At 43.5% G+C, this 1,153,433-nt stretch overlaps 7 protein-coding genes, 7 long non-coding RNA genes, 1 other non-coding gene and 3 pseudogenes across 33 annotated transcripts; 5 read left to right on the top strand and 13 right to left on the bottom strand.

Moving 5' to 3' along the window:
- Window positions 1-65,612: 65,612 nt before the first annotated feature.
- LOC112647345 (uncharacterized) lies at window positions 65,613-88,967 on the bottom strand. Its single transcript, XR_003128282.3, has 3 exons — window positions 88,833-88,967; window positions 74,350-74,454; window positions 65,613-67,603 (listed from the first exon to the last, which is right to left on the bottom strand). It is a non-coding gene; the product is annotated as an uncharacterized LOC112647345 (long non-coding RNA).
- A 15,046-nt stretch (window positions 88,968-104,013) lies between these two features.
- Window positions 104,014-111,676, top strand: LOC125755118 (uncharacterized). 2 transcript variants are annotated; one of them, XR_007410772.1, is made up of 4 exons: window positions 104,014-104,581; window positions 107,473-108,003; window positions 108,975-109,752; window positions 110,070-111,676. XR_007410772.1 is itself a non-coding variant. In XM_049110235.1 (2 exons), exons 1-2 carry the CDS (start codon window positions 109,405-109,407, stop codon window positions 110,499-110,501), a joined length of 780 nt encoding a protein of 259 aa, XP_048966192.1. In that variant the 5' UTR covers window positions 108,636-109,404; the 3' UTR covers window positions 110,502-111,676. The 2 variants fall into 2 exon arrangements, 1 of the variants encoding a protein (XP_048966192.1); XM_049110235.1 differs by lacking the exons at window positions 104,014-104,581; window positions 107,473-108,003 and having other exon boundaries at window positions 108,636-109,752.
- A 46,516-nt stretch (window positions 111,677-158,192) lies between these two features.
- Window positions 158,193-159,240, bottom strand: LOC112647347 (HCLS1-associated protein X-1-like; annotated as a pseudogene).
- A 23,204-nt stretch (window positions 159,241-182,444) lies between these two features.
- Window positions 182,445-182,551, bottom strand: LOC112647658 (U6 spliceosomal RNA). Its single transcript, XR_003128409.1, has one exon. It is a non-coding gene; the product is annotated as a U6 spliceosomal RNA (small nuclear RNA).
- An 83,708-nt stretch (window positions 182,552-266,259) lies between these two features.
- Window positions 266,260-273,182, top strand: LOC112647349 (uncharacterized). The gene is made up of 3 exons (XR_003128283.3): window positions 266,260-266,415; window positions 268,721-268,829; window positions 272,993-273,182. It is a non-coding gene; the product is annotated as an uncharacterized LOC112647349 (long non-coding RNA).
- Window positions 273,183-313,380: 40,198 nt separating this feature from the next.
- MAP2K4 (mitogen-activated protein kinase kinase 4) lies at window positions 313,381-449,926 on the bottom strand. Of its 4 annotated transcripts, XM_025428354.3 has the most exons (12): window positions 449,748-449,926; window positions 439,393-439,425; window positions 413,123-413,225; window positions 379,243-379,417; window positions 364,385-364,504; window positions 351,915-352,034; window positions 349,297-349,348; window positions 345,982-346,109; window positions 329,883-329,960; window positions 326,447-326,595; window positions 317,271-317,316; window positions 313,381-316,063 (listed from the first exon to the last, which is right to left on the bottom strand). In XM_025428354.3, exons 1-12 carry the CDS (start codon window positions 449,863-449,865, stop codon window positions 315,950-315,952), a joined length of 1,236 nt encoding a protein of 411 aa, XP_025284139.1. In that variant the 5' UTR covers window positions 449,866-449,926; the 3' UTR covers window positions 313,381-315,949. The 4 variants fall into 4 exon arrangements, with proteins under 4 accessions (XP_025284139.1, XP_025284140.1, XP_025284138.1 ...); XM_025428355.3 differs by lacking the exon at window positions 439,393-439,425; XM_025428353.1 differs by lacking the exons at window positions 439,393-439,425; window positions 449,748-449,926 and adding an exon at window positions 414,317-414,488.
- Window positions 424,970-425,131, bottom strand: LOC112647642 (U4 spliceosomal RNA; annotated as a pseudogene).
- An 8,064-nt stretch (window positions 449,927-457,990) lies between the features above and the next one.
- Window positions 457,991-460,079, bottom strand: LOC112647629 (elongation factor 1-alpha 1-like). Its single transcript, XM_025428787.2, has 3 exons — window positions 459,794-460,079; window positions 459,406-459,610; window positions 457,991-459,232 (listed from the first exon to the last, which is right to left on the bottom strand). The coding sequence occupies exons 1-3, from the start codon at window positions 459,932-459,934 to the stop codon at window positions 458,160-458,162; spliced, it is 1,419 nt and encodes a 472-aa protein (XP_025284572.1). The 5' UTR covers window positions 459,935-460,079; the 3' UTR covers window positions 457,991-458,159.
- Window positions 460,080-472,180: 12,101 nt separating this feature from the next.
- ZNF18 (zinc finger protein 18) lies at window positions 472,181-497,102 on the top strand. 5 transcript variants are annotated; one of them, XM_049110233.1, is made up of 9 exons: window positions 472,181-472,294; window positions 472,891-472,986; window positions 481,820-481,966; window positions 482,432-482,939; window positions 484,153-484,342; window positions 484,780-484,871; window positions 490,435-490,519; window positions 491,083-491,190; window positions 495,806-497,102. In XM_049110233.1, the coding sequence occupies exons 4-9, from the start codon at window positions 482,547-482,549 to the stop codon at window positions 496,582-496,584; spliced, it is 1,647 nt and encodes a 548-aa protein (XP_048966190.1). In that variant the 5' UTR covers window positions 472,181-472,294; window positions 472,891-472,986; window positions 481,820-481,966; window positions 482,432-482,546; the 3' UTR covers window positions 496,585-497,102. The 5 variants fall into 5 exon arrangements, with proteins under 5 accessions (XP_048966190.1, XP_025284148.1, XP_025284144.1 ...); XM_049110234.1 differs by lacking the exon at window positions 472,181-472,294 and adding an exon at window positions 472,415-472,647; XM_025428363.3 differs by lacking the exon at window positions 481,820-481,966 and having other exon boundaries at window positions 490,441-490,519.
- Window positions 485,198-495,810, bottom strand: LOC112647354 (uncharacterized). Of its 6 annotated transcripts, none has more exons than XR_007410771.1 (5): window positions 494,673-495,810; window positions 493,282-493,362; window positions 491,808-492,959; window positions 486,721-486,865; window positions 485,198-485,980 (listed from the first exon to the last, which is right to left on the bottom strand). It is a non-coding gene; the product is annotated as an uncharacterized LOC112647354 (long non-coding RNA). The 6 variants fall into 6 exon arrangements; XR_007410768.1 differs by having other exon boundaries at window positions 491,808-491,867; XR_007410770.1 differs by having other exon boundaries at window positions 491,808-491,867; window positions 495,204-495,810.
- Window positions 497,103-499,052: 1,950 nt separating the features above from the next.
- DNAH9 (dynein axonemal heavy chain 9) lies at window positions 499,053-828,695 on the bottom strand. 2 transcript variants are annotated; one of them, XM_025428358.3, is made up of 69 exons: window positions 828,270-828,695; window positions 819,455-819,651; window positions 816,925-817,083; window positions 815,586-815,716; window positions 811,775-811,986; window positions 810,050-810,283; window positions 803,364-803,531; window positions 801,422-801,538; window positions 794,819-794,969; window positions 792,389-792,503; window positions 787,848-787,916; window positions 786,062-786,188; window positions 782,351-782,606; window positions 780,871-781,112; window positions 774,669-774,804; window positions 771,460-771,656; window positions 770,929-771,353; window positions 751,210-751,432; window positions 750,381-750,547; window positions 742,438-743,308; window positions 739,234-739,364; window positions 738,769-738,895; window positions 735,140-735,292; window positions 733,622-733,747; window positions 731,112-731,351; window positions 730,623-730,783; window positions 718,169-718,325; window positions 714,438-714,542; window positions 704,784-704,941; window positions 701,668-701,806; window positions 699,998-700,285; window positions 692,367-692,577; window positions 682,039-682,166; window positions 680,294-680,402; window positions 678,796-678,943; window positions 675,435-675,609; window positions 671,008-671,181; window positions 670,316-670,523; window positions 656,197-656,362; window positions 655,368-655,470; window positions 654,588-654,827; window positions 646,920-647,081; window positions 642,582-642,778; window positions 633,608-633,770; window positions 631,693-631,816; window positions 617,211-617,353; window positions 616,676-616,837; window positions 616,230-616,463; window positions 609,509-609,769; window positions 598,489-598,914; window positions 592,005-592,124; window positions 589,222-589,410; window positions 586,226-586,461; window positions 582,590-582,712; window positions 581,430-581,634; window positions 577,930-578,094; window positions 573,604-573,744; window positions 568,678-568,848; window positions 566,158-566,280; window positions 558,683-558,876; window positions 556,749-556,897; window positions 545,804-545,931; window positions 543,440-543,667; window positions 539,788-539,979; window positions 538,411-538,602; window positions 534,284-534,454; window positions 526,836-527,018; window positions 506,259-506,648; window positions 499,068-499,502 (listed from the first exon to the last, which is right to left on the bottom strand). In XM_025428358.3, exons 1-69 carry the CDS (start codon window positions 828,693-828,695, stop codon window positions 499,275-499,277), a joined length of 13,470 nt encoding a protein of 4,489 aa, XP_025284143.2. In that variant the 3' UTR covers window positions 499,068-499,274. The 2 variants fall into 2 exon arrangements, with proteins under 2 accessions (XP_048966189.1, XP_025284143.2); XM_049110232.1 differs by lacking the exons at window positions 581,430-581,634; window positions 582,590-582,712; window positions 586,226-586,461; ... (50 more) ...; window positions 819,455-819,651; window positions 828,270-828,695 and adding an exon at window positions 580,558-580,609 and having other exon boundaries at window positions 499,053-499,502.
- A 23,106-nt stretch (window positions 828,696-851,801) lies between these two features.
- On the bottom strand, window positions 851,802-857,186 carry LOC112647355 (uncharacterized). Its single transcript, XR_003128286.3, has 2 exons — window positions 855,403-857,186; window positions 851,802-852,617 (listed from the first exon to the last, which is right to left on the bottom strand). It is a non-coding gene; the product is annotated as an uncharacterized LOC112647355 (long non-coding RNA).
- A 335-nt stretch (window positions 857,187-857,521) lies between these two features.
- Window positions 857,522-1,135,286, bottom strand: SHISA6 (shisa family member 6). 2 transcript variants are annotated; one of them, XM_025428364.3, is made up of 6 exons: window positions 1,134,610-1,135,286; window positions 1,112,282-1,112,442; window positions 1,002,130-1,002,225; window positions 863,993-864,049; window positions 860,110-860,262; window positions 857,522-858,101 (listed from the first exon to the last, which is right to left on the bottom strand). In XM_025428364.3, exons 1-6 carry the CDS (start codon window positions 1,135,284-1,135,286, stop codon window positions 857,551-857,553), a joined length of 1,695 nt encoding a protein of 564 aa, XP_025284149.3. In that variant the 3' UTR covers window positions 857,522-857,550. The 2 variants fall into 2 exon arrangements, with proteins under 2 accessions (XP_025284149.3, XP_048966187.1); XM_049110230.1 differs by lacking the exon at window positions 863,993-864,049.
- On the bottom strand, window positions 874,610-878,775 carry LOC125755117 (uncharacterized). Its single transcript, XR_007410762.1, has 2 exons — window positions 877,106-878,775; window positions 874,610-875,653 (listed from the first exon to the last, which is right to left on the bottom strand). It is a non-coding gene; the product is annotated as an uncharacterized LOC125755117 (long non-coding RNA).
- On the bottom strand, window positions 918,607-921,291 carry LOC112647357 (uncharacterized). The gene is made up of 2 exons (XR_003128287.3): window positions 920,223-921,291; window positions 918,607-919,551 (listed from the first exon to the last, which is right to left on the bottom strand). It is a non-coding gene; the product is annotated as an uncharacterized LOC112647357 (long non-coding RNA).
- LOC112646423 (40S ribosomal protein S8-like) lies at window positions 946,833-947,490 on the bottom strand (annotated as a pseudogene).
- On the top strand, window positions 971,646-981,553 carry LOC112647358 (uncharacterized). Of its 4 annotated transcripts, XR_004816156.2 has the most exons (6): window positions 971,654-971,766; window positions 971,959-972,114; window positions 976,122-976,371; window positions 978,923-979,038; window positions 979,423-979,477; window positions 980,517-981,552. It is a non-coding gene; the product is annotated as an uncharacterized LOC112647358 (long non-coding RNA). The 4 variants fall into 4 exon arrangements; XR_007410765.1 differs by having other exon boundaries at window positions 971,646-971,766; window positions 971,962-972,114; window positions 979,423-981,553; XR_007410764.1 differs by having other exon boundaries at window positions 976,125-976,371; window positions 979,423-981,553.
- On the top strand, window positions 1,135,285-1,136,380 carry LOC125755059 (uncharacterized protein DOCK8-AS1-like). Its single transcript, XM_049109722.1, has 2 exons — window positions 1,135,285-1,135,793; window positions 1,136,134-1,136,380. Exons 1-2 carry the CDS (start codon window positions 1,135,285-1,135,287, stop codon window positions 1,136,378-1,136,380), a joined length of 756 nt encoding a protein of 251 aa, XP_048965679.1.
- Window positions 1,136,381-1,153,433: the final 17,053 nt, after the last annotated feature.

Genomic DNA, 1,153,433 nt, shown 5'->3' with positions numbered 1-1,153,433 from the left:
CTTTAAAAACCCCAAGGATATGAGCTACTCCATGAACTTGTCTTTCTGAATCTAAATGACTATGGACTGTGGTCTAGGCATGGCAACATTGTTTTGGCAAGCAAAAATTGGCTAAATGAAACAAGACAATCTACTGGATATTGAGGGATGATGTTTTAATTTAATTATTATTACAACATGTTTAATAATAATGACCATAATAGATACCATTTATTGATTAATCTGTATGTTTTCTTCTTTATGCATTTCTTATTATTACCCACCCACCCTGCCCCCATTTTGAATTTGAGGAAACTAAGCCTTAAAAAATGCATATAAGATACGCCTGGATGGCTCAGCGGTTGAGCGTCTGTCTTCGGCTCAGGTAATGACCCCAGGGTCCTGGGATTAAGTCCCACATTGGGTTCCCCCTCTGCTTCTCCCTCTGCCTATGTCTCTGCCTCTCTGTGCCTCTCATGAATAGATAAATAAAATCTTTTTTTAAAATGCAAATAATTGGCCTACAATCAGACAAGGTGGTGAAGCTGGCATTTCTACCAAGGGATAAACACCTCCCATCTTTTGGGGGCCCACTGTGTTCCAACATATGAAGTGTTCAATAAAAATGGGGCTAAATGATGGAACACATGTTCTGCCTTCTCATCAAGATTCCAGTCTGGCCTGGGTCTGAAGGAGAGAATTAAGCTACTTTATTTCTTTCTCAACTCCCCTTCCACCTCTATGCATAATATGGAGAGCTAGAAAATGAAGAGAGGACCGGTATGAAGACCCTGGGAAACGAATCGAGTGCAGGGAAGTGTTAAAGGAGAAGAAATATTTGCAGAAGCCATCACAGGAAGGATCAGAAACCCAAGTAGCACATATAATGATTTGGGTGGTAAGTAACACTAACATTTATATTGCATTTGCCTTGCAGTACTTCTTCCCATATTTAGCACTTCTTTTCATTTTGTTTTTATTTAATTATTTGAGCATCTTCCAGTGTCTTAGATATGAATTTAATTCCACTGGGAGATCCTGGCTACTGGTAAGGATGTTCTGCACTGGATGAAGACCATGAAGAATGATGAGTCTGTTTCCCAGAGACATGTGGACAAAGGCCCAACCCCCAGTGTTTGTCATTTCCAGGAATCCCCAGGGTGCGGGGTGAGGGGGGAGGAAGTGGGGGAGGGCGTCTCCCTGCAGGGTCTCAGAGCTGGCTGTTCAAAGGATTGTACCGAATTCCAGCACTGGAAAGGAAACCACAAATATCATTACTGTACTCCTCAGTTAGATGCCCCTCAATCACCTTTTGATCCTGGGATCCTGACACTCTCTCTGCCTGCAGTCTGGCCAGAGCCCCAGCGTCTGGCCTTAGGAATATGCTACTCCTCCCCCAAGCCTTTGAATGACAACATTTCTGTTACAGTACTTTAGCACTCTAATAAATTCCTCAGTTGTGGTTAGCACACCAGACTATTTAGACATAGTCCACAAACTGTTTGGACTGCAGCACGCAGGCTTTGGCATTTGCATTTTCAGACTGGTTCAGATCGTTTTAGATGGCTGACAACATAATACATCTTCTGGAAGGTTTGCCAGGGGGGGCTCTCTAGTTAAAATATCACCCCCAAAACAACCTGCACAGCCACGGATGATGTTCGTTCATTCGGTGGCCTTCAAGAAAGATTTTGTCACCGGAGGGGGAAGGGAAATGACTCACGGGCTATCTGGCAGCAAAGGCAAATTATTAGGAATTGCAGGCAATTGTAGTGTGCTCTGCTGATCCCAGGCCCTGGGAAGATACCACTAGTTGCAGGTTTGTTCTATTTGCCTTGGCAAGGAGGGTTAAGAGGATTTTAGAAGATGCTCCAAAAACTATCTGGGTCTGTCCTATGGTTACTGAGTACCTGAAATGAGACTAGTTAGGAATGAGGAATTTAATTTATCTTATATAAGGTTAATTAACTTAAATATAAAAAAATTACTTAATTCACTTCTTGGGAAGCTTTTAAATATACTTGAAATAACGGGTATGTGAATCTACTTTTTCAGCTGAAAATGGTAGCAAACATAAACAAAATACTTCTGATGAAATTTAGCCCTCAAATTGAGATATGTGGTAAACATCGTATACACCAGACTTGGAAGACTGAGTATTAAAGAAACAAAATATTTTGTCAAAAATTTTCTATATTAACTTCATGTTGAAATGACAATATTTTGGGTAAGTTGAGCTTTTTATTTTATTTATTTATTTACTTTAGTACATAATTAAAATGGATTTAATTTTTTTTAACTTTTAAATGTGGCTAATGGAAAAATTTAAGTAATATATGAGGCTCACATTACATTTCTGTGGAACTACACTGACCTGAACCAGGCTGCTCCTCCCACTGGCTTAAAAGGACAGTCACTGTTTTATAGCATCATTTCCGGAATCAGTTACCTATAGACGTCTTTAGATCCTATGAGCTACGTGCTCTAATACTCTCAACAACTTCAAGCCTGTTGTCTAAGTGATAAAAAGGAGTCCACATCAGACCAAACTATACTTAAGTTAGTTTAGTCATTCTACAAGTTCAGCTCTGAATTAGGTGCTTTTAGGAACTAGAGTAATTCCTGAGAGTCTGCATCTGCAGTCTTGCAAAGCAAAACATGACACACAACAGTGAGCAATGGAAAGTAGTGCAATGCAACACCAAAATCAGCTCTAGTGGGGTTACCTGATAAAAGCACAGGGAGCCCACTGAAATTAGAATTTCAGATAAACAACAAATAATTTCTTCAAATGATTATGTTCCATGCAAAAAAAAGGTGTCCGGTGTTCTTATTTGTTAACTCTGACAATCCTAAGCAGCAGAGGTCATAGACAATCAGAGAAATCCCTTCTATTGGAAGAACCCAGCGCAGTTCTACAAGGGTGCATGTGATAGAATGATCTACTTTTCATGGCCAACAAGCACATGAGAAAATGCTCCGCATCACTTGCCATCAGGGAAATACAAATCAAAACCACAATGAGATACCACCTCACACCAGTGAGAATGGGGGAAAATAACAAAGCAGGAAACCACAAATGTTGGAGAGGACGTGGAGAAAGGGTAACCCTTCTGCACTGTTGGTGGGAATGTGAACTGGTGCAGCCACTCTGGAAAACTGTGTGGAGGTTCCTCAAAGAGATAAAAATAGATCTGCCCTATGACCCAGCAATTGCACTGCTGGGGCTCTACCCCAAAGATACAGATGCAATGAAACGCCGGGACACCTGCACCCCGATGTTTATAGCAGCAATGTCCACAATAGCCAAACTGTGGAAGGAGCCTTGGTGTCCATCGAAAGATGAATGGATAAAGAAGATGTGGTCTATGTATACAATGGAATATTACTCAGCCATTAGAAACGACAAATACCCACCATTTGCTTCGATGTGGATGGAACTGGAGGGTATTATGCTGAGTGAAATAAGTGAATTGGAGAAGGACAAACATTATATGGTCTCATTCATTTGGGGAATATAAATAATAGTGAAAGGGAATAAAGGGGAAAGGAGAAAAAATGAGTGGGAAATATCAGAAAGGGAGACAGAACATGAAAGACCCCTAACTCTGGGAAACTAACTAGGGGGGGTGGAAGGGGAGGTGGGCGGGGGGTGGGGGTGACTGGGTGACAGGCACTGAGGTGGGCACTTCACGGGATGAGCACTGGGTGTTATTCTATATGTTGGCAAATTGAAAACCAGTAAAAAATAAATTTATATTAAAAAAAAAAGAATGGTCTACTTTCTTGAGTAAATAAACAGTGCACTTCTGGACATTACCTGAGCTCTGCTCAATCCCTGAGCAATTCAGAGATGAAAGGTAACAAGGGTAGCAGGACAGTTCACGTCTTTGCACTTATGACTTTTCTGTTAGTTCATAGGCCATCATGTGTAAAAGACAGGTTCCTTTCTATAGGAATGAGTTTTTGATAGCAGTCAGACTGTAGGATTTGGTGGGTCAACCCACAGGTACTCTTAAACCGCTACAAAACCTATTCCTTTTTTTTTTTTAAGAATTTTTTATTTATTCATGAGAGACACAGAGACTGAGACAGAGACACAGGCAGAGGGAGAAGTGGGCTTCCTGTGGGGACCCTGATGTGGGACTCGATCCCAGGACGCCGGGATCATGCCATGAGCCGAAGACAGAAGTTCAACCACTGAGCCACCCAGGCGTCCTGCCACAGAACCTATTTTAAAACAAAAATTGCCATACTGGGTGAAAGTGAGATGATATTTAAACAAATCACATTAAATTAACAACTCCTGGAAAGTACCATGGCCTGCTCCTCATGATGGCCAATAGCTCTAGGAATAGACAAAGGATTCTCTGTGGTGAAAATATCATGTTGGACAAGATATCATGTCCTACAAACTCACTTGGATCCTTCATGCCCCAACATCTTTCCCCATTTTAAGGTTGAACAAAGAAGGTGGGGAGAACATCTATGTCAAGTCAGAGTGGAGGTGGAGAAGCAACCTGCTCCATATTGATGGACACATTGAGTTCAAGAACCCTCACACAGCTCTCCAAGTGCCAACAGAAAGAGTAGATCCCAGGTACCCCCACTTATTGACATTTATCTAGTAGGGAACTTCATCCCTGGGCTCCCACTTAGGTTACTGGGACACATCAGCTCACACAATTTGCCTAAGGTCAGAAATGCTGCCTTGCCCTCACAGATGGGCCACCTTCCACCCTTTGAATTTGTCATATTCAAGATGCATCCATGCATTTCAAAGAAATGCCACAGAATCTTAAACTAAAATGATTTTAATTTAGACATTTATTAGGATATATTAAATGGTGGAGAGTAGGATCATGTTAAAACAAAAATCAAACAATTCCAGATAAAGCCACCCTATGTGCTTGATTTTCTGAGTCCTTCTAATTACTACTTTGGTGGCCCATTTTCACACCACGTGTCAGAGGAGGCTTTTGAATTTTTGCTCAGGAAATGCCTATAATGACTATGCTGCAAGTCCAAAGGGATTCTGATACATTGTTAAAGATTTCAAAGCCAAAAAAAAAAAAAAAAAAAATTCAAGGCCATACTTTTCTTCACCCATTTACTCACATAAAAAAAAAACATAAAATGGCATCTGTAGATATTTTAATATAATATGGAACAATTTTAAAAGATAAAATGTCTATAAATACGTAGGTAAATTTATATGAATATCGACCCTATAGTCAATAACAACATCTTGGTGAGTTTTAAAATATACAAAGAAAATGGAATGGAACCAATAGTGGGAGAAGCTACAATGGTATGTAAGTCAGATGATAAGTGTAGTTAAAGGGTTCTAGGATTTTTCCCTTGTCCAGGAAGAAGGTGAAAATACTCTTTAATATTAGATATTGATATATTACAAATAGGTAGAGTAGTCTCTAAGATAAGCACTACCTCTTATCTTTAAGGTAAGAGAAGAATTAAAATGGAATAATAAAAAGTAATATGAAAAAAGGCAAGAAGAGAGAAAAATAGAACAGAGAACAAATAGAAAACATGTAGCAGCATGGTAGCTTAATTAAAATTTTTTTAATAGAAATATATTTGATATGTAGCATCATGTAAGTTTAAGGTGTACCACATGTTGATTTGACTCGTTTCTATACTGCAGTATGATTGCCCTTGTAGTGTTGCCTAGCACCTCTACAGCATCACATAATCAACATTTCTTTCTTGTCATGTAAATAATTAAGATCTGGTCTCTCAGCAAGTCTGATACAATATTGTTGTCTGTAATCACTACACTGTGTGTTAGATCTCCAGAACTTCTTTATCTACTAGTTGCATGTTTGTACCCTTAAATAACATCTCTCATATTTCCCTACCCCCCTAACCCCTGGTAATCACTGGTTTACTGTTTTTAAGAGTTTGGCTATTTCAGATTCCACGTATAAGTGATATCATACAGTATTTTTTTTCTATCTGACTTATCTCATTTAGCATAATGTTTTATTTTTTGTATATTTTTTATTGGAGTTTGATTTGCCAACATATAGTGTAACACCCAGTGCTCATCCCGTCAAGTGCCCCCCTCAGTGCCTGTCACCCAGTCACCCATCCCCTCACCTACCTCCCCTTCTACTACCCCTTGTTCCTTTCCCAGAGTTAGGAGTCTCTCATGTTCTGTCACCCTCTCTGATTTTTCCCACTCGTTTTCTCTCCTTTCCCCTTTATTCCCTTTCACTATTTCCATTCATCTTTCGATGGACACCAAGGCTCCTTCCACAGTTTGGCTATTGTGGACATTGCTGCTATAAACATCGGGGTGCAGGTGTCCCAGCGTTTCATTGCATCTGTATCTTTGGGGTAAATCCCCAGCAGTGCAATTGCTGGGTCGTAGGGCAGATCTATTTTTAACTCTTTGAGGAACATCCACACAGTTTTCCAGAGTGGCTGCACCAGTTCATATTCCCACCAACAGTGCAAGAGGGTTCCTCTTTCTCCACATCCTCTCCAACATTTGTTGTTTCCTGTCTTGTTAATTTTCCCCATTCTCACTGGTGTGAGGTAGGATCTCATTGTGGTTTTGATTTGTATTTCCCTGATGGCACGTGATGCGGGGCATTTTCTCATGTGCTTGTTGGCCATGTCTATGTCTTCCTCTGTGAGATTTCTGTTCATGTCTTTTGCCCATTTCATGATTGGATTGTTGTTTCTTTGCTGTTGAGTTTAAGAAGTTCTTTATAGATCTTGGATACTAGCCCTCTATCTGATACGTCATTTGCAAATATCTTCTCCCATTCTGTAGGTTGTCTTAGTTTTGTTGACTGTTTCTTTTGCTGTGCAGAAACTTTTTATCTTGATGAAGTCCCAATAGTTCATTTTTGCTTTTGTTTCCCTTGCCTTCTTAGATGTATCTTGCAAAAAGTTGCTGTGGCCAACTTCAAAAAGGGTGTTGCCTGTGTTCTCCTCTAGGACTTTGATGGATTCTTGTCTCGCATTTACATCTTTCATCCATTTTGAGCTTATCTTTGTGTATGGTGTAAGAGAATGGTCTAGTTTTATTCTTCTGCACGTGGCTGTCCAATTTTCCCAGCACCATTTATTGAAGAGATTGTCCTTTTTCCAGTGGATAGTCTTTCCTGCTTTGTTGAATATTAGTCCAATAGGATCCAATAGTACATTAAGAAAATTATTCACAATGACCAAGTGGGATTTATCCCTGGGATGCAAGGTTGGTTCAACATTCGTAAAACAATCAATGTGATAGATCATAACAACAAGAGAAAAAACAAGAACCATGTGATCCTCTAAATAGATGCAGAGAAAGCATTTGACAAAATACAGAACCCATTCCTGATCAAAACTCTTCAGAGTGTAGGGATAGAGGGAATATTCCTTGGCATCTTAAAAGCCATCTATGAAAAGCCCACAGCAAATTATCATTCTCACTGGGGAAACACTAAGAGCCTTTTCCATAAGATCAGGAACACAACAGGGATGTCCACTCTCACCACTGCTATTCAACATAGTACTAGAAGTTCTAGCCTCAGCAATCAGACAACAAAAAGAAATAAAAGGCATTCAAATTGGCAAAGAAGAAGTCAAACTCTCCCTCTTTGCAGAGGACATGATACTGTACATAGAAAACCCAAAAGACTCCACCCCAAGATTGCTAGAACTCATACAGAAATTCGGCAGTGTGGCAGGATACAAAATCAATGCCCAGAAATCAGTGGCATTTCCATACACTAACAATGAGACTGAAGAAAGAGAAATTAAGGAATCACTCCCATTTACAATTGCACCCAAACATAAGATACCTAGGAATAAACCTACCCAAAGAAGTAAAGGATCTATACCCTAAAAACTACAGAGCACTTCTGAAAGAAATTGAGGAAGACACAAAGAGATGGGAAAATATTTCATGCTAATCGATTGGAAGAATTAATACTGTGAAAATGTCAATGCTGGGCAGCCCCGGTGGCTCAGCGGTTTAGCGCCGCCTTCAGCCCAGGACGTGATCCTGGAGACCCAGGATCGAGTCCCACGTCGGGCTCCCTGCATGGAGCCTGCCTCTCCCTCTGCTTGTGCCTCTCTGTATCCCTCTCTATGTGTCTTTCATGATTAAATAAATAAAATCTTAAAAAAAAAAAAAAGGAAAATGTCAATGCTACCCAGGGCAATTTGCACATTCAATGCAATCCCTATCAAAATACTACGGACTTCAGAGAGTTGGAACAAATAATCTTAAGATTTGTGTGGAGTCAGAAAAGACCCCGAATAGCCAGGGGAATATTGAAAAAGAGAACCAGAGCCAGGGGTTTTCGGATTTCAAGTTGTACTACAAAGCTGTGATCATCAAGACGGTGTGGAAGTGGCACAAAAACAGACACATAGATCAATGGAACAGAAAAGAAAACCCAGAAATGGGCCCTCAACGTTATGGTCAGCATAATGTCTTCAGAATATATTCATGTTGGGAATCCTGGGGGGCTCAGTAGTTGAGCATCTGCCTTCTGCTCAGGGCGTGATCCTGGGGTCCTGGGATCAAGTCCCACATCGGGCTCCCTGCAAGGAGTCTGCTCCTCCCTCTGCCTGTGTCTCTGCCTCTCTCTGTGTTTCTCATGAATGAATAAATAAAATCTTTTCAAAAATGTATTCATGTTGTCATAAATGGCAGAATTTCTTTCCTTCTCACAGTTGATTCCACTGTGTGTATATATACCATGTATTCTTTATCCATTCATCTGCTGATAGGCATTTAAGTTGTTAAGGACAGGTACCTGGCTGTAATGAATAATGCTCCAATAAACAGAGGAGCGCATATATCTCTTCAATATCCTATTTTTATTTCCTTGAATATATACCTGGAAGTAGAACTGCTAGATCATGTGGTAGTTCTATTTTTAATTTTTTAAGGAACCTCCATACTGTTTTCAAGAGTACCTGATCCAATTTATATTTCCCCAACAGCACACAAAGGTTCCCTTTTCTCCACATCCTTTCCAACACTTGTTATCTTTTGTCTTCTTGATGATGGCAATTCTCAAGATATGAAATGGTATCTCCTTTTGGTTTTGATTTGCATTCCATGGGAATCAGTGATATTGAGCAGCAAGACGGAAGCTTCAAATTCCAATATACCAGTAGTCACATTAAATGTAAATGGACTAAATATTCAACTGAAAGTCAAAGATTGTCATACTAGGTTAAAGTGAGATGATAGTTAAACAAGTCACATTTGATGGGACTATGGAAAGAGTTAAAGTATGAGAATGGGAAAAGACGTGTCGTGCAACACATTAACCAAAAGAAAGCTGATGTAGGTATATTGATATCAGACATTTAAGGCAAAAAACTACTATTAGAGATAAAGGTACATAATCCATAATGATAAATATCTCAATTTACCATAATTATACAATTCTAAATGTCTATACATCTAATACAATAACCAAAACAAAAAAAATAAACATTGGCAAGAATGCAAGGAATAGGCCAATTCACAATCCCGTGGGAAAATAAACACACTTGTCTCACTGAGATAGAACAAGCAAGTCAAAAGTTAATAAGGATGTAGAATGACATTCCCAGCAAACCCGACCTAAAGGACACTTTCATCCATTGACCAAATAGACACGTTTCATTTAAATGTTACTTTTCAGTTGTCCTATTTCTTACATAACTCTTATTAGATATGTTAGAGTTTTCCAATCAAGTTTCAATTTTTAAACTATTTTCTTTGTTTTTAAATGATTATGAGACTGTAATCTAGAAGATTCTTTAGTATTCTAATTCAGTATTCAGTTGTATCAAGTCTAGGATTTAACTTTGTCTATTGAATTTTAAACTTTGAAGTTTCTTTTCTTTTCTTTTCTTTTCTTTTCTTTTCTTTTCTTTTCTTTTCTTTTTTTAATTTCTAGAACTTCCAGAAGAGACTTGGGGGAAAGAATACATCCACGCTAAAAAGCCACATCATAAAAATTTATGTGGACCAGAAACTGAACAGCACCAAGTAGTCAAATGTAGCCTCTCTGGCATCACCAACCTCCCTGAGAAAGTAGAGTGGGGACAGATGGCAATGTGGGATGCAAAGTGCAGAGAGCATCTGTAATAGCTTTCCAGAGCTTTCAGCGGACCCAGAGGAGAATGGGAAGGCACTGAAATTCACTGAATAAAAGGTGGTGGATATAAAGGAGTCTTATCACCAGGAGGAAGACAGGCTGTAGCAGAAAGAGGATGGGATAGACTGTGTAGCCGGAGGATGAGTGAAATCATAGGAACCTCATTAGACACACATGTGGAGAGATAGTCACTGATGAGGAAAAGACAGCATAGGGAATCCCAATGGATGCCATGCTTAGGACAGATGAAGGAGGTGGACTGAATGCTTCTCCACTCTACCCCCACATGGTGCTCTAGGTACAGTTCTCAACTTCAATAGTATCTAGGGAGGACAAGGGTGTGAAATCCCAGAGCTGAGTGATTTATCCTGAAATAGGTCTTCTGAGAATTGACTGAATTCTGTGTTTTTGTTTTTGTCAGCAGGATAGATGGGGCATTGTGATAGAAACTAAGCTAAATTGAAGGGGGAAGAATAAAGTTGTCTATTTGGTACATATCCAGTTGAGTTTCATGGATGTACAATTTTATCTTAGATTCAGAAGCACTTCAGGATGGAAGGGACTTCACCTGTCACCAGGTTCCACTCCAGCATCCCACAGAAAAGGAATCTAAGGAATCTGAGACTCAGTGAGATGAAGCATAAAGAGACTAGACCAAGATCATCTGGCTGTGTTGGAGCAGGATAGGAACCCAGAAATCGAGTTCTTGATGAGTAGCTTTACAGTCTGCTATTTTTTAAAAAGATTTTATTCATTCATTCATTCATTCATTCATTCATAAGAGACACACACAGAGAGGCAGAAACACAGGCAGAGGGAGAAGCAGGCTCTCTGCAGGGAGCCCGATGCGGGACTTAATACTAGGACCCCAGGATCACACCTTCAGCTGAAGGCAGACGCTCAGTCACGAGCCACCCGGATGTCCCTCCGTCTGCTCTTCTATCCTCTTCATTCTGTCATCTAGACTATCTTCACTCTCTTAATCTCCAATGTGTCATAAGAACAGTACAATTAACAATTTCTATGTATAGAGAGCGACCCGGGACCACACTTGGAGAACGACTGCCCCAGACTATCTTTCTTGAAGACCCATTCCTTTCCCTAACACCACTGTTATCTTTGCTCTGATTTCTACTCAGGAAATCTGTTCAGGTTTCCTCAGATGTTCTTCATTCTCAGTGTGCCTTTCTAATTACTTCTTCATTTCAGAAATTTCTTGGCTATTTTCAAATTTTCTTCCCAAAGAAGAAACTTATGTTCCCTCTGAATAATGTTCTTATTTTTTGGTGGGGGGAGGAAATTGCATTAAATTTGTAGGTTATTGAGGAGAGAACTGGAATTGCCTATTAGATCCTACTATTCCCCAAACAGAATGTACTTCTCCATGAATTTCAACCTCCTTCTCAGCTCTTCAGTAAACTTTTATGGTCTTTCTTCATCTTACTTTATTTTGAAGTTTATTCCCAGGCAGTTTATATTTGTGGATTGTTTTAGTGATTAGGATCTTTTTCCACCGTATTTTCTAAATGCTTCTTGGAGGTAAATAGGGAAAGCTATTGCCTTTTTTTTTTCTGTTTATTTTATTTCTATGTTTTGAAACTTGAGATTTGATTTGTGGCTTGAATCCATAACACTTAAAAAAAAGTTCCCTGTTCCCTGGAAAAGGGCATACTCACTGAAGGATATACAGCTCAAAATGTACCTTTTAGATAAAATTTATTCATTAATAATATTTTTTCTAAACCGTTGCTTACTCTTTAAATACTTAGAGATAAGTATGTTTCAATGCATTCCTCCTTTTATTTTTAAGAATATTAGCTTTACATATATTTTAGCCACTGATTTTGGCACATAAAGGTTGATTGGTGCCCCACCATTTTTTGGTTTTTACAATATAAAATGGTGACCTTTGCCTCATGGTCTCATGTAAGGCTCTCACTCTTAACTTCTATATAGTCTGCTATTAATATTATAACTCATTTTTCCTTTTGCTTGCATTTGCCTAATAGACATTTTTATAGGGATTAGCTTTAGGTATGTCTTTAGTCAACAGAAGATAACTGGACTTGGTTTTATTACATACCAATTTGAGGACCTCTTTCTGAATAAGCAAGTTTATCTCATTTACAGTTACTCTTATAAGTATTAATACGTGGTCTACGTTTTCTTTCCTTTTTCTCTGTTTCTACTTCTTGAGATCTTCTTTCACTCTCTTTTTCTCATAATCAGACCAGCTTGGTTTTGGGGGGGGTTTACTTTTGCTTTTCTCTGCGTTTTTCAAATATTTTATTTAGCCAAAGTTAGGAAATTATTAGAGTTAAGAAACTTTTGTCTTTTCAGTCACTCTCAACTAAGCAAAATGTTTAGCACATTTTTACACTTTATCTTCCCCATTCACATTGTGGTCTTTGCTAAAGTAATGTGATTTTATAGATGTAGATTATTCATACCACTTTGCATTAAAATATTTTATCTTTTTTTTTGTGGGAACAATTTTCACTCATGACAATTTTACGACAGGTTTACACTTATTTGGATCTCTCTTAACTTTGTTTCAGTGCACATTGCCAATACTTTTATGATGATTTTTCCAGCTTCAAACACTTAATTTTGATTTTCTGTTGGTTGTAATACTTCTTCAAGAAACTTTTTTCCCAAAAAAGAAGAAAAGAAACTTTTTTCCATGCAGCTTACATGTCCAATATTTTCTGGGCACTTTTATTTGATGGATCGTTTTTGTTCATTTCACATATAAAAGACTGGCATACAGGGTATAAAATTCTTGGATCACAATATTTTCCTCTCAAAATTGCTTTGAGGTCTCCTCTTGTCCTTTAGGGTTGCACTAAAGAAGCTTGTCACCAGCCTAATTCCTATTTATTCTTGGGTTAGTTTTTTCTTATTATTTCCTTATATAGAAGTTTGATAAATATTCTTTATATATGTAGTTCAAGAGTTTCCTAGACTTTTTCTCAGTGTAAATATGAGTGAGACATGAGTGAGCTTTATTCTGTATTGACAATTTTTTCTTAGGCTCAAGAAAAGTCCTTCTATTATTGCTTTTTTTTTTTTAAATTTATTCATGAGAGACACACAGAGAGAGGCAGAGATATAGGCAGAGGGAGAAGCAGGCTCCTTGTAGGGAGCCCGATGTAGGACTCAATCTCAGGACCCTGGGGTCATAACCTGAGCCAAAGGCAAGAGTCTGCTCAACCACTAAGCCACCCAGGGGCCTCTTCTGTGATAGATTTTATACCATTATAACTTTTATATCATTAAAAAACACTGTCTTTTAGGTACAGAATATATAAGGACAAACAAAAAAGGCAAACTCTTTGTTTTCATGAAGCTAAGTGTTAGTTTAGTGAGCAAGGCAGTCATTAGAAGAATAAACCTCTACTTCATCATTACTGCTCTTATTAACATCTACCACGTATTGAACATTTACCATGCACCAGGTTTAGGTTAAGCTCTTTATATTTTACTCTCTCACTTCATTTCCATGACAACAGAGTGAAGAAGATTTTGTTATTAGTTGGATTTACAGATGAAGACACTGAATACCCAAGAAGTCAATCAAATAAATTGCCTGAGGTGGGATTTGAACCCACACAAGTGAAAAGTAGTACTTTCTAGTAAGAAGGAATTTTTGATTGAAAGAAGCAAAAGAGTTTGGTGAATTTGAGGAAAGAAACACCTGTGACGGGGGATCCCTGGGTGGCTCAGCGGTTTAGTGCCTGCCTCTGGCCCAGGGTGTGATCTTGGAGTCCCGGGATCGAGTCCCACATCGGGCTCCCTACAGGGAGCCTGTTTCTCCCTCTGCCTGTGTCTCTGCCTCTCTCTCTGTTTCTCTCATGAATAAATAAGTAAAATCTCTTTAAAAAAAAAAAGAAACACCTGTGACTGAAGAGCAGCCTGATAGAGGTGAATGCTAAAAAGTAGAGCTGTAGAAGTAAGATCAAAGCTGAGAAATTTGCAAATTTGGCTACCATGACATTGTTTTATTTCGCTCTTAACTGCCTTCGAGGCTAATTTTAATCTTACTACTATGTCTTTAATTTCTTGCAGACCTTCTATATTCCAGCTTCCACATCTTGCAAACAATCCCATCTTCTTCTCTTTCTTGAATTTCATTGCCCAAACTCAAGTCCCCTTTTATCTCAGCCTATATTCTCTTTATGATGCACTGTAGAGATTATGGCATCATTAACCAAGTTGAAAAAGCTAAACGGTTGTCTGAATTTTTCACATGGATTCTACATTAGATAATCCTCACTCTGCTTTCCCTTACTTGTTTGAATGCTATCCTTGTGTATCGCCTTAAGAGTATCTTTTTGATGCATCTCATTGTCAAACTCTTGGAGAAGGTGTTCTCTCCACATCTTTGAGCAAGAGACAACCTGTCCAGATTCAAGTCTCATCTGAAGATTAGATGAGTGCACGTATCTGGGTCCTGTCATCTTTACACTGGGTGGTGGTAAATCCACATCCAAGTTCTGGAGCTTGGAGAGTATTTCAATGCTCCAGTTTCATTCCTGGTCCTGGTGGAGGGTGTGGGTTCACGCATGTTTTTCTGTTCTTCAGTGGGGGCATCTTTTTCCATTCCTGTTGTGTTTTTGAACTGATGTAAAACTTGCAAAAAGACAAACTCAAATGCATAGTCTTTGATATTCTTCTTGGTTTCATCTCCACTTTGATCACCTTATAATTAAAGGTGGTACCCCTGGTAATAGATGGACACTCCCAGGCCTCCCTCTGCAGCCCAGTTGTTCTCCTGGATTTTTAAAAAATATATTTACAAGGACATGGAATCGTGGGGTTGAAATGGGGAAGAATAATTTTCTCACCCCCTAGAACACACTTAAAGATGTCAGAGGGATACTTGTTCTGTTTCCACATTTGGTTGGCCATAGGTCCTTGAGACAAAGGCAGATGGTGGGAGGGGCTAAGAAAATCAAAGCATCATCTTACTTTTTTTGGTAAAGATAACGCTGTATTTCGTGAGTTTAGGTTTGCCATAAGCTGAAGGTGAGGTAGGGTTTTACTCAGTCTGGCTGCATTTGCTTAATTATTAGGTCAAGTGATACCAGACTGTGGTGTGTTTTCATCCTATTGGTTTTCATTTCAGGTGTTACGGTGAATTATTACCCTAATCCAGGTATTCACAGGAGCTTGCTAGCCTTCCACTGTTTTCTATTTGCGACACAGTTTTGTAAAAATTTGAATTTGATAGAAGCACAAAGAAAGCTTTTTGGGGACTCATATCTAACTTCCAATTCTTTGCATTATTTATTAAAAGAAAAAACACACACACACACACACACACACAAACACACACCCTTTAGAGTTCCAGGTATAAGCAGAGACTCAATCCATGCAATCTGGATTGACAGCACCTTCATGTTAATCTGATCAAAGGCAATATCAGAAGAGTAATTTTTCCAGCCTCAATTTATCAGTTGGTTGAGAAAACATAAATATAATTTCCAAATTTTTGCAAGTGTGATTTATTCCTCCATTCTTTATTGCTACCTTTCAGACTCAAATACTCAGTTTGGGGTGACACACCTAACTAATTCCTTCCAGCTTGTGATGAGGTCTCATGAGTGATCTGGATGGGAGGGAAACTCTTATTTAACATGTAACAGTTTTCTGCTCTAAGTTTTCTTTTTTAACAACACCATTTTGTCTCCCTGGTTTTGATCCTGAACACCCATTTTGCACATCCTGACTTTCTCCAAGACTTTTCGGTTGAGATCTGAAGGAAATAAGCAAGTGAGTCAGAAATCACTTCTTGTCAAACACAGGGCCAGAAAGTGAGCCATTGTGTGCTCAGTGGGAAGGCATTTACCCTTTCTTCACTTTCTTGCGACTTGAAAGAAAATCTATCTCCTTCTCTTGGAATTTAATTCCCCAATCTCTATCCGAAAATAGAAAAAAAAAATCAGGAAGAACATATGAGTGTCAGACATCCAGCCTCAGCAACATATCTTATTTATCACCTTTAATGTCCCCTTAATGTCTTCGTGTCTTGTCTTTCTAATTTAGCTATGACTCTGCTAGTAAAAATTATGACTCATGTCCAATTCCACATTTAGCAAATTTTCTAAGGCTCTGTTAGTGTGTAAGGCAATGAATATGAAATGAGGTCTACATTCTTTATTTGGATTAGGTTTAAAGCTTTTCAAATAACACCATCTGAAAATGTCATAGCATGACAAAGCAGCCATCCCTATGGGAGGGAACCTACCCCTTGGGGTGCAGGACGTTGCTGGGGGGCAGGGGAGGGAATACACTGTTTATCTTACTATAGTCTAACTCTCTTCTACTCACTGCACACATGAGTGACTCCGGCATTTTCATATATAAATGAAATAAGGCTAAAAATGAACACCAACGGAAAGTTTCAGATGGAAATAATCTAGAGAAGACCAAAAGGTAGTGATCAATAGAAGACAGTGTGGGTCAGCCATCAATAACCTCTGGGTCAAGGGTCAAACCTGACCTAGTTTTGAAAATAAAGTTTTACTGAAACATAGCTACTCCCATTCATTTATATATGGCTGCTTTCCTGCTACGATAAAAAAATTGAGTCAGGTGTGACAGAGATCATATGGCCCACAAACCCTAAAGTATTTATTATTTGTCCCTTTAGGAATAAGTTTACCAACACCTGGTGTAGGCAATTATTGGTTTCTACCCAGAACCCATTCCTCTCTTTTTCTTTCTTACCAGGATCTTCATTTGCCTATGTTCTCTCATGTTCCCATCCTTCCCCCATGCAGCCCAGGTGTTCCTAGGGATGCTCACTCTCCTCTATCTCTGATCTCTGACTGTCCAAACGTGGTCCCATCAAGCTTGCCAGAACAATTAGAACAGGACCCCAAGTCTAAGCCAACCAGTACATGGAAATCCCCCAACTACAAGGGAATGTTTCAAAAATGGGTATGGAAACCAACTAGAATCATATGAGGAGAAGATTGTTCCCATTTTTTTGGAAATAAATTTCTCTGCTTTTAATTGAGACTCTCTTCTTCTGGATAGTGTTGGGTGCAGTACTGTAGCCATTTTGCCACCAGGAGGAAAACCAGGAATCTATGTAGCCAGCACAGAGAAGGGTGCAGCTAGGAGAAATGCAGAGAAATGTACAGAATCCACAGATTCAGCTAACTTTGGAAACCGCCTTATTTCTGGAACTTCCAGTTACTTAAGCCAATTAATTTACTTATTTTTAAGCCAGTTTGCATACTGGGTTTTCTGTTATCTTCAACATAGAGATCTCTACCCAAGAGAAATATTCCCATTCCATGCAGCTTATGAAAGTGTCACAGGATTTTGTGTTAATCTTATTTGTTTGTAGTCCTAAAAACTTCTTGACATTTGGACAGAACCTCCTCTCTCTTCTTCCTATTAGTGTCTCTTGGTAGCTGCCTCTTTGGGTCACTGCCTAGCAATCTGTTTAAAAAGGGAGACCCTGTCCCAACCCTTCAGAACTCAGGACCCAAGGCAGTCACCACTCTTCATGATACTCCTAGGTGTTTTTACCCTATCCTAGTTCTTGTCACTACCATTTTTTGCATGTGGCATCAGGCATCTGTGTGTGACATCCCAGGCTTGCAGCTCTTCGTTGATTGCCTTCAGAAAAATCCAAGATTAATATGGTTGACAAGACTCTCTGTGTTCCGTTCTGTGTCCAACTCCCCAGGCTCATCCTGAACCATCCTCCCCTTCCCACTCTCCTTTCTAGTCACACTGTTTTTCTACTATCTCTTCTGAGGACCCATACACTTGTGTTTCCAAACTTTCTTCTGCCTGGAATCCTCTCGTTTCCAAGGTGTACCTACAGTGCTCTTGTTCCCCCTTCAGGTCTCAGCCCCATGGTTGCTGCTTCAAAGATGACTTACTTGACTACCCCCCGCCATAAGACCAGTTTAGCTCCTGTATTACAAGCTGCCACACACCACATCCTTCCCTTTTCATAGCACTTCTCTTACTTGCAGCAACTGAGTCTAGATTCGTAAGCACACTGGAAGCTCCATGAAGGCTAAGACCAGGTGTTTTGCTCAGTCCCCAGTGCAGTGTCTGGCATAGAGCTTGTTCTTGATATATCTGGCTCATGACTACATTAATATTTTTGGCTATTTTTTAAATTGAAGCTATTGGAAGCTATTGACACTACCCAGATATAAATGCAGAGTACATCTCTAATGACTCATGTCTAGTGACTTGCAGAGAATGTTGGGTAAAACACTAATAAATTCTTATTCTCTGACTCTCCATTTTCTGGGCAACATGCAGAGCATCAGCTTTATATGACATCCATTTATATCTTACAATATATCAGACTTTCAACCAGGCCCTCAACATATTGCCTTTCCAACTTCTGAAGTTCTTCAAAGGTCATTTTATTAATCTCACTCTGCTGATGAGAAAGCTGAGGCAAAGAAAAGTAACTTCACTTGCTCATTGTGTGGGAATCTAGTGCCACCATTGCAGACCATCATGTTCATTTTCAGACCTGAACAACAATTTCTCCTGAGTCTACATGAGTGAAGAATCTGTGTTACTCAGGTTACCATGACTCCAGGTGTATGTGTGTGCAAGTGCATGTATGTGGATATGCACTGCTATGGACTGAATTGTGTTCACCTCGAGTTCCTATTTGGAAGCACCAATCCTCAGTGTGATGGTATTTGGAGATGGGGCCTTTGGGATGGGGTATTTGGGGCCCCAGATGAAGTCATAAGGAAGAGAATCAGAGAGAGCACTATCTCTCTCTCTGTCTCTCTCTGCCATGTGAGGACACAGTGAGAAAGTGGTCATCTGCAAGCAAGGAAGAGAGCTCTTACCAGAACCTGACCATGCTGGTACACTGATCTTGCATTTCTAGCTTCCAGAACTACGAGAAGAGAAATTATTTGTATCTGTTTTTCAAGATTCCAGTTATGGAAGCTAAGCTAAGTAAGACATTTGCTTACAAGAAGTCTACTTCACATCTCCATCCAACTGATATCATCAACCCCATGCCTTAAAACTATTTCAAAGACTTCCCATCACTCTTAGGGGAAAAAAAAATCTTAAGATTTCTCCCAATAAAATTATCAAATATCTGGACTAACATTCTGGAATAAATTTTAATATTCAAACTATTAAAAATGGTGAAAATGGCTAAACACATTCAGAAAATAAAACATCACTCACTTTTGTGTCAATATAATTTCATAACATGTTTGAGTGGAAAACTTATGTTTAAAATTTCATTGATCAGAGGGATAGTGACTGTCTCATTTTTTTGTAGCCTCAGCTGTACAGACTCCCAGAGTTCATGTGTGTCAGAGTTCTATCACAGGTTAACCAGATGTCAATTTGCCTGAGGAAAACCCTGTGAGTGAGGGTTTATTCTAAGGAGAAAAGAAATCAGGGAAATAGGCTCCTTTGAGTGATTTTCTGTAAATGTTTGAGTCATGATAGCAGCAGGGCCATTCTGAATTTAGTAGAACCTCTGCAATTGAGCCAAGCCAAGTATGCCAATAGTCTCGTGTGTGAGTCCTTTGTTGAAGAGCGAACAATACATGAAAATGGAATGAGCCAGTTCAGTAAAACATTTTAAGAGAAGGAGGCATGAATAGTATTAGATCAAGTCCCTTCCAAGAGAGTATAATACATGGAAGGGACAGACCTTCCATCCACTTCCTTACATACCCTGGGCAGTGAGGGCCCCAGAAAGCAGAGCTTGGCAGCAGATGCCTATGCATGGTAGCACCATAGCACGGTAGCTAGTTACTGCAGTTGTGCCTAACAGAACTAGTGGCATTCAGTAGATGATGGGCAGAAGACAGTGCCCATCTTCCTAGAAGTGCCTGGTCTCAAGGTCAGGCATAGAGATGGTGCCAGAAAGGAGAATAGATATGGAGGAAAGGCAAGCTTCATGTGGGACTTAATGAGACAGTTAACTTATTTATGAAGACATGTGAGAGACACTACCATGAGAGAGCGTACGTAGGGTAGATTTTCTGGGTTCTGAAGTCTATGTGAGTAAAAAAGATGGCAGGAAGGAAGGGTTGAAGATGAGTTAAAGAACCTTCTCTACTTCTAGTTAGGTGACTGGAGGAGAAGAATGTGTAACGATGTGAAGATCATGGGAAAAAATCCAAAAGCATAGACATGGAGCTCTGGAAAATTTCCCCCTTTCCTTTAAAAATTAAGTTCTTCCTTAGAATTTAATGAATTTAAAAATTAATTTAATTCATTTTTATTCCCTAATTTAAAAATTAAATAATTTAATTAATTGTAAAAATAAAATAGCCGGTAATGGAATCCAGGGAACTGGGACTCATAACTGAAAGGAAGTGGGGAAATGAGAATGATGGACTTGAGGGGATTCTTATATAACCTGAGGGAAGTAAAGAGGATCTGAGTTTCCAGGTAGAAGCATGGAAAGATGCCCCCTAAAATGGAACTACAAGGTAGATTATGCCTAAATATTAACCAGAGAACAGTGGCAACCAATATGGAACAAACGTGCCTTCCTGTAGATGTTTTTGCAAGAAAGGAGTTCTGCAGCGATGTCCATTATAATTAATTTGGTTGTCTGAATATTCTATGGAGTATTAGTAATGTTGAAGTCCGTCCAACATTCCTGGAGAATTTTCATTCACATAATAAAAATTCAAGCTGGGACATGGGCAATGTGACAACCCAGGAAAGCCCACAGGATCCGACAGCCTAGACTTCATTTGCGCAGAGGATAATCTTTGAAAAATTAGTCGGGGTTTGGTGATGTACAAATTCAACTGAAGTGACAGATTTATGTGGCTTATAATGATTCTGGTTTTGAAACACAACATGAAATGCCAGACAGTGAGTGTTTGGAGACCACCAGCATTGGAGAGGCCTCTCCACGAGGCTGCCACATTATTTATATTAAGTCCTTTTCTGCACACTGAGCAGTTTCATTTTCAAAGGGAAGATCAGGGTCCTTGATTTCTAAACTACAATACTACGCTGACCTCAGAGACATTCGCTTTCCCAACACACCAGGCCTTCACTGATTCTAGGGTTGAATTTGGGCAGAAGACACACCACACACTGTTTGATTGCAGTTGTTTGACTTTGTTTTATTTACAAATCATAAGCACAGTTGGGCTGCTGAGCACATCTCTCACTAAGGCTCTTGCCAGCCCAGAGCAGATGGAGACATAAATCAGGTCCGAAGGCTCTTCCTCTGCACACAGTCACATCAGACGGTTTTGTGTCTTGGGTCCCTTTGTTTCCTGTAATTAGCTTCTCTTTCTCTCCCCCTATGTGCATGCATGGGACCTCAGAGAGACCAACATTCTCCAATTTGGGGATAAAAGCAGGGCCAATCAGTTGGTCATGGATGAATTCATGCCCCATAGGGTTTCAGCTTCTTGGTTTCTCCTGGAATTTTGGGCCATTCGAATGTAATATATTTTATTTTCTGGTCATTTCCAATTGGGCCATGCAAAATTTGTACTTCTTTTCTTGGGAGGTTTCAAGTATTTTTCTCTTAGTAAATAGGACTGGACTTTGCGTTGTTCTAATTACCTCATCTGAAATAGAAAATCTTGTATGGTGGTTGGTTTTGTTTTGTTTTGTTTTGTTTTGTTTTTTATCTACTTCACGTTTTTCTTTCTAAGTCAATTCTTTGATGGTATTGTTTACATACAATAAAATGTATCCATTTTTAGTGTTATAGTTTGATGAGTTTTGACAAGTGTATATACCCATGAAACTACCACCTTAATCAATATGCAGCTTTTCCATCACCCTCAGAAAGTTCCCTCTATCTCTTTGCAGGCAACCATTGGTCTCTGTTGTCATGAGGGGGTATCTCTCCCTCTCTCTCTTCTAGAGTTTCCTGTAAAGGGACTCACACAGGGTATAAACTCTGAATCTGGCTTCTTACACTGAATGTAAGTGTTTTGAGATTTATCTTTCTTTAAAAAAACAAAACAAAACAAACCTTCTCAGTAGTTCCTTTCTATTAGCAAGTACTATTCCTTTGCAGGAATATAGCATAATTTGCTTATTCTTTCACCTATGGATGGATGTTTGGGTTGTTTCCAGTTTGGGGCTATTATGAATAAAGCTATTAATAATATTTGTGTACGAGTTGTTTTGTTTTTTCACAATTTACAGGGCACTTTATTTATGTATTGAGGTATACTTAACAATGTTGTATTAGTTTCAGGTGTATAATATAATGATTCAGAAATTCCATACCCTTCCCAGTACTCATCAAGACAAGTGTATTCTTTTTTAAAACTTATTTTATTTAAATTCGATTAGTTAACACACAGTATATCATTAGTTTCAGATGTAGAGTTCAGTAATTCATCAGTTGCATATAATACCCAGTGCTCATTACATCATGTGCCTTCCTTAATGCCCATCACCCAGTTACCCCCTCTCCCCACCCAAGACAAGTGTATTCTTAATCCCCTTTATCAGTTTTGCCCTTCCCCAACTCTCTCCCCGGGGAACCACCAATTTGTTCTTTATATTTGAAAGTCTGTTTTTTGGTCTGTCTCTTCTTCCTCTGTTCCTTTGTTTCTCAAATTCCACATATGAGTGAAATCATATGGTATTTGTCTTTCTCTGATTGACTTCTTTCACTTAGCATAATGTCTCTGGGGCTGAGTTGTTTTTTTTAATGAACTTTTTCATTTCCCTTGGGTAAATGCCTGGGAGTGGAATTGCCGGGTCATATGGTGACTGTATATTTAACTTTTTATAGGGAACTGTCAAACAGAGCTCCAAAATGCTTGCACCAAAATGCTTGCATTTTGCACTCCCTTCAGCCACAGACATGTTTTAGATGCTCCACATGCTCATCAACCACACCTATTAAATAAGTGTGGAGCAAGATATTTCGAAATGTCAAAGCCTGGATGTAAATAAATGCCTCCTCTTCCATGTTTAATTGCTATCAATTTCTACCTCTAAGTTTACACTTAATAAATATGTGTGCAAGCACAGGAGGAGAGGAGCAGAGAGAAGGAGAGAGGGACAAGCAGACTCTGCACCTAGCATGGGTTCCAACATGGGGCTTGGTCTCATGACCCTTAGATCACGACCTGAGTCAAAACCAAGAATCAAATGTTTAAGTGACTGTACCACCCAGGTGCCCCCATTCTGAGGTTTACTAAGAAAAGAATGCATTTTTGTTTATTAAGATGACTTTTAGGGCGTTCAGTAGAGTATGAAAGTTTCCTTTGTATTGATCATTTATGTCAAATGGATTCCTGCTCTTTCTAGATAGATATTTTTTCCATTCTGTTTCCCACATGGTTATTTATGGGGAATACTATTGGTTTTTTAATGTTAACTTAAAAACTCATCATCATCATAATTTTCTAACTTTTTTGATATTTAGTAATTTTTCAGTTGATTCTCTTGGGCTTCCAAGGCTAAAATTGCCCTTTATAAAAAAACACATAATTTTGCCTCCTTTCTTTCTAAATTGTACTATTTCTATTTCTTCCTTTCATCTCCATGCACTGCCTAATGCAGCCGGAATGATGACGACTAACGAGGAGAGTGAAGTCCTTGTTTCATTCCTGGCTTCATTTCTGCTTCTAATTTCTTACCTGTCAGCATGATGCTGATAAGGTTCTCAGATATCAATTTATTTTGCATTTAAGGAAATACCCATCTATTCTTGATTTAACAAGAGTGAATGTCAAAATTTATTGGAGACTTTGTTGGCAATTTTTTCTTTGTCCTAACAATGGATGTCTTGCTATTTACATCTTTAATTGAGTTTCTAATACTCAGCCCTCTCAGTTCAAGAATGAGTATCAGCTGATTCATTGGCTCGAATCTAATTTCTACTTGAAAAGAACCCAGATGTCCATCAACAGATGAAGAGATGAAGATGTGGTATACACACACACACACACACACACACACACATACATGGAATACCACTCAGCCATCAAAAAGTGTGAAATCTTGCCATTTGCAATGATGTGGATGGAACTAGAGGCTAATATGTTGTTTAATTTTAGATTTTTATGCTAATATTAATTTATGATTACTTATCTCTTTTTGAGTTATATTTTTCAGGTTTTAGAATTAATGTACTTATGGATTTCAAAATAAATCCTTATTAAGTATTTATCTAATAAATACTCCCTCCCGTACATATGCTTTGAAAGACACAATTAATTTTATCCAGTCCTTAAAGATTTAATAGTACACATCTATGATGTTGTCTGGCTGGGGTTTTTTAATACTAACAATTGGTCTATTAAATTTCCTTTGTCTTCTGAGTTAGGTTTATTCATATATTCTAGAAAATTATCTGTTAAACCCAGGTATTCACATTAATTTACAGAGAACTAATAAAATATTACCTTATACATATTTTGGTTTTTTTCCCAATAAATGTGTCATTTCTACAATATTTTATTTTCTTAAAAAACATAGTTATTTGATTAACTTTTTGAATTTACCAATGTTCTATATTCTAATTTATTAGCTGCATTTTCTCCTTACCAATTCACTGTTCTATATGGATATCCAGTTGTTCCAGTACAATTTTTGAAAATATTTTTCTTTCCTAATTTAATAGCTTTGGTTCCTTTGTCAAAACTAATTGACTTAGTTCAAGGTAGTACCACTTGTTTATTTTTGTTTTAGTTGCCTTGCTATTTGGTGTCAAACACAAAAAATTATCACCAAGACTGATGTCAAAGAGATTACTCCTTATGTTTTCTTTTTTTTTTAAAGATTTTTATTTATTTATTCATGATAGACACAGAGAGAGAGAGGCAGAGACACAGGCAGAGGGAGAAGCAGGCTACACACCGGGAGCCCAACATGGGACTTGATCCTGGCACTCCAGGATCGCATCCCGGGCCAAAGGCAGGTGCCGACCGCTGAGCCACTCAGGGATCCCCTCTCCTTATGTTTTCTTTAGGAGTTTGTTTCAGTTCTTAAATCCAAGTCTTTAATCCATTTTGAGTTGACTGTTGTGTATGGTGTCAAATAAGCATCCAGTTTCATTCTTTTGCACAGAGCTCTCCAACACCATTTATTTATTTTTTATTTTTTTAAAGATTTTATTTATTTATTCATGAAAGACAGAGAGAGAGAGAAAGAGAGAGGGAGAGAGAGGCAGAGACACAGGCAGAGGGAGAAGCAGGCTCCATGCAGGGAGCCCGACATGGGACTGGATTCCAGGTCTCCAGGATCACCTGGACTTAGGGTGGCGTTAAACTGCTGAGCCACCCAGGCTGCCCCCAACACCATTTATTGAATAGACTATCTTTTCTCTGTTGTATATTCCTGGCTCCTCTGTCATAATTCAAACTAAAAAGTTTTTGCACAGCAAACAAAACCATCACAAGATGAACAACAACCTATGGAATGGGAGAAGATACCTGCAAACCAAATATCCTATAAGAGGTTAATATCCAAAATATAAAAAAACTCATACAATTTGGTAACAACAACAAAAACCAAAAAAACCAATTTTAAAAAATTAGCAAAAGACTTAAATAGACGCTGTTTCAAAGACGATATATAAATGGCCAACAGGCACACAAAAAAAGCATATTATCACTAAGTATTTGAGAAATGCAATCAAAATCACAAGGAGATATGATCTTATATTTGTTAGGTTGGCCATTATAAAAAAAATCTAAGAGATAACAAATGCTGGTCAGGATTGGAGAAAAAAGAATTCTTGTACTCTGTTGGTGGGAAAGTAAACTGGTATATTCACTATGGAAAATAAATTATGGAGTTTCCCTTAAAAATTAAAAAAAATGAGGGGGGCGGATCCCTGGGTGGCTCAGCGGTTTGGCGCCTGCCTTTGGCCCAGGGAGCGATCCTGGAGTCTCGGGATCGAGTCCCACGTCGGGCTCCCTGCATGGAGCCTGCTTCTCCCTCCTCCTGTGTCTCTGCCTTTCTCTCTCTCTCTCTCTCTCTCTCTATCATGAATAAATAAATATATAAATCTTTAAAAAAAATGTACCATATGATCCAAGAATCCTGCTTCTGTGTATACATTAAAAGGAAATGAAATCAGTATCTCAAAGATATATCTGTACACTCCTATTTCTTACATAATTTTTCACAATAACCAAGATATAGAAACTACCCATGGGTCTACTGATGGTTATATTATGAATAAGTTCTGAGCATCTAAAGTATAACATGATGACATAGTTGATATCACTGAACTGTATAATTAAAATTGGCTAAAAGAGTAGAACTTAAGTGTTCTCACCAAAAAAAAGGTAAGTATGTGAGGTTATGAATATGTTGATTAACTAGATGGGAGGAATCCTTCCACAGTGTATACATATATCAAACCATCACATTGCACAGTTTAAAGATCTTAAAATTCTGTTTGTTAATTATACTTCAATGATTTTGAAAAAAATCAGGTGACTGTATAAGTGTTTCTGATGCTGTACTCTATCTTGTTCCATCCATTAATTTTCTATGCCAATGTGAATACCACTGTACCTTGACTACTATAGCTTTATACTAAGTTTTCACATTAGATAGGATAAGTCTTCTAACACTATTCTTCTTCAATATTGTTTTTGGCTGTATAAAATCCTTTGCGTTTTAAAAACAGCTTATCAGGGGATCCCTAGATGGCTCAGCAGTTTAGTGCCTGCCTTCGGCCCAGGGCATGGTCCTGGAGTCCCGGGATCGAGTCCCGCGTCGGGCTCCCTGCGTGGAGTCTGCTTCTCCCTCTGTGTCTCTCATGAATGAATAAATAAAAAATCTTTAAAAAAATAATAAAATCAGCTTATCAATTTCTATTAAAGAAAAAAAGAGTTTACATGTGAGACCAGTAACCACAAAAATCCCAGAAGAGAGCACAGACAGTAATTTCTATGACACTGGCCACAGCAACATAAGAAAAGATGCTCAACATCACTCATCATCAGGGAAATACAAATCAAAACTATAATGAGAGAGAACACACTGATGGTCACCAGAGGGGAGGTAGGTGGGGAATGGGTGAAATAAGTGATGAGGATTAAGGAGAGTACTTGTTGTGATGAGCACTAGGTGATGTATGGAAGTGTTAAATCTCTATATTGTACACCAGAATCTAATATTACACTTTGTGTTAACTAACTGCAATTAAAATAAAAACTTAAAACAAAACAGTGAATATCATTCTCAATGGGGAAAAACTGAGAGCTTTTCTGCTAAGGTCAAGAACACAATAGGGATGCCCACTCTCATCACTGTTGTTCAACATAGTACTAGAAGTCCTACCCTCAGAAATAAGACAACAAAAAGAAATGAAAGGCATTCAAACTGGCAAAGAAGTCAAACTCCCTCTTTACTGTATGTGGAAAACCCAAAAGGCTCCACCCCCAAATTGCTAGAACTCCTACAGCAATTCAGCAATGTGGCAGGATACAAAATCAATGCACAGAAATCAGTGACTTTTCTATACACTAACAATGGGACTGAAGGAAGAGAAATTAAGGAATTGACCCTATTTACAATTGCACTAAAACCCATTAAAATACCTAGGAATAAACCTAGCTAAAGATGTAAAGGATTTGTACTCTAAAAACTACAGAACTCTCATGAAAGAAATTGAGGAAGACAAAGAGATGGAAAAATATTCCATGCTCATGGATTGGAAGAATAAATATTGTGAAAACGTTTATTGTACCCAGAGCAATCTACACATTCAGTGCAATCCCTATCAAAATACCATTGACATTTTTCACAGAGCTGGACAAATAATCCTAAGATTTGCATGGAACCAGAAAATACCCCAAATAGCCAGAATAATGTTGAAAAAGAAAACCAAAGCTGGGGACATCACAATGCCTCATTTCAAGCTATGCTACAAGCTGTGATCATCAAGACAGTGTGGTACTGAAAACAGAAAACAGAAACTAGGTCAATGGAATAGAATAGAGAACCCAGAAATGGACCCTCAACTCTATGGTCAACTAATCTTCGACAAAGCAGGAAAGAATATACAATGGAGAAAAGACAGTCTCTTTAATAAACAGTGCTGAGAAAATTGAACAGCCGCATGCAGAAGAATGAAACTAGACCATTCTCTTACACCAGACACAAAGATAAACTCAACACAGATGAAAGACCTAAATATGAGACAGGAATCCATCAAAATCCTAGAAGAGAACATAGGCAGCAACATTTTGTCCCTGGCTGCAGCAACTTCGTGTACCACACGTTTCTTAAGGCAAGGGAAACAAAAGCAAAAATAAACTATTGGGACTTCATCAAGATAAACAGCTTCTGCCCAGCAAAAGAAACAGTCAGCAAAACAAAACGGCAACCTAGGAATGGGAGAAGATATATGCAAACAATGTATCAGATAAAGGGCAAGTATTCAAGATCTATAAAGAACTTATTGGGATGCCTGGGCGGCTGCCTTCGGCTCAGATCCTCATCCCGGGATCCGGGATCAAGTTTTAGATTGGGCTCCTGCGAAGAGCCTGCTTCTCCCTCTGCCTATGTCTCTGCCTCTCTCTCTCTCTCTCTTTGTGTCTCTCATGAATAAATAGATGAAAGAAAGAAAGAAAGAAAGAAAGAAAGAAAGAAAGAAAGAAAGAAAGAAAGGGAGGGAAGAAAGAAACTTAAAAAAAATTATCCTACTCAACAGCCAAAAAACAAATAATCCAAGTCAAGAAATGGGCAGAAGACATGAACAGACATTTCTCCAAAGACATACAAATGGCCAACAGACACATGAATTAATGCTCCACATCACTTTTCATTAGGGAAATACAAATCAAAACAACAATGAGATACCACTTTACATGGTGAGAATGGCTAAAAGTAACAAGATAGGAAACAACAACTGTTGGCGAGGATGTGGAGAAAGGGGAACCCTCTTACCTCTTACACTGTTGGTGGGAATGCAAGCTGTGCAGCCACTCTGGAAAACAGTATGGAGGGTCCTCAAGAAGTAAAATATAGAGCTACCCTATGACCCAGCAATTGCACTACTGGGTATTTACCCCAAAGATACAGAGGTAGTGAAACGAAGGGGCACCTGCACCCCAATGTTTATAGCAGCAATGTCCACAGTAGCCAAACTGTGGAAGGAACTGAGATGTCCTTCAACAGATGAATGGATCAAAAAGATGTGGTATATATATGTGATGGAATGTTACTCAGCCATTAGAAAGGATGAATACTGACCATTGCATCAATGTGGATGGAACTGAAGGGTATTATGCTGAGTGAAATAAGTCAATCAGAGAAAGGCAATTATCATATGGTTTCACTCATATATGGAATATAAGAAATAGTGCAAAAGACCATAAGGGAAGGAAGGGAAAACTGAGAGGGGAAAAAAATCAGAAAGGGAGACAAACCATGAGAGACTCTTAATCATAGGAAATAAACTGAAGGTTGCTGAAGCAGAGGTGTGTGTGTGGGGGGATGGGATAACTAGGTGTTGGTCATTAAGAAGGGCACATGATGTACTGAACACTGGGTGTTATACACAACTGATGAATTGTTGAAAACTATATCTGAAACTAATGATGTGCTTTAAGTTGATTAATTGAAGTTAAATTAAAAAAAATAAAGACAAAACAAAACAAAAAACTACAATGAGATATCACCTCACACCTGTCAGAATGGCTAAAGTAAAAAACACAAGAAACAACAAGTGTAGGTGAGAATGTGAATAGAAAGGAACCCTTGAGCACTGTTGGTGGAAATGCAAACAGTGCAACTCTCAGGAAAACAGTATAGAGGTTCCTAAAAATATTAAAAATAGAATTATCATATGATCTAGTAATTCCACTACTAGGTATTCATCTAAAGACTATGAAAACACAAAGTCAAAAAGATATATCCACCCCTATGTTTGTTGCAGCATTATTTACAATAGCCAAATTATGGGAGTGATCCAAGTTTGTCCATCAATAGATGAATAGATAAAGAAGATGTGGTATATATACAGTGGAATAGTATTTGGGTCATAGAAAAGAATGAAATCTTGCCATTTGCAACAACATGGATGGATCTAGAGGGGATACTGCTAAGTGAAATAAGTCAGTCAGCGAAAGATAAATACCACATGATTTCACTCATATGTGGAATTTAAGAAATAAAACAAATGAAAGAAGGAAGGAAAAAGAGACAAACCAAAAAGCAGACTTTAAACTATAGAGAACAGATGGTGACCAGAGGAGAGGTGGGCCGGGAGGGTGGGTGGGTGATGAAAGTGAAGGGTATTAAGAATACACTTAACATGATGAACACCGAGTAAGGTATGGAAGTGCTGAATGACTATACTATGCACCTGAAACTAATATAACACTGTATGTTAACTACACTGGAATTAAAAAAAAAAAACTGCTAGGATATTAATTGGGATGGTAACTGGATTCCTAGATCAAGTTGGGAATAATTGACATTATAATAATAATAAGTTTTCCAAACCATGAACATGGCAAACATCTAAACATCTCCAAAATATTAGGTCATATTTTCAAAGATGTTTTGTAGTTTTCAGTATATATATGAAAAGCATGCAAAATATACATATATATTTTGCATACTTTTCATTAAACTTATCACCACGTAAGTTTTTGATGCAATTGTGAATGGTATTTGTTTTTAAATTTCATTTACTATTTGTTCATTGTTAGTTTACAGACAATTGATTTTTATATGCTGACCAAGTATCCTGCAAACTTGTTATTTAATTGCTCTTTTTTTTTTTTTTGCAGATTCCTTTGGATTTTCTCTCCATACAATTATGCTATCTGAAAATTAAGAGATTTTCACAATCTTCTTTTCCAATATTTATGTCTTTCCATGCTTGTCATATATAATTGCACTAATGTTGAACAGAAGTGGATAACCTCCTTGTGCTCCAATATCAAAGGAAAAGCATCAGTATTTCACCCTTAAATACAACTTTACAGTGAGGTATTCTTTTTCTCTTGATTAGTCTTGTCAAGGATCACCAATTTAATTAATCTTCATGGTCTTTGTTGATTTTCTCAATTTCTCATTTCTTTTTGTTTTCTGTTTTTGTTCTTTTGGGTTTATGATTTTCTTCCTTCTATTTGTTTGGGGCTTAATTTGATTTTTCTCTTCAGGTTCTTCAAGGTGAAAGCCTAGATCACTGGTTTTAAATCTTCCTTCTTTTCTAATGCAATTATTTAAAGCCAATTTAAATTCTTCATGTACTAACTTAAAGGAATCCCACAAATATATTGTGCTATTCATATCGTTCACTCAAAATATTTTCTGATTTCTCTTGTGATTTTCCTGTGGACTATTTAGAAATGCTTATTTAATTCCCAGATCTTTTCAGATATCTTTCCTTTACTGATGTCTAAATTAACTCCACTGTGGTCAGAGAGTACACTCTGAGTGGCTTCAATCTTTCTCAATGTACGAGTACTTGCATTATAGCCCAGCAGATGGTCTACCTAGGGAAGCGTTCCATCATATACGTAAAAGAATATATATTTTGTTATTTTGTGGGCAGAGTTCCACAGATGTCAAGTTTATTTGGTTGACAGACTTTCTCCAATCTTCTACATTCTTCTTGATATTTATTGTGTATTCTTTTTCTAATAATTACTGAGACAAGAATATTAAAATCTCAAACTATACTTGTTGGGTTTTCTATTGTCTCTTTTAGTTTTGTCAAGTTTTGCATCTTTTTTAAAGTAAGGTCTTTGGGTGCATAAACATCTAGAATTCTCATATCCTCATAAAGTGGTGTAACTGTTTTTAGAAATAAGAAAAATGAGACTCAAAGAAGGTAAGTGAATTTTCATTACCTTGGAGTGAACTGAGGAAATCTAATTTCACCAAAAGGATGAGTGGTCATCCAAAAGGATGGAAAGATGATATATTTTACATGTGGATTGCCTTCTGACTTTTTCCTCACAACCCACTGTTATTGACTGGTTAAAAACCAGAAGGTAAGAACTAATCTATTATATCACCAATTACAAGATCTAACTTGTATGATAGTTTTTTCTTCACTCTTACGGTACAGGAATAATAGTACTTACAAAGGGTGATGTAATATGTTTTGGCATTTGGGTCATATCTTATCAGACATCTTAATTCTCAAGCTCTCATGTTCATTCAGTGGTGCCAAATAAAGAACTGTTTTGTGTTTCAGCATGAAAAGAAACCATGAATGAGTATCAACCCACTTTAAAACTTCAGATGATAGCAGATAATGAGCACAGACATCATTTAGTCTTATCAAAATCTTCCAGGTTGATTGTGCTCTGCTTGTGTTTCCAAGGCCTCTGCTCAAAAAAAGGCCTTATTTTCTTTCCAGGTATCTGTATTTATATTTACATAAACACAAGAACATATGAGGATATGGATGTATGAAGTGCACTGTAAACTAAGTTGGAAGTGAGATATACAACAGCCCGAAAACACCAAAGTTCTTTCAGGTGGGGGAGTACAGGAGTATGAAGAGTTTTAATATAAAACTTTTTAAGAACCAATAGAAATTTCATTGCTGCAGCCAGGAAAGGCCTGTAATAATAATTATTTTTTAAAAAGATTTTATTTATTTATTCATGAGAGACACAGAGAGAGAGAGAGAGAGAGAGAGGCAGAGACACAGGCAGAGGGAGAAGCAGGCTTCCTGCAGGGAGCCCAACTGGGACTCGATCCCGGGACTCCAGGATCAAGCCCTGGGCCAAAGGCAGGCACTAAACCGCTGCACCACCCAGGGATCCCCATGTCATGATAATTATGATAAGTAGGGTAGGAAACAGTCTCATTTGTAAAACATCCCGGTGTCTGTGCTTTTCTGTCTCCTCTCTTTGAGAGCACGTTTGCAAACCATTTGTTAGCCTGTGCCACATTTGTAGTTCTGATCAAGAAGGGGTAATATCAAGAAAGAAATCAAAAGGGGTTGTTAAAAATATTTAACCATTGTCCAACCCAGATGAAGAAGTAGAGAAGGATAATATTTGAACAGATTTGAGGAGAAGATGTATGAAAACAGTCTGGAAAGAACCAAGCAAAGAATGCTATTGGCGTTATCAGGAAATATGGCCAAGTGAGAAAGAAAGAGATAGAGAGGGAGAGACGCTAAAGAGAATTCTAACGATATATTAAGACCATTCCTGAACCTACTCCTCCACCATAGCCAAGTCCCCAGGAATGACAGAAATCATATTCACAAACAGTTCATTAAAGGAAAAGACAAAAGTCTAATGGTCAAAAACTTTCAGAAATCCTTGGAAGATGAATTGGGGACTGAAGAGGGAACTCAAAGGCAAATATAAATAGGAGAGGGCAGCTACCAAGCGACAGAGCAGCTCCTCATCTTAGGGATGATAAGTGCTTGGAGCAGGAGGGGCTCTAGGGCAAAAGGGTATGTTGGGTTGGATTACAGTTTTCAGGGCAATGAGTAATTTGGCTGTTCTACCCATCATCACCAACTGCTCACCATATGGAAGAAGAAAATATGGTAACATGGGTTAAAAAGCAGTGGGAGGAGCCTTGTATTCCTGTGATACTTAAGGGGAAATAGAGTCCTCTCTCTTGGGAGACTTGCCACTGGCTCACTGCCCCCCTGCAGTTCGTCACCCTTGTTTCTGAGGACATGCTGCAATGTGCCCACCTGGCAGTAATGTTTCCTTCTGGGCAAACTCGCAAGGTTAGCTGTGGGTAACAGACAACAATAGCCACAAAGAGGCTAACAGGAAATCATAAACATGCAGATAAGCACAGAGCCAGGAATCACCAGCTCTGGTGAAAAGGCGCCACCAAATCCAGCAAATGGATGAGGAAAGAGCTAGTAAGTCAAGCACAACAGGACTTGAAAATGAGTATCTCTAATATCATTGGTGAGAGGCAAAGAGACATTTCATTTGTTTAAAATGGACACAGCTGAAAATGGGCAGGAAGAATAAGCCAAGAAATTCTTCCAAATGTAGCACAAGAGAAAGAGAGATTGAAGAATGAAGGGAAAGAAGAGGCAGATGTAGAGAATAATGGAGATGAGTGGTCTAAAGCCTGAGTCTCACTGTCCAGGTGGGATCCCAGTCATGTGGGATCTTGGGCAATCTGTTGAATCTCTCAAACCTCAGTCTGCTCATCTAGAAAGTGGTGACAATAATGTCCACCCAATAAGGTTGCTGTGGAAGTTAAAGGAGTTAATACATGTAAGTCACACAAAACAAGGGCTGGTACATAGTGGTGTTTGTTGGAAAGAGAAAATGAAGGGAGGGAGAATACAGTGTGAAATAAAAAGCAAAAAGGAGAGAAAATATTCCAATAACTAAAGGAAAATACAAGGCTCTGGCTTGAAGCTCCTACGGAGTCCCAAGCAAGTAAATAAAAACAGACTTATACCTGAACATAATAGTAAAATTTCAGTATAATGAAGTGAAAGATCTTAGAATTTTTGAGAAAAATAAGTTATTTATAAAAGCATGAAAATCAGATCAAGATTAGACTTCTTATTAAAATCCACGAATGAGGGGCACCTGGGTGGCTCAGTTGGTTAAGCGTCCACCTTTGGTTCAGGTCATGATCCTGGGGTTCTGGGATAGAGTCCCACACTGGGCTCCCTATTCCACAGGGAACCTGCTTCTCCCTCTGCCCCCCCTTCCCTGCTAGTCCTCTTTCTCTCTCTCAAATAAATAAATGAAATCTTTTTAAAAAACAATCTATGAATGCAAGAATAAAATATTTAACACTCTGATGGAAAACAGTTTTGAAGTTCAAGTTGTATAGCAAGCTGCACTATTATATGAAATGTGAAGACAAATTCAAGACTTTTTTAGGTCTATAAAACCTCATATCACTCATAAGTCAGAAGGTATCACTGGTTGATTCTAGTAAGAAGAGAACAAAATAGAAGAGGAAGATGTTCATTCAGAAAAAAACAAAACAAAATAAAATTCTGAAATAGTCAAAAAACCAATACAACTTATTGATAAGTTTATATGCGTTAATTGCTTTAAATTTAATAGCTTCTTAGAAGAAAACCAAAGCATAGAGTAGGGGACAATGAAAAACAAAATTGTTTTGGCACCATTTAGGGGAAAATTTAACTACAGTTAAAACTTACTGAATGTTTTCTATGCACCAGGCATCATTCTTACCCCTTCACATGTATTGACTCATTTATTCTTCATATTAACCTTTAAGAGAGGTTTTATATTTTTCTCCATCTTACATATGTGGAAACTGAGGAACAGAAATATTGAGTAACATGCTCAAAGTCACACGGTCAGTGTGTGACACACATAACCCAGTGTGTCTGGTTCTGGAGTTTATGCTCTAGTGCAGCGCTCTACTAATCTCAAGGACCCAGGTGCCGATCAACTCTAGAGTGTTAGAAGATATTAATTTTTAACATGTCATACTGATAAGGCTCACACTAAGAAGTAAACTGAACAACTAAAGGGCAACTAAAAACAGAGAAAATTCATTCAATCCTTCAAAAGCAGAAAAAAAAAAAAGAAATGTAGGATAAAACAGAATTAAATTTGAAAAGAAACCCAGGCATATCAATAATCACAATAAATGTGACTGTGAAGTCTCCTATTAAAAAATTTGAGGGATGCCTAGGTGGCTCAGCGGTTGAGCGTCTGAGGCCTTCGGCTCAGGGTGTGATCCTGGGATGCCGGGTTCAAGTCCCGTATCGGGCTCCTTGCATGGAGCCTGGTTCTCCTGTCTCTGCCTCTCTCTCTCTGCCAGTCTCTGTGTCTCTTATGAATAAGTAAATAAAATCTTTTTAAAAAAATTAAAAAAATAAAATATTTGAAAATTGAGCTATATATAAAAACATATAAATAAGATATATAAAATGTAATTTACATATTTGCTTAAAGAAAAGCATACTAGGGCACCTGGATGGCTCAGTTGTTTGTCAGACTCTTGGTTTCAGCTCAGGTCAGGTCATGGTCTCAGGGTCGTGAGATTAAGCCGGGTGTTGAGCTCTGTGCCCAACAGGTGTTGAGAGAGATTCTTTCCCTCTCCCTCCCCCTCTGCCCCTCCCTCTGTTCACACACTTGCTCTATCTCTCTCTCTCTCTAAAATAAATAAATGAATCTTAAAAAAAAAAACCCTCAAAGACAAAGAGATAAATATGCTGAAAAATAAAGATAAAAAAGAAGTAGTTTTTCTATTTCCAATCATATGTGTATGAGAAATATGATCTGATAATTCACAGAAGAGTGGACACTAAAGAAATGAAAACAAAATCTTCAACTCCACTATTTGTACAATGCTAGTTAAAAAGGAGAGACCATCTGACATCCTTCAGATTTATAAAAATTCAGAAGTCAAATAATATCAAGTGTCAGCAAGGATGAGAAGAAATTGGCTCTGCCACACATTGCTGGTATGAATATAAATGGATATAACCACTTTGAGAGCAGTAAGTACTATCCCATAAAATTGAAACTATGTATATACTGAAACCCAGAAATTCCACTTTAAAAATTACTCCCCACAGTAATTCTTTTACATGTGTCTAAAGATGTCCACCAGAGCATAGTTTGTAATACTAAAAAAAAAAAAAAAAAAAAAAAACCCTGCAAAAAACCATACATCCATCAACAAAATAGGTAAATAAATTGTGTGAAATCTATACAATTGACTAACACAGAGTACTTAAACCTAATGAACTACATTTACAGGTAATGATAAACTTGAATGATAAAATTATGCTTCAAAATGAGATGATCAGCATAGTGCCATTTATTTAAAAACACATGAAAAAGAAAAATTTGTTTAAAAACTACACTACCAACAACTTGGTGGTGTAGTCAGCCGCAAATGCTCATTCCCCTGCAGGAGAACTGAAAAATAAGCAGTAACTGTCGGAAGCAACTTTGTAAAATGCGATAAAATAGTCGGAGTTTGACAGTGACCAAGTGAATGCAGAATAAAAAAAAAGTTAACTTTATGATAGTAGAGACGTTTGGTGGAAATTTTATTTTTACTAGCTCTTGCCATATACTCCACCCATGTCAGCAGCCAACTTGAAGACAGCAGCCCATGCTGCCAGTATGGGACCCTGGTCCCTGGTTATGGGAGCAGCGAAACAAATCTTTTCCAAAAATTATTGTATAGGTATGTTCTAACCTGTCTGAAGGCTACCCAAAGTACTGACACCCTGGGTGCTTATTTCTATGTTGCCTAATTTGGAGTTCATCCAGGCTGGAAAAGTGGTAGGCATCGCTTATAAATATCTTAAGGTGGACAACCAGCAGATTGCACCTGATGCAAATGACTATAACTGAGACACAGGGGCACCTGGGTGGTTCAGTGTTTGAGTGTCTGTCTGCCTTCAGCTCAGGCCATGATCCAGAGGTCCTGGGACTGAGTCCCGAATCGGGTTCCTCACAGGGAGCTTTTTTCTCTCTCTGCCTGTGTCTCTGCTTCTCTATCTGTGTCTCTCATGAATGAATACATTTTTTTAAAATCTTAAAAAAAATTGACATAAAATAGACCCCCAAAGGCCTGGGATGAAGAGCTAGGGAGAGAATTTCCTTGGGTAATTAGGACAATCAAAAGCACTCATGTTTGGGGGGAATGTAGAAAGCCATGCACACGTTAAGAAGCATGCTCAGAAAAGACTCTAGAAGATCTTAAGCCTTCACCCTGGGCTTCAACAACCCTTCATGATAGAAACACTCAGAATTAGAAATAAGAAAAAACTTCCTCAACATGATAAAGGCATTCATGAAAAATCCATAGGTAATGTAACACTCACTGTGAAATACCCAAAGCTTTTCCTTTGTGTGTCAACTATCATCACTGCTGTTCATTGTACTGAAAGGGAAGTTATGCAAGAAAAAGAAATAAAAGGCATCCACACTGCAAAGGAATTCATTAAACTATTTCTATTCAGAGAGGAACAATCCTATATATAGAAAGTCCCAAAGAATTCACATGTTTAAAAACCCTATTAGAGGTACTAACTAACTACTAAACAAATTCAGCAAAGTTACAAGGTACATGATCAACACACAAAAATCAGCTGGATTTCTGCAGAGAAGCAATGAACAATCCCAAAAGGAAATTATAAAATCAACTTCATTTAATGTAACATCCAAAAGAAACACACCTGGGAATAAATTTCACCAAGGTGGTAAAAAAAATTTGTAGACGGAAAACTATTAAACATTGCTGAAAGAAATCAAAGAAGATCTAAATAAATGGTAAGATATCTCATGTTCATGGACTGGAAGACTTACTATTGCTAAAAGTATGATGCTACCCAAAGAGACCTACAGATTCAATATAGTCACTAGCAAAATGCAAATGACCTTTTTTTCCCCCCTCAGAATGGAAGAGCTAATCCTCAAATTTCTATGGAGTTGCCACGGGCCTTGAAGCACCAAATCAATCTTGAAAAAGAATAAGAAAGTAGGAGTATTGATACTTCTCAATGTCAAAACTCATTACAAAGCTACTGCAATGAAAACAGTAGTTCTGGCATAAGGAGAGACATATGGACCAATAAAATAGAACTGAAGTCCAGAAATAAACCTATACATCTATTGCCAGTGATATTCTACAAGGATGGGATTTGATGAGGAAATAAAGAGTCTCTTCAACAGTTGGTGCTGCTTGTGGATATATCCACAGGCAAAAGAATGAAGTTGGACCTATACCTCATATCATACATAAAAATTAACTCAAAATGGGTCATGAGCTAATATAAGAACTAAAACCACAAAACTCTTGGAAGAAAACATAGGATAAATCTTTATAACCTTGATTTTGGGAATGGATTCATACATAGGACACCAAAACCAGGAGCTACAATATGAAACAGATAAACTGAACTTCACCAAAATTACAAACTTTTGTTTCTCAAAGGACATTACCAAGAAAGTGAAAAGATAACCTATAGAATGGGAGAAAGTATTTGCAAATCATGTGTCTGATACGGGTCCAGTATCTAGAATACATAAAGTATTACATTTCAACAACAAAAATACAAACAACCCAATGGGCAAAGGACTTGAATTGACATTTCTCCAAAAATATACAAATGGCCAAGAAGCACATGAAAAGATGCTCAACATAATGAGTCATAAGAGAAACTCAAATCAAAACCTCAATGAGATACTGTGTCACAGATACAAGGATGGCAATAATTACAGTAATTGGTAAGATGTGGGGAAATTGGAACACTTGTGCATCACTGGGGGGAATATAAAATGGTGCAGCCATTCTGGCCAAGAGCTTAGCCGTTCCTCAAAAAGTTAAACACTGAATTATCATATGACCCAGCAATCCCAATTCAGGTGTATATTCAATAGAATTGCAAAAAGGTACATTAAATTGCTCTTTTTGAACTAGATGTGTCATCAAATAGATGACCTATATTAACACATTTTCACTTGAAGGTGGTTGAAGTTAAGCAGATACTATAATTTAAATAAAATGATATCTTCCTTAATGATGACTGAGCAACAAGAAACATTCTTTTTTTAAAGTTTTTTTTTAAAAATTAAGTAATCTCTACAACCAACATGGGGCTCAAACTCATGACTCCAAGACCAAGAGTGGCATGCTCTTCTGACTAAGCCAGGCACCCCAACAGCAAGAAACATTCTATATGTAACTATGGTGATATGACCAAATGGAGCTTGTCACCAGGATTCACGTAGTCTAAGATTTAGCTCAACATTTCCCCTTGAGCTACATTATTTCCAAAACTCAGCCAAAGAGAATAGTCTGGAACCTTCACTGAAGTTCCCAGTTACATGACCTGGTCTTTTTCAGATATTTAAAGTACAGAAGTGAAAAGCTCACTCATTATTTGTTATCCACTCAGTTTTACCAATATACATTGCATCTACTTTAAAAAGACTGGTGGAGTTTGTTGAGGAAGCCTTAATAGTTTGTGATAGAGAGCCAAAAGATTAAATATTTATCTTCCAAAAGGTTCCGACTTCAGGTATTGGCTAAACAATGAGATTCCTGAACTGGAATGCTATGACAAGGTCTTACATTATGGAAAATCCATTCACTCCCACCTGGTAAAATCTGCCAGGCCAGTGGTGGCATCCAAGTGAGTAGGTCCAGAGACCAGTTTCCAATAAACAGGGACTCTGTACAATAGAACACGAGGCAAACACCCATCAGAACAGGGCTTTAGGAGAGAACCCAGAGCCAGGCCTTCCCACCATTGGCATAAGGAAACTTTCACATAAATTCTGTGTATTAAGTATTAGGGGGATATTTATTGAAAGGAAGCCACACGTTGCCACCCACATGGGAAATGTGGAAAATGTGGTTAATATTTCATAATTTCTTAAGCTTTCCAGTGAAATGTGAATAAAACTGTGAGTTAATCAGCCTTGTTTGTCAAATCTGAAAATGCTGTGAAATCAAATTCGTGAATTTATTACGGTGCTTTATCTCTAATCATGGGATTATAAAAAGAGCAAGGTAATTTCAAGTTCCCTGACACAGAATCATAGATTTACTTATAATGAAGTGACTACAGAAACAATTCTCACGCTGTAGGCACAGTAGGAAGGAGCACCCAGGGGAGTCTGAATCCTCATAGACAAAGGCATAAAAGTGCTTTGCTTCAAAATGAAATTTTTTTCCTAAGCATTTATTGCATGCTGTACAAGAATGTAACCTCTATAGAGACAATTTAACTGCCTAAGCCTAGCTGATATGATTGGGGACAGCTTTAAATGGAATACATGTGCAATAGTTTTAGAAATGCACTTTGCTTTGTTGTATTCTCATTTTCCTTCCACAGTATCTTTTCTCCATTGTTTTTCATGGGATCACCCAAGGGTACCATTGCTGGATTGTAGAGTAAGTGCATGTTAGATTTTTGGAAATGCCAAACTGTTTTCCAAGAGTCGCTGTACCATATTACATTCCTACTGGCAATGTGTTAATGCCTGCCCTAGAATCGTCAATGTCCAATGTGATATATATCCTTATTCCATTATACCATTTCCAAATAGCACAGCTGAACGTAGCCTGCTTATCAGTCTGGGTTTTTTTTTTTCCTTTTTTTTCCTTTTTTTTTTTTTTTTTTTTTTTTTTTTTTTTTGTGAGAGGTAGGTATTTTCCAAAGGTTGAATCCACAGATATGTCAAAGAACCTTTTTAACTCCCGTCTTTCTCTGTTCATTAGGCAGTGCAGTGCCTTGAAGATGGCCCCAGGGAAAGCGCCATCCCCTAGAGAGTAGGGCCATTCAATGGCAGCTGGAAAGACTGCCAGGCTGTCTCAGCTGGCTCCACCCTAGTCTTGTCTCGCAAGCACTGCTTACTTTTGGATACTGAATACACTTTCCAACACTTAGATCTGTTGTCAAGTAGGCATGACGTACCTATCCTGTGTTCCATTCCACGCTACGTTTTTGCAAATTCCCACACGCCCCTGCTGGAATTCCTAGTGCCAACCTTTGTTGCTGGTGCTGCCTTTAGGGACAACTGAATAACTGAATTATTATAGACTTAATGATAGCCTGGTTGCAAGTTTTATTATCACTCTGGTGATACCTTTACGATACATTTTTTAAAATTTATTTGGTTTTAAATATTTATTTATTTATTTTAGAGGGTTGGGAGTGAGACCAGGACAGGGGCAGAGGGAGAAGGAGAGAGAGAACCCCAAGCAGACTCCATGCCAAGTATGAAGCCTGACACAGGGCCCTATCTCATAGCCCTGAGATCACCACCTGAGCCAAGTCGGACGCTTAACCAACTAAGCCACCCAGGTGCCCTGTTTTTTAAAATGTATTAAGTCATTATAGAACCATAAGAAATTGCTGAACTATTACAGAAAGTTCACCCAGCTTCCCTCAACGGTGACATCCTGGAGGACTGTGACATATACTGAAACCAGAAAACTGACATTGCCATGATACTGTTAGCTAGGATCATAGATCTCATTCTGTTATCACCAATTCTTACATGCACTCACTTGTGTGTGTGTGTGTGTGTGTGTGTGTGTGTGTGTGTGATTTCTATGCAATGTGTTCCCATGTGTATGATGCCAGCAAGCCAGGTCCAAGGACCCAGAGAAGGACCCACAGGACCAACCAAGAGGGTCCCTGGCTGTGCACAGGACAGAAACCAAACACAGGCCAACAGGAGGTGAAAGTAGAGTTCACTGAAGGCATAGAGAGAGAGAGACAGAAAATGCAGGTACAGACAGTGCCTGGGCAATTCAGAAAGGAAAGGAGAGAGCTCGTCTTTGCTTGGGGTCTTGGGGGTTTTATTGAAAATCTGTTCCAGTGTACATGTCCTCTCAGGAATCCCAGAACTAGTCAGAACAAAGGTGGGAGCCCAGGTGTTATTTCTGGGAGCCACAGGGTCTTGGCATTAAGACGTCTCAGCCGGTGGCCTGGAATTCACATATGATAACTTGGTCCCATCATTCTCATCAGGTCTTTCCTTAGATGTTACGTATTCCAAAGAAATCACTAACTCTGTGTCCCTTACCAGGACGTGCACTGTCTGCATTCTGAGGCATGTGTACAGTGGGGGTGCAGGTCCTGGCAAGAACAGAAGCAGGGAAGGGAGCAAAAAACAGATTTGTATGGAGACCTTCCGTTTCCCTGTCCCCTGTACATCTGTGCAATCACTACCATAATCAGGACTTGGAACTGCTGGGTCACCCCAAAGGCACTGTGTCATGCTGTGTCACCCTGTCTCTTAGAAACCATACACGTCCTCCACCTTTATAGTTTTGCCCTTTAGAGGATGTTATGCAAATGGAATCACAGGCTATGTAACCTTTTGAGACTGGCCTTTTTGTTACGCATGATGCCCTTGGGACACATTTAAATTCTTATGTATTTCAACAGTCCGTTTCGTTGCTGGGTAGTATTCCACTGCATGAATGGACCGGAGTTTATTTAACCATTCACTAGCTAATCGGTATTGGTGTTGTTCCCACTTCGGGGATTTTATGAATGAAGCTGCTGTGAACATTCGTGCATCAGTTCCCGAGTGAACATAAGCTTTAATTCACCTGTGGATGAATGTCCAGGATTATGACTGCTGGGTTGGATATGGTAAGCGCATGTGAACCCTGATAAGAAACTGTCAAACTATTTCCCGTAGCAGCTGTATCATTGTGCATTCCCACCAGCAGTGTGTGAGAGACGCAGCCTCTCCACATTCTTGCTTGTGTTCGGTGTCATCACTACTTTTTCTTTTAGCTGTTGAAGTAGGTGGGCGGTGATCATTCGTCATGAGTTTAATCTGTGTTTCCCTAATGCCTAGTGATGCTGAACACCTATCCTTGTGTGCCACCTGTACATGATCTTTGGTGAAGTGTCTATTCGTGTTGGTATCACAAGATACCACAAATTATTATTATTATTATTATTATTATTATTATCATTTTACAGGATTCTGGAAACTAGATGTCTGAGATCAAGGCATCAGCAGGTTTGGCTTCTCCTGAGGCCTCCCTCCATGGCTTGGAGAAGGCTGTCTTCTCGTCCTTGCATGGTCTTCCCTCTGTGTGTACACATGTCTGATGTCCAAATTTCCTCTTCCTATAAGGACATCAGTCAAACTGAAACAGATCCACCATAATGGCCTCATTTTAACTTAATCACCTCTTTAAAGAGCTTCCAAATACAGTCACAATCAGAGGTGCGGGGGTGGGGAGAGGTCAGGATTTCAACATTTGAATTTTGAGTGAACACAGTTCAACCCATAACAACATCTTCATCCTCTTTTTAAGTTCAATTGTGTGTTTGTTTTACTGTTGAGTTTAAGAGTCCTTTATACAGGTGGGATACAAGTTCTTTCTTAGATATATTGTTTGCAGATATTTTTTCCTGGACTGTAGCTCATCCATCCTCTTGGCAGAGTCTTTCTCTGAGCGAAAGTTGTGAATTTGGATAGAATTTACCAAACTTTTCTTTTATGAATGGTGCTGGGTCATATCTGAGAACTCTTTGCCTTAGGGGACACCTGGGTGGTTCAGTGGTTGAGGAGGGTCTACCTTTGGCTCAGGTCATGATCCCAGGGTCCTGGGATCGAGTCCTGCATCCGGCTCCCCAGAGGGAGCCTGCTTCTCCTTCTGCCTCTGTCTCTGCTTTTCTCATGAATAAATAAATAAAATCTTTTTTTTTTTTAAGTATCTTTAGAACTCTTTGCCTTAGGTTTGGCTTTATTATTATATCCTTTATTATTTCAAAAATCACTATAAGAAATATATGATATATTCAGTGATTTACTGCATTTGTTGAAAAAAAATATATCCTGTAAATATATTTTCTGTATGAAATCCCAGGTGAAGGATGCCTTTTAGGACAGTGTTTCTCGAATTCTAGATGATTCTAGATGTACATCTACAGATGTACATGTTAATCACCTGGGATGTTGTTAAAATGCAGATTCTATTCCAGTAGGTCTGAAATCAGCTTGATATTTTTTTTCATTTCTAACAAGCTTCCCATTGATGCTGATGCTGCTGATCCAAGGACATTCTGAGCAACAAAATTTTAGAATTTCAGTGTTCCTTTGAGATCTGATGATAGCAACTAGGTAACAAATTGTGTCTTCTTTTTCACCAGGGAAAAGAAGAGGGAAATTCTAAGTGTAACTACAACACATGGTTGGTTTCTATTTGGCATTTGTCTGTTCCTATTTCCACCATTCCAATTTGCTATTTTACTTACTAGTTTTCATTTCAATAAGTGCATTCTTGTCATTTTTTTTCAAAAACCTCTCTAGAACCAGGTGAACTATAAACAGAAATAAATGATTAAATGTTAGAGACTTTCTTTGCCCTGAGAGCCCAGAGATGAATCTTGTCCATTTTCCCCCTCAATGCTTGAAATCAATACTCCCTAAAATACATTGGAAATTAAGAAATATGTCATTTTGTACAAAATTAGGAATTTAGGGCTACAGATGGTATCTGTTTTCCTAACTATGACTTTCATATTGGTCATTACTTTTTCCCTGTTAAGAATTGGTTTTTGGTATGCCAAGCTATGCTTCAGACAGAACCTTACACAAAGTATCGCTTAGTAAATATTTGTAAATTGAATTTTCATGAATTTCATATCCTTATTGTCAACAACTTAATTTAAATATGTATTAGGTTGGAACCTTTATGCTCTGTTCTGTTCATGGAAACGTAAGATGGAACAGCTGCTATGGAAAACACTCTAGTGGTTCAACAAAAGAAAAACATATTTATCATATAATCCACAAATGCTATTTCTAGGAATACACGTGAAAGAACCGAAAGCAGGATCTATACTGGTATATCCATGTTCTTTTTTTTTAAGATTTTTTTTTTTTTTTTTGAGAGAGAGAGGTAGTGGGAGTGGAGGGAGAGAATCTCAAGCAGACTCCCTGCTGAGTGTGGAGCCCAACACGGGGCTTGATCTCATGACCCTGAGATCGTGACCTGAGCAAAAATCAAGAGTCAGATGCTTAACCAACTGAGACACCCAGGTGCTCCACACCATATTCTCAGCAGCATTATTTACAATAGCCAAAGGTGGAAACAACCCCAGTGTCTGTTGATGGATGAACAGATAAGCAAAATGTGGTCTATTAGTACAATGGAATATTCAGCCTTCGAAAGGAAAGAAATTCTGACACACGCTACAACACAGATGAATCTTGAGGACATTACGCTGAGTGAAATAAGCCAGTCACAAAAAGACAAATACTGTCTCATTTCACTGATATAATGTACTCACACTAGTCAAATTCATACACAGAAAGTAGAATGGTGGTTGCCAGGTGCTCAGGGAGGATAGAATTGGAAGTTATTGTTTAAGGGGGACAGAAGTGCCGTTTGACAAGATGAAGAGTTCTGGAGATGGATGATGGTGATGGTTGCACAATGATATGAATGTATTTAATATCACTCAACTGTATACTTAAAAATAGTAAATTTTGTGTTACATATATTTGTTATATGTGTCATATATATGTGTATGTATCCACAATTCAAAAATGGGAAAAATGTATTAGGTATTCAGCTTTATGACTAAATGGGATGGGCATCAGTTGCATAGAGAGCTTCCTCCATTGTATTGATTTTGACAAACTGTGTCTGCATGGCCTTAGCGTGGCCTCACAGTTTGCAGTGTATGTCCACAATGATTTTACTTCTTTCTTTATTCTTTGGCTATATGACTTTCTAATATAACACTCTACTTGCATGGACCTCTTCCATTTGATTTTGAATTGTTTAGAGATAAGAGCCACTGTTTTTTTAATATGTCAATCCCCAGCCTTTGCCATAGTGAGTGGAGCTTGGCTGTTACTTCATAGTTGTTTTTTTTTTTTTCATTTTTCAAAAAGATTTTTATTTATTCATAGAGACACAGAGAGAGGCAGAGATACAGACAGAGAGAGAAGCAGGCTCCTTGTGGGGAGCCCAATACGGGACTCGATCCCAGGACCCCGGGATCACGACATGAAGCAAAGACAGACGCTCAACCACTGAGACACCCAGGCATCCCACTTCATAGTTTTTTAAAACAAGCAACTGAATGAGCATGCTTTTAAAAACCAAAAAATGCAAACTATTTTGCCCTTCTGTTTGATCTGATTCTTCTAAAAGACATTATACTGCTAAATGAAATGAGTCTCATCAAGTATTTGAAGATGGCTTTCAGACAGCGAATATGTGTCTGTGATATATTTCTGAATTTGCTGGAATAGAATGCCTTTTTCCACACTGCATCGGAATATCCAGATCTGAGGCCAGAGATACTATCCCCAACTGATTCCCATATTGTTTTTTGTTTTTTATATAAATTTATTTTTTATTGGTGTTCAATTTGCCAACATATAGAATAACACCCAGTGCTCTTCTCATCAAGTTCCCCCCTCAGGGCCTGTCACCCAGTCACCCCCAACCCCCACCCACCTCCCCTTCCACCCCCCAGTTCGTTTCTCAGAGTTACGAGTCTCTCATGTTCTGTCTCCCTTTCTGATATTTCCCACTCATTTTTTCTCCTTTCCCCTTTATTCCCTTTCACTATTTTTTATATTCTCCAAATGAATGAGACCATATAATGTTTGTCCTTCTCCGATTGATTTACTTCACTCAGCATAATACCCTCCAGTTCCATCCACGTCGAAGCAAATGGTGGGTATTTGTCGTTTCTAATGGCTGAGTAATATTCCATTGTATACATAAACCACATCTTCTTTATCCATTCATCTTTCGATGGACACCGAGGCTCCTTCCACAGTTTGGCTATTGTGGACATTGCTGCTAGAAACATCGGGGTGCAGGTGTCCCAGCATTTCACTGCATCTGTATCTTTGGGGTAAATCCCCAGCAGTGCAATTGCTGGGTCATAGGGCAGATCTATTTTTAACTCTTTGAGGAACCTCCACACAGTTTTTCAGAGTGGCTGTTGGAAAGGATGTGGAGAAAGGGGAACCTTCTTGCACTGTTGGTGGGAATGTGATTCCCATATTGTATTCTCATGCAACGTACTGAATACAATCTTTGCATTACAGTCACCCTAAGAAACTCACTCTGCATTTTTATCCAAGTGTTTCTTTTTATTTTTTTGTACAGAAAGCCCAATCTTGAGTGATTTTGTCCATCTTAGAAAAATGCCTTGTGAATAGGCCTTTACAAATCACTAGGATTGCTGGCAGAGATTCTTCATCCTGTTAATAACATCACCTCGCATCTTTAGGAAATATATTAAAGTTATTTAGTGGCAGTTTACTTCTGTAGGTTGGAAATAGCACAGAGGAGCTTCCATTTTTCTACCTGGAAGGTCATTGTAGCAAGAAATGCCTTCCAGATTCCTTTGAGACGTGGCATTTATCGGTTCACATCTGCTTCTGAGGCTGCAGCTGAGGAACTGGTGAATCTTGGTGATCTTCCATCACTTCTTGCTGACTGAGAAATACAGACCCTTTCTTGTCCTGCCCAGATGGTTTATACACAGCTCTCTCTCAGAAGAGAGCTCCTGATCCATCACTGTTCCTCCCCTGGGCACTGGGCAAGTCTCCTCCCTTCTGTACGGGATCCACAGAACATGCAATGAGAGGACCCTCATACATCCCAGACCTGCAGAGCATGGGGAAAGGTCCCTGTGGCCTGTGTAGCTTCAAAGATATGGAATTCCACTTAGAGTGGCTCAAGCCAACTCTTTTATTCCAAGCCCTCTCACTTTCATACCAAGTAAGTGGAATCTAACCAATGAAGCTTCAATGATATGGTGAATGTGCACATTCCCCATAGTAGCCGTCACATTTCCTCAGAAAGTGTGTCTCTACATGGGCAACAGATTGTTTAGTTTTCCCTTCTGATAGCTGTAAGTTGAGAAAACTGAGCTCCCTTGGCAGTAAAGGACATCAAAAGTCTCATCAATGACCAAGGATGTTTGATTTTGCTCTGGCAGGAGCCTTCATTGGAACCAGCCATCAAGACAATGACATCGGCAATGACGTGGATTATACAAAATAAATAAAAAGAGGCCATAACCTTGGGAACTCGCACTTGGAAAAACTACCTCAACTTGTATAGGGCTATAAGCCAGCAAACCATCATTCAAAAGGGGACCATGACCCATCAAATTATGCAGAATCAGTTTCCAGTACAGTTGTGGGATAAAAAGGAACTATAGAACAGAGCGGTCAGAATGTTCCAATATTCTCTCTGCTTCTCATTTGGAAACAGAAGTTATTCCTTTGGACTGAGTTTCTCGGACAATGTAAATGTGCAGCTAGAGGCTTCACGGGGGATTCTCATGAATAGATGTGAATTTTCAAGATAAAGGTGCAATTGTACTTCTGGATCAAGCTGATGAATTAATCACAGAGGTAACAATTCATACAGAAAATGTTATACTGATACAACTTTTAAACAATGTTTTGTACGAACATTAATGATAAGTAACCATCAATACACTAAAACTCTGCAGTGGTTTACAGTTCCGGATTAGTTTCAACATGAGGAACTCAGCCAGAATAGTCCAAGGTCATGACACCATGAAGGTCAAAGCCAAAGCAGACTCAGAAGATAACTGTAGATGAATTTCAATTATCCACACTTACCTTTAAGTCTGTGAGGAAAAGGTTGCTTATAGAAATAAAATTATATTAAGGTGGTAACTCAAATTGGTGCACCTGTGTATGGTGAGGGGCACAGTGAAATTGTCCTGGGGGGTTTCTTCCAAGTGACACACATATTTTGGAATGTTTGGGTATAGCTCTCAGGTGGCTGACTCTTTCAGTTGTAGGTAACAGGAATCCTACTCAAACTAACTTCAGGAATTAAAAGTTAAGTGTTAGATAAGAAGAGACAGAGATGAAGATGTAGATGATACAAGTAGAGATACAGATAATCTCGAGTACCTGGGAAGGATTTTGTTGTGACTCATAGAATTAAAGGAAGAAAGGCTGAGGGAACCAAGAATGAGATATTGCAATCCCAGACTCTCAACACCCAGAGAAGGGAGAGATACTGGTCAAAGGTATAGATCCTGGAGCCAGAGTACGTGGTCAGTTCCAGGTCCCATTACTTATTAACCATGTGACCTCGGGCACTTACTTAACCTGTCTGTACCCTGTTTCTTCATTTTTAAATGGGGTACCAAGAGCAGTTACCCCAAGGATTATTCAGAGAATTAAATGTAGGCTAACATGGAATTACAATATTAATTCCCAAAGAGAAAGAGCTTCTCTCACTCACAGTTTGCGTGGAGGTCGAGGGAAAGAAGTCAGATTGTTCTGTTTGAGTCACATGCTTACCTCTTGAGCCAAACATGGTTGCCAGAAGGATGGGATGCTGGTCGAGGTCCTATAGCAAAGGTGGAGATTGGCTGCTGAAGAAAAGAGTGAGCTTTCTGGATGTGCAAAGCAATAGCCACAGGTGCTCCAAGGTCCCTGCAGGGAGACGTGCCCTTTCTCCCAGGCAGAAACCACTGAAGATTCACTGCTGTTGCTGAGAACTATATTCACCTATGTGGTTTTTTTTAAGATTTTATTTATTTATTCATGAGAGACACAGAGAGAGAGGCAGAGACATACACAGAGGGAGAAGCAAGCTCCCTGCGGGGAGCCCAATCTGGGACTCAGTCCCAGGATCCCTGGGATCACACCCTGAGCCGAAGGCAGATGCTCAACCACTGAGCCACCCAGGTGCCCTATATTTACCTATGTTATTGTGTGTTTATCTAACATGATGCGTTGCACTCTTATTTCGTACCTACAACATCACGAGGCAGGAAATACTATTATTCACATTTAACCCATGCAAAAGCACGAAGAGGCAAAAGCACGAAGAGGCAAAAGCATGAAGAGTCTCTTTTTTTAAATTTTATTTATTTATATATTTGAGAGAGAAAGAGAGAGCACACAAGCAGAGGGAGGAGCAGAAGGAGAGGGAGAAGCAGACTCCCTGCTGAGCAGGAAGCCCCACTCGGGGCCTGATCCCAGGACCCCAGGATCATGACCTGAGCTGAAGAAAGATGCTTAACTGACTGAGCCACCCAGGGGCCCCATCACGGAGAGTTTAAAAACGTTATGCGCTTTTTAAATTGCATCTGTCCTACAGAATGTAAGATCTACAAGAGGAGAGACTTTATTTTGCAAACCTTCGTATCCACAGTGGCTAGAACAGAGACTCATTCAAGGGCCATGCTCAAAAATTCTTGGTGGAGTGATCAAGAAATGAAGCTGCCTAGGACCCCACAGCTGGTAAGTGGTGGAAAGGCCCATCAAACCTGCTTGACCAGGTCCCTGGCCAGGCTCGTCACCACTATTCATCTAGAGGTCAGCATGCTGTATTGTTCAGGGGAATTGCAATAAAAATAAAAGTGTTTCATTTGTTTTCTAGAGAAAGCCACAGGTAAGATGTACTACTGTGCATAACACGTAACTGTCACACCCACCCGGGAGGGTAACACATAGAATATATAAACTATTGTCACATCACACGTGTCTTTTAAGGAAGATCACTGATATGAAGGGATGGGACCTGAGACAGGGAAGCTGAAATGGGGAGAGGGGGGAGGTGTGGCAGGGAGGGAAGGGTTCTGTTAAGAGACTGGCAAGGTCTCCCACGTAGAGAGGAGTCTGTGGAGAGGTGGGAAAGGGCTCAGGAAAAGAATAGACCCTGAAGGCCTGGAGGAGAGGTGAAGGGGAGGCTGGGGAACAGGGCAGAAGGGAGGAGCAGGTGACTCTGGCCTCTGAACTTGCCTCCCCCAGGGTTCTCTAACCCAGAACGAGTCCCTGGGAGTCAGCACTCGTTCCCCACAAGGGCCAAGCCCCACACTTCCCTTTGGGTCTGAAATAGTGATGAGAGAACGTGATGATCTTGTTTGGCAGCACGTCTTGAGCACGGTTGAGCTGGAAGGAGGCATCTGTTTTATGCCAAGTAGCACATTCTCTTGGCTTAGAGAGAGTCATTAGCACAATGGTGCTTGAGGCAGGGGCAAGCGGGGCCTGCACGTCCTCCCAGTAAACTTTCTGCTGTGGATTAAGGTATTGTAAGGGAAATGGGGAACAGCAGGCAGTTTATAAGTTATAAAATAAGCAGGTCAACTGTGTCTAAGATAACCACCCCAACTTTTCTTTACACCACTCACGCAAGGAATATGAGCCCTGAGTTCGCAACCAAAATTGCGATTAAATCAAACTGCTATTAAAACCTCACTCAGAGGCGCCTGGCTGGCTCAGTCAGAAGAGCATGCGACTCTTGATCTCAGGGTTGCAAGTTCAGGCTTCATGTAGAGTGTAGAGATTACTTAAAAATAAAATCTTGAAAAAAAATAAAAGGCAAAAAACCTCACTCAGAGGAAAAAGTACAGACATTCTCATTATATACAATGGGAATATATATATATTCTTATTATATATATATGTGTATATATATCCATATTATCTCTGTATGTTCGCCTTCTCTATATATTTTTTCTATTTACATACACATGAGTACATATAGACTATATGTAAACATAGGAGAATGTGTATATGTATTCCCATTATATAAATATACATTTCCCCTGAATGAGATTTTAAATAATAATACATTCATAATTTATAAATGACATATTTATATTACACAATAGCATAATGTATATAAATTTTAATATTATTCTTTATTAAATAGTAACTGTATACATGCATTTGTTCCTTTTATAGAAACATTAAATATAAAAAAGAAACATTATATGTAGGACACACACACACACATACACATTCTATTACCTGGTGAGATACCTATGTTTCTTTCCCTGCACATTTCATAAATGCACTCCCTTCAAATGGGGCTCTCAGTTTCCAGGAAAAGGTGGGAAGAGTGAGAAGGAAGCGGAGAGAATGAGGGGAGAATGAAGGGGGAAGAATGAGGAAGGAAGAGAAAAAGTGGAGTGAAGCGATGGGGCTGATGACAGGGAGAAGAAGACGGACAGGTACTACAATACGTTTGGAGAGTCAACGTTGACCTCAGCAGATGCATTTTAAGATAAAAGTGACGCCGCAATTTGCCTAGAAAAAATCTGTGAAGAAACTACTTCGTATGTTCTTAAATTATCATCCTGACAGCTTTAATATATTCGAACTTTCGGAGACAGAAAAGTGGTTGGCATTTCTGAGAAGCCTAGGGACCATAGTTGTATACAAAAGGAGGCTAAAAAGCCAAATGAAAATGTGACTCTTTTCCACCCCCTAAACTATATGCTTCTGTTTCTTTAGAAGTCACCTTCCACGTGAATGAAACGCTTGTCAAGGCTAGGATACAGAGCTGAAGGTAAAGGTGGAGACTCCTACACGGTGATGCAGTGCACTGCCTTGTAAACTGTGCAGAGCCTTGGGGAAGGAAGCAGAGCAGGACAGAGCCAGCTGCTTGAGATAGCTATGATGATGCTCTTGTATCCTGAAAAAAGAAGTTGAATCTCAGGTACAAGAACAAGGGGAACACAGGTGCCTCCCAAACCTCTTGCACATATTACAATTAATTGAAAAGAGCACGAGGTGGAGAGGAGCAGGGGAAACTCAAGCTGCAGTCGCCATCCTGCCCTCCCCCCCACCCCACCAGTGTCTTTCTCCTGGAGTCTTCATAGCTGTCGTCTTGCATGTTCATCTTCATGCCTGCCATCTTAAAAAAGTAATCTGAGAAAAAAAACCCAAACCCACCCTCACTGCCCTGCTCCTGCTCCTGATCCACATCTGCTCAAGTTGTTTCTTGAGTTTCACATACAGAATCTATCTGCATGGTCTCACCTCCCATTCCCTTAAATTCTCTTCTACCTGTGACTCTGCTTCCACCCTGACCTCTTGCATTCAATTTCTTTCTTTCTTTCTTTCTTTCTTTCTTTCTTTCTTTCTTTCTTTCTTCTTTCTTTCTTTCTTTCTTTCTTTCAGATTTTATTTGTTTGAGAGAGAGAGGAGAGGGAGCACAAGCAGCAAGAGGAGCAGAGGGAGAAGGAGAAGCAGTCTCCCTGCTGAGCAGGGAGCCTGACTTGGGATTCAATCCCAAGACCCTGGGATCATGACCTGAGCTGAAGGCAGATTCTTAACCGATTGAGCCACCCAGGTGCCCCTCCTGCAGTCAATTTTCAATGGCAGTCAAAATCCATCTTTTAAAACATGTATCTAATAATGTCACTCTTGCTCAAAATTGTCAACTGGCTTCCCATAACACTCAGAATAAGATCCAGAATCTCCATCATGGCCTTTGGGACCCCCATGTGATCTGCTCCTTGCCCAATGTCATCTCTGAATTATCTCCATGTCATTCCCAGGACTTTCTGCTGTTCCTCAAACACTTTGAATGTGTTCGTACCTCGGTCTTGTAATGTAGCCCCGTCTACCTGGAATCCTTTTTTCTGAGGTCCACCCACGATTTCCCCCCTAAATTGCTGCTGATATCCACTCTCACCTCAGAGAGGATTCCTTTATTGCTCCATCCAAAAAAAGATGTTTAATTTTCTTTAGAACACCTGTCACTACCTGACATCCTATTACTGAATTTCACTAGATCTAAAATATCATCACATATCCCGACATGGTTAATTTTACATACCACCAATAAATAAAATTTCAAAAACCCAATGCCAGTGAAATAAAGGTGTATGTCTTAATGGGAATCATGAAGGATGTAAAAATCTTACATAGCCTCATATTACTTGGAAATTTTTCATCAACATTAGAGGACTGAGTGCCTTGTTTGACTTCTTATTGTCGTTTGGCACCTTGTGTGGATATGTTCTTAAGTCCCATAAAGCCTGACTGTTGTTCTACAAGAAAAGTTGGAATCACAACCATTCTTCCAAGAAGGAATATTTGTTTCTCTACTGACCAAATGTATGTATGCCCTACTGCTGGGCCTTTGGGTCTACACAATAACTTTGTTTGAAAGCCAAATCGCAATGTAATCTCTTTCAAGATGTTTGCAAGGTGATTGAATTCAATCTATGTAGCATCTGCAAACAAAAACTTAACTGAACTGATGATAGTGTAACAGCTTCCAAGTTTGCACATGTGTAGGCAGTAAAAAGCTGCATCGTGAGCACCGTCCATGTGACATTAGTAATAGGTTAAATTCATCTCAATTTCAGAGATGTCTAGATGTGAAACTTAGAATGAACCAATACAGCCTGTGCCTATTTGCTGTCTCTTTCTTCCATCAGCATGTAAGCTCTGTGAGGACAAGGACCTGCTTTCTGCCTCCAAGGCACCTCTGCATCCTGAGCATGTAAAACCGAGGCTGGCACACAGTAGGTGCTCCATAGAAGCTTGTCGAGCAAATGAATGAATGAATCAATGATGACTCTGTAAACAAGCACCTGGAAACGAAGGAAATTTCTGGATGCCCCTGGAAACTTTGAGGAGTGGTGATGAGGAGGTTGATGAATCTCTATTGAAAGAAAAGCCAATCTGACGTATAAACTCCCACTGCTTTTATGAAATGCAAAGCCAGACCGTAGCAGAACTCCTGGGGGTTTCGTAACTCAGAGGCAAAGGGGAGCTGGGGGACAGCCAAGGGGCACATCTGGGATCTATCGCCGATTCCTCAGCACTGGAGGTGACCCTGCATGGGAAGCTCATAATGCTGCTTATCTCTCCTTCCCCTTAACCCTGGTCGACATGCCAGACACACGCACGCGAGAGGATCGGCGCACTGTCAGGCTCCCAACGAGAAAGACCATGGTGCTCGCGGAGATCAGGGTCTCCCTTCCAGGTAACTGCTAACCCCCAGGGCCATCACAGCAAAGCAATTTTGGGGAAAAGGGTTAAGTTTCCTGGGAAGCTTCCTTGGGCTTTGGCAACCTTCATTTTTACCCCCCAGGTTTCTGGATTTCTCCATTTATTTGTAAGGGCGACACTAACATAAACGTGAACCCCCAGTGTCATAGATCTAAACCTTTCTTTTCTTCTTCCGTCTGGACCAGAACTACGGGACCAGAATTCACAATAGTCTGTGAAAGAATCCATTTTTTAAAAAAGATTTTACTTATTGATTCATGAGGGATACAAAGAGGGGCAGAGATCACAGGCAGAGGGAGAAGCAGGCTCCCTCTGGGGAGCCCAACGTGAGACTCGATCCCAGGACCCCGGAATCATGACCTGAGCTGAAGGCAGATGCTTAACCACTGAGCCCCCCAGGCACCCCTGAAAGAATTCATTTTAAAGTCTAATGTGGGATAAGCTCATGTTCCCTCCGGGCTCCCATTCTTTTATCAGTTTGACAAGAAAGGAAGCCACCAGATACACGAAAAGGATACCGGAGTTCAAGCAAGAAAACTAATCTGGGTAATGAGAACAGATGCCTTCCTCTGAAACTGTCAGTGCCAGACACAGGACATGGTTATAGAGGATGTCTAGGCATGTTCCAACTGAGACCTAAAAGTTCACTGAAGCTTCTGTTTTCAAAGGTTATCGACCTAACACCCTCTTGTGTAGCATTTCTCAACTTCTTGCTGAAGTTGCAACAAGACCCAAGGAAAATCTGCACAGTAGTGTTGATGAATAAAACGAATAGAGAACTTAACACCAAGATATGGGAGAACAGGGTTTACTGTACAACAGATGGAGCTAGGCTGAGAAAAAGCTGTGCAGGTCTCATGTTATGATGTAGCTTAGCTTTGCTTCATGAAACTGACCCCACTTCAGAAAAGGGTAACAGGTTTTTTGAGGTCCCACCAAGTGTGGCTTCTGACAGAGATGGAAGGAGCTCAATCAACTAGACAGGGGGCCACCAGACAGACCAGCTGGACAAGAGGTCCACTGGACAGAGGACCCACTGGACAGGAGACCCACTGGGCAGGGGACCCACTGGGCATGGGACCCACCGGACATGGCAGATCTGGATTATCTCAGGGTCAGAACCCACATAATTTTTGGATCCTTTTTAGGTAAAAGAATGCGATATTAGATATGAGATTTCACTTCGAATGAGAAAATAAATTACAACGAGTAACAAATTTTAAAAACTGAGGAATAGAGCAAACATAATAGATTCCAAAATTCTGCATTGTATTTTTCATATGTAATAATAATTTATTAAAATATTATTTTTAAATATTTTATTAATATTTTAATAGTCAACTTCCTAACATGATTCCATGCTTTTATGTCTGTCCACTCTTTGATCACCTTTTCAAATAATGACAATTGAGGGCTGCCTGGGTGGCTCAGTGGTTGAGTGTCTGTCTCCAGCTCAGGGCGTGATCCCAGGGTCTTGGGAGCCTGCTTCTCCCTCTGCCTGTGTCTCTGCCTGTCTCTGTGTCTCTCATGAATAAATAAATAAAATCTTTAAAAATTAAAATAAATAATGACAATTGAAAATTTCTTTTAGCTTTCCAAGAACATTGTTAGAATGATGGTAAATTTGGAATACCTATATCTATCTATCTATCTATCTATCATCTATATTTCCACATTGTAAGATTTAGAACTTTCCACAGACTAACTTTGGTTCCTTACATTTATTTATTTATTTATTTATTTATTTATTTATTTATTTATATTTTTTATTGGAGTTCGATTTGCCAACATATAGCATAACACCCAGTGCTCATCCCATCATGTGCCCCCCCTCAGTGCCCATCACCCAGTCTCCCCATCCCCTCACCCACCTCCCTTTCCACTACCCCTTGTTCGTTTCCCAGAGTTGCATTGTTGGTGGGAATGTGAACTGGTGCAGCCACTCTGGAAAACTGTGTGGAGGTTCCTCAAAGAGTTAAAAATAGAACTACCCTACGACCCCGCAATTGCACTGCTGGGGATTTTCCCCAAAGATACAAATGCAGTGAAACGCTGGGACACCTGCACCCCAATGTTTATAGCAGCCATGTCCACAATAGCCAAACTGTGGAAGGAGCCTCGGTGTCCATTGAAAGATGAATGGATAAAGAAGATGTGGTCTATGTGTACAATGGAATATTCCTCAGCCATTAGAAATGATGAATACCCCCCATTTGCTTCGACGTGGATAGAACTGGAGGGTATTATGCTGAATGAAGTAAGTCAATTGGAGAACATGAGAGACTCCTAACTCTGGTTCCTTACATTTAAATCTTCAGGTTCTGGGTGACAGGTGGCTCAGTCATGCCATGGTAGGAGATAAGCTATGACCTTGAACCCTGTTGTCTCCACTGAGGATAACTTAGCACAGCAGGCAATAGGAGTTTCCTCAGAAGCCCGTCCTACACTCAAACAGCCAGCAGCAAATCAACTCATGGAATGGACTACAAAATACACATAAATAGAAGCCATTGAACCAAATGGCTAGAGCTCCAAACCTCTGCAGCCATACTATTGCCACTCTATGGGAGGGGATTTAGGAGAGACAAAAGGGCTAGGGCAAGTGAGGGCCTTGAGGCTTTAGATAGTGGGTTGAAATGAACATATAGAAAATATAAAAAGAAGAGATAAAAAAATGGTATGTGTAAGCTAAAGAGGGACTGGTATAAAACAGAGAGAAGAAAAGAACAAAATCAAGAAGACAGAATCAATCTATTCCTCCAACTGACATCTTCTTCTTTTTAGCTGAGGCTCTCTGCAGGGTGATCAGCATCCAAGGTGATTTAATTATGATCACATTGCCTGCAGGTCTCAAGGAAGCTGGCACGTCAAAGTACTGTGTCTCATTTATATGAGGTCCAAACATCACCAGGAGTAAAAATCTACATGTCCCATTGCAATGATTCTCCCAATATCTTCAAGTCTTCCTATGTTCTCAATTGTCACTCTGGCTTTTATCAATATCAAGATGTCATGGAGTAGGTGTGTTACCCACGAGCTTCTTTCTCGGTCATTACTGGCACTATCTAGTATAAACAATGGGTCACTATCCTTAATATATAAATAGTTCTTACAAATCAATATGAAAATACAACACCTCAAAACAAAAAAGACATAAGCAGGTAGTTCTTAAAACAAGAAAAACAAATAGCTAATTAATATTTCAAAAAAAAGTTCAGCTTCATCCATCATCAAAAAAATACGATCAAGGGCACCTAGGTAGTTTAGTTAGTTAAGTATCTGTCCTACTCTTAATCTCAGCTCAGGTCTTTATCTCAAGGTCATGAGTTCAAGCCCCAAATTGGGCTCCATGCTGGACATGGAGTTTACGTTAAAATAAATACAGATCAAATCAATTAGATAATTTTTCAAAATGGCAATTTAAAAAACTGATAGTGTAGTGTTTGTCAATGGTGAAGAAAAACAGATACAATCCTGTTGCCTATGAGACAAACTAATATAATCTTTCTGGATAACAATATGCAGATATGTATTTTTTATAAGTAATAATATTTATACGTTTTTGACTCAGTAATTATTTTTTTGTTTTATTTATTTATTCATGAGAGACACACAGAAAGAGGCAGAGACATACACAAAGGGAGAAGCAGACTCCTGCAGGGAGCCTGACACAGGACTCGATCCCAGGACCCTGGGATCACACCCTGAGCAGAAGGCAGATGCTCAACCACTAAGCACCCTAGGCATCCACAACTCAGTAATTTTAATTCTAGGGATTTTTACCAAGAAATTCACCAGAGACATACAGATGTATTTGTCACAAAAACAAAATTTATGAGATTGATTAAACTGTGGGACAGCTATAAAATGAAATAGATGTTTTCTATAACCTTGAAAGGTGTGGGGGAAATGCTGGGTGATAAAAACAGATGGGGTAACAATGTGATTCTATGATCTTCAAAATAATGTGTGCAAAGTAACCAAGAACTAGAGGTACGTTAATAAGTCTCTTCGTGTCTGGTCAAGTATGGTATTTTTAAATTTTGTCACATTTTTCTATTTTGTAAAATTTTTTCTTGCATGTCTACCCCTCTCATTTTTTTATTACTACTGTAACAAATTACCACAAATTTAGCGACTTACCTTAAACTTATTATTTTATGAGTCTCTAGGACAGAGTTAGGTAAAATCAAGGTGTTGGCAAGGGGGCATTCCTTTCTGGAGGCTCCAGGGGAGAATCTCTTTTCTTAACTTTTCCAGCTTCTACAAGTCACCCACATTCCTTGGCTCATGGACCCCTCCTCCACTTTCTTTTTTTTTTTAATATTTTATCTATTTATTCATGATAGACAGAGAGAGAGAGAGGCAGAGACACAGGCAGAGGGAGAAGCAGGCTCCATGCCAGGAGCCCGACGCGGGACTCGATCCCAGGACTCCAGGATTGTGCCCTGGGCCAAAGGCAGGTGCTGAACTGCTGAGCCACCCAGGGATCCCCCTTCCTCCACTTTCAAAGCCAACAACACTGGATTGAATCCTCCTAACATCACATCACCCTGAACTCTAACTTCTGTCTCTCTCCTCCACTTTTAAGGACCTTTTTTTAAAAAAAAAAAAAAAAAAAAAAAAAAAAAAGATTTTATTTAAATTAGAGAGAGAGAGGGAGAGTGTGTGCACACGTGCACAAGTAGGGGGTAAGGGCAGAGGGAGAGGAAGAAACAGACTCCCCGTTGAGCTGGGAGCCTGACACCAGGCTCAATCCAAGGACCCTGAGACCATGACCTGAGCCAAAGGCAGACATTCAACCAACTGAGCCACCCAGACGTTCCCCTTAAAGACCTTTGTGACCAGATGATGGAGGATAATCTCCCTATTTGAAGGTCAGCTGATTAGCAACCTTAATGTCATCTGCAACTTTAATTCCCCTCGGCTGTGTAATATAACATATTTAAAGATCCCAGGCATTAGGATCTGGACATCTTGGGGGGGGGGGCATTATTCTGACTACCAAAAATGGTAAAAAGCAATAAAGATTATTTCTATGTTAGTAGAACTTCCATGGAGATGTATTTTATAAGCATTCACGAAGAGAGTTTACCAAATCAAAAGTGGCATCTTGTGCTGAAAAAAAGAAAAAAATCAACAATCCAGTGGAAATTACCACCAGCATGTAGCTAATCTCCTTTTAGCCCAGAGCAGCTTCATGGGAACTTTTGTAAGTAGTGCTTGGGGCCCACTCTGTGTTAAGGAAATGACTCTCAAGGAAATGACTGACAGCACACTATGGAGTCATTCTTAAAGGTTTCTATTCCTTTAAACCTTGCTATAGATTGTCTCTGTTACCTGATTCATAATGCTATTTCATTAAACACTGTCTTTGAATATAAAAATCATAATTGATTTTATATCATGCACTGATTCATTCACTACACGCCTTTTTAGTTCACCGAGAACATAAGCATTAAGTGTCTCAGGCACCTGAAAGCATGTAACAACATTTCAGTTGCTGTGCCTGTAAAAGATGTCTCAGTCTTCAGGGTGAGGCTTAGAAATGAAAGGCTGCTAAGAATTGGCAAATATTGCAAGATTTTCATACAATTAATATTATCACAGAAGATGGGAATCCTGGGTGGCTCAGTGGTTGAGCATCTGCCTTCGGCTCAGGGCATATCCCGGGGTCCTGGGATGGAGTCCCGCATTGGGCTCTCTGCATAGAACCTGCTTCTCCCTCTGCCTGTGTCTCTTCCTCTCTTTCTCTCTGTGTCTCTCATGAATAAATAAAATAAAATCCTTAAAAAAAAATCACAGAAGACAGAATCAGACTCTGAGTTTGGAAGTCTTATCAGTCTCAGACTGTCCAAGTGGATTTTATTGTTCCAACCCAGAGGCCAGGCTTGATCTAGGAGCCATGGTGCTTCACTTGGTGCTTCTCAATCCCCATTCACTGGTTGGTGGCTGGCAGTCAAGATCCCTGGGGCAAGACGGTGGGGGGCAGGGGGTGTGCCTGGGCAGAGGGTATGGGGAGATGGCCTGAGAGAAGAAATCTCACCTCCCACATTCACACCTCACCTTCCTGACTTGGAAGACACCTCCAGTTAATGAGCAAATCTGGCATCTGTCAGCTTTTTGTAAGCAAGCATTTCACAAGGTTTACAGAGAAGTAAAGTAAACAGAGTTCTGAGTAACAAAAGAGTGGCGTTTATGCATTCTTTGATTCACTTTAAAGGATGGTATAAACTGACTTTTTAACCAAGCATTAGGCAAGATCTGGGCCCAAGCCATTCTATAATAAACAGTGACATGGCTATATTAAAATATTTACTTTGTGTGCTAGAGTGACTTATAGGAAGAGTGGCTACTACATAGAAGTCCTAAGTATTAAGGCGTCAGGTGCCACGGGCGGCATAAATATTCCATGTGCACTTGTTTATAGGAAAACCCCATCTGGATTTGGCTAAAACAGCAGGCACCCTGGTGACCCCAGTTTTGCTATTGGAAAATATAACACAAGTGTTCACTCATCTAGAATAACTACAGTGCTAAGTGCCAAATGACAGATGGGAGGGGAATTGGCTTTTCTCAATAAAATCCAGGCACTCCATTGTGAAGGGTTTCATTGTAAGGGCTCCTCGGCATTTATAGGCTCACAGAGTAGATGTGCAGCTAGATGAGGCAAGGTGCTGGGTCAGGCTGACCACGGGGTGCCTGTTCAGGAGAGCTTTGCCTACATACACCCGTGCAAGCTGGGCAAGATGTGAAAGATCTGGCCTGGGATAGTCCATGGACAATGTCATCAAGCCTCACTCCCACACTCCCTCTCCCCACAGCTTAGTTATGCCGAGTCACGGTCAGGCAGATGGGCTGGGGACCAAGCCTGGTTGTGATCAAAAGAGCAAAGTATTCTGAGACAGAAAGGCTGAATTTGATGCACTGCTCCTCTACTTACTTGACTTAACCTTAGGGATAGAGAGAAGGCAGTGCCTTTTGATAGGCATTGTACTGGAAGCTTCTCCTACATCCTCTCACTAATATCCTCACATCAGTACTAGGGTGCACGTAGTACTTGCCCATTTCACAGATTCACATCTAGCTGAGAATGATTCCAGGGAATGAAATTTCTTCCCAGGCCAGGTCATCCCTTCTGATGAACACATCGACCTTCTCTAAGGGTTGAGCCAAATGTCGAGAAAGCAATGAAAATAAAAGCAGAAAAAAAAATCACATTAACATCAAAACCCATCCACCCACCCCCCAAAAATAAAAGTAGAGCAGTTCTCTGGGACTGATCATTCAACTGGGGAGAAAATGCCTCTGTAGGACAGCATGATTACCTGACAGTATACATCTCAAAAAGATAAAATCTCTCTCTCTTTTTAAAAGATTTTATTTATTTATTCTTGAGAGACATAGAGACATAGAGACACAGGCAGAAGGACAAGCAGGCTCCCTTCATCGGAGCCCAATGCAGGACTCAAGCTCAGGACCCCAGGATCATGCCCTGAGCCAAAGGCAGATGCTCAACCACTGAGCCAGGCAACCCAAAAAGATAAAATCTCAAACTGAAACTAAGCCATTAACTGCAAACTAAAATCTCTGTGTGATCGGATAAAGCAGTTCCCTCTGCATCCCATTCCACCTGAACGCAAGCTTCCCCCAAATAAACTTAATCAATAGATTTCTTTTCACTCATCTGCTCACTCAACAAAGATGTCGTGAGTAACTACCATGCATTGAGCCCTTTCTAGATAGACCATGAGAGTATGGCAATAAGCAAAGTCCCTGCCTCCATGGAGCTGACCTCCTAGTGGTGGCGGGGGGCAGATAAATGTATGATTACATAAATACATAACAGGATTTCAGGTAGTTACAAGGATACGGGAGTAAGAAATGTCTAGGAAAGGCATCTTAGGTAGGCTGGTACGGTAAACCAAAGCTATTAGCTGAAAAGCAGGGGAATTGTATGCATCACAGCCCAGCATGAAGGGAATAATACTGAGCTAGTCTAAGCTTTAAAATGAACTTATCATGTAGTCCTGAGAACGCTGTATCATTTCACAGTGGGGAAATAGATCCTGAAGTGCCATATGACCTACTCAGGGAAGCAGAACTAATGTGAGAACCTGAGGTTCCTTTCTTTCTATTTTATATTTCTAGAATTGTGCTATCCAAGGTAGAAGCCACTAGCCACACGCATTTACATTTAAACTGATGACTTTTTAAAAAATTCAGGTTTGGTTGCTTAGTCACACTGGCTACATTTTGTTTTTTAATTTATTTTATTTATTCATGAGAGACACAGAGAGGCGGAGACACGGGCAGAGGGAGAAGCAGGCTCCCTGCGGGGACCCAATGTGGGACTCGATCCCAGGACCCCGGGATCATGACTTGAGCCAAAGGCAGATGCTGAGCCAGCTGAGCCACCCAGGCGCCCCACACAGGCTACATTTTAAGTGCTCAGTAGCCACCAGTCACACAGACATAGAACATTTCTACCACTACAGAGAGTTCTATTGAAGAACCCTGTCCTGCTGTCCTGTGGATTCTGGTAGTTTTTGAGAAGAAGAACCAACTGTTCATTTATACATTTTCTATTTCTACCAGATGATTTGCCATCTCAGAGACAAATCATTTTTGGTGGTTTAAACCCCAGAATTTTACAACCAGTCCAGTTTTCTTTTATGAGTGAAAATAACAGAATGCTGAAGAAATCATACCATCCATAAAACTTTCTTTAAAAAAAATGAAGATGTACTCTGAGTGATAGAGAAAATTAAACTGCCCAAATTGTAAAATCAGAGGACCAGGGATTGGATGATATGCACAACAATAGTTATGTAGAAAGATCCATCCAAATAAACATGATAGCATTTTAAAAACAACTTTCTAGGGGCACCTGGGGGCTCAGTGGTTGAGCGTCTGCCTTCAGCTCAGGTTGTGAATCCCGGGGTGCTGGGATCGAGTCCCGCATCGGGATCCCCGCAGGGAGCCTGCTTCTCCCTCTGCCTGTGTCTCTGCCTCTCTCTGTGTGTCTCTCATGAATAAATAAACAAAATCTTTTTTTTAAAATACAACCTCCTCTAGAACTCAAAGTATATAAAATGTAAAGATGATTTAAATATATAGGCTGGATTTTAAAATAAGAAAAATCAATAAAGTTGCATAATAATAGTCAAGGCTGAACTTGGCAGTGAAGCAGCCTCAATAACAGTCATCATGAGAGCACAAACAAGTGCAACTCTTTGATATATATTACACTTAAGATGGTTAAACACCTCCCACCTTGTTATCCCACTTATAGGAAACAATCCCAATAACATAAATAATAGTACCACCAAGGAGTGATTGATATAAGATCCCCATTACAGCATAATGTACAGAACTCAGAGAAATTGAATACATTACATATTGAACGTATTCTTACGTTCAATAAAAGAAGAATCGTTTGATTCTAGTATATCTATAAAATGCAATCTCATGTAGCTACTAAAAATCTAAAAATTTTTTCGGGGGGCACATGGGTGCCTCAGTGGTTGAGCATCAGCCTTGGGCTCAGGGTGTGATCCCAGGGTCCTGGGATCCAGTCCTGTATCCGGCTCTGCAGAGGGAGCCTGCTTCTCCCTCTGCCTATGTGTCTGCCTCTCCCTCCGTATCTCTCATGAATAAATAAAATATTTTTAAAAAAATTAAAAAAATTGTTTGATAATATGGGAAAGTGTTTGTGATAGGACATTAAGGGCAAACAGCAAAAGGACAATAATAGGTAATATTTATTCAGTATTCAGTAAGTGCCAGCCACTTACCCAGAGGGTTTTCAGTCTGTTGTATCAGTTACCAATCAAGAAACCTCTAAGTCGTCCGTACCAATATTGCCTCCAATATGTTACTGAGGAAACAGAGTCTGACAGCTGTTTTGCCCCACGTCCCACATATCAGTAAGTGACAGCCAGCTCTTGAATATGGGCCCATCTGATGTAAAGCTGTGTTCCCAACTGCCTCCCTCTCACCCACCTCAGGAGACTCTCTGAGCTACATTCTCTCAGCCATGTAAAAAAAAGAAGAAGAAAGAAAGAAAGAAAGAAAGAAAGAAAGAAAGAAAGAAGAAAGAAAGAAAAAGAAAGAAAGAGAAAGAAAGAAAGAAAGAAAGAAAGAAAGAAAGAAAGAAAGAAGAAAGAGAAAAAAGAAAAGAAAAAAAAGTATGTTCACACTTAGAAAAAATCCTGGCTAAAAATACACCCAACACTTCATAGTGATTGTCTCTGAATGCTGGGGCTACAGATCACTTTCTTCAAATAGGCCTGTAATTTTAAATCATTCTGCCAATGAACGTTATTCAATAGTGAAGGAAAAAAAAAATTTTAATGATAAAGGGAGGCCAGCTCTGTAACAGATTTGTACACCACAGCGGGGGTGGGGGGGAGGATAATAATTCAAAAGGCAGCGCTAAAAATGGAATTCCAAAGTGTTGCCTGGAAATTAGTGGGAGTTCAAAGGAGTTAAATAAAAGATGGAAAATGGGAGACATGCCATTGCTGGATCTTTAGGCTCTTCCAAAAGGTTTCTGTTTGTGGTTGTTGGTGTGTCTCTCTTTCTCTCTCTCTCTCTCTCTCTCTCTCTTGCTCGGCCCTCAACTTAACTTAGGAGCACTTACAGAATTACCAAGAAGTCAGAAGCCACTCAGAGGCTCCAAGCGCAAGTGTCTGCTGTGTTGTTGTTGATATTTTGTTTTAAGGACTTCACTGGCCTCACAGACGAAGGAGTTTAGCATCCGCAGGCCTCTCTCCTCCTCGTCAATTTTATTATTATTGTTAAATCAGGCAACACTTTGCGGAACAAACCTGACCCTGAAGAATGCTTGTTGGCGCACTGTCCGAGACGTCTAGCAGAAGTTTGTATGATTATCTTTATGAGTGAGTACAGTTTAGTCTGGTCCCTTCTGTGTTGAATAACACCACCACACCGAGTCCCTCCGGGGAAATAGGACCATAGGGTCTCACCTCCGACCGGGTGTTCATTGGCCCTTGTGGTCCACAGAGGTCCCAGAACATAGCTTCGCACACAGCAGCAGAACCACCGTGAGGTCATGGACAAATTCGTCATCCTTGTTATCACATTTCATTTTGCCAGTAGTGTCTCTGCAACATCTGGAGAAACGTTCCAGGGCTGTCATCTTCATTCATTCGGCATTCTGTTCCAGGGAGGCAAATTCGAACCCCTGAGGGTCAGAATTGAAATAATGCTCCAGAGCACGGTATGTTAATTATTTAAATGGGGAAGAATTATTTTCTCTGGATGGGAGGGCCTCCTTGAGGACCTCAATTTCCATTTTGGTCTCCACTTTTTAGAATATAAAAAAAAAAAAAAGGCCTGGAGAAGGAGGAGGAATGGGATCAGCCAAAAGAAGCTCAAGGCATTAGAGTCACCCAGACTTGACTTTGGATCCTGCTTGATCATTCACTGGACAAGATCTTTTTTTTTTTTCTTTTTTTTTTTTTTTATTGGACAAGATCTTTGATAAGTGTTTAACTGCTTTGAGATGCATCTTCCAAGGGATCCAAATGTTGGTATTAAGGTTCAAAGCTAATGTGTCAACAGAAAGCCTGGTATGGTGCCTGGCACATAGTACGTGCTTAAGAAATATGCTCTCTCTTCCCATCTCGTTACTCAGAAGCACACCCACCAAATGCTGAGCTCCTCGGGATCTGAAGCACAGTATGTAGTTTCAGGCCATGGCTCTTTGTTCCTACTCATCAGGCCTGAGGGGGCTTCTTTGGGATGAAAAGCATTCCATTTCTAAAGATGAAAGAAAGCAGAACTTCCACTAATCCTTCCTCTTGCCCTCTGTGGAGTTCCATGCTGTGTCACGCCCTCAAGAATTAGGCTGTAAGCCCCCATTGGTGATGAGCATGGTCTATACACTGAGATGACCTCACGTGTCAGGACCACCATCCAGAGGCAGTGCCTCAGATGAGCCCAGACCCACTCTTCCCTTCTGCTCCTTGGCCATGTCCGTACAGGATCTGCTGTGGACTATCCATCCTTGTTGTCTATAACCAGCATGAGCCCAGTGTCACTCCCTCATCTCACAGTCTACAATATGCTTTAATGAACTTATCACAACTTTCTGATACTTTGTAACAGACTGGATATGCTAGGTGATGTTGAGGAAACAAGTAATCCTGAAATTCTCAGTGGTTTAAAGTAGCAGAGATTTGTTTCTTACTCATGCTATGTATTCATTGCAGATGGGCTAGGGGCTCTGTTCCAATATCTTTCTCACTCTGGGCCCCCTGATGATGCAGTGTCCACTCTATGGAACATTGCCCATATCTGTGAGAAAAGAAAATGAGACATTCATATTGGCCCTACATCTTACACTAGGAAAAGCACATATCATAGTTCCAATGACTAAAATAAGGCATGTAATCATGTTAGAATCTGGGGGGATGCAAACACACACCACCATCACATGTCTCAGAGAAGGGAAAAAAACCCCATACTTTCATACCACACCAATCACACACCTGTAAGATATGCATATCAGGTAATACCAGCCTCACTGTATAAAATGAATATAAGTCCATGAAAGAAAGAATTGGCAAACTGGACTTCATTAAAATTAAAAATTTCTTCTCTGCAAAAGATACTGTCAAAAGAACAAGACAAGCCACAGACTAGGAGAAAATATTTGCAAAAGACATAACTGGAAAACTACTACTATCCTAAATATGCAAAGAAATGTTAAAACTCAACACTAAGAAAATAAATAGCATGATCTCTAAAATGGGCCAAGAGCGGCTCGTTGGCACAGTCAATTAAGCATTCGAATCTTGGTTTTGGCTCAGATCATGATCTCAAGGTCATAAGATTGAGCCCTATGTCATGCTCCATGGTCAACACAGGGTCTGCTTGAGATTCTCACTCTTCCTCTGCCCCTCCCGTTCCTGTGCTCTCTCTCTCTCTCTCTGAAACAAATAAATCTTAAAAAAACAAATGCACTAGAGACCTTAATAGACACCCCGCCAAAGAAGATCTGTACAGATGGAAAATAAGCATATAAAAAGGTGTTGAACATCATAAGTCGCTAGGAAACTGCAAATTAAAACAACAGTGAGATGCCACTGCACCTATTAGGATGGCCAAAATTTAAAACACTGACAACATCAAATGCTGACAAGGACGTGCAGCAGCAGGAACTCTCACTCACTGCTAGTACGAATGCAAAATGGAACACAGGTTTGCAGTTTCATATAAAAGTAAATGTACTCGTATCAGACAATCCCACATTCACTTTTCTTGGTGCTTACCCAAATGAGCTAAAAACTGATGTCAACACAAAAACTCACACATGGATGTTTACAGAGGCTTTATTCAGACCTTCCAAAACTGATGTCCTTCCGTTGGTGAAGGGATAAACTAACTGTGGTCCATCCAGACAATAGAATATTATTCCGCATTCAGGGTTAAAAGGAAATGAGCTATCAAGCCATGAAAAAGACACAGAGGAAACTTCAAGGCATATGACTAAGTGAAAGAAGCCAGTCTGAAAAGGTTCATGTTGTGTGATTTCCAACTATATGACGTTCTCGGAAAGGCAAAATTATGGAGACAGGAAAATGATCAGCTCTTGCCAGGGAGAGAGAAGGATGATTAGGGCAGTGAATCTACTCTGTATGATATTATAATCATTAATACACTCCATTATAAATGTTTCCAATCCCATAGAACATACATCACCCAGAGTGAACCCTAAAGTAAACTGTGGACTTCGGATGATAATGATGTGCCAACACAGGTTCATCAGCTGTAACAGATATACTACTCTGGTGGGCAAGCTGGCAGTGTGGGAGGCTGTGCATGTGTGGGGGCAGGAGATCCATGGAAAATCTCTGTACCTTCCACTCCATTTTGCTGTGAAACTAAATCTGCTCCAAAAAAACAGCAAATCTATTTTTAAAAATGAATACATGTCTTGGAAGGTTAAGTGGCTTGGTTAAGGTCATGCAAAAGAGGACCTTGCACAGAGTTGATAATAAATATTTGTTGAATAAATGAGTGAGGGCACGTGTGAATTAGTAAAAAAACAGAATCAAAAATGGTTTGCAGGTACAGGTGGCCTGATTCTTGATATGAGGTTCTTTCTGTTTACATCACTGTACCACCCTGCTACTAGCAAGTATCTTCTACCCCCGGGGGAGGTTTCTGGGCTTTATTCCTCTGTGTTCGTTAAATAACTTGGATTCCTGGATTCTAGAACGGCGAATAGTAAGCAATTGCCCTTGTAATGAAACATAAGCAGGTGCACACACGCCCACAGATATAAAAAAATGATCAGCTTATCATTAGAGCAGCAACACCACAGGGCACTTAAAGGGAATAATAATCCCCACGGATTATTACTTATTATCAGAAAAGAAGCTGCAACAGTGATGTTGAAGTCCACAGAGAACATTTCACTGACAATGCCTCTAGTACCAGGCAGAGCCAAAAGAATGAAAAATTCTCCATCTGTGAGAAGCAAAAACTGCACATAAGCCAAATACATCTGCTGAATGTTGAAAGTGACAATATGCAGCTCGGAGAGAGAATGCATTGAATCATTAAAAAAAATTCCTAAGAAACTTAACAAGTACATCTAGACACTGCTCAAGTATGTGCTCTGATGGCTCATGGAAACATCCTGGGGAAGTGATTCAAATGGCTCGGAAAGTGTGGCCTCCATGCTTGAATGATTCACCAGTTGAGGCCACGGTAAGAAGTCAAGGTAACGCTAATTGGGTGTTTCTTGGGATCAGATGAAATCCTATCAGTTGTGGCTCCGTGAAGGCATCACAGCATCCGTGTAATGGTGCGCAGAAACAAAAATGGACGATTTCCTTTCAAAATGCTTATTTTCTTTCAGTGGGTAATAATGCAGTGATGAGTACAAAGTTTTGAAAGACCAATGAGATAACCGGAACTCAAGTTGCTATCATGCAAGTACAGAGAAGGGGAAAAACAAAAAAGAAGGAATTTCAGTAACTGTTGGACCCACACCTTTGAGGGGTGGGGCATGTTTTAAGGATAAGAACTGTAAAGAAATCTGGATGTTACCTGGGCTGTTTGCTGTTTGGTGATGGTACAAGGGTAGTTCTTATGATGCTATTTCGAGTGTACAGTAGAATAGTAAAAAATAAATGTATATAGTTGGGAATCTAGGGTTGTCTTATGAGAGAAGGGAAGTAAAAATAGGAGAAATGTTGTTGGATTAAAATGATGTTAAGGACAGAATGTTTTTTGTCCCCCTCACACATGCGCACATTCATGTGTTAAAAGCCTAACCCCCAATGTGTTGGTATTTGAAGATTAGGCTTTCAGGAGCTAATTGAATTTAGATGAGGTGGTGAGGGTGGGCCCTTGAGATGGGATGAGTGTCTTTACAGGAAGAGGAAGAAAGAACAGAGCTTGCTCCTTCTCCACCATGTAAAGACACAGTGAGAAGACAGCCATCTGCAGCCCAGGATGAGGGTCCTCTTGATGTTACTGAATTGGCTGATACCTTGATCTTGGGTTTCTAACCCCCAGAACTCTGAGAAATAAATGTCTGTGGTATTTAGCCAGCAGTCTGTGGTATTTTTTGTTATGGCAGCCTGAGAAGACAAGGACAAATGAGGAGTATTTTTTTTTTTATTTTTAATTTATGAGAAACACAGAGAGAGAGAGAGAGAGAGAGAGAGAGGCAGAGACACAGGCAAAGGGAGAAGCAGGCTCCATGCAGGGAGCCCGACGTGGGACTCCATCCTGGGTCTCTAGGATCAGGCCCTGGGCTGAAGGTGGCGCTAAACCGCGGAGCCACCGGAGCTGCCAGAGGAGTATTAATATGAACTAGCTTTATCGTTGAAAAAGGTCTAGAATTGTAACCACCCTACAAGCAATGAGCACACCGTGTGATTGCCCAGATCTTGGTTTCTGAATTCTATTCCCCACTGAAAGGACTCAGGGAATCTTGGGGAAATGGTTCTTTCTAGGTCAAAGACAATGAAAGTACAAAATGGTGCTGGAACATTTTATCATTGTGTTGGAAAACAAGGAAATGCTGACATGTTGTGTCAAATGCTGACACAGGAGCCAACTTGAAGGGGCTTCCAATGGTCACATTTGGAGTCATTATAGCATCAAAAACTAGTGATAATGGCTGCTAATATACTGAATTTCTTTTTAAAGATTTTAATTATTTATTCATGAGAGACACACACAGAGAGAAGCAGAGACATTGGCAGAGGGAGAAGCAGGCTCCCTGAGGCCACTCGATCCTAGGACCCCAGGATCATGACCTGAGCCAAAGGCAGATGCTCAACCACTGAGCCACCCAGGCGCCCCTATACTGAATTTTAAAAATTGATTTATGTATAATACAGTCAAAAAAAAGGGAAGGTGAGACTTCTCTCAGAAGAACATTAGGTAATAAGATTAGGACTCGTGGATTTTGAAAATGATGATTTTTGTCACCTCCAATGTAACTAACTGATTCAGGCCAGAATCAACAGAGACTACAGCCAGTCAAGTATAAAAGCTGGAGTAAATCTAAGACTTTATAATTCAAATAAATAAACTTTGATAAGACCTCAGGAAGTAGTAATCAGACTCCACTGAGTGAAATGTTGTGAGCGTATTCACATGGTCCCAAATTAACACACCCCAATGTTGTATGAGCTTGCTAGGACCACCATAACGCAGTATCACAGACTGGGAGGCTTGAATAACAGATTTTTATTTTCTCACTTTGGAGGTTACAAGTCCAAGATCAAGATGCTGGCAGAGTTGGTTTCTCCCGAAGCTTCTTTCCTTGGCTTGCAGATGGCCACCTTCTTGCTTCTTTTCACATAGCCTTCTCTCTATGTGTGCCTGTCCCTGGTGTCTCTATCTGCGTTCTATTCTCCTCTTCTTATAAGGATACTTCTTATACATCAAATTGGAGTACAGCCTATCCATATGACTTCATTTCACTTAATCACGTTTTTTACAACCCTACGGCAAATGCACTTACATCTTGATGTATTGGGGGTTAGAGCTTCAACATATGAATTTTGGGGGGGACACATTTCAACCCAAAACAGATGTGTTCTTAAATACAATGGACAAGGGAATTACAATGGCCAAGTCTGGCAGCCATTATCTTACCTAAATGAGCAACCTCTGCATCACTGAGAGCACCTCTGTAGTATTCTTGACAAAATGTTTCACCTGAGTCTACTTATGAGGACATAGAAAAATCCAGATTATGAAAATTTCTACAAGACAACTGGCTGGTATTCTTCAAAAATAACATTATCATAAAACAGCAGGTGGACTTACCTAGACACACAGAAGCTAAAGAGACATGACAACCAAATTCTAAACCCTCGATCTTCCCAAAAAGAGGTATGAACAAGAATTTTGTGGTAACAGTATATTAGAGGATACTGTTGTTTCAATGCTAAATTTCTTGGGTGGGTAATGATGTGGCTTTGTATTTAGGGACAAATATCATGATGTCTACAATTTATTTTCAAACAGTTCCACAGTTGGGGGGGTCTATAATTAACAGTGAGTCTTTGTGAAAATTATATGATCTATTTACTTTAAAATTCTTAGAACCTTTCTGTGTATTGGAAGTTTTTCAAAATGTGAATTTAGGGCAGCCTGGGTGGCTCAGAGGTTTAGTGCCGCCTTCGGCCCAGGGCCTGATCCTGGAGACCCGCGGTTGAGTCCCACGTTGGGCTCCCTGCGTGGAGCTGCTTCTCCCTCTGCCTGTCTCTCTCTCTCTCTCTCTCTGTTTCTTATTAATAAATAAATAAAATCTTTTAAAAAAATGTGAATTTAGAGGTGATGGACAGATAGATACATAGTATCTACATCTTTTGGAGATAATTCTCTAGCATATAAAAATATACTGGTTCTGTTTCACACATGCATAATTTTCCATTGTGCATACATTATTTAACCTGTACTCCATTACTGAATATTCAGTTGAACATTTTTTTCACTATAAAAATGATGCAAAAATAATTCTGTTTATACAACTTTTTGGACATGTGCAAGTGTATCTTTAGGATAATACCTAGAAGAGGTATTGCTATGTTAAAGTTCTCTCTGGATGACTCTACATGGGCACTGAATTTCTAAGCAAAAGTTATTTTTTTTCAGTTCACTGGTCTTCTAAATCAACATAAAACAAGCTAATTAAAAAAGCAAGCGTTCTTAATTGATTTCTTTACCTTAATGGTTTAATTCAAGATTTGAATTATTCAACTTTAAATGCAAAACATCTAACATGGTGTGTTGTACAAAATAGATATAAGCATTCATCAAATGTGTTTGAGTGAATGAGTGAATGAATGAGTGGAAGCTTCTAGACACTAGAAGCATTAACTGTGGAATTATAAAATAAACACATCCTCCCTCCCCACATTCCAAAGAGGCTGTGAGAATCTTAATGGCATCTCACTATAACACACAAATTAGATGTCAAGACACATCTTCCATGGACCTCATCCAACTCACCAAAATGACTTCCTTAAAATGGACTCCCAAGACAGAATTATAGTGTAGCAGTTGGGAATTTAAAGTTTATAAAACTCTGTGAATTCTCTAGCTCCTTGCCTACTCCCTGCGGCTGCTTCTCCTCCGCCTCCCCACCCTGCTGATTTCTGATCCTCTGTCACTCTGCTCCATATCAGAGATATTCAGAGAGAATGGCAAATTTAGATCTTACTACAGCCTGAGCCCAGTGAAGATAGAAGATTAATAAACTTTGAGCCAAGTCACTTTATCCCTCAAAGGTTCTATTTTATCATCTGTAAATAAATAAATGAATAAATAAATAAATAAATAAATAAATAGGTTGAAGCACTAAGATTTCATCTCACATTCTGTAGCTCCTTGGAAAAATTATGTTAACAATCACATTATGAATAGGAACAATAAAAACCATGTAGGAAAAGGGAACAAAACTTGCAACAAAATTTCAACAAACACTATGTAGTCATGCAAATAAAATGAGACTAGATGCAGATCTTATACTTTTCACAAAAAAAAAATTAAAAATGGATACATACCTAATTAGAAAATTATAAAACTCCTAGAAGATGACATGGAACAAAAATCTAGAAGATCTTGGGGTCGGCGATGACTTTTCAGATACAACACCAACAATGTACAATCTGCAAAAGAAAAAATTAAGTAGCTAGATTTCCTTAAAATTAAAATTTCTGCTCTGTGAAAGACATTGGTAAGAGAATGAGAAGGCAAACCATAGACTGGGAGAAAATATTTGCAAAAGGCATATCTGAAAAAGGAGTGTTATCCAAAATATACAAAGAACTGTTAAAACTCAACAATAAGAAAATAAACATCATGATTAAAATGTGAGTCAAAAAACTTAACAAACACCTTATCAAAAAAAAAAAAGATATAGATGGAAAATAAGCATATGAAAAGGTACTCAACATCTTATGTAATCAGGAAATTGCAAAGTAAAACAACAATGAGATATTAGGCACATCTATTTGAATGACCACAATCTGGGTCACTTACAACACCTACTGCTGCGAAGACATGAAGAAACAGGAAGTTTCATTCATTGCTGGTGGGAATGCAGAATGGTACAGTCACTTTGGAAACATGTCAGCAGTTTCTCACAAAACTAAATAGACTCTTACCATTCGATCCAGCAATCACATTCCTTGATATTTACCCAAATGAGCTGAAAACTTATGTCAACACAAAAACCTGCATGTAGATGCTTTTAGCAACTTTATTAATAATTTCCCAAACTTGGAAGCAACCAAGATCTTCTTCAGTAGGGGAATGGATAAATTACTTATGGTACATCCAGACAATGGAATACTACTCAAAATGAAAAAAGAAATGAGCTCTCAAATCATAAAAGGCAATAGAAGAAACCTCAATGTGTATAAGCAGGTGAAAAAGCCAGTCAGAAAAATACTATACGAGGGATGCCTGGGTGGCTCAGTGGTTGAGCATCTGCCTTTGGCTCAGGTCATGATCCCAGGATCCTGGGATCAAGTACCATATCGGGCTCCCTGCAGGGAGCCTACTTCTCCCTCTGCCTGTGTCTCTGCCTCTCTGTCTGTGTCTCTCATGAATAAATAAATAAATAAATCCAAAGAAAGAAAAATCCTATACGATACTGTATGGGTTACTGGAAAAACTCTGGAGAAAGTAAAAACATCAGGGTTCAGGGGAATGGGAGGGATGAATCAACAAGAGTACAAAGGATTTTTAGGGCAGTGAAACTATGTGTATGGTACTATAATGATAGCTACAAGGCATTAAACATTTGTTAAAACCCACAGAATGTGTATAATACCAAGAGTGAATCCTAATGTAAACTGTAGGCTTTGGGTGGTAATGATGTGTCCATGTAGGTTTATCAATAGTAACAAAGATACCTCTCGGGTAGAAGATGTTGGTGGTGGGGAAGACTGTGTATATGTGTGGCCAGGGATTATGTGAGAAGGCTCTGTACTTTCCACTCAATTTTGCCTTGAACTTAAAAAGTTCTTAAAAATAGCCTATTATTTAAAAGAAATCTCATAGGGCAAATGTTAATGAAAATAATGGCAAGTTGAGCATTTAGCTTTCTTCCACAATTTTATGAAGGTAAAGTATAGCTCTATAGTGTATTGCTGCTTCCTCAAACTCTTCTTGAGGCTGGATCTGGGAGTTAGACCTAAACTACTTCAACACTTTTGAGTCACTCAGATTATTTGAAGTTTGTCCTGGTGAGCCATCACTTTGATGACAAGGCCACCACCACACAGACACTGATGACACAGAATCAAGATGGCAGGTTACCAAGAGAATGTAGCCAAGGGGCTCAGTAACAGTTCCAGCAAAAACTAATGTCTTACTGTTTTTATCTTATATAAAATGTATAAATTCAATAGATGTTAAATGGGATTATTTTAAAATGGTATTCTTTTGTTGGGTTTTAGAATTAAATGTTGAGTCTCTGATTAATTAAATCTAAGTAATTAATCAAATTTCATAATACTGAAATGTAGTGGGAGGTGAGGAGTAGGGAATTCTGAAATAATTTTTAAGCAAAAAAAAAAAAAAGACTTAAAGTACCATGCTACAATAGACTTGGAACAATCTTTTTTTTTTTTTCTTAAGATTTTATTTATTCATTCATGAGAGACACAGAGAGAGAGGCAGAGACATAGGCAGAGGGAGAAGCAGGCTGTCTGCAGGGAGCCGGATGAAGGACTCAATCCCAGGACCCTGGAATCTCGACCTGAGCCAATGGCAGATGCTCAACCACGAGTCACCCAGGCACTCCGACTTGGAACAATCTTGACGAAATTTAGAAATTCAAGGTTGTAGTACTGAATTTTATACATTACAAAATAGTCTTTCAGAGTTAAGCCAACAATGAAATCTCACAGAAGCGAAAAATAGAAATGGCAGTCTTAAAAGTCTACTGAACATAGGAAACACTGGTCCCCAAAGTTTGGCTTCCTCTTGACTTAACTGTCAATTGGTTAAAAAGCAATCAGATACCCACAGAAGTTTTGTTCTTCCACTTAATTACATTTCCTTGGTCGTGAAAATGTGCGGTCATCATAAGCTCTTGACCTATGTGAAGCTTCCTCATTTCCTCCCTGCCAGGGCTCTGAGTCATGGCAAACCACTTGAGCTAGCGTTTCCAGTGATTTGCTATTCATGTTCATTAAATGCTCAGACAACGTCACAAGAATCTGTGGACATTGAATTGTATTAAATAAAAGAAGAAAAGCTTTTATATCCTTTGGTAAGAATTCTAAAGTTTTCTTCATCTCGGCCATACACATTTCCTTTTAGGTTTAGTTTTAATAACAGCGATAGCTAACAGTTACATACTGTTCTCAGCACTTTGCATGTATTAACTCATTTAATTTCATAGTTTTTGCACACAGGAAGCACTTCAAAAACATTAGTGCTATTATCATTTTTATTAACACTCGTGTATCTCCTCAACAGCTATCACATGCCTTTGATTTGGATATATTCAAATTATCTACTTTTAAGAGGTGTCATGTTGATTGATTCTCTTGGGTTTTCTGGGTGTCCAATATTCAAAGAGCAATTTTGCTAAGTGTCTCCTCATCATTTTGTTTTTGTGTCTAATTGTATTTTCCTTCAGCTTCTGGAGCAATGTTAAACTAAAGGGAGCAAGATGAAAGATTTCATTTCTGTTCCTGACCTTAATCCCCATGAAAAAGGGTATTCTTCTATAATTTCTCCTTTAGGCATTTGGCTGGATTTGAACAGGGGATGGGAGTGGATATAAAATAGTAAGAAAGTATCCCTCTACTACTCTCTTACCAAGGATCCTTCATTAAAAATGTACAGTCCTCTTATCAAATATATTTTAGCCATTAATCATTCTGATAATATGCTTTCCCCCTCTGACCAGTTAAAATGCTAATTCAATGGCAATAAATTCTCTAGAATGGATCCCATCCTCATTTTCCCAGAATGAAATGGAGTTAACAGGGGATTCTATGACATTATTGGTAAATTATATTTGTTAATAACATGCTATGAAAAGTTCTGCCCGAATGTAATTGATACTGTTCCCAGAGTTGTCATTTATTGTGCATGTGTGTGTGTGTTTACCATGTTACAATGGCTTTGAGAAATATTTGAAAACTATTTTTTTCCCTGTTCTCTACACTCTGAAATGATAACGGTATTGGATCTTTCTACTCATTGAAAGGTACAGAGAATTTCCTTGTGAAACTATCTGGATTTGATCCTTCTTGTGAACATAGATCTTGAAAACCTTTTTCAATTTTGTCCATGATTATTGGTTCTATTTGGATTTTCTCTCTTTCAGGGTCAATTTTGGTTGTTTCTATATTCTCTCGGGGCAGAGAATCATTATTTATATCAGGTTTTCAAACGTTGCCTGGAGTTTAAAAATGCATCCTCTTAGGTTTCATTAACAACACATTTATATTTGTTTCACTTGTCTCATTTCTAAATTTGCATATTTGTCCTTGCTCCTTTTTAACTTAATTAGTATAGATTTATCTGTTTAATTGTTTAACTGCCTATCACATACTGGTTTTATTTACTAGACCCAATTTTTTTTTCCCACTCCATGATTTGAATGCCAAATTCTCATTTTACTTTTTATGATGTATTTAAGACTGTGAATGTCCCCTTTATCCATAATAGTATTTTCTTCCCTGGTTTTTCATGGTTATTTAAGAAAATTTGCAATTTTGCTTTGAATTTTCTCATTGATCCAAAAGTATCTTAAGACTTTTTCTTTTCTTTTTTTCTCTTTTACCACTAAGTACTTGGGATTTTTGTTTGCTTGACTCTATTTTGCAATTTTATGCTTTATTACAATGTAGATGAGAGAATGAGGTCTGTATTATTTCTACTTATTCGAATTTATTGTGTTTTTTTAAATGTCCTACTATATCATCATGGCACTTTGAAAAAATGCCTATTTTCTGTTTCATCAGGATCTGGAGTTTGTTCTACATTTATTAGATTATCCTTGTTACATTAGTTAGATTCACTATATGCTTACTCCTTTCTGTTTATAGCTATGTCATGTGTTGAAAGGCATGAGGGAAAGTTGCATGTCACCCTGTGTGTTTCTGCCTAATGTTCCCTCTCTTTATTCAGGGGTTGCTTTATGTGTATCGATCCTATGGACTGAATTTGTGACAGTTACCATTATAAAGTACCATTCTCTTGTTTTTTTTTTTTTTTTTTTTTTTTTTTTTTTTTTAAGCTTTCTTACTTTACTTTCTATTTTGCTTTTAACTCACCATTGGCTTTTTTTTTTTTTTTTAATATCTTTTGCTTTCTGGTCTCTGTTTCTTCTCTAAAAACAACAACAACAACAACAACAACAACAGATTCTTTCTTTCGGATAAATTTTAAGGTTTATACTCTTTTTTTCCCCCTAGTTCCTATAGGGGTTATAACTTTAGATAGTAAACATAAGTTTCAGTGTATTTCCCTTAAATTACCATATTAGACATGCTCCTCGAAGAGAGAAAGATCAAGAATCATTTAAATACTGAAGATCACTCTACCTACTTTCTATTCAATGATCATATGCCCCAGGAGCATGTCGTGGGAGGGCACAGTCTGCTGACCCCATCATGCTAGATTGGCAGCTAGTATTTTTGGATATTCATTCCTTATGTACATGGGTCCAAAAAACAGGCAAACCAGGGTTTGTTTCTGGGGCCTAAGAAAGAAAAAGCCATATTTTAAGGCAGGTAAGAAAGTTTGCTGAGGTGAACTTGCAGGAAGACAACAGATTGTCAACGAGGCACCTTCTGTACAGATTTCCAAGCTAATCTTGATTATGGCACTTACGTTGGACATGTGTATGCTTCTTCCAAGTCTGTTTGCCATTCTCTTGGTAATAGCCTTAGATTTCATTATGAACCCACTCCTCACCAGCACAGCCCAGGTATAGGGAGAGTTGTCTCCAGTTCCAGGAGGAGGGCCTGTGACTCACACCTAAATCAACCAACTTTACATTCACCATGAGAAATGGCACATATGACCCAATTTATGCCAATGAGATACAAGGGGTGGGGGTGGGTGGGTTCTGAGAGCTTCTAGGAAAAAAACAAACAAACAAAAATAGTTCTTCACTTTTTTGAAAGACCTGAAGGCAATGACGTTCTCTCTAGATCCTTGGCTGAGAAAGCATATTATCTCAGATGTTGTTGACAGACATTTTGCAGCCATGCCTGGCAGTCTCCTACCCAGCACAGAGCTGATGTCAAGGAATAAAAGGCAAAGGAAGCAAAAATACCAATCCCTGAGCATATAGTTGAGCCCCTGAGTCAACCAGTCACAACTATGCTCACAAAGTGTCACCCTGTAGTTGTGTGAGTCAACACGTCTCATTTATTGGTGAAGTCAGATTGAAACGGTCTTGATGTTCTGTATCCAAATGCACCCTCAGACAATGGCTTAGACTTTTCCTGACCTGGGAGCCCAAGCCAGTCACAAGCTATGACTCCCCTCTGAGGCTCACTCTTCAATCATCAACTTTAATAGAGCAGCATCTAATAGCTGCTTGCTGTGCAAGTTAAGAAAATTAGTTCACTTGTTATCTCCACAGCTCATTCCTCCTCCTCCAAATTTATGTCAGAATACCTGAGACTTTTAACATATTACATATACATACACATTTACATATGCATATTGACAGTGTATTCAAGGTGAATGGTATTTATATTTTTTTCTGAAATCATAATTCCGACTTTTTACCCCCTTGGATCTATACTTTAAAATAGAATGGACGTTCATATAGTGCTTTCAGAGTCCAAAAGTTTACAAGTTTTCCTTTTTTTCCCCATCGACTTAGCACTTAAGTGGCTAAATTTCCTCATAAAATAGATGGTTCAAAATTATTTGTATTGAGGTTGCCAGACTTAGCCAACAAAATTACAAAGCTCCAAGAGGAATATGGATTTTAGATAAACAATGAATAATTCTTTTCATGTAAGCATATAGTATGCAATATGTGAGACACACTTATCTTAAAATATTATTCATTGTTTATCTGAAATTCACATTTTACTGGGAATCCTATATTTTATCTAAAAACCTCCTCTCGTGTGAATTATATTCTCTGAGTCCTTGATTATGTGAACATGCCAGACTGTTGCCTTTTATATCTGAATGACAATTTAGCCGAGCTTAAGAATAGGAATGGATTTTTTATATCAACCTTTTGCATGCTGCATTTCTTATGTGGGTATAAGGGGTGGGGACACTCACAGTATTTGTACATGGCTGCCACTGTGGCTTCTGTTCATGCTATTCATCTTTATGGTAGGAAGCTCTGTGTAGACTTTCTATAATGTGGAAATGTCCTTTATCATTCCTTAGTTGGTGGTGGAGAGAAGAGAAGCAGAGGGAGGATTATCTGGTGCCATCAACATTTATAATAGGTAAATTTTGTCTCCATTACTTTGTATTATAAAGTTGTAAAAAAAAGAAAAAAAAGTCCTGTGCTAATATTTCCCCCATCTAGCTTTGGAAATATCCCGTGTCTTTGCCCTTATGTCTGGGAATTTTGTCCTAACTTAGAAATTGCCATCATGTGTTCATTTCTGCTGGAGTCCATTGTAGACATATCCTCTCCCAGGTCACTGCCTCTTCTCTAAACCAAAGCCACTTCCACTTCCCTACCAGCCAGGTGGTATGTCCAGTGGTGATAGGTACCATTAATGAGCACTTCAACACAGAGGAGACTGTGGGTCTCACCCGTGCATACTTGCTTTATTTGCTTTATTCCTCATTCTTTCATCTTTCAATTCTGATGCATGTCAGTTTATTGTTAGAGATAATTAGCTCTGTAGGATGTGCCTGCTTTTTTCCCATCTAGGTGAAAACAACTCAGCAAATTCTAGCAGTTTTCTCTGAGTGAGTTTTTTTTTCCAGTCTCTCTTAACTTGGAAGTTAAGCAATGCTGGTTGGGGAGAACCTCCATTCCAAAGTGACCACTATGTTTGTTGTTTCATGTTAGTTCACTGGTTTAATTTTTTCACCTAGATTGCCTCTTCCTTCTCCTTAAGTCACTTCCCACGGTGTTGGACAGAATAGTGAGATTTTTTAAATCATCTTTCTTCTACCATCTTCTCTCCATATAGTTTTTGGTGTGGATAAGGTATTGATACTAATGTGTTGATTCCTTCTGTGGTCCATTCCTCTGGTTTCTAGATGATGCTCTAAGATTATGGGTGTTAGACTGTATTCACTCTTTAAGTACTACTAGTGTACCCTTCCTTTCTTTCTTTCCTTCCTTCCTTCCTCCTTCCCTTTCTTTCTGCCTACTTTCAAAAACTTCTATTTTGTTCCTTCAGTTGGATTGGTGGAGGAAAGTTTGTAAACATTGTTCTTAAGCAACCGTCTCTTCCTAGTGGTTGCTAGAATTCATTTAAAGGAAGCCACTCAAGGAACTCCGACCTATTTAGATCACTTCCTGTAAATAGAGAAATTCTTAGGAACTAATTAAGTCAGAGTAAATATGTAATGAATATATATTAAGTCACTGAAGGGTGAAGAAATCATTCCACGGGGGAGGGAAGTATGTGAAAAATCAAGGACACTTTGCGGAAGCTACTAGAGAAGATGACCAAGAACGTTACCATCAGTGAATTGCTGATGGGAAAGAATAGTAGTAAATGAAGCAAGCTTTGCTGGCCTCCAAGATGAGATTCAAATTAAGGCTGCAAGTATTTCAGTGCTGTGTGACCTTGGGAAAGTCCCTTAGCGTCTCTAAGTGGGAATTCTAACAAATGCCCCCATAATAGCCTTTTTAGGGTCAAATGAGATAATACAGGCCTGGACCCTCAAGTTCCTGACACAGAGAGCCCAACAGATGTCAGAGAACTATTACTCCCATCATCATTTTGTCTTTGAAAAGACAAAAAGAAGAGACAAATGTTGCAGATTGTGTTATCTCTGTTCTTCTATTCTGAAATATTTGTTCACGTTCTCCACACTTGTCCAGTGTGTAAACTGTGTCAGCCAGATTTTAACCTTGCATCTTCATCCTCTATCCTGCCCACCACAGGGCCCTGTGCTTACATGTAAAGGATACTCTTTGATTTCACCTATGGAGTCAATCAACTAATGGATTTAGGATTATAAGGAACAAAAGAGGAGGCATTTTATCCAGGCCTTAATGGATAAAATTGAACTGAGGTTGCATAGTTGCATTAGGTGCATTACTTCTGCATAGAAGTAGTTGCATTACTTCTGCAACCAGGGAGAAATGACCATTGGCATGGATTGTAAGTGCAGAGAGAATCACGGCACTTGAAATAGCTGGACAGTTTAGATGGGAACTACAGCCACAATGTCAGACCTCCCTCAGGGCATTTAGACTGGGGATGATCAACATGCAAAAGTTTACAAACAATTCCCACAAAACAAGGAGTCCTGGTCTAATATCCAGAGCTGGGCAGGGCAAGGGAGTGCAAGAATCAAAAGTTAACATAATTCTTGGAAAACAGAGCAAGGAAAGGGGAGGGTATGTTAAAGCAACCAGCACAACCAAAGCAGAAACTGATGTTAATGCTATCGACAACAATAATAACAGAAATAATAGTAGCAAGCATTTCCGGAGCACTTACTATATATCAGATATTATTCTGAGATACAGACCGATGACAGATTCATTTAATCCTTATAAAAATCCCACAAAGAAGGTGAAATTAGACAGAGATAAGGAAAAGTAAGACACAAGAAGAAGCTATGTGCCCAAGTCACACATCTAATGGCCAAATAATATTGGGATCATGTTAGTCCTCTTTGGAAGGTGGATTAGTAATAAAGTCTTACACCTTCACACAGGGAAAGGTGACTGGCAGCTGGTGGTCCAAGCTGACTCTGGGTGAAAGAAATTTTTTTTAAAATTTTTAAAAAGATTTTATTTATTCACTTGAAAGAGAGAGACCATGAGACAGGGGAGAGACAAGCATACTCCCTGCTGGGCAAGGAGCCCAATGTGGGTCTCAATCCCAGGACTCCAGGATCATGACCTGAGCAGATGCTTAACTGACTAAGCCACCCAGGTGCCCCAGAGAAAAAATTTTCTAGTGCGGGTTTTAACTGTACTCTTGGCTTTAGAGTATGCTATGTCTCTTGCATCTTCCCACAATATACTTAGGAAAAGATGTATCATATTGCACTGGTCGAGAGCCACTGAAAAGAAAATCACAGGTCCAACATGGAGTTCCTTATGTTAAAGGCCTTGTATCAGCAAACCAAAACTTAATACCTAACCTAAACTGCAGTCCCAGCCTCCCCAGGGAATGCAATCTTTAACCAGTCAACATAGAATTCCCTGGTCAACACTAGGAAATTCACTGATAGACCCCTTCGGTTCCCCTTACGAGGGCAAGTTTGCCTAAAACAAGGTAATAACTTCCTTTTTCTTCTGCTCCCCATCTGCTTTTAAAAACATTTCCTTTTGTGCTGCTCCATGGAGCTCCTTTCTCTTTGCTAGATGGGATGTGGCCCGATTCGTGATTCATTCAAAAAAGCCAATTCAATCTTTTACATCACTCAGTTGAATTTTTGTTACTGAACAAAGCCTAACCCCTCAAAGCTAGAATGCCCAGTTTGGATTCTGCTTCTTCCTCTGACTAGTGGTGTGACTGGCCCCTCTTCAGTTACTTAATATTAAGGAGTGTTTCTTCCATCCACCCTCCAGTGTAAAGCCAGGAAGCTGGAGATCTCCACTGGCAATGCCTGGCTTGCACACCCCATTTCCATCCCTTGGCACTATCTCTATTGACACTGCCCTGGTCCAAGCACTGCACCTGAGGGTTGACCTTGGGAAAGCTAGTCTCTCTATGCCTCTGTGTCTTCACCTGCAAAATGGGTATAATGCCTACCTCCTAGGGCTATGTGAGGATTTAACATGTTCATGCTGCAAAGAATGTGGAACAGTACCTGGCACACGGTAAGAGTCAAAAAAATATTAGCCTCAAGGACCTTCCAAAGGTTTCCCTCCTTTCACTCTGCTTTCTGCTCTTATCTATTTTCTGCACTGAAATCAGGATGATCCCTTGTAATAGCAGTTTTGACTGCATGCCTGCTTTACTTAAAACCTTTGCTCAACTTCTCTATTCGCTCAGGGGATAAAAATCCCTGCCCAGTGAAGCCCTGCTCTCTCTCCAGGTCATCCTCCACTATGCTCCACCTTGTTCCCAACTCATTGCCCACTCTGACCTCCTGTCAGTTCTTGGAATGCCCACGTTTCTTCCCAGCACATCCTTTGCATACAGTGGTCCCTCCATCTGTAATATTTTCCCACTCCCTCTCCTACTCCTCTGCCCCAGGGCTAACCCGCCCATCCTCCTGATTCCTGTTCACTTCTTGGAGAGGCTCCCTCTGATGCCTACCCTCCCCACTCCAGGCTAGGTCAATCTCTTTTGTCCACACACAATCTTAGGACCTCATTCTGCACTTACCTCATTAATTAGGGGATTAATGTTTAAATACTGGTCTCTTCCATTAGACTGGAGCCATCACATGGGGGGGAAACACACATGTATGTTTAATATGAGTTTTCTTATAACCCAAGTGAGGAGCTCCACAAAGCTCCACTTCTTCCCCTTGCTACGCAACCCTCAGGTCAACCTTTCTCTGAAAAACAACTCCTTATTCTAATCCCCACTGTGAGACCTTCTAGAAATACCACCCCATGTCCACCCTGGTTTGGTGGTACCCCAAAAGTCATGGCCTGTTCTTCAATGGTACATTTCTCCAAGTCTGAGTTACGTAAGCTCAAAAGTGCTCCGAGGGGGTGAGAACAGGAAATTCCACATCCATGTCCCACAGAATAGTCTGTCTCTGTGTGGGGGAGGGGAATAGGCAGGGTTGAAGGGAACTTAGAAGGAACATTTTGAGATGGAGGGAGAACTCCAGGCTTTTTATCTTATAGACTTTAACCCTCCTAATCTTCCAGAAGATAACTGCTTAATCTCTCTCTCTCTCTCTCTCTCTCAAAACACACACACACACACACACACACACACACATGCCCCATCACCAACACCATCACCATCACCAGGACCCTCAGATACAGTCTTCTAAACCAGAAATCACACACTGGAAGCCCCAGACAGGGCCAAATCCAAGCATAGAGTTTGGCATACAAAAATTATAAAATTTTACATAAAGACCCATATTTTGAGCATATGTGGGAAAAAAAGAAGTAAGATTTCCATTGGCTGGAGCTGAATAATGGTGGTCCCTTTGGATGAGTCAGGCTCTCCCTGGCCTGCTAGTGAGTATGATCTGCAAGCAGCTCACAGCACTCACTCCCTTTACTTGCCTGACCCTTAGTAGTGGCTGATATTTCCAGCACTAGTCAACTCTAAAGGTGGGAGAGATGTAATTTCCTATCTGTTTCTCAGTTTTCAAGGCTGTATCCAATCTTTCCATTTTGCAATGTCTTTTATCCATCCTCTTCCTCACTCCCTCTCACACTGTATCCCTGAGAACTTGCAGGGAATAAGAAATGGTCCATTCCTGAGTCATCCATCTCTTAATAGCAGCCCCCTTAGCTTTAGAAAATGTGGCTGGAACTTTAAAATTTACTGATTACAAGGGCCAAACTAAATTCTAAAATTAGGTCCACCCTCTTCCCTGAGATGATTCTGGTTACACAACAGAGCACAGACTGGTGGGGAATTATGGGCAGCTGGAAGAGGAAGAATTAGTGAGGCTGATGTTATCAGGCAAGTAGGGAGCTGAGGGTCTGAACTCCACCAGTGACCACAGAAAGAGGAGGAGGTACAGATGCTATGGATTCACCATCAAAATATCCAGCATGCCGTCATTTCTCTAGGAAGATGACACACTGATTTACTATCATTGCACTCTGTAATTACATTGTCCAACCCCTCCCCGCCCAGAAGATTCCAATGATTGTCTCTTCTCTCATTTCTTGGACTCAAACAAATGTTTATAAAATCTGTGTGTCTATAATATAATAAAAACATTTACAGACTCCAATTAAAATTATGCACAGGATCTAGCTATTAGGAGGAAAAATAAATCCTACCAAAATGTCTGACAGTAATTTTGATTTTGGTCCCATTCTCCTTGATGGAACACACTCAGTATGTATGTAAGGCCACTTGCAAAACACCACCATGGACATTATTTTGTCCTGCAAATGAAATAGGCATGGTGTGGATGTAGTGAGCACTTAATATTTGTTGAGGGAAAGAAAGAAAGGGAGGGAGGGAGAGAGGGGGGAAGGATAGGAAGGAGGGAGGAAGGGAGGAAGAGAGGGAAGGAAGGGAAGGGAGGAAAGGGAGGGAAGGAAGGAAGAAAGGAGGGAGGGAGGAAAGAAAGGGAGGAAGGAAGGAAAGAAGGAAGGAAGGAAGGAAGGAAGGAAGGAAGGAAGGAAGGAAGGAAGGAAGGGAAGGGAGGAAAGGGAGGGAAGGAAGGAAGAAAGGAGGGAGGGAGGAAAGAAAGGGAGGAAGGAAGGAATGAAGGAAGGAAGGAAGGAAGGGAAGGGAGGGAAGGGAGGGAAGGAAGGAAGAAAGGGAAGGAAGGAAGAAAGGAGGAGAGAATTAACACATAGAAGTCCTGCAGTTCTAAGTCTTCCTACAGAAGTGATAATTTTGAAAGCCAGTCTTGGTTGAGAAATAGAGATTACCAACTGCCAAAGTTCCTCTGACCTATTAAGAGCAGAGTTCAAATATCAAGTTTTATTGTAGTTTCCAAGCAGATAAAACCCAATACCCCAAACAAGTGGCCCATGAATGACTCAGGAGGAAGTGAAGAATGAATCTGGGTACAGGAGGAAGAGCTATGAAGGGAAGAAGAAGAGTAGAAGGAATAAGAATTCAGGGGCATGAGCCCGATTACTACCTTGAGTTCAAAATCCTTTGAGAACATCAATAGGTTAAAAAAAAGGTCAAGGTTATCCCATTCCATGGCAGCTTGTTCCTCACTTCTCTGGCCACACACTGGGACCATTTTAAGCACTCTTTCAAATGCCTCAGGTTTGACTGGGTGCCATATCAATGTGGAGCCTATGAGCTAAGGTAGGCATCTACACAAATGGGTTGCAGGTCGACTCTGAGTTGTCCATACTTGATATACTGGTGTGGAGAGCATTAGAGGTCCTATAAGTCCCAATGGTAGGTACAGAGAGGCTGAAAGTTTCAAGAGATCAGCAGAGGGGTCAGAATAGAAGTCAGAAACTATATGACCAAAGGGCAGCACCAGGATATCAGCAATACCCTAAGGGGCCAGATGGGATTGGACCTATGTGAGTGGCCCAGTGGGTGCCCAGGGAGCAGACACGTGGGTACCCAGGGAGCAGACCACATCATCAACCCAAGGCAGAGACCACTGTGAACCCAGACACAGTTATAGAACCAAAGCCTCTTGAAGCACTGCCATGAGGATGTATAAACTTCCCATTATACTTACAGATAAACTTGAGCAGAGAAGAGAAATGAGGATTGTAAGGAATCAGGCAGAGAAGCCCTGAAAGACTGGCATGTCCCAAGAAAGCCTCAACTTTAAGCTGAAAGAAGCTTCTCAAATGACCCAAACAACAGGAACTCCAGAAGCAGCCATGGGTACACCTAGACAACATGAGTTTGACCATATGCAATATAGATTATAAATGTTTGACCTCGCTATGAAAATATGAGTGGAATGATGATGAAATCAGTCCAGAAACAGAAAAAACGAAAAATTAATAAAGCACTATTTCCTTTTACCACCAATAAATGATCGGAAGGAATATGCAAAAAAAAAAAAAGCTTGAAAGATAGAAAGAAATGACCTTTTCTGTTCCTGTTCTTACCAATATGAGCTTAGCTCATTTATCCTCTTCACAGTCAATATAGTATTACGAAATGCGAATTACAATGGGGACACAGAAGCTCTTGGCCAGGAGCTTAAGGCTAAGGGGCAAGTCTGCCTATCACCCAGGGTCCCTATAGAAAACAGATGGATCCATAGGGAGTTTGAGTGGAAGACTGTGACCTCTTACCTTGGCCAAAAAGGGACAATGGGAAGGAACTGTGTGGAAGAGCCTACAGAGAGCTGGAGGCAAGGAGGAGGAGCTCCTATGGGGAACAGCACCTGCCCTCTCAATCCTCCTGCCCTCCAATCTCCTGCTGCTGCCTCCTATTGGCCAAATCCAGCTGATGTCAGAGGAGAGGGCAGCCCAGGTAACAATCCACTGGTATCAGTTTCCTGGGCACCAAGCAAAGCAGAGAAGTATGGAGAATGAATCGAGGCAGGGTGGGCAAATGGAAAGTAACCCTCACAGTCTGATATATGGAATTATAAGACATGGCTCACATCTTCAGCAGGGTTTCCGTATTTCCATGTGATTGTCCAAAACCAGAAAAGAACTGCAGCCCAAGAGCAGCACTTGGGTGGCCAGTCGAACACCTGAAAAGAATTTGCTTTTTTTTCAATTTTCCATAGAAATTAAGAAATTTCCATCATCTTCCCCAAGGCTGTGATGTCAGACTGTTTTAGTCTCAACTAAACTACTTCAAACATTGTCACGTATTTCTATAAACTTGAGCTATGGGAGTTCTGCTTTCATGGTTTCAATATACAATCTAGAGGCAAAGACTGTGTCTATATGTCAACGATGTTCTGGTCACAAGACTCACCACCACATGGCACAGAAGGCCCTGCCAGACGAAGCTGACCTCAGTTTGCAACGCCGGCTTTGGGGGACTTTATTTTAAAACCTGAATATTTATACAGTTTGCATTCTTTAGGAGGTGATAGATTCTATTAGCCTTCAAGAGCTCTCCTTTGCTTTATCTTTTTGCTAAGAGAAGTCAGGCTGCCTGGCCGAGAGGACCTGGCTGACTTGGCTTAGTTGAGCCATACCTGTTGTTATTAAACACAGAGCAGAATTATTTTAAGTTCAATTTTTACATTAAACATAATAATTTTACTATGTTTGGATTCCTGAGGGCTCTTTGGACACTATAATTTATTTCACTCTTCTGATGCTGCTCCTCCCCCCACCTCCTTGAATTCCATGCTCCATGCTAAGGCACTGCCAGGAAGGGGTGAGTGAGGGGCAGCTGTGGCAGGGAAGAGGTTGGTAAGAAAATGTGAGAACAGCCACCATAACTCCTGGTCCTCCATGGAAGGGTTTGGGGGAAATGCACCTGATTAATTTTAGTTGAACCAGTAGAGTAGAATTTAGGGAAGTAAGAGGTTATTTCTCCTTCCATTTTGTTTCCACGATAATTCATTGGAAATCCAGCAACTTTGGCCTAATTAGAGCTGACCCTTGAACACTGTGAGGGAGAGGAGTGCTGATCCCTGCCCCAGGGAAGTTGGAAATCCACGTATAACCTTTGACCCTTCCTAAAACTTAACCACTAATAACCTGCTGTTGATCGGAAAGACTTGCCAACAACACAAACACATTAATACATACTTTGTAAGTTGTGTGTACTCTACACTGTGTTCTCACAAGAAAGGAAGCTAGAGAAAAGAGTGTTAAGGAAATTGTATGGAAGAGAACTATTTATAGTACTGTATTGTATTTATTGAAAACAATCCATGTATAGATGGAAACACAGAGTTCAAAGCCATGTTGTTCAAGGGTACTTTTCATAGCCTTTTTCATGGTTTCTGTATGTAGAGCAGAGGTGCTAGAGTTATCCTGACCTGAACTGGACTTGCAGATCTTACTGGCTGCATGAGCCAAGGTGGGTTGCTTCCTTTCTCTGATGATCAGGTACCTCTCGCTGCTCAAAAAAGTGTGCTTCATGTAACTGTACCTCTTGATAAGGTAAGTACAAAAATGGAGTGTTTAACAACATTTTTTAGCAACATGGCTCTTGCTGTAATGTCCATGTGCATGATCCTTGGACTCATCTCACTGAACAAGGTATGGACCAAAAATACAGGTCTGTGACAACATGTAGAAAGAAAATGGAAAGATTTCTAAAGTCTCCCAAAACCCAACAAGCCCTGGTCTTTCCCCAAAGAAAGTTTGAGAAGCACGGGTGAGGATGACGAGATCTCTGGCTCTCAGATAATGGACTGGAAGCATCACAGCGCTGACTGGCATGTGGTAGGAGCTCCCTTCCTCTGTCTCAGAGAAGACCCTCAGGACCTTAAAGTGAATACTTGAGACCTGTCAACCCTGACCTTGCTCCAACAGAACCTACAAGGATGCATCTTGCCAGAATGCTGCATTGGAAAGCCTTGGGAAGAAAGACGTGCTTAAGAATCCTTGCACCCAAACTTATCATGAACACAGTAGGGCCCAAATAAGAAACTCCACCCTCTCTCCAACTGGAAGGAGACTGCCCCATGAGATCTACAAATATTATTAGTGTAAAATCAAGCTTCAATTTGACTTGACACTAGTAATAATAATAGGGGTACCTGGGTGGCCCAGTTGGTTAAGCGTCCCACTTTTGGTTTTGGCTCAGGTCGTGATCTCAGGGTTGTGAGGTCGAGCCTCACTGTGAGCTCTGTGCTCAGTGGGGAGTCTGCTTTAGATTCTCTCTCCCCGTCTCCCTCTGCCCCTTCCTCCGCTCATGTTCTCTCCCTCTAAAATAAACAAATCTTAAAAAAAAAAAATCATAATAATATGGCCATTTTCAAGGAACTGAGAATTTCCCCTAGTCAATTCCTGGATTTTTAGTAGAGGCAGTTCATTCATTTGCATCGAATAATCCCCTGTAGGCCTCTTTTTAAAAAAGAAGCTGAGTAACTAAGGAAACAAGGGCTCAGACTGGGCCTACAACACAACAGTGCCCCATATATTCTTTTACCACAACAACAGACTCTGGTGTATTCTTTAAAAAAAAAAAGATTTTTCTGTTTGTTTGGTTTTTTAGAGAAATTTTAGGTCTATAGCAAAATTAAGCAAAAAGTCCAGAGATTTCCTGAGGGCTCCTCTGCCCTCACACATGTATAGTACTCCTAGAACTGTGGTATATTCTTCCTTCAGACTTGGACACAGCTCAATTATGAGAGGTCAAAGCTGCAGATGAATTGCCTACCCAATGCAGCATAAAGTATCCCCCGGACCATGTCTAATCCCGTGCAGAAAATAAAATGTTCAGATCCTATGACAAGTCCACTGGTGGAAGAGAAGCTCCTCTTGAACTGGGTTGGTTCTCCGGCTAGCTTGGTGCTGCCTCAGAAGTAGCACACAGCAGCCGTGAAGGCTGAAAGGACTTGGAAAATTCTGGAAAGGTGTAAAGTTCAGCAGGGCTCTGGCCAGTGTATTTGTTAAACCTGCTTTCCAATGACTGCTTGTGTACACCACTTCAGAGGGAAATAATGAGCATGAAATTCAATTATACAGGCCTCGCTTAGCCATCTCAACCAGAATTGTGTACCTAATCTTTTATTTTGAAGATAAAGTGAAAATCTAAAGCTACTCTCCTTATGATGGCATTTTATTCCCTTTGTGACTCAGCCAAGAGAATTCCCTTCAACCTAAGGCTCTAAGCTTCAAAGCCAGCTCTCTTCTTAGCTGCTGCCCTGCTTTTGAACCTTAATTTACGTTTTCTGTATACTACCGAAGTAGGCCAAAGCTTACCCACCAAGAGGGCCTCAGGAGCATTGCCCTGGGGAAAGATGAGCAACAAACACTGAGCTGTCTGCTGGAGAGAGGACACCTCCTGCCCTACCTGCGCAGCAACGGAGTCCTGAGGAGCTCTGAAAGGCCCTGGCCCCGGCCTTGATATGTGCCAGGTTAAAACTGAGCCTGTGGTCTAGAGCATCCTGGAAGGGTGCCACTCAGAGAACTCTCTTCGGCCTTCCAAGTCGTCTTGTCACACCTCTGCATTGTGCCACTCTATACATGTAAGTCCCACACATGAGATTCACATTTTACTTCACCTGCCTCGCTGTGGGACCATGCCTCCTTCACCTTAGCAGGTGAACCAGCACCAAGCACAATGTCTGGCCCCTGGGTGATTCCATTAAATAAGTGCTGAATGAATGAATGCACAGCTAAACTTTCAGAATAGGGCCTATGCCCTGAGGATTCGGATTATGAAGCTTAGAGACAAGTGTCAAGAGCAATGGTGCTCCCCAAAGCCCCTTTGTTCTGCTTCTCCTACTACTTCCCACTCAAGTGAGAACCTAAAAAGTTTGCTTAACAGAAGGCCAGAGAGCTCTAAATCCATGGATGTAGAGCACAAGTCTGCTCTCTGCCCCCAACCACCAGTATTACTTCTTTCTTTCTTTCTTTCTTTCTTTCTTTCTTTCTTTCTTTCTTTCTTTCTTTTTTTTTTTTTTTTTAGAGAGAGGGGGGTTGGGGAGGGGCAGAGGGAGAGAGAGAGAGAGAGAGACAGAGAGAGAGAATCTCAAGCTGACTCCACGCCTAGCACAGAGCCCAACATGGGGCTTGATCCCACAACCCTGAGATCATGACCTGAGCTGAAATCAAGAGTTGGACACTTAACTGACTGAGCCACTGAGGCATCTCCTTATCCACTTTTTAAATTAAAAGAGGACATCAGAAATAGGAGTATTGCTGTTTTTCAGTTGCATGGTCTTTTTCCCAATGTAAAGGATGACAAATAGAGTTATGGTGTTGCCATTAATGGATGATGAGTAGAGTTTGTGGTGTTGCTATTAAAAGGCAGATAAAGGGGAGCTGAAATTGGTGAAGGAAGAAGTTTGGCTTTGAAGTCGTCATCGAGAAGAACTTCCTGATGGCCAGAGTTCAGATATTCTAGAGTAAGACCATCTTCTCTTCAGAGAACCTTCTAAGTTTGTGTGTTTAAAAAACAAAAACAAAAACAAAAAAACAAAAAAACTGAAAACCTGAATGTGGTCTTTCCAGAGCCAAAGAGATGGATTACTTTCCTTCCTCACCTCATATGTCTGTCAAAATCCTTCCCATCCTACAAGGCCCCTCTCAGGTACCCAGAGCATGGTAGTCTCTCCACCTCTACCACCCCTTGTGTGTACTCTGTGTGCCTCTGTCATACCCGGGCTTCATCAACACTTCTTTGTTGACGCCTGCCATGGCTGGGTACTGTCCCAGTTTTCTGGGGACACAGAAATAGTCCTGAAAGACTAGGTCCCTGCTGTCATAGAGGCCACACTGTCAGGAGTATGAAGATGATCAACATGGAAACGAATACACAAACTACTTCTCACTAGTTTTCAGTGTTACCGAAAAACCTATCAGGTTAAGTATGAGAATGGCTGAGGGTTCCCCTAAAGAGAATTTCTCACAGGAAGATGGGAGCCTCTGTGAAGAGGTGACCATGAACTGAGGGCTGAGATGGCCAGTATGTTTTTGAGGCAGGCGAGGTGATTCCAGAGGAGGGAAGAGCAGGTGAACTTGGAGTGTTCAAGCAACAGACACAAGGACGTGAGTGCAGGTGCTCACTGAGTGCAGGTGAGAGAGAAGAGTAGGCTGTTGCCAACTCCCCTTCCCAGGGTGCTGTGTGGTCTATTTTGTAAGGGTCTTGAGGTACCATAACCTCCTCCACAGAGCCATGTTGTAGATGGAATGTGCTCTGAACATCACATATGAAGCCCTAGCCCCTCATATGAAAAAATTCAGAGATGGCTCTTTGGGAGGGAAATTGGGTTAGGTGAGGTCATGGAGATGGGCCCCCAGTCTGATGACATCATTGCCTTCATAAGAGACACCAGAAAGCTTGCACACTCTCCCACCCCCTTCAGGCACATAAGAAGTGAGACGGCAGCTGCTCACACGCCAGGAGGAGGTCTCAGAATGAAATCTGCCTCACTGCCTCCTGGATCATGGACTTCCCAGCTTCTAAGGGTGTGAGAGAGAAATTTCTGTTGTTGAAGCCACCCAACCATGGAAATGTGTCATGGCAGCCCAAGCTGACCAACACAGGTCTACTGGTATGCCTGGAACTCAATAGAGAGTCTGTAAATATCTCTTCAATCAATGAGTAATGGAGTCAGAGGATTGTAACCCACACCCACTCAGTCCTCCATGACTTATGCCTCATCCTGTGTAAGAGGGACCTATAATCCCTCACTCAAAGCTTAACCAGATATTTTCAAGAGATCCTGAGGGAGAATCAGGGCAATCCAAAAGAATGTCATCATATATTCTTTCACTCCAGGCTCCCTTCCTTACCAAGTAGCTTTCAAATCTGTGCCACACCACTATCCTGGCAGCTAAGACACTAAGGTTCATGCTGAGGGTGACAGGCACCCTCTGTTCCCAAAGCTATGAAACACTCAGTGCCAACATGAGCTGTGCTTCCCATAGCCTCCACTGATTCATGGGATAAAGCTGGGGGAAAACACATGCTCTCTTACCTGCCCATCTCACCTGGTGCGTTAAGTTCTATTTGTGCCATCATGCTCACTGAGTCTTCCAGAGAAACTTGGTCCTTCAGCTCCTGCCTGGAGCCTTGTTTGTCTCCACTGAGCTCAGACCCCAGTCTACATCTACTATATCCACTGGCCCATGAGATGTGCCTCAGGTGAGCAAACATCTGGGGGAAGCCAGTCACCCGCACCAACTTGTCCCCGGTCAAGCTGCATGTTGAATAAAAGATGGAGCGTCCCTGGATTCTCAGTCTCTGTTCATGTCTAGCCTTGAAATTCAGGGGGCTTTCTGGTATATGGAAAAGAGTCGGCTGAAAGTGAAGGGCAGAGTGACTCTTTCCCCTGTGAGGAAGGATGTGTGTGTCTGTGTGTGTCTGCATGTGTGCTGTGGTCTCTGGGACTAGGATCAAGATATATGTCCTCATTGTGCTGTTGCCAGTAGACGTTTGACTAGCACCCCTATGCATGACGTTTGTTTGTTCAAATGTCACACAATTCATGGTCCATGTGGGAGCACAGGGGTGCTGTGACACTTAGCAGCTGAGGACTCCCGAGCTTGGCAGCCTCCCGGGCGTGCTGCACTGTGGCAGGCAGCCAGCGCGTCACAGAGTGTGGATCTATGGATACCCACATATGCACTACACACATGCACACACACGCACGTGTGCACGCACACACACACAAGGGCAGGTGAGAGGCACTTTGTCTTCAGTAGATACTTCATTTCTTTTATGTAATTTATACTCGCAAACCATGCTATGCACAATCAAGTCCTGGGGACTTGATTCTCTTTCATGTGGTTCTTTGTGCTAACGAGATTAAATCAGTTCCAATAGGTACTGGTTTAATGGAGATGATAAACTTTTATTGAACTTGAGCACATTAAAATGAAATGTAAGCAATAGGTGATTTTGGCATTCTCCCGGGGTCTCTTCCAATTTGAATAAAGCCAGCATGCCTTCTCTGGAAAATAACAGCTCCTAGCCCAGCTCACTTTATGTGCTTAATTAAAATCTATTTTTGTGGTATAAAAAGGAGCTAAACAATGTAATGTTTCTTCTCTTCCATAGAAGTCCAAAGAAACTATGTTTTCAACTAGGAGAGCAGAGATGGACGAGTCCTTTCTTAAAAACAGATCTTTACATTTCACACAAAGAGCAGGTAATGTGCTGTTTTACAGCGAACTGTCTGCTAATCTGTGATCTGTTTTGTCTGTGAATGGGATTATCATGGTGGTTTATTGAAAAAGAGCCAAAAACGATGTAAAGTAAACTGTTTACACAAAGCCACCAGGCTGAAAAATCCAAACTCGGACTCGTTTCACGTTTTAACGAAAATAAACTTTATTATACTTTCGACTGGACAGTTAAACCTTTCAGGGTCTGCTCAACTTGCTGACTGTGTAGGACCCAGGACCAGGGCTCTCGGCAGAAATCACGAAACCGTAAATGTCGGGGTTAACCTCTGAAGGTTGCCTCTCTCTGCAGCACTCCGATTGCATTTTACTCCCGGCCAGGATGTCGGCCAGGCTCCTCGGCCAGGCTCCTGTCACTGTGTTTGCCAGTCCCGTAAGTCAAGAGGGGGAGGTTTGGCTCTCCAGCATGGCAGGGGGTAGCCGAGGAGCCATCAGTAACCCTTAGCCTTACTCCTCGGGGAAGACATCTTTATGTTTCTGGGGGGCTGGCAGGGTACATATGGCCTCCTTTGACCCTCTGTGGTGGGCCCCTAGTCCAAAAGGGTCAAAATGATTTTCTTAAAATTAATGTCCACTCTTGATCTTTGTGCATCTTAAATTCTAGTCCGGGGCCAAAACATTTCATAAGACGTGCTTTGATCTGCTTGAAAACAGACAAAAGACCAAAAGAATAGAAACATCCACCAAGGAAGTCCGACTTCGACACATTGTTTTGTCTCTTTGCAAGTTCTGCAGCAGGAAGCCAGACAGAGAGTTCTCGCCCGCGTTCACCATATCCGCAGAAGTCACTTCAGAGATTGCTTTTCTAGTGTGCAGATCAGAGGCTCACGGGAATGGTCCCGGACCATTTTCTTTTTCCCTGAGCCTACCTAATTTTTCCCAGAATTGTCTTCTGGAGCTCTTTGGACTACAAAGAGCCTATGTCCTTTTTACCTGACACCAATCACCTCTTAGCCTCGTTCATTCATTCACTCATTCATTCAATGGAAGGATCCAGTGTGTGCCAGGTACCGCATTAGACATGAGGGATACAAAATAAGACGGTGCTCCTGACCTCAAGCACTCTCTAGCTAGTTGAGTGACAGGTAATTATAATATAGAATGATACATGGTTAAAGAAAGGAACTAAGTATTAGAGGAAGACAGGTGCTCCTTGGTCTCCATCTAAGCTCTTCCTTTTCCCTGACCCTTTGGTGCCGAAGACCCTTTGGATTCTGCACTGGGTCCTCTTTTCTCCTCTATCGACACTCCTTTGCTAGTCTTCTTCCCTCTACACTCCTCTACTTATCCACAGCTCAGTCCCAGAGCTTTGAGCAATTACATGTTGATAACTATTTCTCTGTCTTCAGCCCTGACCTCTCCCTGAAGCTCCACATTCTTATGGCTCTCTGCCTATCTGACCAGCTCCACCTGAATGACTAGAGGCATCTCAAGTCTATGCACAGTCACTCTTAACCTCTGCCTTCCCACAATGCCCTCCTCCCATGCCACCTGCCCACTTTCACCATCTGCCCAGCTGGTCTAGAAAAAGCTGGGAAGCAACCTTGACTCTTCCTTTTCTTCCCCATTCCACACCCAAGCCCTGTGGATTCCATCTCCAAAGGCATCTGGATTGTGTCCTCTGTCTCTGTGTTCCCTGCAAAAATCTACCTTCAATAGCTATCATACCTTGTCTGCATTCCTACAATAGTCTACACATTCTCCCACTTCCAATCTGTTTCCATGCTGTAGTCTGTAGGACCTTTTTAAACCTCAACTGGTAAAATATTGCTCCTTTACTTAAAACCCTTCAAAGGGATGGGCACTGAGGGGAGCATTTGATGGGATGAGCACTGGGTGTTATACTATATGTTGGCAAATTGAACTCCAATAAAAAAAATATACAAAAAAAAAAAAGATTTTGAAAATAAAGCTACCTTACAACCCCCCCCCAAGATATATAAATAAAAAATAATAAAAACTGGACAAAATGAAGCCAAAAAACAAACAAACAAAACAAAACAAAACAAAAACAAAGGGATGGGCCTTCCATTTCTGACAGAGATAGAATAACAGGCACTAGATTTATGCTCCCATATGAAATAACTAAGGAATGATGCAAAATATGTGCAACAATTATTTTCAAAACATCAGGCATGAGGCGATGAAGGAGAGTGACAGCTGAGAGACAAGAAACAAGGCATAGCTGCATGATTGCCCCTGTTTAATGTTTAAAGAGAATTTTCAGGCTGTGGCACAGGGACAGGGAAGCAGAAAGTTTAGTGGTCTTGCTGAATTGAGGAGACAGTACTAGGTGTCCAAGAGGCCCAGGAAGCCAGAACTCATGGGGGAGTACTGGAGAGAAGAGAGTTCCAGAGAGGGAGCTCCAGAGATTAGAAGAGAGTCCTCCCTACGTGCTGCTCAGTGCATACCCGTAAGAAAACACAGGTATGAGGCAGGGGGTAAAAATACTTGAAAGGGTTAGAGAGAATAATTCCTCAGAGGTCACACAAGACAAAATAATTTCTCTTTTATCCATAGCATAAAAAAAAATGTCTGAAGATGGGTCTTATACTCTGTAGCTTCCCCCTTGAAAACAAACAAAACCCCCGCAAAAAAATCAAAAGTAAAAAAAAAAAACCTACTCAAAGTTAAATTCAAAATAATAAAGAAACAATAAAGATAAGAATGAAAATCAGCAAATACAATGGAGAATACAAATGAGATCAAAAGCTGAAGATCAATCCATCTGATAAACCTCTAGCCTGACTCATGGGGTGTGGGGGAGGGTAGGTAGAGAAGTGCACATTAGCAACATCAGGAATGAGAGGTGTGCCATCACTGTAGATTCTACAGATATGACAAGCATTATTTCTTACAAACAACTTTATGTAATAAATTTGAAACTCACGGGCAGCCCGGGTGGCTCAGCGGTTTAACGCCGCCTTCGGTCCAGGATGTGATCCTGGAGACCTGGGATCCAGTCCCACCTCGGGCTCCCTGCATTGGAGCCTTCTTCTCCCTCTGCCTGTGTCTCTGCCTCCCTCTCTCTCTGTATGTCTATCATGAATAAATAAATATAATCTTTAAAAAATTTGAAACTCAGAAGAAATGGAAAAATTCCTTAAAAGGCATAAGACCAACACCTGCTCAAGAAGAAACAGGTAACAGGGATGTCTGGGTGGCTCAGTGGTTGAGCATCTGACTTTGGCTCAGGGTGTGAACGGATATCAGGATGGAGTCCCTTATCAGGTTCCCCGCAGGGAGCCTGCTTCTCCCTCTGCCTGTGTCTCTGCCTTTCTCTCTGTGTTTCTCATGAATAAATAAATAAATAATTTTTTAAAATAAGAAATAGGTAATCTGGCCAAATAACTGTATATTTTTAAAAATTGAACTTATAGTTGAAAATCTTCTCATGAAGGAAACTTCACATACAGGCAACCTCACTAGTGAATTCTCCCAAGCATCAGGAACAAAGAATACCCATCTGAACAAATTCTTGAAGAAAACTGAAGAGAGGGAATGCTTCTCAACCATTCTACTAGGCCAGCATTACTCTGATACTAAATCCAGAAAAAGATGTTACAAGAGAACTATGTAGGTACGAATTTTCTAAACAAAATCTTAGCAAATTTAATCCAACAATATATAAAAATGATAATAAATCATAATCAAGTAGGGATTATTCCAGGAATGTAATTTTGGCTTAGCTTTCAAAGCAATCAATTAATGGACACAAAAAATAAAAAACAAATGATCATTTTAAAAGATGGAGAGGAAACATTTGACAAAACACAGCACCCATTCCTGATAAAAAAAAATCTCAGTAAAATAAGACTAGAAGGCAATTTTCTTAACCTGATAAAAGATATTTATGAAAAACCTATGGAACACACACACACATACAGAAGTATGTACTGTAGAGATGTAAGTCATTAATCTTATTTACATAAAATGTTAGAGAATGCAAACTAATCAATAGTAACAGAAAGGAAATTGGTGGCTGCAATGAGGGAAGGTTCTGAGTGGGGGATTATAAAGGCCCATACAAAACTCTGGGGGATAAGCATGCTCAGTATCTCAAGCGTGGTGATAATTTCCTGGGTGTTTACATATGTCAAACTTTATCAGATCGTATACTTCATACACATTCAGCTTACTGCATGTTAATTATACTTCCTTAAAGCCATTTTAAGAATCCTTCAAAGGGGGGTCCCTGGGTGGTGCAGCGGTTTGGCGCCTACCTTTGGCCCATGGCGCGATCCTGGAGACCTGGGATCGAATCCCACGTTGGGCTCCCGCTGCATGGAGCCTGCTTCTCCCTCTGCCTATGTCTCTCTCTCTCTCTCTCTCTCTCTCTGTGACTATCATAAATTTTAAAAAAGAATCCTTCAAAGGTTTTACATTGCTTTGAGAATAAAATCCGAAGTGGTCTTGTGGACCATTTATGGCACATTTATCCGAGTGTCTGGAATATAGAAGCAGCTCAGCGAATTAAGTTCCCTTCCCCATCCTCAGTTCCAGCCACAGGGAAGGGAACTGCACGGGGAAAAACATGTTCTGAGAAAACGGCATGGAGAGTTGGGAAGATGATGACAAAATGGAAAATTTTAGGAGCATAATGGGGAGAAATGGAAGTTAAACCCGGAAATGCACTTTGTCAAGGAACTGAGTGCTCTGCTTCTGGATTTCCAGCTGTGAATAATAGGAAGCTATAAAGGAGTTGGGGTGGGCTAAGGGAGGATTAGGCTGGAGAGATCTACAATTGACAAGAGTTCCTCTAGTAACTACATGAAGAGAGAAATAAAAGTTGGTGAAGAGTGGGGAAGATTGGAAGCAGAGAGAAGACTTGGGTTTTTTTTTTTTTTTAATTGTTTAGATTCCAGCGATGAAGACGAAGCACCCATGACTCTCACCTCTAACTGTGCTCTGCTTTAGCCACTACCACCTACCTCTTAGGAGACCCTCAAAATAACCCTCAGCATCAAAGCTGAGTCTGTGAATTATAACAGAGCTCTTTACCATTGGTTGAAGACAAAATCAAAATAGCAGATCAGGAAAACATTTGAATGGTCATGAACTTTTGGTATAATTTTTCATACCCAGAGGTTATAGATGAGAATCATGGAGAACTTCAATTCTCTGATTAAGGAGAAAGAGAAAGGGGTGAAATGTTTAAAATCCCCAAGGCTACCAAGACACAAAACAAGAGAATTGGCAGCAGAGATCCAAGTAGTCAAGGCTCGTGAAGAACAAGTGGATAAACTGGTTAATAAGGGACTTAGCACTGGAACATAAAAACCGTGGGGTTGAAGGTTATGACTCAGGCTTTCCTAGCAACTCCACTAAACAGGGACATTCCATGACAACGGATTCAAATTCAACAAGGAGCTAACTGATAAACCTGGGGGTGGCTCATTCTTCCAGAGCAGGGGGCACGAATGAAAGAGAAGTCCTAGTGACAAATAAATAAAAATATGACTTTGCTGGAATGTACGCCCAAAGAAACTGCAAGAGAGACTAAGTTTTAGAAGATTTGCCCCTCAGAGACTGTCTCCTTCCGTCAAGGTGGCACTGGTACTCCTGACCAAGAGACCTGTGAACCTAGTGGTGCAAGAGAATCATTAAGTGGGGCTTGATAAAAACACGCATGGCCTAGAGACTCTGATTTAGTAGGTCTGGTCTAGATCCTGACATATGAATTCTTAATAAGTCCCTCGGGTCGTATTGATGTGCTGCTAGGCTTGAGGATCACTAACCTCCATCAAGGCCTTGTCCAAACAGAGCGACTTTGCACGGGCATGGTAACTAAATGTTATAAAGGATAGTATGACTTTGCTTTGCATTACGTTTGTCAGGAGAAATGTAATACCTACCAACCTTGCGTATGTGATTTTAAGTATATATATATATAGTGACACATGTTAAAGAAAGATCATTAAAAACATAGGTATATTTAGATATCGCTTAAGAACTCTTCTCCTATTTCTTTCACTCTTAAAAATAGATTATGTGATGTGAGAAAGTTTGGATTGGAGGAACGGAGAGTGTGAAGGCAAGTTCAAGGGAGAACATTTCTAAGCTCTGTGTCAAAGAGCAGGAAAGAGACTTTTGGGAAAGAGCCCCCTGCCTCTGAGTTGAGTCCCACTGCCCACCAATGGGACAGGTGGGGGGAAGTGCCTTCCTCTAATCCCAGGCCCAGCAAAAGGCTGAAAAAAGGCCACTTGGAGCATCGAGATGTGTTTCCCACAACACAGAAGAACGACATGGAAAGGTAAAGCAGCCTGCAAGTCTAAGTGCCTGTGCTCATCTCCAGTGGAAGGGAATCAGATGTAGGTCCTAAATGGGAATGCCGTCCTAGGGCCAACTCAAATCCTATTTGAGGGGACTGCTTGAAAGTGCAATGGAATACAAAAGGGAAAGTTCTGTGGGCAGTGGACAACCAGAAATCTTGGGGCTGACTGGGGAGTATCAACCAAAAGAGAAGCCCAGGATTTGAAGTCAGAGGGAGCCAAGGAGCAGCAGAGTCTCTGGAGGGATCAGGAAAGCACTCTCTGGAGGAAGAGCCAGCTTTCATCCCTGTCAGGTATAAAGAGAGCAAAATCATCCTGTGATGTCTCCGTCAAATCAGACATGTGAATATTCATTTTCTCTTCTTCTCTTCCTGTGTCCTAGCCTTTTATTTATTTATTTATTCATGAGAGACACAGAGAGAGAGAGGCAGAGACATAGGCAAAGGGAGAAGCAGGCTCCATCCAGGGAGCCCGATGCAGGACTTGATCCCAGGATCCCAGGATCACGACCTGAGCTAAAGACAGATGCTCAACCACTGAGCCACACAGGTGCCCCCCTGTGTCCCAGCCTTGGAAGCTCCATAAGCTGACCATAGTAAGATGATGGTTGAGGTGAACCAGAAATAAAGAAAAAGCTGACTACATTTCCTTCCTCGGCAGCAGTTAGCTAGTCCCAGTAGGGAGAGTGAAAAGATTCAATGCCAAGTCAAGTCTGGAGTCTTGGTTACCACGTGGGCATTTGAATATCTGAACTCAGACTGGCATAGGAGCTAAAGCGCCCAGCCTTAGGTCCTGCCAGTTTCTTCCAAAGGCAAAGGCAATTTTAAAGGGGTGGTGGGAGATAAAATAAAGATGATCTCTATTTCATCTCACAGATTAATCATGTTCAATGTACAAGTTTATCCTAACCCTCGTCTTCCCTAAACCCTTCCTCCCTACTCCCTTTAAGAAAAAGAAAGACAAAGGATGCTTGGGTGGCTCAGTCAGTTAAGCATCTGACTCTTGATTTTTGGCTCAGGTCATGATCTCAGGGTCATGAGACTGAGCTACGGGTTGGGCTCCACACTGGGTGTGGAGCCTGCTGAAGATTCTCTCCCTCTCCCTCTGCCTCTCCCTCCTCTCCACTCTTAAAAAAAAAAAAAAAGAAAGAAAGAAAAAGAAAAGAAAAACAAAGACAAAACCATTTTTAGTTTGCTATCTACCCCTGGCACAGTCAGAAATCTTAGCTTGTAGGTACGACCCTGATTCCAGAATTTCTATAAGCAAAGCAAAGTCGAACAATGCAAAAAGACAAAGCAGGAGTCAGAAGAGCCGAGAGCTATCCAAAGGCAAAGGAGGGGTCACTTTCCAAAAAGAGAACATTATGTTTTAAGGGTGCCTGAGATTTGCTTTAATTAGTTAGGGTGAGACACAGACACGGAAATAACTCTCACGAAGGAAGAAGTTTTTACAGGCACAGATCCCTAGAAACAGGACGTATGGCACGCAGGGCCACACTCAGTCAGGAGACAAAGAGAATGAGGGAAAGCATGAGTAAGAGCCGGTATTGTGGTTTCTGCGGGAAGGAACGTGCAAAGCAGAGTGATCTGGCTGAGGATGGCGAGTCTGAATCATTTCAGCTGGCTCTGGGACACACAAGATGGCCATAGTCATCTGGTACCCGGTCCTGGGTGATTAGTACAAGGGAAGAGTGGTCTTGAAGGCAGGAGCCCACCCCATAGAAGGGGTGGCTGGGGGTTTGCATTGGAAAGGCATACTTGAGGGCCAGTTGTTTACTCTCTAAGAATTGGCGAGTCCTGAAAGGGGAGTCTCTCTGGGGTCAGCAGAGCCCCCAGATGTCAAAGCATCAAAAAGAGAAAAGGACAGAGTTAATACAACTGAAAACAACATACGGCAGGATCACATGCTGCAAAGAGGTCAAGGAAGTTGGATCCTACAAAACAGGTATTGGATTTTCCAGCTGAGTGGTCACCGGGAGTACTTCTAGGAAGCAAGGTGAGCACGGTGGTCAGGGCCAAAGGGATAAAGAAGAAAGTTGTTGGGTAAGAAACAGGATCAGAGATGGTCAGAGTACCCTGCGTATATGTACAACATGAAAAAAAGAGTAAGAAAAGCAGTAAGATGGTAGGATACGAGGAAAAGTATTTTGTTTTGCTAGACTTGTTTTTGTCTTAGCAGACAAGAGATATAAATTTGCTTGTAGACAGAAAAGACGAAACCAGGGTAGGAAGAGAGGACTGTAAGAGGTTGGCAGGGACTCCTGGGGGGCTTCACCCAGCTTTGATTCCTAAGTGTGCAAGTGGACATCAGGGCTCACAGCAAGAAGATGCATTTCTCCAACCTCAGACTGCAGGCAACCAGGTGAGTGGAGACTGGAATAAGCTGGCCCGTCCGCAGGGCAGTGACACTGCACAGGGCACAGCACGACGCCCCGGGGCTGTTATCAGGGGACTGTCCTTCCTGTTGGAGCCGGGTTTCCTACAATCTTGGGCACAGAAGCCTCAACAGATTAGATGGAAGAGCTTAATTTGGAGAAGGATACATCAGTGTCTTTGTCCTTTTTTTTTTTTTTTTTTTTCTGTGCTGAGAATATGTTTATAGAAGTCAAGCTCTTAGTAGCCACATCCAGGAAAAAAAAAAAATCAATCAATTTGTTTACAGCAATAAAACCATGCTGGTTTAATGAAGGGAGCCCCCTACCAGGACACCAACTCCAACAGATGGCCTTCTCAGTTGACAGAATGTTATATATTTGTCCTTGAAGCCAATTTTCGATAGATGAATATGCCCTCCCACTCTACCAGAATATTCATACTCCATTAGGGCCCAACACGAAAGTATAAAACCCCTCCTCGATAGACGCATTCAATCATCAATTAATTGCAGGTAAGAAACACATCTTGTTTGTTCAATCAACTGTCCGATAAAGATTCACTGTCTTCATTTCATCAGGAAACCACACCAAGCCTGAGGGGAAAGACAGTAAGAAATTTCCTTTTGAGGAAGCTCCTACAATTTATCCTAAGCAGTTGCCAATGTCGCTTCATTTAAATCCCTGTGAGCATGCTCGTTAATACCATGGTCTCCATTTGACAGAGGAGAAACCTGGAATTTGAAGAGTTTGCATGATTTGCTAGAAGGCTCGGAGCTGGGGCACAGGAGCTGGGATCCAGATGTGAACCGAGGGAAGTGGATGGGGGGGCCATGCCAGAGACACCCTTCCTCAGCTGTTTTACTGTGAGAAGAGCCGGCCTGGGGAGAAATGGCAAATGGGCTGGTGAGCCTGACTTCTCATGCTCAGTGCTGAGTGCTCTGCTACAACAGCCATGATCCTGGAGCCAGCGGACATGAAGCGGAAGAGGGAGATGGAGCCTGAAAGACCCCAGGGCAGCCGGGGCTGGGTGTATATTTGCTCTGTTTGCCACTAATAACTAGTGCTAGCATGGCTTAATTTCCAACTAACCCCCAATCTGTTAGGTGTGCGCGTGATGAGGATACAGAGAGAGAGGCTATCCCACTCTGAGCTTACTATTCCAGCTGCCTAGGAGAAGAAAGTAACAGGGACACACACACACATTCACACACACAGGCATACTGACACACATGTGCACACACTCGCATGTACACACATATGCAGTTGTGTGCACATGTAAATGCATGTGTATGCACAAACATGTGTATGCATATCTGCATACACACACGTACAGTTGTGTGCATATTTGTGCATGCATACACAAACACGTGCATGCACGCATAAACCTATATGCACACACCTACACAGATGTGCACACACGTGTGCATATACACATATACATGAATATCTACACACACAAACATGCAACACACATGCATATGCACATGCTCTCACCTGCAAACTGGACGCTTTAACACATGGCCCACTCATCGAAATGGCCCCTAATACCTGCAACTTGACGTAGCTAGATTAGATCGTCCTCTGGGAGATGCTAGAAAGAATAAAGAAGAAGCATTTCCCTCCTTCACTCATTAAACCAGGACAATAAACCAGGTCCTGTGACTCAGCTACTGGGCTTTTTCAACATGGAAGACAAAAAGAAGTGTCACACGAGGCCTCTGCCATCAAGAAATTAGCAATCAAGACAGGAAACAAACCCCCAAAAGGGAGCCCAACCAAGGGGGTCCAAAGTCAGTTAATGCCAACATGCAGTTTAGAGAAAAGAGAGCTCACTTTGGCCATGGCTGGTCTGGAAGGCCTTCTGGAAGGGGTGGGGACGGTTTATACCGGTATGTCCGTCTCAAGCCAACAGATGCACTTTTCATTCACCCTGTCAGGACCCCACCTTCACCGAGAAGGGGAGCGGCCACCGTGGCTGGTTTCCCACTCTGCATCGGGGCCTGCAGGAGCTCTGTGAGGGAATGCTCCCTTCTCAGGGAGCTGGACTTCTAACAGCAAGAAAATTTTAAGTTGGAAGGAACTTTCCTCTTGGAGAAAACTAACCGTGACAGAGTTTGGCACAAAGCTGGGCTGAAGCTCAGACATCCAGAGCCCTAATCATCTGCAGACGTTTTAGGAACCGGTCCTGTGCATTGGATGGTTCTCGGGAAATAAACAGGGAGAGACTCTCTCCTCCCCAGAGCCCCTTTGCCCTGTTCAAATTTGCCCTGACTAATCGTCTTAGTAGGTGTTGGGTCAGAGTCAGCGAGGGGTCTGACTAAGGTCACTTACTTGCTTTGTTTACACTGCTAATTTTATCATTGCTTGGAAGGCTAATGGTATTATTTATACTTTAACTATGATAAATGTCTAGTTAAAGCAGGGCTGGGGCAAGTTAAAGACCAATACAACAAATCCAGAACTTTTTTTACACAGGAAATATTAATATTTTTGAACCCCCCAATCTTTCTAGAATCCTGGGCTTGACAAGGATAAGCGGTCCTTCTAGCCTCCTGCTTCTCCTGTTCTAGTCTCAGGACAGACAAACAGCAACAGAATGCCTGGGAGTGCTGGAGGACAGGCCGAGGAGCCCGCACGCCAATCCCTGCATCTGCCTTCTGGAGTGTGAGAGCTTTGGATGCACCAGCTCTGTGGACAATGCAGGGAGCTGCTGGAGAAAGGGGGTTCGAGGCAATGGCTGGAAACCCAGTTGTCAGCTACATTTGAGACCCATCTGTTCCCGTTTAAGGCTTTGAGGGAGGCTTGGGCTTTTAACAATGTGCGTAACAGAACGGTGCTTGTCAAGGTTTAACATGCGCACGAGTCACCTGGGATCCTGTGAAAATACAGATCCTGTTCCAAGCTGGCTAGGGTGGGGCCTGAGACTGCCTTTTCACTAGGCGATGCTGTGCTACTACTGCTCCACGGGCCACACTTTGAGCAGCAAGTCAAAGAGGATACTGGAAGGTCAGGATATGATTCAACAGGATTCACGGTTGGCTTGGTGAGTCTCCCCAGCTGGACACTCAAGGTGTGCCTTTCCACAGCTTCCCTACTCACAGCTCACTCCCTCCAACAGCATTGGCTTCTCGATGCTTCCTAGGGAGCTGCATGATTTCCCTTCAGCAAGAGAATGCTCACATCATTCTCCCTTCCTAGACTAGTTTCCTCCTGGCCAATGTGAATCCTGGAACTTCTGCCCAAACATCCAGATCTATCTCAAATTTGCCTTGCCAAGGAATGAACCCGCTCCCACCTTGGGTGAAGTTTTTTTTTCCCCCTTTAAAAAAATATTTATAAATACAAGTTTGCACCTTTTGACTGCTTTCATCCAACCCTATCCCCCACCTTCACCTCCGGTAACCACAAATCTAATCTCTTTTTCTATGCACTTATGCACTTCTTTTTTCTTTTTTTTTTAATTTTTATTTATTTATGATAGTCACAGAGAGAGAGAGAGAGAGAGAGAGGCAGAGACACAGGCAGAGGGAGAAGCAGGCTCCATGCACCAGGAGCCCGACGTGGGATTCGATCCCAGGTCTCCAGGATCGCGCCCTGGGCCAAAGGCAGGCGCTAAACCGCTGCGCCACCCAGGGATCCCTATTTTTTCTTTTATATTCCACATATAAGTGAGGATATGTCTTTAGAGGATTTGTTTTTCTCAGTCTTATTTCCCTTATAATATAAGTATAATGCCCTCAAGGTCTGTCCATATTGTTGTATATGGCAAGATTTCCTCATTTTTAATGGCTGAATAATATTCCATTGCATATATACCATGACTTCTTTACCCCATCAAGGGACACCTCAGTTGTCTGCATATCTTAGCTATTGCATCTCTTGTGTTTTTGATAATAATCATTCTGACAGGCTGAGGTAATAGCTTACTGTGGTTTTGATTTGCATTTGCCTAATGATTAGTGGTGTTAACTGAGGCGAGATTTGATAACTAACCCCCCTCATCTTCTTGTTTAGGATAACTGTCAAGTGGCAGAGCCAGAGTCCTAGCTCCAGCCTATTTATTGGATAATTATGACTTAAAAATAATTTCAAGGTAAAGCAAGATGAGCTGCTGGCCAAGTGAATTGTGTAGACCATGGATGCGTAAGGTATTCTGGGTGGTGAGGATGGTCAATGGGGGCTAGTGAGAGAGAGCTGAAGAGGGGCAAACAGAGGTGCTGACGTTTGGCATCAGGTGTGGGTGCCCACAGCCTAAGCCTAATGGGAAATGGTGTGCTGCTTTATTAGCGGCTGGGCAAATACCCCAGACCCCGCCTCATGCTCGACCAAAGTCGAGCTCTCTGCGGGTGAATGACGCTCCTGAATTTATGCTGGTCAGGTGCCCAGGGTAAGCCCATTTGATGTCATTGTAAGCCCATATTATGTCATCTTAAGCCCATGTTTTATGATCCTATCTCTGGAGAGAGAAGAGACACTCTCAGGAAGTCTTATCCCATCTGCAGCCCTCATGATGAAGGAGAATGGAAATGAAGCAGAGCTCCGAGGTGGGGGCTCTGAAATGCTGGTGGGGAGTTTGCTGAGATGTGAAGGCCTCAGCCCGTGGCTTTTCTCCCGCTTCTCTTGTGACCACGTGATTCAGCACAGAGCCCCCGGCCCCTCTGGCAAGGCTGCCCTCCTTCACCTTGGGCCCTCAACTCCTCTTCCAGCCTCTCCACCCAGGATCTGCCATGGGAGCCTGGCCATCTTAAATTCACAGAGAGGAAGCCATATTCCCGCAGAGTTCTGCTTTGGGGTATGTCTGCGGTAGGTGAGGGTGTGGGAGGGGTTGAGGTTTGGGGTATTTTCCTGGCCTCTAATAAAGCAGGACTCCAGCCCCCATTCCCCTAGGATGTAGGTGTCCAAGCGAGCCACCAAACCCGGACCCTCCATCCATCCCTTCCCCACCTCACTCCCATTAATCCTCAACCTTCCAAACATCATCATCACTTAGCCCTTGGCTGATACTGCTTTACCTGGATGTTGTTTTCAAATCAGGTTACACAACAAAAACTGCAAACCTCTCAGTTAACAGAAACTACCTTGGACTTTTTCTGTACCTTTGGCTCCCAGGCCCATTTCCTGAACACAGGTGGCACTCGGTCAGTGTCTTTTGATGGTGATGAAGCAAGCATCATCAGAGGTTCTGGAAACAACACACAGCACTACATTCACCAACGTGGGTATCACACAAATGCGAAAAAATTGTCTCTGGAAGGTGAGAAAGGGCTCACGATGGGACTATTAGGACACATACAAGTGGTGGATGTGTGTGTGAAATTCATTTTAGCCTGTTCTGAAGAATCTGCCCATCCTTTGTGCTCGCATTCCCGTGGATTGGCATGCTACTGTTCTGGCCTGCGGGGAGTTGTAGTTAAACTCCCCAGATCTCTATTGAACCCCGTTGCTAGACCAGATTCTGGGGTAGAAGAGTGTTCCCAACTCCTGCCAGATGATAAAGTAGCAGCCATGGGGGACTCCAGGGAAACAGCTGTAGTCCAGTAATCACTTATGTCATGGATCTTTTTTGGAAATACAGATCCCTGGGAATTGACATTCGCCCTGGGCTTTCAGAGAGATGTGTTATGTCTAATTGCATGTTCTCCTCTCGCTGCCCCAAATGCCAGACCAGTGGTGGAGATGGTTGTTTGCTCTGGCCTCTTGGGAGGTCCCTCATGCCTCCTTGGTGACTTAATCATGAGAACCCTTGTGTATTTCACTTATATGAGTCACCATTTGGGCAAAAGAAGAGATCTCTTCAGAATATAGAAGCAAACCCACTAATAATACAAATTAAACACAGAAAATCTATTTGTTCATCAGTGTTCAGTAGAAAACTAAATGTAAGCTAGAGAATTGTATGACAGTAGATACTCTGCTTTGTTGAAAGTCATGGAAAATAATCTGGCCAGGACTTTCATAAAAATCATTCAAAATGCAAAATAAATTCCACAGTGAAATTATAAATTCAGCATCGGACTGACCACATACGTCATATTTTCCACAATCAAATCGTGTCAACCCTACTGTAATCCTAAATCTGTATCTCTTGTATTCAAATATTCTTTCTGACCCTTAGCAAACTAGTGTGACTTGTACTATTCTTGTTGCAGGGTTTTTTTTTTTTGGGGGGGGGGGTTACTTATGTAAATGGGACCTTTTCCCTGTGACGTTTTCCAAATGTGATTGTTTAGATTATCATGGTATTGAGATTTTATAATTCACCACATTCCTATAGTTTCTTATCAAGTCTAGAATTTTTTTAAGTGTATCTTGTGATTCCTTACATTTTGGTAGTCAGGTATATTTATTATTATTACTTTATTAGTTAAAACTGAGGTTCAGAGAGATTGAGTGTTTTTCCAATATGCAATTAGAAAGTGATAGAATGTAGAGCAGTTTTTACATTATGGGGATTATCTGTCCCTTGAAAGTTGGAAAGAATTTGCCTATAAAACTGTCTAGAATTGGGCAGCCCGGGTGGCTCAGCGCTTTAGCGCTGCCTTCAGCCCATGGTGTTATCCTGGAGACCTAGGATCGAGTTCCGCGTCAAGCTCCCTGCATGGAGCCTGTTTCTCCCTCTGCCTGTCTCTGCCTCTCTCTCTGGGTCTCTCATGAATAAATAAATAAAATCTTTATCTAAAAAAAACTGTCTAGAATTAACACATTTATTCCTGGTAATATCTTGACTTTTTTCAATTTCTCTCTTGACTAAATATTTATTTGAGATTTTCTACATTAGTAAATATTTCTAATTTATATTTTCCTAAAGTTTGCAAACTTATTAGCTTTGGGCTTTATAAATATTTCCACAGTATTTTATCTATTTGCTAGCTACAATTATACATATTTTCTAATGCCTAAAGTTATGTTTTTAAGTGATCTCTATTTTTTATTAGACAAGGTGAACTTTTACTATTTATTTTTTATAAATTCCAATTCATTAATTTCTGTTCTTATGTTATTTATATACATTTCATTTATCTTATTTTTCCTATATTCCCTGCTCCATTTTTTAAAATTTTCTTTTATTTTTCTTTGTCCAATTTCTTGAGTCAGCAATCATTTTCTTCATTTTGCTTTGTCTAGGAATGAAGGCATTTATGATTATGAATTTTTTGAACAATGCTGTTAGTCACTTCCCATAAGTTTTAATTTGTACTATTCACATGATCATTGCTTTCTAAATATAGTTTAATTGAAGGATTAATGTTTCCTTTCTTCCAAGAACTACTGAGGACAGTACATTAACATCTCCAGATGATCAGGATTATTTTATTATTACATTTTGGTTATTTATTTCTAGTTTTACAGATTCATAATAAGAATGCGTGATTCATGTAATTTCTAACAGCAGTATGTTATCATATTATAGCATAGCGTAGCATATTAAATCCACTTTATTAGTAGTATTTAAATTCTTTCCTTATCCTTTCCCCCCTTGTTGCTTTTATTTGAACAATGACTAAAAGAGATATGCTAATGCCTCAAAAGTAGCTGTTTGTGGCAACTGTTTATGCAACTTGAAACAGTTTTTGATTTATCTATTTTAATCATGTTTAGGAGGCCCTAAATATCCATGATTTTATATTTTTCTGGTGGGCTATAAGCTTCAATAAAGAAAATATTTGTCTGATATATTTTTGTCTTGAATTCTACTTTTGTATTGACATCACAGTGTTTTTACTTGGCTTCTATTTGCATAATTTGCTTTAACACTGCCTTTATGTTTAGAGTTTTTTATTTTAAACAAAATATTCTATTCCAATAATTTTAAAAGTCAAATAGTGCTAAAAGGCTTTTTTTTTTAAAACTTAACCTTTCAAGTCCCAGGAAGCAACTCCTTCAAAGAGTTCCAACCTTAATTGTCATTGCTACTTAATCTCAAATTTCTAAATACTAGAAATTCTTCTATTAACTTCAGACATTAACTATTAGTTCCCTATTATAGTCACTTTTACCCTCTTTTCCCTTTCATTCTCCCAATAGAATTATATTTCAACTTTTTGTTAAATCCATATGTAGTGTTTTCCATATTATAACTGTATAAATACTGTTCACCATTAAGCAGATCTTGTACAACTATTTGTTTTTTCTGAAGTTAATAATTGCTTCCATTTTTTGTTTCTGCCAAGCATTCAGGGTATCTGCCAGTCTAGGAACACTAAATAAAATTCACAACTTGAGTTTTTTGAACCACCAAGTGATGTGAATTTGAATAGTAAATCAATGGGAGTCATTGCTCCTGCTGAGAGCAAGGTGACTTCCCTTATAGTCCCTCGGGGTGAAGCTGGTCATAGGTTCCCTATGAGGAACCTTCCCTGTGAGGATGTGACTCTATATTGAAAGGATTCCTATTAGCTTTTCTACCTTAAATAAGTCCTAGGTTTTAAATCTGTCCTGCCCAACCCCTTCCTTCCTACCCCATAGATAACAGATTTATCCTACCATCCTCTTTGCCATTGAAGTTATTTGTCCTTTGTTCTGCTTTCCACCTTCATTAGTGCAGTTATACATATTATACATGTCACATAGCTTTACCAAATTCTACCAAATTAGTAATTTTGTTTCCCTTCTTAATCTTATTTTTTGAAGGCTAAGAGGAAAAGAATACAAAAATATCTTTATGTTGCAATCTTAAAATAGGAATTCCCAGTCTTATCATTAAAAATGTAATATTTTTAAAAATTATAAAAAGGAATAAATATTCATTCCATTTTAAAAAGATAAAAATAAAAAATTCAATTAATGCTTCAGAATATTATATACTGGGCAGCCCCGGTGGCGCAGAGGTTTAGCACCGCCTGTGGCCCAGGGCATGATCCTGGAGTCTCAGGATCGAGTCCCACATCGGGCTCCCTGCATGGAGCCTGCTTCTCCCTCTGCCTGTGTCTCTGCCTCTCTCTCTCTCTCTGCATCTCTATGAATAAATAAATAAAATCTTTAAAAAATAAAATAAAACTTAAAAAAAAAGAATATTATATACTGTTTAAAGGCACACAAAACTACAAATATATACATATACACATTTATATGTGCATATATATACACTTATATACACATATTACATACATATAGTGTGTTGTGTGTAGGTAAATATAGAATTGTGGACTGGATATGCACCAAATTCCTAGTAATATTTGCCTCTGGGGAAGAAGGAAGAATAAGAATAGCTATTTTAGTAATTCAGGCATGACTAGGACCACTAATTAGTATCAGCAGGAACAAAGAAGATGTGAATATAAGGACTATTTAGAAGAACTGACTTATAGGACATGATGGTACTTTACACAAAAATGAAGAAAGTAGCTTAGAGACTGAGAGAGATAACCATGACGCCTTTTGTTGATACTAAAAATTTGGGAATGGGACCAGATTTTAGGAAAACAAGAATTTAGAGACATTTACATTTGAATTATACTACTCAGTCAAATCTTTTTTTTAAACAGTATTATATTAGTTTCATGTGTAAAACAGTGATTTGTCATTTATATACATTGTGAAATGATCACCATAAGTCTAATTACCATCTGTCATCATACAAAATTATTGCAATATTAGTGGCTACATTCCCTATGCTGTACTTTACATCCTTGTGACTTATTTCTTTTATAACTGAAGTTTGTGACTTTTAATCCCCTTCCCCTATTTCATCCATCCCCCTACATGTAGCTCTCTGCTCTGGCAACCACGAGTTTGTTCTCTGTATTTATGAATCTGTTTCTGTTTTGGTTTGTTTGTTCATTTGTTTTGGGTTTTTTTTAGATTCCACATATAAATAAAATCATATGGTATTTGCCATTCTATTCACTTACCATAATACCCTCTAGGGCCATCCGTGTTGTCACAAATGGTAAGATTTCGTTCTTTTTTTAATGGCTGACTAATATCCCATTGTATATATACAGCACAACTTTTATTATGCATTTATCTATCTATAGGCACTTGGATTGCTTCCATATCTTGGCTATTGCAGATAATGCTGCAATAAACATAGAGGTGCATATGTCTTTTTAAATTGCTTTTGTTTTTTTCAAATAAATACCCAGAAGTGAAACTGCTGGATTGTATGGCAGTTCTATTTTAACTTTTTGAGGAACATCAAGTTTTTATGAAGAGATAAAGAGCTTTGCAAACAAAACTTAAAGTTTGTCACCACTAAGCTGGTCATAAAAGAAATGTTAAAGGGATTGCTTTCAGTAGAAAAGGCCCTAAGTAGAAGTAAGAAAATTGTGAAAATTATGAAAGACATTAGCATAGGCAGTAAACTCTTAGACACTGAACTTAGCAATACTTTTTGGGAGGGATTTGCCTCTTCAGACAAGGGCAAAAAAAGGCAAAATAAACAAAATAGACTATATCAAACTTAAAAGCTTTTGCACAGTGAAGGAAACCATTAACAAAATGTTTTCAAAACTTCAGTCCTGAATGATAACATTGTGGGATAGAGTCATCTTGGTTGTAGTTTGCCTGTTTGTTTTCTCAATTCAGCACTGTGCATATATCATGCTGCTCTCTTCTAGCCTCAAAGTTTCTACTGAAAAATCAGCTGGCTCTCTCATTGGAGTCTGTTTGTATGTAACTAGTTGGTCTTCTCTTGCTGCTTTTAAGAGTCTCTCTCTAATTTTTGACATTTTAATTACAATGTGTCTTGGAGTGGATCTCTTTGGGTTCATTTTGTTTGGGGCTCCGTGATTCGTGGACCTGGTTGCCTGTTCCTTTCCCCAGATAAGAAAAGTTTTCAGCTATTATTTCTTAAGTAGGTATTCTGCCCCTTTCTCTCTCTTCTTCTTCTGGGACCCCTAGAATGCAAATGTTAGTATGGTTGATGTCCCAAAGGCCCCTTAAGCTATCCTCTTTTTTTTTTTTTACATTCATCTTTTTTTTTTTTTAAGATTTTATCTATTTATTCATGAGAGACACACAGAAAGAGACGAGACACAGGCAGAGGGAGAAGCAGGCTCCCTGTGGGGAGCCTGATGTGGGACTCGATCCCAGGACCCTGGGGTCACGCCCTGGGCTGAAGGCAGATGCTCAACCACTGAGCCACCCAGGTGTCCCTACCTTTGTCTTTCTTTTTGCTCTTCAGCTTGGGTAATTTCCACTACCCTATCTTCCAGATTACTGATCCATTCTTCTGTATTCTCTAATATACTGTTAATTCTCACTAGTGTTGTTTTTCATTTCAGTTATTTTATTCTTCAATTCTGATTCATATGTTCTTTTATCTTCCATCTCTTTGTTGCAGTTCTCATTGTGTACATCCATTCTCCCCCTGAGTTCAGTGAGCCTCTTTGTGACCATGACTTTGAACTCCTTTATCAGGTAGACTGCTTATTGCTATTTCTTTTTATTTTTTAAAGATTTTATTTATTTATTCATGGGAGACACACACACACAGAGAAAGAGAGAGAGAGAGAGAGAGAGGCAGAGACACAGGCAGAAGGAGAAGCAGGCTCCATGCAGGGAGCCCGATGTAGGACTTGATCCCGGGTCTCCAGGATCACACCCTGGACAAAGGCGATGCTAAATCGCTGAGCCACTGAGGCTGCCTGCTTATTGCTATTTCATTTAGTTCTTTCTCTGAGGTTTTGTCTTATTCTTCCATTTGGAACATACTCTTCTTTCTCCCCATTTTGCCTGTTTCTTTTTATGTATTACACAGACCAGCTACATCTCCCAGTCTTAAAGGATTGGCCTTATGCAGAAAGTGCCTTGTGGTATCCAGAAGAATAACCCCACCCCCACCTCCCATCACTAAAACCAGGGGTTTCAGGCTTGTCCCATGTGTGGGCTGTATGTGCCCTTCTGGTGGCTAGGCTGCAACTGCTGCAGGAGTACTGGGAGGTGGGGCAGTTCCCCAGCCCAGCTGGCTGTGTTACCTAGACATCACTGCTACAGATGAAATGGTTGGTGGGGCTGGACCCAGTGTGGCCAGCTCTGAGACCTGACTGTGACCCCAGTAGGCACACTGGTAGATGGAGCTGGCCCCTGGGGCATCAGCCACTTTGTGAGGGAATACCAGTCCAGGCCAAGGCTGCCCACCAGTTGTGGTGGGACAGGAGCTTCTTTGGTGAGGAGCCTGCTAGTGCAGGTAAATTTGGCAGAGCAGGTCCACAGGGCAATACCAGGGCAGGGTGAGTGGTGCTAGTAGATGGAGTGTCAGAAATGGCACCCACCAGTGTCAGGCCAGATAGGTAGGGAGTATAAAAAAAAATGATGCCCACCAGTGTCTCCATTCCTGGAGAAAGTTCCTACAGATCCTTACCCCTATAGCATATGACCTAAAGTTAGTCAATAAGTGCCCTTCACATAATGGCCCAGATACTTTTCAAATTGTTGCTTCTATGTTAAGTCTCAGATCAAGTGAGTTTGTGCCATGAGACCTTTAGAAAAAAGATCTGTTTCTTAGTCTTCCAACCTTCCCAGAGTGAATACCTGGTGGTTCTCAAAGACACACATTATGGGAGCTTATCCTCCTGGTGCAGGTCCCCATGATAGGGGTGCTCTGTGTGGAGCATGAACCCTTTGCTCTTCAAGGAAGGCCTCTGTGTTTATGCTATCCTACCTGCTTGTGGGTTACCATGCAAGGGGTGGGAGTTCTGACTAGACTGTCTCTACCTTTCCTACTTCTCTTGGTATAGCTTTTACTTTATATATTTAGTGTGGAAGAGCTGTTCTGCTAGTCGACAGGTCACTTTCAGAGAGTTGTTCCATATGTAGGTGTAGTTTTGGGTGTCCATGGGAGGTAAGCTCAGTGCCTGCCTACTCTGCAACTTGTTCCCAAGCCCAGTGAATCTTTCCTGAACACCAATGTATACTCAGGGCCTAGCACACTGCCAGGCACACAGCAACTTTTCAGTAATTATCAATGGAATGGTAAGGGTATAAGGTACTACGCGGATGGCTGGGCATACAGAAATGACCCAGGCAGGCTTCGGCTATACTCATGAACTCTGGAGCCTAGAGGATAAGAACAGATAAGGATACATACTGGTGTGCTGGCTCTCAAGATTCCTACAGACCCAATAACGGGTAGGTGGCCTGATGTGGAGAGGCTCAAGAAAGGCTTCGGTACAGAAGGTGGCTTTAAACAGAAGTTGAAGGACACACAGTCTGCCCTACCTGGTCAGAGGCTCTATGGAAAAGACTGAAGCCTTGAGCTAAGTGAAGCAGGTGGGATGAATGGCCACCAGATAAAGGGAACCCCTGCATGAACACCCTGAGGCCAAAGACAGAAGGCAGGTTCCTAGACCCAAGAAGTGATAGGTAGGGCTGCAATGGGGAAGAGACAGAGGACAGGGACAGTGTGAGCTTCTCTGGCACCCTGACTCAGCTCTTCCTGGTACACAACAGACTTGGGTTGGGTAGAGGGTCCCTGCCAAATATAGCGGCACTCAAATGTCTGTCTGGATGATGATTTATAGAACAACACTCAGCCTTCCTGAGGTCGGAGTCCCTGTGAATAACAAAACGTTTTGTCCCACTGTGTGAACACTCCACTGGACGTGTGCTGAAGCTGTCAGTGCCTTGTCAAAGCGATGGGAGAGGAAAAGAGCAGAGGAGGAGAAACAGCTGGAGTCAGTTACAGTTAAGACATATATAGTTTGGAAATAAATCATCTGTCAAAGCATGTTTGGTTTCTTGCTTATTCCAACATGTTTGAAGATGTTTGAATTGTTTGGTTGAGGCCAGAATTCTCTAAGGATCGGGCTTTCCCTTTACTGCATGTGTCTGTTAATACTTAACGGCCCTGGTCTGCTTGGCCTCCTGTGATCTGAATCAAATAAAGTAAGTGACTAACCTAAGCTATGATTGGATGAAGTCCGAGATCACCAAAATAAACTGCAGCAAAACTGTCCCAGATCCAGCAGCAAATACGGGTCACCCTACCTGCAGAGATAATACAGAATCCTACAATGTCACATCACCTTCCTGCTACTCCTGGGGTCCAGGACACCATTAACTCTCACTCATATTTTACGTGTCTTCATAAATGGTCTCCCTGCTTCTGCCCTTGGGTCCTCTATGGTCTAAGTTCAGTACAGCAACCAGAGATTTATTTAAAAGGTTAATCAGATCCTATCCCTTCTCTGCTTATCACACTCCTTCAGGTTCTTCAGAGAAATAAGACTAATAGGATGTGTACATAGAGAGACACTTATTTTAAGGGTTTGGCTCATATGATTGTAGAAGCTGACAAGGTCAAAATCTGCAGGGTGAGCCAGCAGGTTAGAGACTCAGGGAGAGCCAGTGTTGCAAGTCCAAAAGTTGTCTGCTGGCAAAATAATCTTTTGCTCTATTCAGGCCTTCAGTTGATTGGATGAGGCCTACCCACATTATGAAGGGCAATCTGCTTTACTCAATGCCCAACAATTTAAATGTAAACCTCATCCAAAAACACCCTTATGAAAACAACCAGAATAATGGTTGACAACCTATCTGGGCATTGTGGCTCAACCAAGTTGACGGACACACTTAACCATCACTTCTCCTAACAATGGCCTACAGGCTCCTCATGGCTGGTTCTCAGCCCTGGCTGCACATTAGCATCACCTGGAGGGCTTTAAAAATCACTGACCACTGGGTCACAACCTCAGAGGATCTGGAGAACAGTCTAAACATTGGGATTTGAAAAAGCTTTGCAGGTAGCTTTAATGTACAGAAAAGTTTGAGAACAATTGTCCTCCATAACTGGTGCCCTTCAATATTATGACCTCCCACTCTCCTCCTAATTGGTTTACCTGCAGCCACACTGGCCTAGTCTTTGAACACTAACCACACACACACACACACACACACACATACACACACCCTCCTTCAGAGCTCTTCTCAAATGTCATCTTAACTGTAAAACCTTTCCTTTCTTGACCACAGTAGCCCCACTTCCTATCCTGGTTTATTTTTCTCCACTACACTATCTCTACCTGAAATACTATTATGTTTACTTATTTATTGTCCTTATGTCTGTCTCTCTTCTGCTAGAATATAAGTTTTAGGAGGACAGAGACTATGCTTGTCCTACTCACTGCTGGGTCCCTACAGCTTAGAAAAATGCTTGGTATCTAGCAGGGGCTTAATAAATATTTGTTGAATGAACAAATGAGTGATGAATGATGTGCAGATTTTTCCCCCTAACAATTCAATTTTCATATATCCTAGAACATCTCACTATTATGCATTTGAGCCCATTTTTTTGCAATTCCCAGCTGAGAGTTTCTCTTATAGGGGCAGGTCCAAACATGTAGGTGCTTTGAAGAAGTCAATTACCTGGTTCTAGTCAAGCAATAAGATGCCATGCCTTCATAAGGAGTAGAATGGGGGTTACCAGTGACAGGATGAGGGGGAGGAGGAATGAGATGTTGGTCAAAAGATATAAAGCTATATTAATGCAAGACAAATATGTTCTGGAGATCTAATGTACAGCATGATAACTACAGATAACAGTATTGCACTGCATACTTGGAATTTGCTAAGAAGGTAGATCTTAGGTGTTCTCACCAGAAAAAAAGCAGAAAGTAAATGGTAACTCTGTGGGTTGGGTTGATGGTTATAGTAATTAGCTTCATTGTGGGAATCATTTCACAGTGTGTATATATATCAAATCATATTATACACTTTAAATGGATGGATCACAGAGAAGCGGCTTTTTTTTTTTTTTTCTGTTCTAGAGAGCTGTCTTCATTAGCCCCAAAGGTATACATTTCCATTGTGTAAAATATCATGGTGGAGACCTAAAATAACTAGCAACCCTATTTTAATTTTACTCTAGTGTTGGTTTCCACCCTTACTGAATGGGTGTGGTTGCTGTGTTGACTCAGAATCCAGCTTGCTATAGCTGAGACTCTCCCCAACACAGGATCCTCCACTTCTGCAACTTCATCTCCCAGTAAAAGGCTCTCACTGGGCATTTGTTAAAATTTTAAGTTATATTATTTAATTGCTTCAAAAGTTTTCAGGGAAGGAGAGGAAAGTTTTTGAAGGAACTAACCTAAGGCCACCACTAGTTAGGACCAGAATTAGAGCCTGAACAAAAGGCTCCTGACTGTCAGTTTCTTTCCCTTCCTCTTCACAACACAGAGGAAACGTCTAGGCTCAGGGAATTCCAGAGTCCCTGCCTCCACCTCCCATTTCAGTTTATCCTGGGAGCATATTCTTAATTAAAGACTTGCACAGACAGAGTCTTGACTCAGGTCCTCCAGGGAACCAAACCTAAGACATCTAGCACCAAATACAACAGTTGCTCAGACTATTTTTTCTGTGTGAATGAATAAATACACAAATGATTTGTTTTCTTTAAAATGCAATCTCAGTGTCACTTGGTATTAAATTACTAAATTAGAATAGCTGGCATAAGTGATAATACACATATAATTGAAGAAGAAGATACTTTTTCAGAGGCTACACACAATTAGATGCACCTTTCTTAGAACTTAGATTCTTGGAACTTAAATTTCTCTCTGTTCTTTGGAGTATTGGTCAGGTACTGCAAGGTCATTTATTTGCATGAAAGGATTATCCATTCTGAACTCATAAGACATAATACCTTTTGGAAAGTTGGATTCATGTGAAGCTTTAGAATAATGTGCACTGAACATGCCTGCTTTCAAACTCTTGCTCCATACCTCCTGCTTCTCTGATCTCCTTTGGTTCTCAGACTTAAGGGAACCATACTGTACCTCTTTCCCACTCTCAATTCTTAACGTCTTTAGCAGTGGCACTTTGGCTCATCAAGTCAGATAAACCTGTGGAGGATCCAGAGTCAATCTCTGTATGACTACATGTAGATGATGTGAAGATATTAATAATACATGGAGAAAGATGGCTGAAATCCCAGATTCAATGTGGTAAAATACAAGGGAAAGGAAAAAAGTGAGTTCTAGGCTGGAGCCTTAAAGGAGATGATATGGATAAATACAAAAAGGAGAGGGAGATCATTTTTAAAACTAGAAACCAGGTAAGCAAAGATTTAGGATGCATAAGAGTGACAGAAAGTTGGGCTAGAAGATGAAATAGCTAGAAGTATCCCATAGGTTCATTTATGCCCTAGCATGTCACTCCTCCTCACCCTACATCCTTGTCAACTACTCAGTTTTATTCTCATGTCTTATCTCCCCACTCCAATTAAAGTAATATGGGTTAAGGATGATCCTGGACATATATTTAAACACATAGCCTTCCAAAACTGAATCAGGAATAAATAGAAAATTTGAACAGATTATTAGCAATAAAATGGAATCAGGAAAAAAAAAACTGCTTACAAACAAAAGTCCAGGACCAGATGATTTCATAGATGAATTCTGCAAAACATTTGAAGAAGAGTTAATACATCTTCTTCTCAAACTATTGCAAAAAAAACAGAAGATGAAGGAAAACTTCCAAATTCATTCAATAAGCCCAGCACTACCCTATACAGAAACCAGATAAAGACACTACAAAAAAAAAAAAAAAAAAAAAAAGCAATAGGCCAATATCGCTGATGAACATAGATGCAAAAAATCCTCATCAAGATAACAACAAATTGAATCAAGCGATACGTTTAAAAAGTCATTCACCATGATCAAGTGGGATTTATTCCAGGGATCCAAAGGTAGTTTGATATTCACAAACCAACCAAGGCAATACATCAAATTAACAAGAGAAAGAACAAAAACCATATGATTAAAATAAATAAAATAAAAACCATATGATAATCTCAATAAATGCAGCAAAAGCATTTGACAAAGTATGATATCCATTCATGATAAAAATTCTCAGCAAAGCAGGTTTAAAGGGAAGATACCTCGACATAATAAAGCGTATGTTAAAAACCAATAACTAATATAATACTCAATGGTGAAAAACTGAAAGCTTTTCTTCTAAGGTCAGGATGTTTGCTCTTAACACTTTTATTTAACATAATATTGGAAGTCCTAGCCATAGCAATCAGACAAGAGAAAGAAATAAAAGGTATCTAAATTGGTAAAGAAGAAGTAAAATCTTGGCTATTTGCACATGATATGATACAACATATATAAAACCTTAAAGACTCTACCAAAAAAACTACCAGAATTGATAAATTCAGTAAAGTCATTGGATCCAAAATTGATATACATAAATCTGTGGCATCTCTATACATTAATAATGTAGTAGTGTAGTAGCAGAGAGATTAAGAAAACAATCCTTTTTACAATTGCTCCAAAAATAATAAAATACCTAGAAATAAACTTAACCAAGGGGGTGAAAGATCTGACAACTATAAATTACTGATGAAGAAAACTAAAGATGACACAAATAAATGGAAAGATATTACATGCTCACATGGATCAGAAGAACAAATCTTGTTAAAATGTACATTCTACCCAAAGCCATCTACAGATTTAATGCAATCCTTATCAAAGTGCCAATGACACTTTTCACAGAACTAGAAAAAATAATCCTAAAATTTGTACAGAACCACAAAAGACTCCAAACAGCCAAAGCAGTCTTGATAAAGAAGAACAAAGCTAGAGATATCACAATCCCATATTTCAAGATGTGTTACAAAGCTGTAGTAATCCAAACAGTATAGTACAAGCACAAAAACAGAAAACAAAGATCAACAGAACAGAATATAGGGCCCAAAAATAAACCCATGATTATATGGTCAATTAATATTGGACAAAAGAAGAATATACAATGGGAAAAAAGACTTTTCAACAAATGGTATTGGGAAAACTGGACAGCTACGTGCAAAAGAATGAAACTGGGTCATTTTCTTACACCACAGACAAAAATAAATTCAAAATGGATTAACCTAAGTGTGCGACCTGAAACCAGAAAATCCTTACAAGAAAATATAGGTAGGAATTTCTTTGACAGTGGCCATAGAAACATTTTTCTAGATATGTCTCCTCTGGCAAGAGAAACAAAAGCAAAATTAAACTATTGAGACTACACCAAAGTAAAAAGCTTCTGCACAGCAAAGTAAACCATAAACAAAATAAAAAGACAGCTTACTAAATGGCAGAAGGCATTTACAAACGATATATCCAATAAGTGGTAATATCTAAAATATATAAAGAGCTTATACAACTCAACACACACAAAAAACAAATACCCCAGTTCAAAATGGGCAGAGGACCTGATAGACATTCTTCCAAAGAAGACATACAGAAGGACAGCAAACACATGAAAAGATGTTCAACATTACTAATCATCATGGAAATGCAAATGAAAACCACAATGAGATATCACTTTATACCTGTCATAACAGCTAAAATTAAAAAATGCTCCCATCAATTAATATTATCTTTTATTACTATTATCAATACCCACGATCTATATGTGGAGAAAAAGGAACCCTCATGCACTGTTGGTGGGAATGTAAATTTGGTGCAATCACTGTGGAAAACAGTATGAAGTTTCCTCAAGAAATTAAAAATAGAAATACTGTATGATATGTATAATGTAATTCCACTACTGGGTATTTACCCAAAGGAAACCAAAACACTAATTTGAAAAGATATATGCACTCCTATATTTATTGCAGCATTATTTACAAAAGCTCAGACATGGAAATAACACAGATGAATGGATAAAGAAGAGGTGCTATGTATATACAATGGAATACTACTCAGCCATAAAAAATGAAATCTTGCCATTTGCAACAATATGGATGGATAAAGAGGGTATAATGCTAAGTGAAATATGTCAGACACTGAAAGACAAATACCATATGATTTTACCCATATGTGGTATTTAAGAAACAAAAGAACAAAGAAAAAAAAAGAGACCAAAAAACCCAGATGCTTAAACAAAAAGAATAAACTGACGGTTGCCAGAGGGGAGGTGGATGAGGGGATGGGTATGATAAAGGGCACTAAGAGTACACTTATCATGATTAGCACTGTGAAATGTATAGAATTACTGAATCATTATATTATACATCTGAAACTAACATGACACTGTTAATTATAGATAGTGAATAAAAAATGAAAGAAAACACTGCCTTTGAATATTGCCATTTAGAAAACATTAAATTAATATTCTTTAAGATTTATTTATTTATTTTAGGGAGAGAGAGTGCACAGCAGGGGGAAGGGCAGAGGGAGAGGGAAAGAATTCTCAAGCAGACTCCTCACTGAGCACAGAGCCCAACACGGGGCTCAATCCCAGGACCCCAAGATCATAAAATGAGCCAAAACCAAGAGTCAGACACCCAACTGACTGAAGCACCCAGGTGCCCCCATCAAATACCTTTTATTACTATCATCAATACCCACCATCTATGTTGAAAATATAAATATTTTTTTAAATAAAATAAAAATCACATCCTTTGTACTGATGATGTACCCCAGATGACTCTGGCCCAATCCTCAGCACATGCCAGTGAGAAGACATTGAGTCAGGTCTGTGAGAGAGGAGAATGCCCAGTCAAATCCTTATATGAGGGGAGGTGATGTAGACCCATGAAAGAAAGAAGGGACCAGCTGGAAGGTTGAGTGCTATAAAACATTCATCAGAGATCCGAGAAAGTGAGGCAATAGAGAAAAGATTGGTACTTGAGAATCCAGAAAAGAAGACTTTGAAGTCATGCTGGAATAATGCTTTTGGGAAAATAAGAACTGACACGACTTCTAACGCAAATTTGCTTGGGAACAGAAAGATTAGGTGTTATTAAAAATGACAGAGAAGTATGGCTGCATATATTAGCTTTTCCAATGGCAGAAATGCTCTTAAGAAGAAAAAGTGACTGGAAGAAAAAAATGCAATCCATGGCAGGGAATGGTAGTACCTCTGAGTAGAGGGCATCAAAGGGCTGTACCTTGGTGTCCCAGTATCTACTGCTGCATAGCAAAGTAATCTAAAACTCAGTGGCAAAAACCTACAATCAGTCTATTTAGGTGCATGATTCTGCAATTAGAGCAGGGTTCAGTGTAGACAGTTTAATCCCCTAAAAGATATGTTAAACACCTAACCCCTAGCACTGATGAATTTGACTTAATTTGGAAAGTGGGTCTTTGCAGATGTAATAAAGTTAAAATGAGTTCATTATAGTGGACTCTAATCCAATGACTGTTTTGTTTTGTTTTGTTGTTTTGTTTTGTTTATCTAAAGAAAAAACTTTGCATACAGAGGAAGACAGCCATACAAAGATGGAGGCAGAGACTGGAATGAGGCTGCCACAAGTTGAGGAATACTTGAGGCTCTCAGAAGCTGCAAAAGGTAAACAAGGATCTTCCACTAGCTAGTGCCTTAGTGACAGTGTGGTCTTGCCAACTCCTGATATCAGACTTCCAACCTCCAGAACTCTGAAGGAATAAATTTCACCTAGTTTGTGGTTCTTTGTTTCAACCACCCCAAGGAATTAACATACAGTTCATCTGTGTTCCCTGTGACATCAGCTGAGGAGGCCTGAGTGGGACAAGATGGTCCTGTGGCCCCTCACTCCTATGGCTGAATAGTCAATCCTGGCTACCAGCCATGAAACAGCTGGACCTGATGGCTAGGGACCTCAGTTCTCCTCCACTTAACCTCTTAGCATGGCTGGTTTGGGCTTCTCATAGTATGAAAGTCCTAGGGTAATGGGACTTCTTACATGGTGAATGGCTTCCCCCACACAAAAACAGAGGCTTCTTAGCCTTCTGAAGACCAAGGTGAAGAACTAGATCAGCATCACTTTTGCCATATGCGGTTGGATAAAGCAGGTCACAGGGCAGCCCAGACTCAATGTCAGGAGATACAGTAGTATCAGGAGCATAGTTCACTGGGGACCACCAAAGTAATGTCCTACCATGCGTGGAACTCAAAATCTTAGAGAGATAAGTGGCAGAAACAGGAAATACTAAGACATCACTGAAGCAAGGGAGGAGGAAGTGGTCAACTGAGCAGATTTATAATAATAATTATTCTTCTATCTGCATAGCATTTTAACAGCTTATAAAGTAATTACCTTAGTGAATCCAAGCCCTCTCAAGTTCTTCTACCACACTTACACAAAAATACCCAATGATCATTTTTCAACTGACTTGACCCATCTTTGAAGGTGTTCACCTGTAACGTCCTCCTCATTCCTGTGCATTATCCTACTTTATATCTTACTCCTTCCGCTCCAGCTGGACTCCAGTTTTCTCTACCATGCCATGAACATGCCTGCCTGTGCCTTCCATGTACACGCTTCTTCACGGCTGGAATCTCTCTTAATAGTCCTGTCCTTCTTTCTCAAATCCCAAGAAATGCTCCCTGCCACAGTCATAGTTCACTTCTGAATTCCTCCTAAAATTGTGAGTATGTATAACAAATGCTAAACCCTAAGATGGCAGCAGCTTCATCTCTTTCTCTATACAGCCACAACATCTACACTTGCACATTGTAGGCCTTCCAAACGTATTTGATCAGTGAGGAGGAGCAGAATGTGAAGTGCTTCTCTTCAGCTAGGGGTTATGCTGTGGCCACACCTCTTGTTTGATTCAGTCCCTTCCAAATTGAAATTATAATAAAAACTCAAACACGAGGCACACAGTAGGTCTACTACAGATGTGCTCACTGACAAGGGTATACAGGCAGCCAGAAGACCTCACTGGCAGTCAGTGATGGCGACCAATGACTGACAACCTGCTTCACTTTATGCCCTTTCAGGGGTTCACTCCTCACAGGCACAGAGCTAACAGTTGGCAGTTCTGAGATTGGAACCTTGGTTTTGTCTGATTCTAAAGCTCATGTTTTCACCATCTGGATGCCTTTTACTATATCACTATGGCCACTGAATACCCACAACTCACCAAACATGATGATGTTTGCCTTTTGTCCAGTATTGCTGGTCCTCACCATACCCTGTGAGACAGTCTCCATATGAGAATTTCAAGTCCTTAAGATTAAAACAGATAAGCACATCCAGGATTTAAATCCAAATTGATGAATATTCTTCTCTTGGCTAAGCTTCTAGGAATGACAAAATTCAATCCCCTCCAACTTGATAATTAGTTACACTAGGTTTATGAAGTCTAGGTGAGAGCCCCCAAAAGCACTTCTAATTCAAAAGTACAGATGGTTGTTTGAATATCCATTAAATGCATCAGAGAAAACACTCTACTTGCATCCAGATGATGCACATGCAGATTCTCCCCCAGATTCTAAGTCTACATCACACTAACCAGTTCACAAAGAACAAATCATTTAACTACTCTGAACTTCACTTTTTTTTTTTTTTTTTTTTTCTGTAAGTGAGGCCTACCTCACTAGTAAACAACTTAAAATCTTTGAAAATAGCTAGCACAACTTTTGGATTATAGTGGTATTCCCATAATGTTAGTTTATTCAGAGTCTGGAGATAGTAACATTTGCCCTGCCTTTCCCCAAACCATTGTAAGAAGAATAACATGGCCAAACAGGTATAAAAGTATTTGTACATGTATAAACATGTAACTATAAAAAAAAAACATGTAACTATCATGATTATTGTGTTGAAGGATGGTGCTGGATCAGGATGAAGTCTGTAGAAATGACAATAAGTTAGCTTCTTTTGTTTGTATTCTTCAAGTTCCAGTAACAAAGAAGGCCAACCAGAACTGGTTTAGACAATGAAATGAAAAGAAGTCATTCCACCATGGGCATTTTTGAACAGATGCCAAGTGACAGAGTTTGGACCAGGGATGAGAATCCATGAGAGGTATCCCAGATATTGGGGCCTGCATATCAGACCAAGAATTTGATTTTTTGGTATACTTTGGGTATCTATGGGAATTACCACAAATTATTCTTTGGGCTGAGGCAAAAGTTCTTCAACAAAGATCAAATATCTTCCCAACAGCTCCTTCCTGCCCCCCATGGTAAAGCTCCAGCAAGCACACATGGTCACATACACAGAGGTTTTTGCCTTCACTTCCTGTTCCCTGTCCCAATCAATATGGCTTCTGAATTCCTTTCATTTTCAAATGAGAATCATTCACTTTCTGAAATTTCTGAGATACTAAGGAAACATTTTATTTTATTATTTTTTTAAGATTTTATTTGTTTATTCATGAGAAACCCAGAAAGAGAAAGGCAGAGACAGAGGCAGAGGAAGAAGCAGGCTCCATGCAGGAGCCCGACGTGAGACTCAATCCCAGGAGCATGGGATCACGCCCTGAGCCAAAGACAGGTGCTCAACTGCTGAGCCACCCAGGCATCCCTAAAGGAAACCTTTTAAAGGGTTTAAGTCAATTAAATCCAAGGAACACTTAGGACCACCAACTTGGAGTCAGGCACTGGTAAATCATCCTTAGCCAAAATAAATACCTAAGTTGTGTCAGTGGTGGCACTCAACAGCTTCAGAAAACTCTGTAAAAATTTAGAATTTTCTGTATGAGGAGATTACCTTCTCCCACTAGCTCATAAAGGCCCAATTCACATATAATATGTTTGTGTTCTGCATGACTGACTACAAATAAATTTTTGGCAGAACTCACCACTAAGAAGAGGCCAGGCCAAACACTTCTGAGTGCCTTCCTTCTCTCTTTCCAGCTCAGCAGGATAGCCTTAGGTCCCAGAAAGGTCTGTTCTTTCAGCTTCTGACAGCTTAGTGCACTGTGTTCCTGAAGCATGGTACAAATGCAGGAGATGATTTCTTTTTTTTCAGAGGCACATGGACAAATATTCCCTATTTTGATAGTTGTGTACTTATTTTAATGTGTATCTAGAAATTAAATCAATTTTATCTTCAATATCACCACTTAGAATCAAGTTAAGAAAGTTCTATTTCTACAGACTCTACTTAAAAAAAAAGATTAAGTAAGTAATCATATAGATGGCATAGATGTAAAAAACCATGAAGGGGGGGGGCAACCTGGGTGGCTGAGTGAGTTAAGCATCTGACTCTTGATTTTGACTTAGGTCATGATCTCAGGGTCATGAGATGGAGCCCTGAGTTGGGCCCTGTGCTCAGCAGGGCACCTGTTTGAGACACTCTCTTGCTCTCTGTGCCCCTCCCCTGCTTGTGTGCTCTCTCTCTTGCTCACTCCCAAATAAATAGATAGATAGATGTATGTACGGATGGATGGACGGATGGATAAATAAATAAATAAATAAATAAATAAATAAATAAATAATAAATCTTTTTAAAAAAATCATGAAGGTGGCAGATGAATGACCGAAGTTTAAGAACCACTTGATTTGGTCAAAAGTTGCAGTATTACACTGGTATTTTTCAAATAGTCTCTTTGGCTGACACAAAAATGGAAATATCTATATTTACAGTGATTATATAGGCCATGTTTTTTAAAAGTGTCTTGATTTTGAATATTCTGTGGGCTATCTCCATAAATTACTGAAGCATCCTGGAAATTTATACATTTCAGCATCTAAACTACAATTCTGAGACAGACGAAACAAAACATACATCCTTAAAAGACTGTGTGCTCCAGGTTTTGAAAATGTAGGCACATAAAGTCTTGAAACGTGTGCTGGTGAGGGCTAGAATGTAGACTCACTCTAGATCTGCATGTGGCAAAGCTTCACATACTTGTTCTGGGAGGTGAAAGGTGTCTTAATACATTCTTTTTCAAATTAAGATAAAATTGTCTACTTTATCTTACAAAAACAAACTACAGTCAGCATACCAGCAAAATATTGCAAAAATCTTTCCATGTCCTTAAATATGCCTCTATAGCAGACTGATGCCTCTTTCACATGGATATACATAATTTAAGCAATCTGTCCTGTTGATGTCATTTCAATTCTACATTATTATAAACAATGTATCATCAAAATCATTGCACCCTTATTTATTTCCTCTTGATAAATTGTGTTAACTGTAGAATTTCTGCATCAGAGGATTAAGAATCCTAAGAATCCTCTTAGGTTGAGTTCCCTAAGAAAGAGGCTGAGTATCATCTGAGTGTAGTCATATTGTCGGGATGCCCTCAAAGTCAACACTATTAGGTGCTGAGGAGAGAAGGAAATAGAGTTGGAGAAAGGGAGTTGTTCAGTTCGGATGCAGCAATGACAAAGGCCTCAGCACATCTCAAGGGGAGTTCTGGACCTACAATGAGCCTTCAGAATTACCTCACCTTGAGGCAACGATGGTGAGCCCACATTAACCAATCAGTTGATGTAGGTTGTTCCCAACCAGGGTAGCTCTCTTTGCCTGAGGGTAATTCCCGAAGAACAGCTCAGCTGAGAGCCAGAGGTAGTAGTGTCCAGCTCCCAGCAGCTGGGGACAGTAGTGCCTGAGTCCTGCAGAGAGGTTTAGGCTTCTAGGGGATGGAGGGATGCAGATAGCTTTAAATTTTGTTATTACCTAATTGCTCACCCCGAAGGTTCTATCAATTCTCATTGCCATGAGTTCATGTAGGAGAATGTCCTTTTTCCTGCTCCCTTATAAAGTCTGAGGAGACACAGAATAGAAATATGCCCTGGGAGCACAGAGTTAGGGAATCCTAACCTACCAGCAGCATCGAACCCCCTCTTCTCTGTCATTCCTTAATGGTAGATTTGTGCTCTTGCCTTGCTAAAACAAGTTTATGGCCATGAACCTCAATGGACTCCTCCTTCTGTTTCCTAGCAGTCATACAGTATTTCACTAGTCCGTGCTCTTCCTCACACTCACAGATAAATATTTTATACCCATCTTCTCAACATTCAACGCCATAACCCTGGGTCCTTGCGCATGCAGAAAATTGACACAATTAGATGAAACTTTCAGAAAGTCCCATCCAAACATCTCCACATCTACGAGAATCATTTTTGTTAAAATGATGAACTATACTTGTTCTTATCTGAGGCTGAAGTGTCCCTGGGGATTTACACCCATTACTTCTTGACTGCAGTAGATAGGTTATCCATACGGCAATGCTCTCTCCTCCCAACTCCTCCTGTTCCTTCCCTAGTGGATCACTCCCAGCAGCAGACAAATTGCTATAATTTCTCACAATGAAAGAGAAAAGGCCCTCTCTTGACTTCACATTCTATCACTCTACTTGTCAATTCTTCTTTGCAGCACAATGACTCAAAGAAGTCATTTCTATTCCTTGTCTCCAATTTCTTTCCTCCAATTCCCTCTCAAAATTGATCTCATCTGACTTCATCTCAAAGATAACTTTGTCTTGGCTTTCCTCCTTTTTCTCTGGCTACATTTTCTCTGTCGTCCTGTTGGCCTCCTCTTCTCCCATGACTTATAAATGCTGGAAGGCCCCAGAGCTCAGGCCCTGGAGTGCCTCACTTCTTCCTCTCCATCCCTCCACCAGTGACCTCATTTGGTTTCATGGCTTTGAAACAAAGCAGTATGCTGAAGATTCCCACAATTACATCTCCAAACAGGGCCTCACCCCTCAGCTCCAGGTGTAGGTCCAATGTCCTACTTGGCATTTCTTATTTTATGTCTAATATTCACTTTGAACTATAAATGTCAAAAAATGGACACCTGATCTTCCTCATCAAATCTCTGCCTTCTACTGCCATCCCCATGGCACCTGACAGCAACTCTATTATTCTAGTTTCTGATGCGTCCTGCACACATCTCCCACTCTCATATTCACATCCATTCTACCAGAAGGTCCTGTGGGTTCCACCATCAAAGCATATCTTTATCTGTCTACTTCTCACTATTTCCACTATTTATGCCATGGTCCCAGCCATCCTCACCATCCCTGTTATAGCTGATTCTCAACTCAACAGCCAGAATTATGTGTCTAAATATAAGTTATGTCCTGCCTTCGCTCAAACCTCTGATGATTCCCCTTCTTTCTCAAGGCAAAGCCAAAACCCCTTCCCATAATCCATAAGGACTATGTGATCTGGTCCCATGCTCCCCTCAACTTCATTTCTTACTGCTTTCCCATGCCCACTCCATTTCAGCCACCCAGGTAGGCCTCTTAAATGTTCCTTGACCGTGCCAGACACCCTTTCCCACTGGGGCCTCAGAACTGGTGCTACTTCAGCCTAGAATGCTCTTTTATCTAGATAGCCCTGGGCCTACCCTCAACCTCTTTCAAGTCTTCATTTGAATCTCACTTACTTAGTGAGGGCTACAATGAAATAAATTTCAGCCCTGCAGTGGACACTTAGAGCACACCATGTCAATGCCTGTAGCCCACTTGCATTCAGCATACTTTGTTTTTTTTTTTAATAATAAATTTATTTTTTATTGATGTTCAATTTGCCAACATACAGAATAACACCCAGTGCTCATCCCGTCAAGTGCCCCCCTCAGTGCCGGTCACCCATTCACCACCACCACCATCCGCCCTCCTCCCCTTGCACCACCCCTAGTTCGTTTCCCAGAGTTAGGAGTCTTCATGTTCTGTCTCCAAACAATCCAATCATGAAATGGGCAAAAGACATGAACAGAAATCTCACAGAGGAAGACATAGACATGGCCAACACGCACATGAGAAAATGCTCTGCATCACTTGCCATCAGGGAAATACAAATCAAAACCACAATGAGATACCACCTCACACCAGTGAGAATGGGGAAAATTAACAAGGCAGGAAACCACAAATGTTGGAGAGGATGCGAAGAAAAGGGGAACCCTCTTACACTGTTGGTGGGAATGTGAACTGGTGCAGCCACTCTGGAAAACTGTGTGGAGGTTCCTCAAAGAGTTAAAAATAGCCATGCCCTACGACCCAGCAATTGCACTGTTGGGGATGCAGTGCAATGCCGGGACACCTGCACCCCGATGTTTCTAGCAGCAATGTTCACAATAGCCAAACTGTGGAAGCAGCATACTTTGGAAACACTTCTGTGTCCCACACCGAGTACAGATACTGGTTACCTCACTGTGCTGCTACTTCAGAGCCACAGAAGACCTTTCCTTTTATGCAAGCACAGCCTGAAAGTTTAGAGAAGTTAAAATTCCCCCAAAGCACCCCTTAACAAATGAAGGATAAGAGCCCCAAGTTCCCCAGTTTGCCAGAGGACAGTTGTGGGTGTGTTCTACACAGTTCCTCAGAGGATTTCCAGGGATAGCTGAGCCCCACTTGGTGTAATGAGTTCTTTAAGGTGTCCTGTACTGGCCTGTCTTCCTACACTGGTCACTTTCCCCACTGCCTAATTTTGCTTGCTGGGATTACCTCCCAAATAAACTATACATGTCCAAGTTCTTGTTTCAGGCTTTGCTGGGGAGAACCCAAACTAAAATAAATCCTTCCACAACATTCCCAAACCGCATACTTAGCCCTGTCTTTTCCCCATTGCACTCATCGACTTCCTATCTAATAACTTAAGCATTTGTTGTTTATTGTCACTCCATTGCAATAGAATATAAATTCCACGAGGACAGTAAATTTTGTCTGTTTTGTTCATTGATCTATCCTCAGTACCTAGGCTTCTTCCTAGCATATAGTGAGCTCTCCATAAATATTCGTTGCATGGGAAACTATCTTGCTCATTCTTTTTTAAAAAGATTTTATTTATTTATTCATGAGAGACACAGAGAGAGAGGCAGAGACATGGGGAGAGGGAGAAACAGGCTCCCTGCAGGGAGGCCGATGTAGGACTTGATCCCAGGACCCTGGGATTACGACCCAAGCCCACGGCAAACGCTCAACCACTGAGCCACTGAGATGCCCTATCTTGCCCATTCTTTAAGAACAAGGACATCATCTTTTAACACAATGCTAGACAAACATTAATTTAAACCTTAGATCTACGACTTATTGCTGGGTGATCTTGAGCAAATTAATTTCTCTGAAACTTAGTTTCTTCATCGGTAAATGAGCACAATGATGTTTATACTTTTGCCATAAGTGCCTTCATCTGAAGAAAGTACCTAAAGAAGTTTGGGCCCAACAATGCAAGCTCTCTTTCCTCCTGCAACCTGCTCCCCTTGATCACTGAACCGTGGTTTAAAGGAGTTAAACCCATGACTCAGCATCTTCTCCCCCTGAATCTTGACTATGTGAAGATTCCTCTGAAGCATATCCTTACGCCCAGTGGAGGTCAGGAAGCCAGGCTTCTTTCAATCCCCCAGTGAAATGCCAATTAGAAGGACATTACCAGCAGGAAGAGCTACTGGAGGAAACCACACACTTATTCCAAAACAAAGATCACTCCGCATGTCATAAAAGCTCAGAAATGTCTTCCAGATGTTGCATACTGGGCCTGCACAGATGTTTCCGATGTCAAACCATAAATGTTGGAAACATAAAACATTTGTGCCCCACAGATGTAGAGATGTAATTATACAGTGGATGTGATAAATCTTTGGGTAATAAAAGACCACAAACTGGCCACATTACATTTTTTTTTAATTTGATTTTTCCCCTACATTGGAGTTCCACTGGTATACTTCAAGGTTTTTGTTTTGTTTTAAAATTTGACTGGGAAAAATCACAGGGAAAGAGTTGGATTTACATGGAAAAATGTATTAACAACAGTTCTGAATCCTTCTGGTTTGATGTCTGCACAGTATTCGCCAGCTAGGAAGCAACATCATGACTGATGATGGATTGCTTCAAGGCTTCCCGGTTTGAATCAATGCTGCTCCATGGGAGTGCTGAGTTACGCACAGTGCCTGCCTAAATGAACTCTCTGGGTGCACGGGGGATGGATTCCACCATGAACTCACACTGCCATTCAGGATTCCATGTCAAAGCAACTGTGTTTCTGACATCTGGAAAATCAGACCTTTCATCACCTCCAAGTATATAAATATATGTATGTATCTATGAGAAAGAGACTAAATGTAAACAGTGGGCTTGTGTGCACTCATACATGCAACTCACACACACACACTCATGCACAGACACACACGCACACAGACACACATGCTCACACACAAGCACCCAAACACTTCACATGGAGGCAGGAGAGCTGAAGAACTGTACCCAACAAAGACAGGAGGACAAGGTAGGAAACAAAGACCAACATTATCACATGACCTACCATATTTTCTCAGTGTTTCAACATATTCTCTTCTCCCTATGGCTAAAACACTGTGTTTATTCTTACATGCTTTTGTTCAAAATTTATTACATAGTAGCAGAAAAGGATACCAAAACCTGTAAGACCCATTTCTGCCCCTCCAAAATGGTCAGACCATAAAAGGAAGCATGTACTGAAGAGCAGTACAAAAATAATTGTATATCAGGAAATGTGTAGAAGCTTGATCTCCACCCCTAAATTTTTTAAACTTTTATTAGGTCAAAAAAATGATTACTTATGCACATTTTTTTTTTCGTTTTACTGAGATATCACTGACAAATATAAGATATTTCAAGTGTACATCTTGATGATTTGTTATATACCATCAAGGGAAGGATTCCTCCCCCACTGAGTTAATGCACATATTCATCACCTCACATACTTACCTGATTTTTTTGTTTTTGTTTTTGGTGAGCACACTTAAGTTCTCCTCTCCTAGCAAATTTCGTTTGTGCCTTCAGTGTTATCCACTATAGTCCCCTTCATCAGATGAAGAAGATGCAGTATATTGATACAATAGAGTATTATTCAACCATGAGACAGAAGGAAATTCTGCCATTTGCAATAAAATGGGTGGACCTCAAGGGCACTATGCTGAGTGAGATAAACCAGACAGAGAAAGACAAATATTGCATGATAACACATGTAGAAGGAAGGAAGGAAGGAAGGAAGGAAGGAAGGAAGGAAGGAAGGAAGGGAGGAAGGAAGGAAAAAAGAAGAAAGAAAGAAGAAAGAAAGAAGAACGAAGAAAAGAAAGAAAGAAAGAAAGAAAGAAAGAAAGAAAGAAGAAAGAAAGAAGAAAGAGAAGAAAGAAAGAAGAAAAAAGAAAAGAAAAAGAGGAAAAAAAGCGAGAGAAAGAAAACAAAGGAAAAAATCAAACATACTTTAAAATAAAAAACAGGATGCATAGCTCTTCAGTAAATATTCTTAAAACTCTGATAATAATTCCTTTCGTCATTATAGTCAGTTTGGAAGAGGAGAAAGAGAGATGGAAGGTATAAGCTAAGACATAATAGCAGTAATATCGAACATGGGTTGTACTGGGCTTTAAAAGGTCTTCTCATTACAATAATTATTCTATCCAAAAACAACTCGAATGTCCATCAAAGAGCAGTTAAGTGAATTATGGAGCATTCACACAACTGAATTTCATACCGCACTGAAAATGAATGAACGAAGGAAGGCATGGAAAGAGTGAAATGGAACTATGGGTGAATTTCACAAGCAAATACTGAGCAAGAGAAACTGGACAGGAAAGAATCCACACTGCAGAATGTTTATGTAGGGCTCAAAAACAGACAAAACTAAACTGAGCTCTTGTAAGTCGGGACAGAGGTTATCTTTCAGAAGAAGGTTCAGGATGGTAACTGGAAGTGCTTGTGGGGGGGCTCCTCAGGTGCCGGCAATATTCTATCTCTTGATATGGGTGGGTGGCATTGAGATGGATATTTTTATTTTGTGAGAAGTCATTAGGCAGTACACTGAGGATCTGTAGGCTTTTCCGAATGTACGTACACTACAATAAAAATGTTTATCAAAAAAGAACCGTGACATCAGATCTACCCTGTTCTATATTACTCCCACATAAACGGGCACTTTTTCAGACCAGATTTCCTGCCTGTTTATACCTCCTGGTGAATCAGTGATGGCTGGCCATCAACCAAACCAGTATTCCCCTTCTGTGGTACAGACAGCGCTAAGTACCTGCCAGGTACAGACTATGTTTTTCCAGCTTCCCTTGCAGCTCTTACTGACAATGGCTGGTTTTTACCAATAACCAAAGGGATATATGCCTCTTCTGGGCCAAGGCTTTGAACAAGAAGGTATGACTCCACTACATAGAATTGCCTTTTTGGCAGCTGGATATAGATAATTATGACATCCTTGAGGACGCCAAGCCATAAGGCGTCCATAAGCCTGGATCACTACGTGGAGGAGAGTTATTCACTAACCAGGAACAGCCAGTGAGAGTGGTTGTCTGAGCCAAACAACAACAACAACAAAAACAAAAAAACCTTACACTGTGCTTAAGCCACTGAATTTTGGACATCTTAGTGAATCTTGGACATTCCCTGTAGCGTATCCTACCCAAACTAACTTTTCTGGCATTTCTCTGGGGAAGAAATTAGAATTATTTTCACTTTTCCTTTTTCTTATTTCCTTCCTTTCCTCTCTTCCTCTTCTCCACCCGCACCAGCCCCTTCATTTCTCTCCTGTTGGTTTGATAGTTATCACTACACTGCACGGTTCTAAGATCTGAATTACAACCCAATTCACAGACTCTTCAATCCCATCTAACCTGCTAGTACACTCACTGATGTAATGTCTAATCTCAATCATTTTACTTTTTAATTTCTGGAAGTTGTATTGAGTTCTTCCTTGAAACTTCTCAGTCAGGATTTTAGACTTTCTTATAACCAGAGAACAATTCTCATCTTGTTTTTTTTTTCTTAGAACACAGTAGAGAGGATTTGTTTTATTACTTGTGCCTGCTAATTCCAGTATCTAAACAATTACAAGTCTATGCTGCCAGCTGTTTCTGCTGATTCCTGCTCGTGATGTGTTATTTTCTTGTGTGCTTAGCATTAGAAAATGCTCATTTTCCTTAGGAAATTATTTGTGGAACTTCTCTGAGGCAGGGATGAAGAGAGAATTTACTCCTGTCTCTCTCAGGCACCTGAGGACACTACTGGTTCTGGACAATTTGAAACCAAACTAGCAGATCACGTTATTTTTGACCATCAGGGATACTGGATGTGGCTGAAGTACGAGAAGAAAAGTCACTTTTTTCCTACTACCCTCCAGAGTTCTCCAGCTCTGGCCCTCTAAACTGGGCTGATGAAAGACAGATTAACTAAAGGAAAACCAACAGAAGTTGATCAGCATGTGCCTCACAACTCATCTGGAGACAAAATTGCTTTCAAGCTAGGAGCCTGTGAAACCAAAAACATTATGTGCTTCCAAAATATGATGGTGAGACAAGCACAGGACAGTCGTGCTTATTCCACAAGGGAGAAATATGAAGAGAGAAAGGTGACAGGTACCCAGCAAGTCCCAAATCAGCTCCCTGAGGTCTTAAAGCTCAAGAATAAACAACTTTGGCTTGGTATTCTGTTTTTGAGACCAACTAGGGTGGTTACCCAGACAGCTTGGGGGTGCTCCCCCACCCAGCTCTCTGCAGCAGCCCCACCCAGGCTGAATCCTAGTGTCGTCTCCATCAGGGTGAGAGTTCTGTCCCCAGGGCTCCCCCAGGTGGCCCCACCCCAGGGCTCATCAGGGCATTGGCCACACCCTTCAAAATTGAGGTGGTGGACTCAGCTCTGTCCTGGGATCCATGCACTCTGGGCCTGTGGTGGTAGTAGCAGCCCATGGATCTCTGAATTGCCTTTGGGGTCCTTCTTCCCTCACCTTGAAGAACAGCACACATTCACACTAAATAGTTCTTGGTCCTGTAGGATCTAAGAATTCAGTAGTCTTCCTTGCTCTTCCATTTTTTTCTGTATCCTATAGCCCCTGCTGCTCCTGTTTCTCCTGGTATAATCCCATCTCTATTGTTGGCTTTTGTTGGGGGCAGGGTGGGGGTGGATGATTAAGTCAATGGGTCACATGTACACTCATCTCTTTATCAAGTGATCATTCTGCTACACCCTTAGTGTTCTCTTCCAAACACACTTTCTCATTTTTTGTAATATGGACAGGCTGAGAATTTCCCAAATCTTAAAGTTTTGTTTAACAATTCTGTCTTCAAGGCATTTATTTTTCTCGTGTTTTACTACACACAGTCAGGAGGAGCCAAGATGCACCTTCAACACGGAAGTTAGAAATCTCTTCAGCTGGTCTCATCAATAAATGGTGTTGGAAGAACCAGACAGCAACATGCAAAAGAATGAAATCGGACCACTTTCAGGGTGCCTGGGTGGCTCAGTTGGCTGAGCATCTGCCTTAGGCTCAGGTCATGATCCTGGGGTCCTCAGATTGAGCCCCATGTTGGGCTCCTTGTTTAGCAAGGAGTTTGCTTCTCCCTCTCCCCTTGATCCTTCTTCTCTGCTCACACACTTGTGCTCTCTCTCTCTCTCAAATAAATAAAAATCTTTTAAAAAGAAAGAGAGAAAGAAATTGGACCACTTTCTTACCACATACAAAAATAAATTCAAAATAGATTAAAGACCTAAATGTGAGACGTGAAACCATAAAAATCCTAGAAGGGAACACAAGCAGTAATTTCTCTGACATCAGCTGTAGCAACTTTTTTTCTATCTATGTCTCCTGAGGCAAAGGAAATAAAAGCAAAAATAAACTACTGGGACTATATCAAAATAAAAAGCTCTGCACAGCAAAAGAAACCATCAACAAAACTAAAAGACTACCTACAGAACAGAAGAAGATATTTGCAAATGACATATCCAATGAAGTGTTAGTATCCAAAATATAAAAAGAACTTATAATTTTCAACACCCAAAAAGCAAATAATCCAATTAAAAAATATAAGATTTGAACATTTTTTTCAAAGAAGACATTCTGGTGGCCAACAGACACATGAAAAGATACTCAACACGACTCATCATCAGGGAAATGCAAATCAAAATCACAAAGAGATTTCACCTCACACCTGTCAGAATGGCTAAAATCAACAACACAAGAAAGACCAGGTGTTGGCAAGGATGTAGAGGTAAAGGAAACTTCTTGCATTGTTGGTGGAAAAGCAAATGGGTCAGCCACTGTGGAAACAGAATGGAGATTCCTAAAAATGCTAAAAGCAGAACTGCTCTATGGTCCAGCAATCACACTACTGGGTATTTACTCAAAGAATACAAAAATACTAATTCAAAAACATACATGCACCCCTATGTTTATAGCAGCATTATTTACAATAGGCAAATTATGGAAGCAGCCCAAGTGTCCATCAGTAGATGAATGGATAAGGAAGATGTGGTACGTGTAAATACAGTAGAATATTACTCAGACATAAGAAAGAATGAAATCTTGCCATGTACAACAACATGGATGGACCTAGAAAGTATTATGCTCAATGAAATAAGTCACAGAAAGACAAAATACATATGATTTCACTCATATGTGGAATTTAAGAAACAAAACAAATGAGCAAAGGGGGAAAAAAGAGAAAAACAAACCAAGAAACTGACTTTCTACAGAGAACCACAGATGCTTACCAGAGGGGAGGTGGATAGGGGGATGGGAGAAAAAGGGGATGGGGATTAAGGAGTGCACTTGTCCTGAGGAGAACTGGGTGATGCATAGAATTGTTGAATCACTGTACTGTACACCTGAAACTAATACAACACTGTATGTTAGCTAACTGGAATTAAAATAAAAACTCAAAAAAAAAAAAGAAATTTATAAAGGCTTTCAGGAATGAAAACAAGAAATCTCTTTAGCTAAATATCCAATGTCATGCTCAAAGATTCTACCTTCCACAAAACACCGGAACTTGAACATGGGTCAGCCAAGTTCTCTGCCACTTTACCAAAAAGGATTGCCTTTTCTCCACTATCCACTCACATGTTCTTCATTTCTGTCTGAGACCTCGTCAGAAGTGGTCTTTATAATCCGTATTTCTGCCAACATTCTGTTTGGTATTTATATTTATATTATTTATTATTATATTTATATTCTCTAGGAAGAGCAACACTCTCCCTCCAGCTCTCTTCTCTTTCTGAGCTGGTACTTGAATTACCATCAATGGTCCATTGGTTGCAGGATAGGCTTTTCCTAGTATGACCTTCAAACTCTTCCAGCCCATACCAATCACCCCATTCCAAAGCTACTTCCACACCTGTGGCACCCCATGCCTCAGACCCAATTTCTGTCTCAGTTCAGCTGCTGTTACAAAGGACCACACAGACCGGGTGGTTTGGAGGACATTTATTTCTGACAATTCTGGAAGCTGGTGAGTCCAACATCAAGGCACCAGCACCAGGCATCAGCATATTTGGTATCGGTTGAGAACCTACTTCCTGACTGATACTTGGCCAATTTCTCATTTTATCCCCATACATGGTAAAAGGAAAGCAACACAACTCTCTCTAGGGTCCATTTCATAAGGGCACTCCATCCCATTCATGAAGCCTCCATCCTCATGACCTAATCACCTCCCTAAAGCCCCACCTCCAATTACCATCACATTGGAGGAGGATCTCAACACACGAAATTTAGGGGATCACATTCAGTCCACTGCACATCTTCATAGAAAAAACTGGGAATTTCTTATCTCCATATACAGTGAAAAATATATGTTTGATTATGACAGTCAAAAATGAAAATCACTAACACGATCAAAAAAAATACAGAACTTTTAAATTGATAAGAGAAAAAAAGAATCAATGGTAAATAAAATCAGCTGAAACGTCAAAATAAACAAAGGTGAATCAAAGTAAAATGAACAGTGAACAAAAAGATGAGTATAATAAAACTAAGTATCATATGTTAAACTGAATGTGAACAGGACAGATTATCCCAGTGAATGAGACTGTCACACTGAGCTAAAACATAGAACCCAGATATATATTGTTTATAAGGAGCACTCTTAAAAATGGAAAGGAAATGTTGAAAAGAAGGAGATGAACAAAGGATGTCAAGCAAATGCAAATTTAAAAAAACCAGGAATGCCAATGTTAATACCAGACAAGGTGGGTCCCAAGGTGGGACCCAGGGTTAAGTCCCAGTTTCAGGGACTTACTGAACAGAGTAAGTTGGAACACTGAGTAATAAGGAAAGGGCAACTTATGATAAAGAAACAATGATCGTAAACCTGAATGTTCCCTAAAAATACAGCACCTAAGTACATAATATTAATTATTAGAGATTCAAAGGATCTTTGATTTAAAAAAAAAAAAATCCCGGAAATTTTACATGTTTCTTTTCCAAAATCAGTTCCAGGAGTCAAAAAAATAAGGGTTTTTTTGACCCAAAATAATTTTTATAGTTTTCTTAAAATATTTTATTTATTTATTCATGAGAGACACATAGAGAGAGATAGAGACACAGGCAGAGGGAGAAGCAGACTCCCTGTACGGAGCCCGATGTGGAACTCGATCCCAGGACCCCAGGATCACACACTGGGCCCAAGGCAGACACTCAACCACTGAGCCACCCAGGTGTCCCTGACACAAAATAATTAAATAATACCTAAAGGTCTGTATTACTTTCCCCACACCCATGGACCTTTCATAGAAACCAATCACACACACAAAGAGAGCTTCACAATTTCAAAGAGGCAGAGGGTGTTCAGGTGATTTTTTTCTGAGCATAATCCAGTAGAAGTATAAATAAAATAATATGTCTGAAAAACACCTTCACGAATTGGAAATGAGAAAACACTTTTCTAAATAACTCTGGGATCAAAGAGATAGGAAATCAAAACTGAAATTACTAGCTAGTTAGATAAGAAAGGGAAAAAACTCATCACACCAAAACATGTGCAGCAGCGGGAGCTTTCCTCAAAGAAAAGCAAATAGCCCCCAAATGCTTTTATTACTGCAGATAAAAATTAGAATTTATTTATTTAAAAACAGAAATAGAGAAGTAATAAATAAATCAACAGGTTTCATCTTGGGAGAATAGAAACAATAGAAGAGGCCAACTTCTGACAACACTAATCAGGAAAAAGGCGATAAGAGTGACAAAAGTAAAACTGGGATCGAGAAATGGAACACAGCAATAAATACCAAGTATAAGCAATAATGAAATGTCTAAAACTGATGAAATTTACAACAATATAGAAAAAGTAAAATTACTAAGGGGATTCCCCCACCCCGGCCCCTGCAAAAAAAAACACCTGAAAACCTGATTAGGCTGAAAGGAATTGAAAATGTTTTCAGAGAGCTTATCATCTAACAAGGCCCAGGAGTAAAAATGTATGGGGTAAGAAAAGTCAATGTATAAGGACCAAAAACTCACAAGAATGCATCAATTCTTCAGTGCCTCAGTCCATTGTCTGAATTGAAAAACCAAAAAACTGTAGTAATCAAGAGAAATGAAAGGCCAACATAATGAATAAGGCAAAACAAAACAAAATGAAAAGCAAGAAAAAAATCTTCCAACAGAATACTCAGAAAACGAATTCCTTAGAATATTAAAAGAATACCCTTCTTTAAGATTTAGCTAAAGGATGCAAAATGATTTAATTAGAAGAAATCTAATTAAATGCACCACACACTTTTTTTCAGCAGTGGTAAGGCTGTTGTTAAAATTAACGTTTGTCACTATAATAATAGGGAGAAAAATTGAAAAATAAAAGGTCTCTCCTTAATATGACAAGTTGCAAAACATTGCATAAGGATTACTACCCTCACACTACTTAGTAAAATTTTCTGCCTTTGTGGTGGGTACCCCATAAAGCATTTACTCAGGTGAACCAAATGCTTAATGGCGAGTGAATGAATGATCCAGAGAGTGACCAGCATCGGGTTTCAGAGAGGGATGCTCAGCAAAGGCCCAGGAGTCAGATTTTAGATATTTACAAAGAAAAGAGGAGTGTCTTCCCCAGAGGGGAAAGCCAGGAGCACAGAACACAGAACAGCAGGATGAAGGGGCAGTTCTGAAACCATTTCTTCTCTCGTGGGCACAGTGAGCCCCTGGGGTTTTGTTGGGGTGTGAGATGTCTGGTCCTAAGCATATTCCCCTGAGGGGAGTAAGGAATCAAAACGCAAACCCTGCAGCAAGATGAGAGGTGAATTGTCTATACTCATGGTTTAGGTTGAGATCTGCCATCTGAAGGAGTGGGAAGAAGAGGGGAAGGGCAGGCAGGGGGTAAGGGGAGGAAGAGTGGGTTCGGCTCTGGGTAAAGGCCACAGTACTCATTCCCGGACTCATCTCTGCAGCTGATCCAGCTCCGAGGCCTCCCGATTTCACACTCTACCTGTCTCCCCAGTCCCAATCCCCTCCTCCCTGGTGCCCTCATTTGCACCCTCTCCTGCCTAGACTTTCTCAACCGCACGACCTGGAGGACTTTTCAAGTGTTTTTCACATCTACTCCAGCCCCTAAGATTTGTTCTTCAAAACAAAGCTTGGACAGTTGTTTAGCTGAAAATATAACATTCTCTCTGACTCAAGGTTTCTGTGTCTCACTCTTCTGTCTCTGTCTTTTACACTATCTCTGTCTCACTCTTTGTCTCTCTCTGCCTGTCTCTGTCTCGGTTTCTGTATCTCTCTCACACACACATATACACACTCAATGAATATTTGCTGAGTTCTAGACATTGGAAATAGCAATTTTGACTTTCCTTCCCTCACAGAGGTTCTATCTAATAGAGGAGGCAGTAAATAGACACAAAAGGTAGGACATGTCAGCTCGGCATCGCTATCCTGAGCAGCGACCCTGCAGGGTAGGAGGAGAGGCAGCATGAGGGCCAGGGCAGTGGCAAGAGGAGGTGACCTTGACCAACAGGTGCACGTTGCATTCTCAGGCTGGAGGCAGAAATGGCAAGGAGGGGGCAGCTGAGCCTACAGTCTTAAGGACACCCACCTTCACATTCTGAGAACTTGTGGGTTCACACGGGCTTTACTGGCTTGGGGCAAGATTTCTAAACCTGCCGCTTGACTTCAACCCCCCAACTCCCATTTTTGCTCTGAGCACTGAGAAGATAATAAAATTCTTCTTGGGATCAAGTGATCAGGTTTGCCTTGCTAATTTTAGAACGTTAAAAAATGTTGGACCACAAGAATAGAAACTATATTGGAAACTACATTCTCAAATAGACTCTTTTTTAGGTAAATAAAAGTCACTTGGCTCTTAGGGACTGTATTACACATAGTTTCCTCAGATTTTTCTAGTACTGAACCCTTTGGAAATATATATATAACTGGCTTAGAAAAATAAAATGTGGCTCTCTTTCCATCTATCCCTTTGTTGTTGTTGGTTTTTCCACTACTAGGAGCTTTTATAAACAATTCTCAGGACAATTTAAGTTAGGTAGAAAGAGCTTTCAGCCTCTGGACTGATCTCAGCTTTAATTCTAGAAAACTTGCCACAGTCCAGATCAGAGCACTAACCTGCAGGGGATTCCTTGTTCCCCATTAAAACCAACTTTTGCCTACAGGTAAGTAAATGAGATATAAATTGGAACATTTACTGTGTGTATGTCTCAGGAGCTTTAAAAAAACTTCCTATCTTACAAAAAAGGAAGGGGGTGCTTTTCCGGAGAGTTGGCATTCTGAAATATAGACAACTTTGCAATAAAACTCGGTATCTTGTTTTTATAGGCTGTCCCCAAAAAAAGATCCTTTGTGAAGGTTTTTCAAGTTCCAAGAGAGGAGCCATAGTACGATGTAGGGTTTAGGGTAAAATAAAAAAAAAAATGTAATGGTTGGTATGAGAACTCAGTAATGTCATTAAATATAAGGAAATTTGGAGGTTGCCATAATCCCATTATAGATGGGAAATAATTGAAAATACCAGGAGTTTGAATAAACCACCACAGATCACAAAAAAGACGTGTTACCAGTAGAAATGCAAATGTGAGCAACAGGAAAGGTCCCGGAGAGTATTTTTTACAGATATGCAACATTTCATAGAACAAATGTTACTTAAAGAGCATGTGTGTTTCTCCATGATGTGTAGAGAGGAGTGGTCATTTTTTTCCATTTTAGAAACAGGTCATTTTCTTGATTTAAATTTAGATTTTTCTATTAATGTTTTATCAGTGAAAGAAGCTATTCCAAAAATAATTTGAATGACCATTGTAGAAGACTCCAGAGCCAGCCCACAAAGGCTGCTTTGGGGTGGGTTTTTTTTTTTTTTTTTTTTTAACACATCAAACAAGTCTGAATTTGTGGGGATGAACATGTTCTAAAGTTGATTGTGGTGATGACCACACAGTTCTGGGAACATCCTCAAAGCCATTACATTATATACTTTGTGTAAGTGAATTATATGGAATGTGACTTGTGTATCACTTAAGCGTCCCACCTTCTGTGATCAGAAGCAAATGCTGGGCTGTGAGAGCATCAGGGAACTGGGAAGCTTGTAGGGGTGGATTTTTAGCAAGCCTTTGTGCCAAGCAAACATTAGGACAGGTCAAGCGGGGTGTAGGCACTGATTTCACTCACTGACTTTCAGCGTATCTTGTCTGCTTCTCTTCCCTGGATGCCTGCTTGCTGCCTCAAAAACCCCCTTCCACAAACTTCTCCTGATTGTCCTGATTGATCTTGTCTCTTGTTCATAATATTGAGCCAGATTGTGGATGTACTGCTGCCTATTATACTTCTTTTTTAGAAAAGAAAAAAGATTCCCCTACTCCCCTCCTTAAAAGTAAAGAGTTCTTGATTCCCTAGCTGAACTTAAAAGTTCTTTATCATGTTTTCATTTTTTTATTTTGTTTTGATGAAAAACTGCATTGCCTTTTTTTTTCCTTACTGGGCAACAGTGGAGTGAGTGGTGCGGGGGGGGGGGGGGGGTGAGGGGGATGGGTGTGAGTGGGTATGTGTTTCAGGAAAGCCTCACTCAAGAACTACGCTATAGTGGGGATCCCTGGGTGGCACAGAGGTTTGGCGCCTGCCTTTGACCCAGGTTGTGATCCTGGAGACCCGGGATCGAGTCCCACGTCGGGCTCCCTGCATGGAGCCAGCTTCTCCCTCTGCCTGTGTCTCTGCCTCTCTCTCTCTCTCTCTGTGACTATCATAAGTAAATAAAAATTTAAAAAAAAACTATGCTATAGTAAACCTCTCAGAGTTTGGGTTGGTTTTGTTTTTTTTAATTTTTAAAGATTTTATTTATTTATTCATGAGAGACACAGAGACAGAGGCAGAGACACAGGCAGAGGGAGAAGCAGGCTCCCTGCAGGGAGCCCGATGCAGGACTTGATCCCAGGACCCCGGGATCACGGCCTGAGCCAAAGGCAGATGCTCAACCATGGAGCCACCCAGGTGTTCCAAGGGTCTTTTATTGTTGTTGTTGTTGTTGTTTTTAATCTACAGGCAGGTTATTCAGTTGTAGGGTTTGGTCAGGGAAACTGAAACAGGCTATTGTCTTGATTTAAAACATGTCAGAATTATTTGTGGGCCTCGGATACTTGCAAGAGACTGTGAATATTTGAGCTTGGGCCACATGAAACTCACTTCACATCATCCTCTGACTTCTTAGACACGATTCCTCCTTAAATAGGACCATTCTTTCAAAATCCAGAGTTCAAACTTAGAAAACAGTCTCAACCAAAGGGAGAATACTTGCAAGGTCAAAGAGACTCAATGTCATAGACATCTATGGTAGTGAGCTGGTTTCATAAATCTTTGCCATGTAAATGAAGTCACTGAGCTTACTGGAAAAATGTGGCTAAAACCCCCTATTTTGTAAGATTATGGTAGATTTGTTGGAAAGGGAATGCGAGGCTCTCCTCCTTTCCTCCCTCCCTCCCTCATCCAGAACAAACTGGCTCCAGGAGAAGCTCTGCCCAAAGGTCCATCATTTCATTAAGTATCCCATTTTTTTTTCAGGCATGAGCTCATTGCTTTCAGTTAACTAGTAATAAATGATTTGTAAGGAGCAACTTACATCAGTGCCTTATAAATAACCACCAACTGCTACATTTGACTTCCTCGAAATGTTGACTCAGACACTGGATGCGCGCAAAAGTACCAGCCCTGCAACCTCTCAATCCCTTGATGCCAGACAAGTGAGAGTAAGTGCACAGAGCCTGTCAAAGGGACGGGTGGCACAGCATTCCGCAGACACAGAACTGCTTTGCAAGGTGTCACTATGCCCTGAAGCAGGGGAGACAAAAGCAGAGTGGCCCACGCTTCTGGGGTGGTGCGGTCCCCAGGGATTTTCCCTACTGATTCTTCAGTAAGCAGACACAGGCTTCCTCTCCCACAATCATCAGAGCCCTTCACACGTGGGGTCCCTCATGGGCTGCTCTCAAGAGCCCCCAGATATAAAGGGCTGAGTTTGCCATGTCCATTGCTCAGGTGACAGCGGCCAGTGTCCCGCATTGGAGAGTAACAGGGCCCCTCCTCTCTGCCACCTGCACGTGAGGAAGAGTAACTGGATCTATTTGCAAAGCAGAGCTAGAACTGGAGGGTTTACAAGGACAGAATATGGCTTTTTGGCTTAATCCAATCATCTGATGACACACACACACCCCACCACCACCCAGCAAATTGTATCAAAAAGAATTATTTTTTTAGTTAGAATGCAAAGAATGGAGGCGGAACATCAAAAGATCTGAGCTTGAGGTCTCTCTGCTCTTTCCTAACCAAGGCTCTCGGGGGGCTCACTCCAACATGGTTTCTGCAACAGTCAGCTCAGATTGCCTGAAATGCCTCTCCTTACCCCACTCACAGGCTTGTAGCAGGGATGAAATGAGAGTGCAAGTGTGCTCTCAACACAATGAAGTGCTGTGCAAACATTAGGTATGGAGACCACACACCCACCTAGGAGCCCAAAGCCATTCCCAACACATCCATATAGAATTCTTAGCCCTGGAATCCTGTCTTTTACCCTGTAGTAGATGGAATCATCAGCTAAGGATCCCACATTCTACTTCTTTTGGAGAGACTAGTTAAGTCCTGCTTTGGTGGCACAGACTTCTCAGCAATTCCTTACTGTATGCAAAGAATATGGCAATTTGGCAATTACTTGCTTTATAGAATGGAAGGATGAATGTATGCATGGGGAAGTGAAAACATCAGGTGGTATGATATATTCCCCTCAAAGGATTATCTGGATATCAGAAATCGACATGTCAAAGAAATAAGCTTGTGATTTTAAAGAAGTGGGGGGTTCCTGGGTGGCTCAGTCAGTTGAGCATCTGACTCTTGATTTCAGCTCAGGTCACAATCTCAGGTCATGGACCCAGCCCCATGTTAGGCTCCACCCCCAGCAGGGAGTCTGCTTGAGGATTCTCTCCCCCCTTCGCTTTCTGCCCCCCCTCACCTGTGCACTCTCTCTCAAATAAATTAATAAATTTTGTTTTAAAAAAAGTAAAAAAGGAAATAAAAGATGAGGGACACATGCCTGGTATCCCTACTCCATATCCCTCTACAAAGGCCTAAGAAATATAAAATATGGGAAATTCTTCATGACTGCCAGAAGCTCTAAATAGAAAGAGATGTCCTTAAAATGTTCATTCTCTTGGATTTTCAAAAAAAAAAAATCCCTTTGTCCTCCTGCAATGTATGGAAATTTCTAAAACTTTTGCTTCACCTTTCTTACATAATATTATTGTGGTGCCAATTTTAGCTTTCCTAAAAAGCAAATTCTTGTAAGTCCTCTGATACACAACAAGCAAACAATACAATTAATGAGTATGAGTATGTAATTATTAAAATCATGCCTCGAATGTATATGAAATAACTTGTTGAGACATTCATGACGTATCTTGGAGAAAAAGTAGTATAAAACAATCTGTTCACATTTGGGGGAACGATCTGTGTGTGCTTACATAGGCACAGACAAGTGACAATTATATGTAGCTTTCACCTGGAGCTATAAACCTATGTCATATTTCTACCCTTCTTTTCACATAACCTGATTTTTAAATTTTTTCCCAAGAATTGTGTATTTATTGTACTGGGGGAAAAATGGAAGAAAACCAAATCATTTTAAAGAGTTAAAGTTTTATCTTTCGCTCTACTCTTCCCCAAGACTCCCAGAGGCAGGGAACCCTCCCGCTCACCTGCCAGTTGTGCCAGGCCAGGCCTCTTTCTTGAGCTCCATTTTCCTCAGTGTCCTTTCAGTGGTTCCACAGCCAGACAGGGCTCTGAGCTTAGGCTTCCTCTTGCTCCTAGATGGGACTGGAAACCTCCAGAAATTGCTAGAAGGCTTCTCTTATGGGAGAGGAAGTACTGTGGTCAAGGGGCAGGTGGGGATTTCCCGGAATGGGTGGAACATCCATTCGAGGAATGGAGAATTATTGTCAAAAAATCCAAGTAGGATTTTTGTCTTTCATGGGGTGTGTGTGTGTGTGTGTGTGTGTGTGTAGGATTAATTCAATGTCACAGAAAATTGTTAACATTGGCTTTGTTTCTGGGTTATTGGAGCCTTAACAAAGGAAAAAAAATCTGTAAAGGCTCAGCTTAATTGTGTAGAGAAACACAAGTAACAGGCACTTATGCGATCTGGTCACCATTCATTCGTAAAGGCTTTCCAGCACAATAACAATTATCCATATTGTTAAATATGTGGATATCACCAGATTAATTCTGCTGTAAGTTTTAATTAGTTGCAACACAAAACTGCTGGCATGTGCTCAGTCATCACAGTTGGCTGTCCCTGAGGCATTATCATTTGCTCCCAACTTTGAGAAACTTCAGAGAACATTGGTCATGATGGCAAGACAGGTCCAAATGCACTTCATCGCTTTCTGCGCGATTATCACTACAGTACTGGTCTGGTATATTTCCCCAAATCCTAAATATCAAAGCTGTATTAATTCTTAAAAAGCTAAAATACATTTCTTATTGTTTCTGACAAGTCTCCCAATTCCTTATTGTTCATTTCGCACCAATATACCAACCAGATGGCTTATATTCATCTTATTTACACTATTTTTTCAAGCCAAACAGTATTAATCCAATAGTATAAACTGATCCATGTAAACTTCTCACTGCCCAAGACCTACAGCAGCCTGTTCTCTTCTTTCTTGCCCCTGGTTGGGTCACCTTGTGGTCCTCCGTCCATCTGTCCAGACTTCATCCCTAGTTCTGTTTCATCCTTCTCCAGGGTCTTCTTCCCATTCCACCGAAGCCTCAGTGGGTGGTCCTCAGAGTCCAGGCTTGGCACCCTCTCTTTTTCAGAACATTTCCTTGTCCTGATGCGGCTGTTAAAAAACTATTTACTGAAATAGAATCACCCACATGTGGAGATGTCCTGACCCAGCAGACAGATGATTCTGGAACTTAAAATGTCTATTGGTCCTTCTCTGCATTTATTGCCCCCATTGTTATGTAACTCCATCAATCAATCAATGTATATTTACCGAAGGGCTGAGAGGTACCTAGTATTCTAGGGAATACTAAACAGCATAAGATCTGCACTCGAGCATGTATCATATGCTATTTGGAAAGGGAGGAGTTGACATGGGGCGATTAACCCAAGAAACAAACATATAGAAAATCACACACACACACACACACACACACACAAAACACACAGCCTCAGCTGGGTCTGCTGTGCATACAGTAAGGTGCAGTGAAGTCAGATGGAATGATGGGAGGCAAGCAGGTCGAAAGAAGATGGATCTGACCAGACTCTGAAAGACAGATGGATTAAGGCTCAGGTGTGAGGCTGAGACAAGTCTGATCATGTTGAAGGCAACAAAACCACTGCAGAATGTCTGGGAGTGGGGTGTTACATGACATGCTGAGAGTTTCATCTCAGAAAGATTTCTCCCATGGTTCTTTACACCTATTCAAACCCTGCCACTGCCTAAGCCTGATGGAAATGGGACTTGTTTTGATGGTGGGGATTAAAGCAACTTGATTGGAGTTTTTACAAAATACCACAGAACAGAGAGCTTTGGCATTAAAAAAGATAAAATGGACAGGGAATCCTGGTTCATTCAGTGGGTAGAGCATGTGACTCCTAATCTCAGGGTTGTGAGTTCAAGCCTCATGCTGGGTATGAAGCCTACTTAAAATTAAGAGAGAGAAGAGAAAGAAGAGAAGAGAGAAAGAAGAAGAGAAGAGAAGAAGAAGAGAAGAGAAGAGAAGAGTAGAGAAGAGAAGAAGAGAATGGCCAACTAACTTAATCTTCTCATTTTACAGGTGAAAACAGAGGTGTGCAAAGAACTTAAAAAGCATGCCCAAAGTCTTGAGGCCAGGAGTGGGTGGGCAGTACTCTGCATCCTTAATATAATATTCCCAAAGCTAACATGTGAATGAACCTCACGTTCAGAAGGGGAATCCTTTGGTAGGGAGATTCCTTATATGAACTGTCCTTGTATGAATTCTTATTATGACTTTTCCTCCTTGAAAAACCAAGTCAAGAGTTCCCCCAGCAAAAGATAACAGGGATTTCAGGGATACCCTTTCAGTGAATATGGATAAATATACATAAAACTAAATCCAAGCATTACTTCCTGACATGAAGAGTAGATATTAGGAGAAATAATTTCAAAAATATATACCACCAATGAAAATATAAGCAAAATATACATAGAAACACACACACAATATGGGGACACCTTGGGGAACTGGATAAAACACTGATCAAGACAATGATGCCCTGTGGACATCTCACTGAGAAAAAGTGCCAGGATGTAGAATTTTTCTCCTCTTAACTGTTCCTCCCGAAGCCAAGGAACCCCTAAAATTGTTAAGAATTCCAGACACCCGGACAAGCAGCTCTTCTTCCTAACAAGGATCCTCCTTCATCTGGCTCCTTCTCACCTGTCTGCCTGGATCTCCCCCAAGCCCCTAGCCCCACCTGACTCCATCCTCCAACCAACCAGCTTTGTCACATGGCCCTACCCGTGCTCTGCTTTTATCTCCCAGACCTGGCTCCCCTCTTCCAAAACACCTACTCTCTCTCCTCTGCCCATCTACAGCCATCCAGCAGAAGTCCAACCTTCTCAGGAAGTCATCCCTGCCTGCCCGCCCCAGCATCCTGCCTTGTGCACTGGTCCAGAGGCCATGCCGACCCATCTTTCCAGCTCAGCATGTAAGCTCTTGCAAGGCAGGAAGAGTGGATATCACATTTTTCCAAATATCCCCTTCCTGTGGAGCTCAGTATTTGTCTTCATTTCAGTACCAGTGCCATGCATAAACCACCTAATAGATCTTCTGCAAAGAGACAGAAATCAAACCTGAACAGTCTCGCATTTGCTCCTGTTTGCAAATCTTGCACACAGTTTATTGCTAGACAAGAGACTGAACCAGGTCCTTTGTTAAACCTGCTTCCAATCTACTACAGTGCATGCATCTTGTCTCGTTTTGGATTTACAGAGAAGTAAGCAAATTCTGTCCTCTCTTCGCCCTGGAAGGAAAGCAACAATCAGATGGCTGAAGACTGTGGAGGACTGTGGTAGACACCCTCTTCCTAAATGTATATGTATTTTGGATGGCAAGGAGGCAAGCAGGAAGGAGAACATTACAACCCAAAGAAAACAGGGCTGCGTGCTAATGGCGGTGGCTTACAGGGAGCACTGCAGGATGCTAAGACATGGAGCATGACTAGACCACTCGAAGGTCAACCAGCCAACACCAGGAAATGGAGCAGACGCAGAGCAGAATTTGCCCAGCCTATGAGCAAGGGCCTGGAAAGAGAGAGGCCTGATAAAGGCAGCCCAGTCAAGAGAGAGAAGCATTATGTCAATATTTAGACTACCCCAGAGAGACAGATGAAACCTGGAAGGGGGGGAGATTTGTGGTCCAGAAAGAGCTTAGTACTCGGGGTCCAGCCTGAAAGGAGGGGAGAGAGTTGGTCCATGCTGGTGCCTCAAGCCACCCTAAATGAGGTCAAGCAATAACTCTGTGTGGTGAGCCTGTACCTCTTGGCCTCTGTCAGACTGTAATACAGTGTCTTTTGGCCTCATAACTAGCAAACTTGACTCTCCTTGCAGAAGATCCTTGGCTGACAGGACCTAGGATATTGCAATTTGGGGTTTCCCTGGAGCCATTTCTTCCCGCAAGTATCTGGGGAGAGTGCATCTCTTGACACTGGTATTAATGCCGCAAATACTCTTCTGGCCTGTTCCATGGGGGCACTAGTACCACAGAGGACTCTGGGCAGCACGTGCCGGGGCGTCCTCAGACAGGCTGGCTGCTGGCTGCAGAGGGCCCAGGCCTGAGAGCAAGCCACACAGGCTTTGGCAGCCCGGGCTGGCCACCCGGGGCAGAGTTCTGTAGGAATGAGCCCGTGATGAAACCACTATAAATCTCTGTTTAAAAATCCTTGTTAAGTTTTTTGTTTTGTTTTGTTTTGTTTAAATGTTGTTTAAACATCTTCGGTTCTGGAAGAGAGGCGAGCCCTGCGTTGCTCAGTTCTGAGGAACTTCTTGACTACAGCTGAGTGTGTCTGATGAAGTATGAGCATCTTGATAAAGAAAACATTAAACAGAAACTAAGTGTTTAATGTAAAAACCTGGCAGCTGTGAGTTCATTTTACTTAATATCTACCTGTCGAGAGACAGAGGTTTTCCCTTTGTTTTGGTTGGAAATTCTTGTCTTCTGATTGGAAAAACACTGTCAGTGAGGTTCATTTTTTTTTCCAGGATACAGATACATCTCTCTAAATGTTATGTGTCCTATTCGTGCGCCTCAGAGAAAATGCACAGCCATCTCAGGGAACACGGGAGCGCAATTAAGGGACAATTAATATCTGCTCTAACCTTTATCGGTCTAATGGGGAAAAACAAACCCATGGTTAAGAGAGAAAAAAGACAAACCATATACAGGCAGCTTGAAGGATAAAGTCAAAACCAGGGTGAAATCTTCTGATGCCAGCATGACCTTAAAGGTTCAAATCAGCCCATGCCAGGAACACTGTCCAGGACGCAGCAGCCAAATGAAGGAGAGGGTGAAGCCTGAGAATAAGAGAAGTGATGTTAGACAGCAGTGAGGACCTGCACTAGGAGGAGTGTAGGAAAGAGACTGGAAACATGTGGGGTTTTTAAGAGAACTGTATGTGCACCCACACATACAGAAATGCCTCCCAAAGGTTTTCGTGTCAAGGCAGACACTACTACTGACACCACATGGGGTTGGAGGGGCTGGTGCATGCGACAGCAACCAGCCCGGGAGCTGCAGCCACATGGGGCCCTTCCCCTCCTGACAGGTCCCTGTCACCTCTCTCGGGACCCCATATGCCACAGAACACTAAGACACAGTGGGTTTTCACTCCTCTGCTTCTGACTTTCGTAGTGGATCCTTTTTAAGGAAATGAGTTCCAATATCTAGGTGCCTGAGGCCTCATCACCATGCAATAGGGGATTCTCATTCACTGCAGGAAAAATCTCTTGGGGCAAAGAAATGATTGGGAGAACCAAATCTAAAGACGTACCTGCCCCAGAATTATTCCGGTAACATCCCCACCACCGTCCCAGCCATCCAGCTGGTTGAACATTACAGTTTTACCAAGCGGAACGTAAGGCTGCCTCCACTTGGGGCTTTCTATTTCAGTCTGGGTTGTTGGGTTGGGGGCTCAGGCCATCACCGCTTTGTGCCCAAATAAGTATCAGTTGTGACAAAGATGTTCACCGGGCACCAGCCTCCTCTTCCTCTGGCCTCCAGCTTGGCCTTATTTCCCTAAAGCTCTCTTGCAATGAATGTGGCCCCCTGGCTGGGTTCTCAGTGCTACAAAGTGAGGGCTGCTCATGTGCCCACATCTGCGACCAAATAATAATAATAATAGTAATAATAATAATAATCATTAAGAGATATGCCTCCTCTCTGCTCTCTTTCTCTGCAGCGTGGGCTATGCTGAGATGCCAAGATGGAATGATCCTGGTGCCTCCACCATGTAGAAGGGAGCTTCCCACCAACTAGGAACCACCACCCTGAACGGTCATGGGAGTGACGATAAACGTCTACTGTGTTTGAACCACTGGACAATTTGGGGTCTGTTGCTTACAGCAGCTGGCGTTTCGCTAACCAATGCAACTCCCCTCGCTCATAGGTCTGGAGAGCCCCACTCTCTGAGCCGCTTGCAGTAATTTGTTGCTCCCTGGGCCTCTCACATTACAGCATGTCGTCCACTCCACGGTGTGTCCTAGTGATCGGACCGATGGCCGGCCGAGGGTGACTGCCGCACCATCCCTCAGTTACCTGGGCCAGAACAGGACTCCCAATCTCCTGGCTCCACCAACTGACAGCTTTATCCCAGGCCCATTCAAAGGAGTGGAATCTCCCATCTGCTTTATTGGCTGACACCATAAAACGTCCTGACCTCAAATGAATTTTATGTATTTCTACAAACATAACATTTCTTGCCATTGTTTAATTTGAGATGTCTTGGGGATTTATTAATAGTTTCATAAAGATATTTTCTGTTTTATCTGACTGAAGTATTTGCCTAGGATAAAAAATATTCTTTTTTCCATGCATTTTTTATTCTCTATTTGCTCTTGGCATGCAGGAGGCATTAACCCCACGCTTGACTCAAAGCCCAGGTAGGACTCATTCCCAGGAACACAGAGCAAGCAGGTCAGACCCCAGAAGAAAGGAAATGAACACAAAAAGATGATTGTTTTTCATGGGATCATGGTAAAAACAAAAACCAGTTAGAAGCAAGCTGAAAAAGAGAGAGCAGAATTGTCTAAGCCATCCCTACGCAAAGTGGACCAGCCTCACGGGGGAGCGTTTTAGAAATGCACACTCTCCGGCCTCACCACAGACCTCCTGACTCAGAATCTGCCTTTTAGCAAACCCCCCATGTGATCTGTGTGTAACGTTCAAGTGTCGGAAGAACTGGTCCAAGAGTCACAAAGATCTGGTGGTATAATTCTGACCTTCAAATCATCTCCTGCCAGGCGTCTTTAATCTGAACAAGAAAAAAAAAAAATCAAGACCAACTCTCTACATAGCTTCACTGATTCCACCAAGGCTTAACACTCCTCTGGATGCGCACAACTAATGTGCATCCCCATAGGTAACTTAGATTCTGCATCTGCATGTTGAAATTTTTTCCACTTAAAAATGCAAAATGACAATGCTGGAGGAGTCATTGATGCTCAGTCTCTCTGTTGTCCATATGAACCTGAAAGAATGTGGATCTGAGCTGGGGGAGGGAGGACAGGAACTAACATTTGAGGGCAAAAGAAAGGAGGGAAGAGGGGCCCCTGGGTGGGTCAGGGTTAAGCATCTGCCTTCAGCTCAGGTCATGATCCTGGGAGTCCTGGGGTCAAGCCCTGCTTCCAGCTTCCAGCCCCCTGCTCAGTGGGGACTCTGCTTCTCCCTCTCCCTCTCCTTGTGTGTGCTCTCTCTCAAATAAATAAAAATCTTTAAAAAAAAATACATACACACACACACAACATAATACATTTTTAAATGGCTGTATAGTATTCCATCCCGTAGATTTTTTTCCTATAATTTTTTAATCTGCATCTGAATGCTGGAGTCAATTGGTGTTTTTCTGTTCTAAAAAAAAAAATGCTCCATGGATCATACATGTAGATAAATTTCAGCCCACATCTTGGATTGCTCCTTTGAGATAAATCCTTAGAACTCTTTATACTGAAACTTTAAGGCCATGTGAAATTGACCATGTTTTGAGAAATGAAATAGTAATCATATTATTTTTTAGTAATTGCTCCATCACTATAGATAACCTGTAAAGTTTTATGAGATAATCACACACGAAGCTCCTAATCCTAACTGACCTGCTGCTACTTCCTCTTACTTGTACTTATGCAATATATTTTCATTTCTCTTAGTGCATTTTTGTTCGTTCTTTTTATTATTTTTTTAGCATAAATAAAGGTTTTATTGGTCAGTTTGGGTGAGTCACATACTGACATACCCCCAACTCACTGTTCCATACACCCAAGACCCTGAGGTGGCAGGAGAAGCTAAGCCCACTGACAGTGAGCGAAGGGTGGAAAGAATCTGAAGGCCTCTGAGGGTTAACAAGGCTACCGGGACCGGAACCAATGTCTTAGAAATAAATCCAGGATGGAATAGGCATCATCCAGGGCTGGAGGTGTTGGTGATTCTGGATCATCTCTAGGACTGCCATCTGCTTCTTGATGGGTTACTGTGGTCTCTGTCCAGCCCTCACTATCCACAACAGTCCGGCGCTCCTCTACTGTCCCATCTGGCTTAGAGATCTTAGTCACCGTGATGCTCTTGAAATAGGATTTGGGCTGGGGCTGCAGAACTGGGCCGAGGCCTTCCTGGGAAACCTGCGAATCAAGATCATTGTCTTCTCTGGCTCTAGAACGGGGGGTCACAAGCCACATATCATCAAACAGACCAAAAGGTCTCTGGGAGCCCCAGTCTGGTGCTGGTTTGGAGGATTCACTTCTTGTATCACTCTCCAAGACCCCCCCAAAGATCCTGGGCTGGTGACTATCTGGATACTTAACCATTGAGTCCCAAAGTGTCTGTCCCTCCCGTTGTCTCTCACCAGGTGTCTCTGATTCAGGACCAGGACCTGGAAGTTCAGAAGGGTGGGAAGGCAAGGTCCAGGCCTCCATCTCGCTGAAGATATTATTAAAATCACGAATCAGGTCATCAAAGCCAAAGTTATCATGGAAACGCATCCCTCCTGGAGTGAAGGTGAAGCCAAAGCCAAATTCCTCCGGGGCCTGGGGACCTCAGACCTCGAGCTCCCATGGCTTCACGGGGCTGCTTCTTCCTCCTCTTCCTCATCGTCCTCATCTTCATCTGGAGTCATCCCTCCAAAAAGGGATCTCTGTGGCTCTGAGGTCCAGAAAGGCTAAAAAAAGCCCTGAAAGAGATCAAAGAAGCTCATCCCCGTTTTGGGACTCGAACCTGCAGACCCTACCGAGGCCCATTCGCACCTGGCCGCAGCTGCACTCCGCCGCTGGAAGTTGAGCCACTCTTTTTATTTTGAAATATTCTTGGCTATTTTGTCAACCCCTTAAAATATATTAGATTTCCAAGAATTACATTAAGCATAGCAATTAAGGTAGACCAGCAATATCATATCTTCTCATCCAGAAATATAATCTCTCTCAGAGGAGTGAAATCTTTCATGTCACTTAATAACATGTGGTCATATTTTTTGTGTATCCTGGACATTTCTTCCTTAAATTTAATTCTAGAATTTTTTTATTTTTTTGCTATTGAGAATGAGATTATTTAAGGTTTATTGCTGACCTAAACAAAAGCTACTCATTTTTTGTACAATTATTTTGTAACTGGCCACTCTACTGGACCCTTTTCATAAATGAAACAACTTTCCATTATCGGCTTGGGTTTCCTGTAAATTACCTACAAAACAATGACAATTCTGACTCCTCCCAATATTTAAGCCTCTTTCTTTCTTTCTTTCTTTCTTTCTTCTTTCTTTCTTTCTTTCTTTCTTTCTTTCTTTCTTCTTTCTTTCTTTCTTTTTTTTTTCTTTCTTATTTTGTCTATTACTTTTTCACCATACTTATTTATTTTGGTTTAAAAAACAGGATTTACAGATGGGATAGAGTGTTGGTTAATGATATGCTTGTTTTTCAAGTTTTCCTACTGGGATTTTGGTATTATTGGGAATATCCATTTTTAAGCTTTGGAATCACTGCATTCATGTGGACATTTTTTACTCAACAATACTTGAAGGAACTTGTCCAAATGAGATTTTGGTTGAGACTTTTGGCCACATGTAAAATGTCAGAAATGTCCTTAGTCCAGTTATCTCCAATCCCAACTTGAGCTGGTAGAGGTAGAGTCTAATTTTTGAATCTGGACAACCTAGATTTTTTTAAAAATGTTTTTAACATCAGCATAATATGTTTCAGTTTCTTCCACCTGTAGCTTATCCCCCTTTATCATAATACTGTGAATGCAATCTTTTCTCTCCTTTCTTCTTCTCTGACTGATGTTCCTTCCCATGCTGCTTCTCTACCTATTTTGTTTTTTTTCCTAACTGACCATACATTTCTTACACTGATCAGAGTACTATTTTTCCTGTTTAAAATAGATTCTGGTCACTAATTCCTGTGTATGTGTGTTTAGGGGGTCCCCACATCACCAGGCAATTCTCTGACACCAGCCAGGTGCCCTACAACTCCACTCAGCTCTGACACTGTCCACCCAGAGATAGATCCCACAGGTTACTGGTTCAGTTCTACAAGACTGTTTCCCAACCCCCACTTCAGATGCCAATCACAAGTCTGAGTTATCACCTGTGCTTCTAAACAACCGGCTATAAATTGGAAGTTCCAATTATTTCTCCCAACCCTTCTCCTTGAGTTTGACGAATTTTCAAGAATGGCTAACAGAACTCTGAGAAGTATTTTACTTACTAGCTTACCGATTTAGTATAAAAGGATAAAATTCAGGAACAGCCAGATGGAAGAGATATAGACGGCAGGTGTGGGGGAAAGGGTGTGGATCTTCCATGCTGTCTGGGTCTATCACTCTTTGAAACTTCCACATGTGGACCCAGAAGCTCTTGGAACCCTTCTTTTAGGTTTTCATAGTCTTCATTACATAAACATATTGGTTAGATCACTGGCCATTAGCAATTATTCGACCTCCAGACGCTTTTCCCCTCCCTGGAGGTCAGGAGTCTGGAACCTGAAAATCCAATCCTTTAATAATGTGGTTGGTTCCTCTGGCAACAACTCCCTTCCTTAGGTGCTTTCCAAAAGATACCTTACTAACATAACTAAAATAACAAAGGACACCTTAATAGCTCTCAACAATTAAGAAATTCCAATTGTTTAAGGAGCTCTGTGCCAGAAACAGGGACAAGACCAAATACATATATCTTTTATTATAAATCACAGTATCACACTGCTCATAGTTTTTAAATGGAATAAATGGACTGTTTATTATTATTTTTCTTAAATTTATATACACATGTGTATGCACATTTATTTTATCATATATATTGAATACATATTCTCTTTCATTTTTATAAAGCAGGGAAATCCTATTAGAGAAGTTCAGACACCGAGAGAAGGCAAGAAATCTTGAGCTGGTTAGAAGTTGAAGGAGAGAGCAGGAGGAAGGGGTGAGTCTGTTGTTGTTGTTTCAATAAGACAAGGGGTGACTAGAGCCTGACTTTATGTCGTGGTTAAGGAGCCAGGGCAGATGGTGGAAGATACAGGTGAGAGATGATCTCAGTGGTGTCCGTTTCCTGTGTGAACTGAGGCAAGTCACATTTCTCTGAGATAGGGGCCCTATCTTATCTTCCAGTACTGTTGTGAGGATCAAATGGCATATTTTACGAGCACTTGCATTTATGAATGATAAAGTGTGACATCATCACTAACTATGGGTCTCACTTGGGTTGGGTAAGACCCTCTTGATGGATCAAACTAAGAATCCAACTATATAAATTATTGCACCCTGAGCGACTTGCCTACATTCAGTTCCCAAATTGCAATTCTGTTATTCCCAAATAAACTTATTTTTGCCATTAAAATTTAAAAATTAATTAACACACACTGGATCAAAACACATACTTTGCAGAGTCAAGAGTTTTGCCTGGTCTCCCAAAGCACAGTTCTCACAACCTGACTGAGCGCTAAACTGAGCACAAAATAAAGGTACTGGTAGGAACATCTGACAGTCCTTACCCCAATCTTTTATGCTTAAAAGGGTGTCCTGACTCAGGGACTCAACCTACCCAGATTTGGGGACAAGAATTTACCTCTTGCAAGGATGGAAACATTATGACCATTTTATCTTGCTTTCATTAACATCTCAAGTAACTGCCCACACCCAAAGAAACCACTGTATACAATGTGGCTTCCCCTGAAATCCTGCGTCCAAAGAAAGCAGATGCAAACCATGTCAATTTGAGACTTTCTGATCCACATCACAATAATCACCTGCTATGACCTGCTATCACTGCTCACTGTTGTATGTGCCAGAAATAGAGAACAGAGCCACCATGTAACACAACTCCAGAGGCAACATTTATAACACAGTCTAGGTAAAAATGGTGCCCTTTGGAACACAACTGTAATGGCAGGAGCTGCTAACAATCAATGTTCATTTTTTTTTCTTGGCCCACAGCTTGGATACATTTCCAAGCCTTCTGTGAAATTAGGCATGAATTCTAAGTAATGCACTGAGGGTGCAAGTGATGTGCCCACTTTCAGATTTCACTCATACAAACCCCCCTGCACATGCTCCTTCATCTTTTTTCCCTTTCTTCCTGGCTGAAGGATGACAAGTTTCACAAAGACTTTGAAAACTGTGTCTGAAATGAGAAGGATCATTGTCGTCCTGAATCTCTGAATGACTCCACAGACCAGTGTTTCCACTGACTTCTTTGCCTGTTAAATGAGCAAAAGAAAAGTATCTTTTATTGTGTTTGAGACATTATACCTTGGTTTGGTGTAGTCTCTACAGATGAAACAGTGTCTTGAGCCATCAAGCTGAGACAGAAACAATGAGAAGGAGCCAACTGTGCCAAGATTTCTGGGCAGGAGGGGGAGTGGGGAAGCATATCAGGCAGAAGCAGCTGCAGTGAGGATGATCTTGGTGTGCAGTCTCTCCCTGAAATCCACAGGTGTCATTCTAGTTTTATCTACCAATCTCAGAAAGTTCTACTAAAGTGAATCAGCACCTAGGAAAGGTCATTTAATATATACTGACAAAATTAGGATCCTGAGGCCAGATTCTAGACTACAGTGTGTTACTCAGATAAATTTAACTTTATAAGGCCATTTACTGGACTGCCAACATCTCACTGTGTCCTATATCTAATCTTTAATTGCAATGTTATTGCACTAAAACTGCTAGGGTCAGGAACATAGACATGTTCCATGCTGCATGGATGCCTGTGAACTCCTCCAGGTCTTGTCTTTTTCTTTTTAAAGGTTTTTAAGGGGCATCTGGGTGGCTTAGTGGTTGAGCACCTGCCTTCGGCTCAGGGCGTGACCTCCTGGGATCAAGTCCCCCGTTGGGCAACCTGTAGGGACCCTTCTTCTCCCTCTGCCTGTGTCTCTGCCTCTCTCTCTCCCTCTGTGTCTCTTATGAATAAATAAATAAAATCTTAAAAAGAAAAGATCTAAAAATTTTTTTTTTAAATTTATTCATTTGAGAAAGAGTGAGAGAGAGATAGCAAGTGAGTGAGAGATAGCGAGCAAGAGCACCAGTGGGATGGAGGGGAAGAGGGAGAGGGAGAGGGAGAATCAGACTCCCTGCTGAGCAGGGAGCCTAATGACAGGGAGCTCAATCCCAGGACCCCAGGATCAGGACCTGAGCCGAAGGCAGATGCTTGACTGACTGAACCACTTAGGTGCCCTCCTCTGGGTCTCCTGATCACTCCCCAAATGGCACTTGCAGAGTCACATCTCTTTTTGTTTTCCTCATCCAAATTTTGCTGAGTCACTAGCCCTTATCCAGGCCACTGCAAAACCATGATTGGTCTTATATTTTAAATGGTCCAACGATCTCAGAGCCAAGGCTGTTAATCCAAAATGCAAAGCAACAGGAGAGGAGCAATGCACAGACACAAATTCTTCCATGTGGCTGTGATCAGCCTGGTCTACTGAACAAGAGAGTCCATGGCATTCATACAGGCCCAGGCAAAGCCAAGATTTTTGCATATAATCTCCCTGGAGATCTCAGCAGGCTTTCATTTGAAGGAATTCAGAGAGAATTTTCCCAGTTTTCTATTCTATCTCCCTAGCCCCTGCCTCTTTGCAAAGATAAATCTGATGGAAAGCACACCCAGACCACAAGGCTGAACTCCCAGGAATGACAGCACAGAGCCAACCACACTTAAGGCCTCAGGCAAGTTGTTCAAGCCAATGCTCTCTAGAGGCCAGGGTAGTGGGCGGACGGCCAAGTCCAGAGGGTGGCCTCAGCCACAGTTAGGAGCTTCCTATCACACTTTCTCCTCTTTTAAGTTTTTACTGTGAAATATTGGCAGGCACGTACAGACCACTAGCCTTATGGTCTCTTAGGGTCCTGCCATCCAACAAAGCTAAATTCAAATGTTATTTCCTCCATAAAGACTTCCTGAATTCTACTGGTGTGATTGTACGTCTTCCTCACCTGTTACTCTCTGCCTATTATTTAGCTTTACAGCATTTAATATTTTTATATATATCATCAGTGCTTGTTATTTTGTGGACTGGCAGTTTCTCAAGGATAGGAACTATATTCTGTGGCTCTTGAGCCTGATATAATAGGCTTTCAAAAAAAAAGTTCAATTAGGGGCAACTGGGTGGTTCAGTTGGTTAAGCATTTGCCTTCAGCTCAGGTCATGATCTCAGGGTCCTGGGCTCAAGCCCTGCTCCTTGCTCCTTGGGGAGTGTGCTACTCCCTCTCCCTTTGCCCCTCCCCAGCTCATGTTTTCTCTCTCTTACTCGTTAATAAAAATCTTTCTTAAAAGTTCAATTAAATTATCTAAAAATTTGGCCCTAGAGAACTATTTAATCCATTAAAAGATAACATTTCATAACCAATTTGAATACCAATACAAAATCACTTCCTAAATACTAGGCAAAATCTCTTATAATTTGGATATTTTTTGTTCTAAATATTTTGCTTTTGTATACAATGCTGCAAAGAACAGCCATGTAGTTTTATCTTTGTGAATAACAACCTTAATGATTTCTATAATTGAAATATCTGGATTAAAGGATATTCAAAATACTCAGGCTTTAAATTTATATTGCCTAATTGCCCCCAGGAAAGTTCTAGAAATATACAATACCATTAAGAATTACTAAGAAAATATGTTTTTTGGTAATGACACCGAGTTATTTGCTCAAGACTTTGTCAATTACAAATGCAAGAACAGAGTATATTATGGTTTCATTCGCACATCTTGAATAAAAATGAAGTTAAATTGGGGTGCCTGGCTGGCTCAGCAGTTAAGCATCTGCCTTTGGCTCAGGATGTGATCTCAGGGCACAGGGACAGAGTCCCACATTGGCCTTCCTGTCTGGGGCCTGCTTCTCCCTCTGCCTGTGTCTCTGCCTCTCTCTCTGTGTCTCTTCATGAATAAATAAATAAAATCTTTTTTTAAAAATGAAGTTAAATTTTTTTCTTGTGTGCTAGTGGTACTTTATCAGTTTTTTTGTGAGTTGTCTGACTGTGTCATTTGCCTGTTATCTCCACTGGCATATGATGGGGAGAAAGGCTATCTGAGGAGGTTACTATGAGAATCTAAAGACTTTCAATTTATCTAGATATTGTGCTTTCATTGTATCCTAAAATGTCCAGCTATAAAGAAGGGAGATCTATCAGTTACAATTCTTTTGGTGGCAAAAGTGAGAAATCTAATTCAAACTAGTCAAAACAAAAAGAACAAAAAAATAATAATAATTTACTGTTTTCTGTGATTTAAAAGAAATATATACCAGGTCATTCGCATGACAAAAATATATTTCTCAGATATATCTGGTCTTCATCCATAGTTCCTGAAAGCATTTCAAAGGTGAAGTGGGTGTCTTGTGATTAATGAAGCTTTTTGGACCCCACCTATGAGTAGGAGTTGGTTGCCAGGAATACCAACCACCCTCAACCTCTCGTTAAATCACTTAATGACCAATGACTTAGTCAATCAGGACTATGTAATAAAGCCTCCATAAAAGCCGAAAAGGACATAGTTTTCGTCCTTTTGTGGGAGCATTTCCACATGTGAGGAGCCACAATACTTCTCTAGGTGCCACCAAGCCAGTCAGGCCCCAAGCTCCAGGAAGACAGAAACACCTTTGTTCTGGACTTCACCCTATGTATCTTTTCATCTGGCTATTGATTCCTATCATTTAATAACCTGGTAAATGTACGTAATTGTTTCCCTGAGTTCTATGAGCCATTCTGGCAAATTAATCACACCTAAGGAGGAGGTCATTGGGAACCCCATTACTTAGCCAGAAGCACAGGTAACAGCCCATGGCTTGTGAATGGCATGGGTGGGGGGCTATCTTGTAGGTCTAAACCCTGAACTTGTAAAACCTCAAGGTGTCTCCAGGTAGGTAGTATTAGAACTTAGTTGAATTGAACTAAATTCTTAGACACCCTGCTGGTGCCCAAGAAGGACTTGGCATTGAGGGAGAGGATGAACAGCCCCTTCCATACTGAAATTGGGTCTAGAACACTAAGAGTCTTATAATAAAAATGTCCTGGAACTCTCCTAGCTTTGGGTGTGGGTTGATCAAGAGTCTCATGCAGTGCTGTAAGACCCAGTATCTTTCTCCCCCTTGGCTCTACCTTCTGCAGATCCCACATGAGGAGAGTCTTGATGGCCTCCATTCCAAAAGCTTGTGACTCTCTCCCAACAGGCCCAGCACCTTTCTCACTGCATCTCATTGTCTCTGGTTGATTGGTACCCATCCCTAGACCAACCATTGCAGCCAGGGGGCTGAGATTCTGTGTCATTATGTTTGAATGTAATGTCCACCTCTAGAGCCAAAATGGAGTCAACTCCACTGCAACAGTACATTGGTCTGAGAGTTGTCCAAACAAAAGTACACTGAATGAGTGCTGGGGCATCAAAACCCAATGAATGTCCATCATAGAGGCTGTGACAAAGTGAGCTGTACAGGCTTAAGATCAGGGATTAGTAAAGAAGGAATAAAATAACAGTAACAAGGGAAAGAGATTCAGTGCACCCAGAGGAAGAGCATTGTACTTTGGCTAACCATGGTAAGAAAGAATGTCAATCCAGAGAGGGTGTCTGACCTAGGGGACCAGGTAAGACTAGGGGAGGACGGTAAACATTACTATGAGAAGAAACAGCAGGCTCAGTGGGCTTCAACAGGGAGGGTGGGCGAGGGGAGAGGAAGAGGTTGTGGTGATAAGAAAAGGCATGCTGAGTGCTTACATTTTTATCAGGGAAGCACTTTGAGTAATGGTACAATTGAAAGTATGGCTTCCAGAGAGGACACAGAAAGTGGGAAACGAAGAAGCTGAGGAATGGCTAGCCCAGAGACCTGGAACGATAACCAATGTATTCTTAGAAGTTACCAAGAAAGCACAGAAGAAGGTGAAGCCAGGGCATGAACTCATTAAGAAAAGTGATTCTGACTTCAGAGGACCATCACCACCAAGGATACTAGAAGAGTCATTTGAACAGATGAGGGACTTCCAAAGAGGCCAGAACTTTGACGAGCTTTGGTTTAGCATTGTTTTTTAAATGTCAGGAGCCAAATTTAAGAAGACAGTTTTCTTCTGCCCCAAGAAGGGAACAAATTGAATGGGATAGAAGAATGAAATGGGATAAGTAGCAGAAATTTATAGGGAAGAAAATGAAGTCAATCAGAAATTGTAAATAAAGTTAATATAACTAGCTTCTATAAATACATTCTTGCTCTCCCTTTTTTCTCTCTTATTTAAAAAGATAGAATTTTATACAGTAACAATCATAATGATGTACTGTTCGGCTGGTAACATGGACACAATAGGTAGAACAATAACACTAAAAAGAAAGAGGAGAAAATAGAGTTGTATGGCAGTAAAGTTTCTCTATCTTATTGAAATTCAGTGTCAATCTGAAGTCAATTCTGGTAAGATGTATATTGTGAGCCCCAGGGCAATCATTAAATAACTCACAATATATGGTTTAAAAAGCATAAAAGGAATTCAAGTGTTACACTAGAAAATAGGAACTCTGAGAGAGCCAGTGTCCCTATCCTACTATCAAACAAAACAGACTTCAAAACAAACAACAAAAATGTTACCAGAGATAAGAGAATATTTTATAATGATGAGAGGGTTAATCCATCAAGAGGACACAATTAGAAGCACATATGCACCTCACAACTGAACCCCCCAAAATACAAGAAGCAAAAACTGACAGAATTATGGGGATAAATGCACAACTCAACAATAATAGCTGGAGACTCCAGAGCCTCCCTTGTAATAACAGATGGAACAACTAGACAAAAGATCAACAACAACATTGACAAACTCAACACTATAAAACATCTAGACCTAAAAGAGACCTATAGATGACTCCACTCATCAGTAGTGATATATGTAACATTCTCAAGAGCCCATGGAACATTCTCCAGGACAGACCATATGATAACCCATAAAACAAACCTCAACAAATTTAATAGGATTAACATCGATCAAGTATGTTCTTTGCCCATAGGGGAATAGGATTCAAATGGAACGCCACTCAATTCAGGGTTTCTGTAAGGAAGATTGTATGGGGAGTGGTATATGTCACAGAGAAAAAGCAATTCAGTTAAGGCTAGCGGAGGGAAGGAACAAAGTGGAAAAAGGACAGCATATGTCTAGCAGGGTCTCCCAAGCTGTGACCCACGTGTAGGCTTCAAGAATATCAACCTAGTAACATTGCATACAGACCTACAGAGGATCCACAATTTTATGAGATTTTTCAGAAGGTTACCCATTACCCAAAAAAGGTTAAAAATCTCCAATGTGCTTCCACAGGTCATGATAAAAGCAGAGAACAGAAGGGCCCCTTGAGAGGGAGGGGAGTGGAATACTAGACTGGATAAGGAATCAGAGTCGAGATGGGGAGCAGAGGGAGTCTGTGCTGAATGGTGGGGTATAAATCACAGGACTGGAGGCAGTAGGGAAGGGAGGCTGCGGCACAGGAAGATTTTGAAGTAAAAAAAAATCCTGACACCAGTAAATTGTATGAGCGCTGAACAAAGATTCAGATGAGCCTTTTGCTGGTTGTTTTGGAAAACACTGTTGCCTACAGTGCCCAGTGCCCATCACTCAGTATCGTCAGTTGGTCGTCAGCCCCCAGTCGAGAGGCACCGCCCACAACCCAGCTATTATCTAAAATGTCCTTTTTTATCTTGACATATAGAAGGTGAAGAAAGGTTTAGAATATTTATAAAATGTCAGTAGTAATATCTGAAGCGCACAAATGAGGACATGGAAATTATTTCCAGCCCTTTCATCTTTGAGCCAAATTTATTTTTTAAACATTCAAATATATAAAACTTGGAAGTCAGTTAACGTCTTGGAGTCATGAAATCTGTAGGACTGTGCAGGCCCTCCATGTAAACATGTGTCCAACAAATCACATAGCCCAATTTTCCAACCCTTCGATCCAAGAAAAGGCTTATGGCAGCTTGCGGCCAGTGGTTCTCTGGAGGGTGCTGGGCTTTGGGGAGAGAGGCATTGCCAAGGCATCTCCCAAAACTATGTTATGACATTTTAATGTTAGGTATGATGTTTTAGATCTAGAGAAGCTCTTCTTTGGCCTTATAGTTTCTACCTTTGCAAACAGGCAGGGCCAGCTACTTAATTTGCAAGACCCACTGCAAAATGAAAATGCAGCACCTCTGTGCGACAATTACTAAGAATTTCGAGATGGAGGCAGCAGAGCATGAAATCAAGTATGGAGCCTATATGACTGCCTAGATCATATGCCCACCAAAGCTGGCCCTGTGTAAAGGACAGGAAGGCAGTTCCACAACCTCTACGTTAGATTCTCTTACATTTTTACTTCTATCTTTTGTGATTTCATTTTACATTAAGACTTTCATCAGTGTAGAATTGGTTTGGTATGTGGTTTGAGGTATAGATGATAGTTGATCATTGAACAATATGCGGTCAGGGCCACCACAACCATTGGAACATTGGTCGGAATGGTCAAACATTTGACCACATGGTCAAAAAACCATGTATAACTTTTGACTCCTCAAAACCTTACCTACTACTAGCTTACTGTTGACTGGAAGCCTGACTGACAACATAAAGTCAATCAACGAACATATATTCTGTAGGTTATACTTATTATATACTACATTCTTACCATAAAATAAGTTTAAGAAAGTCAAAAGGAAGAGAAAATACATTTACAGTACTATACTTACCTAAAACAAAATCCACGTGTAAGTAGACGCACACAGTTCAAACCTGCGTCGTTCCAGGGTCAACTGTACTTTGTCTTTTCTGAAGCATCTAGACAAGTGTCCTGACCTCTCTTCCTACAGATTTACTATATTCTAAATTTTGGTTTCACTATTCTTTTCCTCTGGTCTGTCCATTCTTTTTACCAGTTCCACTCTTGTTTTATCATATCCTCATAAATCATTTTAAAGTTTGGCAATGTATGGGGTGCCTGGGTGGCTTAGTCAGTTAAGTATCTGCCTTCGGCCCAGGTCATGATCCCAGGGTCCTGGGATGGAGCCCTGCAGTGGGCTCCCTGCTCAGTGGAGAGTCTGCTTCTCCCTCTCCTTGTGTCCTTCCCCTCTGTTTGTGCTCTCTCTCTCTCTCTCTCTTTCAAATAAATAAATAAATAAATAAATAAATAAATAAATAAATAAATCCTTTTTAAAAAATTAAATAAAAATAAATAGATAAATAAAAATAAATAAAGTTTGGCAATATATGTATGGCCCTGTCATTCACTGGCTCCTGAATTATCTGGTCTTTCACTTGTCCCTGATAAACTTCAAAATCACTTTGTCAGGACGCCTGGGTGGCTCAGTGGCTGAGCATCTGCCTTTGGCTCGGGGTGTGATCCCAGAGTCCTGGGATGGAGTCCCACTTCGGGCTTCCTGCATGGAGCCTGCTTCTCCCTCTGCTTGTGTCTCTGCCTCTCTCTGTGTCTCCCATGAATACATAAATAAAATATTTTTTAAAAATCACTGTCAGGTTAAAAAAGAAAAGTCCTTCCTGTTTTAACAGGAATTGCATTAACTTTACCAATTAACCTAAGAATCGTCATCATCTTTACAACTGCCTCAAGTTCATGTGTTTTCAAAGAATAGCAACTCTTTCAAACAGCTTCCAGCAATAGTCTATTAGCCTAAGTATAAAAATAGAAATAAAGAGATAAAAAATTTCTCAGGAACCCAGACAGCTCATTAACGGCAGACCTCTGGGAGAGTGAAAGACGATCTGAGCATTGGAAGGGGCTTCTAGACCCAGAGAGATTTAGTGATTTGTTATACATCCTTTCTGTCCTGTCATCGAGGTGGCTCCCTTCCTATGGAATTATCCTCCTACCACACCTGGGGCTATACACCAACTGCCTCATCATATACTCTCAATTCGCTTTGGTTTCCACTCCCTCATGGCTCTGATTCCCCAATTTCTGCTCAGTTTCTGCTTCTGCTTACTCATGACTACTTACTGGCCTTTGCTACTCTGTGGCTCAGAATCTAATGACATCGTTTCATACCACTACTTTTTTTAAGGGCAGCCTTCTATTTATGGCAAGTGACACTCATCTTCCATTATGGCAGTGAATTTCGGTTTCCTTTGAAATCCACGCATTTAGTTGAAAAAATGATGGATCTCGTGAAAAGACTTTTTTTTTTTTAAGAAACTGTGCAAGGCAGATATCCTTATTATCACTCTAGAGCTGAGAAAATAAACAAGGATAATGCAGTAATCATAACAGCTGGCAATTTGCTGGCAAGTCTGTCATGCCTCACAACCGTAATCTTTCCCACATACTCTACTACTCTAGAGAAATCTTGAGTATTTCTCCAGAAATACCAAGTTGTGGTTTTTGACATTGTGATGATGAGCAGGACATGTAATGCTGCTTAATATTGTGACCAGGGCTGCCACCAGCACTGTGACTGGTGGTCCTTCCTCCCTCTCTTCATGCTGCTCTGCATAACACCCAGGGATCAAGGGGTGGAGAAGCAACAAAGAAGTGGTCAGCTCGATTCTGCAATCCTGATTGTTCTGAGGGGAGACAGCCATCACTAACTGTACCCAATTCTATAAATTTTTCTCTAGAATGTTGCACGTATCTTGATGAAGGCATCGGCAAGCCAAAGCATGAGTATCACACAGACATAGGAAAAAGAAAAAAGAAGAAAGAAAGAAAGAAAGAAAGAAAGAAAGAAAGAAAGAAAGAAGAAAGAAAGAAAGAAAGAAAGAAAGAAAGAAAGAAAGAAAGAAAGAAAGAAAGAAAGAAAGAAAGAAAGAAAGAAAGAAAGAAAGAAAGAAAGAAAGAAAGAAAGAAAGAAAGATTTACACAAAGTAAAAAAAAAAAAAAAATGACTAAAGTCTGGAAATCACTGGCTGGTCTAGAAGAAATCCATGCAAGAAAAATTACAAAATGTTGAGACCCTTCCCTGACATTACCATCAACAAGCTACACAATTCCACACAAATCATGTAAGCTTTGCTGTGGCCTTTTCTCCTCACTGTCTGTCAAACTTGGACTGATTAGACTGCCTGTTCCACCTCCTGATGAGTATTTGATCAGAGGGAAATGACTGATAGCACTTCAGAAAGCCCAGCAGACAAGTGAAGACCAGAAGGCTGGGATGGGGTATGTTGGCAGCAGCAAGAGAACAGTCCTCCTGCTCCACATCAAAGGTGCTCATAAGGATGTATCTTGCAGCTGGTCTGCTGGATTTCTGCACTCCATATTTAGGAAAATTGTCCTCAGCAAAATATTTTTTATAAGAACAGTGCAGAGCCATAGGACATCCTTTACAAATTACTAGAGTAATACAAAATTAAGTGATGTAATTCTCCCCAGGAAATAAATGAGGGAGAAAGTCAAGATGGAAATGCACAGTCAGCACTGCACTGGGCTAGATACAGTATATCCAAAAGGTCGGCCAGGGAACCTTTGCCCTCAAGGAAGTTCTAACTCAGTGAAGAAGAGAAAGTACGAATTTAGACTCTACTGTAAGAAAAAAAAATGTGATGTGATATGGTGAAGGAACAGGTTAAGTGTGGCTGGAAGAGAAAGACAGTGTCTCTGGGTGAAGCAGGTGCCATGTCAGCTATGTTGCAAAGGTTGATGGAGGGAAAAGCACTTCTGAGAACAGAGATACTGGCAGCTAATATGCAGAAACAAGGAATCCCTGAGTATGTGTGGCAAAGAAGGAACGTTCAGCATCACAGTAGCATAGAGTGCTAGAGCTTCAAAAGAGGGCTGGATCCTGACTATAAAGACTTCAGACATGGGCTGTAAAGACACTGATCATTCAGATGATGGTGTCCAATTAGAGTGATATCATGATCAAAGATCTGCCTCAGAGAGACTGCTAATCACATGTGGGATGAATGACTGAGTGAAGGCCTAAGTGTTAATACCAGTGTCAATAAGATGGTTTACAAGGTGATAGTCATGATGATGATAACTAGGTTGAGTGCAAAAGCAGTGGTAAGCAGCAAAAGGAAGATGAAAAAAGAAATTCAGGATCTTCGGGTCTCTTTTACTCTTCAAAAAGTTCTTTACAACTTTTGGAATAGATACTCTCCTTCCTGAGTCTTGGATTAAGAAAAAAACAACTGTATCATAAAAAGGGTTAAAATCTTGCAAAAAAAAAAATCACACAACTACTCAGTGGTAGGAGAGAAAAAGAAATTAGAAACTAGGTTCCACGGACTATAACTTACCCCTTATCATTTGTCATCTCCCTTCCCCCAAATCAACCGAAACGTCATCAAAGAAGCCACAGTTTTATGTTGTTTGTCCCAGAGAAAGTGTATTTGCATCCCTAGCATTGGCATCTACATTATCAGAACCATAAGGCCAAACCTCTCTGGAACAATATTCATTATCCAAATCCCCTTGTTCACTAATGTGGTGATGTGATTCGCATAACAGCAATTGGTTCTACCCAAGTATACCAGCCACCACCCTGCAACCTCCCGAAGGGCACCTGGCTTTGATTATTTGGGGACAAAAATAATCTCAGCTTGAAGAGAGTTCCCAATCACAACTTTCTAAATAACAGACACCAAAATATCCAATACTCTAAATAGATGGTATCCCCCCTTCTTTTTCTCCAAGAGGCAATGGACAAACGTCATAGTGCACCATGGTGCCAAGAACGTGTTATGCTTCCCAGATGCAGACTGACATACTACGCAAACTATTTATGAAATTTCTTTGGAAGAATCAAGGAAAATAACAGCCTTGCCCCCACGCCCACCATCACCACCAGAGTTAACTGGAGTAGCTCTGCTCAGAGTGACAGGGAGAGCAGACTTGAGTGCTAGGGTGTGGTTTGGTGCAAGGGGACTTGTTGTCTGTCATTAGCTGTGATTTTTCTTCCCCACGCTCCAAAATCTCCTTTTTTCCCATGTATCTTAAGTGATTATGCTATTGTTGCCAAATTGGATACAAGATTCCCTCTGACCTCCTCCCCCTCCCAGTAGCCACAAGGAGATATTACTCAGTGCAGGACCTAAGGGAACTACATATGGGGTCTTACCTCCCCCAGCCTCCCAACACACACACGTAAACATACACACACATACACAACACAGACACACACACACACACACACACACACACTATGCCAGTGATAGACATTTAATAACTCATAGATGTTGTGGTCTCAGGAGAAAGAAGAAACTTAATCAAATACTATTTCATAAGAGATTTATTGATTCCATAAGTAACTGATCACTCGCTCCCTCACCACCAGCCTGACTCTCTGTAACCTCTTATGGCTGCTCTCAAGTAAAGGAATGGGGATGAGGTTATGATTTGGTATGATCTGCCCTTGGAACGCATCCTCCAAGGAAAGGTTTGTATGGACTCTGGGTATCTCAGGATCATCCTACCCCCACTTGCCAGTCACCCCTGGGAAACCAAACTGTCAGGTGAATGAAAGATAAGAGAGGAATCTAGGGTCAAGCAAAGGGATTTCCCAGGAGGAACTACTGCCAATGCTGTCCCCTTTCCATCACCTATACTGGACTTCCAAGGGAAGGGAGGCGATCTGAGCATTCTGTTTGGCTGGTTGCTTAGTTCCTATAGAAACTTTCCTGCCAAGGGCTTAAAATTAGTACCAAAAAAAGACCCCTACACAAACAAGAAACATTTCTTAATATGACAACAGTGACAATGAATATAAGGAATGGAAAGAAGAGAAATTTATCATCTCATCTGGGGCAGTCTTGTTCAACACTCCCTCTCTCCCACTGCCAGCATCATCACCAAACCTACGCTTTATTCTTTAAGAAGTGTGTGAGGTTCCTTTGAAGTAGTAAGAAAGTCAAGGGTAGATGGAGTTCAGATTCATTTCAGAAATGCTGTGTTATTTCACCCTTTCATATCTTGGAGAATCACAATACATATTTTAAACACACAAACTTATCTGAGAAGTGATCCAGTAAATAAACCTGGCTGTTTAACTCTGCTGTCTAAGCCAGAAGCCCTCCCTGCCCTGGCATCCCACACTCCATATCCTTGACATGTAACACATGAATCATGTCAACCATAAAAGTAGAGTCTATGAAATACTTAAGGAAACAATGCTCTAATAATTTTAAACTAATTAAAGTTAATCCCTAATTGGGGAACTAAATCCTAATCCTCAATCTACACAAAAACAGCAAGCCCCCTTTCGTCACCACGAATGGTGGTAACACACCATCTGATGCACACACTGCCACCAGAAATGCTCTTGTCTTTAACTTCTAACCTAACCAATTAATAATTATGATCCTATACAAAGAGAATCCATTTTTATGGACAAAGACATGTAAAGAATGTGGAATCTGATATTTTCACACAAAGAAACCCAAACTCAGAATTGAGCCTAAATAGGACATGACAGAGTCACTTTCAGCAACACATTCTCTCTTCCCACAGTTCTACATAAACCTATGTGACACATCTTTTTCCGTCAGCCTGTTATTTCCTACCTCATGCAGTATTGTGAAAGTGGCCACTTAACTCCACTAACAGAACCCACAAGACCCACAAAGATAACATAAAATTTTTAAACTACAGAGAAATTTGGTAAATATTAATAATTCTTTTCTTGTCATGGAAGATTGGAAAACCACATCCCTTAAAGACTCCAAGTTAGGAGATTCCAGCAGGAGTGTCTTTAAAATTATTTCTGTGACTCCCTAAAAGATGGCCAATGAACTGCACAAGACAGGGAAATAAGTGTACCCTTATCTACCATATGTAACCTCCAGGAGTTTCTAGGACAAGGAAATGGGACTAAGTACACAAGGCTCATGTTTCTAAGAGACTAAAATGTCCACAGAAAGGGGTCTGATAACTCAAGGATGAAAGCTTCTAGAAAGATTCCTTCTCCTGACTATGACAAGTTACCTTATATCTGCCACTAATAACAACTAGAAATGCTAGGTTTGGTGGGGATGAGGAGGAGGGAGAAGTAATCTGTTAGCAGGATTCCAAGAGCTACCAAAGGGATGAGCCAAAATCACAAGGAGAAAAAAAAGACTCAATATATTTGATACTTTATAAGCATCATTGAGACGAAAAGCTAAGCAGTTAATTGGTTGAGGGGAAAGGGTGAAGATCTTATATAATTTTTCAAATGCAATGTCTACCAAACGGTCCAAAAAATCACATATGTGAGGACACAGAATTCAAAGACTAAAAAGAGGGGAAAAGGATAATAGAAACAGATTCACATCACACAGAAGAATCATCAGCTATGGCTTCTAAAATAACTAACATTAACATGGCCAGTAAAACATGAAAGCTGATGAACTTCAGTAGAAAACTGAAATCCGTGCGAAAGCAATCGAATGTAAATTCTAGAATTATAAAAGTCATTCCTGAAATTAATAACTCAATGTGGGTTTAACAGCAGGCTAAGCACAGCTGAAGAAAAAACACAGCTGTGCTCCCATCCTGACACAAGACAAGACCACAGAAAGTACAGAGAAGAGTATGAGACGTGTGGGTCATGAAGAAAGGTCACGTGTAACTGAAATCCCAGGAAGAAAGAGGAAATAAAATGGACCTGCAATGTTATTTAGAAAGTGAATAAAAGAAAAATTTTGAAAACTGGAGACAACAAGCCACAATTTCAAGAAACGTTATCATATCCAAGTAAATTACAACAAAGAAAGTTATTCCTTGGCTTGTCTTGGCAGAGCTGCTAAAAACCAACAAGAGACAGAAAAGATAATCTTTCCTGAACAGGATGAATAAGATTTACAGATGATTTTTGAACAGAAAAGAAAGAAGTCAGAAGACAACAGATGGCTGTGTCACAGATGACCTTGTACCAGCCACCAATCCCACAGAAACAAAGTACTGTGTTCCAATTACCAACCCCAGGGAAGCCTCTCAACACTTGGTATCAGAGTCTCTGAGGAACACAATGCTGCCAAGCCCTGGAGGGAGCAGCACTTTGCTGACACAGAATAGAGACGATAAGATCGGATTCAAAAGCAGTTATCAGTGCCCGATGGCCAGCAGGTTTCTTCCAACAGGTGACACGGGACACTGCTTCCACACGCTGCCCTCATGCCACAGTGGAGAGAGCTCTGTCCCTCCCTAAGGAGGAGAGATGTACACTGGAGTTGGTGAGGTGCCATATGATACATGTGCCTTAAGCAGAGTGAAGGGGCACCCCTTGAGAATAAAATGGAGAAAAATACAGCCCCACACAAGGCAAGAAGCCCAGCACAGGCTGCGTGGGCTCTTTATCTCTTGGAAAGGAAGGATGCCAAGCCGCAGGCCTACCCTGACACAGCTCGACAGCAGGGATGGCAACGTGAGAACACAGGACTGGCTTTCCCAACAAATACCATCCTTTAAGTGCTGAAGGAAAATAACTGCCAACCCAACAGATTACCCTGTGAAAATATTCTTACCCCCAAACACCAAAGATGAGGTGAAGAATATTACAATCATCTGTCACCAATGGGACTGTTTTAAAAGAAATACTGAAGGAAGTTCTTCAGGACAAAAGGAAACTAATCCCAGAAAGCAGGTAGGAATGAAGACCAACAGAAAGAGTATGTATATACATATATCTGGGTAAATCTAAATTAATATCTGCTGTATGATACAACAGTAACAAATCCTTCTGGAATTTTAAATGTGTGTAAATTACAATACATGAAAACAACATAAGAGGGGGGAGGAATCTTATGAAGAAAGCAGTGAAAGAATCTATCTTTTAATACACTTATACATCAAGGAAGTATGCTTTTGTCACTAAGTGTAAACAATAAAGAAAGAGTAAATATATATAATAATTATGATACATAATATATAATTAATAATTGATAAAGGAGAAAAATGGAATAAAAATGCTGATATGACCACAAATAGAAAACAAAGGAAAAATAACAAATCCAAATCAATGGGACATTTAAATACACCTCCTTCGGTAACTGATTAAACAGATTTAAGAAGTTAAAATACAGGAAATTTGAACAAGCTTGACTTATTTACATTTATAAAACACTGAATTCAACAACTGCAGAATGCGTATTTTTCCAAGTTCTCACAGAGTATTGTAAAGTTAACCTGTATGTGATCTGCTAGCCCATAAAAGAAGTTCCAATGAATTCCAGAAACCTGAAGCCATGCAGTATATGTCCTCTCAGTTCAGTGGAATCACATTAGAAATCAATATAGAGATACAGAATAATACCTCAAAGTCTTGGAAATTAAGCAATACTATTATAAATAATTAATGAATCAAGAAGAAATAGGAATAGAAATTAGGAAATACATGTAGTAGAAGATTATAAGGAAACAGTATGTCAAGAATAGGCTACTGCTAGAGTAGTCCTTGCTTGGAACCATAGCTTTGAAGACATATATCAGAAGAGAAAAGGGCTGAAAACCAGTGACTTATGTCACCATCTCAAGAACATAGGGATAGGAGCCTGGCTGACTCAGTTGGTAGAGCACACAACTTTTGATCTCCTAGTCGTGAATCTGAGCTGCACATTGGGCATGGAGCCTACTAAAAAAATAAAAATAAAATTTAAAAAAAAGTATATAGGGATAAGAAAGTATATTAAACTCAAGAAAGATAGAAAGAAAAATGTGTCTAGGATTAAAAAAAACTGATGAAATAGAAAACAAACATAATCAAATAAAGAAAGTCAAAAGCTGTTCCTTTGAAAAGATGAAAACAACTGACAAAGAAGCAATATAGCAAACACAATTGATCAAGAGTAGAGAAGGTATGAATTTTCCAATACCAGACCTCAAAAGGGGGGTCCTAGAGATCCTACAAATAATCAAGGAATGGTAAGTGAATATTTTTGAACAATTATGTGTAAATACACCTGAAATTTCAGACAAGGCACATTCCTAGAAAAAACAGTTTACAAACTGGCATAAGAAGAAACAGAAAATCTAAATAATCCTATATCTATTAAAGAAATTGAATCCATAATTTAAAACCTCTCCATAAAGAAAACTCCAGTCTCCTGAGAGCTTCATTGTCAAAATCCACCGAACATTTAAAGGAAGAAATTAACAATTTTAAACAAAATTTCTAGAGACTAGAATAAAAAAGGGAACACTTCCCAACTGATTTTATGAGGCCAGTATAATCTTATTACCAAAAAACCTGGCAAGGAAACTACAAGTAAGGAAATCATAGGCCAAGATCTCTCATGAGCAAAGTTGCAAAAGTTCTAAACAAAAGGGTAGCAACTCAAATTCAGCAATATAAAAATAGTACACCGCAGCAAAATTGGTCATATTCCGACTCTTAAATGAGTCAGTTTAGCATTTCAAAGTCAATCAATGGAATTTTAAAAAATCATTTGATCAACTAAAAAGATAACAGAAAAATATTTTGGCAAATTGAATTTAAATAAAAAAATGAAAAAATAAAAAGATATAGAAAAATCATGTGATAAGTCTCAATATCCAAGGATGATAAAATGTGGTACACTGGAAATAGAACACAATTTTCTTAGTCTGCCGAAAGATATCTACAAGAGAAACTACATCAAACATAATACTTAATGACAAAATGCTTAAAGGTTTTCCCTTCATATCAAGAAGAAAGCAATGATGTCCTCTCTCGCCATTTCTCTTAAACATTGTACTAAAGATCCTAGCTAACACAACAAAAGAAATATTATTCACAGAGAGCAGGGCTGTCTGTGTGTATAAGAGATCCAAAAGAACCTACAGATATGTCATTAAAATCAGTAAACAATGGGATGGACAGCTGTGTGGCTCAGTGGTTACGTGTCTGCCTTCCACTCAGGTTGTGATCCCAGGGTCCTGGGATCAAGTCCCACATCGGGCTCCCCACAAGGAGCCTGCTTCTCTCACTGCCTATGTCTCTGCCTCTCTCTGTGTCTCTCATGAATAAATACGTAAAATCTTTTTTAAAAACCCAGTAAACAAACTTAGATGACTTAGATCATCAAGGTCACTAGATACAAATTCAATACACAAAAGCACATTGTATTTCTATTCACTAGCAGTGAAAATTAGAAAATTAAATGGTATGTATCATAACAGCACCAAAAAAAATCAAACACCTGCAAATAAACCAAATAGAAATGTAAAAAGCTACTCAGAAAAGTACAAAATATCACTGAGAGAAATTAAAGACAGTCTAAGTAGTAAGATAGAGGGATATACGATGTTCACGGATTTAAATGTTTAAAATTAACATGACAAATAAGTATATTCTCTCCAGACTGAGCTAAAGATTCAATATGCAATATACCAGCAGGTGTGGGTGACATGAACAAGGTGATTCTAATGTTAAAGGCCAAAACAGTCTCGAGGAAAAAGAACAGGGTTGGAGGATTTATACCACCAGATGTCAATGTGTGCTGTAAAGCTGCAATAAGTACAAGAATATGGTACAGGCATAAGGACAGATAGTACAATGGAATAAAAGAAATACACACAGATACATCATGCACATAGAGAGAAAAAAACTTGATTTATGATAGAAGTATCACTTCCTAGGAGTAGAGAAAGGGTAATCTTATTAAACAGGCGCTGAGTCAATAGGATATCAATAAGAAAAAAATGCATACCAAGCATAAAAATATATTAGAGATGGATCATAGGTCTAAATATGAATAGTAAGAGTATAAGTGCTTCACATTACTTCAACCAAATGCAAAAATCTTAATTCCAAAAGAAAATAATCATAAATTGGATTACATTAAAATTAAGAATTTCTGTTCATTGTTAGGTATTTTAAGAGAGTAAAACGGCACATGGAGAGTGGGAGAAAATATTTGTATGCATATACCCCATAAAAGATTTGTCCAGAACACATATTTTTGTAAAAAACCTTCAAATCAATAAGAAAAACATAAGTGACCTCCAAAAATGGCCAAAAGATTTAAACAGGTGGGGCACCTTGGCGGCTTTGTCACTTAAGTGTCTGACTCTTGATTTTGACTCAGTTGTGATCTCATGGGTCTTGAGACTCCATGCTGAATGCATGGGGTTCTCTGCCTCTCCCTGTGCACCCACTCTCTAAATTAACCAATTAATTACTTTTTAAAAGATTTTATTTATTTATGCATGAGAGACAGAGAGAGAGAGAGTGAGAGAGAGGGAGAGACACAGGCAGAGGGAGAAGCAGGCTCCTTGCAGGGAGCCCGACGTGAGACTCGATCCTAGGTCTCCAGGATTACGCCCTGGGCTGAAGGTGACGCTAAACTGCTGAGCCACCCGGGCTGCCCACCAATTAGTTACTTTTAAACAGTTTCTTTACAAAGTAGGGTATTTAAATGGCCAATAAATATATCAGAAGTCCGTTCATTCATCTTCAGGGAAAATCAAATTACATCATGGTAAGGAATCACCACGCACCACCACAGTAGTGACACTGGAAAGACTGACACTGAAACAAACGGAAGTCTCGTATACAGTTGGGGTGAGCATAAATTCATGCAATGACATAAGAACTTCTACATTACCTCCTAACACTGAAAACATGCAAATCTTCTTACCTAGCAAATCTCCTCCTAGGATACATGTGTTTATGTTCCTGCCCCCAAAAAAATGTATAAAAAATTTTCTGGCAGTCATAGTTAAAAACAGAAATCTCAGGGTGGTGAGATTGAGCCCCACACTGGGCTCCCTGCTCAGCAGAGAGTCTGCTTGAGATATTTTTTTCTCCCTCTCCCTTTATCCCTCCCCCCCCAAAAAAATACATAAATCTTTAAAAAAATATAAAATGTTGGAATTTAAATAAATAAAATTAAAAATAAAATTAAAAAAACAGAAAGTGTTCATCTATTGCAAAAGAGACAAATGCACTGAGTTGTGATATGTTTATACCGTAGACAAATAGCATGGAAAACGAATGAACTGCAAACATGTGTAGCAAAATGGATGACTCCTGCAAACATAATGTAGGCAAAAGTAGTAGACATTAAATATACATGTCATGATTTCATATAAACTTCATGAATTTGCATGTCATCCTTGTGCGGGGACCATGCTAATCTTCTCTGCGTCTTTCCAATTTTAGTATAGGTGCTGCCAAAGGCAGCACATATTCATATAAACTTAAAGCTGGGCAAAACCAATCAATGATGGCAGAAGTCAGGACAGTGGTTCGGTCACCTTTGGGGAGGAAATGGTAGCAGTGATTTAAAATGAAGCCAGTAAGGTTGGGCAGGGACAGTTGGAGTGAACAGCTGGAGAAAGGCTGGCTCCTGATGATAGAGCTGGAACCCTTCACCCAAGCACACCTGACTCTACTTCCCTCTACTGCTGGACCTCTCAATTCCATGAGACTTTAGTTTCAAATGAGTTGTTGCCTTTTTGTACCAGTCTTGACCTCTGACTGAAAGCCAGCTCCTGCCAGAAATGGAAACCTGGAAAGATGGTTTCTCTCCAAGTATGAAGGTGAGAACAAAGTGGTCTACAGATCACCTAACAGAGAGAACTTTCAATCCAACTGTGGGAAGGTTCTATGCTTCTATGGGCCTGAGTTTCCTTATCTTTGAAAGTAGAAGCTTGAATAGGGATGGGTCTAGTTTGGGATGTGGACCGGATTTGGTGTAGCTGCAGGAAGTTAATACTGCCTCCACCAATACCTCCAAACCTGCTCCGTATCTTACATCCTCCCCCTCGAATAACCAATTCGTGGGACCAACAGACTCCTCCAGGTTTAACAGAACAGCCTCATTTTTAGATATTAAAAGTCCAATCTGAACTAATATGAAAACACCTATTGTGCAGCTACATCAAAACATCTCCCCTTATGTAATGGGTTGAATTATGTTTTCCCAAAAAGAGATATGTTGAAGTCCTAACCTTCAATATTTCAGAATGCAGCATTATTTGGAAACAGAGTTGTTGTAGATGTTATTAGTTAAGATGCTGTCATGCTGAAAGATGATAGGCCCCTGATCCGATGTGACTGATGTCCTTATAAGACTATGTGAAGACACAGGGAGAGAACGCCATGTGGTTGTGTTGCAGAGAAGGCAAGGATGTGTCTACAAGCCAAGGTATGCCATGGATTGCCAGTGACATCAGAAGCTAAGACAAAGAAGGGAACAGATTCTCCACTGGAGCCTTGGAGAGAGCATGGCTCTGCAGACATCTCGTCTTCGGATTTCTGGTCTCCAGAACTGTGAGAGAATGGATTTTTGTTGCTTTAAACCACCCAGGTTGGTGGGTCTTATGAGGGCAGCCCTAGGAAAAGAATGCACCTCCCACCGCTCAGGCCTGTTCTGCTGTTCCTCAGACCAACAGTAGGGAAGGGGAAACGAGCACTTACAAATGAAAGTGGTCACCTGATGGATGTCTGAGCTTTCACTGCATGCCTTTCCACAGTACACCGCTCTGTCTCTAATGTACTCCTGCTCTCCTGCCCTGGCAGGCAGGTCCCTGACCAACGCCACTGGAAAGAGCACTGCCAGGGATCTGGACCACACAGGATCTGATAGATCTTGGGTGGTGGGGGCGGGGAGCAGTTACGTACTTTGTTCATTCTCCTGCTTGTTCTTTGGCTGCTATTGGAGAAAGTGAGTTCCAAAGCATGGATGGGGTTAGAGAGTCTTAAAAGAGACAAAAGAAGGTGACTGTGCCGCTTACACAACACGAAGAACTCAAAAGCTCTTCATCCATCCTGGCACTGTCTTATGGAGGGCCTGACATGCCCCCATTAGGTTAAATAGTTATATGGGCAGGGTGGAGGGAACATCTTATTGGATGACCTAGATGAGGGACTGGCTGGCGTTTTATTTTTTAATGGGGTGCGAGCTTTGGCTGTGGGACCCCAAGCAGACCGGAGGGGAAGGGGGAGAAGTCATGGGAGCAGCAGGCATCTTTGGTGGTGAGAATGATTCTGCGAAAGGAATCTAGAGAATCAGAATCCTGGCAGGGATCTGTTGGCAGATTAAGTTGGAGAACTTCACTTTTAGGTGAAAGAAAGGAGCAGGGAGGCTTGTTTTTCTGGAGTTTGCCAAATATGCTCTGGGTGGGGGCCGGGGGGCTTCAACTTAACTCAAAACACATTTCTTGAACTCCTAGTAAGCTCAAGATACTACACTGAGGTTTAGCTACTAAAGGATGATCCTAAAGGATGAGTAGATACGGCCCCTGCCCTTGAGATGACCCTTTCCATCCAGTAGGGGAGTGTGAGTCATATTCCTAACTCAGGATGTGAGGCAGAGTGAGAGAAGCACCACTGCAGAAGTACAGACAATAGCTCATGCTTACAGTGAGTGCTCAGCACGCACTAGGCACGAGGCTAAGCAGTTTACGCCTATTCATTCTTTTTACGCTCGCCACCACCTCCTTGTGTTATTATGATCCTCATTTTACAATGAGACCAGAGAGGTTAAGTTACCTGCCCAAAGAGCACAGTCAGCAGGCAATCTGGTGGAGATCTGAGTATCTATCGATCAGGAGACATCCTGAGCCCACATGCCACATGCTGAACTAACTCTTGCAGAGTATTGCTCCCAGCTGGCAGGAGTGGAGGAGCTGGGACAGCTCCAGTGGCAGAGCATGCCCCCCGAGAGGCGCTCTGAGGCAGGGGTAGGTAACACGGGCCCTCCAAACTATGCACAAGGGAGGGCCTCCCTCTTCATGCTGGGACCCTAAGTGTTACACAGCATCTAAACATAGCCTGCCTAAGACAACACCAGTAAATAAATGATCAATGGCCAAAGTCCCTTCTATCTCCAAGACCACAAATCCACAAGGCTTAGAAAGCAAAAGCCATGGGCCATCAAGGAGCCTGTGGTCCCTCTTCCACAACAAAGAAAGCTAAGAGGTCCACGGGGCCTCTGTGGAAGCTACTGTATGGATGAATCTGAAGATCAAATCATTGAAGTGACCAATCTGTGACTTTAAGTAATAACAGTCGACATAAAAAAATTGTTCATTTCTGACCCTTTGTCCAGTGTTAACCCTTCCAGGTAAGTGTTACACTAGCAATCTTTTTACGTTAGAGGATTTCATAAGGTGTGGGGGTGAGGAGAAATGCAACATCACCTGATTTTAAAAGTGTGGGTCAAATATCCAAAATGCATCGATGAAGATCATCGGGCAGAAGGAAAGACACAGAAAACCAGAGACTGTGACTCCTCTTCGGTGCCGTTTGGTCCAAGACCAGCTCTGGTTTGAGGAGGGGAAAGGAACTGTTAATTCCTTATTTTTCCTCCTGGGTCGAGGACCCAGTACCACCACAGGGCTGACATTAGCTCCAGCTCTTTATTTAGTAAAGTGAAAACTCCACGAACATTCTGGCACTAGGAGACAGGAGTTGGCTCCTCCAAACAGAGACCTCTGCTATTTAGGGACTCTACAAAACAGAAAAAATGTGTATTACCAAATAACTATTTAGAGAAAATATTGAAAAAAAAAGATCTAGAGAGAACTGTTTGTTTTAATATGGTCTGTTTACAATGCATTATTACTGGACTGCAGAGTATGTGCTAACGGAACAAAAATGCATTTGCATTTTTTCAGGGTCAAAATAGCCATGTTCAGACAGCATACAGCAATCTCTCTCACAGTTATTTTTCTTCTCTTTTTCTGGCATTTGATAGATTCTAGAAGTTCATCTAACTTGACCTCTGGCTAAACTGCCATTATTGCTGTGAAAATATATTCTCCCTCAAATGAGGCCTCCTTTTCAAGTAAGGAGTCAGTTTCTCCAAGCCAATGGTCCTCAAACTTTAATCTGCACCAGACATTCCCAGGTTTGGGAAAGCACACATAGGGTCCCATCCCTAGATTTTCTGATTTTGTAGGTCTGGGGTGGGGCCCAAGTATTTCCTGCCTTCCAAGTGCCCAGGTGATGCTGATGCTGGTGGTCCTAGGACCTCACCCTGAGACCCGCTGGTCATGGAGCGCTGAGATGATCCAGAGATGAGAGTGAGCAGGCTATCTGACTGTCCTTGGGAGAAATGGCCCTTCCTTTTCCTCCCCGTGATAACAAGGCAGAAGACAACTCTCTGGTGCCCATGAAAGGACAATGAATACTGCCAGAAAAACAGAACCAAGTTAGAGATGAAGAGAATCTGATTCTGCTGGCAACGTTGGCACCCCTGCATGGAGCTGAACCCCAGCCTTAGCAGTTATGCGAGTCAATGCATTTGCTTTTTTTTTGCTAAAGGAGGCTGGATTGTTTATTGTTTGAAAGAAAAGAATCCTGAATCGGTCACCTATTATCTGGATGTTTACAGCACAGGGTCCTTCCACTTCTTTCATTCTCCTATCCCTCACTGTTGCCAAGGGAAGACCTCTGGCACAAATAAGTTATGCTCCCAAGTCTACTATCTATTCACCTAGTTTTTTCAGTTATTAACCCAACTCAGGAACATCTTCCACTCATGCTCACGCTACCTGACTCCCAACTTCATTTTTCTGGCTTAAGCATAGATACAATTATACACTTCTCTGCTTCACTCCCTGGGTTGCTCTCACTCTGAAGCACGACATCATGCAAATATATGTCAAGGGCAGGAACACTGAATATCACTTTATCTTATTCCTATAAAGTTGAAGGGCTCTGACTACTATGCTTTGCACTCTTGATTCAATCTACTTGGTCAAAAACACTAGTAAAGTTAGCCTTTGAGTATCTCCGAGGTTTCTACAATAGCAAAGTTTCATGACTGATCCAGAGACCCGTCTAGCCAAACCCTATTGCTGAGAACATCCTGGTACATCCTAGAATTTGGGATAATTACCCTAGCAATCTTGCCACATGAATGGGTGTCCACAAAATGTGTAAGATCCCAAGCACAGTATGTTGTGTCCTGGAGGGACTTGATAAACATGAAATTTGATTGTCATTTAATCATTAAATAAGCATGTCCTTAGTGTCCACAAAATACACGGCATTCTAAATTCATAGTGGCATAAAAAACAAATACCATCCTTTATCTTAAGGAACAATGCAAATTAATATGAAAGATGACCAAAATACTAACTAAACAGCGAGGAAGCATGAACAAAGGCAAAACTATTAGTTTTTTAACAAAGTGCCAGAGCATATATCACCAAATCAATGCATTATTCAAATATCCTAAAGAGCCTCCCACTGTTTACTTTGTGATTCTTTTTTGGAACTGTCTGCACAGCCAACCTACACCATTCATATTTGTGGCAGACACAGCTGGTGACCTACCCCGTTCGCATTTTATCCCCACCATCAGAACCCCTATTTTGGAAGTGAATGTGCTCCTATGCAGGCTATAGATCATGACTGGCCCGATCCAGTTGTGACAAGCCTATCCCCTGCTTTCCCAGCATTCTTGCAGACGAGATGGCAGTATGACCTAGTTCTGACCAGCAACACTAGAGCAATTCTTGGTTTTCCTGTTAAACAAGGAACACTCTGACATAACTCCTTATTCTTCTGCTTTATTCCAGCCTGGAACATAGGAGTGATGCCTGAAGGTACCCCAGCCATCTTGTGACCCTGGGGCAGCACCCACTGAGTGAACAACCAAAAGAACTGTGCCCGATGCCAGCCCTGACGTCACAGAGCAAGTGAAAGCCATGCCAGCAGCCTGAAACTTCTTAACATGTCAGAAAAAAATGAATCCGTTTGCTTTAGCTACCCTAAGGGGATTTTTATATTACTTGAAGCTGAACACAATATTGTAAGTGATAGAATGATATAGTCTCATTATTTTTTCTAAAATAGGTTCCATGCCCAGTGCGGAGCCCAATGTGGGGCTTGCACTCACAACACTGAGATCACAACCTGAGCTGAGATCAAGAGACGGATGCTAAACCGACTGAGCCTTGCAGGCACCCCTGTAGTCTCATTTTTTATTAATCAGGTGGATCCAGCAAACACATTCCCCAAACTTTAGTCCAAATCTCTTTAGGCCGTTCCCAGAAAGTATACCCTCCCTCAAAGTATACTGAGGGCAGCAAAAGGAATATTGGCAGCACTTAATGCAATTTTACAAGAAATTTTGAGAGCTGTTTTAAACTATGGCAATTTTGTGACAGTGAGAGGCACCACTAAATGGAATGACACCCCTTTGGTTAATACATTTCATTTGAAAAAGAGTCATGTGAATCCCACCTTATATATGTTATAACTAAAACCAAACGCTGATTAAAGGCATAGTAGGAAGGTCAAGGAGTAGAATTGTTAATTACCTTCTTAGCTTTAGCTCAGCTTTCAAGAAAAATATTTAATTAGCTTAAAACCATCTGTGAGGGGTGTTGAGTTAAATTTGGACTCTGGTTCATTTTCATTCTCTCTCTTCACAGCAAACGTTGAAAATCATTTTGGGGTTAACATCCAGTATAACCTGTGTTTTAGGTTTTCACCAGGAGATTCTAAAACTTCACTAGATGAAGCTAGTTTGATGTTTTATATGCTTTGTCACACAATTTTATCCTAACCTTGTGGTTCTTTCTTTTTATTAGTGTGGAAATTGAATTATTTAGTCACAGATATTTTGGAAAATACAAAATGAATTTTGAGGATAGATCACTCCACATTCCCCTCAGAGCTATCACCAAGGAGTAATTTTTCAAATAACAAAACAGTAGAAAATTTAGAGTTCTGATGGCAAAGAATGGCCTTAAATAAATTCTGGGAGTGGTAGAGTCATATGGAAACCTTCAAATAACTAGAAAAAATATCAGAGTATTCATCTGATCTCAAAATGCAGGATAACTAAGCATAAAATTAAAAGAAGAAACTTTAGGGGCCCTGGATGGCTCAGTCGGTTGAGCAGCTGCCTTCAGCGCAGGGTCCTGGGATTGAGCCCCACATTGCGTTCCCTGCTCAGCAAGGAGTCTGCTTCTCCCTCTCACTCTACCCCTGCCCCTGCTTGTGCTCTTTTTCTCAAATAAATAAATAAATAAAATCTATAAGGTTAAAAAAAATGAACTTTGGAAGAAATTAATAAATATGACTGCATTATAAAAATATTTAAACTTCTATATAGCAAGAATTACAAAAATTAAGAATAATAACAAACTAGGAAAACAACTTGCAACAAATAAATTAGTTGGGAGAAAAAAAACCCACAATATGGTATTATAATCAAGGAAAGGACTAGGCAAGGCCATACATGTGAATTAGAGCTGAGAAGAAAAAATACAAGTTAGCAACAAGCGCTTGTTTAATAAATGCCAAATACCGGGATAGGGCAGTGACCAAGAAGCTCCACCTCTGATAAAAGCAGGTGATAAATTTGCTTCGACGTGGATGGAACTGGAGGGTATTATGCTGAGTGAAATAAGTCAATCGGAGAAGGATACACATTATATGGTCTCATTCATTTGGGGAATATAAAAAATAGTGAAAGGGAATAAAGGGGAAAGGAGAAAAAATGAGTGGGAAATATCAGAAAGGGAGACAGAACATGAGAGGCTCCTAACTCTGGGAAACGAACTAGTGGTAGTGGAAGGTGGGGGTGACTGGGTGCTGGGCACTGAGGGGGGCACTTGACGGTATGAGCACTGGGTGTTATGCTATATGTTGGCAAATTGAACTCCAATAAAAAATTAATTTATAAAAATTTTTAAAAAGGAAAAAAAAAGGCAGGTGATAAGAACAGGTGACAGGTAAGAAGTTTAGATGAGCACCAGCTGATGCATGGAAGTGTTGAGTTACTACATCGTGCCCCTGAGAGTGATAGAACACCGCATGTGAACTGGAATTACAATAAACACTTTAAAAAAAAAGTATGGGGGCATCTCGGTGGCACAGCAGTTGAGCATCTGCCTTCAGCTCAGGGCGTGACCCCGGGGTTCCGGGATGGAGCCCCACGTCGGTTCCCCGCAGTGAGACTGCTCCTCCCTCTGCCAGTGTCTCTGCCTCTCTCTGTGTTTCATGGCCTGGGGGCGGGGGGGGGGGGTGGGGGGACTGTCCGCAGGAGGCAGGTGCCACCTGAGAAAGCGTGAATTAAATACACAATGTAAAGTTAGGTTCTAAGAACAAGCCACAGAGGAACAGAGCGATGGAGCTGAGTGATGGGAAGGATGACATACACTCCCAAATACGTGCAAAAACACGATTAAAAAGCAAGAGGTTTTTAAAGAGAAGTTACCCCATGGAGTTCCCTCCCTCCCTCTCCCGGTTCTCCCCTCTCCTCCTCTCCTCCTCCCCTTTTCTTTCCCCCTCCCTCCTTCTCTGTCTCTCTCCTCACTCTCACCCTCCCCTTCTCGCCTTCCGTCTCTCCCAGCCCCCTCCTCTTCTTCCTCCCTCCCTCTCCCCTCTCTTCCTCCCTCTCCCTATCCCACCCCTGCTCCCCTTCTTCTCTCTCCCTCTCTCTCCTTCCATCTCTCCCTCTGTCTCCCCCTCCCTCTCTCTGAATGTGTGCCCTTGGAAACCCCCATCACCATTCATCCCCCATTTACACCTCCTTGGCTACCAGCCCACTAGAATATATCGAGCTCGCTATAAGGGGCTCCTGTGCTTTCGCTCCGCAGTACTGTCCACGGTTTGGCATGGAGCAGCAATCACTTTGAGGCCTTAGGACATGCCTGAATCAAATCTGTCAGTTACTGAAATAAATTGTTTAGCCTGTCTCACCCTTAAGTTATGGCTGTGCAGAAACCTGTAAAGATGTCTTTTGTATCTCAAAATATCGTTCACTTGCAACAAGTTTCATTGTGTGAATTGTGATCCTCTTTGTATAAAACTGAAGAGGAAAGTTTGAAATTAAGTGAAATGATTTAGGGATCCCTGGGTGGCGCAGCGGTTTGGCGCCTGCCTTTGGCCCAGGGCGCGATCCTGGAGACCCGGAATCGAATCCCACGTCGGGCTCCCGGTGCATGGAGCCTGCTTCTCCCTCTGCCTGTGTCTCTGCCTCTCTCTCTCTCCTCTGTGACTATCATGAATAAATAAATAAAATCTTTAAAAAAAAAAATAAGTGAAATGATTTAGGTAAAAACAGAAATCTGTAAAATCTGCTGTAACCACATTGGGTACATATGTATGCATGTTTGTGAATATGTATGTGAATGTTTGCTCCTTCATAACTTATGTACAGTATAGCCTTCAGGGGTAAATATTGTGTAATTAAAATATAATAGAGATTGGGCTAAGTTATCCAGATTTGTATTTAAAAAGGTAGTTTTTGAAGGGAAGGATATTTCGACTCCAATTAAACAAAAGAATTCACCAATTAAACAAGAGAAAGAGCAGAAATAAAAATTGATATAATACAATAAATAAAACCTCCTGCTCTCGATTTCAGGTCATGATCCCCAGAGCCATGGGATAGAGCCCTGTGTGGGACTCTATGCTGGGTGGGAGACTGCTTAGGATTGTCTCTGCCTCTCCCTCTGCCCCTCCTCCTTCACCACTGGGGTGCACACAATCTCTCTCTCTCTCTCTCTCTCTCTCTCTCTAAAAAAAGATTCTTAAAATAAAATGAGGGGCACCTGGGTGGGTGGCTCAGGGGTTAAACACCTGCCTTCGGCTCAGGGCGTCCTGGGATGGAGTCCTGTATCAGGCTCCCCAAAGGGAGCCTGCTTCTCCCTCTGCCTGTGTCTCTGCATCTCTCTGTGTGTCTCTCATGAATAAATAAATAAAATCTTTAAGAATTATTAAAAAAAATTAAAATGAGCAAATGCTATTAAGCAATATATACAAAATAATTTCTAAATCAAGCAAGTTTGAATTGAGGACAAAGAAAACACTGAACAAGACTAAGGAGGCCACTTTATATTTACAAAGAGTAAAGCTCTTCCACAGTAAGCTCTTCCAGTAATTAATAACTATGCATCAAATAAGAGAGCATTAAAATCATAAAGCTGAACCTATTAGGAATACAAGGAACAAATACATCTGGTAAAATATTTTAATTTACCTCCCTTAGTTCAGGACATATTAAATGGACAAAAGTAATTACTAAGGATAGTATAACAGTAACAACGAAAAGCTAAGATAGACCTAATTGCCAAATATCCAATTCCATAATGTAGAAACAGAAAATAGATATTTGGAAATGCTCACAAAAACTGATCCTAAAATAGCCCACATTGAAATCCTCATCAAATTCCAAAATGTATTGAAATCGTACTTAGTCCTCAGACCTCTCTGTGCAATGAAAGAAAACTTAACACAAAATGTTCACAGAATCTGAAAGAAGGACTTTGATGCACATAGTTTATTTGGGAAACAAGACAAATAGGAGGAAGTAGGGAAAGGGAGAGAAAAACTGCGTGGGAAATGAAGGAAACAGCAGATGTGAGTTTTCCTGGGGACCCTCTAAGGAATCATGAAGTGTGTACCTCAGAACTTTCCCATCTAGGGAAGAGGAAGCTGGGGGATTTATCCACTGACTTCTGTCCTTTGTCAGGTGCAGGGAGCTCCAGAGGCTATTTTATCTGGCATTGCCAACTGACCTACAAGACCTGAGCCACTAGAGAAATACCTTTAGGCAGAAGGGGAAAGTTGTAGCTGGCAGCCGAGAGGGGAGGCTGCTCACGTGCACACCTGTCCTCCAGCTAAATTACTACGTGCTGGGTACACCCTAAGCACCACCCCCCTCATACCTCTGCATAACTTCCTCCTACTCTTGAGTGCTGGTGGAACCAGAGACCACGCCAACCAACAGAATATGGCAAAGGGGATGGGAAGCCACTCCCATGTTGAGGTTTGCTTAGGTTACGTTTTATAGAAAAGGTGAAGGGGTTTTGCAGACATAATTAAAGTCCCAGACTGCTTGGATTTAGTCACGAGGGAAATTACCTTAGGTGGGTCGGACTTAGTAAGGTGAAAAATTCTTTTTTTTTTTTTTAGTTTTTTTATTTATTTGAGAGCGCCCACCCAGCAAGCAAGAACATGAGTAGGGAGAGAAGGAGAAGCAGACTCCATGCTGAGCAGGGAGCCGGATGCAGGGCTCAGTCCCAGGACCCCAAGATCATGACTGAAGGCAGATGCTTACCTGACTGGGCCACCCAGGTGCTCCTTAGTGAAAAATTCTTAAGAGTGACTGCACCATGCTGAAGTCAGAGAGATCCCTCCAGCTGACCTTGAAGAAACAAAAGTCATGTAAAGTGTGAGGTGAGCCCTCCACCAGCTGACTTAGTGACTGTGGCTTTGTGAGATCCAAACAGTGATCTAGGTCTGAACTCCTGAGCCACAAAGGCTGAAAGATAACAGTACCTGTTGTTTTACATTTGTGATGATTTATCACGCAACACAGAAAACTAATATGGGATGTGAGGCATCAACAGTGTCTTTTTCACTGGAGAATAAGTCATAACACCTGATTCTCTGGTCTGAGCATCATCAAAGCTGGAAGCACAGATCATAGATGTTAACAGCAATGAAAACACTATGAAAACCCATGGGTCACACCTTCAGCAGTGCTCAGAGCAAAATTCACAACTTCATCGTCTTATGTTGATGAAAAATAAGAAACAAGGGATGCCTAGGTGGCTCAATCTGTTAAGCATCTGCCTACGGCTCAGGTCATGATCCCAGGGTCCTTGATTTGGGCTGGGATCATGACCTTAGGGTAATGAGATCAAGCCCCACATCATGCTCTGCACTGGGTGTGGAGTCTGCTTAACCTCTTTCACTCCCTCTGCCCCTCTCTTCCTCCCCTTCCTCTCCAAAAAGAAAAGAAAGAAAAAAGAAAAAAAAGAAAGAAAGAAAGAAAGAAAGAAAGAAAGAAAGAAAGAAAGAAAGAAAGAAAGAAGAAAGAGAGAGAGGAAGGAAGGAAGGAAGGAAGGAAGGAAGGAAGGAAGGAAGGAAGGAAGGAAGGAAGGAAGGAGAGAAACTAAATATATTAGGATTCAACTCAAGAAGTTAGGGAAAAAATAACAAAATTAATTTAAGAAAAGCAGAGAGAGGGAATTAGCAAGAAGGGGAGGGATATTGTAGAAAAATAAAATAAGGGGGGCCCTTGGGTGGCTCAGTCCAGATAAGTGGTTGCTTTTGGCTCAGGTCATGATCTCAGGGTCCTGGGATCAAGTTCCAGCTCAGGCTCCCTACACAGCTGGAGTCTGCTTCTCCCTTTCCCTCTGCCCCTCAGCCCTGCTCTTGCTTTTACTTTTTCTCTCAAATAAATAAATAAAATCTTATAAAAAATAAGGAAAAAGTGATAAAACTAAGAGGCAAATTTAGGAGGTAATTCCTTAAAAAGTAAAGGAAAATACAACTGGAAGTGATCCTAAGCAGGGGGAAAAAGAAAACCACATAAATGTACAAAAGATGAGAAATTCACTGAGTTTATTTTCATAAACACAAATGCAGAGAAAATAAAAAGAAGAAGAAACTATTGTCCTTTGCTTGACACAATGCAAATATATTTGAAAAGGTGAATTAAATGAAGTTCAGATAGGAAAATACAAATTACCAAATGTGACTCTAGAAAAGCGTTAGAAGGACACTTGGGTCTAAAGCTCATGTTGGAGCAGAAATGGGTTGATGGCAAGGGCAGCAGGAGGTGAATCTGGAAAGCAGGAAAGGACTCAGAACCACCTAGTAAGCCAGGTAAGCAACTTTAGATTTGACCTTGGTGAATTCAGATTTGACCTTGACCTTCAAGACCTAAAACCATGTGATGTGGAACTGAGCCACTTCCCAAGGAGGGAAGTGATGGGATCTGATTCTGCCCTTTCAAAGGATCACTCTGGTGAAGAAAAGAAAACAAAACAAAACACAAAAATCAAAATGGAACAATTACAGTGGGAAACAGACACAGTTAATAAATAGCCCCCTTCCTATCACAATAAAGTACTCAAGATAATTTCACAATATAATTGCGTTAATCCTTTAAAGTTGAGTTCCGTTTGCCATTTTAATTGTTCAAGACAAAGAAAACTAAGGCTTCCAATTATTTTTATGAGACTGGACGATTGAGAAATAAATACCACAAAGATAGATAAATTTCATTTGTGAACACTGATCTCAAAATCTTACATAAAATGTTAGGACACAATAGGATATTAAAAATTGATGCCCAAAATAAGGAGGGTACATGATGAGATGAGCACTGGGTGTTATAGTATATGTTGGCAAATTGAATTTAAATTAAATAAATAAAGAAAATAAAAAATTGATGCCCAAGGTCAAGTAATATCAGGAATAATAATCAGAAATAATCAAAGAATAATTTGATATTGGGAAATTATTAATATATTTCATTTTATTAATAGCTCATCATGAAAAATTATGTGATCCTCTTCAAAGATTCTTAGAATGGGATAGAAATAGGCAGATATGGATATGGTATGGACATAGATACAGATATAGAAAAGTACACCATGAAACCTGGAAAGAAGGAAGTAGGGGCACCTGAGTGGCTCAGTGGTTGAGCATCTGCCTTTGGCTCAGGTCATGACCGCAGGGTCCTGGGATGGAGTCCCACATTGGGCTCCCCACAGGGAGCCTGCTTCTCCTTCTGCCTGTGTCTCTGCCTCTCTCTCACACAAATAAATAAAATTCAGAAAATAAAAGAAGGAAGTAACTTTATCATTATTTGCAAATGATATGAGATTGCATGCCTAAAAAGCACAAAAGAATGAACTTCAAAACTATTTTTTAATTGAAGTATAATTAACAGTGTAGTGTTAGTTTGAGGTGTACACTATAGTGATTCAACAATTCTATCCATTGTTCCATTCACATCAAGATAAATGTACTATTAATCCCCTTTATTCACCCCTCCCCCTACCACCTCCCTTCTGGCAACCACCAATTTGTTCTAATTAAGAGTCTGGGTTTTTTGTTCGTTTGTTTGTCTCTGTTTTTGTTTGCTCATTTGTTTTGTTTCTTAAATTCCCCATATGAGTGAAATCATATGGTATTTGTTTTTCTCTGACTGACTTATTTCACATAGCATAACACTCCCTAGCTCCATCCACGTCATTCCAAATGGCAAGATTTCATTCTTTTTTATGGCTGAATAACGTCCATTATATATGTATACCACCTGTTCTTTATCCATTCATCTATGGATGGACACTTGGGCTATTTCCTTATCTTGGCTATTGTAAATAACACTGCAATAATAGGGATGCATATATCTTTTCAAATTTGTGGTTTTGTTTTCTTTGGGTAAAAACTCAGTAGTGGAATGACTAGATCATATGGTCATTCTATTTTTAATTTTCTGAGGAACCTCCATACCATTTCCACAGGGGCTGTACCAGTTTGCATTCCCACCAAAAGTGCACTGTTTTGTTTTGTTTTGTTTTGTTTTGTTTTTCACATCTTTGCCAACACTTGTTATTTCCTGTGTGTGTGTGAGGGGGTTAAAGATTTTATTCATTTATTCATGAGAGACACAGAGAGAGGCAGAGTCATAAGCAGACTCCCTGCGGGGAGCCCGATGCAGGACTTGATCCCTGAACCCCAGGATCATGACCTGAGCCAAAGGCAGATGCTCAACCACTGAGCCACCCAGGTGCCCCTCTTGTGTTTTTTACTTTAGCCATGCTGACAGGTGTAAGATGGTCATTGTGGTTTTAATTTGCATTAAAAATAGTTTTACTATTGCATTAAAATAGTTTTTGTAAAACTATTACTAACAATAAAAAATAAAACGGTTAGATAAAAATTAATATAAATAATGGGTTTTTGTATATTAGCCACAAAAAAGTAGAAAACATAATTGAAAACGTATTTCACTTCTAGTAGTAATGAAAAGAATAAAGTAGCTAGAGAATGGTGTGATTTAAAATATGCAAGATCTAGAAGTGCCTTGCTGGCTCAGTCAGGGAGTGTGTGACTCTTGATCTTGGGATTGAGTTGGGACTCATGTTGGGTGTTCATTTTATTCAAAAATAAAAAAATAAAAATCTTGAAATATTTAAGATCTATATAAAGAAAAATTTTAAGTGAAACTGATGAAGTTTTTTAAAAATTGATTAATGGAAAGTTATTGAATAGGATTGCTCAATGTTACAAAGATTTCAAATGTCCCTAAATTAATCTATAATAAATGCAACAAATGTTAAAAGCAGCGTTTTAATAACACTAGAAAATATGTTCCAAAATTCATATAGAAAAATAAACATGCAATGGCAGCTGGAACACTTAAGCAAAAAAGAATGGGAACCAGGAAGGCCACACTGAAAAAAAAAAAAAATAAACCATGGTAATTGCAATTATGGGGGGCTCATACTTGAATACACAGGCAGATCAAAGGAAAAGATTGGGGAGTCTGTAAATCAACCCAAAACATACGTGAGTTTCATAAGTGACAAATATAACACAACAAATCAGGGCAGAAGAAAATGAACTCTTCACCAAATGGTCATCATAACCAATCGCAGAAAGAAAAGACATATCCCTACTTCACTAACACCAAAATCAATTTTAGATGATCACAGATTTAAACATTAAAAAACTAGAACGGACATGAGAAAAAACTTTAAATAATCCCAGAATGAGAAAGACTTTCCTAATTATGATCACCCCCCCTCCCAAAAGCCTGAAAGCGCTTAAAGAAAAGATGGAAAAATTTGACTAGCATCAAAATGAAAAGTTCTAAAAACAAAAAACTTAGGAATGCTGAGTGGAAAAATACCATAAACAAACTCAAAAGACATACGACATACTGGGGAAAAAACTTGTTCATGCTTATCACAAAGGGATCATTCCGTTTCTGTATAAACGGTACACACAAACTACAGAAAAAACATGTGTAACTTTACTTAGAATAATAAAAATGCAAAATTAGAAAACCAAGATACATTTACTTCCCTTGTATCAGAGAGGCAAAAATAAACTTTGGCCGCGCTCTGTGTTGGCGGGCATGGATGTTGGCATGGGGTCCAGCACAGGTGTGAGGAAACAGGTACACTCCAGCCTCGGCGGGTGGTGGTAAAATAAATCATGACCTCCATGGAGGGCAATATGGCCATAATCAACAAAATCACGACAAAATTACATTACCCCTGGGTCCAACTTGCATAGTAGGTACGAAATGATGCGATTGACTTATTCCATAGAATGAGTATTTGTTGAAAGCCTACGATGTATCAGTCCTATTCTAATTGTTGAAGATAAAGCAGGAAACAAAACAAAATCCTTCCTGTATTCAGGAAGGACATAATCCTTTTCTCTTTTTTTTAAGGAAGGAAATAATTCTTGGTGAAGGCATACCATAAACAAATAAAAGAGACCAATACAATAAATTCTGGTTCATGCACACAATGGAATACTCTAAAGCTATTTTAGAAAGTGAGGCAGCTCTGTATGTATTGATATGAAAGATATAGCAAGTGAAACAGGCAAGGTTAGAAGCATATGCACAGCATATTGCTATTTGTGTAAAAACAAGAACAAAAACCCTCCATACACACATACACAGAGGGACACACAAGAAGCTGGAAATTGTAGCTGTCTCTGGGTGCCAAGGAAATCAGGACTGGGAAAGAGACATATTTTGCTAGATATCCTTTTGTTCCTTTGAAATTATGTGCCATGGACATGTATTAAATATAAAATAATGCATGAAAATTGCTACCAAAAATATAAATAAATAGGAACGACTGAGCATACGTGCCCAAACAAGTGTTAATTCTGAGTATACTGTTATGCTAAATAATAGGACATTTTAAAACCATAAGGAAAAGAGAATGCAAACATACAAGTATAAAGTGTTCCATGTTTGTTTGTTTGTTTTAAGATTTTATTGACTTATTCATGAGAGACACACAGAGAGAGGCACGGAGACATAGGCAGAGGGAGAAGCAGGCTCCCTGTGGGGAGCCTGATATGGGACTTGATCCCAGGACCCCAGGATCATGCCCTGAGCCAAAGGCAGATGCTAACCACTGAGCTGCCCAGGTGTCCCTCCATGTTTCTTCTTAAATTCATGCTTGCAAAATTCCAGTTCAACTTCTAGTCACATGTTTTTGGTTGATTCTCTGCTCTTCTTTGAGTCAATGTATTTTCAGGGTCTGTGTGATGAAATGCTACCATAGCCTGCACGTGGTCACTTCATTGTCACCATGGCTCTGTCCACCAGCAGAACTCTCAATGCACTGGGCTCTTCATTTTCCCCTTGTGTCTCCAGATGACCAGAGTAGATGGAGGGGCTCCCTGGGTGCCTCAACTACTGCCCAAACCCTGTGGTTTATCTTTAGCCCCTTCCCTAGCTCTCTAATAATGTTTGAGCAATGTCATTAGGATTCTGCCAATCCCAGCTCTTTCTACTGAGTCCTTTATAGCCATCAGATAGATCACTGTTATGGAATGAGTGTTTGTGTCTCCCCGCAAATTCATAAGGTGAGTTACCCAAGAAGGTAAATAACCCTAATAAGGTGAAGAACCCAATGTGACGGTATTTGGAGATGGGGCTTTGGGGAGGTAGTTAGGGTTAGATGCAGTCATGAGGGTGAGGCCTGCACAATGGGAGTAGTGCCCTTATAAGAAAGACTGCCGAGAGCCTTCTCTCTTTCCCACAAAGAGGTCACATGATTACGCCGCAAGCCGGCAGGTGCCTACAGGCCAATGAAATTCTCAGAATGAAACCTACCTTGATCTTGTACTTCTCAGGCTCCAGAAGTGTGAGAAATGGGCTTCTGCTGTTTAATCCGCCCGCGCTGTGGTGTTACGTCGTGGCACTCTGAGCTGACAAATACAGTTTTCCCTAATTCAGCCGCATGACTGTTTCAAGGGGCCAGGCCATTCGAAACACCATCCACTCTGGAGAAGGAGGTGGTGATGTAAATGAATTTAACGCCGCTGAACTGTACCCTTAAAAATGACGAAAATGGTAAATGTTGCTATTTATTTTTGTACCACACGCACACAAAAAAGGCATCGAACTCATTTTCTCATTTTAAACTCAATTACCCCACCCCATCCCTTCCTTTCTTGCTCAAAAGACAGACGTGTCTACAGCCTCTCTGTGGAATAAGATACTATAGGAAAGATGCTCATCGCATAGTTATTTAACATTTGAAAATAGAACTTTAGGGGAAAAATGTAGGCATGGGGGTTGCAGGGTAAATGAACCGTCACACTGTAAGTTAATAACCCCCAGGAATCCTGAAAGCTATTTTAAAACATTGTATTAAGAGCCCTGGAAGAATTTGTGGTGAAGATCAAATATACTAGACCCTTGGAAAACACAATTCCCAGTTTGTCAGCTCTCAAAGGCAAAGATGCTAGAGCAGCCACACTCTTCAGAAACGTAGGAGAGAGAGAGACAAAGGGAATGTCTGGAAATGGAGTAGAAATTAGAAAAGCAAGCAGGACATCAAATAAAAAGTCTCAGAAAGGGGCACCTGGGTGGCTCAGTGTTGAGCGTCTGCCTTTGGCTCAGGGCGTGACCCCGGGATCGAGTCCCTCATCGGTTCCCCGCAGGGAGCCTGCTTCTCCCTCTGCCTGTGTCTCTGCCTCTCTCTGTCTCTCTCATGAATAAATAAATAAAATCTTTAAAAGTGAGAGAGAGAGTCTCAGAAAGAAAACTCATCTCCTAGAATCTTAAGGCACCCCTGTGATACTAGTCACTGGGGTCCGCTTGAAATAAACTAGCCTTTCGCTAGGTGCTTGATCTTACAGGTGACTCACTGTAAAGTGTTCATAAGTTTAATATGTATGTTTCCCCATATTTTACGGCATTTAGGTGCCTGGATACCAGCAGATCCTAGCTCCCGGTGAAAATTTCCATTCTGCAATGTGTCCTCCTCTGTCTCACTACTTCAGGGAGGTAGACTGGAGAGGTATAGGGTCAGAGAGAAGTGGAGGATCACATGTGGTCTGCAGTCTCCAGAGGGCTGTGTGGCTAATGTGCAATTTGTATTGGGGAAATTCGGAATGCAAGTCACTGATTGGCGCTGTTATATCTGGCAGATATGTGACTTCTCTGCACCTCAGCATCCCCAGCTTTGAATTGTGGATAATATTAAATAATGCCCCACCCTGGTTGTGTGTGTATGAGGATCCCATACATGGGATGCACTTAGTGAGAGGATATCTTGAGATATTCACCTCTGTACCTTCCTTTCTCCCACACTCCTGCTCCCTGCAGTGGTCAGCCACCAAGGGAAGGAGCACTGTTACAAAAATGAGAACCAGGGATGCCTGGGTGGCTCAGTGGTTGAGCATCTGCCTTCAGCTCAGGTCGTGATCCTGGTATCCTGGGATCGAGTCCACATCGGGCTCCCTACAGGGAGCCTGCTTCTCCCTCTGCCTGTGTCTCTGCCTCTGTGTGTGTGTGTGTGTGTGTGTGTGTGTGTGTGTGTGTGTGTCTCATGAATAAATTTTTTAAAAATCTAAAAAAAAAAAAGGAGAGAGAGAAAAAAACAGAAATGGTCAATGCTTGTAATTTTGACTTCCAGACATGTTGCTTTGGGAAGCCTGGCTTGGAGTGGGAGAGGTCAGTGGGAAGGAAGAGGGAGATGTCCACGAGGGAACAGCCTCGTACAATGCCCTTTGCGATTGTAAAATACAGACATAAAATCATGGGATACAAATTATCTCACTTAGCACCAATGAAAATTAAAAGGTCTCTAAGTCTGTGACACCAGAAGACCAAAAAAGTTGAGCTATTAGCACAAGGCTTTGAAAATATCATGTACCAAGCCATTTTTATCTTGTTACACACATTACACATATAACAGTATTTGCAAGGCATTTACCTTGAACTTATGGGGAATTTAAACATTAAGCCAGTTCCTTTGAATATTCTTTTCTTGCCATATTTATACTTTATTCCGTGGCTTGTCATCATAAAATTCAGTAGTTCACTTACCAACAGCTTTCCTGCCAAATTCTACTGTAATCGCAGTGCTCACTTGTTACATTTGTGTTATTTATCCCTGAGTTCATACTATTCACTTACCTGTTTGAGATAGAAAGTTACATTGAATCATTAAATGAGTTAGAATTAATTCATCCAGTGTAAAAAAATAAATAACTTGTCAGGTCCTCTTGGGGGGAGGGGGAATCTCATTTCTTCCAAGTTCAATTATAGTAGAAATAAATTTTAAAAGATTTTTATTTATTTATTTGAGAGAGAGAGAGAGCACAAGCAGCGGGGAACAGCAGAGGGAGAGGGAGAAGCAAGTTCCCCACTGAGCAGGAAGCCTGGATACAGGACTCGATCCCAGGACCCCAGGATCATGACCTGATCTGAAGGCAGGTGCTTAACCTACTGAGCCACCCAGGTGCCCCTAAAAGAAATATTTTTAGACACAACCCAGAATCTTGGTGTTTTCTTCAACAAATACACTGTATAAATAGTATTACCTATTTTAAAGTCAGTGACTTATCTGTAATACCCTTAGTAAAGCTTTTATAAGTTATTAAATTTATATAGGGTAGTGACCATCAGAATGAGACTTTACTGTTCAAAGAGCACATAAAAGTTCCATTATGAGCTAAGTTTTGACCTAAGAGTTAAGGAAGATGTGGGGCAAAAGAACTGGTTGAGAAAGAAAATAATTGGCAAAGTAATGTATGGAGGCAAATGTATGGAGGAGCCTGGGAAAGGAAACCAACCTAGGGGCACCTGGGTGGCTCAGTGGTTGAGCGTCTGCCTCTGGCTCAGGGCGTGATCCTGGGGTCCTGGGATAGAGTCCCGCATTGGGCTCCCCACAGGGAGCCTGCTTCTCCCTTTGCCTGTGTCTCTGCCTCTCTCTGTGTCTCTCATGAATAAATAAATAAAATCTTTAAAAAAAAAAAAAGAACTAAAGAAATGCAGACCTTGGCAGTTAAAAGTTCTCCCATTTCATAGGAAACTAGAGGGAATCAAGGGAACCACCAACCAGGCAAAAGAAACAGGCAAAGCTTCATGACCAACCAGGGAAACAAGCTTATTTTCAACCTTTTGTTTCCAACCGCATGTGGCAACTGAGTGCTCACAATAGCACGATGATTTGGGGCCCACTTTTCTCCCCTGTCCACTGAGGATGGAGACAAAGACTAGTTCTTCATTGTATGCCCCATGAGACAAATACAAGAAAGGAAAACAAACCCCAAAAAAGGCCAAACAAATTATTGCATTCATTCGATTAAATGTGAGGGAGCATCTACCACAATGAGATGGTACAAGAATTTACCATCTACACTGCAGTGTCTTAAGTATGTTAACAGATGCAAACACCCCAGACATGGAAGGACACAGAATGAGTGGGAGTCTTAGTGGGATGAGCATCCTGGGAAAGATGATCTTTGAGGAATTCTTGAAGATTTTGCAGGGGTTACACAGGTGGCCGGGGCGGGGGGTGTCCATGCACCTGTGAATAAAATGCACTACACAATTTGGGAGGGAGATGACACCCAAAATATAGACTGGCCCAGAAGTTAGTTGACATGCCCTGGGTTTAAATCAATGAAAATTAAGCTATGAGAGTGGAGGAGCTGGTCGCTGAAAGATCTTGTACTTATTTGGCACTTCTGCAAGCCAAGCCTTGATTTCTCGAAGCAAAAAGATGTGCCCTAGGGTTTGGGGAAATTAGGTGTGCATGATGAATGCCCAAGTGAAGCCCTCTCTCGATGGACTCAGAAGCACAGAAGGGGTATCAGGACAGGGGGACCTTTGGAGCTGTCTGTTGCATCCATGCCCAGAGCAAATGCAATGATTCCAGAAGCGTGTTCAGAACCTCTCCTATATAAAGCAGTGGGTTCGATGACTTCCTGCCAGGAAAGCCCATGGCGCTCTTTAATGCACAAAAATGTTTCTGTGCACTGGTTGCAAATCATGAGCATTTCTCCCCAACTCACCCACCACCATGCCCAGCCCCGGGCAGCCTGCAACTGGGCACAGCCACACTGATGGTAACGACCACACTGTCCCATAGAAGCCCCAAGTCAGACAGCGGGTAGGTAAATCTATTCGCTTTAAAATCTAAGGGTTCTTTTCTTGTTTTTAATCCTCTGTTAACTGCCCCGCAGGAACAGATGTTGTTATTCTGAGCCTGGCATATTATTGGAATGACTTAACAGCATCTTCTGTTGCCAGCTCATTGTGTTTAGGGTTCGAAGGCTTTGCACTGTTTCCTTTTCTTCTTTTGATTAAAACGATGTGCCAAAAACCATATAGAAATCAGAGACCGTGAGCCTTCCAAGACATGGCCTTTGCAGGAGCAGAGAAGTTTCTCTGAATAGCAGCACCCGCTCTCTCCCTCTGCCTTTTCTTTTTCTTTTCTTCTTTCCTTTCTTTTCTTTTCTTTTCCTTTCTTTTCTTTTTTTCCCTTCCCCTTCCTCCCCCTTCCTTAGAGCTGAGTCTTAACGCGTTCTCCTCTGGTGCAACTTGATGACATGCTGTGTGTAACTGGCAGTGACAGGGGGTCGCAGAAGTGGGGAAGGGACAGGCTGCCACCTGGCCACAGCCTGGAAGTTGCAGATCCCAGGTGCACTTCTCAGCTCTAAGCAAGTGAGCTTCTGTTTGTGTAGGAAGCACCCAGGATGACTCCTCACTTTATCTCACTCTGTGTGATCTCTGCTGTTTTCCTGAAACATTCAGCTCACTCAGGCCATCTTTGGCATTCCCAGTTTCAACACAGATGCAGGTGGTGTATTTCTCCACCAAAAGAAACAACAACAACAACAACAACAAGCATGCTGGCACAATGATAATTGGCCACTGACAGCTCATCTGGGAGGGTGACAGCAGGGAACCGTGGGGACCATGCTGAATGGGAGTGAACTTCCTGTCTGAAGTGGGCAACCGCCACCCTGCTTTAGCCAAGTTGTGTTTGGTGGCACTGGCATGTGGACACAGCTTGAGCAAACCTTCCCATTGTTTTTGGAGAGAAGCCAAAAATTCTTATTTCTAGGGGAAATACACTGGATTTTAAATATTGGGTGTTTTGGTTTTGTCTTTCTGTGTTGTTTCATTTTTATCTTGTTTTCTTGATGATGTTTTGGTTACACGCTAAGTCCACTACTGCTGAACAGTTTTTCCTACACATATATTACATATTCTTGCCCTATATTATAGGCCCCTTCACATATATATATTTTTTGTATCATCTATTGTTCCTAAAAGTGGTGTTAGGTACATAATACATGTTCAACTAATGCTTGGATGGTGGAGGGAAGGATGGATGAATGGGTGAGGAGAGATGGATAGACTGGCAAAATAAAGGAACAAAGGAATGAGCAATTTGCTAATGGTATCACTCAGCCGATGAAAATGGATGGACACAGGAATGGGGAACCCTAAATTCTGGCTTATTTTAGATTCCATTTAATTCAATCAAGTTAAGTGATATTCTTAGAGATTCATCAGAATCCATATCTGGACTACCCCCTATTCCTTTCCCCTACCCAATCAGGAAACTACTTTGATTCATTACTTTGTAAGATGATACGTACAGAAATGTTTACCATAGCAATGTTTAAGGGACAAAACTAGAAACAAAGTGAATGCAGCTCAAAAGAAAAATGGTCACGTACACCATCACTACATCTACGTGCTGGTGTATTCACACAACCAATGCAAATCATAAATTAGAGTGATCCCCTTGACTTGGAGGGGCTTCCATAAGGTATAACTAGCGGGAAAAAAAAATCAAGATGCAAAAAAGTGTGCATAATAGTATACCAATTTTTTTTTTTTTAGTATACCAATTTTTAAAAGTCTAACCCCCAATATATGTGTGTGTGTGGTTTGGTATATATGTAATCAGTTTTGAATTATATGGGTACAGAAAAAATATGACATACATATATTGATATTTTCATTTAGATTACCTTATTGTGGAAGGCTAATGAAGGCAAGCATGTGAGGTAAACATGAAAAAAAAAAAATAGGGAGCTTCTTTTCCAGCCCATGAGGAAGAAAGGGAACCAGAAAAATGAGCTTTATTCCCAAGTATATAGAAATTTAGGTTGCTCCTGTTGTACAACTGAACAGAATGGTGCACACTTTGGCCTGGCGACACTTTGTATGTTCATGTAACCAACTACATTATTCTGTTTTACATTAAAGACACCATACAGAAGTCACATGGACAATGGGCCATGCCAGTAGGACTGTATCTTATGCGCATGTCACTTTTTTCAAACATAAATGCTCTACTGTGTCCCAAGGGTGCAGAAAATGCTAGTTGCTTGAAAAAGAAGATACTTTGTTTAATGCTTATTCCTTTACCCTGTAGAATTATGAGCTCCAGTCATATCGTCATGGTGGCGCTTGTTGGAACAACCCTGTGGCTGGGTTCCCTCTGTGTCTTACACTGTGCCATCCTCTTTCCCACCTGCAGAAACCTTTACTCTGGTCCATCCTTTGTTTCCCTGGTAACCACTCAAAATCCTCTTGTCACCCAAACATCCCTGACTTTATCAACTTGTGAGAAGTGAGATCTTCTCATTTTGTTTACCCACCTGAATCACAGTGCCCCCTCTATTTGGCTGGCAGGGAACTCAATCTTTGCTCTGAGTTAACCTAAATATTGTCTGATCAGCTTAAATCAGAGGTTCCCACAACTTCCTGCTTGGATTTGATTGCTGATTCAGAACTTAAGAAACTCCTTTTCTCCCTGCATCACCGGTTTGTGATAAAAAGGATCACAGAGAGCAGGTATAGGGAAAGGGCGTGGAGTTCCACAGCCTCTTTGGGTGCACCACTGTCCCCAAACCTCCATGTGTTCACCAGCCTGGAGGTTTTCTATACCATATCCTTTTTTTTTTTTTTTTAAGATTTTATTTATTTATTCATGAGAGAGAGAGAAAGAGGCAGAGAGGCAGAGACACAGACAGAGGGAGAAGCAGGCTCACGCAGGGAGCCTGACGTGGGACTCTATCCAGGGTCTCCAGGACCAGGCCCTGGGTTGAAGGCGGTGCTAAACCGCTGAGACACCTGGGCTGCCCCTCTTTTGGGTTTTTTAACAAAGCTTCATGACATAGGTACGATTGATTAAATCATTGACCAGAGGTTCAGGAGGAGGGGAATGAAAGTTCCAACCTTTTAATCACTTGGTTGGCTTCCCTGGCAAACAGCCCTCATCGTTGGGTGACCTGGGGGCTGTCCAAAAGTGGCCTCATTAACGTAACAAAAGACCCCTTTATCACTCATCACCTAAGCAATTCCCAGGGTTTTAGGAGTTGTGTGGCAGGGGCAGGGACGAAGACCAAATATATATTTGCTATTCTAAATCCCAGTAACATATCTCCATTTTCTGTTTTTAACATAAAATAGAATGATACAGTATATTACATCACACACACACACACACACACACACACACGCGCACACACACACACCATGTATGGCCTGGTTGAAGTATGCACAATACTAATCAGAGGTGTAAAAAAAATGCATAAATAAAATAATCTAACTTTATGCTTTGGAATTTATTTCATTTTGCCATCAGGATGGCTGAGGATGGGGGTTTGTGGCATTGGGTATGGATTTTCCCAGAATTGACAGTTAGTATACTTTTGCTGCTAAGTCTTTACTTAGATCCCTATTGCTTTGTGGTTAGTTCCTTTTCAGATGCTCAGGTGGGTTCTCTCCCCTAAATTTTGGTTGCTTCTGGGCCCAGTTCAGTCTGCCAAGTATCTTTCTATCCCTAAAACTCAGTGGATTACCTGTCTGTATTCCCAGAGGGAATCCTCAAGCTCTATGTAAATGAGTCAAGGTGGCTCCACTAGCAGCAGCTCCACTGGGGTCAGAGGGATGGGGACCCTGGAAGACAAATAAAAGGAGATAACTTCCCTCCCCAGTAGCATGTACATCCCAGATCCTTCCCAGTTAAAATACCTGGTTACCCACCTCCATTCAAATTAGAATCTTCAATTGTACAAAAAAAGTCCCATTGGGATAAATATTCAAATTTTAGAAGGCCCATATTTGGGGATGATTATTATGTAATCCATACATATACAGTCCTAGTGAAGAGAGGGGGGCAGAACGAGGGAGGATGGGGCTCCAGATATGAAAATTCTCTGTATTATCAGTAGAAAGAGTAAGCTTTCCAGGGGCTTATACCCCTTCATGAGACCGTAGATGCCGTCCCATGAAATTGCACTCTCAAACACTTGGCCTATTGAGTAATACACACACTCATACATTTTACCCCAAATATTATGACCCTGTTTTTCACCAAAGGCCCTGAAATCATCTTAAACTATGCTGGAACATAAAAACATAACAAGATTACAACTGAGCAATATGGGAGTCCCAAGAGTTATTAATATGTCTAAAGAAGAACACCATATAATGAAAATAAAGTAAGAAGAACATAAATAAGGAATGTTTCTAGAGAATCAGGCACAGCTGAGCAGGGATAGTCATACAAAACATCACACACACCAGCCTGTAACCTCCCTGGGTCTAACCTACTTTCTCTGGAAACTACTTTTTGAAGCATCTTTGGAATTGCACCTTATGGCCTAGAATTCTCAGTTTAAACGGTGCATTAATGAATAATCAGAAAAGCCCCTGAGAAGCTGCCTGTGTGATCATTCACTGATAAAACTGGAAAAAGCCAAAACGTCCCTAAATGCGAAGATTCAAAATTCCTAAACGCCATATTCCTCAACTAGCCAGAGAAGACAGAGACAAGCTAGGAGGCAGATGTAATTCTTTGTTATGCAACTTTGGCCAAAGTATCCATTTTATAAACTGCTAACCTTCAGAGATAAGAGAGTTATGAGCAATAAAGAAGGCTGGGGAATCCCCGAGGAAATTATTTGCTAGATATCTCTCAGAAAATTGTAAAAGCAGCCAATGCACAGAATGTGAGGGAGCTATGTAGACGTGAGCAAAGCTCATGATGTTTCTTGAGAATGGAATGCCTCTCTGAATGTGACCTTGAGAATTCTTGGCCAAGACAGGGTTGCCCTGGGAAGTCCCTGGGCTGGGGACACACCTGCACTTGAGGCCTTGACAAATTTGTCATGCCAGCCTTCCCAACCCCTAGAAACCCAGCACTGCCTTCGTGAAAGCAAGTACATTTCCCCCATGCCTTTCTCCACCACCAAAGCTCATGCTGGCAACCCATCTAGATAGGGGGATGGATTTCACCATCTCTCTTACTGCTCTACTCTGCAATTGGGCTGGAAGGCAACCAAAGACATTTGGCCCACAGACTATAGTTGATGGACTTCTGAATGAGAGACAGAATAAATGTCCAGGTACTTAGCTTGGACTTGAAGATGACGGCCCACTCTCATACCCTTTCATAGTCTTCCAGACCATCATTCCTTTCAACAAACAGGAATCAAGTCCCCGTTATACTGCAGGCACTGTGCTAAACAGTGAGGACATGCAGGGGACAAGCCAAAGTCCCTGCACTAAGGGGTGAAAGTCCCTGTAGTCAAGTGCTTACTGTTATAAAAAATTAAAGACACTTTGTATGATAATAGTAGAAACATTTGTCTAAACCCATGAAATGTACAACCCCAAGAGTGAACCCTAATGTAAAATGTGGACTCTGGATGATGATATATCAATATAGGTTTATCAGTTGTAAGAAAGGTATCCGTCTGATGGGCATGCTGGTAACAGGGAGGTGATGCACGTGGAGGGGGGCTTTGGGGGTATATGAGAAATCTCTATACCTCCTGCTTAGTTTTACTGTGAACCTAAAAGTTTTTTTTAAATTACTTAAAATGTTTTTAAATTAAGATTATCAAAAAATTTTTAAATTAAGATTATCAACTATTCATTTCACTGATAATAAGTACTATAAAGAAGACACATGCTGAGCTATTTCTTTTAATTTAAATTCAATTAGCCAACATATAGTATACATCATTAGTTTCAGATGTAGTTTCCAGTAATTTGTCAGTTGCATATAATGCCCGGTGCTCATCACATCACATGCCCTCCTTCATGCCTGTCACCCTGTTATCCCATCCCCCCAGCCACCTCCACTCCAGCAACCCTCTGTTTGTTCCCCAGAGTTAAGAGTTTCTTATGGTTTGTCTTCCTCTCGGATTTTTCTCCATTCAGTTTCCCCTCCTTTCCTTATGGTCCTATGCTCTCTTATATTCTACATATGAGTGAAGCCATATGATAATTGTCTTTCTCCGATTGACTTATTTCACTCAGCATAATACCCTCCAGTTCTATCCACATCGATGTAAACAGTTGGTATTCATCCTTTCAGATAGCTGAGTAATATTATATACGTGTGTGTGTGTATATACACACACACACACACACACACACACACACACCACATCTTTATCCATTCATCTGTTGAAAGACATCGTGACTCCTTCCAGTTTGGCTGTTGTGGACATTGCTGCTATGAACACTGAGGTGCAGGTGCCCCTTTGTTTCACTACATCTGTATCTTTGCTTTAAATACTGGGTTATTTCTTATTATATCAGTCTACCTACCCAGAGTGCAATCTCCACTCCTCTGTTTTTTCCATTTTTACCTGTTCTTCAAGTCTCTACCAAAAGTCCCATTTCCAACCCAATTAGCATTTCCAAGCTAATTCAGGCTGAGGACAACCATAAACAAGCACATATTCTCCATCCTCATGGGCTCACTGTCCAGTCCCCAAGAATTCTCCTCCCTTGAGCTGCAAGAGTTCTGACTGTAATAGTAGTCATTGGGTCTACAGTATTAACTGATGCACACTCTTTGCAAATAAATTTTGAGAGGTGGTTCGTTGCACATCACACTTTCTATCAGTGCCTGATAGAAGGGAGTAGAAAAGTAAGAGGGACAGCAAGCAGGAGCTTTGAATGTTCAAATGTAACAAATAGTTGACCAAAATTGGTGTCATAAATACAGATGGAGGGTAAATAAATTTTAAAAGTGGGTACAAGGAGATCCTGTTATTTAGACCAGGAGCTGGTGAACTTTTTCTGTAAAGGTTCAGGCCAACAGTTGAGACTTTGTGGACCACACAGGGTCTCTGTCCCATCTCCTTCCACTTCTTCCTCCTTTTTTGTTTTTTTTTTTTTTGTTGTTTTTTGGGGTTTTTTTTGACAACCCTTTAAAAATGTAAAAACCATTCTTAGACTACAAAAAAGCAGGTTGTGGAGTTAGCTGTTTGCCAGCCCCTGATCTATGCAGATGAGTAATATAATGAAAAGCTGTTGGTTATTCCCACCTATTTAACCCGAGAGGGCTCCAGGGAGGAGGTGGTGGTGTTTCGAGCTCTTGAGTGAGAGCCGAGACTTGGCCTGACGGTGAGGTAGCAGGAGAGCAGAATGACCTAATGGAAAGGAGCCGGGCTGAGAATCACAGTGCTGGCTCTACTGCTATCTGTGTGGCATTGGCCAAGTCACCCCTGTGCCTCCAGTAACTTCTGTGAGTTATCGCCATGAAAAATGAGTAGAAAAGCAACTCATTGCAAGAATAAGATGAGATCATATCAGAGCCCTTTGGAAACTGACAAGCATCCCAGCAAGAGACCTTGATAAAATTAGTAAAAGCCAAAAATGTAAGCTACACTTGAAAATCTCAAATTCGAAATGTCACATTATTTAGCTTAGCGAGAGAGGAGGCAAAATGTGCGAGTCGGGTAGGGTTCTTTATTGTACAGCTTTGGACATGACAGCTATTTTATAAGCTGTGAGCCTTCAGAAGATAATAGAGTTGTGAGCAATCAAGACAGCTGGGGATCCTTGAAGAGGAAACACGGGGACCATCGGTATGACACCAGAAGTGTACAGAGAAGCTCTAACCCCACAGAAACTCCCCCTTGGCAGACTGCATAGAGGATGCCCTGCATCCTCGACTTGTTCTTTTCTCTCCCAGCACAGAGACAGGGCTGCTAAGAAGACTGATGGAGTGGACTCAGAAAGACAGCTGGTGGAGTACCCACTCAAATTTGCCGCATGACACAAAGTGTCATGGATCCAAATGATGGTGAGGATGCCCTTCTGACCTTCTACTGGCAGTCTTACTCAGTGTGATGGGTTGAATGGTGTCCCCCACCCCCAAAAAAGAATATGTCGCAATCCCAGGCCCTAGTACCTCAGAATGTGCCCTTACTTGGAAGCAGAGGGCCTACAGAGATTATCAAGTTCACATGAAGTCATTAGGATGGGCCCAAATCCAATACGACTGGTGTCCTTATAAAAGGAGAAATTTGGACACAGATGGACATGCGCAGAAGGAAAATGAAGTGAAGAGACACAGGGAAATGTCATGTGAAGATTAAGTTATGAAGTGATCCAGCTCTGAGCCAAAGATCGCCAGCAAAACAACCAAAAGCTGGGAGAGAGGCCTGGAACACAGCCTCCTCTGCAGCCCTCAAATGGAGTCAGTCCTGCCAATACCTTGACTTCAGATGTCTAGCCTCCAGAACCTTGAGACGATAACTATCTGTTGTTCATGCCGCCGAGTTTGTGGTACTTTGGATGGCAATCCAAGGAAATGAATATACTCGGGTACTCAAGACTCGTGACAATGGCAGCTCTCTCTTCATTGCATGAGGAACCCCCTTTTGAGGCAACCAGAGTACCCCTCTCCCAATGCCATTCACATACAGCGAGAGGAATTCTGAGGCAATATCAACCGGAACCAATCAGGCTGCTCACAATTTCCAGGTCCTTCACAGTGAATACCAGCAAGTTCCAATGGCTGGGAGTCCCTGAGGCTCCAGGTCTGCCTCCCACACTGATGCATGTTATGGTGAAAGCAAAAGTCTCAACTTAAATCCTAGCACACATGAGAATGCATATTGATGTGCAAAAGCAAAAGCAGATGTACAACTGAGTGAACTCTCAGCCCTCTGGGACTCCAGGCAAATTCTAAGATTCTAGAGGCAGAATTTGGCTAAAGACATACTCTGATCAGGAGATGGAAGCCTCCATCAAGGGATGGACTCAAATCTGAACCAAATCCGGGTCTGGAGGAACCACTGCAGAAGGGACTCCAGGAGCACAAAACCTGATCTGGAAAACAAACCCACCAAAGAAACTGAGGAAATTACTAAAGCATCACCTCCTGAAGAGATGTTCACACAGACAGTTTTGTTATCAAGTCAGTTGAAATTTTCAAGGAACAGATAATCCTCATGCAATATAAACTATGCCTAAATAGTAAAAATAAAAATTTAAATGGTCACTGCAAGTAAGGATCAGCTTGATACTAAAATCTCACAAAGATAGTACCAACAAAAAAGAGCTATAAACCAAACCCATTATGAAACAAACTTCAAGATGCTAAATAAAGTAGCAACCAATTGAATGAAACTGTATATTAAAAAAATCCTCCATCAGAATCAACTTGGGTTATTAAGGAATGCCGAAATCTTTTTTTTTTAAGTAGGCTCCACACCCAGCATGGAGCCCAACTTGAGGCTTGAACTCACAACTCTGAGATCAAGACCTGAACTGAGATCAAGACCCAGATGCTTAACCAACTGAGCCACCCAGGAGCTCCAGAATGCTGAAGTATTTTAATATCAGGAAAGCAATTAACAAAGTACATCAAATATAGATGTGCAATCATTTCAGCAGGCAGCAAATAGGCACTTATTAGAATGCAGCACATCTTCAGAATAAAAACTCAAAGAAAAGTAGAGACAGGAAATGCTCTTCTCAACATGGCAAAGATAATTTGTCTCACTAAGTCAGACCCTAAGAGTCAAACACTGGACACTTTCCTATCAGAATCAGAAGAAAGGCAAGAATGTTTGCTCTCACCATTATGATTTCACATTTTAATGGAAACCTGGCCAATTAAATGAGGTATATGATGGAAATTCATTATAATCATTACAAGGGAACAAAACTATTATTAGAAATATGGTCATAGAGACACCTGGGTGGCTCTCTGGCTCTCTGTGTCTCTCATGAATAAATAAATAAAATCTGTAAAAAAAGAAATATGATCATATGCATAGGAAATATAATGAATACTTAGCTATTAAAATGTAAGAGTCTTGGGTGCCTGGGTAGCTCAATCGGTTAAGCATCTGCTTTAGGCTCAGGTCATGATCTCAGGGTCTTGGGATCAAGCCCTGTGTCCAGCTCCCTGCTCAGTGGAAGCCTACTTTTCCCTCTCCCTCTCCTACTCCCCCTGCTTGTGATCTCTCTCTCTCTGTCAAATAAATGAATAAAACCTTAAAAATAAATAAATATAAGAGCCTAATAAAGTGCTCAGGTAATATATATAGACACAAAAATCTGTAGATTTCCCACAATCCAGCCATGTGTATTGCATAACATAATGAAAAGACTTATATTCACAGTGACAAAAAATGCAAAATGTTTTGCATAACAAAAAGTATAGAGATTCTATATGAAGAAAACTATCAGCTATTACTGAAACCTATGTAATCAGTGGCTTAACAGTACTCTCCACCTCCCCTAAGTGTCACAAGACAAGGGGCCATGTCTCTTTGGGATCTTAATTAGATCCTCAAATGGATAAAATGGGACACGTACATATTTGTCACTAAATTATGCTGAATTCACGAACAATGCCAAAATCTCAAAGGCCCCAACAAAGGTTTTTTGCCCATTCACATGATTATTTTTTGTTTTGTTTTTAAGATTTTATTTTTATTCATGACAGACACAGAGAGAGACAGAGAGGCAGAGACATAGGCAGAGGGAGAAGCAGGCTCCCTGCAGGGAGCCCGGTGCAGGACTTAATCCCAGGACACCGGGATCATGCCCTGAATCAAAGGCAGATGCTCAACCACTGAGCCACCCAGGTGCCCCCACATGACACATTCTTGACAGTTTGGTTGTGGTGATCCATGTTGACTCCCTCCAGGAACTTGGGATGAGGAGTAGCCCCTTATCTGGATGTGATTTTGTTACAACAGAAAATAAAGCAATGAGGTCTAAATAACAGCATTGATGTTGAGTTTAATAAGTTCTTTATAGATCTTGGAAACTAGCCCTTTATCTGATATGTCATTTGCAAATATCTTCTCCCATTCTGTAGGTTGTCTTTGAGTTTTGTTGACTGTATCCTTTGCTGTGCAAAAGCTTCTTACCTTGATGAAGTCCCAATAGTTCATTTTTGCTTTTGTTTCTTTTGCCTTCGTGGATGTATCTTGCAAGAAGTTACTATGGCCGAGTTCAAAGATACAAATGCAATGAAACGCCGGGACACCTGCACCCCGATGTTTATAGCAGCAATGGCCACGATAGCCAAACTGTGGAAGGAGCCTCGGTGTCCAACGAAAGATGAATGGATAAAGAAGATGTGGTTCATGTATACAATGGAATATTACTCAGCTATTAGAAATGACAAATACCCACCATTTGCTTCAACGTGGATGGAACTGGAGGGTATTATGCTGAGTGAAGTAAGCCAGTCGGAGAAGGACAAACATTATATGTTCTCATTCATTTGGGGAATATAAATAATAGTGAAAGGGAATAGAAGGGAAGGGAGAAGAAATGTGTGGGAAATATCAGAAAGGGAGACAGAACGTAAAGACTGCTAACTCTGGGAAACGAACTAGGGGTGGTAGAAGGGGAGGAGGGCGGGGGGTGGGAGTGAATGGGTGACGGGCACTGGGGGTTATTCTGTATGTTAGTAAATTGAACACCAATAAAAAATAAATTAAAAATAAATAAATAAATAAATAAATAAATAAATAAATAACGGCATTGAAAGCATGGTGCTCAGATATGGCACATGGTGCTTCTGATCACATTCCATTAGCCAAAGCAAGTCAAGTAACACAAAGTGATCTCTTTGAGGTGGGAAGGACTATCTCCTCACAGGGAGAGGCACACATAATTTAAAACAATTCTCAATAAATACCTACTCAGTGTTCAATGGGGACCTATGGAAGGCGTCTTCAGTGAATATATACTGACTAATTAAATAAAGGAAGAAGCAAAACTCCAGTGTAACATACCTGCCCTTTGCAGCATCTAACAGAACACAACTAAAGAAGTATTGAAAGACACTTCACTGAGCCCAATGATGAAAACAGAGAAAAATGCTGTTGGAAATGCAAGGAGAAAGACAAAACCACCGTTATAAAGGGAGTCACCAATACAATATCTCCAGACTTGGTCACCACCTCAGATAGACCAAACACACATAGTCACAAATGTGGAAAAACGAAGTATAAAAAGATGTTTTCTACATCGGAAACTAATATGCCACTATATGTTAACTAATTGGAATTTATTTTATTTTATTTTATTTTATTTTATTTTATGTTAAGATTTTATTTATCTATTTGAGAGGGAGAGAGTACAAGCAAAGGGGAGGGGCAGAGAAGAGTGAGAAGCAGGTTCACCACTGAGCAGGGAGCCCAATGCAGGGCTCGATCCCAGGATCCTGGGACCATGACCCGAGCCAGATACCTAACTGACTGAGTCACCCAGGTGCCCCAAGAGTTTAAATGAAAACTTTAAACAAGATGTTTTTATATGATTGATTTAATAGGTATACATGGAGCTTCAAATAGATTCAGTAAATACATATTCTTTTCAAAAGCCTTATGACATTAACAAAAATTAATTATATAGTAGGCCATACAGAAAATCCTGATAGTTTTCAAAAAGTAGAAACAATGCAGACGGCATTCTCACACTCTGTAATCAGGAGATAATAAACCCAGAAATTTGTAACAGAAGAATTTTTTTAAAACACTAGACATATTAGACTCTCTTAAATAACTCTTGAGACAAAGAAAGAAACCAAAACTACAGGTATAGATGATTTTTAAAATTGTAACAGTAAGAACAGAATCGTAAAATATAGGGGCTGTGACCAAAGAAATACTAAGAAAAACTAGTAACATTGCGATTTCATAATTAAACAGAAAAGAATGTGAACTATCCAATTCAGGAAGTTGAAAGAGCCCAAGAAAATAAATCTAAAACATGTGAGAGGAAGAGAGAGACAAATATAAAAAGACTTTTAAAAATATATTTAGAAAACTAAAAAGCCTGTAAACGGATCAGTAGAGAACCTTGTAACTTTTTTAAAAATCAGCATAGAACCAGTTCTGGACAAGGCTAATTGCCCAAAAAGAAAATCATCCAAGCCCACTTGTTCAAGAGGCATATATCATTTCTATATCAGAAAAAAACAAATTTTTTAAAAAATCAAGAGCAACAACACAATTATGAAGCATCAAGAACATAAAAATCGGGATCCCTGGGTGGCGCAGCGGTTTGGCGCCTGCCTTTGGCCCAGGGCGCGATCCTGGAGACCCAGTATCGAATCCCACGTCAGGCTCCCGGTGCATGGAGCCTGCTTCTCCCTCTGCCTGTGTCTCTGCCTCTCTCTCTCTCTCTCTCTCTGTGACTATCCTAAATAAATAAATAAAATATTTAAAAAAAAAAAAAAAGAACATAAAAATCAGCAGTACCTGGGTGACTTAGTGCTTGAGTGTCTGCCTTTGGCTCAAGGCGTGATCTCAGGGTCCTGGGTTCGAGTCTTGCATCGGGCTCCTCACAGGGAGCCTGCTTCTCTCTCTGCCTATGTCTCTGCCTCTCTCTCTGTGTCTCACATGAATAAATAAATTAAATTTTAAAAAAAAACATAAAAATCAATGATATCAAAATTGTGAAAAAGATTATTTAGAATGTGTATTATTAATAACTATATGCTATTAAATTTGAAAAGTAATCATTTTCTCAAAAAATTCTATTGAATTTCTAAAATTTTTTCTATTAAATTTCTATTAAAAACTTCCTAATAAGAGGACAAAAAACTTCAACAAACCAGTAAAGATGAAAGAGGATGTGTGTGTGTGTGTGTGTGTGTGTGTGTTTAATAACTAGTCTCCAAGTGGCACCAGATGCAAATAATTTTACGGATGAAATGAACTTTCAAACTCTGTAAACGTTCAAGGAGCAAGGACTTTGTTCCAAAATATTACAAAATAAAATATGGTATGCCGCAATATTTACTTGATGGGATGGGCATGCCCATGTTACAAATTTATAGTCAAAGAAGTTCCCTGCATGACACAGAGAAGTGCTGAGCAGCTGTCAGAAACACAGAGATGTAGATGGGTCCTGAGCATAGAGGGCTTAATTTAAAAAACTAAAAAAAAAAAAAAAAAAAAAAGTTTGTGGTGCTAAGAAAAAAATAAAATTTAATTTAAAAATTATAAAAAATGAAAAGTAAAAAAGAGCATGAGATCCATTACAAAATAAATTAACAATACATATTGCATGATGGCAATATCCATTTTCAAGGGAGCCAGTCGAATAAATATACTTTTAAAGTCTCACAATATTTGTTTATGGGGAAGAGAGGGAGAGAACAGAAGGTGAGTAGAAGGTAGGGATAAATGAGAATAAACAGGCAGACAAATAAATAAATACACAGTGGCGTCTATCACAGAAAATAATATATCACCACATAAAATATGGTGTCTGAATGATTCAACCCTCTACACCAGAGATGATCTAAAAGGATGAAAAAAGAAAAGGAACAATCAAGAAAATCATAGATGAAATCTGCCTTATGAATATAGATGCAAAATGGTAAACACTGACCAACATAATACACAAAGGCAAGATAGAGTTTATAACAAAATTAAAGTATGGCTAAGTGTTTAAAATCTAGTAAGTTAAAAAAAGAGGAAAAAATATATATAATGTCCTTGATAGATTTAAATGAGCATTAAACTATTTTTCAACATTTCATGCTGTTTCAAACTTCTGGAAAAAGTGGGATATTTACTTAAAATGACAATATGACCTATCTTGGACCGATAGACAATATCACACAGAATAATAAAATACCAGAAAGATTTCCATTAAGCTCAGACACAACATTAATAATATATTCAATATGAAATCAGTGCATGTGTGGAAAACTAAAGAGAACCAGCTGAACATCTATTAGAATTAATAATAAGTAGTATAAAAAATCAAGTTATCAAAGTATTTAATAGTGTCAACATACAAGTTCTTCCAAATTTATGGCAATGCTAACTGCAAATTTCATGCAATTCTTTGAAGAATAGTATTGGAGGGAATTCATTTGGAAGATCACATAGAATCACAAATGGACAAGACTGGGCAAAACAAACATGATTTGTAATTGTACTTAAGTAAATTAAAATATTAAAAAATTATAAATATTCTAGACGCCAAACAAATTTTAACTCATAGCTATTGAAATAGTAATATGCTCCAAAATAGGTCAGTGCCAGAGAATAGAAAGCCCAGAAACAGCTAAGTAGAGAGTACAATTTGGTACACTCTTTCTTGACTGTAATATTTCTGATATCAGGATGTGACTCAAGAATTCCAGATTGCTCTGGTTTTAAATAAGAGGTGAATCTCACAATCGATTGCATCTGAGAATCAAGGAAATCAATTGTATGATATTCCAAATCAGTTGAGAAAGAAGGACTAGCAGACAAATGGCTCTGGGACAAAGGATTACATTTTTGGGGAAAACTATAAAAGTTAAAGTCTTTCCTTATGTCATATATCAAAAGAAATTCCATATGGTCTAAAAAATAACTTTGAAAAAAGAAAGAATAAAAGACAAAGAGAATGCAAATATCCTTATTTTCATCAAATGAAATTATGTACCTGAAGAGCCTGTAGTAGATATGAGCCATTTTTTGGCCTCCTAGCAACTACTCACACCCTCCAATGATGAGAAACTTTGTCTTTGCGATGGTTGGGTGGCTCAGAAGTTAAGTGTCTACCTTTGGCTCAGATCATGATCCCAGGGTCCTGGAATCGATCTCATATCGGGCTTCCCACAGGGAGCCTGCTTCTCCCTCTGCCTGTGTCTCTGCCTCTCTCTCTCTGTGCTTCTCATGAATAAATAAAAAGAAAGAAGAAAGAAAGAAGAAAGAAAGAAAGAAAGAAAGAAAGAAAGAAAGAAAGAAAGAAAGAAAAAGAAAAAGGAAGGAAGGAAGGAAGGAAGGAAGGAAGGAAGGAAGGAAGGAAGGAAAAGGAAGGAAGGAAGGAAGGAAGGAAGGAAGGAAGGAAGGAAGGAAGGAAGGAAGGAAGGAAGGAAGAAAGGAAGGAAAAGGAAGGAAGGAAGGAAAAGGAAGGAAGGAAGGAGGGAAGGAAAAGGAAGGAAGGAAGAAAGGAAGGAAGGAAGGAAGGAAGGAAGGAAGGAAGGAAGGAAGGAAGGAAGGAAGGAAGGAAGGGAGAAGAAAGAAAGAAGAAAGAAAGAAAAGAAAGAAAGAAAGAAAGAAAGAAAGAAAGAAAGAAAGAAAGAAAGAGAAAAGAAAAGAAAAGAAAGAAAGAAACTTTGTCTTTATGTGACACTGAAAAAGAGTCCCTCTTCCCATTGCAGATACCATAAGGTGCTCAGTAACACCAGGATGGTGAAATCAAGTATTGGTATGCCCATAAAATGAACTATGGTACACCCTTACAAATCAGATTTTGGAAAGAGCTAAATGTGTAAGAAAATGTTCAGTATATAACATTTGGCTAAAAAAAAAAAAGAAGTGGGATGTGATCACATTGTAAAAATTTATAATTGCACATGCACACACATACACATGCAAGTATAAATGCGCATATCTTCGAAAAATGGGTAAAAGGAAAAATTGCAAAAACATAAACTGTGTATGATGGAATAACAGAGTTCGGGGTGATTTATATTGCCTTTTAATATTGTTTTCCAAATGTCACCTGAATCTCTTCCTCATCTGCCCGTCCCCAAATAGATCAGAGAAGTCACTGACCCAACTGGCCAGCAATTTATAATAGTGCCCATGTGCCAAGCTATACTCAAATGGAGATAAGAGTTATTAGCTGAATAAATCAGATTCTCTCTCTGAAAGCTTGGAACTGGGAAATGTCACACAAATGGTATGCATAAAGAAAGGCCCCAAAGGTAGAACAGGGCCATGTGTGAGTCACAGCAAGCCGAAATGAGAAACCACGTGTGAGAACAATGCTCATAGGTAAAAAAAAAAAAAAAAAAAAAAAAAGGACGTTGGTAATCAGTTGTGGGAAGAAAAGAAGACATGGATTAAAGGGAACAACACAGACACTAGAGATCCATGAACTTCAGCTTCAGGTCCTATAGATGCTTTGGAGGTAACACTGGGGGCCTAAGACCCAATAAAATTGTGGCTATTGGTTTTAGATGCTTATGAAACATTTTTCTCCTTTTGATCTTTACAATTAGAAAACAAAATAGCATACAACAGAGGAAATGAGTACCTTTTGTACAAAAGATTAAAAAAAATCTATAAACCCACTAAAAAAGACAGGAAACCCTCAAATGTTAATGTTAATATTGGTTATCTCTAACACTGGTGATGGAATTACAAGTGATATATTTTTTCTTCTTTACACTTTTGGCATTTTTTGAGTTTTCTGCCATGAACATATAATACTTTTATAATCATTTGCTAAACAAATAAATGTTATTTTAAATGGCATGTGTGTGAATATGTTCTGTTGACCTTACTCTGATAAAAACCTTCATAAATTTCACCACTAGTTTCCTTGCTGAGCAAAGACCAAGACCTTTGCTGATATGCATCTATTTCCCACATTTTTTACATCTAAATAACCAAGTGTAATTGTTCTGGGCCAAAGTTTGTATCCAAGGTCAATAGATTTCCCCTGCTGTGCCTGAGTGGATCCAACATACTTAGAATGGTCACCCACTGACTCATCCAATAAGTATCAGTGTTCTGGAACAGGAAATATGTATCCATCTGAGCAGTGAAGGCATCTGTTTACAGAGTAATCAGCTTGCTCTAAGAATCTTTGCTAAATAATGCTGTAGAAATAGGGCTTTACATCAGAGTAGCCCATGTGACACTCTTCTGGCATCAGGCCCATTCCCTTCAGAGTTCCTTCTCACTCCCCCTCTTCCAAAGAGGAGAAGCAATACCAACAGACAATCTAAAAAGACAGAAACTCAAAGAGGGTACTCCACGCAGAATTAAGGGTTCAACCTCTTTCTCTTGCTCCAAAAAACAGCACGCTCCCCCTGCCCAGACCCATTCTCAAGTCCCCACAGTGTGTCCTTGATTTTTATCAAATATTCTCCTCTTTGGGATGCAATGGGCATAGAGGACGCTTGAGGAGGCTCTTAAACCAACGTGGGTGAGATCTTGGGCAAAGCATTGACTCTTGCTGACCTTCAATTTCATCTATAAAATGAGAGTGTTGGGGTGATCTGGAATGTTCCAGCAGCTCAAAGATCTATGTATAAGAGTCTATAAAAAGAAGCAGGGCCTACCAGGGAGGACACAGATGCCATGATGCTTCCCAGGCCTGCTGTCTCTGGGAATATTTGAAGCAACCCGGATGACATTCCTATAAACACAGATACCCCTTCTTCACCACTCAGGGAAGCATCTCCTTGTATACTCTCGACATCCTTTGCCTATGGATTTGCTGTGGAAAATGCACTGCTGTGGCTTGACAGTTCGCTGCATTCAGACAGCCCTCCAAACTCTGGGTTTTGATCTTAACGAAAATTTTTGATATGTGTTTTCAAGACACAGCTAGCAAAATAACTATCTGGTTCTAAAAGTCCTGAACTTTAAAAGGCTTCTCAAGTACCAACTCATGCTCCAAAGATAAATTTGAAAGGAGTGGAGTCGAAATGAATCATAAACATGTGGATTAAATTTCCCACAAATACCCAACCTTTTGAAAACTGAGAGAAATATGCTGGGAGGGAAAAAAAAAGTCTTAATTCTACAAAACTCAAAATCATCTCTAAAAGAATGAGACATTTGCCAAATGCTTGAGTAAAGGGGGCAACGCATCAAATTAATCTCCTTTGATCTGGTCGCAGTTGGGATAATCCAAGTGGCTATTTGCTGTGTTTTGCAGATCCTTGTGAGTGCCTGCCATCATGAGGCACAACCCTCGCATCCCTGATGATGTGTGAATACAGAGCTGCAATCCCACCCTGGTGCATGGCATCCCACTCTGTTCATCAACCCCAGAGCCCCACTCATCCTGGGGCAACTCTCAGAGCCATAAGGGTCAGATTGGGTCCAGATTTCCAAATCCAAGATCACTAGGGATGACATAAGAAGACGAAATAGCACTTTCAGGTTTGGGGATTTTTAGGAAATGCTTGCCATACCAATGCTGTGGACAAAAATGAACACGTTCAGAAGCTTAGCTCCCACTCTCATCGAGGCTCCAGCTCTCCAAAAATCTGGGCTTTCATTGCCACTGATATTTTCTGTTTTTACCTATAATTTTCCCCTGCAGACCTTATTCTCCCCCACATATACAAACTACCTACATAACTTTATTTTTTCCTTACTAGCAAACTACTCACAAGAACTTTCCAGAATCTGTTTCTACATTCTCTTCAAGCACTCACTACCAAACTTCTGAAATCAGGCTCTTGCCCCAGTATCTCTCTGTCATTCACGTCACCTCTTGGAAGCAGTGGACACGCTGGACCACTGTCTACACTGTGAAATCACACTGCTCGCTCCAACCATCCAGGGTCTCTGGCATCTTGCCCCAACCCATGTCTCACCCATGTCTCCTACCACACATATCACTCTTTCCCTACTGTAGTTTACTGTCTGAATAAATTGGACTTCCTCCTGCTTCCTTTCCATACCAGGGGAGTTCCTAGCATAGTAGGCTCGCCCTTACCTTCCACTGGCACTGGGTACAAATCCTACCAATTTACCCAGATCGCCCTCAAACGCCAAGAACCTGATGATCGTTATTAATTTGCACTCTCTCCCAACAAAGTGCTAACACCCAAACTCCAGCACACTGCATTTTGGTATTTTCCCTCATTTACAGCTCTTATCATATCATGTTAGTTATTTAAAATTTGTTTGAACTCCCATATCATTGAGAATGCTCCTGAGGACAAGACCATTGACCCTTATATTTTTATATCTCACCAACGGCCATGCATTGCGCTTTGCATGTAGTGGGGTCTGTTAAAAGAAGAGAGTCCCTTCTGGGCATCAGCCTCCTCATCAAAAATATTGCCAGGTTTAGTGAAATATGCTTTAAAGTCACTACCAGCATAAGAGTTCTAAGATTGAATCCAGCCATCCCTGCTGCAACTGGAAGCTGGGATTTCAAGTGGGAATGCGGATTTGAAATGACGTAACAAAGTAGGAAAAAAAAAAAAAGCATTGAGATTTGAGGTCCACTAATAAATACTTCATTAGGGTTCCCCCTGTCCTTTCATACTGGCACAATAAAGCAGGCCTCCCTAAAATTAACTGTGCTGTTTTGTTGAATGAACAACACACCCCAAGTGGACAGGCAAGATAAGATGAGATGGATCCCATTCCCTGCAAAAGCAATGTCTCTAAATAGCCTCAAATCGATTTCCTAAGAATTAACCTATAAAAGTTGTTTTTTAAACCTTCCAGATAGACCCAGTCTATTTTATAAACACTTTCTCAGATTTATGTCTGGCCTATAAAAACCAGGCTGGGCCTTTGGTTGAGGGCAGGGAGAATCATATTTGGCTCCAGTACCCTGGAGCTACACTATAATGCTATTTGCTAAGCCAATGCTGGGGGCTCTTCCTTCTAGGTAAAACTTCCTTATAAGGAGGTCTTTTTTTACACTTCAATAACTATCCCCACTTTGGAGACCATCCAAGATGGATTGTCCATATATACCTAGCTCTATAGCCAAGAGAGATATAGTGAGGTCCCAGTTTATTTAGACAAAGCTTTGATAACCAGAGTCAACTATTCTTTCTCAGCCCAAGGCTTACAGTGCAGCCAAAAGTCTGCAAGGAGCACATGCACTCATAAAACATCGAGTTTTGTGAGCACTTGCGAGAACTGTCACCTGTAAAACTGCACAGGTATATCCTGCCTGAGTCATCTGAGTTATAAGAATAAACTTGAGATCAGAGATGGGTAGCAAGTGTAAGGTCTCCTAATAAAGCCACAGTGAACACACTCAAGGTTTGAGGGGAAATAAGCCTGTCCCCGCTCATCCCCGTAGGGATCAAGCCCACAGGGCATTTTAGGGGTGGGAAAACAGAGGACACGTAATTGCTAGAATGACAAACATAATGTAACTGAACTCCCTTCATCTAGAGACTCTTTCTTAAATTCTGGCCTGCCTTGTTCATTTAGAAAGCTTTAATCAGTAATCGTGAGTCCTGAAAAGACATGTTTTTTGAAGCAACTCAGCAGAGAGAACTTGAACCTCACAGTGGAAAATAGGGTCAAAATGGAAACTCTGGCTCCAGATTTAGGTGGCATGGTGAGCCCATGCCCCAACCTTCTCCTCCTGCTCCCAACCCTGGAATTGGGAGAAGAAAATAAAATCGTTCAAAATTATACTAAAATACAAGACCTCCATAGACCAGCAATTGCTAGAAAATATTCAGAGAAAAGGCAAGGACATTTAAGCAGCAAAAGGGGACAGGACAGGAAAAGTCTCCCACTCTCCACATCCACCGCCCCACCAACCCCCTCACTGTCTGGTTCAAGTGTTAAGACCATAGCTAAGCCTGATTTTTTCACCTGTTCTCACCCACCAGGAACAAACATGTCATGCCCACCTCCCTGTGGGTCAGAGTCCCCTTCACATGTCCGAGCTAACACAATCCATTAGCTCTGGGGCTTTCCCCCACATTCACCATTCTCTCCAGTCTGATCCAATCCACCAACTTTCTCCACATTCTCTCTGGAACTCCCGAATTTTAGTCAAAAGCTCTCCTGTGTCCTGAATCTCTTCTCTGAAAGCCCTTGCCCAGTTGAAACTCTGGTGTCTCTCTAGCTGATGCCGGTATACTTCTCTAACTCCCTCAAGTGGCTTTTCTCTCCCTAAATCCACATGTACCAAGACCCAAAAAATAGAGTAGGAGACTTCCTACTTCCATTGCCACTTTCAAAGCATGTTTCGTGCTTCAAAAATCCAAATTTTATGTATGGAAGGGCATGGCAACTCTTCTACCATCTTCATCAAGATGATTTCTTATTGTTTTCTCTTTTGCTAACTGTATGAGTTGAATTATTAATTCATTCATTTTCCACCTTTCATGTTTTTTCCCATTATATAAATCCAAATCTCATATGTTTTGGCACATGTTGCAATGATTATTATGTGATTCTAATTATTTCAGAATTTTCAAAACAATCTCTTCTTTAACGACTTCTTGTAAAATGTATGTAGTTTTCAAAGAAAAAAAGATTTTTATTTTTACTTTTTAAAAAGTAAAGTATCCCTCTACTGCACTGCAGTATCCCTCTACTGCAAAAGTATTCCTCTACTGCACTGCAGTAGAGGGATATACTCTGTATGTTTTCCATTATGTGGTTTGTATAGTCAGTAAACATAAGGGTTCTGTGTGCTTTAAAAAAAAAATTGGGGAAATTTGTGTCCAGAAATATGTATTTTGACATTAAGTCATCTTTGTTAGTTACGTTTTTCATATCTGGTATAGCCTTCCTAATATTTTGTCTTCTTTTTCATTAGTGTCTGATAGAGATATTTAACATCTCTTACTATAACTGAATTTGTTAGGTTTTTTTGTGTGCTTCTGCAGATTTTTTTCCTTATGTATTTGAGTCTAGATCATTAGGCTAGGATTGCTGTATCTTACTGGTGATTTTTTTCACTTATCATTAAGTACAATCTTCTTTATCTACATCAACACATTTTGCGTTATAATTAATATTGTCTAAGAATATCACTAACAAAATTTCCTTTTGTTCAACATTTTTCTGGTACATGTTTTACTTTTCTCCTCTTAATTTTCAATCTTTTTTTCTCCTCTACTGATTTTTATTAAATGGATTGTTTTTCGTTTTCCTTTTCCCCTTTACTAGCTTGAAAATTGTACCTTATGTTTCATTCTTTCAAATACTTAAAATGCATATTTGACTTTAAAAAAAAAGTCAGTCAAAATCTCTATCCTCCAGGTTATGAAACAGTTCAGTTCTGATCTCCCTCCTCTCGTTTGCCATCTTATTGTTTAGCATTTAATTTCTCTTTGTTTTTAACCTTTTCCTCCAAATAAGTCTTGTTTATAAGTGAATACTTATTTAGAGTTACAGAAATGTTCACCAATTTCTTTCATTCCATTATAACTCAAGTCCCTCTCTAATGTTCAATTTTCTCCTTATTGATGAACACATTTTAGTGGTTATTTCAGGCAATAGTCAGTAAGCTTTCTTTTGAAAATGTTCTCATTTGGCTCTCACTCTTGAATGATACTTTTTGCTGGGTATAGAACTTTACATTGGTGGTTCTTTCCATTAGCCAACTGCAGGTGTAATTACATTGTAATCTCACATATATTGTTACTTATGAAAAGTCTACTGTCACTCTTGTAGTTGTTTCTTTGAGAATATTCTTTCATTCTCTGACCATATTTAGAATTTTTCAGTTTTACCTCAATGTGTCTATGTATAAATTGTTTTTTAATCCTACTTGGGACTCCATATATTATTTTAATCTGAAGATTCATATTTTGTTTTTTCTTTTTTTTTCTTTTTTTTTATTTTTCTTTTTTTTTTAATTTATTTTTTATTGGTGTTCAATTTACTAACATACAGAATAACCCCCAGTGCCCGTCACCCATTCACTCCCACCCCCCGCCCTCCTCCCCTTCTACCACCCCTAGTTCGTTTCCCAGAGTTAGCAGTCTTTACGTTCTGTCTCCCTTTCTGATATTTCCCACACATTTCTTCCCCCTTCCCTTATATTCCCTTTCACTATTATTTATATTCCCCAAATGAATGAGAACATATAATGTTTGTCCTTCTCCGACTGGCTTACTTCACTCAGCATAATACCCTCCAGTTCCATCCACGTTGAAGCAAATGGTGGGTATTTGTCATTTCTAATAGCTGAGTAATATTCCATTGTATACATAAACCACATCTTCTTTATCCATTCATCTTTCGTTGGACACCGAGGCTCCTTCCACAGTTTGGCTATCATGGCCATTGCTGCTATAAACATCGGGGTGCAGGTATCCCGGCGTTTCATTGCATTTGTATCTTTGGGGTAAATCCCCAACAGTGCAATTGCTGGGTCGTAGGGCAGGTCTATTTTTAACTGTTTGAGGAACCTCCACACAGTTTTCCAGAGTGGCTGCACCAGTTCACATTCCCACCAACAGTGTAAGAGGGTTCCCTTTTCTCCGCATCCTCTCCAACATTTGTTGTTTCCTGCCTTGTTAATTTGCCCCATTCTCACTGGTGTGAGGTGGTATCTCATTGTGGTTTTGATTTGTATTTCCCTGATGGCAAGTGATGCAGAGCATTTTCTCATGTGCATGTTGGCCATGTCTATGTCTTCCTCTGTGAGATTTCTGTTCATGTCTTTTGCCCATTTCATGATTGGATTGTTTGTTTCTTTGGTGTTGAGTTTAATAAGTTCTTTATAGATCTTGGAAACTAGCCCTTTATCTGATATGTCATTTGCAAATATCTTCTCCCATTCTGTAGGTTGTCTTTGAGTTTTGTTGACTGTATCCTTTGCTGTGCAAAAGCTTCTTATCTTGATGAAGTCCCAATAGTTCATTTTTGCTTTTGTTTCTTTTGCCTTCGTGGATGTATCTTGCAAGAAGTTACTATGGCCGAGTTCAAAAAGGGTGTTGCCTGTGTTCTTCTCTAGGATTTTGATGGAATCTTGTCTCACATTTAGATCTTTCATCCATTTTGAGTTTATCTTTGTGTATGGTGAAAAAGAGTGGTCTAGTTTCATTCTTCTGCATGTGGATGTCCAATTTTCCCAGCACCATTTATTGAAGAGACTGTCTTTCTACCAATGGATAGTCTTTCCTCCTTTATCGAATATTAGTTGCCCATAAAGTTCAGGGTCCACTTCTGGATTCTCTATTCTGTTCCACTGATCTATGTGTCTGTTTTTGTGCCAGTACCACACTGTCTTGATGACCACAGCTTTGTAGTACAATCTGAAATCTGGCATTGTGATGCCCCCAGATATGGTTTTCTTTTTTAAAATTCCCCTGGCTATTCGGGGTCTTTTCTGATTCCACACAAATCTTAAAATAATTTGTTCTAACTCTCTGAAGAAAGTCCATGGTATTTTGATAGGGATTGCATTAAACGTGTATATTGCCCTGGGTAACTTTGACATTTTCACAATATTAATTCTGCCAATCCATGAGCATGGAATATTTTTCCATCTCTTTGTGTCTTCCTCAATTTCTTTCAGAAGTGTTCTATAGTTTTGAGGGTATAGATCCTTTACATCTTTGGTTAGGTTTATTCCTAGGTATCTTATGCTTTTGGGTGCAATTGTAAATGGGATTGACTCCTTAATTTCTCTTTCTTCAGTCTCATTGTTAGTGTATAGAAATGCCACTGACTTCTGGGCATTGATTTTGTATCCTGCCACGCTACCGAATTGCTGTATGAGTTCTAGCAATCTTGGGGTGGAGACTTTTGGGTTTTCTATGTAGAGTATCATGTCATCGGCGAAGAGGGAGAGTTTGACTTCTTCTTTGCCAATTTGAATGCCTTTAATGTCTTTTTGTTGTCTGATTGCTGAGGCTAGGACTTCCAGTACTATGTTGAACAGCAGTGGTGAGAGTGGACATCCCTGTCTTGTTCCTGATCTTAGGGGAAAGGCTCCCAGTGCTTCCCCATTGAGAATGATATTTGCTGTGGGCTTTTCATAGATGGCTTTTAAGATGTCGAGGAATGTTCCCTCTATCCCTACACTCTAAAGAGTTTTGATCAGGAATGGATGCTGTATTTTGTCAAATGCTTTCTCTGCATCCAATGAGAGGATCATATGGTTCTTGGTTTTTCTCTTGCTGATATGATGAATCACATTGATTGTTTTACGGGTGTTTAACCAGCCTTGTGTCCCAGGGATAAATCCTACTTGGTCATGGTGAATAATTTTTTTAATGTATTGTTGGATCCTATTGGCCAGTATCTTGTTGAGAATTTTTGCATCCATGTTCATCAGGGATATTGGTCTGTAATTCTCCTTTTTGGTGGGGTCTTTGTCTGGTTTTGGAATTAAGGTGATGCTGGCCTCATAGAACGAATTTGGAAGTACTCCATCTCTTTCTATCTTTCCAAACAGCTTTAGGAGAATAGGTATGGTTTCTTCTTTAAACGTTTGATAAAATTCCCCTGGGAAGCCATCTGGCCCTGGACTCTTGTGTCTTGGGAGGTTTTTGATGACTGCTTCAATTTCCTCCCTGGTTATTGGCCTGTTCAGGTTTTCTATTTCTTCCTGTTCCAGTTTTGGTAGTTTGTGGCTTTCCAGGAATGCGTCCATTTCTTCTAAATTGCCTAATTTATTGGCGTATAGCTGTTCATAATATGTTTTTAAAATCGTTTGTATTTCCTTGGTGTTGGTAGTGATCTCTCCTTTTTCATTCATGATTTTATTAATTTGAGTCTTCTCTCTCTTCTTTTTAATAAGGCTGGCTAATGGTTTATCTATCTTATTAATTCTTTCAAAGAACCAACTCCTGGTTTTGTTGATCTGTTCCACAGTTCTTCTGGTCTCGATTTCGTTGAGTTCTGCTCAAATCTTTATTAACTCCCTTCTTCTCTTGGGTGTAGGATCTATTTGCTGTTTTTTCTCTAGCTCCTTTTTTTTTTTTTTTTTTTTTCTCTAGCTCCTTTATGTGTAAGGTTAGCTTTTGTATTTGAGTTCTTTCCAGTTTTTGAATGGATGCTTGTATTGCGATGTATTTCCCCCTTAGGACTGCTTTTGCTGCATCCCAAAGATTTTGAACGGTTGTATCTTCATTCTCATTAGTTTCCATGAATCTTTTTAATTCTTCCTTAATTTCCTGGTTGACCCTTTTATCTTTTAGCAGGATGGTCCTTAACCTCCACGTGTTTGAGGTCCTTCCAAACTTCTTGTTGTGATTTAATTCTAATTTCAAGGCATTATGGTCTGAGAATATGCAGGGGACAATCCCAATCTTTTGGTATCGGTACAGACCCGATTTGTGACCCAGTATGTGGTCTATTCTGGAGAAAGTTCCATGTGCGCTTGAGAAGAATGTGTATTCAGTTGAGTTTGGATGTAAAGTTCTGTAGATATCTGTGAAATCCATCTGGTCCAGTGTATCATTTAAAGCTCTCGTTTCTTTGGAGATGTTGTGCTTAGAAGACCTATCGAGTATAGAAAGAGCTAGATTGAAGTCACCAAGTATAAGTGTATTATTATCTAAGTATTTCTTCACTTTGGTTAATAATTGATTGATATATTTGGCAGCTCCCACATTCGGGGCATATATATTGAGGATTGTTAAGTCCTCTTGTTGAATAGATCCTTTAAGTATGATATAGTGTCCCTCTTCATCTCTCACTACAGTCTTTGGGGTAAATTTTAGTTTATCTGATATAAGGATGGCTACCCCTGCTTTCTTTTGAGGACCATTCGAATGGTAAATGGTTCTTCAACCTTTTATTTTCAGGCTGTAGGTGTCCTTCTGTCTAAAATGAGTCTCTTGTAGACAGCAAATAGATGGGTCCTGCTTTTTTATCCAGTCTGAAACCCTGCGCCTTTTGATGGGGTCATTAAGCCCGTTCACATTCAGAGTTACTATTGAGAGATATGAGTTTAGTGTCATCATGATATCTATTCAGTCCTTGTTTTTGTGGACTGTTCCACTGAACTTCTTCTTAAAGGGGAATTTTAAGAGTCCCCCTTAAAATTTCTTGCAGAGCTGGTTTGGAGGTCACATATTCTTTCAGTTGCTGCCTGTCTTGGAAGCTCTTTATCTCTCCTTCCATTTTGAATGAGAGCCTTGCTGGATAAAGTATTCTTGGTTGCATGTTCTTCTCATTTAGGACCCTGAATATATCCTGCCAGCCCTTTCTGGCCTGCCAGGTCTCTGTGGAGAGGTCTGCTGTTACCCTAATACTCCTCCCCATAAAAGTCAGGGATTTCTTGTCTCTTGCTGCTTTAAGGACCTTCTCTTTATCTTTGGAATTTGCAAGCTTCACTATTAAATGTCGAGGTGTTGAACGGTTTTTATTGATTTTAGGGGGGGATCTTTCTATTTCCTGGATCTGAATGCCTTTTTCCCTTCCCAGATTAGGAAAGTTTTCAGCTAGAATTTGTTCAAATACATATTCTGGCCCTCTGTCCCTTTCGGCGCCCTCGGGAACCCCAATTAAACGTAGGTTTTTCTTTCTCAGGCTGTCGTTTATTTCCCTTAATCTATCTTCATGGTCTTTTAATTGTTTGTCTCTTTTTTCCTCAGTTTCCCTCTTTGCCATCAACTTGTCTTCTATGTCACTCACTCGTTCTTCCACCTCGTTAACCTTCGTCGTTAGGACTTCTAGTTTGGATTGCATCTCATTCAATTGATTTTTAATTTCTGCCTGATTAGCTCTAAATTCTGCAGTCATGAAGTCTCTTGAGTCCTTTATGCTTTTTTCTAGAGCCACCAGTAGCTGTATAATAGTGCTTCTGAATTGGCTTTCTGACATTGAATTGTAATCCAGATTTTGTAACTCTGTGGGAGAGAGGACTGTTTCTGATTCTTTCTTTTGAGGTGAGGTTTTCCTTCTAGTCATTTTGCTCAGTGCAGAGTGGCCAAAAGCAAGTTGTATTGGGAAAAAGAGAAAAAGAGAGGAGAGAAAGAAGGAAAGCAAAGAGAAAGAGAAAAAAAAGGGAAGAAAAAAAAGAAAAAAAGAAGAAAAAGAGAAAGAAAAAGAAAGGAGAAAAAAAGGGGGTGGGGGAAGGAAACAAATCAAAAAGCAAAAAAAAAAAAAAAAAAAAAGAACCACGGGGGAGTATCTTCTGATTCTGTGTTCTTTAAGTCCCTTGGCTTCTCCTGGAAGTTGTCAGTCTAGCTGGTGTTCTGTCAGTCTAGCCTGTTGTGCTGATTTTCAGGTGTTAGCAGTTGGGGGAGCTGCTGTGCCCCTGCCTGGTGCGGGGCTCAGTGGGGGTTGTTTACCCCGTGAGGCCGCAAGAGGAACAGCCCCAGTGGCGGGGCCGCTCTGGAAACCTGGATTCAGCTCCGGCAGGAACTCCGTCTGCAGGGCCTGGAGGCTCCGGGGCCGGGCCGCTGATGTGCTCAGCTGGGGCAGGAGCGTCCTTGCTGTCCTGGGCCCTCCCGGCCTCTGCCTGTCCCGGGGGAGGCGGGATCCTGGGCTGTGTCCCGGCGCCCTGTGCTCCGGAGCCTGCGCTGGTGGATTCGCGCTGCCGGGCCGCGCAGCCCCCTCCGCGGAGCCGCCGCCCGAGCCCCTCCGAGCTGCTCCTGGAACCGCGCAGCCCCCTCCGCACGGAGCCTCTTCCTCTGCCCGAGCCCCTCCGAGCTGCTCCCGGGGCCGCGCAGCCCCCTCCGCGGAGCCGCCGCCCGAGCCCCTTCAGCTGCTCCGGGTCCCGCCGGGTCCCGCCGTGCGCGCTGCAGCCCTTAGGGAGCTCGGCGCACTCTCCTGGGCGCGCAGTTGCTCTGTTAGTGTCCCCGGGAGCCCGAGGGCATCCCCGCCCTCCTGGGTTCTGCTCCCACTCCCCACGAGCCCCTTTCCGCCCGGGAAGGTCGGTGCAGCTCCTGCTCCTCCGGGACGGGGCTCTCCTGTCCTGGGGACACTCGCCCCGGCCTCAGCCCGGCTCCTCGCGGGCCCCTCCCCCTTGGAGGCCTTTGTTCCTTTATTTCTTTTTCCCCGTCTTCCTACCTTGATAGATGCGCGAACTCTTCTCACTGTAGCATTCCAGCTGGTCTCTCTTTAATTCTCAGGCCGAATTCATAGATTTTCAGGATGATTGGAAGGTTTTCTAGGTAATTTGGTGGAGACAGGTGATTTGGGGACCCTACTCTTCCGCCATCTTGCTCCTCCCCCCTTGTTTTATTTTTCTAATCTGAAAAAGTCTCCACCATAGTTTTGGGTTTTTTTTAAATCCTGCCTCTCTTTCACTGTCAGTAATTTCCCCTTGGGATACCTATTAAACACATGCCAGTCCTTCTCATTCCAAGTTTTAACTACCTTTTTATAATTTTCATCTAATCATATCTTTGTGCCCCATTCTGAGTGGTTTCCTCAGATTTGTCCTCTAAATCTTACCAATTCCTTATGTTTTGGAGTTTTTTTTTAAGTTGCTATATTCTTCATTTCTTAAGTGAAATCAGTTGTTTTCCAAATCTGCCTGATTTGAAGAATGTCTTGTTTTTTTTTTTTAATGCTTCTCACTCCTTCACTTTTAATAGATTTAAACATTTTTATTTTATAGTTTCTTTCAAATTTTCCTGTGTTTTCCAAATATTATAATATTATGTCATCTGTTTAAGTATTTGCTTTTAAAAAAACACAAAAACATTTGAGTGCCTACTAGGTGCCAGGCATTTCTCTTGGGACGTGGAATGCATCAGTGAACAGAATCAACAAAATTCCCTGTCTTCATGGGACTCATATTCTAGTGGAAGGAGAGAGACAATGCATAAGATATATGAAATACATAGTATGTCAGATGATGATAAAGCTAGAGAGAAAATAAAGCAGGAAAGGTACCCCTTACTTACTTACTCCTTACCCCCAGGTAAGGAGTGAAGGCTACAATTTAAATAGGGCTTTCATGGAAGAGAAACATATAAGGTGGAGAACAAGAACAAAAGCCCTGCAGTTGTTAGAGAGGACAGTCCTGGCAGAGGAGACCATGAGAGTAAAAACCCTAATACAAGACTATTCCTTGCCTTTGGGGTAAAAATAATGATGCCAGTGTGGCTGGAGGAAAGGGAGCCAGGAGGACAGCAGGAGATGAGATCAGAAGAAGGGCAAAACTGGCATCAGAACCCCTGGAAGGACTTTGGCCTTTATCTTAGCTAATACTGGAAGCCATCAGAGGAATCTGGTTAGAAGAGTGACCTGATCTGATCTATAACATCAAAAGATAACTCTGGCCACTTCGTTGTGGAAAAACTGAAACCAGACAAGGTCAGAATCAGGGAGACCATTAGGAGCAATTGCAATAACCCATTCAAGACATGATCATGGCTTGGACCAGGACAGTATCTACGGAGAGGGTAAGAAGGGGTCAGATAATGCATATATTTTAAAGAGAGAGCCAACAGGGACTTGCTGAAAAATGGGATGTAGGATGTGAGAAACACAGAGACGACTCTCTACTTATCTCATCATCCAGAGATGACTCCAAAGGTTTTGGTCTGAGCTGTTGAAAGGACAAAGTTACCATTTATAGAGACAGGAAAGACTAAAGAAGGACAAGGTTTGGGGAAAGACAGGGAGTTCATTTTGGATGCACTGTATTCATTATCCATTGCTGCAGAACAAATTGCCCCCAAATTTAGCAGCTTGAACAATAAACCCTTATTATCTCACAGAGTCTGAAGTTTGAGAATCAGAGCTCAGCTTACATAGTTAGTTCTACTTCAGGATAACTCATTAGAATGCAGTTAAGCTTTGACAGGGGCTGGAGGCACCACTGGGGCTGGAGAGTGTGCTCTCATGGTGATTCCATCACATAACTGTGAAGTTCATGCTGGCTGTTGTTCACAAAGCCTCCAGGCTTTGCTGCCTGAGCTGCCTGAGTGTCAATCTGGCTTCCTCTAGAGCAAGAGACCCAAGAAAGGGTAAGAGACAGCAAAAGGAACTCAAACAGAAGCCAAAGTGTTTTTACAACCTAGTCTCAAAAGTGAAATAACATCACTCCTGCCATCCTGCATCCATCACACTACCCAGCTCCTAGTGGGGTGTGTGTATGAGGGTGGGTATTGCTCAGGTTGCAAATGGTGGAAGCCTGGATCTTCAGGGCCATTCTGGAGGCCAGCTGTCTCACACACTTTTCACTCAGAGTTCTTCTCAGATGCCTTAGCGAAGTTGTCTTGAAGGTAATCTGGACTTGAGAACCATCCAGACTTAAGAGGAGAGAAGGTCCAGGCTGATGACATATGTGTGGAAGTTAGCAGCATTAAGGGCATATTTAAATAATACCATATGATATCACCTAGAGAATGAGTAGGATTTATTTTCTTTAAGCATATGCAGACTCTCACAGTGTACCATTTTCCATTTCCCCTGTGGATACTGTGCCATGAATTGCAATACTATCCCCATGAAGCAGTATGGGGTTTGTTATGCCGTAACCTTGGAGGTTCCATTCCTTCTAGAAGAGTTTTTATGTTCATTACTTGGCTTAGTCTTCTCACATGAAGTGATCTTCTATAACTTCCATTTACATGGCGGTGCAAGCCTGGGGTTTGACCTTCAGGTACAGCCTCCTTGCTGCTTTCCCAGATAGTAGCTGGAGAAATTTTCACAAATGAGTAGACCCTGGATCTGGGCTCTATGCAGGAAGATCAGCTCCAGGCCCCCTTCAGTGAGTGCTGCCCATCCTACCTGCCCTGCACAGGCAATACACCAGCCCTCGGCCTGGGGCCTTGTATGTGGGGCTTGCTGCACCTGTCCACTCCCATGTAATGTTCTAGCCTAGATATCTTTTAATTTCTCTCATCTTGTGACTTCTTCCTCTTTCTTTCAACTTGGCTAGAGATTACAAAATATCTTTTATAATAATTTATTCAGAATTTCTATGGATTTGTGACACGAAATGGATGTCTTGTCTAAGTCAGGTAGATCTACCAATTTGTTGGCAAATGTTCCATGCACTGCTTTACTATTAGGAAAAAATAACAATGACAAATCCAAATTTTCTTTGTCAGAGGCTTGATAAAACACTATATTTCTCTCTATCAAAATTCTACTAACCACCATTCTCCCTATGTAATTCCCAGACACCATCCTAAGTGCTTCCCACCCTAAAAAGTCCCATTTCAAAAATTCTTTTCTCATAATCCCTTCCCTTTGCTAGTCTAGAATTAGTAGTGATTTGCTCCTCTGAAGTCACTTTAAAAAGAAGAAAGCTAAAAGCCTAGAAGAGATATTTCAGCCCTTCTATGAAGCAGACTCTGGTTCTTTTGTTTTTTTCTATTCAAGTCGTATATGTGTTGAAATTTCTTTCATAAACTATACTTACCCAAAACTCTACCTTTTTTTACATAGCTATAAATGGTAAGAAAGTTTCTTCTATCAAAGGTTTGAAGACAAAACACAATGAATAGGAGTTTAACCTTTTATTCAGCTGAGAAAACATTCTTTTAGTTTATCATTAGGGACAAATGATCTTTTATCTTCAAATCATGAAAAAAAGAATTGTGAATCTACTTGGGTAATTAGAGTCTCTTTGGATAATGGAATAAAATCTCAAAGCCCATTTACAAATGGCAGTAACCAAACATCAGGCCTGATGCATAATGACCATGAGCTTATCTCCCAATCTAGCCAATCATTACTTTTCAACAAACTATCTCATTTTAAACCAATCTCCAAAAAGGGGGCTCTCCTCCTCTTTGAGGCTGTGCCATGTCATATCTGCAGAACTTTGGGGTGTGCTGGCAACCTCCTTTTGTGGCCCTAACACACCTAGCACCAGACACAAAGGAGAGTCCCAGAGTTCAACTGTAACTTGAAGCCCTCTAGGCAGCAAAATACCAGAAGAAGAATGAAGCAAGGGTCCAGAGCCCACCCCCCTCCACTCCCCACCATGCATGCTCCTGACAAAAGTCTCACCATGGCCCCATGCTGCTCCAATGGACTCAGTATCACAGTCTGCCCTAGACTACTGCACATTGGCCTGTCTCTCCATTGAAGTCAGTCACTGCAGGAAGCCCAAGATTCTCCAGGGCTTCTTTATCCCTCATCACACCTCCTCTCTGGACATCCCTGAGCCCGCCCCCACCTCTCATGCTTCCCCACCTCCCTACACTCACCCAATGCAAGTAAACTCCCTACATCCTGAACCTTCTGAACATTCCCACCCCCTTCTTGCTGTAACTAAAACTTGGCTCACCCTTAAGGGCAGAGCTTTCCCTATGGACCTCCAAAGTGTTGACCATACTCTCGTTCATGGTGCTCATGCTGCTGGTCTTGAAGGTGGGCTTATATCCTTCCTGCTCCCCCAGACTGTTCCTAAGCCATTGTCCCTCCCTCTTCCCCAACACTCTCAACTGCAAAGCTCATGTCTTCAGATTTTACCACTGGACAGCCCTCCATGCTTCAGTCATCCAGACTTCAAGAATTCCTGGGTATTATACCATCTAAGTTCATGGTCCTTCCAAAACCCTGGTCTCTCATATCCTTATTCTCCTTGTCTCCATGTACTGTCCCCTGCCTTTTATTAGCCACCCACTTTATGGCTATAGACATGGTTATTACCTAAAACTATACCCACTCTCCACAATGCTAAGTGGCTTGACTCTCTCATGACTGCCACTCACTTCCCATTGACCTGATGGCTCCCTCATGAATGGCACCTACTTCCCAGCTCATTCTTTCCAATTACCCACAACTCCAACAATCCTGAGACTCCACCAGAACCTTAGCTCATTCATCCAGTGAATTCTCTCTGTCCCTCACTCTATTCTTGTCCTTACTTTTACCTGACTTAGATCCTACAATCCTACAGCATAGAGGGAGTATTTAACTAATACCATATGATATCACCTAGAGAATGTATTTGTATATAACCTCAACTCCTTTTCTTCTTTTCTGTTTGCTAATTGCCCTCTTCCCCTTTTACCAATGCATCTGAACATGGCTGGAGGAAACACCCCATCATGATGACCAGAGTTACCTTCAATTAATGGCCACCTATTTCAGGTGGGTGCTCGGTACTGCTCAGCCATTCACCATACTCCTACTCCTGTAATCCAGACATGCTCCTGTGTACCTTGGGGACCCTTTCACATCATCACTCTGTCTTCTTCTTTCTTAAAAACAATATTTTATTTATTAATTTACAAGAGACACACAGGAGAGAGGCAGAGACACAGGCAAAGGGAGAAACAGGGTCCCTGAGGGGAGCCCGATGTGGGACTTGATCCCAGGACCCTAGCATCATGCCCTGAGCTGAAGGCAGATGCTCAACCACTGAGCCACCCAGGTGTCCCCATCACCCTGTCTTATTTTTTTTTAAGATTTTATTTTTTCTTTATTCATGAGAGACACAGGGAGAGAGAGGCAGAGACACAGGCAGAGGGAGAAGCAGACTCCATGCAGGGAGCCCGACGTGAGACTCGATCCCAGGACCCCAGGATCACACCTGGGTTAAAGGCAGACGCTAAACCGCTGAGCCACCCAGGGATCCTCGCATCACCCTATCTTCAAATCTTAAACATCCTCTTCCATTCTCTGCTAGTGTCCTTGCTTCTAATTTGTCTGACAAAATAAAAGAAACAACACACCCCCAAAAAAATTCTTCTATACACTTTTACCATCCCCTTTTCCAAACTACTTATGTCTGTACCCATCTAAACCTCCTTTCCTCACCTGCCTTCCTGTTAATAATGAACTAATTGTACCCTCCAATACAGCTAATCTTGATACTGATCCCACAACTTCTCACCTATTCAAAGCCATCACTTCAACAATTGTGCCATCTCTCCCCACCATTAATTTTTCCCTCTCTACTGCCATCATCTCCATCAGAATATAAAGTGCTATATTATCTTCCTTTAAAAAAAAAAGAAAAGAAAGAATCTCTCCCTTGACTGCATTCACCATCAGTTATGGCAAGTTTTCCATTTCCTATAAAGATAAATTCTTGAAGGAATTAGAGACACTAAGTATGGACAATCCCTCTCTCAGGCCCTGTTGAACCCACTATAACCTGACTTTTATTCTATTTACTCCCACAAATGCCTATATGACAGTCACTAGTGATTCTCACCTTGCCAAATCCCATGGCCAGTTTCCAGCAGCTGTCATACTGGCCACAGATTCCCCCACCCCATCCCCAAATACTCTTCACTTAACTTTATGGAATCCACTTTCTCTTGGTTTCCTCCTGCTCTGGTGGCCATGAATGTTCATCTCCTCTACTTGTTCTGCTCTAAATTCTGAAGGACCCAAGGGTTCATCCTGAAACAGAGCTGGAGGATAGGAAAGGTTCCACCATCAAATATGATGGTTCCACCATCAAATATGATGGTATAGGGGATCCCTGGGTGGCGCAGCAGTTTGGCACCTGCCTTTGGCCCAGGGCACGATCCTGGAGACCCGGGATCGAATCCCACATCGGGCTCCCGGTGCATGGAGCCTGCTTCTCCCTCTGCCTGTGTCTCTGCCTTTCTCTCTCTCTCTCTCTGTGTGACTATCATAAATAAATAAAAAATTAAAAAAAAATACTTGGTAACTAAGGGAATATCTGTTGTTACCTGTTATTTAAAAAAAAAAAATATGATGGTATATACAGCCATGGTTTGAGATTAAATCAATTAGAGAACAATCAGAGCTGGAGGAGAGGAAGGATGGTTCCCTAATTGATTTAATCTCAAACCATGGCTATATATACCATCATATTTGACAACTTCTTGAACACTAGGTTCATATCTCTCAACACCTACCTGCTACCTCTACTTGGACGCCCCAAATCATCTCAAATTCAACACGTCTTAAATCAAACTCTTATTTCTATCTCAGCAATACCTCTTCTGCCCACTTCAACAAATGACAAATCCAACCTTTCAACTGCATGAGCCAAAAGCTTAAGCATCTCTTTCAGCCTCTTCTTGCTCTCACATCCCATATCCTATTGCCTCCACAATCCTATTGGCTCTTCCTTGAAGATGTGTCCCAAATCTGACACCTCTCCCTCTGCTTCTATCACTCCAGCTCTGGTTCAGGCTGCCATCAATTCTCCCCTGAAATGGCCCCCCTCTTCCAACCTCACCCTCTCTATTTGCAACAGAATTGTTAGAAGGATGCTTACAAGATGTGCACCCAATATGATACATTGCTACTCCAATCCGCCAATGACTCTCCAGTTTACTTAGAGGGAAAACCCCATAATTTCTTGGATCCTATCTTCTGTTTCTCTCATTCTCTCTCTCAGTTGACTTCCATGACATGGGCTTCTGTTGTTTGTAGAACATGAAGAACATTCTCCCAATTCTAGTCTATGCCTGGAAAGTGGATATCTGCATGGCTCACTGCCTCAGTTACTTCAGGCTCATAGTCAAATGTCACTTTATCAGGTCTCACCTAACCATTCATATAAAATATCAGCTCACCAACTACTTAACTTTTGTTATGAGTTGAATTGTGTCTCCCAAAAATACATTCATTAAGTCCTAACCCTTAAGTGAATGTGACCTTATTTGGAAATAGGGTCTTTACAGATGATCGAGTTAAGATGAGGTCACCAGGGTGGGCCCTAATCCAATATGCAATACGACTGATGTCCTTATAAAGGGGGAAATTTGGATTTAGAGGCAGAGGAGGAGCACCATGTGGAGATTGGAGTCATGTTGCCACAAGCCACAGAATGAACAGAAGCTAGGAGAAACGCCTAGAACAGATCCTTCCCTAGCATCCTTAGAGGGACCAAGACACTGCCAACTCCTTGATCTTGGAATTTTGGCCTCCAGAAATATGAGAAGATAGATTTCTGTTGTTCAAGCCACTCAGTCTGTGGTACTTTGTTATGGCAATCTTAAAAACTAATGCAATCTCCTCAGATTTCTTTCTTTATCTAGACCACACAACCATCTGATTTTTAGTGAATTCCATTTGTTTACTGACTGCCTTCATCAAGAATTATTTCCTTATTGAAGACAGGAAGAACTATATTCTCTGATATATACATAAACATATACACATATATATGTATTCCCAGAGCCTAAAAAGTTGCTGGCTATGTTCCCAGAGCCTCAAAAATTGCTTACTGCCTAGACATGCTCAATAAATATTTGTTGAATGAATAAATATGGGAAGGAATAAATTCCTTAATCAAACATCAACTGCCTCTACTATGTGATGCGCTGAGCTGAACACCGTGACTTCTTTGTGAATAAGACAAGGGAAATGTGTTTGGAGACAGGCACACATTCTGTCTCATACTTCATTCCACCTCAGCTTCTGTATTTTTCTAAACTCCTTAGTAATTAACCTGAGGATTCTTCCCCCAAGCAGTCACGCCTCGATTATCTTTGCTTCCAGACTAGACCAATCATTTCCTTATGGTATGAAAGAGGATAAGACCCGAGAATTCTCTTATTTTTATTCTAAATTGTGTCCCAGGGCATTTGTGAGCAAATTAATCTCAACGAACTTCCTTTTCATTTCTGTTAAATCTTTAACTGACCATTCCTCAACCAGACTGCTACCCTCCCCACACATATTGTATGGGTTTAAAGTATTTTTCTCACTCCTTCCCCCCTTTTTATAAAAGTTTAGCTTTGCCTGCAAATTCTCCAACCCCTTAGTTTCTGAAATCCCTGCAAGATTACTGGATTAAGATTCAAAGATGAGAATCTGGTAAAAAGAAATACTCTGATATAAACTTGATGAAGAGTAAGAGAAATGTTGCCAGCCTTTTTCCATAACTGTTTCTTCTCAACTGAACTGCAAGTTTGCAACTTGGTTCCTACCCTCCAAGAACTCTGGGAAAATCAAATCCTAAACCTAAAAAGACTTAGAAAGTCTCAAGTTTTAGGGATCCCTGGCTGACTCAGTTGGAAGAACATGTGACTCTTGACCTCAGAGTTGTGATTTGAGCCCCACGTTGGGGGTAGAGATTACTTTAAAAAAAAATCTTTTAAAAAAATCTCAAACTTTAAAGTCAAGACAGTGAATGTCAACTGCCATACCCCAGTTGTACCAGCAACTGGTGAGTCATATGTTACCATTTATTTTTTCTTTTCTTGGCTGAGAAATCATCAAAGTGTCTTTAACAAGGAAACATCCCAGTACAGACTCTGAGAAAGGCATTCCTTAGAATCCAAACAAAACATGTTCCCTTCTCCAAGCAGCTTTCCCAGATTGAATCTAAGGTAAAGAGCCCTCCCTCTGAAGTATACCAAAGCCACTGAATGTGAATACGTTGGACTCAATGACATCTGCCCTGGCCACCATTTTTCTCTATAGGCAGTACTGCTCTTTCTAAATAAGAAAAGCTTTGAAAGATGAAGTCATTATACTTTTAAATAATCTTCACAGTGCCTTTTACAGCATTCAATAGACTCCCCAAAAAAAGATCTGGTAAGTGAACCCAAGAATAGAAAAGGTAAGACTGAAGGAAACAGATCACCTGATTATCTCAGAAAAAAGGAAATTGTGTTCAGAACTTGGGGCTTCCTGAGGAGAGATATTCTCACTACTGCTCCAACACCTGCTCATTTCCCATAATCCATTGTGTTCTTGCTTGGCACATTTCACAGAGGTTAAATTCCACCACTGCAAATCCAGAAGACTCTCAAATATCTCTTATACTATAATTTTGAAGCAAAATGCCTAAGTTGCTCGAGTGCTATCACAAGCAGCCTCCAGTCACAAAGGGACACAGCTAAGCACCCCCTCCCCAAAGCAAGAACAACCATAGCTGAGGAATGAGAACATTCTAGGGTACCTGGACTCACCATGTGAGGTAAGGTGAGGGTTTCTAGAAGAAGAACCAGTCCCTGGCTCCCTCTCTCTTAATACCTTCGATTTCAATCTCACTTTTCTGACTGGGTAATGTTTCTTTTAGGAGAAAACATATCTACCCAACAAGACAGTGAAAAAATGTGTTCAGTAGCAGCACTATTTACAATAACCAAAAAGTGGAAGCAACTCAAATGTTCAACAGATTAATGAATAAGAAAAATGTGGTATTTACATATAACAGAATAGTACTCAGCCTTTAAAAAGAAAGGAAATCCAGACACCACACCTGCTCCAACATGGATGAACTTTGGGACATAATGTTGAGTCACCAAAAGTCACAGAAGGAGAAATAATGCCTGATTCCATTCAGATGAAGACTACTCTACCTAAAATAGTCACATTCATAGAAATAGAAAGTAGAGTGGTGGTTCCAAGGGCTGGGGGTAGAGGGGAATGGGGACAGTTTCAGTTTTGCAGGATGAAATGAGCTCTGGAGGTAGATGATGGTAATGGTTGTACAACAATAAGAATATGCTTAATACCACTGAACTGTGCATGAAAAAATGGTTACAATAGTAAGTTTTACATTTTATACATTTTGCCACAATTAAAAAAAATTTAAGTTGGGTTCAGAAAAAATCCCAATCATTTCTGATCAGGAAGCATATGAAAGATACCATGAATCCATGAATGAGCTTACATTTTGGCACCTCAACTGGACCTCCAAAGTCAAGTAGAAGTCCACCAGGTGGAAGTGTTAAGGAGAAGTACATCTCAGGAAGAGGGGGAAAGAGAAATAGAAAATGAAGCTGCTTAGGGATCCATGGGAGTCTACACAGCTAGTATGGATAGTCCATGTGAAGAGCTGATGGGAGGAAAGAATGGAAAAATGCACCCAAGCAAGAGTGTGGAAGACTTTTCATAGTAGAAGTTTGCACTTTCCTCTCTGAACTAGATTCTCCTCCAAACCTCAAAGGTGTACATGGCTCCCTATGTGAGCTCTCACAGCCGTTGAAGGGGTCATGCCTCCAGTTAGCTTAAGAGTGAATATGAATGAGGCCTAATGGAAAAAGCTGCTGCCCATAAAAGCCACAAAAGAGCCCTCGTTCAGCTCCCTGATTTCTCTCCTGCCTGGCCCTGCTCCAGACTTTTCCAAATTATCCCAAGTGACCCCTTACAAGAACTCCAAGTCTGGCAAAGAGTAAACGTGGTCCTGCTTAGACAACCAAAAGAAAAGCACTAATAGCAGATCTCTTGGCAGAGAGCATGGTTATCCACGGCCCAACCTATACAGGGAGAAGGGCAGCCTGCCCTCTGGAGAGAACTGATAAGGGGTCATTGTGGGGTGAAGGCCAGAGTTGCAGCACACCCAAATAGGCCAGGCCTTTAGTGCATACACTGTTTGGGATTCAATCTTTCCAAAAGCCTAGTGGAAAACCTGGCATTCTCCCCACTATACCACCATCTTTCTTAGCACATTTATTGATATTGCACTGATATTGATGGTTATTCAAGAACATTCATCTCCCCTTTTAGCCGGTGACTTCCTCAAGGACAGAGGCTATTTTGTTATCTTTCTATTGGTGGTGCCTAGAAATGTGCTCAATAAATTCAATAAATGAATAAGTGAATGGATGAATGGAAGGGTGAATGGATGGATAGATGGATGAATAAATGGATGAGCTCCCAATCTTGAAGGTAGCTTTCTCTTGCTGATATCGCCCTCTCTGAATAAGACCTTACTTTACACAATAATGTAACTGTTGAAGTGAGAATATATGTGGACTTTCCAAGAGCTGATGCCCATTAGGTGAGAAACACTGGAGAATCCCAAATCACCTTGCCCAAGTACAATGGTAGTGAAGAGGTTAGTTCTAGAATGCTTGGGAAGTTCTGCAACAACTCAAAAGGTACCTTCCCCTACATAGAGTGCTTGGAATACTCTAGGGATCTTTAGGGTCTTCAACTATTATTGTTTCTTAAAGAGCTTCATTGTTTACATGTCAAATCTCAAAAAACAGCGCTCTTGTGTCTTAGTTGTACTGGCTTTTTGTTCTCATTTTTCTTCTTGCTTCCTGTTAAATGCAACAGCTGAAATGGAAATAGTGTTCACCGAATAATAATGATGACGATCTGTTGCTGCTGTAGCTGATGATGCTAGGGAGCATTTATTAAGCATTGGCTATATGCCAGGACTTTACAGTGTTTTATATGCATTATCTCATTTATGCCCCATAATACTTAAGAGCTGCTATTATTGTTCCTACTTTATAGATGAGAAAACAAGAATTAAATAATTTGCCCAATATCATACAGCTGGTAAGAAATGGATTTTTATCCAGTTTAGTATGGTTGAAAATTTTTCTAAGCTAGACTTCTTAAGTCGGATGGAAAGTGTCCCAAGAGCTATTAAGTCTTTCCAACAATATCATGTCCATCCCCTTTATATAAGGTTGCATCATTAACCAACACAGCAAAGATTAGTGATTAAAGATTGGTTGTGGAGTCATGTGCCCTGGGTTCAAGGCCTGACCCTGTTGTGGAGTAGCCTGTTAGGCTCTCAGGGATCCCATTCCCTTATCCATAAAATGAAGATTTAAATAAAAACTCATTTTAATGATTGAAAGTGATGATAAACGGAAAGTGCTTGGCATACAATAAACAATGATTACATGTTAACTGTTAACTTTACTCTCAATGGTACCAGGAATGTCACAGTAGACTCTGTCCAAGAGAAGCTCAAATAGGCAAGTCTCCAGGCCAGGCAGGTGGATGAAGTCAAGACACTGGTGAATGAAACACCTCAGTACAGCAGAGTGGTGGGCATCATTATTTACTAGGGTTCTGGTGATATAATTTATAACATTCAAAGATAGGAACGGATTGGATTATCCCTACTACACAGCCCCACAGTGCCGCACAACTCCGGAGGCACCATTCTCAGACTAGAGCGCGCCCTGTGAACTACACCTACCACACCTTCATCTACGTGGACCACACCTGCCGGACTTGCGCAATGTGGGGGGCCTTCCAAAAACCTTCGCTTCTCTCCTTGTGTGGCTCATTCATATCCAAAAGCCGATTGATTGCCTTGGAGAAATCAAGATGCACCAGCAACTAGGATTTGAGTCTCTAGTTCACCACGTTCTTTAACTTCTCTGGGCCTTGGATTATTTATCTTTACAAGACAGATGGTTGCAATTGTACAAGTCCCGTACAAGTAATAGGAGGATTCAGTGAAATGACTATGTAATATGACCCATAAAAGTTTGGTGATAGTACTAGTAGTTCCGTACGAGATTGTGTTGCTTGTTTCCCCACTGTTCAATACAAGATCCGTTAACCAGAAGGATTCTAAGCAAATGATGCTGAACTCAGAACGGGTCTTGTAAGTTGTACACCTTGATCTTACGAAAAGTTATCCTTGTAAGAGTCCATCTTTCCCTACCCAAAGTTACTCTCTTAATTATAATTAAATTATAAATAAAATAACATTATAAAACATTAAAATTATAATATGTAAAATTATAAATACATCTTAATGATAAATCTTAATTGTAAATAAAATAAAATTACAAAATGTATTAAATACAGGGATCCCTGGGTGGCTCAGCGGTTTAGCACCTGCCTTTGGCCCAGGGCGTGATCTTGGAGTCCCGGGATTGAGTCCTGCATTGGGCTCCCTGTATGGAGCCTGCTTCTCCCTCAGCCTGTGTCTCTGCCTCTCTCTGTGTGTCTCTCATGGATAAATAAATAAAAATAAAATCTTAAAAAAATAAAGCAGTAAAAAAATAAAAAATAAATAAAATAAATTTAAAAAACAGTAATTATTTTAAAAATATATATTAAATACAAATGTATTAGGGGTGCCTGGGTGGCTCAGTGGTTGACCATCTGCCTTTGGCTCAGGGTGTAATCCGGGGTCCTGGGATTGATTCCCACATCGGGCTCCCCACAGGGAGCCTGCTTATCCCTCTGCCTGTGTCTCTGCCTCTCTCTCTATGCCTCTCTCATGAATAAATAAATAAAATCTTTAAAAAGTAAAAATAAATAAATGCAAATGTATTAAAATTATATTAATATAAACATAGCATATAATAATATATAAATAATATATAAATGGTAATAAATAAATAATATATAGAATTATAAATAAATGAATCTTAATTATCAACAAAGCCATCCAGAGTGTTTCCTGTGATCAGGGTCTCCCACGTATCTAACACATAGTCATGTTTTCTTCCTATTAAGCAAAGAAGCGAGGTCCTTGGTCACCTTGAGGAACTTAAGTCACCTCCACTTCCATAAGACGAAATCAGAGAGGTAGACAAACCATAAGAGAGTCTTAATCATAGCAAACAAACTGAGGGTTGCTGGAGGGGAGGGTGGGGGGATGGGGTCACTGGGTGATGGGCATGAAGGAGGGCACCTGATGTGATGAGCACTGGGCGTTATACGCAACTGCTGAATCACTGAGCTCTACCTTTGAAACTAATAATACATTCTATGCTAATTAATTATTTTTAAATAAAATAAAAATAAATCATCCCCACTTCCAGCATCCTCACTGCTTTCTGACTTCCCACTAACCCTAGCTCAGAAGCTGGGCTTGTAATAAGGGTGGCATTAAGCAGCTCTGCCTCCCTACCCCTGCAGGAGCAAGCATCTCCCACGATAGGGGCCACAGGGAACATGTGCTCTGCCCAACCCCACAGGTCCTCCTCCCTGTCTGCTTGATTCTTCAAGATCCCTGGTCTTGCTGCTTCTCTGTTGGTATCTCCTTTGACACTCCCTTCAAATGCAAAACACAGCTTCATCTTTTGTGGTTATGATCTTTGTTACACAACCAAAGGAGCACGCACAGGGCCAAACACAGGCCTTTAGAGAAAGAAGGTGACCAGATTCCAAAGTCACCCCATTTCCTCTCAAATCCTACCAAACCACCCCTGCAGGTGGCATTCCCAGCTGATGTTTCCTGCACTTGCAGGTGTAGATTTTCTCAGAGGGAGAAGTACCCCCTTGTTTCTTTCAGAATTATATTTGTATTACTTTCTGGATGACTATAAAAGTTTACAAGGAACTCTTCCTTATGCACAGATTTTAAAAATTCTCAACGATGGGTTAAACCTGTCTAGTCACATACGCACACCTTATCTTAAACATTTAAAACATTCTTAGTAAGGGGGCACCTGGCTGGCTCAGTCATCATCATGACTGTTGATCTCGGGGTCATGTGTGTGAGCCCCACATTGGGTGTGGAGTCTACCTAAATAAATAAATAAATAAATAAATAAATAAATAAATAAAACGGTCTCAATAAAACTTTTAATTTTTCTAATGAAAAGAAGCCCTTAAAAAAGGAAAGTGTGGTGGTAGTGTTGTTGCTGCTAGTGATTAATTTGCTGGCCTTTCTTCCTAAGATCCTCATAACTCCACTCTTCATCCATACGTAAAGGAAAATTAATACATGCTCTTCAGGGGAGTAGTGACATACCCAGAGAGGTTGACTGTACTAGAATCTCTGTCACTAAAATAGAATCTAGATATGAGCTGTTACTGTCACTTGGCTTCTGGTTTGTAATTTTAGCACTTATCAGGGTCCAGGCTCTCCTTGGCAAGGTCTTGTAATTGGGGTACACTGCCACCAAGTGGTGGTAAATGCCATGCTCACATGAAAAATAAACCTAATCTGTGCCTGTGACTAATGGGCCATCTATTCAACAAATACAGGATATGAACCATGCATTGTCCACCTCTGAATAGCAAAAATATGAGTCTTTATCAAAATAGTTGAATATTGGGACACTTGGGTGGCTCAGCGGTTGAGCATCTGCCTTTGGCTCAGGGCATGACCCCCGGGGTCCTGGAATTGAGTCCCACATTGGACTTCCCACAGGGAGCCTGCTTCTCCCCCTGCCTGTGTCTCTGCCTCTCTGTGTGTCTCTCATGAATCGATAAATAAAATCTTTTTTTAAAAAAATTGTTGAAAATTGTAAACATTTTTTCAAGATAATATAAGACAATTTCAGAAAGAAAGAAATATGTGTGGTAATGACTATCATTTAATTCCACACAGTTATTGAGCATCTACTGGTTTTAAGGACAGGTACCAAAGACAAGCAAGACCACAGGCCCTGAGCATCAGTAATTATGTAGATATGTACCCAAATAACTCAACAAACATTACCAAGCACCTATGATATAAGGGCTATAAGACAGAGAAAGGTAAGATTGATTTGGACTGTGAAATGTAAAGCACCCCCCAAGAAGACAGAAAATGGTGCATGGCTTTGAGAAATGGGCAATCTTTTGAAAAGTCAAAGTGGCAGAGAAGGGCGCTGTTAACAGAGGTTCTGATACCACTGAGGCTCAGAAGTGGAAAGTAGTTTTGGAGAAGGTGAACCCGGACAAGTCAATTGGAGCAGGCATGGGGACAGCCTTGAGCGCACATTAGGAAATATGGATCGTCCACCATATGCAATGGGGAAGAGAGGAGTGCATCCTAATTTCACTAGGACTCTAAGCTTTTGCAGAGTCTTAGTTTTCTGGGTGCTCTGAGATGTGTGGAGAGGTAAGAAGAGAAGACCAGGAAGAGAGCAAAGGATGGAAAAAGGTGGGAAGGTGGATGACCCCCTCCCCAGCTGTCAGCTGCCTGGTTATTAATATCCAGGAGCCATTGATTCCAAGAGGCCAGGTGACAGTTTGAGCTGCCTCAGGTTGGAGTCCTCAGAATGGATTTCTGCAAGACAGCAAAGCCTGAACACACAATAGCACATTTTAAACTGCTTCCTTAAGTGGATTTTTGAGACTGGCTTCAGTAACCAGCTTTGCAAAAATGGCAATGGACATGATGTCATAAGGCTGACGGTTCAAAAAAAAAAATGGAGAAAAGCATTGTTCTCGTTGACATTATCCATGACTGCATTTGCTGCCCACAGTAGATGAAGGGGGCATGCTCTCTGGATGGCAGCTGGATGCCCTACGCAGTGAGGATGGCGCCTCTGGGGGCAAAGACACCAGATGGTATCTGAACATCTGCTCCCTCGCCCCACGGTGCCCCTGTGCAGCGGCGGTGCCTACAACCTGAGGCTTGATCAACACCCAGAAAAGTCAGTGTTGTTTCCTGAGAGTCTCCCCCCATGGGAGAGCTTGGGTGAGGTTGTTTTAGGTAACAGAACAGTCTTGAAATCAGAAGACCCCCCTCCCATTTCCTGTAGGATAACCTCAGCACAGGTGAGCCCCGCTGGAACCCCCAGGACCATCCCTTGTCCTGCACCCTCTTCCTGCAGAGATTCCTGCAAGAGCCATGCAGAACCCTTTGCTAAGGGAACTCAGGCTCTGGGAACTGGGCTGAAGGCATCCTGGAGGAGGAGGAAAAATGGGTGCATGCTTCTTAGGGGGATCATGTGCGGGTCCCTGGACGGGCTGCTGGGGAGGGACGGCTGTTGGCAGTCAGATGAGCTCCCTGAGCTGTGTGAGCTCTCAGCCTGTTTCCCCACCTGCTAAACTGAGGGCACGAATGTGACAGCTCATGGAGCAGGACAGGAAGGTGCCGCAGGAGATTCCAGTGAGCCCCGCATTAGTGTTCACTAGAACTTCGTTACATCCAAGGGACGTCACGGTGGAGGTATACTGGGGAAAGGTGGGCACACCTGCCGCCTTGCTGCCCCTCTGACGGGTAAGAACAGAAGAAACCACCAGGCTGGCATGAGTTTGTGGTACACATAATGTTTTCCACAACCTATATCTGCCCACGCTGTGCGTGTAAGGCAGGGGGAGGATGCAGCTATGGGGTGTATCCTTTATACTAATATCCCAGATTCTAGGATATTAGAATATATCCTACCTCAAGATCCCTGCAGGGAGGGTGCAGGGCTCTTGTACATCACCCCCTCCCCCATGCCACCCTGCTGGTGTTTCTGGGGGTCGCCAAGGGGTGTCCACCATGTGATGTGCCCAAGTTGTCAGCTAACACCTGCTGGGTCACCTTCTTCCCCTCCAGCGGGTGGCCAAGGGGGAGCTGCATCCAGGGACCCCACCTCCACCTGCTGCGTCCTACATAGGCAAGCTTCCTCAGCAGGGCACTGGCAAAGTAGTGACAGGTGCTCTCCCCAGAGCCCATGCTGGGGAGGGGCTGCCCCAAATTCCCTTGCAGGAGGAGGCAGCATGCCTCTAATGGCAGCTTAACCAGGACTGTGCAACCTTTAACCCTCCTGCAAAGCAGGGATGGGTCCCCTCCTTCACCCCTTGAATGTGGGCTGGACTGTGATTACTTGGCCCAAGAGAGTGTGTGAATGTGATGTCATTCGGGCCTGTGAGAGGACTAGCAGCTTCTGCCGTGGCCTTTCGGGCCCCTGAGCTCCTGCCATGTCACAGCATGACCATCCTGCTGGTACGACCACACAGAGAAGCCCCAGAGAAAGAGGGGGGCTCAGCTAAGCCAAGCCATCCAGTCACCCCTTGCTGACATGCTGGGGATGTGAATGAAGCCATCTCAGACCAGACGAGCATCGCATTCACATCCAGTAGACGCATGCCACTTGAAACACAAGCACCTCTATCCAGGCCCTGCCCAACCTCCAGACCCACACAGACCCTGAGAACTAATAAAACCTGGTCGTATGCAAGCACTGAGTTCTGGAAGAGCCTTCATCAGGTGGCAACAGATAATCGAGCCCACTTCTCTCCCTGCCTCATCATTCTGCTTCACACCAACAGTGAAGCGGTTTAGTTTGTGTCCTGACTTAACGACTTGATTTTAGGTAGCTAAGGTTTAATTTTATAGCCACAACCCCCACTAGAAACCCACACTTTGCCCCTGACACCCCAACCAGGGAGACAGTGGGCTAAGAAATCCTATGCTCAGAATCACCCCATTTCTCTAACAATGGAGAATCAAGGCCACAAAGAGTGTGGCCAACCCTGGCATTCCCTCAGGATCAATTTGCTTTCTCTCCAGAGGCCCCTCAGACTCTTACACAAAGGCTCGTACCAGTACGGGCTGCGTGGCTGCAGATTCCACAGCTCAGGGGTAAAGCTGAAGCCTTGCTACGTGTACTTTCCCGTCCACTGGCAAAAGGCAACATCTTAACAATGTCCCAGGCTTTCTCTGGATCCAGGGAGGCTCCAGCTCCCCACCACATCTCTTTGTAAGAAAAATTAGGCGCCTCTTAGGCCTCTTTCCTCCCGATGAGCCTGGATTTCAAGGACTTTAAAGGGTGCTGCTAGCACAGTCCAGGCCGAGGGTTTTCAATAGGTTTTGGCACGTCAGCTGAACACGTTGGAATATTGTCAACACAGATTCTGGAGCCGCTCAGGGCTGTGCACGGGGGCTGTAACAGGTCAGATAAGATCTGTCTGGCATGCATTCTGCATGCAGGGAAGCATGAAGTCCTCTTGATTCAATTCCTGTCCATTTTGAGATAAATAGGGGATCTGAGTAAATAAGATCTTTTACAGTCACTTAGAGTTTGGTGATGCAGAGATTGACAACTGTATATCAAGTTCACTCCGTTTGGGGTTCCTGGGCCTAGACACTTACTAGATTAGAACATGCTAGCATTTCTTATATGGGCCTTTTAAAGTTTTTTTTTTAATTTTTAAAAAGATATTTATTTGTTTATTCATGAGAGACACAGAGAGAGAGGCAGAGACACAGGCAGAGGGAGAAGCAGGCTCCATGCAGGGAGCCTGATGCAGAACTCGATCCCAGGACACCAGGATCACACCCTGAGCCGAAGGCAGACGCTAAACCGCTGAGCCACCCAGGCGTCCCTTTTAAAGTTTTTATGCTTTACTATCAAGTCAGGGTGTGTATTCACTGAGAGGCCCTCAAGATCCACCCTCCCCTCAGTTTCCCAACCTCCAGCCAAGGGTTCTCTTCGTTGGACTCTGACTGCTGGATATTGAAAATGCCAGAGGAGATCTATGCCAACAATGGCACTGTGCTTTCGGGAGCTTGACAATACCTTTCCTTCTATGTGAGCAATTCTGTAACCAATCAACAAGTCATTTTTGTTTCTTTTAATCAGATGCCTGGGTACTGCTTGCTGCTTGCAACCCAAGAATTCAGAGGCAGAGCACCAGTCGAAAGTCCATCTGGGCATATGTTACTTCCATTTCTGATTCCTTCTGTTCCAGTGTGAAAGTTAGATAATATGAAATATGATGTGTTTTTCCGCTGATGGTTATGTAACAGGATGTTAGATGGGATATTTCCTGTTGTCTCGGAATTTAACAGACAGGACCCCAAACTGGAGTCAAAGAGGTATAAAATATTATGCATTCTAAAAAGAACCAAAAACAACCAGAAACCTCCCTCAGAGCCTGTTATGGGACAAAGCGGCCGTATTAACCATGTCTTTTATTTTCTGTATTCTGAGGCTTTGTCATCTTGGGGCTTTGCTGGCCATGCAGGGACTCAGTTCTTAGGGATACCAAACACTGTGCCCCTGAGTTGATCATTCAAATGCAAACCAACTCATCCACCCAGGGGCCACACTCCCAACTCTTTCTTCTTTTAGAGGCTCATGCTCTGGCCATGTCCACCTGCCCTAATCACCCCAGGGCCAGGTACGAGACAACTAGGGATAGTCCTTGTGCCCCAGAGGCAGCTGAAACTATTCAAACTGGCCAATCCTGAGCCTGCTCACCCTGCCTGATCTATTCCCTTCCATAGAAACCACAAGAATGGCTCCTGCCCACAGCTCCCCCTTCTCCCTCTGGCTCCTGACGGACCCTGGTGCTCCCAATATGGCCCCATGTGCCATGTCTTCTGTTTCTAGGGAATCTATGAGCAGGATAAGCTTCCAACTTCATGACAGTCATTTCTGGATCTGCATGCCTTACTGTGCCTAATTAAAGCAAGTCTCAGGTACCCTTAAAACACTGGCCTTGCTCCCCAGTGACTTGCCGCCCTCCACTCCCTTTAAAAAGAGAATGAGAAGAGAGAGGAGATATGTAGATATATGTGTCAACAGCCTCATAAAAAACAGAGAAGGGGAGAGAATCCAAGACAATCTCCTACAGTAATAATAGGAGACCCCAGGAAGGAGATCCACCATCCCATTCTCCAACTGGGGATCCCCAAACTTGACTTGTTAAGCTGCACATGTGTCTATCTGGATGAGATAAAAGAGACCTGGAGACAAATGGAGGAGAGAGATCACAGAGGAGGCCTCAGCCCACTGCTGGGCATGGCCAGGACACATGTTTCCCATGGGTCGAGTGGACACTGGAATGCAGCTGGGCTTGGGCCATCTTTCCGGTACCCCACCAAGAAGGCTGCCTGCCAGGCGAGCGGACTTTAATAATGGAGCTGATGAAGAATGGACATCAGTCCGGAGCCAGAATGCCTGTGTTAGGGAAACGGGCAGTAGGGGAGGCCCCACAGGGTGTTCCAAAGACTTCAAGCAACACCCCCAAGACAGCCAGCATTTGGACATCTGCCACCCACACAGAGCTCATAATTGGCTGGTCAGTGTCAACCAGAGGAGCAGCAGCAGAAGCCTGGAGAAGACTATAGATGGGCCCAGCTGAGGAAAGTATGGGGTAAGGGGAAAGGGGGCTGGGAGGAATTTAATGACAGAGGGGCAACAAAAAAGGAGCTTCTGGGAGCTTCCTATTTCTTCATCTGGTTTACACAGTGTGTTAGTGAAAACTCAATGAACACATTATAATGTGTACACACTTCTTTATGTAGGTTTTTCTCCAACTAAAAATCTACTTTAAAAAAAAAAAAAAAACTAAACATAGGACACCCAGAATATATGCTCTGCCCAAGGACCCAAGGACGAGTCTTCCACAACTCACTCCCTTAACCACGTCCTGTTGACTCTCCGTCTCTCTGCTTCAACCTGAACAGCTCTAACACTGCCCTCAAAGGTAAAACACAGGCATCACTTCCCCCAATCTTTCTGGGTGGTTCCTTCTCCAGCTTTGGGGGTGTTATTTCACATACCTGAGCTGCTGAGCCCTCACCTGAGACTCAGGGTGATTCACTGCTGGGAACTGACAGGGCTCACCAACTTTGTCTCCACCCTCATGACCCCTGTCCTCTGCTACCTGGTGTCTAATGTCTGAAAACCATTGCTTTCGCTATTTTGCCTTAATTTTTCATTGTTTCTATGGAAGGGTAAGCCTGGTACTCATTACTCCATCGTGGTCAAAGCCAAAGTCCCTGGATCTATGGTTAACCAAGTCATATCTAATTCAACGGCATTTTTAAGTGAATTGACTTTATCATATTCTTTGTAAAGCTTCTTAATATGGTTTTCACACATCAACAACCCTTCTTTTTCATATTTCATTATTTTGCATGATAAGTACTGGTGACATAACCAAGTGTGAGAGTAAGTGATTGACTCTGGTAGGAGCAGAAGTGTGCAGGTGCCACCTGAGCTCACCACCATTGTCACTGTGACTTCCAGAGAGGATGAGGACTATATGTGTATCCCAGGAGTCTCCTGTCATGAAATCATTTTTGTGCATGTTCTTTTTGAATCACCTGAGGAACATCCACAAGATGTTGAGTTTTATTTATTTTTTTAAAGATTTTATTTATTTATTCATGGAGACACAGAGAGAGAGAGAGGCAGAGACACAGTCAGAGGGAGACACAGGCTCCCTGGGGGGAGCCTGATGCAGGACTCTATCCCAGGACTCCAGGATCACGACCTGAGTCAAAGGCAGATGCTCAAACACTGAGCTACTCAGGTGCCCAAGATGTTGAGTTTTATATTCAAGAGAGATGTCTGGCCTGAAGACATTGATTTGGGCAGTTCTTTGCATACAGAATGTAGTTGAAGCTGAGTATAGAGGCAGCAGAAACAATGAAGAGGGTGGAGAATGAGGAAAAAGGAGACTAAAGGTAAAATCCATGGAGCACTGACATTTAAAAGACAGGCCAAGGGATGCCTGGGTTGCTCAGTGGTTGAGTGTCTGTCTTTGGCTGAGGTTGTGATCCCAGGGTCCTGGGATCGAGTTCCACATCAGGCTCCCCTCAGGGACCCTGCTTCTCCCTCTGCCTATGACTTTGCCTCTCTCTCTGTGTCTCTCATGAATAAATAAATAAAATATTTTAAAATTTTAAATTAAAAAAAGAATGAAGAAAAATCACTGAATATAGCAAAAATATCTATATTTATATAAAGAACTGACCAGTTCTCTTCTCTATCAAGAGAATCTATATCTCCAATTACAAATTGGAGAATCTATATCCCCTTGATAGAGAAGAGAACTGATAAGTTAAAAGCAGGTGTTATTTCAGAAAATAAGAGAAAATTTCAGGAAAACCTCTAGAATGTCCTCAGTGAGCTTCAAGAGCACATTGCATGTATATAATTAGAGGAGAAACAGAAAAAAATCTCAAATCAGGAAAAAATACTTGGCAATAAAAGACATAAACATCAATTTAAAAATACAATGGAGTAAGGAGCAACATATTACATGCTGAAGAAAACTAACCAGGGAATTAAAACCAGCTCAATAAATCCTCCCAGGATTTAAAGAAAAGGACAAAGAGAAGTTCTAGTTAATGTACTGAGGGGGGAAAAAGTATAAATACTGGAAAGGAGGAACAAATTACCATAACTTGAAGATTCCGTAATTGTCTTCCCAGAAAATCTAAAAGCAATAGCTAAAGAATGATTCAACTGATAAGGTGATTCAATAAGTTAGCTATTCACAAAATGGTTTAAAAATATTTAAAAAACTGAAAAAGATGAAAAACCTATGAGGTAACAGTAAACATAAAAATATATATTCCCATCCCTTATCAAGTAAGTGCTTACCAAAACCACATAATGTTTATTACTCAGCAAATCAGCAAAAAATTAAATAACTCATCAGTGTTTGTCAAATGTGGTTGAAATCAGCCTTCTTACAGATTGGTGGCAGGAAGATAAATCTACATAGACTATAGGCAATCAGATAACATGTTTATGTGTTTTAGAATTTTTCCATATCTTTTGATCCAGCAACCCAACTTCTAGGAATTTATCATAAGGAAATAATCATAATCATATACAAATATATAGCTACTATGACTGCCATCATGATATCATGGCCCTGGTAATAATGGTGAGTTACTGGAAACAACCTAAATTTCCAACAATAGAGCATGGATTCAATAAGTTATAGTATATCCATATGATGGAATAATGTTTACCCATTAAGCTATTATGGCAGAAAAAATTAAGAAAAGAAAAAAATATATCATAAACTATGTAAAAATGACTTCTAAGAAGCCATTCTAAATGACTCCATTGCTTACCTATCTCCTGGAATTGTATACACCAAAATGTTAAGGTCAAGATGGTGGACTCAAAGATGAGAGCATGAAAATATATGTCTGTGCAGATTGGAACTCACAGACTTAGGAGGAGCACAAAAATATGATTATCAATAAGATATTAGGGTTGAATATAAAACCTTTCAGAATCTTGCTGAATTTTTTTGTTTAAGATTTTATTTATTTATTCATGAGAGACACAGAAAGAGAGGCAGAGAAACAGGCAGAGGGAGAAGCAGGCTCCTTGTGGGGAGCCCGATGCGGGACTCAATCCCAGGACCCCACGATCACGACTTGAGCCAAAGGCAGATGCTCCACCACTGAGCCACCCTGGCATCCCTTTTGTTTTTTCTGTTTAAATATTGGTTGAATAAGTAAGTTGCTAGATAAGTTACCTGACCAGGAGAAATGTCCTACACTTTCATAGCAGATGAAAACATCCACAGAGCTTAGCCGAATGTAGGCCTAGGGAAGAGACCCTCAGTTCTCTGTGTTTTCTTGTGTTCTCTACCCACCCTGCTCCACTCTCACCCTCATTTCTCCTGAAAGCCACAGAAGCTAGATTATCTTCATTTGTACATGTAGATGCTGGGTGTAGGAGGATGATGGCATTTAGAGCTGATTTGTTTGGTACAGCTAATCTGCATCACCCTGAATGTCTGACAAGAGAAGCACGTTCTTAACTGAGTGCCTTTCACTTTCCTCGTTAGAAGTGGCACATTTTTTTTAAGGATTGTATTTATTTATTCATGAGAGATACAGAAATAGAGACAGACACACGGGCAGAGGGAGAAGCAGATTCCCTGTGGGAAGCCCAATGCAGGACTCGATCCCAGGACCCCAGGATCACGCAGTGAGCCGAAAGCAGACGCTCAACCACTGAACCACCCAGGTGCCCAAGAATTGACACACATTTTGCTAAAGGATCTGGATTTTATTTATGTGATATAGCCTCCACCCTGTCTTGCATACCTGGGGCAAAGCAGCATTCAGCATCAGTCAAGGTGTCTTAGCAAGGGCTGCAGGAAGACATAAAGCACCGCTTTAGAAAGCCACCAAAGGGCCACTTGGAAAGGATTTTACAAAGCACAGAGCACATTCTCAGAGGACTACCTCCTTTTACCTTTGCTTGTTTACTCTGGGTTTGCATGTGTACTAACTGGATGCTTCCACTCAAAGACAATTTATTTACCTCGTGGACAGAAGTTTAAGATGACTCCATTTGGGCCATCAGAAATCATTCGAGCAGTTGGTGCTGGAGGGAAAACCCGCATCTAGTTTGGGCTTCATGCCAGGAGCCCAGAATTTGGGGTCTAGGATCTGTTCCACTACAGTGTGATTCCACAGACAGATGGAATGCAGTAAGAACAAATCAACACACCCCTGGGTCTTAGAGGTCAAGAGGAGAACGAATAGTCTTTCCCTCATTAAATTTTTATCCCATAACAGGAGAGCATAACCTCAATTTGCTTTTGTGCTTCCCATAATAAGCCTTCTTGTGAAGAGTGAATTCAAATGGGCAGTGAACATACCCACTTGACTTGCAGGCAGGTCTGTTTGTGTTCTGCACAAAATTGTGGAAAGGGACATTTCCGAGCCAGGAGTCAGCCTGTTCTATCCCATCAGTGTCCAAGATAGAGCTGAACAGACTCTCCAACACTTGGCTTCTGCAAAAGGGCCATAATCAGGCCTGCTCCTCAGGAGTGCAGACAGACACAGCAGTAAGGCCCCTAGATCCAAGAACGGCTCTTTTCCACCAACGTCAAACACGTTTCACAGCTGACCTGCCAAGAATGTGGATCCTGCTTCAAGATACACAGTCTGAGACAGCACACGGCAGCCAAAAGAGAGAATCTCCATTGAGCCTGCATTCTGGTATATCCCCTACAGATGGACAGTGTGTATACGGACTGGCAAGGATCCCAGCCCTTGGCCTCAAACTAAAAGTTCAGGATTACTTCAGAAGTAGATGAAAGAGATAAAGCAATGCTTCCAAATATGCCTTTGTTTTCCATGGGGATTTGGAAAGTGCAGTTGAGGGAGATTCTCAGGTCAATTCCTTTATGAGCAGTTTGACCAGGACAGGTCCTGTGACAACCATATATTCACCACAAAGAGCACATAGACACCCAGGCTAGGGGAATCGCCCTGGAGTTCATGTGTTTAAACCTTTCTCTGACCATATGTATGTCCTCTAGATCTGCTCTGTCAAAAGGAAGGGCAGCGTGGCATATAGAAAGAACACTACACCAAGAGTTAAGAAATTTAGAATTTCTGTGTGCTTGGAAAGTTTATTTTGTCTTGCTTAAAGTCAGTCTTCATATCCTTAAAACAAGGGGAGAGAGGGATAGTTCTGAACCAGAGGTGTCCCACAAATGTGATGTCCTCTAGTTTTTCCTGCCTCAAGGATCCAAGAATAGGCATTCCCAGCAGACTGCAAAATGTGGTGCAAAATGGCACTAATCCTCAGGCTGGCGGAAAGCCCACTGGGGGTGGCATCCAGACCTTGTGTGACAACGGTTAGTAGAAAATCATTTGGGTGGTAGGCGATGGGGATGGGAAGCACATTCTGGTCCTTCTCCCTGGGTGCCACGTTCCCTCTCCACTCCCAAACTAGAATACCTGCCAAAATGAGCTAAGAGAATGAGGATAAACTTAGTCTTAAGTGTTAATGTGGCTCACCACCCTCACCATCATCTAGATCTACCCTAAGTAGCCAAGGATTTGCTCCTGGGCTCCAGCATTCTTTGCTCCAGTGAAGCTTCTTGCTCACTGTTTCTAGATATGAACCTCCTGATTTCCATTTCTGGGCTTTCCCACATTAGACTTCACAAATCTGCAATGCCTACCATTTCCTTCACCAATGAAATAACAGAAATAAGCACGCCTACTTATGAAAAGAAAATGCACACCCATGTTAATAATCAGAAAAAAAAAGGTATTAAACATACAGGAATAGAAAACGCAAAGGCAAACACTATCTAACAAATTTCAAAATCACAATGAAATGAATCATTTTAGGGGCACCTGAGTGGCTGAGTTGGTTAAACGTCTGCTTTCAAGTCAGGTCATGATCTCAGGGTCCTGGGATCGAGTCCCACATCTGGCTCCCTGCTCAGCGAAGAGTCTGCTTCTCCCTCTCCCTCTGCCCCTCACCCCACTCATGGGCATGCTCTCTCAAATAAATAAATAAAATCTTTTAAAAAAAGAAATGAATCATTTTACTTTTCTGCATTACCCAAAATTCTGACAATATAAGATGTAGAAGATCATTATAGACAAGTAATTGAAAAAATTTTTGGAAAAGTTTCTTAAAAATTTATCTTCAGGGGCATCTGAATGGCTTAGTAGAGCATGTGACTCTTAATCTTGGGGTCATGAGTTCAAGCCCCACATTGGGTGTAGATTATTTAAATAAATAAAACCTTAAAAAATGTATCTCCAAAAAGACATTAGGTCCAGGTGGGTTTTTTTGAGTGGATTCTTTAGAACTTTCCTAGAAAAAAAAAAAGAAAAAAAGAATTGTTCAAACCCTAGAGAATGGAATTATGAATTACAAATTGCTTAGCAATTTAATTCCAAAGAATAGAAAAGAGAAAGGGGAAAATAGGAACATTACAATGGAGGAACCTAGCAAACACATCTCCACCAAGTGATGAGGGTTCATATTTCCAGGAGTGTCATGTACCCCAATTGGGGGAAATTCTTCAGGATACTCAGCCAGTACTCTTCTAAACTTCCAAGGCCATTAAAAACAAGAAATGACTGAAAAATTATCACAGAGCACAGAATAATCACAGACCACAACTCCGTGGGAGACACAAAAACTCACTGCAATGTGGTACCATGAATTAGAAAGAGATCCTGAAATAGAGAACATTAATGGAAAAAGGTAGAAATTCAAACCATGACTGTAGTTTAGTTAATAGTAAGATTTCATTTTTTTTTTTTTTAAGTAGGCTCCATACTCAGTGTGGGGCAAGAACTCACAACCCTGAAATCAAAACCTGAACTAAGATCAAGAGTCAGATGCTCAACTAACTGAGCCACCCCCGTGTCCCAACAGTAAGGTTTCTTAATTTTGACAAATTCACCACATTAATGAAAGAAACTGGCTAACAGGCATACAGGAACTTTCTGTATTTTTATAACTGCTATGCAATCTAAAATTATTCCAAAACTAAAAATGTAAAGGAAACATTAAAGGGGGAAATGGTTATGATTATATCCATAGACATGGGGGAGATTGAGGAAGAACTTCTACAGGCTGTGGCTTAGGTGCTCAAGAGATCTAGGAGGTACAACTATGCTCTACAGAACTCTGATCCATGACTTCAAGGTAGCAACTAAAGATGGAGGTGCGTAGTGAGGGTTATGAGGATAAAAGCACCATTTGGGCTTCCCCTATTAAAGAATGAAAACTCAGGAACATCAGACCAACATCAGTTCCAGTTTAGGAACTCAACATCTAATTAGTTCTAGTAAGTGTTTTTTCTTTTTCTTCCTCTGCCAATTTTCATCAAGGCCAATCCCAAGTCACTTACAAAACGTGTATGATTTCTGGCATGCTCATATCAAAACTGACATCTTACAGGCCCCCAGGTGGAAAACTGCAGCACTCTTCTGCCTCTACTGGTGCCAAATGCACCTCTGCCACAACTCCCTAGCTATAACTGCTAACCTGTTTGCTCCCACACACACACCTGCTAGCAGAAGCTCGCTTTAACACATTCAGAGAATAATACCCTTTATCCTCTCCCGCAAGCCATGCGATCCCTCTAATTACAGCCAACTCATTTTTCACCATAATCACCAGCCACTAAGAATATAGTTGCTTGGTTCCTGCCAGAAACCCACATTCTGCTTCAGCACATACATTCAACTGTCAGAAAAAATTGTGAGAGACCGTTGAAATAAGCAAATGAGTTTTGTGAGCATCCTTTCAATCAAACACTAAGTACAGCTTCCACTCCCTTCTACAAGAATCTGTGCCATTCATGATCACAGAGCTATTGTACCACTTGTGTAAGTACAGCAAGTGATCCTTTACCATAGAAAAACAAATGAATTTTGTCCGCTAAAGATGCCCTTGAAGGGCAGGTGGGTGGCTCAGTTGGTTAAGTGTCCCACTCTTGATTTTGGCTCAGGTCATGGTCTCAGCGTTGTAAGATCAAGCCCTGCATTGGGCTCCTCACTCAGCAAGGAGTGTGCTTCTCTCCCTCTCCCTCAGCCCCTCCTCACTCTCTATTAAAAAAAAAAAGTTTTTTGTTTTTTTTTAAGATGCCCTTCAGTATTACTCTAGGTATAATAGCCAGTTTGGCACCTATTAGAAAATTTATTTTACTATTTCCCATGCTTACATACGTGTGTGCTCTGAATACCCTCCTGAGCTGATTTAGTGCTCTTATTGGTTTGTTACTCACCACAAGCTCGTGGCATGATGAGCAATGACCTTGAACTGAAGTATGACTTGACACACCATGCCCTTCATTCTAGGCACGCAGTTCAATAATTAGCCCCAAAGAAATTATAGAGGGCTCACCTGGATTAATCCTGTTTCCACTACAGTGTGTTCTCTGGTTTGCACTTATCAGCCTGAAGGAGCTGAGTTTCGTATCAAACATGTGATCCCTGTGCATCTTCTCAGCGTGGTAAGTCATGATGTTTCAACATGCAACATGCCCTGAAGTCTGCTGAGGTGAAGAGCGTCACCTCTTTCCTTCACAGCTACAGTCCATTTTCTTAGCTTCCATAATACAAATCCTCTGCTGACTCTAAAAATGTCAAAGATTATTTGAATGTCAAATTAGATATTTTTGACAGTGCTTTTTTTAAAGATTTTATTTATTTATTTATTCATGAGAGACACAGAGAGAGAGAGGCAGAGACACAGGCAGAGGGAGAAGCAGGCTTCATGCAGGAAGCCTGACGTGGGACTCGATTCCGGGTCTCCAGGATCACGACCTGGACTGAAGGCGGCACTAAACCGCTGAGCCCCCCGGGCTGCCCCTAACGGTGCTTTTTGAGATACAACACATTCACATGCAAAAAGCTTCTGGGTCGGGGCCCCTGAGTGACTCAGTTGATTGACCATCCAACTCTTGATTTTGGCTGAGGTCATTATCTCAGGGTCGTGAGATTGAGCCCTGAGTGGGGCTCTGTGCCCAGTGTGGAGTCTGCTTGAGTTTCTCTCCCTCTCTCTCTGCCCCTTACCCTGCTAATGAATGCACTCTCTCTCATTCAAAGAAAAAAAAAGTTTCAGGATCCATTATATCTCAATATGCCTTTTCACTACTTTAGAAAACTCTCATAAATTTCATGTGATGTCCCTTTTGGATTTTGGCCTTTCCCCCAACTGTCTGATTTTTTTCAAGGAAAGATATACACTTCTTTCTTAAAGGCACCACCATCAGTGCCTGGGGAGCAATCACTCACACTGGGATGTCATCACCCCACCAGGCTCTGTCTTTTCAATCCAATGAGACTCCCCTAATTACAGAGGGGCAGAGCCTGTCTTTACAATCCAGTGAGACTCCCCTAACCTGTGACCTCTCACCTCCCTGAGTCTCAGTCCCCTCCTCTGTAAAACAGGGCTAACAGTAGTACAAACCTTATAGAAGTTCTCAGATGTTTAAATGAGTTAATATACATACCAGATACACAGCTAACTCTTTAATAAAAGGTTAACCATTCTCATAGGAACTGCCATATGATACAATACCTCTAACTTTCCCATTTGAGTTGATTTTCTCTTACTAGAAAGACAGGTCAATGCAGCAAAGGGAAATCTTCCCATAGGCTGTCCCTAAGACTTCTGTCCCTAAGACTGCTTCCTGGTTGAGTGAAAAATAAATAAATTTTGTAGCTAAGACACCTCCTGACTGAGGCTTACACTTTTCAATCAACTATTTTTAGCAGAAACTTATTGATGAATCTGCCGGCAAAGCTTATATTGAAGACAGTAAAAAAATGCAGCCCCAAAGTGACTCAGTCAGCTGCCCAGCATCCACATCTACCTTGAAGCTGCCAATTATACCCCTGATGTTTTTTCTGGAAGATTCTTCTTTTGTTTAATAACTCCAAGTCTGACTATTTCCCTTGGCTTTTTAATCAATACTATGTATTTCCAGCTAATCTACCCCTACCTGCCAAAATTATCATCTTCAGGACCTCATTTCTCATTTCAGGACCTCACAGGGTGCCCTGATGCCAGGGACACTGCTGCTGAACTCCCTGCTGGGGCTCTGGGTCAGGGCCACTCCTAGACCAAGCCTGTCCCTCCGCCAGGCTCTCCACTTGCCTGTCATCCTCCTCTCCTGGGCCCACCTTCTCCGACCTGCTTGTCTGCTCACATCTGCCTCTAGAATGCTTGTGGTGCTGTCCTCAGGCCCTTACCCATCCCCTTCCTCTCTACCTATGCATCCAACCAAATCCAATGCAAATGCAACAACTCTCCAAACCAAATGCAACAACTCTCCCAGAAAGGGCAATGGGACTGAGGCAGACAGGAGGAACAGATGATACAAACAATTTGTTTTATCTTCTCTACTCATAACACTTCTGACACCAAATGCACGGGAGATCTCCCCATATCAACCAAGTCTCCTACTCTCCAGACACCAGCTGCGTGCCCAACGATTCAATTCATTTCTGACACTGACTATCCAGAATGAGCATGGACCCCCCAGGTCAATGGCATGACCCTGCAAGACTGCACCCCTCCCCCAACTCCGGATGCTGGCATAAGTCCCAGGTTGTCACCTATATTTAATGGCTGGCTATAAAATCAGCATTTCCTTGACTCCACCCTCAAGTTTGATAATTTGCTAGAGCAGCTCACAGAACTCAGGGAAACACTTATGTTAATGAACAGTCAGATGAAAAGGGTGAAGTGTGGAAGGGTCCTGAGCATAGGAGCTTCTAGCTCATGCCATTGGGGTGTAGCATATGGATGCATTCACCAACCCCAAGATCTCTGGAGCCTGGAGTTTAGGGATTTCTTAAAATGGAGGCTTCATCATGTAGGCAGGATCCATTATTGACTCAATCTGCAGTGCCTCTTCCCTCCCAGGATGACAGGGGTGAGGATGAAAGTCCTAAGCTTCAAATCATGGCTTGATCATCCTAGTGACCAGACCCCACCCTTAAGGCATCCAGGAGCCCACCCGGAGTCACCTCCTTAGAACAAAAGTCACTCCCAAGACATTCCAAGGGGTTTAGGAGCTCTGTATCAGGAACCAGGGTCAAAGACCAGATATCAGAACCAAAGATGCTCCCTAGCACCACATCACTCCAGAAATTGCCAGAGTTTTAGGAGCTCTGTGTCCGGGGGCAGAGACCAAAAATGTGTATTTCTTATTATGTCACAGAGGGTCAGCAACTGAGGCAGACTTCAGTGTAAGTTGTAAAAGAGCAGAGAAAAGATCCAGGCCACACAGCAAGGATCAACAGCCTGGGGGCTGAGGCCAAGAGAGAGACACCAACCATTTCAGCACTGACCCTAGAAGCACAGATCATGTGGTCATCATCAGTCATTAAGGTGGGGAACTCTTTCTATGGAATGTGTTCTGGTTGAGAACCGGGTGATGGATGGCAGGTCTGTGTGTTGGGTCAAGAGTCTACTTCAGAGGGGCAGAGCTCTGTCTTTACAACCCAATGAGACACCCCATCACCCACTAAATATTCCTTTCCTGTGTGCACAGAGCACTTTGGTTACTCTTCTAGGACATTTTATTGTACTGGGATATGCTATTTTTTCCTTCATCTGTCTAGGATTCTGTGAAAAAAAGAGACTACATTTTTGCTTACTTGGCCCCGTCAGTGAAAAATTCACTTAGCTGCAAGTGATAGAAAAGATGATTACAGTAGTTTGAGAAGTAGATGTTAATTTTCCTCATGTAATAAGAAGTCTGGAGGTAGGTGACCTGGGGGAGTTACTTGAATCCACCCTTCTGGCGACCTGCATTCTTTTTCTATCTTTGTTTTTTATCAACCTTAGCATCTTGACCTTTGTCCTCATGCTATGATCTCAGGGTCACCAAGTGGCCACTGTACCTCCAACCTTCCAGGCCAAAAGGCCTCTCTCTCTCTCTCTGTTAATCAAGAAAGTAGAAGATTTTCCAGAAGTCTCAGCAAGAAGGTATCTAGTCCTATCTCATTAGCTAGAACTCTGGGTTAAGGCTATCCCTAGACCAAGTGGTAGCCAAGGGGACGAAGATCATGGGTCACTTTGAGACCTGGAATGAGGCTCCCCTGCCATGACTCAGAATTGGTTTTATCCAACCATAATTCTGAATTTTACATCTTGGGACTGGATCCTGCCCTTTCTGAGATCAAATGATCTCTACCACCATGCATCCAAGTGGGACAGCTAACATTTATTATGTACTCACTACATGTCAGAGGTGGTTCTCAAGCAGTGACATGAATTCCTATGTCACCCTCACAATGACTCTCTGCAGGTCAATACTATCATTAATCCCTTCTTGCAAAGGAAAGAAATGGAGGTGCAGACATGCAGAGCAACTTCCCCAGGCTGGGCCACAGACCTAGGAATAGAAAGAACCCAGGCCAAGTGACTGGAGAGATGGTGCTTGTAGCTACTGTGCCCCACCACCCTTCATCCTCTCTCCCATGTGGCTCAGGGATCCATAAAGCTGGTTGAATGAATGAATGACTAATGAATCAATGGATATGCCTTTTCTCAGAAGAACCTCTAAGGTGCAAGGGGCTCCCAATGCTGTTTGAAGTCACTGTTCCCCATTCGTCTTCTTAACGGGGTCAGAGTGTTATTACATGCACAGGATTTATGTCAGTTCATTGTGCTCTGGGGGAGAACAAAAAATCTTGACTCTCTTGCTGGGTTTCCTGCATAATAGGAATGAAGAAAAAAGGAGTCTGCAGAAGTCTGAGCTTTATCAGCAGACTGAAGTAAAACAACTGTACTTACATGCACGACGTGGGCCAAAAAAATGAACAAAATGCAAAGCATGTCCAGACCTCAGCCGAATCCTTGAAAATTCTAGTAGCATGTCCCAGGCCCCATTGGAAAAGGAGGGGAGAGGGGACATGGGGTCATCGGAGATCAGAGAACTGAGTTTACAGATACTGTCCCAGCACAGGACAAACTCACAAGCTATAGATGTAGGATGCCAGACTTCCAAAGGACAATTGAGCGATCCTGCCAAACATCTCGATATTTTGTCTACCCGGTGCAAACATCTAGACTGTGAAGGACTGATTGAATTGTTCTGGTTTCACATCGAGATTTGGCACGACAGCAGATATAGTACAGTCTTCCTAAGAACTCCCAGAAAACACTCAGACTCTGCCTCTAAATGGGGACCCAGGACCAGTCTATGCATCCATCATTCAGTTTGATAGATATAAATAAATATGCAGTGAATTTCTTCTCCTGTAGGGTTGCCAGGTTTAGCAAATGTAAATGCAAGATGCCCTGTTCAATTAGAATTTCAGATAAACGGTGAATGGATATTTAGTATAAGTATGTCCCAAAAGGCTGGCTGGCTTGCTTGTTTTTTGTTTTGTTTTGTTTTGTTTTTGTTTTGTTTTGCAAATGCAGAAAACCAGATACACACAGCTGAGATGATCTAAATTCTTCTTTGGTGTAAATGACTTTTTACATGAAGATGAAAGGATGAAGGCCATTATGGGACCGTGATGTTCACTACAGCCTGGATTCAGCAGTGAGGTTGACCAGGTCTTCTGTCCATTTCAAAGAAATGTGGCTAGAAAGTGGCACAGCCACAACTCCCAACTGGATGTTCAGATTCTATGTCAAGGGCTGAACCCATTCCACCTCATTTCTGCTCACTTCCCTACAGGACAAGTAATGCCTTGAATATGTGACCACACGTGGCAGCTGACATCTGTACAGGCAAATGGCCACATGCAAGAAGCATTCACAACAGGGTAGTCGGGACAAGACCACAGGTACTTGGGGCACAGCTTGGCAGCTGAGCCAGGGAGGAGGTGCCCAGCAGGTACTTCCCAAGGACAACAGTGGGGCAGAGTGGGCTGTCAGAAGCACGCTGGCTCTGGGCAACTGCTTTCCACCGAAATAATTTTAACTTCTTAAAATCCAACTAGAGGCGAGAAAACACTCGACTCTTCACATCCTACAAGGTCCTCCTTGCTAGGAGAAGAGGGTGCGTTGGAAAGCATTATTCCCCCCAGGAAGCAGAATGCAGAGTCCAGCACAGGGCCCGTGTGTGTGTGTGTGCGTGTGCGTGTGCGTGTGTGTGTGTGTTAAATAGCCATGGACACCTGCATCACCTTCCTTGGGTCTTCCAGGCCCAAGTGCATCCCCTGGCTTAGAGGAGGAGCCACTGAGGTTGGCCAGTGGAGCAGAGCAATGCTCTCCCTCTGATAAGGAAGCACAGAGAGCCCACACACACACACACCGCCCCAAAGGAGGAGGCCCACCTTGGGGCTGAGATTAACCCTGAGAGCTGAGCTGGGAGGAGCGAGCTATTCTGGGAGTCTGATAAGGACAGGATTTTCCATTTTCTCAGTGTGAGCAGAAGCCAGGCCCCAGGTTTGAAAGTCCTCATACTTACCCATTGTTTCCTGTGCGATTAGATTTCATCACGAGAGAATTGTGTTACTTTCATTCAAAAGCCAGGTGGGGATGGCACCATGTCTGGTTTCTGCCCGCCCCTCATGGGGACATTTGCTGAGCATGCCCTGTGCATTGGACGCTGTGGCACCCTAGTGCATCCTCATGACACCCTCCCAGAGGGTGCAATGGACACAATGAAGCAGGAACCGCTCCCCCCTTCACCCCCACCCACAGTCCATGCCCCTCCTGCACGGGAGAGAAGAAACGGGCTTCTCCGAGTGCTGGGGAGAGCAGGATGGAGCACACTATGGGTCCCACCTGCTCAGGGATCTCGGCACACCCTGGAAACAGGAGGAGATTGGTGGGGGAGAATGAGGGGAACCAGCCTGTAGCTCCTTCAGAATGCACACGTAGGTCAGTGGACGGCAGGCAGGGTGCCTGCTTTCCGCATTAGCAAATCGTGGCCGTGAAAGCAAATGACATTCTCCCAAGAGGCCCACACCCTACAGAGAGCATTCTATTTCTATCATTTCTTTTTTTCCCCACTCTGGGTGAGTTTTGTGCACCCAGTTTATCCCTCCAGCCGCAGTGGTCTTGTTTTCCATTCCTGGAATATGCCAAATGCATTGCTGCCCAGGAACAACTGGCCTTGCAGCTCCCTTGGCCTTGAACACTCTGCCCAGATAGTTCAGAACGGTCACCTCTAGTCCTCTGAGTATCAGTGGCCTCCTCGGTGAGCCGTCCAGAAGCATCTATATTAAGGCACCAAAACACCCTGAGTCTCTCTCCATCTCATCCCGTAGTTTCATCCGTAGCATGCTCCACTCTCTGATCTTACTCTGGTAATTGATTTTATATTATTGCTTATTGACTGTCTGTCTTCACTCCTCAACTGGAACATAACTTCCGCTGGGAGGGAGTTGGTCTGTCTTGTCATCACTATGTCCCCAGTGCCTTGAACAGTGTATGGCACCAAGATGGCACTCGATAATTGTTAACTCAATGCTGTTTAATGAATGAGTAACTGAATACAAATACCCAGCTCCACCCACAAAAAAAAAAAAAAAAAAAAAAAAAAAAGGAGGGGAAGAAGGAAGCACCCACAGTGATGGAGGTGCTGTTTTGGAAAGCAAAGAGCAGCTTTTCACCCTCAAAACATGACAAAAAGACAGGCAAGTGGTGATGGGGGCTCTTGGAAGACACCTGTGGGGAGCACAGGATGGGCAATCCCGGGAGGCCGGGCCCAGGAGTGGAAGGGGAAGACAGGAAGGATGGAAGGAGCCATCACTCCATCGAGAAGGATAGGACGGATTCTGTCCCCGTGGGCTGGGGGGCCGACCACCTGAGCCCAAGCACAGGTGGAAGCTAAGAGTCAGGAAGGCCAATGGCCACAGGAAAATTGGGTCCTCCTGGCACAGCCACTTGAACGTGGAAGCCAAAACCCAAATGTGCACTATGTCCCATATCTGCCAGTGGATTCTTCCTCCCCTTCTCTCTCCAGTCCTGGCCAAATATGACCCGTTGCTCTGAGCTCTGGAGACACAGGCTCCGCGTGAGTAGGAACATAGCAGCTATTAAAAACAAAGAGGTTCACTGTGACCAGGAATGCCATTTTCGCTGTGCAAATGCACCCCAGACATCACTCTGCAGCAGCTCTCTCTGACCGGGATCTGTGTCATTCTCCATGGAGTCCCGCCTGATTTACACCCCTAGGCCATCAGACACGGATGTCCCCCACCACCACCACCCCGAATGCATTATCCCCCTCGGAGCTATTTTTCTTTCAGGAGGTATGTCTCCACTCCTAGACTCGTATCATCATAGGATAAGCACTTCAATGCGTTAAAAAGCAAAGAGAAGAAAATATCGGAAATTTCAATGAGGGAGAAAAAAATGTTTGGAATCTTGGAAATACCACATGAGCTACCTACAGGTGGTGAGTGACTGCCACGGAATATGACTTGCATACAGAAGGAGCAGCTAGTTAATACAAATGAATCCAATGAGCAGGAGGTGGTCGCTGGGCACAGGCCAAAAGCCTGAACACCCCTGGCAGGGCCTGCTGCCCCTGCCACCTGTCCTAGAATAGTGGCTACCCCAGGAACACGTCCTGGCCCCGCCTCTCACTCCTCCCTGCTTCCCCATGACTGTGGCCCATCCCCCGACTGTCACACTGATGACTCACACATAAGCCTTGAACCCAGGCTCTGCTTCCAGGGCCCTGCAAGCTGAGACACCCAGGAAGGAGGAAAGGTTCCAGCTGGCTATCCTTGGGCACATCACCTCCTCCCTTCCCTGGCACCATTGTGTCCCCACGTCCTCCGGGCTTCCAGATCAGCATCCCAGTGCAGAATGTCCACCAGCACACAAGTCCCCATCACCAGCCCAGCTCTGTGTTTTCTGTTCCCAAAGTCATTTTTTTTTCTGCATCAATCCATTCTGTCTTCTTTGTCTTAGCGTCTAGTTGCTGCTGTAACCAATGACTTGGGCTCTGTGGCTCAAAACAACCAGAATGTACTATCTTATGGCTGCAGAAGTCAGAAGTCCAAAATGGGTTTCCTTGGACCAAAATAAAAGCGTCAGCAGTGCCATGCGACCTCCAGGGGCTTTAGGGGAGAATGTGTTTCCTTGTCCCTTCCTGGTTCTAGAGGGTTCTGAAGTCCTTGGCTAAAGTCCCTTCCAGAAGTTAAAACATCCCCAACCTCTGTTTCTGTTGTCACATTTTTTCTGGCCTTCCTGCCTCTCACTCTTCTTCCATCTCTAAGGACCCCTGTGATTACATCAGGCATATTTGAGTAATCCAAAATAAATGTAGCTCAACATCCTTAATCTCAGCTGCAAAAATCTCTAAGCCCCAGGAATTAACATATTCACACACTCCTGAGACTAGGACTTGGACATATTGAGGGGGGAAGGTCATTATACTCCCTACCACCTTCTTTCAATTTAGAGCATTGTTTTAATTTAAAAAAACAACAATAACAAAAAACCTGATTCTCCCAAATTTTGCTCTTTGTCCATCTCAGCATCAGAAACCCCACTGCTTAGCTCAGAGAGCACCTCCTCTTTATGAAGGATTCATGGAGCTGAAAATGCACAGCCAACAAGTCAGAAGTCACCCCAGACCTCTCTGTTGGCATGCAAGAGTCTTTCTCTTTTTTAAAAAAAAATATTTTATTTATTTATACATGAGAGACACAGAGAGAAAGAGAGAGAGGCAGAGACACAGGCAGAGGGAGAAGCAGGCTCCATGCAAGGAGCCTGACGCGGAACTCGATGCCAGGTCTCCAGGATCAGGCCCTGGGCTGAAGGCAGCGCTAAACCGCTGAGCCACCCGGGCTGCCCACAAGAACCCTCCTTAAGAACTTAGAACCCAGTGGTTAGATTTCAACATATTAATTGCCACGCAATTCAAATTCATCTTTTTAGGGAGCAGCTTCTGGGGACTATCCCATTCCAGAAAACTAACAATATGTTATTTCTTTATATATTTGCAGGAATTGAGATTTCCTAATCTCCATTTTGCTCTCCTCAGGTTAAAACAGCTCTCAAGATCAAGACTCTTCACCTCAGGAGCGCCTGGGTGGCTCAGTTGGTTAAGTGTCTGCCTTTGATTCAGGTTGTGATCTGAGTCCTGAGATCGGGTCCGCTCCCTGCTCACTGCTTGTGCTCTCTCTCTCTCTCTCTCTCTGTCAAATAAAGAAAACCTTAAAAAAAAAAAAAAAAGACATTTCACCTCAGATCTCTTATTTTCTTCTCTTGCTGCAATGGAATTGAAAAACAGCCACCACCTCCTTATGCATAAACATTTTTCCTACATGTAAAAGTCATGCCCAGAATCACAGAGTTTAGGGCTCGAAGTCCCCATATGGATTGTATAGTTCATCTCCTTCATGTCTCAGAGGAGCAAATGGAAGCCCAGAGGAGAGAGGGTCTTCTTCCCCCAAATCAAGCTACTAAGTGAGTCGTCTGCTTTTGGAATCCTCTCCTCAAGGAGAAATAGTCCAAATTCTGTTCATGTTTTTTTGTTTGTTTGTTTTGCCCACCATTCCCACCATTGCCTTCATCTCTTTCGTTATTTTTTCTCCTTCTTCTAAGTTTCCTTGACCTGTTTGCAAAGGCCAGGTCTTCCACACAGGCTAACAACACCCGCGCTGTCCTGGCCCTCGCAGCACCACCCCGCACACAGCTGTGGAAATTCTTCTCTCCCAGACCACATTCCTTGGCAAGGCTGCGAGGCGGGGAAGCTGTAAGGTGAAAGTCTCTTTTCCCTCCTTCCAAGCAGACACCGGCTAAGGGTGAGTTGGGAAGCCTCTGTTTCTTGTCGGGATGCCCCCTGTGGTCAACTGCAGAAGCCTGACCATTGGTCCATGGATGTAAGACACCGCACAGGGGCTGCGGTCTCTGAGGCCGGGAGGGCTGTGAGGGCAGCAGGTGCACAGGGTCACATCCCAAGAAGTTAACGCGTCCGTGGGCTTCTGCTTAGGTTATCCAAGACGGTTCCCCATCATGCCCATCGCCTGACCCTACTTAATTCCCTTGCATGCTAACCTCGTTCACGTATTTATATTTACTGTTTTTCCCTGTTTCCATTCTCCCCATTAGATTCCTCCACACACACTCATATATTTTTTTTTTCATTTTGGTGCACCTCACCTTTATCCTCAGGTGTGCTTCCCTCATGATGGTAAAGCGGCTGCCAGCTGGGGCAATGGAGGCTTCGTGCTTCCTCCTTCACTTCCACAGAGGACCCGGTCCCCCCAAAAGGACAGGTGCTTGCACTCTGAACCAATCCCTGTGGCCGGAGGAAAGCGATTGGCCAATCGGTGGAGGGAGGGGGCGGGGTTTCCTAGACTTGCTAATTCCAAGAGGGGGCCCAGCCCTGCAGCAACAAGTGCAGGGTTTCCCAAAGGGCCACGGGGGCTGCTGACTGGCAGGGAGAGGAAGAGAAATGGATGCCAAACGCATAAGCAGTGAACATCCACAGCAACCTGCCAACGCCACCTGCCTCCTGACTACACCACTGTACCTCTGGTTACCCAATTGGCTGTACAGATTCCTGGCCAAATTAAGAGTCTATGCATACACATATTTTATCTTCAGTAGTATAATTTCTTCTTTTTTTTAAAGCAAAGAACTGATTTTGAGAGACCTCCAAACGCACCTAAACTAGTGTTACGAAAACTACTTTGGGGATGCTTGGGTGGCTCAGCAGTTGAGCATCTGCCTTCAGCTCAGGGAGTGATCCTGGGGCCCTGGAATTGAGTCTGGAATCGGGCTTCCCACAGGGAGCCTGCCTCTCCTTATGCCTATGTCTCTGCCTCTCTCTTTGTGTCTCTCATGAATAAATAAATAAAATCTTATTAAAAAAAAAAAAACCTACTTTGAATGGCCCTATCCATAGAGACCTACAATGATGCACAATCTTCAAAGAACTTTTCCCAGATTTGAACTGTAAGTTCATTAGGGCAAAAGAGAAAGGCAGTCTCAGGTAGGAATGGCTTTTGCAGTATTCAGAAACGCTTTCACCTTTAAAGCATTAACAAAGTTGATTTTGATTTAGTGGGGTGGGGGGAGAGAAACTTTTGGCCACGCTGCTCCACAAGAGGGATGGATCAAGACCCATCTGGACAATGTGTTCAGATGGAACAATTTTTAGACTGCCTGTGTGTTTGGGGGGGGGGGAATGAAAATGTGAATTTTATCAAGTCTGAGGATTTTAAGTTTTCCAGGTTCATATAGTTTTATTTTTTTAATTTTCCATAACTAATTTGTAGATATGTTTCTGTCCTGGATTTGGAGTATTGGGATAGATAAAAAAAAAATCACTGGATTTTTCTCTGGCAACAAAAGTGTATAAATATTGAATTGAGGTACAGACATTTAAAAGGTTTGCGGTGTAGTGCACTTTAAAAGGTTTTGATTTAGGGGCACCTGGGTGTCTCAGATCTGCCTTCAGCTCAGGCTGTGATTCTGGGCTCCTGTGATCCGGTCCCACATCAGGTTCCCTGCAGGGAGCCTGCTTCTCCCTCAGCCTGTATCTCTACCTCTATCTCTCTGTCTCTCATGAAAAATAAAATCTAAAAATCAAAAAAATAAAACGTTTTGATTTTAGGGGTACCTGGGTAGTTCAGTGGTGGAGCCTTTGGCTCAGGGCATGATCCCAGGGTCCTGGGATCAAATCTCACATCCAGTTCCCCGAGGGAGCCTGTTTCTCCCTCTGCCTATGATTTTATAGTGCTGTTAAAAACTGTTATTTATGCTTTAAAAATAAAAAATAAAAGTTTTTATTTTTTTTTTATAATTAGAATGTTAGGGCTAAAAGGGCTTCATGAACAGGCTCACCTTTTCATATTGCAGATGAGAAACCTGAAATGAAGTGAGGTCTCCCCAACACCTGGCCCAAAGCTCTCAACCTCACCATCCTAATATACGCCTTCCTCCTCTGGGAGACATCTTCTCTGGGCAATACCATTGTAAGGAAGTTAATCTGTGCTCCTGGGTTAACCTGAGCTAAAAGCTTGACATAGTTTTTCTCTAACACACTGGGCACATATTCTACTAGTGACTTTGTAGAAACACAAAGGATTAATTTGGCAGGAAGTCTAAACTCTGGTCCCCAGTGGAATCTCAGACATTCCACACAGATATTTTCTAGCATGAGATGTTCCTCCAATGGTTCTACCTTTCCCCTCTATGAGCACAGCTCCCTGTGCTTTGGCGGGTGCATATCATTGCCATACTAGCCCTGACGGAAAATCATCAATGGTCTCAAGATCCACAGCGAGAACGCTCTCACTCCTGCAGTGTCCTTGGAGATCACAAGCTCCAAGACATGGAAGTGGGCCTCAAGCGGGTGGCGGGGGCCCAGCGTCCGACAGATGGTTTGATCAGAGAGGTCAGGGAGGAAGGGCACTAGAGGGCAAGACTTCTGGACATGTGAGGCTCACTATGTGCTGGGAAAGAAGCCAAGAGGCAGGATATGTATCCTGTTGGGAGAGGAAGGAGGGTCAGGGCTGTGACTTGTCTGTGTGCCCAGCCAAGGTGTGGGGCTGGGAGGGGAGGTAAGCAGGATTGCCCCTGGGGACCAGAGACACAATATGGGGGTGAGGGAGTGGGAGGCAGTCCTCAGTGATGGGGCACAGAATAAGGGACAAGGCTGGAGGATCAAGAGTCTTTGGAGAAGGAAGTTTATATCATAACTCTGATGAAACAGTAAGGACCTAGACTGAGGTAGGAGTTGCAGGAAGCAGAAGCTGAGAGATGAATTTCTCATCTGTTTGTGACTCCCCAAGTCCTTTACCATGTCTCCCTATGTTACAGGTTGAGTTGTGCCCCCCCCCACCAAAAGATATTTTGAAGTCTTAACCCCCAATACACTGCATGACTTTACCTGGAAATAGGGTTGTTGCAGGTGTAACCGGTGAAGATGAGGTCAGTCTGGAGAATAGTGGGCCTATAATCCGGCAGGACTGGGGTCCTTATAAGAACATAGGAGTTTGCACAATGAGATATCCTTTTACACCAGTGAGAATGGCTAAAATTAACAAGAAAGGAAACAAATGTTGGCAAGGATGGGGAGAAAGGGGAATCCTCTTGCACTGTTGGTGGGAATGCAAGCTGTGGACCCACTCTAGAAAACAGTATGGAGGGTCTTCAAGAAGTTAAAAATAGAGCTACCCTACAACCCAGCAATTGAACTACTGGGTATTTACCCCAAAGATACAGACATAGTGATCTGAAGAGGCACCTGCACCACAATGTTCACAGCAACAATGTCCACAATAGCCAAACTGTGGGAGGAGCCAGATGTCCTTTGACGGATGAATGGATAGAGAAGATGTGGTCTATATACACAATGGAATATTACTCAGCCATCAGAAAGGACAGATACCTACCATTTACATCTACACAGATGGAACTGGAAGATATTATGCTGAGTGAAATAAGTCAATCAGAGAAAGAAAATTATCATATGGTTTCACTCATATGTGGAATATGAGATATAGTGAAAGGGATTATAAGGGAAAGGAGGGAAACTGAGAAAGGAAAAATTAGAGAGGGAGACAAACCATGAGAGACTCCTAACTCTGGGAAACAAACAAAGGGTTGCAGAAGGGTAGGTGGGCTGGGGGATGGGGTACCTGGGGGACGGGCACAGAGGAGGGCTGTGGGATGAGCACTGGCTGTTATACTATCTGTTGGCAAATTGAATTTAAATAAAATTAAAAATTAATAATAAAAAGGGGCGTTTGGATCTGGACTCACATGGAGAACAATATATAAAGACACAGACACAGGGCTGTATATATACAGCCACGTGAAGACATAGGCAGAGCTCGGAGTGATACTTCCCCCATGTCCAGGGAAGCTTGAGACCCCCCAGATGCTGGAAGAGACAAGGAGGACCCTTTGCCTGAGGCTTCAGAGGGATCACGGCCCTGCTGCCATCCTGAATTTGAGCTCCTGGACTCCAGAACTGTGACATAATACATTTCTGTCATTTCAAGGCACCAGCTTACAGTATTCTGTTACAGAAGCCCTGAAAAATGAACGCATGCTACTTCTATGAATGCTCCATCTCAGGCAGCTAAAGGAGAGAGAAACAAAATCAAGATATTTGCAACCAGCTTTTAAAGTAATTAACCAAATCGACCCAAATATCTGCTGCCCCCACAGGGCAGGCTTTACTCTGGCCCTTCAGCAACTCTGATACCCAAGTGCTTCAGTGCGAGACAGGATAGAGCTTTCAATATTCGATTTTCCTAAAGAGGTCTTTCTCCCTAAAATCTTTGCTCCTCTGCTCTCTTAATCCTTTTATACTCTCAAAGTAATTAAAAGCATCTAAATGTTGCAGAACAAGTTCTCAGAAATTCCTGATGAATATCTGCATATGGTGATTTGTCACCTCTGTTTGAAAGTTTCTATCTGTTCTATCTTGGTACTTAAACAAGACTTTATTTTAACAAATGTTGCAAGATTTAAAAACAACAGAGGCTTGCAAATATGATCAAGGAATGAGAATCTATTAAAAAAAATAACCAACCACAGAGATTTGGCTTGACCATCACAGGAAGAGATCTGACAATAATTCTGTAGGTTAAAAGAGATGGTGCTTTATTTCCCTCTTGCGTAATGGTCTGGTGTGAGCGCTCCAGGTTGGCAGGCAGTTCTATTCCAGGTAGTCATTCAGGGATATAGGTTCCTTCCTTTCTGTTGCTCAGCCCATCCCCTAGGACATTAACTTCATCTGACCACAGGCGCAGGTGACAGGACAGTTTTTCCCCCCCAACTCTTTTTGAACCATTACTTTTGTAAAACATAAAAAAAAGGAGAGGGAGGAAAAGGAGGAGCAGAAGGAGGAAGGAGGAGGGAGGAAGGAGGGGGGAGAAGAAGGGATGAGGGAGAAGGAAGGAAGAGAAGGGAGAAGGAAGGAAGAGAAGGGAGGAGGAGGGAAAGGAGGAAGGAGGAGTGAGGAAGGAGCAGGAAGGAGGGTGAGGGAAGAGGTGGAGGAAGGAAGAGGAGGGGTGAGGAAGGAGGAGGAGGGAGGAGGAGGGGTAGGAAGGAGCAGGAGAAGGAGAAAGGAGGGGTGAGGAAGGAGGAGGAGGGAGGAGGAGGGGTAGGAAGGAGCAGGAGAAGGAGAAAGGAGGGGTGAGGAAGGAGGGGGAGGAGGGGGAGGAAGGAGGGAGGAGGGATGAAGGAGGAAGAGGGAGGAGGAGGAAGAAAGGAGGAAGGAGGGGGGAACAGGGAGGAAGGAGGCAGGGAGGAAGGAGGAGGAGGGAGGAGGAAGAAGGAAGAGCATGGAGGAGGGAGAAGAAGAAGACGAATTATTGCCAGAATGCTCAGGTATAGCATTAGGGGACTGAATTGATATAAACATCTAAATGCTTTTCTATATTTTAACTAATCCCATCGCAAAGCGGTGACAGTTTATGCACCTGCTGTGTCCCACAGATAATGAACAACATTATCCCAGCTGTCAGGAAGGAGAAAAAGTGTGTCCCATGGTGCATACCGCCTCCACTCACATCCACTGAAGACTTAGTCCCGTGGCTACATCCAATGACAGAGGAGCGAGGGAACGGTCATATAGCTGAAGGGCCGTGTGTCCATCTGGGAGACTATTGACACAGAAGAAGAGGATGGATTACTGTGCACCACTGCTTGTCTCCACAAATCATCACAAAGCACCAAGACAGAGTACATTAGAAGCTCAGTGAACTGAAGGGTAGAACCAAGGAAATTATTCAGGGGACCCTCCAGAGACAAAGAGATGGAAATATAAAAGATGTGCTATGGGGCACCTGAGGGCTCAGTGTTTGAGCATCTGCCTTCAGCTCAGGTTGTGATCCTGGGGTCCTGGGATCGAGTCCCGCATCGGGCTCCCTACAAGGAGCCTGCTTCTCCCTCTGCCTGTGTCTCTGCCTCTCTCTCTCTCTCTCTGTGACTCTCATGAATAAATAAATAAAATCTAGAAAAAAATTAAAAATTAAAAAAAAGATGTACTATGAGTCCTGAGAAGGCCCCATTGAATGGAGAAGAGATAATATTTAAAGCAACGTAAACCAAGAATTTTCTAGAACCATTGACAGATACCCATGCTCAGATCCATAAATCACAATGCATCCTGCCCTGGGCCCTGTTGTAAGGCTTTATATAGCAACGCATGTGATCTGCACAGCGACCCCATATGTAAGGTATGGTTATCATCACTATTTTACAGAGGAGGAGATCCCAGGCACAGAGAGGGTAAGTGACTTACTTGCCCGACGTCGCACAGCTAGCACGGAGCAGAGCTTGGTTTCCATCCTCTTATCACAATACTATCCTGTATTATCTCTCAAAAAAAAAAAAACTGTTTTAATTACAACCACAAAGGCAATGTTAAAAAAAAAAAAAACATGTAGAATGGTTTTATTTACATTTGATAATTTTTTTAGAAATGTTTTTCTAGGTCAATTAACCTAAGTAAGATTCCAACCTGAATATTAAATTCACACTGCTTGGAAATATCGTAGAATTGGTGCATCTTTCCAGAACTTACCACCCCCTCATCCCCCACTGCAGAAACCCACTCCAAGTGATAATAAACAAGAAAAAGGGAGAGAGAAACCTTTATGTATAGTGAAACTAGGAAGTGGCTCCGTCCCACACCACAGAGTCCAGACACTATGTGCTCTCACCCAGTTGTAAGGGAGACCACGGGCCAGGCCACGGTTGCACAGCTATTCTTTGTGACCACAGGGAAATACCATTTTCTGTGGCCCAAGAGGTATTTCAAAACACCCATCTTGCTTCACATACCGGAGACGGAAGCACAGTACTTCCCACTTCCTCAAGGCCTCTCAGGGCAGCTCCCTGCTTGGCTCTACGAAGAGCCAGGCCACAGGGAAAGGGCAAGGCTCCCGCCCAACCCCCCTTACCAAGAAGCTGGGCAACCCCAGGCAAACAGCTTGACCTCTTGGAACCTCAGCGCCCCCCAGATGTAAGTGAGAAGCCTGATGCAGACTTTCCCCGAGACTCAAACCTTTCTCTCCTCACACCTGGAGACAGAGATGGCTGGCACAGGAGGGAGAAGAGGACCAACCTCTGTAGCTGCATGGGAGGGGCTGGGGTGAAAGCTCTGCCCTCCAGGCTTTCATCCCTTCCCATAGACTGGCCCCGGCAACCCCTCAGACTCCTCAGAGCAGGATGAAAACCCTGTTTCTATGATTTCTGACATCCTCTCCAGCGGTGATAGCTGATGAGTCTCTCAGGAGCCAGACAACCAAACAGTGGTCTCTGCTCTACTCTTTAGTAAAAAGAATGTAAGGAGGATGGGGGGGAGGGAGGTGGGGGGTGAGAATGGGGAGGGGGAGGAGGGAGGAGAGAAAGGAGGATGGGGAGAAAGAGTGAAAAGGGAGAGGAGAGACAGGGAGGAGGGGGAGGAGAAAGGGGAGGAGGGAAAAGGGAGGGGGAGCAGAGAGGAGGAGCAGGGAGAGGAGGGGAGGGAGGAGGACGCAGCAAACGAAGCACTCCAACAAGAGCCACAAGTCATTTTCAGGCTTGAGCCCAAACAAAATCTGACAGCTGTCTGTGTCAGTGAGTAATCAACACGAGGTAACTGACCAGCACATTAATTAACAAGAATTATGTAGCCCTATCCCTTTTATGCCCCATCCTATTAAAATGTCTTGCAAAGAAAGCAGCATTGCGGCGGGGGGGGGGGGGGCAGGTCTCACCTGGGGAACAGGCCCGGGGAAGTCAAGAGCCCATCGCTCTGAGGCCCGGGCAGGCCAGGCTGACAGCTCTGGCTCAGACCAAACAAACATGTCAGCAACTCGTCTCTTCCACCTGGAAATTTATACCGGCCTCTGCGTAAGCAAATCTGAAGAAGACCAGCAAACTGGAAACATGGAACAAGAGCAAAAACCTCTTTCATCCCGAGGGCAACAAAATAAAAAGGGCTGCTTTTTTTTTTTTTTTTTTTTTCAGGGCCCTAAGGAAAGAATTACTCCCTCTAAGCGCTCAAGCTGACATTTTCATGAGAAAACAAACTGGGGCAATTCCACTTACTGCTAGCAAATGCTGAATGACCTGGAGGGACAGCTAACCGGGATCTGCACAGACGGCTCCCCTCCTCACCCCAATCCCATCCACAGACGTTCCCTCACCCTTCTCTTCCTCTTCCCTATGTAATCCCTAAGGGGTGCCTAGGACCTTCTGTTTATTTATTTGGGGTCATTTGGAGAGTGAGTTTTGTGTCTGCGTGCCATGTGTTTTTCCTCGATGTCAGTAGTAAATTAATTCCTACATTTAACTTCCACCAAGGGCTGTTTGGGGGACAGGCCACACTAGTGCAGCAGAGAACAGCTGGGCAGTTCCTCCCCGAGGCACCATCCTTTCCCGGAATACACCTGCCGGAGCCCCCACCCCCCCATTCCCCTACCACACCGGGTGCCCCTCACCACTTGTCCCCATCACCTGGCACTGTTCTCCACTCCCATAGCCATGCTCAGTTTCCTCCACTGCGTCCAATCCAAGATCTCACCCATTCTCAGATGTACGGGGCTTTGAGAAAGAAACCCCCTACCCATAAAAGGTTGACACTATGTTCTCTCTCTCTCTTTCTCTCTCTTTTAGATTTTATTTATTTGGCACAGAGAGAGAGAGAGTACGGACAAGCAGGGGGAGTGGCAGGCAGAGGCAGAGGGTGAAGCAGGCTCCCCATGGAGCAGGGACCCCCCAGTGTGGGACTTGATCCCAGGACCCCAGGATCATGACCTGAGCCGAAGGCAGATACTTCACCGACTGAGCCACTCAGGCATCTACGTTCTAGACACTATGTTCTCTTAACATTCAGAAGTGCTCCAGAAAAGAGTTCTTGGAGAGACTGGGTGGCTCAGAAGGCTAAGCATCCAACAATTGATTTTGGCTCTGGTCATGATTTGGGGGTCATGGGATCAAGTCCTTTGGGGGGGTTCTACGTTCAGTAGGGAATCTGGGATTTTCTCTTTCCCTCTCTCTCTTTGTTTAAGAAATAAATCTTTAAGAAAAAAAAATAAAGAGTTCTTTTAAGGCTTATGTATACAGAGAACTAAAGCATTTATTGCTCTTGCACCTACATAAAAAGGAAACTATGTGCTAAATTAACTGATCATGGGGAACCTAGGTGGCTCCATGGTTAAGCATCTGCCTTTGGTTCAGGTCATGATCCTGGGGTCCTGGGGTTGAGTCCTGCACTGGGCTCACCACAGGGAGCCTGATTTTCCCTCTGCCTGTGTCTCTGTCTCTCTCTGTGTGCCTCTCATGAATAAATAAAATCTAAAAAAAAAAAAAAAAAACAAACAAAACCATTCATTCATTCATTAACTGATCATGCTCTTTCTAAAGTCTCTTTATGTTGAGAGTGTGGCACTTAGGAATCTCTTTTCAATTCTAAGTCCTCACTGTCCACGTTCCTTCACATAGTCCATCCTCCATGACCTCGAGAGTGTTGGTGACATGAGGTTTCTTTCTCAGTGGTCTCTGAGATTTTCTTGTGGCTATGGACATGCATCCTGCAATTTACAATGTAGGTTCTTTCTTGGTTGAGCCAGGTGTCAATGAAGGTTTGCAGAGGAAGATTGAGATTTATATTCCTTTCTCAAAGTGGCTCTCAAACTGTCCTTCCATACCATCATAAGCCAACAGTGTGATTCTCACATGGGCAGTGACACCAGGTCAGGACTACCACGTGGCCAGAAGTGACCATAAGATGCCCTCCATGCTAAGACTCATCCCAAATTCAGAAATGGGAGCGCGTGTGTCGCAGCAATGAGAAAGTATGGGGTACACGCTGTTTTCTCTGGATGTTCTCTCCCTACCCTTCCCTAGGCCAGCCCTCCTGATCTCAAGGGTGTCATTCTCCAGTGGCCTTCCTCCTGCACTCCACATTGCCCTGCCTCAGACCTTGTGTCTCAATCTGCAATTACACATCTACAAGTGTGATTACAATAACACAGGAAGAATAAATCATGTCTTGAAAGAACAAGTGCGTGAATTCCTGCAGGAATTTGCATGCAAAAGTCTAATTTGTGGTTCAGTTTTTTCCAGGTATAGAGAATGAACACAATCGTCATCGTTTATTCATAGATGTTTGAGTCCCTTTATGCAGCGTGCATGGGCGGGGAGGCAGATAATAAGCAAAGATTGATATGATATATAGTAGGTAGTAATAAGCTGGGGCACCTGGATGGCTCAGTGGTTAAGCATCTGCCTTTGGCTCAGGTCATGATCCTGGGGTCCTGGGACTGAGTCCCACATCAGGCTCCCCACAGGGAGCCTGCTTCTCCCTCTGCCTATGTCTCTGCCTCTGTGTGTCTCTCATGAATAAATAAATAAAATCTTTTTAAAAATAGGTAGTAAGTTACATCGAAAGAGATGAAGCAGGCAGAGGGGCTGGAATTATAAAAAAGCTACCTGTGATGTGGTTACAGTAAGGCTTCTTAGTGGGTGATATTTGAACTAACCCCTAAAAGAGGAAAGAGGAAGTCCATGGAAGTCCCTGATTGGAAGAGCATCCAGGTCAGGGCGGGAAGGCAGGGGCCTGGAGTTAGGATGATCTGGCATGTCCAGCAGACTGCAAAGGGGCTGATGTGAGAGAAGCATCGTGGCAAGGAGGAGAGTGTCATGAACCATGCGAGCAGGGTAGCCAGAGGGCAGATTTTCAGAGCCTGGCTGGCCACCTAATGAGCACTTTGGACTGGTTAAACTGGCCAGGTGTCCTGGCATGTGCCCAAAGATCCCTATAACTCAACCGTGCTGGTTTCCTGTGGTGATATCCCCAATAGTAACATGAGTGAGCCTCCCTGCTCTCTTTTCATATCTCTTCATCATTGGCTTGGATCCCTACCTGCCCACAGCTCCTTGGGGTAAGTGGGTCTGTGCCTTGAGGTACCTTCTCGCAACCAACACCAAACAAGAGGCACATACAGGACACAATGACTACAAAGAAGGATTTTTTCTTTGTTGCCTTTTTCCTCCATGGAATCATGCCCTCGGGACTCCTTGTTCCCCTGGCCTTGGATGAAATTCAAGGGGAAGCCACAGATACTCATTCATTCCCACGTGTGGATGGAAGAGTGGCAAAGACACGACGTCCAAGAGCCTGAGGGATCGAAAGATTGCTGCAACTCATCACTGCCATCGATCGGCCAGAGGAGGCCTGATGGCAAACCTCTGAGAATGGCATTGTATCTAGGAGAGAAACCTCTTTCCTGCCCAGGTGACCTCAACAGCCTGCGAAGACTTTCAGACATGGACAACCTGTCCAATACTCCCACTGAAGAGCTGACAGCAGGGTTGGGGCTGCAGGGCAGACCCAGGTACAAGCTGATGAAGGGAAATCACACGAGCTATGCCTTTGGAAGAGTCAACCATGCTTGCACACTGGCTTATGTGTTCTTTCAGTTTTCAAATGATTCTAAACAAACCCAAATTTATATTTCTATATTTAGCAGCCCCCAGCTTGATTCTGATCCTGTCTGGAGACTGCATGGCCTCCTGCCAATGGTTAAATTAGTCTGTGGGACATCTATTGCTCTGAGCTAACCGATGACCATGCGATATTTTTAGCAACTGTAATATAATGTTGGTAGGACCGTGCATTTTTATGACTTTGTAAAGCAATCTCTAATGCGATTTAAAAGTGACGTCTTTTCTTAACCCGATGAAGGCCACAGCCCCTCTGTGAGAGGCGTGAGAGAAGTGGACTGGGTCCTTGCTTATTGAGAGAAGCAAGAGCAGAGGATGGCCCGGTCAGAAGTCCCTCCCACAACACATTGGGCTCAGGCGGGATTAATACATGGAGCAGTGTCTCTGCTCCTCCTGTTAAACCTTTCCATTGCCACACCTGCAAAAGAGACAAGGGAGATGTCCTCACGGATGAGAGCCCTCTCCAAAACAGCCATGCCTGCATGCCCTGAACAATGCACCGACTGCACTACAGCTGCCCGATCCATCACTCACATGCCTTCTCCAGCTCCACTGACCGCCGGTCCCTGCACAAGCCCAGCACCTTCGCCCAGCCTGGCTTCCCTCACACACTCTCTTCTGCTTGGATGCTGTCACCTCATCTCTGCCTTTCCAACCCAGCTCACTGCCTTCCCTGAGGAGGATCCCTAGCAGAACTCAACAATACCCCCGTCAACACTCTGATCCCAAGATGAAGTCTGCTCAGACTGGTGAAAAAAAAAAGATTTTGCATAAAGACCAAAAAGTGGGTGAAATTACATGAATGAATGGTGTGCAACGTCATGCTGAGCAGGGAATAATATGTCCTGTGATACTCCAAACAAACCAGGGTGACCGGGTGACAGGCACTAAGGAGGGCACTTGACAGGATGAACACCAGGTGTTGTACTGTACGTTGGCAAATTTAATTTAAATAAAAAACAAAACAAAAAAAGAACAAAAAAATGTACAAACCTTTTTGGAAAAGTGATATGCTGATAAGTAAGTTGAAGAGTACGCACACCCTTTGACAAAGCGCTTTTTCTTTGTGACTCAGCCTTTAAAACCAAATTGCAGCAGGCCATGGGAACATGCCAACTTGGGTCTCCACCGGCCACTGCTAGAAGGGGCACAGACGGGGCAGTGCCCTGTGTCAGGGAAATGGTTGCCTGACTGCGCAACAGGCATATTACCAAATCATACTGCAGTCCCTTAAGAGACTGAGTCCTTAGAACTGGAAGGATTTTTCTGATGTCTTTTTTTAAAAAAAATGTTATTTATTTCAGAAAGAGAGAAAGAGTCTGAGCAAGCATGAGTCATGGGGAGGGGCAGAGAGAGAAGCAGACTCCCCGCTGGGCAGGGAGCCCAACATGGGGCTCGATCTCAGGACCCTGAGATCATGACCTGAGCCACTCAGGCGCCACCCCCACCCCGATGTCTTGTTAAGTATGAAGAACAAGTCATAGAGGAGGAAATGAGGAATGATTGCTTATTGTGTACAGGCTTTCCTTTGGGGGGGGAGGGGAGATGATGAAAATATTCTGGAATTATGTAGTAATGGTAGTAATGGTAGTTGCATAACATGGTGAAGATACTAAAAGCCACTGCATTGTACTCTTTAAAATGACTGAAAGGGGGAATTTCATGTTCTGTGTATTGTATCTCAATAGGAAAATAGCTAGTAAATCCTACATATGTGTATCATTTTGAAAGTGCTGCTCTTGGGGTTCCTGGGTGGCTCAGTGGTTGAGCATCTGCCTTCAGCTCAGGTCATGATCCTGGGGTCCTGGGATGGAGTTCTGCATCAGGATCCCTGCAGGGATCCTGCTTCTCCCTCTGCCTATGTCTCTGCCTCTCTCTCTCGTCTCTTAAGAGAAGAAAGAAAAAGAAGAAAGAAAAAGAAGAAAGAAAGAAAGAAAGAAAGAAAGAAAGAAAGAAAGAAAGAAAGAAAGAAGAGAAAAGAAAAAACAGAGAGAGGCAGAGACAAGTGCCACACCATTTTCTTTCTTTTCTCTTTAAGAAAGAAAGAAAGAAAGAAAGAAAGAAAGAAAGAAAGAAAGAAAGAAAGAAGAAAGTGCTGCCCTCAGAATTCCTTCTTAGTAAAGAAGGCACTTGGTATTGATGAACGTGTTGCAAGAGGAGAACCAACCCTCTGGGGAGCCCAGGGTTTCAGTGGAAAGGAAGGAATCTCTCCGAGGGGAAAAAAAAAGAAGAGGGTGGATGGGCCTCCCAGCAGAGGCTGGATGGAGATTGGGGAGGAAACTAATCAAACAGGAATGTTTTAGGGAAATTCTAAAGGCTGAAGAATATAGTCCCTCTAGGTGCCTTCACAAACCCTCAGTAAAGCATCACAGGCTTACTAATTCTGATGCATACCTAACGTGTTGTTTTCTTGTGGGACCCAAGGAAGAGCACAAGGCTTAAATCAAGATCAAGGTGAAGCCAAAACCAAGTGAGCCCATGGAGACAGGGAGGACAAACTTCAATGGGTTGCGCTGCTCTAGAATCCTGTTCCTCTGCACCTCAGTTAACCAACCAGGGGCACACCTGTTCCATGACGACAGGGTTGGGGTCTCGTCCATCTTTACGGCCCCTGCAGTACTCAGTACAATGTCAGGCACATTATGAGCATTCAATAGGTGTTTATGGAATCAGATTAACTTGGATACTTTTAATTAAGATATAATTGACATATAGCATTGTGTAAGTTTAGGTGTATGTGTATTGATTTGATACATTTATGTATTGCAACGTGATTACCACCACAGTGCCAGCTATCACCTCTCCTACAACACACAATTATTTCTTTTCTCTTTTCTTTTTTGTGGTGAGAACATTTAATCTATCCTCTTGACAAGTTGAGGTACATAATACAATATTGATGACTATAATCACTATGCTGTGCACGACAATCCCAACACTGATTCATCTTCTACCTGTAAGTTTGTATCTTTGACCAACACCTCAAAATCCCCCCCGCCCACCGCCAGCAACTACTATTTTATTCTCTATTGCGATGAGTTCAGCTTTTTTAGATTCCACATATTAGTGCGCAAGGCACACAGTATTTGTCCTCCCTGGTCTGATTTATCTCACTTATTGTAATGGCCCCAAGGTCACCCATGCTGCTGCAAATGGCAGGATCTCCTTCTTTTGCATGGCTGAATAATATTCTATAACATATACATCCTCTTCATTCATGAACAGATGCAGGTGGCTTCCATGTCTTGGCCATTGTAAAATAATGCTGCAAGAAACATGGGAGGGTAGATAGCTTCTTAAAATCCTGTTTTTATTTCCTTTGGATATATACCCAAAGTGGGATTTCTGGGTCTTACAGTATAGTTTTATTTTTTGAGCAATCTCCATATTTTTTTTCCATAGTGGCTGTACCAATTTGCTTTCCCACCAACAGAGCCCAGGGTTTCCTTTTATCTACATCCTCACCAACACTTGTTTCTTGTCTTTTTGATGATAGCCATTCTGACAGGTGTGAGGTGATATCTCATTGTGGTTTTGATATCCATTTCCCTGATGATGAATGATGCTGAGCATCTGTTCACGTGCCTGTTGGCCATTTGGATGTGTTCTTGGGGAAAACGCCTATTCAGCTCCTCTGCCCATTTGTATTTTTTTAAATTTGATTTATTTATTCATGAGATACACAGAGAGAGGCAGAGACACAGGCAGAGGGAGAAGCAGGCTCCTTGTGGGGGAGCCTGATGTGGGACTCAATCCCAGGACCCCAGGATCATGACCTGAGCCATAGGCAGACGCTCAACCACTGAGCCATGCAGGTGCCCTACCCCTGCCCATTTTTAATTGGATTATTTGCTTTCTTGTTATTGAGTTGAATGAGTTATCTGTTTTGAATATTCACCCCTTATTACATATATGGGTTGCAAATATTTTCTACCATTCTGCAGACTTCTTTTTTATTTCATTGCTTGTTTCTTCTGCTCTTGCAGAAGCTTTTTAGTTTGACATAGTCCTGCTTGTTCATTTTTCCTTTTGCTGCTTATGCTGCTTGTGTCACATCCAGAAACCACTATTGCCAACATCAATGTCAAGGAGCTTGTTTTCTTCTAGAAGTTTTTATGCTATCGGGTCTTAAGTTGAGGTCTTTAATCCATCCTGAGTCAATTTTTCTGAGTGATGTAAGAGTGATATGAGTGATACAAGTCCAATTTCACTGTTATGCATGTTATTGTCCAGTTTTCCCAACACTGTTTAAAGAGACTGTCATTTCCTCATTGAGTGTTCTTGGCTTAAGATGTATTTTTCTTTTCTTTTTTTTACATTTTTCTAATCCAGAGATAAGTCAAGAGCCTACTGTATTGACAGAGTTAATGCCCATCTCCCAAATCAAAGGACTTTAAAGTCTCTGTCCAGTATTGTCTCAATAAGTCTCCTTTGGGGACTTTTCTCTGCCCAGCTTTGTCCACTGCAGAACCAGGCACATCTGTGCAAACACAGACCTTCATCTCGTACATACCTGTGGGAAGAAGGTCTATTCAGGCCACAAACTGGCGTGTTTGGAAAACTGTCATGGCCCTGGCAGCCAGCATGGGATTGATCACTTTCCAGGCCAGATTCCTCTCCATCCTTGTGTCTCCTTCCATGCCATCCCAAGATTTGCTCTCTGCCACCCCAAGACAATGGCTGCAAACCACGCCTATACACAGATCACATTTGGCCTCACACCACCTAGAACAAGTTTAAAATCAAGGTAACAGTCTCTGACATCTGCTTAGCTCTGTACATTTTACTGAATTCTTTCATGGGCAGCATCACTGTGATCTCACAGTAACCCTAAGAGGTACAGAGGGCAGGGTTTATTAGCCCCAGGCTTGGGTGATCAAACAAAAGGTTGGAAGGTTGAAGATGCAGCAAGCAGGCAAAGGAACTCTTACTCAGGATCTAAAGCATATGGAAAGTTTTTTCATGTGAAGTCAGTCGTCTGGGGAACAGAATCTACCAGTTCAAGCCGATGTACTTGTTCATCTGTTTAATTACTGTCCATTTCTTAATCTTCATATTTCTCCCATTTGGTACACTGTTTGACATAAGAGTAAGCCTTACTGAATATTTTAGAATTTTAATAAATGGCACATTTGCTTCCCCTCCCCCCAAAAAAGCATACTATCATTTTGTAACGATAAACAAGTAAACAATCAAAATACAGTTTTATAATTATGTTAATTTGATGAAAATTTGTTGGGCACTTATTATATGTCAGGAGCTGGAAAGAGAGAGAGAGAGGCAGTTATAGTGTGGAATTTAAGCAATGCATGAGAGCCTGAGCACATGGAATCCAATCCCCGCTCTGCTATTTTAGCTTTGGTACTTAGACAAATTATTGAATGTTACAGAGTTTCAGTTTCCTCCTCTGTAAAATGGAGACAAATAAAACATACTTCACAGTATAGTTGTGAGGATGATATTAGTTGCTACATGTAAAAGTTTCAGAGTGGTGTCAGGTCAATGGGAGTTTCTCAATAAATGTTAATATCACTATTATTACTAATAGGAATCCACCATGGAAAGGGCAGAGTCTGCAACTGGAGAAAAACTCAGATTTTTAAAATTACAAACTTAAATTCTGTGATTTTAAAAATAATTAAAACCCACATACATATTATGGTCAATTGGTTTTCAATAAAGGTGCAAAAGGAATTTGATGAGGAATTGAGAATCTTGGGCAGCCCTGGTGTTGCGCCGCCTGCAGCCTGGGGTGTGATCCTGGAGACCCAGGATTGAGTCCCACGTTGGGCTCCCTGCATGGAGCCTGCATCTCCCTCTGCCTGTGTCTCTGCCTCTCTCTCTCTCTCTTTGAATAAATAAATAAAATATTAAAAAAAGGAATTGAGAATCTTTTCACAAACAGTGCTGGAAAAACTGGGCATATATATATGCCAAAAACAACAAACAAAAACCTACCTTGATCCTTACCTCCCACCATACAAAAAATTTACCTCATAATGGACCACAGACCTAAATGTAAGAGCTAACATGACAAAACTTCATCCTAAAATGATCCCTCATGCCCCTTTGCAGTCAACCCTCTCCCCCGACCCCCTCCCCATATCCTTGACAATCATCATCTGTTTGCTTCTGTCACTACAGTTTTGCTTCTTTTTAAGAATGCATGTAAAGTGGAATTACACAACATCGAGTTGAGTTTTTTGTGTCTAGCTTCTTGGTTTAGCAAAATGGTTTTGAGATTCATCCCATGTTCTTGCATATTTCTGAAGTTTGTTCATTTTTACTGCTGAGTGGTATTCCACAGTACGGATATAATGCAATTTGTTCATCTGTTCACACAAGAACACTTAGATTATTTGTATTTTACAGCTATTACAAATAAAGCTGCTGTGAACATCTGAGTGCAGGTCCTCGAATAGATGTGATCTTTTCATTTGGGTAAATACATGTTCGTCAGGTAGGTGACTGCTCATGAAAAACCGCTAACCCATTTTCCAAAGTGGAAAACAATTTTGCACTTCCATAGCCTCTAAGCCAAATTGGGAGGAAGATGAGGACAGGAAGGACCGCTTAGCTAACCTCCAAACTTCTGAGCAGGGGCACATACAATGTCAGACCAAGCAAAAGAGCAACCTTTATTCCTAAAACAAGACTTCAGGAAGACAGAGGCACAAGTAAAGTACAGAACAAACAAATACCCACTGTCTGAGGCCAAACCAAAGGCAGGGCCTCCTGTTGGCTGGATCTCAAAACATCTTAAACACAAGCTCACATTCTTCATTCATGCGCTCACCCTTTGGCATACAGAATTGCAAATATTTAGGGAACAAGAGGATGGGGACTATTGTATATACAGACCAAGGGCCCTCCTCCTGAACTATTTCCACTTCATGTGAGTATTTAATTCATATTTGCCTCATTTGTTTGAATTCATTAGACAGAGACTGAAGTTACAATGAAATCTAATAGTTCTATAAAATGCTAGAGGAAACACAAATAGCGGTGGAGCATTCTGTAAAAATGTCTCCTTGCAAGTCCTTCACTGACCACATCAGCCATAAGGCCACACAGACCTGCACACACAGGGCTATTTATCCACTCAGCAGAGGAAAGAGAGCACTGTGTGCTGGACAGGGCTGAGGGCAGGCAAAGGGACTCAGGCAGACCTGGACATCCTGCTGGATATACACATGGTTGCAGATTGTCAGGCCAGAATCTGCAGGTGGCAATAGGCTCAGAGTTTAGACAGACTCCACAGTCTAGGGTAGGGCTTTTTAAGCGACATCCTGCAGAACTTTGAGATTCCTCAAAGTGAACATGAGGGGATAAAGGGCCACTGACTACACTTTCTGGCCTTCAACCAAAGTAGCTCTGCTTTTAGGTGTTTTATATATATTGAAGTTTGCACAAGATTTTGTTGTTTTATTAAGAAAAAAAAATCTTGCTTGAAACAATTTGAAAATGACTAATGCAGAGCAAGACCCAAAAAGAAAGCCTTTACAGAGGCAGAGAGGTAGCATACATGAGTAAAGCAGGCTATGAAGCATATCAAAGGGAGTGGTGGGGACGGTGGCTAATGTGAATCCTCTAATAAGCAGCTGCTACTTGACTCCAAAGAGGTAGATACTTCCATCCATGTCAGGGGCAGAGGTGCACGAGTGTGTCCATATGGATCAGACATGGGCCACAGGAGGGAGGGGACTTTCATAGCACCTCCTACATACTGTTCCAGAAACCTGCCTACAGAAGCATGAAGACCTTGGCCAGAGGTGGGTAGTTAAACCTGAATTCCTAAGAGCTGAGGAAGGAACCATGAGCAGCCGCTGAAGTAAACATAGCAGATGCACCACAAGGAGTATATTTGAATATTCTCAGTACAGACCTCAGAGAACCCACAAATGAACTTCAGGAAAATGAGTCAGCTTTGCTCATCTACTAACTTGCTACAGTTGGAAGTTTTCAACACTCGATTCCATGAATACCAGTCATGTTAGACCTTTCTGGCCACCATCTTTCCTCCATCCCCAATTCAGACCTGGAGGGTCTTCTGGAAACTTCAGCCAGGATGGTAGGGCAGGAGGAAGAGAAACGTTTCCCACTCACTCCCTACCCAATGTAGATACACACACACACACACACACACACACACACACACACACCTTTCATAACAGGCATGGCTGGGCTGGGAGAGAGGATGGAAAGTTTAACCTTGAATATATTTGGAGGCCTTTTATTTTTTTTCTCAAACACTGCATTGGTTTAGATATATTAATTATTAAAATAAAAATACTCTTGAAGCTAAAAATGATCAAAGGACTTTTCAATTCTTAAGAATGAGCTGGCTGACTCTGTTGGCCACCCAGGACTCCACCAAAGTGTGGAGGAGCCCACATCCCAAGGGAGCTGAGGGAGAAAGAATAAAGTTGTTAAAATAGTATTTTTTTAAAAAATATGGGTTAAGGGAAGGGCATTCCAGACCTTGGAAATAGGATGCCCAGAGATATTAAAATGTGAGAGTTTGAAGAAGAGCAGGAGGGCTCAGGTGACCAAAGCTAAGAAGTGAAAAGGGGAGATGGGGCCAGCTTGCAGAGAAGACTTGTTGGTGTTCTGAAGTGTGTCCTTTATTCTGCTAAGGGAAGGAAGTTCTCTGAGGAAGCAGAGATACATTCTCTCAGGTACTTTGAGAAAAGGCACCTGGGGACAGTGTGGACAGACTAGAGATCCTCCCTCTGGAGGTCATTACAATAACCCAAATGAAAGATGAAGGCTTCAGTTACGACCCTTGTGGTGGGGATGGAAAGAGGACGGATCTGAGAACCTCTCAGGAGGCAGAATTGATGGGAGCCAGCCCCTCTTTGGACGGGAGGGGTGGAGGAAGAGAAGGCAAGGATGGCCAGTCCTTTGAGCCTGAGCAACAGGGAACTAATGGTGCCAATAATCTGGATATGAGACAGAGGAGGAGAAATGAAGCAGGAAATGATGAGCTCAGTTTCAGACGTGGTGAGACAGGACATTCTGGGGAGGACATGTGAGAACAGATGGAAATCCCAGTCTGGGAAATGCTGAGAGGTCAAGGCTGCAAGACCAGCTCTTCTCTCCCTGTTCCTCATCCTCCTCAAGGGGATAACTCCAGAATAAGGTGCTCGTCCACACTTGTAAAATTCTACCAATTATTTCTTAGCACATCTTAGGGGTAGAGGAGAAAAATGGATCTCCTCTTAGCATTTTCATTACATTCATTCTAAAATTATACTCTCCTGATTTCCAAGGACTTCCAGTGCCTGGTGTTGATATATAACCACATAACTTCACCCTCTGTATATAAGGCTGAATTACTTACGCCTCTTCCAGGGCTCACTCCTGACATGGGATGTCAAACAGAAATAGAACATGCATCTCCTGCATCTGGGGGTGAAACCTTACAGAGAATTCTATGGGCTGCAATAAATAATCCCTGATGTTCCTGGAAAGGAGCTTTGTGCGCAGACAAGGTAGGGTCACTGCAGATTTATGAGTGCGTCCTCAAGTCCGCAGGCTCTACACAGCTCAGGCCAAGGCCCTGACAGACAGTGGGAGGTCCGGGGGAAAAGCTACACAAGGACAGCTGGTCCCATGGCTGTGACACCTGGGCACCTCAAGAGCTATACTAACAGAGGTCCCCATGTTCTGGCTTTTTCACTGCTATGCTCACTGCCAGAAAAAGAGCTTGAGGTTTATACTGAAATCTGAGTGTCTTCGGACAGCCATTCAAGTCTGATACCAAGAACACTGGGATGCATGTGTACTGTTGCAAATCAATGTTTCTTGGCCACTCAGCATACCCAGAGCTGGCCTTGGATGAACTGGGTGTGGATGAAGATCACCTCCCCTCCCTGTCCTTGACCATTTTTCCTAACTGGCTTTCCTTCTCTCATTCACTTTCACTCTTTCCCCAAATTTTCCTATAAAAACCCCTTCTTTCCCCATGGGCATGGCTGGGCTACATTACTTTACCTCTGAAGACCTTCATTTTCTCACCTGCAAAATGAAGGTGTAAGACCAACTGCTCCTCAAACTTGAACATGCAAACTATTCCTCTGAGGCTGTTGATGAAAAACAGATTCTGATTTGGAATCAGAATCCTGTGGTAGGGCCCAAGATTCTGCGTTTCCAAAAAACTCACAGGTGATTTCAGGGCTGTTGACCTGCGAAGCTCACTCTAAGCAGGAAGAGGAATCATGATGGCAAAGAGTCCTCACCTGCAGGGCTCTCTTTGATTATGTCCACTCTGCACTTGTAAAGGCTGCTCATAGAACTGGGCTGGGAGTTCTGGGGATGCATCCAGCCCCAGAGGAGGAAAGGGAATGTGGTAAAAATGCATTCAAAGAATCCCATCGAACATTTGCCTTCAATGGAATAAATGATCTCTAAGTACCCTTACGAGTCAATGTTCTAGAACATCTGTGACTCTCTTCAACAGGGAGCATATCTTAAAAGTGGTCCATGTATGAAAGAGTCTAATGGACTCATTGGTGTCAATCATGGATCATGGAAGAAAAGCTTACAGAAATAAGGAGAACAGAAATCATAAAGACAAAGGTCAACAAAGTAGGACCAAAAAATTGATAGTTTTGTATAAACTAAGAAAAGTTAGTTTATATAAAAGGCTAATGAAAGAACTAATATAAATTTATATATATATATATAAATTTATATAAAAGGCTAATGAAAGAAAGGAGAAGTAACTATGGACATAGAAGATATTCTAGGAACTTTAAAATAATATGAACAGACACCAACAAATTTCAAAACTCAGAAACAATGGGCAACTTGTTTAAAAAGTATAAAATGCAACAACTTTAATATGAAAGACTGGAAAATTTATTTAGACCAATAATGCTTGAGAAATTAATAAAATTTTTAAAAAGCCTTCTCTCTAGCCTCACCCAGACACAACGCCAGGCCCCACAAGGATTGACAGGTAAGTGCTATCAAATGTTCAAGTAATAAATAATCTTCATATTATAAGTTGATCCTCCACAACAAAAAGATTGTGTTTTTTTAAGAGGGGAAAAATATAACCTTAATACCAAAACCAAACAGGGACAATACAAGGAAAGAAAATCATAGGCCAATTTCACTAATGAAAAGAGGTGAAAATCCTAAATTAAATATTGACTAACAGAATCCAACATATATTTCAAAATAATTCATCATAATCGATTTATTCCAGGTGTTGAAGGATGATTCAACATTAGAATAACTATCAATCTAATTCACAAAAATTAACACAGAAAAGTCAGCTGATTGTCTTAATCAATGAAAAAGCATTTCGTATGTGTCATACATTCTCATTACAAACATGCAGGGACCACCTGGGTTGCTCAGTGGTTGAGCGTCTGCCTTTGGCTCAGGGCGTGATCCCAGGGTCCTGGGATCAAGTCCCACATCGGGCTCCCCACAGGGAGCCTGCTTCTCCTGCCTATGTCTCTGCCTCTCTCGGTGTGTCTCTTATGAATAAATAAAAATCTTTTTTTAAAAAAGCAGAAAACAGTGATGTAAAGAGGCTCTCAAATTGATAAAGTTTACCTTTCAAAAACTATAGCAAACAAAACAGTTTATAACAAATACTATAGCAGAGCAAATGGAGGCTCTTTAGGAGGTAGAGAACAAAGCATATGTGTGTTGTCATCACTACTGTTTGCCATGGTTTGATAGGTCTTATCTAATTCAAAAAGATAAGAAAGAAGCAGAAGATTGGAAAAAGTAGGACTTCCTACTATTTGAAGAGGCTCTGCTCATTTACATAGAACACGCAAAGTAATTAAACTACTAAATGTTTACTGAACAGATAAGTAAATGAATGAATGGATGGGTGGATGCGATGGGATGGTTCAGCAGGATTCCCAGACATGAGCTCAACACATGAACACAACAGTGTTCAAAAAGCACCTTCCAGGATGGCAGTTTGAGAAGCTCCAATGTCTTAGTCTGTTGAGGCTGCTCTAACAATACTACAGACTGGGTAGTTTTTAAACAACAGAAATTGATTGCTCACCATTCTGGAGGCTGGAAGTTCAAGATTGTGGTGCCAGTGTGGTCAGGTGAGGGCCTCTACTCAGATTGCGGACTCCCTGTGGTACCCTCACATGATGGAAGGGGCTAAGGATCTCTCTGGAGCCTCTTTTATAAGGCGCTAATCCTCACTGTGAGGATCATGATTGGCAATTAGCCAACCCAATCACCTCATGGTTGGGATTAGCCAACCTAATCACCTCCAAAAGCCCCCCCATCCCCTTTGGGAGTTAGAATTCAACACATGGATTTGGAGGGGGGACAAGTTCAAACCTTAGCACTCTCCCCAGTAAAACAACCACAACTGGTGAAAATTATATAAACAATCATCGAAAGTCTCTGGAAATTGTCCTAAAGGCATATGGCAAATGGAGAGACATCTATTCAAAGAAATCTAAATCTCAGTAACACAGCGAGAGTCTGTATTTGAGCCATGGCCCACTCCTTACATGCCCATCCCCTCTAGCCCAGTGGAAGAGAAGTTCTACTGTGGGAGCATGTGGCCAAGAAGACAGAGCTCCCTCTTGCCCAGCTCTCATTGTGAGGGTACAGTTTACCCCCAGGAGTCACAGATTGCCAGCACACAGCTCCTTGTTTCAGAAATTCCATTGCAGGAGGATGAAACCCAGAGGTCTGGGGGTTCCCTTCCTCCACCCAGCATAGCAGTGCTCCATCATCAAATGGAAGTGGTATGAGTAAGTTACATGAAAAAGTAGCCCAAATGCCCATGGCCCCTATTCCTGCTACACTACTTTCTCTAGATAGCATCTATAGCCTTATGGGGGTGGGGGAGGGAGGAGTGAGGGGAAACCCCTATGATCAGCTAAGAGAGAGAAAACTCAGGCATGGTTTGCAGATGATTTTGCCTGATATATATACGTCCCAATCCAAAGTGGACAACAGGAGTTCCACTTCCTGAGACATCCCTGAAAGATGGTGGTGACGAGAAATCCTCTTGGTGGTCAGAACTTTGGGCAATGCATCTGACTGTTCATTTTTCTTGGAAGGAGAAATGGCCAGAGGTAAGAATCTATACTGATTCATGAGCTGTGACCAATGGTTCGGCTAGATGGCTAAGGACTTGGAAAGAACACGATTAGAAATTCGATGATAAGGATGTCTGAGGAAGAGGTATGCAGATATAGACTTTTCTAAGTGAGTAAATAGGTAAATAAATACATGCATGCATATAATACACACATAAAATGTATCTTATGTGACTACTCACCAAAAGGTGACCTTGGCAAAAGGCTTTTAATAGCCGGATGGATGATGGATGGATGGATGGATGGATGGATGGATGGATGGATGAACTATTCTATGGACACCAGTCAGTCTCTTTCCTCAACCACTCTTATTATTGCCCAATGGACTCATGAGCAAAGTGGTGACAGGGATGGAGGTAATGCACTCAGTCAACAACAGGGACTTCAATTTGCCAATGCCAGCATGGCTACAGTCATCACTGGGTGCACAATATGCCAGGAGCAGAGACCAAACCTGAGTCCCTGATATGGCACCATTCCCTGGGGTAAGTCATTCATCAGCTTGATTGCATCGGACCATTCCCATCACGGAAGAGGAAGCATTTAGTTCTCAGTGTAATAAACACTATGGATATACGTTTGCCTTCACACAGTGCTTCTATAAAAGCCACCATCCTTGGACCTACAGAAGGCCTTATTCATCATCATGGTATTCCACACAGCATTGCTTCTGATCAAGGAACTCATTTCACAGCAAAAGAAGTAAAGGGTCCACGCTCATGGATTTGTTGGTCTTTTCATGATATTCTTTGTCCTGAAGCTGCTGACTTGATAAAATGGAGGAAGTCACCTTTGGAAGACTCTTATGACACCAGTTAGGTCATGATTCCTTGCAGGGTTGAGGTATCCACATCTAATATACAGTGCTGTCTCTCTAATAGCCAACATTCACGGGCCCAGGAATCAAGGGGTGGAAATGGACATGGCAACACAACACTCACTCTTACCCCAACTTCTACACTAGCTAAAGTTTTGTTTCCTGTCCCCCTGATCTTACGCTCAGCTGGTCTAGAGGTCTTAGTTCCAAAGGAAGGAATGCTCTGACTAGGAACTATGACAGGGATTCACTGACCTGGAAGTTAAGACGACCAATCGACCACTTTGAGATCCTCATGCCTCTGAATCCACAGGTGAAGTGGGGAGTTACTATCCTGGCTGGGGTGATTGATCCTGTCTCCCAAGGATACATGATTTAAATGATTGGCTGTGGATATTAAGCAGAACATGAAGGAAACAAGACCATGAGAGGAGTAAGGGACAATAAAAAGATAAAAAGATGGTAAGATTAATGGGTTGAAGTCCCACGGGGTCAAAGTGTGGGACCAGAGCTCTGGTCCCACAAAGGACTTCACTGTTGCTGTCATTCTCACATTAGAATATCCTTATTTCCATTCTAAAGAGGAAGATCGAAATGAGTATTCAAATAAATACATCAGATGATGTCAGAGGGTGATAAGCACAAGCAAACAAATAAAGCAGGGTAAGGGAACAGTCCTGGCAAAGATGAGGGGCTGTTTCAAACTTGTTGGTCATGGAAGACCTCTGAGCAATGGAAGTGTACCCTATGCCCAACATCTCCCCTCTCTAGTAAGCCCCAAACCCACTTCTGCATCTTATCCCACCCCTGCCAGATAACTGTGCCTACTTGTTCACTGGGAAGTAGTACCTAGCAATAAGTACCTTTATTTTTCCTCAGTCGGCCTCCAAATGTTTTCTGTTTCTCCAGTCTGCCTGCATTTCCTCCAGGCTCCATGAATGGGAAGCCTCTCTCCTCATAAAGTACAACCTCGCCAATTTTGGTCCTTACCTATTATATTTGATCTTCTCCTGACTGCCCTGGTTCCTTCTCTCTTGCCTTCAAACAACCACAGATCTTCCCACGATAGAAATGAATATTTTCTGGAACTCTGGTGTGTCGCTTGGGAATACTCAGAAATGGACCTCAACCCGAAGTCTCCTCTCCTATAAAATGCCAAGAGTCCATAGTATGGACTGTTTGTATCCACCTGAAATTCATATGTTGAAACCCTAATTCCCAATGTGCTGGTATTGGGAGGTGGGCTTTTGGGAGGGAACTAGTTTTAGATCAGTTGACGAGGCTGGGTTTCTCACGGTCAGATTAGTGGAAGTGTAAGAGATACAATCTCTCTCTGTGTGCCCTGTGTCGACACAGCAAGAAGGTGGCTGTCTACAAGCCAGGAAGTGAGCCCTCACCAGAACCAGATCTGCTGGCACCTTGATCTTGAACTTTCCAGCCTCCAGAACCATAACAAATAAGTGCCTGTTGTCTAAGTCTTACAGTCTAAGTGGCCCACGCTGATGAAGACGGTCCATGAACCTGTCCCCCTCCTGTACAACCTAGCTTCTTCCCTGACTTCCTCTTTCTTCCTTCTATCCCTGATCTGTATACCTAAGTGAGTTTTCTCCCCTGCCTCTGCTTCTCTTCCAACTTTCTAGTTCCAAGACTCGTTCCATTTTCCCTCACAACATCTCTCAAATCTGTTCTCCCAATTCTAGTGCTACCGGCACCACGTTGGCCCCAGCCCTTATCATCTGAGGAATAAAAATCTCTGACAGCCTCCTAACTGGCCCCTGACCTCTGGCCCACCTTCCTCTAATCCATCCTGCATAAACTAATCTTTCTAAGCTCCTATCTGGATCCTTTCCTGCTCAAAATTTGCTTGTGTCCTGCCCATGAAATTCCAGACTAAGGAGTTTAGATTTGGGCCTGGAGACAAGTCCTTGCAAACACACCCTCAACCCACTTCTTAGATGTGTTTCCCATTACCCACCCCCTCCCAAGAACTCTTCTGTTATTGTCTGACCTTCCCCCCAACCACCTGCACACACACCCCGCGTGCGGGACGGCTGTCTGCCTCATGACATCTGACCGCCTCAGGCACCGCCTCCTGCCTCATAATGGCTGTCAGACTTTGTGGTGTCTGAGTGCAATATGTCATCGTTTACAGGGTCTGAGCTCACATCAACATTTTGGACCAAAAAAAGCACCCCTGAATCCTCATATTTAAAATCAGGAACTGGGCTGACTGTTCCCTCCCAGAGGGAATCTGTAAGTTGCCCAAAGTCAAACAGGGATAAGCAGGTTCAAATCATTTTTACTCCTTTCCTAGCACCACTTGCCCCGCCATCTGCTAGCTGTTTTTTTTTAACTATAATTAACATACAATGTTATTTTAGTTTCAGGTGTATGGTGTACTGATTGGATGATCCTATGTTTCTCAGTGCTGCCCATAACAAGAGCAGTCAGCATCTGTCCCTAAGCAACATATTGCAATCTTACTGCTGATGTTCCCTCTGCTGTTCATCTCTATGACTTATTTCATAACTGGGAGTTCATAGCTCTAATTCCCCTTTACCTCTTTCACCCATCCCTCCCGAACTCCCCTCTGCAACCACACTGACTTGCTTTTGATATCTGTGTCTTCCACTCCTGCAGAGTACTAAGCATCGTTCTATGCACTGGACGTGCAGCAATGAACAGAACACATGGAAAGCCCTGCCCTCACTGAGCTGACATTCTGGAAGCAGGAGGTGGTCAGTAAACAGAATAAGGAAGTAGAACACACAGAATGTTGGGTGGTGAGTGCTAGGCCAGGGGGGAGGAAGTGTGGGCAGGATGGTGCTGCAGTCTTTGAAAGAGAAGTGAGTTAAAGGTGCAAGGGTGTAGACGGGGAAGGAGGGGAGTGGGGAGCTCTGCAAGCTCAGGGGTCAGCACAGGGCAGGCAGGCAACATGGGAGGGAATCGGAGAGCATTCCCGGACTGCTCATGAACAGCAAGGAGGTCCACAAGGCCAAAGCTGCAGGGTCAGGCAGTAAAGGAGGAGTGGTCAGAGACCTCTCTGGGGACACCGCTGGGAAGGACAGCCCTCAGGACCTGAGGGAGAGGGGACACTCTGGAAGTCCTGCAGCCAAGGACCGGGTGGCACTCCTGGGACAAGCAGCAGCACTGCTCTGCCCCTCTGTGGAGAGTAAGCTGTGAAAGTGCAGGGGCGGGAGGTCAGTGGGAAGCATGGCAAGAACCAGAGAGAAGAGGATGATGGGCGGGACCATCACAGGAGCAGCAGAGGTGGGAAGTGGTGGGCTCCAGGATTTGGCTGGAAGGCAAGGCTAACTAACGGATTGGCTGATGAATGTGGACAATGAGAGACAGAGAGGGGTTCAGGGCAACTCAAAGGTTTTGGCCGAGCAGATGGAGACACGGAGTTGCCCTTCACCAAAATAAGAAAGTCTTTTGGAGAAACAAGTACAGGCCGGGGGGGGGGGGGGGGGGGGGGCGAGATAAGGAGCTCAATTTTAAATAACAGAACATGAGATGTTGCACAGGCTTCCAAGGGGAAATGTTGTGTAAGAAGTTAGATAAATGAGCCTCAGTCCAGGGGAACGATCCAGGTTGGAAATAGAAATGTGAGAATTGTCCATTTATAGGGGGTTCCTAGAGCTCTGAAACTGAATGAGATGATCCAGGGAGTACGCATGGGCACGTGTGTGTCCTTATTCTTCTGCATTAAGGAAAGTTTCTTGAAAGCAATGCCTGTCACCTGTATTTTATAAGAACTGTGTCTACGTCAGGGCAGGGTATATATTAAACAACACCTTTTAAGCTCCTGCTTTTTAAGTGAGAATAAAATGTGCAACACAAATTCTTTGGCCGAGAACTTGGGAAGACTGGGATTATTTTAAACTATACACAGACATGCAAGGAGGAGTAAATTCTGCCCTGCTTGGAAACTGACGGGCTTGTCACGAGTGCTGATGTTTATCAGGTGATTTGTTGATGATCTGGAAAATAAAACAAAAAGACCCTGGTGTTCAGATTACCAGGGACTTGCATGACTATGAGCAAATAGCTTCTCCTCTCTGCGCCTGTTTGCCCAAATGCAAAGAGGAGGAAATGGAACTAGACAACCCTTAACTCCTCCTTTGTCAGAAACTTAAAAATCTTAACCTTTCTGGGAAAGTTTGTTTTTTTGCTATCTGGCTCCCCCAAGCGGTCAATGGGGTGAATGCAGCTCGCATGTCAGACTATTAATTGGGCCCATGTACTGATCATTTAGACACTGTGGTTACTGTTTTAGATGCATTATCTCATTAAATCCACACCAAAGCATCATGAGGCAATCATGTTTTTATCCCCACCTGACTGAGGAGGACACTGGAACTCTGGATTCACGGGTGCCACAGTTAAGAGACGATCCAGGACTCACACCCAGGAAGACTGAGGGCACAGTGTGAACTCCCGACCACTGCGCCCTTCACGATCCATCGTATCCGAGGGTAAGAATGGATGAGCTGCCAAGACCAGAAAAGCTTTCTTGGTGTTGCCTCCTCACCAGGAGAGGTTATAAGTATCTACTTGCCTGTGGAGAAAGTCGAGGAGCCTTTCTGCTCCCCTCGCCTCGGGTCAGAAAGGATTTCACCAGCCTGCTGAGGCCTCTAGTGAACCCAGAGCCTTGCCCACATGATCAGCCACCTAACACAGGCCTCTTAAGCCATCAGGACTGGAAGGAGTATCATCTACTGCTGGTAGTTGCTTTGGATCAGTGTCTACACGGTTTTGATTAGAAAGTGCACCAAGGGACACTCAGGAGGGACACTCGGAGGCTCAGTGGTTGAGCGTCTGCCTTCGGCTCTGGGGGGCGTGATCCCAGGGTCCTGGGATCGAGTCCTGCATCAGGCTCCTCTCAGGGAGCCCTCTGTGTCTCTGCCTCTCTGGGTCTCATGAATAAATAAATAAAATCTTTAAAAAAAAAAAAAAAAAAAGACCTTTGCTTTGCTTGCTTCTGGGTAGTTTTGGAGAATGTTTTTGAATTGAGGTTCAATTAAGTGACTGAGACCAAGCAACCAGAAAGGGGCTGAGCCTGGAGAAACCCAGGTCTTCTGAACCCGTATCGCAGTCTTTGTCCTCTCATGTGCTGCTGCTTAAAAATTAGTTTTTTATTTCAGTAAAAATCACTCATTTGGGTATGCACTCCTCTGAGTTTTGACAAAGCACAGTCGTGTCTCCAACTTTTGACTCCTCTCCCCAGTGCACCTGCTCTTGTGTGCTTTCCAGAGTCTTTGGGTAGCTGCCTCTTGAATTCTGTCTGGCGCTCTTGGCTGTCATTGGAAGGAGAGATGAGCTGCAGTGGGCATCCTCCACGTTGCCGGCCAGAAGCCCTTGGGGTGGTTTTGGCATTTTGGAAGGAACAATGGATTTGCTCATCAGCTGGGCTGTGTAAAGAAGAGAGAACTCATCCTGCTGGCCCCAAAGCAGGTAGAGTATTGACCCTGGCAGGGCTCCCAGGGAAGAGGACACTTAGAAGCAGAAGCTTCGGTAGGACTGGGGCTCAGACATTAGCCCTGCAGGTTGCTTGGGGTCCGTGGCAGCTCTAGAACCATCAGACTGGGCTTGGAAGGAATTTCACCTTCTACCCCCTGCTTCTAGGCCATGGATTTCTGTTCCTCCACAAAGAAGAGCACGGGCTTTCTGTGTGGATACTCTCCACCTTGTAGCTCCTGCCCCTTGGACTCTGACTTGCCCACATTGTGCACAGCACGCTTCCCCTAACGGGGACACCCCATCCCTGTGCTTCTGTTCAGCACTGGTTCCCACTGCCACCTGCTTCATCATCTCAGTATCTCCCTGTGCACACTCCTGACAAGGAACAAAACAATGGGTTTCCTCATCTTTCTACACCAGGCCCTGTCATGGGTTAGCCTAGGGCTGGGCTGACTTTCCATAGTCCGGGTAACTGTCACTCAGTGGGAGAGTGGAAAGTGGTGTTACTTTTGCTGTGGGCTGAAGGCATGTCATCTGGACGAAACACTTTGTCTAGCAAGACCAGGATTGCCAAAGTTCTTCCCCTCCTACTTTTGCATTACTGTCCCCTGGTATCTTTTAAAAATATGTTGTGAAATATTTCAGATAAACAAGTGTATATAAAATATGTGCCTTTTAAGGAATAAAGCATCAATGTATCTATCCCCTGTAATCCCACTTAAGAGACTGATTGTTAATACTATCTTAGAGTCATTGGTCCTTCTGTGTCTCCTTCCTCTCTGCCCAGAGAAAAATCAATATTCGATTTCTTTTTAAAGATTTTATTTACTTATTCATGAAAGACACAGAGAGTGAGGCAGAGACACAGAGGGAGAAGCAGGCTCCATGCAAGGAGCCCGATGTGGGACTCGATCCCAGGATCCCAGGATCACGCCCCGAGCTGAAGGCAGATGCTCAACCTCTGAGCCACCCAGGTGCCCCCAATATCCAATGTTTTTAATTAATCATCCTTTTGGTTTGCCTAAAAGTTTTCCCACATCTGAATGTATCCTTAAAATAGGTTTTCCTTGGTTTTATCTGGTTATGAACTTTATATAAGTAGATTTACAGTTGATATAACCTTCTGTGATCTGCTTCATACATTCAGTGTTAAACTTTTAAAATTCATCCTGTTGATACATGTGGGAGGCTTTCACTTTCAATTCTTTATAATATCCTATTATTATATACAGATATATCATAAAAGATTATATATAGCTGTAGCTATATGTATCTACAGATGCATGGTTATACATCTGCTACTGGTGGACACTTGAGGGTTTCTGGGTTTTGTTAGTATAAACAATATAGACATTCTTATATATTTCTCCCGGTGGATGCTGGCAGAGCTTCTCTGGAATATATGCTTAGGGAGGTTCTGCTAGATTGGAAGTTATCATCATACTCAAATTTACTAGGTTACAGCATTTTTTCCCCAAAGTGTTTATATCAATTTATACTCCCAACAGCAGCCAATGAGAATTCTCAGAGTTCCACATCCCCACCAATATTTGGCTTTGTCCAATTTAATTATGGACATTAAAATTTAAAAGTTTCTAAGGCCACAGAGCATGAAAATGGTATCTCTATGGTTTTAATCTACCATTCTTGAATACCAGTTACGATCAAGCTTCTTTGCATATGTCAATAATCTCCTGTTAAAACACCTGCTAATGCCTTTACACATTTTTTAAATTGGGTTGGTTGTACTTTCCTGATTGAGTCATAGGAGTTTTTATATATTATGGATGCCTCCAGTCATCAAAATATTATTTTCCATTGTCTTCTAAAGCTTTAAAACTCTGCATCTGGAATGGATGTTTGTGTACAATGTAAAATTAGGGCTCTAATTTCAGTTTTTTGTTTTCATCCTAAAGATCTATTCTCCTAGAGCCACAGTTTTACCTCTTGCCACAAGGAATCCCAACACCATGAAGATCAAGTTTTTGAATATGGATGAGTTTGGTCCTAAGGTCTCCATTCAGTTTCTCAAACAATGGAATGCAGAATGGCCCCCTCTTACTTACTCTGTTCTCTGGAAGATGTGACAAAGTTTGCAATTCTCTGTTCCATAAATATCTGGGAAAACTAACCCTAAAACCAGGTATCCAGTATGATGTGTTTTTGAAGATTTTTCAAACTAGGTTTCATTGACCTTAATGTATCAGAACTAATAATGATTTGTTTAATCTCCACATTAGGTCCAATGAAAACTATCACTCCCTCTTCAGTCCTTTTTTTTTTTTCTCCAAGATTTTATTTATTTATTCATGAGAGACACACAGAGAGAGGCAGAGATACAGGCAGAGGGAGGAGCAGGCTCCCTGTGGGGAGCCTGATGTGGGACTCAATCCCTAGATGGAGTGGGGGGGGGGGATCACGACCTGAGCTCAACTGCTGAGCCACCCAGGTGTCCCTCCCTATTCAGTCCTAAGCCGATGTTCACCTTTTCTTTCTTTATACAGTAATCATGCTAGGGATTAACACTTTTGTTGCCTTTTTCAGAGAAGAAATGTCGCCTCTGTTGGTTCTCGCTACTGAATTTTGTCTGTAGATACTCCACATTCATTTCTGCTCTTCATTTTTTCTTTTCTTCTATTTTCTTTGGGTTTCCTCTGCTACTAAACAAACAAAAGTTGGCATACACATAGAAGACCTAAACAATGAAGTGAACAAGCTTGATCTAATGCACCTAGAGAATTCTGCACTCAATTACAGAATATATGTGTTTTTTTTTTTTTTGTTTTTCAAGTAAAGACTGACATTGAAAAGGAAATCACTGACTGGCTCTTTAAAAAAGTGTCAAATTTCAAATACATGCCACGTGTATCATCAACTGTAACTGCAGTGTAAATGAATTACAAGTTAATAAAGAAAAGATATGTGGAAATTTTAAAATATGCTGTTGAATAACTCCTTGAGTAAAACAGGAAATCATCATGGAAATGTAAAGAAAGCCTAAGACAAAACAATATAATGAAACCACCACATATCAAAATGCATGCAGCTCATCAGGAGCTGGTTTTAGAGGGAGGTACGGAGCCCAACACGCTTACGTTAAAAAGAATAAAGTCTCAGAATCACCAGTCTGATGCCTGTGTTAAGAGGTTAAGAGAGAAATAACATAAACCTAAAGACAAGAGGTATGAAAATAAGAGTGGAGGGGTGCTGGGTGGCTCAACTGGTTGAGTGTCCAACTCAGGTCATGATGTCAGGGCTGTGAGACTGAGCCCCAGTTGGTCTCCATCCTGAGTATGGAGCTTGCTTTAAAAAAAAAAAAAAGAAAGAAGAAGAAGAAAGAGAGAAAGAAGAAAGAAGAAGAAAGAACAAAGAAGAAAGAAGAAGAAAGAACAAAGAAGAAAGAAGAAGGAGGAGGAGGAGGAGAAGGAGGAGGAGGAGGAGAAGGAGGAGGAGGAGGAGGAGGAAGAAGAAGAAGAAGAAGAAGAAGGAGGAGGAGGAGGAGGAAAGGAAGGAAGGAAGGAAGGAAGGAAGGAAGGAAGGAAGGAAGGAAGGAAGGAAGGAAGGAAGGGAGGGAAATAAAAGAGAGCAGTAATAATAATCACATGTTAACAAATGTAACAATATAGATAACACAGGAAAATCAAAACTTCCAAGAACTGATGCAAAAGAATTCTCATAAATTATCTTCTAAAGAAACTGATACAGTAATTAAAAATCCTAAGAAAACATCAAGCCAAGATAGTTTTATAGGAAAAGTTCTAAAAAGTTTTCACAGAATAGATTATCCCAATTTCATGTATAAAACTGGGGTGATCTCTTCCAGACAAAAGAGAGAGAAAAGCTCTAATTCATCCTACAAGGCAAACATAACTTGATTTAAAAAAAAAAAAAGTTGCCTTACAAGAAAGGAAAATTATAAGCCTGTATCACTCAGGATTGTGGATGCAAGAATCTTAAACACCACCAAGCTGTGTTTATCCTAGTTATCAGAGCGGTTTCAAGGATGGTTGAGTATTAGAGAAACAAGTAGGTGTAATCCCCAGATGAACACGTTAATCAGGAACGCTGTTGGTGGTGTCCACGGTAGAATCCTGGCAGAGGGAAGCCACTGGCACTTTCTTAGCCATAGTTGCCTGCTTCTGCTCACATGGTACCTAAACTTTGGTTATTAACTATTGACTGTGTGTGGTCAGCTGAATCTATATCTGCCTCCTTGCTTTCAGCAGAAATATGCCACGGATATAGAAATCCAATTTATTTTGCATCGTTCTGGGGGAAAAAAATCATTGAGGCTCAAAAGAATGAAGTGCTATCTTCAACAAGTGTGAAAACATCAAGATTATATGGCTTTTTAAAAATTGTATTTATTCATGAGAGACACAGAAAGAGAGGCAGAGACACAGGCAGAGGGAGAAGCAGGCTCCCTTTGGGGAGCCCAATATGGGACTTGATCCCAGTATCCCAGGATCACAACCTGAGCTGAAGGCAGACGCTCAACCACTGAGCCCCCCAGGCATCCCATATGGATTTTTTTTTTTTTTTAAATAACAGAAGAGCACTATCACTGCATGATGGCTATGATGACCCTATCAGTGGGCCACAGGATGGCTGAGATTGGCTTCAGATAACTCACTGCCAAGTATGGGAAGAGATAACTGTAAGTGAACATGATTAATGCCGCACAGAGATTAGAAAAAAACAAAAGAAGTGGTTTGAGCTCAGAGTACAGAATTGGGAAGCCCTCCTAGAGGTTGTGCCATTTAACTCAGGTCTTAAAGAATGACTAGGTGCTCTCAACAGACAAGCGGAAAAAAAGGTTTCAAACAGGAGGAAGTAGCTTAGACAATAAGAAGGCACTGAAGAGCAGATAGCAGGTTTGGTGAATCATGAAAGGTCGTGCCTGGCACAACAGATCTGTAAAGCAAGCCCAGTCACCCAAGCCAGAAAACATCTGCCCAGGCTCCCCGACCTCATTCTTTACCCCACACATTTCACCAAGAACCATTGAGCTAAATCCTTTCCTCCATTTCCAATCCCTCCAACTTCTGCCTAGAATACTGCAAGTTTCTTTCTTCTTTCTCTTCCTTTCTTTTATTTCCTTCCTTTTTTCCTTTCTTTTTTAAGTAGGCTCCATGCCCAGCATAGAGTCTAATGTGGGGTTTGAACTCATGATCCTGTGATCAAGAGCTGAGCTGAGATCGAGAGTCAGATGCTTGACCAACTGAGCCACCCAGGCACCCTGATATTGCAAGTTTCTTAATTGGCCCTCAAATCTCCCCGAATCTTCCCCTACAAGGTCACTGAAGTGATTTTTCTGAAGTACAATCAGGCCAAACCATGTTGTCACTTAGAATCCCATATGGTTCTCCAGCACACAAGAGAAGAAATCCATCCTTGATGTGATGCACAATTTGAGGTATGATTAAGACCCTGTCCACCTTTTCAGATTCATGCCCTACTCCTGAGCCTTCCGGACTCTTCACTGGCTCTGTGATAGTGGACAGATCTAGTCCTAGTTACTAGGTTACCAATCACAGAGAGCCCACTTCCTTACCTTTAACATGGAGATGAGCGTTTCTACCCATGTGTTCAGGATTAAATAAAACTATACATCTAGAAACATAGAAGCTTGGCCTTCCTCTTGCATATTAAAGACTTGTAAACAGAAGAATGATGCTATTCTATCAGCACTCTAGAAAGACGAAGGGTAGTAGTGGGGATGGATTGAGGGAGAACAAAACCAGGGTGAGGAAGATCAGCCAGCAGGAGGAAATACACGGTGAGAAATGAGGGTGTCATGTCAATGAGAGTAGAAACAAAGGAACTAGAGCAAATTAAGGGACTTAATCTAAAGGACTTGGTTCCTAAATGGAAGTAGAAGGCAAAGAGAAAGATGTGAGAAAGCAGGTTTCAAAGAAAGGCCTTGACATATTCATGAACAGAAGCTGAATCTAATTAGTTCTTATGTTTTTTCTGCCCTCACTTGAAACAATGCTCCATGCTTTGACACTGGATTTACTTTTATAGAAAAGGGCAAAAGTGTGCTGGGATCCAGCCTGGCAAATCAAGAAACAAAGCTGGGAAATGCCATTTGGGATTAAAAGTGAGCAGGGATGATTGTGTAATGATGCTTCTAACCCAGATGCTTGAAAGGCATTTTTCCAAAGAAACAAAACGTTCTCACCAATGGTTTCATGGACTAGAGTTTATACAACTGGCAGGAATCTGAGATGTATGTAACACATCTTAGCTTTAAAAAGAAACAAAAAAACAAAGCCTAGCTACTTTATAAACACATCTTCCAATCTGTTGCATTATCAAATAGGAAACACATGGTTTCACCCGAAGATTCCACAATACATCAGGAGACCTACAGTTTCTTGAACACTGCTACCCTGCCTGTGGGACTGTCTCCCTCAAACACGTGTGTTCACATTACATCTGGGTAGAAGAGCTTAGAAAAAAAAAAAAAAATAGAAGTCCTGTTTTGCAGCTCTTCAGCAAAACGTCCATGCAGATAGAAATTTCAAATGCAGATAGAAACTTGATTCCTTCTACGTTATCATTACTCAATTGTGACTTTACACCATGCTACTCAGGCTGACAATTTTAGATTGGCAGTCACATTTTACAGTTAAAAAATATAATACACTTTGGTATGTCCTCAGAAAAACAAAATTTAAAACTTGCTAACGCAGGAATTGCGTTACCTTGCAATGATTTCAAGGTTTGAGGTGAGAATTCCTGGATATTCGATTATCAAAGAATTCCTGGATACTCGTTTATCTGAAAGAAATACATCAATTTAGAAAATGTATGGAGGCTGATGGTTTACATACTAACAGTATTCCTTATACACACAGTCTCAAACCAACTTTTCATTACATGTGTTTCTAGGAATGTACTCTTAAGAGAGTCACTCAGGCTATTGGATTTTCCTTCAAACCACTTCATGAGGTATTTAAAGGAGTTAACAAGTTCAAGACCAACAATTTTTAGGTTTTCAAGCCCTCACATCCCAAGGAACAAGCACAGAGGCTATAGATATGGCTGGTGCCTCCAGCTGTGGCCAAGAGCTGGAGACACAAACCACTTTGCACCTCCGAGACAGAGCAACCAGTGCTCTGGGCCACTTTCGGGAACCTCTGTGTCCTGCGTCGACCCTTGTGCAGCTAAGATAGATGGACAGAACTAGGAAGTAAAAAGACACTTTAATACTAACTCAAAGCCATCTTTGGTTCCTCTCCTGCTGAATCCTCATTATCAGTGACTGCCCCTTGAGGTCATCATGCTAACAGGGACATGAAGGTGGCTATCCTGAATTCTCTGGTATGCTGTGCCTGAGGATTAGGATTTAGAACTTCTCTGGTTAGTTCCAAGGCACCCTCCTTCCTCACACCTGCCTTTATATGGGCCACGCAGCCCTAATGTGGTCCCCAGAACCTCTGATGTCAACTTATCCCCAAGACAACAAAGGTAGCCTTGGTCAGGTTTATGAACAGAGTAACTCCAACTGTAGCTGGAGACACTTGTACTTCTCAACTCCACTGTGTTTCTTTAATGGCAGTTTTTCAATTAATGTAATATTTCCTACATGTTATTGACTTGGATTTGAATCTTAGCCCCCTCCCCTACCTGCTACTATTATCAGAGTCAGAAGTTTATTTCTCTCAACCTTGTGTTTTCTCTATCTAAATGGGACCCTACAACCCGACTTTGGACAGCTACAGTCAGGATCAACAGAGATAAATGACACACGGAGTCTCACAGAGCATGAAGCACATAGTCTACCTATTTCTCATGACAGTCTTGCAGAGCTGGGCTCTAGAAGCACCACAGGGTAGCCTTTCCCCTGGTAGCTAAGTTGTCACTGGAGAGGTCAAGGAATCTACAGGCGGGTCCTTGGAGCATGTTTGATACTTACCGCAGCTGGTTCTGGAATGATTATCTCCTGCATCTCAGGTCAGGCTAGAAACAGGCACAGGGTGAGGTGCTGAATCTGCGTATGATCAATGAGCCAGGATTTGGTCAACAACGGAGAGGTGGTAGCGTTAATAGGTAAGTTCAGTGCTGGAGCTTCGAAGCCCTTCTTCAGGCTTCCAGAGTTTTTTGCTCAGCTCCATCTCTCCTCTTCCCCCTTACCCCCACAAACCTCCCAGGTCTGACCTCCTCAGATCTTTGACCCAGAAATCTCCTCCTCATCCTCTCTTAGATAGTGGGGACTGCAGTCTGAGCTGGTGTCTTGTGCCCAGCCAACAGCCACAGCACCAGGAGCAGAAAGCATGGCAGGAAGCCACACATCAGGCCAAGGCAGGCTGGGTTCTTGAGGTCGTGTAGCTCCATCGTGTCACAGGTTGAAGAGTGGTACCCTCTTCTTTTAGCATCCAGAAAGTTGGGGCAGCTGAGGACAACCAACAAAGGAACAAACTTGAAGAGACTGCATCACACCTGCTCAGGCAGAAAACAAAGCAGGTGCTTCGAGGATACGTCTGTATGTATAGGGGAGGAATAAGCAAAGAGATACAACAACCAAAAGACGGGGAGGAGAAAAAGAAAGGAGCCATAAACACTTCCAGAAGCAGAGAATTCTTCCCAATGTGAAATGCACAGATAATTTAATGGAATTTACTTGATTTTTCCCTCTCAGGGTCTGACTTCAGGAAATCAAATTACAAAGTCATCATCACATCCTAAATTTATTACAACTGACCTGCAGGCAAAAGGATAGAACTATTACATAAACACTTCGATTCCATGTATATATCTTAAATAGAGGAGGAATTCAAACAAGAATACAGGATAAAATATTCCAAAGCTCCAAGAAGCAGCTATGTTACTGAGCTCCATTTTTACAGACAAATAAGGCAATATCCCTGCACATTAGCTTTTTGATAATTTTTATACATTTTTCTATGGTACAAGAGAAAAATAACCAGAGCTCACAATGTACAGTTCTTACACTATTTTCACAGTTTGTGAACACTATACACCCTTTTATTTTAATAAAGATACATTGTAATAAACTCCTTGCCCTTAAGTTTATAGTTTATAATAATCTATGATTAATACACTAAAATTGCCTTTTGATGTGGTCATCCACACAACAGAACGGTCAGATTAGCTCCTGGACAGTCAGAATTGCTTTTATCCCCATGTATATGATGGCAAAGTGACTCTATGCTGAGCCAGACGGGAAGCTGACAGCAGAGCAACAGGTTTCCTCTTGAGTCCCCGGGAGCAATGGAGGATGATGGCTTGGTGTGGCCGAAGGAAAACGTGCAGCAACGCTTCCTTTCAGAACATGGGGAAGTCTAAGATTTAGGAAGTAGGGGATGGGGGAAAAATGAGGGAAACTAGGCAAGTGGACCAAAGCGATCAATCATTTCTGCATTCTGAAGTTTACAGGGATGTAACTTGAAACAGCACCGTTCTCCCTCACCTGTTTTATAGCGTTTGTGACGGTTGCCTTGGGAGGAGGCACACAGCAACACCTGCCAGCACCCAGTTCTAATGGCACCACCTGCCTCTCAGCCCGTGGCTGCTTTCTATCCTGTGTGCTCGAACCACTCACAGTGCTGCTTAACTGTCACACAAAGCCAAATGCTTGGTGCTTGCGAGGCCACAGCGAAACCTAAGGGGAACCTAGCTAATGAGTACATGAAGAAGCATAGCAACAGGCAGCATATTTAAATGGCCTCATCACTATTCTGGGGTGGTCTGGGGGCTTGGGGTTTTGTGGTGGCTGTTGTTGTTTTAGTAGAATTCCTCTTCTACATTCCAAATGTACATTTAGAAATGTACATTCCAAAAATGACAGTGACCTGCCAGAGACTCTCACAGGCAATGAGCTTCTCTAAAGGACTGCCATTTCAGGCCCTCATCTGGTCAATGTGTCTCTAGAAGATGCATATTGATCACCTACCACATCAGTGGGGCCCCACATTTCTCAGCCTTTTAAATGTTATGGCATAGGGGGGATCTGGGGCTAAACATCCCTGGTAATTAAAAAGGGCTTTGACATAGGGAGGAAAAAAGGCAAAATATTGGGATTAAGCAAAAGTCACAGAATGGCAACAGACCAGACGGGCAGGCAGAGGGATTCAGAAACTGAAGATCTGGGCCAGTAAGGGCAAAAGACTGAGGTTTGGTCTTGTGCTGCCTACAAGCAATCTCTATGCAATCAGTCAAGGCACATCGCTTCTAGCTGCTTCTCCCTGTGAGTGAGTTATGATGGCTAAAGTATCAGGCTTGGGACCGAGGGGGAAGAAACATCTGTAAACTTTGCCTTCAGGACGTTTCTCTTCTTTCAGTCTGGGTGGTTTGTGGCAGACGGAACGTCAAGTTGGCAGCACACCGAATTTTGAGAATGAAGATTCTTAGGATCAGCACCTTCTTTGACAAGCGGCAGACTCCTGAGTCTTCCCGATGAAGAGCAGAAGGATCAGTAAAGGAGAAAAGAACACATTCTGTCCTGTCTCAATATTTCAATGTCCCGCCTCTTTGAACGTAACATGGTTTTTGGTAAAGATAAATTCATTCTAATTTAATGTGATTATTTCAAACAGGAAATTTGGCTAAGCAAATCGATCCCCGAACATCGACTGTGACGGTAAAGCAACAGAATATCAAATCAGTAAATCTATTGCACTTGGTGAAGAAAGTAAATTCCTCCTTTGTCTCCCAGCTCCAGAAGACCATGTGCCTCGTTGGCTGCGCCAGCTCTTCTCACTCAAGCCCAAGTCTCTATGTTCAGACACAGTACATCCATCACCGCGTTCTTCTGGCATTGGGAAGTCTGACAAAACACCATTCCAGTAGCTGCTTCTCCAGGTTTCGAGTCTAGAAATGAATTTAAGATGTGATCTAATCACAGTCGACAAATTGATCGTACTGACTTCCACATTTCATGAATATGTTCATCACAAAAGAGCAGGATGAGGTCTCTCTGACCAGCACTAACACTGCATGGTCACTCGGGTATCACGGGGATGCATGTTCTAGGTGACGGGAGTATACAGACATGATGGAAACGAACACCAATCTTATTGCACATGGTGTCTGGGCGAGCAATAAAAACACTGTGATACGGGATGAAAATTCTTTACGTCTTGCTTCCTCTCAGCCCTTTTTTCTCGAGTCTGACGTAGCAGCGAGATCAATCAACGTACATGGGAGAGCTGGGAGTAGCTGGCATTTGATCCAGGATTTTACAAACATAGCAGGCAACCTCTACGGTACGTTCTTCATACATCAAAATAAAGGGATGTTTCTGCAAGAAAATTGAACAGAGAAAAAGAAAAGTAAAAAATCAAAGTTCATATCAGAGCCCACACGGAACTTTGCCAATTGCGACAGGGCATAGAACCAGAGGCCCCAACCACATGGAGCCATACGATATCGTAGCACCAGTTCAGAGAGGCAAGCAGGGAGATGTGTTGGTGGGTGTGGGTATGCCTCATGTGGAAAAGCTGCCCTGGCAATGAAGTCGGGACACTTATCTCTACACCAGGGAGTATTTGTCGAGGCAGAGAGCAGAACTGATCCTCAGCCCAGAACACAGGTGGAGCCTCTGCCACCATCTGAGAGCCAAGAAGAGCTGCACGAATACTGGTCACCATTCCTCTTGGGACACAGACATAAGCTTCAACCTCCCCTTTGCCCACATATAGCAAGAGGAACTCCAGTTCTTGAGACCCCACTCCAAGAGGCTTAGCAGAATGGCATCCTACAAGCTTCTGCCCTGTTCCCTGCAAAGCGTCTTGCCCCATGTCTGAATCACAAAGCCACCCCTTCACATCCCTTCTCCATCAACAATTTTTATTCATGGCTTCTCTAAGTACGCTGCCTGGGTATCTTTAGTCATTGCTGGCACTGACCACAGGTTTGACCTAACACCCTGGACTGCTAGACAAGCGGGTCTTTCCTTAAAATATTCCCACAATATTAGATTACAGTATCTTCTTCACTGCCAAGACCGATGCCACATCTGGGACTGCTTACAACACCCAAGTCCCAGGGATGAGTGAACTATCAAAGAGACGGGAATTTGCTGTGTGATGTAAATTTGTGTAAGAGCATTTCACGAAGGTAGAAGCAGCACAATAAAGTCCTACGGGTATGTTATTCATACACAGACGGTGGTGGAAGGTGGCTCCTTAAAGAGAGTGTTACAATTCTCTGGTGTAGTTTTTATGACCTGTTAAGGCCAAAATTTTTTCTGAGAATCCAGCTGGTAAATTGGTAGGAAAATTATAACTTCCAATTTTCTCTTTCCAAATATCTGTTTTGAACATTTTTTAAAAATTATTCAGTTAGGTCAACCTGTTTGTTTAGGATAGAGAGGACTGTTACTTGCTTAGTGAACTGGCATGGTAAGAGAATTCACAGTGAGGAAATACCTAAAGTTCCCCCCAAAGTAAAAAAATAAATAAAATATAAAATAAAATAAAACAAAATTCCCTAAGTCTCACACTCACCAGAAGTTCTTTATACTTTGGCCTTTTGGATTCATCCTTCGTAAGGCTAAAACAACATAAAAATACCATTATTAAAATGGAGACACAGTTACCCAAGTATTTTTCTTTTCACAAGTGAAATACTACAAAGAATCAAGCAGTTTTTTTCCTTCAGATACAAGAGTAACAATGAGGACAACCTGCCAAACATAAAAAACACAAAAAAATGAGACAAGTATCATCTAAGGATTTATCGTGAGGATATTCAGTGTAGAAGCATTAGTGAAAAATCAGAAACAAGTTGACTACTGAAAATCGGATAAATTATGGCACAGCCACTTGCTTTACAGAATACTACACAAATATATGAATGTGCAAGTATAAAATTGTGTGCATGTGCACACATGCATGCACACTTTCTAAATATATACAGGAGTATGTATAGAGACACTACCAAAGAGAAACCAGAGTCAAGTAAACTAGAGAAAAACCTTATAAATTTATCCTTAGATTTTTAAAATGTTTGTACTCTATCTCAAAATCCTGTGTTCTCTGGTCCAAAAGTTGACGACACTACAACCTCACTACGGACTATACTGATTTACTGAACCCTCTGCCTGATTATATTGCCCCTTGAATCCTACCTTGTCTAATAATGTTGCCAGAAGTATTTTTACGTTGTTTATATTTATCAGATTTGTCTTAGACCATATCTTAATCACCACTCTCCTCCAACCTCAACTAAATTCATTTTTTTTACTATCAAAAGTTAATTAGGGGCACCTGAATGGCTCAGTTGGTCAAGCGTCCAACTCATTGATTCTGGCTCAGGTCATGATCTCAGGGCCGTGAGACTGAGCCCCGCATCAGGCTCCACGCTCAGGGGAGAGTCTGTTTGAGATTCTCTCTCTCCCTCTGCCCTGACCCTCTTCTACTCAGGCTCACTCTCAAATAAATATATTTTTTAAAAACTTAATATTAGCAACATAGTTCACCTATTTCTAAACTAATTGCTGTGTTCTACACTCCGCACCTTCTGTGCTACAAAGAATTCCAGAATGCAGGGCTTCCCCCAGCAGATAGTTGCCAGCCTCTAAAGGCTGACCTCGGCAGAAAAGAGCCACCTTAGCTCCTCTGGGGCAGCTTGAGCTAATGACTGCTCCACAAAGGGGTGGAGAAATCAAGACCCTCATCCACGTGAGGCCAACCTGGGAGGGCCATCCCAGCGGCAAAGCTTGCTCTGGGGTCAGCGGAGGCCTTCACCGAGAAGGCAGTATAGCCCAATGTTGCCTCACTAGCTGCTGATCCCACAGTCACCACCACCTCATCAGCATCCTGTACACTGTTCTCTGCCTTCCAGGGAACCAACACGCAGCACTCTTCTGTTAGGTTCACTTTCCTTCTTGGCCATGTCTACCTTCTCAAATAATCTAGGAATGGGAAACTCTTTAGTCTTTCCATTCCTGAAAAAAAAAAAAAATCTGTATTTCCTCCTTATTCTGAAAAACTGAATGCCTCGGTCTAAAACTTTAAGACAAGGTTAACAATGATTTTTCCTCCATACTCTGGGGCTAGGACTCATTTTCTGGCAATTGTGGTTGCTGATAACAAGCTGGTGGCCGTCTAATTAACTACTCTCCCTCACAGACATTCTATCTTCCTGCTAATTTATACTTTATCATTGTTCTGCACTTTTATTTCAATGCATTTAGGTATAAATTTACCTTGATTTAATCCTACATCATACAGAGACTTTAGTTTCAGTCTGAGAACATATCTTAGATCACTTCTCAAATGCTTTTCACTACTGTCTCCCATATCACTTCTCCACTTCCAGAATTATCTCATCATTTTCACTACATTTTCACCTTAAAAGTCCCCATTCTATTCTCCTTGGTGCTTAACTGCTCTCTGCTACAGTCTAATCTGTGGCATGCTGGGAAATCCCTAGGCCTATCTGCCAACTTCCAATTCTGTCCTCAACTGTTTCTGGTCTAGAGTACATCAAATCTGCTGTCCTTTGTAAAGATAGCTATGTTTTCTCATTTCTAAAACTTCTATTTGTTTCATTGCCGTTTTACTTCTTCCTCAGTTTTAACAGAACGTACCCCTTCATTTCCCTTCATTTGTACATCTTAAAGATACTTATTTTATTTTGAACTGTATTTTAGACTATTCCATAAACTCAGCTTGATTTAAAGTACATTCACATTCTGTTTTACTAGTTGCTTTTCTTAGCATTAGACTCCATGTATTTTGGAATTTTGGTTTGTGAGGTATGCATGGTTATCTGTACATCAGTTTAACAATTCTCTGAGCGCCTACCAAGTACTATGAGCAGCTAGAGATACACAGAACAGTGTATCTGTGGCATTCACTGTGGCTGCTTATTTTCGGGTCCACCAATATAGAACAAGGTCCCATCACAGCTCCCTGAAGTTCCAGTCCCCTGCTGATATTAGGATTATTACAGACCTGGTCCTTTGGCTATCTATGTCCCCGCTGTTCCATAGCCCTGCAGCTTGCCAGGCCCAGGCAGCGGCTGACATGGGTATTTCTCTCACTCCCCAGATCCTGACTTCTAAACAGCTTGATGCTGTGGGTCCCCATCCAGAAAAGAGCACTTGTGGAACTTTGATGCTGCAGGAAGTAAGGCCCCAGCTGCCATTGACTGCTTCTAGACCTGGAGAGAGCAAGGGCAAAGCTGCAGACCTCCAGAGTACGTTTTACATACTTCCATCACATCTGCCATCGGTACCGATGTTTATTTTGTAAAGCTGCCACGACTTTTTGGTTTTCTATTTTTCCATGTCATTTAATGGAGCAAAAAGCTGTGCCAAAATAGAAACTCATAATGCCATGTGAGTAGAAATGGTTAGCCAAATTATTAACACTGTCTTCTGTTTCAGAACTGTTGCCATTAGTAATCATATTAATCCCAAATTAAGCCCTGTGCTACCATTAAGATAGCCACCTACCAAATTCATTCCAATGAAATAACATTTTAAAATGTATTTCCTTAGCCACGTATCAGGTGCTATCATTACCACAATGGACAGGCAAACATTTCCATCATCTCCGAAAGTTCTGCTGGCAGCTTCAGAGCCACTTTTCGGTTTACTGCTCTTCCCTTCGATTTCACCGAATCTGCTTAATCCAGCTGCTGAGTTTTTTAGTTTATGCTTTTTATTTCTGGATGTTCAATTCATTGTTTTGTAAGTTTCTGTTCCTTGCTTGTATTTCCAAGCTTCTTCATTTCTCTTTATTTTTTTTTTTTCATTTATTTATGATAGTCACACAGAGAGAGAGAGAGAGAGAGAGAGGCAGAGACATAGGCAGAGGGAGAAGCAGGCTCCATGCACCGGGAGCCTGACGTGGGATTCGATCCCGGGTCTCCAGGATCGTGCCCTGGGCCAAAGGCAGGCGCTAAACCGCTGCGCCACCCAGGGATCCCCATTTCTCTTTAAATTTATGAAAAACTTTTTTGTTTCTAATTATTCCCATATCTGAAGTCCTCAGATATATTCCTGTGACCAGTCGTTTCTACTAATTCTCATTTCTTGTATGAATGTTGGAATTTCTTCTGAACAGCTCATATTGCACTTGACTTTATCTTTGAGAATTCTTGGGTACCAGCTTGAAAGATCTGGTCTTGCTCTGCCAACTGAGTCTGTCCAAGCAGCAACCTCTTACAATCCTTACCTCCCCTAATTCATTTTAAGCCACTTTATTTTTTAATTGAAGTAGCATTGACACACAATGTTACACTAGTGTCAGGGATACAACACAGTGATTGGACAAGTCTATACATCATTATGCCATGCTCTCACCTGTCACCATACAACACTATTACAGTATCACTATGTTCCCTATGCTGTACCTTTCATCTCCATGACTTATTCATTCTACGACTAGAAGCCTGGACCTCCGACTTCCCTCCACCCGTTTTACCTATTTCCCCACCCCCCTCCCCTCTAGGAACCATCAATTCTCAGTATTCATGGGTCTGCTTCTGCTTTTTATTTATTCATTTGTTTTAGATTTCACATATAAGTGAAATAATGGCATTTCTCTTTCTCTTATTTCATTTAGCATATCCTCTAGGGCCATCCATGTTGTAACAATGGTAAGATTTTCTTCTTTATATGGCCAAGTTACATTCCACTACATATATGTATGTGCCCATCCACACACACCATACACCTTTATCTACTCATCTATGGATGGACATAGATTGCTTCCATATCTTGGCTATTGTAAATAATGTTGCAATAAACACAGGGGTACATATATATTTTTGAATTAGTGTTTTCATTTTCTTTTCCTAAATAGTAGTAGAACTACTGGATTGTATGGTATTTCTATTTTTAATTTTTTGAGGAACTTCTATGCAGTTTCCACAGTGGATTCCTACCACTAGTGCATGCAGGTTTCCTTCTTCTCCACGTCCTTGCCAACACCTGTTATTCCTTGTCTTTTTAATTCTAGCTAGTCTGGCAGGTATGAAATGATATCTCCTTGTGGTTCTGATTTGCATTTCCCTGATGACAAGTGATGTTGAGCATCTTTTCATGTGCCTCTTGGCCATCTGGATGTGTTCTTTGGAAAATGTCTATGCAGGTCCTCTGCCCATTTTTTAACTGAATTATCTGCAGTTTTTTCGTGTTGAGCTGTATGAGTTCTTTATATATTGTGGATATTAACCCCTTATCAGTTATCTTACCTCCTGTAAGTCCTGATTTCACTTAGTTTTAGAACTCTGTTTTGTACAAACTGTTACATTTAAAAAGATACCATAATATTTTATCCAGTATTTTAGTAGTTTCGGTGCAATTATTGTCCAAGATTGATTCCACCCTAATAACCTGAAGTGGTCACACTTATCATTCTATAGCTGTTTCTTCACTCTTCGGGTATTGCTCTCATTTTGTATCTTTCTTCATTGGTGTGTACATTTATATGTGCCTGTGTTTTAAATGAAAGCTTATCAAGTTTTCTTTATCTCTGAAATGCATAGGAAAACAGCAAAATCTTACATCATGCCTAGACATGACTTTTTTTTTTTTCCTTTTGGTTAATTTGGTCTGGTATTTTAATTTAAGGACTCAAGTTTTTCTTCAAGTAAAGAAAAAGTTCATTTTAATTCTCTATTATCGGTTAAGTGGAATCTCCTGGATTTTTTTTCTCCAAATCTCTCATCAATTGTCTTTTATCTTTTTGTCCCTTTTATCTGCAAGATTAACTCAAGGGTATTGCCTACTTCATAGATTTGGTCAACCTTGCAATACTCAATATACTATGTACCACCACTTCCTCCCCCTTCAATTCAGAAACCATGTTTTGCTACTTGAAAACTCTTCCTGAATTCAAATTAGTCTATTCTCACCAGTTTTTTCCCCCTGATTTCTTCAGTGGCACATTTTACAAGAGTTTATTTGAATTTTTCAGATTGATACAATTCTCATCTTCATTTTTGTTTCCTCATGCCCCAGGGACATCAATGCTGATCGGACACCACAAGCTGATCCTGGTCACAGACCTTGGTGACTGTGAGAAAATGGGGAGAGCTATCTCTAGAGCACCATCCCCTTGCCAAGGGATTCATTTCTTGGGTTTGTTAGAGCAGCTTCCACCGTGCTCCCCAGCCTCTAACCAACATAGTGTCTTCGCTATCTCTAGCAAAGGCAGGAATGAATACTGCCACAGAGTCCCAGCCATGTCTGAAACCCACTATGGACAACACTCCCTTCAAGATGTTTTTAGGAATCAAGATTTGATTCCTGGCGGCCTGTCCCCCAAGCTGCCTCCTCCTGCAGGGCCTCTGTGCTAAGCTGAGGAATTTCTGTGCCGGTCTTACACCCTCCCTGTAATGTTATCCCTCTGCATGTGGCAAATGTGAGACCAGTCACCCCATCCCTGAATTCAGCCTTATCTTTCCAATTTCACAAGAACTCAAGGATAGTACTTCTACCCTTTTTCAGAACAAATAAAGACTTTTTAAAAATTCCATTAATGACTTAAATAGGAAGTTAAAGCAGGGAGGAATGTAAACTGTGAGCTGGTATCATCACTTTGGCCTCTAAGCCCTCATCTCCTTTTTATTCCTTAAACAATCTTTTAATTGAAGCATGTATTCAGAAAAGAACACACGTCCTAAGTGTGGAACAAAAATAAGAGTAACAATATTTGACTCTATTACCTTTTATTCATTCTTGTCTGCTTTTTCAGTTTCATATCAATGAAACCATACATACTGTTTTATGTCCTCCTCCTCTTACTCAGTGCTGTCTGAGATTTACCCCTGGTGCTGAGTGCGGCGACAGTCCCATACCTGATGCCGTATACTGCCGTGTAAACACTGCGAGAACTTACAGTCTACTGTTGACAGATGCTCTTATTTCCAGCTAGAAGTTATTACAAATCTGCGGTTCTGGACATTATTATCATGTCTTGTAGTGTGCCTCTGTTGGTGGTCACCGAGTATACTAGAGACTTGAACTGTTGGAGCAAAACGTATGCGCCAGCTGTATTCCACCAACTCTGGGAGGTCCTGCCACAGCTTCTCAAAGAGACTGCGCCAATTTACATGTCTGTAAGTACTGTAAGGGACTTCCAGTTGCTTTAGACCCTCGCGGTACTTGAATTCTTTAAACTGAAGTCATTTCTGGTGACTAGCTGGCATTTCATCATAGTTTTGATTTGCGTTCCCCTGGCATCTAATAATGCCAAATGAATACCCTTTCATATGTTTACTGAACTCCTGGATATCATGTTTTTAAGCATCCTTTCACATATTTGGCCATTTTGGGTTGTCACTTTCTTGTTTATAAGTGTTTTCTACACATGAACACTCTCATTCTGAATGAAAATCCTTTTTCAAACATCTGTATGGAAAGGACACTGCATGGGTTGGCTGTTCATTCAATGGTATCTTCTTAATCAATGAACATTCTTAATTTTAATGAAATTGAATTTTATCTCTTCTTTTATGCATAGTTGCTTTCTGTGAACTGTTAAAGAAATCTTAATCTACCCAAAGGCCAAGAGAATATGTTCCCATATCATCCATACATGTTTAACTTACACAACTGAAGAAACTCAGTTTGGCTGAAAAACAGCTCAAGGGGAGGACTAAGAAATGTGGCTACAACAATAAACCCCAGCCAGATCATATTGGGTTTGGAAAGCCAGGTTAATTTAGATTTTATCTTTTTAGGGCCACACGTAGCCTTTGGACCAGGGCTTCCCAATCTTTTTTTCCTTGTTGCCCCTTCCTTCCTATGAAATTTAAACACTGTATACCTGTTTCTATTCCACAGTAGCCCTGTGGAGGGCTGCAAACCATTATGTTATCCAAGAGTTTCTGCCTCTCCAACAAAGTTTTGCCCCCTATGGAGTGATGATATCACACTGTTAAAAATGCATGCTCTAGGACAGCTTTAAACAAAAAGTAACATGATCAGATGTGCATCACAAAAATACAACTCTGAAAAAAGAAGAATGGTTTGGAACAACATGATATTGGATTATGAGGAAAACCACTAGAAACCTGAACAATCCAGGTCAGAGAGGATAAAAAATGCCCCCAGGACAGTGGAAGGGAGAATGGACAAGTGTGGAGAGCTGACAGGAGCAGGTCATAAAAACAGATGTACTTCTGACTACAGACCCAGATGATCTGGGATGAGATGGAACTATGGACCTTCTCAGAGAAAACAATGCGACACTGATGTCTATACCCATTACCTGTAGGGGAGAATTGATACCAAGGGTCACAGAAATAAAAAAATACACAAGTACTAAACATATTTACAACAAAACCAGCAAAGAGATGAAGGGATTAAGAAGAAAGCAACTCTGGTGGTAGTGTCACAGGTGAGCATTTTAGAAACTACTATGCTCTATGACTCACATACATTACTTTAGCCAAATTGCTTCATTAAAATGGAATATATAAAATCACATGTAATTCTATAAATTGTAGATCTGTGTGCAAAGGAACAAAGAGCCAATCTGAGTCCTCCTAATGGCTTTCTAATAGAAAACCTTGAGGTATTCCTCTTCCCCCTGGAAAACCAAAAGGAGAATTTCATCACAGAAAATGAAATATTTTCTAATTATATTTTTTAATTACTTGAATATTTTCTAATTATTCCAAAAGAGGGCAATGTTCAACCATGAAATATAAGTCTTATAGGAAAAGAAGAGGGAGACACAGCAGTCCTGGCAAGAGAAAAAGAAAAGTATTTTCAAGAATAAACACATCCTGGGATGCCTGGATGGTTCAGTGGTTAAGCTCTGCTTTCAGCTCAGGGCATGATCCTGGAGTTCAAGGATCAAGTCCCACATCAGACTCCCTGAGGGGAGCCTGCTTCTCCCTCTGCCTGTGTCTCTGCCTCTCTCTCTCTCTCTGTGCCTCTCATGAATAAATAAATAAAATCTTTTTTTTTTAAAAAAAGAAAAAGAATAAACACATCCTACTTTTACATCATGTTGGATAAATTATCAAAAATATTCAAATGATAAGAAAACAGGCTTCATTTAAAACACAGACTGAAATAGTACAAAGCACAACTGCATTCCTGTCATATCTGCACATATTTTTATGTTCTACACACAAAGGTGCACACATATACACACACCTGTGACAAGGTACACAAACACCACCAGGTGTTGGGTGCACATTTCCCATGGAATAAGGTTTCAGAGAGCCAACACACAGCCTACCAGCTGGGCTTTGGGCCTGGCTCTACTGCACATATCCCACCAGGTTACAAGCTATGTCAGAGTGGAGATCCAACCCTGCAATTACAGTCTGACCTGGTAGGGTCTTGACTTAGTAAAAGCTTCCACGTGATGCTAGTACAACTTCACTGTTAGAACCACATCAGACTAAGATGACTAGTCTCACCTGGGTTGTATTTCTAGTACAAGGCACTAGAAATCTGGAGGCAGCAGCCTCTCCACCACCTCACATCTGTTTTTCATCCAGTAAGAGTAGTAGAATAAAAGAGTGATGCTCTCCATGTCAGCTGGAACCTTCCAGGCAGCCACAGTGACCCAGAGTCCCAGCTCAGAAGCAGAGTGATTAGAAGAAGCTCCACTTCCCCAACAAAAATGATCAATGCTGCTGAAATTAAGGAAGCTTTGCTGTACTCACTACATGGATTTTGAGAATCTGGAAATCGATTACTCACCACAAGTTGACAAAGTTGATGAAGCTTGGGGAGAATTCCCTTTCCTCAGAGTTACTCAGCTGTGGAGGGTCCCCTTTCACGACTTGTGTGAGTTGATCGAATACACTATTCCACTTTGGATAAGGAAACCGGCCTGTGGCTAACTCATACTAAAGAGAACACGGAGGGAAAAGCAAAATAGATGGCATTAGTTACTGCTCCTCACCAGAACGCCCACACTGAAAATCTGAATTCCAAGCAAAATTCTTGTAAAGCTTTGAATCGAACACAGATGAGGGTGAGGTAAAATTTTTGCAATTATTCAGGCTAAGTGGAAAGGGTATTTGGAAATCAAGATAATATGGAAAACTCTATATCAACTGAGTTCAAGACTGGGACTAAAAGGAAACACCAGATTTAAGCCCAGACGATGTCACCGCCGCACAAAGGCTAGGGTAGCCCTCGATTCTGATTCCTTTGTATGAACCATACTAGAAGGCTGGTTTTATTTTTTATTTTTTAAAAGATTTTTTATTTATTTATTCAGGTGGGGTGGGCAGAGAAGCAGTCTCCATGAAGGGAGCCTGACGTGGGATTTGATCCCGGGTCTCCAGGATCACACTCCAGGCTGCAGGCAGCACTAAACCACCTTGCCACCAGGGCTGCCCGTGGAAGGCTGGTTTTAGAACTTTCTTGGTACAAAGTATGTATAATCTGTAGTTATCTGAATGGAAGGCCATGGGCAGCTCCCATGGCGTAGCGGTTTAGCGCCGCCTGCAGCCTGGGGCGTGATCCTGGAGACCCGGGATCGAATCCCACGTTGGGCTCCCTTCATGGAGCCTGCTTCTCCCTCTGCCTGGGTCTCTGCCTCTCTGTGTGTGTCTCTCTATGAATAAATAAATAAAATCTTAAAAAAAAAAAGAATGGAAGGCCATATCCAGAATGGTAGCCAAATTCATTTTTAATGTAAGTGAACTTTCAACCAACAAAAGCCCAACCTGAGCTCAAAAGAAGCAACATGCAAATTCTGTTCTCCAGCATCCTGTGGTTACTACAATTTCAACAAGCAGATGTTACTATAACTGAAGAAATCAAGTTTGGGTCAAACCCCAAATGCTGACCCCCAGTAACAGTGTTCAGGACAGTATCTTTAAACCAGGCCAAATCATATCTGGAGAATCTTACAGAAGTATGTCCCAATGGGTCAAAGGTCAAACATATCTGTGGACTATATTCTCATCTTTCTCTCCCTCTGTTCTGAGGATAATGAGAACCGAGAATCTGTTGTTGTTGTTGTTGTTTTTTTTAAGATAGGTCTAAATATACAGCATGGCCCCGATGAGCCCCATTTTAGGGGCACTGACAGGTGATTGATATGGGATGGGGACACCCAAGTTCATCAGAAGAGACAGCATCCAAGAGACGCTGTCTGAGGACACTGTTGCGAAGCTTTTTCAGTTTAGGACTATTTGATGGTGTCGATGTGGTCAAATATTAAATTACTAGATTATACAGTGAAAAGAAAGCTGCCAAGCAAACCTAAGGGCTTCCTCCAATGGGAGACTGGGGTGGGAAGGCCTTCCTCACCCTAAGATGGCGCCCTCAGCTCACCACTGTCCCCATTTACACACACACACATACACACACACACACACGCCTTTGTGAGAGCAGGCAAGTGTGCTACACACACAGAGAAATTCCATCCTCTGGCTGAGGTTACTTTTTGATATAAATACAAATGCTTGGGACAAAGTAAACCTTATTGGTTATTCAAAACACTAGGAATACCTTCATCAGATTCATTCTTGAAAAGGGGTGTTAATAAGAAAAAGAAGCAGTAAAATGCACCATATAAGGTGAAGGACTGAGGAACTTAGACAAAATTTCATGCATTTCTTAATTTTTCTAACATTATCCATATGGAAAATAAATTATGAAGCAATTATAAGTACTGAATACCTTACTTCTAAACAAAGTTTAGCCAGATATACTAAAAGAACTTGCTGAAAATGTTTCTGCTAAAATTTTTCACAGAACAAAATTCTGTTTTTATGATGAAATAAATATGCTTTTGAAACAGAACTGGCTTGAAACAGAATCTGTCTGTACAGGTGTTTCTGAATCATGAGTATCCTTTATATGCACACAGCTGGGTGCCTCAGCAGGAAGGTACAGGTCATGCTATGGGTCTCTGGACCAGTCACCACACCTAAAAGATGTCTATGTTCCATGGTCTCTCTTAACTAAACAAAGGGATTACTTCTCTCCTTTGGTCAGTTGGCTTCACAATAAGAAAATACTCCAGGAGGTATCATCCATCCCACGTCATAAAGGAAACCAGATGGAGTCTTCTGCAGAGGAGAGCTATTAGCCTTCAAACTCTTTGTACAGAAAATTCATTAGGCCTTTCTAGGTGACTCACCAGGGGAACTATGGGTCTCATCCATAGGAAGATCTTAGGACCTCATAATGCCAATGAACAGATGGAGATCATTTAGGAAGTTACAAAAAAAACCTCTTTGCTCCAAACTGGTGTTACCTTCATGCTGTGGGACCTTATTAAAAATGGCAGGAAATGAAAAGTTTGGGGCTGCCTACCAAACAGGACACAGCCCCCTCTAGTAATGGGAAATTCACACAGTGTACCAGAAGATGTCCAAAGTCAGAAAAAGGCCACCAAGCTATGATAAAACACAGAAAGCACCAAAAAATAAATCTAAAATTTCAAAACAAAATTCAATAATAAGGAAGTAATAAGCAAACAAAGATACTTTTAAGACAGAAGGAAAATTTCAATACAGTCATAGGTGAGAAGTCTATTATATCTACTTTGTTGCAAATTAAGTAGCTTTCTCACTGTTCCTACTCAGTGTTGTTTTAAGGTAGAACTTTTACTAGGATGATCACCTAGGTAGTTTGTGTTCCTCCAGAACTGAATTACTTTCAGCTCACTCATTCATGACTTTTCTATTCAGTGAGCAGAAGATTCCAGGTAGAAACTATTTTCATGCACGTGAATTTATATACCTAATACACATGCTGCACAGAGTGTTACCACACACACCACCCACACCTGAGGTGGGAGGAGCCAGTCACTGCTGCACTGACTACAGGTGAGCTGCCCTCTCCCTGTCCTTGTCCCTGGTATGGTTGCTGACTCCTAATATCTCTGGCCAAGAGACCCAGAGTAACATCAAAGAGCATGCATAAAACCTTGAGGTACACTGCATAAAATCTTGAGGGGGACCATCAACTGGTTTGAACGTTAGAGTAAAACATATACTTTATTTCAACAACTAGAAGGCACAGTCCCTGTGATTGTAACCATAGGAGAAAACTAAGTAAAAGTCAAAGATTAGAAGAGGAAGGGAAAAAAGCAGTTCTTACAAGGGGTGGAAAACTGATAAAATTTTCTTGTAATTTTAAATTTCCTACTACACTATGAAGACGAACATACCAATGTGATCCCCAAACTCCAGACATCAGAGCGGACGTCATATCCTTGTCGTGATGCACTCGGGTCTATTCTTTCAGGCTGGAACACAAAGAGAAGTCATGGTCATTAATTATGCATACTCTCAAGGAGCAGGATGGAAGCAACAGCTGGGTAGGGAGCTGAAATGCCGGCACACTCCTAGAAGAATCCACATCTAGAGTGAGACTTGGAGTAACAGGAAGCCATTATTATACTGAAAACCAACAACAACGACAAAACCCAACCCAATGGCCACCTCCATACAAGGAACACACAGCAACTCTTCTAATTTTTCCCCCTAAGGACTCACCAGCATTTACAAACCGGAAGCTGAGAACAAAGAAAAAAGGAAGAAAACTGGAAAAGTGAAAAAAATAAAGAATTACAGGGTCAGATTAGTAAGCAAGTAGTGGTAAACAGATTAAAACAAAACACTAGGTCTTCTCCATTTCACTGAATAAGATCACACCACAATATATCTGAGATACAAGAGCAAACATGAGCTAAATTCATTATAATTATTCCATCCATTCTTCATCATAAAGCTAAATGCATCACTATGCATATCTTTAAGGATATCTATTAATCATTTTTAACCAAATTAAGGTACTGTCAAATATATTCTCCTATTATGCTAATAGCAAAATGTGTAATCTCTGTGAAGGGAGCATTCTTTACATTTCCTTGAAATAAGGATCATTATTTCCCTGAAATAAGGTATAGAGAAAAAGAGAACCAGTAGCACAGAGCTGAAAATGGTCCTTAGCTAAGCAAAAATTACTGCTATTGAAAGAAATGTCCAGAAGTATAAGCACTGACTGTGTTATAATCTCTGCCTCTCGGCAACAACTAGTTTGGAAACCTATTTTACATAATTTTTGTTTTGAACAGGGTACTGTGACTGCATAAATATTCACTGGAAGCTACTTAATTTTTAGTTGTAAAAATACATATTTACTTGATAAGATACATATTACATAAAAATTCCAGATAATCCACCAAGAAAGGAAAATACTCTGTACAGCAACAGAAAGACACACATTTTTCTCAAGCTCACGTGGAACATTCACTGATAGAGACCATGTGTGGGGCCATAAAACACACCTTATTTTTAAAAAGAGAAATCATACAAAGTATATTCTCAGATCACAAAGTCACTAAATTAGAAATCAGTAACAGAGTTATCTGGGAAATGCCCAAATATTTGGAGATTAAACATACTTCCAAGCAACACACCTATCACAGAGGAAGCTCAAGAAAAAGTGAATAAACAAAAACAAAACTCTGCACTAAATGAAAATGAAACAGACCTTATCAAACTTTGGGAAATGCAGTGGGAGTAGTATTCAGGGGGAAATTCATAGCACTGAATGCAAATACTAGAAGACAAAAGAGATCACAATCAATACCTCATTTTACAGCTTTAAGGAATTAGAAGAATAAGTAAAATAGACAAAAAAAAAACAAAAACAAACAACAAAACAAACACACCACACACACACACACACACACACACACACACACACACACACACACCAAAAAGACAACAAAAACCCGAAAGGATTCTTTGGAAAGATCAACAAATTTACAAACTCTCAGCTCCACTAACTGAACAGAAAGGACAGACAATCAGATGGCTAAAATCAGAGCAAAAGTGGGGATATGACTACTACTCTTCCAGAAATAGAGGAAATGGACACTTGAAAATGAAACCTATCAAAAATAAGAGAGAAATCTGAATGGCCTTAAAATTACTTTTTCAATGAATTTGTTATTAAGAACCTTCCCACGAAGAAAAGCTGAAACCCAGGGACACCTGGGTGGCTTAGTGGTTGAGAGTCTGCCTTTGGCTCAGGGCGTGATCCCGGGGTCCTGGGATTGAGTCCTGCATTGGGCTCCCTGCAGAGAGCCTGATTCTCCCTCTGCCTGTGTCTCTGCCTCTCTCTGTGTGTCTCTCATGAATAAATAAATAAAATCTAAAAAAAAAGTCAAAACCCAGATGGGTTCTGGTGAAAACTCTTTCAACCATACAAGGGAGAAATAACACCAGTCTTACACATATGTCTCTCAAAAAATGTTTTATGAGTCAACATAATAACTTACAGAAACCTAAGAAAAACATTACTACACAATTCATAACCCTCATAAACACAGACACAAAAATTGTTAACAAAAATATGAGGAAATCTAATCGACAACATGTGAAAAGAAAACAATCATGACCAAGTGGTGTTTATCTCAGGAATACAATACTGACTTAAAACTTGAAAAAAAAGTGATGTACCATATTTACAGAAAAATGAAGAAATATATCATCATCTCCATAAATGTAGGCATCTGACAAAATTCAAAACTCAGTTCTGAGCACACTAAGAGAAAAGAAGCAAGCTTCATTTCACAAAGGGCGTCCAAAAATCAGCAAGAGCAATCATATTGACCTGTGAAATCCAGAACATTCCCTTTCTAATTAAATATGGAACAAGGTACAACTTGTATTCAGCATTATTTTGGAGGTCCTAGCCAATACAAAAAGGTAAGGGGTGGGGGGAGCCACTACCTCCACTCACAGACACTTAAAGTTCAACTGTTTACACAGAAAATCACTACTAAAATTAATAGTGAAACTAGCAAGGACACAGGGCACAATGACAAAATAATGCAAATCGTCTGTATTTATCAACAAAAAAATACTGGAAGGGGCACCTGGGTGGCTTAGTCAATTAAGTATCTGACTCTTGATTTCAGCCCAGGTCATGATCTTGGGGTTCTGTGATCAAGGCCCACGTCAGGCTCTGTGCTCAGCATGGAGTCAGCTTCTCCTTCTCATCTGCTCCTCCCTTCTCTCTCAAATAAATAAAATAAATAAAATCTTTAAAAAAAGAGAGAGAGAGAGAGAAATACTGGAAAATACATTTTTAAATTCCATTTACAATAGTAGCATCAAGAAACATGAATTCCTTAGGAATAAATTTAAAAGGCACACAAGGGTTCCTATACTGAAAACTACAAACACTGCTGATAGCAAAATGACCGAGAAACAGAAACAGCAGGTACTGAAAAACTTGGTAATGCCAAAATATCCACTGGTGAATGGATGAATAAACTGTGGTCTATCAGTACAATGCAGAACTTCTCAGCAAAAAAAATAAAATAAATAAAAGAATGAACTAACACAACAGCATGGTTATCTCTTAGACATTATGCTGAGAGAAAGAAGGCAAGACACAAACCAGTATATAGTGTAAGATGACATTTAGATAAAACTGGGAAAAGCAAATCCAATTACACAGAAAATAAGACCAATGATCTTTTTTTGGTGACAGACATCAATCAATCTCTTGATTGATGAGGCAATTACATGAATAACTACATTTCCCAAAATCTGAAGTATATATGTAAAATGGATGCCTACCATTTGTGGTACTGGTGTTTATTCTGAAACTGCTGTATGTTTATGTCAAAGAGGTGGAATTTCTAGCATGTGTGTGCTAAGAAAACTTACCCAACTCCTGTAAATAAGTCAAAAAAGGATTCCACTTCTTTTCATTCATACTGGAGCACTGACAAGCCTACCCGAGGATTATTTATATGTCCTTTCATTTTGCTTGATATTTATTATTCATTAGGGCCAGATACTTAAGTTACGTGATTACCTGTATATTTTTGTCCATGAGGGATGCAAATGATTTCTGTCTAGAAACCCCAAAGTTACTTCCTTATGGACCTGGAGATGATTGGCAGAACTGTATTTGAATGAGCCAACCCATCCTGGCATTTCTTCCTCAGGGATCATAAATATTGAATTACACAAATGTTCTTGAGCTAGTCTCACTACCATCCTGTCTGTCCAGTGTTCTTATGAATGAGTTCAATGTATTTTAGACAACTTCTTTCTTTACTTGTATGTATAATATTTTTAACATTTTGAAAATTATTCTTTGATAGGAGTAGATATTTAAGATTCATGAAATTAATTAAAGACCCTGCATCCTAAATCTAAACCCAAAGTACAGGCTTGAAAAACAAAAAGCTTTTTAAAAATATTAAAGTTTAAAGGAAAACATCAACTCGGAGAATAGGGTATGTAACATTAACAAAAATAGCAAAAAAAAAAAAAAGATTAAAACAATTTTATATCCAAATATGTATATATGTATATAAATAAATATATAACTCAAGTTACACTGTATTGGAATATATAAAATAAAAACCAAAAAATAAGGAGAAACTGACAATAGTAATAGTAATGTTTCTTGGATTAAAGAGACAAAAAAAGAAGTGTTGAATAAATGTAATTAATAATACAGAGCAGGCTTTTTCCAATATTTCATTTTTAATTGATCATTGATCATGCTAAAAAGAATCTCAGTATGTCCCAAAAGGTAGAAGTGTACAGGCTAAGAAGCTTTGAAAGGAATAAGAGATTTTTAAAAATCAGTGAAACACTTTGTAGTGGTTAGCTATGATGTGTAACAAATTATCCTAAAACTTAGTAGCTCAAAACAACAAACGTTTATTATCTCACAGTTTCTGTGAGTCAGGATTCAGGGATTATTTTTGATGTGTGGTTCTGACTCAGTGTCTCATGACTGTACTCAAAATGTTGGGTAGGGCTGACTTTACTGGGTCTGGAGATTTATCACCAAGTTCATTCACACGGTTCCTGGCAGGAAGCCACAGTTCCTCACCACATGAGTTTCTCATAAAACTGCTTATGTGTCTTTACAACATGGCAGCTGGCTCTCTCCAAAGTGAGCAATCCAAGAAAGAAAGCAAGCTACAATGCTTTTTTATGACCTACTCTCAGAAGGGACACAATGTCCTTTCTGCCATATGTTCTTCATTAGAAGTGACTTGCTAAGTTCAGTCCATGCGTCATGGTCTCCACCTTTTAAAGGGAGGTGTATTAAAGAAATAGACAAATTTTTAAACTACCCCACATTTGGATATTAAAAACATTCCAGTAAATAGTTCTTACATCTAAAATTAAAAGCAACTAAGAAGATAAAAATATGTATGTGTATACATGTACACAAGTACACGGCCTACAAGTATATGCTGATGCTGAGGAAACAGTAAAATTTCACAGGTTTTCAAGAATTCTCTATATTTCCTCAAAGACTCCTGGTTAAGATGGATTTCAATCTAAAAGAATGAAAACTATGCCAGCACTAATGTTATGAAGTCTTGGGAAACTGTTTTAAACTTGAGGTCAAAGATGTTTCGCTCATGAGATAATCATTAACTTTTTACCATATGAATAAAGATGGAAATTTTCCCAATTTGATTGTTTAAAGCCAGCATAGCCCATGTTAAACCTTCACAATGTGAACTATAAATCAATCCCACTTAAACACTGTCATGCAGATATTATAAATATTAACATACCAAATGTAAAAATATATTAAACATATAAACTATGAGCCAGGTAGGGACTATTTCTCCAACACCAGAATGGATCAACCACAGGAAATAGATGTTACTGTGATAGTCATATCAGCAGCAATGCAGGGAGAAACATTTCCTCATGGACTGAATGATACCAAAAAGGCATTTAATAAAATTTTAACAGCTGTTCCAGATTCATTCTGATCTCTCTCACACACATTCACACACAGAAATTCACACAGAGTTAAATCAGAAAAAAAGCATTTGCTTTCAAGACCAAGAAACCGCAAGAATCCTACTATCAATATTGTCATTCAACATTGATCTAGATGCTCTAAGCAAAGCAACAGAAGTGAATGTGAGAAAAGTAAATACACACACAGGTATGAGAAATATCAATAAATACAAGGAGGGTCAAGGCAAAATTATTTGCAGAATGGTACCTTGAGTACCATCTGAAACCTATTCAAAAGTGAGGTAGATTAGTAATTTGGCTGGTTATAAAATTAACATATCAATCTAAATAGCTTTCCTCTGTATATCAGCAATTATTAGGAAAACACATTACATTTAAAATAGCAACAAAAAATTGTCTTAGCACCCAAGAACACAGCAGGGAACAAACACTAGAGTCTCAAAGGGCTCACCATCTAGTCAGGAGGAGATACATAAACTAAAATAATCAGGTGGTGATAAGGGTTACGAAGCACAGCAGGGTCAAGGAGGGAAGACAGAAAGGGAGGGTATTATTCAGATGTGATGGTCCATGAAGGATTATCAGGCATGTGATATCTGCTCCAAGACCTAACTAAAGTGAAAAACTGGCACATTAAAAATATTCATAGGGGAAAGAGTTCAAAGCAGAAAGAAAAGACCCCGAGGTAGGAATATTCTTCCATATACATATGGAATAGAGGTCGGTGCCATGGCCAGAGCTGGGCAAATGAGGCTGAAGGTAATATGAGGGCAATTCAGAAAGATAGCTGAGGGCAAGATCACATAAAGCCTTAAAGGACCATTATGAGGATTTGGGGATGAGTGTTAAGCAGAGAGATGGCACAGTCTGACAATGCTTGGAAAGGACAACTGGCCACTATGTTGACCACAGACTGCGTAGTAGAACAAGGTTAAGCAGGGAGACCATTCTGGAGACTACAGAAATCAGGCAGGTGAGAAATGTAGGTGGCCGGACCAAGGAACATCCATAGTTTTTAAGAGGGTGGGTTCTATGCCTTGAAAGTAAAGCAGACAAATGTTTGTTTATGGGAAGGATGCAGAATATGGAAAATAAAAGGAAATGAAACTTCAAAGTCTGTGCCCTGAGCAACTGGAAAGAGGAGTTGATATTTACTGAGATACAGACCAACAGGGGTTGGCAGGGAGGGAGCCCCCAGATCTTGTAGGGGGCAGAGAGGTGATATGATGAGGTCAAGAGCTTGGCAAAGGACTTCCTATATTAATCACTTCTATAGGATCTCAGAATGGTTATAAAGTAGGAAACCAGATACTTGACTTTGGAATTACAGGTGAGATGTGGGCAGGAAAGAAGTTATCACCATTCACCATACCTGAGGATCCACAATGTGACAGATGCTACACTTTGATGAACAAAAGAAGCAAAGTATTAATCCTAAGGATTGGATGAATTCTCTAAAAAAATTTCAGTAGTTAAGAGAAAAAAAAGAGATTGAATGCTCAGCCCTGGGGCATACCAGTGTAAGGAGACTGGGAAGATGAGAAAGCCCTAGAGAATCAGGAGAGATGGGCCAGGCAGGAAGGTAACCAAGAGCAAGTAATGTCAAGAAACTAAGTGACAAAAGTCCTTCAAGAATATAGTATTTCAAACATTACAGGAAAACTAAGGAAGATCATGACTCAGAATTCACCAGGGGCTTCAGCAACATAAAAGACAGTGTTCACTCTGATAACAGTAGTTAAAATGAGGTGATGGGACAAAAGGACCCACGAGAATGGGTTCAGAAAGAATTAAAGGAGAAAAAGGGGGCGGCTGGGTAGCTCAATGGGTTGAGCATCTGACTCTTGATTTTAGCTCAAATTTTGATTTCAAGGTCATGAGGTTAAGCCCTGCTTTGGACTTGAAAATAAAAAACGGAGATAAAGCACACACAGTGGGTATAAACAAGTATTCAGAAATGACAACAAAATTTGAAAGAACTTATTAATAAATGCATACAGCCTGTTGGAAGGAAAAATTAACAAGAAACATTAAGATAACTGGAGTGGATGGAGAAAAACAACATATTCTTCATTGAGAAGACTCAAGAACATAAAAATGAAATAACCAAAGGAATTTCTACATCTAATGAGATGCCAATAAAATTCCTGAGTTACTTTTAACAATGATACACCATTCATATGAAAAATACAGAAATATGACACAATGCAGTTCAGAAACACTCCCAAATCCAAGGATTTAGTGTAAGAGTATTAAGTCCCAACAATGGAGTTTGAATAAACAGATAATTAAAAAAAAAAAAAAAAAAAAAAAAAAAAAAAAAACTCTTATTCTATAGGTGAAAAGGATTAACAGGGCACTTGTTGCTATGATCCCTGAGTAAATGCATAGAATTGCTGAGTCATTATATTGTATACCTGAGACTAATACTACCATATGTTAATTATTCTTGAATTAAGAAAAAAAAATTAGAGCTGTCTGCATGGCACAGTGGGTTGAGTGACCAACTCTTGGTTTCAGTTGAGATCATGATCTCATGGTCATAGGACTGAGCCCCACATCGGGCTCTGCACTCAGTGCTAAGTCTGCCTCAGATCCTCTTTCCCCCTCTCTCTCCCTCCAGTTTATAGTCTCTCTCCCTCTCAAAGAAGAGGCTCCCCATGGGAGCACAATGCGGGACTATCTTCTTTTAAAGATAAATAAAATCTTTAAAAGAAAAGAATAAAAAACAAATTCAGAGTTTAAAAAAATTCTTAGCTGGTTAACCATCTATGGGCAGAAAAGTTATACTCTTTCTTCCCTTTGATAACACACCAATACCGATCACAGCAGGATTAGAAACCCAAAGCATAAAAAACAAGAGCCTAAACTTAGGTACTCAAATGTGACTCTGCAACCATGTCTAATCTTGGTATAAGAAAGATATTTCAAGATATGCTAACAGCCAGAAACCATAAAGGTAACACCAATAAACTCACCACATGGAATCTTTCTACTTCTGTAATTGAACCACAAAATTATGTAAAAGTTCAAGACAAGGAACAGCTTCTGGGAAAACATATGTAACCTAAACCTAATAAGAAAAGGGTTAAAATTCTCATATTTTACATCAGTACAAAAGATTGGCATCTTCATAGAAAAATGGGCAAAGGTTAATACATAAAAGTGGCCAAATGTAAGAAAAAATGGAGAAGTATCTTTCTCAATGATTTTAAAATACATAACAAAAATCCCAGCAAATTTTTCACATATCTCATTCTGACCTATCAACTCAACAAAGATAAAACCGTAACCCAGAATGATACCTATTTAGAAAACACACCCTTTCAATCCTGCATTGTTTTCCCAAAGGTATCAAGAAGCATGCCCCTTTTATAGCCAAGGGAAAACAGAAAAGAGTTGTGTAAAGACACAGCTTAAAAATTTTGCAGCAGTATTTAGAATAACAAAACACTTAAAAAACCATATGCAGGCAAAAATAGAAAGCCAGTTCATTTTTAGTGGCTAAATTCATTATATATGAAGATGCATCGACCTGGAAACATGCCTGCAAAAGCCTACAGAGCAGATGAAAAGCATATGTGCAAGAGAAAAATACATTTACATAAAAATGTAGGAGGACATATGCTCACAGCAATTTTTTCTCTTTATGAATGAATGATGGGTAATTATTTCTCCATTTTACTAGTCTGCATTTTATCTTTTATATATTGAGCAGGGACATAATCTTCCAATAAAGAAACAGTTATAAAAAATACCACATCTATAATACTATCAATAGTAGAGTTCTCAAACGTTGAGTTATTTCATTTGACATTTTATTTATTTTTTTAAGATTTTATTTATTATTTATTTATTTATTCATGAGAGACACACACAGAGAGAGAGGCACAGGCAGAGGGAGAAGCAGGCTCTATGCAGGGAGCCTGACATGGGACTCGATCCCGGGACCCCAGGATCATGCCCTGGGCTGAAGGCGGTGCTAAACCGCTGAGCCACCCGGGCTGCCCTCATTTGACATTTTAAAAACAGGTATAATGCAATGGGATTTCAAAGTCACCAGGAAGGGAAAATATCAAGCCACTGAGGATAAGCTGTTCATCTCAAAGTTACGGGTACAAACTAAAACTTTTCTGTGTAAACTACACAGAAAAAGTGACACATGAGCATCATTTAAGAATGTGCATGTATACACATATGCACTCAAGAGAGAAAATAATCCAATCTGGAATCTTTCCCTGAATATTCCAAAATGTTTTACTAGGCAAAAAATATTAAGAATCTATAAAAAATTCAAAATTAAGGTAGAAAGCTCTTCTAGAAAAAAACCATCATGAAGGTGTCTGGGTGGCTCAGGTAGTTAAGCTTTTGCCTTTGGCTCAGGTCACAATCCTGGGATCCTGGGATGGAGCCAAGATCCTTGGACTCCCTGCTCAGTGGGAAGTCAGCTTGTGTTCTGCCCCTCCCCCATCTCATGTATTCTCTCACTCTCAAATAAATAAATAAGATCTTTATAAAAGAAAAAAAGAAAACCATCATGGACTTAATGCCCAAAATGGGGGTAGGGGAAGTCTGTTGTTTTCTAACATTCAGAAATAAACATTCAAACTGCTAAACAAAGAAAGGATATTGGTTACTCACTCGCAAATCCCCATTTCCAAAGATGACAGCAGTGTTATCCATGGACAGTTGTTTCCTAAGCTTGATTTCTGTGAAGTTAAAATTCTCAGAGACTGTGCACCTCAAGCACAGTCGCATTACTGGCCCAAAGAAGGGTGGCCTCCAGTTGCTGTTCCTTTAAGGGCTTTCCTGAGATATAATCCACACATGATACAATTCACCCACTTGAAGCACTCAATTCACTGGCTTTTCCTATATTCTCAGAACTGGGCAACCATGATCAGAGTCAGTTCCAGAACCCTTTCCCCACCCTACACTTTTGGCCACACTATCTGCTGTACTGCAAACTCCCTCCACCATCAGATCTGCTCATCTATTTCTATTGCTATAGGGAAACCTGGACTTTCATATGAATAGAATCATAGAGTATGTGATCTTTTATACCTGGTTTCTTCCACTTAGCATGTCTTCAAGGTTTACCTACATCATAGCATGAATCAGTACCTCATTTTTGTTTAAGGCTGAGTAATATTCCCTTGTACACAGACCACCTTTTGTTTGCCCATTCATCCACTGATGGACATCTGGGCTATTTCAACCTTTTGGCTATCACACATTCATGTAGCTGAGTGCTATAAACATTCATGCACAAGTTTTTGTATGGACATGTGTTTTTATTTTATGAAAAACATTTTTCTTGAAATAAAAACACATTATTTGGATTATTACATACTATACACTATATGTATTGTTTTTCTTTTATTTTTCTCATTTAAAAAATCTTTAAACCAAGAAGAACAGGGATCTAATTGATTGACAAAGCCGTAAAAGCAATAGCTAGCCACCCTGAAGAAAACTTATTTTTTCCCAGTTGAAAAGCCTGAGACAGTTACAGCATTTATGATACTACAGAATAAACTGTTTTCCATAGACTAGAAGCTCTTCCAGTTATTAATAAGCATGCCACAATATGAAGTGGGTCTCACTGACGAATATTTGGGGAACACTAGATTTAGAAAAGTTGTTCCTTATTGAGATTTTTCTCAGTACTTTTAATTCCTGTGCTGATATACACAATGTATCTATACCACTAAAAATGGCACATGGTAGCTCCCAGTTAACTGACCCTACAAAGTTTTCTTGACAAACCTGTAACATGTCATCCAGAAATAAAAATTTTAAAAAGCCACTTCGTACACTATCTCCCAGTTATTTGAACAGGATTAGTGTGAAGCCATACTACCTTCATTAAAAGTGATATATAGAATGACACAGCAACAAAAGCAGAAGAGGTAACTCCAAGGGACCATCCCTCCAAAGAAACATGAAAAAAATAAGGAAAAAAACTGTCATAGCCAACTCTGTCAGAAATCTAAAAAAAAAAAAAAAAAAAAACCAGAAGTTTCTAACAACCAAGCAAACAGTGAATCAAGAAAAAGCCAACTTAAAAGTGGTAAGTAACATTTGCAGCATTTTGACTTGACCTCATCCCAATCCCTGCTCCAGCTCAACAACAGTCTTGAAGATGGTAGCCAGCATTCCCGGGGTCGGACCCCAGACCCTGGGCCCAGAGGGAAGAGGAAACAGAGCATTAAGAATTGTGTTTGTTCCAACTTGTCTGAGGGCAATGAAGAAAATAGGTGGTGGTGCACCCGCCCCTCTTCTGCCTAACTTGGAACACACTCAAGGCAGAAAATCAAAGGACGTTTCTCGAAAATGTCATAAATGAATGACCCGTGGATGGCTAGTGTGAAAGATGAAGACAGAGATATATTAGAGAACCAGAGGTTAAGGCAGATTTGTAAACAGTTGAGTCAAGCAGGAGTGCCCAAGCATAGCCAATCTGCAAAGACTAGAATATTTGGTGTTTTTTTCCTTTTGTTTTGTTCATGTTTTTTTTTTCTTTTTAGGTCCTGGTACCCAAAAAAACCTAGGGAAACTAAAAACAAAACTGTCAAAACACTAGCTGAACACAAGCTAAGAAAACGGACATCAGAGACCACATAGGAGTAAGAATACAGCCTCTAAAAACAAGACGGTTGGAGGAAAAAAATCACTAGAGAAACAGCTAACATCTCACAGAAAGGAGCCAAACAAACCACAAATAGAAGAATCGTCACATTTTATTTCCAAAATTACAGTTTAGTTCCAAAATCACATTTTATTTATTTATTTGAGAATCTCAATAGAGAGATTAGAATAGAGGGAGAATCTCAAGCAAACTTAAGGGGCTCACTCTCATGACCCTGAGATCATGGCCTGAGCCAAGAGAGTCGATTGCTCAACCAACTGAGCCCAAGCACCCCCAGAATCACCACATTCTAATACGCAAAATGTCCATTTCTCACACACACAAATACAAAGCGTGCAAAGAAACTAGAAAGTATGACCCATTCACTGGAGAAATGAACAGGAACAAGAAACTACCTGAGGAAACACATTGACAAAGTCAGATAACCCGGATGAAATAGAAAAATTCTTCAAAGCACACAAATTACCAAAACTGACTCAGAAGAACTAGAAAATCTGAACAGACTTGTAACAAGCAAAGAGACAGAGTTTGTAAGAGAAGCCTCTCAACAAAAATAAGTCTTATAGGGGCACCCGGGTGCTCAGTGGTTAAACATCTGCCTTTGGCTCAGGTCGTGATCCTGGGTTCCCAGGATCGAAACTCACATCGGGCTCCCCAACAGGGAGCCTGCTTCTCCCTCTGCCTATATCTCTGCTTCTCTCTGTGTGTCTCTCATGAATAAATAAACAAAATCTTTAAAAAAAAAAAAAAAGAAAAAACTCTTATAGGGACTGGTTAATAAGTTCTTTACCAAACATTTTACCTGAATGGCCTTCCAAAGAGAAAAAAAGTGACCACCATTGTTTTAGTCTTATATACAAGTGGAAAATGAAAATTATATCCTGATGAATCCAGCTTTTTGAAACCAAAGAGAGAAACAAATTACAGGTGAATGAATGTGTATTTCCAAATTTGTTGAATAGAGATCAAAGGAGGACACAAACATCAACAATTTCTTGATGTTGATGAGCTATAGCTTGGTCAGATTTTCAGGCCTAATAGGCTATATGTATTTTAAGAGGAGATTAAGCCAGGGTTTGAGAAATCCCCAAGATAAGTGAATTGACATATTTTAGAAAGAATTGCTATGAAATGAGTTCTTACTTCAACTATTAATTAAGACTAAGTATCTTACAAACTAATACAGATGGGCTCCTAGCACAGAAGAAGAGGTAGGTACAAGAGGAAATGCTCCTCAAAGACAGGGAAGCTGGTGTAACTTTTTAGAAGTCTCTTCATGTGTTGGAGGACTGCAGAGGGGAAGCATGTGAGGCTAGTGGGTGAAGGAATCCTTTGAGAATGAAAAGACCATCAATTACTCATCTGGAGAAGAGGAACAAAGAAAAAACTGTGAGAAAATGAATTTCTATTTTACAAATGTCTCAACTGCTTAAAAGAAAAAAAAATCATCTCTATAAGCATTACCATTAATGAAATAACCTAACAGGATGTGTTTTGTAATGTGACGCAATACGAAGTACCCATCATCTATGAAATATCCATGCTGAAAAAATTTATAGCCTGACATTACTCATGAGGGAACAATAATCAGACAAATCCAGAATGTGGGACATTCTTGGGAAATCTGTGTGTGAACAAGGTGATGTCATGAAATTCTTGTAATTATTTTAAGTTTCTGTTTTAGGTGTGGTGATGGTATTGTAGTTATGTAGAAGAGTGCCCTTTTTTATGAGAGAAACACACACCAAGTGTTTAGAATGACATTCGTGATATTTGCAACTTACTTTCTCATGGCGCAGAACACATACAGACACATACATCTGTGTGTTTATACACACACACCTCGATGAGGGAGGTGGGAAGGTCCCAAAACGTTAACATTGGCAATTGGTTTATGCAAACACTTGTGTTTCAACTCTACATTATTTATACACCATTATGTTAAATAATCCAAAAGAAATATCACAATTCCTAATTCCTATAGACTAAAGACAAATAATAAATCTTAAATAAAAGACAAGATACATTTCTGTGTTTTCTGTCAAGGTACATCAAGAAGAGTCAAGCCACCACAAGGCTGGTAATAAAATGAATGTCAATCACTCTTATCCATCTATAGGTCTCAGAAAGACTAGAATGGACAGAAGCATTTCATTTAGTTCAGTAAAGATTAGAGGTTGATTCCAAGGTTGAAGAAGCTTAGCAGGGAAAGAAAAGCCCTATACCACCTGGGCCTGTGAACCTTATTTCTACATAAAAATTGAAAGTCTACTTCTTTCTTAAAAGTTACCTGAATTCAAATATTCAGCTCTAGTTGGTCTGCAATTATATTTTTTAAACCTGCATAAATCAGGGACGCCTGGGTGGCTCAGTCTGTGGAACACCTGCCTTCAGCTCAAGTCATGATCTCAAGGTTCTGGGACTGAGTCCCCCCATCCTAATGGACTCCCTGCTCAGTGGGGTGCCTGCTTCTCCCTCTCTCTCTGCCTCTGCTCATGCTCTCTCACTCTGTCTCAAATAAACATAAAAATATATATATATTTATATATAATATATATGTCTTAATATATAAATATATTAAAATATATTATATATATAATGTAGATACATTATATATATCTTAAAAATATATATATGTATATATATCTTAAAAACCCTGCATAAATCAAACATAATTCTTAGTCAATGTCCCACTGCACAAACACCTGGTCACCCTTAATACTGTGATAAGCCCTACAAGTCCAGGTAACAGCTTCTAGTTCATTCTCAGGGTACATTTACTAAATGTGTAAATTATATGACTTCCCAAATGCTGCGTGTATAACATTTTTATTTCTTACTTTTGAAATTGTTGTTCCATTTAACCCTAATTATCATGATGAGCCCAAGGCCTTCCAAATTTTCCCAATAATCTGCCTGGACAGTCAACATCCACAAAGTCCAAACTTCATATGAAAGTTTCTTTTTGTACAAACATACACACATGCACAAGCACACACAAATCCATAAAGACCACAGCCAAAACTACTGACAGGAATGCCTCAATAGTCTGCACAGCCTATTTATCACCACTTAAGAGCTGTGTACTAGTCCCCAAAGAATCACAGCCACATTAAGGAAGACACCAACATCTAGGGGAAGCGCTTAAAATATAGACACTAAATTTCTAAATACAGAGATCAAAATCCAGCCTGTTGGAACAGCATATGTGTACGTGCTGGGGTAAGAGGAGTATGACGTGTAGAAGGCTAGGGTAAGTCTATCTCTCTGAGGGGAAACAGGCTCTAGGTTGGCAAATACCCAAGATTTCCACCCTTGAATCTTTCAGTGTGCTTCATCCACCTCTAAGGAAGGGACCAACAATATTCAGAACATAGCCTCAGATTCTGTAAGACATACTAATTCCACTAGGAACCCCGGAAACTCCAGTCTCCCATTCTTCTCCAACTAGAAAAGAAGCATCAGTGACTGGCCTATAGACCACATTATCCATGTGTTAATGGGTGATGTGGACGCATGATCCGTAGTGTCCATGATCCTACAATGTTATCTACAACAGTCAAGTGAGCATGTGGAGTGTTGGAAACACAGAGGCCTTCTGAAAATTAACCAACCATCTGGTGGATGAGTGGAATAAAGAAATACAATGAAACAGGAGTTCACTGGTGTAATATCAGAGTTTCACAGAGAAGCTAGAACCTAAGTTTGGTTTTTAGGACAGAGAAAAATATTTAGTATGGTGAAACTGCATGACCAGTGGTAGACCCCTTAGAAGGAAAGCACCAAAGGGCACAGGCTCTCTGGGCAAAGACTATCAACCAGGAAAGTCTGGCCTTTGCACTTACTGCCATATATGGCCTACACCCGGCATCTCTTGTCTTGGCAATGGAGTCCACCAGCTGTCCACTGATGCCAAAGTCACAGAGCTTAATATTCCCACTCCTGTCCAGAAGAATATTGGAAGGTTTGATATCTGCAAGAGAGAGAGAAATGTCATTTCAAGTACAAGTGATCGATGAAATGAGCTACATTCTGAAGCACGTTAAGCAAAAATACCAAAAAAACCTTAGACTAGATAAGTGATCAGGTCCTTAAAAATTCAGATATAAAAGAAGATGAGGAAAAATGAGAAAACAGTGGTCTGAACACCAATGTTTAAAAACTCAGTATCAAAAATGCTTCATAATAAATGTAAGCATTCTATAATGCTTTGTTTTCATGGAAAGATTTATATTCATTTACTTGCTTCAAATTCATTACTTACTGGCCAAAATATGAACAATGAATTTAATCTACAAGAGTATACCAAGCTACTTTAGAGTAGATCAAAGACTAGCCACCTAAATGCAAACTGTACAAATTATACATCCACAATTTAAAGTTGAGTTTTATCTAACTCAGGAAAGTATCCAACCCAGTACATCTACAAGACCACAGCTTTGGGATCAGAGAAGCAAAGGTTCAAAACCTGGGTCCCAAATCCACAGCGTGACCTGGGGCAAGCTCCTTGACTTTGACTCAGCAATCATAATTTCGTCATCTACAAAATGAAAATAATTGCTAATCCATAGGGCTCTGGAAATTAAAAGACCTAATAATACAGTATCAGACCTTTATTTGTATTCAATAAATCCATCCATTTAATAATTATTTCTCCTTGAGAGAGATTTTTCTGACATTAGATGACTTCATCAGGTTTCCCTAACCAGCCCTTTCTTCCAGTTGGCCTTGAGAAACCAGATTCATTTTCACGCCTTCTAAAGTGTGTGTGCTTACTTTCCTGTCAATTTGAGAAAGCCGAAATCTCTTCCATTTGCTTCTCCAAGGTTTTATAGTCTTGATAAATTGGGCCCTAGGCTTTCACCCCTTCTTCACTGACAATGAACTCAATGCCACTATGTGTTAATCCACTGTCTGGCCCATTCTCTCTCTTTGCTTATGAAGCCTCTATCCTGGTCTCAATGCTTCTATCCATTTCATTGTCACTAGCATGGATCAGTGAATAAAAAGGATACAAATAGATACAAGATACAAAAATATCTGTAACTCAGAAGGGGATGTACAAAAAAAACCTGAAAAGGTCTCCTGCCATCACTGACAGGGCTGCTTATCAAGCATCTATCCTACCACCCACCCCACCCCTTCCAGTGGAACCTGTATTTGATTTTATGGAAGTATCCCCTTTCTTCTCTGTAGCTGCAACCATACCTCTCCAAATGAGGGACTGGCTGGTCCAATTATCAGGGTAGCCTGATGCTCCTTGCCCAGAACCAGTTTAGGGTAAGGGCATGAAGCAACTCTGGTGAATGAGGCAAGAGAATACACCAGAGCAATGTACAGAAGATGTCCCAGCTCCTATGACAGCCACACAGGAAGAGGAAGAGCTTCTCCAAGAGGTATCATGTCTACATGTGACACTGGGGACTTGCTTTGGTAGTTATCACCCTGAGGATGGAGCCAAAAGAAGGGTGCTTGAGCCCTGAACATACTGTCCTTAGAGCTACCCCATCCTTGGACTTGTTAGGACAGATAATCAATTTCCTTGAAGTTTAAGGCAGTTAACTATAAGGCAGTAACTCATGATCAAAAGGACTCTTCACTGTAGCAAAAGAGCTAACTGATCCTAATAAAAAAGACTGCTATATTGGGGCTCCTGGGTGGCTCAGCTGGTTAAACATCTGCCTTGGCTCAGGTCAGGAACTCAGAGTCCTGGGATTGAGTCCCATGTCAGGGCTCCCTGCTCAGCAGGGAGTCTACTCCTTTTCCCTCCTCCCCTCCCATCACTGGTACATGCTCTCTCCCTCTCAAATGAATAAAAAAAAAAAAAAAAAAAAAAAATCTTAAAAAAAAAAAGACTGCTATAAACTCATGGTTTTTATTTTACTAATAGGAAAACCCAAGTTATTTTTGAAGCTTTTCCCTTTTATTCAGCTACTCCTCGGTCACTGTCTTAGTGCTTTACTGTGACTGGCAAGTATCTCTAAAGTAACTGTAAATGCCCTAAAGGTGATACTACTTTCATAAGTGCAAAACACAGCCAAAAAGGAAGGAAAATCCCAAAAGCAGAATGCAATGAACTACAAGAAGAACAAAATCATTTTGTTTATGGGCCTAACTCTACATGACTTTAAGCCAAAAGAGAAAAATAAGCCCACCTAAAATGATTTTTAACAAGCATCAGGGCAAAGTAAAATTAAGTGAAATATTCTGTGGTTCAAGGTTAACTCATTTCAGTAGTCCTGAGTCAACCCCAAACTAAAACTACTTAAATGTGCCAATTACTAATTTCTGTAACCATGTTTCTAATTTCTAGAAACCATGTTTCCTAGAATGTGAGTCTTTTCACTTCTGCGAATATAACCTTTTACTTTCTGCCCTATTTATTGTCAGGCTGAGTCTCGCACTGTCACATATGGTCTTGGGTTTACCCATTACAAGTATCTTGAGGACCAGGAACCTGCAAACTTCTTCAAAGCCACCACCCCACTGCCCTGAGTCTAGCAGAGCAAGAAAGACAGCAACTATTTAATCTATTAGCTGTTTTAATTTCGTGATTCCCATTGACTTCCAATAAATCTACATCAAATACATCAAATCCTGACATTTGGACCTGTGCCCAACAAGGTCAAGATCACTGTTCTCACAAGTACAAATGCTTTAGAGGAATTTCAATGTACAATAATAATTAAAGCATCTCTATTTGCTAAATGTCCTCTTAAGCAAAGAAGAAACACCTGTCTTAAAATGCTCAAGGTACCACCCTCCAAACTCTTTCAATGTCCCCAGGATCACCTTCGTGCATATTTGTATACAAAGAGAAACATTATCTATTAAGCAAATAAATAATTATTTTTCAACTAAGAGTAATAAAAACCTTGCGGCAAAATCTATTTCAATTTGTAAACTTGATATACTAACAAGTTAAGCTGAAATTTATAGAATCTCAAAGGAAAAATACCCTAAATTAATAACAAAGTTTTACGGAGAAAAAAATAGTAATAGTGTCAGGGTACATATGTTTTACTAAAAATAGAAATATATCAGAAAAGCATACACAGGGACATTATAATTTTCAATAATGTTTTCCTATTAATGAAAAATATTAATCTCTTTAAGGAAAAATATTAATTTCCAACCTATAAAAAATAATTCATACCCACCTCTGTGAATGATTTTCAAGTTTTCTTTTAAGTGGTTTAGTGCTTTCACAGTCTAAGGACAAAAAGCAAAGATAGGATAAACAACCAATATCCTTTAATCCCACAGCACACAGTTCATCATAGGTTAACAGCCTTATAGCCGTTCACATTCTTGTAAGCTTAATTATGTCAATATTCTGTCCATTTTTTATGTTAACTAAAGATACTAATTATTTTAGATCTTCTGAAAATGCAGTTGTTTTTACATGCTATTACCTGACAGCTAAAAAGAACCCAATAACTTATAATTTTTTAATAAGTCATTACAAAGTTGTACATTACTTGCATCTTCAAATTTTTCAAGAATGGAAGTAATTCAGTACAAAAGAGTCCAGTCTGATTCCATTATCAATTCTATCAGCTAATAAGTCTTTCCAAATTTCCTCCGTTTCTCATAATTATTCATTCACCTTCACTCTGTGCTGAGTCTTCAAAGTAATTTTGGCAAAGTCAAAGTATCTGTTCAACAACTATGGGAATTTCTGCAGAATTTACATTGTTTAATCACTGCTTGTGGCCAGAAATTAGGCATTTCTTCAGAAATATAGGGAACAGGGGCTTGAATCGAAATTTCTACAATCTCAAAGAGAACTGAAGAACAAGCCAACCCTTTGCTATCAAATGGTCAAGTCTCTGCTCCATCAAGCTGCTGGGTGTCAGGAATGCTGAACTCGTAATTTTTCAAGTAGCTAAGGCCTTTTGTGTTTCTTTGGGTCATTAATTAGCAAAAAAGAGGTTTAGCACAAAGTAATTTTAAATGTTATGCTTAATAGAAAGGATGATCACCGAGTCTAGAAACATAGGCAAATATGTAACAAATGATTTATTTGTGTGTCTACATTACACTTACTGCAATACACAATAAAATAATTTTGTCTATGATTTCTAACTTCATGATCACCCTGGTTAGAAACAGGATTCTGGGGCAGCCCAGGTGGCTCAGCGGTTTAGCGCCGCCTTCAGTCCAGGCCATGATCCTGGAGATCCGGGATCGAGTCCCGTGTCAGGCTTCCTGCAGGGAGCCTGCTACTCCCTCTACCTGTGTCTCTGCCTCTCTCTCGCTGTCTCTCTCATGAATAAATAAAATCTTAAAAAAAAAAAAAAAGAAAGAAAGAAATAGGATTCTGGGATCAGGTTGCCTGAGCTTAAATCATTTGCTACCTACAACTGTATGAAGTTCAAAGCAAATTAATTACTTAACCTCTCCATGCTCCAGATCTGTCATCTGTAAAAGGGGTTACTATTCACCACAGAGAGTTGCTATGAAGATAAAATGTCATAAGATCTTAGCCTGATGCAAGTAAACATTCAATAACCATTAGCTACTGTCATTATTCTACTATTGTTGCATTATAATTATCATGAATAGTAAAAGTTCCAAGATAATACTGGGTTTGGGATATTGGACAGAGAGAGAAGACAAAATTGACCAATATAAAATGTCATATATCTTCCCAAGAATAAACAAGTTTCTAGAATTACTCAGTTTCACTTTATAAAATCATATGAAAGGGTATATACTGTAATGTTAAGCTCATAAAATATTTAAATTTATGTACCAATCTGGCTAAATAAATTAAAATATTAACATAAATCTTAAGACCATTATGACTTTAATCTGATTTTTTAAAGTCCAGTTATACACACACACACACACACACACACAGACACACGTAAGTTTCACAACTAAAATACAGTTCAGAAACTGCCTATGGATTTTTATATTAACCCTTAATGATCAAATAGGATCAACTGGCAATCAGCAGACTATACTGGAGGTGAAGGATGTAAGAACAAAGAGGCAGGAACTTGCATGCAACCAGAATTTCTACTTTACGGCTTCCTATAAAACTTAGCTTATACATCTACTAACCTACGTCAATGTCATTAGCTCAGAGTCTCAAGGCTTTCTAAGAATCTTACTAATTTTACTCCATTGAAAGGATTTTTGTGAACAACCTTTGCAACTAAAAGATTCAGAGGAAGAAAAACGATCAGGAATTCACTTTGAAAACTACAAACACATGTGTAAAAGAGTACCTCTTTTGTTTTTGGTACTCTGATAAAAGTGAACTGGCCAAATCAGCAGCAATGTTGGTTACTGAAACTGCCAGTCAAAAATTTCAATAGCTTAGAGTGGACCACTCAAATCTTAAACCACAGGAAAGACACCCTAAGAATTTCAGTGAAAGGACTTGAAGGAGACTGCTGTGATTCTGATTAATTTAGAGATAATGGTGAGAACATAAGCAATTTAAAAGTAGTTAGAACAACAGGGCTAAAAGGAACAGAAAATTTCTTTTTCTGGTTTTGTTTACAGCACAATCTACTATGATTCATTGTGATTTTAATGAACAGAATATTGTAGTTTTTACATAGAACATATTTTGAAAACTGTTCTTATGACTTGTACTAATTACCCCACAGAAGTGATTTTTGTCTGTCTTCCTATTACAAATGATTTTCCAGGAAGGTCAGCAACATTCTGTGAAGGACATTCTGATAGGTGCATTCAAAACTCCAGAAGCATCTTTATATAAGTATATACAGAAGGAATAATTTGAAAACCAGGTACTTACTGCTAAAGTGATTTTGCCTAAAATTTCTTCTGGAATAACATCATCTAATACACTATATACATATTTGTAAAACTTATCAAACGAGGTAGACATGAGTTCCATACAGATCCAACAGTCACCCTATAAAATAACAAACAGCTGTTATTCCTTTACATCTTAGTATTAAGTACTATGTTTCCTTTACTTAAAATAGAAATACAATTAGAGAAAAAGCAATCTTCTTCATCTTTTTTTTTTAATCTTGCATTAGAGGGAATTTTTGGTTTTTATTAAAGCCCTGGCCAGAAGAGTCTCCTCCTGTGTAAACACAAACTTATTTATTCAACTTCCCCACTCTTGACTGTAAAGTCAGGGATGGTCTTATTACATAGAAATTTTTGTGCTTTTAAAAATATATCAAATTTTGCCATAATCAAATACAAACATAGAAAATATGTGGGAAACTGTTTACTGTCACTAATAAAGAAAAGCAGATTACAGGAATCCAGAGGTTCTATATAAACTTCTGAAATTAGTAAGAAAGGAAGAAAAATACACAGAGCAAACCCAATGTCTCAAATCCTTGCACAAATGCCCCCTTCTCAGGTGGCTGACATTTAAAATGCAGGTCATTTCACTCTTAGCATCCCCTCACCCTGCTCTGTGCTGTCTTGCCCTGAAATTTTATAATAGAAAATATAACTTGTTATGTTTGTCATCCAGCTCCCTTAACTAACACACACTCCACCAGCACAGGGGCTCAATAAACATTCCCTAGATGAATGAATGCTTGCCATAATTAAACTGAATCATCCAAACACTGTTGGTAGCATCACAATGTGTTTTAAACCAGACAGAAGGCAATTTGACAATAAAACAAGAGAGACAGTATTTATACCCTTTGATACAGTCATCTCATGACTGGAAATCTAATTAAACAAATAGTTCACAAATTCCAGAAAAAAAGAAAAAAAAAAAAAACAGAAACAAAACTCAAAAGCATGGAACGATCTCACAAGAAGGAATGGAGTACTATTAAAGGGATTATCTAATATTACTGTTACTTGGAAACTACATGGTTTGTGAGAGGTATGCATGAAAAAACACAGCATATGAGCAGATAGCCCAGTTACAACGCTCAGAAAGGATGAGTATGTATGAACAATCGCCACAAAGGACCTTACAAGCGTGAGAACAGATGCCAGGACTATGATAAAAATGATCTCAAAAGAGTTTGCATGTTGTTACTAATTTACAGGCCCAGCTGTATCCTTGGAGATTTTTGACCACTAATCTCCCACCTGGATAATCATGTAGGAGGTTAATGCCCATTAAGGTAAGAACGGCCTGTGTAGAATGACAATCCAATCAGCAGCAGAGCCGTGAACAGAACAAAATCCAGTTGCTCCCAACAACACATACAAAGCCAGGACACTGTCTCACATGCAGGAAACACACGCTGCGCTGAATATGGAGACCAGCACTCTGAAGACAGGACGGACACCCGCTAGAGCATGCATGTAGCTACATGGCTTCACAGAATGCTTATATATTTGACACAGTGAACTTCTACTTATATTTAAGTCTGTGTTCTCTCTCTGTGGCTCCTTCTTCTGAGTGCTCTTGCAGATAGACACTCACAAAAGACTAGTAACATCCTTCACCCAACACAAACACTTGAATTTATTTGAAGCTAAAGACACCATCTCAATAGATGCACTAGAATTTTTTTATTAGAGCAAAAGAGAGTTGTGGGACCCCCTCAACTCCTCATCTAGGAAACATGGCTGCCCCACCATCCTCAACAGAGTAGGACAAAACTCAAATGAGTTAACACATAAAGTACAAAATAAAGGGTCTGGCAGGTACAGAAAATGAGGGTGGGGAGGAAGGATGGAAAACAGGAAGGCAACTAAAAAGAGAGAGACAGACATGGAAGAGGGGAAATAAAGGCAGGAACTAAGTAGAACTTGGGGGCAGGGGGGGAGACAGACAATGCTACAATCAGCTCCAGAGAGACCGAGAGAGATCTCTGTGGTTGCCAAGGCACATAGCCTAATGTGAACTTCTGATTTCATCTGGCAGTTCCTTTTGACCATAACTGAGAACAGACAGCAGCAGCAGTGAGCTGCTTTTGAAAAAAACAAGGGGGGTGGGGGTGGGATGGTTTGAACTGCCTCAAAAAGCAACAACAGCAACCTTATTTTCATGGTCGAGCACAAGAAGGGACACCCACACGACTGAAATATGCAAAAGCAGAAATCACTAAATACGGGTTTACTGAAAAGAAAGGTGGAGGATGATGAAAAACTGAACCAGTAAGATCAAGATAAGTGTTCCTAGAGACAAAAACCAGATAAAACCACTGGCTGCTTAGACATACCCACTCAGAAAATAAACTGTTTAAAAAGACACCACTCATGGAGCACCTGGGTGGCTCAGTGGTGAGCGTCTGCCTTTGGCTCAGGGCATGATCCCGGGGTCCTGGGATCGAGTCCCACATTGGGTTCCCCACAGGGAACCTGTTTCTCCCTCTGCCTATATCTCTGACTCTGTGTGTTTTATTTATTTATGAATAAATAACAAAATATTTTTAAAAAAAGACACCACTCACAATACAAAGAAAAATTGTAAAGCTCCTAGGAATGTATATAACAAAAGAAGCAAAACGCTCATGACAACATGTATAAGATATGACTAAAGACATAACAAGTGACCAAAGAAAGAGGCAAACAATGTGAAGACACAAGATCATAAAAGTGTCAGATTCCCCTAAATTAGCTTAAGAACTCAAGTAAATTCTAATCAAAATTATCATGTACCTGGACAAGCTGATCCTAAAACATATAGGAAAGTTGAGCCAGGGTGCACGGGTAGCTCAGTCAGCTGAGCATCTGACTCTTGATTTCAGTTCAAGTCATGATCTAAGGGTCGTGAGACTGAGCCCCACACATCTGGCTCCACATTCAGTATGGAATCGGCTTGGGATTTTTCTCTCTCTCCTCTGCCTCTGCGGCCACACTCACATGCACTCTCTCTCTCTCTCTCAAATAAAGCAATTAAATTTTTTAAAAGAAAAGTAGAGCCAAGAATGGCCAAGGCATTTTTTTTTTAAAGATTTTATTTATTTATTCATGAGAGACACAGAGAGAGGCAGAGACATGGGCAAAGGGAGAAGCAGGCTCCTCGCAGAGATCCCGATGCGGGACTCGATCCTGAACCCTAGGGATCACGTCCTGAGCCAAAGGCAGACACTCAACCACTGAGCCATCCAGGTGTACATAGCCAAGATGATTTTAAAGAAGGGAGCCTAGTCTACTAGACAAAGATTTTTTTATAAACCTGTCACAATAAAAGGCAGTGGTATAAAATAGAGAGGGAAGTAAAAATACCAACAGAACAGATTCAAAAGCTCATGCACACATGGAAATTTGAAAGATGATAAATATAGCAAAGCAAACAGTTGCAAAAGCATGGAATATTCAATGAATGTTGCTGGAACCACTGGCCTTCCAGATAGAAAAGAGTTAATTAGGTAAGTACCTCAGATCATTCACAAATAAAAATACCAAAAAAAAATCTCAAATGGATTTTTTTTTTAAAGTTAAGGCTTAAAACTTTTTTTAATAAGAGTTCTTCAGGGTAGGAGACTTATTTCTTCTCCAAATCACACATGAAAAGAATAAATCATGAAGAGTAAGATCCGCTAAATTGAACTCCATTATAATGGATATTTCTGTATGACAAAGGATACCATACTGTAAGTTCAAAAATAAAACAAAAGCACCTACTTGGATAATAATCAAGAATTAGTACCCTGAATACTAAAGCACTATGCTAAATTAATTAGGCAAAGACAAAACTTAACGGAATAATGGCAAAGGGATATTGATAGGCAATTTACAAAAGACCTGAACACATATGTAAAAAAATTATGTACCTTGTCAGTAGTAAAAAAAAAATGTCATTTTTAAAAATTTTTTTATTTATTCATGAGAGACACAGAGAGAGAGAGAGAGAGAGAGAGAGAGAGAGGCAGAGACCCAGGCAGAGGGAGAAGCAGGCTCCATGCAGGGAGCCTGACATGGAACTCAATCCCCAGTCTCCAGGATCATACCCTGGGCCAAAGGTGGCACTAAACCACTGAGCCACCCAGGCTGCCCGAAATGTCATTTTTAAAAGTAAGATACCACTTCAAACTCACCCAATTGGCAAAAATGAAACATTTAATAATACCAAACGTTAGCAATGAGATCTATGTCAATAAATGTTTCTGGGTTGCCCAACAACCACCTCCTCTTTGTTATTTACATCATGCCCAGCTGAAACTACATATCCCAATCTTATATAGAGAAGGGCAGCCAGTGAAATGTCAACACAGTCGGCTGATGATTGCAGAACAGCCTTTTTGGTTCTTCCCACTTCTCTTCCTTTGTGTGGACATTACAGCTGACCTACACGAGCCAACCTGGACCACCAGGGCAACCTTAACAATGTAAACCACAAACTCAGTAAGCCACTAACAGGTTCCAGTACTAACACCCAAATACTATTCCTGATATGGAAATCCTCATTCTTATTGGTAGAAACAGAAGTTAGCACAACTGCTGTGAAGAGGAATATGCCAATATAAAGTTGAAAACAATTCATATTACTTAACCCAGCAATTATATTTCTAGGCATATGCTATACAGAATCTGTAACCTATGTTGTTAAGGAGAAATGCAAAAAGAAGTTCATTTTTACATCCTTTATAACTGCAAAAATGAGAAATGACCTATATTAGGATTATTAAAGAAACATTAAAAAATGGTATATTTAATTATAGAATACTACACAACAGTTAAGATAAATTAACCAAATCAGGGGTGCCTGGCCAGCTCAGTCAGTAGAGCATCCAACTCTTGATCTCGGGGTCATGTGTGTGTTTACTGGGCATAGAATCTACTTTAAAAAGCCAACAAATGGGATCCCTGGGTGGCGCAGCGGTTTGGCGCCTGCCTTTGGCCCACGGCGCGATCCTGGAGACCCGGGATCGAATCCCACGTCAGGCTCCCGGTGCATGGAGCCTGCTTCTCCCTCTGCCTGTGTCTCTGCCTCTCTCTCTCTCTCTCTCTCTCTCTGTGACTATCCTAAATAAATAAATAAAATATTAAAAAAATAAAAAAAAAAAATAAAAAATAAAAAGCCAACAAATAAAATGTTGGGTCCACTGTGATTCCCCTCTAAGTGTCTGTACGTTCAAACTACTTCACAGTTTAAAAAAAAAAAAAGCAAGAACTACCTTAAGAAACTAAAAACAGATGAGCAAATTAAGCCAAAATATGCAGAAAACAAGAAGAGTGATCAGAATGAAAAAAAGAAAATTTTTCTTTAAAGATTTTATTTATTCATGAGAGAGACACAGAGAAAGAGGCAGAGACATAGGTAGAAGGAGAAGCAGGCTCCCCACATGGAGCCCGGTGTTGGACTTGATCCCAGGACCCTGGGATCACAACCTGAGCCAAAGGCAGATGCTCAACCACTGAGTCACCTAGGTGCCCTTGAAAAAAATTTTAAACAGAAAAATAATATAGAAAATTAATGCAACTAAAAGCTGGCTCACTGAATGATGGATAAAATTGATAAATCTCTAGCCGGACTCATCAAGTAAAAATAGAGGAGATGCAAATTACCTATTAAATTGTCAATTAGTTTGACAATTTAGATGAAAGAAACAAATTTCTTCAGAGAAACAAACCACCAAACTTTATTCCAGAAGAAACATAACTTGAATAGAAAACTCTGTCTTTGAAAGTAACTGAACTTGTAGTTGAAAAGCTTCCCATAAAGAAAAGTCCTAATTCAAATGGCTTCTTTGGTGAAGTCTACCAAACATTTACAAAAGAAGTAATACCAAGTCTATATAAATTTTCCCAGAAAGCTGCAAACAAGGGAGTATTTTCCTACTCATTCTATATGGCTAGCACTAATATACTGACATGAAAGCCAAACAAAAACATTATAAGAAAAATACGGATCAGTATCTCTGAAGAACACAGATATGAAACTTCCAAATAAGGGCACCTGGCTGGCTTAGTCAATAGAGCGCACAACTCTAGATCTCAGGGTCATGAGTTCAAGCAAGCCCTACAATTGGCATGGAGCTTATTCAAAAAAAATAAGTAATAAAATTTTAAAAACAGAACTTCAAAATAACATTTCAGCAAATTTAATCCAACAATATATTAGAGTGGTAATACATGATAATCAAGTAGATTTATCCCAGAAATGCAAGGTTGGTTTAACATATGAAAAGCAACCCATGTAACTTACAATATGAAAAAAAGAATTTAACATCATACAATCACCTTAAAGATGTAGAAAAAGAATGGGGGAAACTCTAACATCTATTCCTCATTAAAAAAAAAAAAAAAAAAAACCTCAGCAAATTAGGAATAGAAGGGCACTTCTTCAACCTGATAAAGAATATCTATGAAAAACTTACAGCAAAAAAAAAAAAGAAAAAGAAAAAGAAAAAGAGAAGACTACAGCTAACATCGTCCTTCCTGATGAAACCCTAAAGATCTCCCTAGGATCAGAAACAAGACAGGATGGCCACTGTCACTGCTTCTATGTACTAGAGGATCTAACCAGCACAGTAAGATAAGACATAAGTAAATAAATGGAACCCAAACTGAAAAGAACTCTCTTTATTCACAGACAACATGATAATCTATACAGAAAATGTGATGGAATCTACAAAAAGCTACAAGAACTCATAAGTCAACTTGCACTAGAATGTCCTAGGGGCCCTCTGGGTGGCTCAGTCAGTGAATCATCTTCCTTCAGCTCAGGTCATGATCTTGGGGTCCTGGGATGGAGCCCCACACCAGGCTCGGCGGGGAGCCTACTTCTCCCTCTCCCTCTGCCCCTCCCCACTTATGTTCTAGCTCACTGGCTCACTCTCTAATAGATAAAAATCTCTAAAATTCTTTTTAAAAAATTAAAAGGGGGGATCCCTGGGTGGCTCAGCGGTTTAGTGCCTGCCTTCTGCCCAGGGCATGATCCTGGAAACCCGGGATTGAGTCCCACGTCTCAATCTAGGAGGACTGAGTCCTCCTGCAAGGAGCCTGCTTCTCCCTCTACCTGTGTCTTTGCCTCTCTCTCTCTGTCTCTCATGAATAAATAAATAAAATCTTAAAAAAAAAATTAAAAGGAATCAAGTTTAAAGACCAGCACTACCTGATCTTAAGACTAGCTGGAGGACTCAAGACAGTGTGGAACTGATACAGAGACAGAACACAAACAAATCAATAGAAAAGACTAGCTAAAAAAAAAATTAAAAAAAAAAAAAGGACTAGTCCAGAAACAGACCTACACACCTGGGGTCAACTAACTTCTGACAAAAGAGCAAAAGATATCCACATGTAAATAGTAAACATTAATCCATACCTCCCTACCATATAAAAACGAACTCCAAATGGATTATAAATATAAATGTTATCTGAAATTATAAAAGTCTATAAGAAAACATAGGAGAAAATCTGAGTGACTTTGAGTTAAGCAAAGATTCCTTCTTACATACAATATCAAAAGCACAATACATTTTTTCTTAAAAAAAAAAAACCAACAACAACAAATTGGCCTACAACAGTATTAAGAACCTTCATTTTTCAAAAAAAAAAAATGTTGTTAAGAGTATAATGAATAAAGTCACACATGGGGGAGCAAATACTTGCAATCATATATCTGATAATAAACTTATATCCAGAATATGTTTTTTTTAAAAAAACTCCCAAGGGGCACCTGCGTGGCTCAGTCAATTAAGTGTCTGACTCTTGGTTTTGGCTCAGGTCATGATCTCAGGGTCATGAGATCCAGCCCCACATTGGGCTCCATGCTGAGTGAAGAGTCTGCTTGAGATTCTCTCCCTTTCCCACTATTCTTTTCCCCTGTGCTCTTTCTCTCTCTCTCAAATAAATAAATAAATTTTTAAAAAAATAAAAACTCCCAAAACTCAAAAAGAAACAAAAAAAGCTTTTTAAAAAATAAAGTTGGAAGAGGAACTTCATCAGAGAGGACATATGGTTGGTAAACAGGCACCTGAAAAGCTTTCAACGTCACAATCCATCAAAGAAACAAATTTAGGGGTGCCTGGGTGGCTCAGTCAGATAAGTAGCAAACTCTTAACTTGGGCTGAGGTCAAGATTTCAGGGTTCTGGGATCCAGCTCCTTGCGGGACTCTGGCTCAGTGGGAATCTGCTTCTCTTCCTCTCCCCTCTGCCCCTCTCCCCACTCATTCTCACACATGCATGTGTGCACCCTCTCTCTAAAATAAATAAATCCTTAAACAAAATTTTTTAAAGACAGTGAGATTCCAGTTTACACCAATGACAATGGCTAAAAATTGAAAAGACCATCCCAGGTATTAGAAAAGATGTGGAAGAAAGAGAAGTCTCATACATTACTGGTGAAGGTTGAAAATAGTACAACCACTTTGGAGAATAATTTTAAAAAGTTAAATATTCACCTACCATATGATCCAGCCATTCCACTACCAGCTATTTACCCAAGGGAAATGAGAGCACATGTCTACTCACACAGTTGTATACAAATGCTCACAACAGTGTTATTTGTAACAGACAAAAACCAGAGACAATCCAACAGTCCCTCAGCAGGAGAAGGAGTGAACCAATCGTACATAGCATATCCCCACCATGGAATACTACTTCCACTACTCAGCAATATAAATGAACAAACTATTGACACACACCACAGAAGGAATTAAAAAACAATTACGTAGAGTAAGGAAGATAAAACATACATACTGTACTATTCCATTTACATAAAACTCTAAAAAATGCACATCCACCTACAGAGGCAGAAAGCAGCACGGTGGGAGCAGAGAGGACATGGGCACAGGGAGTGGGAGTGATGGAAATGTCCACCTTCTTGATTGGTGATAACTGTACAGGTGTACAACTTGTTCACACATATGGAACTGTACCCTCTCAATACGTGCGTTTTATCATATGTTGATGTTCCCTCAATAAGGCTGTGCTTAAACTATGCAAGAGGAAGGAAAGGAAAGAACATAAGCAGTAGCAGGGGGAGAAAGGGAAGAATGCACTAAATTCAGCTAATATCAGCGCCTTTTACATAACCCAATGACCAGCTTTAGTCACCAGTTACTCAGAATAGTATCTCCTACACTAGAATTTCTCCAACCTCCAAAGATACTCAAAGTAAGGGCTTCTGTGCTTTTAAATTCTGAAAATCTATATATTAAAGGACATTTTTAAAGTGATTCTAGGTTTCAGTTCTGATAAACGGAAGGTGCGGACCTTTAGGCAAGTTACAGGCTACAAGTTACGTTTATTGTTCAATATTGTGAAGCTCTTCATTTTTCTGTCTTCAAAGTCTGAAAATGAGTTTAGAAACCTGTGCAATTAGATGTCTTAATAACTTACCAACATCAAATCCAAGTTGTACTTTGGGCTTTTTATTTGAGTTCAGCTCCATTGTAGAAAGAAGTATAAATGGTTGGAGACAATGGCAAAAAACAAGTTTCCAACTTAGGTATTAAATATTATTCAGTCATTGCTCTGAGTAAAACTATGGAACTTGCAGAGGCTCAGTGATTACCCAAGAGCAAGATTCATCTCTCTACAGAGGAGCTGCCAGGGTAAGAAAACTAACATCTCATGAGCTCTCTGATTGATAGCTGACTGAAGCAAACCACAAGCTGATGTCTTACGGGCATACGTATGATAAAACGAAATGTCCTGGAGGGTTCCTCACAGGGACAGTAATTAAAAGTCATTTGTCTTCCTCATAGTGGTGATTAGGTGAGAGTCCAGATTACATATGTTCATCTCCAGTCTTTCCTTTCATAAACCCAGAATTGTGTGTCTATTACTAGAACTGAAGATCACGTTGCCAAAAAGATTCTTTTAAATGATCAATCTCAAAAGAAAAATGTTTCTCTAAACCCTTATTAAGTCTGTTTAATATTTTTAACCTTTGTAACCTCAGGAAACACACTCTGCCTATGCACTCTTTAAAGGTGAACTTTTGGCTTCTAAACTTTTTTTTTTTTTTTTAATCCAGAAAGTACCTATTACTTCTTGCAAGAGGGTGGAGAGAGTTCATGTTCACCTGTCAGGGCATTTTGCAACTTTATACAACTTAACTGTGCAGATCCTCAGCCTCCATCAGATCATACTCAAAAATTGTAGTCCTGTGAAAAAGTAATTATTATTTTTTATTTTTTTTGTAATTATTTTTTTAAATGAAGCTGAAAGTTCCTCATCCCTAGACCACTTGTTCTATAACAGAAAGAACAGTGAGATTTTTGTCCCTAAAGTCCCATCTCTGCTACTTCTTTATGTGACTTTGTGACTATACTGACTATGTGACTATAGTGACTATGTGACTATGTGACTCCCATCCAAACAGTCCTCAAACCTCAGCCTCCTCTCTAATTAATTTAGAGAGGGAGAAGGGGGATGATGCCCCCGAATGCCCTGAGACCATTACAAAGAGAATATATATGAAAACTGTAGAATAGTCGACAGATGTTTGTGCTTACAGCTGCATTATCTCAACTCCCTTCCACCTCCCTGAGATATTGACAATGCATTTTACCCTGCTTCTCAGAAGAAACAATGAAGACACTGTTCAGATACTACTCCAAGCTTTCTGTGTTGTTTCCAATATTTGCAATTCTGGGTGTCACTTACTCTGCCTTCTTTTCATAAAATCAGACTTCTACACTGAGTAGGCTGGGGTTATACATCTAATACTGCCTAAAGGAATGATTAAACAATGAACATGAGACATAGGCTGGAGTACCTGAGCTCAATGGAGTTGAAATACAGCTAAGATAGGGCCAGTAGGAGCCTCAAGTGGCAGAGCTAGAAAAGCAGACTGTGGAATCCAGTTGGGACAGACTGTAGTTCAATCCCTAAGTAAGTACTGCTCTGCATAAGCTCTGAAGAATAAAATGGCCAGAAGATTTAGTGATTATAAAGACTAAATCAATGGTTTGGGAGAAGGGAGGAGGAGATGGCAAGACTCTTGTGGAACATAAAGAAAAGTTCCAGATTCATGATCTTACAGACAGCACGACTTTATGATACACTTAGGTTCAGGACAGAGTATGTTCCTGAACATACGATGTATACTGTCACAACGTACTACTGGTGTGCTATGGTGAAGGAAGACAAATCCCGTGTACCCAGTCACAAAAACGAATATTCGAGTCATAACAAGTACAAGGACAGAAGTACAAAGAAACTAGAGGAGTCTAGAATTAACTGTAATTAATTACTGATTCAACAAAGCAATGGACCCTTCCACCTACTAGAGTCACCTCTTAAGAGCACAGAAAAACAAATCAATAAAAACAGATGTACTGAGTAGGGAATTAATTGACTAAGCTCAAAGGTCTTCTCCAATTTTAAGACTTCAAAAATTTCTAGTCAAGTTAAAGTCAGGTCTGTCTTACAACACAGTATTTTTTAAGTCAGGAAATAAAACAAAACCCCCAAGGCTACATCCCCGCTTTGTGATCCAGTCCCAGAAAAAAAGAAGGGAGGGGCTTCTCACCAGCTCATAACGGCCCCACTAGCACAAGCTCATCCTAACACTTTCAAAATGACAACGGTGTTTTATAAAGAGTATTAAAAGTGTGTAAGGGATCATTCAGCCGAAGTCCCACTCACCTAAGTAAATATCACAAATGTGTGAGGACTGGCCAGGATACCCGTAAGTGTCGGATTGGGGCCCAGCTCCAGCTCCAGCTCCACCCACACCCCCTGCCCTAAATCCCTTCCTTCCCTGCCTCGGGCAATGAGATGACTGGAAGGACTACACGGGTTTGACAGCCAGAGGCAGAAGTGATACCCTGTGTCAGGACACGGAATAACCAGGGGCCAAAAGAAGACACATGACCCTGAGACCATGCAGTCTCTACACAAAAATCCAGATAACAAGATTAGCTAGAAGAATTCCTAGTATAACTAGTGAATTTCCATATGGGTTGCACTGAGGGTTCTGATGAGGGTGAGTAAATGCTTCCATTAAAAGCAGATACAATTAATGACAGAAATAAAGATAAGTTTTTAAAGGGGGAGAGGGGACACTGAGGGAGTTCAAAGCCAAAACAGAGAAATCTCAACCTATGGCAAAGGGTTATTCAGAAGTTAGTGGATTTGTCAGGTTCTTAAAGAACAGAAACAATAAGTGAAGAAAGGAAATATGCGGATTCACAAATGACAGCCATAAATACGTATTTTAAAAGCCTGAGATTCACCCCTTAACCAAGGAATAATCAGTGCTGGAAATAAATGTGTGCAATCTCACACCTATATACTAAAATATTCAGAGATCAGCTTATTGCTAACGTCTGGCAATTAATGAAGATCAGAATCTAAGCCTGCCATCCTCTTATTTATTCCAATGAGATAGTTATTCATCAGCTAAAACCCCAAATTGTTTATTCCTACCTCTCTGAAGAGTGCACCATAAAACTGAACAATGTACGGGCAATCACTACTCCGCATTACTACATCCAAATCCATAAGAAGCTGTTTTTGTTCTTTTTCATCCACTGTTGACCGAATTCTCTGGAAAAGAATGACAAAAGATGTCACAAAAACATAAAACAATGTTAGAAACCCGAGAAAAACCACTACCACAAGACTGAAAAATTGCTAAGCAAATGTCATTAAATACTAACCAGACATAAAAATTATCATCTTCCTTAGACTTTTATGAGAACAGTTTTTATCACAGAAAAACAAAATAGCACTTAGTATCTTTAAAAAAAAAACAGCACTTAGGAATTTTTTAAAGGACACAGGGCTTTTTAACCACAAGCATCCACTGATGACGTTGGCAGTTATATAACAGAAGTTCCTAAGCAGTGAAAATTAACCCTCACATGCAAATATAAAGAGAGGCCTAACGAGCTATATTTGAAACAGTTTTTGTGTGAATAATCAGCTTCACAGATACCTTTACTGTATGGAATCTAGGTATTCAATGCAAGAACAGCTCTCCTCACTCCCTGGCAACCTTACCCCCCACCCACCCTCCAGCATCCTCATTCACTAGAGATGGAAAATGGTCCAGAACAGGTCAATGGGAATCAGTGCAGGAACAGCACACAGACTACATTCCCGGCCTCCCAAATCCTATGCTGGAATCTCCCCCATCACCACATTTTCTATAGTCAAGAATAAAAAGTTCTCCCTGACTCTCCACCCCAGGGGTCAGAATGGAGGGCAGTAAGAACATGGTGAAGAAACTCAACAAATGAGGAGAGAGAGGGCTTTTTGTCTATTTCTAAACTGATGAGGCTCCGTTCTCTGTAAACGGCAGACTTGGGGTTTACCCCTAACCCACCTGTACCACTTCTCTGCATGCTTCTAAAAGATTAACACAAAAAACTAGTACCTCCACCTCCCACGACCCACTGCTCCCGCCCCCAGCCCCAGGAACAGTAGAGCGCATGGAGACACTCAGAGGGACGGTTCCCACTGCACAAGAGAGAGAGGAAAGAATCAAGTTCAGAAAATATAAAACATGAATAATGAAGTTATAGTTTAACATCGAGGCATGCAAACAACTTTTTTCTCATAAAAAAAAGTTCACAATGTCACACCGCGCCACTGTGTACAACACATAGTACATACTTACAAGGCAAGTTAGTATATCAAAAAATACACAAGGTGGCATTTTGTCTTCCAAAGACTTCAAGGTATCTGTCCTCAATGTTCTTGAAAGGGATGAAGGCAGGCAATTAAATTCTTGGGCCCATTTTACAGAAGAGAAGCCAGAGGCACAGAGAGATACAAAAGATGTATTCCATGTAACATGACAATAAGCACTTGCAGAAGGAACAGAAGCAGGTTCTTTCATTTTCCTCTCTCCCCACAAAATGAGGCATTCCATATATTTCAAATACAAACACATTTAATTTTGCTACTTGAAATTTATAGCCTGCTAGCTATAGTACTTCATACCAAGTAAAATTTACTAATTAGCATCTGTCTTGTATGCACTGATTTAAGACTTTTACACTGAATATCACTAACCAGATAAACAAGAAATAAATAACAAATAAATAAAAAGAACAAAAAATAATGACAATATAAGACTAATCTTTTAAAGTTAAGAAAAATTTCCTTCTTTCTCTCATTTATATACTTTCATAGTTTGGAGATTAATGATCTTTCTTTTAAATCAACATCAGGCTAATATTTGCTCAAAAACTATATTTTTAAAAAGTTAAAATAGTCCAGAGATTTTAATTTGTTATTAGTTGAAAACCATGACATTGATAATTTTGGTAAGTATTTTAATTACATTTATTCCTGTTTTTAAAACAATAAGCTTAAAAGGATAACTGTGAAAATACTAGTTTGGGAAGGCAATTTTTTAAAGAAAAACTTAATCTTATATGTCTACATTTGAAAGACAAAGAGCTGGTGATTAGAGACAAATGGGAAAGAAAAAGGAAATGATACTCTGGAAAGATTTCCACCAACTGAAGAATTCTCACTATTAAAAGGTTTAAAAACTTTGTTTTTTTCTATTTTCACTTGTACAGATCTCTGGGCAAGTATAAATACACTAACATTCACACTCATAAGACACTATTATAAAAGATGTCCTCTTTCCTAGTTTGTTTCCCCAAACTGGTCATAGGGTTTTCTAAATTTCCATTTGTACAAATGCTTGTATTTTAACTACTGGAAAGCATATTACAGCCAAAACCTTAATAGTTAACATCAATAACTGACTCTTGAACCAATTCTTTAGAACGAATTTCTAAAAATATTACAGTAGCTACAGAAAAGACACATGCTACTATATGGACTAGAGGCCTGACTGGAAGTCCCAGTATTGGACTGGTATCTAATTCTCAATCCTGGGCCGGATTATCATGAGCCAGGATGGAGAGAATTCCTGCCACAGCTCAAACCTTTGAGCTCATCAATGTGGCAGTAAAATCTACTCATCTGTAAACTATTCTTTAAAGCCACTACTAGTACAAAACAGAACACCGGGCCACTGGATGACCTACTGGTCTACCAGGAAATTGATTCTGCTCTTGGATACTTGTCAATGGGTTAACACCTCTTCGTGCTCTCTGAGCATCTGGTCCAAGGGACAGGAAGTGTGTAGAAGAGAAGCTGCTGGGAAGGCACCAGCATTGTTTGGGACTGAGCAAGTAGCACTAACTCTTCATTATACAGAAGTTTTAGGGTTATATTGCAACATGTATTATATGTGAGCACTTATAAAATAAAGTAATTCAAAAGGCCTAAAGGATTCAAAAAGGGGATTAACCACAAGCACATGTCTACAGTAATGGTTACTTCAAATTAGTTATTTTAACTCAATTAATTCAATAAATGTTCAAACTGGAGAATACTTAACAATAATCAATAACTCGAAATAATTCTTAGTAGCATGAGTCACAGCCAGGGAAGTTTCTCTAATGGAACAAAACAATGTGTATGGATAAGATTTTTACACTGGAAATAAGTACAGCCAGGATTTTCTAATACTAAGGGAGAATAATCATATAACATGGAACACATGAACAAGAACAAATTTCCCTTCCCTTTATGAAACTGTTCTTGGGAGCTTCCCTTCTCCTGGCTAGATGAGATGCTGCCTGATTCATCAATCATTTCATAAAGCCAACTAAATCTTCAAATTAAAGAGAGAAAAAAGGGATCCCTAGGTGGCGCAGCGGTTTGGCGCCTGCCTTTGGCCTAGGGCACGATCCTGGAGACCCGGGATCGAATCCCACATCGGGCTCCTGGTGCATGGAGCCTGCTTCTCCCTCTGCCTGTGTCTCTGCCTCTCTCTCTGTGACTATCATAAATAAATAAAAATTATACTTAAAAAATTTTAAAAAAAAAAAAAAAAAAAAAAAAAAAAAAAATAAAGAGAGAAAAAAAAATGCTTTCCTTAATAGAAAGAATGGAAAATTGAAGCCCAAAGGTGACACCAATTATACATAAAAATCTCTCATAATTAGAATGTTCAAAAGGCAAATGTATCAATAATGTCTCGAATCAAAGAAAACTTTTATTTATATCAATAAACTTGAAAATTAAATAAGACTTTGAGTTTGTGTTCAGAAACACTTTTTTTTCCTCATAAAGAATGGGGTTGAAAAACTCACACAAGATGACAAAATATTTAAGAAAATTATCTCAAGAACCTTAAGTTTTTTTAAAGTTTCATTTTCAACCAAATATCAGAACTCATTAAAATCACTAATTTTTTCATTATGGGATTATTGAGCTCTTTTATTTGTCACTATTTTATTACCTTAGCTCCTATTATAACATGCCCTTGAGACAAATTATACTTTTTCAAAATCAATCCACACCTCTTTTCCAATAATATTTTCAAATTATCACAAATTTTACTTTATTGGAACAAAATATAGGGCAAACACTTAAAATCAAAACAAGACTTGATACCCCACATTAGAAGCTGTTTTCCACAGTGAAGAAATTGATATACTTGAATCTAAAATAATATTTTAAAAATTATTGTCCAAATTTGTATTCAAGGTTGCTTTATACTCCAAACAAAAGCAGGTAAATGCCAATAAAAACAGCATGTAGCTACAGATCAGCAATGCCAAAATAACTCCAATGAAAACTCTTTCAGACACAGAGGATAAACTGAATACCTGGTTCTCTGTTTTTATTAGTGTTATGCATGGTTCTTATGCAATTAAAAATAAAAAAAAATCCAGCTGCACCTGGGTGGCTCAGTTGGTTAACTGTCTGACTCTTGATTTCAGATCAGGTCATGATCTCAGAGTCATGAGATTGAGCCTCGCAGCAGGCTCTCCATGTAGGACATGAAACCTGCTTAAGATTCTCTTTCTCGATGAATGGATAAAGAAGATGTGGTTTATGTATACAATGGAATATTACTCAGCTATTAGAAATGACAAATACCCACCATTTGCTTCAACGTGGATGGAACTGGAGGGTATTATGCTGAGTGAAGTAAGTCAGTCGGAGAAGGACAAACATTATATGTTCTCATTCATTTGGGGAATATAAATAATAGTGAAAGGGAAAATAAGGGAAGGGAGAAGAAATGTGTGGGAAATATCAGAAAGGGAGACAGAACGTAAAGACTGCTAACTCTGGGAAACGAACTAGGGGTGGTAGAAGGGGAGGAGGGCGGGGGGTGGGAGTGAATGGGTGACGGGCACTGGGTGTTATTCTGTATGTTAGTAAATTGAACACCAATAAAAAAAAAAAAAAAAAAAAGATTCTCTTTCTCCCTCTCCCTCTGTCCTTCCCTCATCCCACTTGCTCTCTCTCTCAAAATCATTAAACATTTTTAAAAATTAAAAAAATTTAGAAGTCCACAGAGCTTCACGTTTTTAAAACAGCCAATCCAACTCATGCCATTGGCTGGAGCAGCCACACACCCAGGTACTAGGAGTTCCGTATGGATTAAGCTACAGTGATAGAAAGTTGACAGATTCTATAAGACAAGCTCAAAATTTTAAGTTAGAAATTGTCCTCTTGCCCTCTCCTACCTCGTGCATAAAACAAAATGTCCACTCTAACAACAGTCCAAATCATGCAGACAAAATACCAATAAGTGGTTGAAAGGTTGCTTTCCTTCTCTCTGCACAACGTGGCATCTGGAAATCATTGGTAAATTTAAATGTTGGCAGCTTATACTTGGCCTTCATTTGGAATGCTCAATGTTTAACAATTTAAATTTAAAGCATAAATACTCCTTTACTGATAGTGAACAACTATTTAAATGTGGCGTAGTTCCAGATGGCCTCTAAATACATTGGGACCTTCACAATGAGATGATTCTTGCACATTATCTCCAAACCCTGCTAACCCAACCTCCCCCACACAATTTGTTGGTACTCATCAGGAATGAATGGATAGGGATAAAACTAACATAAGTAGGAAGAACTTTCCAGTAGATTAAGACCTGTTTTTCTAATGGAAAGGGATTGTGGGAACTATTCAAACTACATTCACTTAAGGACTGGAGGTAGGAAGGGCAGAGAAGCAAAGGAGATGAATGGAAACAGGTAGTGTACACCCTCAAAGAAACCATTCACCTCTTAAGAGATATCAGGACCGTATTAGCGTCACTGTTTATCTTCGTTTCCTAAATTGATTTTCAAGGGTCAGAAAAAACATTCGGGAAGGGATAAAAGGAAAGTGTCATGATGACCCAATCGAAGTTGGGAGATAAGGCCAAGATGGCTCAAATGTAGCAGAGAAAAAGAAGAAAGGCTGACAACACAATGGCTAAGGGACAAGCTGTAGGGGAAGCAAAATAAGACAGGCCCACAGGGTAGGTCCTTAGAAGCAGGTCAGCAAGGAACTTTTTGCCTAGGTGTTATATAAATATCCAGCTGCTACTGGTGCTCACCACTCACTCTGACTCAGAGGTAACCCTCCCATCTCCACATCAGAGTTCTCAAAGATATCTCAGTTGCTGGAGAGGCCAGGCATATACCAAAGCACTAGGGCGTACCTTGAAATGACCCAGTCTGGTCTGCCTGGGTCCTGGTGTGAGACCTTCTGATTCTCACCAAAAACTGAGAGATCCTCCTACCAACTCAAGATGTAAGAAAAGGTCAGACAGATGACAGGCTCTATGTCTTGGACAATGTGGGTGTGGGGAAGGCCCTCTGGGTTATCCGATTCCATTTCTGCTCAGAAAAGGGGAAAACAGCTCATCAGATGCTCAAAAGACTCAGAACAAGGCAAGACTGATGACAAATCATAGGTGCTCCTGATTAAAAACAGCAGTTCCACAATGTGTGTGACAGATGCAAGTTCTAGGATCAGATCATTCCAGGCAAAAAAAAAGATACAAGTCATCTGCAAACGGATCAGGAATCAAGACCTGGGGAGAGTCCAGGAATGAACTTTAGAAAGGCGGACTTCAAAACAATAACACAAAGACACTTACAAGATATCTACTAGTTCTAACTGATACTCGTGTTTTGCTTTTGTTTCGAAATAGAGAAAATATCTGGGAGGATGAGATGTGGGGAAACAGAAGAAATAGGGTAACTGATGTGGTAGGGCATGATCTCTAGTCCCAGCAGGTAAGAAGGTCTCTAAATTCTTGAAAATTCACATCAGGTTTGTGACGGGCTCAGCTGAGGGTCCAGAAGGCAGCAGAACAAGGTCATAAGAGCAAGGTTGGAGACTCATACCCCTGCTGTACATGCTCATCTTCAGCTACTTAGGGTACATTAGGAATAAGGTACAACTACTCAAAGTGAAGAGAAGTGAGTTTGCCAGTAAGAAATTAGGGCATGGATACAAGACTGAGCAAGCTGATGGGTTCAATGACCATACAGGAAATCTGTGGATACCTTTGAAGATTATCTAGGAACTTATTAAGACAATGTGACATCAGATAAAATGATGCCAGCTATTAGTATTTTGGCCCTTCTAATGGCAAAGTGTCACTCTCAACTTGCCACCAACCTACATGGGAGCCCCAGAAGGTATATACTCTTCAACAATACTGTGGGGGATCTGCATTACTGGCAGGTGGCTAAAACTCATCTCCCTGATTGTGGCTCATTCTTACCCATAAGCACCCATCAGCATCGAAAGTTACTAAAACATTAGGATTCCGTGTTTCAAGTAATTGCCAAATGTCTTGCCAGAGTGATATGATGGCTAGAACCACCACTCCCAGGACAAGAATGAAACCAAAAGCTCCCTGTGTTGACCTTTTGTACCAAGTGGACACTGATAAATATCACCCATGCAGAAATCCTAGAACTAGTACATGAGCAAACAGATCATGAGGGATCGCGGGTGGAACTCTTCTCCATAGGAACTATTTCATTTAAAATCAAAAGAGGAAAAAAAAAAATAATAATAAAAAAAAATTAAAAAAATAAATAAATAAAATCAAAAGAGGAGGGGCATCTGGGCGGCTCAGTTGGTTAAGCATCTGATTCTTGATTTTTGGCTCAGGTCATGGTCTCAAGGTCCTGGGATCAAGCCCCATAGCAGGCTCCACGCTCAGCAGGCAGTCTGAGATTCTCTTTCACTCCCTCTTTGTCCCTCCCCCCTTAAAATAAATCTTTTTAAAAAAAATCAAAAGATGACAAGAACAAGGATTATCTTAACTGATACAGTTGTGAGAGTGATATTTTGAAAATGTGCCCTGTTCCTGGACTCTACAAACCCAATACTGTTATGCCAGAAGTACACCTGTTCATTAAGGATTCCTTGCTAAAGAACCCTCCTAAGGTTAGTATCTGTGAATAAAAGATGAAGGGGAGTCCACTGTCAATCAGTAGCTGACTTCAGGCCAACCTAAATCAGTGATGTGGGGGATAGGAGAGCAAGGATCACACTCAGATCCCCAAGTGCCCCCCAGTGGATCCTCACAAATATGCTGCTTTCCCAGAAGAAATGTGCAGAAGTCAGTTCTAATACAAAGCTGGAAAACCCCAGAAACCACTGCAGCACATCAGTATGCTATTATCGCCTTCCTCTGGGATGCAGGAAATCTCAGGCATTCTTATGTTCCTAAGTTCAAAACAAAGATTCTCTATCCCACAGATGCAGCAAGACTCATCCCTGCTACAGAGGTTCATCCTTAGCTGCTAGTCTTCTAGATAGATCACATACAAAAATGCTCACTGTTTCTGTCTCATAATGCCATCACTAATGAGGTCAAAGCAGATAGCAACATTAGCTGAAACAGTTTAAAAAGCCAAGTATTTGGAATGCTGATCACAGATGCAAAACCGGTTTTCATGTCAAAGAGTAGCAAATCAAAAGTGTCTGTTAAATCAATTGTTTTAAATTATGAAAACATGTTTCCACTACGGCAGGAAGAAAGAATACTGATTCTTAATTGCAAAATCATGCAGGTCTTTAGAATCAATTTAATGAATTCTCAATTGTATCTTAATCAAATTAATTAACAGTAGTACCTCTTATTCTCCTCACTGAGGATACTGAGGCCCATTTAATACCTTCTGCATAGGCTCTGTTATGCATCATCAGAAAGTTTGGGAGATCAGTCCCAAAACATATGGCGTATTTATTACATCATGGGCAGAGCTGCCTGAGGGCAAAGTTAATGGGACAAGCTTGATATGTCTTGATTAAGGATGGTATCATCATCTTCCTCTTTACTAATTACATCACCCATATACAAAGGGCACAATCTTAGCACTAACATTCTGCAAGGGCCTAAAGATCATAAACGACAAATCAGTACCCGTGACACTAAAGTGACATATGAGAAGACATCTGATGTATAACCAATTTTGGAGACATGGCGGGAAGACCACAACAAAAATCATATAAAATATGGAGTCAGATGATCCTCATCTAGAGTGAGGTGTAATAAGGTTTTTCTCCAAATTACTACTAGATAGGCTGAGGTATAGATCCCAAAGCTCTTCTTAGAGTTCATGTCCTATGAGCAGGCAAGGTTCCCATCTCCTATCCCTTACACCAACCAAAATAGTACTATTTTATTTATATTATTTATTAGGGTCTACATACAATTTCATTAACAGAAAGAGTCTTCAGTGTGAAAACAGGAGAAAAAAAAAAACGAAAACAAAAAAACCCCACACATATAGAGGAGTTCCAACTATAAACAAGAGACCTGACTTCAAAACCAAGGCTGACAGGAGGACAGCTCTGCCACATTCTTTGGCTCTGCCCAGTCCTGGAAGCATCCACTTAGACTTTTCATCTGCAACACCACAATGTTCAGGTGACTTTAGGAAGCATACAATAATATGGCTCAGCCAACTACGGATTTCTTAATGAAGCCACATGGTCTAGCCAATTAAATCAGAGCGGAAGGTGTTGGAATCCAGTCTCAATTCAAAACCAGACAGCCATGACTTCTGTGTCCCACAAGTGATCTGGAATATCAAACATGAGCGCTGTGGCCTTTCAAAACCCAACAAGATTGCCTAACAATACACTCTATACCATGAGAAAGGAGCTTTTCAAACTTAAGGCCACTCCTGTCGACTATCTTTCCAGTGTTTTCAGAACAATGTGCAAGACCAGTTTTAAGGACTCAAATGAACCTCATCCAATAAGGCTCACAGTTCCCACCAAAATCATTCAGTCATGGAACTTCTGGTAGAAATGGCAATGTGTCTGCAGTGGCAGGGAAAATGAGCAAGCTGTCCTTTGCCGACCCCTGCGTTCCTATACTTGCAGCACTGTCTGCCTCAAGATGGAAGCCCCCCACACTGCTCAGGCAAGGGCTGAGCTAGGGGCTGCTGGTATGGGTGGGCGGAGGGCTTGGAAACTTCTCCTCGGGGCAGGAGGATTAACCTAAGTCTCAACTGCAGATCAAGGACACGGTAGGCAAGATCCAAATACCAAGGAGAGGCAGGATTGCAGGAATCAAAATCAGGTTACCAGCCCAGGATGGATCAGGAGCCCTCAAATCAACACAACAGGAAAGTTAGAAGAGTAGAGAAAAACCCTTGAGGGTTGAAGTAATAAGACAAATTAGGGCCATCACCAAGAAAGGGAAATCACCTAAAACCCTTCACCCCGCTAACCAGGCTGACCAAGCACCTAGGCTGTCTCTTTGATTATCACACATGACTTCTCAAGTAGAAGACTGAAACCTCATCTGTAAATATCAATTGTGACAACCTCAATGTGACACCTGCCCATACCCACCCACCTGCCCAACATCAGTTCCGCTCGCCCGTGACATGACAGCTTCAATCCAGGGCCACCCCTCTAAATATCAATCCCACTGCCTTCCATCTGTAGGGGCATCCATTTCATTCCCTTCTATTCCCTTATTCCCTCTCATCTGCATTCTTTTCTTTTTTTTTTAAGATAGATTTATTTATTTATTTATTTATTTATTTATTTATTTATTTGAGAGAGAGAGAGAGAGAGAGAGGGGCAGAGACACAGGAGGGAGAAGCAGGGTCCATGCAGGGAGCCCGATGCGGGACTAGATCCCGGGACTCCAGGATCGCGCCCTGGGCCAAAGGCAGGCGCCAAACCGCTGAGCCACCCAGGGATCCCGCATTCTTTTCTACTCTCCCCTGCCTACAAGCCTACAGACAGACACATGCATATCTTCAAGAGTCAGTAGACATGGTCTTTGAGGAAGCTGGGAGTCTAGCATGGAGGCAGGATTTATGCCACAGGCAGGGTCAGGTGGAGGATACACTGTCAAGTCTTGAAGGCTCAGAGTCATTCCTCCCTCTGTTAGCAACCTGTGTCCATCATACCATTCCATTCCAGCCCAAGGGCCTGGACTGTGGCCTGGAGCCACTCTTTCTAATGCTTTTCTCCTGTGTCCCTGGACTTGCCCTGACATGCCAATTGTGATCATCTGTGGACCTGACTTTACCGGACATTACTTCCAGATCCTGAATTTCTCTGACCCTAGCCCAGAAATCTAATCCTGACACCTTCTTCAAACATTTGGTGTGAATGTTAGGCCTCTGCTCATTACAATAAACCCTGGCAGGGCGCAAACCAGACACCTATTTTACTCTTAGAGGATAGGGACTGTGCATGTCTAAATTTTTTCATTCGGTGGTTATTCTACCATCATGCAAAATGGGACATTAAATAAATGTTATTGGCATGGGATGCTGATCGAAGCCTGACATACCCAACCAGAGTCAAAGGTCATCCTTACTGCAGTTTTAGAAAATCCTATGGCAGGAATGGTTTTGTCCTCGGCAGCCCCGTGACTCAGTCCTTCAAGCACTTAGACAAGCCAGTCATAACACTCCCACTCGCAGAAGAGTCAGACCTGTTTCCCCAGGTGGGTGCATAATCTAAACCAAAAGGTCAGAATTTCCCACGTCTTGGGTCCTAATGCAGAGAACCTCACTGGCAGCTTGAAGAACTGTCCTCGGGCCAAAGGTCATGAGATCTTACATATGCTGTGTGTTATCTGGCTGAATCTGATTACATCCTGATTTTTAAATATGTCTTAGAGATCACTGTTTCTGGTAACTAACAAATCATCTTTCTAAGCCATTTCTCCTGTGTGGCAAAATAAATTTGGGGAAGGGCTCCCTCAAAACTAAAAATGAGGAGGAATAATAATAATAAAAATCAGGCTGATACTGCAGTTCAGTTTTGTAGATACTGAAAGTAAATCTTAAGGGTAATTTATTTCCAAGGTAAGCTTAATATCTAATACAGTAATCCTTGACATTAAAGTGCACATTATAAAACACTATATAGAGGTGCATGCACTTCAAGTGCATTTCTCAGTTTACCAACAATTGGAAAACTCACAAGAGCATGAACCAGTCTCCCACCCTTAAATCTCTATAGTCCTTGTCTCAAAGCTAGACACGGCGAGTGCTTAGTCATCAAGCTGTCTACATGGAAAATATCAAATCGAACTCCTTAATCACACACTGACTCTGTGTGTGTGTACTTATCAATCTGGTCTGTGTGCCTACATGACAAAAGAACAAACTCTCGAGTGTGACAAAAGGCTAAGCCTTTTCAGAGAGATCAAGATACGCATTTAAAAATCGTAGTGGATGGCATTTATGAGTCACCAAATTGGTATCAAACTTTAATGTCAGGATGCCTGGGTGGCTCACTGGTTGAGTGTCTGTCTGCCTTTGGCTCAGGTCATGATCCCAAGGTCTGGGGATCGATCCCATATCAGGCTCCCCGCAGGGAACCTGGTTCTCCCTCTGCCAGTGTCTCTGCCTCTCTCTGTGTGTGTATCTCTCATGAATAAATAAAATCTTTAAAAAAAGAGAACTTTAATGTGTTTAACTTTAAGGAAAAAACCCTCTTCAAGTATTACATGATGTCATGGAATCCAATGCTATCATTACCCTCCCTGCGCTAAACTAAGATGCTGACTCAAGAAGTCAAGGTGATAGGGACACCTGGGTGGTTCAGCGGTTGAGTGACTGACTTCAGCCCAAGACGCAATCCTGGAGTCGCAGGATTGAGTCCCACATCGGGCTCCCTGCATGGAGCCTGCTTCTCTCTCTGTCTATGTCTCTGCCTCTCTCTGTGTCTCTCATGAATAAATAAATAAAATCTTAAAAAAAAAAAGATTTGGAATACTTATTACAAATTTATTTAAAAAAAAAATTCAAGGTGTTAAAGGTAGACAGTATCAACTGGCAGGCACAGATGTGACAGCTACCAATCCATAGGTCCCATGACCACCTCAGAAGTACTTCTGAAGAGCTGGGCTCTTTGAAGGCATTCCGACAGGACTCTCAAAATAAGGTCAAATTATAAGTGGCAGACAATAATTTCCTATTATTCACTCTTAAGTTCATTCAAATTTTGAGTCAGCATCACACAGTTCCAAATGTTATCAAATTAAGAAACACTTTTTTCATAAGGGAAGGGAGAGGAAATGTGTGGGAAATATCAGAAAGGGAGACAGAATGTAAAGACTGCTAACTCTGGGAAACGAACTAGGGGTGGTGGAAGGGGAGGAGGGCGGGGGGTGGGAGTGAATGGGTGACGGGCACTGGGTGTTATTATGTATGTTAGTAAATTGAACACCAATTAAAAAAAAAAAAAAAAGAAACACTTTTTTCAAATCACAATGAAGGACCTTCTTTCTTTACCTGAAACCCTACTGACCACAGCTCAAGTCTATCCAGATTACTAAAACAGATTATGATGTTGATCAACATAGTCAAGCACAGACTGAAAAAACTAAGATGTAATTATTTAAAAGTTATTTCCCTAGTATCTGGAAGAAAGTTTAGAAGTTTAGTTATATATGCTACCTCTCCCTTAAGACCTAGCCAAGTAAAGGCAGATATTGCACCGATAGTACATTAGAGCAATGCAATCCTCATCCAAAAAAATCTCAATAAAGTGACTTTCCACTTACACTGCACTGGCACAAAATAAAAATGGAGGAATCATTTCACATTCCAAGAAAAACACTGTTTTATTTCAACAGACAATCTGAAGCAGAGGTCTTAGCCTGTGCTGCTTTAGAGATCCACCAGGTATATGCAAAATCTTATGTATGAATGCATCATCCTATGAAAAAAGGCTATTGGTATCAGCATATTGCAAAAAAAACTATGACCAACCACAAGGTTAAGAACCCATAAAGAGAAACATAAAATTTTTCCCCACCATTCATTTCTCATTAGGTTCATATGCCCCCAACAAACAGAAATGCTCAACAATGAAGGAAGCAAAAAGGGTCAGAGTAACATTTTGCACAGGATAAACTTCAATACAGATAGCATTTCATATTAATGTGATACAAATCTGCTCCCAAAAGTCAGTTATGAAACTAAGGCTCCTCCTCTATCAGGCCATTTGACAAACTCTCCAAATAGGGCACTGATGGGGAGAGGATTAGCTCTGATGGTCCACAGACCTGTTCTCAATTGGGTAAACTAAGGCATGACTAATGTACCCTGAGAATTTCAATTTGGATAAGGGAATGACCACATCTCATTCACCCTTTATCTTTTTTACACTGGCACCCCCAACGCTGTCGATTTTCCTGTGTCGTCGTACAAGCAGAAAACATCTGTTCAACATCTAAACACACAGATGAACACATTACAACCACATGGCCCCCATGAGCATTGGACATAAATCATTAGTTTGTAACAGGCACCAACTGTACCTGCTAGGTACAGTCTATAGGCCCATCTCCATTTCTGGCCATTCTCGATCTTTCTTTTCTTTCATGAACATATTAAGTGGCACGCACAGCACTCACAGCAAGGACAGAAGGCGACAACATTGTCACGAGGGAGGCATTTCGATACAGCGTTCAAACCAGGGAACAGGGCAGTACTGAGCGGAGATGAACTAAAGCAACAGGAGCCGAGCCGGTCAGGACCGAGTAAGGTTGAGGTTAGTGGCAACAGCATGTGTGTGGTTTCCAAGAAACCCTCAGTAAGACTGCTGTTAGCCCTAGCCCCGCACCCTGCCCAACCCAGTGTGCTGCCTCTTCTTCCAGCTCCCCGCCTGGCTCGGCGCAGCACTACCCTGATCCCAGGGCTGCAGCCGCCCAGCCCGAACTCACCTGGGCAGCAGCAGGGCCTGAAGTGTAAAACACGTTAAAGCATCATGCCGGACGTGCGGCCAACATGCGCGCTTCGGACACTTGTGTTTCCAGGGTGATAGAGGACGTGCCACTGACAAGACAACCTCGGTACGAAACACCCTCAGGGGGGTTGGAGAGACAGTTTTACAGACACCCGTATGTACCACACAAGCAAAAACAGAACGGCAGGGGTACCACTGCACCAAGAAACTGCCCCCAGTGGATGAAAGCACCAGAAAGAATGATGGGCATCACCTACTTTCACCGCCATTATTTGCCCACTTGGTTTGTGGACCATTTTGTTGACAGAACCATAAGCTCCTCGTCCAATTTCTCCAAGGTCTTTCAAGTCCTCCGCAGTGAAATCCCAGTGCTGCTCAGGGGAGATCTTCAGCTTTCCTGATGATTCAATGCTGTGTGTTCTCAGTCTCTCTCTGTTAAAATATCAGGAAGCAATTTTTCCACATTTTAAATAGGTTTTGACTTTTTTTTTCCTTATAGCTAGCACTGATGAATGCGTGAGAAAATGTCTTTTTCAAGTTGCTAACACAGTCTGACCTCGAGGTTTGGGGGGTTTGTTTACGTCGTCTTGGTTTTTTACACTCTGAACTAAGAAAGGCCTAAATTTAGGGAGGCAATAAATATAGCTTTAATGAGATTCAGAAAACCAAGTTTCCAGTCATTAAAAAAAGTGATTCCGTAGATAAGTTTTCATTGCCAAATACAAGATCTTTTTCAAACTCTGTAAAACTCCATTATCAAGTGCAAAGTCCCAAGAGCTACAAACCTCACATCCAAAAAGTTCTATCCTACCTGACCCAACATGAATGACTCTCTCGGTCTTCAATCCTTAGTACAGATGCTCCTGAACTTTGCTGCACGTCAGAATTACCTGGTGAGATTCTTAAAATCCAGATGGCCAGGTATCATCTCATGGCAATTAAATCAGAGTATTGGGGGACAGGAGTCAAAAAACAGTAGTTTTAAAGATTCTGGGTGATGATTTTAGTAAAGTTTGAGAACTGGCACCTTACCATGCTGCCCTGTTCCTGATAATGCCACGCTGAAGCAAGGGGACAATTAGATGAATAGCCAGCTGGCTTTAAGAGAAAAACTGTCATGTACTATTCAAATCTGAATCTTTCAGCCTAGATACGGCAATGAGGTGAAAAACAAATGATTCGTGGACAGAAATCTCGATACAGATTTTCATTAAATTAAAAAAAAAAAACATCTCTGGGCAGCCTGGGTGGCTCAGCAGTTTAGCGCCGCCTTCAGCCCAGGGTCTGATCCTAGAGACCCAGGATCAAGTCCCATGTCGGCCTCCCTACATGGAGCCTGCTTATCCCTCTGCCTGTGTCTCTGCCTCGCTCTATATATATCTCTCTCATGAATAAATAAATAAAATCGTAAAAAAAAAAAAAAAAAGTAAGTCTTAAAAAAATAAAAAAAATAAAAAAAAAAAATCTCCAAAACTCCAACCTGGAGATCAAAGTATTAACTTGTAACTATGCTATGTTAAAAAAAAAAAAAAAAAAAGCAAATCCAGTGAAGAATGTAAAGACAATCTCTTTTCTCTTTCTCTTCCTGCCCCCACCCCCAGACACCAATGTGTAGGAAAGAACTGTATCAAACTAGAGTACAAAATAGATAAAGAAAAAGATTCCACTGAAGATCATCTACATTTTGTCAGTTTCGTATTAAGTGGTCGGACTCTCTTTAAAATCTGATCTGGTAAGCAAGAAAATTTTAAATGCTTGGGTATTTTATTTTTCTTCTCCCAAAATTTAGAAATGTTTTTTCAGGTTAGTAGAACTGCTTTTTGTAGCTACTCTTAAGGTTCTCAAAATATGCAGAATTTTAAAATCATTTCCCCACAATTACAGTATATACCAGTATTAATAATAACCATGATTCAAGGTTATAGCTCAAAGACTAATAAACTTTATCTAAATAATCACGTAATGAACCAGCATTCCAAATGCCAGAGTCCCAGACCATAAGCCATAATATCAGCTTTTTTTCCACACAAGTTCTTTTCTGTTTATAACATACTTTCACCAGTCGAGCCCAGTAACTAATTTTCTTAGTAATCTTTTTCATGATGTAGAAACAGTTTAACACAAAGGAGCTCATTTGCAATAATTATTGTTCTATGATTGCTGGCAAGTAAACATTATCTCTATGGCTCACTCAACTTAATCACTGGTGAAACATGTAGCACCAGCCAATCGCTGAAGGTAGCTGAAAAAAAGTTAGTTAAAATTATGTGCAAATCAGAAGCAACATTTTTACATTATTCACGAATTTACAGCACGTAGCAGACAGGCTCTAAGATGATCCCCATGAGCTGCACTTCCCCAGGATTCACATCTCTGTGGAGGCTCTTCTCCCTGAGTGTGGACGGGACCTGCAACTTGCTTCTAACCAATAGAATATGACAAGGGATGTCACTCTCATGGATATACTGAGATAGCATTTGCTGCTAGCATTCCTGAGAAATGAAGTATTTCACTACTACATAAACCACGGAATAACAACAGTTAAAATATTGTCTATACCATGAGATCAATTTTTAGAATTATGGAATATCTTGTCTAATCATTTACCTTACTATAGCTTGCTGCGCAGTTTTTGGATGAGGTTCTTTTTTTTTTTTTTTTTTGAAAGTGAGTAGACTGACAGCAAAAGGATGCGAGTTATCTTCCTGGGCTAATGTAAATGTTCAAAACCTGAGTAAGGTGACAGACTCATAACTCTGAATATAGAAAAAGCAAATGAACTATACAGTACAGGGGTAAATTGTATGGTACCTGAATTATATCACAATAAAGCTGCTAAAACAAAAGATGAACAGCAGAATGTGGCTATTACCCAGAGTCCATCTTCTCATTTAACAGAAAAAGTTGTGGAAACCACAGAAAAACATGCAGGTTTTGCCATCATGAAGGCTTATTCACGGAGTCCCCACTCACACCAGGCTGGTAATCTTTCCTATGAAACTGAATCCAATTTCAGTTATTGTTTTAATGATCCAACCCTGATGGCTTCCAAAGAAGGACTGGACAGAGATGCAGCGCTGTGGTGACCACACCAAGAAGCCTGAGCTGACCCTCTACCATTACACTAGAGCAGTCAATCACTGAGGCAACTGCAGCAAGTGCCCAAAACCTTGACCACAGTTTTTTATCTTGGGCCAAGTATGTCAAACAGAGTTTAAGTGCTACTTCTACTCAACAGGGTCAAAGATTCCCAGTCACTTCGTTATTACTTTCTTACCTGAAAATTAGTTCAGCACAACTCCACCAACCTGTAAATCAGCCCCAATGCCTCCGTCTCATCAGTAATTAAGTTCAGACTATGACCTTTTATTTACTCTTACATTCATCCCTCTAAAATGTATGTTAAGTGTTCCACATGAGCAATTCTTAACTCAGACATCTCTCCATTCAAGAAACAAGCAAGGGACTGAGGTTTCAAGTCTCAAATTCACCCAAATCTCATATAGGACAATCCTCAGACCCGTATCTAATCATGTACACAGAAAAGTCCCTACGAAAATCAGTAACATTCTACTCTGGATTTAGAGGTCTTTAATATGAAAACAAGTCTCTGTTGTAATAGGACTTGTAATTAGACTATCAAATTATACACATCCCAGTTAAAAAGTTAGTTATACATTTAGACTTTTTAATGCCTTACAGATCACAAATCTGATTGAAAGGGCACCTCTCTTGGACACAGTATTTCCAACAATAGCATTTGGGGATAGACATTACCAGGGAAGCTGTTCAGATAGACTGATGTCACAATTAAAATGTTTTCTCCTGTATAAAGGTAAGTAGAACTTTAGTGGCAATAATAAACTTTGGTGAACTCTACAAACACCAACACAAAGGATTAAAACCACAAAAAAAAAAAAAACACAATAGACTTAGTTAACTGACTGAAATCAAATTTGGAGAATCAATACTTGGACATGCTGCATCTTACTACCATATTCACTCATTAACATAAATAGGTTGGGTTCATGTCCCCTGTGGGTAGTATGCTCACGTTCCTCTTCTGAAGACTCTATTCCCTGGCTTTGTAAAGGGATGCCGCCTGAATGATTGAAAAAAAAAAAAAAAAAAAGAAAGAAAGATTTTAGGGATTACCTCTCTCAATTGTTTAAGGAAACACTTTACCCTGCTCCATGCTTCATCTTTCCATGGAGAGAGATCGGGTCTCTCATCTGAGCCCTTACTGACTCACCAGCAAATATGTGAGAAGAAACTGAACACACACTTGGTTCAATTTCTGTCTTTTGAAGACAGCCTTCCTATAGAGAGCATACATATGCTCCAGCTGTCCCTCCACCATGCCTTGTAAGACGTTGCCACTAAAGGGATGGGTAAGCCTAATTATGTGAGGCCAAGAGGAGTTAGCAAACTATTCTGGCCTCAAATGCAGAGCTATATTTCCAATTTTATCAAGAATATGATAAATCTGGGGGTGCCTGAGTGGCTCAGTCAGTTAGGCATCTGACTCTAGGTTTTCAGCTCAGGCTCAGGTCATGTCTCCAAGTCATGGGATCGAGCCCTGCCTTGGGTTCCACCTCACGTGGGGAGTTGCTTGGCATTCTCTTCCTCTTCGTTCTCTGCCTCTCCACCACCCCCCGCACCCCCCCCTGCCGTGTACATGAGCTCATTCTCTCTCTAAAATAAATAAATAAATTATTTGAAAAAGAAAAAAATAATACCATAAATCTTATAACCTGGGATCCCTGGGTGGTGCAGCGGTTTGGCGCCTGCCTTTGGCCCAGGGCGCGATCCTGGAGACCTGGGATCGAATCCCACGTCAGGCTCCCGGTGCATGGAGCCTGCTTCTCCCTCTGCCTGTGTCTCTGCCTCTCTCTCTCTCTCTCACTGTGTGCCTATCATAAATAAATAAACTTAAAAAAAAAATTTAAAAAAAAAAAAAATCTTATAACCTCCCTATGTCTGGCTCCTGCATCTCTCAATTGGCACCAAATTCAAATTGAAAGGAGCCTTCTTCATTTTTTACCAGACCTCCATATAACCAAAACCCAAGTTTCAAAAAATTTAACAAAGGATTGGATAGAGAAAATGAAATGCAATCATGCAATTCCTAGGGCTCAGAGAGAATAAAACGATTTCCATGTGACCTAAACACTTCCAGGTGCTTTCAGGCACCAAGAATTTCAGAGCTTTGCAACTGACCCTATAACCTATAATCAACTCCCTTTAAACCCCTTGCAGAAGTGCACAGAAGTACAAAAAAAACAAATATTTTTGGTGACCTGAGTTATACCTGTAGCTTCAAAGTCCTGGCTTATGCCACTTCTAGAAAAAGTTCACCAAGAGTCTCAAGGGCAATGAGGAGATCATGCAGTCTGCTGATGGCAATTTCTGTCCTAAGATACAAGTTCTGTCCTAAACTGAGTAGTTTTCTCTCTAGAGAAAAAAATATATGAACAGTAGAAAACACACTCATGTAGAAGGTTGGAGAAAAGTAAAAAGCAGCAATGTAAAACTGCCTGTAGCTATACTCTTTAGGATAAAAAAGGTCTCCTGATTTCTCATTGGGATATCACTTTCTTCAGAAGAGGGACTGTGTTTTCTCAGCAATAACTTCTAAATCTCTCATTTTCCCAGTTCTCTATGAATAATTTTATACAGAGTATCCCTAGCTGTATTCAACGAATGCTCCATAGGGTTCTAACTTCAAGGGCCTGATGATCCACCCAGGGAAATGAGTCAGCAGCCCCTCTGGCAATCACTGCCAGCTGTCACCCAACACTCTCGTCCTCTGCTCCTTGCTAAGATCTTCCTTTGCTGGGGCAGAAATATATCCATCTAAATACTATACTTCGCCACTGCTGTGGAATACATTATGTTCCCTCACCCCCCCCCACCCACCAAAATTCATGCCAAAGCCTTAACTCCCAGTGACTGTACTGGAGGCAGGGCCTATAAGGAGGCAGTTAAGGTTAAGTGAAGTCATAAGGATGAAGCTCTGATCTGACAGGATTAGTGTCCTTATAAGAAGGACACCACACAGCTGTTCCCAGTGGAGAGTCTCTCCCCCACATTCATGCTCACACAAGGAGGTCACCTGAGCACCTAGCAATATGGCGGCCACCTACAAGCCAAGAGAAGAATCCTCAGAATGAAACCCAGCTTGTGGGTACCATTGGAAATAAATTTCTGTTGTTTAAACCACCCAATCTGTAGTATTTTGTTATGATGGCTCAAGCAAAGAAACCAAACTTCTTTGCATTTAGAAGCAGTAATACAAATGGAATATTTAAAAGGAGCTGACTCAGTTGGAAGGAAGGTCTTTTTTTTCTTTCTCCCTCTTCTTCTTATTGCCTGGAATGTTGGTGATGACTAGAGTTCCAGCCACCCCCAAGGCCCTGCAGAAGGGAAACCATGTATTGAGAATGAAGGAGCAGAATATTAAAGGTCTCTAGTCTGATGATGGTTACAGCAACCCTAGGCCTGCCTACTGCCAGACTGCATCTACAGAAAGAGAAATAAACGGTTTTATTCAAGCGATTATTTGTCATGTTTGTTTATATGCAAACTGACTCATTTCCAGCTAACACAGCCCCTAACACTATTTTATTTCCCAGAGACAGTCATAGAAGGAGGATTCTAGCATCTGGAAGTGGTGTGGAGGGAGGAACAGGCAGTAGTTTGGTCACCATGATGACTGGGATGTGCTATGAGCATTTAGTGGCTAAGGGCCAATGATACTAATTGGCTTCAAATCCACAAGCCAGTTACAAACAAGCCAAAAACACTTCTCGAATAAAATCCTTAGCTCTGGTATCCTTGATTTCTTAGGCCCCATCTAAATCTCATACCTTGTCTTTCATGGTCCCAGAGACTAGCAGTTCCACACTTAGGCAAACAATACACACACAGAGACAGAAACAACTGACACAGATCCTATGGACATTGCAAATAAGTGGAAAAAGTGTGTTTTTTACAAAACACACAGGATGATGGGTGGAAAGCTTGGATCTACGTAATACAGACCTTATGAAATTACAATTTGATATAAAGAAATTACTTTTTGAACTCGGGATTATCTTGTTACATGAAAATCTGAAAACTGTAATTCCTGAGCCCACGTGCCTACACTGAAGTCCTTTGTGTACCTTCTTTGATGGCTGGATCCTCTGGATAGAAATGACTGACTTGCCCAGTTACTACTTAGCAAACACTGAATCATTGCCACTGCACTTAGCTATCATCCTTTCACTGACACAGACTAATTTATAAATTTCTGAAATCCTACAGATTCCCAAAAAAAACCCAGAAAGTTGTGACATAATGTTCCAGAGCATTCATCAGGCTGGGCACTGAGAAAGCTTTATTTCTATCTTAAGTGTCTAATAAAGCTGCCTGGGGCTTTGCACATACGTAAGTGGACCTGTTTTTTGAAGAATTACAGTTGGCACAGCCAAGGTTACCTGGGGTAGCTTTAGCCATACCTTCCACCCCCACTCTCTGCTAAATCCAGCATTTTGTTGTACTAAAATTCAGTAACAGGACAAGTACTCAAATCTTTTTCCAACCAGACCATGTCACCCTAAGTCCCTCCTAAAGCCACACAGGTAAAAGATAAAGGAAAAATGGAAAATTCAATCATAATCCAGAGAAAACCATTCTTTGCAATTGAGCATATGCCCTTTGTATCTTTCTGTACTACATGGATAGCTTATAAAAAGAGATCTCACATCTATTGCTTTATAGACTTCACTTCGTATGTTTTTGACCTATTAGCCATGACCTGGTTCACATGGTTACTGTCGTGCCACAGAGCCAGTCTGCCCTGAGTCAACAGGCAGCGAGTACTCAACAGTACGAGCAGCGAGTGCCCAGGGAGCCCAGGCAATAGCACCCTTTCCCTCATGCCAACCTGAAAGCAGAGAAGAGTGAGATCATTCTTTTCAGTTACATTTTGATTTCTTACCCTTAGAGTTGGACATTTTTTGCCATTTGATGAACAAGTGTTTCTTCCTTGGTTAACTGCCTGATGGAACAACCCTGAGTTCTCCTTGCCCAGCATTTGTTTTGCTATTGCTGCTTCTGATAGAAGTCCTTTATTAACCTATCAATCAACTCTTGGTCCAGCATTGTAAATATTTCTCCAAGGTGTCATCTACCTCCCCATTCTATTTATGAATTTATACATGTAAAAAATTCAAGGGGCACCTGGGTGGCTCAGTTGGTTAAGCACCAGATTCTTGACTTCAGCTCAGGTCACAATCCCAAGGTTGTAGGATTGAGTCCCATGTTGGGCTCCACACTCAGCCCAGGGTCTGCTTGAATTTCTCCCTCTCTCTCTGCCCCTCCCACATACTCTCTCTCTCAAATAATTTTCTTTTTTAATTCAGAAATTTGTATGCTTTCAAATCAATCATTCCGTTCCATTTTTTTCTCTTGCTGTCATGTAGTATCACTTAAGTTCACTTCGGAGTGTGATAATGACTTCATTCTACCACAGCATTTTCATTTTCCTGGCAATGTCTTCTTTTCTCATCTATCACCCTATCAGTAATCCTGTCCCCTATTTATCCACATTTGCTCTCTCCTCAAGATTTGCCAACCCTTTTTTTTTTTTTTTTTACAAACACCGTGACATTTACTTCTACTCTATTAAGAATGCTGGAAAAATCATATTCAGAGATGCTCTTTCTCAAAGTCATGAAGATAGTGCTCCCTAGTTCCCTAATTTCTGCAGTCCCATCTCACAAGGAGAATCTGTGTGGTACTTGTGCCTGGGCTACTGCAGAGTATCAGCACACAGACTTATTCTCACACTTGAAACAACTAAAAAAAAAAAAAAAAAAAAGAAAAAGAAAAAAGACATGGACACCAGACAACAAAGGGCAGTGAACACTGAGACAGGAAATACACAAGGAGAGCCCTATAACTGCCCCCAGCTTCCTGTCTGAAAGGACTCACAAACTTTGATGGGGGTCAGGGGATCTAGGCACATCCTGGAAATATTCTTGTGTTGAGGAGATGAATCTGAGCATCTGAGGAGACCAAAGTAGATATAGTACGAGAGGCAGAGTACCGGGTAAGAGAGAGCCGCACAGAGAACCTCACAGATGTGCACAGAGCCGTCCTTGGTCAGCACACTCTTAAAAGAACTTACACAAGCCTAGGGGGAAGAAACATCCAAAAGGATTAGAGGAAAAATACCCAGGCTGGAGCAGTACTCAACACCCACCAAAACTCAAATGTGAGACCCAAAGAATCCAACTATTTCCAAATAACTTGACCAAAGACCGAAGCTTAAAAATATTTATAAGAATGCAAACAGAGGTGTCTAGGTGGCTCAGTTGGTGAAGCATTTGCCTTCGGCTCAGGTCATAATCCCAGGGTCCTGGGATTGAATCCCCATATGGGGCTTCCTGCTCAGCGGGGCCAGCGGGGCTTCTGCTTCTCACTCTCCCTCTGCTCCTCCTCCCACTCATTCGCTCCCCCACCCCCGCCCTCAAAAATAAATAAGGGACACCTAGGTGGCTCAGTGGTTGAGCATCCGCCTTCGGCTCAGGGCCTGATCCCAGGATCCGGAATCAAGTCCCACATCAAGCTCCCTGCAAGTAGCCTGCTTCTCCCTCTGCCTATGTCTCTGCCTCTCTGTGTCTCTGTGTGTCTCTCGTGAATAAATAAATAAAATCTTTAAAAATAAATAAATAAATATCTTCAAAAATTAAAAAAAAATGCAGAAACATCCAGCACCCAACATCTGGCCTGCAATCTACAACTCACCCAATATGCAAAGAAGCAAAATAACATGACCTGAGCTGAATAGAAAAATCAATCACTTCTAACTGATTCAGAAATGACAGGGATGCTAGAATTATAGACAAGGACATTGAAACTGTGATGATTACTGCATTCTCAGTTGTTCAAGAAACTAAAGGACAGAGAGAATGTGTTAAACAGACATGGCATATACAAAAAAGAACCAAATCAAATATCTAGATAGAAAAGCTACAGCAGGGTAGGAGGAATCTTTGGGATGATGGATATGTTCACTATCTTGCATGTAGCCATGGTTTCACAGGTGTGTGCATGTAAAACTTGGCAACTGTACACTTCAACTATGCACAGTTTATTGTATGTCAATTATACCTCAATAAATTTGATAGGAAAGAGAAAAAAGAGAGAAAGGAATTGTCTTTGAGCCTCACTCTTCTCCTGTGAGAGGGATTTATCTATCACATGTCTATAGTTCAAACCATGTCCATACTTCTAGCCCCCAAGGCTCAGTCTATTACCCATCAGAGCACACACGACTCCAAAGGCAATTCTCTCTTGATCTCCTTGATCTGGAATACTGTATCTTCAACTGACAGTAGCAAATGTAAGAATGTAATCCTCAATCTATATTGCTGCCACGACTCTTCTCTGTGTCCACCCACAATGCTACTCAGAATGACCACACAGTCAGATAAAATGTGCCTGCATCCATCTCACCTCCCTCCTCCCATATCCTCTCCATAATTATCTTCTGGTAGTTATCAGTGAGGGGAGAGGGCACGAAAGGGGTAAAGGTGCTCCGTCTTTGAAACTAACAGCTCCGAAGAGGCCACATTTGTCCTGCAGTCTGCAGGAATGATGTACGAGAAACCCTCTGTAAATTTTTCTTCACTCCTATAGAGATCCTACATAGAGTTTAGCATCAAATTGTCTTAATTTTCTGTGTTTCATAGATTCATCCTTGTTTCTTAAAAAATATTTGAGCAGGATGCTGCTACTCTTACATCATTTTGTACTACAAATCTGAAAATGCTTTTACAAAGTCAGAACTTTAGTCCCTGAAGCAAAGAAGAAGGAAAAGTTTTAACTACTTTTCATTCACAACCTGTAACTATGGGAACTGTCACGTAACTATGAAACATTCTCCAGCTTACTTTTATTATTGGAGGGGGAGGATAATATTTATCCAAACAAGTGAATGAGAAAAAAAAGATTTAATAGAAATAAATTTTGTTAACAGACATTTAGGGACACATGCTATTTTATATAATATACTTACCTGAAACCGAGGGCATTATTTCAACATCTCATAATACTTAAGTTTTAGCTTGTATGAACTATGGTCAAACTAGCTTAATTTAACACCAGTCTAAGCTTTAACCTTAACTCATTCTATTTCCTTATGTATACTCTAGATGCCAAGAGAAAAATAAAAGGTTAAAATCTAACTGCAGTTGAATTGGAATCTTTCTGTGAAGCTATTTAAGCTGAAGCATACAATTCAACATGTGTGGTAGTTAATGCGCAAAATCTTCTATGAAAGGGAGCAAGAAGAAAACTTTCATCCCCACAGCTTCCAGATGTCTAAATCTGGTGTTCCAGATGTACCCAGTCACAGACTAACAATGCAATCAGAAAGGAAATAAAGTCTTCATCTAGTCTTGTCCTACAGAAAACTCGGCCTGAAAACTCTGGCTTGGGCCTAATGTTCCTCCTCGGTACCCAAGGATGCTGACATCAAGAAACACCCAGTCCACGGCAAATTCCTGAACACAAATTGCCTTTGTGTTTGTTTCTGTATTATATTAGGCCAGTTTGACACTGCTTATTCTTGGTGTACCCTAATGTGGATCCACTTCTAATCATTTTTGCTTAACTTTCTGATAATTACCTCCATAGGGTCTAAATCAGAGGTTTCCTTTAAGGGGCACAGGTGAGGATATGAACAATAGGCCAGGGTCCCTCAAATGACAGAACAAAGAGGGTTTTCTCTGCAGATCCGGCATCCATGCTGGAATCCTTTGTCTACTACTTGATTCTTCACCTTGGGCATGTATCACTTCTTAAACATTCCCCAATACACCCAGGTATGCTAAAGGAAACATCCCAGGGAAGCAAAGACAGAGGTCTACCCCCCATCACTCCAAGCTTACGAAGGCACTCAGCTCATAGAAGAACATCACAGACCTCTCCTGCCCAGGCCACCAATTTGTATTCTCCCACAATGACACAGATCCCTCCACCCAGAGTCAAGTCTCACATTCACAGCTCTGTCCACTTGTGTATCCAATCCTATGCTGCCACCCTTCCACAGCATACAAAGTCTACTTATTTTGAGTCACACATATAGTGCCCACTGTCGTAATCTAGACAAGAATCTAATCCCTCAAAACCCTGATTCCTTTGGCATCAACTGTCTTTCATTAGAATGCCTATTGGGTTTTGAGGGTAGGGGGTCAAGAGACACTGATATAAGGCATTAGACTCCACCCTTCATTAGTTTCCCATGAATATTTTGGTCCTTTTTCTCCTGCGATATTCTAGAACCACTCCTACTCTGCTACTTGTGTTCACATCACAGAGGCCATCTGCTCTGATTTTAACTGTGCCTGTCCCATTCTGTCCTTGAAAAGTGAGTGTGACACCCTCTCTACCAGGTCATGTCTATTGGAGAGCAGGTGCTCCATAGGTTTCCAAAGGACACTTGCCAGGCGCTACCTACTGCTGACATAAGACCATGGTCTGAGAAGCCAAAACCCAGACCTTCAATACCACATGCAAAGGGCTGAACTGGGGACCCCCCCCCCCCACCAATGCCCCTTAACAACAGATCTGTCCATTTGGCACCTCAGAAGGTGACCTTATCTTTACAGATATAATTAAGATAAGGATCTTGAGAAAAAGTCATCCTGAATTAGAGTAAGCTCTAAATACAACGGCAAGTGTCCTTTAAAAGACAGAAAAGAAGACGGAGACACAGGGGGAGACAGGCAGGGAGACACAGGCAGGGAGCCACAGGGAAGAAAGCCAAGCAAAGACAGAAGCAGTGACTGGAGTCATGCTACCACAACCCAAGGAATGCCAGGAGACACCAGAGCTGGAAGAGGGAAGGATCCTCCTTAGAACCTCTGGAAGAAGCATCGCCCCGCCAACACCCTGATTTCGGATTTCTGGCCTCGAAAACTGCAAAAGAAGAAATTTCTGTTGTTTTGAGCCACCAAATCTGTGATCATTTGTTATGGCAGCCGCAGGAATCCAATAACCATCTAAACCACGAGTCGTCAAACTTTTTCTGTAAAGAAACAGACAGTAAGTATTTTAGGCTTTGCCAGCCAACTAACTATACAACTCTGTAGCAACAACACAACCAAACAGGTATGGCCGTGTTCCAATAAAACTTTATTTACCAACACTAGCAGCAGGCCCTCTCTGGCTCCTGAGCTATAGTGTATGTACTACATGATCTAAATGACATCTATCATTTAAATGACCTATGTCACACCTATTCCTTTTTCATATCCCTCCTGTTTCAAATTTATAATTATTGTCTGGAAGATTAGAAACTCCAGCCAAGTACCCAAATCATGCAGTTTTATTTCCAGAATTTAATCTCAAGATGTATTTTGGGCTTTTTCTTAAGCACCACCCCCACCCCCACCCCTACACACACACACACACACACACACACATCAACAGGCAGTGGAATCAGGGGTCTGATAACACTCCTGAGACTGTCTCATCACATAGGTAAATAAATGCACTAAGGAGGTAGAAAAGCTCGAAGCCTTGGGCATCCCTCCCATCTACATATCCTTCAGCAAGTAACAGATAATTACTTTAACCCATTTCCTCTTCCTGGACATGAGAACTTGATTCCCCAAGCCTGCCTGTGCCTACCGATCTTCCTTTGATAAATAAGTATCTCCTTGTGCCCAGAACCTTCTATTATCTAATTAGCTAGACGTGTGTTTTCTCCCCTTCTTTTATTACCACATTCTTCTTCGTTTATCTTAATCTTGATTTTCTCCCAATGCTATCAAACAAGTCTCTCTCTCCAAATTATTTATTCCTCCTCCCTTTCCCCTAAGCATCCTTGATTTTATCAAGCCAGTACACTAAAATGCTTCAAGCTGCTGTACGTTCTCCTCAGCATATATCTATATATATAACTCGCAATCCTCCTTAGACAGGAAAATAAACAGAACACATACCCTGCACACCACTGCAACTGTTCTTCTGTGTCCGTACTGTTAGAATCTCTAGATGAATACTGCTTTATGCATCCTTCTGCAATGCAGCTCTGTTAATTCCGGAAATTTCCACAGTAAACCTGGTCTGTCAGTTGCCATGGAAACTGCCTGCTTCCTGGCACTACTCACAAACTGAGTATCTTTGCTAAGATTTAAGATGAGGCAAAAGGAAAAACTGAAAAAAAGGAAAGATGTCCAGAAGAATTGCTCAAATACCCCAAATATAAAATTTCAAATTCTGCTCTTTGTATTCAGTGAACAGAAGATACTAAATACATGAATCTGCAGTGCTCTGAAGCAGTACTGATTTATGAAGCAGAAAGCAATTTTTTACCACTAAGGAAAAGGGGAATATTTAGAGAGTGTAAGATAAGCTTCCTGTTTGTATCTTGCTGTTCCAGATGGCATATTTCCTACAAGCTGAACGTGTGTCAGCTGTACTGAGGGTTTACCGTTAGAACAGTTTTTCTGGGCTATGTTTCTTAGAATGAAAGTTAAGAAAACTGCCCAAAACCAACAGGTTATAGATTTTCTTAAGATCCTTTCCCTGTTTGGGCCCCAATCTCCACTGGTAGCTAAAACGCTCCCCACTAGTATATAAGAAATCAGATCCCTTAAAAGTGTATCTCAGGAGTAGGAATCAAGAAAGGCACCTTACCAGTACTCTCAGAATGTTAGATATAGCTGACCATCATCCCTCCCACCTGCCCTTGGAAACAAGGCTTGGTTTCTATGACATCACACCTAAGGATCTGCTTCCTACCTCTCCAGCATCTTTGTATTCTTTGCCTATAGCTCCTCTTCTACTCAACCTCTACATGTTAGATTTTGTGGCGGCTCAGCCCTGGATCCAATTCTCTCATCAAGATACACTCTCTTCCCAGCCAATGTTAGCATCTACATGCTGACAATTCTCAACACTTAATCTCCAATCTGCCCTGTCTCCTCTGGGTATCAGTCATATTGCCAACACCAGAGTGTGTGCTGTATTACCTCCTTAGCCTAACAGTATATTTCATGGGCATCTCAAATTTAATGTATCTCAAGCTGACCTCTTGCTCTTCTGCGTTCTCACCCACAAATGCTCCACACCCTGTGGTCTTCATTTAAGCAATGGCAACTAAACCCACCCATCATTCAACCCAGAATTCTGGAAGTCACTAAGAATACCTTTCCCTCTCTACCATCCACATTCAAATTGTTACTGACTTTTGTTAATACTACCTTCAAAATTCCTTTGAGACCTGTCCATTTCCCTCTACCGTCGCTGTCATCAACCTAATACCATTATCACCCAGCTACACTACTACCACATAGCCTTACAAGGACTCCTGAATTCCTTTCCTGCCTCCCTCCAATACATACTCTACATGGCACTCAGAATTACCATGCTGGGATGTATCAGATGGTGTCACTTGCCTGCTTATAATCCTTCCACAGCTTCCCACTCACTCTGAAAGCCACCTCAACTCATTACCTACAAGGCCCCATGTTATCTGGCCCACGACTACCTCTCCACGCCTAAATTCACTTTTCCTTCTCCTTCTCTTTATCAAATTGGGGCCTTTTCAGTTCCACAACAAGCTGAAGCTTTCCCACCTTGCTATCTTACAACTTCAAATACATGCTATTCCCTGCACTTGGAACATTCATCAGTCCCTTCCCCAAATCTAGTAAAAACTTGCTCCAGATTCAGAAGCCTTCAAGGACTGCCTCTTTACCACTGCCATTATAAATTATGGTCTCATAGCTGGCCCTCTTCCTTCAATAGCCTGTATAGTATTTATAATTATAAACACACACACATATTTACTGAATGTATCACCCCTAAACTGTAAGCTTCATGAAGTAGCAAACAGCATCTCTTTTTTTTTCAACATGGCATACCCAGTGCCGACCACAATATCTAGCAGATGGTAGGCATTCAACAACACCTGCTGAATATATAACAGAATATGTAAGGGTTTGGTTTCTGACAGCTATCAAGTCAGTTGCTCCCAAAGTTTTGGTGTACCCCCTGGGCTCTAGGAGATATCCCTATAACTATCCCCGAAGGTCCCCCTTTTTTTGCATCCATTCAAGACCCAAGATATGGAGGAACACACCACTTACATATGACCTCAGCAGCTACCAGGTCAGGAGAAAAGGCAACAGTAACCATCTGTGTGAACCTGCAATGTTTCTCTGTATCAATGGTCCTCAGTCACAGGCAATTTTGCATTTCATGGGGTCCTGTGTCAGTGTCTGAGACAATTTTGGTTCTTACTACTCAGAGAGAATGCTGAAGGCATCTAATGAGTAGAGTCTAGAGATACCAGTAAGCATCCTCCAATGCAAAGGCCAAGCCTCCTATAACAAAAATTATCCAACCTAAATCTCAGTAGCGCCAAGGTTGAGAAGATAAAGCTATTTTCACAGTCTCCTAAAACAGGAGTAGGGCCAAAAACTGTCAATCTGATAAGGCTCAGACATTATGTAATCAGAGAAATGTAATATTTCATGGGGTGCCTGGCTGGCTCAGTTGGTAAAGTATAGAACTCTTGACCGCAGGGTTGTAAGTTCAAGCCCCAGGTTGGGTATAGAGATTATATAAAAATAAAATGGGGGCGGGGGGAAAGTGTGTGGGGGAAGTGCAGTCATTTCAACATCTAACTCTTGGTTTTGGCTCCTGAGATCCAGCTCTGAGTTAGGCTCTGTGCTCAGTGCAGAGTCTGCTTGAGTTTCTCTCCCTCTCTCCCTCTGCCCCTCCACTCCCTGAGCTCATGCTCTCTCTCAAATAAATAAATCTTTAAAATAAAGAAATAAATGGTTATCAGTAAAGAACTAATTAAATATATAGTACACTTACACAAATATAATGAAAAGATATATATAACTGACTTCTAAGAATGAGTAAGATACATGCTAATTTAGAAATATCATCAAGATCTACTAAGTGAAAAATCAAGCTACAAAGTAGTGTACTAAATAGGTTTTTGAATAAATATTTTCAAGGATTTATATCAATTATTATATATTTTTATTTTGAACAAGTTTTTCTCTAAGGACATATTACACTTAACAGGGTTTTTTATCTTTAGAGAGAAAATAGGGACAGCATGAAACTTACATTTTAGTTTATAACTTTCTATATCAATTAAATTATCTCACCAGAGCATATATTATTCATTTTTTAAAGGGTAACATGAGCTATCTGGATGGTAAGATTATAGGCAATTTTGGTTTTCTTCTTTAAACTTTTCTGTACTAGAAAAAGAAAGAAAAAAGGAAAGGAAAGGAGAGGCAGGGGGAGGGGCAGGGGCACTGAGTGGTTCAGTTAAATGTCTGCCTTTGGCTCATGTCATGATCCTGGGGTTCTGGGATCAAGTTCTGCATCAGGCTCCTTGCTCAGTGGGGAGTCTGCTTCTCCCTCTCCCTCTGCCCTCCTTCCCCCTCCTGCATGCATTCTTTTTTTCTCTCTCTCTCTCTTTCTCAAATATATAAAATCTTGAAAAGGGGGAAAAAAGAAAAGAAAGAAATACTAGTAAATTTTTTTTTAAGATTTTTTTTTTTTAAGTAATCTCTACATCCAACATGGGACTCGAACTTCCAACCCCAATATCAGGGGTTGCATGCTCTACCAGCTGAGCCAGCCAGATGCCCCCTTAAAGTACAATAAAGACAACATTTCCCCATACTTTTTCTAGGGGCCTCCAAATACTCTGGGGTCCACCACACCTGGTGTGACTCCACAGACGCTACAGATTAATCCTCAGATGGTATTTGATAACTTCTTAAGAATTTCCTCTAGGCTTATATCAAGCATCATGACAAGGGAAACCAAGTGGGCAGAAATATAATTTGTCACACTACTGTTATATGGGCCTAAGAGCTGAACTCATTAAAAACCATGTTCATATACTTATCAAGTGACTGTTGAAACATATAGGTGCTTTGACAATAAGTACAAAAAACCACAGGTACAATTCAATGAAAGTAAATGATATACACCTAATTTTTACTGTTATTCTTCTGGCTTTTTATTTGCAGAGATTCTTTTCTTTCTTTCTTTCTTTCTTTCTTTCTTTCTTTCTTTCTTTCTTTCTTTCTCTTTGCAGAGATTCTTTGCTTTTTCTTTTCTTTCTTTCTTTCTTTCCTTCCTTCCTTCCTTTCTTCCTTCCTTTCTTTCTTCCTTCAAGATAAAAAGAGAGCACATGTACAAGCAGGGGGGAGGGGCAGAAGGAGAGGGAAAGAGAATCCCAAGCAGGCTCCCAGCTAAGTGTGGAGCCCAACGCAAGGTTCAATCTCACAGCCCTGAGATCATGACCTGAGCCAAAATCAAGAGTAAGATACTTAGAGTCAGACAGGCACCCCTCTGGCTTTTTTTAATTGAAGTGTCATTTTCGGGCAGCTCTAGTGGCGCAGCAGTTTAGCACCGCCTGCAGCCTGGGGTATGATCCTGGAGACCCGGGATGGAGTCCCACGTCAGGCTTCCTGTATGGAGCCTGCTTCACCCTCTGCTTGTGTCTCTGCCTCTCTCTCTGTCTCTACGAATAAATAAAATCTTTTAAAAAAAATGAAGTGTCATTTTCAAATAGTGAGATACACAAATCATAAGTATACAGTTGGCTGAGTCACCAACTATACACACCCTTGCACCTCAAACCCTAACAAGATGTAGAACATCCCATCACCCTGGAAAGTTCTCTTGAGCCATTCTTGTCTGTCCCCTCGAGACACTGTTCTGATTTTGATCACCAGAAGCTAGTTTTGTCTAGTATTTCATATAAAGTTTTCTCTTATGCCTGACTTCTGCTCACCATTTCTGGAGATTCGCCAATGTGATTGCAGGCATCAATATTTTGTTACTTTTTATTGTTGAAAAGTATTTCACTGAGTAATATGCCACAAGTTGTTCATCCATTCTTCCATCATTGGAAACCTGGGTTGTTTCTAGTTTGCGGGCTCTTATGAATTAAGTTTTCATGAACATTCATATACAAATCTTTATGAGGACATTTTTATCTTAGGTAAATATCAAGAAGTAGAATTGCGGAGTTATGGAATCAATGTACGTTTAATTTAGTAGGTAACTATCAACAATTTCTCCAAAGCGGTTACCATTGTCTGCTTCCCCAATAATATATGAGAAATCTGGTTATACCACATACTTGTTAAAAATACTGTGTGGCCTTCCAAATTTTATCCATTCTGGGGGGCGTGTAATAACATCAGATTATAGAAAATACATATATTGGTCTCTGTCCCCCACTCCCAGCACAGAACTCCTAAAATCCTTGTAATTTCCTGAGTGCTAAGAATAGTAGCAGCTCTCTTGTTCTAAACAGGCAACCCTGGAAGGCTCCTGGGCTGGTCACCACAAAGACCAAGCAAGCCAGAATCAGAAGTTTGGAATTTTCAGTCCCATGCCCCAGGGAGGGGAGAGGGGCTGGAAATGGAGTTAATGATTCATCACACCTACGTGACAAAGTCTCCATAAAATTCTAACGGTAAGGAGTTCAAAGAGTTTCACGTTGGTGGATACATCAGCAACTGGAGGGTGAGACACCCCAACTCCCCAGATGTTCTGGGGCTTAGGACCCTTCCAGGCCTCACTACATTTATCTCTTCATCAGGCTGTTCATCTGTACCCTTATCTTGTCCTCAAACTGGTAAAGCTAAGTGCTACCCTGAGTTCTGGGAACCACTTTAGCAAGTTATCAAACCCAAGTTGTTGGAACGTCTGATCTACAGTCAAGTTGCCAGCACAGGTGACAACATGGGCTTGGCTGGTGGCTAAAGTGAGGAGCAGGGGAGTCTTGTGGAACTGAGCCTGTCCCAATGGGATGAGATGCTGCCCTGGCACAGTGTCAGAACTGAGGCAAAGGGATCCCTGGGTGGCGCAGCGGTTTAGCGCCTGCCTTTGGCCCAGGGCGCGATCCTGAAGACCCGTGATCAAATCCCACGTCAGGCTCCCGGTGCATGGAGCCTGCTTCTCCCTCTGCCTCTCTCTCTCTCTCTCTCTCTCTCTCTGTGTGTGTGTGTGTGTGACTATCATAAATTAAAAAAAAATTTTTTAAAAATTTAAAAAAAACTGAGGCAAACTGTAGGACACCCAGCAAGTGCTGGAGACTTGCTTGCTGTTCTGGGGACAACCCCCACCCCCCGCCCCCATCTGGGAATAAGAAGTGTCAGAGTGAAGTGATCTGTGGGAGACACAAAGGAGACTCATGGGGGAAGAAACACACTGAACCAAGTTCTTCCCTTTACACAGGTGGAAAATCTGAGGTTTTTTCATTTGTAAATGTTATATCTCTTTGTGGTTTTAATTTGCATTCCCTAATTACCAATGTTGTAAAGAATATTTTTCATGTACTTATTATTTACTCCTAAACCTCCTCTGTGAAATGCTTTAAGTTAAAGCATTTAACTTAAACTTACTTGTATTTTTAATTGAGTTCTTTGTTCTGTGTTGTACTTCACTATATATGTTAAAGGCTTTTGTTGATATATAAACTATGAATATTTTTCTCCCAGTTTATAGCATGGCTACTTATTTTTTAAATTTCTGAAGAGCAAAAATTTCTAATTCTGGTTAAATCTAATTTATTGATTTTTAATGGTTATGTCTTTCTTTGTCCTGTGAAATAAATATTTGCCAGGGGCACCTGGGTGGCTCAGTTGGTTAAGTGTCTGCCTTCAGCTCAGGTCATGATCTCAGGGTCCTGGATCTAGGGCCAAGTAGAGCTCCCAGCTCAGTAGGGAGTCAGCTTCTCCCCTTCTCTCTGCCTCTCCCCCTGCTCATGGGTACTCTGTCTAAAAAATAAAATCTTTTAAAAAAAATTTTAAACAGAAACTTTTGAGGGAATCCCTGGGTGGCTCAGCGGTTTAGCACCTGCCTTTGGCCCAGGGTGTGATCCTGGAGACCCGAGACCGAGTTCCACATCAGGCTCCCTGCATGGAGCCTGCTTCTCCATCTGCCTGTGTCTCTGCCTCTCTGCCTCTCCGCCTCTCTCTCTCTCTCACGAATAAATAAATAAAATATTAAAAAAAAAAAAAAAAAGAAACATTTGGGATGCCTGGGTGGTTCAGCAGTTGGGCCATCTGCCTTCAGCTCAGGGCGTGATCTCAGGATCCAGGATCGAGTCCCACATTGGCTCCTTATGGGGAGCCTGCTTCTCCCTCTGCCTGTGCCTCTGTCTCCTTCTGTGTCTCTCATAAATAAATTAATTAAAAGAAAAAAAGAAATATTTGCCTATGCCAGATCACAAATGTATCTTGATGTTTTCTTTTAGAAGCTTTATGAATTTTTGCTTTTTAGGACTATGATCCACCTCAAACTAATTTTTGCATGTGGTATGAAATAGGAATCAAGATTTATTCTGTTCCACATCTTTTTCCAGTTGTTCTACTGCCATGAAAAGTCTATCCTTTTCTCCAGTAAACTATACAGACACCCTGGTCAAAACAACGGACTCTATGTATGTATCTATCAAACTTTCTTTCTGTTCCACTGATGTATCAATGTATCCTAACATCCCCCCACAAAGCCATTACTAAAGCTTTATAATAAACCTTGAAATCAGGTATAAGACTTCCAATTTACTTTTTGTTGTACAAAATTGCTTTTGGATATTCTAGGTCTTCTGCATGTTCATATACATTTTAGAATCATTATATCAAATTACATATTTTTTTAAATTTGCTGGAATTTCTTTGGGATTTCAGTGAATCGGTAGATCCATTTGGGAAGAACAGATATTCTAGTAATGCTGTACTATCCAAGTCACAAGCATGGCATCATGATCCATATAGACATCAATTTCTCTCAGAAATGTTTTATACCTTTATAGAGAAGTCATGCAATTGTTAAATTGATCTGCAAGTACTTTATACTTGTTCACAGTACTACAATCATGTTTTACCAATTTCACTTTTCCAAGTATTTTTTGTAATTGATTTTGGAATAATGACCACATATCCTGTGACCTTGCTAAAGTCATTTAATTATTCTAATAATATTCTCTAATTAGGATCTTCTGCATTTACAATCATATCATCTAAACCAAAAGAGAGTGTTTGCTTCTCTTTCCCATCTTTATGTCTTTCTTTTTTTTTTTTTTAAGATTTTATTTTTTCAGGAGAGACACAGAGAGAGAGAGAGGCAGAGACACATGCAAAGGGAGAAGCAGGCCTCAGGCAGGGAGCCCAATGCGTGACTTGATCCCAAGACTTCAGGATCACGCCCTGGGCCAATGGCAGGCGCTAAATCGCTGAGCCACTCAGGGATCTTTCTTTATGTCTTTAATTATTGTTCTTACTTTATTGCACTGGGAAGGGCCTCCAGTCTAAGGTTGAATAACTTTGGTGAGTGCAGATGTTCTTGTCTTGTTAGCAATTTTATGGAAAGTATTAAATCTTTCATCATTAAGTATGATATTAGCTATAGGTGTTTCATAGATATCTTCTAAAAGGCTGAAAAATTCTCCTTTTCCTACTTTAAAGAGAATTTCTATAATGAATGAATATTGAATGTTGTCAAAGGCTTTTTCTGCATCTGCTGAAATGATTACATAATTTTTCTCCCTTATTTTGTTAATGCAGTAATACTGATAATTTTTCAATGCAAAATTAAAATGAATCCCATTTTGTTGTAATATATTGTCTTTTCTATATTATTGATGGATTCCATTTGCTAGTATCTTGTTAAAGATTTTTAAGTGTATGTTCATGAGGGATAGTGGTCTGTAGTATTCTTTTGTAGTAACATCCTTGTCTAGTTTTGATAGCAGGGTTATGTTTGCCTCATAAAATAAGTTTGAAAATGTTCCCTACTCCTCTATTTCCCAAAAAACTTGTACAAGCTTAAGCTTAATCTTATTTCTTATTTTAACATTTGATAAAATTTAACAGGAAAACCATCTGGGGCCTCAAGTTTCTTTTGTGTGAAAGTTTTTAATCACAAATTCAATTGTTAAACAGACACAGAGATATTCAAGATTTTCTATTTCTTCTTGAGTCAGTTTTGATTACTTCTATCCTTCAAAGAATCTGTCTCCATCATTCAGGTTACTGAATTTTTGACATAAAACTACTTAAAATATTTCCTTATTATTCATTTATTGTAGTGATATCCCTTCTTTCATTTCTGACAGTGCTAACTTGAGCTTCCTCTTTTCTTTAATCAGTCCTGTTGGGGGATCATTACTTTTATTGATCTTTCCAAGAAATGACTTTTGAATTTACGCATTTCCTATTTCATTGCTCTCCATTCTTATCTTTATTATTTCCTTTCTTCTACTTATTTTGTATTTCATTTGCTCATCTTTTCCTAACTGCCGGATGTTTTTGCTACTCTTTCCAGTGATTCTGTGTTTATGCCTTGCCTAGGCATTTAAATATTTGGGAACAATATCATCACACTTTCTGTTTCTTTCTGATTCATTCAGAATCTGTAATCATTCCCTCAAATGAGTTTAATTCATGCTCATTTCTTTTTTTTAATGCCTAAATTAAGAAACAAAGATTTAGATGACTAGTTGTAAAAGAAGTAATGTTTGACATAATTCTTACTATGTCAAGAAGCTTAATTTTAAAAGCCTACTTAATGAAGAGATTTGCAGATAAACAGTCATTAGTCTCCCCTCCCGCCTCAGGCAACAATGAAGCAACAGAAAGGGATTTTTAAAATACTCAAAATTCACAATGTAAAAGAGACTAGAAAAGACCACACTAGATGAGAAGTTGCAACATATTTTTGGAAGATCAAAGGTAAATGAACATGTAACAAGGCAGAAAAAAGATGTAAAACTAAAAATTGCCTGCAAACATAGGATACCAAAAAAGTAAGGTGACTTGTACTGTGGAAACTCAGAAAAAAGTTCAAGAATGAAAAGCATCAGTTAAGGATGAGGGGTGGGGGCAATCCAAAGGCAATATTAAAATCTACATAAATGCAATTAGATCCCTGGATTCCCGAAACCAGGTGATAATCTGTCCTCTATGTCATTTGATAAACAAGGCTATATATATTCTAGAGAAACTACCAGAAAGGCACTGGGCACAAAAAAGAAATGTAAAGTGGATTAACTAAAGCCTATATGACAGAGATATACGTAGCCTCCTTTGCTTAGATCTACTGCAGAATTATAGCAGCCTAACATACATGCCTTCTCTCAGCAACCCAGGCTAATCCCCTCCTCACTCCACCCCCAACACGGGGAGGAAAAGGAGAGAGAATTGCCCATGAGAAAAGAGAAAAAAAACCTCTAGATCTGACATTTGGGGATCTTCCAAAGGAAACAACTGAACCTCTCTCTTTTACCGCACCATGAATTCCACCAATCAAATCACAAAGTTTCCAATCAACTTTTGGAGGTTGCCTCATTTTGTGTGTGTGTGTGTGTGTGTGTGTGAGTGTGTGTGTGTGTGTGAGAGAGAGAGAGAGAGAGAGAGAGAGAGAGAGAGAAAGATACAAACAAGGATCAAAAAAGACAAGAACAAAAAAGTGAAAATACATAGAAAGTTGAAGGAGAGAAAAGTTTAAGAAAACTAAGGGCTCACACTAAGAGGTCCAAAGCCTATAGTGGGGTTCCAGTAGGAGAGCTCCTGGAAAAGGGAAAATGAATAGAATAAGAGAAGAATAAATCACACATTCTACAATGAAAGACAGTGGTTTAAAAGAGACCACACCAAGAGCTCAGTGGAAGGAAAGAATAAATGATGAAGAGAAAAGAAAAGGAGAATAAAACCAAAGCAGAAAAATGAGATTTCAACACAGAGGGAAAAAAACCAACACTACAGTCATCCACAAAGGGAAAAATAGGTCATATTCCAAAGTTCAGGAATCACAATGGCATATAACTTTTTTTTTTTTTTTAAGATTTTATTTGAGAGAGAGAAAGAGAAAAAGAGAAGAGGAGCAGAGACAGATAGAGGAACAAGCAGAATCCATGTTGAACACAGAGCCCAACACAGGGCTCGAGCCCACCACCCCAGATCATGACCTGAGCAGACATCAAGAATCAGACGCCCAACCAACTGAGCCACCCAGGTGCCCTGGCATAGAACTTTTTAATAGTAACCCTGAAAGGTTAAAACATAAGAGCAAGTAAAGCCTTGAAAACTCTGAAGAACAATTTCTACCCCAGAATTCCAAGGCCAAAAGTTATTAATGTATCAAAAGGGTTAAAGGCATTTTCAGACATGCAAAGCCCCCAAAACCATACTTACTAGGAAAGAATACTTATATCAAGAAGCCATTGGAAGAGATAATTCCTCAAAATGGAGGGAAACTAAAAACCAAAGAAAGACAGACATGACATCCCCAAGACAGGGAATCAAAGCCAGGAGAATAATACAGGCATTCACAAACCAATGCCAATAGGTATGAAACAGGCCTAACATGCAACCATTCCAGATTACAGTAAGATTATGGTTGGATAGACAACTCTTAAAAAATAAATAAATAAATAAATAAAAAACCTGAGTGCTGATTTTCTTTTTTTTTTTTAAGATTTATTTATTTATTATAGACATAGAGAGAGAGAGAGAGAGAGAGAGAGAGAGAGAGAGAGAGAGGCAGAGACACAGGCAGAGGGAGAAGCAGGCTCCACGCCGGGAACCTAACGTGGGACTCGATCCCGGGACTCCAGGATCGCGCCCTGGGCCAAAGGCAGGCGCTAAACTGCTGAGCCACCCAGGGATTCCCTGCTAAGAGAAGATTTACAGTGACCCATTAAATGGGGCAATTATTAACTCTGAGGAAAATAAATTTGCTCAAGAACAGTAATGTAATCATACTTAGTCATAAGGGATAATAAAAAAGAACACTGAAAAGATATGCTGTCTCCTTTAAATAGTATAATTCCTTATTAACAAAGAAGTTTCCAGAAATATGCCTACAATACAAAGGCAAAGGACCTCTATAACATTCTGAACTAAATCGGAACTCAAAGTCTTGCTGCCAGAAACAGTTGAAAAGCTCATGAGAAACAAAGAAATCAGACATTTCTCTAAAGAACAGAGCTTTGCAGCTCTATAGGTTAAAGAATCAGGGACACCTTCCAATGTCAGCTTGTCTCTGATTCAAGAACAAAGATGCTTTAGAACATCACAACTAAATTCATTTTTAGTAGACAAGCAACTCAACAGCACTTACTATTAATTTCTTTAAATGTTCCAGAACTAGCATCAGTATCTCAGCTATAAACATCCATCTTGAGGAGAATTATACTAGTGAATCTCGGGGGGGGGAGGGGCCTACACAGACAATCAGTTCAACCACAGCTATTACCACTATGTTCTGTTGAGAATCCCATCTCCCATGAATCTCTAGCTTAAGAAATATACCACAACCATTAGGTGAACCAAGTTAGGATGTGGGACTGAGGAAAAGATTAAATACCTCTGAATTTTAAGAAGTAAAATAATGTAAGCTCTACAAAATGATCTCACTCAGCAGGATTATTCACTAGAGTCAAAATGTAGAAATACTCAAATATCCATCAACATATGAACAGATAAACAAAATGGAATATATAAATACGTTATTATTCAGCCTTAAAAAGGAAACTGTGATACATACTACACATGGAAGAGTGTGAAGACATAATGTTGAGTGAAGTAAGCCAGACACAAAAGAACAAACATTGTATAATTCTACTTGGATGAAGTGCCTAGAGTGACCAGATTCAGAGATGAAGTAGAACCAAGGCTGGCAGGAATAGGGATAGGGAGTTAGTGTTTAACAAATACACATTCAGTTGCAGAAAACAGTCCTGGAGGTAGATGGTAATGGTGGCTACACAATTAAGTGAATATACTTAATGCCACTCAGCTGCACACTTGGAAATGGTTAAGATGGTAAATGTTATGTTATATATACCTGGAACAGAGAGTCAGAAAGAAAAAGTTTGCAGCAGTAAATCTAAACCAGCCAAAAATTAAAAGATCCCATAGTATTTAACACATTTGGTGTTTTAAATTTTGGAGTACTAATTTGTAGCTACAAATATTTCTACCATGACTGCCATTTTGTGAAAGTGCTCTACCACAGAAGTATAGAGATTCCAAATTACTACCAATGCATTTAAAAACGTCAGAAATGGGGAAAAAAACTTTTAAGCTCATGTAGACTCATGGTTTTCACACTTAGGAGTTAACCAGAGATGTCCTGGGGGCTATTTTAGGGAATGAGGGCAGTCAAGACTACAGAGCCTTCTCCCACCTCAGAAACACTTAGCGTATGAGGCTTGTCCATAACATTTTATGGGAAGAAAGTAGCACAAAACCAGCTTAATTCTTTCTTTCCCTCCTTTAATTCACCATCTAAAATAATGAAAGTCATGGGGTGCCTGGGTGGCTCAGTCAGTCAAGCATCCAACTCTTGATCAGGTCATGATCTCAGGGCAATAAGATAGAGCCCCAAGTCGGGCTCTGCACTGGGCATGGAACCTGCTTAAGATTTTTTCTCACCCTGCCCCTCCCCTCCCACTCCCTCTCTCTTTCAAAAAAATAAAGAAAAGAATGAAAGTCACTATTCTAATTCAACACCTGAATTGACATCAAAGTGCTAAGTGATACCCTCAAGGTCAGAGAGATGATGATGATAATGCTGAGCTAGAAACCAGGACTTCAATATTAATTAAAATGGTTAATCCAAAAGAATAAGCTTTAAAATATAAGGTATCCATAATTTAACCAGGAACAATGGCTAGATAACTTGTAATTGCTATTCTATGCTTTACAATAAAGCTCTACTGAGTAGAGCTATCCTGAAATTAAGAACACCACTAGTTATTAACGGGGGACTTTAAAACTGTTTCCTAGATGTTCTATAGCACAACTGAGCCTTTCCGTGCTCGAATGTAATGAAGATAAAAGAGATCCCAGAGATCTTCTTGGTCTCAACAAAGAGATTCCTTTAAAGTTAGAATATATGGCTTCAAAATGTTTAGCTCAAGCCCCAAAATGCATCTGTCCTCATCGTTATTTATTTCAATTACCAGCATTTAAGCTAGTGTTTCTTCTTATATAATTCTGATATGTTGTAAAGATAAAACAGCTCTTCTTTCAGGATAACAGTTGTTATCCAGGATAACAGTTTGGTATATTCCCAATGATTCAGTGCACTGATGGCACTTGCACATTACCCAGCATGATGAAAGCACAGATCTAATAGTAGAATATCTAACTTCTGTTCCTGTCAAATTTATATAAAGAACACAACTGTAGCACAAGTCGGCCACATTTACAACAAAACCCCTGAGGCATCAGAGAGACCTAGAGCACCTACAATACGCAATCCTGACAGAAATCAAAAGGTGGCCACACATTTTTCCTTTAGCTTTGCCTTACACTCTTTATTGTTACAGCTTAATCTTTAATTTAAAGAGCCAAAGGACAAAATGTTAACACCTGCTACATCCAGGTAGTAGGTACAAGAGTCTCTATTACTTTTTTTTTTAATGTGTAGGAAATATTTTATAATTTTAACCAGTGATAATTAAGAACCTGTGTTTCTGGTTCAGGTTATCTCATTCTCTAAGGACTCATGGGAAAAGAATGATGAAAAAAAGAAAAACAATGAAGAAACAGATTTTAGCAAACTTCTGAATGTCTAAAAGCAGACAAAAATGTGCAAAGCAAAACTAATCAACCCCCAAAGAAGGGACTCCAAAGTGTCAGACTTACCAGCCATCTGTACTAGAGGACCTTGTTTAGATCTTGCTTCAAACCATTTAAAAAATGGTTTTTATGAAGTAATCTACTTATATGATGATATTAAAGAATTTTTTTTAAAGATTTTATTTAGTTATTCGAGAGACAGCAAGAGAGGCAGAGACGCAGGCAGAGGGAGAAGCAGGCTCCATGCAGGAAGCTCAATGTGGAACTCGATCACGGGTCTCCAGGATCAGGCCGTGGGCTGAAGGCAGCACAAAACCGCTGAGCCACCCAGGCTGCCCAATATTAAAGAATTATTAATCTTACTTATTATTTAGATGTAATAATGGTATTGTGATTATGTTTTTAAAAAGGAGCTCTGAGGCACCTAGGTGGCTCAGTGATCAAGCATCTGCCTTTGGCTCAGGTCACAATCCTAGGGCCCTGAGATCAAGTCCTGCATTGGGGTCCCCAGGGGGAGCCTGCTTCTCCCTCTGCCATGTCTCTGCTTCTCTCTGTGTCTCTTATGAATAAATAAATAAAATCTAAAAAAATAAAAATAAATAAAAAGGAGTCCTTATCTTTTAGAAATACATATCAAAATATTTATAGGTAGAAAAATGTCTGAGGTTTGGTTAAAAAGAAGGAAGATAGAGGAACAGATAAAACCAATCCTGGCCACATTAACTACTGGAGCTTCTAAAGTTGATTGATAAATAGGTACAGAATCATCTATCACTGTCTAGTTCTGGATATATTTGCAACTTATCATAATAAGCAGTTAAAAAAAAAAAAAGCAGTAATGGGGCACCTGGCTGGCTCAGTCAGTGGAGTATGCAACTCTTGATCTTGGAGTTGTGAGTTGGAGCCCCGCAGTGGATGCAGAGATTACTTAAAAATCAAATCTTAAAAAAACACAAAAATCACTTCATCTTCTTTAAACTTGAACCCTGCCCATCACTTAAAAAAAAGAGAGAGAGAGGGCAGCCCGGGTGGCTCAGCGGTTTAGCGCCGCCTTCAGCCCAGGGCTTTATCCTGGAGACCTGGGATCAAGTCCCATGTCAGGCTCCCTGCATGGAGCCTGCTTCTCCTTCTGCCTGTGTCTCTGCCTCTCTCTCTCTCATGAATAAATAAATAAAATCTTAAAAAAAAAAGAGAGAGAGAGAGAGAGAGAGAGAATTTCCCTTAAAGGAAAAAAAGAAAAGAAAAGAAACAGTAATAGAGAAAGTCCTACCCATAACACATAGTACGAGGGGAACATGCAGCAGAGGCAGAACCATAGAGAGGATGCAAAGTCGAAAGCATGAATGTCCAGAAGCAGAAGTGTTCATTGAAATTCTTTCTGTAAGAAAGGTCTAGTAAGTTCTTCCCTTTCTCTCTACCTTTCCCCTAAAATAGAAAGAGAGCATGTCTTTAAGGAAAAGAAACATACTATCTAGATAAAAGAAGGCCTTCTAGGGTGAATGTTGGCCCTATTCCTCCTGGCATCTGAATATTCCTGGCCTAACAGCCAGCTCTCAAACCATTCACAGAGAAGTGGTCAAGTCCACCAGTTGACCACCTATACCAGAGCTACCAATCAGCCTTCTAATCTTCTTATCCTCAACTATCAATGGACAAGCAAGAATTAAAAGACACATGAAAAAAAATTATAAATTATAAATGAAGAAAGAAAAGATAAATGAAAAACTGACCCTTGAAGAAACAGATTGCCTAGCAGATAAAAAAGAACTTTAAAATTCTAGATTTTACATCCATAAGTTAAAATCGACTACCAAAATAGAATATTTCATTAAAGGATCAGAAAAAAAAAAAATGGACACCTAGGTGGCTCAGTTGGTTAAGCATCCAACTCTTGACTTTGGCTCAGGTCATGATCTTAGGGTCTTGAGACTGAGCATGGCATCATGCTCATCTGTCCTGGGTATGGAGCCTGCTTAATAAGATTCTATCTCCTTCTCATTCTGCCCCTCCCTCACCCCCCCCCACCCTAGTCACACAAGGGTTGAAAAGAAAAAAGAAAAGAAAAAAAAGAAAGAAAAAAGAAAAGAAAAGAAAAGAAAAGAAAAGAAAAGAAAAGAAAAGAAAAGAAAAGAAAAGAAAAGAAAGAAAAGAAAAAGGAAGCAAGCAGACAGACCTAGGATATAGAAAACAGAGAGATAAAAAGTATGAAAAAAAAAAAAGTCAAAGACCCAAGAAATTTAGAACGTCCAATGTCCAAACAGAAGACTAGGAAAAACATGAAGGAATCAATCAAAAGCAGAAATTTTCTCAGAAACAGATACATAAATCTTCAAACTAAAATGGTTCTTCCGTGCACAGAAGGATGATCCAGACCTAGATCTATCTTCATATAACTACAGAACACCAAGAATAAAGAAAAAATTGCTGTTTCCAGGGATAGAAATTGGTAATCTGTAAGTAACATCTCTGCTATAATTAAACAGATCTACACACATAGTCCCCTAAACTTATCTTGTACTTCCACACACCAGAATGCTATTCTCCCTTCTCAAAGTGGCTTTCAAAATCCATTTCAAATCTTGTTCTTCTGTGAAATGTTTCACCCAAGTTATTTATCCTAAAGTGATCTTACCCCCGCCTGCACCATTCATTTGACATTCAATCTGTATTACCTTATGCCTCACTTCTTGAATTGCTATGCCCAACTGTTATTTCTTAGAATTTTATTTAAACTGTTGGTTCTCAGAAGATAAGACACAGTCTTAAAATTTTATTCTTTTTTAAGATTTTTTTAGATTTTTTTAAATTTTTATTTATTTATGATAGTCACACAGAGAGAGAGAGAGAGAGGCAGAGATACAGGCAGAGGGAGAAGCAGGCTCCATGCACCGGGAGCCCGACGTGGGTCTCCAGGATCGCGCCCTGGGCCAAAGGCAGGCGCTAAACCGCTGCGCCACCCAGGTATCCCTAAAATTTTAAATTGTCTACAGAATCTGCACCCAGGAGACATCAAATGCTAGATGGATGTGAAAGTAGTTCCTGGGGCATATCTTAACTTCATTAGTTGCTTACATTCATCATATCTTTTCAAAATTTATGAGCAAGTTTTCTATTTATATCTCTAACTAAAGTTCAAGGAAATTTTAAAGGAAGGAAATACATATAAGTGACACAGAGGTATCTTTTTTTCAAACACTTACATACTGCAATACTGTTATATTTTCTAATTGCAAACTACCTACCCTAAACAGTGACTGACAGTGGTTTTTAGTGCCTGATGGTACAACTCAGAGGAAGAAGACAAAAAGATCCCTTTATGAAAGGGGGTAGGGAAGTAGAGGAGATATGCTGCCCTGAGTAGTGAAACAATTATCTTCAACCAATAGTTACCTGTCCCTGATACACATAGTAACAGACCAGTGCCATAAAATTCAAAGTCTAGGTCTAACATTTTAACATATCAAAATCAAAAGATTCTACCATAAAGTAAAAATGCTTATTACCATGTCCTCTCAAACTTTTAACATCTGCTGGGAATTGACAAAGGATAGGAAACCTAGCTGGTTATAGGAATATTATGAAGTGGTAGAATAAAAAAAAAAAAAAGATCAACTCAAATTTTGGAAAAAAAGTTTTTTTTTAACCCAGTTTACTGTTCAGGAAAAAGAAAAAAAGATTTGTCCATGAATTCCCTAATACATGATACTCTCAAAGGAAGAGGGTACAAATGATATAAATGTTTTTGCAGTTCAGGTTGTCCTTGTGTCCAAGGGGACTTTTAAAAAAAGAAAGAGAAGGAAGGAAGGAAGGAAGGAAGGAAGGAAGGAAGGAAGGAAGGAAGGAAGGAAGGAAGGAAGGAAGGAAGGAAGGAAGGAAGGAAGGAAGGAAGGAAGGAGAAAAGAGAAAGAAGAGCGAGCTACTAAGTTTGGCAATAACTACATATCCTTTATATGTGGTTCAGCTAGCAACCAAGGTAATAGACATGGACCATGTTCAAGAATTAGTTTTGTACTAGCTTTCACTAGAAATTCTAGGAAATGAGGAAGGAGGTTCTTTTAAGAATGTTTCCTTGCCACCAGAGCTTTGACTAATTAAGAGGTACTAAGAGTTTCCTTCCTAAAAAAAAAAAAGAGTTTCCTTCCTCAGTATAGCCCCCACTTGATGTTTCAGAGGAGGTAAAAAAGCTAGACTCTAAGCTGATGTCTGACAACAAATCTCATTATGAACACCAGTCTAATAAAATTAGCAAACACTATTCCCAGGCAAGTGAACTGTTACTTCAGTTTTTTATTGCTTTCAAGTTACAGGCGAAAGCCTAATCACATACACACACACCTCCACATTGCTCCCTTCTACACATCGATGTTTTAAAAATCACAATATATTTTCAGCATTCCTATTGTGAGACACACTGCCTTCTACAAATTTGTTACTGTTTGTAAATACAATGCATGTCAGACATCATGAGGAAAGGAAACAGCAAGAAGTGTGCCTTTGGGGGGGAAGCATGAATATATTTGTAGTCTAATTAGGCTTGAATAAAAATTATTTTGTTATAATTATTAAAAACTACAAGATGATATATTCTGACCATTTTTTTAAAACACCTTCCACCATTTGCTTTATTGTTCTTGATACCAGAAGTAGGTAAAAATTATCTTTATGAACATGAGTATAAATGCAAACCCACTGGCTTTGACTTGTTTGTGTTCATGATAGGTTTTGGGGGGTAGTGGGGAGGCATCATTATTTAATACATCACTGCAGTTCAAGAGATCTACAAATATCATTCTGAAGGTATTATTTTAAAGTAACAGATGTTTCTAACACTTTGACCTTCAGCAAGATGCTAAAATATCATTTTTGTATTTTAATAAAAAATATTTAAGGAAAATACACACACACATAAATAAATATATATATATATATATAAAATACATTTTAAAAGTAATCACTGACACCTATACACCAACATGTACATGTACTCTCAATTTACTGTGACATGGAAATCTTACAGGAATGTCATTTATCCAGAAAGGGTAAATGACACTCTACTTTATCACCTGGTAAGTGGGGATGATTTGTGCAGATCTACAGAGGAGAGTAATGTTTCCTAATTACCACTTACAATTTAACTGGAGATCCAGAAGGACAGGTCTAAACAATATTCTCAGAGTTCAGCAAGAGAAAAATTGAAAAAATTGAGCTGGATCTTCAGCTCTTTTCCCCTTCAAGTAAACTTTAACAAAGAAAATTGTGTTCACCTACTTCAGACCACAGAATCAATAGCTTTCTAATTAAGTTCAAGTAGTAATTATTTCAAAAGGCCCATAAAAGATCTCTTCTCAGCCTTTTGGCTAAGACCAAGTGTCAAACGGCCCATAAGACAATGGAAATACCAATTCCTTGACTTGGAAAAATTCATAAAATACAATAACTTTAAAACTTCTGCTTGAGTTGAGCCTTTTAGTTGATTACCAGGAATACTCACATGTGTGGGTTTTGAACTCCTGTAGGGTTGGGATTCAGAGTAAACCTTGCTGTAGATTTGAAAGGTGGATTTGCAAAATTCAACTTCAGTGCTTTGCGTTTACCTAAGAAATAACAAATAAAAAGTAAAAGTTTCAAGTACTATAAAACAGACACTAATCTGAGGGCATAAGAAATTCACACCAAAAAGCAGAAAAAATTTGTTTTAACATATAGTTAATATCATATTTTGAAAGGCAACAAAGAATTTCTCAGCTTTAAGATAAAGTAAATAAAAAGGATCTAAAGTTATTATTAACCACAAATCACCCATTATCTTCCAAATCAATAGAAAACAATGGTTCAGGTTTATATCGTTCAGAGATGCTAACACTTTTGCAAAAGAAAACACCACTATAAAAATCATTCACTTTGGCAGATACACTGAAAAATACTAAAATATTACCACCTTTCCAGGGTTACACTTCAACATCTTTATTTAATAAAAATAATTTTCCCTAAAATACAATATTAACAACTGAGTAAAGAATCTGAAGCAGTCTGCAATCATAACTAAAAAAAAAAAAAAAAAAAAAAAAGTCACGGCACTGCCAACCAAGTTCATAACACAGGTATTTCAAATAATCATTTATTTGGAGCCATTTCTTTGGGATAGGGAGTAGGGAGGGAAGGTAACAGTGTTTTATATTATACAAACAAAACTTGCCCGGTATAGAAAAGCCAGAAAATTCAGAAAAGATAAAAGACAATATAAATATACAAAATATTGTATATACTTTTTTTTTTTACATTTCTAAGTCCAATTATCCCCAAATAATCATTGTCTCCTAGAAACTACTTTCTATGCATACACACTTTTTTCTCTACAATTCAAATCAGACCACAATATGTTTTTTAACATGCTTTACCCACTGACCATGTTTCTTCTATGTCTATAAATCTTATAAAAACATTTCTTTGGGATTTTACTGAATAGAGACTTTGTAACAGAATTGGGTTTTTAAGCACTGTAGTATATCTTTTTCCAGAATACACTCTTCACAGTTTATTATGCCTAATTCTACCTTCTCCAACAACACCTCTGCAATCCAAATACTTTCCCATCCCAGTGGATTTGGAATATGTATGAAGGGACTCATTCTGCTCAGCCTGGTGCTTTCAATGAGATTTGCAAGTTTGAGTGTGCCAAACATACCAGTTGGACAGGACTGTAGGATAAGAGCAGAAAGCTCCTGGCTGTGACTCCCGGATCGGCTCTCAGGGATGGGCCTGTCTACAGGATAATGAGAATTCCCAAGAAGACCAGACACATCATTTTCAGAAGTAAGAATATTACAACATGAATTTTCCATGTAACCCGCCCAATTCAGGTACCAAATATTTATTTTAAACTAAGTTTTATTTGGCAGCAAGTAGAGGAAGGGCATTCAACCTATACATGCAAAAGGTACTCTTCTTAAACAGCAAATTTGGCTCTACAAAAAAGCAAACTTTCGTAGCAAATTTGGCTGTATTAAAAAGCAAACTGTATATTACCAAAAAACAAAATCTAAAAAAACAAATTTTAAGTGAAAGCTGGGGAAAATCCTTCCAATACAAAATGAGAAGAACTTTAAATATATAAAGACATCACACAAATCAAGAAAAATAGAAAAATTGGCAAGGGTATGAACAGTAAAGCAAAACTGAGAAAAAATTATGAAAGGCATTCACTAACAACAAAACAGTTTAAAGTTTTGTTCATGTGAGGGGCCTCCTGGGTGGTTCAGTCTAAGCGTCTGCCTTCGCCTCAGGTCATGATCCTAGGGGTCCTGGGATTGAGTCCCACATCAAGCTCCGCTCCCAAGTGGGGAGTCTGTTTGGGATTCTCTCTCTCTGCCTCTGCCCTTTCCCAACCCCCCTCCCAGGCACCCGTTCTCTCTCTCTCAAATAAATCCATAAAATCTTTTTTAAAAAGTTTTGTTCACGCAAAATTGGCAAAACTTAGGTCTTATTTTATACATACAACAATTTTTTTCCAATGATAATGTGACCAGGTAAAAAAAAATCACTAGTACAAAATGTTGCTGGTAAAAAAGGAAATAGCATAATTTTTTCTGATTGAAGGTTCAGCAATATACAAGAAAAAACTTTTCATGAAGATGCTCTTTCACTTCTTAGAAATTTGTCTTCAGGAAATATTGAAAGTGCCCCCCTCAGCACCTGTCACCCATTCACCCCCAATAGACGGGATGAGCACTGGGTGTTATTCTGTATGTTGGCAAATTGAACACCAATAAAAAATAAAATTTAAAAAAAAAAAGGAAGAGCAAGCAACAACAACAACAAAATAAAAGGAAATATTGAACAGCAGAAGACCGTCCCCAGGCCCTGCAACTGAAAGGAAACTGCCCTGCTGGATTTGGAAACTCCTTGGAACTGCTGCCTCCTTTCTTCCTTCATTGTTCTCCTGTTTTGAATGGGTATCTCTAGAACTGGTTTCCAATGCCTGACCCCTGTGTTTTGGAACCAAGTAACCCGGTCTTGTTTCCAGTACAGAGGGAGAGGAATTTTATGTCACAATGGATCATACTCTGTCTCACTCATACCCGACTTGGATGATTTTGATGAGCAGAACTGATGGTGTCTAGATCAGACCTGGATTCAAGCTGATGCTATAATGAGCTATGGCTCTGGGGGAACACTGGAGCAGGGTGAATGTACTTGGTACACGGGACAGATATGTACTGTAAGTGAGATATAAGTGAAAATGGTGGCCTTCAAAGATACCAGGTCCTAATCAATCCCTGGGACCTATGAATGTTACTTTATAGGGCAGAGTTTCTAGAGATAAAATTAAGGTAAGGACCTTTGTAATCATAAACCTGAATGAACTCAATGCCCACAAATCCCCCAAATCAAAAGGTGACCACCTTTCACGTGGTGTGTGAAAGGATCGTGAAAACACCACGATCTCTATATGGTAAAAATCTGAAAACACACCAGGATCAAAGGCAGGACAATAACAGAACAAAGAATCACTGTAAAAATCATCCAAAGAAAAACACCAAAATTGGCCCTTTATTCTAAAGCTCAATTTTTTTTTAAGATTTTAACTATTCATGAGAAAGAGAGAGAGAGCTAGAGAGAGAACACAAGCAGAAGGAGGGGCAGAGGCAGAGGAAAAAGCAAAGCCTGTTGAGCCAGGAGCCCAACGTGGAGCTCTATCCCAAGACTCTGAATCATGACTGGAGCCAAAGGCAGACACTTCACCAACTGAGCTACCCTACCCAGGTGCCCCTAAAAGCTCAATCTGAGGGGACAGTGGCTCACTAACCTCTGCAGGCAGATAAAATCTATTATGACAATTAAAGCTTACTCAAACGGTTTCCTCGAAAATAAGTATTTATATAAACACACACACACACACAGATTCTCAGCACTGCCTTCACATTTAAACAAAAATAATTTGGGGCCTTTAAAGGACATTTCCTGCATAAATGAACAAGCACACAAATGCAACACAATGTGGCTTACATAAGTTAGGTGTGAACACACTCCACATTTCAAAAGCATCTGTGACTATCTTGAACACTGTCCAAGCATATATTCTGATCGTCCACCAACAACACACACTAAACAATTCTATAAAAGTTCACAGCCTAAGAAGAGATGACTCAGAGCCTAAAACTGGGGGTGTAGGGGGTGTAGGGTAAGATCAAGTTACATGGGCTCCTCCAGCAGGGCTCCCCAATCTCTGAAGGATGATCACTTTGAGATGAACTCCCAAGGCAGTCATGGGAGGAGAAGGAAGAGCCCAGAGAGTCAGTCAAGGGTGAGATTCAAGGAGAGACAGAAAGACTCAGCTTTTGCAATACTTCAGAGAAGCTACCTCTGGCTATTTGCAGATATGAGCATTTTCTTTCTTTCTTTTCTTCCCACGCCCCACCCCCTACCCCCAGCATTTCTTCTTCCTCCATTCACTTTCTCTAAGTAAGAACCTCTATTAGGACTAGTTCTTCTCATTTTACTTCTCTTTCTCAAGGGCCCCAGAAACCTAAACCCTAAAGGCAACTTGTCACTACACACTCAGTTATTTTTAATGACAAAACAACAGGCAAATGCTTGACATGAGAGCAATGTGGATTTTTTTCAAAACCCCGCAACAGCTTCCATGGGCAGTAAAGAGAAAGGGCAAAAGGAAGGAAGTGATACTATAAATGTCCTGTGGAGATTTTTAGAAGCTAAGAGATTAAAATATTGATCAAGATAGATTACAAATTTGTGATTATAATTTCCCCTTTGGTGAGACTGTCTACAAATAATCAATTCCTAACCAGTCAGCAGAGATAAACAGAGTCTCCCCTTTATCTACAGTATGATAGAAACCAGCCATGATCCAACATCTTAAACTATTCATATGGAAGGAGTTTCCTGTGAGAGAAGATTGTCTTTGTATACTTAAAAACTAAGGTCAGTGCCTGATACAGAAAATGCTTTCAAATAGTAGCTTGGTCCAAACAATCAATTTCACATGGATAGCCCCAGACATTCAGATGTGGGGTAAATTAGCTAGAATAAGTTTCTGCCATCTGTAACCCAAAACCCTGACTCTTAAGGACAACAGTATCTATCCTCATCCCATCATACTTCCAAGGTACTGCTATCTCCCTTAGGTAGGACTGCCCAACTTTTCTTAAGCTGTGGGCTCATACAGAATATAAGGATATCTGTTCAACACACTGGGAGGATCAGAATCACAGCTGGTTCAGAGGCTGAGCGAAGGGGCTCAGCAGCCTCATGCCCTGCTCTGCCACTCCAAGGACCGGGGGACTGACCTCTCTGCACTACCCTTGAAGTTCTGGTTTCAAAGCTGGGTCTTAAGAAAACATCTAGAAATTTTAAACAACCTTTCCCACATCACCCATATCCAACTTTTTCCTCAGACTTCTCATGAGAGAAGCAGTTCCATGGATGGGATCTTCAAGAATATTCCAAACTAGGATTCTGAAGAACAAGGATTTGTTCAAGCATATGCATACCCACTAAGGCCCGGGCATGTGTTTTGCTCTTATTCTGTCCAGCAAGCAGCTCACAAACTCATGGAAGGCTGAAGGTAGAAGGAAGACATCTTTCAACTTCATTTAACCTTAAGCAAGCAAAGAGCCCAGAATAATTCTCCCTCCACCAACTTCACAAGCAATACAAACCTTTAACCTCATTTTCCATAGTCAGCTAAGCTGACCCAATAGCTGAGTTCAACCTTTGTCAAAAATTCCATCCAAGGGCCACTGAAAGTCTACCTACCAATCAACTACGGAAGAAGACCACTCTCTGCAATCTAGGTTACCAAAAACATCCCACCCCAACCTTCCACAGATGAGGAAAAAGTAGCATTTCCTAAGCACTATTTCTCATTTCCAAAACATCAAAACCAGTCTGTCCTCAGAGAGACACTATGCTTACACGGGATCCACCTTGTCATCCTCTCCCATCCTTCTCAAGCCTGTTCCCATCACCAAATTGTGAACAATTTTCTGTCCTAAATGTTTAACTCTCATCTTTCAATTCTACAAATCACCTGTAATAGGGAGCTACAGCAAAATAGCAGTTCAACAAATACTTAGTGAAATCCTAAAAAGAAATAAATAAAATAAAATAAAATAAAATAAAATAAAATAAAATAAAATAAAATAAATAAATAAAATAAAATAAAATAAAATAAAATAAAATAAAATAAAATAAAATAAAATAAAAGGCAGGCCAGGTGGTGCAGCGGTTTGGTGCCGCCTGCAGCCTGGGGTGTGATCCTGGAGACCCAGGATGGAGTCCCACATCGGGCTCCCTACATAGAGCCTGCTTCTCCCTCTGTCTGTGTCTCTGCCTCTCTCTCTGTACCTATGAATAAATAAATAAAATCCTAAATAAATAAATAAATAAATAAACAAATATTTAGTGAATTAGAATTAGTCGTTTTGTTTTTTTGTTTTGTTGTTTTTTTGTTTTTTTGTTTTACGAACATTGCACTACCCACTCATATAACCTAGTGGGCTTAATTTCCTTTATATCATAGGAAAGCAAGATTCTGCTACCCTTACAGTCAGGATCTGAGAACCAGAGTCTTCCCACCCAACCTGTAAGAATGGAGACCATCACTAAAATATTGTAGCCAGTCTACATATCTTCAACACCAATGATTTCTCCAAATCTGAAAAAATAACAGTAAAATTTCTTATTGTTGAGGGCAATAATGATCCCTGAAGGATGTGCAATTGATGCATCTAGAAGGTGGCTTTTTTGATCTGTTAATGGATCACTATTGGGTTATGTGGTAGATTATCACCAAGATAGCCACCAATGAATCACCTCTTTACAATGTGACTTTGCTGCCCCTCCTATCAAGAGATGGAGTCTATTTCCCTACTTCTTGAATAAAGCTGGCCTTCAGACTTGCTGTGATCCCAAGAATAGAATAGAAAGGTTGTTGTGGGACTTCTTGAGCTAGGCCTATGAGGCCTTACAACTTCCATGTTCACGCTCTTGGAAAGCACCCAAGTCTAAAGGTGAAGCACCTCAGGCTAGTTTCCTTGATGATGATAATCTACATCCAACAAGAGGTTCAGAGACCCGAGCCATCTCAACTGAGTGTAGTCTCCACCAACAAGACCTACTAGCCAAATGCAGACACATGACATAGCTCAAGTGAGACCAGTACAACTACCACCCAACTAACAAGCAAAATCATAAAAATTAAACAGTTGGTCTTTAAAGCCATTACTCACAAGCCAAAGGAGCTAGGGAGGAATCATCAAAATGCAGTAAGAATCATTCCCTCCTGGGGTGCTTGGGGGGCTCAGTCAGTTAAGTGTTTTGCCTTCTGCTCAGGTCATGATCTCAGGGTTCTGGAATCTCCTGTTGGGCTCCCTGTTCAGTGATGAGTAGGCCTCTCCCTCTCCATATGCCCCCTCCCCAGCTCATGTTCTCTCCCTCTCTCAAATAAATAAATAAATAAAAATCTTAAAAAAAAGAAAATAAAGAAAAAATCAGTTCCTCTTAAGGAACTGCCTCAGGAAATCCCTGCCCCCAGGAGGGATTTCCTAGAACCAGCATAGGAAAAAGTGAGAAGTGGCACTACAATGCTCAAGTTGCTCACAGAATACCTTCAAAAACAGGAGTGACTGACCTACCAGCATTCAGAGCATCCTACCAGGGGCAGAAGGAAAAAGACTGCCTGAAATTCTTATTTTCTCCTTTGGCTCTAATTCTTAGTACCTCATTTTCAAAACAGAGTATCCAAAGTCACTTGTTAAATTATCTGCAATCACTGGTTATAAAATGAGAAACACACAATTCCAACTATGCAACTTTCGATTCAACAATCTCAGACATGACGAATTAAAGTGGTTAGACAATAACTTACCCTCATTCCCTTCTCTACCTCTATTATTAGAGTGGTGAGTGCCCTAACTTATTTGATAAGCTCAAGAGAATAAGACAGGAAGGATATTAGACTTGGAATCAGAAGAAATGAATGACTTTGTCCATTCCAGACTGGGATCTCAGACAATCTTAAGTATTAAATGGGTCACCGCCAGCTAATACTATATTGTCCCTCTCCTCTTCTAGTGTTTGATACAAAAGAGTAAATAAGTTTCAAAAATTTCTAAAAAAATCTCACTTAGAGCTTTAAACTCTTATCAATAAAACACTGTTACTCATCCATATAGCTAAACATGTTTGGAAACTGGATTGTTCTGCATTAAAGAAACAATAAATAAATAAATAAATAAATAAATAAATAAATAAATAAATAACTGGATTGTTCTGAGTTAAAGAAACAGTAATATATATATGTATATATATATAATATGTCAGTAGATCCTTTTAGCACACAGTTCAACACTTTTGTGTGCAAGATGGATTTTAGGATAGTCCAATGTAATAACTGACATAGCCACAGATGCAGAAATATCACAGTTACATACAAGCTACAGATGAAAAGACAGATAAGGCAGCTGACCTATCCACAAAGACTATTTTGTTTGGTATCCTAGCAAAATTAAAAAGGAACGTGGTAGGAGGAGGCTAAATGGTAGAATTAGGGGAGGAAAATTACTTCTGCTGGACACTAAATGATTACCACTGAAATTACAATAAAGGGGGATCCCTGGGTGGCGCAGCGGTTTGGCGCCTGCCTTTGGCCCAGGGCGCGATCCTGGAGACCCAGGATCGAATCCCACATCAGGCTCCCGGTGCATGGAGCCTGCTTCTCCCTCTGCCTATGTCTCTGCCTCTCTCTCTCTCTCTGTGACTATCATAAATAAATAAAAATTAAAAAAAAAAAATTAAAAAAAAAAAAAAAAGAAATTACAATAAAGGTAAAACAGGGATATTGCTGTAGTCTGGTAATTGACACATCTATAAAACCAAGATAAAAACAGTCACTTATCTGGTGTGTGATGCTGTGGTGAGGATTCATATACCTTAAAAATGCAATGGCTGGTAAATAGTAACTATGAAAAAATGGTAACTATTGTGATATTTATCTATATGTATTAAAACCTAATTGAAAATTTAAATTATTAAATTATCTAAAAAGGGGAAAACTGGGGGGGGGGGGAATGTGTCTGATATCCTTTAAACCAACAAAACATCTGAGCAACAAAGAAAGAAATTCAGCTTGCTTGGTAGATTCCTTTTAACTCCTGTGCCAATAAAAATCCCTGTTCTAACCCAAAGCCAGCAGCCCAGTGGTGTACAATTAGAAGCTAGGAAAACCAAGATGGAGTGGTAAAGCCAGTCTACCAGTCTTGAACTCAGCTCCACTACTTATTACCTATATATTCTCGGGCACAATCCCATTTCTGCCACATAGGATTAACATATCTTCCTCAGAGGGGGACTGGCAGGGGTAAAGGAGTTTCTGTGTAGGACAGAGTTGGCCATCATTCCTTTTCCCTACCCTGTACTATCAATTGTGTCTGGGTTTACGGTGGCAAGGTCCTGAACCAGGGTGGCTGATCACTAATACCAGCACTTCTTAAACATTAAACATTTTACTCATCTGATATGCTTGGGCCTCAGAGGCTCCGCTGCCAAAAAAAGAACCTAAATAATTCACTCTCAACCTTGCCAACTCTGGCAGATGCCACGCACAGCTCTCCTCGGGTAGAAAGGTTTCTGCAACCTGGAATATCAAGGATTCTGTCATTCCTCTACCAACGCCTGAAGGGGCACTGCTCTGACCCAAAGGCCTAACAATTTCTAGCAGATGCCATGGACTCCAGGCAAAGGCAAGAGAAACATTTTACTTGTTGGAGACTGTATTTTACTATGAGACTTTGGTTAACAAAAGTCTTCAAGCAGAGTTGAAGGCTGAAAAGTCCCCAACTTGCTCCCAAAGTGATCATCCAACAAGGAAGAAAAAAAAAAAATGTAATTCATTTTCAACATAGTAAAATGGGGAGTTTAACAAGTTTCATGGAATGGAGCACACAATATGCCCTAACATCCCAAACCTAACATTAGGAACTCATACTGATTCTTTATTCTGATTCACTAACCATCAACTCTGACACTGATTATATGCCCCTCTATGGTCACCAGGAATTTTGCCTCAATTATGCACAATGTCACTATCATGAGTTTCTATAGGAAGCCACACCTTTAAGCCAGCAACTACTTAAAGCCAGCAACACCACCCACTTGGATCAGACTCTGACCCGGATATCTACTACCAAGTAAAAAAATATAATTCCCCAGGCTAAACTTGCCAAGTCCTGATTAGTCCAAACTCTGCAAAAACACCAGCTAATTCAGGATTACCAACACAGCACAAATGCCAACGCTTTATTGAAATAAACAGGACATGAGATGCTCCTCCACACAATCATGCAGATGGAATCAACAGATTGTCAAGTAGAACCTGGGCTTTGGATTTCCATGGTCCTCCTTCTCCTGTGAGGTCCCCAGGTTTAGCCTTTGTCTAAACGACATAGCCCCAGCTGAAGTCACAACCTTCTGAAGTGACAAGGGTTGGGGGAAGGGGCGCGTGGATATAAAGGACTTGCTGATTGATCTGACAGCAAATATCCCAATTAGAAAATAAACAAAGAATATGAACAGGTAATTAACTAAAGGAAGGATACACATAGAATCCAAAAAAAAACCCATCCAATTCTTCTGGTCACCCACAAAATTAAAATTCAATTTTTGCCTCTAATACCACGTACAAATAAGGAGAATCCCAATATCAATGTTAACAAGGGTATGAAGAAGCAGGTAGTCTTTTCAGGACTTTTCACAGCAGTACTTTTACATCTATTTGTGGTTATATGATGTCTACCTTCCCCACTACACTCTACACTCCAAGAGCCCAGAAACTCTATACCTCACTTGCCTCCATGCCTACAATTATACCTGACACATAAATCCTTAATGTCTGTTCAGTAAACAAATGAATGGAGCCCAAAAAAGGAACAAATTATTGCTGTGAATATAAACTAGACCACTTTCTGGAGGACAGTATCTTCCAAACATCTTAGTATGTCCTTAACAATTAATTAATTCAGTAACTCCATTCCCTTAGAAGTCACCCTTTCAGAAGTTAAAGATTATGCAAAGAAAGTTAGATGAAAAATCACAACAGGTGATTTGGTGGAATACTATGCTACCATCAAAAAAATCATATACCAGGCAGTCCCCCGTGGCGCAGCGGTTTAGCGCCGCCTGCAGTCCGAGTTGTGATCCTGGAGACCCGGGATCGAGTCCCACGTCAGGCTCCCTGCATGTAGCCTGCTTCTCCCTCAGCCTGTGTCTCTGCCTCTCTCTCTCTCTCTGTGCGCGTGTGTGTGTGTGTGTGTGTCTATGATTAAATAAATAAAATCTTTTAAAAAATAATCATATGCCACCAAAAAAGAAAAAAAAAAAGACTACTGAAGAAATGTAATAGTAAGGATCCTTTTTTTAAACAAGCAATAAGTAATGCGTCTAATGAATTATTTTAGTAAAGTATATGTGCATATGATCATTTATAATGCACACATAGGTCATTCTCCAAAAGTATAACAGGTGATTAATTCAAGGTGCTAGAATTGTGGGGTGATTCTTTTTCCCACTTTTCTGTGTTTCTGGTTTTCTACATTAAGCATTTATTTTGTTTCAAGTATAATCTCCCTGCTACTTATACCAGAGGTTTCTAAAAAGAGATCTGGTCTCTAAGCCCAAAGGTACTAAAGCCTAGAGAACAAGTAAAATGGCCTTAAAAATACAAATACGTACTTTCATGTTATCTGCTCACACAACTTGGGATATTTCCATACCCCTAAAATCTGATAATGTTTCACAAATGATATCTTTAGAGATTTTTTTTTAAGGTGTCTGTAAAGGCTAAAGTTAACAATATTTTAATCTCCAACAAAACAGGAAATGGTTATCCAACACAATCCCCTCCCTCCAAAAGTCATGTGCCAATGATTTTGGAAGCACGGCCTCCATGGGAATCTGAGAGTGGGAATTCCAGTTACACATCCACTTTGAGAAGGTTCCAAATGGGTACCCAAAAGGTGTCATCCATTACTGCCAGTACCCCTCCACACCCAGTTTAGGGGAGAAGGGAAAGAATGTGCTAATAATTCTGAATTCTTCATTTGTCCCCAGCTTGTATAGAGTTCCCTTTTATACCACTGCCCTTCACAACTCTCTTCATAAGGCAGGCCTGACCTGGAGGATCCCTAGGTGACTCAGCGGTTTAGTGCCTGCCTTCGGCCCAGGGCATAATCCTGGAGTCCTGGGATCGAGTCCCATGTCGGGCTCCCTGCATGGGGCCTGCTTCTCTCTCTTTCTCACTCTCATGAATAAATAAATAAAATCTTAAAAAAAAAAAAAAAAAAAAAAAAAGGCCTGACCTGGGGACACCTGGATGGCGCAGTTGGTTGAGTGTCCGACCCTTGGTTTGGGAAAAGTTTTCAATTAGCAATAATCGCGCCTCGGATAAACCTCATTGGCTACGATACTGCCACTGCGCAAAGCTTCCGACCCTTGGTTTGGACTCAGGTGATGAACTTGGGGTCCTGCGGTCAAGCTCTATGCTCAGCACAGTCTGCTTGAAACTATTTTTCCCTCTCACTCTGCCCCTCCCTCTTCTAAAATAAATAAAATCTTTAAAAAAGAAAAAAAGGAATGACCCACCACCCAAGTGCACTCCCTGCAGGGAGCCTACTTCTCACTCTACCTATGTCTCTGCCTCTGTATGTAACTCTCATGAATAAATAAAATCTAGAAAAAACTTTTTTTAATAATAATAAATCTATGTCATGCCTAAACCTAAAACTCAGCCAAATTCACAGGGCATGTTAAACCCTAAGATAAGAACATATTAACAGGGGTCCCACAGAGACAAGTGAGATATAACTGCTAAGTTGATCAAACCAACAAAACTTGCTACACAGGATGGTCAATAATCCTTTCTTCTGTGATATGTAGGCCGTGTAGTGACCTCTGCCTCTGAATCAGAGTCCTTGACATTCTATTTACACTCTTCATCAGCTCCCCAAAGTTTCATATTACTATCCTACCATGCACCAGTAGCAAGGTATTAGGATTTCTGGAAAATCATTCACATGACAGACTCATACTTCCTGGTAGCCATCTTCCTAGTGGGACAAGGCACGTAACACACACACTTATGAAAACTGGGTCAAGGAAAGTCACAAGGCTTGTTCTGCTTGTCACCAATACCCCAGAGCCCATGCAATTAGCTTCCAGCCCACCTCACTGTCCGACAGAGACACACATCATAACACAGCAGATATTCTCAGAACGGCTGTCTTGAATTCTAACAAGGAACCAAAGGAACCCAATGGTGTCAGGCCATGTTTATGCTTCCTGCCTGGTAAACCCCACAACATCCTATCACTACCATTTTCACTTCCAGCCCCCCCATAAATGAAACAAGCACATCAACCATATTTTTTTTTTTTTTTTTACTATGCCATCAGTATTGCTTCACTCAGTGCCTCAAATCTTTTCTGTATGCACCATAATGTGAAGGAAAGAACATTTGTGCAGCACAGTAACAGAAATACAAGTCTGTTCTTGGCTAAAGGCCACTGACTCCAGCTCTAGGCCACAGGCCAAGGCAAACTACATTTCAGCTGACAGGTAAGGTATTCACAGCAGCACCCAAATTGAGGAGCCACTAAAACAACCAGATTGGACTTCTCCTTTTTGAAGAGTTTACTTAGAATAATATTAACCATAAAAGAAGTCAGATTTTTGTCAAATGTTAACTTCTTTCCTTGTCTGCCTGAAATGCCAGTGAGAACTCCCACCAATCATAATTAACTTTTCCAGACTCAATGGTACATGAACTTCAATAACAAGTAGGGTAGGATAAAGAAAACTATAAGACATAGATAATTTAGCATCATAGTGAAGGTACACCTTTGGTCCTAGGAGATGGAGCATATTGATCTTTTTCACAACAGAAAGTCAACCATCTGCTGCCTTAATGGGACCAGTTCCCATTCTTCTTTATAGGTAAGTGTAGACTAGCCCTCCTAGAATACTTACAGATTCAAAGCTATGGGTCTATTATGTGCAAGGTAGAGTTGCTACAGTGTCTATGACATAATAAAAAATATACTTGGTACTTGTCCCAGGTACCTAGCACAGAGCTCCTACAACCATTGGAATAGTCCAAGTGATAGAAGAGTCTTTTGTTACTCATAACAAGCCCCTTTCAACCAAACCAGAGATTATGCCAATATGGTGACAGGGGAGGGGGACTCCCCAACAGGCACTACTGCTAACATAACTTTCAGGTCAGGGGGGCTGGGCTCCAGAAAAACCAACTTAGTGATAAGAATAACTTTTAGCCCCACCCCTCAACCTACAAGGAGAGGAGAAGGGCTAGAAATTGAATTCCCTCCCCCAATGGCCAATGATTTAATCAACTGTGCCTACAATGAAACTTCATAATCAACACCCCACCCATGACAAACAAGGACTTCCAGGAGCTTCCAGGTTGGTGAACACATCAAAGTACTAGGAGGATGACATACACAGAGAAGGCATGCAAGCTCTTCACTCTCTCTGTCTCCATACCTTGCCCTATGCATCTCTTCCACTTGGCTGTTCCTGAGTTGTTTCTTTTACAATAAAATGATAAACATAAGTAGTGTTTTCCTAAGCTCTGTGAGCCATTCTAGCAAATAACTGAACCTGGGGGTGGAATCCTGGGAGCCCTCTAATCCATGATTGGCCAAGCACAACTGGGTACCACATTTGCAGTTGGATCTGAAGTGGGACAATTTTGTGGGGCTGATCCCTTTAACTTGAGGGACCTGAAGCTAACTCCAGCTAGATACTGTCAGAATGGAACTGAATAGGTGGACACCCAGCTGACATTAGAATATTTGAGAACTGCTTTGTGTCAGAAAACATTAATGTCAAAATTTGAAACAGAGAAGAATATTAAATCAGTTTCAAGGAATAAGTATTTTCTTATTTCCACTAATATTTATGGCATATTGGGATGCCTGGGTGGCTCAGCAGTTGAGCGTCTGTCTGCCTTTGGCTCAGCACATAATTCTAGGTCCGGGGATCGAGTCCCAATTCAGGTTCCCTGCTAGGAGCCTGCTTCTCTCTCTGCTTGTGTCTCTGCCTCTCTCTTTCTCAGGAATAAATAAATAAATCTTTAAAATATATATACCTGTGATTGATTTTTTATGCTATTCAAATCTATAACCAAGCTTAAAAAACAGTAAAAAAAGAAAAATACCCCAAATCAATTAGAGATAAAAAGTGGGAAAATATGGTTTACAAATATATTCTCTGTCATATATCAATAGTCAATTTATAAAATGAATGGACATGGACATAACATATTATCAATTTATTAAGTTGACTTAGGAAAGGTCTTATTAGAGCAAAGAATGAACATACACGACATTAGGCTAGCTCAGGAAAATCAGATAGAGGATCTTATTTACTTCTTTTCCTTTCTATTTGGTTCCACAATGGATCACAGTTAACTTTTTATTGCAAGTTGACTTCTCTCTGGTCTCCAGGAAACACTTGACTCCTTTACCCTATTGCCCAATTCACTTATCCCAAAGCAAAAAGTTCACACCATCGTACCAAATTTCACCTGTAATAACTTTTTTTATTATTATTATTCATGGGAGACACAGAGAGAGGGGCAGAGACATAGGCAGAGGGAAAAGCAGGGTCCCGAAGGGGAGCCTAATGTGGGACTCGATCCCAGGACTCTGGGATCACCTAAGCCACCCAGACGGTCAACCACTGAGCCACCCAGGTGCCCCTGTAATATAATTCTTTTTCACCATATGTCCTTAGGAATCCAGAAAGGCATAGGCAGGAATCAATTTTGTTCATATACATAATTTTGCACAGATTTTCATTCAATTAAGACAATTTGGAGAGCCCTCAAGTAATCTTTTACCACTAAATGGCACTCAAATGACAAGAAGTCTGACTTTTGCTGACCATTTGTATTGATGGAGAGACAACCTGCATCCCACATATGAGCTATTTACTGCTGCAAAGCAGTGGAACATAAGCCTTCTTCTTCTATTATGAAGCCTGCACTAACGCGGAAGTAAAGCCTTATTTCAAAGATAATCTCCCCAATTCTAAAATACCATTAGTAGCTCAACAATAATTTAATAACTGCAGAGAAGGGGGAGAAATCACACAATATCATTTTTAACTAGTCATCATTTATTGATATGACAGCCTCTCTCTTCAGGATTATGGTCAACATTTGAATATACGCATTCTTCACATGCAGAACCTAAATATTCATCTGGATGACTTCCGACAACTGGTAATTAGATCTAACACTCCAGTGATTCAGTACTTCTCAGAACAGCACCTGGCACATCACAAGAATGGAAATATTGCTTGGATAAATGGGTTTCCCAAGCTCGAGTTTTGCTTCATTTTTTTTCTCATTAATCAAAATATGTATAACTATAAATTAAGTTCTCTGAGGAAGTTAGCCAGAAGCTTTAGCTAGAGAATTTCATGACACATAAATTAGTCCACCATCTTCTAGCTTTCGAAAAGATGTTTGGTGCTTTGTGGGGTTTTTTATTTTTACTTTTTTAAGATTTTTTTAAGTTAATCTCTACACCCAACGTGAGGCTGGAACTCAAAACTGCAAGATCAAGAGTCATGTGCTCTACTGACTGAGCCCACCAGGTGCCCCAGATATTTGGTGTTTTTGGTCTCAGGTTGCATGACATGTGACAATCTTCTGTATATTCAAATGATTTTTCCATTTCAGTACTGCATTATACTATATATGTATATTTTTAATTCTTAAATAATAATTTGTGATCTAAATCAAAGGTGGAAAATGAGTAGGCATCTTGGACACAAATCTAATACTATCCACGAACAAGCAATAACGATAACACTATTATATTCCTCTCATTGTTAGTATCTGCAGAGCTTCTTTGGATCCCACTGAATAATCCCTCCCAATTTAAAAAACATTAAGATGTGAGTAATACTTCTGTTTCTCAGCAAACATAATTAAATACTATTTGTAGCCTATAAATGTATTCTATAAATTGTGGTTTTCAAAAAGGTAGAATGAAGTAGGATTAATTGAGAGAGTGGCAAAGAGAATATGTTATATCCCTTCTGCTTCCTGAATATATGGTCCACAAGAGTATTTTGATGGCAATTTCTCCAACTGGTTATTTTTTTTTTTTGGTATTTTTTTTTATTGGAGTTCGTTTGCCAACATATAGCATAACACCCAATGCTCATCCCGTCGGCCCCCTCAGTGCCCATCACCCAGTCACCCCAATCCCCCACCCACCTCCCCTTCCACTACCCCTTGTTCATTTCCCAGATTTAGGAGTCTGTCATGTTCTGTCACTCTCTCTGATTTTTTCTACTCATTTTCTCTCCTTTCCCCTTTAATCCCTTTCATTATTTTTTTATATTCCCTGTATGAAGGAAACCATATGATGATTGTCCTTCTCCGACTGACTTACTTCATTCAGCATAATACCCTCCAGTTCCATCCACATCGAAGCAAATGGTGGGTATTCATCATTTCTAATGGCTGAGGAATATTCCATTATATATAGACCACATCTTCTTTATCCATTCATCTTTCGATGGACACCAAGGCTCCTTCCACAGTTTGGCTATTGTGGACATGGCTGCTATAAACATTGGAGTGCAGGTGTCCCGCGTTTCACTACATCTGTATCCTTGGGGTAAATCCCCAACAGTGCAATTGCTGGGTCGTAGGGTAGGTCCATTTTTAACTCTTTTGAGGAACCTCCACACATTTTTCCAGAGTGGCTGCACCATTTCACATTCCCACCAACAGTGCAAGAGGGTTCCCCTTTCTCCACATCCTCTCCAACATTTGTTGTTTCCTGTCTTGTTAATTTTCCCCATTCTCACTGGTGTGAGGTGGTATCTCATTGTGGTTTTGATTTGTATTTCCCTGATGGCAAGTGATGTGGAGCATTTTCTCATGAAATTGGGTGAGGCCAAATCAGCTGTAGAACATCATAAAGGGGAGACTGACAATTTAGTCAATTTAGTTGCCTATCTTGTAACTAAACAGGAACAGTGGAAAAGGAGAGCCAGTTAAGACACTGTTGCTACTGAAAGGTGAATAATGACACCTGTTGGACAAGACAATACTGTCACTGAAAAGATAATTGCTCACTGGAATGCAAGAAGTTCCCAGGTTTTTTTGTAAACTGGATGAGAACTCTTACTTACTTCTTTTTTTTTTTTTTTTTTAATTTATGATAGTCACACAGAGAGAGAGAGAGAGAGAGAGGCAGAGACATAGGCAGAGGGAGAAGCAGGCTCCATGCACCGGGAGCCCGACGTGGGATTCGATCCCAGGTCTCCAGGATCACGCCCTGGGCCAAAGGCAGGCGCCAAACCGCTGCGCCACCCAGGGATCCCAACTCTTACTTACTTCTATTCTCACTAAACTCCCTTTTGATGACTAATGCTGGCTCCCAAGTAATCGGAAGGCAATGCCCTAGAGGATGTGATTCTAAGCACTGAAGAGAAATTAATAAGCAGAGCCGGACTCTGGTTTTGAATTATCTTAATTTTGCAGAACTGGTCTCACATATCCACTGATTCTTCAGCCTCACCAAAAAACGTCAATAATTAGTATTGGACATCTTTTTTAGTCACCTTCAGAGATGGAGAGATGTTAAAAAGTAAAAAAGAATCTCAATTAAAAAAGAGGCTGATTCATGTTCTAGGGTATGAAGAACAGATACATTTCCAGGCTCAATTCTCTCAAAGTACAGAAAAACACAATAAACATCTGGGTGTATGTGTGTGCTCATAGACACAGACGTTCATGTTCTTCAACATTGGTGAAGTTACGTCAGAGATGATTAATGCTTCATTTAATCAGCATTCAGTGGTAGGCCTAAAAACAAATGCTGGTTTTTTGGCTGAGTATAGCTACTATTTGCAGGGCCCACAAATGTTTGCCAGTATGAGTTAACCAGACCCTAACAAAATAATTTAGACAAAAATCAATGATCGTGGCCAAAACCATCAGGTGAAAAGCTGATGGGGACCTTTCTCACTGACAGCACCTAAGCCCAGTGATTAATCTCAATAAGAGCTACAATCAGAAATTCATATCCCTCCTGATGTGATGCAACAAGAAATACACAGTACCACCTATAAAGTGTTACTGCCAAAAACTTGAATCTTTATGTGATCAAGCCTCTATCTCCAACTGCCAATTAACAGGAGCCACAGGGCAAAGAGAAACCTGTAAAACACTAATTACTAAAAGGATGTAATCAGCCAAATCCAAAACGTGCAAAATGCTACAAAATGCATGACCCAATTTTTTTTCAAGGAATAAATGGCAAGGGGAAAAAAAGAGACAAGGGAACCACTATAGACTTAAAGAGACCTAAGAGACCTATCAACCAAATGCAGTATGTGTGGACCTCGCTGAGATCTAAACTTGGAACAAACAAATCAACTGTAAACAGGCACCTGAATGGCACTAAGGAGATATGAACACTGAGTGGCTCTCTGGTAATAGTGTTTTATTTACTTAACAGTGTGACAATCAACTGAGGTTACGCATTTAAGAATCCTTATCACTGAGAAGACATGGGACCGACACAGACTAAATCATGAAAATCAGAACCAGCTCTCAGATACTTCAGTGGACACAGGTGGAGGAAGGAGAACACAGGATAAGAGTGGCCACATGCTGGTAACCACTGATGCTATGCAATGGGTACGTGGGGGATTGGTGATACTATTTCATATTTGTGTATGATTAGAAACTTTCATCCAAAGTTTTCAAAAATTAAATTGTGTTGGGATCCCTGGGTGGCGCAGCGGTTTGGCGCCTGCCTTTGGCCCAGGGCGCGATCCTGGAGACCCGGGATCGAATCCCACATCAGGCTCCCGGTGCATGGAGCCTGCTTCTCCCTCTGCCTGTGTCTCTGCCTCCCTCTCTCTCTGTGTGTGACTATCATAAATAAATAAAAATTAAAAAAAAAAAATTAAATTGTGTTAAAGATGGAAGAAAGAACACTGAGGGACATAAATCTTTGCCAATTGCATCAATGTGCTGTTAAAAGTCCGTATACAAATCCATCCTCACGCAGCGCGTGGCTACACCACCTTGTTCCCTGACTCTCATGTCTCATCTTGGTCGGCGGCTCCCTGGACACACAAAGTCATTTGAGAATCCTGAAGCAATTCATTCTCTGCATCTGTCTAGGCCAGAATAATATTTTTTTTTCATTAAACAATTTTCTCCTAGTGGTAGATCCCCTATGTCCTAACTTCAGAGATAGAAGAGGGAATCTTTCCAAATAACATTCAGCCAGGCTTATTAGATAGCACTATGAAACTCTCCAGGGCCAGAAAATCAGAAATGATACACATGATGAGTCCAGATCTCATGGCTATTTGCAAAATACAAAAAAGCTTAAAAGACATTGGCTTAGAAAATCAATCTTATGAGCACCCCTGCTTTCTTTCAAGAAATAATAAAACACGATGGTTTATAGCATGTCGACTGTGACCAGAGCAAGATCACACAGTTCTGTCACTCATTAGCTGGATGACTTCGGAAGATTTACTTATTAATCTTTCTGTGCTCCTGTTTCCTCCTCTATAATAGTTATTATACCTACCTCATGAGGTTTTAAGAATTAAAGGAGTGCTTGGAATGGGGTTTGACACATAGTAAATGGGTTACCTATTATTATTATCATTTCTGCCAGTCCATCTCTACACGTTCAATCTCTCAAAGAATATAAGCACCCTCAGAACAGGCTCTAGATTGAATTCATCTTTTAAAGACCTCAGTGCGCCTCTTATCATTAGCAGCATCTGTTAAATGTTACATTTGTTCCTCTGTTTATTTACCATATACGAGGATCTCTACAGGGAAGGGAATATGCTTGTATGTACTTGATTTTCATTTCTGATTAATGTTCACTTAATTCTGCCTAATGAGAAGATGAAAACCAACCTGGGTGTTATAAAAGTGACTTCTAGGACGCCTTTTCATCTAGACACTTGTGTCTGGATTTTGAAAGCACCTCATAAAAATCATGTCGTGAGAATCTCAAGTAGTTGCTCCACCTTGTTTGAAAACCATCACCCTAAATTTATAAGCTAAATTGAAAATCACTTTAACTGGAGATTTAGTTAGGAATATGCAAAACTTTCACATCATTTCTGCCCTATAGCTGCCCAACCACAAAAGTTTTGTCAAACAGCCCAACACTGCTAGTAGAGAGAAGTTCTACAGGCAGATGAAGGCAAACTTTCTGCACAGTGGGATTATCACTCATTTTTTTTTTCTCGCTCAAAAATGTAACACATTAAGCTCTTCCAAAAGATTTTTAAGGTGCAACAGCTATTCAAAACCTTCCCTCTCCTAGCAACAAACACCATTCCTCAGGAGGAATTAATGTTCCCATTACTTTCAAGATCAAAGATAATTAGGCAACATTCCCCTTGGAATATTATAAGGCATAAAGGGATTACGTGAACCTTGACTCTGACTATACCACTACTGCAATTCTTGAGCCATTTATATAAAAGCTGTTTCCAAGCAGATGGATTTTCCACTGGCAGTTTATCATGGTCCACAAAGATAGTGATGAATATCCTAGATGCTAGTCAGGCTTATGGCAAATCCTATACAAGTCTCATTTTTCAACTAATTTCTGCATATAAATTTAAAATATAGACAAATAAAATATTAAGTCTATATAAATTTAAATAAAACTTGTAAACCTCCCATAGCAACATTCTGTTTCTTATGACTGCTGAAAAACTTAGCTGAGTTTAATAAATTCCAAATGAGGGCAGCCCAGGTAGCTCAGCAGTTTAGCACCTGCCTTCAGCCCAGGACGTGATCCTGAAGACCTGGGATCGAGTCCCACGTCGGGCTCCCTGGGGGAGCCTGCTTCTCCCTCTGCCTGCGTCTCTGCCTCTCTCTCTGTATCTCTCATGAATAAATAAATCTTTAAAAAATAAATAAATAAATAAATTCCAAATGATGAAATTTTAGCTGTTAGGGATAGATTTTTGCTACATAAAATAGAAAATTAGAAATTTAATCAGTTGAATTTTCCAAGTTCTTAATTTAATTGCAGGATAGCTTGACTCTCTCCCTCCACTTCTTCCTTTGCCTGATTTTCTACATGCTCTACCTCTAAATACACTCTTCCCGCCCACCCCCCTTAAATACACTCTTGTGCAAAACATCATCCTTTATAGATGCTTTTTACCAGGTCAATAAACTTATTAATGACTTCCTCAAATTTCTGGGAAGATTCACAAAACATCCTTCCTCCTCTTTATGGTTTCCTTTTTATTATTATCAACTTAAAAACAATTAGGGACACTTATTGTAAAAGAGTAGTTTCACAATTAATGAGAATCTGTCATTAGGATACCTCCAGTGTTTCTCCAAATACTCTGATGTGCAGTGTTATCAAAAGCAATCACTACCTGTAATCCAAATATTAGTGATTTCAAGAATAAAAGTCAGCTATGAAGCACATAAGTTTCTAAAAAAGATCCTGTTGTTTATGCAAAGTTTCCCAAGTAAAACAACTTTTGAAAGTCACTAGAAAAAGTTTTCAGGGATCCCTGGGTGGCGCAGCGGTTTGGCGCCTGCCTTTGGCCCAGGGCGCGATCCCGGAGACCCGGGATCGAATCCCACATCGGGCTCCCGGTGCATGGAGCCTGCTTCTCCCTCTGCCTGTGTCTCTGCCTCTCTCTCTCTCTCTCTGTGACTATCATAAATAAATAAATAAAAATTAAAAAAAAAAGAAAAAAAAAAAAAAAGAAAAAGAAAAAGTTTTCAAAGCTACCAAAATAGTAAAGGCTACAGAAAAGCTACAAGGCTCTACTCAAACTTGTCTTTAGCATTCAAGAACTCTATAGCATGGGCTCCTTAATAAGTCATCATTGTCATCCAAATAGGAAAATCAGAACGCTAATACACTAGGGTACATCTGACACCTATAAAAGCACTTCTCAAAAAGTGTTTCTAGGCATATCTCCCCCTGCCAAAAAAAAAAAAAAAAAACAATTTTACAAAGCAAAGCAAATCATATTCTAAAGAACTGCCTTTAGGTTAGCTGATTAAAGCCATCAAGATATCATTCAAACTTGGTCAGAAGCCACCTAAACACCTTTAGAAGTACAAAATCATTATCTCTAAATGCTAAATGATGAATTAATCAATCTTCTCAATTTAGGCACTCTAAATAAGAATATTTTTTTCCTCAAGTACTCTTATATTCAGACATCAAAATAATTTGACAATCCAACAGTGTTAAATACAACACTGCTGTCTTTAATTATAACTTCATTTATTTACTTTTTATCTCAGATGTGTATTATCTTAAATGAATATATTTAGAAAGCCAAAAAGCAAATAAATGCAAATTATAATTGATTTTAAAAAGTCAACCATGAGGTGCAAAGTGGATTTTTATTGAATTTCCATAAAAATCTGGTTCCGAAGTTAAATATGCAATCTCACACTGTGTGTGTAAATACCCCCACACACGTTTCCAATAAAACTCCACTAACTTATAACAGGCAATTGTAATAAACTAATTGGAATAGTGATGTAACAATATAAACAAAAACTATGTGAAAGTCAAACAATGGAGAAAATTAATCCTTCAGAGCTTCCATTAGTCATCAGAATCATCTTACAATAAGTCTTTCTGATTTATGATAGAGAATTGAACATCTGAAGCAGTTGTACTCACGTACTTTTAACAATAATCCAGTTTTGTGCTATTTGCACCCCATCCCCTCCTACAGCTACTATATAACAAATATTCTGTTTTATTAACATATAAATATTCTTAATTAAACATAAGTTCTGATGATTTTTGGAACACCCTTAAAATGAAACAGAAGATTCTGGCACTAGACCATGCCCTATTAGATGAGAAAAGACTATCTTAGCGATTTCAAGAACTTTATTTTTAAAGATATGATGACCACTTTTAACATAAAGTTAATGTCTCAATTTCAAATGTAAGACTGTCTATAAATGTTAGGAAAGCGTACTTTAATTTTTAAGGCAGGACCAATCTTGGAAAAAAGTTAATGTATGTAAGCAAGTGAAAACTTAAAGAGTTTAGTACAAAAATAAGTGCTGTCAACTTGGAGCTGGCCATACCTACCAACATCCCTGCTCCAACCCTGATATGGGTGCTCCTTCACTGGAGTGTTCCATTGAGGTTCCAGCTAGCAGACAGCTCTGCTTCATTCCAAAGTAGGGCAGGCCCACCACTGGATCTCCAAGCCACGTTCTCCAATCAGGAAAGCAGTCTCATGAGACCCACTGCAAACCACAACCCCATCCCCATGCTGTTCTTTCTCGTGACACAACAGCAGAGAAAAGGTGCCCAGGACACCTCTCCTACACTACCTCTTCTTGGGTTCAGCTGCCAATCAATCTATAGTATCGGCAGCTGAACGCTCAGAACCAACCCCAGATCAACTCAAGTCCACTACACTCTGAGCCCACTGAGGACAGGGACCTATTTATTTCTGAACTAATCATTTCCCCCTCTTTATGTACCAAGGGGTCCAAAAGGTGATTTGTAAAGGAATGTATCAAACTGTGCTGAATCCCAAAAGCTGGAAAACAAAGATAGAGGGGAATGAAAAAGGAGATGTGAGGAGTAGCCAATGTGAAGAGGTAGGGAAGACAACCAAAAGTGAGTATCAAAGTAGAAATGTATACACCTCCTTGTTTGACTCTTCCATGTGGACAGCACTGCAACTCTGCTGTTTCTGTAACAATGGTAAAGGGACAGAACCACTTAGTCTGAGGGCACCTTTAATCTAGCTACAGAGCTTTTCAAGGACACTGCTACATAATTTTAAACTTAATAAAATCAATACATTTCTCTTGCTTTGTGTCCACAACTGGGCTAAATTAGAAAAAAAGGGCAACAATGTGAACACAGCTTTAAATTTTAAAAATCTCAGGAATTTTCTTAGATTTTGTCAAAACATAAAAAATTACATGAAACATTAAATATTTTGTTAAAATGTAAGTGAAAGCTAAAAATTATCACAGTAAGTGTATTAAAATTAAAAATAGCATAAAATAGAAGTTGTAACTTCATTATATATAGATGTATACCATATATGTAGATTTATCACTGGAAGGAAATCACATATTATTAGTTAAAGGTAAGAGAAGCATGATAGTAATGAAACAAAAAAATTTTTTAACAAAAAATATTTGTTTTTTTGTTAAAAAAAAATTTTAAGATTTTATTTGAGAGAGCGAGTGAGAGAGTGTGAGCACAAGCTGGGGGAGGGGCAGAGGGAGAGGGAGAAGCAGACTTCCTGCTGAGCAGGGAGCCGGATGTGGTGAAGCTCGATCCCAGGACCCTGAGATCATGACCTGAGATGAAGACAGACGCTTAACTGACTGAGCCACGCAGGTGTCCCTAAAAGAATAAACCTTAAATGATCTTAACACAAAAAGAAATAGTAACTATGTGAGGTGAGGGAGGCGTTAACTAACCTACTGTGATCATCATTTTGCAATATATAAGCATATGAAATCGTCATACTAAATACCTTAAACTTACGCAAATGTTATATATGTCAGTTATATCTCAATAAAGCTGGGGGGGGTAGAATGATGTATATCAAAAGGTGGTCACCATTCTTCTTTACTCTGAATAAATAAGAAGATGAAACTAAGTTACATAATATTTTGGGATGCTTTTATGTTAACTGGAGAGTAGCCTCCTTGAGTAAGGATTTTTTTGAAACTGCATTTATACAAATGATATTTAAGTTTAAAATGCATTTGTTTTAGCTTTAAAATTTTGCTTTTTAATAGGAAACTTATTCTATATTCTATAAATACTAGTGTCCTAAAATACAACATTAGTCTCTATTATGGAGTAGAGGGAGGCAGGAAGAAGAAACAAACTTTGTTTCAAAGAAAAAAGTAAAAGTGCTCTAAATGTATGGTTCAAATAAATGAATTTTAAAGTATTAAACCTCTGAGTACGGTTACAGACTTTTCACACCATGATATTAAAAGGGAACTTTCAGGGTGCCTACGTGGCTCAATTGGTTAAGCATCTGCCTTCGGCTCAGGTCATGGTGCCAGGGTCCTGGAATTGAGCCCCGCATCTGGCTCTCTGCTCAGTGGGGAGCCTGCTTCTCCCTTTCCCTCTGCCTGCTGTTCCCCCTGCTTGGGGACCTGCTCTTTCTTTCTGTCAGATAAATAAAATCTTTTTTAAAAATGTAAAAACAAAACAAACAAAAGAGAACTTTCCTCAATCTATAGTTTAAATTATGGTTAAAGTCCAAATACTTCTGTATATTTTTTATAACTAAGTCACATGAATATCTTTGTATACCTATAAACATGTTTCTAAACCTAGTCTGCTTACTGTACTTATGTACATCTCAAAACTATATACACTTGATATCTATACACGTTTCTCTATACCTACGTACGTTTGAATACCTGTATCTTTCTATTCCAATTTCAAGTGAAAACAAGAACAATTTACAATAAAAAATATAACACAAATTTTTTTTTTTTTTTTGTATTTGAAAAAGAATGAGAAATGGAAGCTCTTTTAATGTAAAACTGCCATGGTTGGTTAGTTGAAACAATAGTGGACACATTCCCAATACCAAGATGAATATGGAAAAAAAAATAAGTAGCATAATATCATAAAATTTGTAGCTTACTTTGTGCCTTTTCACAGAAGTTTATCTGAAAGCCTAAAGTAAAAGAGATAAGTTCCAGTTCATTGACTGTAAACCAAACAAACCAAAATTAGAACATGACATTACATTTCTATATTACATTTGAATAAAACCAATTCAAGAACAGTTCAAATCACATAGCCCCCACCATCACAGTGATAATTGTAACATATGGCCTTTCTTTAAAAAGTCAGCTCTCTCTAGGGTAGAAGTACTTTATTAAGAGGAATTGAAGTAAAGATTAAATTCTAAATTCTGCCATTACCTTAATTTTTCACATCTATTAGATAAATAGGACAGCTACTAGCCCCTGGAAGTCAAGAGTAATTTTTTTATAATCTTGTCAATTTTTTCGATCTACAAATTCAGAACATATTACAGGTTACTTTTATCAACTCAAATGAATGACTGAAAACTATTCATGATTAATTGCTATCCGTGATTCAAAATCTTCAAAAGAAGTTCATAGATTGTGAAGCCTAAACACTCAAAGCAACATTTTCTAATCAATTTGCTAACTTCAAGCATAATAAGACAATGAACTACTGAGGAGGAACTGCAATCCTCCTAAAGGAGGGCTGACAAGACTGTGTCCTCCCTAGGAATGAGAAGGCAGAGCAGGACCTTAGAAGTTACAGAAAGAAAACCTGTGAATTCTCCTTGGGAAGTAAACTCATGTCCTAAATCCTGCTGGACCTGGTCCTACCTTATGCCTACATTCATACAGGTATAATTTCTTGTAAAATACACCCAGTAAAATAAGCTGTTTATGACAAAACCTTCTCAAAATATGCTCTCACTACTTCAGTTTAATTGGGTGAATGTCTGGTTTTCTTAGTCTACCTACACCTGCGTTTATTAATGCTTTAGGAACTACACGGAGCAACTCGGATCATTCAAACTTGTATTTACACAAATGCAATCAAAACTCAGAAGAAAAAAGCCAGGACTAAAGGGAGGATGTGTTTAAGTAGTCTTTCCCATCCAGTTACCAAAATGCTTAAGATGCTATGATAAAGGGGCACCTGGCTGGCTCAGTGGTTGAGTGTCTGCCTTTGGCTCACGTTATGATCCCAGAGTCCTGGGATCGAGTCCTACATCGGGCTCCCTGCATGGAGCCTGCTTCTCCCTCTGCCTATGTCTCTGCCTCTCTCTGTGTGTCTCTCATGAATAAATAAATAAAATCTTTTTTAAAAAGTAAAGAAATGCTAAGATAAAGATCTCACCTATAACGTGCAAAACCTGAAAAATCTTAATGTAGCTTCTTTGCCCAGAAGTGACCTACTGCTCACTATGTAGTCACACAAAAGACATCACAGGAGGGAGTGGGAATGGACACACTTTATGGGCAGAAGTCCAGGGGGCAAACCTGGAGGCAGCCACCCCTCAAGCTAAACTTGCTGCCCCATCAGATGCTCGGCAGGAAGACTTCAGAAAGAGAAAAGTCAGAGAGCCAGTAGTCTTAAAGGCCCAAAGCAACTAAAAGCCAGCAAACCTCCTGCTGGGCAAAATGAGGTGAGCACAGGTCCAGGAGCAAAGGAAACCCGCTCTCTGGAAGCAGCGATAATACACAGAGGGCACAGGGGAGCTTTAGCCCTGGGTCAGAAGCCTCTCTCCCACTACCCACCACCACCACCAACCACCACCACCACCAACCACCACCACCCCACACACACACACCCTACTCCCAGGAGAAGGAAGGGAAAACTCCCGTGGACAATTGGGAAGGAAGCAGATGAAACGCTGAAACCAGTTAAGTCAACACTCTTCTTTTTCAGCTCACAGGTTGCTACTAGGTAGCAAAAATAAATGGTGGGAGGAGGGCAACAGAATAGCAATACCAAGGCAAAGGGAGCAAGGAAAATACACTTAAAGGTACAGGAAAAAGAAGGAAATCTGTCTGCACAATCGCAGCTTGATTCCTGAAAAACACATCGTTCCCCACCGCATGGAAAGATGATCGAAATAGGCACTTGCAGCAACTTTTTCAAGGCATGTTATGTTTCAGCTTACCAAAGATCATAAAATTTATAAAAGGGAGAAACAAGAAAAGTTACCAGTTATATCTGATATGCATTCATTGTCTGACTTTACTAAGAAGTGACATTAATTGGCTCCCCTGATGTTTGCCGGTATTCCTGAAATCTGGTTAGGTTCCTCCCAGGGAAAGTATCCACCTTCTTGGACACTGGGACACTAGGCTATGTCTGGGAAGGGCTGTGGTGGAATGTAGAGCCTGAGGTGGGGATCCCCATGCTGTCTGGAGTCCTTCCCTTTTACCTCTCTCAGGGGGACGTGGAATGAAAGGAGAGAGACTGGTTTTGTGTAGGTGAAGCTGGTCTGATGGGGAAGGTGCCACAATCATTGCTCACCTGACAGAGAGACCAGCAATAATCACTGTGGTAATAACAACCTGCATCATTCCAGGCTCTATGTTGGACATTTTAGATATTTTAATGGTCACAAAGCACTTTTGAGTATTGCTGTTCTGTTTTATAGATGAGAAAACGCTGCTCATAGAGGTTAGATACTTGCCCACAGTCACAGAGTTAATCAGCTGCACTCCCTGGATGTACTTGGGCTTCCCCCAAACAGGCTGGAGATGATAATATATAGCATTTAGTTATAGAGCCAACGAGTAAATGAGGTGGTCATTGGCCACAGGCAGGAAAAAGAAATGGCTTATGAGGACTGACAAGATCTCAAGTTAAAAACAACTATGGAAAGGATTTGATCTGTATTTATCAAATCACGAATGGTTTTGGATGATGCAAACAAGCTGTGATTAACTCAATTTAAGTGGCTCCCTTTTAAGTTTGAGAATGGTGAAGCAAGGAAAGTGAAAGGAAACACAGCAGGAGTGGAAACCACTCTAAGTACAATGCACACACAAATTTTGGGCAAGCCAAGATAAATCTTTAGATGTTAGAGCCATAATGATGTACTCTGAGTAACTTTGCAGTTGAGGCCACTTGCCACAATTTTGAGGTTGAACTTGGGAGGCAGCAAACAACTAGACTCTCCATGCTTGTGTCAGAAGGAAGACTTGGTAGCTTGCTCTATAGGCCTGACCCAGTAAGGCGGCTCTGATTTTCTTTGCACTAGGGTGGCTCCATACTGTAGTTCATCATGGTCCATTGGCAGCAGTACCCATGCTTAGGATGTCCGAGGAATTGGAAGGAGCTGCTGAGGAAGTGGGAAACCACTTAGGCCCCTGCCCTGCACCTTATACTATCGACCCAGAGAAGGGGACTGGGTATATGCAAAACCCACAGGAGCTGTTAGGCTGGCAAAGTAGGTGCAGACACACTGTTTTCAGATTATAAGATAAGATTACCTGATATTATCCTTTTTTTTTTAAGATTTTATTTATTTATAAATAAATAAATAGGAGCAGAGGGAGAAGCAGGCTCCATGCATGGAGCCTGATATGGGATTCGATCCCAGGTCTCCAGGATCACACCTCGGGCTGAAGGCGGCGCTAAACTGCTGAGCCACCAGGGCTGCTCTTTTCTTTTCTTTTCTTTTCTTTTTTCTTTTCTTTTTCTCTTCTCTTCTTTTCTTCTCTTTCTCTCTTTTCTCTTTCTCTCCCTTCCTTCCTTCCTTCCTTCCTTTCTTTCCACGTAGATTTCCAATCCAAAACACCTCCTAATTCAAAATGCTACCGTCAACCCTCCAGCGAGTTTAGAACTCTATAACATAAAGGAGCATCAGGAAGCAACAAAGCTCCAAAATCAACCCAAACATGGCTGGCTGCTTAGAGCTTCCACCCCCTGGCTGCACCCTAAAATAATTTCCCCTTTCTATTCCTGAATCTGCATCACTTCTGGCAAAGATTCTTCCCTCAGACCTGAATGGCTGAAATGGCTTTGAGCTCAGAGAACCTGTGTGAACCTGTGTTACTGAGCAATAAGAAGAAAGGCTACCAGTCACATAAGTGGGTTAAAAGCCACCTCGTCTAGGGTAAATTACCTTATTGAATGTTAAATTCCCTAATCTATGAAAGGGGACTATGCCCACCTACCCTTACAGGGTGCTTATGAGCATCAAATTAGGTAACGGCAGTGAAAAAGAACTGTGTTAACTATTAATTTCCCTTCTTAATTTTAAATCTGAATTAAAGCTTCCCTGATTGTGTTACTTGGGCCAAAATCTCTATCTCCAAGAGATGGAAACTACAGAGGAAATGACCTGGGTTATGTATGAGAGTTTCTTACATTAGGTAAAAGAAATGGAAAGAAAATAAAGAACTTTACCAAAAAAAAGAAAATAGGACTCAAAATACAGGGTTAACTAATACTCCATCTCAAAACGAGTTATAGTACACATTCACTCAAAGGTATGTGAGAACAAAAGGAAAGTATCAGGCAGCCCAGGTGGCTCGGCGGTCTAGCGCCGCCTTCGGCCCGGGGTGCAATCCTGGAGACCCTGGAGACCCGGGATCGAGTCCCACGTTGGGCTCCCTGCATGGAGCCTGCTTCTCCCTCTGCCTGTGTCTCTGCCTCTCTCTCTCTCTCTCTGTCTCTCATTAATAAATAAAATCTTTAAAAAAAAAAAAAAAGAAAGTATCTTGAAAGCATTGCTTTTGTACTTTTTCTCTCTTAATACTAGAGTTGCTCTCATTTTTAAGAGAACAGAGAAATGCAAGGTGCTTTGAGGGGGCCCAATTTGCTGAGCTGGACTTTGTATCAGGTTATGTGAAAAAAGTGTTAAAGGAATAGTACTGAGCACACTGGGGAGGGAAGGCAAGCAATTCTAGGGTTTGGAACTATGTATGCACAATTCAGTTCTTTAAAATCCAGGTAAAGGCATCTTCCTATGGCCCTTAGAAACCACAGACTAAATGGCATGAAATAGTCAAACAGAATCGCAAATGGGGCATTTCACACATATTTTATATACTTAAATATTATTGAGAGAAAAAAAGTATATTGATATTAAATCTTCTTTTCCTAATAGAGTGTGTTATTACACCTGAAAGTTCTGTTTTTTGTTTTTTTGTTTTTGGATTTTGTTACTATTTTAGAATACCTAACGTACGTTACACATTACTTTCAGTATACAACTTAATGATTCGGTATTTGTACGTGTCACAAAATGATCACTATAATGAGTCTAGATAACATCCATCACCATACACAGGGGTGCCTGGGTGGCTCCGCAGGTTAAGCGTCTGCCTTCGGCTCAGCTCTTGATTTTGGGGTCCTGGGATTGACCCCCATGTCGGGGTCCCTGCCCAGTGGGGAGTCTGCTTCTTCCTCTCCCTTGGGCCACCCCCCCCCCCCCGCTCTTTTCTGTCTCAAATAAAAATCTTTTTAAAAGGGACGCATGGGTGGCTCAGTGGTTAAGCATCTGCCTTAGGCTCAGGTCAAGATCCCAGGGTCCTAGGATCAAGTCCTGCCATCAGGCTCCCCACAAGGAGCCTGCTTCTCTCTCTGCGTATGTCTCTGTCTCTCATGAATTAATATCTTTTTTTTTAACCTTTACAATAACTAATATCCATCACCATACACAAAGAACTTTTATTGTTGTAATGAGAACTTTCAAGATTTACTCTTTGGAACTTTCAAATATGCAATATAATATTAGTAACAATAGTCGCCATGTTGTACATTATTTTGTGTGTGTGTGTGTGTGTGTGTGTGTGTGTGTGTGTTATAAGCAGGCTACACTCCTAGGATGGAGCCCAACATGGGGCTGGAACTCATGGACCCAAGATCAAGACCTTAGTTGAAATCAAGAGCTGGAAGCCTAAAAGACTGAGCCACCCAGGCGCTCCCATCTGAGTGTGTTTTTTAAGGAGATCAAACTATCATCTTTTTTTTTTAAGATTTTTTTATTTATTTATTAGAGAGAGAGAGAGAGAGAGAGGCAGAGAGAGGTAGAGACACAGGCAGAGGGAGAAGCAGGCTCCATGCAGGGAGCCTGATGCAGGACTCGATCCTGGGTCTCTAAGATCATGCCCTGGGCTGAAGGCGGCGCTAAACCGCTAAGCCACCAGGGCTGCCCAAAAACTATCATCTTTTTACTTAAATTGATATTTATAAATTGTTCAGGTGGAGGTAAATAGGCAAGGACTAGACTAGCCCAGAAGTTCTGTTATACATCTACATCTGAGACCCTAGAAGAAAAAAGGAACGACTGCCTACCTAGAACAGCTCATTAAGAGAATCAGAGGTACCTACAATGTATAACTATTTCCTGTAACAAATACTTTACAAATGCCTTCATGTTTTTCAGAATCAGTTGTAGATTCTAACTATTCTAATCACATTTTAGATATTGTTTTAAAAACAATTTCTCGGGACTCCTGGGTGGTTCAGTGGTTGAGTGTCTGCCTTCAGCTCAGAGCATGATCCTGGGGTCCCGGGATCAAGTCCCACATCAGGCTCCTAGCGAGGAGCCTGATTCTACCTCTGCATATGTCTCTGCCTCTCCCTGCGTCTCTCATAAGTAAATAAATTTTTTAAAACTGACATTTCAGGACGCCTGGGTGGCTCAGCGGTCTGCCTTCAGCCCAGGGTGTGATCCTGGAGTCCCTGGATCGAGTCCCACGTTGGGCTCCCTGCATGGAGCCTGCTTCTCTCTCTGCCTGTGTCTCTGCCTGCCTCTCTCTCTCTCTCTCTCTCTCATGAATAAATAAATAAAATCTTTGAAAAAAAAAACCCGACATTTCTCAGCTACCCGAGTAAAGTTTATAGAAGTTTTATTTTCCCCCTAAGTATCTAAAATAAACTTCTTGTGTTTATGAGATCTTTAAAACCTGTACATTTTAAGCGACTAGTAACTCTAGCAAGTAAATAACCATGTCTATTAACGATCCTTATACACTTACAGTTTATAATTTTCCAAGCACTTCTGTATGCATTAATCAATAACGTGATCCTCATAACAGCATTGCCAGGTAAGTTTTATCACTATTTTAACAGATGAGAAACTCAGAGTTCAGAGAAGGTGAGTAATCGCCCCAAGTCACAGAGCTTGTACATGATTGAGCAGTTTACCTGAATCCAGGTAAAGACTCATCAGGAATATGCTTAAAGGAGAGGCTCCATAATGAAAAGTAGAAATCCACAGATTACTGAGAAGAGTAGGACCCAGCAATAATGAAGCTAAAGAAACTGTGTAGTGGATCATGAGGGGTTAGGGACACGTCTACTAATAATGAAAGAGACCATTAATGGCATCCTTACAAATAACAGCATTGTTGCTATTAACAATGGTGATGGCTGGCATGTACCACATCCTTACTATATGTCAGGCCCATGCTCTACATGCATCCTCAAAGAAGCTGTGACGTAAGCCTTATTCCTACACTCTAAATGAGAAACTGAGGTCGGGAGAGGTTAAGTATCTTGCCCTGGGTCACAAAAATTTTCAATCCTGATGAGGAGATTCAAATCCAGGACCCCAGAGCTATGACTCTTAAACATTATGGTATAAAGAAAAGAATGCCTCCTAACTTGGGCCACTCCTGAGCCACAAACCTCAAAGCTATGAAAAAAAGTATATGGGGGGGATCCCTGGGTGGCGCAGCAGTTTGGCGCCTGCCTTTGGCCCGGGGCGCGATCCTGGAGACCCGGGATCGAATCCCACGTCGGGCTCCCGGTGCATGGAGCCTGCTTCTCCCTCTGCCTGTGTCTCTGCCTCTCTCTCTCTCTCTCTGTGACTATCATAAATAAATTAAAAAAAAAAAAAAGTATATGGGGTTATCCAGTGCCCAGCACAGGGCTCATCACACAGAAGGACCTGAAATGTATTCCATAATGCCCTACCACTAGCTGTTTGAAGGGGGAGGGGCTATTAACACCTCCCAGGAAGGCAGTGTGTTGGGGCGGCAAGGAGAAGCAGACTGAGGAAGGGGAGGGGGGATATCTACTAAACAGTCTAAGGATCTGAAGTCTGATCTAAACCTGAAGGTCTCTAGAGTAAATGAAGCATGAAAGGCCACGCTCTAACCATATAAAACAAACAAAAAGGATCCTAAATTGCTGGTAAGCTCACGGTCTATAACCTGGACTGTGCTAGACAACATCCTGAGACAACATCCTGCGACTTTCAAGTGCTTCTCTTCATTCTGAGTAAGCAAAACAGGCTAAAGAACGAGATATAACTAGCAGTTTCCTGTATCAATCAAGGCTAGACATAGTACTGGTAAAGGAAAAACTCATCAAGATTTCAAAGAGAAGACTTATGACCTCTTTCTCTCTTTGGAAATAGGTTCGGCTTGTTAGAAAGTTTAGTTTACTAGGCACTGAATCTCAGGGATGGCGGAGAAGAATAGAGAACGTCCGAATGATGCCCAGCCGCAAGGACTCTGTGCTCCTAGAACACTCCAAGCTCTTTCTTTCCCACTTTGGAACCTTCATATACACCCTTTCCCTCTGCCTTTAGCACAGGCGTCATCTTTGCACACAGGTCTTCTTAAACCATCTCATCGAAGCAGTCTACCTTTCCCCGTTATCTTCCATCACTAAACCCAGCTCGTTACCTTCGCAACACTTTTTCCTCCATTAGTAATCTTTCTTATTTACAAGCAGAGTGTCTTCCCTCCCCCATCCCGTCAGGAGTGTAAGCTCCACCAGGAATGAGACTGCCCGATTCACTTATTTCTCTATACCTAGTGCTACAGTCTATCCCAAGGCGCAGGCAGATGCTCAATAAAAAAATTTTCTGAACACCAACAAAATAAATGTATACAGCTTCTTCAAACTACCAATCTCCCTACCCCTCCTTCCTTGCCAAAACAAACACAAAACAAAAAATAATGCAAAAGCTTGCATTATTTTTATAAACTTTGTAGGTCACCCATTTTGCACAAGCGATACGATCCTAAATTGTCATTTTGCTGTTTCATTTCCCCACCAGCAACTACTAGACTGGAAAGCTGTAAGATCAGGAAATCCATGTTTTACTTCGTCTGGATAGTGTGCCGTGCAACATAGCGGCATCCGATAACCAATTCAATTTTAATTAATTATGAAGGCCTGCACAGAAAGTGTCCTCCGAGCTCTGACATCATCCTGTCTATATATCACCATTCTTTATGTGTATTAAAATTATCTCACAGGGAGGGCAACCGGGATTAAAAAAAAAAAAAAAAAAAAGAAAAGAAAAGAAAAGGCATAAAATCCTGTCTCTGCTTCCGGAACGCAGACACTCTCATAAACACGAAACAGCCAGTCGATGTGGAACCTCCCAAGTTGTGACACCCCTAGACACACGGGTCAGCCGGGCCAGAGAGCCCCTCCGGACAGCTTTCCATCAAGGGGTAACCATGGCGACGCTGACCACCGAGGGTACCCGAGCGGCTCTGCGAATCGTGTGACCCAAGCAGCGAGCGGAGGTCGGCGAGAGATTTCTGAGATTCCCGGTTTTAAAAATAACACTACTCCTCCAAATTCCACAGGAAACTTAAGGAAATGGCCCCCGACGGGCTGGGGCCTGGGGCCTGGAGCCGATCTCAACACCGCCCACCGCCACCGCCACCGCCCCCGCCACCGCACCCACCCGCGTCAGAGCCGCGCGGCTCCGCCAGCGCACCCCGGCGGCGACGGCCCCTCGCGAGGAAGCGGCGCGGCGGCGCCCGGACCCTGCACTGCCCCGCGGCGGCGGAGGCGGCGGAGGCGGCGGAGGCGGGTCGCGCGCCGCGCCGCCGTCCACCGCACCCCGGCACCTCGCAGGTGGCCCCGGCCGAGCGCCCCCCCCCCCCCGCCGAAAGTTCGGAGGCGCGGCTCCCGCAGGCGCCGGCCGGGAGGGCAGCTCCAGCTGCGCCCCCGCGGGGAGCCAAGATGGCCCTGCGCGGGCCCCGCTGCGGCGGCGGAGGCGGCGGAGGCGGAGGCGGAGGCGGCGGCGGAGGAGCGCCGGGGGCTGGGGCTGGGGCTGGGGCTGGGGCTGGGGCTGGGGCTGGGCTGCGCGCGCCGCCGCCTCGCCGCCTACCTGCCGGCTCTGCGCGGGCCCGGAACGGCGGGCGGGGCGGCGCCAGGTGAGGGCGGCGGCGGGGGCGGCGGGGGTGGGGGTGGGGGTGGGGGCGGGGGCGGGCCAGGTGGGCCGGGGCCGGGGCGCGGGGCGGCCGGGCGCGGGCGGAGGCGGGGGCGGGGGCGGAGGCCGCGGCCCCGGGCCTGCGCGCGGGGCCCACCCGGGGCCGCCCGGGCGCGCGGCGGGAAGCGGGAAGCGGGAGCGAGGGCGGGCGCGGGCGCGGGCGGCTCGGGCGGCTTCCTCCGCGGGCTCCGGGGCGGCCGCGGGCGCGGGGACAGGCCGCGGCGACCGCGACGGCCGCGCCGGGGCGGGGGGGCGCCGGGGGGGGGCCGGGGTCGCGGCGCTGGCGCGCTCCTTACCCTGCATGCTGCTGACGGCCGGGTGGCCCGGCGCCGGGGGCCCCGCGGGGCCCGGGGTGCCGCCGCCGCTGCCGCCCCCGGAGCCGCCGCCGCCGCCGCTCGGGCTCGGAGCCGCCATTGTTGGGAGTGAGGAGCCGAGCGGCGCCGCGGCGGCTGCAATGCAGCAAGCTCGGCCTCTCGCACGGCCGAGGGGCGTGGCCTGCGCCCGCCGTGGCCCCGCCCCCGGCCCGGCCCGGCCCCGCCCCCGGCACGCCCCCGCCCGCGCCTGACGCGGAGCCCGGGCCAGCTGCGGAGCCGCAGAACCGCCCCGAGCGCGGGCGCGGGCGCGGGTGCGCGACCCCGGGCGGCGGCGGGGGGCGGAGCGCGGGCGGTGTGCGGCCCGGGAGCGAGCGTGCGCGCGGCGCGGAGCCTCGTCGTTCCCGCAGAGGACCCCAGAGGCCGAAGAAGCCCGTGTTGGGGCGCCTGGGTGGCTCAGTGGCGGAGCGTCCGCCGTTGGCTCAGGCAGCGATCGTGGGGTCCTAGGATCGAGTCCCACATCGGGCTCCCCGCATGGGGCCTGCTTCTCCCTCCGCTTTTGTCTCTCTGTGTCCCGTGAATACGTAAATAAAATCTTCAAAAAAAAAAAAAAGAACCCCCATGTTGGGGGGCACTTGACTGGCTCAGATGGTGGAGCATGGGACTCTGGATCTCCGGGGTCGTGCGTTCCAGCTCCATGCTGAGCATGCAGCCTACTGAAAATAAAACAAAAACAAAAACACCCACCTCCCTGCTGGAAACCTCAGAACCCAAAATCAGGGCGGTAAAGCTGAAAACGATCCCAGGGGTCGGTCATGCTTCCTGTCTCGCCTCTGACGTGGCACGTCCACAGAGGAGTTGGCCTCCAGCTGTGATTCCCTGTGGAGCTCCTGTTAAGCTCTCCCTAACACCCCAACTCTCTATACTGGCCTGGGGACTGCCAAAATATGCTCTATGGACTCATCCTGAAACTATGAATCAGAAGCTACATTTTAATAACATCTCCCGGCAATTTGTATAGACCTTAAATTTGAAAAACAGTGTCTTTTTTTTTTATTTTTATTTATTATTTATGATAGTCACACAGAGAGAGAGAGAGAGGCAGAGACACAGGCAGAGGGAGAAGCAGGCTCCATGCACCGGGAGCCCGACGTGGGATTCGATCCCGGGTCTCCAGGATCACACCCTGGGCCAAAGGCAGGCGCTAAACCGCGGCGCCACCCAGGGATCCCCTGAAAAACAGTGTCTTAAGCACCCAACACTCCCTGGCCTCCCAAAATGCACTGTTTATGTCATCATCTTCCCCTTCACACACACTGGGTTCCCTCTCCCACTGCCTCTGCACCTTATAAGACCAGGTGTGGTCATTATTATGGACTGCATAAAACGACAACCTCCCCCCAAAATCAGGTTTCTTCCAGTGCTTTGCACAGAGACTTTGATTTTAGGAAGGAAGCAGCTAAAAGCAGAAAAATAGTCCTTGGTGAGGCTAAGAGTTTCCAAGCCAACGGAAATGTGATTGGGAAGATGGAGACCTGGGTCTCTGGGCAGAGGTAGGTCTTCCTATAATAGAATGACCAACAATACAACTTTGCAAGTAATCTAAACCGTGGAGTTGGATGTTCCTTGCCCTTTGGAAGCGTTGCACAATGTACACAACGTCCTCCTTCCATGTGGACCTTGTCTGTGCTGGAACTTCCTCAAAGCATGCTGTAAATGTGTCCTGGGTCAGAAGAGCCCTGCCTTCTTGCTGCAGACCCAACTTCACCCTCATCATGATTGCTCGGATGCTAATAGTGGCTGGAGAAAGGGCTTAGGAAAAGTAAATTGGGGAGGCAATAAAGAACAGTAAATAAATATTGAAGAGAGCAGGTAAATGTACTTAAGATGTACTTAAGGCTTTCAAATTCAACTCTGCCTCAGAACACCCCTTCTAAGGGAAGGGGTTTGGCTGAAGCAATATCTCCAAGTCTAAGTCATTATATGCACTGCTGAATCCCCATCTCAGAATCAGTAGCCCATCTTGCTCTTGTGGGTCCTGAGGAATCCAAAGGTGGGGTCCTTCCAGGGGAAATCTTATGAGAACTGGAAAGAAAAGGTTCCCATCCAGGCTGTCTGGTCCAGGTTACAAGCTAAATATTCTGTCTACGTCTTCTGCCTGGTGCTCATGGGAAGAGAACAAAATGACAAAGAAAAGGAGGATCTGTGGCTCCTTATCATTCTCTCCTTTGAAGGTGCAGATTGTAAGATGGCCCCCTCTTCTTTGGAGTTTATACTTTTGTGCCTGGAGGGGCTAGTATCAAAAAGCAAATGAAGAAAAAAAAAAAAAAAAAGCAAATGAAGTTCCTCTTTCAAACTATGATGACAACTTACCAACAATTAGAAAAGATTGATGCAGAAGAAGGAGGGACTGCCCTTCCCACGCAATTGTTTTGCATTTCCATTGGCTTGGCCTCTTTGGCATATTAAGAAAAGGCATCCACAGCCCTATAGTTTTGCTGACAAATGAACTAAATATAGTATCTTGTCATCATCAGGCTCCAGATGCAGCATGACCAGATACAAAATAGTTCTATTTGAGCAATTTTCAAACACTTTCTTCCAGTATCTGCCAGTAGGGTTCCCAACCAGTTTCTGTTGTCTAAACGTCATTGTTGTATGTGTGTGTCATCTCATTTCTCATTTCCAGCTCTTTGAAGATTGGAGTGGTGCCAAAAAAATAGCTTGGAGGACTTTTGGTCTCCCCATCCCCATAAATACCGTGAGAATCCCACTCCCATTCTTTGATGTGGGTAGTTGATTTATTTACAGTCTTACTATATAAAGTGCTACAGCCCTCTTTTCCAATTATACATATTTCTTTAATAAAGCTTGTTGTTTCTTTGATAGACATTCTAAAGGCAATACTAGTGATTATACAACTACTGGGAAGAGTTTTTTAAAACATACAGTTTTCCAGTATTATTTTAAATTATACATAAAAAGTTACATTTAGGATTATGCATACCATCAATTACGTCTGCATACTGGCAAAAACGAGGAACAATCTTGATTTGTTCAAACTGACACAGCTATAGGCTTTTTTAGTTTTTCTTTTTTTTTATTCTTTTTGGTAAAGATTTTATTTATTTATTTCAGAGAGAGAGCACTCAAGCTGGGGGGACAGACAGAGGAAGAGGGAGAAGCAGACTCCCCACTGAGCAGGGAGCCTGACACAGGGCTCAGTTGCAGGACTCTGGGATCACAACCTGAGCTGAAGGTAGACACTTAAAAGACTGAGCCACCCAAGTGCCCCTGCTTTTAACTTTTCCTTATGCTCATATTTTTCTTATATTTGTGTTTTATTGTTCATTATAGACTGAACTGTGTCCCCCCCCCCCCCCCAGAGAAAATAAAACTATGTATAAGTGACTGTACTTGAAGACAAAGCCTTTAAAGAGGTGATTAGGGTAAAGTGAAGTCATATGGGTGTGCCCTAATGCCATATGTCTGATGTCCTTTAAAGAGAATAAGACACAAACACACACTGGGAAAACTGGGAAAATGCAGGGAAGAGGCAGTCATGCACAAACCACGGAGAGAGGCCTCAGAAGACACTGATCCTGCCTACAAGTTGACCTCAGACTTCCAGCCTCCAGGGCTGTGAGAAAATAAATTTCTGTTATTTGAGCCCCCCAGTCCGTGGTACGTGGTTATGACAGCCCTAACAAACTCATACATGGCTTAGAAAATTAATTCCTTAAAAAGATAACTCTTTAAGTAATAATAATAGTAGCTGGCACAATCTTTGGGGAGAAAACAAGCCCATTAGACGGTAACTATCAATAATTCAAGAAATTCATGGGGCACCTGGCTGGCTTGGTCAGAAGAGAATGTAACTCTTGATCTTGGGGTGCTGAGTTCAGGCCCCATGTTGGGTAGAGAGATAACTTTTAAAAATTAATTAATTTAAAAATAAATCTTTTTTACAGTTCACATTTAGAAGAGCTCCTTGAGAAAATCCCCACATGAGTTTGAAACTCTTGGCTCCTCCATGTAATGACATTTCTATGTCATTAAAAAGGATAGGAAATAACAGATTAAGACCATTGCTTGTCCTTCTCCCTCTGCTCCTCCCCTTGCTTGTGCTCTCTTTCTCTCAAATAAATAAAATCTTTTATTTAATTTTTTAAAGATTTTTATTTATTTATTCATGAAAGACAGAGAGAGACAGAGAGAGAGAGAGAGACAGGCAGAGGGAGAAGCAGGCTCCATGCAGGGAGCCTGACACAGGACTGCATCCTGGGTCTCCAGGACCACACTCCGGGCTGAAGACGGCACTAAACCGCTGAGCCACCGGGGCTGCCCTATGTAAAATCTTTTAAAATAATAGTAATAAAAGAATGGAATCGGGCAGCCCGGGTAGCTCAGTGGTTTAGCGCTGCCTTCAGCCCAGGGCCTGATCTTGGAGATCTGGGATCGAGTCCCACGTCGGGCTCCCTGCATGGACCCTGCTTCTCCCTCTGCCTGTGTCTCTGCCTCTCTCTGTCTTTCTCTCATGAATAAATATATAAAATCTTAAAAAAAAAAAAAAAAAAAGGAGGGAATCACCTAGGGTACAGCCATGCATGGTCCTTACAAGCAATGACATATGTTGTTGTGGATTTACATGAGACTGCGCAGGCATCTCTAGCTAAGTCGAGATTTTAGGATTTAATAATTACTTAGGGGAGGACAGTGTTGTTTTTGTTTTTGAGATTAAGTAACAATATCTGGTTTGAATTTAATAACATTGTTTTGTTTCATTGTGTTTTCTTGTAACAGCTTTGAGCTGTAATTCACCATACCATATAATTCACCCCTTTGAAGTGTACAGTTCAGTAGTTTTTAGTATATTCAGAGTTGTATAGCCATCACCATCATCAAATTCAGAATATTTTCATCACCCCCAAAAGAAACTCCACACCCTATGCAGGTGCAGTCTCTTCCAATTGGCCCCCAACCTCCATCACTCCCTGGGCTTTAGACAACCACACTAATCTTTCTGTCTCTGTAGATTAGTATATTCTGAACATTTCATATAAATGAAATGATGCAATATGTGACCTTTTCTATCTGACTTCTTTCCCTCCACATAATGTCTTTAAGCTTTAGCCATGTTGGTAGCAAGTATCAGGACCTCATTCCTTTTCGTGGCTGGATGATATTCTGTATGAATATACTACATTTTGTTTGTCCATTTGTTTCTACTTTTGGACTATTGTGACCAATGCTGCTATGAACATTTGTGTATAATTTTTCTGTTTACATATGTTTTCAAATATAAAAGTATGCACCTAGGAGTGAAATTGTTGGGTCATACGCTAAATCTAACCATTAACCATTGAGGAACTGCCAGATTCTTTTTTCTTTTTTTAAGATTTTATTTATTTATTCATGAGAGACACAGAAAGAGAGAGAGAGAGAGGCAGAGACACAGGCAGTGAGAGAAGCAGGCTCCATGCAGGGAGCCTGACATGGGACTCGATCCCGGGACTCCAGAATCATGGCCTGGGCTGAAGGCGGTGCTAAACTGCTGAGCCACCCAGGCTGCCTGCCAGATTCTTTTCCAAACTGGTGGCACCATTTTACATTCCCTTTAACAGTGTATGAGAGTTCCAATTTCTCCACATCTTAGTCAACATTTATTATTATTATTGTTGTTGTTGTTGTCATTGTTGCTGTTATTAGTAGGTAACATTGATTTGAGTATACATCTGGAGCATCCACTGAAATGCATCTAGCAGACATTGTATATTTTATAAACTAGACTAAAAATAAAATCAGATGTTCATTTCAAGAAGAGCTATCACAACACAAACTCTTGTGATCACAGATCAGTTACTTTGGGTATAATCAGACCACATTAACTATATGACTCAAGCTCATGAAATTGTGCCTTTCTCCAAGAGGTGCATACAGAGCTGTTGACTTATTCTAACCATCAGAAATCAGTAACTAAACTCTATTAGTAGTTGATGAAGCAATTTATCAGCAACATAGATTAATTGAGAAATTATTGCTGGACACATAGGAAATTCTGTATTTTTGGAATGTTGAAAAAATCTAATTACCCAAAATACACTCTCCATGGCATAAAAATGTTAATGCGCAGGAGAGAAGGTGTCACAAGAATACAAAGTCTGAATTAGATTTTATAAAAAGACAAAGTAGACACTTTGGAAAAATGTAACTTACCTTATATCAGTCAGATACTTTGTTAACACTAAATACATCTATGAAAAGTACCCCCATTGAACCCCAGGAACAGTTTATATGTTTGTTTATAATAGCTAAATGCCAGACAAACTTTTATTTATTGTTTGTTATTTTTCTTAAACACTCTCTACCCCCAGCATAAGAGTTGAACTCACAACCCAGAAATCAAGAGTCACTTGCTCCTCTAACTGGGCCAGTCAGGTGCCCCAACTTTCATTTAATAGATAAAGAGCACATAAACTAATAAATGAGCGTCAACAATGCAATAGAAAAAAAAATGAGTAGGGATGCCCAGGTGGCTCAGTGGTTGAGCATCTGCCTTCAGCTCAGGTCATGATCTCGGGGTCCTGGGATTGAGTCCTGCATCGGGCTCCCTGAATGGAACCTGCTTCTACCTTTGCCTGTGTCTCTGCCTCTCTCTCTCTCTCTCTCTCTCTCTCTCTGTGTCTCTCATGAATAAGTAAGTAAAATCTTTAAAAAAATGAGTAAATGATAAATATAGATGGCTTATAAACCAATGATTCCAAGTCTCATTCACATACTAATATGCATTAAAATAATAATATATAATATTTCCTTAGAAATTTGACAAATATAAATACATCAGAGAATATGTTTTTCTATTTTTTAAAGATTTTATTTATGTATTTGAGAGAGAGAAAGAGCAAGCAAGAGAGAGTAGGGGCAGAGGGAGAGAATCTCAAGCAGATTTGGTACTGAGGGCAGAGCCCAACTTGGAGCTTGATCTCACAACCCTGATAGTTCATGAAACATATAGGTGCATTCTCATATCCGTTCAGAGTTGTAAGACTTTCACATGATGCTACATCAATATTTGTTATAAACAGCCAATTTGGGGGCACTGTACTGGGTCAGTGGAGAATGTGAAGTTTGATCTATGGGTCATGAGTTCGAGCCCCATTTTGGGTGTAGAGATGACTTAATAATTAAATCCAAAAAAACCCTAAAATTTCATAAACGACCAGAAGTTTTACTCCATTCTACCTCCTTTTATCACCTTCATGTCCTTTTATCATCCTTTTCCTTCCTAACAATCATCTCCATTTCCCCTTTCTTTGTATTTTCCTTTAAAAGAAACAAATCCTGGGGCACTTAGTTGGACTGGACTCTTGATTTTGGCTCAGGTCTTGATCTCAGGGTTGTTGAGATGGAGCCTCCCTCTCCTTCTCCCTCTGCCCATCCCCCACCTCATATAAATAAATAAATTTTCTAAAAAAATAAATACACATTCTAAAAATCCAGACTATCTCCTTCTTTCTCCAAACTGTGGTTTCTAAACCTCTGAATTTGTACTAGATGATTTGTTGTGAGTGCTGTGTTGTCCTGTGCATTATAGAATGTTTAGCAGCATCTCACCCTGCCCCCAACTTCTACCCAGTAGATGCCAGGAACACCAACATCCCCACATCCCCATTGTGACAATCAAAAATGTCATCAGACCCTATGTCTCCTGTGGACAAGATCTCCCCTGGTTGAGAAGCGCTTATTTAAGCTTTCTTTTTATAAAAAAATTTTTAAGATTTTATTTATTTATTCATGAGAGACACACAGAGAGAGGCAGAGACATAGGCAGAGGGAGAAGCAGGCTTCCTGTAGGGAACCCGATGCAGAACTCAATCCCAGGACCCTGGGGTCATGACCTGAGCTGAAGGCAGATGCTCAACCACTGAGCCACCCAGGTGCCCCTGATCTAAGCTTTCTTTAATGTGAATTTGAAGTACATTTTCTTAATTTATTATATTCAATAATGGGAATTTAATTGATCCACTTCTTTAACTCGGGAGGATGGAAATGAACATTTGTCATTATTATAAAATCTAAATAAAGTTACTTTTTTACTTTTTTTCATTAAACTTTTGTTTTAAAGGGTCTCAAAATTCTGTGATAGATTTTTGGTTAAGCTGTTTCCATTAAAAGGTACTGATTTTAAAAACTAATAACTTAAAACTGCCACACACGCACACAACAAAACAAATAGTCCACAAAACATTCTCCTTTCCTTCTGAAGATTTTATGATGCATTGTTATCATTAACCAGTCTTTTACTATTAAACTTAAATGGCCAATTGACACAAAGAGTTCTGAGACCGTTCTTCCACCACTGATTAAGACTAGGGTGGCAGGTATTGGGGATAATATTCATTTAGCCTTCTGAGCTTTCTGGGCAGACTTGGTGACTTTACCAGCTCCAGCTGCCTTCTTGTCCACTGCCTTGATGACACCCACAGCAACCGTCTGTCTCATGTCATGAACAGCAAAACAGCCCAGAGGAGGATAGTCAGAGAAGCTCTCAACACACATAGGTTTGCCAGGAACCATATCAACAATGGCAGCATCCCCAGATTTCAAGAACTTGGGACCATCTTCCAGCTTTCTTCCAGAACGGCGATCTATCTTCTTCAGCTCAGCAAGCTTGCAAGCAATGTGAACTGTATGACAATCCAGCACAGATGCATATCCAGCACTGATTTGGCCTGGATGGTTCAGGATAATCGCCTGAGCTATGAAGCCAGCTGCTTCCATTGGTGGCTCATTTTTGCTGTCACCAGCCACATTGCCATGACGAACATCTCTGACAGATACATCCTTGACATTGAGGCCCACATTGTCCCCAGGAAGAGCCTCACTCAAAGCTTCATGGTGCATTTCAACAGACTTTACTTCAGTTGTAACATTGACAGGAGCACAGGTGACCACCATGCCAGGCTTAAGAACACCAGTCTCCATTCGACCTACTGGGACAGTACCAATACCACCAACTTTGTAGACCTCCTGGAGAGGCAGATGCAAGGGCTTATCAGTTGGATGAGTTGGTGACAGACTGCAATCCAGAGCTTCATGCAGTGTGGTTCCGCTGGCATTCCCATCTTTACAGGTGACTTTCCATCCCTTGACCCAAGGCATGTTAGCAGTTGGCTTCAGCATGTTGTCACCATTCCAACCAGAAATTGTCACAAATGCTACTGTGTTGGGGTTGTAGCCAATTTTCTTAATGTAGGTGCTGACTTCCTTAATGATTTCCTCGTATCTCTTCTGGCTGTAGGGTGGCTCAGTGGAATCCATTTTGTTAACACCAACAATGAGTTGTTTTACACCCAGTGTGTAAGCCAGAAGGGCATGCTCATGGGTCTGCCCATTCTTGGAGATACCTGCTTCAAATTCACCAACACCAGCAGCAACAATCAGGACAGCACAGTCAGCCTCAGATGTGCCTATAATCATGGTTTTTTTTTAAGATTTTATTTATTTATTCATAGAGACACACAGAGAGAGAGAGGGGCAGAGACACAGGCAGAGGGAGAAGGAGGCTCCATGCAGGGAGCCCGATGCGGGACTTGATCCCAGGTCTCCAGGATCACACCCTGGGCTGCAGGCAGCGCTAAACCACTGCGCCACCGGGGCTGCCCTATAATTATGTTTTTGATAAAGTCTCTGTGTCCTGGGGCATCAATGATGGTCATATAATACTTGCTGATCTCGAATTTCCACAGGGAGATATCAATGGTGATACCATGTTCATGTTCAGCTTTTAGTTTATCCAAGACCCAGGCATACTTGAAGGAGCCTTTTCCCATCTCAGCAGCCTCCTTCTCATATTTTTTTAATTAATTAATTTATTTATGATAGTCAGAGAGAGAGAGAGAGAGAGAGAGGCAGAGACACAGGCAGAGGGAGAAACAGGCTCCATGCACCAGGAGCCCGATGTGGGACTCGATCCTGGGTCTCCAGGATCGCGCCCTGGGCCAAAGGCAGGCGCTAAACGGCTGCGCCACCCAGGGATTCCCCTCATATTTTTCGATAGTTCTTTTGTCAATCCCACCACATTTGTAGATCAGATAGCCAGTAGTGGTAGACTTGCCCAAATCTATGGGTCCAATGACAATGATGTTCATGTGAGTCTTCTCCATTCCCATTTTGGTTTAGATTTAGAGGTGGTTTTTACAACACCTGTGTTCTGGTGGCAAACCTGTTGTGAAAAAGCACTTTTTTACTTTTGACATGACCCACAATAATGTTTTTCTATGGGTTGGGGCCACACACTCCTAGACAAAGAAAAAGATTTCCTATTCATCATCTGAATGAAACTGGACAAGTTCATTAGCAAGTTCATATGGAAAAATAAACTGAAATAGTCCCCCACAAAAATCTGAAAAAGAAGAAAAATAAGGGAATTTAGCTCTGCAAGATATTAAAATCTTTTAAATCTACAACGAATAAAATTGTATGGAGCTGGCACATGAATAGACAAACAGATGGGACTAATTAGGAAGACCAGAAATAAACTCAAATGCTTATACAAATATAGTATAATTAGAGGCGCCTGGGTGGCTCAGTCGGTTAAGTGGTTAAGAGCCTGCCTTTAGCACCTCAGGGTCCTGGGATCAGGCCCCACGCCAGGCTCCCTGCTCAGCAGGGTGTCTGTTTCTCCCTCTCCCTCTGCCCATTTCCCTGCTCATGCTCTCTTTCTTTCATAAATAAAATTCTTTAAAAAAAAAATCACAAGGGGCACCTGTGTGGTACAATAGGTTGAGTCTAACTCTTGGTTTGGGCTCAAGTCATAACTTCAAGGTCGTTGAATGGAGCTCTGCTTCAGCCTCCATGCTCAGTGCAGAGTTTACTTAGGACTCTCTCTTTCCCTCTCCCTCTGCCTCTCCCCACCTCTCCTCTTTTTCTGTCTCTAAAATAAATAAATAAATCTTTTTTTAAGGGGGGAAAAAATCACAAGGAAAAGAAAATACATTTACAATACTGTACTTTATTGGGAAAAAAAATCAGGTATAAGTCAACCCGTGCATTTCAAATCCATGTTGTTCAAGGGTCGACTCTATGTTTTCAGGCACATGGAGGAAATCTTAGATCGTTGTTCAGTAGACTGCGAAAGAAGTCCAGATCCCACTTCAGGGTCAAGTACAACCCTGAATCCTTGTTTTCCGTCTCCCAGATGGGACTTGAGATTCTAACTCCCTCCATCCCTTCTTTTGCTCCCAGTCCACACCGGCTGTGATCTAAATAACTCTACTGCTCCTGTCATGTTTTCCAGGGCACTCAAAATTTCAAATACCATGTTCCCAATTTTGAACCATGAGATGTGAATTCTGGTTCTGGAAATATAGTTACAGTATACCTTGGCTCAATTTTGATCTATTGACCTTGACCAATTCCTTAGTATTTCTCTCTTGGGAGTTCCCACCACCATGAAATACATGAAAATGGAGAAGAAAAGTTCCTAGATGCCTACTTCCTCAGATGGATGAGCAAGATGTTAATGTATAAGGGTGCTGACCAGGAATAAGGCTCTGACAAGGCCAGTGCCCTGCTAAGTCTGCAAGTACTCACCCCTGCTTTTTCCCGAGTACCCCCAGACCCTCTGGCCAGCAAAGCTCTCAGGCATCCCCAATGGGCTCTAAGACCCAGAATCTAAGGTGGGCATCATTAGCCTCTCATCTCTTGTATTATGGATGATATTCCTGAGCAATCCTGTGCAAGTGTCTTCAGAGGTCAGGTAGTAAAGTACTGTGACTAGGTAGAGATTTGATTTAAAGGGATGATCAGGCTTACGGTGAGAGAGAAACATGCACCATAAAAGGCATTCACATTCAAAGAAAGAATTGTTAAAATTGTGCTTGCAACATGAAATACTGGCTGCCAGTTTGCAGCTCCTGGTTTGGAGGATCCACACTGGCATCAGAGAGAAGGGATCTTGGGTAGCATTCTAGAACCTATAAATAATGTATTCCAGGGGGGCCTGGGTGGTTCAGTTGGTTAAGCCTTTGGCTTAAGCCATGATCTGGGTCCTGGGATGGAGTCAGGCTCCCTGCCCATTGGGGAGTCTGCTTCTCCGTCTCCTCCTGCCCTTCCCCTCTCCACTCTCTGTTCTCTCTCTCTCCCTCTCTCTCTCTCTGTCTCAAATAATAAAATCTTTTTAAAAAAGAATACATTCCATGCCTACCTAATTATTGGTAACAATCTCCTTCCAAGATGGGCTCTTTTCTTTTTCGTACCTTTGGCTACATGCTGTTTCTTCTGCATGTCTCCGTGGGCAACCCAAATCTCTCTGTGGTGACCCTCTTCAGGACTTTCTAAGACAGGCTACCACTGCTGATTAATTTCATTTTCTCTCTGTTCTCCTAGCACTGCATAATGAAGAGGCTACATTCGGGGGGGGGGGGGGGGGAGTCTTTTTTTTTTTTAAATTGAACCCTGGTGTTGGGTTAATCCCAACTCTTTTTTCTGTGTGTTCTCCACTGTTCAGACCCTTTAGGCTAATTTGCAGTGACAGATGAGTCACCTGTCTTGCTATCTCCCCAAGGGAAGAAAGAGCTTGCTTCTCTTATTGATCTAGGAGACCTTCAGGAGTCACCACATGCTCCTGGATGCTTCTGTCAGAGAGAGAAAAGTTCAATCTGGAAAACCCAGTGCAGACAGAAGCTCAGCATGGGCAGATGTCCAGCCATCCCTAGCATCAGACAGCAGGGACAGATGGGGCTTCCCACTGTTCAATGCTGATGGGATTTTTGGGAGTTCCAGCCATCAAGAAGAGGTAAATGTCACAGGCATAGCAAGGGCAAGGGCTGGTTGTCCAATGTTGGCAGGATCATCAGCTCAGCAAAAGGTCATGCAGCCTAAAGCAAAGGAAGAGCATGGGTGCCAACAAGCGACCATGCAAAAAGCAGAAGTCAGTGGGCAAGAGGTCAAGATGAGGCACTTTTGGAGACCTGAGAAGGAGAATTGTGGGTGGCGGAAGGTTTAAGGGGGTCTGAGTCCTCTTACTCAATCCTGAAGGTTGTTACCTGAATAGAACCCTCCAGGTTTTCAAGGGGCCGTGGTCAGTTAATGAGATGAAGAATCACTCATAGTTTTTCCAGATCTGCATTTTTTCAGAAAAAAAAAAAAAAAAGGCTGGAGTTCTTTTTCTGGCATGAACTGAAATTCAAAAAGGCATCAACATATATATAGAGTCTCCATCAGGTTTGAGTCCAACATTCAGTGAATTTTAGACCCAACTCTCTCTCTTCATGGCAGAAACTGGAATCTTAGTATCTACAGGGACACAGATTAAGCTCAGAAGCACCGGCCGACCCTAAACAAACAGAAACAAAATAAAATAAAGCTCGGGCCTGTCACAGGAAACTGCATTAGCAGGAGATAGATGGGTATCTCTGTGAGAGGACATCCACAGTTTTCTTTGGGAATTACTTGTAATCTTGAAGAAATAGACAATATTTATTACACAATGCAGATTGTCATATTTTACATAACTAAATTCATTTAGTTGAGACTTAACCACATTTCTAATCATTCCAAAGTGTTTTTTTTTCCTTCTTCTCAGATATTTGGGCATTATGTAGAAACTCTGTGGCAAAAGGGCTTATGCTCAAATATAATAATTTTTTATTACCATTTTTTTCACAAATCCATTCTAAAATGGGTGGTGTATAAATATTAGGATACCAGTAACAGTGAGATTTTACTACATACCAACCAGGCATCATCATGGGCATTTTACATACATCATTTCAGTTAATTCTCTTAACAATCCTAAGAAAAGGGACACCTGGATCACTCAGTGGTTGAGTGTCTGCCTTTGGCTCAGGGTGTGATCCCAAAGTCCTGGGCTCGAGTCCCACATCGGGCTCCCTGCATGGAGCCTACTTCTCCCTCTGCCTGTGTCTCTGCCTGTCTCTCTCTGTCTCTTTCTCTCTCTCTGTGTTTCTCATGAATGGATAAATAAAAAATCTTTAAAAAATAAAAAATAAAAAAATCATATATCCAGGGACTCCTGGGTGGCTCAGTCAGTGAAGTGTCTGCCTTCAGCTGGGCTTATGATCCTGGGGTCCTGGGATCCAACCCCACATCATCCGGCTCCCTGCTTCTCCTTCCCACTGCTTGTGCTCTCTCTTTCTCTCAAATAAATAAATAAGATCTTTTAAAAAAAATCATATACCCAGAGGTGCCTGGGTGGCTCAGTGGTTAAGCGGCTGATTCTTGTTCTCAGATCAGGTCTTCATTTGAGAGTTCAAGCCCCACGATGGGCTTGAAGCCTACTTGAGGGGGAGAAAAATCAAATACCCAGGTCCCACCTGTCAGAGAATCAGATTATGGACAAAGGCAAGAAATCTGGACTTAACATGCCTTCTGTGTGAATCTCATGTGTGCAGCCAGGTTTAAGAAGCCTGATTTAGAGCAGTGGGCTTATGGGCTCTAGTCTTTTCTAATGAAGCACTCTTTACCAGTTAAAAAAAATTTGAGGATGAGGAAGCAACTATCTGTAGTTGCATTATTCATAAATAATAAACATGTGCTATTTTGCCTTTATATTCTATATTATAAAACATATGCAAAGTAAAGGTCAAGGAAGGCTGAGGTGAGAATACAAAATATTTGAAAAATATTTTTCTTATTGAGTAAAGTTCTCATAAAAATATAATGAACTGGCAGCCCTGGTGGCCTAGTGGTTTAGCGCTGCCTTTGGCCCCAGGGTGTGATCCTAGAGAGCCAGGATGGAGTCCCATGTCGGGCTCCCTGAATGGAGCCTGCTTCTCCCTCTGCCTGTGTCTCTGCCTCTCTCTCTCTCTCTCTCTGTGTCTGTGATGAATAAATAAAATCTTAAAAAAATAATGAACAATAAAATAAATATGCTGCATTCTCTGATCAAATCCTGGTTTATACTGTTGTTGTTGTTGTTGTTTTTTTAATGCTGTGTTGTACAGAGACTTGTCAGGTCTGGTTCTAAGTTTATTTTTGACATTAGTTTTAGTAGTTGCCATAAGTGAAAAACCGCACAAAACCTCCAAATGGAAAAAGTACATCACTGGCAGTACATACTCATTTTTCAGTACCATCTGCTAATTAAGCAAAAGTTTTTGATGAAATGGGGCAACTTGTTTCCATAGTCCCTGTTTTAAGTCAGTACTTCCTGCAAACTAATTGGAAGATACAATGCATTAAAAAAAATAAAAGAAAAAAAGATTTTACTTATTTATTTATTTATTTATTTATTTATTTAGAGGGTGAGTGGGGGGTGGGGCAGAGCAAGAAGAAGAGAGAGGATCTCAAGCAGGCTCTAAGCTGAGCATGGAGCCTGCTGCAGGGCTTGATCTGACCTAAGCTGAAACCAGGAGATGCTCAAATGACTGAGCCACCTAGGTGCCCCCAAAACATTTTTCATCAGACTTAGTACTTGATAGGACATTGTACAGCGTTGGGGGGCCTGGGTAGCTCAGTCAGTTAAGTGTCTGCCTTCAGCTCAGGTCATGATCCCAGGATCCTGGGATCAAGTCTCACGTTGGGCTCCTTGCTCAGTGGGAAGGCTGCTTCTCCCTCTGCTGCTCCCCCTGCTTGTGCTCTCTCTCTCTGTCAAATAAATAAATTTTTTTAAAAAGGATATTGTATGACCTTAAACATTGCTGAAAAACTATCTTCATGTTCTGGATATATATTTTTCCAGGATATATTATATATACATAGTTATATATATTATATATATGTTTGTGTATACAGCCTGTATGTAATCTCTATATATGTATAATTTATATATATTTAATAATATGTATATATACACTGTCACATTACATACATATTTACATAACATATATATACTTATATTTACCAGTGTAATTATATATACAAATGTATATATATATACCCTTACATACAGCATATATAAGTAAACATATTTTTGTGTATATAAGCACATATAGTACATACAAGTATACATATATAGTTAAGGCAACATTCATCATGAATAATAGTGGATATAAATGTATATTTCTAGGGCACCTGGGTGGTATCCAGAGCATGGACCTTCTCTTCCCTCAGGGCACCTCCCACACTATGACCCAAGTTGCTCAGCATATGATAAATAAGGGGACAGTTCAGTCCATCGTATTCAATACTCATGGAACTGAGATTCTTTCTCATCTTTCTGGCTCTGTGGGTTTAGATGTTTAAAGACATCTGCCTAAGCATGCAATGACTTCTTTATTTTTATTTTTTAAAGATTTTATTTATTCACGAGAGACAGAGAGAGGCAGAGACACAGGCAGAGGGAGAAGCAGGCTCCCTGCGGGGAGCCTGATGGGGGACTCAATCCCAGGACCCCAGGATGGTGACCTGAGCTGAAGGCAGACGCTCAACCGCTGAGCCACCCAGGCGTCCCTGCAATGACTTTTTATACTTAAAAAAAAAAAATCATAGATCTATTTGATCTGTTGACCTTGACCAATTCCATTTGCTCAGCGCAAATGGTCAGCATTTCCATGAAGCCTCCACTGGTGCCCTCTACTTCCTTAAACTCAAGTCAATGAATCTTCTGTTGTTGAAGTCAACATCCCTTTTCAAATCCCTGTTTCTAGGTTTTGGTAAATTGTTAATGAGATAACAACTGATCTGACCCACTACAATCTCATGCCATTTAACTTCACCATTACATTAATTGCAAATTTTTCTCATAAGTGAAAGAAGTCTCCAGAAAAATTCCCATACCTACAAATATCTGTGCTAAGCATTGGTCTTTGAAATCCTGAAGCTGCAGAATGAGAACCCCTTGTTTAAAGACATCTTATGTCCTCAGGAATGTGGTTTGGTTAGAGAAGCATTAGGATTCATCCGCAGATTTTTTTTTTAGAAGGACTCAAATTTCTCCAATCAGGTCTGTGGTCCCTCGTGTCACCTGTAAGCACACAGGAAGTCCTCTTTAGCCCCACCTGAAGCTTTCTGAACATCTTAAAGACCTCTTTCAGGACACCCCCTATAACAAAAGTGATATGTTAGGATTTCTCACCAGGAAAAAAAAAAAAAGCAGTTAGCATTTTCTTAAATACTCTCTAAATAGCCCCTAGAAGACAATGTGGCTTCCGTTTGCCATGAGTTAAATCACTGTTTGCTCCAATGAAGTCAGTAGGTTACAGACCACATCTTGATGTCACAGGGAAAGCACTAAGACTGGTTTCCGTTCCAGCCTCCCTTCCTTGCTCAGTGCAAATGGTCAGCATTTCCATGAAGCCTCCACTGGTGCCCTCTACTTCCTTAAACTCAAGTCAATGAATCTTCTGTTGTTGAAGTCAACATCCCTTTTCAAATCCCTGTTTCTAGGTTTCAGTGAATTGTTAATGAGATAACAACTGATCTGACTCACTACAATCTCATGCCATTTAACTTCACCATTACATTAATCGCAAATTTTTCTCATAAGTGATCTCCCATAAGACTCCCAAACCTTACACGATCTCTTTGAGCAGTGTGTCCTGGTTGCCAGGCTCTAACCTGGGGCATCGTGCAGCAGAGAGAGGCAAGGGGGTGAAATTTTGAGTCAGAAAAATGTTTAAACGTAAGATCAGCAACTAAATGACTTTGTGGCTTTGAGTTAGGCACGGGCCCCTCCAGATCACAGTTTTCTTATTTCTACAGTGGGAGTGTTGTTGAAAACCAACCTCTGTGCTCTGGAGCCAAAATATGTAAAGTGAAGACAGAGTTTGGGTGTAAAGAAGGAAGATAATTTATTACTTTGCCAGGCACAGGAAGCTGCAGCTAAATAACACCTCCACGACGACAAACCTGCCCAGGGCAAAAGGCTGAGAGGTTTTATAGGAAAGTACAGGATCTGGGCAGTACCACAGGAATCTGGAACATGCTGCCAGCCGTGTGTCACGTCTTCCAGGGGATCTCATGACTAACACTGCCACCTGCCATCAGAATCTCTTTACTGAGTATACACTGAGGTCAGCGAGGTGTCAATAACAATACCGAGTTCCTAGAACAAAGGATTCTACAGAAAAATGAGTGAAGGGGATGTGAGGGAGGCTTCAAGAGTAGGGAAGACACAAACGTGTTCAGTTTAAAGTCAAGCCTTGATGAAGCACCAGTTGCTCCAGTTTTTTTCCATCTTTATTTCCATCCATCTTTACATTTCTATACTGGTTTCAGGAGCAAGAATATTTGCTGTGTCTGCTTGTCATGAGGACTGGGCTTTTCCTTTCAAAGTGAACATTTTTTAGTTTGTAAAAATCCTAATTGGCTCTGCAATTTTGTTGTATCCTTCCTTCCTTTTCTGCCCATAATGCTTTTCATTTTTTAAATAGTTTCTACTTCTTTTACTCTTTGAACAATCCAGAATTCTTTTTTCTTTTTTAATTTTTATTTATTTATGATAGTCACAGAGAGAGAGAGAGAGGCAGAGACACAGGCAGAGGGAGAAGCAGGCTCCATGCACCGGGAGCCCAAACGTGGGATTCGATCCCGGGTCTCCAGGATCGCGCCCTGGGCCAAAGGCAGGCGCCAAACTGCTGCGCCACCCAGGGATCCCACAGTCCAGAATTCTTATTTAGAAATTTCTTTCAGGGCAGCCCGGGTGGCGCAGCGGTTTAGCACCGCCTACAGCCCAGGGCATGATCCTGGAGACCCCGGATCGAGTCCCTCGTCAGGCTCTCTGTATGATGCCTGCTTCTCCCTCTGCCTGTGTCTCTGCCTCTCTCTCTCTCTCTCTGTCTCTATGAATAAATAAATAAAATCTTAAAAAAAAAGAAAACCCTCTTTAAAATAAATAAATAAATAAAAATAAATAAATAAAAAAAATAAAAATAAATAAAAATAAATAAATAAATAAATAAATAAATAATAAAAATTTCTTTCAAATTGAGGTGCTTGGCCTGCTCAGTCAGTGGAGCGTGCGACTCTTGTAAGTTCGAGCCCCACGTTGGGTGTAGAGATTACTTAAAAATAATTTAAAAATCATTGGCTGCTTGGGTGACTCAGTCAGTTAAACGTCTGCCTTCAGCTTAGGTTATGATGTTGGAGTCCCAAGATTGAGCCCCGCATCTGGCTCCCTGCTTGCCAGAGAGTCAGCCTGCCTCTCTCTCTCTCTCTCTCTCTCTCTCCTCCTGCCTCTGCTTGTAGTCTCTCTCCTAAATACATACATACATACATACAATCTTTTTTAAAAAAATCTCAGATTGGTCTATGATTTCTAATTTTTGGGGTGCAGTTTCTCTCATTTAAAAAAAAAACTGGTGACAGTCCTTTTTGATGGATTGCTTTTGGTGAAGCTTATAATTTATGACTTTAAGCTTCTCTTCAGTGAAGAATGTTTTCTGTGGGTGCTTCATGTGGCCTAAATTGGAGTACCCTGGGGTTTTATCATTCAAAGATCAACCTTTCCTCTGCTCAAGGATACTTGTTCAGTAGCTGTCTCTTCTCTCCCATGCACTGCAAGTTTGTCCTCCCTGCTGAATCATTCCGCTCAGCATATAAACATGCTGTAAATACCTCCTAATTTGTCTCATTTTTATATTTCCCTTTATAGCAAAACTTTTTGAATGACTTGTCTCTATTTGTTGCTCCAGTTTTTCTCTATTGAAGCGCTCCATTCGGGCTTTCTCCACCCTCAGCTACTCTTGTTAAGGTCACCAGTGATTCCCTTGTTGCTGAAACCAAGGGTCAATTATCAATCTTCATTGTACCTTCTATCACTAGCTTTTGATTCAGTTAATTTACTGACTCTTTCTCTTTTTTTGAACATTTTGTACACTTGGGCTCCAGGACATCACTCTTTGTTTTTCTCCTCAGTGCTCCTTGATCTCTCTCTCTCTCTCTTTGATGGGTCCTCCTTATCTTCTTGACCCAACATGTTAATGTGTCCCAGAATTCCTCATACCTCTTCTCTTATTTTCACTCATTGTCTCAGGGCTTGGGCATTTGCTATTTCCTGTGACTGGAAAGCTCCTCCAGATATCCTCAAGCTTTGCTCCTTCAGTTCAGCTCTGGGTTCTGTGTTGTTTTATCAGTTGTCTTATCAGGTAACTCTTCCCTGATTGTTCTATTAAATTATATTCCATTCCTAACATTGTACATGCCCTCTCACATTGATTTAATTTTCTCCACAACACTTGCCATTATCCAACATGTTTATTATTACTTGTGTATCTAATTGTCCAACTCTTTCGCAAAACAGAAGTCTTCTGAGGGCAGGAACGTTATTTGTTTAGTTCACTGTTGGATAGCCAGGTGTTGGAATAGTGCTGGGCACAGGAGGCATCTGAAAAATATTTGCTGAAGGAGCGAGTGAATAAATTAATGGAAATAGATTATATTTTTCCATAATTTCCTAAACTGAGGTAGATATCTCCCAACTTTTAATATATTTCGTTGTTCGGTCTGTTCAGAAAGAAGGGAAATTTCATGCTTCACCTCAAGTTGTCAGTTTATTTTTATTTTTTAAAAGATTTTTAAAATTTATTCATTAGAGAGAGAGAGAGAGAGAGAGAGAATATGAGTAGGGGGGAGGGTCAGAGAGAGAGGGAGAAGCAGACTCCCCACAGAGCAAGGAGCCTGATTCTGCACTTGATCTCAGGATTCTGGGATCATTCCCTGATTTGAAGTCAGACGCTGAATGGACTAAGTCACCCAGGTGCCCCTTAGGTTGCCAGTTTATAAAGAAATTGTTAAAGTACTGAGTGTCACTTCAATGTCAAGGAGCCATCTATCAGCATTAGAGTTTTTACTCTGAGTTTCATGGGTTCTGAGGGTGGGCTTCAGAGCTCTGGGAACTTCCTGAATTGGTGTGGAAAATGTCATATATGTGTATGGGCATTTCCTTGGGCAAGGATTTATAGCTTCCACCAGATTCACAAACTATCTGTGGCCCAAGGAAAGGTTTTGAATTTGAATTACTGTTATCTTCCTTGAGTACTGAACAGCTAAAAGCTTCAATGTTGAAGATGAGAGCACATCATCTCTTTCCAAATCAGCTTATCTCTTGACTTTCCTAAAAGTAATGCCCTTTGTGTCAGAAGAAAGAGCCACTGAGGTATCTCTTTAAATTATTCCTGATAGGGGCACCTGGTGGCTCTGTGGTTGAGCATCTGCCTTTGGCTCAGGGTGTGATCCTGGGATTCTGAGATCAAGTCCTACATTGGGCTCCCTGCAGGGAGCCTGCTTCTCCCTCTGCCTATGTCTCTGCCTCTCTGTGTCTTTCATGAATACATAAAAAAATAAATAAAAAATAAAATATTCCTGATAAATCGCCACCCTGCTGTTCAGGGACTCATAAAGTAGCATTGTTGACAAGTCAACTTTAGATAAATTTCCACTTGGGTTAAGCTGAAATAGTTTTCACATGCTGGGTCTTGTTCAGGCCCTGGGACCTAGAAGAACACGTTAAATCCCTTTTCCACTGGTTAGTATTTCAGATCCTCCTTCTTCCAAAGCCTTATTTCTTCAGAGGAGGTGTCTCCACTTCCTCTACATGATGTGAGCCAGGGCAGCTCTTGTTTCTGAGCGCTTCCCCAGTTTGCCAATCACCCAAGATTGAGCACACATATGATACACAGTAGGAGTCCCATCTCCCAGATTTGGATTTGATACTTGTATCAGTGCTGCTGAGTTTCAAAATGACAGCTGTGTCCACGTGCAGGATGGATGTGAAAAAGAGACAGAGGTGGAGAATGGGGGTGGTGTCTGAGAAATGAGGCAAAATCATAGCACTTCCAGACTTCTGATGACAGGAGGGGAGGGAGGATGATGACATTCTTGTCCAAGTAGAGCCTGGTGAGGAGGGAGACAGACGAAGGCAAAGTTGGGAAGACAGGTTAGCTAGTACCTCGCTGAATTCCAACATAGGGAAGTGGGAAGAAAGCGCCCAGGAAACGCAGAGTTGGTGTGAGTTAGAGCTGCAGGACAGAGGGAGACTGGGGAAGCCTGGGTGGCTCAGGTCGTGACCCCGGGGTCCTGGGATCAGTCTCGCAGGGAGCCTGCTTCTCCCTCTGCCTGTGTTTCTCACGAATAAATAAAAAAAATCCTAAAAAAAAAGAGAGAGAGAGAGAGAGAGATGGAGGAAATGAAATGCCGCAAAGCCCAAAGGTAGGGGAGGGGACGGAAGGGGATGGGAAGGGCAGCCAGCGAGGCCCCTGCCTAAGCACCTGCCGTACCTGCAGGGTCGCAAAGGCGTGGGGCCGGCACAGCGTCTGCTACGGACCAGGGAATTACCCCGGTGGATCGTCGCAGCGCCTGGCCCAGAGGAGGGCCTCGCTAGCCCACCGCTCGCGGGCAGGCGGAGGAGCCAGCGCACCAGGCTGCAACCGAGGAGCCGAGGGCCGGCTGCGGGGACCAGGAGCCCGCGAGAGGGGCGGGGCGACGCGAGAGGGGCGGGGCGACGCGGGCGGCCAATCGGAGCCCGCGCCCCAGCGCCGGCCCCGCCCCGCCGCCCGCCGCCGACGCCGCCGGCGCGCGCAGCTCCCCCCCTCCCGGAAGTGCCTCCGGAGCCGGCGCCGCGGGCCGAGGTGAGCGCGCCCGGGCTGGGCGGGTCTGGCTGCGGCCGCCCGGGGTCGAGCTTGGCGGGGCCCGCGTTTGCTCGGGGCTCGGCCGGCCCCCGGGGAGCGGCGGCGGGGCTGGAGGACGCGCCACCCACGGTCTCCGGGGGCGCGGGGACGCGGCGGGTGCGGAGGAGGGGCAGCGGGGCCCCTCCAGCCCCTCGACCCGGCTCCGCGGCCCGGAGCCTGAGGACCCCGCCGGACTCCCCGGGCACGCACGCCCCTGGACCCGCCCCGAGGCCGGCCGCGTCCTCCGCCTTCCGCGAAACGCTGGGACGGAGAAGGCCCTCCGTGGGCCGATGCGCGGAGCGTCTCTCCCCGGGGTGCGCGGGTGGAGGATGCCCGGGTGGGGAGCGCTGCCCCGGCCTCCGGGGCGCACAGTGCCGGGAGCGCCCCACCTCGGCGAGTGCGACAGCCCCACGGGCCCGCTCCCCCAAGCCCCCCAAAGTTGGCAGCTCGCCTTCCCGGAGCGCAGGCCTCGCTTGGAGCAACCTGGGTTCTCGCGCGGCCGCCCCTTGTGAGCCAGGGGGCCTCCTAATGGGTCCACGATGATGCTTGCCTTGCAGGGGCATCGTGAGGACTAGAAATGGCATGAGCAGGGCCTAATATGGAGCTGACACGTAGTGCTGGAGCAATAACTACTCAGACGCTCCTTGGAGACGGTAAGGCAGGAGTGTCTTCGGGGGCGGGGCTGCTGCGACGCGGTTTTGCAGGGGCAGGGAGCGGTTTGGGGGCTGCGGTCTGCAACAAGGAGTGGAGAATGCTAGCGGGGGAGCCCGGGGGCCGGGCCGGGCGGGAGGGGCCGTGGATGGAAATTGACATCACGGGTAGAGGGAAGAACCCTGAACCCACTGGACTGGGTTTTTTTTGTTTTTTTTTGTTTTTTTTTTCCCCTCTGAAGGCAGGCCTGGGTGAGAAAGCATTTGATCAGATATCCGGGCTGGTCAGATACCATGGTTGCTGTAGCATTTGGCCAGCTAATCAGAGGTGACGGACTTTCCCTAAACTGGACTCAGTCAGCCAGGATTCTTGCTAAAACGGGACTAGAAGGGCCAAAAGGCCAGGCCTCTGTGGGAGCCTGGCGAAAGTTTGCTTAAGGAAAGAGTGTTTGTCAGTAGTATGTACACAACAAAGAGCTACTCGTATGCATATGTATAGTAAGTATGCTTACCTGAGGGTGCATGTTGAGTTCACTCTCGTTTGTTATAGTTTTATTCTTTTAAGATTTTTAATTAAAGATTTTATTTATTCATTTGAGAGAGAGAAAGATAGCGAGAGGGAGAAAGCATGAGCAGGGGTAAGAGGGAGAAGCAGGATCCCCGCTGAGCAGGGATCCTGCCTAGGGAGCCCAACTCAGGGCTCCATCCCACGACCCTGGGATCACAACGTGGGCCAAAGGCAGATGCCTCACCGACTAAGTCACCCAGGAGCCCCTATTTGTTATAGTTTTATTTTTTTTAATTTTTTTTTTTTTTTTAAGATTTTATTTATCTGAGATCCCAGGGTGGCGCAGCGGTTTGGCGCCTGCCTTTGGCCCAGGGCGCAATCCCGGAGACCAGGGATCGAATCCCACGTCGGGCTCCCGGTGCATGGAGCCTGCTTCTCCCTCTGCCTGTGTCTCTGCCTCTCTCTCTCTCTCTGTGTGACTATCATAAATAATAAATAAAAATAAAAAAAAAGATTTTATTTATGCATGAGAGACACACAGAGAGAGGCAGAGGGCGAAGCAGACTCCCTGCGGGGAGCCCGATGTGGGACTCGATCCTGGGACCCCGCGATCATGCCCTGAGCCAAAGGCATACGCTCAACCACTGAGCCACCCGGGTGTCCCTGTCACAGTTTTAATCACAACTACACATTGGGGATCACTTGAAATGTTTTTTTCATAGTAGGAGCAGATACTCATGAAATCATGGACTCTAAACTATACCCTCTGTAAAGTAATTGGGGAATAATTGAGACTTTTTTTAAAAAGATTTTATTCATTAATTCATGAGAATATTCAGAATATTCATATATTTTGTTCTGTTTTTCTGAAGAACTCTGGTTAATACATTGGGTCTTGCTTTATTTATTTATTTATTTATTTATTTATTTATTTATTTATTTATTATTTTAAAAAGATTTTATTTATTCATGAGAGGCACACACACGCAGAGACATAGGCAGAGGGAGAAGCAGGCTCCATGCAAAGAGCCTGACATGGGACTCGATCCTGGGACTCCAGGATCATGCCCTGGGCCAAAGGCAGGCGCCAAACTGCTGAGCCACCCAGGGATCCCCTTGAGACGTTTTTCTTAGCATTTTGTTTGGGTGGAATTACTGAAAGCAGATTTAAGTATTTTATATGATTTATAATTTTCCCTAAATGTTACCTGAACTGCTCTCTTAGTTCAGGAAGCAAAAACATTTGAGTAAGTCTACCCATCTGTCTCCTGCTATCTGAAATCTTTCTACTTGTTATTTGAAACTCAGGAAAATTGATTTAGATAATGAAAGATTTTTATTTATTTTAAATTTATTAAAGTTTTATTTATTTATCTTAGAGCATGAGGGAGAGAGGGAGAGGGGGAGAGAACCCCAGGCAGACCTTGTGCTAAGCGCATAAAGCCAAAAGCAGGACCTGGTCCTAGGACTCCGAAATCACCACCTAAGCTGAAACCAAGAGTTGGCTGCCTAACCGACTTCACCACCCACGCACCTTATTTAAAAAAATTTTTAAAGTAGACTCTGTGCCCAGCAACTCGGGGTTTGAACTCACAATCCTGAGATCAAGAGTAGGACACTTGGGGCACCCAGTAGTTCAGTCAGTTAAATGTGTACCTTGGGCTCAGGTCATGATCTCAGGGTCCTGGGATTGAGCCCCACGTGGGGCTCCCTGCTAGTGGGGAGTCTGCTTCTCCCTCTCCCTCTATCCCTCCTCCCGTTCATTTTCTCTCCCTCTCTCTCAAATAAATACATAAAAATTATTTTTTTAATAAATAAAAATCTTAAAAAAAAAAGAGTAGGACACTTGACTGAGTCCCCCAGGTGCCCCTTGTTCAATTTTTTAACATATTTATTCAAAACTACATTTTTTTCTCTAGAGCTTTAGTGATCACCTATACATTTTGATAATGTGTTTTCACTATGAATATGAAAACATTTTAATTTTGTGGTGCCTGGGTGGCTCAGTTGGTTAAGTGTCTGCCTTCTGCTCAGATCGGGATCCCAGGATTCTGGGATCTAGCCCCACATCTGGCTCCCTGCTCAGTGGGGAGTCTGCTTCTCCCTCTACTCCTCCGTCTCCCCCTGCCACTCTCTGCTTGTGCTCTCTCAAATAAATAAATAAAATCTTTTAAAAAAAGGCAAAACATTTTAGTGTCCACTATGATTTTTTTCTTTGGCCGTACGTTGTATTAGTTATTTAATACATATATTGGCATCTAGATGTCTTACTGGTTTCTAATTTCATTGCACTGTGGTCAGAGCATACATTCTTTGGGATTCTAGTCTTTTGAAATTTATTTATGCATATGATCTGCTCTGGTGAATGTTTCATATGACCTTGAAATGAATGTGTATTCTGTGGTTGTTGTCTGAATGTCTGTTAGATTGAGTTGGTTTATAGTGTTCAGATTTTCTGTAGCCTTACTGATTTTGTTTGTTTGTTTGTTTGTTTTGGTCTTCTCATTGTATCAACTATGAGGATTTGTCCCTTTAGACCTGATACTAGGTGTATATACTTTTAGGGTTTTGTGTTCTAAATGATTGGACCCATTTATCATAATGAAATGTTCCTTTTTCTTTTTTTCTTGAAGTCTCTTGCCTAGATACTAATAAAACCATACCAGGTTTTGTATGCTTGCTGTTTGCATAGGGTATCTTTTCCCCATTGTTTTGTTTCTAAACTATCTGCATCTTTATGTATTAAATATCTCTTGTAGACACCGTATGGTTGGGCCATTTCTAAATCTGGCAATCTTTATTTTATAATTCAGTGTTTAATCCATTTACATTTAATGTGATTACTGATATGATTATTAGTCTATCACATTGTCTTTTTTGGTGTAGTCCCAGTGGCTTATTTTTGCTTTTATTTCCTTTGCCTGAGAAGATATATCTATAAATATGTTGCTAAGGGTGTCCAAGAGATTGCTGTCTGTGTTTTCCTTTAGGAGTTTTATGGTTTTGGGTCTCACATTTAGGTCTTTAATCTATTTTCAGCTAAATGTTGAGCATGGTATGAGAAAGTGGTCCAGTTTCATTCTTTTGTATGTAGCTGTCCAGTTTTCTTAGCACCATTTACTGAAAAGACCGTCTTTTCCCCATGGTATATTCTTGCCTCTTTTGTTGTAGATGAATTAACCACATAGATGTGGGTTTATTTTTAGGCTCTCTGTTGTGTTCCATTGATCTGTATGTCTATTTTCATGTCAGTACCATACAGGTGTTTTTTGTTTTTTTTTTTTAAGATTTTATTTATTCGTTCATGAGAGACACAGAGAAAGAGGCAGAGACACAGGCAGAGAGAGAAGCAGGCTCCCTGCAAGTCCAGATGTGGGACTTGATCCCGGGCCCTGAGATCACACCTGAGCTGAAGGCAGATGCTAAATCGCTGAGCCACCAGGCATCCTAGTACCATACTGTTTTAATTGCTATAACTTTGTAGTAGATCTTAAAATCCTGGGACAGAGATACCTCTAGTTGTGTTCTTTCTCAAAGATTGGCTTTGGTCATTTGTTGTCTTTTGTGGGTCCATGCACATTTTAGAATTATTTTAGTTGAAAAAAAATTTTTAAAAAATAAAAAAATAATTATTTTAGTTGGGTGGAAGTTACTATTATTATTTCCATAGGGATTACGTTGAATCTGTAGTTTGCTTTGGGTAGTATGGGCTTTTCAAACATATTCTTTCAGTCCATGAGCATGATATGGCTTTCCATTTGTGTTGTCTTCAGTTTCTTTCAAAAATGTCTTCTAGTTTTCAGAGTATAGGTCTTTCACCCCCTTGGTTAAATTTATTCCTAGGTATTTTATTCTTTTACACGCAATTGTAAATGGGATTATTTTCTTAATTTGTCTTTCTGCTATTTCATTATTAGTGTATAGAAACATAACAGTTTTCTATATGTTAATTTTGTATCCTGCAATCTTATTGAACTCATTTAACAGTTCTAATCATTTTTTTGATGGAGACTTAGGGTTTTCTGTGTATACTGTTATGTCATCTACGAATAGTGACAGTTTTACTTCTTCCTTACCAGTCTGAATGCTGTTTGTTTCTTTTTCTTGTCTGGTGAGTACAGCTAAGACTTCTAGTACTATGTTGAATAAAAGTGGTGAATGGACATCCTCGTCTTATTCCTGATCTTAAAGGAAAAGCTTTTAGTTTTTTTCCACTGAGTATGATGTTAGATTCAGGGTTTTCATATATGGCTTTTTTAAAAAAAAAAAAATGTGTGTTCTCTCTAAGTCTGCTTTGTTGAGAATTTTTATCATGAATGGATGCATTCTGTTGGATGCTTTTTCTGCATCTATTGTGATGATCATATGGGGTTTTTTCCTTGCTAAATGTGATGTGTTACATTGTTTTATGAATTGAGGTGAATGATTTTTTTAATATATTGTTGAATTTGGTTTGCAAATACCTTGTTGAGGGTTTTTGCATCAATGTTTATCAGAGATAATGGCCTGTAGTTTTCTTTTTTTGTGTCTCTGTGATTTTAGTATTAGGATAGTGCTGGTATTGTAGAATCTTGAAAGTTTTCCTCTTCCATGTTTTGGAATAGTTTGAAAAGAATAGTTATCAACTCTTTTTTAAATGTTTGCTAAAATTTGCCTGTGAAGCCATTTGATAACTGGACTTTTGTTTGTTGGGAGTGTTTTGATTACTAATTTCATTACTAGTAATTGGTTCATTCAAATTTTCTATTTTTGAATCAGCTTTAAAAGGTTGTATGTTTCTAGGAATTTATCCATTTTCCCCCCTAGGTTGTCTAGTTTGTTGGTATATAATTGTTCATAATATTCTTTTGTAATCTTTTGTGTTTCTGTGATTTGAGTTGTTACTTTTCTTCTTTCATTTCTGATTTTGTTTGGGTTGCCTCTCTGTCTCTTTTTAATGAATCTGGTTAAAGGTTTATCAATTTTTAAAAAAGATTTATTTATTTTAGAGAGCACATGGGTATAAGTGGGGGAAGGATAGAGGGAGAGAATCTCCAGCAGACTCCCCCCTGAGTATGGAGCCCAATGCAGGGCTGGAGCTCAGGGCCCTTTAGACCTTGACCTGAGTTGAAACCAAGAGTTGGGTGTATAGCTGATTGAGCCACCCAGGCACCCTAAGGTGTATCAATTTTGTTGATTTTTTTTCAAAGGACCAACTCCCGGTTTCATTGATCTATATTATTGGTTTTTTTTAGTTTCCATTTTATTTCTTTCCTTTTTTTTTTTTTTAAGATTTCGTTTATTTATTTATTCATGAGAGAGACAGAGAGGCAGAGACACGGGCAGAGGGAGAAGCGGGCTCCCTGAAGAGAGCCTGATGTGGGACTTGATTCAGGACCCCTGGGTCATGCCCTGAGCGGAAGGCAGATGCTCAACTGCTGAACCACCCAGGTGTCCCTCCATTTCATTTATTTCTGCTCTAATCTTTACTATTTCCTTTCTTCTACTGGTTTTGGGTTTTGTTCTTTTTCTAGCTCCTTTAGGTAAGGTTAGGTTGTTTAGTTGAGATTTTTGTTTTTTAAGTAGGACTGTATTGCTCTAACTTCCTTCTTAAGAACTGCTTTTCTACATCCCAAAGATTTGGATCCATTGTATTATTTTCATTTATCTCCATGTATTTATTTCCTCTCAGATTTCTATTTTTTTAATTAATTAATTAATTTATTAATTTATTTATTTATGAGAGACACACAGAGAGAGGCAGAGACACAGGCAGAGGGAAAAGCAGGTTTCATATGCAGGGAGCCTGATGTGGGACTCGATCCTGGGACAGGGATCATGCCCTGAGCTGAAGGCAGATGCTTAACCGCTGAGCCACCCAAGCGTCCCTCCTCTTTGATTTCTTGATTGACCTATTCGTTGTTTAATATCATGTTGTGGAATCATTAATCCAGATTTCCACATCCAGTAAAAACATCTTTCAATGTCCAATAGGACATTGTGGATGGCACATCGTAGATGCTAAGGATTCTGTTATCTCTCTCTGAAGAGTATTGAGTTTTGTTCTAGCAGGTAATTGAGTTACTGACACATCATCTTTGACTGGAATTAGCTTGGTTTTATACCTTGTTAGGACAGATCTCTAGAAAGCCCGAAGTGTATCCTGAGGCCTTCTAACTTGATCACACTAGACCAATAGGCTGGGTTTCCTCTGTCGATCTTGTTGAGGCTTGGCTTTAGGCTCTCTTAGGGCAGGTTTAGAGTAGGTCTTACTCTAGGGTGTGGTCTTTACTCCTGACATGTGGCCTTTCTGGTATCTCAGGATGCTTTGTGTATTAGTGAGGTCTCCTTTCTCAATGGTCAAAAAATCCAATATTTCTCATCACTGATTAGCATTTTATATTTCTTTTGCTCTTAACCCTGTAGCAAGTGTGTTTTTGCATAGTTTCACCATGCCCATGTGCAGTCCAGCCCTGGGCTTACAGGGAAACCCCACACAGACTTTCCATTTTGCTTGAAACCTTTTTTTTTTTTTTTAAGATTTTTTTCTTTCTTTCTTTCTTTCTTTCTTTCTTTCTTTCTTTCTTTCTTTCTTTCTCTTTCTTTCTTTCTTTCTTTCTTTTTTTTTTTTTTTTTTTTAATGAGAGATAGAGGCAGAGACACAGGCAGAGGGAGAAGCAGGCTCCCTGTGGAGAGCCTGATATGGGACTTGATCCCAGGACCCCAAGGTCACGCCCTGAGCCAAAGGCAGATGCTCAACCACTGAGCTACCGAGGCATCCCATGTTTTCTTCTTCTTTAAAAAAAATTTTTTTTGTTTATTTATTTATTATATATATATAGACAGAGCACAAGCAGTGGGGGAAGGGCACAGGGAGGAGTAGGCTGAGTAGGGAGCCTGAAGAGGGACTCAATCCCAGGACCCTAGGGTCATGACCTGAGCTGAAGGCAGATGCTTAACCAAGTGAGTCACCCAGGTGTCCTTTTTAAAATTTTAAATGATTTTCTGATACAGGATAAATTGTTTGAAGTGCTAAGGATGAAGACATTCCTTATTATACCTTAGGGAAAAATCAGCTTTTGTTTATTAATCATGTATTTATTAGAGAGAGGGAGCATGTGTGAGCAAGTGGGGGGAGGAGCAGAGGAAGAAGGAGAGAGAATCCCAAGTTGACTCCATACTGAGCACAGAGGCCAATGCAGGGCTCCATCTTATGACCCTGAGATCGTGACCTGAGGCAAAACCAAGAGTTGGATGCTTAACTACTGAGCCACCTAGGTGCCCGGAAAAAGTAACTTCTTTTTCTTTTTCTTTTTCATTTTTTAAATTTAAATTCAATTAATTAACATATACTATATTACTAGTTTCAGAGATAGAGGTCAGTGATCCATCAGTTGCATATAACACTCAGTGCTCATTATGTCACATGCCCTCCTTAATGCCTGTCACCCAGTGACCCTATTCCCCCCTGCCCTCAGAAAAGCAACTTTTAAAAGCTGGAGTGTTATACCATCTCTGATTAAGCCAGACAGATTAAGTGATCGGGTTTGTTTGCTTCCTCATTTTGTTTTTATTGTTACAGTTAGTGTCCTGGAGAAATGATGATCTGTTTGTAGCTCTTTAATAACATTCAAGGATGGACCCAGTGATCCACTATTAGGATCATATTCAAGAAAGTTAATTAGGGGATCCCTGGGTGGCTCAGAGGTTTAGTGCCTGCCTTCGGCTCAGGGCGTGATCCTGGAGTCCTGGGATGGAGTCCCACATCAGGTTCCCTGCCTGGAGCCTGCTTCTCCCTCTGCCTGTGTCTTTGCTTCTCTCTCTCTCTCTGTGTCTCTCATGAATAAATAAAATCTTAAAAAAAAGTTAATTATAAATAGTACATGTATGATAGTACAATAAACATTTCTAAATACTAACTGTCATTTAATATTTCTTTTCACTTAGTTACTGTCTTCTAAATTTTTTTTTAATTTTTATTTATTTATGATAGTCACAGAGAGAGAGAGAGAGAGGCAGAGGGAGAAGCAGGCTCCATGCACCGGGAGCCCGATGTGGGATTCGATCCCGGGTCTCCAGGATCGCGCCCTGGGCCAAAGGCAGGCGCCAAACCGCTGCGCCACCCAGGGATCCCTGTCTTCTAAATTTTTATACCAGTCACTGTAAAATAGTGCTCACTTAGTTCAAGGCCATAGGAATGTTTCTGAGGTAGTCACTCTTTGTTCTAAGTCTTCTGTAAGCCGAGGGTTGAAACTTTCAGTTGTGACAAGTTTTTCCTAAATTCCCAAATAGTCCAGTTTTCTTTTTTATGTATAATTTTTTAAAAAAGATTTTATTTATTTGAAACAGGGAGAGTGCACAAGCAGGGGGAGCAACAGAGAGAGAGGGAGAAGCAGGCTCGCCACTGAGCAGGGAGCCAGATACGGGACTCAATCCCAGGACCCTGAGATCATGACCTGAGCTGAAGGCAGACGCTTAACCAACTGAGCCACCCAGGTGCTCTCCAAATAGTCCAGTTTTCCATGTGGCACTCAAAAGAGGTTACCTAGAAATTTCATTGCACCTTTTGGGGAAAAATTAATTTGTTCTCTTTAACCTCCTATTTATTATGGAAGCATCAGATTATTTCAACGTTAGCTTTTATTTCTAGGCTATGATATCTTTGTTCAGCTTTACTTTCTAGTCTATAGACTTCCATATGCAGGTAAGGAAGTGTTGTGCAGAAGAGCCATTTGCTTGTAAGCCAGTTAGTGAAAATGCTTCCACTGATGCATTTTATTTTTCTACTTGGTTGCGTGTTTGAAGAACGAGAGAGAGAGAGTGTTGTAAAGCAGTTAGCGTGAGGATGCCGGTTTAGATACAGTATGAGCTATTTGCATGGTGGCTTCAAGTTTATGATCTTTCTCAGGTGGGTCATGTGCATTTGTTCTTATTGATAACGTGTCCCTCTCCTCTCTCCAGTACTGGCTTTCATTCCCTCTCTAATGTACCTGTGAGAACCTCAGTGAAGACTTGGTCCTCCCCAGAGACAGCTCCATCCCGGAAACACTTCACCAAGAAGGACTTGCCAAGCCGGATGATGCCTGTCGAGCTGGGACAGGCCTTGCTCCTGCTGCCGCCGCCACTGGCAAAGGCCGAGGACTCCCCATTCTCTGGACCAGATGCCACTCCTCGAGGGGAGCTCTCTAACCCCGAGACTGCACGCCAGCTCTTCAGGCAGTTTCGTTACCAGGTGATGTCTGGGCCCCACGAGACCCTGCGACAACTTCGGAAACTCTGTTTTCAGTGGCTGCAGCCAGAGGTTCACACAAAGGAGCAGATCCTAGAGATCCTCATGTTGGAGCAGTTCCTGACCATCTTGCCCGGGGAGATCCAGATGTGGGTGCGGAAACAGTGTCCAGGCAGCGGAGAGGAGGCAGTGACCCTTGTGGAGAGCTTGAGGGGAGACCCCCGGAGACTGTGGCAATGGGTAAGTGGAGGGTATAACTGCCAGTGGTGCGCAGGGCTCCTCTGGGGTCTTACCAGGTGGGCTGTCTTTTTTCTGACTTCTCAGTGCATGTGATTTTCCACACTAACAGTCGATTCTCCAATTTACCGATACCAGTTAGGTGTCTTAAAGTTCATTTCAAATCTGACACTGATATTCTGGGGTCGGCAGACCCAGTAGGATAAAGGTCAGCCACACAAGACTGCTCCCATTTCAGTCACACAGGCCAGATGTGCTTAAAACTGACTGGCTGTACATTTGGAGGTTCCCACCACCCCCTCCTCAGGTTTGTTAATTTACTAGAATGGCTCATAGAACTTGAAGCAAAAACCACTTATACTTACTGGTTTATGATGAAGGGCATGTTTCAGGAACAGTCAAAAGGAGGACATAGAGATGGCATAGGACTTTCATGGCATGTCGGGGCACACCATCCTCCCAGCACTTCTGTGTGGTCACCTACTCAGAAGCTCTCCGAACCCCATACTTGAAGGGATTTTATGGAGGTTTCATTACTTAGGCATGCTAGATCAACCATTGGCCATCGGTGATTGAAAATCTCCAGCTCTTCTCTCTTCCTCAGAGGTTGAGGGTTGGGGCTGCATGTTCAGTCCTCTGATGACCTGAATGGTTCCTCTGATGACCAGCCTCTCTCCTGAACTGTCTGGGGCCCACTGAGTGTCACCCTCCTAGCCTAAACTCAATGAGCCCCTAAGGGGGCTCACTATGAATAATGGAAGTTGTCCTGTCACTCCTGTCCCTGAGGCAATTCCAGGAACCTGGGACAAAGACCAAATACCTGTTTCTTATTATACCACATCAGTATATCCACATAGCTCACTGAGTTCTAAGACTCTCTGACTTAATGCTTTCTCATCATTGCAGATAGAAGATAAAGTCTCTTATCCATTCCATCTTTATACTAACATGTTTAAGAAGTTTGAATTTTAATTGACGGAGATTATCCTGTAGAAACACATGATTAATGGCATGTTCAGGGCCTCCCAGGCCTGATTCAGGCCTCAGCCGTTCTACATCTCTTAGGAGGTTTTCCTCACAGGTTCCTGCTGGTTTTCTATTTCCCTGCTCCATGTCCCTAAGGACTGCCTTCTTATATGCTATGGAGCATTAGCTTTGTTTCTTTTAGAGCTCCTCAGTCTGAATCTTTCTGTAATTCGTCATATGTGGTCTCTAGATCAGCATCCAGGTTCTAGGACAGGAAATCTTATCAGAGAAGATGGAATCTGCAAGCTGCCACGTGGGGGGAATGGAGCGCCATCTTGAAGTGATGCCTCCAGAGCTGGGACTTCATGACTCGACCTGCAGGCCTCTGGAGCCACCAGGCCATACTGTGAAAGAGGAGTGTGACGTGGAACAAGAATTAGGTGAGGGCCAGTTACTTGTCATGTGCCGTACTCTCTCGGGGAATTTTGGGGACTATGGTTTGTAGGCCTAAGAGTGAGTTGAAAATGACACACTGCTCAGATGACAGTATCTCTGGAAAGTTTGGAAACATGGTGGACCTACTGAATCCCTCTGATGTGGAGATTCAGTCTGTGAATCTCCTTTATGACTGGGCCAGACCAATTGAATTTTGGTTCTGAGGCAGGGGAAAGAAGGGAGGAGGAAAATACGGACAAGACTATTTGGAAGGTTGGGGGGAGTTGGAATTTGTTAGAGAGGTAGGTAAATACGAGTCTTGACATCATGGATGGTGGGACAGGCATCAGGTCAGTTCTCATTTGTGACGATTTTCATCTGTACCCTCTGGGGGTGGTTTGCAATGACTTCTAGAGTCTTCAAACTCTGTTCCTCACTTCAGTGATGGCTGCTGCCCCACCTCCTGCCCCACCCGAGGAAAGGCTCATCAGAGACCAGGACTTCGGAGCCTCCTTTCTCCAAGCAGCATCTCCGGTGAGCTGATTTCCCACCCTGCCTCTCTCACCCCAGACCTGGGCTGGAGGGTGTTGGTAGTTGGGAGGATGGAAGGGGTGCGTCCTTAGAAGCAGAGTAGAGGGCAGCCCAGGTGGCTCAGCGGTTTAGAGCTGCCTTCAGCTAGGGCCTGATCCTGGAGACTGGGGATTGAGTCCCATGTCAGGCTCCCTCCAGGGAGCCTGCTTCTCCCTCTGCCTGTGTCTCTGCCTCTCTCTCTGTATGTCTCTCATGAATAAATAAATAAAATCTTTTTTAAAAAAAAAAAAAAAGCAGAGTAGAGAGGACAGCCTTGCAGGGACAAGAACAGTACCCACAGAATGAACCCTGAGTCTCGCAATTTCCCCTGGGGCAGAATGTTGAGTAATCATCTCAATGATGGATCTGGGTCCTAGAAGAAGTGCCCTCTTGTTTCTCCTTTTCCTGTTTTTCGGGTTATGCTGAGAAAAGGCTCTGTTTCATTTCCTGGTCTAGGCCTCGCCCATAGGAGTCCATCTGAGCTTTTGAATGGTTCTGTCTAATGTGGGGCAGGTGGCCTCCTCCAGCCACCTAATTCCACCATTATGGAAGCCTAATTGACAAACAGTAAACTACACGTATTTCGAGTGTACAATTTGGTAATTCTCTGACACAGACACACACGTGTGAAACCACAGCCACAGTCAGGATGATAAACATACTTGTTATGCCCAATGGTTTTCTTTTGCCCTTTTGTGGTCCCTCACTCCTTCCCCGATCTTGAGATCCTGAGGCCACCACAAGTTGCTTTCTTTTACATTTGTTAGTTTGCATTTTCCAGAATCTTACGTAACACAGAATCATGCCATCTCTGCTCTTACCTTTGTTCTTCTGCATGTATTGTATTTTTCTTGCTTTTCACGTTTTTTCAGTGGTTTTTAACCGTTGGACTATGATGGACCTTGGAGTCATTTTCTTCATGTTTCTTGCTTGGGATTCTTTGGGATTCTTGGATCTGTGGGTACATGGTTTCCAACAGATTTGGGAAATTTTGGCCAGTATTTCTCCGACAGTTTTCTGTCTCCCTTCCTTCTCCTCTTCTTTGTGGACTTTGAGAATAACATCTCCACGGGCTGTATATAATGATAACGTGCAGATATATGTTAGCTCTCTTGAGGTTGTCTCAGTCTTTCCTACACTTTCTTGAACATGTAGGGTATGGCTGTACCATCTGTATTAATGTCCTTGTCTACTCATCTATCACCTGTATCATTTCTGAATCAGTTTTGATGGTTTGATCTCATTTTGAGATGTTTTCCTGCTACTTTTTATGTATACCCAGCAACCTTTGATTGGATCTTGGACTTTGTGAATTTTACCTTGTTGGGTGCTGGGTATTTTGACATTCCTATAAATGTTGTTGGGCTTCGCTCTGGCATATGGTTGAGTTACTTGGACATAGTTTGTGTTATGGCACCAGCGCAGCCTTTAGTCTAGATGAATTTCTCCCACTACTGAGGCAATACCCTTGTGTGTCTTCTACCTGTTGCTGCTTGATGTACAAGAGTTTCTACTCTGGCTGGTGGAAAATAACTGTTTTTAGCACTATGCAAGCTCTATTTCCTCTGCTGCTTTTGTGGGATCTTTCTCAGACTTGTGGGGGACCCTCTGCACATCTCTGGAGCTCTCTCTCTGTTTAGAAGACTCTGGTCTTCTGCCCTGTTAACTATAACTGCCTTCACCTCCCCAAACTCTGAGCTCCTTCTGCCAGCTTAAGGGGGAAGGGGCTGCCTGACTCCACCTGGCTCCCCTGCTTGTGCTTCTTGGGGTGCTCTCTCCAGGCAGCAGGTTTGTGGGCAGTGGCAGGGCTCACCTCATTTGTTTCCTCACTTTGAGGGATCTCTGCTTTGTTCTGCCTCTTAGGTGATGACTGCAAACCATTGTGTCATGTATTTTGTCCTATTTTTCAGTTGCTTGAGACGAGAAGGTAAATCTGGTCTCTGTTACTCCCATCTTTGCTGTAAACAAGTTTGGAACAGGTTTATTTTGAACATGTAGTTAACAATTCTGAAAAGTTGCGTTTGATTAAAAATAAAGTTTTTCTGGAACGAACCTGTATACCTTGAGCACAGCATGTTTCAAACCTTTGGGGAAGCCTTCTTGGGACTTGCCTCCTGAGGTACTTTAGAGTGAAGGTAAAGGGAGGGAAGCCAGTAAGTAGTTGGTGTTTGATGTGATGCTCAAGCCAGGTCTGAGCCTCAGCTTCCCAGGCAGAGAAGGGTAGGAACCAGGATACCGACTTTACAGTTTGCCCTGAGGAGAGGGACAGGCGTGTCCAGGAGAGGCACAGATCTTTTTAATGACTCAAGGGTACCTGTCTTCCTACTTTCCAGATACCTGGCAACCAAACTGTTAGGTAGGGAGTTTTGTAGTCAAAGGATTTGGGTATTCTGTGAAATATTTCAAGCAGACATGGAGGCTTATTGTTGCTTCTGTAGAAAGTACAGAGTATCCGTATGAAAGGCATATACAATTTATGAACAGAGTATCCATATGAAAGGCATATACAATTTATGAACTGTGTTTTAACTAGGAGAATTAAGCATTGACTGTACAAAACATTTACTATGACTTGCTCTGGGTACTGTGCGTGTGTTTCCCTATATTGCACAGACAACTGATAGCCACTCAATCCAAACAAAGGTCATTCCTATCTAATCCCAGTATCCCTGCTCTGAACTGTAACAAAAGCAGTTTGCATCAGAAGGACCATGATATTTAATGGATGCTTTGTTAATTGAAGGTGATATTGAAATAGATGTAATCATGTCCTCTGATCTCTTTTATAAGTTAGGAGCCTCGTGAATAATGCCAGAATAATGAAGTAGCATCCCTACACAGTGCTTCTTCATTGTTAGAACCCATGACTGAGTTAGAGCCTCACCAAGATTCGGGGACATATTTACTCACATTCCTGTGTTTTCAACCTGGAGAGGAATAGTGCAAACTTGGGCAAGTCAGTTGTGCAGTGTTTCACAGACCCACAAGGTGGTGCTGTCTTCACACAAAATCTGGATTGCTTTTTCATTAAATTCTATGCTTCTGTCCTTCCAGAATAGGAACTGAGATTTTTTTCCCCCTTTCTTAATATAAAAATGAGAAAAAGGCAAGATGGATGCAGTTGTGTCTTGTGTAGGTGTTTATTCATGAATCCCTAGCTTCTTGGCAGGCAGTTCCTTGAGTGAGGTGGCTTCATGTGGAGGTATGCTGTTGAGAGCCCTCCAGAAGCATCTTTTCAGAGTTTTGAATGAGCTGATAGTGGCGCTTGGGGATTTTGGTAGCTGCACTCTTGGTTGACTTGTACCGTCCTTGGGAGCTCCTATTCTGGTGCCTACAGAACTGGCCGTGTGTCCAGCAGGCCAGGCAGCCGAGCAGTCACTGTGCTGGGCATGCCTGTTACTCTGCGGTGCGGTCCATGTTGTCTGATCAAAAAGACCGAGGGATCCCGTATTCAGCAGTGTTTGCTCAAACTGGTTATTTTCAGAAGGTTGTTAAAATCACTTCACTCACAGATTAACAAAATAAGCTCACAACTCAAGGAATTTCTTTAACAATCAAAAGTTCTAAATTAAAATTCAAATTAAAAGTGTAGTTATAGTTAATACTTAAGTATATGGTGAAATCTATTTAAGTCACTTTTCACATTTTTTTTTTTAAAGATTTTACTTACTTTACAGCGAGAGAGAAAGAGCTAGAGCATGAGCGGGGTGGGGAGAAGAGGGACAAAGAATCTCAACCAGACTTCCTGCAGAGCACAGAACCCTATGTGGGACCTGATCTCACACCTTGAGATCATGGCCTGAGCTGAAATCAACAGTTAGATGCTTAACTGATTGAGACACCCAGGCATCCCTGCTTTTCACATATTTATCCTAAAAAAAAATCCAAGCCATCTAGCTTTTAAAAATTTTTGCTTAGTATTTGCTCATTGCAGACTTTTTGGTATCTTTATTCTTTCTCAGGTCTTTCTGCTTCTCTTTGATGTGCAGTGGGGCAGGCTTGATTTAGGATGGAGAATGGTTTCCCTCAGTGTACCATGTGTCAGAAGAGGATCTCATTCTCGTCTTAGTTTTGCTCCTCATAGCTGTCTATTCATGATAATAATGGATGGCTATTGACTTTGAGGTTCCTAAAAGTGCACAGAACCCCTTAATTCCCTCCTCAAACCCCTTAGTGGGGAGTCTAGGAGACCTGTAGACCACTTGTAAGATAATAATAGTAATAAATATCACTTTCTGAGGAGTTATTTGCCAAGGGCTTTGTTTCCCCCAAACAACGTATCTGGTGCTTACTCTGTCTTGAGCATTGCCCTGGGGACTGAGAAAGTACAGTGGAGAGTCCTTTTCTCATGTAGCTCACATGCTAGTAGAGGCAGCTCTTAGATACTTGTGCATGTGTACGTGCTATGAAAACAAGTGACGCTTGCATGATGTGTTCAGTTTTGAGTTTTGTACTATGATCAGGTGAGGATGGAGACTCAGAAAGGTTACATAACTTGCTTAAGATCACACAGGTAGCAGTGGCAGGGCTGGGACCTGAAACCCTGTGTGTCTGACTCCAAGGACTGGGCTATTTATTAATTACACTGCTGCACAGACTGAGTCTAGTCAGCACCTCAGTAGAAAGATCGGGATTTGAATTTACTGGAGGAGACTCCAGTTAGGCAGTGTTCCTAGTTTCCTAGGAAAAGAAGGGCATGTTTTGGGGATCATTGAGGCATACCTTGCTCCAGAGAACCCATTGATTTTCTATTCAGTGGGAGGAAAAGTGGGCTAATGTTAGACCTTAAACTCAGAACTGTTGGGGGATTTCCAAATGTGCATGGGGGGCAGCATCTGCTCTGAGCCCACTGATCTGTGTCAGACAATGCAGCTAGCTTCCCTGTGGGTTCTTCCCACCTTTTTGCTGATTTGCATTTGCATTTCCAACAAATTCCCTTTTAATTTTTTTTCCCTCTTGAATTTCCAGATTTTAATGAGATATTGGGACTATCAGGCTCCTACCATTCAAAGATCTCTATTATAAGCACTGAGTTAAAAAAAAAAATACAGTGTAGAAAAGGCCTCTGTGTCCTTCACTCTTAAATATGTGCAAATGAAAATAATCCAGAACTTAAACCTAAATGTTTTCTAATGAGGGCAAGAAATAGTGACGAGGAGGCTATAGCTTTCCCCTTGGCCTCTTCTGGTGAGCCACCTCCCAAGATTCCTTAGATTGTTGTCTTTTTTTTAAAGATTTTTATTTATTTGAGAGCAAGCAAGTGAGAGCACAACCAGTAGGGAGGGACAGAGGAAGAAGCAGACGCCCTGCTGAGCAGGGAGTGCATGTGGACTCAATCTCAGGACCTTGAGATCATGATCCAAGCCGAATGCAGATGCTTAACTGGCTGAGCCACCCAGGCACCCTTCCTTAGATCTTCTGATGACCAGGCTTCTAGGGCACATTACTGTTTTGCTCCAGTTCCCTCTAGGTGGGGAAGGCTGGCTCACAAACCTGCAGTGGAGTGATGGTATTGTGTGCTTTCTAGGAGCAGTGGAGGCACCTGGATTCCACTCAGAAGGAGCAGTACTGGGATCTCATGCTGGAGACCTATGGGAAAATGGTCTCAGGAGGTGAGGGCGTGCATTTGTCTGATGTCTGTCTGTTTAATTTACATTAAACATTTCCTGTGTCCCTCTAGAGGTAGCTGCTCCACTTGAAGTTCCCTGGATGAAGGGGAGGGCATTGGGCATGTTTAGTGAGAGCTTCCTTGTATTGGAAGGATTTCGTGTGCCTCGAACTGTTATGGGTGCATTCCATGTGGTAACTCCCTAAATCTACAAGATATATGATGGTTTTCCCGTGTTAGAGATGATCAAAGTGAGTGTCAGGTCAAACCATGTGCTCACTGTTACGTAGCTTGTAAGTGCTGAGTTACGACAACTCAGTGTGTCCTACTGAGTCCATGCTCTGGGCCGCTAACCTGCGCTGTCTCAGCCAACCTTTGGGGGGACTCATTCAAGAGCCTTGCACCAGCCTGCCAGGTGGTGTGGAAGGCAGACACCTCTTAACATAAGTGTTTTGAGGGATCTCCAGATCCTTCATCTTTCCCCGTCACAGTCAAGTTGCACCTTTGAAAGACACAGCTTGGTCCCCAGTTCTCCCCATTCATCTTCCTATTCTCTCTCTCTGCTAGGCATTTCCAGTTCCAAGTCTGATCTGACTAATTCCGCAGAGTATGGGGAAGAACTGGCAGGATTGCACCTTCATGTCAGCGAGAAGATCCCAAGACCCACCCTCATAGGTGAGCAATCTTTCGTTGGGTCTGAGCCATTTCTGACCTCCTGTCATTGAATTGGAGGTGGCAGGGGATGTACTAGGAACAGAGGTTTGTGCCCTTGTCTGTGATTGGCCGTGATCTGGTTGGTCCAGTGAGAATGCTGAGGTTGAGTCTCCTCACGTCTGGTGTGGGGCCATTGATTCATACTAAGTCATCGTGGAACACAGACCACACATTGGACCTGCTGCCTGCAGTGTTGTGTGCCATGACAGCTTGCTTTCTCAGAGCGAGTTAAGGTTAGGATAGATTGATACTAATCCAGGTATGAGTTGAACAAAAAGGTGATGTGAAAAAGGCAGCAGTTACTGCCCTTCCTGACTCTTGTGTTTTTCTTCTTTCTTTATTCTGGTAGGAGTGAAATGAAGATTAATTAAGACAAACATGTTTAAAAAGAAAAACATGTTTAATTAATCTCTAAGCACTTAACATGCACTAGACAGCAGTGGTGACAAACACTTCCTATAAACCTTGTATTTTAAGATCCTAGAGGAAGAAATGTGTGACTTTGTTCTGTTGTAACATAGCAATCACCCTTTGTTCGTGGCACTCTGTTTAAAACATTGCAGTTATGTAACACCTACCTGTCATGCATACCTGCACACTCCATCCCACAACACACCCTTCTCCGTAGACAAAAGATCCTAGAATTAGAAGAAGAAAAGGACCAGGGATGACAATTTTATGACAAGTCATTCTTTCTCTCCAGTGGGATCAAATTAATTATGTTCCTTTGCTGATATGCTACAGAAACAGCAAGCATCAAATGAAACAGACGATTTTTAATTCTAACCGATGTGTTTATTGTACTACTATTTCACAAGGATTCCTTTGGAGCAATATTTTTCAAACTGCGTTTCATGGCCAGTGTATTGTGAAATCCTCTTCTAGGTTGCAACCAGCATTTAAAAAATTGCAATGATAAGACTGTAGAAAATGCCAGAATGCAGATAGACACTATCAGATGTCAGGATAGGTAGCATTTCAGGAAATTTTTGTTCCAAATATGTGTGTATGTTCTGTATTTCAGTATAAACATATTTCTTACAGTGGGTGGCAGACAAAAAAGTTTGAAAACACTGCTTTAGTGGTTGTTGCAGTAGGATTTTTGTTTTACTAGATTTTCTTTTCCAGAGCAGTTACAGGTTCATAGGGAAATTGAGTGGAAGGTACAGAGATTTCTCATATGCTCCTCTGCAGTGGGATTTTATTTGTGATATATAGTTCACATATCCCTACTCATTCTTTTTTTTTCCCCCTCCTCCTTCAATCCACCTGCCAGCATGGTCCCATTAGATCTTACCCTGAAAGAGACTGTGGATAGTCTATAAAGCTAGTCTGCTTTCATAGAGCAAAGAAATGCTACTCTTGGTTCTTGAAAGAGAGGATATATGGGAAGAGAGGCCAGGGAAGTAGGCATGTCCAGGCTGGATTGGAAGGGAGTGTGTGAGGAACCCTGTGGAAAGTTGATGCCAGAGCCAGGGGTACAGGGATGTGCCCTGGACTCCTGGGGGAACAAGTAACAGGACCAGAAAGGACTGGTCCTGTCTTAAAGACACAACAAGTTAGTGATGCCTGGGTGGCTTGGCCATTTGGTGCCTGCCTTCTGCCCAGAGCGTGGTCCTGGAGTCCTGGGATCGAGTCCCGGGATGGAGTCCCGCATCGGGCTCCCTGCATGGAGCCTGCTTCTCTGTCTCTGCTTCTCTCTCTGTCTCTCATGAATAAATAAATAAAATCTTAAAAAAAAAAAAAAGACACAACAGTTAGCCGGCCTGCCAGACCTGGACTCATATCAAGGGGGCAAAAGCATCAGGAGAGCACAGGTATACTGTTTGTTTGGCCATATGGAAGACTAGCTTATAGTTAAAGCAGGTCAGCAGGGGAATAAACCTCAAGAAGCCACGTACTCACTGCTGATCAAAAGTCCAAGGTATTAATAAAAAAAATAAATTGGGGGAAATGAATCATTATTACTTGTCTGGAAGAATACTGCAAGAATACAAGAGTCTTGGAAGAATGTTTCATCAGCATTAGATCTGTAAATGTTGAGAGTCTTACTTGAGTCTAGCTGGTTCAGTCAGTGGAACATGCCACCCAATCTCTGGGTCCTGAGTTCGAGCCCCATGTTGGGCGTGGAGCCTGGGTTAAAAAAAAAAAGAATCTGTCATTTTAGAAAGTCAAAGTCAAGGATCCCTGGGTGGCTCAGCAGTTTAGTGCCTGCCTTTGGCCTAGAGTGTGATCCTGGAGTCCCGGGATCATGTCTCACATCGGGCTCCCTGCATGGAGCCTGCTTCTCCCTCTGCCTATATCTCTGCCTCTCTCTGTGTGTCTCATGAATAAATAAATAAAATCTTAAAAAAAAAGAAAGAAAGTCAAAGTCATTAAAATGATGGGATACTGATATAAAAATAGGCCCACAGACGGATGGAACACAAAAGGGAGTCTCAGAAGAGATGCTGGTCTATATGAGGGTTTAGCATGTGATGGAGGAAGAGGCAGCGCAGGCCCATGCATGGGAGGAGGGTTCTTCACAGAGCAGTACTCTTAAAGAATCAGTTTAAATTTGATGAAAAAGATATGAAATATGAAAATCATAATAAGGAAGGGAGTGAATATTTGATCCTCATCTGGGGTGGGGAATATTTTATCAGTATAAAAGCCACAGATATGGAAACGACGAATACCCACCATTTTCTTCAGTATGGATGGAACTGGAGGGTATTATGCTGAGTGAAGTAAGTCAATTGGAGAAGGACAAATATTATATGGTCTCATTCATATGGAGAATATAAAAAATAATGAAAGGGACTATAGGGGAAAGGAGAGAAAATGAGTGGGAAATATCAGAGAGGGAGACAAAACATGAGAGACTCCTAACTCTGAGAAACGAACAAGGGGTGGTGGAAGGGAAGGTGGGCGGGGGGAAGGGGTGACTGGGTGACAGGCACTGAGGAGGGGCACTTGACAGGATGAGCACTGGGTGTTATACTGTATGTTAACAAATCGAACTCCAATAAAAAATATACAAAAAAAAAAAAAGCCACAGAAGAAAACTGTTAAGGAAAAGATCATAGTAGACTGGAGTATTTTTAAAAATACCTGCCCCCATGACTTACATTTATACATAAGTAACCCCAAGCAAAATTAAGGTACCAAATTGGTGAAAAACATTGTTTATTAACATGTTGGGTAAATGATTATTTTTCTTAATATAGAGTTAGTGCAGGTTAATAAGAAAAAATGACTTTCCCAATAAAAAAAATGGACAGCAGTCTTAGGAAAAATAGCTCATAGATGTGAAAAAAAAATGCATCCCTTATTAACTAAGGAATTAACCCCTTTCTAACAGTGAAAAACTATTTCTTTGCACTGCTCTCAATGGCCAATATTTTAGAAATATTCAGGACTTAAGTATGGAACAGTCTGCTTCGCTCAGCCCAGGTGCTCACTCCAGGGGATGGTCCTTCTGGAGATGGATTCACCATTCAGCATCACGAGCCTCAGAAACAGCATTCAGGCCAGGTAACAGGGTAGCAACACTTCAAGGAACCTGGAGTGGTCAGAAATGTGGGCCGACATGTATGAAGAAAAATCGCAGCATTATCTATAGTAACAAAAACACAGCACACAACTTCAGTTTCCACAGTAGGAGAATTCCTTCAGTAAATCGTATGCTTAGTATTGTATGTTTATGGTGACATCTCCATGATGGACCATTATTCAGCTTTAAAATGATATTTATAAAGACTTCTCTAAAGACAACAGTGCCTTTGTCATTTGAGAGGAATGTGTTGTAAGACTCTGTGAATTAACAAGTCAAGATCTCCCTCATTAGCAGATTCCTGGGGTCTCTAGCAGATAATTTGAAGACCTTAGATCTGTGGGAAGAAAGTAATTTATAAAAGTTGGAAACAAATTCAGCCACCAAAATAAAAGCCTTTACTATTTGTATCATGTAGTGGTAATAACCAAAAACTTACGTTATGAGAAGAACGACATTTCAACTGTTAACTCGAGTTAATGAGGCACAGGTGGATGGATGCTGCATTCAGGCCCAGGCCAAGGGTCCACTTCAATGCGACAGCCTCTCTGTGCATTAAAGCCACAGTAAAGTGACATTGTAATGGATTTCCTAAGTTTTACGTTACCTGTAAATGGGAGAATCCATGTGGAATTCATAAATCTGGCCATTTACAATTTAAATGCCACAAAGTCAAGTGTGGAACTGTGTAGACAGTATGGTATCAATTATGTAAAGAAAAAATAAAACATTCACATACATACATATGTATAGTTTGAACAGACACCATAGGAGAAGTATAATCGTGGTTGCCACCTCTGAGTGGTTTGATTGAGGTTGATTTGGTTTTCTTTCTGTTTTTCTCTCCAAATTGTTTTTAGTGATCAAACTTAATGTTTTATGTATAAGCAGAAAAAAAATGACTCATTTTTCAAAGTAACACCCTTATATAATACACTTGTTTTTCTTGGGCCTCAAATGCACACTGCTGGGGTCGCCTGGCTGGCTCAGTTGGTGGAGTGTGCACATTGAACAATTTCAAATCTTCTTTCTTTCTTCCAGGAGACAGGCAGGAGAATGACAAAGAGAACCTGAATTTGGAAAATTGTAGGGGCCAGGAAACTTCCGACGTCTCCTGCCAAGTGTCAGGAGAGGCACCTTCGCAGGCTTCCTTGAGTGGCCTCCTCAGTGAGGATGAACCGAGATGCTTTGGAGAAGGGGACAGTCTCCCCGAGGCTCTGGAAAATCTTCAAGGTGAGGGGCCAGTGGGCCAGCTCTCGCCCCAAGGAAGGAATTCTGGGAAACAGCATTTGGCCAATCCCCATCCAGAAGAACTGTCCCTGTTGTGGCTGGAGGAGAAGAGAGAGGCCTCTCCGAAAGGGCAGCCAAGGGCCCCCATGGCCCAGAAACTCCCCACCTGCAGGGAGTGTGGGAAAACGTTTTACAGGAATTCTCAGCTTGTTTTTCACCAAAGAACTCACACCGGAGAGACATACTTTCAGTGCCCCACCTGCAAAAAAGCCTTTCTGCGGAGTTCAGACTTTGTGAAGCATCAGAGGATCCACACAGGAGAGAAGCCTTGTAAATGTGATTACTGTGGGAAAGGCTTTAGCGACTTCTCAGGATTGCGTCATCATGAGAAGATCCACACAGGGGAGAAACCCTATAAATGTCCCATCTGTGAGAAGAGTTTTATTCAGAGATCAAACTTTAATCGGCATCAGAGAGTTCACACAGGGGAGAAACCGTATAAGTGTTCCCGCTGCGGGAAGAGTTTCAGCTGGAGCTCGAGCCTTGATAAACATCAAAGATCCCATTTAGGAAAGAAGCCCTTTCCGTAGGCAGGCTCCCATAGCCCAGTTCTGGCCCTGGGCCGTTTAAAAATACTTTGTGCCATCTGGAGAAATTGCATCTCTTAAAGACCAGCCCTGTTCTCTCTCTCTCTCTCTCTCTCTCTCTTTTTCATGGATTAGAGAATTACCTGAACACGGCTTTGGACTGGAAGGACATGTTGGCCTCTGGGTTGGCTTTTGTGTTGGCTTAATTTCTTCTGCATCAGGAGAAAGAACAATCTTCATCTTTCAGCTCATCTCTTGTTTTGAACCCCTTGGGGAGAAAAACGTATCACTTGGAGTTCCTGTTTTACAAGTGCTGTCTGGGGAGTGTTTAACTGGATCAGCTACAGTTGCTGCTCTTGGGAGGGGCCTCAGGTCAGCACTTTGGGGATGGGGGTCCTAGAGCAGGTCTCCTGTTACAGTAGGGGCAGTGGACAGGGCCAGAGAGCTTGCACGTGTTGTCAGATGGGTGCAAAATTAACTTCAAATGTCCCTCGTTTTATAAATAAACTTCTTAAAGTCGCTCCCTGTCTTATTTGTGTCTATAGCGTCACTGTGTTTTAACTGTAACTCAAAGTGCATTTTCCCATAGAAGACTCTAAATGGTGGTTGAGCTCCTTCCTGATCATCCCGTACTCACCGAGTTTATCACTCAGTTGAAGAGTCAGGAAGTTGCTAACCTGGTGTCCAGGTGTGAGAGCTCGGTTAGTGCTGGGCATTCTTTCAGGTAAGTGTATCATCCCTGGTGTCTTTCTTTTTGTGTGTGTGAGGGGATTAATTTATTTGAAAGAGAGTGTGAGAGAGAGAGAAGGGGGGGAGGGGCAGAGGGAGAAGCAGGCTCCCTCCCCACCTGAACAAGGAACCGGATGAGGGACCAGGACCCCCGGGTCAGGACCTGAGCGGAAGGCAGGCACTTCACCCAACTGAGCCATCCAGGCGTCCCTAACATGATCTTCATTATCTCATTTTGTCAGTAGATATTAGGAAGCGGTCAGTAGTATTGACCTACTTTCAGTTGTGTCAGGTGTGACGTGTACCTAACCTGCCCACCTGTCCTTTCTTGAAAATCACATGCCCCACAGTGTCCTGCTTTCAGAGTGGTTTCCACCTTCCTTCTGTCTTGTCTGCCCCCCCCCCTTTTTTTAATTTTATTTATTTGAGAGAGGGAATGAGCAGGAGAAGGTGGAGACTGAGCACAGAGCCCAGTGCGGGACTCGATCCCAGGACCCCGAAATCATGACCGGAGCTCAAGACAGACGCTTCACTGACTGAGCAACCCAGACGTCCTTCTTGCCCACTCTTATTTTACTCTTCTGAGGACCAGGAAGGATGAGGCTCATGAGGGCAGAGCTGTGTCCTTGCAAACAGATTAATATGTAGGCATGGAACCGCAGGTTGTTGGCAAACCATGGCAAGTATGTTACAGGCTGATGAGAGACAAAAGTCAGATTGGAATTCCTGGGTTCCAGAGGAATTTGTTAACTGTCTTATGGCATGGAGGTGAGGAGGAAGCCCCTTGCTAGGGGGTATAGGAGCCACAGGCCAGAAAGTAGGAAAATCATGGAGGAATTAGCATTTGATCTTGTATTCAATAGAGTGTTGGGATTTTATGTTTTAGATCGCAGTTCTTCAAATGTGTTCCCTGGACCGGCAGCATTGGAAGTTGTAAGGGATATATGGGATTAAGGATTCTGGAAGGAGTACTGGGCCCTCCTGGACTCTTCTTAGCAAACAGACCTCCCTCTAAGAGCTCTTTACAGGAACTGTGGAACTCTTTGGGGTTCCGGGGAAAATTTGTTCCACCGAGAAAAATCTAGAAAATTGTTAGGTTAAAAAGCTTTAGGGGAAGGGTTTCTCCACGGATCCCTCTTAAATGATCTGAAGGATGATACAGGTACAAGGCGGCAACCTACCTTGCTCACAGTTGTGTTCTCAGGAGATTGATTAACTGATTGAAGGCATGTGTGAATTAATGAAGGATAAATATCATGTGTGTACTTCCCTTATCCTCGAGCCATGATCAGCAAAATATGGCCCACCATCTGTTTTTGCAAATACGTTTTACTGCAGCCCAGCCACACCCATTTATTTATGTGTTGTGGCTACTTTGAGGCTATAGTGGCAGCGCTGAGTCACTGCAACAGACACAGGCCCTGCAAAGCCTAAACTATTTGCTGTCTGGCCCTTTGCAGAAAAAGTTTGGTAATCCCACATCCAGAGTACTGTCTCCCAGACCATAGCGTGCATTCATATCCTTTCACCTCATATCATTTTCAGCTTGTCAAAATGCAGACTAACTCGGGGGTGGTGTTGATGTGGCTAATCCATGGAGTAGCTGGGAGCTAGAGCACAGAGTTTACCAGCATGAGGGCTCAAGCGTTTGTGGTTTGTTTCTCTTGGTCTTAGGATCGTTTATGACTCGGTCACTCTCAAAGCTGGGACCAGACACACTTGAAGAGTCAGTCACTTTATTAGGAAAGGTGCAGTGTTATGGAATGCTTCTCCCCTAGTTCCTGGGTCTATACTCTTCCAGCACCACCTTACTATAGGCACTTCTCTCCAGGTTCCCTGCAAGAATTCTACAGCATTGTGAGTACGTATGATTCCTTATCTTCATGTTTGTGTCTCCCCTCACCCACTTGTCCTTCTGGGCAGCCTCCAGCTCAGCCTTGTTGTCTCAGTGGTTCTGCAGAAAGCTAAGTCTGGAGAAGCAAAGCAACTCCAGCTAGCACCCACTTCGATGGTTTCTCCTTAGTCTTCAGGTTGAAAGTCCACACGTAGGTGGGTCCCCGCTGACAAGTCTTGTACACAGGACAAGGATAGACACTGCGGTGGTCCTGCTTATCTGCAGGAATGGCTTTGATGAACATCACAGGCATGGGCGGTGTCAGATCCTTCAGCTTTGCGTCTGTAATGATCCCAGCCTGAGGACAAGAACAGGAAAAGAGCCAGCTTAGATCAGACCCAGAGCCCGGCCAGCCAGCCTTCTGTCCAAAGACCCAATAGCTGAGAGGCTGGCAAGGCTGGCTGCCTTTATGCTTGCTGCCTTACAGGTTCGCTCAACAATCCAGGACAGAATGCGTCTGAGATGTAGAAAACATATTTCTACTGCTTTTCAGCCTAAATCACTTTTTGAAGGAAAGTTCTACAAGTTGTTATGTGTCACATACAAATTAATCCCTTTGAAAGTTGAGTCTTTTTAAATTTTTTCATCCATTCATTTCATAAGCATATTGAATGCAACCGTTTGCCAGATGTCATCATGCCAGGTGCTAGGGGTTTATTTTTTTTTTAAGATTTTATTCATGAGAGACAGAGGCAGAGACACAGGCAGAGGGAGAAGCAGGCTCCCCGCGGGGAACCCCATGTGGGACTTGATCCCAGGACCTCGGGAACACACCCTGACACTCAACCACTGAGCCACCAAGGCATCCCTCTGCTAGGGTTTTAAAGATAGATAAGGCACAGCTCCTGCCTGCAAATGCTTTAGATTTTTAAGAGTTTGGTTATGTCCTGTTCAGTTTTATATGGGACCTCATCCTCTCACAAGAGTGTTTTGACTTTTTGAGCAGGGCTATGTTCTATCCCTACTCATGTGATAGGGACCTAACTATTCTGTAGCTTTCTAGTTGGGGCCTCTGTGGTTTTCTGAGAGTCCCATTAGAGTAATCTAGGACAGTTTTTTTTTTTAAATTAATGAATGGATTTATTTATTATTAGTCCCGAGAAATGTTCTGAAGAACAAAAGGGTTCCTTCATCAAATAAACTTGGGAAAAGGTGTTTACCATACCCTAGGCTTGAAGCTTTATAGTGCACACTAGTACACTGAATATAGGAAATCCTAGCAATAACGGAAAGCGATGAACTTTATTTAACCTGGTGTTCCCCAAACTTGTTTGACCACAGGACTCTTTTCTTGGCAATCTATCTATTTCCCACGACAACATACTTTGGCAAATGTTGATACAGAGTGATTCACAAATTCCTTGCTTTTGTCCTGGTGATTCACAGCCCCTTCTACTATGGATAGGACTTGGCTCATTTTCCATGAAATTTGTTTATAGGGAGAGAATGTGCCTTTTTGGTTCTATTAGAAGCTGGTATGAGGCATGAAGAGTACTAGAACTTAAATGGTGGGGACCCCCTTAACCCCAGCAACTGAGTGTTTGTGGCAGGGAGTGGAAACAGGGGTAGAACTTTTTTTTTTTTCCTCATATACCATAAACACCCCAAACGTTTTATTTATTTATTTATTTATTTATTTATTTATTTATTTATTAAAAAGATTTTATTTATTTATTCATGACAGAGAGAGAGGCAGAGACACAGGCAGAGGGAGAAGCAGGCTCCATGCAGATAGCCTGATGCAGAACTCGATCCTGGGACTCTAGGATCACGCCCTGGGCCAAAGGCAGGAGCAAAACTGCTGAGCCACCCAGGGATCCCCAACACCAAACCTTTTAAAATGTACAATTCAGTATTGTCTAATGTACAGTCATCACTTTGTAATTCTAGAACATTTTCATCACTCCCAAAAGAAGCTAATCATTAGCAGTCACTATTAGTAGTAGGGTATTAATATCTCCAGTTATTATGGTTGAATTCTCTATTTGAACAGCATATTTGTTTCCATCTCTTAATTTTCAGCCTATTGTGTCTTTGAATCTAAAGTGTATCTCTGGTAGACAGCCTATAGTTGTATCAAAAAAATCCATTCTGCCGTTCTCTGCCTTTCAACTGTAGTGTTCAATCTATTTACATTTAATGCCATTACTGATAAGGTAACGCTTACATCTGCCACTTGACTCTTTGTTTTCTATGTCCTCTTTTTTTTTTTTTGCTTCTCAATTTCTCTTTTGTTGCCTTCTTTTCCATTCAGTAGAGATCTATTTTAGTATACCATTTTAATTCCCTTGTCATTTCTTTTACTATATTAAAATTTATTTTTTTTTGTGGTTTCCCTAGGGATTACAATCAACATCATTGTAAAAAAATCTACTTCAGGATAATACCAACTTAATTTCAGTAGTATACTAAAACTGTATTCCTATATAAGTTCCATTCCTTCTCCTTCCTATGCTCAAAACCTTGTGTTGTTTTCATTATACAAATAACATCTTTTATGCTTATCAGCACAGATTTATGGTTATTGCTTCTTGGACTTGTCCTTTGAATCAGATTAGGAAAGAAATAAAAGATACAAACTTTTTTATATTTACATATGTAATTATCTTTGCTGGTATACTGTTTCTTCATGTGGATTTGGATTATTGTCTTGTAACTTATTTCATCCTGAAGAACTCTCTTAAGTATTTCTTACAGGTCTCATCTGCTAGTGGTAAATTCTCTGTCTCTCTGTCTGTCTTTTTTAAATAGGCACCACATTCAGTGTGGAGCCCAGCGCAGGGCTTGAACTCATGACCCTGAGATTAAGACCTGAACTGAAATATAGAGTTGGATGCTTAACCAACTGAGCCACCCAGGCACCTCACCCTTCTCTTTTTCCTGAGAATGTCTTGATTTCTCCTTCATTTTTGAAAGATAGTTTTACTGAATATAGAACTGTTGGCTGCTCTTTCAGCACTTTGACCTTTCATTCTGCTGCCTTCTGGCCTTCATGGTTTCTTAGGAGAAATCAGCTGTTCATCCCATTGAGGACCCCTTGTATGTGATAAATTGCTTTTCTCTTGCAGCTTTCAAGATTCTCTCTTTATCTTATAATATGTCAGGTGTGGGTTTCCTTTCCTTTCCCTTTTTCCCTTTCCTTTCCTTTCCTTTTTTTCTGATGGGCTTGAACATATAGCCCTGAGATCTAGTCCAGAGCTGAGATCAAGAGTCGAATGCTTAACTGACTGCCTGAGCCACCCAAGTGCCCAAGGTATGAATTTCTAAGTTTATCCTGTTTGGATTTTGTTGAGATTCATGGATGTATAGATTATTATTTTTTTTTAATCAAATCTGGAAAGTGGCCATCACTGCTTCAAATAGTCTTTCTAGCTCTTTCTCTCTCTCCTCCTTTTGGGACTTCCACTATGGGGATGTTGGCTTTCTTGATTTTTCTCAGGTTTCTAAACTGTTCATTTGTCTTCATTCTTTTTATCTTCCTGCTTGTCAGATTGTATCATCTCAATTGATGTACTTCCAAGTTGGGTGATTCCTGCCTGCTCAAATCTTCTGTTGAATTTCCCTACTGAATTTTCATTTAAGGTATTAATACTTTTCAACTCCAGAGTTACTATTTGGTTTTTTAAAATGTATTTTCCTCCCATTATTAATATTCTCTATTCAGTGAGACATTGTTCACATACTTTGCTTTGGTTCTCTGAACATACTTAAAATGGCTGATTAAAAGGCTTTGTGTAGTATGTCCCACTTCTTTTTATTTTTTATTTTGTATTTATGATAGTCACAGAGAGAGAGAGAGAGAGGCAGAGACATAGGCAGAGGGAGAAGCAGGCTCCATGCACCGGGAGCCTGACGTGGGATTCGATCCCGGGTCTCCAGGATTGTGCCCTGGGCCAAAGGCAGGCGCTAAACCGCTGCGCCATCCAGGGATCCTCGTATGTCCCACTTCTGAACTTCAGGAACCATTTCTTTTTTTTTTTTTTAAGATTTTATTTATTTATTCATGAGAGAGAGAGAGAGAGAGAGAGAGAGGCAGAGACACAGGCAGAGGGAGAAGCAGGCTCCATACAGGGAGCCTGACGCGGGACTCGATCCTGGGTCTCTAGGATCATGCCCTGGGCTGAAGGCGGCGCTAAACTTGTTGAGCCACCTGGGCTTCCCAGGAACCATTTCTTTTGACTGCTCCCCCCCCCCCCTTTGGTTTCTTTGAATGTCTCATGATTTTTTGTTGAAAACGTCAACATAGGGTTTGTTGTTGTTGTTTATTTAGTAACTTCTTTTCTGAACTGATTCTGTAAAGTCTGTCTTTGTCACATATGACTACTGAAGTGGCCTGCCCAGTTAGCTGAGTGGTTAGCAAGTAACAGGACAGAGATTTTCTTAAACACCTGCATCCAGTAAGTCTCTCAGTTTTTGCTCAGGGGCTCTGCGTATGAGTTGGGCATGCCTTCAGTGCTCAGCAGGGCAGTTTAACATTCTGGCTTAGTCTTAACTTCCTGCTTGTAAAGAGCCTCCAGGTCAGCCAGAGGTGAGTTTATAGCCTTCTCAGGTCTTTCTTGAGCCTGTGCACAGCCCGGCACATGGGTGTGGCCTTCTAGGTTTCCAGGGCCATGTTGGAGGTCATCTCATGCTCCAGTTTCTCTTTTTAAGCTTTTTGGTTAGCCTGTTATTTGCACTGTTATCTAAAGGATTAAACAGTTGTCTGACTGTTTTTAGACAGAAAACAGTAAATGGCCCTTGGGGGGGAAAGGCTGTTCCCTTGCGTGAGCTCTAACTCAGGTCAAATAGAGACAGACTTATAAATGGGGGTTTTCCATGAAATCAACAGGTAGGGGAAAATAATGACAGTTTTCTGGGAATGGAGCTTTGAAAGAACTACAACTCCATTTTGCCTCAAATGGCTGGGAGGCTGCTGTTTGCACTACGACTGTGGCATGTTGGTTCTCAAGGCCACCACAGAGTTGGTGGGGAAAGAATAGAAACAGAGCAAGTTAAAAGGCTGCCCAGTAGGGTGCCTGGGTGGATCAGTTGGTTAAGTATCTGTCTTCAGCTCAGGTCATGGTCCTGGGGTCCTGGGATTGAGCCTCACATTGGGCTCTCTGCCTAGTGGGAGTCTGCTTCTCCATCTCCCTTTGCCTGCCCCTCACCCTGCTCATGCTCTTTCTCTCTGTCAAAAGAAAACAAAAAACAAAAAACAAAAAACAAAACAAAACACCCCACAAAACTTTTCTTTAAAAAAAAGTCTGCCAAGTGTTTCTTCTTAGTGAGAGTTGGATGTTTTTCTTCACAAAACACTAAAAAGCTAAAAGCCTTTGGTTGATCTCTAGAGTTGTGTAAAAAAGTGGGTTCTGACAATTTTGGGCCAGTGTTATGATTTTATGGAGGATATTTTTGGACATTCTTACTCTTACCTTTGCTGATGTCTTTCTAGGAGCAGAAACAGAACAAGAGTTCTTGGTGGGCGAGTATTGCTTTTTGGGAAGTTATTATGAAGAAACAAGGTAATAAAATATTGGATAATTAGATGATTAGAATCGGTGTCCTTTCCCCTTTCTCCCACAGTGCCAGTGCTCTTTTGAACTTCTTCCCTAATTGCTCCAATTTTTTTTTTTTTGTATTCTAGTTCTGGCCACCCAAGGCCACCCTATACCTAATATAATCCGTGTGTGATCCCCACTGATGGAATCTTGGACAAATGTTAGCATAGAGAGGGGGAAGGTAGCTTCCTTCTCAAGTTTCAGGCTGTTTAAACACTGTCTTGCTTTACTGTCTTCTCTGTTGGCCCTCAGTTGGTTTCATAGGGCTGCTGTAACAAGTTACTATGAATTTGGTTGCTTTAAACAACAGAAATATATTTTTTCACACTGCTGAAGGCCTGAGTCTTAAATCAAGGTATACATAGGGTCTGCTCCTTCTGGAGGCTCTGAGGCAGAAACTATCCCATGCCTCTCTCTTAGCTTCTGGTGGCTGCTGGCCATCCTTGGCATTTCTTGGCTTACAGATGTATCACTCCAATTTCTGCCTCTGTCCTCACAGGACATTTGCTTCTGTGCTTCCAATATGGCCTTATAAGGATTCCAGTCCTTGGATTTAGGGCCTGCTCTGCCCTAAGTGTATAGTAGAGTATAACCTCATCTTAACTACTTATATCTGCAAAGACCCTATTTCTAGGTAGGGTCACATTCTGAGGTTCTGGTAGAATTTTGGGAGTCATTGTTTAATACAGCTCTATGTGTATTTATATGACCTTCTATGATATTATAGATCTTCTAACAGTTTTCTCCCATTAATTCGATACTGACTGCTAGGAACAGTTAAGTGTCACTTACCAAGCAGGGTATTTGATTAAGCACCTCTTCCAGGTCGTGTGTATAACAAACATAAACTTGTTCTAGAGTTATCCATCCTTGCGCATGTCATTTATCCCAGCTAATCTTATTGTGACTCAAATTTTTATCAGGCTTCACTGAGGAATCCTTTCAGAATGCCCTGTAAAATAGCATCTACTGGACTCCCTTTGCAGACAGGGGCAATGTAAAAGGCAGAAGGGATGCTGGCCTTCCTAGAGCTCAGGAATGAGGAAGTGGCCGCGGGGGGTGAAATGATATCCCCCGGTCAGCCAGTAGCAGGGATAGCCAACTCCAACACCTTTGGAGCACTCTCTGTGTGCCAGGCACTATTCCAAGTGCCCCATATAGTAACTAATTTAATTTTTGCAGCCTATATATTTTCCCATTTAGCACTCGAAGAAACAGATTTGGAGAGGTAGAACCATGTTCCAAGGTCATAGCGGCAGTAGATGGAGATGCTGGGATCTAGATCCAGCTGTTCAGTTCTCGAGCCCTTGCCTTTAATTACTATACTCTACCCACTCTGTGAAGTCTGTGCTAGATGTGCCATCCCTGGCTGCATGAAAGTGGCTTGATGGCCTCAAGGGAAGGACACCTAGGTCAGAAGATCCCGGGACATGCCTTTTCGTGATCAGACTCAGTGGAGGCAACATGCAATTTAATCAGCCCACAGAGGGTGCCCTGAGGCTCACCCCAAGATTTACCTGTATGTCCCAGCGAGCGCCTTCCATGAAGAGGCCATGGATGTAGGCCCCTTCCCGAGGAGGGCTCTTGAAGTCCTCCCTGTTCTTCTTGGTCACATCACATTGCAGGGCCATCTTGTCCAGGGGCCACTCGTTCTTACGGGCCGTGGACTGCATGATGGCGGTCAGGAAGGACTGGGGGTTGAAGAAGCCTGTCAGCCACACCGTGGAGGGCATTGCAAAGTCTCCTATCCAAGCTTCCAACTCTTTGATTCGGTTGAGGAGGTCCAAAAACCAGGTTCCCAGGCCTGCTGTTGAAGGGTAGGCTCGCCTGGTCCAGGACTCTGGCACTGTGTCTAGGTATAGGGCGTTCTGTAAGGTCTCCATGTCACTGGTCATGGTCAGCTCCCCCTGTAGACAAAGAGCAAGAGGGCAAAGAGTGAGGGGGCAGGAAGTCCCTGGAAACAACTGGCCTTAGGGACCTCTGGCTCATGGCACACAGGCAGACAGATGACAACTCCAGGAGTGGTGCTGACACAGTGACTGTCCCTAATACTTGACTTGCAGACTTTAAAACTTTCCCTGCTCCATGCAATCAGAGTCTACACCTGTCTACTGATAGGAGTCAACGTCCACTGTGGACCCCAGACCACCTGTGGGTTCCCTGCTGCTTCCACCAACCGTAAAGCATCGGTTCTCCTCCAGCCTTTGCAGCAGCCCTGCAGGCTTCTGTGCACAGCTCAGAAGCACAAGAGGCCCAAGCCTGGGAGATCTGTGTCCCCCCAAGTCAGGGATTTCCTCCAGAATCGAGGTATTGGATACAGGGTCACCTTGAAGGAGCCCTCTTCCAACTACTGGATGAACTTTGTAAAGAAGGGTTACGTTGAAAACCATTGTTAAATTTGATTTTGTAACTTTGGTTATGACAAGGATCTCTAGCAATTTCTTTAAGACCCCATTTCTAGTACAGTGGGTTCTGTACAGGGGTTAGAGTACTCGACAAGCCTCATGGTATGGACTGAATATATCCCTTCCCCATGCACCCAAATATGTATGTTGGAATCCTGACCCACAGTGTGATGGTATTAGGAGGTGATTGGGTCGTGACGTGGGGACCTCACGAATGGGATCAGTGCTCTTGCTATAAAGGAGACCCCAGAGAGAGCCCCCTCACCTCTTTTGTCTTGTGGGGGCCCAGTAAGATGATGGCTGGCAGTGAACCAGGAAGTGGGCCCTCACCAGACACCAGATCTGCCGATGCCTCTGGAACTGTGAGAAGTAAATTTGTATTGTTTTTAAGCCACCCAGTCTGGTGTTCAATTATAGCTGCCTATGTGGACTGAGGCCGCTCGGCTTGCCTAAAGTGCAGACTGCTAAAATGGAGAGACCTCAGTGGAGCCTCGAGTCACCTTGCCTGTGGGATGGGAGACTGCATTGTGTAGTGCTAGGCCCAAATCTTTCTCCTAACTCTTGGAACTGTTTAAAAAAAAAAAAAACAAAAAAAAAAAACCTCTCTTTAAGAGGAACTTATTTCGGGTCCTAAGTGACAACTAGAAACTAACCTTCTGACCCCTGATTTATAGGAAATAGATGAATAACTTCTTTATGAAATTCACAGAGAGACTGTTGCTGTTGCATATATACTTCCTATACCATGGAGTCGAGTGGCTGGGCTATTTTCAGATATAAATGCTGTAATATTTTTTTAAAAAGGAAAACAGCCCCAGCTATTCATTGTTATGCGCAGTTTATAACTTAGGTTTAAATAAAGTTTCCCTAAAAATAGCTGATTTTTTAATAAAATAAGTATCAAAATTTAGTGCAAAGGGAAAAAAATGAATTCAAAGCCTCTTTTTTATGAGATCCTGTCTGTGTAACTATTTCTTGCCTTATACTATCTAGGAACTTCTTTACAATGATAAATGAGGGTGGACATTATTCTTGTTTCAAACTTAGAGGAAAAAAATTGTCTTTCATCATTAAATGTGGTCAGTTTTTCTTTGATGTCATTTATTTAGTTAAGTTCCTTTTCTTATTTTTCTGATATTTTAAGTCAAGGTTTGGTATTAAATTTTGTTAATTTTTTTTTCATTTATGAAGATAATCCTATTTTTTTCTTATGTACATTCATGTTGTGAATTCCACTGATTGATTTAAAAAAAAAAAGATTTTGAGAGAGTGAGAGAGAGGAATGTGGATGGAGGGGCAGAGGGAGAGTCAGAGGATGAAGCAGACTCCTCACTGAGCAGGGCTTGTTCCCAGGACCCTGAGGTCATGACCTGAGTTGAAGGCAGATCCTTAACCAATTGAGCCACCCAGGTGCCCTAATCCTTTTTTTTTTTTGTTGTTATTATGGTTAATCACATTGATTGTTTTGTGAATATTGAACCACTCTTGCATCCCTGGAATGAATCTCACTTGATTGAAGTGGATGATGTATATAATGTATTGTTGGATTGGTTTGCTAATATTTTGCTGAGGATTTTTAAATCTATGTTCATCAGAGATGTTGACTTTTTTTTTTTTTTTGTAGTGCCTGTCTAGGTTTTGGTATTAGGGTAATGCCATACTAGCTTTATAAATGATTGATCTATTACCTTTATGTTTGCTTCTACTCATGAAATTTAAATAATAACTTTTATTTCTAATTGTATCCTTTTCTGCTTAAGTCTCTTTACCATTTCTTATATGGGTGGTTTAGTGGTGATGAACTCCTTTAACTTTTGTCTGAGAAGCTCTTTATTGGTTTTTAAATTCCGAATGATAAACCTTACCAGGTAGAGTATCCTTGGTTGTAGGTTTTTTTCCTTTCAGCACTTTGAATATATCATGCCAGTCCCTTCTGGCTTGTAAAATTTTCCTCCCTCCTTCCCTCCCTGCCTTCCTCCCTTCCCTCCCTTCCTTCCACACAGGGTAGCTGGATGTGGGGCTCCATCCCATGACCATGTGATCATAACTTGAGCTGAAATCAAAGGTCGGATGCTTAACAGACTGAGCTACCCAGGTGCCCTCTGGCATGTAAAATTTATGTCAGAAACTCAGCTGATAGCCTCATGGGGTTTCCTTTGTATATAAATAGTTGTTCTCCTTTGGTACTTCTAAGATGCTCTCTTTATTTTCAATCTGTGACATTTTAATTATTATGTATCTTGGTGTGGACCACTCTGAATTCATCTTGTTAGAGACATTTTGTGATTCCTGGACCTGGATGCCTTTTTTCTTCCTAAGGTTAGGAGAGTTTTCAACTATTATTTCTTCAAATAAAATTTCTGTCTCTCTCTCTCTCCTTCTTCTGGGACCCTTATATTGTAAATGTTTGTATGCTTGATATTGTGCTAGAGATTGCTTAACCCACCCTTATTTTAAAAATTATTTTTTCTTCTTTTTTTCTTCAGCTTTAGTACTTTCCATTACTCTGTCTTCCAGCTTGTGGTTCTGCTTTGACATCCTCTAACTTAATGTTGATTCCCTGTAGTGTATTTTTCATTTCAGTTATTGTGTTCTTCAACTCTGTTTTTCTTTCTTTCTTTTTTAAAGATTTTATTTATTTATTCATTCATGAGAGACACACAGAGAGAGAGGCAGAGGGAGAAGCAGGCTCCCTGCGGGGAGCCCAATGCAGGACTCAATCCCAGGACCCTGGGATAACAACCTAAGCTGAAGGCAGATGCTCAACCACTGAGCCGCCCAGGTGCCCCTGATTGTTTCTTTTTTAATAAATTCCATCTCTTTGTTGAAGTTCTCACTGAGTCTGTCCACTCCTCTATCAAGTCTGATCAGCATCTCTGTGATAATTACTTTGTACTCTTTATCAGGTAGATTGCTTTATCTCCATTTCATTTAGTTCTATTATCTGTGCCCCCAACCCCCCCTTCCCGCCCCTGGCCCCAGTTTGGTTTTGTTTTCTCTTATTTGGAGCATATTCCTCTATCTCCTCATTACTGTCTGTGTTTGAGTCTGTGAATTAGTTGGAACAGCTACTTCTCCTAAACCTAAGGGAAGAATATTGTGTAGGGATGTCCCCTGTGTAGACTGCATGTGCTTAGTGATTTTGACTGGCTGACTGGAGCTGTAGTGGGTCGGGGTGCTCCAAGCTGGGCCCTCCCTGCTGAGGTGGCTAGAGCTGAAGTTAGGTGCAGGCTAGGAGCCCCTGGGGTGCAGCACCCAGGGGACGCCCTGGTGAGTCATCTAGAGTTGAAAGAGGTACAAGCCTGGGGTGTTCTGGGATGCTTTGTGCCCATGTTGCCTTGGTGAGCTGACTAGTAGTAGCTTCAGTAGATGCTGTCCAGGGGTGTCGTGGTGTGTGCCTTACGGGGGCTGCCTTGATGTGAGGACTAGACCTGTGTGACTGGAGGCCTGGAGCTCACTAAGGCAGCTGGCCATCTAGGGTCCCCAGACCTTGCTGTCATCTGTGCTGTCACAGTGGAGGAGATGGGCACTGGGTGGCTCAGTCAGTTGAGCGTCCAACTCTTGGTTTTGGCTCAGGTCATGGTCTTGTGGTCATGGGATGAAGCCTCATGTTGGGCTCTGCACTCAGCACAGAGTCTGCTTTATATTCTCTCTCTCTGTCTCCTCCACTCTCTCAAGTTAATAAAATCTTTAATAAAAAAAAAAAAAAGGTGGATCATGAACAGTGGCACTCACCCAGGCCTCTGACGCTAGAAGAAATTTCCAGCAGTTCCCTCACCATTTGGTGGAGTAAAGCTGGTTCCTTTACATTCTATCTGCCCTTTTAAACTGTTTTTTTTTTTTCTGTGCCACAGGGCAGACAAATCTGCCCCCAGGCCCTCAGTACTATTCCTTTCCACTGTACCAAGGCCCTCTATCCAGTCAGCCCTCACCACTTCTTCAGGAGGAATTGTTCTATATATAGGTATGGATTTGGTATGACCCTGGAGAGGGCTGAGTTCAGGATCTTACCATGTCACCATCTTGGATCCTTTCCTCCTCCCATCTTTTAGGGTTGGTGACAAATTCTGTTATGATTTTCCTTTATCTGAAAAGGTCTTGATTTCCCCTTCATTCCTAAAATATTTTCTCTGGATATAGGATCATACTCTATGTGATACCTCAGGAGAGGGAGATGGCATAAGAAGTCTGCATATGGATTTCTCTTGACTCTGCTGTGAATTTTCCCTTCATGATCCAGCCATATATATATATATATATATATATATATATATATATATATATATATATTCATTTATTTATTTATTTATTTATTTATTTATTTATTTATTTTTATTCTTTAAAAAAAAAAAGATTTTATTTGAGAGAGAGCGAGCGAGTGCACATGAGCATGAACGGGGGAAGAGCAGAGGGAGAGGGAGAATTATACTCCCCACTGAGCAGGGAGCCCAATGCTTGGCTTGATCTCAGGACCCTGAGATCATGACCTGAGCTGAAGGCAGATGCTTAAGTGACTGAGCCACCCAGGTGTCCCTGTGCGTGTATTTTTACTGTCCCATTGTAACAGTCTCAGTCAAGTGTAGAATTGTGTGCTGAGATCCAATCTTCAAATGCAGAAGTGATCTGGGGACAGGATCTCTGACACAACAGTGTGTTAGATCTTGTTGGTTTGTTTATTCTGACAATTCTAATCAGTACTTTGGACACTTAGATCATTTATATTTAATGTAATTATCAGTATGACAGAGTTTAAATCTACTTTTTTTTTTTTTTTTTTTTTTTTACTTATTTCATTGGCTGCTCTGGGTAGGGGTTGGCACATTTTCAGCACAGTGTCAAATAGTAAATACTGTAGGCTTTAAAAAAAAATACTGTATGTGTGGGAAATATCAGAAAGGGAGACAGAACGTAAAGACTGCTAACTCTGGGAAACGAACTAGGGGGGGTAGAAGGGGAGGAGGGCGGGGGGTGGGAGTGAATGGGTGACGGGCACTGGGGGTTATTCTGTATGTTAGTCAATTGAACACCAATAAAAAATAAATTAAAAAAAATACTGTAGGCTTTCGAGGCCGCATGGTCTCTGTTGTAGCTACTCACCTCGTCAGTCTTAGCACAAAAGCAGCCATACACAATGTGTAAATTAAATGATTGTGGCCTTAGTCCAGTAAATGCTTACAAAAACAGGTTGTGGGCTGGATTTGGCCTGCAGGCCATTAGTTTGCTGACCCCTCCTCTAGGATTTACGTATGTCTCTTTACTCACAGTCTACCTTCAAATAATATGCCACGTCACGTACAATGTAGCAGTTATATTCCTCCCTTTCATTTTTATGCTATTGTTGACATACATTTTGGTTCTACATATGTCATAAAAAGCCCATAGTAATTATTATTTTTGTTTTAATTTATTTATTCATGAAAGATCCAGAGAGAAAGATGTAGAGACACAGGCAGAGGGAGAAGCAGGCTCCATGCAGGGAGCCCAACGTGGGACTCAATCCTGGGACTCCAGGATTATGCCCTAGGCAGAAGGCAAGCGCTAAACCAGCTGAGCCACTCAGGCTGCCCCTTATTTTTGTTTTAAAAAGTCAATTATTTTTTGAAGATTCTTAAGTGATAAAAAAATGTCTTTAATACTACTCACATATTTACCATCCATGGAGACAGTCATTTCTTTGTGTAGATCTGGATTTCCATATGGTATCATTTTCCTTCTGTCTGGAGCATTGCTTTTAACTTTTATTTTAGGCCTGTTGGATATGGATTCTCTTTGTTGTCTGAGAACATGCTTATAGCCATATCTCAGAGATATTGTGGATTTGGTTCTAGACCACTGCAAGAAGCTATATATTGCAATAAAGCAAGTCAAATGAATGTTTTGGGTTCCCAGTACGTGTGAAAGTTAATGTTTACACTGTAATCTATTAAGTGTGCATTAGTATTATATATGAAAAAACAATGTACATACCTTCACTTAAAAATAGCCATCATCAGGGATCCCTGGGTGGCGCAGCGGTTTGGCGCCTGCCTTTGGCCCAGGGCGCGATCCTGGAGACCCGGGATCGAATCCCACGTCGGGCTCCCGGTGCACGGAGCCTGCTTCTCCCTCTGCCTGTGTCTCTGAGCCTCTCTCTCTCTCTGTGACTATCATGAATAAATAAATAAAATCTTTAAAAAAAAATAGCCATCATCTGAGCTTTCAGCAAGTACTCATCTTTTTGCTGGTGGAGGGTCTTGTCTCATTGATGGCTGCTGAGTGTTCAGGGTGGTGGCTGCTGAAGGCTGGGGTGACAGTGGCAGTTTTTGAAAATAAGACAACAGTGACGTTTGTTGTATCGATTGACTCTTCCTTTCACAAACAATTTCTCTGTAGCTGCAATGCTGTTTGATAGCATTTGACCCAAATTGCAGTCCATCCTCTCAAACCCTGCTGCTGCTTTATCAGCTACATGTTTGGAATATTCTCAATCCTTTGTTGTCACTTCAAAAATTTCATAGCATCTTCACCAGAAGTAGATTCTATCTGAAGAAACCACGTTCTTTGCTCATCTATAAAAAACAACTACAGGGATCCCTGGGTGGCTCAGTGGTTTGGTGCCTGCCTTCGCCCCAGGGCATGATCCTGGAGTCCCGTGACACGTCAGGCTCCCTCCCTTCATGGAGCCTGCTTCTCCCTCTGCCTGTGTTCTGCCTCTCTCTCTCTCTCTCTCTCTCATGAATAAATAAATAAAATCTTAAAAAAAAAATAGAAGCAACTCCTCATCCATTCAAGTTTTATCATGAGATTGTAGTGAATCAGTCCCATCTTCTGGCTCCACTTCTGATTCTAGTTCTTTTGCTTTTTGTACCACATCTGCAGTGACTTCCTCCACAGAAGTCTTGAACCTCTCAAAGTCATCCATAAGAGTTGGAATCAAGTTCTTCTAAACTCCTCCTATTCCTACTATATCCTATGGTTGATATTTTGACTTCTTCCCATGAATCACAAATGTTCTAAGTGGCATCTAGAAGGTGAATACTTTCCAAAAGTTATCAATTTACTTTGTCCACATCTATCAGAGGAATACAATCCATGGCAGCTAGAACCTTGTAAAATATATTTCACAAATAATAAGACTTGGAAGTTGAAATTCCTCCTTGATCCATAGGCTACAGAATGGATGTTGTGTTAGCAGTCATAAAACCAACATTAATTTCAGGTACATTTCCATCAGCACTCTTGGGTGACCAGGTGCATTGTCAATAGGCAGCCATATTTTGAAAGGATTCTGGTTTTTTTGAGCAGTGGGCTTAAAATATTCAGTAAACCATGTTGTCAACAGATGTGCTGCCATCCAGGCTTTATTGTTCCAGTGAAAGAACACAGACAGAGTAGATTAAGGACAATTCTGAAGGGCCCTGCAATTCTCAGAATGGTAAATGAGCATTGGCTTCAACTTAAAGTCACCAGCTGCATGAGCTCCTAACGAGAGAGTCGGCCTATTTAAAGCTTTGAAGTCAGGCATTGACTTCTCTCCAGCTGTCAGAGTTCTAGATGGCATCTTCTTCCAACAGAAGGCTGTTTCATCTACATTGAAGATCTGTTGCTGAGTGTAACCACTTTCATTAGCTCAATCTTTTGGAGAACCTGCAGCTTGCACCTTTATGTATGAAGATGATTTCTTTCCTTAAACCTCCTGAACCAACCTCTGATAGCTTCAGACTTTTATTCTGCAGCTTCCTCACCTCTCTCAGCCTTCATGGAATTGAAGAGTGCTCGGGCCTTGCTCTGGATTAGGCTTTTACTTAAGGGAATGTTGGGGCTGCTTTGACCTTCTATCCAGACCACTGACATTTATCCACATCAGTAAGACGGCTGTTTCACTTTCTTATCATGTGTGTGTCCACGGGACAAGCAGTTTAATTTCCTTCAAGAACTTTTCCTTTGCATTCACAACTGAGCTAACCATTTGGTGCAAGAGGCCTAGCTTTTGGTCTATCTTGTCTTTTAACATGCTTTCCTCACTAAGCTTAATTGTTTCCAGCTTTTGATTTCAAGTGAGAGACATGTGACTCTTCTTTTCACTTGAACACTTAGGAGCCACTGTCGGGGTTATTAATTGCCTAATTTCAATATTGTTGTGTCTCAGGGAAGAGGGTGGCCAATGAAGAGGGTGAGGGACAAAGGAATGGCCAGTCAATGGAACAGTCAGAACACATAAACATTTACCAATTACATTTGAAATATTGTGAGAATTACCAAAATGTGACACAGAGAAATGAAGTGAGCAAATGCTGTTGGAAAAAACGAGGCCTATAACTTGCTTGATGCAGGTTGCCACGATCTATTTGTAAAAAAAAAAAAAAAAAAAAAAAAAAAAAAAATGCAATTATCTGCAAAGCTCAGTAGAGTGAAATGCCACAAAGTGAGGTACGCCTTTATTTAGTTTTCTTTTTGTGCTAGTCAAAGGGTTCTGGGTTTATTATTATTTTTTAAAGATTTATTTATTTGAGAGATGGCGAGCAAGGTGGGGAGGGACCGAGGGAGAGAGAATCTCCAGCAGACTCCTCACTGAGCAAGGAGCCTGGCATGGGGCTTGATCCCATGATCCTGAGACCATGACCTGAGCTGAAATCAAGAATCAGATGCCCAACCGACTGAGCTGCCCTGGTACCTCTCGTTTTCTTTTTGGCACTTTTCTGTTAGCACATTCATGCTATCTCTCCACTGTCTCCAGTTTGCATAGCTCCTTATGAGAAATCTGCTCATTTCTTTCTTTGCTCCTTTGCATATACCCCGCCCCTATTCCCGCCCCTCACCCCGCCTTCTTTACCCTTGAGTTTCACTAAGGGTGAAGGGTACCTTTACATAGTTTTCATTAGGTATATTCTGCATAGGCTTATTGAGCTTCTTGCGCCTATGGGTTTATAGTTTTTGTCAAACTTGCAAAACTGTGGCATTTCTTCAAGTGTTTTTTCCTGACCCTTGCCCTCGCCTCCATCCTCCTGGGACTCTAATTACATATATTAAATCACTAGATATTATCCCACAGGTCCCTGATGGGCTGTCTACTTTTTTCCAGTATTTTGCTTTTCCCCTCACTTTGGATAGTTTCTTTTGCTATGTTTTCATCATCTGTAAATCTTCCAAACATCTCATTTTTCATTCAGCTATTATATTTTCCATCTCTGCACGTTCCATTTATATGTTCCATTTGTTCTTTATCAGGTTTGTATTTTCTTCTGTCTCCTAAACATATACAGCAAACTTACGATCATGTCCTAACCTCCTTGTCTGTGAATTCCATCATCCCTGCCATTTCTGGCTCCTTTCCAATAGGATCCACTTTTCTCCTGGATATAGATCATATATATTCCTGCTTCTTTACATGCTTGTAATTTGCTTAGCTTATGTCAGACACTATGAATTTTACATTTTTGAGTGCTGGATTTTGGTCTATTCCTTTTAACAGTGCTGGAATTTTTTTCCCCTGCAGTTAATTTACTTGAAATTAGAGGATCTGTTGGAAGTTTGTGTTTCAGCTTTGCTACAGTGGGAGTACAGACCAGTTTTAGTCTGAGTTCAGTTTAGCCTGCTACTAGGTTGATACTCTTCTGAGAATTCTCTTTGATATTTCCTGCTTTTTTAAATTTTAAAAAATTTTTATTTGTACTCCAGTTAGTGGGAACACAAACACATATTCCCAGCTCTATGTGAGCTCTGAGATTTGTTCTCTGTTCCTCATGGTTCCTTCTCAGCCTTGGATGGTTTTTTTCCTCACTCACGTGTAGAGCAGTAGCCAGCCAGAGTCTCGAGGGGAACCCCTGTGCAGATGTTTGAGGCTTTTTGTCTGGGCGGCTCCCTGATGTAGGCACTCTGCTCTACAAACCCCGCTGCTTTGGCCTCCACAAGCTCTGCTCTGCACATCCTCAGTTCAGTAGAACTGTGGAGCTCTTTGCTGATCTGCAGCCCCGAAACTGCCTCCCCATAATAAGCTCGTACGATGAAGGGAGCAGCTCTCTCCTTCCTTTTCTGTCAAGTATCACAGTTGTGTCCTGACACATTTTTTTTTTAAGATTTTATTTATTTATTCATAAGAGACACAGAGAGAGGCAGAGACACAGGGCAGAGGGAGAAGCAGGCTCCATGCAGGGAACTCAATGTGGGACTCAATCCTGGGTCTCCAGGATCATGCCCTGGGCTGAAGGCAGCGCTAAACAGCTGAGCCACCTGGGCTGCCCTGTCCTGACACATTTGTCCAGACCACTGGAATGTACAACACCAATAGGGAGCCCCAGTATAAACCACGGACTGTGGGTGATTGTGATGAGATGGTGTAGGCTCCTCAGTTGTAACAAATGGACCACTCTGGTAGGAGATGCGGATGAGGGGCAGGCTGTATGGGAGCTGGGAGTATGTGGGAAATCTCTGTACGTTCCTTTTGATTTTGCTATGAACCTAAAAACCACTCTAAAAAAATAAGATCTTAAAAAATATGCGATTCTGAATTTTAAACACTATTTGGAAATCTGAAATCATTTTGATAGAGAAACATAAAATGTGTAACTTGGCTTTCTTAAAACTTTCTCACATCTGCTTATAATCTGATGTTAATTCTTTCTGACAATGCTTTTACATTTGCTGATTGAATGTGGAAGTGACAGAGCCTTCGAGAATGTACTGTCTCTGAGGTTTTGCCAGTTTGAGAGTGAAGAACAGTTTAGGAAAAGAGGAAACCATTCACCTTGTAGTTAGGTGTCTGACGTCAGTATTCCCATGACCTTTAGATGAAGTAGAAATGACTCACATTCATTGTAGGGGCTGAGAGGGAATGAGAGAGAGCCCCACCACAAATTCACTAAGTCAGAGTTGTGTCCCTTCTTAGGAGAAGAGGAAAGCATAGATTCTAGGACAGCATTTCCTGGAAGCTGTTCAGAAAACATCAGTTTCTTGAGGTGTTTCCAGATCAGTGGAGGCTGGGGTGGGCAGACAGGAAATTTCTGGCCATGCTCTGGGCAAGTGGGCCCTTCTTAAAGGTCCAGCTATACTATCATACAGAAACCTGTTTACATTTGTTCAAGCCCAATCTTATCAAATTCCTCAGATTCGTAGGCTGCAGTCCACACCTAAGGACTCTAACCCCTGGAGGGCCAGGAACTTCCATTTGGAAAGGGTACCTCTGTTGGATCTGAAGCAGCTGGGTGCTCTGGGCTCACAGCCAGGCAACCAGCATTCAGTCCAGAGGGCGTCAGCAACACCCACATCCTCTTCCTCGAGGGGCTGCAGGCTGCACCCTGTCCTGATGGTCAGTTCCTATCTGCTTTTTCTTCCCAATGAAGGTGGCCTTTGCAGCCAGCTTTCATCTGTCTGTAACACAGGAGGGGAGGTGATGGGGACGGTGGTGGGAATGACATGAGCTGCACCCCTTCCAGTCTGACTTCCAGACCAAGGGTGACCACAGCCCATCCAGCTGGGTGTTCTGACGGTGCATTGGAAGACGGAAGGCACATGGGGCAGGGCGGCTGCCTGGTGAGCGGTGACTGTAAGTCGTCAAGAGGTTCAAAGCAAGGCCCTGTCAGACCTGTGCTATTAAGTCAGAACAATGGATCAGAGTAAAGAGTTGAAATGGTTAGTTCTCCAAATCAGCAAGCTGGACTTCAAGTTTGAGTATCCTTTACATATTTAGAAACAGAGTTTGTTAATTGCCACTGAAAGCCTAAGGGAGAAAAGAAAAGTCTGATGTCCTAAAACATTTGAATAATCAAAAACGATTCCCAGGGCACCTGGGTGACTCAGCTTAAATGTCTGACTCAGGTCATGATCTTGGGGTCCTGGGATGGAGCAGCGGGGAGTCTGCTTGTCCCTCTTGTTCTGCCCCTCCCTCTGCTTGTGCTCTCTGTCTCTCTCTCTCAAATAAATGAAGAAAATCTTAAAAAAAAAAAATTCCCAGCCCTGCCCAGTGTGTAGGCTGGCCAATCATTCCAACTAAGAGAGCACTAGCACTGCTCAAATGCGATATAATGTAAGCTGCAAATGTGAGTAACGTGTGTAATTTTAAATTTTCTTGTAGCCCCCTATAAAAAATTAAAAAGATGAACTTGATTTTCATAATATATTTCCATTGAACTCAATATATCTAAAATGTCAGATATCTTAATATGTAGGTAATAGAAAAATTAATAGGATATTTTATATGTTTTTGTCTTATATCATTGAAATATGGTGTTTATTTTTACTGTTTCACAGAAATTTTTTCTTTTAATTCCTGTGTAGTTAATATACAGTGTTATATAGTTTCAAGTGCACAATATTGTGATTCAACAATTCCATACATTTCTCAGTGCTCATCACGGCAGGTGCCCTCCTTCATCCTATTTCACCCATTCCCCCCACTCTGGTCACCATCAGTTTGTTCTTTATAAGTTAAGGGTCTGGCTTTTTGTCTCTTTTTTTCTTAAATTCCACATATCAGTGAAATCATATGGTATTTGTCTTTCTCTGACTTATTTCACCTAGTATTATTCTCTAGTGGCATCTATGTTGTTGCATAGACAACAACAATGGCAAGATTTCATTCTGTTTTATGGCTGGATAATATTCCATTGTATGTATACACCACACATTCTTTATTCATCAGCTGATGGACACTGGGGCTGTTTCCATAATTGGGTGTTACAAAATGATACTGGTCTAAACATAGGGGTGCATATATCCTTTTAAATTAGTGTTCTGGTTTTCTTTGGGTACATACTCACTACTATGATTACTGGATCATATAGCAGTTCTAGTTTAAATTTCTTGAGGCTCCTCCATACTGTTCTCACAGTGGCTGCACCAGTTTGCATTCCCACCAACAGGGCACGAGCGTTCCTTTTTCTCCATGTCCTCGCCAACATCTGTTGTTGCTTGTGTTGTTGATTTTAGCCATTTTGATAGGTGTGAGGTGACCATCTTATTGTTTTGGTTTGCATTTCCCTAATGGTAAGTGATGATGAACATCTTTTCATACGTCTGTTGGCTATCTGCATGTCTTCTTTGCAGAAATGTCTGTTCATGTCTCCTGCCCATTTTTAATTGGATTATTTAGATTTTGGGTGTTGAGTTGTATAAATTCTTTATATATTTTGGATACTAGCCTGTTATTGGATATGTCATTTGCAAATATCTTCTATTCAGTATGCTGTCTTTTAGTTTTATTGTTTCCTACCTTGTGCAGAAGAAGCTTTTTATTTTGATGAAGTCCTAATAGTTTATTTTTGCTTTTGTTTCCCTTGCCTCAGAAGACATATCTAGAAAGATGTTGTTATGGCTGATGTCCGAGATGTTATTGCCTGTGTTCTCTTCTAGGATTCTATGCTTTCAGGTCTCACATTTAGGTCCTTAATCCATTTTGAGTTTATTTTTGTGTATTGTGTAAGAGAATGGTGAAAGAAAGTGATCCAGCTTCATTCTTTTGCATGGAGATATCCAGTTTTCCCAACACCATTCGTTGAAGAGACTTTTTTCCAAAGTATAATTTTGGTTCTTTTGTTAAAGATTAATTGACCTTATAATGGTGGGTTTATTTCTGGGCTTTCTGTTCTGTTCTATTGATCTATGTTTCTGTATTTTTTGCCAGTACCATACTGTCTTGATCACTACTGTTTTGTAGTATATCTTGAAATTTGGGATTGTGATACTTCCAGCTTTTTCATTTTCTTGTGATTCTTTCCATACAAATTTTAGGATTGTTTTAGTTCTGTGAAAATGCTGTTGGTATTTTGATAGGGATTGCATTAAATCTGTAGATGGCTTTGGATAGTATGGACATATTAACAATATTCATCTTCCCAATCCATGAGCCATTTGTTTGTGTCATCTTCAATTTCTTTCATGAGTGTTTTATAGTTTTCAGAGTATAGGTCTTTCACCTCTTGGGTTAAGTTTATTTCTAGGTATCTTACTATTTTTGTGCAATTGTAAATGGGATTGTTTTCTCAAATTCTCTGCTGTTTCATTATTAATATGTAGAAATGCAGTGTATTTCTGTGCACTGGTTTTGTATCCTGTGACTTTACTGAATACCTCATTTACTGAATTTATCAGTTATAGTAGTTTTTTGGTGGAGTCTTTAGGGTTTTCTCTATATAGTATCACATTATCTGCAAATAGTGAACATTTTACTTCTTCTTTACCAATTTGGATGCCTTTTTAAAATTTTTGTCTGATTGCTGTGGTTAGGACTTCCAGTACTATGTTCAATAAAAGTGGTGAGTGAGCATTTTGTCATGTGCCTGATTCTAGGCGGAAAGCTGTCAGTTTTTCAGCATGGAGTATGTTAGCTCTGAGGTTTTCATATATGGCTTTTAGTATGTTGAGGTAGGTTTCCTGTAACTCTACTTGCGGAGAGTTTTTTTTTTTTTTTTAATTGCAAATAGATGTTGTATTTTGTTGTGCTTTTCCTGCATTGGTTGAAATGATCATGTGGTCTTTATTCTTTCTCATATTTATGTGAGGTGTCATGTTGATTGATTTGTGAATATTGAACCACTCCTGCATCTCAGGAATAAAGCACACTTGATTGTGGTGAATGATTTATTTACTATATAGTTGGATTCAGTTTTCTAATATTTTGTTGAGAATTTTTGCATCTATGTTCATCAGAGATATTGGCCTATAGTTTTTTGTATGCACTGTCTTAATAATCTGGTTTTGGTATCAGGGTAATGCCAGCCTCACAGAGTGAATTTAGAAGTTTTCCTCTCTCTTCTACTTTTTGGAATAGTTTGAGAAGAATAGGTATTAACTCTTCTCTACTGTTTGATAGAATTCACCTATGAAACCATCTGGTCCTGCACTTTTGTTTTTTAGGAAGTTTTTGATTAGTGGTTCAATTTCATTGCTGGTAATCGGTCTATTCAAATTTTCTATTCCTGATTCAGTTTTGGGAGGTTATATGCTTCTAGGAATTTATCCATTACTTCTAGATTATCCAGTTTATTGGCATATAATTTTTTATAATCTCTAACAATCCTTTGTATTATTGAAATGTTGGTTTTTAGTTCTTCTCTTTCATTTTTTTAAAGATTTATTTATTTATTTATGATAGACACAGAGAGAGAGAGAGAGAGAGAGAGAGGCAGAGACACAGGCAGAGGGAGAAGCAGGCTCCATGCCAGGAGCCCAATGCGGGACTTGATCCCGGGACTCCAGGATCGCGCCTGGGCCAAGGGCAGGCGCCTAACCGCTGAGCCACCCAGGGATCCCTTCTCTTTCATTTCTGATTGACTTTGAGTCCTCTCTCTGAGAGTGTGTGCATGAATGGGTTGAGGAGAGGGGGATGGAGAGAATCTTAAGCAGGCTCCATGGCTAGCATGGAGCCTGATGTGGGGCTTGATTCCATGACTCTGAGATCATGACCTGAGCTGAAATCAAGAATTGGATGCTCAACTGAGTCACCCAGGCACTCCCTCACTCTCTTTGTAATTCTACTAAAGGTTTATCAGTTTTGTTGATCTTTTCAAATAACCAGCTCCTGGTTTTATTGATCCATTGTATTGGGTTTTGTTTTGTTTTAGTTTCTATTTCATTTATTTCTGCTCTAATCTTTATTTCCTTCCTTCTAATGGTTTCTTCTTTTTCTAGCTCCTTCATGTGTAAGGTTAGGTTGTTTGAGATGTTTCTTGCTTCTTGTGGTAGGCCTGTATTGCTATAAACTCCCCACTTTGAATTGCTTTTGCTGTATTCCAAAGATTGTTTTTTGTGTGTTGTTGTGTTTTCATTTTCATTTGTCTCCATGTATTTTTTTGACTTCCTCTTTGATTTCTCAGTTGATCAATTCCTTGTTTAATAGCACATTTAACCTCCATATGTTTATGTTCTTTCCAGATTTTTTCTTGTGATTGATTTCAGTTTCATAGTGTTGTAGTCAGAAAAGATGCATGGTTATGACTTCGATCTTTTTCAATCTGTTGAGACTTGTTTTGTGGCCTAATACGTAACCTGTCCTGGAAAATGTTCCATGTGCACTTGAAAAGAATGTGCACTCTGCTGTTTTAGGATGGAATGTTCTGAACATATCTGTTAAATCCATCTGATCCAATGTGTCATTCAGAGCCACTGTTTCCTGGTTGATTTTCCGTTTGGATGGTCTGTCCATTGATGTACATAGTGTGTTAAAGGCCCCTACTATAGTTACTATTGATTACTTTTTTGTTATTAACTGTTTTACATATTTGGGTGTCCCCATGTTGAGTGCATAAATATTCACAATTGTTGGGGTGCCTGGGTGACTCAGTCCATTGAGCATCTGCCTTCGGCTCAGGTCATGGTCCTGGGGTCCTGAGATTGAGTCTCGCTTTGGGCTCCTTGCTCAGCAGGGAGTCTGCTTCTCCTGCTCATGCTCTCTCTCTCTCTCTCAAATAAATAAACAGAATCTTTAAAAAAATATTTACAATTGTTTTATCTTCTTGTTGGATTGTTCCTTTTATGAAGTGTCCTTCTTTGTCTCTTGTTACAGTTCATTTTAAAGTGTAATCTGTCCAATATAAGTATTGTTACCCCAGCTTTGTTTTCAGATCCATTTTCAGGATAAATGCTTCTCCATCCCTTCATTTTCAATCTCCATGCATCTTTAGGTCTGATATGAGTCTCTTGTATGCAGTGAATAGATGGGTCTTATTTTTTTACTCATCCTGTCACTCTGTGTCTTTTGAATGGAGGGTTTAGTCCATTTACATTCAAAAAATCATTCATAGGTATGTGTGTATTTATTGCCATTTTGTTACTTGTTTTATGGTTATATTTATTCTCTGTTCCTTTCTTCCTTGCTCTCTAACTGTAAGTGACTTTCTTTAGTGATATATTTGGATTCCTCTCTATTTTTTGCATATGTATTACTGGGTTTTGACTTGTTACTATTAGGTTGTTGTGCATCAGGCTATTGTGCATTTGGTTAGTGAGAGTCAGTACCTTTGAGCGGTCAGCTTGTGGTACTCAGAGGACCTGTCTTCACTGTGTAAGGCAAGGAGCCAGATGTCTTACTGTGGTGAATCTGTCTCTGTGGAAATGTGGTTGTGGCAAACCAACCTCTCTTCGGTGTCCATCCTGTCTTCTTCTACCACTTCTGTGTGCTTTGAGCTCCTACAAGTCTTTGGGCTTAGCATACTGTGCCTCTCAGTTCAGCTGGTTCTCTGTGGGTGGTAGCCTTATGGTTTCCCATGCAGCCAACTATGAACAGCTACACATAAAAGTTTATCATAAATGCTAAGGGTATTGACTTAATGATTTAAAAAGTTAGACGTCTCCTAACTTTGGTGCCCCTCTGGACAAAGTGTATAGGGGTCGTGTGAGTTGCCCCTGTCCGCTCCTAGAACTTTAACGTGGCTTTTTTTTTTTTTTAACGTGGCTTTTAAGGAGAACCAGAGTCAGAATGTCCCCCTGCCCCCTGCCCTCTGCCATGGGAGCTGCCATGGGAGCTGGTCAGCATAGCCAGCCACCCTGTCCCAGAAGCGGGCAGTTGCTGACCCCTGTCCCTCCCCTGCCAGGCTGTCCCCTCTGCTCCTTCCTCTCCTGTCTCTCTCCCTCCCCTGAACTCTGTTACCAACCTCTGCACACTCCTTTTCCCATCCTGTTCTTCCACCTACTTGTCTTAACCTCTGCTTCACAAACGACCTCGGGTCAGAATCACTTGGCTGCTGCTTAAAAATAACTGTTTCCAGGTCCCAGCAGTGGATCAGGGACATGTGCTGGGAGTCCCCCCCAGGAGTCCGATGAGCAGGCCTGTTTGGGGAGGGACCTATCCTAAAGAGACTGGGTGTAGACGGCACCGTTTCAAAATGCCTCTTCTCCAGCTCCCAGGGGCACTGGGAGAAAAAGGCCTCCTACAGCTGTCTTGACTGCTCGTGGGTGCCGTCCCCTCACCAGCTGTTGAAGCTCACCACATCACGCTCGCTCACCTGAGTGGACCTTCTGCTCCGGCCAGAGCAGGGTCAGGGTGCCTCTGCCGGCGCCTCGGGAAGATCCTTCTCCTTGTCCCCCCCTGCTGTAATCCCACCCTTCCTCCATGGCCAGTCTATGCCGCTTCTCCTCCAGGGCCTCCCCTGATGCTGCCCACTTGTTCCTTCCTTTCTCTTCCTGCATCTCCCTGCTGGCCTCGTATCATGCTCTGCCCGCGTGCTCGCTCTTCTGACACCGTCATCGTGGAGGTCACCAGAACGTCGCCTGCACCCTCCAGCATGGCTGCTCAGACCCGCCCATTTAGCACATCGGTCAGCTGTGCCTGAACTAGACCGAGAGCAAAGAGGAAGCTCCTTGCCCGCCCCCTTCGTCTTCGTCTGGGCATGCTCTGTGATGCGTGACACCCGAGCACAGCCTCGGCTCTTGGAAGAAAAAATGAGTGAATCAGAAGCCAGATGGTAACAAGCTGCACCAAAGAGCACAGACTTGATAAGATAAGGTTGCAGCAAACCTCCTCGAGGTCACTGCCAGTAGAGACCGTGCCTCTGGGATGGAGCCATGTGACCTGCAGACTCCTTCCTCCTTTACACGTGAGATGGTCCTGTGGCATTTTGTATTTCATTTGATTACAAGCTGGTACATAATTTGGAAACATTTCCATGTACTGTCTTCAACATCACTTCTGTTTGTCCTTCCTCCTTACTTCATCTATACTGGGGGGAGGACATTAATAGATTAAAAAAAATGCCTACCAACATAGGTTTTGCAGTCTGTTTTGTAGTTTCTGGACCTCGGGGCCTGGCTCGGCTTTCTGTGCCAGCTCCAGAAACTGGCCTCTCCCCTTCCCTCTGTCTGGGGCCACAGTTGTGTTAAGGAACATGCCCATGTCAGTGGACGACGGTCCCCTTCAGCTCCTGAAAGTCAGCGGGATCTCCCGTTTACCTGTCACTGGAGGCGTGGTGATACCACTGCTTCTCCACGAGGGTCTGGGCCAGGCACCTAACATAATTACCTCCTGGTCTTTAAGGTTCACTCATCCAAGGAACTGGTGGTCGAAATAGGCTCCTTCATTGCTCAAGAGCAACATAGAGTCTGTGCAGGATCTTGGACCTTTCCTACAACCCTGACGTAAGAGATTAAAATCCTTTCCCCTGATAGGGTGGTGATAATTATCAGCTCTACTTTGGGGTGTTTACTGTATGCTAGGCATCGCTCTAAACATACTATGTACATTATCTGACTTAATCCTTTGCCCATGCCTGATGAAGTAGGACTGTCATCCCTGTTTTACAGGTGAAGAAATGGAGACACTGAGACCTAAGCCACTTTAAGGCCACACAGCAAGGAAGTGCAGGGGCTGGCTGGTGACCCTGGGGGGCGTCCAGTTCTAGAACCTGAACCGCATCCAGCATTCTTTTGCCCCCACCCTCCCCACGAAAGCAACTTATCTTATGTCAGTAGAAGACACCAGGCTGTCACAATGTACTCTTGCTTGCTCCTCAGAGTACGGTGTCCTCAGGCAGTGTGCATATGCTGACCCGCCATTCTAGCATATTCTAACTTCAGTACAGCTTCCGATTTTATAGAACCTTGGGTCTTAGCCTCCCCACAGCCCAGCCAGACCCTGGTTTCTGGGAGTGACACCTTCTGGAGCATCCAGATTGCTGTAGGACAGCTGCCCAGCTCCCAAGTCCCTGGAAGCCCCCCTCCCCCAGGGGGTCCAGCCGTGTCCTCTGGCAGTGCCGCTTCCCACCCAGACCTCACACAACTCACCTTTAAGCCAAGATCCAGCTCTCTTAGTGAGCGCTGGATCTCCCTGGTGAGGATGTTCATCCGTTCACACTCCTGGAAGGCAACGACGATGTAGGGGGTGCGTTCCTCCACTTTGGCCATCAGCTCTGCCATGTTGAACTCATCTGTCACGCGCTCCAGGATTTCTTCCAGGAGGGCCTTGACCTGCCCCACAACAGGAAACACAGGGTTAAGAAAGGTTTCTGACTCTCCAGGACTCCATTCCCCTGTGATATGGTGATAAAGAGGCCAGTCATCCAACCCCTGGCCATACTCTTGCCTACTTGCTTAGGTCAGCTGGGTCAGGGCTTGAGCACTGCCCACAGAATGGCCTCTCCAGAGGGTGACCAGCTTAAAAAGAGAACATAGGTGTCTTCTCGAGAATCAGGAGTTGGGAAAATCCAGAGGCCGACCCAAATTAGCTGCGCAGATGAAACTGGAAAGGCATAGGATAGCCTAGGATGGTCATTTGGGACCATATGAACCTGAAGTGATGAGCAGTAGTGATGAATAAGTGTGTGTGTGTGCGTGTGTGTGTATATGTATTCCATGAGGCTGCACTGCAGTTTCTGTCCTTGGGTCCTGGAACAAGCATCCCCATCTATCATGTAAGCCTCCTCCCAGCCCCATGATTCCTTTTACTGCACAAACTATCAGCTAATTAGACCAGGGGAGCTAGAACCACCAGGGTGTCTTGCCTTGAAAACTGGAACTGAAGCACTGAGATCCTGGGTTATTTAGGGGCAAGTACTTGGAGGCTGAGTCTGCCATTTTGAAGCAAATGAGTAAGCCTGGGAGGTCTGTCAGCAGAGAAAGAAAAATGGAGCAAGTGCAGACATAATAGAACATGTGGCCAGCATGGAGGGGGGTGGCGCCTCCTGGATCATGAAAGCTTGGGCTCCAGGAGGACCTGATGGGATGGTTGTTGTTCTGCTCGTCATCTCCTATAACAGGTCCCCATCTCCACTTGTGAAATCCCTTCCCCATTGTTTTGGGGTACAGTCATGGGGCCCAATCCTCCCATGAGCAGAGTAGGCCAACAAGATCATCATTCCCAGGAGCACTAAAATTTGAATCTCAAGCCTGATTCAGGGACAGAAAGTGGCTGGAGCTACTGATGGAAGTGCCCTGAAAGGACATTCTTCTTTCTCCCTTGGATCCTAGAGCCCCTGGGATTTCTCCATCCTTTCTTAGGTTGATTCCTTTGACACAGTGGGCTATTTCTTGCCTATTTCAGCTAAATTAGTCTCTTGCTTGCAACCAAAACCCTTGGCTGAGTTAATACAGTTGTGATGTGTTAGCCACATGAGTGTAAGCAAGTCATCTAGGCCTCAATTTTTTTATCTATAAAAATTTCCAAGAGCGTCTTTCTCCACCTGCCCCCCCCCCCCAACTCCCAGGGCTGTTGCAAAGATCAAATCAAGTGAGCTGATGGATGTGGTGGCATCTGAAAGCTATACAGAGCTACAGAAGGGATTATTAATATTCACTTTGCCTTGTATTGTTAACACACAATACACTCTCCAGGAAAAAGGCTGATATCTGAAAAAGGAAAGTAAAACCTCATCTCCCTGTCAGAAAGGGGTCTCTGGTGCTGTCACAGCAAAAACCAGAACAGAATTTTAACGGTACCTGAGAGGTGCTGCTGGGATAGAAGACTAATGGCTAAAATTATATCATCTTACTTTCTATGGAGCTGAATTTGAAGAAACAGCCCTACACCCATGAGCTGCCATTCGGACATTTGCACAAAGAGATGAAAAGATAGTCTGGAGGCACTCTCCCAAAATACACAGACCATGGAGAAACAGAACTCTGTCCTGATCAGGCTGAGCAGGATTTGGAGACCAAGTCTGAGGACATAGAGGACTGCCATGGAAGGGAGCAGGTGCACAGACACAGAGGAGCTGAAGATGAGGAGGACTGCCATGGAAGGGAGCAGGTGCACAGACAGGATGAGCCCTGGATAGGGGGGACTACCACGGAAGGGAGCAGTACACAGACAGGAGGAGCCCAGGATGGGAGGACTGCCTGGGAAGGGAGCAGATGCACAGACAGGAGGAGCCCAGGATGGGAGGACTGCCTGGGAAGGGAGCAGATGCAGACAGGAGGAGCCCAGGATGGGGAGGACTGCCAGGGAAGGGAGCAGGTGCATAGACAGGAGGAGCCCAGGATGGAGAGGACTGCCATGGAAGGGAGCAGGTGCAAAGACAGGATGAGCCCTGCATAGGGGGGACTACCACGGAAGGGAGCAGGTGCACAGACAGGAGGAGCCCAGGATGGGAGGACTGCCATGGAAGGGAGCAGGTGCACAGACAGGAGGAGCCCAGAATGGGAGGACTGCCTGGGAAGGGAGTAGATGCAGACAGGAGGAGCCCAGGATGGGGAGGACTGCCAGGGAAGGGAGCAGGTGCATAGACAGGAGGAGCCCAGGATGGAGAGGACTGCCATGGAAGGGAGCAGGTGCAAAGACAGGATGAGCCCTGCATAGGGGGGACTACCACGGAAGGGAGCAGGTGCACAGACAGGAGGAGCCCAGGATGGGAGGACTGCCAGGGAAGGGAGCAGCTGCACAGACAGGAGGAACCCAGGATGGGGAGGACTGCCATGGAACGGAGCACGTGCACAGACAGGGAGGAGCCCAGGATGGGGAGGACAGCCATGGAAGGGTGCAGGTGCACAGGCCGGGAGGAGCCCAGGATGGGAGGACTTCTATGGAAGGGAGCAGGTGCACAGACAGGAGGAGCCCAGGATGTGGAGGACTGCGGGCCGGAGCAGGTGCACAGTCAGGATAAGCCCAAGATGGGAAGGACTGCCCAGGGAAGGGAGCAAGTGAGCAGACCGGGAGAAGCCTCAGACAGGGAGCACTGCCAGGGAAGGGAGCAGGTATACCGACCTGCGGGAGCCTAAGGGCTCTTCAGGTGAAAGAATGGGCTGCAAGGAATGTGGTCTAATTATTTCCACAAGCAAACTGCTCTGCCTTTTTTTTTCCTGACAAATAAATGCTTACCCTAAAAATCTAAGCTTCACAGACAGTTGTAATATTAGGAACCAAATCCTGTTACAATCTTGCCTCTTCCCTCAAAGAGGAGCAAGTCACTGGTAACTGCTTCTGTCTTTGTTTAGAGTCCCCGCAGATATCCTCTGAGGCACAGAGCGGTGTCTGTCACCTGTCCTAACTACCTTCCTTGTCCCCGCTGCAGCCTTCCCCCTTCCTCTGCACCTCCCTCTCACTAATGCAGTCATACTACACTTGCTTTTCACCTTATAATAAATCCTGGACACATTTTCTTGTTAGAACCTAATTGACCTGCCTTTTTAAAACATTGCATATATTTTATATAAGTACTGTGATATATATACTACGTATCATGTATACACATATGATAGTATAGAATATATTATTTTTTTAATTTATTTACTTTTGATAGTTACAGAGAGAGAGAGAGGCAGAGACACAGGCAGAGGGAGAAGCAGGCTCCATGCACCGGGAGCCCGACGTGGGATTCGATCCCGGGTCTCCAGGATCGCGCCCTGGGCCAAAGGCAGGCACCAAACCACTGCGCCACCCAGGGATCCCTAGAATATATTATTTAACTGTTTGGGCATACCATAATTTGTGTCATTTCCCTTTTTGATGGATATTTGCCCTGTTTATCATTTGTACCAGTATAATTGATCCTGTAATAAATACAGCACAAAATCTGCACACTGTGGAGCGTTTCCACAGGTTGCATTCCTAGAAATAGAATTACGGTTAAAAAAAAAAAGGGGAACATTTTACATTTTAGTAGCTGTTGTTCTGGAATTGAAACCTTCATCCCCAGAGAGTGTGTTCTTACGCCCTCACCACTGGATGAGATCACTTTTAAAACTCTGTACCATCAAGTAAAAAAGGATATTTCACATACCTTCATGTAGTCGGGAGTACAGTGAGAACTGTGCTATTTTTACTGGCCTGTCATGTTATCGTGTGACTCTGTGTCCTTCTGTCCCCTTCTTCTGTCCTCTCTTCCTCTACCTGTCAGAACTCTTCATAGTTTAATAAGATCTGCCCACAGCCCAGTGTCTGTGTGGCAGAGATTCTCCTAGCTTGTCTTGGACTTTGTTCATGGTGTTTTTGGGTTTGCAGATCTTTTAAAGTTTCCCAGTCATCACATTTGTCAATCTTTATAGATTCTGAGTTGCTCTTTAAGAAGAGGTTTTACAATGCCTTCCTCTTTGTATGATCATAGAAGTATTCACCCAAGTTATCTTTCAGTACTTTTGATGTTTTCATGTAAAATTCATTAAAAATGCTTAAATGGCTCAGTGGTTGAGTGTCTGCCTCCAGCTCAGGGCATGATTCCAGGGTCCTGGGATTGAGTCCCACATCAGGCTCCCTGCAGGGAGCCTGCTTCTCCCTCTGCCTGCCTCTCTCTCTCTCTCTCTCTCATGAATAAATAAGTAAAATCTTAAAAAAAAAAAAAGCTTAAATGTAGCCATCTGAAAGGTACTGTGATGTAAGGAGTCAGGCACCTGTCTCACTTTCTTCCAGATGACCAGACACTCATTCAACACTAGCGAGATTCAGTAGTCAAGGACAAATGGGGGAGATGCTACTGCATCCCTAACACTGAAAGGGTGTATGTCTGAGGGGGGCCTGGAGCCAGTGTGATGGGCTGGGTCATGTCCCCCTAAAACTCACATATCCCCCAGTACCTTAGAATGTGACTGTGTTTGGAAACGGGACCTTTACAGAGATGATTACATTACAAGGAGGCTGTAATAACGTGGTCCTAACTCAATCTGACTGGTATCTTTAGGAAGAGGACATTTGCACGCACAGAGACAGCAAGGGCGCATGAGCCCAGAGGGAAGGTCTCAAGAGGCCACAGGAAGAAGACTGCCACCCACGAGCCAAACAGAGAAGCCTCAGGAGAAAAGCGACCCTGCTGACATCTTGATCTTGGACTTCCAGCCTCTGGAACAGTGAGAAAACACACTTTTGTTGTCCAAGCCTCCTGGTCTGTGGTACTTTGTGGTGGCAGCCTAGCAAACTAATATGGCCAGGTACCCCCCCAATAGCAGCAGGCTCATCTGCCTAAGAGAGGCATTTGGGGCTGCACAGCAGTTCCAGCTCAGGTCATCAGAGGAGCCCGTGGTGTCCTGGAACATCCAAGCTCCCCCCCACTTCTGTCTCTCCTTCCCAGGTGCCTGGCAGCCCAGGGGCGTGCTATGTCCCAGGTTCTCATCCAGATGCAAGCAGGCAGGGGAGCAGATTTGTGCAGGTGCCACCTCTGGGCTGCCGCCAGCTTGACAGTAAAACACGTTGTCTGCTCTGGCTCTCTGCCTGTCCACTGAGCGACTGTGCTGGGGAGAAGGCACACAGCACAGGACAAGGCGACCACACACCAGGCATACACACACACACACACACACACACACACACACACACACACACACACGACGCCTGTCTGCACTGTGTGATGCCCATTCACTTCTGCAGCATCATTTCTGGAGCTGGACAAGGATGAGGCCCCGACGGGAACGAGAGGCTTCTTTGAACCCTGCCTGAAGAACCCTAAATCGATCCCGTATAGAGTCCTGGACTCGCTGTTCTGTTCTTTTCTTTTCTTTTCTTTTCCTTCTTTTCTTTTCTTTCTTTTCTTTTCTTTTTTCTTTTCTTTTTCTTTTCTTTTTTCTTCTTTTCTTTTCTTTTCTTTCCTTTTCTCTTTTCTTTCTTTCTTTCTTTCTTTCTTTCTTTCTTTCTTTCTTCTTTCTTTTTCTTCTTTCTTTTCCTTCCTTCCTTCCTTCCTTCCTTCCTTCCTTCCTTCCTTCCTTCCTTCCTTCCTTCCTTTTTTTCTCTCTCTCTTTCTCTCTTTCTTTCTCCCTTCCTTCTTCCCTTCCTTCCCTTCCTCCCTTCCTTCCTTTCCTCCCTTCCTTTCCTTCTTCCCTTTCTCTCTTTCTGTATATTTTTTTATTGGAGTTCAATTTGCCAACATAGAGTATAACACCCAGTGTTCATCCTGTCAAGTGCCCCCCTCAGTGCCCGTCACTCAGTCACCCCAACCCCCGCCCACCTCCCCTTCCACTACCCCTTGTTCCTTTCCCAGAGTTATGCGTCTCTCATGTTTTGTCACCCTCTTTGATATTTCCCACTCATTTTCTCTTCTTTCCCCTATAATCCCTTTCACTATTTTTTATATCCTCCATATGAGTGAAACCGTATGATGATTGTCCTTCTCTGATGGACTTACTTCACTCAGCATAATACCCTCCAGTTCCACAATGTTACAACTAGAACAGCTTTTCATCCTAGCTGGCTTGGGGTCTGGGTGACATAACATGTCTTCTCTTCCTTTTTGTTCTCAAATTCTATCTTAGGCATCAAATAGTGGGATTGGCTGAGTAGTGTGATTTAGAGTAGCTTTCTGGGAGTACGCTCACCTGCAGCAAAATCACCAGGGTGCATATGCCTGCGCTTGACCCTGGACCCCAGAGTCAGAATTCCAAGCTTCTGGCCTAGTCCTGGGGCGTGTTAAGATCTGAGAGCAGGATGGCACACTTGACACCTTTGGATGGAAGGAAGTCCAGCTCCTTCAGTATGAAGTGGGTTGTCCTCCTAAAAGCAATCCCCGAAGCTTTCAATTTGGTAACTGCCCAGCTTCCTAACCTTTAATCTTCCAGGTAAATTTCCTTGTAAACCCAGTGGCAGCTCAGAGGAGGGAATCCAGGTGGTGCTGTGGATCAGAGGCAGGCGCCGGGGAGGTATCCTGTGGGAACCCAGGTGGCTTGTCCAGGGACAGATTTCACTGGGCCTCCTTCCTCTTCCATCCTGTGTGGTGCGTGGTCCAGGAGCAGAGCCCTCAGACCACCTGATCTCTAAGGTGGTGCCATCTCACCTCTGTCTGCCTTAACTACTCCATGGTTCCCCTCTGCCTTTCTGAAATTTCTGAAAGTCCTGCGCTCAGCAGCCCTTACCTGTGTGCTGGAGGACCTCTGATCCAATGTTGTTTGCACAGAAGGCATTTTCGTTTTAAAGAGTGACCAAACCAAATGAGCATCTGGTTGGTGCAGTGAGGGTGGCACTCATTAAGTACAGCTGCCCACTGGTCACCGCTCGGTTTGTCAAGGAATCGCTAGGTCCCTTTCTAGCTCCCCTGCCCCTCCACTGTTCGGCCCTGTCTTACTTCCCTTTGGCAGGCAAGTGGGATAGAAATAGTCTTTGGGGAACTAGAAAAGCAAACTGTGAAAGCCAGTGGCAGGGACCTCCTATGATTCACACAGACCCCTGGCCTGTGGGTCAAGGCTGCACCGGCCACAGGTGAGGGGAAGGTGTGCACCATGTGGTCTGTGCTGCCAATGTGGCCAGCGGGAGGAGCATCTCACTGTGCCATCCTTGGGTGCCCCAGAAGGATCTCTGGCAACTCCCCCTCCCCTCCACATACCTTTTCTTCTCTGGTGGCCCCTGCTCTGTCTCCAGCGTGGCTGTCCCGGGGCTGCAGCTCCAGCACGGTGCGGAAGAGCTTTTCCGACGTCTGGGTCAGGAAGCCGATCTCAGCGTTGGGGTGGAGGCCATAGAGGTAGGGCGATTCTGCAGGCAGCTGGGCATCGACGTACTGGAAGTCAAGGACAGGTGCACTTAAACACAAACCGGGATGAGTGGGCCACCCACTCTGGTTCGTCGTCTGGGATGGGGGGCTGTCTGGGGGCCGCAGCAGGCCTAAGGCACCTGCCTCCCTGCTCACTGGCACTGGCCGTCGTGGGCATGCTCTCCACCTGGCACACATCCTGTCTGCCAGTCTTGCCTTGGCAGCACCTGTCTTTGTGTGCCAGGCTGGCTTTCCAGAACTTCCACGCCCACACAGACATTGTCTTCTTCAGGAAGCTTAGAGGACTTTCTCCGTCTCCAGGCTCCCTACTCCCTGGTCTACACCTGTCCCTCCCTCCACACACAAGGAGGACTTCCCAAAGTGCTTGAGAAATACGGACGCCTACCTAGTGTCTTACTCAAGACACTCCTAGGATCCCAGGCCTCTCGCCCTTAAATTCCTTTTCTCTCTCCTCCATTTATCTAAATCAGAGGTGACAAACCTAGATGCAGAATAAATGTGTGAATCGAGCTTTGGGACAAGGCGAGTTTTGCTGTTAATCAGGAATTCCTACCTCTGGCAAAAAATTTTTTTTTTAAAAAAGATTTTTTTAAAGAAGCTTTTGGGGATCCCTGGGTGGTGCAGCGGTTTGGCGCCTGCCTTTGGCCCAGGGCGCGATCCTGGAGACCCGGGATCGAATCCCATGTTGGGCTCCCGGTGCATGGAGCCTGCTTCTCCCTCTGCCTATGTCTCTGCCTCTCTCTCTCTCTCTGTGTGTGACTATCATAAATAAATAAAAAAATTTAAAAAAAGAAGCTTTTGCACAGCAAAGGATACAGTCAACAAAGCTAAAAGACAACCTACAGAATGGGAGAAGATATTTGCAAATGACGTATCAGATAAAGGGCTAGTTTCCAAGATCTATAAAGAACTTCTTAAACTCAACACCAAAGAAACAAACAATCCAATCATGAAATGGGCAAAAGACATGAACAGAAATCTCACAGAGGAAGACATAGACATGGCCAACATGCACATGAGAAAAGGCTCTGCATCACTTGCCATCAGGGAAATACAAATCAAAACCACAATGAGATACCACCTCACACCAATGAGAATGGGGAAAATTAACAAGGCAGGAAACAACAAATGTTGGAGAGGATGTGGAGAAAAGGGAACCCTCTTACACTGTTGGTGGGAATGTGAACTGGTGCAGCCACTCTGGAAAACTGTGTGGAGGTTCCTCAAAGAGTTAAAAATAGACCTGCCCTACGACCCAGCAATTGCACTGCTGGGGATTTACCCCAAAGATACAGATGCAGTGAAACGCCGGGACACCTGCACCCCGATGTTTCTAGCAGCAATGTCCACAATAGCCAAACTGTGGAAGGAGCCTCGGTGTCCATCGAAAGATGAATGGATAAAGAAGATGTGGTTTATGTATACAATGGAATATTCCTCAGCCATTAGAAACGACAAATACCCCCATTTGCTTCGACGTGGATGGAACTGGAGGGCATTATGCTGAGTGAAGTAAGTCAATCGGAGAAGGACAAACATTATATGTTCTCATTCATTTGGGGAATATAAATAATAGTGAAAGGGAATAGAAGGGATGGGAGAAGAAATGTGTGGGAAATATCAGAAAGGGAGACAGAACATAAAGACTCCTAACTCTGGGAAACGAACTAGGGGTGGTGGAAGGGGAGGAGGGCGGGGGGGTGGGGGTGACTGGGTGATGGGCACTGGGGGAGGCACTTGACGGGATGAGCACTGGGTGTTATTCTGTATGTTGGTAAATTGAACACCAATAAAAATTATTTTATTAAAAAATAAAAAAATAAAAAATGATTTTATTTATTTATTTGAGAGAGAGCATGTGTGCGCGCAAGAGAGAGCACGAGCACAAGCACAGGGGAGGGGCAGAGGGAGAAGCAGACTCCCTGCTGAGCAGGGAGCCTGACTTGAGATTTGATCTGAAGACCCTGAGACCATGACCTGAGCCGAAGGCAGATGCTTAAGCAACTGAGCTATCCAGGTGCCCCTGGCAAAAATTGTTTGAATTAAAAAATGTTTTTAATCGTGCCATCCAAACAACGCATCCCTATGGTCAGTCATGGCAGGCTGTCCCTAAAAAACCATCCCTCGCTTTCTTCTCCAAATGTTTTCTGAGGGCCCCTTCCAGGTCTTTCCATTACTGTGAGAAAGTGCCCCTCAAGGTCAGCTCCTAAATGGATGTTGATTTCTTGGTGTATCCTCTAGTCTAAGTAAAAGATGGCTCATTCCTCAAAGGCCAACTAGTGTGTTTATTCATGTATTGCTTCCAGCCTCCAGCACACTCCTGAACTCTTGGTAGGTGCCCTGGAACCATCCACTAACTGGCGGATTAAAGAGAGATGTAAAGAAGATGAAAATCTCTCAGTCCCTGGGAAGTGTGCCAGCCTCGCTGCTGCCCTTCCCACCTCGAGCCACTTGTCGGATTGTCCCGCAGACACTAGAGGGCGCTCTTGCACAAGTTTATCGGCTAAAACCCTGATGCCTTTTGGTCAAGCAATTTTTTTTTTTAATTTTTTTAAATTTTTATTTATTTATGATAGTCACACAGAGAGAGAGACAGAGAGAGGCAGAGACACAGGAAGAGGGAGAAGCAGGCTCCATGCACCGGGAGCCTGACGTGGGATTCGATCCTGGGTCTCCAGGATCGCGCCCTGGGCCAAAGGCAGACGCTAAACCGCTGCGCCACCCAGGGATCCCCTGGTCAAGCAATTTTTAAAAATTCCTTGTATTTTCTTTAAGTAGTCTTGCTGTTTGAAATTTCTTTTCATAGGTTCAAGTTTTTCTGGATTGAATGACTTTGGTAGTTTATCTTTTTCAATTTTATGGTTTTTTTAAATTTATTTTTATTTTATTTTTATTTTTTTTTAATTTTATGGTTTTTAAAGACATATTTAAGTAATCTCTACACCCAAAGTGTCGCTGAACTCAGGACCCTGATAGAAAGAGTCGCCTGCTCCTCCGACTGAGAGAGCCAGGCACCCCTCAGTTTAAATTTTATGAATTAAAGTTTAAAGCTTTTTTTTTTTCAAGTTTATAGTTAATGTACCCATGACCAGTATTTCCCTTGAGTTTGGTATTCATATTTATTTTAGGCATGTTCAAAAGTCAAGCAATCATGAAGGTTTTTTAAAAATAATCATCTAGGGGCACGTGGGTGGCTTAGTGGTTGAGCATCTGCCTTTAGCTCAGGTCATGATCCTGGGGTCCTGGGATCAAGTCCCACATCGGGCTCCCCACAGGGAGCCTGCTTCTCCCTCTGCCTGTGTCTCTGTCTCTGTCTCTCTCTCATGAATAAATAAATAAAAATCTTTAAAAAAATCTCTTAATATATCTTCCATGGCAGGCTAAATAAGTAAAAATGAACACTTTAAAAATAGCTGCGGTCATAGTAAAATGAGAACTCAAAGTAATAGTACAGAAGAGCTCCATGGGAATGTGTGTGTGTGTGTGTGTGTGTGTACATGGGCGTGTATGCACGTAGTTTACTGCAGCCAAGAAAGAACAGGAGGGGCAAATGCTCTGTCTGCAAGGTCATGTCCCTCTGAAGATATTTGGAATCACTAATACAAACTTTACCCAAAGTTGGCTAAGTTCTTAACCTGGAATTTTGCTCCTAATGGCTTTGTCAATATCTTGGATGAAAGCAATCAAATGAATGCCCCAGCTATTATGTGTAGAAAAGAGCAACAAATAGAAATTATTGAACCAAACATCAAGAGTAGAAAGATCTCCAAAAAGCTCAATTGTATCACGAATTTGAGGCTAGGAATCCCACAGCTCTTAAATCGAACAGGACAAACTTGGGGCTGAGAACCACACTCCATCTAAGCTCTGTTCTGTAGGCCATTCTTCCCTGGCCCTGTGTGAGCATTCCTTGTTCTGCAGGGCAGACTTGAAGGAAGACCCAGGTATGAGAAGAGCCTTACCTGATGGTAGCCAGTATAGTCCAGGTTGCCCGGGAGTGGGAACCCTGGTGCCAGAGACAGCTCTCCTTCTAGCATTTCAGGTCTGATGAATTCCTCCAGATAGGTCCTGCAGAGCCTCCTGTCCCAGTCATCTGTGATATGGCCTCCGTACATGATCTCTCCAAAGAGGTAGCGCAGATCATCATAGGGGACCTGAGAGGGAAGAAAGACCTCCGCATAGACATCGGGTCTGCCCTGATGTGTGGGCAGAGTGTAAGCCACAAGATGGGATGCTTCTCAAAATTAGAAGCGATATTTTATTCATCTGCATAGCCCTCAAGTGCCCAGCAGAGTCAGGCACGCTTGGGAGCTTGTTAAATGCTTAAAAATTCCATCCCAGGGAGAGGAGAGGCAAGCTGCCAATCCCCTTGCACCTAAGCCTTTCCTCTTTCATGGTCATTAGCTTTGGCAATGAAGTCAGACTCTACTGACAAGTCCTTAGTCCTTTCCATGGGTCAATGTCAAATTGAACAAAGTAAGGACTAGGGTACTTTTCTGATTCCTACCATTACTTACCATGTGAATTTATGGTCTCCTTCCAAAGCTCAAAGTGAATTAAATAGAGCATGTAAAGTCAAGATACTGAAGTTAGGAGGGGAACCTCTTGGGGAAAGCCTTGACTCAGGGCAGAAAATGAAGAGGTGGTGTTATGGGGGTGAGCTTCCCAGGACCCTAGAACTGGAGGCAGAGCGATGACTTAGGCATCTGGGCCTGATTCATGTTTCCCACCAGGAAGAGGAGGGGGCCTTGCTGATGCTATATTTGGTCTATGAACTAAAAGAGCCTGGATGGTCTAAACATTCCCATAAATGGAAGAGCGTGGGTTGTTAATCTAAGTTTTCTTTGAAATGCACGTATCAGACAGAGAATGAGGGAGATAAGGTGTAGGAATAATTTGGCTTCTTCAACTTTGGTCAGATCATGGCTATGTGAGGAGCTGTGTGCTCCAAGAGAAGTTCTGTGTTCTTGGCTAAGTAAACTGGGAACTGGTATCAGGTGAGCATAGGGCCTCTTCTACCAATCCACAATGCCCTATAATGCTTCAAGTACACAGGGGTGATCTGGTGGCTTCTGGGACAAAGACTCAAGGGATGGACTCACACCAGTCATGAGTCACTGGTTTGCTTTGCTGAACTTTCTTGGCCCTAACCTCACCATGGTGTTCTTATTGGCCTCATGCTGGTCCTGGGCTGGCCTTTCCTTCCTGTTCTTGGAGAGGGTGTAGACTATCCCCAGCGTGTGCCTCTTCTCCCTGTGCTGATGCTACATCATCATCCCTCCTGGCCTATCCTCCCCCTCCCCCTGCCTTCCCTCCGCTGTGCTGGCAGGAAACTCTACCTTTGTGTTGGCCTCTAGGAAGTTGTAGAGCACATTCACAGAGATGGTGAGGTCCCCAGTGTTGAAGGGGTAAGAACGATTCCATCCTTGTGGCCCAAACTTCCGTCTCTCTGCCACCACCCCGTGAAAGTAACAAAGAGCAAAGAGGATGCTCTTAAACTCCATCTCCCGGGAACACATCTCCAGCGTGTCCTGAAAAGAAAGTGTTGCCTCCAATGTTAGCACAGATCTGCTGTTATGCAGTGTGGACCAGGGTGTGGGTTATGGTGCCTGGAAGTTATATCCTGGTTAGGTTTTAAGCTGCAATAGGACTATAGATTGCATTGTGGGTAGGCATGGGCTTAGGGTTTGTGGGGACCTGGCAGAGGGGTTGCGTTCTAGTTTAGAATCTGAGTTAAGGTTTAGATTCAGGTTATTACAGGGTTTGGTTTGCAGTTAATGTTTGTACCCATGAACATGCCAACTAAGTTCCCAAGCAGAACTAATGGAAAACACGGTTGTGGGTCATGAGAGTCGCATCTGTCATGAGTGTCATTTTGTGCTGAGGTGTGGGTGGGGACCCCTACAGCATTATTTCTGATTTCGCCCCTTCCTGCCACACCATGCTTTTCTTGCCCATCATGGACCAGAGTGGGTGTAATCAATGTGTGAGCCAGGAAGAAGATGAGCATCAGAGCCATGAGAGGAGGAGGAATACTGTGCCCTTCACCGTGCCAACTGCTCCACTAAACTTACACAGGGGTGACTGGCCATGTGGCTGCAGGAACAAGAGTGCAGAGAGGTCCTGGCTGTAGCATGTAAGGCAAGGGAAAAAGTGGGTCTCATCAAGAGGGATTAAAGAAAAGCCAGAAGGAAGAAATGGAAAGTGAGAGAGTGCAGAGGAAGGCAATGGGCTTGTATGTGGCAGATTTAAAGGGGGATGGTGGTGATAATGTGGCAGAGGGGGAAAGCCTGCATTTTGAAGGGGTGGTAGGACAAGAATCTCTAGATTGCCTGGAGTTAACAATAATTTCCTCTGAGTTAGACCCTTTTTGATCAGAAAGGAACAAGATGTTGCAACAGAGCCTGAGAGGAGCACTCAGAAAGCTCACGTGAATCAGATTGGGTTGAGTCCTGGCATTTTATCTGAGAATTGGTCCTTAGACTTTGCTCATATGGGCAGGAAAAGCAGAGGAGAACAGGACCAGTTAAACTTTTAGTAGATCTTATTTTTTTCCATAATGAACCCCAGGATGGTCTCTATCTCTCTCTAGATATATTAGAGTCACCCTGTGCCTTTGTTGGGTACCATTTTTGGCACAAAGCTATGGATGTGAAAGGTCAGAGGTGGTACAGAAGACAGAGTCACTGCCTGGTGCAGGTGACAACTTAATTGCTTTCTGGGTGGAGCTGTTCTCTACAGACAGGATGCTACCTTTGCTTCCTTTGTGACTTCCTTTTTTTATGAGAGAGATACTTTTTATTTAAAGATTTTATTTATTTGGGGGTGGCGGGTAGAGAAAGAGAGGAGAGAGGAGAGGGGAGAGGGGAGAGGGGAGAGAGGAGAGAGAGAGAGAGAGAGAGAGAGAGAGAGAGAGAGAGAGAGAGAAAGTGAGCACGAACAGGGAGTGCAGCAGGCAGAAGGAAAGGGAGAAGCAGACTCCCTGCAAAGCAGGACCCCAGGATCATGACCTGAGCCAAAGGCAGATGCTTAATCAACTGGGCCCCCCAGGTGTCCCCCTTTTGTTACTTTTGACTTATTTGAAAAAATTGGGCCTTGATGAAAAATACCTCTAAGTACCAAGACAATGAGTCATACATCAAGATGCGGAGCCTGGTTGACAGTGGCCCACTCAGACAAAATCAGAATAAAATATTCATCCCAAAACAGCAAGGCCAGTGGGGATAAAAGAGCTCAGTTCTGCCATTTGTCCCTTAAATGGATAAAATAGGACTCTGAAGGAAGAGAGTGAATAATAGGAGGTATTAATCTGGCCTCTGTTCTAGGGCAGTTGTAAAAGCAGAATGGAACAATTAAAACACATGTGAGCAATGAATATACTCATAAATCTATCTCTCTTTCTCAGAATGAGTTACTGAAGATGGCTATAAATGGCCCAAAACCCAAGTGTGGTAGGGCTGGCATAACCAGAAAAAGCCTGCATCCCTTGGGATGTGTTTCCCTGGTTATCAGGGACAAAGGGCTTGCAAGGGACAGAAACCCACGAACAAGAGGCTGAGAAGTTGAAGCCAGAAGGTGGCTATAGATGATAATAATCCTACTGAGGCATAATATTGTAATATTAATTACTAGGAGACACAGCATCAGAGACATCTGCTGCCCTTCTCCCTTGATCTGTTCAAGACCTTCAAGGATCTGAGAGTGGTCTCTTCATTGTGTCCTTTGATAGAGCTAGAAGACTGAATCCCAGTGCCTTTTTTTTTTTTTTTTAAGATTTTATTTATTTGACAAAGAAGGCATGAACAGGGGAGAGGGGCAGAGGGAGAGGGAAAAGCGGACTCCACCAAGCAGGGAGCCTGACACAGGGCTCGATCCCAGGACCCTGAGATCATGACCTGAGCCAAAGGCAGACACTTAACATACTGGACCACAGAGGTACCTTCCAGTGCCTTTTACTTTTCAATTATGAATTAAAAAAATTCCTGGTAGAGTACACAACGAAAATTTATCTTATTAAGCATTTTTAACTGTACAGTTCAGTGGCATGATGTGCGTTCACACTGTTGGGCAGCCAGTGCCTTTTCAGGGCAGAAAAATGGGTTTGCTTGGAACCAGCTACTGCCTTCTGGACAGAAGGCTGTAGATTTCAGAACTAAGAAGGTATTATTTCTCCTATGTGGAAAATAAAACATAGAAAATTTAGACGTTTTGACTGCTGGTACAGAGTACTTAGGAGCTTAGTGAAGGCCTACTTAGGAAAATAATTTTAAAGGAAAGGAAAAAAAAAAGGCCCCTGGATAAGAAAGCCTACTTTCTACTCCATGTTGCAATAGGCAGGTTGCAGCTTAGTGTTCTCAGAGTTGACAGTACAATGGAATCCCCCAGAGGGCTTGTTAGAACACAGATTCCTGGGTTTCTGATTCAGTAGGCCTAGAGCAGGGCCTGAGAACTTGCATTTCTAACAAGTTTCCAGGTCCTGCTGCTGCTGCTGCTATTCCAGGGAACCACAATTTAAGATCCTATCATGTGGTTACGTTCCATGTCCAGATCCCACTTCTGACACCTGGGTTATCTGAACCCTGGACACTCAAGATGCATGCAGATGGCAGCAGGTCTCCTCTGAACATGAGAGTCAACCCCCTGCTTGAAGACAACATGCTTGGCCAGTAAGCGTGTGGCTAGTGTATCACACCAGGTAGATTTACAGCAATGCATCCTCTCCATCACGGACTCTCCCTGAGCAGTAGACTTGTGCAACATTTCCCCACACCTCTTGTCGAAGACAAACCCTAGGCTTGGCTCCCCCGGGTGTACCCAAGAACTGACAGCTGGGCTGTACTTAGAGGGCAGTGGGAAGAGGTCAGTCACAAAGGGGACACATTGTGCTGCAGCTCATCCCCCTCCCCCCTTGTGGTTGGATGCACTTCTACCCAGTTGGGTCAGCTAATTGTGAGGGGCAGTGCTCTTCTTCCCTCCCTCCCAGGGCTGTACCTGAGTGAAGTTGTCCAGGGCCTTGTGCAGGTTGGCATGCATGCCTGTGGGGGGCTCGTTGGTGATCTTAATGGAGTTCTCCAGGATGCCCTGTGGGATGATGTGGCCCTCAGGGGAGGGCGCAGGCTCCGCACTTATGAAGACCCTCAGTTCTGGGTGGCTGTTCTCACTGTGCTCTGCCAGCTTCTTCTCCAGAGTGCCGAGCCACTTGGCCACCAGGTGGATGTTCTAGTGGGAAGGAAGACCCCCCCAGTGCAGGCATCTACTTAGTTTCGTTAGTGGCAGACAGTTTCAGCAAGGTAGCTGCAGGAGGGACGTGGCCTTCTCTTCAAATAAAGCTCATCACAGCAGGTACCTTTGGGTAACCAGTGATGAGACCTGCCAGTATCTTGCGGTTGGACCCTATCTCTTGTTCTCCCAAGTCTCTCGAGCACACAGTTGTTACACTTGACTCCTGTAGGGCTTCTTAAAACAAAGATTCCTGGGTCTAGGGTGGGGCCTAAGAATCTGCATTTTTAACAAGTCCCAGGCACTGTCCAAGATGCTGGTGTGTGGGCCATACTTGAAGAGTCAAACACACCATGCAGACACCCCAAATCCAGATCCCCATGCCTGGATGACGGAACCCTGGATACTCAAAACTGGGGCCCGTGGACCAGCAATGTGGGGACTACCTGGGCCCAGTTTAGAGATGCAGACTCTTTGACCCTACCCAGATTTCCTGATTCAGTGCATTTTAATAGGATCCTTCAGTGATTTATATGTGTGTTGAAATTTGACAAGCACTGATTTAAACTTCTAGCTGGCTCTCTTGAGTCCTCTCTCCAAACCATTCTGTTCATTGTTGCCAAACTTATCTTCCTACAACAAACGGAGGCATTACTGCTCAGACACTGGGAAGGCTTCCTACTCCAAGCCCAGGTACCTCTGTCTCGTCTCTGAGCCCATTTCCCCACACCCCAACCTCCCCGTGATTCCTATCTATCTGTCTCTCTGTCCAAACCTACATTTATTTCTCAACAATACTCTGTAGAATGCACCATTCACTTTGGCAAGGACTGCTTCTTTTGCCATATGTTTCATTATGATGGACAGATAAAAAGCTCCTCGATAAATCTTTGAGGAAGCCTGCTCACAGAGCCTTAAGTACACTGATCAGCACTGAGCACAGTACTTGGCCACAGCAATCTGGTCTCTGGGTGCTTGCTGCTTTCTCTTCTATAAAAGGAGAAATAAAAGTAATATTGGCCATACTTATTTCACGGGGTTGCTGCAAATAACCAAAGGTAATGGATTTGCAAGGGCTTTGCAGACTGTAAAATGCTATGTAAGCGTTAGGAGTGGCTGTTGAAATGAACATTTGTTAAGGAATTCATTTATAATCACTCTGTGGGAGCCACGTCTTCAGTGGGCTGCCTGGAAAGTCAGGGCTCTGTTAGCGGGGTGGTGCTATCTCTTCTCTTGCGTTTCTGGAAAAAGAGTCCCGGGAAAAGGTAGGTTCGAGAGAATGACAGGAAAATGGAGGACGAAGGTCCCAAACCCTGGGTGGCTGTTCTCAGATGTGGCCCAGTGACTGGCTGGGATACAGACGAAGTTCTAGGTAATCAAAAACCGGGATGGGATGGGAGTGACCTTTCTTGCTTTGTTTGTTTTTCCTTGCATTGATTTCTTCATCGATTCTGTTCCCCAGCAGGCTTTTGTTGGGTGTTTACTCTGTTCGTGGTGTAGGTGGTGTGCTGGGTGCGGGAAGGGGACTAAGGAGCAGGTCTCTCCTTAAGGAAACGTAGCAAAGGACACAGTCATAACCTAAGTCACTGCAGCACAGCCAGGGCACCCTAACGGAGGTTGCTGTAGGCCATTTAGAGGAAAAGAGACGTGGGCCACTTGCTTTGCCCCAGCCCCAGCTCCCCTGCAAGTCACATAAAGCAGGGACATGGGGTGGTCAGTGAAGTTACCAGTGACATGTGTGCTGTTGTAGTCATGCGTGTAATGGAGAACGCAGAGGACAGCAGAAGGGCACAGCAGTGGGAGGTTCTGTGCTACGTGTGGGAAGAGGTCAGCCCGTGAACAAGACCCAGCTTCCGAGGTCTTCAGCTGGATACCCCCTCCCTGAGCAGGTGCCCAACAGGAATGTCAGTGGAGCTATTAAACTAGAGAGAGTGGCAGAGGCCTGCAAGGGGCGAGGAGTCGTGGGGAGGGTTGAGGATGTGAGGACCATGGAAGAGGGAAGGAGAGATCATGCAGGGAGACGGGCAAGGGTGTGGAAGGACAGGAAGGAGAGGGGAAGAGAGGACGGAGGAGCCCTGCGATGGTTATGTGAGGTCCAGATGGGTGTGACCCCGATCAGGGCAGAGGGGGCCGTACCTGCAGAATAACCCAGTGACCCTTCTTAGCAGCCAGGTCCAGCGCAGCCTCCGCCACTACCTCCTGTCCTTGTCCCAGAGACACGTTGTGGAAGTTCCTGTTGTTGAAGGTGTATCCGAGCTTTTTACCTGAAAGGGGTATGGAGTTGTCCTTATTACCTCTCGTGTCCACGATCTGTGTTGGCCTGTGCTCATAAGGAGATGCCCGTCTCCACATCATCCTCCAACACAGGTGTACCTGAACCCACCCCCGAGCTGCGCACGTGAACCCTCTTCCTTTCAGGAGTATGTTGTGGGGTGGGGGATACATCTTCCAGCTTTGTGCTCCCAAACCAAAGGAGGCACTCGTTTGGGCTTCAACCCTCCTCCCTCACTAAATCCCCAAGGATGAGCACAAGTGCTGATGCCCTTCTGTGCAGCTTCCATCTGAAGCCTGGGCATCGGCCCACTACCCTAGAGGCCGAGATGGCCCCCAGATGAGCAAGCATGTGGGTTTGGTTCTTTCTGACTTGTTTTGTCCTCTGAATATGTATTGTACCCCCCAAACTCTACTGGGAGGTGTGGTTGGTAGAGGCAGGACTCAGGTAGTTCTGGCTTCCTGGACTCTTATTACCCCCCACCCTCTATTTTTCCCAACAAACAGAGATGTTTTATCTCACCATTATGCATGAGTGGGAGCAAAGAGAAGCAGAAGGTAAGACAAGAAAGGGCTTGGCTGTTCAGGTGTAGATGTTCTGCATCCTGGGAGGGGTGGCTGGTATTGGGGATGCAGCAAGGGAGCTGCTACAGCAACACACATCACAACCATCTCACTGGGTGTTCTGCATGCCCAGGAAAAACTTTACCCAATGCAATTAACCTTAATATAGAGACCAGCCCTCCTTGGACATCAGCTATGAGCCCCTTACAATAAAGTTTAGAGAAGTTACATATTATTCTTTAGACAAAGGATCATAAAAGTGTATGCTACCATGAAGGAATCGTCGAGCAATTTTTCTCTAGGAAAATAAAGTACAGGAGGGAAAAGAGAAGAAATAGAAGGATAGAAAAAAGATAAAAAATATGTCCTTAAACGTTTCTTTTCACAGGAACTGAAATTGAAAATGCAATTCGATACCTGTGCAAGAAAATTGAAACAAAGCTGTCAATACTGGATATTTCTTTTAAACACAAGAAAAGGTACAGAGTATCCTTTGCAACTCTGTATAAGACAAAGTGAGATGACTTTTTGTAGCGAGGAAGAGTTATTAGAGATTCAATTGAGATGAACCCAAGAAACACCCTTATTAAACTATAAATCCTTACTGGCAATAGATCTGATGTCAGCTTTGGAAACTGCAATATAAACAACTTATTCCAGAGAAAATACCAGGATAAATGCTGCCAGGATTATTAGATACTCTCAGTGAGGTTCCTACCCACAAAAGAGCCGATTTCTTTTCTTTGTCGGCGAGATGCAGGAGAAGAGGGCTCACTGAAGATTAGTTTGCAAACTGGGACTGCAAAGACTGTCCGGGGCAGAGTCTGGCTTGCTCAGGCTGGGATCAGCTTGCATTAGTCTAGGCTTGAGGTCTAGTCTAGTCTAGGCTGATGATGAGGCTGACGTGGAGATGTTGAGAAAGGGGAAGTGTTGATGGGACTTACAAGGACTGAACGCTCAGCCCTGTGATGTGCCAGGGCAACCTTGTGGGGTCCTTCCATTTCAACCCTGAGGTTCTCGGGATGCCCTGCCAGGTCATCAGCGAGCCCCTCTCACCAGCCACGTCCTCTTGGGTTCTCACCTTCATGCTGTTTTGCACCCTGGCTTCCATGCCCCCCACTCCCGCTACCTTTAACTCATCTTTCCTTTTCTGATCTTCTTTCCCACTCTCCACCACCAGCATGGTGCCCATTGTAAACCTCCTTCCACACCTCCCAAGTATGCTTCCTTGACCTCCTGTCTCTAAGGACATGGCACCTTCCGTGGCCCTCTCCCGAACTCCACGTACCTGTGGGGCTGGGGGGAAGGGGAATGTTTTTCTAGCTGACTCTTGCCACTTGCAGGTTATTTCTTCCCATCCCTGTCTGAAACCCCCTTTTCTTTTAAAGCATGTGCCACCTGGCTATATTATCTACTAACTTCTAGGTTCTCTGCCTTCCACCAACTTCCCAGTGAGATTCATTTCTATTAGGCTCTATGGAACTGGGTTCAAAATCTTGCGTACGTCCCATTTCATCATTTTTCAGGTAAACCTCAATGTCACAATGGAGGACTCAGGCAACCTCCAGCCTCATGCTTCATCATCTTCAAAGAACTGAACTCTATTCACTCTGTTACCCATTCCCTGTGGCTGCACCAGGACTTCACTATCATGGAGAACTGTCCCCCGTCAGACGCATTCTTCATTCACATCTACTCCTATCCCTTTCTACTTTCCAGGCTGTTCACTCTGTTTCTCGCTCCTTACCTGTTATTCTACCTGTGAAATGTCCAGTCCATTGGCTCTTCTATTTTTTCTAATCTTCACTTTTACTTCTTTCTTATTTTAATATGGATTCAAGAATCCTTAATCTTAATGCTGATCTTACAAAATCCTCAACTCCGGGGCCCTTTCTACTTCTGCACCACCCAACGTTTGCTGAAGTCTCCATCTTGGATGAATTAACAAGAGAGGATGGGAAAGAAACATTCAGTGAATTGGAACCACCCCAAGTTCATGATTCGCACCCTCAGCGCTGTTTGGCAATCTTTCCGTATGCCCAGAAGTTGGCTGTACTGCCCATTCCCTTCTTCTTTTAAATTTCTCAGGAGGTCCCACCCTACTTACTCCCAGCAGCTTTCTTCACTCCTTGGGAAACATATGCCATGAAGCGGGAACCCCTTCAATTCCTTACCATTTTATCTGCATGCCTGCACATCCTCATCTCAATGGAAGAGGTGTCCTCCCTCTGCCTTTCACTCTTCTGTTCCCTAAATCCCATCTCTCTTGTATCATCAACCTTTATCTCCTTATTCACTCTCCCACTCCCTGGCACATGAACAAATGAGTCTCTCCCAATAGGAAAAGTAATATTTCACACCAATCTTGAAGCTGTTCACCAAGACTGCACTTTCTCCAAACCTAACCAAGATCCAATGGACTGTTGAAGAACAGAGAATAGGACCAGGAACAATGAGAAAGAGGCTGCATGCAAAGTGTTGATAATCTGACCACAGGAACACTAAATTGAAAACTGTTCCTTTGGACACACCGGGTAGCAGGTTTGCAAAAAAAAAATCTAAGTGAGTGGGGCATCTGGGTGGCTCAGTGGTTGAGCGTCTGCTTTTGGCTAGGTTGTGATCCCAGGGTCCTGGGATTGAATCCTGCATCGGGCCCAGGGAGCCTGCTTCTCCCTCTGTCTGTGTCTCTGCCTCTCTCTCTATGTCTCTCATGAGTGAATGAATGAATGAATGAATGAATAAGGAAATAATCTTTAAAAGAAACTTAAGTGAGCTCATAGTCCTGACCAGTACTTTGGAGAGAGAAAAAGGAAGGAGTGGAAGGCAAAGGTGGTAGATATGGCTTCTTCTTGATCACAACATGGAAATGACAGAATTATTTGTTAAAGCCAGATAACTGAACAAAGGAAGAAAGAGACAGAGCAAGATCAGGCTAGAGTCAAGTGAAAGACCAGAGAAGATCCCTGTGAGTTTGGGTGGAAAGGGGAGTCCTGGTTTGGGAAGGCCAAGGATGAAGCTGTGCTTCGAAAGGACATAAAAAAAGGAGTAAGCTGAACTGCCCTCAAAGATCAGAGGAATTATCATCTTCTTTCGAATGCCACACAATTCTACTGTACTTTTAACATTTCAAAGCCTTTTCACGTCCGAGACTTCATTTCTATCCTACAGGAGCCCTAGGAAGCAGGTATTATGGGTGATTGGGAAAAAAATGGATGATTGCTTTTAAAAGAAGCAAAGACGAGAATAAATGTGCAAATAAGGGAGTATGGCTCATTCAGGAAGGAGGTGATGAGGAAAGAGAGAAGGAGGGCTACATTAAAGCACTTAAAGGGATTAATCTGAGAAGGGAAGATGGAAAGTGTGGGGAGGGGGTGGATGGTGCTAGGTTTTGTGTTAAAACAGAAGCCAAGGAGAGTGGATGGAGCTTCCTCTTGCTCCCTGCCTTCTCCTCCTCCTCCTCCAAAATTGTTGAAGAAGGGAAATCCTGAAGGAGACTAAGAGACACAAAGGTGCCAGAAAAGCAGAGATTCTTGATCAAGGGTCAGTGGATGAGCTTTAAGGACTAGAGAACTCCTAGGATCTTAGACAGAACTTTGTGGGTTCACTGCATCTGGGTTGGGGGGTGTTGGTGGAATGAAGATGAAGCAACAAATCTTTCATTTGACTCGCAGGTAGGTAGATAGGTTGATTCATTCATTCATTTGGCTCCACGCCCAGCTTAGATTCCATCACGGGGCTCGAACTCACAACCCTGAGATCAAGACCTGACCTGATATCAAGTCAGGTGCTTAACCGACTGACCCACCCAGGTACTTCTGACTCTCAGGTTTTAAAACCCTACTCAATATTAAGAACTGCATGTTGAAAATTAAGGATAAAGAAATGAAGGGGTTAACATAAATCACAAACTAAAAAATGGGACAGCCACGCTTTGTAAGAGTCTACGTGGAGTAAAACAGTGAACTGCCTGATACACAGACTCTGCCCAAGCATAGAGACAGTAATTTTAGTTAATAAGTTGGTGCTTGGGAGAGAGGGGAAAGTGTGAGTCAGTCATGTAGATTCCAGACTTGAGAAGAGGAGCCCATCAGGCAATCTGATTTGATTCAAGATGCAGAAAGCATGGCTGTCACCAGAGTATATGTTCTAAATGGGCAAATTAGAAAATAAATCAAGCCATCAAGAAGGCAAGAAGGAAGGGAAGGGAGAAAAGGAGGCACAGGTGCCTAAGTAATCTGTAGTTGATGAACAGCCATATTGCCTTTGGTAAGGAAATATGTGTTAAGATTAATAATGTATTCAGAGACAAATAACCAATATAGATCAGGGAAGGGTCAGCATCCCTGAAATGACAGAAAGCCTTAAAGTACATGATGGAATAGATGGAGGTCAATTGGCAAAGAACAGCAGGAAATTGCTCATAAACAGTGTATATGAAAGCTTCCAAAAAGGAAGACACTGAATCAAAATGAGGGAACTAGATTTTGCTAACATGAAAGGAATAAAACCTTTGGAAGATGGGAGGAATATAGAACTCTATAAAAGGGTGAAAATCAGGAAAAACTCAGCTACGACAATTTTTAAGATGTTCATTTGTTAATTCACTCAACAAATATTTCCTGAGCACCTTTTCTCTGCTAGTTATGCTTCTGGGTACTGATTAAAAAAATGATAAGGACACGGTCCTTGACCTGAAGGACCTTAGTGACAAGCAGGTATGCAAGTATAAGTTAAATTATGAAAGAAGTATTTAATTAGAAGTATATGGAATGCTCTGAGGCACATACATGTATAAGAGGGAACCAATGGTCTTACAGGGAGAAGGTCAGGAGAGGCTGGTACCCACAGGATGAGCAGGTCCTGGACTCTCGAATCATTGGGGGGAAATATTTCAGATCAAAGAAATCTCTTGTGAAAATGCCCTAGGTCAGGGAGGCTCATGGTGTGGCTGAGGATCTAAAGGGACTATGTGGCTTGAGTAGAGTGAGTGTGGGAGAAGCTAAGATCCAAGGCTTGGCAGAAAGGCCAGGTCATGTAGGCTACATAGATCATGTCAGTGGTACTGGACTTTACCTTAAGAACAATGGGAAGCCCCTAGACAGTTTTAAGTAGGAGAGTGATACAACTGGATTTGAGATTTAGCAAGATGTTTTGGGTGCAGAGTGGCAAAAGAATGCAGGTAGGGGGAGAAAATTGGGAAGTTGGGAGGCTACTGTGTCAGTCCAAATGAGATCACAGTGACTTACACCAGGGAGGCAACAATGCAGATAGAAACAACGAGACCAATCTGAAATGGATTTAGAAGGCAGAATTAATAGGACTAAATGTGGTGGGTGATAAAGGGAGGGTCTAAAGTTATTGATTCCAAGGTTTCAGGGATGAGCAACTTGGTGAATGGTAGAGGTATTTACCAAGAATAATAGAGCAAAAATTTCCGGAGATAAAGATATACCTTTTCCACTTAAAATGGCATGGTGAGTGCTGAGCAGATGTTCATTTATTTGTTAACTAACTCAACAAAGACCCACACCAACCAAACACAGCTCATGGTATTTCAGAACACAAGGTAGAGAGATGATCCTAAAGTTTCCAGATAACCAAAAAAGGAGGGAAAAACAGCATCCTACTGGCATGTGACCTCAACCCAACATGGCTTCTTTTTACATCCTGAGTAAAAACCATTTTGCACCTAGCAAAACTACTGAAAAAGTAGATGGGCAAAATTAAAACCCTTTTAGACACCCAAGGATTCAGAAATTCTACTTCCCATCATTCTTTTCTGGTGGTGCATGCTAGCAAAACTAGGGTGAAAATTGAAGATAAAAGACATAGGATCCAAAAATGATACTACTTAACTAGAATATAAAGAAAGCCCCAAGATGGCTAACGTGAAATTTATCTATTTCAGAGCAGAACATAAGCGGACTCTAGGTAGAACATTTTCAAGAAGGATAAAGTAGGTCCTAGTCAATACATACAATAAATAAGAAATGTGAAATATTAGTGATAATGGCAGAGGAGGCATTCATTTCTTCTCCCAAGAACAAGGAAAAGACATTCAGAAACTCCAGGAAAAACTAAAAGCTACATAAGAAAATCATTATCTAAATATGAAGCACACTGAAATTTGATATGACTTTGAAACTCCATACTGAGAACATTCTTCTTTATGAGAACATTCTTCTTTGAGAGACTCCTGAAGATAAAGACATTGGATCCATGAAGAAGGAAATGTAACCCTAGCATATTTATTTGCCTTTTCGGTGACTATAAGTGTATATCAATTATGACATAAATGCTATTGGTTTTCAAATATAGTTAACTTGTAGACTAGGCATGAATAAAATTAATGACAACAGAATAGAATGAATATATATTTATCCTTGCCTATGGAAAAAGTAAAGCACAGGTGATGCAAGTTGGAAAACTGAAGTCTCAGCTTACAGAGGGTGATGTCAAGTGAAATGATCTAGAATTCACAAAATAAAAAATGAAGTTTCACTAACACTGTTTAAGTTAACATAGCCAATAGAGGAAGTAAACCTTTTTTAAAGTTTTATTTACTTATTTATTTGTGAGAGAGAGAAAGCGCATGAGAGAGTTTGAGGGGAGGAGTAGAGGGAGAAGCAGGCTCCCCACTGAGCAGGGAGACCAACCTGGACTTGATCCCAGGATCATGACCTGAGCCAAAGGCAGATGCTTAACTGACTAAGCCACCCAGGTGCTTCTGCAAGGTTAGTTAAACTTCCAAAAATCAATTAATGTAATATGTCAACAGAATAAAGGACAAGATGATATCATCTCAATGGATACAGAAAAAGCATTTGACAAAATCCAACACCTTTTCATGATAAAGAAAAAAAAATTCAACAAACTAGAAGGCAACCTGGTGAAGGCAACCTGATTAATCTGATGAAGGGTAGCTATAAAAAACCCACAGCCAACATCACATTTAACAGTGAAGACTGAATGATTTTCCTCAAATATCTAGAACAGGCCAAGGATGTCCAAGATTGCCATTTCTACTTAGTAATGTGCTGGAAATTTTAGCCAGGTCAATTAGGCAAGAAAAAGAAAGAAAAAGGCACCCATACCAGAAAGGAAGAAGTGAAACTATTCATAGATCACATAAACTTGTATCTGCAAAAAACCTAAGGGATTTATGAAAATTATTGGATAAACAAGTTCAGCAAGGTTGCAGGATAGAAGATCAATATACAAAAATATACAAAAATCACTAGGAGTGACTATTCCAAAAATGAAATGAAGGAAAGAATCCCACTTACAACAGAATCAAAAAGAATAAACCTCTCAGGAATAAATTTAAAGAAATGCAAGGGGATTAAGAGAACACTTACTGTGATGAGCACTAAGCACTGTATAGAAATGCTGAATTGCTGTATTGTACACTTGAAACTAACATAACCCTGTATGTTAATCATACTTCAATTGAGAAAAAAGAAATGCAATACTTGTACACCCCAAACTATAAAATATCAATAAAAGAAACTAAAGAGATTAATAAATGGGAAGATATTTTATGCTGATGGATCAAAAGACTTAATACTGTTAAGATAATACTTCCTAGATTGATTTACAAGGAATATTATCCAGCCATAAAAAGGAATGACAATGATATATGCTACAGCTATAACATAGATGAACCTTGAAAATATGTTTTTTTAAGGATTTTATTTATTTGTTCGTGAGAGACACAGAGAGAGAGGCAGAGACACAGGCAGAGAGAGAAGCAGTCTCCTTGCGGGGAGCCTGATGTGGGACTTGATCCCAGGACCCCAGGATCACGCCCTGAGCCTAAGGCAGATGCTCAACCACTGAGCCACCCAGGTGCCCCGAAACTTGAAAGTATTATGCTAAATGAAACATCAATGAAAGACCCTATAATATATGATTTTATTTATAGGAAGTGTCCAGAACAGGCAAATCTTTAGAGACAAAAAGTAAATTGGTGGTGGGTCAGGGAGGACACAGGATGGCATAGGAAATCTAGTTTATTTGTTTTTGTTTTTTTCTGGGTTTTTTTTGGTGGTGCAGGGGTAGAGGGTGGGACTCAGAGAGACACAAATCTGCTAAAATTAGTTTGTGGTGGTAGTCACATAGCCCTGTGAAAATATTAGCAAGCTTTGAATCATGTACTTGAAATGGGTAAATTATATTGAATATGAATTACATCTCAATAAAGCTGTTAAAAAATGTGGCAGAAAGTAGACAGTCTTAGTGGGCGGTAATGGGGGTTAAATTCTTATTTTTTTTATATCAGGGAATATAAATAGTTATCTAGAATTGAAAAATTTAAAACTAGTGATACAAAGGGCGCCTGGGTGGTATAGCTGGTTAAGCGTCCTATTTTTGGTTTCAGCTCATGACCGGAGGGTTGTAAGATGGAGCCCAGCATCAGGCTCCGTGCTAGGCATGAAGTTTGTTTGAGATTCTCTGCCCTCCCCCAACTGCTCATGCATGCTCTCTCTCTCTCTAGAGTAAATAAATCTTAAAAAAAAAAAAAAACTAGTGATAATAAGATTAGTAGGAAATAGAGAAGCAACTACCAGGACTAAATTCAGAAATTGGCAAAAACAAAACAACCCTCCAAAACCCAAAGAACAAATGTCTGGAAAGGGGATAGGTTGGGAGGGTGCAGCTGGGCCAAGAACTGTTGCTTCTCATTTATAATTATTATCCATATTTTAAAAATATGCAAGTGTCACTTGAAATTACTAGGAGACTACAAAAATATACATAAAATTAGTAAAGAAGATAATTCTTTCCCCCCTATAGATCTTATCCCTTCTTTCTTTTCTTTTTCTTTTTCTTTTTTTTTTTTTAAAGAGTGTGGAGCCCCGCATGGGGCTCAATCTCATGACCCTGAGGTCAGGACCTGAGCCAAAACCAAGAGCCGTGGGCTTAAATGACTGAGACACCCAGGTTCCCTAATCTTATCCATTCTTTAGGACTGACTCAGCTCATCTCAACTACCCCCCAAGCACTAGGCACAGGCTGTGGAGTCCTTCCACTGCATAATGGAGAGACTGCTCTTAGAGCTGTATTACCTGGGTTGGGCTCTAACCCATCAGGTCTTTCTTTCTTTCTTTCTTTCTTTTTTTTTTTTAACCCATCAGGTCTTTATGTAACTTTGCAAAATGTCATTTTGCCAGTGTTATAAGTTTTGATTAGCCATTCATTTGCTCATTCCTCCATTTAATGTCTATATTTCTTGAGTACCCATCCCAGAGCTAGGAACTGGGGATACTCTGATAAAAAGATACCTGATTCCAAGGAAGCTCTCACTCTCTTAAGAAGACACAGTAGTCACTAGACAATTACAAAGTGATGGACATAAAGAAGGGCATTCTAGGAGCACATGGGAGAGGAGCCTAGAATCTTGGAGGTCAACAGGGCTTCCTGGATGTGGTGACACTGAAATTGGTATCTGAAGGATGAATAGAGGCTAGCCTGGTGAAGGGGATTCAGGAGGAGACATAGCAGGCTTGGGAGAATGGTTGCTATTTAGAAGGCAAAAGAGAGGATTAGGGGAATAGAGGCAGAATAATAGACCCCCAAAGACGTCCATGTCTTACCCTTGGGACTTGTGAACATATGACTTTACAGGGCAAAGGGGACTCTGCAATGTGAGTAAATATAGGGCCTCAAGATGGGGACGTTATCCTGGATTATCTCAGTGTGCCCAATATAATCACAGGAGTCTTTCTAAGAAAAGAGGGAGGCAATAAGACCCATTTATGATTTCTTATCTCCAGAACGGTACAATACCAAATTTGTGTTCTTTCAAGCCTCCAGATTTGTGGTAAACCATAATAATGGAAAGAAGGCTGGAGAAATAGGGAGGGGCGGGAGGATGAAGGTCCCTGTGAGACACAGTAAGGAGTTTGGACTTTATTTTTAGGGCAGTAGGAGCCTTGAAAGGTCATACTTGTGTTTCAGAAAGATCGCTTCAGCCAAAGTAAGGGGGAGAGGGTGGGTGGGCAGGCAGGTGGCAGGACAAGGTCTCCTCATGAATGTGCGAGTGTGGACTCTTCCCTGTACCCCTCTGAATGGTCCTTTCTCTGATGATGATCCCTGGTGTTGGTTCAGCAATGACCCTGACTTCTCTATGTCAGTAAATACCAAGCCCTGCATGCTGAACTTTGACCCAAGAAAAGAGAGACCAATGGACACAAAGAGTGACCATTCATGGTGCAGTCTCAGCTCCCAGAGGAATTTTTCTCACCGTGATTTTCCACATCCTTCAGGGGGTCCACCCCTGGAGACAGGATAAAAAACATGGGTGTGGCTGGTCCTGATTCCTCAAACGAGGTCGCAAAGTCTGGTGCTCTTCCTGCCACATATTTGCTACCCAACTTCTCCTCAACAAAATCTCTGTGGGAAAAGTACATGCACATGTATCAATCACAAAACCACAACGCTTGAGAAATGGGGGCCTACAGAGATGGAGGGATGCACTCAAGGTCATGGCCTTGGTAGGTAGTTACAGAGCTGGGGCCAACTTCCGTTCCTGGGTTGTTAGGTCCACACTTAGCACCTGTGTCACTAATGCTGGCCTGCTGTCCTCGGTCAGGGCTCGTTCTGAATCCCCATCCAACTATGCCACTCCTCTATGAAGCCTGCGTGTCCTGTCACATGACCATCATCCACCAGAAGAATGCCAGGATCGATGCTTTCTGAAAGTGTGCAGGCAGCTAAATCCTCCATGCTCCATATCCCTGTGGTCTTCCTTCCCTACTCAGGATTTAAGGCCTCCTGCCCTCCTATGCTCTCGCACCCTCATATTCATCTTATCCCACTTACCAACGTTCCTTTCCAAACTCTTCCATCTTCCATGTTATGCCAACTTTGCAGCTGTAACCTCTTATTGATCACCTGGCCCAACTCTTGGCTCTAACTCTTCCCCAAGGACACAGTTCTCTCTGTTATCTCTTCAGCTGATTTTTGGTATTTTTAAAAAAATCATCCCTTTACTCAGGGTGCCTGGGTAGCTCCATTAAACATCTGATTCTTAATTTTGGCTCAAGTAATGTTCTCTTAAGATTTTCTCTCTTCCCCTCTCCCTCTGCCTCTTACCTCCTTTCCTGCATGCACTCTCTCTCAAAAAAATTAAAATAAATAAAATAAAACCATCCCCTTACTTTCTTTCACTTCTTTCCTATCCAGTATAGACTCCATAGCCTATAACCTTAAAAAAATGAAAAACAACTTCTTAAGGGACAGCTGACATGCCATAAAACCTATTTTAAGTATACTTTTCAATAATTTTTGATAAATTTACTGAATTGCACAGCCTTCACCATAATCTGGTTTCAGAACACTTTCATCATGCCAATCAGATTACTCCTGCCTACTTCAAGAATTCCTGTTCCTACCATCCAGCCCCAGGCAGTGACTAATCTGCTCTGTCTCTACAGATTGTATGACCTATGACTTCCAGTTATTATCTCCCCAATATCTTCCTCTCCCCTTGCTTAACTCCTGCCCCCACATGCCAACTTGAACTGAGCTATGCTCTGGACCAACTTAACTCTAAATCTACACTTGGGCTGTTGATGTTGCTGTGGAGAACCATCCTATGGTGAAGACTGGTACCATTATAAACACAGGATCTTAACTAGGTGGGATCTGGTTGGCCTTCTCTCCCACTTGTCACAGATTCTATTTAAAACTCTGCATTTTCCTCCAGTCTCCAACCCTGCCACCTCCTCTTGCACATGGCACAAGATGACCATGCTTCCTCAGAGAAAATAGAAGTCATCACATAAAGTCCTCCTCAATTTTCTGTCATCCTTTTACCACCTCAGCTATAGCCACAGCTCTTTCTCTCTCCTTTCTTTGTGGTTGGAGAGATGTTATTCCTCCTATGATGACCCTCCCATTCATTATCTGGGTACCATCATCTCCCACCACTTCAGGTGTGACCAGCATCCTTCTCAATGCTGATATCGATGAGCACTTTTCCCCCAAATCATCTACTTAGATACTAAGAAAATACATGACAAACACAGAGCAATAGGCCTTATGGGATTTGTGATGTTGGTACAAATGCTCCTGTTACTATGAACACATGATCTTTGAGCTCAGTTCTGCTAATCAGGCCATGCTGAGACTGCCCCACGCACACTCAGGGGCTCCCCACTATCCTGTGTCCCGTACCGAATGGCGTAGGTCATCCGGTCTGGTCGCATGGCTCTCATCATGCAGAGGCGCTGCAGGGCTGTCTTGTTCTTCCACTCCTGTGGAAACTTCTCCTTCTCAGGACATTCCGATTCCACAAACTTTTTCCAGCTCTTGGCAGATCCCTCAATGTCCCGATCCAGGTTATAGAACCCTTCCATTGATGAAAGTGCCTGAGAAATTTTAGAGAATCTTGTTTTGAAATGGAGTTTATCCAGAAAGCTATCATTTTCATTGCATTTGGTGGGGGGGGGGTGTTCAAGGAACAAGATAACAGTATGGATAGGATTCTGTCTCCTTCATACTCTTGTCTGGAATCTTGGATCTTTCCCCCAGCTAAATTCAAGGAAGTAGAAGGGTATTGATTGTTACCTTCAGCAAATTGCACCACTAATGTGCAAGATTTAGCAAATAAAGTGTTTAGATTATTAGTAGCAGCAGAAATTGAGCAGCACCTGCCTGCAGGGCATTGAATGGAAGGAGGGACAAGAAGGGTTGCCATGAATTTTCTGGTCATGGAGCCCAGACATTTTAAATCTCTGACTCCTTCCTTTCATCTCAGTACTCATTCTGCTGGCAACTCCTGTCAAGATCTCTCTCGAGGTGTCCTTAGAATCATTGACTTTGTGTTAATGCCAATGCTAAAATTTACATGAGTTGCCTGTTTCCAGAAGAATAAAGCCCAAATGCATAACTTAGTAATCAGATGTCTTCATTTAGGAATTCCTTCCAAACCAGCCAATGAATCGGGTATCTTGCTTCCCTTCTACTCTGTCCAAGAGCATCTGTGGCCAATCCTAGAACTGTGCCAGACTCAATTCTAATTCAGCTCTGGGTTTGTGCTGCTTTCACCATCAAGAGGTCCTCATTCTTTCTTCCCCCAAATTCCACTCCTTCCTTTTCTTGTACTGGTCATTAGTATGTGTTAAGGCCCCAGAGGGTGTTAGAGTCCTGTTCATAATCAGCACCCTCTCTCAGGCTCATCCTCTTTAGCCTAGAATACAGAGCCTTCCCATCCTCCTTGTGGGCTACTTGGAACTATTTATAGAGTGGATCTCTTTAATAAAGGGTCTGACTCAATTTTTAGATGTTTGATTGCTGACAGCTTTAAAGTTTTATCCTTCTCTCTTCCTTTTCTGTTCCACATCTAGGCAAGCTGATAAATGAGTGTTGGCACTCCCTCCTCTGGTGCTGGAGGAAAGTTGTACCATGCAAGCCCTTGGGAATACTCACCCTGGCCCCAAACTTATACTACCAAAAAACTCCAAGGTGGTCTCCTTCCCTGGCTCTCTCAAGCGATTTTTAGACTGCTTGGGAGCTCCCTTGCTTTCTTGGAAAGACTCATTATGTGAGTAATAAACCTTTAATATTCTCTTGGTATGTGTGGCATCATCAATCTTGACATCAGAACTAAATTTTAATGGGGGGTCATCCCATCGCCTGTCTTCAGAATGCTCGCATAAACATTAGTCACTTGGACATGTACCTGCAATCTCTCCATTACTACTCAACTCTGCTTGAGTGTTTGGTCTCTTCAATGAGATGAAAAGCTAGACTATGTCCAAAGCACCTACCACAGTGCCATGAATTTTAAGTATCCTAATAGATTCTTGTTATTTGAATTCATCCATCCATCCATCCATCCATCCATCCATCCATCCATTCATTCATTCATTCAACATTTATTGAATGTCTACTACATGCCAGGTACTTGGCAATACAAATGAAAACCAAAAAAGACACATGCTTTCAAGGTGCTAGCAGTCCTAAGTTAAGGAGAAAGAGGAGATGAGGGAGGCCTTAGTGGGTATGTAGAATTCTGCTGGGCAGAGACAGAGGTAAAGAGAAGGGAAGGGCATTTTGTAGGGTGGGATCAACAAGAGTTGAAGTCTGGAAAGAGAAGAGTGTAGGACATGCCAGAGAGCAGTGTGACTGTAGGAGAGGAGTCCTCCGGGTAAACAGGGGCAGAGAGAATTGGTGAAGGACACATCCTTAACCTGGCTTGCCTAGGCTCGTTTCCCATGTGGATGAACCCATGTCTTGCCTTTACTTGCTCTTTCACAAGAAGTCCATGGCCCCCCAACTTCACTCTGGCCACTTTGCAAAGGATATGCATCACTCCTACTGAGAAGTGGGGAGGAGCCGGATGTAGGATGGAGGAGCGAGTGCCAAGAGTTGAAGGTTCTGGTCTCTGCACCCCCTCTTAGGAGCCTCTTGTGACTCAGAGACTGTTTTTAAACCTTTGTGGCCTTTGATTTTCTCATTTGGAAAATGAGGCCAAGCAATCCTTGTCTGCATAGCGCATATTCTAATGCAGATACAGTGCTTTGAACACTATAAAGCCCTCCCTGGTGCTTTCTTGGGGTTCCTACAGTTATTCAATTGCAATTGCTGGTTTACAATCCTGCCTGTCACTTCCCACAAGACTGTGAGTTCCCTGCGGGCAAGAACTTTCTTAGGTGTCTTTGTATGCCTCAGGCTTTGCAGGCTGCCTGGCACTTAGAACGTGCTCAATTAATAAAGTTCGACATCTGCGTGGCCAGCAGGAGGGCTCTTGACAGGCTGAGAGAAGCTGCTGCTGCTGTAATTACTTCTCTCTGGGCTGAGGAACTGGCTCCCCATCTTCTTCCCAGCCTGTATCACCATTACCCCTTCTGCAGGCCCATTACCCCCTCTGGTGACACCACAAAACAGAGCAAATGACGCTCTGATGAGTGTTCCCAGCTGCCACAACTTGGGTCTGGGACACACTTTCTTAAAGCTCTGGGTTGAACACAATTGCAACATTTAATCTTCCAAATGAGGGAAAGGGATTTCTAGCCTTCTAATAAGCTAAGTGGAAATGACTAATTAACCTAATTACATTGGACTGCGTAGCAAAATACAACTGTGCGAAATTGGCATCCAGAGTGGTGGTGAGAGGTCCTTTTCAGAGGCTGACAGTGGCGTGCATCACAGATGAGATTTTTGTAATGAAGAAAGAGCATGCCTATTACCTTCAAGTTCAGCATTTGATGAGACTTTAAAAACAAAAATCCTTACAAAGGATAAGAATAAAAGCAATATTTTATCATAAAGATTTCACTTATTACCTCCTTGTTAATTCCTTTGGGGGAAACATGGCAATCAACCTTCCTCATCAGATATAATTAAAAGAAAACCCATTTTTTTTTATCATGTCCTATTCAATCGTATTTGTTAATTTAGGCTAGAATCCAACCGAACACTTAAAATGAGCATTTATCAAAGGCTTCAGCGATGTGCTCTACACACTGTATTTTGTTTCAGCTGCTCACATCCAGTCCTGTGCTTGAGTTGGACGGGTCTGGACTTGGCCTCTCCACATAACACAACTCACAGAAAGAGAGAGAAAGCTTCATGCATTTGTAAAAGCCTTTGAATAGCCAGATGAGCCTCGCCCACAAAACCAATCAGAAAAAGCAAAGTAAAGCAAAGCAAAGCAAACAATATGTTTTGTGCAAAGAGAAATGGAACTCGGTGGCATAGTAGCTTTTGAGTGGAGTAACGTAAAATGAAAACAGTAGGGAGCGTCTTGGAATCATTTATCCTTTATGACTTTTGCTGCAGAGTGCTTTGTGGGGAAAAATAGAGAAAGGCAACTGGACTTGATCCAAACTCACAATTCCTCAAAGTATTTCCTTCAGTGGACAAATTCCATCAGGCACAACGCAACCAAGGTGTACATATACCCCACGACTGCATAATTAATAAACATAACACTTCTGGGGTGAGTTGTGTTCCCCTAACTTCCCATACCTGTGGATGTAATCTTATATTTGGAGATAGGGTCTTTGCAGGTGCAATCCACGTAACATGAGGTCACTAGAGTGGGCCCTAAGCCATCATGACTGGTGTTCTTATAAGGAGGGAAGATGCAAAGACACATAGAGGGATCACAAACCAAGGAATACCTTCCCACTGGAAGTGGGAAGAGGCAGTGGAGGATCCTCCCCTAAAGGCTCTGGAGGGAGAATGACCCTGCTGACACCTTAATTTCAGACTTCCAGACTCCAGAACTGTGAGAGTACCCAGCCTGTTGTTTCTGTCATGGCAGCTGTAGGAAACCAGTACAGTAGCCACAACCACTACTGCAATCCTCTACTGTCTCTTTGATGGAAACCTGTGAGGTGGGTATGATGACTGCTATTTTGCAGGTAAGGAAAAAAAAAGTTCAGAGGAATAAGATAATATGCCAGAGGCCACACACACTCAGACTTGAATGTGAACCCAGGAATGTCTGACTCCAGAGCCTGTGTTAACCAGTCCACCATTGCTCCAGTTCTGCAAAAGGGCTCCCTCAGAACTGATTTCCAGAACTGATTTTCTGTAAGGTCATTGGACTATGTATGAGTCACTCTTCTCAACTCTAGGTAGTCAATGAGCAAATGAACTATGGCTCATGTGACTGAAGAACTGCATTTTTTAAATTGCACTTAATTGTAATTATTTTAAAATTTAGATTTAGAAACTGGAACTTGCTTTAGCAACTGGAAAACTTTTAAGTATGTTTGGAGTGACTGAGGTATATGAATCAATGATTTTAAATCTAGGTTTTATGAAACCTAAATACATATCAAATAGGTTTTTTTTTTTAAGATTTTATTTATTTATTTATTTTTTGTTTTTGACTGTGTCCCAGTAAAACTTTATTTATGAAAACAGGGAGGTGGGCCAGATTTGGCCCATGGCTTACAATTGGCTCTCTGATGTATGCGGATTTCTTTATATATATATATATTTCTTTTTTATAAATTTATTTTATTGGTGTTCAATTTGCAAACATATAGAATAACACGCAGTGCTCATCCCATCAAGTGCCCCCTCAGTGCCCGTTACCCAGTCATCCCCACCCCCCCGCCCACCTCCCCTTCCACCACCCCTAGTTCGTTTCCCAGATTTAGGAGTCTCTCATGTTCTGTCTCCCTCTCTGACATTTCCCACTCATTTTTTCTCCCTTCCCCTTTATTCCCTTTCACTATTTTTTATATTCCCCAAATGAATGAGACCATATAAAGATTTTATTTTTAAGCAATCTCTACACCCAAGGTGGGGCTCAGACTCACAATCCTGAGATCAAGAGTCACGTGCTCTACTGACTGAGCCAGTCAGGCTCCCCTTGAGAATTTCTGATGAAAATTCAACATCTGAACTGAAATGAACTATTAGTATAAAAAATACACATAGGAATTCAAATACAAAAATATAAAATATATCATTAATAATTTTTATAATAATTAGATATGAAATGGTAATTTGGCTACCCTACGTTAAAGAAAATACATTATTAAAATTAATTTATTTCTTTTTACATTTTTCAATGTGGCTACCAGAAGATTTTAAATTACATATGTGACAGGCACTATATTTCTTTTGGACAGTGCTACTCTAGAGTATATCAATTCATTCAGATCCTATGTAGCTTAGGAGAGTTAATGGTTTTCTACACATCTCCACAAATCTCTGCCTTTGTTATAGTTTTTCTTAGGCATTTTGGAACTTTGTTATTTTGGTTGTTATTGTGAAAGGAGTTCTTCCTTATTTCTTTTCCGATATATTGTTCCTCTTCTTACTTGCCAGATAGGGTCCAGAATGACAAATGCAGTTAATAAATGAAAGTCAAATCACACCTTTATATTTTGGCCAGGGATCAGCAAACTACGGCTTGTAGACCCAAATTGGCCCACCACCTGTGTTTGTAAATCAAGTTTTATTGGAACTCAGCCATTTCCATTTGCTTCTGTATTGTGTGTGACTTTGCCAGAGCTAAATAGTTGTGACACAGTCCGGCCCTCAAAACATAAATATTTACTGTGGGACCCTGTACAGGAAAAGTTTGATGAATCCTGATTTAGATACAGCCCTAAAGTTGCTTAAAAGATTAGCATCAGGCTCTGAAAAAGGAATTAGAAAAATATTTTGGGCAATGGCAGCATGAATAGAATTAGTCTTGAATTTCCTAAGATGGTCCCTTTGAAGAGAAGAGCATGCGTATAAATATTAAGTTCTGAGCTTCTGTTATAAAGTAAATCAAATTGAGTGGCTCTTAGGGGAATTATGCTCTCTGAACAAGCCAGTCTGCAAAGGTTACATGCTGTAGGATTCCATGTACATAACATCCTTGGGAGGATAAAATTATACAGAGAACCGATTAGTGGTTGCCAGGCATTAGGTGTTCGGGGAGGCAGCAGGTTGTTCTGATTATAAAGGGCAATATAAGGGATCCCTATAGTGGTGGAATTTTTGGTATCTTGACCAGAGTGGTGGTTACATAAATCTTCACATGTGAAAAACTAAACACACGTACATGCACACGCACACATAAAAACTAGTGATATCAGAGTAAGATTAGTAGATTGTATCAAAGGAAATTTCCTGGATAAGATGCTGCCTGATACAAATGCAAGATTTTATCACTGAGGGTCACAGGGTACAAGGGATAATTCTATTATTTATTATAACTGCATGGGAATTTATATTCTCTCAAAATTTAAAAAAAATTGGTAAGAAAATATAAGGAGGAAACGAACCAATCCTGTTACTTTAGACTCCATCCTCTGTTCTATGAACCATGTATAAAATGCAACAAACATGGAAGATCACGAACAGGTTTCATTTTGTGTAGATGCCAGTGCTCCCAAGGCACCAGCACCTGCTGCGTGTACTCATGCAGGTGTGGACTGACAGCTGCCCACGCGGACAGCAGGCCGGGGCTCTGCAGTGGGTGGTCACTTAGTGCTTGGCATCGTGTCACATTCCGTCAATGCAGGCATGCTCCCTCCAGAAAGAAGCTTATACTTTGTGATCTTTTCCTAGAATAATGTTCATAGGATCCCAAATAAACTAAGCTATACAACATGGCAGGAAAATGGGCTTTGCGTTCAATGAGAACAGATAACACCTACCTTCCAGGTGAACATGAGGATAAAACACATTTCTAAGGTGCTCAATAAATGTGAGCTAGTATTAACCACTGAGGATCCCAGGCTGGAATGCTTCCCCCACTTTGAAGCTGAGTTAGGACTCACCTGGACGTGCCTGAAGAGAGCTCTGGCATCTACCTGCTTCCTGGAGCCCCTCGCAGCACCCCCATGCCAGCCCCAGGGCCTCATGGAGGAGCCCACATTCCAGCCCTTTTGGCAGGTGAAAGGCAGCTCCACTGAGGTAGGGAAGCTTGTAGGAGTCTCTTACCATCCCTCCACATCCTGGAGAGGCAGAGCCCTCAACCCACACACACCTGCTCCTCTGCAGAGCCTTCCCAGTGGGCCCGGGAGGGGTGAGCTCTGCTGTGGGGGACCAGGTAAAGGCAGGCACCTATGTTGTTCCATGCTTGAACCCCCAAAGGGAGACCCGCTGACTTCCTGGGGACAAGTGTCAGTGGGAAAAACTCCAAGAGCTGAGAACTTGGCTTCTTTCTGGGGACCCTTTCTACTGACCTTGATGCTACCCCAGGCCTGATGGGAGAGGAAGCCCACGGGACTGGTGACGCCTGTCTGTCCTGGAGATCGAAGTAGGAAATCCAGCTCCGAAGCATCGATTTCCTGGTTCACGAGGAGGATCTGCAATGTGGAGGAGCGGTACCCGGTTTCTTTAGGTGTGGTAGTCACAGGGTTCTGGAGATCTTGGGGTTAGCACTCAGGGTAATTATTGCTACTTCGATTCCTGGAGCTTGCCCATCAGTTTCGGTTGTTAAAAGGGGGTAGAGTGGAAGAAAGTGCATATCCATGCAAATCACTTCTGGGTGCATTTGTATTCGCTCCAAATATCAGGGTGACTTAAAATGCACACAGTCGGGGCACCTGGGTAGCTCAGTGGTTGAGCATCTGCCTTTGGCTCAGGTTGTGATCCTGGGCTCCCGGGATCGAGTCCACACTGGGCTACCTGTGAGGAGTCTGCTTCTCCCTCTGCCTCTCTCTGTGTCTCTCATGAATAAATAAATTAAATCTTTAAAAAAATGCACGCAGTGAATGACTAGGTACATTGGTTAGCAAGCATTTCATGTCAGTCCTAAATGCCATGGAGTATATCCCTGCAATCTAGTTGAGAAGATGACACATAGGAGAATGTCAAAGTCACATATGGATATACATAAAACAGAAATGCATAAGTGAATCAATAATGCCAAAGGGGTTCCAGAATGGAGTGGTTGGCAAGCTGGGGTGGGGAGATTCATTTGATTAAACTTTCTATGTGTGGTTTTGAATGGAGTGTCAGAGAAGCTAAAAGGTACGACTATCTAGGTAGGAAGGGAAGGTGCTCCAGGGAGGGGCCAAGGAATGGGCAGAGGCTTGGAGGGGAAAGTTAGTAAGGTGTGTGCAGGGGAGGGTAGAGTGTTCAGCTCGGCTGGAGCTAATGATTCACACTGAGAGGTTCTGGGGACATTGTCTTCCCCCTTTATTTTATTTATTTTTAAAAAGATTTTATTTATTCATGACACACACACACACACACACACACACACACACACACACAGAGGCAGAGGCACAGGCAGAGGGAGAAGCAGGCTCCACTCAGGGAGCCCAATGTGGGACTTGATCCCGGGACTCCAGGGTCACGCCCTGGACCAAAGGCAGGCGCTAAACTGCTGAACCACCCAGGGATCCCTGTCTTCTCCCTTTAAATGGTGTTTTGTGCTATGAGGTTACAGTATGGGAATGCTCACTAAGAAATAACAATTTGGAAAATTTGAGGAAAAGTCTCTAAAGGGGAAAAAGCCTATAAATAGCAGTCGAGGTGGAAAAACCCTGGTAAAATGAGCATAAAATATTTATGTTCTTCTCTCCAATCTTATATGGAGAGAAGAGCAAAAGCTAGAGTTGGAAGCTCCTTGGAGGCCTGGGGGCAATGAGTGGTAGGAGGGAAGATAGTTCATGCTGGAACTCAAGTTCTCTCTTTTTTTTTTAAGTAGGCTCTATGCCCAGCATGGAGACCAATGTGGAACTCGAACTCACGACCTTGAGATCAAAACCTGAGCTGAGATCAAGAATCGGATGCTTAACTGACTGAGCCATCCAGGTGCCCCCCACCAAAATTAAGCAATCTCTGTGTCCAATTTGGGCTTGAACCCACAACCCCAAGATCAAGAGTTGCATGCTCTACTGACTCAGGTACCCCACATTCTTTCTATGATGCACACTCCTTTGGGCTGGAGAGGGAATACAGTGGTAAGGGGGGAACAAGCCACACTAACAGTCCCCCATGAATTCAGACTTTGGAACACACATAGGGAGTCAGCTCAGAAGTAATCACAGTCCATGTGGTGTTTACAATTGGAAGAGGCCTTAGAGATAATCTAGTGTATGCTCCTAATTAAATCATGGAAAAAATTCCCAATCCTAAATGATTAGAGGGATAAGTGCAAGAAAATAAGTTTTCGTGGCTTTTTGTTGTTGAGAATAGTGGAAGGTAAGGTTTTTAAAAAGTAATACTGGAAGCCCCTGCTGTACCTAGACCCTTGAGAATTAGAGTCCTTAAGGACCTTTTTCAAGGCAAAGGCTGCCATAGCTATGGAAAGACATTTGCAATTTCTTATTCCATGGGAAGTTTGGGACACTAAACTCGCATCTCTAAAGGTAAATAAATAATGAGGGATGCTGTAAATTTCTTATAGCATCTCAAAAAAATTTAGTTATTGGTATGACCATCGAGTTCCATCATTAGTGCCAGTTTGGATTGATGGGTAGTGGCTGCCGGAGGGCTATGCTAAGGCGGATCTTAGGTCATCCAAGGTAAATAAGAAGTACAAGAGTTGATGAGTCATGGCTGTCATGAGTGCGACAATGGCGAGGCAGCATGCATGCGCCATAGTGGACCTTCTTGTCCGATGCTCTGCTTAGAACCAAATAGTCTTCATATTCTCTGGGAAGCAATATGAAAAGAAGAAACTTTCTTTACGCCTGCTGTTTGGATACTGGAAAATGACCTCTTTTCTAGAAACGTCTTCAATCCACTTTTACCTGAAAGGTAAGCTGGGCAAGATAGGTCAGCTTATCGCACTCGAAGAGCCCACGGGTGGTGTACTGGTACACAGAGAAGGTGATGCTGTCTATCAGATTAGTCACGCGCTTCTTGAGGCTCTCATCTGGAGCAGCCTTCTCCACAGCCTTCTGGAAGACGATGCTGAATGCCTGGGGGCAGGAGGTTGGACACTGTAATTAACACAGCTCTCTTGATATACAACTAGTAGACTTACCTGTGAAGAATATTGCAATCTGCCAGCCACAGACATGTTTTCCCAGCATATCCTGCCAAGAAGGGACTGTGGCAATAAGACAACATGTTATTAGCTCTCTTAGTTTGCTTATATGAATTATTATGTTGCAGGGAAGTGGGCAAAGCTATGGGGCATATTGACAAAGAGCCTACAGTTTTGACCAGTGAAAAGGAACTATCCAGTGGCCAAAATCATTAAATTAGATCCAGTATGTTTTGTTGGATAACAACCCTCAAAAAGCATAAACACAGCCAACAATAACCAGTTGGGATTAATGATCCTATCCAGTAAATTCCAGAATTCTTGATGGTAGAACCAAAATGTGTTGGACAAATTTGTTGTCCTAAAGAGACCCTTGTAAACATTGTAGGCACTCAGAATATTTTTAAATTAATTATTTTTCCTTTTAGGAATGATCAGAATCTTGCGTTTATTTTTTTAATCTTGCGTTAATTTTTTTCCTATTAACTGTGCAGTCATTTGAGAAGTCTGCTAACACATTTCTTATTTCTTGATAGACCCTTCCTGCAAACAGGGAGCAGGAAGCATAACCTGCTTTGGCTACATTTTCTTTTTTTTTTTTAACATAAAAAATATATTTTATTTATTTATTTGAGAGAGATAAGCAGGTTCCCCACTGAGCAGGGGAGGTGAAGCTTAATCTCAGAACCCTGAGATCATGACCTGAGCCGAAGGCAGACACCTAACCAACTGAGCCACCTAGGCGCCCCTTGGCCACATCTTCTAAATACTAAAGCTTTTGTATGAAATACAAATTTATATGAATCAATTTTTCATTATTTCAATCTTATATGGCATTTATAAAAATAAATACCAGGAATGCTGCATTTTGAATGTGATATGTATACAATGAATCATTAAAGACAATCAAAATCAAGATATAATTGGGCCTTTTCAATTCATGGCTGTGCAGATTTCCAGTCTTTTCTCTACTTTCCTTTGGTAGCTTCAAAAAGAAAAAATAAAAAGTCTTAGGTCTTTCTAACACCAGGTATTTGAACCTCAGTGGAAATCATATGAACTTTGTTGTCTCGATATTTCCTCATTTGCAAAATGGGGGGAAAATATGAATTCTATTTCATAGTTCCATGCTATTTCTCATAAGTGAAACCTTTGCAGGCTTCCTTCTTCATTCAGTTTTTTTTTAAAGATTTATTTATTTATTCATTCAGAGAGAGCGAAGAGAGAGGCAGAGACACAGGCAGAGGGAGAAGCAGGCTCCCTGCAGGGAGCCCGATGTGGGACTCGATCCTGGGTCTCCAGGATCACACCCCAGGCTGCAGGCGGTGCGCCACCGGGGCTGCCCTCTTCATTCAGTTTTGATGATCAGAGCAACATCTTTGGACCACCCTCATCCCAATCCACTGGGATGTTTACCCGTACCTGGTAGGATGGGGGGATTGGAAGAACAGCTAGGTAGAGGCGGATCATGTCCCACAGCTCCATGCAGAGCAATTTGGGAACCTTTCATCTGCAGAGCAGGTCTGTAAAGACCACATGGGTAGCTTTCCTCTGGTGGTTAGAGTGGCTTTTTTCCCCCTAAAACTATCTTTATCCAAATGACAGCAATCAGTAAATAATTTCTAGTTACTAAGTTTAAACAAAGTGATTCACAAGTCAGGAAAAGATCTAAAGAAAATTTAAGGACCTAGGTACACTTAGCATTTTTTTTACACTCAGCTAACTTTGGCTTTCTTTTCCTTTCCATTCTCAAAGGGCCCTTGTCCTGCTCTTACTTCCAGCATCTGAAGAGCCTGGTGCTGTGCTGACCTCTGCTTCTACAACCCACTCCTGGGGTCTTCTGCTGTGCGCACAGTCTTATGCTGCCTCCAGCTACCCTTGATGCCTTTCTCCATCGCGCCTTGTGCCTTAGGTATGTTTCCTTTTTTTTTTTTTTAAGATTTTATTTATTTATTTATTCATGAAAGACAGAGAGAGAGAGAGAGAGAGGCAGAGACACAGGCAGAGGGAGAAGCAGGCTCCACGCAGGGAGCCTGACGTGGGACTCGATCCTGGGTCTCCAGGATCACACCCTGGGCTGAAGGCAGCACTAAACTGCTGAGCCACCCGGGCTGCCTGATATGTTTCATCTTGTCCTTTTTTTTTTTTTATTTTTTTTTTCATCTTGTCCTTTATCAGATTGTGGGCACCCTGGGGATGGAAGTCAGGCCTCAGCACCTTTCTTCTCTTCCCCAGAATCTAGCCCAGCTCTTCACCTGTGATGGGCACTGGAGAGATTTGTCAATGAATGCGTCCTACCTAGTGCCCTGGAGAGCTTAGGCAAATCATGAGAGATGCTCCAGACCAGGGATCTCAAACTCAAACTCCTCCAGGGGCCAGATGTGTAAGACCCAACAAGGAAGGGGTAGGGAACGTGGCAACATGGAGGTACACCACCATCTGGGAGCAGTCATCCCTCAGCTCCAGCAAATCCATGCCATGTGGAATGTGAGCTCAGGGCTGCCAGATCTTACAGACTATCAATGGAAGGCCAGATATCTGGTTTTATATGAAATCTCCTGACTTCAAGGAAGGTATATGAAAGCCCTCTGAAAATAGGCCAGGGGGCCTTCAGTTTGAGATCAGAGCTCTGTGCTCTTTGCTTCTATGTGATTCTTCCTTTCTCTGTCTCTCTGAGACATGTCATTCCTCCAGCTGTGTCCTTCCCACATAAGGCACAGGATGGAGGGAGCTGGGTCTTCCACCAGTCTGCAGGGAACACCAGAGAGGTGTGATCTTTCTTAGGACATCCTGAGCCCCTGGAAAGTGAAGTCTCATTAACCCTATTTTGGCTGAGGTTTGAAGAAGAATTATAATCACATGGGTTCCATCTTAACCATGTTATTCCAAACTTGTTCAAGACTGGCTCTTGAAGAGTTTTTGCTTGAGTAAAAGCAAAGAGACACATTGGAACATATTTGCACTCAAGACAATTTAGAAGACTGGGATGTGCAGCTCCTGCCGCATTGGGCCATCTGTGGTTTCCCTACTATGAGAACGCCTCTCCTTTCTCTGCCTAGAACAGCAGCTGTAAAATCCAACCTCAGACAAAAGCAAAGACCATGGAGACTCCTGTGGTTGGCTTTTCTTCAAATCACGCAAGGCTTCGAAGTGCACTCTTGTTTTGGCGCCTCTGAAGAGTGGCTCAGCGGTTTAGCGCTGCCTTCAGCCCAGGGTGTGATCCTGGAGACCTGGGATCGAGTCACAGGTCAGATTCCCTGCATGGAGCCTGCTTCTCCCTCTGCCTGTGTCTCTGCCTCTCTTGCTCTGTGTGTCTCTCATGAATAAGTAAATAAAATCTTAAAAAAAAATAGATCTGTTCTCAGTGATCAAGCTGGTTGGCAATTCTTAGTAACAGTATGGGGGCCCAAAATGCAACCCCCCCCAAATAGCACTTCCAGTGATGAAACCAGCCTCTACTGGGATGCTTTTGCTGCAAAATTTACGTTTCAAAACACATATTTGCATGGGTTTCATTTTATTTCTTTTCAACTACTCTCAGTACTAGGGAGCGATCTTGCAGTTATTAGGCTTATCATGCTAACTTTCATATTGTTTAAAAATGTTTCATAATTCTTTCATCTGTTGAGAGAGGGAGAAAGAGAATCTTAAGCAGTTTCCACGCCCAGCTTGGAGCCCAATGCTGGGCTTGATCTCACGACCCTGAGATCGTGACCTGAGCCAAAATCAAGGTCAGACACTTAACTCACTAAGCCACCCAGGCACCTCCCAAACCATAAGATATTATAAACACTTTTTATGTAATCTGCGGAGACTCAGTTGAGGGAAGAGGACCCAGAAATGGTAAAATGGCATCTGCAATTGAATGGGCCCCAGGTCCTAGAGACCTTCTGATTTCTCACCTGCTCACCCCCATCTCCACACCTTGGCAAACCCCACATGGCAGTTTACCTTCACAGAATGAAGTGTGTGCTCTGAGTGTGTGTGTGTGTGTGTGTGTGTGTGTGTGTCCATCCTCTGTTAAGTCAAAGAGGTTGTTTAGAAATGCTCCCCTACCCCTAATGCCTCTTAGGGGCATTAGGTAAACTGTGGTCTTTTTGGGAACACCCTAGGGGAGAAAGATATACTTTTGACAATTCACTTAAAATTTACAGGGCTTTATTTTTTCATGAGTAAGTTAAGTTTAGTCAGCATTTACAATTTGCTAACGTCTTTGGTTCAGAAATATTTCAGCAAGCATAAAGCAGTAGCTTTGAGGATATTAGGATAATAAGAAAAGTCATTTAAGGTTGGACTGCTATTATTGCCTGCCATGGTCTTTATCCGGTATGAATGACATGCACATTTGATCATCCCTCTATCATATGTTAAGGTCTTTGGCAGCAGGGGTCACTTCTGATATTTCTTGGTCCCCTTCCTTGCATTCAGTAAGCTCACACCCACCATGTCATCTGTGCTGAGTGTGTGAGGCTGTGGCATCTCCCGTTCTAGCCAAAGTGACCCATGAGTCCTGAACGACCCAATTAAAGAGATGAGGACTGTAATGTGGGTCTGAAGGCACTGTAGCTACTCTCCTGGATTTGATCTGAAAGACCTGCCACAGCTAATGAAGCACACAGATAAGCTTTCACAGAGAGTTGTTGGCTCTATTACTATGATTATGCAAAGAACTGCAGGTGTAAGTCACCTTGAGAGAAAACTGGTACATGGGGTGGATCTTGCTGAGGTCATTCATGATGAAGTAGAGCAGAGAGGCACGGGCAGCTGCTGGCCGGTAGTGCTCTCGGGCCTCATTGATTTTCACTTCTGTTACCTTGGCCTCCTGGACCTGTTAGGGAAGGAAATAGTGGTCCATTGTTCTAACCAATCCATTGGCCTGGCCTCTCTGTGTCAATACGCAGGTGTCTGTGTGGAGGGCAGGGTGGGTCTGGGTAGGGGTAGCCGCTAGAAAGTTAGGAAGCTGGATGTTATTTTTTTAATCTAATTTTTTTCAGAGAGAGAGAGAAAGAGATAGATGATAGATAGATGATAGATAGATAGATAGATAGCAAGCTTGTGCATGTGTGTGGAGCTGGTGGGGAGGGGCAGAGGGAGAGGGAGAATCTCAAGCAGGCTCCACATCCAGCGAGGAGCCCAAATCTCACGACCCTAAGATCATGACTTAAGCCCAAATCAAGAGTTGGGCACTTAACCGAGAGAGGCACCCAGGTGCCCCATGCTGTGGTATTTTCTTAATAGCACTTGAGTGAGAAAGGAGGTGACATATTCCATCTTTGATGAGGGTGAGAGTGCCAGCTCTTCCAGTTGGGAAGTGTGGGCCATGTACACCTCTGAGCTCCATTTCAAATGAGAAAGATTTCATGGAAAAAATATGTAAATTGAAAATAAATAAACATATACATGTGTATGTAGGTGTGTGTGTGCGTACATATATATCAATCTGTTAGAAATAAAACAGAATTCCAGGCATGAAAATCCAGTGAAGACAGCATAATGGAATGTTCTATTTTAATTTTTATGAAAGAATTAATATGTAAATTCACAAAGAGGATCTTTCATTTTTTGAAAAAAATTTAATTCCAGTGTAGTAACATTCAGGGGCATATTAGTTTCAGTTGCACAGTATAGTGATTCCACAACTCTATATATCACCCAGGGCTCATCATGAAAAGTGTACTCTTAATCTTCATCACCCATTTCACTCATCCCCCTCCCCTACCTACACTCTGCTGACTATAAGTTTATTCTCTAAAGTTTAGAGTCTATTTTTTGGTTTCTTTCTTTCTTTCTTTGCTCATTTGCTTTGTTTCTTAAATTTCACGTATGAGTGAGATCATATGGCATTTGTCTTTCTCTGACGGGTTCACTTAGCATGAAAGTCTCTAGATCCATCCATGTTGCAAAAGGATCCTTTTCAATGGAATAGTTTGTTTTCAGAAAGTTTCTTATTACAGGGAAAAATGAGAAAAGAGACCTTAGTGTCAGAGAGGGATTCTGAAAGAACATGCCACTAAATACAAACCTTAATATGACCTGCCTTATACTTCAGAAGAATGAAACTAATTATTATTTGTGAGAATCTCAGAGGAAGAAAACCCAATGATTCCTTTTGAAGATGAGCTTATGATAAACAATTACAAATCTCAGAAGGAAGTGTTACCAAAGGGGACAATCAGAAACCTGAACCCCAGAAGGATTAGCATCCCAAGAGCTGAAGATCACTGAACAATCTATAACTCACTCTTAACTATTTCTGTTTAAAAGCAGTAGAGATGAAAGAAAGCATAAAATCAGGCCATTATAAACAGGAAGAGGTATTACTTGAAGAAAACACACACAACTAACTAGGACTTCTAAAAATAAGAATTCAGTTATTTAAGTGAAAAAACCAGTGCACGGGTTAAATAATGGACTAGTGTTAGAGAATATGCAAGCTAGAAGACAGATCTGAGAAAATTGGAATAAAAGCAGCTCAGAAGAAAAAAAAAAGCAGCTCAGAGAGAGAAAAAAAGATGAAAAATATATAAGAGGTTGTGAGAGATGGCAAACAGAATGAGAAGATTCAAAATACATCTAACAGAGATAAGTAGAGAATAGAGAAAGGCAACAGTTGGAACTCTAATTTTTTTTTAATTAAAAAAATTTTTTATTGAGTTCAATTTGCCAACATTTAGCATAAGCACCCAGTGCTCATCCCACTAAGTGCCCCCTCAGTGCCCGCCACCCAGTCACCCCCACCCCCCACCCTCCTCCCCTTCCACCACCCCTTGTTCGTTTTCCAGAGTTAGGAGTCTTCCATGTTCTGTCTCCTTCTCTGATATTTCCTACCCATTTCTTCTCCCTTCCCCTCTATTCCCTTTCACTATTATTTATATTCCCCAAATGACTGAGACCATATAATGTTTGTCCTCCGATTGACTTATTTCACTCAGCATAATACCCCCCAGTTCATCTACGTTGAAGCAAATGGTGGGTATTTGTCATTTCTAATGGCTGAGGAATATTCCATTGTATACATAAACCACATCTTCTTTATCCATTCATCTTTCGATGGACACCGAGGCTCCTTCCACAGTTTGGCTATTGTGGACATTGCTGCTAGAAACATCGGGGTGCAGGTGTCCTGGCGTTTCATTGCATCTGTATCTTTGGGGTAAATCCCCAAAAGTGCAATTGCTGGGTCGTAGGGCAGATCTATTTTTAACTCTTTGAGGAACCTCCACACTGTTTTCCAGAGTGGCTGCACCAGTTCACATTCCCACCAACAGTGCAGGAGGGTTCCCTTTTCTCCGCATCCTCTCCAACATTTGTGGTTTCCTGCCTTGTTAATTTTCCCCATTCTCACTGGTGTAAGGCCTGGTTAGTACTTGGATGGGAACTCTAATATTTGAGAATTTCCCAAAATTGATGAAAGACCAGAGCTCTTCAAAGAAGCAATCAACATCAAAGAGAATTTACTATCAACAGGCCCTTGAAGAAATAATTATTTGCTTCAATTAGAAGATTGAATCCAAAAGGAAGAAATAAGGTCTGAAAATTTCTTAAATATATGGTTAATCTAAATAACAAAGGCCATAAACAATGGCCACCTTGGAAATAGTAGGTGGAACTTAAATATTATAAAACAGTAACAGAAGATGGAAAAGGATGATCAAAGTAAGTCTAAAGTCCTTATATTTGTTTTGGAAGAGGTGAGATATATCACTTTATAGACTTTGTTAACCAATGTATATATCATTACATCATATATAAAATGAAATATAGTTTATATGTTTATATATGTAACATTTTTATATTTATATATAAATGAATATATTCATGTATAAATGAAACAAGATTTACCAATAAAATAAGAAAAAGTAAATAACTTTAAAATCAGCAAAGGATAAAGAGGAGAATAAAGAAAAAGCAAGAAAGGAGAAAAAATACACATGGTTGATAGAAAACACAAATTAAGATGATAGAAAGAAAGTCACTCTATCAATCATGTTAATAAATGTAAATCGGTTAAATCCAGGAGTTGAAGACAGAGTCTCAGAAGGGGATGGACTGAACAAACATACAATTACTCAGAACGGTGTTATCATAGATCCATTCATTCAGGCTCACCTGGGTTCTTTTTTTTTTTTTTTTTTTAAATTTTTTTTTATTTATTTATGATAGTCACAGAGAGAGAGAGAGAGAGAGAGGCAGAGACACAGGCAGAGGGAGAAGCAGGCTCCATGCACCGGGAGCCCGACGTGGGATTCGATCCCGGGTCTCCAGGATCGCGCCCTGGGCCAAAGGCAGGCGCCAAACCGCTGCGCCACCCAGGGATCCCTCACCTGGGTTCTTAATGCCATCCATTCACTGTTTCCTGAGCCACCTTTCATTCCTATTTCAGCAATTGTAAACTTTCACCCCCCTCCCAGCTGCCTACCTCACCATCACTCATTTTATTCTCCGTGGATAAACATGACCCATGCTTTCACCATTTAGACAGAGACCAGCAGGAAGAAATCTCCATTTCTGCTTCTCCTCTGATTCCTTTACGTTTCTGTCTTCCTAGATCTGTTGCTTACATGGATCCACAGAATGTGGATCTCATTTCTAGACTCAAGTTTGCCCCCAACCCCTATCATACTGAAACTAGCTCTCCATCTTTTTTTTTTTTTTTAAGATTTTATTTGAGAGAGAGAGAGAGAGAGTGAGAGAGAGCGCAATCAGGGGGAGTGGCAGAGAGAGAGGGAGAAGCAGACTCCCGCTGAGCAGGGAGCCTACTGTAGGACTCAATTCCAGGGCCCTGGGGTCATGATCTGAGCTGAAGGCAGATGCCTCACCCACTGAACCACCCAGGGTGTGATCTAGTTGACTCAGGAATCCCACCCCACTTGACTTTCTACAAGGAATTTGGGAACATGGTAAAGCTAACTAGGAATTCTGACTTTTTTTTTTTTTTCTTTTCAAAAACTTGGGACTCAGAGACCAGGACGAGGGCCTTGCATCCCAACCTCAGCTGCCAGGGCAGTTTTACCTTCTTCTCAACTTCAGCGGCAGTCTGCTTGGTGGTCTCCAGGTTTTCCACTAAGACCGTGTCCCCCAGGAAGTTCCCTGATGCTGACGAGAGGCGAGACAGCAGGTTGTCTTCTAATGTTTTCAGGGTGATTTTGAACCCATTCTGCTGCTTCGTGAGATCTGACTGCAAACATCAAGTAAGGGGGAGTCAGGTGTAGAAGCCCAGAGCATCCTGAATAAATGCATGCTATGGGGTCAAGGTCCTACTTTGGAGGGATGAAGCAGGAAGCAGGATAGCGGGAGACCAGACAAGCAGGTGAGTTGAATCCCAAATGCACCATTTATTAGCCGTGTGACTCGGGGCCAAGTTGCCTTCTTTTTTTTTTTTTTTTTAAATTTATTTTTTATTGGTGTTCAATTTACTAACATACAGAATAACCCCCAGTGCCCGTCACCCATTCATTCCCACCCCCCGCCCTCCTCCCCTTCTACCACCCCTAGTTCGTTTCCCAGAGTTAGCAGTCTTTACGTTCTGTCTCCCTTTCTGATATTTCCCACACAATTCTTCTCCCTTCCCTTATATTCCCTTTCACTATTATTTATATTCCCCAAATGAATGAGAACATATAATGTTTGTCCTTCTCCGACTGGCTTACTTCACTCAGCATAATACCCTCCAGTTCCATCCACGTTGAAGCAAATGGTGGGTATTTGTCATTTCTAATAGCTGAGTAATATTCCATTGTATACATGAACCACATCTTCTTTATCCATTCATCTTTTGTTGGACACCGAGGCTCCTTCCACAGTTTGGCTATCGTGGCCACTGCTGCTAGAAACATCGGGGTGCAGGTGTCCCAGCATTGCATTTGTATCTTTGGGGTAAATCCCCAACAGTGCAATTGCTGGGTCGTAGGGCAGGTATATTTTTAACTGTTTGAGGAACCTCCACACTGTTTTCCAGAGTGGCTGCACCAGTTCACATTCCCACCAACAGTGTATGAGGGTTCCCTTTTCTCCGCATCCTCTCCAACATTTGTTGTTTCCTGCCTTGTTAATTTTCCCCATTCTCACTGGTGTGAGGTGGGATCTCATTGTGGTTTTGATTTGTATTTCCCTGATGGCAAGTGATGCAGAGCATTTTCTCATATGCATGTTGGCCATGTCTATGAGGAAGCTCTGTGAGATTTCTGTTCATGTCTTTTGCCCATTTCATGATTGGATTGTTTGTTTCTTTGGTGTTGAGTTTAATAAGTTCTTTCCCTCTTCGCCGATGACATGATACTCTACATAGAAAACCCAAAAGTCTCCACCCCAAGATTGCTAGAACTCATACAGCAATTCAGTAGCGTGGCAGGATATAAAATCAATGCCCAGAAGTCAGTGGCATTTCTATACACTAACAATGAGACTGAAGAAAGAGAAATTAAGGAGTCAATCCCATTTACAATTGCACCCAAAAGCATAAGATACCTAGGAATAAACCTAACCAAAGTTGTAAAGGATCTATACCCTCAAAACTATAGAACACTTCTGAAAGAAATTGAGGAAGACACAAAGAGATGGAAAAATACTCCATGCTCATGGATTGGCAGAATTAATATTGTGAAAATGTCAATGTTACCCAGGGCAATATACACGTTTAATGCAATCCCTATCAAAATACCATGGACTTTCTTCAGAGAGTTAGAACAAATTATTTTAAGATTTGTGTGGAATCAGAAAAGACCCGGAATAGCCAGGGGAATTTTAAAAAAGAAAACCATATCTGGGGGCATCACAATGCCAGATTTCAGGTTGTACTACAAAGCTGTGGTCATCAAGACAGTGTGGTACTGGCACAAAAACAGACACATAGATCAGTGGAACAGAATAGAGAATCCAGAAGTGGACCCTGAACTTTATGGGCAACTAATATTCGATAAAGGAGGAAAGACTATCCATTGGAAGAAAGACAGTCTCTTCAATAAATGGTGCTGGGAAAATTGGACATCCACATGCAGAAGAATGAAACTAGACCACTCTCTTGCACCATACACAAAGATAAACTCAAAATGGATGAAAGATCTAAATGTGAGACAAGATTCCATCAAAATCCTAGAGAAGAACACAGGCAACACCCTTTTTGAACTCGGCCATAGTAACTTCTTGCAAGATACATCCACGAAGGCAAAAGAAACAAAAGCAAAAATGAACTATTGGGACTTCATCAAGATAAGAAGCTTTTGCACAGCAAAGGATACAGTCAACAAAACTCAAAGACAACCTACAGAATGGGAGAAGATATTTGCAAATGATGTATCAGATAAAGGGCTAGTTTCCAAGTTGCCTTCTTAACACATCAGTGACCTGGGCTGGGTTAACCCCAATCCCTTCTCATAGAGGTGTCGTGCTACACTTAGCACAATGATAGTACACAGCGTGTTCACTAGATGGACACTATTTGTGTGCCTGGTCAGAGGGTAGAGTCAAGTTTTCCTTTTCTGGAGGGTCCCCTCTATTACCACTTTACTGCCCCCAAATGAATGGCTCTCCTGTAGATGATCTTTTCTTGGGAAAAAAAATCAACACAAAGTTTAGAAGTTTAGACAAGCTCATTGCAGGAGCCTCCTCAAGGTCAGAGTGGGGTTCTGGTGTCCAAGCTGACCTTCTCTCATCTTCTCTTCCTGGTGATTCCATATCCAAAAGCACGGGACACTAGTGGGAGGAAAATGTAACGTCAGGCAGCTGTGATTTCTTTGCCATTGTACTGCCTGGGATGATTGGTTTTGATCCCTGGAAAGAACACTCTTCCTGTTGGGAGCTCCAGCCATAGCCACTCTGGTCATCCTCTGTTTCTTAAAAACACCTATCACCTCAATCTTGCTTTTTGTCCAGGATTCACTGTTCCTTCTGCTGGGAATGCTCTGTGTCCAGAGGCTTTCAAGTCATTTAAGGAGGACCTCAAATGTCACCTCCACACAAACTTTTTCTTACTTCCCTGGTTTAAATTAGCCCCCTGGCTCCTGACTATCATGTTGCTTTATTTCCTTGAAAAGTCTTGTCACAATGTCAAATGACACCATTTTTGTTGGTTTACACTTATTTTTCATGATCTTTCATTAGACTGCAAGCTCCACAGGGGTGGGAACATGGCCCACCAGTCCATGGTGTTTTGCTATAGCAGCCAGAGTTGACTAAGACACTATCCTTGCATGGCTGTTACTTCTGGACTCCCTGTGTGGGCCCAAGCATGTACAGAGCCCTGGGCTCTCACCTCTGCTCTTGGTGACAAGGGTTTCTGTTCTCCCATCGGCCTTGTGCCTCTCTGTTCTTCATCTTGCTCTATTCTCTGTTTACCAACTTGACACTTGGGCAGCTAAATGATATTGGCCAACCCCTGCCACTCCCCCAAAGTCTAGCAAAGACCATGCTGTTCAGCTCCAGGAAAAGCCACCTGCATACCTCTCCCAGAACGGGGAGCGAGATCTAGTGGCAGAACATTTTCTGCCTTCCTTCCTTGATGGGTACCCCACGTACCTTCAGCTGCTCCAGGTCTGGCCTCTCCATGCTGACCACAGCTGCCAGCAGCTGGTCCTCCAGGCCATCCCGGGTCACCGTGAAGTTGATCAGGGTAGCCTGAGCCTGCATTTCGGGCTGGTAGTGAGGATTGGCCAGTTTGGTGTGAAGGATAAGCCGGAACTTGGGATTGTATTCACACTCTTTGTCTCCGATTTTAATGAATCTGGAACATGAAGGGTCATGTGAATGAAGTTGGGGTACCTTCCTGTGAGATATGGTCGGAGATAGAATTCTAGATTTTTTTTCTTGCAAGATCATAGCAAACAATATTGCCATATGCATATTCCTCCCAAGCATGTCCAGATTGAGCCCTAGGATCCCCGTTTGCCCTAATATGGGGAACAGGGATGGTGGATGTAGAGATTACTGGAGAGCCATTCACATTGTAGTCCAAGCAGGTTAGTATGCTATGAAACATTCCCAGCAGATGGCAGTAAAGTGTTTGCAGAAGAGGCCACCATCCGTTTGCACAAAGGTGCTGTACCACTAGCAAGAAGAGGGTGCATTTCTTTTTGGATCCAGGCTGAAGTGTGTGAAAATGGTTAATTCAGGAAATGAGTGCATGCTAAGGACACGGAAAGGCAATTGATGGCCTGGGCAGTGGGTGAAGCCCTGGGGTGAGGCAACCGTCCATGATAATACCCTCTGTCTCTCCCTCTCTCTCTTCTATGTGCCTGTTGCCTCTCTCTTTCCTCTCTCATCCCCTTCCTTCTGCCAGACACTGTCTGATCACCGGCCCCCAAAGCAATAGGAGCTCATCAAATGGACAGAGAACTCAGTTCTTGGAACCCAGAGGTCTAGCTTGGGTATAATGCTCATGCCTACAAGTTGGTGTGCATTTTGACCACTTCCTTTCTAAAATTCCTCCAAAATAGTGCACCATACCCATGCAGGAGGGAGTCACGGAGGACGTGACTGATGGGAGCAAAGTTATTCCGGGAAAATTTCTCTAGGAGTCAAGGGCAGCTAAATAGTCCCCATGTGGAAAAGAGAAGGGGGTTTGTGCTGCAGGGCGCCCCACAGCAGGAGTTGAGGGGGGATGTCTTGGGAAGAGTGGATCTGCTCACGGTCCTATGAGCCAGTTCCTCTGGAAGGTCAGCGAGGTGGCTGGGTCTTACCGTCCTTTCTTGATGACTTCTCTCCCGAGTAGGGGTCCCAGAACAGGATCAATGGACTCTTCCAGGTTTTCAATCAGCACCACATCTCCAGCTTCCAGGGCACGCTCTATGGTTTGGAGGTAGCTGGGGAGAGAGTTGGGCAGTATGAGCCTTTAGCAAGGTACGGATCCACAGGAATGTAACGGGATCCCCAGGAAGTGTAATGGGATCCACAGGGAGTGTAACGGGATCCCCAGGAGGTACAACAGGATCCCCAGGAAGTGTGACAGGTCCACAGGAAGTAAAATAGGTCCATAGGAAGTGTAATGGGATCCACAGAAAGTAAAACAGGATAACTGTGGCCTCTGTGGCCAATGTGGAGGTGCAGCTACCTGGGATGACTTCAGGGGTCTTGTTTGTCTCTATTTAAGATGAGATTTATGTGATCTTACACAGTTTCAGAAATAAGGAAAAATGACAAAATACAAAAAAGGATACAAGAATGAATGTGACCCTTCCATTGGTCATTTTGGTGTTTAATGGGTATGCTTGGATAGATGATATTTTCAAGTTGATTTTATTACATATGATTTATTTATAATTTAATTTGTATTTGTATTCATATTTATTTATTATTTGGAGGTTCCTACAGCACATTTGTTTTATGATTTGGTTCTTTTTTTTTTATGATAGTCACACACAGAGAGAGAGAGAGAGAGAGAGAGAGAGAGGCAGAGACACAGGCAGAGGGAGGAGCAGGCTCCATGCACCGGGAGCCCGATGTGGGATTCGATCCCAGGTCTCCAGGATCGCGCCCTGGGCCAAAGACAGGCGCTAAACCGCTGCGCCACCCAGGGATCCCTGATTTGGTTCTTATATGTAAAATGTGTGGGAAAAATTTGCCAGGTCATCAAATATTCTTCTATAACAATTTTCTGTGACTGGATGTTAGGCTGTACTGATAGATCTTAATTTATTTAACAACTAATAATCAAACCCAGGTTGTTGAGAATTTTTCAATGTACCTAGAGTTTAATACATATGTTAAAAGGTTGACTTTCTCTAAACAGACTGGTAAGTTTGATATGACTCCAATTCAAATTATATATAACAGACTACAGAAATGGACCATAAATCTTAAAGTTTCTAAAATAATAAGGATGGAAAAAGAAGTAAAAGCTCCTGAAAAATAAGAGGAGGGACTCATGTTAGCTGATACTACAGTATTTTATATACTTTGAACAATACAGATATATAGGAAGAATCTGAAAAGACATCATCTACCAAAAGGTTAGGAGAGTTCTTTTCTGAATGATAAATTATAGGAGTTTAAATTTCTTTTATTTTGTAACACCCCCCCCTTTTTTTTTACTGTAATACATTACTTTTTTTTTTTTGATGCACTACTTTTGTAATGAGAGATACCACAATAAATGTTGCTAAATATAAAGCTAGGTGATTAGAGGCTGGTGTAGTATTATATAAATGGAAAAGAAAAAAGACTGCTTAATGAAATAATGTAGAGTAAACTGTCATCTCTAATTAATTGAGGAAAGGACAGAGAATTTAATAAATGGTCTTAGAACAATGGCTAACCACTTGGAAGTGAAAATTAGGTCTGTATGTTCTGCAGTACCCTAAAATATATTTCAGGTGATTGGATTTCAATGTAAAAGGAAAAAAAAACCTACAGAAAAACCTAAAAAATCTAGGTGGATATTTATATGATTTCTGGAGAGAGAAAGACTTTTCTAAGCATTATCTATAGAAGAAATGGGTGACATATCTAGCTAAAAAAATCTCTCAAACGAAAAAACCCCCAAAACCATCATGTGTGAAACCCCACAAATAAAATCAAAAGGTAAATGACACACTTGAGCAAATTTCCATTGATATGATGGAGACCATACTTAACAATCTTAACACATATTGTGTGTAACGTTTACATTCAGATAATGGACAACAAATGTAGAAAATCATCCAAGAGAGAAGTGGATGGACAGAAACAAAGAATTAATTGAACACATACTTATTGTGGCCTTACTATGTATCAGGCACTGTTTTTGGTGCTAGGGATAGAGGATGAACAAAGAGGAAAATACACTCATATCCAAGATGCAGTTGTTGGCCAATTAGAAAGAATTTTTTTTGGAGAGAGAGTGACAATATGAGTGGGGGGGTGGGAGTGGCAGAGGGAGAAAGAGAGAATCTTGAACAGGTTCCATGCCCAGCACAGAGCCTGATGTAGGGCTCGATCTCACGACCCTGAGATCACGACCTGAGCTGAAATCAAGAGTCAGTTAACTGACTGAGTCAAGTGGGGGCCCCTAGAAAGGAATGTTTTGATCAAAGTGTGGGGAGAAGGCCAGGATGAGATTATTCTGACCATGACACAGATAAAAATATACCATGGCGGGCCCTGGGATTCATTTCTCCTCTTATCCTCTCTAGAAGAAAGGATCCATTCTGGTAGTTTAGATTCACTTTAACTATTTTGGTAGCACCGCGTGTTTGATTTAAACAATGCTTGCTGATCTGGACCTCTGGGCAGCTACGTTTGGGATGTGTCACCAGAGCAGCAAGCCTCACCTTGGCGGCTGTAATGCTGGAGCAGAGAAACCTTGCGTTTCTGAGGACCACCTGGTTCAAACACTGCCTCCATCAGTTTTTTAAAAAAAACTTTAATAAGTGCATAAAATCTCAAAAATATGGCACACTCTTGCAGATATTAGTTTGCTTCTGCAAACCTTAATTTCCCTGGATGTGAAATGGTACCAGTAACACTAACCTCATCAGTTGTGCGGGTTCAGGAAGGCATTTGGGACGAGGCCCCCAACACCAGGACTGGCACATATCAACCACCTCACCAATGATCTCTCTCCCCCCCACCATCCTATGCTCATGGAGCCTGGTGGCACAGAACAAGAATTAAGAACTGAAAATCCGAAGCTAAGTTCTAGCACAGTTAATGAGGCTAAGAGGTGGGAGATGCGGGGGCCTGGGGCCGTGAAGTGCGGTGGGTGCTGGATAGACAGTCTCAGTATCATTCATGTCCCTTTGGGTAGTAACTCCCCCACCGTGTACGTGGGAGGCCACATGGCAGGTGCAGGGGCTCCCGTGGGTTCGCAGCATAACTGCAGTGTCCAATCCTTCCCCAGGAGAGACAGTGTTTGTGTTTGTCCGATGGGGCTGTGGCCCAGAGGCAGGAATAATGGGTAGAGAAATGGACTCTAGGATGGGCTAAGACAGGCACTTTTTGGAGGGAGACTTTGCAAAACACAGAATTTTACCCCCCAGTGGAATGTGATGCCCAGGGAGGAAGCGTCCAAGGAGAGATGGGAAGGGGGATGCCAGATGGTGGAGGCAGGACTCCTGATGGGTCCGGGAGGCACATGCGCGCACGCGCACACACACACACACACACACACACACACACACACACACAATTTCTCAAGACGAAGAAGAGCAGAGACTCCATACCCACGCATCTTTCACTGAGATTTTTCCTAAAATGGGAAGAGAATCAGGAGAAACCTCATGGAGGGAACAAGAGGGTAGAAACAACCCACTGGGGCTGAAGATCTGCTCAGGACTATTTTTTTTTGTTTCCCTCTGCACAACGGACAAAAGTGAGAAGTGATGTGCTCAGCCACCTACCCTTTCTGACCAATCTGGGTGACCCGGAGGTTTTCGCCGTATTTGGTCTTGATCCACCTGCTGCCTTGGAGCTGCGGGTCAACCATGAGCGGCCAGCGCTCGCAGTTGAGGAGGATGGTGGCATTCTCCGTGGACATGCGGTCTGCGGGGAGGCCCTCGTTGTGCCAGGTCGCCACGTCGGCATCGTCCGTCAGCATCCTCAGGGGATCCAGGGTGGGGGTGACTGGGATGGGGACCTGATGAGCCAGAAACATGGCACGTGCTCAGGGCAGAAGCCAGCTTTCTCAGCCAGGGGTGGAACACCCAGCAGCTCCCGAAGACACAGCACACCTCCTTCAAAAGCAAGATCAAAATCCCCCTGGAAGGTGCTTTTCTGGCTGTCTGATTATTTCTGGAAGCAGGTTTTATTTCTTAAAGTCCCGAGAGTCTTTTTCTCTCTTGATGGATGAACAACAGCAGAGCTCCAGCCTCTGTGACCCTTTGTTCCTTCGTATATTCACCTAAGTCGAGTTTCTAGCGTGGATTATACGTGTATTCCCAACAGCCTCCTCTCTGCCCTTGCTCATGTTAACAGGGTCACTTTGCTCCCGCGCTCTGATGCTCCTGCAGGCTTCCCGGAGGAGGCCCCGGGCCTGCTGGGCTTGCCCCTGCCTGCCCCAGCCCCAGCCTGCACCACCCTTTCTGTTCTGTACCACACACTGGCGGAGGCCCGGCCTGCCAAGAACTGGAGATGCTCACCTCCCTCCCAGCCCAGAACGCCCCTCGCTTCCAGGGTGGCCCGCAGGACCTCTCCCTGCAGGCTCGTCCGCTGGTGCCCTCTGGGAAGCCTGCCATGATAGCATCTCCAGGCCTGAGGATGCCTCTCTCCTGGTTCCCCTCCTGGCCCCTGTATGTGCCCCTGACCCCATCTTTTTCTGTTAACCTGTCACAGCTCATTCAATTCTTCTACAGCTACTATTTTTTTTTTTTTTTTACTGGGGACACTTTTTTTTTTAAATTGGGGTAAAATTTGCATAACTTAAATGAACCATTTGAGAACACACGGTTCAAGGGCATTAAGTACCTCACAATGTGGGGCAACCATCAGCTCTCTCTGGCTCTAAAACATCTTCTTCACCCCAAAAGGAACCCCGTACCCTTTACTGATCACTCCTTGTCTCCCTCTACCCCTAGCTCCCAGGAACTTCTAATCTACTTTCTATGCATTTCCCTATTCTGAAAACTTCACATAAATGGAGTCGTTTGACATGTGGCCTTTGGTGTCTGGCTGCTTTCATTTCGTGTAATGTTTCCAAGGTTCACACACATGTAACCCCTGAACTTCTCCATCCCTCTCTCCTTTGTGGTTTGTCTACCTCATTACATCAGGAAAGCCTGTCCATTCCATCCCCTTTCCTTTCATCTCACTCACTAAGAGTGACGGACGGCAAGCCCTACACCATCAAACAAACCTTGAGGGGCACCTGGGTGGCTCCATGGTTGAGTGTCTGACTTCGGCTCAGGGCGTGATCCTTGGGTCCTGGGATTGAGTCCCTCATGGGGCTCCCCACAGGGAGCCTGCTTCTCCCTCTACCTGTGTCTCTGCCTCTCTCTCTGTGTCTCTCATGAATAAATAAATAAAATCTTTTTTTTTTTTTTAAACCTTCAAAAGGAAGATCTGGAAGTTCTTACCCTGGGATCAGGAATGTATTTCAAGTTCATTTTAGGCGCTAAAAACCTTCTCATGAGAAGGAATCCATAGGTCTTACCAGAGTGCCAAAGGGGTCACGGCACAAAAGTGCTTATGAACCCCAAACAAAGCCAGAAAAATCTCCCTCAGGCTGCCACTGAGCTCCTCACCTTCATTCATGCAGCCAATGGCTGTCCTTGTAATAATTTCCTTTCCTACTGTGTTCAAGATAAACAACAGCTTTATTTTTATTTCCTAGTGCCATAATAGCATGTACGTATGTATTTACACAATAGCTTTTATTTTTATTTATTTATTGTTAAGATTTTATTTATTTATTCATCAGAGACAAAAGCTATTAGTCCTCTCTGATAGCTTTTGTATCACTATTCAACAAATCATCAAGTGCCTCAGATTTTGTGTGCTGATCTGTGGAACCAAGCACCAGCAGAGAATATGGGTTTTATGTTCTGAGGATCTACCTACAAACACATTCTAGAATACAACTCTTCCTGCATGTGGTGAACTCTTGGGGTGACTCTTAACAGCAGCCACTTTTCACGCATCTAACCCCCTCCACTGGCCTGTGACCTTCCTGTGGGCAGCCTGGTCCTAGACTCTTTTGTCCTCCTGTCTGGTGGAAAGGGAGGGCATGCGGAACCCTCAGTGAAGATTCGTCAATCGAGGACTACTAGTGATGGGAAAGTGGACAATGCGAAGGATTATTCTGGCTCTGGGCAACCACCCTGAACCCTTTTCAGCCAGGGACCAGCAGGGCCCCTACTTATTAATCTCAGGAGAGATGGAGGGGTTGGGAGCAAAACTCACCTACTTATACTAGGAGGACAAGCTGAGTACACTTGAGAGAAGTAGACAGAGCTGTTTGCATAAGGGGGTCTGTGAGCCACGGGCACAGAGTGTGTAGCTCCGGGGCCCCGTGACAAGGTCCAGCATCTGAGAAATGAGCCTTGGCCCCACTGCAGCTCTGAAGTTTGACTCAAGAGCAAGGAGACTGAGGAAACACACAGAGTGCCTCTCGGGTTTTATGGTTTCAGGACAGCTGGGAGGGCAGTGGACCAGGGGTGCCCATGGGAGCCCAGTTAAGGTGGCCCAGAAGACAGTGAATGGCAATGTGGTAGAGTAGCATGGAAGGACATGGTGCATATGTCACACTCCTAGATCCCAGAGATCCCTAGGGACACTCGGGTGGGAGGGAGTATGCAAGAAGGAAGAAGGAACTAGAAGGCCTGGATGGTTATTGACATGTGAGCTCACTGCTAGCCACACGCTGGGAGAGGGGAGTCAAGAGAAATTCAGCTGCACATACTTCCAGCTGGCTCAGGTAGGGTCTCCAGGTCCTGTCCATGAGGCTCTGCCGGTATCGCTTTGTAAAGAAGCCCAGGTATGAGACGAAAGCTGTGGTAAGTAAGATGTCTCCACATAATTTGCTCTCCTGTTGTCTGAAGTTCTGCACAGCTTCTGCCCACCTCACGTTTTCAGAGGCAAGTCCTCCCACCTACGATTTCAGAGACCAGAGAAGAGAGAAGGCTTATCATTCCACAGGCTATACAGAGACCCTTGGATTCAGTCATAGAGAATGCATGGTGTACGCTTGACACCAGAAGGCTGGAAACATCGTTTATGTGGCCCTTTGATCAACGGGGACTTGTACTGGCTGCACACACACTCGGTCAACAAGCCTCTGCTCTGTGCTATGCGTCATATGGGCCGTGGATGGATGACAGGTTTTGAGTGCAGGCTTCCAGGCTCTGCCCTTTATGGGTATAGAGGCAAATACTACCCACCTCGGAGGGCTGTGGAGAAAATTAAATAGGATCGTGTATGTTAATCACTTAGCACAGTGCCTGGGCTGCAGAACTTCCGAGAAAATTATGCGCCTCCCCCTTCTCCTCACCAAATGCTGGGGATAGGAAAATAAATAAAATCACTTCCATGTGCTATAAATAATTCACAATGAGTGGGCAGACAGACAGGGCAATTAAGACACAGAGTTAGAGGGACTGAAACACTGGTGTGCACAAAGTACCAAGATGGCGGAACCCATCCTGACCCTGCCCACACCACTATGGTGTGGCACATCTTTTTGTGGGGACTCTCCTCTCCGGGGAGGAGAGGCCTCCTTTCCAGAGAGGACTGTTAGGTAATGAGCTGAGTCTGTGTTAGGACTGACCCTTCTTTCTTCCTTGAAAGATGATATCATAGAATGTCTCAGCTGGAAGAGACCTTGAGGTTGGCCAACTGAACCATTCCCATGCCCGTTTTTAGATTACACAGAAAAACCCAAGAGAGTCGAAGTATCTCGCCGGAACCTTCAGGCCAGTGGAAACAGGGTTGGCTTCAGAGCCTGTAGACCCTGCCTGCTTTCCAAGAGGACCAATTCAGAAAATGCTTCGGCCAGGCAAAGAACGCTATGCTAAGTTCTGGAAACCACACAGAAAACTGCATGGAAGACAGACCAGCTAGGAGGCCTGGACATCTTGCACGTTTGCAGAGGAGCTGTCTCTAAATCACATTATTCGGTCCAAATGACCATTTCCAGGCTATGCAACAGTAAGTCCAACAACTGTAGAGACTCCTGTGGTAGAGACCTTTCCTCTCAAAAGCATGGCTCAGTTCAATCATTGTCGTGATTCCTTTCCTCTTAAACTAGAAAATCTGGCTCCATTTTAGAAACAAGTGGTGGCTGGAATCAAAGTACAAAGGTATTGAATCTACCTCCCTTCACTGGAGACAAAGGTGCTGGAAAGGCTTTCTATTGAAGAGAAATCATACCCAGTGGACACTGCTTTGCAGGATCTTAGATAATTTAGGACAAGAAATATAAGCCACGGGAGATTAAAAAAGGCTATGATTTCTTTGACATTCCTTTCATCAAGAGTTAGTGCCTGGGGGTGCCTAGGTGGCTCAGTGGGTTGGGCGTCCCATTCTTGGTTTCAGCTCAGGTCATGATGTCATGGTCTTGGGATCGAGCCCCACATTGGGCTCTGTGCTCAGCACAGAGTCTTCCTGGGATTCTCTCCCTCCCCCTCAGCCTCTCCTCCCATGCTCTCACTCTCTCTAAAATAAATAAAATCTTAAAAAAAAAAAAAAAGAGTTGCTTCCTATATTCCCCCCTCCCTTATCCTGTGACCACTTTGGCCAACAGAACACAGAGCAAGGGATGTTGTGTTGGCTTTTGGTCCCAGGCCTTAAGAGACTGGGCTCTTCTACTTACTGTCTCTTGGAACACTTGCTCTTGGAGCCCAGAGTCCCTGTGTTAGATGTCTGCATACATTGCTGGAGAGGCCTCTCTACATGGAGAGAGCTCTGCCCTTCTGGAGGCTCCTGCCAAGGTGCATGTGACAAACCAGCCAGCTCCTGGCTGAAGAATGCTGAGTGGCCCCTGTAGGCACCATCCAGAGCAGAGGCTGTCAGGTGACACCCACATTCTTGACCCGCAAACTTGTAAGGGGCAACAGAATGGTTTTTGTGTTTAAATCACTAAGTTTCTGGGTAGTGTGATAGCAGACATCCACAAGACAAACACCCTCACATTTATTTTCTTAGGGAGGCCAGAGCCTGTGTGTATATGTTTGTGTGTGCACATGTGAGTATACGCACACGCATGTGGGCAAGGTCAGCTTACAAATGCTCAGAGTCCAGAGGTGTCATTCTTTACTGTCTCTGTTCCTGACCCTGGTCACACTATTATTATTAAACATCACACAGTAAAGAGCTGCAGAGCTTGCCTATCAAGTGGCTCATTTTGTCCTGTAGGGTTTCCTCTGGTTGATGTGTGTATATGCACATAAACATGTCACGTCTCACCCAGCTGTCTGATAGATCAAGGGCTCCCATCCTCCCAAACCTCTTTGTAGAAAAACTCTCTTGACCAGACCAGGGCATGCATTCACACTTCTCAGGATTCAGTCCCTACATCCCAGCACATTTTAATATCCACCCCCACCTCCGCCCGCCTCCTAGCACATTTTAATATTTTCCCCCAAGTCAAAGCGGCGCTAAGCTGTGCTCATCTATTTTGCACCTCACTGGCACTTGACAAGCTCAGCTAATATAATTAAGGCTCAGGCTGCAGAGTCTCACACTCACCAGACGATTTGCAAGGGAGATGGTGCCTGCGGTCACTTCAGCTTCTTGCTGACATTTGAGTTTGTCGGCTGTTGCTTTCTCAAACTTGGCTGTGAGTTTGGCCAGGTTTTCATTAAGGTGCTGTTTATGAAGGAACACAAGGTCTATCAGTAACTCCAGCCCCCTGGAGAAGGCAGGGCAGAGAAGGAAAGGCTGGCAAATTAGGAGTGATCTCAGGCAGAGCCCTGGTGGAAGCCCAGGCTGGTCCTGACCCAAGGGAGGTGAGCTGAGCTTTCCTACCTATGTCCTTGGTGCAGGGACAAGAGGGATGATGGACATGGATGGGGGTGCATAAATCCTCTCTCTCCTTATACTGGGGAAGAAGGGGCTGCAGGAACATGCCCCAAAAATGGCAGTGCTGCTATTAGAAGCAAAAGTGTACAGAAGCCTAGGGTGGCCTGAGAATGGTCAGAAGGATGCCAGGGTCCTGGGAGGGATGCAAAGTATGTCTACTGCAGCAGGTCTGTGGTTTGGGTTGGGCTGTGTGCAGTCTAAGACGGGCTGTGTGCAGTCTAAGACATCCCTTTGCTTTCAGATCCTAGGAGTACAGGTAACTATTGCTTAACCTCATCTGTTCTGTCCAATTACCCTAAAGTAGAGGGACATTTTGTAAGAAGACATGGTTTCAATGTTTTCTAAATTCATCAAGAGTTTAGAATTGAGGTATGTAGCTTGTGTTGCCTCCAGAATATATATTTTATACATCAAGACATAGGGATGCAGGGTAGATACCTCTGAATGTGTCTCTTGTCTATGCAATAACTGGAATTCAGGCTGCTTTGTTGGCCATTGCCATGTCCCAAGAGAAACAAATCAAGGGCCAAGTTCATATAGCCAAGCAGTTTGAAAAGCAGGTGGTGAGCCATCCAATTGATGATGGCAGACTGGCCACACTCATTTACCTCCTCTCTTTCCTGAGACTTTTCTAAAATAATTATGAAACAAGTGAAAACATCATAAATCCTTAACACTGAGCAACTGTTGAGGGTCATTGAAGAGTAAGAGATTCCAATCTATGTATGGCAGACTGGACTCATAGAGGAGTGGAAACTGCCAGAGTAGGGAACAGGAAGCTACAATACAGAGCGGGCCTCTGTTCACCAAAGAGGACATGCACTGGGGTTTTGGAAACATCAGGTGTGATGGAGGGGGATGATGAAAGTAAGGTTTGTTGGAAGCTGGCAGATCCTCTTCCCCCATCTCTACCCACGTGCCCAGTGTCCAAAGTCATCAGGCGTCCATGTCACCAGCAAGAGATTCAATAGTGGCAGAGAGAAAACACCACATTCTGGCAATAATGATGCATTCAACATAACTGACCCCAAAAACAAATTCTGCCAGTTAGTCAGCTCTGCTCCTGCCTGGGAAGCTATAACCAACTTTTGAGCACTGCTCTTATAAACATGAAAGGACAAGAAGCCATTTGATGAAGCCTAGATAAGGTAAATAAGGGGGGAGGAAAAAAACACCTTAGAAAAGATTACTTTAGTCAAAAGAGGGCAATAAAGCATAAAATCCTTCATGAGTAGGTTCTTAGGAAGATTGAAGATATTTCATTCATAAAACAAGAAGAGAATGCTAGCAAAAGGAGCAGAGAGCAAAAAAAAAAAAACAAAAAAAAAACAAAAAAAAAAACCCTGTTGCAGAAATTATTATTCTTGTTAATGTAAAAAAATAATAAATTCAACAGAAGGGTTAAAAGATGACTTTGAGGAAATCTAGAAAGTATAAGAAGACATAGTTAGTGACTGAGGAAACAGGACTTATCAGAAAGTCCAATATCCAACGAATGTGCATTCTAGAAAATAAGATCAAAAAGGAAACAGAGGAAGACTACCAAAGAAATAACATACAATAATTTTCCAGAGTCAAGGAAAAGAAGTCTCCACATGCTGAACACAATGAATCTTAAAAATGGCAGCTAAGCACATCAGTACAAAGTTTCAGACACCAAGAATAAAGAAAAAGGAGCACCTGTGTGGCTCTGTTGGTTAAGTGTCAACTCTTGATATTGGCTCAGATCATGATCTCAGGGTCATGTGATCGACCCACATGTCAGGTTCTGTGCTGGGTATGGAGACTGCTTGGGATTCTTTCTCCCTCTGCCCCTTCCTCCACTCATGCTATCTCAAGGGGGAAAAAAAGGAATAAAGAAAAAAAATGGAAAGACTTCCAGAAAGGTAGAAACACAGTGCATTGACAAAGAAATGGGACCCTGACTGCTTATGAGACTACTCACTTAGGAAAAGGGTAAGGCATTCAGTGTCCTAAGGGGGAAAAATTAGCATCAGAATCCAGTACTCAGCAAAATTGTCAGGTCAGTTTAAAAATCAAATAAAGGCATTTCCAGACCAAAATCATTCAGAAAATTTACCTCTTACTTAACATTTCTGAGAAAGTTACTTAAGAGTGAGCTCCAGCAAGCTAGAGAAGAAATCAAGGAAGGAGAAAGCAAGTGATCCAGAAGTCACTGGAACCAACCTGAGACAGCAGTGAACATGTTCGCTCTCCAACACTGATTGGAGCTCTGAGTCTGGGACAAGAGAGGAAAGTCTTGGAGGCAAAAATGGAAGTGGCAGGATACTGAATTGCATGGAGAGTTTAAGAGTAATTGAGGCTAAGCAAAAGGAATTAATGGCAGAGAAAAAAAAAAAAACAAAAGGCAAGTAGAAATCCCAGGGGGAGGGGGAAAGATTGCATTGAAAAAGGAAATGAATTAAAAGTAGAATTGTTTTAAATAAGAAGCAGAATCAGACCTATACAAACAGAGAATAAACTGATGGTTGCCAGAGGGGAGGAGGGAGTGGGCAAAATGGGTGAAGGGGAGTGGGAGGTCCAGGCTTCCAGTTATGGAATAAATGTCAGGGATGAAAGGCACAGCATAGGGAATATACAGTCAGTGATATTGTAATAGCGCTATGTGGTGACAGGTGGTAGCTACACTTGTGAGCATAGCAGAACATATAAGCTTGTCACATCACTGTGCTGCCCACCTGGAACTCATAGAACACTGTGTGTCAACTACCCCAAAATAAAAAAGAATTGTTTTCCTAATCACCTTTTTTGGATCATTCAATTGTTACGTATAAAAATAGTGATTTTTATGTGTTTATTGTATATCCTTCACGTTTTCAGAATTTGTTTATTAGCTCAAAGAGCATTTTGTGGATTGTTACCTAATAAATAATAAAGAGCAATTTTCATAAAAAAAAGGAAATTGTACTATTTAGGTCTCCTAAGAACAATACAGGCAGGTTCATAGAATGCAAATGGAATTGACTGATTTTTCACCCTTCCCCATCAGCCAGTGAACAGATCATGGGACACTTAATTTTGGTCACAGGACAGAATGAAGATGTTTTGAGTCTTGGTGATTCTAAAGCAAATGTAACAATCAGTATTGATAACTGAAGTTGGACTGTGGGAGGTTGGAGAAAGCTGAAGAAACAGGTAATAATCTTATCTTGAAAACAGGAAGTTCCAGGGAAGCTGCCTATGTGCTGGAGCAAGAAATACAAGTTACATTAACCTGAAGTAGTTGTTATGATGATATCGAGAAGACATGCATATGAACCTCTTAGAGCCCCATCCAGCAGAAAGTCAATCTTCCTGCATAAGGTACATCAAGAAACAGGGATGTCAACATAGTATGGATGACATTCAGATGAGCAGGGGCTGCGGGGAGATGATGTGAGCTGGTCGGATGAGTCTGGCATTGGAAAAAGAAAACTGGCGTTGGTCGGGACCTATGACAAAACTGGATGGATAGGAAGGTGCTACTCAACTCTAGGGTCAGTTCATGATGTTTGGGAATCTTCTGATTTCTTTAAGACTGGCCAGAAATCAGATTTTTATGAAAATCTCCTGTTGATTTAAATACTGGCAGTTAATGAAATCATTTACAAAGACCATGTGTGTGCCAAATGAAACTCATTGAAGGCACTAGTATAAAGGCTCTGAGTAGCATGACCAGTCCTTTGAAACAGACACAAGCATGCAAAGGGTCAGAGACTGTTGTTTCTCATTAGATACCTTTCTCTGATACTTTACTTATGTGTCAGTATATGCTCCATGAAAATGCCTTGCTTAAAAAAAAAAAAAAAAAAAAAAAAAAAAAAAAAAAAAAAGAAAATGCCTTGCTTGTTTTTATTACTATTATTTTTATAAATCATAACATTAATATATGCTCATGATAGAAAAAAAGAAGACACCTATAAGCACACCCATCCAAAATATACCACCCACATATAACAGCCACTACCACTACTCATGTTTCATGTATTTTATAATGTTTGGAAATACGCTTTTTTTTTTAACTTTATCTTGAATATAATATTCTTTCCTTGGAAGTATCCTAAAATCCTAAAAATAAGGCTTGAGGACTGGAGAAGGCCGGCGACGGCCTCCATGTCACAGAGGGAAGAATTTCCTCGCTTGGGTTGGCTTCCATGTTAGGGTTGGGTGTCAGCCCGTCTTCTCTGTCCTCAGTGGCGGAGTGTCCGAAACTCTCGGGATGCCGACGGGCATGTGGGTAAGCAAAGCATGGAGAGGAAGTTGTTCGAAGCAAGAATACATTTTTTCAAAAAACATTTTGGCAGAAAATAAGTGTCTTCCTAAGGTAGCCAAGTATTTGAAAGATATGCTTGTTGCTTTCACAGGTTGAGTGGGCCCATCATGTGAATGTTGGCTACTGAATAGGTATCAACATTTTGAAAACATTCCCTTTGCACCAAATGTTCCCTTAGTTAAAATAACTTGAGTAAAAAAAAAAAAAAGTCCTTGAAAATGCAGTTCTTAAAATGTTTTTTCTGGGAGAAACTGCAGAATACGAAAATTATCGGGAGGCTTTTTCCCTTAAAAATTAGTCATGGGGATGTGATGGTGCTCCTTGAAGAGGGCCAGTGCTACAGTGATTATCACCTGTTCTAGACTGACCCTCGGACATCTGGATTTATAAAGCAAGCATGCTGAGAGATTAGCTGCTTCACCAAAGTATCTTTTCTTTGGAGAGACATGGGTTGCAAGGTTCTTTGAACCAGCCACAGAATTCAATCTAGCAATCCATAAACCCATGTTGTGTGAAGCGTGCGGCATATCTGCAATTTTACTTCTAATTTGTAAAACCCTTTCTACCATCATGACTAATTTGCAGCAAGAATCTTATTTGCCTGGGATGCATGAGTGGGAAGGAAAGATCCAAGGAATGGTTTGGGATTGAACTTGATGACAGGAGTGCCTGGTCCCCAGGGCTTGTGCACACATGTGAGAGCATGTGTAGAGGGAAGAGGGGGACAGGGGTAGAGGTAGCGCAGCAGTGGTCATCGTGGCCATGGCAGTGACCCCAGCGCCACGTGGGCTACGGGCCAGGATCTGCAAGTATGCCCTCCTTTTGTCCTCGCTGTGTTCTCATTAAGCGAGATGTTACTGTGTCCATTTTGCTTCGGGAAACTGAAGCTTGGGCATTTTATTTATTTATTTTTTTTAAAAAAAAGATTTTATTTATTCATGAGAGACACAGAGAGAGAGGCAGAGACACAGGCAGAGGGATAAGCAGGCTCCTGGTGGGGAGCCCGATGCAGGACTCGATCCCAGGTCTCCAGGATTATGCCCTGGGCTGAAGGCAGCGCTAAACCGCTGAGCCATCCGGGCTGCCCAGCTTGGGCATTTTAAAGACCTTTGTAAAGGTCACACGTCCATAAATGGTACAAGCTTGGATTCCATTTTCAACCACTCTGCTATCTCATGGGGTCCCGATTTCTAATCTTGCTTTGGTAGCACCTATTTTAAGGGCAAAGGTGAAGTTCAAGGGGACTCTCTCCCAAACAGGTGTAGGTCCACAAACACCCCATTCCCCAGCCCAGAGAGAGGCAGAGCTGATAAAACCATCACTGGGAGGTTAATAAAAGCTAATGACCCTCCTTGTTTTAGATTTATGGTCAAGGGACCACCCCCCAAACCATAACGTACTATTGCTTCTAAAAGCTTTCACAGAGCAGTATAGAGAATATAAACCCAAAGGTCTGGTGGATTTATCTCGTATGGACTATACAGTATTCGAGGAAGAGGAAATGGTGCCTCTCTTGAAAAATCAGGAGCTTTGGCATCCCACTTTGGTTTTCCTGCCTCTCTTTAAAAACCAGGATGCTGGGGCACCTGGGTGGCTCAATGGTTGAGCATCTGCCTTTGGTTCAGGTCGTGACCCTGGGGTCCTGGGATCAAGTCCCGCATCGGGCTCCCCACAGGGAGCCTGCTTCTCTTCCTCTGCCTTTGTCTCTGCCTCTCTCTGTGTCTCTCATGAATAAATAAATAAAATCTTTAAAAAAATAAAATAAAAAACCATAAAACCTGGGCTGCTTAGGCGCTGGGAAATGGGGGAGTGTGTGGTTTGCACAGAGGCCACCTGGCAGGGCAGGGGTCATGGTCAGGGCCCTCCAGCCTCACTTACAGCAATCTTGGCTTTTACGGCTGCCAGCTTCTCCTGGGCGGCAGTGAGGTCCGAGGTGGCCCTGCTCAGCGCCTGGCGCTTGGGTTCCACGTCACAGAACACTTCGTAGAAGCGCACAATGTTTACCACCCAGGAGCAGAGGCCCGCGGCCGCGTAGGACTTGGTGGCCACCAGCTCGGGGTTGAAGTCCGGGTCCTGCAGGTACGGCCGGATGGCCTTGAGGCAGCTCTCGTGAATGTGCTCCTTGTCAAAGTTGATGAGGGAGTCCAGGAAACCGTCCACCTTGGCCATGGTGACCTTCGCGGCCTTCCAGCTGCGGTCCTTGGGCACCCTGCCCCCGGGGGCCGTGAGGGTCATCACCGCGGCCGTGACGTTGCTGACAGCTGGAGGGGGGGCCCCGAACGACTTCAGCTCGGTCAGGTTGGTCTGAGGACAGAGGAGGAGGCTGTCAGGAAAAACACGAATGTGCCACGAAAGCACGTGGGTTCTAGAATGACCATTCTGAAAAGGCTGCCTTGAGGCCCATTGAGCCCTCTGAATTTTAAATGTCATGACTCATCAGAGGGAAACGAAAGCTACTCCCCCCAGTGGCTTCAGACGCGCCCCATGGCGAGCCCAAGACTCGGCTCCGTTTGTTCAGCTCTTTAGCGGACTCGCTGCCCATTAGAAACACACAATTATTTCACATTCAACAGAAAAATAGCAGGATGCCAACATACTCTGAAACAGGCAGCATGCCCTGAATAAAAGATAAGGTTATTATAAATTAATTTCCCATCTTGGATCGAAGAGAATAGCCCTGTAACCCAACAAATTTTGTTTTTTTCTTTAATTAAACTTCTTTGTTCCATGAGCCTGTTCTAACTACACTTGACTGTCCTGACGTTTTCTGCCAAGAAATAATTCAGCCTGGAAGCCGGGCATAGTCACTGCCCCTGCTTGGATGTGGGTTTGTCCTCTGCTCCAATCACCATTTGCACTAGGAAAATAGGGCCAAAAGGGTTGGCCTTGGCATGTCACTTCGACTTCCCAGGCCTCTGTGTTTCCATCTGTAAATTGGGAGTAGGGGCACCCTGGATCTATGAGTGAAGCTGTGTCATACATGCACGTACAGTTGATTTCAGGTTTATTGCGACCATCAGTGAGTACCATGTGACCTCAAAAGCACTTGCTTTTTGGGGATGATTTTATGGGGGGGAGAATTTTTTTAAAAGATTTTATTTATTTGAGAGAGAGAGCACAAGCAGTGGGGAGCATCAGGCAGAGGGAGAGGGAGAAGCAGACTCCCCACTGAGCAAAGAGCCTGATGTGGGACTCAATCCCAGGACCCTTGATCATGACCTGAGCCAAAGGCAGATGCTCAACTGACTGGGCCACCCAGGGGCCCCAAGTGGGGGAAGGTCTTGATTTTAAGGATTAGGTCGCCTGTGCCAAATGAATTTGGGGTGCCCTTGGGCCTGGAAATCTACAAATGAGGGGGATTACTTCCTGCACCTAATGGAGGCACCTGGGAAGATGCTCCATTTGCTTCTGAAACTATTTCCACATTTGGTCGTGAAAACCTGTTGGGTGACATGGGCAGTGGTGGATAGAAGGACAGTATACATAGGATGGTGTGCTAGCATACCTGCCGTGGTGGCCTCCACTGGGGCACAGGGCGCAGGGTCAGAAAATATAATCAGAAACAAAACCCCATGACTTTAAACCAGTAGAAGTTCAGCATGAATTAAGAAGATATAAAAATGTACGGAGATGAAATGGAATTCTACAACCCAGATACGTCACTGTTAATATTTCAGTGTGATTCCTTCCAGTCTTTTTTATATTTATCGCTCCCGATAAATTAATCATAACTTTTTGGTAGTAGTGACCAAAGACCAAGTACAGAGGGGACTTTCTCGCTCATGTCTGTGATGGGGATGAGCTTGGAGCTGGCTGTAAGGACGAGTGGAGCTGTGTTTGGAGTGTCTACGGGCTTTCTGGATCTTCTCTTGTGGCTGCTTCTCCCTGTGTGTGCTTCTCTTTCGTGTAGAAGCTTCCTCGCGTTGCAAGGCATACGACCTACCTCTCTGCCCTCACTCTGTGCTACTTTCTCCATGTGTCACCAAGCTCCAGCCACGGTCACCTCCTCCCAGCACATTGACTGCCAAGCTCATCCCCAACTCAGGACCCCTGCCTGGACCACTTCTTGCTAAGCTTTTTGCATGGCCCGTCCCTTCTCATCCATCAAGATCTCAATTTAGAGTTCAGATGTCTCCCACTCGGAAAGACTTCCCCTTCTCATCATTTCCTAGCAGCACCCTGATGACCTGCAGAGAACCTGGGGCCATCAGAAATGATCACTACTCTTTCCTTATTGAATTTCCATCTCCTCTCCTTCGTGACAACAGGGATGGTCTCATCTATCTTGTTAACCACTGTCGCTCTGGTCCCAGGAATCGGCATGCAGCAGGTGTTCATCTACACGGGTGTCCAACAATCGCCTGGAATTAGTGGGGGTCAGCAGCTCAAGGTCATGGCCATCACTTTGCACCCAGGAGGGACTGAGACCTTTTCTCCAATGCAAGTGGAAATAATAATGTCCATGGGACAGGGTGGGGGTGGGGTTGCCTGGGTGGCTTAGTTGATTAAGTGGCTGCCCCTTGGTTTTGGCTCAGGTCATGATCCCAGGGTCCTGAGATCGTGTCCCATATTGGGTTCCCTGCTCAGCCAAGAGTCTGCTTGAAATTCTCTCTCTCCTTCTCCTTTTGCCCCTCCTCCCACTTGCACACTCACTCTAAATCAATCAATCAATCTTTGAAAAAAAAATGTCCTAGGAAATGACCTTTTTTAGTTAGACAGGGCTCCTGTAGCCAATGGCTACAGGGCAGGCAGATATGGTTCTACTAGGAGGAACACAGGATGGAAGAAACAGTTCCCAGTTGGCAGACAGAATTTTGAGCAAGCAAACATCAGGCTCGCACTCTTGGTTTCTCTACCCCACTCCTGCTATCAGGCCCCTGTGGAGGCCCCTTGCTGCCTTGACGTTGACCACTCTCCCAGGTGTCTGCCTGAGGAATTTGCTTCTTCTTCCAGTTTCCACCCAAACTTCTCATCTCGAGGCTCATGCTGATCCCCTTCCTTAAAACTGCAACCTCCCGCCTCCTCCAGGGCTCCTCCTTGCTCTGTGCTTCCTTTACCTCTGTCCTCCAGCATCTGACATATTCTGACACATTGTACAATAAAGAACTCTGTCATCATGCTTGTCTCTCACCCCTCACTTGCGCTAGGATGTAGTCTTCACAGGGGCAGGATCTTTGTTCACGGATGCATCATGTGCACCCAGAACAGCCGATGAGTCCTGGCTGGGTGAACAGATGAAGGACTAAAGGTTCACGTCATTGTGCATTTGGCAAATGGGGGTGCAGTGGGAACAAGACAGGCAAAGCCCTTCTGCTCATTCAGGTGGAGAGACAGGCAACATACAGGGATCCACCTTTGGTGTTTGGGATAGCGAGAAAGTGCTTAACCCCCCCCCCCACCCCAAAATGGAAACAAGTCTAATAGGATAGAAGATTCTTGAGGATTGATTTTACCCCTTGAGGTCTGGGAAGGCCACTTTGGCAGGCTGACATTTGAGCTGGGGCATCTGCAAAGGGGCTGCTCCAAGCATGGGGATCTGCAAACTTGGCCACTCTATAGAGTGTGATCAGGAGGGTGATAGAGGTGGGAGAGGAGAGCTGGTCAGGATCCAGACAAAAAAAGGGAGCAGTTTGATTTCATTCTAACATCAAGGGGAAGCCACTGGAGGGTTTTAAGCAGGGGGTGAAATGATGTGGTTTTGCTTTGAGAGCTTGTTGTGGCAGGGCAGGCTGCACAGTTGTTCAGGCAGGAGACTGAGCCCGGGGCCAGGGCTGTCCAGTGGAGGTGGTGAGAGGGGATTGGGTTTGGGACATATTTCAGAGCTAGTGTAGGCATAAGTTTTAAAAAGAGGCATGAGGGAAAGTTGCTAGTTATTTTCGAACAGAATTTTTAAATTCAGCATATCACCAGATGGATGAAACAATTGATATCAAATATCAAAATCACTATGAAGCTTTTCATCTTTGATCTAGGGTTTCATATAGTTACGTGAATAGTCTTACATAGGGAAAACTAGCCAGTTGGCAGTATGGTAAATTTTATTTACTAGTATTTTATATAGGCGTCTTACACCACTATTCATAAGTTAGATTCACCTGAGGTTTTATTTTCTCATGCTCTATCACCTTTTAGTACCAGGCTTATCACATAACACAGGCCTTAACAAGTCCTGTAGGAAAGAAGTCTATTTAACTTGGAAATACTAGAATTTTCCCAATTATTTGATTATAAAATCTCCTTGCTAATACTGAAAGTCAAATGGTAAGGAGGAAAAGATTTATGATATATATACCAGGAGATTAATAGTAAAAATTTATAAAGTAGTAATAATTTATAAAGTAAATCATTTACTATGATTTAATAAGAAAAGAGGGAAACTCTCTTACAAGAAAACGAACAACAAAAGTCTGAATAAGCAATGGGCAAGAGAAATCTAAATATTTGAAAAGATGCCCAAATCTCATTAGAATGAAACCAACCATAATTTGAAAAAAAAAAAAGTGAAAAATGTTTTGCTCTTTTATTTAGACAAGTTAAAATGATTGAAAATGTCTAAGAATGTCAAGGATATAGGAAAGGTGATATTCAAAACTATAGACAAGAATCACCTTTTTGGACAGAGACTGGTTATTATTTATTTAAAAAAAGAGCATATTGTTCTAATAATAAATCTTTAAAAAAGGAGGTAGGGGGTGCCTGAGTGGCTCAGTTGGTTAAATGTCTGACTTGATTTTGGCTCAGGTCGTGATCTCAGGATTGTGAGATTGAGCCCCATTTTGGGGAATCTGCTGAAGATTCTCTCTCTCCTCCCTCCATACCTCCCTCGCTCGTGCTCTCTCTCAAATAATACATAAATCTTTAGAAAAAAGAGCATATTGTTGATAAGAGCTTCCTATTGCTTCTGTAACAAATTAACACAAAGTTGGAGACTTGAAACAACACGGATGTCTTAGCTCCCAGCTGTGGAGGCCAAAAGACCTCAAGTCAAGCTGTGGGCAGGGATGGTTCCTCCTGGAACCTGCTGCGTGCCTCTTCCAGCGACTGTAGGTTGGCCTCATTCCTTGGCTTGTGTCCCCACATCATATCCACTTTTGCCCCTACTCTGCTTCCCCCATCACATTGTATTTGGGGCCCAGCTGGATAATCTCCCCACCTCAGTACCCTTAACTCAACCACACCTATAAAGTCACTTGTGCCGTAAGGAGCAAAATTCACAGGTTCCAGAGATTAGGATGTGAATCTCTCTGAGGTGGAGGATGCATTATTCAAGTCTGCCATGTCATTCTACCAAACAACTGTACTTCTTATTGGCCCAGAGAAATAGTTGTGTATGCAACAAAGATCTATGCACAGGGATATTTATACTGGAAAAAAAAAACAATTAAACACTCAACAATGGATAAATAGCCAAAAAAAAAAATGGGTAAAATTATAGCATGGAGTCCTATGAAGCATTCAAGTTCAGTGTATGTACTGGCATGAAATGGTCTTACTTCATGAGAGAAAGTAAGTTGGCGTTACCCATTCATATTTAAAATATGACATATTTTATATGTGCATTTGCACAACTAAAAATGCATAGAAAAATTGCTGGAATGGATATGCCCCAGATGATGATGATGATGATGATGATTATTATTATTATATTATTATTTTTGATTTTTACTTATTTATTCATAAGACACAGAGAGAGAGAGAGGCAGAGACACAGGCAGAGGGAGAAGCAGACTCCCTGTGGGGAATCCAATGCGGGACGTGATCCTAGGACCCTGGGATCATGACCTGAGCTGAAGGCAGCTCAATCACTGAGCCACCCAACCATTCCATGTCCCATATTATTCCAGGAGTTCTCTTGGGAGAGAAATGGGGCTATAGTGTAGAAGAGGGTTGACTTTATATCCTACTCCATGTATTCTACACTATCTGAATAATTTTTTAGAAGATTTTACTTTTTTATTTGAGAGAGAGTGCATGTGCGATTGAGCAAGGGGAGGGGCAGAGGGAGAGGGGGAGAAAGAGAGATAGAGAGAGAGAGGGAATCTCAAGTAGACTCTCCACTAAGCACAGAGCCTGACGTGGGGCTTGACCCCACAACCCTGGGATCATGACCTGAGTTGAAACCAAGAGTCAGACGCTTAAGCGACTAAGTCACCCAGGTACCCCATGAATAATTTTTAATAATGAAAATGCCATTATATATTATTTGTAAAATAAAGTAGCTAGCTCATGGTAAGAAATACATAGGGAACAAATAGAATATTCTAGCTAAATTTGTCAAGGGGAAGAGGCCATGAAATTGCAAGCAAAACCATTCCTCCACTAAGGCAGGAAAAGTTACACTGGATTTATTTCAGTTTAGCTATAAAAGTGAAATAAGACTGCCAAAGCAAAGACTTACTACCAAGCTCAGATTTACAGGTGTTCTTTATGCATTAACTACAGATTTATTTTTAAGTTTGAAAACTATAAGAAAACAGGGAAGTGGTCAGGAAATACAGGGTCCTGTGAATGCGGACGGTTTGAGGATACTTCAGGGGTCCTTGGGTCCATGAAGCAACAGCGCCCTCACCACGTGCAGTACAGGCTGATCCATTCCACTTCACCAGGTGCGGGGCGAGGGGGACGGGTGAGATGGGTGGAAGGCGTCAAAAGGTACAGTTGTAAAAGAAATAAGTCCTGGGGTGACTACAGCTAACGATATTGTGCCGTAGATTTGAAAGGAGAGGAAATCATAAAAGTTCTCATTGCACACACAAAAACCTATTAACTATGTGTGGTGATGATGGATGTTAACCTGACTTACTATAGCAATGATATACCATGACTATTACATGTCACTTATACCACAATTAAAAAAAAATGCTGTCTGAGGCCCCCCTCACGCATCCTGTGATCTGTAGACTGTAAACAATGGTCCACAGGTAAACTGCAGTGATGCCATGGGCTGTTAACGATCTCGGTCAACCCACCTGGAAAGACTCATGGTCAGATCACTTTTGGAGGAGCCCACTCGTGCACCATGGCTCAGAGACTCTGCACCTTTCTGCACATCCAGGTCTCTGCAAACACTGCTTCCTTCTGGGATGCTCTTCTCTACTCCCTCCTCCATCCAGTAAAATTCTCTTCCTTATAGTCCTTGCTTCATGGGCTTTCTCTTCCCTAGTTCCTACCTGGCCAGCCAGTTAGCCATGTCATCTTCTGAGCTCTTGAGCCACTGAAATTTTAGTATATTTCTTCTCATGTAATGCATGCAGGGAGTTTAACTTTGTTTAACAAACTCTGAGAGGGCTGCAGGTCTTGGAACAAAGCACATGCCTGATAGACTCCAACTCCAGCTTTCCAGAAGCCATGCTTACAATTTCTTCTGCTTCTTCTAGATTTCACTCCTTATTGATAAAGAACATGCCTATGTTGCTATATTTTTTCCCATTTTATTTGCAGTGGCAAGGAGCAGAGGAGGAGAGAGAGAGAGAGAGAGAGAGAATCTCAAGTAGGCTCCTTGCTGAATGAGGAGCCTGATGTGGGGCTTGATCTCATGACCCATGAGATCATGACCTGAGCCAAAATCAAGAATCAGATGCTTAACAGACTGAGCCACCCAGGCACCTTCTTTTCATTTTAGACTTTAGCAAGTGTCTTCCTACTTAGAGTATGAATATTTAGCTATGTTTACTGTCCTCTTTTCCCTCCTAATTATTATGGTTATATCGAATTTTTAGTTAATGTTCAGTATGATTATGACATGATTGTAAATATTGTTCACCTTGGGTTACATTTTCTTTCTTGTATATTCTGAGGGTTTTTTTATCTGAAATTAGTTAAGTGCTTTTATTACTTGTTCTTTGTGGGAGTAAGTTTTGGGCAAACACCTGACAGAACAGGGTGGGGGTCTTCTTGGGGGAAGAGCACTTCACATAGTGCCGACTGCTTGTTCAGAGGCCTTGGAGTGGGATTGTGCTGGAGTGTCTGAGACACAGCAAGGCCAGTGCAGAGGAGGTGGTCAGGGTGACAGGAGGAAGACAATCATGTTGTACCCAGAAGGGAACTGGGCAAAATTGTAGGGTCTCGTGGGCCACTTTGGATTTTATTCTGAGTAGGATGGGAAGCCAATGGAAGATTCTGAACAGAGGGATGATGTGGTCCAACTGCTCTTTTAAAAAGATTACTCAGGTGGGGGCACCTGAGTGGCTTGGTAGGTTAAACCCCCGACTCTGGATTTTGGCTCAGGTCATGATCTCAGGGTCCTGAGATCAAGCCCCGTGTAGGGCTCTTCTCAGCGGGGAGTCTGCTTCTCCCTCTCCCTCTGCTCCTTCCCCTGCTCTATGTCTTAAGTAAATAAATAAAATATTTTTTAAAATGACTCAGGTGGGTCACCTCTGAGCTACTTTTCATACATTCTGTCATTTTATCCCTATAACCTAATGGGAGTTGTGTCACTGTTACCACCCTTGCATAGATGAGGAAACAGGCTGAGCAGAGAGAAAATCATGCCCAGAGATACATCCAGTGAACAGCACAGCCAGTATTTGGACTCAGCTTATTTTAGGAAATCTAACCTCCTGTGTCAAAAGATGTTATGAAAGGCACCTGCCTTATTAGTAAGACACGGTCAGCAGACAATTCACATGTGTGCGTCAGTGAAGTTGTCTTGTGGTGCATGATCAAAGAATCAGAAAAAGGTGACACTGATCTAGAATGTAAGTTTGAGCTTTAAACACAGAGAGGGTTGAGGCAGGAGGAAGGGTGGTGGCATGGAGGGGTACACAGCCTCACCAGTGTCCAGGAGGTGCAAGCGGATGCCACCGTCCAGGGATGGGAGAAGACTGGCCTGGCCCTGCTACCAGGTTCAGGCTGAGAAGTGGTGGCATAACTGGGCAAGCCCTGCAATCCTAGTCCATCCCTCACAGTACCCAGTTTCCTAGTAGGAAATCTGGTGATTTCTCCTGATGGGGGGTCTCTTTAGGGCCGCTTAGGCCCTCAGTGCCTTAGCCTTTAGAGCATAAAAAATAAAAAGCCCAGAATGCATAATTCTAGAGTTCTTCATAAAAAATCCTTGAACGTGGGACACCTGGATGGCTCACTAGTTCAACATCTGCCTTCGGCTCAGGTCATAATCCTGGGGTCCTGGGATTGAGTCCTGCTTCGGGCTCCCTGCAGGGAGGCTGCTTCTCCCCCTGCCGGTGTCTCTGCCTCTCTCTCTCTCTCTCTCTCTCTCTCTGTGTCTCTCATGAATAAATAAATAAAATCTTAAGAATCCTAGAATGCAATCATCTCAAATTACAATTTATATGTAACTGTATGCCACAGGCTTCTACAGCGTTCCTAATTCCGTTTTAGATTTGCTGAAGCCCGAAACTGCTAGATGTTACCTTCCAGGGTGACGCAGGAGAAGAAAGTTTCAGAAGGCTCGTGTTTGCATCTCAAATGTCTCACCTGCACTAAATATGTCAAAGCATCAGGCAGGTGGAGATGAAGAGAGGCCCACTGGTGAGTGCCACCCACCCCACCTATAAGGGAGGATGTGGGGGTACAGTTTGCGTGACACAGTGGCCTGGGGTCTAGCTCATACCCCAGAAATTGAGAATGCGGGAGAAAAGCTGGCTAGTTGCCCCCACCACGGAGCGAGGGAGATGGTGCTGCAGGGGTGGCTGATGCCCTCAGTGCATTTGCGGGAAAGGAGGCACAGGTGACCCCATGGATCAGAGGTGAGCTCTCGCTCAGGGGAGCCAGCACAGGTTGTCTTAGATCTCGGCCAAGGGGCAAGTGAACCGCCAGACTCCCAGGAGGAGAAGTCACCATGTGAGCATCCTAACACAGACAGGGTCAGCTTTTGGGGCCCCCTCTGAAGCTTGCTCCCTGTGACTGGAGTCTGCTCCTTTCTCTTCCCTCCTTCCCCCTGCCCTTCAGCCATGGTTATCCAAAAGGGAGAGAAGCTTAATCTGTGAAAAATAAAAGAAGCAGCTAATTACCATCCCCCTAGTACACACAGACAGGGATACATCTCAAGGGAACCCAAATAAAAGTACCCCGTGAATACATCTCAAAGGTCACGCTTGTTGTACCAGATGGTTACATATAGGACTTTAACTGACACATGGCTACATATTGTTGATATTTGAATATCTGCTAATTTTGTTTACATAGCGTTTTTTTTTTTTCTTTTCATATTTTGGAGCCAACATGTGTTTGAGTCTCAGGTCTTAAGAATTTTCTCAGGGCTTTATAAGGCTCATGTGTCCTGTCGTATGTAATGGGTAAAATGACCATGGGCTACGGAGCTGAGTGTTTCTGGAGCTGGACTGTGAGGGTGTGAGTTTAAGCCTGGCTCTAATAGCGAGTCTATGACTCTGGGTAAGCCGATCTTCCCCTCAGGGCCCAGGCTTTGTCATCTGTGAAGTGGAAGGTCTGGAACACTGGGCATCTCCTGTTCTGACTGGTTCTCAGACTCAAAGGCCTGGGATGTCGTTGGTACTCTGTAAAAGCCTGATAGATCGTCAGTGTAAATGAATGTTTGCAGGGGTACCTGGGGGGCTCAGTGGGTTAAGCGTCTGCCTTTGGCTCAGGTCATGATCCTGAGGTCCTGGGATCGAGACCTGCATCAGGCTCCCTGCTCAGTGAGGAGTCTCCTTCTCCCTCTCCCTCTGCCCCTCCCCTTAACTCATTCTCACTCTCTCTCTCTCTCTCAAATGAGTAAATAAAGAAAAATCTTTAAAGAAAATAAGCGAATGTTTGCTTAATGAATAAAGCAGTGACAGCTGGATCCTACCTTAAGCCTCCAACTTTGCCCTTGGATCTTTTTAGGGCACCAGGGTACCAAGCTGTCTTTGGGTCACAGGGGCCACTTCCTGCCACCCCCACCACTGTGAGAGGTAAGCAGCAGGACAGATGATCCTCTTACCTTATTGAGGGTGTTGAGAGCTGCCTGGGCGGCTGCAAGTGCTGGCTCTGCTTTGGCCAGGTCCTCCTCACAGTCCTTCTGCTTCTGCTTCACCTCCAGCATGATGACAGCCACCTTCCGCTCCTCCTCGTCTGCAATGGCTTTCTCTCGGCTCACCTTTTCTGTCTCTATGCCGACCACCTGAATCAGCTTGTCCGCATCCTCATTCTTTTGCTTCAGCTCTACTTCCTGGGCAGCCAGCTTGGCCTTCAGGTCATCCACCTGCAGCAGAAAAGCACCAGGTGGTCCTGGGGCTCTGACCCTGCAGAGAAACATGCCAACTCCCGACAGGAAGGGGCAAAGCTGAGCTCTCATCTGGGACCAAGAGCCCTGGGACCAAGGCACACTGGACTCCCTCTTCCTCCTCCCTCTACAGTAGACATGGTAAGAGATTCTAGGCAACACATGCCTTGACTTCTCTTTCCCCTTGATGCTTACATGACCTAGGCTGCTTCTCACTGACATTGCACTTGTATCTTATAAAACTCCATGTGTCTCTCATGATGCTTTGCTCATAGTGGGCATGTCATAAAAAAAAAATCAGTCATTATTTAATTGAAAGTGGCCAATGTCTGGTATGCCAAGAATTTTGCAAGCTATAAAAAGTGAGTTATTTACTGCACATCCTGAGAGATCGAATGTATGGACAGACAATGGTCAGTAAATGGTAAAAGTAGAACTCTGACCCACAACCATGACCCTCCTGGTGCCCAGGAGACCAACAATAACTACAATAACTAGCTCAGGAAGCCAGCCTGCTGTCTGTAAGTCAGATGAGCAGGAAGTTAGATGCCCACCTCCAGAACAATCCAGGAAGACAGACAAAAACCTCAGTAACAGTGGCTCCAATGGCCAGAACTCAATTAATAGTCGACAACTTCCTTAATTCTTTTCTCTGGTTCCAACGTAGGACCAACCCGAGAAAGTCGAACACGCTCCCCTGACTGCTCACATAGGGCACCCCATTTCCTAGTGCCCACCCCCAGCTTCTGCAGGCCACCAGCCTTCCTCAGGACACACCCGATACCCTTCCCTTTCTCCCCACCATGAAGCTCTCCCAGGCCTCTGCGGCCTTTGAGTCTCGGCCAAAACTGGGTGCTGATGGCTGCCTCTTTTGCTAGAATGAGCTCTGAAGAGAGAGCATTTGTTGCTTCTTATTTGGTTGGTCTTTGTTTATGTCTACAATCCCAACAAGACAGATGTTGGCCAAGTAAAAAGGGGACTGCAAGAGTCCCAGTGGCCCAGACCAGAACAGAACTGGCTCTCCATCCAGCTTCCATATTCATAGTCTTTTTGGAGGAAATACTAAAGTGATAGTAATACCAGCATGTCAGAAATCACCTATTTCTCGAGGAGGGATGGTTTTCTCTGTACATTCAGGTCAGTGGAGGGTGGTGGTTCTCAGAGTGTGTTTCCCAGACCACCAGCAGCAGCATCACCTGAGTAATTGCTAGAAATGTGAATTCTCTGGCCCACTCCAGACCTCCTGAACCAGAAATTCTGGAGGTGGGTCTGGCGATCTGTGTTTTAACAGGTCCTCTGGGTGATGCTGATGCAAATAGCCACCTGGGTTTGATAGTCACTGGCCTGGTTTTATGGCCCTTTTACATGCAAAGAGAAGACTCAGATTTGTTTATTTCTTGGAAGTAAAAAAGCCACTTGTATTTGCAATATGGCCCATAAACTTTACATGGCAGGATGACCTTCTATCTCTCATTTTTCTGCAGTCTATTTTCATACAACAACCAAAGATTACTTCAGAGCTCCTGGAACACGTTAAAGAGATTCAAATGCTTTATGATGCAAAATGCATAAAGGGAAAAATAAAACAGAGGCTTAGATGCTGCTGATAATTCCCTTTTCGCGGCAGATCAGAAGAAAAGGAAAGCAGAGGGAGAAGAAAAAGAAAGCTCTTTAATTTTGTTGTATTCATGGAAACTGGAGACTTTTTGTTAACCTCAAATGAAGGCCTGCTCCCTAGAACGAGTCTTATATGCCCGTGCTGGAAGGTTAATCCATTTCTATCTCCCGTCGTTCAGCTGCAGGGAGTTATTTCTACAAGGACAAAGATGCAATTGTAAATCAAAATGATTGAACCACATAATCACTGCAGTCAGCAAACACACCAGTAACTTTTTGTTCCTTTTTAAATCTTGGGAGATTTGAGAAAATTGGAGAGTTGGTTTTGGGTTTTTTTTTTCCTGTTGTCATTTGTTTGTTTGTTTGTTTTGCTGATTGCAGATAGGGTCTATGACCTCAGGTCCAAGGTCACCAGCATTGTGGAAGGGAGCTTGATAGCTCTTCAGCTGTGACTTGGAGGGTCCCTCCAAGACATAATGGGGCCGCTCCCCAGAGAGGGCATAAGTCAGGCTCATTTTATGGCTCTTCTTCAATAGAACAGGACGTTGAAATAGGTCACGCTAAAATTTCCTCTTCCTTTTTTCCTTATTCAAAGCATTCGAGCCCCTCTTTGGCTTTCTTCCTCTTTAGGCACCCCACCCCCTACCCCTGGGATAGGAGGATCAAGAGGGAGAGCATCACAAACAACAGAGGAACCCTTTCCACCATCTTGTCAGCACCATGAGTGTTTTTGGGTGGGGGTGATGTCAGCTGAGTGGGGTGACAAAAGGCTGGTGGTGAGACACTCTCCCTTCTTCAAGGACCAGGAATATGATGCTAAAGAGAAAAGCGAAACTTCCTAGGCCTTTCCCCCTCAGAACCACAGAAAGAGGAGAGAGAACCCAGGATAATCAAGAGCCATCCCTAGTGTGCAGAAGGCTGGAGGCCCAGAGATATTTTCCTTCCTACTCTGAGTCCCTCTGGTCACCTACCATGTTCTCATATGAATTCACACCTCACATAGGCTATTCTCTTAGAGTTTTCCCATCTGCCTGCCTAATAAAACCTTCTCATCCCTGTTCTGGATACAGAGTTTGAATTTCCTCTGGGGAACATTCCCTTCCCAAGTCCTCATAGTTTGGGTGGAGCCGACTCCAGTGGTTGGCCTTGGAACCTCACTTGGTCAAGAGAATGTCCAAGTCACAGAGGACGGTTCAAGTATGGGCAAACCAATGATCTGAAGGGGCCAATCAATCAGAGCCACTGAACATTTATCCAGGAATTTGGCAGAAAATCCAGGGAAAGACAAACTCCTTCTTACAATAGGGTTGCAAAGCAAAGAGAGTGTAGGTCTGTGGTTGCCAGGGCCATGGGGGTTGCTTCCCTGAACAGGGATGCTTACTGAGGATCTAGCTCCAGCCCTGTCTAAATTAAGCTCTGTCTCTGAATTTCCAGTTATCTGAACCAACTTGTTTTGACTAAACCAACTTCAGTTGGATTTTGGTCAGCTGCCATCAAAAGGATCCTGATAAATATATCACATAATCTCAAAAAAAATTTTTTTTCTCTCTCTCTTCCCTTCTCCTCCTGTCTTTTCATTTCCTTCCTTCCTTCCTTCCTTCCTTCCTTCCTTCCTTCCTTCCTTCCTTCCTTCCTTCCTTCCTTCTTCCTCTCTCTCTTTCTTTCTCTCTCTCTCTCTCTCCCCCTCCCTCCTTCTCTCTCTTTTTAAATGTTAAGTGAACTTGAATTCTTTTTTTTTTTTTTCACTTGCAACCAAGAGTATTGATGAGCATATCATGGTAAATTATTGAACCTGTCGACTTTAGGTAAGTTTGGTGGCCTGAGATTATTTGAAACCCCAAAATAAATCGAAGAATCTCCAGACAGACTTGAAGAGTAAATTGTAAAGGCAGGGAATTTGTAACAACATGTAGGCCTTTTATGAACATTTCTTCAACCCAATAGCCCCCCTTCCTCATGAGGACTCCTAATCCAGAAGTGAAGCTGAGAGTGGGTTCTGAAGATGCCAGGAGGGGACAGAGTGAGACCCCCAAGTCAGAGCTGGGAGTTCTGACTGTGTCAAGAGAAGGAAGAGAACAGAAGTGATGCCAGCTGTGAAGCTTTCATCTGAGGCAGCAGCAAAGACAGACCGTGCCACCCAAAGACCCAGCAGAATCAGCCACTGTCAGCAGAGCCAGTGAAGGGCTCACCATACCATGTGGCTTCATTAGCTGCTTCTTGAAACCACCACCACCACCACCCAGATGGGAAGGAGCAAAGGATCCTTCACAGGGAAATAGTTCTGGACCAGAAAAGTGGCATGCTCTGATTTATATTTTGAAAGGATCACTCTGACTGCTCTGTTGATGATAGACCAAAGATGGGCAAAAGGAGAAGCAGACAAATGAGTTAGAAAGGTACTATGGCTGCCTGGGTTAAAGACGCCAATGGCCCAGATCAAGGGAGTAGCAGCATAGAAGGTGCACGGTGGTGGGATTCTGGGCGTATCTGAAGATAGGGCCAACAGCGAATTTGTGTTTGGATACAGGGCATGTGAGAGAGAGAAATTAGGAGAGTCAAGGACAACCCTAAGTATTTGGCCTGATGGGCTATGCGAGAGGTTGCGGTGAAGCAGGTTCAGGTTGGGGGAGACATTGTAGAGTTAAGTGTATTAAAACAATCTAAGTGAGAAGTGTCTAAATCAAGGCATTGAAAACAGGCTTACAGCAAGAGAGGTACATGTGAGAGATAAATAGAAAAGTACAGAATTTGTTAATTCTTAAATGAGACAAGGAGAGGAATGTAAGGTAACCCCCCGGTTTCTAGGTAAGTGGGTAGATGAAAGCACTACTCACTGAAGTAGAGAATCTTGAAGGAGAAGAAACCAAAATTGATGCCAGGACTGGTAGAGCTTGGTTCACCTACGGTATAACCAGTCTTCTTCTGGGATGATCGATAATTGCCAGAGAATAGGGGAGAGGAGGGAGAACAGGGGCTGCTAGGGGTGACAGTATTCTGAGGGTACCATAGGTGGGGGGAGACTGGAAGAGGAAAAAAGTGACAGATGTTAAAAATAATCTGGTAGGACTGCATTCTGGGATTCTATCTTATGCTGTTTCCTAGAAGTTCAGAGATTGAGAGTACTAAAAAGCACTGGGAGAGAAGATGCTACCTTTCTACAAGATGCCAGGTAAACTGCTAGGGCCTTGGCTGTTTGCATCTGTGTCCCTCCATCTGCCCTGAACTTCAGCTCTGGGAAGGGGTGCGGTCACAGCACACAAGGAAACGGAGGAGCTTCATGGACAATTGTTACCTGTCATCAGTAGACAAATACCAAGTTTGAACAGATGTCACCACACCTGAGGGTAAATGAAGAAAAGGAAAGGGTCTTTGTAGAAATACGGAACAAGGAAGAGAAAAGCATCTAGAAGACTAAGAACAGAGCTCTGAAAATGATGCATTACTGAATCTAGAAAAAACATCAGGGAAGCAGTCTGCCATCATTGGTAGGATGATTTCTGTGACACAGTGGCAGGAAAACAGGCCGGAAGAAAAGAGCAATAGGATGTGTTTGAAGGGAAAAAGGATGAGATGAGGAAGGGCTGTTAGGATATTAAAAATGTAAGAACATAACTAAAGTCTTCACTGGATGCACAAGCAGCAGAAACAATATTACGCACTATTAAATTAGAATTGTTGAGGATAAACGTGAGAAGCTTTCCTAGAACAAAGAGGAAAAAAGCCAAAAGGATGAGATCAATGAGTGAGAACATAATAGATACAGGTTGCAGAGAAGCCATCTAGCAAATCATTGCTCTTTGGAGGAGAGGCTAGAGCAGATGAACAAAACCTGATAACAGAAGAAAAATGGCCTGAGTAGAAGAATTCTATGTGAACAGATTGCAAGGGCTCATTGCATCCCATGAAATGAACTGAAATCCTCTGGACATATTACAACTATGATTCAAGACATTCAAGTGGGGAGAGAGGACAAGTCAGAAGAAGCAAATTCAACAGTTATTGCAAAGGTAAAGCTCTGAAGCAATGATGACAAGCAAAAGGCTTAGAGATTGACAGGAATGTGTGATGCCTAAGAATTGATAATGATTTTAGTTTTGTGGTACAAATGCAGCAAAACTACACCCCCTTCCTGACAGGCTGGCTCTGCTAAAAGCAAACAAAGCACAGAAGGGAGCCATGAAGGGACTGGCAATGTTTGATAGGCATGAGCAGGGGCAGAGAAGTTGCTAGAATCATCCCCCAATTCTCAAGGGAAGAATGGGAAATTGAAATAAACTTGTTCCCTTTGGAAGAGTAAGTAGAAAAATATTAGGAGGACAGGCCCATGGGGGCCTTCTTTCAACGGCCTACCACTTAGGAATATAAGAAGAAATGCAAGAAATGAGACAGGATTTCAGAAATCAGGTTCCAGTGGTGCTTTGATGGATGACACAGCAAGACACAAAGAAGCAAAAGAAAATTGGGATATCTCTACAACATCTCTCCCAACCATGTATCTCTTTTGGTTTTGAAGATGGAAGGGAAGCAGACTGGAGAGGAAAGGATGTAGCAGAAGAGAAAAGGGGTAACAAGCAAGAGGGAAGGGGTGCTCCAGAGGATTCCATCAGTATGTGGGAGCAGACCAGATTGGAAGCTGGCAGTGTGCCCTTCTGCAGGGAGAGCTTGGCCTTAACTTTTGGAATGGTTTCTGATGACACCATTGGAAAACCATACATGATTTTCAGGCCTGGACTGTGATGCCTTTGGTTCCCTGGAAGGGGGTGCTCTCCCCCGCTGCCCCCCAGTGCCCTGCAGGCAGGAGCGAGGAGAGACCATCACCCACCTGGGCAGAGGTGCTGTGAAGCTTCAGCAGCCCGTTCTCAAGACGCTCCATTTTGGACTTGAGCTCTTTTCTGTTTCTGTGCAGCAAGCTCTGGTAGAGTCTGATGAACTCCAGGAACGATTTGGGAGTTGTATAGTTGTAGCGCTGCTCATTGCTCAGATAAGATTGGGATGTCTGGTTGACACTTGTGTGGACAAAAGCCATGAACTTGCTAATCGACTGCTTGACTGTGGGCTAAGATTGAAGAGTGGGAAATAAAAAGACTGTCTGGACATGAAGACTGGAGGTGATGTTTGCCTCACCTCACTCATCCCCTCCCTACATGGAAAGTTTTGCTCCAACAACTCTCTCCAAGCCCAAACTGGAACCCTGAAACTCTGGACATGGAATTCTTTGTACCTGAGGTGGTGAGGACCCCTTGAGGAGTGTCTTCTTTGCCCTCTCACCTCAATGCCTTCTGTGTTCTGCAAGAAGCGGAGGCTGACAGACTCCAGTGCCTGCTGGGGCCACTCATGGAACCAGTTGATGGCCGTGCAGTTCACAATGGCTGGGAACTTCCTGCTGCGGACTCTCAGCTTGTTCCCCACAGGGGAGAAACAAAGAGTCACCTGAGAAACAGAAGGGCAGGAGAACCAAGAAGGTATCAGAGAAGTACTCACAGAGAGACAGATATGGCTTTGGGTTTTTTATTTCCCAGAAAGTTGGGAAACACATCCAGCAGAGGAAAAGTATTGTCAATAATAGCCAGGCTTCTAGCCAAGAAATTAAGAATGCTGGGACTGCATGAGGCAAGAGGGAACTACTGCCCTTGGAGCAGATGAGAAGGGCAGCCTTGCAAAATTGCTCAGGCTGAGAAGGGCACTCCACCCTCCCTGCCCACTCCCAGTATAATCAATAAGGATGACTGTGTCCAAAATATCATTAGAGGCTCTCAGGAACCATCTTTGGTCCGCCTACCCCGGGCAGTAAATCCTTCTATACCTTCAGTTGTCGTCGGACCCGATTTATAAAGAACTTCCAGCAGTTCTCTCTGTTGTCAACCAGACCTTGGCTCTTGACCTCATTCTTCACACTGCTTATGATATTTTCAACTTCATCATCAGAGTAGAGGTCTGGGATCTCTCCTGAGAGAAATGGAACACAGATGGGCAGCTTTGGCAACTCTCTGCATGATGCAATTGGACACAAGAGGTTATCCAACCTTGAGACACAGAGCCTGTGATTTTTTGGCCATGTCCCACCACTCTTGCTGGTGGAATGGACAAACACCACATCTACTCCAAACCCAAGGCAGGGGGAGGGACGATACTTTAAAGAATGGGACAGGGTACATGGTATCCTTTTGTCCTGGGCCAGCAGCTGGTAGCACAAGAGCTTTCAACTCTCTTTACTTCTTTTGCCTAAACTATTTATTTACTAACTACTATTGGTAAAAATTTTGCCTCTGAGGAGCTTAATATTTAGTAGGAGAAATAAAACAGATGTAAAATACCTAGAAGACCACAAGTGAAAAGAGCCATGAGAAAAATACAGATAAATCCACATATCGATGAAGAATGAGCTATCCCTTTCTATTAGAAAAGAAAAGGAGAGAATAAGATTCAGGGAATCTAGTATATGATAAATATGGCATCTTACAATCAGCGGCGAAAAAATGAACATTTAATACATGTATTAGGAAAGCTAGGATCTGGAAAAAAACTATTTGGATAAATTCCAAATGGATCAATACTTAACTATATATATAAAAAAAGAACTATAAAAATGGCAGAAGAAATGAGGAAAATACTTTTATAACCTTTGAGTGGGGAAGGCCTTCTTAAGTGTAACTCAAAATTGGTTCTACACAAATCTTAAGATTATTTGTTCCAACGCTCTGAAGAAAGACCCCAAATAGCCAGGGGAATATTGAAAAAGAAAACCAGAGCCGGGGGCATCACAATGCCAGATTTCAAGTTGTACTACAAAGCTGTGATCATCAAGTGTGGTACTGGCACAAAACAGACACACAGATCAATGGAACAGATTAGAGAATCCAGAAATGGGCCCTCAACTCTATGGTCAACTAATATTCGACAAGGCAGGAAAGACTTTCCATTTGGAAAAAGGATAGTCTCTTCAATAAATGGTACTGGGAAAATTGGACAGCCACATGCAGAAGAATGAAATTAGACTATTCCCTTACACCATACACAAAGATAAACTCAACATGGATTGAAGGTCTAAATGTGAGATAAGAATCCATCAAAGTCCTAGAGGAGAACACAGGCAACACCCTTTTTGAACTTGGCTACAGCAACTTCTTGCAAGATACATCCATGAAGGCAAGGGAAACAAAAGCAAAAATGAACTATTGGGACTTCATCAAGATAAGAAGCTTCTGCACAGCAAAAGAAATAGTTAACAAAACTAAAAGACAACCTACAGAATGGGAGAAGATATTTGCAAATGACGTATCAGATAAAGGGCTAGTATCCAAGATCTATAAAGAACTTATGAAACTCAACAGCAAAGAAACAAACAATCCAATCATGAAATGGACAAAAGACAGGAACAGAAATCTCACAGAGGAAGACACAGACATGGCCAACAAGCACATGAGGAAATGCTCCGCATCACGTGCCATCAGGGAAACACAAATCAAAACCACAATGAGATCCCACCTCACACCAGTGAGAATGGGGAAAATTAACAAGGCAGGAAACCACAAATGTTGGAGAGGATGTGGAGAAAGGGGAACCCTCTTGCACTGTTGGTGGGAATGTGAACTGGTGCAGCCACTCTGGAAAACTGTGTGGAGGTTCCTCAAAGAGTTAAAAATAGATTTTTCCTGTGACCCAGCATTTATACTGCTGGGGATTTACCCCAAAGATACTGATGCAGTGAAATGTCAGGACACCTGCACCCCGATGTTTATAATAGCATGTTCACAATAGCCAAACTGTGGAAGGAGCCTTGGTGTCCATCGAAAGATGAATGGATAAAGAAGATGTGGTCTATGTATACAATGGAATATTCCTCAGCCATTAGAAATGATGAATACCCACCATTTGCTTCAACATGGATGGAACTAGAGGGTATTAGGCTGAGTGAAATAAGTCAGTCAGAGAAGGACAAACATTATATGGTCTCATTCATACGGGGAATATAAAAAATAGTGAAAGATTAAAGGAGAAAGGAGAGAAAATGAGTGGGAAATATCAGTGAGGGAGACAGAACATGAGAGACACCTAACTCTGGGAAATGAACAAGGAGTAGTGGAAGGGGAGATGGGCGGGGGCATGGGGTGACTGGGTGACGGGCACTGAGCGGGGCACTTGACAGGATGAGCACTGGGTGTTACACTATATGTTGGCAAATCAAACTCCAATAAAAAATATACAAAAAATGTGTTCAGAACACTTATATTAGTTCACAGTTGGGCAAAATTGTCTATTTTATATGCCGATTTTATAGTATTTAATATCTCATGTAATTGATTAAATACTGTACTAAAAGTGAAAAAAAGAATAACTCAAAATTGGCATATTTTTAAAAAAGATAAATTAGATACATATAAATGGATACATTTTATGTACAAATATAAATTTTATGTAAAATTCTTTTATATATATATAAATATTATCCAAGCTTTAAAAAAAGGAAATCCTGTCATTTGCAATAGCATGGTGGACTCAGAGGGCATTACATTAAGTGAAATAAGCCACAAAGAAAGAAAAACACTGCATATCACTTACATGTGGAATCTTAAGAAAGAAAAAAAAGTCAAACTCATAGAAACAGAGTAGAAAGTAGTTGCTGGGGGCTGGGGGTTGGAAGAAATTGTCTGATAAAAAGGCACAAACTTTCAGTTATCAGATGAATAAGGTCTTAGGATCTAAAGTATAACATGGAGGTTATAGCTGATAACACCAAACTGTATGATTGAAATTTGCTAAGATATAGAACTTAAAGTTCTCATCCAAAAATTTTGAACAGGTGAAAAAAAGAAAAAAAATTTCCTCTGATTACAGTTAAATACTTAATTTCTTTAATATGTAAAGAAATTCTCCACAAATAAAGGAAAAAGTTAACAATACAATTGTAAGATGTGGTGACAGATACGAAAAGAGAGCTCATGGTATGGAAATATAAATCTCTCTTAAATATTTGAACAAATTCTTTATCTCACTTGTAATAACAGGAATGTACATCAAAACTATGTTTACTTTTTGGTTTGTACAAATGAGACTGGCAAATATGAACACTCAACCTCACTTGTAGTAATAGAAATGTACTTTAAAACCATGCCTTATTATTTTTACAAGATTGGCCAAGTTCTGAAAGTTAAATAAAATCCCGTGTTAGTGAGGCACTATATGATGGATATATCTTTTAAAAGATCCTAACTAAATATGTAAAAATAAATATATGATAATCAAGTAACATTTGTCCTAGAAATGCAATGATGGTCACGTCTTAGAGAAATCTATGAAAATAATCCACTAAATACACTAAAGAGGTAATACAATATTACCATTACAAAGACACATAAAATTTCCAAATACTGTGAGCAAACTAGGAATAAATAAGAGTTCTCTTAATCTATAATAGATGTCTATTGCAGACCCAAAGCAAACATACCAAATGATGAAATACTAGAATATTCTCTTTCAAATCAGGACCAAGACAAGTATAACTGTTATGTTTTCTATTCAACATTACACAAGAGGTCCTAGACTATGCAAAAAAATCAAGGAAAAGAAAATGTATAAGAATATTTAAGGCAATAATTAAATTACTATTGTTCAAAATCTAATTTTCTACACAGAAAATCTAAGAGAATATACACATAAACCATCAGGACTCACAAGCATGTGTTCAACAACAAGCTTGCTTGATACAAATCAATGTTGGAAATAAAAGGGAATTTCTGTACTTAAGACAAAGAAAGTTACTTTACTTTTTATATCTTTTTAATTGTTTAACAAAATATTTATTGGGGATCCCTGGGTGGCTCAGCAGCTTAGCACCTGCCTTCGGCCCAGGGTGTGATCTTGGAGTCCCAGGATCGAGTCCCACGTCGGGCTCCCTGCATGGAGCCTGCTTCTCCCTCTGCCTGTGTCTCTGCCTCTCTCTCTCTCTCTCTCTCTGTGTCTCTCTTAAGGAATAAATAAAAAATATAAAAATATTTATTTTAGAGGATAGGGGAGAGAGAGAACACAAGTGGGAGAGGCAAAGAAAGAAAGAATTCAAGTGGATTCCCCACTGACCATGGAGCCTGATGTGAGGCTCAATCCAAGGACCCTAAGATCATGACCTGAACTGAAACCAAGAGTCAGATGCTTAACCAACTATGCTACCTAGGTGCCCCTTTCATATTTTTTTAAAAATATTTAATTATTTTTAAGTAATCTCTATACCCAACATTGGGCTTAAGCTCATAAGCCTAAGATCAAGAGTCACACATACTACTAACTGAGCCAGCTAGGCAACCCCCAAAAATGTTACTTTAAAAGTTAGGATACAAACAGAAACTATGAGATAGGTAGTAATATATGAAAATATGTGCAAGATCTTGGTATAAGAAGTGTAACATACCCCTGAAGGGCATAAACAAAACCCTAAATAAATGGAAAGAAAAATTGTGCTCAGGGGAGGATGACTCAATATTACCCCCATCATAAAGATGCAATTCCAATAAATAAAAATCAGATGGTTTTCTTTCTTGATCCTGACAAGCATACTCTAAAATTGTATACAGAGGAGCAAAGGATAAAAAACAGCCATGACATTTCTGAAGAAGAACCAGAGGGATGGACTTGCTGTACCAGAAGTCGAGTCTCCTTATAAAACTATGTTATATAAAACCATGTAAAATTGGTATGGGCCAAATGAATAGAACACTGAGGGTAATAACTTAGAAATAGTCCCAATTATAAACAAGAAACTGATGTTAAATACTGGTGTGCAGCCATGAGATGGATTAATCAATATGTGATGTTAGGATAATCCATTATTAAGATTAAAAGTTAAAGGAACGCTATATAGAAATAAATTTTAGGGGCACCTCGGTGGCTCAGTTGGTTAAGTGTCAGACTCTTGATTTTGGGTCAAGTCATGATCTTAGGGTCGTGAGACTGAGCCGCAAGTTGGGCTCTGTGCTCGGTGGGGAGTCTGCTTGAGATTCTCTCTGTCCCTCCCCCCTCCTACTCCCCTACTTCTCTCTCTTTCTCTCCCTAATAAATAAATTAAAAATAAATTTTAGGTGGATTCAAGACATAAATATGAAAAGTAAAACAGTAACAATTTATATTTTTAAAGATTTCTCCATATATTTTAAAGAGAGAGAAAGAGAAAGAGTGGGTAGAGTGGCAGAGGGAGAGAATCTGGAAACAGACCCCCATTGAACATGGAACCTGACACAGGGCTCGATCCCACCACCAATGAATGGAAATCAAGAGTCACTCAACTGACTGAGTCACCCAGGTGCCCCCAAAACAGTAATCATTTAGAAACAAAATGCAGGAGATAACTTTTATCATGTTGGATAGAACAAAATTTCTTTTTTTTTTAAAGATTTTATTTATTTATTCATGGAGAGAGAGAGAGAGAGAGAGAAAGAGAGGCAGAGACACAGGCAGAGGGAGAAGCAGGCTCCATGCTGGAAGCCCGATGTGGGACTCGATCCCAGGTCTCCAGGATCACGCCCTGGACTGAAGGCAGCGCTAAACCGCTGAGCCACCAGGGCTGCCCCTAGAACAAAATTTCTGAAACACCACAGAGCATTAAAAAGAACTGTTAAGTTTTACAGCATTTAAACTAAATCAGCATGACAAAAGTCAGATGCAGACTTCAAAAGGTACTTACAACCCATGTAATGAACAAAGGGTTAGTATCCAGAATATACAAGGAACTCTAATCCATAGGAAAAAGAAAACAAAAACAAAAAACAAAAACGAAAAACAAAAAAACCAACATAAAACCCCAAGAGCAAAAGGGCAAACCACATAAACAGGGAACTCACAGAAGATGAATAGATAGTAAACCCATGAAAAGATGCTCAAGATCACAAGGAAAAAGGGAAAGAAGATAGTGAGATTTCATTTCACGCCCATTGGCAAAAACCAGTAGGTCAGGGAAAGCAGTTGCTGGCGATATTGGGAGGAAACAGGTGTTCATGCACTATTGGTCAGAGAGGAACTGTACACAGTCACTCTGGACAGCATCCTGGCACTTTTTATAAAGTTGAAATGCACATACCAGACAAAAGAGCAATCTATGTTTTGGGTACCTATCGTAGAGAAACTCTTGCCCACGCACACTGGAAGTTTCTACTTTGCAACATCATTCATAACTACACAGGGGTGGGGATTATTGCTTTCTGTGTGGCTGGAAGAATTTGTAAGGAAATCTAGAAAACCGTAAAGGGGAGAAAGTAAATGTGGGTGGTGAGAGCATGAAAACTATGAAGGAGAGTCAGAAATTGGGAAAAAAGAAGGGACAGAGCAGGGTTCTGAATCAGAGGCTGTGGGGCGGGGACTCCTGGCTCAAATGGAAGAGTTGGTCTTGGGGAGGAGAGATGGTTATCTCAGAGGAGAGGAAAAACTTATACAGACATGGAGAGGGGCTGTGGGGTCTAAGGACAGTTGTGAGGATCACACTAAGCAACCAGGTCTTTTTTTATAAAAAAAATTTATTTATTCATAAGAGACACAGAAAGAGAGGCAGAGACATAGGCAGAGGGAGAAGCGGGCTCCCTGAGGTGAGCCCAGTGCGGGACTAGATCCCAGAACCCCAGGATCATGACCTGAGCCAAAGGCAGATGTTCAACCACCAAGTCATCCAGGTGTCCTGGAACTGGGTCTTCTCAATGAGAGAAATTCCCCCATAACTGACACAGAAATGGGAACATCATAGAAATGCAGGAGGTTGAAGAAGCTACTGGGGCCACCCTACCCATGTTACCTCCTTGTGGACTTGGATGAGGTCCTCAAAGGTGGGTGGCTTGGCAAACGGTCTATAACTAATTAGAGTGACGGGAATTCTGATTTTATATCACTGCAGCTGTGGCACTTCCTTGAACTACTTTATCTGAAGGAAACTCATGCCAGCTTCCAATACATTTCTGGCCTTCATAGTCTGACCACACTAACCCAGGCAGGAGTTCAGTAAGGATTTTATACTAATTAGACTTAATCGTTTCAAAGGTCAAAATGAAAAAAAAAAAAAGGATTATCATGAAAGCGATCACTTACTTTCTTCCCTTAATTGGACAAACTTGATTTAACTCCCATTCATTAAGCTATTTTGTAGCATGCATATAAAACACTCTGAGCTATAACTTGTTAAAACTAAGGTCTTATTAATGGAACAACCCCATTCTGTCTCATTTGATAAAAACAGAGGTCAGAGGAAACTCTAAGAAAATGAAATAGTATTTAGCATGTGTTGGGAATTAAGGAGTTCAGAGAAGTTTTAAAAAGAGCAACAACACTCAGATGGAGTTGACATGACCCATACTCATCCAGGTTCAGGAGTTGACTGTATTCCTTCTTCCTTCATGTCTACGCTGGTCTGTATTCTTTTTTTTTTTTTTCCCTCACGTCTCTGATAATCTGCATTCCTGTCTCTGTTAACTTTAGAGCCCTCCTGCGAGGACTTCCATTCTTTCTTTCTTTCTTTTTTTTTTTTTTTAAGATTTTACTTATTTATTCATGAGAGACAGACAGAGAGAGAGAGAGAGACAGAGACAGAGACACAGAGATACAGGCAGAGGGAGAAGCAGACTTCATGCAGGGAGCCTGATCCTGGAACTCAGGATCACGCCCGAGCCAAAGGCAGACACCCAACCGCTGAGCCACCCAGGCATCCCCTCTTTGGTTTTAGAACATCTGTAATAGCACGGTCTGTATCCTTTGCCTTTCTATTATTCAAAATATGGGAGACCTAGGTTCTTTTTTTTTTTTTTTAAGATTTCATTTATTTGAGAGAGAGAGAGTGAGAGAGAGTGAGAATGAGCAGTGACTCCCTACTGAGCAGGAAACACGATTCTGGGACTCGATCCCAGTCCCCTGGGATCATGACCTTAGCCAAAGCAGACACTTAACCTACTGAGCTACCCAGGTGCTCCAGTTCTGTTGATGTTTTATGTATAACATACTTGAAATGGAAAGTCCAACTATAGTCTATAGGCTAATCTGGCCTGCTGCCTCTATGTGCACGGCCTGGAAGCTAAGAATGATTCTTACAATTTTAAATGGTTGAAAAAATTAAAATAATAACGCTTAATGACTTGTAAAAATTATAGGAGATTCGAATTTTACTGTCCATAAATAAAGTTTTATTGGTCACAGCAGCAATCACTCATTTACATATTGTCTATGGCTGTTTTCCCAATAAAACAACAGAGTTGCATAGCTGTGACAGAGACTATCTGGTCTATAAAACTGAGGATATTAACTTTCTGACCCTGGATAGAAAAACAAATTTGCTACTCTGGTTTATGTGATACCCATAGGGCTGAGAGGCTGAAAGCACCAGGCCATTGGAGACTTTCTCTGTGCTCTAAGGATGTTGCTGTCTGCCACTAGGTCCCAAGAGCCCTTAAGAAGAAGGTCCCCAGATGGAACGTAGTGCCTCTGATTTGGGAGCAAAGTCTGTATCTTCAAGTTGTTCCTCCAATTTCTCCTGACAATATAGCTGTCATTTATTGTGTGACATAGGTAGTTACTAAAAGCAGGGGATTGAACTGTGGAGGGGATTTGGAGACGTGAATAGAGGCAGAGCCTATTTAAATATTTGAAAAGTTTCCTCCTAAGGCCAAAATTTGGGAAACATTATTTCTGCCTCCAATTTGTGCCATCATTATTGTGCCCTGATACTTTCCAAGTCAGACTCATCTTCTCTGTGCTCCTGTGGGATTTTCAGAGGCCATAACTGCTTCTGGAGGAGGAGATCCTTATAGTTTTAAATGCTTCTGTTAGTTGGAGCTTGATGACAAAACAGATGACGCTAAGGTAAGGCTCTGGCCTCATTTTTCCAGAACATTTCTCTGGCCTCAAGGGAAAGAGAGAAGGGGAGTGTGGTGGCTGTTTCAGGACCTGTGCACCTCACTCTGCATGCCTGAAAGCCATCTCAAAGCACATGTGCAACAGTGATATCTAATACATAAGACAGCACATCATTCTCATGATATCACACACCTTAGTTCAACAAATTCCTCCTGAATACTAATTATGGGACCAGAGATGTGGTAACTATTGACAATATGAATGATGGAGGGTTATAATTCTATCAGCATTGTTTTATTTCCTAAATTGGGCAGTAGTTACTTAATCATTTTCCTTTTGTATCCCTACGTTATTTAATAACAAAAAAAAATCGGGATCCCTGGGTGGCGCAGCGGTTTGGCGCCTGCCTTTGGCCCAGGGCGTGATCCTGGAGACCCGGGATCGAATCCCACGTTGGGCTCCCGGTGCATGGAGCCTGCTTCTCCCTCTGCCTGTGTCTCTGCCTCTCTCTCTCTTTCTCTCTCTCTGCGTGACTATCATAAAAAAAAAATCAACCAATGACAGACAATATAGTCTCTGCCTTTTGTAAATTTACAATGCTGTTTCAGTACAATGGTGGTGTGTGCAGGCATGGAGTGCTGTAGAAATGTGGAGGGGTTTTTCTCACTCTTAGGGGTGACAGTGATCAGTGAAGATGTTCTAGAGAGAGAATGCTCAAGATAAATTTTGTGCTATGGATAGAAGTTAATCCGGACAAAGGAGGAGAGGGCATAAAGCTCAAAAGAAATAGTATAAGGATGTTAAGGAAGTATAGTGTGTTATTTCAGAGAGTTAGGAATTACTAGATCATAGAGCAGGTCAACAGCAGGGTATTTTCTTGGATTTTTCTCCTGCGTTTAGTTAGAAACCAATGAAGAAACTATTTTAGAAAGACCTTTTGGAAGCAGTGAGGAGAATGGATTAGAGGAAGTACTGCCTAGGAGGTGGGGGATGAGTTAAGAAGTGTCTATATTTATTGGAGTGTCTGGGTAACTCCGTTGGTTGAGCATTTGACTCTCAATTTTGGTTCAGATAATGATCTCAGTATCTTGGGATTGAGCCCCGCTTCAGGCTCTGTGTTCAGCAGGGAATCTGCTTGAGGATTTCTCTTCCTGTCTCTCTGATCCTTCCCCCATTTGTGCTCTCCTTCTCTCTCTCAAGTAAATAAATAGATCTTAAAAAAAAAAAAAAGAAGTGTCTACATTTGTTGAAACAACAGATGAAAAGATCAGTGGTGTAGTTACGATAGCTATGATTTGGATTCAGGAATGGCTAGCTAAGGGGTAAAATGGGTGGCAGTTGATTATCTCTTGGGTAGAGATGATAATGGAGAGGTCAGTAATATAGGAGAATGCACAGGGACATAGTCTCAAAAACTTATGTGGAAATTTAGCACCATGTGAAGGAAAGGAAAGAATGATTATTCATATCCTTTGGCATTTCTGTTTGGTAGCCGGAGAGCCAACCAGGTGCTGATTTAAATTTCCACATCTGTGGTTTGAGGACACATCTGGTGGAGATCATAAGTATTTTCAGGGGATCTGGTGCATGCTGGATGGCTTCTCTTTTTGTCCCACACTTTGTCTTTTCTCTTTCCAGGGAGACTGGGCCAGATCTCCATATATGTAAAGCAAAAATGGCCCATCAGGATATGTAGTTCTGGGTCTTATGGGAGAATAACAATCCAATAGCAAGTCTGTTATGAATATTTCCAGACTCCAAATTTTCTTTTCTTTTTTTAGAAAGAGAGTGAGTGAGCACACATATGAGTGGGGGGAGGAGCAGAGGGAGATGGAGAGAATCGTGAGCAAGCTCCATGCTCAGTGCAGAGCCCAATGTGGTGCTTGATCTCACAGCCCTGAGATCATGACCTGAGTTGAAATCAAGTCAACTGCTCAATTCACTGAGCCACCATGCACCCCCCACATTCCAAATTTTTATGTGATGGGTGAAGATTACTAACACATCAACTCTGGATCTAATCATTTTAGGATTCCGGATGATGAGGTGATCTTTTCATGTTCTATATACTGACAGGATACTGGCTCACATATGAAAAGGACAATTTGGTTCAGACATGGAGAGGCACAGGACTTTTTAACAAGGGAGCCCCAGCTGGTTATAAACTATTTTGATGCGCCACATAAAGAGTGTATGATACTCATCTTTGAGTGCATCACTTACCGACTGGAACACGGGAGCTTAATAAGTGGATCCTGAATATATGAAGAAATGGAAAGTGATTTAGTTTGGGCCAGGGAAGAGAAATGTTAACTTTGGAGGGAAATTTAAACCTTTTGAAAAGCAGAAGGAAAATCCCAACATAAGATCCCAAAATAAAATAAAGTATGAAACCTGGCAGAGTTTGGAAAGGAAGAGACACCACACCTGGAGCAGATGAGGTTGTCTCAGCTTAGACTGCAGTAAAATGGACTTTCTGGAATGTGTGAAAGTTGGAGACAGTTGTGCTGTACTAAAAAGCCAGGGAATGATTCCATTTCCTCCCTTGAGATTAGGATTGGGCCTTGCTGGTTCTGAGTTTGGTTTAAGAATGAAGAGAAGACATATTTTATAAGAATTTCTTAAATACTTGGGTTTGATGGCCAGTGTGCATTCTTCAGGAATTATTATAAAATAGGGCAATAAGGATATAGCAAAATCTGGACTTATCAGATTCAGGAAGGACTAGATTTTCACACATAGTTTCACCAGCAGCTACATGATGCCAAGGTGGGGCTCTGGCAGCCGAGAGAAGTGATTCAAAGATATGTTTCCTTTGTTTCTGATCTGTATGGCCACCCAACTTCTTAGGCAATTATGTACCTTTTGCTAATTAAGCTAAGAACTATACTTAATTTTTAAACTTTGCATGGAGGATTTCTTCCTGTCAATCTGTAATCCAACTGAGATGCAACTGGCATAATGATAGGTTCTGAAATGTTTGGTTAGTGTCAGAAGTGGGATTCAAGCACTGAATTACCATTAGAGTTTGATTTTGGAAATGGCATCAGGAAATCAAGGAATAAAACAATGAGCTAAAGGAGTGTGAGAGGAAGCCAGAGAGCCTATGGCATCATATTAGTAGGATATGGAGGAGGATATTTTGGGGGGAGAGTTGAATCAGTGGAATACACTCACTGTACCTCTATCTCTAAACTAATAGGACTTATGGATAACTAGAGAGGGATGAGCTCATGGCAAGGTAGCCTGACACAGTGTCACAGTCTGCCCTGTGTTATCCAAGAGTGGAGGGATTGCACAACCCCACAAAATTGAAAAATGAAGGGGGTGTGGAGGTCCTGAGGAATTCCTGAAGCCCTCTCTGGACTGGCAGTCAATTAATTTCTAGCAAATTATTTATTTGACAGGGAAAATTAGAACTAAGATATGCTCTAGTTCTCCCTGTCAAAGTGGCTAAGAACAAAGAGAGGAATATCAGAGAAGTATTACTTCTAAGTTCACCTCCATTTTAATGGGTGCATGTAAATCTTATTTTTATATAGAAGATTTAAAGGAGGAATATGAACTTGAAACTTCATGACCTTGGAGCAAGCTGATTACATTATGCTCTCACTGGGCAGGGCTTCAGAAATTCATTTAAACTTGAGAAAGTTGTCTTCTAAATGAAAAATTAAAAATACTTAATTGATAAATAAAATTTCAATTGGTGAATGCATATAAATTTCTGTGTCTCAGACATTATTTTAGGAGAAGGTGACCTGGCTGGAATGAAGCCAACCAAAATACAGAGTGAGGCTGGCAACATGTCTGGTTTTTCCAAGGCCATAAGTTTTTGGAAACACAATTTTTTACCTTTTTGGATTGTTTTAGAAATTAAACTTTAGGGCACAAGGTGGGAGCACTGTTGGACACCTCATTATTTAGTAAAATAAAAGATGAGGCAACATTGTAATAAAATACTGCTGAGGAGGGATCCCTGGGTGGCGCAGCGGTTTGGCGCCTGCCTTTGGCTCAGGGCGCGATCCTGGAAACCCGGGATCGAATCCCACGTCGGGCTCCCGGTGCATGGAGCCTGCTTCTCTCTCTGCCTGTGTCTCTGCCTCTCTCTCTCTCTCTCTCTCTGTGTGACTATCGTAAATAAAAATAAAATAAAAAAAATACTGCTGAGGAAAGTGGTAGGATGTTAAGACAGTATTTAGATTGAAGAAAATGTATTGGGTTGGAGAAGAAAAGGAATAGGAGCTAGTAAGGTAAACTTCCGTATATAAAGTAACTTTGTAGTAGAAATCAGTATAATGCTTACAGACAGCACAGTAAGGACCTTGGGACTCTAATCCTCATCAGAAGCAATCCAAAGATTGCACATAGAGCCTGTTAGTACATGATCAGGACAAGGGACCAGCGGCTCTTCATGGGTGATGGCAAAATGACCTAGAGTATAAGCAAACAAAATTTGAAGCAGACAATGATTAGAAGCAGTGACATTGCTAGGGATTGCATGGGATAGACTATGGAGAAATATGCTGTGATCACAGTTCTGGATTTCATAAACTAAAAAGAATTCAGTTAGCCAGTCGAGGGGGTGGACTGTGGATACCAGGGCTTTCAAACGCTGAAAAGCTAGAGGCAGAAATTTTGTTCTGGAACATCTGTGCATTGACTCTGTTCTTAATCCAGATGAAGAGGTAGTTTTGCAGATGCCAAATTTGGTTTAAGAGCCAGGAAAGCATATTCTAGGTTTAATGAATATAAATGCAAAAACACACACCTCCCATTTCTGTAAATGCATTAATTCAAGTCCTCTATTGTCTTGTACTCTTGGGTATATATACTTATATATATATCAGGTTATGTTTATATATATGCATGTGTGTGTGTGTGTGTGTGTAATTTTTTTTTACCCAGAATGGTTGACATAATTCCTAAATAAATAAGGATAGTAAAGTATCACAACTGAACTTTCCAATGAAGTCCTATATTTTACTGACAGAGCCCCAGGATGGTTGACAGATTTTTGGAAACCAAGGAAAACCATTTTAGAGATATTCTACATTTTCTATTGCTTCTACTTTGCTTGCATCAGGTTCTGAATCCTTGACTAAATTAGTAGCCTAATATTGCCCTATTGTGTGCAAATTCTCTGTGTATCTTCTTGCCAATATCTAATATACCTGAAATACTGCACACATTCTAGTTTCTCTCTGTCTTGAATATGGGAAGGGAACAGCACCTTCTCTTTGGGCTCAGCAGACCCTTAACATGTTTTTTTTCCCAATGATCAGATCTAGTTCCAGTAAGAGAGCCCCGAGATTACTGTCTGTTTGCAATGAAAGGATAAGGCACATCACTGACCCTAGAAGGGTCTTAAAGAACCAGTCCTCTATCAGGACCTAGTTCTCTGGATCTTGGAGCACTTTGGAATGACTCTGACTCCAGGGGGAATCTACATTCAAGTGCAAAGGGTTTCTTACCAGATGCCAGGAGATCATTGATGAGCACAAGGAACTTCTCATCAGCCACTTGGGCGTCGGTCATGAGAAACACTGTGCTGAGATTTTTCAACCCAGTTTTCAGACACAAACTGGCCAGGTCCATCTGTAGAAATTATCAATATTAGAGATCTTTGGGAAGATGGACTTATTGAAAGAGGTCCCAAACCCACTCTTTAGGAATGGGATCATTTCCTCATCTACTTTAATGGGAAACAAAGCAAAACAGCAATGGAAAGTTAGGAAGGAGTGCTATTTTGTACTGACAAGTAGGGAAATATGGTCTCAATCCCAATAGAGGTGGACAAGTAAAATTAAACATTGTGATCTTTAAATCATACAAACACTGTGGCTCCTGTATGAGCTTTTGGAGCTCCTGCTTTGTGCAAAGAGGTAACAGATTTCCAAAGGGACAGAGATAGTCCCTGTTCATCTGTGTTACTTATATCATCATATAAGTGAATTACCTGCCCCAGAAGGCAAGCAATTGCTCTTGGTCTTGACAGGAGAGTCACGTATTTGGGGCTACTGATCCGGATGATGAATGTGTCTTATGCTAACAGTGTCTTGTGTTCTCATGACTCGCTCCAGCAAAAGCTTTGTTTTGGAATAAAATATACTAGGGAACACGCACACACACACAAGATCATCTGTTAGGAAATTATATCCATTCAAAATTGCAGGTGGATGAAGTTTTAGGCTTGGATGCCAAGCCCCGAATTTTTCCAGCTTAGTCAATCTTGGTTCAATCTCTCTATCCCTCTCACAAAGCTCAGCCATCAGTCCCTGATCTTGCTCTTCTCGTTTGTACCACTCAAAGCTCATTTTGAGAGCCTCATGCATTTCCTTACAGCAAAGCTTTTTTCATGTCCTATATATAATTCCCCTTTAAAGTTAGTGAACTTCTTTTAATATCAACCGTTCTCAACCTTATGCATTTACAGAATTAGCTAAGATAACGTTTCTCAACTCTCACCGGAACCATCTGGGAGATGCTTTGAAAAGTCTTGATGCCCGGGCCATTTCTCAGACTAGTTAAGCCCAAATTTCTGGAGGGTGATGCAGGTGTCAGCATTATTTGAAGGGGATTCTGGTGTATAGCTGAGGTTGAGAACCTAATACACTAATGTCTTAGATCATTCTGTAAGTAGGTAATTCTCATATGCACTATCTTGTTTACTCCTTTTTTTTTTGACCACTGAAGATTGATCTAACATGAAATTCGCATATGACCTTAGATCCAGCCAGTCATTGAGAGGCTGAGCTGTGGTTTCAGAGCAGTGAGCACCCCTGGCTGAGAGATTATTAAGCAAGTGGGTAGGTCTGGCTCCATGCTGGCTGGAATTCTCCTAGGGACAGCAAGTGCAGCATCCTGGTGGAAATTACATCAGGACTCCTGACCTTGCCACAGCTATAGGCAGGCACAAAAGGGAGGGGACTTCAGTGACCTCTGAAGATCGTATAAATCCGTTCCCCCCTTTCCAGAGCATGCAGCATGGCTGCTAAGTGCTTAATGTCTAGAACCAGGAAATGTCAGCTCCCACTACCTGGTGGTTACTGGAACTGTCTTCTAAAATACGAATTTCTTACAGAACTTGGGCAGACTGTCAGAATTCCTTCAAAGCCTACCACAGCTGTGAGGGAGCTGGGTGCTAAATTTGACAGAGATGTGCCTCTGATCTAGTGAAAGCCAAGGCTATGCAGATGGAGCTGAAGTAGCAGAGGTTTTACAAATGCATGCCTGGGTCTAATGAGAAAAGAGCCCCTTGTGTCACCAGCCCAAAACTGAAGAAGGGAATGGCCAGTCCCTCATGGGGGGGTTCTGAGCAAGGGGAGTGAAGAGCTAATGAAGGGTGACAGGGAGCTGTGGGTGATTGGAGGGGGAGCTGTTTCTTACCTTGAAGTCCTGGATCTGGTAGCCTTTCCGCAGCGTGATCTGGAATACATCCATGGAGCTGATGAAAGCCGCAAGCCTTGTCAGACTCTGCTTGCCGCTCCCACCCACACCGACCAGCAGAGCATTTCCCCGTGGGGACTCCAAGATGCGGTTGATGTGACAGCTGCAGAGAAGGAGCAGAGGCACGTGGCTTTGATCAGACTTTCCTCTATGAGGAGCAGGTGCCATGGTCCAAGTGAGAACTAGAACCTTGTTTGGAGGCATGTCATGGGCTGAGCAGCAGGAAACAGGAGTTAAATTGTCCCCAGACCTGGCCTCACCTTCTTGCCCAAATGGGTGGAAGTCCCTCCTGCTTTTTGCTAAAAGCCAAAGCTGGTGGCAAGTGAACTAGTGATAGTGGAGGAAGAGTTCATGGCAGCCAGGCAGGACTGGAGGGGACCCCGACTCACCCTCTAGCCTCTCCTCCAGCTGAGCCTGACTCTGTCATACCTCCCACAGCACTTTGCCTCACCTACTTGTGCTTTTAGGCAAGACAAGGGGGCAAGAAAGAGAGAAAAGTGAAGAAAAAATTCAAGGGAGGCCAAAGAACCAGCAGGAACAGAACTATTTGTTCCTCTAAAGAGAGAAGTAAAATTCAAGTCAGCAGAATAACAGAGAACCCTGGACATTGATGCCCTTGTAATGAATGTAGGTTCTTGGTGTCAACCTACAAGACACCCACTACCTTGGCTTCTGGATTCATCCCCTTTTAGCTATATTTGGCTCTCTCAGTACCCATATTCCTGCCCAGCAATGAGGAAAGATTCCCAGGCTCTGGGCTTAGACTACATCCTGCAGAAGACCCTCCACCCCCTGTCTCACCAAGCCTTCAAATGCTGTTCCTACATCAGGCTGTCCATAGACTCTTCTCCAGGTTCTTCATTCCTCTTAGAGCTATGTATGTACCTTATGTAAAGTAACTACATTCTTTATAAAAATAACTCCTACTCTCGTTCTTTTCTCATCTTAAAAACAATAACTGGGCACCTGGGTGGCTCAGTGGTTGAGTGTCTGCCTTTGGCTCAGGTCATGATCCCAGAGTCCTGGGATTGAGTCCCACATTGGCTCCCCGCAGGGGTTCTGCTTCTCCCTCTGCCTATGTCTCTGCCTCTCTCTGTGTGTCTCTCATGAATAAATAAATAAATAAATAAACCTTTAAAAAAACAATAACTACTCATTGCACAAAATACAGAAATACTTATGATTCTACTTACTGGACAGCAATGAACACAACTGACATTAACTCTATGCCCTTCTGGACTTTTTTCTAGAGTCTGTGTGTTTACAAGTGTGTATATGTGGGTATATACACTTATTACATCTGAAAGTTTGATATATATCTATCCTATTTTCAAAACTGTGTTCACATTGTATACTAACCAGTGTTTTGAAATCACTTTTCCATTTAGCAATATTTAATATTTTCCTACACCACTGAGTACTCGCTAAGCCATGCTTTTAATGTGGAACAACAGAATAAATTCCTTGTCTGCAATAGCCTGCTATTGGATATTTAGGTTGTTTCCAACATTTTCCAGTAATAAATAATGCTATGTAAATATTTTTCGTTCTCTCTGTCATCACGTCCACAGGACAGATTCCTAAAAGAAAAACTGCCAAGTCAAACAGTAAGACAATTTTTATGGCTCTTGAAACATATTGAAAAGCTACCTCCCAGAATGATGGCACCAATTTATCAACTTCTTGGGTAGAATTGATCAAATGGCAGGTCTAGTATTTTTTTTTTCTTTTTTTTTTTTCGGGTCTAGTATTTTGAAGGGTAAGACCATGTTAGATTGTGTGAGTTTAATTAGAATGTGTTAAGTCAGAAAACTTGGGAACACATAGCACAGTGATCAAGCCACTGTGAAGAAATGGATAAGGGGGACGAAATTACAGGTGTCAGTGACCTTGGAATTGAAGAAATGAGCAGAACAAGAATGCAGGTGGAGTCAAACAATCAGAGTAGAGCATACATCTGAGATTAAACTGTGTAGGCTACAGTCCTGTGTCTGCCTTGTGTTAATGGTATTATAATGACAAATAACACATTCACATTAAGCAAAAGGCAATTGGTGGATAGAACAACTTAAGGGCAGTTATACCAATTTAGAGGAAGGGCTGGGGTGGGGTGGGGAGAGTTTGGATGAGTGGGACTTGACACATCAACAAAATATGAGCATGTAGGTTGTTACAGGGCTCCTCTTGACCTGTGGCTTGAGTTTTCTTACTATTGCACATTTCTGACATACACTGGGTCTGATATGACTGGGTCATAAGCAGAATCGGTAAACTAAATGTTTGTGGGTCCTCGATGCCTCTTCTCTCCTGTGAGATACATTTGCTACTAAGAAGGAAACCCTAGCAGGAGTGCAGGTTAAGTCAATAATGCCCACCTACTAGCAGGTAGGAAGAGTCTGGGCCCCACTCTTGTTAACACTGTGTTTTATATATATTTTTTTAATTTTTTGCCAATTGAATGGTTGAAAATATGATTTCAAATTTTATTTCTTTGATATCTAGGGAATTAAACACATTCATGATTAAGTATATATTTTTTATTTTATTAATTTCCTTTTCATGTCCATTGCCCTCTTTTTAAAAAAGTTTTATTTATTTAAGTAATCTCTATACTCAGCATGGGACTTGAGCTCATGACCCTGAGGTCAAGAGTCACATGCTCCTCTCTGTGCCACCTAGGTGCCCTGAACGCCCACTTCTTAACTGAACTGTTCTAGATTTGTAAGACCCCTTTAGGTGTGTTCTGAAACATCCCTCCAATTTGTCACTTTCACCTCTCAGTTTTAATGTGTTTTTGGATGTGTAGAAAATTCTGGCTTTCTGGATTTAAAATTGTAAGTCACTAACTTTTTGTAGTGAAAATTAATTCCCCTAAGTATTTAGGCATTATTTATTGACCTATGCTTAGTTCCTTTATGGTTTTGCTTTTCCCCTTTATAATTATTTAATTGGGATACTTTGACTCTGTCTCGTATCAGATAGATTTACACTTTCTCTGGCTCCCTTATTAAATCCTAGTTTTGAGGCATCAGGACAGTGTGTATACTCATCTTGTATCCTCTATAGTCCCATCACATTGAAGGTAGTCAATAAATTTTGGTTAAACTGAAACAGAACACGTACCTTATAGTCAGCATCACATCTGGGAGGATGTACACAATTACACATTATGCTAGGAGAAGGACTCAGCAGTTTTGTGTCTATATTAGGGGGTGCTGGACTCCAAGGATAAAAGAGAAACTGAGGTGCTAAGGCATCCGGGTTCTCTTTGGAGGAGAAGTTCACCTGGGTTCTCTGGGCCACCCCACACCCTCTCTATTCTGGAAGGCCTGAACTCAGTTTAACACGGTTCCTGCTATTCAATATCTAAATGGGAAATGCATCATTAGTTCTTAAATTCCCAGAGAAGAATGGTTCAGTCTGCAACTGTCAGCACTGGACTCCAGCTGGGGATTCATTAACAACCTCTGATGAGGGCAAAGGACTCTGCATTCAAATTACAAAATTTTAAAAAAAGATCAATATTCTGAAGGGCTCCTGGGCGAGAAAACCAGTGCAGTCTAAGTTAAGCCCATTACTGAATTCCTGTGAGATTAAAAACAAAAGCTAAAGATGTACCACAGCACAGCTGGAGGAAGGAGGCTTATTGAGGGCTACAAAAGCACACACATATGCACGCACAATGCATACATGTGTACAAACATGTATGTATGCACACACATATGTGCATACATATGCATATGTACGTGTGTACATATGCACACACATGTGCACACACATGCCCTAGAGAATGGATAAGATACACAAAGGAAGAGGCACAAGATAAGGACATCTAATGTTCCTTTTTTGTTAAGTGACGCTAAGAGAACAAAAAAGGCAGAATCTCTGTGGGAGCCAATAAACAAAGCAAAAAGATAAGGATTATGCCAAAAGCAGGGGAAAAGAGTTGGTGTGAAACTTTAAGGAAACGCAGAATAAAAATTTGCTGGAATGGTGAAGAAAATCAGCAAGAGAGCAAAATGGTACCATGAAGGACACAACAGCACAAAGAAAAAGCCTAGCATCTATGGACTGCTCGTTAAGCATGAAGTACTGTGCACACATAGCAACAACCCTACAACATAGACATTCTCATTATCCTCACTTCCCAGAGGAGGAAACTGCAGCTCAGGGAAGTTCAGTGTCCTCTGCCGAACACCACAGCCAATGAGTGGCAGACCCAGGATTTGAATGTGGGTCTGGCTCTGTCTCTAGAACCTGTGCCCATAACCCCTACTCAGTGCTCCATGGTTGGGTTCAGCATAAAAGCAGCAGGAAAAATTAGCAGACCAGAGAGCTGGCTAAGAACTCATGTGGTAAGAAGAAAGAGCTAGATGATAAAATCAAAATGAGAAAATGAGTGAAAATATCAGTGAGGGTGACAAAACATGAGAGACACCTAACTCTGGGAAATGAACAAAGGGTAGTGGAAAGGGAGGTGGGTGGGGGGTTGGGGTGACTGGGTGACAGGCACTGAGGGGGGCACTTGGTGGGATGAGCACTGGGTGTTATGCTATATGTTGGCAAATTGAACTCCAATAATAATAATAAAAAAAAACCCAGTGAAAATATAGAATTGTAAAAAAAAAAAAAAAAAAGAGCATAAGCCTCATTGCACCTATGAACATATACCCTTATCTTGGCCCCTCGACCAGCCCTGTGGGTTCCTGAGGGGTGCTACAGCCTCCATCCTGCTCTGCCTCACCCTGCTCCCACCCTGGGTATCAGAAGTTGGACCTCCCTGGAAAGAATCCTCTCTTCCTCGGGCATCGTGGGCAGTGACATGAGGCCACGAATCTTCTGTCACTCTTAGGTCTTATGTTTCTCACTGTTGGTAGACATTCCATTTTCTGGCATAAGGGGGGTGTTTCTGCTCTATGTGTCTGGTAGAGGTAGCAGAGGGTCAAGAGGCCCCAGGGGACAGGAGTGGGGGGGAGGGGAAGAGAAAGGACAGAAGGGGGCAGAAGGGGATAGATGGGGAGGGGAGAGGAAGGCAATGCAAAGACAATGTCATGGGGAACTGATGTTTTTAAACAAGCGTACATGAAATTATATTCCCAAATATACTTTAATCTTGAGAACTGCCTCCCCTTATTTTTCCATTGCTAATGCAGCTCAGGCTTCTCTCTGAAAACCATCTTCAGGGCCTGTTAAGGAGCCTTGGGAGACAAGCCAGTCTTTACAGCCTTATTTTTTCCTACAAACAGTATTAGTCTGATCACCCATGTTGGAAAATGCATTGACCAAATCACTTGCTCTTCTCCCAAATTTAATTTATCCTGAAAGGACAGAGATTTGTCTCAATTCCAAGACTATGACACAGGGTCTGATAGCTGTTTAAAAGGAAGGAAAGTGCTCACTGAAATTTTCTGAGGTTCATGAACAGATGTCCCCAGATGCTGGTCCTGGCCACCTAGTATGCACCAGACACTGTTTTGGGGATTCAGCGGTGGGCAAGACCGAGTCTGCACACAAGGAGCTCACACTGGATTGGGAAAGATGGAAATGCAGACAAGGAAGCACCACAGTGTGATGGCTGAGGGCGAACCCACTGGAGCCACAGTGTGCAAGTATAAGCTTTGGCTTGTCTATTTCTGGGGTGTGTGGTGCTAGGCAACTTCTTCCATATCTCTGGGTTATAGCCTCCTCATTTGTAATATAGGGATAAGAGCAGACTCTACTTTCTTCAGGGTTTTTGTAAAGGCTAAATGAAGTGATGTGTGCAAAGGTCTACACACCAGGCCCATGGTGAGTTCTGTGTTCAGGGTAGCCTGCATGCCACATCGAATGCTGCCCTTCCGGAGAGGTCTTCCTGACTGCCCTATTTAGAATTGCAATCAACACCCTCCCCACTCTCAACCAGCACCCTTCCACCCTTCCTTCTCTGTTTTTCCTCTACGTCATTTACCCTAAATGACATGCTAAGAATTTTTGTTAAGTACCTGCTATGTTCCAGACACTGTCCTAGGTATTAGGGATCTAGCAGTGAATAAAACAAAGGTCCCTGCACTCATAGTATGCCTAATCCATAGATATTTGTTGGTTGGATGGATGGATGGATGGATGGATGGATGGATGGGTGGATTGGTGGGTGGGTGGATGAATGGGGGGATGTATGTAAACAGAGTGATTAATCATGACAAATGCAGCAGAGCAGTCAAGTTATATAAGGTGAGGACCCAGCGTGGCAACTGACTTTAGCAAGAAGGGGCTCTGTGGTGACTGGAAAAAAAAGCTTCTTTGTTCAATTGGTAAGAAATAGATCAATAAGAGAATGAGAAGTGAGAAAGCATGACAAGTATAGACAACAATTTTGATGAGTTTGCTGTGAACAGAAGCAAAAAAGAAATGGTGTAGGAGATGAAGATGATGTGAGAGTGAAGGAATTGTTTATTACCTTTGATAATAATAATATGGCAGGTTTGTAGGTAGATACATATGATAGAAATTACTCAAGTAATGATGATGGGACAAGAGGGGAAAGAAAGGAGGAGGGAGGCAGGAGGGAGAATGAATAATTTAACTTCAGGAAGGAGTCAAGTCACTAAGAAGATGCTAAGAGATCAGATCCAGGATGTACATGGAGGGATTGGCCTTAGGTAGGAACAGGGAAGGTTCATGTACTGAAATAGTAGAGAAGATACAACTTGTGGGTGGCATGCAGGTGGGATGCAGATGGGCTGTTAGATTTGATGGCAGGGAAAGAGAATTCTCTTCTGGCTGCTTTCACGACCTCAGTGAAGTAAGAGATGTGCTCATTAACGGGAAAAAGAGAGATGGGAACTAGAAGCTTGATAAAAGAAGAAAAATGTGGGATGCAATCACCACAGGCAGGGTAAGAGAGCAAACTGCCCACGGTAGTGGAGGTGGGTTTCCAGCCAAGTCAAGGGCCCATGTGATATACGTGGCTGAAAATCTGAAGCACACCAAGCCCAAATGGTGGTGGTTTTTCTGCAACAATCTTCAGAGGGTTGGGACCAGGTGTGGAATAAGACAGTTGGGATTAACTAGAATGGGGTTAAGTCACATGAACATAAGGCCAGGAAAGTTAGCGGAGCTTGTACCAGGATGACGAAGTTTATGGTGGTTGAGGATAGCAAAACCATGGTAGGTAGAAGGGTGAAGGAGTCTGAGAAAGTGGTTGGCTCCATGAAATGAAGTCTTGATGAAGTTTAAGAGTAACTGGAGTATTTTTATTTGGGAAAATATGGAAGGACCTTGAAGTGAGATAGTCATAGATGGAGAAAGTCAGACAGAGAAAGACGAATACTATATGGATCTTACTTATATGTGGAATCCAAAAAAAAAAAAAAAAAAAAAGAAAAGAAAAAGAAAAAAGAAACACAACAAACACACACATAGAAACAGAGATCATATTTTTAGTTGCCAGAGGTGGGGGAATGGGGCTGAAGAATTACATAAAGGTGGTCAAAAGGTACAAAATACGAGATATAAGATAAATAAGTTCTGGGGATGTAATGTAGAACACAATGACTATAGTTAACAATACCATATCATATATTTGAAAGTTGCTACAAGAACATATCTTAAAATTCTCATCCCAATGGAAAACAAACAAACCCCGTAACCTGTGAATGACTGTTAATCTTACTGTGGTAACCATTTTGTATTTTACACCTATGTCAGATCATGATGTTGTCCACCTTAAACTAATACAATGTTAGATGCCAATTCTATCTCAATAAAACCAGATAAAGAAAGAATATCTGGAATTAAAAAAACAGAGCAGATGAGTGGAAGGGTAGGAGGTACATGTCAGAGAGTAGGCTTGTGGAGATGGGTTCATCACTGATGACAGAAATTCTAGGGTAGGAACATGCGAGTGTGTGCCTGAGAGGGAATAGAGGAAATGACCCCTGGAGCTAATGAGGCCAGGGAGCAGAAGGACCAGGTGATACAAAGATGCCCACCATGAAGAAAGATATAGTTGAGGAGGGAAGCTGGTCCAAGCACTCAGGAGAGTTGGTAAATGTTGGGGAAGCAGTCAATGTCAGTAGATGGCAGTGACAAGGCGAGATGGTGAGTATGAAAGTCCAGTTACTCGGGCTTTTGAAGAACTGGGGTTTGTGAAGGATAAGGGAGGGGGGTGGTTTAAATGGGCCAACGAAATGAGATGGGATAGAAGGAAGGTACTTAGCTCTTTCTAGGTTCTGGGGTATACCGAATGGAGAAGAAAAAAGAGTTTTCCTCAACTCAGGGGTCAGGGAGGTTTCACTTAGAATCATCAATGAAGGGGAAGCTCAGAGAAATTGAAGATGAGGTGGGTTGTGCTGCTGAAGTGCATGGGAACCAGGGGACAGAGTGGAAAGATTCTAGAAGGCAGAGAGGGGTGGTAGACATGACTCAGTTGGGAAATGTAAGGAGCTGTTTTGGGACAGCATCGGTGTGAGTATAAATCATCTGAGAGGCTTGGTGACTACTCTCAGTGACTCAATGATCCTTAAAAGGGTATTTAATTTTTGACATATGTGAGCATTTAAACAAAAATCTTCAATCTCATTAATGTAAAGTTGGCCCTCAGACTCGTATGAGGTAGGGATGCAGGTCCTGAGCTGTTCTGATATCTCTTTTATGATCTCAAAATTTCCCTTGGTGTCACTGTGGTCATGCTTAGTGATGGTAAATGACAGGGAAATAAATCCAGTTCTGCCTCAGTTCAGCAGCCTGCTGCCCCCCAGGGCCGGTGGTAGAAGCTGTGACTGCTGCTCTATGAGTCGCCATCTTGATTTTCATGGCAGGAGCAGCTCTGCCTTCCTGGTTTTATCAAGGTTGGGACATCTGACATTGGGAAGAAGACATCTGATGTTGGGAAGAAGAGACAGTTGAGGAAAGGCAAGAACAGAAGCACACTTACACATGGCGCATGGCATCCTCAAAGAGAACCAGATCCATGACTGTGTTGACTTCATTGTGGTTCTCTAGGGCTTCCACCAGAGTTTGGGTCAAAAGTCCCCACGACTGAACAGGCATGTACTTTGGTTCACCAATACCACTGGCAAAATGGCAATACATGTTCAGGCTTTGGGTCTGCTCCACAGTCTCATCAATATCCTGGGGGTGGAACACAGACATAAGGATCCTCCCTGCTGAATCAATTCTGATTCCATACAGAATGAAGACCCTCATTTGCTTTTTTCTCTCTGAACATTTCTTGCAAATTAAATATCAGTGATGCTTCTAATACTTCCTTTTTCCTGAGAAGCTCTTAAAAAGTAGATGTTTAACATTCATTTACTAGCTCCATGAAGTCATGGGTGATGTTTGTTATTCCTTGCAGGCTGAGGATGGGAAATGGAAGGTACTTTTCCCATATGCATAGTAAGAGCCCATGTCTGGATAGAGGAGCAGATGGGGACATACGGATAGATTTCCCTAAGCAAGGGCTCTTTCACCACTGCTGGGTGAAGGGATCCATGTCCCAATGGCCTCATCTCCTCCACAACCATTCCAACAGGTCTTGGTTCCCAATCCACAGCAGCATCATAACATCCTTTTCTTTTTTCTGTGAGATAGACACTATAGGCTGCCAGTGTCTGTCAGTGTTCTATGGCTCATCCCATAGAACTTGATTTCTAAAAAAAACATGTCATGAGCCATCCTTAGATGGCTGGTTTGTTTATGGGGATACTGATAATCTGAAAACATTCACACTAAAGCCCCCTACATATAATATTTTCATAAATATATGAACCATGTGTGTTAATTCTTGCCACAGGGCAGACCTTAATATGTTTAATAAAAACCTAGTACAACTCAATTAATTTAAGAGATAGGGTGTCTGTGTCTCTTTACTACGAATACACCCTCTAAGTATCAAAGAGATCAAAAGCTAATCTCTTTTTTACTTTAGAAAGGAACTATTTACTTATCAAGACCCAATCCTGGGGGCACTTGGGTGGCTCAGAGGTTGAGCGTTGGCCTTTGGTTCAGGTCATGATCCCAGAGTCCTGGGATCAAGTCCCACATGGGGCTCCCCACAGGGAGCCTGCTTATCCCTCCGCCCATGTCTCTGTGTCTCTCATGAATAAATAAATAAAATATTTTTTAAAAGACCCAATCCTGGAGACTTCAAAAGGAAGAAAAGTGGTAGAGGAAGTAAGTCCAAGAACTAGCATGTTTTCTAGTGCCTAAGTAGGAATTTATACCAGTATGAGCAACTGTCCCCATCTGCCATTTTTTCTTCCAAAGTTCTGACTGAGAGAGACACCTGGGAAAGAGTAATCCACATGCTATTTATCAGCAGGGGCATTAGTCACTGTAGGGTTAGCTCTGTAAGCCCATGGGACAAGATTCATCAAACCTAATGGAGGGTAAGTAAGGATGACAGTCCTATCTATAGACAGACCAGGATTGCTATCTGGTTTATAAGAATGAAATAGAAAGAGTTAAATATCAAAGAGTTATATAGTTTGAAGGTGATCTCAGGGCCATGGAAAGCCATTAAACTATTCTGGTTTTGCCACACATTAACCATAAATGTCTGGAGACCTGGATAAGATTTAATGCAAGGCAAGAGATCCATTCTTGCTTGCTGCAGAAAGCATGTGGGGAAGTGATGTGGGAATCCATTTACCTAGTTTGAAAATGGGCTAATATATTGGGAATGGGTCCTGATAGAATTTAATTTACACTAATGAGCTAGCAGAGGAATGACTGAAGATAGTTCTGAAAAGCCTGCTCTACAAAGACTCTTTGATGAACAAAACAACGTGTCTCAGATTTTATGATCAGAGCCAGGCTGTGCAGGAGGGAGACAGAAAACCAACCCGTGCAATGAATCAAAGATTTCTTAATAGCGACACCACATCATACAAGGGCCACTTCTCAGAGAACTTTAAGATTTAGTGGTGGAAACAGGATTGTATCATTTCCTTGGTGAAAACTTGGCAACTTTTCTTTAATACCGATATCAAGATTCAATGCAGTCAAAGGTACTTACGGCTGGCACTTCAAATATTGTTGGGGAAGGATGAGGTCAGTATTAATTATATCTGGGTCTATGATCAAAAGAATGTGTTCTTAGGATACAAATGCACATAGAACCTCTATTTCAAAGGCTGAGTGTTGTTACTCTAAATTGCCAGCTCAGATAGATGGGAGAAGATAGTCAAGGTTCGTTTGCAGATCTAACAATGAATGAATGAGTTGGCAAATTCTACAATGCTCATAGGGCATCTAAGATGTGGGAGTACTTAACATTGGGGCAGAGAAAAATGATAAGTGGAGGAATTTCAGGGTGTTCATACTAATAAAGAGCAGATTGAGATGTTACTTAAAAGTGCTGCCAAGGGGTGCCTGGTAGTGCAGTCGGTTGGGTGTCTGACTCTGGATTTTGGCTCATGTCATGATCTCATGGTGGTGAGATTGAGCCCTGCATCAGGCTCCATGCTCAGTGTTGAGTCTGCTTGGGATTCTCTCTCTCTGATCCTCCTGCTCATGCCCTCTCTCTCTGTCTCTGAAATAAATAAATCTTTAAAAAGAAATGCTGTCCATCCAGAAATACATCCAGAAGGCTGTCATGTAGGTTGGGATGGACTGTAAATATCTTCACAGGTAGACACAGGATGGTATCAGAAAAAAATATGGAGTGAGACCTAGCAAGGTGAGCATTGGGACAACATCATGCATTTAAATAAAAGTTTTAATTATTTCTAAGTTCAAGAGAGGACAAGTGGTATGTGTGGAAAACATGGAGGTTTGGCCAACTTTTGGAAAGCTCAGTGCTAGTTGTGGGGTAATTTTGACACAAAGAAGTGTAATATGATCTTAGGCTGTGTTAATGTATCAGTGCTTCCCAAGGCATATGGAATATTTGTTCTGCAAATTATTAATAGGTTTTATCAAGGGAAAAGAGTTTTTGGGTTTCATACATTTGAGAAATGATAAATGAATTAGGGTTATTCAAGATTTTTAGGGCTTTAATGTGCTGAAAACACTGTGAATTCCCAAGGGATGGGTAGAATATGAAATATTTCTCAATTTATTTTATCATGGATATTTTCTTTTCAAGAAGTATATTGTAGTGCAACGAGTTAGTAGGGCAATTTTGGGAAATGGTAACAAAATTATAGTATATATAAGAGGCAATGATGATCTTGCTTTTTGTCAGACCCCAGTTAGGTTGTGTAATGAAAGTCAGACACCATGATTTCAGATTGGGGAACTAATGGAAAAGCAATCAAAATGATAGCAAATTTCTCTGGGTTTTAAAACAAGTGATATCAGAACTGGCTAAAAAAACAGAGGCTATTTGGTCTGAAGAAAAGAAGACCTAGGAAGGACAAGGCAAATGGTCTTAAAATATGTGAAAGTTTTTCATGTAGACCTAAAATTACTGGGCAAGGAAATAAATTTTAGATCACTATTAGAAAAAAGTTCCAGCCTTTAAAATTGTTCAAAAGTTTCCAAATTTCAAAATTGTTCCAAATTTCCAGTCACGAATAGCTCCAAAATGGAACCCTTAGGAAAGATGAGGGTGGGCAATTTCAAGGACATTGGAGTGTCCACTGGAATGACCAATCTGAGAGATGTTACCAAAAGGAGTCAGTATATATTGAGGAATTGCAGGGTGCCTGGGTGGCTCAGTGGTTGAGCCTCTGGCTTTGGCTCAGGTTGTGATCCTGCGGTCCTGGGGTCAAGTCCTTTATCAGGCTCCTTGCAGGGAGCCTGCTTCTTCTTCCTCTGCCTATATCTCTGCCTCTATGTCTCTCATGAATAAATAAATAAATAAATCTTTAAAAAAATAATGAGGAATTGGATCAGATGATCCCCACAGACCTTCTTAACCCTGAGATCTTATGATTAATTGGTGCTTTTACTTGTCTTAGCATTTTTCTTTTTTTTTTTCTTAAGATTTTATTTATTTATTCATGAGAGACCCAGAGAGAGAGAGAGAGAGAGGCAGAGACACAGGCAGAGAGAGAAGCAGGCTCCATGCAGGAAGCCTGATCTGGGACTCGATTCCAGGACTCCAGGATCACACCTTAGGCCAAAGGCAGGCGCTAAACTGCTGAGCCACCCAGGGAGCCCCCCTAGCATTTTTCACCTCAGCAAAATAATGATAGATTTTCTTTCCCTAATCTAATCTGTAATTTACCCCTCCATTTCATGAGCTAGATTTTATCATTTGGGTGATTATCTGCATAATAATTATTTTCAAATGTAAAAAAAAAATTGGCAGGGTAATACTCACATCATAAATTTTCTTGACCACTTCTGTCTGGATTTTATCAAAAAGATCAAAGTCCTTTTCTTCCACCATCTTATCCCGATAAACTCGATTTGATTCATGCAGATAGAGCTTTACTAGGTCCTGTGTGGATTTTACACATTCCACTGAGGAGAACAGGATGCCCTTTAAAGAGAACAGACAAAATGTAATGTGAATTACAATTATCAAAAAGGGGGCTATCTTGAAAAACCCCAAGGGAACCCCTCAAATGGTTATACGCCAAGAGTATGAGTGAATCACAAATCTATTTTGTCCTCACAGAAACTGGAGCCCAATTTCAATTTCCTCAACCCCTGGTAACTGCTTACCAGAAGCAGAGGCAGAAGTATGTAATCTCTGAAAGAGAACAGCATCATCCAAACACTCAAATTATCTGCACATTTAAAAACTCCTCATGTCTGGCAAGCAAACAAAAATTACTGGGAGTACCAGAAGATACAACCAAATCAAGAAAAAACTGACCCACAGGAGATCTAGGTATTGGAGTTATCAGACATAAACTTTAACAAAACTATGATTAAAATGACCAAGATATTAGAGGACATCAAGTAAAGAATTTCATCAGAAAACTGGAGTCCTTAAAAATTAATCAAATGGAAATTCTCAAATTAAAAATTATCCTAATTACAGTTACTGAAATTAAGAACTAATCAGTGGGGTTAACAGCAGAATAGACAGAGCTGAAAATAGAATTAGTTTACAGGAAGAGAGAGTAGCACAAAATATTCAGCTTGAATCACAAATAGAAAAAAAAGAAACAGCATAAGGGACATATAAGACACAGTGAAAAGTTCTCATATACATGTATTAGAATACTAGAAGAAGAGAGTGAAGCAGAAGGAATATTTGGAAAGATATTGGCTGGGACTTCTCTAAAACTGGGGGGGAAAAGGCAACTGAAAAGATATCCACCCAGATTCAAAAGTGTTATAAACACTAAGCAGGATAAATACAAAAATAGCACATCTTGGGCATAATAGTGAAATTTCTGAAAATCAAAGACAAACCAAATCTTAAAAGTAAAGAAGTAAAAGAAAAAATGTGTGTACTGCATCAAAGGAACAGTAAGACTTGAGAATTTCTCAACAGAAACAATGGAAACCAGAGGACAATAAAAGGACACCTTCAAAATACTGAAAGAAATAGCTGCCGACCTAGACTAGCAACCTTGCTGCTAAACCCTCTTCCCAAAATTCTTTAAAAAAATAAGAAACAAATATACTTTCAGTTAAACAAAAACTGAGAGATTATTTTCTGGTAGATAGAAGCTACACTAAAGGAGTTCTTCAGGCAGAATGAAAATGATTCCAAATGGAAGAATCAGAAATGCAACAGGAATAAGAACAATGAGAAGAGTAATATGTGAGCAAACCTAAGTAAATATTGATTTGGGCACCTGGATGGCTTAGTCAGTTAAGCATTTGCCTTCAGCTCAGGTCATGATCCCAGGATCCTGGGATCAGGTCCTGCATCGGGCTCTCTGCTCAGCGGGGAGCCTGCTTCCCCCTTTGCCTCTGCTGCCAGCTTGCACTTGCTCTCTTTAGTGCTCTCTCTGTCTCAAATAAATAAAATCTTTAAAACATAAATATTGACTAAGACAGAAATATTAGTGTATTATAATTTAATACACATATAATTATATATATAATAGTGCATTGTATTTATAGCTTAAGTTTCAATATACATTGAATTTTAAAAGTAACAATAGAATAAAATTATTCTAAGACCCCTGCAATATATGGCAATTGAGAATGTACTAATTTATAAAAGAAAAAGGGATAAAATGATGCATTTGGTAACCATTAGATGAATGCTAAGATGTATGCTAAAAGAGGGAGAAAATAAAAGAATAAAAAATGACTAGTTTGATGCAATACAAAACATGAGAGGAAAGGAAACATAGAGTATGGTAGAACATACTGAAAACAAATAGTATGAAGTAGATTTAATCCTAAATATATTATATAAAATAACATCAAATATAAATGAACTAAATATTTTAATTAAAAGACTATGATTATTAGGCAAGATTTTAAAAATCCAACTATATGTTGCTTATAGGAGATATACCTTAAACATAAGAAAGAAGAGGCTGAAATAAGAAATTGGAAAACACTATAGCATGAAGGAATTGGAAAAAATAGAGCATGAAGATACTGACTAAAATAATGTGGAATAGCCACATAGCTCCACAAAACTGACTTTGAAGCAAGAGCCAGTTTTAGAAATAAAAAAGTATAATCATTTCTCGGCCTTTTGGCTAAGATCAAGTGTAGAAATAAACAAGTATATTTAATAAGAAAAAGGTCAGTCCATTAGGAAGATATACTAATTCAAAATGTGTGTGCCCCTAATAACATAGTTTCAAAATACATAAAGCAAATATGACATAAACAAAAGGAAGAATGGACATGTCCACAAATGCAGTGGGAGGTTTCAGCATATTCTTTCTTAGAAACTGACAGAACAAGTAGTCAAAAAAAAAAAATCAGTAATGATGTAAAATATTTCAATGGCATGATTTACAAGCTTGACTTAATTGACATGTTGATTCAACTACACTCAGCATTTGAAGAATGCCCTATTTAAGAAGTGCACATTGGTCAGATCTTGGGACATAACATGGATCTCAACAAATTTCAAAGGAATAAAGTAATTGAGTATATTTTCTGACAACAGTGGAATTAAGCTGAGCATCAACAAGAGAAAGAGAACTAGAAAATCTCTCAATTTAAAAAAATAGAGCAATATACTTCCAAATATCCCATGGGTTAAAGGAGAAATCATAGGGGGAATTAAGGAATATTGTGGAGTGAATGATAATAAAAATACAACATATAAAAGTTTGCATAGTAGAGTGTAGGGCACAGTTAGTGATAAAGTCATAGCCTTAAAATGAATATTTTAGAAGAGCTGAAAGGCTGATGATTGATGACACAAGTAGCCATGTCAAGAAGTTAGAAAAAGGAGAACCACAACCCTAAAAGTGTAGAGAGATTATAAAGAAGAGAATGATTATTAATAATATAAAAGCGGATATCAAATAGAGACAGCAAATAAAGCTAAAAAATCTTATAATATTGATATACTTTTCAGTGTCTTTGAAAAGATTAGCACAATTGATAATTCCATAGTAAGGCTGATAAAAAGAGAAAAAGAAAAAATCAGAAATGGCACAAATAATATCCAATAAGAGGACATAATGTCAGACACACAAGCATCTAAAAGATAATCACAGGATGTTATAAATGATTGTATGCCAATAAATTAAAAATTAAGAACATCAATAACATCACAAATGACATGGAGAAATAGAAAATCTGAATTGTCTAATGTGTACAAAAGAAATTAAACTCATAACTTAAGCTCTTCCACAAAAAAACTCCAGATGGTTTCAGCAGTAAATTCTTCTGACATTTAAGAATGTTTTACAAAGGGATTCCTGGGTGGCACAGCAGTTTGGTGCCTGCCTTTGGCCCAGAGCACGATCCTGGAGACCCGGGATCGAATCCCACGTCGGGCTCCCGGTACATGGAGCCTGCTTCTCCCTCTGCCTATGTCTCTGCCTCTCTCTCTCTCTCTCTCTGTGACTATCATAAAAAAAAAAAAGAATGTTTTACAAAGTCTTCCAGAGAGTAGGAAAAGAAAGACCACTTTCCAAAGCATTCTATGAGGAAAGGAAAATTATAGGACAATCTTATTAACTGAGGTGCAAAAAGTATATTAAAAAATAGCAAATGGAATCTAGCAAAATATAAAAAGCTCAACATGCAGCAATTAAGTTAGGTTGATCATAGGAATGCAAGGGTGATCTAAGATTCAAAAATACTGTAATTTATCACATTTCCAGAAACAATGAGAAAAAAATTATATAATTATTTTAAGAGCTACAGAAAAATCGTTTGTTAAGTTTCAGCATACATTCAGAGTTAAAATTCTTAGGAGACTATAAACTGGTAGAAATTTTATTAATCTGGCAAAGAGCATCCACAAAAAGTAAGCATCACTCTTAATGGTCAACTATTAAAAGCTCTTCCCCCTAAAATTAGGAACCCAGCAAAAGGCCACTCTCATGACTTCTCTTCAACCTTGCATTGGCAGTCATAGCCGGCACAATAAGGCAAGAAAAAGAAATTATAAGATTAAAGGATTGGAAAGAAAGAAATTATTATCACCAGTATTTATTTAACCAATTTAACATGATTGTATATGTAAGTATAAACATCATATTGAACGAAGTTACAAAATAATATTTGTCATGGAATTCCATTCTGATAACATCCAAAAATAGGCCCAAAGAACTTAGGGTGTTAGAAATCCAGGTAGTATTTACCTCTTGGAGGGGAGAAAAAAAGAAAAAAGAAAAAACACAGATGAAAGGGGGAAAGAAGAGAGAGAGAGCTTTAGGGATATGGGAATGTTCTATTTCTTGATCTGAAGATCTTATTTTATTTCTCGTGGCTAAGTAGGTGGGATGACTTTGTGATAATTAACCAAGCTGTGAGCTTATGACTTGTGTACTTTCCTATATGTATGTTACACTCGATAAAAGTTTATTTTTCAAAAAGAAATTCCATTAGGTCCCTGTGGCCCGATCCACACCCATATCTCAGCCTCCCTTGTTCTCACTCTCCTAGGTGTCAGGCATGTACGAGATGCAGTGGGTAGGAAGAAGTACCATCCAGGAACCCTGACTTCTTGGAACCCTGACACCGTGAGGTGTGCTATGACTTGGAGTTTGTAACCTGGGGAAAGCCAAATGCCCAGTTAAGGACTGAGTCGATGTGAGCACGTCAAGCAAAAACTCTGCATCACCTTGGTTACGAGTTGCATGGAGATGGGAGCGGTTAATAAATTCTGCTACTCGGAGCTCTATCAGATTGTGTCCTGATCAGGACAGTGAGGGATGTATGGAGAAGGTCTGAATTACTGAGCCTCGAGTCAAGCCGGGTAAAGGAAAGCAGCTTGTTCTCTAGGCAATGCCTGTCTTCCAGCAGGCATTCAACTACCCCCCTCAGTGCTTCCATCAGGACTTCAGACAAGTAGGCAGGGAGGCAGGCAGCGGAGGCCATGGTCAAGCTGTAAGCCTGAAACTCCCTCTGGAGAAGGGTGGTGGGCCGTGTGGTTGCAGGGAGGCAGGGGCTCCAGTGGGGGATGCACTTTCCCACCGTTGTGGCAGGTGGCTGACAGCTGGCAGGCTGCAGCGAGGCCTGGATGGCACATGGTGCTCAGGGTGAACAAGAGACCTCCCTCCATGCCAATACCTCCCTTCCTGGCTCTCCCTTGACATTGCAGGGTCGCCACTGAAACAAGGTTGGAATATCACGGTGAGCATTTTGTAATGTATATAAAAGCTGAATCACTGTGTTCTACACTTGAAACTAATAAAATAATATGGCATGTCAACTACACTTTAATGAAAAAAATTAAAAACAAAAACAAGGCTGGAATAGAGCCGTCCTTCCTCAGAGAGCCTTTGCCGCTCAATTCCCTGCAGCGTAGAGTGGAACATTCTAGCTTTGGATGTCAGTGCTGCTGTTTATCACTTATGTGATCATATTCAAGGTACTCAGTGTGTCTATGGCATAATGTTGTCATTTCCAAGTTGGAAATCATTGGTTTTTGACCCTGCACAATTATTCCGAGGATTATTAGCTACTAGACGTGCAAGGTCTAGGACTGCGCTCAGTAAAAGCTAGCTATCATTACAGACCAGTGTCAGACTTTGTGAGGGCCCACTGTGGCCTCAAATAATCTTTCCAGTCTCCCCTCTCAGCGACCCCCTCCACCGGACTCTCCATTCCCACTGAGCTGGATGCTTGCTATTGATTGGTATAGACATTGTCTATACCTTTCCGTCTTCATGACCATTCATGCTGTCATCCAGCTGGTGACTTCCCTGAGCCTACCTTAAATTTGGATAATAATATGCATCCCAAAGTGTTGACATGAGTATACATCTCAGAGGGTGCAGGTGACAAGGTGTCTGTCCAGGTAGGAGCTGCGTGCTTCTGGTAAAAGAGACTTAATGCCCTCCCCACTTCAGCTTCTGCCCTATGAGCAATGTGGATTTGATCCAATGATGTTAACTCCCTTTTCTGCATTTGGGAAATGTAGAGGGTGACACCCCCACCTCACCAAGCTGCAGTGAGATTTAAGGGAGGGGGTGTGTGATAAAAAGGTCTTTCTCAATTAATATTTAACATATGAGAAATGAGAGTGGGCATGCACAAGCTTTGTTATCGTCCTGGCCTCACGGCTACAATCTGCAGGCTTCACAGGCTTGCAGGGAGTCTTTTTGCTACCTTAACTATCTTATACTTGTTCTCCTCCTCAGAAGTGCAGATGAGAGGGACAGAATGGTGTGGAAGATAGAGGGCCTGGCCATGAACCCAAAGACCCAGATTCTTGTTCCCATTCTTCACCTGCTAGCTGTATGCTCTCAGGAAAATATATAGAATCCCTGGGGGGTCCTGTGTCCCCTCATTTTGAGCAGTTAATGTTTATGAGGTCCATGACTGGGAGGGCTTTCCTGAGCCAGTTTAGGGGTGTTCTCAAAGACCTGCCCTCATGTGGGGCTTAGTGTCTCTACCTTTAGGATCGGCCATTCTGGAGCACAGTTGCTAGATCTCTGAACTCATGTTTAGGAGATTTCTGCATTTTACAACCCAAAGTCCTGGCTGGACCATGCAGACTCTATGCCCTCCGGGTCTGGACCTTTGCTAATCTGAGCTTCCCCAGAATCCTACCTGCACATTTAGTGCCCTGGGAAATTAATTCCAAATACTCCCTATGGAAGGTCATGCCTCACCCCCCAATCACTGTGACTGTCATTTCCCTACAGGTGCAGCCTCTGATTGATGTAAGAGGCATGCCTCCTCTATCGCTATAGTTCAGGGCTATCTTGGGGAGGAGTCTCTCTGAAAAGCAGTTTCAGCAGATTCTTGTCCAGGATGGGAAAGCTGTGGACTCCACCCTGTGACGATGGTGTACCTGACCAACAGGAAGAGGGAGTCGGACTTTGCTGCATTGCCATCAGGATGTTTTGACAGCAAAGGGTCAAGCAATGGAAAGCAACTGGCAGACAGACCATCACTATTCAGAAGAGCAGCTGGAAGCATCTTGAATGGCTGTGGCCTGGAAAGGAACCTGGAATTTTAAAACAGAGGCTTCCCAGGGGCTGGCAGATAGTATCTTAAGAGTATTACGACATGGCTTTTTTCTGGAAGTGGATCTATCCTGAAAGATTCAGAGGACATTCTTTTTGATCCCAAGAACAATGGATATAAAGCCAGGGCCTGCAAAGTAGTTTTCTCTTGGCGTTCCTTCTTATGCACGCTGGAGTCATTATATAACATTTTGTTCAAGATGTTGAGCCTTCTCCGACTCAAACGAACCAACTCAGAAACACGCCCTGGGAAATGATGTCAATGGCAAACAGAACTCTACCTGGCCAATGTCCTTCCTCTCGGATCCCATGGCATCCTGTTTACCTGTTTATGATGCTCACAGATCCATGTGAACTGTGCCTTTGCCTGAGGGTTTGGTGTTGACTATTGTTTTACTAAGAATGGAAGGGACTGGATCATCACTAAGCCTTCTGGGGCATCTTGGAGCAGATGGACTCACCTGGAAAATGTTGGCAAAGTCTCTGAGGTTGAAAACGTAGTGGAATTTGATCGCTGTGGGTAGGAACGTGGTGGCGATTTTCTGGTGGAAGGTCAGGGCCAGGCTGATGAGCTGGGGGCTAGATTTCTGCAGGGACACTGGGAAGCGCCCAAGCATTAGATGCTGAGTCAGGATGGTGCCGTAGATGGATGCCAGGGCATCTGGTCCCGGGAAGGAGAGGGCAAGTATACTGAAGTGGCGCTGCGCAAGGGAACAGGCATGTGAGTTAGAGTCAGAATCAACTTTTGGGCATTTGGGTAAAACAGCAAATAATTCTTATAAGGGCTTGGGGTTCTATATTCTGGTCACACTCCTCACACTGAACCAAAACAAAGGTTGAACCTAAATGATTGGGGGAGTGATGGGCTTTGGGCCTTCTGTTGAAGATGCCAATAGGTAGTAGGAAGAGAACGGAGCTGGAACTCAGAGCATCTGAGTCCCAACCAGTATTTGATACTTAAGATCCATATGACCGCAGGAGAGTCATTTCATCTCACTGAAGGTTTTCTACTCTGAAGAATGGGCTAAATCAGGTGGGCTCCATGGCCCCTTCCAGCTCAAAAACCTTCACAGGTCTAGGAGGGTCTTTGTCTCTCTAGAAATGCAAATCAGCATCCTGTATGATTTGCCACTTTAAGAGGCTGGATGGGTGAAGGGACAGTTATTACTTATCATTGAGTGATATCAGCTCTGGCGAGGTAGAATTTATTTAAGATTTGGGTACCATGGTTCCTCCCATACCTGAAGCCGTGGGTTGATGGTGAAGCTGCCTGCAGTGGGATTCATACAGGAGACATACTGCACATTCCTGATCTCCTTCAGGGACAGCTTATTCCGATCATACCTGGAACAGTCAGAAACCATGGTGAGAGGTGGGTGAGGGCCCAGGCAGGTGAGTGCCTTGTCAAAGTGAGGACGGATGTGTCCTATCATTCACTTGTTTGGGTAGTTAAAAAAAAAAATCTAGATCCATTGGTAGAGAATGAAAAAGGACAAGAGCCTGGGCCAAAGTCCTGAGGGATCCAACATCTACGGAAGTAGCGTAAGATAAAGAAGCCATAAGGATGGACTAAGGGGTAGGGGGGAAATGAAGAGCGTGAGACACCCCAACTCACACCCTGTGAGTTGTTCTGAAAGAGACAAAGGCTGTGAAGGCATGTAGGCACATGTGCACTACACAGGGTGTGAGCTGTTAGCACCTGCGTACATGTTCAGAGCTATAGGACCACAGTGGGGGGAGGGGGGGACAGGAGTGGTTAGCTCTGCTTTGGGGGTTTAGAGAATGCAACTTTTGAGATGAATGTTGAAAAAGAAAGTAGGCATTTTTTTGGGGGGCGGGAAGTGCTCAGGATCTTCCTCGACCACACTTCCTATGTGGGCATTAAGACCCCTGTCTGAAAGAACACCCCAGAAACAGAATTTCGTGAGGAACGAGGTTTGCCATGGGGATTCTCATTTAGCACCAGCACTCAGCTGTGGTCTGTGCATCCAGGGGAACAGCCTTCGGCACTGCCTTAGGCCTCCCCCCACCGCCCCATGGGCCCCAGTCCTTTTGTATGGGTGTTCTTACCAGTGGCCATAGTCCAAATGCTGCCTGATGATGGTGTGGGGCTGCACGGTCCCATAGGCATCCACCTCGGGCATGTTCATGTCATCAATGAAATAGATAAGCTTCTTGTTGCCTGGGGGGCCATAATTTCTTCCAGCCTTCTTCTCTAGAGGCTTTTCCAGGACAGCTGAAGAGATGAGTCAGTTATTGAGGGAGGGAGGTCCCAACCTCAGATGTCAGCACTGAGACAGAACAGGTGTCAAGGGCAGGTTGACAATGACACAGCATGCACTTGCCTGCAGACAGCAGCAGTCACTACCAGATCCAGACCATTCTATGGGAACAGAGGTGAAGCTGGGAATCACCTGGAATCAGCTAGTAGTAAGGGCGACTGCATCACCCAGGCGTTCAACACCTGGCTGTGTGCCCTGTGTCAGGTACGATCTCATTTACAAATGCGTATGATCTCATTTAATCCTTGCAATGTCAGCACAAGATTAGTAGTATCATCCCATTTTACAGATGAGGACACTTGATGCCCAAAAGTACAAGGTACTTTTCTAAGGTGAAGCCAGGACACAGGTCCAGAGCATATATGTTACAGAGCCCACACTCCACTTACCTTACTTGCTGTGGTCCCCAGGTTTGCTTATAGAGTAGAAACAGAGGAAACCTTCAGTCTCTACCTGGTACTCTAGTCTCAGGGAAATCTACACACACACATGTCCTGGCTAGAGCCGGCTTCTCTAGCTATGACAACATGGGGGCACAGAAGCTGTGGCTCCCATAGCAGGGTGGGTGGAGGCCCTTTCCATGCCTGGGGGATAAGACCTGGGGGCTACTGGACAGTTTGTCAGCAGAGTTCCCGGAGAATTCACCTCCCTGACAGGGAATGGGAATAGCCACCCCAGAGAATTTCCCAGAAGCTTTCCAGCATTGCAAAGGGCTCCTCCACTGCCTTTGGGTTATCAGGCTCCTAGCAGAGCATCTCAGTGCCTTTCTGGAGACTTAGCTACAGACTGTCTTCTAGAATTTTTTCTTCAAACAGCACCGCTGTCCAGCCTGACAGGACTTGTTTAGGACAACCTTGAGTGATGGAGTGGAGATATATGTACTTTTTTTTCCCCCAATAAAGCAATTAAATATGGCTTGCAAGAACTGACACTTCGGGGATCCCTGGGTGGCTCAGTGGTTTAGTGCCTGGCTTTGGCCCAGGACGCGATCCTGGAGTCCCGGGATCGAGTCCCATGTCGGACTCCCAGCATGGAGCCTGCTTCTCCCTCCTCCTGTGCTCTCTCTCTATCATGAATAAATAAATAAATAAATCTTTAAAAAAAAAAAAAAGAACCGACACTTCTTATTACAGCTGGAAGCTCTAAGAACCATCTGATTCCTTCTTTTGAAAAACAAGTTTGTAAACAAGGAGAAAGTGTCAATAGACATTTGGAGGTGACAGATAGGAAGACAAGTCCCTTCAAGAAGCTTGAATATTCTAATTTTCTGGTCCTGAGTTAAATTAAGTGTTTCAAATATGAATTAGATTTAAATTTAATTAGCATCAATTAACATACACTATCAACCAATTAATCACCCAACACCTTTTCCCCCCTAAAGATATAACAACTATATATGAGATCTGTCAAAATGAAATATAATTAATGGGCTGCCAAGGACATGTTTTTGAGAACAGTCCTTCTAGGAGGAAATTCTCTTCTTAGGGAGACTTGTTTTCTTTTCCCCCTCCCCCAAAGCAGTGATATTCAAATCAACCCCTGGAATGAAGCAGACCCCTATAATTTGGGTTGATTAAGCTCTTTATGCTTCTAAAGGATTATTGAGGAGAAAAGCATGTCAGTTAGCAAGAAGTGGGCTTGGAATGTGGTGGATCATCCCAAAAGGATCATGTGGAGTCCTCCAGGGAGGGAAGACCCTTTCAGGAAAGACATCCAAATTTTTATCCCTATAGGTGGCCAAGCTCTGCCCCAAGTTACATCTTGGATGAAATGGGGGTTCAGTGATCGTTAACAGACAGAACTGGAGAAACAGAAGTGGATTTCAGTTTTAGCAAACATGCTGGTGAAGGCACTCAACACATGAGAAGTGTAAAGGATCATGATTTTCCCCCTGCACTTCTGGGTCCTGCATTGTTGTAAACAAGGCCTGAGAGTCAAGCCCATTCCTGGCCCAGAGTTCACCCGCTCCATCTTTTAAAAAAACATATTTAGTTATTTACTATTTAGAGGAAGTGAGTGAGCACAAGCACGAGTTGGGGGAGAGGTGGAAAGAGAGGGAGAAAGAGAATCTCAAGCAGACTCCCTGGTGAGTGTAGAGCCTGATGTAGGACTCGATCTCAGGACTCTGAGATCACGACCTGAGCCAAGAGCAAGAGCTGGATGCTGGGCAGCCTCGGTGGCTCAGCAGTTTAGTGCTGTCTTCAGCCCAGGGCCTGATCCTGGAGACCCGGGATCAAGTCCCATGTTGGGCTCTCTGCATGGGGCCTGCTTCTCCCTCTGCAGGTGTCTCTGCGTGTCTCTCGCCTCTCTCTGTCTCTCATGAATAAATAAATAAAACATTATAAAAAAAAAAGAGCTGGACGTTTAACTGACTGAGCCACCCAGGCACCCCCATCGGCTCCAACTTACTGAACTTCTCCGTATGGACTGGCCTGGCCCTCAGCCTGTGGCCATGTCCTGCACTAGTGGCCCTCTGCTTTAATTCATATCACTCCTTCTGCAATATTTCAGCATCATCATACACTCAAAGAGCAATTTCAGTTTCAAAGTGGGTTCCCATCTGTTCTTGTTTCACTGTCCCCACCGTGACCACCCTTTGCCCGTTGGCTCCCACCTGCTAGGTACAACATCCTCCCAAATGACCTCCTTGCTTTCGCCCTGGATCCCTTTACTCTATAATAGTCTCAAAACAGCAGACAGGAGTACAATAGTAAGATGTAAATCAGCTCATACCTCAGTCTCCTGCTTAAAACTCACCTGGGGCATTCTATCTCACCTGGGGCAAGAGCCAGTCTGCTCATGTCCCCAAATCTTGCGTCTCTGTTTTTCTCTCCGATGCACCCCTGTCCATTCTCTGCTCAAGCAGTCCTGCTCTCATACACTTGCTGCCACGGGGCCTTCGCTCTGGCTGATGCCTCTGCCTACAATCCTTTCTCCCAAAGGCCAGCACAGCTTATTCTCTCACTTCCATCAGGCATTTATTTGCTCAAATGCCATTTCTCAATGAGCCCTGCCCTACACAAGGGCTAAAATTAACCTCCACTCCCTGTGCCTGCTTCATTTTAAAATTTCACTTAAAATGCTATGTATTCATCTTATGTATTATGTTACCCCCTCCACACTATAAATTCCACGAGGACAGGGATCTTCTTCTGGAACCGCAGAGAAATGTACTAGAACATTACCTAGCACACAGTAGGGTGTCTGAAAGATACTTATTAACAAATGAATGAACTTTATAACAAAACCCATGAATGGCAAAGAGAGATATATTATCATGATTTTGTAACTAAGAAAACAGACACTGACACTGAGGAAGGTTGCCAGCCTTGTGGGAATTAGGATCCAGGTCTGTAGATCCTGATTCTAGTGCTTCTCTCAGGGAGAGAGCCTTTGGATGCCTTCACACCGCAGTCCCTGTCTAAGGCTACCCTGGCCATTCCCAGCCTATAGATTCATCAGGTCTTTGAACTCAGAGCAGGGTGTCCATTCACTTGTGGTGCATCACTAAAGACCTGGTACTCTACGGAGTTAGTGATATGCATGTATCACTGAGCAGCCCTGCCATGTATTAAAAATCTTTTAACAAATGAGAAAACTGAGGCTTAGAGAAAATCCAGGGCTCTATTCGGGGTGTTACAGCTACTGAATGGTCAAGCCAGGACTCTAACCTGGGCCACCTGGGGTAGCTGGTACTGCGAGCCACTTGAACATTTTCACAACACGGCTTCTGCCCTTGAAAAATGCCCAGTTTGGAGAACTCACTGCCTGACCACACTTTTGACAGAGATCATTAGTAATTAATCATGTCTGACTTTGTAGTGATGTTCCTTTTCTTGGAAATATTTCCCGTCCACATTATCTAGTTTCTCATGTGTTAAGACTTTTCCATTATATTGGAAGGGCTTTGCATTTATTCTTTCCAAATAGAATGTCCTCTGTATGATTGTAAAAAGAACACATATTCATTATCTAAAGATTAATAAACACAGAAAATCATAATGATGAAAATGAAAATTATCTGGGATTCAATCACCTCACAGAAGCTATTAGTTTCAATATTTTGGTGCATTTCAACATAGTCTATTCACTCTGTTCAATTTTCCCTTTACAAAATCAGAGTTATATTGCATATTATGCTCATATATATATGTTTTCAATCCAAGTATTGTACACTTGATCTTAACCAAAAGGTTGAAGAATGATTCAATCCAAGTTTTGTAAATATCATTATATAATAACATATCCTCCTAAAATATGATTTTAATTGCTGCATTGTGTTCCATAATTTGGAGGTACCAAAATTTATGGGATGGTTTCTCCATTGTCTGAAATGTATGCAGTATTCCATTTTTTTAATACTCTGAAACTACTCTCACTCATCCTGAGCAGAGTGCTCTGCCCATGAGGTGACGAATTTTTCATGATTTCATTTTGTGTCATCTCCTTTTTGAAAGACAGTGAGGCAGGTGGACAAGAGCTGCCTATCTGTAATGATGTAAGTGTGATGATGCTCCTCTGAGGTTGACAGTCTAATCAGATCTATTCTGGTCCTGTCCAACCTTAAACTTTTAATGAATAGTTTATGGAGATCTGTATTACACAAAGATTCAGATGCCTGAGCTCCTATCTAATTAGTGTAATTAAGCACTCAAATATTTGTTAAACTAATAATTTAAATCACAGGTGGATGGTAAGAGAATTCCAAATTGTGAGGCACATCATCTTGAACCTCCTCTTTTGATGCTGCAAATATGAGCCCATTGATGACTCAGTCCATTTCTTAGCTTCTCCTTTTTCCCTTTCTAGACCATCCTGTCTATAGGTCCCTGAAAATTCCTTTAGTTTTAAAAATTACTTGTATTTTCTAAAAGAATGAGAATAGGCTTCAAGTATTTGGAGGGATATGAAACACACCAATTATGAGACTAAACACAGATTCCAAAACAATACAGGAAAAGAAACATATTTGGACTCATCATCTAGGATGACACCATTATAGTAACCAAATAAAAATGTATTGCATGCTGCTCTTTATGAATTCCCTACCTGAAATCTCAGAGCTAAATCTGTGTTTAATTACAGCAACCATGTCATTCTGGATTACTGGAACAAATCCACCTCTCGGTTGGTATGAAAAAATTTTTCCAGGCACGAAATTCTAAAGGGCATGTATTATGGATACTCACAAAAGAAATACCAGGGTACAGAATGGGCATGGTCTTCAAATGGGTTTCACAGGAGATCTAAAAGTTACTTAAAATGATTTCTTATCATCCTGACCCTCAACAAAGCCTGAAGGTGGATCATTAAATTGAAGCTCAGGAAAGGAAACGAAAGCAATGCAGTGGGTTTGTGGGGGTTTCAGGAGCTGGGGGAATGGGATGTGCATGGGTCCCTGCCTTCCTCAACGTGAGGTGTCGGTGTTCTAAATCCGTGCTCTGGGCAGCTTTTGGAGAGAAGTCAATAGAAATCTGACATCTCGATGAATACCTGAAGGGCCTATTTTATTTACTATCAAAGGGAAAGATATCCATGTGCTCTAGATATCAGATGAATGGAAGCAAAGTTGGCATTCTATTATGGAAAACCAGAAGCGGGACTTACAGTCTTCTTATCAAAGCAGAAGGCGGCTGTAGCTCGATGAAATAAGATAGCTTGGCTATTAACTCATTGTGTGACTTTCAGGGAAGTCACTGAACATCGGTAAGCCTCATTTTTCTCATCTCGCAAAAATGGAGACTATCAGATCTGTGTTGGACACCATTTGCAAGTTCTTTCTTTTTAGTCACTTTCCAACTGGGGTGGCCAGGTTTCAAATAGCAAGACACACACATAAGCCATTGGGGGATCCTGGAGAGCTGTCATTTCCTGACCTGGGCACTACCTCTCCCCTTCATCTTTTTATTTTTTTCCATTTGGAATGCAGATGTGATGGCTAGAGCAGTGGTCATCCTGCCACCGTGAGGAAGCAGCTAAGAGAATAGATATTATAGCATTGATACCATTGAGCCATTGATTTAGTATTAGCAACTGCCTACCTTCAGACTTCTTGTTGCATGGAAAAAAAATGTTCATGTCATTACTGTCAGATTTTGTGCTGAGTGCAGATGAAGGCATTACTGACACTGTCTCATTGGATGGGGAGGGTAAAATGAACCAAAGGGGTAAGACCCTTAGCCCAAGATTTGGCACAGTATAAACATTACATAAAGCACATGCTATCTACACTGGTGAGCCATATGAATGCTTTGGAACACAACCCATTTGTTTTTTTTTTTAAAGATTTTATTTATTTATTCATGAGAGAGAGGAGGGGGGTAGAGACACAGGCAGAGGGAGAAGCAGGCTCCCTGTGGGGAGCCTGATGTGGGACTCAATCCCAGGACCCCAGGATCACTGACCTGAGCCAAAGGCAGATGCTCAACCACTGAGCCACCCAGGTGCCCAAAGCCCTACTTGTTCTTAAGAGAGTATTGGATCTGCATTTAGAAAAGTACTTGGTGGAGACCCCAGAGCTGGAAAAAATGAAAGACAGGAGCAGTGCAGAGAGTATCAAGCAGGTGCCTCCTTCTATAAAAGAAAGTCTCATTTTGAGAAATGAGGCATTTGATGGGCTAGCCAGATGAGTGAACTGTAAAATATCCCCCACAAGCCCCATGAATTGACCTGCTGGGCTGAGTCACTGCCTATTTGAAAGTTGGAGACTTTCTTACCAAAACATTTTTGTTTTAGTATAGTTGAAGTAAAGCCCCCTTTTGAAGCAGAAGAGTTTTGCTTGTGTTCCTTTGTTTTGGCAGTCGGGGCTTCGAAATTATTGCATGGTATTTATAGATTCTTAAATTCAAGAGGGATTTGATATTATTATAATAATAGCTTTTGTTTACTAAGCCCTTATTGTATGCTAGGACTCATTCTGAGCATTTTACATATTTTGTCTTGCTATTCGAGAATGAAAAGAATGAACTGTTGATATGCTGACAACATGGGCAAATCTCAAAATCATGCTGAGTGAAAAAAGCCAGACCAAAAAAATAAAAAATAAAAAAGATAAGAGTGCATATTGTGGTTCCATTATAGACAATTCGAGAAAATGTAAATTAATCTTTTGTGACAGAAACAGGTCAGTGGTTGTCTGGGCACAGGCAGGGTGGAAGGGTAAGGAGGGGGAGGAACTTTCAGAGGTGATGGATATGCTCATTATTTCAACTGTAGTGATGGCATCATGGGTGTGTAAATATTTCAAAACTTATCAAATTGTATACTTTAATATGTGCCATGTGTTGTATGTCAATTATAACTCAATAGTGCTTTTTAAAAAGGTAAAGTGTCAAAAAAATCTGCTATCTTTAGTGGGAAAATGGATAAATAGGCTGTGATTTATTCACACAATGGAAATCTGTGCAGTAGTAAAAAACCAATGAAATAGATTTACATGAGGGGACACCTGGGTGGCTCAGTGGCTGAGTGTCTGCCTTTGGCTCAGGTTGTGATCCTGGGATCCTGGGATCGAGTCCTGCATCAGGCTCCCCATAGGGAGCCTACTTCTCCCTCTGCCTGTGTCTCTGTCTCTCATGAATAAATAAATAAATAAAATCTTTGAAAAAAATAGATCTACATGTACTAAAATAGACAATGATTAAAAAAGTAAGTTGCTAAAGGAAGTTACAGTATGATATATATTTAAAATATAACTACAACACAGCATTGTATATTTTTATGAGTACATATATGTACTAACAGTAAATTTGCATCTTTTCATGTGTCTGTTGGCCATCTGGATGTCTTCTTTGGAAAAATGTCTATTCATGTCTTCTGCCCATTTTTTTTCTGCCCATTTTTTTAAATTGGATTATTTGTTTTTTGGGGTGTTGAATTATGTAAGTTCTTTATATATTTTGGATACTAACCCTTTATCAGATACATCATTTGCAAATACTTTCTCTCATTCCATATGTTGCCTTTTAGTTTTGTTGTTTCCTTCTCTGTGCAGAAGCTTTTTATTTTGATGAAGTCCCAAGAGTTTATTTTTGCCTTTGTTTCCCTTGCCACAGGAGACATATCTAGAAAGAAGTTGCTTTGGCTGATGTCAAAGAGGTCACTTTCTGTGCTCTCCTCTAGGGTTTTTATGGTTTCAGGTCTCACATTTAGGTCTTTCATCCATTTTGCTCAACATCACTGATCATCAGGGAAATATAAATCAAAACCATAATGAGATATCACCTCACACCCATCAAAGTGACAAAAATCAACAACACAAGAAACAACAACATCCTTGTGTTGGCGAGGATGTGAAGAAAAAGAAATCTCCCTGCACTGTTGGTGGGAATGCAAACTGGTGCAGCCACTGTGAAAAACAGTATGGAGCATTCTCAAAAATAGAACCACCCAAGATTCAGCAATTGCATTACTAGGAATTTACCCAAAGGATACAAAAATAATGATTCAAAGGGATACGTGCATCTTGATGTTTATAGCGGCTTTATCTACAATAGCCAAACTATGGAGACAGTTTGGCCACCAACTGATGAATGGATAAAGCAGATTATATATACATATATTCTCTCTATATATAGAATAGAATATTACTCAGCTATAAAAAGAGTGAAATCTTGACTTTACAATGATGTGGATGGAGCTAGAGGGTATAATGCTAACTGAAATAAGCCAATCAGAGAAAGACAAATACCATATGGTTTTACTCATATGTGGAATTTAAGAAACAGAACAAAGGAGCAAAGGGGGGAAAAAAGAGATAAGAAAACCAAGAAACAGGCTCTTAGCTATTAGCTATAGAAAACAGATGGTCACCAGAGGGGACGTGGGTGGGAGGATGGGTGAAAGAAGTGATGGGCATTAAGGAGCACACGTGATGAACACCCGGAAGGCTGTATGGAAATGCTGAATCACTATACTGTACACCTGAGACTAATATTACACTGTGTGTTAACTGGAATTTAAAAACTTTTAAGAAAAGGCATTAATTTGGAATGACACACATCAACTTTAGTACTCAAAGAGGGGCAGGAAGGAGGATGGGGGTGGTGTGCTGGCTGTACTTGCAACGCTAAGATTCACTGCAAAAATGATACAATTTTAATATCTATGAAACCTGGGTGGTGGGTACATGGGCATCTGTTATATTATTTTTCTGTACTTTCTTGCATGCTGGGAAAATTTCATAATTTTTAAAAAGTTTAAATAATTCTCCAGTTCTCTGTTAGCATCTAGTTCCCCCTGCCAGGGCACCTGCTGCTATCAATTTATTGTATGTACTTCTGGAGATATTCTAAGTATATATAAGCATAGATATGTGAGTGATATATATATATATGCATATTTTATGTACCTCTTTTTTGTTTTTCCTTCAAATTTGTATTTAAGTTCTAATTAGTCAACATAGTGCAATATTGGTTTCAGGAGTAGAATTCAGTGACTCATCACTTACATACCATCTCCAGCGCTCATCACAAATGCCCTCCTTAATGCCCACCACTTATCTAGTCCATCCTCCACCCTCCTCCATCAACCTTCAGTATGTTCTTTTCTTTTAAAAATTTATTTATTTATTTATTTATTTATTTATTTATTTATTTATTTATTCATGAGAGATACAGGGAGAGAGAAGCAGAGACACAGGCAGAGGAAGAAGCAGGTTCCATGCAGGGAGCCCAATGTAGTCCCAGGATCACAACCTCACCCTAAGGCAGACACTCAATCCCTGAGCCACCCAGGCGACCCTCTTTTTTTTTTTTTCTTTTAAGTAGGCCTCAGGCCCAGTGCAGAGCCCAAGGTGGGGCTTGAACTCATGACCATGAGATCAAGACCTGAGCCAAGATCAAGAGTCGGACGCTCAACCAACTAAGCCATCCAGGTGCCTCTTGTTCTGTCTTTATATCTTTTAAATATGACATTTTTGAGAGCACACAATATACTCTGTTCTGTATCTCGCTTTTTTTTGTGCAACAAAGCTTTGAACAGAGTTCCAAATCCATTCAGAGAATGTCCTCATTCTTTGTAATAATGCTTCACATTTCATCATATAGATAATTAGGCTATTCCCACCATGTGCCACTACAGACACGTTATAATTGCACATTTTGCACACCTATCTGGGTGTACTACCTGCCGTTTGATGCAGACTGCTTCACAATACATCCAATTTTTTTGTAATTATGCAGGGTCTTGAGCATGACCCGCAATGAAGACACTTGGCTGAGAAAGTGGGTTGGGATCAGGATGTGGGTGGGGGCATCTGCCTCTTGTTCAAGGCCAGAATAGTTACCCTAGGAGTTCTTGTATCTCCTTTTTGAAATTCTCCGTGTCCTTTTGGATATCAGGTTTCTTGCTACCACTTTTCTAAGTGTCATTGGCATCTTTTCTCCTGCCATTTTGTTGTTTCTAAAATGTTTCAGGGGCATCCGAGTGGCTCAGTTGGTTAAATGTCTGCATTCGGCTCAGGTCATGATCCCAGGGTATGGGGATCAAGCCCCGCCCGAGTCGGGCTCCCTGCTCAGTGGAGAGTCTGTTTCTCCATCTCCCTCTGACCTTCCTCTGTGCTTATGCTCTCTCCTCTGTGTCTCAAATAAATAAAAATCTTTAGAAAAATAAAATGTTTTAGGCTAAGAAGCCAAATAAAGTTGTTTGGACTGTGACCAAATCAAGAGGCAGGAGGTTCCCGGGAAGGGAATTCAACATTTTTTTCAAAGTCAAGGGTATGAGCTCTGCTGTGTGGACTCTTGGGGCATTTATCCTGTTACCCTGGGGCTCTGGGTGACTCCCTGGTTCCTTGTTGCTTCTAGATAGGTTAGGTTAGAGATCACTGCTTCATCCATCCCTAGTGTGGAGGATGGATGGGACCAAGAGGCCACTGGGAAATTCACAAGATGCAGAAGCATTGTGTCTAGATGCAGTGAGGGGCCAGTATCATTCTGGTTCCATCTGATGGAAGTCTGACTCTTAAATAATTCTCTGTGCTTCAACAAGAGAGAAGGGGAAAATCCTCTGGCTTAGGGGCCCAGAATAAGAGAGAGAGGTCCAGGCAGTGCAAACAGCTCATCTCCTTTTCCTTGATTATGTTTTGATTCATTATTTAAGGTACTTTAAAAATTTTTTAAATTAAATAATTAATTAATTATTTTTTAAAGATTATTTATTCATTCATGAGAGACACAGAGAGAGAGAGAGAGGGAGAGAGGCAGAGACACAGGCAGAGGGAGAAGCAGGCTCCATGCAGGGAGCCTGACATGGGACTTGATCCCTGGTCTCCAAGATCATGCCCTGGGCTGAAGGCAGTGGCACTAAACCGCTGAGCCACCCGGGCTGCCCAAGGTACTTTTTTTAAACTAAGAACCCTTATAATAGGATCCTAGAAAACAACTCCTCCAGAATACTCGAATGGTACCACTAATGATAACAGTACTAACAGCAAACATTTATTTCAGTTTTCAAAGTATTTTCTGGCCAGGGTGGCAGTATAACCTCACAATTAAGAGCACAGGCTCTGAAGTCGGACTGTCTGGGGCCAAACTCCATCACTTACTGTGTGGCCTACGGTAGCTTATTTAACTTCTCTCTTCCTTGTGTTTCTTATCAATAACAGAATGATAATGCAAGGCCTTATTTCATGAGGCTATAAAGGATTAAATAATTTAAATGTGTGTAAAATTCCAATCCTAGGTTGGTGCCTGACATATACTTGGTGAATATTTGATAAATGCCAGTTGTTGATATGAGCAGAGAGGTAGTAGCATAAGAATTGGAGTGAATGGGCAGAACTGATAATCTGATCAGTCACTGGACTCTAGGCTTACAAATAAGTGAAGAGGCATGTCTTTCCATGAGCAAGAAACTCTGGAAGGTAGACAAAACAGTGTTCAGACATGAGCCAGCCATGCATGTGAAGTCTGCTTGCAACCACTGCAGCGCATGAATGTGATGTGGCCAGGCCATGATGGATGCGGCCAGGCCATGCAGATAACATGGCGTACCATGATGGTGGCTAAGGTCTTGCGGAAGAAGGCTGCAGCTAGTGGTTTACTGGAGCTGCCTCTTGAGAGCTGATTGTTACAACTGAGGTAGTTCTGCAAGATGGATTTCTAAACACAGTCATTATTTAAACAGTAAGTTCAATAACCTTACTAGTTAAATTACATTGAAAACAAGGGTAAAGATATTTAAATCTCATCACATCTGAATTATTTTACCTCACTTTACCATAATCTGTGCTGCTGAAGCTATTTCTTGTCTACTGTATCTGGGAAGTGGAAACACCACGAAGGGTGAGCTACTGCCTTCTCTGTTCACAGACATTGCACTGGCAGCTTGAAATTGGTCGCGGTGAGGGTATTTACGCTACAGAAGTTGGGACAGGTTTGGTTGCTCATGTAGATTTCAGAAAATGCTGGATTAAAAAATATTAATCATGCAGATTAAACTTAAAAGTGCCTCATGCCTGTAGCTGTTTACACTGTGAGGAGCAACAACAACAACAAAAATGGCATCCTCTTTGGCCATTCAGACAGAAGATGCTCATGTCACTGACCAACTAGTGAACTCCTGACATGAGTCCTCATCATGTCTCGTTGTCTTACTTGTTAATGTTAACATGGGAACTCTAGTCGCTTGCTGGGTTCCGACTGGGATGTGGAACATTCCTGAGCCCAACAGGGGAGGAAGCCCAGAGGCTCGCTTGAAAAAGAGGTGTAGTAGAATCTCTCTGTCGGGGTGCCAGGGCCTAATGGCTCTGAGTGGCAGGGAGCAGATTAGTGGTGCCCCCAGCAGCACATGGAGAAGGGCCAGAATGGTCGGGAGGAGGGAGAGAAGTGAGCTGTTCTCTATGCAGGAGTCAGGGACATGGAACGCGCCAACACTGAGCTGACTGACTCTGGGGTTCTTGCTGAGGGGGGCCACGGAAGGTCTGGGTAAATGAAGCCAGTCTAGGCTGAGCAAGGGACAAAGTGAAGCTTGTTTTGCAAGTCTGCTGGCCTGAGGCCTGGATGTCGGACGGGCGCAGTGCCAGGCTCACATTCTGCATGCTACGCTATGGCTTATAATCACCAGTGTGTGAACAGCCCGGAGCACGGAATTCCTGTCAGTGATTTTGCATTTGGGGTGTGGGCATGTGTTGGGGTCTCACATGGGAAGCATGGCCGAGTTATGGTGTAAGGAACAAGAGCAGGGTGCTCCCCAGCCTTGCAACCCCTCTCATGTTGTCAAGAGCCTGGCTTGGACACCTCGTCAAGAGGAAGCTGCTTCTAGAGTTAATGTGGTGAGTGTTTCTACATAAAAGGAGACCCTACTGTTAACAAGGGTCAGGGAGAAAGTGGTGCTGGCAAGGGGGAAACTTTGTCAGTGAGCCTCTGACCCTGATGCCACACCTGGAGGACCCATGTTCCCTCGGGAGCTCAGCACGTCAACTCCCAGTGGAAATCACCTACTGTGTGCTCAGAAGACCGGATGTGCCCCACCAACCTTGCCACTTGATGGCTGACCTTGGGCAATTTTTACCCAAGCCTCAGTTTTCCTATTTATACGATAAGAAGGGTGAAGGAAATGATCTCAAGAGATGCTTCGAGAGCCAGCAGTCTACAAGCCTGTGGCCATCCTTCTGTGGGTGTCAGCTTTCCTTGGCATCAAAGTACTGAACACTGTTCTGTATTGAACTCCTGGCCCAGGAGGGAGGTAAGAGACCAGGGAAGAATGTAGGAGATGGGATGAGAAAAAGTATGGTGCTAAGGGTGCTGGAGGAGTGAAACAGAGGTGCCATGGAGGAGAAAGGAAGGGGCAGGAGAGGAGTGTGGGCACAGGGGCCAAGCAGGTGCCCAATGCTTTACTCCAGCTCCATGTCAGGGCGTGTAGCCACTCAGACACCCCCACCCTCCCTTCCATATGCCCCAGGCCCTCACCTTGCAGCATTGCTGACGTGGTGTAGTAGTTAAATGGCACGTGTTTCACCAGGTGTTCCTCAGTGTCGAGGCTGGCCAGCTTGCTTCCCACCAGCACCGACTTGCCCGTGCCTGCGGCTCCCACCAACATGACCGGCCGCCTCAGTGCCATAAGCCGCTCCATGAAGTAGCACACTCGGATGGTTTCACTTGTGTGTACCAAACAAGCCTGCAGGGAGAATGTGATGAGTGTGCCAGGGGCTTGTGGGAGAAACAGGTGTGTTGCAAAATGTTCTGGAGTATTTCTGAAGAGGTGTGGTGGTGCTGGCTCCCTATGCCGGGCAGGAGTGACTTTGGTCACATGCACAGTAAGACCATTCCACGACTCCATTCTCCTGGTGGAGAGCATCTCCTCCCTCCCCTGCCAGCTCTGTCTGCCTCCCTGCGGCTGCTCTGTTGTGTTTGAGAACCTTCTGCCCTGCCGTGTCCCCTGCTCTGCCCCCAAGGAGGCTGGTAGAGTCTAATCAAGTTGCGTAGTCTTTGGGGGAATCTGTGGCTTTTTGCACCTAAGATTTCCTCCTGAAAAGTGTGCAGCTGGGGATGACTGGCTCCTGCAAAGTTAAAACACTTGGACACCAATAAGGGGCTGGCACTAAAGCCACTGCAGATCCTTGGCGCCACTGTACATCCTTCGGTCACTCGGCCACACTCACCTGCAGAGGCATCTCGGGGTCAAATTCAAACTGGGGGATGAGCTTGGACCAAGGCTCAAATTTCTTTGTCTCTGGGTCTATGTAGTAGTCAAAGATGGTTCCCTGGGAGGGGAACTTGATGGTCTTGAACTCCATCAGCCACCACTTGCTGAACTCTGCCCGGTAGTCCACAATCTGCCCAAACAAAGCAATCAGGAGGTGGGGCTCTCCAGAGCTTCAGAATCCTGGACAGGCTGCCCTAACATCAGGCAGGTCAGGGTGGGGAACACGGGGAAGGATGATGCTTCCCTGAGGATCAGCCCTGACAAGACACAGTGGCATGGGGGCCAGCCCTGAGCAGGTGTGTGTGCCACCCCTTGACCATGTGGCTGAGCTGCCCTGCCACTGTGCTAAGTGTCCTTATGGGGTGCAGGAAAGGGGGTGTACGAACAGAGAGGAGACTGGGGGCTCGTGACCATAAGATGGGCAAACATGGCCAAGAGCTCCTGAAGAGATATATGGACCCCCATCCTCCCAGGCTGCCGAGACTCAGCAATTCTGGGGTGACGGTTGGGGATGGAATGAGTAACATGGTGGCCATTGACATCTGGGGGTACAGGGTGGTGGAGTGAGAAGAGCCTCATTTCTCTCATCTATAAAATGAGCAACCTAGAAAAAAGGACTTCTAAGGTGCCCTCACAGAATTTCTAAAATGTAGGACAGCAAAGACAAAGCCTTATTTTGTGTAATTTACATGCGTACATATTAGATCATGTATCATACATATTACATGCATACACATTAGATCAGGAGTCCCTCAGGATAAGACTGTGCATCCCATGTACTCACATGGTCTTACTGTGTCCCAGCCAAAACATCCAACACATATGCACATGTGCATGTGCGTGCACACACACACACACGCACATGCACACACCCGCCATAGCATACCCACTTACTACTGGCAATAAACCCATTCTTTGAACATACAGACCTAGAAAAAATTCCAAAAATGAAAACTTAAAAAGAGACCCATATTGGACATTTTAGGACCTATTCCTGGAGGGCAGAACAATGATGGAGTTGGAAGTCTGGACAGACAAACAAGCCCGCCCTGTGGCAGTGAATCTGGATTTGCAGAGAGTGGCACTCCTTGTTTTGTCACCTACTGGGTAAGTAGGATTGAGTTCTTTTGCCCTATTATTTATTTTTTTAAGTTCTTTCTTTTTTTTTGTTGAAAGATTGTTTTGAATTCTTTTACTTTAGAATGAGAACAGAAACAAGCCCTAAGAGACAGACGGCTTTGCTTGCTGTTCTTCTGATCTGATTTCTGATGAAGGGGGTGCTCTGTCCTCTTGATACTGTGCTCTGCGATCAGAAGCCTTGGAAAAGCTCATGGATAAAATCCTTCAAGACTTTTCACTTCCTATAAACAACCTGGTTCTAGATTTATATGGAAAATCCAAGGCAAAGGCCACCTCTAGAAAAAAGGAGGTTGGGTGTATCTTCTTTCTCTACCTCCAGTTCCACCTTGAGCTCCTTGGTCAGGTAACCAGCTACACTGCCCGTTGGGCTGGACCAGCATCATCTCCTTCCCACTACCTGGCACTTGGCCTCACCTCCATTATAATTGGACACTAAAGACAAGGTCACCTCTGTTGAGTCAGCCAGCAGCTCTTTCTCAGTTCAACTCTTTGGGTGTCTCTTCAGCTATGACCTTTCAGACATCACAACACCTTTGGATTTGGACAGTCCTGCCGCCCCCTTCCTGCCTTTGAACTTGATGACACTAAGACACATCTGTATATTTGTAAAAGAGTTTGGGCTGTAGCATCATCTCATCTGATCCTCACCATGCTCTGAGTTACCCTGGCTAGTACAAATTTTTCCTATTTTATATACTAAAAGACAAAAACTCAAAAGGATGGCCTCTGGAAGCCCACGGTGGAGCTCGGAGTTGGACTCAGGTGTTTGGTCTCCCGAGCTGGTGCCCTCTGAGAGACCATTTCCTGGGACCCCTACAAAGTATTTAGTGACAACCTTCTTTTTTCCTTTGGAGCTTCTACTCACGTACGGGCTGCATATTGAATTTCTGCTTTAACGACAGCTTTACAAACATCAGCACCACTGTGTGTGTGTTCTCGAGGTGGGTATTTTGGCCAGCTTCCTATTTTTCTACTTACAGCATTATTTTTGGTGTTTAGCTTGAATGCAGCTTGTGGAGGGGTCTGGGGCATTCCCTGCTGCTAAAAGCTTTCTTCCTTGTCTTCTCCCCATGCGCTAGCATGGCTGCCTACAGCTCCAAGTGCTCCAGAGCCCAGGATGCCTGGAGGGATGCTTTCTCCTGGGCTTTTAAAAAGAGTTGAGTGGATTTAAATTTATACTGAGATAGAAAAATTGACCAAGTGTCTTCATCCTGTTTCCCTGCTACCTGCTAAGCACCAACATGGTGGCAAAGCCCAGAAGTGGTTGCTGTCTGACATTTGAGCTGCTGAAAGGTCACAGCATGCATTTGATGGAAGGCAGGAACTTATGTTTTTGGGACCTCTGTATTTTAGTTAGGTCCCGTCCAGCCTGTGGATTCCTTGCCTCGAAGGGGAAAGGGGCTCAGTCAGTTAAGCATCTGCCTTCAACTCAGGTCATGATCCTGGGGTCCTGGGATCAAGCCTCAAGTCGGTCTCCCTGCTCCTCCCTAGGCCCTGTCCCTCCTCCTCCTGCTTGTGCTGAAATGAACAAACAAATAAGTAAATAAAATCGTTTTTAAAAAGTGAGGGACAAGGATGGAAAGCTGTCAAAGAAGCTGTCACAGAGAAGCTCCAAGGACCAGGGGACACAGTGTGAAATTCTCAGATGCCTCAACCCCAGTTCGGGCCTCCCTCCCCACCCCGCCCTCAGAGATTCCCCCTTTCCCACCAGTGTCTGGCCCTGGAGAGGGAGACAGGGAAAGGTATGCATCCCAGGAGCTTGTGAGAGCTGCTTTCTGCATGTGGACCACCAAAGGACACATAAGGGAGTGAAGGGAGGTAGGATGGATGCTAACAAGCAGGGCCTGTGGAAATGGAATATAAATTAATTGTTAATTCTAAATTAATTCTCCCTCACCACCATTCTGGATTCTAGAATGTGGCTTTGCCCTGGGAGGCTGAAACTTTCTACCTCTTTCCTCGAAAGAGCCCCAGACCAACCCAGACCGGAAAGAGTAAATCATACCTCTCCACTCATCACAGCTTGGTTTGATCCCTTGCTGTGAGGGGGTACCAGACTCCTGCTATGAAACTGAGTATTTATGGTATGAGAATACTAATAGTAAGCATGTACGTGTGCCAGCACAGTTTTAACAGCTTTGCATGTATCTGTGCCAGATGAGCAGAACAGTATCCCTTCCTGTAATCCTTATAACTGCCCAGGAAACTGGGCACCACTGTCAGCACCCTCATCCAGGTGGAGAGGGTTGAAGCGATTGCCCAATGTCCCCCAGGTAATAAGTGGCAAAATTTTAATTCAGACCCAGAGTTTATGCCTCAGCCCCTATGTGACCCTGCCTGATAGCTGAAGTCCTCTGTCAAAGGCTGGCTTGTCTAACCTTGAATATGATGTTTCCAGATAAGGAACTTCTTATTTGGAGGAAACTAAACCAAGGAAATGTCTGGGGAGGGGCACCTGGGTGGCTCAGCTGGTTAAGCGTCTGCTTTCAGCTCAGGTCATGATCTTGGGGTCCTGGGATCAAGCCTCGCATCATGCTCCCTGCTCAACGGGAAGTCTGCTTCTCCCTCTGCCTCTGCCTGCACCAGCCCCTCGCTCTCTCAAATAAATTAATAAAATCTTTCTTTAAAAGAAAAGTCTGGGGATATAGGAAGGATTAGAGAATAGGATGCCAAGATATTCCAAGCCAACAGCCCTACCCCCATACATGAGGCTACAGCAGCCAATACCATGATATAAATACTGACTTGGTTTCCTACCCCTAGATGTCCATGAACTTTTGGTCCAAGCTTCTGTGGGCAGCTCTGTGTTTTGGGGGATTGGGGATATGCTGGGTAACTCTGGCCTGGTATGGAGTCGTATATGCTTGTTCTGGATTACTAAAGGGATTCCTCCTTCTAAAGGCTCTACAGCACAGCATCATTCCCTCTATAAAACATCCATTAGCTTGCCAAATAGTATACCTATACCTCCGTTTGTTCCAAAACATTTCAACTTTCCAAGAAATCAGGATATGTCAGCTCAAAAAGCAATCGCTCAAAACATAGCCTGAGCTCATCTGTCTCGCTCCAAGCGGCCCTTTCATGGGGACTGACGTCTTTAGTAGAGCAACGAGTAGATAATAGATGGATGCCTTCATGTTAATTCTGATATTCAGCAGTCCTCTTTTCCAAATCTTGGCTGGAAGTTGGGTTTTTGCCTTGGTGGACTTGCACATGGGTGTCAATGACGGCCCCTCCTCTTACCTGATCTTGGATCATTGCTCCACCAAAAGCCCAGATGGCAGCAAACACAAAATACAGCTCATAGGTTTCCTTGAGGGAGTCCGCGGGGATGTCCTCCTCGGTCAGGAGACACTCGAGAAGGTGGCACAGCATCTGGACCATGCTCTGTTCTGGGATTGGAATTATCTTCTTAAATCTGCAAAGACAGACCCAGATATGCTTTATGGCACCAGATTTTCTATTGTGGAGGCTTGCTGGAACCTACTTGGTTTTGGTGGAACTGTGGCCTCTCAGGTTCTTTGGGATTGCATGGGGCTACCTAAGCCTTTACTCTCATCAGCTCCTCACCAAGAAGGGCCTGGAGTGCTCTGAGAAGGTTCTTTCTCATCCTCCTTCCCTCTGGTACTCTCCCCATCCGCTCTTCCCTTCTTTGAACACGAATGCTCCTCAGTCCTCGGGGAGCACAGGCCACTGTGACAAAATGGGGTGAAATCTCAGGGTCACAATTTCCTCAATAGTCAAGGTGGGTCCAGGGCTGATCTGGTCCTTCCACTCCTCATGAGGAGAGGTTCCCTTGATTCAAACACAAGAGAAACATTTTCTCTGGAACCAGCGTCTTACTGGGGAGCAGGGAACACAGAGTGGGCCCGGACAGATGCTTATTTTATATGCTTGTGATTTACTTGATCCCTTTGCCCTGACCTGGTTTTTGCAGTTTTAATACTGGATTTGGAGGTTTTGACTGAAAGGCAGGTAACAAGAGATGCACAAAGGTGCATCTATGTGTGAGGGAACAGGAGCGTGTCCATGTGTGAGTGCACACACATGGGTAACTCTCATCCCATCATGTGTACAGACACATACACACATGTGCACACATGCAGGCATTCTCATTCCATCATGAGTACACATATGCACACGCACATACTCATGCCACCATGGGTACACCCATGTGCCCATGCATACATGCACTCTCATCCCACAAGTACACACACAGGCATGTACACACACACAACCCCATCCCACCATGTGTACATACACACATGCATACACACTCTCATCCCACCATGAGTACACACACATGCATGTGCACACATACATTCTTATCCCACTTACACACACATGTGTGTGCCCACACACACACACGCTTATCTCACCACATGTGCACAGTCACACACACGCTCCATCCTCCACAGTGTCTTGTGCTTGATTCTAACCTAGCAGCAATCCCTAAAGCAGTACCACTAGGAAGTAGTCCCGCAGTCTAGGCATTACTTCCATGAGCAATGAGCAAATTAAGGCCTTGACAGGCTTTCCTTCATTTCTTCAACACTGATTTGTAACATAAAGTTAAAGTCCAACTATCTCAGGCCTGGTTCTGGGTGAAGCACGGAGGCAACAGATTCCCGACAACCATGGGGGCCTCTGGTCTCCTCCAAGAGGATAGAGAATCAAAGTGAGAGATGCTGGAGGGGAAAGAAATTTGCATTCAGGGCTTAGAGGAGAAGACTTGGTGTGCAGGTGCCCCCTCTCCACAGGGAAGGTAGGCTCTGGAGGTGATCATGTGCCTCTGCATTACTGGAGAACGACCAGGAAAGTCATCAGTGTTGACCTAGATTTCATCCAGGGGCGGGAGGAGAACCAGCCACATAAGATGGTTTTGAAGGAGCAGTGGGAGACAAAATAAAGTTGCTTTATCATCACCCCTTATGAGGCCTACTCATTCAATATAAAAATTATTATGTGGGGACACCCCACAGCTTTGTAGGACCAGGGCCACGGAATGCTGGCATTAGGAGGCCAGAGCCTTGTTACTGAAAGCTGTGGTGCCCAGGGCACAGCATGGAACCTCAGCCCCTCGTCTACAGATGCTTTGTCCTCTTAGAAATTCCATGAGCACTCAATGCCACCCTGTGTGGGCACCATAAACCACAGACGTGTTTCTTTCTTGATGGCCACAGGGTTCAGACATCGGGGGGAACTGCCTCTGGAGAGACAGAAGTCCAGAGGCTTCTGCGCACACTCATACACTCACACACATGCTCTCTCTCTCTCTCTCTCTCTCTCTCTCACACACACACACACACACACACACACTGGTAAGAGTTTGGCATCTCTTGTCCTAAATGCCCAGAGTGTAAATGACCTAACATTTGGCAAAAGGCTCTATCAGACAAGTGTCTCAGGAAACGATAAAGGACAGAGTTGTGCTTGCTATTTTCTGAAAACCTTCCCTTCCTGAATCATTTTAACTCTGCCGCCCTGGCCCACCTGAGGCCACTTCCCTACTTCACCTGCTGCCAGGGCTGCTTGCTTCATCTCATTAGATCCCAAGGCTTCACAGAGCCCACAGGCCACAAGAGGCTGAAGGCTTTTCAAGGGTTTCTGAAAATGTGGAAGATCGGGAAAAGAATTCTTGGCCCCCAAATACAAGAATTATCAAAGCAAAATTAATAGATGTCCAATTAAATATCTAAAATATGTAAAATAATATCTATGTCAACTACTCACATGCAACTTGGGTTTTAGTTACATAAAATTCATTCTTCACGTGGATGGATCGTGGCTGGGTAAGGGGCAGGGCACGTGGCCTCCTGCAGCCTGCAGGTCCCCTTCCATCTCCACTTCCACGCTTGCCAAGCTCTGCTCTGTCCCATGCGCAACAGATCAGGGAACACAGAGTCCGGGATTGTTTTGGGTGGTGGCCTTAATTTCCCAGAAACATGATCCTGATCTTAACTTGGTGAATGTTCAGGAACTATTGACTCCTGAGTCATGCCTTCACTAGCTGGTGATTGGACTTGGCTGAACTATGAGGCTGGGTGACTGATTCAGAGAAGGATGCATCAACTGGGCAAGAAAGTATAAAGCAGACACAGGTTCCAAACCTCGAACCTCCCTCTGCAGGCACCTGTAATACTCCTGCTGTAATAAGCAAACTTCTGGGTAAGAGTACTTGGTCTCTTGTGTATGGGATACGTGGTCAGCACTTACTGCTTTTACTTTTGCAAACTCAGAAGAGGAAGAGTAAACTCTCAGTGTCTAGAGGGGCAGGACTGGTTGAACGACATGTTACATCTGGTCCTGCGTTATCTGGGTGAACGGCGGGCCCCGTTTGTCACTGATGGGTGTCATCGTCACCTCCAGGTCTGTTGAACTGGCGTGTGTATCGTTTGCAGGAGGGTCAGCCATGGGGCCTGCACATTGAAGGATCTCAGGATTGTCACCTCATAGCACAACCCACAGGCTCTGGATACACCCATGTGCACATGCGGAAGTCACTCTATATTTTCCTTACAGAACATTAGCGGGACATCAGGTGTGAGCCCATGAGCTCTTTACTGTCTCTTGAAATCGTTAGCTTCCTTATTTCCTGGCCTACCTGGTTCTGAGCGTGTCCAAGCACGTTGGGACGTACTTGTCAAACAGAATGGTTAGGTTGGCTCTCTCTGTCTGGATTTCCCTCTTGTCAATCCAGCTGCTCACCGGAGGGTTCCATCCCAGGTCTGCTGGATTGAGGTACAGGATTCCTGGGAATACAGAGAATTCTGTTCAGTGAAGTCTCCACAGATGACAATATATTCTTCACCCGCCCCCTGAAAGCAAGTTACTCTCTGTGTGGGAAATGTACAGAAGACTGGACTTTAAAGAAATGGAGACCCAGCCTTGATCTGAGAGGGTAAGTAGGTTTGTATTGGGACCAGCTCCAATTGACTGCTAATAGTTGATGGCAAGCAGGGTTGAGAAGGATCATATGGCCAAGCCTAGGCTCAGGAGGTTAAACGGCGGCCCCTATAAGGATATGACCATGTCCTAATCTCTGGAGCCTGAGAACATGACCTCATTTGTAAAAGGAGCTTCCCTTGCAGATGTGATTAAGGATCTCGAGATGAGATCATCTTGGATTATCTGCGTGGGACATTTACAAGTGTCCCTGTAAAAGACAGAAGAGGCCAGACACACAGAGAAGGCCGTGTGGCTGAGGAGGTCAGGGCACGGGGAGGGTTATGGGGCCACAAGCCTAAACTGGATGATGCAAGGCTGGATTATCCCCCAAAGGCTGACAGCTTGATGTTGGAATCTGGCTTCCAGAATAGTGAGGGAATATGTGCCTACTGTCTTCAAAGCCACTGAGTTTGTGGTGATTTGTTACAGCAGCCCTAGGAAATAAATAGAGAGACAATTCTCCCCAGGACAGCCTATGTGGGTCCTTGAGAAGGAATCCGATGTGACGGTGGAGATCAGACTCACTTTCCTTACACTGTAGTCTGGGCCAATCAGTCTGGCAGTGGAGTCAGAGGTGAGTTAAGGTATAAAGTTGCCAACGGTCACCAGGACGTAGTGAGAAGTGCAGGGATGGTCATCTCTGTTGACAATGATGCTGGAATTGGCCTAAAAGTAGCCTCATCCGAGGCACTTCTTTTTTCTTTTTAAAGATTTTATTTATTCATGAGAGACACACAGAGGGAGGCAGAAAAATAGTCAGAGGGATAAGCAGGCTCCCTGCAGGGAGCCTGATGTGGGACTCAATCCCAGGACTTCAGGATCATGACCTGAGCCAAAAGTAGACACCCATTCACTGAGGCACCCAGGTGGCCCTTCTTTATCCGAGGCACTTCTGTGCAGAACCCAGCTATCCAGCTCTGGGGCCTTTCCCTTCCCACCTCTGGACTAAGAAAATCCTATGGCTCTTGCCTTAGAGCACCTGCTCACCCTCACAGACATGCATTCAGGCTGAGATGCAGGCCAGAGTTCTGCAGGATCGATGTGTGGCTCCTGTTTGGAGCTTCCTTCAGAACCAGCCATGTCATATGTGATGCTGGAGGCACCTGTTTTCAAGTGAGGCGGGTTTGTGGGTTTTCTCCTTTCTTGGGCCATACCTGCTCTGGAGACAGTTGCTGGTGTGGCCGTGCGCAGGTGGCTGATCTCGAAGAGCAGTCTCATTGTGGGATTCAGGGGGATCCTCTCATTGCTTGCCAGGGTCAGGACCTGGAAATGGGGAGGGACACACCAGGGAGGAAGGAGTAAGGACACATGGCCAGCTGGGGGCAGGGGGCTGGATTTGGCTGATCACTCCTGAGAGGGACTAAGGATGATTCTTTTCTTCTTTACAAGTATTTTCTAGATTTGCTACAAGAATCCTCTACCTCTCTCCCTGTAGCCCATCCACCTCCATCCCTGTGTGTGCAAAAAATGAAAAAATAAGCTTTTTAAAAAGTTTAAATGGAGGTCAGTGATTTGAATGAGCAAGAACATATTGGAATAACAAGGCTATTTTTAAAAAGTGTTTAGGTTTCATATTACTGTTTCTTTTAAATTAATCCTTCTGGGGGGCACCTGGGTGGCTCAGTCATTTGGGCATCTGACTCTTGGTTTGGGCTCAGGTCATGATCTTGGGGTCCTGAGATCAAGCCCTGTGTCTGGCTCTATGCCTGGCATGGAGTCTGCTTGTTCCTCTCCCTTGCTCCTCCCTCTGCTTTCTCTCTCTCTCAATCTCTCTGGAATAAATAAATCAATAAAATCTTAAAAAAAAAAGTATGGATACTTGGGTGGCTCAGGGGTTGACTGTCTCCCTTTGGCTCAGGTTGTGCTCCTGGGGTTCTGGGATCAAGTCCCACATCAGGCTCCCTGCAGGGAGCCTGCTTCTCCCTCTCCCTACGTCTCTAAATTTAAAAAAATAAATAAAGTAGTCCCTCTGGGGAAGGAGGTGGGAGGGTGGGCAAAATGGGTGAAGGGGAGTGGGAGGTACCAGGCTTATAGTTATGGAATGAGTCACAGGGATGGAAAGGCACAGTGTAGGAAATACAGTCAATGGTGTGTAAGAGCATTGCGGGGTGGCAGATGGTAGCTACCCCTGAGGGGAGCACCGCCTAACAGAGAGAGCTGCCTAATCACCATGCTGTGCACCTGAAACTCTTATCAGATTGTGTGTCAACTACTCTTCAATAAAAAATAAGTAAAGTAGTCCCTCTGGGAGAGCACACATTTATTTTAATGATTCTGTCAATGCTGAAACCATCATAACACTTCTAATCCATGTGTGCTTTCTGAACAAATTCAGGAAGCAGCTATCAGCTTAGTGGCCACTTTACTGGTGTCAATTTTCACTATTTACAAAAAATAAAATATACTCTCCATGGATAATGGTTTGTCACTGGTGAGGGTGGCTGACAGGCTCTGTCCTTATTTATAAAAAAGGAAAAACCCAAGAAAAAAGATTTGAATGGATGACCTAAGATTCCCTCCAGCTCTGAATATTAAATTCATCTCTCTACAGATGATTCTGAAGACAGTTACAACTATGCTAAAAATGCAGGATTGCAGGCGCATGCACACACACACAGTAGTTATGTGATGAAGTTGTTAATTAGCCTTACTGGGGTCATTTTGTAAAATACACATATTTCAAATCAGCACATCATACACCTTACATTCACACAATGTTATATGTTAATTATATCTCAACAAAGCTGGTAAAAATTAAAAAAAAATATAACACCGGCTTTCAACCAATTCCTTACTTGAGACCAGCCCTTGTATAGGATCGAGATTTCCAAATGCACCAGAGAAACTGGTTTCCTAGATGATGAGGGATGGCCTGGGCCTTTCTTTTCCCCCGTGATACCTTGTTATCATCCATGACGGTGTTCAGAGATTCAATCCACATCGGATCTATGTCGCCATCCAGTAAGATCCACTTGGGCCCGTCGTGGGTGATGTTGGCAAGCTCCCGCATGACAGACGAGAAGAGTCCTGAAAGGAACCACAAATAGCTTACCAACCACCTCACCGTCAATGTTCTTTTTCATCAGACAGCCCCTCCCTCTTAGCTATAACGTCCAGAAGAAGGTGTAAATGGAAAAGACAGGTCAGAACTGGATTTGTATTTTGATCTATCTAAATCTGATAGCGAGTGCCAAGGTGCTCCTGTCTCTGTGCCTCCCTCTGGCTCTTTTTAAGAACATCAACAAAACAGCAACAAAATCTGATAGTACTGGCTTAGGGGACGAGGGACCCGGAGAACCATTTAAACAGGCAACTGGGACATGATGGATTTACATAAAATCTTAATACAATTTTTTATTTTATAAAAATAAATTTTATAAATTTATAAAACTTTTAATTTTGGGGAACCCTGGGTGGCTTAGTGCCTGCCTTCAGCCCAGGGTATGATCCTGGAGTCCCGGGATCGAGTCCCACATCAGGCTCCCTGCATGGAGCCTGCTTCTCTCTCTCTGTGTCTCTCATGAACCAATCAATAAAATCTTTAAAAATTTTTTTAATTTTTTAAAAAGATTTTGTTGATTGGTTCATGAGAGACACACAAAGAAGGAGGCAGAGACACAGGCAGAGGGAGAAGCAGGCTCTCTACAGGGAGCCCAATGAGGGACTCAATCTCAGGACTCCTGGATCATACCCTGAGGTAAAGGCAGACGCTCAACCACTGAGCCACCCAGGTGCCCCTACATAAAACCTTTTTAGATAAGATTTCATCCTTTGTGATGACAGCCCAGGCTTTGAGAGAAGTTCCCAGTGTGACTTTCACTGGCACTACATGGGATTTGTATCTTAATTTGGATAGAATTGATTTTTATGATATTAAGCTTTCCCTACTGATAATATGATATGTCTTTTTTTCATTTATTCAAATATTACTTTATGCTCCTTAATAAACTTTTACAGTGTTTCTCATGTATCTCTGGCTTAAAAGAATTCTTAAACATTTCATAGTTTTATTGCTATGGTGAATTGGATTTTTTTCTGTATTTCCCTTTTTTAGCTGGCTAGTAATCATATAGAGAAAAGGTATCAGATTCTGTGTATGCTTAGTTACTGTTAGTAAATTTTCATATTAGCTTTTGTGATTTTTTTTTCAAAATGTCTCCTGAATTTTCTAGGTATAAAGTTGTATAATCAGCAAAACAATGTTTTTCCTTTCCTCTAATACCATGTATTCTGTTTTCTTGTCTTATTGAATTTTCTAGGATCCCAAGCCAAGCACTGCTGAATAATAATGTTGGTAACGGCTCCCCCTGACTTATTCCTGATTTTAATGGAAATGGCTTTAACCAATGGAATGGTTCCTCATCATTCAGAATGCATCCCCCTCCCATTTTGGGTTTTAGATAAAGATTTATTTATAAAGATTTAGATTTATCATATTTAAGGGATTTCCATATATTCCTATTTTACTTAGATTTTTAAAATTAGAAACAGCTCCTGAGTTTTTAGGGTCTACTGTTGAGCACATGATTTCCTCCTTTAGTTTTTCAAAGCTTTACATAAAAACTTAAAAAAAAATCATCTATGTATCCTTACATTCTTAGATTCTACTTAGTCAAAATGTACTTTTATTTTTATTAATATAGAGATGTGATCTCCTTGCTGATGTTATTCAGGATTTCAGAAACTATATTATTAAGTGAAATTGGGCTCTTTCTGGTTCTACAGAAAGGTTGATATCAAGATTATTCTGGATTCATAAAATGAATAGAAAGGTGTCCTTTTTCTTTTATCATTTTGGGATTTCTTTTTTTGCTACTCTTTTTAAATTGTCCTCTTCACTAGTTTATCCATTTTCTGCTTCTTATTGAAGTAAATTTTGTTAATGTTATATTTTGCTAAAGGACCATTTTTATTTCTTCTAGTTTTCCAAACATGTATCATATAATTAAGTGATCTCTTCCATTTTAATCTTTATCTGCTGTTATTATGCTAATTTTTACTCTTCTTCCACCATCAAGTATGATCATGATGGACTTACTAGCCCACCTTAAAAAAAGAAAAAAAAAAAAAAAGAGGAGTTTAGAGCTTTTCTTTATTGGTCTTAGGCATGCCCCATTGGTTTTTGTATGTTCTTTTTACTCTTCCAAGAAGGGATGCAATGGTTTTTTTTTTTCTTTTTTTCTTTCATCCAAGGGTTAAGTGAACGTCTCTTGATTTTGGTCATTTTCTTGCTGTTCTTTTCTACTTCTTTTGCTTTATTATCAGGCAATGTGGCCTGTAAATTAATACTTTTGAATTTATTACAGTTTCTTTGGTGCCCAACTAAATTTCAAATTTTTGTAAATGTTCCATGAATGTACCAAGAAAGGAATATTTTCTACTTATAAAATGCAAAGTTCTAAAACTGTGTTCTATTGAGTTTGATGAAGTATTTCTCAATTTCTCAATGACTATCCTTATTTTTCTGTTTATAGACTCTGTCCAGTTTTGAAAAACACATAGTAATATTATCCAGTACATTTCTATTTTTCTCAAGTTCCCCTAAGATTTTTTAAAAAGTTGCCCTCCATCTACTTAGAAGCTCTCTTTTTTGGGAATGCAGATTTATGATTATAAATCTTCTTTGTTAATGTCTTGATATTTGATGAATACTGTATACTTAATAAAATTTTAATTAAAATTACAATACAGATTAAAGTTTAAATTACATTATATGTGCTTGAATTTAATATGGAATAATAAGTGCCTGAGACTAGCCAAGAAAATTACAAAAGGATATTGAGGAGGAACTTATGTCATTAGACACTAAAGTGTTATAAAACAATTGTGAACAGAGTAGAATGACATTCATATAGGATTAAATAAAGAATGGGACAGAACAGAAAACCCAGAATCAGATCTCAGCATATATGACAAGCTGGTACTTACATTCAGAGGGAAAAGATGGTTTGCTTAATAAATGGTCCTGGCACATTCAATTACCCATTTGGAAGGAAATATGAAGTTGATTCTCTACCTTACCACATACTAAGCCCCCAAAGAAATACCAGATGGATTAAAAAATGTTAATATAAAAAGAATCTTCAGGACCAAATTTATGATACTGTATATATAGCTGAAAATCAGAAAGAATGATAAACTAGATAGAAATCCCAGATGCTAAAGAGAATGGACAGACATAATTTCCTCTTAAAAAGTACATGGTTGGGGTTCCTGGGTGGCTCAGTCATTAGGCGACTGACTCTTGATTTCTGCCTAGGTCATTATCTCAGGGTCGTGAGATCGAGCCCCACATTGGGTTCTGTGCTCAGTGTGGAATCTGCTTGGGACTCTCTCTCCCTCTCCTTCTGCCCCTTCCCCCTGCTCTCTCTGTCTCTCTCTTAAATAAATGAATAAATCTTTAAAAAAAAGTTTTTTTAAAGTATTTGGTAAATATGCCATGAAGTGTCTGTAGACAAATAGTAGATAGGAATAACCATTAAGGATGCATATAACAGATAATGGGTAATATCTGTGCTAAACAAATGGATAAGAAAGAGGGAGGCGGGGCAAGATGGCAGAAGAGTAGGGTCCCCAAGTCATCTGTCCCCACCAACTTACCTAGATAACTTTCAAATCATCCTGAAAACCTATGAATTCGGCCTGAGATTTAGAGAGAACAGTTGGAATGCTACAGTGAGAAGAGTTCATGCTTCTATCAAGGTAGGAAGATGGAGAAAAAAAAAAAAAGTATCCAGTGGGGGAGGGGCCCCTGCGAGGAGCCTGGCTAAGGCTGGTGGCGGGCTGAAGCCCCCAGGCCTGGAGAAGCAGGGACTTTACCAATCTTCCCGGATGGAAAGGCCCTCGCAGGGAGCTCGGGCAGGATCCCAGGAGGGGCAGTGGAGCCCCCAGGCCCCAGCGGACTGGGAGACTACGGTAGTTACTGCTGGAGCTGACTCCAGGGCTAGAGAGCTGGCCGCTGCCACTGTTGTTGTTCCTCCTGATGTCACCTTGTGCCTGGGACTGAGCGGGGCTGCCAGGGAGCAGGGGCTGCACAAGATAAACAGCTCCCATTGAACCGTGCACCTGGCAGGGGCAAGGCAGCTCCCCTAAGTGCATATACCTGAGAGTCATCACAGCAGGCCCCTCCCCCAGAAGAGGCCTGGAAGGCCTGGGGAAGAGCTGGAAGGACAGGGGAAGAGCAAGTTCTTAACCAAGCAGCTCTGGAAAGCTCCAGGGGAAGTTGAGGGACTTATAATATATAGAATCAGAGGATACCCCTCCTTGTTTTTTGTTTGTTTGTTACCCCCCTTTTTCCTTCCCTTTTTTCTTCCTTTTTCTAGTACAACTTGTTTTTAGCCACTCTGCACTGAGCAAAATGACTAGAAGGAAAAACTCACCACAAAAGAAAGAATCAGAAACAGTCCTTTTTCCCATAGAATTACAGAATTTGGATTACAATTCGATGTCAGAAAGCCAATTCAGAAGCAAAATTATAAAGCTACTGGTGGCTCTGGAAAAAAGCATAAAGGAATCAAGAGACTTCATGACTGCAGAATTTAGATCTAATCAGGCCGAAATTAAAAATCAATTAAATGAGATGCAATCCAAACCCTCCTAACAATGAGGGTTAATGAGGTAGAAGAACGAGTAAGCAACATAGAAGAAAAGTTGATGGCAAAGAAGGAAGCTGAGGAAAAAAAGAGAAAAACAATTAAAAGATCATGAGGAAAGGTTAAAGGAAATAAATTAAAGCTTCAGAAGGAAAAATCTAAATTTAATTGGGGTTCCAGAGGGCGCCGAAAGGGACAGAGGACCAGAAAGTGTATTTGAACAGATCATAGCTGAGAAATTCCCTAACTTGGGGATGGAAACAGGCATTCAGATCCAGGAGATAGAGAGATCCCCCTCTTAAATCAATAAAAACCATTCAACACCCTGACATTTTATAGTGAAACTTGCAAATTCCAAAGATAAAGAGAAGATCCTTAAAGCAGCAAGAGACAAGAGATCCCTAAACTTTATGGGGAGAAGTATTAAGTTAACAGCAGACCTTTCCACAAAGACCTGGCAGGCCAGAAAGGGCTGGCAGGATATATTTGGGATCCTAAATGAGAAGAACATGTAGCCAAGAATACTCTATCCAGCAAGGCTCTCATTTAGAATAGAAGGAGATATAAAGAGCTTCCAAGATAGGCAGAAACTGAAAGAATATATGACCACCAAGCCGGCTCTGCAAGAAATACTAAGGGGGACTCTGTAATAGAAAGAGGAAGTCCAAGGGAACAATCCACAAAAACAGGGACTGACTAGGTATCATGATGACACTAAATTCATATCTTTCAATAGTAACTCTGAATGTGAATGGGCTTAATGATCCCATCAAAAGGCACAGGGTTTCAGACTGGATAAAAAAGTAAGACTCATCTATTTGCTATCTATAAGAGACTCATTTTAGACCTAAGGACACCTACAGCCTGAAAACAAATAGTTGTAGAACCTTTACCATTCAAATGGTCCTCAAAAGAAAGTAGGGGTAGCCATCCTCATATCAGATAAATTAAAGTTTATCCCAAAGACTGTTAGAAGATGAAGAGGGACACTGTATCATACTTAAAGGATCTATCCAACAAAAGGACCTAATAATCATGAATATTTATGCCCCTAATGTAGGAGCTGCCAAGTATATCAATTAATAACCAAAGTAAAGACATACTTAGATAATAATACACTTACACTGGGAGACTTGAACACGGCGCTTTCTGCAATTGATAGATTTTTCTAAGCACAGCATCTCCAAAGAAACAAGAGCTTTAAATGATACACTGCACCAGATAGATTTCACAGATATTTACAGAACTTTATATCCAAATGCAATTGAATACACATTCTTCTCAAGTGCACATGGAACTTTCTCCAGAATAGATCACATACTGGGTCACAAGTCAGGTCTTAACTGATACCAAAAGATTGGGATTGTCCCCTGCATATTTTCAGACCATAATGCTTTGAAACTAGAACTAAATCACAAGAAGAAATTTGGAAGGATTTCAAACATGTGGAGGTTAAAGATCATCCTGCTAAAAGATGAAAGGATCAACCTGGAAATTAGAGAAGAATTAAAAAGATTCATGGAAACTAAACGAGAAAGAAGATACAACCATTCAAAATCTTTGGGATACAGCAAAAGCAGTCCTGAGGGGGAAATACATCATAATACAAGCATCCATCAAAAAACTGGAAAGAACTCAAATACAAAAGCTAACCTGGCACCTAAAGGAGCTGGAGAAAGAACAGCAAATAAAACCTTCATCCAGCAGAAGAAGACAGTTAATAAAGATTTGAGCAGAACTCAGTGGAATAGAGACCAGAACTGTGGAAACAGATCAACAAAACCAGGAGTTGGTTCTTTGAAAGAATTAATAAGATAGATAAACCATTAGCCAGCCTTATTAAAAAGAACAGAGAAAAGACTCAAATTAATAAAATCATGAATGAAAAAGGAGAGATCACCACCAATACCAAGGAAATACAAATGATTTTAAAAACTTATTATGAGCAGCTATATGCCAATAAATTAGTCAATCTACAAGAAATGGATGCATTTCTGGAAAACCACAAACTACCAAAACTGGAACATGAAGAAATAGAAAACCAGAACAGCAATAACCAGGGAGGAAACTGAAGCAGTCATCAAAAACCTCTCAAGACACAGAAGTCCAGGGCCAGATGGCTTCCCAGGGGAATTCTATCAAATGTTTAAAGAAGAAACAATACCTATTCTACTGAAGCTGTTCAGAAAGATAGAAAGAGATGGAGTACTTCCAAACTCGTTCTATGAGGCCAGCGTCACCTTAATTCCAAAACCAGACAAAGACCCCACTAAAAAGGAGAATTGTAGACCAATATCCCTGATGAACACAGATGCAAACATTCTCAACAAGATACTAGCCAATAGGATCCAACAGTACATTAAGATTATTCACCATGACCAAGTGGGATTTATCCCTGGGATGCAAGGCTGGTTCAACACTCGTAAAGCAATCAATGTGATAGATCATATCAACAGGAGAAAAAACAAGAACGATATGATCCTCTCAATAGATGCAGAGAACCATTTGACAAAATACTTATCAAAACCCTTCAGAGTGTAGGGATAGAGGGAACATTCCTCAGCATCTTAAAAGCCATCCACGAAAAGCCCACAGCAAACATCATTCTCAATGGGGAAGCACTGGGAGCCTTTCCCCTCAGATCAAGAATACGACAGGAATGTCCACTCTCACCACTGCTATTCAACATAGTATTAGAAGTCCTAGCCTCAGCAATCAGGCAACAAAAAGAAATAAAAGGCATTCAAATTGGCAAAGAAGAAGTCAAACTCTCCCTCTTCGCAGATGACATGATACTGTATGTAGAAAACCCAAAAGACTCCAACCCAAAATTGCTAGAACTCATATAGAAATTCGGCATTGTGGCAGGATACAAAATCGATGCCCAGAAATCAGTGGCATTTCTCTACACTAACAATGAGACTGAAGAAAGAGAAATTAAGGAGTCAATCCCATTTACAATTGCACCCAAAAGCATAAGATACCTGGGAATAAACCTAACCAAAGAGGTAAAACTACAGAACACTTCTGAAAGAAATTGAGGAAGATACAAAGAGTTGGAAAAATATTCCATGCTCATGGATTAGATGAATTAATATTGCAAAAATGTCAATGTTACCCAGGGAAATTTACACATTTAATGCAATCCCTATCAAAATGCCATGGACTTTCTTCAGAGATTTGGAACAAATCATCTTAAGATTTGTGTGGAATCAGGAAAGACCCCGAATAGCCAGGGGAATATTAAAAAAGAAAACTAGAGCTGGGGGCATCACAATGCCAGATTTCAGGCTGTACTACAAAGCTGTGGTCATCAAGACAGCATGGTACTGGCACAAAACAGACACATAGATCAATGGAACATAATGGAGAATCCAGAAGTGGACCTTCAACTTTATGGTCAACTAATATTCGACAAAGCAGGAAAGACTATCCACTGGATAAAAGACAGTCTCTTCAATAAATGGTGCTGGGAAAATTGGACAGCCACATGCAGAAGAATGAAGCTAGACCATTCTCTTACACCATACACAAAGATAAACTCAAAATGGATGAAAGATCTAAATGTGAGACAAGAATCCATCAAAGTCCTGGAGGAGAACACAGGCAACACCCTTTTTGAACTTGGCTACAGCAACTTCTTGCAAGATACATCCATGAAGGCAAGGGAAACAAAAGCAAAAATGAACTACTGGGACTTCATCAAGATAAGAAGCTTCTGCACAGCAAAAGAAATAGTCAACAAAACTAAAAGACAACCTACAGAATGGGAGAAGATATTTGCAAATGACGTATGAGATAAAGGGCTAGTTTCCAAGATCTATAAAGAACTTATGAAACTTAACAGCAAAGAAACAATCCAATCATGAAATGGGTAAAAGACAGGGACAGAAATCTCACAGAGGAAGACACAGACACGGCCAACAAGCACATGAGGAAATGCTCCACGTCACTTGCCATCAGGGAAATACAAATCAAAACCACCATGAGATACCACCTCACACCAGTGAGAATGGGGAAAATTAACAAGACAGGAAACAACAAATGTTGGAGAGGATGTGGAGAGAGGGGAACCCTCTTACACTGTTGGTGGGAATGTGAACTGGTGCAGCCACTCTGGAAAACTGTGTGGAGGTTCCTCAAAGAGTTAAAAATAGACCTGCCCTACGACCCAGCAATTGCACTGCTGGGGATTTACCCCAAAGATACAGATGCAGTGTAATGCCAGGACACCTGCACCCCGATGTTTCTAGCAGTAATGTCCACAGTAGCCAAACTGTGGAAGGAGCCTTGATGTCCATCAAAAGGTGTATGGATAAAGAAGATGTGGTCTATGTGTACAATGGAATATTCCTCAGCCATTAGAAATGACAAATACCCACCATTTGCTTCAACGTGAATGGAACTGGAGGGTATTATGCTGAGTGGAGAAGTCAATCAGAGAAGGACAAAGAATGGTCTCATTCATTAGGGGAATATAAAAATTAGTGAAAGGGAATAAAGGGGAAAGGAGAGAAAATGAGTGAAAATATCAGTGAGGGTGACAAAACATGAGAGACACCTAACTCTGGGAAAGGAACAAGGGATATTGGAATGGGAGATGGGCGGGAGGTGGGGGTGATTGGGTGATGTGCACTGAGGGGGCATTTGGTAGGATGAGCACTGGGTGTTATATGCTGGCAAATTGAACTTCAATAAAAAAATAAAAAAAAAAACAAAAAACCCCTAAATAGATAAGAAAATAAAGAGAAATAAAAATCACAAAAGAGCCAATTACTAAGGCCAATAAGGAGGAAAAGATGCTAAGCCTCATTAATGGTGAGCAAAATACAAATGAGGGAGGCTGCCCATTAAGTCCCCTTCTTCCAGACCTCTGAATAGAGACCTTGAATTAGAATCCAGGCAGTTGGATTCTGATGCAGTTGGATACTGAGGTAGGAGGCACTCATTCCAGAAGCCACATGGGTTTTAGAAAGGGCTTCAGTCTGCTCAGAGTTTTCTTTTTAGTTCTCTCCCAGTGACAGTGTCCCTTACACACATTTACCAGTGATTCTTACATATTGGAAGATGACTTTGGGGTTTACACCAAGTGAACAGTGGTTTGGGGGCCTCTGAATCCCTATAGATTCTGGTTCTAGGACCCATCTGAGATGAATGGCGATGAATATTTTCATCCAGGCTCGGAGGCCCCATCACTGGCATCCCGTATCTCCCCATCAGTTCTGGGGTGTGCAGATAGGAACAAGTGCCTAACTGTGGGATGCTAGGCCATGCTGTGCCACACCTTTGGGAAGGAGCTGTGGAATTTCTACCCTACTCATGTGTTAAATCCACTGCCAGGCAACGTAGGGACTCTGACTTGTGCTATGCAATCACAGAACCATAGTTGAGAATGCCCTCTCTCATAGAGCAGCTGGAAGGGTCTCCAAGGAGAGAGAATATCCCAAGGGCTGAAGTTCCCTTGCAAGCCAAAACTGGGGTCTTCCTTTCTTTGATTCGTTTCATCTCCTTCTCCCAGTCCTAACAGATCAGGCCAGTGTTCTTCCCTCGGAAGTTCACCCTTGGATGTGGATTCAAGCCTGCCCATGGGGCTCAGGATAGCAAGAATTTTGTGCCAGGGGTATCCTGCTCTTACCATCCTTCCATTCTCTGGTGGCCGGATTGATGATGCCAAAGAGTTCATCGTTTGTGACTGCTTTGGGGTTGAGGTCAGCCCAGACGGGGCGGCGTTTCATGATCTGGTAGGTCTTGTGTAAGGATTTCAGCACCTGAGACTTTCCAGTTCCGGCGCTGCCCACCACGAACACAGAGTGCCGCACTGCCAGGAGCTCCTCCAGCTGGACTACCTGGGGAGACACAAAATTCAGCCAAGGGGATCAACTCACTGACATCCCAACTGCTCTCTGTGCACCAGGCTGGTATCTGAGGTGAGACCTGATGTCAACAGAGGAAAGGTTATTTCCCTCCAGATGTGGGGGTCCCAAATGTGGGGGCAACATACTTATTCATCATTCAGTCAGATAATTACCAGTCACCAACTAAGTGCTGGAGAGTGTACCAGATGAGGGAGATTCTGAGAGGACTCTTCTGCCCTCCATGACCTTACAGGCTAATGGGGAAGCATAATAATTGCTCTGATCGAGGTACGTATAAAGTGTGATGGGAACAGACAGGAAGAAACGTTTGCTTTTGTACAGGTAACAGGAATAAGAGAGGCTTTGAGAGGAGGGGGCATTTGAACTAGGACTTTAGAGGTGAGTTGCCAAGAAGATGAATCAGGGGATTTGGAAGCAGAGGTATTAACAGCACAGAGCCTTGTGACAGAACCCTGATGTGGTTGACCAGATGGCCTAATGAGCCAGGCATCAAGGAACTTCTTAGGAACAATGGTAGCACTGAAGGTCTTATTACTCTTGTCCTGGCTTGCCTCCAGGCTTATCTTTCCACACTGTTGTAAGACCCCATTTATAGAAATGAAAATCTGATCATGTCACTGCCATCACTTTGTCTTGTCAATGGTTCTCCATTGGTGATGAAATCCCAAATCCTTAGATTGGCTTACAAGGCCCTTTTGCAGATTGGCCCAACCAGCTTCCAGTCTTCTTGCTCATCCTGAGCATGCACATCCCAGGTAGACAGGTGGAGTTCTTTAATGATGTTCTTCCTGAGTTTCCATCTTTCAAGATATGGCATCTTGTTCAGATGTTACTCTTTCTCCTACCGCCTTCTGGCCAAACCTACATATGCCTTAGTCTGCAGTAGATGTGACATACCTATATCCTGGTACTCATCAACCTTGCCATGGTTACTCTCCTTCCTAGTAGATCATCAGCTCATTGAAGGCAGGGAGGACTGGATTTCTTATCTTTTTATTTCCAGTGTCTAGCAGAGAGTCTGGCACATACTAAGCATTGACCAGATATTTGCTGAAAATGTGAAGGATGGCTAGAGAAGCTGGGTGGCCCCTATTGTGAAAGATCTTATACAACATGGGCTAAGATATTTGAACCTTAATGTAGATCAAGCATATTTTGCACTGTAAAACCCATACTGGCTGAGAAATGTGAATGTAAGAGATAATGTTCTGGATTGTTGACAGTCTGGTAGGAGAGTACAAAGATTTTTATTTCTTCTACATTTTAAAAAAAATGATAAAAAGTAACTTCTCTATTTAAAAAAAATTAAGTGATTCAGGTGTCAAAATGAAATTCTAGAGCTATATAACCAGGGAACAGGAGGAGAGCGGTACTGCTTAGCTCAATATGAAGGTAGCAGATGAATGGTTGTTTGGGGAACAAGATGATTAGTTTCCACCATGGCAAGATAACTTCCTGAGATACTGAGTTTTGTTTTCCACAGCATCATTATTTTTCTCTTCTCTCTCCTAAGCTCTTGCTGTTCCTCTGGTTCAGAGCCAAAAAGCACCCAAAGCAGATTTTGGTTTTGTCCTTCTGGGACTTAACACAGGATATTTCCAGATAAGGATGAGGGAAGCATCAGGAAGGGTTTTGAGTGGAGCTGATATCTAAGCTGATATATGAATGAAAAAGAGCCCCGTGAAGATCCATGGGAGACATTCCAGGTGGAGTGACAGTGAGTACAAAATCATCAGGTTCAGGCTGTAAGCTTGGAGAGCATAAGATCAGCTCAAAGAAAGGTACTGGGTGGGGGTGGGGGGGACAAGTATAAGATGAGATAAAAGAGATAAGCAGGGGTCAGCTATGCAGGAATTGGTACTTAGAATTTTATTCTAAGTACAACAAGAATCATTGGAGGATTTTTAAGCATGAAATTGGCCTGAGGGCACTGCATTAAAAAAATGCAGGGGGAGGGAGGGGGGAGGGAAATGAAGGCAGTACTATGGTTATTGAATGGAGACTACATTATATTCCTAGATTTTTTTTTTTCATGAACAGCTACTGACTGTTTCCCTGATCCTGAAAGCCTTAAAATCACTTTCTGGTTCCATCTAACTTCTTTTCATTCATTTCAATAGCATTATTGAGATAGGATTCAAGTACCATAAAATTCACCTTTTGAAAGTGTCCAATCCAATAGGTTTTGAGCCTATTCACAGGACAGTCCAAATCATTACCAGTATTAACATATTTTCTTCACTCCAGAAGGGAAAACCATACCATTACACCCCCGACTCCTATCTCAGCTCTGAGCAGCCCTGACTGACATTCTCCATCTATTAAATTAGACTATTCTGGACATTTCATATAAATAGATTTAGAAAAGTATGTGGTATTTTGCGAATGGCCTCTTTCACTCATAATGTTTAAAGGCTCATCTGTGCCATAGGATGTACCACTACATCATCCCTCCTTAGAGCTGAATAAAATGCCATTGTGCAGGTAGATTGCAATTCGTTTATCCATTTATCAGCTGATGAATGCATTATTTCTGTTCTCTATTATGAATCTATCAACTTTTGACAGTATCTTTTGTAAGGTAAATATATAAGTATCCCTATCTTTTCCTTTATCTTTCTTTCTCCTATCTTCTACCAGACACATTATACCTTTACACTGGTATGTTTGATATATTTATATTCTGTTCTGGTCTTATATTTAGACCTTCTCTATTTTCTGCGATTGTAAGGGTTGAAGACGGATCATGGCTGACGTTTTTATGGCTGTGGAGATTTTTCATGACAGAAGAAACTGGTTGCCTGGAACCCTTTGTGTTCTCTATGGGCCTAGTGTCATGATTTGACCGAGGATATTCTCAGCATCAAGCCAAGGTCAAATGGAATCAAATAAATCTTTAAAAAATATATCAGGTTATGTTTACTTAAAAAACTATGTGGACCATGATTTTTTTCTTTGGGTGTTCTTAATTGCTTTTTCTTTTCCTTTCTTTTTTTTTTTTTTAAGATTTTATTTATTTATTCATGAGAGACACACACACACAGAGGCAGAGACACAGGCAGAAGGAGAAGCAGGCTCCCTGTGGGGAGCCCGATGCAGGATTCAATTCCAGGACCTCGGGATCATGCCCTGAGCCAAAGGCAGACGCTCAATTGCTAAGCTACCCAGGCATCCCTCCTTTTCTTTTTGTTAAAAGAAAAGACACATGCTTCAGTCCTCATAACTGAGAAGTTTAATAAAACACATAAAATAGATCAACGTTGATCTATTTTTGCTTTGGATGTAACCATTTTTGAGGTCTTTTCGCTGGACACTGTGGACTTCCTGCCCTAATTTGGATTGATTGCTTTCTAGGTCCAGTGACAGCTAAAATGCTAGGACTTTTTTTTTTTTCCTGATTCTGGATTTTTTGAAACTCATTGCATTTTTATTTTTCATCTTCATTTTTCCATAGTATATCCTCAAATAACTTCTCAAAAGGATGCATAATATGTATTGATATGTATTGCAGGATTATTATAATAGCCAAATTATGGAAACGGACCAAGTATTCATGGGCTAATGAATGGATACAGAAGATGTGGTATATATGCAATGGAATATTATTCAGCCATAAAAAAGAACAGAATCTTGCCATTTGCAATGACATGGATAGATCTAGAGAGTACAATGCTAAGTTAAATAAGTCAGTCAGAGAAAGACAAATACCATATGATTTCACTCGTATGTGGAATTTAAGAAGCAAAACAAATAAGCAAAGGGAAAAAGAAAGAGAGAAACCAAGAAATAGACTCTTAGCTATAGAGAACAAACTGATGGTCACCAGTTTGCAGAGGGGAGGGGAAGTGTGATGGGTGATGTAGGTGATGGGGATGAAGGAGGGCACTTGTGATAAGCGCCTGGTGACATATGGAAGTGGTGAATCACTGCCTTGTGTACCTGAAATGAATATTACACTGTATATCAACTGGAATTTAAGTAAAAACAAAAACAGACACCAAAAAAGGCAAAAAATAAAAATAAAAAAATAAAACAGTAAAAAGGGAGTGCTTAAGAAGTAAAATTTAGGACTCTTTGGTAGTATCTTCAATTATCTTCGTTGGTACAGAATTGGTTTTGAAACCATTTCCCTCTGAACTCTGAAGGAATGTTTTCCCCGTCTTCTAGTACCCAGTATTCATGATGAGAGGCCCCCACGTCATCCTGAACCTCACCCTTTCCTCGGGTCCCCTATTCCTACCTCCTTGGTCCATCACCCAACCAGGAAGCTTACTGTTTGCTCTTGACCCCTGACTTTTGAAATCCCATTACGATGTGTCTTTGTAAAAGTCTATTTGAATCCACTCTTCAGTACTGACTATGCCCCTCCAAACTCCTGTTTCTCCAGTTCTAGAAAGTTCTTTCTAGAATTCCCATTGGTAACATGTTGCACAGAAATCAGTCCTCTCTATATCATCTTGACTCCTGGACTGTCTCTTTGTGTATTATATACATTATATTTTGTTATGTACACATTTTATATCTACATATAGACACAAGTATCCCTATCCTTATAAAACATACACATTGAATAAAAATAAATATATACATAAATACATTTTTAAATTATACATACACACATAATTTTGTCCTGGGGTATTTCCTGGACTTTACCTTCCAACCCTCTCTTTGAATTTTATATCAATGATACATAGAGCTCTTTATAATTCTCTGATAGTTCTTTTTATTATTTTTTTGGAGCATTTCCTTCCCTTTTCATAGGTATTTCTTATTTCATAAGAAGATTCTCTTAATTTTTTTTAAAGGATACTAATTAGAACTTTCAAAATGTTCTCTTCCTTATTCACATCAGAGTCAGCTGCTGTGTGCATGTGCACGTGTGTGTGTGTGGGGGGTGGGGTGTCTGTGTCTGCCTTTGTCTCTTGAGCTGTTGCTTTTCCCAGGATCTGGTGAGCCTCAGGTTTAAATGAAGAGCTGCACTGCATTTTCCAGGAGGCAGGGATGGGTGGATATGCCCACGGTGCCTCTCCAGGATGAGAGCGCATGCATGTGGACAGACGTTGGACTATGTTCTTTCACTTGTGGGTGAGTCAGCAAGTGACTGGCCTCCAGGCTGGGGGGTCCCAAATAGACCAGATGGGCTATAAACTGAAACACCAATACTCCAAGAGCAGTCATAGTTTCCCCCACAAAGAGTTTATTAGATTGTCTTAAACTTTTCTTTCTTGCTGCAGGTTAAAGACCTGGCTGTACATGCTCTGTCTTCGTAGCAATTTGAGACCAAAATGGGGAGCAGGGCAATGTGTGTTTGGGCACCTGTGTGGCTCAGTGGTTGAGCATCTGCCTTTGGCTCAGGGTGTGATCCTGGGGTCCTGGGATCAAGTCCCACATCGGGCTCCCCACAGGGAGCCTGCTTCTCCCTCTGCCTGTGTCTCTACCTCTCTCTGTGTGCTCTCATGAATAAATAAATAAAATCTTAAAAAAAAAAAAAAAGGAGACAAGAATATAGGGAGTCAGGTGGAAAAATCACAGGGTAAACTGACTTAATGATCTCCCCCTTGGCCATTTCCAGTTCTCTTTCTCTCCCCTGCCCTCCTTCACTACCAACTCCAAGGCTAAGGCATCACCAGGGTTCAGTGGGGCAGACTGGCTACCTCTAGGGCCCTCCTCTCCTGAAGCCCCTTCTAAGTGGATTCTGGCCCTCCTACCATGCGGGATCTGTCAACCCATTTTCATCCTCTTTCCAGGAACTGACTGAACTCTCCCCTTCCAGTTTCTACACTTCAAATTCCTTTTTCTCAAAAGATGAATTTATAGTATTGCTTTTAGGGATCTCAGGATGACACCTGAAAGCAGAGCCTCACTAGGCGTTTCTGATGAACTTTGAGGAGGTCAGATGGACAGCACGAATGAAAAGCCAGTAGAAAACACCATCTGTCCCAAGAGCCTTTAACAGGGAGTATCTGTCTTAGCAGAGGAGCAGAAAGCAGTCATGAAAGGAGAGAGAGAAAGGAGGACACAGAATGTGCACCAACTGACAAACAAATAGGAAAGGTAAGATTCTGAGTAGGAAAAAAATGCAGAAAATGGGGAGGTAGGGTCACGTTGCCTTAGCAGACCAGAGTGTCTGGGAGGATGTGGGCTGTTCTGATGGCAAGTCCTCAGCCCCAGTGTCTTGGATATCAGGAGCCTCGTTTGGGTTTAACTGCCCTCCAGAGAAGGGGCATCTCTTAGGATTGGAGCCTTTAAGAGGAAAGCACTCAGTCTGGCATTCAAGGCCCTTTATATCATGGTCCCATATTACCCTTTGAGTCCTATTGTTCACTCCCTGCCCCCATACCTTTCTCCCTAGCAATGCTGGATTTCTTTTTGCTGCATGAACAATCTCTGTGTTTCTCCATCCAACTCTTCACCAACCCTTGGCCTCTACCTAGAAGGCCCTCAAGTCCATCTCTACCTTGACAAAGTCTATCCTCTGCACTTGGGAGGAGGGAGGCTGGGTGTGGGGATGGTGGACAGGCAAAACCAATCAGAGCTGGGAAGGACCAGGTCAACATTTTGTTTTCCTCTGTGAAATGGAAGCTCAGAGCTAGAAGCAGAAGCTGATTTGCATACAGCCAGGGCTTAATCTCAACCGACTGTATTGTATTACATTCTAGAAAGGCCTCCCAGAGTGGTATAGAAGGAATGTGCCCCCCAGCTGGTAACCTCCTCAAGGGGGAGCAAGTTGTCTCTCATGAAATGCTCAGTGGAGTATCCTGTAGAAGTAGTGGTGGCCATTGTCCTCATCTATAAAGTGCCTCATCTGCTCCATTGACCTCACGGGTTGTGGGGAGTTCAGACAGGATACATAACATAAAGGCAGTTGTGAACTTCTATGGTGGTGTTCGTAGGATCCCCAAAGGTATTACTGCACAGGAAAAAAATCTATCCATGTCCTCTGTACATCTCGGGGTGGGGAATGTTATTCTGCCTACCGCCCTCAGGTTTTCTTGTGAGAAAAACTTGTCCTTGATCACTTCAAAATGTTTACAAGATCAGAAAAATGCGTAAGAACCAACATGGCTTCCATATTGTACCACTGTCAGTTCTCTCTAATCATATCTGAAGTAATTCACAGGAAAAAAAATATGTGCTAGAGCAGAATGGACTGGGACTTAGTCCTCTATCGGATCATGAGCTTTCTGATGGTAGGGGTGCCATCTTTCCCTTGTATTCCCCACCACACATTCCCCATTGTGGGTGCCTCAGTAAAGAGCTCTTGAAATGAATTATTACTAGGTAGATACATATTTATATATCTAAAGCAATCCTTTGGATTAAGGATGACCCATTATCCAAGAAAATCATTAAAGGACAAAAAAATCTTGAGAGGGAAACCCCCAAATACCTTGAGTACAAAGCTGTCCTCAGCCTGGAGCTTCAGGTCCACCACCGCCTTCCTAACCAACGCTTCAAAGTTGAGGTCTCTCCTCCAAGGGACATCCAGGGCAGGAAAGAGGTCCCCAATCAGGCCCATGAACACTGGTATGTCATCGGTCACGATCTTGGGGATGTTGAAATCTCGCAAGGAGCGCATCAGGACTTGGTCCTCAGGGCGGTCAGGGTCTCCTCGCTTCAGGGATCCTGCCACCACCAACACAGACTTGATGGCCCGCAGGCCCCAGTCATAGTGATCCTGGAAGGTGGCACAGGTCAGGCAGGTGTGCTGAACATCACATGCTAGTGTTTATAAAATTATGGTTAGGTTGGGGATGCCTGGGTGGCTCAGCAGTTGAGCTTCTGGCTTTGGCTCAGGTCATGATCCCAGGGTCCTGGGATTGAGTCCTACTTCAGGCTCCCTACTTAGAGCCTGCTTCTCCCTCTGCCTGTGTCTCTGCTTCTCTCTGTGTCTCCCATGAATAAATAAATAAAATATTTTAAAAAATTATAGGCAGGCCACTTCTGAGGCCAAGCTGGAAGCTCAGGAAAGGACCAATGACACGGAAGGTCGTAGTCATAGATCCTAGCTCTTGGTCTGGCATTAGCTACTTTTCTAACTCTGATGACAACAAAGCAGCCCCAGAGCATACAGGGGGCTGGGAGCCAGGGAAACCAAAAAGAACCACTTTCAATGTGTCTGGCTACTCCTTGCTCATTTAGAGAGTGGAAGGGTATCTAGGGGGAAGCCACGTTAGCTCTTAGAGATGGTCGAGGCTGAGCTCACATGCTCTACACCCAGGAGGCCTTCAGACTCTCTGAGAAAAATAGTTAAAGAATAATTACTAGTAGCAGGGTGCCTGGGTTGCTCAGTTGGTTAAGTGTCTGCCTTCTGCTTGGGTCATGATCCTGGAATTCCGGGATTGAGCCCCATGTTGGGCTCTCTGCCCAGTGGGGAGTCTGCTACTCCCTCTCTCTCTCAAAAAAATAAATAAATAAAAAATCTTTAAAGAGAAGAATTACTAGTAGCAACTCGTAAAGGCAGTTCCAGGAGTTTAAGCAAGAGGCAGGGGTGCTTAGATATAAAGTGGTAGGAAGAAAATGAGATGGATTTGAGAGATATCCAGAGGGTGAAACGAATAAGAGTTCATCCACGATTAGACATAGGGCTGCAGGGGTGAGGATCAGCTGGGAGATGGGCTTTAGATGCTGAGCTGGAGCTGCTTTTCCTGCACTCAGGGGGAGCTGTGGTATAGCTGCTGAACATACAGGTTTAGAGTTCAGAAGAGAGGTTCAGGGTGGATTTGTGAGTGTCAGTCTCTGGCCGGGAAGTCAGTGGTGGTGGGGAACCGACCGATAATACAATGAACAAGGGGTCTGGGAAGCAAGGAGAAACAGGAGAGGTTTTTAAAGAAATCCACCTGGGACAGATTTTATAGGGCTGAGTGCACCCATGCTATGGCAGCAAAGGTAGTCCTAGTAAGAGAGCCCCGAAGGGAGGAGAAGCTTTAAATTCGGAGCTTTTACTATTCTTATGGGCACACTGACTCTCTGTGAGAAGGCTTTCATGTCTCCCTACTACACTGGGCAGAGCGGGGCAATTACACCTGACAGGTGGTCTGGCCAAACTAGAGAGAGTACCTGTTTAGAGAGCAGCTCTTTGCACAACTGGTAAAGGGTGATGAACTTTCTGGCTAATGATCGTGCTTCAATGAATCCTTCTGCCACCAGCATGATCTCGCAGATCAACTCAAAGTCTGGAACCACCATTGCACAAGGCCTGTGAATGGGGAAACAGAGGGTCAAGATGGTTTCCCAACCACAGTCGAAGGGGTGGGGGTGCTTGGAAGACAAGTGACCCTGGCTGAGATCATGGACAGAGGCATCTGTGAGTATAAACACTCAGCCCTTACCAATAGTTTCATCTAAGATTTCTAATTCAGGGATGAGTTGACAAAGGATAAAAGACATGAACTTTCTTGACCAAGGTGACGGATGATGGTAGCAGGAAGGGGCAGGGGTGGGGTTACAGCTCATCTTGTAACACAGGCATGGCTTGGTCAAGCTTTAGTAAGTAGTAATTTATTCGGTCAGTTCCTTATATAATAGATTAGGGGCTAAGGTTGAGGAATTGGGTCTCTCCTGGGGTCTACAAGGATCTACTCCTCATTTTCAAAACGTATGTCTCCTCCAAGCCTATACACTTGGGGCTCATTCTGTGCTTATGCGCATAAAAATATAAATAAATATCTAACGCTGAGGTCTAAAGTAAATACCTATTAACCCCATCTTGCCACAAAATGCATATATGAGGGGTGCCTGGGTGGCTCAGTTGGTTAAGTGGCTGACTCTTCGTTTCGGTTCAGGTCCTAATGTCAGCATCAGGTGATTGAGCCCCACCCTCAGGCTCCATGCTCAGCACAGAGTCTGTTTGGAATTCTCTCTCTCCCTCTCCTTCTGTTCCTCTCCCTGCCCATTCTTACACGAGCGCTCTCTCTCTCTCTCTTTCTCTCTCTCTCTCTCTCTTTCTCTCCCTCTAAGATAAATAAATAAAATCTTGTTAAAAATGTCATATATGGGAATACAGAGGGGAATTTTTATCTATAAGGATTTACTGTGACTTCCCCCCCATAGCCTAGAAACATTTGATTTTTAAATTACATATTTTTAAAATTAATTTATTAAGTCTATAACAGGAGCCTAAGGTTGTTTACATTTCTTTAACCACATTTTCCCTACACCAATGCAAAATTTTCAAAAGCATATCATTCAAGAACATTTTTCCTCTAAATTTGACAGCGCATTCAAATTCAAAGGAGCAACCACACACTTAGAATCTCAATTATTTTGCAACCTGAACTAAGGTTAAGTATGCATTCATACAACAGAATGCAATAGGGCCATGGAAAATAATGCTATGGAAGGAAACTATTTTGTGGCATGGGGAAAATATTCGTTAACAAAGGCAGGATACTAATTTATATAGAGTCTTATGCCAAGTGTGACAAAGAGATACCCTGCCCACCAGATATTGGAAGGGAGAATGCCAAAAGGTTGTAACTATCTCTGGATGACAGCATTCAAACAAGAGGAGCAGAGGTTCTGGAGGTGGACTGTCTGGGCTCTAACCCCTGTTCTGTGGCTCGCTACTTGGTCTGTGAGCGAACCTAGTGACTACGGTTCCCACCCTGGGCAATTTGCTGCCCTATTTTCTCCCTGCACAAAGGGTGATACTAGTAGCACCCACCTCACTGGGTTTTGTGAAAATGAAGTAACAAAGTAGATGTTTGTATTTATTGTTTTTTTTTTACAAATATTTTTCTCCCTCCCCTCCCAATTTTCTGGATAAATGTTCCCTTTAAATTTGGGGCAGGGGGGTGGTGTGGAAATGTAGAGTTGTTCTTACCAGGGTGATAATCCACTTGCGTAATTGTTTGTAAATGCAAGGCTCACTTAATAAATACTTTGTGCAAGCCATGAGCAAGTGATATTCCATGCCACCCTTTCAGGCAGCCTGGTGATGTTCCAATAAGCTCTTGGCTAACATGGGCACTGGCCTGGGTGGGGGGGGGGGGAGTATGTCCACACCACTCCTGTGACGCAGGAATTTGCCACCGCATAAGTGCACAGGGACCGGACTGAGGGACGAAATGCACAGGGACCTCTCTAGGGGGCTCCTGGACTTCACGTCCCCAACAGAGCAAGGGCTCTGGCTCCCAAGAGGAAGCTGACCTCTGTGTCACAGCTCCTGAGGCCTCTCTGTCTTAGATGACGATCCAGGAGGTGGAAAAAATCAGAAACCACGAGGTACCCTTTTTGGTTGGGCTGAAATCTCTTTCCTGAGAAAAAGAACGGAGACTCCCTCCAGCCCCTTCTAGAAAATGGATTTGTGTTTTCTTATCACAGTAAAAAAGATGTAAAAGCATGGCAATATCCACTGGTGGCAAAGGTGAAATAAAAGAGGTGTTCTTGTGCATGGCTACTAGGAGCATAACTTGGCACTAGTCTTTGTAGAAAGCAATTTGTCAGTGTGTATCAGGAGCCTTAAAAAGTGCCTCCCACAGAACGTAAAGACTGCTAACTCTGGGAAACGAACTAGGGGTGGTAGAAGGGGAGGAGGGCGGGGGGTGGGAGTGAATGGGTGACGGGCACTGGGGGTTATTCTGTATGTTAGTAAATTGAACACCAATAAAAAATAAATTAAAAAAAAAAAAGTGCCTCCCTGTTAACTCAGTGATTCCACTTCTGGGCAGCTAGCCAAAGAAAATAACTATGCATAGAGAAAAAAAAAAAGGACTTATGTACAAAGATGTATATTACAGCATTATGTGTAAATTTATTTTAAATGTTAGAAGCATTCTTAATATTTAAATATGGGGGACCACTTAGTGATACCTGATACCATGGACTGCGCACTTGGTATAATAAAACGTAGTCATGAAATGAAATTTCTTATGAATATCTAACAGAAGAGATGATTTATGATAAGATTATGATAGAGTATGAAATGGCAAAAAAACAATAGGAAGTGTGTGTAGACCACAAATGCATGACTTTAAAATACTCATATAGAGGAAAGCAGAATACAACAGAGCAAGAAATAATTTTACTGGTGATAACGTTAAAGGTGGTTTTATAAACTCTACTTTTTTATATGTTATAAATTTCTTCCAATATGTGTGCCATACATTTTCAGTGGAGAAAAACAGAAGAGGCTTCTCTCTTGGGCCCTTGCATGGGGCAGAGCTGATGCTCACCTGAAAAGAGCCTTGAGATTCTCTGGAAGTTCCGTGCGGCCAGCGTAACCCGGGTTCATGGTGATGAAGATCCCCACCGAAGGTTCCAGGCTAATCTCCTCCCCAAGGAAGTTGAATCGTTGTTTCTTATCTCGGATTGCATCTTGAATGCTTTTTACCTGGTGAATGAGTCAACAGAAAAGGTCTCCACTGTGCTCCGGGGGTGGGGTGGTAGATAAGGCTGGGAAGCATGGTTATGCCCAGTGCAGACACCTGCTCTGTGGCCCCTTTCACTGACGGATGGGCACAGTGACTGCACCCTGGACCCTCTGCTAATGAGCATGGGGTGCCCGTCTGAAAGAAATCTGGTCTCCCATGCCCATGTTTATAACAGCAGTGAAGGGGTCAGGCGTGAACAGCGAACAGGTGTCTAACCCCACTGACCTCCCACCAGGCACCGTTCTGAGTGTTTCTACATGTTAATTCATTTGCTCTTCACCATAACCCTTGAAGCGCATTTCTCTATGATGAAACAGAAGCACTGAGTGGCTGGGTAGCTTGCCTGACCTTGCTCAGGTCCTAAGTGGTGGGTTCTGGACTTGAATCCAGGCAACTTGGCTACTGCATGATGGATAGAACACCAGGACCTACCCCCTAGGCTGGTTCTAAGGATTAAATGAAAGAAAGCCTATGAAAAGCTGAGCACACAGAAAATGCTTAAAAACAGCAGCTAACACAGAAATTGTTACTGTGGTCCTCAGCCTGGCTTACTTCCTCAGGCTACGTCTCTAGAACACATGGCATAATCACAGTTCACCCCTTTAGAGATTGCACATCCTTAAATGGCAAAGCGAGACTGGAGCCACATCCCCAAGGGCTATGAGTACCTTTCAAAAGTCAGACTTTTGTCTTAAAGGTGTGGATTTAAGCTGAAGCTTGACCTGGTCAGCTCTACATTCTAGAATGCTCTTACAGCAGTGAGGAGAGGGACAGAAACGAAATCCCCATTTTCACACATGGTGCTTTGGAAAGGCATGTGCAACAATGATGAGCGACAGCAAGAGTGAAGATAAGAGGGGCACGCTTGTTCAGGGAGGCCCCAGAGTGTATCTGAGTATCTCTAGCCATTCGGGGCTCCTGAAAGCCGAGGGGCCAGTGCAAGGTCTTGAAAGAGCTCCAATCATGTTGCCATGGGCAGGTGTTTAGAATAGTTGAGGGTTCTGTGCAGATTGGGCTGTAGGGGTGTGTGTGTGTGTGTGTGTGTGTGTGTGTGTGTGTGTGACAGAGAGGGACAGATATAAACAGAGAAGGACAGACAGAGCTGGAGGATTTATGAGACATACAGACATGGAGAGACAGCAGGAACCTAAGTAAAAGAGAAAGACACCAGGCAGCTGGACCATCCTCCATGGAGTGGGGCTCTCCCCAGCACCTGGCAGGGCAGCACCCACCAGAATGGGTGACAGGTCTACAGGTGACAGGTGAATGAGGATTCAGCTCCTTTCTCAAAGTGAAGCTCTAAAGACCAAATGCATTTGAGCTCATGGAGTTAGAGACTAAAATTTCTTTTCTGCATAGAGAATGGCAATGCTGTGTGTCAGAGGTGATCTCCAGCACGGCACGCACAGCGGTGCTCACAGGGCAGCCCCGCATAGCACCTCCTGCCTCCCCATCACCCCCCAGCTTATGAGGGTGGTGAGGAAGGGGCTCTCCCCAATGGTCCCAGTCCTCCCATCTATAAAATACACCAAACGCTCATCACCATCTTATAGGGTGGGGAAGGGAGTTTCATTGCCATTTACTGATTGCTTTGATACCCTTGGGCGAAGGCCAGAGCCCAGGACCGTTTTGCTTCCCTCCTGTAGGATCTGAGGCCTCTGTCCTCCCATGTAAAAGTCTGTAGGGGGTGCTCCTGAGGCAGAGTATGGAGCAGATGCAAGGCCACAGTTAACGCTGGGGCATCAGTGCTAGTAGCAGGCTCTGTGAGCAGGGGGCTCTCCTGGGACAGGACAGAAGACTGTGTGCCTGGCACCTTCTCATCACCTTAGTGGCAATCAGGGTCCATGGGGATGAGTCACTGCAATGCAGCGGGTGGGGTCCAGGAGGCCCCAGTAAAGTCCAGAGGTCCTTCAGGATGTTGGGAAGAGGCAAGAGAAGCAGGTGGGCTGGGATCACATGGATTACACCGCAAGCCCAGCAAGGGGGATTCTCAAACACAGGTAGGCATAAACGGATACCAAAGGGGCCAGGTCCACTCTTCACTCAAGGGGGTCCATTATTTCTCTGCTAAAAAATCATCACTTTAAAAGATTTTAAACCCACAGGGAATAACAAAAAGAAAAAGAATAAATGACGTTTACCGACCACTTGGTATGTACCAGGCACTTCTCTGAGTATTTTAGGTGAGTCATCCCATCCTGTGAAGTCCTCTCAGTAACTGTACGAGATGGGCAGATCCTCATTTTATAGATAGGGAAACTGAGCCAGAGGCAGTTAAGAAGCTGTGCTGCAGTTATGCAAGATGCCAGGTTTAGGGAGGCTACGACAGGGGTATGTGGGGACTCTATGCTATTTCTGTAATTTTTCTATAAGTCTAAAATTGTTAAAAATAAAAAGTTGCAAGAGAAAAAAAAAGAAACTTGCCAGCTGTCTAACAGTTGGTAAGTGGGGCAACCCAAGTTACCAACCAGGCAATCTGGTGCCAAAGCACATGCTCTTATTAGCCACTTCCCCAAACCTCCTTTTACCAGGACACTGTGCCAGCCACATGGCTCCTCATCGAATATATACCTTTCAGGGGAATTTTGTTTTACTCTAAAAATAATCATGTTATAATTTAGAGGCATATGTTTCCACGAAGTAAGAAAAGTGTATTTGCCACTCGCTAAAGAAAACAAACAAACACAAAACGCTATGTAGAAACCGATGTTCTTGCCTGAGGGTGACTGTGTACCTGTCCTCCCCAGGGAACATCTGGCCACAGCTGGGGACATTTTTGTTGTCACAAGTAGTGCGAAATTTCTGGAATTATCAGGCTCAAGGCATTGAAAATGCCAAAGTTGGGAAAACTGTGGTCTGCAGAATGTCTTCCCAATGAGGAAATTGAAGGTAAAAAAGTATAACTGATTTGTCCACCATTCCACGGCTTGTGGCCCTGGGGCCTCCTGAATTCCCATGCAAATTCATAGCCCCCCACCCCACCCCAGATTGGATCACCCAATCAGAAATTCTGGGGTGGGGTCCAGCTAACTAGTAAGCCCTGGGATTATAGTAAGCCCTGACTAGTAAGATCTGGATATCTGCCCAGTTCAAGAACCACTGCAGTCCAGTTAATTCTTGTGTTTCTGCTCATCCTGGCTGCTGCCCAGCTGTCCCCATCAGAGCTGCATATAGGCCCCACCCCCTCAGTACACCTGCTTCCTCCACTCCCTCTGCCCCACCTACCCTGGGGAGGAAGATGTGTCTCTGTGGCCTGCTAACCTAGGCTAACCCATGCCCCACAGCCTTCCAGATGTTTCCCTCACTTGCCAGTCCCCCTCTTAGCTCCAGTTCTCAGCATTTGCTGGACATGAGAGCCACATGGACGTGGTTCTTTCAAAACAAAAGTGTTTCTCTTTTCAAAACCAAACCTGATGCTTAGGTCCTGTCCCAGACCAATGAAACCAGAATCTTTGGGGGTGGAGACAGTGTGTTTGTGCATTGCTATGGGCACTTCTACTGTGTCACCAGGGTTGAGGAGCTGGAACCAAGGGCAGCATGTCCCTAAATTTAGTACGAAACCCAGGGGATTGTGCAGAAATGCAGACTGTGTCACAGCAGGGCTCTGGTGGGTCTGGATCTGCATTTCTAACAGGCTCCCCGGGGAAGTTGAGGCTGCTGGCCCATTAAGTGCCCCAGCCAAGAGACCCGACTGCCCCCTTCCCATTTCAGGACCCTCCACTGGCCCTTAGCCAGATGGGCTCACTTGCCCTTCCAGCGCCACAGTCTTAATCATCCCTCTCTCAGGGAGCTCGCTTTCTGCCTGATGCTTTAGATGGGTGGGTAGGTTTTACCTCTATCTCAGGCCAGCCCCATATCCTGCACAAGCCACGGTGTGCCTGTCTGACCATGAGAGCCCAATGGGGTATCTTAAGAATGAGGCCTTTCTCTTCCAAGACTGGAAACTGGTGAACACAGAGGGCTCCAGCCCTACGTCTTCCCGCCCAGGCTGGGGCCTTGTATCAGACACACTCATGAAGGGTAACAGTCATAGCATCTTTCTTGTAGGTGATAGGTTTTAAAGAGGTCATCGGCTAGCTCTGAGCTACCTGAACCCACTCAGCTTTTTCCTCCATGCCCCTTATGTTCTAGGGAAGTAAGTCCACTCTGTGGTCCAGACTTTGCCCCCAAATGCCATGTGTTATTAAAATCCTGCCTGGCTCACTCCATGCTGCTCTCTGCAAAAAGCAGATTGGAATCTGCTGCCTTCAGGAAGTGCAACCCACTCACCACTTTTTACATTAAAAAAAAATTTCCGTGTTTTTACCTTAGACCTTACGCTCCTCTATAAAGGGTGTTACGTGGGAAGCTCCCTTGGTTCTGAGACTCTAGCATTTGGCACTCTGAGTCCTTGGAACACTGCTATGGTGACCTCCCAAGACCTTGCTAACCGATCTGCTGCTTCTAGCTGCTTCCTGCCTCGGCCCAGCACCCTTGTGCCATGGGGAAGGAAGGCACATGGCAGAAATGCCTGGCCAGGGAGGCTGGAGGGAGAAGGTGGTGGAGTGTGTCCTGCTGACACATGCCCTTGGGCCCAAAGGCCTAGTGAGCTGATTGCAATGGTATTGGCAAAATTCTGGGGGAGGGGGAAGACTAAGTAGTACTTCATACATCTTTAAAATAGCAGAGTAATTGCTCTTGGAATTGTCCCACTTATTCCCATCGTATATGTAATTCTGCTCAACCACTCTGACAGAGACACGAAAATACCCACCTGCAAGAACCCCGGAGCACACGCACTTTTGTAGAAGTTACTGGGAGAGGAACCCAGACAGGCAAGGAGCCGGGAGGAGGAGAGGGGATGACGAGGGAGAGTCACAGCTGGTATGGCTTTGGAACCAATATGCCAGCCTGGATGGCTGTGTGAATAATATTTTTTTTTTTTAGCTGTGTGAATAATTAAGTGTAATTTTCTCCTTGGGTGGGTATAGGATTTTAAGTGGAACAGACTCAGATTCTGCCCCGACTATTGTCAGACCACTTGTTTGAAACGATCTCTCCTACGGGTATGCTCCTAGCCTGGAGTGTGAAAGCACCAGGGAATTCTGGGTTGAATTTATTTCATTTAATTCCAGAAGCAAAAAGGAACTGACCTTGCAGAACCTGCTAGGACATCCTATTGGGCAGCTTCAAAATAAGGCGAATTCACATTGTTTATCTCTTGTGCACTGGGGACAATGGCTATTGAATACTGCCTCGTCAATTAAGACACTAAGTTTGGGAAGATGGTCTGAGGTTGGGCCAGCTGAGGAGTGAAGGGTGTTGAGGAGGGTGGTGAGACCTGGGTGTGGACCCTCTTTCCCTGCCCCATGTCTCCTGGTCTTCCACTGCCCTTCAACCTGTGTTCTGCAGTGCTCAGGTAATAATAACAGTAACCACCACCACCATCATCATCATGACCATCATCATTACCACCACCATCATGGTCCCCATCATCATCATGGCCACCATCACCATCATCTTATCACCACTATTTTCATACCATCATCATCACCACCATGACCATCATCACCATGACCATCATTATCATGACCATTATCACCACCAATATAACCAACAGCACTACCACCCCCATCACCACTAACATCACCACCACCACTACTACCACCACCACAATCACCACCATTACCGCCACCACAATCATCATAGAGACTAATATTTATCGCATGCCTACTAGCTGTAGGGCTTTAAATGCTCCACATGTATTAACTTATTAAATAATTATTACAACCGCATCTAGTAGGTACTATTATTAACCCTCTTTAGAGATGTGGGACTTGAGATATGGACTCACCCAAAGTCACACAGCTGGTAAGTGGCAGAACCAGAGTTGAACACTGGCTGTGTGGTTTCAGACATGACCTACACACATGACCACTTCCCCACCCCCTTGCAGGGTTCACCCCACCCTACAAGAACCTGTTTCTTTGAAGATCCCAGTTACATATGGGATTGCTCCTATAATCTCTGGAGCCCAAGATGAACTCTATGCTGATCCTACTTGGCTCTCACTGCTTCCTGCTGCCTCTTCCCCAGGCTCCTTGGAGGGACACCGTGAAATGGCCCTTTGGCAACCCCACAGCACTGAGCACTGTATTGGGTCCACCATAAGTGGTCCTGGATTTCAGCAAGGGCAGTCATGCCAGTGCAACCTGGCTGGTGAGGACAAGAAAAGCCCTCTGCAATCTGGGGCCAGTAGCCAGAAAAGAAGATGCAGAAACTCCTAACAGCAGAGATGAAAGAGCGGGACTTTATAGCATGTAGAATAACAGAAGATGGTGGGCAAGAAGTAGAAAAGATGGGTGGTATATGAACTGTCAGGTATCTGCAGTGGAAGAAACAAGGAGGAAACTCCAGGTACAAAATATAATTATAATTATAATCCCAATATCCAAGGCTACAAAGAGCTTATGCTTCTGTCCCAACTCTCAGAACCATCCTAGGCCTAGAATTAGTACTCTGAGAAAGCTCTATTTTATTCGTGTTACTCCACACCTTCTTTCCCCAAATTCACACAGACCTGGAAGAGGCATTAATCCTGGTTCTTCTAAGTTATGAAGTGACCACACAGAGGTGAAGCAGTCAGTGGCATGCTTTTTGGTCCAGCTCCCAAGTTGTTTCCTTTTGTTTTGTTTTTTAATGAGTTGCCAACTTTCAGAAACCTGGAGTTTTTGGTTTTTTTTTTAAGATTTTATTTATTTATTCATGAGATACACACACACAGAGAGAGAGAGAGGCAGAGACACAGGCAGAGGGAGAATCTGGCCCGATGCAGGAAGCCCGACATGGGACTCGATCCTGGGTCTCCAGGATCACACCCTGGGGTGAAGGCATTGCTAAACCGCTGAGCCACGCGGGCTGCCCTGGAGTTTTTTAAATAAAAATCTGGACTTTCAGCTTCTCTTTAAAATTCAAAAAATCTGGCAAACACTGACATATTCTGACAAGGCAGAGGCGTGCTGGTAAATGTTTAAGAACCAGCTCACCGGGAAAACAAAATGCCCCTGATTTGTAGGATTTGCCACTTTCTGCTGGGAAAATGCTCCCATCACTGCTGATTTTAAGCCACCGATGTGAGAGCACTGAAATGCTCGCAATCAGCTCCCATGAACCATGCTAGTCAAAGGTTTCCAAGGGAGTGTTCTGGCCACCTATTCAATTTACTGCTGCTACCAACTCCTATCGAATCAAATAATCCAAAAGAGGGAAAACCATACATCACCATTGGGAATGAGAGAAGGACCCACAGTTTTGCAACTTGTGAGGGCTTCACCAAGAAGCAGTCCAGACAAGAATCCATGAATGAGAGCACCAATCAGCTGCCCATCACAAGGGATGGAAAGCCTGACTACCTTGGGGGGAGGGCAAAGTGAAGGGACCCTGCAAAGCCTCCCAGCCACTTATGGCTCCCAGTGCCAAGTGGAGGTGAAGGTGAGCCATGGAATCGGTAGATGGTGTGAGCTCTGCCACTGTTCCACCTCGGGGTGGCTTCAGCACCTGCTCACGGCTCCAAGTCCAGCCTTCATGGACAGAGACAGCATGTTGCATGGGGACATTATGTTGCATGGGGACAGCATGCTGGGTGGTGGTGGATAGAGGCTAGCTCCTGCCCCGTATGCACAGGCCAGCGGGAGGGGAAGAATGCTCCTTCGGCCAGTTTCCCCACCGAGGACCACCCTCCATCTGCAGCAACTCCCACTTCCCCCCCTCTGCTGCCCTTACCCTTAGAAAAATGTCAGTTGAGCTAAAATTTTGCCTTGGCCCTTCATTTGGGCCTGAAGGCTTTAAACCAAAGCCTAGGGGAACCAAGGAGTCCCTCATAGCTCTGCTTTTCTTTTTCTGTACTGTATACATCCTGCTCTGGAAATAAAGGCAAATGACAGGAGGAAAATTATATGCTTAGGCCACATGGAGCCCAGGCACAACCTGGGAGCACCAGTCATGCCAGCATCCCAGGCGCCATCACCACATGGCTTCCTTCACCGCTTGGTGTCCTTATGTTGGCTTTGTCTTGTTGAGGTGGTGGAGTGGGTGGGCTCTGAAACGACAGGCTCCTCGGCGGGAAAGAGGAGCACCAGTTTACTGGAAGGAGCACAGAACGGGTGCTGGCAAAGGCTGTGCTTCACCAGGGTGATTGAGGCGCCTTGGGGGAGGCCATGGGGCTCGCACTGAGGCCGTGGCCCCAGTCGGAACCCCTGTGAGAGACCCCTGACATCCTGCAGCCACTGACTTTCCCCACTGCTCAGCCCCTCTTTAAAACCATTGCCAAGCAGAGGGCAATTTCCCCTTCAGAAACATGCAGGGGCTCTCTGCCCCCCAAAGTAGGTACAACACACATCACAACATTAGAGCCCATCTACCTCTCTGGCCTGATTTTCTTCTCTAGCAGTTTATCCCTTAGACACCAGTATCTGTGTCTATACACGCCCCTGGTTGTATGGGAGAGGGTGCTGGGTTCAAGGCCCAACCTCACCGCTTGCCAACATGTCCTTGGACAAATGACTTTCCTCAGCTGGTCTTTGGGAGCTGGTACAGAACAGACTTTCAACAGAGGTTTGCTCACTTTTCCCTACAGATCCCTCTTTCCACTTGATTCCTCTGTCTATAAGACCCTTCCCCTTAATCCAGATCGTCTCCATCTAATTTTTTAGGTCTAGCTTCAAGATGGCACATCTAGCAGCCTTGCCCTGTACTGTGAGTCAGGAATCTGATCCCTTCTAAAGCCCTCAAGAGTGCTTGTGCCCGTCTCAAGAACTAAAGTTGTTTTATGAAGTTAGGGATCTGCCCTAATCAACCGGGGACACTTCACCCTGGTTCTGAGCTTAGCACTCACTCTGCTGTAGGTGCTCAATAGATGAGATGCTTTCTGGAGAAGTTGGAAGACAAGCGGCATATTTATGTAAATGTGACCCGAACATGACTTCCTTCCATCAGCAACATTCACCCTGTGATCCTCACTTTACTGAGCTTATCATCACATGATGAAGTCATTTCCCATCCTTTGCATGAGAGATCCTACCTTTGTATGATGAGATGAATTGGCCCAAAGGAAGTAGAGCAGCTTTCCCAGGCTCGATTACAAAAGGGAAGACCTTTCCAAAGTCCATGGCCTTTCCAAGAAGCCAGGCTCTGCTATCTGCCTTGATCCTCCCCTCGCCCACAGGAAGCAGGTGGGACAGGTCACAGAGGAGAAAATGGAGTCCACAGCCAGTGAATGGATTCACCTTGGTAGGGACTCATGGGATCCCCATATCCTGCCCCGGGGCCAATTCTAAAGAACAGAGGAAGGGGCTTGAAGTCCAAGTGGGAAGGGAGACACAAAAGTGGACGAGCAGAGGTTGAGAGCAAGAGGATGTAGATTGCCACAGTGCTTGGGGAGATGATCACAGGCCTCCCACCAACTTGTGGCCCCCATACCTGCATGGCTACCACCGACAAGACTTCCACAGAGATTCGGTTAAACTCATCAAAACAGCCCCAGGCACCAGTCTGAGCGAGGCCTTTGTAGATGTTGCCGCAAGACTGCAATGAAATGTATAAAGGTTAAATGGCCCTCTGTGCCGGGCTCATCATCACACATGGAAATCAGCTTCCATACTTTTTGTGAGAGATACTTCCAGTCTCCTACCGACCGCTGGTTTGAAAAACTCCTATTAAAATTTCAAGGGCAATCACATTTTTGATGGCTGAGGGTGCCAACATAAGTCATGGGATCAAACAGAACCTTTTCAAGACACTTAGACCAAAATCCCTTTAAAATGTCATTGGGCTTGTGATACTCTTGATTCTGTAGCTTTTAAAATAGCAGGAAATGAATAAAATATTGTTTTTTTTGCACCATAGACCCCCCCCCCCCACACACACACAAAAGCCTTCTATTCAGCATTCGGCATGCGCTGATAGAAAAGTTTATGTCTGTATCTTCAGATCTGTGCCCAAATGCCCAGGGTGATAGGAAGCTGTAGATGGACGGGGGACATGATAAGATCTGTAGAAAGTGAATGACAGGTAAATATTTTCAAATGAGAGCAAGAAAGGAATTTTCAAAGGGAAGATGGCATATCTGTCCTAAAAATAAAAACCGCCTGGGCGTTCAACGTGAATAACTAAACCACAGAGCAAATACAGAGGGGAAGGTGACAGGGGGACACTCTCAGGGTCACTGGCAAGGAGACATCGCTGGAGTGCTGGGGAAGTGGAAAAGTCTCATTCATTTCTGTAGTGAGTGTTTGCTACCCATCAGGTGTGTGCACAGCTTGTGCGTTAGACACAGAAGGACTCAGTCTAAGAACTCCTAGCTGAGCTGTAGAGAGAAGGCATCCAGACAGAGCAGGTCAATCGCTCCATGAGCAGGAGTTCCAGTGGATAGAGTAAAAGACACAGATGTTAGGGCGTTCAGAGAGGAGCAAAGGAGAGCACTCGCTAGCAAGCAGTGTTGCCAAAGGGATGAATTTCAGACAGTATTACGACATTGACTCCCAATGTTTATTTCACAAGATGCCAAATCTGGGAGACAGTAGATGTTCCTTGAAGAGATGGCATTTGGGCCGATGAAGTTCAGGAAACACCACATCCTATAACCCTCTTTTGCTAATTTACAAAATCTATTAGAACTTTTTTTAAAAAGATTTTATTTATTTATTCATGAGAGACACAGAGAGAGAGAGAGGCAGAGAGAGACACAGGCAGAGGGAGAAGCAGGCTCGCTGCGGGGAGCCCAATGTGGGACTTGATCCTAGGACCCCAGGATCCAGGATCACACCCTGAGTTGAAGGCAGACACTCAACCACTGAACCACCCAGGTGCCCCGACATCTATTAGAACTTTAGGGGGAGGAAGGAAGAGTCCTGAACAACAAAATTCAGTCAATGTTTTATGGCCAGGATTTTTCATTTTCCTTATGTGGCTCCTGGTTTTCCCAGGATGCACGCTGGCGAACATTCGTGTCAGGGACAGAACACAGGAATAGAATTCTAAAAGATTGGACGTGCTGGTATCTCACAGGACTGTATGATACCTTCAGAACATACACTGTGGATGTTGCCTTATTAGTATCTGTATAGATAGAATGGAAGGGGGTAAGGGAAGTAAATATTGCAGGCAAAGGATGAGCAAAATCATATGTCTAGAGAAAAAATAAAGGCATCATTTGGGCTGGTGAAGTACAAAAGGAGGTTGTGGTTATAAAAAGCCTTGAATTATTAGAAGGGACTGTGAAGGTCCATGGAGGCTTGGAGCAGAGGAAAGAATGATTCAATGAACGTTTTAGGAGAACCAATCTAACATCACCTAAGCTGGCGTGGGAAAGGATGGAAGGATAAGCCCCACCTTTCATTAAGTTCCCTGAATTAATGGATTCCTCTATTCATGCTATAGTTTTCTCTATTGTTCTTGCTCTGATCTGTGTCTTCACTAGGCTGAGCCAAAGCTTTGCACAGTCCAGACAAAATACGGATAGACCCCTCTGCTCATCCTATACCCTCAGAGGAATCGATGGGGGATTGGGGTTCAGTCGTAAGTTTAGAAAGAATTGAATAAGATGGCCTTGGTGACTCCCTCACCATGGGGCCAATTCATCTATTTCTGTTTTGCATGCCAGGCCTAACTTTGAAGAAATCCTGATTATCTTCAATCAATACACCAGGTCTTCTCCATCTAATGAGTGCATCCTCCAAAATGTCCTTCTGGGGAGAATATCCATATCAGCAATGCTGCCTTTGCTCAACTATAGAAAAATCTAGAAACTTAATCCTTGAAGGTTGAGTTTGTAGGAAAAAAATACTTTCTTCTTTTAGGCTAACTTAAAGAGAAATATTAATTTTTTTTTTTTTTTTAGAGAAAGAGAGCGTGCACGTGCATGCACATGCCCAAATGAGGGGGGCGTAGAGGCAGAGAGAGAATCTTAAGTAAGCTCCACACCCACCATTAAGCCTGACTCTGGCCTGGATCCCGCAACCTGAGATCATGGCTTGAGCTGAAATCAAGAGTCAGACAACTTAACTGAGTAAGCCACCCAGGTGCCCTATTTTTTTTTTTTTTTGAGAAGTAGTACTTTAATGTGTTCATCAATAAAAGCAACCATGATAAAATTTAGACTGTGTAGAATACGGGGAAGACAGCTGTCTGGCGTCTGAATCCTCATTTTGTTTGCTGGCTATGAGCAAACACAGTGTTTGAGATTTCTGCAACTCTTTGCACAGCAAAATTTTCTGTACAAGAGAAATTATTAAAGTTATAGCAGATGAATCTCATTTAGAGTTCTATAGGTTAGCTCGTAGTCTCTAAAATTATTTTTAAATTAAATTTATTTTGTACCCAATATACCATGATTTATAGATATAAATATTTAATCTACTTAATGCTACGGTTTTATCTTTTCCCCCACTCTAAATTTATTTACATGTCATCCTATTTCAAAAGGGACTTAAGATAGTTCACCAAAATAATACAATAGAACAAAATAAAAATAATGAAAAAGTGAGAAGATCTTATTACACTTAAAAAAAAAAGAATTTATATGACATCTAGCAGAACATTGCTAGCTAAGAAGTGACCTATGGGCTTCTTGTTTCTCTTGCTTTTCTCTATGACACAGAACCTGGAATACATTTAAAAAGTAAAAAATGGTGAGCACCTGGATGAAGAACATTGGCCTTACACTTGTCCTTTGTGGGCATCACTCGTTAGGAGTGGAGGTTAATCTATTCTGCCTTCAGAAGTCACACCTGCCCTTGGAGGATATTTTGTCTTTGTAGAAATATTGGGAAAATGCCTACTTTTCCAGAAAAGCACAAATATGACTTTTATGGGAAGATTTCATGTTAGCCACTTGGGAACCTTTCTGTGGTTCTAGGTCAAACAGAGAATGTCAGCCTTTGGATACATGCTCAGCCTCCTCATTTTACAGGTGACTAAAAGAAGCTCCCAAAGTGAAGTAACCCATCAGTGGTCACAACACTCACTGGTGGAAACTCATCTACAGTGAGGTCAATGCGCTCCAGGGATAAAAGCCTCAGGTCTCCTGGGACCGAGCGAGCAGAGACCTCTGTGCCCGGGCCTCTGGGCTGGGCCAGGATGGCATGGATGAACCTGGTCCCCAGTGCATGCTGCCACCCAGTTCCTAGCTCCTCCTCCAGCTGAGGCTGTACCTTGTAGTCCATCTGCTCGGAGCAGTTGAACACATACACCATGACACCCAGCGCTCGGCCCAGGTCCTTGGTGGTTTCTGTTTTGCCTGTGCCTGCAGGTCCTGCTGGAGCTCCACTCATGGTCAGGTGCAGAGACTGGGTGAGGGTGATGTAGCATCTGTCAAACACAGGAGTGCATAGATCATTCCCAGGATTCCATGTGGTCCGACCAAGGACTCTGGCCCTGCTGGGTCCTGGGGAGACAGAGCTCAGGTTCCAGGCCATGGGAGACCTGACAGCTCCTGTAAAGGAAAGCCAGGGTCCCCACTCCCGTCTCTCTCCCACAGTGCTGTGGGGAGAACTCTCAGAAGGTTCATCTAATCACAATGCTCCCTAGGGGCATCGCTGGCTCTCTGCCAGGCCCCTTCTGATCTCGCCCCTGCTGACTTTTCTAGCTCACTGCCCGTCTCTGCCATCTCTCCAGCCCTAGTGCCCTAAGGTACCTTCGTGGAGAGCTATTTTCACGTGCCCATGCTGTGTTCTGAATGTTTGTGCACCCCAGCTCCCCAAGACATATGGTGAAACCCTCACCCTCCTTAATACCAAGACCCTGAAATCAGGACCTGAGCCAAAACCAAGAGTCAGAATCTCAACCAACTGGGCCACCCAGGTGCCCCTTATTTCTGGTACTTTTTAAAAAGGACTTGCATTTCTATTTAGTTGGAAATGTGCCTTTGGGTTATAAGCACATAAAATGATGCTCAAGACCACTGGTCATTAGGGAAATGTGAATTAAATCCACAATGAGATACCATGATTTCAAAAGGACAGACCAGAATAAGTGGTGGTGAGGAAGTAAAAAAGGTGGGAAACTCACCCACTGCTGATGGGGATGAAGATGGTACAGCTACCTTGGAAGACAGTTTGGTGGTTTCTTAAAGAGTAAAGCTTACTAGGGTGCCTGGGTGGCTCAGTTGGTTGGGCGTCTGACTCTTGATTTTTCTGCTCAGGTTATGATCTCAGGGTCATGGGGTCGAGCCCCACATCGGGTTTCCAGGTCAGTGGGGAGCCTACTTGGGATTCTCCCCTCTGCTCCTCCCCCTGCCCATGCGTGTGCATTTTCTCTCTAAAAGAAATAAATCTTTTTTTTTTTTTAATAACGTAAAGCTTTCCATATGAGTCACTAATTCCCCTTCCAGGACTTTACCCAGAGGAAATGAGCATTTATTTTCAGACAAAGACTTAACACAGGAATGTTGCTAGCAGCAATATTCTTAATGCCAAGAAACCAGAAACAACCCAAATATCCAATGGTGAATGGATAAACAACTATGGGATGTACCTGTGCAGAATATTATTTAACAATATAAAGGAATGAAGTGCACAAACGTGTTACAAGAAGGGAGAACCTTAGAGGCATTACACTAAAGCCAAAGAGGTCACACGCTAAATGTCACATATTGGATCATTTCATAATGACATGTCTGGAAAATACAGAGACATACAGTGGATCAGAGGCTGCTTGGGGAAAGGATATGAGATTGACCACAGAAAGGGTGCTGGCAAAGTTTAAAACTGGGTGGTGGTGACGGTTGCACAACTCTATTACTAAATTATTAAAGGTCATTGAATTGTACCCTTGTTTTAAGATTATATTTTTACATAATTTCTACACCCGGTGTGGGCTCAAACTCATAACCCCAACATCAAGAGTTGCACACACCACCAATGGAGCCAGCCGGGTGCCCCTGAATTGCACACTTGTGACCAGTGAGCTGTAAGGCACAAAATTATACTTCAGGAAAGCCACTAAAAATGTGCCATGCCACTGGCCTAGCTTTTTAATACCTTGCAAATTAATGCACAGGCTCTCCACCTGCAGGCTGGCCTGCGAGGACCTGAAACCCCAGACTAACACCCTGCATGCAAGTTGGTGATTATATCTCCACTAGAACCAAAATGGGTTTGAAAAGACTTGAAGTGAGTCCCAGAATTCTCCTTTAATTGAGTGAAAAATTCCTGTACATATTTCAGCCTTTGTGTATGAAACCCAGGAAGGCAGGTGCCCCAGGTGGAGAGAACAGGTGTGCAGAGTTGCTCTTCTGCCTGGACTTTGCCTGTGTGAGGGAATGTATTGCCTCAGCTCTTGAGGGGAGGTGTAGTTAACCGCTGGGGAACTGGGATCCCCCCAGCCCAGGCCCCCGGTGCCTCACTTTTCCCTATGGACTAAGCTCACATTAGAGTTGCTGACCTGGGGCATGGACCACAAAGCTATGACAGTCAGGACAAGGGGCGAAAGCTCAGTCATTGTTACCATTTGGAAATGTTTCCTTTCTCAAATATCTCCAGCTAGATCTTCACAGAGGTCTGCATGCAGCTTTAGCCATAGCTGCCCTCGTGGGCTGAGTTCTAGCTCCAGACTGGCCCTAGTTCCTTCCACTCTCCCAGCCTCAGGCTTCTTCTAGAACTCTCTGGGGCCTGCTGCAGCCCCGTAGGTCCCAGGAGGAAAGGCCAGAAGACTGGTGGAACTCCGACCCCCAGCCAGCTCTCCTTCCCACTCTCTCCCACTCCTTCTTGTCCCATGCTGCCTTCTCTGCCAGCTGGAAGGCAATCCCAGGCTGCTTCTCTCTGGAGCTGTGGGACTCTCAAGGAATCTGGGAGTCCAGAAGCACAGAGTTTCACAGGAACAGAATTCTCACAGAAGACCCAAGAATCTCTGGAAAGGATGAGTGAAAATATCAATGAGGGTGACAAAACATGAGAGACACCTAACTCTGGGAAATGAACAAGGGGTAGTGGGAAGGGAGGTAGGCGGGGGGTTGGGGTGACTGGGTGATGGGCACTGAGGGGGGCACTTGGCGGGATAAGCACTGGATATGATGCTAAATGTTGGCAAATTGAACTCCAATAAAAATAATTAATTAATTAACTAATTAATTAAGAAGAGATTCTCTGAAAAGAAATCCTTGGAACTGAGTGTCGATCTCTTTTTGGGCCTCTACTGAGCTCACAATTATCTCCAGGAGGACTCAGAGGTGAGAGGGGGAGTGAAAAAACAAACAAACAAACCCCCCCAAAACATTTTTCTTTCCATAAGAACAGAACTGTAGAGCTAGAAGGGATTTCTGAGATTAACTAACACCCTTATTTTAAGGATGGGAAGCCTAAGGCTCAGGAAAGAAAGTGGGCTAAGGTGTTCTAAATAACTAAGGCAGGGGCAGTGGCGCTGTAGCTTGGTTTCCCTCTTCTACATGGGAGTTGCCCTGATGTCTGGGCCACTGGTCAACAGGCTGTCCCAGGCCTTAGGCTGTCTCAGGCCAGGCTCCTACTCTAAAATTCCATCTGGGATCTTGCCAGCTTGTCCGTCTCTATAAACATCAAGCCAGCTATTTAACTCTGCACCTGTTTGCACAGAGGAGGGTGGCTCATGCTATCGTGGGCCAAGGCAAGGACTCTGGAGTTGGAGAATTAAAAACATCACCTCTACAAAGTGTTTGTGCAACTCGACCAGGGTAGTGAACCTTGGTGCCTTATAAAAGGTGTCACTGGCATCCATCATGTAGTCTTTGCACCAAGAAATTTAGTATGTTTGCTGCTTCAGACCGATAGCCATTGTGAGAATGACCAAGGACTCCTTTCAGAGGGGTTCTTGCCTGGCCAACTGGCCGCCAACATGGATCCGGATCAATTTAGTCTGGTGGGAACCACAGACCCTTTGGTGTCAGGACAGACCTCAGAGGTCTGGCCTCTTCACCAAGTCAGGCTCTCTCCCATCAAATCCTTCCAAGAGGGGATGCCTGGGTGGCTCAGTGGTTTAAGCGTCTGCCTTCAACTCAGGGTATGATCCCAGGATCTTGGATCGAGTCCCTGCAGGGAGCCTGCTTCTCCTTCTGCCTATGTCTCTGCTTCTCTCTCTGTGTCTCTCACAAACAAATAAATTTTTAAAATCTTAAAAAAATTCCTTCCAAGAGGACTATGTAGTCTTCATCTCCAGTGGGACAGGATTTTCTTATTCTAGAAGTCAGTTCCCTCCACAGTGGGCTGGTTGTAATTGTTTGAAAGGATTTCCTAATATCAAGCTGAAGGCAGCCTTGTTCTCTTTGGGCAAATGACTTCTATAGGTCTTATTCTTATCTTCCCTGGCAGGCTTTTGTACAGATAAGATGAGACAAAAGATAGGAAGGTGCCTTGAAAAGAGAAGGCCAATCTAGGTTTAAGGTATTATTTTCTAAAGTAACAAACATATGAAATGTAGCTTTTCGTTTTCAATATGGTTGTTCATTTGGCAGATTAAAGAAAACATCAAAGCCCATGCGTCTTGATTTCTGCTATAAATAGCCTGTTGCCATCCCAGAAATGTGGTCTGACTAATCTTAGAGCTGGTGAAATCATAGTTGGTTTGTATTCACTTTCCACTGCTTTCTAAGAAATCAGCATAAACTGAGTGGCTTAAAATAACACTCTTTTAGGACCTCACTGTTGTAGGTCACAAGTCCCGGTGGCCCCTCCACAGAAGGTCTCACAAGACCAAAAGCAAGGCTATTAGTTGGCTGGACTCCTGTCTGGACACTCTGGGGAAGAATCTGCTCCCTAGCTCACTGGAGGTCTTGGCTTAATTAGGTTCCTACCAGTTGCAAGACTGAGGTCTTTGTTGGTTCCTATTTGCCAGGGGTTGGCTCAATTCCTAGAGACTTCTCTACCATCTTCGCATATGTTTCCCCCACCTTTAAAATCAACAATGGCATGCCAATTTTTTCTCATGCTTCAAATCTCTCTGCTCTCCTCTTCTGTCCTCAGCCAGGAGAAAGCCCTACTTTCAAGGTCTCATATGATTACCTTGGGTCCTTCTGAATAATTTCCCTCTTGCCATAAAGCAAAACGTTACCGTGGGAACGCTACCATCATATTTGTGGTTTTCACCCAGACTCAAAGGGGAGGTGATCACACAAGTGAAAAGGTCACTGGGGACCACATTCTTAGAACTCTACCTACCACATGGTTCAATAGCCGTAACTGCTCAAAGCGAGAAACAATATCAATAGAAGACAACTGTCCTCAGCATCAACCTAAAACAAATCTGCCACTCTTATAACATTTTAATATTTAAATTTTGAACGATGTCCCCCAATTCTAAGATCTATTCCTTATGCCACTTGGTTGTGCGATCCCGCTTCACCTAGTGCTCACCTTTCTCTTTGCTCACACTAGGTGGTAAATATCGTTCTCAAAACACAACAAAAGAACTGAGAGCAATGGCTGACATATGATCTCTTTAGCAAAAATAAAAGCATACCGGGGAGCCTGGGTGGGTCAGTTGGTTAAGCATCCAACTCTTGATGTCAGCTCAAGTCATGGCTTGAGCTGGGATCAAGTGCACTGGGTCGTGGGATCAAGCCCTGTGTCGCGCTCTGCGCTCAGTGGGAAGTCTGCTTGAGGATTCTTTCTCTCTCCCTCTGCCCTACCCCTATCTAAAATAAATACATAGGGACGCCTGGGTGGCTCAGCGGTTAAGCATCTGCCTTCCAGCTCAGGGCATGATGCTGGAGTCCTGGGGATTGAGTTCCATATCGGGCTCCCCGCATGGAGCCTGCTTCTCCCTCTGCCTATGTCTCTGTTTCTCTCTCTCTGTGTGTGTCTCTCATGAATAAATAAATAAAATCTTTAAAAAAATAAAAACAAATACATAAATCTTACAAGAAAGTAATAGCATGCCTAGTTACGAAACCTGAGTAGTTATAATAATGCTTCATATTGTGTGTATATCTCAAATATTATTGGACATTCAGAAGTGCCTTAGGAAACAGGAACATCAAGACTAAAATTCTAGGATTTTGAACAGAGGGCAGTCAATGGGCAGAATAGGAGACAAATTTGTTAAAATCCATTTTCTCCTATACATGAGTGAAAAGAGATAAAAAAAGATATGGTGATATTAAGCAAAGATTTCTTAGCTGTAATATCTATAGCATGGTGCATAAAGATTGACAGGTTGGACCTCATCAAAATTACAAACTTCTGCTCTTCGAAAGACACCATTAAGAAAGAGAAGAGGTAAGCAGGAGACCAGGATACAATACTTGCAAACGTGTGCAACATCACCAGAAGACACAAAGGATTCTTACAACTCAGTGAGGTGACAAAGAGATCAATCAAACAGTAGGCAAAAGATGTAAAGAGGATTATGAGGAGATCTGCAAATGGCCAAGGAGCAAATGAAAAGATGCTCAACATCATTATTAGGGAAATGCCAATTAAAACTCAGAGGAGATATTACTTCACACCCACTCAATGGTTATAATATATGAGACAGACAATAACAAAATTCTTGAGGCTGTGGAGAAATAAGAACCCTCATACTCTGCTAAGTGGGGGTGTGAAATGATTCAGCCACTTTGGAAAACAATTTGGCAATTTCCCAGAAAGTTAACCATAAAACTCCTATACCACCCAGAAATTCCCCTCCTAGGTATGTGCCCAAGAGAAACAAAAACTCACATCGACACAAAGACTTGTTCACAGCAGCATATTTATATAATTATAATATTTATCAATGGGTGCCTGAATAAACAAAATGTGTCCTACCTATAAAAAGGGATATTATTATTCAGAAATAAAAAGCAACAGGGGTACCTGGGTGGCTCAGCAGTTTAGCACCGCCTTCAGCCCAGGGCGTGATCCTAGAGACCCGAGATCGAGTCCCACGCCAGGTTCCTTGCATGGAGCCTGCTCCTCCCTCTGCCTGTGTCTCTGTCTCTGTCTCTCTCTCTCTGTGTGTGTGTGTGTGTGTGTGTGTGTGTATGTGTGTGTGTCTCATGAATAAATAAATAAAATATTAAAAAAAAATCAAGCTCACTGGACTCCAAGATGGGCACAGGACCCAAACGGGATCATCAGAGGCCCTTGAAGGAATCAGACCTGTGGTGCTGAGAAAGAGGGAAGGTCTCTCTTCCTCTTGGACCAGGAGTCGCAGAGTCATGGGTGTGGAGACTGCTCTTGCAACCATCCAAAGAAAACCCATGCAAGAAAGAAGTCAACACTCCAAAGAAAGCAAAGCCATTACTGGAGAACATTCCATTGTTGGTAACTCCTTGTCTGGGCCCCAGAACTGCTACACAGAGCAAGCTAGACTCAAACAGGTCCTCCTTCTGTTTATGTTAGTTTGGGTTTGGCTTCTAGCACTTGTAACCAAAAATGTTTTGGTAAAGACATTCACCCTACTCACTAGTCAAAAAATTTACCAAAGAATGTTAAAAGGTTAAAGGGAAAAATAAAACAAAATAAGATATAGGTGAATATTAAGCCTATCTTGAAATGGCAGGGGCTTTTTCTAAACATAAAATGTGCAATGACAGTTATAAATAATTCACAAGAGAGGATAATCTAATAGCTAATACACACATAAAAATGCTCAAGCCTGTAATTAAGGACATCCAAGTCCAAGTGAGATACCACTCTGACTTATAAAATTAATATTTTTAACAACAATACTTAATGCTGGTGAGGATGTTGTGAGATGAACATCCTCGTAAATTGCTAGTGAGCTTGGGAACAATATTTGTTTCAAGAATAATTTTAAAGTATGTGTCATCTAATTATCCTGCCTCCTGGAATCTCTCCTGGGGAAATAATGAGAAATACAGGAACAAATTATTTATAAGCAAGTTCACCACAGATTCATTTTTAATAGTCAAAGCTCAGGTGTGACTGAAACATTTTGTAATATGGGTATGGTACATAAATGATGGGATACTTGTAAAGAGGAGGTAGGTCAGCTCTTAGAGTGTTTCAGAAGAATGTTTAGAGAATATGCATGTGATACAATATTATATATTAAAAAAAGCAATATTTGTATTTTACATGAAGTATAGGATGGCAATTGCATTTTGTCCAAATCTACAGGCAGAAGGAAACAGACCAGATATTAACAATGGTTATCTCTGCCTGACTTTATGGTCTTTGTTTACAGAGTACTAAATTTTCCAATAAAAATTGCAGATAAGGGATGCCTGGGCGGCTCAGTGGTTGAGCATCTGCCTTAAGCCCAGGACGTGATCCCGGAGTCCCAGGATCGAGTCCCACATTAGGCTCCCTGCAGGGAGCCTGCTTCTCCCTCTGCCTGTGTGTCTCTGCCTGTCTATGTCTCTCATGAATGAATAAATAAAATCTTAAAAAAAAAAACTTGCAGATAAAAACTTAGAAAGCGCAGAACTTTTGCTAGCCATGCCTTTGTCTGGCAAATCACCTTCAAAGACTCTTGGGTCAATTATACCTCACCTGCCTGCAGTAGTTCCTGAGAAATTAGGAGGTACTCAAACTCAATAAGTGGTTGATTAGAACCTTACTTAGCACAGCACAAGGCTGAAAGGGGCGGCTGGGTGTGAAGGTGAGGGAAGGGGAGTTGAGGCGGAGGAGGTCATCCAAAGGTTGAGAAACCACTTATGTGAATTGCTTTTGTTCAGCCTGAAAAAGCATTTCCATTTAATTCTTCAGCTTAGGGCTGTTCCAAAGTCCTGCGACAGCAGTGGGGCCATTGTACCCACTTATATATTCAGGTCCTATCCAGGCAGTGGGAAATTCCAAAGAAATAGGCATAATCAGTCGGATGTACTGTAATGCGGGGATGCTTTTAATGAATGTGCAAAGGTTGTATGGATCAATTGTCCATTTGATTAATTCCTCTGGCAGGAGAGAATTAAATGTACTTATGCTACACACCAGCAAAGGCTGAATGCTCTTTAAAATGTGATTTTCTGTGCTAAGGCCAATTTTTTCTTTTTCTGGGCAAAACAGTTCTTGAGATAATAATGGAAGTCAATGAGAAAATGGAATTTTACATATAAATATTCACTACATACCACTTTGTCAGAAAAGCATCTAAAGCGCAAAATGAGGTCAAGGTCTATATAGCATTCACCATTATTTGCAGTAAATCTTCCTTTCTAGTTCTTACTAGCATCGTTGCCTAGGAGGGGTGATAAATTCCTGTTTCCGAAATAATTCCTTGTCAAAGCTTTACCCTCTCCCTCTCTAGAAGGTGTCTGGCATTAGTGTACTGGAGACTTCTAAGTCCATACAAGGCAATTATCGTCTTTGACCCTTGGGTGGGTGTGACAACCCAGGGAAATGGAAAGTCTTGCACTTTTTATCACTTGGAATGATAACGTCTAATATATCCTTGGAAAGGAAGGAGGTATACTCTGACAGGTACAGGGAAGCTAGGGCACATACTCAGTCTCAGAAATCATTTCACTGAATTTGTCCAAGGAGTGAAATTCTTGGATGCCTATCATGTACCCAACATGGAGCTGGGTCCCTCAGGGTAGAGCAGTGAGCAGATCAAAGTCAACATTACCATGGACCACACAGTCTAGGATAAGGGGTGGACGTTAATCAAAATGCTCAAATGTATAATAACTTCATTCTTCTGTTGTAAGCAATATAAATTCCCAAACTATTAGCTTATATTCCAAGGCTGGCAGAAAAACTCACTGCCAAAGAGAATCCTGGACCGGACGGAGCTTCTAGCTATGCAGGGAAGGTGTCTCACTGAGATTCACTGTGAAGACAAAGACACAGGAGAGGGTCAACTCTGAATGAAGCTTGAGGAAAACTTTTCCTTTGATCCACACTAAATGAGTGCCTTTAATGGACTGATCCACGTGAAGGCCAAGTACAACTAACTTAGTCTAAGATGCCCAATCCCCCCTCACCCCAGGATGTAGTTGCCAACACTGTACCAGCAGCAGAGAAAATAGCATCTCCCTCTGAACAGACATCATCTGCCTTTTTCCCTCAGCTGGGACAGAGAGGGGTGTTGGTCCCTAGGTCAGAGCAGAAGACAGAGATGCTGTTCCTCCTTCTTTGGGAGCCACAGCACCGGGGCCTGTGTGGATCCCTCTTCTGAGTCAACCTTCTCTTTGATTCTGTCTGTTCTCACCATCTGGGTCTTCAATATTCAACAACTACTCATTCATTCAACAGAAGGTCTACGAGGTGCTGGTGACACAGCAACAAACAAGGCAGACAAAGCTCCTTGACTGCAAAGAACTTATATTCCAGAGGGGATACAGCCAACAAGCAAGCAAGCAAGGGCTTTGCAGAATGCAGGAAATGTTAGGAAGAAAGTAAACAGAGAAATGTTAGGAAGAAAGTGCATGTGTGGTGTGGGTGAGGCTGGATTTTAGAGAGAGCGGTCATGGCAGGTGTCCTCGGAACTGAGGACAGAACGAAAGATGAGAAGGTGACAATGGAATGGTGAGCATGAGGAAGGCATTCCAGGCAGAGGGAACCTCATGTGTAGAAGGCTCTAATTTAAGGGGATTAAGGAACAGAGAGGTGGCCAGTGGGGCTGGGGTGCTGGGGCAAAGGTGTCGGGTGATTGGCAGGAGTTGCTAGGTCCTGTGGTGAATTCAGATTTTAGTCCAAGTGCACTGACTGGAGACAGTGATGTGACCTCTGCAGGCTCCCATACACACACAAAAGACAAATGCAAGAGTTACCATGGAAAGGTTTGAGAGGGTCTCATTCCAGACTGGGCGGGAAAACGAATGAAAGAAATGAACAGCATGGGGGTTGGGGGGAGAAATGAATCATGAAGTTTCCCTCTCTAGATGATGCTGGGATTTTCCCACATCCCAAATTCATTTCATGAGCACCGTTATTCCATTCACTGTTCCTTGGAAATATATCCGAGGATCAGACCAGGATGTAGGTGGCAACACTTAAAACAGGCCAGAGAAAATTAAATAGAAGCTGGCACCAATTCTATGTAGCCATTCTGACCATCACAATTTGTGACAATGTCTTTGCTATCTACAAGTCACTCATTTTTTAAAATATTTTATTTATTTATTAATGAGAGACACAGAGAGAGGCAGGGACACAGGCAGAGACAGAAGCAGGCTCCCTGTGGAGAGCCCGATGTGGGACTCAATCCCAGGACCCCAGGATCACAACCTGAGCCAAAAGCAGACACTCAACCACTGAGCCACCCAGGTGTCCCTGCAAGTCACTCGTTTAGAGTGAGCCAGCCATTCAGGTATGCAACTCATTTCAGAGAAGAAGGGATTTAGTGCTCAATGGAATTATAAGGGAAAGGGGATGCTCTGTTAGTAGAATTTACAGAAATCTCAACAGAATTAAAATATCCTGTCCTCTCTCTCTCCTTTGCCCAAGCTGTGCTGTCAGATAAATCTCCATAAAATACAGTTTTCATCGTTTTACTCCAATGAAAAGTTTTCAAGGGTTTATCACTACTTACTGAAGAAAAAAGGTACACTGCACACTTTATCGTCTGACTCTTACCCACCTTCCCAGGCTTATGACCAGCTACATACCCCCTAAGTCAAGAGTGTACCCCCCTTCCAGGAACAGGTCTCAGATTCTCCTTTGCACGTAAAATTCCATTTTCCAGAATGCTTAGCAGCAGCTCTGCAGCTTCTGGGGATCCCAGACCACAGTAACAAGTAATGGATGCTGGTAGATCCTCACACCAGAGACAGTGACAGGCTCACAGATTTCTGTACAAGTTCACGGACGCCCTGGCAGCCATTCTACAACCTACTGAAAGGCTGTTGCGATCCTACACTTCCTTCCAGGTCCAGATCAGATACCACCCGTTCCCAGGTATATTTCCAGTTCTCTTCTTCCCGTGTTGGGTGGGATCCCTGGTGCTTGGAGCACTCATGGCTAAATCATTTGCTTGGAAATCTAAAGCAAATGGCTTTGAGTCCTATTTTGCACTATAGCCCTGGGAGTTTTCCCTCTTGTGCTATTTAAATATTTATCTACAGATGTCTTATTTCCCTCACTGGAATTAGAGCCGAAGGGCAGGAAATGTTTTAATCACCTTTGCATGCCCCATGGCCAGTTCAGTGACTGGTACAAATTCATTTGTAAATTAATATGAATGACAGAGGCTATGGTTCTCCAAAAATTGTACGCTCTTTCACAACAGGGACTACCTGGCTTTTATCTGACTCCCAGAGTAAGAGCTGCTCAGTAAATGTGCCAATCAATTGATAGGAAAATAGTAATAGGATCATTTATGGAGCACTTACTATATACTGAACTCCTTATGAGCATTATTGTCTTTTGTCCTTACAAACCCCATGCGAGGTGTGAGTTACTATCTCCATTCCACAGATGAGAAAATTAAGAACAAGAATTAGGTCAAGTGTTTCAAGGTTGAAGAGCTGGTATGCATTTAGAGCTGATGTGAAAATCCAAGTTTATATGACTCCCTAGTAAATCCTCAAAAAAAAAAATCACAGTCTGCTGATTTGCTCTGGGGTTCATTCTAAGAAGGGCCCTGCCCTACATCTTTTCAGTTTTATTTTTACATGTTTTGTGTGATCTGCCCTCCTCCCCGCTGACAGCTCTGTGGACAAGTAGCAAATGACAGTGGCCTTGACCCTGAATGGCTTGAGCCAGACCACAGTTGGGTTCTCTGCGAGGGGCTGACACTCATGTTCACCTGTCTGTCAGAGGTGTGATCACCAGGCGAGGTGTATTTCCCAGGTACTCATAGCAGTAGAGAAACTGTGCATCACAGATGTTGGCAAAGCAGTGTTTGGCCTCATCATCCCAACGATGCCGCAGCTGGGACAGCCAGAGGAAGGACTGAGCACTGTCCACCTAAAGAGAGAATGCAGAGTGGGGGTGGTGGGTGTGAATCCCTGTCCAGAAGGGATTGGCCACAAGACACACGGGGCTCTGGACAAGCTGGGTGTTGTCTACTAGTCAAGAGTAGATGCTGCACCCACCACAGCATGGTGTAATCAGAAAGCTGCTCTGATTACAACTCATTCTCTGGGTGCAGCCACCATGACCCTCTCTCCCAGCTCTCTGGCCAGTGCAGCGTGTGGGACCCCCACACTTGAGCTGTAATGAGCTTTTCCCTTATCCCATCATTAATGGTGTAGCTGCCCACAAAGAGGGACATTCCTGCGTGTTTGGGACTCACCTTCTGAGCAATCATCTTGGCTACCACATCCCGGGCATGCACATCAATGGTGCATATGGTCATGATCTTTTGCCGGTCCCCTTTGGAGAGCTGCCCAATTAGCATGGTGATAAGGGTTTTGAGCTGGGCCACTTGCTTCTTGAAATAGTCCTTCATGGCGTTCTCGTAGCCTTCCTCCAGCCTGGCAAAGGCAATGCCCACCTCTGTGGTCCACCAGATCTGAGTGCAAGTCAGGGCCACCTGTGGCAACAAGAGTCACTTTGTAAAGCCATCACCAGGACCCGTCTCCAAAACCAGCTCACTCATCCATCACACGGCGAGAATCAGAATGTAATTGTATGGGTGACATAAGCCCCCTCTCTCCCTCTTCCACCAGCATTGACTAAGTGAGCCACTTGCTTCTATCTCCTTGGAGATGTGAAGTGGTTCCAAGTGGGGAAAGCACTTTCTACTCTTGAAAAAAAATGAATCGCTTGTATGAAAACAACCAAAGAGCCACTTTGGTCAATGTCACTTGGTTTTAGAAATTGCTATGCTGATCTTTCAATTTTTTACTCCCCAGGCAAAGCACCTTTCCTGTGCTTTGGAGGTCAACAATACATTGACTGAACATCTCAACAGCTCTTGGTCTCTGTTTTGTTCTTCTTGGACTTCTTGTGATCTGAGTGTTCTAGCTTTGTGAGCCACCGATGATCACTTGTAGCATATTTTTTGCTTGTCCATAACACTTTTGCTACATCTATTTTTTGGTTCTTAAAACCTATAACCTTGAAAAGCCTGCTCTTGAGAATCAGGCAAATTACAGCAAAATTCAACATGGTCAACGGGATTTGTGTTTTTCAGAGATTCAAAATAAATACATGGAAAAAGGGATTCGAATGAACATTTCTTCTGTTGGATGAGCAGCTTAGTATGGAAAACGCATAATTGTGATTATTCATGGTGGAGAATTTAGATACATTGATCATCTGTCTTATCATTTGGTTTGGGAGACATTGCTCTAGAGATCTGTCACAACAGCAGAAGGCAACACATTTTCTTGCCTCAAAATTGTGATTCAGGTAAAGAAGGAATCCTGAGAGGAAGTATTCCTCTTGTGAAATAGAGAAACCCATCATGTTAATGCAACATTCTCTAATTTATCCTATTTTGCCTTTGGGTACAGACACACAATCCTGCCTGTGCTGTGATCTTGTTGGGATGGTATGAATATGACATGCCAACTGCACAGTTAAAAGAATACTTCTTCCCTTCAGCACTACCGACTTACTTCTCATGTCTTCTGTTTGTCTGCACTCACTGCCAACATTTTCCCACCTTCTCCCATCTCCGCCCCCCTACAACATGACACCACCTGGCACTCCACTGAAATGGTCATGCCAAGTTCATGGACATGCCTCAGCTTCTTTATTTTGCCTAATATCTGAATGCATGGCATGACTGACTCTCACCCACTACTGACAGTTTCTTTTTTGGTTTCATTATGGCCATCTCATGGTTTTCCTTCTATATAAAAGCCACTGTTTCTCACCTTGCTTTACAGGCTCCTCCTTGTCAAACCTATCTTTGATGATGCTCAGATTTGCTCTACATCCTCATCTCAGGCTACATATTTTCCAGGGGTGGTCCTCTCTACTCCTATGGCTTCAATTATGAGCAGATATCTGCAACCCCCAAATATACCAGCCTTGTGCCCCTAACAGGGAAGGCAGAAGGGTACAGTGCAGCCAGAGTCATTTAAACAAGTCTCATTAGTTCATGCCTTTCTCTCATCGCCCTCCTGAGAAGCCTGGAAAGTATTCAGATCCATCTCAGAAGCAAGTCAGACTCCCTTGTGAGATGAGAACTGGCTTCGAGTTTCCTCTGCGGGACCTACCTGCTGCCTCTCACTCCACCCCCCTTCATCTTGCTGCAATCACACTTGGTTCCCTAACCACAGGATGCTTTTCCTTGCTTCTGAGCCTCTGTGCATAGTCCTCCCCATGTCTGAGTGCTTGTTCCCTCCATCTTTAACTTCTTTGCTCCTACTTCAAATCTCAGCTTACATGTCGTATCCTCAGGTGGGGGGCACCGCTCCCCCACCCCCCACTCTGCCCCCAGCTAGCTATGTGCTCCCAGAGGACCAGGTCTCATTTGTAAGCAACTGACTTCCCACAGCAGTTGGTAAGCTTCAGTGGGGCCGAGTTATGATGTCTTATGATGTATCATTCCCTGTTGGAGGTCTCCTGTGCTCAGCAAAGATCTTGGCAGACTGGTGCAATGAGTTGAATGGTTTACATTTTCCCCCTGCTGTAGCCAGTGAGGGTAAAAATGGACAACCCTTGATTTTCCAAGGTAATGGCTAGAGTAGGTCATGGCTGACAACTCCCCTGTTCCCTCATGCTCGAGCAGGCTCTCCTAACTGAAGGACTTAGTGAGTTTGAGGCCTGGTGTCCCCTGAAGGCAAGGAGACCCCCGAGGGAGAGGGTGTAGCAAAAGGTGGCAGCCCACAACAGTCCTGGTTAGAATACCTGAGCTGGATAGTCAAAGAGCCACTGTTCCCTTGGCTTTTCTTCATAGGCAACCACACCTTCAGTCATCCCATGCCTCACTGTGGCCCTCATATGGGCAAGCACACGGTTCAACCATATTTCTACCTGAAAGAAGAACTCTGGGTGAGATGCTGTACTCTGAGGAAGAAAGTATCACTCACCCCGAGGGAGTGAAGAAAATGTACAACCCCAATGGCTGCCAGAAGGCAGAGGGAGATATTTTGTTTCTAAACCCAGGACAGTGATCAGTGTGAGTCAGGCTCAGTTAACAACAGGTGGACAGGCCCATTTGGAACACACTGGACACAGTAGCAGGTTGAGGGGAAATTTATTCAAGGAAGGCTTAATCTGGGTTGAGCAAGGTCAAGAAGTCACTGGGTTCTCATGATCTTGTCCACCCCAAGGATGGAGGAGTAAGCCAATGTTATCTTTTCCAACTAAATCCTTTTTGTTTTTTTTTTTTTTTAAAGATTTTATTTATTTATTCATGATAGTCACAGAGAGAGAGAGAGGCAGAGACACAGGCAGAGGGAGAAGCAGGCTCCATGCACCGGGAGCCCGATGTGGGATTCGATCCCGGGTCTCCAGGATCGCGCCCTGGGCCAAAGGCAGGCGCCAAACCGCTGCGCCACCCAGGGATCCCACTAAATCCTTTTTGGTCTATAAATGGACAGATCTGGAATCAAACTCCAGGGTCCTTCTCATAAAACTGAGAATGTGTGTTCATTTCCTGGAATTAGATTTACTTTCCAAGAGACATGTAGATAAAGGTAGAATACTGTAAAAAGATTTTTCCTCCAGGTATAATTTTGGACTAGACTAGAAACCCCAGGGACAATGCTTTGTAGGATCACTTAGGATAAACAACAAAGAAGGGCTTATACTTTAGTGGTGATGGGAAAGAATAGGAGGGAAGTTTAAAGAGGGAATCATCCCATGTTTTGTGCTGCTCGAATTTCACACGGGAGACTTGGAAGTAGTAGTTCTTGGAACGGGATGGCATTTGGCTTTCCCAGGGGTAGGGCTGCAGGAGGACCCTGAGCTGTATTTGTACAGAGAAATGACATCTCGGGGAAAATGGTTGATTTCAAAGAGCATTTTCTCCAGGGAAAGATGTTAGTGTGCCAGACTCCCCTGTGGGGTGGCCCAGGGGTTGTCATGTTAAAGTCTCCTGGTGCTGCTCATCATTTCAAAATCCTTTTCTTGTTGACTTGGGTAGTTGTTTATGCACGTTTTATTCCTCCCTGCATAGGTCTCTGGTTAAGAAAGATACATGGATATTGACATGTGTCCTTGTGGGAGAGAGGAGAGCAAGTAGTAGGAGCTTCTCCCAATGTTGGTTCAAGTCAAGAGAGGCTGGCAGGCCCAGGGCACAGACAGCAGGTCTGGCCCAAGGAGGAAATGGCCATTCTAAAGGTTGAGACTACCTCTATCTGGATACAGACACTTGGGAGGGAACCTGGATGAGGGAAGGAGGGAACAGGACTTTGACTCCACCTGACCGCTGCAGTCACAGGGCTCGCTGAAAGCCACATATTCTCCTTCCTTGCTGTACATGCCGAGACTTATCTTGGTTGGTTTTTCACTGGTGTCCAACTGGAACTGCATCTTGGCCATGTTGTCGAAGAGTTTGGAAAGATGGCGCTGGACCTACGAAGGGAAATGAGGCCAAAGGATTGGAGGATGTGTCAGGAAGAGGCTCAGTAGTACTGTTTGGAGGTCTACTGTGGACAGCCATTAGAGATTTGGATACCAAACATTTGGAGGGAAGCGTGGGACAATGGTGGTATGAGGTCAGAACCAACTGAATTGGGTAGAAGTGGACAAAGGAATGTAAAATGAGTGGGCATCCCATACTAGCCACAATCCAGTGAAGCTACAGAAGTTTGATTAATGTCTAGTTGATCTAAATAGGAACAACCTGGAGAAAAAAAAATGGTTAATTCATAAATTAATGAAGCAGTAGATGGGCAGACGATAGCCTGCAGAAGGTCAGTGGTGACAGTGGCCAGTAGAAGAAGTCACCAGCTGTTGGAACCCCTCAGTGCAGCAGACCTATATCTGGAAGATCTAAAGGAAGGCAAACATGCTCACCCCCATCAGAAAGACTGGCCACACCAGGACTTCTCACCTTTCATGTTATCTCATGATACAGAGGCCCTTAATAGTAATACCAGTAGGAGGGTTGCCAGAGAGCCACACCATGGTCCTGAGGTGAGGGAGATGGCAGGTTGGAAAGGGGAAAAAAAAAAAAGTTAGTTGCTCTTTGGTAGAGCTTTTTGTAATATAGGGCCTTCAGCTACTACTACCCTGAATTGTAATCCTAAATCTATAACAACCAGCTCTCTAGTTTAGGAGAGGAGAAATCTACATGTGTTGAAGTAAACTGTGAGGGTGCTTGAGGAGATCCCACCCACAGGACCTGGGATGAGTATCTTGATGGGATGGATCCTTCTTTATCTGAGAGACAGAGGGAGAGAGGAGGGAGGGATGAAGGGTGGGGGAGAGAGAGGGAGAGAGAAGCTTTAATAAAGGAAACAGAAGTAATTATGAAAAATGCCATCTTATTTTCAATTAAATGAAAGAAATATGAACCCTACAAAATATGAGATGAAGATGAATTGGTAGTGGAAGGAAATAACACAAGGAAACAAAAATACTAAAGGATCAAATTGACACAAATGAATTCAATATGGCAGATGAGCTTGAGAACCTATGGAAGAATTCCAAGGAGAGGGGTAAGAGAGGAAAATCTGTATGAATGTACACAAATATATATGAATATGTGAGGGAAATGTATATAGCACAGAGAATATAGGATGTCAACTTACAGAAATATGATGAACCTGAAGGGGAAAAAATCCAGATAAGTGGGATAGAAATATTATTTTAAAGCACCCAGAAAGAAAACTTTTCCAAGATGAAAGGCCTGGTTTTCAGATTGGAAAAAAAACTCATCATGTGTTGGGAAAATGAACAAAGCAAGTATATAAATGTATGCAAACTTTCTAAAATTTAAATTTTGATCTCTACAGAGATCCGAATAGAAAGAAAGAAGGCTACCTAGAAGGGTTTGTGGCAGGGCGGGAGGGGGGCGGTGCGGGTAGCAGGTAGACTTCAGATGATGTCTCAGAGCTACATCTGAGGGGATCCGAGGAGAAACTGCTGTGACCCGTGAATTCCAAACTCATTCAATCACTCACCTGTAAAAACTGCTGAGAGTCCCAGATACAGAAAGAATTGGGGATTAGCCTACCATGCTTCATCTCTCAGGTTGGTGAGGAGGGGGGAGCTATTTAAGGATTTACTCAAATCAAGTGAGAAATAAAAAATATTTAGAATGAGTACAGTCATGTATAAAGGGTCTGGCAACAATCTGACTTTTCCTATGCATGGAATTAATGAATGTATAGTTACAAAACAGAATGTTAGTGTGATAACTGTTTCAACTCCACCATACCTGGGCTACTCTGTGATCATAAAACAGAAATGGGGCTTTAACTCTAGGGATAATCTGTCTTTAGTACTTGCTACTCATCAACACACCCAAAACATAAATTCGGTAAGTTGGAGGGTTAATGACAAAGACAGAAAGCTAATGCATGGGAGCCATATTTTGGCTCTGTTGGGGAAGCTCGCATCCATTGTTGGTGGTGATCTCAAAGCCTAGAACTTCTATAGAGGGAAATAGGGCATTATCTAATCGACCACATAGCACTTACCCTTTGACCCAGAAATCCCACCTCTAGGAATTTACCTGGAAGACAGACCTCCAACAATACTAAACCCAAGGCTATTCAATGTCGCATTATTTGCAATTGTGAAATAGTATAAACTACCTTTGGCCAAACAGTAGTGTAGTCCATGGTGTGTAATGCAGGTGTATTAAAAAAATGATATCTTTAAATTGACATGGAGTGATTTCCAGGATACATTACTGCATAGAAAAACTGCATTCAAGTCTACAGACCACACTACCTTTTGTGTGAGAAAGGAGGGTAAATAAAATAGATGTGTGCAAACGTAAATGCTCATCTGCTCATTTTTGGAAAGAAAAACCAGAAACTAGTGGGACTGGTGACCTACAGAGAGTGGGTGGGAAGAATAGGAGTGGCCCTTCCCACATACTTTTTTGCATAAGTTTGACTTTTAGAATTCAACATATTCAAACAATCCAATCAACAAGGATGGGAACAAACCCCCAAAACTCAAAACAAAGAGAAATAAATGAAGTTGACTACACTTCAAATGAATAATGAAATCACACTGAACAGGAGAATAGATGCATCTAAGTAACTTCTGAATGTGGTGCTTTGACTGGATAGCCTCACAGGACAAGTAAAGAACTGGAAACAAATCTTGAAGTCTTATTAGAGTGAGAAGTAAGGAGAGCTACAGGAGCACACAATGCAGACATCATACCTCCCTCCCTCCCACTGGTCACTGGGGAGACTCAGACCTTTGGTCCAGGACAGTCATTCTCAAAGTGTGGTCCCTAGACCAGCAGCATCACCTGGGAAATCCTGAGAAGTGCAAATTCTCCAGCTCCACCCAGACCTACATAAATCTGCATTTTTATAAGCCTTCCAAGTGATTCTGAGGCACCTGAGAGGCCCGGTGACTCAAGTTTGAGAACCACTGTCTACAACACCAAATGTCAATAGTGCTTCAATTAGTTACTTTAAGAAGGACAAAAAAATGCTTATAGTACAGTGGTTCTTTTACAGGTGAAGGAAGTTTGTCAAAGAGAAGGGACACCGAAGACTACATGGCCAATAAAATGGCTAGAACCCTCAGTTTTGAGCTCCTCATATACACTCTTTCCACATAAATCCCTAAATGTCGAGTTAATACAACCCTCAGTCTTCTCTCCCATGGAAATTTTAGCTTTAACTTTGGACAGGAACGTACTGGACCTCTCTTTAGAATCAGATCAAAGGCGTTCTCTGTAAAGGCTTAACGCCCCCTCCATTTTCACAGCTTCCCCTTCAGGGGATAGTAGCCACTGTTGGGCTGGCTGACACCTTGAGAAACATAGTGGTGGGCATAACGGGGAACCTGAAACCCTCCCCACTGGAAGCCCATCAGTTCTTCTAGACGTTTCCATGAACACTCCCTCAGCTCACCTGTTGCGGAGCTGTGCCATTGGAGAGGATGTCTAACAGGTCAGAAGAGGACAGAAAGTAAAACCTAGGGAAGACAAGCCTTTTGGTATCCAGGTACTCCGCCAGGGCCTTCTCACACAGGTATAACCTGAGAGCAGAGACACAGCATTTCCTAATTAGGTTTGCTTAGACCCACACCCCCCTGTCGTGCATAGATATGACCTAAATGTAGACAGCTGCAGGATATGGAATGCAAAATCAGTGCAAGAAGCACAGGTATTTGCAAATGTAGATACTAGTGCATGTCCACCCAAATAAACACCTAATACCCCACATTATCTAATATACAAGCAGATCAAAACACACAAACACACATACTCGCTCACTTGGACAGTCAAAGAAAGTAAGGATCTTGGAGACAGAATAGGAAGAAGAAAACATCTCACTCCCTGGTACAAAAAGGGGCAGCAGCCAGCAGATCTTCACCTGCTCTGAAGATCTTCCAGTTTTTCATAAAGACCTGGTTTGTTGGTGGCTTCCACTACATTGGGAGTCTTCTGGGCATCATAAGCTAGTTCTTTAAAGTCAAGGTCAATGCCTTCAAATCGTTTAGAATCCTGAAATAAAAACATGAGGAAAAATTAACTATTACTTTCTTGGACTTGAAGAAGATCCCTCGTGCAGCAAGTCAGAAGCAGAAACCAGTTCTGGGGATGTCCAAAAAGTTAAGGAAATATCCTTAGCTTGAAAGAGTGGTTCCTGAACATTTTGGTTGTAAAACCCCTTTGTGTTTTGAAAAATCACTGTGGAGTGCAAAGAGCTTTTGTGTATGTAGGTAATCTCTATGCATGCCTCCGCTGGAAGCTCAAGTGGAGAAATTTTAAAAATATTTGTTAATTAATTTATTTTAGTTTTTAAATATCTATTTATTTATTTTGAGAGGGAGAGAGAGAGAGAGAATCTCTAGCAGACTTCCTGTTGAGCATGGAGCCTGGGACTCAATCCGACATGGGACTCAATCCCACGACCCTGAGATCATGACCTGAGCTGAAATAAAAAGTCGTATGCTTAACCAACTGAGCCACCCAGGCGCCCCTGTTGATTCATTTAAAAAATAACAATGGTAACACAACATGTTCTTATGCAAAATAATTGTATTTTCACAACAAAATAATTTAGAGAGAAAAGTGGCCTTGTATCACTTTTTCCCTGCAAAAAAATTTAATGTCTGACTTAGAACATGACCAGATTTTCTTTTCTGCTCTGCATTCAATCTGCCATGATGTTAGGTAACCTCTGGAAAACTGCCCTGTTGTGTGCACGTAAAAATGAGAGTGAAAAAGACAAATAACATCTTCACGTTATTACTAAGACAGTCCTGACCTTGAGGATCCCTTATGAAGCTCAGGGTCCAGGGACCACGCCTTGAAAACCACTGGCATAAAACACATATTTTCTGCACCAGGTGGACAGTGGATCCAGTGTTTGCCCTGGAACGCGCAAAAGTTGATGTAACTAAAGTAAGATGTTCTTCAGCAAATATCATATCAGATTAATTAATTAGGTATCATCATTTCCCTTAAACACACAACCACTCAACAGCATCATTGGAATGCCCGAGATAATAACATATGCAGGCTTTAGCCCCAAACCTGGCACCTGGTGAGAACTCGTGGTATTATTATTATATGACAACAATCATAACAGTAAGTGCTGTGTGCATTGTTTAATTACATCCCTAACGTGGGTACTGGTATTTGTCCCAATTTATAGGAGGAAACCAGGGCACAGAGAGGTTAAGTAACTTGCCCAAGGTCCCACAGCTACAAGCCTCCATCACCCTGCCCCAGTCTGCTATAAACCTCTGCAATCGATGTCCCTCTCCCAAGAAGATTTAAAAATAGGACAGCAGGGTAAATTATGATTACTCAATGAGGTATTTCATCCCAGGGAAAGATGAGAAAGTATCAAGGTTATAGATGTGTTGGAAATATGGAACATAAATGCTCCAATGAGAAGAGCTGGAAAGAAAATAATAATTACACAGAGAGCAATTATGTAAAAATGCATATATATGTGAGGCCAAATTGGGAGACATTCACATTGAGTGAAAATAGTTACTAGTTAGGGTGTAAGATTATGACCGATTTTATTACATTTTTAAATTGCCTCTGTTATTGTACTGTTAATACAAGGATAAATAAACGCATCCCCATATTTCATACGCCAACCTGCACAACTGTTGAGAAGTTAATGATACCGATTCCTTCTGATGTGTGGCTGAAAGTTCTCAAAAGCCTCCTTTAGAGTCTCCTCTTCTGCCCTCACCTCCTAATTAAACCTGCTCTTCTTCAATCACTAGTGCTGGAGAGAAATAAAATCTGGCTTGTTTAGGGTGCCTGGGTGGCTCAGTGGTTGAGCATCTGTCTTCGGCTCTGGTTGTGATCCCAGAGTCCTGGGATCAAGTCCCATATTGGGCTCCCTGCAGGGAGCCTGCTTCTCCCTCTGTCTGTGTCTCTGCCTCTCTCTGTGTGTCTCTCATGAATAAATAAATAAAATCTAAAAAAAAAAAAAATTGAGCTTGTTCAATTTGGCCTAATGACAACATCTCTATCAAAATTGTTTCCGGCTATTTTTCATCCCTAATGCAGATGTACAACCAGTAATCTGCATTAGGGCATGAAATACGCTTTTGTGGGATGAGCTAGAAAAATAACGTTTTGATGGAATGCGCTTTAACTTTTAAGTGGGGCCTGAATGACGTGTGACATTTTGGAAGCAAACTAATTTGGAAGCAGAGAACTCAATGTGCCCAAGGGAGACTAGAAAAATGTCTGCAAAATAAAAAAGTATGATAAAATAAAAAGAAAAAAAATGTTTAATGAATTAGAGTCCACCAAGAGGTGGGTAAGCTAATGGCACATTAATCAGGACCAATTAGAAGGGGCAATCAACCACAGGGAAGGTAGTAATGAGAAGAATGCATATTTTCGAGAAATTCATTGGTTAGGATTGAGCAGACACTGGTGTTGAGCACGTGGCACAGGCCAGAAGTGTACAGAGTGGCTCCCTGCAGAGAAGGAACCTGCCTTTGCCCGGAAACAAGGCTCTCTTCCAGCCACTGGCTGCATTCTAATTATCTGGGGACCAACTCAGGAGCAGCTTATCCCAAACTGCGGTAGCCAGCAGTTCCTGCTTCCTTTCTTTTGAAAGCATTGAAAACAAGACCTTGGGGCACCTGGGTGGCTCAGTGGCTGAGCATCTGCCTTTGGCTCAGGGCATGATCCTGGGGTCCTGGGATCAAGCCCCACATCAGGCTCCCCGCAGGGAGCCTGCTTCTCCCTCTATCTGTGTCTCTGCCTCTCTCTGTGTGTCTCTCATAAATAAATAAATAAATAAAATCTTAATAAAATAAATAAAATCTTAAAAAAAAACCCAAAACCAAACCAACCAAAAAACCAGGTTCTCCTTTTTCCCCAACCCGTCCAGGGCAAACTGGTGAGCATTTCACCTTCTCCAGTTCCCTCCACCTGACTTTTGGTGGCCTGGCAGGCCCATGGTCATGGGAGGTGCCTCTGAGTGAAGCCAATGGCGAGCTGGTGAGGAAAGGTCTAGAGGACGTGGGATCTGGGAGCTGCTCCCTCGACTCGCCTAAGGGGACAGAGAGAGCAGGATCTCCTGGGCAGGTACCTGGGGCAGCTGAGCCCGGATATCTTCGGAGCCGATGAATATACTCTCCAGATGCGACCATGTACGCTGCACGTCGAACCAGGTGGAGATGACGGCATGAGCCGTGGACAGCTGCTTCTGCCAGCTGGACACTTCCTCCAAGAAGAAGGCAATGTGCTTGGACATCATTAGGTTCTGTAGCTGCCCTTGGTTATCCTCCAGAACCTCGATGAGGTCCTCGTCTGACTGCAGCTGGGGGACGCCGGTCCGCGGGTGGGGCTCATACTGGAATTCCATGCCAGCCCAGGTGGTCTGCAGCTCCTTCAGGGTCTTCTCCATGGCCATCTCTTTCATGGCTTTGTCCACAATGTCCCGGACCTCGTCCTCAAAGTGGTGCAGCCGGAGCTGTAGGAGGTGTGCCAGGGTGGCACCCTCGCCCATGGTGAAGCTCACACCCGTGGCCCGCATCAGCTGCCTCCAGTGCCGCTCCCGGACAGCTGGGTTCTGCAGCTCGGCGACCGCCCTCAGGGAGGTCAGGGTATTCAACACCATGCTCTCCAGGCCCGTGAACGCGTCCCAGGCCCTGACCTCCTTGTCCAGGTTCCGAATGTGCCTGGCAAACCGTTTACACTCCCCGTCCAGGACCTCTACGTTGACCTCCTTCCACAGGGTGGTCTCCCAGGCTCGGATGCTGGAGGTCACCATCCCAATGGTGTCCCAGAGCTCCTTCAGCTGGCACACCTCCTTCCTGCACTGCTTCAGCTGCTTGTAGTCGGGAACGTTGACCTCAAACAAGCTGGCAACCTCAGAAATGGAGGCCATGGTAGATTCCAGCTGCTGGATCTCTGTGTGCCTGGCATCCAGAACTTGATGAGGGTCAATGCTATCAAACCTACAAAACACAATGTGTTCCTTTGTGAGTACGGCACCCAGGGGCTCATGTCCGGGAATCACCAAAGTAACACCAGTTCAAATCTTTAAATGCTTAGTGTTTTAGCACAGGCAGTAGTTGTCAGCAAAGCCTTGGAAGAAAAGGCACTTAGGGCAGGTTGGAGTGGGGTGAGCAGAGCCAGCTGGAGAAAAGGCAATTCCAGGGGAGCACCACTCTTGGATCTTTTCTTCACATCTGAGAAGGTAAAAGGACTTCTTTCATTTTCCACCACCCCCTGCCCCCCTCATCCAAGTGTAGAGGGGACCACCCATCTGTCTGAGATTCTTTTAGACTCTGCTTCCACTTGTTGGCCTCTAGAGTGCCTGACACAAGAGAGCACTGTCATGTTCCTGTCGGTGCTATAAAGTCACAGCTCTGGCCAGAAGCTACAAGTTGTAGGTGGTCTCTAAGTGAGATAGCTGGCACTTAGAAGCCCAGCCCTCAACCTGATCTGGCATTACTCCCTCTGGGGCACCAGTTCTCAGTCTGGGTGGCATAGGAGAATGGCCTGGAAGCTCTGAACAATCTCTATGCCCAGGCTGCTCCCCAGTCCAATTAAATCAGACTCTTCAGAGGTGAGACCCAGGCAAAGACATTTTCTTCAAGCTCTTTGGGTGGTTTCAATGTGCCAGGTTGGTGTCCTTGACTGTGGTGAAGCTCATGCTGTGCTGGTGGCCTCCAAGAACTTCCAGCAACAGCACTTTCCAGTTTGGGAACCATGGGTAGGGAACCTCCAAGATCAAGCACAAGGCCCTTACCTAGTCCCTCAAGTCAGGCTCTTCATCTTCTTAAGTCACCCCTCCACCTCCTCGGGGCCTCTCATTCTGGACCCGACTGCTCTAGGCACTGTATATAGCTTTATGGTTCTTGCTCACACTTCTTCACCCTCTTGTCTCCAGTGCTCATGGCATGTACCCACTGCCCCTGACCCTTACCCACTTTATGGTGCTACCTCCAGACCTGAGGGCCTGGCATAGCTTCTCCTCCAACATGAGGAGCTCTCCTGGCTAGCTTAGTCTATAGAGCATGAGACTCTTATCTCGGGGGTCAAGAGCTTGAGCCCCATGCTCGGTAGAGAGATTGCTTAAAAATTAAAAAAAGAATAAAGAACTCAACATGCAAAGGAATCCACGTGGGCAGATAACACTTCTTTGGCCAGGAGTATGCAGAATCGAGGTATTCAAGGAACCTCTCATTTTCTTCTCCTAAACTCCCTTCTCCCCATCAGCAATCTTCTTTCTGTGTGCTTGGAGGACTAGATGTTGGGGCATCACGACTTCAGGGTGAATACCGTGTTCCTCTAAAATCAGAACAGGGCAGGAGTGCCTGGGTGGTACAGTCAGTTAAGGATCTGACTCTTGGTTTTGGCTCAGACTGTGATCTCAGAGTCATGAGATCGAGCCCTGGGACAGGCTCCACACTCAGCATGGAGTCTTGCTTGAGAGTCTCTCTCCCTCCCCCTCTACCCCTCCTGCCCATACTCTCTCAAATTAATTAATTAAAAAAATAAAATCAGAATAGTACATCATGGGGTTCATAATTAAGGGGAAAGCTGAGAGGAAGTGAGTGCCTTGAGCATTGGTCATGTCCTCCAGTCTATGACAAGTGTGTGCGCGCCCACATGTGTGTATATGTATGGATGTGTATGTTGGTTGGGTAGAGGGATTTGGACGGGAGGAGGAATACAAAGTCCTTTTCTTGAACTGCCTCTTCTCTCAGTTGTCTTTAGAAATATTTGACTTGACGGATGGAAAGTAATCCTAATTAAAGTCATTTACCTGAACTGCTCGCCACTTAAGCCTAATTACCATGCAACACAATAACAGTTATGCATACCATTAAATTAGTGTCAGATTAACTTTGATGCTTGCTATGTTTGATTCTGCTTGTTTCATCTAAATAGTTTTTGGCTTGTGTGCTATGGTTGTGCATTTATATCTTAGGAGAACAAGACTGAACATCATGGCACATCTTCTCTGTTCTCTCACTCCCAAGTGTTCCAGAATGGAACAGAAGGGTGAAGTCCTCGGAGCTGAAGAGGATCCTTTGTCTCTATAGGCAAGGAGCTTTCTCCTCTATGAGAACAATGGAAAAAGAACCAGAAGGAAAGAAATATAATATCTCCATGGCAAGTGGTCCAGAAGGAAAGCTTGTGTGTGTACATGCACAAGTAGTCCTTCTATTTATTCTTCATTTCCAAAGACTAATTGTCAGGGTATGTAGGTTCTACTTTTTATCCAGACTGGAGTGACTTGGAAAGTGAATTTCACCCCTTGCTGTACAAGATCTACCAGACAAACTCTAAAAGCCCACATTCTGTTTAATTCATTAATGGGGGATAATTCAGGGATAACATATGGGTAAGATGTGAGCTCTTAGAGCGTTTGGAGTGTACGCAGAAGAAAATAAGTGGTCTTTCCCACCATTCTTTCCTTAGCACATGTGAACAGCCTTAAATCAATACAGGTTCCTCAAATATCTGGAAGAGGTGACCATTTGTCAAACCTATTGGAAACTTCATCTACCTTGTGGCATAATTTTTGTTTATAGTTCAAATTTGTGGACCTTCATTTCCTGGAGCTGAGCACACATAAAAGTTAATTTGGCCTAAGAGGTGAAAAGAATCCCTAGGCATAAGGGCAGGTAACCCTCTTCCCATTTTAAAACTCTAGTGCACCTTGTCAGGATATGCACAGACCTGATTAATGTGCCTAATAAACTGGAAGCAGTTCTCCAAACCCTAGGGGAATAGTACAGAAGAACAAGAAAGCAATAGGAGGGAAGGGGGTGTAGTAAGTCTTTAAAATTGAAATAATAATGCAAAAGTATTTTAATCTAAAAGAGAAACGTCAGGCAAGTCTGGATGAATATAACTGAGAGAAATGGAAATATGGTACCCATGCGTGTGATCTCGGAAAAATGACTGACTTAGACCTGACCTGCTCACCTCTCACATTCAATCAATCCTGCCAACTCCCTTCCTAAATCTCTCCCAGATCCATTCTCTCTCCATTGTCATAGCCACTGCCTGTAGTCCAGGGCTACTGCTTCTCGCCCAGGCTGCTGCCATCTCCCCATGGGGCACCTGGCCTTGAGTGGGTCTTGCTCCATCCAGTTCTTCGCAGCCACAGGACAGTGGTGTTTACACTACATTGTCCTCATGCTTAGGCTCCTCAGTGGCTGATCATGGCCAAGACCTGGAGGCGTGACCCACTCCATTCTCACTCCCATGTTAGTCCTGCATCCCAGCAGGCACAACACATTCTGCTGTTCAACTGTTTCTTACATCCTCACTCTTCTGTGCCTTTGGCTATTTTGTTTCGTTTGCCCAGAATACCCTCCCCTCCCACTCGTCTTTTTCCAAATGGCTAATTTGCATTTTCCCATTGGCTCAAGCACCATCTCCTACAGGTTTGAACTGCCTCCTCAGGGGACCTTCCAATTGGCCACCCAATGACCTCATCTGAGTACTCATGGTTGAAATCATTCCTGACTTCAGGGAATACGTATTATCTTAATATCCTAATGCTTAACATCATTTTTCGGTGACTCCATTGGAAGCCTGAATCAAGTGAAGGAGTCAGATTGACTGGAAGAACAGGGTCAAGCTGAACTAATGATGTGTTTTAGGGCACCGATATGTCCATGGGAGATTTGGGGACTCATAATGTCCTTTACTCTGGCTGCTGAAGAGACAACACGTACTGCTCAAGGGAGGCAGAGGTTTGTCTTTCCTCATGTCTGCTGCACTGGGCTACCTGGAAAGCCTTGCTTTCTCTAGCTGTCACTAAGATAGTACCCAAATGGAAGGTGTCTTCATGAAAGCTCTGTCAACTATTCACAGGTTCTGGTTGCCAGCCAGCTGAATACACTGATGGTCTTCACTGAGCTGGAGCTCACTGACATCAAGTGCTTTGGCTAAGCGACCCCTGGGTAACCTTGGTCTTGATGTGGGGAAAATGACTGGATGTCATGGCATCATTTCTCAAGGTCAGGAAGACTGCATTCAAGGTCAGGAACACTGAGCCAGAGAATGCCACTAGGAGCCTGGAGCATTCCTTTCATCCAAAGGGGAGAATTCCTCTCCAACTTTAAGAGTTCTGGAAGGTCCAGAAAATCTTGAGTGTGACAATTTAGCCAATTACTGTGAAGTGAGGAGCTCAGCTAGGAATATGCTGATACAGCTCAGAATTAAGAACTCTGAAAGAGATAACTCTTGAACATGAAGAACCTCAACCCAAGCAAGGGGACATCACCCAGCACCTGACAGGCTGCAAGAGCCTAATGAGACACTCACTTTCCTTTCCCTCCTCAAAGACAAGATCAACGTGAGCTTTACCCACATTATAATCAGGAACGGAAATTTGCACTCACAGAGGAATGTGCCAGGGTCTGCATTTTAGAAATTCACAAAGGATCTAAAAGGAACCAGGATTAAAATCCTTTGCTACACACACAGTGCCTTAAAATGTCAAGCATACATATCCATATACACCAAACTAAGAAACAAAACAAGGAATGAGTTGATTCACACTAAGGTTCCCTTCAGCACTCAATACCCAATTCCGCTGTAGCCCTGATGTTTTCTTGACAAGAAGAGAAACACATCACAATTGAAGTGATGTTTGGCTTTCCACGCTGCTGTGAGCAGTTCTTTTCAAAGTATTCTCTTGCAAAGATTCATCTGCATGTCAAATTAACAGATGCGAATTTGGAAAACCCAGCTAAGAGAAGCAATATCCTCCCAGCCAGCAGATACAAGTGCTAAGAAAGTAAAAACAACCAGCTAGCACATTCAAAAAACACCACCAGCTGATCAATACACATACAGGGTATAACTATGAAGGAGGGACATCATGTTTCCAACAGACACACAAAATCACACCAGTGAATGCGTGTCATTTGCTGTCAAGTAGTTATCAGAAATCCCTTCAGGAAAATATTTCCCCCAGTATCTCTGGTGTTCCTTTTTTGGAAAAAAATTTTAAGGGACAGTTGACGCAAATATATTAATGTCATTGCTTTCATGGCTGTTGCCGTTGGTGTGATATTTAACACTAGGCAGTATTACTCAGCTTGATAACCCACCTTCCTCCCCAGCTTTGGCTCTGCATGATTGGTGTTGAATTTCTAAAAATTCAATTGCATGTCCAAAGGAGAGTAAAAAAAAAAATATGTCTCAGACTCCAAAAGAACAGTCCCAAAAGGAGTTAAGCCAATGTCTAGAGCAATAGATATTTCCTTGGAACAAGGGCATAGCTCCAAAGGCAATTATTCTAAAGGGATACAGACTCATTTGGAATTACATGCCCTGGCTTGATTGCTTGAAAGAGAACCAGTTACTTCCCCCTTGGGCAGCAAGTCTCAAACTTGGCTGCCCACTGGAATCACCTGAGGAGCTTTACGAACTACTACTGCCAGGTCTTGTCCCCAGAGAATCTGATTTAGTTAGTCTGTGAGACAGGCTGGGTGTTGAAAATTTTAGAAGCACCCCAGGTGATCTTCATGTGCAGCCAACATGGAGCCCACTGCTTTGGTGTCTCATGTGATACACACACTTCCACCTTACACAGAGCTTACCCATCTGCCCTTCCCTGCCTCTTAACCCACTCCTGTTGTTCTCTCAAGCCCCAAGTACAGTAATTGGGAGATAGGAGCTGCTGAATAAATGTTTGGTGAGTGACTAATAAGAACAGGTAGGTCCTTCCTATGTGCCATGATGGGTGACCAACGTTCCAATTTGCCTGAAACAGGGGCTTCCCTGAAAGTGTGACTTTCAGGGCTAAAACCAGAATAGCCAAGGGGAAAGTGGGGTGGGTAGGCATCCTAGTTAGATACTACAGTAGACACTTGCAAAAAATTATTTCTTTAATTCTATCAACAACCTTACGAGATGGATACTGTTATTAACCTCATTTTACAGATGAGGGAACTAAGGCACGACATTGGTTTTCAGCTTTATTTGTTGCTCTGACGTGTTGTTTCCCCATGTAGTACTATTTTTTATGGGTAAGTACCCTTAACAATTAAAATATTACAATCAAAATAAACAATTACGTAGGGTGTTTTCCATTTCGGAGTTTTCTAAGCTTGTCTGTTTTAAACTGTTGAGGAAGACCCAGCAGGAAGCTCAGCTAGGGAAGCAGAAAGCCAGCCATGGAACTGGAGTGAGGGAGAGTACCCATCTCAGCTGGCACATCAGCAGACATGGGACCCTGAGAACCAGCTTGTTCTGGTTGGAGCCCCTGGTCCTGAGCAGTGGATCATGTGCAGACCCCAGTACACTTCTCCAAGGAAGGATTTGAGCTAAACTCATGTGTGTGTGCAACGGGGACACATGTGAATGGTGCTGCCTGGTCCTATAGTTATTTTAAGTAAAGACCGATCCCCCGGGATGCCTGGGTGGCTCAGTAGTTGAGTATCTACCTTCGGCTCAGGGTGTGATCCTGGGGTCCTGGGTTCGAGTCCCGCATCAGGCTCCCTGCAGAGAGCCTGCTTCTCCTTCTGCTTGTGTCTCTGCCTCTCTCTCTCTGTGTCTCTCATGAATAAATAAATAAAATCTTTAAAAAAAAAAAAAAAGACCGACCCTTATCACAAGCGGGGAGCATTACTATGAGAAAGAAATCCATCACCTCGAATCCTTCCCTCAGGCTTCCAAAGTGCCTCAAAACTATTTCCAAATTCTACTAGGCACTTTTTTAAAACCAAAGGAACACAGGTCTGTGAGAATTTAGAATATGAACAACTTTGTAAAAAACCTTGTGATTTGATCACACACAGCCCCTTTATAAACTTGAAGACACAGAGCTTCCAGACTTCTGTTTCTAAGGCAAGGTGTCATCTTGTAGAGGCCAGGATGGGATTCTGTCCACGTCAGCACCAGGTGCTAACCAACAGACTCAAATGGGAGGGAAGACTTAGCTAGTCTTTATCTGCTAAAAGAACTCAATAATTCAATTGAAAGACCCTCTATAAAGCCAAGCGTCGCCATGTTTAAAAGAAAGGAAGCAGCGCCAGCAACGTAGGCCCATACCTGAAGGGGGCTTCCCTGCAGAACTGCTCCCGGAACTGCTGTTGTTTGATGTCAAAGGCTGAGCACCTCTGGCGGAGGACGGCCACTTCATTTGCCTGCAGCGGGGCCACCTGCTGTCTCACGGTGACTGCCACCTTTTTCGCGTTGCTCCACTTCTCAGGCAGCTCCTATGATGAAGACCTCCCTGTGGTTAGATCCACACCGTGCTCTCTCTCCCCGCAGACCTGAGGCTGGATGGTACCCGGATGTTTTCATGTCTACTACAAGGCCATGATGTCATATCATGGCACTGAAGTAGACATGACATTCGGGTACCAGATGTGATGTCATGGCACTGTGTGCCTATTCCCTGCAGCTCCCCTCCCCTGACCTGTCTCCCTGGTCGCCTGCGGGCCTGCCTATCACCTCCTTCTGAATGCACCATGTTCTTCCTGCCCTCCACCTTGAACCTGGTAACCTGTGCCCTTCTATTTTCTCAGAGCACTTGATTATTTTCTTTTATGCCTCACATCTCCTTAGTCCATCTTAATATCTCTCAGACTTGCTTTTTTTTTTCTCTGAATAAAAAACTTGGCTCATCCCTAAAGGCAATTAAACCCAAAACACTTCATCCACATCAATTGTCCCATCTACCTCTGGCATCGGACTGCTTCATGTTTACAGAGTTTCCAGAATGTACCAGAGGGCACATATCTGTCACACAGAGAGTTTAAAAACACGAGCCTTGGGGCCTCACCAAGCCCTGTTTCTCATTTACCTGACCTCACCTCACCCAACCCAGAAACTTTCCCTCCATTTCTTTTATTCAGAAAACAAACTTCGTACTGACCTCCAGTTGCTTAAACACCATTTCTGGCAATTCTTGTTCGTAGGTCTTCAGCAATTCAATAGTCTGCTTTAAGGGTTCAAACATCTCATCAGTGCTGCTCTGCCTTTCTTTCAGGGCCATAAGGTGTCCCATAACCTCAACCAGTCCTTCGAAATCTCCTTTTTCAACTTTCTTGAGCATGCCGCTCTCGCTGTTTTTTATAAACACTTCAAGGTCAGCCAGGCTAAGCAGAACAAACAGAATGTGAAGAAGCATTTTCCCTTCCACTGCTCAAAAGGAAGATTTATTTCCCTAATAATAACAGCTATTACTGTGGAAAACTTCCCATGTGTCCAGCACTCTGTGTAGCCGAGCCCCTGATGGTGAGAATATGGTCCTCTTCAGAATGGCCAGTTACAAAGACAGAGACAAGGACCCCTGTGCTGGAGGAGACTCAGGAGATGGGATGTGTTACTGGGACAATAGGCAAAATGTGAGTAAGGTCTGTTCATCAGTTACTAGTTGTCTACCAATATTAACTTTCCAGTTTTGATAACTGCATTACGGTTATACAAGATGGTATTACTGGGAAAGCTCAGTGAAGGTATAAGTGAACTCTGAACTATTTTTGCAACTTCTTTTGCTAAGTCTGACAGTATTTCAAAGTGAACTTTTAGGGCACCTTGGTGGGTCAGTTGGTTAAGTGTCTGCCTTTGGCTCAGGTCATGATCCCAGGGTCCTGGGATCAGGCCTACAGAAGGATCCCCACTCAATGAGCATCTGCTTCTCCCTCTCCCTCTGCTCATGCTCTCTCTCGCTCTCTCCCTCTCTCCCATAAATACATAAAATCTTAAAAGAAAAAAATTGAAAATAAAAAAATATTATGGCCTCTAAAGTCATACCACACTTGGGTTTAATTTGGACACTTATTAGATGGCCAACTCATTTAGCACCTCTGCATCTCAGTCTCCTCACCTATATGATTGGTAAAATCATTTCTGTCTCACTGGTTCTAGTGGGCATAAAGTAACATTCAGTCTTTATTTCAGAAATATTTATTGAGCATCTATTACATAAAATAGCTATATTAACATAACAAGTATTTGAGCCCAACCATGCTTCCAGGTGCTGAAGATAGAATGCAAAATGAGAGAAATAAAGGCTCTGCCCTTATCAAGTGTACATTCTAATGGGAAAAATAAATAGGAAACAAATTGAAACAAATCGATGAAATCAATTGTGTAGTTTCACCTGGTGTTGAATGCTGTAAGGGGACAGAGACTATGGAAAGTCCTATTTTCTTGCAGTGGTCAGTGAAGGCCTTTCTACTGAGGTGATATTTGAACAGAAGTAGAAATTATGGGAAGGAATGAGCCAAAGAAAGAAATGGGAGAAGAGCTGTTGAGGCAGAAAGCACAGGATGAGTAGAACCTAAGTTCAGTCTGATGTGTTTGAGGGACAGGGGAAAGGTCAGAGGGCAGAAGCATATGAGGAACAGGAGGAAGCATAGAGAGAAGGGAGATGAGAGAATCAACATGGGCCAGACACTGCAAGGTCTTGTTCCCAGGGTAATGAGTTCAGGTTGTGTTCTAAACATAACATTCTGAATAGGAGAATGGCATGATTTAACTTATATTTTCAAAAGCTCTGTAGCTTGAGGAGGTGATGATGATGGTGGCATTGGAAGTGGAGAGATAAGAATGGAAGCCAGGAGGGCATTTAGGGACTCTAATGGTGATCTGAGTGACAAAAGATGATGATATTGACTTTGGCCTGGAAGGTGGACATGAGGAGTGGTCAGGTTTAAGATAATTTCACAAGGAGACACTACAAGGCCTGCTGATGGATTGGAGGAGAGAAGTGAGGGGACGAGAGAAATCCTTAACAGCTCCTGATGATGGGGTCAATGATGATGCCATCCATATAAGGATATGGGGAAAACCATGGGTTTTTTGGAGGGAGAAAGAAGAAGAGGTAAAAGTTTTAAATATATTATGTGTAAGACACCTCACAGATACCAGACACCTAGGGGAGATATCCATCAGTCAGTTGAATGGAAGTCTTGAGCTCTGGAGAGATGAGGCTGAAAATATAAATTGGGTAGTTATTGGCACACAGACATATTTAATGTTGGGCTGATATCACCTGGAACAGGAATGTAGAGAGAAAGTTCAGGATTGAGGTATCAGGAATGTTAATATCTTGCCATTTAGAAGAGGAGAGGAGCCCAGCCAGAGATCAAGACGATGGATCCAGTGAGACAGAAGCAAAACAGCAAAGGCGAGGTATCCTGAAAGCCACAGGGAGAAGTTGTTTGGGGAAGACGGAATAATCAGCTGCCAAATTCCACTGAGGGGTACGAGTAAGATGAAGATGATGACCACTACAGAATTCGGCCATGTGACCATCACTGGTGTTCTTGATGAGAATGGTTTTGGTGGAATGGTCTAGGAAAAGCCTAACTGCAGAGTAACCTGGAGAAGAAGCTGGAGACTTTTGTTTCTAGCTGTACAATGCACACAATAATATGGATAAATAACCCTTCTGCTGAAACAACAAAACTGCTTAAACATGGGGCACCTGGGTGGCTCAGTGGTTAAGCATCTGCCTTTGGCTCAGGGCATGATCCTGGAGTTCTGGGATCAAGTCCTGCCTCAGGAGGAGGAGCCTGCTTATACCCTCTGCCTATGTCTCTGCCTCTTTCTCTGTGACTCTCATAAATAAATAAAATCTTTGAAAAAAATGCTTAAACATATATTTCAACAACATTTAAAAATGTGTCACTAAATTGGCATGAAATTAAGGAATCTTACCAGGCTGAAGCAAGCACTAAGAAAGGTTCAAGTAGTCTTCTTTTTTTAAAATTTTATTTACTTACTTGACACACAGAGAGAGCACGCACAAGCAAGGGGAGAGGGAGAAGTGGACTCCCCATGGAGTAGGGAGCCCAATGTGGGGACTCAATCCCAGAACCCTGAGATCATGACCTGAGCCAAAGGCAGATGCTTAACCAACTGAGCCACCCAGGCACTCTAAAGCAGGCTTTCTATGATGGTTTCTACTGAACCTTGAAGACTATGAGCTGCTATTTGGATTGCCTCATCGGATGTGGGGAACTGGTGATGCTGCCTGGGGCCTACATGAAGTGAGGAGGCTGTTAAGAAGCCAAGTGTGAAACTGTGACACCATAAGGGCAGAACAAGAAATAAATTCACTGCAAAGAAAGGGCAAGTATGGAAACTTTCTGCTTTAGCCTGGGCACAGGTGGACCCCTGCAAGTGGAAATGCAAGTGGTCTGGGGTTGGGAGGGTCCCTTGATGACAGGCAGAAACAAATGGAGGAATGCAGACTAGAATCCAATCCTCAAAGGATTCCCACAGACAAAATTCCAAGGAATATGATTTTTACAACCAAAAGTCATGAAATGCACAAGGAAAAGTCACCATGAGTAGGAGCCAGCAGAATCCATGAAATTAAACCTGCAGAGATTTCAAATATTGGATACTCAGAATATAAAGTAGCAATATTTAATATATTTTTAAAAACAAGGGCTCCTGTTAAGTGTCTTGCTTACTTGTTTGTGACCCATATAGCAGGAAAAAGTGCCTTCCCTATAGTTTCTCAGACTTCAATTCAGACTGATGAGGAAAAATAACTTGAACCTTCTGAGCACAATATATCAGTTAAGACAGAAACGCTCTCTTTAGGAATCCCCTTCAGAAGCCTAAATAAGCTCTTACAGTCTCAGTAGGTCACAGCCACTGCCCCTGACCCAACTTTAAGTTCAAATATAAATTCAGCATTGCTTGAGTCAGGAATAGAGGCAATTTTAGAGGCTCTCCAAATATACCCAGAACCTGTGTTTCTGCATGTTCCTTTGCTCTCGGAGAAGGTAGATTCTGAGAAGTGGCAAAACTTACTGGAAATTACAGGCTGTAATGGCATTACTTTGCGAAGAGAACCATAGCAAAAGCCTCTAATATGTGTTTTAGCAATTCAAAAACTATCATACTGTGCTACATTGATGGGCAATTCCAGGAGAAAGAAGCTAATCATTGGGGTAGGTCTTTATGTTACCTTTAATCTATGGCAAGGAGAAACAAAATATTTTCAAATTGACAAATCAGAAGTTGTCTTAAGATCATCCTCTAACATACGTTGTCTAAAACTCAAAAACATGATTAAAAGGGAAGCCTCAATATTTGAGCAAAGAACAAGAAAATACAAAAATGAACAAGCAGAATTCTAAAATAACCAAATAGGTCTAAAACTGGAATGTATACATTAAAATTTAAAGCCCAATGAATGGATTAAACAGGAGATTTAAACAAAGCTGAGGGAATCAGACCACTGTATGATAAAAGTGGAGAAGTTATCCAAACTGCAGTGTAGACAGTTGTAAACTAAGAAATTTGTTAAATAGGTGGATGATAGTGAAAAAAATCTTACATACGCTTACTAAGAGCTCAGAAGAGAGGATGGGCAAGATGCAATCTCTGAGATCTTGGCTGAGAATTTTCTGGAATTGCTGAAAGACAATGTAAGTTCAAGAAAACTAAAAAAAATTCCGGTGGAATTAATATAAAGAAACCCTCAAGGAGGGCACCTGGTGACTCAATCACTTAGGCATCTGCCTTTAGCTCAGGTCATCATCTCCAGATCCTAGAAAACAACTCCATGAGCTCCCTGTTCCTGCTTCTCCCTCTCCCTCTGCTGCTCCTCTCCCTCTGTTCCTCCCACTCCACTCATGCTCTCTCTCTTTCAAATAAAGAAAATCTAAAGAGATCTAAATCTCTCTCAAATAAAGAAAATCTAAAATAAAGAAAAAGAAAAAAGGAAACCCTCAAGATACTTCTTTTTGATACCTTTACCAAAAAGGAAATAAAAATCTCAAAAATAGCTTATCAGCTTCAGAGCAAAGGTAGAGTTTGACCAAACCAAAGCAAAAATCAAAAAGCCCCCCAAGCCCCAGACTAACGGCTGACTGCTCAGAAGCCAAACTGGCATCCAGGACATGGAAGAACAATGCTTTCAATAAACTCACAGAATATAGCTGTTATCCTAGAATTCCCCCTTCTACAAAACCATTTCCCCCCAAGAACTAAGGGGAAAATACACACCTTTTCAGGCAAGAAAGAATGAGAGTTTCATCAATAGACTCAAAATGATGGAACTTCTAATGAACATAACTCAGGGAGTAGAAAAAAGCAAAGAGCAAAAATGTTGGTAAATTTAATTAAATTTAAATAAATTTAAATAAACACCAAGTGTATAAAATGAAGTGGAATTTGTGGTGTTTAAATAAATAAGAGAAAACAACTGAAATTACTGGGAATAAGAATATAATTTGATGAATGAATAGTTGAGATCAAAGTACTCTAAAATCTTTGTATTAGTTGTGAGGAGAGTAACAAAACCAACTAATTCATTTAAAGATGCTTATTAAAACAGCTGTGGTAACCAGTAGACCTAACAGTAGATCTAGATCATATAACATCCAAATTAGCAGAAGGGGAAGAACTGGAATAATAATAATAATAAAAACCTCATAAAATTAAACCCAAAAGGAGGCAAGAAAATGAAGGAAAAAAAAAAAGAATAGAAAATATATAATAAAATGGTAGCAGAATATATATTAATGAACAAAACTCCCCAATTAAAAGATATATTAAGGTGAATAAAACATTCAGTTCTATGCCAATTATTAAAAAATCTTACCTAATATGAAGGCACAGAAAGATTAAAAGCCAAAGGATAAAATGAGAGATACCAAGCTAATATCATACAAAGGAAATTGGTTTAGTTATATTAATATAAGACAAAACAGACTTTAATATAAGAAATATAGCTAGTAATAAAGAAGATTTTTATGTGTGGCTGAAAGTTCTAATTTGTCAGGAAGATATAAAAAAGTCAAACTCTGTATGCTCATTTAACATAACCTTAAAATATATGAAGCAAAAAGGGACAGAATTACAAGGTGAATTGACAATCTACCATTAAAGTGGAAGGGTTTTTTTTTTTTTTAAGCTTTTTATTTTAAGGAGGTTCCATGCCCAATGTGGAGCCCAATGCAGGGCTTGAACTCATGACCCTGAGATTAAGACCTGAGTTGAGATCAAGAGTTGGATACTTCACTAACTGAGCCACCCAGGTGTGCCAAAGTAGAAGATTTTTAATATAGCTATTTCAATAATAAATAAACTAAGCAGAAAAAGAAGACAATGAGGATACAGATTTGAAAAAAATAATTAACAAGTTTGATCAAATAGTCCTGCACAGAACATTCCTCCTCCCCCAACAGTTCTAGAATACATATTCTCTTTAGATGTGCACAGAACATTTACAAAGTTGACCATACTGTCCAGTTTAAAACAAACTTCAATAAATTACAGAAGCTTATTATATATATCACCTTCTCTGACCGCAATGCAATTGTTAAAAATTCATAACAAAATATAACTGGAAGGACTTCCCAGGAAGATGGCAGAGGAGGAGGACCCTAGGCTCACTTCGTTCCATGATACAACCAGATGGCACTCATGTCAGAAATCACCCGAAGACTGGCAGGATAGACTCCACAACTAAATGTAGAGAAGAGGCCACAGAAAAGAGGGTAGGAAGGGTGGAGACAAGGTCAAAATTAAATGAACTTCCCCAACCAGCCATGGGAGGGAGGCAACCAAGGGCACAAAGGAGGGAGAGAAACAGACCTCCCACACCAGGGAACCCACCCAGGGAAAATGAATCCCCACAACGTTTGCCTTTGAAAACCAGAAGGGCTGAATGTTGTGAGTTCTTACAACCAGTGGGACTTAACACCTGGAATTTTTAAAAATCTGTGGGCTTGGCTGTGGGAGAGAAGGGAAGCCAAGAGGAAATGGAGTATCTGCCTATAAAGAGACAACACAACAAAAAGCCCATGGAGATACAGTAGGGAAGCAGCACTTTGAAAGGTGCCTGGAGCATGTAGGAGGGAGAGTTATTTACTAATCTCAGAGCATGTTCTAGAGGGATAGAAATTGCTGGGTGATTCCTCCAGAAACAAAGGATCTGGCAGGTGCCACGTCCCTCCCCCTACCCCCAGCATGAACACATAGTGACCTGCAGGACTTGCTACCTAACTTGCTAGAACTGCTGTCCCACCCTCATGCTGTGCTTCCCACAGTCCATCTCTCTGGACAGCCCACCTTAGTCGGCACCACAGAGCCCCTCGCCCAGAGGAATTATAAGGTGCAAAATTTGCTATCGCAGTTGTGCCAGTGCACTGCCACCACCATGCTGTGCTTTGGTTACTATCCTCTCTAATATGCTCTTGCCCAGAGCCCATACAAGGTGATGCCACGGGCCTGGCAGTATGCAAGCAGCCCATACAGTGGTCAGCAACACTCCAAAGTGACTTCTGCCCTAGAGAGAGGGAAGGATAGCCACACACACCAGAGGGAAGGATAACCACGCATACCAGAGAGGGAAGGATAACCACACACACCAGTCAGACTGTGGCCCCAGCAGTGGGATGGAGGAAGACATTGGGTCTGACTGAAGGCCCTGCCCATCAAGAAGATTCTCAGGGGACAACACAGGGAAAGCACAATGCAGTTTGGTGCTACTGCATCTCTAGCAAATGCCTGATCTGACTTGACTCAAGCCCAAGAGATCCCAAGATTGGCCCACTGACACCACAGGGACCAAACCCTGTCCACAACAGGCAAAGAGTCAGAGCAGATGAATGGACTGAAGGAAAAAGCAGCTCAGCCACAATAGCAAGGCACATACATCACACATAGGAGACACCCTGAAGCATCATGTTCTGGTGAACAGAGGACACTGCACACTACAGGGCACTACAGGACCTCTTCCCCATAAGGCCACTATTTTCAAGTGCTGGAGACATAGCTATCTGCCCTAACACAGAGAAACACAGATCATTAGATAAGAAGAAGAGACAGAGAAATATGTCCCAAATGAAAGAACAGGACAAAACCACAGCAAAAGACCTAAGTGAACCTGAGATAAGTAATATGCCTGATAGGGAATTTAAATGATCACAAAGGTACTCAGTGGACTTGAGAAAAGAGCAGAAGACATCAGAAAGACCCTTAACAATGAGATAAAAAAGAACCAATCAGAGATGAGGAATGCAATAAATGAAGTTAAAAATATACTATATTGAATAAACAGCAGACTAGATGAAGCAGAAGAATAAAACAACAACCTACAGGACAGAGGAGTGGAAAGTCATCAAGTTGAGCAGGTGATAGGAAAAAAAAATACATAAAATGAGAATAGGCTTAGGGAACTTAGTGACAACATCAAGTGTAATAACATGTGCATTACAGGGACCTTAGAAGGAGAAGACAAAGAAAAGGGATAGAAAATTTATTTGAAGATTTAATAGCTGAAAACTTCCTGAATCTAGAGAAGGAAACAAAAATTCAGATCCAGGAGGCACAGAGATTCCCCAATAAAATCAACCCAAGGAAGTTCACACCAAGACACATGGAAATTGAGATGGCAGAAAGTAGTGATAAAGAAAGAATTTTAAAAGCAGCAAGAGAAAAGAAGGAAGTTACATACAGGGAAACCTCATAAGGCTATGAGTTGATTTTTAAGAAGAAACTTTGTAGGCCAGAAGGGAGTAGAAAGATACATTCAAAACGCTGAAAGGAAAAAATCTGCAGCCAAGAATCCAGCAAGGCTTCCATTCAGAATAAAAGGGGAGACAGAGTTTCTCAAACAAACAAGCATTAAAGGAAATTATGACCACTAAACCTGCCCTATAAGAAAAGTTAAAGGGGACTCTGAGTGGAAAGGAAAGATCATAAGAAAGACTAAAGAAAGAAGGAAGCACAAACACAGTAAAAGTAAGCATATCTGTAAAAAAAACAGTCAAGGGACGCACAAAATAAAAGGATGTAAAGTATGACACCATATACCTAAAATGTGGAGGGAAGAGGAATAAAGATTAGGTTCAAAAATAAGTGGCCATCAACTTAATATAGAGTGCCATATGTAAAAGATGTTATATACAAACCTAATGGTAACCACAAATAAAAACCAGTAATAAATATGCAAAAAAATGAAGAGAAAGGAATCCAAGTATATCATTATAAAAAGCCCACTTGTCATGAGAGAAGAGAGAAGAAACAGAGAAGCACTACAAAAACATCCATAAAACAAGTAACAAAATGGCAACAAATACATACATATCAATAATTACTTTCAATGTCAAATGGACTAAATGCTCCAATCAAAGGGCATGGGGTGATGGAAAGGATTAAAAAAACAAAAACAAAAAACAAAAACAAGATCCATCTCTATGCTGCCTACAACAGACTCATTTCAGACCTAAAGGCCCATGCAGCCTGAAAACAAAGGAATGGAGAAGCATTTATCATGCAAAGGGATGTGAAAAGAAAGCTGGGGTAGCAGATAAAGGGCTAGTTTCCAAGATCTATAAAGAACTTATTAAACTCAACACCAAAGAAACAAACAATCCAATCATGAAATGGGCAAAAGACACGAACAGAAATCTCACAGAGGAAGACATAGACAGGGCCAACATGCACATGAGAAAATGCTCTGCATCACTTGCCATCAGGGAAATACAAATCAAAACCACAATGAGATACCACCTCACACCAGTGAGAATGGGGAAAATTAACAAGGCAGGAAACCACAAATGTTGGAGAGGATGTGGAGAAAAGGGAACCTTCTTACACTGTTGGTGGGAATGTGAACTGGTGCAGCCACTCTGGAAAACTGTGTGGAGGTTCCTCAAAGAGTTAAAAATAGACCTGCCCTACGACCCAGCAATTGCACTGACCCAGCAATTGCACCCCAAAGATTCAGATGCAATGAAATGCCGGGACACCTGCACCCCGATGTTTATAGCAGCAATGTCCACAATAGCCAAACTGTGGAAGGAGCCTCGGTGTCCATCAAAAGATGAATGGATAAAGAAGATGTGGTTTATGTATACAATGGAATATTACTCAGCCATTAGAAACGACAAATACCCACCATTTGCTTCAACGTGGATGGAACTGGAAGGTATTATGCTGAGTGAAGTAAGTCAATCGGAGAAGGACAAACATTGTATGTTCTCATTCATTTGGGGAATATAAATAACAGTGTAAGGGAATATAAGGAAAGGGAGAAGAAATGTTTGGGAAATATCAGAAAAGGAGACAGAACATAAAGACTCCTAACTCTGGGAAACGAACAAGGGGTGATGGAAGGGGAGGAGGGCGGGCGGTGAGGGTGAATGGGTGACGGGCACTGAGGGGGGCACTTGACGGGATGAGCACTGGGTGTTATTCTGTACGTTGGTAAATTGAACACCAATAAAAAATAAATTTATTATTAAAAAAATAAAAAAAAGAAAGCTGGGGTAGGAATACTTATATTGTACAAAATAGATTTTGAAACAAAGACTATAACAAAAGACAAAGAAGGACATTAGATAATCATTCAGGAGACAATCCAACAAGAAGATTTAACAGTTGTAAACACTATGCAGCCAACATGGGAGCACCCAAATACTTAAAGCAGTTAATAACAAACATAAAGTAAATTAGCTATAGTCAAATAATAATAATAACAGGGACCTTTAACATCCCACTTATAACAACAGATAGATCATCCAAACAGAGCATCAACAAGAAAACAGTGACTTTGAAAGATACATTGGATCAGGTGGATTCAACAAATAGAGTCAGAACATTTTATCCTAAAACAGAATACATGTTCTTTTCAAGTGCACTTGGAACATTCTTCAGAACAGATCACATATTAGGGAACAAAACAAGTCTAAACAAATTCAAAATCAAAGTCATTCCACATATCTTTTCTGACCACAATACTATGAAATTAGAAATCTACCACAAGAAAAAAAATCTGGAAAGGGCATAAATACATGGAGGTTAAGTAACATGCTACTAAGCAATGAAAGAGTCAACCAAGAAATCAAAGAGGAAATCCAAAAACCCATGGAGATAAACAAAAATGAAAACACAATGTTCCAAATCTTTGGGATATAGCACAAGCTGTCCTAAGAGGGAAGTTTATGGCAATACTATGAGAAGCAAGGCAAAACTCAAACCACCCTATACCAAAAGGAGCTAGAAAAAGAACAAACAAAACCCCAAAAACAGTAGAAAGAAGGAAATAGTAAAGATTAGAGAAGAAATAAATGGAAACTTAAAAAACACACACAATAGAACAGATCAATGAAACTAAGACCTGATTTTTTTAAAATTGATGAACCTTTAGCCACTCATCAAAGAGAAAGAGAGAGAGAACTCAAATAAGCAAAATCAGAAATGAAAGAGGAGAAATAACAATGGACACCACAGAATTATGAACAATTATAAGAGAATATTATGAAAAACTATATGCCAAGAAATTGTACAACCTAGAAGAAATGGATAAGTTCCTAGAAACACGTAACCTACCAAAACTGAAACAAGAATAGAAAATTTGAACAGACCAATTACCAGCAATGAAATTGAATCAGTAATCAAAAAACTTCCAACAAACAAAAGTCCTGGACCAGATGGCTTCACAGGTAAATTCTACCAAATGCTTAAAGAAGCATGAATACCTATTCTCAAACCATTCCAAAAAATAGAAGAAAGAGTACCAAATTCATCTATGAGACCTGCATTACCCTAATACCAAAATCAGATTAAAGACACCACAAAAAAAGGGAAGTAAAGGCCAATGTCTCTGATGAACTTAGATGCAAAAATCCTCAACAAAATGCTTTTAAACCAAATTCAACAATACATTAAAAGAAAATCACTCACCATGATCAAGCAGGATTTATTCCCAGGATGCAAGCGTGGTTCAATAATTGTAAATCAATCAGTGTGATACATTACATTAATAAGAGAAAGGATAAGGGGAACCTGGGTGGCACAGTCAATTAAGCATCTGACTCTTGGTTTCCGCTCAGGTTGTGATCTCAGAGTTGCGAGACTGAGCCCTGCATCGGGCTCCATGCTCAGTGGGAAGTCTGCTTGAGATTCTCTCTTTTCCTCTCCCCCACTACCCACCCCATTCCCCCATGCATGCACTTGGTCGGTCTCTCTGTCTCTCTCTCCATCTCTCAAATAAATAAATAAATAAATAAATAAATAAATAAATAAATAAATAAATCTTTTTTAAAAAATGAGAGAAAGGATAAGAACCTTCAACAGTTGAAGAAAAAGCATTTAACAAAGTGCAATATCCATTCATGATAAAAACACTCAACAAAGTATGTTTAGAGAGAATATCTCTCAGCATAATAAAGGCCATATATGAAAACCCACAGCAAACCTCATATTTAATGGGGAAACACTGAGAGCTTTTCCCCTAAGGTCAGGAAAAAGACAAAGATGTCCACTCTCACCACTTTTATTCAACACAGCACTGTAAGTCCTAGCCACAGCAATCATGAGAATAATTAAATAAAAGGCATCCAAATGGTAAGGAAGAAGTAAAACTTTCACTATTTGCATCTGACATGATACTAGCTATAGAAAATTGTAAACTCGCCACCAAAAAACTACTAGAACTGATACAGCAAATTCCATAAGGCTGTAGGTTACAAAATGAATGTACAGAAATCCACTGCATTTCTACAAATAATGAAGCAATAGAAATAGACATAGACAAATAGATATTACATGATCAAAAACTGGAAGAACAGTATTGTTAAGATGCCCATGGTACCCAAAGCAATCTACAGATTTAATGCAATCCCTATCAAAATACCAACAGCATTTTTCAAAGAATTGGAACAAATAATTCCAAAATTTGTATGGAACCACAAAAGAGCCTGAATAGCCAAAATAATCTTGAAAAAGAAAAACAAAAGCTGGAGGTATCAGAATCCCAGATTTCAAAATAACCTATAAAGCTGTAGTACTCAAAACAGTATGGTACTGGCACAAAAACAGACACATACATCAATGGAACAGGATAGAAAGTCCAGAAACAAACTCAAGATTATATGGTCAATTTTTGACAAAAGAGTCAAGAATATGCAATAGGAAAATGTTCAACAAATGATGTTGGGGAAACTGGACCACTTTCTTACACCATACACAAAAATAAACTCAAAATGGATTAAAGCTCTAAATGTGAGACCTGAAACTATAAAAGTCCTAGAAGAGAACACAAGCAGTAATTTCTCTGATATCAGCTTTAGCAACATTTTCTAGCTATGTCTTCTGAGGCAAGGAAAACAAAAGAAAAAAAACTATTGGGACTATATCAAAATAAAAAGCTTCTGCAGAGTAAAGGAAACAATCAACAAAACTAAAAGACAACCTACAGAATGGAAGAAAATATTTGCAAAGGATATATGTGATAAAGGGTTAGTATCCAAAATATATAAAGAAGTTGTACAACTCAACACCCTAGAAACAAATAATCCAATTAAAAATGGGCAGAAGGGGCAGCCCGGGTGGCTCAGCGGTTTAGCGCCGCCTTCAGCCCAGGGCCTGATCCTGGAGACACGGGATCGAGTCCCATGTCAGGCTCCCTACATGGAGCCTGCTTCTCCCTCTGCCTGTGTCTCTGCCTCTTTCTCTCTCTCTCTCTCTCTCTCTCTGTGTCTCTTGTGAATAAATAAATAAAATCTTAAAAAAAAAAATGGGCAGAAGACATGAACAGACATTTCTCCAGAGAAGACAACCAAATGGCCAAGAGATACATGAAAAGATGCTCAACATCACTCATCGTGAGGGAAATACAAATCAAAACCGTAATGAGATTCCACTTTACACCAGTCAAAATGGCTAAAATCAACAACACAAACAACAACAGTGCTGACAAGGATGTGGAGAAAGGGGAATGCACTTGCAGTGTTGGTGAGAATGCAAACTGGTGCAGCCACTGTGGAAAACAGTATGGAGGATCCTCAAAAACTTAAAAGTAGAACTATCCTGTGACCCAGCAGTCACACTACTGGGTATTGACCCCCAAAATAAGAAATACTAATTTAAAAGAATATATGCACCTGTATGTTTATGACAGCATTATTTACAATAGCCAAACTATGGAAGTAGCCTAAATGTCCACTGATAGATGAATGGATAAAGAAGATGTGGTTGGTATATGTATATAATGGAATATTACTTAGCCATAAAAAAATAATGAAATCTTGCCATTTGCAACAACATGGATAGAGCTAGGTAGTATAATGCCCAAATAGGTCAGAGAAAGACAAATACTAGATGATTTCATTCATATGTGAAATTTAAGAAACAAAACAAACAAAGTAAGGAAAACAAACAGACAAACCAAGAAACTGACTCTTAACTAGAGAGGACAAACTGATGGTCACCAGAGGGAAAAGGGTGGGTGGGGGAATGGGTGAGATCGGTGATGGGGATTAAGTAGAGCATTTGTCATGATGAGCACTAAGGCATAGAATTGTCAAATCACTATATTGTACATCTGAAACTAACACTGTATGTTAACTGTACAGGAATTAAAATTAAAACCTTTTAAAAGCAGGCTCCTGAGGGGTTCAGTCAGTTAAGCATCTGCCTTCTGCTCAGGTCATGATCTTGGGATTCTGGGATCAAGCCCTGAGTCAGTCTCCCTGCTTGGTGGTGAGTCTGCTTCTCCCTCTCCCTCTTCCTGCCGCTCTCCCTACTTGTGCTATCTATCTGTCAAATAAATAAATAAATAAAATCTTTAAGAAAAAAACCTTAAAAAATATCACTAGAAGAATCCAATGTTTGGAAATATTAAATACATATAAACACATCATCATGGGTATTAAAAATACTTAGAACTAAATTATAATTTTTTAAAATTTTTATTTATTTATGATAGTCACAAAGAGAGAAAGAGAGAGAGGCAGAGACATAGGCAGAGGGAGAAGCAGGCTCCATGCACCAGGAGCTCGATGTGGGATTCGATCCCAGGTCTCCAGGATCGCGCCCTGGGCCAAAGGCAGGCGCCAAACCGCTGCGCCACCCAGGGATCCCTAGAACTAAATTATAATGGAAATATCACATGCTAAGACCTGTGAGATATAGGTAAAACTGTACTGAGAAGGGAACTCATAAATTTAATTGTTACATTAACAAAGATGGCTCAAAGTAAATAAGCAAAGTATCAATCTTAACTTAGCCAAGAAGAAAAAATAAATCTAAGGAAACAGATGGACATAATAAACATAAAAGAATAAACTATTGAAACAGAAATTAAATTATAATAAAGAGGATCAATGGATTTATAAGATGGCTCTTCGTAAATCCCGGCAAGATTAATCATAGAAAGCACAAATAGAAATGAATAGAAATGAGAAGAGCAACATAATCATAGATTCTGAGGAGAGTAAACAGATAATATTATGAATTTTATGACAATAAAGAATTACATGAAGTGGATATGTTCCCAGACAACTATGACTTAAGAAGGAATAGAAAATCTTAATAACTCTACAACCATTAGAGAAATTATAGGTAAAAATCTCATCAGAAAGAAAATACCAAGCCCAGATGTTCAATAGGAGATTTAAATCAAATCTTCAAGGATCAGAGAATTCCAATCTTACCCTAACTCTTCCAGAGAATAAACAGGAAGGATTACTTCCTAACTCATTTTATGAAACTAGCAAAACCACAGAACAAGATCAGAGAAAGTATGACAAAAGAAAAGTGAAGGCCAATCTCAGTTGCAAAGAGAGATACATCAGCAATAAACAATGTATTTGCAAACAAAATTAATCAGTGGATATATTGGAAAAGATAATACTTTGTTGGGCTTTTCTCAGTAACACTCAGTTGGCTTAATATTAGAAACCAGTATATTCACCAGTATATTAACTTAATAACCAGTATACTAACTTAATTTCGATGCAAAAAAATGAGAATTATCTTAGCAGAGTTAGAAAAAGTCCTTCATAAAATGCTCTATCTGTTTGCTACGTCCCCGTAACAAACTAGGAATAGAAAGGAATTTCTTGAGGGGCCCCTGACTGGCTCAGTTGGAAGATCATGTGACTCTTGATCTCAGGTGGGTTGTGAGTTCAAGCCCCACCTTGGGTGTAGAGATTACAAAAAGTAAATAAATAAACTTAAAAAAAAGAAGGGAACCTGTTTAATTGCATATATAGAAACCATAAAAACTCATAGCAACGGGGGGCGCCTGGGTGCCTCAACAGTTAAGCTTCTGAGACTCTTGGTTTTGGCTCAGGTCATGATTTCAGGGTCATGGGGTCAAGCCCTACATCAGGCTCCATGCTTAGCATGGAGTCTGCTTGTCCCTCTCCTTCTGCTCCTTCTCCTGCTCTCTCTCTCTCTCTAGTAAATATTTAAAATCTTTTTTAAAAAACTCACAACAACAAATATGCTTAGTGGTAAAATGTTGTAATATCCCCTTTAAGATCAGACAGGATAAGAGCACCTGTTTTTACCACTTTATCCAACATTAAATTGCAAGACCTAGCCAATGTAGCAAGAAAAAAATAGTGATAAAATGCATTTAAAAATAAAACCTATCAACAACACTCAGAAGGAAGAAATAAAACTATTATAAATTTGAAGATGATGACTATGTAATAGCAAATACAAGAGTGCACAGATAAATTATTGCAATTAATAAGTTAATTTAGCAGAGATGCTTGATACAAAATCAATAAACAGAAATCAATTCCATTCCACAGAAAATACAATTTTAAAATATAGTTTATGCTAGAAGCCTAAAATTGAAATACCTCGGAATAAATCGTAAAGACACAAGAATTATTTTAAAGGTAATGATGACAAAATTTCATCGAAAGACATTAAAGTGCATAGAGAGGGGATCCTGGGTGGCTCAGCGGTTTAGTGCCTGCCTTTGGCCCAGGGCACAATGCTGGAGTCCTGGGATCGAGTCCCACGTCGGGCTCCGGGCATGGAGCCTGCTTCTCCCTCTGCCTGTGTCTCTGCCTCTCTCTCTCTCTCTCTCTCTATCGTAAATAAATAAATAAATCTTTTTTAAAAAGTAAATAAATAAAGTGCATAGAGAAATGGAAAGATGACCTGTTCGTGGGAAGGTACACTCAGTGATCAGGATGACCACTGTCCTCAAATTGAGCTATAGTCATTGCAATATAATAAAAATCCCAACACATGTTTTTCTCCTACAAATGGATTTTTAAATTTATGTAAAATAACAAGGGCCAAGAATTGTGGAGGCAGTCTTAATGACAATGAACAAGGCGAGGACTTTACCTGCCAGATATCGGGATTTATGACCAGACAACTAGGACTTTGTCATACAACGCAGTGGCAAACAAATGGCTACATAATGAGAAAGATACAACTATAAACCTTTTAGGAAAGGGTATAGGAGAACATCATTAGGACCTCAAGGCAGAAAGGGATTTTTTTAAGACAAAAGAATGCAACATAAGGGAAAAAGAAAAAGATGAACACATTTGGCTACGTGATGTGCAAACATAGCGTAAATGCGGTGGAAAGGCCACACAATGGGAGGCTGTATCTGCAATATATACAACTAGCACAGGATTAGACTGAGTATATATCAAATATCAAAAAAAAAATTCTAAATATCACAAAGGAAAAAATAAAATCTGATAAAAAGTGGGCAAGAGCTCTGTAAGGGCACAGAAGAAACACAAAGTCACCAGAAACATAAAAAGAGGAGCCACTTTATTCATGATCAGAGGAATACCAAATATGGACCACAGTGAGATACCACTAACCTGATGTGATTGGAAGGCACCTTAGAGGAACCCGGTCATTGTCTCCCTTCAGGGATAAGGAAATGGGGTCAAAGGATGAGAATTCTGCACGTTTATGCTGTTTCGCCGGCCTGCGAGGATCTTACGAAGCTGTGCCTGGTAAGAGGCACCTGGTCGCTGTCATCACTACATCTTGAATCAACCATGTACTCTGATGCTGGCCTTTGGGGTCTTACCCACCCTGGAGGGACTGCCTCCTCTCCCATGGCTGGCTGACCAGTTCCTAAAGGTGGTAAGTGACTTGTCTTTGCGCATGCTTTTCATATGCAAACCAATCAAGCCAGAATTCCTGTCTCCAACACCTCCTCCATCTGGCTCCCACACTCCACAGACCACTATTCATTTGCTCTAATCACTCCAGGGCCACAAACCAAAAAACTAGAGATAGTCCCCCTGGCCCCAGAGCCTGTTAGAATCATTCAAAAGAGCCAATCCTAATCCTGCTGACCCTCTCTTAACTATTCTGTTCCATGGAAACCACAATAAAGGTTCTTGCCCTCGTTTTTCTCATCATTCCTTCTGCCTGTTTGACCCCTACTGCCTCCCCGTGTGGCACACAATGTGTCTCATTGTCTTAGAATCTATGATTATAACCAAATACCTTTCCAATGGCAGTCATTTTCCATCAAGTCTCTCAGTTGGCCATACCACACGTAAATAATAGTAAGACTGACATTTTGAAACATGTCTCTGTGTCCTTGGATGGCAGACTTGCCGATGGAGAGGGACCATGGAGCAGCTACATTCAGAGACATCTCTGTTTCTGCCCTGCCTCCAACCAGTACTTCCCTTCATTGCTTCTCAGGTCCTCAGTGAACCAAAGTTTTTGTGAATGTGGAAAATTGGCCCCTTCTTAAAGAACACCGGGCAAATCCCTTTAAAATATCCCACAACACTTGCCTGGAGTTTCCTAGAGTGGAGGACCATCACACTCTTACCAAGTATCTTGGAATTCATCTGCAGATAAACACATCCTTGATGGGGGCCATTTCCTTTCTGCTCCTAGTACTAGATCACTGAGCAAGGCAGCTGTAGCATTAAGTAAGACTACCCCCCAAACTCAAGGAAGGGGTCAGGTTGGCTCCCCTGTGCCCACAGCTGACACACCAAAAGCTTACGGCTGTATAGAGGGATCGTGACTTCTGGGTGGAGGTGGTAGTTGAGATTTTTTTTTTTAAGATTTTATTTATTTGACATAAAGAGAGAGCACAAGCAGGCGGAGCAGGAGAGGGAGAAACAGGCCCCCTGTGGAGAAGGGAGCCTAATGCAGGGCTCTTTCTCAGGACCCTGGGATCATGACCTGAGCTGAAGGCAGATGCTCAACCAATTGAGCCACTCAGGCGCCCCTGTAGTTGAGACTCTGACAGTGGCAGATCTGTGGGGACAGGCAAAGGGGAAGTGACTGGGGGACCATACATCAACCTATTTACCCAGAGACCAATGCTCTGGATGGGAGAGCCTGGCACTGGATAGTCGAGGTACACAGGGGAACAGACCATTGCAGATCCAGTCTGTCCATAGCTAGAGTGGCAGAGACAGGCACTGGGAGTGTGAGGATTTAGTGACTTCCACATTGCACAGCTGGATAATCTGAGACAAGGAGCAAGTGGCAGAAATAAAATCTAAGAGGTCCATTAGACCCCCTTCGCTTCCCAGGCTTAAAGAGATTTCACAGCCAGGGTTGCAAAGGGAGCTCGGATCTGCCATTATTGCATAGAACGTTATTTACCACTTACTGAGTGCTTTTCACACCCTGGGCACCAAATGGAAAATAAAACAAAAAGAGGCCATGTCTGGTAAACCGAGGGAAGGGCAGGACTAAAGTTATCACTGTGTCTAAGGGCCTGGAACCTCAGCCAGCTGTTTTAATTTTTAATTCAACCACTGAACCCCTTGGGGAAGAATATGAAAGGGATGAAAAACATGGTGCCCCCCCCCCCCGCAACTACTTGGGATGCTGGAAGAAACTAGAACAACACTATTACCTGTCAGTGACATAGTCAACAAGATGCTGTTTGAACATGAGGCTCCACCTCTTAATTATATTTAGCAGAGATGCTTTAAGAGGCCGGACATCAATTTTCATCCAGCTATCAAACGTTTTGATGGGCTCCAGTCTACACACTTCTTCATAGAGCTTTTCATAGGAGTCAATCTGTGCTTTAAACTGATGGAGGAGAGGAGGATTCTCTGGGATGCCATCTTCTGCATGGGCTTCCATCTCCTCGGGGGTGAGGACATGCCCATACAACAGAAACTGGCTCAGAATCTCCTTCCGGTCCTCCACATAGAGGTAGGAATATTGGCTGAAGGTGTCCCGATAGCCACAGCAGAGGGCCATCATACCCTGAACCCTGTCCAGAAGCTTGGTCCTCATGCTCGCCAAGTGGGCCATGCCCTCTATGTCAGCCTGGTGGGGGCGGGGGCGGAGCAAGACAACACACAGGTTACATCCGCACTCGGCAATAAGTTTGCAGATTGGGCTGGGAGGCAGGGCAGTTGAATACACTCAGTACCTGGTAGTGGGGCGAGCCAGTGTGTGGGGAGAGCCGTGGCATCAAAGACGATACTCCAAAAATGCTAGTAATAAGCCCCTCAATAGCGTCATAGAAGCCACCCTTCACTCCATACTCCAGGGAGGGAGAGAAAACTAATTCTGGTATGGCTAAGCTCAGGTGTGCTTCAAATATCGGAGTGAGTCCTGTCCTGCATTCTGAAGAACAAGGGACGCATACACACAAAACAAAGAATGGTTAAAATGGGCAAAAGGCAGTACCCATTTTGAAGGCCCTCAGAACACTTCTTTCCCTGCTATAAGCTTTTTGGGCATAGGAAAATAGAAATACAAAATTTGCTAACCCCCCAGAAAAGGTGAGGGTAACGGTCTCTCAGTGTTTATCAACAGGGGAGCCACTGACATTTCGAATAGGCCAATTCTTGCGCAGGCCTGTCCTGGGCATTGCAGGACATTTACCCTCCTGTCCTCGGAGAACACATCCCAGGGACTGCTCAGCCCAAGCCAGTCCCCTTCCACATTCCCAAATGCCTGGGTCAGGGGAGCGAAGGGGGGCGCAGTATGGCCTCTGGTTGAGAACAGGTTGATTTTGCCAAGCTAATTTCTTAGAAACAGCTAATTTCTCCTGAGACACAACGCCTGCAATTCCACTGGTAGCCACTAGGCGACCTGTGGCGCCCTTGTCAGTAGTTGGCGTTGGCAGGAAAAACAAAAACAAGTTACCATCCTGCCCGTTCTGATCTTCCAGGAAGACAGAACGTCTTTTAATTCTGTAGCTCTATAGTGATAAAAAATTAAAAACTGTATAAATAATTAACAGATCCCTGATTACTTGCTAGACTAACTTGCCTCGCTGAATTTAAATCAAAATATAACAGGGAGCAAGATGTTGCAAGTACAAGATTGGTGCTTAAACTTTTATTAATAACCGCTTATCTTCATAGGTCTCCTTGACTATGGCAATATTTGGGAGACCGTGATGTGCTGGATGCTGTGGGTGGTGGAAACCCATTCGAATCCGTTACCCTCGTTCCTCCCTAGAGGCTGCGGTAAGAGTGGCCATGTGGCTGCCTTTCCCAGCCCTGCTCTTGGTTAGGTAGGCAAGAGGACTGGCTCACCAGTGGAACATGGAGAATAGTGATGGCTGTCACTTCTGGGCTGTGGCCCTTGAGACAGCAGGGGACCCATCTGTATGCTCGCTCTTTTTCCCCTGCTCATGGATGAGAGCCTGGATGTGTTGGTGGGACCCAACTCAACCACAGAAATGAAGACAAGGCCCTAGAATGTGGTGGAACCACAGCATGGTGGGAACCTGTCCACTAACCTGAAGCACTCTCCTTAGCCTAGAACTTAGGAGCTAGATCTCTTTGTCATGTAAGCCACATTATTGATGGAGTTTTGGTTACCGTAGCTTCGTCATTCACCCCAAACCGAAATAACTGTGGGATCCTCAAAGATATGTAAGACGAGAGCCTTGCCTTCAAAATTGTGGGAATGATAAATCTGCATTACTAGATTAAGATGTGTCCCATTAAGTGCATATTTAACTTAAGGGAATGAACAGAAACTACACTACTCTCATAGAATAGTTTTTTAAACCACCTATAATATTAGGCTTTGCATATGTGCTCCTGCTATATTCTGCATTACTCTCTGTATGAGATACTGATCATTTAATAGATCGGGTTGCATACAGTTTATAGGATATAGAAGACTCATGAGACCATTCGGACTATGTGAGATTTCTGTTCCCTGTGCTCCCGTGGGAACCTAATCCCTATGTTCGAGGCAATGACGTCATCATTACCACACAAACCAGATTATCTTGGTGGTTCCACCACCTGGGTCAAGTCGGTCACCTTGGGAGTTAAGAGGGGGAAGAGCAATTCTGCTAGAGGGGGTAGCATCTACCCTGGGCAGGGTTTGCATTCTGAGAGGTGACAGTGAGTTCAGCCCAAGCCAAGTGTGCTGGGGCATCGTTCTGAATCTTCTAGAGAGGTCTGAGGCCCCCTGAACCTCCTACCCTTGAGGAGGTTTGGTTGGTTCTCCAAGGTGGACACTGTTGGCACTGCTCCCTAGGAGCCAGTTCTCCAATCTTCCTGCCCCACTGGCTACTTGAATCCAGGCTCTAGAATGTGATCCCCACCACACCAACTACCCCTGAGCCTGTTTCCTGCTGCCTAATCTCCTTGATTTGGAGCACCCTTCAACCTTGAAAACAAAGACCATGCCTCTGATCTCAGTGACCCCATCTACCGAGACCACGTGGGGTTTGCCCACTTTCACTACACCCAGCACTGAGCCTTGCTTCCCTCTATTCTCAGCCCAGGCGCCTGCACATAGCCTCTTATTGGGGCTGGGTATCTGGACATGGATCTTGACCTACCCATTTTACCACTGGATTTTCTTTCTTCTCTCAGGTTGGACTTGACGTCTTAAAGTCTCATCCCCACCTTCATCCTCTGGCTTCCAACTATTCACCCTGCCTTTCCATTTTGATGAATTCTTCAATGCAATGCTTACTAAACTCCTCAGAATCTACCAGAATGTGAAGATTTAATTCAAATTTTGCCTGAACCCTTCTGTTCTTTCCATCCCATCACTTACTAGCCAAGGTCGGCCCTGTGTACCTCAACTCGGTTTATCCAGCACAATTTAAAGCTATTTTTTTAAACAGCTCCAGAGAATGCCCATGACCTTCTTAGCATTCCTGTTCCTTGTGACAGTGACCTCATCCACAGCTTGCCTGACTCTTTTTTCCACACAGAAAAACTTCTGTTAACCTGGCGACTACAACCTCCCTGTGTTCTCAAAAGGCTTTAGAAATAGAGAACATTAGGCTTGAAGGCACAGAATGTCCCCCTCTCATTGCCATGAACCAAGTCTGGATGAAGCCGCCATTACTAACTGGGCTTCATCCTCTTTACTGAAACTTTATTTAGATTAAATTGGCATTTATGTTTTTGCTGTTGCTATGGGCCTCACTATCTTAGAGCCTGGCGTACCACCTGAGTTTTAGACAGAGAGACATCTTTCCTCTGGCAACAATTTAGAAACTCAACACCTTGGCTATTTTACTATATACAATTCATAAAATATCCACAACATTTTGGGAAAAGTCACTAGGCACTTGGTCACACTCCACTGTTATTCAACAGGTGGTATTATTATCTTCTCAGGGATAATGCACATCCATAAGCCAGTAAATACCAGTGTTTTCCAGGAGGTACTTGAGGGAGCACTCAATAGCAAGAAAAAACCCATCCAGCAACATCTCATCGATGTAGTTAACGTAAGTCTTCCAGATATTAGAGGTTGGGTCTGCCACAAACAGACCTAGGTTTTCCTACAAAAGAAAGAAGAATGGATTTAAACCATGTTTAATAATATGGAAAGCCTGGTCTAATTGTCATTAATGGGAATAAAAATAACACTGTGGGGGGAAAAAAAGCATTCTTGTGAAAAGTTTGCTATTACACATATATCAAGTCCATTCTGTCTAATGGGTATGACCACTGATTGAAAGGAACAGAGTTGATCCATGAAGGGAATATAGAGTCTCATCCCATCCCCAAGAAAAGAGGATGGTGACAGACCACTTTCCCAGGAAAAATGGGCCACAGGGTGTGATTTATAAGTGTTGATGGATGTGCTGTGGAAGAAGCTATATCAAGGCAGAAGTTAGGGCAGAGAGAGGAAGGGACACTATGGGGAAAGGGCTTTAGGATTCAAGGCATGTAAGAAATTCGGGGTTCAAACAAGTATAGTCTTTCCAAGCTAGTCTTTAGAAATGAGCTGGAGTGTTTTGTTTGGGGCATTTACTATTAAAAACCATCATATTGAGTGACTTAGAAGATGCGTATACCTAGGGGACCCCTGGATGACTCAGCTGGTTGAGCATCTGACTCTTGACTTCAGCTCAGGTCATGATCTTTGGGTTGAGATCGAGCCCCACATTGGGTTCTGTCCTAGGCATGGAACCTGCCTAAGATTCTTTCTTTCCCACTCCCTCTTCCTCTCCTCTTCTTTCCCTTTCTGAAGAGAGAGAAAAGGGACACCTGGGTGGCTCAGCGGTTGAGCACCTGCCTTTGATTCAGGGTATGATCCCGGGGTCCAAATTTGAGTCCTACATCAGGCTCCTTCAGAGAGCCTGCTTCTCCCTCTGCCCATGTCTCTGCCTCTCTCTCTCTCTCTCTCTCTCTGTCTCTAATGAATAAATAAATAAAATAAAATATTTTAAAAAAGAGAAAAAAAGAAAACATACACATAAAGGGACACATGTGTGTCCCCTCCCCCTCTCCCTCCCTCCCTACTACCCTCATCTGGTAACATGGCATGGACACACACACATCCCACTTACTCATCACCATTTTCATTATCAAGCCTTCTGACATCAACTTTCCATTTATCCCATATCTTCAAAGAAAGTGGTAACTACTTTGCAGAAGTAATTTTTTAGGCCACTCATAAATTACCTCTACAGACATTACCATGTATAAACCCCCCCTAGATTAAAAAAAAAGAATCTCATGATCCTGTCTTTATGTGACAAAACTCTAAAATTTCTAAAATGCATTATATACCCCTTTGTTTCCTCAGCAGATATAAGATTTTCTCAATGATTTAAAGCCTATCATCATGCAAATCATAGCATGGTGACAGTATAGAGTTGCTCTCGGATGTTATTAAGTGCGTAGGTCTGTTTGCTTCTTTATTTTTTAAGACATTTAGTTTTTATGACTGCCTGTATCATTGTTTTATCTCCCCCCTAATGTCACACTCGTAGATGGCTATCTCCATATTTTGACTTTTCACCTTAGATCAGTGATGGTCTAAGGAGCAAAAATGTTGGAATTTCTGTGAACTAAGAATAAGTGGGTCAAGTTTCTGATTGTAGCCAAGACAGCAATGAGATCAGACCTACCCTTCTGCTACACACAACTATAGGATTGGATAGAAGAACAATTCTTCCGGGGCAGCTAAAGAACAAGAGCACAGTGATGTGATCCTTTAGGGAAGGGAAATCCTCATGGTGAGCTTCACAACCACCTAGCTTTCTACCTGGAGGCACTTTCCAAACCTCAGCTCAGGGAAGTGGACCATGATGATAGCATCCTTCCTGCTGGGCAGAAAACAAAACAAAACAAAACAAACAAACAAACAAAAAACCCAGCGACTAGAGTGTTCAGGACTATGGAGACTGTGCAGTCTCCTTGAATCTTTGAATATTAAGCTGTATATCCTTAAAACAGATTCTGTAAGGCTTGGCAGAGAACAGTTGTGGTAAGCTGCACAGAGATCATGTGGTCATACAACACTGGACAATGTTTGTGATTCTATCAGAAATAATAGGGGTGCCCGGGTGGTTCAGTTGGTTAAGCCTCTGCCTTCAGCTCAGGTCATGATCCCATGGTCTTGGGATCAAGTGCTGCATTAGGCTCCCTGCTCAGGGGGGAGTCCCCTTCTCCCTCTCCCGCTCCCTCTGCTTGTGCTCTCTCTCTCAAATAAGTAAATAAAATCTTTAAAAAAATTATGAAAGACTTTATAGATAACCTAGGAATCGTGCCAAGACCCCAGAAACACTATGCTTTGGAGGTTAGAACTGCCCTAGAGTAAGGCCTCCTTAGAACCACCCTCACAAAGCTTAAAATTGAGCCTCTACAGGAACAAGCTGATCCACCAGTAGGTTGAGTAGTTGAGTCCTACATCAGGCTCCTTCAGAGAGCCTGCTTCTCCCTCTGCCTAAGTCTCTGCCTCTCTCTCTCTCTTTCTCTCATGAATAAATAAAATAAAATCTTTAAAAAAAAAGAGAGAAAAAAGAAAACATAAACATAAAGGGGCACATGTGTGTTCCCTCCCCCTCTCCTTCCCTCCCTCCTACCCTTGCCTGGTAACATGGCATTGTCTGCCAAACAACACAACCTCTTTAAAGGAAATAACAACTCAGTTCTAAAGCGGTATCCAATATGACTAGAACATAGCATAAAAAATTACTAGACATACAAAGAAGCAGGAAAGCATGATATTTAACTAAGAGAGGAAATAATCACCAAGAACAGACTTAGCAAATAACTGCCCTACCAATCCTGGAATGTATCTTCCTCAGACTTATCTTATGTGAGAGAAAAATAAACTGTTGTCACATCAACATTAAAAAAAAAAAGACTCCGAAAATAAAATAGATGTTGGAATTAGCAGTCAAGAATGTCATAATTTGATTTAAAAACTCCTCAAATTTGATGAAAAATAGGTTCAAAAAGCTCACAAACTCTGAGCTGGGTGAACAGAAAGCAAACTGATTCAGGCACATCTCAGTGAGACAGAAAACAAACAAACAAACAAAAACACAAAGACTAGAAAAAAAGAATCTATTAAAAGCAGTCTGAGAGAAACAATACATTACATATAGAGGAACAAAGAAACAAATTAGGGCTGGCTTCTCAGAAACATTGGAGGGGAGGAGGAGACAAGGAAATAATTTTTGTAAGAGAAATAAAACTGTCTATGCTGATTTCTATATCCAATGAAACTATCCTTCAAAAAAAAAAGTGAAATAAGGACATTTCAGAGAAACAAAAACTGAGAGAATGTGTCATTGGCAAACTGGATCTGTAAGAAAAGCTAAAGGGAGTTCTTCAGGCTGCAGAGAAACGACCACAAGTGGGAAGTCAGCTTTTCAGAAAAGAAAAAACAAGTTTGGAAATGGGGAGTATGTGGGTGAATATAAAATACTATAAATACCTTTTCTTGAGTTTTTTTTTTTTATTTTTTAAAAGATTTATTTATTTATTTTAAAGAGAGAGAGAGAGAGTGGGGGAGGGACAGGGAGAGAGGGAGAGAATTCTAAAGCAGGCTTCCTGTTGAGCATAGAGCCTGACTTGGAGCTCCAACCCAGGACCCTGAGATCCTGACCTGAGCTGAAATCAAGAGTTGGTCACTTAACCGACTGAGCCACCCAGGTGCCCCTTTTTCTTGAGTTTCTAAAACAAAAACATATAATACTCTGCAAGGCCTGGGATTTATTGTGGGATTTACTTAACACGCATGTACACTCAACAGTACAAAAGTTGCAGGGGGGCTTGAACTGAACCATAGGGTGGCTAGGTTCCTATATTTCACAGCAAAACTCTAAGTTGAAACATACTAAAGTCCAGAATGACCACTGTAAATGGATGGGATGACTATGCAACATGATGGAATGCCAATTGAGAAATTAGTATAGGAACACCTGGGTGGCTCAGTGGTTGAGCGTCTGCCTTTCGCTCTAGTTGTGATCCCAGGGTCTGGGGATTGAGTCCTGCATTGGGCTCCCTGCAAGGAGCCTGCTTCTCCCTTTTCTATGTTTCTGCCTCTCTCTGTCTCTCATGAATGTATGAATGAATGAATAAATAAATAATCTTAAAAAAAGTAGAATAGAATATTTTTAAAATAGTTAACAACAAGATGGTAGGAAGGGAAGAACAGAAAAGCAAAACAGACATGAAGCAAATAGGAAATGGCGAGATGGTTAGGTAAATCCAATCACAGCATAATTACATTAAATGTAATAGTCTAAACATTCCAGTTAATAGGCAGAGTTGTTAGGGATGTAAGTCTCTACTATATTGTCTACAAGAGAAGAAATTTGATTCCAAAGAAACCAACAGGTTGAGTGTAAAAGGGTGGGAAGATGGGCAGTGCAAAGTAGGAATGGTGAATCTGGAAGGCAAGACTACAGTATTAACAGGTCAAGGGAGTATTATGAGAAATAAAAAGTCAATTTCATAAGAATGAAGTAGTCAATTCCTCAGGAAGTTCAAATAATTATAAGTGTGTTCGTACTAAAAAAGTGTCCAGGGACACTTGGATGGCTCAGTCGGTGAAGTGTCTGACTCTTGGTTTCAACTCAGGTCCTGATCTCAGGGTCATGAGATCAAGCCCCACATAGGGATCCAGCTCAGCACAGAGTCTGCTTAAGACCCTCCCACTCTCCCTCTTCCTCTGCCCCTCCCCCTCCAAATAAACAAATTATTTTGAAAAAGAAACAAAGGAGCATCAAACACTTGATGAAAGCTCTGACCACACTAAAGTCTTAGACAAATCATCCAGAGTCACAGGCAGAGATTTTAACCCTCTATCTTCAGTAATTGGGAGACTAAAGGGGCAAAAAACTCAGAAACCATCCAGAAGATCTGCACAATACTATCAACCACTTTGAACTAACTGGTATTTATGGGACACTATACCCAACAATGGAAGAATAAACAAATTGTCAAGTGGACAAGGAACATGCAATAAGGTGGATAGTATTCTAGGTGTTGGAACAAGTATTGGTGTATTCCAAATAATTCAGATCTTAGAGAGTATTTTCTCTGAACACAATTGGACTGAACTCGATGCCAATTTCATCAAGCTAGCCAGAAGAGCCCCAAACAAGTGAAAATCAAACAATGCACTTCTAAACAACCACTGAGTTAGAGCATGAGTCACAAGCAAAAAAAAAAAAAAAAAAATTAAGACTGAATGACAATGGAAATGAGGTGCACAAAATTTCTGGAATGCAACTAGAGCAGAGCTCATAGGGAAAATTATGTCAAATGCTTGTATTCAAAAAGAAGAAGAAAGGCTCAAAATCTATACCCTAAGTTTCTGTCCTTGGAGGCTGTCCCCATGAATAGGTGAGCATCATGACCCCAAATTAAGGAAAGAAAGGATAAAGAACAAAGAATAGAAATCAATGAACTAGAAAGCAGATAAATAAAATTAACAAAGTCAAAAGTACAATACGTTGCTTGCTTCAAACCATAGACAATCCCAGATAGCATCTGTGACTCATTACTGATTTTGTGCGTGAGATCAACCTGCCAGAACTGGCCCATGTAGGGCAGCTGGAGTAGAGCTGAAGCTGGTGGCCACTTATAGCTCCCTTCCATGGTCTGGTCTTTGATGGCAGACACGAAGCTGCCCTGATCATAACACAGGGCAGAGCCTTCCTGCAGGAAGTACAGCCGCCCGCACTGTTTATTCTCTTTACAAAGGCAGGTAGAGAGGCCACGGTCATCTTTCATCTCCTCAGGCGTATAGAGCCAGGTTACGGAGGTGCTGCTGGGGGTTCACATGGGCTGTGTGGAGCAAGTCGGGGCTGGTTAGTATAGAAGATAATTTAGGGTTTGGTACTGGGCATGGCCTTCTCTCTCCTTGAGGTTTGGTGTGGGACTTAAGTCATGCGGGATCACCATTAAGACAGTATTAATTTTGACATACTGATACCAGAATGTGCCTTTCCTCTCTCCCTATCTGTTAGCATCCCTGAAGGTAGAAGGCACAACCTCTGTTGATTGTCTTAGTTTTCAAATCACTTCTTGCACCCAAACACACTTCCGGATGCTCCCCCTTGGCCAATGGTATGTATATCTGAGAGGCTGGTTATTACCTGAACAAGGGCATGAATCTGAAGTCCAGATTCTTTGATGAGATTGTAGTATTTTTCCAGCTGATCATGCTGATCATCCATGGAAAGAAGGCATTCCCTTTTTCCATCTTTTCTTTTAAATATTGGAGACACCCATGTTTTAATGATGTTTTGAATCTCTTCCACATTGTCTTTAGCCTTCTGAATTCTTTGTTCGAGATCACGGATGCTATCAGTGATTTGAATGACATAATCCCAGATGCCTGTGCCCCCAAAGAAACAAAATTAATAGAAATAGCTAAAGGTCTAATTGCTAGAAAAGGTAAGGATTTAATATTTGTAGGTTTTAAAAGACTTTTACCTGGGTAGGTTGAACAGCCCATGCTTATCATAACCCTCATAAAGGAGGGAAAGAAACAAAGAGGTAATGCTTACCAAACCAGTGCACAAAAGTTGGCACAGTTGCTGGGGCATAACCAGTACACCATGATGATTTCATTTGGGTTAATGAACCTTATTTTTCTAAGCACTTTTGCTTTATTAAATGTTGAAAATGCTGTTCCCTCTTGTATATAACATACAGTTCTAACTCACTATGACATTCTAAGACTTCTGAGTTGACCATAACTTTCTTTTGAAACTTCAACTCTTTTGAGTTCAAGGGAAAATTAATCTCCCTCCCCTGTGATTCCTCATGCTTTATTTTTAACTCTATGATAGCTTTTTATCACAGCCTGTCTTGCACAATTTACAGTTGTACATGTCTGTGGTCCCAACTAAGTGTGAGCTCTTTGAGGGTAGGAGCCATGTCTCATACACCTCATATCCCATATTCCCCCCGAGTCCATCACACAGTATCCTACAAATGTTAATCCATCAATGAAATTAGTACTGAATTAGAGGATATATGAGAATTAAATGCATAGTACCCTCATTTAAGAGGTCTAAAGTTTAGGGGTGCCTGGGTGGCTCAGTCAGTTAAGCATCTGACTCTTGATTTTAGCTCAGGTCATGATGGGTCATGGGATCGAGTCCCCCACTGGGCTCCATGCTCAGCAGGGAGTCCACTTGAGATTCTCTTCTTGAACCCTCTACCCTTCCCGCTACTCACACTGTCTCTCAAATGAGTAACTCTCAAATAAATAAAAAAAGATGTCTACAGTCTAGTGAAGAAAAGTAACTCATAATATAGTAAAAGCCCTCATTCACAGTGTGCCCAACATATGCTGGAGACCACGGGAGGTGTCATGCGACCTCTGAGCCTCCTGCAGCACATGGTGGCAAGATTTTCTAAATCTACCAATCATATCCAAAAGAGAAGGAAGAAAAGGAATACTACCCTTCTTGTCTTCTCTGCTTTGAGTGTGTGTCTGAGAGGGTAGGCTTGTGTTTCAAACAAAAACCAGACTGGAGGGGGATCATTCATGGTTCTATCAACTTTATCAGGATCTTAACCCCTGACCTCCCTCCCTCCCCTGGATTCCAGGCGGTGCCCTGTTACCTTCTGTTTTCCAGCTCAGAGTCTCCTCTGCAGCTCTTAGGTGGAGGTCGATACCCTGCAGCTCTTCCTCCACTAAGGGAAATTCCACCTCTATAAGAGTTTTCACAATTTTATTGTACCAATTTGCCATCAGCTCCAACTTAGCCACAAGCTGCCGATAGAATTCCCTGGAGGAGAACAAGACTGCTGCTGTCTCAGGAACATGCTGCTTCTGCCTGGGTTCAAGATAACTCATTTCCTTCAGCACGGAAATCAGCTGGAAAGGAGAATCCACATTATGTGGCTGTGGTCAGTGGCCATGAAAAACAGCAATCACCAGTCAAAGATAGGAAAATCCCGGGGCCCCCAAGCTCCTTATGGGGCCCTTCTTAACTTTTGCTTCTACCTCTTTTGCAAATCTAGAGAAGGAAATTTGAGTTTTAGGCAGAAGGAAGAGGACTCAGAGGCAGCAACAATCATCGAGTGCGTAAACCCCAAAGAGCAACTGCAGAAAGGTGGCCTCAGAGACAAAACAGGGCTACCTTGATGCTTTTGGGTATATGACTGACACAATGATGGGTTCGTGCTGACAGAGTCTGTTAGTTCCCATGGAGGAGCGAAGGAGTGCGGGAGGGGAATCACCTGGTCTGGGCCAGCCCCGTGCCTGAGAAGCCTCGAACTCAGACTCCTGGTAGTCTCCCCAACCAGGTCACAAGCACAAGAGACACTGACAATTGAGAGGCGATGCCCCATTGTACAACTTGGGATCATCAGATATGATCATCTGAAATAGCCCTTCACTTCCATAAGCCTGCATTGGTGTATCTTTGTGTCTTAACATATGAGAAATGGAAGTACCCGCACCTCTCGGAACATCTGTGGGTGCTACGTTGAGTGGAAGTACACAAATGAGAGGCCAAGCAGATGTGGTCCAATGGAAAAAGGAGCTTTCATCTGGGTTTTTAGGCATCCTGGTCTTCATTCTTTGTTTATACTTTTTAATTTTAATTGAAAGAGAGACAGAGAGAGAGAGAGTCAGGGAGGAGCAGAGGGAGAAGAATAAGCAGACTCTGCACTATATGCAGAGCCTGATGCAGGGATTGATCCCACAACCCTGAGATTATGACCTGAGCAGAAATCAAGAGTTAGATGCTTAACTGACTGAGCCACCCCGATGCCCCACCCCCTTTTATTTATCCTTTTACCTCTGAACCTATGAGGACTAGTATATATAGGTAGGTGCGACAAAACAGATACCAGGCCATAGATTCTGCCCCCCTCTCCTTCCACTCCCCTTTCCTGACCTCTGCAGGGACATCTGGGCTCCTAGCTCCCCTTGCAGTGGTTCCAGACCAGTGCTTCACTACTGCCCAGCCAATTCTCCTCAGGGTTTAGGCAAATGCTAACCATTTGGCAGGACCTAGGCCTCCTAGTTTATTTTGAAATCAGCTCAAGGTAGATATTAAAAATTTAAATGTAAAAACTGAAAACAAAAACAATTAAAGCCTGGAGGCTACTTATATAATATTGAGGTGGAGAAGGCCCTTCTAAACATACAATAGGAAATAAAAGATAAAATTTATAAGTATGAAATATCATTCACATAATAAAATGGCACACCTCAACTGGTAAAAAACAAAAACAAAACAAAACACATATGCAACAGATTTTGTAATAGCTGACAAATATTTCCCAAATATTCTAACAAATTCAGAGGAAAAGAGAGTATTTCCACTCCAAAATGGGAGAAAGACATGAATAAGCAATTTGTAAAAGAAGAACTATAACTGGCCAATGAACACATGAGAAAGTTCTACTTTGCTAGTGGTCAGATATAAACTAAAACAATGTTGAAATATTATAAATGTACATACATTTATAATATATTTTATTTTTACTATGTTATATTTTTATATATTATATATTATATTTTGTTTTATTTTTATTATATATTTTCATATTTAATTTATATATATTTAATATTTATTACTGTATTTTATTTCATTGTAAGATGCCTTCAATAGTAAGATTCACCATTATTTCATATCCAACTATGGAAGAAAGAAAAAAAAATATGGCATGTTAAACTATAAACACATGCCATTTTTAGAGATGCTAAGATGTTTTAAAAAAAGTGCATCCTACAGTCAATGAAATACAGATTGATAAAACTAGAAGATAATGTAAATGTCCAATGATAGGGAATTTAAAATAATTTAAAGAAATAATTTATAAAAAAAATATTTTTCACCCATATAATTCCTATAATGGCCACAAAGGGGCAAATCTGATCATGTCCCTCTAGAATATGTGTGTTTCTATTCATCCTTATTAGGACTGCCATTGTCACATTGCTCCAAGCAGGAGCTAAGGGATGTTTGCAGCTCTTCCTTGACTTGTATGTTTGGTTGTCTCCCCTTAACTCACTTTATAATTCAGGTATTAATTCCCTCTCCCCATTTTTCCCTTCTTTCCTCTCCCCCCTTGCCTCCTATTACCTACAAACACCTATAAAGCACCCACTACATGCTGTGCATTGGGGCAGAGAGAGTACTTGCTCTGGAGTATACAGAAGAGGAGTGGTCCATCCCCCATACCATCCTGAGGGCTGCTGAGTTCCTACAACTACTTCAGCTCAGTTTCTGGCTCTCTATTGCTGCATTCCTGGAGAACATGCCACTGAGACAGGAGTAGGCAAGGGCTTTTAGCTCCTTGTAGCCTATACTTTTAACATTTTTTTTCCCCATATGCTTCCTGATGCGGGCTGGCTTTTGATTTTCATGTTTCTCCAGCTTTACGCTCTCCATGCTGCCATAGTCCATAAGGACTTTCTGCTTTTCTGATCAGCTAGAGCAGCATCTCTCAATCTCAGTACTACTGACATTTTCAGACAAAATCTCCTGTTTGTGGGGTGCCATCCTGCATGTTGTAGGAAGTTTAGCAGCATCCTTAGAATCTACTCACCCTACACCATTGGCATTCAGTCCATGTTTAGCAACGCAAATTACTTCCAGGGGGACAAAATTGCCTCAGTTGAGTATCCGTAATCTAGAGTTTTATTTCCAAAGCTACTCCAGTGTGATTTATCATATATGATCTAATAAAGATACATCTCTACATGTTGAGGTTCCAGCTCCCAACTAGCTGGTGGGTTCCTTGAGGGCAGGAACTGGATCTTATATTTGGTTGGCCTTCTCATGTCTAGTCAACAGCCTTCATGTGGAGCATGCATTCAAGGCAGGCACAGTCAACTCTGTTTGGTACTAAAAGGTAATGCTGTCACCCCCTCTGTCTAAGGATGGGTAGTAATATCTATTCCTGTATAGATATACCTTCTGGAATTTCAAACAGTGCATATTTAGAAGAGGATATTGAAACTTGCAGATGAGTTCATCTTGAGTGTAACTGCCAGTCTAACTTTGTGCCTGAAGCCAAGTTCATAATAAAGCTATTACCACACAAATGAAAGGTAAAAAAAATGTTTTTTTTCAATTATATTCTGTTGTGCAAAATCAATGCAAATTTATTGGCCAATCATGGAGAATAATGTGGACATTAGACAACCTAAGAAAACACCACACCTCAGGATTCATTCCCCGGGAGGAGATCCAGGGTAGAAATTCTTTTCAGCACCTTCTATATTCTTATAAAAAGCCCCTTTGCCTTGGAGATCAGTGGAGTTCAATGAGTCTCTTGAGGAGCCCAAAAGGAATTTTCTGCCCCCTGATTTACCTGGGGGCTAAAGTTGACAGTGATCTGCTTTGTCTCAGGGTCACGTTTCAGAAGTGGCCGGGAAAGGTTGTATTGGGACTTCTCTGACACTGTCTGACACCAGTCCTCATAAAGTCTTGCCTCGTACCTGTGAGAACCAGAGACAACAGCCACCTGTTATGCACCCTTCCAGCACCCAGCAACGACCAATTGAAGACAGAGATATCTTAACAAATATGCAACCCAGGTATCTAAGTACGTACATACACATGTGTATATCATGAGCTGAAGATATTATTGGTAAAATACCTGAATCCATTCTTTTTTCTTTTCTTTTTTAGATTTTTGTTTATTTATTTAAAAGGGAGCAAGAAAGAAAGCATGAGTGGAGGGGTTGGGAAGAGCAGAGGGAGAGGGAGAAGCAGATTCTCCGCTGAGCAGGGAGCCTGACACAGCATTCACTCAGGATCCTAAGATTATGACCTGAGCCAAAGGCAGACACTTGGGGCCACCCAGGTGCCCCTTCCTGAATCCATTCTTAAGTCAATAACTCAGCCAGACACATCACCTGCAGGTAGCACCTCATTTCGAAAGGTGGCACAGCTTAAATGACAGGAGAGCAGAAAGAAAGGCTCCAAGCAATCTTTTCAGGGCAGAAGGGGAGTTGTGACCACTCTCATTAAATCCTGGAAGAACTTACTGGCTAAGATTTGCTCTCATGCTAATCTTCATGCAGCTCAAGACGTCCCTTGCTCAGTCATTAAACACTGACTGGATGCCTACCATGTGTTGGGCTTGAGGGATAACATGGGGAATAACACCCCATGGTAAATGCAGCTAATGTGTTGGAGCACAGGTAAGCAGAAAATACAGGAGTACAATCCTGGAGAGATGTACCGGGCATGAGGCCTCTCATGGCAGGGGTGAGTGCATGATGAGAAGAACACTAGGAAGGCTTCATGGAAGAGGGGCCACACTGAGCTTTGATGGAGTGTCAGAGGACCAGGAGAGGTAGGACAGTGAAAGGGAAATGAATGCTCCCAGTAGAAACAACAGCACAGCCCTGGGCAGAGGTAGGAAAGGGTGGACTGTGATCTGGGGACACCTGAGACCACAGGGGGCAGAGGTCAAGGCTGGAGAGGGAGGCAAAAGCCACGAGGAAGAGATGAGAGTTGGGGGGAGACCCTAAGAGGCCCCCCAGCCAGAGGATGTGCCAGCATCATCGGATCTGGGATTTGCTAACCATGGGGCAGTAGAACCTGTACCCACAGAAGACTTAACTGTGGCTTTAGAGCAGGAACAGCTCTGAGCCCATGCAAATGGCAAATTGTCATTCTTACCATTTCTGTGTCAGAGGACACAGGACATATTTATAAAACTCATCTCCTCTTTCTGCAGCACCAACTGTTGCTTTCTGCTCAGCGAGCAGCTGCTGTGATTTTCCGTGACACTGAGCCCCACGCCATGAGGAGCGCCCTACTTCCTCCAGCTCTGCCAAGTTCACGCTCCTCACAAAACCAGCCTGGAAAGTGTCTGTAACTAGAACGGAGCTGCATCTCCTCCCCAGACCCTGGGTTGGTGACCCCAGAAGCGCTGTAATCACAGGCATTGCAGTTACATCATAAGACAGAGAGTGGCATTTGGCAGCCGTGTGTGTGTGTGTGTGTGTGTGTGTGTGTGTGTGTGTGTGTTGGGGGGGGGGAGGGGGGCCTCCGGGTTTTTGCTGCACAAACCCGGAGCCACAAAAGGCCTCACAGGGTGGGGGGCGTGCCATTTGCAGAACAATGCAACCCCAGAAGCCACTTACTTTTCCAGCAACGAGAGCATATCTTCATATTTCTGGGTCATTCGCTTTCCTTCGGCAGATTCCATGCAACTGTCCCCACAAAAGAGAACAAGAAACGGCACCAGTTTAGAAGAAGCCAACATAACCATCTAAGTAACAAACTGCAGCCTGGAAAGAGACTGAATGGTTTTGGGGGCGGGTTTCCAAAGGCCCCTAAAGGAGCCTACCTCCTTCCTCAAGAACATCACCCACCGGCCACCAGAGGGCAGCTGCAGTTCCTGAAATGCTCGCCTCACCACCCCCCCCCCCCCGCCCCCCGCCCCGGGGGGGGGGGTGCAGGGAGAGCAGGACACAGCTACCCCCCACCCCTAGCCCAGCCAGTCCAGTGTGAGGAAGCGAAGTCCTTCCAAAATCTAAATAAAAGGGAAACTGAGATATGAGAAGAAAATTCTAGATGCAGCTTTCTGTATTTCGGGGAAAAAAACTGCATATAACATTATGCCTCATAACAAAACTATATAACATTAAACAATGTTTTATATATGTGTGTATATACATATATAGTAGTGTATGCACATACATGTGTATGTTATAAACATACATATATAACATGTATGTGTATCTTTCTCCTTCCCTGAAATCCTTCTAGGACACGTGATGACAAGACCTCCTACTCATTGACATGTCTATACAAGGTTCCTCTCTCACCTCTTGTGCCCCCAAATGTGAGCACACCGATGCACACATGTGCATACACACACAACACACACTCAGAGGCTCCGGCGGGGATGCTGGGAGCCACAGAGGAACAGAAGCTGAGTCCAGCTGGAGGCCCATTACCCACACCACTACCTGGTTTCGATGCTCCTCTGCAACCCAAAATGAAGAGACCAGCCTCCAGGAGAATTGAAGCAGCTGCCACTTTCAGAGCCTTCACACGAACTGTGTTGGAGGGTCTGTTTTGTGTGTGTTCTGCCGGCAAAGTGAGGCAGCTTTTTGCAAAGACTTTAAAACACCCACTTGGTCTTTACCAACAAGGTTTCTTCATCAGGTCTCTTGAGCTTACGGTATAAACCCTCAGGTACGCAGAGTAAGCATTGGATTTCCTGGTAGGTTTTCCCCCCTCTACTTGCTTAGTTCCCTTTCCTGGTGAATGAGCAGATGCACCTGTCGAGGCAGCAAAGAGACGTGGAAAGGGCTTCGGACTAGGTGGGTGCCCTCCCTCCCCCCATCCCAGTCTTCCCCTCACGAGCTGTGGGACTTCTGCAAACCTCCTAACCCTAGATCTCAGTTTTGTTTCTTGGAGAATGAGGCCAGAGGGGAGAGCGGTTTTTCACACTGGGCCCCGTGCCGGTTGCCTGAAAGTTTGATAGGTCACAGGAGTAAGTGCATACTTCCCATAGGTTCTACTTCTCTTCGTGGTAAGGAAAGTAGCCAGTTTGTATATACAGTTGACCTTCAACAACCTGTTGGGGAGAGGGGTGCTTCAGAGACACCAACCCCCATGCCAGCAGAAATCCGCATGTTAACTGTAACTCCCTAAAAACTTAACTACTGTTGACTGGAAGCCTTCCTATAATGTAAAGAGTCAATGAACACATATTTCCTACATTATTGCCTTATATAGTGCATTCTTATGATAAAGTAAAGAGAAAAAAACGGTAAGAAAATCATAAGGAAGGGAATGCATTACAGCACCATAAAAACTCTGTCTAGGTAGTGGGCCCTGTGCCCCCCGCCCAAGATCTATCTTCTGCTTCAGCAGTGTGTGCAGGGAACAGACCCCGCGCCACACCTCCTTCCGGCCTCCCCACCACCCTCCTACCTCTTGCCCAGCCGCAAACTTTGAACCATCCTCTCAGCCACCTCCTGCCTGCAGACCCGCCAGCACCAACCACAAGCTCCCGGGTTCATCAGAAGTACTCCACGTGGTCAGCCTGCACCTGCAGACCTCCTTCGCCTCCCTCCTTCCAGGCTTCTATGTCTACTGCAGTGATGTAGCTCTGGAGAGCTGGGCCACTTCTGCTACTTGGCCAAGAATGCTCAAGAGTGTCCAGCATCTCTTGAAGTTGCAAAAGCCACGCCTTAGCTGCGCCTCTTCTAGAACACGCAGGAGCCATCCCCGATGGGAAGGGTAAAACCTGTGGTGCCGTGGAGGCTGCCAGGGAGGTGGACGAGAACCTGAACCAGGTCCCTCTGGGTCTGCTGGCCCTGGGCTCTGCCCATCAGACTTCCTCTCCGCTCCTCGTGAGTCCTGAAGAACAACTTCCTAGAGGAGCAGGTGAAACTCAAGAAGATGGTGGGCACTTGATGCACCCAGACTGGGCTGGGCAGGTGGCTCCTCCTGTGCCAAAGGCTGGCTCACTCTCCAGCAGGACGAGACTTGCCTCCCGGACCCCTCTGGCATCCCCGTGGTGTCAGGACTTCGGCAGGAGCCTACCTCTCCCTGCAGCTACTAGGCAGCTTTTAACCACCCTGGAGCCCTCGCCCAAGCCCTGGACCAAATGGAAACTAAAACTTTGTAGAAAAAAAAAAAAAATCTGGGCTTAAATCAGCTGTATAATATAGGGTACAGTACAAACGTGAATTCATTTTTAAACAAAGGGGACTTTTGGGGGGAGCTGGAGAGGACGCTTTGGAATGTCAATCAGATCCCCCCTCCAGGCCCAGGCCCTCTTACCACTTCCCATCTCCCTTGGCCATCGATGCTGGCTGCTGACAAAGCGCAGCTGCCTCCCTCTTGGGGAACAGCTGCAGCCAGAGAGCCCCTTGCCCAAGATCATGCCCCTCCCCTGGGACAGCCCACATCCACGGGCAGGTTAAGAAGATGGGGGCTCAGCAGTACTTGGGGCCAAGCCTCTGTGGCTGGGGACTCCCTGGAAAGGGCTCTGGGCTGGGACTCCTGAGCCCTGGAATGTTCCAGTTCCTTCTGGGCTCTCTCTGGGGCTGTAGGCCTATCACCTCATTTGCTTCTCTGAGTTTCTTCCTCTGCAAAACAAAGAGCTCAGCTAGCTCAGACCAGATCAGCAGGCCTGTGTATTTGACCTGTGTGGAGTTTGGGGAAAGGTGAGGTACTTGCTAATTCTGAAGTTGGCCACTTTCATACACATCGTGATTTTCAGCTTCTCTTGGAGTCAGGAGATTATTCACACTGAGCCTGCTTTCCTGCTGGGCAGCCCTGGATGGGGTGTGGGGACCCCTGCTGGACCACATCCTGGCTGTCTTGCATCATCTTCCCAGCAGCCTCTGAAAGACTTCAGTCTTACCACCTGGGCCAGAGGGGCTCTAACGCCCCCACCTAAGGCCAGAACACCTGTAAAGCCCGTGTCTCAACGCTAATTTTTCTGTTTGGTTTGCCAAAGCTGAGAGCCCTCCACGAGGTTCTTTAGAAAGAAGATTTGAAAGACGAGGGTGGCTCAGTGGCTGAGCATCTGTCTTCAGCTCAGGGCATGATCCCAGAATCCTGGCATCAAGTCCTACATCGGGCTCCCCACAGGGAAACTGCTTTGCCCTCTGCCTATGTCTCTGCCTCTGTGTGTGTGTGTGTGTGTGTCTCTCTCTTGAAAAAAATAAAATATTTAAAAAAAAAAAAAAAGAACAAAAGAGGGGTCACTGAAAGACTGCCCTTCCTTGAAGCATCCTGAACAGATCCTGCAGACAGCTCTCCCTCGCATCTAGCTGCCAAGGTGCCTTGACCTGGCTTGGCTTCTAGGTTCAGCTGAGTGGTAGGCCAATGGTTTCCAAACCTGGTCAACTGTTGGAACTGCAGGAGGGAGCCTGCTAAGGAAGCAGGTTCATAGATTCGGATTCTGTGCAGTGGGAGACGAAGCCTGGGAATCAGCATTTAACAGGAGCCCAAGGTACTCTAATAGGCAAAGTCCTTGCACCATGCTGTAGGAAACTCTGGGCTTCATTATTTTCCAGCAACCTTAGGAGCCAGGCAACACTGTGTCAGAGGAGATATGTTGGTCGAGCCCCACTGCTTGAAAGCCCCTAACTAACGTACCTATAGAAACAAATCTCATGGAGCAAGAAGAGGCAGCTGGCCATCCTTTAAGCTTCATTTAACACCAAGGGGCCTCCAATCGGTCCAAATGTATCAATCTCTCTACGGAATGTTTGTGCCCTCTTACCCCAAAATTCACATGTTGAAATCCTAACGTGCAATGGGATAGGATTAGGAGGCAGGGCCTTTCAGAGGGCCTAACCAGGCCAAGAGAGTGGAGTCCTCACGAAGGGATTTGCAGGGAATAAGAAGAGGCCCCACCGGGGTCCCCTGCACCTCCTATCCTATGAGGACCAGTGAGAAGACACTGAGGAGGGCGGGCCCTCCTCAGACACCGAATCTGCCTGCATTGAAATCTGGGAACTTCTCAGCCTCCAGAGCTGTGAGGACCATCTCCGATATTCTGTATAAACAGCCCAAGCGGGCTGAGATGCTGGAGAGAGATGAAGAGGATTTTCAGGCCCAAGGTAAGTGAGTTGCGTGTCTCCAACACTCAAAATCCAGAGCAGGAGCTAAAGCCCAAGACAAAACTGCCTCTCAGGGACCAGTTACTCACGGATGTGCAAGGCGTCTGAAGTTGGTGGAGGGACCCTGGATGCGCTGCCTCAGCTCCTGCGCCCAGTGGAGACCCCCGGCCATGGCTGGCATGTTCTTGTGCGTGGAGGAGAACCCTGGCGGGGCACAGCACAGCCCAAATGAGCCAGGCCCCGCCCAGGAACACCTCCCCCCAGTTACCTCCCCAGTCCTGTCTCCATGTGCTAATGTCACCCTGGGCTCACACTGAGATGGGGGCTCCGGGGAGATCACCGTGTGAGCAAGGAGTGACCTTGGGCAGAACACTGCATGGGGGCGGAGGACAGGTGTTCCCAGCCCGGCTCTGCTGCTCACTGGCTGTCTGACTCCACGCCACTGACTTTCCACCTGCCGCACAGCAGTAGCCCCTGGGGGCTCCTTAAAACTACTGATGCTTAGGAGCACCTGGGTGGCTCAGTGCTTGGGCGCCTGCCTTTGCTCAGGGCATTATGCCAGGGTCCTAGGATGGAGTCCTGCATCTGGCTTCCTGCTCAGTGGGGAGCCTGCTTCTCCCTCTCCCACTTGAGCTCTCTCTCTCACTCTCTCTCTGTCAAATAAATAAATAAAATCTTAAAAAAAAATACTGATGCTTGGACCCTGCCTTCACCTTTCTGATTTAATTGGTCTGGGCAGGGCCTGGTCACTCATACTTTTAAATGTATGTAATACCAGAGTGAAAGGGAGCACCTAGGTGGCTCAGTTGGTTAAACGTCTGACTTGTGATCTCAGCTCAGGTCTTGATCTCATTGGGAGAAGTTCCATTGTACATTCAGGGTTGAAAACATGACCTTCAACAGAGAACTTAATCTCTCTGGGTCTCAGGTTTTTTTCACCTATAAAGTGGGGATAATATCTTCCCTGCTTAATTTCCAGGATTTCTAGGAGAATTCACTGCAATTATGAATAAGACTGGCTGCATGGACTGTGAGCCACAAGACCAGAGTTGGCACAGTCTGGATAGTCTGACTTTGGCCCATAAAATTGGCTTCCTGGCTCATAATTAGTTGTCATGGTTGAACAAGTATTAGATAGATTTCTTGATTTCATCCTTCCTTCCTTTCTTTTCTCCTTCCTTCCTTCCTTCCTTCCTTCCTTCCTTCCTTCCTTCCTTCCTTCCTTCCTTCCTCAGCTGAAAGATTTGGTGAGAACAAGCCACTGCTTCTAACTAGCAACCAGAGCTAAATAGCTGTCTCTGCCTTTATTTTGCCACAGACCTCACCACTCCCTGTTGTCTTACACTCAACACAGATCTATTACAGTTACTTTCTCCCTAGCCTCCACGATAGGCAAAATTCTATGATGACACCAACGACCCTCATGCATACATAATCCTCTTCTTATTAGTGTGTGAGGAACCTGGCTACAATGAGAAATCACTCCTGTGACAATGTTATGTTAGATGGCAAAAGGGAAATGATCCTGGGTGGGCCTGACTTCATCAGGTGAGTCCTCTAAAAGCAGACTATTTCTCTGGTTGCAGGAAACAGAAGTCAGGGATGGGAAGCAAGCATAAGAAGGATTCGGGGTGCCACTACTGGCTTGAGGATGGAGGCAGCCACACAGCCTTGCCACATATCTGGTCACTAAATGGTCCCCCCAGCTGGCAGCCATCAAGGAATTGCAAATCTCAGGCCTACTGTCACAAAGAACTGAATTCCCCCAACAAAATAAGCTGGAAGGTGGATTTTCTCCCCCAAAGCCTCCTGATGAGAATTTGGCCTGACTGACACTTTGATTTCAACCCTGAGCACTCAGAATGGGAAAAAAGCTCCATCAAGCTGGGCTCTGACCTACAGAATTATGAGCCAAAAGATGGGTGTTGTTTTATTTAAGCCACTAACATCACATTATGTCCTGGGATCCTGGGATTGAGTCCTATATCAGGCTCCCCACAGGGAGCCTGCTTCTCCCTCTGCCTATGTTTCTGCCTCTCTCTGTGTCTCTCATGGATAAATAAGTAAAATCTTTTTTAAAGAATGGAAAAATCACACCTTGGTATGATAGCACCCTTGGTCGGGCGCCTGACAGCTCCTCCCTCCAAAGGCATGGCTGATATAGTGTTGGAGGGGATCAGAAACTTTTCTGGGGCATGTTATTGTGGTATGTCAGAGACTAAGCAGTATGGCAGCAATGACCAAGGGTCAACTGGTACATTATGCTCGGGTCTCAACCAGAAGCAGTTAGGACTTGACTGCTCTGGGCCAATCTCAGCCCCAGAGACAGGGAAATGCTCAGTTCAGTGAATTCTACAATTACCCAAGATGGTCTGAGATGCCAAGCAAGAATGTCTTGCTTTCTTTTCCAGGAGGATATCATGGGTCCATCTTGGCCATTTAACAGATACAAGAGGAGTGAGTTGCACCCTTCCAGGCATCACAACTGCCCCATTCATATCCGCTGGCAGCAAACCTACCAAGTTCGGCCTCTTCCTGGACACGCTGACTGTAGATTGCCCTCACTGTATCCAAGTCTTTGATGAACATGTGGATGAGCAGCAGGTATTTTTCAGAGGCATCCTGTGCCACCAGCGGTCTTTCCAGAAGTTTCCCTGCTATGTCTAGCAGCTGCAAAGGAGGCAGAGAGAGAAGAAGAAGTCACAGTTTCAACCTTTCTAAAGTCACATACATCTTGTTTCCTGGCTTTTCTTTCATATGTCTGCCAACAAAAGAGGGTCAAAATTGTTATTGTGACTCTATCAGTAATTATGAATAGGTGGGTATTCATGGTTGTTGTTTTTTTTTAATTTTACTTATTTATTTGACAGAGTGAGAGAGAAGGAACACATGAGCAGCGGGGAGGGGCAGAGGGAAAAGCAGACTCCCCACTGAGTGTGGAGCCCGATGTGAGGCTCGATCCCAGGACCCTGAGATCATGACCTGATCCAAAGGCAGATGCTTAAATGACTGAGCCACCCAGGTGCTCTTCTCCTTTGCTTCTAAATGAGGAGTCCTGAATTACCCACTGAACCCTCATGTGTTGAGAGAACCTGAATAAAAGACCAAACAAAGAGAAAACTAAGGATATCAGAGAGGTGAAGTTCTCCATTAAAAAAAAGACTGAAAACAAAGGTGGAGGGTGAAGACGGAGACAAGATAAAACAGTTAAGTGGGTGTCGGGGAGAATGTGGAAGGCTAAAATTTGAGGGTGGGAGCAAGAACAAAGTTTCAGAGAGAATTCTGGAACTAATTTCTGAAATGAGTTCAAATGCTTGGAGAGGAATCCTACTAGTGCTCCCCTATGAATTAGGGAGCCACACTATTTATTAAAGGTCATACATATCTATACTTGATGGCTAATGAAGCCTGGCATGCTGGGTTACCTGATAACCTGGAATAGCACAGACTCATCCATCTGAGGTTTGAGCCTCTTCTACAACTGTCCCAGTGGTCATCGAGGCTACCTGAGGATATTTCTGATGACTGGAAACTTACCCACTTCTCAAAGAAGTCCACTTCACCTTCTCAAGAAGTCCATTTCACCTTTCAATAGCTTTCACAGAAATCTCTCTCCTCCACTGAGCCAAAATCTGCTTCCTGGTAACTGCCACTGATCAGTCCTGGATCTAATTCTTAAGCCTTTACAGAGTAAGTTCCTTTGTAGTTAATAAAAGATCGATCACATGCTATGAAAGTGTCATGTCTTATGACTCAGAATTCTCAGTGTGCAGCCATTTGTCTACTCATCATCCTAAGCCTCCTCCCTATTCTTGTTCCATTTTGCTCCTTCCCTGTTATACAGGGCAAAGGTAGAGTCTTCTTATTCTAGTTGCTAGTAGCTGACTGCTATAACCAGTTACGTAGGGTTTTCTCCAGCTTCAGTCAACCATGCAGCACTGGTTAAATAGCAGGGTACAGCAGAGCCATGGATTCAGGGTGGGGACCATAGCAGGCTTCTCCACTTCTAATGGCCATTGTATTGATAAGGCCCAGAGAGAGCATTCCAGAATAAATTCTTTTTTAAAAAAGTTTATTTATTTATTTAAGTAATCTCTACACTCAGTGTGAGGCTTGAACCCATAACCCCAAGATCAAGAGTCTCATGCTCTTCTGTGGGAAAGAAAGACCAAAAATAACAAAGGCTAGAAAGGAACAGAGAAGATCTGCAGAAACAGCAACTTTACAGGTAATATAATGGCACTAAATTCATATCTTTCAATAATTATTGTGAATGAAAGTGGACTAAATTCTCTAATCAAAAGACACAAGATATCAGAATAGATTAAAAAAAAAAAACAAGACCCATTGATATGTTTACAAGAGATCCCTTCTAGACCCAAAGACACATCCAGATTGAAAATGAGGGGGTGGAGAACCACTGATCAGGCTTATGGACATCAAAAGAAAGCCAGAGTGGCCATACTTATATCAAACTAGATTTTAAACCAAAGACTATAATAAGAGATGAAGAAGGACACTATATCATAATAAATGGGTCCATCCAATAAGAAGATCTAACAATTGTAAATATTTATGTAAACAAATATCTAACTTGGGCGCAGCCAAATATATAAATCAATTAATAACAAACTTAAAGAAACTCATTGATGATAATACAATAATAGTAGGGGACTTTAACACTCTACTCATAGCAACAGACAAATCATCCAAAGAGAAGATCAACAGGGAAACAAGGCCTTTGAAAGACACACTGGACCAGATGGGACTTCACAGATAATATTCAGAACATTTTGTCCTAAAGCAGCAGAACACACATTCTTCTCAAATGCACTTGGAACATTCTCCAGAGTAGACCACATACCAGGTCACAAATCAGGACTCAATAGTACAAAAAGACTGAGATCATACCATGCAAATTTTCAGACCACAACACTATTAAACTTGAAGTCAACCACAAGAAGAAATTTGGAAGGACCACAAATACATGGAGGTTAAAGAGCATCCTAATAAAGAATGAATGGGTCGACAAAGAAGTTAAAGAAGAATTTAAAAAACACATAGGGGCAAGTGAAAATAAAAACACGACAGTCCAAAACCTTTGGGATGCAGCAAAGGCTGTTCCTAAGAGGGAAGTACTCTGTAATACAGGCCTTCCTCAAGAAACAAGAGAAGTCTCAAATATACAACCTAACCTTACACTCAAAGGAGCTGGAAAAAGAACAGCAAATAAAGCCTAAGTCCAGCAGAAGAAGGGAAATAATAAAGATTAGTGAAGAAATCAATGATATAGAAATTACAAAAACAGTGGAATGGATCAACAGAACTAGGAGCTGGTTCTTTGAAAGAATTAACGAGATTGATAAACACCTAGCCAGACATGTCAAAAAGAAGAGAGAATGGACCCAAAAAAATAAAATCACAAATGGAAGAGGAGAGATCACACCAACACTGTAGAAATACAAACAATTTTAAGAGAATATTATGAGCTATTATATGCCAACAAATTAGGCAATCTGGAAGAAATAAATAAATTCCTAGAAACATATAAACTACCACAACTGAAACAAGAAGAAATAGAAAATCTGAACAGACCCATAACTAGCAAAGAAATTGAATCAGTAGTCAAAAATCCAACAAACAAGAGTCCAGGGCTAAATGGCTCCCCAGGGGAATTCTACCAAACATTTAAAGAAGAATTAATATCTATTTTTCTGAAGCTGTTCCAAAAAATATAGATGGAAGGAAAACTTCCGAACTCATTCTAGGTGGCTAACATTATCTTGATTCTAAAGCCAAAGACCCCACTAAAAAGGAGAATTATAGACCAACGTCCCTGATGAACATGGATGCAAAAATTCTAAACAAGATACTAGGTAATCAGATCCAACAGTACATTAAAAGAATTATTCACCATGACCAGAGTGGGGTTTATTTCTGGGCTTCAAGGGTAGTTCAACATCTGCAAATCAATTAATGTGATACATCACATTAATAAAAGAAAGGGCAAGAACCATCTGATCTTCTCAATAGATGCAGAAAAAGCATTTGACAAAATACAGCATCCTTTCTTGATAAAAAAAAAAAAAACACAACAAAGTAAGGATAGAGGGCACATACCTCAACATCATAAAAGTCACGTACAAAAGACCCACAAAAGACCCACAGCTAATATCATCCTCAATGGGGAAAAACTGAGAGCTTTTCCCCTGAGGTCAGGAACATGATAGAGGTGTTCACTCTCATCACTGTTGCTCAACATAGTACTGGAAGTCCTAGCCTCAGCAATCAGGCAATAACAACAAAAAAATAAATAAGAGGCATCCAAAAAGCAAAGAAGAAGTCAAACTTTCACTCTTCAGAGACAATATAACACTCTACGTAGAAAAGCTGGAAGACTCCACCAAAAAATTGCTAAAACGGATATAGGAATTCAGCAAATTTAGGATATAAAATCAATGCATGGAAGTCTGCTGCTGCATTTCTATACATCAGCAATGAAGCAGCAGAAAGAGAAATCAAAGAATCGATTCCACTTATAATTGCATCAAAACCCATAAGATATCTGGGAATAAACCTAACCAAAGGAGTAAATGAAATATACGCTGAAAACTATAGAACACTTATGAAAGAAATTGAGGAAGACACAAAGAAATGGAAAAACATTCCATGTTCATGGATTGGAAGAACAAATATTGTTAAAATATCTATACTACCCAAAGTAACATACACATTCAATGCAATCTCTGGCAAAATAACACCAGCATTTTTCAGAGCTCAAACAAACTATTCTAAAAATTTGTATGGAATCAGAAAAGACCCTAAATATCCAAAGGGATGTTGAGAAAGAAAACCAAAGCTGGAGGCATCACAATTCCAGACTTGAAACTCTATTAAAAAGCTGTAATCATCAGGGCACCTGGGTGGCTCAGTGGCTGAGCATCTGCCTTGGGCTCAGGGCATAATCCTGGTCTCGGGATTGAGTCCCACTTAGGGCTCCCGCAAGGAGGAGCCTGTTTTTCCCTCTGCCTGTATCTCTGCCTCTCTCCCTGTGTCTCTCATGAATAAATAAATAAAATCTTTAAAAAAACAAAACAAAGGTGTAATCATCAACACTGCATGGCACAAAAACAGACACATAGATCAATGGAAGAGAATGAAGAACCCAGAAATGGACCGTCAACTCTATGATCAACCAATTTTCAGCAAAGCAGGAAAGAATATCCAACGGAAAAGAGATAGTCTCTTCAATAAATGGTGTGGGGAAAATTGGACAGTCACATGGAGAAGAATAAAACTGGACCATTCCCTTATACCATACACAAAGATAAACTCAAAATGGATGAAAGACCTAAATATGAGACAGGAATTCATTAAAATCCTAGAGGAGAACCTAGCAACCTCTTTGACCTCAATTGCAGCAACTTTTAACTAGACATGTCTCCAGAGGCAAGGGAAACAAAAGCAAAAATCAACTATGCGGGACTTCATCAAGATAAAAAGCTTCTGCACAGCAAAGGAAACAACAAAACTAAAAGACAACCTACAGAATGGGAGAAGGTATTTGCAAATGACAAAGGGCTAGTATTGAAACTCTATAAAGAACTCATCAAACTCAACACTCAAAAAACAAAAATCTAGTTAAGAAATGGGCAGAAGACATGAACAGATGTTTCTCCAAAGAAGACATACACCTGGCCAACAGACACAGGGGGAAAAAAATGCTTCACATCACTCTAATCAGGGAAATACACATCAAAACCACAATGAGATCCCACCTCACACCAGTGAGAATGGTGAAAATTAACAAGACGGGAAACAATAAATGTTGGAAAGGATGTGGAGAAAGGGGAACCCTCTAATACTGTTGGTGGGAATGCAAGCTGGTACAGCCACTCTGGAAAACAGTATGGAGGGTCCTCAAGAAATTAAAAATAGAGCTACCCTACAACCCAGCAATTGCACTACTAGGTATTTATCCAAAGGATACAGAAGTAGTGATTCAAAGAGCATCTGCACCCCAGTGTTTATAGCAGTAATGTCCACAATAGCCAAAATATGGAAATAGCCCAGATCTTAGATGTCCATCAATGGAAAAATGGATATATACACAAAAAATGTGTGTATATATCATTATATACTATTTTATATATATATATATATATATATATATATATATATATATATATATATATAACAGAATGTTACTCAGCCATTAGAAAGAATGAAATCTTGCCATTTGCAACAATGTGGATGAGCCAGAGAGCTTATTATGCTCAGTGAAATAAGTCAGAGAAAGACAATTATCATGTGATTTCACTCATATGTGGAATTTAAGAAACAAAACAAGTGAACATAGAGGAAGGGAAGGAAAAATGAAGTAAGATAAAAACAGAGAAGGAGACAAACCACAAGAGACTTAACTATAAGAAACAATTAGGGTCACTGGAGGGGGGGTGAGGGATGGGGTAACTGGGTGATGGGCATGAAGGAGGAACTTATAATGAGCACTGGATGTCACATGCAACTGACGAATCACTAAATTCTACATCTGAAACTAATAATACACTATAGATTAACTTGAATTTCAATAAAATCAAATTAAAATTAAAAAAAGAAGAGTTGCATGCTCTTCTGCCTAAGCCAGCCCAGCCCCTCCAGAGTAACTCTCCTGAAAAGTATTTTTAGGTCACTGTGTTTCTTTTGTTTTCTTTAAGATTATTTATTTATTTATTGATGAGAGACCCAGAGAGAGAGGCAGAGACACAGGCAGAGGGAGAAGCAGGCTCCATGCAGGGAGCCCGATGTGGGACTCGATCCCAGGACCCTGGGATCACAACCTGAGCCGAAGGCAGATGCTCAACCACTGAGCCACCCAGGTACCGCCATTGCTGTGTTTCTAGAAAATCATTAATTATCAACCCGGGAAGCCTAGTCCCAACCCCCCACCCCCACCCCAGTCCCTTGCCCTGGTTCGCCCACAGTACCTCTCTGCAAGATTGACGGGAATAATTACTCTCCATGGGAACAAAACAGTGGGAAGAGGATCCTTGCCCTCCACCACTGAGGGTGGGGGTGTGAGGATAGAGCCCAGCAAGAGTACCCCGACCTACTGCACAAACCTTAAAGGCATGCTCCAAACCAGGGGCATCATCGAAGGCTTGGCTGAACACAGTCCCCAGTCTTCGGTCAAGATCTTCTACTCTCTGGTTAAATTCAGACACGTCATTTTCAAATTCCTAAAGAGACGTCACAGGGTCATAAGACAATGATTTCCTCAAGGCCAATCCCACTGTGCTCTTTCTGACAAGCTTTATACTTAAAGTGGCTACACCAAGGATTTATTTTTTCTTTTTATAAAAAAATTTTATTTATTTATTCATGAGAGACACACAGAGAGAGGCAGAGACACAGGCAGAGGGAGAAGTGGGCTCCCTGCAGGCAGACCCATGCAGGACTCCATCCCAGGACCCCAGGATCACGACCTAAGCCAAAGGCAGACGCTCAACCACTGAGCTACCCAGGAGCTACCCAGGAGCCCTTATTTTAATTTTCTAAACATCACCTACCCACACAGACAGTGACCCTATTATTGCAGTATTTGTTTTCTTAGGCACAAGGCAAAATGGTAAAGCGAGTGGGATGGGAGGTTGGTCACTCCCTTTCTGGGCCCCTCTATGACCTCCTGAAGTCCAGGGCCAGCTCATGTCACTCCAAAGTCTACCTCAGCAGCGGCAGCCCCAGCAATGAGGCTCTTCTGTTCTGACCACCTACTTTCCCTCCTCCCCCAAGTCAAAATCCTTTTTTTTTTTTTTTTAGTGTAAATAAACTAATCTGGCCACTAGGAGGAAAGCTAGCTAATTAAGCTAATACCCACTATTTCTTCTAAGTATGCTTTAATTGGTTAAGAGGCAGCTAGCCATTGTTTCCAAGGTTGCCAAATTTAGCAAGCAAAGGTACATAGAAGATACCCAGTTAAATGTAAATTTCAGATCCATGATGAATAGACACATATTTTGAACTTAGGCACACGAGTTTCTCAATTATTTTATTTTACTGGGCAGTCCAAAGTGTGTTCTCTTTCTTAGGTTGCACCAATTTTCAAAGAAACTCTGTTAACTCAAATCTCTAATCTGTGCCATCACTATTATCTGTTATTCCTGCTGCACAACACTGATGCATACTCTTAAGAAAAGACAAGAATAGAAAAGCACAGCATTTTCCTCCTCTCAAACCCAACCACATTAACACTATAGTAGGATTTGGTGTGTTCTTAATTTTATCATCTGGTGGGGAAACACACAGTATATATGCTGTTTTGTTACCTGCCCTCCCCCAATTTTTTTCCTACTTCAGACTCGTGGAATTTTTAGAAAGTGCCATCTTCTATGTTTGGCCAACGCATCTCCCACTGTCTGAAGGTGCTCAGAGCAGATTTCTGCTCAATTTCTTTCTCCTCTTCCCCCCAATACTCTTGCAATTCCTTCTTCTCCCATGATTCAGCTATTCCCTTCTCGGGGCATTCCATTCCCTGTTTCTGTACTGACCCTTCTGCTTCCCCCCCCCCCCCTTTCAAGCTCGGACTCACAAGTCTCAGATTTCCCAGGGCTACAGGTGACATGTGGGCTCCTGGGCAGCTGGAAACTGCAACTCTGGCCCTTTCCTCCTCTTGAGGACCCTCTTGAGCTCAGAACAACTCAGCTCCTGCTTGGCTCACCCCTCTCCAAGCCACTGATGAAATTCTGTCCGGATGTGCCTGGCCTCCCCGGAGCACTCCCCACTCCAAGCCAATAGCTTTGCCATCTGCAGGTCTGCACCCGCCTCCACTGTCATCCCATGCTCATCTCAGCGGCTCGGAAACCCTGGGTACCATCAGCAGTTAGAAAAGACCCCTCCTGATCTTTCTCCTGACCTAGAATAACTGCGAGTGGTCTCTGTGAAAACCCCTGGGGTCACAGGGCCTAAGGAAATACACAGGGAAAATGTAAGCAAACACCCAGACCTTACTGCCCCGGGGCCATCTGAGAAAGAAGCAGCTCCCAAGTCTGCCTTTCCAAGCCTCACCGTGCTCTGGGGGTCCAAGCAGTCATAGGAAGACTCTTCGAAGACCCTGTACAGCTCTTGAAATTCACCATGCATTTGTTGGACCTGCTGACTCAGGGCGTTTCCTCGGATTCCACTAAACTCAAGCTTTCCCAGTTTGTGGAAATCCAGGATTGTCTTCAGGAGATCCTGTAGGGAGCAAGTCACAAAATAGTTAAAACAGTAACAAGAAGGGCATCTGTGTGTGGCTCAGTGAGTTAAGCATCTGCCTTCAGTGCGGGTCATGATCTCAGGGTCCTGGGATTGAGTCTTGCTTTGGGCTCCCATCAGTGGGGAGCCTGCTTCTCCCTCTCCCCCTCTCCCTGCTTGTACTCTCTCTATTTCTCTCTGAAATAAATAAAATGTTTAGAAATAAAATAAAAATAATAACAACAGGAACAGCAGTAGATAACACATTAGTACAGGAAGTGCTAGAAACCACGGGGGTGGTGGTTGCTTAGGAAAATACGAAGGCTGATTAGTATCGGGACCTTATTATTAGATTGGGTTGGTATAAATAACTCCTGGTGAAACTCACACAGCCAAGAGAAAGGACACGTAAATAAGATTCACACAAACAAAAAAAAATCAAATTTATACTTCAGCCTCTTTCCGGGTTCTTGGATAAATAATAAAATATAACAACATTATTTGCATGATTGGTGGCTTTACTTCCAATTTTTAAAAAAATCAATTTCAAACGGAACAGGCTGTCTGGTTCTAAAAGGACAGCTATCATAGGGCATATTGATGGAAAGTGGGTCCTCCAAATAGTTCTGAGGACAAACCAAGAGGTAGACACCAACATTCCCAGCAACCACTCCTGCTGAGAAAAGTCCCGTGCAGGGTTCTTTTGCAAGAGTCAGCAGCACGAGACACCATGTGGACAGCTGGGGGACGGTGGGCAATTACTTGACATTTCTGTGTTGGGTTTCTTCATCCGTTAACAGGATAATAACAGCGGGAGTGAAATAAGTGAAATAAGTCAGTGCTGGCTTAGGATTTAGGCCAGTGCCTGGCACACACCTAATATGCAGTAAGTGTGGATTACTGTCACTGTAGTCGTTGATGTGCAGTGTCCCGGCCGTGCTCAGAATTAAGTGACAGGTGGACCCTCCCAAGTCCCCAGAAGCCACTTCATCGGACAGGAGTCCTCCTTGCTAACAGGACAGACTGGGTTTTTCTCTCACGAGGACCCACCCATCTGAAAGCACAGAACCTGCAAATCGACTTTCTCCACATTACAACTTCCCATCTAGGCGTGTATGTCTTTAACAGGAGAGAAGAAAATAATCATGACCTTTGGGTGGTTTTGGCAAGCATTTGGTGTGGACCCTCGGGAGTGGGGGTAGGAGGCCTTCTACCTTCTACCCTGAGAGAGTCTGAAGGGCAGGTAGAGGGAACACTACGTCACAATGCAGAAGACCCAGCGGGTCCTGGTTCCATTCCAGGAAATCCTTGCTGCCAGGGGCCACCGCCAAGGGCTGACCCATCAGCCTAGTGAAAGCCTGCCCGTCTCCTTTCTATTGCTGGGACACCAAGTCCAGCAACAGTGACAGAGGCACCAGGAAGTGCGAAGTGGGGCTGGTTTGCCCCATGTTGCTAGGAGGGCCCCTTGCATCCTGGGGCAGCCCATCTGACAACCTTTGTGGTCGGCTATGCTCAGGGTCAGGCATGAAAAAGAGGAGAGAACCAGCCAGGGGGAAGGAAGACACACACCCAGACTGGCGGTCTTATCTCTGACAGTGGGAAATGGGGCAATCTTTACTTAAAAACCCGTTTTGACTTCATATACATGGAGGAAAACAGAAATGAATTTGATTTAAATGAAATTGACTTAAATAGTAAATCAAATCATTCAAAAAGTGTTTAGTTGTAATCAGTGTGATAGGAGAAAGGGATTTGTGTGGTGGAATGTCACCTGGGTACTTATCTTTCCTAATTCCGTGGAAGTCAATTTCAGTTTTTGAGGCAAAGACTCTCTAACCACGTTAAAAGACAGATGCATCTCGATATGCGTGATTACATCGGAAAACGAGACTGTGTTTTGTGGCACTGTTTTATTCTCAAGAATACTTGAAGCATGGTCTTGGGGCCCCAGAGGTACCACGGTACCTTCAGACCCTGGAAGAATCCTCAACGCTGAAGAAATATTTGTTGAATGAAAAACTAGGGACACCTGGGTGGCTCAGGGGTTGAGTGTCTGCCTTTGCCTCAGGGCATGACCCCAGGGTCCTGGGATCGAGTCCCACATCGGGCTCCCTGCAGGGAGCCTGCTTTTCCCTCTGCCTGTGTCTCTGCCTCTCTCTCTCTGTGTATCTCGTGAATAAATAAATAAAATCTTTAAAAAGAGAAAAAGAAAAACTATACAATCTGTAAGCTTGCACTGAGCTACAGCACCTCCAGGAGAAGATGACAGGTGGGCAGAGAACCTATGAACCAGCAACTCAGGAGCAACTGGAAAAAATAAGAAAAATTAGACAAGAGAAGAGCATTCATTACATAGCACAATGGAACTGTGCTTTTAAATGTTTGAAGGGCCTGGGTCGAGTGCAAGGCAGAAGCTAGCACGGTCCTAGGCGGCGGGCACAAACCAGGCAAAAGAGGGGACAGGGCAAAAAAGTGGATTTGACCTCAATTTGTAGATTGCATCTTGTATTTGACCATGTTGGGTTATACGAAATGGCAACGTCATGAGGTTCCACCTAAGAAAGCAGCACCGTCTAACACCTAGAAATGCCCAACTGTAGAATGGGCGTTGAGATAGGTAGTGAGCTCTCCATCAGGGCACGGATTTTAGTAGAAGTCAGACATCAGAGGCACTGTAGAGCAGGTTCCTGAATCAGGCGGAATCAGGCGGAATTGCCTCCCACTGTCGAAACAGATTCATCGTAACGATGGCGACTACAGCTTTGATTCTTTTTTTTTTTTTCATTTAATAGCTTTTTTTATAATAAATTTATTTTTTATTGGTGTTCAATTTACCAACATACAGAATGTGGTTTATGTATACAGCTTTGATTCTTAACATGATTTGAATGTCAGTTCCTTTCGTTGTTTATCTAGAGGTCCTCACAACACAGATAAAAGGCCATTAAGGCCCATGTGAGGCTTCAATGACATTGAAGAAATATCCATTTTTGCTCTTCAGGCCAGTAGACACATAAAGTTCACAAGCTTGGGACCAAGGGCCCAAAGGCCCTGGGCCCTACCACCCTGGTCTGCCATTTCCCAGCTACATATAAAGCAACACACTTCGCCTTCCTAAATAAACCTCCCTTCCACGTGCGTGCACACCACGTGGTGGGCTACCACCTGACTTGCCCTGGGCCACCGCGTGTCACAGCGAATGTGCTGGTGTGGCTTCAATATGTGGGGCCACTGTCATGATTTACCATCACGCTGATGTCACTAGAACAGGTTGGTGGGCAGGAGAGGTCTAACGGCTGGATAGACAGCTGCCCCCTCCCAGCCGGATCCCCCAAAGAGCCTGGGGTCCCAGGCAGGCAGCTGGCAGACTGGGTCCCATTCCTAGGAACAACTGAGCAAAGCTGAATAGGGGGGAGGGGGAGGGCTCCATCTGCGCTGTGGCCTGTGAGGTGTGGAGTCAACCATGGGGATGAAGACCAACCCCGCAAACACAGGCCCGTTTTGGAAGGAGAGGTCACGCCACCCGATCTTAAAAGAAATGTCTTCAGAATTCATTAAGGGAGAGCACAAAGCAGGCATTCATAGAGGAGAATCTCAAAAGGTCGTTGGGTAAAAGTCTGTTTTCTTTACCTTTCGACAGTGGCTGACCTTCTGCGGCTAATGGTCTCCTGCGCGGTCCCAGGCTCGGGCCTGGCTGAAAGGGAAGCCGCCCCAATTAGGCTGGGGATGAAGGCAGGCGGCAGAGGGCTGCAGATGGTAGAAGGAGCGAGGAAACTCGGTGCATATTAGGTCAGCTGATTACCTCTCTCCCTGCTAATCACCTCGCATAAAGCCTCAGCAGGAAATCATTTTGTCTCCAAGTGAATCACAGCTTTACAGCAATTTTATAATGAAAGAAATGAGGGTTCTCTCCAAGCTGCTTAGGACATTGCTCGGAAGGAAGAGGCTGCAGGCAGAAACACAAACAGGGGGTCTGCGGCATCTCTGTGGCCACAGCACAAAAATGAAATGTGTGGAGGGTGTGTGTGTGGGGGGGGGGGCGTGCATGCTATATGTGGGAGCATGTATGCACGTGGTGTATGTGTGGGTTTGGGGTGTGTATGCACGTGATATGTATGCATACAGTGTGAGTGCGTATATGCATGGGGGTGAGTGTTTGGGGTATGTGCATGTATTGTGGTGTGTATTCACATGGTGTGTGTGTGTGTGCGCATGAGTGTGCACTGGAGCACCCAACAGGAAGGTACGGTGAGGGATGGAATCAAGAGGCAGCTGAACCCCTCTTTAGCCCTTTGAATTTTGACTGTTCAAATTGCAAAGCTGGCATATACTTTTGGGATTTCCTTAGGAAGTCCTAAAGTCAAATAAATAAGGCCCTCTCATGGAAGGGGGGTTATAATTTGACCCAAATGACTTATTTAGAAAAAAAGATGTGGGGATCAGGTGGTAGAAATAGGGTCCCAAAGGGCAGAATCAAGCGAATGAGGGCAGAAGAAAAGCACAAGATCAGTCTGAAACCCTCTCAACACAAGGAAGGAAGCAGGACAGAGGGACAGGGACCTTCAGACTCCCTGCTGGAAAGACAACATGCCCCTGGCTACAAATCCCAACCACAGCTCCCTGCGCGGTGTGACTGGGCAAGTGAATTTATGCGTCACACTTGGTGAGGGCATTGGTACTTAGCTCTGGCTGGAGGTAGGCTGCCAAACATGTTAGTTCTTGATTTTCCTATTCTTCCCTTCCCTCCCCTAGGGTTGGCTCTATAAGAGATTTGCTGTATCCTGGTGAGGGGGAGGAGGGAGAGGAGGGAGGGCAAGGGAAGTAGAGGGAGGAGGAAGGGGAGGAGGCAAAGGGGGAGGAAGGGAGGAGGAGAGGGGAAAGGGAAGGAAGGAGGGGAGGAGAAGGGGGGTTGGATGGTAATCTGAGAACATAATCATTCTGCGCTCCGACCTGCAGACTCCGCTCAGCAACTTCCAGCCCTGCAGCCCCGTCCTCGCCCTGCCCCCACTCTTGCTTTAGCGGGTGCCCAGAGGGAAGAGTCCATCTGCACAATAAAACTTTCTCGTGCAAAAGAGCGAAGAGAAAAGCAGTACAAATCAGAGGGGGGAAAAATCTAAGGGAACCATGGAGGGGAAAAGCCAGCCCTTTTACAACATAACCCTGGACATAGCCACACAGAAGGGTGAGGGTACGGATGTCATTTTATTAATGCAGCCTCGTGTTATTTGTTCATTGCCGCCACCAATGTCTCGGTGGCCACGTATTAGAACGGCAAGACGAAGAAGGTGAGATTTCTAGTAATTCTTGCTGGAGAGGAGCAGATTAATCCCATTTCAAACAGGCATTGATCACAGAAATACATGGGGCCACATGAAATATACTCCCAGAAGAAAAATAGCCCCGCAGCCTCTGCACTGAGCCGAGTAGGGGAGCAATGGGGGAGCCAGAGGGCAAGGGGATGCGTCAGAGCTAGCATTCTGGAAATGGAGATGAGAAACAGGGAGGAGGAGAGGAAATGCTAAGGCAGGGTAGGGGCAGCCATAGGAAAAGGAATAGAAATACGGGCTGAATACAGAGGTGAGGAAAACAAAACAGGAAGAATTAACAAGAGGAAGGCAAGAAAGAAAAGAAAGAAAGAAGAGAGAAGGGGAAGGGGGAGAGGTAGGAAGAAAGGATGAAGACAGAGGAGGTGGGATCTGACCTGAGAGTGGGGAGGTAAGCCAGAGCCAAGGACAGGAGACGGGGAGAGAAAGGGCAGGAGGACGTGATGTGGTGACATTCAAGCCATCCTCTAGTTAAACTGGGGCAACTGCTTTGTATGCATCCGTGCCCTTGATTCAGAAAGCAGGAGCAGCCTTGTGAGGGTAATGACTCCGGAGAGACTGGAGGCCAGCACTGCTTGTGTTTACCGACGCCCAGCAGATTAGATGCCCTAATGTTAGACTAGCTGTCTATATGCAAAGTCACATCATTAGCATGTGTGCCCGGGGCCAAGGCCCTGCCCGCAGTCCTGAGAGCCTGTGCAAGGGGGTGGTGGCCCTGATTCCACCTTGGTGGCCTGGGGCCGGGCACACCTGGGCCTGGGCCGAACAGCAGGGGGAGTGGTTGCCCCAGAGAGGAAGGGATGAGAAGAGGGGACATTTGGGCAAAGCTAGAGGTCAACCCTTTGTACTCCCCAGGATCTGGCAAAGGATTGAAGGGGTGCCTCTTGTAAGATCCGGCTTCTGGCTTTCTCAATTATTCAGTTTTCTCTGTCTCCATGCCCTCCCCCGCTCCTTTCTGTGGAGAAGTCCTACTGGAGTTTCAAAATTTATTTCCTCGTGCGCTCCCCACTTTCTCAGAGCCCCTCTGGGGTAGGGAGCCCCTCTTTCCTCCTCTACCAGGTCACACACAGATTTCACTTTTATCGTGGCATTTAATAGAAACCCCCTACCCAGTGACATTTCCTGATTCAGTGTCTGTCCACCCCCGGGTCTCCCCCATTCATCCCCCTCATTGCTTACTCCCGCAGCACCCACCTGCACCATGACCAGCCGCCCCAGGAAGCCATCCAATCGCACAAAGACCAAAGCCGACTGGAAATCCCACTCCTGGACTTTCTGGTTCTCTTTAAAGTAAGTATGCAGATTCTCCCTCCTGTCCTGGAACACCTGCTTGAAGAAGTTTAACGTGTCCATCGCCACTTGCAGTTTTCTCTGGCTCTCCTCCACCTCGCCTCTCAGGAGGCCCTCTGGGCTGAGATAATTAGACGCCTACAGAGCAAACAGATTATGGGCGTTTAGCAGGCATGGGTGCAGGACACCCTACGATTTCTGTCCATCCCACCCCTCCCCCCCAACTCCAAACTGAAAAATTGTCCAAGCAGCACTTTTCAGAAGCATACTGTAGGAAACCCCTGAATTCGCCCTCAGTTCCACAGGTGGGCTGGGACCTGGGCTTGAGCTGAACTGTCCAGGACTAGCCCGGAGGTGACCTTGGTTGGGCCGGCTGGGGCTGGGTATGCATTCTTTCTACAGTAAAGCAATTCAAAAGCAAGAATTCTTTGAACCTGTCCCCAAGAGCCTTGAACCTAGGAGGTTATGAAGCTGAAGCTTCACGGCAGCTGCCGTCACCACCACAGGTGGGGCAGAAATAACACATCCCTGTGACATTACCTGAGGTCTTCCTGTCAGCCAGGGTGGAGCCAGCCTTACTTTGGGCTTTTGAGGTACACAAACCCATAAGTTATCTTTTTGCTGTTGCTACTTTGGGTTGGATTTTCTTATCCTTTCATCCATAAGAGTCTTGGCTGACAAACACGCAATGATGGAAGGGTGCTGGTCTAGGAGTCACACAGCTGGTTTGGGTGATCCTTGGTGACTCAGTTAACCTCCTCGAGCCTTAGCTCACATCTTTAAATATTAATAATGAATTAATAAGGCTCTCCCTGCCCATCTCACAGGGTTCATCTGAAAGTGGCCAAGATCTTGAATGTCACAGGCTACAATGTGCTCCAATAGAGGTTAGTTGTTACCAATCACTCTTTATATATGTTCATTGTTTTCTGAGGGTCACAGCTCCTTAGAGGTAATTGAAGCTAATTTAGGAGGCAGATTCCCCCAAGCCTCACTAAGGTCCCTAGTTCTGTTTACAGATAGACCCCTTGAGGTTTATGCTGTGCTGGCTGGAGTTGCAACAGAGTCCCTAAGAAGGAGGAGGGTGAAGTGTGTGGTCCACGAAGCTGTCTCTGTGTAGCTCACAGTCACAGACTAGCACGTGGAGGGCATGAGCACATTGGTTGCAGCTTGCCAGCTTTTGAGATAGGTCCTCTTCTTTTTTGCCATTACACAGAGCAGGTCAGTAACCTGCCCAGGCACACACAGCTAACAGGTGGTGATGCAGAATTTGGCACCAAGGACGCCTGGCCCTAGAGGCAGCATTCTTACCTATTGGGCTTTGCCACCGACCGTGGGCACAGATCACAGAGGTTGAAACCCACCACACCCATCCTTTGCCTGACCCTGGGTCGTGGGCAAAGGAGAAAGGAAGACTGGTCCTCCCACGTATTCCTGAACCATTGAAAATGTCTTTGTGGCTTATTGGCAGTGACGGTAAAATAACTGAAGTGTGATAATCCTTTGGACCATCATTATTTCCCTGCCCTGAAAAAAATACGAACCCTTTACTCCTCCCTGCGACCTGGTGCCAGCCAGCAACACCTCCTACCCCCTGGGGAAGGCTGCCAGGAGTCCCGGATGCCTGACCTGCTGGATGAGGAGGTTGCAGATCTCTTGGAGCAGCACGGTGAGCCGCCCCGGAGAGCGGTAGGATGCGCATGTAGCCCAGATGAGACAGACCACGTGGAGCAGAGGCTGCAGCTGTGGCTTCACCTCGGGAAACTCCAGGCTCTCGAGGATCTCCAGGTGGTGGGAGAGTGGCATCAGGTGTATTCGGATGTCCTGGGCCTCTGCCAGGGCTGGGAGGAATGGCAGGGGGTCACCCTCCCTGCTTGGGGCTCATACCCACCCAGTGGAGCCCTGGTGCCTGGGAGCAAAGGATCTGTGGAGCAGTGGCTATGATTTCTGGGCGGCTGAAATAATGGTCCTAGAAGCATCTCTTACAAAAGTCCTGCATCTGGACTTCTGCTTGGCTCTGCTAGCCCCAGTTGGGTGCCCGATGTGCAGAAGATCCTCTGCTGCTGCTAGGTCCGAGACCACGAAGTAGGTGACGAAGGACAAGCGTTAGAGTCAGGAAGACCTGCCTTCAAATGCTGCCCCTACCATTTCCCTGTGGCAGGACCTCAGGGCATGTTCAACCTCTCTAACCTCAGAAATAGGCTGAACAGGGGCACCTGGGTGGCTCAATGGTTGAGTGTCTGCCTTTGGCTCAGGTTATAATCCCAGGGTCCTGGGATCGAGTTCTGCATCGAGCTCCCTGCAGGGAGCCTGCTTCTCCCTCTGCCTGTGTCTCTGCATTTCTCTCTGTGTGTCTCTCATGAATAAATACATAAAATCTTTAAAAAGAAATAAAAAAATAAAGACACAGTGGTTGAGGGCTGGCTCACCCAGTCCAGGGTGCTATCTCAAACTGGCTCCTAAGGCAGGTGAAAAAAGACATGAACAAAGTTAGGGTCCCACTTCTTAAAAACTATAAATATGAACAGCCAGTTGCATGGGGATGCCAAGTGCTTTGCTGGTCATTCGTTGACAACAGGCTCTTTGGGGACAAAAGCCTTTATGACATGTAGCATTTGCCAGTTTCTGGGATATAGATATTGCCCACCAGGTCTGATTTCTAGCTACCAACTGGACTTCTCTGAGCGTTGGGAGTGGGAAGTTGGTAAAAGTTGCATACAGCAGGCTCTCACAAAAAACTGCAGGCCAGTCCCAGCTGGCTCCTGCCCACCACTGGACACTGACCTACACATGTTGATTGGCAGCCAGGCTGTACTATGCCAGCCCTGCCCCCTGGGGGCCAGCAGGTCCGTCTCGTGCAGGGACCTATTGCTTCCCTGTGGCCCAAGGGTCTTTACTGCCTGATTCACTTCTAACCATTTTGTTCCCACACTGTTTCCTCCACCTTTTTGACCTCCTTCTTTCCTTCCCACTGTTCTCCAATTCATGCCCACCAATCCAGGACTATTTCTTTTCCTTTCCCTCTCTCCAGTCCACCAGTGAGCCAAACAACTACCCTGATCATGACCAATACGAGTAACACACATAGTGGGTCTTTCTAGGATCGAGAGAGACAGATGCTCTGAAATTAAATTAGAAATGAGAAGACCAATTACCAGCCTCTAAAATCTTTTTAAAAGCAATTTTAAGTTGTTATTTTTAAGTCTGCACCTACCCTGAGGTCAAGAGTTGCAAGGGCCACCAACTGAGCCAGCCAGGTGCCCCTCTAAGATCTTTTTATTCTCAAGAAACCTCATCAAAATTTATTTTTTTTAAAAAAAGATTTTATGTATTTATTCATGAGAGACACACAAAGGGAGGCAGAGACACAGGCAGAGGGAGAAGCAGGCTCCCTGCAGGGAGCCCAATGCGGGACTCGATCCCAGGACCCTGGGATCACGCCCTGATCCAAAGGCAGATGCTCAACCACTGAGCCACCCAGGTGCCCCACCCCAGCAAAATTTCGAACCAAGCCTTTGCCTAACTCCTATAATCAAAATTCATTTGGGGCACCTGGGTGGCTCAGTCATTTAAGCATCTGACTCTTGACTCTTGGTTTCAGCTCAAGGTCATGATCTGAAGGTCATGAGATTAAGCCCCCCACATCTGGCTCTGTGCTCAGCAAGGAGTCTGTTTGATATTCTCTCTCTCTCCCTCTGCCCCTCTGCCCTGCTAGCTCTTGCTCTTTCTCTCTCTCAAAAAAAATTCCTTTCCTTGCCTCATCGGAATTCAGTTATACATTTCAAGGATTTCTAATTTTACTGTAGTGTTCATCTGTTATTATTATTATGGTATTGTTTCTCATTTCTATCATAACCAGTGTTAAGACTCCACTGCAAAGAGCTTTCTGAAGTCCTCCTGGGAAACCAAATCTTTCATGACTGTCAATCAATGAAAATGATTACAGTCTATTAATCTATTAATGTGAAAAATATATTCGGGGTTCTAAATAACCAACTCGCAAATATACTTTCCCTGCATGAAGCTTTATTTCAGAGCTTCACATTCCAGCCATCTGCATGACTCTTTTATGACAGGTGTCATGCCTGCACATCCCATAATATTACTTACTTTGTGCTTCTAAGTTGACTCACATTTTAACCTGAATAAAATCATACAATGTGAAGACTTCAAATCACTACTCTGAATGGAAAACAGGTAATATCACTTGCCAAAAACAGTCACCCTTTAACACAGTTTCAAAATATACCTGTCCATACGTCTCTCGCAGCCATCTGTCACACCAGTAGTGGTTCACACACACTTTTGGGGACACCTGTCCCATTTGAGCTGACTTATAAATTAGGAAAAACTGTTGGTTTTCCTTTGGGGCACAAAATCTCCCAGTGAAGCAATAAACAGGGATCCTAAGAGGGATTTGGTGGAGCCATGCCTATGATAACGTCTTAGGCCCAAAAGGACCTCGAAGACTAGCCTGTTATGCAGATCACCTCTGTTGTTCAGGACACATCAGGAACCCCACCTGGAACCTTTATTTCTACAGCTGAGGGGTTTCCAAGCCCCACGCCATGACAAAGAGATGGTGGGGCAGGGGACCCACCAACGGGCTCTGGACGCAGGACACACCCCTCTTTCACAGAGCAAATGTACCTTGATTAGTTTTCTATTTTGAACTTACATGGAAGATTGTACTGTGAGAAAGAGTTGTGATGGGGAAAAAATGTTCGAAAAATCACTGTTTGGATTAAGCTTAAATTCCATGACATCGCGAACATCTTCAAAAGCACATTCTGACCTCCAATGCCAAGGGCTGGAGAAAGTTTGATAGGAGAAGGGAAAGAAGCAAAGTGCACGGACAAGGGGAGAGGGGTGAGGGAGCCCTGGAAAAAATTTACCTACTTCTAATTATAGACTTTGTTGGCTTTGCAATTTTGACAAGGGCTGATCTTGTCTGGGGCTCTGACGGCCAGGAAAATTGCAGTCCCATCCAAAAGCAGGAAGAGAAAAAGCAGAATGGAGCTAGAAATGGAACAGAGACTTCTCGAGGAGCTAGGACTAGAGGGGCCCAAATTCTGGAAGTGAGACTCCAGCGTGCATGGGGACAGCACACTACAGTCAATAAGGTGCTTCCACTATCTCATCCCACAGCCTCCCAGGGACACCTGCGTGGGAAGTGTGAGCACCACAGCCATGGTTACACGCTAATGCCCAGAGAGGTTAGGTGACTTTGCCAAGGTCACAAAGCACTGGCAATGCAAACTGAGTCCAAGGTAGCTGCTTTCCTGTTTCTGGACTTGGCGTTCCTGCCACCAAGCTATATGGTGTCAGGTTGGCCGGTTTGAAGAACCGTGAGCTGTGGAAATCAGAGAGAGCAGATAATGCAGCACTCCATGAGAAATTTGACTCCGATGTATTTATGAACATACTTGCTGGTTCTCACCTGCTTGGACGTCTCTGAACATGGCTTGGAAAGCTGCAAAGTAGCTGCTCTGAAGCTTGTCCAGGAGCCTGGCCATGCCCCTCACTTCTATCATTCTCAGTTGATTATAAATGTATTCCAGATCCTCAGACCTACAACACCATGGAGAAGGGTGAGTCCAGATGGACCTCTGGGAACCCGGGGCATGCCATGATGACAGAGACACTCAGATAGACAGAGAGAGCCCTGCTTCCAGCTGCTTCCACAGAAGCTGGCTCCAGAGCCATGGAAGAGGGCATCTGTTCCCAGAACAGTGAGGGCAAAACCTGAATTGGGAAGGTTTGAGCAGGTTCAAAGGGGCAGCTCCAGGAGGTAGCAGTGGGGAACCCTGCTCTGACCATCTGGTGGTTCAGGAGGGTGGCAGCTGGAAGTCATTAGCTCTTGCAGTAAGGTGCAGGGTGGGGTGAGAGAGGTGTCAGAACACAGCTGCCGGAGATGGACCCGTAGCAGGTCAGAAGAATGGTCAGAGATGGGACCAGAGGATGGGGCATCTGGGCATGGTCCTATGACACGGACTCTCTCCATTCAACGTGCAGCACGATGATAAATAGAAGAGTGGAAGCAAGGGAGGGGAAGACCAGAATCAATGGTCGGGCCTTTCTGGAATCCTGTGGGTCTGGGACACTGGAGGGGATGGGCTTTCCAGCCCTGCTAGTGATCGCCAGGGATTCAGGAAAGGCCATTCTGCTGGCAGCCCACTGCCAAGGCCCCTCTCTTCCTCTGGATCCTGACAAAAAGCGTGTGCACACAGCTTTGACTGGTCCAAGGAGGAGGTAGCAGATGAGCAGAAGCAAACCATGAAAGGGAGTTCATTAATTTTACATTGGGTTGGGCAGCCCAGGTGGCTCAGCGGTTTAGCACCACCTTCAGCCCAGGGTGTGAGCCTGGAGACCAGGATCCAGTCCCATGTCAGGCTCCCTGCATGGAGCCTGCTTCTCCCTCTGCCTGTGTCTGTTCCTCTCTCTCTCTCTGTCTCTGTCTCTCTCTGTCTCTCTGTGTCTCATGAATAAATAAAATCTTTACAAAAAATTTTTTTTAAAAAGTTTACATCGGGTTGAAGGAGCCTTTGAGGAAATAGCTCAAGAAAGGAGGGAAGTCTATTGAAACCCAGGGGAAGTGTGCATCCTCCAGGGCACAGGAAACCCATATTGACCTAAACAGTCAATGCTGCCTACCCACTCCAGGGGGGACAAGGAGCACCTGGGGGTGGGACCAGATCAGGGGCTGCCCCTTACCCCCCACCTCAGGCCACTGGTCCTCTGTAAGACAGCTACGCCCCAGGGTCTGAGCATGTGCCTACCTGCTCTTCCAGAACTCCAACTCCACCTTAGGGGTGGGGCTCTCCCCTTGCAGGAGTGCCTGGCCCGACTCTCTCTTGAGCACCACTTGGACTTGGCGGCTCCACTGAATCACGGCCGACTCGAGGGCGTAGATGATGGACTTATCTGTGCAATCCAAGCTGTGAAAGACACAATGAATCTCCTAGGATACTGGAAATAACTCCAGGTGTCCCCCAAACAAAAGTCCAAGGCTTTAAAAAATCGGTGGGAAATCTGACCTAGTCTGGGTATTCTCAACTTTTATTGGTTGACAGCCTCTGATGTGGGGGTCAATAAAAAAAAAAAATTTGGATCCTCTCTCGTCAGACATGTATACATGATTATTTCAAGGTTTGAGGATTCACCAATATCTTGGAGTCTAATCCAACTGGGCCTTTCTGTCAGTGCAGGAATACACTGGACTGCAGCACTTGGGTGGCTCTGTGGTTGAGCATGTCTTCAGCTCAGGGTATGATCCTGGGTCCTGGGATCGAGTCCCACATCGGGCTCCTGCATGGAGCCTGCTTCTCCCTCTGCCTATGTCTCTGCCTCTCTCGGTGTGTCTCTTATGAATAAATAAATAAAATCTTAAAAAAAAAAAAAAAGGAATAGGGCAGCCTGGGTGGCTCAGCGGTTTGGCGCCACCTTCAGCCCAGGGTGTGATCCTGGGGACCCAGGATTGGGTCCCACATCTGGCTCCCTCCATGGAGCCTGCTTCTCTCTCTGCCTGTATCGCTCATGAATGAATAAATAAATAAAATCTTTTTTAAAATGTTTTTTTAAAAAAAGGAATACACTGGACAGAAAATATTCGGGTGACCATCCACCCCTTGCTTGAGTGTCACCAATGTCACCCAGCTTCCTACTTGATAAAGCAGCGCGATCCTTAGTAGATCAACTCGTCCTAGGAGAAAGCTGGTCTCCACACTGAGCCACATTGACCTGAGCCGCATTGACCTCTCTGCCAATTCTCTCACTGGGTCTTAGTTCTGCCTTTTTCTTTGCATCCCTTAGTTTTTGCAGCACGAGGAGGTAGGCTCCATCCTCCACGAGGCACAGAATCAGCTGTCTGCAGCCCATGGGTGATTTCATTATATCCTCACTTTTCCAGAAGGCTGGGGGAGTCAGCATTCCCCCTCATAGAGCTTTTCAAAAATCACTAAGTGAAGAAACCTCGAGGTGTTTCAGAAGGGATTAAACATCCAGAACGCATTTTGGTGGTCTTTCCACAAAGCCTTCATGGACAGCTGTTCATGCCAAGAACCCAAGACACAAGTGACCCAGAAAGAGAATCTATCACCCGCATTTTCATGCCAGATACCCACCTTCGCTTAATTTAATTAAATTCATATTTGCTGAGCGATGATACAGCAGAAGCGATTATGGAAGGTATTGAGAGGAGAAGATACCGCCCTGAAATAACGATCCAGCCTTCTGGGAAATTATCAAATTTGAACAAAGCGAGACCAACCCAGTAATGATTATATACACACACACGCTGAATGTTATTATGTTAAAATATAAAAGGAACAGGAAAAGGGTAATTTGAATTTATTTATTTCAAAAATTGAATATTTTTATTAAACCGTGTTACGTTTTCTAGTTAACTGGGAAATTGCTTCAAATTATATATGTAGCAAATTACTTCCAATAGCGAAAACTCATTATAAAGTACACTAGCATCCCATGCGTTACTTTTTCCTCAAGATCCAATCACAGCCCCTGAAAATATAAGTGATGACAGTAATACACTTGCAAAATACTGGCAAAAGGGCCGACTGTGCTCATGCAGGAAGGTGACCTATTGCCACAGACGTGCTGGATAGAAGATTAATTTATAATTTTATATATATATATATATATATAAAATTTATATAATACAGGCTGGTTTCAAAGAAAAGGAAAAACAAATCTCTATGGGACAGAAATAAAGCTATCTCCTCCCCTAAAAGGAGAAGAGGCAAAGAGGCTGGGGTTTTAATGCCTACCCAGGCGCAGGAGACATGGACTTCAAGTCTCGACAAAGCCAGATTTGTTTCTATTTGGGAAAAAAAATCCCCAAGACCTGATGGAAATCTCCAGCTGCTGGGGGAGCAGGGTGTGGAATCTCAGAGTTAGTTCTGTGACATTATGTGCTGCGTAAATGCTGGGAAGAGGCACGACCGTCTCCCAGGCTGGACCTGGGTCTTTGCCAAGGATGAGACACTGTCCTGATAAGCAAAATAGTGAAATCAGTGTGGCTGCTCTCGGGCCTAAAATAATTCTGCGCAGAAAAAAAGGCCACGTTGCCATGATAGCCTTCAGACACTCTGGGCAGGGGGACCGGGGCAAGTGTGGTAATCTGCAAGAAACACAGTCTGGGGATGTTGGCAGACAGAGCAGACAGTGGGCTTGTATGTGAAACAATTCGAGGTGTGGAGACTGGAATAGAAAGGTCATAAAGGAAACATGGAGATAAACCAGCATCTCCCCTGTCTCAGAGGCCCAGATGGCCAGGCTGGCGCTACTTACATGGTCCCGCTGGGAGAAGCCTCAAACTCCAGTTTTGCTGCGCCCAGTGGGAGAGGAAGCAAAGTTTTCCCCTTCACTTGCTCGAGGATAACCAGGAGGTCACACTGGAGGCTGTGGGCGTGCCGCTGGACATCCTGACGGAGCACGTGGGGCCAGTCCAGGTGATTCTTCTCATTGGCCAAAATGGGGATAACCACCTGAGACAGAGGTGCATGGGCAACAAGGGTGGGCATCCTTCTTCTGACACCTTAATGAAAGACTATTGAGATAGGCCCAGATGGGGATGCCTGGGTGGCTCAGTGGTTGAGCATCTGCCTTTGGCTTGGGGCATGATCCCTGGGGTCCTGAGATTGAGTCCCACATCGGGCTCCTTGCAGGGAGCCTGTTTCTCCCTCTGCCTGTGTCTCTGCCTCTCTCTCTGTGTCTCTCATGAATGAATTAAAAAGAAAAAATCTTAAAAAGAAGAAAAGAAAGAAAGGCCCAGAAACCGTTTTGCAGGCCCCCGTGCTGTGGGGCCTACTATTTTAAAAAATATATTTTATTTTATTATTTATTCATGAGAGACACACAGAGAGAGGGAGGCAGAGACACAGGCAGAGGGAGAAGCAGGCTCCACTAAGGGATCCTGACATGGGACTTGATCCCAGAACTCCAGGATCACTCCCTGGTTCGAAGGCAGGCGCCAAACCACTGAGCCACCCAGGGATCCCCTGTGGGGTCTACTATTAAGAACCAACAGGATGTAGTGCCTTGATATCTGGTAAAATGACAGGGTCCCTGCCAGCCAGCGGATTGCCTCACACAAGCTGATCCCATCTTCCCACAGGAGCCAGTGCACTCCCACCCTCTGGATCCCACCAAGCTCATCTCCCAAAGCTTCTGATGGTTAACTGCATTCCCAAGCACACCCCCTGAGTGACACAGCACCCTCCTCTGTGCTGTGGCTATGTGTGACTTATAAACTGCTGTCAGCCTCCTGTGTCCAGCGTGGTGTGCTCAGCTACTTCCAGAACTCTTGGGAGGGAGCCCTTCCCTCATTTTCAGGGTGAATGAAAGGGATTGAAACCATCGCAGGGGCTCGAGGCAAAGTATAGGACAAATGTAAGTAAGGATGCCCATCTGTCACCAGGTGGTATGACGGGGCATCCTACCTATAGGGCAAACACTAGTTGATTTTGGTCATCTGGTATGGTTCTTCTGGGTTTTGTTTTTGTTTTTGTTTTTTTGGTGGGTTGGGGAAGTACTCATTTCTAGATCCAGATGGGGGACATGAACAAATCTGAGCCAGTGAAAGCCAGACCAAAGTCTGTCATCTGAACTTTTTAGTGAAGAGGACTTTCTCTCTTCTCCTAGTCTGGAACAATTGTGGTCATCTTGCTACCATAGGGACCTTGGAATAGGGTCAATACAGGGAAGGGGCAGTTCTTAGATGGAGAAAGACCAAGTCCTATGACATCATTCGAGCTCTTGAATCAAGCTGCTCTTGAATCTCCTGAGCTACTTTAAATGGAGGTTTTGATCACTTGCCATTTAAAAAGTCGTAGTTAATATAACTTACTAGGAAATGCTGCCTGTCAAATCTCACAGTTAATGGAAAGAATAGCAGGAAAAAAACCCCAGGAAATGTAAAAATTGAGTAAATAATGAAAATAAAGACTCATTTGACTGGTTGGGTCCTATATATGACCAAGAAGTCCATGTGGCTACAAAACAGAGCACCTGGACCCAGCAGGGGAAATCTAAGAGGTTGACTCTTGCTTGGTGATTCTGGAAACAATCGCTGAACTGAGAATTTACAAGGACAGGTGGGCAGAGAGTACCAACAAATGAAATGTTACAAATTGAGCTCTACTCATTCGTGATAAGAAAAGATGCTCTCGGACCCAAGGCAGAAGACCTAACAGGAGAGAAAGAATGAAGAATATTCCTAGGATCTCAAAGGCAGGAGCCATTTCTTATCTGGTCTTTAAAAAAAATTATTTATTTGAGAGAGAGAGAGAAAGGACATGAGTGGAAGGAGCAAAAGGAGAGGGAGAGAGACTCTCAAGCAGACTCTATGCTGAGTGCAGAGCCTGACCCTGGGCTTGACCTCATGACCCTGAGATCATGACCTAAACTGAAACCAAGAGTCAGATACTTAACCAACTGTACCACCCAGGCGCCCCTTATCTGGTCTTTTTATAGCCACCATCCTCTGGAGGTTCTGGCATATAGGAAGAAAAAGTGGGAAGTGGGCTCAGAATGGATTTTTGAGGGCTTTGAGTGGTAGAAAAATAATGAATATGAACTATTTCTGAGACAAAAAGGTACTCATTCATTTATTCAATGAGTATTTGTTGAGCATCTACCGTGTGTTGGTAGTGCTCTAGGTGCTGTGAAGGTATATCAGTGAAGAAAACAGATAAGGATTCCTGATCTCACAAAGTTTATATTTTAGGGGAGAGTCAATAAACAAAACATTCTGCAAAAATAAAGTAAAAAGGGATGCCTGGGTGGCTCAGTGGTTGAACGTCTGCCTTTGGCTCAGGTTGCGATTCCGGAGTCCTGGAATTGAGTCCCGCATCAGGCTCCCCCCACAGGGAGCCTGCTTCTCCCTCTGCCAATGTTTCTGCCTCTCTCCGTGTTTCTCATGAAAACAAATAAGTAAAATGTTTCGAAAATATTTAAAAAAAGAAATAAATAAAGCAGGTGAGGAGGACCAAGAGTGTGGGCTAGACCGATTATAATGATAAATCAAGTGACAAGTAACTAAACAAAGATGGGAGGATAGGGAGAGTGCTATGCAGATCCTTGGGGGAAGTATATTGTAGATAGAAGGAACAGCCAGTGCAAAGGCTGTGAGGTGGGAGCCCTGCCTAGTGTGATCAAGGAGTAGGGAGGTTTGTGAAACTGGAACTGGATGAGCAAAAAGAGTAGAGGTCAGTAAAAGGGGACAAGACCACATGCAGCCCTGTCTATGGGATTTTGATTTTTTACTCGCAGATGAATGGAAATCACTTTGCGGTTCTGAGCAAAGGGAGAGAAATGGTCGGACACATTTTTTAGTAGAAGTGCTCCAGCTTATGTGCTAAGAATAGACTGTAGGGGGCAAAAGTGAAAAGGGGGATGGGTTGGCAAGTCCATGCTATAATACAAGGACAATGGCTTGGCACCTAGGGGAATGGAGGAGATAGTAAGAGAGGGTTTGGTTCTACATACATTTTGAAGGCTCAGCCAATCGGATTCTTTTTTTTTTTTTTTTAAGATTTTATTTATTTATTCATGAGACACACAGAGAGAGAGGCAGAGATACAGGCTGAGGGAGAAGCAGGCTCCATGCAGGGAGCCTGATGTGGGACTCGATCCTGGACTCTGGGATCACACCCTGGGCTGAAGGCAGGCGCTTAACCCTGAGCCACCTAGGCATCCCTCCAATCGATTTCTTAATGGATCAGCTGTGGGGTTGTGAGAGCAAAAAGAGGCATCAGGATGACTCCCAGGTTTGGGGCTTGAGGAAGAATGGAGCTGCCATGAACTTATGTGGGGAAGAACAGGGTAGAGTACATTCTTGAAGGGAGACCAGGAATGTGTTTTTGACACATTAGGATTTGATGCATCTGTTGGACTTCTAAATGGAGACATTGAGTAGGTAGTTGGGATTTCAGAGAAGCAAAGGCTGGAGATGACAAATGCCGTAGATGTCAGATACAGATGGTCTGTGAAACTCTGCAGGTGAATGAGCGCTCCCAAGGAACTGAGGTCACATAAAGAAGGCAGGGTGTCCAAGGAGTGAGCCCAAGGGCTCTCCAAGGTGAGGGAGTTGGGAGGAAGAGGGAGTACCATCAATGGAAAGGAGGAAACCCAGAAGACTGGCGTCCTGAAAACCAAGTGAAGAAAGGGACTTCCAGGAGGAGTGGGTCATCAGGAGCCCTGCTGAATGCTGTTCACAGGTCAAACAGGAAGAGGACTAGTAAAGGGTCATGCCATTTAGTCAAGTGGAAGTCACTGGCAATGCTGACAAGGTCTTTACTTTCTCTTCCATGCAATATGAGGATGACTGTCAGCTAAAACAGGAAAGGAAGGGGGCACAGCAGGAACAGACACATGTTCTAGACATTTTGCTGTAGAGGGGATCACAGAAATGGGATGATGGCTGGTGGGAGGATCGGGATTTACCTAGTAGAAAAGGGAAAAAAAAGAATATAGGAGTGAGGAAAGAATTGTTGGTATGACCTCTTTAAGGAGGTCAGAACAGACGGGATTCAGAGCCAAAGTGGCAGTTTTAAGTCTTGAGGTTGCCATCAGATGACAGCAGACAGTCCACCTGTAGCAATGGATGGGATGGCAGAGCAGGATGAGTATGGATATTTGGCAGATGGGATGCAGGGAAGCATTTATGGAAGTTTTCTTCTATTATTTCCATTTTTAAAATCCAAGTAAGAAGCAAAAATGTCAGAGTGAGGCAGATAGAAATTTTGGACATTTGAGGGGGAAGAAAAGAAAGTGTGTAAAAGTGATCTAGAAAAGCAAGAAGATAATTGGAAGTTTGAGGTGTCAGCTGGGAAGCATAAAAGGCCTATTACAGGTTCAGGGCCATGAATTTTAAGTGGAATATGTTGGTTTTTCTCAGCCCCACTGACTTCACGGATGCGGGTATATGGAACAGACAGAGGGTTGGCTTTCATCAGAAGTATGGTTTTGCCAAATGAATATGACAAAACAAGCAGAGGCCAGTGAGTCAGAAGCTTAGGCAAGGGAATGATGATGATGCACCCAAGCTGGGTGGGGGAAAGCGCATGGGTACTGAGTCAGACAGCGGGAAGGTGGCAGGATGGATGGATGGAGACCCCAACAGGGATTGCAGTAGTGGGTCGTTGTGGGGAGTGAGCTGAAAGATGAGAGTAGTGGTCAGAGAAAGAGGTGGGTGAAATTGGATCACAAGGGAGGGGGTTAGTAATGTAAGGTCTGGGAATGGCCACAGGAAGGGTTGGGGAAGGGAGGGAGGGGGACAAGATCACCAGGGGAGGAAGGTTCAAGGATCCCAGAGGCCTGCTTATTGGAAGGATCATTCATGCGTCTACTGAAGTCGCCATGTGTTAAGGCAGGAGAGATGTTGGAAAGAGTCACTATGAGCCGGGGGCAGTGTCATCAGTATATGACACAGCAATGAGGGGACAGGGTGGCTTCGTCTGGTGACATATGATCCAAACTGAGGTTTTTCAACATGAATCTAGAAGCAGTAAGGGGGAGCGAGGACACCTGTCCCAGCTCCCGGCTCAGAGATGGAAGGGCTGGGGGGAAATATAGCTCTCCTCCAGGGAGAGCAGGGATGGGCAAGATGATGAGGATGGGTTAGAGAAGTGAGGACGCTTTCAAGTAGGAAGTCAAGTGACAATAATTCCTGTCCCTTAGGGCATGCCTACAACCTAGTACACTATTGCAAGTATCCTAATATATTATTTCTAAATTTCATGACACTCCTGCAAGATAGTTAGACCCTGACCCCAGAGGTCACGTGACACATGCATTTTCCAGAACCAGGATTCAAACCCAGGCCCATCAGATCCCACGTCCCATGCTCCCTCTCTAAATACACAGAATTTCAAAATAGCATCCAAGTCTCAGAGCTCAAAGAAAGTCACCTGGCAGCAGTGAGTGGTGTGGCTGGGAGGACGAAGACAGGCAGCAGGGAACTACTTACTAAGTTCTGTCAATTCCGAGAAACATTTCTTGGATGCATTTTTTTTTTAAGACCCTGTACTAGGGTAACAAAATGATGCTGAAATTTATAGCTTTCTTCCTCTTGCTGACATCAACCACCACCACCCCCAACAGCGGAGGGCTTTTCTCAGCCATGTGGGCTCCTCTAGCTTGAGTGTCACTCTGCGGGGTGTGGGAGGAAGAGGGGAGCATGCAGCCAGGGGCCAGGCTGGTCCACAGAGAGGGGAGAGTGGGCAGGAAGGGGAGGGTAGGAGGGGCTTAGGGGATGGGAGGTGAACAGGGAGCTGAAACAGTACAGGATCAGCTTCTGGATGTGTAAGGAAGTAGATGGGAGATGCTGCTACAGGCTTTGAGAAATGCTAAGGCCTGAAGCTATTCCAAAAATAATTTTTGGGGTCCCTGGATGGTTCAGTCAGTTGAGCATCTGACTCTTGGTTTAGGCTCAGATCATAATCCCAGGGTCCTGGGATTGAGTCCTGCATTGGGCTCCATGCTCAAAGGGAGTCTGTTTGAAATTCTCTCTAAAATAAATAAATACATCTTAAAAAAAATATAAGTGTACCTTGTACCTCAGCTTCCTAGTTTCTCAGGCCTGTGGATTACTCTGTTAATGAATGCTCCTTCCTTCTTTCCATCCTCCCTCTCTTCTCTTTTTAGCAGAAATGGTAGCATACTATAGTTCTACACCTTAAAAAAAAATTATCTTAAATGGCAGCACTATTTACAACAGCCAAGAGGTGAAAGCAACCTACACATCCATCCATGGATGAATGGATAAAGAAAGGGCGGTGTATTCGTACAGTGGAATAGTACTCAGCCTTAAGAAGGAAAATAATTCTACATCATAATTCATCCATGCTACAATCGTGGATGAACCTCGGGGACATCATGCTAAATGAAATAAGGCAGTTACAAAAAGACACATATTGCATGATTCCATTTATATGAGGAAAGCAGAGCTATCAAGTTCATAGGAACAGAAAGTGGAATCGTGGGTGCTGGGGCCTCAGGAGAGGCAGAGTGAGGGAATTGTTTGGTGGGTTTAGACTAAGTCATGCCGGATGGTGGGAGTTCCTGGGGACTTGCTGGCCAACAGTGTGTGTGGTTGGAGATATTGTACTGTACACTTGGAAATTATTGGGAGAGTGAATTTTATCTCCTGTGGGTTTTTATTTGCCACAATAAATACAAATTAACTTAAGAACTCCTTCCATAGCAATCATTCCTTTTAACTATAGATAGACCCTAATTCATTCACCCAGTCCTCGATAGATAAACATTTGATTTGTTTCCAGTCTCTTTTGATACACCCATGAAAATTCTGGAGCACTTGAGAGTTTGAACTATTTCAAAATTACTTTGGCTTGCTGGATACATTTCCTTGGTGGGACACAACTCTGAGATAGGCCCGCTGTCCCCCACACGTACTAAGTGTAGTTCCACATCCAAACCGTTGTGCAATCTGCTCCTAGTGCCTTGAAAGTTACCTTGATGTCTATGTCCCCTGATCCTTCCTCTTGTTCAGGAGCCGGTTCAACACTGGCTCTCCAACCACACACATGTCTCTCCTCTGAACACAATGGCACTTCCTTCTATCATCATCATTCATGCGCGGGATTTGATCCAAGCTTGGACCTCTGCAGTGATGGTGTTCAGACGATGCACGGCAGTAAAGCCATTCCGGTTGTTAAAAAGATTGAAATACATCCCTGTCTCCTGAGAAACCTGGCTTCTCGGGGCCCCTCCAAGGGGTGACTGTCATGCATGCCCCTTCCCTGAAATTCTCCCTCTCCAGAGCTTTCTGATAAAGCATATCTGGCCCAGCAGAGAGCCTAAGGACCTAGCTCCAGTACTGCAGCCAAGGTCATGTGAGTTCTAGCTCCACCCCAGTCACAGGAGTTTTAAATATTTATTAAAAGAGGATTAACTGCATGGGTGGGATCTCATCTTCTCTTTGTTTGGTATTCCTGAGAGCCTCCATCACACAAAATATCATATAACTGGTACCCCATTAGTATTTGTTTTACAAGCTGCAGGATCCAGTGCATCAAGCCTCCAGAAACACACACACTCAACTTACAGGGAAATTTACTCCCAGTCCAGAAAGTTCTAAATGTCCCAAGAATCTTGCCTCTGCAGAGCACCCTCTCTGAAACCTCCTGTACTCTCCAAGCTCTGGCTGCGGTGTTCTAGAAGGATGTATAACCCACGTCTCCGGAGACCTTCCTCCCTCAGCTCCGGGTGGACGGCTCCAAACGCCTGTTGGACATTTCCAACCGGATGCCCCAACTTCTCATCTTGGCACAGGGCTGACAACTGGGTTCATGGATGTGTGGTTTAGGGATGAGATGAAATCAAAACCAAACCCCCTTCGCCTTTGAGTCCCCTCTGTGGGTAGGCACTGTGTGTCGATGGCCTTTTCCCTCCGCTGCCTTACTCACCCCACTGAGATGCCCTGTTGTTCGCCACGACCTGTCTTCCCTAGTCTCGGCCCACAGAGGGGGTTAAGAGATACTGCGCCTTAAAAAGTGGTCAGGGTTAGCAGTCTTTACGTTCTGTCTCCCTTTCTGATATTTCCCACACATTTCTTCTCCCTTCCCTTATATTCCCTTTCACTATTATTTATATTCCCCAAATGAATGAGAACATATAATGTTTGTCCTTCTCCGACGTAAAGACTGCTAACTCTGGGAAACGAACTAGGGGTGGTAGAAGGGGAGAAGGGCGGGGGGTGGGAGTGAATGGGTGACGGGCACTGGGGGTTATTCTGTATGTTAGTAAATTGAACACCAATAAAAAATAAATTAAAAAAAAAAAAGTGGTCAGGATCCAGCAGGCAACTTCAGTCTGGCCTCCCCCTGACTTTGGCTTGTGCCCAGACCAAGACTGACACGAGCCTGAGCCCCTCCGCAGCTTGCTCCAGCTCCCTCGCACTTCTCAGGGTGCCCGGGCTTCTTCCTCCGCATCCCCTCCGGCCGTGCCCCGCCCTCCGGCCCCGCAGCCCCATCCCCTCCGGCCCCGCCCCCGGCCCCGCCCCCTCGGCCACACCCCTCCCTGCCCCGCCCCCTCAGCCCCCGCCCGCTCCGGGGCCGCGGGGTCACCCGCCCACCCTCACCTCGGAGAACATCGCGGCCAGGTGCTGCAGGGGGGCGGCGGGCAGGTCCCCGCACAGCACGGCGCCGCGGAGGCTGCGGGGCCCCGGCGGCTCGGGCCCGGTGCGCAGGAAGAAGAGCCCCTTGGCGCGAGGCGGGCCGGCCTCGGGCCCCGTGTCCAGCCCGGGCCGCACCGCCAGGCCCCCGGGCCCGGGCCGCACCACCAGCAGCAGCGGCGGCCGCGGGCCCCCCGCAGCCTCGCGGCCCAGGAAGGCGTGCAGCAGCCGCTCCGCCTCGGACGTGCCCGCGCAGCGCTCCCAGACTCCGGCGGCCGGCCGCAGGCTCCGGGCCACGTAGGCCCCCAGGAGTCGCAGGCGCGGGTCGGCGGCGCCGCGCCCCGGGTCGCCGCTCTCGGCAGCCCGCGCCGCCCGCTCCTCCGCGCCCGGCATCGCGCGCCGACTCCCGCCGACGCCGCCGTTTCCCTGGCGACGCGGACGCGGCCGGGACTCCGCCTCCGCCCCCCTCCTATTGGGCAAGAGACTCCTGGCCCCGCCCCCTCGCGGCCGCACGGTAGGAGAGCGACGCCGAGGCCAGGGGGCGGGGTCGCGTCGCTGTTGCTAGGAAACGGGCCGCGGCTCCTATTTGATGCCGGGTCTCTGGGCTGCAGGTGCTCACCCGGGACCCCCCCGGACAATCGATGGTTTATTGACGGGGTGCGTGGAGGGCAGCGCGGGGTGTGAATGCTGCTAAGGGCCTTGCTGCCGAAGGTCAGAGTAAATTCCTCAGAGGACTCCAGACGCTGAAAATATGATGGTTCTCCCACCTACTCCCCAAATTGTGCAATTCACACTTGAAAACAGGATCAAATCGTAAAACAGACGTAAGCGGATTCAAGGAAGTTTTGTTGCTTTTCTGTGTGAACTTCAATACTTTAAAAGGCCGTGGATGGGGCTACCGAGCATTTTGAAATATGCTGGTGTGGCCGAAGAATTGAGTTTTCTTTCTTTTTTTTTTTTATAATACATTTATTTTTTATTGGTGTTCAATTTGCCAACATACAGAATAACACCCAGTGCTCATCCCGTCAAGTGCCCACCTCAGTGCCCATCACCCAGTCACCCCCCCACCCCGCCCTCCTCCCCTTCCACCACCCCTAGTTCGTTTCAGAGTTAGGAGTCTTCCATAGAACTGAGTTTTCTATTTAATTTACTATTTACTATTAAATTATAGTTTAGTTTTAGCTCAGTTTCAGAATTTCCATATCCATAATTTAAAAAAAAGGTGGGGGGGGGGCAGCCCCGGTGGCCCAGCGGTTTGGCGCCGCCTTTGGCCAGGGGTGTGATCTGGAGTCGCGGGATCGAGTCCCACGTCGGGCTCCCTGCATGGAGCCTGCTTCTCCCTCAGCCTGTGTCTCTGCCTCTCTCTCTCTCTCTCTTTCTGTCTCTCATGAATAAATAAATAAAATCTTTAAAAGATAATAAATAAAAGGTGGGCAGCCCTGGTGGCTCAGCGGTTTAGCGCCGCCTTCAGCCCAGGGTGCGATCCTGGAGACGCGGGATCGAGTCCCACGTCGGGCTCCCGGCGTGGAGCCTGTTTCTCCCTCTGCCTGTGTCTCTGATGAGTAAATAAATAAAATCTTGTGTGTTTTTTTTTTTTTTTTTTTTTTTTTTAGTGTCCTGTTTTGTTCGTGCCTTGAGTGTGTGCTCAATCTGACACATGGGGACTCAAACTCTGAGATTACTGTGATTTACATGAGTATGGCTCCAATCAATTCTTAGATGCATGAAAGTGTGTTTATTTATTTTTTAAATATTTATTTATTCATGAGAGATACATAGAGAGAGGCAGAGACATAGACAGAGGGGGAAGCAGGCTCTCTGCAGGGAGCCCAATGCGGGACTCCATCCCAGGACCCCGGGATCACAACCTGAGCCAAACGCAGATGCTCAACCACTGAGTCACTCAGGACTCCCTAAAATTGCTTTTAAATATGCAGGATGTTCAGAGTCTGCGAGATACCTGGATCTTATCTTCAAAAAAGAATGAGGTGAAGCACCTTTCCTGACTTCAGAAATTATTATTTGTCACCTGCTGAATCCCTCTTCATTATAGGAATATAAATAGCTTGGCCCTTTGCATCATGTAAGGGGAGAATGGGACACAGACAGGGACAGCCTGGCAGCATGAGAGCTGCAGGTCTGAAATGAGCTCTCCCCTTGCCCTACCACCCTGATTTTAATCAATCAGAAACTGCAGAATTTCTGGTAAAAAAAAAAAAAAAAAGAAGAAGAAGAAGAAGAAAGAATGTTGTAACAGGCTTCAAAAGAACATTAACAGAATAAGCAGTTATCAAAGGGAACTCAGCTAACAAGAACCCCTCAGGAAAAGTTGGTAGCTAGAAAGTAAAATGATTGATTTCATAATAACCAGGGCACAGGAGGTGCTATGATGAAAAATGTTCACAATAGAAAATGAATCTTTATGTTTGTAAAGAGTGTTTTATCATTGTTAAACAGTAGGAAGACCAACTGTGAGTAAAGGGACAAAGCAGAGGCACTAAAATGAGTTTATTTTTTATTTTAAACATTTAATTTATTTGCAAGAGAGAGAGTGAGCACACATGAGTAGGGGGAGGGGCAGAGGGACAGGGAGAGAGAGAATCCAAGCAGACTTCCCACTGAGCACAGAGCCTGACTCAGGGCTCTATCCCAGGCCCCTGAGATCATGACCTGAGCCAAAAACAAGAGTCGGACACTCAACTGACTGAGCCACCCAGGCAGCCCACACTTAAATAATTTTAAGATGAATATGATGATTGTCATTGCAAAAAAACCATCAGGGAAAGATAGAAGTGTTGGAGGCTTCTTACACATATCATAGTTTTGTAGAGTTTTTATTTTTGCATAGAGGAAAGCATGATATAATTTATTTTTTAAAAGATTTTATGTATTTATTCATGAGAGATACAGAAAGAGAGAGAGAGGCAGAGACACAGGCAGAGGGAGAAGCAGGCTCCGTTCAGGGACTCGATCCCAGGTCTCCAGGATCACACCCTGGGCTGAAGGTGGCAATAAACTGCTGAGCCACCCTGGCTGCCCTAAATGTGTGAATCCTGATCATGTTTTATAGAGCGAGTGAAATCAGAGCCATTAACTTCCTGTAAACACTTCAAATAAAGTTTCTACTACCCCAACCGTGGCTTATTTTGCCTTTCATCCTATTGTCCTTTGCCCCAATATACATAAAAATAGAAACCCAGGAACCGATAGAGATGACTTGAGGATGTGTATCTGAGAGAGAAGGCTCCTGAACACTGGCAATCCCAGCTTTCCCTTTTTTCCCTCTAAAAACACACCTTTATCTTAATTTTAGAAGGAAGTGGGGGGACAGTTAAATGGGGTTTTTTGAAAGCAACTGACATCAAGTTTATATTGTATAATTACAGTAAGGGAAGTAAAATAACAAATGTGTTAGCTATCTATTACTGGGTAACAAATGACATGACAAGTTAGCAGCTTAATAACACTTATTATGTAACATAGTTTATGATGACTTAGGAATTTGGGTGCCGCTTATCTGGGTGGTGCTGGCTCGGGATCTTTCACAATGTTTCTTCACATCACAAGATGTCACCAGGGGCTGCATCATCTAAAGGCTTGACCAGGTCTGGAGGAGCCACTTCGAGATGGCTTGCTCCCATGGCTGGGAGTCAGAGCCATTGGGTACTTGATGTCTTCATAACATTATGGTTGGCTTCCCCTAGACCAAGTGATCTAAGAGGGAGCAGGCAAGACAGAGGCCACAATGTCCCTCACAGCCTAGCCTTGGAAGGACACACCGTCATTTCTGCAATAGTCCTCATACACAAATTCACCCTATTCAGTTTGAGAGGGAAGTGGACCAGGATGTGAATATCAGGGGACAAGAATTCTTGGTGCCAGCCAAGAGGCTGGCTGCTACAGAGAGTATTAAAGACAATACTGAATTTGTAAAACTATTCAGATGAAATTATTTCCCTTTTTTAAAAAAAATTTATTTATTTATTTTAGAAGTGGGGAGGGACAGAGGAGAGAGTTTTAAGCAGACTCTGCGCTGAGTGTGGAGCCCGACCTGGGGCTCAGTCTCACAACTGTGAGATGAGGACCTGATCCAAAACCAAGAGTTAAAGGCTTAACTGACTGTACCACCCAGGTGCCTTTATTTCCATTTTTTTAAATTAGAAACTGAAACTTCCTTCTATGATCATAAGTTTTTTTTCATAGCAGATTTTTTTTACTTTGTGCAATCCCTATTCAACACTTTTTAATAATGATCTCTTTAAATTCTAGACAGTCATCATTGGCAAGATTTTGTTCACACAACCAAGCACAATGCAAAATGTAAAGCCTTTACAATCTTTCAAAATTTAGCAGTTGACATTATGTTTACAGAATCTAACGGTCCTTTTCTTCATGGACAAACACAATGTTGAAATTTCTCATGATGCTGCTAATGGATATTGAATCTACATCAACCATTTCATATCAAGTATTCAAAACAATAATGAAATTTTATTTATTTATTTGAGAGAGAGTAGGAGAGGGACGAGCAGACTCCATGCTAGCACAGAGTCCAACTCAGGACCCTGAGATCATGACTTGAGCTGAAATCAGGAGTTGGATGCTTAACCAACTGAGCCACCCAGGCACCCCATGATGAAGTTTTGAATGAAAGAGCGTGCATGTGTTGGTAGAGTAGTCTCCTTGCAGCCATCTTAGATGCCACTAAATGAAGAAGTCTGATGCAAATGGGCAGATATATCGGAAACATGTGCCAAAGGAAAACTCAAGCTACCCAGAACTCCATTCTGGAGGCATGTATAGAATATTAATTGTTTATAAGAGCAAAATCATGGGAAACAGACTGTTTACCAATGATAGAACAGATAGATAAATTGTGGTGTATGCCATTCATCGAATAAAATACTATACAGCCGTGAAGAGGAAATGAGCTGTAGCTGCGTACATTAACACAGATGGGTTTCAAAAGCATAATGTTAAACAAAAAGGTAAGTTGCAGATAAATGTATCTTGTATTATGTTTCTTAGAAGTTTTAAACCAAACCAAACAAACAATATTTTGTTAGACAGGCATACACACCAAGTAATCTGGAGAAAAGTCCGGGAACTATTATCATAAGATTCAGATTTTGATTGCTGCTCAGAAGTGGAAGGGGTGTGGGATGGTGGGAGACACACAGGGGTCTTTCCTGTCCCTGGTAATGGTTTATTTCTTCACCTGGCTTATGGGTTTTCCTTTTACTATTCATTCTTCTTAAACCATACTTATGTATCCTATACATTCTTGTGTATGTATGAAATACTTCATAACTAAAAAAATAAAAAGGGGCATGCCGTTTCTTGTACTCGGAATGTTGTGCCCAAAAATAGTTATGTAGAAAGATCCATACAAATAAACATGATTGCATTTTAAATACAACCTCATGGGGGTACCTGGGTGGCTCAGGGGTTGAGCATCTGCTTTCAGCTCAGGGGGTGATCCTGGGGTCCTTGGATCCGGTCCCACATCAGGCTACCTGCAGGAAGCCTGCTTTTCCCTCTGCCTCTGTGTGTCTCTCATGAATAAATAAATAAAATCTTGGGGATCCCTGGGTGGCACAGCGGTTTGGCGCCTGCCTTTGGCCCAGGGCACGATCCTGGAGACCGGGGATTGAGTCCCACGTCGGGCTCCCGGGGCATGGAGCCTGCTTCTCTCTCTGCCTGTGTCTCTGCCTCTCTCTCTCTCTCTCTCTATCATAAAAATTTAAAAAAAAATGCATTAATAAATAAATAAATAAATAAATAAATAAAATCTTAAAAAAAAAATCTATCCTTGCATGAACTTCTTCATCCCAAGTAAAAATTCCTCCCTTTATGCTAATAGCTGCCAAATCTGTCTCCAGCCCAGGACTAAGTAGGTATATCATTTAGGGCAATATCTATTTTCCCTCAAACCTCTGTAGAAATCCCTTTTTTGAAATTTAGTGTTGAAGAGAAGTCTGAAGCCAGCCTGATTTTTGTTCCTTGGTAGGTAACATTTTGAAACTACATAATTGTTTAAGGCAGTTTTTTTTCTTCCCTTTTTAGTTCTGTGATTTAAAGAAAAAAAAATGTTTTAGGATATAACTAAAGTCCCATTGATTTGATTTTTACCTAAATTGTGAGAGTGCTTTCAGTTCTCATAATGATGGGTTTCTTCGCAGTAGTAAAGTGTTCTATGGAATCTTTGATTATTACCTATTTTCTACTTGCACTTTCTGGTCGGCTTCTCTGGTAATGTAAACTGATAAAGTGTGCTCAAAATTACAAGTAAGGGATACATTTTGAAATACTAATTGAGGTTTTTTTTTTATTTTTTATTTTTTATTCCTATATGTTTTGATGTTGTCCTGTGGCTCTCAACTCACTGAGTTAGTGACATTTAATGCCTCAGGGGAGTGTGGATACAGCTTCAAACAGTCTATTGAATATCTGAATAGTTTTCAAACACACAACAGAGACAATAGTCTTGAAAGCCATGCTATTTCTTTTCTTTGATTGTAAGAGCTAAGCACTTAAGAGGGAAAAAAGGTTTGTGTGGTATTGCTCGTTTGTTTTAATTGCAGGAGTCAGTTTTGAGAACACAGGGCACACAGTCTGGAGACTGAGAGGCTAGAACATATGTGCTAACCTGTAGATGGATAATAAGCACATTTCCTAGTGAGGACACATAATGGGAAGGAGAGCCACGGAAGCAAAGTGGAGGATAACTTAGATAATCTGTAGAATTATTAAGCCTTTCAGGAGAGTCCGAGGAAGGGGACAGGACATGAGAGCTACTACAGAAATACTAGGGTGTGCAGGAGAAGGGGGCACTTGACCCTGGCTTCCCAGGGAACCCCTGGTGTTAGTGCAGCAATGGATGAGAGCAGGGTCTAAGGAGAGTAAGCAGATAGCAGACTTTCAATGCTGCCTTGCCTTAGCATGTTCAGGGGACAGAGGTGGATAGTTCCCAAGATATTTGTTGGATGGCTAAGAAGAGCATAGAAATGCTTGAAGGGTCCGCCTGGGGCTTAGCTGAGAAGGACGAAGTCTATGTACCTGTATCACTTAGAGGCTTGGTGAATGACAGTGCATGGTTACCAGGGCCAACTATACCAGATGGTTTATATCTCGGTGAGGACATAGGACAGTTGTAGATCCTCTCCTGATGACCAGAGGATACTTAAGTTCCTCTGGGATCTTCCAGCCCTCCCCAGAAGAGGGTAAAAGGAAAGAATCCTGACTAGCTTATACAGACATCAAGTGATTGGATAACCATGAACTGGCAAGACAGTTTTCTACTGACAGGGCATAGGGACGAATGAGTCTGGGCTTGGTCAGAGCCACTCCAAGATTTATGGAAATTAGGAGTTTCTTATAGAAATCAGACCTTTGGGGCACCTGGGTGGCTCAATGGTTGAGTGTCTGCCTTTGGGGCATGATCCTGGGGTCCTGGGATCGAGTCCCGCATTGAGCTCTCCGTGGGGAACCTGCTTCTCCCTCTGCCTATGTCTCTGCCTCTCTCTCTTGAAAAAATAAATGAAATCTCTAAAAAAAAAAAAAAAAAAAAGCCAGAAAGAAATGAAATCAGACCTTCCATGACTGTGGGAAGAGCAAGGAAGTGAAGTGGGGAAGGTCTGGAAGATTGTAGCTGGAGGATCAGAGAAATCGTCATAGTTTCATAACCACGGAGAAGGTACTTTTATCGTATTTAAAGACTATTTCCTGCCTGCGGCTACACACCTCCCAGAATCCAATCTCCTCCAGGGCCATCTTTTAATAAGAGTTTCTGTTTCTGAGGGTAGAAAGATGATGAGAATAGAGAGTGTGTGGTAAGATTAAACTGTATGCTATAAGGGGGTAAAATATTGGTCACATCACATGGTTACTGTCACAGGTTGGTAAACTATAGCCTGTGGGCCAAATCCAACCCAGCGCCTAATTTTTGCAAATTTAAATCAATTGGAGGGGCACCTGGGTGGCTCAGTGGCTCAGGTCATGGTACTGGGGTCCTGGGATCGAGTCCCGTGTTGGGCTCCTCATGGGGAGCCCGCTTCTCCCTCTGCCTGTGTCTCTGCCTCTATGTGACTTTTTTCCTACACTACAAGGGTGGAGTTGAATTGTTCAAGTCTACACAGATAGAATAGCCCACAAAACCTAAAATACTGGGGAACCTGGGTGGCTCAGTGGTTGAGCGTCTGCCTTCGGCTCAGGGCATGATCCTGGGGTCCTGGGATCGAGTCCCACATCGGGCTCCCTGCATGGAGCCTGCTTCTCACTCTTGCCTGTGTCTCTGCCTCTCTCTCTGGGTCTCTCATGAATAAATAAATAAAATCTTTTTTAAAAAGTCACTAAAATATTTACCTCTCTCTGGAAACAAATTGACCAACCTCTAGTTTATTTTTATTGATTTTTAAAAAATAATTTATTTATTTGAGAGAGAGTGAGAGCACAAGGCCAGTGAGGGGCAGAGAGAGAAGCAAACTCCCCACTAAGCAGGAAGCCTGATTTGGGGCTCCATCCCGGGACCCAGGATCAGGACCTAGAGCTGAGTGAAGGCAAGTGTTTAACTGCCTGAGCCACCCAGGCGACCTGGCCAACCTCTAGTTTAGATTAGCTACTTTCAGGTCTTTTAGTTGGCAGGAACTCAATGTGGAGAAGGCATAAAGTTGTCTTAGTCTCAAAGTCAAAATCAGAATGGGTTTGGTGGTTTCCATATATTTTAGAGTAAAAAGTCCATCTTTCCAGATTGTGGAATCAGGCAAATCTTCAGTCACAGCTGTGAAAGTGAGGAGAATTCTTTTTTCCTGTTCTCTTATTCTAGTTATTCTAGTGAGAAGTTGGGAGAGGTTACATTAAATGTCCCTAGCTAGATATAATTTTAAACAACATAATGTGCTTTCTCATTAATGGCTATTGATGGCTCTTTTTTAAAAGATTTTATTTATTTATTCATGAGAGACAGAGAGAAAGCAGCAGAGACACAGGCAGAGGGAGAAACAGGCTCCCTGCAGGGAGCCTGATGCAGCCTCAATCCCAGGACCCCAGGATCACAACCTGAGCTGAAGATGGATGTTCAACCACTGAACCACCCAGGGGCCCCTGGCTATTAATGGTTCTAACTGCATTCTTTTTCTCTCCATGACCCAGCCTGTTCTGGGGGCTGTGGAGGTAGTGATCTTACACTTCTGAGAGCAGGAATGCATTTGCCCATCATTTATTCTGCGTGCCTTGGGGATGCAGTGATGGATGGGCTATCGTGTTGTCTTCAGAGAGAACAAGCCATTTAGTGACAATCCAAAAGGGCAATGCTAGAGGCTGTCTACATTCTGAATCTAGTCAATCTTTACACCGCACTCAGCCAGTTATTCAAAAGTCGGCAGAAAGGTGGTTTGATGGACATCGGTTTTGTTTGTGTTTTTACCCCTGCATCCGTTCATTCACCCTTCTTCTAGAAACTGTTACCACGTTTTCTTTGGGGAAAATACCTCCACCCATGAACCGCCTTCTACCCTAACCCCAGTCGAGGTGCTCCTGGTAGGGTTCAGTATCCAGCCCTAAAACTGAAGTGTATGACCAAACTAACCAGACCTTTCTGTCCCCTCTCCACCCCCATCAGTGTGGCACTGGGCTCATGATCCCATCAGAACAGTGTCTATAGGAGATGTGAAGGGCGAAACTTCACCCTCTCTATAAACCACAGCACAGGCCTAGCTCTTGATTTCTGCCCTGCTTTTGAATGAAGGCAATACACCAGAAATTAATATGCATGGATTTCCCTGTGTTTGTCCACCCTTCAGTGTTTAATTCCCAGAAGGATGAGAGAAATACTTGCTCAATTAAATGAGCGAAACAATAGCAATCCTCGTTTGCTTCTCACCCATAATTGTCCCACAAAAATGCACTATGAAGAGTTGATGAAGCTCTTCATTAAAAAAAATGAATCCTACACATTAATCATAATCATCTAAAGGGTGTAACTGTACATTTTCCACCCAGGATATAGTCGGTGGGGGCAGAACAAGGAAAGCTGCAGAAAACACACCTTCTCAGCAATCTCTTTTGTGTGATTGTGGGAGTTCTTGGGTCTTGGCATGAACTTTAGTTCTTGGATATGATACTCTAGATTCTGGAAGAAATCACACTTCTGAGAAGCTTGAGGGAGCCAACCCTTCCCATGGAAACGGGATCGTAAATTTGTGAGATGCATGCTGCGTCCTGACTGCATGAGTGAACCAAGTAATAATGAATGTCTTATCAAACCTCTGAAAGATTGTGCTCCTCTCTGAACTGGTCAGTGGGGGTCAGGTGGGATGGGGAGGAGGGGGAGAAAGCATCGTGATGAACACTGGCTGCTGTTCTTCAGGGGCCCCTGGGGTTGGGAAGAAGAGAAAAGATCCTTGATGCCTTGCCTAATAGCCATTGTCTCTCAGATCAGAGAGAACTTTCCAGATTCTTTCTGCTTACCTCCAGGAAAGTGGGAGATCTCAGCTCCTTCTCAGTGTCTCTCTGTCTTTGGAGCTCCAGCCCTGCCCCCTGCTTCCTAACCAGAGATGCAGAACCAGATGGACCAGCTTACACCCAGGAGATAAGGGGTACGGTCCACAAGGGGACCTTCCAGGGGTCGGAGATGAGTGTACCTAAGGTGTGCTGTCTTCTCTTCCAGGGCTTCTCAGCTGCAGCCACATGTCACAGTCACCAGGGGATTTTTAGGAGTCCCAATGCCCAGGCCCACCCTGGGGTCACTGAAGCAGTATCTGGGGGACAGGGCCTCAGCCTTGGGACATGTTGAAATATCTCCAGGTGATTCCAGGGTGTTGCCAGAGCTGAGAACCATTGTTTTCTGGGGAACCCTTCCTTCTACAGGGCTAAGGGCATGGGAGAGCTAACTCCCCCCTCTCTACCATCACTTTTGATTCTCTGTGTTTCTAGATCTCTATCTCTTTTCCAGCCCACTCCCCACCCACCACCCCCTTCTCATCCATTCCTCGGCTTCCACCTCTTTTTCTCTCTTGGTTCCTTCAGACATTCTTATTTCCAAGAGTCTGGAGGGATGATAGACACACTCTCAAAGAAGCCACCCTTGCCTCTTGCCCCTTGAGGGCCCTGTAGATACTGAGGCCAAGGTTGAAGTAAAAGAAAGAGCAACAGCCCTCAAGTGGGAGGCTGACCCCAGCCCTATATAAACCCCAGAGTGGGATGATTAGGCCTGGTTTGCTCTAGGTTGGGCCAGTGGTTCTCAAAGTGTGACCCCAGGCCATCAGCAGCACCTGGGAGCATGTTAGAAAGGCAGATTCTTCATCCCTGACTCAGCTCCACCCAAAAGGAAGCTCTGGGAGTGTGGCTTAGCAGTGTGTTTCAGAGGACTTCCAGATGATTCCAGTGCATGCTGAGGTTTGAGACGCAGACTCTGTGGAGGACTCCTCACAGTCCTCCACCTTGGATAAAGGAAGTCTTCCAGACATCTGGCCTCACAAGGGCTGGGACCTGTATTTTTCCATGTAGATAATGCTACCTGCTGAGAGAAACAACCCCAAATCTCTGAGACTCTGGAAATAAAGACCACCTAAAAGAGAAAAAGCAGAGGCTCTTTATTCAGAGCTTGCTGTAACAAGGGAGTTAGTCACTGTCTGAGACAGGAGGAAATTTATATAGTTAATCCCTCCTCCTCCACACACACACACTCAGTATATTAAAATAAGTCACAACCTCTTCTAACATTTACTGAGAGCTTACTCTGTGCTCAGCACTGTTTTATGTGCTTTACATGTATTAACTTATCTCGTCCTCACAAAACCCTATGACTTAAGCACAACTGAAATCTCATCTTTGCAGATGAGTTGTCTGCAGCGTGAAGAGTTTAAATATAAGGTCTCAGAGAGCAGTGGCCTGGCTTCCACAGCCAAAGCCCTTAGCACTCTCCTATGTTGCCTATTGGCCTTAGTGGGCAGATTTCCTCCACATGAGTTTTCAGGAGCAAATCATGCAGCCCTCTCTGATGAGCTTATGGGGAGCTGGAGCTAAGCTTAACTTCTGTGGGGAAACAGAAGAGAATGATGGGTGGGCCTGGTGTGGCCTAGAGGCAAACCCAACTTCCCCTGTCTTAGCTTGACCTGTATCGTCCGATTCTGAGAGCAGGATCAAAGACACGATCACATGGCTTTGAAGGGTGAGCTGCTCACTTGACTGGGCCTCAGAGGGGTCAGAAGAGATCTGGCAAGGCAGCCAAGGAAGGAGCAGAGAACTTGGGGGAACTTCTCTGACCTATTGCTTTCATTCCATGGAAAGGATACCAGTGCCCACTGATTGTCCATAGGCTTGAGTGGAGCCCTTAAGATACCAGGGAAGACAGGAAAATGTCTGGTCTCCAAGAGAGCAGAAGCTCACAGTAACTCCCCGGGCTACCTCTCTTCCTCTTTGCGTACCCTGAATCCAAAGAGGAAGGCCTCTGATTTTGATTGATAAAACTTCCAACATAGTATTTAGTCTAGTCCAAAGTGAACCCCAGGGACACCCTTTCTTCACACACCCAGGGAAATCAAAAGGGCAGTGATTTCTTCCAGTGGAGAGAGGGGCCGCCCAGCTCAATGCCACCATGGCTGTCTATACCATGCTCCCCCATCTTCCCTCCAACACCACTGCCCAACCCACATACTTTTGAGGCATATTTGTTCACAGGGTTGGATAAGCAAGATGGGGATGGAGCGTTTTTTTTGTTTTTTTTGTTTTTTTTTTCTAAAAGAAGGACAAGCCATCTTTTTCTCCATTTGGGCTTTTTGTGCTTTGAGAGCTTCTTCCTGGTTGATAGAAGTTGACCTGGAGCTGGCCTTGAACCAAAATTGATTTGGTCTAAGACATCTGACACTCTGATTAAACCCTGGACTTAGGAAGAGTCTCTCCCTCTTTTCTTCCCCCAGCTCTTAACTAGAGAAAAAAAAAGAATCTCCAGGGTAGGGGATCCCTGGGTGGCTCAGCGGTTTGATGCCTGCGTTTGGCCCAGGGTGCGATCCTGGAGTTCCAGGATCGAGTCCCACGTCAGGATCCTGGCACTGAGCCTGCTTCTCCCTCTGCCTCTGCCTCTGCCTCTGTCTCTGCCTCTCTCTCTCTCTATGTCTATCATGAATAAATAAATAAAATCTTTAAAAAATAAAAAAGAATCTCCAGGGTGCTCTAAGTTCATGAAAATTCCACGTGGCCCTCGACAATCATACATACCTCTCTACTTTGCTCTTGTTGCATATATTCCTGCCTGAGAATCTGTGGTGAGAAGTGAAGGTTTGAGGGAGAGATTTAGATGTTTGGGATTTGGTGTTTCATCTTTCTCTTTCTGCTGTAGTTTGACATGATTTTAATTTACTGCTACACTGACTTTCTCTTGGTGACACAGCTTCCCAGGGGTCTCAGAGCTGCTGCATAGTGAGAACAAAGACTAGTCCAGCTCAGAATCTTTGGGAGTTTTGCTGACCTGTAAGGAGGGCATCGTGGAAATAAGCACAATGCCATCTCAAGGCTAGCTCAGGGAAGTAGACTTTGTCTGAGGTGTATATAGATTATACTCTGCTTATACTGTTCAATAACCCCTTACGTAGCCAGCACCTTTTAGTATAAAAACCTATGTCCTATGACTTACCAGGAAGTGGGATTACCTTCCTAGTTTTCAATGTCCAAGGAAGGTGTTTATTTATTTATTTTTAAAGATTTTATTTATTTATTCATGAGAGACACAGAGAGAGAGGCAGAGAGAGAAACAGGCTCCCTTAGGGCAACCCAGTGTGGGATGCAATCCCAGGACCCCGGGATCACACCCTGAGCCAAAGGCAGATACTCAACCACTGAGCCATCCAGGTGTCCCAAGGGAGCATTTCATTTTTAAATGAATTAGTTGTCATCATTTTAAAATCTGTGTACTTTTATCCTTTAAAAATATAAAAAGATAGGCCACTCTGGGCTGGCATTTCCACACTGTAATGATTGGCTGCAAGTGAGAGGTGTAGCACCCACCCCCTCACCTTGAGATGGGGCTTATGCTCTCAGAGTTGGCATTGTCCTCACTACCCCCTCACTACCTCTTAATGCAATGAACATACATAATGTTAGGCTAAGAGTAAACATACCCTAGAAATTGTGTCTCCTCATAGGCAAGAGTACTTGTCTCATAAGAGATATAGCAGGGAGTGACAGGGGCTGGGCAGACCAGCATGCCCTCTCCAAGGGGAACAGCTACCACTCATTCATCCCTCTGGCCCCTGCTTCAACCAATTCCCTCATTACAAATGGAACTAATACATTCTCTGCGTATTAGAGAGTGATACACATACTGTCCTGGAAAGGAAAGAAAGAGGGGGGCAGCCCCGGTGGTGCAGCGGTTTGGCACCGCCTGCAGCCTGGGGTGTGATCCTGGAGACCCAGGATCGAGTCCCACATTGGTCTCCCTGCATGGAGCCTGCTTCTCCCTCTGCCTGTGTCTCCGCCCCTCTCTCTCTCTGTGTCTCTGAATAAATAAATAAAATCTTAAAAAAAAAAAAAAAAAGAAAGAGGGGCAAAAGTCAGAGCAGGCTGATGGCACACTGCCCTGTAAGGTGGGTATGCAGCTGTACTCCTATTCAAGTCTGAGTCTACCCAATCTAAACCAACCTCTGTATGATGATTGGAGCATCCCTTCATGAATGGAGTTCTGCTGCAGAATGGCTACATTTGCAGTTGGTTAAGCATGTGGCTCTTGATCTCAGGGTCATGAATTCAAGCCCCACACTGGGGGTGGGGCCTACCTTAAATTAATTAATTAAAAAAATTTTTAAATAAATTTTATTTATTTGAAAGAGAATGAGAGAGCGAACATAAGCATGAGTGGGAGAGGAGAGGGAAGGAAAGAGAATCTCAAGCAGACTCCATGCTGAGTACAGAGTCTTGGGTCTCAGTCTCACAACCCTGAGATCACAACCTGAGCCAAAAACCAAGAGTCAGACGCTTAACCAACTATGCTGCCTAGGTGCTCCAAATTAAAAAAAGATATTTTTTAAAAATAATGAGCCCTCTAGCCCTACTTCTTTTAAAAATTAGAACCATAAATTCTATGTTTCCCATTTTAAAAAGTAATGCATGCTCATTAAAGAAAATTGGCAAAATGCATAAAAGTAAAAGGAAATTTAAAAATTGCCTAGAGTCACCACCACTGTTGTTAATAATTTGGGGTAACTTTCTTCCACTTGTTTTGCTGTACACACACACAAACGCAAATGCATATGTATGTGTGCATATATATGTATACACACACACATATATATTTATACATAAAATGATCTTATGGCATTTATAACATTGCATATGCTTATGATTTTCTAGATATAAAAGTAATATATGCTCATTATAGAAAATTAGAAATGATCAAAAAAGTGAGCACCTATAAAGAAATCACTGCAAGTCAAAGTCCCACCCCTAGTGATAACGTAACTGACTTGTTCAAATATTCACTTACCTACCCATTTTATACATACACACAATTCGGATTTTCTAAGGCATAGTATATCCAGAATAATCACAGTCCTGCATGGAAGACAAATAGAAAGGCAAATATTGTCTACTGCTCGAGCATTTATTAGCCTACATATCTTTTTGAACACATCATGATATGGATTATTCAGTGGGATTTTTTTTGATCACCAGAAAATTGCTCAGAATCCTGAAGTGACCACTACGTTATGCTACATAACTAAAATTTTAAGGATGGGGCTAAAGTTCTGATTAGGTGGCTCTCTGGGCACAAGACCCCCATGCTGCTCGCTGGCCTCCTTGCCGTTAGCGTGAATTTCTCCAATGCATTCTCTATAGTAGAGCTCCAGGGATTGCTCTGAAGCAGAGCTGGGATTTTGCCCTCACACTGCTTCCTATAGCCCCTCAATGGCTTCTCCTTGCCCTTAGAGTGCTAATGGGGGCAAGCAGCAGTCCCTGCCAGGAAGAGTGAAGACAGTATAAGTTCACTCACACAGCTTTGGAACAGCACCTCGTGCATAGTGAGCTTTGAATTAATGTTCACTATCATCACCATTTTTTCTACTGCCTTCATTCTCTCCCTGTGGGACGTGGGACAAGCTCACTGGGAGCCCCAGATGCCTGTCATTAAGGTCCATTTCCTGAGAAGGAAGACGATTTCTCTTTGTAAGTTTCCATTTGAAAATGAAGGAAAAGGACTTTAATTCGTCTGTATAATTGTCCGAGTCATGTGTCTACACCAGTGGCTGGTGTGTGGTTGGAGTCTATTACCAGGAGGTGCTGTGGGGTGGGGGTGGGAGGTTATGATTATTTGTCTTTTTCAGCCTGACTAATTTCACTTAGTGTAATTTAATACCCTCTAGGTCCATCCATGTTGTGGCGAATGGCAGGACCTCATCCTTCCTTATGGCTGCTTAATAATGGTAATAACGATGTGTTTATCTTTATAACCATTATGTAAAGCAAGCAAATCCTGCCATCTCATTAGCAAACTTTATTCCTTCCTCCCACTCCCTGCTTTTCAGATTATCCTTTACCCATTTCCATCCTGTCTTTCTCTAAGCTTTTCTGCTCCTGATGCATAAAAGCCCAGTCTTCTTGGAGTCTAGCCAGGATGTCGCATAATTTCCCATTCCAACAATTTTAGGATCCTTTTTTGAATTTCCTTTTTTGAATGTTCCCTTTTCCTTAATCTGGGGTATTTTGTAAAGGTCCCATGCATGGTGTGCTTATCTTTTTAAAAAAATTATTTGAGGGGCACCTGGGTAGCTCAGGGTCTGAGCGTCTGCCTTTAGCTCAAGTCGTGATCTCGGGGTCCTGGGATCAAGTCCCACATTGGGCTCCCCACAGGGAGCCTGTTTCTCCCTCTGCCTGTGTCTGTCCCTCTGTCTGTGTGTCTCTCATGAATAAATAAATAAAATCTTTAAATTATTTGAGTGTAGTTGACACATGAAGCTACCTGATTGTCCGGTGTATGATGTTGTCAATGAACAACTCTATATGTTAGTTGTGCTCACTGCAAGTGTACTATTTCAGTATCAACAACTATTCCATATTCTGTGCTTTTTATCCCCATGACTTATTTGTCCCATAACTAGAAGCCTGGATCACCCACTCCTCTTCACTCATTTTGCCCATCTCCCCCCACCCCTGTGGCCACCACCAGTTCTTCATATTCATAGGTCTGATTCTGCTTTTGGTTTGTTCATTTGTTTTCTAATGCTCCACATACGAGTGAAATCCTATGATTATTTCTTTTTCAGTCACATTTCACTTAGCGTAATACCCTCTAGGTCTCTCCATGTTGTGGCAAATGGCAGGAGCTCATCCTTCCTTATGGCTGCCTAATAATGATGTGTTTATCTTTATAACCATTATGTAAAGCGAGCAAATCTTGCCATTGCATTAGCAAACTTTACTCCTTCCTCTCACCCCCTGCTTTTCAGATTATTCTCAGAAAATGAGAAGTCATTTGGTAACTTGTTAGCTTAATAATATGCCCACTTCCGAGGCACTTGGCTGGTTCAGTCAGGAGAGCATGCAACTCTTGACCTCAGAGTTGTAAGTTTGAGCCCTATGTTGGGTGTTGAGTTTGCTTAAAAAAACACAAACTTTAATAATATGCCCACACCCTTATAATAACAATTCCAAATAAATGGGAAACTAAAGCCTGGCTTTAGGTTCTGGTCAGGCTTACTTTGGGCTGTCCAGTGTCAGTGGGAAAGGGTGGCTTTGTCTCTGTCTCCCCTGTTGATGCTTCTCTTTCTCCTCCCTGTTTCTGAGGTTTCCTCTGGGTCTGGGGGAAGGTATACAGGTGTGATAATGCAACCGACTAATAGGCATCAAGACCTAGTTACCTTCCAATAAGCTGGATGTTAACAAAATCTGCAAAAAAAAAAAAAAAAAAAAAAAAAAAAGGTAAAATAATTCCACTCTTCTATTTTTTTTGAAAATACAGTTATTTCTGATAAAAAATATATTCTTTATTAACATATCATTGGAGGATGCCTGGGTTGCTCAGCAGTTGAGCATCTGCCTTTGGCTCATTGCATGATTCCAGAGTTCCAGAATTAAGTTCTACATTGAGCTCCCTGTGAGGAGCCTGCTTCTCCCTCTCCCTATGTCTCTGCCTCTCTCTCTGTGTCTCTCATGAATAAATAAATAAAATCTTAAAAAAGAAACACATCATGGGTTTATTAAATGATTTAATCGATAAATTTTCAAATGGTCTCCATTTAAATTTCTAACACAAAAAGTGTGTATAGATATGTTGCACTCAAGGAAATCTCTTTGGGCATCCTCAATAATTTTTATTTTTATTTTTTAAAAGATTTTATTTATTTATTCATGAGAGACCCAGAGAGAGAGGCGGAGACACAGGCAGAGGGAGAAGCAGGCTCCCTGAAGGCGGCCGATGCAGGCCTAGATCCCAGGACCCCAGGATCATGACCTGAGCCAAAGGCAGATGCTCAACCACTGAGCCACCCAGGTGCCCCCTCGACAATTTTTAACCAAAACAAAACTCTTTGGGATCTTCAATAATTTTTAAGTGTGTAAAGAGGTCTGAGATTAAAGACTTGAGACCAGTCTTGGAAGATGTTGGGTCTCAAGTACCAGCTTTAAAATGTATCACCATGGGCAGCCCAGGTACTCAGGGGTTTAGCGCCACCTTCAGCCCAGGGCCAGATCCTGGAGACCCAGGATTAAGTCCCACATCAGGCTCCCTGCATGGAGCCTGCTTCTCCCTCCGACTGTGTCTCTGCCTCTCTCTCTCTGTCTCTCATAAATAAATAAATAAATAAATAAATAAATAAATAAATAAATAAAATCTTTAAAAAAATAAATAAAATGTATCACCATAACTCAGATATGCAGCTTTTGCTCGTCTTCATTTCTTTTTGTTTTTCTTTCTTTCTTTCTTTCTTTCTTTCTTTCTTTCTTTCTTTCTTTCTTTCCTTCTTCTTCTTCTTCTTTCTTTTTTTCTTCTTTCTTTCTTTTTTTTTAAATTTTACTCTTGAGAAACAGAGAAAGAGAGAGAGAGGCAGAAACACAGGCAGAGAGGGAGAAGCAGGCTTCATGCAGGGAGTCCGATGTGGGACTCAATCCTAGGTCTCCGGGATCACCCCCTGGACTAAAGGCGACACTAAACTGCTGAGCCACCCAGGCAGCCCTCCTCTTCATTTCTCTGTAATGGTGGCTATCTGTTGTTGTGAGCCCTGGGATACTCAGTCTTCAGAAATATCTTTCAAATTCCTACCCAGGACACACATTGTCTTCTGGGGATCACTTAGGGGCTGGGGGCCTGGGGTTCAAGGTAGGGAAAGGGTTCACTCTCTGTAGACCTATCTTGCTACCATTTCCATGCTGCCAGACCAGGCATATGTTGGCATAAAACATTCATCAAAAATGTTCCTCTTGGAGTTCCCGGCAGGAAGCTAAGCAGACACCCAACTGCTCCCAGATCCTCCAACTTATCCAGAGGATTCTGTTTTCCACCTCCCTCCCTTCCCAGTCTTACTAGGCCACCCCATGGTAATGGGACTTTCTCAGAGATATCTATGTCTTACTCACTTCTCTGATTCTCCCTGAATTTCTCCTCCAGGAAAGGAAGATATTTCTCTCTTTCCTGCATAGTAGGGAAGTACTCCTCCACCAAATCCCATACATAGTCTATTCAGGTTCCTAATCAAGCTTAGATCATTGATACTCAGAGGTCAGCCTGCAAAATCAAAGAAAACACTTCCTTTCCACTATGTTGCGCTTGCAATTACACAAGAATTTTTGCTACTGTGAGCTTGATAAAAGTCAATTTTGAAAGTCAAGGTTGAACAAAGATTTCTTTTTCTAGTCTCTCTACCTTTTCCCTAGGGGCAGAGTAGATGGAGGGTGACTGTTGATGTATGGTCTGGTGGGGAAGATAGTGGGGATAAAAGGAAAGACAAGGAACCCAATGCAGTTTAAAATCATCACCCTGATTATGTAAAATTGTAGGGACATATTTTAATGTGATTTCACAGAATCCACTGTTAGTCTAACTTGTTTGCTGCCTCTGGGGCCCTGAGGGTGGAGCTAAAATGTACATGCATTGTGGGATGCTTTCTCGACACTGAAGGGATATCCCACTGTAAAGAAGCTGCTCTATGTCTAGGCCTAGCCTACATTTCATCTTCTAGAAACTGCCTACAACTCCAGGGGCAGATGATTGTAGCCATTTCAGATTATGTGATCCAGGTTTCTCTGACCATGGCTATGGGACCAGGGATAGATATTTGGCCCCAAGTGTGACAGGTTGCCTTTTCCAAGGATGGCCATTAGCAATATCTTCCATCAACATGCTTTTCTTATGATGTAAGCTTGCTATGCTCCCTTTAGACCATAGAACCCCTTGAACCTGGCTAGCACTTCATAACTCTTCTACCTGGAAAATGTCCAGTCACTATGTGACTTCTGAGACTACAGCACATACAGATTTCACCTGGCTCACTCTCAATATCTCCCTTTTGTGCACATTCTCTCTCTTTCTCCTATCTCAAGATACTTGCTCTTAGAATCCAGCCACCATGTGATAAGGAAGCCCAGGCCATGTGCAGAGGACACATGTAAGCATTCCAGTGAATAGCCCCTGTTGAGGTCCCAACCAAGAACCAGCATTAATAGCTGGACATGTGAATGAGAAAGAAAGCTTTGAAGATTAGTTCCAGCCTAGCTACCACTGGACTGCAATCCTATAAGGGATCTTGAGTGAGGACTGTCTGGCTGAGCCCAGCCTACTCTCAGAATAGTGAGAGATTACAACAATAAATGATTACTGTTGTTGATGCTATTAAATTTAGGGGGTGTTATCATGTGGCAATAGATGACTGATATATAAGGGGAGTCATAGCAGAGACTTTCAGGTTTTCTCTCAGGAGTTTTGGAACTGGGGCACAAAAACATTGTGTCAGCTAACCATGGGGGTGGGGCCAAGGATATTGTATAGACATAACTGCCGAGGATGTCATTTCAGTCAGGTGTGACCATGTGTGAAGGGAACCACATACAGAAGGAATAGAGAGTCTATTTGCAGAGAGCAGGAAATGAAAAGGGGGTTTTTGCCTCTGTAAACTCCCAGTCTTTTGCTCTCAGCATGTGGCAACTATGGAGGTCATCAATGCCACTTGCTGGATGTTTCCTGCTCCCCATCTGTCTGGAATATCATCAGATCACACTTCCTGGCTCCCTTGCAGCATAGCGGGACTGTGTTGCCAGATCTGACCAAGAAGCTCTGAGCAGAAGTGATAAGTGTCCCATCTTGGCTGTCCTTTCATTGTCCCTGCCAGGCCCTCCCAAGCTCTCTTCCTCCCCTGCCATGGTGGCAGGTGATGGTACAGATAGTGGCCTCTCCTACTTCCTCTGAATAACAGCAAGTTACTGATCCCTCCTTCTGGAACTTTCAAAGCACTCATTCCCAACCTCTACTTTTCCTAATTTGTCCACTCCTAACACACTGCAGTCCAGTGAGCGTCCTTCCTTTTCTTAGAATCTTGAAGGAAAAATCTTTCTTACTCCTTCTTAGAGGTTTGGGCCTTCCTTCTCATGCTCAACCAGGGAGGGGAAGGATCAGTGTCCAAAGTGACTAAAAGCTATCTAAGACTCCTGGCATTCCAGGAATCCCAGCATGAGTCTTCTCTGGCTTTGGCTTGTTGTTGATGGTATAGTTTCACCTTATTTATTCAGATCTTAACCGATTTGAAATTAGTGACAATGGGGATAAGCTAAATTGAGGTTTACCTCCAAGAATCAAAGAGAAAACATTGAACAAATTACCAGAGTTAATGGTATTTAAAGAGGGATATTTAAGCTATTTAAGAGGAGAATCTTTTAAAGTATTTTAGAAATACCATTTAAAGCATATTCAGAACTCTGATCCATACCTCTTGGCCATTTTTATATTGATTACACCTTATTCTAACCTGTTCAATTAAAAAAAGACCTTCTTAGATTTTTATATTAGGGGACATGTTGCTTGTCTAATTTAGTTGTTATAGGTATGTGTAAGCATTGTAATTATACTTCTTTTAAAAAAAATTCTCCAATTCAGAATTGTGTTTTTGCTTGGGTTTCTTTTCTTTTCTTTTCTTTTCTTTCTTTCTTTCTTTCTTTCTTTCTTTCTTTCTTTCTTTCTTTCTTTCTTTCAGATTTTATTTATTTATTCATGAAAGACACACACAGAGATGCAGAGGCACAGGTAGAGGGAGAAGCAGGATCCCTGTGGGAAGCCCGATGCAGGACTCAATCCCAGGACTCTGGAATCATGACCTGAGCCAAAGGCAGACACTTAACTGCTGAGCCACCCAGGTGCTCCTTGGGTTTCCTTTCCATCATGAATATTATACGTGTATGTGTATTTGCTTTGGTCATCATAGAGTGACTGTAATAATGATTGTTATAGTGAGCGAAGGACACCTCAGAATATGTGTGGTTATGTGTTATTAAGTATTAGAATAATAAACAAGTTTGTGACTTCGTTTTAGGTGAGGAATCCATTTGTAGGAGATAATAGAAAGATTTTTATTTTTAAAATATTTATTTGGGAGCAGGGGTGGGGGTTGCAGAAAAAGATTCCCCACTAAACAGGGAGCCCGACACTGGGCTCAATCCCAGGACCCTGGGATCATGACCTGAGCCAAAGGCAGACATTTAACCAACTGAGCCACCCAGGTGCCCCAGAAGGATTTTTGAATATAAACTCCACACATCCAACGAGAAAGGTTTTAATTACAAAGGAGTCAGGCAGTTGGAAAGAGACTATAACTCGCTGTAGGGTCTAGGAGCTATTGGAGGTGTTGAAGTCGGCCAAAGACCATGTCCTGTTTGGCAACACTTTGTTTGCTGAACCTGAGCCCACCAGTATCTAGGTTATGATGGAAATTCAGAAACACAGAACAACAGATGACCTTAGCAGCAACAGTGAATATGTGCCAAAGAAAATAATATGAAAAAGCGAGTCCAGAGAAAGAGGGTTTTGAGCAAGACTCCAAATCTAATCAGTTTTCATGGTGCAACTTGATTGTTTGGTTTAAATGGCACAGATATTCAACCATCAGTACTCTAACCACCTATGCTAACTACAGGAATTAACTGTAAAGTCAAACTAAGACCTAATGTCTAAGAACAATAGTGCCAGAGTAGATAAATATGGATACAAAGTTATAACTTCAAATTCTGCTTTGAATTCCTGTACCTTGTCCATTGGCACTGATCCTCCGCCTACCTACCTACATTTCTCGGTTCGTTGTTTTTAAAAGCGTTATTAAGGCTTAATTTGAATATCATAAAATCCACCCATTGTAAATGTAGAGTTTGGTGATTTTTAGTACATTTATACAATTGTGGGCATCACCCTAATACAGGTCCCTCATATGCAGCCAATCCCTGCTTCTGCCCCCCCTCTCCAGTGGTCTACATCCCTCCATTTTGGTTCTATGTTTATAAAAGTAAGCATGTGGCTACTTTAAGAGACACAGGTTATGTTGAAACGGCTTTATTTTTTTTTAATCCATAAATATCTGTTACTGACAAAAGTGGAAAAAATCCTTAAGACTAAATCTTACTAAAGTGATACCTGTTTACAGTACATATAGAATGTGCTTTGACAAGTAAGTGGAATGATGAGATCTGTACAGAAACAGCAGGTGCAAGAGCACTGCTCATCATGAAGCTTCCTTACGAGGAACAGAGAAACTGTGCAAAGGTACAGATAGAAAGGTACTTTTCGTCAGTACTACCATATAATAAACACGGAATCCATAAATTGGGCTAATGCATATAAATGTTCATTAATCCCCCCCTTAGGAAATTGTGTCCCCAAACTAAAAATATTACAGTAAGAATTGCTTTTTATTCGAGAATTTCAAGAATTCTTTACTACAAAATGTCTAGTTGAGTTACAGAACTAGAGGAATATTTGCCACTACGAAGCCAATGAATGAGTCCTCCCATGGAGTGGCATTGCAGGGGGTACAGCAGGAGTGGGCAGCAAAGGGGAGCATGGGGTCTTCCTCTCCCTCAGGAGGGAGAGTTTTAAGGAAACATACAACGTCGTTTCTCTTCCTGATGGGAAGTTTGATGTGTTTGCTGATTTACAAGACGGGTTTGATGATGCAGACTTGTCCTCTTAGTTCTCAAGCTTTCACCAGGAGGACGGTAGTGTCATGAGGAGGGACTAGAAAACTCCTAGCCTGGGGTGAGCGTCCACCTCCTAGCAGCCCAGGGGTTGACGCCTCCCCCTCCTCCAGTTGGGATGGAGCCTGGTGTCCAGACTCGGTCTTCAGGACACAGGTTCTGGAGTGAGATAGAGTAACATCCATTTGAACACAGAGCTTTTGCCATGTATTCTCCTCTGTGGCTTGACATGCATTTCCAAGCTGTCCTCAAATACAGACTTTACACTCCTATGGGCCATGCTCTGGACCCTTCTCCTCCAGCCTGTCCTCTCTCTGAAATCAGAACCGCCTCCCTCCAGCTTCAAGGACCACATTAAAATGAACACTTCCAACTCAGAATTCCCTAATGACACAGACACCCAGGATGAATTAGACGTGTCTCTGTGAGAGGGCTTTCATGAAGAACTCTGTTGGTAACCTACTGAATGGGTAGGCCCTTCCACCTGCAGATATGAGGGCATCCTGGGTGGCTGAGACCATGGATCCCACCTCAGGCTCTAGTGAGGAGTCTGGTGACTGCCTAGAGCATCTGAGGATGCCACCATGGGGCAGGCATAATGAGGTTTGTGCAGCTCAGTTGCGGTGGGGAGAAATGTGAAGAAAAGAAGGGGGTGCCAATGTGGAATGAAGGCCCTAGAATATAAGAGCTGGATGAAGCATCAGCGCTCATCTAGTCAAAGCCCCTCGTTTTACGGATGAGAAACTGAGGCACTGAGAGAGATCGTGACTCATCCTTGGTCACACGGCAAGATGGAGACAAAGCCAGGGCCAAAGCCATGTCTCCAAGAGCCTCAGCCCTGTGCTTTTTCCTCCTGTAATATGCTGCCTTCTGAAATTAAATATAGAGCCCAGGAAGACATATCTTTCATATTGAATCTGTCATTAAAATGCTGCATTTATAAAAAATAACATTTGAACCCTGAAAAATACTTCATTAAAACCCGACAAGCTTCCTTGAAAATACTCCAGAGCAAAATTTCCCAGTTTTGGGGAGGATGGTGGAGGAATGTCTGTGGGAGGTAACATGTCAACCCTTCTCAGAGCAGGTGCTGCTAGGGTCCAGGTCATCAGAAGCCCCTTCAGATGACCTTGAGTCAAATCCACGGTTGCCTGTGGATGGAATCTGAGGATGAAAGGCTGGTGGCAAAGTATCTGGGAAGAAAAATGGATTGTTTGGTGGCAGGGCGATTAGAATGGATATTTCTCCATGCTTGGAGAGTCATGATGCTCTCCCATCTTTTGACACAAAGGGGAAATCTGTGACACACACAAGCAGGACAGGCGTAAGCAAGGTGGCACAGTGGCCGAGAGCCATCAAGGATATGAATCTTTGGCCAGAGCAGGAGCCTTTGGGCTCATGGCAGGTTGGGCAGGAGCTTCAGGGGACTTGCCAGCTGCAGGAACCAAAGCTGACCTTCCAACCATGACATCTCTGACAGGCCAGCTTCTCTCCCTACCCTCCCAAAGATCAGAGGGGTAGAGCTTTTGGCTGCATGGCCCAGGCATCATCTTATAGGGACAGGAGGTCAAGGATAAACTAAGGAGGCAAGCAGAAGTCTTGAAGAATGTCTCCTTCTTTGCTTGTTTTCACTGAGGACTCTAAGTTTTAGAATTATGGACTATAGCAGGATAGAGAAAAACAAATTAGAGATGGAAGGTGTACGTGGAGGAAGAGGACAGGGCCAGGGAGATGAGAGGAAGGAAAGACTGAACCGGCATAGAAGATTAAGGTTAAAACAAGAGTTTCTGGGTGTGAGAGTGGAAAGAGAGGAGAAGTTAGGATTAAGGGAAACTCTGGAACTTTCTAGAAGGCAGACCCATCATCCAAGACGCTGGGAAGCCCCAAGGGTAGAACCCCAGCTAGGGGGGATAAAGGAATTCCTGGGAAAGCCTTTGTGACTTATGAACTTATGAAGCCAAGAGTTAACTGGAAGAAGTAAGACAGGGAAGGTGGAGGGGCATGAGAGATCGGGAGGTCTTCACTGCCATCAGAGGAGGAGACCCGTGAGGAGACCCATGAGATCCTTCAGGGGAGGAGAGGGCCTGTGTAGAGCCCCATCCATTCTCATCAGAGCAGTGGAGACACACAGAAAGAGCGAAACAAGCAGAGGGAAGTTCAGGGCCCTGGGCTGCCCTTGCCGGGAAAGGAGGGCTTTCGTTGTGAGGATGGGGTAGCCCCTCTATGTGTGCTAGTGGCCACCAGCCTGATGGGGCTGGGAGTCATGATATCTGGATTCCCGCCCAGAACCTTCTCTTCTCCACTGTGTGAACTTGTCTGGTCATGTGGCTTTGCTTGTTCTCTGAGCGTGGGCGGGACAACTGAACAAATGAGATATTTCTGTATCCCTATTGAGACATAATTTTATGGGTTTTGAAATGAAGAACTGCATTAGAGCATGTTTGTAGACTTCATTTTTTTTCCTTCCTTGCTTCCTTCCTTCCTTCCTTGCTTCCTTCCTTCCTTCCTTGCTTCCTTCCTTCCGTCCTTCTTCCTTCCTTCCCCAAGTGTGAAGCAGAAGAATCATTTAAACAAAGTAAGCATTTAAGCGTTGGGTAGAATTTTCTGATCTGACTGACACCAGAGGTTTTAAACTGGACGACAATAAGGCTGAGATGGGAAACACTTTGGAATCAACCTATCAGACAGCCCCTGAGACAGACAGACCGACAGACAGACAGACAGGGCAGTAGAGAAGCATCATCCTGACGCCTGGAGAACTTGGTGCCAAGAAGATGCTTCAGACCTCAGGGTGAGATCGGGTTTGTGGTTCACGGTGTATGTGTGTGCAGACACCTGGGGAGGGGATTGTCACCCTTTCCCCTCCGTACCAACAGGCAGCCTTCGAGGAGAGGCTGGATTGGAGGGCATAGGGTTTGGGGGGGACCAGCTGTGAGAGACACACCTTGTTTCCGGGAGTGGCCAACTGCTCCGTGTAGATTGGTTTCCAAACTCTCATAAACCCTTGGGGACCAGCCCTTGAGAAGGTTTATGTGTTTGTAGAGGAGGAAAGCAGAGTGATCCCTGTCCTCACAGCCTCCCGGTTCCAGTGCTATCCCAGGGCAGAAGCTGAGATCTGTGTCTGTCACCCCCAGCTTAATCCCCTCGTGATGAGCCTTGAGGGGGAGACAAGAGCTTTGGAATTCTTGAAATAAGTTAGAGGACTCAGTCGATTGAGTTTTCTGTGGATTGTAGACTTGGTGAGATTAAAAATTCCCAGGGCTGACACTGGGGCGTTCCCCCTGCCTGACCTCCTTTTTAAAGGACCATACATGCCGTATGCAGAACCAGGGGAACCTAAAATCCCAGGTTACGGTCATTGCTTGGAGTCTGAGTGTGGTGACAGTCACTTTTTTTTTTTTTTTTGTATCATACCTTTTACCCAACAGTCTGGGGCTGATTCCCCTAGCCCCAGCCCAAGGAAGTGCCCTGGCCCTGAGAATGGGGGAGCCCCTTCTCTCCCCCCAGGCTCTGGTCTTGGGGAGGTGGATGCTGCTTAGCTCACTGTTCACTCTCCAGGGGGCTGTTACACCCTGCCCACTGCCCACTGCCCAGGTTAGAGGCAGAAAAGAGGCTGAGGTGGACTGGCAGGGGTGGCCTCCCGACAGAGCTGAAGGCTTGGATCTGCCTGGTGCCCAAGTGCCCCCTGCAGGGGAGGGATGGGGAGCTGCCCAGTTAACCCCTAGACCCATAGCCTGGAGTAAGTACCACTATCTGTGCTTGCTAATGGGTCTCTGTTGCTTTGTTCCAGAGGAGGCACTGGTCTGAGTAATGGAAATGCAGGGGGGAGGAGGCAGAGAGAGCGAGCATTGAACAGAGAAGGAGCCAAGCAGGTGGGCAGTGGTGGGGAGAGAGGGATGGGCAAGGCGCAGGACCACTGCCTCGGGTCCTCCTCAGCTGGGCCTGAGCCACCCTCTCTAGAAGCCTCTGCCTCAGCCTGCCTGACCTGTGCAGTGGGAGACAGGCAGAGAGCCTGGGGTGATGGGAATGACGAGCCCCTGAGGCCCAGGGCATCACAGTGGCCCTCCCCACCCTCCGCTCTCTGGCCTTGGGCAGACGCCTCTAGGGAGCAGAGCAAAGGAGGGGAAGGCAGGCCTGAGTGTCGGGTCACAGTTCAGACCTAGAGGCCTGGAGGAAGTGTGGAAATAGGTTGCCGGGGAGGGCACCCCAAAAGTCCCTGCACCCCACTGTGACTCTCCTCTGGGTGGGCTAGAGCAAAGCCCCAGAGAGCTTTGCGGGAGGGGGGCGGGGGTCGGGGCTGGGGCGTCTGCAGGTGGGGCAGCCAGCTCGACCCGGGCGGGGTTCCCAACACTGGGGAGGCAGCTGAAGAAAGGGAAGCCCTCCCTATCCTGGGTCTTGGGGGAGGGGCCCCGGGAAGGGGGGCGGGCCAGAGGGGGTCCACGAAGGAAGGGCCATTCAGTGGGGACCAGAGATTTCCAGCAGGCAGAAGAGAACGTTATTGTGCTTATGGACACAGCAGCTCCCTGGCTCTGAGAGAGCGAGCAGGCAGTTTGTAGGCACTAGAAGATTTCTGTGACGCGGTTGTAGGTAAATGAATGAGACCAAGTAGCCTAGTCGGTCAGCCCATCGACTGCACCTGCTGGCCAGTCCAAACCCAGGCGGCTTCGGACCGAGGTCAGGCCAGGGTCTCTTGGCTGACGGAACCCGCAGCTGAGCCCCAGGGGGTGGGTGGGGAGGGGGGGACGTGGGGCTGAAAGGGAGAGAGTGGTGCTGGGGGTGGGGTGGTTGGGGCGGGTGGGGAGGTGGGACTGGGGCCTAGCCCGTCTGTCTCCTCACTCCCCTCGATGCTTCCGGAAGAGTGAGAGAGCTCGCTCGAGATCCCAGGTCCGAGGGTGCTGTGCCAGGCAGGCCACCGGGCTGTGTCCCCCGGAGTATGGCTTTCTGGGCAGAGGCGGCGGCCCACCCCCACCTCCCGCGGAGGGGAGGCCCCGCCCCCTCCCCGCGGCCCCGCCCCTCCCCGCGGCCCCTCCCCTCCCCGCGGCCCCGCCCCCTCCCGCGGCCCCGCCCCCTCCCCGCGGCCCCGCCCCGCCAGTCACACGGTGACTTCCGTCTTGCTGGCTGTGTAGCAGGTGTGGTGGCCCGGGATGTAGTGCAGCTGCTCCACCGTGTTGTGTCTGCGGGAGGCGAAGGCCTGGCGCTTGGCGGCCGTCTGGCTCTTGCCCAGGGTGGCATAGGAGTTACTGGAGGCACTGGGATGGGAGTGCATCTTGGTCATGCGGTACCGGTCCAGCACGGGCGTGGACACAAAGACGTCCGTGTGCGAGATGGCCCGCGACAGGGACTGCTCGGGGAAGGCCGTCCGCTCCGGGGACAGCAGCGGGTCCTGGGAGTGCAGGCGCTCCGTGGACAGCAGCTGCTCGTCGGACAGGATGCGGTCGTAGGGCAAGCCGAAGTCGTCCGGCAGGCCCCGCTCTGGGGACAGAACCCTGTCCTGCGACATGGCCCGGATGGGCCGGCGGGGTCGCTCGCGGGGTAAGGGCTTCTGCTGGGACATCTGGATGACATTGAGGGGCAGGGTGCCACGGGCGGCCAGGTCAGGCAGGTGCCGCCTCCTCATGTAATACTCATCAGCTTCCTTGTCAGCTGGAGAGAGAGAGAGGAGAGAGAGAGAGACAGTGAGAAGTCAGTTGAGGTGACACGAGGACTAACCCCCAACTCTGGAGCCCCGACAGGTGGAGTGCTTCTCCACCAAATGTGCAGAACCAGTCCCCAGAGGTCTCCTTAAATGCAGATTCCGATTCAGACCTCCTGGCCTGGAGCGGACCTGAGAGGCTGCACCTCTCACCAGCTCCCCGGCAATGCTAATGCCCCTGGCTCAGGGTCGCTTTCAGTTTCCAGGGACGCAGGTGCCCCCAGAAGGTCCCCAGAGGCAGAGTTGATGGCAAGGCCGAGCCCCTGAAATCCTGCTCCAGAGCTATGTCGACCATACCACGGTCCTGAAACAGAACGGCTCCGGCTAAAACACTCAAGAAGCAGCTGGTGGCCTTCCAATGAGATTTGGAGCCTCTCTCCAAGGAAGCTGGGTTGCAGAGCCAGACTCCTGCTACAGTCAAGTAAGATGCTCCAACCAGGAGGCACTTGTGGAAATGCTTAGCTGGTAACTTAGGAACATAGTAACACCTCCTCTGAAGCAACAGCCAGTGCATAGGAAACAGTTGCACAGGCCTCAGCCCCACTCACACAGAATCAAGCCTACAACCACTTCACATGTGCCCACAATATGAGCAGGCCAGAGCCATCCTCTCTGTGGACCACATTCAATGCTCTGCCCTCTGTCCATCCAGGAGGCCCTCCCACGCTCACACGGACTGCTATACCCTTGAACTTACCTCGGACACACACCTGCCTGCTTTGCCCCAAATTTCAGGAATGAGGCTTCCTACCATCCTCAAAATCTCTGCAGGATGTGGAGATGCTGACTGCTCCACACTTTTCCCAGAGGATCACGGGTGGGTAAACCTTGCCTCCTTCTTCCCCACCATTCACCAGATTCCTCAGATCATCAGGGACCCCCACTTCTAGCCACAGAAATTCACTATTTCACCATGGAAGTGGCTGAGTAGATCCACGGGATGAACTCCATCAGGGTAGGTTACCCTGTAGCATCAAGGTCAAGCAAAGGCTCAGCCCCGCAGTTGGGTGGTCATTAAAATAGACCCATGGGGACATGGAGGCAGAAGGTCCAAGGGTCAGAAAGCTAGGAAAAAAGAGCTCTCTGGCCATGTACCTTCTTGACATTTTAATGGGTCTCAAACCCACCCATGTCCAGAGTCTTCTTAGATTCACATGGCAGAGCCGAGGTTACTGCACAAAATGCACTCGATGAAATGAGGTGCATGCATGGGAGTCTGGAATCTCAGGTTCTTAAGACAGTGTTGGCTGGGTTAGGGAGGGAGCTAGTTTCTGGGCCCTTCAAAGGGAAGTCTCTGGTGTGTGTGTGTGTGTGTGTGTGTGTGTGTGTGGTCTCAGAGAAAGCTATGGGACTGGTAGCCTCCACTCCAAGATAAGCTAGAGCTTGACGAAGGCTCACTGTTTGAAGGTGGCAGGTGCTGGCTGAGGCTGGAGAAGGGCTTTCTCTTGCAGGTAAATGGGTACATGTGTTGAAGTGCTGACTCTCACAGAAAAGTAGATTTGAGAATTCCATGGCCTCTGTCCTATGGGTAAGTAGATCAATCCAAGGATTCCGTGGCCTGTATTCTATAGGAAAGTGGATCTGAGGATTCTGTGGCCTCTGTCCTATGGGAAAGTGGATCCAAGGGTTCTGTGGCCTCTATCCTATGGGGAAGTGGATCCGAGGATTCTGTGGCCTCTGTCCTATGGGAAAGTGGATCCGAGGATTCCGTGGCCTCTGTCCTATGGGAAAGTGATTCCAAGATTCTGTGGCTTCTATTCGATTTGTAGGCAGATGGATTCAGGCCACCATAAAGAACAAACACAGGGGCTTCCCATCCTCTTCTTCCAAGCTATACCTCATTCTTTATTCTCAGCACTCCACGTCTGTCCCCTCAGGTGCAGAGCAGGAGAGAAAAACATAGGATGATGCCACAGAGGGCCCAGAGGCAAAGCCCAAGCCCGAGAAACCCCCACTTACTTAGCCTCTTCAGGGATGAATATTTGCTGGGGTGGGTCTTCACTGCTGACTCATAGGATGGGGGTAGGTGGGCCAAGTTCTGGAAGGAGCGGGAGAAAGAGAGGTCATAGGGCTCCGTGGCCGATGTCAGGATGTTGTTCATCCGTGGCTTCTCTGCAAAAGAAGGGAGGGGTGCATGGCATTAGCCAGGACAAAGGGCAGGCAGGGCCAAGGAAGGTCCAGATTCTATCTCTCCTCATCCTGCTTTCCTGGCCCCCCCGCCACTGTGCTAGAACACAGGTGGTGCTGGTGACTCAGTTTCCCTCATACCCAGTTCCAGTTGTCTACAAGCCTAGTGGCAGGTGCTGTTTTAGCCATGCTGGGGAGTTGCCCTTCCTTTAATGGCAAACTCCTCTGTATCTGATGAAGACGTATGCCTGATAGAGCTGAGGGGGGTCATAAAATTGTCTACTTTGGTGTGAAAGTTCCATCTTTTACCTCCTAGCTCTCAGGTTCAGAAAAATCTGAATTTGAAATAGGTAGAGTGACTGGTCTTGTCCACAGACCCATAGACCTGGGTCTAGAACCCCAGCTCCACTGAGACTCCATCCCACATGGCCCATGATGTCATTCTATCCCTCACATCACCGCTTCTGCCTTAGACCTCCCCAAGCCCTGAGCCCCACAAGTCACTGTGAGCTCCAGAGCCATTTCTTCCTCCTCCAAGCCCTCCCCCTGAAGGCCCCTTGGCTATCTCTGAGCCACTGGAGGAAAGAATGTAGACAAAATGCTTAGCACATAATTTCCTTTTTCTCCCTCCTTCCCTTGAGCTAGAACCCTGAGATTCCAAAATCTGAAGAGAGAGAAGGGAGTGTATTCAATGCCAGACTGGAGGGGGGGGGAGGACGGGGGGGAGTAGTGGAAGAGAAGATGTGCAGGTGATGAGGTGGATGAATAATGAGGTGAATGAGCTGAGCTGGGCTCTGTGGTTGGGGCAAGAGAGGAGATGCAGGTATGGGCAAGGGAGTGGTTGAGAAGGAAGGAAGCAAGCAGGCCTTGCTGCTTGATTGACTTGCTGTGTGTCAGCAAGATGTCAACAGGTACTGCTGGAGAAACAGTGGTACCATTCCCCAATATGAGGCAGGCAGGTGGCTCTCTCATTGTCCCTCCCTCCTCTTTGGTTTGGGACCCCCAAGAAGGGCCAGGCTGTGGCTCCCCTGCCTCTTGGCAAAGAGAATGCCAAACTCTGGAAGTCAGGGATTCTGTGAAGTAGGAGACAACGAGGAGCACCGCTAGACTCGGTCCAAGGGCAGCCTTGCTACAGGGAACTCCCAGCTTCTCTATCCTTCCTGCCTTCACTGGTCCCCCCAAATACTGGAGATGAAGCTAGGGGAGCCCAGCCAATAAGCTGGTGTTCATGCCAGCTTGGTACATATGTGAGGGGGTGAGGGACGCTCTACATCCCCGAGAGATCAGAACATGCTGTACAGAAGAGCCTCCCTGGCATGGATCGGGACAGATGCCAGGAAGTGGAGTGGGCAGGAAGCTGGGAGCACTGCTATCGGAGCTGGGTAACAGCCACTAGTCCCCTAGCTCTCGTTTCTTCACTTTTGGTGATGCTGGGGAGGATGATGCTCCCCTCTCCCTGTTGGTATCATATTCCCACTGAGGGCACAGCTCAGGTCACCTGCATCCAAACGCAACATTTCTGGATGCTCTTACCAACCCCCACTTCGCCCTCCCCACTGTTCTTCAGCTCATGCTGCTGAGCCAAGGCCAGCTCTTTTTTGTCTTCTGCCTCCACCATGACTACCCCTGTCTTCTTGTTCATGCGCTCTCTCCTAGTGCCATGCCCTTCCTTACTCATCTTCTGTCCAAATTCTCTCTTCGCTCAAGACTCTTCGCTATGGCAATGTCACATCTTCTCAGCCCGTGGTGATATCTGGTCTTCAAGCCCCTATTGCTTTTCCAGGCAATCCCACCCAGTTGAGTGCCTATGTGATCTCTAATCATTTGACTTGAGCCAGTCTTGTTGATCGCCAAAGATAGCCATATCCTTGACAGCAAAAACTTGCTTTCTAATTGGTCTGATGCCTCCATAGTGTTTGGCCCTAAATAAGGATCCAATTAATGCTCTTTGGTTAATCAAGTTGACACAGGACACATTCCCCTTTAATAGTCACTCTGCTAGCTCCTGGGGGAAAGTGTAGCCTCCAAGAAACAGATACAGAGAAAACTCTGCTTCTACCAGGCTGTGAGTTGCTCAAGGTCAGGGACTAGATCTATCTACCCTCACCTCCTTGTAACAGGTGGAAAAAGAAGACAGGGAGAGGAACAGGGAAGAATGGCTCTTCCTTCTGTCCTCAGGAGGCTGTGCTTGTGTTGGCCACTTCTGGAGAAAACCAGCTGCTACTTATCCTTCCAGAATGTTCAGGAGCAAGCAGAGCACTCCTCGCTTGCCTCTTCTGGCTCCTCTTCCTGCTGCTGCGTCATCACCATGGGCATCCCCCAGGCTCTCGGCTTCTGCCTTCTGCTTTTCTCTTTCAGCCTTCTCACACAAAATGGGCCCCCCCCCCCAACTCCCAGGGCATCTGTTCCTGCTTCCAAAGCATAACTTACATCTTCAGCCGTAACCTGACTCCAGACTGCATGTCTGCATTTCTAGCTGCCTGCTGAGTCATTTTTCTTAACTACCCTATGGTCCCCTCCAGCTTTAGAGGTCCAGATCCAAATTCACCGTTGACAGCTTCCTCTCCTCTATGCCCTAGCTGCCTTCCTACCTCTTCAGATTGCGTCCCAAAGAACCCCCACTCTTCTCATTGATCATAGCTTGGCATTTTATTCACAGTTGACTCTCATCAGCCATATTCAGCGAGTCACTACTCCACCACGTTTCATATCTGAACCTTCTGTCTTTTCCTATCGTCCACATCATTGCTGGTAACCTGCTGCTTCTTAACTGATCTACAATGTCTTCCAGTTCTGGTTTATCCCAGATCCCGCAACCGGAAATGGCTTATTAAACTATCGCTTTCATCACAAATTTCCACTAGGAGCCTAGTCCTAGAGGGGGGGCCATGAGAATAGTCCAGTTCTGTCCTAATTACGATGCTCAACACCTCAATGCTGACGCAGAGCATGATCTCCCAGAAGAGTGGTCAATCTCTCTGCCAAGCGAGCTGCAGATTTTATCTTTGAGTTTCTTTCTCACTAAAATTTAATGATGTTTTCACTCCTTCAGAGCAAAGACAGAAGGATGACTGATAGCTCGTAATTTACATGGCTGTCTTATGTTATACCAAGTTTCAAGCAGGTACCAAAAATAGTTTTCCTCTGCAGTTCCAGATGTTAAAGTTGCAATCTGGCAGGAGGAGGTTATGAGAAGGAAGCGTGGTTTTGTAAACCTTTGGAGCCATGCTCCTGCTCCTAAATTCTACAACCTGCTGCTTCCTCACCCTGCCAAGGGGCTACCGCTCAGGTCCCCCAGTTTGGTTTTGAGTGTTAGCAAACCTTAACTGGCCTGGGGTGGATTGATAGAATGTATGCCAAGTCACATGCTATTAGTAAATGGTACCACGAGCAGCACTGGGCAAAGGAGAGTGCTCACCCCTTGCTGTGAACATATGGAATTTATGACTGCAAGAAGTGATCTGGATCACACATGAGAATGGGGTAGGGAAGGGTCTCACTCCTTCCCTTTCACAGTGGAAGATCACTCCAGTTCCAGAGGTGGGACATGAGGGGACAACGGTCTAAGCATGGGACTGAGCCATCATGGGCTCCTTGCATCTCCTGGGCTTCAGTGAATCATGACCATATGTCTGATGCCTGATGGACATCAGTCATCAGGATGGAGCCAGTAAGAATGGGGATGGACTGTGAAGTGCCCACAGCCGTCTCTCACCATGTGTAGGGGTCTGGGCAGCACTGCTTAAAATCGGGTGGTTATACTGATGATCACCTGGAAATCATAGAAAAGAGAAGTTTAAAGAAAAGTTCAGGCATTCCATTGTCTCTCCCACACAACTCTCTTGACCTCTACTAGGCTTCTCTGAGTCCAAGGAAGCCCTTCTGCAAAGCCTGGGCCCTTTGATGCCCTGGAAATGTGAAGGGCAGGAGGCAGTGTGTTGGGCGCATAGAACCTTCCCCTGCTACTGGCATCTCTCTCCTTCTCTGTCACCATGGAGACCCACCCACATCTGTACCTCTGGTTGACCGGCAACAGAGGTTTGTTGGGAGCGGAGGTGGGTGGAGAAGAAGGTTGGAGACTAAGGGGCATTTGGCAAGTAAATACGCATGGGGTGGGGAACTGGGTAGGGGAAGTAGATCCTTTTAGGGGGAGGAGTGTTTTAGGGTGGGGTTAGCCAGAAAGAGAATGCCCTTTATGGGGCTTTGGTTTGTCCTGAGCCTTTGTTTACACATGTCTGAGTGCAGCCCAAGATGGGGCAAGCTGATGTGAACTGTCCACTGCTTGGGATCACAAGCCCTGGGTTCTAGGCTCTGTGCCTCTAAATGACACAGCCCAACATTTCGAAAGCATTTATTTTTGTTATAAATGCAAAGTCCACATGGATTGAACAAGTCACAAAATTAATAGAGTCCCAGTTGCCAAAGCCCAGAGTTCCAAGGCATTCTGAGGGCTCCTAAAACTGAATGCAGGTGTGATTTTGCCACAAAAGCACTCTTCGGCCCTGTGTTTTTACTTCAACATTGTATTTTTTGCATCTGATTTCAACTAAAACAAGGGGAAAAGGAGGCATGAAGTCCTTGCTTTAGTTTATCTAAACCATGATTTACAGTCATGCCATCCTCTGGAGGCTCAAAGATCTGCTTCTGTTTCCTTACGTATTGCTTTTGAAACCATCTTTTCTACCCCTGGCATTGAAGCCTCTGGCTGCTCAATATTCAGCTCCCTCACCAGATCCTCTTTCTTCTCGTATTTTCGACATACTGGTGTTTCACAAAGGCTCTACCTTCTTGCCCAAACTGATAGTTCTCAAATGTACACCTCTCGTTCCAGGTCCATCTGGTCTGTAGGGTTCAATTATAAACAGCTTAGGGACATGTGTTGAAATTCCTGCCCTTAGCCCAAACCACCGTGTCCCAAATTGACCTGAGCATTCTCATCGTTTTATTGTCCAATGGTCAAGCCTCTGTCTGGCTGTTTCATGGGCTTGCAATGTAGAACCCCAGTCATGGTCCATCATTTCCCTCCCTTTACCTACCATCTCTGAGACCCCAAATCCTGTTCTTAAGCCACCTCCGAAACCCAGGCCCATGATCTATCTTTTCATCCAGATTCTTCTTAGCTCTAGTTCCTGTCCATTTCCAAGACACTGGGTACTCCTACTAGGCAAAATTTCCCCTACCCATGGAATCATCATGACATCATTCCTTTGGTTCAGACCGTCCTCTTTAAATAGTCATGGACACCATCCAATGGGGGCGTGGGTTTGAGCAGCAAGCCAGAATTTCTCACATCACAGTATTCTTTCCTCCCAAGACAGATTATGAAGTTACATCCAGGGGAAAAACTTTTTCCAAAGGTTGTATCAATTCTACACCAGACCTGAATTTAAGCAAGAGGAGAGAATCCAGGAAGGGAGATAAAGAATATATATATTTCCCTTTTTGCTTGTCTTCCAGAGGCAAGGAGAAAACCGGTGTCACTGCTTTCTGTTATTTATTTATTTATTTATTTATTTATTTATTTATTTATTTTGGTTTATTTGTTTTTAGGCAATATGGCAGCATCAGAGAGATAGTTGCAACAAATGGAAGAGCCCAGGTGGAATGGTGGAGAGTATATGTACATATACATATGAACATTTAAGTTCCTTTTCTTTGCTACTATAAATATGCTGCGATGAATAGCATCATACATTTGTTATTTTGCACAAATAGGAACACTTCTAATCTTCCATTTTAGAATCTAGGTGCCACCGAAGAAAGCAGCATCGAATATGTTGGCAAATTGAACACCAATAAAAAATACATTTATACATACATATAAAAAGAAAGCGGCATCGATTCAGGTTCAGTTAGTCATTCTTGGTCACCAGCTGTGCTCTGTGTTTTGTGCTACACACATAAATTTTTGAAAACTAATATTCATACTGATTTTGATCTGAATCTATGTTACTGGGCCACCAATTTCCAAATGGTAAAAAAAAAAAAAAAAAACTTTAAATATCTCATTTGAGGTGGTCCTGATACTTTTTCTTTACAGATGAGTTTGCAAGTAGGATAGAGGTCTTGCATTTAGATATTTTGTTTACAAATGCAATGCTTTTCCTTTTGTTTGAATCAGTACTTTGAATGTTTTGCTAACATTCAATTAAGGAAAGAAATTTAAATCACAAAGAAGAAAATTAAAACTGTCTTAAACTAACCACCATGACACTTTGTTATATTTTCTTTTGTTTCTCTCCCCTTGTAAATTACTATGTGTATGTTTACATTCAGACACACACACACACACACACACACAATATAACAATGAATTACCTTTTGCATTTGTCATTTTGCACAAGTGAGAATCAGCTGTCAGCTCTAAAATTGGAGAAAAATACGATGATTTGATCCTATTTGTGCAAAATAACCAATGTATGAGGTTAGTCATTGCAGCATCTTTATAATAGCAAATAAAAAGAACTTAAATGTTCATATGTATATGTAGATATACACACATAGATAAATACATACAGTTTCCACAGATGTAAGTGTCCCAAATATACTACTTTTAATCTGTTTCCTTTATACTTAATGGACAATCTACCTTGAATATATTTTCACATTTTGAAATATTCCTTGAAATATTTTTTTTAGATTTTCTTTTTAATTCATGAGAGTCACAGAGAGAGGCAGAGACACAGGCAGAGGGAGAAGCAGGCTCCACGCAGGGAGCCCAATGCGGGACTCGATCCCAGGACCCTGGGATCACGACCTGAGCCAAAGGCAGACGCTCAACTGCTGAGCCACCCAGGCATCCCTCCTTGAAATATTTTATATGGTTTCACAATAGTCCTTTCTTTAGAATAGTCTATAGTATATAGCTAGAACTTAAGCATAATATGTTTATTTCATAGATGTAGTTAAACATTCCCCTATTATTGTATATTTAGAATGTTTTAAAGTTCAGTAATGTTACACCAAACAACCTTGAACACCAATCCCTGCCATGTCTTATTTCCTTTGGCAACTAATGAAAAGCAGTCTTTCTAGGTCAACACACTGTAAACTGCCCAGCCAAGTGATGAAATGGATTGACAGACTGACAGATTTCCTCCTACTGAGCCATTCGTCTCTTCCTGGGAATTCTCTTATTTGATTTTGGTGTCATAGTCTTTCATTAAAACACTGGATTCTATTTGTATATATTTTACTTATAAATTTTTGAAGATTTATTTATTTATTTGAGAGAGAGAGAGACAGAGAGTACCTGCCAGTGAGGGAAGGGAGAAAGAGAATCTCAAGCAGACCCCACCCCCACCGTGGTAAGCATGCAGCTGGAGGGGCGGGGCTCACTCTCACAACCCTGAGATCATGACCTCAGCCAAAACCAAGATTCCAATGCTTAATCAAATGTGCCACCCAGGCGCCCCTTGCATATGTCTTATTTAGTTCATACATACTCATAAAGTTTGTCTTTTTCTTGTGCATCAAGTTAGTGCATCCAGATAATGGTTTTGTTAAGCCAGCTGTATAACATTCCATTTTTCTGTGTGCCCTGAAACTATTAATATAGCACTTGAGATACCTGTTCTTTGGAAGTTTGGAGGAATGCAATAATAAATATGTCTGGTGTCTTTGGGGGGAACTTTTCTGTTAGTACCATAGTAGGATGATGATTTATTGTTTCATTGACCGCACAACAAAAAAATTGGGAGATGGATGTTGTATCCATTTTTTAATAAAGATTTTATTTATTTATTCATGAGAGATAGAGGGAGACAGAGAGAGAGACAGAGACAGAGACATAGGCAGAGGGAGAAGCAGGCTTCATGCAGGGAGTCTGATGTGGGACTCCATTCCGGGACTCCAGGATCACATCCTGGGCCAAAGGCAGGTGCTAAACTGCTGAGCCACCCAGGCAACCCTGTTGTATCCATCTTATATCCAATTTAGAGTTAGGGAATTTAGAGTTAGGGAAACTGAATTTTGCAGAAGTCAAATAATTGGCTTAACAGGTGAAGCCGGGGTGCACACCCAGGCGAGATGGCTCAAAAGCCCACATCCTTAACCATTATGCACACTGCTTCTCACACTCGGCAACATTTTCTTTGCATATTTACCCATTCAGTTTTCCAACTCTAAATTCAACTTGTAATTTCTGTTCTTCTTAAATATATCCATCGGATATTTGAAACTTTATTAGTTTAAAACTATAACATCCCCCCCCCAAAAAAAATCCTGTGTACATGAAATTCCAACTCTTTTCTTACTCTTAATTTTCTATGTTACTGTTTTCTAGATCAGTGATTTATTCATATTATTATTCTTTTCCCAAGAATAATACCCCTTATACATATACATATCAATTCTTTTCTTCTTTCTTTCTTTCTTTCTTTCTTTCTTTCTTTCTTTCTTTCTTTCTTTCCTTTCTTTCTTCTTTCTTTCTTTCTCTTTCTTTCTTTTTCTTTTGTCTTCAAATCTTTATGCTTTTGGCCTTGTTCATTTCTACCCTCCTAATTTTCTTTGGTTTGGTTGGTTTTTGTTTTCTCATTTCTGGGCTCGAATCTTTGGTCCATTTACTTTTCCTCTCTTCTGTTAATATGGTCTTTAGCTCTGATTTGTCTTTGGCATTTTCTTGTGAGTGTCGATACACAATGTTCTTATTGTTGCAATGTCCTAAATGATCTGTAATTGCAGCCTTCATTTTCCCTCTGACCCAAGAGTTCTTTAGTAGAGTGTTGTTACATTTTGAAGTGTTTGGGTTTGTTGGTTTGAGCTTTGGCCCTTAATTTTCTTTTATTTTTTCTCTCTCTTTTTTTTAAGATTTTATTTATTCATGAGTGACACAGAGAGAGGCAGAGGGAGAAGCAGGTTCCTGTGGGGAGCCCGATGCAGGACTTGATTCCAGGACCCCAGGATCATGACTTGAGGCATATACTCAACCATTGAACCACCTAGGTGCCCCTGGCCCCTGTCTTATTGTATTGTGGTCAGAGAACAGGGCCTGTACACTTTCTGCTTTGGGGAATTTATTGATATTTCCTCTGTAGGATACCATAGGATCGATTTTTGTAAATGTTTCGTGCGTACTTAGAGAAGAGGTATATTTTTTTTTGGAGGGTACAAAATGGGCATATATCTATTCAATCAGACACATGAAATACATCATTCAGTTCTTCTCTATACCAATTCACTCGTTGCCTACTTATTCTGTCAAAGAAGGAGGTATGTGTATGTGTTAGGGTCTCCCACTATTTTGTGTTCCTGTCATTTTCTCTTGGTATTTGTCATGGGATTGGTTTTATGTGCTCCCAAGCCATATTATTCAGCACAAAGAGGCTCATGTTGCTTACATCTTCTTTGTGGCTGTCCTCTTTATCAATGTGAAATAATCCTTTCTATCCTATGTAATGCCTTTTTTTTCACCTTTAAGTCCTCACGATCTGATGTTTATATTGCCAACCCAGCTCTTTTGTTTGCATTTGCCTGATAAACTTTGCCTATCCTTTTATATCTAACCTTTCTGTGTCATGTTGTTTTATACTTGTCTCTTGACAGAGCACATAGTTTTTTAAAGAAAATCTGCCATACTTGCTTTGACACTTTGCAGACTGCTTTGAGAGCTAGAAACAAGTCCTCTTGCTTAGAAAGCTGTCCTCCTTTCTTCTTCATTTTTTTAAGATTTATTCATTTGAGAGAGAGAGAGAGAGAGCAAGTAAGAGTGAGTGGTGAGGAGGGGCAGAGGGAGAGAGAGAGAGAAAATCCTCAAGCAGACTCTCCACTGAGCGCAGACCCCAACTCAGGGCTTGATCCCAGGACCCCGAGATCATGACCTGAGCTGAAACCAAGAGTCAGACGCTTAACCAACTGAGCCATCCAGGTGCCCCTCCTTCTATTGTGGCTCCCTACCTTCTGGCTATAGTTGCATGTTAATAGAGGCCAAATTCTAGGTCATGGTTGATTTGACCAGGTGTGACTGTCATGCTCAGCCTAGGCCAATTAGAGCTCTTTTTCCAGAAATTAGGAATTATAAGGGAGGTTTGGTCTCTGCATGGCTGGACCCATGGCATGTAAACTATGTAGCTACGGGCAGTCTCATAGACTTGGAAGAGAGAAGGTCAGCCTTTAGAGACTGTGGCACATTATATTTTACAAAAACAGTCACGGTTCTAGTCCCAGAACATTCCCAGTCCCCCATTAGAGGGAGTATCCTCTTCATCGCCTTGAAACTGGAAGGCCTCCATGATTACGTTAGTGAGCACAATGCAATAGAATACTGTATGACTTCCAAGCTAGGTTGCCAAAGGTCATATGGCTCTCACCTGTCTCTCTCTCTCTCTCTCTTTTTTTTCACCTGTCTCTCTTGAGGCACATCAACCTTGGATCTCAGCCACCATGCTGTAAACAAGTCCAGGCCACATGCAATGGCTATAGGTAAGGGCTGGCAGCTCCAGCTGAGATAAATGTTGCCTTCATTGTATCATTTTCTATGATGAAAAATTTTTTTAATTTTGAAATTATAGATTCACATGCAACTAAAAGAAAGAATACAGATATCTTGTATACCCTTTAGCCAACTTCCTCAGTGGTCACATTTTACAAAACCATAGGCTGTATCAAAACCAGAATATTGACACTGATGCAGTCAGGGCACAGAACATTGCCATCACTAGAAGGAGGGCTTCTTATGGCTCTTCTATAGACATACCCTCTTCTTTCCTGTACCCACCCCCTCACTAACCCCTGGTCACCATTAACCTGTCCATCATTTCTATACTTTTATAATTTCAAGAATATTATATATATGGGATCTTACAGTATGTAGCCTTCGAGATAGGATTCTTTTCATCAAGCATAATTCCCAGAGATCCACCAGGTCATTTCATGTATCAATAGCTCAGTATTTTTTATTGCTGAGTAGTAAATATCCTATGATCTCAGTAACACAGCTTAACTATTCTTCTTTTGAAGGACATCTGGGTTGTTCTCAGTTTTGTTATATTCCAAAGAGAGTTACTAGAAACATTCATGTGCAGATTTTTGTGTCAACGTGTCTTAATTTTCTAGGATAAATGCCTAGGAACACAACCACTGGATTATGTGGTAGTTATATGTTTAATCTTTTAGAGAATGTGCTAAACTGTCTTCCAGATTGGCTGTACCATTTTAAATTCCCACCAGTAATGAATGAGTGATCCAGTTTATCCACATCTTTGTGAGCATTTGGTGTTGCCACAATTTTTTATTTTAGTCATTTTTAGTTAGCTTTGATAGCTGTATAGTGATATCTCATTGTGGCTATAATTTGCATTTCCCTAATGGCTAATGATGTTAAACATCTTTTCATGTGGTTATTTTTCATCTGTACATCTTCTTCAGTGAAATGTCTCTTGATTACTTTTGCCCATTTCTAATCAGATTGTTTACATTTTTCCTATTAAATGTGGAGACTTCTTTTTATATCCTAGATAATCATTACTGGTAGGATATGTGGCTTGTAAATATCGCCTCCCAGCCCATAGCTAAGACAAACTATGTCATCCTTTTTAACAATCTTTTGCAGAACAAAAGTTTTAATTTTGATGAAATCTAATTTATCAGGTTTTTTTTTCTTTTAGAGATTGTGCTTTCAGTGTCAAGTCTAAATCTCTTTTCCAAGCCCTAGGTCCTGAAGATTTTTTATTTTCTTCTGTTTTTTTCCCTCTAGATGTTTTATGTTTTACATTTAAGTCTGTGATCCACTTTGAGTTATTATTATTTATTTATTTACTTACTTATTTTAAGAAAGAGAGAGTTGGCAGGGAGGGGCAAAGGGAGAGGGGGTGAGAGAATCCTAGCCGACTCCGTGTCCACACAGAGCCTGACACAGGGCTTGATCTCATGACCTTGACATCACGACCTGAGCTGAAATCAAGAGTCTGATGCTTAACCAACTGAGCCACCCAGGTGCTCCATTTTGAGTTAATTTTTTATACAAAGTGTGAGATTTAGGTTTAAGTCGAGGACTTTTTTTTCCCCTCTTCTTTTCTTTCTTTCTTTTTTTTTTTCTTCTTTTCTTTCTAATGGCCAATTACTTTGGCGTCATTTCTTGAAAAGGCTCTCTCCTCCATTTAGTTGCTTTTGGATATGTGTCAAAAAAAAAAAAAAAACCCAGTTGGATATATTTGTTTGAGTCCATGTCTAGGTTTTCTATTCTGTTTCATTGATCTACATGTCCTTTCTCTGCCAATACTAAACTATCTCTTTGTTTTCATTTTCAGGAACAGTCTTTTGTTTTTATTGAAGCATAGTTGACACATAATGGTACATTAGTTTCAGGTGTACAACATAGTGATTTGACAACTCTATATGTTATGCTGTGCTCACTGCAAGCATAGCTCCCATCTGTCACCATACAACACTATCACAATGCCATTGACTATATTCTCTATGAATACAAATAGTCTAGATCAATGTAGCTGTATATTTCTTGAAATTGAGTAGACTGATCCCTTCCAGCTTAGTTCTCCTTTTAACAGTTATTTTATCTATTCTAGCTCCTTTATGTTTCCATATAAATTTTAGAATAATATGTTTCCATATAAATTTTAGAATAATACTGGCTATACCTACAAAGACTCTTGTGAGGACATTGATAAGAATTTTGTTAAATATGTATATTATTTTGGGAGAATTGATAGGCTCACTCTGCTGATCTTTCCATCCATGAGCATGGTATGTCTATTTATATGGTGTCACTTAAATTCCTTTGACAATTTTACTATATTTTAAAAGTTGTTTTCTTAGCTATTGCTCTAGGGGTTACAATATGCTCCTTCACTTATTACAATCTTCAGGACTAATTTACTCCCAAAAGCATATGGGAACTTTGCCCCAATATTGCTCCAATGAATCACCCTCCCTTATACTGTCATTGTCATATATATTATCTCTCTATATCTATCTATCATCTATCTATCTATCTATCTATCTATCTATCTATCTATCTATCATCTATCATCTATCTATCCAATACTCTGAAAATTGACCAAAAAGTATACAACAATCTGAGAAGCACTTGTATTTAAGAACTGCCGAACTTCAGGTAGGATAGTGAGAGTTTCTGACATTCCTCCATATATATGTGTATATGTTATACCCAATGATTAGTATTCAAGTTATTGATATACAAAATTCTATATCTTTTCAAAAAGTTAAGAGAAGAAATGAGAAAAATATGTATGGAGTTTATCACATTAATAATGCATTTATCATTTCTGGTGTTTTTCATTTCTTCCAGTGAATTTGAATTACTGTCTAGTATATACTTTTTTTTCAGGCTGTTAAGTTTCTTCAGCATTTATTTATTTATTTTTTTCTTCAGCATTTCTTGTCAGTCAGATGTGCTATCAGAGAATTTTCTTCATCTTTGCTTACCTGAGAATGTCTTCATTGCACCTTCATTTTTGAAGGTTAATTTTGCTATTATAGACTTCTTGGCTGACAGGTGTTTTCAGCACTTTGAATGGGACTTCCCAACTACCTCTGGCCTCCATTACTTTAGATGAGAGTCAGCCATTAATTGTATTGGTTCTCTTTTGTAGGGAGGGCTGGGGTGTCACCCAACACCCCAAATCCAGTGAGTCCCTTTTGACCTGACAGTAGCACAGGTGCCAATACTCACAGCCGTCTCCATCTTGGTGAAATCTGTGCAGTCTGATCTGGGGGGAGGCCAGGAGAATCCCAAGACTGTCATAAACTCTTCACTCCTACCGTAAGTTCATCAGTTTTTCAAGCACAAATGCTTTTCAGATGTTGTAAGCTTTTTGATTGTCCAGAGTACTGAAATGGCTTTTTTTTAAAAAGATTTTATTTATTTATTCATGAGAGACACAGAGAGAGGCAGAGACACAGGCAGAGGGAGAAGCAGGCTCCTTGCAGGGAGCCAGATGCAGGACTTGATCCCAGAACCCCGGGATCACTCCCTGAGCCGAAGGCAGATGCTCAACCCCTGAGCCACCCAGATGCCCCTGAAATGGCTGCTTTTATCAGTTCTGTCCAGCTTCATAGTTACTTTATGGGGACAGGATTTGTTAATGGTCTCAACGGGCCACGGCCAGCTTCCCCTAGATGCTTGACATACTCTCCCCAACTCCCTGTTTCTCAGCCAGGCTGATGTAGTCTCTCAAGTAGCCTAAGACCTCAGTGCTCAAAGAGATGCCAGGATGGAGATCAGGAGGAAAGGGGAGTCTGACTGGGTCCTCAGTCTCTTGGGAGCATGAAGATGCTTTAGAGTCTTTCAGTATTAGTAAAATCCCAAACACATTTTAGACTAAACATTTTGTATCCAGGGAAAGTGAGACCTGTGTCCAGATTTCATACACACTCACACACTTTAATAATTAGAATATTGGCTGGAAAAACTCATTTTTTGGTATAGAAGACACATCCTAGGAGCACTTAATAGGTTCCAAAGTTCCTTTACCTTGGGATAAAGGGAATTACTTGTTATTAGCTGAGACATTATCGGAAATAGAGAAAGATTCCACAGGGGGCTTTTTGCTAGCTTTGCCTTGAGTGCAAGCTCAATGGCTCTCCACCTCCACTGGGTGGGGACTGGGCAATGGTGATTCCATGTGAAGACCATCTTGTGTTCGCATCAGAGCTGGCACCCACTGAGTACCTCCATGACAGTGTTCCCAAAACTGGCTCCCGAAAATCTTGTGGATTCCTTGGAGGCACCTCAAGGGCTCCTGTTTAAAAATAGAGTCTAAGGGTACCTGAGTGGCTCAGTTGGTTAAGCAACTGTCTTCAACTCAGGTCATTATCTTGGGGTCCTGGGATCAAGCCCTGCATCAGGTTCCCGACTCAGCGGGGAGTCTGCTTCTCCCTCTCCCTCTGCCCCCTGCTTATGCTCCCTCTCGCTCTCAAATAAATAAAAATCTTAAAAAAAAAAAAAGAATAGAGCCTAGTGGGTGGTGTTTTAGCACTGCCTACCCATCACTACTCCCCTACCCTCGACCCTTGCCTCATCCAGAGCAGCATGGTTTCCATCTGTCTTCTATATTGGTCTTCTACCTACAATTTCACTTGAACAGTTGCAGTCTTTAAAAGTGTAAAAATCAATGGATCAAATTTGGCTACTTCATTTTACAGGTGACACAAGAGGCCCAGAGAAGTGAAGTGATCTGCCCAGTGTCATGAAATTGGTGGCAGAGAAAGGACTAGGTCATAGGCTTTATTTTTTTCATGACATATCATTATCAGAAAGCTTTCACATTATTTAAAAACTCTTGTGTTCTCCAGCAGAGGTTCCAAGGAGCTGTGATTTTCTGGTTGCTCTGCCCCTCTTTGCTGGCTGCACTTGGCTGTCAGTGTGTATCAGGCTTTCCTGAAATACATCCTCTGAATTCTGGGGGTGGGGAGAGAATGGAGAATGGTTCTGGATCAAAGCAGCTTTGGATCTTACAGACTGCATCTTTCCTTTTGGATATTCACCAGGCATGACAAAGGGAGATGAAAAGTCTAGTCATAAATCATCCATCTTATTAATTACTTGACATGGAGAATTTTTTTTCACCTAACACAGTTAGGGTACAGACAGGAAACAGATACACATCCAGTTGGGTATTTAGGGGGACTTTAATAAAGGACTATTTGCAAAGATATGAGCAGAACACTAGGGAACCCATAAGGAATAGTGTGGTACCTTGGATGAGGAAAAGTGAGGGGCTTTATTCAAAGTGGGTCTGAGTAGTGAAATAGGGCAGTGGCTCTGGAACCCGAAGTGGGAGGGAAGTTGTGTGGACAGGGCTCCCTGAGCTTTGGTTGAGAGCTACAGTCAAGGGCCCATGAATGTACCAAGAGGTAGTGTAGGAAACAGGTACCCCATTGTCATTCTCTTCCATTCTTTTATCTTTCCAGTACTCCCCATTTACTAAAGCCAACTGACATCCATGGAGCAAGATAGCCCTACAAAGCAATCCATAAAGGCTAGCACCCAGAAGACTGACTAGGGTATGGAGTCGATATGGAGGGTCAAATAGAAAAACTTTCCAGCATAGACTTATTAACTCACTCTGACAAATGCTTTAAGTTCATTCTGAAGATGGTCTTTCAGGGGCACTTGGGTGGCTCAGTCTGTTAAGGATCTCCCTTCAGCTCAGGTCATGATCCCAGGGTCCTGGGATCAAGTCTCGCATCAGGCTCCCTGCTCAGCAAAGAGTCTGCTTCTCCCTCTCCCTCTATCTGCTGCTCCCCCTGCTTGTGTGCTGGCTCTTTCTCTCTCTCAAATAAATAAATAAATAAAATATTCTTTATTTTAAAAGATGGTCTTTGGAGGCAGATGGTGTTCTAGGTAATGGATGGAGTTTTGGGGTGTGTGGGTAGCTAGGTATTGATGCAGAAGGAAGACAGAACTCATGATGTACAAAGAATAGGAAGGCTAATGATCCCGAGATTTTGCCTGGAGCTCCTCTCCACGGCAAGGTGCACACGGTCTGCTAGATTTGGCATCCCTGTCTCTCCCTGGACTTATCAACGGATTGCATCTCCTCTCCCTCAATCACCTGTCTCCCCCTCCCCCTCTCCCTTCAGGGAGTCCTGGGCCTTGGCACAGTGCCCAGTCAGGTCCATCAGCCTCCTGATGGATTGAGCTGGATAACATAACAATTAATTAGCGCTCAGGACTCATCGATCGATGCGCTGACAAGACTATAAAGTGACAAAACAATCTCCATCTGGGTGCCAAGGCTGCTGGAAGGGAGCAGAGAAGTAGGGCGGGGCCCTCCACTCCCCACCTGCTGTGGGCATGTGGACCATGGGCAGTTAACTGGCCTCTTAGAGTCAGATCGTCCCCCCTCACCTCTGCAGCCATGAAGGTGCTGTTGCTGACAGTGGGTGTCCTCACACTGCGGACTGGTTTAACAGCAAGGGGACTTGGCCAGTTTCCTCTGCGGAATCAATAAATCGAGGGCATGTATGTGTGCACACACACTCGTGCCTGTGTGTTCGCTCGTGTGTGTGTGTGTGTGTGTGTGTGTGTGTCTGGAAGGGGAGTCAGGGGAAGAGAAGGATGATAAGGTGTTGGACCTCCTTGGGGACAATTCAGTGGCAGATGTAGCAAAAGGAACTTCTGTCGCAGTGAGTCACAGAAAGGTTTGTAGAGGACTGATAATACCCAAAGTCATAAGCGATGGCTCCATCCATGGGGATCTTGAAATAAAACAGAGGTAACACGCACATTGGTTATAGATTCTCAGGTCTTGGGTCCCATCGCCACATGCTGGAATTGCTAGGATAACCTCCTGATTTCCTTCCAGGTTCCAGTCTCGGGTCCTGGGGGGTCCGCTTTGTACACTCCAGCCAGATGAATCATTCTTAAATGCTAATGTCACCCTTGCCATTAGCATGCAAATATCACAAACTACCAATAGGTTAAAACTTAGATGCCTCTGGAGCATATTTTTTAAAAGAATGTCCTAAAGATTCACCCAAGGAATTCATTAAAAACTTCTGGGCCCTTCTCCCCACCCCATGAATTATGATTTAGTTGATCTAAGACCAGTTCCAGGAATTAGCATTTCAAAAGCATCCAGGTGATACTTCTGCAGCTGGAATTGGGGATCCTCCCCCCTGAGGAATGCTGTCCCATGTCACTGCATTTTCAAAGGCGTGTGTGGTCTAGGACCGCTTACGTGCTGTCCCCAGCACCCATCACCACTTCAGTGCTCTGCTCAGAAACATCTTCCACCGGGACTGGTCTCCCTCTCCTTACCTCCCTTCAAACCCTTCCAATCCTTGAAGATAAAATGCTAGTGTCATCTTCCCAAAGTCATCCTCAGGCCCTTCCATGAGTGAGATCCTTGCCCTTCTGATAACTGATAAATTTATTACCATCACCATTTGCTCCATCACATGTAATTTTGCCTTTTCCCTTCTCTTTCATTCACTTTTTCAAAGATGACTGAACACTTCTGTGTGGGAGGCGCTTCTCCCCAACTATGAATACATTGGAAATTTCTGGAGGTGGGGATCAATCACACGTCTTTCGTGTTTACCTTCACCAAATTCTCTCTGGGCTGGGCTCCTTGGAGGCACTTGTGCAGGTTTTCTTTTTTCTTTTCTTTTTTTTTTTTTTTTTCTGGATGATGAATGGATGAGTAAATGAATCAAGTCTTGAGGCAGAAGAAAATGGGCAAGAGGCCATGGTGATGATACTTGATTGCCTGTCCTACTTTCTATGTTCTTGTTTTTCACCCTCTCCTTCATGCTCAGAGTGGCAGATTTTCTGGGCCTATGGCCAGGTTTGAGGGTTGTAATATTTTAGATGTGTCTCAGTGTTAAGTGTGTGTGGAGTAAGACACCCCTGCTTCCCTACCTCAAATCCAGCCCATGCTTTCACTTCTTGAGGATTAGTTGCCCTTCTAATGCAACATCATTCTTTTAATCTTGGTGGTATGAAGAGGTTAAAGTAGGAGGGCAGGCCTGTGATTCATGGTGTCAGAAGGTGGTACTACTCCCAGGCTTCCTGGCCAGTTGCCAATGACATTGTGAGGTCATAGATTCTTGTGCTCCTCTCCATTTACACTCCTCCTCCATGTCTCCATCTTCCGTTGCTTCAGAAGCTTTGGCACAGGGTCCCCTGGGTCCTACACCTGGGAGTCTGGCTTTGTGTGAACACCTCCCCACTTCGAGCAGGGATTTTAATTTTCAAGTCAGCCTGAGTTGTCATGCCCACACAGGAAAACAACATGTCTTCTCCCAGCTTCACTTAAAAGGACAAACTTTAGGTTTCCCTAGGAGAGCTGCCTGCCACCTGCCGTGATCCACTTCTTCAGGACAGCTTCGGCTCACTTGAGCCTGGAGGCACCCGAGTTGTGTTTGTTCTGCTGGTGGTTATTGTAATCACCACAAGAGGAGTATTTACTGTCCCTTCTGTTTCAGGGGACTAATCATACTCCTGGCAATAATGACTCAAGCAAATCCCTGAGAGCTATTTTAAATCATACCCGTGGAAAGTCGACCTTGGAATGCCCTGGAAATACCTGGGAGTGGGATGAGATATAAGTGCTAGGGATGTGATGGGGGGGATCTGGGAGATGGTGGGGTAGCCTTGGCCTCTGACAGTGGGCCAAGCTGGCACATCAGGTGTGTTCTTTAAAGAGGTTTCAGACTTGGGGCACCTGCGTGGCTCAGTGGTTGAGCATCTGCCTTTGGCTCAGGTCAGTGATCCTGGGGTCCTGGGATCGAGTCCCACATCAGGCTCCCCGCAGGGAGCCTGCTTCTCCCTCTGCCTGTGTCTCTGCCTCTCTCTCTGTATCTCTCATCAATAAATAAAAAAAAAAAAGAGGTTTCAGACCTCTGATGTTCCCTCAGAAAGGGATGTGTGGTGAGAGTCTCTGGCAAATCCCAGACTCTCCTCGCCCCCACCCACAGGCACCCCTTCCTACAACTGCCCTCCAGTAGTGCTTGGTCTATGCACCTAACCCATCTACCAGGTGACACAAAGTAGCCCAATATCCCAAAAGGTGACTCTAGTTGAAATAACTAGAACAGAAGGACGATTGGTATTTAGAGGGCATGCAGTCTTTTGGGAAACCCCAAAATATCCTAAATGAAAAGTAGGTTACCAGAGGATCTGTATCCATCCTGTAACTACTATGAGCCATGAGTATATCTGACATAGTATCATATTTTTCTTTAAGAAGTGGATTTTTTTTTTTTGGTGATCTGGGTCCATTTTTAACCTTCACATTTGTTCTGGACATTACAATACCCACAGGAAGACACTCTAAGCCCGGTACCTGGCCCTAGGAACCACGTGCATTGCTATCTCAACACAAATGGAGTTTTTCTGTGTTTGGGCAAAGATAATTTTTTTTTCCTGTCTGCTACTATTTCTTGTGTTAGACACTTAGTATGCTAAGTAATTTACAAGTATCATGGCCCTGAAACCTCACAAAAATTCTGTGAGGTCATTTACATTTTATAGATTACACTCGGTTGCCCAAGATTTCACAGAAAGTAAGTGGCTGAACCTGGATTCAAATCCACGTGTAAAGGCTCCAAACACGGTGCCATTTTGCTAGAATGTGCAAATACGAACTCTTCTACAGCCATCAAAGTGAGATTGAGTTTCTAGGGGGAATCTTGGTTCTTTGGATTTACACACTGGTAATGAATGGCTGATACTTACGAGACAAATCTCACGCAATTTCTGATCTACAGGACCTGTCCTTACACCTGCCCCATGTGGCTCTAGGAAGGCTGTCCCCGACTCAGCCGAGAGCAACGCAGCCCTTCCTTGCCCTCGCCTTTCCCCAGCGATGGCAACCTTCTGGCTTCCCATTGCAGCCCTTCTCTCGTTCACCAAAAAAGCCACCATCCAATCAGTGCGTGTAACTCCGCAGAAGCCAGCCACACTGCTGGGGACACAGGAGACCTGGCGTTCAGGCAGGGAGTGCACTCCTGCTGGGGACCATCGTGCAGAGCCCTGCTTCCAGGCAATGAGTCATAACCCTCTAGAGAACATTGTAGGCTAGCGGTCCTCTGCTGTCTCACGCCTACTTTCCTGCCCAGGACCTTCCTAGAATAGTCCCTGCACACAGCCTCTTGCTGGGCTCTCCACTGAGTTCCAACCGGTTGGAATCCCAGAACTCTGATTCCTTCTCCCTGTTGGCAACTTGCTCGGTTCTTATCCATCCTGAAGACCAGCTGAAAGATGACCCCCCTCCCTGCAGCCTTCGCCAACCCCTCAGCTGCCAGCGATCGTCCCCACTGTGAACTTTCCTACACTCTGTAGTTTCTTGGGGGTGGGGGGTGGGGCTTTACTGCTTTCTACGTTGTGTTATCCAAGACACAGGTACACGCCTAGTATCTTATAACACACTGGGTCCTCGTGATGGCAAGCAATAGACCATTCATCTTCATATCTCCCAAGTTAACAAACATAGAGCTTTCACTCAATAACCATCTACTGGATGGATGAATGGGTCCACTGTGCTGGGCACCCAGGGAGATGTGAAGGCAGATCTGACACTAAGACAACCTTAGTTGTGGACAGTAGGTGCCCAATAAATGTTTCCGAATGAGATAATACATGTATGATTGCAGAGGGTACACAAAATATCTGGAAGATTTTCATAGAGTATAATTAGGGAAGGCTTCATAAGGAAGGTACATCTTAAACAGGTTCTAAAAGAGATGTGATTTTGGACTGGGAGGATGGAAAATCAGAGAAAGGCACTTCTTGCATGTAAAGGAGGGTTGAGGTCAATCAGTGGGGGAGGGGCTGGCAGCACAGATGGTTCAGATCAGACGGAGAATGAGCGCTGGGGAAGGCAGCGATACAGGTGGCTGGAATGAGATTAGGGCAGTTTTTACATTTATTAAAAAAAGATTTTACTTATTTATTCACGAGAGACAGAGAGAGGCAGAGACACAGGCAGAGGGAGAAGCAGGCTCCCTGTGGGGAACCCGATGTGGGACTCGATCCCAGAAGCCCAGGATCACACCCTGAGCCAAAGGCAGATAGATGCTCACCCACTGAGTCCAAGGCAGATGCTCAACCACTGAGCCACCCAGGTGCCCCAGGTCAGGACAGTTTTTAATGGCAGATGGGAGACTCCCTGAAAAGCTGTTGATTCCCAGACAGGAGGGTGAGATGACAAAAGCTTTATTTCCTAAGGACTGATCAGTGGGGAAGACTAGAAAGAAAACCAGTTTGGACATGTTGGGTGCTAAAGTTGGCATCCCCTCGAAATGCACTTGTTGGATTCCTACCCCCCAGTGTGATGGTACATAAAGGAGGGACCTTTGGAAGGCGATGAGGTCATGAGGGTGGACCCTCATAAATGAGATTAGTGACTCACTAAAGGAGACCCCAGGGAGCCCATAGCCCACTTTCTGTCAGGAGACAGACAAGGAGAAGTTGGCAACCTGCACCCAGGGAGGGGGCTCACACCAGGACCCGACTGTGCTTTCGGTGGTCTTGCACTCCCAGCCTCCAGAGCCGTGAGAAGCAAATCTCTGCTGTTTGTAAGCCACTTGGTCGATGGCACTTAATTACAGCCAAGGGACTAAGGAACGTACTGTGGAAATGCAGGTGGGAAGTCAGGGAAGCTGAACCATCTCTCAGATTCCTTGCAAACTGAGGTGTCCACAATTTACGGTGCTCATGTTTCATGAGCAAAGAGGGCCACGTAGAAGATGTAAGGAGGAGCGGTAAATACTTGATCCCATTTCTTCATTGGGGGACTCCTTCCTGCTGGCACTTGACCTCCACGCCTCAAGGAGAGAAGACAGCTCTGCTGAGATGACAACTACAACCCAAAATGCTGTCTCTCATGCAATCTCTCGGATCCCTAAGAGGGTGCCCCGGGGCTCTAAGCAAAAGGCGAGGAAGAGATGCTGCGTCCTGTCCTCTGCTTCTTCCAGAAAGGCCAGTCACCTGTACCAACACACCCATTTGCAGGTACTGCATGCCCAGTGGAGTATTAATCCCTCTGATAGTTCAGATAATACCCTGGAAATTACTGTGGGCTGACAGTTGGGATATATGTGCCATGGGGAAGGGGAGAGGGAAGAACTTGCATTATCCCCCTTTCAGAGACGAGAAAACCGAGGCGCAGGGCAGTGCCTTGCCTACTGGCCAAGACAAAGGCTGGTGAACCCACACCTCTGGCTGTACCGCCACCGTCTTAACCCTCACTAACCAGATATGAGCTGCTGCTTGTTCACTGGTGCTTCACGGCCGATCTTGTCACCGGCACATGCTACTCACATCAGTTACTAAGACAACTGAAAAGGCTTCGCTGGTCTCCTGGGAATCCTGACCGTACGAAGAACGCAGTCAAATAACAGCCACCAGCTGATATACCCCCAGGGGGGTAGAAAGGATAATTAATAAATTCCCCACCTGGCGTCCAATTCCACCGTGAAGCAGGTTCCCTTGTTAGGCTGAGAAAAGTCTGCCGTCATCAGAGTTCAGCTCCCTTGCCATGAAAAGCATCCTCGCTTTGTTTGCGAGAAATCCTCACATGGCTTCTTTGCCTCCTGAGTATGGGAAGCCTTCAGCAAAGAACATCTTAAATAAATGACTGGCCTTGACAACAGACACGCCAGGGATGGGGCTGGACCTTCTACTACGGTGTGCTGAGACTGTCCCGTCAAGTGTGATAAAGCAGGAGGGCCTGAAGGCAGCTGTGTACTTGCGTGCTCAGTTACAGGCTCCTGAAATCTCTAGGAGCATCTCCGTCTCCCCTCTGAAAACGGCTCAGGTTGTGACTGCCTCTAATTCTCTAAAAACTATACAATGGATGCATGCAATTGTTGGAAGGTGAGAAAATAAAAAAGAATGAAAGAAAGACGTGTATTTTTACCCCCTCCAGAAAAAAATGGGATAATGCTGCATAAGCTGTCCTGATTTTGCACGGATACAGTACTGTGACTATTTGTCAAAGTCAATCACCAAGGCTTCTGTGCTGATCCTAAATGGTAGCTGAGCACTCAGCCATACAGAGGTGTCATTATTGTCATTGGTAAACTTGTTTCGTTAACCACTTTCCTGTGGTCAGATATTAAAGTTAATTCCACTTCAATGGTTTTAATTTTTTTTTAAGATTTTATTTCTTTGCTCATGGGAGACACAAAGAGAGAGTCAGAGACACAGGCAGAGGGAGAAGCACACTCCCTTCGGGGAGCCCGATGCAGGACTTGATCCCCAGACACTCAACCCCTGAGCCCACAGGTGCCTCTGAATATTGTATTTTTTAAGTAATTTCTATACCTAATGTGGGGCTCAAACTCACAACCCCGGGATCAAGAGTCGCATGCTCCATGACTGGGCCCGCCAGGTGCCCCACACCCTCTGATTTTTTTTTTTAATCATTTGTCTTTTCATTTCATTTTTTTCAACTCACATCAAATTCTAATGTAGTCAAGCTTATCTGTATTTTTCCTCTACAGTTTTGTCTCTCTGGCAACTTATTAACTTAACCATTGGGAAAGCAGTTGTTGAGCAAGACCCTGGGCCCCGGTGCTTGGACATGCTCAAGATGGACACAAATATCGTGTCTCCTGTTCTTTTAGGGTTTCACTTCTGGCATTTTAATCTTCACTATACATGGAATATAGTGTGTTATGTCACGAGATAAGAATTTAATTTATTTTAAAGTGGTTCACTATTGAGCCTAATGCAGGCTTTCCTCACTTTTATGCAAATACATCTTAATCCTATCCCCGAATAAATTACCCACCAAGGAAGCCGAGGAGTTTGGCAGCGGCTAAGCACACAGACTATTTAGATCAACGATAGTGAGGAAGGGCTGCCCTGCGAGAGGTCTGTAGGGTGAACTCACAGCCAGAAATGATGCCATGGTTTCCAAGTGGTTTGATACAAGGAGGCGAAATCAAGGTTTTGACTGGGGATCTAGCCTACAAAATATCAAGCAACAGAAGAATAGGAAAGAAAAGGACAGCTGAGCTAGATCAGGTAAGGCAGATCCCCACCAGGCTGCTGGCAGTGGGTTCTGTGGCCTGAGGGCATCTCCTTGGGACTTGGACCCCAGCTGGGTGCTTCTGAAAGTCCCTGCCCTGCCCCCAGATTCTCCCCCTGTGCATCTAAGTGCAGAATGTTCTTTACTCTCACCCCTGTGCCCCCCAACAACTGTCTATGTCTCGGTGCTTTCCCTGTCGACCCCAAATCATCACACATGCGAATCCATGCTGCTTTTTCTGGTACCGCTCACACGTCCAAATCATTACATTTTTCTTTTAAATCGCTAAAGATCTAGCAGCGCAAATGTCCATCTGCTTTTTCACATGTGTAGGTATGTACATGGTAAGTCTCATGTGTTACTAGTATTTCCTAAAATGAACAAATTTAGATTTTAGCTTAGAATTGCATTATTATATTTATAGATTAACTTAGAGGGTAATTGAAAATCTTCCCATTCAGGGACATGGTCTATAGACCCATCCCCCTTTATTTAAATCCTTTATTATGCGCCTTAGTAAATATTTGTTGTCTTCTTTGTAGAGATTCTGTCTATTTTTATATAATAACATCTATTTACAATAATTTTTTTTTTTGTGACAGTGGCTCGAAGTGCCTGGTTTTGGGAAATACTATCAAGTGGCTAAAAATAACTTAGGGAGTGTTATGACTTACCAAAAAACACTGTGGAAGTAACTCCCTGGGACTTCATCATATTTAAATTTTTTTTAAAGTTCTGCACCTTAAAAACCAAATGAAACAAACTGATGAACCAGCAATTTATAGTTACCAAATAAACCTAGAAGCTTGCAGAGAGATCTGGCAACTAGATCAGATAAAGTGGTCCAATTTGAGGGTGCAAGTAACCCAGGGATGCTTATATCCCGAATGACAGCAGGCACCCACCTGTCTTTCTAAATGCGGGCAACTGCCCTGATGTTTCACCTCAGGCTCCTTTTTAGTTAGAGTCTGGTGATGATTCCTCATTGTACAGCTGAGTTTTACAAAGAATTTAGAATCGGCTCATTCAGAAAAAGTGTTTGCTTCCAGGGCTGCGTGGGGACCACTCTGCAAGATGGGCTCTGCTTCTCACTAGCTGCTTGATCTTCATGAGCGCTCCAGGTGAGATTCCACCTGCCTGGACCAGGGGGAAAGTGAATCCCATCTTCCAGGAGGGCAGCTCTTTACCACCCCATGTTACAGACCTATCCCTTTCCTGGACATTTTACCCAAAGGCTAAGCCAGCTTCTCACTTGAGCAGCCGTAGTAGATTTGAGTTTCCCAGGCCAACGATTCATATGAAGAATGGTGGATGCTACTCTTGGCCAGTCCATCATGACCTCTGGAATGTGTCTTCCTGTTCTGTGAGGAAATCCATACAGAAAACTAATAGACTACATATGAATTTGATGGGCTTATGGGCAGAAATCAGTTAAGTGTCAGGCCTTGGGGTTTCACACAAAGTCTTGGTTCAGATGGAAATATAAAAACCGTACTGTAATATTACTATAGGAGTCAGTAAAAAAATCTCCAGTTAAGTTGGTTTGAATTTTGTCCTGTTACTACTCTCAGTCTATAGCTAGATCACCTGTACACATGTATTTTCACCCATACAGGGATGAGAAGGATGATTATCCTTTTTATACTGAATACATTTTTTACACTGTTTATCTATTAGATTATTAAATTAGGAATTGCCTGATGGGAAAATTGGTCTTTTAAAGGTACTTTGCCAGAAAGAATGACAGAGATCCAGAGTTGGCAAACGATGGTCTGCGGGCCAAATCTGACCCACTACTTCTTTCAGAAATAAAGTTTTATGAGAATGCAGCCACATTACTCACGTATATATTATCTATGCCTCTTTCATGCTGGAATGGTAAACTTGAGTAGTTGTAAGAGACGACAAAAGGCCTGCAAAACCTAAATATTAACTCTTTGGCCCTTTACAAAAAATATTTACCAACCCCTGACATAAGTCACCTTCTAATGTTATTATTTTTGGCAGGTTGTTCCTAATCCTTATCCATTTTACCTAAATCTCATATAAATTATCTTTTTTAAAAAGATTTTATTTATTTATTTGAGAGAGTGAGTGAGGGGAGGAGCAGAGGGAGAGAGATAGAATCTCCAGCTGATTCCCTGCTGAGCTCAGAGCCCACCTCAGGGCTTGATCTGATCACCCTAGGATCATGACCTGAACCTAAATCAAGAGTCCGACACTCAACCGACTTCACCACCAGGCCCCTCAGAGGAATTTATCTTATTCATTTTCTGAATTGTTTATCCCTGAAAAGTACCATGATGTGGCAATGTTCAAACCAGAAACTCTGTGTTGAGAGTTTTACTTTGCCTGGGGCGAGGACGTGGCTGAATGTGTTCCCAAAACTTTGCAGGCTGAAATGGCCTCGTCCCCTGCTATGTGAGATACAAGCATGATGCTCTGGCCGCCCACCCCTGTACCTGCGTGGAACAGGTGGAAAACAAGGATGTCCCTGGGGACAGTCTGTGGGCACATCTTTGACTCAGGGCTGTTATAAACGAGGCTAGCATCCTTGCCAGGATCCCAAGTTTTCACAAGAAGATGCAAACTTTTGGATGCATTGCCTATTACATGATGCCGAGTAACTGCACTGCCAGAAGTAGTAGTCTCTCACTACCATGCAATATTTATCAATAGTTTGCTTGAAAGAAACCATGTCCGGGGAGAGTTGGAGGGAAAATATATGAGCCATCGACTCATCCTGGTGTTTGAAACCGCATCTGGGCCGAATCAGCAGACAGCAGGGAGCTCACGGCACAGTGTCATGCTGCGGCCACATACGTTTACTGACAGCAGCTCAGCTCTGATACCCTCCGTCTACTGAAGGTGGTTACGTGAATCAGCCCCGTGAAACTCATCATTTAAGATAATCTCGTTTATTACATCACAACATGCCCTTGCAGGAAAACACTGGGAGAATTTAGCTTGATCCTGACACCAATAAGCATATCTCTCTTGGCTGATGGACATAATTCTATCCTACAGACATTCTGAATTGCATGCCCCAGAAGATTCTGTTTCTCTGGCTGGCTGCTGGGATGACCAGATCAAACATGTAGGCAGTTCACACTGTATGGTTTACCCTCGTTCCTGCCTTTACTCGTCCCCTGCTTTTGTCTTACTTTCTCTGACATTCTCTTACTTCCCATTTCTGCTTTTGCAACACTCAATTCCCTCTGAGACAAGGTGAACAATATGTAGAGAACAAAAATCCAAGGAAAGTAGTTATGGCACACACCTGCTGGTCTTTGCATGTGTTAGACATGAGAGAACCTTCCACCTCTCATTCCAAGGTTACTTTGCAAGACAGTGATTTTTTTTGAATATTATTTATTTATTCATTAGAGACACACACAGAGAGGCAGAGACACAGGCAGAGGGAGAAGCAGGCTCTCTGCGGGGAGCCTGATGCAAGACTCGATCCCAGGACCCCAGGATCATGCATGCCCTGAGCCAAAGGCAGATGCTCAACCACTGAACCACCCAGGTGCCCGCAAGATGGTGATTTAAAAGCAATAGAGAACTAAACCATCTCTAACCCCTTTTCTTTTAAAAGGGGGACATGGTTGGAACTGGAGGGTATTATGCTGAGTGAAGTAAGTCAGTCGGAGAAGGACAATCATTATATGGTTTCACTCATCGGGGAATATAAAAAATAGTGAAAAGGATTATAGGGTAAAGGAGAGAAAATGGGTGGGAAAAATTAGAGAGGGTGACAAAACATGAGAGACTCCTAACCCTGGGCAACGAACAAGGGGTAGTGGAAGGGGAGGTGGGCGGGGGGTTGGGGTGACGGGGTGACAGGCCCTGAGGGGGGCATTTGACGGGATGAGCACTGGGTGTTATACCATATGTTGGCAAATTGAACTCCAATAAAAAAATATACAAAAAAGGGGAGAGAGTCAAAAACGAAATTCAGATCATAGAAGGAATGCTGCAAAGCACTAAAAAAATTAATGTAAAATAAAAACTGCCTATAAGCCCACTACCCAGAGAATTATCTTGTATCTTAAAATCTGTTACACTCATCTGTTGTCCAAAAAGTCTGTCTGCCTCTTTTTGTCTGTCTAGGACACTCTTTTTTAAAATTCTGGACCATATTAGCCTACAGAAGGAAAAGAAAAAAAACCAACTTGTCTTTCTAGAATACTTATTTTTCTGCCCCACTTTGCCACAGGCTACTGTCTGATGATTTCAACTGTTGCCATTTCATAACTGAAGAGAAAGGATCCCGTCTGTTTCTCAGGAGTTTGGGACCCTGTGAACCAAATGGCACAAGTGTGACCCCATCGTGTGTTCAAGCTGAAAGGTCTGCATATTCTTTTCAAAGGGTTCATGACTGGAGCTGCTTACTGGTACCACCACCACCACCACACACACACACACACACACACACACATACACACATCCAGTAGGTAACTGGTTGGAGAACAAAGCAGGTAAACTGGAGCCCACTTTAAATATCTAAGCATCCCGGGGCACCTGGGTTTTTCAGAGGTTGAGCATCTGCCTTGGGCTCAGGGCGTGATCCCGGGGTCCTGGGATCGAGTTCCGCATCGGGCTCCCCACGGGGAGCCTGCTTCTCCCTCTGCCTGTGTCTCTGCCTCTCTCTGTGTGTCTCTCATGAATAAATAAATAAAATCTGTATTAAAAAAATCTAAGCATCCCGCTTTCAAAGCAGGCGCGCACACAACATCACATGGCCATAATTAGCACAATTAGAGTCAGCCTGACCCTTAGCTGGTGGCCAAACTCCAAGCCACAATTTGGACTTCTTGCTCCAGCTCTGAGCAGGTGCCACCACCTCCCGCCATCCTCCATGGGTGCTAGGCACCTTTATCTCCCTAGCTCACAAGGGAGGCATCTGCCCGCTTCTGGAGCGATCCTTTGGCATTCTTATTCAGCTAGACCTGAAGTGTCTTGCCAGACTCCCTTTGCAGACTTGAAACCTCCTACAGACGACGGGAGGAATAAATTGCCAGAAATGAACACAGAGAAGCCACAACCCTTGTGCAGCGGCAGCAAATACAACCGGAGCAAACAGGATGCTTTTCTACCTTTTTGATCCTTCTTCTTTTTCTTTCTAATCTTGCAAACCTCCCTACTCAGTTCTAGAACGTGCCGATGCCCACCATCTGGGCTTGCTAACTGACAGGCTCAGTTGGTGGTGCCCAGAAAACTCATCATCTGACTTTTTTAGAGGCTCAGAGAGTGCTCAGCATCAATATCCTGGATGAAACCAGTGTAAACATGTGCTGAGAGGCTGTGTTTAAACGTTGGTAAGAATATTCGAAAGAAAGAAAGAAAGAAAGAAAGAAAGAAAGAAAGAAAGAAAGAAAGAAAGAAAGAAAGAAAATCCTGTTCAAGCAAAGGATACGACTTGTTTTGGAAAATGGCTCTGAAAACAGGGAATTTGAGGCAATCTGCGATCTCAAGGCATGTCTGGGAACTTGATAAGGCAAAGAAGCTTCTGGAAGCCTCTATGTAAAGCATTATGGCATGCAGTTCAGGATACAGAAGTCCTTGTTGCAAATACTCCACCGGAATGTGAGATCAGAAACACAGGCTGAATAATGTGAAATATGCCATCTACTAATGAGACAGATGCCATTTCTGATCTTGAGTTTTTTTTTTTTAATACTCAATGTAAAAGCCACATCTCTCTCTCTCTCTCACTCCCTCTTCGTTCCTCCTCTCCTATTCTCTTCAAAGAGACAAAAGACAAGCAAGGAGAGAAGAGCTAATGTCTGCCCACTTTCTCCATAACTACTTTTTAAAAAGCAGCCTTTGCAAGAAAGAATCACTACAAGTTTGTAGTCAGTAACTCAAATATCAGCTGCAAATATTTTTGAAGTCAGGCTGACAGAAGCCTCAAATCCCAAGAGGATTTTGCCTAAACTAAGAATGAGGATAAGGTGATGTGAGGGATTTGGGAAACAAAGATACCAAATCCATACTTGTTTTTTATTTTTTTAAACAAAAATCTTGCTTTAAAGCACACAATATATATTTAATTCTGATCCTTAAAAACCTGCTCTGAAGGGTAATATAATCCACCCATTCCTATCGCTTGAGCTCAGCAGACTATTAATAAAGAATTCAATTTTTGTTAATAAAAATAGGGAAAATTCAGGGTTGCAAACTTCCAGAAGGTGACCAGAAAAGTCTTAATCTAAACCCAAGCTTTACAGCTAAGACATCGTGTCCCATGAGGACCTCGTACCCCAATCTGTCATCTAAGGATTTATCGAGTGTACCGTGCATGTCCCAGGTGGACCCTACCAGGGGGTCTCTAGAACACAGTGGTGAATCAAGGAGATGCAGAGCTTATACTCGTGGGATTTGGGATTTATTGACAGTGACAGATAAGAAGGAGTTAACAAACATAAATAATTACTAATGGTGACAAATTCTAAGAAGATAACGAGACATAAGGGATGGATGACAACAGAAGGTGGTGTTTATTTAGTTAGGCTGATCAAGGAAGGTGCGGCTCTCTGAGGAAGTGATATTTATGCAGCGGTCTTAAGGATGAGAAGGGCCAGCCATGGAAATGGACATGGGGTGAGGAGGAGGAAAGCGGAAGGAAGTATGTATGTTGTGTGTATGTATGTGTGTGTGTGTGTGTGTGTGCACAAAAGCCCTGAGGCAGGAAAGAGTCAAACCAACCTTAGTGCAAGCACAATTGAGAAGCTGAAATGACACCTGTGGCTAGAGCTCAGAGGTTGAGGGCAAGGAGCAGAGAGGCTTGAGATGAGGTTGGAGAAGAATCAGGCCTCCGGTGCGGTGAGAAGACTACTACCATAGCCCAGCTCAGAGAAGATGTCAACTGGTACCAACGAGGCAGAGGGCATGGGGACAAGTGGAACGATTCAAGATGCGAGTTTGAAGGGGAGATGAGGATTTGCTGATGCATTAGATATGGATGAGGAAGTGAGGCATGCCACTCCGATCTGAACAGCTTGACCTTCGCTGAGGTGGAGACGAATGGCAGATGCCATTCTAGTGTGCTCTTGTGAACTCATTGAGTGCGAGGTGCCTTCAGAACGCTGAGATGGTGATGTCAAGCAGGCAGTGGGGTTGACTGGTCTGGGGTTGAAGGGAAACACCGAGACGAGTTCCCCTGGAGAAAGGAGTGTATCCACTAGGAGAGAGAAGGTCCAGGGGACAACTGAGGAACCCTTGGCCTTCATCCCCAAATGCCAGGGCCTGACACTGAGGGGGCAATCAGGAGGAGAAAACAGGAGAGCGTGGTGTCATGGAAACCAGACAAGCAGGGCATCTCAGAGGGAGAGCTTCACGTCGCTGAAGCATGCAGCTCACTTCCTGAGAACTGCATCTGCAATCATGTATGTCAACATGACCTTGGCCAGAGCAGGTCAGGGAAGCAGCGCCAGTGTGGTTGTGAGTTGAGGACCTCACTGGAGATCAGAGTGCGGAGAGCGGGTGTGCACAACTATTACTCTTATGATTTGTAACTGCGGCGAATATGCATGACATACAACATGCCATCTTAACCATGTTCAAGAGCACTGTTCAGTGGCCAGATGTGCATTCATAGTGTTCTGTCACCACCCTCCATCCCTGGAGTCCTTTTTGTTTTCCCCAAACTGAAATTCTGTACCAAGTAAATAACTCTCCATTCCTTCCTCTGCCCCAGCCCCAGGCAACCACCTTTCTTCATTCTGTCTCTATGGATTTTACAGTGGGGCCACACAGTATTGGTCCTCTCGGGACTGGCTAATTTACTCAGCATAATATCCTCCAGGCTCAGCCATGTGGAAGCACCTGTCAAATGCCTTTTGTGGTCTGGGCACCTGGGTGGCTCAGTGGTTGAGTGCCTGCCTTCGGCTCAGGGTATGATCCTGGGGTCCTGGGATCAAGTCCCACATTAGGCTCCCTGCATGGAGTCTGCTTCTCCCTCTGTATATGTCTCTGTCTCTCTCTCTCTGCATCTCTCATGAATAAATAAATAAAATCTTATTTTTAAAAAAAGCTTTTGTGGTCTTCCATCAACAGACACTTGGTCGTGTCCCATCCTGGACTGTTAGGAATCACGCTGGGCACCCATGGTGCATAGACACCTGTTGAGCACAGTAACAGGGGTGGAAGCTGGGGAGGGGTGAGATGTGCAGTTAAGATGGGGTGTGTTTCATTGCGGTGGTGGCTGTTCCCCAAGCTGAGAGAAACCAGAGCATATCCGCATGCCACCAGCAGTGATTCACAGAAATGCTGAGCAGAAAGAGGGACATGGCAGGAGCAGGGGGGCAGAGGCAGGGGGGAGGAGTGACCAGGCTCTGTGACAATGCATGAGTGGGGAAGCTGGACTTGGGCTATTGGAAGTGGCTGGACCTTCCTCTGTTGAAGAGAAGGAAGAAGACTTGGCTCCGGATGCAGCCACTTTAGCAGCGTTGACAGCGGGAAGATAAGAAGTCTCCCTCGAATGGCTTCAAATTTCCCCCTGAAGTATCAAGCCAAGTTTATCAGTTGAGAGCCCAAAGATGGCGGGGGGTGGGGGGGGTGGGGGGGGTGGGGGGGGGAGGGGGGGTGGGGAGGGGAGTTTAGAGGAGGGAGAAGGTAGCAAATGATCACCTTAAAGGAACATTTCTCCATCCTGGCTGCGTGTTAAGAGGCACCTGCAGAACCTGCAAGAGATTCACAGCCCTGCCCCCCGCCCTCGTGTGGTGGTTGTGACGTCCTGGGTCTCGGGTGGGTCCTGGGCTCTGTAGTCTTGACCATAGTTTAGTTGAAAAGCGACATCGTTTTCAACCACAGTTTAGTTTACAGTTAGTATCACTAACCCTGTAGTTAGCTATAGTTTAGCTCCCTAGATGATTCTAATGTGCCCCCCAGGCAGAGGATGGCTGTTTCAGACTGGCAAAGAAAGCTTGTTAGTGAAAAATAATAGGATCGTTGGGGAGGTTGGACCCCAGTTTGAGATTTGTGATCATAAATTTTAAGTGAAATGAGCCCATACAGATTACAGTGTGTGTGTATTTGTGCGCATGTGTATTTCCTGACTCACCAAATCACAGCCCAGCAACCCTCTGTCTTCAGCCTGTTTCCCTTTAAAAAGTACTCACTTAAGAGCCCATCTCTTTCTCATTGTTGGCTTCTACCAATCATAGTGAGAGCTAATGTCATCATGTGCCAAAAACGCTGGCTCTCTCTTTCTCTCTCTCTCTCTCTCTCTCTCTTTTTTTTTTCTTTTATTCATGAGAGACACACAGAGAGAGGCAGAGACACAGGCAGAGGGCGAAGCAGACTCCCTGCGGGGATTCAATCCCAGGACCCCAGGATCATGACCTGAGCTGAAGGAAGACGCCCAAACACTGAGCCACCCAGGGGCCCCTAAACCCTGTTCTAAGCGTCTTCCATCTACTAATTCCTTCTGTCCTCACAATATCAACATCTCCATTTTACAAAGAGGTAAATGAGGCGCAGAGATAAAATCGGTCACATAATTAATGTGTGACAATGGTCGAGGGTGGGGATTTCAGACCGTGAACTCTGGGCTTAGACTCCACGTTCTTGACCATGGACAGCACACGCCACCATAGTGTGCACATTCTAGACTGTGTACCTGCAGCCCTGGAAACAGAACAGAATCCTCAAGAATGAAGTTCAGGGGTGGGGAGGGACACCCATTCACAGGGTTGGAGGAAATACTTTGATAAACTCTCTGGCAAGGAGGAGACCCCACGGAGTGCAGGGGCATGACGGTCAATGAAGGGTGGATCTGGGGGCTGCTGGGATTGGGGTGCATGGCCATTGAGGTGAGTCAGGATGCATGCCTAAGGGTGGAGCTGAAATTCTCAGCATATTATAGGAGGAGGGTATAAAGAGGAGCCAGGGGAGCTGGTGTGGGTCAGGGGAGCTTTGGCACACAGCTAGGTCTGAGGTGGACTTTGAAACCTTACTTTGCACATCCCCATGGAATAGGACACTGCCTGCCCCAAGGGCATTGGTGTAGGCGGATCATTTTGGGGGAAGGTGGACCAGAGGCTGCTGTCTACAGCAAGATTGAAAGGGTGGAAAGCACACTAAAGGTAAAGGCAGTTGTGTCTGGTTTATAGCGCTAGGGTGCAGGCTACATCGTCAATCATCTTATGGCTACCTACACAGTGAAACTCACTAAATACAGAATTACCTCCTCAATCCTCCATACCAGTTTCTCCTTCTGGCTTCTAGACTTTTGTCAGGAGTAGCAGGTTTCCCAAACTCAAAGACTGGGGACATCTCAGCACTGTTTTTGAGGGTAATGCCTTCACCGGAAGGTGTTGAGTTTGGGTTGGTCTTGGCCGTACCACAAGTGGAGATTTTTATCATCAAGTACGAAAGTTTAGAACAAGCATCAGACCAAGAACCTTTTAACACCCTCTTTTAGACACAGAGACTAGCCCTTGGCTGGGAAGAATCCCAGTGATGTCTTTCCTGAGACATTTGACCAACAAGCATGGGCAGGTACCAGGAGCCACCATTTTGATAGGTTTAGTGGTAGGATGCAGGCTTCCCACCAGCTCCCTTGAGCAGATTTTCAAATATTGAGGAATTTTGCAAGCTGGTTGTTCAGCCACAGGTAGTTGGACAGCTATCATAATGGGAATATTTACACCAGCAAATGTGAATATCAGGGCTCTCTCTCCATGGTATCCCCCCTCCAACTCCCCAAGCCAGTTCACCAGCATATCCCTGAATGCCTGGTTGGGATAAACCACTGTTACCTTCATCTGGAACCTAATCTTATTCCATCCCCATGAATGAGCTCACAGGAGGTTGACTGTTGTCTAGGGTCATTGGCTGGTGAGTAGCAGAACTGGAACCGGGGCCTAGAGTCTTAAACTGGAGATCTGAAGATGGTGTGGAATTAGACCCTGAGGTACTCTACAAGGAATCTTGGCATCTGCTGCCGACACCTGGGCTGGTGGGGCAGATACTTCCAGAGTTTTTCATCAGAGATCGTTACAGTAAAGGTTGAGGCCTCACTTCTGAGACAGTGCGATGCTTAAGAAAATGCTCAGCTTATAAAAAGATTCGGAATTATCAGTGGGGAATCCTAGAGGAAATGATGGGGTACTTACAAGCATCTTCATGCTAACGACTGAGATGATGTCGTAATACTTAAAAATCCATATTTGGAGAGAATCCCTGGCACTCCCCTGAGCTCTCTCAGTTGGAGAGATGAAAGATTACACAGAGAGCTCTGGACAAGGGGAGTTTCAAAGCATACAGTCAGAACATAAGTCTCTGTGTCATGAAGAATTGGAAGGAAATAGGATCTTCCTCATAGACCAGGAGCTCCTGACTAAGGGCAATGCAATGGAAGCTTCATCAATGGAGACTTCTTTGCTGAGCTGATGCATGTACCCCCCAGCTCCTGGGATGGTTTCTCTGGTCGGGATCTGGACCCCTGATGTTAGGGAAATGCTGGGGCGAAGGCAGCCTTTAGCCAATGTCTGAATGACAAGATGTATATCACGCCCATCCCTGTGTCTCAAGGTATGATCAACATTCCACACTCTGTGCTCCCGGGTTCTCTGTGGGGCCAGATGGAGGCCCTTCTCCAGCTGAGCCCATACCCTTGCTCAGCTTTCTTCCCCTGTCCTGGTCTCCTTCCTTACCTCCTTTCCCTTGAAAAACAAAACAAAACAAAACAAAACAAAACAAAACAAAACAAAACAAAAAATGCCTCCCAAGAAAACTCTTGACCCAAGAATCCCATCTCAGCCTCAGCTTCTAAGGAACTCAACCTAAGGTGAGAAATTCTACTGTGGCATCCAAGAAATGCAGAGTCTTAGTGGTTATGGGAAGCACCTTTTAAGGGTTTTCCTGGCAATATCACACCCCCCTTCCCCTTGACATACAAGTAGAAGGATTTGAGGGAATTCCGGGTCTTCCTGCTGACTTCACAGTCCCTAGTGGAGACACCACCACCCTCCGCAGTCTCTAAAGAGGTCTAGAGAGATCCATGTGCCACCTTCGCAGCTCCCTGTGCCACCTTCGCAGCCCCCTGTGCTACCTGAAGGACCAGCCCTCCTTCATCTCGGCAACCCCCACCACCACCACCAAAAGCGCAGAGCCAAGGACGTGGGTGCACACTGTTCATTTAGGGGATAGCCTCTAGGATCGAGGTAAGGAAGGGAAACAAACCTTGTATTTAGGGATGTGTGCATGGAGGCTGCAGGACATGTGCTACGCACAGGGCCCTCCTGAGAAATGTGCAGGGTCCTCCAGGCCTTGTGCATGGAGGCAAGAGCTGCCAGAGCACTCGTGAGCTGGCTCTCGTCCCACACTGGCTGACTGTGAGCCCTGGGGGCTGACCTCTCTTGTGTCTCTGGGCATTGGCCACATCCCATAAGACGTTTATGTAAAGCCCAAAGATGCACATGGGATGGATGCTGTCCTTATAAGGGAGTCTGAGGTCGCACAGAACCATCCCAAGAGCTGAGGCTGAGCAGCTGGACCTGGAGGCAGAGACGGGCCAAGCAAGCAGAGAGGTCTGCCCTGGGCACCCACTCCATCATCTAAAAGCTTCTTAAAAAACAATTCCTTGGGGCACCTGGGTGGCTCAGTGGTTGAGCATCTGCCTTCAACTCAGGTCGTGATTCTGGGGTCCCCGCATCAGGATCCCTAGAGGGAGCCTGCTTCTCCCTCTGCCTGTGTCTCTGCCTCTCTCTGTTGTGTCTTTCATGAATAAATAAATAAAACCTTAAAAAAACAATAATTTGCGTCTCTTGGTTCCCAGGGCAGTGTTCTGCTTACTGCACCCCAAAGCCTTCATCCTTGTGCCTCTGGCTTATCTGCATATCCAGGACTGGACTGGATGTTACCAGCGGAGAAGCAGCGTCTGTGTCTGGTTAAAGCAGGAGTCTGGTCTATGCTCCGCACCTGCATGGTGCTCTGCATGCCGAAGGCGCTCGGGATGGGCTTATGAATTTACAATCAATGAGGGGATCGTGCACTAGAGTGTTAGATTGCATCATTTTGCTGTCTTGTGACCTAATTTTACATAGCTCTGAAAGTTTAGGTAACATTGGGCTCAACGATAACAAGCATGACAGTCCTAACGGAACATTTACCTGAACCTTCGCAGAGCACCAAGGCTGGTTTCTAAGTGCTGTTGGTGCACTATCTCATTTCATACTCCGGGCCCTAGAAGAAGGCGTGAGGGTTGGGGGATGGTGGGCTCTTCCGCCATTTAACAGATGACAATACCGAGGCCCGAGGCAGGAAATGAACTTGTCTGAGGTGACGTGTTTTTAGAAGATGGCAGAACTGGGGCAGGAAATTCTGGCAGAATGTTCTAGAACCTGACCCTTAGCACCAACTCCAGCAATGACAAGCATGATAATGCCTGCTATGTGGGGCGCTGTTTGCAGGGGCCAGGCCCTCTGCTTAGTGCATCCTAGCACACCAGCTAGATCCTGCTATCTACACTCAGTTGGGAGACAGACAGAAAGTATTCATCCCAACCCAAGGTGGCTGGTAAGCTGTGGGATCTGGTTTCAACTCTGGTTGAAACCTCCATCTCCTAAATGTCTGTGCTGTTTCTACTCTGGTCCATATATGAAAACAGGGGTCCCTGTTGGACACATTCTGAACCTCTGTACAGGAACCAGGCGGGCTGAGCAAGGATTATACTCACCCCTCTGGTGGATCCCAGGATTTTGGGCTTAGAGTGCTACCTACACATTCACGGGCTGTGGGCCAACCCCATCGCTCGGCAAGGTAGACCAGGCGGCTGGTGCTGCTTGGGAAAATTCTTGTCCAACCCAGGAAAGCCTTGAACTAAAGCTAGAGCAGAAGCTGATGCTTCTCCTCCCCCACCCCACCCTACCTGCCGCCTGCTTCCAGGACTCACTGACCACTCAGGCACCCAGGTTAGGGGGTGGGCAGGTTATGCTACAGTAGCCTCGTTGGGGAACCGGGACCCTGTAGGGAAGGTATGCCTCAGGGAAGGCTTCCTGGAGAAGGTGGTGTCTCATCTGTGGTTTCAAGAAAGAATCAGAGGAGCGAGTTTTGAGGAAGGGGCAGTGCGTGATGTGGCTGGGGGACAGGGATCCCCAGTTCCCCTGTGTCCCTTGAGGGCTCTGCTCTGTGCAAGCTGCACACAGGCAGCGTGGCTTCCCTCCCCAACTCCCCCCTTATGTGCCTCTCACTCCACACAGACTCCCCTTCTCTCCTCTCCGGCATCCTACCCCATGTCTGCCGCTTCCTTCACAGATTCCTGCTTTCAGAGCTTCTTTTCCCCCCAAGGCATAAGTGATCAACTTGTTCCTCCACCTAGAGCAATGCACACAAAGCATCCCTCGGACCGTAGAACATTAAGAAGCTGTGCTCCCTCCCTCCTCATCCTGATTTCTGCCTCCTGCCACACTGGCTTCCTGTCTTCCACCCCAGAGTGGGACACCTCCCCACTAAATCACTCCATTCCCTATGGGGAAAGTCTAGCCCAGTGCTTCTCACTGTCATGTGCTGGGCATTAATGCACTTGCTCTGGTCTCTTGTAGGGCAGCCTGAATGACCTTGAGGGGCAGAGTCTCCAGGCAGGCAGTGGGTACCCAAGGGGAGAGGAAGGACATCTCTGTGGAGCCAGCAAGCAGCTCCCCACAGGTGTGAAACAGTGCTTGCTCTGCTCACACTCCCAGGAAGTTGGGCAGCCTCTGGGGCATTTCCACAGCTCTCTGTCCCCGTCAGCCACACGCACTTGTGGGGAGCCTCCAACCAGATGGCAGAAGCCAAAATACTTTAGAGATGGTGAAGGTATGACTGTGCGGGTATGGCCGTGTGCAATGCCATAGCTGACCACGGGTGTGTGCCTTTTGAGTGAATCAGACTACATTTCCCGCTAATGGGCTTGGAAGGTAAAGCCTGAGGAAAAGCCTCTCCTCACAGTGGCCAAGCATCTTCTGTGCATGCTTGGGGTGTGTATACACTTCCAGTTACAGACCTTGGCTTTCACACACCATCTTTGATCCAGATTCTCTGAGAAAGTGAGTTTGTGTAGGCATGGAGTCTGAATCCCAACCCTGCCCCCCGCCCCCGTCCCCCCAGCCTTTGAGAGTCAGTCAATGTTTTATGCCGTCAGACCTCCCTGGGAGGATTTTAAGATGGTGCTATTATCCCATTCAGGTATCAAATCTTGTCCCCAGTGCTCATTATTCCTATAAATGAGGATGATTGAGTTAGACTCTTTTAATGTGATGCTCAGACAAATGAGTGCTTCATTGAGACTTAGTGTGATCTGATCACCTGCAAAGGAGAGTCCCTCAGAGAGGCAAGGAGCCAGGCAGACTGCAGGGGAGACAGAGGGAAGGGCATTGGGAATCCCAGTTCATGTTTTGGGGTGGGGAGAGTGGGAAGGGGATGGTAGGGATCAATGGGAAGGCTGGAGCGGACATGGGCCATGTGTTGGGGATGCTCAGGACTGGGGAGAAAAGGGGATGGATGAACTCAAGGGCTTCCATTTTTCATCCAGTTGGTTCAGCCCCCAGCATGGAGTCATCCTCGATTATTCTCCCATCACACCTCCCATCTGGTTTCTCAAACAACATGTAGGTTGTGCCGTAAAGGGCCCATATCCAGAGGATCGGCTCTGCTTGTGCTCAGAATAACACCTACGCTCTTTAGCATGGCTTATGGCATCCCATCTCCTTGGGCCTCGTCTTCCCCTCTGAGCCCTGCTCCTTCTGTTCTCTCTCATGCATGTCTCCAGCCAAGCACACCCATTTTTGTAGTTTGAGCACGGCTACTCCATCCCCACCTGAGAGCATGTGTCCATGGCGTTCCTCTGCCTGGCATTCTCAAGGCTGATTCTCTTCTGTCACCTAGCTCCAAGCACACATTTTCCTTCCTCGGGAGGGTTTCCCTGACTCCGTATCCAGAGCCTAAGCCATGTCGCCCATTTGTTCCCTGTTGCCTTGGGACCCTCATCACAACTTGCATCTGTGTTATTTGTGTGCTTACTCATAGTCTGTCCCTCCCATTGGAGGATAGACCCTTTGAGGGGAGGGATCATATTTATCTTGTTCATGCTTGTACACAGCTACCTAAAAAGAGTGCCTGGTACATACAGTACACCAGTGCCTGGTGACTCAATCAATCGGTATCTGCCAGATGAATAAAAAGGAAGCCATAAAAGCGCATAGCCAGGGAGGAAGCAGAGAAGGGACAAGCCCTCCAGACACCATGTCTTCCATCTTGAATGGAGCACCCACCAGTGAACATCACCTATGGTGGTCATGACTGGGGGCCAGTGGCAGGGTAGACATAGGGATGTCCAAGGGAGCATTCCTTAACCACTAACAGACCTAGGCCAGGAAGGCTGGCTTCACTCCTTAACAGCAGGACTACATCAAAACCTTGGGACAGGTCTGTCTTAAATGAGTGAAATTCCTTGGGTTTGGGATGCCTGGGTGGATCAGTGGTTGAGCGTCTACCTTTGGCTCAGGGAGTGATCCTGGAGACCCGGGATTGAGTCCCACATCAGGCTTCCTGCGTGGAACCTGCTTCTCCCTCTGCCTATGTCTCTGTGTCTCTCATGAATAAATAAATAAAATCTTAAAAGAAAAGAAATTCCTTGGGCTTTTATGATCAGGGAAGGGACAGTAAAGTAGGGGGGACAGACAGCCTCCTCTTCATGATGGAAGAGCATTTCTCCAGGTGAAATTCTGCAGAGTGGTCTAAAAAGTCCACTGAAGGCGAGGGGCCATGGACCTTCCACCAGTACCAGGAAGCTCCGAGTGCCAACAGCCGCCTCATTTTCTGCTCTGCACTTTGAGATTTTGTGCACAACACACATACACCTGCCAGGCCTGTGAAGTCAGACTTCCTCCCCTCTTCTTCCTTCGTACATGAGCCCCCTTCTTACCTGCCAACCTCGGGCATAGGTGCCAAGAGGCTCACGGACCTTCCAGGGTCATTGGGAACTTCTGTCCAACCCATTGCCTTTGGGTAAAAAGAACACATGCCTCCATCCCATGTAAAGGAGTTTTCCCATGAGGTTTAAAAATCGCCAGAAGTCACCGTGTTCATTTGGTTCTGCTTTTATTGCACCGTGAACATTGGTACAAGGTTAAATACACAGCGAGGTAGGTACCAGAAGGTTGCAGAGGGCATACGTGCGAACAGAAGGGGTACAGAGGGGCTGACAGGGCATGCAGATGCACAGAGAACGCAGCTCAGAGGCACAGGGTGCTGGCTACATCCGTCGGGTATGCATTCCCTCATGGGACACAGGCAGAGAGCGAGTGTCAGCTGATAAGCATCCGCCAATTAAAATTCGGCCATTGCTGTTAATATCTTTGACAATGACCACAATATGCAGAGTCTTATTACATCTAAGGGCAAAAGGTCTGGGGAACCTCAAAGACTTTTCTAGAATGGTCTCAAAGGCCGGGCTTGGAGAAAAGAAGCAGGTAGTTGACCACAGAGATAATGAGGCCAGGAGAGCTGACGGTCAGGCTGATTTGCGGGGACAACGGGGGGTGGGGGTGGTGGAGGGGGGATTGGGATTCATCAAGAATCTCAGTGACACTAAGATCAAAGGCCCTTCTCTATCCAGACGCTGCTCCCCCGGCCCTCAGACCCATCTCCACTCTTTAGCCCTGCTAGAAAATATAGGCATTGAAAATGAACCAACAGGAGCCTCGTGGACCATCTTCTTATAAAGATCTTTTTAAAAAATATTTATTTATTTATTTTAGAGAGAGAGCATAAGTGGGAGGAGCAGAGGGAGCGAGAATCTCAAGCAGACTCTGTCCTGAGTGTGGAGCCTGACATGGGCCTCGATCCCATGACCCTGAGATCATGACCTGACCTGAAACGAAGAGTCAGATGCTAAACTGACTGAACCACCCAGAAGCCCCTATAAAGATCTCTTATAAATGTGAGGACACAGGCACAGAGGGGAAGAGCAGCTCCTATAAGGTCACATGGGTCATGACGTGGTTCAGCTGGAATTCCAACTGGGGTCTGTCTGGTCCCAACTGGGGTCTGTCTGGTCCCAGGCTCCATCCACTCCCTCCTCCCTTCCCCCTTCCTCCTTTGTTTCTTTTTCTTTCCCTAATTACACTCCCTAACTGATTCTCATTGAAGATGAGAAAGGATGAGGCATGGTTATGTTGAGGTCTGAGGGACGGGATGGTGCGGGGGACCAGCCCAAGGAAAGCTTGACAAGATGCACCCCTTGGGCTGAGCCTTAAGCACAGAAGACAACTTTCTAGTTTGTGTGAGAACTCCAGTGTCCTCAGTATGACCCACCTGTGGATTTCCACTTGTATATAGGAGAGGAAGAAGAGGAAGAGGTGAGTGATGGGCTGCTAGGCTAGAATCAGTAAGAGTTCCCTACCCATCGTCCCTATTCCCTTCCACACTTCCTTCGGCAAATGCTGTCTTTATTAAGCATCTCCTGGGAGCTGGGGATTAATATATAAAGAAATAAAGTCCAATACTTGCTCCTCGAAATCCAGGCTAGGAGCGCAGGTCCCCAGTGGAGAAATGGGCTTTAACAACACTCAAAGGTAGTGCTGCATGGGCCTGAGCCCGGTAGTGAGGAAGAGATGTGGGAAGAAGGTGAAGAGGAAGGCCCCATGGAAAGAAGGAAACAAGAAATAAGGTAGCTGCAGGGATGAGAAAGGGGGAGGGAGAAGTCTGATGAGGTGAAAAGCTCAAGGTTGTGGGGAACATGGCTGATGACAATTTGTGGCCAGCTTCAGAACCAAGGGGAAGATTTTTGGATAAACATTTGATAAGAGGTGATTGGTTCCTGAAGGAGCACTTCCCTGGTGGTTCGACCAACACACTGCCATATGCAAGGCCAGCAGCCCAAAGTGTCTGGGGAGCCTTCTCTGTCCACATGCAGTCCAGCATCCTGGGCTGATGCTTCTTAGCCATAGTGCTCAGCTGCTCGGCTCTTGCTTGGACCACTGCAGTAGCCTATCCAACAATTGTCCTGTTCATTTGGATATGTCCACAGCCTGCCTTTCTCCTCACAACAGCCAGAGTGATTATTTTAACCCACAAATCATACTTCATGAAAATCAGGGCACGTGAAAATGACAGCTGAGGCACAAGAATTAAGAATTTCTAGAAGCAATCTCAGAACATGCGGCAGGCTGGTCTATTAGTGCAGGCTCCTTTTCCTTCATCTACTTCTCCTGCCCATGATGCTCTTCTCTCTTCTCTTCTCTCCAGGCCAAGTCCTCAGGGCATCCCCTATCAGAGTTAGTCCTGAGAAGAGACTCTAAAGGGGCTTGGCCTAGGACCGGGCTAGAATCCATAGTTTAGTGTCTACAGTTAGGGGAGGTGGCATGCAAATTGAATCTTGCCCTCACCAGTATTTCTTTAGTCTTCATTGTTTTAAAAATTATATACAAAATCTGGATTCCTGATTTCTCTTGAAAAATGAGAAGATGCAGTCCCATGGGATCTGTATTCCCACATGGAGATAATTGGAGAGAGATCAATAATTGGTTGGCTTCTTTAAGTGGGACTGTGGTTTCCAGTTTGCCATGATCCTCACCACTTTGTATTGTTTTCCACCTAGCCCTGTAGTCACTTGAGTTTACAACCTGGGCTAGTAATTTCTTTTTTTCTAGATTTTGTTTATTTATTCATGAGAGACACAGAGAGAGAGAGGCAGAGGGAAAAGCAGGCTTCCCACAGGGAGCCTGATGTGGGACTCAATCCCAGGATCCCGGGATCATGCCCTGAGCCAAAGGCAGATGCTCAACAGCTGAGCCACCCAGGCATGCCTGGGCTAGTAATTTCTGTTAATTTTACTCTATGGTGAATCCAAATCAAGACAGTAACTCTTGGAGAGGTTGCTTTAAGCCTCATCTATGATGAAGGGTGTTAAAGGAGTTTCAGGTAGCAGAAGACTGGTTGGGGTAAAAACAGTGGTAAGAGAAGAGGCACCCTTCTGGGGATCTGGAAATCTCACCGGGTTGGCACATAGGGAAGGCCTGTCAGTTCCCAGGAGATTTTGCCTGGAGAATCTTAAATTTTGTTGCAAGTAGAGTGTAAGTACCAGGACAGCAGGCACCATATCACTTCTGGTTCACAGTAGGCCATCAATAAATAGTTGTGGAATGGATGGATGGATAAATGGATGGATGGATGATGGATAGATGGATGAAGGGGAGGATGAATGGATATAGATGGATGAATGAGAGAATGGACAGATGGAGGAATGAATGGGAAGATGGAGGATGGATGAATGGATAAGATGGCAGGATGAAAGGATAGATGAATGAATGGGAAGATGGAAGATGGATGAATGGAAGGATGGATGAGAGAATGGATGGCTGGATGGATGGGAAGATGAAAGAATGGATGAATGAATGGAAAGATGAGTGGGTGGATGATGGAAGGATGGATGGGAGGATGAATGGGAGGATGGAGGATGGGTGGATGGGTGGATGGATGGATGGATGGATGGACGAACAGATGAACAGGTGGACTTTCAGTTGGAGCTTCTGGTCTTCTTCCGGCTTAGTTTGGGGGAGGACCAGACAAGAAAGAGGGGCCCTGGGAAAGGTCTCTGGGAATCTACCAGATGCAGCCTCCCTTAATAATTGATACTACTTTCCATCAGCTTTAACTGTGTGATTTAAAAGTCTGGGCCGCAGCCAGAAGAGCACAACTGTTACACATTTTATAGATAAATCAACCCCCTGATGGTTTAAAACTAAAGGGATGGGGAGAATGCAAACCAAAAACATATGAGCCAACATGCTCACTTAATTCTTGGAGGGATGGTGCGGTGGCTGTGCCTGTGTCAGGGACAGCAGACAATGGCTGAGCCCTGGCAGTCTGCAGTCTTCATACAATATGGCCAGGCCAGGGGCATACCTAGGGGATGAAGATGTAGGCAGTTGCCTTGAGAGGAGCCTTGAGGGAAGATCCTGGATACAAGGCCCCTCTGTACTAAAGTCTGCCAATCAGCACTGAAAGGAGGTGGAAGGAGGAGGGCATGCATTCTTTGTGCAGACACCCAGGCCAGCCATGACCCTGGCATGGGCAAGCCTATCTTATCTCTCTCCCCCCAGCCCCTACCCTTCTCTGGAAACCTGCCAAGAGTCCCCAGTTCTCTTGGCCTCTGTGGAAGTTGGTTCCAGTTGACACCATGTGCTGGAGCACACCACCCACAGAATGCAGCTCATTCTATGACCCCCAAGGGAAGATGGGGAGGAAGGAGAGAGAAAAGGAACTGAAGTGCCTGGTAGAGAAGTCAGCCTTCCCAAGGTAACATAGCTTATGAATGATGGAACCTGGCTTGCTCTGATTCCAAGACAATGCACTTGATAGACTTGACAATGGACAAGAGGCTTTCACCCTGGGGTTGGATTTCTCCCAGACAGGGCTCCACAAAGTCTACTAGAGGCAGGGCAATCAAGTCATTCTGCTTTGCCCAGATTTTCCTGGTTTTAGTCCTGAATTCCCCATGATCCAAGGTACCTCTCATTCCTGGGCAAACCCAAAATGGTTGTTCACCCGATCAGAAGGTAGGTCATCGTCAACCCCATGATCCTCCATTTGGCTGCATATTGGGTGCTTTGAACAATATTAATGACTGGCTTCCAGCTCCAGACATATTATTATAATTGATCCAGACTTCAACCCAAGAACCAAGTGTTCTGAGAGCTTCCCAGGTGATTCTAATGCACGACCATGTTTAAGAGCCACTGGCTTAGCCTGAGGAATCTGCTTGACATCACTGCTAGTTATGCTCAGCTTCATCTGTGTCCTTGTGTAATATGGTGATTTATAGTAAGAAATATATACATTTGGTTTTCATTCCTCTTTCCAGCACAGAGCTCCTAAAACCTTTGGAATTTCCTAACTCCTGACAGTGGTCAGGGTGTCTGTTGTTATGTTAGAGAGGTGACTTTTGGACCTCACCTCAAGATGGGGGTTGGCTGCCTGGAGAACAGACCATGGGACTAGAGGGTTGGAATCTCCAGTCCCATCCTCTGACCTCCTGGGAGGGGCAGAGGGGCTAGAGATTGAGTTGAGTCACCACTGGCCAATGATTTAATCAATCATGCCTATGTGTCATGAAGCCTCCATAGGAACCCAAAAGGACTGGATTCAGATTGCTTCTGGGTTAGTGAGGACATGGAGGTGCTGGTAGAGTGGCAGGCTCAGGGAGGGGCACAGGGACCCTGCACTGTTTCCCCATACTTGGCCCTGTGCCTCTCTTCCGTCCAGCTGTTCCTGAGTTATCTCCTCTCACAATAAATTGGTAATGTAGGAAGGAAGGTGCTTCTCTGAGTTCCAAACTGCTCTAATAAATGGACCGAATGCACGGAAAGGGGTAGATGGAGTCTCCAATCTATAGCCACCTGGTCAGCAGCACAGGTAACAACCTGGGTTTGCAACTGGCTTCTGTGGTATGTGGGGCAAAGTCTTGTGGGACTGAACCCCTAACCTGTGGGATCTGATGCTACCTTCAGGGCAAGTGTCAGAACTGAGTTGAACTGGGTGTCAGAATCTTATCCTACTATGGGTCCCCATTTCCTACCAAACTAAGTATCAACCCCTCAGCCAGGCATACAAAAGCTCCCCCAACCCCAGTGGCTCCAAACTGATCTTCTAGCCCTATCTTTCTTCGATTCTTTGATGTGTTCACTTCATTCCAGCTGAGCTTATTCCATTATTCTCAGCAGTTTCCCCTGGAAACCCCAATGCAAGAGCTCCATAGACCACACTTGGAGAAAACTTAAGTTCCCTGTCACCTTCTGAAGCTCCCTGTTCACTGGAAGTCCTGTGGGTGTGCAGGGGTGGTGCATTTTTACCTACAGACACCTTCGCTCTTAAGTGACCGGTGATTTCAGAAGCAGACAGGGGACCAAGGATTAGGTTTGGATGGTGCTTCACTGCAGCAGAGGATCCGGGTAAGAACACCAAATAATCATAGAGTGAGGTGGGAAATAGGATTGGGAGTCTGAACAGTGGATTATTATTATTATTATTATTATTATTATTAAAGATGCCATTTATCCATTTGACACACACAGAGAGAGAGAGAGAGAGAGAGAGTACAAGCAGAAGGAGTGGCGGGCAACGCAGAGGAAGAAGCAGATCCCTGCTGAGCTGGGAGCCCGATGTGGGGCTCGATCCAGGACCCTGAGATCATGACCTGAGCTGAAGGCAGACGCTTAACTGACTGAGCCACCCAGGCACCCCTGAGCAGTGGATTCTAACAGGAAGAGGGTGGGACATGGGAGCTAATGGGGGTGAAGGAAGAAAAATCCCCTCCTCCTGCCCCCCTGAGGGGGGTAGAGACCCCCAGTCTTGTTCAGCAAGTGGACTGTGACCCCCATGTGCCCGAGATGGCCCCTGGCTGATCCCCGGTCTCCAACAAGTGAGGACTGCCTCATGTGTGTGCAGCCTGACTACCTAATTCGTATTTTTCCTAATTATCAGATTTAATCACCACCTCTCTGATGAAATAATTTTTGACTCAGATGAGAAATTAGACTCAAATGAGAAAAAAAAAAAGAACAAGCAAGAAAAAAATACAAGGCACAGAATGCAATACATGGAATGTTACAATTACTTTTCTGTGTAGTGAAGGATTTATTTCCTTTCCCGTTCTGACTGAAGCGCCCCAAGGCCAGGGTTTCTGAGAGACCCTTGCACTTCGGAGCTGTGTAGGGTTGGGGGAAGAGCCTAGGTGCTTGGAGGTCAGTGAGCCTGGGCACATCCAGCCCTAACTTACTGCTGTAGCTTCAGTGCCTATCTATATGGTACCCTGTGCCTGGGCCCCCCACTGATGGGTCAGAGGTGAAGAAGCTGTGGCTTCTCTTAAACCACAGGAGTTTGGGCGGGTGGAAAGTGTGTGTGCTGGGGAGCGGAGAGGTGCCAGGCAAGAAGCAGGTGCTTTATCTCCTTCCAGGAATCATGTTTGGCTGGCCAGCCAAGTAGCCACCATGAGAAGGAGCCGACCCTGCTGTATTGATGAGGCATTGGTGGGGGTGGGTCCCCCGAACTCACAATGCTCATTAGTCAAAGCTTTCTGAACATATTTGGTGCTCATGGAAAAGTTTAATAAATGTTAGTGCTCGGAGGATCAGGGAAGGGTCCAAGGCCTAATGCACAGAGTGGTATGTTGCAAGGGGGAAACGGGGCAGAGAGGAGACGAACATTTACCAAGCATTGACCACGCACCATGCTCCATGCTAGACACTTGCCTGCATTTCCTCCCTACAACCACCTAGTTTTAGGGATGACAGCTGAGGCTTTGAAATATACCTGTGAGAGGTTTAAACCCGCAGACTTTCTGATTCCTAAGCCAGACCACCTTCTAGGGACCCATCAAAGCTTTGGCAGCTTGCCCATCATCATTGTCACGGTTTCTGTGAGTCAAGGTTAGGGTCGTTCATCCAATGCTGTTGTAGCCATTGGTACAACTGGACCTCGATTGAGGAAGAAGTTAAGCATTTGGAACCTTCTGTGACCTTTCAGCACCCCGTATTTCTCACCCATCTTTGATTGGGCATTCTTGGAAAGGCCCCAAAAAGAACATGGAACTCCAGGCAGGACCCCCACCCTCTCCCCACACACACCCCTCTCCCAGATGGAGTGATTGGACTCTAATCACATCACACTTCACTTCTCAAAACCTTCCAGAGTTTCCCTCGAACCTCACAAAATGAGACCTCAATCTTTGAGTTGGCGTGGGCTTGGTCGGTGGGGCCTCCCAGCCCTTCCTCCCATCACTCCTTCATATCCCAATCAGAAGGGATGCTGCCTGGGCTCCATTTACTCAAACTTCTCTCCCTGCTACACCCAACTCCTGGCAAAATCCCCACATACAACCGTTATTCCATGCAAGGGTTCGTGGTTCCTTCTATAGGTGACAGGCCTCTCCCTCCAGGCGGCTCAGTAAGTTATGGGACTGAGTCTGTCCCTAGGTCCCCACTGCCCTCAACCCCTAGCCTGGTTCTTTCCTAGAGAGTCTTGATGCTGGGGAGACTCTCCCCTAACAGTGAGACAGTGGCCCTGAGCTAACGGGACCCCAAAGAAACCAGGGGTCCTGGAGGCTCTCCTTCTGTGCTCACAGGCCGGCATCTGGCCCGAGGCCTGAGTTTGAGTCTTGCATCTGCACTTGGCCTGCATCTCCCCCCAGGGAGGCCCAGGCTCAGTATGCTGCACACGTTACAAAGCTACTGGGCAATGCCCTTTCTTTTCATTGGGCCTCAGCTGGCTGGATGAGGTCATCAGACCTGATCCTTTTCCTGCAGAGGAACATCCTCCTGCCACTTCTCAGCCGCACACAAATTCATCAACGGACACTCCTCTTGCACCCCCTACCCCGCTACCAACCCCGCACGATCTGGGTCTAGGGGAAACGAGACGGGAAAGGTCAGGAAGGCAGGCCGCTGAGTCCAGGTCTGCCTGCCAATGGCTGGGAGCCAGGCCGCCCCACCACCACCACTCCCCCACTTCCTTCTGCAGCTAATACAGATCCAGAGTCACCACTGATGGAGCCTCTCCAGAGTGTGGCGGGGTGTGTGGGCTCAGAAACCACTGGAGCAGAGTGTGAATAATGGGAACTGCTTCTGACTTAATTAGACTCCCATTAAAATCACACTCCCTGAAGCTTGCAGAGGCAGCAGGGAGGCCCCGGCCTCGCTCCTCTCTGACCTGGGATGCTCTCGTGCCAGCCAAGTCCAGGCGTCCTCCCCAGGCTCTCCATCCTCCTTCCTTAGCTCTTCCTCCTCTCTGTATCTGTTCCTCCCCACCCCCCCTAAAGTCACAATTACCCCCTCCCCTCTACCTCCTACTCTCTCCGGGGGACCCCACGGCACTACAGCTAGGCAGCCACCCCTTGTCTCTGCCAGCACAGGCCAAAGCCGGGGCATGCTCCCATCGTGGGAAAACCAGAATGGATGGTGGAAAGACGACTCCTCCACTCAGGCCTGTGCATGTCCCACCCCTTCTGATGAAGACGAAATAATGAAATGGCTGGTCTTGTTTACACGTGGCTGAGGACAGAAGGGAAGACCATTAGAGGGTTACAGATGGAAACACTTCTCTCTGGAGACTCCTGAGCTGGGGCATCTAAGCTCAGCGCTAGTGACATTTGGGGGCCAGATGACTCTGTTGTGTACGGGGGTGGCTGGGCGGGGGGGGGGGGCACTGTGCTGTGTGTTATGGGACGTTTAGCAGCACCTCTGGTTTTCCCTTCAGTAAACTGGCCCCTTTCCTCCCGTACCGCCCCCCCCCACCCCCAGTTAGGTCAATCAAAGTCTCCAGGCATTGCCAGATGTCCCCAGGGCAGCACCATGGCCCCGATTAGAGAGCCACGGTCTATGCCCAGCTCACTTAGGCATCTGTGTGATTGAAACAGAAGCCCACCAGCCTCAGTGGTTGAGTCCCAACCCTGCCACCTCCCCACCCACCCTGCTTCCTAGCGCCAACCTTCAGCACACTGAGGCTTTCTAAAGTGGCATTTTTTGTTTTGTTTTTGTTTTTGTTTTTGTTTTCTTTTCCATTTGACAAATGGGGCCATTGCTTCCTTTATGGGGATTAATGTGAAGAACAAATGAGATATAAACTATAAAGTATCACATCCCATTACGGAAAACGTACTTAAGGACCACACTATGTTATTATTATATGCAAATAGGACTAAACCTATATACTCAAGGGAGAGTTCATTTTAAGCGATGATGGATAAGAGCACTCCAGAAACTTGGTTGATTAGATTGGGAGATGTGTGAAAAATCATTTAAATGGAGGAAGAGACTCAGCAATCAGGGTGGGAGAAAGAAAGAGGGGGGAAAAAGCCACGACAACAAGCATGAACAGAAAAATTTCCCTAAAAGTCAGGGTAGCTAAGAGACGAACAAGTGGTCTGGAGCTGACTGCTCCCTAAATGGAGGCGATGATTTAGGGAATCAATGAAGGGATCACAGAGCTCAGGGCTATGCTGGGGTGAGTAGGAAAGCTTTTAGAGGAGGCTCAGCTAAGGCAAGGGTGAGCAAGGAAAAGACCTGCGTGGGAAGGATGCAAGCCAGGAGGATGGACACACCCAAATTAGGAACATCAAGCAGCTCCAGAGACCGACTCGAGCAGCATGAATACCCACTCACTCTTGCTTCCAAGCACCTCCCATCTCTTCCTCTGGAAGAGAAACCACGAGTCCCTTGTTCTTCTCTGAGGAACGACCCATTTCCCCTTCTCTGTCCACGTGGCGTCAGGAGGGGCCATGAATATAACATCCCCTCAGCAGCAGCAACAGGCTCAGGGGCAGCCACACAATCAAGTGAGGCTAATCAGCGACAATGAGCATCAGGCCTGGGACTTCTGAACACATTGCTTGGAACACATTCTTTCTCTGTGGGAAGTGCCAGCCTGGAAGGATGTGAGGGAGCTCGTGTGAAAACAATGCCGGCACTGAACAGAGCACAGCAGAGAGATGGACAGAGATAGGTTGCTGACGACACCAGCTGCACACCTGGATCCAGCTATGCCTGAAGTCCATACCCCAAGCATTTTCAGTAAAATGAGGCCACCCATTCATATACTTTTTTTCCCCACTCTCAGTTTGAGGTGGGCTTCTGAAGATGCGAGCGTTCTCAGTAACGCAAAGAGGCAGCGTGGCTTAGGAATCAGGAATTCTAAGTTTGGCTGCAGGTACCCATCTCAGCTCTCTGATATGAGGACGTTGAACAAGGTGGTGTTGAAGGATCCTCCCCACCAGTAAAGGCAATGATTCAGACCATTCTTATCGCCAATCATTCTTAATTGCAAATAGCACTAAGATTTCCATAAGGCTAGTCGCTGGATCCTGTTCGGCAATGTGTGGGGCTTCTCACGGTCTGTCCAGACAGCTGAGGGCTCCCAGGGCTGGCTTTGGGCAGAATTAACATCAGGAAGGTTTTTCTCCATAGGAGATAGTTTTGACTCGGTTCTTGGGTGCCAATGCCCTGATCAAAACCCAAACCGATCCAAAGATAGACTTTCACCCTTTAGTCTGAATGAGATTTGAATAACTTTTGAACCTAAGGCAACATGGGCCAACATCTGGTTGGGCTTCTTCTGTTCACTGAGAGGCATTTTATGGCCCATAAGGCAGCTGGCCTGATGGAAAGTTATGACCAGTGCCTGCTGTCAAGAAGGGTCACATCCCTAAGACCAGACTCCAGGTTCCCAGGAGGGGGCAATACAAGCTAATTTCATTGCAAGCTGGAATCCTAAAGAGACCGGCAGACAGGGTATTTACAAAAGGGTCCTGGCATCAACTGAGTGCTAAATTGAAATGTTTCTAGCCTTAGAAAGAGTCGGGGGCATTAGTGCACTCTGCCTGGGCTAATCCTATTATTTGGAATTCTATCATCCGGTTCTTCTGGCTCAAGCCTAATCTCAGGAGTGAATTAGCGCAGGGGCCTGCTTTTCCTTCCTGCTGTCTACACTGGGGTGATATTTCCTGCGTACCTGGATGGTGGCATTAGAACAAGAACACAACCAGCTCTCCCCTTGCCCCACATCCTACCAACCAAATCCCACCACATGCCCTGGGGGCCCTGATCATGGTGGACGGTGATCAACCAGCAAGCCAGGTTGTTTTACAAACAGTGAACATTTATAATTTCCAACCTAACTTACAGACTTCGACTGGCCCAGTGACTGTCATATCCTCTGGGCAACCGAGCGGAAGAACTGCTACACCTGGAAGCTCCACTCATCATTCATTCATCTACTGCCATGGCTCTTGGTGCCTCCTGGTGGGAGATAAGGCGATGGTCCATCTGTACTTTTGCAAACCCATACACATGTGCACACAGGGCTTCCTGTGTTTTCCCTAAATTCAGGCTCTTTGTCTGCAAAAGGCTAGAGAGTAAATATTTTAGGCTGTGTAGACTACATATGTTCCCTTTCACAAAGTCCAACTTGGCCACTGTGATCCGAAAGCAACCATGGACAATACATTACCAAAACAGCAGGGTTATGTTCTAACAAAACTTTATTTACAAAAGCAGATGGTACTGGATGTGGCCGGCAGGCCTAGCTGGCAGACTGCTGAGCTATAAACGCCAATTGTGCGGATTGCCTCAGTTTACCAGCGTTAACTTAGTGACGCCAGTCTGCCTCCCTTCCATATTGGGGGTGGGATCGCTACCTTCCCAGGATGGTATGTGGACAGCTGATAAAGACAAGCAGGTTATAAAAGATGGCCCCCTGAGATTCCTCCCAAAGCCCAGATGCCAGACTGAAGGGTGAATGAAGAATGATGGAAAGTTCTACCTCAGTGGGTCCGATAAGGGTCTCACCTTGGGTGCTGTCTCTCCTGGCATGGAAAGGGTCCTTAAAGATCACGTGGCCCAGCCCCCGCTCGGGGCTGGGGTGTCTGGCAGCCTGTCTTATTGACACACACCACTCTGTACTGTGTATTTATCCATTCACCTCCTTGCGTATTTACCTCGGGGATGTTTCCTAATCATTTGTTGAATATTCGCCAACTAGGTGTCTGGCCTTGTGCTAGGCATTCCAGGTTCAGGGGCAAAAGCCATAGTCTCTGGCCCCAGGATGCTTACAACGGAGTAGGAAGAAAGAAGAATCAACAATCACAGTACAACGTGTTAGGTGCAGCGCTGGGGGTGAGCAAACAGTCCCACAGAAGGAAGGACAGGTAGGCTTCCTCAAGCACTATGGCAGACTCCAGAGGCCAGTGATACTGAGACCCCATCTCTTCCTGGGACAGAATTCCAGAGTAGAATTCCAGAGCCACAGGAAAGGACCGGCTCACCTCTCAGTGACCACTTGAGTGCCATGGGGCGCTGTTCACCTGCTTAGAATCCCAGGGAGCTGGTGGCAGAGGCCTTGAAGCACATTTGGAGGAACGCAGAGAAGCCCATTCAAGGAAGAAGAAGAAAAAAAACCAACCCTCCCCCTGTTTGCTTCTTACAGCAGTTTTTGTTTATCTCATTAACTCGCAACCTGAAGAACAGGACCATCTGGCATGCGGGCATGTTAACAAGATCATAAATTAGGAGGAGAAATGAAGCCAGATTTCCATAATGGTCGCAAGACAGAAATCAACAGTGCCGGGATGGAATTTGCTGGGAAGGTAGGGTGGGAGGGAGCTGGAGCAAAATGAAAATGCCTTAGCACATCCAGTCTGAATGAAAAACACAAATCCAGAGTCATTTAGAAGGAGCGTTTTAGAAAAAGTGCTGGCAAAGCATCTCTGCTCCCTGGCAAAGTCTCTCTACCGCCTCTCTCTCTCTCTCTCTCTCTCTCTCTCTCTCTCTCTCTCTCTTTCCCTGGCTCCCGGTCTTCCCCGAGGACTGGGGCCAACCTGATTCCCCTTGTTCTCCTAGGTCACGATTACGATTATTGGATTACCGTAATAATCTCCCCAAAACGCCCCCTTGCTTCTCATCCGGCTGAGGAAGGGTTGCCCAGGGCGCCAAGGCCATGTGCAAGGGCCCCAAGCTCCGGGCTATCTGTGTGTCTGTAGATTCCGCGCATTTCCTGGGACCCTATGCCACGGGCTTGGCAAACACAGAGCCGGCGGGTGATGATTAAGGGAGAGGCCTTCCCCACCGACGGCCTGGATGCTGAGTGTGCCCAGCCCCTGTGCACACACACAGCGTCCTCCACTCTCATGGCCCATCAGATGGTTCCTGGCTTCTTGAAAGAGAGAACCTTTCCCCAGCAGGTGCACCCCTCCATGTGGCAGCTCAGGGGCCCTTCCCTTCTTGGGCCACAGCTTGCCCTGGTCCTCCCTATGCCTCTCTGTGAAAACGAGTCTCGTCCAGGCACCTTTCCCGTCTGTCCAACCTATCCTGATAATGAAAACACTCTCTTTTAAAAACGTGGGGGAAAGGAAGATAATTATGTGCTTGTACCTACAGAAGAACATCAGGGAGAAGGGTCTCCCCCTTTTGTTCAATAGTGGGAGACCTAAGGTATGCTAACCCGGAGCCACGATGGAGAAGAGGCTGATAGTATGAGGGTAACATAGCCAACTCTTTTGATTGGAAAAGCAGCATGCTGATGGATTCACTTCGATGACAGTATGTGGCCTGAGGTTCCAATACTGCCTGCAAATTTATCTCTGCTCAGTTTCCTTGTGGGCGGGGGTGTGTGTGTGTGGGCAATTCATTGATAAGTTTTTCAATTTTTTCCATGATTTTTCACCAATTAAAGCTTTTAAATATTCTTAACAAGTCAATTTTGGTAATATTTGGTTGCCTAGAAAGTTGCTCTCTCTGTGTGCATAAGAGATTTTAGTTTCTGTATCTGTGGTTTCTTACCCTATTTCACACCCCACTTAGGTGTATTTGTTTAAAAAATAGTTTATGTATTTCAAAGAAAGAGAGCAAGCACGAGGAGCAGAGGGAGAGGGAGAAGCAGACTACCCCATGGGCAGAGAGCCCAACGTGGGGCTCAATCTCAAGACCCTGGGATCGTGACCTGAGCTGAAGGCAGATGCTTAACTGATGGAGCCACCCAGGCGCCCCTACCTTTGTGTACCTGTGTCCTTCTCTCTAGTGACTTCTCATTAACATGGACATCCGCTTCATATATTTTATGTGTATTCTGGTGAAGTCACAATTCTAGAGTCAATTCCTCTAATTGCGTCTGCTTTGTGAATTTTTAAAAAATCTTCATCAGTTAAGCCCTGCTAACTTCCAAAGATTTCTCTAATTGTATCTTCCTACATTCCGATACAAATAAGGGACTTCCTCGTTCTCATTCATTTTTGTTTGGTCAACTCACTGACATTTTCTTCAGAGGCCAACGTATGGTCCAATTTTGTAAATATCCCGTGGTCACAGGAAAAGAAAATATTTTGACTTCTTTGTAGGTTAGTGATGTCAATATTGAACTATTAAATATTTATGCAGATCACGATGGCCTCATTTGAGAAATGTTCCTCCTTATTATTTCTGTCAAAATTTCTCTTCAATTCCAACTACCTTGGCTTTATATATTTTGATGTGCTGTTATTACTTATTTACTTATTTTGGAGAGATGAGAGAGAGTGTGCGCATGTGTACATGCACAGGTGGGGAAGGGGCGGAGGGAGAGGGGGAGAAAGAATCCTAAGCAGATTCCATGCTGAGCACTAAGCCTGACTCAGGGCTTAAACTCACCACCCTGAGATCACGAGCTGGGCTGAAATCAAGAGTCAGGCGTATAACAGATTGAGCCACCCAGGCACCCTTGCTGTGATGTTATTATGTGCACAAAGAGAGAGGTCCACTAGCTCTCCATGTGGATTATTTACTTGGTCAATAAAAAAATGAGTCCACCCTAGAAGTGGTTTGGAACCCTACACACGACTCCCTTTAAAAAAAAATTTTTGTAGTTATTTGTATCACTTGGTATTTTTCTGTCTAGCTCTTAAAAAAAATTTTTTTTACAAGTAATTAAGCTGTAGGTGTATTTCTTCTAGGTAACATAAAGCAAAGTTTTATTTTTGGATCCATTATTTCTTGAAAGCCTGTATTTTAACAGAGGAGTTAAATCCATTTATCTTTATCTCAGATTTGATTTGTTTGTTCTTATTTCTGCATATTTCATTTTTTATTGTTTGGGTTTTTTTTGTTTGTTTGTTTCTTTTTTGTTTTTGGTTTTGGTTTCTATGTTTCCTTGATTGTTTATTTCCTAGCATTAGTTTTATAAGACCATGTTTTGGTTTCTCCCCTAAAATGTTAATTTTCATCCTATAATAATTACTTTCGACTTGAGAAATATTGTCAAGCCCAAGTCTTTTATATTATCAAAATCCATAACAAAACTATCCTCGATGACATATACATATGGGAGGAAGATGTTACCAAGTATTTACATTTCCTTCCCTTCCCTCCCAGACTTACCTGTTAAGGGCTTTCAAATATTTAGCCCCCTGATTATTGACCAATGATTATCCTTACAGTGTCCCTCCCTTATTTTCCTTTCAAGGATCGTATTTACATTGTTTTGTGACTGCACTGACAATCATTATTTAGATCTGGACTTGTGACTAGTATCCAGGGTCCTTGAGCCCAGTGTCCTGTCTTGGGAACTCTATGACTCATTTTTTTTTTTTTTCGGTTGTCAGGTATGCATTTGCGGAATCTCTACAAATCTGAGGGAGCCTCTGTATTGTCTGGACAAGCAAACAATACCTTGGTGGGTTGGTGTGTTTTTGCAACAAAACATTTCCCTCCCCTGAGTGTGGGGCTGGCCTCTCCCTCTCTCTCTCTCTTTCTCTCATGTCTCTGACTGTCTCTCCCTGTCTTTGTCTTTCTCTATCTCTCTGTCTCTGTTTGGCTTTGTAGCTATTCTCTCCTGGAATTCACATCATCTGCATCATGGAGATGTCTGTGGCAAATCTAACTGGTGATCCTTTGTAGATAGCTTTTTTTTTCTTGTGTTTCTTTTGTCTTTGTTTTTCCCCTGCCTAGACACTTGTTGAATCCTTTCTTTAATTTTCAAACTAAAAGGAAAATAAAGCATCGGTATATGTCTTTGTGTTGCATATTTTCACTTAATTTTCCTAGAGGGGTCTCATCCCATCCACTCATTCCCATCTCTCTAAATTCAAAGAAATTTGGGGGTGCCTCAGTGGCTCAGTCAGTGAAGCATCTGCCTTCGGCTCAGGTCATGATCCCAGATCCTGGGATCGAGTCCTACATCGGGCTCCCTGTTCAGCGGTAACTTTTCCCTCTGTCCCTCCCCAACTTCATGCTCTTTTGCTCTCTCTTGCATATAAATAAAATATTTAAAATTTTAAATTCTCTCTAATAAATAAATAAATAAATAAATAAATAAAACAAATAATTTAAAATTCTTTCTAATAAATAAAATCTTAAAAAAATAAATTCAGAGAAATTCTTTTACTTTCTCCTATTTTATCCTTGTAATTCAACTCATGTAATAAACAACAACAAATGAATCTCCTTTTCTCTCCTTCAAGAACTCCCTTTACGGACATGTGGATTTTTAGTCTTTGAACTCAGGTTCCAAATACGTGTTTTCTGGCCACCTCCATATGTGGCTTCTTTTTGCTTCAGCACCTGGACAGCATTTCTGGCTCACCTTTCATATTCCTTTGGCTGTTTCTTGTGGAATGTGTTTGCTCCTTGACATTTCCAGCGGTGACATTTGCTCTTTATCTCCTTTCCTTAACCTATCAAGGCCTTAAAAAATGTCCCAGTCTGTCATCATAATAAGATGACATCATAATAAGATGACAGACTGAGACATGCTTATCTGCTTTATCTCATATTTTATTAAGTGAATGGCCTCTTCTATTTCAGTGAAAATAAATGACATATTAATATGTTTCTGAATATTTTTAAAATCATTTTTTTAGGGACGCCTAGGTGGCTCCCCAGAATCAGGGGAGAGCCTAGTGGACCACAGCCCTGTGACTCCAGGGTGAACCCGGCCAAGTTCAGCCTCTCCTGACATGTCTATGATGATGGCCCATCACCTGGATAAAGTCCTATTCATTATTGACAGTTCCCACCCATTTATTCAATAAATGTCAGTCTGCTGATCCATCCAGCAAGTATTTGAGTGGGAATACCTGCCAGGCTTAGCGCTAGTTGCTATGGGTGTGACTGAGAGAGAGAAAATAAAAGGTCCCCTCATCAGGCTTTCATTTCAGTGGGTCAAACACACTGAGGAGTCCCCAGTTTGGCACAGAAGTGACCAACCCACAGGATGATTGCAGACTGTGGTAAATGATGCAGAAGCTTCCATGGGTGCAGGGGTTGTTCCTTCAGATCCAGAGGTCAGGGAAAGCTCCCCCCGCCACCTACCGAGGAGAAGACCCAGAGTGGAGCCATGAGAGGTGACAGGAAGGCCATCACGTGAGAGAAAAGAAAACAGAACATCTGGCTGGAGCAGAGTAAGCATGCTGCTATCTTCTGCAAGCTCTGCAGATTCACTCTCAGGGGCTCCCCTCTGTGGACCCCAAATCCTCCACTACTCTGGTTTCCATTGGGCTATCCAGTGGGGATCACCAGCAGGAGATGGGTGAGGAGAGCAGGATAGTCAGTTGGAGATATATTTCTCCCAGTTTATGCCTGTGTGGGTCACTGCAGGTGGGCTCCAGCTCCTATAGGTGGCCTTCCTATACCTTCTCTGACTTCTGGAACCCACCTTCCCCTCACCGCTCTATGTCAGGGATTGCAACAGCTCCCTGCCAGTGCCACCACCCTAGGACTGCGCTATCCCTCTTTTTAGTTTTAAAGATTTATTTGAGAGAGAGAGAGAGAGAGAGACAGTGAGAGAGAGCATGAGTAGGGAGGAGGAGCAGAAGATGGAGAGGAAGAAGCAGGCTCCCAACTGAGCAGGGACCCTGACACGGGACTCAATCCCAGGACCTGAGATCATGACTTGAGCTGAAGGCAGACGCTTCACTGACTAAGCCACCAGGTGCCCCTGATTGCACTAACCCTTGTTAGAACCCCTAACCACACTCACCCTTGTGGAACCCAGTGCCATTTGCTTCCTGCCAGGAGAGAGAAGCATGAGGGGACATTGCACACCTGTCACGGTCAAACAGAAGACTGTTCTCTGCCCACCCTTCCACCCACGCACATCTTCCTTCAATGCCATGCTGTGATTTCACTGATTACTGAAGTGGATCGCTGTCTCCCCCGCCCAGATCTGCCTTTTTACTCATTTTCCTCTCATTTCATCTGCTGTTGGTGGAGAATGAGGAGGGGATGCCTGCTCATTGGAAGGCTGGCTTGTGGCCGGTCTTAAGGAGCCTGGGTCATCATCCTTGTGGAAGAGAAGCCAAACTGAGGGCGTTGGCGGTGGCCTCTGGGTCCCCTGGAGGGCAACACTCTTCTTAAAAGGAAGTTTCCACAGATCCTCTGGGGACTGAGTTCTCGAAGGAACCCTCCCGAGAGACACCCCCACCTCCTAGTTGCTGGGTGCTCATAATCGGCCACTCGGAACACAGAACTCTGAGCAGAGAACAGAGAGATGCCTTGAGGTGGTCCAGCTGTGTGAACAGAGGCTTTAACCACAGTCAGCGGCTTGACGGCCACAGGGAGAGGTTCAGCCAGAGCCTGGAGGTCTGGTGCTGAGGCCAGGCAGAAAAAGCAACCACTCAATCTGGAGCCGAGGCTCTGCAGGGCCATCAGGGACAAGAGGAGGAGGGTAGAGCTCCAGAGATTCTGAGGACACCTCCCATGGGTGAGGCCTGTGTGATCAGGTGATCCTTACCCAAATGTGGCAGGACACTCTCAACACCTGATCTGGTTTCCTCCTGCTTAGGGGTGTGTGCGTATTAGTTTCCTCTTGCTGCTGTAACAAACAAGCACAAGCTCAGTGGCTTCCAACAACATCAACCTATTACCTTATTGTTCTGAAGCTCAGAAGTCGGAAATGGGTCTCTCTGGATTAAATCAAGATGTTTCAGGGCTGTGTTCCTTCTGGAAGCTCTACGGGAGAGTCTGTACCCTGACCCTAAGAGACTGCCTCCGTACTTGGCTTGGGCCCCACCCAACACCTTCAAAGCTAGCCAGTTAGCACCTCCCGACCTTGCTATTGGACATGCTCCCTCCTGCCTCCTGATTATAAGGACCCTTGGGATTACATTAAACCCACCTGGGTAATCCAGGATAATTTTCCCATCTTTTAAATCCTCCTTGTCATGTAAATACCATATGCACAGGTTTCAGAGACTAGGATGCGGACATCCATGGGACCATTATTCTGCTTACCACAGGGGAGACTCCTACCCATGCCAGAAGCTTGCTTCATCCTGGAGGGGGGGCACTGGGGCCCCAAGAGTTGCCTTGAGAGGAAATGGTAGAAGCTATAATATCTCCATCAGGAGAAAATGCTCACTGGGGCCTTGGGAACAGCCTTTCCTGTTCAGGGAGGTTTGGAAAGGAAGGACATCCTGGCCTGGTAAGTATGAACCAAGACTCAGTCAGGGGGCAGTGACAGACATCCAAGCCCAGTCCTGGCTCTTGACTCCAGAAGGTTGGCTCCCACAGTCAAATGCACTCTCAGCTCCCAAACCCAAGCAGGCTCAGGATGGGATCCTGGGACTACTGGGACCAGGTAAATTCTGAACTTCAGTGGGCCCATGTATATAGTAAAGTCCTTCACAGCTGGCATAGGGGTGACCCTACTCTCTTCCCATGACAATAACCAGCATTCCAGACAGGAGCCTCAGGGGAGGAGGGAATGGGTAGTTTGTGGTTGCAGCTCATGATATCACACTGCCCCGTCTCCTTGGAAGATGAATGATGGAACTTTAGCTCTGCCTTTTGCAGATCAGGCTTGGACTGGCCCGACAAATCTAGGTGCTATTCCAGCATTCCTCTGGGAATGACCCTGGGGTAATAGGGGTCCCCCCTCTCCGGAGACGAGAATGAGCCTGCAGCCCTCCTGAGTTCTCACTGTCCTACTAGAATCAGGCACAGTAACCCACTCTCCTGTATGTGTTTGCATGCATCCTGCATCCTGTGAATCCCATCCCTGACTCACATGATATGAGGGTCCTGTCTGCGTGTGGCCCATCCTTCTGGAAGCCAGCTAAAGTACCTGAACAGACAGAGACTCCCCTGCACTCCAATCACACACAGGACAGGGAACCCGGGGCACTCCTGTGGACACGTTTCAGGAAAGCAAGCAACAGCTTTTGAGGAGAGAGCCGGCCTGGGGAGCCAGAGGGCTGTGCATGGGAGCAGACCAGGGAACAGAGGGAAACGGAGTTGTAAACTCATCTCCCCCTGATTTGCTGAACTGGGAAAATTAAAAATATAAATTAAATAATGCATCTGTTCTCACAGGTCCCTTCGAGCTTTAAAATTTTATGCTTCCATAAGCTTTCGGGGTAAAGAATAAACCAACTGCTAATATCAAGGAGCTTTTGAAAGCTTTAAAGGTTTTAGAAGCTGTATCTAACAGGAACAAGGATGTTTGCTGCACACATGGGAGGGTCTAGTGGGAAAAGTGAATACTCGGCTCTCCATTATCTGAATGGAGGCTTATCCAAAGCAAGCCCAGCTTTCGGGCACTTACACTGTACCTATTCTGCCCAACTAAGCCCTCGCAATGCACAACACGGACACTGTTTTCCTCTTACATCAACAGGAGCTCCAAGAAGAGGCCCCTAATCCATTTCATATCCCCACTCCCCCAAGAAGTAAGGACCACCTAGGACGGAGCCCAGGTCCTCCCCCTTTTCTGGTCCTGCAGGAAGCTCAGAATTGCATCACATTTGGCTGCCCCAACGTTGGGGACAGGTCCTTTCCTGCCCCACCTTCCTCTGGCTGCTTTTCACTGATGTATGACAAAGTCCTCTGCCATCTTTTTGTCATCTAATAGATAACAGGGGGACCGGAGGAGTCTTTGAGGACCATTGCCACAACACAGCCAAGGTGACAAAAATTAGAAGCGATCTTTGAAATCTACAAGCTGAGGAAAGGGTGGTCTGTATTTGAATTCAAACACCTATGTGTGTGTGTGTGTGTGTGTGTGTGTGTGTGTGTGTGACCATCTGAGGCTAGAGACCATCCCTAAATTGTTCATTACAACCTGAGGCCAAGAGTAGCACCTGCACTTAGTAGATGCTTAATAAACACTGAATGAATGAATGAACGAATGAATGGGGAGAGGAATAAAATCATCATGCCCACAGAAACTAACTCTGAACAGCTTGCAAATACATCTAGGCAGTGGTGCCCTCATAAGATTGTCAAAACTCAGCAGGAAGAGGATCCAAAGACATGATCCTTTGTTTATCAGGTATTTAAGGATCTTTAGGAAAGGGGAAAAAAATAGCCCGAGGGGGGAGAGATGGGGTGAATGCCTAATTTCCATAAAGGAGTCAAGAGTCAGCAGGAAGGAGGAGGGACAAGCCAGGCTGTAGAAGGCCAGCCCAGGGGAGATGGGGGGTGCTGTGAGTATACCCCTATGGAGGGTAGTGGTCAGGAAGTTCCTAGGATCCATGATCTGACATCCATTTAGAAACTGTTTCCTGGGGCATCTGGGTGGCTCACTCTGCTAAGTGTCTGCTTTTGGCTCAGGTCATGATCTCAGGGTCTTGGGATCCAGTCCCACATCCACCTCTCTGCCCAGCAGGGAGTCTGCTTTTCTCTCTGCCCCTCCCCCACTCATTTCCCCTCTCTCTCAAATAAAGAAGTAAAACCTTTTTTAAAAAAGAAACAAACTGCTTCCTGCTCTCTGTTTATATTTTACCCTCCTAACTCCAAATTTTCAGAAGAGTCAGAGGATGTACAGTCAGGATGTCTGACATACCAGCACGTGATGTAAACTGTAGGGTGATACAGTGCAAACACACCCCTGTGACAGGTTGCACAGTGGTCCCCTAAGGATGCCCCCCCCACAAACAGCCGTGAATATGGTATTACCTTGCATGGCAAATAGGAACTTCACAGATGTGATTAAGGACTTTGACATGGGGAGATTATTCCAGGCACCCGAGGTGGACCCAGTTTAATCACAGGGTCCTCATTCAGGGAAGCTGGAAGGTCAGACTCAGAGAATGAAACAGAGCTTGCAGTCGTCTGGTCACAAGTCAGGGTGTGCAGGCAGCTTCTGGAAGCTGGAAAAGGCAAGGGAAGGGATTGTTCCCATAGAGCCTCTGAAAGGAACTGATGCCTTGCCGGAATCTTGATTTTAGCCCATGGAGACCTACTGTGGACTTTGAACAACCAGAACTGTAAGATAATAATTTGTGTTGTTTTAAGCCACTAAGTTTATGGTAATTCGTTACAGTGGCCATAGGGAAGTAATATCACACTGCCCCATGAGAGCCAGGAAAAAGCTAACTCTTTCAAGAAGTCAGGCAGGTGGGTGAACGGCAGGGTTCTGGTGCATATGGAGGTAGAGTGTGCTGAGTCCTGATCCCCTGGACGTTCTGGCTCAGTACCAGGTAGCTTAACGTGGCTTCCTTTCTTCCAGCTGAATTCCACCTGCATATCCCTGTGTGGGCACGAGGGCAGAGGGGCAGGAGAACTAACACACAAATCCTGTCCTCTCCATCATCCATCCCCACCAGTATCCCCGACCGGTGGGTCTGATGACTGGACTGTCCTGCAGAAAGGCAGGTCCCGAGATTAGAGAGCCAGGTGGGACCAATGTGCAGTCCTGCCCATTTTATTGACGAGTCATTGGCATCCGGGGAAATGACTTGTCCAAGCACAGAGCACTAGTATAAAGCAGAGGCGGCATCGGAAACTCAGGCTGTTCATTTCCAAGTGTGTCCTTTGCCCTTGACATGCCCTTGGCAAGAACTGGGCCCCAGCGCACAGCTGGCTGCCTGACTTCCCACCCGAAGGCAATGTCCCGCTGAAATGCTCAGGTGAGTGAGCAGGTCTGGGGTGCCCATGTGATTATCCGAGCCCACAGGGCCATCCAGTTTCCTCTCTCCGTGGCTACAGACCCTTGGGAACCAAACAGTGGCAATACCTGTAACTGAGTGGGTCACTTCAGGGTAGGTACGTCTGGTTTGGGGGTGCTGGGAGCTGCCACCAACCTAAAGGACAACTTCCCTCCTCCCGGAATATTTCCTCCTTCGTCAAGTTCCCTGACTTGGGAATTAAATTAAATGTAATTAAATTAAAGGAATTTAATTGAATTGATTAAAGGAATTAAATCCTGGGATTCCTTCCCTGATCGCCCCCTCGGATGAAGACCTCTCTGGCTGGGGGAGTTTAAGGACGTGCGGGGTCCTACATCAGTATTCTTGACTCCATGACCCTCATGTTCCCCAGAGCTCTGTTTCATGAGAACCTTTTTTGGGGCGAATTTTTAAGCGCTGGGTTTGAGGTGGTAGTGGAGGCAAGGTCTCTGTCATTAGAACTGACAGCAACAAAACAGCAGGACCCTTTGTGAACGCTCTCTTCTCAGAGAGGAGGTGTGGAGATCACGTTTGCATGGGATGCCAGGCCCAGGAGTGGTTGTGGGAACTGTAGAGACACGGGGCTGCCTTCAGATAATCATGGCTGCATGACCCAGCATGAAGCTCAGCATCAGAGCAGGGGCCCAGGACTCGGGCAGAGAAGAGAGAGTATGCTGGCTCTGGGGGTGCCTAGGCAATGGGGCTGAACCAGGAGAAGCCAGGGCGGGTGTGACTCCAGCATCACAGAGAAGCTTCCAGATCCCCTGGGGGCAGGTGGCTAGGACAGCTCAGCTGGGAAGCTGAGAAAATTGCTGGCCAGGTCCAAGTGATGGGTTTCTGCATCCCGCCCATATGTCGACTTCCTGGATCCCACAAAATGCCCCTTCCCTCCCCTTAGCTGGATACCATACCCGCTCTTCCCCCCCATCCCTACAGCAGCACTGCCCATACTGGAGGCTGAGAAGACTGAGTGGCATGTCTTAGGAAGCCTGCCTGCTCTTATCATCTCTTCTGCACAATGCAGAAGGCCTGTCAACTAGATACTGATTTGGGGAAACCAGAAAACACTCCTCAAAAAGTAAACATTGCAGCTGTAAATCATGTCCTTAACTTAGTGCAATGTTTAAAAATATGCATTAGGTGCTTATTACATGTAGGAGACAGTAGATAGTAAAAAATGCTTTATGGGGCCTTATTCTTGTCCTCCAGGACCTGATAATTTAACATAGGACATATGCCATATATATACATATGTATATATATCTGTGTGAACAGCAGCAATGCAAGGCTGAATATGAGAGACACAATAAATATTAAAATAATTTATTTATTTATTTATTTTTTTAAATTTATTTATGATAGGCACACAGTGAGAGAGAGAGAGGCAGAGACACAGGCAGAGGGAGAAGCAGGCTCCATGCACCGGGAGCCCGATGTGGGATTCGATCCCGGGTCTCCAGGATCGCGCCCTGGGCCAAAGGCAGGCGCCAAACCGCTGCGCCACCCAGGGATCCCCAAATATTAAAATAATTTAAAAGACAGACACAATTGTACTGTCTTCCTGTGCTAAGTAAGACCCAAATGCCTGCTGGGGTCAGGCAGCTGGACGTGGGAAGGACTCTTGTTGGGAAGATGGGGAGTGGACTATTGGGCCAGATCTTGCAGGAGATGAATTGGGAACAGTTGGAGGCCAAATGGATGAAGACTATGAGAGATGGCCTGAGAGGTTCAGTCTTTTTGGTGAATAACAAGGACAGTGGAAAGTATGTTAGAAAAATAGAAAACACCAAGCAGTGGCTTTTGGATTCCTTCAAACAGACGACCTGCACAACAGTCAAGCTGGTTCCTTGTGGGTCTGGTTGTTAGCATTCCTTCCCCAACTATGGGACATTGAGCCTTCTGGGTTCCTTGGCTTTCTTCTCCAGGGAACAAGCTATGACCAGGGGGAGGTACCATACCTTTCCTGAGTGATAAGACTGGAAGCTCACTCCAGCAGGATGGGAAATGGAGTCTTTGTGCCCTGGCCCCCAAATCTGTGAGAAACATGTTCTCTTGAGGGATGGGCTAGGTGGGTGTGGGAGTTGGGCCAAGCATGATATTAATGATGATAGTTCCTCCAAATAGGAGGTGAACCCCATAAAATCTATAGATCACATGGCTTTGAGTGTAATATAAATGTAAAGAAAACCCTTTGCACCATCTTTAATTATATCACTTTATAGGTGCCCGACGCATGTATATGTACAGAACGTACAAGCCAAAGATTTTCCCCATCCTTATGCCAAAAGTGCATAAGGCTACAACCTAAATGTCCATCAGGCTGGTTGAATAAATGATGGCACATTTGTACCATGAAGTACTATGCAGTTATTAAAATAAGAAAATGGTAGATCTGAGTGAGCTGAAAAAGAACATTCTCCATGTCATAGGATCAAGTGAAGCAAGTCCCAGACCATTATGGAAATCATGGCTCAGTTGGTTGAGCATCCGACTTAATCTCAGCTCAGGTTTTGATCTCAGGGTCGTGAGTTCAAGCCCCACATTGGGCTCCACACCCAGCGTGGAGCCCACTTAAAAGAAAAAAGATATGTATGTATATACTCAAGTAGGCATGCAATAAAGCACAGCAAAATGCTGGAAAAGATTCTGTAAAAGGCACCTAAGTCATGGGGGGTTGGCATGGAGAAGAGGCCGCCATTCCTACTCCTTTCTGTAATCATCATAAATGGTGGGATTTGAGGCAATTTTGTTTTCTTTATGTTCTGTGTGTGTGTTTTTTTTTTTAAATAAAACCCCTTTAAAAGATTCGTGAAGGGTTTGCACTATTTAAAGGAGTCATTTAGTGGCATGAAGAATGACAGCTATTATTTCTTGAGTGTTTGCTATATGCTTGATATCCGTCAAGGTCCTCATGGGCTGTTCTGGCTGGGATACTGCTCCTAAACAATCCCTAGGAAAAGGGAATGATGGTGTCCTGTGTTTAGGATTTTCATAGGGCAGATTTACAGATCATGGGTATATCATTAGACTACTCATGGCTATGACCAGCTCTACAAGAATAGCATCTAAATTTACTGTTTCACTCTTCATCCTACCTGGAGTATATAATATGCTGATTACTAAATACATTTCTTTAAAAAAAACCTATATATTGCCCCACTGGTGTTTCATCAAAAACCAAAAACTCTTGATTGCATGAATTATATGAAATTTTCTGAATGGGAAGGTGAGCTTTAGTGGAGTACGTGACCTAAAGTTGAAGATCTCTTAATCTTCCCTCCCTTCCTCCACTCTTAGCTTCTTTCCTTCCTCCTCTTTTCCATTCATCCATTCAACGTTTCATCAATCCATCTATCCATCCATCCACCCATTCCATCCATCCACCCATTCATCCATCCATCCATCCATCCATCCATCCATCCACCTACCCAAGTATTCACCCATCCTTCCATCTTTCCATCCATCTACTAATTTAGCAAACATTTACAGACTGCATGCAAGGGAATCTGTTGGGAACAATGCAAAATACTAAATAGTATCATAGAATTCTCAAGGAACTCAAGACTAGCTCTCTGCCACTATGACGTGGCTCCTAGGCTGGACAGATTGAAGATCACTGTTATGGAGTGGAGGAAACCCATTCATCCCACCACATCCCTTGGGGGGATGGAACCCAGGAGCCTCTACACAGAACCTCTAGGACTGTGGCCCAGGATTCCCAGGGAGGTGGTAATCTGTGTATCTGGGGAGAAGAGTATGCTTGGGAATCTTTTTTTTTTTTAAGATTTTTATTTATTTATTCATGAGAGACAGAGAGAGAGAGGCAGAGACACAGGCAGAGGGAGAAGCAGGCTCCATGTAGGAAGCCCGACATGGGACTTGATCCCAGGACTTCAGGATCATGCCCTGGGCCAAAGGCAGGGGCTAAACCACTGAGCCACACAGGGATCCCCCCTATGCTTGAGAATCTTGCACTAAGGTTGGGACACTGTAAGAATGGGGAGCATGCCTGCTTTTGATCTTATTAAGAAGAGACACAGGCTTTAGGAGTCTGAAGAAAGCTTGTTTTGTTCACCTGAGAGGTTGGTGTCCTGCACTAATGATGTAGCCAGGGATCCCTGGGTGGCGCAGCAGTTTAGCGCCTGCCTTTGGCCCAGGGCGCGATCCTGGAGACCCAGGATCAAATCCCACTTCGGGCTCCCGGTGCATGGAGCCTGCTTCTCCCTCTGCCTGTGTCTCTGCCTCTCTCTCTCTCACTGTGTGCCTGTCATAAATAAATAAAATAAAATAAAATAAAATAAAATAAATAAATAAAAATTAATGATGTAGCCATGCATTTGTGGGAGATCTAAGCTAAGAACATTGGTGAGCCTGCTGGTGGGAGTCCTGGGGGGTTGGGGAGGTGGTAGTGCGCAGTGAAGTGCAGCACCCAGAGGCTCTCTACAGTGGGTAGGCAAAGGACTCTCAGCAACAAGTCCCCACAGGCCTGGAGGATCAAAGTAGAAGAACAGGAGTCTCTGGTGACATGAGAGTCACGGCTCTGGCCTTCCCCCTCTCTGAGGCCATGGCACTCTCAGGCACAGATGCTTCACAAGTCTCCAGGGAAGGAAGGTAACTGTGATACCAAAGAAAGAATACAGGATCTGGCACTAAAGACCTGAGTTCAAACTCTGCCTCTGCCACTTAGTGACCTCACTGCCACAGGCATGCAACTCAGCCTGTATCAGCCTCTGCTTTCCTGCAGGTAGGACGGGCGGTCTAGAGGATTACCTGAGAAAACCGTGGGGCAGCACCTGGCATGAGTGCTTTGTATTTATTTCGGTGTGTGTGTTTGCTGCTGAGTGAGGCTTTTATCCAACTCTGGATTGCCATCAGCCTAGTAGCGCTGGAACATGCTGCAGTTCAAGAGTCAGGCAGGTTAGAGAGCTCCCCATGCTCCTAGCAGGTGGCCTGTCCTTCCTAGGTGAACTTTTACATCCTCATCTCAGCTCCTCTGCTTCTGGAGCAGAAGCCCTGAAGCAGGATCCACTTTGTCCCCAAGGGGACATCTGTCATGACTGGAGACATTTATGATGGTCATAACTGGGGGGAGAGAAGGCTACTGGCCTCTCTTCGGTGAGGGCCAGGGATGCCACTAACGCTCCAACACACAGGACAAACTCCCATGACCAAGAGTTATCCCTCCCCACAATGTCCATAGTGTCAAGGTTAAGAAACCTCGCTCTTGAGTCAAGAAGTTAAGACACTGATACCCAGGCAGGGAGAATGAGGTATCTTGAGGCCAAACCGAGTTGTGGATGTCAACAGCACCCTTCCTGAGATCTGAGCTGCTGACAAGCTTGTTTACTAGAGACCAAAATGATTATTTGAATGATGATATCAAAAACAACTGACCCCTGGCATCTTCTTTACCATCTCAGAAATGGCGGGACCGGCCAGATCTGAATCTGGAAGCCTGAAAGATTGCAACAATGCTTTCCCCTCTTCTCCTCCTCCATGGCCCTACTCCACTGCTGGTTCTGGCACTCCAAAGTACCCTGTGATTCCACCTGCTGCCCAAGGCACCCTACTCAATCTCAATTTCACCATCCAGCTGCCTCTTCATTGATGGATTTTTCTGCTCCCCAACTCGCCTCCCTGGAATTTGGTCCCCAGAGAGCTGCCAAAGTGATCTTTCAAAAAACATCACTTTAATTCACGTTGTGTCCACGGATTCAAACTCTTCCACTGCCCCTTGGGATAAAGTCCAAATTCCTTGATGTTCTCCTCCTTGGAGTTCTGTTCCTAGAATTAATCATGTTCTCCTCTCCTTGGAGGCCTTGTATGTCTCATTCTACCTATGCAGATGGCCCCTCCTATGCCTCACTCAGGCTCCTAATCTCCTCTCCCAGTGGAGAAGACAATCGTGATCCCTCCAAAGAGCTCCACCTTATTCTCCTCCACATGTCCCTGTTATCCTGTCATCACATGCACGCAATGTGTAATGAACTCATTGATTTTTTGACTTATCCTGTATCGTTGCCCAACACAAGGGCATGACCCACGTATCCAACGTGCACTGCTGTATCCCCAACATCTAGCACAATACCTAACGCCGGGTGTTGTAGTTGACACTACATTGTCAGGTCTATTCGTTGTCTTTGAAAGGTGGGAAGTAAATGGAAGCCCTCATCGAGGGTTGTCTGACCATTGGCACTGAGAGTGGTGGTGGCCGAGAGTGGATACTGCTAAGAGTATCACCCACTGGCAGCTGGGTTAAGACTGGAATTTGTGATCTTGGAACACAGACGGACCTCTTGGGCCATCGTGGGGAGAAGCCCCATCCTGGTAGTATCCTCAGCCTGCATCATAGCTAGATAAGCCATTCAGCCTCTAGAGCATGCTTTACAGAGCAGAGAATCCCAAGGACTCTGTCCTCCCCACCCAGGGCAGAATAGAAAAAGGAGGGAGGAGGAGGCACCAACAAACTTTAGTCTCTGTTCCCTGTCGTTGTGGTAGCTTTTCTCTAAACTTACTGGTCTCTTTCTTTTTTTCTCCTTAGCATGGCTTTGCCTGATATATTTTTGCATTTTCTTAAAGCTCATTAATTTCCAGTGGTCCACAAACATCAACACAATTGTAAACCGTGTCCTTATTTTCACTTTCAGAGGTAGAGTTGTACTAACTAAACTTTCTTATCTTCTGTATTCTTGGTGCTCTTCACATTCACAGCCTGGCTGAGCAGGTTCATAAGCAAAGCCCGCCACCCCTTTCCTCCCCATCTCCTCTGTGGGTCTCCTATACCCCGGATCACAATCCACGTGCCTTAATTACTCAAGGACCAGAAACCAGCTAAGAGTCAGAGCCCACTGGGGTTATTCAAACCAGCCAGTCCTAAACCTGATTACCCTGCCTTCCCTTTCTGGCTGAAACTATGATAAAGACTCTTACCCATGTCCCCGGGCCCCCTCCCCTCAGGTCCCCCGTGCCTCCTGACCAGCCCTGGTGCTTCCCCTATGGCCTTGCATGGCCTGCTGTGCCTTCTGCTTCTAGATATCTGTGAGTATAAAAACTTCTTCCTTTGCCACAAATATTTCCATCTCTACATGTCTTACTGCTTATACCTCCCTATGAAACACATCCTAAGTACCTTTTAAAACAAGAGTGTTTTCTACCGAACTGTATATCAAAAGATGATGTTTTTTGGTGGATTTTTTTTTTTAGGTTTTATTTGTTTATTCATGAGAGACAAAGAGAGAGAGGCAGAGTCGCAGGAAGAGGGAGAAGCAGGCTCCCTGTGGGAACGCCAATGCAGGATTTGATCCCAGAACCTCAGGATTGCGACCTAAGCTAAAGGCAGACACGCAACTGCTAAACCACCTAGGTGCCCCAAAAGATGATGTTTTCTAACTCATAAATATTTCTATTTTTAACAGGTGCAACACGTGCTTTTTGGATATACCAAGGGTTCTGGTGAAGACGGAAACCATTAGATATTCACTTGTGAATTAACTGATAAAATTCTATGCTGAAAAAAGAAGCCCCTCTATGTTGCAAGCACTCTTGTTATTGCAGTGAGAATCCATTAATTATGGCTTTTTGTCATCAGATGATTTAGAGAGTCATGGGCTGGTCAGCTCTATGAGGGCTCAAGCACGCTCTGGGGGCCAGAGCAGAGCCCTTGTCAAGGACGGGGGCTTGGCCTTGAGCAAGCCTAGATGTTTTGGTGGTCTCTCTGGCTCCTCTTCCTCACACACCTTGTCTGGTGAGTTGTCAAAGAGTCCTGGAAATACTCCAAAGGGAGACATTTAAAACTTCTCTCTCTCTCTCTTAGCCCCAGGTGCAAGAGTTGTTGGGTTTCTCTGCTAGACTTGGATCCATCGTTTTTACCGAGCAGATCGGATTCCAGAAGCTGCTTCTGGAAGACCGTCCCAGAGTGTAAATGTCCCCAACTGCCAGGCAGTGGACAAGTTCTGCCTTAATACGTCTGGACAAAATCCCTCGTGTGGCAGTTGGTGTTCTTTGCTTCCTTTTCGGGCCTGATTGAACTGGGCATCGCCATCCTTCTTGCAGAAAATGTCCGCAGACTTGCACATTGTTATTTGTTCTCCCGCACAATATATCAAACAGATGGCTCATCCTCTCCTCCCGGGTCCTATTTTCTGGGCTTTAATCATGTTTGTTGCTTAATGCTGGCCAATCCACTGGGCAGCCATTTGTCTGAGACCTGCAGGACCGGGGCTGTCCATGGTCCCTCTTGAACTCATCCGGGTTCTGGGATCTGATGAGCAATCACTCCCAGCAGCAGGCAGGATATTAAACAGCTGGGGCTTTCTGCAGCCATTTCGGGGAGACTGGCCCAGAAGACCAGGAAGCAATTTCAGAGACAAGAAACAATTGCTTCAAAGACTCCGTCCAGTTCCCTCGAAGGGTTCTGTGGCTGAATGCAGGCAGATGATGAGAAGGAACGAGTTGAGCTCTGTATTTCATATCCAGACTCTCCTGCTCCCATTATGTCTCACTTGCATCACCAGCTTGTACAACAGGAGCCCGTCCCCCAGACTAGGTTGTGTGGACCCCTAAGAGAAACCCCTCTCTCTTATCTCCACATCCTGAGTAGCACAGAAGAGATAACACACAGGCTGAGCCCAGGCAGAGAGGGCTTTCATTCCATCATTCACTGAGCATTTACTGAGCATCTACCACATGCCAGGCATTGTGCACCCACGGGGGTGAATGTGGAGGTGAGTAAGATCCACATCCTGTTGAGATTATGTTTAGCAGGCAAATGGACACATGCACATAACCCCTCAAAATCCAGGGCAGGTGGGGACAGACGCGGTGAGAAGGACACGTTAATATTCGGGAGGCAGTCCAGAGGAATACAAGATTAATTCCATGTAGGACAGGGTAAGGCTTCATGACGGATGAACAATTGGAATTCGCCTGGTATTCACAGTGTCTTCGGCACCACGACTCCACTGAGTTCCCACAACAACCCAACAATGTGGGCAGGATTATGCCTATCTGTCAAGTGGGACGTCAGGGCTCAGAGAAGTTGGGGGACCAGCTCAAGGCTACCCAGAGGGTAGATGGTAGATGTGCATGGAGCCTGGCTAAGTCAAGGAGTGGTGTTGTGCCATCCTGTTTCTTGGGAGAGCAGGGTGGGCCAAGAAAAGGCATCACATATGGAGCAGATTCACCAGTGGATGCAACTGGGTGGCTCAGTCTGTTGGGCAGCCAACTCTTGATTTCAGTTCAGGTCATGACCTTAGGGTCTTGAGATCAAGCCCTGCAGAAGGCTCCACACTTAGTGGGGAGTCTGCTTAAGAATTCTCTCTCTCCCTCTTTTTCTAAAAAATAAATAAATCTAAAAACAGAAAAGACACAAAGATAGTTTTAGCCCTACACAAGGGGACTTGGTCCAGTCTGAAGGTTGCGGCGACTGCTTGCATCCCTGGTGCGGCGTCCTCTGGGAATACAGATCTTTCCAGCACACAGCCTCATCCATCCTCGTTAGTGCACGGTCGGCTATGCTCAACAGGCACGCCACAGAAATAACAGCTCCTCCTCGGTGTCTGTTTCTGTGGGGTGCAGAGCTCACTCCTGGGCCATTCATATTTCTTTATTCCCTGACAGAGGAGGGAAAGCAAAACACCTGCAATGCGGGAGGCGGGGGGCTGCTTACCAGGCCCACTGACGAGCTTATTAGCAAGGCCAACCACCTCTCACTATTTCATCTAGGGAAGAACGTGATGGGCAGGTATTTTTTCCATCTTACACACGAGACAACGCCTGAGAAAGTTCTGGTATTACCCTGGAGAAATCCACTGGTTTGACTCAAGGTAAGACTTGCAAAGAACTTATGACAATTCTTAACGCATGCTACGGGCCCAATGAACGCCTCATTGTCTTGTTGAGGATGTTGCACTTGTCAAGCCTCAGTACAAGGGCTGTGACTGTGGTCTGCACGGGTGGGGGTGTAATTCAGAAAAGGCTCTTCTGGAAGACTCCCTGTGGACTAAGGCAGGATTGCTGAGTGGGATTAACAGCCCCAGGGGAGGAGTGCATGGCTGAGGGATGAGTGACAGAGACTGCAATAGGGGATGAGTGAAAGGGACAGCTGCCACAGACCAGGGAAGGCTGCGTGCATTACAAAGACCGCACGCAGACGAGGGGAGAAGACAGGGCCCTATGGAGCGTTTTTTTTTTTTTTGGCATCATAAATATTCAGTTGTCCATCATGAATACTCAATTAGGCAGAGATTTGTAGAGAGGCCCTTGATGGAGCTAGAACAGACAGGGGAACTGATTTCTTCTATGAATCTCCCAATATTGAGGGGACATATGGCACAGCAGAGAAATGGATGGGATTGTAGGTGGAAGCAAAGGGCTAGAAGCTTCATGGCAGAGAAGCAGGTGATTGACAGCTGGCAGGAGCTGAGGGTCCACTAGAAAGACCTGAGCACAGTGCTCAGTTCAACAGCCAGGCTATACTGTGGGATTATGGGTTTTATTATTTCCACTTGTGTGCAACTGTCTACGGTCATCGGGGGGTGTTTTCCTGCTTCGCAGGTTCTTATAAAATCACAGAGATAGAGCACCCAAGAAAACATTAAAGGCACACCCCGTCTCTTGCTGGCCTTAACTGCAAGTGAGGGATACAGCATGACCCTGGTGGGGACCAACTTCCCACAGTAGTACATCCTCAAGGCGATTCGCTTTGAGGACTGGCTTCTGAGGACAATTTCATCGGAGCCCTCATGGCTCCAGGGCGATGAAATAAAATGTGTGAAGACCAACTGTCTTGTCCACTCATCATTTTAGGGATGTAGACACCAGGAGCCAGAGAAGGGGAAGAGGCTCGTCTGGGTTTGTGGCAGGATCCAGGCTGAGATCCGCTCTGCTCACTGAGGTTTGTAAAGAAGGATGGTGTTCGTGGGGCCGTGGCCAGCAGCGAGCAGGTGCCCATTGGCAGGTGCCTCTGTGGGTGACCCTATGTGATGACACTCTGGGAGTGGTTCTCTCAAGGTCCATGATGCCATTTACATCTTCTCTTTCTTCTTTCCAGTGTTCTGTCTCCCACTCATCTGCTTTTTAAAAATGTCCATTTAGTAAATGCCTCCTGCATATACCATCACATCTTCCTGACTGGTATAGTAAAGATAACCACTGGAGGAATGCCTGGGTGGCTCTGTCGGGTTAAGCATCTGCCTTCAGCTCAGGTCATGATCTCGGGGTCCTGAGCTTTCAGCAGGGAGTCTGCTTCTCCCTCTCCCTCTGCCCCTCCTTCCCTTCTCTCTCTCTCTCTGTCTGTTATAAATAAATAAATAATAAATAAATAAATAAATAAATAAATAAATAAATAAATAAAATCTTTTAAAAATAATGATTATTTTTTTAAAAAGAACACCACTGAAAAGGTGAAGTGATGGGTTTATGTTTATGAAGGGTTTTTGGATCATGCCAGTTGGAGATTGTTAGCCGAGGGGGAAGAGACTTGGGAGAGTCTTAGAGACTAGAGGAGGTGAGCAGGCGGGAGGGAAGGCCCTTCTGTGTTTGGATCTCTCTGTCAACCAGCACTCCTGTATGCTCAGCAGGAGACAGTGGGGTCAGCTAGCTCTAAGACGAAGGGGATCCGCAGATTATCTTCAAATGAGGTTTACTGTGTTGAGTGCAGAGGAACGTATAGCAGCTTTCTGATGACTAGAAGGCTCCCTAAGTGGTACATGGTTGGAGACACACATAGGACCATGCACAGTGCTCTGCTGCGGGGTTTCACCCTTCCAGAACAGAATGGGAGCTCTCTCTCATGGTTTCCGTGGAAGGTGAGGCTGTCCGGGGTTGGGGAAGAACCATTGCTCCTTTTTAAAAAATATATTTTATTTATTTATTCATGAGAGACACACACACACACACAGAGGCAGAGACACAGGCAGAGGGAGAAGCAGACTCCCTGCGGGGAGTCCAATGCAGAACTCGATCCCAGGACCCTGGGATCATGCCCTGAGAAAGAGGCAGATGCTCAACCACTGAGCCCCCCAGGTGTCCCAAGAACCATAATTTCTGGGCTGATTCGGAGCAAGCTGTGAAGCTTCCATGCTCTGTTCTCGTGAGGAATGTTGTTCACCAAGATGCCTCTGCTTGTGCACGCACTTCCCTTCACGCAGACTCAGGGAGTGTCTGCCGAAGGAATGAAGACATTCGACCTCCTTGAGAGAGTGGAAGCTCCCTTCTCACTGGTTTGTTCCCCTATACCACTTTTTAACCTGAGACTTTCGGCTTGTTCCTGGGGTGCACCAGGCACCGCAGCAGGGGTTTTCTGCGCCTAGACCCATTTGGTTCTAAACCTATGTCATCCCAGATCGAATCTCCACAAGCTCCCCCGCCTTCGCTTTTTAGTAAAGTCACCAGTATAGGCTGCCATCCTTGCATTTATTCATCTATCCAATCACTGAAGAGTCTTAAATCACCTACTATGTGCCATGAACTGTCCTAGGTGCTAGTGACAGCTGGGATGAGCTTCCCTGCTTTAAAGGAGAGCCTAGGGGCACCCGGGTGGCTCAGTGGTTGAGCGTCTGCCTTCGGCTTAGGGTGTGATCCCAGGGTCTTGGGATCGAGTCCCACATTGGGCTCCCTGCAGGGAGCCTGCTTCTCCCTACATCTCTTATGAATAAATAAATAAAATCTTTAAAAAAGGGGGAGTGCACCTGTTTTTGTTGGAAAGACAGAGATCACAAATGGGTAAACTGGTTTTTAAGTAGAAATATTTCTATGATTCATAGAATTAATTATACAATTTAAAAAAGAGATATTTTTATAATTTGATATAAAAGTAACCAATCTGTCATATAAGTGCCACAAAGGAAATGAAGGCTCTCTGAGAAGGTATCATTTGAACTAGGGTGCAAAGAAGCTGGATTCCGAGAAGAGCATTGCACACAGGGGCAGTGTGTGCGCAGGTCCTGAGGTGGGCGAGCTCTTGGGTCGTCTGGAACTCAGAGAAGCCAGCCCACTGCAATAGAGGGAGTGCATGAGGGGAGATGTAGGCAAGGAGGCCAGATCACCAGGACCTCTGAAGGCAAAGTGTAATGGGACATCCCCAGTGCAGTGGGTTGCTGATGGCAGGCTTGAGCTAGGGGAGTCATCTGATCAGAGAAATGTCTTAAAAGAATCACCTTGGCCACTCTATGGGGAATGGGTAGTAGGGGGAGAGGGCAGAGAGAATGTGGGACCTGAGTGGGCCGCTCTGCAAGACCTAACAGTGACTTCTGTCAAGGTGGTGGCAGCAAAAATGGACAGACGTGGGCCCTTGGAAGCTACAGTGTGGACGCGAAAGACTCGCCAAGGAGGTGAGCAGTGGGACCTCAGGAGAGACAGTGATATGAACCATTTCTAGGTTTTGGCTTCGAATGTCAAATGGATGGCAGCCACTCAGGAAAACAGTTTGGCTAATTATTAATTTCTACCAGCCGAAAGAAGTTACTGGCTTGACTTACAAAATTAAACAAAAATATACCAGAAATATACGACCTGGGTGGCTCAGTGGGTCTTGGGATCGAGTCCCACATCAGGCTTCCCACAGGGAGCCTGCTTCTCCCTCTGCCTCTGTCTCTGTCTCTTTCTCTGTCTCTCTCTCTCTCTCTCTGTCTCTCATAAATAAATAAATAAAATCTTTAAAAAAAAAAAAAAGAAAAGAAAAGAAATATACCAGATGACCCAGGAATCTCACGCCTAGGTATTTATCCAGGAGAAATGAAAACCTGTCCAAATAAAGACTTATAGCCTAAATGGTCTTCAGTGGGCAAATCAGCATAAAACACACCGGGATTCATATGAACCCTTAAGCCCTGGCAGTCATTGATCTGCCCTGTGTCCCTGCAGCTTCAACTTTTCCAGAATGTCCTATTAGAGGAATTGTGAGTATGAACCTTTGGAGCCTGGCCTCTCCCCCTCCACAGAATGCCTTCGAGGGTCATCCTCACTGCTGTGTGACTTAATCGTCCCTTCCCTCTTATCGTGGAGTAGGTTTCCAGCAACGCCTCCACTGAAAGCCAATTTCAACGCATGTAAATTTAAAAATACACTTGACACGTGTTTTGGAATAGAAAAGGGAAAAGAAAAAAAAAGCAAGGGGGCAGAAACGGAAACTTCTGTGTGTGGCTGTACTACGTTTGGAGGTGAGGAGGATGGTGGCAGCAGCAGGGAGACGGGAAGCTATGGCTCAATGCTGAAACTTCTGGTTTAGAGTCAGGTCAGAATGAAGCTCCAAGGCAGGTTGGCTGGGCAGCAAGGGAGCTCCTCTGTCCCTCTGAGGGTCTATGGGAGGGGAGAGTGAACTGTTTGATGGGGAGGAATCGGGGGCAGGAGTGAGGGCTGGGGACACAGCAGAACCTGACCTCCCTGAAGCTGCTGCCCCAGCTCCCTGTCACTGAGGGTCTGCTCTGCTCTGTGGCCGCCACCCCCGTAGGGTCAGCCTGCCTGGCAAGTGAGCTTTGGGTGTCCCCAGCTGGTCATCTGCTGCCCCCCATGCCAGGTCTCCCCCTGCTTGGGGCTGCCTCTGAGGATCTCTGGCCCTCGCCAATATTATTAGCATAGATTCGGGAGTCATCACCAGAGGAAAGGAAGGGCTGGGAGGAAATGAATGCTGAGGCCAGCCTGTGCTCTCAGGTCCCTGGAAAATTCAGTGTTTCCGGGAGACCTAGAGCCAGACTGAGGGTGGGGAGGAAGTGGAGAAGGAAGAGAGGGGATGGGGGAGGAGGAGAGGGAGGAAGTAGAGAAGAGGAGCAGAATAGGGAGGAGGATGGGAGGAGGAGGAAGAAGATGAGAGGATGAGGAGAGGGAGAGGAAGAAGAAGAGGAGAAGGAAGGGGGGGCAGGAAGAGGAAGAAGAGAGGATGAGGAGGGGGAGGAGAAGGGGAAGGGAGGAGGAGAGGAGGAGAGGAGGAAGAAAAGGAGAGCATGAGGAGAGGTACAAGGGGGAGGAGAGGGAGGAAGAGGGGAGGAGGAAGAAGACAAGAGGATGAGGAGGGGGAGGAGGGGAGGAGGACAGGGAGTCAACAGGGAGGAGTAGAAGAGGAGAGAAGGAGGAAGAGGAGAGGATAGGAGAGGGAGAGGAAGAGGAGGGGGAAGAGGAGAGGGAGGAAGAGGGGAGAGGGAGGGAAGGAAGAGGAAGAAGAGGAGAGAGTGAGGAGGGGGAGGAGGGATAGGTGGGGAGAATGAGGAGGAAAGAGGCTGGCCCCACAGTCTTGCCTATTTTTTTGTCTCCCCCAACATCACTCAGGTCTTATGGGGCTCCTAGTCTATCCGGCAGAAAAGCATCGGGCATTGCAGCAGATTTCTACAACCACTTCGACAATGATCCTTTCTCCAAATTTCTCCTCTCGGAGTGTGGTCCCCTTGTCTCCCTATATTTTAGTTCTTGGTTGACTTTTATTGTAATACTCTTCGTTGTGGATGAATTCTGCTCCCCTCAAAAGACATGTTGAAGCCTGGACACCCGTTAGCTGATCTGGAAGGAGGGTTGTAGGGGTGTAATTAGTTAAGACAAGGTCATCATGCAGTAGGGTGGGTCCTTGGTCCAACATGATGGGTGCCTCCTAAGAAGGAAGAGAGTCATTGGAGAGAAGACCAAGGGAGGAGGGAGGCAGAGAGGCCTGTGGCATGTCTACAAGCCAAGGAAGGATGAGACAGCTGGCGGTCACCAGAAACTAAGACACAGGTAGGGATCCGATCTTCCCTCAGAGCCTCAGAAGGAGCCCAGGTCTGGAGACTTCTAGAACAATGACTCAAGAAATCTGTAGTTCACGCCACAGCGTGTGGCACTTTGTTACAGCAGCCGGAGGAGACTAAGATGCTCCTCCTTCCCATTTTGTCTCCTCTTCTGTGGTCTTTCCACCCCCACTCCCTCCTCCCACAAGACCCACCGTTTCTTTACCCTGATCGCTGTAATGAAGTCTTCCCAGGCCTCTGTTTCTGTTCTTAACTTCTCCCTCAACTTCCTACAGATCGTCTACCTCAGTGCCCATATACATTTTGGACTTCGTCCTAAACTAAAATAATCCTTCTCTCCACCCAGTTGTTTCCAAACACCCTGCTTTCTGCCACCTGCCACTGTCATGCTTTCCCTCACCAACACCTAAGATTTTTGATGACTCTGTTCTATCCCATAAGTGAAACTTCATGATCTGTCACCTTTTCTCTATGTCCCACTTCTTACCACCTTGACTCGAGACCATATGACTGGATCGTTGCTATCAGAGCCCACTAACACATCCTTGGATCCAGTCTTGCCTCTTCTTAGAGGCCATGAGCTCAAGGAAACTCAGCTTTCACCCAGCTCGTTGCTCATCAGGGGCCTGCAATGGTCAGTGCATCTCAGACCAGCTTCGGGTTGCCCAGCCTTAGTGCCACATCTGGCCCATCTCCTGGATGGTCCACTCTACTGCCCGTGGGCGTTTCCACCTCTCATGTATGGGTTAACATCATGGCCCTGGATTGAACACATGCTTCTCTCCAGAGCTACTGACCCTCGGCCAACACTGTGGGATGTGTTCACTAAAGGTTAATGATGTTCTCTAACCAGGGGCCCGTGAGCTATTGTGGATAAGGATGCATTAGCCTGCCAGCATTGTTTAGTAATAATAATTGGAATTATAATTGGTAACTGTCTTTAGTACAGGCTGGGGGTAGACGTGTGGTTTCAATGGCTAAGGCTGGTCACATAGTACGGTGCACCTATATGACTGGCTCACTATAGAGAGGCCCCCACCATGAACAGACTTGGGCTTCCTGGCACCTGGATGTTTTGCATGTGCGCTAGTGGTGCTTCAAGACCTGGGGGTAATGGGCTTCCTGTGTGTTAGCCTGTACTTGAGACCCGCAAGTCCCTTTAAATGCATATCCTTCTCCAGCTATTGCTGTGTTACCTCCTTACCCAGTAATAAAACTGTTCTAAGAGTCCTTTTAGAGACTTTGACCATTTAAGGTGACTAGTACATAACAGATGTAGGCTTTACTCATGCCTTTCTTTCCTTTTTTTTTAAAGATTTTATTTTTAGGATGCCTGAGTGGCTCAGCAGTTGAGTGTCTGCCTTTGGCTCAGGTCATGATCCTAGGGCCTTGAGATTGAGTCCTGCATTGGGCTTCCTGCATGGAGCCTGCTTCTCCCTCTGCCTGTGTCTCAGCCTCTCTCTCTGTGTCTCTCATGAATAAATAAGCAAAATCTTAAAAAAAAAAAAAGATTTTATTTTTAAGTAATCTCTCCACCCAACGTGGGGTTCGAACTCACAACCTCAAGATCAAGAGTTGCATGCTCTACCAACTGAGCCAGCCAGGTGCCCCCTCATGAAATGTCCAGTCTATTTCTCCCCCTGTCTACCCCACATCCGATCTCATCCCCTCCAAAAAGTCTCAACCACTATCTTCTTGTGGCCTAAGGGGGCTTTGGTGCTTGGTTTAATTAATTCTGCCATCCTTAGGCATCACAGTTTAACTAACAAGAAGCCCGGGTCCAGCCAGGCATTAGCTATACAACATTTGGGAAGTGACCTAACCCTGAGTTCCCGTTTTCTCACGAAAAAAAAAAAAAAAAAAAAAAAAAAAAAATATATATATATATATATATATATATATATATATATATATATATAGATGCTAATGCCTAATTCCTACCAGAAGGGATCATTGTGTAATCTGGACAAAATAATACAGGAAAAGTGCCTGACATTCAAGACGCAGGCAGGGACGCAGGCAGGGACGCAGTAAACACTAGCTGTCACTTCTCTTCCTGTATATCCTCTCTCTTTCCACTGAGCCACCCACATGCCCTCTTTTCTCTTTCCAAAGAGCCTGACTATAAACTTCTCAGTAGAAGGAATCTTGTTTTTGTATATTGCACAGTGTCCCCCAAAACAGTAATCCTGGTGGGACACAAAGCAGAGACTCCAGTCACAGAATTCAAGACAGTCAGAAGAAGGCTCAGGCATGACGTGCAGAGTGTGTTTTGGTGGAGGCAGAGTCTTGCTGCCCTGAGAGGACTCATCTTTTGGGAGCTCCCCCTCTCCTCATCTCTTTACTAGGACAATCAAAGAGTACTTTCAGGCACTAAATAAAATACTGTAGGCAAGGTCCCCGTTGCTTAGGAGGGATGCCATAAATTATGAGGTCCCCCTTCTGCTACTCTTTTTTTTTCCTTCTGCTCCCAGGTCGCTTATGAATGAGGCAGTTATTAGAGTTGCATTGTGTGCCCTGGCACACCAACTCCAACAACAGTCACATCAGAGAACATGAAGTGTCATTGGAAAGTGACAGTCACCAGAATCACAGGGCTGCCCGAGTTCACTGCCCCTGGCTATTCTTGTTTGATAAGCCTTCTGCTGGTTTATCAGCTCTGCAACATCCCAACGTGCCCCCTCGCCCACCACAGGCCACGTCCATCGGCAGCAGAACGTGCCAGCCGTGAAACACGTGGATTCAGAGTGCAAGAAAAGGGGAAGAAGGAAAACTCATTGGAGGACATGTTGCCAAAGTGACTTTTGGGAATCCATCACAGAGGACTGAGGAGGAAATCTGTCAAACGAGCCAGGATACCAAATACGAAGAAATATGAAATGCCTGCCTCCTCTCTGGAAAGGTTTAGAGGGAGGAAAAAAAAAAAAAAGAAAAATCCAACCCACAAAACCAACCCTGCAGAGGCTGGAGTGGGGCGAGCTGTTAATGAGTCTGGCATTAAGAGATTTGTGTTAACTCAAGGAAGGTGGCTTCATTCCCAGGTTCCATTCAGCCTGTTTGGGGGAGCAGTGGGGGGTCTTCTCTGAGGTCAGCAGCCATTAAGCTGAAATATTCAACTGTTCATTATTCCCACAGATTACACCACTTTCTCCAGAGTATTCTGGGAACGAGACAATTGCCCCACATTGGCTGAATTAGCCCAGCCCTAAATTTCTGAGGATATTGCCTTTTACTGAGAGGCCTTCTCCTCAGAAAGCTGTAAATGCTGTAGGTCACTCTGGTTCCAAATGTCACCTTGACACCATTTTTGTGTGTGTGTGTCTGTGCTGAAATGTGTATTGTTTATCATGCCTGTGGCCTTATTTACATCTGAAAACAGGTCATTGTTACGGAGGCAAACCGAATGGCTTCACTTCCTTTGGAAAAAGCACGATGGTGCCTGGTTTGAGAGAAGACTGGGCTCCAAGACTCCTATAGAGTCTCCACAGGAGCAAGATCCCATTGTCAAGACTGGAAGCACCTGCTTCTTCGGAGAGTCACCTGGAAGAAGCAAGAAGATTCCAGAAGCCAGATCTCACTGGAGTCTCCCTCAGCTATAGGAGACTAGCAGGCACCTATTAGTCTTGTTTTCAGACCAGGAACCCGCAGTTCAGAACTCAAGTGATTTGCATGAGATCACAACAGCAAACACAAGATGAGAAACATCCTGAGCACCACATCAGGGAAGCTGGGTCAGGAGAGGCTGGATCAGGCTGCCGGTCAGAAACATCTAGACAAAAGGAAGAGAACACTGGCCTGCTTCCTAGACTGGACACAACAGGGCACTACATCTCCCACACTTCTGCCCACATATGGATTTCAGCTTCACCCGTCTGCTGTAATTTCTTCTCATTCAATATTTGCCTGAGAATGTTTTTGCTGACAGTGGCCTTTCTGGGGAGGAGTGTTGGGGAACTGGATTAGGAATGTTATATTCTAAAGGTCAGAGGCACAGTAATTAACATGAACATGCTGGAATTGGGGGCTGCTGCTGGGTCTAGGTACCTCTCAAGGCTTCAAGTCTTTGTCTTCGAAAACAGTCCCAGTGTGGATGGAGGGTGTGCATGTGTGTATTTTTCTATGCATTTTTATCAAGTGGCCAGATTCGTGTGGCCACCACCAGTCTGCTGATGCATGGTTCCATCCAAGCACAATGCTTTGGCCTACGCTCATGCTCTTGCCTCTGCATGCATCACTCTCCCTGCTTCCCCGCCTTTCCTCAGCTTGACCAAAGCCTGCCCATCTTTCAAACCTCACCCCATTGGTCATCTCCCTTAAGAAGCTTGGTCTGGGGGCACCTGGGTGGCTCAGTGGTTGAGCATCTGCCTTGGGCTCAGGTGGTGATCCTGGGGTCCCGGATTTGAGTCCTGCACTGGGCTCTCTGCAGGGAGCCTGCTTCTCCTTCTGCCTGTGTCTCTGCCTCTCTTTCTGTGTCTCTCACGAATACATAAATAAAATCTAAAAAAAAAAAAAATTGTAGACTTCCACTGCTTACCATGCTATAGCCCTCCTTGTCAATCTATCGGTACCAGCTCCCCGAGCCCTTGGGCTCTTCGAGATCAAGGACAGTGCTCTCATACCTCTGCACCACCAGCACTTAGCCTCGTGCCTGGCACACAATAGGCACTCAAGCACTATTTCATGAGTGCACCTGAATTTTTACAAACAGTAAATGTCCCATGGCCGAGGACAAAACCAAACACAAAGCAACACTGTCGTGTAATTAGGATTTAATATATTAGACGAACACTGGCATATCTGCATCGCTAAAACATATTACTATCAAATTAATCAGAGTTATTTTGCAAAGGTGTGTGTGTGAGTGTGTGTAGCGATTCTTTTGCATGCAACTACAGCTCTTACTTCAGGACAGTTAAAGACTATGCTGATTCTCTCCTAAATACTTCCACTGAGTTTTTTATTTATTTTTATTTTTTTAAGCATTACACTTTCAGCTTTATTAAAGACCATTTTTTAAAAGTCTGCAGGGGGGCCTGGGTGGCTCAGTTGGTGAAGCGTCTGCCTTTGGCTCAGGTCATGATCCTAGGGTCCTGGGATTGAGCCCCACGAGGGCCTCCCTGCTCAGTAGAGAGCCTGCTTCTCCCTCTCCCCCTGCTTGTGCTCTCTCTCTCCCAAATAAATAAATAAAATCTTAAAAAAAAATAAAACCACCTCTCAACACTTGCATTTTCTATAAAACTGTCACACCCTGCCTTCTAATAACTCAGCTGCACCATGCAATGAAGTGATCTTAGAATTGGATACCAAGAAAGTCACGGACTCCTCCGTGGAACTGGTAAGGCTCTATCTTCCAAATAACCAGATGTGTGTATATATATATACACCCTTCCCCTCACTGAGCCACCCGGTGCCCCAGCTAGCTTGTATTAACTATTACTACCAGTGAGGGGAGGGGCAGTATTATATTATTATATCAACTGCTTTCTGACTGCCTCTTATTTCTCCTGAGAATTGTAAACCTCTGCTGCTTCTTCCCTTGGCGTAAGCCTCCTAGGGCTGTGTTTGAGAAGCTCCACCCAGATTTACGCCTGCAGCTAGAAGCTTCTCTTGTGGTAACTTTAGATTTGGAGTTCAGTTTTTGTTTTTGTTTTTATCATCATTGTGATTTTTGTTTTGTTTGGGTCCAGAGCATCTGCATCCACAGCACCCATCCCTCCTGGCTCCCAGGTAACGAGGGATCCCCTGCAGACCTCCCTCTGTTTGGACTGCTCTGGAGGACCAGCAGTGTCACGGGGATTGCTTCCATAACCCCTTGAGACGGCGTTCCTGTGTACTGTATTACCCATGGGCCGTTTTCATGAAATATGGTAACAGAAAAAGAAAATTCTTTATGGCTATTTTCATGAAATATGGTTACAGGAAAAAAGAGACAAAAACTTAATTTTCTTCTTCCTTTTCTTTTCTTTTCTTTTTTCTTTTTTGAACAATAAACACCTTTATTACATGACCGAAGAGAGAAGATTTATTTGCCTTTCTGGGGCTTTGATTTTCCTGAGATAGAACTCCAGCTCCCTGCCCTCTAGCACATAGCCATCTGCACGACCACACTGCCTTGGTCTCGAAGCGATGCATGCGAGAAGCTTGCCCTGCTGGAACTGCTCCTCCAGAAGACTGCTGATTTTGGAATTCTTTTTCCTTTCATCATACTTCTGAATTTTCTTTGATGATTTTTTTATTTAAAATCTCTTCCTCCTCGGGTGTCAACTTGGCCCCCTTCCTGCGTCCCAGGGGCAGTGCACAGTGGGACTCGTATCACTGTCAGTACAGTGTGCTGTCAATGTGCACGATACAGTTCTTCACCAGGGTCTTGGTGCGGACCAGTTCATTGTCGGATGCATTATAGACAACATCGATAATCCTTGTTTTGTGTGTACAACACTCCGAGCCCCAGGAGAGGTTCCCCACATCTAGCCTCAAGGCTCGATACTTCTTATTGCCTCCCCGGACTTGAATTGTGTGTATGTGGTGGGGGCCAATCTTAGTATTGGCCACGGGACGTCCCAGCTCATGCTTCCGCTTCTTGTGGTAGGGCTTGCTCTTGCCCCCGGCTCTTGGGGCGCTTGTGTCAGTTGTCCCGAGAGATGCCCATCGCTCTCGGCACTGACTGTGAAAGAGATTCTCCTTCCTTTTCTGATCTAGACTTTTCTACTCCCTTTTATTTCCCATTTTTTACTTGTCCCGTATGGGGTACGATGTCACAGATCCTTTACAGAAGGAAAATGCGCTTCCCTGTCTGGTTCAAGTGTTTCGGACCTCGTGACCTTTCTTGACCTGACCCTCCCCTACCTACCTGAACTGACATTCTTTCAGGTCTCAACAATTTTATCCTATTATTGCTTCTGTTGCAGCACAAATAATATTTCGTTGCAATTGTTATCATGGCTGAGAATCGCCCCAGACTACCAGGCAAGCTGCATACACTTTATGTGCTTTGGTTTCTTTTCCTATAAAATAGACATAATAATAGCCTCCACCTTATAAGGGTAGGATGGGAGGCCTGACACACCGAGCAACCACTTAGCGAATAGCTAGCTCATATTTTGTTTTAAAGACTTTATTTATTTATTCGTGAGAGACACAGGGAGAGAGGCAGAGACACAAGGAGAGGGAGAAGCAGGCTCCTTGCTGGGAGCCTGATGCGGGACTAGATCCCAGGACCCTGGGATCACGCCCTGAGCTGAAGGCAGATGCTCAACCACTGAGCCACCCTGGTGCCCCAGCTAGCTCATATTAACTATTACTACCAGTGAGAGGAGGGGCAGTATTATTAGTTCTAATGCTCCCATTGTTAGCCGTGCCTGGTACCTACACAGTGTAAGGCTCAGTAAGCATTTGCAGAGTGATGCTGAGTGATGAATGCCTACGAATATGTGATCCCCCTCTCCGGGCAAGGGGCATCACACTGGCTGCCCATTTCTGAGATGGGCAAGTCAAAGCAGACATAATAAATGGGTGGAGCTGAAGGGGTGCAAACTCCTGGCTGCGTGCTTTGTGCCAAGAGCTGCAGCCCTTATCTGGGGGGCTCAGACACTTGCAAGCAGAAGGAAACTCTTCATATCCCAGGGTGTCCTTCAAGACTCCTGAAGACACAGCTTCTTAGGTTGGGCCAAGCACATGTTTCCAAGCTGCCAAATGCAGCCTCTGCTCAAATACCTAAGACTGTGGAGGAGGGAGTGCGCAGAGTTCGGCGTAATCTCAAGTCCTCCAACTTCAACCTGACCTTGAGCTAGTTATTGGCTTTCTTTTCCCCCCAAGAAGTGCCAGGATGGGACAGGATGTTGCCCTACCTCTGCTCCCACCCCCTTCCTTGCAGGCACGTGGGTGAAAGTGCTAATGAGCAGGAGCCCGGCTGAAAGACAGGCTGCAGGTGACAGGTGACACATTATTACACTGGACACTCGGTTCATCTGATCCTGGCACTGCCACGCTGCCTGGGACCCACAGTACCCCGCAGACTCCTGTCCCCGGGGCCCCGTCCCAGCACCCCTGGGGTGGGGGTGGGGGAGCTCTGTCTATTGGAGGGTCCCATCCAAAGCCCAACTCCCATTCCTGGACTCTTTTAGCATGGGCAGTACCAGTGACCTGTGTGTGTATGTGTGTGTGTGTGTGTGTGTGTGTGTGTGTGTGTGTGTGCGCGCGTGCGCGCACATGCGCAACACCGGGCTAAACATTTTATGTCTTATTTTATTTAACCCCCAAGACTGTCTTTCTGAGGGTGGTATTGTCAGTGGCCCCATTGGCAGGTGCAGAAAACGAGGCTCAGAGAGGTTAAGTACATCTGCAAAGGTCACGCAGCTGATGAAGGCTGAGCTGCTACAAGAACTCAAGACTCAGAGCCTCTGCTCTCCATGGTGGTGTTTCTTCTGCTAGTGTCTCAGGAGCAGAGCTCTGGGGACAGCGAGGTTTCCAGCGGGAAGCAGGGGACACATGGGCAAGGAAAGAGCCAGAAACGTGAGAGACTCTGCTGGAAGGCAGGTTCTAGTGAGGCAGGTCCAGGCTGCTCCAGGGCAGGATGATTCCTTGCTGGCTGCCCCGAGGTCAGGCCCCATCCATGTGACCTGGACGTGACTCTCCATCTCTTTAGCTATAAAACAGGGAAAGCTGTACGGAGACCTGGCAGTGTTCTGAGCTTCCAATGCCAAAATGCTGGTGGGCAGCCCCGAAGCCTGGTACCAAGGTTCTGAGGGTTATGATGGTGCTGGAGATGACACTCTAGGCCCAGAAAGGGGGCAAACAGGGGAAGAAAGGCCCCTCCACCCCACACATACCCAGGGAGACCTTCTAGAAGTTTCTGCAGTTTCTGCATTCTGGCTTTGTCCCTGGTCCACCTCCAAGGAGTCCTTGTTAGGAACAAAAGGCCTCCAGTGTTCTGTGGTTCTGCAAAGGTGAGCTGGCCTCAGGCCTGCTCGTGGCCCGCAGAAGCCTCCCTTAGAAGTTTCTAGTCTGTGTCCTCCAGTGCCGGGCCTGTGGCATTCATCGGGGGACCAGCCACAGCTGTCACAGTCCACCCAAAGGAGGTAGTGTGAACAGGTGGCAGGGTGCTGGATATATGCCAGCTTAACGTAGGGAGAAATGTCTCACATAGGGATGGAGGGTGGCCGTGAATATATTTTGGGGTTGAAATTCAAGTTCACGATGACACTTTGGGCATCCCACCACTCCACCATGTACACATCCACTCTGCAGAGTATTTTGGAGAGTAACTTTAGGTGTTCGGTTTTTTGTTTGTTTGTTTTTCCTGTTCTTTACTATTCCTGGAGGCTCAAATCAGAAGTGACTCAAAATCTGTAATGTTGCCCCTCCCTGGGGTCTCCGTGGGCTCGAGCTCTGGCCCATCCACGGATGAACACCTGACTCCTGGTGAGGTGGCCTGCCTCACCTGAGTGCAGCTTAGGTAGTTTCAAACCTTTTGTCTGCCAGAGTCCCAAAGATGTTCCTGTCTCCGACGGTTCTAGGTAGGCCCATTTTTAAAGGATTTCTGATCCCTCTTCGGCAGGAGAGACCCTCACACCTTCCATCACTATGATCTCTTTTGAGCTCTGCCTCTCAGGGGTAGCGTGAGGTATTTCAGGCAAGGTAGCCTGTGGGAGGCTCCTCAAGAACCTTGAATCTGGGCTCCTGCCAGCAGAGGACCTGGAGAGGATCTCAGGGAGGGAGGAGCACCTGCATTCATCAGAAGCAGTGGAAGCTTGGTGGGAAGGTGGTGGTGGGCTCTCCTCCTCTCTCATTTTCTGCTGCTGACCTCTGGACATCACCGAGTCTTTCGCCTTCTATCCTTTCCCGCTGAGTGGCCCTGTATCTCCAGACCTGAGCATCCTATCCAGCCTCCTCCCTCCCAGGCTTGCAGTAGAGCAACATCTGGGTCTCGGAAATAGCTAGGACAGCAGAGGCAGCAGCAGGAGTGGCCTTAAGATTAACCAAGGAACCGCCACTCACTGGGGGGCTGCTGCCCTATCTCAGGCATCTGCTCTGTGTTACCCACACCCAGCATCACTGAGCAAACCGCTGCTTAGACAGCCAGCTTGTTGCAACCTGCAGGAGGGAGGTGAGCCAGTACCATATACATCAATTGCCCCAAGGCCATTAAGATCCAAATCCAGAGCCGTGTTCTCTACCAGGCCACCCTGCTCCTGCATTTGCACCAGAGCTGCTAGAATGCCCAGAGAAGGCAGGGGAAGGGTGGGGGCACTGGCCAGCAGGGACCAAGGGCTGGTGGGCTCACTTGCTACAAATCGTATCCTTCTCCCGTATCCCTCCTCCTCTCAGAGAACCCCACAGAAGTCACTGGACCGTAGTAGCTGTTGACCAGAGTTCAGTGCAGATCGTGACATAGCAAACACTAGCTTCGAGTTCCCACCGGTCAGCCTTGTAGCTCTGCACCTCTTTCCTCTTTTCCACAGCTCCTCAATGAGAGAAATGTCTGTAGGGCAGGACCCCAGTCCTGGTCTTTCTGGTTTCTTGCTCAGCACTAAGCAGGTACTTGATAAATATGGAATGAAAGAATGAATGAATGAGTGAGTGAGTGAGAGAGGGCCATCTAGCTGCCTCCTGTGCAGTTGGGATGCACGCCTCACCATCCTCTGCCCCGCTGTCTTTCCCTTCCCTTCAGCAAAGTACAAGAATGTCTGAATCACCAAATAAGGTGAATCTATCTTCTCAGTAAAGAACCAGAAAATCTGGAAGGCTTTCCAGCTGTCATCAGACCATAAAACCCTCTCTCCCCAGGGAGCAAAAAACTTGAAACCAAAAGAGAGACAGAAGGAGGCAGAGTTGCCTTCAGCTGTTTCCAGAAGCGATTGCTCAGAAGGGAGTGAAGGCGAGGGTGGAAGGAGGAACTCGTGCTTGTTGAATGCTCCTAGGTAGGTGCAGGATAATTTCCCCGCAGCTTTATTTATGTCACACCCATCCTATAGATGACATTCAGGATTAGCTGGACCCGGTGACTCAGCCCATGTGACAATGTCTCTTGTCTAAAGCCACACAATTAGCAAGTTGGGAGATTCAGGATCCAGCGCAGGTATGCGGGACTCCATTGCGCACAATTTTCTTTAATTTTCTGGGGATCTAAGAGGCCTCTAGTCTTGGGAGTGTGTATGCATGAAGTCTGTGGCTCGCCACTGCTGACTCCTAGCGTTGCCTGTGTTCTCTTTGGGAAGGAGAAAAGCAAGCAAACAACGTGTGCCTTCAGCCGGGCGTGGTCAGGAGTGCCGCTGCCCAGAACACTGGCTCCTCCGCTGGCAGTGTGTCCACCCTGAGGTGCTCTGTACTCTTCTTGGAGCTCAGCATCGGGCACTGCCGACGGTCCACCTGGACCCCTTGGGTCCCCTCCACGCCTCCTGTGCACCTGTCCCCCATGCGAAGCCTGTTCTTGCCTCCAACGGACATACTCACCTCTCTTCTTGGAAGGATTTTCTTGGGTGCAGAGGACTGGAAATGTCTGAAAATTTACACGCCCCTCCAACCCCAACCAAGCCCTTAGCCAACCACTGCCAGGTCCAGAAGTAGCAAAGCCCAGCCTCCAGGCCAGCACTGTTCTAGGAGTAATGAACACCCCAGGGTCCCTGTGAGACCAGTCCTTGAGACTTTGCTGAGATTTTCATATTTCCTTCCCTGCTTCCCTCACCTGGCCTTGAATCCTCAGCTCAGGGTTAGCTGACCATATAGGACTTCTGCGGTGACATAATTCGGTCCTTAGTCATAAGCATATGTAACAAACTAATTCTATTTCAAAGAGGCTATTAATCTTGTTGGAAAACAATGGGCTAGATTTGACTCACTTTCAGGGACCAATGTGACTATATCTGGAGAAGGAGCTTTACTTGGAAGGAGGTAATATAGGCTGAATGAGGTCATAGGGTGGGGCAGGCACCCGACTTCCATATAGGAAGAGGAAGAGACACCAGAGCCCTTTCTCTCCCTGGGTACATCCACAGAGGAGAGGCCACGTGAGGACAGAGCCAGAAGACTGCTGACCGCCCGCCAGGAAGAGAGCTCTAACCAGACACCCATCCTATCCAGCTGGCGCCTTGATCTTGGCTTTCCAGACTCTAGAATTGTAAGCAAATTAATTTTTGTTTAAACCACCAGTGTTTGCAATTTTGTTATGGCAGCCTGAGCAGACTTAATATAGTTACTAATGGCACAGCCTAGTTTCTTTTTATTAATTTTTAAGAAGATTTATTCTTTATTTTAGAGATAGAGTACGCATATGAGCAGGGGGAGGGGCAGAGGGAGAAGGAGAGAGAATCTCAAGCAGACTCCCTACCAGGTACAGAGTCCAATGCTGGACTCGATCTCACCACCCTGAGATCATGATCTGAGCCGAAGTCAAGGGTCAGATGCTCAACCAACTGAGCCACCCAGGCATCCCAACACACTCTAGGTTTTTAAACATCCCTTGATGTCTAGAGAATGGTGAGGGACAAAACAGTTGGTGAAAATAATGCTTAGGCCGAAACACATCACTTATTAATGAATTAGCTAGTAATTAAACAAAGACCATGGAGATTGGCGATGCAGGGATGCCCTTAGGGAGCAGTGCATGGTGAGAAAACTTTGCAGAAAAGGTGGCAAGTAAGTATGGCAGGAATCTTCATCCACCCTGGCCCAACCTGCAAGGTTCAAACGTCACCATAATAAGTGACATCACTTAACAAATGACAAGAGTCATTTATGGCAATTTCCAATCTTATCATCACCAGCCCCACCTTCAGCAGTGTCAGCTCCAATATCTCAGAGCCACTGTCAAGGCCCTGTTGGTTGCTCTGCAAACCACATCCACCTGCTCCTAAGGACCTGGAGGTTTAAGGACTCACTCACACAATCAGAAAGTGAGTAAGGGAGATAATGTGACACACCGGTGTTTAAAACAACAGGCAAGCACATGGAGTGGAGTGCATCTGGGGCCAGGAGAAAAGGACTCATTTGGTGAATCCACCTATTTGGCCAACGAAGAAATCCATCCTGCCATGCCAAGTATGCTCATGGATTAGAAAAGTCTATCACCATCAGCTTGAACTGAAGATGTAGAACAAAGGAAATGTGTTACCACAAAAGAAAAATGCTAAGCCAGGGCAGCTGACACTTGTGACATTCTACCTCTGGTTTCAGGCACAGTTATGGAGGATAGTTCCTCGCAAGTGTAGACTCATGCTAAGTCTCCAAGCCCCTAGGAATTCTTAGTTTTCGCCCAATGGCAGCCTGGAAGGGTGGGGGGTACATGGTTCTGGGACAATCCTTGGCCAACAGGAGATAAAAGCCAGTGGATAGGTCACCCAGCAGCCTCATCCTTTCAGTTGACAATTCTGGGTACTTTGCAGAGATGTCATCTTAATCAACCCCCTGCCGTCTGCAGTAGCACCTGACAGTGAAACCCTCTATTAGCTGTTCTCTTTTCTTCTCTTGTCTTCCTGCCCCTCACTATTGCTTCCTTGGAATAACCTCCCCGAAGCCAAGACCCTCCTTTCAGGGGAAAAATCAAAGGTAGCCACTCTGTAGCCACATGTGTATTGTACACAGGAGGTGAATTTTCTCCCAGGACTGTTAGCTTTAGTTGGGTGGTGGTCATTACACCAATAGCCATCTGTGAGTTTGATCTCATGGTTGGAAAGGCCAGATTTCCAACGATGGTAACAACTAAGTTGAAAGTTAAATCTTACAACTCCATTAGTTTCTTCCAAAGTCTAAAATAGGTGTGACTCAGTGCCTGTATAAGTCTGAGGCTTGAATAACAAGGATTTATTTCTCACAAGGGAAAGCCTACCTTCCAGCAAGGTAGGTGTCATATCCTAAGGCCTCTTCACTTGGCTTGTAGGTGGCTGCCATCTTGCTGTGTGCTCATGTGACCTCTTTTCAGTACACACAGGAAAGAGACAGAATGAGTTCTCTCATGTCTTATTAAGGGTGCTAACCCTTATAAGACCAGGGTCCCACCCTCATGACCTCATCTAACCCTAAACATCTTCCCAGAGCCTCACAAAAAGTATCATGACACTGAGGGTTTGGACTTTGATGTGTGAATTTGGAAGGACACATTCACTCCATAATAATCCCTCTTCAACAGCCTCCAACTGTTTCAATCTTTAAAATCTGTGAAAGAGGGGCCCCTGGGTAGCTCAGTGGTTGAGCATTTGCCTTTGGGTCAGGTTGTGACCCCGCAGTCCTGGGATCGAGTCCTGCATTGGGTTCCCTGCAGGGAGCCTGCTTCTCCCTCTGCCTGTGTCTCTGCCTCTCTCTGTATGTCTCTCATGAATAAATACATTTTAAAATATCTTTTAAAAACTATGCTCTCTTGAGCTTGTGTTTTGAGTGGAGTAAGTGAACATAAGGACAAGAATGGCTGAAGGTCATTCAGTCCATGGGAGGCACCCTCTAGGGGGTCTTGAGTCTTGAGTATTTCTCAGCCAGGATCTCCATCCTCCTCTTTTATATTTTTTAAAAGGTTTTCTAAATATAATCTTTTAAAAAATATATTACAGCCTTATTGAAATATAATTCACATACTATATAATTCACCCATTTGCAATATACAACTCCTTGATTTTTCGTATATTCACAGAATTCTGCAACCATCACCACAATCAATTTTAGAACATTTTCATCATTGCAAAAAAGAAACTCTGTACCCATTTGCAATCACTCTCCATTTCTCCCAAGCCCTCCAGCCGTAGGCATGCACTACCCTATGTTCTGTCTCTACAGATTTGCCTCTTTTGGACATTTCTTATGAATGGAATCACTCAAAATGTGGTCTTCTGCCACTGGCTTTTTTCACTTTGCATCATGTTTTTAAACTCTGTTCCCTATTGTAACATGGATCAACCTTCCACTCCTTTTGTAACTGGATACAATTCCGTTGTATGGATATAGTACATTTAATTTATCCATCCATCAGTTGATGATTGGGTTTCTCTCATCTGTTTTTATTACCTACCCGATGTCCTTCCAATAAATTCCTTCTCTACTTAGGTTAGGCAAGGTGGGTTTTCCTTGCTTGAAGCTAAACCACTGTAATAGACACAATTTTCTGTAGATAATATGTATTTCAGATGCGGTGACTCTAGGGTTCAGGTGGTATCCAGGCCTGTGGTTCATTAGACTTTAGCCTCTCATACAGGATTCTCTGTGAGGTAGGCTCAACATGAACATTGGGCAGCAAACCAGAACTTACAGATAACTGTACATTTGGGATGTCTACCTAAGGGTTCCCTTTGCACTGTCTCTGAGCAGGCATCCACCTTGCCTCTGATCCCAGGCGCACTGCCCACAGCCAACAGCAGAGCCCACCCTCTGCACAGGTGTGAAGTCACAGGAATCTAGCTTAACTTCCCATTCTTTCAGCATCTTCTCAATGGACCAACCATCCTTTCACCACCACAGAACCTTTATTCATCCTCTCTTCTCTGACCTTTAATGTCCATCCTCATGAAAGAACTTCGATCATTTTGTTCTTTCTTACAAGCAAATCTGCTTTTAGGATCCCAGAGTTCCTGAAGGGCACTCTGGGTGGCAAGGCATTTCAAACCAGTTTGCTCCATCTATCAAAGGAGGAGCAAGAGTGGTTGGACATGGTAGTGATGTTTCAATTGAATTTGTCAACAGAAGCAGTTCTTCAAATGGATCATGGATGGAAACTGACAATGTAGATGAGGCCAAGGAGGAGCTACTCTGGTTGTTTGTTTGTTTGCTTGTTTAGTTAAAGTACCTAAATCCACCTTGGAAGATGATGCTAGAGTCCCAGCCCCAAGCTCTGGTGTGTCTGTAGACTGAATAATTTGGGCTTAAGGAAATTTGCCGCTGCATGGAGCAGAAGAGGGAATAGCTCTCGGGTAACATCAATCCGGCTGTGGGGTCTCCTGAAGAAATTCACAGGGTGGAAGCTTAAAGAAGAAATAACTCCTAAAATAATCTTACACTTGAAAACAAAGAGGCAAAATTAGGAACCCATACTGTGCAAAATGTTCCTCCCTTAGGAAGGATGCTTTTCCCTTGGACCAAGAGAAAACTAGACTCAGTACATAACTTAATGTGCTACTTCTCTGACTCACTTGATATACTCTGATCTTTGAGCAAAGTCTGATGTAGCCACACAACCTTATGTAAAGGGGGGGAGGTGTCCGTTAACAGGGAAGAGCCACAAGGGGGGTCCTGCTGTCACCTACGTGGACACGGCAGCCTACCAAGGGACCCACGTCCATCCAGGATTTGTGCAAGTGAGCAGCTTTAAGCCAGGCTGCAACTCCTCAAGGTATGGAAGGCAGAAGAGAGGTGCCCACAGCCAGAGGAACCAGCTACTGTGTTGGAGACCCAGGCAGCATAAGAGAAGCCAACCGCACCTCCCAGTGGAAGAGCGCAATGGGGCCATGACGTTTGTGATGCATACTAATCTATGCTTGGGACCCTCCCTAAATTGTTCCAAACCTTGACACGCAACCTTGGGTCTACCAGTCCCCAGCTGAGCAGAAACTAGCTTAGCAAATACCCACTCCAGCCACCAAGGCTCCTCGGTGACAAGGATGCTGCTCCACTTAAGCTTCTTTCAAAAGCCTCTTGCTGAGCTGTGTGTGTCAGATCAGGCTCAGAAAGGGATAACACTGCTTGGGCTCTGTTCGTGCTCTTTGCTGTTCCAAAGCAAGGAGAGTCCAGAGCGAATGAGGTGGCGGGGTTCTTACCCTGCCTGTGAGTCATGCCGTTGCTCCCTCTGGTCCTGATTTTAGCCAGTTGTGCTCAGAAATAGAAGGCTGCCAGGATGCAGGCACTGTGGGGCCCAGGTAACTGAGGTGAAGGTGAGTGCCTGCCATGCCCTCACACTAGCCGGCTGTAAGCCAGAACCACGGCCCCTCTAGGGGCAGCCTCCACACCCTCTTCCTCTCTGCTCCTTCATCTTCTGTCCAAAGACACATCGGTAAGGAGGGTTTGAATCGCATCCCCTCCAAAGCTCAGTGACTCCCGATGATACAAGTTTTTGTTTTGTTTTGTTTTAAAGATTTTATTCATTTATTCATGAAAGACACGCAGACATAGGTAGAGGGGGATGCAGGCTCCTTGCAGGGAGCCCGATGCAGGACTCGATCCCAGGACCCTGAGAAATCACACCCCGAGCCAAAGGCAGATGCTCAACCACTGAGCCACCCAGGCATCTCCCAAAACACAGGTTTATTCCTCGTGCATGCTACATAGCTACTGTGGGTTGGTAAAGGGGTGGCACTAGAGAGTCTGTACATCTGCCTCGCAGGGACTCAAACTGCTGGCGCCACAGCAGAGGGAAAAGAGGGGTCTTGTAATCAAACACTCGAGCCTGGAAGTAAGACACTGCTACTCACAACACATGTGCCAGAACTGGTCTCCTGGCCCCGCCCAATCACAAGAGTAGTATAAAGTACGGTTCTCTGATGGGCCAGGAGTGGACCAAACTGGAGACACTCAACCAATAGGCTCATGACTATGCTGAATGGAAAAATGAGCTTTTAGAGACAAGAACCAATTGCAGTTGTAACCTCATCCCTTCCTCACTGTGTGATCATAAGCAAATTCTAGAAGTCTGTAAGCTTCACTCAGATTCATTCAACAGGGCACAAATAACTATTAGCCCCCTTCCCTCCTTTTCCTATTCGAATCCCTAAACATGGGTAACCATCTTGAAGGACATGATTTAATAATCACTTTCACCTTAAAGGGCAAACATAGATAATAACTTAATTTTATTGATTCCCTCCCCCCAGTTCCTATGAGATGTATTTGCATTTTGATGGACAAAGTTCAATTGGGCAGATGGGCTTTGAACTCCATAGGATGCAGCCTCTGACATGAATCCCATGATTCTCACCCCCAGTATCAATCCCCTTGTGGGATCAACCTCCTCTTGAATGTGAGCCAGGCCCAGGGACGTGGAGAAGTGATGGGCATCACTTCTGTCACCCTCTCTCTTGACTGCTCTGATGAAGCAAGCTGTCCTGCTGTTGGGAGCGGCCCAGGTGGCAAGGACTAGACGGTGGCATCCAGACAACAGTCCCCAAGGCACTGAATCCTGCCAACAAATGCTGACTGAACTCAGAATTGGGTCGTCCACCCATTGGGCCTCAGGCTGACTGTAACCTCAGCCAACCCTGTGATTCATTCTTGTGGGAAACCTTTAACTAGAGACACATGGGAAAGCCACGCATGGATTTCTGACCCGCAGCAACTGTGAGGAAAATCAGTGTGTGCTGTTTTAAGTCACGGAGTTTGGGAATCATTTGTTACACAGCAATAGATAGCTAATACAAACCTAGCATTCTGCTAGGTGGAGAAGCCATGAATGCATAGAATATATCTCCTGCTTGCAGAGACAATCTTGCTGCCACCAGCCTGTCCCCACCCTCAGTCTCCCTTCTTTCAAGCAGGGACAGTTTTGTCATTAAACCCTGCCTAGCCATACTCACAGTGGGCTGTTTTACAATACACGGGTGCCTCCCTTGACCGCAGACTTCCTTAGAACTGATTAATTTTGCCTTAGCTATTTCAAAGGATTGAGTACATCGCTGTTTTCCTACCTCCTTTTGCAGTTCTTTTATCAGGAGACAGTGTGCTGCTTTATCAGGATAAAATCCAATTCTGGAGCCAGATCACCTGGCATCAGGATCAGTCCCCCTACTTATTAACTGTGTGCCTTTGGGAATGTTGTCCCAATGTTCTTTAAGGGTAAAAGGAGGGTAAAATAGCACTCAGGGTTTTCTGAAGGCAAAACGAAGTATTACACGTAAAGAGCACAGCATAGAGGCTGGGAGAGGAGAATGTACTCCATCGAGGTTAGCTACCTCAATTACAGACTTCATGCCTCACTTGACAGGTGGAATATTTAGTATTTGATGAACTGCTATACTATGCTGTCACTAGTCTCTGCGTTTACACTCAATCCAAGGCAGGAAACTAAGAACAGCCAGGCCAGGAATGGCCCCAGGTCAGCCCAACTGTATGTGCTGCTCCCTCTCCCTGACCCAAGATGGCAGGACACTGCACAGGAGGATTTTATCTTGCTTCACTCATGTGGTGGGCTGGGGTTCTCTGTTCTCTTCCCTTCCTATTGGCCCTTGGACCACGCACTTCTGATGCAAAGGGAGTCCTTTCTCACATGAATCCCCATCAGTTAGGTCATGAACACAACTCGTGAGAGGCAGGTTGTTCAGAAGTATTTGGGGAATGACTGATGGATGGATGGCTTAACTAATTAGCCCATCAACTTGAAGATGCTTCACTCTGAACAGTGAGGCCTAGGGTGGGATGGGACTTGGCCCTGCATCTTTGAGGGTGTCATGGGAGCTGACAGGAGAAAGCTAATGAGAGAGGGGTTCCTCTGGATGTTTTGACTGAAAAGTAACCTGAAGAATTTTTTTTTTTTTTTTTACAGGGCTCTTGAACACATTCCGAATTCATAACAGAGCACCAAGCTGCTTCTGGTAAAATCCTTATAGCTGCAGCAGGGTTGACATGGGAGGGACTGCAGTGGTTTCTGTGGGTTGTTTTCTGGACACCAGGAATGTGTGAGAGGAAGCTAGAGCAGACAAAAAGATGAAGGCAAAGAATCTGGAATATCTAGACCAACAGATAAGGAGGGAGGGATAGGGAAGTGCCTCCCCAGACCCAATTTGTTACTCTCCCGCATGTCCATGGTCACTAAGGCTCTATGGGAATCATAGACAGCAAATGTTTCTTGTGTAACCATTATGTACAAACATACCTATTTTTATTTCTAATTATTAAGGTGGATCTATTTTAGGTTTACAAAGCTTTGAGAATGGTTCAAAGATGGATATAACGTTTTTCTTGCAGTGTGGTGAAGAGAAAGGATTTACAGACTCCAGGGTCCTTCTTCTGCCAGAGGAAAAGTTGTTGTTGTTGCAAAGTTGTTCCTCGTCCTACACGGTGCCATTCTTCAGAGGTATACAGAGCTCCCCAGTTAGTAAGATGTCATGCTCTCCCAAAAATTCTAATTCTGTCATTCTACTTAGAACTCACTAGATTCCATCTTTCAAGCCAAAGAAGCCTCTCTGTCTACTTTATGAATACTGGAGTCTGAAAGCCAGTACACATTTGTCCTCGCGTGGCCCCTTTCTGTGCTTCGAATGGTCCACACTTTTCAGGTTTCTCTCTTACCTTTGTCGTACTGTATACGAGACTTAACATTCTTAAGACTGTCCTCACTGGGAAACCACTCCTGTAATTTTGCAGGTTGTAAGGGACATTTGATTTACCATCTGATAGTCATCTTCCTCCTTCTGGTGACCACATCCTGGTTCCCACTCAGGAACTGGCATCCTCCGCCACTCCCCATCCGTGTGGCTGAGGTGAAGCTGCGCCCATCCCATAGTGGGAGCTCGTTCACCTCAAGTAGATCAGTGCATAACCCACAACCCTGTCTACAATGACTGGCTCCATGTTGGGCTCAGAACTCTATCAGAGCTAATGAGACACAATGAGTGTTTCACTGGGGCTTCGGGGAAAGCGATTTTGCTTTCCTTGCAGAACAGAAAACTTGGAGGATTTAAGGGCTGGAGCTGCTGTCACCATCTGGCTACAACCACCATCTGGCCTACCACGTGACGCCTGAGAATGAAGCCAATGTAACTAAAGACCCACTATGGAAGATTAAAAAGAAAAAAAACAAACCTGGGGCACATGATAGTATTTTTGAGCTCCAGATCTAGTTGTGCCTCAAGCTAGACCTAGCCCTGAGTTTTTCATCTTACACAAACCAATAATTTGTCACTGTCCCTACACCAGTTTGGATTGAATGCTCTGTCACTTGAAGACAAAGGAATTCTCACTGATACAGCTGCATTTAGTGAAAACCATTTTTATGCCCTAAAATGTGGCCATCTGAAAAGTCAAAGGAAGCAGAACAAAAGAATGCTGGAAATGGAAAGGATCTCGTCGAGTGACAGCTCTGACCCCATTGATTAAAAGATGAGGAAACAGAGTCAGAGCAGGGATGTCTGTGCATGTGTCCACATAGTTGCTCAGTTAGCAGAAGCAAGGGCAAGATCCAGATTTAACATCTAGCTCTCTTTTTCACCTCTTCCCATTTATTTATTTACCTAATTTGAGAGAGAGAGAGAGAGAGAGAGAGAGAAAGCGTGAGCTCACAAATGGCAGGGGAGGGGCAGAGGGAGAGGGAGAGAGAGGATCTTAAGCAGGTTCCCTGCTGAGTGCAGGGCCTGACACAGGGCTCGACCTCACAGCCCTGAGATCATGAACTGAGCTGAAATCAAGAGTTGGATGCTTAACTGACTGAACCACACAGATGCCTCCATCACCTCTTCCCATTTAGACTGGAATGGACCCATTGTTTACAAGGGTGAGTATGTTTCCAATCCCTTTCAAGAGCTTACCAAGGTGACCCACTTCTCTTTCTTCCTCCCTCTGTTTCTCCTTTCCTTCCTTTTGTCTCCTAGTGGATGTAGATTCTTTTCTTTTGATACAGATTCCCTTTCTCATTCCTTCTGCTTCCCTTCCACCCCATCTAGAAGTAATGATGATCTCAAATGTAGCTGTTACTCCCCTACATTGCTTTGTATTCTAAATGTAAGAAGAAATACAAAAAGAGTAGATACTTCATTGTTGGGCTTCATAATTTTATGTCAAAAATATTCTACATATCCTGTTGGACCTTGCCTTTCTCACTTAGTATTATTAAGGTTGATGGAGGTAGATTCCTTCGTCTTTATTTGTGCAAAACTGTATTTATTTTGTCTCACCTCCTGAGTGACTTAGCTGGTTATAGACAAACTGATGGCGATAGTGTTTCGTCACAGCGTTGCCTGGTGTAATTATAAATATTGAGAAGTCTTCTGCTAGTTCAAGTTTTTCTCTGGGTAAGGAACCTGTCATTAATTTCTATCTGCTTTATTTTTTTAAAGATTTTATTTATTCATGAGACACACAGAGAGAGGCAGAGACACAGGCAGAGGGAGAAGCAGGCTCCCTGTGGGGGCCCCGATATGGGTCTCAATCCCAGGACCCCAGGGATCACGACCTGAGCCAAAGGCAGATGCTCAACCACTAAGCCACTCAGGAGTCCCTTCTATCTGCTTTAAATGTGACCTAAGTTTAGAGTTTTGATTATCTCACTTGCTTGAAGTTCAATTTGTTTCTCAAATCCATGGATTTAAGTCATTTATCAATGGTGGAAAACATTTTATCATTATCCATTCAAAAACTGTTTCTCCCATATTTTCTCTGTTATCTTTTCCTTCTGTAACATATAACATATTAGTTATATGTGGGATTTACAGATTTTAAACTATTTAGCCTAATTCTCTCTTTGCATACTTTTGTCTCTACTCAGCATTCTGTATAATTTCTTGAAATGATTTCCGATCTACTAATTCTCCCTTTGGTGGTATTTGATCTATTATTTAACTTCAACACTGGGTTTTTAAATTTCAATTGTGATTTTTCCACATCTAGAAGTTTTGTACTTGATTCTTTTTCAAAGTTACCTGTTCTTTTTTTATAAAATCTTAATTTTTTATGAATAAAATAAATCCTTTTTCTTTATATTTTCAATTATTTTAAGGACACTTTTTACATACTTTTCCAGATTGTTCTGTTCAGGTTCTGGAAGTCAAATTATTGGATAGCTTGGCTGTATGGTGAGCTGATCTTTTATGGGATGTTCCTTCTTCCTTCAGAAATCTCAAGGCTTGCCTTTCCCTATATTTCTGTTTTTGCCTATACTGAGCACTCTAGTTGTATCACTGTCTCAGGATCAGTTTTTCTGTTTTATTTTTTAAAAGATTATTTATTTTAGAGAGGGTTCAAGGGGTGGGGTCGAAGGAGGGGAGAGAGAGAATCTCAAGCAGACTCCCCACTGAGCATGGAGCCCAACACGACTCAATCTCATGACCCTGAGATCATGACCTGAGCTGAAATCAAGAGTCAGACACTTAACTGAGCCTCCCAGGCACCCCAGTTTTTCTGTTTTATGATGTAGTTTCACCCTGGTGGTTCTCTATAACTGCCCAGCAATATAAAATCAGACTTCAGACCTCTAAGAAATGCATTCTGGTTTTGATTTTGCAGAAAAAACTTTTTTTTCCCAACCAGATGCAGACAATGAGAGAAAAGCTTCCTTGTTACTGCCCTGTGATGATGGGTATATATATATTTAGGTATAATATGGATACAGTCCTTTGAGGTCCCTGATTCTATGATTCCCACTTTGCTCAGGCTTAAGGTTTGGGGTCCTTTTTCTGTGTGGAAGAAAAAAATTTAAATCCCATAGATTACTGGCATAAGAAAAGCACTCTTTTCCACCTCCCAAGAGTAACTGCGAAACCAGTCCATACATTTACTAATAAGGTTTTAATTTCTCTCTGGAAGCATGGACTTCCCCTTCTTTCAAATTCAGCCATGCACTTTATTTGTATTTCATCCAGAAACTTTTAGTATGCATAGTGTGAGGTTATCTTAGTGTACGTAACCCAGTGTAACCTCTCTGGATACCCTTGGCCATGTCTTTCCACTGATGGTATTTTTGAGCGTCTGTGAAGATCTCTTGGCCCAACTGCACTCTTGGAGGTGGGAAAAAAATATCTGTCTCTGTGTCCACCTTTGTGGTGTGCCACTGGCTTAGCTTACTATGGTCTCTGCAGTGCTTGCTCTAGGTCCCTCATCTCACTCATAGGCATGTCATGTGCCTGGATGTGCATACCTCTTGGCTCTACTTCCTCAGCTATCCTGCTGCTACCAAGGCATGAGACACTATGCGGCAATGTCCTGTCCAGCTGGCCTTCCAGTGAGGCTTCAGGTGAAGAGATGGGGAGTGCCAATGGCTTGCTTCCATCACGGGCTTGGTCTGAGTTTGGTGGCTTGTGCCATGGATACTGCTTTCCTAGGTGCCAGAGATCTGGCTTCCTAGGTGGCTATTGGAGGGCTGAGGAGGTAAACTCCCAAATGCAGGAGAGCTGATGCCTCCTGGGACAACTATGACCAAAGAGAGACCACAGCTAGCATAAAAATTATTCTCTCTTTCTCCTTCAAGATGGATTATTAAAGTTTGCAGTGGTTTCAGGTGGCCTCCCTAAAGAGAGACCAAGCAACCCGCTGTGCTTATTCTAAAAGCTGCGATATAACCCCTCAAATGTGCTTTCCTGCCTTTCCAGAGTCACTTTTGTTTTTTCCACACTCCCAATGACCACCCTCCACCCCTCGTCGCTAGAGTTGGACTCCCCTGTATACTGTTAACACCTAAGAATATGCCTTCAGCTCCATTTTTCTAGGGAATTCAGACTGAGATACATGCTTGCCATCTTATGGAACCTGTGGCCCCTCTATCCAACCAGGCAAAAACTGGGGGAAGGTAGAAAGCCTCTCTGAGAAAAAGGTACATTCCTTCCATTGTTTTTGTTTTATTTTGTTTTTATGGATATCAGCCTTGAACAGTCTCTCAGTCTTTCTACCCCGTGACCATATTGTATCTTGGTACTGGACACGGGCAAAGTGGAGAGGGTGTGCAGAAATAGCTTGCAGTATAAGAGCCGGGCAAGCCCTCTTCTAGATTCATGCTATGGGCTGCACGTCCTTGACTTGTACAACCCCTCCTTTGGCTTATATAATAAAGTTTAACAGTGGACATTGATGGCACCTGAGAAATCCCCCTGGTGCTGTTATTTCCCCCTTCTTTTTGTTGAGAAAATTATCTTTTCCAGCCATGCCTCTCTGCTGAATCTGCAGGATACTTCTGATAGTAATCTTCATTTTAAATCGGAGGCTCTCTAAAATTTCATTGTGAAAACAATGTCCTTAACATAGTGCTTTATCACCAGGAAAATGCTACATGGAAACATTTAATCGTAGAATCTTAAAATTGGAGAGCCAGAGGAATCCCATGACAATGCCTGACATAGGGAGAGATTCGATATTCATTAAAAGACTGGACACCTTTATAGGAGAAAACATAAGATGGTGAGAAGGCCTAGGAGATGAGGAATGCAGAGACATGGGATTTAGCCCTGCCAGCAATAATCTGTAGACTCTCAGCAGGTTATTTAACATAACATGCCTGAAATTAACTTCGGAACACTATTCCTGTGTGTGTAGAAATCCCAGGAGAGGCGAGAGACAGAACCTTGCCTCCTACTACAATGCTGTAAGGCAAGAGACTTTGCTTTGGGTGGTGGCAGTATCAGCTCGTTCTGGGGCCAGTGGCAATCGGTCCAGTTGTGACAAGAGCCATGCCAACCATGCTCTCCTAGTGGCATGTTACAGCTGCAGCCCCTGCCCCCCACTTTCCAGTGATTCCTGGATAGTTTCTTAGCCTGGATCTTCAGCGTTGCTATTCAGCCTGTGAACTACGTGGTATCACTCCAATATGCTCCTTTTCTAGTTAACTTACAGGCTTACTTCCTGCTGCCTTCAGCCAAAACCCTACAAGTAGAAGGTTCAAAGACTCCTCCCTTGTTCTTAAAATCCCACAAACTGCTTTGTAATCCTGTGGACTCTGCAAAGCATGTTCAGCCCCATGATCATATTTCATCTTCAGAATAACCTTATGCGAATGCCTCGTTACCCCTCTTATGTGTATGGGAACAAATGCTGGTTGCGGGGGTCAATGGTTGGCTTGGAATTGTCCTGATGGGGCAAGACTTGTGCCCATTTGGATTTCATGTGGTTGCTTTAGGTCACCAGTGGAACTGTGCATGGCCAGATAAAAATTAGATGAACGTCAAGGAGGGCTCCAATATGAAGCGTGCTTTACAATTATTATTGCTGTTTAATATCAGGGAGATCTCCCTGGATCTCCACCAGGGAGAAGGTGGCAGAAATGTAAGATAAAAGCACATCTGAATTCCAGCCCAATGTTCCTCTATACCCCCTCTCTCCAAAACAATGTTTTTGTTTCATTATATTTATAGGTTACTATTTTGGTACTCTTTTTTTCTACAGGTGGTTTTGGCATAGAAGTAAGAGGTCTCTTGGCCGTTTGAAGAATTCAGATTTGTTCATGGTGCTTTCAACAGCCACACAAAAACATCTCCACCTTGCCCCAAATCCCTAATGGTTCAAACGCTTGAGGTCATCTGACCATAATAGTGATCTAACCACATCTATTAAATGAATTGATGATTGCAATGGAGAATCTGCTCTGAAATTATCCCAATACCTTGAAAATTGTCCTAATGGTACATCTTTCTTAGTTCCTGACCTTCCTGCCCTCTCTCCTTGTTAAAAAATGTGACTTAATCACATCGCTGGACATTCCTGGCAGCCTCCCATCTCCCGGTAAGACGGCAGAAAAGCCAGGTGAGCAGAGAAATGGAAAGACGGGTGGCACCCCAATTAGTAGCAACCGCTGAGCAGATGAAAATGGAATAGAAATAAAATGCTCTCCACTGACCAGATAAACAACACTCAAGTAGTTAAAAAGGGAAAAGAACAAATCCATCATAAACTTTAGAATGCGGTGGCAACAGTAGGTAGACAGGGTGGGAGAGAGAGGCACTTCTTTCTTCATCAGACTTTTCAAGGAGCGAAATGACTGACAACCTTGACCAGGGACATGCTTATGCTCTAGCAGGAAAAGTGGGCACAAGGTAGTAATAATCACAACAACAAACTTATATTTAGATAGCACATTATAGTTTGCAAAGTGATGTGGGCAGAGAAGTTATTACTTCTCATTGGTATATAAGGAAATAGCCTCCAAGATGTTAAGAGACTTGCCAAGCATCACACAGCTGTTAAGTGGTGAAGCTAGGAATCAAGCCAAAGTGTGTGTGTGTGTGTGTGTGTGTGTGTGTGTGTGTGTGTGTGTGTGTTGCAGGGCAGGATGGGAGGGCAAAGTAATAAGGGAGGGCTGAGACGGGAACATGGGAGAAAATGTTCAACAGAGAAGTCTCTCATACAGTGAGACAGAACTAAAAATAATGATACTAATCAAGATTTATTTATTTATTATTTGATAGAGAGAGAGAGAGTGAGAGAGAGAGCGTGCGAGTGCTGGGGGAGGGGCAGAGGGAGAGAATGCCAAGCAGACTCCACGCTGAGTGTGGAACCCGACATGGGGTTCGAGCTCATGACCTTGAGATCATGACCTGAGCCGAAACCAAGAGCCAGATGCTCCACCAACTGTGCCTCCCAGGCGCCGCAGGAGTGATACTAATAAAATATCCACCCTGATGAGACATTGAGAGAGTGGATCCTGGCCAAGGAGAGATGGTACAAATCATGGACCATCATCACTGGGACACCAAGACATTTACAGAGTTTAAAAAAAAATCTTCATAAGGATTTAAAAGAAAGAAAAAAAGCATTGTCACAGAGCATAAAGAACCGTAACATATTTCACTCTTTTTTTTTTTTTTTTGGAGATATTAGTGACATACTCAGTCCTATTTCCTACATTTGGAAGGCATTTGCTTGCTTGTTTTCAATTTGGAGGATTAAGGAGGGCGCATGTGTCTGTATACCACCTGTACCCCTGCTCACAAGATAGGGGAGGGCATGTTGATATTTGTTTCTTGAGTCTTTCCCCTTGTTGCCTTTCCCTTAAAAATAACCAAGCTAATTCCTAGATCTCCTCGCTGATCAAATAATAGATGCTGAATTTATTCAGATGGGAATATACAACCTGACTTAGATCTGTTATTTTACTTCCACAAAGACCCACACTTTAGCTCAAATTCTAGAAGTTCTATTCCTACTGTGACCAAGTTGCCAGCAGTTGACTTTCATAAAAGATGATATGAGGGAACCCTGGGTGGCGCAGAGGTTTAGCGCCTGCCTTTGGCCCAGGGCGCGATCCTGGAGACCCGGGATCGAATCCCACGTCGGGCTCCCGGTGCATGGAGCCTGCTTCTCCCTCTGCCTGTGTCTCTGCCTCTCTCTCTCTCTCTCTCTCTCTGACTATCATAAATAAATAAAAATTTAAAAAAATTAAAAAAAAAACAAATCCTAACTCTTAGGCTTATCATCTGCATAAGCTTAAATAGTTTGGTATCTCTGAGATGCAGCTTTTATAGCTGCAAAGTGGAGACACAAAGACCTACTTCCAGGGTTTGTGAAAGGGTTAAGTCAGACATTAGAAGGACTCACACAAGATAATCCCTCCAGAAATAGCTGTTTCCTCCCCTAGTTCAATATTCTTTCTTGAAAGAAAATTTTCTTTCTGGCACCAAAAACATGAAGTGATATCCAAGCAAGGATACAGCACACCTTTGTCCATAATCAACATACACAAAGAGCCAAATCAATGCTCTTTGGTCTTCAAAAGCTAACACATAAATTATGTTTCTTTAGGTAAACAGACATGGGAAATCCAAAATCTCCATTTATTTCAGTAATTGCTATACCCCATGTTGGGCTCGAACTCACACCCCCAAGATCAAAAGTCACCTGCTCTTCCAAATGAGCCAGCTGGATGCCTCTACAAGTCCTAAATCTCTAAAAGCAAAGCCATTTTCATTCAAATTGAAAAGAATCTTTGGAAGGATGGGGAGAAAATGATTTGAGAAGAATTTTTAGAAGGATGGGAAGAAAGTAATTTAAAAACATATGAGACATGGTATGCATGAGTGGGATTGGAGATCTCTACTAGGTCTACTCTCCTTTATGAACTCTGACCAACCACAACGAGATCAGACTGACTCACAACCAAACTGTACTTCCCATCATCCAGTACGTAGTACGTGCAGCCAACAAAGTGGACTGTACTGCCATCTCAGAGGGCCATGATCCAGACTGCACTATCCAAAAGGCTCTGATAAATTGTGCAGTAAAGCAACAAACTTTCAATGTCAATGAGCCCTACCTTTTATAAATTTATTTGACTGTGGTACCCTTTTTGCTCATGGGACACCTACAAACATATCATAAAAGTAATATTCTGTACAACACGGCTTGGGAAACACTAATCTGTTGGATGACCAAAACTGTAGCACAGGGACAAAAAACAAACAATAAATTAATAGCAAAACCCACCACAAACTCCTGACCTATAAATGTAGATTGATATGCAAAAATGACATCGCTAATGGAAGGCTTCATTAATAACGATCTTGTTTACACCTTGTACAATTATTGATAATCATCCGGCTTCAGTAATAAATTCTCCTTCACTGAACAACACCGTGGTCATTGGAGTCCTGTGTAACTTACATGTTTGTTTGAATTTTGAGTGTTTCAGCTCTCACACAGGCCCAGGCTCGATCAGTCCAAGACTGTCAGCTGATACTTAGGAAGCATGAATTCTTTTCTAGGCTTACTCATAATTACCTTTGCAGCATGGATTATAAATAAGTAGAACAGGGTGTGTTCTCACGGTTAGGAGCAAGGGCTCGTGGCCAGACAGAGATGAAACTGAATCCTGATTCTCCAGGCATCATCTTGAAAAACAATCTGGTAGACCAATGTCTCATACTCATCAGATGGAAGCATGGGGATATTTCTTACTTGGTTAGAGAGTTTGAAAATTAAATCAAATTGTGCCAAATACGTCGCCCCTGACCAGGCACATAATAAGTGCACAAGAAATGCTATTATTTTATGAACTTCAGATCATGAACTTATTATTAAGTTTTTTTTCTTTGTGAATAACAGCCTTCTTTATCTTCAGAGTGTGTGTATAAGTGTATGTGTGTGTACGTGTGTATATATGTGTATATATATAGTGTGTATAAGTGTATGCGTGTAGACATGTGTATATGTGTATATGTACACATATAGTGTGTATAAGTGTGCATATGTGTACTTATATAGTGTGTATACATGTATATATAGGTACACCTATAGTGTGTATACATGTGCATATATGTATATATACATATATAGTGCATGCATGTATATGTATATATGTATATACATATGGTATGTATAAGTGTATGCGTGTGTATACATGTATACATACATATATATGTGTATACACATGTGTATACACGTGTATAGACATCTATATGTGTATGTATATATATGTACATATATAATATCCCTGAAATGCCAATGTAGCCAGCAAGTTCCTGTATCCAGATGATTATTTACCTATATGCTATTTACAAATCATTTGGCTTTCAAATAAATATCCTTAGGGAGAAGTATTATTATATGCAGGGTTTTGAAGGTCTCCTTTCATACCTTATCACAGAGTATGTTTCTAGGGAGAGCTACCAACACAGCAGGGAAGCGAGGTGGCCCTTCTGTACTCACAGATACTTTGCAAGAATTAGCGCTGACATTTCAATGGCAGGGAGGGGGTAGTAGCAGAAAGAAAAGAGGCATATTGTCTGTTATCACTCCTCCTCCTTTAACAGCTCAACAGGAACAGGGTTTGAGGGCTGCCTGGGCCAAAATGAACTGCTTCAAGGGGTATGTCAGTAGAAATTCACTGAGGCTGTGGTTTCTGACAGTCTAATAGGGATGCTGGTCCGAAAAGAACTTTATTAGCAAAGTCAAGGATGGGGGTTAAATGATACGGTGGGTACCGCAAAGTGCTTTATCCCAGCACTCTCTCCCAGCACGCCCTTTTCCCTGGCTCGTCATTATTACAGGGTCTGGTAAAGCCTACAAAAAAAGAAAGAGAAGGGGGGAGAGGGAGGAGAGAGGCAGGAAGGAAGAAGGCAAGTTGCCAGTTTCAGTTTTGGCTAATGACTCTGCCCTAGATGAATGGCCTCCCCTCTCCAGCCCCCCCTGAGGAGCATATCTCTGGGCTTTGTGACTTTGCAGTGACTCCTATCAGGAGGGCGGGGATCTGTTTTTTTCCAGCTTCTGACTGCCAGATTTGCTCTGGCCAGCAGATGACACAAAGTGATGGTCCCGAGGCCCGGGCTCAAGAGGCTTAGGGTGCTTCTGCCCTCTCCTGGAAATGCTGCAGGGGGGGCGGGCAGGACCAGCCCAGGTGAGCCAGTGGAAGGATGACGAGCAGGTGGCCAGGTGCTGATCCTCCAGAGGCTGATCCACCCTGCTGACACACTAGGAAACCCCACAAAGAAAACCCCTGCCCAGTCGAGCCTGCCCCAACTGCCTCCCCACATAGACATGAGTCCAATGAATGGTTGTTGCTAATGTCCTGGTGTGATGGTCTGTCCAGCAGCAGAGAAGTGGTTCAGAAGCAGAAGTGGGTATGAGCTGGCAATACTCTTCTCCATCCTTGCTCTTCTGTAAGAATGCGAGGACCATGTGACAGCTGGAACTTTCCAGCCATCAAGCAGCCCTGAGGGGAAGAAGAGGCTTCTTTTTTTGGCAGGTAAATCAACTCCTTTTAGTATAAGGGCTGGTTTGCTGTTACTTGCACTCAACATAATTGCAACCAGAAGAGTGTGTTACTCAAAGTCCGAGTGGAGTTAGGACAGTCAGTGATGGCAGGTGTAGAATGGTACAGTGGCCTGGGGGTGCAGAATCAAAGGGAAGCCACTAATTCACTCATTCACTTATTCATTCATTCTTTCACTCAATCATTTGAATAGGCACTTGGGCTTATCTGCACACCTGCTAGTGGAGGGAGCCAGGCGGATGGGAATCCTATTCCGAAGGCTCTCATAGTTGGGAAGGATGTGGAAATAACCTATCCTACCTACTTCCAATAAACCCCACTCAGGACATCTGTGGCAGGCTCCTCGTTCCATGGAGTCTCCCCCTAATTGTTAGAAAGTGACATCCAGCTATCCGGTAACCTGCCTACTTACTGCTTTCACCCACTGGTCAAAGTCCTCTTTTCTAGTGCTTTCCACATTGCTCCTGTGAGGTATGCATAAGGACAAAGGGGATGGACACAATACTCAGTGGTGGGACTGCCAGAATGGACAGGACATCAAGCCATAGAGCCAGTTTTCAGAAGTCTAGATCTTCAAGACATGATTTCCTTTCAAAACTCAAAAACATGCAGGAGAGCTTAAACAGAATTATAGTTTTAATACATTATATTTTTCCTGAAGGCCATACACCACATTTTTCCAGAGGCTTCCATACTCTATTCCTGAGGAAATAAGACCAATTTCACTCTCAATAATATTAATGGTTGTTATTTATTTAATACCTACAATATGTCAGGTGCTGTGCTGGGCACCTCCTACATCATACAATTCCCACAACAGCCCTATGTGGCATGATTTTCTTAACATCAAAATATGGTAGGGGTGGGGGAAGTTCAGAGATTTGAACGGATTCTTTCTCAAAGTCTCAAAGCCAGGAAAGTAGGAAGGCTATTTACCCACAGTTCCATAGGTCTCCAAAGCTCATCTTTCCACTACAAGTTGCTGTTAAGAAGCAACAGCCTCACATATTTAGAGACAACCTTTTTCTTAACTTCTTTAAATATCCTTGTGGGGGTAAAGGAAACTAAGAAAACCACGTGCCCTTTTCAAAGGGAAATCATAATGTGGTGGGCATTCATTAGAGAAAACAGAAGGGAGAGGTAGAATTTTTCTGCTTCTTCCTATTTTTTTTTAAGTCCCCACATCTCAGAAAGCCTGGAGACACTTGAACACACCCATTGGGATCCTATGGGGCATGTGTGTGGTAAATAAAACTTAAAGCACCCAGAATAAAATGAATGCTAGTCACCTGACAAGGTCAAAGAGGAAATAGGTGTTGTTCCCTCCAAGATGGAGAGGTGAGACCGGTGGTTCTCAGACCCGGCCAATGCAGGAGAACTATGTGGATGACTTGCAGAAACCCAGAATCCCAGGCCCTATCCCTAGAGTTTCTGATCAGGAGGTCTCAGATGGGGTTTGATAAGGTGCTTTTCCAACCTGTTCATAGGTAGTGTTGATGGAATAGGTCCAAAGGCCATACTTTGACCATTACTACCTCCAGAACTAGGGCTAGAGCCAATCAGACTGGTGTAGTGCATGCTTGGGGCATCTAGGACCTAACAGATGCACCAGGAAAGACTAATTTTATTCTACTTAGGAAACTTCTACATAATCAGCAGGGTTATTATTGAAAGGTAGTGTATTGGGGTGACCCACTTTCAAACAGGCCACGGGGTTTAGAGTTAGACCTTCCCATAACCCTAAAGCTAACTGGACCTGAGCTCAAATACCAGCTCTGCCCTTTGGGAACTGTGCAAGGTTGGACAAGGTGCTCAGTCTCTCTGAGCTTCCTTTGCTTCATTTGTACCTAACTTGTAGAGTCATTATGAGTCTCAAAAAGACAAAGGTGAAGGACCTATGGGCACGATGTGATGTTTGTGGATGGATATTGCTTCAGGGAACTGGGCAAAGTCATCCAGCCTCTTCTATGATGGTGTTGATCAGGGATATTCATGCTGCAAAGGTGAGGTCAGAGCCAACTTAAGTTACTCCTTCTTGGTAACAGCTGCCACTGTGGACTGTAATGTCAGGGAGTCAAGGCTGGTTTAAAAGAAGGTCTAAGAATCAAGGAGAGTTCTTGAACCTCTGGAAGATTAAAACTCCTGGGTCTTAACCCACAGCTTGAGGCTATGCCAACAGAAGGGGATAAGGAGAGCTGAACTCTTCTACCAACCTAAAGAATTCTGTGAGCCTAGGACTTCTTACCACTCTCTTTCCAACGCTATATAAACCTTTCATCTTGATGCCCTCTGGACTCAGAGAAAGGAAGATGATCAAAGATATATGTATTAAAAGCAATGCATTAGGTCACAACCATTGGTCTACCCAGGTCATTTGTGGTGGTGTCATGGGGTGGGGGGAACTCTGAGCCTTTATGATGTCATCCAAACATGGTTGGGATGATACTCCAAGAGCTCCTTTCTCAAACCAACAGAGGGTAATCATAACTAGTATTCCCCACAGATTGGTATTGGAAAGGCAAGTTGGTTACTGCGTGACCTAATTGGATATTTAACTTTTAGATTTTATACTAGCTTCTTCAGAAAGTTAAAGTTATTTTAGACACTGCAACTATAATGACACAACGATACATGGGTCTAATGAGTAATTTTATCAAATTAATTCTTTCTGAAAGAATACATTTTTATGCTCAGAAAAATCACTCCAGCTTTTTTTTTTTTAATGTTTTGATCTTTGTAACTAATTTTAAAGATCACACTGTGCTTGTTCCATTTGCTCTGTGAGTCTTGCCATGGCCCCAGTTAAAAGCAATAACATTGGAATGTGACCAAGGCCCCAGTCTTTAGTCTCTCAGTGCAGCCTATCACCCTGGATGATTAAAGTCACTGGTTGAATTAACTTTCAGAATCTTCGGTTTTAATATCATAGCAAGGAAGACAGCTGAGCTCTTCCAAGTAAGAATCATCTGAATTAATCATCAGCCTCCAACCACATCCCACCTGCCTTGATCAATGGGCAAATAATGGTTTGTACACTGGGGAAGTGTTTTTCTGGGGTCAGTAATAAATGAATGGCTTCAATTTCCCGGGGGCTTGTGTCAAGCTCCTTACAATTTGACTTCGTGCCTGGTAAAGAATTTCATTCCTAGCTAACACATCAGCTGAGACATATCCTTTGAGGGCATGATACTTGAATAACATATCCCTTGCACCCATCTTCTTGGGTGAGATTGTATCTTAAGAAGCATAATTTAATTTTATATCCTAGTTCTTTTTTTTTTTTTTTTTATTTATTTATGATAGTCACCCAGAGAGAGAGAGAGAGAGAGAGGCAGAGACACAGGCAGAGGGAGAAGCAGGCTCCATGCAGCGAGCCTGACGTGGGATTCGACCCCGGGTCTCCAGGATCGCGCCCTGGGCCAAAGGCAGGCGCCAAACCGCTGCGCCACCCAGGGATCCCCCTAGTTCTCTTTTTTATAAAAGATTTTATTTATTTATTCACGAGACACATAAGGAGAGGCAGAGACATAGGCAGAGGGAGAAGCAGGCTCCCTGCAGGGACTTGATGAGGGACTTGATCCAGGACCCCAGGATCACACTCTGAGCCGAAGGCAAATGCTCAACCACTAAGCCACCCAAGTGCCCCTATGCTAGTTCTTTATAACAGTGGTTCTCAAACCTAAGGGTGTGTCTGAACTCCCTGGAGGGCTTATTAGGACACACATTTCAAATCCACACCCCAGAGTCTCTGACTCAGGAAGTCTCGACTAGAACCCAAGAATGTGCATTCCACCAAGTTTCCAGGTAATGCAGATGCTGCTTGTCTGGGGCTACACTTTGAGAACTGCTGCTTTCAAGATACTGATGCTTTTTTCTTTTTAAATTAAGTTCTAATGGTTTCCCACGTGGGATAAAAGGTACAGAGAAGATGGAAGCTATCTATCATAAAGTCCTTACCTGGCTGAGTGTTTCTTTCGCAGCAGGGTCTGCTATGGAGAACTTTGTTCAAAATATCAGCTCCTACACTCTCCACTAACTTCAGAGATGGAAAGAGACAGTATGTCTACTTGGTCTGAGCACATCGCGTCATACTTGTTTACAGACGTTGGGGAGACCACATCTTGGAAGAAATAGTCGTGCAAAAAGATTGACTCCAAATCCTAATTTTTCAAATGTGACATCACCAAGAAAATGGTTCTCACAAAAGGTGCAGAAACTCCAGGAATGAGGGTAAGTTCATTTCACAGGAAGGTCCTTGGCTGTGTGCTAAAGATCCCTCACTCTCATTTTCTTCATGGGGGAAGGGGATTGGATGCACCCCAGAGGGCAAAGGAGGGGGCCTTAGCTTCCTGGATGACCCCAAAAGAACCATTAAGTAAGGACACACAGAGATATCATTAACAGGAGTGTGTGAGACTCAGAAACCACCAGCCTGAAACCAAAATCCTGATTCTGGCTTGCCATTCTTCTATCCAAAGGAAATAAAATTCTAGGAAAACGGCACTGTTCTCACTGTGAAAAAAAGTGTTTAATTTGCATTTATAGATAAGTTGCCCACTGAAGGTTCCTAAGTCTCTACTTCCTGACAGATGGGTATGTCTGTGTGTGTGCGCGCGCGTATTTGAGAGGGAGAGAGAGAGAAAAAAAAAGTCAACTGGGTATACCTAAGATTTGGGGACTGCTGCTCTAATAGGATGGAAGACCTGATGGTCTATTCTGTTCCCAGAAATCAAGTTAGGTTCCTTGTTTACTAACACATGAACTGTGGAGTATGTTAAGAGAGTCATACTGAGATATATGATTGAAGTTCTATTCTAGAAGAATCCCACCCTCTAGGGCAGTATAGCAGTGAAGAGCGCAGAAACGAAGCTAGTCTACCTGGTTCTAGTGGAGACTCTCCATTTACCAGCTGTATCGTCTTGGCCAAGTTACCTACCCTCCCAGAGCCTTAGTTTACCCACCTCTAAAACCGAGATACTAACAGTACTCCTCTCATGGGGCTGTTCTGTTGAGTAAATGAGTTAATATATGTAAACCACTTAGAGGATGCCTGGCACATAGAAAATGCTATATAAATACTAGTCATTATTATTTATGTCCAAATACTGTGCCATCCTTCTCCTTTTGTTCTATGCAAATTCTTCATGCTAATGCTATTTGGATTGGCTAGCATCCAAAATTTAGACTTCTGCCATAATTATCTACATATGGCAGCAGGATCATTCCAGAACCACCCTAATGACTTTGATTAGAACCAATCACCTGTGCCTATTTACACAGCAGAATGATTGGCAGGGTTTTGGAAGGACTGGGTATTCCAATTATACTCTTGTTGAGTATGGACTGGTTTGAGCAAATATGCCAGTCAGAATCATGCTAAAGCAGATCAGTTTCTGTACATTTTATGTAACCCAATAGAAAAACCGGGGGGGGAGGTGCGGAAGAGGAGAGGAACTATTGGTTTATTCAATAAATGTTGTTTGAGCCTCTGCTATGTTATGAGCATTGTGCAAGATGGTGTACATTGAGAGGTGGGCACGCCACTCCCACTCTCAAGAAGCTCAGTGTCTGATGGGAGAAGCAGATTAGAAAACCAGCAAATACTGCACAATATACTGAGGATTATAACAGGCATCGCCATGGACTGCTGGGAGAGCACAGAGGTGCCTAGAATTGCAGTGCCTATCTTGGTGTGGGGAGGTGTGGTCCTCCCAAAGCCTAGAAAGAGCTGAAAAACAGGTAGGAGCCAGCCATGCCAACAAGGTGGGCAAAGGCATTGTGTACCAAAATTCAGAAACACAGATGACATTGAAGAAGGTAGAAGATGTAGGGAATCAAGATTCTAGTTCCTTAGGGTTCTTTTTTTTTTTTTAAAGATTTTATTTATTTATTCATGAGAAACACAGAAAGAGAGGCAGAGATACAGGCAGAGGGAGAAGCAGGCTCCCTGCAGGGAGCCCCATGTGGGGACCCACATCCCAGGACCTCGGTATCATGACCTGAGCCAGAGGCAGACGCTCAACCACTGAGCCACCCAGGGGTCCCAATTCCTTAGGATTCTTAAGGAAGAACCAAGGAGTCTAAAATGATGGGAAGTCAAAAGTGGAGGGATTGTGTAAGAGGTTAACCCCATCCACCTAGCGTGTCTATGTACTGCACAGTTGTGTAAATGTACAACACAGTCTTCTCCAGGAGACGGAGAGAAGCCAATAAACCATTAACTGACAATCGAGAATTAATTTTCTATGCAAAGAGAGTGTACTGGATGTACAGTCTTTGCTTATATTGCTACTGGTTATCTGTAGAAAAGGATACATTTCAAAAAGCTCTTCTGTGATGATAATATGTATTGTCTAGCTATCTGGAAAAAATATGCAGTGCCCAGCTGGTTGGAAAATAAATATTTTGGAGAGTAGGTAGCAGGTCCAGGGTTGGGATGGGAGCTAAGCAGCTGAACATGAGCCCACTATGCTAGTAAACAGACCCACTATGCTAGGAAACAGCTCCTGGACCAGTGGATCTCAACCGGGGCTGCGTAAATGTATCATGCAGAAAGATGTAGAAATTACGATGTGCGGGTCCCAGCCCCAGGAACTATGAATTTGTTGGTCAGGGTTCAGCCTGGGCAACGGGATATTTAATAGCTCCCCCAATGAGTCTCACGTGCACTCCGTGTCAGAACCCTAACTCTATAACTTTGGTATCTCGAGTTTGTCCTTGGACTAGTGCCAACCCCCCGGGACTTGTCAGCAATGCTGTGTCACGCCGCCCCCCCCCCCAGGTCTCTGGATCAGAACCTGCGTCTGAACATTAGTGGGAAGGTTTTCGTGGAAGGCCTGCACAGTCTCTTCTGATTGCCTTGGGAACAGATGGAGAAAAAAAAAAATGAGCCCAAAGGTGAGGTCATTCTTGTGCTGTAAAATGACTCACAACTTCCATGTAAGTCTCCGGAAAGGATAGGTGAGAGGCAAAGAGGTTAAATCTCCTTGTGCTCATGTGTGTTTGTGTGTTTGTGTGTGTTGTGTGTGTGTGCAGTGCAACAGGGCATTACTGTGCATCTTTGAGCATCCCTTGGCTGTTATGAGAACATCTCTCCAGTTGAGAGGTCCCTGTGATTCATGCCTCACTCTGCCGCCCCTCAGCGTCTGCCTGCAGCTTGTAATTGGTAGAGAGTTCCAGGCCTTTCTAAGCAGTGAGAGGGCAGATGGAGGTGGCTAGCCAGACATAAGGAGATAGCCAGGCCAGTTAACTATAGGCATTTTCTTTCCTCTTCCTCTGCAGAGAGGCAGTTGGAAGCACAGTGGTATCCGAGCCAGCATAGCGCTGGGCTACAGAGGTATGTCCCTAGGCTCCTTCTGGTTTTTGGTGGGGGGCCAGATCAGGACCCTGCTCCAGATGCCCTGGGGCCCCTCCTTGCCCAGGCAGGTTCTTGGCGATAGACCATTCCACTGTCTAGCACGGGGTCAAATGCACAGAATGAACACGTGAACACATGGCTGGATGGGTAAGGACACTGTTCCTAGGGCAACTACCCTTCTTTCTCATCCAAAAGAACAAAGAAATGAGTCTCAGAATCACCTGTGCCAGGAGCTTTTTACTGAGTCTGGCTTTGATCTTTCTAGAAGCTGCTCGATATTTTTATTTTTTCTTTTGACAGAACACCTCGCTTCTTTGGCTGAAGTGTATAATTTCCTACCTAGCTCTCAGGGGGTGGGGTGCCTCAGCCGTCAGGGAGAAGGCAGGTGTCAGAGCCTCATGTGCTTGAGGTGTGGCTTCAAGGCCGGGGCACCCTCCTTGCCATCCCTGCCTTGGGGTTTCCAGGTGACTGTGGCCCTGAGTGGCCCCAGTGGGACCTGCCTAGGCCTGACAGGAGGCCTCTGGGAATACCACTCTCCCCCTCCTTTCTCTCTGCGTCCAATTACCCAGGGAGGGATCGGACAGAGAACATATTTAGAAAATGTGTTCATTGTTGCTTTTAAAAATCTCCTCTGTAATTAGGTACTCCGGGGGTAGTCAACCACAAAAAGCCACAACCAGGGCTGTCAAGTCCCATAAAACAAAAGAGAAACCAATTAGTCAAAATGGAGACGAGGCTGGCTGAGCACCAGCACCTGTCTCAGCCACCCTACGCCCACATCCACCCGAACCGCAGTCCCAACTCTGGCAGGTACACTCTGCCTGGGCCTTTCCAGAACCGCATGGGGTGGCCGGGAGGGCACTGAGTCTCTGACCCCTCTCTCAAGAAGCCCTGTTGTCAGTATCAGGGATGGCTGGTTTCGTCATGCTCCACTACAGAAACTTCCAGAAGGAGTCCCCAAACCTGCCAGTTGCAAGAAAGGTAATCTAATCAGATTCTTGGTATTTTGTGCATCCAGGTGGCTCCTGGGAAGTGTCTGCCCATGGGAAGAGACAAAGGGTGCAGGGACCTGCACGGACCCTATTCTGTTCCCTGACAGCTCCTGAACTTTATCCAGTGAAATCTGAGTCTTGAGAGTGATTGTTCTCTGAGTGATTCCATTAAGTGTGAACTTCACGTAGAGCATTTTATGAAGCCCCAGTTGTGTTAACATGACCACCAAGAAGCGTGGGCTCTCAGGGGCCTCCCTCTCTGGGACCCCAAGCTTCATGGGATGAGTTCTCTTGCAAACCTTCCTCTCCATGAGAGAGCTGCTTCGGGGCTCGAGGTTAAGGGTAGGACGCTGTGAGGCAGGATACCACAGTTATCTCCATGGGGTGCAATTACCAGCACTCCAAATATCTGTATGACCTTGACTTAAGGGAAGAATCTGTACCTTCCCATTGACACCTTCACTTATTCCCTTACTGATGCTCACCTCAGCTCCTTAGAGTCGTGGCCTACAGTTTCCACCCAGAAGTGACACATCCCATACTATCTACTAACTGGCCTGACTCTCCTTCCATCCCACTGCAAGAATACATCTTTGCTATCCTGAAGCTTGGCCACTTGTGTGGACCAATGGCAAATGAGCGGAAGTCACTAGACCTTCATAGAGGTGGGGCATGTAAGAGCTGGTGGGTCACTTTTCCCTGCTCCTCTTCCCCTCCCACATTAGCTGAGAAGGACAGAGTTTTAATTGGATAAAACAACTCTGAGTGAAGACTGTGAAGGTGTATTCTCTCATGAGATCTAAGAGGCACAGAACACCCCCCACTAGGTGAGGGAAAGGGGCCTGGGGCCAGAAAGCACAGAAATAGGAGAGGTGAGAACTGTATCTCAAAAACTGTACATGTTGGGCACCTGGGTGGCTCAGTGGTTGAGAGTCTGCCTTCAGCTCAGGGCGTGATCCTGGGGTCCTGGGATCGAGTCCTGCATCGGGCTCCCCACAGGGAGCCTGCTTCTCCCTCTGCCTGTGTTTCTGCCTCTCTCTGTGTCTCTCATGAATAAATAAATAAAATCTTTTAAAAAAGGCAAAAGAGAAGGGCTTTGGGATATTTGGCTAGGAATGGTGCCAGGAGTCATGCACATTAGGACATCCTTTATGGGAAAGTTTTAAGAAAGAGAAAAATAGAGGGTCAATACCGCATTTGGAAAATGTGCAGGTTTGTGGGGTGAGGGAAGGGTAAGTATACACGGAGAAGGAGGCAAAAAAAGGCATGAGCAAAAGAAGCTCTAGTCTAGCGTCATGAGAGATGATTTTCAAGTAAGAGTGGGAAGTCCATAGTATCAGATTCTGGAGAAAAGGCAAAAAAGAAGAAGGAATGGAAACTAAGAGAAGTTCTTAGATCTGGAGATTGGTTTTGTATCAGAGACATCTGACAGTGGCGTTTAAGCTAGTTCTTTGCCTGAGAGTTGCGTCATCATCTGCTTAAATGTCTCACCTTCCATGCGGCCCAACATTGCCATAAACGTTATTCTGAATCTGGGCCATCTGGGTGGCTCAGAGGGCTGAGCATTCAACTCTTGATTTCAGCTAAGTTCATGATCTTAGTGTTGTGAAATCAAGCCCTGTGTGTAGCTCCTCAGTCGGTCCAGAGTCTGCTTGAGATTCTTTCTCTCCCTCTCTCTCTGCCCCTTCCTTCCACTCACATGTACACACATGCAGACTCTCTCTCAAATAAATAAATAAATCTCTTCCCCCCCCACCCCCCCCGCAAAGTTCTAATTCCTGTTCTCCTGTAACTGCCACACTAGTAAAATGAATTTTATAATCAACCTCAGTTCAACCACTGAGGACAGGGGTGATGACATAATTTCATTGCTGTCAATGACATAATATTTAGCCCTACATACAATTAGTAAATTCATAATCACCAGGTAGGGCTTTCCAGAGTCAGCAGCAAAAAGAGGCTGAGCACTGTGGCTGATCAATAAGATGCTGCTCACATGTGTAGCTTTATCCATGCACCTGTACATTCCATGAACCCTGTCCATCTTTCTGTTGTATAACACAACTAAAAGTTTTACAATCACACAGATCTGGCCTTAATACCAGCCCTGTTATTTCTAGAGATGTGCTCAGCACAGCCAGAAAACAGAAAATGCCCCCATTTTAAATTACTTTTAAGAAAATATAACAAATCTCAGAAAGTTGTCCTTCCATTCCTGCTATGAGCCCTATGGAGAACAAAAAGAATCTGGAATAAAATATGTGGAAGAGAGAAGAGAGGAGATTGCAGCAGGCCTAAGAACATTCTAAAACTACTGTTGGAATAAGAAAGTTCACTCCAGGTATGAAAACACTGAAAAGTGTCCTGGTAGGTCAGAGTAGTAACTACGTGTAAATCAACATAGCAGTTCTCTATAGCATTGTTTTTAGACAAGAAGAAGCTCAAAAGGAAGACAGAGAAGCCCTTTGGAGATTGGCTAGTAAAGGCAAAAAGAAGCCCAGGGATGGGGAATGGGGTCCTGTAAGACAAAGGAAATAAGATTCTCCATAATAATAATGCCAATTAGAGAAACTGTACTTTCTATATTGATAGAAAAGGTTACCATTAAAATAGGAATCTTCTACACTGCCCTGTATCAAAGAAATGGGTAGAAAAACATTAATAAATACATACAAGTTGGGATCCCTGGGTGGCGCAGCGGTTTGGCGCCTGCCTTTGGCCCAGGGCGCGATCCTGGAGACCCGGGATTGAATCCCACATCGGGCTCCCCTCCTCCCTCTGCCTGTGTCTCTGCCTCTCTCTCTCTCTCTGTGTGACTATGATAAATAATAAATAAAATTTTTTTAAAAAATACATACAAATCTTTAAAAAACCAAAATGAGAATCCAAACACCCCTACTGGCAATAATTTTCTTCCAACTCTACCCAAAAGAAATTGTGAAGAAATTCTGAACACAACATGCTAAAATGAATTAAACAGTCTTAAATACATATTTGTAGTCATAAAAATACCTTGGAAGAGAAATTCAAAAATTAAAAATAAACAGAAAAAAATGAAAGAGAATACAATCCAATCATGAAATGGGCAAAAGACATGAAGAGAAATCTCACAGAGGAAGACACAGACATGGCCAACATGCATATGAGAAAATGCTCTGCATCACTTGCCATCAGGGAAATACAAATCAAAACCACAATGAGATACCACCTCACACCGGTGAGAATGGGGCAAATTAACAAGGCAGGAAACAACAAATGTTGGAGAGGATGCGGAGAAAAGGGAACCCTCTTACACTGTTGGTGGGAATGTGAACTGGTGCAGCCACTCTGGAAAACTGTGTGGAGGTTCCTCAAAGAGTTAAAAATAGACCTGCCCTACAACCCAGCAATTGCACTATTGGGGATTTACCCCAAAGATACAGATGCAGTGAAACGCCGGGACACCTGCACCCCGATGTTTATAGCAGCAATGGCCACGATAGCCAAACTGTGGAAGGAGCCTCGGTGTCCAACGAAAGATGAATGGATAAAGAAGATGTGGTTTATGTATACAATGGAATATTACTCAGCTATTAGAAATGACAAATACCCACCATTTGCTTCAACGTGGATGGAACTGGAGGGTATTATGCTGAGTGAAGTAAGTCAGTCGGAGAAGGACAAACATTATATGTTCTCATTCATTTGGGGAATATAAATAATAGTGAAAGGGAATATAAGGGAAGGGAGAAGAAATGTGTGGGAAATATCAGAAAGGGAGACAGAATGTAAAGACTGCTAACTCTGGGAAACGAACTAGGGGTGGTAGAAGGGGAGGAGGGCGGGGGGTGGGAGTGAATGGGTGACGGGCACTGGGGGTTATTCTGTATGTTAGTAAATTGAACACCAATAAAAAATTAAAAAAAAAAAAGAGATAGAAGAAAAAGACAAATTGAAGACTAAAATGCAAGAGGCCAAAGAGAGAACGGAATCAAAATAAAACTTACCAAAAAATAAATAAATAAATAAAACTTACCAAAGGTACTGAGGAAAGGTAAAAACACAGCCACATTAATGAACTGATGAAAGCAATGAGAATTAGAAAGTGGTGCACTGGAGGACAGGAGAGAAAACATAGCAGACCTATAATTAGGGTCCCTTAAGAAGAAAGACAAAACTGGGCAAGAAAACTAATGTATAAAAACATAATTCACTAAGACTACCTTTAAATTAAAAGAAGTTCTGGTGGTACATACTGAAAGAGCCGAAAGGTACCTGGGAAATGGACGAATGATCACCTCTGGTGCCAAGGTAAAACTAACAGACTTCAAAGATAAAGAAAAAATTGCTCAAGCCTCTCAAGCATAAAGATCAAATAGCTTACAAAGTCAGAATCGAACTTTCATTAGACTTCTCAAAAAATAGTATACAATAGTGTACAAAGGCAACAATAGAAAACCATTTTCATAGACTCAAGGAAACAAAGGGCGAACCTAGAATTTTACAACCAAACTTTTGTTCAACCATCAAGGCTACAGAACAAGTTTCAAGGAATAGAGACTTAGGGAATTCTGTATTCATGAGCCCTTAGGCAATCTATTGGAAGATGAACTTCATCCAACCAAGTGATGACTGGTTAAACTTCAGAGGAAGAGAGAGAGAGGTGGGGGAGAGAGAAAGAGAGAGAGAGAGACCTTTGTCAAACTAAAAGGTTAAAACTCAGGTGGGTAAGAGGGTACAGGACTAATGTACAAGTGGTATTTATGTGACAACCAAAAATTGGGAGAAGAAAGTAGAATAAACATACTGATTGTTGCATAGGCAAAAGGCAGAAGTTAAAGAATATCAATAAAAAAACTAAGAAACCAGATTTTTTTTAAAAAGTTACATTTGAACACATGGGACTAAGAAGCATTGAACAATTAAGTACAAAGGTAACTACTAGCAAAAATAAAAAACCAAAAAACCAGAAGAACCCCACATAATAACCAACTTAGATACCAAGATTTTAAAAATAAATTAAATAGGAAAAAATACTACCTTGTAGAAAACATTACTAATAAGCTAGGTTCGGGTGCACTAGGATTAATTCTTTCAAATCTTCAAAGCCGACACAGTCCTAATGCTATACACATAGCTCCAGAGCATTGAAAAGGAAAGGTAATTCCCAATTCCTTTAACAAAGCCAGTGATAGGGGCACCTGGGTGGCTCAGTAGTTGAGTGACTGACTGCCTTCACCTCAGGGCATGATCCTGGGACCTGGGATCGAGTCCTGCATGAGGCTCCCCACAGGGAACTTCTTCCTCTGTCTGTTTCTGTCTCTCTCTGTGTCTCTTATGAATAAATAAATAATATCTCTAAAAAGAAAAGCCAGTGGTATTTGCTTTAGTAATGATGAAACTAAAAGACACATAAAGACAGTACAAGAAAGAAAACTACAAACATCATTCATGAATAGTGATAGGAAAATACTACATGAAATATTAACAAACAGAATCCGATATCATATTTGGAAGATAATATATGACCAAGTGGGATTTATTCTATTTATTTATTTATTTATTCTATTTATCTATTCTATGCAAGACTGAGTCAATGTTAGGAATTCTGTCAATATTATATACTACATTAATAGATTTAGGGGAATAATCTAAGATTGTATCTCCATAAATGATGAAAAAAAACTTTAACAAAATTCAATGCCTATTCTTGATTTAAAAAAGAAACTCAAGAGGAATCAAGGGATACTTTTTTTAAGAAAAAGATTTATTTATTTATTTTAGAGAAAGAGAGAGCGTGCGAGCGAGTGAGCGAGCGAGCAGGGGAGGAGCAGAGGGAAATAATCCTCAAGCAGATGCCCTGCTGAGTGCAGAGGCTGACGCAGGGCTCAATCCCTGAGGTCATGACCTGAGCTGAAACCAAGAGTATGACGCTCAACCTACCAAGCTACCCAGGTGCCCCAGGAATCAAGGGATGTTTTTAACATGAATTAATCTGAACCAATTATCTATCCATCTATCCATCCATCTTCTACCTACCTACCTTGGTCCTGAAGACAGTATCTTAATGGGAAAGCATTTTCTCTAACATTGAAACGAAGCAAGGCTGCCTTCTAGCACCACTAGTATTCAATGCTCTACTATTAAGCTAACACAATCAGGAAAGGTAAATCAATTAGAGGCATAAGGGTAAAGGAGAAGCAATAGTACCTCTATCTGCATCTGACATAATAGTTTATCTGGAATGTTAATGATAAAAATAATTCAAACAACACAATAAATCACTAAGGCAGCAGGATATATAATTAACACACCAAAAAAATCAAAGGCCTTTATATACGCAAATGCAACCAGAGGTCATAATGCTAGAGAAAACCCAGTGACAAACAGCAACCAAAGTGTTCAGATACTTAGAAATAAACCTAATAATATCTGACCCTGGACCAGGGAAAACGTTTCTCCTTTGCTGTAAAGGACAGGGGTGGTGCACTGAAATAAAAGCTGCAGACTAGTTAATTGTATTCCATCAACATCAATCTTCTGTTTTGATAATCATACGATGGATATGTCAGAGAAAGTTTTTGATTTTAGGAATTACATACTTAAGTATTCAGGGGTAGAAGGCCATCATATCTCCAACTTATTCCCAAATATTTTTTAAAGACCTACATATATGTATTTTTGGAAAAAAATATAAATGTATATATGTGATGCTATATATACGCATCATATGATGTTAAAGATGTCAAATGTATACACGACATGTTGTGTATATATATATATATATATACACATAGAATGATAAAGCAAATGCAATAAAATATTAAAATTTGGAGGATTTGGAGGGTATACAGGAATTTTTGCACTATTTTTGGTACTTTTATGTAAATCTGAAATTATTTCTAAATAAAAACATTTAAAGGATAAAAAGGCGGCAGTAAAAAAGCAATTAGTATATTGATTTTATAAAAATGATGTTATAATAGGATGGATTCTTAAGCAGCCATTGGTGGGGGTGGGAGGAGGCTGATCTAGATCTGTATGTGCAGGTATTGAATGATATCCAAGCTGTATTAAGTTTAAAAAATAAGATGAAAAATGGTGACTATATTGTATTCTTCTTCTTCTTCTTCTTTCTCTTCTTCTTCCTCCTTCTCCTTCTCCTTCTCCTCCTTCTCCTTTATTTAAAAATTCATGTGAGGGGCACCTGGGTGGCTCAGTCAGTTAAGCACCTGCCTGTGGCTCAGGTCATGATCTCAGGGTCCTGGGATCCAGCCCTGCATCAGGCTCCCTGCTCAGCAGGGAATCTCCTTCTCTTTCTCCCTCTATGCTCTCTCTTTCAAATAAATAAAATCTTTAAACAATAAAAATAAAACACATATGATTGCAGCTGTAAAGAGTACCATGATACAAAGAAATGAAGAGATACCAATTCTTGTAGAGGTCTAAGGGTGCAGAGAACAGCTCTGGAGAGGACTTGGGTCACAGGAAACTGCCTACCTTGAGTTTTAGCACACACACAAGTCCCGAAATATCAGGACTAAAAGCTATCTTGTAGAAAAGTTTACCAATAGAGAGACACAGAGCCAGAGAGGTGAAGGTATTTTCCCAAGAACACATTCACTTGCAACAAATCAGGTCTCTCAACTTCCACTTTAGTGTTGTTTCAATTCATTCATTCAACCATCCATTCACTCATTCATTCATTCACATTATCCACTGAACACCAATAGTGTCGTGCCAGACACTGTGTTAGCCGTGAAGAACACACAGTAAACATCTCCAGACATGGTGCCTCCTCGTGTGGTTAGTGGCAAAGACAACTATCAGGCAGGGAACTATACAAATTAAAAAAAAAAACTGTTTGAAGGATACAGGGAAGGAAATATGGAAAAGAGTGAAACTGGAAAATATAATAGAAGGTCTGAGTTCCATTCGATGGCCAAGAAGTCTAACCTGCAGAAGGGAGATTCCAGCAGAGACCTGAACAATGAGTAGATTGGTCTGATATGGGCCATAGGAGAACTTTCCAGACAGAGGAATCATCTGTGCAAAGACCCTAGAGAGGAAAGAACAGGAAAGAGCCCAATTCTGATTAGAGAGCAGTGAAAAGCAGTACACGGGGACCAGACAATGCCATCCTCACATATCATGTGTTTGTTCTTGAGTCACGGTGTCAATAGATGGACAGAGGAAGTAAGGAAGGATAAACACAAATTGTCTTTTAAGAGTTTTGAACTCAGGATTTTTTTTTTAAGAGAGGAAGGGAGTGGGGGATGGGCAGAGGAAGAGGGAGAGAGAGAATCGTAAGCCCAGCGTGGAGCTGGATGCAGGGCTCGATCCCACGACACTGAGATCACCATCTGAGCCGAAACCAAGAGTCAGACGCTCAACAGATGGAGCCACCCACGTGCCACTGAACTTTTTTTTTTTTTTTTATGATGCAGAAGTGCTGTTTGGAAGCGTCAGGGTTAATATTTAAGACTCCGGCTCCAGTAGAGGGCCTTTGAAGTTTTATAAAGCAAAGAGTGACAAGAGGTCTGAGCTTCAGGTCAGGTTAGGTATATTTAGGATCAAATGAGGTTAGAATAAGATCACCCTGGCTGCTCAGCAGAGGACAGGATGTGCAGGGCAAGAACGGATCTCCACCTGCGAAGTCTTTGAAAGTTGTCTAAATGGGAAGGGAGGGAGTCATGGATCGCGATGCTGGGTGAAGAGGGGAGCAAGCAGGGATACCTGGGGGGCTCAGTTGGTTAAGCATCCAACTCTTTTCTTTTTTTAAAGATTTTATTTATTTATTCATGAGAGACACAGAGAGAGGCACAGACACAGGCAGAAAGAGAAGCAGGCTCCCTGTGGGGAGCCTGACACAGGACTGGATCCCAGGACCCCAGGGTCACAACCTGAGCAAAGGCAGATGCTCCACCACTGAGCCACCCAGACATCCCAAGCATCCAACTCTTGATTTCAGCTCACGTCATGATCTCATGGTTGTGGGATAGAGCCCCACATGGGCTCTGAGCTCCGTGCAGAGTCGGCTTGAGATCCTCTCTCTCCCTCTCCTTTGCCCCTCCCCTGGCAAAATGCACACGCACATGCTCTCTCTTTCAAAATAAATAAGTAAAATCTTAAAAATAGAAGAAGAAGAAAAAGAAGGAGGAGGAGGTGGAGGAGGAAGCAAGCAGTGGGCAAGGCCAGGAGATAAGAGCAGAATGGAATGGCAATGCACTTGAGTGGTGAGGCAGGAGAGATCCTGAGGACAGCATGCAGAATTCTTCTACTTAAGCCCCCGAGAAGCCAGGGGTGCTACTGGCTGAGGGCCCCTGGCCTTCATCTGCACAAACGTAAGTTTCTGTCAAATCTGCCACGATTCAATCTGGGCGCAGCTGGTGTCCATATTTCAGTTGAATGGATGTGGGGCTCGGGCATCTGTGTTCAAGTGCTCTTAACAAAAAACCCAAAAACCATTATGCTCCCCCAGAATTACTCTCCCAGGGCAAAAGCGAAAGGATTCATTGGCAAGCAGATGATGAGAGCAAGCGTCTGACAGCCATCCTATTCGAGGAATGAATACTTTATAAGCTTTGGCCCCCGTGAACCCAGTTGCACGTTGATGCATTGCCAGTGGAAGGGCATTCAGGTAGGAGCCACGAACCATCTGCAGTTAACCTCGGGGAAAAAAAAATATCTCCCTCTAGCATCACGCATGTATCCTGGGGGTCTTCCTAAATGTACTGTGGAGTGTGGGCAGGAGATCCAGCCACTCTGGAAACACGCAGGGGTATTCCACGTCAAAGGTCTCCTGGGGGAGAAAGCCACCTGCCTGACTCGGTGCTGTGGTTCACATCAGGAGGGGTCTGTTCCTGAGATCACCCCCAGAGTATCAGAGAACAAGGGACCTGACGAGCCTTCAACACTCTGGCTTGCTCGAGGACACAGGCCTGATACAGGGAGACTTGCAGGGCTTGAAGTCGGCAAACCCACGGATGGGATGGAGCAGGGGGAGCGGAATCTCCATGGAACACTGGCTCCAGGAGCTCTCCTCTGATTCCCTCAGCTCTGCTGTCTGCTACACCGCGACTGATGCACAGGGAGGATGCTCTCAGTTGGAGAAATAGAGGCAGGGAGTGGACTCTAAGTTTGCTGCGTCCATCTCTACCCAGGGAGTCAGTGTCACACGGGGGCCTGCTTGGTGTGTGCTGTTTTGCTGAGTTTTATTCTTTTTTTTTTCTAATTTTATTTATTATTATTATTTATTTATTTATTTATTTATCTATCTATCTATCTATCTATCTATCTATCTATCTATCTATCTATCTATATCTTTAAGACTTTATTCATAAAAGACACACAGATAGAGAGGCAGAGACACAGGCAGAGGCAGAAGCAGGTTCCCTGCAGGGAACCCGATGCGGGACTTGATTCCAGGACCCTGGGGTCATGGCCTGAGCCAAAGGCAGACGCTTAACCACGGAGCCATCCAGGTGTTCCTATTTACTTATTTATTTATTTATTTATTTATTTATTTATGTATTTATTTATTTATTTATTATCTATCTATCTATCTATTTGAGAGAGAGAGAGGGAGAGGGAGAGAGAGGAGAGGGGCAAATGGGAGGGAGAGAGAATTCAATCAGACCCCGTGCTGAGCACAGAGCCTGATGCAGAGCTTGATTCTGAGATCAGGGTCTGAGCCGAAAAATCAAGAACTGGATGCTTAACTGACTGAGCCACCCAGGCGCCCCTGGCTTTAGTTTTATTCTCAAAGACAGAAGAGTAGAAAGGGATAGGATAAGATGGGTGAGGATAACCAGCTGGAATTCTGACCTCAACCTGTATTTTGTCCCTGGCAGGGTTTAGGGCACTGCCTCCAATCTACCTCTCAAGTGTCATTTCCAGCCCCCATGTCATTCCCATGGCCCCCATCACTTCCCTGTACCCCACTAAAGCGGTCCTGTGCCCTGTCACACTGGCATTTCCATCTCCCTGCCTCTGTTCTGAGGGGCACCACTGCCTGCCCCACTCTTGGCTTGTCACAGTCTTCCCGCTCTGCGAGGACCATCCCAACTCCCATGTCTTATAGAAGGGCCGGTCAGGACTCCTTCACTCAGAGAAAAGGTTTTCCTCCCTTAAATCCTGCCCTCCCCCCAACTCTCCTTGGGATCTATTTTATGGCACTTCCCTTTTGGCAGAGTCGAAATTTCCAGAAGCCAGGCACTATTATACTCATCTTGGCCCAACCTGAGAACTAAGCTTCACTGAAATGGACAAAGCCCTGTGATGCTGACATCTGGGACAGGTCACTCGAGTCTGATGCTGACATCTGGGACAGGTCACTCGAGTCTGAATCTGCAAGATGCAGTAGGCTCAGGGTGGAGCCCAAGAGTCTGTGTTTCAAAAGAGTTCCTAGGAGATGCCAATGCGCTGGCCCTAACGTTATCCCCTGAGGGGTAAGATTCTTCAGCATTTTAAGCCACTGACAATATGAAGAGCTAACCCCTGCTTGAGTGCTTAGAGCTCTGGAGTGTGTTATCTCACACGATCTGCACAGAGCCCTGTGGGGCAGCTGGCACTATTACCTGATCTTGGAGATGAATGTCATAGAGGTCAAGGTCACATGCCTAGCAGGTGGGGAAGCTGCCGCTCGTAAATGAGCCTGTCTGACATGAGTGGCCCTCTTCTTCTCACTACATTCCTTGTTAACGAGGGAGGTTTACATCACTACCTGGAGGTCGGTAACACTGAGGCTGAGGCCGTGAGTCTGGGCAGGAAGGGCTGGCATGCCATCATCCTGCTACGTCTGTAATCTGCCCAGAAGCTGAGTCATAGAATTATATGGTTACGTGCCAGAGACTGGTGCCCTGAGAACAGAGGTCATCACTATTCTGTCCACCATGAAACCCTGGCAACTGTGGATTGAGAGGCTGCCTCCTGGCCACAGACTCCCGCTTGGCATAGGGATGGCACTCCCAGAACCTTCCCAGACCCGAAAGCCCCATAGCTTAGCTGTCAGGGTTCCTGAGACTCTTGGCAATAAGCAGTGGAGAAGGAGGGAAAGCCAATGCCAAGGGCTGGCTCCTGAGAAGGGGAGATTCCCAAGTTGGATGACTAGTCGGTGCCAAGACCAGTGCCAGGAAGAGGGTGCACTGGCCACAAACCTGCTGCTGAGGTCAACGTGGGCCATGGATCATGGCAAGAGAAAACTCAGATCTGGCGCTGGCAAGCAAATACAAAACAAGCAGAGAGCCCAGAGGAGCCCAGACCTCTGGCTGAGCATGCCAACCTCTGGGAAAACCAAAGAACTTGACCCTCTACCGTCTCCCAGGGAACTTCAACGGACCACTGAGATTCGGGGGTGCTCCAGGCTTCCTTTGGGCCTCCCTACCGGCTGAGCAGAAAAGGAATCAGGCTGGCAAAAGCTGAGGACTGATGCTTCCCTGATTTCAATGTACGGACAAGACATCTCTCTTGCCTCCCTGCTGGAGACTACGGGACATCCACCTGTATCTGGGCTCCTCGTCTTCTAAGTAGAACATCCATGTGCCCTATAGGTGAGTCAAAATGTCCCAAGGCAATTTCCCAGTGTATCCTGACCCCCTTTTTTGCCCTGTGTCGCCTCTCCTCTCCTTACACCAGCCCAGCTGACCCAAGATAGCAGGCCCACAGACAAGTATTAACCGGGATTTTTTTCTCAACACCATGATTTACCAAGGTAGCATGAGCTGGATGACAGCTTAGATGCCACATGACCTGTCAGCATGTGCTGTTTCAACCCAAGCACTGCCCTTAGAACGAGATGAATCTAAAAGGACGGTCCACTTGTGAACTGACATTCTTAAGAGGCTCCAAGTGGGCCTCCTGATGGCAAACAGGATGGTTCTACCTTAGAAGTGGACCCTTGGATGGCTCAGGAAGTTGGCTCTGGTGGGTACCATGCTCCTCGGCTCCATCTGCAAGGTCTAACTGCCACCAAAGGGACGTAACACCCTTTCTGGTTCCTGAGGGACGGGAGAGGTCATGGGTGTTCCTGTTCGCTGGACCAACATACAAAAGGGGGTTTCATGGTGAATTCACAAATGGAAGCATCCAGTTGATAACTCCCCAGGGTATGGTCCTGGTTTGGTTCTGCTTTATTTCTCCTTGCTGGATCAGCAGTGATGCTGAGCAATGGATTCACCAGGCGAGGATGACCTTCACCCTTCATGCAGACCTATCCCTGCTTCTGGCGCAGTCAACATTAAGCAATTAACAACTACGTGAGGTAGACGCCATGCAACAAAGTAGGGAATCGCACTGATGCTGCGTGTTTTCCTAAGCGTGAGGCCTAGGTTCAGCCTGTGTGTGCGGGACTGAATCACGCGAAATGCCACCGGATGAGGCCGCGCACAACACAGTCAAAGGCTGGCTCTCGCTATTAGCCATTCATCGGGAGGGAACAGGCAGAGAGGAAGCAAAGGGCACTGTCCCACGGTACAGAGCAGAAGGATCCAGAGACAGCTTGACTCAGACCCAGAAGCCAAGAGCTCCTCCCTGCCTGGCTCCCACTTCTTCTCACCCACCCTGGCCTCTGGAGAAAGTATAGGGAAGAAGGCTCCCAGGTGGCACATGGGCTTCTCAGAGACCAGTCTCAGGCAGGCCAGACCCAGCCTCCTCTAGCTCTTATTGTACTTCCCAGGCTCTGTGTTGCCATGGAGACCAGATGCCTTCTGAGCTCTGTGCTTTATCTGGAGTCCAGCCTTCCAACACCTTGGCTTAGGGAAGCCCACTCACTCCTCCAGATCCTAGACTATGAAAATAATAAAGCTGGATTTCTTTAGTCAAATGGTTCAGGGGTGCCCCCTTGTCACAATCCACAGGATGGTCTGAAGACTTTTTGTTCAAACCCTGGTGTGTGTGTGGGGGGTGGCCTGACTGCCCCTTCTTCCTTTTCTAGAATCGAAGACCTCATTTCGAGCCCTGGGTACCACAGGCAACCGTAGCAGCACCCAGGGTATACTGTCTACAGCCATGGGGCCCTGGATAAGTGGAGGTCTGCCCCTCAGCTCAGTTTTCACTGGTCCCTCTGCTTTGTTCAGAGCCACTCCCATGTTATCCCTTGGGCCCTGTAATGACCTAAAGGTCTCCCACCTCTTACGCTCTACTTCTCAGTTACCACACTGACCACAAGGCTCTGGTCCTCTCTCTCCCCTGCCCTGGCCCCTTATTCCTGGTAGGACCTTCATCCAGGCCCTTCACTGGCTAACACTTGCAGGCCTTCTGTATATTAGGACCTCATCCCTGGCTTCATCGCATGCTCAAGGGACAGGTCCACTGGCCCAACCCCATCCCTCTGGATCACTGGTCTTCGTCCTTATATCTGGGGACTTGCAGCTGGGGTGCCATCCCCCACCATGGCCCTCATTGCTGAGACTCCCAAACTGGCATCAGGATGGTCACTTCCAGCTCTGATCTCAGGTCTTCTCTAATGCTCTTCTGTGTGCAGCCTATAGCCTATACGCTTCTGCCTTACCTCTGCCTCAGACCCCATGGAGAGTCTGGCTGGGCAGTGGTGCTAACCATAGCCAGCCCGGTCTCCAGGTAGCATCGTTCAGACAGAATGAGATCTGCTCAGGATCTTTCTGCAGGGCCTGGAATGGCAGCAGCTTCTGGCACTCTGGTCTTGTCTATGTCTCCTAGCTGATTTTGGGGATGTCCCAAGTCCTCTGAGCACCTGGAAGCCATGCAGAGGCCAGCCCCAGCCAGCAGCATCCTCAGTCTGCATCTCTGGGCCCTGGAGATGGGTATGGAAGATGCTCTGAAGCCACACTGACTGGGGTTTCTCAAATGTCCTCATTAGGGTGACAAAGCGTGCGCATTTGTCCACGACTGAGGGGCTTCTTAGGACACAGGCTTTTCTGTGCTAAAACTGGATCATCTGGGGCAAAGTGGGTTGGTCGACTACCTTCATCCTCGCTCACAACTAATGATCTTGCTTCTCCAAATCACTGAGCACCAATGGCATATGCCCACCTGCATGTACCTGGGGCCAAATGTTCTGCCTTCCATTTGTGGTGGATTTCTCTGGCGGATTTTGCTCCTGGCTAAGATCTACCATCTACGTGGTGGATCCGATCTGCTCTTGCTCATCAAGGACACCACCTCTGAAATACCACGCTCCCCAACCCACATACATCATCAATTTCCCCTTCTCTACTGGACCATTCAAATCAGCATGCAAATGCACCGTGACTTCTCCAGTCTTAAAACAAAACACAACTCTCTTCCCATCACACTTCCCTCCAGCCCTGCTTCACATTAAAACTCTAGAGGGTTGTCCATACCTGCAGTCTATCCTTTTTCTCCCATTCTCTTATTTTAAAGAATCGTTTATAGCTTTTTATCATGGGACATTTCAAACGCATCCCCCCAGAAAGGATAGCGTAATGACGCCTGCTCTTCTCATCACCCAGTCCGCCCCAATCGCATAACAGCACAGCCCAGGCATCATTCATTCTCTCTTGCCTTCATCAGATACACATGCGCCTCTTCCCTCCAACTGCTCCTGCCAATCTCACCAATGACCTCTATGTTACCAGGTGGTACCCAGTAGTCGCTGCTCAGGCTTCAGCTCATTGGACCACTCTATGGCTTACCCAGTTGATCACGGTCCCCCTTGGGCACTCTTGTTCTGTTTTCCACTCGATTTCCAAGGTCCCACACTGCCCTAAATTGCTTGCTTCCAGGCTATGCTCTGCATGTTGGGTGCCCAGTGGCTCCCTCCTAGAGCCTTGCTCACTAGGGAAGTGTGGGAAGTGACACTCTCCCCAGCTGACCTCGTGTCGCCTCCTAGGTTCACCCATCACAAACCCCCACCTGTATATCCTCAGCCTGAACTTCTTTCTTGAACCTGACATTTCTGCATGGATGCTTTGATTGAAATAAGCATCTACAACTTAATAGGGAACCAGCCTGGATTCACATCACTCCCAACCTCTGCCTAAACCCTATCCCTCCCGCACACTTCCAGCTTCTTAATGTCTCAGGCCAAAACCATTTGGTCTTCCATCTTGCCCAGAAAGGCAACCAGATCCTTAAATGGCCCGCCCTGGCCCTGTGTGGCCTGGGAGACCCCTCCCCCAAACCTCTTACCTCCTTCAGTCTGTGCCCAAATGGCACTTCTCTCTGAAGCCTTGTGGTGCTTTTATGAACTGCCATCTCCCTCCCTTTCTGTGTCCTGTTTGGTTCCATAGCTTCGAACCCTACCTGACATGCTTCACGTATTTCCTTCTTTCGATCACTTCTCACTGGCCTGTAAGTGTGTCTGCTGTATCTTCAGTGGCTAGTACAGTGTCTGGCACAGAGCAGGTGCTCCTCATATGCGCTACCCTGAAGGCATGAATGACCAGGTGAGCAAAGTGTCTGCCTCTTACAGAGGGGCCGTTACTTTGGAGCTCCTACCTTTTAGCAAAGTCTGTAGGGATCCCCCTCTGTTCCAAACTTACTCACTCTCTCATACACACACATGCACACACATCCCTCTATCCGGCTCCTGGCATGATGGAAAGGACCTGGTAAACAGAAACATCAGAGGAGAAGCAGACAGGAACCAGCACATCACTTTCACCATGCAAACTGCCCAAGTGCAGGAGACAGCCTCAGTAAGCACACACGCGTTGCTGCCATGGCGGCCCAAAAGGACCTTCCCTGGCCCGGCCTGGGACACCTTGGTAGAGATCATTTGGATCCATGTTACTGACACATGGAGGATTCTGGACAGAATTCTTTGTAGCTCTTTTGACCAGACTCAAAAATGGGCAGCCCGACTGACATTTTAACCAAAATGCTGAAGTAGAATAGGGTCCCTGTAAGTGTGTTCCTTTGGACAGATCCTGAAAATTGATCTTAGAAGACTACACGTCCTTTCTTTCTTTCTTTCTTTTTTTTTTCTCAAGATTTTATTTATTTATTCATGAGAGAGACACACACACACACAGGTAGAGACACAGGCAGAGGGAGAAGCAGGCTCCATGCAGGGAGTTCGATGTGGGACTCGATCCCAGGACTCCAGGATCATGCCCTGAGCCTAAGGCAGACACTTAACCACTGAACCACCCAGGTGTCCCTACACGTCCTTTCTAGAAGGACAGCCGAGTGCTCATCTGCGAGTGGTGTACTATTCCTGGTCCATCTTTTTGTGTGATTTTCACATCCTCCAAAATGTGTGCATCTAATAAGAACAGCCACTGGCCATGGAGAGCTTGCCATGGGCCCCTCCTGTGGAATCATTGCCCATCGCTGCTCTGGCCCCTTCCTTGTCCAAGAGGAAGGATGTGCAGTGGTTGGGAGCATGATCTTCGGAAATAGGTCTGGATTTAGAATAAAAGTAACTATTTGACGTTCATCTGTGCAAATTACTCAACTGCTCTACTTTGAGTTTTTCTCCAGCAAAATGAGGATAATGAGAGCTCTCCCATGGGATCATCATAAAGGTGAAAATAAGACAGCATACGTCAAAGTGCTGGTGCATAGTAAATATTCAGCAAATAGGAACTTTTATCATTGGGTTTTCATTGTGGCAGCTAGGGGGATACTCTGCTTTCCTCCAGACTCCTCTGGGGTCCTACATGGGTCTGGGTGATTCTGTCTAAAGAACAGAGGTAATGGTGTAGGGGGAACTTGGGCTAAACTATTGGTCACTCTAATAACATCTTCCTTGACCTTGACTTCCACTTAGCCTAAGGGGTGAGTAAGCAGGAAGTAAAAGGAAGAAATCAGAGTAGTGGACAGTTAACTCCTTGGAGAAAATAAGGGAAAAAGTAAGAATTATAGAAAGTGGAGCACATCATTCAGTTAGTCCTGAAAAGGGGGCATCAGTACAAAGTCTGGTACCTGTGAGCTGAAGGCAGTGCTATGCCCCCTGGGAGGCTGACCAATGGCTGGGTGGCCTCCTAAGCTAAAATATGGGGTTTCATAACAGGATAGGGATGGAACAGGGGGCTTTTGTGGTTACAAAGCCCCCAAGGTCAGAATTTCTGTTCTTTAATGTCTCACCTTCACAATCCCATTAATCAAAAAACAGCCCCTGGTGTAGGCTTTGTGTCAGAAGTTTTAATTGCCTGTGTACCCATGGATCTCATTCTAAAGCATCCTACTCTCTGTGGATCTCATTCTAAAGCATCCTCACCCTCAACTCTCTGAATTTGAACAAGCCACCAATGAAGCTAGAGTGCGGCTCTCTCCCCATGATGCCTCTGGGGCCTTTGAAATGGTAGAGAGGGTTGGAGGCCTCCAAGCATCCATAGATGCACTGTCTAGAATAGGGGCCATCAATGCACAATTCTCAGATATCACAGTCTGATAGAAATATATTCAAATTTGGATGATGCAAGGCAGGGCAATGGTATGACCTTCTAAAGCAGGAGTTTGCTACCCTGTTGGTTCCAAGTGTTGCAAGTGGGGGCTATACAGTGGCCAGGTGCCACCAGAAGGCCTCAAGCCAATGTAGGAAGAAGAGAAAACAGGGATAAAGGTAGAGGTAGCAGAGTAGAGGGGAAGCCAAAAGAAATACATAGAAAAAAAAAAGGAAGAGCATAAAACCCAGGTGATGAACATGGCCCCATGTTCGATGCCTGTAGGGAGTTACCTTCCCAAGTGTTTCCATGGGGCCGCTGTGCTTATAGGTACTACTCAGAGCTGAACTCGGTTGCTCTGAAAGAAGGCAGGATGGAGCTGAGCCCTTGTCCTGAGATCCAGACTGTGCAGGGAGAACGAGTCCTCATATTGGAAAGAGATCCCTGTTTCCAAAGCTCCTCCCCCAGCTCCAGTTTCCCCACTCATGAAACTCTAGTTATTATCTAAATAGGAAAATACACACAAGGTATATCCCTGGAGGGGAGAGGACGTTTCAGAGACCTTGATAGGAAGGGAATGATCAGCGGGATCCTGTGAGGGTGATGACTGGGGTCCCATGTGATCGCAGGAAGGCTGCAGGAGACTTGGACAAGCTAAGATCTAGGAACTCAGTAGCAGACACAGCAAAGCCCTACACCCGAGGCAGGGTAGAGCCTCCCGGATGAAAGCAACCCAGAGGACAATCAAGGACAGAGAGTTGCCTTTATGTTGCTCTGATGGGGGTCTAGTCTGTTTGGAAGCAACCTGGTGTCCACCGTCAGATAAATGCCTGATCTGGCTCCCCTCCAGCTCTGGTCCCAGGTCCTCCTACTCCTGTGCTTTCCTACCCTATAGGAAATATCTTGTGCTATTCACACTAGCCCCCTTCCTATTTCTCGATGCTGCAATAAAGCTTCTACCTCAGGGCCGCCTTCCTATCGCCTCTGCCTGGGATGCAGGTCTCTGCCCAATTACCGCCTCCCCCATGCTGCCTTTCCCGACAAGAGCGGCTTCCTGCCACAGCATTCCCTGCCCTGCACCTGCTTGGGGTTTTCCCCATGCTTGTGTCGTCAAGGATTTATTTCGTCTGCTTCCCCCAGAAGAATGGGAGTGTTGCAGAAGCAGAGTCCATTTTGTTTACTTCTGAATATTGCTTGGCATCTAGCAGGCCTCATGAAATATTTGTTGAATGAGCATATGAACTCAAAACCATAACATTTGAAGAGTTCTTTTATATATATAAATATAAATATATATATATATAAATATAAATATATATATATATATATATATACATATATAAAGTTCTTTAGATTGAGCTGTTTGGTGTTTCAGGTTGGATCACCTATAAGGGTCCAGGGTATGGGTGGGAAACCACTGCAGTTGGGAAGGCTTGGTAAGAGCTGCCATGTTCTGGGACACCTGGGTGGTTCAGTGGTTGAGCATCTGCCTTTGGCTCAGGTCATGACCCCAGGGTCCTGGGATTGAGTCCTGCTTGGGCTCCCCCAGGGAGCTTGCTTCTCTCTCTGCCTATGTCTCTGCCTCTCTCTGTGTGTCTCTCATGAAAAAATAAATCAAAAAGTTTTGAAAAAAAAAAGAGCTTCCATGTTCTGTTTGAAAAAGTCAGATCTGTAGCTCTGCCCCATGGGTTGTAACAGTGTGGTGTAGCCAACCTCCAAGATGGCCTCCAGGATCTCTGGCACCTGATGCTTCCCCTTTGTGTAGTTCCCATCCATCTGGAAGATATCTGGCTCATGTCACCAATAAGATATTGAGAAAATGCTTAGTCATAAAAGACATTTGGGCTTCCTTCTTTCTTTTTCTTGGATCATCCACTCTGGGGAAGCCCGGCCACCATACCATGAGGACACACAAGTAGCCTGTGGAGCAAACGTGGTGGGGGAGGAACTGAGGCTTGCTGCCAACAGCCAGCATGATGTGTGTGGATGATCTTGAAAGCAGGTCCTCCACCCCACTTGAGCCTTCAGATGATGCAGCCCCTGCTGGAATGTTGACTGGAACCTCCTGAGAGACTCCAACCCAGAAGCATTGAGCTCAGCTGCTCCCGAATTCCTAACCCACCCAAACTATGCAAGATAATACATTTATTTGTTATTGTTTTAAAACGTGATGTTTCAGATCTGTTTCATTAGTTGCGTCAGTGAGAGGTAATCATCACAGAGCAGATGACGTGGGGGCTGGCTGTCCTAGCTTTGAGCTAACAGGGGTATGACTAAGAGCGTGTCTTTTGCTGGTTAACCGTGCAGCCCAATTCCCCTTCTGGTCCCAATTTGATATCTGCAACTTCGAGTAGCCACAAATGCCACCTGTATCCTCAATAAACTTTATTTAGACACAAAGAGACACAACAGAAAATACATACACAGATACAGATTTTTTTTTCTCTATAGGATGAACAAACATCACATAGGGAATTTAAAAAGTAGTTGCATGGAATGTAAGAAAAAATTGCAAAGGTCCTTGTTCGCTCACACTTAAAACAGACACATATTTCAGAGGAAGACAGGGATACAGCATCCCTACAACAGAATTCACAGTTGATCTATAACAGTACACAGGTGTTAGGAAGGTAATCAGAGGAGTCAGGGATCCGGTTACTCTTGATATGACAGGATGCTCACAACACTAGGAGGACTCTTTAAACAAAAGACAGAATCGAGGATTCCATACCCCCTGCACAGATGCTCTGCAAGCTGTCAGCTAGGTCATAAAGCAGCTCAGCAGAAATGCCACGTGAGCGTTCATCTTGAGGCTTGAAGGTCTGCGTGACCTCTACCTTTGCGTCTCCACCCAAGAGTTTACATAGACACACTTAGGACACTGAAACTCTCGACATGCAGCACGCTGGCTTCAAAACCCACAGTACAGAACATTGACATCAATTTATAAAATGTGGTTTAAAAAGGAAAACGGGTAAGAGCCAAGAGGAGAGCAAACAGTTTTCCAATGGTGTCACATCCGCTGGTAGTTTCCCACCACGCTGCCTGTGGTCCCTCCCGCAGGAGCCCTGGCCTTGGGGTCCCGCTCCACACCAGGGGCGGGGCAGGAGGGATGTCTCGTGCAAGTCTATAGTCCTCTAAAGGCACACCTGTGACCTGCTGGTCCCTCCTGTCAGGAGCCACGTACGTTACCAGGATAAGCTGCCACGGAACCACCCCTGCTTTTCCCCTGTCCCGGACAAGCCTCTGGCCTCCACCATCATCTTCACATTTCAGATCGGGGCTCCCTAGGCAACCTGTGTGTTTTAGTAAAAAATGGTTTCCACTGTACCCTTCGTGTGTCCTCTTCCTAATGTGACAAATCCAGATGAGATGAAGTTATGGAGATCAGGTCCTCCACTTCGGTAAGCATCCTTCCCATAATGTCCTGCAAGAAGATGGGGCAGAGTTACCTGGCAGACCCATGGCAGCAAGAGCAAAGCAAGCCCTGCAGCTCCAGCTCACCCAGTAGGAAGTCAGTTTCAAACCAGCAGCGGAGGCAGCAGGTAGACGCCATCAAGAAAAAAATATATATATTATTTTATAAACATATATAATATATATTTCAAATATACACACAGTATATATAAAAACTATATATATATCAAGTATATATACAAGTACATGTGGGTATATATACATGTGTATGTATATGTGTATATATACATATATATATATACATATATATATATAATTGCACAACAAAGACAAAAGTTATAGGAAGGATACACGGAAAGCAGAGGGACAGGAGTCCACGTGGCTTGATTTTGGCATTTCTGACCGAGTGCACCAGAACATCAGTGGATTTGCCCCACCATCCTGTCCATTGGCCTAGCTTTTCCCCTGTTGCTCCTTCTGGCCTCGCTCATTTGTTTTCTTTCTTTCCAGAGCATTAGGCTGGGGTCTGTCTGTCTGGTCAGGGCTGCTCTCTATGACAGTTTATGAGTCCCACCACACCCCGTGGAAACACAGCCTCGTGGCTTCAGAGAGATCTGGCATCAGCCAATGAAGAGGGACAGGACGGTGGTTGTAAAACACCAGGCAAATATTTCCTGCTTTCCCCTCTTGACTTTCTGTAATAAGACCTTATCCCTTGTCGGTCTCACGCAGCGTCTACCTGTGGGGCTGGGCTGAGAAAACGTGCAGGTGCATGGGGCTCCTGGGAGAAGAAATTAAAAACGAAAAGAGAGTATTATTCTGCTTCTGACATTCCAAACAGGATTCCGCAATGCTCTTGAAATACAGGTATGGGAAAGAAAAAAGGACTCCATGATGTCATCCTGAGGTAGAGACAGGAAAATGAAGACAAGTCATATTTTCGTCATGTTGCTACAGGAGCACGTTAAAAGCTACTTAGAAGTAAGACAGTGTGCACAACTACCCAAGATGCAAGGTTAAGTTAAAATGTGGACAGAAAATGAGGTGCCTGGGTGGCTCAGTCAGTTGAGCATACAACTCTTTGGTTTTGGCTCAGGTCATGATCTCAGGGTCGTGAGACTGAGCCCCATTCTGGGCTCTGCACTAATGTGGGATCTGCTCGAGATTCCTTTTACCCCCCTGGCTCTGGCCCTCCATCCCCTTTCTCTCAATGCTATATTATATATGATCACAATGCTGTAAAAAAGTCAAACCAGAGCTTTAAAAAAAAAAAAAAACTGAAAGAAAACACAACTGATACTGCCAACTGCCTTCAGACAATTAGAACCTGAGTCTTATTTCTTCTCTCTTTTCAATGGTTCCATATTTTCCAAGGTTTTTTCTTTCATAATATAAATAAGATAAATTTCTAATAAAAAAACGCAGGGTAAATATAAAGACAGCCTAAACACATTTTTTCTTAAAAGGGTGCCCTCTGCATTAGTAAAGCTCAAATCTAGGTGCATGTTGGAACCAACTGGAAGCTTTTAAAAATGTGAATGTCCAGACATGACTCCGGGGATTCTGATTCCATTCATTGAGGTCTGGGCTTAGGCAATGACATTTTAAAGAAGCTCTCTAGCTGATTCTAATGTGACACCAGAAAAGAGAACCACTGCCCTGGGGTAAATGGAGAGATAATCTAAGTTCAGTTTGTTCAGTTGGTTCAATGAACATCTGTTGGACCCTCGGGGGTGCTTGGTACCACCCACTATCTAAGTTTTGAGCTCCAGAGCCCTCCCTCTGATGAGTAGAATCTGGCTGGCCTGATTCCTTCCTTCTTCTCCAACACCAAGAGTCCTCAAACCGGAGTGTGCATCAGCAAGGCCAGGATGGGAGGCTGGGCCCCTGGACAGCTCAGTTGTTTAAGCACCTGCCTTCGGCTTGGCTCATGATCCCAGGGTCCTGGGATCAAGTCCCACATCGGGGTCCCTGCTCAGTTGGGAGTCTGCTCCTTCTTCTCACTTTGCCCATCCCCTGGCTGGTGGTCTGCTCTCTCTTGCTCATTCTGTCTCTCAAATAAATAAACAAAATCTTTAACAAAGAAAAGAAAAGCCAGGAGGGTATGTTGACATGGACTGCTGGACCCACTCTCAGAGTTTCTGATTCAGGAGATCTAGGACGGGGCTCATGATTTTGCATTTCTATCAAGTCACCTGGTAATGCTGATGCTGTCAGGTCCAGGGACCAAACTCTGAGAACTGTCCGAGCACAACAACTTGAGAGGATTTTGCCATCACTTCTGTTGTGCCCTCCATACCCACTCCTCAGGGCGTACAACCTGCTATGATGAGCCCTATTGTTATAAAATACTGTGGTCACAACCCAGAATTTGACAGAATAGAATTACTGGAGTTAAAAGGACTCTGCCCCTACCCCAAGCCACGTCACAGCTCCAGAAACCGTCTCCAGTACCTGGAGAAATGCATCTTCTTTAGGGATGCAGGGGTCGGGAGGGTGGGTTGTGCACTGCAAAGAGAGAGGGACCTCTGTCCTGTATGACATGGTCACTTTCTCCCTACCCCGCCCCCAATGATGGCAGAGCAGGACCAGGAAGTGACAGTTCCAAAGTGTCATAAATTTGGACCTCATTAATTCAGAACCGGTGATGCATCCTGCAGAATTTGGGCTGGTTTATTTTTGTGCTCTTTTATAAATAAAATTTTTGATACACGAATCAATACCAAGGACGATGAAACATAAAACAGTGCCTGTGCCACTTACAAATCATTCTTATCTGTCAGCTGGAACAATGTCCCTTGGGACTGAGCAGTAGCCTAGGCCTCCAAGGCTCTGCTTGTCTAATGAGTGACTCAAGTTTTCTGATCACCTACTACATGCCAGGCAGTGCCTCTGAAAACACAGCCTCAGGGTTGGTTTGTTTTGTTGATATCGCAGTAGTGAACATTTTGTAGCATAGTGCGGGTTAAGAGATTTTTCACATGTACCATTTTCTTAAAATTTAATCACCAAGATAGTTGCCTACTATCTTATTATGCCCCCATTTACCAATGGAAAAATGGAAGCCAAAAGAAGACAACAGTTGATGCTAGCTTCCAGTTCTTCTCCCTTCAAACCGTGGCTTCCTGCACCCCAGGCTCCTTACTCCCCACAAGAGCTTCCATCCTGCACCCCAGGCTCCTTACTCCCCACAAGAGCTTTGAGAAAAAGCCACGCTCCCATGTTTGTGGAGCTGGTCAGCCATAACCCTGGCTCCAGAGGGCACCCCTCGCCCAATATTTGTACAACTCTGACACCAGCCACTTCACTCCACGGTCTGGATGGTCACAATGGCAGAGTTGCGACTCTTCTCTGACCCTTGAACCTGGTAGAAACACTACTGATTCAGGAGCAGTCTATGGTGATGAATAAGTTCGTAGAAGTTGGGGCACAAAGGAAGTCGAGCTTCAACATTGAGGCTCTGCGTTGAGTAAAGGCAAGATATGCTGAGGTGTCAGGAACAAGAGCAGGTGACAGGGGCACCTGGATGGCTCAGCGGTTGAGCACCTGCCTTGGGCTCAGGGCATGACTCCAGGGTCCTGGGATCGAGTCCCACATCGGGCTCCCTGCAGGGAGCCTGCTTCTCCCTCTGTCTGTGTCTCTGCCCCTCTGTGTGTGTCTATGAATAAATAAATAAAATCTTTTTTAAAAAAGAATTCTATAGTCGAATCAGCTTGGAAAATACTGAGTTACATGAAATGAAAAGTAAGCATGAAAACCAAGTCTAAGGACCTGTCAATGAGCCCCACGTCTCCCAGAGCGCTTACATTTCTCAAAGGCATCTCTCAAGATGCTTGTTGGGAAAGCTGCCCATGACGCTGAGTGGGAGAAGTTAGGGTGATAGCTTCAGCTTTTGCTGGAGCTGTGGTCCTCAAATTTGAGCACCTCAGACTCACATGAAGGCACCCAGATTACTAGACCCCAGCCCCGGAATTCCTGATATACTAGGTCAGAGGTAAGTTCCACGACTGACAAGTTCCCAGGTGATGCTGCCGATGGCCACAGGTCCAGGAGCCACACTCTATGAACAAATGTGTTAGAACAACTGACAGATCTCCCTTCAGCTGGATACAAGGCCAAGGTTAGGAGGTCAAGATCCAGAAGGATTCACATTCTGTCTCCAGAGGAACAATTAGTTTGGCAGGATGAGAGGAAGGATCGGTAAAAGCAAAGCCCTGTGCAGGTGGATGGGGTGAACAGAAGGAGTCAATGTCTCTTCTCTTCCCTGAGGATGTGTACAGTCCAGCAGCTGAAGAGATGTGTGATGAATGAGTATCCAGACATCTTTAGACATAACACAAAGAACCATGTCCTTCTCCGTCTGCAGCCACCACCATAAGTCTATGCCCTCCTGCCTGCCATCGAGACAGGAAGCCAAACAGTACTCGGATCAAGAGAAAGAGTATTTCCAGAGAAAGAGCCACACGTCCAGCAGAGAGCCTGGCAGAGGTAGGCGAGAGCTTTGCAAGCACCCTTGCTGAGCAGCATGAGCACACCCATGTTGTGGTGCAGACAAACGCACAGCCCTGCCAGGAACGAGAATGGTTTCTGGCTGCAGAGTGCACCTGCTACCACCTGCTGAACCCTAACGGTGTGATGCAGCCCCTGGCTGGATTCGCTACTTTTAATTCTGCCATTGGCTCTCTCACCATCACCAGCATCCTGAAGTCTGAAAGTCACAGGGGCAGCACTAAGGTTCAAGTTCAACTGGCCCTCTGGCAGGAGAAAGCTCAAGAGAGGTCTGAGGCTGAGTTCTGAGTCGTGCCATGCTGGTGGCTCTAGTTAGGGCAGCAACTTTGAGTGACTACAGGGAGTTTCTCTGTTAGGAAATGTGCTGCAAGAAACAGGAAGGGGAAACATAATATCTGAATGGTGATTTCAGTAACATTTAAGAGTGATTGGCATCTGTGAAATTAGATCAATACCCAAGGGAGGAAAAGAAACTGACCAGGACAGCTGTCCTGGGTTGCAAATATGGCCAGCGGACTGCATCCTGAAGGAAATCAGTACAGTAAATCCTAATGAAAGAGATACTCTCTCAGTGACAGGTACTCGGTGGCAAAGAGGACAAAGAGACAGAAACGATGGGAGAGGAGATGGAGAGAACGATTCTAGGCACTTCCATCAATTTCCAACAGTATTCCCAGAAGAGACAGAAGGGATCATTCAGAAACAACGATTAAAAGTTAATTTTCTTTTCTTCTGAGCAGATGGGAAGACTTTAGTCTTCAGATCAAAAGGCAAGATCAAGCATCACACTCTGCATTAGAAGTGACCAAAATCTAGATATACTCTGATGAAACGTCTTTTAAAAATATAAAGGAAATAACAAATTAATTAAAATATAAAATTAAAGGAAGATGCCATTTTCATGAAACTCTTTAAAAAGTTGGGGAAATGGGACACCTGGGTGGTTCAGCGGTTGAGTGTCTGCCTTGGGCTTAGGTTGTGACCCCGGGGTCCTGAGTTGGGACCCCGTATCAGGCTCCCCACGGGGGGCCTGCTTCTCCCTCTGCCTATGTCTCTGCTTCTCTCTGTGTGTCTCTCATGAATAAATAAATCAAATCTTTTTTTTTTAAAAGGTGGGGGGAAAAAAGTGAAGCAACCTTTTGAAGAATTTTGAGACTTTTATTTCCATAGAGACAGATACTGCTCACAGAACACACCCTCTGGAAGCAAGATGACAAGAAGATTCAAACCTCTCTGCATGTCTGTTTCCTCAGATGCAAAAGAGAAACAATAATACCCATTTCATTGGTTGTTGAGATTAAATGAGTTAATACATATAGAAGGCATTCAGAATAATTCGAAGCTTGCTAACAGTTTGGAGTAGAGATGTTTTGATTCCATTCTGCCAAAAGGTACTAAAGATAATGGAAAGAAGGAAGAAGAGAAAAGAAGTTCCACAGGAGGAGAAAAATATCAGACTTAACATCTAATAGAGGTAGAATGATTGGGGAAATACATATACATACGCAGAGAAATACAAAAAAACAATAACAAACACAAACACAAAAACCACATGTTCAAAGTGGGCTGAAGACCTAAGTGTGAAAAACTAAACCTTATATTTCCAGAAAAAGAATAAAGGCCATTCCATTAATGATCCCAAAGTAGGGAAGGATTTTGAAACAAGGAGCAAAAGGTACAGACTAAAGAGGAAACAAGTGAGCATTCTTAAAAAGCGAGGGGTCGAAAGCAGTCGTGAAACTGCAAATCAAAGGCTTGAAACATATATTTTCATTAATAACTAAGCCTCATAAAGAATTCCAAATTAATAAGCAGGTGAAAAAAAAAACACAATGGAAAATGCAGGCCAAAGAGATGAACAGGCGGTTGCAGCAGAGAAGACCCAAAGGGCCGATACACATAAAGTGGTGTTCAATCTCACAAGTAATCAGGGAAATTCAAATTAAAGCCATAATGAGATATCATTTCATACCCAGCAGACTGGGAAGAGTAAAAATGCCTGACACTAGTGTCACGGATAAGCGGGAACAAGAACCCTTGAACACTTCTGCTGGGAGTGTAGATTGTACAACTGCTTTGGAAAGTTGAAGACGGATATTTGATTGAACCAGCAAATCCCCCCCTTCAGGGAGATAAATCCTCACACACGAGCATAAGGAGATACCCATGAGCATGTTCATATGAGTATTGTTTGTAATAAAGACAAGTGGAAGGGGCTCAATATTCCTACCAAGAGAACAAGTGATAAATAGTGCTATACTCCTATGACGTAATCCTATGCTACAGTCCAACTGGAATGAACCAGAGCTCTGAGTAGCAACTTGGAGGACCGTCTGTTATAATGTTGAGTATACTAAGCAAAGCGAGGAAAAACAGGATGCCATCACATAGAAAGAGTTATGAAACATGCAGTGCAACACTCTATACTGTTTCAGGATATGTGCATATGTAGTATGAGCACAAAGAGATTCAGGGAATGATAAATACTTCAAAACAGATATTTCTGGAGGTAGGGAGTGAAATGTAATTGAGGAAGGAAGAGTAGATGAGGTGCTTCTATATTTTCTTTCCTACATTGGGTAGCTGGGGACATAATTCATTGCTAAAGAATTCTTTATTTTATTAGATGATAGATGAATGCATAGATGATGGATGGATAAGTAGAAGGATGGATGAATGGGTGGGTGGATGGAAGGAAGGATGGATGGATGGATAGATAGCTAGTTTTTAGTTAAGTCACTATAACCCAAATATTTTATTCACCACCAAATTGTTCCTCAATAAGAAAGGAATCAAAGAATCTCCAGTTTTAAGAACTCAGAGACTAAAATACCCACAAGTTCGGGACACCTGGGTGGCTCAGTGGTTGAGCATCTGTCTTTGGCTCAGGGCGTGATCCCAAGGTCCTGGGATCAAGTCCCACATTGGGCTCCCCGCAGGGAGCCTGCTTCTCCCTCTGCCTATGTCTCTGCCTCTCTCTCTGTGTGTCTATCATGAATAAATAAATAAAATCTTTAACAATAAAAAATAAATAAAATAAACCCCACAAGTTCTCCTTGGGGGGAAGGGCGAGGTGCCCGATGACAATGTCTGTCCAGCAAGAAATAAAACTATAGAATTTCAAAAATCACAGATGTATTTATTTATAATTTGCAAGCAGTACCCAAATCCCAAAATTCATTAAGAAAAGATTGGTAAGTTAGATTACACATTTGTATCATTTAACGAATTGGCTTTTTTTGACAGAAATAAAGTTAAGTGGTGCTGGATCTGCCCTGGAAAATCTGGTACACAGACGGAGTGACCAAAGTGCATTATCGTGATGAAATAAAACCAAAAGTAGCCTCCGTGGTCAGAGAAACAGCGCTCCATCTTTAGAGCCTGCTTGAAATGCACAGCATGTGCTCAGAACAGACAGGGAGCTGGTCTCTGAAAAGCCGAAATGGTGCTAAGGCCCTGTGATACAGCCACTTCACTGCTGAACTTCTCAGTGCAAAAAAATGTGACACAGACAGAAATCAAAACACATGATAAACTCTGGGAAAATATTTCCAATACACGTGAGAAAGGACTTTTCCCTTTGTTCAGAAAAAGCTCAATTATACTACTACCAACAACACCCTGGAAAAAATGCACCTAGGATATGAATAGGTAATTCTATCCCTCGGGAAAAAAAAAGAAAAAAAAATTTGAAGGCCAGGGTATATGTAAAAAAAAATATGATTAACCTTGAGTCACAATTAAGGAAATGCAAGTCAAAAAATAAAGGACCTCTCTAAAAAACTAGTTGATTTGGGGACGCCTGGGTGGCTCAGACAGTTAAGCGACTGACTGTTGGTTTCAGCTCAGGTCATGATCTCAGGGTTGTGAGATCAAGCCCTGCGTTGAGCTCCATGCTCAGTGAGTCTGCTTGAGATTATCTCTCTCCCCCCTCCCTCTGCCCCTCCCCCTCCCTGCCTCAAAAAAATAAATAAGTAAATCTTTACAAAATATGAAATAACTTGGCAAAATTTAAGTAGTGCATGACACCCAAAGCCAGGAGGAGGGGTTCTGTCATTGCGGCTGGTGGAGAGCATAAAGTAGTGGTGTTTATGTGAAGGACAAGCCTTTGATTTGGCATCTCACTGCTAGGAATGCACCCTCCACATATGTCTTCAAGTCTCCCCGTAATACATGAACCAGGCCGGACAATATGGCATTAACTATAGTAGTTTCTGGCAATGGGCAGCTGATTAAGAAAACCAGAATCCATGCCTGTGGTGGAAAACCATGCATGCAGCTGTTACAAAGATGATGTCAGAATTCATGTGCAGATGTAGGAGGATCTCCAAGAGAAGATTAAAAAAAAAAAAAAAAGCAAGGTGCAGATCAGTGTTTCAGTAGGAACCTTTTTGTACAAACAAGAATGAAAATAATACAGGGAGGATATATTAGAGAGTAGAGTGGTTTATATGAACGATATATTTTTTTTCTGCAAGTAATTATGCCCACAAACTACTAAAACATTCTTTCCCTTGGGGAGAGGTCCTGGGATGAAGGAAGGGAGGTGTTCACCTTGGAGTTTTATTACTTGTTCTACTGTTGGAACTTTCTACACACGTATATGTGGTATTTTTTTTATTTTTGTACTATTTACACAGTTCATCTGGGATTAGGGAGTGGGATCATGGGCCATTCTTTGTTTTTCTTTTTTGTACTTCTTTACATGGGTGGGAAAAAATCTCTAATAAATGTCATTTTATAAAAAGAAATACAAGGGCCAGGAAGTGAGAGGGGCCACTGTCTCCTTGTGTAAATGACAAGGCATTTATCAAACACAGATTCTAATACCCACCTGGCAGGAGGGTGGTAAGGATTAGATGAGATCCTGGGTATAAATCATTTCGCCTAATACTGTACACCAGTAAGCCTCAATAAATGGGAGCTGCTAGTCACATAAAGACTATAGTCTTTCCTCTTTCTCATGCAGGGATCTCTGCGGAGTCCGCCCTGAGCTGACCTCAGGCCAGAAGGAGTCAAGAGTAGAAGGAGCTGGACAGAGCCTGGACTCTGCAATCTTGCCTGAGGGCTCTTTCTCAGAGACACCCCAAAGCTCCTTCTTGTACGCAAGAGCTCACACCCACTCCACAAAGGGGAGTGGGCTGGGAGCCAGGAGGGCCTCTGTTCCACCATGCTCTCACTTTTTGCTAAGCGAATGAGGCAGCTCTGAGCTCGCTCCACTGAGGTAAACTGGGGGCAGGCCAGGTCTAATTGCAGATTGCACTGACAATGACTATTTACTAGGCGAAAAATCTCGAGAGAGCAGCTACCAGGAATGCTTTATTTTATGTGTCAATTCTAGTGCTTGCTCACACAAGCGCATGGGGACAGTCTCCTCCAGAGTCTGTGGAGTTAACAGAGCTGTTGGCAAGTACTTTGGCAGTGCCACAGATCTGCCCTCTGGCGTCTCCCCTCTGCAGACTCTGTAGCTGGGAGACCTGGGGATGGCCACCAGGTACGTAGCCCACCTGGTGGAGGCCATGGGTCCCCAGCTGTGAGGACCCAGGATCCGCAATCCTGGTTGTTTTGGGAACCCCCCTGCCCGACACTCTCACTTGACAAAGAAGGAAATACGAACCCAGAGAGGGTGAGTAGAGGCATTCTCAAGGTCACACAGGTTGATAATTTCAGATACTAAACCTCAACTCTTGACTTTCAAGATGGCACTCTTCATCCTATCATTCTGCTTGAAGAAAGCAGAGGCTCTCATCACATCTCATCACAAGCAGGGTAGGGTGGGGAGCATAACCTAGAAATACATCTTGATAACCACCGCACTGAAGGCCAATCCTCCAGAAGGTCACTCCTAAAGCAGCCCCTTCTGATTCAAATTAATGTCCTTTGAACCATCAGTTTTGTTGGTTTGGATTTAGGAAAACTGGCACTTTGTGCTTGAAACCAAAACAAACAAACAACAAAAACATGAAGATGTCCTCTATAAAGGTCTCCAGCTGCGGCCAAGGGCAAACTCTAGGTCAACCTTATCCACTGCAAGAGGGGAGCTCTGCTGCGGCCTCCTGTATATCATGCTGGCTTTGGGGTAAGATGCCTTGTTTCAGAAAGCATTACGTGGCTCAAATATAAAAGTCTGAAAACCACACCTCTAGTGCATCCTAATTATTTCCCAAGGGGATGAGAGAGAGGATTACTTGATGGTGACATTAATCTTCAGAGATTTGGAGAGGGCTAAACCCTCTCCCCCCCACCCCCACCACTCCCCGCCATTGAGATAGAATCAGAGAATGTTCCAACGGAAGGACTTCTCAAGGGCACCTTTTCCAGCCTCGATATTTGCAGACGAGGAAACTAGTGCTGGGGAGGGAAAACAGATAGCCCAAGGTCACTGGCTAAGGGCTATGACCACACTCTGCATCTTCCCACATCAGGGCTTTCCCTAACGTACCAAGCAGCCCACAGCCTCCTCCCTGCCCCCGGAAACGGTACAGAGGTTGGTTTCTATTTCAGGGGACCCCAGCGCACCATTTAGTTTCTCCTTGGATGCGCTGGCTATAATCCCCTTGGAAAAAAGCCCAGAGTCTAACCAAATCCCCGGCTCTAACTGCGATCCCCATTTCAGTTCTGGCTCATTCCTGAGAGCAGGACCTGGCCAAGAGTCCTGAAGAATTTAAGTGGAAGAAAGGATGGAGGTGCTCTCCACAGTGATGGAAGTTTCTCCTTGGTCACCAAGTCTGAGGACATTAGTGCAGATTTACAGTGGGGTAGCCCGGGGTGGGGGGCATCTGAGACCCCCTTTCTTCTCTTGTTTCTTGACCTCTCCTCATCCTGTACAAAAAAACCCACTGAGGGACACCTGGGTGGCTCAGTGGTTGAGCATCTGCCTTCGGCTCAGGGCGTGATCCCGGGGTCCTGAGATCAGGTCTCACATCAGGCTCCCCTCTGGGAGCCTGCTTCTCCCTCTGCCTATGTCTCTGCCTCTTTCTGTGTGTCTCTCATAAATAAATAAATAAAATTAAAAAAAAACCCACTGAGCTTCCTATGAGTGCATCCAAACTAGTGAGGATAAATGAAATAATGCTGAAAAGCTCTACCATCTTATTTTATTGTGCTCCTTTACGCAGAGACATTGGCAATGAATGCCTTTTATTATCAAGAGGGAAATATTTGAGGAAAATATTATCTCCACTTTGCAGATGAATAAACAGCCACAGAGAGGTTGAATATACACAATCAGAGTGGCTGGCCTGTGATTTAGGACAGAACCTAAATTCTCTGTCACCGTACACACTGGGGCTTCCATTCATTCTATCATGCTTCTAGGAAAGCCATGCTTCCTGCAGCTGCCCTAGGGCCCTACCTCTCCCAAAACACCTAAGAGAGACCCTTCTGACTAAGACAGCACAACAAAAAATATGGGAGAGGGAAGAATTTTAGAGGCTGTAATCTTTCGTCAGGCTTCAGCTCCTATGGGGAAGGCAATTTAATTCATGGACTATTCTATATCTGCGAGAAACTATTGATGAGAGAGAGAGAAGGTTCATATTCAAATTCGGGGCTTTCTCACACTGATCTGGGTTAGGCATTTGTCACCACAATGAATAACACAGCTTGGCAAAATAGGAGATAAGAAACAAAATGGTGAACTTTAGGCATAGGGCATAGCGTCACCTCAAAGTTTATGGAGCTAACATCATGTGCGACTCCACTCAGAGGTGTCCTTCTATGGACAAAGCAAGACTGCCCGCTCTGGGTCCCATGGAAAGATCCAGGGAAGCCATGATAGTGATAGACGTGGTGGGGAGAGGGGTGGCCTCACTGGGAGCTTGACATACTCTGATCAGTCTCTAGTAAACTCTCTTGCCAGATTTTGGGGGGTAGGATGAGACAGACTCCTGTGAAGAGAACAGAGAGCTAGAGGAGGTGCAGAGATGGGAAATTATCCGCATGAACTTCCTCCCAACACCACCCCCTCTTGGGGGTGAGCTCCTGCCACCTTCCCCTGCTCAAACCCATGACTCTCAAGGACAGGGTAGGGATGGGAGTGGATACATCCAAGAGGCAAGCTGTTGAACATGCCTCCAATGTTCCATGTTTCCATTTGGTATGGTCAATTTACTAGTGTGTACCCACGACCCAGTCCCATGGTCCACTCACAAGGGCCACATGTCCTGCTCCTCTGCCACACTCCTGTTCCTACCCTGCCCTCTGTCCTCAGGCACTTGGTCTTCTCCATTCAGTGGGGGGTTGAGGCAGAGGCCATGACCTTCCTCAGGACTGCCTGGCTATGTACCTTCCCTGCAGGTCCTGTTCCTCCTGTGTGGGTCCCCAAGTCTGGATTTTGTAGGTGGGGTGGTAGGACCTCTCCGTTGGCCCTTCAGCCCCGCAGTGGGCTGGTCTGCGCTGCCATTTGCCCAAAACCTATGCCACTCCTTATAAATTCCTTAAACCCTACCTCTTTCTTTTTAATGACACTCATGCTAAAATGTTCTCAAATTACCCCTTTTAAGAGTGCCATCTGTTTCCTGCCAGACTCCGACTGATACACCATCCATCACCATCCTGGGCCTTCTTCCCTCCTTAACTTGCTCAGATGCCATGGTCCATCCTTATTATCACCCTGACCTCCAACCTTGCCCACTGTGCTCACCCAGCAAAACCACCAGTGAAGAGAGCTGACCAGCTGCCATTTTGTCACTGTAGGACTTTAGGCAAATTACCTGAACTCTCTGAACCCTCATTTCCTCATCTGTAAAATGAGCCTAGTAATCAGTACTAAAGGAGGGTTTTGTGATAATCAAATTAATGAATACTTACCATATTATAAAAAGAATCCAGGACAGTGCCTGGGATATGTTTGCCACTCTGTTTGCCATTATTATGACCAGTCTCTCTTAGGATGAATAACCCAAATTCTCAGATGGCACCTCAAACCCTTAGGCAATTCTGCTCTCTTTTCCTGCAATGTTTACTCTTCCACTTTCTGAACATCCTTCCTGGGTTTCTCCTGGCTCCTGGAACCTTCCATACCTGCTCCCTATACCCTTCAACTTGACCTTGACTCATACTCCAAGGAGAAATTGGAACAGTGAGAAAAGAAGGTGTGATTTACAGATCTCACCCATCCCCTCTCTCTGTCTTCCCTGCTAGTAAGTGAAATAACTTTAACATCCATGCCTCTCCACCTTCTCAAGGACTTAGCTCCTGAAACCACGCCCCCTCCTTCTCAAACACCACTTTCTCTCAGTCGACAGGCTCATTCATTCATTCCCACTTCAAATTTTCCTGACCCTCTGAATGCTAGACACAACACTCTCCCTTGACCCCACATCTTCTGTGTCAATCATGGCCCATTTCCCACCATTTTGCAGTGGAGGAAACTGAATCTCAGAGTGTTGAGGGTTCTTCTTCCTATTCGTATATCTCCTTGGGGGATGACCTAGGTCTTAAAATGGTTTTTTGTTTGTTTGTTTGTTTGTTTATAATTTAACAGAAAAATAGATGCTTTGGACCATAATATGATACTACCACACACCTGCCAGAGTGGCTTACGTTCAAAAGACACAACACACCAAATGTTGCTGAGGATATGGAGCAAATAAACTCTCGCACACGTTGTTGGTGTGGATAGAAAATGATAAAACACCTTAAAAAACTTTTTGGTGGATGCACCTGGGTGGCTCAGTTGGTGAAGCATCTGCCTTTGGCTCAGGTCATGATCTTAGGGTCCTGGGATCGAGTCCTGTATCAGGCTCCCTGCTCAGTGGGAAGTCTGCTTCTTCCTCTCCCTCTGTCTCTCTCTCTCAAATAAATAAAATCTTCAAAAAAAAAAAAACACCGCTCCAGAACTTTTTGGTAGTTTCTTCTGAAGGTAAAGGACTCCTGCTCTACACCCCAACAATTCCATACATAAGTATTTACCCCAGAAAAGAATCAGAATCCATGATCAGAGATGTGCAAGATCTACTGCAGCTTTACTTTAAAAGAGTAATAAAAAAAAATGGAAGTATTCAGAATGCCCAACAAACAGCTTGAATAAATAATATATTGTGGAATATTAATATACTGTGGAATATTCATGAAATGAATACTATACAAGGCAGGACCTACTGGCCAGTGTAACAACACAGATGACTCTCATAAAGATGATGTTAAATGAAAAGCCAGACATAAGCTAGAACGTGCTGCAGCACAAAGCTGAAGCCCAAGACCAAATTCTTTTGAAAAAGACTCCTGAAGAACAGACAAAGCCATTTGATGATGACAGAGGTCAGAAGAGTGGTTACCTTTAGGGGTTAAATACAGACTGGGAAGGAGTCTAGGGACTCTTACAGGGTCATGAAAATATTCTGCGTTTTTATGGGGGACAGGTGGTTAGGGACAGTTGGGCGGGTAGACAAGAGATAACATAATCACGTGAGACATCATTGACTTATATACTGAAGGTTGGTGAATGTTCTATATTTTACGATTTCTGTTAGATATCAATTTTAAAAACCCATGCATTAGGGACCCCCAGATGGTTTAGTCGGTTAGGTGTCTGCCTTGGGCTCAGGTCATAATCCCAGCATCCTGGGTTTGAGCCCCGCCATCGGGCTCCCTGCTCCATAGGGAATCTGCTTCTCCCTCTCCCCCTGCCTTTCCTCCCATTCATATGCTAGCGTTTTCTTTCTTTCTCTCTCTCTCTCTCTCTCTCTCTCAATAAATAAATAGATAAATCTTTTAAAAACTTAAAAAAAAACATGCTTTTAACTTTTGCACTAAATGGATTCTCATTTGTCCCCCAATTATACCGACCCCAAAAGGAGGCAACTATTTCTTAGTATCCCAGATTTAACTGAGCTTACAATCCAAAGACCATCAGGGCTGCAAGGCCACAAAGAGACCTGCCATTAGGCAAACGAGCAAACAGATCAGGAAAGAGAAAGTGAGGTGTCAAGCTCCCAGCACCCAGGAAGGGCAGGTGAGTCTGCTACCACCCACCACCCACCACCCACCACCCACCTCCAAGCCCAGTTATTGCCCTTCCTTCACGTGCACTGCCCCGTCCCTGCCATTCTTCTGCAGAGACTTAGGATGTCACTTCAGGAGAGCTGACCTCGTGATAATGAGCAGCCCAGCAGGCTTCCTTCGGAAAGAGGGAATGCACCCTGGAGCGGCAGAGGAGGCAGGGAGAAGGGATTTGGTGTAAAGACTGGAAAGAAGAAAGGCATCAAAGCAGAAGCTTAAGCTCTGTCTCTAATGAAGTTGTAGCATCAGAGCTGGCCCTGGCTGCCCGGTGAGCAATGAGGGAAGTAAAGCCACACTATGTTTGCCAGGAAGGAAGCAGAGCATATTCATCTCAGCAGCCGGCCTGGAGACACTTATTCCACTAATAAACTCAGTGCAACAGCTGACAAGAAGCTGAAGGCCCCCGACCTCTTCTAAAGGAGCGATTTAAGTAAAAAGAATGGTTCTCACTGTAAGGGGAAGTCAGGCCAAACCCAGGAGAAGTGTGATAAATCTCTAGGTCGAGGAGAACCTCTGACCCATAGGGAAGGCCGACTGTTTATAAAGATGCTCATCACCTCTGATGTGGCACTTGGTGGCATGCTTTCCATAAAATCTCATTTAATAGAATCTTTGAAACAGCCTCACGAAGGGTAGATTCGTTGTTCCCATATGGCACCTAAGAAAAAGAAAATCTGCCTTCGTTTTAGATAATTTGTCCCAAACTACACAGCTAGTAACATAAATAGGAAAGGTTCCAAAGAAACATTATTTTATCCCAAAGCCTGCGGTCTTCTGGCAGCATCGAGCTGCCATGAGGACATAAAGACGTATTTATATTGCAAGAAAGTGGAATTTGTGGAAGCATCAGCAGGAAGGGGAGTAGAGGTCATGTTCAAGAGAGCTGGACCCAAGGAAGTTGGACGTGATGGCCAAGGATTTCAGCTCAGTGGCAAGAAGTAGAAATAATACTGTGCTCAACAGTCTAGAGCAGCCACCTGGCCATCTCCCCAGGTGATTGGTCACATGTGGCTCGTGGTCTGTTCTCATCAAGTGCAGAGGGGAGAGGCCCCTGAATCTGGCTGGCTGTGACCCGAACCCATCTCTGAGTATCCACGGCACCCGCCGTGCTCGTTAATTATGTGTTGAATTAATTAATGAACAAATTAATTAGTGAACAAAGCCAGTCTGTCTGTGTACACATTTTAATAATCTCAAGTTCTGAGTCATGGGACTTCCTGCTTTATCTGCACCTAAAGGAAGTGCTGAGTTGTTATGAGACCAGGGAAGGGCCAACAAGAGGAAGGGCCAGCAAGAGGATGAGCAAAACCTCCCCAACTGCTTTTGCCTCCAGCCAGATGCCTCCCACTAACTATCCAGTGATCCCCTGGGGTCAAAAGCCAATCCGTGCAGATGGACTTGAACCCATATTCATTTATTGACTCACTCAATGGGGTGCTGGGTGAGATTAACTTTGAACTTCCAATCTTTGCCCCGGTGGGGATCCAAATTTTAGGTGCCATGATAGCTTAAAACAAAATAAGTTAAATTAAACTCATTTTTATTTAAAAATAAGTAGAGGAACACCTGGGTGGCTCAGTTGGTTAAGTGTCTGACTTGATTTTGGCTCAGGTCATGGATATTGGGGTCATGGGATCAAGGCCTATATCGGGCTCTGTGCTCAGTGGGGAATCTGCTTGTGATTCTCTCTCTCCTTCTCCCTCTGCTCCTCCCTCATTCTCTCTCTCTCAAAAAAAAAAAAAAACTTTAAAAAAATCTTAAAAAAAATAAAAATAAAAAATATTTAAAAAATAAAAATAAGTAGAAATAGTGCATACATGAGATGTTTTGAAAATGTTAATTGTCCTCACCCTAATGTACCTGTGATTTTAAAACAATTCAAATGTGAATCATCCATATGGGAACTAAAAAGCTGGTGCATTGAAAAAATAAAAAGAAATAAAATAAAAAGCAGATGCGTATGTCTGAAGTCTATCTGGGAAAAATTAATGTAAGAGAAGAGGCAAGTCATTGTGAAATGAAAGAAAACCTGAGACGCCTCGGTGGCTCAATGGTTGAGCATCTGCCTTTGGCTCAGGGCGTGATCCCGGGGTCCTGGGATCAAGTCCCACAACAGGCTCCCCATAAGGAGCCTGCTTCTTCCTCTGCCTGTGTCTCTGCCTCTCTGTGTGTTTCTCATGAATAAGTAAATAATATCTTTTTTAAAAAAAAAAGAAAATGTAATATATTCATAGAATGGGATATTATTCAGCCTTAAAAAGGCTGGAAATTCTGACATGTGGTACAGCATAGTTAAACCTTGAGCACGTTTATGCTGAGTGAAATAAGCTACCCTCTAAGGCAAATACTGTATGATTCCATTTCTACACGGTCTCTAGAGCTGTCGGGTCCATAGAGACAGAGAGGAGAGGAGGGTGGTGGTTGCCAGGAAGGAGGGGATAGAGAAAATGCATGGTTACTCATACAATGTTTTGGTTTTATAAGATGGGGAAGTTCTGGGGTTGGATGTCAGTGATGAGTGCACAGCAATACGAACACACCTAACCGTACACTCAGAAATGGCTGAGATGGTAAATTTTATGTTGTGCCTATTTTACTGTAATTAAACATTTTTTATAAACACTTAATATTTTTGGAGCACTTGATTGGCTCAGTCAGTGGAAGTGTCCATCTGCGGCTCAGGTCATGATCTCAGGGCTCTGGCATCAAGTCCCTCATCAGGCTCCCTGCTCATCAGGGAGTCTGCTCCTCCCTCTCCCTCTGCTCTTCCCCCTGCTTGAGCTATCTCCCCACCACCCCCTCAAATGGAGAAGTAGAAAATCTCTAACAAAATAAAATAAACAGCTAATATTTTCAGTATATATTAAAAAGCTCTTACAAATAAAGAAGAGATGAACTTCCTTGGAGGGGGGGAACTAGTCTGTGGACATAAACTGGCAAATTGGAAGAGAAATATAATGGAGCGGTATCTCTTTAGGGTAATATAATGATATATAATAAGAGCCTTAAAACATGCACACCTTGTGACTTAGTAATTCCACTTAATAGCAATCCATCCAAGGGAAATAATTACACACATAGCAGAGATTTATGTGCAATGATTATCATCACGGTATTATTTATAATAGTGTAAAACTAGAATCAAGCTAAATGGGATCAACAGGGAAATGGCTGAATAAATTATATTACTTCCAAGGCTGGATGCCACAGAGTCATCGTCTGCTGCCTTTTTTTTTTTTTTTTTTTAATTTGTGAGAGACATAGAGAGGCAGAGACACAGGCAGAGGGAGAAGCAGGCTCCCTGCGGGAAACTCGCTCCCAAGACCCTGGGATCACACCTTGAGCCAGAGGCAGATGCCCAACCACTGAACCACCCAGGCACCCCTCTCTGCTGCCTTTTGAAAAATATTTCAGTGCCTTGAAAAATTCTCATGAAATGACATCAAGTGAGCAAAAGGTTTATAATGAATATATAAAGTGTTACATCTTTGTAAAAAAGGGGGGGCTGGGGGGAGACCATGGGGCAGAGGACAGATACCTCAGTTGCTCCAAGGACCCCGCTGGGATGATGAATAATTTTCTACACTGTTCTGTGTTTTCCAAACTCTCCTTAATGGGCAGGTGTTGCTTTTTTTTTTTTTTTTAGAATTAGGATTATTCTGTATTTTAAATGGGCCACGTTATAAGGGCAGGGAGTTGTCTTGAAATTGAGCAATAAAAAGATTTAATGCAAACTGTCCACACAGCCTGCCCTCACTGCTGCTGGCTTGTACCTGTGCGGTGTCCCCATCTCTTGCCACTGCCCTTCCCATGGAATGGCACAGTGGTGGGGCGAAACCCTGGTGCCCCAACGGGGCTTCTCTCCAGCCCTCACTCCCTAAGCCTGGGAAAGCCAAGGAGGCCCTTCCTTCCCAACCCTGCAGATTGCTCCCCTGCATGGCATTTACAGGACAGGAGAACCATCCGTCCCCCTCTCTCCCAACGAGGACTTTGCTGGGCCTCTGCAAGGGGACATAGCGGCGGGTGGGGGTGGGGGGTTTGGGTCCAGGAGTCGGCAGCTGGTTTGCAGCACTCCTGGAATGCGCAGGAGGATGCTGTGCTATTGGCAGCAAGCCTGGGGCGGTCCCCTGCCCAGAGGCAGCGTCAGGGCCAACAGGGACCAGACAGATGGACACAGACCCCACAGCTGTCAGCCCAGGGAAGAGGCCTCCTGATTCTCATTTAGGGAAAATTAGCCATCAACGCCCTCGTCTCTTCGGGTGTGAACTTTAAATAAGACGTTCCAGCTGAAGTGGGTCGAGGAAGCTATTTCGCTGTGGCTGGAAAGAGAGTAATTGTGTAGGATGTTTGCCTCTGTGCAGCAGAAGCTCTGGGCTCTGGTTTCATGCAAGCGAGACAGGCCAAGGAAGAGAGAACCCAGAGGCAGTGAGCTGGAAGCAGCTGCTTTCCCACGGCCTCATGGAGCTGGGGTTGGAGCAGCCTGCTGCCCACCCGTGTGATGGGACCTGCCCAGGCTGGCGCTTGCATCTCTGAGTGCCAGAGGGCCTGGCTCAAGGCAACGAGTACAATGTGGATTCTGTGCAGGTCTGCTCAGATGTGTGGACCCTGCTGGGCTGAGCATCCCCCGTTTCCCGGGCCCAACTGCAGACACAGGCTCCCGCCCGCAAAGGGATGCAGCATCTGAACTCCTCACCCTGGCTGAGAGTGGCTGGAGTTCTGTGAAATTGCTCTGGTCCACAGGAATAAATGAAGTCGGTGTCTCAACAGAGACACCTGCTCAGAGGTGCCGATGTGCTTCGATGGGAGGTAGTCTGCCTGAAGCTACATCAGGAAAACAGCAGGGTTGGGAAGCATTAGAGTCAGGAGCGGAGGAGTACCTGAGGCCAGTTTAGCTCCTCGAGTCATCCAGGCTGAAATCCCAGTGGGCAGAGCCCAGGCCTGCCAGAGAGGTGCTCAGCAAACAGGAACCCTCCTCAGGATGCCTTGAGCATCTGCCTTCAGCTCAGGGCATGATCCCGGAGTCCTGGGATCAAGTCCCGCATCGGACTCCCCTCATGGAGCCCCTGCCTGTGTCCCTCTGCCTGTGTCTCTGCCTCTCTCTTGCCTCTCATGAATAAATAAATAAAATCTTTTAAAAAACAAAACAAAAGAGGAACTCCCCTCTGATCCTCTACTCCTTCCCTAATTGCCCACAACAGCACTAAAGGGTGTCAGTGTACTCGCATGACTGGGGAGAAACCAGATTCAGAGAGATTAAGCCCATCACCCAAGGTCACCAGCTATGGAATCCTTCGAGTCCATCACCCTAAGGAATTCAGGTGCTGGTCAAGGTCATGAGTTTCAGCAGGAATTCAAAGGCTAATGTAGGACCAAGGTGCAAGTTTGAAGCTGTCTACACTCCCCGTTTGAGGCTGTGCAGAGTGTGACCACTCAGGACAGAGGCAGAGCAATGGAGTGGAAGCCACAGTACCCCTGGGCTCCCCTTGGCTTAAGAAGTCCCTATTGGGGGGTTTCCTAACGTGGGGGGCACATGACCAGCCTCATTGTCAGTATTGGAAATGATGGGTATTTTGGAATAAAACAGCGTACATCAACGAAGAGAAGCATACAGTTGGGAACATGGGTGGTTTTTACAGCCTTGAAGGATTTCCATTTGATGAAGCTAAGAAACTTAAACCCCTCTCTTTGCTTCAGGGCTTGAGAACAGAAGGGCCAGTGAATAGCCCCTGGGCTCTGGCCTCTCCCCAAGCTTTGCGGTGTGGGGAATTCTAGGGTAAAGTGCTCCCAGTTGGCCTATCTGGAAGGGTTTGCCAAAGGGCTTCGCCCTAATGTGTTAACAGTTAAGGGCTTAGAACACAAGGCACCTCCTGTAATTCCAGGCGTTCGATGGCAGATAATGTCCTGACTAGGGGTCCCTTTGTAGGGGGTGGGAGTGTGTGTGTGTGTGTGTGTGTGTGTGTGTGGTGGGGAGTTGGTTATCTTTTCATTTGGCTCCACATCACGACCCTACTTGGCTCCCAAACAAAGCCGGCTGCCGGCGCTTTTAAAGAAAGTTCCATGATTCAACAGATTCCCATCTGAAGGCTCAGTGGCACACAGACTGGGAAGAAAGAGAGCCTTCAGCCCCCGTTCATTTAGAAATGGCTCTTCTGTTTCCGGAGGGTAGGAACAAATGAGGAAATCACTGTGTGGGGAGGTGGGGGGGGGAGGCACGTGCCCACAAACAAGGCACCGACCATCTGGTCCTATTAGCGGCTGTGCCCTCTGAACCGCACCCCCTGGACTGAGAGACACAGCTGCCTTGGCTGATGTGTGAGCACTCCAGACCTTGTCTCTCTCCCCCTGCCCCATGCTTCCGGTGTGACATCAGAGGCGTGAACAATACTGTTGAGATGTGCCTCTTGGGCTTACCCCCCTCTGCTCTCTGCCCCTTGGTGGAGGTCTTCGCTGACACAGAGAGGAGGAGCCTTGGTGGCATCTCTGCTGCCCCCACACCCCCCACCAGGCTCTACCTCTGTGGTGGTAGCAGGTGCAGAAGCAGCACCGGTGGACGGTAGGAAGACTCTGACGTTCAAAGCATGGTCCTTGGGGCAGCAGCATAGGCATCCCCTGGGAGTTTGCTGGACATGCAGAATATCCACTCCAGCCCTACTGAGTCAGCATCAGCAGCTGAACAGGTCCCCAGGCAATTCCTATGCACCTTCAAATTTGAGAGGCTTTAGTGTAGTGTAGTGATTCTATACTGGGAGATCCTGCCCCCCTCGGGTGACATCTGTCAATGTCTGGGGACATTTCTGGCCATCACAACGTGGGGGCCGGGGGATGCCCTAGGGAAAGGCTCGAGAGGTTGACAAATATTCTGACAATGTACAAGAACAGCCTCCTGACAACGAAAAAAATTCTCCAGTCCAAAATGTTCATAATGTTGAAGTGGAGAAACCCTGGGGTAGGGACATTCTCTCACAAAAGGGGAGATTCCTGGGGCTCTGTACCCCTTTCCCTGTCTTCCTCAGGGTTCACCTGAACTGATTACTTAAACATAAATTTATATAATAGGCCCAGGACAACTCGATAAACAGATGTCTCCTTCCAACATTCAGTCCCAGAAGGCAAGAATGACGTCCTGCATTTCAAAGCGACATTAAAATCTAAATTATGAACAGATAAATGATCTTTCCTCCATTCCTCGGAGCATCTGTTTCTCCCTTGTGTTCAGCATGGTACCCTCGGAGTACATGATGACGATGCGTGGGTCCCCCGTGGCCGTGGGCAGACCTGTCACGTGTTTTTTCCTTCAGCTGGAGGCAGACTGCATTGGACTTGGCGTATGTCTTACCCAAGCCCAGCCACCTGCCTTCCTTGTTGGTTGGAGCGACCCAACAATGGTTGAAGCCTATGAAGCCAGGATTAATGTCACAAGTGGTGAAGAACCTTCCCAGGGTCATGTTCTGGAGAAACCAACCGAAGGTCCTCACCGGATACCTAAATCAATCATTACATCTTAAAGATTTTATTTTTTGGTAAACTCCACACCCAGAGTGGGGCTCGAGCTTAAAACCCTGAGATCAAGAGTCGCACACTCCACCGATGGAGTTGGCCAGGTGCCCCTGATTCTTCCCTCTTGTATCTCAAATCTATCCTCTCCTCCTGACGCCCTCTATCAATCATTTCTTACTAGACCATTAAAATGTTATGCCTACTTTATTTTTTTCTGCCTTTAGTCTACTCTCTCCTTATTCATTCATCACACAGGGACTTGCTGGCATAAAAATCTGGCCATGTCATTCCCTTGCTCAAAATTCCTTAATGGTTGGCTACTGAGTAAAGGCTAAATGCCCAATGCCTTGGCAGGACATAAAATATCCTGCCTCCATCCCATCATGCACGTCTTTGAACATCCAAAAACCAAGGTCATGTGTAGTTTTCTGAAAAAAAAAATTATCCTGGATATCTCTACATATTTTTGTGCATTGTTTCTTTTTCCTAGGACACGAAATTGTTAAAGAACCTACTGATGAGAATCCTATTCCTTCTTTAAGTTTCAACCCCAGCCTCACCTCCTCTGAGAAACCTACCCTGATCTTTCCAACACATACAATTCTGCCTCTTTCATGACTTTAAAAAAAAAAATTATTTACTTATTGGGGGGGGAGGGAGAGAGAGAATGAGTTGGGGGAGGGGCAGAGGAAGAAGCAGACTCCCCACTGACCCAGGAGCCTGACAAGGAGCCTGATCTCAGACCCCAAGAACACGACTCAAGCCAAAGGCAGATGCCCAACTGATTGAGCCACCCAAGCACCCCCTTATCACTTTTAAATCAGGTCTCCATTATAGCAATGCTCAATATTTATTAGTTATTTTGTCTCTACATCTCCATTTCCATTAGACCCTGAGCTCCATGAAGCCAGGGCCTATTTATCTTTGGTTATCCTCATCCCTTGACATAGGACCTAATAATATTGGTAGCTCATGGGATGCTTACTGAATGAAGAAAGCATTTTAGGGAGATGAATAAGCCTGTGCCATGTGGTTACAGAACAAAGGCATACTGCAGGTCTATATAGGACAAGCAATCAACAATGATCCATAGTTCTTTGGACCTGGAATGGTTGGAAATGAAAGCATGGGGTGGGTGCCTGCGTGGCTCAGTTGGTAAAGTGTCTGCCTTTGGCTCAGATCATGATCCCAGGGTCCTGGATTGAGCCCCACATCAGACTCCTTGCTCAGTGAGGAACTTGCATCACCTACTTCTCCCTCTGCCCACCCCCTCTATGCTCTCTTTCATTCTCAAATAAATAAAATTTTAGGAAAAAAAAAAAGAAGTTGGAAATGTAGGGACAGTCCAGGGGCAAGCAGTGGATTTGAGAAGGATCTTCCTGGAGGTGAGAAAAGAATAGGATAATAAGGGAGAGAGGAGGAGCAGACAAATGTACAAGAAAGGAACCTTTGGGGAAACGTCTTTTTAAAGGATGGGCCCAAAGAAGAGGAATCCCAATGACAGAGAGCTGTTGGAAGAGTAGGCATATAATGGAGGCGGCCATGTTGATAAAGGGAAATCAAGAGGACAAAACTCAGCCTACGAAGATGGTTAACAGCTTCAAATACAAACAAACAAATAGATTAAGGACTGAAGAGGAACCATCTCATGTGGTAATTAAGTAGTCACCGGGGCTCAAAAGTGGAGTGATTTCAGAAATAGCAAAATGACACTGGTGGCTGTTCGAGGTTAGTGACTTCAGGATGAGAACAGTGGGGGATTTGGACCAACTGTAGGCATCTCCAGGTTGAGCTTTTAGCAATGGAGCAGGTCAGGAGACTGAGCAAGAGATCAGAGCACTGATGCTCCCAAAAATGAAGGCAAAGGGAGAACTGTGTGACCGGGGTTGTCACAGAGAGAACGGGACACCTTGCGTAGGCAGGATCACAACAACAGGTGACATCAGTGGCTCCTGGGGCCACTTCTGCTGCAGAGTAGCCTCTTTTCTAAAGAGCAATGCTGACTGAGCTTCCCCTCTGTGACCAGAACCGACCCTTTTTATGGACAAATTCCACATGTCTATCGTTACCTGTTGGTGAGGTTAGGTTTCCTTTTTTTGATCAACACTAGCATTTGGAGAAGTGAATGGTTCATATTCACTTGATCCACACCGTTCACAGCTCTCAAATTTGGCTCATGTCATGCCCTGACCTTGGTCTTGCAGAGGACACTAACTTGGTGTTTGTGTCTCATCATGGCAGCCCCAACCTCCACGCCACCAATGACTTCCCTGTTCTTCCTTCTTGATATGGGGTAACCAGAGTCACACAGAGCTTTTCAATGAAACCAGTCATGAAAAAAAAAAAAAAAGGACATTGTTTTTCATGGTTTTCATAAGCCACTCATTCCTACATTGGGGGACAAAGGAAATGCCAAAGAAACATTTAGTCAGAAAGGCAATATATGTTTCGGCATTCTCTTGGTTCCTCTTGGCTCTTGTAGGACTCTATTTAGATCTTTGAAAAAGAAGGCACAGTGCAGGGGATTTAACTCTGGGTTCATATACCACCTTCTTGACAGTTTTAACTTCCTACATGCTTCATTTTTGCCTGCTTCAAATCCATTGACTTGAAAATTTTAATGTGAATAATCATTCTCTCTCACTCTCTTTTTACCTGATCCCATTTCTTCCCTCTCATCAGAGATCAAATTTAGCAGGGAGTTGAAGCTAAGTGGCAGCTGTGTAGGCATTTGGAAAGCACTGGGTCTTTGTAAATAAAGCAGTTGCCTCTAGACCTAAACATCCCCCCAGGCTGCTCAGCTACAGGATTCAAGTCCAGGGAGACACAGCCACTGGCATCTGCAGTTTCCAAAGTGTTGACCCATAAAATCCATACCAGGAATAACTTCTGTTGTTACCATGTAGGTGGGTGACAAAAGCCCTCTTCGAAGGACTATGCACCAACCAAGAACAGAAACGATGCCAAATCATCCTATACTGGAGTATTTACTCCAAAACCAAGGAGTAAAGGATTTTACTCTGAAATCAAGGAATGTGAGAGCCACAGGTTAAGCCACAAGCTTATGAATGGTTTTCTTCCAACCCAACGAGAGCCACAATATGCACAAATTAATGCTGATGGATGATAAGCGAAGGCATGGTTTCATTGATGATTCAGGATGGAGAGACATGGTGCGGCGATTGGGTGGTAAATTTACAGGGTGGTACTTTTAGAAAAATTGTTACAGCTAGCCAAAATTTTCCACTTCCTTACAAGGAGCCAACAACAAAAGCATCCAGCTGATGAGGTTTCCCCAGTGGCATAACATTAAACAAAAGGACCCCAGACCACACATGGCCTTCAACTTGTCTTATACCACTGGTACAGCACCCCTCTCTCTGTGACATCTCAAAGTCTGCAGATGTTACTTTGGAGAGAAGTACACCTACGCTTGCCCTGCCCCGGTGAAAGCAAAGTCAGATGAATGGGATGAGCCAAAGGATAGTCAAGTCTCATGATTTGAGTTCTGATGTTTATTCCTATGTTTGTTCAACTCTTTTCATAGGTGTGAAAAATAAGTTGCTCACAAGATAATTATGAGGTTTGGAAATGAGCAATCTTGATACAAACGTGAAACATATATTCTATTTTACTACTTAGGATCTTGAGCGTCAAAATACACAGACTGGGTAGACTGCCAAATAGAGGCCCCCAAAGAATTGTTTCTTTCAACGGACAAAGGGGGAGGAAAAAACAAAAAATAAAGCAGCCTGATCAGACATCACTGACTACCAACAGAATCAAAGGAATAAGCCTTCCCTCACCCATTCAGAACAACAGTGTGGAGGCACGTCAGGATCACAGACTATTTTAAGAGAAACCATGTGATTATATATTTGTTTAATTAAATATTGGTATTGAATAAGTACTCAATTGTTTTAAGCACAGAGGGTGGGAAGTGTCATTAGCTAACCAAGAATTGTCAAGAAAGTCTTTGAGGCCCACTTTAATAATAGGCAAAAAATTATTCATAGTTATCATATCCACAATCTTGTAGGTATAGAGTTATATTAAGTTCTGGAGAACTGTTTATTATCTCTTAAGGAGATATAACACTCTTGTGCTCACTTATATAAACAAATAACTTACAAGTTCCTTTCTGGTCCCATAAAAAGAGCAAAGCTAAAGCTCAAGCCTAGCTCCTGTCCAGGCCATCACAAATGTCAAAGTAATGCGTTCCAATTAAATGCAGGTTCACTATACATACTCCCAACATGTGGAGGAAAAGAAGACATATTTCTCATGGTACTATCGTGCAGAGCCACTACATTCTGCAGGCAAAATAGAATTTTACATCCTATTATGAATCACCAATTGGTCTGAAAAAAAAAATCCTGTTTCATCTCAGAAGTGAGCCCTTTGTTTTGGTCTTACATATACCCACAGATCTTTCTTTATAGGTCAAGTCAGTTCATGCTAGAGGAGCACAATGGGTGGTGGGGGATAGAACCCTGGGAGTACCAGGCCAGATGTGGCACTGAGTGTCCTTTGCTGGCACCAGATGAGGGCTCTCAAGAAAAGAGTGTCGACTTTTACCTCTGGGCCTGGGTGTCTCTTCCCTGAATCCACCTTCATCTTTGCCGATAGGTTCTGGATCTCTCCTTGTCTATCCATGACGCTTTCATTTTCTTCACCACCTGCTCCCTCCTTTCTCCTTTACAGTCAGATCGGGTTTCAATTCCAACTTACAATTTACTCTCATATTGACCTTTGGGCAGGTCATTTCAGATTCCTGAGCTACTGTTCCTTTATCTATGAAATGGAAGTAGTAAGATCCATCTCACAAAGCTATTGTATTATTAAGATAATACATATGGAATATGTATTTAAGTGATTTAAGACTGACCTCCACAAACATGCCACAAACATACAGTGGCCTATAAACTTACGAAATGGAAAGTGGCCATTTGTCTTCCAAGAATAACTCATCATAACAAACGATATATATCATGTTAGGTATTCATGAGAATATCATCAGTATATTGATTATACAATGAATACGCTATTGAGTACCAAATGAATATATTCATTATGTCCAATGATATATATTATGTCTTTCATGAATATATCATGGTAAGTATATTGAGTGTATCACTGAGATTCAAATAAACATTTCTGCTCATTGCATCAAGTGACACTTATATGAGCATAAGTGACAATTATTTTATTGTAACAAAAATAATATTCTAGGCTACCAAAGACAAGCATAGAATGGTATACTATTTGAGGAAATTCTTTTTAGTCTCCTTCAGTTATTTCTAGTAAAACAAATCCAGCAACATGTAAAAAGGATTGTACATAATAACCAAGTGGAATTTATCCCAGAAATGCAAGGTTGGTTTAACATCTGACAATCAATCAACATAATACATCATATCAATAGAAAAGGACCAAATACAAAAACAACACACAATTGTCTAATATGCAGAAAATGCATTTGACAAAATTCAACACTCTTTCATGATAAAAAAAAACTCTTTACAAAACTACAGATAAGAGGACATATCCTCACTTGATAAAAAATATCTATGAAAAACTCACAGCTAACATTTTATGAAATGGTGAAGGATTGCAAGCTTCCTTGCTAGGACTGGATAAAAGAGAACAAAATTACTCACAACTTCTATTGTGCTAGAGGTTCTAGCCATAACAATTGGAGAAGAAAAAGAACTAAAGGCATCCAGATTGGAAAGGAAGAAATGAAACTATCTCCCTTTTCAGATGATGTGATCTTTCATATACATATCCCTAAGAAATCCACTAAAACGACTAGAATAAAAGAGTTCAGCAAGGTTGCAGGATATAAAATCAACACACAAAATCACAGTTGTATTTCTATACACTAATAACTTCGACCTTTGGGCAAATTACTATGACCTTCCTGAGCCCCTACTTCTTCAAATAATCAGAAAGTGAAATAAAGGCAGTGATTCTATTTATAGTAACATCAAAAATAACAAATATAATGAAGAGATGCAAGATCCTTACCCTGAAAACTAAATATTATAAAAAGAAATGAAAGAATACCTTAATAAATGGGAAGACATTCCATGTTCATGGACTGGAAAATTCAATATTGTTAAGATGGCAACATTTTAAACTGGTTTATAGCTTTAAAATGTAATCTCTATCAAAATTACAACGAGCTTTTAAAAAGAAATTGACAAGCTGATTCTTTAAAGTGCATATGGAAATGTAAGGAACCAGAATAGCCCAATCTTGAATAAAAGAACAAAGTTGGAAGACTCAGAATTTCTGATTTCAAAACGTACTAGAGAGCTACAGTAAATGAGACAGTATGACATAAGATCAATGATATAGAAAAGAGAGTCCAGAAATAAGCCTTTATGCTATGGTCAACTGGTTTTCAACAAGGAGGCCAAGAAAATTGTACGAGGGACAGAACAGACTTTGCAACAAATGGTGCCAGCACAGCTGGATATCCATATGCAAAAGAATGAAATTGGCTCATAAATCTGAATATAAGATCTAAAATTATAAAATTCTTAGAAGAAAATATAGAAGTAAATCTTAGTGAGTTTGGATTAGGCATAAGCTTCTAAGATACAATACCAAAAAGCACAAGCAGCCAAAGAAAAAAATAGATAAAACATATTTCATCATACTTAGAAATTTTTTATTTCAAAGGATAGCCTCAAAAAAGTTAAAAGACGATCTACAGATTGGGAGAAAATACATGCAAATCCTACATCTCATAAGGGGCTTGCATTTACATAAAAGAATTGCATAAAAACTCTTTCAATTAAAAAATAAAATGGCAACCCAATTAAAAAACAGACAAAGAATTTAAATAGATGGGTCTCGGGATACCTGGGTGGCTCAGTGGTTGAGTGTCTGCCTTTGGCGCAGGGCGTGATACCAGGATCCAGGATTGAGTCCCACATCGGGCTCCTTGCAGGGAGCCTGTTTCTCCCTCTACTGTGTCTCTGCCTCTCTCTCTCTCTGTGTCTCTCATGAATAAATAAATCTTTAAAAAAATAAATAGATGGGTCTCTAAATAACATACAAATGGCCAATAAGCACATGAAACAATGCTCAATATTATGACTTATTAGGAAAGTGGAAATGGAAACCCCAAGGAGATATCCCTTCACACCCACTAGGAGGATGCTACCATCAAAAAAGATGAATAGCAGGTATTGATGGGAATGAAAGGAGACTGGAACTCCCACTCACTGTTGGTGATACAACCACTTTGGACAGCAATCTAGCTGTTCCTAAAAACATCACACATAGAGTGACCTCATGACCTAGAAATTACACTTCTAGCTATAAACAAATGAAAGAACTGAAAATGCACGTTCGTGCAGAAACCTGTGTGTGACTGTTCATAACAGCATCACTCATAATACCCCAGAAGCGGAAGCATCCCAAATGCCCACCAGGTGAGGAGTAGACAAAGTGCCACACAGCCACATGATGGAATATTACTCAGCCATGAAAAAGGACGGTCTTTGAAAACATTATGCTAATTAATAAGTCAGTCCCAAAGGACCACATATAGCATGAATGTATTCATATAAAAAGTCCAGAATGGGCAAATCTATAAAAACAGAAGTCCTATGGCCAGGGGTGCAGACGGGAGCACACTGTAGAGACACTGCTAATGGCAACTGGGTTTCTTTGCAGGTAAGGACAATATTCTAAAATTGATTTTTATCAATTTATTGAATTTAGTTTAAAAACCACTGAACTATATACACTTTCAATTTGTAAATTGTACAGTATGTACCCTATATCCTGATAAAGCTGTTCTTAAAAAAATAATGGCACCCTATCAACCTGACACATCAGTTCTGCAGAGTCAAAATCCAGCATCCGTTCCAATATGGATGCAATGAAGGGTGCCATTTTTGATGTGATAAGGGGCAGGTTTGGGACCTTCTGGTGGCTAAGACTGGAAAAATCCTGCCTCCTCTCACCTACTTTTTTTATTCCATGTGAGGTTCATGATGGGCAACAGTGCATGGAGAAAGATCCTGCCTTATTAACTTGGCTTATGCCAGAAACCCCATTTTAGGATTTTACCCTCCTAAGCAGGGCTGAGATTAGGTCTTACCCCAACACTGGTTCCCTCACTGGGGCTCCCAGACCAGTGGCACCAGTATTACCTGGGAACTTGTAAGAAATGCAAAATTCTCAGGCCCACCAAGAGTCCAGGAATGAGATTCTCTGGAATGGGGTCCAGGACCCCGTGTTTTAACATGCCCTTCAGGGGTTCTGCAAGTTTGAGGACCACCGTGATAGCCAAAAGCCTAGGAGACCCAGGTGTCAGAATCTCACAAAAGCCTGGGCAGGTCCCCCATACAGGAAGGCAAAGAAAACACTTTCATTTTTATGCATGAGTCTATCGACCATTTCTTATGCCCTGTCTCACGTTCTCCTGACCTTCATCTTTGCTTGGGCAGGGAGTTATGGTGGCAGCTGGCTGACTACACACAGGCGTGTCTGGAGAGAGCCTGTCACTGCAGCTGCTGCCCCTGCCACCTCTTGCCTTCTGCCCCAGGGCTTTTGCACTGCTACTCAGCCCATCAAGGCACCTGCAAAATCAGAATGAAGGCATTTAACCGCCTCTGGGTACAGAATCCAGGAAATAAATGGTCCTCAGCTCAGCATCTCAGGCGGACAATTTCAAGGCCCATGTTCTCAGCAGGATAGAGTTCCTGTTATCCACTGTTAAAACCAATTCAATAACTTCTGGATTAGCCTCCTCTCCTTCCCTGTTTATTTTCTCAATCCTCCACCCTTGGGATGGTGCCACAGAATCAACTGCCGTACCCGAGGCCTTGTTCCAGGCTCTGCCTCCTGGGGGAACCCGAGCAAAGTCACTGATCTCATAAGCATGGAATAGAGACGCCCGGCCATCGGGCCAACCACATCTGTTTCCCGCCTCTTAGAGGGGATACAGGAAACAGTGTGAAGCTTAGCCTGGCTTGAGAGCAGAGGCGGGGAGCTCCTCTCTTCCTCTTTCAGAGGTCTGCATTGAGATGATGCATGGATTTTAGTTCCTAGCCTACAGAAGTTACGAATTTGTCTCCAAGCTGCCGTCCCATCCAAGATCCAAGAGGAAGATGGGCATCGGGACAGGGGAGCCCTGGCTTGCTTCACAAGCCAGCACTACCCAGAATCGGTTTACACATTCTCTGTCTTTGGCCACACGCAGGTGTCTGGCCTGTAAAGTGAGAGGCTCAGACAAGGAACCCCAAGGTCTCCCCAGGGACCAACGATCCCAGGTTGTTTCCAGAGAGACGCACAATTCGCACAGCCTGAAAAATACAGAGGACGTGGGTGATGTACGTCCTCAAAACCTACATCAGACAGGGGCTTGTTCTGCCCCTGCCCCCCCAAAAAAGCTGAACATTCCAGAACCACGACCTTGCCTGTGATGTTCACAGCCGGTGTTCACGGCCCACGCCTGCACAGAGCAGCCCGCAGATAAGTATCTGTGAGAGTCTGAATCTTCCCATGGGGAGAAAAAAAATTAAAATTCTTATCGGAACACTGGTCTGTCTTATAGCCTGGCAGGTGTGTGTGTGTGTGTGGGGGGGCTCTTGGCTGCTTTTGGGGCAGTTCCATAATCTGTACTCACTACTAGAAAGGTGTTACTGCTCTGCTGATGGGAAATGAGATTTTGAAAAATCATCTGTGCTCCTGGAAGCACCCCACCCCCCCACCCTTCCCCCTGCCACCACCCCAATATCCTAGACTGGTAGCTCCAAGTCTTTCCTTTCTCTTTGTACCTCCAGCCTGCTGTTCTCATCCATCCTCCCTCCCTTCCATCCCTCCCTCCCCCTGTTCTCCTCCTCCCCTTGGTCTCAGCCTCTACCCAATGGATGGCTCCTCCTTCTCCCCTTACCCCCACTCAGACTGCCTGTCCCAGAGGATTTGAGCTTTTCGGTGATTTCATATTTATGTAGCTTAAGGCTGCAGCTCCACAGATCTCGCTTTTCTGGCAGACACCTCCTCCTCTCTGGGCCCTGGAGTGGCTGCAGAACCTCTGGAGGCTGAGGTCAGCAAGGAAAGAGCTTCTCCCTCCCCACCCCTCTGTTTCACTTCAAGAGCAAAATGAGCAGGGAGGTCATGCAAGAGGCTTGATGAAGAGGCGCCTGGGTGGTTCAGTTAGTTGAGGATCCGACTCTTGATTTTGGTTCAGGTCATGATCCCAGGGTTGTGAGATCAAGCCCCATCTTGGGCTCCACGCTGGATGAGGAGCCTGCTTAGGATTCATTCTCTTCCTCTCCCTCTGCCCATCCCACCCCCTGCTCATGTGTTTTCTCTTTATCTCTCTCCCTAAAAATAAAAAAGAGCCTTGATGAAAATGAGCCAGAGACACAGGATAGCCTGATGCACACCAGCTTCTGGGGAGAGGTTCGGAGAGGATGAGCTGTAGGAGGCTCCCATCTCTGGGCTGCCCCACCTCCTCCCTACCACCCAGGCTGGCCCAGGACTCCTAGATCCCTTCCCCACCCCTAGGCCAGGAGCTCTGCAGCAGCCCCTCTGGTGGTGTCCACTGCCTGCCACACAGCTGTGCTCCCTCCTCCAGGAAGCCTGCACATCATGGGGCACATGCTCCTTGGAGTACAAGAGTGAGGATGGAGGACACTGTGGAAGTTACCTAACCCACTCCCGTGGCTTCAGAGCCAACCACATTTAAAACCACATTAACAGATGCAAAGCAGTGGCTGGATGGTCCTTGGGCAGGGATCTGCTGTCTCCCTTGGAGACCTGTATCTGTGTCAGCCAGTTCTCACTCCTGGATGGTAAGGTTTGGGGGTTCAGCACGCTGCTTTTCAAATCCATTCCCCTCATCCTAGACTCAGCTGGCACAGGGACCCAATAATACCACCCCCAGAGGATGCATGAAATCCATTTTTAGAAGGAAACCATGCGTCTAACTAATCAGCAACGAAATATCCACTCTTCCCCAGGATTACCTGTCCTAAATGAGATCACCAGTGCATTCTACAGGCAAGGGCACTAAAATCACAAAACATGGAAGAAAGGAGCAGCTCTAATGTTCAAGCAGGCTGGTGGCTATGAGCGCGGACTCTGTAGTTACAAATGCAACTCCTCCTTGGGCAGGTTACTGAACCTGCCTCTGTTTTCTCATCTGTAAAATGAGCCTAAGAGGAGCATCTACTTTATAAGGTCATTTTGAGGATTCAGCATCGACATATGACAAACTCAGCCCCAGGTCCCCCAAGAGATGTCCCCAACTCCATTCCGAACATCTGCGAGTGAGGGCATCTCAGTCAGAGACACAACCCACAGAGCTCCCCTGGAAGGTGGGGCAGGACTGTCCCTGACATCCACCAGTTACCCACAGGAGAGACTTCAAAGGAGTCTTGGGGCGACATCTGTCTGGCCAAGCGCCATCTCTGATCCTACTTTATAGCCCTACCCATCCCCAATCCAAACTATATCCCCCATTTTATTCCTTTTTTTATCTCCCTAGAGACAAGTTGAGACAGATGGTTCACAGGCGTCTCCTCCCACAGGTCACATGCATGCTCTAGGTGGGAGCCCCAAGAGAACTGTCTGTGATTCCTGCCTTATTAGGTGGCCCTCATGGGACTGGGGTGTCATGCCTTCAGAGTGGGGATGATATTGGAGAATCTGAGCTGCCATCACAGCTGGCTCCTTTTGTGCCAGAATGTCTGCAAAGATGATCACCAGTAATTCCTCCCATCCTGGTACATGCATGAAGCTACTCCACCAAGAGATGGTGTCTGTTTCCCCTCCCCTTGAATCTAGGCTGGCCTTGTCACTTGCTTTCAAGACACACCTTGAAGCAGAAGCAATGCTGTGTCAGATCAGGGTCTAGGCCTTTGAAAGCCTGGAAGCTTCCTGTAACACTTCAGCTGCCACATAAGGCAGCTTAGCCTAAACTACTGAACGATGAAAGAACATGATGGAGGGTGGTCCGGCCTTCCCAGGCCTAGATGAGCCAGCCCCCACCTGTCCCATCAGCTGAATGCAGCTAAGGAGTAAGCTCAGGCAAGCCCAGCAGGAGAATCGTCCAGCCAACCCTCAGAACTGTAAGAGATAACCAAATGTTGTTTTAATTCACTAAGTCTTAGGCTCGTTTGTTACGCAGTGATAGGTAACTGACACACTTCACCAATCATTAAACCACCAGCTAGGTTCAGCTCATTTGTACCCAAGCTCACAATGTATCATGCTCATTCGATCACTGAGCATTTGTGTGTTCTCAATTTTTAAAATGGTAGAGGCAGCAATGTACAAGAAGGTAAAACACAGGTACCCAGTTTCATTACCTAATTAGCTTGACACAATTACAACAGTAGTTGGCTTTCTATAGGTCGTCCCTTTATTTCTCCCCTGGGTCTCACTGCTGGCCCTCCTTTCGCAAAACTTCTTGAACGTCCCTGTCCTTCCCTTACTGTCTACCCTGAGCTCCAGTTCAAATGTCTTTCTCAATTTTCTTAACCTGTAAAACCAGGCACTTGGGTGGCTGGCTCAGTTGGTGAAGTGTCTGACTCTTGGTTTCAGTTCAGGTCATGATCTTAGGGTCGTGGGATCGAGCCCCTACATCAGGCTCTGCTGAAATGTGGAGTCTGCTGAAGATTCTCTCTCCCTTTCCCTCTCATGCTTTCTCTCTTTTTCTAAAAAATAAATAAATCTTAAAAAACAAAACAAAACCCACAAAACCTGCATAACCTTTGAGCCCAGGTTGCAAATCTTGTACAACCCCAGGTCAGAACTCTTCTCTCTCCATGGCCTCCGAATCCCAAAGATGGAGATCCCTCCCTGGGCTGCACTCCCTCTGGCTGGATCTTTTGGCCTCACCTTGCACCTGAACCCTTAACCTATAAAGTCACACACTGCAACACAAGTGAAGGGAGGAAGAGTGACTCCAGAAAACCCTTCTAGATGTGGCGGCCTTTGTGCTTTTTATTTATTTTTTTATCCTGCTTTATGGTGAGCAGAATATTCCTATTTCATTCTGCTTAAATATCCATGGTGCTGCTATTTTCAGTTATCCCTCAAAAACTTAATTATACATACCAATGAAAAAATTTTGTAGAAAAATTAGAAATCACAGACCCCCAGTAAGGGGGTGAAAACCTCACAATCCTATCACTTTGAAATAACTCTAGTAAATATTTGGAAATTACTGTTTCAGGTCTTTTACTCATATTTAAATAATCACAGTGGAAACAATTTGATCATGGTACATACACTAATTTTTAATTTGTTTATTCCATTCAGTGTATGATGAACAGACCTTCCTGTCAACACATATGTGTTGACAACATACTTAATGGGACTGGGGGGGCAATTTCATGCCCCATTGCCTTCCACTGTCCGGATGGACCACACATCTGTTCTTTTTCTTTCTATGTGAATCCCCTATTCCTGGGTATCTAGATTACCTTGCTTGTTTGTTTGTTTAGTATTTTAAATAGTATTCTAAGTAACATAAATGGATGTTTGTACCTTTATGCACATCATTCAATTAATTCAATAATCCCCATTGTTGTACATTTAGGTTATTTCCAGCTTTTCAGTAATTTAATCAGGACATCTTTTTCATGCATCTTTGCAGTTTCAGTACTAATTAGGGAGGGAGCAAGATTGGTATTGTCTGTGATAATTTAAAGTCACCTTGAGCCACAAATCACAAGATGGCCAATTAAAAGATGGATAAGCCTCCTGTTAAAAACCTTCTGGGACTAAGGGGACTTGCTTGGCAGTCCATGGCTCTAGGATACAGATTCTGGATTGCTCTCCATTTGCAGATGCTCCCTGACCCATCACTTCAGGGCCAGAGGTCCGAACTGTTATGTAGCTGGGAGAAGCAGGGAGATGGTGGTACCCGAATAGCATCTTCATAGCAGAAGGATGCTGAGCCCTCACCTAGTCTATGTGGAGCTACTGAATGCCATCTTTCCATGCACTCCACACACTGCTGAATACCTTATCCAGACCAGATAGGAGTCCAGAACACTATTCTCCAACAATGTATCTCTCTGCACTTTTCCTACAAGGGAGCCCCAAGGCAGCTCCTGATCAGTTCCTCTTGGGGTTACTGCAACGGTTCCTGGGAGTGACACCTGCAATCTCCATCACTCCTCCTCTGAGATTTCCCAAAGCTTGGAACCTGCTGCCCCCCTGCTCAATCAATGGCAATGGTAGTGCATATAAACACTTTCCGTAGCAGGCACTATCAAATGCATGAATGGAGAAATAAATGGCTGACCCACAATTGTTACAGGTTAGATCGTTCACCGGGTGCTGGGGCAACAAGGATGAAGCAGGTGGGGCTCCTCGTCCTGTAGGGATCCCCATCTGGTGGGAAAGACAGGCAAATCAACAGTAAGACAGCAGTGCGGGGCAGACAGGGGACCAGGGGACCAGGTAGGAATGGTGTGAGGAAGGAGCCCAGGGGGAGCCTCACTGCACCCGACCAAACAGAGCCAGCCCACAGCTGATAACCTACGAGCTGATTCTCAAGGGAAAGAAAAGGAAGCCCGTCGGAGGGACAGAAGTGGTACAGTCCCTGTGTCTTTGTGCTTCGATGGAGAAGCCCCGTTCCTGGGAAGAGCTCTGGCTCTCTGTGGCTGATACTAAGGACCCACTACACTGCATCTCCGGGCTCCGGGGTCTCAGTGCAGCAGCTGTAATGGGCAGTTCTCTGCAAGTTGCCAGCTTCCCATGTCAAGTGTGCCAGATGTCTCTCTGCCTTCCTGCCTCAGGGCTTTGCACAAACGCATGCAACCCGAGAAGTGCAGGGAACTGATGCACCAGCACACCAGGAGCAGGTGGCCAGTCACCCACCTCCCAGCAGGGCAATCCTGAGGCAAGTTTTGCCTGGGGCTGCAGACAGGTCTAAATCTCAATTGCCCACAGATAACCAGCTCGGGTGGGCATGCATCCTGTGACCAGCTTTTCCTCTTGCTTGCTCCCTGGCTTCTGCCCATGGATCCTGCCACCCCCCCACACTCCTGCCCCTGGCCCTTCTCAAAAAACTTCCTGTAGCCAAGTTCTTGTGTCACGCTCCACCTTGAGGAAAACCCGAAGCAAGACACAGTCTGATACTCCCTGTGATTCTGGGGTTCCAAGGAAGACTTGGGGCTCCGTCTCAGATTGAGGAAGCCAAAGGGGGAAGAGTAAATGAGTCCATTCAGGGTTTAAGTTTGGCTCGTCCTGGTGCAAATTCACACACCTCTCATCTGAGCTCGCACAGACTCCAGCCCCCCCGAATTTGAGGAATCCTAGCGTGTTCTCACCACCTCTGTGCTGCCTGCCCTGGAGGAAGTTTTCTGATGCTGGAGCAGCTCCTGCACAGATCTGCTTAATGACTTTCTGGAAAAAATCAGAGGTGACACGAACACCGTAGAGTATCACAATGTGCCAGCTCTGAATCCCTGCGCCCTGGGCGACAGGGGAAGGACAGGACAGATGGCAAATGTCAGGCCTTTAATTGCAGGAGGCTCCTCGGAGAGGGGCAGGGAAGGGCTGTGCCCCTGGCTCACTTCCTGTCTCATCCCTGATGGAATGGGGGCGGGGGAGGCGGTAGGGGGGCATGGTGACCGCTTCCCGTCCCCTCCTCCGCCACCTTCTCAAGTCCCCAGGTGTGGGACATGGAGAAACCTCGTCAAAGTGTGGATATCCTGGGGTGGCAGGTAAGGGGCTGCAGGTGGTCCCCATGAGCTCAGTATTGGGGTCTCAGCAGAGCATCCGCCCTAAGCCATGTTGGTGACAAAAGTGTCTACATCCTTCACCGTGCCCACCCTCTCTTCCTCCTTGCAGCTTTCCTAGCTGTCCCTCAAGCACAACCCACAACCATATTAAAGTTTTTAGGCATGGGACACCTGGGTGACTCAGTGGTTGAGCGTCTGCCTTTGGCTCAGGTCATGATCCTGGGGTCCTGGGATGGAGTCCTGCATCGGGCTCCCCACAGGGAGCCTGCTTCTCCCTCTGCCTGTGTCTGTGCCTCTCTCTCCGTGTCTCTCATTAGCAGATAAATCAAATCATTAAAAAACAAAAAAAAAACAAAAAAAAACGAAGTTATTTAGGAAAAAAAAAAATACATAGGAACCAGAACCCTAAAATGGAGAGACTTATGGAATTAGCTAACATTTCATAGCACTCACTGGTTTTATAAGGCGCCATGTGCAAACATCATTTGGACTTCCAAGTGATGCCGGGTAGGAAACAGCATCATGATAACCCTCCCCTCCATCCCTCCATTCATTCTACCAATAATGAGAATGAAGCTCAGAGAGGTTTCATGACATTCAAGTCACCATTCCCAGCCCCGCCCCCATGAGTTCAGTTGGCAAAAGAAGAACCCAAGCCTGCCTCGCTCTCTCCTCTACACGCACTGGAACCCACACACCCGGCCCCAAGGCCCCCTTGCTCTGCTCTGCCACGAGTCAGGTAGGAAGAAGGTCCGTTCTCATCCACCCACTCGTTTGTTCACTTGTTCACCCAACATGGGTTTGTTGGCATCCCCATGCAGTCGGCACTTTGCGAGGCTCCAGAGTACACCCGAGAGCAGCAAGCATCTCGAGGGACCCATGACATGGGGGTGGGTGTTCAAAGACGGGTGCTCTTCACAGGGAAGGCCAAGATGTGTTGGGGCCACCAGGATCCTGTGAGGGAACCCTGCTCCCCACAGGGCTGAGTGCAGGAAGGATGGGCACCCTGTGAGTCTGACACAGGGCCCAGGGCTGCCTCTCTCGCACACTACCCGCGAGCTGTTTCCACTTACAATGCTTCTCCCATCAAAGGTGAGGTGTTTCCACGCTAAGCGATCCTCCGATTCTCCATGCACACCAGGTGGGTGTCCTACCATCCACTTCAATCCTGGTGCCATTTACCTGGATGTAGCCTCAGACCTGTGCGACCCATGTCCATCCACCCTGCCCTATGGGAGCCCAAGGGGCTAGGTCTGTGTCTAGTTTTTAACTGAAAAAGAACAAAGGAAGCTTTTCAAAAGCTTTTTTGGGGGGGAGGGGATCCGCAGATCTGAGCTAGGCAATGATTACAGTACATGCTTATTCCAAAGCTTCCGGTTAAAGAGTTCATCATTTTATCCAAAGGGATGGACAAAGAGTAAGTTGTCCCCAGTATCTGGTGCCCAGCATGGCAGAGAACTGGTGTCAACCCACAGAAAGCCCCCAGATGACTCAGCCAGCTGAGGGCAGAGGTGTCGGGGCCACAAGGGGGATAAACAAGTCGCCGTCTCCCCCCCCCTTTTTTTTTCAGCCCCGGCTCTTCTGTGTCTTGGTGCCAATGAGACAGGTAATGTTCCAAAGAGGATGTTCACTTGTCTTTGCTTCTGTGGAGAAGGGGGAAAGACTGTGGTGTTTGGGGTAATTGAATCCGTAAGTCTTGCGGTTAAGTGTGTGGAACTAATCAAGGTGAGCCTGTGTGGGAGAGAGGGTGAGGGAGGGAAGGGGGGAGGCAGATGAGATAACGGGGGAGGGGGGAAGCTACTGAAGGTAGGTGTGCACCTGCGCAGAGCTCGGAGGGCAACGGGGACAGGTGCGGGGTGATCTGAGACTGCAGGTCTGTGTCTGGGAGCAACAGCTGGAAGGAGAGCAGTGCAGACATAAAGAAGTGTCCCAAAGGCTGTGTGCAGTCTCTGATCAGGCATCTGGTTTAACGCACGCCACTGCGTCTGTGGTACCGTTTATATTGTTTCTTCTCACATAAAAAGTAGTATGTGGTCCCTAGAAACAGCAAGCCACAGAAAACCAGAGTGAGGAAGACACGGCCCATGGACCCACCTTTCAAGAACACAAGAAGCAGGCCTAGCTTTTTTTTTTTTTAAGATTTTATTTATTCATGAGAGACAGAGAGAGAGGCAGAGACACAGGCAGAGGGAGAAGCAAGCTCCCTGTGGGGAGCCTGATGCGGGACTAGATCCCAGTACCCCGAGATCACACCCTGAGCTGAAGGCAGATGCTCAACTGCTGAGCCACCCAGGTGTCCCAAAGTCCCCGGCTTTGAAGATTCATCCAGATGCCCCAGGGATGAAAGAGGGGCCCGTGAAGCCCAGGCAGGGGTTCCCAAGCAGGTGCCTCCCCTACATCCCTCTGGACAGGAATGTGTCATCCCCTCCATCAGGACCGCCCGCTGGCCAGCTTTTCTACGCAGAACCACCACCTGTCCTCCTAACTTGAGTGATCCCTTGGTTCGCTAGAGCCTTGGACTTACTATTTTCCAAGACAGAGCCCATCCAAGGATGACTTTACACTGTTTCTAAGGAAGAAAAATGTTTTCTCCTGGTTCACAATCTCAGGAGCCTGGGGTACGTCTCCACTATCTCCTGCCCCTGGGTGCCAAGCAGAAGACCACTGCCAGCCCAAATTTCATTACTTCAAATATATAATATTTTTAAAGTTATCTCTTCTTTTCCTTTTTTATTTGAGAGACTGAGAGACCAGAGCATGAGATGGGCAAGGGGCAGAGGGAGAGGGAGGAACGGACTCCTCGCTGAGCAGAGAACCCATCGTGTGGCTCAATCCCAGGACCCCGGGATCACGCCCTGAGCCAAAGGCAGACGCTTCACCCACTGAACCACCCAGGTGCCCCTTTTTAAATTATCCTAAGTGACGAGATGCTTACTGAATTTTTGAACCTTGTCTGTACAGTCCCATAATCTGGCAAGGTGCTCTGGGCATGGTTGTCATTGTAGTTTCTGTTTTTTGTTCTTTTTTCCTTTTGTTTTTGCCCATAACGAGAAGTGTCCTGTTCACATGGGCAATGAGATTTCCCAAAGCTAACGGTGGAAACCCAGGCAATGTGTTTGCCTCTGTGATGCCTACTTCTCAGAACTGATGTGAAATTGCTTTAGGGACAGCGCTAATTTCTGCTGCTTCTCCCATTTTGTTGTTTGGGGTTCCCCCCGCCATGGATAATTTCTCTCTTTCTCCCTCTCTCTCTTTCTCTGATCTCTAGCATTATCCTTAGAATTTTCCGAAAACAACTTAACGTGCCAGCCTCACTGCTGGCAGATTTTTCTTTTTCTTTTTCTCTTGACCACTCTCATTTATCTCTTTGTTTGTAATTCCAGTATAGCTCACATACAGAGTTCCGTTGCTTTCAGGTGTACTATATAGTGAATATAAGGTAGAGCGACTATAACATGAATATAAGTGAATAGAATGACACAAGACTTTTGTACATTACACAGAGCTCGTCATAAGTGGGTTTCTGAATCCCCATTCCCTATTTCCCCCAGTCCCCGACACATCTCCCTTCTGGGGGCCATCAGCATGTTCTCTGTACCTAAGAGAACATTTCTTGGTTTTAGCTCTTTCGCTTTCTTGCTCGCTCTTATTTTTTCCCCTTTGCTCGCTTGTTTTGTCTCTTAAATTCCACATGTGAGTGAAATCATACAATACTTGTCTTTCTCTGCCTCACTTACTTCCCTTAGCATAACATACTCTAGCTCCATCCACGTTTGGCCAGATTTTTCCTTTTTTTTTTTTTTAAGATTTTATTTATCTATTCATGAGAGACAGAGAGAGAGAGAGAGAGGCAAAGACACAGGCAGAGGGAGAAGCAGGCTCCTCACAGGGAGCTGGACCCTGGGATCACGACCTGAGCCAAAGGCAGACGCTCAACTGCTGAGCCACCCAGGCTCCCCAAGTCAGATTTTTCCTGATGGGAGTTCTCCTCCACTAGCGCTGGCATCGCCCAGCACAGAGGGAATGGGCATGAGGCTCTCATTTGCCTATAATTGCCACCTTGGGGAGCCACTCCAGCCTCCTTGTGTAGAAAGTTCTCCTTGGTCCAGGTGGTTTTGACAGGTGGCTCCCACTCCGGCCGCCTGATGGGTCCCGCCAAGCAGAGGCCCCCATTCCCCTGAAACGGGCCAATCCAAGACAGGCCAACCAGGACTTCAACCAGAATCCTGGAGCCTTTGCTGGAAACGTAAAAGGAGCATCTTCATTCTCCTCTGGAATGTGAAGCTGTCAGGATTATGCATTTGGGAGTTGTTGGGGGCCATGTCCCACATGTGGCAGTGGCCTGCCCAAGAATGAAGTAAAGGCAGAGACTGGGAGACAGAGAAATGGGGGAACTGAAGACATCACACAAGCACCCTGACCCAGGTGCACCTGACACATGTGCAATGAGCCAGTACACTTCCTCTTGCCCATACCCTGCTGTAAGCAGGTTTTTTTTTTTTTTTTACCCACCTCACACTAAGAACCCAGACCAGGACAGCCGGGATTCTCTCCTGCCCCCACTGACTGGTTCACAAACACTTTCGGAGCAGAAACAGTACACAAACAGCTGTGATAACCAGCACACCCGTGGCCAAGGCTCTTCGGACGGCACCCACTCCCCAAAGCCTTTTGTCTGCTGGGGACTCCCAACACGCCATGTGCCACCGCTCATCGCTTTGCCCCTTTCTTGTTTTCTGGACCCTGCAGGGAAGAGCCAGGGACAGAAGAGCCAAAATCTGTCACCTGGGAGACAAGACGGATGTCCAGTCTGTCAGGAAACTGATTTCTTCCCTCCTTGAACACCGTCCACTGCAATTTTAAAACACACACAGGGGCGCCTGGGTGGTTCAGTCTGTTAAGTGTCTGCCTTCAGCTCGGGTCATGATTCCAGAGTCCTGGAATCGAGTCCCACCTCAGGCTCCCTGCTCAGCGAGGAGTCTGCTTCTCCCTCTCCCTCTCCCCCCTCCCCCTGCTCATGCACACTCTCTCTCTAATAAAGAAATAAAATCTTTACAACAAAAACACCCCACATGCAAACAAGAGTATGGGAGCACAAAGATGAGCTCATGTGCCTGCATCATGTCCTCAGCATCCACGGAGCACTGTTTATTAAGGCTTCTTTGTTTGTTGTTGTTGTTGTTGTTGTATTTCTTTAATCATTATCACCATTATTGTCACTATTCATATTAGCAGCAGATTCACATTTGACCATTCACTGTTCTCTCTGCCAGGAACAACCGGGCCCCTCAGGCAGGTGGCCTGAAGCTCACTCCAGTGAGTTCTTCATTAAAAACATCCACACGCCTCCTTGGGGGTGACACTCTACTGGGCACCCCCTTCTCGTCACCCATCACCCCACCCTCTGATTCCTGTTGTGCTCCTCCATCCTACTCATCCTGCCTGACCTACTCTGTACCTATTTGAGAACTGTCTGTCTCTCTCCTTGAGAATATGAGAATATGAGCTCCGCAAGAGGATGCTTCACAACTTGCCATTTTTGTTGAAATTTCTGCCACATTGTTCTCATTGATGGTTTTATACTTTACAAAACACACATACATATGTGCACCTGAACACACGATATATTGGGTGTTTATTACTAAGTACCAGGCACCATGCTAAGCATTTTATCCATAGGAACTCACTCAATCCTCAAGAAAATCTTGGAAGCCGAGTATACCATGACTGCTCCTACTTTCTGATAGGGAAACCAAGGCACAGAGAGGCTAATTAAGTGCTCTGGGATTATGCTACTAGTTAAGGTCAGAACCCAGGCCTTGGGGGCACCTGGGTCATTCAGTCTGTTAAGCGGTTGAGCATCTGCCTTCAGTTCAGGTCATGATCACAGGGTCCTGGGATCGAGTCTTGCATCGGGCTCCCTGCAAGGAGCCTGCTTCTCCCTCTGCCTGTGTCTCTGCCTCTCTCTTTGCATCTTTCATGAATAAATAAAATCTTCAAAAAAAGAAATAAAATACAATAAGCTGCCTAACAGGTGCCTGGGTGGCTCAGTCCATCGATTCTTGGTTTTGACCCAAATCATGATTTCAGAGTTGTAGGACTGAGCCCCATGTCGGGCTCTGTGTTCAGCTGGAGGTCTGCTTGGGGTTCTCTCTCTCTCTCTCCCTCTGCCCCTCCCCACTTCCCAAATTAATAAATAAATAAAATGTCTTTTCTTTTTTAAAAATATTTTATTTATTTATTCGTGAGAGACCCAGAGAGAGAGGCAGAGACACAGGCAGAGGCTCTCCCTGTGGGGAGCCCGATGTGGGACTCGATCCCAGGACCCCAGGATCACGACCTGAACCGAAGGCAGGCATTCAACCACTCAGCCCCCAAGGCGTCCTCCAATAAAAAGTCTTTAAAAAAATAAAATGCCTCACTAAAAAGAAGCCAGCGAGTTTTTTTTTATCACTATTATATATGCCTGAATATAGGAAAATGTACGTGTGCCTATCTTTCTGGAATAAGTCCAGATGGAAGGAAGAGCTTCAACTTACTTGCCTTTTGTCATGAGTTTTAGGTCTCTTTACTATGGTGTCTCTGGACCCAGACTGGCTTTACTGCTGTCACTGCTGTGAAACAAAGGTTTCACCTCACCAGTAAAGCAGACAGAGCCCCTCTCTCTTCCTCTTCATGTCCCAAGGCCTCTCTCAGCTGCAGCACTAGGGGGTGTTTTGGTTTTACCCTCTTATTTCTCTGATGGGGAAACCGATCCTCAGGGAGGTGAAATGCCTGGCCTGAGATCACCCCACTTGTGAGTTGCATTAACAGTGACAGAGGACACACAACTGCGGCGTTCTTTGCAAATCACATACACACCCGGTGCCACCAGGCTCTTCCACATGAGTGTGCGTTCGTGGCACGTGCATGATGTAGGAATAATCCCTGAATCCCAGCTGAATCTGGAAGTGAGAGAACACTTACTCTGGTCCCTGACCCTGTGCCCCGGGTTTCAAACAGGTGCATTTTTGACTCATCTGTCCTCGACATCGTTTATGTGAATGTCCACAGCAGGTAGACAATGCCCTTACACTTCCCAAGTGCATTCCAACCTGGGGCTCCTCCTGCCCCCATCCAGAGTGGGGGCCGAAATGCATGGAGGTTCTAGGGTGAGGTCACAGTGGGATGCTGATGCTATAGATGGAGACTCCAGTGTCAGAAACAGGGAGTTGAGTTGTTACTTTTAGGGGAAGGTTTTTTTGTATGCTTCTCAGTTGGTTATTTGGGGGGTCTCGTTGCCTGGGATGGTTTCCTGGGGTCCCAGATTGCCGTGGATGTGTCTCCGTTCTCTGCTTAAGTAGTTCAGCACACTCATGGGTGGTGAGCCCACCTCGAAGGCCCGGGGGTTCGCACGCGGAGGATGCATGACCTTGCCAGAAGGTTCTCTGAGCACACAGCCCTCCAGAACCAAATAAACAAAGAGAGGCAGAAGGCCTAGGATTCAGCAGGTTGGAGCACTGGCCAAATATGGGTCATGGATGAAAAAGGAAATGAGCCTGGGTCCACCCACCCCCAACACTGCCCTGTTGGCAATCAACTGGGAGACTTACCTCCTGGCTGAGGGATTCCCCCCTCCTCACTTGCACCCCTAGTGGTACCATGCATCCCGGATCCTGAATGTCCTGCATGTAGGTGTGAAGGGGAGAGGGTGCCTAACTCGTCCCCTGGCTACGTGTTCAAGCCTTTCGGGGGCAGTGGAGAGGGTGACTTCTCAGAGGTTAGCTAATCCTCCTTCTCGTTTCCTGGCATTGTAAACTAGAGATCATGTACAGCCATGGCCATTCGGAGCAGGAAAGACCCCTGGAGGTTTTCTAAGCCAACCCTGTCATTATACCCCAGAGAGACTCTGGCCCTGAGAGGAAATAATTCTTCCAAGTTTAGCGACTCACATCAATGTGCTTGACGTCAAGCTTTTCTTTTTTTCTCCCCCCCCCACCACCCAACAAGGCACACTCTCCTACAATTACTTTGCTTCTCTAGACTATAAAATATAAAAAGTACACAGGGAAGATTTATCATCATTTCTCTTCCTAATTTTTTTTAAGACAGTCAGAAAGCCTCTGCCCCCTTATTGTTGGGATAAGCCTCCAACCATAAATACAGGCTTCATTCCATCCGGGGTTGTAAAACTAGCATCCACCTAGAGCGCCTGTCTTGTCAAGTGAGCGGCATCAGGGGCTGGGATTCCAGATGGAGCCGGACAAGGAGATGACCATTTCTGGGTCACCCAGCTGCCCGATGCCCTCGGGTGGCCGCAGCAGCAGGGAGGGTAACCTAGTTTGCTTAGGAAATATTATAGATGTCCCAGTTTATCCGATGCAGTCCTAGAAAAGTATTGGCACTGCCCTGTTTCTGCAGCTCTCGTGCAGTTCAACCTGACAAAGCCCCACCGCCCCTTCTGCTGGATCAGCTGACACCCAGACCCTGGGGTCCCCGATTCCATGTATCACCACCTCGATGTGTCCCTAATCTGCATTTCCCCTAAGGGGCATACTAGCCTGGATTGAGCCTGATACGATCAAGGCCTGGTATCAATCCTGATATGTCAAGGCTGCCATCTGAGAAGGATGGCACAAATCTCGGGGACATTGAGACCCTGCTGGGTGAGGACCTGGGGCCAGTAGCTGGGACTTCAGGGCTTGTGACTGGGTGGCCAGTCTGCTTGGCTGCCTGAAGCAGAAGTGCTGCTAATGGGGAGATCTGGGCAGAAGCCTTAGGTGGGGGGGCACCTGGAATGTGGCCTGGGTACTAGTTATCCCCATGGCTCCCAAGGGAGTAAAAATCTCAGCATCAGAAGTGAACAGGGGCTCCTGGGTGGCTCAGTGGTTGAGCATCTGCCTTTGGCTCAGGTTGGGATCCCAGGGTCCTGGGATCAAGTCCCACAGCGGATTCCCTGCAGGAAGCCTGCTTCTCCCTCTGCCTGTGTCTCTGTCTGTCTCTCTCTGTGTCTCTCATGATAAATAAACAAAATCTTGAAAAGAAAGAAAGAAGAAAGAAAGAAAGAAAAGAAAGAAAGAAAGAAAGAAGAAAGAAGAAAGAAAGAAAGAAAGAAAGAAAGAAAGAAAGAAAGAAGAAAGAAACTGACTACTCATCAGGAAGCCCGACCCCTGACTCCTGGAAGCTCCAGGAGGGCAGAGCCTCTGTCTTATCTGACTCACTGCCTGGCCCCAGTGCCCAACACAAGCTACAGGGCTGGGGCCGTGTCCAAGGGCTACAGTCTGTGCGGACAAATTCACGTGAGTTTCTTCTTTTCCCTTTCACGCCAAAGACAGCTCACAGAGAATTTTCCTTCTAGGTGCTGCCTCACTTGCACGAATCTGAGGAGAGATGAAAAACCCAGCACCCAAGCTGAGAAGAGCTGCAGATGGGTGGGCACAGATTTCCGAGAGATTCGGGGCCAGAAATGTAGAAACATGGCTCTTCTTGGATTGGGGTTTCCAGGAAATAGGAACGTGTCTACCGTAGGCTAGGCGTGCACCCTGGTGGGGGGCGGGTGTTGGGGGGGGTCAGGGGAGAGAGGTCAGGGGTATCCTCGACTGTCTTACTTGGAACAGCCTTCCTTCTGTATTTGATGTTCATTCTGGGATCCAGGATCCAGATTTCAGGCAGCAGTAAAAAGTTAACGGAAAAATGGGTACACTGTATAGTGTATGAATTATATCTCGATAAACCTGCCTAAAGGGGTGCCAGGGAGGCTCAGTCGATAAAGTGTCTGCCTTCGGCTCAGGTCCCAGGGTCCTGGGATGGAGCCCCATGTCGGGCTCCCTCCTCTGTGCAGAGTCTGCTGCTCCCTCTGCCCCTCCCCCGGCCCCGCTCATGCTCTCTCTGTCTCTCTCTATATATCCGAAATAAATAGATAAAACTTTTTCTTTTTTTTTTTTTAAGCTGCCTAAAAAAACTAAATTCATGAAGCTCAGGTTGCATCAGGACTGTGGATAGGTTGGTGGACAGGCAAAGTAAAGCCATGCCTGGGTCCTTGGAGCAGAGGGGTGGGGAGGGGAGGAGCCGAGAGGGGAGGGGCAGGTAAAGGATGACAGGATGGACAGGAGAGACAGGAGAGAGGTTTGTTGAGCTGTAGCACATGACAGCCTGGCCAGAGAGGGCAAAGACCACAGGTCCAAGTTCCAGCTCAGCCACTAACGAGTATCCTGACCTTGAGCAATCCCTTGAGCAATCTCCGGTTTCTCATTAGTAAAATAAAGGTGCTTGGATGTGATGAGTGCCAGCTTTCCATTATTCTTTGGCTTGGGAATTATTTTAAGACAAGCTAATGAAGTTTGGATAAAATTAGAACGGTATGAGTTTTACAGAACTCACCCTGCTCTCAGTGACAGATTAAGGAACAGAGTGGAATTCCAAGAGCCTCTGTGAATTTCCTGATGAAGGACTCGGGGAACATTGGATCCTGTGGGCACAGGACTGGGGAGGACTGGTTAACCTGACCTGGAAACGCTGTCTCAAAAACAATGTCAGTGAGTCATCCTATCTCTTCTCCTGGCCTAACTCTCCCTCAAATCTCTGAATAATGCCCTAAAATGGAAAGAGACACCTCAAGATTAATACCCTAAAATATGCATCTTACTGATACCCTCATGCCCGATGTGCCCTGTAAAGAATGGACGTGGAGCAACTGGCTGGCTCAGTGGTTGAGCATCTGCTTTTGGCTCAAGTCGTGACCCCGGGGTCCTGGGATCGAGTCCTGCATCAGGCTCCCTGCAGGAAGCCTGCTTCTCCCTCTGCCTGTGTCTCTGCCTCGCTCTGTGTGTCCCTCATGAATAGATAAATACAACCTAAAAAAAAAAAAAAATGGACCTCACTCAATATTTTAACAAGGAGGCTGAAAATCTTCCGGTAAGATATCTAATGAAGGCATTCTAGTAGAAACCTGCCATTTTACATTTGGATCAACCCATTTAGGAATACAGTGAATTCTGCCCAAGTGGGTCAAATGCCCTGGGTTAGTATCGCCAAGAAGCAAATGACGTATTGCACACTGATTAACAAAAGTTAGCTTTTTGATTCTAGTGTTAACTAAAAAAGGAACTACTAGATTCTCATGCCTCAAGTCCTTGGGCTCCACTTCCTGTACGGCTCGTTGTGAATTACAATTTCTGGGCAAGATGGAAACCCAGCGCTTTGAAGGTACCAGAGAAAGATGAAAAGCAGGAAGAAACTAGTGAGGGTATGACCCTGGAAGAAAGAAAACCGTATCTGGAAAAGTCTATGTTCACACTGTATTTGCCCTGCGAGGACCCTTCCCCACCCAGAGCACATGACACGATATGCTTCCAGTTCAAGTAGGGAGCCAATGTTTCATTGGCCTGAGTTGGAGGACAGAGTCTGGGATTCCCAGAAGAGCTGAAAATTGAAGAGAGAGAGAGAGCCTAGAAATGAGGAAGCTGCAGAAGGTGAGACTACCCCCCAAAATCTGCCCTGAAACTCCTTTCAAATCCTTGGCTGCCCCTTGGGGCACATGGGTAGCTCTGTTGCTTTAAGCATCCAACTCTTGATTTCGGCTCAGGTCACGATCTCAGGGTTCAGGGATCGAGCCCCGCATCTGGCTCCACATTCAACATGGAGTCTGCTTGGGATTCTCTCTTTCCCTCTCCCTCTGCCCTTCCCCACACTCACACTCTCTCTGTAAAATAAATACAATAAAATCTTTAAAAAAAAAATCCTTGGCTGACCGCCCCCCCCCCCCCATGCAGGCAAGCCTGTTAAGAGGCTGGCAGGGCAACAAGAGGTTTGAAAGTTAAAGGTGAGGGGCACCTGGGTGGCACCATGGCTCAGCATCTGCCTTCAGCTCAGGACGTGATCCCTGGGTCCTGGGATCAAGTCCCACATCAGACTTCCCGGAGGGAGCCTGCTTCTCCCTCTGCCTGTATTTCTGCCTCTCTGTCTCTCATGAATAAATAAATTAAATATTTTAAAAATAATAAAAAATAAAATAAAAGTCAGAGGTGAGCAGGTTTCAGCTGCAGCCCACCCACCTCAGGGGGCTTTGAATTTATAATGTGAGTCCCACCAAGTCAGAGAAACTTGGTAAACATCTCATAATTTTTAATGTAACAGGAGACTCGAATTAAGGGCAAAACCAAGAGGGACTTGCCCATGGAAGCTCACAGAAGTGAGCTTCCCTAAGTTCATGATCCACCAGGAACCTATCTAGCTGCTGGAACAAGAAAGAACACTTTTGGGAAGACGATAACACAATTCAGAGTCTCTACAATGCATCATGCACAACATCCAGCATGTAGTAAAAGAATCACCGTAAATGCAAAGAATGTTTAACCAACGTTTAAGAGACAGATCAGCTAAAGGAAGCAATTCCAGAAATGACCTGGATTTTGTTATAACAAAAAAGACACTCTGTAATGTGTTAAAGAATCTTCAGAACAAATTGAATATAATGAGTGACAAGATGGCAAGTCTCAGGGACAGTTCGGTGGCTCAGTGGTTAAGCATCTGCCTTTGGCTCAGGTCATGATCCTGGGGTCCTGGGATCCTGCACTGGGCTCCCTGCTCAGTGGTGAGCTTGCTTCTCCCTCTCCTCCTTGCTCCTGCTGTCTCTCACTATCTCTGCCACCATCTCTGTTTCTCTTTCTCGAATTAATAAAATCTTAAAAAAAAAAAAAAGATGGCAAGTTTCAAAAGAGATCTGGAAACTGTGAAAAATAAACAACAACAACAACAACAACAACAAAACAAAAACAAAGAAGAAAACCCGAAACCTATGAGGTGGCTGAGTCATCTGACTCTAGGTTTCGGCTTAGGTCATGATCTCAGGGGCGTGGAATCAAGCCCCGCGTCTCTCTCCCTCTTCCTCTGCCCTTCTCCCTATTCACACTCCTTCTCTCTAAATAAAGAAAAATATTTTAAAAGAAAGAAAGAAAAAGGAAGAAAAAGAAAGAAAGAAAGAAAGAAAAGAAAAAAAAGAAAAGAAGAAAGAAAAATCCTAAACCTAAATGAAATCTAAGCCTATGCCCAGAAACAGCAGGAACAGTGGGGAGGGGGAGAGAAAAAAAGCATAAAAAATCTTAAAAATACATATGAGATCAAAAATTTAAACTACAATTGAGCTTGATAAAACACAAATGAGGACCATAATGAAGCAGTTAGTGCCAGCCTAGCCTTCCTGCTGTAAGCAACTATAAAAGTGAACAATGTACGAGGCCTCCATTTCAATCCTAGAGAAATGTACGAGATGAGGCCCATGCTCACCTAGCTTTCTATTTTTTTTTTAAGATTTTATTTATTTATGAGAGAGACCAAGAGAGGCAGAGACACAGGCAGAGGGAGAAGCAGCCTCCCTGCGGGGAGCCTGATGCGGGACTCAATCCCAGGACCCTGGGATCATGACCTGAGCCAAAGGCAGATGCTCAACCACTGAGCCACCTGGGGGTCCCAAGATGCTGCCAAACTTTAAAATAAAGACTTTCAAACAGCTATTATAAATGTTTCAATACTGAGGAAAAACTGAGTGATAATGAGTGAATAGATGAAAATCTCAGCAGAGGGGTACCTGGGCAGCTCAGTTAAGTGTCTGCCTTTGGCTCACGTCATGATCTCAGGGTACTGGGGGGAGCCTGCTTCTCCCCCACCCTCTGCCTGCTGCTGCTCCTGCATGTTCTCTCTGTCAAATAAATAAATAAAATCTTTAAAAAATAGAAAGAAAGAAAAGAAAATCTCAGCAGAGAAATGGAAACTCTAGAATCAAGGACCCAAAGGAAATTCTACAAATGGAAAAAAAAAGAAATCTAAAAAAAAAAAAAAAAAAAAAGAGTTGTGCTTAACAGCAGACTGGACATACCAATAGAATTGGCCAGTGAACTTGAAGACAGAGCATGGGAAATGATCTAATCTGAAAACAGAGGGAAAAGCTTTAAAAAAAAAAAAAAAAAAAAAGCATCTCAATTACATGTGGAATTCAAGCAAACTATCACCTGTGCGATTGGAGTCCACAAAGGAGAGATGAGAATATAGGGCAGGGGAGGGGAAAAAAAAAAAAAAAGAATAAATATCAGCTACATTTTTCCAGATTTGATTTAAAAAAAGAAAAAAAAAACCACCTATACAAGAAGTTCAGTGCCCTCTGGCAGAATAAATTTATACATCTAAAAAAAAACAAAAAGACACTAAAAATAGACACATCTTCATCAAGCTGCTAAAACCCAAAAACTTAAGAAAAAGACCTTTAAAAGCAGTCAGAGGGGGAAAATGATAGATCACTTATAAAAGAAAAAAAAAAGGAAGATTACTGTTGATTTTATTGAGAAACACTGGATGCCATGATGATGGATAACATTTTTAAAGTGTTCAAACTTGAGGTGCCTGGGGCAATCGGTTAAGCATTCGACTCTTGGTTTTGACTCAGGTCATGATCTCAGGGCCATGGAATTGAGCCTTGCGTCAGGCTCCGTGCTCAGTACAGAGCCTCCTTGAGATTCTCTCTCCTTCCCCTCTGTCCCTCCTCCACTCACGCACGTGCTATCTCTAAAATGAATAAATTATAAAAAAATAAAGTGGTCAAACTTAAAAATAACACCAACCTAGAGTCCCATAAACAGTACATACCTTTTAAAAATGACCACCAAGAAGGTGAAACAATCGGACCAAGAAAATAACATAGCACTGGGTTATAACCCAAAGTATGAAATAAATATCCCTAAGTCTGTATTGGTATAAATGGAGAAGAGACAAATCGCCCACACAGAAGATTCTGAAACTGTTAATGGAGATATTCGACTCTCAAAATCCCCAAACAGTGTAACATAAGTTTCATTTCTTTTTTTTTCTCTCAAAGATTTTATTTTTAAGTCATGTCTACACCCCACACAGGGCTCTAACTCACAACCCCAAGATCGAGAGTCTCATGCTGTACCAAATGAGCCAGCAGGTGCCCCACAAATCCCATTTCTTAAATGTGGGCTTCACCAAGAGAGTGACTTCCTCGCACAGAATACAGTAGAAGAAGATGGGGAAAAAAATCACTTTACAGTGGAGAAGCCACACAGACACTACCTATGATGCCGGGTGATCAAGATTTACATCGACATCAGGACTCCCAGTAATCGTGCAGACCCTTGATTTGATGGGAGCCTTGCCCTCTGTGGCTTCCCCTACGAAACACACAACCCCAGTCTAGTCCTAAGAAAAGCACCTGACAAATACCATTTGAGTGACATAATATGAAATGCCCAACCTGGCCTTCTCGAAACTGCCAGAGGCATCCAAGGAAGGAAAGTCTGAGAAGTGGTCACAGACTAAGGACACCTGACTATTACAGGGGATCCTGGAGCAAGGAAAGGACATGAGGTACAAACTAAGAAAATCTGATAAAAGCATAGACTTTAGGGATGCCTGGGTGGCTCAGTGGTTGAGCATCTGCCTTTGGCTCACGGCCTGATCCCGGAGTCCTGGGATCCAGTCCCTCATCGGGCTCCCTGCAGGGAGCCTGCTTCTCCCTTTGCCTGTGTCTCTACCTCTCTCCGTGTCTCTCATGAATACATACATAAAATCTTCACACACAAAAAAAAAAGAAAGAAAAGAAAGAAAGAAAGAAAAGAAAAGAAGAAAGAAAAGAAAAGAAAAGAAAGAAAGAAAAGAAAAGAAAAGAAAAGAAAAGAAAAGAAAAGAAAAGAAAAGAAAAGAAAAGAGGGATCCCTGGGTGGCACAGCGGTTTGGCGCCTGCCTTTGGCCCAGGGCGCGATCCTGGAGACCCGGGATCGAATCCCACGTCGGGCTCCCGGTGCATGGAGCCTGCTTCTCCCTCTGCCTGTGTCTCTGCCTCTCTCTCTCTCTGTATGACTATCATAAATAAATAAAAAATATACTTAAAAAAAAAAGAAAAGAAAAGAAAAGAAAATGTCATTCTACCAAAGTACTAAGTAGAAATTTCAAACTCCAGGGGCAGAAAGAACCTTAAGCCCTAGAAACAGTAAATAGGCAAAATGCAGAAAGACTTATTTTTCTCTCTTCTGTTGCATTCTTTAATTGACTGAAGTAAAAATAAAACAATGTAGCATGGAGTGGAGAATATACATAAAAGTAAAATTCATGTCACCAAGAGACAAAAGGATGAAAGAAGCATAAAGGAGTTTATTATTATAAAGAGCTTACATTATACATGAAGGGTATAATATTAACTCATGGTAGTGGTAGACACTGATAAGTTAAAGAGGTATATTGGAATGCCCAGAGCAACCACACACAGAAATTATTTAAAGATGTGTATCTGAAAAAAGCAAAACAAAACAAAACTCTAGAAGAAATAGGATAGAAAAGAATAGCAAAGAACAAAATAACAGAACTTGATTTAAGCCAAAAAAACACAAAGGAGAGGGGGAACCAAAGACCAAAACCAGAGAGGCCAGAACGAGAACAAATAGCAAGATGGTAGAGTTAAACTCAAAATGAAAATAATTACAGGGACGCCTCAGTGGCTCAGTAGTTGAGTGTCTGCCTTTGGCTCACGGCGTGACCCTGGGGCCTTGGGATCGAGTCCCACATCGAGCTCCCTGGGGATAGCCTGCCTCTCCCTCTGTCTGTGTCTCTGCCTCTTTTTCTGTGTCTCTCATGAATAAATAAATAAAGTCTTAAAAAAAAAAAGAGAAGAGAGGATTACATTAAATATAAGTTGAGTAAATAATACTTTCTGACTAGCTAAGAAGACAAGACCTAGATGCCCTTTAGATATTAAACCATAGGTTGCAAGTTAGAGGACGGAGAAAGATCTACCATGCAAAATATCGAATCTTTGATCAATCTTATTGGCTGCCAACCTGGAACTTATTACTCTCATCTTCCTTCTCATTTACCTGCCTTTTCCAAAGAATCTGGGAAAGCTAATCATTCCCTTTCCTGGCCTCACTTGCAGCCAGGAGTGGCCATATTGTGTAGGGCTGGGCTATAAGATGTGAATGGGAACTTCCTGGGGCTGTGTTAGCTTTCCTGACATCGAGGATATGTGTTGATAAAATAAATCAGCCTTTATCTCCATTGTCCGTGCCTTGAATGAAAACATGAGGCTGGCGCTATGGCAACCATCTTGTGACACGAGGAAAAGGCAAAGATAATGAAAAATACAATCTTAAAAAAGAAAGAAAGAAAGAAGCACCCTTGACACTTACAGAGTGTGCCAATACACTTCCAGAAAAAAATTTATGAAAAATTTTTAGTATCAAGTATTGACTATGTTCTAGCACTAGGGACATAAAGAGAAAATAACTACTTCTACTCTTTTCCCATACTTCAGAATTTGCCTAAGCTCTTGCTTTCTAGTGTGCTTCTAGGCAATCCATTATCAGGATTGCTTTAACACTGCTGTTACTGGAACCCATCTATTCACCTGCACTTTTTCCCTCCTTTGCTGCCCCGATTAGTGAAAGAATAGAAACGTACTCAGATTTCTGTCTTCGGTACCTAAAGATGCAGCATCTACTCAATTAACATCAATGAAGTATTTTAATGGATTGATGAATACATTTCAAATAATTCTTATATCCCCACACGTGGAAAAATCCATTGAATAATCACAGAGCCATCATGTCATTCATTTCCCTTCCTGTTGCAAAGGGGACTCAGACACACATGACTTTCTTACATGAGAGTGTTGATCTTAAAAGTGGGAAGGTGATCCTTAATTGCCAACCTTTCAAGGAAAACAACAGTAGCATGAAAAAAAAAAGGAGTGGGCTAAACACACCGAAGGATTCATAAAAACAGCTAACTTCAAAAACAATAAGCAACTTTAAAATAAATTAAATTAGTTCCCTCCGAGTATATTTGAGAGTACATCGTACATATAAAAATAACTGTAAACTGGGGCCCCTGGGGGGCTCAGTTGGTTAAGAATCTCACTTTTTTTTTTTAAGGTTTTATTTATTCATGAAAGACACAGAGAGACTAACTCTTGATTTCGGTTCAGGTCATTATCTCGGAGTCATGAGATCGAGCCCCGTGTCAGCCTCCACGCTGGGCGTGGAGTCTATTTGGGATTCTCTCTTTCCCTCACCGTCTGTCTCATGCCTCAATGGTTCACATGCAGATTCTGTCTCTAAGAAATTAAGTAAAATAAGATAAAATAAATAATTAAGCAAGCACACATCGTCATGAAAAAGAAGTTAATTTCCTGGAAAATAAAACATAACAACAAGGGCAACAACAACCTGAGGAAGAGCCAGCACCAGTGCCAGGATAGCTTATGCAAGGCTGAAGTTCAATTTACTAAACTATAGAGACAAGAGTCAGAAATTAAAATTGTGGGATGCTTGGGTGGCTCAGCGGTTAAGGGCCTGCCTTCAGCTCAGGATGTGATCCTGGAGTCTCGGGATCGAGTCCCACATCAGGCTCCCTGCATGGAGCCTGCTTCTCCCTCTGCCTGTGCCTCTGCCCCTCCCTCTGTGTCTCTCATGAATAAATAAATAAAATTAAAAAAAAAAAAAAAGAAAATTGTGAGAGAATAGCGAAAGGCCATTGTAGATGCATTGAATAAAATCTGGCATCCATCTACTGAGAATTCCAGAAGCAAAGAAACTGTATGAAGGAATGAAAACAAAAATCCAAAGCTAAAGTATGTGTATAATAAAGATATAATGAGTACCTTGGGAAGATAGTCATCATTCATTCACCGAGGCAGTTCACACATTCTATTCTTTGATGGATGTTTATTGACCGCCTACTGTGTGCAGGAAATGCAATGAGGAACAATATAGGTACAGTCCCTGCCCTTATAGAGCTAATCTTGTGGTGTACTAGGAAAAATGGACATCGTTCCCAAAAGGACACACTAGATGTACAATTGTAATTCTGATAAGAGGATGAAGTATAAGTGAATAATACTATAGCAGTGTCAGGAAGACCCCCAGGGAGCAAGCTCCGTATGTTCACATCCAAAGGACATTGAGATTTACTTAAGCAGCGAGTGGCAGGATGGAGTATTTGCACAACAGCATTCTAAGAAGAGGGAAGCGCCTGTGCAGAGGTCCTGTGGCACAGCGTGTTAGGAAACTATAAGAAAGCCAGTGTGGTCAGAGCTCAGGAAATAAGGAGGGATGTGACATATGTGAATCCCAAGTCCAAAAAAATCAAATATTGCCAGCTTCCAAAAAAGCCAAGTTAATTTACAAAGAGAACTTGATATTCTACATCTTGACTGCAAAACGAGGTGTGAGAAAACAATGGAGCAGTAACTTCAAAGTGCTGAAGTTCAAATGATTTGAATCTAATTTAAATGTGTTAAGGAAGTGATGTTGAATTTTTAGGAGGATAACGGCATTGTGCTTGTTTCCCAAAGAAGGTCTTTATCTTACTACCTCTCGGAAGTAAAATGCTCAACTGAAATATTTACTCTCTTTAGGGATGAAATTATATGATCTCTGGGACTTGCTTCAGAAGAATCCTGGGTGGGAGTGCGAGGCGGGCGTGGGGGCAGGCGGGGTACAACAGGAGTAGCTGGGAGACCCAGACAAGGGTTTTGTCATGCAGTTCTCTGCATCTGTGTATGTTTGCAATTTTTCCATAATAAAAACGTAAAAACCAAATTCAGTTAAAATCTAGAATAGTGAAGTAAAGACATTTTTCAGAAATACACTCATAGGCTTGCCACCTAAATACTCCACCTGGTTTTAAAAAGAAAGAGAGACTCAATCCCTCATTCCCCACCCCACCCCACCCCCAAAAAAAAACAAGGAAGGGAAGGCAAGCAGGCTAGCAAAGAAACCAGTGAATAGAGAAAATTTAAATAATTATACTGTGGCTATGAAACCTGTTCAATTATTTGTTTCAAAGACTTTTAAGACATAAACACAAACATGAACAAATTATATACATATATATGTATATATGTATACACAGATATTCAATAAACAAAATAACAGAGAAAGGCAGAAAACAAAGAACCAAACAAAGACAAACTATGCACTTATTATTAATAAGGAATCAGGACTGGAAATATTCTATCAGATAACAGATAATACAGAGTAGAAAAAAAAAAGGCAGCAAAGAGACAAAAAATACTATGTTTTGGTAAAAACTACAGACCAAAGAAATGATAGCAATCCTGATTTTTTTTTTAAGAAAAGGAAATACACCGGAGAAATATTGAAAGCAAAATGCAACAAAATAAAAGGGAGTTTGAATAAACCACAATCATGGTGAAAAATATAACTAATTCACCAGGATTTTAAAACTCTAAGACAGAAAGAAATACATAGGATATACACATCATGCATAATGAAACTTACAAATGTGCATGGATAGCAATCAAACCTTAAATATATTTATCCCAAATATCCATGAAGTATTTAGGAAAATCAGTCACTAAGCCACAAAGAAAATCTTGATAAACCTCACAAAGTAGAAGTCATACAAGAGGCTCATCCTCAAATCAAAATTAAATATTAATAAGTTAACAATTTAACAATGACCAAAACAATGGCTATCTGGAATATTTTTCTATTTTTATTTAATTTTATTTTCTAATGATTTTATTTATTTATTTATTTGTGAGAGACACAGAGAGAGGGGCAGAGACACAGGCAGAGGGAGACGCAGGCTCCCTGCGGGGAGCCTGATGCAGGACTCAATCCCAGGCCAAGTCCTGAGCCAAAGGCAGATGCTCAACCACTGAGCCCAAGGCAGATGCTCAACCACTGAGCCACCCAGGTGCCCCTATACCAATAAGCTTTTAAAAATTGGATGAAATAGACACAACTGGCTCTGAATATAATAAAAACTAACCCACCAATAACAATAGAACAGTGAACAGATGCCCAGATCATTTTATGACCTAGTTTGATCCAACTTTTAAATAATACATAACTTCCCTGTTATCTAAAACACATCAGAGCAGAGAAAAAGACTAAAAATTTTTTTTCAATTGTTCTTTGAGTCTAAATGATAAATGCCTTGTAATAAGTACAAGAGAAGTGTCAGGCTCTGTTTGGTTTCTCATACCAAAACCAAGCAAAGATATTAAGAAAAATGAAAGTTTCACTAATCTCATTTGTAAATTTCAACGTAAAAAAAAATCTAAATTAGACGTTAGCAAACTAAATCTCAGCATAATAATACAATAAAGCATCAAGGCCACAGTGAATTTATTCCAGGAATGCAGGGAAGCTCAACAGTGGAAAAAACAAAGTAAGTTATATAATTCATGACATTAGTAAAAAAGAAAAAGCATATGACTGCCGTCCTAGGTGTAGAAAAAGTCATTTTTTTAAAAAGTCATTTTTCAGTAACCTGAAAGCAAAAGGTTTATCTTAATGACAAATCCCAAAAGATATTTCTGTAAGGAGCACTTGTTACCACCATAATTATTTATCTTTTTAAAAAGAAGTTACAATCAATGTACTAAGGAAAAGCAGTAAGAGAAACAAATATTGAAATAAAAGTGGTATAACTGTCATTTTTAAAAAAGGTTTTATTTATTTATTCATGAGAGACACATACAGAGAGAGGCAGAGACATAGGCAGAGGGAGAAGGAGGCTCCTGGTGGGGAATGATGTGGGACTTGATCCCAGGACCCCTGAATCATGACTTGAGCCTAAGGCAGATGCTCAACCACCCAGGCGTCCCTAATTGTCATTATTTGTAGATGATATAATCACGCAGAATATCTAAGGCAATTAACTGAACCGCTATTAAAACATAGTGAGAAAATCCAACACAGTGAACAGATAGAAGAAAAGCATAGCAAAATATCTTTCCTATATCCTGGCAAAAGCCAGTGAAAAATAAGTCCATTTATTTAATAACCAAAATGATGACATGTTTTGTGATAAGACACAGATGAAGTATCAGAACCCTGTGATAAGAAACTATGTAAACTTTGCTAAAGAAAGTCAAAGAAGGAAGAGTCTGGAAAACCAAAATGCATACCAGGTTACTGGACAGGAAATGTGAAAGCATCTAAAATATGCCAGTTCTCCCCCAAATGGTCTTTTCTTAAAAAAAAAAAAAAAAAAAAAAAAAACTCATTCTTTAAAAACAGAACGTGACAAGTGGCTTACATAAGTTATCAATGGCAAGTGAATGCACACAAACCACCACTACACTCTGTAACAGAACATGATGATGGGAAATTTGTATCTCCAAGATAGCAAAATATCGTACAGAGCCCCAACTTTAGAAGCAGCATGGAATGACATCAAGGTTCACGGAAAAAAAATATACACACAATAGAACTTTTCTATCTTATTTATACACCGAAGTCATTTCCAGATTCATTTTAAAATCCAAGGGTTTGGGGGCACCTGGGTGGCTCAGATGGTTAAGCATCTGCCTTCGGCTCAGGTCATAATCTCAGCGACCTGGGATCCTGCTTCTCTCTTTCCCTCTGTCTATGCCCTGCCCTCCCACTCATGCTCTCTCTCCTGCACTCCCCCCCCCCCTCAAATAAATAAAATCTTTAAAAAAAAACAATGAAAATAAATTCGGTGGGTTTTTTTTTTCCCAATCTAAATCTGGAAAGAGGGTATCCCTGGGTGGCTCAGGGGTTTGGTGCCCGGCTTCGGCCCAGGGCGTGATACTGGGGTTCCAGGATTGAGTCCCACATCAGGCTCTCTACATGGACCCTGCTTTTCCCTCTGCCTGTGTCTCTGCCTCTCTCTGTGTGTCTGTCATGAATAAGTAAATAAAATCTTTAAAAATATGGAAAGAAAGTGTGCCTTATAAATTCGTAAAAGGGAATATCTCCCCTAAATGGTAAATAAGGAAGCTCAGAAGCAATAAAAGAAAAAAGATGGACAAATTGCCTTCCTGAAAATTTGAAATTTTGATACTCCGAATCATGCAATAGGTTACAACCAACTGTGAAAACAATATTTGCAGTATATATAGGAACCAAAGGGTATCTGCTACCCAGAAGATAGCTAAACATCAATGAGATCAATGAAGGGGAAAAAAAACAGTCACTTCCACCCACAGGGCTGCCAGTGAGAGCAAAGCACAGAATGCAGTCTGAATAGCTCCCCCTGGAGTTGTGCAACATGATGATTCTGGTCTAGAACATCATTACTTGTCAGTAGGTGAATATTACCAATAGCCTCCTACCTGGCTCCCAGATTCCTCTCTTATCTTCCTATAATCCATATTCTGTCTGGCCACAAAAGGGATTTTTACATTTTTATTTTCAATAGGATTGCATTGATTCTCCACTTAAAGCAGCAGATAACCAGTCATTTAGAATAAAATCCAAAAAAAAAAAAAAAAGAATAAAATCCAGTTCCCTTCCGGGGCCTGGCCTGGTCCTTCTCTCTCCTCCTCCTCCATCTCTGTGCTCCCTAGGATTTTGCACACTGTTGCTGCTATTTGGAAAGATTATGGATCCCACCACTAATCTCAGTCTCCAATTTGTGCTCTCTCCCTAGCCAGCTCCTTCACAGTTAGGTCTCAGGTAAAACCCTGCCTCTCCAGAGAGGCCTTCCCCAAATGTGACAGCAAAAGGCAGGTACTTACTTTCTAGCTTAGCTGCCCGGTTGTTAATTTTGTAGTTTATTTCCAATGTGTGATAATTTCATCTGTCTTGTTCCCTAGAACATAAACACTGACTAGTGCAGAGAACAGAATCTGTCTTGCTTACTCTTATATCCCCAGCAGCTAGAGGAATGGATAGTATGCAGAAGATGCTCAATTAAAATGTCACTGAATGTAAAAAAAAAAAAAAAAAAAAAAAAAAGGAGATCACATGAATAAGCAATTCATTGAAGAAATAAAGCGGCATTGAGCACATAGAATTCTAACTAAATAGAATGAAATACAACTTTTAATCTATCAAATGGGGGGGGAGGAGGATTCTTAATATTCAGGTTATTGAAATTACATGGAGAAGTGCATTATCACACACAAGAGCAAGCATAATGATTTTGGAGGCATTTTGGCTTCTCCTAGTGATATGCTAGAATCAGCCCGAACTACCTTATGCCCACTCTCAAGAAACCATAGTTAAATATTCAGGGGTTGGAACGCCTGAGTAGCTCGGTGGTTGAGCGTCTGTCTGTCTGCCTTTGGCTCAAAGCATGATCCCAGGGTCCTAGGATCAAGTCCCACATTGGGCTGCCTGCTTGGAACCTGCTTCTCCCTCTGCCTATGTCGTGGCCTCTCTCTCTGTGTCTCTCATGAACAAGCAAATAAAATCTTTTAAAAAAGAAATTAAAATAATAAATAAATAAATAAATAAATAAATAAATAAATAAATAATCAAATAATCAATCTGGGGTTTTCTGAGAGCCATCCTATCTCAAAGTTGGCCATCATGGCAGTACAGTTATTCCCCACCACCTCCTCCCCATCTCCAATCCATGGTTTCAATTATTCACAGTCAAAGGTGGTCAGGAAGCAGTTCACCTTCCTTCCAACATATAGTCAGGTCATGGGGCCTAAGACCACATCACAATCCACCTCACTCCATCTCATCACGTAGGCATCTCACACCCTCACAAGAAGGGCCCGTATACTACAGTAAGATACTGAGAAGAGACCATGTTCACATAAGTTTTATTAGAGTCATCGTTACAGGTGTTCAATTTTATTATGACTTACAGTTGTTAATCTCTTACTGTGCCAAACCGATGAGGTTAAACCTTATCATAGATATGGATGCATCGGAAAAAAATATGATATAGATAGGGGTCGGTACTATCCATGGTTTTAGGAATCCACTGGAGGGGGGCGTGTCTTGGGACATATTCTCCTTGGATTGAGGGCAGTGGGTACCTACTTTATTTTAACCATGGAAATCAGTAAATGCTTTAAATCATATGGTTGTTTCTTTTTCTTTTTTATTTTTTTAAGATTTATTTATTTATTCAGGAGAGACACAGAGAGAGAGGCAGACACAGGCAGAGAGAGAAGCAGCCTCCCTGTGGGGAGCCCAGTGTGGGACTAGATCCCAGGACCCTGGGATCACACCCTGAGCCCAAGGCAGATGCTCAACCAGGTGCCCCAGATGGCTATTTCTGTTTATTTGTTTGGCAGCCAGCATGGAAGCATACTAATGCCTTTACGTATACAAAGGAAAAATGGGCATCATTTTGGCCTAGTATTCCTGCAGAAATCATGGGGAGTGCATGAGGAAGAAAGACATTTAAGAAATAGACAATCTAGGTCTCCTAGATGCGCATGAGTAGAGGAATGATTAAAATGCATTCCATATTATAATATAGTCATTTTAAGAGACTGAAACAGATAGATCTACAGATACTGCCACAGCTTATTGTTGAATAAATAAAGGATTTGGGGGGCATGCATATTATCTCATTTTAACAAATCGCATATGCTTGCAGTATATCATTTTACATGTGTTTGCTCAAGGTCTATTTGGATGTGTGCCAAACTGTTGGAAGTATCCATTCCTTAGGACTGACGGAGGGGTGGGGGAAGGTTTTGCTCTTTAATTTATCCATTTATAAGCTGTATGCATTTCCAGAACTGTAGTGAATGCTATTTTCAGGGGAAGAAAAATGATCTCAAAAACTTTCGGATTCAAGAGGGAACCAAATTGTAATTACAGACTATTTAAAAATTGTGACAATGCAAATAATGCATGGCAAAAATTATGGAATATGGCAAAAGCTGTAGTAAGAAGGAAACTCATAGGTTCGTATAATTTCATTACTAAACAACAACAACAAAAAGCATGATAATACACTAAGCCTTTGAATCAGGAAACCAGGATTTCTCAAGGAAATCAAGAGAGGAAAATCAATAGACAAAAGCAGCAATTATGAATTTAGAAAATACATAAAGTATAGGACACCTAGTTCTATGAGAAAATGACATTAAAACTGGTGCACTTTATCCGGGAGGCTACTGACCATGAAGGAACTATCCAAATTAGTCCTCTAAACATGAAGTTTTGGAATTTCTCAGAATGCGTCAGAGTTCTGCTATTTTTTTTAAAGATTTTTATTTATTTATTCATGAGAAACACAGAGAGGCAAAGACACAGGCAGAGGAAGAAGCAGGCTCCCTGCAGGGAGCCCGATGCAGGACTCGATCCCAGGACCTTGGGATCATGCCCTTAACCACTGAGCCACCCAGGTGTCCCTTTGAATGTTTCGCATTCCCTGCCTCTGTTCTTGACCCTCCTAAGCAGCAGTTCTGGTCATCCGGTACCCCTTACCTGCACTATTTTCTTCTGTAGGCCTTGCCCTTATGTGAAGTTATATTATGCACTGGATTATCCATGTGTCGTTCATTGACTTGAGCCAATGGCAGTGCCGTGATGAGGTCGCAGACTTTGTTGTGCTGGCTCAGCTAAGTCTACGGGCCTAAAGCAGTGCCTGGCACACAGCGTCATTATGTGAAGTTACGTTATGAACAGGAACATTTGTCTACCTCTTAAAGTCAAGGAAACTTCAGGATGGCACAGACATTTTGCAGACAGCCAGGGTGATGGGGATGGCAATCCGTTCCCCCTATTTTCCACGGGAGGACAGCAGCCCGACATGCAGGTGGCCAGGGGCGCTGCATTTTCCATGTCCCAGCCTCCCTTGTCGTTAGGTGTGCCCAGGCACCTGCATCTTACTCGAGGAGAGTGGCGAGAGTACTCCATGCTACTTCTGGTCTGGAGCCAGAGGCACAGAAGTTCCTCTTCCCCTCCCCCTACCCAGAAGCTGGAGAATGCTGGAGCCCAGCTTTGGCCACGCAGAGGGCAATGCCTTGACATCTCTGAGTGAACGAATTAATGAACAAACCTCTTCTCCTGACATTTCTGTTCTGCATGTGGAAATAGGAAGGGAAATCCAAAACCCAGACAGAGCACGGGCACCCATCTATATTGGAAAGAACTGCAGAATAGGGTAAGAAGCAGTGCTGGTAAAGGGAATTAAGGAAGTCATCCCCCAAATCTGGGGCACAGCAGATGCTTGCAGAAGGAGCGTCTGTACCCCTGATTGATTGATTGATTGATTGATCGATTTTTAGTGCCTTTTTTTTAAGATTTTATTTATTTATTCATGAGAGACACAGAGAGAGGCAGAGACACAGACAGAGGGAAAAGCAGGCTCCCTGTGGGGAGCCTGACACAGGACTCGATCCCAGGATGATGCTGTGGGCCAAAGGCAGACGCTCAACCGCCAGGCGTCCCTGTACCCCTGATTTAATGAAGAACTGAAGCTATGGACAAGCCACTCTATACATCGATGATGCTTCAGGGCACGGTCACTTAGCAGAATCCAGGGGTCATGCCCAAGGGAGTAAAAACCCAGCATCAGAAGTGAACACAACAAGGCATCAGAGAGTGAGCCCCCACCCCAGGGGAAAAAAAAAAAAAAAGCGAGAGACCCTAGGGAATGACCCCGCCCAGGCACACAGGTGTCCTCCTGCCTCCGAAGATGAAACACAATGGACAGATCACTAATAAAATGGGTTCAGGGTAGAAGAGACACGGGTTCAGGGTAAGAAACAATCCAGTGAGTCAATTCAAGTTACTGCACAAACCAATTTGCAATAGGAACCAACTAGCATCTGATTGTCCCTAAATGATGAAAGCCAGTTGCGTATGATCTCTGCCATCAAACACTCGTTTCAAGAACTCCCCCCGTGGACGGCTGGTGCTTCAGCAGCTGGGACCAATCTTTGGAAGCTCAGGATCAAGTTAAGGTATGGAAGAGACAGCCTACACGTTTCCTGAACTCATTTGTCGCTTGGACCCTCGGGTCCCTGCTCCGAAAGGTTGTCTGCTGTCCCCTTCACAGCTGTCACCTGCTGGAAGATGACCCCCACTGGGGCCACTTATCAAACAGGGCTGGCTGCAGCCTGAGCCTGGGGCAAAGATCAGCTGTTGAGATCACAGAGTTTCTTCATGAGAGAACAAATCATGCTGGACAAACCTGATTGCTTTTCGGATCAGCTTGTGAAATGAGGGGGCTTAGCCACCACAGGCGAGCACCGTTATCTGGGGGCAGGGGGGTCAGTGAGGATATTTAATGAAATGCTCTGCAAATTAGACTCGGGAAGCCTGAGATGTTTGGCTTTAGAGACGGGAGGATGAGAGGGTGCCCACGGTGGCCTTGTGGCCTTGGATGTAGAGAGGAGAAAATCCTGCTCCTGGAAAAGTCATTTGGCTGCACCGGGGTATGCTTGTAGGGGATGGGGCGTGAGGGCAGGGCACAGGCAGCCATGTGTGTTGGGGTCAAGGTGATGGAATTCGGGCAGACCTGTCCCTCTAGCTGTGTCATCTCCATTCAGCATCTCTGCCTAGACAGGATCTGCCAGGAGCCTGAGTGAAATTCAGAGCAGATGACTATTCTCTCTGGATTTCAGGTTTCTCGGTCTGTAAAACTAGAGCTTGGATGAGGCTTTCTGGGGGCCCCCACCCCGCTTCCATGATAAAACTAATAACCTGCACATCTAACTCCCTTGTGCCTCTGTCCTTACCTCACCCTAAGGCAGACTCTCAAGACAGCTCAGTCTGCTGGACGACTTGAAGGCACTAGGAGAACAAGAACAAAACATGTGTCCTTTTCCAAGAACACCTCTCTCATTTGCTTGTTAACATTAAAAATTGTATAATAATTTTACCTAAATTATTCTTATCTGTAAATTGGGGGCGTGGACCAGGACCCATCAGGGTCATCTAACCCCGTGTCAGAACCTGTTTTGGCCACTCCGTATACCTAAGCCCCATCCCCCAATATTTTTCTACAGGCAGCATGTAGCATGAGGTGAAGTTATATTAAGAATCTGAGTATTGGGGGGCAGGCACCTGGGTTGCTCAGTTGATTAAGCATCTGCCTTTGGCTCAGGTCAGGATCCTGGGGTCCTGGGATCGAACCCCAACGTAGCTCCCTGCTCAGCGGGCAGTCTGCTTCCCCCTCTCCCTCTGCCATTCCCCCTGCTTGTGCTCTCTCGCTCTGTCAAATAAATAAATAAAATTAAAAAAAAAAAAAAGAATCTGTTTTTCACCTCCTCACTTCAAGGTAAACTCTATGAGGCACAGACTTGGCACAAATAGTCTGAAAAATGGGGACTGCTAACTGTCCATGAAGATCCACTCCCCCCACCTTCCGTGGGAGAACTGCGGCCTGACACACAGGTCCACTGCCACCCACTGTGGCCATGAGCCAAAGATCTGACCTAAGGAAGGTGACAAGAGCACCCTGTGCCACTTCTTGTCTGGAGCCTGAAAGACGGTGAACCTGCCTCCCTCCCCACTCAGGCTTCCCTTCTTCTGAGTATAAGCTGGGAAACTGGGCTGGAGCCCCGCGCTGACTGTGTAGACCAGGAGAAAGACTTCATGAAGGCAAAGAAACAAAATGAAAGGAAGCCGGGGACCCCAAACCTTCACCTGGATCAGAAATTTAATGATGTGAGCAACAAGTCATTTGTTGGAGCTGTTCATTACATTTTATGGATTCTTTCTTAAAGCAACTTAGATTCTAACTGACATAGAGCATACAGCACTAAGCATTATGGCACCGCCTTAATGGTTATTTTGCAAATGGGGGAGGGATAGAAAAATTTTCCAGAAACAGGGGTGGGGAGGCACAGGGTTGGGAAAGCCATCTGCTACTCCAGCCTGCACATCAGGAGAGAGACTGGTTTCTTCAAAGTCTCCCTCAAAGAGCTATTCAGTCTTCTAAGTCCAGCTAAACCATCAATCCTTCTGGCAAAGATTGACTTAAGAATGCAGCCTCTCCTTCCCACCTAACTACTGTTGCAGATGCCCCGAAGAAGACAGCCACCACTGAGAGGAAAGAGAGAATATAGGTCCAAAGAAGCAAAGATATGAAGCAGACTTAAAAACTATCGCTAGGGAACCCTCTTACACTGTTGGTGGGAATGTGAACTGGTGCAGCCACTCTGGAAAACTGTGTGGAGGTTCCTCAAAGAGTTAAAAATAGACCTGCCCTACGACCCAGCAATTGCACTGTTGGGGATTTACCCCAAAGATACAGACGCAATGAAACGCCAGGACACCTGCACCCCGATGTTTATAGCAGCAATGGCCACGATAGCCAAACTGTGGAAGGAGCCTCGGTGTCCATCGAAAGATGAGTGGATAAAGAAGATGTGGTTTATGTATACAATGGAATATTCCTCAGCCATTAGAAATGACAAATACCCACCATTTGCTTCAACGTGGATGGAACTGGAGGGTATTATGCTGAGTGAAGTAAGTCAGTTGGAGAAGGACAAACATTATATGTTCTCATTCATGTGGGGAATATAAATAATAGTGAAAGGGAATATAAGGGAAGGGAGAAGAAATGTGTGGGAAATATCAGAAAGGGAGACAGAACGTAAAGACTGCTAACTCTGGGAAACGAACTAGGGGTGGTAGAAGGGGAGGAGGGCGGGGGGTGGGAGTGATTGGGTGACGGGCACTGGGGGGTATTCTGTATGTTGGTAAATTGAACACCAATAAAAAAAAAAAACTATTGCTAGGAAAGATTAGTGAGTGTGGTTACTGGAACATGGGGCGGACAACACGTAGGTAGACCAGAAGTCTACTAAATCTTTTGTGGGAATCGCATCGCCAAAAAACACTGTACCTGTGTTGGAAAAGCCTGGCTGTTTCATGCCTTGAACCACCACCAAGGCCCTGACTGTGGACAAGGAAACAAGCGGGAAAGCTCTCCGTCCTCCAGGGAACACCCTGCCCAATGCACTGTCACATGCAAACACAGAGGAGATTGGATAAGGAATACCCATCCAGGGCAGGGGTGGGGGGCAGGGAGGGCAGTCTGGGGGTAAATGCAGTGGTCACAGTGCATGTGGCCTTGGATAAGGGAGTTCTTCCCAGAGGGCAGAATCAAGGTCTCAATCAGAAACCTGCCCCACTCCCAAGGCAAAGGCTCTTCATGATTCCCACCCAGTAGAGTCCCATCACAGCTATGGACCAGCTCTGGTCTCCCCTTCTTCCCTTTTCTGAGTAGAACTTGTTCTTGTGATTTTTTTTCCTGACTCTATGTCACCACTGTATATTGTGTGGAGACAGGAAGGGAGTAGAAGGGGCAGAGGAAGGGCTGCAGTAATGGGGAGGGCTTGGATCATGTGTCTAGACTCTGGACTATGAGCAGACTCATCCAGACCTTGGGAAAGGAGAAGAAGTGCTCCGGGTCCAGGGACCCTGAACCCAGGGCTGGATGTGCCAAGTGACGAGACTTTGGGTGGCTTTCCTTGGGGCAGGGCTGAGCTTTCTGTTTGTAAGAAGAGGGGTGTGCACAGTTGTGTGGTGGCCTGGAGACTGCCAGCTGCCCACCAGGAATGCCTCCCAACACATGTGAGTAGAGGGGACAGCCCCACACCCAGACAGTGGGCTGCAGGAGGTCACCTGCCTCCTCCACTCAGGCTCATTCCCCAGAGGGCCAGAGCGCAGATGATGCTCTGACCCACCTTCAACCACACAGAAGACCGTCTAGATTGACGGAAGGGTAGAGCCACCCGTCAATCCAAAATCAGACTGTCAAAAAAGAGAGAAACTTCCAGGGGGTTTTCAGATGCATTACGCGGCGCGGGGGGGGGGGGGGGATCTCTCCATTAAAGTGGTGTCGCGGGTAACCCCAAAGAGGCTTCATGAGCCCATTCCAACTGACCATGCAGAATCTGTGAAGGGTCCCAGACATTGTCACCTGGCTTAGGGCTTTCCTGCCCCCCTCAACCCCTGGGGGCATGAGCTGCTTTTTGGCTGGTTTCTTTTAGCTCTGTTCATCCCTATCCTGTGCATTGCCAACGGATCTTAGACATTTACTTAAACTCACTGAATCTTGGGTCCCTTACCTGTTGAATATGAACATGAATTTGAAGAGGTCCAGGGGCGCCATCGGTTAGCTCACAGCACATACATGAATATGGATTCACAGTTAGGGCTGGTTGGAGGTCCATAAAATAGCGAATTTTCCCGAATGCTGGCAATTCACTATCCAATGCAAACGATATACCCCCAACGAGGTTGGTCTTAGGAACCCTAGTTTTCATATGACATGAACCACAAAAGATATTAGTAACTTGCCCAAGGGTAAGTGCTGGCAAGTGCTTTGTGTAACCAGAGAGGAGATGTGACATACATGGGAGAGCCCCGAGGGCCCCACCACCACAGCCGGAGGTGACATCCAGGCCTGTGCCTCTCTGAAGCATGTAAAGGCTGAACAACACGGCTGTCCATGGACACGCACGGTCTGAGAACTTGACCATCACCACACCTGTTCTTGGTTCCCTTTGGTCTTTGATCGACTGGTCAGCCAGCAGCCAGGCAGGAAGGAGGGGGGCTCTTGCTAGTGGCCAAGGGCCAGGACATCAGTGTGGCCCCTGCCAGGAACAGCTGTCACGGGCCCAGAGCTGGGGTCCCCCAGCAATCAGCCCTAAAGTGAGCCCAGAAGGTTCCCCTGAGCTGTTCTGAGCTCTTCTCGCCTCTCCTCCACGCCTCGCTGATACTCTGTCCTGTGCCTCCTCAAGGAAGAACAGTCCCAAAGGGCAGAACTGACTGTGGGCTGTGTTTCGGCTGCCAGCTTTGCTCATCGACTCCTCTGACACCCCGCCCCGGCCTCTAGCACCCCCTCCTCACTTCCTCTCCAATCAGCTCAGGATGCCATCCCAGCACACACACACACGCCTTGCTTCTCTCTGCTGGCTCCTTCGTAGCATCCGGGAATAGGGGTCCCCTGTCCACCTGGCAGAGACCCCACCCTGGAGGCTCAAACCCTTCTTTTGATAGCAGAGGGGCAAGGACAGCACCTGCAGGGCAGGCCGGGAAAAATCACCATGAGGCCAAAACCCAGAGCCAAGGGAGACGTGTGTCACTAAGTGGGATTTCTCCTGCTCTGTCTGGATCCCATCACTCACCCAGAAAAATGCAAACCACCCAAGGAGGTTTCCAGAAACATGCCCCAAGGCTCAAGGGGGCTTTCCATTCTCAGTTATCCCTTCGAGGAATTAAGAAGGTCCGGGGAATGCATGCATGCACCAGGTCATTCGGTGTGAGTACTCCCCAGGACCTGTGGAAGACCAGTCCATATCAGGCAGCTTCCTGATATTCTGGGGCTCCCACCCTCCGCTTCCTACATCCCCTTCATCTGACTGAACAGAACAGACCGAGGGAGAGAGTCTGTCATCTTCAACCCTCCTCCCTGTCCCCACTTGTGTCCCTGAGCCCTGAAGGCCAGCTCAGGATGCTCCTTGGAGGAGCCAGCCCCACCAACAAGCTTTATTTCCAAGCTTTCGTTCTGCAGGCATCGGAGGCAAGAGGAGAGTGGACTCAGGGATAGGGACTCCTTGTCCTCCATGTCCTGGACATGATCCCTCCCCCACTCCCCAAGCTCAGCCTCTAGCAGATGGGGTTTCCCGACTGCCTCTCAATAGGGTAAGCAGAGACGATGCTCGCACACACTCATGACCATGCAGGCCTGCAGGTGTACCGCGGCACTGCATCGGCATGAGGCCTTGCTCGGCCCCCGTGAAGGGTTGTCACACCCCTCCTTCCCAGGAGGCCCCCCAGGACCCATGAAGACATCTCCTGCTGCAGAACCTCTCGCCAGGAAATGACAGAGTCCTCAGCTTCTGACTGAACTCCAGGAGAAGCTTGTGGAAAGTTCTAGTTTCCATCAAGAGGCTCTACTGTCAAACCTCTGCCTCTACTCCACCTGGATTAATCTCTGCTGCTTTTTCCTCCCCTCCCCCTCGTGCTACTGCTATAGCAGCCTCCAGCCCCTGGGTATGGCTGCTGTCACTGAGAACACTGACCCTTGGGGCTGCTTTCTGGGCCCTGGCCATCAAATGGCTGGGTTAGGGGCCATGTACAGATGCCCTAGGACCTGAGCATTGCTATCATTCCTGTTGGATGCAAAAGAGGCCTTGGACCAGCCCAGATGTTCTACAGGCACCAAACCACTCGGGCTGGTTCCTGGACACCTGCTTCCCTTCTTGCCCCCCCCACACCCCCACCACCATCTAAAGCATAAAGTCGCCCATTTGGGGTACCATTGTGTACAGAGGGAGATGCACAGCATATCCTCTGGCGGGTGTGCAAAAGAGAGCATAGCAAGGACAGGCCCTGGATTCCAGCCATGGGTCTGCCACTCACTAGCTGTTGGCCCTTGGGCAAATTCATCATCTGTAAAATTAGAGGTTTACACTGCATGAACTCGAGAAGTGACTTCCAGCATAACATTCCATAATCTATCTCGCTCCCGCCACTTCTTACATTCCACTGGCAGGACGCTGAGCCTGACAAACATTTTCAGGATGCTCTGACCGCAGGCCCAGGGTCCAGCTCTAAGACCCTACGTGCCTGCAGAGGGAAGGGCACCCCTATAGCTCAGAGCTTTCCCTTAAGGGAGACATCTTTCTTCAGAAGTGCGGTACCACGTTCTTGTCCCTTCTACTGGTGCAACCTTGACTTGGGGATCCGTAAGGACACATCTAGATGGCTGGAACCCGTGTGGGGAGTGACCACACTCCTCCATGAGATGTGATGTTCAAGGAGGCCCCCAGACCCACGAAGAAACTAGCCAATGTGGAGGATATTTCTAGAAGCTGCCCCCAGCTGTTGGAGGCAGGGAGGAGGGGACCGACAGGGAGATGTCGACTGAGGATGCTCAGAAGAGGAGAAAGGATAATTCATGCACGGTGTGACCTGAGGGTGGAAAGCCATGGCCGCCGCAGGCCTCTGGCCAGCACCCCTGCCAAGCAGCGGATTAGGGAACTATTGACCCAGAATGTAGCCATTGCGTGGACTAGCACTGTAGGTTGTGGCAAAGCCTGGCATCCCCCAAAGAAGTGGAAAACTGGAAAGACAAATCAAGGTCAGTGTCTACCATCCCCTCGGACTGAGATAGAATCTTCCACCCCCTGGGCAACCTGAGGCTCTGGGGGATGTGTGGTTAATGGTCCCACAGGCTGCAGGACACCCCAGGGACAAGCAATTGAGCTTCCATATGAGAGTCCAGGGTTATCAGCCCAAACCCCCACAACATTACAGGCCACAGTGAGGATCCCAGCAGCACATGGGCCTCTAAGGAGGAGAACCCGGCACCCTCGGGGAGGCTCTGACACCCAGAAACAGGAAATCCCAGGATGAGGCTGTGGATGGAACCCCAGAAGGCCTTGCTGGGACTTTCTTTGGCTTCAGGCCTTGCAAACACCCTTTAAAAGTGTTTCCCCCGCCTGATACTGAAGGCTGTTTGTTTTCTCTCCTGGGTGAACATGTTGTGATTTTCTCTCTTTCCTCCTGATGCAGGGCTCAGCGATTTACAGCATGTTCTGGAAGCCAGGGCAGATGGGGCGGGAAGGTGGAGCCGTGTTCTTCCTGTGGGCTCCACCTCCCTCCCCCACTGCCCAAACTCTGAAATCAGCCACTAACAGTTCAGGAAGAGCTGTGATTCCCGGCCAGCATGCCAAGGAATCAGAAGAAGGGGGCTGCTTTTTCCTACAACCATCTTCTCTTAAGCTAATGTTTACGCCCACAGTTGGTGAGTTATGACAAATGGCCCCGAACTTGCAAAAAAACCCCACCAAAACCCAGAAATTCTCTCCTGAGAGGGGCACACACAGACTGCTGCCACAGGCGAATTCTCTCACTCTCGCCAGAATCACAAGAGTTCTGGATGTCAGATCCAGATGGGGCCGCAGAGACCCCACACTGAGAATGGCGCCAAGGCTTTGTCATGTGGGGTAATTCACATCAGTTAGATGGCGCTGCCTGCAACACAGTGTTGAGAACGATCCTGAGGATGCACTTGGATTCAGAAGGAGGGTCAGCTGCTGATGTTCTGTGGGCATAAGAGCAAGAGGGGTGGCTCCCACACCATGTGGTGGCCGCTCCTGACTCTGCAGAAAGGGGGGTGGCTCAGGGCAGGACCACACTGGTTGGTCTCCCGTGCCCTGGGCTTCTGTGCTAGACAGAATGATGGTCCCCAAGGATGTCCATCTCCCAGTCCCTAAACATGTGAGTATGTCACCCTACAGGGCACAAGGAACTTTGCAGATGAGGTTAAGCTAAGGATCCTGAGACGGACCTACTGCAGTGGGACCAGTGTGGTCACAGGGTCCTCGTGAGAGGGAGGCGGAAGGGTCTGGGTCAGAGAGTGAAGGCGATGGCATGGCAAAAGCAGAGGTTGTGGTGAAGCAATCTGCAATCTGAAGATGGGAGGAAGGGGCCGTGAGCCAAGAAGCGCAGGCGCCTTCTAGCAGGTGGAAAAGGCAAAGAACCGGGCTCTCCCCTTAGAACCTTTTGAAGGAACCAGCTCTGCCAACATCCTGACTCTAACCAAGCAGACCTTAGTTTGGACTCCCGGCCTCCAGAACTCTAAGAGAATATGTCTGTGTTGTTTGTAACTACTATGTCTGTAGTAATTTGTCACAATGGCAACAGAAAGCTAATGTGGCATATTACTTCTTTTCCCCACCTCAGCTCTGTCTTTGGGAAAAAATGTGATTGATAATAGTATCCAGCTCAGATAGAGCTGTCCGGACAATTAAATGTAATGTAATATATGTAAAGGACTTAGAGGAGCATCTGGCACTTAGCAATTCTCAATAAACATTAGCTAAAACTCTGGCTGAACTGCTTTATTTTACTCTGGCTGAACTGCTTTATTTTATAGAAGATAAAAGTCCAGACAAGGAATATGATGCACTAGAGGTCACAATGACACAGGGAAATGTGCTTGTCGTTCCTACCTCATTACTAGTGAGCAGCTCTCTTCTTCACAAAAAGGAACGTGGGAGCTATAGAAGATTCACCTCTTCTAGGTCATAGGAGGACATGGGGTCCCATTCTGTAGCTCACTGGTTTTGTGCTGTCCCTGGGCAAACCTACCATCAACAAGTTGCCTTCAACAGAAGAAGATTCTGGGCTCCATCCTCCCTTCCAAGTCAGCAACGAGTTCCATCTCCTTAACTTGGCTGCCAACAGTGACCTTGGCACATGGTTTTCCCACTGGGAGCAATTTGCTGGATGTTCTTAATTCTCACTGAGGCTTCCTCTGGTCTCCCACTGACCCCAGGGCTCCTAACTCAGAACCAGAACCTATCCCCACAAAATCACCACACGAACACCCCGCTGCACCACCTTTCGGCAGGCCCACCGGCTCTAGCTTTCCCACTGCCACACTCCTCAGCCTCGACCAGGATGGATCCCATGCCTTCTCACCGGCCACCAGCCCCACGTCATTACCCAATGCCCACTGGCCCAGGCTGCATTTCAGAGTCTGTCATTGTCAGATCTGCACCTCAAACACTCTCGGCGCTCTTGCCGGGCCTCCCCGCCACACTCTCCTGGGATAGTCTAATTTGGTTCAATCGCTCTCTCTCTCCTCCATACCTGCACGATCGGGCTTACAGGCTTCACTGTAAACCCATGGCCCCACATCTCCCCTGGGCGCTCGGTGTGGTCAAGCCAGCCCTCTAATGGGCACCCCAGTCCTGAAGACCGTCCCACATCTCTGGCTCCAGGATTGGAGGCAGTAGGCACGTAGGTGCTGGGATGAAGCCACCGGAGTTCAGATCTCCACCCCCACCCCCTACCTAGCCGCTGTAGGGTCTCAGTGGAACAGCTAAAGCTCTCTGAGCTTCAGCATCTCACCGGTTCTCCAAAGGCTTAGGTCAGTGAATACATGTAAAGAGATCATAGCAGAGGCTGGCAAGGAGTCAGCCCTCCCTAATACACACAATTACTATTCTTTCTTCAAAACTCTCTGGCATTCCCTCCCGTCAGCTGAGGACCTCACCTCAAAAGATGGGACTGTTCTTGCCTTCCAGTCTTCAGATCTACAAATCCTCCAGTGCTCACATCCTCTTTGTCTTTCCTCCTGCTGCCGGGCAGGAACTGGGCCCTCTGGCTTTACCTGGGGAGCCTGTGCCCATTTGCCTGTGACAGGAATGGCTCTGGACACCCCGGGCTGTGTTGGGACAGATTCTCGACAGCTGCCTCTTCCTTCTTCGATGGTAAGAGAAACTTCAATTTGAGCTGACTACATGCTCACTGAGAAAAACTACTACAGGCGGCTGTGTGACCACGTTATGGCATCTGGGACATGCTGCCAAGTGATGGGTGCAAGCCCCGGGACATGACCTTGAAAGGACAGGGCCGGCTGCTCAATCGTGATTGCTAGAACGTGGGTATGGTGGTGGTGAATCTGGCCCCGAAGTCCAAGGATCCCAGAGTGGAGGATTAGTCAATCCGAAGATCTAGATCCTTGACCAACCCTATGTAACAGAACCATCATTCCAGCCCTAGAAAGCTCATCTTAGAATATCTACTTGGAAAGGACAGAGTAATCTCCCGTTTCATTCAAGCTTTTCAAGCATTCAAGCATTACCCGACGTACCCCATACACAGAGCCAAACTAATCAATACGCACCTCTCCGCTCATCCATATGCCTGGCTTCTCTAGGACCACCACACTCAACTGTTTGCCCTCCCTTCCACCTTCCTTCTCCAATCTTCTATTGGACTGAGCACTTCAGCACACACACACATTCTGGGAACTTCCATCAGCACTAGACCCATGCTTGACCCTGCGTTCCCTCCAGCACCGTTTCTTCAATCTCCTTCCAAGCAAAACTTCCTGCAAGTGCCATCTATATAGCTCCCCCTTCTCATCACCCACCTCTTTGAACCAGGAAACCCAGACTGGCTGGAGCCCCCATAGCCCCACTGACACCGCTCTTTCTGAGAATGTTGATGACCCCACAATCCACCCCAATGGGGGTGGATTCTTGTTCCCATCGTATTTGACTTTTCCAAGGCTTTGGATAGGATGCAAACATTCTCCTCTCTGGCTTCTAGAATATCATACTCTGGATTCTCTTTCTGCCTTCCTCATGTGATTCTGTCCAGGATTCTTCCTACCCAACCCCAAAGCATTTGGGTGCCTCCCTACTTGGTTGCTGGCTCTCTTTCCAAGCTCAATATTCTCTTCCTCCAAGAAATCACCCCATCACTTTCATGACTCCCTGGGTGCAAATGACTCATGCATTTATATTCCAAGACAGGCAGCTCCTGAGCCGTCCAGACGCTGACCCATGCTGCATACAGGGCAGCTCTAACCGAATGTCTCAAAGAGAACACGTCCACTGTGATCTCAAAATAAATGTCAACTTTAAGACCCACTGCATGGGGCTGAACTGTGTCCCTCCCTTACCACCCCCAAATTCAGGTGCTGAAGCCCTAACACCCAATCCCTCAGAATGTATGTGACTCTGTTGGGACATGGGGGTCTTTAAAGATGATATTAAGTTAAAACAAGATCTCTAGGGTGGGCTTACATGCAAAATAACTAATGTCCTTCTAAGAGGAGGAGGTTCTGGCACCAAACAGGCGCATGTGAAGAGGGAAGGCCACATGGAAGAGATGCAGGGGAAAACCAGTCATCTTCAAGTCAAGAAGAGAGGCCTCAGAAGAACCCAACCCTGCCAACACCCTGATTGTGGACTTCCAGCCCTTAGAACTATGACACAACACATTTCTGGTGCTTCAGCCCCATCCCGGTCTGTAGAACTCTGCTGTGGCAGCCTGAGCAAACCAGCATAGAGGCATTTCCGGAGCACTCAGTGTAAAGAAGGTATTTTCAGAAACTTTCTACCATGTGGCTGTACTCTAACTGTGTGCCCAGCTGGTATGGCTCTGATCATTTCCCTGCTTGCTAATTGACCACCTCTGCCCTCATCAAACCATAACTCTGCAAGAGCAAGGGTCTAACCACCACTAACTCGCAGGCCTGTTATGGGCGCATGGCATGCAGGAGTCCCTTAGGAAGTACCCAGTGAATGAACGAACACATGACTCTACACTCCAGCTTATTCTAAATAAAACCCAAGAAAGAAGAGGAACGGAGGAAGTGAAGGGGAGGTACCAGTAGAATAAAAATAAGCTAGATATTTTCCAAATCGCTGGAGAAGAGGCAAAAATAGAGGGGGTGGGGTGGGGGGTGGGAATGAAAGGAAACAGGAAGGAAGGATTTTTTTAAAAATAGAAAGATGGGAAATGAGTGACATAAAAAAATTATGAACCAAGTGTATCGGTTATCAGATAAATACATGTAGGCTTAACACCTCCGTTATAATAAAAGCCACTCACATAGAGACATAAAACAAAATGTTAAGGTAAGCTGTGTGAAAGAGATGTACCTAAAATAAAGTTACGTGAAAAAAAATCAACAAGGGGAACAAGCAAAGTTATACAAGAAAAAAGGAAAAATGCAGTCAGGGCTGGGAGGGTTAATGTCACAGAGAACAGGATTCAAGGCAAACAGCATGGAAGAGAAGAGGGTATAACCCACTGTGGCCACAGAAGCCCAAGGAGCCCTCACACATCAAGCATTAAAAATATACGTGTATATTTTAGATATCATAAACCATAGTAAATTGCCAATATTTAATTCCCTGACCTATAAAATCAGCTATTTCCTATATGTGTGATGCAAGGAGAAATAAAACACAATCGCAGTAGAAGAAATGAACCCACTGCTATCAACTCTGACATGAATGAAAATAAATAAGGATGGAAAAGATCTGAATAATATGACTTTCATTATGATATGTTGACTAAGAATGATAAACAGATACTCTCAAATGCCTACATAACATTTAACAAGAATTGATCATATGATATGCCTCATATATACAAAAATAAATTGAAAATTTCTAAATTTAGAACCAATACTGGTCACATTACCTAAAATGCAATGAAATTATATGCTGATAACAAAATATAAACACACCAAAAGGCAACCCAATTGAAATTTAAGAAACAGGGACACCTGGGTGTCTCAGTGGTTGAGCATCTTCCTTTGGCTCAAGTCGGGATCCTGGGGTCCTGGGATCGAGTCCCACCTCGGGCTCCCTGCGGGGAGCCTGCTTCTCCCTCTGCCTGTGTCTCTGCCTCTCTCTGTGTCTCTCATGAATAAATAAACAAAATATTTTTTAAAAGTTTAAGAAACAAAGTCCATCATAAAGTCCTAATCTCCAAAGTCTTACAGATTACTTCTTGGGTAGAAGTCATCTTTGAGTAAAGGTGTAATTCAAATCGCAGATATTTAGAACATACCAGTAATGAAAATATTACCTATAAAAAGAGACAAAAATTCAGCTATAGCTACGCTTAAAGAACTTATGCCTTCGAGTTTTCTTATATTTAAGAGGCAACAATAAAACTTAAAGAATCTGGAGACCAAGTCCAATATGCGCACCAACGGGTTCTATGAAACAACTAATTAAGTCTCTGGCAACCCCAGTCAGAAGCAAGAGAGCACAAACACCCAGTGATATAAAAGAAAAAAGGTATATAATTGCTGATCCAGAAGAGCTATTTTTAAATAATAAGAGGCTGTTTGCAGCTCTATGCCAACGAACTCAACAAAATCAGAATGATTTTCTTTGAAGGTACAAATCGCCAATATGAATTCAAGAACAGATGGAAAACAATCTGAGAGTTGCAATAATCGTGGAAGAAACAGGAAATACCACTTAACAAACATATACAATCAAAATATATGTATTATATATTTTATATATGTTATGTTTTGTATATTGATAGTTATATATTTTATATTTATATTAAATTGATATATATTTATATTTATTATTGTTATATAATATATATAAATATATGCAAGTATTTATATATATCTTAAGATCTATCTTAAGTTTCTTGCCCAGGGCAAGGTAAACGCCTTCAAAGTTTCCCAGCACAGAATACATTAGGCAGGGGTGGAGGAAGACAGGCAGGATGGAAAGGAAACGCTCCAGGAGTGCCTAGGTGGCTCAGTCCATTGAGCATCTGACTCTTGATTTCGGCTCAGGTCATGATCTCAGGGTCCTGAGATCCAGCCCCGAGTCAGGCTCTGCGCCCAGAGATGAGTCTGCTTAAAATTTTTTCCCTCGGCCCCTCCCCCTGCTCGTGCCCATGCTCTCTCTCCCTCAGATAAATAAAGTAAGTGAGGGTGACAAAACATGAGAGATCTAACTCTGGGAAACGAACAAGGGGTAGTGGAAGGGGAGGTGGGTGGAGGGTTGGGGTGACTGGGTGACAGGCACTGAGGGGGGCACTTGGCGGGATGAACATTGGGTATTATGCTATATGTTAGCAAATTGAACTCCAATAAAAAAATAAATAAATAAAAAGTCTTTTTAAAAAAAGGAATATTTCAAAGAAAGAGTCAAAATTATTATTACCACCAAATGATATGAATACAGATCTAGGCAATCCAAGAAAATCAACTGGGAAAAAAAAATAATAAAAAAACAACACTGAAACTAATAAGAATTTTCAATAAGGTTGACAATTACAGAATAAATGGACAAAAATTAATCTTTTATACCAGCAGTAATTAGTCTGGGCAGGATAAAGAGAGAGAAGAGAAAGGCACTCCTATTCACAATTATGAAAAATTATATTAAACACATGGTATTTTAAAGGAAGTGCGGGGAACTGGCATGAGTAAGATTTAATATATCTACCAGAGGACATCAAATTCTCATTCTTGGACAGGAATTCTCGGTATTATAATACAAATTCAACTAAAAATAATCTATTGTATAAAAAAAAGCAGTCGAAAATAAGAACTAGCTCCATTGTATTTTTATTTTGACAAAATAATTCTAACATTTATACAGAAGAATAAAAATAAAACTGCAAGGATAATTAGACAGTCTCCTGGATTGCTCACGGACTGTGTAAACGAGTATAACCGAGTGGAAGGAAATTTAGCATTTTAGAATAAAAGTCTTTGAAAGCATATGCAACCAGGGCACCTGGGTGGCTCAGTCGGTTGAGCGTCCAACTCTCAGTTTGGGCTCAGGTTGTGATCTCAGGGTCTTGGGATAGAGCCCCACATTGTGCTCTGAGCTCAGCAGAGAACCTACTGGAGATCCTCTCTCTCTCCCTCCGCCCCTATCCCTGGCACTCTCTTCCGAAAAATAAATAAATCTAAAATAAATAAATAGGGATCCCTGGGTGGTGCAGCGGTTTAGCGCCTGCCTTTGGCCCAGGGCGTGATCCTGGAGACCCGGGATCGAATCCCACGTCGGGCTCCCAGTGCATGGAGCCTGCTTCTCCCTCTGCCTGTGTCTCTGCCTCTCTCTCTCTCTGTGTGTGTGACTATCATAAAAAAATAAAAAAATAAATAAATAAATAAATAGATAAATAAATAAATAGAAAACTTACGCAACCTTTGACTCAGCATGGCTTCCTTCAGCACTTTATCCTGGGAAGACCATTACCTAGGTGTGCAACCAGTCTTGTCAAAGTTACTCACTGTCTCATTATTTGTAATAGGGTGGAGAACCAGAGCATCACCTTCTCTGGCCACCACCAGGGCCCCTGCTGAAGATGTCACACTTGGGACTGGGAATGGGCCAGTAACCTGCTGGGTATTTGGTGATGTAAGGGTCAGTACTGCTAATTTCTTTAAGTGACCTAATGCTATTTGTGGATGTGTGTTCTTCTAAGGGTCTTTTTCTGTTAGAGACTCACCCTTAAATATTCACAAGTGAAATGATGTAGTAGTGGAATTTGTTTCATAATAACCTGGATAACACCGGGGTGTAATGCGGGGGAGGCTATAGATGAATAACATTAGCTATGGGTTGACCATTTCTGGAACGGGGTGATGTCACATGGGGGGTTCATTATTTATACTCTTCTACTTTTACATATATTACAAATTTTCCAGAGCAAAAAAAGGGGGAGGCTGTTAAAAATGACATACAGTGGGATGCCTGGGTGGCTCAGTGGTTAAGTGTCCACCTTCAGCTCAGGGCATGATCCTGGAGTGTCGGGATGGAGTCCCATATCGGGCTCCCTGCATGGAGCCTGCTTCTCCCTCTGCCTGTGTCTCTGCCTCTCTCTCTCTGTGTCTTTCATGAATAAATAAAATCTTTTCAAAAAATGACATACAGTGTATACTTATTAATAGGTACAGATATTTATGATATATAGATGTGAAAGGGTTTTTTGAAACACTACATAGAGCAGAACCTCATTCTAAAACTTCAGGTATGTATGCAATTAGAGACCAAAATATTATGCCAGGGATTCTGAGTCAGATTCTGAGTAGTTTATTTTCTCATTTACTTGCTGCACTTTTACGTTTTTCTATATACGAGGATGTTTTACTTGCGTGATACAAATTACTAAAATTTCAGAGGAGGGAAATTTCAGAAGAAGCCATATCCATCAAGAGCACAGACTAGTTACATCTGCTGGCTAAGATGCCTCCTTCCTCACATCAATAAACTCACACTGAAATACCTATATTAGGTATATAAGCATTCGGCATAGCACCTCTTGTTTTCCATCGTTCTAATACACATGAGGAAATTCCTTCTCCTGAATCCTGCTTCCAAGGCTCAGTTGCAGTGCTCTGCACCTGAGAGATCCCCAATTCATGCCATTTAAATAAGTGAACCAACTATGATATGCGGGACAAAATGTCCTGGGGTCCTATTGGGGTTTGAAAAGCCATTTCACCAAATGAAAGAGCCTGTCCCTGGACTGGGTTCCGGTTCCTTTGCAGGGAAACTGATGTTACCCCCGAATTCCTGTGGAACATCTCTCTCCCGTTGACAGACACGATCTTCCTTGGATACGCTGCAGCAACATCCAGACACAGAACTTTGACAAAGGTCGGGATGATGGGAATGCCAACCAACCGGGCATTCAAGCCAAAAGCTACACAGGAGACAAGAGGAGCTAACTGTAATGTGGATGAAGGGAGGAGAGGTATCCTAGAGGGCTTCCTGAAGGAAGTGGCACACCCTGTAAACTGGAGGAGATGACAAGGATTCTGCAGGTGGTCAAGGGGGAGAGGGAATTCCTAGCAGAGAGAATGGCATCAACAGTCTTGGAGTTGTGTGAGCTCGGGATGCGGGGCTTGTGCCCTTTACACCTGTCTTCAGTAGAGAGGGATGCACACATGGTCCCTTTGTCAGTAACAAGGCCTGGTCAGGAGGGGTGTGGGGTGGGCAGGTGTGGCGGGAGAAGGCGGGAGGTGACCCCACCAGAGGACCAGACCTCCCCTCTTTGAGGCACCCTTGCTCCTGCAGAGGCGGCCAGTGGCACAGTTCAAGGGTGCATTCCCACGTGAAGCCTCACCTCCCGGGACAAGGAGATAGGTCCCAGCCTCCCTCTCATTCCAGCAGTGGTCACGACAGCCACCGGCTTCTACAAAATGCCAAAGAGCTGCTACCCAGCCACCGTAATGCCCCTGTTGGCCACAGATGTTTTGTTTTATTTTGTTTTTTCTAGTAAGCACAGACCCGTGCAAGCGTGGGCACATGGGCTCACATGCTCTGCAGAAAAGAGGGACCTCGCTCAGATTAGGCTCTCATTAAATGTGTATTGTGCACACCGAATGCACTCCCCCAGCTAAAGGTCCCTGAGCTGCCAGTCAGACTCACTTTTTTTCTTTAAAGATTTTATTTATTTATTCATGAGAGCCACAGGGAGAGAGGCAAAGACAGAGGCAGAGAGAGAAGCAGGCTCTCTGTGGGGAGCCCAATGCGGAACTCGATCCCAGACCCCAGGATCACGCCCTGAGCCAGAGGCAGACGCTCAACCGCTGAGCCTTCCAGGCTTCCCATCAGATTCACTTTTGAAAAGGGATCTGTATCCTTATTTCTCACCAAGAAATAACCCCCTCCACCCTCGCCTTTCTCCTTTTGCAGACACAGGCTTTTCCCACTGCAAGAGAAGATCGGCCCCTCTCAGGACATCAAGTGGCGACGGGATGTGGGACGCATCGCACCCAACCCCCGTGACCTCCCCCCACACACACACATACAAGAAGTGTCATTTTGCAACACGCTAGGAGGCAACAATGGCAGCAACTCTTGCAAAAATCATGCACTGCCTCTCGGCCTTGGGATGAGGATGCCGTCCCCATCTGCCCGACACACCAAATGGGACATGTAAATCCAATCCCAGCGAGTGCAGACTTCCAACATCCATGCATCTGAGGTTTCTCCGATCAAAGTGGAACAAGCAGTCGCCCCTCCTACCCTGCCCCCAAGACACACAGAACCTTCTCTGTGAAGACTGACTCCTAAGAGGCTCGTGTGCACATGAGCATGGGTGCCAATGAAACCTCCGTGGGTATTTCTCAGGGCAGTTTTTTCCCCTGGTTGATTTCATATGCACAAAATGCCACGCGGTCGCGGAATGGCACCACGTTGGGCATCCTGAGCTCACAGGGTCATCCTGGGGTAGCGCCTCCTCAGCCACCCTCACTTTAGTTAGAAGTAGAAGGAAAGCAGCATGGACGACTGGATGATGACGACCTGGATTGAACGCATCACTAAGTTTCTTTGCTCTCGGGTTCTTCCCTCGAATGAGGGAGACAGTAATATTTGTATCTCACGCCTGTGGCTGAGTTTAAAACAGGACCATGTCAGTGAAAATGTCAAGTGTTGAGCAAGTATAGTACAACACAAACGGAGTCCTAAAAAACAGAATGGACTCCAAGGGGCCTCCCACTCAGTTTATGATAGAAACGTTTGTTACAGTGAGCACACAACCCGAAGCCTCTCCTCAATGAGGAAGTCCCTTCTCAGCCCATAAGAAGACAGAAGTGTACCCAAAAGACAGAACAGATACTGTGAGTTATCCACCCAACAGTCAATGCATCCTCTCCTTCTGTGCTAACAAAACACACATTCTTTAAGGCTGCAATATGCCCTGCTAAATAGCGGCCGCGAGCTCTGCTCTTCCCCATTCCTGTTGCCTGGAACATAGATGGAAGGCCTGGGGTTGAGGCAGCCACCTTGCAAACGTTAGGCAGCAAGAAAGGTGAAGACAGAAGGTGGGAAAAGTCTGGTTCTCTGGAGGCGGTGCTGAGCGGCTGAACCCTCTCCAGAAATGATCTATCTTTGGACCCCTGGCTAGGTTGGAAAATCAGCCCATATTTGTCTCACCCACAGTTGGTCAATCTTCTATTACTTGAAGTGAAGCAAAGCCCGAGGACACAAGCGACTTCTCCCACTCTCTACTAGGTAAAAAAGATGGTGACGGGGTGGGGGTGGTTTGAGGTGGTGATATGGGAGACAGAGTGTTCTAATGAAGGTTTTTTTTGTGTGCCAAATAGAAGAATTTCTTTTTTGTTTTTAAGATTTTTATTCATTGGGATCCCTGGGTGGCACAGCGGTTTGTCGCCTGCCTTTGGCCCAGGGCACGATCCTGGAGACCCAGGATCGAATCCCACATCGGGCTCCCGGTGCATGGAGTCTGCTTCTCCCTCTACCTGTGTCTCTGCCTCTCTCTCTCTCCATGACTATCATAAATAAATAAATAAAATCTTTTAAAAAAAGATTTTCATTCATTTACTCATGAGAGACACAGAGAGAAAGAGAGGAAGAGACACAGGCAGAGGGAGAAGCAGGCCCCACGCAGGGAGCCCAACGTGGGACTCGATCCCAGGCCAGGACCATAACCCGGGCCGAAGGTGGCGCCAGACCGCTGAGCCACCCAGGCTGCCCAAATAGAAGAATTTCTAAGTAAGAAATGCTTGGAACCACTAGAAAGGCACTAGAGAACAACAATCCACCAAAAAAAAAAAAAAAAAAAAAGTCCCTTTATGCCAGAAGTGCCAACCACCCATAAAGCCCAAGCTCCAGAATTATACAGATCATTTTCCACCATGCCTCTCTAATACCAGTAGAAATAGAAGAGAAGCTCCCCCATAGCACAGGACAAAATTGGAATTTCCTTATTGGCCACTAAAGTTTTATTATTGAAATCCAAAACTGCACCTTACTTCCATTATGTGCTCTTTCCCTGTTCCAACAGAACCTGGGGGTTTAGGATCTGCAATACCACATGGCATCTTTCCATTCCACCAACCTTTTACTGAGTCCCCAAAGCATGGCATTGGGGCTGTATGCCTTGTACAGTATCCACTGACACCATTTTAATGTAATGAGCTTATTCTCCTGAATTCTTTTTTCAAAAGAACATAAAGTAAGCACGTGCATGAGTCTACTCAGGATAGGGCTTCCAATCGACTTGATTTCAATTTGGTAGCAGACAAATGAGTGGCTGAACTATAAACAGGGAAAGGATGGAGAAATTAAATCAGAAGACCTGAGTTCAAGTTTGGGTTTTAATACCTATGGGCTGTGTGATGATGGACACACATCAAACTTTCTGAATCTTTGCAGAGAATCACCTACGAAATTAAAATAATTATTCTTCCTCAACAGACCGAAGTGATGATTAAGTGATTAACATTCAGATGTATTTGCTTTTGTAGAGTGCTATCTATGCAATGAGTTTTATTACATATATTGTCTAAAGGGACAGTAAGGAATGGTTCCTATTTTTGTGGGGACGTCTTACAGAGTTCAGTTACCCTGAAGTGTGCCTGGGGGGAAAAAAACAACCAACCACCCCAGATGTTCTGAACCAAGTTCAAGGAGTCAGGCACTCTATCAGATCAATTAAATGGTCCTGGAGCCAATTATATATAAATAGCAGGACTGTTTCTTAATGTAAACCAACGTTGAGCTCTGCACCCTATAAAGCAGAATGTGGAAGGTGGCTTTTGGAGAAATCCGGGTGAGTGCATCCATCTAAATCCCAGTTTATAGACTCAGGGTCTGAGTGAGGAGGCATGTCCTTGCACCTGCTGCTTCACAGGTGCCCCCTGGGGTGGCGGATGGGGAGATGCTCAATCACGTACATTTCTAGATTGAAATGGCCGATGCATGGTATGATAGTAAATAAACAAAATCATGTTAGTTCAAATTACTTGCCCTCTTGCCCTTCCCTACCCTCTGCATTCTTGGCTCTAGAACTCTGATGTCTGAAATCTGGGTAATAGGTGAACAAGAGAATTTTAAAGAGTGAGAAGGGTGAGGCAATTTACATAAGAAAGAGTGGGGGTAGACCTGCAGAAACCAGTGGGCTGAGACTGGGGGAGTTTTGTGAGAAACCAGAGAGCTTGAAGAAGGAGCTTCTTGGATACATAAGGTACTGACAGGAAGATGAGAAAAAGGTTAAAAAAAATTTTTTTAGGGATGCCCAGGTGGCTCACTGGTTAAGCATCTGCCTTCTGCTCAGGGCGTGATCCCGGGGTCCTGGGATTGAGTCCCACGCATTGGGCTCTGCTTCTCCCTCTGCTTATGTCTCTGCCTCTCTCTGTGTGTCTCTCATGAATAAATAAATAAAATCTTTTTTAAAAACATCAGAAGAAATTTAAAAATGACAGTAAAGCAATTAAAATTTTTAAAGAGTTTTAAATTTATTCATGAGAAACAGAGACATAGGCAGACGGAGGAGAAGCAGGCTCCATGCAAGGAACCTGATGCGGGACTCGATCTTGGGAATCCAGGATCAGGCCCTAAGCCAAAGGCAGACGCTCAACCACTGAGCCACCCAGGTGTCCCAAATTTCTTCTAATTTTTAAAATTTTTAAAAATTTGTTGTATATAACAAATATTTCATGGATCCCATTGTTTTTTTTTTCCTTCCAAAAACCGAGTAAAAGACGTGTATTGTTTTTAATCATATTTGGGTATTAGTTGCTTCTTCACATGTAACATCATGTCAAGACAGCTGGCTATCTGGGAACCAGAAACTTTAGCAAAGTCTTAGTGTTTTCTAGGGATGCTTGTCTGTTTCAAAAAAGAAATCATCTCAACAGCTCTACATCCATTAAAGATAAACGTTTAGCTTAAAAATCTTAAGACAATGAACAAAAGTCCAGGCTCAGATGGCCTCACCAGTGAATCCTACAAAAATTCTTCCAAAAAATTAAAGCAGAGGGAAAACTTCCCAATACATTCTATGAGGGCACAACTCTATCGATACCAGCAAAACAAATAAGAAAACAGAACTATACAACAATATCCTTCATGAACATAGAAATGAAAGCTTTTTTATTTTTATTTCTTTTAAAATTTTTATTTATACAAAAAACTTCTTTTTATAAAAAATATTTTATTTATTTGACAGAGAGAGTGAGAGAGAACACAAGTAAGGGCAGAGGCAGAGGGAGAGGGAAACTCCCCACAGAGCAGGGAGCCCAACATGGGGGGATCAATCCCAGGACCCCAAGATCATGACCTGAGCCAAAGGCAGATGCTGAGCCACCCAGGCACCCTGATACAAAAACTTCTTTGCAAAATTCTAAAAATCAAATCCAATAATCTATAAAATGATTAAAAAATCATGACCAAAAAAGGCTTATTCCAGGAATCCAAGGTTAATGTAACATTTGAAAAACCATCAATGCAATTCACCATATTAACAGACTAAAAAGGAAAGCCATATGATCATCTCACTAGATACAGGAAAAGACAGAAAAATAGACACAATCCAATATTCATTCCTGATAAAAACTCTCCATAATGAGATGCCTGGGTGGCTCAGTCAGTTAAGCATTGGCCTTCGGCTCAGGTCATGATCCCAGGGTCCTGGGATTGAGCCCTGCATCAGGCTCCCTGCTTCTCCCTCTCCCTCTGCCTGCTGTTCCCCTTGCTTATCCACTCGCTTGCTTGCTCTCTCTCTCTCTCCGTCAAGTAAACAAATAAAATCTTAAAAAAAAAAAAACCAAAAAACCGAAACTCTCAAATTAGCATTAAAAGGAAACTTTCTCAACATGATAAAGGTTATCTCCGAAAAATGCAGCACACATACCATATAAAAAACTGACCACTTTCTCATTAAGATCAGGAACAAAATTTTCCCACTTTCATTCAGTATTATACAGATGACCCTAGCCAGTGCAATAAGGCAAGAAAAAGAAAGGAAATGCATACAGTAAGGAAAGAAGTAAAACTGTATTAGAGATGACATTCATGTTTATGTAGAAAATCCTAGAGTCTATGAAAAAGCTACTAGAACTAATTGGGGAATCTGCAAGTTTGCAGGATACAAGGTCATTATATAAAATTAATTAGTATTTTTATATACTAGCCACAAGCAGTCAAAAATTCCAACAGTCAGCTGCTTTTGGCATGTGAGTATAAATGTGAATGTAAATAGCACTATCATTATGGTGTTCCCTGCAGGCATTTCCCTTTAACAAATCCCAGCATTTAAGACCTCCACATTCTGTCTCCAACCACCTTCTTTAACCTGTCCTCCTCCTATTTGCCCCCATCCCACCATAAAGATGCTACTCCAGAAAAGCAAATCTATCCTCTGCCCTATGAAAACCACTCTTTTTATCCTAATAGAGTTCTTTAATCCAATCCATTCCTACCTCAGCCAATCAACCCTCAGCTTTCAGAGCAAGCATCCAAGTCTTATCTACCGTTCTAGGTCATATTCAATATCTACTACCTGCCATGCTGTCTCCTTAGAGATCATTTCAGTCTTTGGCATGGTGCCTGGTATATAGCAGGGACTCACCAAACCCTAAGAGAATGAATAAACTTGCAGTATTCTCCTACTTGCAGGAATGCCCACACAAAACTCATGTGTCCCTCTCAATTCATGCTGGATCAAATGTTGTATCTCAGCCTTTTTCTACATAAGCCTCAGTCCTACAGATGATAAGTGAACTTCTCTTTAATCATAATTCTGTGCAGATTTTTAACTCCTTTTTTAAAAATTTGAAAAATTTTTATTATTTTTTTGTTTATCCATGAGAGACATAGAAAGAGGCAGAGGCACAGGCAGAGAGAGAAGCAGGCTCCATGCAGGAGGCCGATGTGGGACTCGATCCCAGGACCCCAGGATCACGCCCTGAGCCACAGACACTCAACCGCTGAGCCACCCAGAAGTCCTGACCTTTAACTCTTGTACTGCTATGTAAGTCTTCTGTGCACGCATCTTATTTACTCTAAGGGGATGGCATCCCATCATAGCACAGGATCAGTATTCAATCCATAATGGATGAACAAGTGGGTTAATGAATCTCAATCTACTTGGGGTAAATTTCCATCATGCGGCTCATACATCCCAGAGGAAATTTCAAAAAAAAAAAAGATCTGCAAGGTACTTAAGCTGAAACTTTATGTGGCAACAACATAAACAGAAATGGTTCAGAGGCATGTTTTCTTCAGCGGCTTCTATTTAAGGTGGTTTACATGGGAAAACATCTTGCTCCTTCTCAGAGAATGACAAGGCTCAGAAGGCCCACCTGGTCCCTCTGACTCATGCAAGCCCACAGGCCAGAGGTTGCTGGCCGGATTCAGCTGAACCTTTATGGCTCTGAAACTCCTCGTGAACTTCTCTTATAGGAAAATCTAAGAAGGCAGGTGTTTGCCCAGAGCAGCCCTGAGAGAGTGAGCTGGCTAATGAAAACTAAAAATACAGGTCATTGCACTGATCTCTCTCTCTCTCTCTCTCTCTCTCTCTCTCTCACTCTTCTCAATCTCTGCGACATGACAGCTATGAATGAAAAATCAGAAGAGGGGGCAGCTCTGGTGGCTCAGTGGTTTAGTGCCGCCTTTGGCCCAGGGCATGGTCCTGGAGTCCCGGGATCGAGTCCCACGTCGAATTCCCTGCATGGAGCCTGCTTCTCCCTCTACCTGTGTCTCTGCCTCTCTCTCTCTTCTCTCTCTGTCTCAAATAGATAAATAAATAGTAAAAAAAAAAAAAGAAAAGAAAAGAAAAATCATAAGAGGACTTGGAAACACTGCTCCGCTGGGAGGGCTAAGGGAACCTGTCTTTACAAGCTCGTGTAACCGCTCCTGGCACTACCACACACAAGGTCACACATGTGTGACCCTGAACAAGTCAGCCAGCCTTTCTGAGCACCACACCTGTCCTCTGCAGGTGACAGGAAGGATAATCATATTATCTACTCCATGAGATTCCTTTCCAATTGTTTCTCGGGAAAGCCTCATGGACGACAAGGAACAACAAGAGCTCCCTTGTCCTGAAGCCTGTTTATTACACAAAACTGATCCAAACTCCATACTAACAATACCAACGTGGTCATTCTTTTTTATTTATCAATCATGTTGCTTTTTACTTATTGCCTCTTATCTCTTCGAGGATCCTGCAAGTAGACATTAGCATGTGCATGGAGGAAAAAAGAGGTCCAGAGAGGTGAGACAATGTCTCTGCTTGAGGTTGCATTGCTCAGCCACTCTTTCTATCACGATGGTGTTTCTCCACTTGTCTTAGAGCAGAAATCATGGTCTGATAGAGGCCCCTGGCCTCTGAGCTCATGCTGTCTCTTTCAAAGGACTGCAGGAAGGGCCTTCAGAGTCGCTCCAGGAGAAGTCGAGTCGGGGACCCAAACTGTTCACCGCAGGGAGGATCCAACAGCAAGCCTAAAACTTGAGTGCTTTAGCTTTTTTTTCCCCGGAAAACACAGGGCTGTCCCTTTGTCACAGTGATGCTCACCATCTCCCTGTAAAATGACCCCCATCCCTCCAGTGTTCCCGTCCCCAAGCCGGGTCTGGTTGGTGATGTCTTTGCAGTGCCCCTAGATCCACCGGATGCCCTATCCGGACCCCTCCGAGGCCCCATTTCCTTTCATCTAATTCTTATGGGGAAAGAAATGCCACATTTATTAAAGTGCAGGCTTATCTATTCCATCACAGATCTAAGCCGCGGTGATAAATCCCCAAGCTAAACACATACAAAAGGAAATATGAAGCTTGAATACCGATCAGAATTGAGTAGCAGGGAGGGTAGGTGTGGGCTTCCACCCAGCTGCGGGTTGTCTTCCTCACCCACCAGAGGGTCTTCATCCAGAGGGGACTCTTGCTGCCTCCTTGCAGGGGCAGGGGGCTGGGCCCAGGCAAGGCCCACACCGACAGACTTTCTAGAAAGTTCTGCTAAAACCTCTGCAAACATTCTCTTTCGGAAAAAACTGGCCTCGTTGCATCTTATAAAACTCCTGAACAATCTAAATTGACTGCCGTCTCATTGTTCAGCAGGCATGGGCTAAGGGACGGGGCACCGGAGAGCCCCAAGCCCCCAAAGCTGAGTAGGACGCAGCCTCGGATTCCCAGGACCTCACAGCTGGGGACAGAGTTCGGAACCCTTCGACCTCACCAGAGGTTCCCCAAATGTGTTGGCGTCACTATCAGGGTAATGTTCTGGGGTCTCTAATGTTTTAGAGACTCCTGCAGAGCTTTCAGACAGTCTGGCAGAGGTGTCCCAATGGCCTGACCATCCCCTTAAGGACACAACTAATTGTCCTTATGGTGGGAAGTACAGATGGTGGCCACGGTGATACACCAAACCCGCTGGCTATGTATCCTGATGGTTTGTAGTAGAGAACGGCACACAGCCCCGGTCCCCTGCCAGGCCACACTATAACACTGATCACTAATTGTCCCTTATGAACCATTTTTCTCTAGTAAAAGAACTCTCCTATCTTAACTGGTCACAAAATAAAGACTACCTTGGCTAACGTGATGGAAGTGGGAGTGGTATGGCAACTTAAAGAAATGTGGTATGATCTTGGTCCTTCCTTCCTCTTAGAATGCAGGCACAGGGGCAGGTGCTTGGGCAGCCACCTTGGGCCATGACACGGAAGCCACATGTTTAGAAACCAAAGCAAACACATAAAAGGAGTTCCCTTACACTGTAGCGCCATATCATCCCTGCACTGACATCTTTTATAAGAAAGAGAAACTTCTCTTTTGTGTCAACAATTGTTATTTTAGGGACTCTGACACTTGTAAGCATACATATTCATGACTGCTGCACCTTGTCTAATGTATTAAATAAGAACATTCACTCCCTCATTGGCTTATTCAAGAAATAGTTTTTGAATACATACTGAGTGCCAAAAGATGTACACTAAGAATACAGTAAGTAAGGCAGACGTGTCCCAAGACACTTACAGTCTAATGGGTCATTAGTGGTTCTGCTTAGTTGTGGTGAGATATATCTATGGCTGATTTCAGGTCCTCATCACTGGGAAAAGGAAGTCTGTATATGTAGGGAGTGTGTGTTAAAGAGATAGAGATGGAGACAGAGAAACAGAGAGAGACAGAAAGACAGTGAGAGAGAGGGAGAGAGCCCAGATTCTTTGACTTTCCTTAGAAGTGCTGTGGCACTTCCACTGGCACATCCACTGGAGAACTGGACAGCCCAGCTCAGTGCATCTGTCAACACTCAGACTCTTCCTAATTTTCTTTTGGGTAAGAGTTCTCAGCAATTCATTCTAGGTCTTTGCACTTGCCTGGCCATTCTCATCAATTTTCTCTATCCAAAATTTTTGATGTCATCTCTGACTCCAGTCTTCCCTACATACCCACCATATAATCCATCAGCAAATGCTGTCATTTCTACTTCAAATAAATCCTGCACTCTCTGTGAGATACCAGTATTGTAACAAAGATGAATTTCCTGCATCGCATAAATGTTTCATGGTTATGTAAGAAAACATCCTTGAATTCAGAAGATACATGATGGAATAGTTGGGAGTGAAGAATCATATCATGATTTCTCCAACTTACTCTCGCATGGTTCAGTTCTGGTGATGATGACAGTGATGGTGCTGATGGTCATGGTGATGATGATGATGATGATGGTAATGACAATGATGATAGTGGTGACTATAATGATGATGATGATAGTGATGATAATGGTGGTGGACAGTAATGATGATGATGATAATGATGAAAATGACGGCAATAGTAATGATGATGTCAAAAGCCATGGTGATGATGATAGTGGTGGTGATAATTGTGATGATGATGGTGGTGATGGTGATAACAGTAATGATGATGACGATGATGATGGTAATGACGGTGATGGTGATGATGGTGGTGGTGATGATGGTGGTAATGATGATGATGATGGTAGTGATGACAGTGATGATGGTAGTGATAATGACGATGATGATGATGGTGATGAGAGTAATGTTGATGACGATGATGGCAATGATGGTGATAGTGGTGATGATGATGGTGGTGGTGATGACGATGATGATGGTAGTGATGATGGTGGTGATAATGGTGATGATGATGGTGGTGGTGGTGGTGATGATGATGATGGTGGTGGTGGTGATGATAGTAATGATGATGATGATGATGGCAATGATGGTGATGGTGGTGATGATGATGATGACAGTAGTGATGACAGTAATGATGATGGTGATAAAGATGATGGCGATAGCAAAGAGGATGGTGACAATGACGATGATGATGATGGTGACCATGGTGATGGGGACAGTGAGAAGGAAGGGGAGGAGGAGAGAGAGGGGGGCAAATGTTAATTACTGGTGAAAGACATGCAGGTATACCCTGTATCATTCAATCACTTCAAATTTCCCATTAGTTTAAAACTGTTCCAAATAAGAAGTTAAGAATAAATAAACACTGACACTGACTCTTTCTCCATCACTACCATCCTAGTCAAAGCCTCTGGCTCATCCCCAGGATGGTGCAGTAGCTTCCACCTCCTCACACATCTCCTCTCCTCCATGTTTGCCTCCCAGGGTCTATCCTCAACACAACAGCCAGAGGGATTATGTCAGATACAATTCAGGCCTCACCATTCCTCTGCCGAAAATCCCCACCACAGCCCCCATCACTCCCAGAATGAAACCCAAGACCCTACCATGGCCCCCAATGCCCTACCTCTTCAACTTCATCCACTACCATGTCTCTACTCTGGCTCTCTCCACACTAGCCACCCTGGTCTTCTCATCCCCCTAACACACCTGGCACAATCTCCCCTGTACCCTGCACACAGTCACATGTGGCTCATCCTCTCAGCCCTTCAAGTCTCTGCTTCAATAATCTGACTGGCCACTTGGGTCCCTTCTCCAAATCAGGCTTGTCCTTCCCACTTCCCACCACTTTCTACTTCCCTACTCTAGTTCCCTTTGATGCAAATATCATGACCCAATCTTATGTTGCAGGTTTATGGGTTCATTTCCTGTCTCCTACAACTGAGACTTCTTCGGTTCACTCCCACAACTTCAGTGCCTGGTCCCCCGGTAAAGGAAAATTGTTTTGACCTCTGTTTTGACCTCTGTTTTTGACCTCCGCTTTCTCCAGGTGCTGCTCATGGTCTATGGTCCTTGCACCTCTTCCTCTGGTTACCTCTCATTTTACAGATCCTCAAAGCCTCCTCTCAAGCCCCCTTGCAGGGTCCAGCCTTGCCCCAACCCCATCCTCCATCCTTAGCCCAACGAATGGAGGGGCCACATGGCACCTCCACACGAGGCACTCCATTCCTTACCACCCAAACAGCCTCCTGCCCTTATGTTTAAAGAAAAAAAAAAAAACAGGAAATTCCCCTGCTTGGAATAGCCTTCTCCAACAGGACACAGATTTCCAGTTTCTTCTGGCCTTTCCCCTGGTTCCTTCATCATGACTATCTGTATACAGGAAAGCCACAACCAACCTTTCCAAAGGAAATGGTCACCACTTGCCTTAGCAAACCACTGGTCCCTTAAGTATCTCTGCCCTGTAGGCTCTGGCCTCAGTTGACCTCCACCCTCCTCACCCATTTAATGCATTCACCCTTCAAGGAACTACTAGCTTGTGTTCTCCACATAAGCCACCTCCCTCTGGACCTTTCTGAGCACATGGCTTGTGATTCTGGTGGAGCACCTGTATGGCTGATCATCTTTCTACTGTAGAGTCTTGTCTTTCAGCTCCTGGACTTAAGCCCCCAAGGCCAGGACTGTGTCTTGCCCAACATCTCGCTTCTGTAGGACCTCACAGAATGCTCAATGAATCATGGGTGCCTAACATCTGGATACAGATGGCTCGAAGTCCCCTTCTCTTTGGTCTCCCACTAATCCTGTCCTCAGCTGGTGATGGATGTGGAGGCCTCTGAGAGAAGACCCCTACCACCCACTCAGGTAGAGCCTGGGACCCCTCACCCAGGGAGCCCTAATCTTTGCCAACTTGAGGACGCATGGCCACCCTCCCCCGAGGCCTGCAGTAATTTCTCTTCCCTGCCCGGGCGCCCTCTTGCTCTCTCGTCCTCCCTGCACCGTGCGTACTCTGCTGGTCCCTCTGTTTTGCCAACTCACCAAGGTAATTGTGAATTCTAACCCTGTCCGCAGCGCCTTGGCTCTCCCTCTGTCCTGCACCTCATTTTGGTAACAGCCAGAAAAGATTCTAAATCCTTCTGCTTCCTGGGCGCGGTAGGTAATTAGTGGGCCAGCTCAGTGACTCTCCCTGCTCCCCCAGCCATATGGTGAGAGCAGGCTCCGTCTGCCCCCACCCCACCCAGGCTGCTTCCCTGGCAGGAAGGGTGCAGGCAGGGTGGGGTGAGAGGGTCCATTCTGGCCAAGCCCCTGCGGTTCCCATGCAAGATGCGGCCCTCGGGGTGGGCAGAGCAATTGGAGCGCAGTGGCCTCCTGGCCCAGGCAAGGGCAGTTCCTCTGGCTTCTGGAAGGCTCTGTTCCCGGGCACACCCCTTTTTAAGGCAATCCTAGGCTGGGAAGCACCATTCGCCAACACCCTCCACCCCCAGGATCAGAACACAGGGGCGGCTTGCGCTTCGCTTTCTGAATGGCACTACATCCTGCAGTGGGAATGAATTCCCTCCGGTGACAAGCCTGGCACAGAGGACGGGACAGTGATTCAGTCAGTGGGCTCACCGGAGCTCTGACCCCGGGGATCACAGAATTCCAAGAGAAAGACAAAGCACTGTAGCCGCTAAGTGAGCTCTGGATGGGACAGAGTGGGCCAGATGCATGGCCTGCCCCTGCAGCCCCCAGCAGGGTGCAGGGATGAGACCCACGGGAGGAGGCTCCTAGAAATCACTGGGAGAGCCTCTCCTGAAGCTAAAGATGCCCAGAGGCTCCCCCAGCCCAACTTAAGTGCATCCTGGGATGAGTGGCTCAGCACTGGCCAGGTGGCCACTGTCATGGGGCCTCTTCCAACATCATCTACAAACCCCACGTTCATGTACAGTGACAAGCAGGAGCCAGCATTGACTCCTGGCCACAGGACATGTTTTAGGCACTTGCAAGGGGCTCCCCATGTCTGGTCTGTTCCTCTGATCAGTTTGATGTCAGGGCCTGGTCTCTGGGGAAAGGCTGCCTGCCCTCAGAGCCCATACCAGCCAGTCCCTCCTGGTTGTCTGACCTTGAACAAGATTCTGAAGCCCCCACACCTTCATCGGGCTGCTATAGGATTTAAGTAAGTCGGTGCATGGAAAGCATTTTGCAAAGCTCCATGCATGGGATGCCTGGGGGGCTCAGTGGTAGAGCATCTGCCTTCAGCTCAGGGCATGATCCTGGGGTCCTGGGATCGAGTTCTGCATCGGACTCCCCACAGGGAGCCTGCTTCTCCCTCTGCCTGTGTCTCTGCCTCTCTCTCTCTGTGTCTCTCATGAATAAATAAATTAAATCTAAAACAAAAAACAAAATAAATAAATAAATAAATAAATAAAATAAAATAAAATAAAATAAAACAAAAAACAAAAAATTTCATGCATGAGTCGTTACGATCACCTAAGAGCGGGGCTCTTAGGCCTGTCTTGTGCCGCAACACTCTCCTGGCACACACAGGGCACAGGAGTGCAGGTGTCCACACACAAGCCAAGGGGGGAGCAGGCATGTCTCTGGATCTGCCCTGGATCTGGATTCGAGGTTCTCTCAATACAGTCTAAAAACAGCTGTTTCCAGAGGGACCAGAAATTTGGTCTGTTTGTGGACCACGAACGGTGTCAACCATGCTGCCCCCATGACTCTCTCACGTGACCTGCAGTCCCCCAACAAGGACTGAAGGGACGTTGAATGTGCCCTAATGGAAGCTCCGAGGATTGTAGGGTCTGCTCTGGGGCTGGACGGACTTGAGAAAGACCTCACAGCACACAGGTTATCAATGCATCAAATTCTCACTACAACGCTTGGAAGAGATACCATGGTCGTAGCTTACAGACCAGGAAACTGAGGCATGCAGAGGTTAAGTGAATCGGTCAAGACCCTACAGCCAGGAGGAGGCCGAGCTGGGCTCTGAGCTAAGCCCAACTCTCTGTAACGACAGGGAGCCCAGGGTGCTGGGGCACCAGGGATGACACCTGTTTCCATGGGAGTTCAGCTGACATTTGGGTGGTAAAGGGGGCAGGCACAGCTTGGGGAGAGTAGACAGAGAGTGAACATTCCAGACCGAGCGCAAAGCAGAGCATGCACGGGAAACCTGGATGGGCTCAGGAGGCCAGAGCTTTGGCTTCCACGGAGGGAGGGGCAGGAGGTCCACTCTAACCAAAGCCCCAAAGCTTCGGGGTGGAGGGGATAGAAGCCAGCATACCATGCCGAGAAGCAGGTGGCAGGAGAAGAAGTCGAGGCAGCAGGTAGAGGCAACTGTTTTGCAAAGTTCAGCTGCTGGGGAGAGAAAAGGTGGAGGGGTGCAAAGTGGAGGGGTCTTTGTCCTTAAGTATTAAGGTGGGGAGCAGAGCATGTTCACACGCCAGAGGGACAGAGCTCGTGGAGAGGAGGGGAGGGCATATAGGTCAAGGGGACAAAGTGTCTGAGGACCAGGAATACACAGGATCTGAGACACAAGTGGAAGCCTGAGCTTCAAACAGCAGAACGAGCTTGTTCACCATGACCTTGGGGTGTCTACACCTACAGAGACATTTTGAACCGTAAGTCTGTCATCAGTGGGGGAGGGAGTGCTGTCCATCCCTCCAACCGATGTGTCGCTGGTCAATTTAATAAGCACATTTGTACCCTATCACCCAGGTGAGGGGTAAACCCCCACCGCAAGAACTTCAGGGCCAAGGAAGACCCTGGTCTCACTCTGATGTGGTTAATTCATCAACCCTTGTTAGGGCCCATTCCACAGGCTGTAAAATCAGCATGAAGCAGCATCCTGGCCAGAGCTGCAGGAGAGGGAGGGAGGCCTGACATGTACGGAGCGCCCCGAGGGCTCACGGCTCTGGCTGGCCACTGACATCCCCCTTCACAGCATCTGGGTGTGGGATGTGTCCCCGTTCACGTGCCCCGTGGAAGGCGGCTATGGCTTCCAGAGCGAGGTTAAGAGCGAGCGCTGACAAACCACAGCCCCCAGGCCAAATCCTGCAAACCGCCTGTTATTGTAAATAATGGTTTATGGGCACGCGGCCGCCGAGCCCATCATTTACATATTACTATGGCTACTTCCACGCCACAGTGGCAGACCTGAACAGATGCCACAGAGGCTTTCCGGCTACAGAGCCTAAAACATTTACAATCTGGCCCTTTACAGGAAAAGTCTGCCAACCCCTGTTGGAGTGCTCTGGATGAAGGTCTCTGGGCTTGTCCAAGCTTGGGTGAGATTTGGAGCCTCATTTGCCGGATTCTGAAACCCATGGGCCATCATCCTGCATCACTCTGCTCCTTTATGCCCCTTCTCGTGAAGGAGAAAGTCACAGAAAGTTTTTTCATCAACTCGTCTTGTCACCAGAAATGCCAATTGTTTTCCTGCTTCTCGACAGAGCCCATTTCCCACTCCACTGCAATCAGAGTCATCGTATTAAAACAGAAATCAGAGCATGCTTGCATAAAGTCCACACTTCTTACCACAGCCTCTAACACCCTGCGTGGTTGGCCTGTGTCTACCCCGGCCACGCACCGCCTGCTCCTCGTTCACCATACTCGACACCCATGTCTGACTTCTGTGCTTTAAACGCGCCAGGTCTGCCTCTATCTTGGGGCCTTTGTACTTGCTATTCCCTCTGCCTAGAACATTTTTCCTCCAGATTTCTCCGTGGCTGGCTTCTGCTCGCCAGTTAGGTTCCAGCTCAAACACCACTTCTTAGGACCACACTATCAAAAGTGATTCCTTCCAGGGCTCCTGGATGGCTCAGTTGGTTGACTGTCTGCTTCTTGATTTCAGCTCAGGTCATGATCTCAGGGTCAAGAGATCCAGCCCTGTGTTGGCCTCTGTGCTCAGCAGGGAGTCTGTTTGGGATTTTCTCTCTCCCTCTGCCTCTTCCCCAATGCTCATGTGCTCTAAATAAATTAATTAAGTCTATTTTTTTTAAGTGATTCCCTCTCCCCAGGGTTCCTTGAACACACCACCTGTCTGATTGTGTCTGAGCATTCAGCACACTCTGGAGTGATCAGATATTCCCTGTCTCCTTCAATACAGCGTAAGCTCCACAAAGGGTTTGTTTTGAAACTTGAACTCAAGTAGACTCTTGATGCCACTAACATCTGGCTCAGTGTGATTTTACATTTTCTGGGAGTCACATTGAAAGAATGAGAAAGGAAGGAAGGAAGGAAGGAAAGAAGGAAGGAAGGAAGGAAGGAAGGAAGAAAGAGAGAGAGAGGGAGAGAGAGGGAGGGAGGGAGAGAGGGAGGGAGGGAGGGAGGGAGAGAGGGAGGAAGGAAGGAAGGAAGGAAGGAAGGAAGGAAGGAAGGAAGAAAGAGAGAGAGAGGGAGAGAGAGGGAGGGAGGGAGAGAGGGAGGGAGGGAGGGAGGGAGAGAGGGAGGAAGGAAGGAAGGAAGGAAGGAAGGAAGGAAGGAAGGAAGGAAGGAAGAAAGAGGGAGGGAGGGAGGGAGGAGGAAGGAAGGGAGGGAGGGAGGAAGGAAGGAAGGAAAAGGGAAGGAAGGAAGGAAAAGGAAGGAAGGAAGGAAGGAAGGAAGGAAGGAAGGAAGGAAGAGGGAGGGAGGGAGGGAGGGAGGAGGAAGGGAGGGAGGGAGGGAGGAAGGAAGGAAGGAAAAGGGAAGGAAGGAAGGAAGGAAGGAAGGAAGGAAGGAAGGAAGGAAGGAAAAAGGAAGGAAGGGAGGTAAGAAGGAAGGAAGGGAAATTAATTGTATAATAATAGATTCTGTTTAATCCAATATATCCAAAAGACTATCATCCCAACATGCAATCAACTTAAGCAAAATTATGGAGATACTTTACACTCTCTTTAAAAAAAAAAAGTATGAAATTTCTGAGGCTCTGAAACATATTTCAATTTCAGTTCTAAGCACTCAACAGCCACAGGTGGCCTTGTGTCCAACACATGAGCCCCTGCACACTGAAAACAATGCTTCCCTACATTAGATGCTGCTCCAACTGCTTTCCACCCAAACTGCTTTAATCTCACAACTGTCTCAGGAGAGAGATGCTAGACCAGACGTACCAGACCCGTTTCACAGATGGGGAAGCCGAGGCAGCCCAGATTCCCCCGAAAAGTCTGGTTCCATAGTCTGTGCATTTTTTTAAAAAAGATTTTATTTATTCATGAGAGACACAGAGAGAGAGGCAGAGACATAGACAGAGGGAGGAGGCTCCCTGTGGGGAGCCCGATGCAGAACTCGATCCCAGGACCCCCAGATCACGCCCTGAGCTGATGGCAAATGGTCCACCACTGAGCCATCCAGGCACCCCTAGTCTGTGCTTTTCACCACCACCCTGATTGCCTTTAATCCTTGGCCGAAGGCACAGATGACTTAAATGGCGGAATTTCACAGAAAGGATCTGGCGTCATGGGAAAATGAGCGAAAACGAGAATACAAATGGGCAACGGCTCGGAGATAGACTATGTAGTGGTCTTGTTGTCCAGGAATCACAGCTGCAATGTCCCACATTCACCAGAGGAAAGCAAGAGAGGAAAAAATTGGAACCACCAAAACCAGTGTAGAAGACGGTGAGACGCAGGTCCCCACCCCCGGTGAGAAAGGTGACTCTTCCTTGCCACAGGAGCTTACTAAACTCAGCCATCTGCAGGTTCAATCCAGATGAAAGCCTTGGCTAAGAAGGAGGGGTGGCTGTGCTGAGGTCAACATAGGGAGTCGCTGACTGCCTGAACCCAAGGGAAGAAACAAATAGCAAAGCACGAAAACTGACCCTAAGAACCCATGTCGCTCTGCAATGTGGAGGAGCCTCACACCCACACAGGATAACGCCCCCGAGAGCATCTTTCTGACAGAATGTTCCTTGCAGATTTTATTTTCTGCCCTTGAGGATTCGGGCAATCTGGCCTGCGCTATTTTGCACACCTCATTGCTCACCCTTTCCGTCCAATGGAACTCCTGGGCACCCTGCTCAAGCATGCCAGCGTCTGTGGAATCCTGGGTCTCCCGTTCCCCTCTCCACACCCACACCCTGCTTGTCCTCGTGAGGATGTCTCCATGCCTGTCTCCATGCTTGTCAATTCCATTCATGGACCCCCCAGGACCCAACACGACATCAGGCACATGATAAGCTCCACGCAAACTATTTGGGAAGACAGAGTATACCATGCAGTGTACTTCCCTGGCTACCCTATCGTTTCACAAGTGAGAAAAAACCAGTTTTAGATGCCTCAAGACACAAATGCTTCCACGCCAAAAGCCTGGGTCAGCTGGAAGAGGGGCATTCTTTGTGAAGCGGAGATAAAGGACATCCTGCCGTCTACGTTTATTAACATGACGTGAGATATAAGAAATTGAAGCAAAATATACAAGTAACAGAAGAGAGACGCGAGAGCATGGTAGCAGAGCCCACCTGACTGGCAATCCTCTCTCTACCCATGTCTGCGTCTGTGGCCTCAGGCAGGGCCTCCCATCTCCCAGTCCTCAACATCCTCACCTGTACAATGGGAATGACTCTGATACCACCTCACAGAGTCCTTCTGATAATGCAGGGAAAGCCCAGACAATGGTGCCTGGTACTTGGTCTTCACCCCACTATAAGCACCAATTAATGTTCCTCCTGTTATCAAGGATGAGCAGTGCCTGTGCCTTGTCTTTGCTGCTGGCCTTGACTCCAAGAGCAAACTTTCTGGGTCTTTCAGGCCCTGCAAGGAGACAAGAATCAGAGTGGCTGGGTCTGTGGCCTGGCCTCAGCCACCCCCAGGCAGAGACCTGCAGGCAATGGCTGCAAAGAGCAAGGGCAAAGCGTGAGGGCAACAGAGGTAACCCAACATCTGGGTAAGCACAGGGAGCCCTCAGGAGGGACATGCCACGCCAGCCTGCTAGGAGCCTGTCAGAACCACATGGGCAGGTCTGGAAAGAAATTACGGCCAGGAGAACACTCGGAAGTGGCAGGGAATGGCCAGGGAGGCCCCCAGAATGAAAAGGCAGGTCCACGGTGGGCTAAGCTGGTATCTGTTCTAAGAGAACTGCTGAGACACAGTCACTGCTGAAGACCCGCAGAATAAGAGACAGATCAATGGAATCAGGAACCATGAAAGGGAGCAGAGGCAGAAGCCAGCCTGGCAGTTACCAGGGAGAAGGAGAAGGAAAAAAGCAGAGATAGAGGGACACAGAGGAGGTATGGCTGCTGACAGAGAGGACAGTTGTGAAGATGGTTGAAATGGAGGTGGCCACTGAGCAAAAGGTCAGGGGTCCCAGAGCCTGCGAGTGAGCAGGGAGGACTCACGCCCCAGTCTGCCCAGTGGCACAGACCACATCTCCAACTGCAACACTATGGGTCCGCCAATCTCACCACCGATCCCCTTAGAGCTCAGAGGTCGCGTGTGGCTGTGATCTCAACCTCCTATAGAACGAGACAGTCCTGTCACCCTGGGGATGAGACAAAGAAGAATACCACTTCCCAAGAGCAAAGTTTCTCAGAGTTCAGGGGTATGGCCTGCAGCCTTACACTGATCCCTGAACTGGGACTCTGAGCAGCCTCAGCTTCCCAGACTTCTGCAAAGGAGTCTTTCTCTAACTCTAAAGGAGTCTAACCCCCACCCCCCGAGCCCTGTCCCTGGGGTTACAGCCTCTCTGCACCCAGCCAGGGACATGAAGCTTCCTGTCTCTAGCCACACTGAGCCATGGAGAACTGGGTCAGCCCCAGACAGGAGGAGAGAGCCAGAGGGTCTTGGTGAAAGGCCTGAGCACCAGGAACCAGGGTCTCCAGCTCAGCCTGCCACCGGGTGATCCGATCGCCAGGCTGTCAAAGTGATCCACTCCCCACTGGTGCTGCAGGGAGGGCCAGAGAAGGGACACGCAGCCTTCATGGGAGCTTTGTGGCATGCAGCTGCGTAACCAGTGCCTGCGTGCTGACTTGTGTGTCCATCCTAAGAAAGGACCTCACCAACAGGCATGCGTGCATTCATTCACAGTCACTGAGCACCCATGATCTCCCAGGCCATGCTCCTGGTAAGGGATGCCACGGCGAAGAGAAAGACAAAACCCTTGCCTTCATGGAGCTTGCACTCAGGTAGAGGCACAGACAACGAAGCAACGTGCCAACAAAGACACAGTGTGAGATGGCACAAGTGCTAGGAAGAAAGGAAGGCAGGGGACCAGGAAAGGCGGGGCCGTCTGAGCATTGGCCAAAGATCTGGTGATGGAAAGTTTCTGGCCAAAAAAGCAAAAGAGGAAAAGACCCCCAAGGCAAGCATGGACTCAACATGAGGAGGGACGGGGTCTGGATTCCAGCAAAACACGGCGAAAGTGGGTGGCAGGAGCGGCGAGGGGCCAGGCCATTCCGGGCTGCGACAAAGCGCCCCTCCGTCAGCTGCTCCTGCTTCACTCCCGGTCTCCACGAAGCTCAAACAGTCACGTCCCTTGGCTCGCTTCGCCTGCCATTATAGCTCACGGCTTTGACAAGAGACAGGATGACTGATTGCTCATTTATACAACTCACAGTGGTGTGTGGCTGGGACATAAATATTTATTTCCTCCAGCTGATGCCGCTCCTGATAAGGGGGAAGTTGGGGATCGGAACTCTGGAACCCCAACATGTGGCGTCAACTGGCAATGGTGAGGGATGGGTACCCCACTCTCCCCTGGCCTGCCCCCAGCCAGGCTCTTTAGGGCTGAGTCAGGCCGGGGACATGCTCAGGCTCCACTCCTCAACATCCAAGAAAACCAAGCAAGCCCCCCACCCCCATCACCCCGCAAACCTCAGGGGCCCTGCAGCTCTGGATGTGGTGCATTTCCTGCCGCCTGGCTCTACCTGACCCTGCAGTCCATTCTTGTGCTTCTGCTCCTCCCGGCTGCTGCCCAGGTGTCCCCATCAGAACTGCAGACGGGCCCTGCCCCCTCAGTACACCTGCTTTCTCCACTCCCTCTGCCCCACCTACTGTGGGGAGGAGGACGTGTCTCTGCGGCCCGCTGACCAGGGCCAGCTGGGCTCGACCCCGTGGGTCTCAGGCTCAACCACGTGGGTCTCGATATGCACCCACACCCCACAGCCTTCCAGATGTTTCCCTCACTTGCCAGTCCCCCTCTCAGCTCCAGTTCTCAGCGTTTGCTGAACACGAGACCCACATGGGAAGCTCTTGAAAAACACCAATATCCAGATGCCACTCCAAAACTATTAATGCAGAATCTTTGCAGGGGGTGTGGGCCAGGCATCAGTACTTTCAGAACCGTGCACATGACCCCATGGTGCGTCCAGGGCCGAGGCTTACCATGCTAAAGGGATCTTCTCCAACCCTTGATGTGCTTACCCATCATCTGAGGGTCTTGTTAAAATGCAGATTTGGATTCAGTAGTTCTAACCAACTCCAGGTGGGAATGAAGTCACGGCTGGTGCGTGGACCACACCAGCCATGGTGAGGGTCTGGGGGCTACCAGATTTGGGCAGTGAGGGATGGAAATGAACTTCCCTGATGTTCTACACCCAGACCAAACATCCATTATGAATCTCCCTTTAAAGTTGGGAAGGGACCTCTGGAAGAGTTCACTGAAAGGCTCTTCCAGAAAGAAAGAGGACTTTTCTAATGTAGGGATAGGAGCTCTTGTGCCTAAGAAAAATTACAGGATCCACCGTCTATTATAAAGTGTTTACTAGAATTAAAATAAAAATTCACAGGCATCTGGCTGGCTCGGTCAGTAGAACATGCAAGTCTTGACCTCAGAATTTTTCAAGCCCCACACTGGGTACAGAGATCACTTAAAAATAAAAAGATTCAGGGGCACCCAGGTGGCTCAGCAGTTGAGCGTCTGCCTTTGGCTCAAGGCGTGATCCCAGGGATCGAGTCCCACATTGGGCTCCCCGCAGGGACCCTGCTCCTCCCTCTTCCCGTGTCTCTGCCTCTTTCAATAGGTCTCTCATAAATAAATAAAATCTTCAAAAAAAATAAAATTATAAAGTAAAATATTTAAAATAAAAAATTTTTAAAAACTTAAATAAAATCTTTGACAGAGTACCCAGTGCACAGTAGGTGCTAATAAATGGTGCGTTTGCTACTCATGCCCTCGTTGTTTGTATTATTAAGACAGGACTTACTCCATTTCCTAACCTAACCAGGCATGTTCTTTTGGCATCCAAAAACTGGAGAGAGCCCTACAAAGCCCTACAAAGCCACTTTCATCCTCAGAAGAGGCACTTGTGGGCAGGGGCTGAGCACAGGAAGGCGTGGGTGCAGGGGCTTTCATCTCAGATACAACCCCATGGACCCTGCCTGGTCTAAGAACACCAATGCCTTTGTTTTCTATCCTTTTTTTTTTCCACTAATTTGCCATGAGTTGTGTATATATTTCCTCCAGCCCGGCCACAGCTCATTCTGAATGTGTGCTATGAGTCAGGACCGGTCTTAAGAATTCTAGTTGGTTTAACTCAGTATATCCCGAAAACCCTCGGGGCAGCAGGTCCTATTAGCCTCAAGGGCAGGGAAGGAAACTCAGTCCGGGTGGCTGGCCAAGGTCACATGCATAGTAGGTCACAGGGCCAGAAAGCCAACAGGGGGATGTACTCAGAGCCCAGGCTTTTCCAGCGCTTCTCAAATGTCATCTGCTAAGTGATTTCAGCAAAATGTAGGTTCTCTTTTGGCAGGTGACCTGGAGCCCGCGATACCTCATCTCTCACAAACCTTTCCTGGCAGTGTTGATACTGCCAGTCTACGGACCTCACTTGGAGTAGCAGAACTACTCATGCTATGATGCCTCCTGCTATTTCTGTCACCATCCTCCTCCCATCAGTGGGTTGTTGATTAGATGGGTGACAAACAAAAAATCATAGTAAACCTCCCCTCTGGACATTTAGGGCAAAGTTCTGCTTAAACTTCAGCTCCAGTTGCAATATTTTGTGGCAAAGGCTATGAGTAGCTACTTGAAAAAGCCATTGTGTGCATTATAAGCTGTAGGCGTTTGAGAGTTATGAAATTACTTTCAAGTGTCACCTCGATGGAGAGCAATCTCTGGACCAGGGAAACAATGCCCATCTCGAAAGGCAAAGTGAAGGGTTCCAACTGGACAAACACAGGATGAATTACGGAACTAGAAGCTTTCCTTCTCAGATTACCAGGAGAGGATGTACACAGAAACCAGAAGAAATGACAAATCTTTCTGCCCAGAAATGCATTTTAAGAGCAAATCAGGACCATCTACTTAATCAGTCTGGACTCGGCGGCTGGGAACAAGCAGGCTGGTGAATGAGACAAAGAAAAATCAGAGCAGGGTGGGGCAGGGTACACCCTCAGGGGTGCTATGGATACCAGGTTGACCTCAAGTTCCAGGATCACAGTCAAGGTCCCAGAGAAATCTGACTTCACGCCATTGAGTTTTCAGGAAAACAAAAATACCCTCCTTAAACCTAGTCATAATACCAAGGCTGGAATAAACGGTGATGGATGAAAATAAGGATTAATTAGAATGGTACCTTTATGCGATTTCACACCAACCAGCGATTCTCAAACTTTGCTCCACAACAGAATCACCTGGGGAGATTGCAACACCCACCTCCCTGCCCTATGCTCAGGTTACATTCTCACATCCATTAAATCACAATTTCTGGGGTTGAGACCGAGGTATCCCTCATTTTTAAAGCTCCCTGGTTGATTCCAATGTGCAGACAAGTTTGAGAACCACTGGCACTGCCTTTCAGTATCCTTACTCATAAAATGAGGAATCTATCTGGACCAATGGTTCTTCACCCTGAGTGTTTGAATCATCTTCACCCTGAGTGTTTGAATCACCTTGGGAAGATTTTCAAAAGTAAAGATGCTAGCAGCATCCCTGGAAATTCAGGTTAATTTGTAGGGCCTAGGCATCAGCATATGTAAGAACTCCTAGGTGATCTAGATGTACAGTGAGATAGAGGACTACCGGTCCAGAAGTTTTTGCCAAGATTCCTTCCATTGCTTACATTTTAAGCATCTATGATAGCAAAGCTAAAAGCTAGACTTTTTGCAAGGATAGATCTCTCGTCTTTACTTTTAAATGAGGGATTTCTAACTTTGGAAGGGTCCATGAATTCCGAAATCATATTTAACGTGTCGGACAAATCCATATATTTATATGTATGTGCATATTTTTGAAGAAGAATGCCCTTAACCTCTATCAGATCCTCAAAAGGTTTAATTAGGATTACCTTAAGGGCAAGTATACAGTTTCTGATTTAATAAATTGGAGCAAGTTCAAGAATGAATGGAAAAGAAATTTGATCTCAGCAGCGCATTCACTACACTTTTGAATCTGCAACACCCTTCCTGGCACCAAGCGACTGCACATCCTCACTGCAGGTAAAGTTCAGACTCCAGAGCCCATCCTCCAAATAGCGTTAGGGTGATGGATGTCAAGATTTCAGATCCAAGTATCAAAGTGGAAGTCGTGCCAAAGGACTGGGGTCAGTCCTAGGCAGTCTGGTCATGCTCACCATAGAAAATGACTTGCCCAGCTGTGCTTGTAAGGAAATTGTCCACTCAGCTCCTTTGGATTCGTGTTCCCAACTGGGTTAAGATGTTAGGGTTTTCTAGTACTGACTGTTGGAACCTCTATGCCTTGGTCTGGATTCTGGCTGTCTTTTCTTCTTATGTGTCCTTGGGAATATTATAGAACCTTTCGGTTCCTCTTACGAAATGGGGACAACAGAAGTACTTTTAAGACTGCTGTGAAGAATAAGTAAGGAAATACACGTGAAATGTTTGGCATGTCCCTTGGCACAGAGCAAGACCCAAATAAACATGAGCTATATTACTGTATCGCTGATGTTTTTATTATTATTAACATCTTACTGATTTTTGCCCAAGTCACTAAATTTCACTGGACTTCATTTATTGATCCATACGGTAAGAAAAAGACACCCTGCTTAGTTTCTTTCATGAGGTCATCATGATGACCGCTAGAATCCAGGCACTCATCATCCTACCCAGGGGATCTACAGAGCACAGGCCAAGGTCACCCTATAATACAGATATAATCCCTACCCTTGGGAAGTACGTCCTGAGATCCCAAAAGCTGGAATCTCTACAACTGATGGCAGCAATTTTTCATCACATAGCTGGAGTCCTGGGCAAATTAACCCTTCCCCCCACCACATGGACAAGTGGGTGATGACACTCCACAACGCCCGCTTCCTTTCAGGTAAGACAGCTTCCTTTCAGGTAAGACAGTATGCCAGCCACTCACTCAACCACGAATCAAGATGCCCTGAATCGTCAGCTCTCCTCCAGCCAGGGCAGTCAATGGCACGGTCTATCTGATGTCAGGCCCTCCCCCAGGAGACCAGTCCTCAGACTCGTCCACATGCCCACCTGCCCACTCAAGTCTTCCCACGGCACAGTGCAGCGCCCCCCTGGCCCACCAGAGCAAAATATCACCAAAACCTCTCACCGGCCCCCACGCCCCAACAAAGACGCAAGCTGATCGGCGCTCACTTACCTGGAGTCTGCTTGGCCGTACGCACAGGGGTGTAGTGGTTTTTGGAGGACGATCTGACCGGTGTGTTCTCTTTGGGAGAGGTATTGATAGCCGAGATAGTTTCTCTTTCACAGTGTGCTATGGGGATTGGTCCCTGTTGTCTTAAGATGTCAGCCAGAGCCCTAAACAAAGAAGAGATCACACAGTGAGATTCACAGAGCAGGTGTACACAACCACAGAGAGAGTTGGCTTACTTTCGTGGGTCTTTTGATGTACAGAACCAGAAGAGGAGATGCAGGCACAACATTCTGTTCTCAGTAGCCATAGCTTCATCTGGTGCTGGTCCTGGGAGGGGGTATGGAGGGGTGGTGGATGCAGAGTAGAGGTTGCCATCTCTGGGGGTACAAGCACTAAAGGGTGGTGATTATGGTTTCTGTCTTCAATTTATTTCACATGAACTCTTTCAAAATAGTGGCTACCCAAACACCCCCCTACACTGGGCAGATATGTGCACAGCTGGATAGCACCATGCCTCCACAGCGAAGGGCTGGCATCGGTAGCCTTGCCTCCAGCAGCAGGTGACTAATAACACAGGGACAATCACCCTCTTTGAAAAACAACCACCAGGTGACCCATCCTGTGTACTGGGGACCCAACACACAGCTCCCACCATCAGAGGAAGGCGCAATGGAACTACAAAGACAGGACATGCAGATGCCACAGTAACTACATGACCACGTGGAGGGCGAGGACCGTGACCATCACTGGAGCTGAGAAGAGGCGACGATTACAAACACAGAGAGGAAAATACACACACAGTTCCCATCACTTGAGAGCTTACAATTTAGGCAAAAATCGCTCCCCCACCTGGTTTCAAACAGGAATCGCTCTGTGGGAGATGCCGTGACCTGGTGGGGGTGGCCACTGTTGATGGGAAACAGAGACAAGCAGGGACAGTCTGAGGCAGCCAAGGTGAGTGTGGATAAGCTACACGAGACCACCATCCAGAGAAGGAAGGCCATCTCAGGGCCAGGTCCCTACTTCTGGGTGCATCCCTGTCTTGTGCAAGCAGGGAAGGGACTCTTCCATCTACTCGGGGTGTCCCTGAGATGCAGGCAAGGCACCAGCTGCCTCCGGGCCTCCCCCAGCCAGCTCGGCCCACCCCCCGGCTTCATTCACCCCAGGACTCCAGCACTCGGCACTCTGCCCCCTTGCAAAGCAACAACCACAGCTGTTTAAAAGCATGTCTGAGAGTAAATTGTTGCCTTCCATTATGCTGCCTCTGACATGCTGAACCTTCCGAGGAGAAGAGCATCAACCTGGCAATCTTATCATTTACTGGCATTTATATAGCAATTTCAGATGTTCCAAACGCTTTCCCCTGGCTGGCGTCTCTTCTCTCAGGCTTTAACAGGAGGAACAGACACATGTCAGCACCCCCACCCTGTTCATTGGGGTGTAGCGAGCAGGGAGGGAAAACACAGAAGCTCGGGAGGTTGGTGAAGGAGGTTCAGGCAGACCCGGGATCCGGGTCAGGGATCTGAGATTCAGAGTGCGTGCATGAGAAGCATGCACCGCCCGAAAAGGTCAAGAGATTTGGGTTCTAATCCCAAATGAGCTGTTAAACTTTGGGCAGATCTGCTACTCTCTAAAATCCAAATTCAATCTTTTCTCCCCCAACAGCAAAACAAAGGGTTTAAACTAACATGACCCTCCTAATTAGATCTGTTCTCATTCCAAAATGTTATAAATATTTCCTATATTTCCTGCACCACATATCCATGCAAGTTGTCTTGAGTTCTTCGTTCCTCCGGTTATCAAAGACACTTTCCTACCATGTTCCCATGGTAAGAAAACAGGGAGCTTAAAAGTTATAACAGAAATATAGGCCAATGGAATAGAACTGAGAGCCCAGAAATAAACTTGTACATCTATGGTCAATTGATTTTCAACAAGGGTGCCAGGATCACTCAATGGGGAAAGAGCCGTTTCCCCTACAAATGGTACTGGGACAAGTGGCTAGCCACGTGCAAAAGAATGAAGTCGGACCCAAAATTCATACCATATGCAAATATTAACTCAAAGTGGATCATATTAGAGCTGAACCTATACACTCTTAGAAGAAAATATAGAAGTAAATCTTTGTGACCTCAGGTTTGATCTTTGCTTTGTTTTGACCTCAGGTTTGGCCTCAGGTTTCATACATGTGACACCAAAAACATGAGCAAGCAAAGAAGAAAGTGGAAATACTGGACTTGGCCAAAATTAAAAACTTGTCTGCATCACAGGGTACCATTGGGAAAATGTAACACAACCACCAAGAAAATGGGAGAAAATGTTTGTAAATCAGATGTCTGAGAGACGACTTATACCCAGAATATATAAAGAACTCTTACAACTCAACAATAAAAGACAACAAACAGCCCAATTTAAAAACGGACGAAGGACAGAGAAGATATTTCTTCTCCAAAGAAGGTGCATGTGAAAAGCAGCTCAGCAGCATGAGTCATCAGGGAACTGCAAATCAAAACCACAATGAGGCACCCGTTCGCACCCGCCAGTAGAGATATCACCAGGAAATCGGAAAATACCAAAAGTTGGTAAGACGATGGAGATATGGGAGCCTTCATTTACTGCTGGTCGGAATGTAAAATGGTGCTGGTGGAGAAATGGAAGCCTCCCATGCACTACTGATGAACAGTTGGGTGGTCCCTCAAAAGGTCAAACATGGAGTCACTCTACAGACCAGCAATTCTACTCCTAGGTATAGACCCAACAGAAATGAAAAGACATGTCTACACAAAACCTATTCATGAAGGTTCCTAGCAGCATGACCAATAATCGCCAGAAGGTGGGAACAGCCCAATGTCCATGGACGGACTGATGAGCAGATAAACAAAATGTGGAATACTCACACAATGAGTTATTTATTCAGCCTTAAAAGGCAATGCAGTACCGACAGATGCCTTAAAAACATCACGCTAAGTGAAAGAAGCCAGTCACCAGAGACCACATGTTATAGAATTCTATTTACAGAAAATGTCCAGATTAGGCAAATCCATGGAGACAAAGTAGACTTGTGATGAGCAGGGGCTGGGAGAGGGGAAAGTCAAGAGTGTTTGCTAATAGATACGGGGGGTTTCTTCTCAGGGAGATGAACATGTTCTCAAAGGATAGCTAGACAACCTGGGGAATGTACAAAAAGCATCGAATTGTACACTCTAAAATTTAAGGATGAAATTTTACGGTAGGTGCAATATATTTCAATAAAACTCCAATTACAAAAAAAAAAGAGTATATATTATTTTTCTGTTTCTTGCCTCTTGAGTTTTTATAAAGACTCTCTGCTGCCTGTGAAGGAGGAAGGGGTCTTGAGGTTAAGTCTAGTGCTTTGGGGAGGCCAAGACTGAGTTTCCATCTGCACTTCTCCATGGTGATTTTGCTCATGAAGGAACGGGGGGATTTGGCAAAATCCAGAGACATTTTTGGCAGTCACAGCTGAGGAGGGAAGCGCTCTTGGCTTCTGGTGAGCCAAGGGTGCTACTAAACATCCCACAATACACAGGCCAGCCCCCCCACAACCAAAAATTACCTGGCCCACCAGTGGTGAGGTTAAGAAACCTTGAGATACCTGTGTGCACCACGAGGTGAAGCCAGTCCTTGATTAAGGTTCAATGTGATCAACTCTACAGAGGTCTACTGAGCAGCTCATACCAGGATCAAACACGGGGCTGGGCTCTGGGGCACAGTGAAGTCAGAGATGCCGAAAGGAAGGTCCCCAAGGAGTGGGCCTATCTGCTGGGGCCCTCACTGTACCCTGAGGCCTTGGCACACAGCCCATCCATGTTACATAAGCACAGGGCCGAGTGAAGACCAGCCCTGATACCACTTTTGTAGCGTTTCAGCACCTATCCCCATGGTCCACACCAACAGTGTGCATGGCAATTTCAGGGGAGATCTGCCCCTCAGTTTGCAAGCCAAGGAGAATGCAGCAGAGATTCTAGAACAGAGTTCCCCTCTTGCAGGATGGGGGCGCTCTTGATGCCCATCCCCTGAGAAGCTCTGAGGGACATGGGCTCTGGAGACTCAGGGGTGGAGGGAAGATGATGCTTTTCTGAAGACCATCAGGCTGGGGAGATACTAGTGTGCTTCGGTCTGGCCTGTGGCTGGACAAGGAGTTTTAATCAGGTATAGCGATTGCCTCCTGAGGATGGCAATCTGCCCCGTATCCTTTCCAGATGCCCGCTTGGATGGGCTGAGCTGAGCAGCACAGCCAAGTGGGGTTGGGATGCGCTAGAGGCGTTCTTGAAGACAGAGGCCATCTGGGGGTAGGGGGGCTGCCCTGTGTTGTCCTCAGGAAGAGCACGGTAGCCAGGGACATGCTCCCAGTCCCCCTTCCCTGGCGACAGGAGAGGTGGCCTGAATTCCCAGGTGGCATCCTTGGGAGTGGCACCCTCTGGCAGCCCCCCTCACACCCCCTTTCCCTCAGCCCCTCGGCTCATGACCTCCCTCCTTGCTCCCATTCCTCTCTCCTCTTCATCTTCCATCCCCTTCTCCCCAGGGTGCTTGATAAATATTATTCCGGTTCTGCAACGTGCGATCCCCATCTCACCTAATTAATCTGGATGCGCCCCAGGAAATGGGTTAGGGCCTGAGCTACTTTCCAACGGCGGGAGAGAGAAAATCGGTCACTGAGGACCAGGGGGGTGGGGCTTGCCAGAGAGTGGGCGGCCGCTTCCAGGTCTTGGGGGGAAGGGGGAGACAGACAGACCTTGGCCGATGTAGAAGAGGGGACAGACCAGAGGAGGGAAGGCAGACAGGTGGAGAGAGGAAGGCAGGGACTCAGAGCCACAGAGAGGCAGGGACGGAAGGGAAGGCTGAGGGGGAGACTGAGGGGGAGGCCAAGAAAGGGACACAGAGACAAGGGGACCAAGCAGGCATGAGTAGGTAGAGGGAGCAAAAGGCAAGGTGAAAAACAAAGAGAAATTCAGAGAAAGCATTCTGAAATGACTCAGAAGGTGAGGGAGGAGGGGGAGGGCCAGAAGGAGGCACTGAGGGGTGGGGGACAGGACAGGGCCAGGCAGGTGAGGACAGAGGGGCTTCCCAGCCAAGGGCCAACCCCACCTGCCCTCCCTGCCCTCTACCCCCCAGCAAGCATCACATTTAAGAACCTGAAGAATCTGGGATGCCTGGGTGGTTCAGCTGTTGAGCATCTGCCTTCAGCTCAGGGTGTGATCCCAGGGTCCTGAGATCGAGTCTCACATCAGGCTCCCCACAGGGAGCCTGCTTCTCCCTCTGCCTGTGTCTCTGCCTCTCTCTGTCTCTTGTGAATAAAGAACCTGAAGAATCTTGCAAGGAGGAGGGGGGGTTGGTGCCTGACTGACTCAGTCGATGGAGCATGCAACTCCTGATATGAGCATCATGAGTTCGAGCCCCATGTTGAGCCAAGAGCTTACTTAATAAAAATAATTTTTAAAAAAAATTTTTAAAGGCATTTGTAGAATCTTGCGAATCATCCTGGGCCTCCCTGCCTCCCTGCCTCCCTGCCCCCAGTGAGCCAGATCTGGGTATGTCTAACAAAAGCTCACTTTTTGCCTGAACTGCCTGCGTCACAGCCTTGGTCCACTGCTCCCTTTGGCGCACGGATTCCTTGGCTTTTGCGGACGTGTGGCGAGCAGGGGCGAGGAAATTAATTGGGCAGCAAATGGGAGTAGGGAAAGCGGTCGTCGAGAATAATTGGGCCGGGGACCTTCAGGGGTCCCCAGTAGCCACCGTCTGGGTCTTACCCATCGGCCTCACAGAGACATCCCCTGGCACCTGTGCGGCACTAACCAGGTTCTAGATGTGCTCACCTGCCTTTCCACTGTGACACCCACAGAAACCCTCTGCGGTTACCACCACCCCAATGTTTAACAAAGAAACTGAGGCTCCTGTGGATTCCGTGACCAGAACAGGACTGAAGAGAAATTCAGACCCGGGCCCAGGGGTCTTTCTGCTCATGGGGGCTGCCACTTACATTCATCTCACATCCCCATGCATGGTCCACCTCCACAGGGGAGTCCTCCTGGCCTCTCCAGCCGGGGTTGCCAATGCAGCAAATGGGCACAGAGAAAAACATTTGGGCACATTTGGGCACAGAGAAAAAGAGTCGGTAAATAAGGGATTCAGGTCAAAGCTGATTATTTATCTGCTTAAAGCCTCGGTTAATACTGTCAGTGAGCCCAAGGAAATGGAAGTGTGTTTGAACGTCTCTGAAGTGTTGCATTATCTGCACACCAGGGACCAGGCCCAGCCACATTTTGATGTGCTACCACCTTGCATCCAATAGACATGGAATCTTTCTAAAAAGGTGATGTGATTCCCCTTGATGGGGAAAAAATAAGACCTTCTTCACACCTCTGCTTTCTCATCTTGCCTGCTTAGGAAATAATTAAGCAGGAAAGGAAAGACTCCGGAAATTGACTGCTATCATTTATTGAGCAATTACTATGGGCCAGACACCAGGGCTAACCTCCCCCATCATGCACTGTACCAGATGATCCTCAAAATGACATGACTTGGTAGACGCTATTCAGAGCCACAGTTCGCTGATGAGAAAACTAAGATCTTGCAAGGTTCGCTCTATCGCCCAAAGGCACATGACTAGTAAGTGGTAAATCCAGATTTCACAGATGGGTTGGTTAAGAGGCAGAGGTTGCCTCTACACCACCAGGTGATCCATGCATCCATTCACTCGTCCCTCCAACCAACGGTCTCTGAACACAAGGTTTTAGAGAGTGTTCAATATTTAGTGCAAAAATCTGCCCAAAGGGAAGCCAGCTCCCGCTCAGCTACCTATTTCTTGTGACCCTCCAGAGAAGGTCATTGACATTAGCAGCTTGGAACGTTTTTACATTTTTAGCAGGCAACTGTTTTGTCCCGCGAAGTCCTGAGCAGAACACCAACGCACTTCCTTAGCCCCCTGCTCTGCTCGGGGCCACAGTCTTGCTCTACCAAACCCTTGACTTCTATCCAGCACTCTGTCCCCGAACTTGGTAGACTTTCCATCTGGGGAGCTCCAAGCCACAGAAATGCCACGGATAGGACATAGGAGATTCACCCAGCATCCAGGAAGTTCTTTTTCTGTGTCAAGGGAAGGCAAGCTGGCTGGCTTCGACCCCTAACCCTGCCCTTTCTCTTTCTGGGAGGAGCAGAAAAGCATTTCTGCTGTTGGGTAGGTATGATATAAGACCAAACAGATAAACTATTCGATGAATAAGCTATTCTGGTTAATGTTCTTATTCCTCAGGACTAATGAGAACACTCTTGATCTTGAAGAATTTTCTAAAAGCATTCCTGCCTAATTAAGTAGAATATACTGAATATAATTAATTTTTTTTAAAGAATGCAACTTTCTTCCATGAGAGGGCCACCATTCTAATCTTTAGTTCTCTTTGGAGAACATTAAGCAAAATGTAGATTATTCTAGGAAATGGAGTTATTTGTGTACAAGCTGCAGGACAAACCAAGGAAGGTTGTTTTTTTCAGGTTTTCTTTTTTTTTCTCTCTCTCTCTTTAAGTAAATCTCTGATGGCTACTTTTGTATTTCTCCTAGCAGCAGAATGCAGACATTCTATTCCAGTTAAATAGAATATTCTGGTTTTCTGAGTCCCAGATAATAGAGCTTTTGCTGGACACTGACACCCTGGGAAGCTAGCGTCCTCTTTGACCACATCCTCCTACCTGTTTACTGGTCAGTCGGGGCGCCTTTATTCTGCGAGATGTGCACTGCGGACAATTGAAGTGAATATATTTTTAATAAACACGGACCAAGGAGAATGGCTTAATTTAGTGCTTATCCCTGGTTCTCTCACAGTCCACTTGGAAAACACAGCTGCTGGCTTTGTGTGTGCACAAGACCGCTCTCCTCATACAGAGAGGCTCCAAATGGGTGTGGACATCTCCTTTGTTGCGGTAACAATGTTTGTGCATCTGCACTGAGCTGTTCTGGGGGTCTGAGTTGTCCTGGGCACAATCGGAATTCAGCGTGGCCAATAAACATCGCGGGACCCAGGGAGGGGAGGCTCGGCCCCGGCTGCTCTGTGCTGCAGGCAAGCAGGGCAAGTTGCTCGATGGGCACCTGTCCTAGGGCTGTGGCATGCCGGCCAGCCACGAGACGGGCAGAGCATGGCTGTGCCTCCTCTGGGGCCCCCATTCACCCTTCAGGGCATCTCCCCAACGCGCACCACTCCTGGCCTCGTGAATCATGTGCAGATTTACCCCGGAGTGCGAAACTGGGTAGCATCAACATTGAGCTTAGACTTTTCCAGAAACATCTGGATCATCTGAGCACAAATCAAAGGCCTGGGTGGGTCAGGTACAGCTACCACTTCGAGTTGGGCAAACAAAAACGTTCCCGAGATGTGTGCCCAAGCAGAGCCACTTGGGCAGCCAAGTGACAGACAGGCAAGTTCACAAACGTACCTGCCACTGTTTTTTTGTTATTGTTTTTCTGATGTCGTTTTCTTGACGTGCCATAGGCACAGACCTAAATGTGTAGCTGAGGCAGGGATCCCTGGGTGGCGCAGCGGTTTGGCGCCTGCCTTTGGCCCAGGGCGCGATCCTGAAGACTCGGGATCGAATCCCACGTCGGGCTCCCTGCATGGAGCCTGCTTCTCCCTCTGCCTGTGTCTCTGCCTCTCTCTCTCTCTGTGACTATCATGAATAAATAAATAAAATATTTTAAAAAAATAAAATAAAAAATAAATGTGTAGCTGAGGCAAAATAAAGGTGGGATAGCCTCGTGGTTGAACCTGGGGATTCAGGAGCCAGAGTGGCCTGGGTTAGGGGGTAATGCTGGCCACTTCGTACGCTGGCAATCACCAGCTATCTGCTTAAGGGCCCCATGATTCTCTCTTTGAAAAAAATAGAGCTTAAATAATAAGGCCAAAAATAATGTCTACCTCTTAGAGTTATTACAGAGATTAAACGAGGTAATATTCGTAGAGCACTTAGAACAGAACCTGGCAACCAATGAACACTGTAACAACCTCCTTGTGTCTGCCCAGGCTTGGGCTTTAGGACCACAACAGAAGTGTGGGTGGAAAGAGGGGCATCCCAGAGGGCTGATTCTATGATACCAGATGGGCAAAACTCGGGGTATGAGGAGCGAGCCACATGGCACACTATGGCCACGGGTCATCCTGGAAGGGACCACCCACATCCCATATTGTCCACTCGGGCCTAAGGACAGGAATGCATCTGGTCACACAGCAGTTTTCCCTGAACCCTCAACGTGGACTCTGAGAGCCAAGCGCAAAGAGAGTGTCTGTTCCTCTCTCCAAGGCCATCACAAACTGTGCTTCTGCTAGACTGCCAGGAAGCTTCGAGAGAGAGTACCACTGAAAAGCAAGGAGACTCACATCATGAACAAAACCAATCAGGATTCCAGCCGGGGCATGAAAGAGCAAAACACATGATACTAGCCAGGGCAACATTTTCTGCCAAGGATTCAGCTGGGGTTTTGTTCTTCATTCTTCCTACTTGCCTGTTTCTTTCTTTACTTCTTTTTCCTTCCTTCCTTCCTTTCTTCTTAAAAAAAAAAAAAAAGGAATTATAAACATTATTGGTATCTCCAAGCTCAAGTACCTTCACACCAACACAACCAACAGAAGAGTGGGGTATGCAAAAAGACCACCTGGCGTCCTCTCCATTTTAATTACTTAAGCCATTCACTGGATCAACCACATTAACTGAGCACCCACTCTGTGCCAGGCACTACTCTAGGCATAAAATACAGGTGTGAACAAAACAAGCAAACACACATGTCTTCCTGACACTGTGGTCGAAGAGATGGACGTGTGCCTAGCACTGGAGACCAACCAATTCCCCAAAAGCAGTCTTCAGATGTTCACAAGGCCCTTGAATGAGGTTCACGTTGCTGCTTTTGGAAATGTCACTTGGGGTTGTGTTAGAGAATTACAAGCCTACTTCTGCGTGAACCACCTTCACCATACAGGCACAAACACTTGAATCCATGTCCCAGGAAGAGCGGACTCCTAACTAGGGATGTTTACCCAAGAAAAAGGAAGACTGGGGGAAGGGGGTGTGCACTGCCATCTTCATAGAGAAGTCTTCTTTGTCTTCCAGAAAGATACATTTCCTAGGGGTTGCCCCACTGGGTATGCCTCATGCCAGGAAGTCAATGCTGGCTCTCCATAAGAAGTAACAAGAGTTCCTAAGAACCTGATAAACCGCTTCCAGGAATAGAGGGAGGCCCAGCTCTCTCAATGCACATGTATGGGAGGAGGAGAACTAAAACACCCCCAAGTCCCTCCCACCCGAGAGATTCTGTGAGTTTAAGATGCTAAAAGCAAGCAATCACAGGAAGCCGTTTGCAGATAGCATTCTTACCTGACAGGAGAGTGTCAGGAAAATGCATTTTCACCCAAAGCTGTTGTATTTGAAGGTGCAGATGTACACTCACAGCTTGCATGAGCGCACCCACCAAGGGATGCTGAAATCAGAATAGGGATGGAGAAGCACACACCTCCACAACCTGACAGCCCCCCATCCCACAGCCAGGCTAACGGACCAAAGCAGAAACCACGAGGGTCACCCAAGGGAGTCACCCAAGGGAATCACTCAAGATCATGAGGACTGGAAGTGATTCTGCCTCTTATCTCAGCTCCCAGGAAAACCCTGAAGTCGGCCTCAGGCCCTGGTGTCCAGCTGCTCATGCTGCAGCAAGAGGGAAAGGTGGTGAACCTTTTGGGTTGTGCCATGGTCTATAACAAAATTCTCAAAACCCAAAGAGAGAGAAAAGTTCCAAATTCCAAAAACTCAGGGAAATACAAAAGAAAACAAGAGGGGCAATTAGCAGTAGCCCCCCAAGGGTATTTAAAAGGGACTTCAAAGCAGCCTAATGGTCAAGCATCACCAACTCAGCAGAAATGGGGGCAGGCTAATCCCAATCAATGAAACAGGAGTGGAAATTGTAAAACACTCTAAAGGAAATGCATTTTTACTGCTTCCCGGGCCATTGCAGGATTACAAACTAGGCTAGGGGGAAAAAAAAAAAAAAAAAAAAAAAAAAACAGAAATTGATCGTTGGAGAGCTACTTCATTGAATAGATAAGAATGATTTGTAATTAGCATGCCAATCGTCTATGGAAGAGCCTGCTGGAAAAATCTGTCCTTCCGCATGGTATACGCGCCCTGCGCAATCTTTGCAGTCTTGTCTGGGCCATTAATCTGTTCATCACAGATTTTTATCCGACAGAGGAAAGAAAAACAACCTCACCCAGGTCCGATTTGGGTAAATTCGGAATTAGCAGAGTCTGAATCGATGCAGTTTAATGAAGTTACAGCAGGACAACTTCAGGAAGGAGAGAGCCAGAGGGAGAGAGCAAAGGAACACAACCCAACAGAAGTGAGGAAGGATCAAAAGGAGGACAGATGGGAGAAACAAGCAACAGTGGACAAAGACACCAAGAGGAGCAGAGAAGAAACATTTTAATGATGGGACTTGAAAGAGGGAGAGAGAAAAGCCGACAGATCCTCTGCTAGAGACCCGGTTTCCTTCAGGAATGCTTGAGGCTGGAGGGGGGAAGGTGCTGGCATAGAGGTGGGCAAGGTGCTGGCTGCTGATTATCTGAAAACAAAGAAGCCGTGTGATTGCCCAGAGCATCAAGAGCCACCCCAGTCCCAAGTCTCAGGAAGGGGGATCATGGCCCAGGGAAAGTTCAAACAAACTTCTCTCGAGATGCAGTCCAAAAAAGAGAGAGAGAGTGCACAGAGAGAGAGTTGCTAGTCTCACAGGGTGGCTGGGATCTTGATTCTTCCACCAGACCCGGAGCGGCCACAGGGTCCCCAGAGGTGGGGATCGGCACCTGTTCCTGCCCAACCGCCCAGGGGTGACAGCAAGGGTCTGCGTTCCCAAGACCTCCACAGGGAGGGGACAGGTGGGCTCTGGAACACACACCACTTAGAATGAACAGCCGCTCCTCCTCCCCCTAAGAGACCTCTTGGGTTCAAATCCCTCCTTGCTGGGGCAGCAAGATCGAAGGAAGATCGAAGAGGAAGAGGGGGCATGGTGGAAAGTGTACTTCCCAGAAGAGGACATTTGGCTCAGGGAGCCGCAAATGTGTCCAGAGGACAGATGTCCTAAGTAATGAGACTTTAATGCTGGAGCTAATAGGAACAGTACACGAGACCAAATGCCAAAAAAGCAAGGAATAATGAGTGTTTGGGAAGGCTGCAGAAAGCAGCGACTCCTCTCCCAAGCGCTGGGGAGCAGGGCCAAGGCTGTAGCCGCCTAGGGCCGGGCTGGGACTTGGCCTCCAGGGTCTCCAGGTGGGGACGGTGGCCCTGGGCAAGGAGGACCAAGGATTCTCCTGTTCCTTTGAGCAGTGTGGGTCTGAGCGAGGGTAGGGACTGGAAAGGGCGCCCAGGAATCAGCCCCCTCCCTGGAGCAAGCCAAGGAAGTTGCTCCCACAACCCCCTCCATCAGGTGAGTGCCCCTCTCTGGGCCACCTGGGTGGCTCAGCAGTTGAGCATCTGCCTTTGGCTCAGGTCGCGATCCCGAAGTCCTGGGATCAAGTCCCACAGGGAACCTGCCTTTCCCTCTGCCTGTATCTCTGCCTCTCTCTCTCTCTCTCTCTCTCTCTCTCTGCATCTCTCATGAATAAATAAATAAAATCTTTAAAACAAAAAAAAAAAGTGAGTGCCCTTCTCAATCAGGGACACTGCCCCGGTGCCGCAGGCCAGGGTGTGCGAGCCCTGCCACTGACCCCCACCATGGCCGTGACCGCCACCACTGATCAGGACGACAGAAGCTTGGGAGTAAAGTCCAGGGGTGCTGAGGGTTCCCTGGGAAACCTTCCTTGGAGACTGCCTTTCAGGACAGAGGCCCCGAGGTCACAAGAAACAAGAGAAATCCTTTGGAAAGACTGAAGAATTAGGAAGCACCAGTGAGCTGGCGGGAGCTCTGTGTGCCCCCGTGCGGGGAGGGGGGTGGTGATAAATGGAGCTGTTGGGGAGCTGGAGGTCTCAGTAATTAAAACTGGGAATGGCCCGAGGTCCATCCTCACGCCCCCAGATCACTTCTCCCTGGCACCTCTATGACTCTGGAGCTGGGACTCTGTGCAGAGTTGCCCCAGGGATCTGCCAATACTGTCAAGGTTTGTTGTTTTTGTTGTTTCGCCCCTGGAATCAGGGTGTTTTGCTTTGCTTTCGCGTTTCCACCTTTTCTTCACGCTGCCCTCCCCATCCTCGGCCAACATAATCCATTCTTGACAACAAGCCTTTGCACCACCCTGGTGGCTTCATGCCCTGCAGGCACTGTGAGCGAGGCCACCAGCCCGGTTCTGCGGTACCCTGGTCTGCAGGGCAGCAGGCACCCCCATTTCTCACCGTGGCAACGCGTGCCAGGGCATGGGGCAGAGGGGTCTTTGTTTTCTCAGGGAACTTGAGCATCACTGACCCGGTTACATCTGGGAAGGCGAGAGCTTGACTGGCCCCCAAAGGAGATGGAGGCTGGTGATGTTCTAGCTGTGTGACCTTGGGGAAGTTACTAAGCCTCTCTGAGTTGATGCCCTCGTCTGTTCAATGGGCATCTCTCCCTTGAGGGTAAAGGAAAGATGCAGTGGGAGAGTCTGTCAAGTACACGGCAGGGCTCTGGGCACAGAGCAAGCCCTGGAGACGGGAGCGCTCCCGAGCCTCTCCCTACCACCTCCTTTGCTTCATCCACGTGACCTTGAGGCCTCCTCTGAGGCCTCTGGCCCTCCTTGGCGCCAGCTCTCTGCAGGTGTACAGGAAACAGGGCTGTGTAAGCATCTGGGAAACAGGTCTCCCCCGATCCCGACCTTTGAGCACAAGAAGGGGGATTCCCAGCCACAGAGCCGAGCTGACTCCTCCCAAGTGTCCATTTGGTGTCTGCAGGGGCCAGAGGCTGTGTCCCAGCCCACGTAGTGGGGGTGCCACCACCTGTCAGCTCCTGATGGAGAAGAGCAATGCCAGCCCCCGCTACAGCAGCACAGTGGCTGCTTCTCCAACTACATCAAGGAAAATTTAGTGACAAACAGCACCAGTGGCCCCTTATCACCTGCCCCTAAAATCAGCCCACCCCATGCTCACTCCACTTCTGTGATCAATCTGGTACAATAAGTGCACTCTTGGGGGGGGGATCTAGGGACACAGTAAACACACGGACCACGCTCACTGGAAGCTCCCCACCTCCCTGCGCGTGCAAACATTTCTGCCTCATTGATGGCTGGCTGGCCCCAATGGGGACCTCACGTGAAAGCCAGACTGCAGAGGTGATGGCATCCACATGCACCGGAGGGAGGCCGAGATGCAGCTCCAGCTCTGACCCCACGCTCGGCCGCATGCATCCCCAAGAAACTGGGTCCTTCTACCCTCAGAATCAAATTAGGTATCTAAATTGAGCTATCTGTCTGCTTATCTGGTGAACAAATGTGGGACATTCTTTCTTTTTCTTTCTTTCTCTCCCTTTCTGGGCAGTTATTTGAACTCTTTCTGGCTCATTCGACTCCTTTCTTGGAGCAGCTCCTCCACTGTCTGCCCCGACACCCCGACAGGACATGTGGCTGATTTTGTCGAGGCTGGTTATATCCCTCCACGTACAGGGTGGTCCCTGCAAAGTGGCCACCGTGGCAAGCCGGGCTCGGCTTGTGCAGGGCCGGCCGCCGGTTACTGGAACGCCTCTTCTGGGCTCAGCCTCTGGGGACAGCTGACGCGGCTCCTAGGAGAGCAGCTCTCATTACTGGAGGCACTCGTTCTCTCTGCAAATAACTGGCCGATCACCGAGTCCATTCATCGTCCCCGGCCCCGTGACTTATCGCCACTTACAAGAATCAGATCTACCCCTAAGAGGATAAAAATATGTACCATTACAGTCAGAATGACATGCCACGGGCTCTGAGAACACTTCTAGGAGGGGAACAATGGCCACATTTTCTGGAGAAGAGTCAGCACAGGGCCTCCCAAGGTGACTGTTCAGAAGGAGGACACATTAGGATACGTACATGTCCTGGTTCTTTCAGAGTTACAATCAGGTACATTGCAGGACACAGGCCCCAAGTTGCATACCATAGGGATGAGTCCCATAGAACGATGGGACCTGAATTTCCAGCTTCATTAGCCATCCTTCTCTAGACCCCTCACCTTGTACTCACCCTGTCCCTGGGGGAGCATGGTCCAGTGCAGAGAAGGGGGAATGTCAGAGGGAGCCATCCTGGAGGACAAACGTGAAATCCCCCTGCCCCCACCCACTGGGCCATGGGGTGCCTGGAGGTCTCTGGTGGTTTCTAGCAAACCTGAGACTCATTGAACCTGGTAGATGTCAGCATCCCCTTCCACCCCTCCATCTCCGGGATGGACAGAAAGCATCCAGAGACCATATCCTGAATTACAGAGGTAATTACAGAGGCCCGTGGTTTTACTGGGTGGTCCATTGCTGTGGTTCACAACTTTCGAGCTTGCACCGCATCCCCCTGCTTCGATGGGCTGTGTCACTCAGATCTCACTAAAGGATCGTGCTTAGATCAGGTTGGTGCCCCTCTGCAAAGGGACATGGAGGAAACTGCGAAGAGGATCGGCAGAGAAATGCTTTTACGGGATGGTTGAACTGAATGAGGAATGATCCAAATAATGTAGGGAAGCAAGAAAGGGGAGAAGGCTATCACTCTCATCTCTCAACATCTGGAAGTTATCTGGCAGCGACTAAGAAACGGGTGTGTAAAGCCATTGTAGGTGCTCGCTGCACACCGGCAGAAGCATGCATGGGCCCAGGATGCAGCCTCTGCCCCTCCAAACCTTTCACCCCTGTTTCCTCAAGGGCTTCGAGGTCTAGCTCACCACCTGCTAGCTGGGGACCCCTGGCATTGTGATCTGGCCTCCCTGGGCATCGCCTCACCTATAAAGTCAGGAAGTGAGACTACATGGTTTGCCCATGACAAAAATTCTACAATTACCCTGACTACAAAATAGTAAAAAGAATGGTTGACCCATGAACGAAGCGGTGGGGGGCGGGGCAACAACCCCCTCCCCATGCAGGTGAAAATCCAAGGATAATTTTTGACTCCCCAAAAACTTAACTACTAAGAGCCTCCTGCTGATCAGGAGCCTTACCAACAACACCGCAGCCAACCCGTACTCTGCACGTTATGTGTCACATATGCTGTATTCTAACAATAAAGTAAGCCGAAGAGAAGAAAACGTTAAGAACGTTTACTGTTTACTGTTTACGTTTACTGTTCTGCACTTTATTTATTGAAAGAAACATCTCAGGGCGCATGGCTGGCTCAGTCGGGAAAGCATGTGACTCTTGATCTCAGGGTTGTGAGTCCGAGCCCCACGTCAAGCACAGAGCCTACTTAAAAAAACAAAAGGTAGAATAAAACTGAAAAAATAAATCTGCATAAAGGTAGACACGCGCAGTTCAGACCCGTGTTATTCAAGGGTCAACTGTGTTACTCTGCGTTTTCAGGATGTTTTGGTTTTACTTCTAGAGATAAAAGAAGACTAGACCGGGGGTGGGAGGCTGGGGGTACATGTGCAATCTATCCTGAACAGGGGTGAAATAAGCCGAGGGTCGGAGAGCCTCTGAGGGCTTGTGGGTAAACCCTTGCATCAAGCCGTCTTCCCCATCCGCACTACCTTCTAGAAACATGAGGTCAGAAATGTGACTCAGGGAAAAATAATGGGCTGGAGTTTCCCAAGACAGTGAAATGTTGAAGGGGTGGTAGGTGGGGATTCACATCAGAAGATATTTTAAAAACAAATTTAACCCAGGCTCTAATAGAATCCATCAGAGCCCCTTCCACATTGCCAATCTGAGACACTTTACCCACAAGCTCAGAAGGCAATTTTGTGGTTCAACAGGGTGGACGTCTTCAAGGGATAGAACCAGTATCGTTAAGTAAGACACAATGCGCCTGAATTCACTGTAATTTAAAAAAATGGATTATGCAGCATGCTGCACGGGGCGCGGGGGCCAAGGAGGGAGGTGAGCGGCGACGTCCCATGGCCAGCGGCTGGGTGTGCTTTCCAGCCTGCCATGGGGATTCTCACTCACTTTTGGAAAGGCAGCCAGAAAAGTGAAGATCTAAGGGCGATCCATCCCACCGGGTCCCGGAGAAGTCAGGCAGTGAGAGGGGAAAGGCTGAAACCTGCTTAGGTGCAGCTCCCTTCTATTCTGGATCCTCCTCGGGCATGTCTGCCCAGGGCTGGTGAATTAACCGCTTTCCATCAGCTCCCGTCTTCGGCTGTCTGAACCACTGCCTCCTGCACAACTGATCTGAATCAACTGCAGAATCAATCTGATCTCTTATTAAAACAGGTTGAAAACAGTGAATTGGACTTTTCTCCACCTGTGTCTCAGCAGCCTAGCGCTGTGGGGAATCTCTCGGTATGTTGGCAGCAGATTCCTCCTAAGGAATGCGCTCTGAGCCTGGGGTGGGGCTGTGGGTGGTGAACACAGACACGGGTGCATGCCTTCTGGGCTGGGGCGGGATGGGAGAGGACACAAAGGCAGCAAGCGACGGCCCAGGCAGGACTATCAAAGTGCCAGATTTCTAAAGAGTAGTTTGCACGGCTGAGCTGCTAAATCAAGAATGAGCTCTGCTGGCCTCCTGTGTCCAAGGTAACATCCACCTGAAAGGCTTTAGGGATTTGGTTTGAGGCATACCTTGCCCACGGCAGGTGAGTGGGGCTCATCTGTGCAATGAAGGCATTTGCATGTAGCCCAGGACCTGGGCACATCTGCTTCTCATCCCATTACCTTCCTCCCTTGTCTTTGCCTCTATCTTCCTGGTGTCGTTCTCTAGCCCCTCATCCAGGAGCCTCCTTAAATTCTTCTACAATTTCACTCCTTTCCCTACGTGCATTTTTTTTTTCCCTTCCAAGGCAATAGAAAACACGCAAGGCTCAAGACCTTCGCTCCAAGGCAAGACGTTTTTTTCCCCTGTCCTTCCAACTGCTCTATTTGAAGTAAAAAAAAAAAAAAGTTGACTCTCTGTTTAGATTCATTACAGTGAGCTCACAGTGCCTCAAAAAATGGGAGTGTCTGCGGATGATGTGACAGTTCATTGCCTGGGAACCTAGGAAGAGAATTCACGAGATCTGCCAGCAAAGGGGTCCTGCTCTTGAAGTTGATGTGGTCTGTGAGCACAAAACAGGCCTCTTTGGGTTTGCCATTAATTTCTAAGAGGGGGAAAAGTGGAACAAAGTGTTCTCTTGATTCCTCTGGAAAGAAGCAGAGGAGCCTAAAGACAAAGGACCCTCCTAATGGTTGTAGGGTCACCTCCTGACACTTTTTCCTGGTAACATCTGCTGAGGTTCCTCTGCCTGAAACCCTGAGCATGACCCCCACCCCCACCCTAAATTCCTCCATCCCCCCCATCCCTGTACCGCGGGAGGACCCAGGGCATCCCTGGCTGTACCGCCTACACCTACAACACCCTAATAGTTTCCCGCCCCATCAGCTAAGTAGCCATTTCATAAAAGATCAAAAAAAAAAAAAAAAAAAGCCAGAGTTTCTTGCTTGGAGATGCTCATCTCCAGGACACTAATGAATCAACTCTAGGCGAGGAGGAGGAAAGAGGTTTGAATGGTTTGAATGGGAGACAGCTCATTCGGGGCCGTTTCCTGGGAGAAGATGGACAGCCCCTCATGGAACAAACAGCCCCAGGAAGCACCACAAAAAGCGCTCACGAAGCATTAAACTCGGTGCATGCCTGTGGTTTCTCAATTGAGTCTCAGCACCGGGAAGGTGACTGGGGGAAGGTGAGGTCGAGATCCGGGTGGGAAACGGGGCCCCGGCTGGCAAAGGTGGGCCCCCCCACGCCCAGGGGCTCCCCAGATCCAGAGCACGGCTCGGCCTCTGGTCCCTTTGGTCTCCTCTGGCCATCTCTTCCTCCTCCCTGGGGTCCAGCTGATGTGACTCTGCTCATATGGTCGAATCACCAGAGAGCAGAGAGTCTCCCCTACGGACACTGGCTTCTCCTATAGAAACAGGATGGTAAGGTCTAATCACTTCTGGAAAAGACTAAATCTGCTCTTCCCTGCGGGGGCCAGAGCAGCAAAAGGAAGCCCAGCTCTAAGGAATGTGTGCCATGGGCAGGCGCAGGGCTGACCAGCCTGGGGACATAGGCGGAGGCAGATGGCTGATCTCAGGGCAGCAGCCTCCTTCCTCCTCACCCCTGCCAACCCTAACACAAACATCCCCTTCAATGAAGCATCTCTCCTCCCTCGGCCCCGGCCTCTGCCTGCCCAACTACCATCTCCAGAGAGAGGATCACACGTTGGAAAAAAAAAAAAAATCCTTCACCTTTTCAGAAAGGAAACGTCTCTGCTGAACTATTTCAAGGCACATGGAACCTAACGCACGTCCCACTTCCTCCGTGACCCCTGGAGAGGGTCCATCCTTTCTTTTCCCCACTCTCCTCCTGGGGAAAACTCATTAGGTGGGACTATTTATCTCTTCTCTTTTTCCTACTCGGGTTCCCAATGGGACCATCTGCACCAAACACTGCCTAGAATGGCAAGCTGTGTGACCTCTGAGGTGGGAGCCAAGTAAGACCAGTGGTGGTAACACACCCAGGAGTTGGGGAGCAGCCTGGGAGGGGAAAAGTCAGGATGGGACGCTGTTGTGCCTGAGTCATCCAAAGCTGGATGAGGAGGTGCCCTCCCCTGCCCCAAGGTCACTCGTGGAGTGTCCTCGAGGGATGGCGGCTCATGCTCTGTCCCCTTCCCCCAAACAGAGTCAGGCGTCGTCCCCTACCTAACAAGCACCAGCGTGACGGTTTCCAAAGCACTGAGCAGGCAATGCTACAGCTGTTGGAAGAGAAGCTGTGAACTGAATAAAATCAGGAGGTGAATTTGAGGGAGAAACATCCCATATTTACATCCTGGCCTAAAGCTGAACTCATCCTCCATCCATGGATCGCTTCCTTCCCCGGCACCGAGGAGAAACTGCTCCAAAAGCCAACACCAGTCACTGAGCCACACACCTGTACACAAATGAGTCACCCTAGTTTGGATTTGGGGGAGGGGTCACGGTGATACAGAGCGGGGCAAAAACACTCAGAGGGACCATGACATCTCCAGGGTCAAGAGCCAGTAGAACAGGCCAGGGACAGCATCCAGAGCCCATCAGTATCCTGCCAGGTGATGAGGAATACATTTAGTAGGTGGTGGCAAGGTCAGGGCAGGGGGGGTGGGGGCTGCGGGGCTCAGTCTAAGAAGACAAAGGCTCAGAGAAGAAAGAAGCCAAGAGAAAGGTTTGTGGGAATCAACCAGCGGGAGGTCACATAGTGGCCAGAGCTGGGGATTGGGGGGGGAATGGGAGACCAGGAGAAAGTGAAGAGGAACAAGGCTCTGGGCCTGGAGGTAAGCAGAGGAGGGATAAGGACCAGGTACATCTGCTTCAGGAAGGTGCTTTCCCCACTGGCTATTCCTTCTCTGCTTTGCAAGGTGAGCCAAGAGGGAGAACCCTTCACCAGACCAGACCCAAAGGAGACACGGGGCTGAGCGCACACCATTTGTCACAATTCCTCCATCAGTGCCCAGGACCAGCCAGGCACAGAATCTCATCCTTCAGGATAAGATGGGGTGGGATGGGGCCCAGTGGTACCTTGGGGTAGTGGGTGAGGATTATTTTTTTTAAAGATTGTATTTTTTCATGAGAGGCACAGAGAGAGAGGCAGAGACAGAGGCAGAGGAAGAGAAGCAGGCTCCCTGCGGGGAGCCCGATAAGAGTGGGGGCGATCCCAGGACCCCGGGATCACACCGTGAGCTGAAGGCAGATGCTCAACCACTGAGCCAGCCAGGTGCACAGCAGGTGTGGATTATAAACGGGTCTGCTTTTGGAAACACCCAGTTCTGACCCTCAAATATGTATGTCAATACTGAAATACCCACACATCGTGTGCTTGACTCAGTAAGACCTGCCAGGGAGTATCATCTTTTCTCAACATCTTCAAAAGACGAAAAAAAAAATCATGCCCAGAAATTTCTATCTGCCTTTTTCTCTCTTCATCAAGGTACGGCTGATTAATGTCCAACAGCAGCAAGGGGAAGAAGGCTTTCGGGCCGAAAGGATAATAAGCTGAGTGTAGAGACGAGCTTATGGTGTATAGTTCAGGGTAGGAGGGGCCTGCTTGGCTCACTCAGAAGCAGGACTGGTCTGGGGAAAGGGGTCGGGCGGGGGTGGGGGGTCCTGGTCACCAGGGCAGTGCCCACACCATGTGCCAAAAATGGACACATGTCCCGGGGCAGGATTTGTTCCCTGAAAGACTCTGCTGAACCAAGTCCAGCCATCCATCATCACGAGGGGACTGGAAGCAGAGCTAACTTTGCCTCCCCTGGGTGCATCGTTTGCTGACTTGTGAGGAGAGGCCGGTTTCCTCTTCTTGGGGCTCTGGCTTCCCTCCGGACTCACTGGGAGCCGGGGTGGTGGGCTGGGAGGCAGGCAGGGTGGGGCCGGGCACTACCATATCTTGAGCTCTCGGCATTAAGTTTTGGGAGGAGGCTGTCCCCACCGCCCCCCAAACGTGAGCAGGGAAAAGGCTGCCCACCAGGCTTAACACAGCAAGAATGTTAACTCAGAGGAGAGTTCTGCCCACAGGGTTTTAAAGAACAAGTCCTCCAGTCTCGGCCGGAAAATAAGCAGCCCACTCGGGCAGGAGGCAGTGAGGAGACACCATCTGCCCTTGGTCAACACGGAATGGATAAATCTCTACTCCTTCTTACCCGGGAGGCATCCCTTCTGCATCACCCCCGGTTCCACACCGAGAACATCCAGCTTATGCTAAATCACTTGGTACTCCCTCCTGTAGGCTTCCAACATTGTGCAACATCCCACACCCGAGAAGATGTGCTGCTTAGACTCAAAACACCAAAGGTTACGAGGAGCGTACCCCAGAGTGCCCACTTTGTCCTGAAAGCCGAGCCCGGGGCCCCCACCCCTACCCCCTGATCCGGGCTTACAGGATTTGTAAAATTCTTAGACTCAAACTTCATGGACTCCACGGCTCCTCACTTTGCCCGGTAATCCCCCACCACCACCACCAAAGCATGCGTTCTGGACTCTGAAGAAATGGTGAGAAGAAGCAAGCCGGGATTTAGCTGCCAGTCAAGGGAGCAAGGGAGAAACTGGTCTTAGAGGGAGCGTCAGAGCGAGGTGGTGGTACCCAGTGTGGAGGAGACAGGGGGCCGCGCACGTTAAGAGGGGTGCGGTGGCGGGAGGCCGGGGCCGGGCACCAGGACCGGGCACCAGGACCGGGCACCGGGACCGGGCACCAGGACCGGGCACCAGGACCCGCTCGCGCGCTCGCTCGCCCTCTCACCTGTGAATGTTCATTTCCCGCGGAGGGCGGTGGGCCTTGTCATAGGAGACCTTGGCGAAGACGCCGGCCACGATGACGAAGGCGATCACCCCGCAGGTGATGTAGACGGTGAAGTTGGTCTTGTCCTTCTCCGGGTCGTACTTGTTCTCGGGCCCCGGCGACACCACCTTGGTGCTGGGCGTCTGCACCCACACCGGGCTCTGGTAGTTGGTGCACTGGCGCTGGTCCAGCTTCTCGTGGCGCTTCTTGCAGCAGAAGCGGTAGTAGCAGGTGCCGCAGCAGTACAGGTAGCCGCTCTCGCTGTTGTTGCACTCGAACTCCTTGTCGTACTGGCCGCTCACGTCGTAGTAGCCCCAGCACGTCTCGTAGGTGACGGCCGCGCTGGCCGCCGCCACCGCCCCCGCCGCCCCCGCCGCCCCCGCCGCCGCCGCCGCCCCCGCCGGCTGCCCCCGCCGGCCCCCCGCGTCCGCGCCGCCGGGCGCCCGGGCGGTGCCGTTCAGCTCGCGGCCGCCCCGGGCCAGGGCGCCCCCGGGCCGCCGGCCCCCGACGGCAGCGGCGCCGGCGCTCAGGGTCCGGTTGGCGGCGCGGGCGCGGGCGGCGCGGGCGCCGGGCAGCAGGTGCAGGGACTCCAGCGAGAGCAGCAGCAGCAGCAGCAGGAGGAGGCGCCGCAGCGCCATGGCGGGGCCGGCCGGGCTTCCGCGGCAGGCCGAGCTCGAAGGCGGCGGGCGGGCGGGCGGGCGGTCAGCGGCGCCGGGGCGATGGCGCCATCGAGGCGCGGGCTGCTCGGGCGGCTGGGGCGCTCACGCTGCGCGCCGGCTCCGCGCTCCCCCTGCGGGCTCGGCGCGCCTCCCGGGCAGCCCCATCCCCCGCGGGCGGCGGCGCGGCTCAGGCGGGACCCGAAGCGCGGCTCCGGGCGGCGGCGGCGGCGGCGGCGTGGTCCCGTCCGGGCGGGCCCTGCGGGGCGAGACGGGGAGCCGGTCACGGGGCGGGGCGGGGCGGGGCGGGGGCGCGCAGCCCTCGAGGAGCCCGGCCGGCCGGAGGGGCCCGGCGGCCCGGCAGCGCGCTCCCGCCGAGGGCTGGCTCTGGCTCCGGGACGGAGCGGGCTGCGGGGGGGCGCGCGGCGGCCGGCCCTCACTCACTCACCCTGCCCGGCTGCGACTGCAGAGGCGGCGGCGGCGGCGGCGGCGGGAGGGAGGGAGGGAGGGAGGGCGGAGCGCAGCGGCCGGGGCGGGCGAGCCGGGAGCCGGGAGCCGGGAGCCGGGAGCCGCCGGCCGGCCGCCTGCACTAGTGCCGGAGCGCGTGCGGGAGGGAGCGAGGGAGACACACGCACTCACACCCGCACACGCGGGAGCGCCGCGCGGGGAGGGAGGCGGCGAGGCGCGGCGAGGCGAGGCGAGGGAGGGAGGGAGGGAGGGAGGGGAGGGAGGGCATCCGCTCGCCGCCGCCCACGTTACCCGCCCGGGCGCCCGGGGGAGGAGAGGGGCCCCTCTTCGCTGCCCCCCGCCCCCCGCGGCGCACTTGGAGCTCCGCGTCCCCGGAGCCCCGGACCCCGCTGCACCGAAACGGCGAGCCCGCGGCGGAGGGGAGCGGGGGCCGGGGGCCGGGGGCCGGGCCGGAGGGTCCCCTCTGGAGCCGGCGCGCGCGGCTGGGCCCCGCCTCCGCTGCCTTTGCCCCGTGCGGGCCGCGGCCAGGGTCCCACCTGCCCCGAAGCCCGGGCGCTGCGCTGCCGGAGCGGGACTCCGGGGATCTGCGAGCCTTTGCCTCTCCCTAGTGGCGGCGCGCGCAGCGGAGGGAAGGCCAAACCCATTGCTACAGGTTCCTAAACTGAGACCAGGGGTCCAGGGGCTGGTCCGAGGTCCTGGGGCTGCCGGCGAGCTGGGCCTGTGCTCTCTTCCCCGCGGGCACTCTCCTCTCCCCCTCGCCCCACCCCCGCCAACCGCACTCCCGCGGGCACAAGACAACCCCAGGGCTTAGGCGGGTGGCACCTTTGATTGCTTCTTTCCGGAGCTTTTTCCGGAGCACTGGGTTAGAAAAGCTGCCCGAGCCCCTAAGCTTTTAAATTCCTGTACTGTAGGGGAAGGCGGGGCGGGGGGGGGGGGGGCGGCGCAGGGACGGAGGTGTTCCTGTGCGCTTGCTCATCTGATCCATGGAAAGAAGAGTCCCGGGTCTAACTCTAAGCCTTGAGGCCACCCCAAGAGGGAGTCCTAATCATCATCTTTGGCATGTGTCCACGGAGGAGATGGGGAAAATGAGAACGGAAAGCAGGGGCCCCTGCCAAAATTCTGCCCGTGTGTCCTGGCCTTTTGTTGCAAGTGCCAGTATGCTCCGTTTGAAGGCAGGGGCAGTTGTCAGAGTGTGGGCAGTAGAGACTGTCCCGAGGTTGTCCATTAAGTCTCACTCCTGCCGGGTCCAAGCCCCGGATTCCCCAGTGCCAGAAAGGCAGAGAGGCTCTGCTTGGAACTCACCGACCCCAGATTCCAGACACTAGAGGCAGATCCTGAGATGCCTTCCCTCCTTCTTCCTCGGCACTTCTTCCCATTCTCTCAGCCGCACCTCACCTGCCACTCTCAGTGCTTCTGTCAAATAAACAGGTGTGGAGAGCCTACACTCCACCAGGCACTGTGGCAAGTGGCGGGTAAAAGATGAGTAAGCCAGTTCCCCTCCATGGAGGAGGGAAGTTTGCAGAGAGCTCCAAAGGCATAAACAAATGTTTTCCAAGTCCATGGCCATGTCCCATGTAAAGATGGGCTCGGAATGCTCCGAGAGCACAGGTGTCAGGCTCCTCACTTAGCCTGGGGAGGGACAAGGTCAAAGGCAGCTTTCTGCGTGAGTTAATGAGCAGAACCATGAATGCATAATTAAGAATTAATCCAGCAAACAAAGGGGAAGGCCACTCACAGCAGAGACAAAACCGGAAAGACAGGGAGTCGTGGGGGTACGGGGGAGGGGGTGTGAGCAGAGGTTCAGCAATTGAGCATAGATTCCCAGGGAGTCTTCCAAAGAAAGCTGGCAGAAGGGCATTGTATCTCCTGCCAAAGAACTTGAATTGATTCTACAGTTGATGGAGAGCTCTTGGTGGGTTCCACTCAAGGGGAAGCCACGGTCAGATTTACACATTAGCTGGATCTCTGAGTCAACAGGAGTAAGGAATATTGCCTGGGAGAAGAGCAATCTGAAAGCTCTTCTGATGATCCAGGTAAAATCGGACAGAAGGCTCAAGTAGATTTTTGGTAGTCGGTGCCCATTAGCAGAGATGGCTAGCATGGTCAGAAGAGCTGGTTCATCACAGCGCTGGCAGTGGACGTGCTGAAGTGCCTTTAAGAGCCGTAAGTAGAGTTGTTCAGCACAAGAGCTTCAAGCTCAGGAGAGCAGATAAGAAAAGCATATGCGTTTAGGAATCCTAACGTAGGCGTATCCTTTTGGAAATCATAAAAACATATTCTTGGCCTTTATACAATGTGCAATCTTTTTCAAAAGATCTTATTTATTTATTTGAGAGAGGGCGAGAGTGTGCACTTGAGCAGAGGGAGAGGGAGAGAGAGAATCAGAAGCAGATTCTCCACAGAGTACAGAGCCAGACACAGGGCTCAATCTCATGACCCTGAGATCCTAACCAGAGCTGAAATCAAGAGTCAGATGCTTTACCCACTGAGCCACCTGGGTGCCCCACTATGGGTAATGAATTCGTTTCCTTCCTTTTCTCTTCCCTGAGCTTTCACCTCCCCTTCTTTATTCTAGAATTGCCGATTCCTCATCTGGCAGCTTCTAGCAATAAGTAGAAGCATGTCTTCCTCGTGTGGGACTCTAACAAGACTTGATAAAAAAAAAAAAAAAAAAGACTTGATCAGTGGTACTGAGTAAGGGAAATTGCTTTGGTTCCTTAGATCACCCCCACACACAAATGTGTTCTGAACCCATGTGCTCACAGATGGTAGCATCAGCAAACCCACAGAAAATAATAGTATCTCAGAGTTAGGATCTTCAAGTTTATTCATTCCAACCCTTACTGCAGTGCATTATATGCATATTTTTCTTAAGTTTTACTTATTTATTTTTTAGTAATCTCTATACCCAACCTGGGTCTCATACTCACTACACCAAGATCAAGAGTCCAGCTGAGCCAGATTTATTTTTTATATTATAAGAAATATAATGCAGAGATGTATTATATTTCTTATAGACATTTCTAGCCTTCCTGGTTTGCCCTTTCGTAGTTGACCACGTTGGTTGCAACCAACCAATATCCATTTGCCTACCAGCATCTATTTTTCTCCTTTCACCTGGTTTCACTACCTGAAGTGTTGACAGTATGAAAGTGTCCTTTCTCTGTGCGTTGAACTCATTAAAAAATGCTAGAGGGGATCCCTGGGTGGCGCAGGGGTTTGGCACCTGCCTTTGGCCCAGGGCGTGATCCTGGAGACCCGGGATCAAATCCCACGTCAGGCTCCCAGTGCATGGAGCCTGCTTCTCCCTCTGCCTGTGTCTCTGCCTCTCTCTCTTTCTCTCTCTGTGACTATCATAAATAAATAAACATTTAAAAAAAAATGCTAGAGAAGAGTTATCTTTTTCAACACCTACACCAACTTTAAACAGCCGGTCCCTAGGCTCAAGAAAAAGCAACGCAATCTCTTGGGGCTCTAGAGGGTAAATCCCAATTGGGTTAAGCCGACCCTGGGAATCCCATTCCCCTGGGACCCATGATTGGTTAAGAATGAACAAGTGATCCATTTCTGGCCAATAGAATGTGAGGGAAGTATTGGGAAAGTCTGGGGAAATTTTCCTTGCTCTTAAAAATTGTGGTAATTCCTCTACTTTGAGTGCTGTTTTTGTGACTGTCCTGACCTCGCAGGGAGGTGTCGGGTGGGGAGTGGGGGAACCAGTTCTTAGTATCCAAGCTGGTATTGACTCTGAGAGTCATTAGTGCTGCTCGATGCATCTCTCTGCCTTCCAGGCACATAGTAGAATGGCAATTCCTGGCCCATTTGTGAGTAGGAAGGCCGACAAATCGTGGGCAGAAATGATGTATGTGATTTCTGAACCGAAGCGTTTAATCACCACTTCAAGACACTCTAGAGTTCTCATTTTCTTCTGGCATGGTGATCAGCAATGTTCTATGTGGGAGGGGCTTTGTCAACCTGTAAGTGATAACAGTAGGGACAGCCCCACAGTTAATAAAAATGGTGCCCAGCCATGGACATGAAGTAAAAATATACTTTTTCTCCTTAAAGCTATTGGAATTGGATCTGTTACCGCAGCGTATCCTAGCTCATCCTGATTTATACACTGAAGATGATGGATGGAAGGATGGAAGGAAATTACTGAGCCACTCTTGGAACTATGCCCAGGGCTCTCACAACTCTGGTCTTCCAGTAATGGGAAATAATTCAATTCCCTTTTATTGAAGCCTCTTTGAATCCAGAGTTTCTCAAACATGCAGCCCAAAGCATCCTAATGGATATATCATGTCTTTTCCGTCTCTGTTTTGACTTTTTCTAGAGTTTCTATGCAACTTTGTGCTAATCCTACTACTTCTGTGGAATTCGGTGTCCTCCTCTAAAGTGGGGAGCTAAGTGGAGGGAGGGTTTCTAACAAGCAACCTCCATTGTATCTTCCCACTTTGAGTGCTTAACATGGTCCCCAAGTATAAGCATGGCCTTGTGGCCCTGCATGATCTAGTCCCCTTCTATTCTTCCAAGTTCCTGTTCTACCCTTCTCTCCCTCCAACCGTAATGGTGTCTTTGCTCCTCCTCAAAGCCTTTGCCTTGCTCACTGCCTGGAACCCCACTGAGCCCCAGTGGATGCAGGGTTTTTTCTCCAACCTCCCTACATGTCTACTCAAGCATCACTTATAGAAGTTCTCCTAAGGGACACCTAGGTGGCTCAGTAGTTGAGCTCTGCCTTTGGCTCAGAGTGTGATCCCAGAGTCCCGGGATCAAGTTCCACATCAGGTTTCCTGCATGGAGCCTGCTTCTCCCTCTGCCTGTGTCTGTGTGTGTGTGTGTGTGTGTGTGTGTGTGTGTGTGTGTGATGAATAAATAAATAAAATCTTTAAAAAAAAAAAAAAAGTTCTCCTAACCCCGCTGATGAAAATGGCACAACCACTACACCACTACCCACAATTTCCTCTTCCATAGTGACGACCTTCTCCTTGCCACGATGCATCATAGCATTTATCACTAATTGCTACACATTCATTTAGATATTTTTTACAAGTTCTCAGCGCACCTGGCTGGCTTAGTCAGAAGAGCATGTGACTCTTGATCTTAGGATGGTAAGTTCGAGCCCCACATCAGGTATAGCGATTACTTAAATAAATAAAACTTCTAAAAAAGATTTTTTAAAGATATTTATTTATTTATTCATGAGAGACACAGAGAGGGGCAGAGACCTAGGCAGAGGGAGAAGCAGGCTCCCTATGGGGAGCCCGATGACGGACTCAATCCAAGGACCCTGAAGGCAGATGCTCAACCACTGAGCCACCCAGGTGCCCCTAAAAAATTTTTACAAAATAAAAATTCTCTTTTCACCTTCCACTAGAATACCCACTCCTGCTTGAACTTTGCTGCTGTTTTGTTGACTGCTGTATTTTCAATGTCTGGAACAGTGCTTGGCACACAGTAGGCTGTGGTGGGCACAGAAGGACACATCTCCAGCTGTCAGCTCCTTTAGGGACACAGGCTTCTCCAGGAACACAGACTTCCTTCCCTTAGTGGCCCACATCCAATGACTAATCAAGTTGCAAGTACAAAGGCCTAGTTATTTTCGCCCAATGCAGACACTCTGATGGGCCATATTTTCTCCAAAGGTCCAGGCTCCCTGTGTTGGACCTGTGTTGAATCTGCACAATCCTGCTTCCTCCCCTAAAAAAGAGCCTGTCAATGTTTGTACCAGCATCTGCTTCAAGAGATCTGACCACACACCATAGGCATTCAGGAAATATGTGTTGAATGAATGAATGAATGAATGAGTCTATGATCCTCCAAGTTCCCTCAATGACATCCCTAAAAATGATGATACGGCTTTTGCTTTAGGACATCTAGTGACGAGTAAGAAACGATCTCCTAAGGCTGTCAATTCCAATGTTAGATAGTTCTAATGGTTGAAAATGGGAATACATTGCATGTTATTATTATTGCTGATAGGCAAATCAGTTTATTGGTTCATACTGAGCTTGTAGTTGATTAGAGTCTTTTTCACACCTGCACTAGGTACGATGACTGCTGACATCCATGTGGAACACTTCGTAGATACTTTAGCTGATTTTATGGAGCTGAGCCCATGATTCCAGCTTTTTGAGCATTTGGGGAACTCATCATCCTATGTATTATTTCTCCCCACATCCTTTCCCCCTTTTTTGAGCCAAGGTCTCAAACCTTGGCTACTGACCACTTGGGTACTGACCACTACTGTCATTCCACAGGGTCTGCATGGGATTCCACATGACCCAGATTTAAGCCTAATAGCACATCTTAACTCCTTATTCTGGAGACTCAGAGAAAGTAAGCCAACGGCGGAAGCCCATCCAATCAGATGAACCATGGGACTTGTGTGGTCAGGACCAAGAAAGATGATTACTCTTTCCCCTGGGAAGAGGTAAATATGGCACCATGATAACTATCTTGCCCTGAGAAGGGAGAACCCACAGCCGCTGAGGTCCCCACAGGAAGGCAGAGAAGAGAACCAGCAGGATACTGGGCTGAGCCAAGAGATGGAAAGAAACACAGTCTTACCGGCACCATTTGAACCTTGAATCTAGCTTAAGCTGAAGCCTGCCAACACCTGCACTTTTATGTTACCTGAGCCAATTTATCCCTACATTAATTAAGTTCTTTTTCACTGGATTGTCTTTCTGCAATTAGAAGCATTTTAACTGATATAGCTGATCCCACAGTTGATCCACATGCCTGAAGTCTTAAGTTGGAAGAAGTGGTTTTGCCCTCCTCTGAATGACCCCACACATGGCAGGTGAGGACTGGAAGCTGAGGTTGAAAGAAGCAGGACAGGTCATGCCTAATTAGAATTGTGGCATTTTAGAATTGAATGGACCCAAAAGAATTTATGTCCTCTGGACTCTTCTGAGCCTATATCTGGTCAGCCAGACATGTGAGCGTAGAAATGACCTCATATTACCTCTACAGGTAGCCTGGCCTAGGATCAAGTCATCTTTGCTTTCATTTATTCATTTTTTATCATTCATTCTATCAGTCTTTCAATGAATATTTAACGCGCCCCTCTAGGTGCTAGTTAAAATATGAACAAATAAATTATGCTTTCTGACCTGCCATCCAGAGCCCTGTTTGGGTACTCCTAGAACTACCTTCCTTCTACTACATACCAGATTTTATCTACTGTTTGTGTCCCTCCAAAATTCATACGCTGAAGTTTAACCCACCACATGATGGCATTTGGTGGTGGGGTCTTTGGGAGGTGATCAGATTTAGATGAGGTTATGAGGGTGAAACTCCCACCCCCAATGGAGCTTATACACTTATAAGAAGAGGAAGAAGGGTGCCTGGGTGGCTCAGTTGGTTAAGCATCCAAGTCATGATTTTGGCTCAGATCATGATCTCTGGGGCACAAGATTGAGCCCCACGTTGGGCTCTGTACTAAAAGTGGAGTCGGCTTGAAAGTCTCTCTCTCCCTCTGCCCCTCCCCCCAATTCATGCTTTCTCTATCTCTCTCTAAAACAAATAAAATCTTTTTAAAAAATAAGAAAAGAAGGAATACATGAGTGGCTTAGCAGTTGAACATCCACCTCTGGCTCAGGTCATGATCCAGGGGTCCTGGGATTGAGTCCCACATCAGGGAGCCTGCTTCTCCCTCTGCCTATGTCTCTGCCTCTCTCTCTGTGTCTCTCACGAATAAATACATTTAAAAAAATATTTTAAAAATTAAAAAAAGAAAAAAGAAGAAGAAGAAGAGGAAGAGGCTATGAGGACATAGCAAGAAGGCACCATCTGTAACCCAAGAGTGATCTCTCTCCAGACACCAACACTGCTGGCACCTTGATCTCATATTTCCAGTTTCTAAAACTATGAGAAATAGACTCTGGTTCTGTAATACAACCAATTGTTGGTATTTTATCATGGCCGTTGAAACTAATTAGGACACCAGAGGCTGAGAGGAAAAAGTACCTCTCTGGGAGGACTTCAGAAATGTTCTCTCCACTAGCTGAATATCCAGTAGCTCCCTGGGACACAGATTCTTAAAGGTAGGTCATGAGCTACACTGCCAGGAGGAAGCCTTAGCAGATTCAAAGGACCTCGGGAGATACTCTGGAAACATAATTGAAGAGTCTAGCGTGAAGACCACATAGGAGCTCAATGTCTTAACAGCTTCTTTTCTCTCTCTCTTTTTTTTTAATATTTTATTTATTTATGCATGAGAGACACACAGAGAGAGGCAGAGACACAGGCAGGGGGAGAAGCAGGTTCCCTGCAGGGATTCCAATGCGAGACTTGATCCCAGGACCCCAGGGTCATGCCCTGAGCTGAAGACAGATGCTCAACCACTGAGCCACCCAAGTGCCCCCTCTTAACAGCTTCTTGAGAAACATCCACCACCACCACCACCACCCCCTGCCTTAAGGGCCTGCTCTCCTATTATGATCATTTAGAACTATTAAATGTGATTTTATCCATATTTGTTGCAATCCTATTAGCAATGATAAGGGAATGTGTATGCACTCTTATACTTTTACTTCCAAATGGACACATTTAGCTACAGGGCATTGGATTCAGTCAGTCTTGTGGCTAGAACGGGTTGTAACCATGTCTCACATTATGACAGTCTTCTTCCATGCCCATGGCAGACATCAGTAATCAATTATGGAACCCTTTCCCATGGAGACCAGTCAGGGCCTCAGAAAGCCCTTCCATGCACAAAGCTCCACATGGCCAACAGGGTTTAACTGGAGTTGGAATGAGTACAAGGATATAAATCCTATTTGCCTAACAGCTCAGTGAGAAGCTACAGAATTGTCCAAACACAGTTCTATCACTTTATATAGAACATGGCTTGAGAATTCTGTTTCAATTATGCAGCCTTATTGCCCCAAACTGAAATATTTATGAAAGGAAGGGGGTGAGACCATGAGGGACACCAAGCGTCATTGGCTATTATGTGCTTTTTCCCCTGAAAGATGACACTGATTTACGACTAGAGGAAATAACACATTGGGGTTAGTTCTTCCTGAGAAACGTGAGATGAAGAGTGTGCCCAGCGAATGCCAAGGATAATCACCACACAGCCACTCGCAGATATTCATGTGCAAATTCTGTGCATCACTATTACATTTTCTGTTTGGTTGGAATTTTTTGACATTTTATTCAAAACCACCATGAACTAACCTACAAAAATATGTTTCCCCATAAAACTGAGCACATTAAACATAGATGTGATATTTTCTTGGCATAGGATTTGTACCAACCAGCATTCTGCATCAGTATAAACTCTCTTCTCTTCCTTCTATGTCCTACCTTTTAGTCAGTGCCTTTTGTGTCTATTTTCACCAGGGTCACCTTGAATTCTGTGTCCGACTTTCACAACATGCCATAGTCAAAAGTATCTTCAGTAGAATAAGTACACAGGATTTAAAACACACACACACACACTAAAAAAAAAAAAAAAAAAGGCTGGTGTGGCTTTTCTTTTTCCTTTAAAGGAAAAAAAAATTGAATTAACTAATTGGATCTAAGTCACTGATCTAATCTAATTGACTGAGCACAAATTGGTCATTAATACAGCCAAATGAATAAACAGCAATTCTTGATTCTGCATCAAGATGTAGACACTATCTGGATGGACCATCTGTTGGTTGGGTGCCAAGCTCAGGGTGAATCACTGAATAGACAAATGCCATCATTAAAATAATAGAGGTAACTGGGCTGAAAAGGACCAATTTTGTGATTGTTAACTCCTATCAATTTTCAAAATTACGAATTTGATCCTGGAATTACTTTCCAGTGGACAGACATCCACGCTGACCTCCTGAGCCTTAAACAGGACACGGAATAACCCCCACCTGCAGACATAACCAGGGCTAAGTTAGGGCCTGCTGGGGCCGGGTACCCATGAAAGGAGGGAGGCTGGCCCAAGGATGCTTGGCAAAGGAATTTCTGGAGATACTTGGCCAGAGAGCCCGAGAAACACTTATTCAACCTTTGCTTGATGGTCTGGTTTTCTAACTTATTTTGCAAATCTTAGCTCAACACCTGGTGGGCCTGTTCACTATAATACCTTCCTGTTCATTCCCTAACCCCCAGGCCCAACTCCATCTCCTAGAATCTCAAGCTTGGAGAGAGGAAATGAACCTCCTCCAAATCCTTCTCCAGGAGGAGTCGCTGGAGACTGAAGGACAATGTCATGGTGGTTTGGTGACTGGACAGTTGCAAATCAAAGAGAAAACCCAGGACCAGGGGCTAATTCCCACTGGGCCTAGTGTGATGAGGGCCAATGCCCACTTGGCTTCCATTAGCCTAACTTGTTTTGTTTTAAGATTTTATTTATTTATTCATGAGAGACACACACACAGAGAGGCAGAGACACAGGCAGAGGGAGAAGCAGACTCCCTGCGGGGAGCCCGATGTGGGACTTGACCCCAGGACCCAGGGATCAGGGCCTGAGCCAAAGGCAGACGGTCAACCGCTGGGCCACCCAGGTGCTCCTAGCCTGTGTTATTCTCTCTGTGTCACGCTCCTCTTTTGGTCACCATCACCACCACCACCCCAGACAGATGTCATAAATACACATACTACGTGGGTGGCAAATCGTCATGATTGCAAATATCTCATTGAACATCATTTTTATTCTCTTTTCTTTTTTTCTTTGACTGTCCTCCTCGTCCTGCAGTTCCCTATCCTCTCAGGTTTTTATTTTCCATCAACGTGTTCTCATTTTTGCATCTACCTCCACCTCCCACCCCCAGGGTATTTTTTTAACACATTTAATTTCAGGATATGCCATTCCCTGTGAGAGAGAATGTATTCCGAGAGAAGGGAGGAAACTTGGCAAAAGAACCTAGGAGTTTGGTTTCAATTCTTATCTTCAGGTTGCTTATTGTCCTATTTCAGAGTTTCCTTATTTTTGCTCGATCACCTTCATGGAGCTGATATCATGGAGGACAGTAGTTCACAACCTGGGGACGATGGGAAGTTCAAATTATAGCAAAATTGTGTGTGTGTATGTGTGTCTGTGTACGTGCTATTTTTAGGACACATTTCATCAGACAAGCGAATTCAGACGCTAGGAGAAAAAAATTAGAACATTACTATAGGACGAAAAGCCTAAAACTTAAATTTGGGAGACCTGAATTCCAGTCCTGAGGCTTCTTTTTACTAGTTCAGCAACTAGTGTGTGTGACCTCCTGGGGCACAGTTCCCTTTGCTGTCAAAAAGAGAAGGTAATTCTGGCCTTTCGAACAACACAGGGTGTAGGGATCAAATGAGATCATGAATGCTAAAGTATTTTGGATGCTCAGAAGTTAAATAAAAGTGTTCGCTTCTCTTAGTCTGCCAAATCCCTCAGTTACACAAAAATATGAGGGCAAAAAGTAAAACCAAACCAGCCCTGGCAGCAAGGGACATGATGCTTCTGAGGCCACACATGTCCTGTATGATATTTTAGTCTTTCTGAATGCCTTATTCCCACATCCTGGCTGCCACCCAGTTTATTCCATCAATTATCTGGACATACAAAGAAACACGTTTACATATTCTGGTTTTGTTGTTTCTTTTTTCTTTTTAAGACTTTATTCATTTATTCATGAGAGAGACAGGGAGAGGCAGAGACACAGGTAGAGGGAGAAGCAGGCTCCCTACCGGGAGCCCAATGAGAGACTGGATCCCAGGACCCTGGGATCATGCCCTGAACTGAAGGCAGATGCTCAACCACTGAGCCATCCACGCGCCTCTTCTAAGAGATTTCTGACACAGCCCTGTATGGCATGGATTCTGTTACTGGCTCCTGGGAACAGTAGGCTTGGAGTAAAAGAAAGGACAGAACGATTCCGTATCTTCCCTCCAATGGAGAAGGGCTTTGACCCAGGCAGAGCCCGGGATGATTGTGCAATCTGAGACCAAAGTGAGCCCAGCTAGAAAATTAAAGAAAGAGCCAGATCAGAAGAGGCCAGAGTGAGGACCCAGGGGGACAAAGTTGCACTTTATTACCAAGAGAGTAACACTTTTTAATTGGTTGACACAACAAATAAAGAGGTGGCAGCCTCAGCTCTATTCTGATTTGCTCGCACACCAAATGGGTTTGAGAGAACAAGATGCTTCCCTCGCCTAATTTAGAAGTTGTGATGTTGATTAGAAAACAAAGGGCCACACGGGGGACCAAAATGTGAAACCCAAGGACACTTCTGATAACAACTGAGTTTATTAGAAAGTCTCCTTAAAGGCATACATAACGAACTGAAAATGACTTAATTAATCTGGCAATTTGAAGTGCATCTTAGTCTTATGAAGAGGAAAAATCACCCTTTGTTGGATGCAGCAGGGGAAACACGGGTTGAGGAGGAACTGTTTGATTTTGAATAATTCCCATGTCAACTTGGTGGATTCCTCCCCAAATTTGCTTCCTTCCCTCTATGGCTCGGCCAATGCTACTCTGTCAACAAGCCCAGAACAAATACATTAGATAGCTAAAAATACTGCCTGCACTTCCAAAGGAGACTACCTGAAATTATGGGCATTTAGAACAGCATTAAAATTTTAAAACACAGCTTGCAGCCACTATATATTTTTTTCTTATTTTTTTACAATGTGAGCAGGACTGACCAGGTGGTAGCTAGACTTCTGATGGCAAATGTAAAACTTTTTTTTTCCCCCAGACTGGACCCAGTTCCATATTCTAGTTGATATTTATGGTTCCAAGCAACATTATTGATACATGATTATTAACTAAAGCCCATACCTTATTCTGCGTTCTTTAGTTTTTTCCCCACGGTGTCCTTTCTCTGTGCCAGGATCCCACCCAAGACGCCATGTTCCATTTACCCATCATGTCTCCTTAGGCTCCTCGGGACTGTGACACTTTCTAAGACTTTCCTTGTTTTTGATAACCTTGACAGGCTCGAGGAGTACCGGTCAGGTATTTTGTAGAATGTCCTTCAAGTTGGGTTTGTCTGATGATTGTTCTCATGGTTAGACTGGAGTTACCACTTTGGGAAGACCAATGAGGTGATGTACCATTGTCACCATATCAAAGATATGTGCTATTAATACGTTTTAACAACAATGATGTTAACATGGATCACCCCTGCTGGGGGAGTACTGTCAAATTCCTCCACTAAAAAAGTTTTTTTTTTTTTCCTCTCTCTTTCTATGCTGTACTTTTTGGAAAGAAGTCACCATGCAGGGATCCCCGGGTGGCTCAGTGGTTTAGCGCCACCTTTAGCCCAGGGCCTGATCCTGGAGACCCAGGATCGAGTCCCATGTCAGGCTCCCTGTATGGAGCCTGCTTCTCCCTCTGCCTGTGTCTCTTCCTCTGTGTGTGTGTGTGTGTCTCACATGAATAAATAAATAAAAATCTTTAAAAAAAAAAAAAAGAAGAAGAAGAAGAAGTCACCATGCACAGGTCACAGGTAAAGAGCAGGGAGCTAATTTCCACTTCCAAGGAGGGGTCACAGGTATATAAATTACTTGGTATTCTTCTGTAGAGGAGACTTGGCTCTTCTCCCCCACTTATCTATATATTCAATCATTTCTTTACATCAGTGTGAACTCACGGATATTTATACTTGAAGTTGTAATCCACTACTACATTATTAATTTTGTGCTCAAATGTTTTCTCCACTGGGAGATCGTTCCGTTTGCTCTTATGTCCATTTGGCATACATCCATTGGGTTTGTGCATTGTTGAGTGGTCTTGTTTCTCAGCATTTTCTTATTTTGGGGGATTATGAGACCTCAGGGCTAATGCACCTTTCCTGCCCCAAGCCTAGACTCAGTCATTTCCCCAAAGGAGTCTTGGTTCCTTTTATGAAAGGAAGAATGGCATTATTTCTCTCTGTTTTAAAAAAAAAAAATCCATTTATACCATTTTCTACCAATCCTTCCATCGTAACCATAACCTTACCATTCAGTACTTTTCCCCGAGTCTCTACTAATTCTTTTTAGTGCCTTCAGTTTTTTTTTTGTTTGTTTTTTGTTTTTTTTTTTAGATTTATTGATTGATTTGAGCGAGAGAGAGTGAGCATGCGGAGGGGGAGGGAGAGAGGGAGAATCTCCAGCAGATTCTGAGCCGAGCATGGAGCTCAATGTGCAGCTCGATCTCACCACCCTGAGATCACAACCTGAGCCAGAGTCGGATGCTTAACCAACTGAGCCACCCAGGCCTTTTTAACCCCTCTAAGATTGGAGACTCTCATTACATTTGGAGTCCTTTCTCGACTACCTCTCACTTTTCATTCATGTTTCCAGTGAACATCACGTCTTCCCCTCCCTGGAACCTGTGGAATGTCAGCTGTAGGTTGGAAAGAAGAGAACACATACAGAGGAATGCTAAGAGAAGAAGTGCACTCAAGCTATCTCTTGGGTGGCATATCCTTTTTAATGAATGCTGCTGCCAGTTCTCACTCTCCTGGTCAAATTAACACGACAAGAATTGTGCTGGCATCTGCGGCAGCAAATGGAGAGGAACAGCAGTTTAAAAGGAAGGGGTGACGGCTCCCCACCCCCAATCTGGGTACACGTTGGAGCAAGACACAATTCACACACAGATTGCCAGAACGTGGCAAGTCTACGAGTTGGAACTCAAAGGCGCCAGGAACACATTTCCTCCACGACTGGCAGCAATTCGTACTCTCCATCACACTGAGAGGCTTTGAAGAAGATTCTTTCTGGATGAGTTCCCTGCAGTCAGACCATAGAGCCAGCTCATGGGGAGCACAGGGCGGCAGGGGCGGGGGAGGAGTTGAGCACCCTCAACACCCTGCTGTTCGTTTCCAGAAAGAACAAGGATTCCAGGGAGTGTCCAGTCCCCTCTTCAGCTCCAACCTTCCTCTCTTGCCTCGTGTGTTTCAGATCACGCCCTCTAAGAAAGCCAGATGGTTTCCTTTAATGTTGGCTAAAAAGAGGGGGCTCTTGGGTGGCTCAGTGGTTGAGCATCTGCCTTTGGCTCAGATCATGATCTTGGGGTCCTGGAATCAAGTCCCAGCTCAGCAGGAAATCTCCTTCTTCTCTCTCCCTCTGCCCCTCCTGCCACTCATGCTTTCTCTTTCTCTCTCAATAAATAAAATCTTAAAAAAAAATTAAAACAGGATAGATGAAGGGAAAGGCCTCTTTCACAAAACATCACCTATACCCACCTACACCTCCTCCTTCCCAAATCCTGAGGCAAACGCCATTTGGGATTTATTATCTGTCTTTCAAGAGAAAAGGTATGTTTTTTAAAAAGATGTTCACATTCAGGACTATCTAATTCAAAACGGGTCACCTGACAGTCACAGCCTTATCTCTCGCTTCTCCTTCCCATTACTTCCCACCTGTCACTTAGCCTGGGTTGATGATAAAACTCCAAGCAGTGCTTGGAATGTGGATGAGCCAAGATGGCTCCTGTCAAAATGGAATAACTGGAATTAGAGACAGAGGTGGGGACTGAGGAAAGCATGCCGATTTCCTCATCGATTAATTCAGGATTAATTCAGGCCAGCCCAGGTCAAGGGGACCAACCAGAGAAATTAGCAGGAAACAAACACACCAACGGAAGTGGCAGTGGAGTAGATGCAAAACTGTTGAAAGGATACAAGCTAGGGTGTACACTAGAGATGGAGCACCATGGTTCTCAGGCCCAGGTGGGACTGGAAAAAAACAAAAACAAAAACACAAGCATGCTGGCAAAGCCCGTCTTGGAGCCGACCATAATCATGGGCAAGAGACTGTTTCCGAAGGAGAAATTTGGTTTGATGGAAGACTTCCCACCATGGATATCCTTTTACACTTTGCATTAAACAAATCCCAGATGGAGAAACAGAACATGGCCAGAAAAAAAAAAAAAAAAAAAAGAATATGGCCAGGAGCATAGAAGCCTCCCTCCCTGTCCCCTCTAAAAAAAACCTGAGGTTTTCATTGGCATCCTCTATTCAAGATTTTTTGTCCCGGTTTCGAAGAATCCCAAAGGGTTCAGTAGAACAGAATAGGGAGGGAGGAGTGTGTGTGTGTGTGTGTGTGTGTGTGTGTGTGTATTGGCAGAAGGAAGCTCTCTTGTTCCTGTGAAATAGGGACAAGATTTTTTAAACATTAATATGCGTTTGGAAGCCTTCTATGTATATGGCCTGCTCTCTATGTGACTCGTGGTATAATACACCCAGGAAAGGAGGGGCCTGGCTCCCTGGGAGGGAAGGCAAAGCAGAAGCTTGGGACCTTCCAAACAGTGTGGTATGCAAGATAACCATGGGATTGAGAGCCAGGTGCTGCTGGGAAAGCACTGGTGGTGTGGATTCCCTAGCTCCCACTTGGCACGTGGTACAAGGCCAGCCAACAAGCTCCTGGAGCTTTAAGTACAGGAGGTCAGGGTGCCTGGGTGGCTCAGTTGGTGAAACATCTGCCTTCAACACAGGTCATGATCCTGGGGTCCTGGGATCGAGTCCTGCATCAGGCTCCCTGCTCAGTGGGGAATCTGCTTCTCCCTCTCCCTCTGCCCCTCCTCCCTGCTTGTGCTCTCTCTCTCTTTCTCAAATAAATAAAATCATATAAAAAAAAGTACAATAGGTCTGAGTAGGTCGGGGAGGAATTCAAGAAAAACTCACTCGAAAGCAGAGAACGAGGGAAGGGAGGGGGTGCCTGGCTGGCTCAGTTGGAACAGCGTGTGACTCTTGATCTCGGGGCCGTGAGTTTGAGCCCCACGTTGGGGAAAGAGATTACTAAAAAAATAAATAAATAGATTTTAAAAACAAAATAAAAAGGGAAACAGAGAATAGGGAGACACCAGAAGAAGAAACAAGCAACATTATTTCCCCTTCTAGAATCTCTCACTTATATATAGTTACAGAGAATCACAGGGAAGCCTGCACAGCTAGGAAGGTGGGGGCACTGGTTGGGCTGCAAGCAGGTCTGGCTGGGTCCCCGGAGCTGCCTTCACACCCCATAGTGGTGTATGGCCACTGCTTCAAGTGCCATGAGGCCCACTGGGAGGAGGTTCAGGTGCCCACACCACAGAGCCTGAGAGGTGACAGCCTTGGGTGGGGATCCCATTGAGGATGTAGCAAAGACACATGGAACAATGCAGCATCCACAGGAGCAGAGAAGGGGTCAAGACAGCAGTGAGGCGGGCACCTGCATGGCTCAGTGGTTGAGCATCTGCCTTCGGCTCAGGGTGTGATCCCAGGGTCCTGGAATTGAGTCCCATATTGGGCTCCCCACAGGGAGCCTGCTTCTCCCTCTGGCTGTGTCTCTGCCTCTCTCTCTGTGTCTCTCATGAATATATAAAAAAAAAAAAATCTCAAAAAAAAAAAAAAAAAGGCAGCAGTGATGTACCCTGAGCTCTGACCCAGCCAAGAAAGGAAAGACCCCAGAGCTTTCCCCACAGCCACTGGCAGCAAACACCCATAGGACATCTGTGATGGGATCACGCCTGGGGAATGTGCTATGGGTTCTCTGGGGCAACATGCATGTGCCTCCACCTGCTTGGATCCTATGCTTTATCACAAAAGGGGTCAGGGAGTCATCACTGACCTTCTTTCGTGTTTTCCAGGCCACAGATCATTGCAGCCTTGCAGGGTGCTCTGGGCACATCCACGTCTCTCCCCACAGATGTCCTCTTCCAGAAGTAGGAAGTGCAGGTAACTTTGGCTCTTTCTCCCAATGTTGTTCTCCTTGAGTCTT

The sequence above is a fragment of the Canis lupus genome, chromosome 5, assembly GCF_003254725.2.
Source record: "Canis lupus dingo isolate Sandy chromosome 5, ASM325472v2, whole genome shotgun sequence".
Classification (NCBI taxonomy): domain Eukaryota; kingdom Metazoa; phylum Chordata; class Mammalia; order Carnivora; family Canidae; genus Canis; species Canis lupus.
The sequence above is the reverse complement of the archived record's forward strand: the minus strand, read 5'-3'. Positions and strand labels throughout refer to the sequence as shown.

What these genes read in the sequence shown, in the direction of transcription:
- LOC112647629 (XM_025428787.2), bottom strand. Translation starts at nt 459,934, where the DNA reads ATGGGAATGGAGAAGACTCACATGAACATCATTGTCATTGGACCCATA. An exon ending in AATATGAGGGGAATCCCTGG is followed by an intron (nt 459,611 to 459,793) that starts GTGGCGCAGCCG and finishes AAAAAATATGAG; the next exon opens with AAGGAGGCTGCTGAGATGGG. An exon ending in GCAGCCCCGGTGGCGCAGTG is followed by an intron (nt 459,233 to 459,405) that starts GTTTAGCGCTGC and finishes CCATGATTATAG; the next exon opens with GCACATCTGAGGCTGACTGT.
- LOC125755118 (XM_049110235.1), top strand. Translation starts at nt 109,405, where the DNA reads ATGATCCTATCTCTGGAGAGAGAAGAGACACTCTCAGGAAGTCTTATC. An exon ending in CCGCAGAGTTCTGCTTTGGG is followed by an intron (nt 109,753 to 110,069) that starts GTATGTCTGCGG and finishes TTTGGCTCCCAG; the next exon opens with GCCCATTTCCTGAACACAGG.
- LOC125755059 (XM_049109722.1), top strand. Translation starts at nt 1,135,285, where the DNA reads ATGGCGGGGCCGGCCGGGCTTCCGCGGCAGGCCGAGCTCGAAGGCGGC. An exon ending in AGGCGGCGGCGGCGGCGGCG is followed by an intron (nt 1,135,794 to 1,136,133) that starts GCGGGAGGGAGG and finishes GCGCACTTGGAG; the next exon opens with CTCCGCGTCCCCGGAGCCCC.
- ZNF18 (XM_025428359.3), top strand. Translation starts at nt 482,547, where the DNA reads ATGATGCCTGTCGAGCTGGGACAGGCCTTGCTCCTGCTGCCGCCGCCA. An exon ending in TTCTCCAAGCAGCATCTCCG is followed by an intron (nt 484,872 to 490,434) that starts GTGAGCTGATTT and finishes TGTGCTTTCTAG; the next exon opens with GAGCAGTGGAGGCACCTGGA. An exon ending in CCCAAGACCCACCCTCATAG is followed by an intron (nt 491,191 to 495,805) that starts GTGAGCAATCTT and finishes TCTTTCTTCCAG; the next exon opens with GAGACAGGCAGGAGAATGAC.
- MAP2K4 (XM_025428353.1), bottom strand. Translation starts at nt 414,473, where the DNA reads ATGGAAAATTCATGTTGTAATATTCTTACTTCTGAAAATGATGTGTCT. An exon ending in CCTACAGTCCTGTCCAACTG is followed by an intron (nt 413,226 to 414,316) that starts GTATGTTTGGCA and finishes GTTATTTCTTAG; the next exon opens with GTAAACGCAAAGCACTGAAG. An exon ending in CTTGAAAATCATTCACAGAG is followed by an intron (nt 346,110 to 349,296) that starts GTGGGTATGAAT and finishes TCTCTCTTGCAG; the next exon opens with ATATCAAACCTTCCAATATT.
- DNAH9 (XM_025428358.3), bottom strand. Translation starts at nt 828,695, where the DNA reads ATGCCGGGCGCGGAGGAGCGGGCGGCGCGGGCTGCCGAGAGCGGCGAC. An exon ending in ATCACACCTCTGACAGACAG is followed by an intron (nt 718,326 to 730,622) that starts GTGAACATGAGT and finishes TGTGTTTGACAG; the next exon opens with ATGCTACATCACCCTCACCC. An exon ending in CATTTGGACTATGGCCACTG is followed by an intron (nt 655,471 to 656,196) that starts GTAAGAACACCC and finishes TGACTGTTCCAG; the next exon opens with GTATGATCGGAATAAGCTGT.
- SHISA6 (XM_025428364.3), bottom strand. Translation starts at nt 1,135,286, where the DNA reads ATGGCGCTGCGGCGCCTCCTCCTGCTGCTGCTGCTGCTGCTCTCGCTG. An exon ending in TACGGCCAAGCAGACTCCAG is followed by an intron (nt 1,002,226 to 1,112,281) that starts GTAAGTGAGCGC and finishes ATCTTCTTGCAG; the next exon opens with GACATTATGGGAAGGATGCT. An exon ending in AGGAAGAGGACACACGAAGG is followed by an intron (nt 864,050 to 1,002,129) that starts GTACAGTGGAAA and finishes TATGATTTCCAG; the next exon opens with GTGATCATCAGTATAACCAC.